General features: G+C 39.8%; 4 protein-coding genes and 1 long non-coding RNA gene across 21 annotated transcripts; 1 reads left to right on the top strand and 4 right to left on the bottom strand.

The window, feature by feature from the left end:
- Positions 1-1,391: 1,391 nt before the first annotated feature.
- Positions 1,392-61,410, bottom strand: TMTC4 (transmembrane O-mannosyltransferase targeting cadherins 4). 2 transcript variants are annotated; one of them, XM_054841161.1, is made up of 18 exons: positions 61,328-61,410; positions 58,707-58,922; positions 53,604-53,719; positions 51,335-51,551; positions 47,329-47,416; positions 33,243-33,340; positions 31,078-31,170; positions 26,147-26,308; positions 25,168-25,370; positions 23,310-23,481; positions 23,094-23,225; positions 14,243-14,322; positions 13,962-14,069; positions 13,689-13,830; positions 12,880-12,994; positions 12,310-12,422; positions 7,016-7,085; positions 1,392-6,498 (listed from the first exon to the last, which is right to left on the bottom strand). In XM_054841161.1, exons 2-18 carry the CDS (start codon positions 58,866-58,868, stop codon positions 6,347-6,349), a joined length of 2,223 nt encoding a protein of 740 aa, XP_054697136.1. In that variant the 5' UTR covers positions 58,869-58,922; positions 61,328-61,410; the 3' UTR covers positions 1,392-6,346. The 2 variants fall into 2 exon arrangements, with proteins under 2 accessions (XP_054697136.1, XP_054697145.1); XM_054841170.1 differs by lacking the exon at positions 61,328-61,410 and adding an exon at positions 60,890-60,968.
- Positions 61,411-236,459: 175,049 nt separating this feature from the next.
- NALCN (sodium leak channel, non-selective) lies at positions 236,460-483,638 on the bottom strand. 9 transcript variants are annotated; one of them, XM_054847101.1, is made up of 45 exons: positions 483,468-483,638; positions 473,704-473,850; positions 471,169-471,351; positions 450,266-450,349; positions 448,528-448,667; positions 447,570-447,698; positions 427,769-427,923; positions 393,010-393,152; positions 392,792-392,896; positions 389,944-390,030; positions 357,450-357,581; positions 352,553-352,582; positions 350,600-350,767; positions 345,633-345,824; positions 338,773-338,910; positions 333,906-333,980; positions 303,643-303,779; positions 301,210-301,351; positions 285,042-285,115; positions 272,998-273,099; positions 272,494-272,563; positions 271,125-271,216; positions 270,836-270,958; positions 268,472-268,528; positions 267,969-268,089; positions 267,736-267,867; positions 265,795-265,962; positions 264,524-264,628; positions 263,589-263,695; positions 261,635-261,755; positions 261,452-261,550; positions 256,547-256,640; positions 255,906-256,012; positions 255,429-255,503; positions 252,377-252,496; positions 251,318-251,386; positions 249,366-249,514; positions 248,470-248,563; positions 247,555-247,687; positions 246,880-246,995; positions 244,404-244,561; positions 243,573-243,723; positions 241,315-241,464; positions 240,509-240,626; positions 236,460-238,717 (listed from the first exon to the last, which is right to left on the bottom strand). In XM_054847101.1, the coding sequence occupies exons 2-45, from the start codon at positions 473,809-473,811 to the stop codon at positions 238,524-238,526; spliced, it is 5,247 nt and encodes a 1,748-aa protein (XP_054703076.1). In that variant the 5' UTR covers positions 473,812-473,850; positions 483,468-483,638; the 3' UTR covers positions 236,460-238,523. The 9 variants fall into 9 exon arrangements, with proteins under 9 accessions (XP_054703076.1, XP_054703080.1, XP_054703104.1 ...); XM_054847105.1 differs by lacking the exon at positions 483,468-483,638 and adding an exon at positions 483,280-483,370; XM_054847129.1 differs by lacking the exon at positions 267,736-267,867.
- On the bottom strand, positions 274,050-285,029 carry LOC129214895 (uncharacterized). Its single transcript, XR_008579842.1, has 4 exons — positions 276,651-285,029; positions 276,494-276,556; positions 276,304-276,392; positions 274,050-274,295 (listed from the first exon to the last, which is right to left on the bottom strand). It is a non-coding gene; the product is annotated as an uncharacterized LOC129214895 (long non-coding RNA).
- Positions 483,639-494,527: 10,889 nt separating the features above from the next.
- On the top strand, positions 494,528-652,430 carry ITGBL1 (integrin subunit beta like 1). Of its 2 annotated transcripts, XM_054808134.1 has the most exons (11): positions 494,528-494,726; positions 496,004-496,215; positions 557,168-557,314; positions 560,963-561,085; positions 564,262-564,402; positions 567,132-567,272; positions 571,655-571,801; positions 625,129-625,245; positions 640,228-640,374; positions 645,266-645,379; positions 646,888-652,430. In XM_054808134.1, exons 1-11 carry the CDS (start codon positions 494,629-494,631, stop codon positions 646,977-646,979), a joined length of 1,479 nt encoding a protein of 492 aa, XP_054664109.1. In that variant the 5' UTR covers positions 494,528-494,628; the 3' UTR covers positions 646,980-652,430. The 2 variants fall into 2 exon arrangements, with proteins under 2 accessions (XP_054664109.1, XP_054664119.1); XM_054808144.1 differs by lacking the exon at positions 560,963-561,085.
- Positions 652,431-652,551: 121 nt separating this feature from the next.
- Positions 652,552-1,075,451, bottom strand: FGF14 (fibroblast growth factor 14). 7 transcript variants are annotated; one of them, XM_054808210.1, is made up of 6 exons: positions 1,074,644-1,074,832; positions 837,373-837,412; positions 758,871-758,981; positions 749,525-749,628; positions 657,435-657,633; positions 652,552-654,861 (listed from the first exon to the last, which is right to left on the bottom strand). In XM_054808210.1, exons 3-6 carry the CDS (start codon positions 758,920-758,922, stop codon positions 654,725-654,727), a joined length of 492 nt encoding a protein of 163 aa, XP_054664185.1. In that variant the 5' UTR covers positions 758,923-758,981; positions 837,373-837,412; positions 1,074,644-1,074,832; the 3' UTR covers positions 652,552-654,724. The 7 variants fall into 7 exon arrangements, with proteins under 7 accessions (XP_054664185.1, XP_054664167.1, XP_054664158.1 ...); XM_054808192.1 differs by lacking the exon at positions 1,074,644-1,074,832 and adding an exon at positions 905,992-906,223; XM_054808183.1 differs by lacking the exons at positions 837,373-837,412; positions 1,074,644-1,074,832 and adding an exon at positions 905,992-906,230.
- Positions 1,075,452-1,129,682: the final 54,231 nt, after the last annotated feature.

Genomic DNA, 1,129,682 nt, shown 5'->3' with positions numbered 1-1,129,682 from the left:
ATTGATTCTGAGCCTGCTGAAACAAAAGTGTTAAAACTTGGAGTGTGCCCAGTGCCTGGCTGTTTACCTCCCTTTCAGCAGCTTCCCAATTCCCAGCCAAGGGTCCCCTCACGCTGGCTCCGTGGGATCAGCCCGCCATTGAGCGAAGCACATTACGACTCCACGTGAACATGACTACGCGGGTAGGAGGGATAAGAGCAAGGTACCCTTATGCTCTGTTTGATGTGAAAAATTCACAGAATCACAGAATGGTTTGGGTTGGAAGGGACCTTAAAGACCATCGAGTTCCAACCCCCCTGCCATGGGCAGGGACACCCTCCACTAGACCACGTTGCCCAAAGCCCCATCCAACCTGGCCTTGAACACTGCCAGGGAGGGGGCGTCCACAGCTTCTCTGGGCAACCTGTTCCAGTGCCTCACCACCCTCACAGGAAAGAATTTCTTCCTAACATCTAATCTAAACCTACCCTCTTTTAGTTTAAAGCCACCACTCCATGCCCTTGTAAACAGTTGTCCTGGTTTCAGCTGAGAGGGTTCATTTTCTTCACAGTAGCTAATATGGGGCTATGTTTTGGATTTGTGCTGGAAACAGCGTTGATAATATAGAGATGTTTCTGTTCTATGGACCTGTTGTTGTTGAGCTGTGCTTACACAGAGCCAAGGCCTTTTCTGCTTCTTGCACTGCCCTGCCAGTGGGATGGCTGGGGGTGCACAAGGAGTTGGGAGGGGACACAGACAGGACAGGTGATCCCAACTGACCAAAGGGATATTCCATACCATATGACGTCATGCTCAGTTTATAAGGGGCTTGGGGAAAGAGGAAGGGGTGGGGGAGGGTGGCAGCATTCGGAGTGATGGCATTTGTCTTCCCAAGCAACTGTTACACATGATGGAGCCCTGCTTTCCTGGAGATGGCTGAACCCCTGCCTGCCCATGGGAAGTGGGGAATGAATTCCTTGTTTTGCTTTGCTTGTGCTCCCAGCTTTTGCTTTACCTATTAAACTGTCTTCATCTCAACCCAGGTGTTTTCTCACTTTAACTTTTCCGATTCTCTCCCCCATCCCGATGCGGGGGGAGTGAGCGAGAGGCTGCATGGTGCTCAGCTGCCAGCTGGGGTAAAACCATGACAAGGTTGAACTAATTAGTTAGGTATTCCATCACTTTTCTGAAGTGCTGCTTTTTTTGCCCAGCATACACATTCAACATCACTACACTTGTGCAGAATCAAGATTTTGAACTGTTACTCTAAGGGGAAGAATGTCTGCCTGTGTATCACAGTAGCAGTCTACCGTGCCCATTGGATTTTCTTCCTAGCTTATAGCAGAACCCTGAATGAAAAACTTGCTACAAAAATAAACACCTTTATCACAGTTAAAATCTATGCAAAAAGATAGCAAAATGCAGATTTATTACATGGCTCCATTACAAATGTATTTACTTCTTGCTCAGCTGAAAAGAAACTGGAACGTACCATTGCCAATCTAAATGATTAACACTACATTAAAAAAACAGTTCAACTCAGCAATCACAGGCTACCAGTTTCAGTATCTGTAGGGATTTTTTCCTAACAAAAATACTTATTTTAAAAAGCCCTGAAGCACTTGACATGTATTACATCACTGACACGCACTGTACACCCATGCCACGATACTGCAGTGCAGCTTTCTAATACAAAGGTAATCTGTCCTCCAGCGCTCCGTAGCCCAAGCGGCTGTGCACATCCTCTTCTTCTGAGTGGCTATACAGTCCTTTTCCCTTAAAGCACAGGATTATAACATCACACCTATCCACAAGCACTTCATGCTATCGTGGAGCCCAGCAGAGAGCCTGCAGCAGCCATTACCAGTGGTACCTGCTGCTTGTGGTGGTACACAACAGAATTTTGACTCCCTCGGTGTTTACATCACAGAAATATCAAACATGTGATCTCACTTTTGTTTCTGGCAAATTTTAGTCTTTTTGAGTTAAACATGCCCTCATGAACACACATTTAGTAGTGACATATCAAGAGCTGTGGAAAGGGCCAAGTCAAGAATCAGGTGGGAATCTACATGGCATGGTAGGTATGTAAATGTACCTACGCTCACGTGACATGGAATGCAAGCAGGAACCAGTAAATAAATATTCAGATATTTAAACTAAAACCATCCCACCATATAGAAATGGGCTATGCTATCACATTTAACATTCTAACAGCTACAGGTTGAAGTAGAAACTTCAATTTAAGAAAAAAATCTCACCTTTGCAAATTTACAGTTGCTTTAGATTGCTTTTAAAACAAAGTGAAGGACACCAAAAGTCAATTTAATAAGAAGTTGTTGCCATTTATTGTGACCATAGACAAGCTACCAATGGATCAAACTGGACTTGAATGTTCTCTTTCTGTAGGTAGAGATTTGACATTCAGATGCTTTATCAACCATATAAATTTAACTACCTGCAGAAAGCTCTCTTAATTTGTCTCATCCCATTCCCTCATTCAGTTACTATAACCCTCTGACTCTCAAGGCAAGTACCTGCCAATTTGCTTTAATGCCAGTCTTTTAATGTTCTTGGTGCAAATAATGTATGAGAATGCTAGAGGTGTATGGGACCGGATTACTTCAACTGAAAGCAGCAGTGAGATTTTCTTCATACATATGAGCTGATCACCTCAGTTACCCTTTGAAGTTAGTGAAGAAAAATGCCTGCTTCAAGTACACGATGCCTCAGATCCTAAGGATGCTTTCTTTAGGGGATGAATGATGTTTCAGATCTCCTGTTTTTTTCCCGTGACTCCACAGAGAAACTAGGATGAATAGCTCAGATGCAGGTATCTCAAATATGAAGGAAACAAGTTCCCAGTGAATAGGCCCAATATTTTTAACAAACCATTCAAAAGTATTGAAGTTTTTTATTTCTGAGTGCTCATAAACACACACAACCCACATATCTAAAGTTTAAATCCAAAGGATGAAATTAAATAACAGGAAACTTCATGTACATGGCATTGGTCTAAACACGAGAGAAACATACAATCAGAGAACTCCCTTGGATGTTTTTGGTGAAGACAGACAGTCAGCCGTAGCAGTTGTTGTGAATGTTTTTCTGACTCCATTATATGCATTGAATCATTCTGTATTTCTCTCCTCAGAACTGTATTTGAACAAGCAATCTTTGAGAAAAAAAAAAATGTATCCAGGTTTCTTAATCTCACTACAGAATCAAGCAGGCCAGCTGATAAGAAGGAAACTTCAGTCTTCTGTAATTAGCAATGGTGGAAAGGTAACATGGGGAAAAAGATCCAGCACGCTGGAAAGACAGGCAATGTTTGTAACAACAGTTATGTACAAACCCACTTTTTCTTCACCCTTCTCTCTTCCAGGTTGTGTGTTCCGCACTATTCCAGGAGTCAGTTATGAGGTATGAAAAACAAGCAAAAGGTTAACACGATAAACATTTTAATAAAACTCACTGTATTATTTGCACTCTCAAAATATTTCTGAAAATAACGTAAAAAAATATTTAGCATTCTTGAAGTCTTAAAGAATTTTTATTAAAAAAGCAGTCTTTGTTGCTTCTTTTGAACCCAATTCTGCCTTGACATTACTCAGACATAAGCATATCCTTATTACCATCATACAAGTAATCACATTGAATTTCTATAGCAGTGAAAATTATATAAAACAAACAAACCCTCACAAAAACATATACAGGTTGACAGAAAATTAATCCAGAAGAAATCATGTTGTCTGTATTAAAGAGTAAACACCATTTTCAAACACCAACAAAACATCCAATTTATTGGCATGTCTCTTCCATGTGAGACTCTTGAGTAGAAGGACAAACTGACTCCCACAGAGGAATTCCTACAACAACTTTGGTTTATGATGATCTAGAGAGAATTCATACCCCATACATAATATTGATCTAGTGGATTTCTGTAAAGCTAATATGGCAGGCAACAGGGAAAACTATACATGTGAACTTCATGATGAGAATAATAATTTAAACTCAGTATGTCATATTCCAGATATACAGAAAAGACCTGATCATATTAAACACATTTATCTTCTGCTATAAACTAGCTCATCCAGCCACATCCCAACTCCTTAATATCTCATGACTGAAGTAGCTAAGTGTTCTCTATAACCGATGAATAATAGGCTATGTATGGAAAGCCTTAAAAGTCTGCTGTTTGTAGTGAAGGGTGTACTTATTTCAGCATGTTTCAGATACAAAAGTTAGTACTGACTAAACTGTGCTGGTTATCAGAAGATGAATAGCCATCCATACTGGTGCAGCTTTCTGCTGGATCAGTACAGATACTTCTCAAAGAGCATGTGTCGTGGTTTTACCTGCAAATATATTCAGGAACTGGTTTCTGAAAATTTTGTCCAGAAACCAGAAGAAATGTAAACAACTGCATCAACTTAGTACCTTATACGAACTGATTAGTCCTGCTGAGAGGCTGAGGCTATATTAGCAGGAGAGGAGCACTGCACTAGCACAAATACACGCCTCTGGTACCTCAGCTAAAATCAGTATGGCAACATACTATGTAATGTAGGCATATCAATTCATTCAAAACCAAATTTGTGGACAGCACCGCACTGCCACAGCGATGCTGGCCAAATTTATAACTAGTCTGGCAAGAATATCTCACATTAAAGTAACTGCACTACTTGTAGTACCCAAACTAGCTTTGTCAAGAGGATGCTTTGGTAGCTCTGCAGTATTGCAATGTGCTCTGCAGGCACGCTTGGTTCTTGAAACAAGTTTCAAGAACAACTGTCATTTCCAAGAAAATTCATAATGTAAAAGTAGCCTAGGTTCAAAACATAGTATAGATGTAGAATGGTTACATGGTGGTCAGATGGCAAGGTCACACGACATCCTGTCCTACAGCAGGCATTCGCTCTACATTTTAAACGGTTCCACACATAGGCGAGATGTGTATGAAGAACATTCCACAATCTCTATACAATAATCACTGGACAAATTAGGAAAGCTGCAAATACCGCACTGATCATTTTTTTCCCTATGAGGGGAAACAGAGGGAAAGCATAAAAGGACATGAAAAGAGAGGCAAAGTTTCTCAGTTTTCACATCCAATAGCAATCTTTCAATCTTCAAGAAAAAACCCCAACAAATAAATAGACATATGACTACTTCCTGAAGCAGGAATGTAAATATTAGCACAAGACAAACACCTCTGGACAGCCAGAGTTTAAATGTATATTAAAGCACAGCACATTTTGAAAAGTATCATTTTGATGTGAACCATCTCTGAATCATCCCACACCAACATGATCAGTTTATACATTAACAGCTATGCTTATTTAACTGGCACTTCAGCAAATGCATGAGCCATTGGAGACAAAGGTGAATCCGAGTTCCTTCCAGTTAATACATCAACAGCCAAGGTCAGGTGCTCTGCCTAGTTACTTTTTAACAGAAATTCCCTCCTTATTCACCAACAATATAAGATCTGAGAGGTGTAATGTCCTCAACCGGAAAGGACTGAAATGCCTGAGAACACAGGAATTAGCTCCTGTAGACGCTACACTGTCTTTAGACCACTGACCTGCAGCTGGAGCTAAAGCAATTCTGACTTGTTGCCCCAGTTGTCTATGCTAGATCGGGCTGCCTGCAAGAAGAGAAACTCTAGCCGACTCCACTGTCGCCTCACACTGCTTTTGCCTTTGCTGCTTGCTAAAGTCTCCATTTTCATCTAAGAGTATTTTCTCCACTCAAGCATACTTCAACAGTACACCACCTGACAAACAGTTATGGTCAAATCCTTGTCCTCATTTACTCCTATACAAATCCAACACTTCGAACGGTGGAGCCACAAAGAAGAACGAGGGCATAACTCAAATTACAACTAGACTGATGTGCTGGAGTGAATCCATTTTTCCACTGGCTCTGCAGGACTGGCAGTAGAAGGCAGTAATAAAACTGAAGTGGACAGATATTCTTCGCACTTGAAAAGATGAGGATTTAAACAGGAAATTGCACTTTTTTAAGAATCACTTTCAGAAATAAAACTGCCTTCTGATATTCGTCCTGCTACTAAAAAGTCAGATGAAGATATCAAATTACAAGTGAAAGCTGTGAAATTCCATCTGCATTGCTTTCATATACCTATAAAAATGTTCTAAGGGACTTTAAAAGCAGTTCAAGAGTAAAAATAAAATGATCCCTCAAACTGCAGCTGAAATGTTAGGATCTGTAGGAGGGCATAATTGGACATTCAAGTGTGCAGTGCTGGTGGTGGTATTATTTTTGAGAAATAATGACTGAATCCTTTACATGGTCAAAATACCCATGTAAACAGCATGCACGGACAACCTGAAAAGAAACATCAGGCACCGCCTTTCTTTTGCAATTGCTCCAGTTTTCTTCGTAAGAGGTTGTAGTTTTCCTTGGTCCCGGGTGCCATGGGATCAAGCTTCAGAGAGACTTCATAGTGCTTCTTTGCTAAGTCAAGATTTCCCCAGCGATGATAAAGCACAGCTGGAACATCAAGGAGGAATTTCATTAGCAATATTGTTGAATAACACGCGATCTTGCCAATCACTTGGAAAACAACATTAAAGCATTTGTTTCCAGTGAGGGTCTCTCGCTGGCTGGTGGCACAGTAGCTGCTTGTTCTGTTGCCAAATGCAGGAGCAAAGCCTCGGAGCAGAACTGGCATGGGAATGATGAAGGAATGAATTACACTGCAGCCATAAATGGCAGCTCTTATCTGGTGAGCTCATTGCGGGTTACAAGCATAGCATAAATGAACCAATTTGCAGACGCTGAAGTGCAGCTACCTCTGGGCTGGATTGTGCAGCCCTCTTGATCTGTCATATCGTGTGACAGCTTTTCTGGTTTAGTGCCCTGTTCTTCTGGCTGGCAGTTTTTCTAGGAAGTAAAATAGAAATCTGCCCAGCAGGAAGAAGGCTCAAAAGATTGCTTTTTCTTTTTAAACACAATGAATATGAAGCAAACAAACAATACAGCTGATAAGAGTTAGAAAGGCTCTTACCCAAATTACCATGATAACTGGCAGCATTTGGATTGGCTTTAATTGCCTTGAGGAACAAAGCTTCAGATTCCTGAATAATTTAGAACAACAAGTCAACAGGACAGTCTACTCTTGTAGTATATAAAATAATGCAAAATTTACCCACAATTGTAATTAAAAGCCTCCCAAACTATGCCATATCTATAGGATACCACCATATATATATTCTAAGTTTCCGTGATCCTGTAGCTCATGTGGCTACAACCTCCAGAAAACAGTAATAATGCAACGAATAAGTACCATGCTTTCACAGGATGCTGTTATTTTAGCAGAGAGCTATTAAGCACCAGTGAAGTTTACAAAGCAGTTTGCTTAAATAATTTTTTAAAATTTTTTTTCATAGTTACAATATTTGCAAACATTACCTACTGAAATTTTCCCTACTTATTCAATTAAGTTAAGGATAATATAATTCAGTATCTGAGCAAACTGCTTTTAGACACCTTTCCCTTTAAAATAGTTTTTAGCATTTAAAATGGGGACATTCCAGTAAATCCCTTTCAAACAGATGTTTCAGCATGGTTGTCAATGAAAAGTAGCTGAGTGCCTGTTACTTAAAAAAGATTAAGCCAACTTAAATATTCCTCACATTTCTTCACAAGTTATCTTTTCCATATTCCCACTTGTGGTGTGTACTCCTATGACTGTTGATATCTGAGTACTTCTTAGAAAAGCTGAGCTCCCTCACCAAACATTCAGAGAACAATTTACTGCTAAATTTATTCTCTAATTCAAACATTTTTATTTTCCCAAACCAGCTGCTAATATAGATACTTTTGTTCCAGAGAATATTTCCTGCAGAAGTTTAAAAAGATGCATTCCCCCCCCCATCCAAATGGAGCATATTTACTCGTTTGCATGTGAGTGTAGATATTTTAGAGAACAAATTTTACATAGATATCTCTGCTGTGCTGTGTTTTAGGGAAAGTTACCCATTCAGTTTCAATGCAAATGACCTGAAGATAAAATTACCTCAGTGTGGTAGGCTTCCATCTGAATGCACATACTTGCTGTCTGAGGTATGTGAGAACAATAACCTGGGGAAAAGGCCTTTCCTTTGTGCTAAGCTTTTATTACTTATATCCACAAAACACAACACAGGCTCTACTGAAAAAGAAAACCTGTCAGCCAGATTTTGGTTCCAGCATCTTCTCATGTAAAGCATGAAGTAAGTCTCTGTAAGGGTCCCTCAGGGGACAAGAAATTTCTGATGTCAAGAGTGAGTCACTCAACTTTGAGTGACTTAAGAGCTTCCCAGTATGTCCAAATTCAAACTCAAACTACATGCTCCTTTCAAAGCATTCGTTAGCACAGCTGAGGCTGCCACTCTGAAATCAAGAGAGATTGATGCAGAAAGTGCCTTCATCTTTTCGGGTGAAGGAAATTACAAACCCTAGGGTTCTTGACGAATCCTTTTGCAGGACATCCTGTTTCAGGAGAAGGAATACTTGGATAGGAATGAACAAGGAAACCAGATGTCTGGAAATTTAGGGAGTATATGACTCCATAGTGCAAGTTTTAGCATTGCTTTCCCTGGCATAAACAGCAGCTCCAGCATTCTCATACCCAGACTATTAACATTCCTGGATGCATTGGTCTCTTTGAAACCCATACTATTTAGTGTCTTCATTAAAGTTTTGGATGATGGGATTGAATGCACGTTCAAAACTTTACAGATAGCACCTAAGGGGAGGGAGTGGTTAATACACTGGAGGGGAGAGCTGCTATTCAGAGGGACCTGGACAGGACAGAGAAATGGACTAGCAGGAATCACGGAATGGTTGAGATTGGAATGGACCTCTGGAGGTCATCTGGTCCAACTTCCCGGCTCAAGCAGGGCCAGCTGTCCAGGACCATGTCCAGGCAGCATCTCCAAAGATTGAGACTCCACAACCTCTCTGGACAACCTGTGCCAGTGCTCGGTCAGTCGCAGTAAAAAAGCATTTCCTGATGTTTAGAGGGAACATCCCATGTTTTGGTTTGGGCCCATTGCTTCTTGCCCTGTCACTCAGCACCACTGAAAAGAGCGTGGCTCCATCCTCTTTGCACCTTCACGTATTTATATATATATTGACATCCTCCCCCTGAGACTTCTCCAGGCTAAACAGTTCCAGCTCTCTCAACCTTTCCCCGTAGGAAAGATGCTCCAGTCTCTTCATCATCTTCATGGCCCTTTGCTGGACAATCTCTAGTATGTTCATGGCTCTCTGGGAACTGGAAACAGGACTCCAGGTGTCACCTCACCAGTAGAGAGGAAGGATCACCTCCTTCAACCTGCTGGCAACACTCCTAACACAGCCTTCTTTTGCGGCAAGGGCACGTTGCTGGCTTATGTTCAGCCAATCTGGTGTCCACCAGGACCCCCAGGTGCTTTTCTGCCAAGCTGCTTTCCAGCTATGTGGCCTCTTACATGTACTGTGCCTGGGGTTATTCCTCTCCAACTGCAAGGGTTTGCACTTCCCCTTTGTTGAACTTGATGAGGTTCCTACCAGCCCATTTCTCCAGCTTGTTGAGGTCCTTCTGGAGGGCACCATGACCCTCTGGCATATCAGCCACTCCTCCCAGTTTTGTGTCATTTGCAAACCTGCTGAGGGTGCACTCTGCCCCATCGTCCAGATCATTAATGAAGATGTTGAACAGGATCGGACTGCAGGAATCTTGTGACATTCAACAAGAGTAAATGCAAAGTCCTGTATCTGGGATGCGATAACCCCAAACGTACAGGCTGGAGGGCAACCGTCTAGGAAACAGCTCTACAGAAATGGATCTCGTGGGCCTGGTAGACAACAAATTGGATAAAAGCCATCAGCGTACCCTCACAGCAAAGACGACCAACCACATCCTGGGCTGTATTAAGTAGAAGTACAGCCAGCAGGTCCAGTGAAGTAATCCTTCTCCTCTATTTAGCACTTGTGAGACCACATCTGCAGTATGTGTTCAGGTTGGGGCTCTCCATTACAAGGCAGACACGGACATACTTTAATAAGTCCAGCAGAGAGCCACCAAGATGGTTGGGGGCTGGAGCACAAGACATACAAGGAGCAGCTGAAAGAACTGGATCTCTTCAGCCTTCAGAAGAGAAGATGAAGGGGAGACCTTATTGCTATCTACAAGTACCTGATCAGATGATACAGAGATGGAGACAGACTCCTCACAAGTCTGTGAGATGGGATGAGACACAATGGATGCAAGCTGGCATATGGAAAATTCCAATCAGATAAAGAAAACAATTTTTTTAGAGACGTTCAAAATTCAACTGGAGATGGCCCTGGTTTGGGTCAGGGGTTGGACTAGATGACCTCTGGATGTCTCTTCTGATAAAATTATTCCATGATTCTAACTCAGTCACCTGAGAAACATACTGAGACTCAAACATTTGGCACATCTAGTGGTGTTGCAAGGGATATAGTTGGCTTTCTGGGCTGCAAGTGCATGTTGTGGGCTCAGGTTGAGCTTCTCATCCACCAACACCCCCAAGTCCTTCTCCTCACGGCTGCTCTCAATCCATTCCTCACCCAGCCTGTAGTTGTGCTTGGGATTGCCCCCACCCACGTGCAGCATCTTGCACTTGGCCTTGTTGAACTTCATGCGGTTCGCACCGGCCCACCTCTCAAGCCTGTCAAGGTCCCTCTGGATGGCATCCCTTCCCTCCAGCGTGTCAACCACACCACACAGCTTGGTGTCGTTGGCAAACTTGCTGAAGGTGCACTTGATCCCACTGTCCATGTCCCCAACAAAGATGTTAAACAGCGGCAGTCCCCACACAGACCCCCGAGGAATGCCCCTTATCACCACCTCCTTTTTTATTTTTTAAATCCACTAAGACAGACTTGTTTCTCCTACACCTGGAAAAGTTTTCTAGCTTGTGTTCAACTTACTTTTTCTACTTATTTCATTATACATGCTCGTTATTCTATCATGCTGCATACTATTCTTGATGAATAACTACACAATCCTCTATTCTTTCACAGTCATGACTCACCAAAATAATCCTAGCAATTACCTCCTCTCATCCCTCATACATTCCGGATGTTAATTTGAATCTCTCTGGAACTTTGGTAAAGTAATCTAAAATATGTATTTTATAACTTTCTCAGGCAGAGAGAGAAAAGAAAGAGAGTGTACAGAAAAACACCCCAGCCAGTGTAGAGAAACAGTAAGGGGGGGGCTGTCTAATGGCATCACTAACACAAACAAAAGTAAGTGCTGGGTTGTCACAGGCCCTGGCTTCACATGTGGACAGGTCATGACTCCACAGCTGAACAGGACTGTACAAATTTAAGTGGACACAGAAATTGGTGGAAAAATGTATCTATTCTCAGAAGTTTAACATAATAAAATCATCTTATTTTGCATATAGTGAGGATGTTCCTTCAGTGCTGCTAACATTAGCACTATCAAAAAGCCATAAAAATTCCCCAAAGCCATAGTTCAGTAAATGATGTTTTTCTGAGGAATACCACAAACTTCCTTGATTATTAATTTCTCCCTATCACATACATAAATCAGTGACTATGGAGTCACTTAAAACAAATAAATATATTAACTGTGTATGATTAATTCTCTGTCAGCTCATACAATTCCTTTTGGAAAGTAACTCATTCTCATCAGTTCCATTACATTTACTGCTTGTAAAGGTAAGTAGCTAGTACTGAGGTACCACTCGCAGGCTGGTCCACTGCAACCAAGAGAAAGTTCAATGCATTGCTTAACGTATGGACTTTTTCCTCATAATATTCTGGGATTACCCAGGTATCCCACCTTCAATCTGGGATTAGCAAATCTGTAATATCTCTATTTTAGATAGCGTCTGGGGCAAAGAGGCTAGAATTCATATTGGATAATGGTAAACCTTGCTTCCTTTACACACAAAAAGCAGAAGGACTAGCATATCACATCTAATTTTAGTTCCTGAACCAAGACCTCTAAATCAGAGCAGGCTCTCTCCATCAGCAGTGAAGCAATACAAGACCCTAACTGCCCTCTAGCGTGCTCAAGAGTCTATTTCTCCCCACTGACCACTAACATAGTTTAGGGCAGCAACATTCCTAACACAGGCATCTAAAATAAGGTGGGATGAACTTAGGCCAGAATCACACAGCAATACTGTGACAGAAATGGGCATTTAAACCCGATTATCTAAGTCATAGTCCTCAAACACTTTCTACAGAAACTTAAACAGAGTTTAAACAGGAAAAAAAAAAAAACAAACAAAAAGAAATACAACTAACGCTCAGAAAGCTCTAGTTACCTACCTTATATTTTTGTGATTTCCCCAGTACATTTGCCAATGAAAACATAAGAGAATGATCATTAGGTATTAATTCAAGGGCCTCTCTTCCAACTGCTTCTGCTTGAGCTAGATTGCCTGGGAGCCCATGTAGTAGAAAAAGAGAAGGCATCTTTTAACACAGCCTTATTAGTTACTTTTCATGCTGCAAGCACACATTTTTTATAAATAGCTGACTACATGCATTTTTGAAGAAAACCTGAAGAAAAAGACAGTAGAAAACCTCTATTTTGTTTTGAACAGATAACACTTTCAGAAGAACAACAAAGCATAGATTCAAAAGTTCTGAAGTTGGGTCTATAATACAAACATGCTTTCACAATGATGGCAATTCAAATAAGGATCAGAAATTCAATTTATGGGCTGGATTTCAAGTGATGCTTTAAAACCATTGAGTCAGAAGGTATTCTTATATTTATAGAGAGTGTCTGGGTAGCCAAAGAAGAGACAGAACTCCTTTTAGATGAATACGGATAAAGCTTTAAGTTTTGCAAGACACTGAATTATTCATTAAAACATTCAAATGGGCTTATACCTGTGTTATCAAGCAATATAATCATATTGTTCCAAGCCAAACTATGCTCTGGTTTCAGAACTGTAGCATTCCTCCATGCATTTAATGCATCTATATGGCGATTCAAATCTGCATACTAAAAAGAAAGAAAAACTCAGTAATTTCACCGTGATTTGCTTTACTTTCCTATCATGCACTAAAGACGCTGAAGAGTTGTTAATGTTTCATTCCATTCTAGTAGAACTTGTTTTTATAGACAAAAATAAGAAATGTGTTTTTATAGACAACAATAAGAAATGTAAAAATGAATACTAGGGTAGTATGGAAGGTATAGAGTGCTATATACTAATTTTACCCCGCTTTTCTCTGGGACCCAGGCTTGTTTTCAAATATGCATGTACTAATAGGATAGGGAAGAAAACCAGCATACAATTAAAACATCTACACAAGAGAATAAGTAAATATTTAATATAAATATTTCCAAGAATCTAAATGGAATTTTTTGGCAAAGTTCTACTACCTAACAATATACTAATGTCTGCAAAACAGTCTAATATTGGAAAATGCTTAATAAGGTCTTTTGAACAAAAGACCACAATCTATATTTTTGTTTATACCTCTTTATATGAAAAAGTAGGATAAGCAAAGGTTGGATGGAAGGAAATATACTGGGAAAGCAATAGGAAAAGCTACCGAAATTATGAAATCACCCTGAACTACATATTGAACAAACTGGAATAACAATTAGCATTTAACAATGCAGTGGAATGATATATTTATACACACAGACAGATGCCTGTCATAGCTATCATTTATTCAAGAGGACTTACCAACCGCCCTAAATTGTAGTAACAATCTGGGTATTTTTTCCTGTGTTTAATTGCTGTCCAGTAGCTTTGCTCTGCCTCTTTAAACCGTCTTAAACTGTTTTGTACTATTCCTAGATTCATCCATGCAGCAGCAAAATCAGGTCTGGGCAAATTGGGAAAAAAAAAACCAAACAACCAAGAGAGAGGACAATTGAGCATTTGGAACACAAGATTCTATTGCATCATTTCTGCTCAGTTGGTGCAAAACACTGCTTAGCATTGTTCTAAACATACTGTATTTGTACAGCTAAGGACAGCAACTCCTCTGCTTCTTGGAGCTCATTTCTTTCTTTCAGAATATTTCCAAGGTTGTTCATGGCATGTACGTATTTAGGATTCAACCTAAAATTTAAAATTTAAGAGATGATTATTATGTATGGGACATGCATCACTATATGCAAATTGCTAGCTCTGCAATGCTGCAGATCATGAAAACGAATACCTAAGCATTTTCTTCGTGTTAAACATTAAAGCAATTTTAGGATAGTTCATTTAAGCAGTAAAATTCCTAATACCTTACAGCTTCTCTGTAGTATTTGATTGCAGCACTTTGATTTCCTTTATCAGCCAGGTTTTTGCCGACATTGTAGTGCACCTGAAAACACAGATGAACATTCTACCAGATGCTATATAGTCAGATATTTTGTGGAGTCAAGTTGTTAAAAATTCTTACTCCAAATAGGTACAGTCAGCGCTTGCATCATTCACTGCTGGCTTTTGTTGTAGGTGGATACTTAAGATTGGACAATACATACAATGAAGATAGCAAGACAAAATCTGAGGAACAAATTAGTAAATTAGCTTACCTATTCCAGCTATTTAAGAAAGATTATTCACTTCCTGATAGTATAAATGAGGTCACTACACCTTCCACAAGACTTTTTGTATGGAGACCTCCTGCTCTTCATTTCAATTATTTGTCAGATGAGCAAGAGAAAGTCTGACTCAATGAAATCCACCATAGCAGAAGAAACACTACAGCAACATAAGTGTGGATTATACTTCACTTTCACTATAGCACAAACTAGAAGAAACTCAATATTAACAGAAAAACTAAGCTCCATACTTCAAAAACAAACACACAAAAATTAACATACACACACTATTATCATCTTAGGGTAAAAATGCATCAAACAGCATTTCTGAAATAAAATTAATGTGTATGGCAACACGTTGGAGACCTTGCCTGTTAAAAAGTGGAGAATGAAGGAAGGATCTAGAGCTTTGAGATATAGCTACAGGGAAGAAGATGCATCATCTGAACTTATGACAAGGACTAAATAGGAATAAATATATTTCAGGACAAATCTGAGCTGGAAGACATCTCAAATCCTACTTTAAGACAAATCCCAGGAGACTACATTACCTGATAAAAGGAAGACTCAAGTTTAGAAATAACAGAAAAGTACTGTGAATACTGACTCCTGAAAACAGACTTCTCAGCAACTAGATCAGTACTCATTATTTAAATTACCTTACTCTTTGAAATCAAATTGTATACACTTCATCTAAACCAAACACACATTGTAATTTCTTCCATACTTTGAAAATCTAATTTAATTTTTTTTAAAACCACTGTGCAGGAATTACTTAAGATTGAAGTACAAAAAGATAGGTTTGTAATGCTTTTAGATAACTCCAACTCACCTTCTACATTCAAAAAAGGATTTTATCTCATGTGTCCATCAAAAGATAAATCCTCATTGTATTTGGCACAACACCTGGGACCTACTGATCCAGCAGACACAATTATGTTTGAACCTAATTGTTATGGTATTTAATTGTTGAATTCCATCTCTATGTGACTTGTAAGTATGCCGTAACATACCATCAACAAATAAAGAACATTTTCCATGCTTTCTAGAATGAGTAAAAAAGTAGTTTCACTGGTTTTACACAGAGCAAAGATGCTATAAAGCTTACTAAGCATACACAGAAAGAGCTTCTCAGGCTGTAAGATATAAAATAGCACACAAATTCAGCATCCCATAAAAGCAGTTCTACCACAGCTTCCAAGACAAAAGAAAAAAAAAATCCAGGTATTTCTTTTGTACATTCATAACAATATGACAAGGTCCATGCCAAAGCAGCAAAGTAATGGTACATTTATATCAAGACATAGCCATTCATAAAGATCAGTTGATGGTGTCAAAAAACCCCCACCAGAAGAGCATTGTTTTCCCAGGAGTCATTAAAGTAAAATGATACACCCTGAAAGATGTTTCTTAGGACTGAACAGTATTTGTATATCTCTTCCAGAAATTTTTCAGCGCACTATGACAACATTCTTACCAAACTGGATTGCTCTGATTATATATGCTGAAGTTTATGGACTCAAAATTTATTCAGAGCAAATTAGGTTATTAAACTTTGCTGTGTTTCCAGTTAAAAGATAAATCATGGCAAAACAGAAAAAATAAGCAAAGATTTCACTCAATAATGTATATTAGCTCTTAAAATACTTGATCTCACATTTCGATATCAGCAAACAAGATTACATTAACCTGATTCAATTTCTTTCTTCAAGAAGTTTTACAGAAGTCCGGGTTTTTTTTTTTAATGTTTTGCAAGTCATAAGCGTTACTGAAAGAAAAAAATTGACTAAAGACTAAGGACAGAGCATATGAGAAAAAAAACTTTGTATATATCAACCATTCAGTCTTTCACCTGTCAGCTGTCTCATGTTAGGAAACAGTCAGAATTTCACTGTCCATTTCTCTGTTTTTAAAAACATGGAACTTCTTAATATCCATTTCTATCTCAAAAGCAGCAGCAGAAAAAATATTTTGCTCATGTAGACAGAATTGTGCAGACTGCAGAAACCTGAGAGATCAATTCTCTCAAGTCAAAACATCAAATATTGTGTACATGTACGTTTTGTCAACTGAACTAGAAAGATGTACTATAGTTTATTAAAATTGATGGCAAAACTATTTAAATAAATGTCCTGGTTTCGGCTGAGATAGAGTTAAATTTCTTTCTAGTAGCTGGTGTAGTGCTGTGTTTTGGATTTAGTACGAGAATAATGTTGATAACACACTGATGGTTTAGTTGTTTCTAGGTAGGTGCAGTGCCTACACTAAATCAAGGACTCTTCAGCTTCCCACGCCCTGCCAGGTGCACAAGAAGCTGGGAGAGCACAGCCAGGACAGGTGACCCAGGCTGGCCAAAGGGATATTCCCAACCATGTAATGTCATGCTCTGGATAGAACTGGGGGAGCTAGCCGGGAGGTGGGATTGCAGCTCGGAAACAGACTGCGCATCGGGTTGCTGGTTCTTCTTTCCTTCTGCACATGGTGAGCAATTGCATTTGGGCATCAACATCATCATCATCTTATTATTATTATCAAAATAATCTTCATATTATTATCATCATCATCTTTTGTTATCCTATTAAACTGTCTTTATCTCAACCCACAGATTTTTCTTCCATTCTCCTCCCCATCTCCTTGGGAGGGGAAAGGTGAGTGAGCAGCTGCGTGGTGCTTACCTGCTGGCTGGGGTTAAATCACAAAAATAAACTATTTGCATTTGTGATAGTGTATTTTGATAGTGTATAGCTTCTGTGTGAAAGGAAACGATATTTCTATACAGTACTCCTGAAAATGAAGAGTTCCTCATTATATGTTGGTTTCCTAATTTCTCTTCAAGTGACATTGTAGCCTTAGTTCCTCTTAATATGCTGGTGACAGAGAACAAAGGAAGGGAAGAAAAACTAAAACAGACATACCAAAAGAACCTCTCAGGCTACCACAAATATTCAATGACAAAACCAGCTTTACAATGGATTATAATATGCAGTAACATCCTGCTCTTAAGAACTGAGTCAGCAAAAGGTTTCCAGGCACACACAGTCATTTGAGAGGTGCAGGTGACTTTTGCCACACAGCCATGCCTCTCACTTCACTGGCCATCACAGAGAGATGCCAAGATCAGCCCTTATAGAATCATAGAATGGTTTGGGTTGGAAGGGATCTCAAAGATCATCTAGTTCCAACCCCCTTGCCATGGGCAGGGACACCCTCCACTAGACCAGGTTGTCCAAAGTCTCATCCAACCTGGCCTTGAACACTTCCATGGATGTGGCTGCCACAGCCTCTCTGAGCAACCTGTTCCAGTGCCTCACCACCCTCACAGTAAAGGTCCAGCCCCCCAAACCAGGCCTACAGTAACTATCCACCCTCTGCTAAGCACAAGGCTGTTAACTCTCCTTGACTTTTTCTATGACCCCTATCTTGGTCACAACATGGAGACACAAGTACTTTCTGCATACCAATGGGTGGGAAGAATCTGGCCTTTAAAAATGAGGGGCCGGTGTGATATTTTAAATTTCATCTCTAGAGATGTCATTCTTCTGCCTTTGACAGATACTGTGCATGCCGACCTGGGAGAGAGGATTTTCCTCTCCTGATTAAACATTTAAGAGCAGACATAGTATTTCGTTATTAAATGATTAAGGATAGGTATTAACTGGAAATGATGTATTACATTATGCCCACATGCTCCTTTATCAATCTTAAACAGGTAATTACTTTACAGTAATAGTTCTAGAAGGTGCATTTCTCAGGGATGCATAACAACACTGTGTTCTCTGAAATCAGGGCAATTAGGTAAAAATACCCTAGGATAGAACCTAGTTGATCTCAACAGGCATGCGTTGTTTAAAGTTAACATAACCATGGCACCATAGCCTAGCCAAAGAATTAACTCTGTGTGTTTGCCTGTTCGCAATACCTCAATCAACCTAGGAAGCCAGTATAAAAAAGCTAAAGCACTGTATATTATTCTATGTTAGGCACACACAGTGCTTGAACTCTTACTTAAGTGTTTAAATGAACACACACATTTAAATGAGGAAGACAGAAAAAAATTATATTTCCCTGTACAAGAACAAAATTACTGTCAAACCATTTTTTTTTTTTTATTTCTCAAAGCAGTGTAGGAAGAAATTGAAATCTAATATCATCTTCTAGGAGGTACACCCCCTCAGTTGGAGCACTACTATTATAAACTCTTTTATTCTCTCTTCCTAGCTGCTTATAATCACCTTTTCAGCAAATATGAACATTTGCTGAGAAGGATGGAAGCAAAGCGCAGATGTCAAAATTTCTACAGAAACATGCAGATGCTTCTGTTCCATGCCAGCTTCTTTCATCACACACTCTTCTCTTTCCTCTACTACTGAAATTCTGTTTTCTAAATAACAGTAAAACAAATGCTTTTTGATCTTCACATTTGGTTTGTGCAGGAAATGTCTAAAGGTTCTTCTGCACGACTGTGCTTGTATACAAAAAAATTGACATCTAAAATGGTATCTGTGTGGCAAAACACTCCAGATAGCTCCTATAAATATAGCCTATAGCACTTGAGGTAAATTCTGCAGAAGATAATCCCCTTTTAATATATAGCATAGAAACGAGTTCTCAATATCTAAAGGAAATGCTCTCTAGATCAGCTTCTTAAATCCTTAAACAGCAGTAAATCTTGTTCTGTCACAAAGAGGTTCTACAAGACCTTTTAAGAAAGTATAGAAAGTAATCTCACAAACTCTGTTATACATTTTCATTACTAGCATAGCTTGTCTTTGACAAACTTCTATCTATAATAATTACAGTTTACATAAAGCATCAAGTACAAAGTTACTACCCTTAGTATGCCAAGGCAGACTAGTTAGTAACACATTCTGTTGGGAGTATCATAACTTCCTTGGTTATTATTGCAGAAAAGCTGCTACTGAAATGGCTTTTTTTAAATTATGTTTGTTAATTTCTATCCTGTATGAAAAGCCAGTAGCAAGGGGAATGTACAGATTACGCACAGAATATTAACAATTTAAAATCATTTAAATTCAGTTATTTCAAATCTAGGAAAAGAAAAATGGTGGCTATTTCCCATGTATTTAACAATGCAGTTGCAAATTTTATTTAGACAATCAATTAGAGGAAGTCATTCAGAAATAAAAACCACTTCTGGATTCTTAAAACCTGCTATGGCTTTCCTAAAAGCTGAGAAAAAGTAACTTGGCACTTCCAACAGTAACTTAACACATGGCAAAAAAAAGGCAGTAAGATGAGCATTTTTGGGAATAATCTTTAAAATGAAAAGAAAATGTGTAATGACCTCAGAAGGTGAGGAGCAATACAGCAATGTCTAGAAAAAGTGAATACCAGCAGGGCAAGGGCAAAATATCACATAACCTTATGTATCCACATCTTCTCTAGCTGTCAGGGCTTCTTTGATCATCAGTGGAGAGAAATGCACAGATCTAGGGTGTAGTCCTTCTGGCCTATGTCAGTCATTTAGTCCAAGGTGATAATGAACCGCATGCTAAAAGTGGCGGCTTCTCCTCCCCAGTTATAAAGGGAGCCTGGCTGACTCACTCAGATGTACACATCTAAAGCTAAGGAGATAAATCCAAGCCAGTAGTCTGATATGGTGAAACAGTAGTTATGCTTTTATCATAGCCTGCAATTAGATATTCAAGTACTTCAACAAAGCACTCCAAGATTAACTTGCAACATAATGACATCAAATGAAAAGATGCCAGATTGGAACTAGTGAGCCTTTTAAACCAGTAGCACTGAAATATTTCAAATTTATACACTACCTGTAACATATAATCAACATATCAGGAGAAAACAGTATCCATAACTCTTCACAAAATTTGCTTTAGTAGAAACAACACAGGCCTGGTTCTAACTCACACTAGTGTATATCACCACTGAGCTCCAGGAATTAAGTCAATCTATACAGTATGAAAAAAAGTGGTATACAGGCTCCTTCTGTTCAGCTAAGAAAAATACTGCCAAATGTATACTGTTGCAGTCTAACAACCTTTGAAACCAACATAAGTGCAGGACCATGCAAGTTCAAATGTGTGACATAGTCCTGGACATGTTTAATCAAGATCTGTAACATGCTTCTTTCTCTCTCTTTAAAAAAACCCAACAAACTATATATAACATATATATGTATATATAAAAAAATTCTAAATATTTTAAATAAAAACATTTAAAATAAAATTTAAAATATTTTAAACATTTAAAAATCTGTATTGTGAACTTTAAAAATGTCAAAATCTTTGTAACTTCATTATGGTACCTGATTATTTCCAATAAATTTTATAATCACTGGGCCACATTTATCAAAGTTGATCCTAAATTTCATCCTATTGAGTCAGATGCATCCATCACTCAAAGGGGTAGATTCTCTACTATGCTAGACAGTCTGATTTAATGCAGTTTCCACACCTCTATCTAAAGAGATGTTTAAAGAAGATGAGTCTTGAAATTAGAGAAGGCACTGCTGTAACTACTTGTTACTTAGAATTAGGGTAAGTTTACTCTACACTGCTCACGTACAGACAATTTGAAATTGAAAAGAACTGTACCACAAAAACATGAACTAGGAGCTGCAGGTTTTGTTGCTAGTTGGGAGACACCTGGAGACTCCAGGACCCTGCTACATAAGGGAAGTAAAGCATAGCAACTTTATACACATTAAAGATGTTCCAAGAACAAGAAGAAAAAGCTATTGTCTGCATTCCACCTTTTGGTCTGCATCAGCCTCCCACTGAAATAAATGGGCCACTGAAAGTCCTGTGGAGTCATTTTTAAAGGAATTCTTGAATTTCAAGACAACAACAGAAGATCAGAACAGAACCTAGTTCAAATTTTTACACTTATCTTTGTTAAAATAGAATAAATATAGCTGAGTCCATAAAGAAAAAAAAAATTGGTTCTCACACACAGATTCTATAATGCTCTTGCCTAGAAAAGTTCCCTACTACTGTGATATCAAAGTTACTCCTTCAGCAAAATTGGAATGTGAGACTGCAAAACCCTCCCTGTTCACATCACCATGCTTCCCATTTGCGCAAGCTGTTGCTAGCAGCAATACAGCTCAGGCATGTCTACAACGGCCCAATGTTGACAAACACAGGCTCATTTTCCCTGTACGCTCATTGGCTTTGAACCAGCTGCATTAGTTCAGTAGCTTGCGCGCAGCTTTTCGGCTCAAGCACAGCACTGTACGAACGCAGCTACACAGCTTCCCAGCCAGACATGGCGTGAGTCCAAGGAGCTTGGAGCACAGGCAGAGTGTGGATCTGTCTAAAGGACTCTTACCATGGCAGATGGATGGAGTTACACACAAAGAAACAGATTGCATTTGCTCCATTTATAGTATGTGCTTGTCATCCAGAAGACAAAATATACTGAGGTCATCATTAAAAAGAAGATGGTTGCCTCCCACTGCCATGCAATAAGATACAACGGCTCTTTTTCTATGTATTGAAATCTGAGATTATTGAAAGACACCACCATGTTGCAAATATTGGCCATGTATGCTTTTTACAGCTCACTGCTGCGTATTTGTATTCTAGTAGATGCTAAGTTCCTCATTCTCTTTGCAAAGTTGAGCATTCACAGGTTCCTTTTTAAACTCTGTGTCTTGATCCGTATTGTCTAGATACCACTCTAGATTAAAGAAATCTAAGCTTTTCAAACATCAATGTATTTTTATTGACAAGCTGTGCATTCCTATTCCCAGGCTCTTCAAAGACAGTCTCTGCTAAAATTCAGACATCAGGGCTCTGTGGTATGCTCCAACAGATCACATTCTCAGCTACCAAAGGACTGCTGTGGCAGTCACCTCTATTGGCAGGCTAGATTCAGTCTACCATGCCAAACACCAGTGTTTCGCTCAGTGAAACATCCTACCCAGTCCCACCCTCTTATTTGTTCCCTCACTAAGTCTTGCAGGGAATATTGCAGTTTTCCTCAGTGCCCATGTCTGAAGACTTTTAGCCCATTCAGCCACTGTAAAAGAGCAGAAGTAGGAGCAAAGGTTTTACCCCCACATCCTGCAGTTACACTGATGACATGCTGCTTTGTCCCTTAGCTGTGTTGGCTTTATATACCACTGCAAGGTACACAAAAAGGATTCTAAAAACATAGCATAGGCATTATTCAGGTGCATACATTGCTCCAACTTACTTTCTTTTTGATATTTTGTTTTAACTTGCAATTATACACACAATAGTTTTAGTAGATTTTATTAGTAGTACATCCAATTTGACTGGATGCCTTTCCTGAAGTGTATTCCCCCTACTCCCTCCCCTCCCCACTCCCATCCTCAAATTCTGAATTACAATATTGTAATTTGTACTGTCTGGTATTTTGACTATGCTACCACTGTAATTTAGGCATCTGACGTGTCAATGTCATATTCTTGCACCAAACAAGACTGCAGATAACACTGTACCACAATATATTAACTATGCATAACACCTCAACTACCCTGAATTTCAAAACACTTTTAAAAAAAAAGAAAAAAAAAGATTAAGAGTCCACATGAATGACTTACTTTTGCATTCAGAGGGCACACAGACAGTGCACTCCTAAAAAGCTGTTCTTCTGACCTCCACTGACTGCTGCGGAGTGCACAGCGCATAACATTTATCACCAAGATCCCAAGTACTGCCGCAGCAAGAATTTTCTTAAGGAAAGAGAGACAAGTTAAGAAACAAACCATTCAATTGAAGCACTTCATCATCAACTTTACTGACTGTTTTGATAGTACCTTTTTCTTGGCTTGCTTACTCAAGAGACTAAATCCGTATGTAAACAGAATACAATATCCAATACTGGGGAGGTAGATGACTCTCTCTGCAATAACAAATCCTACTCGGAAGAACAGGTTACTTGCAGGAAGAAAAGGGATAATAAGAAATCCGAGTCCCAGTGTAAGAATTCTGCAAGCAAGAAACAGATTCTCAAATTAACCACAAGTCTTAACAAAAGTAGTTTTTCCACTTACAAACTTTATTTACACATTGTAGAAGGATGTGCATATGGAACTAGGCATTCAAAAGCAGCCTTTGGGAGCTAAGTAACAAAATAAAATTAAGTTTTGGTGAGGTTTTGACACTTCACTCCATCAGGCACTTTTAAAACCCTAGCTCTAATTCCCAGAAAAGCAATGTTCATGCTTCCAAACCAGAAAATAGCCCCATTATACACTAATTACATAATTCCTATTTAAAACACACAGGCAGGAAAAGTAATGGTAAAAGCTACCTATTGGTATTTTTGGAACTAGGAAGTCAGTAACAGAGGAAAAATATTGGTCACTGTTAAAGAAGAAACTTAGGTACATGTCCCACTGAGCATTTTCTTTCCTAATAAATACATCAATAGTAGAATCCATTGTGCTTAACCACCTGAAAGTTAGTCATCTACGCTCTTTCTACTGTTAGAGCGAGGCACTTCTCAAGGGCAGTTTGTCTTCCTTGTTTTAGGTATCTGTGTTAGGATGAGTAATGCTCAGCAGGTAACTGGACTATACAGAGCTTAGACAACTGAGACTAGGTACCTTGCTTTTACAGAGCTGACATAAGGGAATATGAATCCCAGGTGTGTGTCAGGTGTTTGTTATAAAGGCCACAGGCACAGCAGTTTTCTACTCTAATATATTACAAATAAATCTCTATACTGTAATGTAGATGTGTCCTCTTACTCTTCTCTCACCCCCAAGAGTCCTAGGCCTTCACTATACTTTTTGTCTTTACTTTTTACTATAAAACTGTTGAGCAATATAGGCTTAGTGTGTTTTTACTAGAAAGTATTACATCACTTGTAGCAAGAATTCCACCCCTCTCCAAAATGATTTTATCTGTGCAAATGAGTATGGGAACGGTGGAAAGGAAGGCAGGTGGGATGTTAACATTTGAAGGGATGAAGGAGAAGAGATGAAATTACAGAATACCACAGAAGAGAAAAATATTCAGTACTCTGAACAACAGAATGACCTTGTTGTGATTAAGCTGTTGAAAATTTTTAAAGAACTGAGAAATTAATTATACATAAAATCCATGGGAACAGATGCTGAAAAGTTAAACAGAAGCCCTTAGTGAGACAGAATAGTCAACAATAAATTTTTTTACTTCCTCTGGGTAAAGTACAAGTTTTCTTCCTACTAGATGCTATGGATCACCATTTTATTTTTTAAACTGTATGGCCATGACCGGCATTTCTACCTCCTTTCAAGGCACATCTCCTCTCTCTTTCATTATTAGGAGAAGATTAAAGGGGATGATGACTTGTAAGAAGCAGGGGCAACAACATACATCAATTCCTACTCTCTTCTGAGCACAAATTACTTTTTACCACCTACAGCGTTAAGGATCTCAAAATGCCATTTCAGGAGAAGAATAAAGCAGCCATCCATACCTCCTCCTCCAACTCTGTTTCCTACTAGTCAGTATACAGTGATGGGCTCAAATTGGGATAAAACTGTAATGACAGCTATAAATATTTATTTGAACTGCATTTGTTAGACACTGGTTCCAGTGAATTGTTAAAATTATCAGTAGTGGATTTAACAAAATAATACTGTACCCAAGTTGGCCGGGCATTTAAAATTCATCACTGCCTCTTACCTTCTCTTGTGGCTGTCTTCTGAGCACAGAGCTTGGCATATCAGACCAATTAGGCAGAACCAAAGTGCTGCTAGTGCAATTATCCTCCAGTCGCTGACGGATTTAATGAGGGGTATGCAGCCCATTGACCAATCAAAACACAGCCACCAGGGACACAACAGCAACCATGCATTCAACGAATAGTAGTAATTATAGTTTATAGCCTGTCAGTCAAAAAGAAAACAAACATTTATTTGATACTAAACTTAAATGGGGGGCAACTTTAATTCTTCTCTTGGCTATCATTTCCCTTATCACAAAATATATCTTATACAATAAAAAGGCCTTAAATGTTAGACTACAGCTAGTTACATATCCATTTATTTTACAGCTGTGAAATTTATTTATAATTTTTTTAAACATAGCTAGCTGGGTCTCCTATTCAGAGCAGGGCAATGCAATTCTGTGCTGTCCAACCAATATCCACATGTTAAAAAAAAAAAAAATCTTCTACAATGGGAGAAAATATCAAAAGGCAGCACCCACTGTCTCTTCCCCTTCATTCTCCATCTCCAGAAAGAGCCTTAATGCAGCAGAGGCATAAAGCCAAGACACACTCCAAATACACCAGACCAGAACTTCATAATATTTTCTTCAATTGTGAAAGAACAGATGAAGAGTCAAACACAGTATGTGGAAAAGGGATGAAACCCAGCAAAAGCTAAATCCTTGCATGCATGGGAAAAGTAGTGAGTAAATGGAAATGTAGCTCAATGTGTACAGTGCATGCTAAATGGAATGCAAAGAATATACAAGGTATACTATTTTAAAAAATTGCAGAAAATCTCACAGCAGCACAAGGGAAGGTTACTCATCACACATCTTGAAACGTAAAGACTACCCACTTTATTGTTTCTTTCAGGTACAGAAAAGAAAATTCAATTTGATGACAAAGACAAATGTTCTGAGCTGGCCAGAAGAAAACAACTTTATAACTTACTCTTACAAACAGACTGTCTGCAAATGAAGCTGGGTTGTCTACTTCAGTGAAAGCTGGTGGCCCTGTGCCCATAATCCTCCAGCGTATATAAAGTATAGTGGCCCCTCCAGACATCAGAAGAGTTATCCTGAAAAGCAGCCCCTTTCTTAACAGCCCAGCATTCTGCAGGAAAGCAAGAGAAAAAAAACCCTCATATAAAACCATTATTTTGCTCTCTTCCCCACTACATTCACATCCTTTTCACCACCATCTCAGAAAGAAGAGGCTATTCCTGTGCAATTTTGCTATTAGAGTTAACATTTTTATTATTTTTGTAGTTACTAGAAAGCTCTCAAACTTTCCTATGCTTTCACTGACTACTTGCAAAATGTTTTGCAAACATTTTCATTTCCTTCTCAATCAGAAAACTTTTTCATTCAAGAATTCTCTCTTCTACAAGTCCTCAGTAACTCTATAGCTGATGTGGTTTTACACAGCAATTTCTGATAGGGAATTTGAGCAGAATACAGCCTCTAGTATATGGCATATTAAATTGATCTACCTTTTCTTTTTAAAATGGAGGGTGGTTACTTTGTGAACTTTGTTGACCTCTTATCACTGAAAGTTTTTGTCGACTTAAGTCTCTTTAGAGGTAAACTTACATGACCACATACAACAAGAAAACCGCATAGTTAGAAATTGGGAGGAATGAGAAACTGAATTAAAATTTTCACAATCACTATCGTGATTAAAAAGCTAATGACAGACAGGCACCCAAATCACTTCGGTCAGGCTAAAATTACTCAAGATCTACAAAAAAATTGTGTTTTATCTACATTAACTCAGTTGATTTACATCACATTTTAAAATATACACTTTGGGGACTAAAGAAGGCAATTCACATAAAACATAGAGAAGCGATGTCATAGAAGCTAAATTTGATACACTTTCCCATTTTTTTTCCCCATGAAGCATAACACATTTTGTTCAAGCACACATCAGTTTCATAAATGAAAAGAAAAACACTGTATACTGTGGAGGTGGTTCAAGCTTCACCAGTAGAGACTGGAAACAGAATTATCAGTAACTATAACGATATCCCTGTCACAGCTTTGAGATGCAAATCCAAGCTTCCAACACCTACCCAGCTAGCAAATGGTAACTCAGATAGGAAATGAAGGGCATAGCTTCTCTCTGACCCCCTCTATTACAGTGTGGTAGGGCTGCCTTAGGGCTGTCTGAAACGTGATGGCTGAAATGATTCTACAGCCTCAAGACATCATTAAAGAAGCAGAAGACTGAAGACAAGAGTTTGTCTGAAATGAGAGATCATTTGGGCCACTTCCATTTCCATTCTACACATCTGAAGATGAAAGTGTCAGTAAACTATGGATTTTTACATGGAAAAGTTGACTGAATCCTAAAAAAATACGGTCACGTGATTTCCAGTATTAGTTTTCCTTTACTCCTGCCTTTGTCCCTTAGTCTGATATGCTTCTATTACCTTTAAAAACCTACCTAATAGTTATACATGATCAGTTCTATGTCCTCCACAGGAGCTGGCACACTGATTATTATTATTACCTATTATTGCAAGACGCTGATCAGCAAGCACCACCATAATTATTCAGGTGATCAATATTAGTTATTTCTTAAAACTAAAAAAAAAAAAAAGTAGGCTTACTGCACAAAGACAGACATCTAAGTGCTCTGGCTGAAGGTATTTATTCTCTAAAATGATAGGAAAGTTTAAAAGCAATATTCAGATGGGGTTTTAATATTTGTAGTTGACAATGGAGTCATTATGCAATATTTAGCTGAATGCCTAAGGATAACTAAGTTTGTAAAGTGGATTTTACATAAGTTAGCCTTTGTGCTCAAATGGTTACTTCTAATTTACAAATCTCAGTAACCAAAGTCACTACAATGAGGATTACAGGAAAACTATTCCTAAAAACTGGTTTTGGAAGAGAATTGTGCTATGAAGGAAAACCATATAGTGACAATTTATAACTGCTTTATGACAGAGTAACTACACAAAACCTTTCATCCCAGGCTTCATTTCATTTAACAGTACATACAGCTTCTTAAAGGCCAGATTTCACAAATCACCACAAAATCTCTTTGTAGGCAGAATTCAAAAAGTGGAAGAAGTATTATCGTATTGTCTTTGATTTAGAGTTAACTGAAACCTGGCATGAAACTGAAACCTGTCTCAATTAAGAAAAAAATAATCTGCAAGTAAGAGAATTTAAGATCTGCTTTTCAACAAAACAAAACAAAAAAATTGTAGATACACTTCCACGAAAAGAGCAGAACAGATTTTTGTAGGTGGTAGGAACTAAAATTAATTTCTTCTATTAAAAGAAGGAAAAAAAAAAAGGCACATTTGATGTTTTCTTCACCCAGACAGAACTGTTTAAAAGTCACAAAATGGAAGCATAATGATTTGAGCTCTTCATGCTTAAAGAGTAATCCTCCAAAAAGGTTTGACTCTGACACATTTCACAGAATCATGGAATGGTTTGGGTTGGAAGGGACCTCAAAGACCATCTAGTTCCAATCCCCCTGCCATGGGCAGGGACACCCTCCACTAGACCACGTTGCCCAAAGCCCCATCCAACCTGGCCTCGAACACTGCCAGGGAGGGGGATGCCACAACTTCCCCGGGAAACCCATTCCAGTGTCTCACCACCCTCATCATAAGGTATTTATTCCTTCTGCTCAATCTAAGTCTACCCTCTTTCAGTTTAAAACCATTGTCCCTTGTCCTCCCCACCACAGGCTCCGGTAAAAAGTACTTCTTCATCTTTCTTATAAGCCCCTTTTATATATTGAAAGGCCACAATAAGGTATCCCCAGACCCTTCTCTTCTCCAGGCTAAACAAGCCCAACTCTCTCAGCCTTTCTTCACAGAAGAGATATTCCAACCCTCTGATCATTTCATCACCCTCCTCTGGACCCGTTCTAACAGGTCCATGTCTTTTATCCACCCCAGAGCTGGATGCAGTACTCCAGGTGGGGTCTCATGAGAGTGTAGCAGAGGGGGAGAATCACCTCCCTCGACCTGCCGGCCATACTTCTTTTTATGCAACCCAAGGTACAATTCACTTTCTGGGCTGCAAGTGCACATTGCAGGCTCATATCCAATTTTTCATCCACAAGTATCCCCAAGTCTTTCTCTGCTGAGCTGCTCTCAATCCCTTCATCACCCGGTCTGTATTGATGTTGGAGATTGCCCCGACCCATGTGCAGGACCTTGCACTTGGTCTTGTGGAATTTCATGAGGTTAACAAGGGTGAACTTCTCAAGCTTGCCAAGGTCCCTCTGGATGGCATCCCTTCCCTAAAGAGTATCAACTGCATCACTCAGCTTAGTGCCATCTGCAAACTTGCTAAGGGTGCGCTCAGTTCCGCTATGTCATTGAGGAAGATAATAAATAGTATCGGTCCAAGTATGGACCCCTGAGGGACACCACTTGTTATGGTTTCCACTTGATCATTGAGCTTTTCACTGTAATTCTTTGGATGCAGCCACCCAGCCAATTCCTTATCCATCTAACAGTCCACCAGTCAAACCCATCTCTCTCCATTTTAGCAGCAAGGATGTCGTGGGGATCCATATCAAAGGTCTTACACAAATCCAGGTAGATGACATCAATAGCTCTTCTCTTGTACACTGATACTGTCGCTCCATCGTAGAAGGCCACTAGATTAGTCAGGCGTGATCTGCCCTTGGTGAAGCCATGCTGGCTATCTCTAATGACCTCCCTGTCTTTCATGTTTTGACATAACTTCCAGGAGGATCTGTTCCATGATCTTCGAAGGAAGTGATGTGAGGCTGACTGGGCAGTAGTTCCCAGGGTTCTCCTTATTACCTTTTATTTCCATCACTTTAATTCTGAACTGGCTGTACTTTAGTCCCCAACAGCTCTGGACTCTTTCCTAGTCATATGCTAGTTGACATCACTCTCACTATACAACAAAATTCTCCAGCATTCCTATTTGCTCCTGAAATACTTCTGCACCCCTCACTTAGTGATTCTTGGTCAAATATACTGTTTCAGTTCTAGAGATTCCAGTTTAACTGTATTTCCCCCCTGAAGCTCCTCATTTCACTCTTTGTGAAGGAATTTAAATGCCCCATAAGACTTGCTACTCAGAAACATGAGCAAGACCACTGATCAATGCAAAGTACAATGAATATTCCTTTGCTTTGCTGAACCTTGGATGGGAAAGGCAAATGATTTATCTGTTGAACAGTAGTGATGTCCTAGTAGGCTGTTGGTCTATTTGGCTGCTATCAATCATTCATCTGAGGCTAATTGTTTTGTGATTTGCTTGCCAGTGCAAATACAAGGTGCCAGATTCCACTTGAGCCAATACTAGATAAAGTGATATCAACCAAAGTCAGAAATTCGATCCTTAGCAACTATCAATGCTTACATATTTTTTCTTTCAAACTGCCAAGCTACTAGGAACTGTCTCCTGTTTGGTAATTTGTATAACAGTGTAATACTTAACTGGGATTAGCAAAATAGCCACAACAATTTTTATGTACTGTTTCAAATGTCTATCTCATTTGAGAATCTGAACAAGTATCTCTCTCTTTACTCTGTTAACTGTGTTAAACCTCCATTTCAGGTCTGTAGTGTATAGCTACTGACCCTGGAGAACTGGTTGCATCAAGCAGTCAGCTCTTCCACCCTGTATTTTTTAATGTACTGTTGAGAGAAGTGTGGAATGGGTTTCTCTATCCAACGCAAGTCTAATGTTATCCCATTACTCCTCATGCTGCTGCAAAAATGTCATAGCACATTGCCTTACTAGGCTGACTGAAAATACCTATCTTTTTAATTCTCAACAGCAACAAAACTGTCAGAAGTTATAGCTTTGTCTTTTAGTACATGACTGTCTGAATGGCCAGAATGAACAAAACATCTAAGGACTCACCTCCAATGACTTGTCCTTATGTAGTAACTTTTGAATAAGCTCCAAAACATTTAGCTTGTTAATGACCAGTGCATCAAACACTGCATTCAAACCCTAAGCAGCCAAGAGAAAAATAAGAGCATAAGATGGAGCAGCTAACCACAAATAGTTTTTTAAATACATCTTAAATTCCACTTCTACCATGAGTTATTGTACATCTTAATTCTGATTCCAAACAAGTAGAGAGATACGTTGGTAGCAATGATGGCAGAATGGTAAATTAAGAACCTGAGCTCAGATGATTAGAGTATCATGTTACTGTAATGGGGATTCTCCTGCTACATGGAATAACCCTTCGGGGAATACCATGTATCAGCAAGCTAGATCCCATATGCACGGTCACAACAGTATTCTGCTTTCCGTCTTCCTTCCCAAATGTTCCACAGCATAAATGCTGCAGTGAAGAGGTAAGGCTTCTGTCAGTAAGGCGTAGTTTCTTTAAGCCTTCTACTTATTTTTTGCTATGCAGCATGGTATCTTTTGACTGTCAGGTTTCAGAAATACTTTTTTTAAAGGGTACGTAAATTGTCATAACAAACAAAGGCTCAAAAAGATTTAACAGGGGTATCAGGCTTGCTTTTCTTGCAATTACACCAATATATGCAGTGGAAGTTGCTGAAAAAAAAAAAAACCAAAGTTCTATGTGACATCAGCCACTACACATAAAACTAGAGCATATTCAGTGCTTTGCAGGACTACACTTGCACATACTACCTCCAAGCAAGCAACCAAAATACATCCTCAGGTAATTCTGTTGAGGTGACCAGCAAAATCCAACTTTAACATTTTCCCTTCGATGTTTCAGCAATCACCAGCCATGACAATCCTTGAATATTTAGCCCATATCCTAATAACTTTGGAAATTACTGTCTTTTTTTCTATTCAGTCTTTAGAACATTGAGGTAAAAATAGTTCCAGGTGAGGGAAAGAGTTAGGACACTGGGAGGCCACAAGTCTCTTTCTAACAGTCAAAGGGAAGGTCAGAGAGTGGCATGGTTCCACATAAAAAGGCCACCTGGCAGTTAAAAGGCTCTTGGCTCACTTGCATGGAGATTGGAAGGCAAGAATCCTGCTGAAAAATACATTCCACCTGTAAGAAACTTTTTAATGTTTGATTTATCCCTTTATCCCTCTGAGCTGTGCCCCTCAGCATATAATCCTCCTAGCAATGGAAGAGCAAACAAATAAAAAAACCCAGATCCAATAACAATTCTGTGTCTGCTAGCTCAAATAATTACTTCATACCACTAAAGGAAATAATCACACCATGTTTTAAGAGAATTCCTTACATTTTCCTTACAGATACCTTTGAAAAATACATCACACTACAAACGTCTATCCAAAAATAACATCCTAAAGCAAGAAGTTTTCTGTAATTTCTTCTCCCTTTTTTTCTAGCAAGGAAAAGAGGGTCCTTTCTGCAAAGAATTCTTCTGATTCTGTTGCTTTATCTATGTCAGTTAAAGCTACAAATTGGATTTATTTGTAAAGAAATATGGCTATATAAAAATCACAGATGTAGCACTTCAGGTGGTCAGTTTGGTCATCCAAACCACAATGTCTTCACTGAAGTAACAAAAAGCAAAAGCACAATGAATATGCACAGTAACTATATCTGTTTGCATAGACAGATCCTTAAATAAGGGACAGAAGGAAGAGATTCAGTATTAGAAATGCATAAGGAATAGTCCTACTTCTAATTACACTGTTCACAAAAGCAAGAGGGTGGAGCTTTTAAAAATGCTCTCGTCCAGTTAGGTCTTTGTTCATAAGCCTTCAACGAGAAGTTTGTAGGGCCTCCATCTTGACAATTACATTCAAAACCAAGGCCAACGAACACAATATGCATCGAAACTAACACTGTAAATCTTTTAAATTTAGCAAGAAATTAATGGATATATGCAACCTGTTTACAAAAGATAAAATTAAGAATTCTAACAGATTGGCAGGGATACAATCAAGACAGATCTACTAGAATGCTGCTTTTTGTCAACATTAACTAGTTTACAGAACAGAACAAAAAGGTATGCATACGATTAGCTGTGGAGAGGATTCATCTTTGTAGGCTTTACAACTGCACCTGACAGATGCTGAGGTCAAAATTCAGTCAATAAAAGGATTCTTACCAGTATTGTAATTCCTTGTTCTTTGCACAGCATGGCTACTGCACCTAGGATAACACTCACCAGCACCCAGAATATAGAAAAATTATGTCCTTCCTTATCTGTCAAAATAAAGCATGCCATAACATTAGGTTTATACATTTAAAGGTAAAGTTAGAAATCTAAATTAAAATTAGAATTTAAAAAACATACAGCATTTAATCTCACAATCTTTTCTATCAGTCAAGACCTGGATACATAGACTTAAAAAGCATAGGGCACCTCCTGCAATATGCTGGCATTTGTCCCTTTATTGCAGTCATTTTCTATTCTCAGAGACATTAGAAATCTCCCTGTTTGCTAGATGTTTTAGCTAGACTAATTAGAATGGCAGAAGCTTCACATAGTTTCCACAATTCATCATCTGCAAAGGTTAATTCCCACATTTAGACATATTTATCATCCTTAGCTAGAGCTCTGTCGTTACTGGCCACTCTCTTCCAAGCTACCACAAGAACAAGAAATTCTTTCTAATAGTTACATATGAAGTGTCACACACACAAACTGTTTTAACTGTAGTCTAATCTACAAAGGCACAATGAGCTGCTTCTCCAGGGCTGCTGCATTTAGCAAGTACCTCACGCCATTTCATTAGCACTGCAATGGAATGCCACGGAGCTCAAAAATTTCAGCATCTGAGCAGAGAAGCAGTTAGCTCTTGCACTCAGGAAGCAGTTTTACAGCAGGGTGAGGAACTCTGGGGTTATGAGATCAAGAGTAACTACAGCTTCTAGTCAAAGAAAGAGTCTTTAAAGACTGCACCATGTAGCTGATTTTGGGTACTACAAGCAGGAATTTCTGAGATTAATATAACAAGAAGCCCTACTTCAGCCAAGGTACTATCACACACACAGTACATGGGTACTTCACATAAAAACATGTCTGTCACAACCTCTACGCCACAGGTGCAAGCAACAGAAGGAAGCACTCAGCTCATTCAGAAGCAGTTTCTTGATTCAAGCAACATGGGCTCTACAGGCATCACAAGAATCAACCTTTGACTTGGCATGTGAAAAAACAAAGTTGAACTCTATATGCATTGACTGAATCCTTTTCTTTCTTTGCCTGATCTCTAGAGCAGTTCTTCACTACTGCTAATGCAGGTTTGACCCTCCATACTTAAACAAAACTGCAATAATGGTCTATGGAAAGTGTAAATGGCAGAATTAAGATTAATTTCACCAGAACTAGGCACCTACACCTGAGCTAGTGTACCAGGCTTCCTTTCTAACTGACTGAGACAAGGGGACACCTTTAGGGATTAAGTTACCTAATTAAATGCAGTTGTCCAACTTTCAGAGAAGTAGCTGTTTCTCTTCACTGATTATAAAGGGAAAATAGTATACTAGCTCAGATGTTGCTATCAGGGTCAGATACAAACCATAACAAGCGTGAAAGAGATCTGCTGACATTGGCCTCCTCTCTCATTTTGAAGCAGACTACTGCTTCAGTGACAGAGAGCAGAAATTTTCATAAAATATGTGGAAAAACAGGTTTTGAAGTTGCTTCTAGCACTCCTTTTTTACCTAAGACTTAAAGCTTCAACAGAGTAAATATTCAAGATGTTTGAGATTCATCATTGCAATAGCTAGTAGGCATTTGTTCCTTCTCCCTCAACCCAGAGGTGCAGATGTTATAAAGTTAAAAGAAAGCCTTCTGAAGGAAAGAAGCCATACACATCTCAACAATACCAAAACAAAACATGGAAATACAAAACAAATAATGACTAAACTAAAGCAACATTGTAACTAAAAACCAAAAAAAATGCAATGTGGAAACTCCAACTCACATCAATTATACAGAAGAACAACTGAGGGTTGCAGTTCATGGAGAAAGGTGCTTCAAAATTTGTTCTAAGAGTATTGCTAAGAATAAAAGGAATCTGTCCTAAATACATCCCTTGAAGGAGCTCTTCAACTTTTCAGCCTCTGCAATATAACAGATTGTTCAGCCAATCCCTGAAATTCAGTTTTGTTTTGTTTTTTAAAAGAAGAAAAAAACTAGTTGAGAGAATGTAAAGATGGAAGGCAAAGTAATTGACTGTTCACAAAATGACAATCAGTCATTCTTAATAAGTGTAAAAGGGAGAACAGTGAACAAAGCCAATGGACTTCACTGAGTTTACTGAAGTATACTTTCTTCAGCTGAGAGATTTCTTCTTCCAGAATCAAATTTCTGGCAGAAAGAAGTCAGGACAACTAAGCACTTCTCAGAGAAGCAGTATTCAGTATACAAATCAAACTACCTTAACATGGAAGACAGTGGGAAGTAGATAAAGAGACCAGCTGGTGATTTACAAGTGCTTTGATGATTCAAAACGTAAGAAGTAATAGGAAAAAAGGAACTAGGTCAAATTATCAAGGACAAGTGTAACAGCAGCACACTCATACGGAAACAAACTCAGAAAGGTCACACCACAAAATGAGAAAAGGTAATGTATGTAAAGAACAAACTCCACAATTCCATAGATATATTAGTAAGAAGAAGAGAGGCAAGGAAGGAGTTATTCCAATAGTCAGTGGGAAAGAAAATGGACAATGCCAGGAAAACAGAAGTGTTCTGTGCCTTTTTGCTTCATTTTTTCAAAAAGAGGTCAGCTGCAATCAGATGGCAAGTGCTAAACCAGCAGAAAGGGAGCAAGAACAAAAGCAAAAATAGTGAACTACGAGACACAGAATGTATAAAGAAGTTAATGTTTTAAATTACAGTGATTGATTACATTTACTTCAGCAGGTCCTATACAACACAGAGTAATCTCAACTGTTACCTTTGGGAAATCATGAAAGACACATGAGAATCCAAAAGCTTGAAATAAAACAAAAACAATGCCTACATGCCTACTTTTAAAGAGGAAAAGAGATATGATAGGGTAAGCTAAAGAAACTAAGCTGACTGGTTGAAATTATGCAGAAAAAAACCCCACTTAGACAAAATATTTTCTAGGTGACCCTCTAAAACATAAAAGAATATGATTGTTTACCAAAGACATATTTCAGCCATTTATATCAAACTTAGTATAACTTCTGACTTGGACAGAAAAAAAAAAGGGCCTTGTCGATGAAAGCAAACCTGCAGGCATCCTATACTTTGACATCACAAAGGCATGAGAATACCACTGGAGACAGTATGAAATACACCAGAAAAAATAGGGGCTGCATGAAATCACCGCAGAATGGGTACAAATAACAGCTAGAAAACTACACTAAGAGTCTAGCTCATTGTGAAAAATGTAAAGAAACATTCTGGACAGAGTTCTTCCTTTTTCTGGCTCTAATAGATAATTTTAAAAATGTGGATGATGGAATAAGGAATATGATGATTAAGTCCAGAGGTGCTGCCAGGCTGCAATGGCCAGGAAGGATATTAAGGAGAAGTCAGAATTCTATTGACGAACTGGAGAAACGGTCTAGAAAAAACCCTGATAATCGAATGCCATTCAATAGGCGCACATTCAAAGTTGTACAAAACCAGATTTGTCTTCTTGTGAACATCCCAAGTCTCGGGTGCCAGGAATGTGTCACCATGTGAAGTGTAGCCAAGCTTAAGTATGGACTTTCAAAGATGGTAAAAGCACCCAGCAGGAAAGAAATAAGGAGGGACCCATGATGAGGATCTTATGGGAGACTTTCACAGTCTCCCGTAAGATCCTCATAGAGAAGCTGTTGATGTGCAGGCTGGATGTGCAGACAGTGAGGTGGACTGAAAACTGGCTGAATGGCCAGGCCCAGAGGGTGGCGATCAGTGGCACAAAGTCTAACTGGAGGCCAGTAACTACCAGTGTACCCCAGGGGTCAATACTGGGACCAGTCCTGTTCAGCATCTTCATTAATGACGTGGATGATGAGGCAGAGTGTACCCTCAGCAAATTTGCAGATGAGACCAAACTGGGAGGAGTGGCTGATATACCAAAGGGTCATGGTGCCATCCTGAGGGACCTCGACAGGCTGGAAAAATGGGCTGGTAGGAACCTCATCAAGTTCGACAAGAAGAACTGCAAAATTATGCACGTGGTGAGGAACAATCCCAGGCACCAGCACATGCTGGGGGCTGATCAGCTGGAAAGCAGCTTGGCAGAAAAGCACCTGGGGGTCCTGGTGGACACCAAGTTGAACATGAGACAGCAATGTGCCCTTGCAGGAAAAAGGTCTAACGGTGTCCTGGCCTGCATTAGACAAAATATTGCCAGCAAGCCAAGGGAGAGGATCCTTCCCCTCTACTCAGCACTGGTGAGGCCACACATGGAGTCCTGGTTCCTGTTCTGGGCTTTGCAGTACACGAGAGTCATGGATATACTGGAGCGAATTCAACGAAGGGCCAGTAAGATGATGAAGGAACTGGAGCACGTCTCCTTTGAGGAAAGGCTGAGAGAGCTGGGACTGTTCAGCCTGGAGAAGAGAAGGCTCAGGAAGAATCTCATCAATGTACATGAATACCTGAAGGAAGGGTGCAAAGAGAATGGAGCCAGGCTCTGCTCAGTGGTGCCCAGTGACACGACCAGAGGCAATGGGCACAACTGAAACACAGGAAGTTCCCTCTGAACATCAGGAAACCCTTTCTTAATGTGAGGGTGACTGAGCACTGGCACCGGTTGCCCAGGGAGGTTATGAAGCCTCCATCCTTGCAGATATTCAAAAACTGTCTGGACACAGTCCTGGCCAACTGTCTCTAGGTGACTCCGCTTGAGAAGGTAGCTCAGGTGACCTCCAGAGGTCCCTTCCAACCTCAACCATTCTGTGATTCTGTGATCAAGATCTCCTCCTGAAAACCATAATCTCTGTTCCTTTGTTTTCTTTTGCAGCCTCAAAATGTCAATACAGTCATATATAGAATTGTAATATTATGAAAATTCATCAGTGATTAAACTTCAAAGAGAAAGAATTTCAATTAAGAAACATTTTATCTTGTGCTTGTTCCTGGGTCAATATGCACAACACCCCCCACCCCAATTGCAGAAATCTCAGTAAACTAGGCTGGAAAAATAGATACAAAAGGCCGGCATTCCACAACACCTTCAATAATTTTTTTTTTTAACAGTGATTTGAAAATGTAAAGCACTGCATAAGTGCTAATTATTATTATAAGATACACACATGCCAACAGAAGTAATCAGTCTAACAAAGCACATTCCCCTAATACAGCGCGGCTTCCCACTACAAAAATCTTGTGTCAGAAAATGAAACCAATCTTTCATTGGCACCTGTGCCTGTTTGAAACTGGTATACCATATTGTGAGTGGGCATTGTGCCACTCTAACAGATGGACAAAATTGTAAGCATGCCAAAGAAACAGAGTACTTTTTTTTTTTTTTAAGCTAGAAAAATGTAGTGTTTCTATACAAAACCAAAAAGGGTTGCTCAGATGGTCCCTCTTTAGGAGTACTTTAAGTCTGCAAGTTGAGGGGCTCCAATGAAGTACCTATATAAACCATCAACAAGCCATGAGGGCTCCTCCATTTAGACTGCTAGACTTAGGAATAAGCATTCTGAGAGGAAGTATGCATACAAAAAGTGTTTTACAGCATGTAATTGACTGATCCTAATTTTATGAGCAGCACATTGATGATATACCTCAATTCTGTTTTCCTAAACACTAATCCTATTTCTTTTGAGGGACCTTATTTTGCAGTGTCCTAAATCCACAAGTCAATGAAAACAAATTCCTTAGAAGTTAAGGATATGAGAAAACACTACATTTAGAGTACCAAGCTTAGTCTCACTTTAAATTCAAACTAATAATATCCCAAACAATTATTACCAATTCAGACATTTAGGCATTTGGCATCTCCTTCAAAACTAATTGAGCAACTTAGGGCTCAGCCAGGTGACAGCTTGCAGCAGTTTAAGAAGTCACCATTTCAGGTGAAATACAGTAATTGATTCTGTGAAAGCACCTACTCCTTTGAAAATTGAAGCAAAGTAAATGATGTTGAACTCCTGCAGGAATTTTAGTTTTTAACTGAAATAGATCACAAATGCTCATATATTCCATTGATGTGCCTTGCCTGCGGGGATGGTATCTTCCAACTAAACTACTACAAATACTCATCTAACGGAGCTCTAAGATTTCCCTGCTTGTGAATTTCTAAGCAGAGGGGGAAGAATTACCTAGTCTTAAAAGATCACATAAGAACCCATTGTTAGAATTAACTTAAGCCTGAGATCTTGTGTGTCTCCAAATGTACATATTACTGCAGCTTAGGTCAGTGTTTCAATTAACAATGAAATTACAACAGCAAATGCCATTCCTAAACATATCCAAGCATCTCAAACTCATTACATATAGGCTACAGTAGAGGGATCATCTATCCCTGAATTACACCAACGTGGACAAGCAAAATTTAGCACTAATTCTACAGAAAAATGTTGTTGTTTCTCCTCTGCCCACTAAACTAATAAAACTGTTAGGTTTTCCACATACAACTAGCCCCTCCCAATGTGCTCAAATATGAACAGAAGGGCACACAGTTGAAAAATTAGGGCCCACATGTTTAATAATAGTAAATAGCTCTTGACCAATTGCAAAATAGCAAACAAATTCCCCATATCTTAACATTGATCTCTTTCACACAGGAGAATTAAACATTTCCAGTCTATAGGAAAACCTCCATAATACAAAGCTCCAATATTCACAAAACTCACCACTACAGTCTGCTTCACATTTTATTAAATTAGCAATGAGCTAGTAGATGATTAACGGGCAACTACACAGAACAGAACAAAACAGAAACACACAACCAGAACAGAAGTCATTTGTAGAAGTCATAGCATATAAGCAAGCAGTTGATCCCCTATCCAGGCCAATATTATTCACATGAAGCAAATCATGAACTCATCATTTTACATCACTCAGAGATCGCCAATGCAGATGGCAAATACATGCAACTGGATCACTGTCGAAGACAAAGGAAGGCAAAATGAATACTACAGCAGTTTTAAAATGCCTTACGAATTCCAAAGAAGCTGCATTAAAATTCAACAAAGTTAATAACCCACAATTCCCTTCAGAACATACCTAAACAGTTGTCAGCTCTTGCTGTCTCCAAAGCCTATGCAGTGGATTTGTCCCCACAGTTGTGTTTTAAAACAGCAGGACAGAACGAGAACAACAGATTAGTTCCTTGCAAATATAAATGTTATCCTATCAAAGATGGTAACATCAAAAACTATATGTTGGGAAAAAGTAACAGAATTGCAGAACTTCAGTAAGACATAATTATAGCCCACATAGTGTGTTAAATGCTTATACTTTTAAAACAAAATTAATGCTACAGATTCTGGCTAAAAGAAACTGTCTACCCAAAAATCCACCAAAACCACAAACAAACCACATCAGGCAAACAAGCTGCAGTATATCTTGAGCTTTACAAACCCCATTATTTTCCTTTGGAAGTTTTCCAGTTGGACATCTATTTTTCTGATCTCCTGACTGTTTTCAGTATTATATAAACTTTCCCCACAGTACCCCCAAATCCTCCTCAGACATGTTATGAGTCCTTACTCCCAAGTAAAAAAAATTAAAAATTTCTTACATTCATTCACTTAGACATCAGGTGAAAACAAGCACTAACGAGTCTCTCTTTTATAACTTTTGTCTCCTTTACAGTAGACAAAGAATGACAGTACAACAACTACATCTATGCTAGTGAAACACAAACAGATTTCTGGAACTTGGCTGTACACAAATTTCACATTCCCTTGCTTCAAGAACAGTCAGGTTCTTTATGAAAGGCTGTCTGATAGTAGCATTGGGATGCTGCTGGTGACAAAACCACGTATGTTACTGATGACACAACCGTATCAGTAGCGTCAACTCAGGGTTTTCAATGTTTGGCTTACTCTGACATTCACTCAAAGTTCATCAGTAAAAGCAAACTGGCATCAAACATGTTTTGGTAACCATATTAGAAAGACAATACAAATGCAGTCCACAAATCCTGAAAGGCTTAGAGTTGCACCCTCTTTCAAGTACTCCAAAAGAGTCACACTACCATGCCTCTATTAATAACAATTTTAAAAGTCCACCTTTAATTGTGCTTCTCCTACTGCTTGTAAAAAGCTGGTGACCTATCCAGCCAAATCCAGAAACAAGGACACGTGCAGTTCAGCTAGGGTTTAGAGTCACGCTTGCCTATAATATATAAAAATGTCATAGGACAAAAGGGAATAGGATATTAGAACAAACTGGTAGATCCCACTTTTCTGCAGGATCATCATAAAGCAGCTATATTTGATTAGAAATATAAGCCTGATGCAATGGAGTGCAGAGAGGGGTTTTTGGCTGTTTTCTCCCCCTCTTTCTTACTAACAAAGACTATTCCACAAAGATAAATTACCACCTTGGTCCGACCTAGAAAAAAACGATACAATACCAACTCTTGGACTAGAACTAGCAATGTGCACTGGTGGTATCGCAGACTTTCTGGATCTTGTGGATTTGCCAGCAGAAGGAAAACATTCTGAGAGAAGAAAGGATATTTCTTCTTTGCTGCTTAGGAGACATTGTTTAAGTCTGTTCTTTAAAATCTATGTGGATATTTTTAAAATGCTTGTTCTTTACCTATATTCAGAGTGAGATCAGCTTGTATTTGGGACTAAGATATTTTTTGCTGTCTTTGACTGCCTCAATCTACGCAGAATCAAACTCAGCTAAACTCAGATGAAAAGGTCTTTACTCCTTATTTATACTATTACTTGTGAATGGCTAGAAGAGCTGTTCACAAAAGAAGGAAATTCATATCACCAAAATGGAGGCATCCAAGGGTAAAACTTCATATTTACTTTAATACAACGAAACCACCAAAAAGTCATATACTACTACAGCTACTTCCCCATATTTGTTTACCTAAAGCCTTTCATACAAACAAGGAATCACAGAACAGCCCAGGTTGGAAGGGGCCTCCAAAGATCATTTGGTTCAACCTTTTGTGGGAAAGGGAGCCCAGATGGGATTACCTAGCACCCTGTCCAATTGTGTCTTGAAAACCTTCAGTGATGGGGACTCTGTCACATCTCTGGAGAGGTTGTTCCAGTGACTGATTGTCCTCACTATAAAAAATTTCTTTCTTATATCAAGGTGAAACCCCTCCCAGTGCAACTTGTACCCATTACCCCTTTTCTTCTCCATGTGGCTCCTTGTGAAGAGAGAGCCTCCGTCCTCTTTGTAGCTGTCCTTTCCAATACAGACACTACCCTTTCCTATACAGACACTAATATTCGAACAGCTGCCTGATGGATTGGACCAACCTCCCCTCCCAAAGGAAAAAATAATTATAGCAATGGCAGAAAGTAAAATTGGTTGTGGTGATTGGTGAGGTTCAGCTAGAGGATACATGGGTACAGTGGGGAACATGACTGCCATTTGGGGGGACCATGACAAGCTGGAGGAAAGGGCTGAAAGAAGCCTCATGAAAATCAAAGACAACACCATGCAACAGTCCAGGCTGGGGAGCTCTGCAGAAAAGGATCCAGAGTTCCTGGTTGACAAGCTGAAGATGAGTCCGTAACGTGTCTTTGCAGCAATGAATAAGGTTAAATGCACGCTGGGCTGTACTAGCTACAGCACAACCAGCAGGTCAGAGAAAGTGGTTGCTCCTCGCCACTCAACTCTTACGAGGCCACATCAGGAGTACTATGTTCAGTGTGATGTCCAACACAAGAACCACATCAGCAACCTGGAAGTCCAGTAAAGAACCACTAAGATGATTAGGAGGATGAAGAATATAACATAGGAAAAGAGGCTGAGGCAAATCGGTCATATGTTGCTCCCTCTACCACCCTTGAAGATTTTTGCAACTCACTTGACTAAGGACATGAGCAATCTGATCTATGAAGTTAACTCTGCTTTAAGTTGTTGGAGTAGAGATGACCTCCAGAGTTTCCTTCTTACAAACCTAATTTGCTGTATGATCTATGATAAAAGGAAGCTAGATGGCTCCGTTTTAGCAGTTGCCTGCAGTTCTGCCCAATTGAAGTGACAATGAAAATACACCCTAAGTTACAAGCTTAGTCTTCCTAAGCTTCTACACAACTGAGAGATTCTGGTAGATCTAGCTGATGACTGCAAGTGCCTAAGATAAACTATTCCTCTGACTGGCCATCAAAAGGAGTCTGTCTCTTTCCAGTGACGACACAGAAAGAACAGGGAGAAAAGGCTTTTAAGTTGCATGCCCAAGTCAGATGCTTAAGGTGACAAAGTAGGGACTTTGTGGAACACCACGTACATAATGAACACAAGGTGTAATGCAGCTGGCTTATGAGGATGTAGGTCAAGTTTGTATAGATACTGGTTGTGGAGACAATCTGGGATTCGTCCCAGGGTACTGAAGGAGCTAGGAGATGTTATAGAAGGACCCCTCTCAATCATCTGCTAAAGGTCTTGGGAATCTGGGGAGGTCCCTGCTGATTGGAAGCTCGCCAATCTTACTCCAATTTACAAAAAGGGCATGAGGGAAGACCCAGGAAGCTACAGACCTGCTTGTCTAACCTCAGTTCCTGGAAAAAATATGGAGAAGATTATACTGAGTACTATTGAAAAGCATTTAAAGAATAATGTAATCAATCAGGCACAGTCAGCATCAGTTCACAAAAGGAAAGTCCTGTTTAACTAATCTGATATCCTTCTATGACAAGGTCACCCGTCTAGTGGATGAAGGGAAGGCAGTGGGTGTAGTTCTTCTGGATTTTAGTAAGGCTTTTGATACTGTCCTTCACAGCATCCTTCTGGACAAGTTGTCCAACTGTGGGATGAGCGAGTTCACGGTGCGCTGGCTGAAGAACTGGCCGAAGGGCAGAGCTCCAAGGGTCGTAGTGAATGGGGCTACATCTGGCTGGTGACCGGTCACCAGCAGTGTTCCTCAGGGTTCAATTCTAGGGCCAGTTCCGTTCAATATATTTATCAACGATCTGGATGCGGGAGTTGAATGCACCATCAGCAAGTTTGCTGATGATACCAAACTGGGAGGTGCTGTTGACTCTCTTGAGGAACAAGAGGCCTTACAGAGGGATCTAGACAGACTGGAGCACTGGGCAATCATCAATGGCATGACATTTAACGTGTCAAAATGCCAGATTCTGCACCTAGGATGGAGTAACACTGGAGACAAGTATAAACTGGAAGAAGGGTGGCTGGACAGCAGCCTTGCAGAAAGGGATCTGGGGAAGCTGGTCGGCAGCAGCTCAACATGAGCCAGCAGTGTGCCCTGACAGCCAAAGAGGGCAAACCACATCCTGGGGGGCATCAAACACAGTGTAACCAGCTTGTCAAGAGAGGTGATTGTCCTGCTGTATTCAGTGTCAGTGCGGCCTCACCTGGAGTACTGTGTGCAGTTCTGGGCCCCACAATTTAAGAAGGAGGTGAAGGTCCTTGAATGTGTCCAGAGGAGGGCAACAAAGCTGGTGAAAGGGCTGGAAGGAATGTCCTATGAGAAGCAGCTGAGGACTTTGGGTTTGTCTAGTTTGGACAAAAGGAGGCTGAGGGGCGACCTCATTGCTCTCTACAGCTTCCTGCGGAGGGGACGTGCAGAGGGAGGTGCTGAGCTCTTCTCCCTGGGATCCAGTGCCAAGATGTGTGGGAATGGTTCAAAGCTGTGCCAGGGGAGGTTTAGCCTGGACATTAGGAAGCATTTCTTTATGGAGAGGGTGGTCAAACACTGGAACAAGCTCCCTAGAAAGGTGGTCAATGCACCAAGCCTGTCAGTGTTTAAGAGACATTTGGACAATGCCCTTAACAACAGGCTTTAACTTCTGGTTAGCCCTGAAGTGGTCAGGCAGTCAGACCAGATGAACATTGTAGGTCCCTTCCAACTGAAATAGTCTATTCTATTCTATCTCATCTACCTTTCTATTTACAAATTAACAATTTTCACGAAAAGGCACATCCAGGATGAGCAATGAATCTCACCCAGGCATTTCAAAATCAGTTTTCAGACCAGAACCATTCTGACCTGAAACTTTGATTCTGAAATGTCTGGGTTTAGGCACATTGCTCATCAGCACACAGCGACTCATGTAAGGTTCAGAGGAAAGAAGCCTCCTTTCAGGTTCCATGCAAGATCTGCTAAAGAACTTCTTATTGCTCTCCACAGTGCTGGAAATAACTTTCATTCTCTTGTTTAGGACATGCCAGATAGGAGCTGCAAGAACCTGAAATTTTCACCAAGCTACCCAAAATGAGGAAACTGTTGGGAGAGATTCAAGTATGCAACTTGGATACAAATTCTTGAGTACAAAGAAAGTCTAAATTTCTTTAAGAAGATGCTGAGGGAAAAGCAGGCAGTGAAGGTGACACTAAACATTGAAAACTGATCTGAAAGACAAAAGCCACAACTATGCTGGCAAACTTCCTTTGCAAAGCTGCCTAAAAGACACAGCTCTGACACTATTATGATGTAATGTCCAATAAAAAATACTAAGTGCTTAGTATCTTGTCTTCACATTTTCCTTCTTCTGTTTCAATGACAAGAATTTCAGTACAAGAATACCATTAAAATGACACTGACTTCTGAAAGCTATCAAACTGGCCTTCGTAAGTTGTACAAGCACTCAGAATATTCCTAACCAGGGCACACATCATGTTCTTCATCATTCCTGAGATGTCCTCCATAACAAAAATAATTACAGAGTCCTATATAAAAGTCTCCAATGTTCATCCTAAGAATTTGGCTCTTGAGTTCTTCAAGCAAAGATCAGCCCTGCCATATAGGTCTACCTGTACCAACAAACTGGAAAGCACATAGCCAATATTTTGATTTGTCTAATGTACTCTGGCACTAACAAAAGAAACATCAAAGCACAATCATACCCAGTAAAATAGGTGAGAAAAGAATAAATAAGCAAGCAAGATCCCAAGGCCAACTTTCATCAAGAAATTATTAGTTCAGTTGAAAGAAATGAAACCTACTCAAAGGCGAGAAAAAAATAGCAGAAGTGAACAGAAATTGCCATAAGTATTATTTGAAGTGGTGAAGATTAAGTTAAACTTATGATATCAGCTGTAGAAATAGGCAAAATAGCTCTACACAATCTAAAATCAATTTGCAGGAGCTATTCACAGCATCTTAGAGCTCACTGTGGACTAACATACGCACCTCAGCCTACACTAAGCTCTATGATGCCATCCATAACTATGTTAAGCTAGATCATTCAAAGCCAGCTCAGGTACCTCTGTAATACACTGCCAACTCTGGTTAAACATTACAGGCCATGCCTATTGAACTGATATTATACAAGCTCTTCACAACACAGCTCTTCATGGGTTCACGAAGTGATTCCCACATTTCCTGTGGTGGGACTCATTCAAATACCAGATTGCATGTCCTGTATAGTTTTTCATAATCATGAATTCATATATTCTTGTGTGTTTATTTAATAGAGCCCCAAGATAATTTCTCCACAACTGTATTTCAACTGCCAACTTGCATTCAGATCAAATAATACAACAGATCTAAAAGCTTACTTGAAAAAAAAAAAAAACCAACAACCATCTACAGAAGAATTACCCATGTTAAATACAGCTGTCTTACAAAAACTCTTATGAGTAACATTATATTCAGCATGTGTATGCCAGCACTTGCATATTGCAGGAATTTAGAGGGCTTACTCATATGAATAATTCTTTACAATTCATTAAAAATACAAGTCAGGTTCCTAAAGTTTGTTCCCATTTAAGCCATCCCAACATAATGGCATAAAGTGTACTAAAATATTTAAGAATATACATTTACAGGTTTGTTTTATTTCTAAAATACTTATTGAAATATTTCTTTATGCTTATAAACAATAAAACATTTAACAAATATGCCTATTACAAAATAGATATTTCTTAAAATAAATTCTTAGTGTTTAACGGGAATTAGGGACAGCAACTATTCCAGCTCTTCTAACAATAAATACCTGCTAAAGCAGATCTTTTTTTAATATTTTATGAGGGTATAAACAGTAATAAATTCAAACCACATCAAGTTGACTTTTTTAGTTTTGCTATACTTCACTGATATGTATGAATGCAGAAAATATACACAATATAAAATGAAAAGGGCAAACAGAATGCTTACTTTCTCGAAATGCTTTACAGTAGCCGAGGAATGACAACAAAAAGAACAGGGCACACAGCAGGTCTGCTCTGCCAACAATCCCGGCAACCTTAAAAAAGAAAAGAAAAAAGTTTCAGATTACCAATTTTTTTCTTAGAAAACCTGAGTCAAAGGTAGACACACAAAGTAAAATGTATAAAAGAATATCACTGTATCTGTTTGGTGTTTTTTTTTTTTTAACATGGTATACGGGATTAGCGATACCCAATTTTTTAAGCTGCATCCTAATTTTGATTGGGTATTGCTTAGTATCAACTAGGTAAATGATTTGGCTTTAAGAGAAACTGCTGTTCTAAGAAACAAAGAAGGATCTTGCTGAAGAAAATGCAGACTGTCCCATTCCATCTGTTTTTTGGATGAGGCTGCCTTTCCATAGAACTCTTAGCAAAATTCCTGAACCCCAACAAAATTGGCAGCTCTGCTGAAATGCAAATCAAGACTGTCCACTTTCAGAAGACAAGCCAGTCTTCAAATTGCAGTCTGAACACTCAAAATGGACAAATAGTTTCCACCCTGCAGAACGGAAGAAAAATTTTCCCACTTTTTTGTGTTATATTAATTGATTGTATTAGTGCTATCTCCAACTGTGTCTTGTAACAGAAGCTGTATTATCACAAAAGAAAATGAGAAGCGCATTCTGGGACCTCTGTACTCCAGATCTGTGCCAACCTATTTAAATCAAGAGCCTTCTCAGGGCCATCAACAAGCTTAGGTTCAAGCCCTTAAACTGTATTTACAATAACTTGCTGAGACGCAGCATGACATATTCTTGGATCTTCATTCCTCAGTTACAGAAGTGTCAGGATACACCATGAATTTTTTCTGGAAATCATGACACAGGGGGGTGGCAGCAGCCCTGATGCTGGGACCTCACTAGAACATACACCCAGAGCAAGAATCATGGAAAGACCCCTTTGTTTTCAGTCTAGCTCTTCTTCCTGGAGTGCTGGGTTCCATGTTTCCAGTAGATGATGTACACAGAGGCCTTTCTGAAGCAAGGCAGAATAGCTACAGGGTTTTTTTTAAAGCTGCTTTTTGAGGTCATGGTTCAGGGACAAAAGCATAAACTCTGGTTCTTGTGTAGTATACTAGTTGTCCCATTCTGTGAGTGGAACAGAAAGAGGAAAGTAAAAAGATAAATTGTATTTTAATTTTGTTTAAAGACACCTGCTAACCCTCTCTTAGGAAAAGGGCATTTTTGTGTCAGCCTGACATGATGGAACAATTATTTCTAAATAACATCAGAGAGAGAAAGAGAAGTGTAGAGGCACAAGAGTAGGACTGAATCCACTGAAGAGACTCTCTCCCACTTTACCCTCAGCTTCACTTGAGCACTGTAAAAGGAGAAACTGTTGGACTCCTAAATTCAGTTCATAAAAACATCTTGATTTATCCAAAGCCATGCACTGAACTTCCCTGCTTCTTTTTCTGTCTTACAGACAAATTACGAGAATTAACGCAATAGCTGTGGAGTGCTTTGAAAGGTGAAAATAATGAAGTGTCATTCTGTTTCAGGAGCTGCTCTCAGCTAATGAGATAAAAGTAAAGGTGAACTGACACAATTTTGAAAACAAATGCCAACTTGTTACAACAAAGAGATTAAGGAACTAGTAACACATATATGGCCTCAGATGGCTCCAACTGCACAATGTTATCTCAAATGCAGGATCAGTCCTATAGTGTCTGGTAACAAGGTAAACAAAAAAAAAAATACAGTTTTAAATTAGTATCAGGTATATTCTTATGTCCATGTTTTGTTTAGTCTTTCATCACTCAAGTGTTACAAAGAACAAGTATTTTTTTAGAAGAGAGAACTACACCACAAGAGTGTTTACTAGTAGGTGGAAAAATGATAATGAGAGATGTTTTTCTTACATAGGTACTGAGAGCATTAAACTTTTCAAGATCCATTTTACATAACAGTTTGTTTTGTGCTGTATGTACCAAAATCCAAAGCAGCAAACAGACAGATTCTTCACAATTTTATGTCAAAATATGTCATCTCATTTCAAAACCAGGATGTCATGATACTTGAAACTCACAGCTTTAAAATCATGAGAAATGCTTTTTAATGAGATGCTGCGTGACACACACTCATGCTAGAACCATAGCAGTATCATGTCTGCTTCAGTGCAGCAAGATTTATTATTCACTGTGTAAATGATTAGAGGTCTTTGTTCCCTCCTGGATCTTGGAAGAGACACGGTATGTAAGCATGCTACTTTTTTCTTCTTCTTCCAATATTTGCCCAAAGCATACACAAGTCTTCAAACCTTGCATATGTAAGCAGATGGCATCGCTTGTAATTTATTTGACATGACCAAGGTCTTATTAACATTTGCCTGCTGATTTAAATATATTTTTAGAGTCAAGTGGAATGAAGAATAAAATTACAGATATTGATAAAGGAGTCAATAGTAGGTCTATTGCAAAGTTAAGACTCAAGTGAGATTTATATTTACATGTTAGAACATCAAAAGCACTGAAGACCTGTTTTACTTCACTTTGACATCTAGAACTGGTTTAGGAGAACAAATATCAGAGGCTCTTCCAACACTACCAAAACGTGCTCTCACAAAGAAGTTATTCTGCATGCAAGCAAACACCAGAAAATGACTGGCAGGATGTTTTAGCCACGCTGCCAAAAAAGGTGCCAAATTACTAATACATGACTTTGCACCATCTCTTGATTTCCAATACATGCAGGGTCCCCAGTCAGCTGAGAAGCATAGCTTTCCATAACCTCTTCCCCATCAATCATGTGCAAAGCAAATCAAAAAAGCCAAAACCATGGCATATTGTGAATAAATGAAAAATCAGTGTCACATATATAGAATAAGATGCACTGAGGAGTCAGTGTTCATTACTTGCACAAAGATCAAAGTTAAAGTTAGTATTTTTTCAGTAGCTCAGTCCTTCCAAACTGTCAAAAATTTCTGCATTGTGATTATTTTATATTTCATATATTCATTATTACAAGATCAAGCAATCAGGGACCACATCCAATGAGCTCACTGGCATAAGGCCAAAAGATTTTCTTAGCTATATTTCTTAGCTTATTTTTCTTAGCTATAAGTCCAAAAAAAAAAAAAAAGAAAAAAAAAGAGCTTTTTAAGAAAATCATCTCCTCTTCACTAGAATGTCCACAGAACTACTTTGATCTTTGGTCAGGTATTTTAATTGGTTGCTACGCATGTGCCATGTTTCTATTCTGCATCTTTACAGCTTAAACTTCCAGCCACTGTTATGCTTTTGTCTGCACTATTAAAGGACCCACTACTATCAAATTTGTGTTCCCCATGTACATAATTAAAGTCTGTGATAAAAAGAAATCTGTGATAAAAAATATATCTTTTAATCTTCTCCTTCATAATAAAAATACAAACCCATGGAGTTCGATCTCTCATGACATGGGATGATTTCTAGTCCTTCAATAATTTTCATGGCTCTTCTGAGCCCTCTCAATTTTTCCCAGTGTCCTCCTTGCAGCATGAGTTCAAAACTGGATGCAATAGTCTAATACAGTCACATACAGAGTTCATATAATGCCCCAACTCCAATTTTCTATCTCCCTTTTTTTTATCAAAGCAAATGGAAATGAAAAGTGGCTATGTGTTTGCATTCAGTTTATCTTCCATTCTCCTTGGCTGCTCATGAGCTAATGTTTCTAGTAATGAATTCTTAATCCAGTAATTAGGGAAACTCTGTAGTTTAGGGCTATCCTTCTTTAGTTATTGTACTTAAATGATTTAATTTATCATCCTTAATAAGGTCCAGCCCTGTGGAATTACAAGCTTTTGGACGTACTAACCATAGTATTTGATTGTTCTCATAAGACGTGCCAAGAGAAATGTTAAGAATATATAAAAGCAATGTGTAGAATATAAGGCTATGTAAGAATTAATTAGTCAAGATGATCAAGGACTTCTAAGATATAAGTCATTAAAGCTAGTTATTCAGTACTTACACATTCGGTGTGCACTGGATGTACAGCAAACAGCAAAGCAGCTATAAGAGATGTCTTTGGAGCCAGGTTTAGCCTTCTTCCTTTATTACTGAATTGCAGTCCACCCAATAATATCGAGAACACATCAACCATCAACACTGAGATAGTACAATGCAGTATTATATTGATGACATGGAAACCAACTGGGTAGAAGCCTCCAGCAAAAAGGTAATTAATTCTATATAGAAACAAAAACATTAAGGCTAGGAATTACATCAATGTTAGAGACAGGCAAACAGAAAACCTAAACAACCGCATAGCAAGATCATGTTAGACACACACACAAAAAAGGCTGAAAAATACCAGCAAACCCCAGCACGCATAGCATTACCACTTAGCCATCACAGCTGGCTAGAAACAACATCCTGCTCTTTACTCAAAGGTATTCATATGGGATACCATATTCAGCATAATATCTATCCTTTCCAAAGACATCTGTTAATGCTATTATGTTAATCATCCCTATGGTTACTTAGAACTGGTTTTTGGTCAGCAACATAACTTCAATGTTGTAACGCAGGAGTGTCCAGCAGATAAACAACTCAGCCTACTGTGTGGATACCCCTGGGCTTAAGAGAAACTATGTCCAAAACCAACCTGATGACACTATTTTAATTAAATCCACACAGTGAGGAAAGTAATATGCACTGAGACTATGATTTCCACTGACATTCTAGCTGAAAAATGTCCTTGCAGTTGGACTGACAATGTGGAAACCAGCTGGGTACAATCAGTATCAATCCAGAAAGTAGGCAGTTAGCACATCTTAGTAACTAATTTGTGAGACTGGTTAGAGAGAGGTTTCACGCAAGTATTAAAACCAGAAGGAAGTGTAAGTGAAAATTCAGTCTAAAACCCTATTCAAGATAGAAACTCTGTGCTAAAATGGAGAGGGATAAGAAAAGGGAGAAACATCTTGTTATTATCTGTATACTTTTATCAGTAGGTGAGATATACAGAAACTTAGTTTGGATAGGGGATTTTATATAGTTCATTTGGTCAGTCTGCATCTGGCTGAAGTGCAATCTATTAAAAAAACCTAACCTATTATAAATGTGATACACATAAAAAAGTTGGAGCTTAGGGAAATTAAGAAAACCAATTTCTTACTTGTGAAAATAGCATTTTATGGGCCATCTCCACACGCTCATCTATATTTTCAGATATAGTAATGACTGTATCCCAGTTCGCTCTTTAAACTAACCAGGATGTTACTAGAGATGGAATATACCACAGAGACCTTGAAAAGAAAGGAAAGCATGTGCTGTGTAATGCACTGAAAGCTTTAATAGGTTTAAGACTGACACATTCTATTCAGTTGCATATTCTCCTTGATGAAAATGTGAAGAAACCCCAACAGACAGTGAAACCTACTTAAAACACTGACACTGCACTCAAGAGTCAAAGTTTTTGCTTGAATATAAGGACTAAGAGTGGGAGTACTTCACTTAGTCCTTGGCTTAGAGCAGGCACAACTGCAGAACCAGTGCCAGGTCCCCATCCATAACGCTGAGTTCCATGGGGAAAATAAAGAAGCTTAAGAACCTCGAAGATTCTCTGCGTTACTGTGCCCAATTTCTACATGGTCTACTGCTTGCTCAAATCTTTGTGCAAAAAACATGAGCTAAGCATCTACAGAAGTAATCCTCATAAACCTTTAGTTATTTGAGAAAGCCAGCAAGTTATATATACAGGCAGACATCTCTCTCACTAGGATTTTCAGACACAAACACTCACTTGAAGTTAGAATATCAGGGAGGAAGAGGTGGGAAGACTATTCAGTGACCTAGTGGCAAAAGGCCACAGTAAATTGATGCTGTTTATAAAAAAGCATTTGACAGGTCACCAGGAAAGCAGAGAACAAACTACAATAGCAGTATAAGTGGCAGCATGGCGAAGTGAAGGGAACATACACCTCCTAGCTCTTTGATGATATGACCTACATACCGAACCATACTGCCCCTAGTACCAAGGTATATAAGAGCATAAGATGCAATCTCTGAAAGGTACATTGAGATACAGAATTTCAAAATAATGTATACTTTGCAAAAGAAACAATTTGAAAATTAAAGCTCAATTTGAGATTAAGGTAGTGAACAGGAAAATCATATTCAGGAAAAGGTATCCAACTAGCCTCTAGTCTCTCTCCTTTTCTGTTGCTTCTTCCCTACAATCAATTGAGCCAATATGTTAAACAAATTCAGACCTCAAGCAAAAAGGCAAGTCTCACCTGAAAGTTAGGACAGTTAGTGGTCGATATGACTTATGACTGGTATTGCTGCTGAGTTTGCTACCCCAAAAGTCATGATGCCACAGGTCACCAAGTGGGGTTTCTGCCCTGAGGTCCTGAAAGGAAACATCATAAATTACCAGATTCTTAACATATCTGTTTTGCTCAAAGCAGCTAAAACACAAACAAGCGTTTGTTAATACAAGCTCAAGCTAACATGGACATAGCAGGTGTTTTGCTGGCCCACTACTGACATTTTACAAGGCAGACAAGTTTGCAGTCTTGGATGCCTGTCATCATAAAGGCCAAGATGCTTGGATTCTGTAAGTAGGCATAACTACATGAAATTTAGTAGAGCTATGAGTATTCATATCAGTTGATAAGCCGGTCAATAGCTGAGATATGAAACACATTAAAAAGCCCTTTAGCTTACAGTTTTGTAAAAAGTATTTGATTTTAGGTCTAGGTTATCTTGTGAAGGAGGCAAACTCCAAACTGCTGCAAATAACTGTTTTTCTACCAGTGTTAGTAGCAAAACTACTAGTGAAAGCATGAAAGCAAGGACGCTAAAGATAGAAAAGAACAATTAGCTCTTTTTGAAGCCTTACTTTGCACAGGACACTATTCAAATAGCTTTTCTTTTTTTTTTTAGTTCTTAATACATGAAACCAAGAATCAAAATCTCCATATACTGATATACTGCTCTAAAAGATTAATAGCAGAAGACAGAAAAGGAATGAATTATTTTAATTTGGGGTGGAGTAGAGGACTAAAAAAAAAAAAAAACCCACAAAAAAAACCCACTGCAAAGGAAAAGTCTACTCTTTTCTTTATCTTAAAGCCATGCTGATAATGAAAAAATCCAAATAACCTAGACTATTGAATGGAAAACATACACTTTGGAGAGGAAAAAATATGGACCTTGGTAGCATCTGCATCAGTTTTCTAACATATTCATCTTGTACTTGCCCCTCTTCTGATTCCCTGAGGCAATAAAATACCAACTGATGCTATAGCAAATGTGCAGGTTAAATACACTTAAAGACAGAACCTAAGAACAAAATTATACTAGCAATGAATAGCTTTTGTATGAGTGCTGGTAATACACCCGCAATCAATCACAAGTTACTCTACCCCCACCTTCTCCCCTGAAATTGTTCAAGAGATCAACAAACCAAAACAGACTAACAAGCCAATACAAACACAAGTAAGTAGACAAACTGGGTTGCTAAACCCATGAAAGATCTTACAAAGCCTGGTGTCCTGTGTCTTATTCCTCCTACATCTCCATCTACTTACAACATTTCCACATTATAATACCCTTGGTTCACTAACTCCAGTCCCTCTCAAATGCTGCTATCATCTCACTTGCTTCTACAGTATCTTGAGCACCTGCTGTGGTCTCCAGTACCTTCCATCTCATCCTTAGCTAGCATTTTTGGCCTGTCAACAAGGCAAGAGGGAACACATACCACTCCTAGTCCTAAGGTACAGCCAAATGTATGGGCCATGCTGACTGGCTGCTGCTAAGCTGAACTTAAAATAATTCAACTTTTCTTGATTCTCTCTTAACACATTCTGACTTTCCATCCAAAAAATCCAGGAAGAGATTTATTTCTATCACTTGATTGAGTTTGTCCAGTATTAGACAACTGGTTAAAAAAAAAAAATTAGGAAGGGGAAGTAGGCTAAAAATCCTAGCACACTGTCAAATGAAGCGAAGGATTCTCTAATAGGTTACTAATCAATATGCAGAAAAGAGAGCAGGGCTAACACTGTAGTCTTTGAAAAGTCCTATACTGCAACTGTGAATTAAGGCATTCTCAGGGAAAATCTTAAGAAATCAAGACTCAGAAGGGATCCTATTTGGGCTCAAGAATTATCAAGGTGCAAAATTTATTCACTCTCTTACAGATGTTTCCACTGCGAAGCAATAGCTACAAATTTCTTTCTTTTCCCAGGACTGCAATTTTGTCCTTAGGCACCTAAATTCCTGTTCCATTCCTCGCTGGTATGCACAAACCCTAACGGTCATAATTTGACTCTCAGAGGAGTGCACTCAACCAGCATCCCACTAAATCAATCAATATGGCCTGCTTTTGCAGGGGCAAGTTGAGACCGGATTGTACAACGACATATATTAAAGTCTTTCTACTCTGCAGGGGACAGTTGTTAGTGGGCACTGTGGCCTCAGACTTTTTTTTTTCCAACCAATGGCACTGATCCTTATGTACATTTGCCCCCCAAAAAAGTGACAATGAAAGAGAGACTTTTTTTAGTATCAAAATCTTAAAAGTATGTCTTTACATCACAGATGATCTTCAACAACTTGAGATGGGAAATGTATTTGAGACACGCAAGGCTAGATTTCCCTTTCCTCTAGAATTAGTTTTCTTTCATCTTCCATAGGAAGAATGCAGGAAAAGCTGAATATATGGAATTACTTAGTGATTAGAATACACTTCCATATGACCTAGGAAACTTCAGTCGTGTATCTTGCTCTTGTATTCAAGTTCTGGGAGAGAAAGTCATTAATTTTCCTACTCAGTGGACTTTACCCTAAAATAGGAATGGTTTGCTCCAAGAGACACAGCTGGTTAAAACTTATGTATGATTTTCTCTACAAGAACTGAAAGTAGGTATCAAAGAATCTCTAAATATTTGATTAGCAGCAGCTTACAGACAGCAGAGTTCAATACTTGAAGAAAGGTCAGCTTTTCTATACAAAGGCTTATGGTAATGACACATTGTGTCTGATGCTCCTCCTAATCCAACTGTTTGTCTTGCCAAGCTAGTAAATAAAGACAAAAGTCACTGCTGTGTACCAGTTAAAACGCTGCTTAAAATGACAAACAAGCATCTGGAAAACAGCCTTGAACCCCAATAAAATCTAGTAACAGAATGTTCCACAATACGGTAGGCATGGGGTCAACTAACTGTGTATCTTTCACTAAAAAAAAGTAATTGAAAGATTGGGGTGGTGGTGGGAGCTAGTAAATTAACAAAAAGGTCACTGTGTGGTACCAAATAAAATATTGGTATAGTAATACTCAGTAAATCTACAAAATTACTTCACCTGATGTCTCTCCTATTGAATATGAATAAAATATGCTATACCTTGTTTCATAAACTGTACCTTTGCTAGATGCTCTCCCTCCCCATTAAACTGGTAAACTCATTGTCTCTGCATTTTTCTTTTGGATTTTATATTTCCTAATATTCATATGACCCCTGTGTTAAAATGATACTGTCAAAAAAATCTCATTTAATTTCTAGAGAATAATAGAGGATTTTGATGTGAAAAACAGAATAAGCCTCACAGTTTTTCAAACATACAGACTAGGTATGAATTAATCTATTTAAGCAGTTGGTTGAATTTCTCAGTATTGCCAGCAGCTATAATCCTGGTGCAGGTTGTTGTGTTGCATAGATAAATTGAAACATTTTGAAAGCAAAAACTGAAAGAAATGGAGAAAGATTACAAGTGTGGAAATTGCACATGAACAAAACAACCTGCCTTGCTTCAACATCAGGTTTTTTTTCATTCTTTCAGGAAATGAAAATACTATAAATGTGCCCCAAATAAAACTTTGCAGAATGAAACATTGCCAGAAGCAGTGTAATTTAAAATATAATGCTTCTTAAAAAAAAAAAGTCACTGTAGGTTCTTAATTTGTCTATAGTATTCTTTTAGAAGTTTTGGAAATAAATTTCCAATTTGGCAGATGTATTTTTCCCCCCATACATTTATAACTCAAGGTATGATGACTTACACAAGCATAATACAAATTTGTCTAAGGAAACAGTAATTCTCTGGGATTCTAAAAGGCACATTGTGATAAGTTGCCTCTAAATCTTGTGCAAGGCAAAAAAACCGTGAACTGTGTTCTGCTAGTGGTATCAGTCTCCAGATTATCTTCCCTGTATCCCCATGGCTTCAGGAAAACAGAACCAACAGAGGGTGATTCTTTTTATCCTGTGCTTCTCTTTCCAAACATTTAACAAATAACTTCCAGAACAGCGTAAGAGCTGTAACACCAAGACCCCACCCATAAGCACGGGCTCACTAACAGCTACATGTGATTCTATGAAGTGTCTCAGCGATTGAAGACACTCAACTCCTCAAAGTCAAAGTCAAAAGAATCTCAGCTAGAGGCTTGTTCAAGTCAGTTGTTAATTTCTAAGTATTTCAAGGATTGTTCATTGCATGTATGATCAGTTCTAAAATAGAGCACAAGAATACTCTGCTTCTGTTTCAAAAAAAAAAAACCAAAACCAAACTGCTGTCACAGGAACTTTGAGTGGGGAAGAAGCATAGGAAAAGGAAGCTTTCTGTGCTCTTCTAACATTTTTATGGTATAAAGCACAGCTGGAGAACCCCTGCACCCTACAGTCACTTAGTGATGCATTATATATCTTGCAACCAGAGTAAGTTTATTCATTGGGCTTATTCATCTGTCACCCTGAGAAGATAATGAAAAAAATCTCCTATTAACATCAACTGGTATTAGAAAAGTCTACTGCATACTCTCACTGACTTAGAAATGAGCATAAAATTAGATCTGATGTACAGGTACCCTGTGAATAAACGTTACTAAACATCACATCCAAATCAGATAATGCTTTCTTAGATGACAAGCAAACAAAGTCCATTTGGTATGGCAAAAAGAGATTCCTTCCCCTCAACCAGATATCTACACTTGTTAAGCAGAGCATCTCACTTGCAAAAGAATGAAAATGGGACACATTCTGAGGGAGGGGGGAAAAAAAAAAAAAGCAAGCTGTTTAATTTGTTGACTCTTTTGTTTATGCATTAGAACCCAAGTCATGTTATTCAAATAGCTTCAGGAGTAAGATTTTGTTAAGCATACTTATGCTTCTAGCTTTTTGGTAGAACATTGCTTCATAGCTTGTTTGTCAACCTTAAATAAGGCTTACTTTAAAAAAAAAAACAACAATAAAACAAAACAGAAAAATTAAGTTCAGAAAAGGAATATTTATTAGGATGAATATTTTGGGCCTACTTAGATCAACTGTTGTCATTATTTCTTTTCCTATTACCTTTTATGTCAAAGGGTGCAGGGGGAAAGAAGAGAGACAAACCTTATTATTGATGATGGCTTCAGAATCATCAAAGACAAAATCTCCATCATAGCTGTTAGCAAAACAGAGGAAGGAAATTAATGCCACAACCATTTTAGCCCAGTATGATGGAAGGAGGAACCATGATACATCATGGTCCAGACTAGGTTCTGTTTGTGCCATTCTGTGAAATACTTGTTCCAAGTTGGGAACTTCAGCATTATGTTGGTTGCAAATCTGAAAGAAATACAAACAAATGCACAATTATAGTTGCATTTCACTAAAAAATAATTTAAAAATGGAGACTTGGGTTGGGAGAGGAGAATGAAGTTTCATACAACCTAACATTTTTCTCTCAGTGTGTTTCATAATCACTGGAACATATCTAAACATAATTTTGTATTTCATATGTGGAAGAAAGGCACAGTTCCTCATGGTTGGAGCACGGAGACAAAGCCAAGAAATTCTTAGATTTTAAGCTAAAGCTTTGGCATAGGTAAATTCTAAAACCTTGAGCAAAACACTGCTTTTCTGTTTCTTGCTATTCTTTTCAAGTAAAACAAACAGGGGCATCATGGGGATTGTGGAGTGAGTATTTATAAAATTCTTAAGAGAATGATAAGCACTATAATTTCCTTCTGAGTGTGAAAAACATCATCAATTGCAAAAAGAGCTCAACTCTCTTTTGTTAATTGAATCAAAGGATCTAGTCTTACATATAGTCCACATAGGGAACTCATACAAACATCACAGGTAGACATGTACAGACAGCAGTTAATGAACTAGGCCCTAAATCTCAACAATTCAAACAACGAGGCAACAGGACGCATACCAAAGTAGTGCTCACTAGATCACTCTGCACGCTGCAAGTACCTTATAGGCTAAATTCCGCTGCTGTATTCATGGACTGAAGAGGTTGCTGAAGTAGATGAAAAAGACCATGCAGTCCAACAGCACTGGGTGATACATCAGCGTGGAGGTACTAAGGCTGGAAGTTTACCCATGAGCCACCTTTACTTGGAAAGGTCTCTTCTGATGCTCCAAAGCCAGCCCTCTGCCTGGACAGCTATTCTGCCTCTGCTTCTCTGGTGCTCTGACAGTATTGTGAGTGGTCTTATTACTAAGTGCTGCTATAAATGGCAGGGGGATGAGGTTATGAATAGAAAACTACAGTAAAAGCAGGGCAGAATACAAAGGTTTTATTTGTAAGTTCCAGAAAAAGATAGGCACATATATTAGCCCAGCTTCACAATTTCTAGGGTCAAAAGCTTAGCTTATTAACTTTCTTCTTTTTTTATTGGCTTTTTAAATTAACTGTTGCACCCCCGAAAACATTGCATTTAATGTCTTCATACTATCTAGGAAAAAGCTCTAGTCATTTGCCTTCTTGAACAGACTTGACCATAAGAGCTGCTAAGGCAATTGCTTTGTAGCTTTCTGTTTGCAATGCTAAATTCCAGTTTCCACATATTTCCAGTCACTGTACACACACATGCACACGGACAGGCAGTACTCCCTGTCACAGCAGTGCTCCTTCTCGCTTTGGGGGCTATATAGCAATGCTGCCAAATTCAGATAAAGTCAGTAACATGGAGCTCTGCAATCTGAGAGAGAATGGAGCTCCTTAGCAGAGTAAAGCAGATCAGCCACTTTAAAAGCAAAACCTTTTCTCAAAGTAATTCACCTTTATCCTCTTAGTTTCACAAAAACAAAGACTAAAACTAAGACCATTAATCCGAGGGAAGTGTATGGCATTGCTCGTAACAGCACAGGTACAGCATCAATGCCCACTACCCAACCTAAATATTTAATCTACTCAAAATTCATTTTGCTCAGAAAGTTTCTCCCATTATGCTTGTTCCATCTATCTGATGTGCATCAGCTGCCAGTCCTCTCCCCGCGGTGCTGAAGACCAGGCCAGTCCGTGGGGGCTCCCTCACACCCGAGCAAGCCGTTAACCGCCCAGGAGGGCTGAGCACCCACGAGGGACCGCGACCTCCCGCCGCCGCGCACGCCCCTCCGAGCGGCGGCCCGAAGGGCTCTCCCCTTGCCGACCGGCCCACACGCGACTGCCACAGCGGCGGCAGGGAGGGCGCCTCCCCGCCGCGATCGCCAGCCCCGCCGCCCTCTCCGGGGAAAGCCGAGCCCGAGCCAAACCCGGCCCGGCGGAAAGCACCCCCCCGCCCCTCCCTCCACCGACCCACCGCAGCGGGGGGTGGGCACGGCTCCTGCGTGTCCCGCCGGAGACAGCCGGCGCCGCGGGGAGACTCGCACCAACGGTCACAACGGCCGTGGGCAGAGCCCCACAAACTTGAGGGCGTCCCGAGCGCCCGGCGGGCGGTCCCGGGGAAGGAGCCCACCCGGAAAGGCAGCGGCGGGCGGATGGGCAGGGGCGAGGCTGCGGGGCGGGCGAGCCCCGCCAGGAGTTTGGCGGCGGCCCTGCCCCAATCGCCGCTCCCCTTTTGTCCTGGTGGCGGCGGCGCCGGCCCCGCCGAGGCGGGTGTCCCGTTCCGCCCCGGCCCTCAACCTCTCCACCGCTCCCGCCTCCCCACGCCGTTCGGACCAGTTCCGCCAGCGCTCCTGCCAACAAGCGGGACAAGGACAGGCCCCCTCCCACACCGGGGGGCCCCGTGCGGCGTTACCTGCGAGGAGAAGGAGCCTGCCCGGCATCTCCCACCCGGGTGCGAAACTCTCCCGCCCGGCGAGCCCCGAGCCGGAGCGGCCGGCGGGGGAGGGGCCGTGGCGGCTTCGCCTCCGGGAAACATTCTCAGAGCCCATTGGCTGCCTCGCCGCCCCACCCCTCCTTCTCCCCGCCCCTCCCCGGCAGCTCCGCGCGCCCATTGGCGGCGGCGGCGGTGACGCGCGGCAGGCCGGGCCGAGGAAGCGGAGCGAGGAGATCACTTGCGGTGGCAGCGGGGCCGGTGCGAGTCGTTCCGCCTCCGCCCCAAACTCCGCACCCCTCTGCCTCGCACAGAGGCAGGCACTGGGCGCTGCCCGCCGCCTGCGCCGCGTTCCCAGAGCGGGTCTGCCCGCCGCCGCCGCTGCCCCTGCCCTGCGTGACGGTCGTTGTCCCGCGCACCTGGCTGGCCGCGGGGGGCAAGGGATGGGGGGAGGGAGCGACGGCGCCTCGAGCGGGTTCGCCTTGCCCTTGCGCGCCGCCGCGACCGTTAGCGTGACCGTTACTAGCGAGTGAGCCGTGGCGCGCGGGGGCTTCCCAGCGCGGGGGGCTCGTCTGGCCCCGGGGAACCTCGCGGGCGTGGGTAGCGCGTGTTTCCTCACAGGCCGGGTTCCTGCCGCGACGGGATTAGGAGAAGCGAAAATCCCCCTGGGGAAAAAAAAAAAAAAATACGGTACAAAGGCAGTAGGGTGGTAGCGCGGGGAGGGGAAGACTCGCCGCCTCGGGCGGGAGCCGTGAGTGCCGTAGGCTGCTTTCGGGGTTGAGCCCGGCGCTGCAGCTCTCGGGCGCGTTTAGCAAAGCGCCTTTCTGATCCCCGCCTCTCTTTCCCGCTGAGGCCCCGGTCCGGCCGGGCTTGTGCTCCCCGCAGGACGGGTACCATAAGGAAGCGATAAAAAGGCTTTATGAGGTGTACTTCATTCGCGCGTTTCATCATTGCGTTTTTCCTGTAAGAAAGTGTGATTAAATGCCGAACTGTACCACCAAACGTTCGGCAGAAGCTTCCCTAAAAACCAGTAAAATCTTAATACACCGAAACTGGATGAGAAATCCTGGCTGCGAGCCAGGCAGAGACATACAGTTTGGAGTGGGATTTTTGAGATCTTTGCGTTATCAAGTGTCAAATTAACAAGGTTATTTTGTAGCTCCTTCGAGGCTTTAACTCTCAAGTGGAAATGCTACTTTGGGAGGGCTTCAGTGGTAGCCACCCATAATTGTCTGCTTGACGCCTGCTTTGAAACAGCTGCTGTTGTGCCATGGACAGCTCAGCTGCTTGTGAGGCAGCAGCTAAACCAGCACGATTTCCAGGCTAGTATATTATTCAAGTATATGTGAAGCTCCTGTTTTTAAGATGGTAGTCCGTAACTTACGCTTGTTCAACAGCCACCAGAAAGCATCTGAGGTGCTTCTGGGTTGGGAAGCAGTGGAAAGCTGGTGTCCTGCTGTCACCAAGCACGCGAAGCTCTCTTCACTGATCACAGACTTCTGGTCCCTTTGTTACAAGAGCTAAAATAAATACACAAAGGCTGTGACCTGCAAACCAGTAAATTGTGCCTCGTACTTTAAAATGATCTTGTCCGCTCTGCCCTTGTCCCCGACTTAGTGATATAGGTGGGCATAATCAGTAAGCTTATAATTTAATCATAAAATGATAGAGATGAAAGATGCCTGTATGACTTTTTGATCGGACTGCCTTATAAATGCAAGATAAAATGTGAGATAATCTGTAACAGCATGCTTTCTAGGTTTTCTACTCCTAAAATGCAAAGTATTGAGATTTATATCACTTCCTAAAAATGGCTGGTTTACCACATTAATTTATGATGAGGAAATACTGGTTGATGACTGTCACATTTCCTTACTGATTCAACTTACGCCTGCCCAAGCTATCCCAAATAAGTATTATCAAGTCAAAATCTTGTCAACTATCTTTCCAGTCTTTCCAAATCCAACAGTCTTCCTGAGATCACAATATTTATAGATGTTTTAAATAGTTTGTGTTTGCTAATGGAAGGGTCCCAACTCAGAAGAGAGGGGTCCAATTTAGAAAAAAAATCCTTGGTTCGGAAAGGCAGTCTATCATGTATTTAATCATCTCTAAATTCCAATGAAGTAAAAGAAATTTCAGTTCATGCTTAAATTTGCACATACGTAAGAATTTATTTTAAGCATATGTAAATATACGTAAGGTTCTGTGAATCAAGGTTGAGATTTGCCTCACTGGACTAACTGTGACAATTGCCAGACTTATACTAGTTGAGTCACTGTCACATTTCTGTGTTACGTTTTGTTCTGTAGAGGGTTTAACTTTATCACATTTGCTGATGTATCTATTTCTACTAATGGCCCATTCACATCAGATACTTGTCTTAGTAGCTCCTTTGCTCATACTTCTTACACATCTGCACATCCTCGATCTATGCTTTATAACCGGAATCTCATTTGTTCAGTGCAAGTCTGCTGATATCATCAGTTCTGGTCAAATTTATATATATCCACACAGCCAGATGCACAGATGGTATTAATCACCTCATCACCACTTATGTCAATACAACAATACTGATTAACATTTCCTTATAAACCACACAACATATACAGAAGTCCATCCTTCCCATTATTTTACATTTTGAAATAAGCCTATCTCTTAGGTTTTTATTATTTTGCTTTTTATAATATATCAGCTTTTACAATGACCTTCTGTTTTAATTCATGTAAAGAACTGCAGAGCAAATACCTGTTCTGGAGAGTTCCCTAGTTCACTCAAAGTCTGATTCAAATCAGCTACAGTTGCATAATTTATCTCCAGTCTGCTTCTTTGGAGGGTTATAGCACTTCAATTTAAAACAGTTCCTAAATAAAACACTATTTTTTTTTTTAAATCTGCATTTTCTGGGAGGGTATATGTATGAAGTGAGTACCTCCCTGCTCTGTAGTTTTCTTGGCATGCTAAACTGATCTACATAAGTGGCTATTGCATCCTTATTTTTAGCAGCCTGCCATTGCAGATCTGCACAAAGGCCAATCTCTCTTTCATAAGAAAGGAGTGTACAAAAGACATCATATTTCAAGGGATCAGCATCTGCGAGTATTGCAGTGACTTTGCAGACAAGAGAATAAAATGTCAGGGACTATGGTAATGAGAGATTCAACCAAAATGTTTCAGAAGCCTAAAAAGACTGTCAGTCTTTACCATAGTTGTTTTTGAAACAGCTGCATCTTCTCCATGGCCTGGATTTTGCCATCATAAATATAGGTGTGGCCATTGAGCACAACTGCTCCTAACTGTAGGTAATCAGCTGGCTGCTACCTGTTGCATGGTTGGGGCACGCACAAGCATTGTATATGCAAATATTTGCAGTGTAAGATGCCTATTTGCACTGCTGCTGTTAATAGTACTTTGATGGTCTCTTTCTCTAGGCAACTTGTGTTCCAAGTATGTGTTGTGCTACAAGGTATCTTAAGTAGCAGAAGGTCTTAGCTAGCTTGTTTTGTACATCATGTTTTGTACACGTGTGTGTATGCACACATATATGTATGTAGACACAGGCAAACTCATATGCCTGTTACAGTTGCAGTGTTGACCAACCATAAGTCATAAAAACAAAATACAAATGAAACAGAAGTTAAGCAAGATTGGTGCAAGAGGAGTGGAATGAATGGAGCCGCCTTTCCCATTTTTTCTTCATATTTCTACACCTCCTTGCTTTAGTAACTGCAGTTCCCCTCATGACCCATGAAAATGACTTTGTTAAGATCCCCCTGTATTCCTCACTTTTTGCTTTTTGGCTTGCCACCTGTTCCAGATTCACTTTATCTTATGACTGACCAGAGCTATGAGCATGTTCCCTGGTGAACGGCCTGCCCAGACTAATAGAACTAGCGACAGCTGGATCTCTCCGAGAAAGTGTCTGTAGGGTGGCTGTGATTTACACAGCCATTATGATATTTATGCAATGCGTAGGAACTGAACATGCTTGAGGCCCCTGTACTTTGCTAACTCTGGGTTAAGTGGGACAGAAGTTATTAGAAGAGGATTGACAGACAGACCCCACAACTTTAATTTTCTTTAGAATCGAGGCTTCCAGTCAAGTAGTGGATCCTTCAGCCTTGCTACTGTAGACACATCCTTGCTCACTGGTTGAGAATGAGCAGATCCATTGAAGACTTACTGCTACTCCGTATAATGTTTAGGGTAGATTTGAAGAATTATGGCTCACAGTCTTAAATTATGTTAAAGTATGTATTTAATCACACACACTCTCTTTCCCCCAAATAGGTAGCTAAGAAATATCTTTTAAAAATAGTAGTTAATTCTGAAAGTGAGAATTATGCTCTGCTGTACAGGTGGTTGTGAAATGTGTTCTTATCAATATAAAATGAAAATGTCCTAGCAGGTCAAAGACTTGCGAATAACAAAGATGCTGCTGTTCTGTTGTTCTCTGAACCATAAGAATCCTCATCACTACTCTTCGCTACAGTTCTTTAGACATAGTACAAGATATACTTTAGCTTTTATAGGAAAAATAAAGTATCGTCTATCAATAATCAACCTAAGTCTTTCAGAGGAAGTGCCAATGTAGCTATGCCAACTCATTAAAAGTTCAGCAGGAAGCCTGAACTACTTCACTCTGTGCATCTGCCTAGCTTTTGTTATGTAAGAGAAAATACAAAGTTTTCACTTAATTGTGATAAGTTTTTTTCCCTCCACCCTCTTTTTGCCAGACACTGAAATGAAAATAACTATCTGTGCTTGACACAAAGAAGCAGAAGATAAAAAAGAAAATTTAAATGGAAAGTGGAACTCTTAAATCATTTTCAAAGGTATTCAAATTTCCTTCCTAAAATTATTTCAAGCTGTATGAGGCAAAGATTGGAGACATGTAGTCAGAATGATTGCATGTACTAACATTATATGATTTAAGAATATTTCCAAGTTTTACATTTAAAAATTGTATTGTCCTAATCAAAAGGCTGTACAAGCATCTCTGCTGTCAGAATCAATTTGTAATTCATTACTTTTGTCCTCCAGTTTAATAGTCTTTTATCTACACACACATATATAAATAAAAATATAAATAGGCACTTTTAAAGACTGCTGTATCTGTCAGGGTTAAATTGATTGGAACTTTATTGCACACTATATAAAATTGTATTGGGCAATACATTAGAAGATTAGGGGAATTATAATCTGCTGGAAAATCCAACAGCATCTAAAGTAGCTTTTCTTGAAAAGCATTTGCAACTGTGGTCAGAGAACCAGAAAAATTATTTGCCTTTCCTTGCATTATGTAACGTTAGCAAATTGGACCTTTGTTTTGCACTCACATGGTCATTCGCCTAAGTGAAATATAAGTGTTGAATATAGTAGGTCAGTCAGATGATGTCATTTTGTACTGAGTAATATAAAATGATGATGTGAGGTACGAGAAACAATGAACTGAGGCCTGTACCTTTTTTCTGTATAAAGGTTCCCTCCAGCTATTTTTAGCTTTTCAGCTACGTGTCTAACCTTGTCTTTTATTCCATTTTCACAGACCTACTTCCCTCACAATGGGTTCCATGAAATCCTGAAAGTTCATCTGCATGCAAGAACTCCGTGACCAAGACCTGTATTTAAAAAGTAGGAGGGAAAAAAGGATCTTTGAAGCTAACTCTAAAAGTGATAGGAGAACTCTAGGGAAATACATACAATGAAACACTCCATAATATAATGAAAAAGAGAGAGAAGCTAACAGTGCGTGATTCATATGAACCCAGTTTATAACTCATAAATCAAAATCTGTATCGAAAGGTCTTAAAACTACATCAGTGTTGGAGGCAAAGCTGGTAAGCAGCATGATCTGACAGGAAGCTATTAGACAGCATCAGCCTGCAGACCAGGACATCAGACACTAACACTGCCATAAAATGCAGAAGTTATTTTAAACTTTTCTTGTTACTGGTATTTGTGAAATGAAATTGTTATTCTTACTAAAATCATTTTGTTCCATAGACAGGTGTGGCTGTAAGCATGAGATCATACAGTGATGCTTGCATTTTAGCATTTACCCAAGAAAGCACTGAGAAATTTAAGATATATGAGTTATTGTGGATTGTAGTTAGAGTGGATGCTTTTAGATAATTTCCAGCTGTGATTGGTAAATAACATTTTTCTTTCCCTTCTTGCTCAGGGTAATTACGGCTGTATAAGAAATTTAAGAAAGAATAGTTTGTCTTTTTTTTTTTTTTTGCATCTAGAGTGCTTGGCAAAGGAAAGCATCTTGTTTTTGAGGTGGAAAACCTGAAGAATAATGAGATAAAGTCATTTATCCATGATTGCACAGCAATTCAGTAGCAAGAACAAGAAACAGAACCCAACAGAGCTGGTTGTAACATGATGTTTTCCTTCCTGTGAGGAATTCTGAGGTTTTGGAAAAACTTTTTCTGAGCTGACGGAAGAAAGGTAAACCCCCAGTATTTTCATAGGACACAGACAGCCTTCTCCTTCTCCTGCCCATCCAAGAGAGCTCCATCTCAGGAGAAACAAGACCAAGTTTTTAAGCTAACCATTTATCTTCTGGAAGGCTTTTTGTGCCCGGGAAAGTAGAGTTGATAGGGCATCCCTGTGCAGGCTGCCATAGTCTGAATTCTGTGGTGCTCTCTGGCTCTCTAACTAGGGAGAAAAAAGATGATTCTTTTCTCTCCCCCCACCCTGACTTCAGTTCTGTTGTTCCCGGACTTGAAGATTTTTTTCCCATTATTTTGACTTTTTCCTGTGAGGAAATTATTCAGAAATATTTCACAACCAGTTTTATAACCCTATTCAGGTGGCTCCTAAAACAGCCCCTTATTCATAAATTGGTCTGAATAATATTTTGTCTGTTGAGCACCTGAGTTTGTACAGAGCCTGTCACATTTTTCTTATTCTTCTGTTGCCTACTTGGCCCTAAGTAATTTTTTTTTCCTGGTAAATTAGGGCCTATGGGTCAGATTGCTATTGTGATAAATACTATAAAAAACATAGGAAAGACAGAATTCCTGCCCCAAAGAGATAATTTGTGCCTCAGAATTTTGCAACATTTAAATGGGTAGAGCAGCTTTTGTTTAATGTTTTTTTTAGTAGATCTTGTGAGGAGTAAGACAGGGCCATCCTTCCATTGGTGGTGGTCTTTTGCATGGACACAGGCAAACTATTTATGTGCTTTTCTGTTCTGATACTGCTAAAGAGCTCATTAAATCTCCTTTATGCAAGGAAGGCCTGAGGGCTATTAATTACTCAGTTTTTCCATGTATAAAATGGGCAGAATGCTATTAATCTGTTGACAAGTCTGCAGGAAGCTGTCCAACTGTGAAATGATACTGAAAATTTCATTTTCTCAGAGATATTGTCATCTCCTCACATTTTTTTTTCTAAATAAGTTAGGAAAGCTCTTCTCATTACCATGGAGACTAATATTTTATTGCAAAGATTGTAATTGCAAGCAAGTTTCAAGGTTGCAAGCAGATTTTCCAGAAATCAGATCAATTGATGAAGTACCTGCACTCAGTGTCGGCTGCTGCAGTGCACATCACTTTCATTCCGAGTCTTATTTACATTCCAAGCCCCAGGGCTCGGCTGCCAGCAAATCAATTGTGGAATTGTTGGGCTGTGATAGATTCTGAACAGGATAATAAAGGAAAAATAACTTCACTGAAGGGTAAACTTGCTTGCATCTACTCCAGGGTGCGTCAGAGTAGCAATGTGTGTGCAGGCAGTGAGTGCAAAAGAGCTGGTGACAGGATCGTATGTTGGCTTACCCATAGCAGGTTGTTCTTGTAACCACAGCAAAAGATAGATGGCTCAGTGCATCACAAATCAAGGCCTGCCTAATAATAAGCATCTCTTACAATTATTCAGTTTGATTTACTGAGAAAGAAAAAGAACAATCTTACTGCCTTTTTTCCTCACTTATTTTTTTTAACACATCAAAAAAAGAGAAGGTTAATTAATATCAAAAAAAGACAAAAAGAAGAAGAAATGGCTCCAGTCTGCTAGCTGGAAGTAAAAATATTAACAATGCACTCCAGTCCCACTCCCTGAGGCAAATATATGGAGAGCTTTCAGCAAGTTTGTCTCTTTGAACTTTCTGTAGGAACCTTCAGGCAAAATCCAAAGACATAAGAGATTTCTTGACTGCATCTCTGTGAAAGGACATTTCCACTCTTATTTCTTACTTTTGTATTTATTCCCTCCCAAGTCAGTCAGAAACTTGAAGAAATTCTTCCACAGATGCAATGGCCTACATGCTAGGAAATTATCTAACATAGTCCAGGCATTGGTTATTTTTAATAAAGAGATCTGTGGCTTTAAAGAGCCCTTGACAACCCACATGTGTTTGGAGCATTTACGTGTTTTTTCAATATCCACTTGAGGACCTAGTTCTGAAAAGTGCCAGGTGCTCTTGTGTGCATTGACTTCAGTAGCAGTAGTCGTATAAAAGCAGATCAACACTTCGGTGAGGAAGATCAGAACTAGGCAGAACTGCAGCCCTAGCTAGTATCTACAGGCATGCACATTATCTTCTAAAGCTTCCTTTTCCAAATGCAGTTAGTTTGGAAACCATTTTGCAAGATACCAGCTATCTCTGAGCAAGTTTGCTGTGTTTCACAGGATCAGGCCTTGGTAATGCCATGTCCCTGACCTCATGCGAACAGTCTGGCATGTCACAAGTATGCAGTCCTATACTCACTTGGCTAAATTATCTCTTGGTACAATGCTATAGAGAGATGTCAGAAAGCTTGTGTAGCTTTAATGAATGAACAGTTCTGAAGGAGCAAATTGATCCAAAAGGATAATTTTTCTGTTCCTACAAGACTATCATGGTGCTCACTAACAACAGAAATAAATACAGACAAAGAGCCTAATACAAGACCACTAAACTCGTTTGATGCAAAATTATAAGACAGAGGTTTAGCTATATTACTCTCTTAAATTCTGGATTTCATGAGAACTCATACTGGAACTCCATATTCTGAAAATTTATTTTAAAATACATTACTTTCTTTGTGTGTTTTATTAGCATATCACATTGGTTGAAATACTGGGCAGTAGTCAACAAGTGGTATACTGAAACATGAATAAGAGTTATGTCTCCTCTATTTAACACAATGAGAGAGAAGGGAAAAAGAAGATAAGGAGAAAAAAAAATTAAGACCCAAGGCAATAATTATAGCAGGCAATAATTCCAATTATATTGTCCCAGAAAGTTCTATAACATGAATTTTTAAACATTTTCTTTCATGCAGTTGTGGTCCCCTAAATATGTGGCAAAAGATTAATAGCTGTTGACTGCAATAATAACAAAATTTTTTTGTGCAACTCACTTGTGCTCATGCCATTGATTTTATAATTCCTTCAGGAATCATTATTTTATGTTTAGGTTCACCAAGTCTCATTCTGGAATGGTGCATCATAATCTGTATCAAATCCTTTAAGTAGTAAGGTAAAGATGGTTCATACATGATAAGATTTATTTTAAGTATTTATCCATCCTGGAAATGAAAAATACCAACAATTTTGAGAAAGAATTTCTAAAATAATTTTTAAAAGGCTGCAGGCTTCTTCTGAATGGTAGATAGAAAAGGATTTAAGATTGCATAGGGTCAAAACATATTGATATAATTATACCAGTGGCTTTCCATGCTGTTATACACTCCATAGTTTTGGAAAAGGGATTTCAGCTTCTTGAGCAGTGAAGCTGCTGGCACCATTCATGTGCACTACCTTCACACATCATTGCATCCATCTTCAAGCTGAGAGATGAGCAATAAGCTCCCTAGTTTCAGCTTGATTTTTATCAGTGCAGCATTACTGCTTCCTGCTTCATTCTGGTCTTCATTCTCTGACGAGGAAAGAAACAGGAACATGTGGGGAAGGGAGGAGGTTTTCCCAATGGCTAACTTTCCTCTTGTTCTAAATTCCCCTGTGTGGCCCCACTGCCTACAAGTAGAGACTAACGAGACTAACATTATCAGGCTACTGTGAATTCCCACCACAAAATCAAAACTCATTATCTGAATTCCATGCAAATAATGCACCTCTAGGCCATCCACTTTTATTATCACCTTTGTTTTGGTTCGTTTTGCTCTTGAAGGTATGTTGAGATCTCACATTAAGCCATCTGTCTACTTCAAAAGGTATGTTTCTCACGGAAAGGATCTTTTCTGCATGTTGTCACGTCAAAGGCTTTATATCATTGGTAGTAATAATATCACTCCTCCTTTTTCTTGTTTCTTTACTATATTGAAATTGTGGGATGGCTTATTTTGGAACAAGGTAACAGCCCTCAGCCAAAATATGCTGATACTAGGTAAATTGCTCTCTGTGCACCCATTTCTTGAAAGAGCCAGCTCTCACCTTCAACCTGATAGAAAACCAGGACTAAGAGCTTGGGTGGACATGTTTCATTTGGCAAAGTTTAACATTTCCACCAGCCCATCTCTAAATTTCATGCTAGAAATTTCAGTGAAGAGAGGCCAACCTGGAATAAGTTCAGTGTGCAAACCATTTGGTTGTTGTTCTATTTATGCAAAAATATTTTTATTTTATGGTATTAGTGGAATTATCAAGGCTCAATTGTTGTCTTCTTCCCTGAAACTAAAATTTTTTAACCTTTGGCTTGGATAATTTAACTGCCCAAATAAACACATAGACTGTACTTGAATAGTTCTTATACCTAATTCTCTTACAAGCAGCAAAGAAAGCAAGTAAACACATATGAATATAATTTTTACCAGTTACTTTCTAAATCTTTAAACACAGAAGCCCCAGTAACAGTTTGTTACAAAAACAGCTACTTGAGGAGCTGCTTTCTGCAGGTAAATCTAGATCTTGCAGGCAGACCTATGTTCCATTTAGGCATTCTAGGCTCTTCCCAAGGGCACATTGCTGCCACTTCACACAAGTGTTGATTCAAGGGAGATCTAGAGCATCAAAATTGCCTGCTTTAGATCTGTACACCAGCTTCGTCTTCGTTTTTGGTGAATCTCGGGTTTTGGAAGCAGGAAACCTGCTAAAAACTCTAGTGAACTATGTATTATTGGGTTTAAAACATGCAAAAGCCTAATCACTGCAAATTCATTCAGTATTGTTTGACAGTGTGTGTTACCAGTAATAATTAAGTCATATCTTAGCAAGAAAAGGGTTCTCATAGGAGCTCCCCAAGGGCCACTTAAGCTGGTGATGGTGTGTATGCACTGGAGAAAGACCATCAAGGTCAATTGTGATACTTGAGGAAATCCTTCTCAGTATGAATAAGGATGGATAAGGAATCCATACTCAAATTTGGGAGATTTAAAAATACCATTTAAATGCAGATTTATCATCATTCTTGTTTCCCCTAAAGTTAATTACGTCTCTGATTTCAGTGTGCCATATAGCAGGGTGACAATGACCTTTTTTCCCCATAAGCTCACTGTTGGAAGGGCTGTATGAAAGCACCCCTTGGCTTTTATTTTTCAGGAGTATAGGAAAGAAAGAGCAATGATCATGAAAATAATGTTCCTGTTTCTGAATTCAGCTTGCTATTTTCTGCGTTGGGTTTATTGTTCTGAGTTCAGCCCCATGCCAGTCAAACAAAATCCCAAATCAGCAAAGACTATATACACAAAAATAAGGCTGAAAAAAATTGGTTATTTTATTGGTATAGAGCTATATTAATGTATGACAGGAACAGAGTAATCTCTACCTGTACCGCTTTCACAAGGCTGAGAAGAAGGGGGGCAGGCATAGCTTATCAGAGGGGGACAGTACCTCAAGTGTGTAATTTACAGCAGGATGAGGTACCAAATAGGTAAAGTCAGTGATCATAGATTTGTTTGTATGTGTGTAGACATATTTATACACAGACATGCACACACATTTATGCATACATACATTTTTTTATATATATACATTTTTATGTATATGAGTGAGTGACTGTAATGACTGCTCAAAACATCTTCTCTGGAAACATGCTTGGAGGGGAGTAAGAGCAGTTTTTTAGCCATCTTCTGATAACTTCATTGTTATTTCTGAGCATTGGCCATACTGCTATCCTTTTCTATTGTATTCATACAGTACACTGCAGTTATTGTGGCTTTGGCATTTTTACCTTAGAGATTTTAAGCTTCTTTATTGCAAGAGAAGTTTTCTGGCTCTCAGAACTCAATGTCTATTACACAACTGACTGTGATTTCAGAGGATTGGATTTGTATTGCTAGACCCAGCTGAAGATCTTCTGCAGTAGGGATAGTGCTTGTTGGTGTAACAGGAGAACAGGATTGTGGCTGGACAGCAGAGCAAAACACTTACGTGCACAGTAAGTGTATTCTTCAGACTGTGTCCATTTCTTCTTTTGTCTTGTTAAGCTTTCAGTTTAGTACAAGTCCAGAAGGGCTGTAGGGGCACTTATGCACTAATGTATGAAAAACCAGAGAATAGTTTTGACTGACTGAGGTTAGAAGTAGATTTGAATAAGGCATCATGACTTGTTTTCTCTTTGTATACCCATGTACATATGAATATGTTTGGTCCATATGCAATATGTTTTGTTATAAAAGAAAAAACAAAGTTCAGGCAAGTCCTACTCCATCTAAAAACAGTGCATACATTCCTATGGGCTTTCAGTGGGCTGAGGTTTTCAAAGACAGCTTGGATAAACTAAATACAGAGCAAAGACTTGTCATATTTGACTTTTAGCAGTATACTTATGATGAAAACATGTAGCAGTATATACATTATTGAACCAGCTAGCAGTGAAGCTATTTTTGACAAGTATATTTAAGTATAGTGCATATGCAAAGTATTTCTGTGGCTTCTCCCAAAAGATAACCCAGTCCTTTATAGGGATAAACAAAATGTCCAGCCACCCGCTAGATGGTGGCAAGGAGCATAGTTAGGTAAAATGGTATTTATAGCAGTGTATGTGTTATCATTTTAGCAGCAGAATCAGATTAATCTGCCACCAGATTCTCCCCCATAGGTAGATGTTAGAGCTAATCCTGCTGAATAGTAGGAAAGTCTTTGTAGCGGTGGTCTAGGACAATAGGCTTGCCCAGTTAGCCATGCTGTAGAGAAGCAAGAAAAGGAATACTTGGGGTGAGTGTGTGGGTGCTAAATGGTACAAACAGTGCTGCAGTTGAGATAACCCAGCAACAAATATATTTACCAGTGGTAGCTTTGTTACAGAACTGCAAGAGTGCACTGATACCTTCAGAAAAACAGAACACACGTGGCAGCGAATGTTTCTTGTTCCTAAGACAGAAGAGTGAGCCAGGCGAGTTAAAATACCAAAACAAATGCTAGATGACAGCTGAAGTGCCTCCCTGTGTCTTCCCTCTCACTGACCTGTGCTGCATTTCATGAATCCCCTTCAGCAGTGGCAGGTGAGGGCCCTCACAGATATACAGCCAAAACCATCAGCAGTGAACCCAAATAACTCTTTCCTAGAAGGCATTATGCAGAGCAGATCTAGAACACCAGATTCTTCATTTGTTGCCACAGAGGTGATGATATTAAGGGAAGCAGTAAGCAGGAAACAATGTGTAGCTCACTTCTGAAAGGGTAATGCTGAACACAGAAGGCACCTGTACCACCTGCATACCCTGTTATAAAAACAAGGCAGCTACCACAAAAGGATTCTGGTGTTCCATATATGTTATACATATATCTGCTGCAAAGGGCTGGTTTGTGTACATCGCTGATGAATTTGATTGCCTGTTTGTGAACACAGCTACAGAAGTGCTGAGGGATCAGCAGAATCTAACAGCAGAATTTTGCTTTCACTTATAAATAGAACAGGGGTCCCCCACCAAGATGGTATGTGGGTCATAAGTAACAAAACAGCATAGAAAAGCTGCCCAAGAGGCAGAGTATCTGCTATTGCGTCTGGTGAGAATTGGCTGCTGCAGCCACTGACAGAGGCTGAATATAAAGAAAATCAGTCTCACATTGTTTAAGAGAAAGGATGTGCATCGGTGGAAGATTTTCTTGCTACAGTCTCCAGGAAGCATAAAATACTTAGTAAATAAATACATTGTACATGAAAGTACTTTGCCTTAGCCCTAAACAAAATGTTTGCTGAGGGTTCCCACATTTTGATTCAATAGAAATGACCACAGTAAACTTTTAGGTGTCTTTATAGACATGTAATATTTCCTCAACGCTCCAAGAAATGTGGAAAAGCAAGCTGTCTGAGAGTGGTACTTTCAAGTGATTAATCGAATAAGTGAGTTTGATTATGAAAGAAGGGGGAGCACATTGGAGAGAGAAAGAGCAATGGGAGATGGTGTAACAAGGAAGGGAGGATTCTTCTGAGTCCACTTTAGATACCTACACTGCAGTCTGACAACTCATCTCTCCAGTGAGGGGCTAACAGAAAAGCTGGATATTACCCTTCTGCCATCCACACAACATGTTTTGGCACAGGTGGAGCTGAGTATCATTCCACGCTTATCCTGTTATAGGATGCTGTGTAGAGCACTGCCCTGTCTTCAATCCCATGTTGTAAGCAGCATCTTTAATCTGGATGATAGCTCATCCCCTGTGTCATTGCACATCCTGACCTTCTCACTAGAGTAGACACTCCATATTTACCCCTGCGTTATGGTATGGCTCTTTTTACTAGAAAACCTTTCCAACAACAGCTGCCATGTAAATTTAGTCTGCTATGGTCTGTCTGCTTAATGATTTCTTCCATTTAACTACCTTGCTACACAACAGATGCTAACAGAGTGCTCCTATCTTCTGTTTCAGGCCTTATAGCACCAAGCTTACCCAGAAATAACCAAGTTTGATATTTTTAAAAAATGATATATTTTCTTGTATAGCTTTTAAACCACCAGTGATACACAGAGCAAGCAAATAAAAGGCTCTATAGATTGCCTGTCTGGAACACCTTATGTTCAAAACTCTTGTAATGTTTTCCCTAGCACACAATTCAAATACATTAAGAATGACTGACACTTGCAGTCACATATAATTAGGTCAAACAAAAATGTCTATAGGATGATGAAGAATGCGTTAGGAAGGTCTCTGCTTCAATCACAATGGCTGGTTAAAGTCACAAGGGTTATAACTAGCTCTCAATTCCACTCTGCATTAACAGCTATCCAGAAAATGTTGTCCAGATCCTTCATTGTACTCTAAATTAATGAGTAATCCCCTCTACCTCCCCCCCCCCCAAAAAAAAAAGAAAGAAAAAAAGAAAAACAGAAAAGAACAAGTGTTTGCTTGTTCTTACCAGCAACAGAAATGCTATTTTGACATTGCTGCCCACTGGACTGAGTGAACAAGGACCATGTTGGACTTTCAACCAGACTGTCTTCTGAATGATCCTTCAAATACATTTATGTTGCTGACTCTCAAGTATATAAGATGATGCTAGGCAAGTCATGCTGCTAAATATTCTTACAGTTACAGAGGAGACAAAGCAGTAAATTTGCTATTGCCGTCCTCTAAGTTTATGTCTGATTTAGACCTAAAACTCTGGGTCACAATCATTTACTCCTACACAACTCCTAAAAAGGCTAGGGGTTTTCTCTCTGCTGTGGGAATGCTGCCAAGGTGTAACATTTCCAACAACCATTCATTTCCAGACCACGACCAAGTATGTCTATGTGATGTGTTGAGGGTGAATCAGTGACTTGACGGCAAACTGTCAAGACTAAATTTGTGAGTCATGCAGAACAGTCTGTCAGTGTGAACTCAGCAGAACATACCCTGCAGATCTATCAGAAGCCTACGTTTTGTGTCATACTTGCTTGATCAGCATACCTGAGGACACATGGACAAGAGCACCAGGAAGCTATTGTGTATACAGTAAATGAGTGGGAGGCAGAACTTACCATGCTCACAAGAATTCTTACACAGCATTATAGACAAAACTGTTGTCTTGTTTAACCACCACACAAACTCTTTGTTTGATAGCTAACTGCTTGATATTCCTTTCATACATGTTCCCAAGCTCTGGAGAATTTTCTGGTTATCAACAGGCTATGCAGAGTGAGTGCCTCTTTTAATATGCCTTACCTTTGGAAAAGATTGCACCCCTTTAGGAAGTTCCTGCTTAAAAATGGTATCCTGAGTATCTTGGAATTTACAATTTCTCAAGGCAAGCAACGTCACTCTAGAAATGATGGTACATTTTCAGGTTGGTAGAATTGCAAAATCTTGCAATGCACAGAGTGTCCTGTTCATTCCTTTTCCTCTCTGCTGGAACTGCTCCTGAAGATGTGGAGTGGAGTTCTGAATGGGATTTACATCACCTCTTCCGAGAAGACCATCAGACAACAGACAGTGGTAAATTTACATCACTTATCTACATCTAAGCTACTCGTTCTGAGCTTCTATACACTAAACAGGAAGAAAAATAGGTATCTGTAGGTCCCCAGACTTATTTTAGAGATATGCATTAATAGAAACTGAATCGTAATCTAACAAAGTCTGTCTCCTTTGACACTAGGAACTTTGTGTCAGTTCTCAGGCATGAGATCCTCCCAAAGACAGTTCCAGGAGCCAGTCCCTGACAAAAGCCTCTCAGTGTAACAGATTTTTTATTTTTTTTACTTAAAAGCTTAAATACACGATACAATAAGCATATAAAGAATAATGCAATACAGATAGTACATTAAGAATTCATATCTTCGATAATATGAAATGCATTAACAATAATTATGACAATAATAACTAAGGGAGAAAAACAAATTAAAAGGAGAGAACAAAAGTTTGAATTCAAAATGTACATTTTACCCAACATATCATTATTAGATATTTAACCTGTTGTGGATGAATCTTGTCTAATTTGCCTAAGTTTAAAGATAAAAAGTTTAAAGAGTGGCTTGGGAAAGTCTGCAGATGTAAACCACAGCATGAGCACTGATTCAATGGTGAAGAAGAACTGCTGCAAAGCATAATTCTTCTGTTATTATTTTAACTCTGATATAAAATCAGCTTAATATATATAATCAGATATTATCAATACTAAATTATATTAGTCTATACAAGGTAGATGAATCTATCTACTTATAATACAAAACTGTCTCACATGAGCTAAATGTTAAAAAGCCCATTTGTGAATGAGCTGGCTTCTCTGATTTTGCTCACAGGAAGCTCTGCACATTTCTTGAGTGTGAATGTTCTCACTACCAATGTTTTCTGGTCATCTGATTTCCTGTATAAAATTTTTATCCATGCATTGTTAAAGAGCTGCTTATATTATTAACTCATAGTATTTAATGAAATAGGGTCTGGTGTATGAATTAAGATTTATTAACGGACCTACAGAAGCCTCTAGATACTCACCTCATACCTGTCATCTATTTCTGCAATGCTTCTGAATCAAACCACAGATCCAAAGCCTTGAGAACCTTTAGAGGTGGTTGAATGTGGATAGAAATCCAAAAGAACTCCACACAGTATTAAAATTTGCAGTTCAGTCTCATCTCTCATTTTAACACCAGTTATATACATGATCTTGAACATCATTTACTTTTCATCTCAAGTCCGAACCCCTGTGGATAATTTCAACTACTTTATTCTTGCACTCCAACACTGGTCCAAAATCCATTGGCTTCAGCAGGAGCTTTTCAAGTGACTTTCAAATGAGCTTTGGAACAGGTCCTCAGTAAATATGGATCAAATACAGGGGAAAACAGTTTCCTAGGACATTCACTGTTTACCATTACATAGCCTCTTCAGCTTTTCTCTCAGAAATTTTTTCAGATCAGTTGAAAGACCTTTTTCTCTTGTTAATAAAACCACATTTAAAATATCTCCTGCAATGGCACCTGCTGCTACCAGCTGCAAAATACCCTATTACATTATGCATGATTCTTGACTGTTCAGAGTACGAAAAAGCCCACCCCACTACGGTCTAATGTATTGGGTCTGGCTGAGGTGGAGTTAATTTTCCCCCAGCAGCCCTCTCAGCGCTGGGCTGTGTATGGGTAGGAACAAGTTGTTGGTAACACCCCGGGGTTTTGGCTGCTGCTGAGCAGCGCTGGCACAGCACCAAGGCTGTCTCTCCTACATTGCCCCTCAGCAGTAGGCTGGGGGTGGGCAAGATCTTGGGACGGGACACAGCCAAGACAGCTGGCCCCAACTGACCAAAGGGGTATTCCATACCATATGACATCTGCTAAAATAAAAACAGTAAAAGCTAAGAGAAAGGAAGAGGAAGTGGGGGCATTTGTTATTTACGATGTTTGTCTTCCGGAGCAACTGCTACATGTACTGGAGCCCTGCTTCTTGGGAAGTGGCCGGACATCGCCTGCTGATGGGAAAGTAGAGAATAAACCTTTTGTTTTCCTTTGCTTCCACAAGCAACCTTTGCTTTTGCTTTATTAAACTGCCTTTATCTTGACCCATGAGTTTTTCTTCCATCTTATTTTGTCCCCCTCCCATCCTGCTGAGGAGGGAAGTGATAGAGTGGCTTGGTGGGCACCTGGTGTCAGGCAAGATCAACCTACCAAATCTATTAATGTTATGCTAAATGTTTGCAGTTTATTATTTCTGATAAATATAGCAATCTAGTGATATTTACACATTCATAAAAAGTGCATTGTTAATAAGGATACCTATTTGGTATTAAGAAAGTCAAATTGACATTGAACATCAGAGAGATGATTTTCAAGTGCATCTGTTTGCAAAGAGGCTTCACGTTAAAGAGGACTTGGGTAGTGGAGGTATTGCTTACTGGTCTGGGGTCATGGGTTACTGAGTAATTTTTCATCCTCCCCCTTTCATGTTTACAGATTTTGATAACTGTTGTGATTCACTGAACATAAAATGCATGCTTAACTGCATTTATTACCTTTACTAGTTATTTGAAAGGCACAGAACTGAAGAGTTATATATGAACAGTGTATCCTTTTAAAACATATTTAGTAGTGAATCTCTTGTGTTCCAAATTTCTGGCATTGGTTGGGCTTAAATTTTAGAATATCCAGCACTTTACTGGAAGATATAAAACATAAGTATAAAGAGAAGAAGATCAATATTATTTAGTATATGATTATGTATAAATAAATATATAATTGTAAATAAAAGTTAATAAAGATCAGAATGAATGCACAGAAAATGGAAATAATTGCTTTGCAGGCAGAAGCAAAACACATGAGGTTAATTTGCTCAGGGCGAAAGTATTGAGCAACAACAGCCCTACTAGTGTAACATCAACAGCATGCAAGATCAAATTATGATGGAAAGTATATTTTATGACATAAAGGTAAATTAAAATGGTATAAAATGCAATAAGTTTTGCTAAAGGAAGTTCATGCCAGAATAACTGGATTAATTTTTTTGATAACAGATTTTAAAAAGCAGAGATACATGAAAGGTCTAATTTGTTTGGTAACGAATGATGGGATTCATCTGACTAAATGCATGTGTCTGCTCTGGAGACATCTATTTCTAAACTAGTCACCTCATGCTCCCTTTTTAGCAATACCAGAAAAGAGTTCCTTTTAGGGCATGATTCATCCCATCCTAAAGTAAAAGTCTAAAATAAGTCAGATGAATCACAAGTGCTTATTTCTCTCCATTGACTGTAAAGTTAGCCAGGGGTGACTAGCTCAGCTACAGATGACCACCCTAAAGACATCTGAAGTTAAATGGGAGTAATCCCACTGAGACAGACTAATTTATGAGTAAAGCATCTAAAATGATGCCCGCAGGAAAGTGCTCATTAATAAAACAGAGGTATGAACTTCAAGTTAGTTAGGGAGCTGTTTAAAGTGAAGATGAAAATGGGCAATGTTGAAAAAAGATGTAATGGGGTGAAGGGAACTACTAAAAGCATTTTTCATGAATCAGCCTTGGAGTGGATCTTAGTATTTTCTTTAATGATTTTGGCATCAGAAGTAGGACTGAACTAATGATATCTGAGATGGAACTGGGTCGCACTGTCGATACAGAAGAGAACTAGGATGTCATACAGGAAAAATTAGATAACCTTGAGGATAGAACAGTGGGAACGAGATGAAATTTAATACAACAAAGTACAAATATTGCAGTAAGGGAAAAATCTGAAAATATTGCCTAGGTGCCTAAAGCGTATTTTGAAAGAACATAGATGTCTAATTTTATTAGAAAAATTACAGAAAAAAAAATCTGTTCAATCATCTGTGTGTCTAAAAAGCAATAGATCCTCCAGTTTTCTACTGAAAATGAATTATGTGCATAAAATTTTTCTATTTTGCATAGTTAAGAGTACTGGTACTGTGGCTGAACTGAACGTTTGGGAACTTATTCCCTGCCTGCGCTTCTTTGGGAGTTACAGTCTAAGGTCCCTGAAGACTACAGTCTTTCTAAGCGTTTCCTAGTGATACCTGACAAATTAGCAGCCGGTATTGCTATACTTCAAAATCATCAGAGAAAGGCAGAATAGAAAGGCCTATTTTCTGGTCAATGACATAGTTGCTTGCATGCCTGAGGGGTATGAAGCCCAACCCATGCAGAACTTAACCATCTGGTTATGAGAAAGGCACTCTTCGTTCTTCAGGGGCAGCAAAGAATTCAGGACTCGGTGAGGCCAAAAGAGTATGCTAGGAGTGGAGACTCTTGCTTGCCAGCACTGGTTTTTGCCAAGGAAACAGAGGACCTAGATCTGGCTTTAATTTTTGTTGCTCTTTTTTAATCGTGACTGAGGCGGATGGGGGGTTTCCTGGAGCCAGGAGCAACTGCGGGAGATTTAAACAGCCCTAGGGAGCGCTGCGAACAGGGTGGGCAAATGGGGCATGGCATGGCAGTTCATGTGGGAGGGTGCTCAGGGAGGGCCCTGCGACCTGCTTGTAGTCCCACAGCCCAGGGGAGTGCTCTAGGTCTCTGCCAAAATGGTGGGCACTCGCCTCAGAGCTAAAACCAGTGTTCCCACAGAGAACATCTCTCCTGAGATGTCTGACACATCCACCCAGACGGAAGTGGTAAGGAAGGAGAGATCAGTACAGACGGTAGGTTGCAGCGAGTGCCCAGACCCTTCTCCTGGCAAAAGGTCAGTACCTGCACAAGGTGTTCACAGGTTGATGATCTGTTACATTAGGTGGCCAAGTTGCAGGAAACAGTTAAAAGTCTGTGCAGTATTAGAGGGGCCAAGATGAATAGGTGGTTTCATAACCATGTTCCTGTAGCGGACACCGCAGAAAATGAGGCACCTTGGACCCTGGTGACCCACAAAAGCAGGACCCTGGTGACCCACAAAAGCAGAACTTAGTCTCCACCCTCCAGCATCACAACCAAAACCAGATCTGAAGCTTTAACAGCTGTAGACACCCATAAGCAAGATCTGCAAGGAGAAACTCTACCAGCTGCACACAGTGGATACCACAAAAAGAAATTACGAGTCCTCGTAGTGGGTTACTCTCTGTTAAAGGGCACCAAGACGCCCATCTGCTGACCTGACAGGGAGTCACGAGAGGTATGCTTCCTTCTGGGAGCTAAGATCTGAGGCATTGCCTAGAGGGTGCCACAACTTGTCAAGAGCACAGACTATTATCTGCTGCTACTCTTTCATGTGGGCATGAATGACACTGCAAGACAGAACTTGGGCAGAATCAAGGAAGACTCTAAAGCCTTGGGGGTGCAAATGAAAAATATTTATGCCCAAGTCGTCTTTTCCTCCATTCTACCAGTTGGAGGAAAGAGGAATCCAGAAATAGATGTATAATGCATGTCAACTCCTGGCTACATGGCTGGTGCCATCGCAAGGCTTTTGGCTTTTATGACAACGAGACATTCTTTGATCACTATAACCTGTTAGGGAGGGATGGGATCCACCTGTCTAGAAGAGGCAAGGGGATCTTTGGCAGCAGGCTGGCCAACTTGGTGAAGCAGGCTTTAAACTGAAGGACTTGGGGGGCGGGATCCAAACCAGCAATGCTCATGCCATTGCATCCAACTGGGGAATAAGCCAGGCCAACCAGAGCAGTGACAAATGTTCCTTAGCTGCCTCCCAAGATGAGAACCAGAAAGCCAACCACCTCAAGGGTGTGTATGGCTATGATGGACCCTCTTGCACCCCTCCAGGGAAACCTGCATGCTTGATTACCTCTCTGAAATGCCGGTACACCAATGCACACAGCATGGGGAATAAACAGGAAGAACAAGAGATCTGTAGGCGGTCACTGGGCCCTGATATCATTGCGATTACAGAGACATGGTGGGATAGCTCACATGACTGGAATGCTGTCATGGATGGCTATGTAGTATTTAGGAAAGACAGGCCAGCAAGGCGAGGTGGTGGAGTTGCTCTTTATGTGAGAGAGCAACTGGAATGTATTGAGCTCTGCCTAGGGATGAGTCAAGAGCTTATGGGTAAGGGGCAGGCTAATGTGGGTGACACTGTTGTGAGTGTTTACTACAGGCCACCAGATGAGGAAGAGGAAACCGATGAGGCCTGCTACAGACAGCTGGAAATAGCCTCACGATCACAGGCCCTGGTCCTCATGGGGGACTTCAACCACCCTGATATTTGCTGGAAAGGCGACATGGCCAAGCACACACAGTCCATGAGGTTCCTGCAGAGCATTGATGATAACTTAACAGATAACAGACAGTGGAGGAGCTAATGAGCAGAGGTGTGCTACTGGGCCTTGTACTAACAAACAAAGAAGGACTAGTTGGGGATGTGAAGGTTGGGGGCAGCCTTGGCTGCAGTGACCATGGTGTTCAGGATCCTGCTTGGAAGGAGCAGGGCAATAAATAGGATTACAACCCTGGACTTCAGGAGAGCTAACTTTAGCCTTTTCAAAGATCTGCTTGGGACAACCCCATGGGTTAGGGCTCTAGAAGGTGAGGGGGTCCAAGAGGACTGGTCAGTATTCAAGCACCACTTCCTCCGAGCTCAAGATCGGTGCATCACGAAGAGTAGGAAATCAAGCAAAGGAGGCAGGAAACTTGCATGGATGAGCAAGGAGCTTCTGGAAAAACTCAAATGGAAGAAGGAAGTTTACAGAATGTGGAAAAAGAGACTGGACACTTGGGAGGAATAGAGGAACATTGTCAGAGTATGCAGGGATGCAACAAGGAAGGCTAAGGCCCACTTGGAATTAAAACTGGCAGGGGATGTCAAGGACAACAAGAAGGGCTTCTTCAAGTACATCAGTAGCAAAAGGAAGACTAGGGAAAATGTGGGCCCGCTGCTGATTGAGGTGGGTGCCTTGGTGATGGAGGATACAGAGAAGGCAGAGTTACTGAATGCCTTCTTTTATTCAGTCTTTACTGCTAAAGCCAGGCCTCAGGAATCCCAGAGCCTGGAGGTAAGAGAGGTAAGTCTGGAGAAGGAAAGACCTTCCCTTGGTTGAGAAGGATTGGATTAGAGAACATTTAGGCAAACCTGACATCCACAAATCCACAGGCCCTGATGGGATACACCCACAAGCACTGAGGGAGCTGGCAGATGTTATTGCTAAGCCACTGTCAGTCATCTTTGAAAGGTCATGGAGATCAGGAGAGGTGCCTGAGCCCTGGAGGAAAGCCAATGTCACTCCAGTCTTCGAAAAGGGCAAGAAGGAGGACCCAGGAAACTACAGGCCAGTCAGCCTCACCTCTGTCCCTGGAAATGTGATGAAACAGCTCATTCTGGATGTCATCTCTAAGCACATCGAGGAAAAGAAGGTTATTGGGAGTGGTCAACATGAATTCACCAAGGGGAAACCATGCCTGACCAATCTGATAGCCTTCTATGATGGCATGACTGGCTGGGTGGATGAGGAGAGAGCAGTGGATGTTGTATACCTTGACTTCAGCAAGGCTTTTGACACTGTCTCCCATAACATCCTCATAGGTAAGCTTAGGAAGTGTGGGTTGGATGAGGGGTCAGTGAGGTGCGTAGAGAACTGGTTGAATGGCAGAGCACAGACGGTTGTGATAAGTGGCACAGAGTCTAGTTGGATGCCTGTAGCTAGCAGTGTGCCCCAAGGGTCAGTGCTTGTTCTGGTCTTATTCAACATACCAGAAGGCTGTGCTATCATTAAGCAAGACCTGGACAGGCTAGAGAGTTTGGCGGAGAGGAACCTAATAAAGTTCAACAAAAGCAAGTGTAGGATCCTACACCTAGGGAGGAATAACCCCAAGCACCAGTACAGGCTAGGGGTTGACCTGCTGGGAAGCAGCTCTGCGGAGAAGGACCTAGGAGTCCTGGTGGATAACAAGCTCTCCATGAGCCAGCAGTGTGCCCTTGTGGCCAAGAAGGCCAATGGTATCCTGGGGTGCATTAAGAAGAGTGTGGCCAGCAGGTCAAGGGAGGTTATCCTCCCCCTCTACTCTGCCCTAGTGAGGCCACATCTGGAGTATTGTGTCCAGTTCTGGGCTACCCAGTTCAAGAAAGACAAGGAACTACTGGAAGGAGTCCAGCGGAGGGCTATGAGGATGATGAGGGGACTGGAGCATCTCTCGTATGAGGAAAGGCTGAGAGAGTTGGGTCTGTTTAGCCTGGGAAAGAGAAGACTGAGAGGGGATCTCATCAATGCTTATAAATATCTAAAAGGCGAGTGTCAAGAGGGTGGGGCAGGACTCTTCAGTGGTGCCCAGTGACAGGACAAGGGGCAATGGGCACAATCTGGAACACAGGAAGTTCCATCTGAATATGAGAAAAAAGCTCCTTTACTGTGAGGGCGACCAAGCACTGGAACAGGCTGCCCAGAGAGGTTGTGGAGTCTCCTTCTCTGGAGATATTCAAAACCCGCCTGGACGTTATCCTGTGCAACCTGCTGTAGGTGATCCTGCTTTAGCAGGGGTGTTGGACTAGATGATCTCCAGAGGTCCCTTCCAACGCCTACCATTCTGGGATTCTGGGATTCTGTGACTGCTTCACTCAGGGAAGTGCTGACAGGAACCCAGATGACTATGATTCCAGTTCAGTGGTATTGCTGCTTGGTTACTGCCCATTACTCGCTTGAACAGCGGCCCACCTGTACTAAGAAATGAGGGGTTAAAATTCCCTTCTACCAATAGGCAGTTACAAACCTGAACCCTGGTTGCTGTGGGAAAAATGAAACTCAAGTGTCCTATTGATCTGATAAATGTTCTAATAATTAATCTGTTCCTGAAGTCAGGCAAATTGTTTTATGGCCATCTTTTCAACCTGACAAGCCAATGGCAATGAGAATCGTCTGTTCCAATGTTGCCCAGAGAGGTGGCAGATGCCCCATCCCTGGAAACATTCAATCTCAGGTTGGACGGCGCTCTGAGCAACCTGGTCTAGTCGAAGATGGGAGGAGTTGAACTAGATGACCTTAGGGACCTTAGGTCCCTTCCAACTTAAATCATTCTATGATTCTCTGAATACAGAAGTCTATGTCTGAATAGTTTCCTAGAAACTATCTATAGGAACGCCTAGAATGTAATTTGTGACTTGTTTAATCTCAAAATAGATACCTAAAAGTAGACAAATTAATATTTCTGAGAGTGCTTATTTCTCTCTTTTGAGTTTAAATGGAGCCTAGCTATCTCATCGAGATGTAGATTTTATAGGTAAGACATTACAGGTCCGCATGTGTGTAACTTAGATACTTCAGTCCAAAAGATGGTTTTCGTCTCTGAATTCGTTTCACATCTGATCATATGCCTGCATTCAAAACCTAAGTTCTGCAAAATTCCCCATTCCTCTCACGTGGCATTGCTCATGGTACAATTTAGATATTGCTCCACTCAGTGGATTGGTTGTTGCAAAGCTCCTATAACCCATACGCCTTTTCTGTAGACTGCAGGTGCCTGACTCAGCATTTTGGAGCTCATTCTTAAATTCTGTGGATAACTTCTAGATGATGGAGTGTTGATTATCACATTGCATAAGACAAATGAACTATCAGGATGTCCCAGCACTTTTGAAATGTAGGGACCTAGTAACTAGTAACTAGAAGCTCAGTCTTGGTGAGAGTTCAGCCAACAGAAGATGGTGAATAGTCTGTATGACTCCAGCATGGCATCCTACTCTGTACATGGAGTAGAGGAAAAAGTGCAGACATCTGAATCACAGCTCCTTTGTAAAACTCTCATTGCTGCTGCTCAGAAAAGATGAATCTCACTTTAATTTATAAATTGTTGACATGAAGCATCAGCTTCAAATTGATGAGCTAGGGTTCTGTGCCCCGAAAGTTAATTGGGAGGAAGCTAACCTTTTATTTTTCCACATCAGACTCTGTTTTCTTAAGCAGAACATTTTAGTGCCCTATGCTTTGTCATAATCTTTTCAACATCAGAACTCATTTTTTCAGTCAGTCACCTGCAGGCAGTAGGGGCAATGATTTGATGTATGATGATTTATGAGGGTGAACAAAGAAGGACTTGTTTCATATGGCTTGTATTTCAGAAAATTCTGAAGGCTGAATGTAACCCAAGAAGTGAGCATACTGAAAATGATGGCTCTGGTGTTTAAAACAAAACAAAACAAAACAATCCTTCAAGAAATTTAAAAGCAAGTGAAACAAAACCAGCACAGGGAGGATGATCATTTATGTGCCTTTCTGACTGATGATTCATATTCATTCCTGCTGGGTATATATTTTGGAGAAGAATTTAGAATACCTCAAGCTATTTTCCTTCTTTTGCTCACTTCTCATCTGTATCACCAAACATCCCTACTGTGTGTTTTGGTTCTGAGGAGGAGGGGATTCTGTAGCTCTGTGTGAATGCCTTGGATGGGGGCCAGCTATCACTGTGAGAATAGGAATAGATTATATTTAATGCCATTTTCTTGTTCTTTTTAACTCCACATCGCTGCTGACGTTGTTACACCAGAGTTCAGAGAAGCTAGCCGCCTTTTGTGTTATGTTACAATAGAAATCATTAAATTTCTTTTTTTTTTCCCCCCACTGTCATTTGCCATTTTCTTTCCTTCTCACAACTCATCAGTTTTTCAGCAAGGCTTAGGTTAAAATTTTAACATACTTTGTTACTCCTATCAGGCTTCTTGCAATGCCAGCTATTCCCATGAATTCTCAAAATTTGGAGTCTCTCCAGGAGAATGGACTGAAGCATTGGAGAAGGTCAGTGAAACATCATTTTTCATTTTACACTGCTACACTGCCCAAAACTGCTCTGCTTTCACCTTTTCTGTGGCAGTTGCTCTTCACTGCCCTAAGCTATAGACCTCAAGCTGATAGAGGGACCTGAACTTTCAGAAGAAGGTGAAGACACAAGCTGCCTGCTGCTATCATCAGTTGCAGGGGAAGCTAGGTTGTTCCTGGCTGTGGGCAGCAGATGTTCATGAAGTAACTGCCAAAACAGTGTTTGGGGAAACAATACATGTGTTACTTGGCACCAGAGTATTAGGGAAGCCGATAGGTTGCCCACTTCTTCACTCAACACAATGAAGTGGGAGGTGAGACTGTGCAGTCCCAAAGTCCAGCAGAGAATAAAGACCTAAGAATGCTTTCCCAGTCCTGTCAATTGTGCATCCTGTGCAAAAGCTGAATGGAAATTATTCTAAGCTAGTGTGGTGCATGTCCAATGCATGGAAAAACCCCTTAAAGTGTTAGTGTATATATGTATAAGAACTACCAGTTGTCCCCTGGAACAGAAGAATGCCCTTTCCTCCTTCCCTAGGATGACTATATAACTTCTAACTCTGAAGAACACCTGACAATCACAACTGCATTTTATCCAGGTAGCTAGGAAATCACTCTGGCTCTGTTCTTTTATTCACGCATGGCATGTCAGAATAGAAAGTTGTAACTTGTTTAAGATCTTCTTCTATCAAAATGCTTTTAAAAGGTACTTGGAAGTAAAAGGTTCCATTTGGCTTCACTTTTTTAACACCACTACAAAACATAAAACTGGAATAAAAACAAATTGGTTGGGCTGTAATATTTAAAGTGTGAATAAAAGCTGGAAAATTCAGAATTTAGGATTAGGGTGAGTACTGCAGAAGTATCCAGGCAGCAGCTAACCTTACGTAACAGCTCTGGGGATTTACCGTGTCTTCTAAAGGGAAAAAACTTCTCAATAAAAGTTAAATAAATAAAATTAAATTCAATTTGATATCTCCAGCATACTTTGTTAACCCCAAAGAAGGTCTTCTAGCTTCAGAGTGATGCTAGAGGAAATTCCCCATCCATGCACTTTCTTCTGTCTCAGTACCTTAAATGACTTCACGTCCCTCTTAAATATACCCTTGTAAGAGCATTGGACATACTTTTTTTACTTAGCAGTTGGTTTGGGCTTCAGTCAAAGGATTTTTCCTTGATTTTTGTAGCCTTGTCTTTGTAGCATTTGGCCAGTGGTAGGAAGCCCACGTGCCTACCTGACAAATCACAGTGGTTCTGAAGCCACCATAGGAGGTTTCTTCTAAAATACATGTCACATTTCTTCCAGCTGTGATCACTCCGAATGGTATCAGTGCCCCAGCAATCTCTCAGTAGTGTAAAAATATCTGAATGCTCCTTTAGTAAATATTTTGTGCTTCATGCATAGTGAAATGAGAAAAATATGTTAAAACCAAAGAAACATGCTTTGTTTTCATTTTGAGATGTTGTGTCTAAGTGTGTGTGTGGGGTGTCTACATTAATTCAGAAGAGAGGCCTAATTTATTTTACCCAGCATAAGCTGTATAAAAATCAGTTCTTTGGTCTGTGAGGGCACCGTGTGGCTTGGTGGCTCCATGGGGACTGAGGACTTGGAAACTGAGGGGGGTGTCCCCATGGGGCTGGCAGGTCCCACTGCCCCAGGCAAGGAGCAGGGTAGCCTTGGGAGGCTGCCAGGATGAGGCAGGTGTTAGGTCAAGCTGGGAAGTCAGTCCACAGGTCTGGATCCAGGTCTGGGTCCAGGTCCAGACTGGTGGGGCCTGGGGCCAGGCAGGGACGTGGCTGTGATGCAGCAGGGGTGGTAGCTCAGGCAGGTCCCCGCATCAGCTTAAAAGTAGCTTCCAGGGGGATGGGGTCAGCCCCGGCTGAGACCTCCTTGCAGAGACGTCTGACAGCCTCTCCCCAGTGTCAGCAGGAGAAGGGGGCAGCCTCTCACACTTCTCCTGGGATATCAGCACCACCAAGTGCCTGTACACTAAATGCAAGTGGCATGGGGAACAAACAGGAGGAATTAGAGGTCTGCGGGCAGTTGCAGGGCTACAACCTTGTTTGGATCATGAAGACGTGGTGGGATAGCTCACATGACTGGATGCTGTGGATGCAATGGATGGATGTGGGTTTTGGAATGGAAAGGCCAGGATGGCAAGGAAGGGGTGTTGCCCTTTATGTGAGAGAGCAGCAGGAGTGAATGGATCTCTGCCTTGGAATGGAGGGTGAGCCAGATGGGAGATTATGCATCAGGATTAGTAGGCAGACCAACATGGGTGACATTGTGGTGGGTGTCTGTTATAGATCAAGAAGAAGTAGATGAGGCTTTCCTCAGACAGCTGGAATAAGGCTCATTCTCATAAGCTCAGATTCTCACTGGGGACTTTTAAACACCCTGATATCTGCTGGGAGGGCAGCAGAGCAGGGCTGAGCAATCCAGAAGGTTTCTGGAGTGCCTTTATGACAACTTTCTAACACAGATGATCATGGAGCTGATGAGAGGAGATGCTTTACTGGATCTGATATTCACAAACAAGAAAGAATTGTTTAGGGTTGTGAAGATTAGGGGTTGCCTTAGCTGCAGTGCTCATGAGGTGATGGAATTCCTGAGGTTCCTTCTCCGGGTTTCCTCCAAGTTCCTGAGGACTGGAACAAAGCAAATGTCACTCCCGTCTTCAGGAAGGACAAGAAAGAGAATCCAGGGAACCGCAGGCTGGATGGCCTTACCTCAATCCATGGGCAGGTGTTGGAGCAACTAATCCTGGAAAACTTTTCCTGACATATTAAGGACAAGAAGGTGATTGGGAGTAGTCAGCATGGATTTATGAAGGGGAAATCATATGTCATGAACATGATAGCCTTTTGTGATGAGTTGACTGGCTTGGTGGACAATGAGATAGTAGTGGATGTTGTTTATCTTGACTTCAGCAAGGCTTTCAAACCTGTCTTCTCTAACACTTTGTAGACAAGATGATGAAATACAGGCTAGATAAATAACAATAGGGTGGCCTGAAACCTGGCTTAAATGCCAGTCTCCAAGGGTTGTGATCAGTAGCACAATGGCCTTGAGGCCAGTAGTGTACCACCATAGATAGTAGGGCCAATACCATTTAACATCTTAATTAATAGCCTGGATAGTGGGACAGAGTGCATCCCCAGCAGATTTTGAGATGATAAAAAACTTGGAGGATTGGTTACTAGACATGATGGTTGTGCTACCATTCAGAGGGACCTCAACAGGCTGGAGAAATGGGCAAACAGGAATCTCATGAAGTTCAACAAAGGTGAATACAGAGTCCTACACCTAGAAAGGAATTATCCCATGCACCAATACAGGCTGCAGGTCAAGTGGCTGGGAAATGACTTTGCAGAAAAGGACTTGGTCCTGGTAGGCAATATGCTCTTGCAGCAAAGAAAGCCCAAAGCCCCCTGGGCTACATTAGGAAAAGCACTGCAGCATATCGAAGGAGGTAATCCTTCCCCTCTAGTCAGCATTGGGAGTGCTGGGTCCAGTTCTGGGCTCTTCAGTACAAGAGACACAAGGATATACTGGATAACTCCAGCAAAAGGCCTCAGGGATGATTATGGAGTTGGAGCATCTGACATGTGAGAAGAAGCTGAGAGAACTAGGACTGTTCAGCCTGGAGAAAAGAAGGCTGTGCGGGGGTGGATCTTATCAACGTGTATAAATACTTGAAGGGAGGGTGCAAAGAAAAGGGAGACAGACTCTTTTCAGTGGTGTCCAGTGACAGGACAAGAGACAATAGGCACAAATTGAAATAGAGGAAATTCCATTTAAACATAAGAAGACACTGATTTCCTGTAAGGCGGGTCAAACACAGGAACAGGTTGCCCAGATAGGTTGTGGAGTCTCCATCCTTACAGACATTCAAAACCTGACTTGACATGGTACTGAGCAACCTGTTCTAATTGACCCTGTTCTGAGGGCCATTGGACTAGGCGATCTCCAGAGGTCTGCTCTGACCTCAAGCATTCTGTAATTCTGTGAACTGGGAGATTGCTTCCACTGCAATCACTCTGATTAAATTTTTGAATAAAAATTGTCATATGCCTACTGTTCCTTTAGGCCCTGTGCAAAAGAGAGACCAGAGAACAGAAATATGGAGCAATGGTGTCTCCCCACTGAAAGATGGTGGAAATGTTGGAGGCTGTAGAGCTGCTACAAGTTGCCATGTATCATAACTTCTTATTCCACCAGTGCCATCTACTGTATACAAACTAGAAAAAAAAACACCTCAGGAAAAATGATAATTTGCAGAAGTACATCTTTTTGTGTATTTACTAAATCATTGCATTCTGACTGGAGGAATTGCAAAGAACAGATGCTGACTGATACAGCAGCTCACACCCTACCGAGAGAATAATGTGGCAGTCCTTGCTCTACTTGCTAAAATATATTTAAATTTAAAATGGCCTTACATTGTTTCATTTCTCTGTGTTATAATGAACATTCATTTCACTAAATGATCCAACAGAAAAATTGGCTTTAGTTTTTACCCAAATTTCCTGAGGACTTCAGAACAAAAAACACTTTGGCTACACCTATTGGCATTTACTGCACAACAGGGATATGTTCCTCCTATTCTGCTACATTGAGGAGGAAGAATATTATCACCTACATATCTCATTGTTACTTCCATTACAATTGCTCTCTTGTGATGCAATTCAGAAATGAGGCATTTTTCATTAATTTAGTTTACCATGGAAACTCATGTGAGATAATCTACTTCTGCTGTGTCTATTGGTAGTAGAGGATTTATTCTCAGATATCACTATGTTTCCTGGCACTATATTCTTCTGTCATGCTCTTGCTTGCAAATAAGGCTAAAGCAATAGCACTCATGTATGTGCAAGTACATGTGTGCATATATGATATATATCTGTGGGTGTATGTGCAAGCACGCACATGCTCATACACACAAACATGCATGTATATGTAGAAGTATGTGATCAGAGGCAGGCTACACTAGCTTGATCCTCCAGCACAGGCCTGCTCTAGAGCTAAATTGCTTCACTGTCCCCTGTTCATGACGGGAGGAGCTCATAGGGACCTTGATGTCACCTGCTACCCTATGGAAGGCTCAGCAGAGCTCCCTCTCTCCACCCTGGCATAAGAGTGCAGGAGAGTGCAGGTGGGGGGCATTTCTTAGGTGAACAGTACTTTTGCAGGAAAATTTCAGTTTTGGTTTGATTGAAAGTGTTTGTGAAATGGAGATTCTTTCTGAAAAATGAAAATGCTTTGTTCTGGTGTTTTCTCTGCAAGTCCCTGTGCCTACCCCAGTAGGGTCTCCCCTGTCTCCTTTCCTGTTCCCACATTCACAGTACTGTAAATTTCCTCCACATCTCCTTTAATGTTCCCTACAGTATTTTACTATCACTAATAAAAGAAGTATTTATGAGAATTATGACAAAATGACAATTTATGATGATAAAGAAGGTCTTAAAAATGTGAATCATCTATAGTCTGATACAGGAAAGGGTTTGAAATGGTAGCTCAGAAAGGTGAATTTTGCATGTATCTTAGTGGCTGGCTGATGCTGAAACCTGAAAGGGACAACTTCAAGTGTAAATCTAGTTAAATATTTAATTATTGATTTTTTACATTATATTAATCAGGAAACATGCTTCTTTTGTAACGCCCAAAATAAAGAGTTTAGGTACAACTGAATATAACATTGTTCATTTCAATGTTTTATTCAATCAAATTGCAATTGCCAGGACTCAGAATATTCTCTCTCTCCACTTTCCACACAAGAATCAAGATCCTTGCTGTGGATCAGAGTTTAAGGCTTCCTCACGATACAGAATCCTTGCCAATACAAGCTTGTCCGACTGGTTTGAAATATATTCGTTTACTTGTCTCTCCACTTCTTGATTTTGAAGGAGGGGGTGTGTGTTTAGTTTCAGTTGGTGGAGCAGTCCCTCACAAAAAAAGACAGAGTGTTTTTTCGTACTTCTTGCATTCTTCTTTCCTTAAGGAATCTGCAACTTGCTATGCTTTAATTTCAGTTTATTTTAGGTTTCCTGTGCCCTCACAATGGCCCGTGTGGTGCTTATTCACAAACCTTGTGGGTGAGAACTCTTACTGTACTACCTGGAACACAGGAGCATTTTTCTGCCCTCTCCCTTTCATTCCTGTAAGACTCAGCCCCCCCTGGCAGTGGCTGAAGCCTATTCACAGTACATGTAAGGTAAGGTATTTCCTTCATAGCTATGCTGGTACCTTGCCATCTTTGGCCTCATAAAAGAAGGCTAATGCTGCAGTTAAAAGGGGAGTAGGAAAGAGAAGAAATCTAGGTTCTCAGATCCAGTCAATTAAAATATATTGCCTCATGTAGCTACAGGATGATGAAAATAATTCATTTTTCACAAATTGCTTTTTCTAATCTCCTTTTGTGGCCTATGCACTCTTGTAATTTCTTTTAATAAAATTATAGTTTAAATGTATGACTTTGCACTGTTTCACATTTTTTCCCTTTTGACATATAACACAGGGTACCTTTTCTGGAAACAAAAGGAAATGGTTTCCTAATGCTGTTCCCAAGATTACTCCTGTTTGCAAGGCAATTTATTAGAGGTATTCTAATCTATCCCATATCTGGCTGGCATTGAATACCCACATTGAATATAGTTATTGATCAAAAAGATTGTAACCAAATCTAAACAATGGGTTTATTAATGTGTCTTGTCAGAATGGAAATAATGAAATACATTTGACAAAGTAGATGGTGGTGAAGAGCCTCGTGTTTGTGTGGCCCTTCATCTATATAGGTGCCCTGACAGAAGTTTGTGGGTCAAAATCAAGGCTGTAAGACGGATCTAGCTGTTGTGGTTTTGACAAGATAGGCAAGGTCTTTGTTAATCCATACATTTTTCTCATATAGAAAGGCTGTAATTATTTCAGGCAGCAAAGGGTAAGCAAAACTTAAGAGACACATAGAGGGCAGCAGGGCAATCCATTGCCTCTTTTTCAGACCAGTAGACAAGTTGAAACACAGACGTTGAGGACCAAATTTTTCGGGAAGCCAGTAAACATGAAATGTTAAAGTATCATTCCATCTCCTTACAGATAAGAAGGATCATAGGAGATAGGTAAAGGAAAGATCAAACGGGTCATCTCGGCTCTCTACCAAAACCAAAACCTTCCTTCTAGTGTCCATGCCCTGCTTTGGGCCAACCAGAAGAACCAACTCACGCTGGCCATTTGTCTCTTATTTATCAGACTTTGCAGGAGCACATGAGCTGGAATCTGTTTTTAATTTTCATGCCTTACATACATTTCCAGTAATTCTGTTGGCCTTTTAGCAAGAAACACCAGAACGCAGGAAGCTACAAAGGAAATCCAGTTTTCAAAGTCACAACCTCCACATGACACCAGGGACAGTTCTTGTCAGGTGCATGAGTGCACCCATAGGTCCTAACTGTCCTGAGCAACCTCACCTGAGACCCTAACCTATGCACACCCTTCCCATGGCCCAGGAGCTCCATTTTGGCTCAGCCCTGGGCACCCAGCCCTGCCCTGAGCTACACTGTGGACGTGCCTCTGACTTCTGCTGCTCCTGATGGGACACCCCAGCCGGACCCCAGTCCTGGCTCATCGCTTGCCCTGTCTGTCCATGGACCCTTTACTGACCCCTGGCTCCTCAGCCCATGCTGAGACCCTGTGGAATGGTGTCCATTGGACAGGGCACGGCCATCTATGAGGTCCGCTCAGTTCCTGGCTCAGCCTCCACTTGTACTGCTGTTCTTTGCTGAAGAGTGGCTTTGGGACTAATCCTCTCATCCTTACTTATGACATATAGTGTGTAGGCCCTTTGTCCAGGTGCGTTTTACGTCAGTGATGCTGCCTGTAGGAAGAAAGACTATTATCTCAGTGAGCACTCCCGGGAAGACAGCAGACTGCCAGTGAATATATGGCAACTTGTGAATATAATCAAAGAATTATGAGCAACCAGGTGAGATGCTTGCCATGCATTTCCTAAATACCTGGTGGCTGTTATTGATCTTTGTAAGTTTGTGCCTGGGTCATCAACTGAACATGCAATGTCTAGACTGGTTACAGAGATTTCTTCAAATCAGTACCTTGATTTTCACAGGAATATATTTTCATCTCTCTAGAGACAGGGGCTCATGATCTTCTCCATTTCAAGTCAGGCTATCAGGGTGTTTCTGCGAAGGTGTCTGCTATTAGCTCCGTGCCAGCAGTTCTTTGATGTAACTGAAGCATAACATGAATGAATTTTCTAGACTGAGCTGATTTCTCAGGTACCATTTTTACTAAGCATCACCTTTATTGCATAACTTTCATCAAAAGGACCAAACAGGAGACAAGCAGCTCAGAGATTAATAATTTTTTGTGAACCACTCCCTGCACTTGGCTAAACCTGGCTCAGCTCTCACTGAACCCAGGGATTCTCTATGAAACAGTGCAGCGGGACCCATAGGCTGAACGATGGTCCAGATTTTCAAGAGGCAGCATGACAGCTGTGGAAGAAGCAATGAATGTAATTCCCCAAGGGTCATTTCCTTAGCTGAAAACAGTCTTTTACTTGCACTACCAAAGTTCATTTTATGTGGCTTTGTATGTATGGGAGGCATTACCTTCCAAACAAATAGTATTTTGTGGTTATTATCACTTCAACCCCCTGAAGAGGTCAGCTGATTTTAAGAAAACAGCAGCTGCCTATGAAGTTTTACTTTCTTCTCTTGGATTTTCAGTATTTTTTGGTTTAATCACTTCTAGTGAAAGAAAGTAGCTTTTCTGCATTTTAACCAATTTAAGGGTTAGGGGTTTTTTTTGTTTGTTTTGTTTTTTTGTGCTAAGTGTACCAAGACAGTATAAAATGAAAGAATGATAGCATCATGTAACAACTATGCCTCTTAAGTGCCTGAGTTATAAAATCAGAGTGGCTTATTTAAAAGGAGGGAAAGAAGGAAGGAGGGAAAGAGAAGGTTGCGATGTGTTCTCATCTTCCTGCTGCCTGATGTTCCCATTTCCCATGTAAGTAGTCTGAACTTGGGGATGTGACGTTGGGGCACTTGTAGGAAGAGTGCCAGCTATCTTGTCTGCCTAATATGATCAAGTAATGTTTTTACAAGGGGAGGTGAGGTGGGTGGAGGTTAGCATTAGGTAAATATGGGTAGACTGAATTTGTCCTCAAGGTCACAGCCTGCGTGGCAGTGTAGAGACGGGATTTGGTTTCCTCTGTTGCAGCTGCTCCAGTTTATAAAATGCACTCAGACCTGAATTCAAGTCCTTGCTCTAATTTATATTTAGAGTATTGTTGAGGATGCTTATGTCCATTATCCTCTTCAGCACCTCTTGTAAGTAATTTGGTTTGCCATGTCTAATCCTGTTTGTTTCTTGTTTTTAGGCAGCTTGCTCTTCTGTTAGAGCTCCTCTGAAAAGCGCCTGGGCATAGGCAGATTAACTCAAGACTGTCATGGGCTTGTGAAATGTGGGTGTTACAGCATTTCATACTTCAGAGTTCCAGGCCCTCTGTAGATTTATTTCCTAAGCCTATAGTCCTTAGTGCACTAGTTTTTAATATAATAGGTGCTGCTTTATGACAAACCTGGATAATGACATATCTTGGAAAAATGTGTATTACCTGTAGTGAATCTTCTCATCTTTCATGATCATTAATTACTTGCTAAATTCTCAAGGGTCTAACTAAGAAAATACTTAACTGACTGGTAATGCAGTGGCCAGCATAAAATTCATTACCGCTTAAGCATAACACATCGATCTCCAGGGTACTCTGTGAATAGTGTATGTCTTCAACACGTTTTTCAAAGAGGCTACACAACGGGTTGGTGAGACAATTAATTTACCATTTATGTTTCATTCCAGAACAGAATGTTTTCATATCATATTTTTGCAAATGGGAGTGAATAATTTAATCTTGGATCTATTGCTAGAATGTAATGGTCAAAACAAAAGAAAAGCTCTACAGCCCCAGACACCAGTCTGTTTCTCTTAAAGTTTTATATGTCTTAACATCAATGCATCAATATATATTATGAATAGATGAACGAATAAATTTAGAAAACATACTGTCTGTTCTTCTGTACCTCATATTTATTGCAATGATTTATCTGATCTCCATGAAGTGCTGGTTACTGCTGCTGAAAATATTAATTCTTCACAGAATGAAGCATTCAGCTGCTGTCATAGCTCCAGGCAGTTTTTTCACATCTGAATGCTAGGAAGATGCACATGATTTGTTTTCTGTATGGGAACACATTCCAGAGTCCAGTTTTAAGAATGCTTTTTACATCCTGTTATTTTAGCATACATTGTATGGCACATTCTCTATTGAAATTCTGGCTTCTGCACCAAAGCACTATTTTTGTTATTTGTTACTTATCTAATATACTGCTGATTAATTCATGTTTTTTCTATTCACATTACAGATTTTAATTGCCAGTAGTTAGCTGGTAAGGTATCTCAGCATGCTAAAGAAGTCCTAGGAGTGTGGTTCAATTACCAGGGCTATTGAGCATGTCAGAAATTACAAGGGGAGATGAGAGTTTTATGGTTCTGGATCTCAACGTGACAAGTAATAAGGTTGTTTCCGGGACAGTATCACCTCTTACAACAAGCCAAGTGTACTAGTATTGTCTAATCGCTGTAATGGAGAAACTTTTATTGTCTTTTTCTTTTGCACTGCTCTGAGTGTGTAATCTGTTAAGTTGCTGGTGTGAGTACTCACATACCATCCAGTGTTTGCCCTTCTAAAATATACACTGCAGAGCTGCACAAGGGTGTGGAATAACACCCCTTTTTCACATTGTATGATAAAAGTCAAAATGCATATAATAATGTACAGAAGCCATTACTTTGGTTGTCATGAATATGCCTGGAAACAGGGAAAACTTAAGAGAGAAGTTATTCAAATACCGTTGGGACCAAAGTGATATTTCATTAGAGACTGTTTCAAAGTTCTTCTGATCCATTAAGGAAACTTAAATTACATGGCATGAGCTACTAACCAGCTGCACTATAATATTATGCAAGATTTTTGATTGCTTGGAGAAGCAACACTCTACACCATATTTAGTTATTTGTGATTTTATGCTAAGCTTTGCAATCTGGTACTGTCACTTGTGTTAATGCATTAACAGTTTGAATATTTATGTTGACTCACAGCTGCAATTTTTGTATTTTCGGATACGACAAATAAAGCATACTCCTACAAAACTGCATTAACTGTAAGGTAATGATACTTTCTCCACTGCTGAAAATCTACCTCATACACTGACATTTGCTAGGTAACTTAAGAACTCTCCTTCTCCTGTATGTAATTTAATAGCTGGCATCAGGTGACTTTCTCTAAGGGGAGCAGAGGAACAGAATGAGTGGCCTGTCTAATGAATAATTGGGTTAAGCTTTACGTATTTCATTAGAAATAAAAGGTTATTTAAACAGTGCACTATCAAAATGGGGCTAGTCATCACCTGGGTGCTGTACATAGATCATGTGCCCCTTTCTTCTCTGTTTTAGTTTTGATTCCAACTTTTGCCAAAAGAAGTTGAGGACGATCTTGCACTATTTAGTTGAGGATGATCTTGTACTATGTTTGCGCCTGTAGATTTTGGTGCTGTCAGGGGCCAGTGCAGCATTAGGACAATCTGGAGCCATGCAAGGTATTAAAAGTAATCGCCAGGTCTTTTTCACAGCCCAGGCTATAGCACAGAATTGCTTTGGCCACAATGCTTTCCTTACTACTATATGCCTCACTGCTAGACCACCCCTTGTTAGAGTGCATGAGTGAGATCTGGACAGAACTGATGGACAAAAGCTGCATCACCAAGAAATAATTTCCACTTGCAGAAGTAAAGACAGATGTTTTATAGCCCTCTTCTAAATCCACGTCATCAGAGCCAGGACATAGGCCATGATCAAGACCATGAGTCTCTGTGTACAATTATCTTTCATCCTTTTCTTTTTCTCTTTGAACTGTGAGCTTTTATGTGCCTTTCTTTTTATACTTTTTAGTGCCTAGCCCATTGGTGGCACCATAACTATCTTACTGCAAACAGAAGACACTTACTTCAGACGAAAAGAAGTCTGCTCACTATACTCACAACAGCAGTTCCTCTGAAGTCGATGGGGTCTCTCTTTGTTTTGGTCTTAATGCACAGCCTGAAACTAGCTTGCATGAACATGCCCAAACGCATACAAATATCTGGGTATGAGTCTCACCCTTTGGAGGTGATGCTTTACCTGCTCAGGATGCTGTGAAAGCTAACATTGTGTTTCTGTGAAGCACTGCCATCTGGCAGCATAGCCAATGATATTTGTGATTGCTTGCATGAGTTAAGAGAATAGGTTTTGCCTCATTCTGTAGCTGTATCTGTTTCATACTTAATAGGTTAGAGCAGTGCATCTTGTGAAAAAGGATGCTCAAGTGAGATGTGACATGCACTATCTTCACCTTTATACCATATTTTGACCATTGCTTGTCATCTTCAGGCAGCTTGAAGAGACAACAAGGGTCAAGAAATTCCATCTAGGGCAAACAGAGTGTAGGGATACCCTAGATTTTCCTATTACTTGTATCCTCCTCTTTTCTTTTATGCTGACACCTGGGATAGCATAAGGCATAGGCCAAGTATCTGCCATTGACCATCAACTTTCCCTTCCCTCCATGGATCCTCCTGGAAGCAATTGTTCAGATTTTTGCTGTCTGAAACCTAGGTCATTAGTTTATAATGTGCCAGTGTTTTCTGTGCCTGCAGTTTTGCTAAATTGTTCATTTTTCATGTTATTTAATTTCATATTATGTTGGACAAAGCAATTTCAAACAGAACATGAGACTCTGAAAATCAAATTGTCAGCATTAGTAGCTCTTAGCTGGATTGCTGTTTATATGAAGAAAAAAATTTTCCAAAGAGGGAAGCAGCAGGGTGAATTTTCAAATGTAGAACGGCTATATCGTTGACTGAAATGTAGGATGGGGAGAACCTTTGCAGTGCCCTTGTGAGATCTGGGCTCCACAAATCCAGCTGTCCATTAGGTCACCACAGGCTTGAGCTTTCCATGCTGAAACTTGGGCATCAATACTAATTTCTTGACAGCTTGCCTTTCTTTCCTGAAACCAAGCTGTTCTGCTCTTATCCGTGATCTTCGAGTGGGAAAGTTGACCCAATCAAAAAAGATCACAGTGAATAAATCAGAGGTGTCCTATGGAGATACTGACAGGGTCAGCTAAAGGCAAAGAAAATACAGATTAGATCACTTAGTCTCAAAGTATTCAATCTTAAAACTTCCTTATTCACCTACTTCTTTGGCCCTGCAGAACAACTGCTTGCTGAGGCAATTGGATAAAACCTCAGTACTTGCATGCTAGGAAGAATTATAATCTTGGTGGTTTATTTCCATTAAGCTGACTACTGAATGTAAGAATCTTTGAATTAAATTTCTAGTATAGAAAGAGTGATTTATTTCCAGCATTTGTATTTTAGAGATTTTACTGTTTTTCTTTTACTCTTAGTTTTATGCAGCCTCTCTTTCCCCCATAAATTATTGATTTTGTAGACAAATAACGGCTCCGCTGCCAGAAGTTAAATGTCTTTGGCTGCCAGGCACATGAGCTGGCCCTCAGCTTGAGCTCTGAGAATCACTCAAGTAGAATTTATGAACAATAGAATTGATAGTCTCTTTTTGCATGAATACTTGCCCGTGTGGTCAAATACCCAGAGAGCAGACTTTGAAATACATGTGTGTGTGGAAACTAAAAAATATAAATCATCCCAGTGCCTTGGCAACTGCCTTTTACCTTACAACCCCTGCTCCCTGACGGAGGTTTGGCTGCCTCGCTTGATGTTTCCCGGGGAGCACGCAGATCGCCGAGCAGAGCCGGCTCGTCACCGTTAGTGTTGCAGGTCAAGTAGCAGCGCTTTGAAGAAGTGGAGAACCCAGAGGGAAAATGAGAAGCAGGAAACTATTAGGGTTAGAGTGACAGGCAGACAAAACCGCAGTGACTCCATTCCTATTGCCCCTGTATTTGGGTAGGATACTATGCACATTGCAGCTCTCGGTGTGGGTGAATCTGGGTCAGGCAGAAAGGAAAGTGCTCTGTTCAGGATAAGGCTCCTCGCTCAAACAGAAAGGAAACAGTATAAAAGGCCAGGCTCGCTCACACGTGTGACAGCTGTGGGCAACTGGGAAGATTTCTGCCAAGATGGTTTTACTTTACAGCTCACCTGTCAAGGTGTAGGTGTAGAGTGAGTAATGTTAGTTGCAGAGAGCTTTTCAGTCCTCTGAAAGTGGAGGAAGAGATGTAGAATAAATCTGGATACAGATGTACTGCAAGTGAAACAGGGAAAGCAAAGGAGAGAACAGGAAAATCTACCCTACCTACAAACTGGGTTAGCTAGGGGCCAGATCTTCTGTGTAATTATAATAACGTTTAGGAGTCAAGTAGGTCATTAAAATTCACCTCCACCTTAGATAAATTAGTGAAGTTTCTAGCTGGTAAAAATTTTCCTTTTAATGATCAGTCTGAATGTGAGAATTTTCTATTACTTCAACTCATGATCACTTCTAAACTTAAAGTGTCATTTTCCCTGCTTGCAAAGCTGTTGCTTACTCAAAGTTTTGTGACAGCAGCCTCACTTGCAAAGTCCTTCTCCATCTCTAGTATCTCCGCTTAACCTCTTCTCTAGAACTAATCTAAAATTTAATTTCCAAATCTGTAGTGGTTCAATCCGGTCAGCAGCTAAAACAACCACACAGACATTTGCTCACTCCCCCCTCAGTGGGATAGGGGAGAGAATTGAAAAAAAAAAAAATCTAAAACTTGTGGATTGAGATAAAGACAGTTTAATAGGACAGAAAAGGAAGACAATAACAAAACCAACAACAACTATGATAACAATAATAATAATATACAAAACAAGTGATGCACAGCACAATTGCTCACCACCTGAAGCTGATACTCAGCTAGTTCTTGAGCTGAACTGCCTCCCACGCCACTCCTCAGTTACATATGGAGCATGACGTCATATGGTATGGACTATCCCTTTGCCCAGTTGGGGTCAGCTGCCCTGGCTGTGCCCCTTCCCAGCTTCTTGGGCACTCCCAACCTTCTCATTGTCAGGGCAGCGTGAGAAGCTGAAAAGTCCTTGACAGCTTGGCAACAACTAAAAACATCAGTGTGTTACCAACATTGTTCTCACACCAAATCCAAACCACAGCACTATACCAGCTGCTGGGAAGAAAATTAACTCTGTCCCAGCTGAAACCAGGACAAAATCTTTCCCAGTGGTGGCACTATTGAGAACCTGCATCATGTTTGGTGCTTGTTCCTGTGCATTTTCCATATATCCTCTAGAGTACAGCTACACAAATGTTGTGGTGATGCACCATGTGTGCCTTCACCATTTCATAAGGTGAAATTCATACAGTTTTTGAGGTTCTGTTGCCATTATTTGTATTAGCTCAGATTCCTATTCATGAGATGTTATCCAAATGTTGTCATTGTATTTGAATAGTTTCCGTCAGATCAGGGTGTGAGAGAGCTCAGAGTGTGGGTCTCTGAAGGTAAGCTGAAATTCACTTTCTGCCTTGCTTCGCAATTGCTTCTTCATATGTCATTTTAGAGAGTAAATTAACTCAAACTTAGAAATTATTTGGTAACATAACTCCTATTAATATACAGTTTTCCATGGCATTTATGAAGCTTCTCTTCCTTTTGTAAATTACTGACTTCGTTGACAACAAACTATTATCTTGCCAGATATTAAACCTCTGCAGCTGCCAGAGATTTGAGCTGGATATCAGCATGTGCTCAAAGGGTCACAGGGATACAAAAATATTTTTCAGGCTGGAAAGCCTACTGAATCACTGTCAGGGGAGGACAGGAACTCACTTTCTGATTCCCACAGAAATGCTGGCACTCCAGCATGTGGAGAAAGAACAGGGACTATGGACCTAAATGGGTTTTTGTGCCAGATTTTTATTCCTTAGATACTACTGGTGAGCATAATGGTGACAGAAGTGTCTATGATTGGCATCTTGGTGTCATTGGCTAACATTTCCTCTCACTGTTTTGCTGGACCCTTTGTCTTCTTCCTTATCATGCTGCTTGTAGCCTTATAGGAAATAAGAGGACACTTGTGTTAACGTCATCTTCAGGAGGACAATTGCTAGCTGACTTTCAACTCTTCATCAGCTGTCACCATCCACACTCATTCAATACATATGCTTCATATATACCCACCTGAAATTGCCCATTGCGCTCTCATGCTTGATTACATTTCCCTAAACAGCTTTCAATATATTCACCCCCTTGACAGTTCTGCTAAACACACTGAGTTGAGTCACCTGCATTTTGTTGACTGTATATTGTGGGAGAATTTGAGACTGTATTTGTTACAGCTTAAGAAAATGGAGTCTGGGAATGAACTCTTAGCACAGATGGGATTTGTCTCATCTAATGATGGCCTCCTAAGATCAGGCATGCAGTCAGACCTCATTATATGAAGTGTCCTGTATCTTCACTAGCAATGACTGGCATTAGGTGATTTGTGTTATCTACCTTCAGTGACAAACCTGCCTCTCTCCATGCTCGAGTTCTTCTAATAACATAATGATTTTTCTACAGTAATTTTACTGTGAATATGCAAGTACCTCAATTGTCTGTTAGTATCTCCATGTTCTGGTAAAAAACTACAGTGCTCTGAGTTTTCAAAGTGTTTTTCATTTTGAAAGATATAATCTAACCTCCTTATTCAGTTGTAACCAAAACCTGTGGAAATGAAAAGAAACTGCACACGAAAGATCAGAGGGTAATGTAAAATGGACATGGTGTGAAAAGAAGAAAGTACATCAGGAGACTAAAGGACATGGCTGAAGGAGGGTAAAGGAAGAAAGCAATTTTCCTCCCAGTTCTATCTCTTAAGATTCAAATATTTAATTAAACATTGAGTATCATGACCTCTAATAACCATATCCTGGACTAATAAAGTCCTTGGCCTTCAGCCACGGAATCTATTAGTCCAGATTATGCATATTACTTTATAAACAAAAGGTGCCCTCAGGTTCTTATTATAATCAGGTTCCTGTGTTGTTAATTTCCACTATGGAAAAACTAACAAGAATGTGTTCAGCCAAAACTAAAAGCAGTAAAGTAACTCAGAATGAGTCATCTGATCAGGACTTTTCAGTATGAAAATGTCCAGGTGGATGTGGTGTTTGTGTACATTGCTTTCAGATGTTCAAATAAGAGAGTCAAGTGTCTGTTTTCAAAGGTATTGGAGAACTTTTACTCCTGTCAAAATGCTGAGCTAAGAAGTTGTGGTTTGTGCTGGCCCTGTTTCTCTGAAAAACAGTCAGGTACTTTTGCGTGTATGCATTGGCATAGTCTTAGGGGTTTGAGCTTAGTGTACTGTATTTGGGATTAGTTTACTGTATTTTGAGCAACCTGGTCTAGTGGAGGGTGTCCCTGCCCGCAGCAGGGGGGTTGGAACTAGATGGTCTTTGAGGTCCCTTCCAACCCAAACCATTCTGTGATTCTATGAATGAAACATAATGGACACTTAGATGCTCTTTTCTAGTTTATCTGTTTTGTTTGCTTATCTCATTATTTAATATGGGCATGAAAGCATGGTAAAATCCCTTGTCTTAAAGTGATGTATTTCTCATATATTTAAATGTTGATGAGATCATATATTAACTATGATGATCACCCTCCTCAATGTCTTGGTGAAGGCTGGCATTTTTCCAGTCATATCTGCTGTAGAACAGCAGATTTTGACTATCCTTTATTCAAGTAGTTTGCAATATGTTTTCAAATAATAAATCTACATTTAATGCCCATTACCTAGGAAGAATATTGACTTATAACAATAGTGTCATAAGTACAGAGTGTCGTGAAATTGCTTCTCCTCTGCAGTGCTATTTGTTTCTAGGCTTAAAAATGTAACGAAGACAAGTAAAAGAGGAATTACTTAAAAATTCAAACATAATTAAAACACACTAAGAAGTATTTTTTTGTCTTTGATTGCACAACAGGATACAATCTCAGTTCTTTTTTACCCAGGGTTACTACTGTTAACCAGTAGTCCCAGGCACTGCAAGATGTAAGTTGATTCCTTTCCAAATTTCAGTGTGAGAACTCTGCAAATCTCACTGGGCACCTACACCCATCATTATCCCCCTTTTACTGAAATATCACTTATACAGTTTGTATCTTGACTCTTAAGAGCAGGATGATAATGGGGCTGCGTGATTTTATTTTAAATGTTTAAATGTTTGAGATTGAAGCTTTGCAGAATATTCATTTACTTCACACATGATACATCACAGTATAGCTGGGGAAAAAGCAAATTCTTAAAGGCACAAAAACCCCAATAAATTCCATAAATAGTGCTTTGGTTGAGCAAACAATGAATATTTGATAAAAATCCCTTAGCTACAATATTTAAATACAGTAAATGAAGACTGTGTTCCACTGAAGCTATGCTGTTGCCAACATTAAAGTGACTTTGGATATAACCTTCCATGCATATGAAAGAGAAACATCCCTCAGCCCAGACCTACCTGAATGTGAGCACTTACACACGTTATCCTTTGTCTTACTCTTCAAAACTTTTCCATGCACACTTATGTGCATTATCCATAATTCTTTTCCAGGACTGGTATCTGCCTCCTGAGGCTGAAGAAACTCTCCCAAATTTTGGACTCTGTTGTGACAATATCACCAGCTACTCTCAGGGTTACTCAAAGATTGCTTGCTAAATACTGAATGTAAAAAGTAAATGTAGCATGAGTAATTTAAATCACTTCTTGCAGTCAAAGGCAGTAAGCTCTACGGATTGTTTTTTACTATTTTCAATAGTAGAAAGAAACCCAGAAAAATATCCCCTTATTTCTCAGTTTTGGATGCTCACATTGTCTCATGTATTGAACTAAAGAGCTCCTTTGCCTACCATTTTTAAGCAAATAAAGCATATTTTGTTCCTACAAGATTCCCATCTTCCTTCATTGTTGCATACAACATGTTGATGTATCTTTTCTACCATCTGCTCTTTCATTATTTCTCTCTTCCTTTTCTTGCCAAGCTGATGGAAGACCAAAATCTTTTTATGCTGACAATTTGGAATACTTTTTTAGGGTAATTTCACAGCTCATGCAAATAAGGGACTAAACTGCCTGTCCAACAATTACAGATAGACCAGTAGGTACAGCGCATCTCTGTATACAAGTCCATCAATGATCCCTGTAGCATTCTGTTATATCCCTGACTTTTGGGTTCATGAACCATATATATCTGTCAGTACATGTTAAGTTTAGACTTAAAACATCTCTATCAGGCAGTTCATAAATCACCGATTGCTAGAAATCAAGCATAATATAAAAAGGGAAGGATCCTTCTCTGACATGCTTTCTTAAATATCTTCCTAAGAATTTGCTGCTGGCTGGTTGCTGTTGGCCCAACCTGTATGACAGGTGTTAACTTCCTAGCGGGCATTTTCATGTTTTCTTTTACAGAATACACTAAACTGTGAGTTAGTTCCGCATACAAAGTCAGCCTACTGGCAAAGGCAAAACTACAAAATATTTCTTCCACTACGATGTAACCTAATTCTATATTCTTATTTCCATCAGTTTGCAATGTTAGTTACTGAGTGAAATCATTGCTTCTTACAGCAGCAAGCATTTATTCTGCACAAGTAGTTGTTTATGTTTGCCTATGCAAGAATAATTTAGCAAATCTATGAATCCCTCAAGAAGAAACAGCCTTGTTCAGATTGAGAAAGGGCTGTAGGCAGTGCAAATTCCACTTCCAGAGTCAAGTTGCTTAATTGCAGATGCTGCAGGGCTCACCTTGGCCAAGCTGACGTCCATTTGACTGCATTCAGCACTGGCACATTTTGTACTGGCACAATTCTCTTAAATGTGTGGGAACCTGACAGGGAAGACTTGTGCACTGGGCCACAGTCTGAACAGATGCTTTGATGCACACTTGTGTACAAAGTGACATGATGAATGCACCCCTCCTTGTGTGATGGTGGAGAGCTGACCTGTAGCATTAAGCTACCACACTTCTTAGCTCAAGGACCCTATAAGTTTGGTGCAGTTAATTGGTGGGTACCAGGTCTGGCAGCAACATGGCATGAGCATCTGCCAATGCTACCCCACCTGGTGTGATCTGCTGACCCCTGGTATGCGATGGTGCATCTCTGCCACGTCTGCATGCTGCAGCAGGAGAATATCATCCAAGGAGTGGCATCTCTGCTGCTGCGACAAAGCCTTTTCACATTTTTTTTTCTTTTAAGGCAAGGGTGAAAGTGCATCTTGTGGTGTACCCAGTTCCTTAATTTCATTCTGCTCGTGACTGTGAGATACTTCCAAGTAAAAAATGGATTGAAATAGAATATAGACAAACTTCAAGCAGCAGAATTTTGTTATGTGTAGTCTAAAATGCAGCTCTGACTTCCATTTGAAATTAGCTTTCTGGGAAAGCAGTGATTGTAGAAGCTTATTTTTATGCAGTCACATTGGTGATTATTATTTTTGTTGCTTTCCAAAAGTGGGTTATGTTTAGTCTAGGTTCAGAAATAATAAGAAGTGTAATATGTCATAAGTATCACTGAGCTTAAGTAAGTAAAACCAACTGTAATATTTACTACAGAACATGAGGGATATCTCCAGAATATACAAAAAGGTATTTATGGAAGCTGAGGTTATACACTCTTAAAGAATATTTTGAGATCTGTCCACTAGAAGATCCTGCAAAATATTACTTCAGTAGGCTGACCCTCCATGGGGTCGTTGGCATTCCCTGGAGATATAATGGCTACAACTAATCTGTAAGATGACTGAGAAAATTAAGTATTGATTTAAGGGTAGGCCTGATGTTGCACAGTGTTATTAAATTCAATTCAGTGGTGTTAATTCTACGTTTCACACTTTCTCAGAAGATTACACCATTATTTTAGTTTCCCCAGCAACACGATCCTTGTATTCTTTTTACTCAGAAAATCTTGTGAAAAAATATGAGTAAATAGAACATACACATGTGTGTATGAAAAAATGTTTTTCTTTTAAAACTGGTCATGTTAGGACTCATCTTTGCTTTGATTTTCTCATATCAGATTCATACTATAATTCCTGACTTATATCAGGAATGTCAAAGGTTACTTTCAATCCTCCTTTAGAGTTTTACTCTGTTCATAGACTCTTGTGGAGTTACATTAATCAGGAATTAAACTCCTAAAACCATAAAGGTTTTAGTAGTATCTCTATACTTAAAAGGTACGTTTAAGTCTGCTTCCTGGCCTGAAACCTCTGACAGCTATTACATGCCATCACATATTAATGGCGAATTACAGTTTGATTTTGCATCTGCTTGTGCTGCACGTCCTTTCACTGTGGTGTGCATAAGAGTGGGCCTTGCACACTTGTCAAAGTCAGGCCAAAATGCTGTGAATGGACCAAGTCTGTTTTATAATTATCCCAGTGTACATCAAACTAACTAGATCACAGAATCACAGAACGGTTTGGTTTGGAAGGGACCTCAAAGCCCATCCAGTTCCAACCCCCCTGCCATGGGCAGGGACACCCTCCGCTAGACCAGGTTGCCTAAAGCCCCATCCAACCTGGTGAAAATCATAAATAATACTTCAGCTGACTGCCTTTAATATCTGCCAGCGTGACTGAGCGCCTGGTAGCCCAAAGAACAACACTCATTTATGGAGCTGCTGGTGGCCTCCGCTTCAGCAGCCATCTCTCCAGAAAAGGGGGTAAAGTGAAGGTCCTGAGGCAGAGCTCTGCCAGCTTTCCTCGGCTGTGCCCGTGCTGCTGAAGGTGACAGGGCCAGGATCGTGCCCGTGCCAGGCTGCACCGCCGGCTTTCCATCCCCCTGCTCAGAGAGCTTCCCCTAGCCTGGGCAGCTGCCTTCTCCCTCTGTCGCACCTGGGTGCAGGAGTCCTTTGGATTTAGTATGACTCTCCTGTGACCCTCAAATGCAATAATGACTTGGTCTGCTTTTTCTGGTTCAAAGGAGCTGAAGTAACATGAGGGCTGAACTGCAACTCTTCAGCGTAGTATTTTTGCAGCATGAAGCTAAGGGTATATTTTGTCTGCCCTGGGATGTGGCGTAAGGATCTTGAGGGTGCAAGATCCATAGTGTTGGAAGGCTGCATTGAATAGAAGGTGGCAAAAACAATGTACGTCATCTTTATACCTATGTTGCGTGATCCTGGGAGAAAATTATCCCTTGAAATGTGCCTGGGCATTGTCTTGAAGGCAGTGATTGCCCAGTGTCCCAAAGCAGAGCTGGGGGAGAGGGAGCCACTGATGGTCCCAGGCTCAGTGCTTGAATTCATTCCCTGGAAGAGCAGATGTTCTCCCTTTCCTAACAACAGGCCAAGCAGTAAACTTAGATGCTCCCATAAGCATTTTTTCCCTTCTCATATAGAAACAGGAAAAAAAAAAATCTTTATTGTGAGGAAGGCCCTGGAATTATCTCAGGTTTCCAATACCATGTCTATATTGCTTTGAAGTTTTTGCTTCTACCAGTGTAGCGAGATTTATATGTTTCTGTAATTCCGAAAGGCAATATAAATTCTGAAAATAGATTTCCCAGTCTCTGAAAGCAATTGTTATCTTGCAAGCGGAGACAACCTTGAATAAGTGAGGGACAGAGCAAGGCAGAGAGGGTGAACTTCATCTTGCAATTCTGCCTTCTGCTGCCGTGTGACCTACAGAGATAAGAGTGGGGTGAGAAAAAAATTTGCATTGTTCATGCTAAATTAGTCCCAAGATGCTTCTGAGCAAAAATTACTGACTGAACCACATGTTTTAGTAGTGATTAGGTAGTGTTTTGTTTTGACTAATTTTATGTATACTGGAAGCTGAAGTGAGACCATATGTTCCATGTGTTGTAACAACCTTCTCTTAAAAATTAAAAAGTTGATGTTGGATTAAAACACTTTGCTTAAAGAGAGAGATAAATATTTAAGAGAGAGATATTTTAAAAGAGACAGACAAATTAAACTAGCAACGATTAGGAAAACTGTTACAATGTTAAAACACCTAATTGAACATGTCAGCTGATCTTTTAAATATGGAATGTTAATAAGTCCATACTATTATTATGAGTACATGCTATTATGAGGGTATCTTGGTAGAAAGAATCCAGTCATATAAGGAAATGTATTTTAAAAAACTACCAGAAACTGCTAGGAAGAAAGATGCTCTATAACAAATCTTTAACACAGTATTCATGCATTTGTCACCATTTTTAAAACACTGCTTTCCCTTCACAGCCCTCTGGATTCATGGTCATTAATATTTGGCATTTTCACAGAGTTCCTTCAGAAAACATGAGAAACACATCTTCTCTTAAAGGTTTTGTGTTTCCACCATGGAGTTCCTTTCACCTCATGTAAGTAAATCCATACTTTTTTCACCTGGCCTCATCCATGTCTGTCATTCACTTGACAGAGCAGCGGGTTTAACATCCTAGCTCAGCTGTACTACTCTGCAGTTCATGTACCAGAGAGCCATCAGCATATCCAGCCACACAGAGCTGTTGTAAATCTTACTCCTAGCCTGGCTGCTCTTCCTAGGGCAGCTCCTCAGCTTCTTCAATTTATTTGTATGATATTGAAATATTCAGATATCACTTTTCTATAGGGAAAAAACCCACCCCAAACGTAGGTAAATTGCTGGTGATAAACTGTGGTAGAATTCAGGCTATGAGGAATGTCCAGAGAAGTAGGTCTCCAGGTAGATGTCTGCTGGGTAGCTATTTTTCATCATTTATATACCCAAATTTTCTTACAACATTTCCCAATATCTGTGTCGGTTTTGTTGGTTGACATGACAAAGATAAAAACAGGGAAAAGGGAAGACTTTAATTAGTAAGCTTACTAATAACTTAATAGTTTTGAGGCTGGAGTTTCTATTTGGAAGCATTGGAGGGAGGCTGGAATGGAAAGGGCTGGACTCGGCTGTCCCCAGTCGAACATCTAGTGCTAGAGCCAAGATGACATAGGCTATATATCATATCTACATGGCACTGGTAGGTGTGACAGGTAACAGCCAAGGAAGACCTGTGTCCTTCTGGAGATGCAGCTGCAGAACTGGTGGCATATCCTGGAGTATCTCAAGCAGCACTTTTTTTGGGCAGCTAAATCAGACCTCAACAGAACAGGATTCCTCAAAGTATTTTCTCCTCTCATCCTTGACTGGAAAGCAGCACTAATGAGACTGAGACTGCTGCTTCTTTTCTCTCTCTCTCTCTTTCTCGCTCGCCTTACTAATGGAGCCACTAATGGTGGTTTTAGTCCTGCAGTAATTATTACTCTGACCTGAAGCACAAGCTCATTGAGTGGAGTCAACTAGTAATGATTTTCAGTCACAAATGATTTGAATGATTTTGAACCACTGACCTAGCTGTTGAGGTGAAAGTTACTATAATTATTCCTCTGAGCAATTTTCTTTCCTCTGAATTAGTTTGCTTTACTATTCTTCTCACAGTTTCATAAAAGAAACAAGACTTGTATGTCTGAAGGCAAGTCTAAATTGACAGTAATTTAATCTCTCCACCCGTGTCTACACATGAAATGGAGATGCTTGAGCTAATGGAGATCTGAGGTAGTGAATCCAACCACTGCAGTGCTACATGCAGTTGAATACATCCCACTACTGACATGCCAGTGAATGTGTGTCCAGGTCCTCTCTGTTAAAGTCTGCAAGAAGTTCAGTTGCAACATTGCCACTTGCTTTTGCAGCTCTTTGCTAGTTCAGGTATCTCTTCACCATGCTCTGTGTAGATGCATTGCCTGCAATTTGTCCTGTGCGATCCTGTGTCATGAGTCCTGCCCTACTTTTGAACCCATTTATTTTATTAATGGGTCAGGTCCTGCTGCACAAGATGCAGACATCTCATGTTGCCTGAAACCAGTTCTGACAGCCCGGTGTCACCTCATGTTTGGCCAGTTTGGATGGGCAAGTTATTTGTCAGCCTGACAGTGGTCACGGTGTGTTTGTGGATTTCTGTGATGTGTTCAAACACTAAGTACTGCAAACATGAACTTCCCCTAAGTATCTGTTTTTCAAAGATGGAAAATACTAGAATTCCAAAGCTGCAGGATTTTCCTCTAGAAATTCATTCTTCTAGAAAGGTTTAGGCAAGATACTAACTTCCACAAGGTTTTTTTTTCCCCTTGCCCTTCAACGCCTCATAAACCAGAGGATACCATGCATGAACGCTACTGTAGAAAGCAGTAAAAAAGGGGGACAGGTTGAAAATTTTGTAGGCATTAGGAATTTACAAGCATGGATAGATGTTGTTCTTTCCCGGTGACAAACCATCAGCTTCCATTAGCATTGCCTTCCATTTGGAAGGTATAGCTTCGTTCTGGCTTATGAAATTCTTGTTGACTTATCCTTTCTGGCTTGTGAAGCTGTACAGCTGTTTGTAATGCATCGTCCTGGCTGCCATAGGAGTTTTTCATTGTTTGTTGCAATTAGTTTTTAAACCATCAGGGTCAGGAGCTGTCAATGTTCATAGAGTTTTAAACTCCTGGTAAGTCATTCAGGTTTTGCAGGTAAAGCATTGACATCTCAAATGTAGAGTCAAATGTAATTTTCTTTCTGGTTAGTTGGAGACAGTCTGAAATGAAATTTCATTGTATTGCTTTCTTGTTTATTCATTTCAGTAATATCTTTTGGTATAGCTTTGGCTCTTCATTTTTTTACAGTTGGGTGAGCAAACTAATACATTTAACAAAAAGTGAACTTTAGCCACTTGCCAACACAAACAATGAGGGTGTTACTGAGGCCAGATCCGCCTGCAATAAAACAATGGAAACCCAACAATGCTGTGTAAACAAAGCCAAGTCAGTGAACCAGTTTTGTAGTTTACTTGAAGAAACCACTGAATCAGACAAATAAAACAGTATGTGAAGCAGAAACTGGAGACCAGGATTCCTCCACTGTGGCTGGGAATCATGGTCCCTTTTTCATTCTCTTTGTCCTGCTAATTTTGAGGGGTTTTTTTCTACACATTGGAACAGCTTCTGTGGTAGAAATGAGGAACTTTTACTACCTATTTCCTCAACTCAATCTGTAGTACTTTGGATGGAGCCTGAGGGACAAGACATATGGAGTTCCTCTGTTCAAGACATATGGAGTTGCTCAATTCAAGAGGAGGATGGATGTGTATTTCATATACTAAAAGAGTGCCTAGAAAAGGCAGATAGTTTTAAAATTAATGCTGTAGACTAACTTTGTTTTTCTTCTTATCTTATCTTAATTTTTTTTTTAATTGTTGTATTGGACTAAAAAGATGCCCTTCATTCAATCTACTGCCTTTGGTGTCTTTTCAAACACAATAACTGAATTTACACACGTACCTGTTCTTGTATTGCACTCTAAGAATGGCTTTCCTGGGTATCAACTGTTGTCTTCTGCATTACTCCAACTCTTAAGAATCTTGTGTCTTAAATAATTCAACAAGCATCAGCATATTTTTGCTGCAAGTGAGGACTGCACATTTGTGTTGGGCAATTGAAACAGGTAACTTACTGAAAGATTACATATGGAAATTGCTGCCTACAGAGGATCCACTCAAAATGTGCATGCTTATAGGATTCTGTTTGAATACCATGAGGTGAAGGACTCCTGACATCTATCCACATTCATTTCTGGGATGAAGGATGGTCTAAAGTGAAAAACATTAAATGCCATAGATGTTACAAAGCTTGTTCCTGTTGCATGTCATGCCATGTAGTGTATGATAGTCTTGAAGCCTGTGAAGTCTACAAGTGTAGTCTATGAAATCTATTACAGCCCAGAAGTCTATGATAAATGATCCATGTAAAAAAAAAAAAAGGGGGGGTGTGGCATTTTGACATTACTGAGGTTTTTATTTGTGTAACCAGTTCCTTGTGTTTTTACACATTGGGATAATTCATTTGAGTAAATTGGACTCTGCTCATCTTTCAGGTAAACTATGTGCTCCAAGGAATTTTCTTTGACTATTCACAAAAACAGATGTTAACTTTCATAAATATTTGTTAACATCAGGAGCATTTTAAGGCTCTTTTCTTTTTTTTTTTTTTTTCTTTTTTTCTTTCCAGCAGAGGTATTTGAAAAATCCAAGTGCCAAAGCAACGTAACTGACATTTCAGGTCCCACAGATTTTTTGAATCAATTTCCTGGCTTTGAAGTTCTCAGTTCATATATGTATACTTGTGCATGTACATGTGTGTGTGCGCCAATTAATGCAGACTAGAATTAGTACATTTTATTAATATAGGTTATTTTTTCCTCCTCTCACCAGTAGCTGGGTGTGGTGGGTTAAAATTAATATTTGCTTAATTTACTTTGTTATTGTAGCAAAGATGTAGATGTTGTAGGGAAGCATGCAGGTCATCACTGGAAGAGTGTAAGAGAGGAGGAGAACAGAGGTGGTAGCAGAATTGGACCAAGGAAATTTGAAAGCCAAGGGAAGGGTTGGAGGTAGAGAAGGAAGTGGCAGCGATGCTCATGGTAACATTTCATACTTTTATTTTATTCAAAAAGCTTGGTATTGACATCTTAAACTGTTTTTATTTTATACTACAATCATAATTTGGGACTTTTTCAGGTCTTATAATTATCTAACAATTTTTCTAAAATTAAACTTTTAATATTTTGACAAAAATATCTCAGAAATAATTTATCCAAAGAATGCTCCGTGTAAAGTTATTTCATGATGAGTTTCTGTCCATGCTTGTGAATTAAATAGGCCAAGATTCTCCCCAGAGGGAATTTTTATTGTGAATCTGACTATCTAATCCATTTAAAATTGGCAGTTTATAACTGACACTTCATTAAATTGCAACTTCAGCATACTGCTAGGGTTGATGCCTCAAGCTGGTTGGTCAGGACCTGATCCTGTAACCTTACTTATACAAGTAATATTATAAATGTATAGTCACTCATTGCACATGTGAGGTCTCCAGATATAATATATTTTGATTAGTTAAATAATTATCTGTAAATGTTGTTGCTCTTATATTGTGTGTGATTCTGCTTCTGGATTTAACTGTGTAAGTCTGCACATGTATTTGTCCTTCATTAATAGTCACAATAAATTGTGCAGCTGGAGTGAGATAATTGCATCTGTGGGGCATAGCAAAATGCGAGATAGATATGCCAATTCCCTGAGGTTATGGTTAGTCTATAGGAACTGTCGTCCCTTGAGTCTTCTTTTGTTATTAGAGTAAGTCTTTTTTTGTAGGAAAGACTCAGTGTAATGGAAAATTCATACATGCAGTTCAAAAACTTTTAAAAAACTTAGGTGAGAAGTTGGGGGGCAAAATAGTTTAACTCCTTACATGCCACACTTCCTTGTACCAGAAAGTACAACAAAGAAAAAAATTGCTCTAATGAAACATCAGCTGACTTCTTCTAAGGATGTTATGTGCCTCTGAATGCGCCTATCCAGCTTTAAGAGTCTTGAAACCAACCTGCCACTAAAGTTCCTCCTTCTGAAAATGGGCCATTCTCACAGGCAATTATAGAAGAACTATATTCATTCCCATCTGGTGTCAGAGGAAATGCACTGAGGGAAGTCACATCTCTTCAGAGTAGTTTCTCTACTGAGTTTAGACATATTTCTTATTACAATGGCATAAGCTGTGCTACACCAATGTAGCTGCCAATGATGATTTACAATGGTGTACAAGTTCTGTACAATGTTGTACAATGGTGTACAAGACTGACAGACCAGATTCCACAGAAAGATAATATGAAGGTAATTTCATGGGTTCAATTATTCTTCTTGATTTTGTAACTGAAATGGAGAGAAATTTGCAATTAGTTCAGGAGGACAAACAATTTTGTCTGAGATCTTGCCATCACTATACCATCAAACCAAAGAGGATTTTACTGGAATAAAGATAAAATATCATAGAATACCCTCAGTTAGAAGGGACCCATGAGGATCATTGACTCCAACTCCTGACTCCAGACACAGTAACCTGGAAGTTAAATCATGTATCTGAGTGCTCCTCAAAGACTTCTTGAACACTGACAGGCTTGGGGCCATGACCACTTTTCTGGGGAGCTTGTTTCAGTGTTTGGCCACCCTCTCAGTGAAGAACTTTTTCCCAGTATCCAATCTGAACTTCCCCTGATGCAGTTTTAAGTCATTTCCTTGCATCCTATCACTGGACACAAGACGGAAGAATTCAGCACCTCCCTCTCCACTCCCCCTCATGAGGAAGAAGTAGACAGTGATGAAGTCACTCCTCAGTCTCCTCTTTTCTAAGCTGACTAAACCAAGAATCCTCAGTTTAATAAGTCATGCCCTCTAGTCCTTTCACCATCTTCCTTGCCCTCCTTTGGACACATTCTAATATTTCTATATCCTTCTTATATTGTGGAGCCCAATACTGCACGAAGTACTCAAGGTAAGACCACTCAGCATCAAGACATTCACTTCTTTCAACCGGCTAGCTATTTAGTGTTTAATGGACACGGTTAGCCCTTTTGGCCAACCAGGAAAAATTGTTGACTCATATAGAGCTTACCATCAACCAAACCCATAATCATAATAGTAATAATCTGTCCACTCTCTTCTATGTTAGTTGGTACCCATCCTTAGATGGTGTGAAGCAAGAATAAGCATGAAGTTAAAACTGACAGCAGAGCCTGTCTCCTAAGACCATTCAGCGACGCATCAGCAGTCACACAACAGTCACTAATCACTCAGACTCCAGGACTTTATTCAGATTCATTGATGATATTTATGACTGAGGGGACTAGATCAGAGGATGATTCCACTTCCATCAATTCATTAACTATGTGTGCTCTGTTTATGGCAGCTGGGGAAATGTATAACCTACTCATACACAACAACTTAGATCCCTATTTTGCAGCAGTGGAAAGAGTAAAAAACACTGAAATCCAAGAATAAGCAAGGTTGTGAGGTATGCCCCTGTAGTTTTAGTAAACAGAGATCTGCAGTAGGATATTTTCTTTATGATTTCCTGACTGCACTGGGATACTTGCCAAAGCTAATGTTTTGTTGAGAGATACGAAAGACTTTTAATTAAATGTTCAGGTGCCAAAAGGTTAGGGTAGAATTGTCCTTTCTTTCCAGTTTTTGCAAAGAAGACACAGAAGGATCCTATTAATATTACAGAAGGAGTGAACACTTCATGAAGGCAGGGAGGAAACATTGCCTAGCAAATAAAATAATTCCTGAGAGAACAAAAGGCATTTGAATCTTTGGAAAGGTTCTTCATTATTAGGGGGATTTTTGTTGGCAGAATACTTGGAACCGTGCACATAGCAGCCCTATGCTTTAGAACTCATGGAAGTCATGAATAAGTCAAGAAAAATATTACGGTTTATTTAATCCTTTTACAGCTCCATAAATAAGTGCCAGATTTGTTGAGAATTGTTGATTTTTTTACAGTCAGTTGAAGGATTGATTCTCACTTTTCTGTCTTTTTTCACCTAAAAGTGATATTTGTACATATCCAGGGGATGAAATATCGGGTAACCAAGAGAAGCACAGTTTATACTTGACAATGTATACAGGTAAACTGCATTTGGTACGTCTTCAGTTTCAGCAATTGTTGATAACCTTCACAACAATATTAAGGGGGTTTTTTGTTTGTTTGTTTATTGTTTTTGGAATCATTCATATAAAACCAGTTCTAAAAAATACAACTTCAAATGTGAAGTTTCCTTCTTGGCTTCCATGCTGACTTGTACGAAACCTAACCTTTTGAACTCACGCTTCATTACCTCGGAGATGCATGAAGGCAAATCTCTGGAAGTTAAGGCAGGCACTGGTTTATTCCAGAATCTCTCTCTTTCTCATAAATTCACACAATGCATAGATATTCCCAGAACTGCACAAAAGGTTCAGGTCAGCCAGAGAAGTTTGTCTCAGACACTGTTTTGAGAGGTGGGAGGTGTCGACACAATATGTGATTATGTTTCCTCATGTGTGGATGGCTTCAGTCTCAACTTTTGTCCACTGGAATATAAAAAAAAATATTGTATTCTTTACTTCCAAAACATCTACTGCTTCATTGTTCTTGAGGAAATTCATTCTATTATGTCTGCGGGTTTTTTTATACCTGGCCTCTTGATGACATTATATACCAACATCACATTTGCTTCATATTAAACTACTTTACAAACTTGGTCTTTTGATTTTTCACACATCATTTCACAAAAGCACAGCATAGATTTTTACTTATCTTAGCATAAACATCAATGCTACATATTTATCTTAAATGAGCAGTTGCAGTTGAGGAAATAGAGAAAGAGAGGGACACTATAATAACATCTGCACAAATTGCTTGATACTACATGGTACCCACCGCTGCACTTTAACAGCTTTCTCCTCTACTGATCACTTGCTCTGAGAATGACTGGCAATTTAGCTTTGGCTAAAAGTTCTGACTTCCCAGTGAAAAAAATAAAGAATACAAAATCATTTTTGTACTTTGTCTACACCTCCACAGACCTGCATAGTATTTCTCTTTCTGTTGACAAAGTGTATTCTCTTCTCCTTGAAACAGCACTAGAGAGAAGACCCTCTACTATGTATTTTGAAAGTAAGTTCCTACATCTGTAAATGCTTCTTTTCTAAATTCTAAGATAGTTCAGTGTCAGAGGTTGCTAGGACATTCCTTACAGTGTTTATTCCTGTTAAGGTCATCTCTTCTTTTTCTTGTCTTTTGCTGAATTTTCCTGGTTCACCACTGATACTGATTAACCTTATCTGTGTAGAAACCACTACCAGTATGGGCAAGAGTTATAAAATCTGTCCTGCAGTAGACAACAGGTTATTCGGAAGAAAAAAACCTGAGTGGTTGAACAAACCAGACACTAATGATTGGGTGCCACAAGAACTGATGATTGAACGTTCAGGAATGAATTATTTATCTCAGCCTCATGCACAATACTCAGGTAAATGTTGCATAAAATTAGATATTACATCATCAGTCCAAAGTTAAAGCATTGTGTATAATGCCCATGATAGCTGAACAACCTTTTGGCAATTGAGTGTTTATTTGGAAAATGAAAAGCTTTTTAAAATCTCAGAAAAAATAATGCAAAGTTTTTGTTATGCACTTTATAGTCACAATGGTTAGCAAATTAATTAACATGTTAAGATGTTAGTAATTCCTATCTAAATAGATCTGGCTCAATAATTCTTGCAAGACATCATTCATTTGTATTGCTCCAGAGAACATACACTGTCTGAATTCTACTTGTGTTCATTAATTCCTTTCCACTTCACACATAAATATGGTACTTGACATGCTGTCCTTGGTGATGTATAATAGCAATTTGCTTCTGACCTCAAGGTCACTTTCTTTTTTTGTGTGTGCTACAAGCTGAGATTTCGGGAAGCCTGTATGAATGCTTATGGTAGAACTGGTGGTCTATAATAACCCCTGTTGCTATGTGATAAACAGTTAATTACTTCTAAAGCTATCTTGTATTCTAAAGATACAGACCTTTAGTAATGTATTTGCTGTGCTACATGTATGCCAAACTTTATTTCATGGACTGGGAGGAGCTATCTGCCTACTTCCTTGTATACCAAAGCACTTCAAACCCAGTTCAGGCTACCGTTTGCAGATTTAAAAAACTGTAGTACTGGTTGCTGCTTACTTCCAAGGCCTGAGTTTCGTGAGTAGGCTCAGACTAAGGACCTGGCTGAGAAAGACTGGCTGGAAGGCAAAATTACCCACTGGGAAGGGGTAATTAAGTTTACTGTAGCTATTGCAATTAAAAATAAAACCATGGTATATGGCATTTAACCCTCACACTCACAATTCAGTAAATGTTGCAAAACCCCTGCGTGAATTTGTAAGCTAGAGAGTTGTAAGTACAATAGAGAGGAGAAACAAACTCTATCGTGTGACCTGGAATGATGGCTGGCAGCCCCATCCCACAGGACATTCCAGATACAAAGAAGACTGGACCTTTGTCACTAGAATGACTCCACACTCCTTGCTATTGCCAGATTTTTTGCATTATTATGGGTATATCTCAGCAGCCTTTGTGTGTGTCCTACCACTTCTGCTCTACTGAGCTCTAAGCTTCCTTCTTCCTTGGAGGGTTTTACTCTCACTCTTTGCACGTTTCATGGACTGTTTATGATTGAGCTATTCCTTGACTTTGTACGATTAATGCATGGCAGCAGTAAGAGGTTACATACCTGTCTGAAATGAAGGTTAAATACCTGAAATGGGGGATCATGACCGTTAGACTCAAAGAATGGAAGACTTTTTGTTCAAGACATTTCATTTCAAGTTTTATAAAATGAGGGTCAAGATACAATCTGTAGAACAGATGATACATGTAGCCTCTAGCCTGTTTCTAAGGATGAACATAAGAAGAAAAAGTGTCTTTAGGAATTTAAAAGAATGGCAAGCCATATTGATTAAAAACAAATGTAGAAAGAGCAGAAGAGGAAGGGGCAACAGTCCGTGTCTGCCTTCCACCCTCATTTTTCTGGTTTATCTGCTCAACAGATTTATATTTTGTGCTTATTTTGGGAATTTCTAAAAAAAAGAAGAGCATAGTAATGAAGAATTAGGTGAAGGTGCAGGACACAAAAGAGCAGGGCTGAAACAGGATGGTGGTAAGAAAGAAAGTGATGGAGCTTTTTCAAACTGCTCGCTCGCTAGCCAGGAGTGCTGATAAGGAAGCTGGAGAAGGGTATTCCCTTCTGCCTTTTTATTCTTGTTCTCTTTCTTTCACTCCTGATTTGTCTCTCTCTTGACATTTAAAATCAAAACTGTCTGGCAAATTAAAGCCAAGCTCCAGGATGAATTGCTCGACAGAAAAAATATGCTTTTTGGCAAAATTGGTTGAAGAGAGAAAAAAATTTCCCATGCTGTAGCTCTTAACTGTGGTGCTGCAGAGGAACAGGAGAGTACATGTAATTGGTTGTGTATAATTTATATATGATGTGAATCCGTATTACATACAACCATAGAAGCAGATGCCATAATTGAAACAAATATGTTTTGATCATTTTGTGTACTCTTAAGCAAGTATAGATAATATTTAGATGCGAAAGAGAATGAACTATGTTTGTTTTCAATCATTGTCTACCATGCTGAAACAAATCCACATCTCCCTTTTGTCCCAAGTTGGTTCTCATAAACTGGAATGTGCAGTCTAAATTTGCAATAAGAACAATTAAAATTTCATGGGGTTTTTTATGTTCTCAAGTGCTATGGTCTAATATTTCATTCTGCCATCAGTTTTCAGATTAAGGAAGAAGGTATTTAGAAAAGAGATTTCTCCAGTAGTAATATTTAAGATGTCTTTACGGGGAACGTGAGGACTATTTAGAAAGACTGCTATGGTAGAAAAGGGGAAATAGCATAACAATTTGTTTCCCCCACTCTTGTTTACATTCACGGTGTTAAGATCCTGAGGTGAAGGAAATAAAATCAAGACTTTTTGAATTAAGCATTATTATTTCTGCTACACAATGGGAACGGTTTCTCAGCATGGTAAAGGATTTGCTGGTAGCTCTTGAAAGGAGAGAAAATTATGTTTTTGTTGCCTATGGATTTCCTGGCAACTCTCCTTAAGGAAGCTCATGGGCTTCCAAGATATCACTTGACCTGGTCTAAAAAGTCAAATAATCTTCCCAGGTGTTGCTCAACATGGTAAGAAACACAGAAAATTCTCGGACTGGTGAGGAGCAAAATTCCTGGGAGTGTGTATGTGGTATAAATTTTGGGCTATTGCTTACTGTGAAAACAAAACCAAACCAAGAAAAAAAAAATCATTTCAAATAAAAATATTTTAAAGTACTAGTATTTTGCCTGGGGCTGGAAGTTTTAGTCATGCCAAATATTGGAAATCACTCAAGTCCTTCACAGTTTTCAAATGAAGGTTGTTTGCTGTGTTTTCTCCCCTCCAGTTTTGAGACGCCACTCCCTTTAGGCTTATTTCCAAGATGTTGTGCAGTAGGGCTATTTGGGAAATGTCAGAGCACTTTGTGGAAAAGTGAAGCCTCTTCTACCCTTCTCAGCATGTTCTCGGTACTGCTGGATCCTCAAAACTGTAGTCCTGAGGTGAGCAAGATGAAAGACATTGTCCTTATTTACAGACAATTGAAAACAAGATGCTTGCACAGGGTTTCCTTGCAAGTTGCTTACAGCTGTTTTTCCTGAACTCCTGGCTGCCATCTTGAAGTCCACCCCAAAAAGACTTTAGAGTCTTTGTGCAATCCTACAAACAAGAGGACACAAGCAAGAATTCCAGGATGAGTGTTGATGGAAAATTACAATATTGTTTACTGTTTGTTGAGAATGTAAACTTAGGAGAATAAATGTTAAAGGACCTCAGTGGGCCATGTGTTCCTCCTCTTCTTTATCATTCCTCTTTCACACCAGTTGCAGGGATGCAGCCTGCTTGCCCCAGATGGTCTGCTGAGCCTCTCACATCTGGCTTTTTTCTTAAGGGAGTTAATCTTAATGAGCTGAGCACTTGGGAAATAAGAAGTGAATACCTGGAGTGATATCTAAATTTCTTCATCCATTGATATGGGAAATATGAGAGCTTGAAAGTGTTACACTCTGCAGTCTTGGGAGGCTGGAGGAGCTAACAAGCATTTGTGTTCTTCAGTGCCATGGCATGAATGGCCAAGTCACTTTGATCACATCAGGACTCTGCTCCTGCAGATTCAGCAGCAGTGAGACCATGCTAGTGAGGGCTTCCTATTCTATTAGGAATTTATCTTTCACATTCACAGCTCTGAGTAAATATCTAAATATTTTAAATGCAGTGCAGCATTTTTTGTGCCACTCCCGTGAAATACACCATAGGGAAGGGCTTCATCAATTTTACAGAGTGGTCACAGCACAGGCAAATCACTGACAGAAGGAGAATGGTTTTCAATTTGCCAAAAATGTAGACTTTAATAGGTATTTCCACTGATGAGGAGGCTTTGAAAAGGCATGGTCTTGCGAGCACTGCAGCCAGAGTGAGGAACTAGATTCTATTTCAGTCATATGTAGAATGCAAACAACTTCCAATACAATCAAATAAAAATAGTATTAACCTCTTATCGAAAGGGTTCTTCACTTTCATTCTCCTGAGGTTCAGCTGCTTATACTGTGGGTATTTGCAGGTCCCAAGGTGACCTTGGTTGGGTAACTCATTAAACATCTGTGTCCCAGTTTTACCATCACTACTGTCCTGGTTTCAGCTGGCATAGAGTTAATTTTCTTCCTAGTAGCTGGTATAGTGCTGTGTTTTGGATTTAGTATGAAAAAAATGTTGATAACACACTAATATTTTAGTTGTTGCTAAGCAGTGTTTACAATTAAGTCAAGGACTTTTCAGCTTCCCAGGCCCTACCAGCGAAGAGGCATGAGCCTTCTGCAGGAGGTGCAGAAGAAGCTGGGAGGGGACACAGCCAGGACAGCTGACCCAAACTGGCCAAAGGGATATTCCATACCATACGACATCATGCTCAGTACATAAGCTGGGAGGAGTTGGCTGGGGAGTGCTGTGGCTTGGGAACTAGCTGGGCACGGGTCAGCAGGCGGTGAGAAATTGTGCTATACATCACTTGTTTTATATTGTATTACTATTATTAGTATTAGTATTATTATTAGTATTATATTCCTTTTCTGTCCTGTTAAACTGTTTTTATCTCAACCCATGAGTTTTACTTTTTTTCAGTTCTCTCCCCCATCCCACTGTGAGGGGAGGGAGCGAGTGAATGGCTGTGTCTTGGCTGCCTGCCGAGTTAAACCACAGCAACTTCAGCTTCATCAGGGACTCAACTGAAATGTCTCTCTACAAACGCATGTAGCATGGGGAACAAACAAGAGGAGTTGGAGATATGCGCACACTCACTGGACTGTGATCTCATTGTCATCATGGAGATGTGGTGGGATAGCTCCTATGACTGGAGTGTTGGGATGGAAGGATACAGGCTCTTTAGGAAGGATGAGCAGGGGAGACGACGAGGAGATGTCGCCCTCTACGTCAATGACCACCTGGAGTACATTGAGCTCCACCTGGGGATGGATGAGGAGCCAACCGAGAGCTCCTTGGTTGGTCAGGATTAAAGGGAGGGCATGGACAGGGGACACTATAGTGGGGGTCTGCTACAGGCCTCCAAACCAGGAAGACTGAGCAGATGAGGCCCTCTATAGACAGATAGGAACAACCTCATGGTCCTGATGGGGGACTTCAACCACCCTCACATTTGTTGGAGGGACAACACAGCAGGGCACAAGCAATCCAAGGATGTTCCTGGAATGTGTTCATGATAACTTCCTCCTCTAAGTGACAGAGGAGCCCCTGAGGAGAGGTGCCATGCTGGACCTTGTTCTCACCAACAAGGAGGGCCTGGTAGGGGATATGAAGCTCAAGGGCAGCCTTGGCTGCAGTGACCACAAAATGGTGAAGTTGAAGATCCTCAGGGCAGTGAGGAGGGCACACAGCAAGCTCACTACCCTGGACTTCAGGAGAGCAGACTTTGGCCTCTTCAGGGATCTGCTTTGTAGAGTACCATGGGACAAAGCCCTGGAGGGAAGATGGGCCCAAGACAGCTGGTTAGTTTTCAAGGATCACCTCCTCCAAGCTCAGGAGTGATGCATCCCAACAGAGATGAAGTCAAGCAAAAATGCCAGGAGAACTGCATGGATGAACAAGGAGCTCCTGGACAAACTCGAACACAGAAAGGAAGCCTACAGAGGGTGGAAACAAGGGCAGGTAGCCTAGGAGGAATACAGAGAAAGTGTCTGAGCAGCCAGGGATCAGGCTAGGAAAACTAAAGCCCTGACAGAATTAAATCTGGCCAGGGACATCAAGGGCAACAAGAAAAGCTTTTATTGGTACGTCAGTGATAAAAGGAAGACTAGGGAAAATGTGGGCCCTCTCTGGAAGGAAATGGGAGATCTGGTTACCTGAGATATGCAGAAGGCTGAGGTAGTCCATGACTTTTTGCCTCAGTCTTCACTGGCAAGTGCTCAAGCCACACTGCCCAAGTCTCAGAAGGCAAACTCAGGGGCTGGTAGAATGAAGAACTGTCCACTATAGATCAGGTTCAAGACCATGTAAGGAACCTGAATGTGCACAAGTCCATGGGACCCGATGAGATGCATGTGCGGATCCTGAGGGAACCGGTGTTTGAAGTTGCTAAGCCACTATCCACCATATTTGAGAAGCTGTGGCAGTCCAGTGAAGTTCCCACCAAGTGGAAAAGGGGAAACATAGCTCCCATTTTTAAAAAGAGAAAAAAGGAAGACCTGGGGAACTACAGACTGGTCAGTCTCACCTCCGTGCCTGGCAAGATCATGGAGCAGATCCTCCTGGAGACTAGCTAAGGCACATGGAAAATAAGGAGGTGATTGGTGACAGCCAACACGGCTTCACTAAGGGCAAATCATGCCTGACAAATTTGGTGGCCTTCTATGATGGGGTTACAGCATCCATGGACAAGGGAAGGGCAACAGACATCATCTACCTGGACTTGTGCAAAATATTTGACACTGTCCCGCATGACATCCTTGTCTCTAAATTGGAGAGACATGGGTTCGATGGATGGACCACTTGGTGGATAAGGAATTGGCTGGATGGTCGCACTCAAAGAGTTGTGGTCAACGGCTCAATGTCCAAGTGGAGAACAGTGACGAGTGCTGTTCCTCAGGGGTTGGTACTGGGACTGGCACTGTTTAACATCTTAGTTGGCAACATGGACAGTGGGATCGAGTGCACCCTCAGCAAGTTTGCCGACGACGCCAAGCTGTGTGGTGTGGTCGACATGCTGGAGGGAAGGGATGCCATCCAGAGGGACCTTGACAGGCTGGAGAGGTGGGCCCGTGCGAACCGCATGAGGTTCAAGAATGCCAAGTGCAAGGTCCTGCACGTGGATGGGAGCAATCCCAAGCACAACTACAGGCTGGGCAGGGAATGGACTGAGAGCAGCCCCGAGGAGAAGGACTGGGGGGTTTTGATTGATGAGAAGCTCAACATGAGCCAGCAGTGTGCGCTTGCAGCCCGGAAAGCCAACCGTGTCCTGGACCGCATCAAAAGAAGTGTGACCAGCAGGTCGAGGGAGGTGATCCTGCCCCTCTACTCCGCTCTGGTGAGACCCCACCTGGAGTTCTGCGTCCAGCTCTGGGGGCCCCAGTACAGGAGAGACATGGAGCTGTTGGAGTGAGTCCAGAGGAGGGCCATGAAGCTGATCAGAGGGCTGGAGCACCTCTCCTGTGAGGACAGGCTGAGAGAGTTGGGGTTGTTCAGCCTGGAGAAGAGAAGGCTCTGGGGAGATCTAATTGCTGCTTAAAGGGGGCCTACAAGAAAGCTGGAGAGGGACTGTTTACAAGGGCATGTAGTGATAGAAAAGGAGCAATGGTTTTAAACTGAAAGAGTGAAGATTTAGATTGGACTTAAGGAAGAAATTCTTTACTGTGAGGGTGGCGAGGCACTGGCACAGGTTGCCCAGAGAAGCTGTGGATGTCCCCTCCCTGGCAGTGTTCAAGGCCAGGCTGGATGGGGCTTTGGGTAATGTGGTCTAGTGGAGGATGTCCCTGCCCATGGCAGGGGGGTTGGAACTAGATGATCTTTGAGGTCCCTTCCAACCCAAGCTATTCTGTGATTCTACCATGAACTACAAATCATGATGATAAAATTTACCTACTGCACTGGGGCTCTGTAAGGCTTACTTAGATAACATTTCCAAAAGATTTTGAAAATGCTGTAAGATCTTCAATTGTTGACTGTTACCATATTAAGGCATGAGTGATATCTCTGGCATGAGTAGTGTGATGAAAGAAGGTGTTCCACTTTTGACTTAGATATCAATATGTCATGTTGCACCAGGCACATCTGTGAACGGTACCACATTTGCATGTGATGCCATATAGTTATGTAGCCTGTAATCCTATATAGTAATGCAATCCTTAGTGTATTATAGATTACACACTTAAGGCTTTATATTACTTTTGTGCTGATTTCATGCTACTGTAATTCCATCAATTTCAGCTACACCTCATTTATAGCAAAAAGAGTAGAGGCTGTACAAACTCTGTATATGGTTTGCATTCAGCCTTATAGGACTCATTTTTGTCTTTATGGGAGCAAGTCTTTTCTGTTTTCATTTATTCTGTTCAGGGTTAGCATGCATAGGTGTGTTTTGTTGTTACTCTTACTATGGTGGATGGCAATTGCTATTGTTAGCGCTTGTTGCTAGGGTTTCTGGCAGAAATGCAAATGGCAAAGCCAGACTCTGGAAGGATGAAATAACTGAATTAGTTGTTCTTCTAAAGCATGCTTTTAGTTTTTCATAGAATCAGATTTTGCTTCTATTTTTATTCTGCTTGCACAGACATACGCACACTTTTAATAGTCCCTTAAAGTTTTAATAACACTTACTAAACCCATCACTCTGCTTTGCGCTTTATATCAGCTGAAAAGGGTTGAAATTCTGGCAATCTTCACAAATTCCACACCACATTTGTCCTTGCTCTTGCAGCCCGTGACAATTCTGGCAATGGCCACAAAAGCAATTGAAAACATTTTTTCACTAGGATTATTAAAACTATCAAGGATCTCTGCAAATATAGCTTGGAGCTCTTTCTTCTGCAAAAACAGACATGTTAAAAGGGCTGAAATAACCACCATTTGCTATAAACTGGATGGAGAGGAAAATTATTAGAAAGTGCCAGTCCAATGGTGCATGCAGTCAGCCATCTGCTACAGGGACAGCGAGCTTTGGAGGCAGGAAGGGAAGGTTATTTTCCACTTTCCTTCACATTCATGGCTTGCCATAGTGCCCGTGCACAATGTTCTGATCCTGACATAATCTTTCTTATTGTGTCTTTTCTGAGCGATATATGGATTTTTGTGTGTTGAGAACCAACTTTCTGGTTCTGGTATATTCCCTGAATTCATTGATGATCTTCAAGGATTCAAAGCCATGAATGAACAACTCCACACTTACCTTCTGCAGGTGCAGAGCAGCATTTCCAACTCTGAGAAGACCAGCTCAGCTAATAGTAGGGTTTAGGTCAACTTGCCATTTCTTCAAGTGGCTCAGGATGTACTCATCTTTTAATACTTTGTAAGTGGATTCAGTGCAGACTACCTAAACCAAAATGAAGTGACTGGCAAACTGGTGGGAGAGGTTTCCTAATGTTTGCTGTTCTTGAACTTCTCAGTTGTCTTACAACTAAGAAAATCAGCATTTGTAAGGTCCACTTTGCTCTGGTTATGAATATTATCCTTGCTCAGTGCCTTAACCTTTGAAATACTAAGGGTTTTCTATTTGTAGCCCTGTAGTCTGCCTTTTGCCATTGTAGTTATCACACTGTTGTTGTTGTGCTGTTATTGTCACCACCTTCCACCTGCAAAGCCCAAGATTATTGTTATGTCAGGTTGCTCATGTGAAACAATCGGCACCTGCATGGAATTAGCTCTTTGTTATCCACTTTTTCCTAGTCCTTATTTTGAAGCTTTTAGTTTACATCAGAGGAAAAATAAGACTTGGTGAATAACAATGTAGATAATAATTGTTTAGATAGCCAATAAGTATTACTCAATGATGTGCATGCACAAAGATTGACAACGAATGATTGGGCAGCACCTGCAGCTGATCAAAATGTTCTCCAGTCAGTGTTAATAGTGGGAACAGTTGTGAGAAGTCCCGATGAAAAGAATCCGGGCTTACAGGAAGATCCTGGTGAAAAATCATCATCAGCATTTTTTGTTCTCAATAGCAACCTTGAAGTCAGTATGTGAGTAGTTACAGACCCCACAAATAAAACTTTGTGTGTGCATCTATCTATGTAGCAATCTCAACATCCTTTTTGTGACACCACATCAAATACATGCTAAGGTGGGATTCAAGCCCAGAACGATTTAGCTATTTATGTGAGTCATTCTTTTGTTGAGAAAGACTGCATTAAGACTCAGATATCCCTAATTCTTCAAAACAGAAAGGAGGTTCAGCCCAGCAGCCAAGGTCATCACAGTCAGCTTCAGCACCCTCTGGTGCAAGAGGGGAACCGCCTAGGTAAAAATGGAAAAATCAAATCTATGGTAGTGCTTGATAGTGATCTGTAGGATAAATATGATTGCTCTTACTGTTAGAGAAGGAGGAACAATCCAGAGGAGGATGTATTATAGAGCTAGTAAATTGCATAGTCCAACCAGATGAATTCAGAACATTTTTACCTTACCTAGTTAGAGGAAGAACACTTTCCAGGTAAGTCTCTGGCATTGATAAACATTTCAACATGGTTGATAAATTTAATAATTTTATCCTTCTTAATGGGAGCTTTCAGAGTGTGAGGTGCACAGCTGGATTCAGGGCAAAAGGTGGACTAATCAGTAATCATCTGACAGGCCTGCACAGGCAGCCCAAGGCGTACAGTAAAATAACAAAAGTTCCACTGTCATTTCAAATCGGGCACTCTACCCTCATGAATTTAATAAGGATTGGATTCTACTTTTTCTGTCAATGTTTGGTAATATACTAGGCAGAATGGAATCGTAGGGTTCGTGTTGATTAGATCTATCTGAAACCTCACCAGTCCACTTCATGACGAAGGGCTGGCTGGTTTCAAAACAGAAAATTGTATACACTCAAATGTCCACAGCTATTGAGACAAGAGGGGTAGGTGATTTTGATGCTATGAGTCCTGGCACTGTACCCTGCCTACATGTGACTAATAGAATCAACATATTTGCTATTTCTATTTCCATGTTGGCACATTCATTATTTTTTTCTGCTGGTAGCCAATATGTACAGTTGGTTTATCAGTCCTATTTATCTAATGGTATTAAATGAAGTGCCTTCCAATATCCCAGTATACAATGTGACTGGAGTCCCTTTGTGGTTTCACTGAGATTTCCGTTTGTTTCAGATCTGACCCCGCCTTGAACCACCATGCTATGGCTCAGAAAGCCATTCATTTCTCCCATTTCTTTTCTGTTTCACAACAGATATGTTGGTGATTAGCTGTCCCTTATTTAAGTCAAGAAAAAGGACGAGTGTCACTTTTGGAGTTACTTTCCTTGTGTTTTCTTCACTTTAAATGTCTCTTCCTCACTCGGAATAAAAAGCAAGCAAGCAGGCAGGCAAGCAAGCAAGACACCCAGATGCCAGCTGAGTATCTCTGGGGTTTTTGTTCTCATCTTCTGGTATGCACAACTGAAAACAATGTTCACTACAAGTCTCAGTGAAGCAAGCCTATGTGCTTGGATTAGCCCAAGCCTGATCTACCATGCTAATAGCATTTGTCTTTTCATTTCATTGCCGTTATTGCAGCATCTTATGCCTTTCACATATTTTTGTTTTTAAAACATTGAATTTTAGTACACAGACTTTTCTACAAGAAAAACAAGCAGATAAGACAGCAAAATACAAACTCTGAAAGTAGAATAAGTGGGAGACAGGCAACAGGAGACATGTTTCCAAGTATACAGATATGTTGGGTTTTTGTTTGCATTTGGAGAAGAAATAGGAAACTAGCCTTCTCACCCTATTTGTCAAGCAACTTTCTGCTGATAGGTTTTCTTTTGCATTCATCAGTGTTATTCAGAGCATGTATTTTTACTCAGCCCAGGGCATTATTATTGCAGATGACTCCACTCACTTTCATGAAAATACTTCCAGAGGATTCTCCTGTCTGAAAATTTTGTAAACCAGCTGTTCTAAAAGCCTCCCTTGTGAACTTCCTTACTCAACTTATTTTTGGAGTCAATCTCAAATGATCATCTATGAACAGTCTTCCTCCGTAGCTTGTAAAAATAGGATTATCCATTACATTAACATTTAACTACCTCACAAAACTGGATGCTTTGAATCTGTCCTCTGGGCTATACACAACATCTGGGAGACTCACTAAGTAATATGTCTGAATGACCAGGAAGATTAATACAGGAACATAAAAAGGACTCTTAGGTGCTTTGCTTTCCTTATTATGGGATATTATAAATAGGACTTTTGCTGCTTGAAAAAAAAAAAAAAGAAATTTAACTTGAAAATAATCTGTAATCTTGCTGTCTTTGCAATAAATATACTTTGCTATTCTCCCAGGCTGCAGCGAATGGTACGTTATTGTCACTCAAGCTGACAGTTAGCAGAGGGATGCTGTCACCAGTAATCACAATTGCCACTGGCCAGGTAGCAATGGTACAGCCATTACCCTCCACCGCTATAACTGTGTCAGGATGAATGGCTTGAGGTTTTCTTGATAAAATTTCAGGCTTTAAGATAACTATGATGATCGATTTTATTTTTTTTCTATAGGAAGGAAATAATGCACCCAGTAGAAAGTTTGTGGGTTTTTTTTCCCCAAAGAAGACAATGCCATGAGGACAAAAGGATATTATTTTTTGCCAATCTGTAAAATTAGTAGCCTAAGTTAAGAAAGAGGCCAAGTAGCAAAAGATGAAGAACCTGTGGTAGACGTGGTAAGAAAATAAAGGACCACTCTGAACCATATAGCTCTATGAGCTCAGGTACACAGAGCTGTGTTTGCCATAGCAGTGTGATCCCTTCCTCAGTTTTCTTAGCACATTGATATTTTTTAGCTAATGGTCCTAAATGCCCCTATCTTTTAAAGTAAATAGAAGCCTGAAACAGAAAAAATATCAGACACTGAAAGAAAAGGTCAAATAAACTGATTGTTCCTGCTTGATTTTTTCCTTTAAAATCATGTCTAAATTCAGTAATAATGAAAAAAATAGTCCAAACAAGTATCAGTCTGCATACAGTCTGCAGCCACTCTGGTCTTCTGCCAGTGTCTCTAATGAATTCCTGTTTTTCATCTGCTAGAAGACAAAGGATGAGGAGATTTTACCCAGCCTTTGTTACTTAGGTGTATAAATGTGAGCAGATATTCTTTCAAAGTTTCTCTAAAGGGTCACTTTGTCTTAAACTTTTTCTGTCACTAGAAGAAAACATCAAAAACCCAAGAACGGCTTTTTTTGCAGAGATTTTACATTTCCAGTTTACTGCGGTAATGGTGGAACTCCCAATCCCAATCCCTCTTGAGAGACTCTCATGAGTTCTCTCATGCTCTCTCCCTTTCCTCATAGCTCCGAAGTGATATTCCCTCCTAGTTTGATTTGCAGTGGCCATACATACTCCACAGATATTCCCTCAGGCATGTACCAAAAGCCTTTGGTCATGAAACGAGGCAGCACTATGTCCCAAGCCAGCCTGCAAGTTCTTACAGCAACTGGTAGCAGAGGCGCACAATCCTCAAAGCTGTGACTTAAATTCAAGGCTTTCAAACTTTTTGAAGTAAGGTCTTTTTTTTTTTTTTTTTTGTCACTTCAAGGAGCTCTACAAGAACTTGAAGACTGACTTTTTTTTTTTTTTTTGCCTCTGCCAGTTGAGTCGAATGGCTGTAAATTGAAGAAAATGTACCGATCGTACTAGGTGTTACCAAACCTCTTCCCTGTCCTGCCGAGGAAGTTATGTGAAAGTGTGGAGGGACTGGACTTTCAGCAGAATCACTGCAAAGTTAACAGGATTACCTTGACATCCTGTGTACATTTTCTCTCTTCCACTCTGTTTTTACCTTAGCACACTGTCTTGCACGTAAACCGGTCTCTGGCATACTCTCCACTGCATGATGAACCACAATTCTCCTATCTGGTCAGTCTGGAGATGTAGAGTCTGGCTTAAGACCAGCAAATTAATTTATACTCTTGTTTTGGGAATACAACTGCTTACCTATCCCAGGGGAGGGAATGTCTCAGGAGGGCTGAAAGCGCCTCCCCTGGGTGCCTTTCAGCTAGTAAGCACACAGCTTCTGTAGCTGCCTGCCTGGCAATGACTTTCTGCGTAGCCTGAAGGTGGACATAAACGATATCTAAGAACTATGTCACCCAGAAGAAAATAAAACTAATTTAGTTTATGTTTCTCCTGTAGATTCATTCCTCTTCCTGGTTTATGTCTGAACAAAGTGAAGGTCAGTGTCTGAGTGGGATCGATTCACAGCTCTGCAAAAGATTCCTGTGCCAAATAACAAACAACGCAGCTTCGGAAGTGAGAAAAGCTAAAGGCTTTGCTCTTCAAGGTGATATGTGCATCCGCTGCATTGCTTAACAATTTCAATAGCAGCGGAGGATTTTGCAAAATGAGATCATGACACAAACACAAATGGGTGGACATGAGATGGTTTAGTAATCCAGATATTTTCGTGCTGTAATCACTGGGCTTCTGATTGGTCCTAATCTCTTCTGACAATGTATATAATAAGAGGTGTTTCAGATTATGGTCTAACGGGCACTAATTCACATCTGAAATGCCTGTACGTGAAAACCTGAAATGTGGCATTTTCAGAAGCACGTCCTCCCTGTTTCCTGCTACTTTCTAAGACTGAAAATGTGAAAACATTATGAATATGATTTTTTTGTACTTCTGCCTTTGTTCATCAGCATCTAAAAAATGGAAAGCTGTGGGAAATAAATGAAAACCAACAAAAGATAAATACAATTTAGTTAGGCCCTAAAAAGGCTTTGTTTAGATGTGGGCAATCAGTTTGTTGATGCCAGCTTTTGACTGACATGACAATGTTGTTTTCTGGTTTTCAAACTGTTTACTGTTGCACAAACAGATCAGAAATCTCCTAGCAGTCCTGGGGAGGAACTGGTAATTGACTCTGTTCGTTGGAAGAGTGGGAGGACTGCAGCCTCCTTGCAAACGTGTGCCGCTGCCCGGTTTTTTTTACTAGGCTGCAGCTTTTTAAAGAAGACTGGAGATGAAACTAGATTTGCTCCAAAGCTTTGCCTCTGCCTGATGTGGCACTGCTGAGGCTGGGGACACATGTCTTGTTTCAGCAATGCTACTTGAGAGATTGTGATTCCCAGAAGGTGGAGAGCTCCTTGTCACCACCCTCCCACCAGGTGGAAAGTCCTTGGGTCCTCCTCGGATCTGCCTGCTGTACTCCTCACATAGTTGGTCCCTAATTCATCCTAGACATGATAAACCAGATGGCTTAAGGAAATTAACTGCTAGGTCTTTGCTAGCCCATCTCATATTTTCATAGGGAGTAAACTGGCTCAGCTGGCTACCTGATCAGCATAATGTCCTCTGTCAAAGAGTAATGACAAGCAACTGAGTGTGAGCAAGAGAAGGTGAGCTCTTTAGTGAGCACAGCTGGGACCTGCTGAGGATGTATCCACAGGCAAACACAGACTCCTCTGGTGGTACAGGGAAAATATTTCTAGTGTTCCAGAATGAAGATTTCTATTCCTTGGAGGGTAAAACCAACCCACAAAATGTATTTGGAAATAGCGGAGAAAGAAGTTCCAGAAATAAGGAACACTGTCTGCTCAAAACTGTACCAGATCCTTCATATTGCTCCTCAGCTTCTTCAGGATCAAAGTCAGAATTGCTGAAGCTGCTTGGGTATGAACTCTGTCTGTCTCTCTTAGGCCAGCCACAGCTACAGCGATCCAGCTTGTAGCTGTGGGTAGGGCAGGGCAGGGGGGGGGGATTTTTCAGAGGTCTGAAACAAATAGGAAAAACCTCTTTGTGACATTAATGCACTGAAAAGATAAGGAAGGTAACACAGCAGAATAGCCAAAGTTTCAGTTTGGAAGCTCTGGGGCTGGGTTAATAACTTTTCACAGCGGGTTTCCAAATCTTTCTTATCACAGTTTGTAAAGTAGGTTGAACCATATGACATGTGCGAAAGGAATACAAAGGACGCAAAGGATGTGTTTGAGTGGTGAGAATAAACTTACAAGTCCTAGTGAAGGGTAGCAAACATTTGCAAGAATAACTATAAGAAGGCAAAGCCAGACCACCAAGGAAAGTATGTACACCAAGAGGCAGATAGAGGTAACCCTATGTCAGAGGACAAGTTTCAGGTATACCAGGAGTAAATCCACAGCATACAGAGAGAAGGACGAGAGCATAAACATGCCAAGGAAAGACAGTACCCAATAGAGAATGACAATGGGAGAAGCAAAAAGTTGTGATTTACACAGTCAGGGGAGAGTCCGTTGTACAAGTGTGACAGAGAGAAATGCTAGCTTATTCTGAAAATAGAGGCAATATTGCCTCACTTTAGGCAGCAGTTTGCTGGGTTTCATGATACTGCTAGATGAAGCTCTTCCTCTGCTTAATTGTGTTGCATCGTATGCGTCCCTGTGGCCAGCATGAGAAAATTCTGGATACCTGCATGGATGCTGTCGATACTCAGCAGCTCTGGAAAAGCAGGAGGACAGGAAACGCCAAGCCTGGTCAGATCTGGAATCCACCTAACTCATGGTGGTACATTTCTCTATTGTCAGCACTGGATGCTTGAAAAGGCGACTTGAGAAGTGGGGAGCTAGCAGACAGAGGGTAATCTCTCCTTCACAATATTGTTGTGAAGGATGACATTGTTGTCCTTCCTTTACCAGCAGCAAGAGATTCCAAAATATCATTTCAAGGAAATATAATATGACTTGTGCCATCCACATTTAAAATGCTGGCATGAATCTGTTGGTGTCTCCCAATGGGGACAAGAACCCTCAGTGACCTGTCAGGCAAATTGCAATACTAAGCCATGTAGATATACAGTACACCAAAATTTTGCTATATACTGATTAACTTCTGCATTTAGGACAGCAGTCACCAGGATGGGGCTGAGGACAGACATCACTGGTGGCTGAAGAAAAGAGGAAAAGGAACATGTTCATGTCACAGGTGCTGTTCTTGCCTGGGTAACTGCAGGAATACAAGTCAGTGTCTCTGGCCCTGGGCCTGCAGACACCAAGCTCAGGATGGTGGAAGTATCCCAGCACTGGGTTGAGTCCTGGAGAAGAGCCAAATTTGATTTCCTTTTTATTTGCACTGGGGCTACTGAAAGAATTATTATTTAGCAGCAGAGGATTGAGCAGACCTTTGGGATGAGTGGAAGAATCCAAGTCATCTGAGGCATGGTTAAGTGTTGATGTAAGTATTTCGTCCTCTCTTTCCCTTGCCGGCCTTTGGTAGTTGTCCTTTTAAAGAGCAGAGAAGCCAAAAGAAAATCATAACAAGAAAGCAAAACTAGGATGCTTAACTCTGAAGGGCTGCGCTGCCATCCTCTGAGTGAGATGAACGGCAGCCAGCTATAGATGTGAACATCTGAAAACATATCCTGTAAAGTCAAAGAGCTAAATCTAAGAACTGCGAATTTAATAATTTACAAAGAGAGCTCATGAATAGTTTAAAGGTTGCAAGAGAGCCATTCCCTGGCCTGAAATTAGTTAGTCTGGTTGCCTTCTCGTACTTGTCAGGCTGGCAGCTCTTCCAGGGAGGGAGGTTGGCTGTTGTCTGTGCTTGTTCAGCACCCAGTGGAATGCTAATGTTGGGAGGAAATAATAATAATAAATCAATGGGGCCAGCAGCTAACAAATAGCAACCCCAAAATACAAAGAGGGGCACTTCTTGAGGATTCAGGGGAGTGTAAGCCCATTTGAAGGGAACCATCAAGGCAAGACTAGATTTCTCCACTCATTACATGGCCCAATATGGGGCAGTTCTCAGCACGAACGTCACATCACTCCCAACAAGATGGTTTCCCTGATAATACCAAGCCCTCTTCCAAAGCACAGGGCACTACACACCCTCAATGCCACAACCACATGGATTCCTTAGAGTGAGAATTTTGAGGTGGTGTCATCCTTTCTGTCCACCTGGCTCTTGAGACAGATGGGTGTGATGGGCACTGCATGGGGCATGATGGTATGTCAACAGAAGTAGACGCTGGATAGCAAAAAGGCCAGCCCAAAAAGTTTGAGTCTGGCAAAGTTATAAGCAACCAAATAGTGGGGGAATAAATAAATAAATATCAGGAAGTCTTAAGGTTTTGCTACCTGCATTGCCTGCAGTCCCATTTCTCTTTCCTCAGAATATCAGAGGTCATTTTTCTCAAAAACAAGCATGCCTTTTTTCTTATAGTTACAGGGGCACAGCAGTCATCAGACCGAGCCCTCTTTCTTCTTTTCCCCCGATCCCAGCAGTTAGAGCATCACAAAATACAAGTTTTTGCCTCTCTCTCTAGGTATATCTACTTCTAAGTCAGCAGTGAAAAGATATCCCAGCATGAGAAGAGTAAGTCTTCTTTTGTATTAAATGTCATCTTTTGAATCAAAAATAAAACCAAAGTTTAAACAGTTGCGTTTGGTAAAGAAGCACAAGCACGCAGTTTGGAAGTACACTCGGTGTGACCTGACTTCACTACTTACACTTTGCCTCAGAGTTTTGTGCAAGGCTGTCAAATATTTGTGTGTGAGCCCATTCGGTTGCCTGTTTTCCCTGTTAATTATTTCTGGATGCCTTCGACAGCGTCAGTCGCTTTGCAAAAGGATAGACGTCCCAAAGGTCATTGCATTTCTTTGAACTTGGTGAGGGTGGGTGCTGGTGAGACAAGTCCTGTTGACGCCCTGACAGTGTGACATTGCCCTTTGCTGACACCATAAAAATTCAACAGGAGAGCTGAACTGTAAATGTCCCAATTCTGACAACAGTTTCACTGGTGCTCGCAGCTTCCTAGGGACCAAAGTCAGTCAGCTACAATATTCAAGTCTGACAGTAATCAGACTTTATTAGCATGTCACAGAACCACTTGTTCCTTCCTAACATCTCCTGAAATTGGAACCTGAAATATTTTCCAGTTGCTGTCCTGAATATTTATGCACTGCTGCTGCTGCCCATGTGTGCGTTCAAATGGTGTCTGTAAAAAATGGCTGCCCTAGTATGTAGATAGAAAGACATCTTTATCATGTATCTAAAAACATCATGTGGTTTTGGTATTGTTTATTATATAAATGTCACACAAGGTTGCTATTATTATGGGACAGATGAATAAAACATGTAGGATTTGTTCATCAGCTGTTGGCAGATAAAAATCGGAGTGGGTGGACATGAAATAGCACCTTCAGATGTTGCCTGCTTGATAAATATTGGGATTGTAATTGCACCTCCAGAAATCAGCTCTAAAAATAGAGTGAGACAAAAGAAAATGAGATGTGAATAAGAATTTATAATAGTGTTTTGTATAATGTCTCCTTCATTAGCATCCATCTGGATAGAACTGATTAAGTCTCAGCACACGTCACTAGTCAGGAGAGACAAAGATGAAAGGATATTCAAGAGCAGACAACCAATAAGTTGTACCATGGGTAGAATGAATGCCTAAACACTGACATCCTGCAGGCTGCACTACATTTTCCCTGCTTTACTTCAACTGGTGCTGTGACACACGTGACTCAGAAGTGTGCTGCTTTCAATCCAGACTTATCTCGCCTGTAATTCCCCTTGCTGTGTAATGAAGACACTCAGAGGGCAATGCACAACCTTGTCAAAGGCTCAATCCAGACAGAAGGGCCAGAGTTTACAGAGGAATGTCTAAAAGACCAGGGGAAAATGCATTCTGTACAGACAATTAATTAGAAAAATTGGATGTAGAATTTAGGCTGCTGTACTGAGCTGAAAAATACCCAAAACATCACAGGATAGATTTTCAGGTAACAGGGAATTCATTATCAAACAAACATATTTATGTAGGAAAGATTTACTGTCCATAATAATCTTTTTGGATTAATGGTTTTAATTAGCAGAAAAATAGCAGATTCAAACTGTTGAAGCATTCTCCAAATATATCTCACAGTCTTTGTTAACGCAGGTGTTATTAACTTTGAGAAGAAATCAGGCATGGAAATACTTTTTTTTTTCCTTTTTACCTTGCAAAAATCTTCCCCTAAAACATCAAATTAAAAATCAAGCCATTCTAAACAAAACCTCGGGCAGATTATGCATTCTGAGTTATACAGGCTTATTCTGAAATCAGACTAATTATCTGAAATTTGTCAGGCTGTGGTGGGTTGACCCTGGCTGGAGGCCAGGTGCCCACCAGAGCCGCTCTCTCACTCCCCTTATTCACTAAACAGGGGAGAAAAGGCATAATGAAATGCTTGTAGGTCGAGATAAGGACAGGGAGAGATCACTCTCTAATTGTTGTCATGAGCAAAACAGACCAAACTTAGAGAGGGAATTCATCTAATTTATTACTAGGCAAAACAGAGTAGAGGAATGAGAAAATAAAATCAACTCTTAAAACACTTCCCCCCACCCCTCCCATCTTCCCGGGCTCAACTTCACTCCTGGCTTCAACCTTCCCCCCCTCAGCGGCACAGGGGGACGGGGAATGGGGGTTACGGTCAGTTCATCTCACGGTGTTTCTGCCGCTTCTTCATCCTCAGGGGGAGGACTCCTCTCATCGTTCCCCTGCTCCAGCATGGAGTCCCTCTCACGGGGTGCAGACCTTCAGGAGCAGACTGCTCCAGCGTGGGTTCCCCCACGGGGCCACAAGTCCTGCCAGCAAACCCGCCCTGGCGTGGGCTCCCCTCTTCACGGGTCCACCGGTCCGGCCAGGAACTTGCTCCAGCGGGGGCTTCCCACAGGCCGCAGCCTCCTTCAGGTGCCTCCACCTGCTCCAACATGGGGTCCTCCACGGGCTGCAGGTGGAATCTCTACACCCCCTCATCCTTCCTCCATGGGCTGCAGGGGGACAGCCTGCTTCACCATGGTCTTCACCACAGGCTGCAGGGGGATCTCTGCTCCGGCGCCTGGAGCACCTCCTCCCCCTCCATCTGCACTGACCTTGGTGTCTGCAGAGTTTCTTACATCTTCTCACTCCTCTCTCTGGCTGCAAAAGCTCTCTCTAACTTTTTCTACTTCTTAAATATGTTATCACAGAGGCGCTGATTGGCTTGGCCTTGGCCAGCGGTGGGCCCGTCTTAGAGCCGGCTGGCATTGGCTCTATCAGACACAGGGGGAGCTTCTAGCAGCTTCTCACAGAAGCCACCCCTGTAGCCCCCCCGCTACCAAAACCTTGCCACGCAAACCCAACACACAGGCTTTTAGTAGGAAGCATCAGGAGAGACACTAAAGCTATCTAAATCAGAGGAGTTTTCTACATTTTTTAGCTTTACTTTCTAAAAAAGCAAGGTCTATGTAAACCGTCTGTGGCTGAACCCAACCCAGTATGAAGCCTAAAAGTCTCAAAAATAGTTAAGTTCCTGAGTTTTCTCTAAAAGAAAGCTTTAACGTAATTTCTTCTCTTACTGGATACCCGAGGCACCACCCGGGAGAGATGTCTGTTTAGACCCCTAAGAGAGGGAAAAGCTTTGTTTAGACCTTCCACTTTCTTGGAGGCTACAAAGCGCGCATGAAGAGAAACCCTACCTATGAGGAGGCATCCGTCTGCGCCCTGCGGAGAGTATCTGCACAGCTACACAGGGAAAAGTCATGCTGAAGATCAATGACCAGGCTACCGAGTGCTCGGGGACCCCTGAGCGGGAGGAGGATGGCGCAGGCGCTGCTGCCCCTTCCCGTTCCCCTTTCGGGATGGAGAGCGCCTTGCTGAGCACGGCTGATTTCCAGGGCTTCTGCTGGGGGCGGCCGAGCCGAGCCAGGAGGTTTTGGAGTCTGTCTCTGCTAGGCCAGCAACCGGCGTGAAGGGTTTTATTAGTCGGGGCAGCGTAGCAGAGTTCAGCTGCAAATAGCTGATCCTCTTCTGGGAACTCCAGTAGTCCTCCTTCTCCTGGCCGACCCTGGGCATCTCCCCAGCGCCATTCCCTCCTTGGCAGCCTTGACAGCTTTCCCGTTGGAGTGAGGCTGGCTTGCTCCCAGCTCTTCTCATGCAGGCTGTGGACTGTGCTAAAACTCGCTTTTTTTCTGAACATTTGTATCGTGATTTCCCATGGAAACAAGCCTGGGATGATCCCTTTTCCAGCCTGTGGGTCTCTCTCCTCACTCTTAATAACTCTTGAACTCGGTAGCTGTTTCCAGCCAGTTTTGACAGAGGCAGAGGTCTCAAAAGTAATTATGTTTTTACCAGTTTTACAAAAACAGGCAGTTGGGTAGATGAGAAATGGGAGTATGAACATTTGCAAATTCACCCCTGGCTTATGTCTGATCCCTCTGGCTTATTGGCATCGCAGAACGTGCCAGCCCAAGGATCACTGCCAATATATTCTGTGGGAAGGCATTGCATGTATTTGTGGCGTTAATGGAAAGTTGTCGTGTAATTTGGCAAACAAAGATAATATCAGAGGACACAAATGGCAAGAAACGGAGGCTTTGTCACATCTGATGCTCGTGGAATTACTTATTCTGCATGAGTGAAAGACCACTTTGCAGCCAGGGTTAGAAAATATATATTTATCAGTTCATCTCTAGTCTGCGAAGCTGTTAGTCAAATTGTAGGCCAAGGGAAATGTTTCTTAACCGAAGTACTATACCAGTAACACGATCTCCTCAGTGCCGAAATACTAGGCAGGCCAAAATTACAGTGAGGTGTAAAATAAGGGGCCTCTGCACTGCTAACAGTAGGTGTAAAAACAAGGGGGAACAACTGGCATGTCCTGTACTGGGAAATGTCACTGTTCCATTGCTCCTCTGTCCGCTGTGTATAATTATAAGGATTGATGCTCAAGTGATGTATTTTACAGATGGGTTGTTTATGCCACCGTACATCAAGAGAATGAAACCCTTTAGATGATCTCCCTGTAAATATCTCCCAAGCAGCGGCATTCTGCTGATATTTATTAGAAGATTTGATTGCGCTCAGGATGGGGACTGGCCATTTCTGTGAGCAATGAGTGCTCTGAAGCTATCTTTTTCTACACAGACACCCAAAATTGCTTAGAGAGAGTTCCATAAAGGAGCAGCCCCTCTATTATCCCCACAGTGAGGCATGTAGGCAAAATTGTGTTACTGTGTAGTGAGCTATTTATGATTACAATTTGAAAGAAAGGTCCCTGAGCTTCCCTAAATGAGCTCCAAACCTGTTTAAATGGTGGTTACTAGCTTGCAAGTTGTTTTTTGCCCACCGTTCTTGTTGAAAATCATGTCTGCTATGAAATACAGGTATACTTCTGGCTCTCCCTTCTTTCCCTACAAATCTCCAAAGCCGTGAAACTGGGAAAGTTGGAAGAAAAATGCTTTATAACATTATGAATTTGCTGACATAAATACTTACTAATCAGAGTGATAAATTTCTGTCTGATCCAAGCAGCAAAATAAAATAAAAAGGACATATTTGTGCCAGCGTATATCAAAACCCCTTGAGCTGTGCTCCTCTGTCAGGCTGCATAAATACTGGATCTGTCATCCGGATTCAGCTGCAGCACTGCAGACAAGACAGTAGGAAAGTATTTATTTGATATGATTATGATATAAACTTTGTGTCTGATTCTTCTCTCCCTCATAAAGTGGAATATTAGATTATATGCTACCACGTGTGCCTTGTAATCAGCCTTCTTTTCACTGACTTCTTTTTGATCGATGAGAGAACAATTTTGCTTATTTTACTTCAGCCAAGAAAAAGCTAATTATGTTCATTTCTGAAAATGTGATGTTATTAAAATTGAGAGAAATGGCTCCGAATAAAATGCAGAACTTGGAAAAACGATTATTTCTATTATTAGCAACAAGGCACATTCTCACTGCTGTAATTGTGGGGGTACTTGAAATAATCCGACTTCTCGTCACCATTGGGGAAGGCAAAGAGAAAGCGAAATGTGCCACATAACTGCGCGTGAGACAGATGCGCTGCCTCTCTACCAGCACTACAACCCGTGTGTCAGCAACTTGACTTAAGGTAGTTTGGGAGGGAGATCCTCAGAGAGGAGAGAGACAGACAGTTAAAAGGCCTTTCCCCCCCCATCCACCTCCTTTTATCTCTTCTCTCGTGACTGTTTTTGTCTCATCCGTCCTCCGGCAGTGGGGCGGCATGCTAACGAGCAAATACCTGGTGCGGCTGAGGCTGTCATTGGGGAGTAATTAATGCTGGTGCCAAACGCCCATTCTGTGGTTTCTCAGGCAGTGTATGGTTCTGTGTAAGTTTGTAGGAACTCATATACATGGGCGGGTCAAGAAAAGCGACTAAAGATACTTTTAATTCCAAGACAGTAAACATCTGACATATTCCTGTTGCTCTGGTTCAGCCATTTATCCCTTCCAAAGTGCTGCTGTTATGCTAGGATTCTTATAACTACTTCTTTACATGGGGTTCTACTGAATATAATTTGATATTTGTAATGGGGTTGCATATTAGAGTCAAAATGTTTTTTATTTTGCTCTCTTTTTATAAGTTTTTTGAATCCCTCCCTCTGGAGAAAGGCAATGGCATTGTACTGAAACAAACAGTCAAAGATATTTAAATAGGCTTCTAGATGAATGCAAGTAAATGTCAAGGTGACAGCTTGCTGGTGTTTACAGTGCCATCTTCAAATGTTGAACTATGCATTTAATCTATTTATTATGTGCTCCTGTGACAGCTTTTAATTTATTACCAGCAATGCAAACGGTGCTTTCTCAAATGTGTAAGCAATAGATGTCCTGTTGAACAGGAAACTGAAGTTAGAGGAACAATAAGAAAACAGTTGTACGTGTGTAAGAAGTAGATGCTAGAGACCAAAAGACAAGGCCAGTGTTTGTTCAGGGGAAAAACATGTTGTGGACATTTTGTTGAATGTGAAAATTGTAGAGAGCAAAGGTGATTTGCATCACAGTTTTCCGGTTAGTAGGAGTGTCCCCTCTAAAGCTGTGGTCTATGTTCTACACCATCAAACTACTTTACAATGTTGCTTTGCTGTCACCAAGAAATTTTCCTAAAACAGATCTCACAAAATAAAATACAAATAATATAAATACTTGTTTTCCTTATTTGTTGAGAGGAATATTTGGCTTTATGTATTTTAAATACAGTTTGTTTAGAAAATTGCCCTGATTTCATTTTCTAGAAATGAATTTAGACCTCCAAGCAGAAACATTTAAAAATACATTTGTTTTCAGCAAAATTTATTTTTGATTTGCTAAAAATATTTTGAAAATGGTTACTTGCAAATATGTACATGCAAGCTCTTTTTTACCATGTTCTATAACAGCATTTCTGATCATACTCTGTACAAAAATATCTGTAGTGGAAACAAAGTCCATGTACTATGACGCATTTGTACCACAAAGAGTATCCAGTGGCAACATGCACAGTCTGGACAATGTCACAGCTAGAACACCACATTTTTCCCATTTACATAAATGAAAATTACATGTGTCCTAGTACAGTATAATTATTTTATATTATATAAATAAAACTTTATTCAAATAGGTTTAAGGGCAAGTATGTGTGACAGCCTCCCACAATTTAATTCCTAAAACCAACTAAGTACTGAATTACCATACTCTTACTGGCTATAATCTAATGCTCATTAAAGATGTTTTAAAAGGGAAGAAACAACAAAATGATTTTTTTTCTTTTTTTTTTTTTTTCTTCTGAAGGATGATTCAAATACACATCATACAGAGCACACCATCTTCTCCACAATAAGTGCAAGGTTTTCATTAGGGAGTCAATGTCAGTGGCCACAGCCCCGGTGCACCCTGATTTGGTCAGTGACACGTTGGGTGTTTGGAGCTTGTCAGAGAAGTCAAGTAAACCTTTGTCACCGTCTCTCATGTGTTTCAAAGTGACCCTGCTGACTGGGTGTAGGAAAGGTGAACGATTAACTGGACAGAGTGGTAATTGTCAGACATGCGGGTGCCCTGGCAGGGGGGAAGGCAAAGAGGGGCGCGTGGGATTTTGAACACGTGGCAGACACGGCAGAGCAGGGCTGCGCTGCTTGGTGCTCCCACCTTCTCTACCAGGGTTCAGATGGAGGGAGAGTCTTTACAAAGATAAAAGAAAACTGATACGTGAGAATTAGACTGAAGCAATTGTGCTTTCTTTTCTCTGTGAGTAAATTGGCCAACATAATGTCTTACAGTCACAGCAGAGTTTATATGAATGCATTAAGAAGAAACATTTGAAGTAGGTTGCAAGAGAGTGGGAAACGCCTCTCTTCTGCTCTTTTGGGTGACAGCTGCGTGGAGGCAGAGCACGCGTGCAAACCTCTGCATCAGGAAGAGCTAGCAAGTGATGCTGATTCGGTGGTTTAGAGGAATGAACTATGGACAGAAGGAGGCAGGCATCTGTAGCTGTGGCAGGGTTTGCTGGCACGTCTGGCAGTGCTGATACTGCAGCGCTGCTCCCCAAACTGTGGCCAGCAGATGCCTGAGGCCACTTGCCCTGCACCTTGCCTGCTGGCTCCTGTGCCAGACTGCTGGTGCCACCTCCTGCCCGTGCCCCAGCTCCCCAGCTGGCTGCGGGATGACTGCTCTGCTGCAGGGCAACGCAGCACAGCCTGGAGTGCTGGCACCCCAAGATTTCACTTTTTAACCTTGTGTGCCTCTGAGCTGGCATTGCAATGCTTCTGCAAAAGGCCACAGGTGGAGAAGCTGGAAACGCAATATGAGATAGAGAAATGGACAACGAGCATGAGGATGAGGATGATGAGGAGAGAGTGTTCCTGGGAAAGCTGACCCAGTGGAGGGGGCTCACAGCTGACCCTCAGGAGAGGGTTCACAGCTGACCATCCTGAATGAAGGAAAGGACTTGTCTCTCTCTGGTCAGCCAGGACCACCCAATCTGACATCTGAGCACTCGGGCTCTCTGGGCTGATTTTCTCTTGTCACCTCATGACTGCCTTCAAGGCAACATACCAGTGTATTTGCAGGAGCTGCGTTTTCTCCGGCCTGAGCTTGGACTGAGCTCCTGTCTCAGCTTGTGACCAGTGCCTGGGACCTCCCCGCCTTTTGGTATTTTGGAGGTGCCGTGTTGGGGTCTGTTCTACTTCCTGGCTGGCTTAGCTGCCTCCCTGTGCAGATGACAGGTCTGTGCAAATCCCTTGTTTAGGTGCTCCACTATCTCTCACTTATCTCTCTTTTGGGAGAAATAAGGCAAAATGGTGGATTACAGAAAGTGCAGATTTCAGAGTTGGTTTCACCTACCCAAAAAAACACGCTTCAGTCCCTTGTGAAAGTTCAGCCACAGTGGGTCTCTCAGTTGAGGCATCTTTTCTTCCCATGCGTGATGCTCTAACCCTTTGCCAGGAAGGCAGAAACTTTTGAGTTAGGTAGCAGCTAATCCTGCTAATAGCAAATTCCTGACCATTGAGGCACCATCTCGCCAGCCAAATTGGGAAAGTAGCAGGACCCTCTAACTCAGTCAGAAGAGAGAGAGCTAGCTTTCCCTCACTTCCTTTTATTTCAACTCCTGCCAGGTGGAAGGAGATAAAGAAGAGCAAAATTCAAACATTTCCTTCTTCCCCTGCCCTTAGCGCTAAAATAAATAGAAAAATAAATTCTTGATAACTAAGCAGAGCTCCAAACTGGCTCTGGCAAGTCATTATAGTATGTAGATTTGTTTTCTTTATACACAAAACCAGAATCAAAATTCCATATAAGCTTCTTTTGGAGGTATCTGAAATTGCGTGCCTGATCTTTTTATGCAGCAATCCCTCACTGGAAATGCTCCTGCAATTTAAATGCTGTATGAAGCATTTACTGTTCATACTCTATGCAAAGGTCTACAGGAGGAAACAGGAATCTATCTTATTGTAGTCATTAATGTGACTGTCTTCAGCTAAGCAGAATAGTACTGTGTTCCCAGTTATACAAGGGCCTCAAACTGTATTTTTTTATGGGCACATATAAACTGGCCCATAATAGCTTATCAATAAACCTCAATTACATTCAGGAAAATACTAAAAGCAAAGCTCAAGTGAAGCTCAATAAAGTCTACTGGCATATTAGAGCTGTGTGGAATAGTGACATCCATCTGGTATTTTTCAGTGACTTCTAGTCAATTACTACATTTCATCGTATGTAATCCTCTTTTATCTTCTGTTCCTGCTGCTTCAGTAATTCTCACTCTGCTACATCTGTGGCTTTACTGTGAATTTTTATCACCTATGAGTAAGTGGATCTTCCTTTTTTTTTTTTCCACTAGCAGTCGTGCTGTACCTGCTTGGAAAAAAACCCGCCCAAAAATGAATAAAAAAAGAAAGATTGAATTGCAAGAGAAATTAAACACAAACCTAAAGACTGCCAGGTAAGGATGTAAAGTAAACCTATTGAGATAGGGGCAGCTAATAGTGATCATTGCAAAGGTAGCTTTCCAATCAGAACATGAATTGTTGAAAACATGGTGTAGGTTGAAGTATCTAGAGTGACATGTATTTTTAACAAGCTCCTATGGTTTGATCATATCTGTGACAACCCATTAAGAAGAGCATTCTAAAATAAGTTGTAATTGTATTTTTCTTGGAGAAGGAAGCTTTGGCTGTCATGTCCTTATGACGAACATTAAATCCAGAGATATATTCTCTCTGTATGTTGAAAAATACAAGGTTAAAACCTGCAGCAGAAGAGTTCATCTTACAGCACTAGTGCCAGTCTAATGACGTGCTAAAGCCTACAAAGGCTCCCACTGATTTGTGTGCCGATGGAGAGGGTGCAAGGACAAACCTGCTCATTTGCCAGTCTTGTGCAAAGGGCAGGCATCACACAAACCTTCATAGTGGAAGAAGCAGAGGGACTGTTCTCTTGGGGCTTCAGGCAGAAAGACCTGATTTGGTCTCTATGGGAATATTGACTGATGCATGCAGCCATCTTCACGGTTACCCCAAATGCAGGGGACACTTCTAGATAGGTAATGAGCTGAAAGAGCCAAAATGAGAATAGAGCCATGGAGGAAAAGGATGGAAAGAGCAGTGAGAAATGCGTGGGACGAACCTGCACCCCTGCTCTTCTGCACTCCTGCAAGAACTCATTTTCATGGTTTTCAGATGATCGACACCCCTCCCATGGACAGGCAAATGAAAACGTCACCCTGTGGCATGGTCTTTTTCTACAAAGACGGCTTTCCTCCCCAAGTACAAATTCCCAAAGGGCATAGAACAGAATTGCTTGGACATTTTTTGGTTGGAAGTGATTTTGCTGAAGATGAGATAAACAAGAAACTAGGGCTCGGCTTGTTTAGCCAAGTGAAACAAGGACTGATTGCTCCCTCAAAGCACCTCAGGGAAGCAGGACTCTCCAAGGCAGAAGACAAGGCGGAGAGCAGAACTAAGTAATATAAACAGGCTAATACTATACATCATCTGCAAATTAATAGGTTTCTAAGCAGAGGAAGAATGAGGCTCTGGATCTGCTTCCCAGCAGGAACAGGGGCTGCGAGAGGCCTGAGTAGATTCGAGATAGAGCATGATCGGCTGAAGAAAGGGATAGAGTAATGTGATTGAAAGAAGCAGCAGGAAACAGGATTTGATGGTGTGGGAGGTTCCTTCCAGATCTGTACTCCTATGAAAAAAATTTTTTTTTTTTTGCTTTAAAACCAAACAAACCCAAGTGAACTATTTGACCTTGTCTACTTTCTCCAGTTTGAATGAAAATATCACGGATATTATCAGTGAGAACTACAAATGAGAGCTGGTTCAAAATGCACATATTACCCCTACTTTTGTAACTCTTACCAGTTCCAGAGAGGTGGATTCAGGGACAGGCCAGCCTCCTCTCCCCTCCCCATGCCAGCCAAACCTGGTAAAGGGACACCGCTGCCCCAAGGACGATGGTGCAGCAGTACCTTTGGGGTATTCAGAGCTGTTAAAGCTCTAGAAAAGCAGCTTCTCCTGCACCCCTAGAAATCCCTCTGAAGAGGCAAATCTATGCCTCTGTTGTGATTTGCTTGGAGCTGGAACCAAACATCACCCTATGTCGTGGATCAGATGCTAGAACCAGGAGCTGGTGGGAAGGATGACATAGCTTCCCAGACCGACTAGCTGCCTGGATGCATGCGTTCAATAGCATTCAGTTCCCACAGTAAGCAAATGTGCAGCTGCCATGAGAGAACTGTTAGACACTTTAAGTCCTGGTTATAAAACTTGTTATGTATTATTTACTCAGCACTGACAGCTTGTTCTGCACTGTGCACTCAAAGCAGCGTGCTCTCTGCCTGCGAGGGCTTTTGATATCAGGGATTAAGAATCAGGCACAATCCAAAGGTTTAGGAAATACAGTCTAAATCTGGATTACTGGCTGGGGGCACCCAGTATCCTGGCCCACTCTTGTCTGGACTGTGCATTTCCTTTCCAATGCACAGTTATTAATTTCCTTTCTATGGCAACCAAGATGCATCAAGGGGTCTTGACCTTTCTGGAATTGGGATACTGCTGAAACTTGTACCTAAGAACTAGGTTGTCCAGCCTCTTAATCTACACATAGTCCTAAGCATCTTTATTTCCAGAGAAGGCAGAAATTCCTTGAAGAACTGAATCAGTAATTCAGCACTTGCATATAACTTTTTAAACACATATTCCAGTGCTCCTGTGTATTTTTCTTTCAGCAGATCTAGTTACCTGAGAAGAGAATTACAGTGATGCGCACTTAAACTACCTGGCTCAAAGATTGCTCAGGTACCTTCACAACATGGTGTCATGCCATTTGAACATATCCAAGTTCAGTGTCTCCAAATGGCATCAAAACCAGCTGGCACAGAGAGCGGGGAGTGCCTAGAATTAGCTGGCAGTAAATGCTAAGAGCAGGGATATCTGAATCCCATCATTCTTCAAAATCTTGGCTGCTACTTTTTATCTTGTTTGGCACCCTGTTTAGTACAAGAGCATTTGACCAGTGCTTAACCTGGACTAAGGCTGAAGGTGTTCCTCAACCAGGGGAATGTCAGGCCTATACCACCCAGCTGGCAAAACAAGGACCTTAGCGCTGTGGAAGTTGTTCTCTGCAGTGGTCCTTGATGGGATGCATCACTATGTTGCAGAGACTAGGCAGACTTGATAATTTCTGAAGACTGTGACAGGATTCAGGATTCAGGGGCTGAAGGAGGAAGGCCGTTCTGTGTACAGATAGCAGTGGATAAAAGATGTGGAAATGGAAGAAAGAAAGAGGTTAAAAAAACTGATGGAGCATGGGGAGCAAAGGACAGAGAAAAAAGGAAAACAAAAGGAGCTACAAGCAACTTCATGAGTATGTTGAATCTGAAAAGCCCTCACAAAAGTGAGAAAAAGCCAGTAAGCACTAATCTTTTACTGGATGTGTGTTTTGGGTATGATAGATGAAGGTTACTGTGTCAGCAGGAATGGGATTCAGCTCAGTGACAAAGACCCCCAAATTCAGGTGTCTGTATGTCAGTCTCTATATGTGAGCTGTGAGTATGAGCTCCTGCTATAGTCAGTGGAGGTCTAGGACGAGGTTAATTGCCTATGTGTAGGTGATTAGCACTGCCTGAGATTCCACAGGGTATCCAAAATACTTCTCTGCAGATATCAGGTGTGTCATACAACTTACTGCATCTTGCGAGTCTGCTCAATGACAAACAGGATATCCCACAGTACCTCAAAATGGTACCAGATGCCCAAGTGTAAAGCAACTAAACCATGTACCTGGTTGGTAGAGTCTGGGATATCCAAAGAGCTATTCGTTTAACCCTTGCAAATGATGCTGAATGGCTGTCTGGACACCACTGGCTCAGTTGAAGAGGAACTCAATCCGTTGCATGAACATAAGCATCCCCAGTACCCTGGGGAGTCTCTGAGATCACTGCTGTTGCTCAGAAGGCTGTCTCACATCTCTCGCCGCTGCGGTTACTCTCGAAGTCCTGGGTACAGAACAATCTCCAGGTCTTGCTGCTTTCACCACTGTCAGGCAATATTTCCAATAATTATGCAATTGTAACCCTCTGACATGCAACACAGTTAATCTTTATGAAATTGTGGTTTCACTGAAATGGAAGATTCACTGGTGTCCATTAGCAGCTGCTGATTGATGTAATTCTCTTTATTTTGGCCACCCTTGAACTTTAATTATGAAATTAGAGGTTGTTCAAAATGCCGCAGTCAGACAGCCCACTGTGCCAGGTTTAAGTGATGAAATGCTCCCTGGCCTTCACTTTCTCAGCTGGCTTCCCAACCAGTGTCAGGTCAGGTCAGATGAACAGGGGTATAAAGCAGTACAAAATTTCATGCTCTGATTTCACAGTTCTGGTTTTATTATTTCAGACTCTCATTCTTCCTTGTAACGTATTAGGGACCAGAGCCACAAAACAAGAAAATTCAGCTACTTTTTAAAAAGACGGCTCATTTTATTCTCCTGACCTTTTGCACACTTGATGTCCATGCCACGTATTTGCTTTCCTTCTATGAAGTGGAGCTGGATGTGGTTCTAGCTGAAGAGGGCCCTTCTCACTTTATCAAAGGAGAGTAAGACAAGCAAATGCCTTGAGTCCTCCACTGAAATCAAACTTCTGGAGACATAATTGAGAAAAATATGGAGTGACTTGAGACAGGCTGTGAGTGAAAGCTAATGGCAGAGGATGGGGATTGAAGACATCTAAGTTGCAGAGTCCATGCTTACTCCTACCACCGTTTCAGTCTTAGAAACACTGCAGCAGCCAGACTATGCTGACTATGGTTTTGATTTTGCAAAACCTTTTGACTCGGCTTTTGCAAAATCAAGCCAGAATAGTGTGAACCTGGGTTTACATTTATCCAAGATAGCAACGTCTGGGTCAGAAAGGGAGAGGAGTACTTGGGAAGAAAAAGTTAATGGTTTTTTCGTTGATCTCCATACTAAACCTCACAAAATATAAGTAACCTTTCTAATGCCTCTGCCTGATTTTCAGACTATTCAGAAACCCAGACACCTTGTTTTACTCAGTTTTGCATTTAATAAAACTTGCGTGCATCTGTTAGAGGGCTCTGTTCAGTCAAACTTGAACATATGGCTAAGCAAAGTCAATGACACTATTTGCAGGCTTACAGTTAAGCGTGTGGTTGGGAACTTTGCTGAGTCAGGGCCATAGTGACTTGCAAGGCAAGGTGGCACACAGATTGACATTTAGTTGTTAGAGGCCGAAATAATTGTCTGATTCTTTCTGACTTTTTAATTTTTTCTTTTAATATATCTCTTTTATTGGTAATATGCAAAACTATACTAAAAACATAAATACAAAAAAAGAAAAAAAAAAAGGGAGACATCAGATCCTGACAAGTAATACCAAGAGAGGAATAAAACCAGGGCAATTTTATCTACTGAAATGCCATTTGTTCTCAGTTTCCTCTGAAACTTTCCATATCATACCTTCCAGAGTGTGACAATCAAAAAGGTGATTTCTTATAATACAGATAATAAGAGATTTTTTTAAGTTCGCACAATGTATGCATACTGAATCAGTATAGTGTGGCTGACTCGACGTGAACCAACAGCCATTTGGTTGTTGTTTTCATAACTCATGCTGAACATGAAGACAAATATTTATTCTCAAAGACATAAGGAGCTGTGAAGAAAAGGCATGGAAAAAAACCCAAGAGAAGCAAAGGATAAACAACTGGTCAATTTTCAAGTGAGCATATTGGGATGAAAATGTTAGCTGAGCTAAAATAAAGAAAGCAGGAGTTGGGAGAAAGTGATAGTGGAATACAGAGTTAAGACTGGGAGCCTTCAGATGCAGCATTTCTGTCAGAGGAGAGACTGCTACAGGAGAACAAATTGAAGAGCCTTTGAAGTGTGGGCACGAAACTGTGACAAGAGAGAGTACTGATTGTCTGTATAGCTCTTAAGGCTGTCCACGGTGCAATAATCCTTTATAAGAAGGGTGCAAGGTGCAGCCCCAAGGGCTGGCTGGGGAGGAAGGGTTGGTGCCCCTCTGCACCCCTTCCCACTGCAGAGGCACCTGGGGAGGTCAGGTGTGGTGACTGCTCTTGGCCAGTCTGAAGGAGTCTGCTGCCCACCACTTCGTGTGCCTCGTTCAAACACCGATTTCCAAATCTGTAACCACATCTCAGAAGGGTCGTGTGTGCTTGATGGATGGAGAAGGAAGGGATTGCATTCTGGGCAATGGAGGCTTTGAAGAGGACCAAAGGTGCAGTGGTAGACCTGTTCATGAATTGGGGAAGTTTTTGGTGGGAGTGTCTGACTCTGGACAACACAAACTGCTGTAATTTAAAATGGAAAAGCCCAGTACTCAGACCTGGCTGTAGAGGACCAGGGCATTTGGGTTTTGGATGACTTATGCTGCTGTGCCAGTCTGTACGTCGGGTCTGACAGCGCCGTGCTGTGCCACTGCTATGGCTCCTGGCACCAGGACACGCGCACGGCAGGAGAAGCACGGCACTGGTGCCTGGCTGGGGAGAAGGCTCTGTCCCTCACCTTTCTGGTTCCTGTCACCGCTCTTCTCTCCTCTCCTCAGCTCGTAGCCTGACCGGGAACCCTCACCCACTGAGGAGATGAGGGAGAAAGCAAGCTGTCGTACCCCAGGGGCATTACAGCAGCAAGTCTTGATTGAAGCGTTTTATTTGCTGGGTCTTTTATAAATGTGAGTGTGTTGGAGCATGACAGAAAGCAGGAAAAGTAGTCTTAAAATTTTCTATTGAAAAGCAGTTACATTTTAAGGTTGTGGTTTCCCCCCCCCCAATCTCATTGGTTAACAAACTGAACATGAGCTCCCACTGAGATGTGCTGGCTGAGAGCGTGGATGAGAGCCAAGGAGGTGTAAACAGCAGGGCGTCAGGCAGGAGCGGGAGGTTGTATTGCCTCCCCGTACGGCACCAGCAGGATCGTTTGCAGAATACTGTGCCCCATACTAGTGCCAGGCTTTAAAAAGGCTGGGGGGGGGGAAGACATGATGAAAACTGGAGTGATTTTAGAAAGGATCATCTAAAAGGATTTTAGAAAGGAACAACAATGACTACAAGTGTGGAAGATATGCTCTGCCATAGGGGTCTTGTGGAAGCAGCCCCTTTAGCCTGTTGTTAAAAAAAAAAAAAAAGGACAAGATCCTGAGCTGAGCTGAGAGCAGCCTTTGAGCAGCCTGAGAGAGGGTGGGAGTATCTGACACTAGAGAAGTTGTTAACCCCGCAGAAGAAGCAAGAGCTCACGTATGTGTTTGGACTACCAACTGAAGCTTGACATTTCAAGGGGGGTTTGTAATTTTAAATAGCAAAGGTAATTAATCATTGGAGCAATTTGCCAAGGGATGTATCTTTAATTCAAAACTGAATTGGCTTCAAAAATATATTATTTAACTCAGCCAGGAATTAGCCTACTGTTTTGTAGGAATTTAACCCATATAATCACAGCAGCCCCTATGGCCTTAAATCTATTAATCTATTATTTTTTTAAATCAGCCTAGGTTACCTTCCCTCAAATAGTTTAGCTGCTAACACAATTGCATCAGCCATCTTAGGGGGATTATTCATAATTATGGAGCAGAGTGTCATCTCAAGGGAAGAAAGGTAGAGGCAGTGATTTCTTTCTGTTGTTTAAATAAGTCTGTGGTCTAGCAGAGGATAATGCACAAGAAATGGCAGCTGTATTCAGTGAGGTCAGTCTAAAAGGAGGCATGGTATAGCAGCAGCTTTAGGGAGACTAAAATTAAATTCAGAGGAGACTCTAGGTTAATAAAGCTTGTTTCAGAGGAAGGACAGTGACAGCCTTTATCGCCCTGGTCAAAATGCACATTGCATGTTCTGACTTAAAAAAACCATGAAAGCAAAAATACAAACCAAGTCAAGTCAAGCCAAAACAAACCAAAACCAATTTCTTCACACTTTATGTACAAGAGATGCTATGGAAAAAGATGAGAGATATGTGACAGTCTTGGCAAAAATGACACACTTTATAGATAAGAATTCACAAAGTCATTTCGGTCATAGAAAACATAGTTCAAAATAATTTGAGGTATTTCTGAAGTGGATATAAGTAATGAGAAAAATGTCAGCCTATGAACTTTCAGAGAGCAGGGAATAGCATAATGTGAATATGTGAATAATTAAGCTACTACAGACACTTGTGGAAGCAGGGGGAAAAGCTGAAAGGTGTCTTTAGGTGTGAGTCTGAATTTGACTGACTTTTTAACAACATACACAAAACCTACTGTTTTCATGGCATGCTTAACATTCCATGCTGAGTTTTACACCGAGATTAATATTAACAATAATATGCATATGAACTGGAGGAATGAGACAAACTATGTGAAGATCACATCTACTTGACATTTACTTGTCTTATGATTACTTGGCCTGGCTTCTGCACTCAGACCCTTGTTCACCATTCCCCAACAAGTTCATGTTTTCTGTTTGAACCATACAAATCTTTTAGGAAAAACCAAACCAAAACAATCCCTCCTTCCCCACCTCAGCCAACTGTAAGGCAAGGGTCTCAGGTGATCCAAGTCATTCCTTCTGCAAAGTAATACACAGCCTTTGCATTACTTTGCAATGCATTTGCAAAGCAATACTAATTTATCTAGTAGGTCACGTAGCTTATTGATGCTGTGAGTTGCACTCACACAGTTAGTCATTTTGGTATCAGTGAGATTCCTTGAATGTATAATATCTACTCAGTGGGACTGAGGCTTCCAAAATGGCACTTGGAGAATATAAATGGCTTGTGCCCTAAAGCAATAGCTGCAATGCCCTGGTGTGGATTTGCAAAGTGTGACAGAGACTCCAAATGAGGGACACAAAAAAAATTAATTATGCAGACAACTGAAATTGCTGAGGATTCCTTCCTTTAGGGGACATCATTCTTTCTGCTACCACAGGCTCATGATTATTTATTTCAGCTCATAATTTTCCATCACAAAAGTGTGGAGACACAAATCCGTGCCAAAGGGAGATGGCTTTTGAATTAGAATTGGAGCATCCTCAGAAGGCGGGGGGATACGTGCTTAAAATGTGACTTGAGGGACAAGGATAGAAGAGACTGCTTGGGGGATCAAGTCTAGTCCCTTATGGGGGGGTGGGGTGGGCAATGCTGAACAGAGTCTGGATATGTTTAAACAGCAGTGCAAGGGTGACCTGCACCATGTCCTGCTTCCCCAGTCACCCACACTGGGAAAGCTGCATGTAACCCTTTCTGTTTTCAAGGAGGCAGCTTCCCTTCCCGTAGAAACCAGGTACACGGACAGGAGAGATGGTGTTTACTCAGGTTGTGGTTGCAACCTGCAGCATGGAGCATGCCCAGCATGCACACCTTGAGCAGGGCATTGAAATGGGCTTCCCTGTCCCAGGAGGAAGATGCATCAGTCGGCTCCTTGCCATAGGTGCATGAGTCCAGAACGGTCTGCAGAATGCCACGTGCCCAAAGCATTCCCATTTCCATATCAAAGATGCATATATGCAAAATGAAGAGACGCCTCACATGAACGTTACATTACACATATATACAAACTTAATTTGTTCATGCAGTGTTTAAACCGAGAATCCAAAGGATGCTATCAAAAAGGTTTTAATATTTCAAGAACCAGGGAGGCAAGAGCAGGCAGGAGTCAGGCTATTTATGGATGCAGCGGTAGCGTAAGCGTTATATAATTCTCTGAATCAGAATATGAAATTGCACTAATTCTTTGATTTTGGTTCCGCTTTGTCTGAAAAAGAAAAGGCTTGCTTGTAGTTTGTTCATGCTATGAGTTGATGTAGAGGCTTTTTGAAGATAGTTTTGGCCCACCTGAATATATTATCAAGTTTGTTCATGTAACTGAGACCATTTGGACAGAATTGGCAATACCGTGCCTTCTGAGTTCAGAAAGATCAGTGTGGCTTAGCAAGAGTTGCTTTCCCTGCCTCCTGTGAGAGAGGTAGGCTTTCTGTCTCATTCACAGAAGTGGAGAATCAAAATGATTCTCATCCTGGGATTCACCCCCCTTCACCCTTTGCTGGGTAAACTTGTGCAAAAGCAGAAAAAAACTAGATGATGTTGCTTTTCATGGGTGCTTTAAAGCCCAAAGTGGGAGCTGAAAGGGAAGTGCTGGAGAGCAGGCACACATGCAGCAGCTCTCAGCTTTCTGCTCGACATCCAGATACCGGGATCAACTTTAGATACCTGTTCTTACAGAACATGGTTTGGCCATAAATATTCCCGTGAGAAACAGAGGTAGGGCTGATGTGTCACAGCTTTGATCTTCTGTGGGTGTGCTAAGGAGGGCAGCCTGATTCTGCGCCTGGGCGCTGACCCGCTGGAGACACTCTTTGCTGATGCGTGTGTCAGGTGATAACACACGTGCATAGCGCCCAGGCCTGCGCGAGCAAAACTCACCTAGTCAAACTTTCCAGATTTCACTGAGTAAAAAAGAGCAGATATATAAAAGATATTTTTCCAAATACAAATTAAAGAAATATTAGTCTTTACAAAGAATTGTTCCAGGATTGGCAAGTCTCTGTCGGACTCTCTTGCTATGGATTTGGAGAGCTGGACTGCAGGGAAGCGAGACCTTCCACAGCCAATGTACCGGTGCAAACTATTATTTGTTATTATCCCCAGTGTTATTGCATTAATACTTAAGGATGCATTACAAAAGATTGTCCCTCTCCCCAGTGAAATGCTGATGTCACAGAGCTGGAGAGGAGACGCAGGCGGGGAGGATGACGTGAGTGGCACAAGGCTACACAGCAGGTCCGTGGCGGAGGGGCGCAGATCTTCAGCGTCTGACCCGGATTGTGCTTCCTCTTCAACACTCAGCCTCACACCACCAAGAGGCTTTCCACCCTTAGTGTTAGGTCTTAAAATAAACAACATGATAGCATCCCATATGTGGTCCCTGAATTAGTGCAGAATGGAAACCAGTTTTACAATCTCTTACATTGTTTCCCTGCTGCTGCTGTCACTTTTCAGCAAGATACCCCAGACAGCAGTCTGGCTCAGCAATGACAATTTCAATTAAAAACATTTGTTTTCACATCCTCTTAACAGTTTCCACATGGTGAGAAGTGCCTCCTCTCCCCGTGTGAATTTTGGGCGTAGGACAGTGAACAAAGCATGTATGCTTCTCTCTATGTGGAAACTTAGTTCCATCGTGGCTTCATTTGGTGTCGTGCTGTAGCAGAGCCAGGGTGCTGCACTGTTGTATATCTCACAGTGCTAATGAGGTTTTATTAGAGAAGATTAGCCTTTTTCCAACTTAGAAACAAAAGCGACTAACATACAAACAAAAAAAAAGAACTTGCATGGAAAGGAAAAAGTTTGTTTGCTACAATATCTGGCCTCTAAATATGCTGCAGATCACCTTTCTACAAGATCTTTATGTTGGTGTATGCAGATTTAAATAAGTTGAGGCATTCCATAGTTTAACGTCCTGACATTGCATTTTTCCAGCTATTCAAGCATGTTTTCATGTCAATATGCAAGGGTTAAGGAACCATTTGTGATGTGCTGCAAATGTGTCCCTTGACCAGCCTTGGGGCTGGGACAAAGAGTTTTTAGGAAAGTGATGTTTTCTGTCTACAAGCAACATAATCCTTCTTCCTCCGAAAAGCATTATTTCCCCCTCAGTACCTGAATCCACCACATTTTACAGAAGTCACAGCAAACAGCAAGTAGTCAAGGGGTCAGGACCTGCCCTGTGTTTGAAAACGATATGCAGATATGTTCACATTTGACGGGGGAGGCAGGCATGAATAAAACTCTATCCTGGCATTTTTGACCTTTGAGGAAACAATACTCACTAGCGGTGATTAAAACCTATCCTAGGGTGAGAGAGAAACTTGGTCCCCTCACTTGGCAGGATTGTTTGACACTTTTTATGTACCTCAGCTCTCTAGATACCTCCCTACTTAATTTGAAAGCCCCTCTGGTGCTTATTATTAATTGCCTGTGAACAGTTACCCTGAAATGACTATTTTTTGGGAGATGGGTGCCTACTTTTTTCCTAAAGCTATATAGCTTCTAGTTTTTGGACAGGCATTTGCTTAAATTCCTGGAGAATGACAAAAAGCTGGATACATTCAGGTATAGCCTAGCCTGTGTCAGAACACCTCTCACCTCGTGCACAGGGTTCTAGCAGCTGGAGCACTCATCCAGGTGGGAGAAACTCAAAAAGAACAATCAAAAGGCTCAAGGCAAGCTCAGCTGAGGACGTGCCCCTTTCCAGCCATCACTAGGGCAGACAGACAGCTCCTGCATCCCTGGCTGTAAAATGGCCAGCCATTGCTCAGATCATCCCAGCGCAGCACTGGTAGGTGCTTATTCTCAAGTGGGGCACAGGTAGACACAGCCATGACCTGATAGAGAAGCTCAGTAATCCTGTTGTTTTCCTGTACTCTCAATGGAAGCATTAAATATTTACCATAAATGGAATTCAAGTGCTTTATTTCTTTGCATGAGAAATGCATGAGAGGTGCTTTCCAAGTGTTTTGACAGCTATGTTGGGTAGAAAGAGCATCCCCTCTCACTGAGTGCTAGGAGCCTCAGCTACTTCTGAGAGATACCTAAGTCAGGCACCAAAAATACGACGACTGTGGGAAATCATGTTCTTTATTGCATCAACAAGGAGCACAGGCGTTATGTTGCCGGTCTGCGTGAGTGCAGCAACTGTTGTTGCGTGACTGAAGTCAAGGACTTCCCAGGTAATATACAGAGATCATATTGTTCCATAAGGATCCAAGTTTTTTGTGTTCAGGGGAAAATAGCCTATATACAGAGAAAGCGATGGAGAGAGGTGGCAAGTTGACTCTAATTTAAACTAGACACTTGTTTTTAGACTTTACAGTTGTATTACTGGACTGCCTTCCTGTTTCAGGAGGACACTGTGCTCTGAGCGAAGAGAGAGTAGATTTGGTGGCTGGGAAAGGGAAAAAACCAGGGAGAGGAACAGGACGAGCAAGTAGGATACAGAAGATGACAGAGGCTGGCTATACTTCAAGGAAGGCTGAAGAGCAGAACCTGATGGCAGAAAGTGGTAGATGTGAAAAAGGGAAGAGACGAAGAGATTTCCGCAAAAGAGAACTCTAGACAACCAGAAAAGTGAATGCAGCAAAACAAGGAGGCAAAATGGATACTTACGTTATATGAAAATTAAAACAACAATATTCAAAATTTTAGAAAAATCACTTAGCCTACAAATTATCTTACAAGATCCAGCAAATGCAGTGGGGTTTGCTAATCTCTATGGGACTACCATCCTGAGGAAATGCTGTTGAACCCTGACTAAGTCCAGATTTCATGGCATATGCAAAAGTAAAGGATATTTTCCTAAGCAGGAAAGATAAATCAAATAAATAGTAAATTTATTTTTGAACTACTTTTGAAGTCCAGTAAATAGTTCTGGAGTTTTCATGCCCACATATAGTACCTGAAACATGTATCCTATAGACCTGTGGTATTACTATCTGGATATTTCATCATGTTATTTCTCTCTTTCTTCCACTGCAACGAACGTGAGCTTAAAGAGATAGGTATATTACAGAGCTTGCCATTTTATAGAACTCACCCTAAATGGGAGGCTCCCAGAAGCAAGAATAGACATAAGCATCTTTTTGAGCAGCTAAATAATATCTTCTGAATTCATTAGCATTGGAATTAGGATATGGTAAAACTGGGCCTATATGCATGACTAAAGTTTTACTGCGTGTGGAGAGTGTAAGGCACAGCTGTGCAAGACTCGATGCAAGCCTGCTGATTTGACTTTTCATTGACTTCAGTGGCCCCTTGTGAACATCCACCACTCAATAATTGAATAGATTAAAACAAGAGGTCTCTAGAAGCAAATACCAGAGAAGGCTGTTCCAGTGTATTGATATTATAGCAATTTAATCCTGGCACAAGAACAAATATATCTACCAACTGTCTGAGTAAATAAATTGGCTTGCTAGAATTGTTGTTAATTTAACAGGGCTGGGGTCATGCTAAATTCACCTTATTTGTCCAAGGATAATGTGTGGACTAAACCACTTGTCTCTCTTCATAGTTTCTGGAGAGAGAGATGGACACGTCCAGAATTGTATTCATCTTGGGTAAGGTAGATGCTGAAAATGCCTGAGCTAAGTGACAATGCCTTGCCTTTGAAGGTGTCTGTCCCATCCACTGCTTAGATGGCTATCCTAGTCTAGATATCTCATCACTAGGCAGTTAAAATTAACTAGTTATCTTCACCACTGATGTTGTTGTTGTTACACAAAGTTCAAGAGGTGGAGGAGAGATGCAGATCACCCATGACTGGGAGAAATCTGGATTAAGGAAGGACCTAGAAAGGAGATGTTACTCTGTACAAGGTTGAGATCTCTGTTTTCCTGGTAAATGAGGAATGCCCATAACTGAAGTTGGTAATCTATAAAATTCTGATCAATTTGAATTCTCTCATAGAAACCTGTATAGTTCTCTTCGAGTGTTGATTAGGTTTTGTGGCAGAGAAGATAATTCTCTGGAGACTGGTGGTGGTAACAAATCAGGCTTTTTCGGGTTGTTCATACCTACTTCCTTTTCACTCTTGTTAACTGAGAGTGCACTGATACTGTTAGCTCTGCAGAACCAAAGAAAGCATGTGAGCCGGAGCTCGTGTCCCCCAGGGCATGTCCATCTTCACCCAGAATGATTAATTAATTTCCAGCATCACCGGCTGTGCTTCATAATGTTTGTCTTGCTGTGGCTGCACAAGTTAGAAGGAGGCTGGCTTGCCTGGCAAGATTTGAACAGAATTATAATAGTGAGCAAAAACAACATTAGCTGTTTCTGTATTGACAGAAAAATGTGGAAACCAATGCTACAGTTGCTATCAGAAGACAGTAGCAAAGGCAGGAAAGGGGAGCAACTATGAATGTATTCTAGGACCCTAAGAAACTAGTCTTACCCTCATAGTGTGCCACAGAACTCATGATTTTTCCTTAGATTTCAAGAGTGATTCAGGCTGGAAAAGCTAGAAAATAAGATACTCTGTAATCTTTTATGAGGATTGCCTCCTTACCACTCTCTGGTACATAATGGTATTTGCTGCTGGTTTTCCCTTTGTAGTTTGATTTGTGGGGGTTTTAAAATGTCAAAACACAGTTTACCCACTTTTTATATACTCATAAATCCAAATAAATAAAAAAATAAAAATTGGGCCATTTATTGAGTCACTTTTCGGCGTATAATCTCATTTTAAAAATACAGGCTTAGCTGCCGGGTAAGCAATCTTTCAGCATTATGTTTCCAATCTGTCAATCTGATCTGAGCTTAAAGGACTCACATTCTGTTTTTTCCATAGAAACAAAACACTTATTCGACAGTAAGTATAGCTTACGCTGCCTTACAGACAATATGCATCCCTGCTTCTCCATTGTCATTACCTTTGAAAATTGGCCAGTTGTCAGCTGAATGGACCTCGATACCAGGCACTTTGAAGGTCATTGAGTGGCTCCATACAGAGGATTTGCCAACACAAACATTGACAGACTCTGGAGAAAACATGTGTCAGAGATGAATCTCAGTTCACCTTTGTGATCATGAAAATCATCCCACATTTATGTTTATGCGTAAACCAAAGATTGTATATCCTTAATTATGACTTATGCCTCGCCTTGTCTTTACAAGATGCTTTTCAATGCTAAAGTAGATCAATAAATTTAAACTTCCTCACTTTATCTTCAAGACTAGGACAGCTCTGCCCTGTTCTGCTTTTTGGACTTCATCACATTATTCTCAAAGCTAGTTCTTTATTTCACCAGTGCTAACTACATTGATGTTCTATTAATTCTCTTTTTGCTATCACAGTTTACCATAACAAACCTCTGAGAGGAAAACCTCAGTGGATCCAGTTCCTTGAACACTGTGGAAGAAAAATTAATAACAATGATACAGGTTGCAAGGTCTTAAGTTATCATTATTAGAAAAGCATTATAGACAATCTTTAGTAGGTAGAGCTCTACGAAGTAGCAGACTACTGAGTTGCTTACTGACCAAAACAAAATCTCATTTCTTAAATCATACCGGTTGAACCAAACCTAAAAAACTGCAAATATTCAAGCCGACTACTTTCATTGGTTCCACTGTTTTAGTCTTTTTTTTGTGCAGGAGACAGAAAAAAAATAAAATTCCAACTCTTTTTTTAAGATTAAAACTGCATGCAGTAGATGTTTCAGCAGAAAGACCTAGAGCAAGTATTTGCCCTGGTAGATCTAAGTGGGAAGCCTGGAGACTGGAGAAATAAATATCCTAGCAATATTCCTAAAAGTAAAGAAATGGAAGATTTTGTTTATTTTCTGATTTTGGTATAAGCAATCCCTCTGTTATTTCTGGGTGGTCAAGAAGTTTATACTGGAAAGATGATCCTATAACTGCAAAACAAAGCCAAACCACAAATATTTAAACAGCTATGAAGATTTTATAGTAAGAGCCACTGGAAAAACTCTTTTTGGAAAAGTATCCCAATGAATGAGACAGATGAAAAAGTTTTGAAAATTCCTTCAGAAAGAGTTTCAACAAAGACAATGGGAAGTTGTCTACCATCTAATGTCGTCAAGGTAACATTTGTAAATGCTTAGTTAAAAATATTGATTATAGTTTTATGAGTTTACAATTTTATCTCAAACATACTTTTCCTAAAACAGTAAGGAGTGCTGGACAAGCACATATGAAATTAGCTGGTGTTTCAGTATATTTTTCCAGCAAAGTGACCATTTCTAATGATTGAGATTTCTCCTTCCATAGTTATTACTGAAGTCGACCAGGGAACATAATCCTACTGTTCTTACTTGTTCCAAGTAGTACCTAGTAGCACCCAGTACATCTAAGTTGGAAACAGCAGAAATTGACTTAGAACCAGAAATGCATTTGAGCATCTAAGAGTGTATTTGCACAGCTCACCATGGTGTGGTGAACAAATCCTTCAGCTGATTTCGGCTGAGCTATCTCCATACCCCAGCACTGCTATGACCAAGAGGCACGGTGCTAGCTGGGTCTGGCTGTGTGCTCTTCTTGGGACCTAAGTGATATTAGTGCTGCGCTGTTATATGGATGTAACGGTTTGGCCAGAGCTTGACGGAAGATGTCTGTATTATGTCCCACAGTAGAGACATACCCTTGCCCTCCACAGTAGGAAAGCACCTGTGATGACCACAGCTGGGCTACAAAATTTCTGCTGTTTCCTCAGCAAGCCTCCAGAAGCAGGACCAAACCTATTCAGACTTGGATCATAGAATCATAGAATGGTTTGGGTTGGAAGAGACCTCAAAGATCATCTAGTTCCAATCCCCCTGCTGCGGGCAGGGACACCCTCCACTAGACCAGGTTGCCCAAAGCCTCATCCAACCTGACATTGAACACTTCCAGGGAGGGGACATCCACAAACTCTCTGGACAACCTCTTCCAGTGCCTCACCATCCTCACAGTAAAGAATTTCTTTCTAACATCTAATCTAAATTGACCCTCCTTCAGTTTAAACCCATTACCCCTTGTTAAAGGATAACTACATGCCCTTGCAAACAGTCCCTCTCCATCTTTCCTGTAGGCCCCTTCAGGTACTGGAAGGCTGCTATAAGGTCTCCCCGGAGCCTTCTCTTCTCCAGGCTGAACAATCCCAACTCTCTCAGCCTGTCCTCAGAGGAGAGGTGCTCCAGCCCTCTGATCAGCTTCATGGCCCTCCTCTGGACTCACTCCAACAGCTCCATGTCTTTCTTGTACTGGGGCCCCCAGAGCTGGATGCAGTACTGCAGGTGGGGTCTCATGAGAACAGAGCTGAGGGGCAGGATCACCTCCCTCGACCTGCTGGTCACGCTTCTTTTGATGCAACCCAGATTACCTAAAAGTGACTATGAAAAAAAATGTGGATAGAAGTCTCTAGACATACTGGGTGGCTTGTTTTTCAGAAAATCAGAATATCTTCAAACTGTGCTGATTCCAGGGGACGCAAGACTTGAGAACACATTCTGGAAACAGGGCTTCATGTAGCTGAGATTAAGTGTGACCAAAATATGTTTTTGTATCTAGCATTCTTTTCAAGAAAAACTATAAGAAAGACAAGAATAAACAACAAATCCACAATTTAGGATCTGCTGGATTTGTAAATAGGAAAGCTAACTCATAAGGAACCAGCAGAGACTTCCATAAATACCAATCCATGACACATGTTTACATTTGGACACCTAAGCTTAAAGGATATAATTTTAAATATCACTGGGGCTGTTGGTAAAAAGCATGAAACAGTGTCACATGTAGAATTTATCTCCTCTACCAGGAGCCATAGAAAAGTCAGACATCTGCCAAGTGCTAACAATTTAGACTCAGGCTGTAGCCATCAAAGACAGACCTTCCAGGAGACTCCTTATGCTCCATGTCTTAGGTACCTACCTTTATGTGGGGTAAGCTTCTGTCTGAAAGTGTCTTTATTTCCTCTTTGACTATAAGGCAGCCTGCCTTTTACCAGTTATAGATAGACAAAATAAAACAAAAAAATAAGGAACTTGGAAAATATGTAAACACATAGAAAATAAAAAGTACAGAAACACAGGACAGTTAGACAAAACGAACCCTATGTAAAGGGTCTTTGTAGAAATAGAGTTCTTAATTATACTTCAATTTGAAAATGAAGCTGTGAACCACTAACTGAATTACTAAAAAAGAATGATTTTTAGAATATCCATTCAGCAAACAAGAACCTTACATTTAAGCAATCCACTGACTTTTCCTTTTATGACTTTATTCTTGCATAAAGAAATAGACAGCCAACAAATTTTAACTACGGCTTTGGATTATAGTTTTGAGGGGTTTTTTTTCTTCTTTTTTTTTGTAGACCTGAGTCAGTAATTGCACAGCAAAGACAAACTCAAAGCAATCTGCAGCTGGATCTAAGCAGCATTGTTTCACAATGGTATTTTCGTGACAACCAAAAACTCTCCCTGTTCTTTAGAAGAAAGCAAATGGAACTATCCAACAACACCAGAGCATTCAAAGTAGCCATCAAAATACTCTTCTGCTGATCAGCTGAAATGCTCTAACATAATCTCTGTGACTTGCCCTTCAGTAGATGGTGTACAAGACTATTCACTTAGCAATGCAGTGAATTAAACATTTGCATGGCATCTTGGTCTTGCCTTGGTACAAAAGTGCCCTGGTTCTGCATGTGCAATACAATTTAGCAAGATACCAGGAAAACAATAATTTAACCAGCTTGTAACTCTGCCTTCCACGAATCTAAAGAGCAATCTTTTCAGTAAATTCTGCAGAAATAAGATTAAAACAAACCAGGTGGTAGTCAAGCTCTTATAGCCCCTTTACAAAAAATGTTTTTTGCAATGAATCAAAGACATGGAAGCCATATCAACCAAGAGAGAAGAATTTCATATAAATATATGAATGTTAGGTAGTCTAACAGGGAAAAGCTTGTGTTTAAGAACCTGATGTAAAGAAAAAACATCTGGAGACTTCTGATTCCTGAACGGTACGTGGATTCTAGCTAACTGTAAATAACCATGAACAAAGAATATCTCAGTAGCCAATATTTTTCTCTGCTGGTATCAAATGAAATTCATTTGGTATCAGCTGGAGTTTTTATAGTGCTAATGGAAGTTATTTTCAGTTATCACGTCAGCCCATAAGTATACAAAGGCAGCAATTTTGCTAGTAATCTGGAGATCAGTTTGTATGTAGGGGGTATACTTTAGACTGTTTCTGCAGTGCAAGCTTTTATCTTAATAAATGTGGTGAATCATAAATAAAAAGGAAATGATAAAAAAAGGAACATTCAGCTGGGGCTATGGTTGGGTTTGGAAACATTTCATAGTGTGAATGTCTGAACTCTAAACCATGATGATGTCCAGTAAGCCCTGTGCTCAATGGGGAACCAATGTACCTGAGAACTAAATATGATGGATATTTTCCTTACAAGAATTCCTCTGATATTCCTTTAACATATGAGGCAAGATTTAAACTAGTCAAATTCTGCTGGGCTGCACAGAATCCATGTAATTACAATTCTTTTTAATAAACTCATGAATTTTAGAATATATAAGACTGCCAAAGGATACAGTAGCCCAATAAATGAGGAAGAGTTTAACACTGCTTTTAATAGCTCTCCAAATTCTAACAGCAATGCCAATCTCTAATTGTGGTATGTTGATTAGTATTTTGACACACTTTGGTAAGAGGCAAAATCACTCTCCAAAATTGCTTGCTTAGAAGAGCTTTCATATCTCAAAACTCCGTTACTAATTTTCTCTAACGACAAATTTAACATTAGCTAGTTAAAATTTATCTAGCGTAATGCATGCATAGTGCTTAGAAGTTACACAACACGGTGTGTTACAGCGTGCGTAGACAATTTGGCTGTCTATGAGAGTAGGGCCGGGCTCTCAAAAGGCCATGCAGCTGAATTTTCTTATATTGCTGAAAAACGTCAGTAACTGTTAATGATAATGGCCCTTAAAGATGAACTGAGCATTTTATAATACTCGTCAGCCATTATATCCTTGTGAGATACAGATTGCTGTACTGCATAGTGTTCCCTGGGATCCTGGTGCCCCAGTTGTCAGACTGGGAGATCTATCAGGGTACACAACAGCTCCATCCCTGCTTGACCACTAACATGCCTTCCCATTGAAAACAGAGCGCAGTGTGGAGGTTGGTGATATGGACCAAAGTTTAATCTTCTTGTATGGTTGGGACCCAACTGGAGTTTCATCAAACTTGGAGGTGGTCCCATATGCCCCGCTCTGGCTGGAGTCCTGTGATGCTTACTGCTGCAGCTACATGCTTGTTTCTCGTATGTTTGTAAAGGAGCTCTGTTTTAACTCACCATATAATTATGTGCAATATTTCTACATTAGGATGCCTGCTATTAATGCTGATAATGTAACCAGCCTGTCAAACTGTGTATTGACCTTCTGTATTTCAGGTAAGATAAACAAAAACAACCGACTTAATTTTTTTAACAATGCTTAATTTCAACACTTAGCACTTTTTTTACCAATTCTGGTAAAATTTGAGTTATATTAAAGGCGCATCCTCTAATTTTGTGAAGAATTAAAAGAAAAGACAAAAGCAATATGATTCAAATGTTTTCTTTATTCAGCGAGTAAAACTCACTACTGTTTTAAGCTGAAATGCAGCTAAACAAAAAACTGGAGAATCCTAAGCTGTCACAGATTTTCAATCCTGTAGGTTTGAACCTCCAAGAATTAATCTATTTTTAAGTAGTATTCACAAGAGTTACAGGGGCATAGATTGAAAACAACACTAGATCCATCATTTTCCATTTAGGTAAGAAAGTGTTGTGATACAACTGTTTAGTTATACTTCTTTAACGATAATTTTCTTTACCTGTACAACTGGTTAAACATCAGCCCACATTCTTTTTGCTATTCTAGTAAAGCAACTGAGTCATGAAACCTACCTGAACTGACAGGCACAGGCAAACTTACGACTGCTTTATGTAACCAAGATGACAAAAGCATTTCCCCCAGCGCTACTCAGATCTGGATCTTCGTTGCCTTTCCCTTTGTGCAATCAGTTCCACTTTAGCAAAGAGAGTTCCAAGGCTGTTGAAAAAACACCTATCACCATGACATCCGCACTCACTTTGCATTCATGACTGCAAGGCAGTACAGAATTAGGATTCTTCTGGTGAGTACAGGTGCTCTCATTTTCACGCTAAAGACCAAGGTGGTAAAGATCAATGTCTGCATTGATATTAAAGCAAAGCCGTTGAAGTGACATCCTGAACTACCTTAACTACCAAGTTCTTTGGCTAGAGGGTGGTCTGATCTAGTCTTAGTCTAGCCTAGTCTAGTCTATTCTTGTTCTATCCTGTCCTGTCCTGTTCTTTACACCAGCCCCACTACCAAAAAGGTCCAACATTTTTCAGGAGTGTATTAAGCAGCATATTCAACATCTGTCAAACTGAGATTATTTTTTGTTGCATTTTCTCTCTGGGAAAAGAATTACATGTGCAGTGGTGTGTTTATGTTGGGCAGGACACTTTTGGAGGCTTTCTTCTCCTGTGCAAGTCACTCTCTATTTGCATTAAAGAGACATCCAAGCAGCAGAAGATGCTGGGTTTTGTGACAGTCCTTAGTTTCCACGTGAGTTCAGTCTATAGTCCTGCATCATCCAGTCCCTTGAGAAAGCTGCTTGTCTGAAACAGGAGAGCTATACACTTATAATAGAAAAGCGCATTATGCCAGCAGAACAGAATCGTCAACTATGTAGTCAGCCTGCAGCAGGCTTAAAGAGGGGAAGCCTTGAAGAGGAAGTGCAAGACTTTGAGCCTCATTTGATATTTTCTGGAAAGCCAATGCAGAAAGCAGAGAAATGGATTTATATGCTCCTAGGATGCTGTTTTGCTGAAGATTCATGCTGAATATTCTGTACTGGTTGAAGTCTAGGTTATTTCATTGCTTTTGTCCATGTGGAAGTGATAAAGGCATATATAGGCAAGGAAAAATCAATAGACAGAAGATAGGATGCAATCTCCTAACCCCACAGAACTATTTGATTGCCTAGGAATGCTACTACGGGAGAGCCTAGTGTCAGTAAAGAAAACAGGGTGGCGACTTGAATTTACCTCTGTGGATGTGAATCTCCCTCTCTGCAAACCTTTCAGAGTGTTCTCCTTTGCTTTTCTGTCAACTTGCTTATTTGGTTAGTAGTTGTAAGTAAATGCTGAATACGAAAAGAGTAAAAGTAAACATTAGGAGACATCACAAAGAGAGGCGGAATCTCCTTTTACTATTCTTCAGGACAGATTTAAACTGTTTTAGTGAACTTCTTGAGCCCTACTTTCAGCTGGCACCACTATAGCTCATACTTGAGACTGCCAAATGCTGCAGAGACATCCCAGCAGATGGGAATAGTATTGACAGCAGCCGATCAATCATAGGCAGTGTTATAGCTGTTCCCGTTATACCTCGTAGTCTATATCCACAACTGACTGTTCTCAGGTTATAAGTTACACTGAGTGTGTAGTTAGCCTTTGGCTCATTTCTGTTTCTGCTTCCTTAGGACTGAGAAGCTGGATGTCGGGCTGACAGCAGGTTGAATCAATACCAACTTCTTCAAGTATCAGCAGACAATTGGATGTGTCAATGAAAAAGACGACGTTCCTTTCCAGAGTGAGTGTTTTGGTCTGAGATGGCACAGGCTGGTTGCGGCTCTTTTCCAGCAGCCAAGAGATGGGTCAGGGGTGCTCAGTGAAGCTTCTTTCTCAGCCCGGGCTTGTGTCGTGAGTGAATATGCTGAGCACCGGCAATGCAGTGCTGGATTTGTAGTAAGTAAAAGTGATGTGAGGAAAAGATGACAGCTGCATCATGCTCACTATCCCTTTTCCTCTATGAAAAGGCAAGAAAACATTTTTTTTTTTTTCTTCTTCACATAACACTCCTACATAAGAATTTACTGCAGTTGAATCAGGGCTGTTATGTGATCACCGCTGAGTAAAAAAGGCAGGTGGTGAACGAAAGTAGGAATGGGCAGCCTCAATTATACCAGCAACAATGGCTTTTAAAACTGTATTCCAAATACTAAAAGACCATGTACAATTCAATGCCATGCTGAAAAACAGAGTTTCAAGTGAGTAATTAGTGGCCCCAGGCTACCTTTCAAAGAAAGCTTCATTTACAGGTATCCTTTTGCTTTCTGTGAAACTGTATTTTACACAGCATTTGTAAGAAATACAAATGATCCAGAAGTGATTGAGGAACTCCTTCTTGTCCCCAGCTTCCTTATGATGACTGACCCGAATGTCTTTTAAGTCAATAGGAAGATTGCTGTGATGCCACTGAGTATCCTGTAAATCCTACTTGTCAATTCCTCTGAGATTACTTGCAGATATTAAGGCTGAGTGGGTATTTGCAGATTTAGGCTGATATTTAGCAAATATAAAACTGCAGTAATGGTAGGAGAAATAAAGAAATTGTGATTGTTTCTTTTTCTAATGATAAAGAAAAAGAATATTTTTTTTATAGGTGATGCAAACCTTGCATTGCTCAAATTAAAGGAATCCCAAACCTGTGATAAAGACACTGAAAATGTTGTAAAACTGTTAAAACAAGCATAGTAAACCAGTAAACCATGAATATTGTAATTAAATTTAGGTCAACAATAAAATTTAAATATTTACAGTGCTACTAGGCTGAAAATACAGTTTGAATTTTTGGGAAGTTGCCTTATTTTTCTAAGGAAATACATTGCTGCCTCTGCCTCCTTCAAATCCTACAGTCAAAGCCACAGGACTTAAGCAATAGGAGGGGAAAACCCAAATCTTTTCTTAAAAAAGGCTTTCCGTGCTTTGGCTGTAGCCATCTGTCATGGTTGACTGTTGCTAATACTGAAAAAGATACAACCACAATACCCAGATATCAGACTTTTTATAAATAACGAATCCTGAAAGCTTGGTAAGAATGTGAATTTATCAGGTTTCCAAAATGACATTTGGGTTTCCCGTCCTGTCCTGTCCTGTTCCCCAATGTGGAAATTCAAACTCACTTTCTGTTAACTTAGTTATTGTTTTACATTATCTGTGTCAACCGCCTTTTCTGTCTTCTGGATTAGCTAAGTTTTCTTTAATTTGTATTTTATCTGATGTTCACAGTGAATTTTAATATTAAAAGTGGGCAAAGAGTCAAGTTTCACTGATTTATCAGAGTTGGCTCCTTAAATCTTTTCTTTTCCTTAATAAAGGGACCATTGTGTTCATGGTGTAGAGAAAATTACCTTTTCTTAAAACGCAACTAATGCCCTTCTCTATTCTAGAAGTTGCTGCTTAAAAACAAAAAATCAAAATACAGCATGATAAAATGATAGTCAGCATCATTATATTATTAAGATGGCTTGGAAAGAATATCTTTCCTATTGGGCTGAACTGGCACCCAAAGTGTCCCTACAATGGAACTCAACAGAGATACATCAGGGTCCTGTATTTTTTTTTTTTTTAACTGACCCTATCGTGCCATGAAAATGCAGAGAACATTTGAACTTCTTTTTATTTTATTTTTCTTTTTTCCCCCCATTTCCTCATATAAAAAAGGAAGAAACAAACAACTGACATTTGCTTTGACATTTGAATGTTTGGTATACAGAGCACAAACTCCATGATCTTTTCTTTGAAGTTCATTTCTGAGCATTTTGGAGCAAATGACTCCTTCGTTCTGCATTCCAGAAGGGATGTTTATAATAGCCTACTCTGAATAGCTTTTTACACACTATTTCAGAAGGAAACCTCCTATAGCTCTGCTAAAACCACAGTAAATCAATACATTGCCAATAGTGTTTTGTCTATTGGTTGTCACTTAGTGTTTCCTGATTGAATTAAGGCATCAACAACCTCTCTATAACTGATCTTCTAAACTTCTTGATAACATTAGACACAGTGGGGATATAGGTCTCTAACATATAGACACAAAATCTTAAGACTGTTTTTTTCACCTTCCCTTCAGGTGAGAAGCTGGACTGAAGGAGCCTAGAAGGGATTCCTGTTGCCTCCCTTCGGCTCCCTTCCAAAAATGAGACATCTGATTAAAATTAGTCCTCTGGGAGCCCACTGAGTCTGTAAAGAGAAAGAGGCAGCTCCAGAAGGTGATTTTTCTTGTTCTCAGGTAAGTATCAGATAGGTAGGATGAGCTGCCCTGGAAAGGAACCTCTTTCTGTCTATTGCCTAGTGGGTTTGTGAGGAAGCACTTGTACCATCTTAGCTGAACCTTTACAGGAAAAAATGCCAGAAGCAGATTCCAGCATATGAAATCTCCCTGGAAAAGGATGTGCTGCTGTCAGGTTAATTCAATGATGGCAAAAGTACCAGCTGAAAGAAGCCTCTCAAAATGCTTTTCTAGATCTGCTGTGTTAATAGCCAATTACAGAACCGGGGTGGGTCGGGGGGGGGGGGGGGAAGGAAAGGCTGTCAAACACTGTAAATATTTGTATATTTTTTCTCAGAGTCACCCTGATGTTTTCTCCAAGTGAGAGATCCAAAAGACAAAGAGAGTGTCTCCTATCAATTGCCCAGCCAGAATGTAAGAGCACTGATGAGTTATTCTATAGGCAATTGGAGAAATTTCTGGATTGGTATCCAGAATTGGTATTTATGGGAGATTTCAACTTCCCAGACATCAACTGGGAATATCATACTGCTGTGATGAGCAGGTCTTGGAAATTCTTGAAGTTTATAGGAGATAACTTCTTGTCACAGGTACTCAGTGAGCCAACCAGGAAAGATGGCCTCCTAGACTTGCTATTTGTGAATAGAGAAGGGCTCATGGGGTGTGTGATGGTAGGCCACAGTGGTCATGAAATGGCTGAGTTTAAAATTTTCGGTGTAATAAGAAAAATGGACAGCAGAGTTGCTACCCTGGAATTCAGGAGAGCAAACTTTAAGCTATTCAGGGAGCTATTTAGCAGAGTACCCTGGGAATCTGCTTTTGAGCGCTTAGGAGTCCATGAGTGCTGGTCAGTCTTTAAGAACCACCCTTTAGAAGCACAGGACCAGGCAATCTGACTGTTGTAAGTCAAGAAGTTGGGCAGAAGACCAGCTTGGCTGAACAGGGAACTCCTTGTGGAGTTCAAGAGGAAAAAGAAATTGTATGATCTCTGGAAATGAGGTCAGGCGTCACAGGCAGAGTACAGAGCTGTGGTTCATATATGCAGGGACAAGACATGAAAGGCCAAAGCTCAATTAGAGTTGAAACTGGCCAGTGTTATTTCGGATAACAAGAAGGGCTTTCGGATAACAAGAAGGGCTTTTTAAAGTATGTTAACAGCAAGAAGAGGTCTAAAGAAAACATTGGACAGATACTTGTTGTAGATGGTCATCTGACCAAGAGATGAAGAAAAAGCAGAGACATTCAATGCGTTTTTTTGCCTCAGTCTTTAATAATACTGGTAGACCTTGGGCTGTCCGGTCCTCTGAGTTGGAAGACCACAAGTGTGGAAATGGTGACTTTCCATTTGTGGACATTGAAATTGTAAGGAACTAGCTGTATCAGCTGAGTATTCACAAGTCCATGGGGCCAGATGGGATTCATCCCAGAGTACTGAAGGAGCTAGGAGATGTTATAGAAGGACCCCTCTCAATCATCTGCTAAAGGTCTTGGGAGTCTGGGGAGGTCCCTGCTGATTGGAAGCTCGCCAATCTTACTCCAATTTACAAAAAGGGTGTGAGGGTAGACCCAGGAAGCTACAGACCTGCTTGTCTAACCTCAGTTCCTGGAAAAAATATTAAGATTATACTGAGTACTATTGAAAGGCATTTAAAGAATAATGTAATCAATCAGGCACAGTCAGCATCAGTTCACAAAAGGAAAGTCCTGTTTAACTAATCTGATATCCTTCTATGACAAGGTCACCCGTCTAGTGGATGAAGGGAAGGCAGTGGGTGTAGTTCTTCTGGATTTTAGTAAGGCTTTTGATACTGTCCTTCACAGCATCCTTCTGGACAAGTTGTCCAACTGTGGGATGAGCGAGTTCACGGTGCGCTGGCTGAAGAACTGGCCGAAGGGCAGAGCTCCAAGGGTCGTAGTGAATGGGGCTACATCTGGCTGGTGACCGGTCACCAGCAGTGTTCCTCAGGGTTCAATTCTAGGGCCAGTTCTGTTCAATATATTTATCAACGATCTGGATGCAGGAGTTGAATGCACCATCAGCAAGTTTGCTGATGATACCAAACTGGGAGGTGCTGTTGACTCTCTTGAGGAACAAGAGGCCTTACAGAGGGATCTAGACAGACTGGAGCACTGGGCAATCATCAATGGCATGACATTTAACGTGTCAAAATGCCAGATTCTGCACCTAGGATGGAGTAACACTGGAGACAAGTATAAACTGGGAGAAGAGTGGCTGGACAGCAGCCTTGCAGAAAGGGATCTGGGGAAGCTGGTCGGCAGCAGCTCAACATGAGCCAGCAGTGTGCCCTGACAGCCAAAGAGGGCAAACCACATCCTGGGGGGCATCAAACACAGTGTAACCAGCTTGTCAAGAGAGGTGATTGTCCTGCTGTATTCAGTGTCAGTGCGGCCTCACCTGGAGTACTGTGTGCAGTTCTGGGCCCCACAATTTAAGAAGGAGGTGAAGGTCCTTGAATGTGTCCAGAGGAGGGCAACAAAGCTGGTGAAAGGGCTGGAAGGAATGTCCTATGAGAAGCAGCTGAGGACTTTGGGTTTGTCTAGTTTGGACAAAAGGAGGCTGAGGGGCGACCTCATTGCTCTCTACAGCTTCCTGCGGAGGGGACGTGCAGAGGGAGGTGCTGAGCTCTTCTCCCTGGGATCCAGTGCCAAGATGTGTGGGAATGGTTCAAAGCTGTGCCAGGGGAGGTTTAGCCTGGACATTAGGAAGCATTTCTTTATGGAGAGGGTGGTCAAACACTGGAACAAGCTCCCTAGAAAGGTGGTCAATGCACCAAGCCTGTGCATTGGACAATGCCCTTAACAATATGCTTTAACTTCTGGTCAGCCCTGATTTAGACAGGCAGTTGGACTAGATGATCATTGTAGGTCCCTTCCAACTGAAATAATCTATTCTATTCTAAACTCCAATTCAGCATACTTCGTTTTTTGGCAACAAAAGGAGATTACCTTGCCTTTGTTTTGGGAGACATGGACAAAAATAGTTAGTAATACTCTAATGGATGCCCATCAGTTTTCATGAAACCAGAAGAGATCTGTGGCTACCCCTCAGACTGTTATTCAGTCTGATGCCACTAACTCCAGACCTTTTTTGACTGCTGCAAACATGATGTATTCCCAGGTGGTTACTCTGTACTCTCAGGCACCAAGAAGACACGTGGTTATTTCACTGAAATCAATGCAGTCTTCAAGATTATATTTCCTAACAGACACTAGCCTATTGATCATGACATCAGTTTTAATCAATTTTTATGAAGGTTTTAGTTTACATTTAAGGCACTTGTATGGAGGCAGAAAACTTCCTGGAGATTCAGAAAGAGTTACTTGATCATGCAGTAAAAATGTCAAAATATTAATAATAAAAAAAAAATCTATCTTTCGTCCTATTAATGCTGGTTGTATTCTAAAGAAGATAGCTGGTTTTAAAGGAACTCAGGGCTCAGTCTTCACTGCAGTCCTCTGAGACAGGATGAATGTGAAATAGTAACTTCCTGTATTTGACAGTTACTACAGATGCCTTACGTGTCTTTAAGTTCATTAACCATGCCTTCACTGAAATGTCTTCTGAAATGCAGAGAGTACCAGTCACATGTCCTGAAATCCTGAATATTTACTTTTGTCTTTGGAGGCAGAACATGTTCTGTGGTTTATTCATTGAATGCTTTATCAACATAATCGCAGATAACTACAGGAAGGCTACCTTCAAGCGATGTCCACAGTCATGAACATACACGTTGTTTACTCCACTTCCATGAACAGTAAGCTTGAGACAAAAATTCAGCTTACATCAAGTAATTCTAAAATTACATCCTTTGCATAGAGAAGAACTGATGTTTAAGGAAATATCAGTGGGAAAGGTGAAGAGCTGTGCAGAAAAGGAGATTTTAAAATATCTTTATATTCTTTTTGCTCTCATGGTGAACTCTTTCCACTCACTTGGGCAACCCAGTATCAGCATCTCTCTTAACTCACATATGAATCAACAATATTTTTAGGTCCTGATCTTGCATAATAAAGATAAACATGTAATTTTCTGCAGGCGTAGAATTGCCATGCCTTCTCCTGGGAGTCATTCAGAAGTAGGTATGTTATCTTTGCATACGACACATCCACTTTTTTGTTACAGTTTTAAATTAAAACCTACCTTACTGAAAGAAACAGCAATTTTATTCAGTGAGTCCAAGATATTATTCCTACTTCAGCCTGCAACAGGATATACAGAGTTTCAGTTATCATTACAGATCTATGAAGTGCAAACCTTTAATTGTCCAAGAGGTTACACAAGTGAGAAAATCATATCTTAAATTTTAATTATGGTCTTTGCTTTATTACAAGTTATTTTATCTGAGGAGAAAAATCACAGTAAAGGTTTTTCTTCTGAAATAATATCTGAGATGATTAGGCCCCCTAATGTCATCTTATGATTCACAGTGATAGTTCTCATTTATGGCTAATTGACACCAAATGGCAAGAACAGACCTGAGGGCAGACTGAGCAGATTATTTTTTTACAGCTGAACTCAGCCAGCACACAAGCTGTGTAATTCCACCACACGTTACTACTTTCAAGGCAAACGTGAACATTATTTCTCTCAGGGAAGGCAATGTAGCACTATCAGGCTTTTGGACCTTGGCCCCTGAACTAAGCTTTTGTGAAGCTTCAGTACTCCGATCATACTTTTAATAGACTTCTAACAGACTTTTAACAGGGTATCTAATAGACAGGACACTCCTCTGTACCAGCCTTCGCACTACAGAAACAACCGATCTCACAGCTTGCTTTAGTTTTCTCCGATTGCATTCTAAAGAAAATATGACTAAAATGGAAATTTTCATACAAAAGCCTTAAATAAAAAAAAAAATAAATTGACAGTTATCTGTCAATCAAGGTAACTATTCTCAATTAAGATTTAGTGCTTTATATGTGATTAGTTATGCCAGGCTCAGTAAGTCCTATCGTCTTTAAAAGATTTTCCTCTGTATAAATTGGAGTACTACATCCCTAGTGGTAGATTTTAGCCTGGCCCTGCATGCATGAAGATAATCATTGTGCATTTGCAGAGGTGGCCATCCAGCCTAGGTCCTTCTCTTCCCAGGCCACGGATGCTTCATCAGCCAGTTTTTAATATCTTCTTATTCAGAATGGTGACCATGAATTCCCAGTCATCTTGCGCTTCGCTCACACTTACTCCCTAGACAAAGCTCCCAGACGCTTCCTTCCCCGTCCCCTCGCAGCCTGTCAGTGCAGCCGTTCATTAGGGTTTGTTTGCAGCTCAGGGACTGTTTTTCCTTTCCAGGCTTATTCTCAGAGCTTCAGAGCTTTCTGTAATGTAGTAAATATGCTATTGATTTAAGACCTAATTTCAGAGGGATCATTCGCATGATTGAAATTACCATGTGCGAAATTGTCTACAGCATCAACCCCCTCCGAGTAATTTTCCATGGCAGTCTGGAGTTAGAGACTCCCTCAGAAAGAATATAGGGACACATGGGTCTGTTCACTGCCTGCACACGGTCCTGTGCAGCTATCTGTCCTGACTCTCACTGTGGTGAAAACCGTATTTCCAGGTAGAGTATAGGAACAGGACAAGGTGTATGATACTTCTCCTGAATACCAGCCTCTGACTTTTAGGAGCTTGGGGGAGAATTTGAATGGGTTGTGGTTAGTATGAATTTAGTGGATTTCCCTTCCATGAGCTTAAACAGTATCCTCCTGAACTTTTAGTAAGTGCACCATCCTGGGACAATGACTCCCACAGCTCAGTTAGGACTTATCTTTTGTACCTATTCTGTATTACTGCTGTTCATCACATTTTCTGTAATATAAATGTATTTGAAGTAATATTCTAACTTTTAGAATTTCTGTATGTTATACATATAACATAATATTTATAAGTGTTATTATTCTATTCTATTTTATTCTATTCTAGTTATTACATTACATTACATTACATTACATTATAGGATATTGCTTTGCTTTGCGTTGCTTTGCTTTGGATTGATTATTTGGGGGTTTTATAATCTAAATAGCTGTATGAAAAAGAGTAAAGCCAATTAATTCCTAGATAGACAATGTGCGATTTGGGCCAAGATGGAGTCAAGGACCACAACTTGGCTTCATGAGGTCCCTTCACACATCTGCATCAAATTAGCAGCTTACAGTGCTTCAGGGCCTCACATTTTACCGCTTTAGCTATTTTACCACTGCAAGTTTTGAGAGATTTGTCACTGGCTTCCATGGGAGCAGTACTGAGCCACATATGAACAACTCGAGGTCACACATCTATAAAGTATCAGGTCCAGGAAAGGAACCTTTGTCTCCTGACTCCTTATATATTGCTTTAATCTCAAGGTGAGCCTTTGTTTCTCTGTTTTCCTTTAAAAAATATTTTGACTGAAACATATTATTTTCTCTGTGATGTTACATGAATAATTCCTCCAATAGTATGTCTTGGTTACATTTCTCATAGCTTTTTGATCTAGAAAGAAAAATAATACGCAGTATCTTCCAGTTAAGTAAGTTCTCTGTTGAAAAATTAATGGAGCAATTTTATACTTCCTATTGATCAGACCTTCCGAATAGGCTTGTAAACCGAAATCTAGTCTTCCTCAGAGGAAACAAAACCTGAAGTCTCATTCCATGCTTGACTACATTTTTGGCCAAGTTTGTATAAGCTAACCGTAATGTGAGGACTTGTCCAGGGTCCAGAGGTGTTGAACACAGGCAGAAAACCCACTGGACAGTTTGTGACCAACCCAACCGTGACCAAGACTTTTGCCCTCCGATACATGCCCTGGAACATGTGGAAAGACATGTGACTGTGGCTCTGATCTCCTGTTAGGGTTGATGAAGTGTGAGCAAAGGAGTTGTGAAAAATATGTTTCAGTACTCAGATACTTCCAAAATCCACCCCCACCCCCGCCCCGCCCCCCAACACTTCCCAAAACAACCTCAGCCTTTTGGAAAGTTTTTGCCCATATTGTTTTTGTCAGTTATTTTATAGTGAGGACCATAAGGGACAGCCAACCGGAAATGTGAAAGTCTTCTAAGTAATATTATTTACTAATGGCATGTTCCCATGCTGCCAAAGAGACCAGATGCTATGGTGAAAGAAAAACAACTCAGAAACAGAAAAGCACTAAGCCCCATTACGATGTTCATCTCTAAACATTCTCCGAAGGCATTTTATGAACCCGTTTGCAGGAAATGAATCCATACAAGATATGGGCTTAGGAGGGAAAAAACAGCGTAAGCTGCTATTTGTGTACTCTGACCTCAGAAACTATATCAGATTGACTGTCAGTCTCTGTAGAACGAATCAACAACAGCCCCTGACATCCAGGATTTATTCCCTTACTGGTGTCATTTGGTTCCCAGAGATAGCTGTGGAATTACTGCTGTTTGCTGACAGGAAAAGTGAGCCTATCACCTCAGACAAATCAAGAAAATATGATAGGGAGTTGTTTTAATTAAAAGAGAAAAGCAAAAGGGAATTGCAACTTTCATTGAGGAGCACTGCTTGCTAATTATCTAACATACGTTAGATACGATGTAGGCTACTGCAATTAGCACTTGGGAGAGATGGGCTGCAGGGCGGGATTTGCATCACTAGCCAAGGCGGTTCCCAGGTTTGGGCTGTCTCAGGGCTGAGAGCACAGGTCCAGCACTTCTCTTTGTCACTGCCTTTGCTGTGTGGTATCGGTGGAAGGGGAAGAGCAGGGCAATGGGGAGGTTTTGTCCTGTTGTGTCAGGTACGGGGCGAAGCATGTGTTTTGTAGGTTGCTTCTTTGCAGTCTTCCGTGCAACAAATAAATACAGACAAACCATTTTATGTTCCGTCTTTTACTCAGAATGTGTTAAGAATGTTAAAATGTCATGGGTTTACATTTTGTTAGTGTCTCAATTAGACAAATTACCATCTGTAAATTTAAGATAATAATAACAGAAATCAGCAAAATGAATATGAAATATAAAAAAAATCAGAAAACTAAACAGGGAGGAAAAAAATATTAGTAAATCAACTGCCAGTCTTCTGGTGTATGTGACTTAGCTCTTTTCGATATGGTCGATGTCATCTGGTCTAAAAATGCTGTATATTTGTTTCTAGAAATTCAAAGACCTTATAAGTGAAAGACTGAACATAAACGTGCAGCTTACAACAGTAAATAAAGGCACTTGGCTTTGCAGATGTGACTTGGCCACAAGATCTTTCAAATTCTTTCTCAATATATACAAAAACTCCTTAACCTGAGGGAAATAATTCATACATTATAAATTTCATTTTATACTTCTGCAAGGAATAATTTATAAGATACACATAGAACAAGTTTTGAAATGGCCAACAGCTCCAAGCAAGGAGCCAACGTTTCAGGTACCCAAGTTCTTTATAGAAATGGGATAATGTTACTGGAAAAAAAAAAGAAATGTTGGTTTTGGTGTTTTTTTTTTTCCTTCAAGAATTAATCTTGTGAATAATCCTCTCTGTTACTTTCATTCGTGACCTTGGCAAAAAAGGTTGGCATTTCACAGATGAATTTTCTAGTCCTGATGCCATAAAGCTGGCTAGCACTATTAATATCAAAGAGAGTAAGAATATTATGTACAAAGTAGATGACCCAGCAGGTTAGAGGGTTAGAGCCAGGATGAAATTTAATAGCACAAAGTGAAACTTCAGGCATTTAAGGATGAATAACAAGTATTCCTGTAGCAATTACTGCTGTGGGCTCATAAACGGAAAACAGCAGGAGGAGGAGAAAGAGCTGGGTGTGGTGATACGCTATGGGATGGCCATTGTCTAGTGACCTTGCAAAATCATGTACGGGTCAAGGATATATGAACAAGGATGTGGTTAGCATCTGGCTGGAGGACTGGGCAGTGTCCCGGTGACTCGAGTTGTCACTGTCTAATACTGGTTTAGTCATGTTGTAAGAGCAGCCAGGTGTCTGCCAACCTACCTATACGTGGAAAAAAAACCTATGTGAGAGATCTCACAGATGTCTTCCTGTGGCCTGATCATGGCAACTCACGCTAAAATACCTACTGTTTCAATTTGGAATGAGCCACCCTGTCAAAGGGCCACGTGGACTCGGAGCCCCATTGCTCTTGTGGAAGAGCCGAAGGGCCTCCTGCATCAGCTCCTGGTCTCTGCTCCTTGCTGATCACCTCACAGGACCTGCCAAGGTGATAAGTGATGTGATCCTGGATCGTAACCCACTCTCTGCTTTTTCATGGTGGTTATAGGAATTCACATGTTGTCTGCTTTTAACTTCAGTAGCTAGTAAGCAGATGAAATTCCAAGCTTCATATTAAACGAGTTCCCTGGAAGCAGGGACTGCCCTATAACCAAGTGGTGCCAAATTCAAAGCTGTTTGAATTTAGTTCCTTTGCCTCTAACAATAACTTTGAAACGGGTTTCACACCACTTCCACAGGCAGGCAAGATTATTGCTACATAGAATGTGAAAAAATGTGTTGGAAATAATTCAGGGTTTTTTGAGCATTCCACCTCCAAACAGTAAGATTGTAGTCTGTTATCTATTACACCAAATTTAATCAACATTGAAGCATTGATTAAGAGTTAATTTTCAGCAGAAATAAACCCTGAATCCTACCAAATATTTACAATGAATAATTATATTTGGATAATAATTTGCTAAAAATTATAGGTTAATACATTAATATTTTATTGTACTTCTGGATGCAGCTGTATCTTAAACAGTTGGCAGAACAAATCCTCTTGATTTCCTGCTTGCAAAAGTCTTGACTATTGGTGAAACCTTGTTAACAACACTATAGATTATTATAGCACTTTCACTTTGTTTCTTTTTCAGTAGTCAGTCCATGTCTCCAGACTTTCATAAAATGATTTTGCTTCTTAAAAACACAAAAGCTGTCTGAAGACTGAACATTTGTAATGTCTATGCTTCTACCCTTTGAACAATTTTCATGCTGTTTTTTACAAACTCCCTCTGACCGCATTTTTTTAGGCTTTTGACTGGAAGTTTTGTCCTAGCTCTATATCATGTTAACGGTTTATGATCTCATAGTTCAGTGAACTTCTGTATTGTCTTGATTTTACTTCCGAGCCTTGAATTCTGATCTGAGGCTGTCTCCTCTGCTCTGGCTCTTCTAATTGCCCTTTTTTCTAATCCCTATTATACTCTCCTTGGGAATTCCACAAGCCTACCAAGACGGTACCTCTAACACTGGAGACTTACCTTGGTTATTGTTTCACAAAGGATGTTGAGCCAGGCCCACGTGCTCAAAGATTTCTTCGCAGGGCCTCTAGCTGCTAACATACATTGACTGTAATTATGAAATTTACTTTGGAGGAAAAATACCAACAAAAGGAGAGAGCAAGCGTGGAAGGAAAAGGCTGAGAGGCCTTCCTCTGGGCCAGCCAGGAGGAATGATGGGGGTCCCCAGTCAAACATCCTCTGCAGGTGCCCTCTCCACAGCAGCAGGGTCCCCCCCCAAAAAAACCCAAACAACAAAAACCCGGTTACAAACACTCTCTTGCTGTTCTTGCCTGTGGTGCTATTAGTACTGATGGTGTAACCGACGTGTTTAACTTTTTTAACCATGGTGATGGGATAGGTTGTGTATAGTGTTTGTAACCAGGGTGATGGGATCAAGGTGATGAGATTATTAACAATAGTAAGGTAATGGTCGAATGGTTGTGTTGTTAGCAACCAGTCTTGCTGCTATGGCTCCTGTACAGCCCCAACCTAACAGGTAACCAGTAAGAAATGAGAAAAACATTTTAAGAATGAGAACCTGAGAGCTTGGTGGTACCACGGAGCTGATAAATTGCATGGTTGGTACATGAGTGAAGTAATATACCATTTTCTGTCAAAATCATGTTCTTTGAGTGAACTTTGTTCATTATAATCTAATTATAATACCAAAACACACCTCCATTCTAAGAGCTACCCACCTCCAAGGTACGACCAGCCCTCACTGGGCACGTTCTCTGAATTTCTTTAAGTCTATAGCTTTAAAAGCAAAGCGAGAAAGTTTTACACCAATCATAACAAAGTAACTGTGTAACTAAAAGTGATGTAATTGGAACTTTGTGTGTTTTGAGAATGTAAATATGTGTATGTTTGTAGGCTAGGTGTGCAAAGATCCCCCATGCACCCAGCACTGAAAAAAACAATGTTGGCTTTCTAAACTGTATTTCTGTTTGGAAAGGTTTTATTGCCGTTTGAGCAGTAACAATGGGAGCATGCTTTGATGAGGGGTAGGTGCTGCTCTTGGTTGTTCAGTTTTGTGCATACATATTATTGGCTCCCATAATGTAAACCAATACCTGCAACCAAGGATAGGAAAAAGAGGGGAAGGAAGGTGGGATTCTCATGCCAATGGTAAAAATTAGAATCTGCTATAATGACACTAACAGGGTTTTGTTAGGCCCTGAGGATCACAACACGAGAGCAATAGCATTAAAGCAACAAAGGAAAAATACAGCCCGGCTGGCTCTGGAGAATGAGTGAGAGGGTGTGGAGCTGGCGGTGAAAGGCAGGCTGTGGAGTTGGGACTGCAAGCTCCCCCAGCAAGGTAAAAGGTACCTTGGGCACTGAGCAACACTACGCAGTCCAAGAGTTTCCCTCACTGTTTCACTTCTTATACAAAAATATATTTCAAATTGCATTCTTTATAGGATTATGATACAGTTCAAGTTTCTTTAATACACCGCGATAACTACCTCGCTCTTTCTCACTTAACTGCAAGAGTGCTAAACAAATCTTGAGCCTCTGATGGGCAGTATTAAAGAATAGTTTCTGAAGTGGGAGGGGAAGATGGGTTGTTTTCTGTTCTTGATGTGCTCTGAAAAGTTAATTAAGAGATAAATGAAGAAAATGGCTGTGAAGGCAGGAGGAGAGCTTGTATTCCCTTCTACTAGCATCAACTAAGTCTAACAGATCCCATTCACACTAGAATGATTGATTTTCTAATAAGCAAAGCCAGGAGGTAGCCTGTTTTTATGTTTCCCATCTTTCTTTGAATATTCTGCCTGGGGCCCCAGAGAGGAACTGGCTTTTATTTAAATGAAATCTAAGTAATCTTAGATGTCTCAAAAAGGACAAGTCTATGCGTGTGCTCTGCATGGCTTCTTGATCTCCAAGGAGAAAAAGAAAAATTTGTGTCATTTCTAGGCTGGCTGTTAGGGCTTACTTCATACCAAAACCACTTTTTTGTAAGAAAGGGTCTTTTCCCTTCAAACCTTGCCAGTCTTGATTCAGTAGCTTTAAGAAGGCCCTTAGGTCTATCTTCTCTCTTCATTGCCCCACTTCCTTGGTGCACAGGGTGGAAATTCCCTTCTGTGGGTCCTGTACCCAGCCATTACACGCTCTGGCCATTTGGAGGTTGGGCTGTTGCCTCCCTCAGGAAAGAGGGCAGTTAGCAGATCTTTGTTGACATCTCAGGGAGATAATGGAAATAAACCAGTGGGTGTGACATATGAGGTGGTATCGAAGAATCTTCAAACAAATATTGAGGACTACTGTAACTCCAGGGTACCACTTTGCCTGACCTTATGACGACCATATGGAACAGGCCCCAACAGTGCCTGAGGGAGCAGTGTTAAGGTTAAAAGCTGACACTTTTTGGGACATGGCCTGTATATTTATCCCATGGGGCAAAGAGCTCTGGTGGGAGAGTAGTGACAGCCATGTGAGAATATCCAGAAATAATACAGAAAGTCAACATAGAGGAAGAAATTTGTCCTCATGACCTTAAGCATACATCAGGAATGATCAGGTGTGATGACCTTCTCCTGCATGCTGTATTGGGAAACAGAGGAGGACAGAGAGCACCCTGAGAACACCCTGTTCTACCACCTGGTTGAGCTTCAAGGGTGAATATGGATGGTAGAGAAAGCAACTTAAAAGGAAAGGTATCCAGGAATGAGAAGGTCAGTCCAGAATCCTAAGTCCAGGTGGAGACACATATATTGGTCATGACTGTCCCTTGAGGGTAGTGGATCTGGCAATACCAGTGGGGCTTGTGTCACACACAATGACATAGCCACCAAGACTGTGAAAAGTTAGTGTTAGAACAGGTGATAATCTGCAAAAGCACCTGGTTCTCCTCAAATCCCCCTGAATAAAGTTGCCTCCATTCCCACCAGTGGTGCTGAACTCCATTAAAATTCGGCAGGAGGTAGCGACACAGGTAAGCTATTTACTTGAGCTCTGCTGCTTAGTATAGCTGCAGTACACTGGGATTACAAGATTGTGCTGCTAACAAAGCAGATATGTGCTTTCATAACATTTTGTGTAACTGGGCAGAGAGAGGAAGCCGGCCTGACGCAGAAGGCTGAGGATGGCATTTCAAAATGTGAGAAGATTGTGTACACCTCTGCCGTGTCCAGTGTGCAATGAACACTCATAATGTTGGCCAGTCCCTTGAGGGTGTTTAAATTAGATCACTTTGGTTATATCATCCAAAAACTGTCCTAGAGAAACCTTCATCAGGACATTGGTTATGTTGATGAGCCCAGTGCCGTATCTCTCCTCCTAAATTACACAATGATGTACGTGTGACCAGTAGCCTAAATGATGGATGGCCTTCACGACAACAAAGACTGCCATGGATTTACTAATGTCACAGTGATACATGTGACTGATACATGTGTGGCCTGATGAGCATCCAAGGGTCATTGCTGTTTCTTTTGGGGCCCCAAAATAGGTACGCTGTTTCTCTCAGGCCAGGGAGGGCATTGCGCTCATTGAAGGGGGCCAGGAATATAGCCTTGATCAGCTTAGCAGCATTGGCTGGGCTGAATGCAAAGGTAACATTGTGAAATTCAACAGCCTGTGATATATATTTAACTTGAGAGAACGTGATCTAGTAGTCCCTGTGGCCCTATTATCTATGAAAATTATGAGCCTCTCAATTAGTCCTAACAGTCATTGAAGCAGGCTCACAGTCACCTAACAGCAGGCAAGCTGCGGTCTCTTTAGGTGCAGCTTGAAGATTATTTGAAAATTCTACCTGGGAGATCAAAAATACAGAAACCACCTGGCAGTGGTCAAGATTTCGGCTGATATAATCTACATAGTAAGGATCAATGTCAGAGGATCCATCTTAGTACTAGAGCTTAATTAGGTATGTGTTGCAGCAGGTTTGGGTTGAGATAACTTCATGGGCCACAAAGCCGTTATGCAGCTTCATGTCAAGAGGAAAACTGCAGAGCTGAAAAAGAAGTGCGATAGCAATGAATGCAATCGTAACTTTTTTAAAAAAGCTGAGTAATTGCCAATATCTTTTAATAAAAAATAATAGTAAAAAAGACTGAACATGACACTTTTTTCATTAGCTTCATGAATACATTGAAAATTCACAAAAGGGAAAGAATAGTAGCAGTGTCTCCTGCTGCAAAATATTGAGGCAGATGCAGTACAGTCTAGCCCCAGCAATGCACCTGAAGGAAAGCCAACACCAATCTCATTGCCTTGCACTCTGAGCAGTGTCTGACAGTGAGTGGACTATGATTTTCCTTTTTGTCTAAAATTCAACTTCTACAAACAGGCTCACATTCATTAAAAGCAGAGTTTGAAAAAGTTACAGAAAGAAAATGAAGAGACAGTGAAATCCCTGCCGTGAAGAGTTTTTGGTCTACTGTAACAGTTGTCTTTTCTGCAGATTGCAGAAGGCTGCAGGTGACCGCCATAAGCCCTCCCCTTTACCACTCCATACAAATCACACTGCTGAGACTGGTGAATTTAAACTAATACAATTATACCATCTTAAAAATTTCATGGACCCTTTTGTTTTCATAGAGATGGGTGGTTTTTTTTTTTTTTTTTGGCCAAACCTGGTGCATAAGCAAATGTCAGTTTCCAGCTACAGCTCAGCCAAGGAAAGAAGATACAACCCCTGGATGCACATTATCCCATCCCGCTGGAGGTTACTGACTTGCTAGACCTGGTATCCCTAATTACAAGTTCAGATTTACCACTTTTTGGCTTCAGCAGAGCCCAAACTGCATGTCTGTCAAAGCTGAGATTCATTTAACGGAGGTACACAAGATCTGAGCAATCAATATCATAATTGTCCGAATGATCTCCTTACTATCTCCAAGCAGTTCGTTTGGCCTTTCTCTGGTGATCATGGATTTAGGGGTGCTTTTATTTGTATAGGCATCTTCCTGGTTGGGTTTGAATCACAAGATTTTAGCTTATACATCTTCAGTTACAGCCCCTGTTGCACAGCTGGGTGGATGCACTAGTCCTCTCTTGCTATGGACTTGCTGATCCACACGCTTGATTTTGGAAGCTGTTAAATGTATGTGTGGAGACGTGAGTGAGCCACAGCTTTCCCAGTCCCTTCTGCCCCCTGGGAAACTCTTCCCATCCCCTCTTAGGCCTGGCCACTAGCTTTCTGGACCCCACGAAAAATTCTCAGGCTTTCTGGAGGAGGTACAATCTCCCAGCTCTCTGCTGTCTGTGACCCTCTTCTCTGCCATCCCCTGCAGAAGAAACTTCTCCCCATTTAACTTGCTTCATAACTTTGCCGAGGAACGCAGCAAATCACTGACAATATAGAAATAAAATAAATACCATCTGTTAATTAAAAATTAGCATAAACAGTGACAATCTAAACATGCAACTGAAATAACAGGGAAACACCGTATTATTCAATACCTTATTTCACATTCTAACAGACGCATCCATTTTATATATATAGATATATAACTATTTGGCAGGCTTTACATTAAACAACTAAGGCAGGCATTTATGTTAGCAAATACAGGGTCTGGGCCTGTAGACCCGCAAAGTGTCGCATACATGTGCTTCCTAATTTGCTATAGGCAAAATCAGTCAGGTAATCTTTGCTCAAAGATTTAAACTGTCTAAGACAATCAGCCTGAGTTTGCCTGAGAAGAATTAAGGCGTTGTTCCACTGTCAGACTGGGCAATGGTTTCTGACAAGGAGTAGTCCACCACTCTAGAGCTAGATGCGGAAAAGCAAAACATCTCTGTGGCCTAAAAATGCTTGCATGATTCAGCCTGTAGGAGTACTGTCACTTCCAGCTGAGCTTCACTCGTAGCCGAGTCTTCGGCTGCAGCAAGAGAAGGAAGTTGATGTTAGACATGCCGGCATACATGGCTGGTTGCTGATTTCATGGGGTTATTTTTGCTGCGTGTCTTCACTTATTTGTACCCAGCTCCCTAGTAGATCTTGGACACTAATGGGATTCAATAGGGAAACTTTTAACATTATTAAAGATTTCCTCTGAGATCTGGTGCATGGCCCTGTGGTTCTCAATGGGACTCACCTGGGATCACCCACCCAGGACTCCAGGACCCATTTTGGCTCAGCCATGCCCCATCCCAGCTCCAGCAATGCCGTGGGAGTGCCTGTGCTCAGTCCCATCACTGTGCTGCCTCTGCCAGGCTAGGACCCCAGCTTGCCGCTCCCCAAAAGTGTCAGGGACTGTTGGTGGCCCCGTTATTGACCCCAGCTCTGCCAGCAACACTCATCCCTGAGGTCCTCACAGCATCCTGCTCCCCAACCCCAAGGAAGCAGCCAGTCAGTGCTGATTTTGGAATTCACAATGTTTATTATAATTTATACATAGATAAAATAACCATATCTGCCAACATCAGCTAGTAGGTCTGAAGGACTTTTTCCAAACTAAAAGCATCCGTGCTATGCGCTGCCCATACTGACTTCTTGCCATCTTGCCTGCTCTGCCATTGTGGATATGAGTCTCATGGTTTTTCCTCTTTATGTGGGAGGGCTCTTTCCTTCAGCCATTGCCTCCGGTGTCCTCTGTTACATCTCTTGGTCATGGCACCATCCTCTTCCTACAGCTGGATTCTTTTGATGGAGGAAAGGGCTACTGAGGACTCAGTATCTGCTTCTCTGCTAGGGACGACTGCAGGAGCTGCTGAGCATGATATGGAGTGGACTGTCTTGGGGAAAGAGTGGCATCTGGGGGATGACATTCACCCATAGTTTAAGACACCTAATTTTAGGATTTCACTTTTAGGGATCTAGAAATGAGCTGTGTTTCTAAGACTCATGTTGGTCAATATAGCTCTCCAGTGAGAAAAAAGGGCACTGAAACACCAGCTCCTGTTGGGTCACCAACATTTAGAAACCTGCTTTCAGATACCTACTTTCTGAAGCTCAATTACAGGCAGGGAGATGGATTCAGTTGCCTGCAGAAGGGCAGTTTTGGAGAAGCCCTAGGCTGCAAGACATTTGGATGAGGTTCAACAAGGCCAAGTGCAAAGTTCTGCACCTGGTGGGGGGGGGTGCAGTATCAGTGTAGACTGAGGGATGAAAGGATTGAGGGCAGCCTTGCAGAGAAGGACTTGGGGATACTGGTGGACAAAAAATTGACATGAGCCAGCAATATGTGCTTGCAGCCCAGAAAGCCAATTGTATCCTGGACTGCATAAAAACCCCAATGTGGTCAGTGGGTCAATGAGGTGATTCTCCCCCATTACTCTGCTCTCATGAGACCCTGCCTGGAGTACTGCATCCAGCTCTGGGGTCCACAGTACAAGATAGACATGGACCTGTTACAGCGTGTCCAGAGGAGGGCCACGAAAATGGTCAGAGGGCTGGAACACTTCTCCTATGAAGAAAGGCTGAGTGAGCCAGGTAGTTCAGCATGGAGAAGAGAAGGCTTCAGGGAGACCTTACTGCGTCCTTTCAATTTGTAAATGGGGCTTTATAAGAAAGACGAAGGCAGACTGTCACTAAGAAGAACCTTGGTGACAGGACAAGGGGTGATGGCTTTAAACTAACAGAGGGTAGATTCAGATTGGACATAAGGAAGAAATTCTGTACTGTGAGAGTGGTGAGGTACTGGCACAGGTTGCCCAGAGAGGTTGTGGATGCCCCATCCCTGGCAGTGTTCAAGGCCAGGTTGGATGGGGCTTTGGGCAACGTGGTCTGGTGGAGGGTGTCACTGCCCATGGCAGGGGGGTTGGAACTAGATGGTCTGTGAGGTCCCTTCCAAACCAAACCATTCTATGATTCGATGATTCTATGGGGTTAACAGATACAATACAGGACTTTGGGGGTGACTCACACACTTGAAGGCCGGGCAGGATGCCATATGGCATCTCAAATACACTGAGTGCCTTTGCTTAGGCAAAATTTGCTCCCTAATCAGCACTGTCACCGTGTTCTAAAGAGTGATTCAGTTCACTTTTCATCAGCTGAATATATCTCTTTGCTACTTTGACAGTATTAACAAGATCTCCATTGACTGGAACAGGAGTTCAGATACATCCATTTGAATTCCTGTACGGAGACACCTACATTTAATCTGTGAGTTGAATCACGCTCTTGATCTCTTTAGCAGTTTAACAGTGATACTATAAATCTTTAGCTTAACTGGAGATCCAAAACCAAACAAGCAAGCTACATTCAATCCAAAACACCTTAAACCAGCAAACTGCAAGAAGTTAAAATATCTTATGTTTTTTAAATGAAAGGTGATATTCTCATAGATTTCTGGTTCCTTTATACATACATGGGGCTGAACACTTCAGAAAAATACCAAATATATTCAAATTTTTAACGACTTCGTGAGAGGTGACACCATAGCTATGTACAAATGCCCCCTGCTATTTGTAAAATAAAGTCCTGATCCTGTTGTCAATTACAGTGTAGGCATCCTTTAGATGCCTTAATGCAAATAAGGAATGCTTCCATAAATAATGATGCGCAGTCCCTCCTTAGAGGTCCTGACAACCCTGATAGTCCATCACGGTAATACAAGACAGCTGTCGTAAGAACAGCCTTAGGAATGTCAGTGCCATGCTTTGCCTGCACAAGCTCTCCTGTAATAAACACACTTTTTATTTCCTTGTTTAGACATCAGCAGAGAGATGTGTTTTTGCATTTCGGTAAGTGTATGTAATTCCATTAACAGTAAGAGAGATTGGAATGTGCAGCAAGAGAGGCTATATCCTAAGGCATCCATCTCATCTCTGCCGCAGAATTGCACCGTGTTTATCTAGGAGTACAGAAATTTCATCCTGGTCTCTTCCTGTACATTCTGTATAAACTAACAAGTGCCTGTTTTCTCAGAGATATTTTAATGATAATTTTCTCTGTTTCCCAGTTGTGGAATATCAGAAGGTCATAGATTACCAAAGGTCTTTCTGTAACCCCCAAAACATTTATTACATATGAGAAAAAGAGAAGAAAAATATGTGATTATGACAGAAAGGATATTTTGTCTCCTTGATAGATGCAAGATTTGATGATCCCTCTTTACCTGGGTGTGCTTAAAAGTGCTTTATGCTGCAAACTGTAAGAACTTATAAAACTATGAAGAGAAGAAATCTCTGTTAAAAAAGGAAAAATGTATTTTATCTCTGTGCATTTCCACCAAGGTTTTGAAACTTGCAAGCCAGCCTAAAGCTAGGCCTGTAACCAAGAGTAGGCACTGATGTCTGGATCTGCTTTTCAAAGGCAAGTTCTATATACACAGGATTGAAGTCTGTGGCTTTTAAGCAAATGTACCTTCTTCTCTTACGAAGTTGGAGAGAGTTATAGAAAGTGGGATTTTTAAAAATTGACCACAATCTCTCTTTTCACGTCTATAATCTATGAATGAAATTTCTCAGGAAATATTGCTGGCAACTCTTTATGTGGGTTTTATTCCACTGAGAGAGATTAGAGAAAATGAGAAACTGAAATAGGGCTGCAGTTAAGCAGGGCTGGCCATTTGTCACTGCTGTGGGACTAGGAGAGCAGAGGGAATGACGCTGAGGCTGAAGCACTGGAGGATGTCTTCGGAGTGAAATTAGCAGCAGTGTATTTGATGGAAACGAATTTTCTTCCTTTATTCAATGTTTTTGTGTCAGAAATTGGAAAGTGCAATGACCTAATTATTTCTTTATTGTACTGGCATGGCTTCAAGTGACTGCCATTTCATCCTGATTGAAGACTATAGTTGTTAACTATGTTGCTGTAGAAATTGCACATGCTCTTTCACTTTGATTTGAAAGTGTTATATTCAATGAAAATAGTCACTCTGCTAAGACTGGCAGCTCAGAAGTTTGTCCCACAGGTTTTCCCATTATACTAAAGCAGTGAGATCCAGGGAAAAAAAGGAAGAATGAAGATTTAGAAGAAAACTTTTCTAGTCTTAACTCCGCGACTCAAACACTGGAAGACCTTGTTCAAGTGCTCTCTATGCATCTTCAAAAGGAAAGAACTCTCCCATCATTTCTCAGTGAAGTCCTTTAGGGTTCACAATGTTTTAATTGGCAAGAATGACCTAGATGCAGTCCAGACATTCAGTGATGGTGAATATGAGCAACAAAAGTGTTCATCCTTAAAGGTCAAAGGCTGAAGTAAAACTTATATAATCATCTCAATTTTTTTTTTTATTATGTGTTAGGAACATTACAATCTACGAGATTTCCTAAAGCACTGATTCAGCTGTGAAGAAAAAATGTAATAGTTTATTGACCTGTCATTTTATCAAACTGCCCACGCATTGTTAAAAGGACTGGTGGGGATGGCAGAACTTACATTATTAATTTGTACATTCGTTGGTCACATAGAGCTGAACCCCTCTGTACTTCTGCTAGGAGAGAATTCACATATGTGTTTAATTAATGCTAGGTTTTAGTGATATTCATTACAATTCACTGTGTCATTATAGCTTATTGTAGATGCTCAATTTGAAAGGAGATGACAAATTTGTGCCTGGAAGAGATGGCATTTTTTAATTTTGCAGGTGATTAAAAAGTATAGGCCAAATTCTGTCCCTAGATTTTACTGAATTCCTCTGAGACAGAATCTGGCCTTAGTTTACAATAGACTTGTGCAAGGCTGCAAAGAAAGCTCATTTGCACAATGTTGAAAGGACAATGTTCTACAGGGTATATAAAACAGCTCAGCTTGTCTTTAACTGCTAGCGAGCTCATGTAGGTTCAACCTAATTACTTTTTGGCACAGAGAGACCTGAAGTCTTAGTTGCTAGTTCTGGGCTGTCACTTATAAATTAACTGTCAGGATCCCCCAAACTCGTGTGAGGTCAGTGGCTTGTTACTTCAACCAAGGGTAGCATATCAGCTTTACATAACAATTTATAAAAAACATACGTTTTGCTACTTGAACTGTTGGAAAGACCATTGTTTGTCTTGATTCCAGTTAATTTTACCCATTCAGATTTTTTAAAGTTTAGGCAATTAGCTGCCTAAGCCTAGGCACCTAGTGAAAAAACTCCACGGGTATGCATCTCTCACAAGTGTTACAAATAGCTTAATTGAGACAATATAAAATCTTGTGAAACAGCTCTCCTATTGACATGAGAATGCTTAGGATTATACCTTATGTGAGTAGTATTTGAGTTCTTAAAGACTTTCACCTTTTTTTCAATATATTTCTGAACTGTGTTTTCTACGTTAGGAAGGGCCTGACTGTAAAAGCAGAGTAGACCCAGAACATGTTTTACTTGAATCTTCATATGAAATGGTTTATGTTGCATCCCAGTATGTCATAAATTAAAAGTATTTCATTTTGTAGTCTGTTTTTTGTTTCTCTTGTTGCTTTCTGTCCAAATGTTAATCTCTGAATCTATGTGTAGACTAAAAGGGAAAGTTTCAGAACTGAGTGGCTGGAACTGATTTCAGAAGTCTGATCATAGTCAAATTTGAAAATACTGGCCTGAGATACCGTGTACTTTGTAAGATTTCTCATTTAATATCTCTTTGAAACCTATTCATGCTTTATTGCAAACAGTCGTATTGAGCTGTGTATGGAAAAGACTTTTCTTCAGCGAATTTTCATTGCATACATTTCTCCTCTGCTGTTTGGGTTTGTTTGTTTGTTTGTTTTTGGTTTTTTTATATGTCTTCAGGGATTTTCTGAACTGGTCAGTAACTAGGAAAATATTCCTGCGTCTTCTCATATATAAACCACCTAAATGTCCCACAGCTCACTATTATTTGGAATACAGCCAAATGAATTACTAGTGGCAATTGTTCATTTGATGACTAATGTTTCACCCTTCAGAAATGGTGGGAGAGAGCCAGTAATCATTAAAGTTATAAAAGGCATTTCACAAGGCTATATATGCAGCCCTACAGGAAAGCGTTTACTCCTTTCTCTTCTGCTTTACATCTGTTTCTGCTTTTCTTTTATCTGCAAGGAGAAAATTGAAAGCAGTTTCTTTATTTTATTCTCTATTTTTCCAGGGCTTTACTGCTTGATCTGGTGTCGGTATCTCTGCAACTACCAGTCAAATTTGTCTATAAAGATAAACATCTTTTTCAGAAAACTCAAACCAAACATGAATGGAGCTTTTCTCCCTAACTTTCCTTTCTCCCCCACCCCAGGTTCTGGGTGTGACTGGCAGCAAATACTGCAAAGCTCTGATCTGGCAAAATTTCAGCAGTTTTGTGTGCACACACACACAAAGCTTGACCCACATGAGCACCGTGTCAGATCATGTGGGACAAAGTCTGGTTAAGAGATTTAGCTGTTTTAGCTAAGGCTTACATACTCTTCTCAACTTTTGTGCCTCTAATCTAAACTTCAGCCTCCCATAGTAAGGATGACTATCAGTTTGGATTTTCCTATTTCTTTCCTGTAATTATAGGAAATGTAGATAGCTAATGCTTAGAGACTTGAAGCTGGGCGAGATGAATCTACCCCTTTGACGGGGAAAGTAAGACTAATTTACTAAGAAAGTACTGCAATGTTTGGCTCAATTTTTGTGCAGAAAACCGTCCAAACTACAGTCATATTTGCTGCCAGAAATAGTTAATAGAGATAGAGATTGTTTTGGGAAGCTATGACTAGCTGCTATGCATTTGTTTGGAATTTATCCAATATTTGTTTCCAAACATAAATAGGCTTTTCTGGAAGTAAATTAAAATAAATATTTATTCTTTTGCACGAGCTTTGTCTCTTTCTTACAGTTTTTATTGTTTCATTCACTTCTCATTCTTTACTTTCATAATCTCTAGCCAATACTCTGTAAGGTTTTGAGTAACGGTGTTGTCTTCAGGTAAGACTATCCAGGTAACCCGAGAGCTCAGCATCTGAACCATCCTTTCCTTATACTTTTCCTGAGGGAGAGAAAAACTAACAGCTTCTTTTCTAAGGGGAATTGATGAAATTAGTGGTAAGATCTAGTCTGCCTAACTTAGAGATCAAACTGGTTCTTAAATTTTAGGCAAATAGTGGGACAGTGCATCTGAGGTAAATGCCTCAGGTCACCACATAATTAATGACACCTTATTTAGGTGGATGGTATTTTCCTCTCTAATCCTTTGAAGGCATCTTCCACTTTCCACTACTTACACAGGAGAGGTAGGCATTAGTTTTAAGAGACTAGGAAGGAATTCATCATGCCGAATGAATATCTAAGCTAGTCATCCTAAAATCTTTTATTATCCATGGACAGGGATACATTGAGAGTGCAATTCTCAGCTTCATTTAGACATCTAAAATGGGCCAGATGAACAGGATTCTGAATGTCTTTATTTTCCTGTATGAAAAAAGGAGTCTCAGGTGATTAGTTCAGGTGCAGACATCCATATTGTAAAGCTATCTCTTCCAAGGCTAAGCTTACTCTCATCTTAGTTATCAAAGATTTACATTCATGACAGATGCCCAATTTAAGGGATTAGTTGCCCCTGGGACTTTTGCCAGATCACATCTATGTGGCTTCTCTGATGTCTGCAAATGGAGGATCTTCAGCTGTAACCTTTCCCTTAGTTTGGATAGTTACAGGATCTGACCTCTTCGCTAAGCTGCCCGATTTCACAGAAATTATAACCAATTTTAAGACAGATCTGTATCTAAGAATACCTAGAGATAAACACCTGTAGATATCTGAAGTTAGGTAGGTTGAATCCCATCCAGACTGGTCATGCAAGACTGCTTCCACAGAAAAACAGGTTGAAATGGGTCAGGAATTTAAAATAATTGTTTCTCCCTTCATTAGTCTAAATGAGCATTTAAAAAAATTGTTGGAGTTAACTCTACAGCAACACAAAGTGCATTTACTGTGTGAGGGGAATACACATTTGAAAATTTCAATTAAACTTCATTGAAGGGTACCAAGGGTGCAGTGTGAATCGAAGCCCTAATATTGCAACTGGGCTTTCATCTTCACTTCAGCAGCACAGAATGAAGTCAGTAGTGAAGAGGAGGTTATCAATTAACATGTATAATAAGTGACTCTTCGACTTAATTACCTGCAGTGTTATCCTAGTTGTAAGAAATGTGTTAGCAGTGCATTTACAGCACGCACTCATGTTCAAAGCAGACTATTCAATTTCTCCAAAATCACATTGAAACTGAGGTTAAAATACCTTTGTGACACTTTTCCACAGCTCAGCAAACATAGTATGAAAAATAAACTTAGCTTTCACCAATCTAAGCTTTTCACTTAGATTTCACCAATCTGAGTGATGCCGAATGACCAAGAATGTCAAGTCACCTCTTCGAACAGAAATGGAACAGGCTGCGTTTGTCATGCTCCTGACAAGGCACGACCAAATTTAGCTGTGACTAACAAAAAAACATGGTTGGTAAAAACACTTTGTAATTAAAAAGGCAGGTTCTCTTTTGTTCACTTCTTCCAGCATAGTTATTAATACACATCCATTTCTCAATTCCTTCCTGGGAAGAAAAGAGGAGTTTAAACAAAACTAGCTCCTTTATATTTCTACATTGCTTTGTCTTTATTCTGTTCCGGGGACAAGTTCACTTGGAGGTTAAAGCAGTCTAATCACGTTAACTATAAGCTCTAACACTAAGGAGTGGTTGGATGCTATGATTTTTGTGGCGATAAAGCTGACTGAAGAAGTTCCTACCTCCTCTCAAACCCAGCTACACCTGCCTATCCTCTGCAGGCAAGCCAGTTTCCCCTTCTGATTCTCTCTCAGATAGCTCAGATATATGTACATTTGTGCTCTAAATTGGATCAAGAAAGTGATCCAGATTCTGAAAAATTATTAAAAAATGTGGGTTTTTTTAATGTTCACTAACTGCATGTTTATTGTTTCATAAGCAATGTGTATGTTCAGACCAACACCAGGCAATTAAAGATCACACATGTTCAATGAAATAAAAAACAGGATAAAAACCAAACCCATAAAAGCTGGGTATACTTTTGCTTTTCATTAGCTAGGCCAGCCCTGGGTTTCATTCATTCTGTTTTTAAAGACACCATCAATGACTTTTCCCAGCAAAAAAAGCGATCATTTGTCCCATTTACTCATGATAGGTGTGGAAGGTGGTGTGAGTTACATCTCTTCAATGCCTCTGTATAATCCTGTTTGATGCTGAGATTCAGATGATCTTTAGACAGCTGCTTGCCGAGAACTTGCTGGGATTAGCAACCCAGTAGAGATGAGGTACTTTTTTATTAGTTAATAAAAAAAAGAACAAGAGTGTGTGGTCTTTTGGGAACAGTTAGTTTCATTTGTGCTGCTGGATATGCAACACAGCGGTCAGGGTCGTATACAACTTGCTGACATTTGATTGCAAGGCTTTTCTCAATGCACATCCATCTTCTCCGATCGAAGGTCCCCTCCGGTTTTTCCTTCTCTGTCTAGACAGCCGTACTAGACTGTAAAGTCTGGCATAAAGAACACACTGTGCACCTCACACTGCCTAATCTTCAGCTTCAAGATTCCTCAGCACCTTCAAAGCCACTTCAATAGTAGCAAACTTCTGCTTGCTTTTCATCCAGCTTCTGTCTTAGCAAGGATTTTGCGGTGGGTGGAGTAGTCCTTTGAGCTGAGACTGGAAAGCAGTGTGCAATAGCTTTCCTGCACATAGGCTTTTGATTTATCTATGGTTGGACAGTCCCTATCTTTTCCATTCTTGAGACAGCTTTTCAGGCAGCTTCTGCTATGAACAAAATGTCAGAACATATTTCTTCTAGATGAGGTGCTTGATTAGAAAAATCTTGTGTAAGGGGAAGAACCATTTCTTTCTCTAGGGCAGTGGTGTCCTGCTTTGTTTTCCTAGGGTGAATAGAATTACAAAGAGGTTTTTATTCAAACTATGTACTGGGCCAGCCAGGTTACATTCATTTGAATTATACAGCAAGAAAGATATAGAGACAATGGTTCAGATCCACAGCCGTTTTAAACTGTGATGGCTCCGAGGCTTCATGGCCACAAGGCTTGGCTTAACCAGAATCCTCTCCCTTAGGAGGAGGCACACTTTGAGTTTTATCTTCCATCCGTGGTACTGTGCTACACAAGCTTCCCAAACTCATATAGACCTTCAGGAGAAAGATAGAACTTATCAGTTCATCTATCTTTGTTTATAATGTAGCAAATTTAGGTTTCCTGCCCTCTTCTAATGACATTTGAAAAGCCATCTTTGTCAATGATCAGTAGAAAAGCCTATACAACTCATAATAGCTTTCATTGCCTGCCATTGTTCGTCTCCCAGCCAAACTGGGAATATTAAATTGCATCTCAATTTAGTTTTAAATAAAAAGTGAAATTTTAAACCGGTTTTGTTAATAAGTAGATTAGCTAACTGGGTCCACAGTCACAGGAACATGAAGTAGGACACGATTCCACAAGTTTCCTTTCCCTGTTTTGCTGATAAATCTTAATCATAGCCCCAAAGGCCCGTGTCCAGCAATGAAGAGAAACTCCAACCCTAGTTTTATTTGGTTCCTGAAATGTCTGTTAAACTGACTAACAAGGGGCCATACAGATAGCTGTAAGTTTTAATTTCTTGCTATTATAGAGGAATATTTTTCAGTAGAAATCAACCTTAATACAAGTATTTTGCATTCTAATCAGCATGATCCAAGTGTTCCTCCCAAGCTAGCTGTGTAGCAAAATATCTACTTGGTGGGAAAAAGCTATTAAGCTGTTAAGAATAGTAGTTCTTATGCTATATGACTCACATAGTTACTTTTCATATGCTCTCTAACTTCCCTGTAGTTGGTAGATTTGCTGAAGAGCTGCATTTGCCAAATTTCATTTAAGCAATCTCATGTTGAAGTGCTTGGAAGTTTTACTCCAATGAAGACTGCACTCTCTGCCTTACTGTTCTGCCTTAAAAATAATGAATAGCCACCATGCTTAATTATGGCCTAGATAAGGTCTAGAAATCTACGGCACAGACGGTGCTGTCTTGGTCTGTCTATAGTATAGCTCTTTGACAAAGAATTAGACAAAATCAGTTTGGTATGTAATGGGCCACGGATCATTTATTTTTCTGATCTTCAAAAAATATTCTAAAACGCAGTGAAGATTTACAATAAAATTTATGCACATTAGGATAATACTTTGCTAGAGTGTTCAGTTCAAAGCTTTCATAGTTTTGCCAGTCAATTTAATGTAACATCATAACAAAAGTATGTCTAATTTTCTTGGCTTTCAACACACCTTTACTTTGAGCAAATCAAACTTGTAATAACAAGAATTAGAGCCATAGACTAGCAGTGCACAATAACCAGAGGGTAAGTAGTTGTCTTTCACAAAAGGTGCATTGATTTATCTTCATTAAGGAATAGAAACCTACCACAACAGATCACACTCAAGCATTTACTTGTCTAGCTTCCAATTAACATCTCTGGGTCCTTTCATCAATTAAAAGAGAGGTGTTAGCCTCTTTTGTTAAAGTTGCTGAAGATTTTTCATTTCGTCCTTGTTTTTTAGTTACTGACAATTTTCAAATGCTTCCATTTGTAGACACCCCCTCCAAGGAGCCAGTGGAGCATTGCTACAGGCTTACGCAAGTGTTGTTGTACAGAATCAGATAGGTGAAAAGTAAAAATGAGTCAAATATATCTTTTCTGCCTTAAGGATGTGGAGGGAGAGAGACAGGCAAAATTGATGAGGCATTTTTGAGTTTGGGAAGATTTAAAAAGGGCCCATGTTTTAAGCAGCTGTATATGAAATGATATGAGATGAGTGAAAAGGCTTGGGGCTGTAAGTGGAATTTGGCAGGGAAACAGCATTTGCTGAAAAGAAGCATCTATGCTTGTTGTGCTGGGAATTGGTTTCATTTGACCAAGCTATAAGCCTTGTCAAATTATGAGCTGTAGCTGTAAAATACGCAGCTTTTAAAATGTACGCTGCACACATATGCATGGCAAAGTTAGCTACATAATGATAAATCTAGTCAGGTAAATTGCTGCAATTCAGAGAAGGCTTCTTGAAAAAGGTATCTAGCAAGCCTCATCAGGCGCTAAATGACTGCTTGTGCAAAAAAGGGTTCCTGCTGACTTAGTAAGAGACATTATGCTGCACTTATACCTCCCAGGGATGCATTGCTTGCTGGCCATTTTCAGGGACAAGACAATGGACAAAACAGGATTTTGATCCAGTTCTGTGTGGCAATTCCTATATTTCTAAGAACCTAAATTTTATGTGAAACTGGAAAGCTAGTATCCAAACCTGGGATCCCCTAAGCAAATCTCATCGCATTACAAAATGCAAACCACACTTGATGTGTCTGGTTTCATTAGATTAAGCTGTGAGCATTGTGCCATGACACAAGGAAGCCAGTGGGCCAAGACCACTGTTAATTTTCATATCAGTCAGTACAAAGGGACATTTTGCTTTGCAGGTCAAATTCCCAGCTGAAGGTTCAAGGATACTCTTTTCTGTCTATATTCTGAGTCTATGGAAGAAGGTGCCCATACAGCTAGTCAGTACTGGTGCTGCCTACCACTGTGCATCAACTTCCACATCGATTTTGTAGTGATTTTGACATCATTTTGCAAATTTCATCAGAAACAACAGACTGAGCTATATTCATAAGGTAGATCAACTTGTGTTTAAAAAGGATAACGGTCTATGTCAGATGAAAGAAACAAAGCTCTGTAGAAGCTGTCTGTAGGAACAGGGGTCTTGTCATCAAAAGTATTTGAGAGGTCAGTTCCAATTGAAGTTATATTTTAATATTACAAATTCCTATAAATTTCATCTGGGCAAAAAAAAAAAGCATGCTTTGCTTTAATTATTTTTGTGACCACTCAGCTCCTTCTGCTCTTGTTTCTTTCTTAAAATAACTCCTTAAGTGCAGTCTGCTTTGTATTACATATGCTTTCTCTTCAACATCCTTTGCTTGCCATCATATCAGGTTCAAGTTCTAGCCAAAACATCTGCAGAAGTTCATACCCCTGAGAGCACTAATCTCAATATTTACTTAGTTATGCACTCATACTAAACATCCCCAGCTAATACAAAAGACAATTAGTTTGCTGATTCATGGACTCTTTTTCTTAGGTTTCAGCTAGGAGCAATAAAAAATAAGGTTAAATACGCCTTTGAAAAGGCAGTCTAGGTTACCAGAAAGCTTTGAGCTGAATTATAGATGCCTATTGATGATTAGCTGCTTGGTTCAGTGCTGGTGCAAACTTCTCATCTGGGGAGCTGTTGAGTTTATTGCAGAGAGTTCTCAAAGCCCATTAAGGAGAGATGCCCCAGGGAGCCCCGCAGGCACCCTGCACCCGCGGCACTATGCAGAGCTTTGCGTGAACCCAAATGTCTACCACAAAAAAACCCCCCAAAAACCGGCACAGGGGAGCTGGTCCTGGGTGGAACGTGCCTAAAAACTGTTAGTGTAAGAACGAGCACTTAGGGCTCCTACCCTGTTTAGAAAGCTGCTCATTTAAAAAAGAAAAACTTTGAAGAATTAGTCATTGGAGCCACTCTATATTTCAGATCTGCAAAGCAAGCAGGGCACCATGCCATATTTCCCTCTCCCTGGGACTTGTTTCAGGAGGCTGATTCCCAAAGAGCTGTCAGCCAGCCATGCTTCTTAGCAGTGATGCTGAAGTGTTCACTCAGGAAAGGAGGTAGGAGGCATTTAAATCACTGTCTCAGGCTGCCAAGATCAAAGCAGAAGTTGCACATTTTTAAAAGTGTAATGTGGCAGAACATCTAATAGCTGTAGCGCGGCAGTGCAGATGGTGTTGGGAATGCAACACATTAGTGGACTTTGCCTGGGACGTGGTTGGTGGCACCAGCAGGAGCTGCCCCCAGTGGGAGAGCAAAGAGGGGAGAGCCCCAGAGCCTCCTTTCAGAGGGCTGGAGCAGGACAATGAGGCTGGCACTGAGCATGGGAAAATAAGTCAAAGAAAGGGAAGAGAAACATCCCCAGGTCTCTCTAAGGATCTGGAGAAGGAGCAGATGACTCTGGCTTTTGACTTTTCACAGTGCCATTAGCTTTTTAAGGACCCATGCCCAGAAACTCTCTGCCATCAGAGGGCAAAAGAAGAGACTTGGTATGGTGCCCACTCTTAACTCTGTCATTACAAAATTCAACTGATTGAGACTGCTGCCAACAAAGAGAAGAAAACAGAGTAATTAGGCAGCCATGTTACTACTCTTTTTTAATTTGTATTACCAAAGCAGCTAGAAACAGGAGGCATTATCAGTGTCACTGTCTGCTATGCAATTACAGAACAGAGAGACGGTCCCTCTCCTCACAACCCGCAATCTTCACATCCACAGACAAGGGACCTTAAAGACACGGCAAAAATGCTGAGATGCGTGAGGGGCAGCAGACTGAGCATCTCCCCAGGACCTGCCTGTGCTGAGGGAGGGAGGAGGAGGAGGGGGCTGCAGAGGAGGAAGGCACACACGGCCTTTGCCTGACACAGAAGAGGATGGGGTGAGACAGTGAAGTCACAGGTTTAGGGAGAAAATCCTTGCGGTGATGTTCTGGCTGCATGTCAACAGCACAAGGTGACACTTGTCATTGCCGGAGCAAAAGCTGTTGCTCCGCCTGAGACATGGGATTGTAATGCTGGGAGCAAGTCGGCAAAACAGCCGGGACGCATGGAGGTGCATCCCAGGCAGTCTGCGTCAACTCCGAGGAGCAGAAAGCCAGGTTATAAATAACGACAGCGTGCTGTCGCTGGGGCTAGGCAGTCAATTGTAGCCGTGTTTGCTTAAAAAAAGAAGGGGGGGAGAAAAAAAAAAGGCAATTCTCCCCCTGGCCTAGGATTTAGAGCTTGTCAAAGGTGTCAGTCTGACAGTCCTGGAGCCTGAAGTCCTCTCATTATCCACAGCACAGGTGCAGCACGGGAGGCAGCAGGACAGGTTTTTCAGCACCGATCTGACAAGCCTGCCTTTAGCAGTAAGATGGCAGTTTTCTGTGGCAGATAAATTGTTGATCTCCTGATAGAGTCTGCAATTTGTGGTGGTAGGAGCAGTGGGGTTCGCAGAGCGATTGCGCTCTCATTGAGAGCTGAGTTGAGGCAAACCACCCGCTTTGGATAACTCGAGTGAGAAGTCAGTCAGTAGTGCATTACAGTCAAAACCCGTTACAGTGTAATTTAAACCAGGACCTCACAGACAAAAATTAGGGCCCCACTTCAGCACTTTAGCATTTTCTGACCAAAGTTCTGTGTCTTGGATTTCAGACCCTTCAATCATTCAATATCTTACAAATTTCTCTCTTGGATCTTGTTATCCTTCTTGATCTGGCTCAATACCTAAGGGTGTGAAGATTTTAGGAAAAATCGGTGAGAGGGGCATGAGTCAGGTTTGATGTAGAATTGGCAGAGCCACCTCAAACAGATGCTTCACCCAACCACACATACTTGGAAGCTGTTTTTCACTGAGTGTTTGTCATATGTTAAATGCACAAGCAGCTCAGCCTCTCAGGACCTGCTGTTCCTGATTGATAGCCTGGAAGCCAGAGGTTGGGAGGTAGGCTGGATGAACAATCCTGCAGACTCAGGAGGAACCAGACCTCCCATGTCCTGGTCCATGCAGAAATGTCCTAACCACTTGGCAATCGTGCAAGAAGCAAGGACAACTGCTACTGTATGTTTTGAGCTGCTTGAGCACATAAAGACCGTTCCTACAATACCTGGCAAGGGCCTTTTCTTTCTGATGTAGGTGTGAGGATGCCTGGTCTTGATGCCATAATTTTCTACATCTGTCGTGGTTTAGGCCCAGCCGGTAGCTGGGTGCCACGCGGCCGCTCACTCACCCCTCCCCCAGCGGGATGGGAGAGGAGAAGTATAACAAGGCTTGGGTCGAGATAAGGACAGGGAGAGATCACTCGCTAATTACCGTCACGAGCAAAACAGGCTGAATGTAGAGAGGAGATTCATCTAATTTATTACTAGGCAAAACAGAGTAGAGCAATGAGAAAATACAATCAAGTCTTAAAACACCTCCCCCCACCCCTCCCATCTTCTCGGGCTCAACTTCACTCCCGGCTTCAACCTCCTCCCTCCTCAGCGGCACAAGGGGGCAGGGAATGGGGGTTGCGGTCAGTTCAGCACACATTGTCTCTGCCGCTTCTTTGTCCTCAAGGGGAGGACTCCTCTCAACATTCCACTGCTCCAACATGGAGTCTCTCCCACAGGGTGCAGACCTTCAGGAGCAGACTGCTCCAGCGTGGGGTCCCTCCCACAGGGTCACAAGTCCTGCCAGCAAACTTGCCCTGGCGTGGGCTCCCCTCTTCACGGGTCCACCGGTCCGGCCCGGACTTGCTCCAGCGTGGGCTTCCCACGGGCCACAGCCTCCTTCAGGTGCCTCCACCTGCTCCAACATGGGGTCCTCCACGGGCTGCAGGTGGAATCTCTACACCCCCCCATCCTTCCTCCATGGGCTGCAGGGGGACAGCCTGCCTCACCATGGTTTTCACCACGGGCTGCAGGGGGATCTTTGCTCTGGTGTCTGGAGCACCTCCTCCCCCTCCTTCTGCACTGACCTTGGTGTCTGCAGAGTTTCTTACATCTTCTCACTCCTCTCTCTGGCTGCAAAAGCTTTTTTTTTAACTCTTTTGTTTTCCTTCTTAAATATGTTATCACAGAGGCGCTGATTGGCTTGGCCTTGGCCAGGGGCGGATCCATCTTGGAGCCGGCTGGCATTGGCTCTATCAGGCACAGGGGAAGCTTCTAGCAACTTCTCACAGAAGTCACCCCTGTAGCCCTTCCTGCTACCAAAACCTTGCCACGCAAAACCTAACACAACATCTCTAATCTCTATCTCTAGTGTCTCTATCTCCATGGATGCAGCAGGTTTTGTAGGTTATTAAACCACAGGTTATTCTAAATTAAAGATTAGTTTAACCAAAATGCAGCACATCTGGGCAACTTGGAAAAAAAACCCTCATGCCTTAGATATGTGTGATAGGAAGGCACTTAAAGTTTTTCTCAATTTTTCTTCATGTCTTGAATAATTTTTGTGTCTTCTCCTCAGTCTTTAACTCCTTATTAGCAGAATCCATGGTTAGCCATAGTTTAGCTTGGGGCTTTAGTTTCTTTTCTTTGTTATTCATATCAGGCAAATGGGCTTGTAAACCCCCTGTGCTCATTTAATGCTTGGAATTGTGCTGGTTCTGTTCAGTAGTTTCACTAGTTTGTATCCAGTCCTTGAACTACTATCAATATTTTTTGGGATAGCAGTATACCTTTTTGACTTGCATTTTGATATTTTGCACTGCCACTGCAAGATATCACTATTTTCCAATATCTGTTCAAAATTAAACAGATGGTTTCAGAAAGCTCCTCACCTGCTTCCTTTTCAGATATAGATTACCTCTCTGTGTGCAACAGAAAGTGAACCTTGTCACATACTTCCCCACCACCCTTTTTCATGTCAACAGTAACATTCTCCATCAGCATCAAATAGGGTGGGTACATCTTCTTGCCTGATTTAAAATATAGAATAGATATATATACTGGATATTTTTATACTATTATTTTCGATCTTGCCATCTGCATCTACTTTATTTGAAGGGAGGATCATTTTCTTCTGTTTGAGTGGCTTTTAGTGTCTTTTTCAGTATTGATTGTTTGCTTTCCTTATTCATATTTTTCAGCATTTCCTTTCATCCACTCTTTAAGCATCCAACATTTATGCATTGATTGGTTTTGAATTTTTATTAAGTATTAATAATGGGGAATAAACAAGAGGAGTTGGAGACGTGTGCATGCCTGCAAGGCTATGACCTTATTGGCATCACAGAGACGTGGTGGGATGGCTCCTATGACTGGAGTGTTGGGATGGAAGGATACAGGCTCTTTAGGAAGGACAAGCAGGGGAGACGATGAGGAGAAGTCGCCCTCTATGTCAATGACCGGCTGGAGTGCATGGAGCTCTGCCTGGGGATGGATGAGGAGCCAACTGAGAGCCTATGGGTCAGGATTAAAGGGGGGGTCAGCTACAGGCCACCTGACCAGGGGGACCGAGCAGATGAAGCCCTCTGTAGGCAGATGGGAGCAGCCTCACATTCACAAGCCCTGGTCCTTATGGGAGACTTCAGCCACCCTCACATTTGTTGGAGGGACAACACAGCAGGGCACAAGCAATCCAGGAGGTTCCTGGAATGTGTTCATGATAACTTCCTCCTCCAGGTGATAGAGGAGCCCCTGAGGAGAGGTGCCATGCTGGACCTTGTTCTCACCAACAAAGAGGACCTGGTAGGGGATATGAAGCTCAAGGGCAGCCTTGGCTGCAGTGACCACAAAATGGTGAAGTTCAAGATCCTCAGGGCAGTGAGGAGGGCATACAGCAAGCTCACTACCCCGGACTTCAGGAGAGCAGACTTTGGCCTCTTCAGGGATCTGCTTGGTAGAGTACCATGGGACAAAGCCCTGGAGGGAAGATGGGCCCAAGACAGCTGGTTAGTTTTCAAGGATCACCTCCTCCAAGCTCAGGAGTGATGCATCCCAACAGAGAGGAAGTCAAGCAAAAATGCCAGGAGAACTGCATGGATGAACAAGGAGCTCCTGGGCAAACTCGAACACAGAAAGGAAGCCTACAGAGGGTGGAAACAAGGGCAGGTAGCCTAGGAGGAATACAGAGAAAGTGTCTGAGCAGCCAGGGATCAGGCTAGGAAAACTAAAGCCCTGACAGAATTAAATCTGGCCAGGGACATCAAGGGCAACAAGAAAAGCTTTTATTGGTACGTCAGTGATAAAAGGAAGACTAGGGAAAATGTGGGCCCTCTCTGGAAGGAAATGGGAGATCTGGTTACCTGAGATATGCAGAAGGCTGAGGCAGTCCATTACTTTTTTTTGCCTCAGTCTTCACTGGCAAGTGCTCAAGCCACACTGCCCAAGTCTCAGAAGGCAAACTCAGGGGCTGGTAGAATGAAGAACTGTCCACTATAGAAGATCAGGTTCAAGACCATGTAAGGAACCTGAATGTGCACAAGTCCATGGGACCCGATGAGATGCATCTGCGGATCCTGAGGGAACCGGTGTTTGAAGTTGCTAAGCCACGATCCACCATATTTGAGAAGTTGTGGCAGTCCAGTGAAGTTCCCACCAAGTGGAAAAGGGGAAACATAGCTCCCATTTTTAAAAAGAGAAAAAAGGAAGACCTGGGGAACTACAGACTGGTCAGTCTCACCTCCGTGCCTGGCAAGATCATGGAGCAGATCCTCCTGGAGACTATGCTCAGGCACATGGAAAATAAGGAGGTGATTGGTGACAGCCAACATGGCTTCACTAGGGGCAAATCGTGCCTGAAAAACTTGGTGGCCTTCTGTGATGGGGTTACAGTGTTGGTGGACAAGGGAAGGGCAACTGACATCATCTACCTGGACTTGTGCAAAACATTTGACACTGTCCCGCACGACATCCTTGTCTCTAAATTGGAGAGACATGGGTTCGATGGATGGACCACTCGATGGATAAGGAATTGGCTGGATGGTCGCACTCAAAGAGTTGTGGTCAACGGCTCAATGTCCAAGTGGAGAACAGTGACGAGTGCTGTTCCTCAGGGGTTGGTACTGGGACCGGCACTGGTTAACATCCTTGTTGGCAACATGGACAGTGGGATCGAGTGCACCCTCAACAAGTTTGCCGACAACGCCAAGCTGTGTGGTGTGGTCGACACGCTGGAGGGAAGGGATGCCATCCAAAGGAACCTTGACAGGCTGGAGAGGTGGGCCCGTGTGAACCGCATGAGGTTCAAGAATGCCAAGTGCAAGGTCCTGCACGTGGATGGGAGCAATCCCAAGCACAACTACAGGCTGGGCAGGGAATGGACTGAGAGCAGCCCCGAGGAGAAGGACTGGGGGGTTTTGATTGATGAGAAGCTCAACATGAGCCAGAAATGTGCGCTTGCAGCCCAGAAAGCCAACCGTGTCCTGGGCTGCATCAAAAGAGGTGTGACCAGCAGTTCGAGGTAGGTGATCCTGCCCCTCTACTCTGCTCTGGTGAGACCCCACCTGGAGTCCTGCATCCAGCTCTGGGGGCCCCAGTACAGGAGAGACATTGAGCTGTTGGAGCGAGTCCAGAGGAGGGCCACGAAGCTGATCAGAGGGCTGGAGCACCTCTCCTATGAGGACAGGCTGAGAGAGTTGGGGTTGTTCAGCCTGGAGAAGAGAAGGCTCCGGGGAGACCTTATAGCAGCCTTCCAGTACCTGAAGGGGCCTACAGGAAAGCTGGAGAGGGACTGTTTATCAGGGGCACGGAGTGATAGGACAAGGGGTAATGGGTTTAAGCTGAAGGAGGGCAGGTTTAGATTAGATATTAGGAAAAAATTCTTTACTGTGAGAGTGGTGAGGCACTGGAACAGGTTGTCCAGAGAGTTTGTGGATGCCCCCTCCCTGGCAGTGTTTAAGACCAGGTTGGACGAGGCTTTGGGCGATGTGGTCTAGTGGAGGGTGTCCCCGCCCATGGCAGGGGGGTTGGAACTAGATGATATTTAAGGTCCCTTCCAACCCAAACCATTGCATGATTCTATGATTCTGATTCTATGATTAATGCTTAATACTTTTTTTTAAAGCAATGAGGTTTTCATCCATAAGACGTATGCAAACTTTTGTTTCAGAACATTCTTGAACCACATTTAAAACTAATCAGCTATGCCTACAGTTGGTTTAATTTTTAGAAAACTGGTGTTTTTAAAGGCATAAGTTTATATGTCATCTGTAGGTGCATGTCTGTTTGTACAACACAAATGTAATCAGATCATGATCATTGCTACCTAGGCAACAGTTAATTTTTAGGTCATCTTGTACTGGTGATTGAATTGTAGAACACTGCATGCCCTGGAAACAGGCAATTATTGTTTCCTAGGAGAAAAAACTCTCTGGTCTAAACAGCAGCTATTTACTGTCAAATGTGTACATGTCTTTTTTTGAGCAATCATTTAAAATCATTTAAAAAGGTGGAATACCTTTAAGCAATGGTGCTTAAAATTTGATGACATGGACTATTCAATTACCTGAGCAAGTTACTCATCCAAGAAGGGATTGTCACTTCAGAAGCAGGTGATCAGCCCTCCAGAGTGGGAAGACAGGTAAATATATCAGTTCAGAATTGCTTGTTTTGTGAGGGAATCAATCCATTTGATCTATATACACCCTAGGGGAGACCTGTGGTTTCAGGAACAGGCTGTCATGCCTGGACTGGCAGCTTCAAAGTGTGCACTTCTCCTCCCTCCTCTGTGAAAGTGCAGCATTGCCAGGTGTGACTAGGAGATTAGCTCAAGACTCTGGAACGATCTGGTTGGAAACAGCATCACCTGGACTTCATGGACAATTGATCTGGTCCTGCCTGGCAATTCTTCTATTGCTAAGGAGGGGCGAAATGGGTGAGTGTGACAGCTTCTTGTTCTATGGACCTCTGACTTTGCAGCTTGGAGGCTTCTGCCCAGCTACTAATCCCTTTCTTGCTCTCTGCAGTCTGAGTTGACACCTACCCAACTGCTCGTATAGTCCAGAGACTGTGTCAAGTCCTTGGAGGAACATTAATGTTGTCCAGGGTGGCAGAGTCCTCTTCTGATGTTCTGCACACAGTGATTAGAAAATCTCCCTCCACCTCCATTTGGTCAGAAGGGAGGCATTAGTTCAGATTGTAATGCCATTTATTCGGCTTTGAGAGAGGAAGGTGGCACTTTGCATATTAATGGGTTGAAATTATACATCCATTTTCAGCATTAACCAGGGCAAACAGTCAGGAGATATTTATAGTAAGTTCCCAACCTTACAGTAAGTTTTTATATTTGAAACACTTGGGTAACATAACCACTCAGCTTTTTAAGTGGTTGCCATAGGAGGAAAGAGAAACATTTACATGCAGCGAAGGAGAACTAAAGCAAGTCTTGCAAGGTACTGTTCTGCATTATCTCAGGCATTTCAGTGTCAGTGGGGAATTGGGCATGGCAGGAATCCAAGTGCTCAGCTTTTTACTATTGATACTATCTAATGTTTTCTTCTTTGAGGGAAATTCATCAGATGTAAAACCTGAAGACGTATTATACTGTTCTGATCATTCTCCATTACTCTTGATTCACATGTGTTTTAATACAGCTGACCTCAAATGTTCAAAATTCACAAATCTCACTCCCATAAGTGTTATTGAGTTAGAAGCCAGAACTTTTTAAGGAAAAAAACCCATAAATAATACAAAGCTTTTTTATTTCCTCCTCTTTTATGAGCTATTAGTCTGGATGAGTCCCTATCATAAGGAGTCCTTTATGAAAGTTAGGTCAGATATTCCCCCTTCCCTTCCCTTCCCTTCCCTTCCCTTCCCTTCCCTTCCCTTCCCTTCCCTTCCCTTCCCTTCCCTTCCCTTCCCTTCCCTTCCCTTCCCTTCCCTTCCCTTCCCTTCCCTTCCCTTCCCTTCCCTTCCCTTCCCTTCCCTTCCCTTCCCTTCCCTTCCCTTCCCTTCCCTTCCCTCCCCTCCCCTCCCCTCCCCTCCCCTCCCCTCCCCTCCCCTCCCCTCCCCTCCCCTCCCCTCCCCTCCCCTTCCTCTTCCCCTTCCCCTTCCCCTTCCCCTTCTCCTCCCCTCCCCTCCCCTCCCCTTCTCCTTCCCCCTCCCCTTCTCCTTCCCCTTCCCCTTCCCCTTCCCTCTTTCTTCCTTTTGTCTTCCTTCTATCTTACCTTCCCTCTGCCTTTCCTCTACCTTCCTTTTATCTTCCCTTCTTCCTCTTTTCCCTTTATCTTCTTCTGTCCTCTCCTGTCTTTTTTTATTTTTTTAATCGATGCTGAGATTCTCAGAAATAATATGATCCTGGACTCTAAGAAAACCTCTCTGTAGCACAACCCTGCTAGTAAAAGCCAAATCATTAGCAATACTGGAATTTACCCTTGTGGACAGGGTTTCCAGGCTGCTCTTTAGTTGCCTTTTTGACTGTGTTTTTGGAGGAATGATGCTTCTTTTCTCTCTTTCTGGTTAAGAGAAGCCCTGGGTAAGAAGATGTCCTGTTCCATTTTATCTATCTTGGCTTTTTGTACATTGAAGAGAAAGATTCTGAGTTATTCTTGTGTCTAGCTGCGGGCCTTTAAAGGAGGGAGGATAATTTTTTTGTGTAAGACATGGCAAGTCTGCAAGATAATTTTCTGGTTTCCTGTGGGCCATGGCTTGAAAATATGATTAAATCGGGTATGTTTTTTTTAAAGGATCACAAAAGATGCTTGACTATTTAACATGACCTGTAAAAAAGTTATTTTACTTTTTCTGGAGGGCTGACCATGGAGGTGGTATTCAGTGACTCAAAGTGTCTGCACATATGTGTCTACTTATGAACTGGATGTCAAACCTCTGTTACAAGCGATGGAGATTTCTGGAGGAACTGACTTGGCTAAACATATGGTTATATAGTCATTTTATGCCACTCAGTCTCTAGAGTCTGTTTCAGAAAGAACATTGTGTCATGCCTGCCCACCCTGTGTAGGTATGTGGGATGTTCCTCAGCATCTCCAGCAGTACGAGGCCCCTGTGGGACCTCCTACCTGGCCATCTGAAATTGCTCAGCTGACGTGTGAGTGTCCGCTCTAGAGGAAGATGAATCCCTCTCCACCCACAGCATAAGTAGTGGTCTATTAAGTTATTCTAAATACAGGTATCTGATGCCCTAAAGTATCTGAGACATCCGCACTGGGCTGACAGAGCTGTTGTGAGGCTCGTGCCTTGAGGTCATGATGTGGACTGGTGGCTGGAGGTAGGGTGGGCTGCCCTGGGGCGTGTCACATGGACCTATGGACCGGAGCACGGGCAAATGAACTGATTTCTGACATATTGTCTAGATTTCCATGGACTATATTGGGAATTAAGACACCTTGCTCACAAGATGACACCTTGAACTGTCTTAATCTGTGAACAGAATCCACCTTTGATTGTTATAAGGTGCAACATGTGCAATTTAAAACTCATGTTGATATTTCATCCAGTGGTATTTGTACTACCAGATGTTACTCATCTGCACAAACAAAGGTGAGACATTCTCCTTCATGTAAGAAAAAATCAAAGGCAATGATAGCATATACAACGGGATGTTTTTGGCTCAGTTCCCAGATTATTACTTTTTGTCTTTGTATGTCTGCTTTTTTTTTTTTTAGTTCAGTGATGTATTTCAAAATCTGTATTGCACACTTTCTAAATTCCCAAATGCATTATTAGAAAAGCACACCAAATTATGGGTTTTCAGTGGCAAGATACATATCTGCCTCTTTGCATATGCATTTTATGTAAAAGGTTGAGCATGCTTCTAATTTGCTCACTACTGTGTGACTTTTGTATTATGGTTTTTCTATGAGAGTTTCAAAAATTGTTTCAGACCAGTGGATCATGTCTGAAGGAACAAAACAGCAAATATATTGTTGCTTTTTATTAAGGCTAATACATGCTAATAAATGCTAATTCCATTTTCTAAAGTACCAAATAGTGATATCAGATTCCAGTATAAGAATCAGTGGATTAGTCTCAGGTACGCGACAGATGGATAAACCACTAAGCTCAAAGATCACAGATTACATGGGAAAATGGAAAACTCAGGGAAGAAAGGGTATATTTTAAACCACTGCAGTCAGATTGCTTTTTGTCGCTGTGGGTCCCTGTACAGATCTTCCCTTTCCTTCCAAAGGGCTCACGTTTCCATAGGTCCTGTGTTTCTGCCAGCCCCGTGGGCATACCTTGGGCACCCACCGGTGTCTGAAATAGCAGTAGACGCTTGTGTGTGGGCAACTGACCCGAGCAGGTGAAGGGTTGAGGTTTTGCCATTTGCTGAGGTCATCAGGACACATTTGGCCTGGCTCTGCCGCTTCTCCCCAGCAGGCAGATGTCTGGTGTCTTCCCCGTGCTGCCGGAACATCCCCTCCCCCTACAGAAGGATTCCTCTGCTCCAGGGAGTCCTGAGGTCCCGCATTTAGGCAAGTTTGTATGACCCCAAGTGTGGCTCTGAAGGTCAGTATATTTCATGTAAGAAATGTCCAAGTCTAGTCTTCCCAGCATACATACAGGGAGATTTTACTTTGCCTTGTAAGGATAAAACAGAGATCTCCCCTGACTAAACTGGAATCCCAGAAGTTAAGTATACCTGTGAAAAAAGCAAAAGAGTGAAGGGATACTCTCAGCTTGAAGTCAGTCAGCCATGGAAAAATACTGCAAAGGAGAGGGAAAAAATAATGCCAAGGACCGAGTTGTTACAGATCCTTGTTAACAGAGAAAAGAACAGGACGCCAGATTTTTCTCTGGCGGCTAGCAGCGACTTCTACCATATTTCAGGTGAACAACAGAATTGCGAGGCTATTACATGTTCTTCTGGTTGAGACAGACAACCGGTTATCACAAGAACTCGCATTTATTATGCCCCAGGTGAGAAATGGATGATGCATAAATGTAATTCTTTCTTTCTGCTGCGCTTCTGAGACCTGCCCCAGCAGGCTGTGATAACAGCTGCCCACCCACAAACACAGAGCCACATGAGAAGGTTATTCTGAAAAAGATTGGTTAATTGGATTAATATCATAGGCTCTCAAGAATAGTCACAGGGAAACAGAAATCTCCTAACAGGCAAGAATTATTTTTTTAAATTGTCATTGCAACAGAGAAGAGAGCTAGATTTCCAGTGCATGGGGTTTTTTTACACTCAGAAATCAACTTTTCTAGAGAGCTGATGTCTTGGATGAACAGGTTTGAGTCTGAGCCCTGCCCATGCCACGCAGCTTTGAAAAGCAAGTCTTTCGGTGTCCAGGGCTGGCACCGTGGCTGCAGAAAGCTCGTGTGGTGCAGCCAACACAAACACTGCAGATGCTGGAAGTGAGAACCTTTAAACACTAAACAAAGGAGCCATCACTGTCTTTATTTCTCCCTCTATTATTTGTAAAGTATTTGGAAGAAGACAGTTGCTGTAAGCATTTTTCAGCCCTTTCTCAGCCTTGTTGCTACTTTTCTGTCCAGTTTTAACCAGAGTACTATAACAGCACAATTGACAAGAGAGAGGATATTTTCTGTTCCTTAAAATCAGAGTCTTGCTGTGCCCTGCTAGTTTTGCTACCCATTAGCCAGAGGGAAATCTGATGGTTTTGCTTGTCTGGTACATTGAAAAACGCCCCATCCAAGAAATTAGAGAAAGAAAATAGTAACTGAACATACAAAATAGACAGTGAGATGACAGCTGGATGATGGCAATAATATGTAATCTTGAGAATGAATTTCGTTCATTAAGCCTGCAGGGATCCCACACTCAGCTTCTCTAAAACAAGGTCTTTAAAAATTGCACGTAAAGACTAAAATGGCCGTAATACTTCCTTTTGTAAGTGATCAAGCAGTCACTTAAAAACATGAACCACGGCTCTGCAATGTGACTTGGGTCCGTGTGTGACAAGGACCCAAAGATACGAGCTCCTTTCAAAAACCATTGTCATTGAGAAGTTCTGGAGTAAAGCTACGAGAATAAGAGAAGTTGCATCTCTTCAAATAACACAAAGAAGCAGTTGCATTTTGGTGTCTCGTGTTATTAGCTGCATTTTGTATGCCACCCATGTTTTAAAATCCTGTCAGGAGCTGCCCTTTTTTCCTTTTATCGTGTTTCCATTTCTGAAGTGAAACTCTGGACGCACTGAAATCTGCAAGTCTTGTCTTTCCTGCTCTGTTGGCAAGTAGTCATATTTGGATCACCTCAGCAGCCCAAACAAAAAAACCTGTGCTTTTTTATATATCCAAGCTAATTTCTTATCACATAACCCTTCATCCTTCCTTGCTGTCTTGCTGAAAAAATACCCTCTCATTCTTCCATCTTCTTCATGGGTGGCACTGGCAGTAGGTGCAAGCAGATGCTCAAGGAGCATCATAACTTTAGTAACAGATATTATTAGCTCTATTATTGGCACTATTAGCAGTTGTGCACTGAGGATTTACGTATACTTTGGAGTATGATGGAGCTAAATAACCATGTTTGCAAGCAGAGACAAATGACTTGATCAACCCATACATTCACTTCCTTTTTCATATTTAAATGACTTTTTCAGATATGTCAATAGATAATAGAAACACATTGAGTAAATCAGTCATTCATTAAGTTGCTGGGGCATCATTTTATTCATGTAAGGTATCTTTGCACAAATCAGCAAGAGCTAGTCACAAAAAGCCAGTTATTTCTTTCATCCATACTTGCAGTAGTCAGAGCGCTTTTTGTAAATGTATGTAGTAAGGAAAGCCAAGCTTCAAACAAAATGGGTAACTGTATTTACTGCACAGAGACCTGTTAATAAATAGACCGGGAGAAAGAAAAACAAGTTAAATTGTATGGACAAAAATCAGTTGAGCCTGTGTAAACTCATCAATTAAATATTGGAGAGTCTGGGGTAATCTGCATGGGAGCTGTGACCTCTGCTGTTACTGACTGAGACCAGGCTTTTCTAATTAATGCAGCTCTCCAGGGACCACTGAATTGATGATGAGTTTTGTGCAGGTACCTGATCACCATCATAAATAGAAGCCCAGAAATTCAGATTGCGGTGCTTCACTATGTGCTGCTGAGACATATTTTCTCTCTGCATGAAAGGTGTGGAGTCCTACAAAAGAGTTGCCCAGGCACTGCTCTGAAAATTCAGTCCACACAAGTCAGCTGCTTTTTCATTCTCATCATTCAGCCTTACTGCGACTGAGTGTGACCTTCCATATATATGATTTTATTTAAGCGATAAATTGAATGCTCCATAAGAGTATATTTTCTCATAATTTCAATAGTATTTAAATACACTGGAGGTTTTTGCCTCGTGCAGTTTTTGTAGGAGGTTGTTGCATATTGACACTTTTGCCTCAACAGAGGAGAGGAATGTCTTATTAAAATTGATGGTTTCTACTACATGACCTTTTCGAAAAGTGCTTTACATTTTACTTAAGATTCCTAAGCAGTTGAAAGTCTACTATTCACATTACGTTTCTGTCCCATTTAATTTCCTCACTCCTATTCTGCCTTGAAACAATTAGAAACCAGACAGGATTTACTCCAGCTTTGAAGGAGAGACTACTTCTTAGTGGAATGCAAACAGGACCTCCTCAGGAATGCCATTATATCCTTACATGGATGGAGATACAGGCAATCAGTGACTAAATAACAAATCTGGGCTGCCTCTCCACTGGGAAAATTAGAAATGTCATGGCATAAGCTTAGGTGGGATGTACCTGTGATACTGGGGAGCTGTTACAATGGAAGGGGTGCCATCCAGAGGGACCTTGACAGGCTGGAGAGGTGGGCCTGTGCAAACCGCATGAAGATCAGCAAGGCCAAGTGCAAGGGCCTGCACATGGGTAGGGGCAATCCCAAGCACAACTATAGGCTGGGTGGAGAATGGATTGAGAGCAGCCCCGAGGAGAAGGACTTGGGGGTGCTGGTGGATGAGAGGCTCAGCATGAGCCGGTGATGTGCACTTGCAACCCAGAAAGCCAACCGTGTCCTGGGTGCATCAAAAGAGGTGTGACCAGCAGGTTGAGGGAGGTGATCCTGCCCCTCTACTCTGCTCTGGTGAGACCCCACCTGGAGTCCTGCGTCCAGCTCTGGGGCCTCCAACAGAAGGACATGAACTTGTTGGACCAAGTCCAGAGGAGGGCCACGAAGCTGATCAGAGGGCTGGAGCACCTCTCCTATGAGGACAGGCTGAGAGAGTTGGGGTTGTTCAGCCTGGAGAAGAGCAGGCTCCGGGGAGACCTTATAGCAGCCTTCCAGTACCTGAAGGGGCCTACAGGAAAGCTGGAGAGGGACTGTTTATCAGGGGCACGGAGTGATAGGACAAGGGGGAATGGCTTTAAGCTGAAGGAGGGTCGATTTAGATTAGATGTTAGGAAAAAATTCTCTACTGCGAGGGTGGCGAGGCACTGGAACAGGTTGTCCAGAGAGTTTGTGGATGCCCCCTCCCTTGCAGTGTTCAAGGCCAGGTTGGATGAGGCTTTGGGCAACGTGGTCTAGTGGAGGGTGTCCCTGCCCATGGCAGGGGGGTTGGAACTAGATGATCTTTGAGGTCCCTTCCAACCCAAACCGGTCTAGGATTTGATGATTCTATGATTCTATAACAGTGCCTGGTATGCTTTTGGACCATGCCAGACCACACAGAGGGTAACAGTTTCAATTGCATAGGTTGGCTCCAGGCTTCACATTCTGCTAAGTAAACTGGCAAATATTCACATTCTTCCAAATTATGTGTCTTGAGCAAATTTCAAATACCTCTTGGGATAAAGTCACAGTTCAAGCACCTCAGCCAAGAAAGCTGTTCAGAAAAGAAAAAAGGATGTGGGAAGAAACTAGCATAAAGCTGGGAATAATTTTTCCTTTACTATGATAATGTGAAGTCAGAGACAATTGTGAGGGGATACCCTGCAGCAGCTAGGTGAAAGTCCATGGGGAGAGAGCCAGAGAAGGGCTGCAGAGAGGTCCCAGGGTTTCGGCTGCCACTGAATTGATGATGAAGAATCCACAGGGCAAAAATTAAAAAAAAAAAAAAAAAAAAGGATGAAGCCCAAAAGCTTTGGAGATGCAAGGAGCTGGTTGCAATGTTGAGACTTCAGGAGGAGCCTCACTGAATTAGCCCTTGGTGAGAGGTGGAGATCCTCAGCAGCCAGCTCATGCTTTTCTATGCAATTTCACCAACATAATTTAAGACACACCCTGGTGTTCGCCTCCGCAATGGCATTACCCCCATTTTCTCAGGAGAGGAATGTGTGGGCTAAAGGTAGAACAGTGACACAAGGGTTAACATCCCTGGGGACTTCATTTTAATGTTTCTTTCTCAGAAGCCCATTTCTGGTGCCATGTTGGGATGCTAACAGATGAAGCATGTCTGGCTCCTTGTCCTGTAACATTTCAAAATTATATGATCTGGTCCAGTGAGGAAGTGGTGCAGAACTGAAATACCACCCATACTGTGACAATTCAATTGTTGTTTTATATTTTAAAAAAGTCCTGTTGTTCATGAAAATATGACACCACCAGAAAACCAATAGGAACTAGCTGGAATTATTTACTTGCCTTAAAAACCAGCTTTTTAGCTGCAGCAATTCCACGTTTTCTTTGTAAATATCTGCTCACGATGGGGGTAGTTGGATTAAAATAATTGGGGAGTTAAGTATCAATGCAGGAAAAAAAGCTCATTATAGGCAGTGCAAGGCCAAAAGGAAGCCATCCAAAAATGTTGTTATTGTTCCTGAACTTTTTGTTGTATCTATCTTAGAACACAAACTGAAATTGGATTTACTCTTTAAAAAAAATCTGTAGCACTTAAATGACATGCACTAATCCCAACAGCTTGTGTCCGTGTTTTTTAAAAGTATATCAATGACATACTTTGCTCTTTTGTCACAATTTAAGACTTTTAGGTTTCCATCTCAGCATTTAAAATATGTTTGCTGCCAGTGGAAAGGATGATGGCACTTTAGAACAGCTTCCGAACATATTGACCTTGAACCAGATATCTGTTGCCGTCAGCGTAAGGCTGGTTACTGTCACACCTCAACCAGGGCTGGGTGACCGAGAGCTTCTAAGCATGAGGGTGAGCAACAGTGGGTGACAAAATATGTGCATCTGCACGTACAAGGCTGAACCCATGTTTGCATATAATTCAAGAAATACTTGGTTTGATGTCCTGAGTATTTGTGTAAGCTACTTGTGTCCATCTGATACTGTGAGCAACCAGCAGTGGGACCCTATGAAAACCTGCAAAACAAACTGACAAGAGGTATTTGAAACGAACTCTCCTGTTACAAGAATAATTCCATATCCTCTTCTACACTGTATAACACACAGTTGTATACCAACAATGCAAACAAGGAAAATTGTTTTTTTATAAAATAACTGATTTTGAAATTGCAGAGCAGGTAACTACAATGTAAATTTTAAAAGAAATTTGTAATTTAAGTGTTCTTCTCAATAAAAAAGGCCTGATAGTTATTTAATAGGCTTTTATTTCTAGTGTTGCTAAATCCTTTACTGCTACATTGGAGTAAGAGAAAGCCAAGTGATTATTGATGTGTGCTCTAATTAATAATTTTCCTCTTTTTTCCAGATCTGTGTCAGCACCGTCATTGCTCCGATATTAATAACAGAAGATGGAAAAATAGGTGTAATTTAAAACCATTTCTTAGTATAACATGGGCAGGGGTGTAGAAAACCGGACAAAATCAAGCAGACAAGCAAAGATAAAACGATTAATGATTTGTTCAAAAACCGCCATTGATTTAATAATTTGGGGCTGAATTAGGTGTATTTTGGAAAGACCAATTAGCTGATGGCTAGGAGGAGATAACTGTGTGTGGAGTGTCCTTGCTGAGTGCATAAAGACAGCGGTATCTAAAGGTTAAAAAAGGATGCATGAGAACCTGCTAGGAAACAATTCAGGGCTGAACATGCATGAGGTCAAGTGTGAAAACCATTTCCTGCTTATTCTGGTTTTTATCTCCAAGCAGAGAAGGAATCAATAATCCCATATAGTGCACACTTCTGAATAAGAACTAACCACCCCATTCTGGGTAGCCCATTCACATGAGCTTCATGCATTGCTAACAAAAAAAAAAAAAAGAGAAATAAAGGATCTTTTTTCTCTGTTGCCACAAATTAGGAACAGTATTTTACTTCTTCCCCTCGGTGCTGCTTTAAATACAGGTTTGCTCATGGCCACTGCGCACCTGAGAGGGACAGAGAAGGTAACATACAGCTATTTGGATATAAAATGAAAATACAGTCCACGAGCTGCTTTGACTTCTGCAGACTCTGCAGGCAAAGCTGAAACATCCAAGAATGGGAGGAGTATTTGCCCTAATTCACAAAGCAGCATTTTACCATTCTCCTCTCCTTTCTCTTTCCTCCTCTCTCTCTTTAAACAGAGGCGATTGCCTATGGGAGCTGAGGCAAGGACTCATAGACCCCATTCCATCAGTGAGTTCCTTTCATTGCAGATGATTTTCTTTTCTCCGTTAGCAAACATTGATTTTCTTAGTTTTGTTTCTTTGGAGCTTTGCTCTCCAAGGCTCCGCTTGCTCTCATTGTGCTGCTGCAGATCATCAATAACAGCAAGAAAAACTCTGACAATAATGTGGGCTACTTACCTGCTGCTTTTGAGCCAGCAGAGAAAACACAAAAGCACAAAAGCAAGCAGAAGGAAGATGGTCTGGTGGTTAATCCCTTTGTAAAACCCTCCTCTACTGTGATGCCAGCAGCAAAACTTGACAGTGGTCAGGCTGCAGCTGAGCAGAGACCTCTGCGTAGCGCTGCGGCCGGCAGCATCACTTCAGTTCCCTGGTCTCTCGTGTGTCTCCATCCGATTTACCCATCCCTCGTAAAATCTTCTAGGTAGGGACCATCCTTTCAGCTCCTGTGTCACAGGGAAATACCACGCTGTTCATGCTGTTTAAACCTAATCTGGATCGAAGAGGTTTAGTCACTTATTGTTGATATGTAAGTAATGAGTGACCACTGACGCGTAGGCTCAGGACAAATGCAACAGGCTAGGCACAGAAAAAGTGTTAATGAACACCTACAAATTTCTGAAGACCCTTCTACAAGAAAAGCCGGGATGTTTTAATCCCATGCCATCACGCACTCCCCTTGGCAGCGGGGATCCCCCGGGTGCACACCCTGCCTGTGGGACGTGTGGGTGCCTCAGCCCCGTGGGTAGCCCTGCTGGTCCCCTCAACCTGTGGAACCACTTCCCCAACGGCATTTCAACCCAGGGGATTTAATTTCCAGAGAGCCATCTCCGCCGCCTCCTGTTTGACAGGTTCGGCCTGACTTAACCCCTGCCCCTTACTTAAAGCACCAGGCTGTGGGCTATGTGCTTGTCACGCTCGTGTTCCCACGCCCCGCAGCAGCGAGGCATAAGATGTGTGTTATTTGCAAGGTGTCTGTAGTCACCGCTGAGCAGCGCGGAGATGCTGACGCACCTGTGCTAATACTTGGGCTTGGCAACACAGCGGTGGGAAAGGCTGGTTTGGTCTCTTGTTTTGCAGGCAGAACATAAACTGCTTGAACTTTTTATTTTTAATGGAAGTAGCTCAGGATTTAGATACCGCTGCCACAACAAAAGGCAGAACCATCCTCTTCCGAGGCTTAAAAATATTTGTCTAATTTCCATCCTAAATGTATTCATGGCCACTTTCTACCCACCGGTGCTTGCACAAGCAATGTTCATTAGTCTGAATAACAGCTATTTCACAGGCTGCAGCGCTGGGGGCCTGGTAGGAAGCCCCAACAGCTAGGCAGACTTGTGGGCATCCTAAATCCATTTTTCAAGGAATTCTTCAAGGCTGGGGGAACAGCTTGGTGAAAGAGCTGCGTGGAAGCCAGACTCTCAGCTGGGGGGGAATGCTAGAAACAGTAGGAAAGATTTCTGGATGAAAACCTATAAAAGCATTATTATACAGGATTTTACATGCAGTGGGACACAGTTAGCTTCACTTGAGAGTGGAAGCCAAATTTTCCTTGGCCATTATCCTATCTCCCACACCTGATGCAAGATGGCTTCCAAGGGAAGAAAGAAACTCTCCAGAAGAAAGTTGAATCTTCATCTGGAGATTTAGCTACACTAACTTAGATTTTATTCAACAAAAGGAAAATAAGATGATTGCTTTAGCTTGCATGCAAGAATGCTTAACTCAGCATGTAGCACTTTGCCAGTGTCAATTTGTTGTCCCAGGAGAGCCTCTCTGACAGGTCCCAGAACTGCAAGAAGTGGGGAAGTGATTTGTGGCTTTGTATCTGTGAACTGTTTGTGCTCATTTTTGGCGCTTTTGGGAGGCAGTGAGGAGTTGGCAGCTCTGCTACCAACCAGCCTCTACATCAGAACATGACCTGCACCCCGGTGCTGTGCCACCTTCTTCGGACAAGGGGCAATTGAGAAACTTTCAGCGTCAAGAACCTCAAGACGGTTAACAAAACTCCCATGCAGGCAGGTCACCAGCTCTCTTTTCTCAGCTGATGAAAAGATCGTTTTCCCATGCATGGCCAGAATACAATTTTCAGCTTCTGTTGGGATATTTTCTTCCATTTCATGATGTGTGGCTAAATCAAATCATCAAAGGCTTCCCTGGCACAAACAATGTTGAAGTTAATAGCTTTTTAAATCTGATTTCATTGCCCCAGACCAGGTATAATACCTTGTCCAGGTAGCTCCAAAATTTAGTGTAAGATGTCAAAGTTAGGGCACAATTTCTTATTGCCACTCCTAGAGAAGTTCTGGAGCGGCTGCTGCTCCTTCCAAACTAACATAGGCATGGAGGTGCCTGCACAGACATGACCTCTCCATATTGGATTCACTTCCAGTTTTTAAGTGTCCTCTATTTCTGCTTATAGCACCCAGTTTTGCCTGTGTTTGCCTGACAAGCAGGCATTCTTCAACAGTTTTTCTACCTAAGGCTAGTGAGCCTGCTTGCTGTCTCTGAGGAGAAGAAGAAAATTGTTTCCATAGTTTTCATATCATCAGCTTTCCAAACCACATCAAGAAACTATTTTGAGGATTTTTTTTTTTTTAACTGTATTTGTATAAAGTGCAAACATTCACCGTTAGCTTTGGTTTTAAATATTGCCTTCTCAGAGTTCACTGATGACTTTCAGATAGTTGGGAACATGTTATGCCTCTGGCAGACATCCTGGGAAATTTATGAGTGCATCAAGCCTCCAGTTCTTCAGGGGTCTTTGAACAAACTTAATGTCAGCATAACGAGAAGGAACAGCAAGCTGCTGTTGGTAGTCATGGACCTTATAAGACTGCCCAGGGACAGGAGGTTCTGGAAATTAATAACCGTGATAATTTAAGTTCTGCTTTTAAAATGTAGATGAAAATAGTTGTCTGTAAATGTGAAACCAGATCAAAAATAATGAGCAGAACTCTGGAAATAGATTTAGATGTATGGATCATTTATCAGCTTGAGCAAGGTAAGCAAGTGAGCTGGCTGATAAATTGTTTTACTTAAGTGCATGCAGCAAAATTAGGAGATGTTCCTGCTGAAGGCTGACTCCTACCATTTCAGATTCAATGCCAGGACTTCATCTTTGAGGAATGGACCACTTGAGCTGGAAGTTTAGTTTTAAGTACAGGAAAGATTTTATGCATAGATGCAAGGTGGTTTTCTTTCTGGAGCTCAGGAGGTGATTAAGCTGTCACGTTTCAGGTTGCTTCATATCACTGAAGGACATCTTACAAGATGGCTTATGTTGTTTATGAATATTCTGCATGTGCCTGGACTCACACAGTGGAGTCATACTTCCATATGGGATCCTGTGATGAGGGTCTGCCCTTGGATTGTTGCTTAATGGGGAAGGCAACATGGTATTTGGCTGTTGTTGAGAAAGTCTGGGTCCAAACTGAGCTTCTTTTGAACGTGGGGCTGTGCCGAAGACCGCAGATATTTCTGTGTGGGGGACGAGATAGAGGGAGGCAGAGCCCTAGCAGCAGAGGTGTGTGGGGCAGGAACACCTGGGTAAGTCTCCCACTCGACAGTGGCATTGTCTGGTAAGAAGAGACCCACACTCCACCAAGCTGTGTCACGTTTAGCTCCATAAACTCCAGTCTACAAAGGGGTAATCCATAGCCACAGCCAGATACCTCCAGACTACTGTAAATGAAAACTTTTCCCAGTCTTGCCACTTTCCATAACTCAGGAGCTCAGTGCTGATAGGTCTTCTAGAGCTTCAGAGGAAGCCAATTTTGGTAAAACACCATTGTAGTCAAAAGTAGCAACAGTGGGTCTTCTGCTGGAGTGGACAGGAGCAAGGTGCCTGTGGGGCTGGGAGTGCCACCAAACATTTTGACAGAGCAGAAGCACTTCTGAGATTTGGGAAAAACAGACAAGTTCTCCTGAAGTATCCTGAAACCCAGTTCCTGAAGGGGTCCCAGCTTGCGGGGATGCTGAGAGGCAGCTGCGTAAGTCTTAGTGCCTGGCACATGCGAGCAGAGCATGGGTGTTGCTGGGGATCTCAGTTATGGGCACATGAGATCTGCAGCACTGCCTTACGCAGCGTCCTTCACAAGCACTTCCCCCAACGCCTGGGTGCACGAGGACTATGTGCCGTGGGCTGGGCACGTCCCCACAACAGCATTTTCAAAAATACTCAGTTCCTGCTGGAGTCGAGGCTCTCCATGTCCACAAAGGTGTGGCCCCCGGCTTTTCTCCACAAGACCTTAAAGATTCTGTGCCTTAAAGTCCTTCAGGCAAAGATTACCTCTTTCTGCATGTTTTTAGAGCATCAAGGAGAGCTGAGCTTAGCGGGAGCCATCAAACAGAAAGCATTGCTTTCGTGTTGCTTCAGGTAAATATAGAAAAAAGGACCATTCTTGGCAAGGAGGGCTTTCTCTGAAAACGAGGAGATGCTGAAATAATTATTTGGAGCCTGAAAGGCTTGACTCTGTAAAGTCAGAGTAATTTTAAAGTAAACCTACTTTAAAGTTTGTTTTAACTGGAGTTTTTCATCATTTGTCTCAGCAAAAGAACAGGTGGTCGGGGCTTTCATGTTTGGCAGCTCATATTGCATTTATGCTTACATGTCCTGCAGTGCCCCACATCAGTAGGAAAGAGCACTGTAAAATAATAAAAATGAAATTAAAATCTGCATTTATGCTGTATTATGCTGTTGTTACTAATAGAGATTCACAGGAAAATAGCAGCAATTAAAAAACTGCTAGAGTGACTTCAGGTCATTTTTAATTATTTTTGACACTAGGAATGAAATGTTAATCACAAGTCAATGTAGCGAAGGCTTACTGCTACTGCAGGAACTCCTGCCGGAGAAGCTCCAGCCGTATTATCACTACGATCACATACTTTCCTGCTTCTGGAAAACATCACACCCAAGGGGACGTAATCAATGAAGGGGTGTCTCAGACGAGCACATGTGTGAAAGGAGAGGAGGATTTGGACACTAACGCCAGAGGAAGAATTCAACTCGGAGGGAACCAACCGCATGTGCTTGGATAAGCCCTAGGACATGCCAGGTATGAAGATGTTGGGGAAGGATGACTCTGGGTGCATTTGTGTTGGCAGTAGCCTGGAGGGAGATGCTGTACCTAATGGACAGAAAACATCTGAGACCTTCATAGCTCAGCTAAATGCAGGGAGAGACTTGTTACTGCTCCTCTGTTTGGCCAATGATGAGCCACTGGTGCCCCAAATCACCAAACTGGTTTCATGGCAACTAAAACGTGCAAAGCAAGGTGAAGAAAGGGAAGGAAAAGCATGTTTCTGAAACGAGGAGGCCACACATTCAGTCCCCGAATAGACCTTGTCAAAGGTCCCCGGCTATGGTGCAGATCTTTTAGGCCTTTTGTTTTATTTTTAGATCAGACAGATTTCTACTGGCTTGACCTGTTCTTTATTCCATCTCATCAAAGTAAAAAGGCAAAAAGCTTTCCCAGTATGTACCACACAATGCGAGAGCTATTGTTCACCACAGTACAACTAACGGTATCAGAAAAAGCTTGTCTTCTACTTTATGTAATATTTCAATATATATATAAATTTTACTTAAATGAAAAATTATTATAATATAATGGAAAATAGAAAGCAAATACTGCCAGTGAGACTGTGCTGATCAATACCGACGCATCTCTCTTGTATTGCTTAATACTCCAGGAGCCAAACTAAAAGGCATGAATACTATTAAAAGATTTTTTTTCCATTCTAGAATTTTAAAGTTTTTCCTGTAGCTGCTGTTACAGACCTAACCATAAAACCAGAAGATTGGCTGCACTGAGCCAAGCTAGGGATCCAATATCCTGTCTTTGGCAGAGAGCAGTAACAGATGCTCGGAGAAAGAATGTAAGAAATAGCGCATTTATGGAGTGATCTTTCCCCTGGTATGCACTCGCCGTTTCCAGCAATAACCATTTAAGAGTTTCCAGCGCCAGCCGTGGCACCCAGACCATCACGTTTAATGAGGGACTCCTCTTGCTGGGCTGTCACCAGGTTGTTCTAATTAGGTCCTGAATAATTCTGTGCCAGCTGGAGCTGGGCAGAGTCCAGACAGCTCCCGAAAAGGGCTCTGAGGTGCAGTCCCAGGGGCAGACCTCCCGCCTGGCACCCTCCCGTGAAAGGCGGACCTGCCACTCACCCGCTCCCCGGGTGGCGGGTCGCTGCGTGTGCCGGCTCCCCAGCCACCGGCATGACCGACTTCAAACCTGCCCCAGCACAGGTGCTCTGGTCACCCATGGTGTTCCCCAGGATGAAGGGACAATTAAAGAAAAACAAGAAATAAAAAAAAAAGAAATTCGAAACACAAGCATTTCCAGGAGCTCTCCCAGTAACTTTTATTGCTGGAAAGCTGTAATTTTGTGTATGTTTCAGGAAAAACAGGAAAAGTCTATACATGCTTCCCTATGGTTTACTAAAATAGTTTTCCAGGAACTGAGCATCCTTCTTTATGAATGTGTTAAATGACTGAATGCCTGCTTCTTCCCTTAAGTCTAACATGTTTCTTTCTAGAACACATTCGATACATCCAATTCCGGTAAGACCCAAGTGTTTTTTCTTCTCTGTCATTATTTTTCCCTTTGTGCTCAGACCTGCTAGCATCCTCCCTGTATCCCCACGTGAGAGGCCTCGCCATGCATTTGGGGGGTCTCATGGCTCCATGTAACTACTGAAGCACCAGGTATCCGCATGGGGCATGGAGCAGCTCTGATCCAAACAGGCTCAGACTTCTCGCTGAGTGTGCTTGGACTATGCACCTGCCCTGGTCCCCAGGAGACAAAAGGGCCCAAAAGGCAGAGAAAAAATAAAAAAAAACCCCAAACAATTTACAGATATTTTTATTCTGGAGCCATGGACAAGCTGTACTTCACCTAAATGGCCCATGGTCAAACCCTGAGAAAGCACTGCTGGGCTCAGCTTCCTCCCAGGTCCTGCACCAGGGCTCCCCCGAGGCTGCCTGTTACCAAGGTGTGCGTTTTTATGCTGAATTTTTCCTCCACCTGGGACAATGAAGCTCTGTAATGCTACTTTGCATGATGCAGGATTTGTGAACTCAACCACATCAGGACTGGGGATACAACGGAACTGATGGTCAGTGCTGCAGTAAATTAGCAAACCAGAGCTTAGCTGTGAGAGAGTTAGAGGCCTTAGGGTGCTGCATTACAGGGAACAATACATTCATATACTTGCTGATGGGCCCAGTCCTTACACACTGCATTTTTGGGAACATCTAATTGATCCAAGTTCACGAACAAAACATCCTGTTCACTTCGAGGCAGACACAGCTGTTGAGACCCTACTGGTCCCCCACATCCTGGGTCTCAAACAACTGGCTGGGTCAGCCTAAAGAAGAAGCCCACAGCATCCAAACTGCAACAGGAGTCACTTTGGTGAAGGGTCGGGTGATGTGTGAGATGTCTCAGCCACCCTGGGTGAGTTTCTCTGCTGGATGCTGGATTGCCATAGAAACGGAACAGCCTTGAGGGTTATCCAGCACCCAAAGAGCAGAGCATTCAGAAACTTGGTTTACCTGCAGGCATGTGCTCAGCGTCATCCATCAACACTTGTAAAAAGGCAGATTATGGAAAAGTTAAGGATCTGAAAGATCATTTTTGGTCCCACTGTCAGAGCCAAGCAGGAAAAAGCATGGGAAGAAGCGTGTATGACCCCTACAAAAGAAAGCAGTAAGTACCTTCGATTAGGAGGGTGTTGTGTTAGCAAATGGCTGCTTATGCTTTTAACATCTTCTTCCACCCATCGCTCCCTCACAGAAAAACCTCATCAGAGACCAACCTCACTCTCTTTCCCGCTATCTCAGCTTGTCCCAGACTTCTTTCCAGCAGCACTTGTATATTGCCTTCTCACCCGACTAACCTCCATGCCGACAAGCCCGTAGAGCTTCAGTCAGGTGTCTCTGTTTGAGGGAGAGCACTTTTACTGTCCAGGTTCACACCTGAAATAAAGCAGGGTGTCATGGTTCTGGCTCTTGGTTTCACTAATGCCTTTGGCGTTGAAGCAGCCTAAGATACCGTGCTACACAATCATCTACAAGAGGAAATGTTTTCCCTCTGTGCTCTAAGGAATTCATTCTCCCTCTGACTATTAATTTTGCAGTGTTACACTCGCTTGCAGGTGTTAGTAAAGATAATTTTTGTGCCAATTAAAGCTCTAACTTGGCACAGAGATCATATAGCTTTGCAAGTTGCTTTCTCCTGCCTGGAGGACATATGTTTCCCTCCTATTTCCACACCTCAGCTTTGGGGACAGCACTGTGCTAAACAGTGGCACGACCCGTCTTCCTGAGCTGCTCCATATTATTTTAAACAGAAGCTACTGGAGACACATCTGAGACGCCCGTTGTCCCTGATTACGCAGCCTTGCACCACTGATGTGGTGAACCCACCACTTCTACCGTGTCTGACAGCAGCCCCAGAGTGGTCCCATGTCCTTTGCAAATAACCCCTAAACCCTTGCTACCCTAACACCCCTTGCATTGGGCACCCTCTTCAGGGCAGCACACACCCCTCCCGTGACACCCCCGGCGCCTTGCGGGCTAGCCCCGTACCAGCTGGCTAGCAGCCAGTGGTGATGGCGGGACAGCAAACTCCCGCGAGGCCCTGCCTACTCGTTTCTTCAGATGAAAAGAAAACTGACATCTGCAGGGAAGCTCTGTCAAGATTTCCTGAAATATGATTTTATGCATCTTACATTCTGCCTCCGCTGCCGGCCGGTGCGCAGCTTTAGCAGGACTCGTAGCCGTTGCGGGGCTCTCCCAAGGAGCGGTGCCCAGGAAAACATATCCAGACCTTCCTCAACTGCAGCTTTCTCTCCTTCCTCTGTGCCCTTGCTGCCCCGATCCTCTGCCCACTGCATGACGCTAACTTTGCAGCAGCCTGCTTATGTTTATCAACAGGATGGTCACAGAAGGTGCCAGTATTTCCTCCACATCTGCTCCTCCCAGCTCCCCAGCTAAATGTTTGGGGGAAAATGGAAAAGAGCGATGGCAGGTTTTTACTCTGACTTGGGCTCCAGATTACATTTTCTGCTGGTAGGTATCCTGCTGCACTCAGGAAAGAAAACTCCTTCACCCCTTTTCTTAGCACACAGAAGCTGAGCAACGCAGGAGGCGTTTAACCACGACGCTAAATGCAATAGGCAGTCACAACAGCAAACGGCAAGGCGACGGTACCTTGTGTGCTCACAGGTTGCGTGCCAGTTCCTGAACATCACTTAGTGGTGAACTTGCAGCAAATTTCAGGTGCAGATGTGCATTGAAGATTTTAAATGAAATTCATACACAGTCCCTTGGTGAGACAGCTTACCCAGCAAATATTTCGATATGCCATAAAGTCTTGTGGTTCGTGTTAGATGAGCACTTGAGGGGGAAGCCCAAAATAACTAGTGTAACCAGTAACGTTAAGCAAAGATGTGGGCATGTAACTGAATGCGGGTGAACTACAACTGGACAAGTCACTGCACACAGCTGGGTACGGTGCAGATGTGTGCAGCCAGTCTGAAATGGAAATAAACCACATTAGCTCAGAGTGCCCATTAAGGAGGGACACCTTGGGCTCACTGCAGCCAAAGGGGACGTTGTGCAACGTCCTGTGCTTTTTCTTCCCTCTCCCTCGTACTGTAAAAATTGTTATGAAAATATAACCCCAAGCACTCCCTGCTTTTCATGCTAAAGCACAGAAAACAAGCTGCACTTTCAAGTATTTCTCAAAATGATTAACGATCCACCAACAAACATCATCTGTAACGGTATTTCTCATCTAACCGTAGCTTGTAAGTGAATGTATGTAGATGCTTACAGTCAGGCAAAGAAAATCCAGAAATGAAAAGCAGGCATCACAAAAAGCAGGTGTTACAGTTCAAATTATTAAGCATAATTTCTGTGTCCAAGAAATGAAATGTGCATTTATTGTGTGGCATAAGATTTCTGATGTCCTTAGCCATTTGTTTCTTCAGCTGTAGGTGCTAGATTTTGAAAATGATGTAACTCCTGAATGTTCCTGGGGATTGAAATGCAAATATCAGCTGCATTCCAGCTGACATGCAAATACCACAATCACTGGAGACAGAGAAAATGAAATGTTGTTGCTAATTCAATCTTCTATTACAACTTCTGTGCACATCATATACAAGTAGGAATATAAATGTCATTAGTTTCCCAAAAAGTCATGCTTCCCCAAACAAAATAAAGCAGTTTTTTGGTAAGTACTACAAGGTTGATGAAAGGTCCCTCATCGCATAATGGTGCTGGAAGTTTCTTGTCATTGGTATCTAAACACTCTACAAAGAAAAAAAAATACTATATTTCTACCACAAAGATGATCAACCTACTAATCTTCTGTGTGTGTGCGGGAAGGCAATCTAAAGTAATGCTAGCCCTCTAGTGTTAAAAAAGAGTTTAAATTTGTCATAGTTCTGCGGTACCTTAGTAGAAGGCTCAGCTATTGAAATTCGTTGAAATGGCCTGTCTTTGGCATTTCTGACTGTCTGGGTCAGGGGGCATATAATGTTTGACTACAACTGTGGATGACTGCACGTATATTAAACACCGTAGCTAGATTGGCTCAGAAAACCAGTCTTAGGGATCATACTAAGACCTTTTCCTACTGGAAAGCACTGATTTACTTGAAAGAAGAAAGGTTTTGTGAAAGCAATCCAAGCCCAAGCTGACTATTTGGGTCTAAAAGTGAGGTGAGAGAGAGACGGGTGCCCCTGGCTCCGAGGGCACGTCCAGGAGCTGTATGGCCACACTGCACGGGGTGAGACCTTCTGCAGAAGCCCCATCACATCCACAGGACATATCCTGGGCCCTATTTGGCCTTTATACGGGCCTAGTAAATAAACATCATATTATTTGTGTGGGTTTTTTCAGCTCAGTCATCTGGAATAAGGCAAGGGTTGTGTTGCACCGCCCATAGCATGAAACTACGAGAATGTCCTGCATGCTCTGTGGCATGGCGGGGGCACTTGTGGGGATACTTGGGGCTGCAAAGCTGCTCACATCGTATCTGAGGGCTGCACAAGGCGGAGGGAGCCATACCTGGCACGGTCTCATCCGAAATGTTTCTTTGGTGCAAATTACCCCAAACTGCCCAGCAATGTCTTGGGGCAATGTGGTGGGAGTTGTCGCCGGCAGAGTTGGGGCTGAGCTAGCACCAGGCAGCACCAGGTCGCTCAGGGCACAGGGTGCAAGCTGCTCCTGAGACTCCTGAGACGGCTTTTATTTAGCACCTCGGCCTCTCCCAGAAAGCATACGAAAGGCCTCCTCTATGCAAAGGAGTTACAATTGTATAATTAAAGGTGCAGTTTTAAAACCAATTAAGATGGTTGATGTGTAGACCTGTGGGAACACTCTCACTATTAGAATAAAACCAAGGTTATTTGGGTTCTAACACAGATCAATAGAAAAAAATCTTTAAACAGAAATAAGCATTTCCACAGGTATTCAAACTGATTTAGAGAAATCAATTTGCAACAACAGGTTAAATTTAAGCTGGTGCAACTTCCTCATGTAGCTAAGCCCTTACAGGTACATGCTGAATTGATGTATGCATATAAAGTTGAAATACATCTATAGTCCAAGGTCAGAGAAATGTTCTTGCTGCTGTTGATCCAATTAAGATGAAGGTTTTAATACCTGGATTTTTAAACCCGGAGTATTTTACAGAGTTCAGAAAAACAGCATTGTACTTTCCGGTGGGAGAAGAGCTGGAGCTGGCTAGAGGCAACCATGTTTGAGACCTTCTTCTTCACAGCAGCTAGAACAGTTCACCAAATCATGTCCTCAGGAGCGTCCACAGCACAGGAGTGGATAAATTGGATGCTTAACATCACCAATTTGAAAGTTTGGGCAGAAAAGTTTAGGTGAGGCTTGCTGTGCCCATCGGCTGCTCTTGCTGCCCAAGTGCTGCAGTGCTGGAAGTGTCCCTCTCCCGGCGGAGCGGCCGGATGGGCCCTGTGTCTGCTCAGCCTCCGCTGACCCTGGTAGAGCTTTAAGTCCCCTCCACAGCAGGTGCAGCTGAAAAACCAGGTTTTGCCATGGAGGACAGAAGCACAGGCATTGATTTGCATCTACCAGTTTTGATGAGGAGGTGGTTGTCTCCAACAGCGGGGCAGCTGGGGCCAGCAGTGCCTGCAGAGGCACCGCAAAACTCATCACCACGTGTCTGGTAGCAGTGGAGGACTTGACAGGCAGCTGGGGAGAAACTGGAAAAAGTGATTTCGGTTTTTTCCTTGGTGATATTTAGTTTTTTAAATATTTGAAGTGTTTGGGAAGAAGACCCGCAGTGACATCAGCAAACCAATGTTTCTGAATCAATTTCAGAAAACCAGAATACAGGACATGAGAGAGGATGTGGAATCCAGCTTCTCTACCAATGAACTCAAGGACAAACCCTCTTCTTTTACCTTTGGGGGTAAAATTCCTCACAAACAATCCCACCACAGTGATTTCCATCATGTCGCTGATCCAGTTAGAACTTGACTGCCCAAGTCTCTAGGACCCAGTGATGTCTCTCTGGTATTAACTGGTTTGTTTCCAACTTTAGCAAATGTTTTCCTGAAACAAAGCAATGCCCATTGAGACACTGGAGGCTTGTGCTGCTGGTGGCTGCTGCTTGAATTCAGAAAGAAGACAAGGCTAATGTCAACAGCTCTTCAGGCTAATGGATAGTGTTTTTCCTTTTCTGTCTGTACTCAGACATTTAAAGGTAAGCTACCCTTTTATGAAACACACTTTTGTAGGTGCCCAAGTAATTTACCCAAATCTCACCAGTGCAGATAAGCAAGTCAGGTAAAAGTATGAAACCAGTAAGGGTACTGCAATAAACATATGAGACAGGAACCTGTGGAAGATAAAATGCCACTGCCTGTACACTTTGCTTACTGATGGGTTAATAACTTGGTGCTTAGAAGTTCTTCCCTGAGAACAATGGGCAACAGCTGCTAATGGGGTCTGACACTAGCCCCTTAGGATGAAGAGGAAGGTTAATTGAATTCTAGTGAGGCTCCCTTTGTGTTGCAGAGCAATTGAACAAGCCAGGGCTGCCAACTTCCCGGCATCAGCCTATGCATTGCGGCAAGTTCATCTGCAGTGTGACTAAACTGCCTTCAATAGAAGGAATGAATTTAGCCTCCGAAAACTAAATTCAAGGAGACTGAGATAATCCTATTGGTAATTTTGACTGACAACTCAGGCCAGTGTTTGTTTTTACTTGTGGAAATGTCGCAGGAGAAAGGAGTGCATGTTCTTGGATGGGAAGTTTAGCACACATCTTGCTTGCCAGGGCTCCAAATGTACTGTTAAAACAGTGCGAACTCTTCTCCTGCTTGAGTTATTCATGGACATCCTTATCTGTGCAATAACAAGAGCTGTGGGCATGGTGTGAATAAAAGAAGAGAACAAAAAAGATTCTTCTCATAAAGTCATTCACTTGCTTTTGGCATCTAAGTCTTCTTTGGCTTCTCAGAAGTTGTGATACTGGTCTTCAAATGCAGACAATACGGAATGTAATGTTATTTTGAAGATGTTTAAGCCTGATTGGTCCTCGTTAGTTAAAACGATGGTATTTTCAGCTTGCCAAATAAAAGTGTACTTTATGCTTTCAGCTCTTAATTCAGTTGGATATCTCCAGTAGCAAATGGTTTCACGTTATTAATTTCTTCATTACAAAAGTGGTTGCGTGAAATCTGACCTGACTTTGGAACGATATTGAGATACAACTTTGCTGTGTGTTCTCAGACTTCCCACAAGACGGTTTTTATTCGAGCACTGACCACATTCACCACACTTTTTGCCCACCCAAGCCATGAAGACTTTTACAACTCGCTTCCTATGGAACACAGCTCTCTTAGTGGATGAAAAGGAGTCTAAACACTTTCTTCTTTTCATTTGTATAGGATAACTCTGTATTTAATTCCAGGAGACAAGCGCACTGTAGGTAGCAACATTCCCCTGGCAATTTTTTGTTTACCTTTGTCTAGGGTCTGTTCTTGTTTGAACTTTTCTCTCCGGCTGTCTGGACTGACTCTGATTTCCTGATGCACTATTTCCTCTTTGTGTCTCTCCAGCGTTTGCGCAGGCTCTCAGAACTTCAGCCATTCTTCAGCTCTCCTCTCTGCTTCTTCACCTTCATGAGCAAACGTGCATTGGTTGCTCTGCTGCAGAGTAGAAGGTTATCACTTTCTTTAGTGATGTTGGGGGTGCCATACTAAGGAGGTTTTCACCTTAATCTAGTCACCTGGGTGCTCTAGTATATATTATTGTCATACCTTTGTAACTCCATTTCACTTCCTGTATCTGCAAAAGTAAAATGGGGGAATAAACAGGTGAGCACTGCTTTCTCAGAGCCAGCTTGCCAGTTAAAGCAGATGGTCCAGGGATCTCCAGTGTTTCGGAAGATACTGGAAGGCGGTTTATGAAACCATTACAGTGTTTCCACCGCAGATTTCCCCCCTGCCAAACACACACATGCACATGCACATATTCACATTCAGGCTCTAAAGCAAATAAAGAAAGTGGGTTAAATAAAAATAAATAATGAACAGTCCCATTTAGTCCCATTTTTTGAAAGAGACCCCTCATGGCAGTACTGATGAGGTCTCACCAAAAACCCCAAAGTCCCTCCAATTAGAAGAGTTTGAAAGCATCTCTTTAAATCATCCTGTACAAACCACACACCTAGCCACTATGCAGCATTATCACAGATGAGCCATATATAGTGAATGTAGTTAGAATGAAAACCAGAGGGAGGAATATTGCTTAAAGCAACTCACTTTTATTGACAGAGTACTGTAAGGCAAGGAAAAAATGTTTGCCAGATTTTTTAAAAAGAAGATTTGCAGCAAGAATGATTCAGAAAGATCTGCAGTTCAATATATTATTGAACTTTCAAAGATACTATCTTTTATAAATCCAGTATTTATCTTTTTGTCATATATACAAAAGCTCAACTTAAACAAGCACAAAACAGAACACAAAATAACGGATTTGCAGATGAAGTTTTGTTGACGGTTCATAATCTAGTAAACAAGAGAATGCACGCGTTCTGTTACTATAGAGTTACAGCTGACTAGATTTAAACCTAAGCATACTCCAAAACAGAGAAAGAAACCACAAAATACAGATGTGTTCAATAAGACTATTTTAGAAAAAAATCGAAACCATGTTCAACCATACAGAGGGAACAAAACATTGATAGATGCCAAGAAAACTGTATTTTATGGCCAAAACCGATTTTGCATTTATGGTGAAGGCATCTGTGAAAACAATGCCCTATTCTGACCACTCTACAATAATATTTTGGCCAGAAAACATTGCGAAGCACTGGCTTTTGTCTGCTTTTTAAATGATATATTTTAAAGTGGTGATGTGCATTAACTGTGAGCCTCTTACAAGATCTCACGTCAGGCCATGTTAGCGCAACCTATCATTTCCATAGGAAACAATGGTAATGGAAAGGTCCCAGCTATGCTAAAAAACCCAGGCGGGGGCCGAGCAACAAAATCTGCAACCTCTTACTTCTTCCTTGAGGGAAGGGCACATTTTTACCCCACATTTTTAGACAGCCTTAAATTCAGAAACTAACAAACTCTGCTGCGTTTTGTGGCTTTTCTTCTCCACCTCCATCTGTATAGCGTTGGCCTTTCACTGGAAAAATGTTTATGAGAGGGATAGCTGCTTTTTTGCCAGTGATCATGTAGCACTATTGGTGCTTCATAAAAATAAAAAAAGGCTAACACGTCAAAATATGATGCATCGGGATAAAAGGGACAAAGGTACTTACCCACAGTACTGTGTCACGCCTTAGCTTTGCAGGGCTGTAGCATGAGTAGTAATGTGGGTAAGTAAAATTCACTTCTACCTATACAGGCAAAACTGAACTGTATTTTAAAAGCCATACAACACTAGTCTGTAATTAGAACCCCCAACATGCTGATTTTTATCACACAGACAAGAAGAAAGTTACGCTACGACTACAGAAGGAAATGGGACCCAGTTAACAGGAGAATGACAACACCATACATATATGTAACCAGTATATTCTGAAAATGAAGCATAAACCATGTTTTGCACACGGAGGTCTTTTGCTAGATGGTTAAATGCACAGTTTTCATGTCTTTTTTTTTCTCCCCCCCCCCGTTTTCTCTACGAAAATCAAGCTCTTTGCATAATTAACCAAAACCCAAAGATATTTACATTTTAAAAGCCAATCCTTCACCTTCTGATTTTAAAATGAGTTATCCTGTATCTTGCATATTTTAAAAAAGGTCCAGAAAAAGCTTAGATTTGTATTTCAGAATCTGTACTTTGTAAAAATACTTCCCTTGAACATGAAGTCAGTGCTGACCTCTTCAGGTCATTTGTGAATAATAAAATCTTTTGAAAGAAACGTTACTGAATAAGAACTGAGGGAAAACACAAAAAGAAGAATTACATTACGCCTGTATTGTAAAATGTTGCCACTTTAAAGTATGATATAGGTTGAAGAAAAACACAGAGGTGTGTATATCAAAATACATTTTCATTATATAGCTACAGACCATATGAAATCTTCCAACGCTCTGTCTGCTAAAGGTAATATAGTCTCTCTGGCTTTGTTAGCACTGCTGTTGAGTACAGGTTTCTTGAAGAACAGTTAGTACCTATAGAGGTGAATTCTAACATATAAGTCTGTGCTATGCTTCATATGGCAGAAGGATAAGCATTTGAAAACATTTATGACATTGATTTTAAAGAAATCGTACATTACACAGCGTCTTCAATTCTAAACACAGAAAATTAGATTGTACTTGTAGTGGTTGTTGTTGCAGTATGACTTAAATTTTCTCATATATCAAGAAGGTCCTCGCCACTCTCATCACTCTCCACAGTTAATTGTCTTGTCCACCATTTCTTGACTTCTGATCCACAAGAAGCGGCATCAGACATGGGATTCATTTTGCATACAACAGATTTCATAGTTGAACGTCCACCAAAGCGGAGGTTGACTGAAGACACTGAATGGCTTATTGGTTTGGGGGCTATGAAATTAAACAGAAAGTTCTTTATTAGAGTAGATCTGCTTCTTGAACATTTTTGCTTAGAATTCAGATATACAGGACTAGCTGGACTGGAGTAGCTTTAAATTGATTTAGTGCAGACAGAGTAGGGCTCTGTTCTAATGTTGGTTTTGTGTTTTTTTTTTCAGCTCCAGTTGTTCACCCCACTCCCACTAATCCGCTGGTAGAGCAGTTTAACTGAGCAGCGCCTCATTTCCTTCTGCTGGGATAGCTGATGCAATAGGTCTCTTCTTACAGGGCTAATTGCAACCTGAATGGTTTAGGCAGTACTTACATGACCTGACCTGCTGGCAAAATGGTGAAAGTGGTAAGTGCCAGGAAAAAAGAGGAAAAAATGCATGTAGAGTTGGCATCTACACCTAGAAAGTGATGTTTAACTATGGCCTAGGGGTGGAAGCCAGTACAAGGTGCTGGTAAGTCTTTAGGAAACCACAAAAACACATGTGTAAGTATATGAAAACCACAATTGATCTTAATGATGCTAGTCATTATCTTAAATTCATGTCTTTGTTGGATTGGGGGCAGAGGACTTATCATCTGTTGGGCTGCACTGTGCATGGAGGCGACCCTCCTTTTCTGAGACTGTCCACCGAGGAACATTCAAGATTGACATAGCCAAAATCAGTGCCAGGAAAGGAAAGCCTGAACTCATTCTCACTTGAAAAACCTATCTGGTTGGCTACAATGGTACGATTCCTCCTTAGCATGCTCCCTCTTTGACTCTTTCTCTCTGTTCCAACAAAATGCTGATCTTTGCTGTTCAGTGACATTTAAGTAGAAAACATGGATTGAAAGCTCTTTATTAAGCTCTCTACTAAACTCTTCTTTTTCTTGGACGAGTATTCTGGTCACAGAAGTAGTGTTAACGGTACTCATAGCATGACCATCTCTTCTACTTCCACCTAGATATGATTAGGGTCTGAATAGTTGGCAGCCTTTGAAGGCAGTGCTCTGACTCGGAATAGGACTGCTGACAGCTGAAAGCAGGTTGATGTGCAGACACCTAACCTGCTGGTCACAAGTGTGGCAGGCGGCAGAGGTCAATACGTCCTTTAAGAGAGAATATTTCAGATGGTGGAGAGTGCTCTTGAGATAAAGACTTCATAAGGCCTCAGATTGTACCTACGCACCTCTCCCACCCTCCTGTAAGCACCCTCCTGTAAGGCATAATCTAGCCTTCCTTTTCTAGTGGACTGTAGTTACTAGAATAGCTTGAGTATGTTTCCAGTTTGTGAGAAAATAAATGGGAAACTGACTGTATACCTGGCCAATTCCTGGCAGAAATGAAGATATAAAAATGTATTATTATGGTGTAAAGTATAAATCATATACCTGGTATGTTTAGGCAAGACAGGGCACTCAGCAGTTATTACTGTTGTTAGGAAAAACTTCATTCATTTTCACTGTGCTTTATATGATAAAAGAGAACTCTAAACGCACAAGATGATACTACCTAAACACATGGGACAGTACAGCCCCCAATCCAAAGATCCTAAGTGAATGTATGAAAAAGTAAAAAAACCCAACAACCTGCACATGGCAATGCCTGAGCCCATCTTCAAAACTTTCAGAATTGGGAGGAAGGGGAGAGATTGCTGTATTTCAGCATGTATGAGGGTAGAAAAAACCTGATGTTGGTGCAAGCAGCAGGCAGGAGGTAGAACTGTGAATCATGAAGCCTGTCATGGCCTTGTTACTGTACAGCAGTGATTTGGCACTTGGGGACTTTACGGATACACATTTTTCACTTACCTGATGGCAACCGCCATTGTCCAAATTTCCTCTGAGGTTTCCCAGCATCTGCAGAGTCTTGTCGATAGCCACCTCTGTCAGAAAGTGTTGGGCTAAGGAGCTGCTGCTGGCTACTTGTCTGAACAGAGAAAAAAGAATCTCAGTCGTAGTTCTCCATTGCATGGGGATAATCCTAAGAAGGGTTATCTTTCTACTCTATTTCCAAGCTTTATACATGTATACAAACAAAATATATTGCCATTTGTTAAGGCAGCATGGTTTCTATTCTTTACTGCCCCTGAAAACTACTACTAATAGGAAAAAAAAAAAAAAGAAAAGAGACCATTTGGGGTTAATTCCATTACATAGTTCCACTGAAAGGTACAAAATTGTTCTCAGTCTTCTACTGTGGAGTCCTTATGTTGTACCTTCTTCATTCCCTACCCCGGAAAAGCCTAGGACTCCTCCTCACAGGACCCAGCATGCGCAGTGTTACCACTCTCAGTGTAAAAACTACTTCAGAATGCTTGAACAGGAGAACTTCAAGTCCCTGAGCCTGTACACAGCTCATGCTCGAGCTGCAAGTTGGTGCTGCCAGAGTTGTACAGCAAAGTTTGCCCTTTAGGGTGCTAGCAAGACAGCTAACTAAGCTGGGGAACTACTGCCTTAAACCATCTTGCCTTTACATCTGAAGGCAAAGACTGAAGCAAAACAAGACATTGCTTTCAACTTTTCCAGTTAAAATGAAGTTTTAAAAAAACCAAATAAGAAACATGGAAGTTTTCTGAATTTGTTCGAAGTAGCTGATAGTCTTCTGGTTAACGTACCTCTGGCTGTGCACTGTTATCCTGATTAATAGCATTCATATCTTCACTTGGCTGTGTTGTCTCGATGCTGGGAGGATTCAGAAATCGGCTCAGCTCCTGCTGTTGACTCTCTCGCAGACTATGGATAATGCTGCACGACTGCTGTTGTTTCTATCAAGGTACAACATGCGACAACAAAAATGTTCTCACTGGTGTGTCACAGCATCTGATTTTTTTCAAAACCTTCTAAATATTTAACCAAACAGTGAGCACCAGATGTGGATACCAAGTGCATCAATAAAGCTACATGTATCAGATGGTCGCTATTTAAATAAAGTGACTTCCAGCATATCTATCTTTTATGTAGGAAATAGAGGATGAAACTTATAAACTATAGTAAGTAGAAGGCAAGTTGCTCAACTGTTGGCTTAAACCTAGAGTTTAAAAACACAAAAATTTTTGAATTTATGAGTTAAAAGTTCTTGCAAAGAAAAAGAAACGCGGAACTTGGTAGAGATTCGCTAAGAATTACATGAAGGCAATGAAAAAATTCTGATTTCTTTCATGGACTTTAGAACAGTCTGTCAATAAGACTGAATAAAACAGTAGTGGAAACCTTGGGACTGAGTATAGATTTACAGTACAAATAGAAAAACAAACCCACTACCATTATGATCTTACAATCTAATTTGCTTTTAAATTAAAATAAACAGCCCTTAGGAAGGGTTTAACTTTCCTGGGTAGTTTTCACATGCTCCCTCTAGAGACACTTAGAGACTAACAAGAGAATTTGAAAATATATATTAACTTCCATAATTACATTCAGTTTATAAAAGGTTCATATAATGTGAAATGATCTGAACCATATTATTAGAGTGAAATGAATAGCATATTTACTTTAACATAGTGTAATTCAATATCATAATGAAATGAACAACAGAGTTGAACAAAGCCAGAATTGAGAGCTGAGATTAAATTTACTGCCATTATTACAGAGATGAGATCAAAATGAAACTATCCATCTGAATATGCCTTGAACATCGATGCTTCAGCTGGAATGTACATTACATTCAAATTGTCCAGTTATGTTTTTTTATAAATTTGCAAACAGAAAAAGTCAGATCCCATGATCACAGGTCTTTGTGGAAAACCTCCACACACAAGAAGTAAGTTTTTATAAAAATAAAAAAAATATGCATCAAAAGGACCTAGCCTTACAGTAACTGCAAAATCAGTCATCAAGGCAACCAGGCTGTGGTTTTATATAAAGGAAGAGCCGGTTTTGGAAGAAAAGAGGAGAATAACTGCAAAGCGCAATTCAAATTTCCTGAAAATTTTTAATAAAAATTTAATCCAAGACAAACTTCAATCAGCATATCTTGTGGCTATCCTGAGCAAAGGTAAAAATGTTTCTGACAATCAGAAGCACTGCGTAAACAGAACACAGAAGCACTGGCTAGGTCTATACTAGTAAAGTAAACAGACGGGGATTTCCTGCAGTGCTGAAGCCAAGTGACAGGCCAGGATTTACATGATCTGGCTAATCTCTCCTCTGCCACACATAACAGCTTCAACCACTGCCTACTGGGAGCAGCCTCCACCCTGACCCGTGCCTGGAGGGCAGTGACGCTCCTACGGCAGTGGTCTGGGAGAGGATGAGTATGTGCAGGCCAAAACTGTGCTGAGGAACAGGCTAAGGAGCATGGGTTACCCCAACCCAGTCCTGAGCCGAACCCTTGGTGCTGCTTAATTTACCAGCAGGGACACAGCTACTGTGTGCCACAGTTCACATCCCCGATTCGCGTGTACACATTGTGCACACACAGAGTTACTGTAATGGCTTGTTCCCATCACGTATCTTCATACGGATTCCATATCTGCTGGTGACCAACCATGGTATCTTCTGCCAGCAGAAGCAAGGAAATCATACAATTACGTTCTGTGAAGAAGGATTAGGCCTATGAGGTTTCATCGAATTACGTTGTTTTTTCTTTATTCTTTTGACTTTGGTCTCTGCACATGCATCTTCCTGCTGTATTGAAAAGACAGATAAATTTTTGGTAGGAAGACAGTTTTTGCCCTTCGAAAGCTGCTTATTTTTGTAGCGCTTTCAATTGAGCTGTAACATACTTTTTTGCTGAGTTAGCAACTGCTGCATGCTTCTTCACATAAATATTATTGTGACTCCAGAGTAAATGAAGCATAGTGACAGCAAATTCCAGCATTGTTGAGCAGTACAATTTCTGCAACCATTTAGACCCTGGTTTAGCTTGACTTACTGCTCTGATTCGCTTTAAGCACTTCTTCAGCCACATGCGTATGGTCTGTTTGGCCACCTCCTCCTCTATAGTATATTCCAGTTGCTCCCTAGCAAGCAGCTCTTCCAGTTGAAGACTTTTTCTGATATCAACAGACCTATATGAAAGCATGCTGGAAGAAACACAGTTTTGTTTTGATTTTTTTTTAAAATGCTGGTGACCTTACACTTTAATTTAGAAAATCAAAGCTCATACTTAACACCTTAGTGCAAAAATACGTAAAAAAACCCAACAAAATGTGTGCAATAAATTTGCATTTAAAGCTAAAAAATGCTGAGATGATTCCAGAACAGGCTTGTGGTGCTCAAAACAAATGAAGACCTTATCACCTACATCTAGCTATCCAATACAGGTGAGCTACTGAACTGTAAGCAGCTAGGGCATTTGTGGGGAGTTGTTTTGTTGTTTTTTTTTCCCCTAAGTGTTTATGCTTGGATAATGTTCCCATTTCTATTTAATTTCTCATCAGATTCGCTGTCTTGTTGCTATAGGAGTGGGGACATTTCATTGCTTGGGATACAAGAACAACATGTGACTGCTGTTTATGACAAACTCTCACCAATGAAAATGTTAAAATTACTTAGACCTGATTCCCCTAGGGTCTGTGTTTTCCATCATTAATATTTTTTCAGGAAAAAAAGGGAAATCTAATTTTTGTATTACATTTAAAATGGCAGTGCCTCTGTGGCTACCAGTCTTGCCTTTTCCCAAGCCTAATGAATACCCGTTAGCCTGGAGAGAAATATAGGCCATTATACCGGTTCTACAAATTTAGAGAAAATCTCAGAGTACCTGAGCACGTCATGGAAAGTGACATCACCACCATTATGGAGCCGTTCCATTTCATAGCACATGTGCTTGAACAGCAGCTTGTCTTTGTCGAGATCCACCTCCAGCCTGCCCCGCAGAAGCCTCAGCAGAAATTTCACTCGGAAGGTAGGGATTACTCCCTGGGTAAAATTGCATAATAGATGGTAAATTATTACTGTGACCTAACAACCAACTCAGACATTCAACTTGATCAGTGAGAGAAACACTATTTCTCCAAAGATTCCATGTCAAATCCTGGCCTATTTAAGTCACTGTGACTACATTACTGAAGAATATACATATGCAGCTAGCTCTTCAGCACATTCACGGAAGTCTTTGCTGTTATTTGACAATGAGAATCTGTGCTGATAATTTTGGCAGATATGTTCAAAATTGCTTGGGGATTTAGTTTCCCCATTTGCATTAATCTGTAATGAGAATTATATGCCCAAAGAGCTGCCTTTGAAAAACTGAAATTAAACTACGATTTAAACATTCACAGCCAGGCCTACACCTGGCTGTAAACCTGTCCCCCCTTCTCTGTGCATCTTTGGACAGGAGAATGTTGGGAGTTTACTGGCTTGTCAAAGGTCTTCTGCTCTAAGAGCCAACCTAGCACATGTTGCATTTTTTGTGAAAACAATTTTGATCTGCTGTTAAAAAATTAGGACTGAAAGTATTTCCCTCTGAAACTTTGGTATCCATACTCTTTAAACATTCTGTTCTGCTAAATGAGCCTGAGTGGAACTGTTTTTGCTGTAATGTGTTGTTCCACATCAGAGAGAGATACTGTCAGTGCCGGGCACAATGGATGCAAAACTCTCCACCTCCATCAGTACAGACTGTGGCTTCCATCTCCAGCACAGCCATGTGCCAACTACAAGCAACCAAATTCTTTCACAATAATGTTGTTCATATTCAAATCTTGGTGATGTCATGAATCATTCAGATGATGACTTAACTTGTGTGGGCATCTGAATAGCTCTGTCTCCCAGCTGCTCTTCTCATCACAGAATGGTTGAGATTGGAGGGGACCTCTGGAGGTCACCTTGTCCGACCCCATCTGCTTAAACAGGGCCTCCTAAAGGCAGTTACCCAGGACCATGTCCAGGCAGCTTTTGAATATCTCCAGGGATGGAGACTCCACAACCTCCCTGGGCAACCTCTGCCAAAGCTCAGTCACCCTCCCATTAAGAAAGGGTTTGCTGATGTTCAGAGGGAACCTCCTGTGTGTCAGGTTGTGCCCATTGCCTCTGGTCCTGTCACTGGGTACCACTGAGCAGAGCCTGGCTCCATCCTCTTTGCACCCTTCCTTCAGGTATTCATGTACATTGATGAGATCCTTCCTGAGCCTTCTCTTCTCCAGGCTGAACAGTCCCAGCTCTCTCAGCCTTTCCTCATAGGAGACGTGCTCCAGTCCTTCATCAACTTTGTGTCCCTCTAGTGGACTCTCTCCAGTATGTCTATGTCTCTGCTGCATAGAGGAGCCCAGAACTGGACCCAGGACTCCATGTGTGGCCTCACCAGTGCTGAGTAGAGGGGAAGGATCCTCTCCCTTGGCCTGCTGGCAATACTTTGCCTAATGCAGCCCAGGATACCTCTTCACCACAAGGGCACACTGCTGTCTCATGTTCAACTTGGTGTCCACCAGGACCCCTAGGTCCTTTTCTGCCAAGCTGCTTTCTAGCTGGTCAGCCCCCCAGCATGTACTGGTGCCCATTTCCCCAGGTGCAGGACTTTGCACTTTCCCTCACTAAACTGCATGAGGTTCCTGTCATCCCATTTCTCTAGCCTGTTAAGGTCCCTCTGGATGGCAGCATGAGCCTCTGCTGTATCAGCCACTCCTCCCGGTTTAGTGGCATCTGCAAACTTGTTGAGGGTGCACCCTGCCCCATCATCCAGATCATTAATGAAGATGTTGAACAGGACTGGACCCAATATTGATCCGTGGGGTACACCACTAGTTAGTGGCCTCCAACTAGACTCTGTGTCATTGATCATCACCCTCTGGGCCCAGCCATTCGGGCAGTGTTCAGTCCACCTCATTGTCTTCTCATCCAGCCCATACTTCATCAGCTGCTCTATGAGGATCTTACGGGACACAGTGCCGAAATCGCAGCAAAGCTCTTTTGAAGATCAGGCACAGAAATGGATGTGAGTTTGTAGACTTCCAAGGGAACAATTCTCAGGGAGCTGGGAGGAAAGATACTATTGTATTGATCCTATGAATATCTACATTTGTTTCTAAATCTACTATTATAAGTACTGCATAGTAGTAAAGAATACAGGCTAGTATTTGAAGGGCCATGAACAATGTTAGATCATGCTCACTGAACTTTCACAACCTGAACAGTAACTGCTCAGTGAGTTTTGTCACCACACTTTGTTTTCCCCATATGTTTTTTAAAGGAAAAATGTAAATTTACTGGATTTCTGTGCTTATTATGAAGTTTCTTACCTCTCTTTTGTCATCAACCATGTTCCATATAATTTGAAAATGCCTAAGATCGTTATAACTTAAAAGTTGGTCTTCTTCAGTTGAATAAAACAACGAGAAATTCTCCACAATGATAGCTGAAAACCACAAAACCAAAATACACTATAAAGAAAGCCTGTAGTTATGTTCTAACTGGTTAATCTATATAAGCAACCAAGAATTTCAAGAGAATATGCATTCTGTTCTGCCAACTTCACACTAATAAATGTGTTTACCTGTATGTTCAGACAAGGATTTTGAATAGGTAATATACTGTCATACTACATCAATATTTACTGTGCTCACTTTTTAAAAGCTGTATCTTAAATGCTGGTGAGATGCCTAAACTAACATCTAAAATCAATGAGGAGAATTCCAACAATGTTGGAAAAATGTTAACTGGAGGAAGGAAAAACTCAGAAAATAATATTTCTTAGGGGTAACCATACAAATACAACACATCTCTTTGTTCAAAAAACCTTTCATTCCCAAACTTCCTGAGTTTTAGCATACACCATGCCAGAGAAGTATCAAAGCCATCATATGCATGTAAGGTAACAGTGAAGGCACCTCATACCTGAATAGCACAACAGACTCAACTCTAACGTACTACTGCCAAGATGGACCTTGTTATTATTAATGTATATTTTCACTTACCAACAAGCAAATTTAGCATGATGTATGCAATGATGACATAAAATGAACAGAAATACATAAGAGCACCAGCATAATTTCCACAGTCTGTTTTCCAGTAGGTGCTGTTATCTGGCGTGCAAAATGGAGGCTGAACCTTCAAAACAAAAGAAAACAAAGTCAATCAATCATAAAGAGAGATTCTTAATTTCTCTGCAATCAATTCAATACTTATGATTCTAATTTTTTTAAAGCTTCACAATTTGGGAATAATGCTGCGGGCATTATTATGGGCAGGTTTCTGTTGTTCCTTTAACAGTTAGAAATCAGAACACAGAGGGAGGTATGACAGAAGAGGCATGGATCTCACTACCACACACAAGGCACATCGTGCATTATGCCACTGTAAAGAAACAATTTGATGTTCTCAAATTTGGTGGTTTTCAAAATGCTTCCCTGCCCATTATTTTTAAAAAGGAAGGGAGTAATATGATTTTCATTGTAATGGAAACCACAGACAGAATTTTACTTGGTGAAATAAAATGTTTCAAGGACAAATTTTGTGGTCATTAAGACTACCATTCACATGGAATGAGCCAAAGCACAGGCATTAAAGACAATGTTAATCTGAAAAGTCACCTTGCCACAGTCAAAGCAGTGGAAAAGTGAGTTACCGCACTTCTGATTTTGAAAACATCTTTTTATTTTTGTTTTTAAATCATGTAATAGCCTAGCTCCATGAAATACTACAGCATGAGTGTGTGATTGGAACTGCAATTTCTGTGTCATGTTCTGAGGTTTGGTGAACATTTTATCTCTTGAAGAGATAAAGACAATCACAACATTCCTTGTACAAAGCTAAGATACTGGAAACACTCTTGAGACACAAGGATGTCTCCTGTTTCTTGTCTACTTTATCTCTGACAGTATTGTATTTACCATGCAGTCATGCATAATTTTGTTCCAGTCTTCTCCAGTAACTATTCTGAAGAGTACAGTAATAGCCTTGCCAGCTGATGAAAAATTTGCATGTCTGTTTTAAACACAAAGAGAGAGAGATATCATTTCATGTCCCAGAACTAAAACATTGGCAAGAAAAAACACAAACCATTTCCATCTTCTACTGTTCTACTATTTTAAGCTGAAAATAGTTACAGCATTATTTGAATGAGCTCATTGAATTACTTATTCCATGACTTAAGATAGAATAACTTAACTTTAGCTCAGACACAGGTCGGAGTATTTTGGCTCATTTTATCAAAGAGCAAAAGCAGAGTTGTGGACAAACCTGGCCTAGTGGAGGGTGTCCCTGCCCATGGCAGGGGGGTTGGAACTAGATGGTCTTTAAGGTTCCTTCCAACCCAAACCATTCTATGATTCTATGACTCTATGAAATCCTATCTCCTGTCTCCATTTTCTTCCAGAAGCCTGATGATGCTATTGATTGGGAAATCTCCAGTTAACAGCCAGTTCACAGAATCGTCCCCTCTCTGTATCAGCCTGCTATGAGGATCCCGTTCCTGGGTGATGCTGATAAGGTGTAGTAGGTACACTATGTTTCAGCAGCTTGCGGCTAGCGCAGTGCTGCTTTGAAGCACATTCCAGTTGGCATAATGAAGAACAGCTCTCACTCTGGGCTGCATCGGGTGTCATTTGGTTCAATGCACAAAGACTGGAAAGATGGCTCAGTGCCTCCTATCAGAAATTCTGTTTAGAGCTCTTCAGTTAGACCTGGGGACTCGTCTGGTTTTCACCAGGGACAGACTTCTCTCTAGCAGAATGTGATTTTTTCAGGCTGTTTAAAGAACGTCCCCATGAGGTAGCACATACTGTACCTGTTGATGTTCTCTCCGTATTTCACCGTACCAAATAAAACCACTCCAGCAAAAGCATAACAAAGAAGCAGTAAGAACATTCCTACTATGATGAAGAAACTCTTGTACATGCTGACAACCACAGTCAGGAGTAGCATTTTTAGAGTCACCTGGAAGGACAGAGAAAAAGCAATCCATGATGCCATTCAGGAAAGCAGAGATAAAAGGGGAAAGAGAGTTATTGCACTTGCCATTTTGATAACAAATTCTTTATGTATATATGTTAATGGGTGAGCCCAGTGAAATGGTACATTATGAATCTGATTGGAACTGAACATTTTATGTCTTCCTCTGAAATTTAGTGTGCATTTTACTTGTTAAAAAGATCAGCATATCCACCAAATTTACAAGGTCAAGATGTTGCTCCTCAAAGAGTATATATAGGATAATACAGTGTAGGATACAACAATCATTGTAGGATCAGTATACTCCAGAAGTATCAAAATTAGCATTGCACGAACAGTGGTGCAGTACACCACCTTGGGCTCATCTGAAAGTGATGCGAACTGTTAGGTGGAAACCACAGATACTGCAGCCTACCTACAGAAATGGGTTGATGTATAGAGAAGGGGATATCCTTAAGATCAGCACAGGTTGATTAAACTAGTTAATTTCTCATGCAAGTTGGCCAAAGAGCTTAAGAAGAGAGCATAATTTTGGAAATTACATAGGCAGTAGGCCTAAGTAATAGATATTACTTTCCCATGCACGCATATTGTACATTTTACTCTTGATAAAGTTATTACCCTAGATTGCTGTACCACCCTTAAACCACTTTGGATGCTATGGAAAATTCTCTTTAATGGGACTGAGGGTAAAATGCCAAACTAATAACTCATGCTGACTTTTAGCCATCACATAGTGTAACAACAGATAAATTAGTGAAACTGATGCAGCTCCTAACATGAAAGCACAAATGAGTAGGTGAAAACCTTGAAGAAACTTTAGAATCAATCAAAAAGCTTTGAAGGCAATCACTTGGCCTGGCTGCATAGGAGAAGCAAGGATTTTTCATCTGACTTCCAAGGATCTACAGGTTCTGTGTAGTTTGATTGAAGGAAAACTTTTTATCTTTACTGAACAAACCCTCTGACTTATTGTTCTTAACCCCAGCAACCCCATATAGCAGTCTTTTTATCACATTTACTTTAATATGTCAGACTTCACAGAAAATGTTTGGATAGTCTAAAAGGTTCTACAGCAAGAGAATGTAGAGTGTCACCACTTGTTAAACAAATGTGTTTGTTCTCTGCCTATGCTTATTCTGCCAGCCTACTCTCAATTACATCGGAGCAAATCCAAACATAAAAGAAATGTAAATTCTAGAAGTTACTTGCTTTGTCACCATCTCAGTGTTTCCAGACAAATATCTTGGCCCAATATTTTTTATTGAACATAAATCCTGTACTGCGATAAAACATACATTGTAGAGACACAACACACAGACCTGCACTCTGGAGGAAGAAACTTCTATAAGAACTACTATCATAACAATTATCATAACAAGATGAGTGCATCAGCCACCACTCCCCTAGTCTTGCAGAGAAATTAAATAAATAGCATGCACATCACACCACACTGAAATGGCAAGGACTGAAAGTAACATAATGTATGTTCAGAGTTTTAGAGAGCATTTTTTAAAAACTGTGGTATTGCAGTTGCACTTTTTTTCCTTTTTTTTTTTTCAAAAAATGCAGCTTTTCCAGTAACCATAATACAGTGCTATTATACAATGTACCTAAACCCCTGACATTTTAAAGACAGCATGTAAAATTGGAGACTGCTGCTTGAAGTCTCCTTTTTTTGGCATATAAAATGGACCCTTACAGAATGTACACTAGAGACGCACAGCAACTAGTCCTTTAATCTATAGATAAGCACTGCAATAGCTGTAGTTTCTAATTTATACTTACATGCTTCCCACAAATTGAGAAAAACCTGAAGACAATTACGCATGCCCCCATCATGTATGTGTATGCATTCTGGAACAGAAACACAGAAGACTTAATACATTGTCCCCCAGGGATCTCATGGAAAGATCAGGATAATTGATCTTTTAATAATGTAGGGCAGTCACCATATGAATTAAGAGAAATCATAAACCGGTAGCACCTATATTTCAACAACAGTGGAGCAATAAGAAACTAACAGAAGATTTTTACCACTTTAAAAACACTAACCCAAGCTCCCCAAACATCAAACCAAAACCCCTTCAGTCCTCTATTAGCTGGGGTGCAATTATGTCCAGCAGCCCCAGTCTACTTGTCTAGGCAGCTGCTGGCTCACAGAAACTCCTCAGGCTTTCCAAACTACTCAGCAGCAGCGAGTAAACTGTGGATGTCCGTGTAAAATGACTAGCCACACAAGATAGGTTTTCCTCCAAACAGAGTCTGGGGCAGACAAGAGAGAAGCCCCCAGCCATTTTAGGGTGGTGACTTCCACAATTTGTGGTGACAAGCATCAACTATCCCTTCTCCTTCCCTCATAAGTAAGGGAACCAGGGGTGTAGCCAACGTCAAAAAACCAGGATGAGATGGAGGGAGAGATGATTTTTCTCCCCTCTCCTCCATGTCTTCTTGGATTAAATAGAGTCTCTTCATCAAAACCAGTGGTCCAGTGGGACAGATTGTACTGTTCAGCAATTTTGAACCTATGCCTTCTTCCAGTCCTCTGTTCCTATCTGGATTTTGTGCGTTACCTCTTTCTTTCTTGCTGCTCATGAGACTGCTGTTGGCAAGAGCTCTCAGTCTCTTCAGGTTCCTTCCTTTCCTCACTCACATCCCTTCCTTCATTTTTTTAACCACATTTACAGGCTCAATCTCGTATCAGACAACTTTTGTAATTCATCATTGCCCAAGACAAGGATTCCTTCTTCTTAGCATCAAGTTTAATTTGTCTAAGCCATATTTCAGCCTTATAAAAATCCCAAGGGTTTAAGCTTAATCATTGAAGTTGTTTTTTGTAAATCTTACCAGTAAGGCGAAATGAAGTATCACCCATATAACTCCAAGAGATGTCACCAAGAGATCATACCGATTTCTTCTGCTTTGCCAGAAGCCAGAAGGTGACATGGCAATAATCTTCATTGTGACCTATGGATAAAAAAAATTTCTCAGTTGTACCAAATAAATGGTTATGTCTTACTATAAGAACCTCTAAAATGTTTGATTGAATTCTTAGGAATGTTTTCAAACAACCAAGGGCAGGTTTCATGTCAGCTAACTGTTCCCATGTGGACCAGTTAGGTGGCTAGACTAAATGGATCATATAAGATTCTCTGAGAGGGAGGAAAGCTGGTACTTGTGGAAGACCACAAATGACTGAGACGAGGGGATGAATAGTATTCTGGAAGTATCTCTCTCCATCAAGTATTGAAGGAGTGCAGCTGACCACCTCAGGCTGCATGCTTAATGTATCGATTGCTGAGGTGAATGTGGGCTTAAGATTTCTAATAGTTAAGTTATGAAGTTAGAAAATTATTATGTCAATAATATGTAGCTAAAAGAGATAGTGGTATCCTATTTATCTAGCTGTCCATAAGCAGGCTAAAATCACATAAGCACATTTGAACTCAAGAATATAATTGTGTTCTGCAGATCCCATATTTCAAAGTAATTAAAAAGCATTCCTGTATTGCAAATATTTTTTGCTTTAAGGAATCAGCTGTACTCAGCACCATCTGTACTCAGCAGCATATAAAAGAAGAAAGCTAAGAACAGTAAAGGCAGTACATTTTACATTTCTGGTTAAAAAGAGCAGCCAAAGTGCCTGACATTTCCAATACAGATAATAGGAGTGCAGGTAGGAAGCTTAAGAACAGATACTGATAAAAAATAGTTACAACAGCTGGCAGATATTGAGGTAGGGTAATGCATGTAGAGGGAACACCGGAGAATTTCTCGTACACAATTTGTATTAAATCTCAAAGCAAGTCAAGTGTTAATACATAAGGACCATAAAAGTCAGGCATTCATTACATGATTTTTTCCACCCTACCCTGCAACACTGCCATTCAGTATTCTTCTTCACATTTCTGAAACCTAAACTGTATATAAAGGGACACTAGTTTGAGGTAGAAGTCTGACTTTCCAGGTAGTTTTTGGTCGTATAATGTTTTCTGAAGCCTGACTACAAAATGAAGAATACGGTCTCCGAACCTCTAATCATCACTTGAGGTACCTGAAAGTATCTTGCCTCACCTCCATCCAGTCAGTTGAGATGCCCTCGAATATTGGAGATAGATGCATGAGGCTGGCAGGGATGACACAAGACCTGCAAACATCCCTGCCCTTCTGTAGCAGCTGGTGGAGGTAAGGGGATGTCAGCTAAGGTACCCAAAAAAGCTTTTGACACCTGCAGTTACTTAGGCAACTGAATCTCACCCTACATTTCCCTTCCTCACAGTGACAGCTTAAACACCTACCTCACATGTAGAACTTAAACACCAAAGTTCAGATGTCTATAATCTTGAACTGAACACCACACCATGCAAATAAAAAAAACCACCTCACTTTATTCTGTGATCATCAGTGTGGCAACAAAAGTGAGATCTTCGAATTCTTCCTGTTCTTCTATACAACCTACACTGAGGTGAGCAGTGGAGGTTTAAGACTGGATCAGGGAGTCCTTAGACTGGACACAGGGCCATTAGCTATGCAGAAAGCTTTGGCCTTCCTCATGGACCGCATCTGACCATGGACATAGCAGACTCTGTAACCAGACTATGCTGCATTAGGAAGATCCTGGGCAGGAAGCCGCTTCCTCTGTCCATAAAAAATCGTGTACGCTCACAGCGTGATAGCTTGCCTGTTGAGACAGTCAACAAATTTTTCTTGGCTCTGACAAAGTTCCTTTGAAATTCAAGAAGTGTATTTGTTTCCCCTGGCAGTATGAGAGAATAAAGTATTTCTAAAGACATAGTTACTAGGTAAATTAAAACCTGTCTGTGTATGATACAAATCAAACTTTTCTGTGTTTGCTCAGTCTCTCAAGAGATACTGATTTCTCCTGGGTAGAGAAAAAAGAAGCCACAACACGGACATACTCTAGCTACAGCTGCTACAAGGTATTCACTTCATGTTTTATTCATTGCTGCTGGCAAAACCTATCACTGGAACATAGGAACTGTCATATTGGATTAGACCAGTGGGAAACAGAGTCTACTATCCTGTTTCTGATAGTGGTCAGTATCAGCTATTCAGAAGGGACTGAAAATACTCAACCACAAACTTTATAAAAGGATTATGTACTAACCTAACCACAGAGGAAGAAGCATCTTCTTTAACCTCATAAATGTGTGCTTTGTTACACTATGGATAGCCTTATACATAAAAAAATTAAAAATATGCTTTTTAAAATGTGTTTAAGTCCTTAGATTCCAATCTTATGAAAACAGGCTAATTACACTTTGCACAGTTGATTGTGGTAACAATTTTCTCATAGAGAACCATTACCACACAGGATCCAGACCAGTACAACAAAAGATAGATAATACTGGAATTTGACATAGATTATTAAAAGGTATTAGGTATGATGTATTATGTAGTATGATAATTAGGAATAAAAAACCCCAAAACAAAACTGAGAGAGGTTTGATGATGTCACAGCTACAGAATAGTGGTGATTAACGCAGCCTGTTCTGAAGAACCAGGCAAAATAGAAATAGGTTGAGAAGAATTTCCGTGATACAACACAGACTTAGTGTTGTACAGAGTGTATTTAATTTGAGATGTTCTGCAAGAAAAGAGTTCACCAAAGGGTTCTCCAAAATACAAATTGAAATGCTAAGCGTTGAATATATATATAAAAGGACACAAAGCTGAAGGTGGTGGTGAAGTATGACTATTACAGATTAAAAGTTTATTTCTAAAATAAATGTTTAAAGACAAATGACATGGAGAGCCCAAAATGTATATGTTCAGAAACAAAAAGCATCGTGAAGAATGAGACAACATCCCTAAAGCCAACATGAAATATATACATACTAATCTTAATCTCAAGAAGTCATAAAATATATTACTTTACCTCAAGGACAAAAATGAAGGTGAAAACAACAGACATTGTTGCTAAAGGCACAGTCACCGGATCTGCAGCATCCCACTGAAATGCAAACAAAATCTGCTCACAGAAGAGTAGCTGTTAAACAGAACTAAATATCTATTCATCGCTTTAACTTTTCTTGGGGGTTTTGCTAATGAATAGATTTCAATTTAAAACATATTCAGACAGGAATGCCATCTTGGTGTATTCTTCTCTCACAGATTTACAGCTTAACTGGAAATTAAAAATAGTGGACTGGACTACAAAAAGGCAGAAATTGACTCAGCTCCACAAGTTACAATTAATCTACAGTGATCTGTTCCAACTAAGATTGCTGTATCTAGAAATCATGCTTCCCTACATTCATCACGGTAATGGCTCAACTGATCGTTAATTGGTGTTAGGAAATGTGCAACACATGCTGTACTACTATAAGGAAACACTTAAAAGAAACACAATTACCTTTACTGATAACAACACAGACTGAGCCAGAACAAGTACAGCAATAGTTCTCTTAAAAAATGGATGCTGAGTTATATCATACATCTTAGCCCTAAAGCCATCGTTATCTGAAAAAGAAAGAGTTCGAGGAGGAGAGTTAAAATACACAGTGGTATTTTTCCCCTATTTCTTGACATATTTTCCATGTTCATTAGTGGCAAAATAATCCTTTACCAGTTTCAAAATACATTTCTAATTTTCTGCTACAATTTTCCATATCAAATAGGGCTTCTGAACATGTAATTTCAAATACTGAACACCAGTGTTGCATGAAGGCTTTGGTACTTGTAGGGCAAGTGCATCATTCAACTGCTGTCAGGTTAATACATTCCATTCATATCATTAACAGCCAACTGCAAATATTTTTCATTTAGAAATTCGTTTTTTCATTAAGGCTTATCCTAAAACCATCGAAGCACAACCTTTTTTGGGTTCATTTTAATAGCCTTATGCAGAGATCCGTAGTTCGAGCCTGTTTCCACATTAACTTATGCACAACCTCCTAGTGGCCTCACGATTACAATTTTAATTTGAATCGCAGACTCCTGGGGAATTACGAACACTAGGGCTCAACATGAATAAAATCAAAATATCTTTGATACCCGGACGAGGTGGGAGATGAAGAGGTTGCGCTATCTTCAGTCTGCTTTTCAGATCTTCCCATCGTCTCTGATCTACAGTCAGTAAAGCTGTCCCCTTAATAAACAAAGAGAAGCGTATAAAGCTTTTGTCATATAAAAGCTAGAACATTTAATGCTGTAAACATGAAAACAACATTGTCTTTGGTGCCTGAAATAAAGTTACATACGCAACTCTCCTTAAATAACACACTGTTTGGGTAAAGGAGTCTAAAGTATCAGCTGTCACTCAAGAGGATTTCTGGATGCATTAGCTGTGAGTTTCTGGGACTCAACTCAGCAGGCACAGTTGTTGCTCTTTGTAGCAGCAGCCCAGTGTGGGCAGTGAAACACTGCAGGAGGTCTTCCATTTGGCTGAACATCATTTGCCAGGAAGCACTGTTTTAAAGAGTGGTCGATTTTGTCCGGACTTTGCAGCAGAAAATCCTGCAGCTCGTCAGTGCCGCTACAGTTTCTCGGGGAACAAGCCCTCCAGGAGACTGCCGCTGCTCTCCACAGCTCTTCTGCTTGGGGTGTAATTGAAATAAAATAATAGTATGCTATGAATCTACAAGAGCTCTCCACAAGGAGAGGTGGAGCTACACGGTGGTAGATAGCAATGTGTGTAAGCATTTTCGTAAGACAGGCAGAAACAAGCAAACACCAAACAGAATTCAACGTTATTTAAAATGACCTTCAAAACAAAATGAGGTCCTCATCACTTCAGAGAACTGTAAAATCTTGTGGAAGGAATCTGGAGTTACAAAAACAAGGGAGACCTTTTCAAGGTAAATGTCACAAGCCTGCCTCCCAGACACTTGGCTGGTCCCCCAGTCAGCACGGAGCCGCACCGAGCTGGGCGATGGCTGGTGTCACCTCTGGGGCTCGCCTCGGCATTGGCTTGTGCAGACGCTGGAATTGCGGCTGGCTGTGTGACCGATAAGGTCAGCGTTCCTCCCTCTCAGGGGACATAATCTCTTTACGGAGCTCTGTCCCCAAATGGCACCCTGGGAGGAGGTGCCTTCCAACACGATGCAGAAGAAACGATGGATGTAAGGATGCCTGTTACTCCTGTCAGACCCAGATTGTACCATTTAGAAACGCTTAAATTAAAAGACAACTCATTCACCGCAATGAGCGTGTTTGATTTACATTCTTGGAGAGCTTTCACTGCAAACAAGACAAAAGGTGGCAGAAAAAGTGTAAAATTTAGAAATAGTGATGCCAAGTCGCTCTGTCGCTCAGAAACTACCACCTCCACCTGCGGGATCATTATAAGGTGACCACGGAGGAGAGCCCCATGAGTGGGACTGCTGCCGGAGGAGCTCAAAACTGCCAGATAAAATTTGAGTCGATCCCATCTTCACTGCTGACTGAACATGTGGCACTTGGGAGCTGTGACAAGTGACGGGTGGGGGTTGTGAAATGGGGGGTGGTGGAACGCTTTGGGCTACTGCCCAGAGCCCACTGTGATACTTCCCAGTCCAATGTCTCCATGCCCACAGCTCTGATGGCTCACATGAAATACTATGGCATATCTGACTTTTTTTTTTTTCCTTAGAAAATAGTTTATTCAGAAATTTTCCAACTTTGACCCTCCTCAACAACTCCTGTCACTACTCTAACCATGTATCAACGATGCACCTTCTAAAGCCAACATCTACTTAAAACACCAATATCTTGGCCAAGTAACTAGTTTTAAGAAGGTGTAACTTAACCTCACACAGTGGACTGTTTTGCTCTCTTCTTGCTGGACTAGTTGCCAGCCTTCTATCTTACTTCATATTTTTTTCACTTCCTGGACATTTCTTCACTCTACTTGAATATTGATTGGGCTGGGATTTCCCCCCCCCGCCACTGCATAGTTAACTAACATATTCATCTTTTCAACTCAAATCTGAAGACCTTTTTTTTTTTTCTCTAGTAAATACATAAAAAGTAATAAGTATTCAAGAAAAAAGAGAGAAAAACAAACATTACTTGCCAGGCAGCTACCTGAGGCTACTAAGAAACAACTGAAGATGCTGAACCAGATGACATGAATTATTTTTACTGACTGTATTTTTAGTATCATGTAAAATCCATAGAAATATTGCATGATGGGCCTGTTCAGTGTAATTTACAGTGAACTGTTATTAGTGAGTAGGTTTTTGAAGTTCACACTAATGCTTTCCCTGTATTCAGATATGGAATTGAGGGAGGAGAGCATTCATAGCTGAAAAGGTGGCCATAGTTTGAGGAAAACATACAAGTAGAGAAAACCACCCCAAAGTGATAAATGTAAAAACCAGATAATTTTCTGAAAATGACAGGAACCCCAATTCAGGCCCTACACCTCAGACTTCTGCATTTACACTGGCAGCTCATGCAGGGGCAATCTGGGCTAAGACAAATTGTTTAGATATCTCCTGTGCTCACAGTCCTTATAAGCCTCATGTTCACATCTTCCTGTTCCCTCTCGTTTTAAATCACAGTGAACATAAACTTTTACTTTTCACATGAGCTTGAGCTGTCTTTAAAGCTGCATATCTAGGAGAAGGGAATGAAATATGAATCTGCTACACAGTCACAAATAATTAAGGGTATTTTTCCCCTGTTCATATTTCAAACATAAAAATAAAAAACTAGTCAAAGATTATTGTGGATAAATCACTTCGAAAGTAACTTGTCAGTTGGCCCAGATCAACTTATTCCATAGTCAACGGTTGACTACACAGATGAATACTGAGCTATGAGTTAACGACATCTCACTAATTTGTTGAAAGAAATCTCACACCCTGCCTTTGCAGGAGACCGGCTGACACAGTGAGCTTGATCTTCTGAGTGACTCCTATGGAAAGAGTGGGAACTAAGAGCGAAAATACTGTCTAGGAGATTAACAGCACTTAGTAAGATTGCACCTACTGCCACAAAAGCATAATAAAAGTCATGTTAGTAAGGGCAAAGATCCAGATTCTCTAGTACGTCTTTTCTATGACAATGGCCAAAAGTAGACTCCTGTAGGTGTAGCAAAGCGACCAGAGCAGCAAGTGGCTCCTGATGACTCTCCATTGCCCACAGAGCTGGCTCAGAATTCATGACAGACACATTCAAGACCACATGCAAAAATAACGGGGAACGTGCCACTTCCTTGCTCCTCAACACCACACGCGCCACACCTCAACAGGGTAAAGGAAAGATGTTTCATCAGCCGTGATCAAAAACTATTTAAGAATGAACTCTGTAATGTGATATTTGTGCCTATGAATGGGTTTTTGAGAAAACTGACCTGTGTAGAAAGTGTAAAGGGGGATGTAGAAACAATTTATATGATAGAAATGCTCAGCTAACATCTCAATAGAGTTTCATGATGTACATGACAGAAACATACATAGCTAAATACATCATAGCTACGGAAGAAAGACATTATAATAGTTTTAACATTTCAAATAATATTTTAATTACCTGTAATTTAAATAAAATGACTTAGGGCTTTTTTTTTTCAAGACTTGCTGAAAAATATTTTGTATTCATCAGTGTAAGGCTGACACATTTGAAGGAAAAGTGATATTACACAGCTGAACAGGAAGGGGCAAAAGCATCTATAAAAATCCAGTGGAATTCTCATCCTGGAGAAATTTCAGCTCTGTTAATTCACTAGTCAAAATTTATTGAATAAGAAAATAAATGAATAGCACATTGCTCCTTGTTCTTTAGAACAGATGTATTTTAACAGGAATGACTGCACTTCATCTCACCAAAATTACACTGGGGTCCTGCAAACATAAAAATACCTTCGCACAGCAGAGGTTTTAGGCTATTTATTTGCGTTGCAATCTGCTTGACTTCATTTCACAATGCCTTGCTTGCCCACATTGGACACACAGTAGAGTGCTGCTCAGCTCCCTTCCAGAAGGAGTCAAGTGGTTTCCTTGAAGGGCAAACTCAACAGTTGTGTTTGCTACAGAGTTCGGGTCAAGGTCATAATAGGGTCACGGCCAGCACCCAGTTTGTCTCCAGCACTAGCACACTGGGTTGTCTTGTGTCTCCAAGACCCAGAGTGCACACTCATCCCTTCCCTCCAGTGCTATGAGTGATAAAAATATCACTCTCGCTAGCTGCAGCATAGACATCTCATTATTTTTGGACTTTGAAATGAAAGATGAAAAAAATTAATAATTATAATGTCTTGGTGCCAGAGGGGCACCAGAAGAAGCTCAGGAAAAAGGCAGATTAAGGGTGGTGCAGTGTGTATGTGGCAGTCCCAGCCAGAGGATGCTATCTTTAGCAAGCGTAGACACGAGCTGCTCTGTAACAATTCACCTGGGGGCAGGTTTTTCTACTTTTCAGGGTAATTCGAAAAGCCCCTGTGAACTGCAGTTTTCCTCCTAGAACACTAGCTACTTTTTTGTTTGATTGATAGACAATAAATTTTACAATGTACTGTGCTGTTTGCCAGGAAAAAGCCATGCAGCTTTACTTTGGATCTGAAATACTGCAATTGCAGGGCTCTCATAAGACCCCTTAGTTATAACATGTACAAGCATAACATGTCTTTTTACCTGCCACCGCATGTATGCCTACACGAAACTAAAACAGCAGAATGCGGAGCATCTGTATACACATTGTGCTTTAGGTTCAGTCTCCATCTGGCAACATGTTTGCATTGTAAATAAACTCAGGCATGTGTGATGAAAGAGTGTGTGATAGATGATTGCTGTCATCCCAGGCTTGAGTTTTGTAGCAAATACGGATCAGATCTATCTGAAGCCATACTTGCAGGCTTGCAGAATGTACGATTGGTAGGGCAGTGTTAAAGGCAGTCTTACCAGTTAACGCAGACATTGTAATATCAGTTTCAGGTTTCTTACAGAGCCAGTTCTACACACAATAAACCACTTCACTCGGTACCTTGTTTTCATTGAAATTAGCAATGACAACTCCAACGAAAAGGGTCAGTCCAATCATGCAGCCAAGGAATACAAAAACATGAATGTAGATTCCATGGATCTGAATAGACAAAAATAAGATTAACAGTTAAAATAAATCAAAGTATCTGTTGTAGAATTCAAAGACTCTGATGTGTTTCCTTACCGGCCCAACACGATGAATAATAACATCTCTGACTTCCACCCAGCCTTTTAATGAAAGAACTTCAAATAGTGCCAGCATTGCGTTCCCCACATTGTCAAAATTAAAATTCCGAGGATTTGCCCTGAAATGCAGTACACAAATAGGTGTAACTTCAGCAATAAAGTTGTCGTTTCCATTTGTTACCTTGATTCTTCATAGTCTACCTAATATTTAAATACCTTGCAAAGTTGGTGTGAAAACCTCAGAAATACATCATTCAAAGTTCTGTCTCAAGAATAAGAAAACGATAGCAATGGCAATAAGTATGTACGGCATATTTTTTGATCCCTATGTATGTTTTATTTTCTTACTCAGAATCTGATTCACAGTAATAAAGCTTATAACATGTTGCTGCATTTTAGTGGTTTTGTCAATGAAATTAGCAAAATATAGCATCCATGAAAAAATGGATCTGATGGCATTGGATAGATTCTAAAATAAATTTACCTGAAGGAGACCAGTCTCAAACCCACATAAATGGCGCGGTCACCAAAGTCAGTGAGATCGTTTAGAAAATGCTGTTCCTTATTTAATTATCGTCAGGAACTGATGGTCTAAAGCAAAACTTACTGACAGGACATCAAATCTTTGCTTTCCTATACCATATGCTCTCACCTTTTGTATCAGCTGAGATTCAAGAGGATATTTCCAGCTGAACATTAAAAGTATCCTCTTTGGGCTATGGCTCTGTCTCTATGATCCGAGACAGATAATCCAAGGAGCCCAATAAATTTTCAACAATTTATAAGGTAAATAGTTGTATTCCAGAGGAATTATTGTTTGGTGCTTCTGAAAATCCAACCATTCAGTGAAAAAGAAATCTCTCAGATGTAGATATTTCTTTTAAATGCAGTCGTTATACTGACATTTGGCTCTTGAAAATCTGGCCTGACACAACCAACAGGTGGTATAAATGTCCTTGCGGTAAAACATTTTTCTGCAATAATAAAACATTCCCCAAAGTTTACAGTTATGCTGATTGAGACAGTTTTTGCTTATTTCTGGATCAAGCTGAAAAGGACTGAATTTGCTTACTTGAGGAAGAATTTGTCTGAAGCATACAGAAACAAAGACTTCTGCAGATGTCAGAGTTTCACTGACTGTTCAAATCACAGCATATTATTTCATTAGTGTAGGATGGCTCTGAATCTACCACTGCCGGTACATTCTTTATCCATGTGCATAGTCAATTAAAATAATTGCGGCTGTTAAGCTGATTTTGCAAAATGCCAACCAACTTAAAAATGTAAACAATTAAAAAGAGATTTTTTGCCTGTTCAGGTGTTGGGAAATATTAAATGAACTTTATCAGAATACTAATCATAAACATAACATTAGCTCTTGAATAATTTTTACTGTACTACTGCACCAGATAGATCACAAGGATTCCCTACATTGGAAACAGAAAGAAGCTGCTAGCTGGCATGGTTGATGGCCATAGAAGAGAAAGGCTGGTTTCAGGCACGACCTGCTCATTTTTTTTTTTTATGGGCAGCTGTAGGCAGGTTGATTTCCATTTCTTTTTATTCCCATCTTTTTCTATTTATTATTAGGTCCTGTTGTTGATGTACGGCTCTCAGGATGTCTTCATAATGGTACTAAAGAACAATTAAGTGATAAACTTGGTTCAAGTCAATAATTCCCACTGTAATAATAATCACATCTAATTCCTATCTAGGAACAGTACCTACAGGTATTTTTTTCCTTTCTGCTTTATGAATAGAACAGCAAGTTAAGTCTGGAAAAGTTTCATATATCTGGTTTTTTATTAAATATACCAGAATTTTTACCCTTAATATCATTTGACTTACAATAAAACCCCTCCATCAGTAGTTTAATGCAAGGAGATTTGAGCCATTTTCTACATCAACAGCTGAGTTTTCCAAGAAAGACAGGCCAATGTGTAACAACTCACCAGACTCGTGGCACCCAAAATCCAGGCTTTTTCTCTCCAGGTCTTAACTTTAAATTGAGATTTTTGGAAACACTTACATTTATTCTGAAGATGCCATGACAATCTTCCTATAGTGAAATAAACCACAGCCTGAGATTAAATAACGGCCTGTGAGAGATGCCAAAATGTCAGTACAGACAGTACACTTGCCATGATGGGGAAGTAATGTAAACAGAAATGAAGGCTTATTTACAGGTCTAGGATTAATAGTCATGGACCTTTACCCAAATGAAAAATGCACCTTAGGAAGGATTCAAAAACCCCTTCTCCTTCCAGGACTAAGAGTGCTTTTCGTTTTCCAAGACTATCTATCATAGAATGGTTTGGGTTGGAAGGGATCTTAAAGCCCATCTAGTTCCAACCCCCCTGCCATGGGCAGGGACACCCTCCACTAGACCAGGTTGCTCAAAGCCCCATCTAGCCTTCCACTTCTTTCCTAAAGATCATTGCTCTCTTTAGCTGATGATGGTATTTCTCCAAATGGAGTAAGAAACAGTTAACTTTCTCCATGTAACCTACAGAGCATTCCCCGTGCTTTTGACCTCTAGCAGCCTAACCTGGTTTTTAGCTGCTGAGCTAGGAATGTAAAGGTGTCATCTTTCATGGTTAATTCCATGTGATGTCCAGTCCTTTGCAGATAATATGGCATGAATTTGACAACTTTTTCAGACAGTTCCCAATATCTGGGCTTGCTTTACTATTTTACATGAAAATCCAGCCTTCCCCTCATTCATTCACTCCTTTATCACCTTTCCCTCCATCACCCTGCTTCCAAACAAGAAAGTGCCCAAGATCTCCATCTCTCACGTGATGGCTCTGATTGTCCCACTCGCTTTCCCCAGCAGGCAGAAATGGCACAGCATGCCATTATTTTGAAGCAGAAAAGCAGTTCTTACCCTAGAGATGATGTGCGGATCATTGCATTTAGCCAGTTTTCCAGCAAATAGCTGCACTCCAAAGCTTGCGAAAACAAGCATTAATGTGAGCAAAAGAATAGAAACCTGTGAAGATGAAGTTAGATTTGTCAAGCTCTCCTCCTGCAGACTTGAAAAAGGGGGTCAGATCCTTCCACGAACTTCAGGGAGGATTGTTTTGTTGCATAAACCTGAGGATATGGCTTTCATGACAGACATGTTACTTTAGGTTCCCATCCAGTAACCAGGTGCTGTATTATTATTATTATTGTTATTATTAACATAGTATCTAAGACTTGCAGGTAAGGATCAAAGATTTCTTGCACTCAGTGTACCACCTTGCTAAATTCTGTATGTATAAAAATTGCCATTCACTTTAAAGAGAACTCGTCAAGTACTTAAACACGTGCTGCTTCTGTTTTGCTGAATCAGGCTTTACTAATTAATCTGAGTAAGCCATTGTTAGATATTTAATTCCAGAATAGCTACAATAAAGATATGCATGAGCAAACTATGATGTAAATATCTTTAATAGAATACAGTATCTATGAAATGCTAACTAGCTTTATACTTTTTGTCCTTGCTTTATTACTGTCTGCAAATATTTTATAGCTTAGCTTTTTATAACAACCTGACCTAATACAGCATCTGTTGAGGAACAAAATGTCTATTGTTTAGGCTGACAAATATCACATAGGGTCCCAAGACAATAGATTAGATTCTGATCAAGCAATCATAGAGGCCATTATTGTTATTATTACTATAAGTGCCTGATCATGATCATAATAATAACAACGACATGAGATCCAGATCTGTGATGAACAACTGTATTGTCTGGTTGCCTCTCAAAAAACTTGGAGGTAGAGACCTTCAGCTCAGAAACCAGGTTTACTTTTGTTCTTGCAGACCTGACATTCCCTAATTCTTATCTTCCTTCCCCAAACAGAACTGTGAATAAGGGGTAGATTTTATTTCAGTAGTCTTCCTATGTAATTATGGCCAAATATATGCCGAATTAATAATATAATTTCTAAAAGAATTATTACAGAAGCTTTATTCAGTATAAATGTAAATGAGTTACTTATATTCCTAGATTTTAACTTGTTCTGTAGTCATCTGCAGTGGTAACTACAATGAAAAGTAAGCAGACAACAACAGAGAAAAGATTAGAAAACATAAACATTACAGCAAAATGGTATCTTACTACTCCTCCATATCTTCTTTTTATCAAGAACAAAATAACTGGCACATACCAAAAAGATTTCCTTAAAGCCACTGAACAGCTCTCGCACCACTTTCCTCATCTGAGGGACCAGTTTGAAAATTCGAAGAGGTCGGAGGCAGCGGAGTACCATTAAGAGCTGAGCTCCGGATTTGGCAGGGACGTTCTGAGGCATCCAGCACAGGAATATCAAACTCACCTTGAGGAGACAGGGCAGGAAAAACCAAAAAAGAATTAGGCTTACAATGTCTTACTTGACACAGACACAGAAGATCAATACATGCTTCTCTTTCTTTAAAATTAAAGGGAAGATTAAGGCAAGAAAAGCCTAATTTAGAAAAAGGACTTGGATCTCCTGTGCCCTGGCTGATTATCCTAACTAATGGGCATCAGCTTCAGCCTCTGTCTTCCCCTTTGACTTAAAACCTATTTTACTCTTTTCAGCAGATGGAACAGTTCCAAAAGAAGAAATCAAATTGGCTGATTCAGAGCAGGGACATGAACTATATTCTTGGAGCAGGCAGCATCATCTCTCTCCCCACTTCTCATTTCAAACAGAGATTCTATCCTGAAACTGAGATACCCGCACCTGGAAAATCTGTTAACAGTTCCCTCACCAGTTTTTCCCATCACTTTGTTACATGCATAAGTAGTTTTGTCACCGTGCGGTTTTATCACATGAATATTATGCATTCAAAAGTGTTTTCAAACAGCACAGTTGTGTCTTGTAGCCTGAACAATCTCTGACAGATGGTTATTGATTATAAAGTCTGTTAATTACTTCTTATTTTTTAAAAGTATTTGTAACAGGGGGACAGAGGTGAGAGTGTTACAAAGAGGTAAGTGCACATAAAATGGAGGATCAAGCTGATATCACCAATATGATTTATAACATAATATGATTTGTTAAAAACAACAGTGATAAAAGACAGTCACCCCACCAAAACAAAAAGATTTGCCAGTGCTTCCAACTTTCTTTCATGTTCTTTTAAGACCACCAAAGGCACATTTGGAATATCCAAGCTACAGCACTTAAATTTTCCTTCAGACGAGCAGAGGGATTCAGAGGGATTTCAAGAAACTAGTGCACATACTGATTATGCGTACTCCAGTAGGATTTTCGTATAAGTATGCATATTTTTATTTATGCTAACATTGGAATCTTTGATACAAATTGATCGTGACAAATTTTATGCAGCACATCTGTCTGGCAGATTAATCTCTGACAGATTTAATCTAAATCCATCAAAGCCATTTTGCTTAGTAATTTCTTCAGTTAGAAAGTATTTCTTACTGCATTATACTGAGCACTGGTTTTGACACATTCTGTGGTGTTTATTGTCACACGTGAAAAGGAAACGGACCCCCTTCTCTTGTGTTTGAATGGAATGGAAGAAATTTCTGGGGGACAAAGAAAACAGTAGAACAATTTTTTCCTGAGAACCACTACTGATAGGTATGGACTATAGAAAGACGCTGCTTTGCTTTCTTTCTGCTATAGCAACACCAGCAACAAGGATCTGCCCGTATGTCAAATGGTAGAGGCTTTTCAAACACCTTCTGTAAAGTAGGAGAATGGTCAAGAGGGAAGGAAGCAATGAATGGCTAAGAAATAGATAAAATAAAGATTCTCCTGCATATAAATGCTGAAGCAAGGTCAAAGATTTCTAGTTTACTTTGGAATCAGGTCTCATACTTTAAACATATCAGCAAATAAACAATTAAAGGGGGCCATACACTGGCCCTACACTAAATTGCAAGGTACTTATCACATGTCAGTGTATTTTAGATGTCTAAACAAGTATTTGTACACATACCTGACAGAACTGCACATAAAAGCAGTGGTGTTCGTACACAAATTACACTACTGCATTTGCAAAGCCAAACTTTTTAACATTACCAAGCATTTATATATCCAAAGATATCAAAATTAAGAACACTACAGAAACCTCCCATAAACATAAAAACTTACAAGATATATAAATATGTCCATAACTCCTCCAAAGTCCCTAATGACAGCTGTTGGTGTAAAAAATAAGCCATCTGCCATAATCTTCAGATTAAGCTCAATGCTCATGAATATTACAAAAACATATTCAGCAATCTGAAAATTAAAGCAGAGAACAGTCATAATTTAGGAACAGGCAGTGGAGAAAACCAAGGTGACTGTGCTTCACTAAACGTAAAATGATTCCGTGACAGTACCTGGAGTGTTGGAGCATGCATAACTCTTCTAAAGGGGGATTCGAACATCATGGAAATGCAGGAGCATATAGTAACGATGATCATGACCCAGTCCAGGTAAGTAACCAAACCCAGCAGGTCGCTGCAAACAATACATAAGGATAACCATTATAGAAATACCCAGAACGCTGTGTCACTCGTGCTGTGTCTACACCACAGTTAAGTGCTTTCCTATGAAAAATAAATTAAGCTGAGGAGTGTCAAAGATTTCAGTATTTCAGAAATGCGTAGTAAAACTAGGGAAGTTACATGCAAGTGAAGAAGACGAGTCTGATAAAAAAAGATTCTCTTCCTATTCATCCTCCTCCCCAAACAACTCCATGGAAAGAAAAACCTTTTTTGGATAAAAAAAAAAAAGAAATACAGATGTGCATGCACACATATACCCATACACGCATGTGTGCGCTCACACACTGAAACTGCAGGCTTATGTGACCAAGCAAAGTTACTTTTGCAGTGCTTACTAAAGCTGATGGTATTTGGTATTTTTCACAGCTCCAGTAACAGGATCTGTTTTAGAACTATAAAAAGAAGAAAAGATACAGTCATTTACATTTTATTTTAGTCAGCATTATAATTATACCATGCATCCATCACCTCAAAGTAATTTATATCCAAAATCAAGGCTACATTTTATCTTGGCTTAATTTTATATGTCTGTATAAGTTTCATTTAATTTGAGTCATATTATCAACGCATCTAGTATCACTTTAATTCATGGTCTATTCGTAATTCCTCTAATGATTCTTTAAACTGCTAGTTTTTGGGGTCTTGCTTTGTAAGCAAGGACTTAATTTTGTATTTTGCTTGCGGACAGGGGGGCGGATAACCTGATACTGAATTTCATGTTCCAAAGTGCTTCCTCTGGAGTTCCTTCTTTTTACTTCAAAACCTCTTGGACCATATCCTCAGCTGACGCAAAAAAATTCTTCCACAAGCCCTATTTTTTTTTATTACTTCTTCAATCATTTTCTGATGAATATTTCTAGATTCTCCATATCTGAATTTTCCTAGGAAATTGCTGTGCTTCACCTACCATATCCAAACACCCATGAGGCAGCCAAGAGAGAGTGAGAATCACTCTGTAAGTAATAGGTGACACAAGTTAAGTTCTTGCTCCAGCAATTACTTAGGCTTTTTATGCAAAGCAGAATGGCTTCAGCAGGAGAAACTACAAGAATCCTATCCAAGAAGCCTCCCCTGCTCCAGTGGTTAGGGACGCTTTTTACCTATCTTTCAAATCCTTGTAGCAAATCATGCTGAGACAGGATCCGCACTGAGGTATCTTATATCCCATATGAAGGCTGCAGCCATTGGGATGTGAATTTGCCATCACTTCCTTGCTGAGCTTAAAGTGAAAAATGGACTGACCTAACTTGAAGCATTACCACCAGAAGGTATTTCATGGTTATAAATTACAAGAACGCAAGATGCACACAAAGAGAACAGGAGACATCTTCCACAGGCCAAGTTCACCCAACTTACACCAATCAGTATACAGAATAAACTGGTTTTGGTGCCTTCGCCTGAACCCACTGATTTTTGTGTCTTCCTAAGCTCGTATCTCTTCCCCACATTGTATGTAGTGGCATTCCTCAGCCTTTTTTACTACAACAGAATACGTATCCTATCAGTTTGAAAAAGATCTCTAGCATATCTTACTTGGCAAGCTGGGTGGGACAATGAATAACGTAGGTAGGATTTAAAGAAGTGAAAAAATGACTGTTTAACAAAATCAGTTTACTTTTCTAATTGCAAACATTTTAATTAAACTGTTGATAATATAAAAATCCTGTTACCCTCAGGCACTCCACAATGCTGAGAGGCACAGACATGTATTTGACAAGTGGATGGAAATGCATGTTTGTGTGTTTTGTTTTGCTGTTTTAATTTGCAACTGCTTCATGGACCAGCGAACAAGTTAGCAGTTGCATAGAAAAGTAGGCATCTAACTCAAGGACGTGCTTCTACGTAGGTGGCAGAACACTTAAATATGGCTATTGTAAAACTATCTAACCTTCCTGTTGTTCTGCCTGGAAATAATTTGTTGAAGGGCACAGAGAAAATCAATTGTAAAGCAGATGCTGAAACCAGGTCTTCCAAGTGCCAGGCTCATAGCCTTGAGCTATCTTCTGTCTTACAGTGACTGTTGGCAAGGTGACATGCATCAACCCTCAAAAATTAGGGTGCCAGCCATAGGCAGAAGTTTAAAAGAAGAGCTATAAGATGATTTTTCTATCAAGTTGCTTGTACATAGATCTGTATCTGCCACGCTCGCATACACTTACAGTTTAATTACTGAGTCTTCCTGGTTTTCACCTGGTCTCAGCTTTTCTCCTTTTATCTCCCACAGCTGAACACCTCCCCATCCCGTTCTGGGTCTCTAATTATGGGCTAAGGAGCCTGTGGGTGAGCATAGTGGGATTCATTTCTCTTCACCCTTTTCTATTCTTTGAGTAACCGCTGGTGCATAAAGACTTCCCACCTTCTGAGGAACAGGAAAGGAATAGCAAGCTGATTCCCCAAGGTCTAAAACTGGTCTAAGACTGGGGTTATAAAACATTATAAAACATTCCTCTCAGTTCATGCCTGCAGTTTCCCCACAGTCTTGTCCCATCTCAGCATCGCAGACTGCTCAAACATGTTGGCCCTTACTCAGCATTTTATTGCTTTCTTTCCTCCAACAGCAAGACTATACCATAGGCAACTTACTGCCAGCTCATGTGGTGACCACAGTTTCCCTTTCAAAATTAAAGTTAGACCTAGATTTCTGAGGATATGAAAGTAAACGCTTGTCTGAACCAACTGTTGATACGGAATAAACTTACGCATTAAAGCGAGCTCGTACCACCACTCGGCAGAAATTCCTGAATCTGTGCTCACGACCAACTATGAAAAGCGGTTTATCAAAATATGGATGATTCTCTCGCAGCTCCTCCTCTTGGACTTTCCTTTTGAAAGACAAAACATAAATTATTAAGTGATATGCATTATACCTGGCAAAAATATCTCTTAAACTTCATTCTTTTTTCATCATGACTCTCAATACTTTTTACTTCATACAGAGAATACTTAATAAAGAAAAGTGTGCACTCAGACTTTTGATTTTTTAAGTACCTTTTCATTTCAGCTTGTTCTTTTTTTTCTTGGATCATCTTTATCTCACTGTCTTCTCTCTGTGCATTTCTGTATCTCACTGTGTTGGAGTGCTAGAAGCAAAATGATTCCTTTTAAATGAGGTCTGTGGGTTGTTGTTTTGTAATGTTTCAGATGAAAGCCAGATACAGTATTTTAGATAGAAAGTTTCAGATGAAAAATCTTTATTTCCAAATGCACCGCACATCAAGTCAGTCAAGATATTGTGCAGTATTTTCCATCTACAGCACAAGGCTGCTTATTTTCATCAAGGTTAATTTCAGTTTTAATTTCATGCGTGAAGTCCCGTCCAACGCAACTTTTAACTTTAAAACCAAAGGTCCTGTAAGCTCAGCCAATCTCTCTGAACTGGAATGAATGCCGTCAAAGTTCCTAAGGGTGAAGACTGGGAAAGAAAAGGCTTTAGACACCCTTTTGGCTTCTCGAGCCTGCTGCATGTGCTGCCAGGCAGCAAGTTGTGCAGAACACACAGTTAGTGACCGCGGAGTGCAGGGAGAGGGGAGAGGGAGGGAGAACGGTTGCCTGAGCTCATCCAGTGGAGGGTACAATCAGTATTACTATTCAGATTTAAGCGAGTCTTTGGAACACTCCTGGAGGGGTAATGCTGGGTGTTACCCTTACTATTGGACACAAGCAAAGCCATATTTGCTTTAAAAGTCTAGTAACCTACAGATTCTTTCTACCACAGCATGGAAAAAGTTACAAATTACTTCTTATGCAGCTGTTTTTAAGTATGAAGCACATCTAGAAAATGACTATCATAGTTTGGAAATGGAGGGACTAATATTGCCCCTTGAATTTTCATAGACACAGAGATCCACAAAATATCATTATGAATTTGCAGAAGTGAAAATGCTCTTAACTGCATGAAACTATAGCACAGTGAAATCCACGATTACTATTCTCCCTTTTAGTCTTTGTCCTTTTGTCTGACAGTTCTCGTGTTTGAAAAATATTGGTAAACTTCCACTGGAAATTCTGAATTGCTGTTTTGCCAGCCTGAGTGATTCGCGTAACTCCAGAGTGAGGCTTTTTGAGGTGTCCTGGGTAGCAATTGTTGTCTTCCTAACGTAGCATCTACGGATTCAGTGAATCTATCTCAGCAAGTGTTGCAAAACCAGCCAGTCTATCACTGAAATAACCATGTCAATTATTTTGAGGATAATTCTAATACAATTACAGTACTTGTTTTACGATATCAAGATTTCAAAAGTTAAATTGTAAACAAGATCATAGATAGACATTAGTCTTACACAAGCATTTATTATATAGTAGACATTCTTATTTCTTATATTCTCAAATTGAAACCATCATTTCTATGAGGACTTACATCTTGAGTCAACGTTTCAAGAGATTTTCCTCTGCTGATTCGCTGGCTGTTGGAACCATGTCTCAGTGACCTGAAACAATCATAATCAATTTAACGATACATCTCAAGATGAAATTTTGACCTTTATAGGATGGCCATTACAAAGCACTGCTCTCCAGCCACCCAATATCTCAAATTCTTATCATTTTTCTCTCGCTAACATCAGAAGCTTATCTGTTCTTCAATTGTTTTCAATCCGGTCTAACATAAGCTAATTTCTTTCCTTCTGATCTTTAAATTGATAGCTTTGTAGTCAGTGAAGGAAATGACATTTGAAATAAAAAGGCATTTTTTCCATTTATACAGTACAATGAATTTCATTATGGTTACAATGAAGAATGTAGAATTCAGTTCTTTGTACAAGTAATTTCAGTTTTTCACACGTTAGGTATTGCTCAAATTTAATTCTTTCCATCACCTTTATTTTAAGAATATTTTTAAACCATCCTTTCTGTCCATTTTTACCTGCGTTCTTGTCGTATATGATGCTGGACACTAAGTATTGACCTTTCCTTTGCAGGCTGCCCCTCAAAGGATCCACTCAGCATGCGTTGTCTAGTGCAGGCTCTACAAAGAAATACAATGATGATGACACAGAGTTTTCAGTATAAATGATAATTTCTGAGGTAGTGCGTTCAGACAAGTCAGCTTGGCTTTCTGGGAAGCAAGTGCCCAGGTTAACAGACAATAACAATAAAACAAAAATGGACTTTCCATGAAAACATATTTCCAAGGCAATGGTCCCCACTCTGCAACATAACCGGTCATCTGATGAAGCTTCTCCCTGCCTTAGCAAGGGCCATCTTTGATTTTTTTTTTCAGTTTGCTGTAGAATTTATGGTCCCTCAAGACTTCACTAAGCGTGAAAAGGGTCAAGCAATGCACTAATGATCAGTAAAACCAGCTTCTCAGAAATAAAGAAGGGAAGAGTACAAGTACAGCTGTCATTTTAGGGCAGCTCCCTTTCAGAGCTGTATATGGCAAAATATTTATGTACGTGTTCAAGAGTTACAGCATATCTTGGAATGTTCTTCTGCATAACTCGGACCATATATGATTTGAAATGAAAAGCTGCACGTTGCTGACATGAAACGTCTGCTCTTTGGGAATATATTGAACTTGCAGCATTTTGTTGTGTGTGGTTTTTCACTTGTTGGCTCATTTGTTTCATTTTGCTTTTGCTAAATTTTGGCAAACACATTTTACACATTTTGGTAGAAATGAGTATGTGTTCATTAGTAAGTGTGCTACAGATAAACAAAACATGCGTATCTTTATTTTGATGGCTACAATGAAATGGATTTGCTTAAGAAAAAGAGAGGTTTCCACTAAAAGAGCTCACACAAATCCTCCAATGGCTGAGAAATGAATTTCAACATTGGAAAAATATTTTAACTTTCCAGGAATGCTGCAATTTAAAGTTTACACAGTGCAAAACTTGTTGCTCATTTTGTGTTATGCAATCATTCAGAGAAACACAAGACCCAGCTGGTAATATTTCATACTTTTTAATGAACTGAATCTCCATTTTTTTTTAAACATGAAAAAAACTACATGCTATTGGAGTAACCACTCTATTCACCAGTCTACTGTAAGGCTTAGATAAATGCTATCCTTGACGGCGTTGGATGATCATGCTTGACGGCAAACGGTGTTCCACGCATGTTCTTTCCCCACTGTGACTTTGTTTTTCACTCTTCTCCGCTGTTTCTCCTGCTCTTGGATTTAAACACATAGATACAACTAGGGATCCAAAGTGAGATCTGGAACAAAAATGAGAAGCTTAGAATGCTTGTCAGTGTCATCACTGCCAATCATACTAGCATGCTAGAAAAATATATTGTGCTACGCTTGTTATAGAAGGCATTAGGTTACACTACGCTGAACTGAAGCATCATGCCATTTCAGAAAGTTACTGTGTCTTATAAAACACAGCTCATCTTAGCCAAAACATGAACATTTTAATACCAATGGATTTTAAGCATTATATTAATGCAGGATTGTACTGTCAGAAAAAAACAGAGATATTGTTTGAATACCTATGCAATTTTCTTGAGGGGGAAAAAAAGTTATTTCCTAAAAATAGATCCCACCTAACTGCATTAAAATGACAATCCAGTTTTTCCCAGCAGAGACAATAGAAAGTTCTGGGGTCTGACTTCTGTATAAAGGCTTCTTGCTGTGACAAAGAGGGTAACTTATCTTTTTTTCCCTGTAAATATAAATTATTGTGCTCTGCTTGTAACAACTAGAAATTATTTTCTTGACATCAAAAAGTGACTTGCACATAAACTTTTCATGTCCTTGTACACAGGTTACTGGAATATCAAGTTACATAAACTCTTAGTGCCCATAATAAAAGAGAACATTAAATGCTCAAACTTTACCTGACTAATGAACAACATGGCTTATTTGATTATTAATGGTATAATAAAATACACTTACCCATATACTGTACAGAATGGGCATGCATAAAGGGTAAGACCTGTAGAAAGACTGTTAGTATTATCTATGATCTCTGCCTAAGTTAGATTCCTAAATCCATATTTAGAATTTATATCCTTTGCCTCATTTTCAATAACTCTGCAAGCCCTGCAGCTCCTACTGAAGTTAACAGAGAAATAATGAAAAGCCAGTTGTATAGCACAGAGATCAGAAATTTTTATCAAGTTACTGCAAAGAAACTTTTTGTGTTTTCAGAGAAAAAGACGCTGTGCTGAAAAGGCCGTGACTACTTTTGACGGCCTCTCTCCCGGCATTCTCCACTTGATGGGAATTAGTGCCTTAACCTTCCTTGTATAACTCTTAGTAAAAGCCATGCTTTGTTATCCTTTTGACTCAGGATCTGGATATTTTTCAGCTGTTTAGACACCTAGAGTTGCAGATCTTTGGGGACTTTTGAAAAAGAAGGCAGGTGCCAGGAAGTTTTTGGAATTGCATAGTTGCTAACTTCAAAGTCTACAATAGGATTAGTTTTCTTATTGTAGACACCTACACTTATGTGCTTACTCTCAGTGCCCACATGTGAGCCATGTGTCCAGGCTTCCCTCATAATGAGCAGAGATGTAGGATTCAATTAAATTGGTTGTACGCAGGTGGCCAGTGCCACCTGCCATGCCTTGGAGTGTGCTGCCTTGCTTCCAGCTGCTGCTCCAGCAGGGTATGGGTCCCCTACAAATTTATGTATTACCTGCCATCCTCAAGAGGATGTTTTGGACATCCTCTGGCATCTCATACATTACTAGATGTCCATATGTGGAAAACTTCATTGAACACTTGGTCAATTAATTTAATTAATGATGTTTGGAAGCTAGTCAAGTAATCATAAAGTGGGCATCTAAAGACAAACCAGTCAGCTAAAATCTCACTGGGCTCCACTGCCTGCATTGACTAGATTTCTGTTAACTAGATGACAGAGGTGATCACTTAGCTCACTGGCAGATCTGGTAGTCTGGAGGTGAAATCCACACCTGGGACAATCACTGTGCCACAGTGTTAAAAATTTAGTCCTATGTGGCAAATGGGAGTAAAAAAAATGTTTTCTTGACTTGATACATCTTCACCTAACTGTAGCTGGTTGGAATCTTTTGACCTTTCTTTGAACAATGCAGGAAAAATTACCTTTTTTAGCTAAAATTGTCCTTTCCATCTTCCTATACCACCTCTATGAAATACTAGATAGGTTCATGTTCACTGGTGGAGGAATGAGGAAGTTATGAAACAAAAGAAAAGAGACAAGAAACATGTCAAGCTTCTGGACTTTGTACTCACTCTGCAGAATTCTGAATGTAGTGCAGCAGCTGCAAACTACTGGTCCAAATTTGCCTTGAAAAGCACAAACACAAATGTAATAAAATATCCTGAAAAAGAAAATGTGATTTGGTAGGTTATCAGAAAGCCAAGCTAAGGTGAAGACCATACAGAACAATATGGTATTGGGATACCATATAGTATGTATTACCTGAGAACAATTATGAGGTCCAAACTTTTGAAGTCCTTTAAACTATTTCATGCATTGGAACCCCTGAAAAATAAGTAGTGAACAGAGTGTTCAAGTAACATTCTTTGAGGTAAGGTAAAATGTTAAATGCTTTGATCAATACTTCAAAATACTATACCTTTAATGCTTATTCTGAGGTCTCCTGCAGAGGGTATGCATATGGCTCACGCTTGAACTTTTTAGGGGGGCATCCTTTCCACAACAAGTGTTTACTCATCCTCTTGCATTCCAGTCTAACACTGAGTTGTTGTTTTTCTGTATTATTTTAATGAGTGAATACTTATGTAGTAACTGCAGCAACTACATGTATTACTATGTACTTTTGTTCTTGTTCTCCCTGAAATGTGCTCACACTGAAGTCTTAGCAGTGTGGTATGCTTCAGTAAAGCACTCAATTATCAGCCTCATTCAGCATTGTTTTCACTATGACTCTCTATCCTTACTAAATCTTTCTATGGTCTCATTATACTTCTATCTAACTTGGAATATATAGTTAAATGTGACAAACTAAGATTCATGGTGAATTCTGGGCTGATGCTTGTCTAACTTCCTTTTCCATACCTGCAGTGCTGGAGACTCCACAGCTCACTAACTCTACTTCACAGCAATGCTTTACAGTGATGTATATAATGGTGGTCACTTGGCACAAAACCCACAAAACAGAGTAACTTCTTACCAACAGACATGTGCATTCCAGTATTTATTTCTGTTTGTCTTTGCAGGAGGCAGCTGAAATCCACTGACATCACACGCTTGCGGAGATTTAAGAAGGTGGTGACTAAGTCTGCATTTTGCTCCTGATGACAATCATCAACTGAGCTTAACTGTAATACTTGTTCAGAGAAATGCATGGTTATCAAAGCCTCATAATTATGAAGAAAGAAATCATACTCATAACAGAGAAAACATAAAATATATACTAAGAAACCTGTAAATGATTTAGAACTGACTAATATAAGTCAGTTATTCAATGCAGGCAAATTTCTAATAAAGGATAACAAAGGCATGCCTTCTATGATCATAGAATTCTAGAATCATAGAATCATTTAGGTTGGAAAAGACCTTTAAGATCATTGAGTCCAACCATTAGCCTAACACTGCCAAGCCCACCACTAAACCATGTCCCTAAGTACCACATCTACACGTCTTTTAAAAAATACCTCCAGAGATGGTGACTCAACCATTTCCCTGGGAAGCCTGTTCCAATGCTTGATAACCCTTTCAGTGAAGAAATTTTTCCTAATATCCAATCTAAACCTCCCCCAGTGCAACTTGAGGCCATTTCCACTCATTCTATCACTTGCTACTTGGGAGAAGAGACCAACACCCACCTGGCTATGACCTCCTTTCAGGTAGTTGTAGAGAGCAATAAGGTGTCCCCTCAGCCTCCTTTTCTCCAGACTAAACAACCTCAGTTCCCTCAGATGCTCCTCATACGACTTGCTCTCTAGACCCTTCATCAGCCTCATTGCTCTTCTGCAGATGCACTCCAGCATCTCAATATCTGTCTTGTAGTCAGAGGTCCAAAACTGAACACAGTACTCGAGGTGTGGCCTCACCTTTTCTGCTGGGCAGCTTTCCAGCCACTCTGCCGCAAGCCTGTAGTGTTGAATGGGGTTGTTAAGACCCAAGTGCAGGACCCGGCACTAAGCCTTGTTGAACCTCATCCAGTTGGCCTCAGCCCATTGATCCAGCCTGTCCAGATCCCTCTGCAGAGCCTTCCTACCCTCAAGCAGATCAACACTCCCTCACAACTTGGTGTCGTCTGTAAACTTACTGAGGGTGCACTTGATCCCCTCGTCCAGATCATTGATAAAGATATTAAGGAGAACTGGCCCCAGTACAGAGCCCTGGAGAACACCACTTGTGACCAGCTGCCAACTGGATTTAACTCCATTCACCACAACTCTTTGGGCAAGGCCATCCAGCCAGCTTTTTACCCAGCAAAGCATACACCCATCCAAGTCGTGAGCAGCCAGTTTCTCCAGGAGAATGCTGTGGGAAATGGTGTCAAAGGCTTTATTAAAGTCCAGGTAGGCATCATCCGCAGCCTTTCCCTTATTCACTAAGCGAGTCACCTTGTCATAGAAGATGAGGTTAGTCAAGCAGGACCTGCCTTTCATACACCCATGCTGACTGGGCCTGATCACCTGGTTGCCCTGTACATGCCAGGTGATGGCACTCAAGATGATCTGCTTCATAACCTTCCCTGGCACCAAGGCCAGACTGACAGGCCTGTAGTTCCCCACATCTTCCTTCTGGCCCTTCTTGTAGATGGGTGTCACATTGGCTAACCTCCAGTCAACTGGCACCTCCCTGGTTAGCCAGGACTGCTGATAAATGATGGAAAGAGGCTTGGTGAGCACTTCTGCCAGCTCCCTCAGTACCCTTGGGTGGATCCCATCTGGCCCCATAGACTTGTGTGTATCTAAGTGGTGTAGCAGGTTGTTAACCATTTCCCCTTGGATTACGAGGGCTTCATTCTGCTCCCTGTCCCTGTCTTCCACCTCAGGGGGCTGGGTACCCAGAGAACAGCTGGTCTTGCTATTAAAGACTGAGGCAAAGGAGGCATTAAGTACCTCAGCCTTTTCCTCATCCTTTGTCACTGTGTTTCCCCATGCATTCAATAAAGGATGGAGATTCTCCTTAGCCCTCCTTTTGTTGCTAATGTATTTGTAGAAACATTTTTATTGTCTTTTATGGAGGTAGCCAGATTAAGTTCTAGCTGGGCTTTGGCCCTTCTAATTTTCTCCCTGCATAACCTCACGACATGCTTGTAGTCCTCCTGAGTTGCCTGCCCCTTCTTCCAAAGGCCACAAACTCTCCTTTTTAACCCTGAGTTCCAGCCAAAACTCTCTGTTCAGCCAGGCTGGTCTTCTTCCCTGCCGGCTCGTCTTCCAGCACGTGGGGATGGCCTGGTCCTGCACCTTTAAGATTTCCTTCTTGAAGAATGTCCAGCCTTCCTGGACTCCTTTGCCCTTCAGGACTGCCTCCCAAAGGACTCTGCCAACCAGTCCCCTAAACAGTCCAAAGTCTGCCCTCTGGAAGTCCAAGGTGGACTGCCTCTTCATCCTGGCTGGGTGGTCTGTAAGAGACTCCCACTATGATATCTGCCTTGCTGGCCTTTACCCTGACTCTTTCCCATGAACATTCAACCCTACTGTCACCATCATCAAGATGAAATGACTGGCTATGTGGACAAACAAAAAGCAGTTTGACACACTGAATAGTAGAGCATTAAACCAGAAGGACCCTGATAAACTTGAGGACTGAGTCAGCAGAAGCTTCAGGAAGCTGGACAAGGAAATGTGCAAAGTTTCACACCTGGTGCAGAACAGCTTCATGCATCACTGCAGGCTGTGGAATGGCTGACTGAGGAAAAGGATCTGGGAGTTACATTGTGCACTGGGTTTTGATGGGATGGAGTTACCTGGCTGATAACTGGATGAAGGTGTTCCTGCCATCAATAAGGCAAACTGACTACTATATTAAGGAGGAATGTAGCCACTTGATCGAGAGAAGTTATTATCACTACTCTACTCAGAGCTGGAGAGGCTGCACCTGGGACACACTTTTGGGTACTTCATAAGGGATGATGAAACAAGGGAGCAGGTACAAACAGTCAGTGGCCTACAACATGTGACGTCCAGGGAGACTTGAGAGTGCTGGGCTTGTTTACTTTGGAGAAGAGGAGGTTAAAGCATGGAGCTCAACTCTGGTTACTGTGAGATGACAGAACAGTGAGCAACAGCCAGAAACAGTGGCTTGGAGGGTTCAGACTGGGCATCAGGAAATCCCTCTCTCAAAGGCAGGGTAATGCTGTGCTGGAACCAGAGCAGGTGAAAGATGCAAAAAAGCTGATCTGATCCAGGGTTAGCGACAGTCCTACTTGAAATGGGCAGTTGGACAACATGGCTTCCGAAGTTCCCTTCTGACCAATATGTCTGTGTTCCTGTGATAAACAAACTAATGAAAATGTTTGCTCATTCTTGTATAAGAGGTGGTGTATTATACTATTGCATTAGTGTCCAGAGAGAATTTATTCAGAGATTAACTTTATAACTTTCCTAGAAGCACAGAGAAGCTCATTTCTTGCTCATTCTAATATTCAGAAAAAAAATCATTATATTTTGCAGAAATACATGTATAAACACAGTCTGAATTATCTTCTAGCATATTAGCAAATTAGTAGAACTGGATACTTAATTCAAGCAATTCTTTTTTTTTCCCCCAAGATGCACTCATGGCAGTCTCAGTTTCAAACGTATGATAAATGCACTTCACTCAATTAGCTGTTTATGAAACTGAAAGTTCCACTTAAGCATGAGCTATGTTATTCCCTCAAGCCCAGTAAACACATCAAACGAATCTTGACTAGAACAGTGAAAATCCTATTGTATACCCCTAGCATCAGTTTACAGTTTGACTATAGCAATAACTGTAATGAAAAGCAAATAAACAAATAAAAAGCTGCCTATTTAAAAAATGTTAGTTTCCCATACTGTCACAATATATATTTTCTAATATAATGATTTTTTGTGATTTTAGTGAGTTTTATTTTTTCATCAACAGACCAGAGAACTTTTAAGTCTTTCCTTGTATTTTATAAAATAAGGGCATAAACCCTTATGTGAGGGTGACTGAGCACTGGTGCAGGTTGCCCAGAGCGGTTGTGGAGTCTCCATCCTTGGAGATATTCAAAAGCTTCCTGGACATGGTCCTGGGCAACTGGTTCTGGATGGCCCTGCTTAAGCAGGGGGGTTGGACCAGGTGACCTCTAGAGGTCACTTCCAACCTCAGGCCTTCTGTAAAGCATGGTTTAATAGACACCAGAATCAGGTTCTGCACTACTGATACTTTGACTATATTTTGGACTACATGAGACTACTTTTAATTTGCTCAGTTTCCCCACCATTCTGTGCTGTTTACAACTTATCCTTGGCACTGGAGAGAACGGACTGCTTTATAAAGAACATTTCGACCAGACCATCTCCACCCTCTCTACCTCAGAAAGCCAGCGGGACTAATAAAGGACTGGACACCCATTCTTAGATAATGATCCCACAAGGAACGAGGGTCAGAAGAACCGCAGGCACAAAACTTGCTTTTAGACAAAAGTAGCGCTCACAGCAAGACAGAGTGAGACAAAAGTGGGAAACACTGAAGATATGCAGCAGGAATTAAATTTGCTAGAAGTGGTTATTGCTGCTGAGGGAAATGCCTCACAATTTTCAGAAAGAAATGGAGCTGTTTGTTTGTAATTCAGAGGCACTACTAAATGTGATTGTGTTTTGAAAAAGTTGTTCTAGCTGTCTGTAACTCACTTTTATCTTGTTTCATTTTCCTTGGAAGGCTGAACTCCCCACCTCAGAATGGATTTATGTGAAGAGTTAAGCCTCTCCGTGCTCTGCAAATCACTGGTCAGAGTCAAAGTACCCAGGGAAGTAGTTGCTACATCTACATCCTTGACTCTGTTCTCAGGACTAACTGCACCAAGACCTCAAGGGGTCAAGGTAAAGGTTGGCTTCCAAGCAAGGATCTTCAGAAAATAGTTGCCCTGGAGTGCAGTAAGAAAGTTGCAGGAAAACAAAGAGACCTGAGACCTCCATTTTGCTGCACAATGTATCATTAGATGAGCAGGTGAGACACCTAGGCCTGAATGTGTGAACTGCCTCTCTGGGTGGTCGAGGGCTATTTATGCCCTTCTTCCTCCTCTTGGCAAAGAAGACGTCAAGGTGCAGTTCAGTATATAAAGGAAAAAATAAGGTCTGGATAGAGGAAGATGTGCAAGAGACATAAAGGTACCTGTGTGTAATGCATATTCCTTCTACGCAGCTGGTTATGTTGAAACATTCAGAATTTGATTAAAATATAATGTGACAAGGTTTAAAAAGTAGGGGGGGAAAGGTAAGAGGTGAACTTAAGCTAGAATAGACTTAAAATTCTCTTTTCAGTACAGCAATTTGATCAAGTTGAAGTTGCCCAGGGGCAGCTTTACTGTTTAAAGGCATTGCTTCAGATAAATGCTCCTTAATTCAGGTAGACAAAAATTAAAAAGATGCTGTAAGGAACCTTCAGAAGGGACATCCTGAGTTATCTCTTATTGTTCTTGGCATAAACGCCATTTCTTCTTTTGTCAAATACTCTGAATAGCTGAGACTCAGCTACCTTTATTAAGGAGCAGACAGCATTTACAACTAAAGTAAAAATAAGAATCTCTTATGTCTTGTGAGTTTGAGTTTTCCTGTGTTCCTTAAACTGAATCAAAAGTTTCAGCTGTAAATTTTATCCTTTCTTATCACTTCTTTCTCTGTTTGTAAAACTCCCCTGCATCAGCACTGAACCACTGGCAGTGCTCAGGACCAGCAGGCCCATCCCTGGGAATGCTCTCTATCAGCATGCCCACCAGATATACCATGAACACAATTTTCTTATGCATTGGAGATGTCACAGTTCAGAGCTTATTTAACAATTTTGAGGCAATGACAAGCAACAATAAACAGTATTTGGTCCTTTTTCTCAGGAGGAGAATAAGACTGCCTCTTTGTAAATGACTTGCAAGCATCCTGAGAAAGCACTAGAGGACATATCGTCCCACATTTTTCTTACTTGACAGAAGCTCCCTCCTTTTCTCTGTTCCTCAAAAGTTCATCGCTGCTGACCAAGGAATTAGATGGGAAAGCACAGTAAATGTGGATTAAATTAACAGATTAAATAGATTAATGAAAATAAATTAATAGATTAGGAAATGAAAACTTTCTTCTTCTGCCCCTGAAACTTTTCTTCAGAGGAATTCAGAGGTGAATAGATGAGAAGTCCTCCAAGATTCAAAACTTTGGTGGAAGACATGCTCTGAAGGACCAAATGGAAATCAGCAGGATTGAAACTGGAAGGACTGAATTCTGATTTTGTCTGAGAATTTAGTGAAGTCCAAACAACAGTTTGCTTGAATTCTCCTCCCACTCTGCTTCAGACCTCTCCTGAAAAGGAGAAAGATCTGTGTTGATGGAAGAATCAATCAGAATTCTGAATTTCAATTTGCAGAACATAATTTTTTCTTCTGTGTAAGAAAGAATGTAGCCCCTACAGATGTCACAGGTTTTTACATTTTTTTAAAATATAAAACAGCAGCGTATTCTCTTTGTCTACATGTTCCCTCTGTGGTATAGTATAAGAAATATGCCAAACAAACTGACACTTGTGTAACCCCAGAGGTGTCAATAACATTTCACAGTTGTAATATAACATAGAATTTCATGACAAATGTTTCACTGAAATAGGCTTCATGACAGTGTACCTCAAAGCATATTTTTAAAGGTTTTTGATTAGGACAGAGAGACTTCTATTCATCTATCCATAACAGTAATGCCTGTAAAATCAAGGTATGCTCACACAGCTGAAAGAAATGCTTACAAATAGACCCCTAAGTTTTGTTAGAATACTTAAAGTCTTGTACTTAGATTTCTCAATAATATTTTGACAAAGAGCATTCAGTTGAATGACTAATTGTTCATGTTTTCATTACCATAGGTTTAAAGACAGATAAAGTTGTGCATTATTTTCTACAGTTCTCCCTGTGCTGTATTCTTATAGAGTATTAAAAAGTGTAATATTTCTCACATTGCATGTAATTACTAGGCACTTTTCAAGAAACTTCACAATTCAGAAATCACACTGAATTACCAGTGCACTGCGCCTCATAAACCACTGCCATACTTAATCTAATCCCACAACCGTACTTCTCAGATCAGTTATTCCTGTGTACACTGCTTGCTTACCTGGAGATGCACCTGCTTTGGTCAGAATGTCAGTATAAAAAAAGAATGATCTATAAATTGTTGGCATTGCTAATGCACCTTATATCAGTGATAGTCATTCTAATGTAAAACAAATAGCGGCATAAAAAGCTGCAGCATGGTGATGCCCATATGACAACTTTAGACATGGGTCTTGGAGACTTAGGAGCATATTCCTTACTTACGGTGCTGAGTACTTACTTGATATGGAGTACCGAAATGAGTGATCGTTATTAAAACCTTCAGGAAAACCTTCTTCAGAAGTCACAGTTCTGAAGTCTTCTTCCTTGTACATTTCCTACTTGGAATATGATTACCTGTAGTCTATGCTTTCTGGTGTACAACCCCTGTGAATGTTTACATGCATATATATGCAAGAACTAGGCTGGAATTCTTTAGGCAAAGTAACACCGCTTATGAAGAGACATTTTTTGATTAATTTAGAAGGAAGATGTGAAAAGAGCTGAAAAATGATCTTTCCGCATGACACAGAATTCAAATATATACTGAAGAACGATCTCTCTCTTGTTGCTGCTCAAGCGTATAATATATCCAGAGAAAAGAGCAATTTATCTTTGATAATGAAGGCAATAGATGTACTACAAAAGGATACACTATCATAAATATTATACACACAGTAACATTCATGAAAAACAAGGTTATGAGAAATCAGATGACAGTCAAAACAATATCAAATCACTGCTGACTCTTACCTTAGAATTTTATTGATTGCTGTCTCTTTTTCTAGAAGGTTTCTTGCTCTGATGCTGAAAACAGATTTACGGAGCTATAAAATTAAGAAAAAGACAGTGTACTTTTTAATTGCTGTAAAATATAGCATGTGTATCTGACAGACCAATGAAACATTATGAGGCTGAGTGTACGTAAAATTAAGCACATAATCTTCTCTATCATAAAACTATTTTTTCACAGTTTGTGGCATGGGTGTCCTTTTCCAGGAAAAGGGTGGTAGAAAAGATCAAAATGGTCACACAGAGCAAATTCCTTGAGGAATGCGTAAGATCCTAGCCTTATCTTGCAGCTTTTGGCCTCCCTATCCCAATCCTTACCTAGTTCTGGGTGCAAAGCAGCAGACAGTTTTGTTGACTTGCAGTAATATTATTCCCTTTACTACAGATTTCTTCTCCAGTTGGCAAAGTCACACCTTTGTCTTGATCTTTGCTACTCCTCCTCCACTTCGGATTTTGACTAGGCTGGATCATACCCTGAAGATGCCTTGACTACACAGAAGAGCCAGCTGACAAAGCTTGGATGTCTCATGTCAGTGCCTTGAGTTAGGTGCCGTGAAAGTAGGTCTCCTGTTTCTCCTGAAACCAGGCCTGCTCGCCTGTTCTTGCCCTTGCCATCTTCACTATCTTTTTTTTTTTCCCCCGATGTAGAGAAAAAAATGTGGTGAGCGAAATGTGCTTGTGTTTGCCTCTGGTCATGAACAGTGTTTTAAGCATATTCTTGTGAACAGGCCTTCCTGGACATTAAATGAAAGGACTGGGATACAAGAAAAAACAAGCACTTAATTCCTAAGCAAGTAGTAACAAACATGGCAAGTCAAGGAACAAATCACAGCTGAAGAATTTACCTGAGGAATTGCACCTGTGTTAAAAAGAACGACTCTGGCACCTTGTAAGACTGAATTCTGTCAACTGTTTGGAGATCATTATCTTAAAGCAAATGGTTGAGAGAGATTTGGGAGCTTCTAGCAACGTGTGCCCTGTTTTTTGATCAATCTGAAATGGAATTTTTAAGCACATGGCTTTAAAACTATTCATTATAAATATCAGATTTGTTTAACTGATCTGTGTCTGACCTAAGGATGTAAGTAAAAGATTTCTAGAACACTACCTCAAATCCTGAGTCACCAGACAAATAATTTTGCTATAACTTCTCTCAAGACTCAGATTGACTCTGATTCACCATAAGATGTCTTACTCTGGAGAAAAACAGAAGCCTAGAAAATACCTTAAAACTTGTTAATTATACTGTCTGTCCTTAATAAAATGGCTACTGCTTTTTAAGGCAGACCTGTAACGGCAAGCTATAAACTCTTTCCTACCACTTGCCTTTTCAAGTGTGGCTCCTTTAACCTTTCTCAAGTCCTAACCTGTCTCTGTACAGCCTGTGGAAGTAAGAACATAAATGATTTGAAAACACCACGATTTTGAGATTCTGTGGGTTCCTTAAAAAACCCTGCAACTTGAAAACTGAAATAAAGTATGCAACACTTCAGAATGTAGTTTGGAAAACAAAGTATGGGAATTTCAGGTAAGATTAAAAAAATAGTAATGGAATTGTATAGTTGAATACAAAACAAAAATTTGTTCCATTACCTGCATATAATTAATGTCAAAATAAACTGAAAATCACAGTATGAGATATACCATTATATTAAATACTGTGTAGGGGTAAATATTTCATATATTGAAGTATATTTGTGTAGGTTTTAACTCATTTGCAGTACCTCAGCACAGGTTTAGTGGATTTATCAGCATGGTACCTTATTATGGATTTAGATATAACTGACAATGGTGAAAGCAATGGCAACTGTTTCACATCTTTTTTTCTTCTAATGTCAGTAAAATTAATGTCAGTGAAATCCCAGATAACTGATTTTTCCCTTTACGAGGATTGCAGAAAGAAATCTCCAAACCATAGGAGTTTTTATCCTTTTGCAAGGTGTTAGCTAATAATTTTTTTAGGGGTCAACTAGGAACATCAAACTTATGGGAATAATGAAGGTGGAGAAACATCTGGTTTGTTTCAGTTTTTTCCTGTTATAAATAATTGCTTTAGAATAATTGCACTGACATCAAACATCAGGGAAAAAAAGTGTGCTGCCTACTAGTGTGTTATGTCCATTTCTTTCTAGTAACAGTTCTTTGCTTGTTAACAACTCAGAAATTGAAAAGATTTCATCCACAGGAAGCATTGATTTCCTTCCAAATTTCCATTTTTTGCTCAGAAAAAAAGCTGAATAATAATAATAATAATAATAATAATAATAATAATAATTTTTCCTGAAATCATCTACAGCTCCTTATCTGGCACAGACCACCTCTTTTTTTGGTGTTTAAAAATTTTGGTGTTTAAAATAGGTGTTAAAACACCTCGGCATTAAGCGTGTGGCCCAAGCAGGGAAATTCACCCAGGTCGTCAACAAGGGAAAGTGCCCTGGCAAAGCAGGAATGAGGAGTCTACTTCTTTTCAAAGACTTTACAGGGAAGTTGGGTGCTTGTACTGATACATTCAGTGCTTCCCCAAGCCAAGCGTTAAACCACCTAGTTCCAGCAAGGAAGAAAAGCATCTCAAAAAAAAGCTGCTAGCAGGTCTAGGCCAAGGGCTACTTCCATCTGGCACATTCGTCTAGCAGGGACTGCTGAATCCTCCTCCTAGGTAGTGTAGCAAGACTAACAAAGAAGGAGGCAGCGGCATGTGTTTTGCATAAAAGCATAACTGCTAAATCTCTTGCATGCCTCAGCTGGAAATTGTCTGACCCCCTGGTTTTGATGCCTTCAATGAACACCCTAGTTGTCTGCTGGAGATTTGCAAGGACAGCATCGCACTCTGGTATTTGGCCATGGCACAGCCAGAGGCACAACATCCCCAGAGCCAGAGAGACGAAGTGAAGCAGTAGGAAGGAGCCCATGTCTGGAGCCACTGAGATGGGGGAGAAAGGACTGTTCTAGTTCTTACTCCCAAAGCTGTTAATGAATTTTACTCAGTGATGCTGAAACAAATGAATGCCTAATGGGAATGGGGAAAGGGACTAGAACACGAGATGTTGCACCAGACTATTTGTGCAAAGAGTGCATTTACTTTTCTTGCACTTTTTTTCAGAAGGACTAGCTGTGAAACTTGTAGCTTAGGCAGTATGTCCTTGATCCTGACCATGATCTAAGCATGGACTGAGGCTTAGGTGAAGTTTTGAAGATTTGTTACCATCCTGTCTCCCTCTCCCTCTGCATTGTGATAGAATTTAGACTGAAGCAGGTATCCAGTCCTTTAATCCAGGAATACACAAACATGATCCTATACTTTAGTGCCTAGGGATCTCAGTGGTCCAAAATGGAACTGATAATACAATCCTGGCACTTCCAAGGATTACAGCTTTTGAAGATGATGGTCGTCATTGCTCTTTAGGACTTAGGAGTTCCTGCTTCACCAGAACCCTGGTGAATTTATCGTAAATTTGAAATATCCAGAAGAAGCAATCAAGAGCATATTTTTAGATATGCACGATTGATCCATTGCTCATATTTAAACGAGTTAGCAAGCAGTCAAATAGCAACGTGCACATGTCAATACGTGTGTTGAAGAAAATCAAACATTACTATAAACTTTAAAAATATATGTCCTTATTTCTCTATTAGATAAATAAACCAAACTGCTTCCCATTTAATGTTCCAAATTTGCATAGCACATCGGGCAAATGCAGTGGAACTGTACAAACAGAAAATGGAGGTGATGATCAGTATTTTGTTTAATAATGTCTAGATGCCACATGCTGGTGTAGAAGGAGGCTGGCAATTAAAACTTGCGATACCTGCCGAGTTCTTGAATGTTGCAGAGGAAATTATTAGCAATGTTAATGTACAAAAGACATTACTCGATATGATGATGTGGAATTAAATAAGTACGGTATACTCTGCTGAGGTTATTTTAGGGTATATCTGTTTAGCCTGCTGGGTTTTTTATTACAGCTTGCGATGTACTGTGAGGACACCCTCAGTGTATCTTTATTAGCCATTATTTATTTATTTACTTCTTTATGCAGCATAGAAGTACACTCAGTGCAGAAATAACAGTGCCATATAGCTTTCTGCTATAGAGCATTATTTTTTAACGTAAGACACTGTCCTGAAATCACCTAACAGCATCTGATTACCGTTAAATATGTTTTCAACAACACATTTTAAAGAACTCCTGCAGGTTACTTTAATCTGTAAGGAACAGCTGTGTCAGGTCAGCAAATTACCGATAATATTTCCTGGATGAAAAGGTTTTAGATGGAAAGCATGTGCTTGTATGAAACCATGAATAAAACTCATGTCCTGGTTCTCACATTCCTTTGAGTTTATTTACACAGATGTGCCTGTAGACACAGGATTAGGGAATCTGCAGGTAGTGCTTCACCCACAAGTGCTGGCACCCTTCACTGCTGCTGTTGGCAGGACAGACTTCAGGCAGACAAAACGACTCAGGCTAGTCAGTGTGAACTCGATCTGAATGCTACATCCTGTGAAATCCCATGTATCCAAAACGACGAGGACAAGCAATAAACTACTGTAACTGTTGTAAAAGAAGCTAAATCACAGAACATTGTTGCTCTGCAAGTGCCATCCACTGCTTTGAAAAGGTACTGCAGATATTTTAAATAAATAAATAAAATTATTATAAAATCATATTATAATAAATTATATTATAATAAATTGCAAATAAATAAAGTTATTTAGTAGTATATTTAAAAATTCCAGGCTTTTTACCCTGGGAAAAAATATCTTTGGCATAAGATTAAAAGCAAAGCAACACTGGACTGTACCTTTGCTAGATGACAGCTAATGACTGTGGATCAGTCCTACAGCCTTGGTGTATTGGCACAGCACTGCTGACTTTGGGGGGATCTGTGCCAAGTCATAACAGCTAAGATGTGGCTCAGTAGTTTTAAGTTTTGAGAAATACTATTCATTGTCAAGGTTTTGATATATTTTGCTAGTGACATGTGTGCAGTGCACAAACCCCAGCAAGCACTGCATAAAGCAATTGTTTTCAGCTTGAATTTGACAGAGAATTGTACGCTATCAACAGGTAAAACTGTGTTGATATAGTGTATTGTTTTTGAATCAGACCACTGCAGAGCTGGCAGAAGAGACAAGTGTTGGTGGGTGTTCTGCAACATAAGGTGAGGCAAGGTCATAAGTAAATAAGGAGATCTAAACCTCTGAAATGGAAAAATAAAAGTGCATGGGATATATTTTTCTAATGCAATTTCTAAAGTGTTATACGAAAACTGGGAATTGTAGCTTAGTGCTATTGATAGCAATCTTTTATAAGCAACTGCAGGACCATATGGGAATAGTCTTCTGTACCATGCCAGAAATTCCAAGCAAGGAAAAAAAAATCATCCAAAGCTTCTGTTTCAGTTTGGAATTTGTTGGATGCCAATTGATGGTTTATGTAGACTTGCAGAATGAACAGATTGTTAGGTACTATATTGTTATTTAAACACGTGCAGCTTCTAGGGAAAATATGAAGAGTCAGTGCAATAAGCAATATATCAGAGTGATTTTTAAGAAACAACGAGGAAATATTTGGGCAGAATCTCTTCAGAGCTTGACCATTCTATTAAATATAGGATGTTTTTGGCCCACAGGAGTTTGCTGTGTAGTCTCTCAAATGCAAACATTATTATTTGTTCAACAACATGAATGTGACAAAATGAATGTGACAAAAATATGAAGAGTGATGGAAGGCCAGACTGCAAGTTGTTGGTAGGTACCTATGTTCAAAAGAATTTAAGCAGGTTGAGTGACTAAATCCTATAGAAATCAGTGGGGAATTTCTTAAGCTCTTTTGAGAACTTTGCTTAATGCCTACAGAATCATAAAGGATGAATTACAAGGGACCTCTAGAGATCACCTAATCCATTTCCCTCTCTCAAAGTAGAACTAACTATTTTCGTTTGGACTTTGAAAATCTGGCCCTTGGCAAGGTTGTCCCATATAAGAAACAGGCTCGCTCAACAGTCAAGAAAGTGGTCTAGCATTAGATAAGTGCCACAAGGAGTCAAAGGCTGTCCCCTTTGATCAGATGTCTAGAATGAGAAGTGGTCATAATCTCCTTAACTCTTGGGAGCCATTGACCTGAAATAGCCTTAATTCCTTTTGTAGCCCTTGATTGCTGCCTGTCTCTTAAGGAAAGCCATGTTCTTCTAATTAGCTGACTACTGGTCTGGAAAATCTACGTGTCCTCTCATAACCAAAAACCTTTTTCAATTAAGTCTGAGAATATGGACAAGGCTAATATTAGCATACTCATAAACCCCCCAAAGACTTAAAGGGGATGATAATAGTCCATCTTAGACACATGGGGGAGCACCTCTAGGGAGGGAGAAAAATCCCTCTCTTTTATGTCTTGTCATACTACAGTTGCGTTTTCCCACACTTGAGTCAGTAGTTCCAACTGGGTTGGAAGGGACCATTAAAGGTCATCTAGTCCAACCCCCCTGCAATGAGCCAGGACATCTTCAACTAGATCAGGTTGCTCAGAGCCCTGTCCAACCTCTGCTTGAATGGTTCCATTCAAGGAAAGAGGGATGGGGCATCTACAACCTGTCTAGGCAACCTGTTAACGGTGTTTCACCACCCTCATTGTAAAAAAATTCTTCCTTGTATCTAGTCTGAATCTACTCTCCTTTAGTTTAAAACCATTACTCCTTGTCCTATCACTACAGGGCCTACTAAAAAGTTTGTCCCCGTCTTATAAGCCCCCTTTAATTACTGGAAGGCTGTAATAAGGTCTCCCTGGAGCCTTCTCTTCTCCAGGCTGAACAACCCCAACTCTCTCAGCCCGTCTTCATAGGAGAGGTGCTCCAGCCCGCTGATCATTTTGGAAGATGTGACCTTGGATAGGTTTGTTTTCTTTTGTTTTCTATCTTTACTCTATGCAGGAGCCAGGGAGACCATGGGAAAAGCTAGTAAAGAGGGCTGGGTAGATTACTCATGGCAGCCAACAGCAGTGAGGAAGTGAGGACACCTGGCCAAGCTGATGTGGGGTTGTAATACATTCTGCTGGGAGCACAGCAGTGGAGGAGAAGGCTCCACTCTACACCTTGGGTTGGGGATCTTGAGGCTTTAGGGAAGAAAGGACTTCCAGGCTGGGCTGGACTGGGAATGGAAGAAGACTGACAGTGACTGTGAGTTTCAAGTGGGAGGTAACTTGGGTTGGGGGAACAAGGAATAACCTTACTCCTGGTTGTACAAGCACATGCGTATAATGCCCTCCCCTAGAAAAAAGTGATCATGACTATATTTTATCAGTTCTTGTGAATGACTCCTGTGAGTGGGTGAGGGAGACCAAAAGGCTTTGAGAAGGAGATCTGGATTCCTCGGCAGGAGGAAGGAAAGGGAGAGTACAAGGCTCGAACAGAAAGGCTTTCCTGTAAGCCAGACCCTTGTTGCCTCTCCATTCCAAACTAATTCACGCTCTTTTCTGTTAAAATACAGCAGCCCTAAAAATTTTGCCAAGTCTGTATTTTGTTTGATTGAAAAAACAGTTTTAATGCATCTTCACAGCCTTTGTATCAAACCCTTGAAAGCTTTTAGCACAAAACTGATGAGGTAGAACGCTAACGCCAGAAAGAAGTGCTGAATTATCGTACTTCTTGAAAATGGCAAAATATCCAGTCCCCAGCCTCCTTTCTCTCAGAATGTAATTGAAAATTGGTCTTTTCCAGGCAGAATTTTGAACATACTATGTAGAGGCAAGAGTGACAAAGTAATTTAAAATCATCAGAAGCCAGAGACAGACCATAACGAGAACAGAGTCTTGTTACTATTGCAGTTCTGCCTTCTCTGCTCTGAAGGCAAACATGGTCAGAAATGATAACATTACCAGCCGAAATGTGTATGTAGTAAAATACTTAATGAGAAAGTGTCTTTTTCTATAAATTGATTATTTAGACAAAAGGACATAGGGACATTGTTAAGGGACATCGTTACATACCCATTTTATCTGAAAATAAACAAAATCTTTAAAAAATGCAAAATAGACAAATAAGTCTCCTGATTAATTTTCAGAAAACCTGAAACACATCACTGCATTTACATATATTAACTTCATTAGAAAGATCTGATGAGAACAGACGTGGGACAAAAATAATCTTTGAAAATCAAGACTGTAATGAGCAAGAAAATGCTGGATTCATGAGCCATTCACATTCCAGAAGGTAGATTGTTTTAATGACTTTTCTGAATGTTATAGCTAGATAGATTTTGGCAATATCCTGCAAATGACATAAATAGGTAAGACTGAAGCACTTGTGTGTGTTTAATTAACAAGCGGTATACAGAAACTGAAATTGTAGGACAGAGTTCTACTCAGATACTCAGTAAAGGGAGATTAAGATAAAGTTTGAATGATTTTTGTTGATATTTATGCACAAAGTTCTGCAAGAATTACTTCAGGAAAAAATGCAGTATTTATTAGTGTCTAAAAATAAATAATCTTTTCTACTTGGAGTTCAAGTGTAATTGCACTTCATTAGTTTCTGCTATATTCAAAATTAATGTGATAAAATTATTCTTTCAAATTTCTTAAAGAACAGTCAGGAACATAACAGAATGATATTGTACTTTTTGTGCCAAAATTCTGCTTTGCACAATAAAATGTCCAAAATAAAGTTCAGAAAAGTTCGATTCACTTGGGACATAAGTTTATTACAATAAGAAGCAGAAATTCTGGAAATGGCAATTTATGAATAAATATTCCACCCTTGATTCTTTTCTAAAAAGGAAAAAATACAAATAAATTTATGAGTATGTCTTCATGCCTGATGATTTTCTGAAGGGTATCTTGGGACACTGTCTTCAATACTAAAAGCTATGCGTTAGAAAAGCTGAAATGCTATTTTTGCAAGAAAAGCCCTTTCAGGATACTCTCAGAATATACTTGGTTCTTTTGCAAGAAACAGAATAGTTAATGAAAGAAGCTGAGCACAGATCAGAAAAAGACATGCCGAAACAAATTGCCAGATTAAACAACATCTTATCAAGAATAGGTGGCATGTCTCAGCAGCTCACTATCTATGATGTTAACCAAACATGCATTAGAAGTTGTGGGCAATCTTGTGTGTTGAATTTGTGTGTGAAATTGTAAACAGATAAAATAATAAACTTTCCCTGAGGTGTCAAGAGATAATGATTTCTATGTAAACCAAAGAGTGTTGATCTCCAAGAAAGTGCTGAGGCTCTTCCAGAATGAGGCTTATTCACAGATTGGTAGAGGTTGGAAGGGACCTCTAGAGATCATCTAGTCCAAACCCCCTGCTAAAGCAGGATCATCTACAGCAGGTTGCACAGGATGGTGTCCAGGTGGGTTTTGAATGTCTCCAGAGAAGGAGACTCCACAACCTCTCTGGGCAGCCTGTTCCAGTGCTCAGTCAGCCTCACAGTGAAGAAGTTTTTTTCATGTTCAGATGGAACTTCCTGTGTTCCAGATTGTGCCCATTGCCCCTTGTCCTGTCACTGGGCACCATTGAGAGGAGTCTAGCCCCTTCCCCTTGACATCCACCCTTTAGATAGTTGTGTTGGGTTTGCATGGCAAGGTTTTGGTAGCGGGGGGGCTACAGGGGTGGCTTCTGTAAGAAGCTGCTAGAAGCTTCCCCTGTGTCTGATAGAGCCAATGCCAGCTGGCTCCAAGACGGGCCCACCGCTGGCCAAGGCCAAGCCTATCAGCGCCTCTGTGATAACATATTTAAGAAGAAGAAAAAGTTAGAGAGAGCTTTTGCAGCCAGAGAGAGGAGTGAGAAGATGTAAGAAACTCTGCAGACACCAAGGTCAGTGCAGATGGAGGGGGAGGAGGTGCTCCAGGCGCCGGAGCAGGGATTCCCCTGCAGCCCATGGTGAAGGCCATGGTGAAGCAGGCTGTCCCCCTGCAGCCCATGGAGGAAGGATGAGGGGGTGTAGAGATTCCACCTGCAGCCCATGGAGGACCCCACGCCGGAGCAGGTGGAGGCACCTGAAGGAGGCTGTGGCCTGTGGGAAGCCCACGCTGGAGCAAGTTCCAGGCCGGACCGGTGGACCCGTGAAGAGGGGAGCCCATGCCAGGGCAGGTTTGCTGGCAGGACTTGTGACCTCGTGGGGGACCCCACGCTGGAGCAGTTTGCTCCTGAAGGTCTGCACCCCGTGAGAGGGACTCCATGCTGGAGCAGGGGAACGATGAGAGGAGTCCTCCCCCTGAGGATGAAGAAGCGGCAGAAACACTGTGAGATGAACTGACCGTAACCCCCACTCCCCGTCCCCCTGTGCCTCTGAGGGGGGGGAAGGTTGAAGCCGGGAGTGAAGTTGAGCCCGGGAAGATGGGAGGGGTGGGGGGAGGTGTTTTAAGAGTTGATTTTATTTTCTCATTCCTCTACTCTGTTTTGCCTAGTAATAAATTAGATGAATTCCCTCTCTAAGTTCGGTCTGTTTTGCTCGTGACAACAACTAGTGAGTGATCTCTCCCTGTCCTTATCTCGACCCACAAGCGTTTTGTTATACCTTTTCTCCCCTGTCTAGTGAATGAGGGGAGTGAGAGAGCAGCTCTGGTGGGCACCTGGCCTCCAGCCAGGGTCAATCCACCACAATAATTATAAGCGTTATGAAGATCCCCTCTCAGTCTTCTCTTTCCCAGGCTAAACAGACCCAACTCTCTCAGCCTTTCCTCATAACAGAGATGCTCAAGTCCCTTAATCATCCTCGTAGCCCTCCGCTGGACTCATTCCAGTAGTTCCCTGTCTTTCTTGAACTGGGGAGCCCAGAACTGGACACAATATTCCAGATGTGGCCTCACCAGGGCAGAGTAGAGGGGGAGTATAACCTCCCTCGAACAGCTGGCCACCCCAGGACATCATTGGCCTTCTTGGCCACAAGGGCACATTACTGGCTCATGGAGAGCTTGCTGTCCACCAGGACTCCCAGGTCCTTCTCCGCAGAGCTGCTTCCCCGTGGATCAACCCCTAGCCTGTACTGGTGTCTGGGGTTGTTCTTCCCTAGGTGTAGGACCCTACACTTGCCTGTACTGAATTTCATATGGTTCCTCTTTGCCCAGTTCTCTAGTCTGTCAAGATCTCACTGAACGGCAGCGCAGCCTTCCAGTGTGTCGGCCACACCTCCCAGCTTAGTATCACCAGCAAATTTGCTGAGGGTACACTCTGTCCTCTTGTCCAGGTCATTGATGAACATGTTGAATAAGACTGGACCAAGCACTGACCCTTGGGGCACACCACTAGCTACAGGCCTCCAACTAGACTCTGCACCGCTTATCACAACCCTCTGGGCTCTGCCATTCAGACAGTTCCCCACCCACCTCACTGACCCCTCATCCAACCCACGCTTCCTAAGCTTGCTAACAAGGATGTTATGAGAGATGGTATCAAAAGCCTTGCTGAAGTCAAGGTATACAACATCCACTGCTCTCCCTTCATCCACCCAGCTGGTCATGCCATCATAGAAGGCTATCAGATTGGTCATACTTGGGTTGATGCTTGTGTTCCATCCCATCTGACTTTAATGGATATCAACAGGATCATATCTGGAAATGAAGGCAAATAGCCTGAAAAAAGCAGGTGCAAAGCTCAGCAGCCCACCTGCAAGGCAACACAGGTCATCATGAACATATGACCTCGGTGCTCTGACTCCTCAAAGGCTGCAGAATCCAGTGTGAGGTCTGCTGCTTAATATTCATAGTCCTCCATGGTAGTAGCTCTGGCCTCTGAGATCAACTCTCACTTTCTGACCATGACCTTCCATCATACAAGTACATTCTGCTCTAAGTAGGAAATCAATGGGAGAGGCATATGGCATGGGAGGTCGAGCTTTCACAGGAGCTAGACCTTAATGATGGATCTTGCTCCCACAGGAAAAAGGAACGACTACTAACTTCACTGCTGCAGAGCTAAAAACAAAACTCACATGTGAAAGGAAATAGAAAGGAAACAGGATGATAAAGAAGACACAAAAGAGAAAATATGTTTGCTACTATCCAATTAATCTTACAAATGCAGAAATAAGGGAGCTGGCTTGTTTATATTCCTTCAATTAAATGGGAGATGCTCAAAGTCTGAATATAAAATACATGGATATATTAAAGCTCTTTTGCTTTGTTTTGTAATTCACTCCTGCTATGCCACTGCTGCAAACATGCACACGGGTATCGCTACATATTGAGCCACAGGCATTTTCAAAGTTCATCTCATGATCCTGTCCGTTTTGAACTTTAATTTAACAGCAATGTGCTGTGTTGTGTGGCCAAAGACAAGTAGCCAGTTCAGGAGTGTCCTCCTCACAATAATTTTCCAAAGGGCTTGCTAAATGTGTCTCTCCTAGAAAAGCATTCTAAGGTGTTTCTGTGCTCCTCTGATTCTAGTCTTGAAGTTACGAAGCCAGGGCCAACTCAGCTATATTTTACTGGTCACCTGATTTGTTGTAAATGCTACAGCTCGTTTAGTTCTTTGTCCCCTGAAAATTACTGTGACTATCCCTCAGGCTCTTGTGAGAGCCACTACAGTAAGATGTCCTTATTTTCTGCCAACTTATTTTCTTCTCATCCACCAAGTCACACAAAAAATTTTGTTTCCATATTTCATCCAGTTCTCCTGTCCAAGAATTTACTGAAATATTGGTTAGCTAAGGAAATTCCCAGCATACTGTCAATAATTTTCATACAAATGTGGGAGTGTAAAAAACCACTTCTCTCTCTGTCTCTAAAACTCCTCTTGTCCCACATCTACAGTGTTCATTTAATACCATAACTCCCTCTTTCCATTTTTTAACTCTTTCCTCAGATACTTTTTCCATTAATTTTATAACAGCACTGTCTACTTATACTTGCACTTTTTCTGAGCAGTCTTCCTTCTATCACCTGCAACTATCTTAATGGTACTTTTTACTACAACGGGGGTATCCTCACCAACCTGGACAGTCCCAGTTTCTCTAATTAGACTCAGAGCTCTTCAACTCATGGCCTGCAGACCACATCAGGATAGACTAGCTCAGCACGCAGTGGTGGTCTGTGGCAAGATCAATGGATTTAAGAAAATTTGCTCAGCAGGAACTCAAGCAGAGAGCAAAAAAATGATCATCCTGCATTTCCAGCAGTGTTAAGTTCAGAGAATCTCGGTTCTACACACAAAGTTACAGATAATCACAAACAACCAAAGCTTCACGCTAAGCTGCCTATCAAGCAGCCATCACTGAGATAGCCCAGGTGTTGCTGGCACTGGATGTAGAAGAATGACCATGGCAGTCTGTCTCCACACACCCACTCAGATCCCACACATTGAGACAGAACTCTTAGGAGGTGTATAAAAGGTAAAGGCCATTTAGGTATCTATCAGTGTTTGGTTAGTTTATTACTTTGATAATGGTTAAGAAATTTGGAAGAGTTAGAAAAACTTCTGAAACTCACAGACTTGACTAGAAAAAAGGAGTATAGCAGAGAAATCTGTTTTCCAAAGCTGTTCTTTGATTTGGCATAGATGAAAATAATTTCAAACTGATTGTCATCATGGTTATGGCAATATATACAAATAAATAATTTTTCAATTTCAAGAAGGTAAAATACCTTAAAAAAAGAAAGAATGGAATGAAAATCTACTCCCCTTTTACAACTTAAAATATCTTTTCAAGGAAGCAGGTAATGATAATACTGAAAAGACTTACTAAACCTATTATATAAGAGAACAAAACCCGATCGGCTTTATCAATCATTACAAATTATGGGTCAGATGATTGATTTTGAACACAAAACCAACACCATATATATATATATATCATATAGTGGCAGATTTTTAGAGAAAGAAAAAAAAAGAGTGTTGCTGAAGTGGAAATAAGGGAATGTATGTATTCAGTACTTGCTATCACATCAGCAGGTGTGGAACACAGCAACATGGATATAAGTCCAGGAGAAACTGGAGGAACCAGCCACACAAAAGTTCAGGCACCACAAAGGAAGGACAGAGCCAAATCTGCCAGCAGAATCTCATCTTTTGATTCCACCCTATTGTTTTCATCAACTACAATGACAAAAAGATGTGAAAAGTTTCTGAAGCCATTGCACTGCTATCAGGAGCAGTGGGAATCCATCCTACTAGGCACTGGGATTAGTAAAATATTTGGTCAGGTTTCTCTTTTTACAAAGAAAAGTAAAGTATGCATGTAAGGTTTATATTCAAGTGCAACCAGTCATTCCAAGCTTGTTTTAAGGTTAAGATATTTTAAAGAAGATTTGTTCATACAAAAGTGAGGTTGCCTTGGCAACTGTAACTATAGAAAGCCAGAGTAATTACTTTCACAAAATCCTTCCTAGTGCTTTCTCCTTCTTAATAGGAATGTGTAAATACCTTGTTTTAAGCCACATTTATCAGAAATATTACTCATCATTGATTCTACCCTTGAGGCATGGGAATCCAAAAGTATGTTCTTAAAGCAGGTTGAATAGTGCAAAACCAATTTGCAAACACTTATTTAAATTCAAACATGAAAGTCAGACCATGCATATTTGCTCTTGGAAAGAAGTGAAAATTTGTAAAGAATGCAGCATTCTGTTTTCATATTGCAAGATTTCATCGAATGAACTGTGCTATGTATTCAACTATCTTCAAACACAATAATGATTCACTTTTGTGAACAGCAGGCAGAAGGAATTAAGATTGCAATTTAACATACCTAAACTATATTCATGTAAACAGATCTACTGAATCATTGCACAGCTCTGTGTTGCATACTGTGGACTTAGCTGTGTGGCTGGGACAAGCTTAAGGTCTCTGTTCATCTCTTCATTACATGGTAGAAACGTACTCTGATTTCCCTGGCACAGTGTTTGAGATCCATCATTAGTGATATTTGGCATCGTTCTGCTGACCCCTAGGCCTGTCATTTAATAACTTATCCAATTTTTCTTCTGTGCTTGTTAGAGTAGATGATGTCCATTTAGGCTTGATTCCTTCCTATGGCCTTTCTTGTGTGATAAATAATATTTTACCACAGAGCTCCTCTCAGGCCATGCTGTTCAGCTTTGGCTTACTGATGCCATAGAATACACTGGCCACAGGAATGGGTTCTTGCACTGAAATAGGGATGGATATTAACAGTAGTTCGCAAATTGCCTCTTTTCATTCATTATCAGAAGAGTATTGTTTCCCCAGCTTTGCTTCCTGCCTGCATGAATGCTGTCCTGAGTTACAGTTGCAAATCGCGCACTAGGAAAGCCAGAGTTATACTGTGTAACTACAATACATACCCTCCTTCTTTTCCTTCTCTGTGATTCTGTAACTTAAAATGTATTTACAAACAGGATATGAACCCTCTGTTATGCATACTGAAAGGACGTTTGTCTGTTAAAATGTCACTAATAAGTTACACAATATTACAAGTGATCAAGAAGTGGTATCAATGTAGATGCCTCTAGAAATCTGGGAAATCAGTATCTTCCATGATGCACATGAAGATTTTTTCTGCCCCTGCAGTTTTGCAAGGTGCTACAAGTCACACACATTTACTTATGCTAATCATCAGCATCATTCCAAGCAGCCGTGATATTTTTCAAATCCAACTATCCATGCCACTTCAGCTGGGAGACTAGCAGCATTTAGCACAATGGGTATTAAATATATGTGTTCAGCATCTGTTTTCTAGTGATTCCCAGGCCTATAGAGAGGTTAATGTCCTCTAAAAAACTAGAATAATTCTGAAATTTTTACTCATCTCTGGTGATTACACAGAGACCTTGTTTCAGTGAAGTGCATTTTCAATGCTGTAACAGTATCAAGGCACTCAAAAATCCAATGTGATACTCTCAAACTTTAATTTTCCACTAGATTCTCAGTCATTAATAGCAAGATTACTTAAAAAAATAGCTTCATAAAATGGGTGCATTAAACAAAATTATGTATCAAATCCTGAATTTTGAAGTCAAAGGAGACAGAAAAATTTAAACCAAATGACGATCTGCTGTGATGTCTGTTTTAGGCTAAATTAAATATAGCCTTTTAGCCTGTGTTCAGTCATCCTAGCTTGTGTTCACTTTTATGTAGTTTGACAAACTGAATAATCTGAGGTCTTTCCTCTCAATACTCAAAGACAGACATATACTGCCCTATACTCGATTTACCTTTTGATCAATATATTTATTTTCTTCAATTGCTGATCTTTTAGAGTGGTCACATGAGGAAGAAGATGCTGAAGGAAGTCTTCGCAGCAAACAGCTGGTATCTTGCTGCTGGCGATCAATAAACTGCTTCATAAAACTTTCCCTTAAGAACAAATAGAAGATATCAGTGGATTACAACCCCAGGAAGAGTGAATATTTGGTTTTCTTTATGACATGTCCCAACCCATTAGTGCTAAGAGGGATAAAGTCCACGAAGAAGTATTGGGCTGTAGATGTATAAAGGGACAGAGTACCGAAACAACTAATAAAACTTAAATTCATCTATTAAAGAAATCCATAACTTAACTGAGAGGTGGGTGGCCTGCATGCAGTTTCAAATAAAATAATTTTGTTCCTTTAAATATTTATTTATTCATTTATTTACCAGCTAAAGTGCTAAATATTTGAAGTGCCTTTTGCAGTTTTCGGCTCGTTTGAGCTCATTAAACAGGGAGTTGTTACTTCAATGTAAATCAAACGCTGATAAAATCCAAAGCAAACATACTCTCTGCAAGAAATTCTTGAAGATTTCAAACAAGATCTGTTTATCTAACTGCTTTAAATGACAGTATTAAGGTGCTTCAGGAATTCTGCACCTCACCTACACCATTCTTAAAACATAGAAGGATTTCTGTTCACAAGAAATACACATTTATCTTGCTGTATTTTAAGTTTAGTAAGTTGCTCTATTTTCAGTGTAAATTGACTATGTCCAAACTAATTTTTATCTGGAGAGACAGTTCTACATAATACAATAGCTTCGGATTTAAAGATATGATTTGCTAGTGATAGTTTGAAGCCTGTTTCAGTAGTTAGCATGATCATGTATTAGTCTAGAGTATGCTGGGAAAAACACAGCTAGAAAGAAATACCAAAAAAGGCTAAGACTGGGAGAAGAATGGCCTTGATATATAACCAAACAGTATTTTCATATTAAAAGCAAAACATCTATGACTGTTTCCTTGAGGTTTGTTTTTCCTGACCCTTCTGACCAGCATTATTCCTTTCATTCAGCTAAGATGATACAAACAGGTCAAATCAGGTCGAGGGAGGTGATCCTGCCCCTCTACTCTGCTCAGACCCCACCTGGAGTACTGTGTCCAGCTCTGGGGGCCCCAGTACAGGAGAGACACGGAGCTGTTGGAGTGAGTCCAGAGGAGGGCCACGAAGCTGATCAGAGGGCTGGAGCACCTCTCCTATGAGGACAGGCTGAGAGAGTTGGGATTGTTCAGCCTGGAGAAGAGAAGGCTCCGGGGAGACCTTATAGCAGCCTTCCAGTACCTGAAAGGCTTACAGGAAAGCTGGAGAGGGACTGTTTATCAGGGAGTGTAGTGACAGGACAAGGGGGAATTGCTTTAAGCTGAAGGAGGGTAGGTTTAGATTAGATTAGATGTTAGAAAGAAATTCTGTACTTTGAGGGTGGTGAGGCACTGGAACAGGTTGCCCAGAGAAGCTGTGGATGCCCCCTCCCTGGAAGTGTTCAAGGCCAGGTTGGATGGGGCTTTGGGCAACGTGGTCTAGTGGAGGGTGTCCCTGCCCATGGCAGGGGGGTTGGAACTAGATGGTCTTTGAGGTGCCTTCCAACCCAAACCATTCTACGATTCTATGATAAAACAGTTGCCTTAGCTTCCCTGTGAGTTTAATCAAAAGAAATGTAACCTCAGGAGACCCAGAACAATGACTGCCAGCTTTCACACAATCCTCTCTCCCAGCATGTCCTCAGTGGAGACACTGGAATGGGCATGGCCAGAGGACTAGTTTGGCCAGCCTGCACTGTTTCAGCAGTCTTAGCAGCCTGTACGTGCCAGGGCAGCCGCTGGATTTCTGTAAATTTTTTTGGGGACTACGCCAAGAATAATTGGACTGTAACTGATGATCTAATAGCCAACTGAGGGTCTGATCCTTTGTTAAGGTGAATTTTACAGGAAAGTGTTACCTATGCAAATACAAAGAGGGGACAAGGTCATCGCAGAGTAACTGGTATTGGATGGCCTGAGTTATCCCCTCTAATGATTTGCTGCCAGTTGACATCTTTAAAAAGCTACATGAGAATTGATTAGACTGCTAGTTTTCTATGTCAGTCAAGAATCTAAAATCCAAATGGGAGTGAAGAAACGACAACACACTTTTCAATCATATCGTACTTGTATCGGTTCCGGTTAATCTAGTTGCTTTCATGACTGTGTTATAAAGGAGTGGCAGGATATTTTTTTTTTTCCAAAAGTAAAAATGAGGTAAAACCGAAATGTCACATCCTTTTGATGCCAATGTTAACTCTGTTTCATTTCTGGTTTTCTGAACTACCTAATCCACAAACAAAACAGTTAAATATTTTGGGTCTTACCTGGCACCAGACAAGTTTACAGCATACTAGCAAGGGAAATATTTCAATACCTTATTTTTGGAACCGTGAAATCTGAAGGAAGCTTGGAGATTTTCACCATTTGTGGCCTATTTGGAAATTTTTCAAAGATGCGTAGACGCAATGGAAGCTTCTCCTTTGTATCTGCATTTGCTTCACTTTGCTTTAGCTGAAAACAAGGAAATGAAAAAAATGACAGAAAGGGAAATTTTGCTCTGTAATATCCCAGCCTTGTCTTTCAGAATCCAAATAATAAGGCAATCGTTTAAAGAAACAGAAGATGGCAGCAAAGAACTACAGAGGGTAAATTTGATACTTACCAATTTATTGGTCTGCTTGTGCTAGAAGCTGACAAATACCTAACAATACCATGCCTTTAATTGAAAGTCATAAAATGGAAGGATTGCTAATAATTTTAATTTTAAAATATGAAGCATATTAGTATTCTATTCAATATGCTTATTTCTATGTTTTCTTCACAGATCCCTAACACTTCATCAAGCAAATAAACACCCATGATCTTTCCTTATTAGGCACATCTTTCTGTATATGCTGACAGCTCTTCCATATTCAGACAGAACATAGCATTTTAAAATGGAGCAATTTTAAAGGAATCCAGCTCTCAGAACATGAAAATAACAGGAAAATTACATTTAGATGAATATTATAAGTAATAACAAAGGACTCAAAAGAATCCATCTACGTCAGCAATTCTGATACAGAGCTGCAACAAATCACATAATGAATGTTGCATTTTTAAGTATCCACAAACACGGATATTCCATGGAATATCACACATCTAAGTACAGAAAAGGCAGACACATCTATCTATGTGGACAAATGATGGCTAAATCTAATGATAGAAGATAAAACTGAATTCTGATAACCTTATGTAGCAATTCAGTTGTGCCATTGCAATGAAATACCAAGTCAAAAAGAATCAGTGAAATTCATTTTTACATTTATTTGAAAAGATATGCATATTGCATACTATTTCATTAAGCATACATCTAACTGAGATTATTTCACTTCTCCTTCTCCCACCTGCTTGTGAGCACAGGCTTAGAAGCTTACATTATAAAACAGATTTTCACCATCACCACCTGCAGGGAATAAAGCTGATAGACATCAGCTATAGATTTTTACTAGGGGCAATTGCCCAGGAAGTCAGATGGAGTTTTAACTCTCATTTGCACTGCCTAGTGAAACGCATGCTCCCACAGCATGCTATAGAAGAACAACTGCTCAGCTGCACTGTCATGCTATCAGCAACATTACCACTTCCAGCCATAGGACAGCTGAAACTGAAAATCAATTCATATTTGGTTGGATATAAGTTGTCATGTGGCTGAAAACTGTTTGAAGGGCTACACGCAAAGACTAATGATTAATGGTAAAGCACTCAGTCAGAATAGAAGGGGAATATGGCATAAATCTGTATTATGTCCAGTCCTATTTAATTGCTTCATTAATGATCCTTAAAAGGAAGAAATTATGACATTAATGAAATTCACTTGATATTAAAATGTGAAGAGTTGCAAATACCACAGCGGACAAGGAAAAGGACAGATTTAGAAATCGGGGCAGGAAATAACAGACTGAAAAAATTCTAGAGCGAGAATAACAGGAGAAACTAAACAAGAACTTGTACTTCAATACAGCATCAAAAGGCCAATCTGGGCACCAATTACATTATCAGCCAAGGGCTATGCTCACAACCAATTTCTGTTGGTTACACATTATATAGTTTTAGAAAATGGTACAGAAATCCACAGCTCCTCTGTGTGCTGCTTTGAAGAGACCACACTTGGGTATGCATTGACTTCTAAATACCAGTCTCACACTGACAAGCCAAAATATTGCAGGAGAGCGCCATGAAAACCAGGGGAGAGCTACAGAAACTGACTGGGGCAAGGGAGAAAAAAGGAGAGAAAGGGCCTAATATTTATACTACATCTACCATAACTGAGAATAAAGTAAGGGGAGATGATGTAAATTTATGTAAGAAATATTTGAAAACAAATTATTTCAACAACATAATAGAGTACCCCAAATATAGGAATGAGAGGGTGAAATTAAGAAAGGGAATTCTTAGGCTGAGAATAAAGATTATTGTCCTTACAGGGAAATGTCTGAGTGTTCAGAGAGGTCTCCAGAGGGAAGTGCCTTATCATTTCAAATTCAGACTAGACAGAACCCTCGAAACGCCAGAGTACTGCAGAAAGAAATCCCTCACTGACAAGGCAATGAACTGGATAATCTAACAGGGTTTTTCTGCAACACTGTACTGTTGAAATGCTTTGGGAGCGGTAATTTTTAGAGGGGAAAAAAGTTTCCAGCTTCTGCTGGTTTGCTTTTTAATAAGAAATCATTGCAAAAATATGGATGGACAAACAATGTCTCCTACAGCTATGAACTCCTGTCCGCAGAAGTCAGTCTATATAGAACAGAGAACATATGATAGGCTGCAACGTTGTCTGAAGTCTCAGTGCAGAACACATCAGGGAGAGCTTGGAAGCAGGAAACCGTATAGTTCAAAAGGTAAGCAAGGGGACAGCAATATCCCCCATCCAAACAGGAGAATGATTCAAGATAGGCTTTAAAATAACCTAAAGTCAAAGCAGTTCTACAGAATGTCTCCAATTACTCATGCTGTGATAATATTACATATTGGGGAGCACAAGGCATTTAGCTTCACTGAGTTCTTCTCTATGCACTTAGGGTGTAATTGTTGCTCCACATGACATACATCCTATTTTGTATTGTTGCTTAAAACCTTTACATTTCAACTTTCTTTACTGCATAACAAACACATATTTTTAAGGGTACAAGATTATGTTGAAATGTGGCAATGATGATGCAGAGTGTTTCTAGTAACAGTTAAACCCAAAATAAAATATCAGGACATTTTATCTATGATTTTTCATTTTATTTATTATTATTACTACTGGCAAGGAAATGCACACTGCTCTGATTTACTCTGTGTGGCCCTCAATCTCCAGCTCCAAAGAGCCTACTGGGAGCATTTTGTCAGCCTGGCCTGGCTAAATTCTCTTGTGGCTGCTGGAATGGTTTCTGTAAAGCCATAGAAGGAAATTATGACTACTTCCACTACTTCCACAGTGCTTGAGTTTACAGGGGCAGATTTAATGGCACAATACATACAGTACAACTGTCTGTTCTGAACCTAGACCAGAAGAACTTATCCAAATAGTACATAAACGGTGAGGACTGGCAGAGAGGAAATCTTCATTTGGGATTCCAATGGTACCTTGAACAATACTTTCAGATATGGGTCCCTGAAATCCAAGCTGACCCTGATCTGTTCACATAATTGCCTTAGATCAATACAAAAGGCAGCTGTGAGAAAGGCAGGCTTATTGGTGAAGAAAGCATATTTGTGGGGTTTTTTCTCCCAGCAAGGCATTATGGCCATGTCTCCATCTGCTTTGGAGCAGTTTGAAGTGAATCCCCCAATCGTCAGCACTTGCTGTTTGCTGATTTAGTTTCTGAGCTGTGTTGGTAAGCAAAACAGATTCTTCTTGGGGGAAACAAAACCCCAAGCTCCACCTTGGTTACACACAAATACACTCTGGGCACTGAGACTGACTTTAAGGATCAGAACCAATGAATGACTTAAGGATCAGAACCAAAGACTGGTCCTTAGGGCGGCTTCAAACCCCACGTGTGAGGGGGCTCGTAGTCCAGTGTGAGACCGAATCTCTTCTGAAGCAAACCCCTCTGAACTGCACGCACTGTAAATGCGGCGGCAGCAGCAACTGCTTCATTGTACTGATTCTCTCCCACGGCGCAGCTCAGGCGTTAACGCAGGATGATCTCATTCATACTACTTAATACAGCTGCAGCTGTAAATTTCTTTGTGACTTCAAGGCTTCCTTACAAAAAGGTGATTGCCAAAACCAGCTTTAGCATAATTAAGATTGAGCCCTTGAAAGTGAAGAGAACCTGCAAGTGGTTGTCCTAAATACACACCGTAGCATAAATGGTGGTGAAACTGGAAGACTGGGGTAAAGGCAAAGAGACAGCAGGTAATGACCAGTGAGAACAAGGAGCAAGGTTAGCTCTTTAATGCAGATGTGCCCTGGCTGTGGCCAGACAATTGTGCTGGGATGGTCAGAAAAGCAATCGCTGCCCTGCTGGAGGTAACAGCCTTCCCGGCAGGAACCTGGCATCTCCCACGTAACCACGCTGGTCCCACCAGGCCAACAGAGCCACACCATGTGACTATTCAGAAACCATCCCATCTCTGTCAGTTACTACAGCTTTCACATCTGTGTTTCAGAAATGAAAGTGCTGACATTTAAAAATTAAAAAAAATACGCTATACTGCAGTACTTAGCCACGCAGTATATGCAGTGTTATGTAGAACCCGGAGAGGAGAGTAAGGCAATAAATGGTGGTTCTTAATTTTTTTATCTTAAAACATTGTAGTACTATAGCAACCCAGATATTAATCACTGCGAGTGAGGTGAGGGTGAGCTCTTTTAAAGTGCATACTGCAACCTCTTTGTTAGCAGTGAGTGGAGTTGCCGAAAAAACATTAAAGCATTGGAGTGAGACAAGCAGCAGGACCCGATTTAGAGAGCTGCGTTCCCACCGTCTCTGCCTACGTTCACCAGAAGAGACATGCCACGGTGCACTTTAGATCTTGAGGTGAGCGCAGGGCAGTGTCGCGCCTGCCCTCCAGCCTGCATCCCCTCCTACAGAAGCAGGATGTGAGAAGTGTCTGCACGTGCAGAGGTCTCATTATGGACCCTGGTGGGAGCTGACAGCCTGGAACGTGGAAGTGCTCCGGGGTCTGGTAAAGTGAACAAGATCACTTGAACAGTACAACGGGCTAACTAAGGTATCTCTTAATATCACCAATTTGCATTTAGAGACAGAAACATCCTCGAAAGTAATGTTCTTGGCAAACCAAACCCAAAGCTCCAATTTAACACAGTCATTGAATTTCTAATACATTGACACATTGGTAAGAACACGCCAAAGGAGAAACAGAATTAACCATAGCCAAAGGGCTAAGACCTACCCTTCCTAACTTTTTGTTTTGTCTCCATTCATTTAATTCTGATCATGGAAGAAGTGCCAGTAATGCGCAAAATGTAAAGCGTGAAAGATGCAGTTTCATATGGCCTGTGAGGCAAGTGTATCCGAAATTCACTTAAACGCTCTGTAAATATTTCAATGAAATTAAATGATTATGAAAAATTTACTGCAATGCTCTAGCTCTTTCATTTTAGTTGACAGTTTTCATAACAGGCTGAGATCAATCATGTTCAAAATTAAAAGCTTTGCTACTGATGTACACACAGTATATTTAGGAACTGGCCGGATGCCCAGAATAATTTCATGGTGACTGAAAAGTTCAAACCTTTTAAGAAAGTTCAGGGGGTCTCACTACAGGATAGATTTAAATTAATATTGTTTGGTACATTATAGTGCACTGCTATACATCAACATTTTTCACTGCAAACCTCCTTTAGGGCCTGTGTTTGAAGAATAAACTGACTATACAATATCTGTGTTGCACTCTTAGCAGGACGTGCTATGTGCTCCAATACCAAACACTCTGAGCATGAAAGTGCATGGGGATGAAAGACACTACAAACTGATACCAGCACCCATCCAACAGTTTTCCAGAGTTTTTTACTTACCCAAATTCTCAGATTTACCATCACCTTTGGCTTGTCAAAAGGAGCTTTGAATAAAATCCAAGTAATTAGCATTAAATGACATGTAAATTAAACAATTAAAAATCAGAAAGGCAGACTAAAGAAGCCACATTTTCCTTTCTGTTATTATTCTGCAATTGTATAGACCTGGTACATTTTTGGACATGAATGAGCTGTACTAAAAGAAGATACGCATATGGGTAAGCTTTTGCAGCCCACACTCATCTTTGGCATCAATTTGTATCAACATTTTTGTACCTGCATTTGATTTAAAGTTCAACACAAATCACCTGTTCAGTTACTATTATTTACATTTGTAATTCTATTAACAATGGAGAAAAAGCTCAATTTTGTTTGAGCAAACTGCACCATCAAAAAAAGGAAGGCAAAAACCAATCTGGAAATTAAGGTTAAAAAAATTGACAAATTGAATTTGGGGAAAAGTAACATTTGCAGTGTTAAAAAGCAGTATTTATGATGTGTAGATCTTATTAGTATGTATATAGAGATTTTACTAGTATGTCTATAGTGCTATATAAAAGACTGCCAAGGGCCTAACCCCTTGCCCAAGGTCAGATGGTACCCGCTGACTTCATCCATAGTTCATAACACTTGGCTCCTGGTTCCTCTAGGCCCTGCATGGTGGCCCTGAGACATCATTACAACAGTTATTTTTCTACAAATTTTCCAATTCTTCAAGGCATCTGAAACAACATGAGAGCTTCTACATACAATTCCCCTGAGCAGCACTTCTTCAGGATGACATTTGGGTTGTGTATCGCCTACTTTGAGAGGGAGGAGAGCTTGTGAGTTTGGCTGAAGGTGGGATAGCACTGCAGGACTGTGTGCCTTAGAGTCCAACCTGGTGAGACCTTGTCGGTGCTTTCTTTGAAAGCAGTCTCCCAATTAAAATATTCCCTGAACTACACCAAAGTATTGTCTGGGGGAAAGTAGCCGGAGCCAGCAGTGTGCGGTGTGCACAGAGAAGGGGTTAGAGCTTGAGCTTGCTCTCCTGTCCTCTTTTAGTTAGCTGCCTACGTGCACCAGTTGCGAATTTTGCCCTTCGGGCTCGCCTAAACAAATGGGGACATAGCAAGCAATAAAAAATTCTCCCAGGTAGGGAATGTAAAACAGAACCTAAATTGATTTTAACCACATTCTGCGCTGCCTTGGGGAATTTTCAGTGAAATGTACCAAAAAATATGATTACAGTGGTGCTGGCATTCACAGTAGAGACTGCACTGTTGATAATATAAGGGTAAAATAAACTGAAAAAGTTCCTGGCAGATGGAGAAACACGATTATACATATATTTCTACTACACACAAGATTTGTTTTTTTTTTAAACAAACAACTTCTCTGTGTCACAGGGTTTATATGCTGTGTGTAGTACAATTTGGTGCCGTGACCACTATATCCCAATTGTTCATTTCAATAACTTTTTCTTCAATTTTGCATGAAGTCTTCCAAGTTAATACGATATTGAGTAAGGTTTCACAAATGTGGGATTTTTAATAACTTCCTTCCAGTAATTGTAGCTCCTATCAGTTCTTCAGGAACAAATGCTGCTGACAAGATGTGATTGCAATTCAAACGGTACAAAACTCCTCTAGCAAAATTTGGCTAAGATTTAGTCCATTTATCTAATAGAGGACAGAAATCCAGTGTGTCAGAGAGTTTCCCTTTGATTAACTGAGATAAATAAGACGAATATTTCAGAGCTATTACTTCATACTGTCTACTGACTCAAGCAAACACTGCTACACTGATTACACTTTAGCCATATTTCCAAATCTTTTTCTCCTCTGCAGTAGCAAGAACTATAGCATTTTAAAAAAACATGAGATCTGAGATTCTGCACAATCAGTGTCCGTAATCAGGGCCCCAGGAATGTGCTTACCAGACCAGATTCAACCTTCTTGCCTTTAGACTCAGGTACCTACTGGAGTTAATTAAGTTATGGTTGTCTTAGTCTCTCTTTATAGCCAAAAGTGATGAAGAGGCACTTGTAGAGATTGGTTCAGATCCTGGGGTGGCTATATCTTTCAGACATGCTTATCTTTTTCCATTGACTAAGCAGGGAACTTGAATCCAATATGTTCTTTAAATCAGATATGTGATTCCCAGTGTTAGGCAGGATGAATCTAGGCCATAGCATCTATGACGGTATTCATCTCAGTTAATTATAGGTGTCCAAATGTGAAATACATTGTGTAATCATCTGGGCACTTACTATATTTAACTGAAAAAGGTATCTCCAGATATTGACTCATCCCATACTAACACATAAGACAAGCAAGATGGAATATCACTTTAGGGTAACTCCTTCACTGAACGCAAGGACAGTACAAGGCTACATCTATACTCGTACTGGGATATGGAATTGGGTTGTCCGTTGTGTTACACTGCTAGCAAGGCTGCTTGCACAGTTTTGGCCTTTGCCAGCTAGCACTCTCCCTCATCATGCCTGAGCACAGTTTGGGGATTATCTCTCCTGGGGACATTGCCAGTAGGCAGTATGGACACTTCTTATTTAAGTGGTAGGTAGTTTTGGAAAGGGAAGATAACTTAGGTGTATGTACCAGCTTTACCATTTTCATATTCATTATTTTTCTCTTGGAATAAGTAGCAGAAATATTTTTGTTTTCATACAAAGGTTAGTGAGTCACAGAAGAATATCCAGTATAATAAAAATGCATTACATGCTCCATTTCATCAGAGGAAACTGCTTGAGACTTCACTTAAACTAAGCATCATGATTTGTTATGAATTGTATATTTGATGAACAATAAACAACTAAAATATCTTCAGGTGAACAAAACCACAAGACTGAATGAATTCTGCCCTTGTATAAACATAATCATTCAATATTCACCAGGCACAACGTGTTCATCTTCAGGACTCGGGATAAAATTCATTACAACCAGAGAGCGTCCATCTGCGCAAGAAGCAAAGGAAGTACCATTGCAGGACAATTCAGAGGCTCGTAATAGTTTCTTACCTATTCCAGACCCTGCACAAAGGAAGATTTCTGGAGGTAGCTTTGTAAACGGCGCTTACCTATACGTAGCTGAGACACACAACTTCATCTGCCCTGCTGGGTTCACAGAAAAATAAAGCCAATCTGGGAAATGATAATTGCGGACAGACTTTCAAAGGTTCTCACCACATGCAGCTCCCATTTACTTAAAAAAGAGCTGAAGACACTCAGAGAACCAGGCTGTGATTGACCGATGAAGTCATCATCTTGACTTCCTATCAGGATACAGACAGTGAGAAGTATATAAATGTTGAAGAGCAGTGAGGTCACGGGGATAAAAGACTCAATCTGCAGAGAATCTGTGTGTCTCTGCTCATAGTTTAATAAAGCCATATAACTTTGACCTAGGCCCTCTTAATTCCAAAGTATAGGAAGACTGGAATTTGATCCATACATGCAAAACCTTTATTCCATGGCTGCTCTATGCATTGTCCGGGGTATTACACAGGATAGATCACCACTAAACTGGTGTGGACATAAGGCATATCCAACTTGACATATTACTCAGTTTCATCTGCATGGTAGAAAACATACCCATGCTATGTGAACCCTGATTCCAGATTTCAAAGCCAACCTATGTGTTCCCTATGAATTTGTCAGGGCTGCTTGAGGTGGAAGCAGTTAGGTGTAGATGCTGAATGATATTTGTCACAGATTGTGATGCAGGTGCTTGTGCAGCAGGTTGCATGTTGTTTCTGCGGGTTGTTGCAATGCAAACTTATGTTTTCTTCTTTTTAGGTGTGCTGCAGTATCTATGGACATTCTTATAAAGGGATACTTTGCTGGCACAGATCAATATAATAATATCTTCTAACACATAAAGGATCTCTACAAAGACAAAAAGGATAATCTACTCGGGATCACTGTAGCTAGCACGAGAATGCTTCATCCGCAACATGGAATACAATTCAGATTAGACACCAGATAAATCTTCCTAAAAATACCCTAACATTAGTACCAAATGTGATAATGAATGCATTATTCTTGGTCTTACTCACAGGACAAGCTAAGCAAACATCAACCACAGTGCACAGTACTTTTTTTTTGTTTCCAGTGCTTTTATTATAAACACCATTATCATGTGGATTTGTTTCATCAAGTGTATTCAGCTAAATATATATGAGACTGTACACTTGATCTGATTTCCATATAATTGATTTGTTTGGGTTTGGAAAATTGGAGAGGGTCTGTGAAGGGGCCACAGACATCTTCTCTATAATGTAGTTCTAGACAATACAGAGGTACGCTCTTCACAAGGAGACTTGGTCATGGGATTGGAGGCACAGAGCGCCATTTGCTTCATGAAAACAATCTGTCTAGATAGAACAAAGCAATTATTCACTAAGAAGACAATCATTGGAGTAAGTTGGCCAGAGAAGCTGTGGAATTTTTATCACTGGAGATATTCAAGACTTGGCCTGATAGGACTCTGGGTAACCTCATCTAATGGCCTGCTTTCAACAGCAGGTTGAAACAGATGGTTTCCAGAAGTCCCTTCCAATTGAGACTTTTCTATGATTCTATGATTTGGTGATAGCTATGAACTGCAAGATCACAGATAATTATGCTCTTCAGTTTCACTGTTGTGTATATGCAGCCGCCATCTCTTGATAACTTGTACTTTTGTTCAAACCATTACTGGGCTGTGTTAGATTCTGTGAGAAGGTAATTAATATAACTTAGATTTGAGTGAGTATGTGCAACCCACACAGTTTCTACAATCGAATATCCTTTAACACTGAGAAAATGTAACTGAAGTTGAGAAAAAAAATTGTTGCTGTAGCTCAGGCCAGAATCCAGTATATTTCTTTAAAGAGGAAAGACTTTGTCTTTGCACAAATTAGCTGCCCCTTGCCATTTTGTGGTTTCTTTGTTTGTTTGGAACCTGAGGTAGTACATTTAATTTGACACAGATGGCCTGAGTTTTAGATTCATTGCAGTTTTACAGTATTTCTCCAGTATAGAAATTCCCACAGAAAGTCAATTTAATCAAAGGACATGCAGAGGCAAACCTATATGAGTGGTAACTGGGAGGACACAGAGGCTGATCCAAATTACTTCAGAAACCTTCTTGGCTGGACTAGAAGAAAACAAAGATAGTTTGGTGTTACTGGCTGCTCTTTCTCCCACACAAGTTTGCTGATGAAATTTTAGCCAGGGCTAGATTCCTGCGTTCTGTTACTCCATTTCACAAGAGATGGGGATGGATTGCTTCTTTAAAGGGGGAGATATGGGTAAAAATTCTCCCTTAATTCTGAAATAGTACTCCCACTCATTTGATATTATGCAGGAAAGCCATGCAGGATTCCTCATCTTCTGTCATGTTTTAAAAAGAGTGCCTGATCCATTCTCGAGGAACTATGAAGAGAAGTCCTCTGAATTCTAGGTGGAAAATAAGTGACTTACTTCCACTCAGGCACGTAAAAATCTCAGTAAAAATATAACAAATTCATCCTTCTAAGCAGCGAGCTTTTTTTAATGACTGAACAAGGAATTAAATCTCATGCGAAGGCCAGACATCTACTTTTTATAGGCATACAAAGGTTATGTGCAATGTATACACAAGTGCATAGATCCACAAGCTCCTATGGGCCTAAAACACAGTTCAGAAAAGGCAGTGCAGACCTACGTGACACAGAAGGACCCAAAGGCAAACACAGCATGGATTTTCAAGGATGCAATTGCCATCAAAATAACAAGTAATTCTACACAAGCCCTCTCCTTCCTTCCAAAGAGTTACAGGACTGTCCCTTAATTCAGAGGATGGAGCATCTAGAATCACCTATGTGCCCTGAGAAACACTTGCGTTTTTCTTAGGTATCAACCAAATAAAACAAAAAATAAAGATTAGATGAGCTCCTGGTGGTATAAAAGCTAGGTAAGCATTTTCTTCCCTGGTGATATAAATGAAGCAGCAGAAGCTTACATTTATATCTTTGTTACTGCTATTCACACATTCATAGCAAATCTGACTCCCATCTCTCCTCCTTGAAAAGTGTGTGCTTTGAATATGATCTTTCACTAGAAGTTTCAAAGGTCCCTATTTTATACAATAAAACCTTCAAGAGAACCTCTCTTGAATTTAATGTGTTTTCTTGACAAATAATACCGTACTGCATACACTAGGGATTGGCAACTTCTGAATTAATATTTCACCATGTTTATTTCACCATTGGGCATCAAATATATAAGCCAGAATTTGTGATCCATTGATACTGTTTTTAAAAAAATATGATAGATGAGGTAAGAGGTAGAAAAAAACCAAAGGTGGAGGCTACAGCCTTCAGGAGACTTTCTAAACTTTCTTAGTTATTAAAAAAGGAAATAGTCTGGCACAAGCAGTTTTCCAGATGACCATGTTTTCCAGTCTTGAAAGGACTGCTTGTTTTCTAGAAATGGACATATTCTCTGTAAAGTTTACTACTTTTGAAATAGCGCTACTTTAAATGCTCTGCATATGGCCCGGGAATGGAGGACCAACTTGAATTTTGTGAACTTTCTACTACTATCTTCCCTCTATGATGAAAAGAAGGATTTCATGCATTTTATGTAGTAGTTAAAATTCAGTTTGGAACCATTATTGTACTTTTCATTTGTTAATCAAATGTGTTTGACACTTATCTTTCCTGCCACTTGTTAAAAATCCATTTACATGGGATCAGATATAATGAAAAAGTAATTTTTCATTTTTATTCTATTTTGTAGTTATTTCCCATTTGTAATTACCTCAAGCACTGTCCTCAGAATAAAAATACTCTGGAGGCAAGTAAATCTAACTTTAAAAAGCTCCTTGATTTTCACACACACATTCACATATATATATAAAATTTTATACTGAGTGTGCTTAAATTAGATATACCAATTATAACACCTTGTTTGTACAATATGTTCATGAAAAATCCCCATGCTGAAACTCCCACTTTAATGCTGAAACCTCAGCACACAAAATTTGGAAGTGATGCTATTGCTGAAATTGTCATTGGCATCGTCCTAGATCTGCTGAATGCCTGGAGGTGCTGGGTGAAAGGCACAGGGCTCTGGCAATGTGTTCTGACCAAACGTGTTCAGCATCCCAGAATGGGGTGCAGTAGGACAGTCAGGACCAGATGAGGTTTCTGCTTTGTAGCTCTTCACTGTGCCATCCTAATGGGTATCATCAAGATGAAAACAGAAATGAAAGAAAATAATCCTTTAAAAAGGAAAGAAATATCTAGGTGGTTCTTAATACCTCTATTGAAGCCTTCTGATTTTTCACAGCTCTGCTCCTGGTTTACAACATGCCTCTATACATATGAAAACAGGTCCGACACGTAGAAAGCCTTCAAATCTTATCTTTTCCATCTCCTCCTCTACTGATAGACAAAATATCTCTTCTGGGATATCACTCAACATAGCTTTTGGAGCCAGGTGCCTGAAAAATCAGTTACCAGTGTTTGACCCGCCATTGCCCTGGGCTCTGTTACAGGCAGTAGTGAGCTATGTGCTTTGGTTCCACTTAGCAAGAATCTGGACGGAGGGGAAAGAAAAAGAAAAATTCCTTCACACTGAAAAGTACAACTGGGTCATAAACTGTGAGTACAGTTTTGCTCCTCACTGAATAAAGGAGTTGTTAACAGGACTGCCAAAATGACATTTGCATTGCCAGGATGGTGAGACTCCTTAGTATTAACAGGAGTAAGGTCAAAACTATCTTCTGAATCAGTATTAACTGTATCTGAATGGCCTGGACTTCCCCTAGAAACAGCTTGCTTTCAAATACTAAGCTGCCTCACCAAAAAAGAGATCTGAGGAAAGTAAAGAAAGATGAAATACCTGAAAAACAGTACCAGTAAAGCATCAGCAAGCTAGCTGCATGCAGGGAGACAGGACTTCAGATTATTTCAGACTGCTTTGCTAATATTTTTCCTATTATGGACTAGATATTTTGAATTCTTGTTAAAAAGAAAACAATTTCCAGGAAATGATGCTACAGAAATTCTATCACAGCAATTCCACATGCTGATTTATTTACTCAGAAAAAACCTGAGAGGGTTTGTAATCAATATTAAACATGACTTTTTCCAAGATGTGTTAGTTAAACTGCCAGATTTGCTTGCAAATGCGGATCACTTCAAATAGACTTACCCAGTGAAAAGAAACTTCGGTCAGATTCTAAAGCTGCGCGTACAGGTGCACAAAGACAGAATACAGTGGAAGTAGTAACAGGCATGGTAGGAAGGAGAGAGCACTGAGGAAGCATTTGACTGGAATGACTGTACATCATGAGCTAGGGGGCATCAAATGAAATAAGTGGCAGACTCATAAGTAGAAAAAGAAATATTTTTTCACATAGTGCATCGTTAAATTTATCTTTGCTACCGCAAGCAGTAAATGCTAGAATATACACAGATTTGAAAATAGATTTAACACATGTAAGAAAAAAATCCATCAAGAACTACTAGACAAAGATACAGCATGTTGGACACTGGAAGTTCCCAAACCCCTGGAGTGACTATCACTCAGTATGAAATATCACTGGAGAATGAAATATCATTATGTGCCTTCCCTGTTCTGACGCTAGTCCCCAAAAACCTTTTACTAGCCACCGTCAGAGACTAGATATTGAACCAGGAGGACCTTTGCTTTGACCCAGTACAGCTGTTACATTCCAAGCTTACAGGTTCTTCCTCAGTAAGCTTCACAATAAATGTCTAAGCACAATATTGGCATTATTTCTTTTCACCAGATACATAGATAGTGAAATTGTTTCAATCATTGGTCACAAGAAAATGCCAAGTGATGCCAAGTGACTGTCAGTGTCTTGGGTCTACTTTCAGGTGACATTGATACCGATATAATTAGAGCTAGAAGGGAGACAGAAGCTATCCTTACCCCAGAAATTAGGGTTTCTGGGCGTAAGGGCTGCAGAATGCTTTCCTCTGACGTCAGTGAGCACCATCTCGAATACCAAGCAACACCATACTTAAAGAGCAGTAATTTTAGGGTAGAGGTCTAAAATGATTTACATTTGAACATAGTACACTTGGGTCACCAAAGTGAAAGTCCCTAGTAGGACTTGCTCTCTTAGGACAGTCCACTGCCATTACAAACAAGATATGTAGACACTCCACATCATTTTGTTACTGACAATGGATAAAATAATCTTCTGAAATTAAGACATGCCCAGTAGGAAAGAAAAAAAAAGTACTAAACACAAGAAAGCTCATTAGAGGCACTGCTGGAGCTGTTAAGGATTTAAGGATTTTTTTTTTTTTAAAAGAACAATATTCTTATAAGGCATGCACACATATTTTCAAGCTTTGGGAATATATTCAGCACTTACATAAAATTGGCTTGATTTTAAAAGGAATCTGTTGTCATTCTGCAACCTGTAAAGATCAGGGTGCTTTGAAAAACTCCGTATATTTGACAAGTTTATTGTGTGGGGGTGTATGTATACACCTGCATTGACATATGCATATGTAACAAAGGTATTTGCAGGACCTGAAATGGAGGAAAACTTTTATGATTCCGAAGCAGTTTGTACATATGTGTGTGTCTGTGTGGATTAAAAATCACATAGGCTGCTGGTATTAGAAAGAAAAAATATATATTATGTTTTTATGGTTGGGTTGGAAAGCAGACCCAAAATATACATTTAGGATATGATAATCAGATGCCTAGAACAGAAAAATATGCATCTGCAACTACACTCAGGAGGTCTTCTTATCCTTTACTCTTTTCAAATAACATAAAAACAACTGCAAAAAGAAGAGCTTGTCCTGACATTTTGATCGGTGCTTTTTTGCCCCGAACATAATTGCTTATACTACTGCCTAGAGGGTACCTCATCCTCCCAGAACTCACATGTTATTTTTAGTGCAGAATGGAATGTAGCACATATCGCAAGCATTTTAGCCACCTCAAGGCACTGGTGGTATAACCGGAAAATATCAGAGTCTTATTTGTATGTTTTAAAAGACAAATACTAAGATGCTTTATGAAATGAAAATTAGCTACTTCTTTGTTAGGAGCTGAAGTATAGCTTCTCTACAAGCTCCTTGCATGAGTCTGTGCTCTCCCATCCTAGTTTTAAACCTGATCTCCAGAAATCTCTGACCTGTAAGTAAAAAAGTAATTGCTATTGGCTTGCATATTTAATAGCTGCACTTCTATAGACTGACCACTTCCACACATAGGGGCATAATAAGAACCTAATATGACTTCCAATTTTTAATTACTTCTCTAGTAAAAGTTGTACCCTGACACCAAATTAATTTCTCTCAACTGCAAGCAATTAACCAAGGCACCTAGCTTAGTAAAACAGGTATCGTGGACTCCAGCCACAGCAAAGAATGAGATGGGGGGGAAGAGGGGGGCAGAGAGAGAGGGATATCTGCAGAAGACAGATATCTTAGACCTCCTAAGATCTCACTCTGTCTCTGAAGAAGCCTCTTCCTCGCCACTGCTCAGAGAACTGAGGCAACCGTATTGCCGAGGCCAGGGGTTGGAGGGAATGAACCCCAGCCTTAAAGTCAGCTCCTGTAAGGTTCATGTCAGTGAGTTTTTGCAGATCAGGGCTTTAACATTTAAATTAATAGCTGTAAGCTGTAATCTAAAATTCTTTATGACATTTTATGATGGCTTCTCTATTAATTTAAGCATTTACAGGACTGGCTCAATCTTTACTATTAGATACGCCACTGTATTTTTGTAAGGATTACCCTACCGCTAGTAGTTTAAACCAGAAATGAGTTTATGTTTCTATAAAGAAAAAAAACCAACCCACATTTGAAAAGTTTCTAGAAGAGCTTGCCAAGTCATACAACCAACACTATTTTACCACACTGAGTTAGTGCCACTGCCCAACTAGTGGCAGCATAAATAGATTGACTGAGATCTGTGTTTTGTCTGCTGCTTTCAAATGATCTGTTCGCATAAATGGAAATTACAGAAGCTGGTTATATGAGAGTAAAGTTCAATTTGTGCATATCATTCATCTTTTTCTTTAGGACACAATCATCACAGTCTAAGCACTTACATAAAGAAAAAGGAGAAAGCATGAGGAGCCCTTTTCTCTGTCATCTCCTAGCAAAACACGTCACCACCCTCAAATAATTCTTGTGGATATTACAGTAGTGCTTAGAGATTTCAGGAAGACTGGGACACTATCTTGTCCACATACTGTATCAACACACTGTAAACAGGCGTCCTCTGTCCTCATGGAGTTCGAACCTGAATTCGCCAAGACACAGGAAGATTGGACTGGAAGAATGACTGTTGTCCCTGTTTGCTCAATATGGAAGTGAAAGGCTAGCATGCACTCATATTGAACTTGCTTTATGCTTTAAAGTGATAGTAAGAGGCCTCCACGGAAATAAGGACTGGTCCTTAGTGACCTGTCCAAATTAAAAAAAAACAAAACCGGGTCTCAAGAAAATAAAGCCCTTTTCCCTCCAGATTTCTCAAGGGCACTGAAAACTTTTTTGGAGCTCAGGAATGAAAAGGAGTAGTGAGAGAAGCATGGAAAAAATGAAAAGATTAAATCAGGCCTATGGGTCATCCTTGTTATTTGAAACCATGCAAGGGGTCACTTTTGCTCGGTTGGGCATGACATAGTGAGGATAGCTGTGGAAGATGGCAGCGGTAATGATGATGTAATGTTGTCCTAAGATCGTGCTTGACATAAAAAGTCAGTGACCACATAGCTGGTAACATAATTCAGAAATCTTAGCTACTACTTGATCATTGTGTGAAAGTTTTATTGAAACACTGTACCAATAGGAATGCATCGTCGCTGCACTGTGATGGCCAGCACACGCCAAGTATTGCCATGGCTGCTTAACATTCTTCTGGATTTTACACTTCCTCTGGTGGATAGGAAGCTCCATGTGGAAGTATGCTCATTTCAGCTGCCCGTAGGGGACCTGGAACTAACAGGTTTGATTTCTGCACAAAGTGATACTGAGTGGAGATGATGATCATTATGTACTTTGCACTGCAGTTCACCTCAGCTTTATATAACTTCATTCTGTTGAAGTTAATGTTGAAGCTCCTGCCAACTTCACTTGCACTAATAAGTCAGCCTCAGTATTTTCCAGTGGCAGATATAACTTTTTTAGCTAGTGGTGTTCTTAACAGAAAATTTTATAGCAGACACGTGTGTGTGTGCGCGTGCGCGCACATATGCATGTATAACACAGAGGAGGTTTGAGAACGGTATTACAAAAAGCAAGAATATACGTTATCATTTTCAAGGTAACATTAAAGAGAAAAATAAAACTTAGTTGTTATACATTGGAAAATAGAAAACAGCAGCCATCTCATTGAGAACGACCTTATAACTTTTTCCTGCCCCCACTCATGCTTAGTGCAAATTGCCACATTATTGTGAGCTTAGGGAGAGCCAGTGAACCGAGAACATGCATTCTCAGTAATGCCTTAAGTTAAAAAAAGTATCTGCTGAAACTCTTAACATCTCTTACAAATTACACCTTTCAACAAATTTCCACAAATATTCTTCTCTGTTTTTTACTAATACTTAAATGCATTACAGACTTTTGAGTCAGTTTTTCAAGACAGACACATTTTGAAAGAAAAGAAACTATAAATGTTGCCAAATATAAATGAAGATCACATTATGGCACTCACGGAGAAAATCTTCTAGTAATAATTTGTGACAACTCCTGAGCTCCTGTATAAGCTACAGCTTCAGTAAATGAACTAGGGAAGTTTGATCTCCTAGAACTGGACCAGAGAATAATTTTCTTCTCATCATTTAAAACAGAAACGTAATCGAAGAATTTTGACAGAGATTCACTAAGTTTTGAAATGAGAAGGAGAAAATGAAGAAGAGAAATAGGATGAAGGATAGTTCAGCACCATGGAGCTGAAGTACAGTTTTATACTGTGGAGGACTGCATCCTACATATCCCATGAAAATTTGGTGTCCCTCGCTTCTTGAATGGCTTTAATCTAAGCCTATGATATATTTATAGCATGCAATAAATGGATAAGACCTGACACTGGAAAGTCTTCTTAGAGCAACTTTATGCAGATCTGTTGATATCACAATTTAAAGATTAAAAATGACAGCCACCATTAACAGTTTTGCTTCCTAGAGTAGCTCTGGCAAGTCTTAAAATTACTTGCAGCTATTGCAAGCAGCTTGTTTTCTCTCAGCTCATCTAAAGCTTTTAATGAATCCAGAGTTAGCTGATATACATCAGGAACTTAAGACATACAGTGAACCAATGAAAGCATTATATTTTCCTCTTCTGTTATCCATATGACTATCCAGGCACAAAGGCTTATACTTAACATAAGGAGCATTCTGAAATAATAGGTTATTGAATACAGTTACCTTGTTCAATACAACCTTTTTTTTTCTTTTTTTTTGGCGTTAATGTTGGTAAAAGCGCCAACTGCTTAAACCTTCACTATTGCGGATGTTCTGGTTTCAGAATAATGCAGGCTCTTGCACTTTAAATATCAAACCACAGATGGTTTGGGCTGCAGATAGCTGTGTAACTGTGCTTTACTCCAAAACCTGAATTGTTTATGGTTTGGTTTTTGTAACAGGGAGAAAGGGAGGAAGAAGGACTTTTTCAAGACATTGTTTTCTTTTCCCTAGCACAGTCCTCTTAAAAATGGCTTGCTTTCGAAGGAGTTATTTCCCTCCCAAAAGGAAAGTACTTTGCTTTCAATAAGTTATGCATGACAGTGCGGCAAGCAGTTCACAGTCCGCTGGCTAGCTGCCATGTGAACGTGTTCTGTGAGAAACCAGGGTTCTGCATGGGGAAAAAAAGCCATGTAGAGCCTTAGTTAGTTTATGTGCTTTCATTTTAACAGAGATGAAAATAATTGCTTTTTAGAGCTCTCTTACAGCATGTAACTATATTTTCTCATCTCCCAAATCTACATTAAGGAAAACATTTTACTTTTGTACTGTTTCAGGCATCCATTTCAATTATCCTTCATACAAGACAAGGCAGACTTCCTTCTCCTACTGGAACCAGGCTTAGGTAGAACTTCTTGGCCTCACTCATGGTACTGGAGCACATGGGTTTCAGTTTTGCTGACAGTCAGATTTGGACTTATTTTCTCTCTATGACCAGTTCTGCTGAATAAATCACTTTGCTAGCCCTCACCTCTGCAAAGCTCTCTCAGCAGTTTAATTATCAAGATTTCTTGACTAAAACAAAGGTAAGGATCAATGCAGAAATATTTATTCTTAGCAGGTCACAGTAAAAAGTTCAAGAAAAATAAGCAGGCCACTTAGTTCAGGCTGCTTTCTTTGTTTGTTCTCAGACAATAATACAAAAAGACAGCAGCAGGAGTGTCTAGCGAAGCTATAAAAATAGCGTGTATTTTCACTAGCCAGAAATCCAGTGAGCTGTTTCAGTTGTTAGAACTGCTTTACATGAAAAGATGATGAGTCTGTGGAGGGCAAGAGTGTATGGAAACCAAATTTCATAGCTTAGTATCTAGAAACAGTTAAAAAGGCAAACAAAAACTTGAAAGGTATAAATATGCAGATAGACTGCTTCAGCAAACATCATGAATGTATATTCCAGAGGTTGGTAGCAAAACCTTCGCCTTTTCTTCCTGTTCAACTGATTTCAACAGAACGACAACAAAAAAACCCCCAAACCCGAAAATGAGTTAAAATTTGCAACCATCCCCAGCACTGAAAGTAGAAACATGCTATGTGTGAGAGAGACCAACAAAGTAATGGAAGATTAGGCTGCAGACCTGACTTCTGTATTTAGTTCTGGAAAAGATCAGTGTACTGCTCATTTTTATCGCTTTGCCAGTGTGACTTCCATATTGGAAACCTAATCTGTGCGAAAGCTTTCTTTCACATCACAAACTTCAGCAGTAAGTATATGCATTGGACACAGAAACACTGATATTCAATTATTAGAAGGATGTTTTAGTCCAAAAGAGAGAAGTGATCATTCCCAGAGCAAGAGCCAACTTTAGAAAGGAGAGACACCTTGAAAGGTTTCAAGGAAACCAGTGCTGCATCCGTGAATTTATGGAGGCTCTCTTAATAAACAGATGGTTGTTTTGCAAATTTGCAACAATGGGAGGATGAGTAAATCCCTTGACAATGACCGTGGAGAAGCGACTACAGGCAGTAACAAATGTACGATCTAATGTAAACAAAAGACTGCACTAACTGTGTCTGGATATGAAAGAAAAAGAACAAGTAGCTGAGAAAGTGGGAACCACAATGGTGATGGCTGAGGGGAGAAAGGTGCCAAGCGTATTGGTAAGAATACTACTGGAGTGCCATAGTAAATTAAAAAAATAAAACCCCCAGCATCTTGATATCGATGCAGCAACACTGGTTAACATATCATTTCAGGGAATACAAGATGGATATCCTCAACATCATTGGCTGTGCAGTGAGAACCTTATTCTCCGGGGAAGCAATTACTTCTATCTTTGTCATTTAAGACCAAACATAACTACAAAAACTTAGTAGGGTACATTAAAACGTGTGAGAGCCACACTTCTGCTGTATTGCCACAGCAAATGGTGGATGTCTGGTTTCACACAGACCACACTGCCTTTTCCTCTGAGCATGCTGCTTGCTCCGCAAGTGAGCCAGGACCTCTATTTCCTTCTGAGCCAAGCCAGATGGAAATTTGGAACCTGTACAAAGATCCTGTCGAATTTGCGCCACACACCTTTAGCAAACTGTCGTGGTTTAACCCAGCCAGCAGCTAAAACAACCACACAGCCGTTTGCTCACTCCCTCCTTGCCCAATGGGATGCGGGAGAGAACTGAAAAGGAAAAGGTAAAACTTGTGGGTTGAGATAAACACAGTTCAAGAGGACAGAAAAAGGAAGATACTACTACTACTACTACTACTATTACTGATAATATACAAAACAAGTGATGCACAGCACAATTGCTCCACCTGGAAGCAATGGTCAGCTAGTTCCTGAGTCACACTACCTACCGGCTCACCCCCGAGTTATATACTGAGCATGACGTCATATGGTATGGACTATCCCTTTGGCCAGTCTGGGTCAGCTGCCCTGGCTGTGCCCCCTCCCAGCTTCTTGGGCGCCCCCCACCTTCTGGTTGGCAGGGCAGTGTGAGAAGCTGAAAAGTCCTTGACTGCTTGGCAACAACTAAAAACATCAGTGTGTTATCAACATTATTCTTGTACTAAATCTAAACCACAGCACTATACCAGCTGCTGGGAAGAAAATTAACTCTATCTCGGCTGAAACCATGACGCTAACTGACGTGCCAACACCAGGCTTCTGCTATTTTATGAACATAAGTTCTCTGCTGTGAGTGAAGAGAGATGACTAGCTTTGAATGTTCACTCTTATCCTTCTATCTTGCCATTATCATCTAGGTCCCTAACCTAAATTAGGATCCCAACCTAGGAACTTCAGTAAGATGCCTAGTGTTAGACACCGTGATTTTGGGCCTCGGTAATGTAAAAGCACCCATATGATTAAATATCAATGAAACGCAGGTTCCGAATTCATTAAAGTTGTCGATTCATGTCATTTAACTTTATCCATTGAAAATCAAGCAGTTTGCCTAATTAGTTGTCTAGAGTCCTGCTGTAACAGAAAAAGAGAGCACCCACCTTGGATGGGATGAATCATTCCCTGGAGGGTAACTATGACTACAGGCAAGCGCAGATGACTAGCTTAGACTACATGACTAACTTTTTGCACGGCTAACAAGGTGACATGAATCCTATCGTTTCACACTTTAGAAAATTCCAACTTTTATCTAAAATAATGAGAATTTTTTTTCCTCATATATAATTGTTCCAAAACTTGAGGATAGTTGCTTCTAAACTTCTGAGTGTTGGATTAACTATAAAAGCATTAAAACTTCTGTTACGCCGCTTACTGAGTAAGCACATAGAATTCTCATGATTTACTTTTTTCAGTGTATGTCAGAAGATACTCTTACCTCTTTCTTAAAAATAACCGCATTTTTTTAAATAAGCGCACAAAGGTTTTTATTCTTGGGAGATTTCTTTACCATGGATAAAAAATGTGAATCAAATTGCTCTGAGTTAGATATGAAAAGCACAGACACTGGACATATTTTTTAACTGCATCAAAATAATTGCATAATCAACAACTGATTGCACATGAATTTAAGATCAAAGCTACAAATTGTGCTGCTTCTCTCCAGCTTACAGACAAATGACACTGAATACTATAGGAATCACAGAAAGGAAATTTTATGTTTGCTCTGGGGATGTAAGTTTGAATTGTTTGGCACGTGAGTACTGCTTTAGTTTAATAAAAATTCCAACTCTACAAGTATCTGTGACCCTCTTAAAATCAACAGGTTGCTATGGTGATCAGAGTCCTGCAACACTGAAAAAGTATTTTATTTTACTTAATAAAAATGTCTGATTTTAATCTTTTATTCAAATGCATTTTACTTCAGAGAAAAATGTAGAACAACTCAGCACAATCTCTTTAGACACTAAGTTGCTTTGTCTTGACTGACATTAACCAAAATTTCACTTATGCAGTCTTGCATGAAAGGGGAGCAGTGTCAAATTCATATTTACAATATTTGTCCCCGAATTATCTTGAACAATGTTCAGAAAACATCAGGTACTCTCCCTTTAGATAGTAGGAGGCCAAAAGTTTCATTATAAATCAGGGATTTTCTAACTTAAGTACTGAGTAATGAAGATGCAAAAGTAACTGCTTAGTGAGAAAACAAGAAGTGTTAATTGCTCTGTTTCCCTGACAACAAAACCAGAAAAAACCAAGGTAGATTTTAAGACCAGAGGGATTGACACCGAAAAATGAATACTTTTTTTTTTTTTTAATTGTTATTCTTTTCAAAGACCTCTGTACCCTGCTGCTGTAGTTTTGGACAATTAGGTGGTAGTGGATACCAGTATAGACCTCTTCATGCCCTCATCACCACTACCACCACCAAAAAAAAAAAAGAAGAGTAGTATGGAACTAGATTCCATGGTAATTCTGCCATTTTCAATGGCAACCAATTAACCTTCTTCAACTGCAATTGCTCCTTCTTATCAGACAGATTCCCTAAGGGTTTCCTTTTATGCTTTTGCTATAAAAATCCCATAAGACCACCAACATTTGTTGAATTGTCTCTTTTTAACAAAGCTTCCAAGCATTTCAAAACCTGACCCTGAACCACTGACATCAAATTGAGCTGTTCAGACATTATCCATTGTCAAAATCAAGAATCTATCACAAATGACAAAACCAGCAAAGAAGCTATCATTACCTCTAAGCTTCTTTGTTTATGAAAGCTTCTGGTTTCAACATCAAATAGTTAAAAGTAAGATTTAAAAAAGAAAAAATTAACATGGTAAACAGCTGTTACTTTTAAAAGCACAGAGGTAAAATAATATAATTCTAAAGGCAGGAGTTTTTTTTAAACAATATATTTATACTATAAATAGATACATATATATCTGCAGCCTCCTGTATTTGCTGCTTTGATATGGATTCAAGGGGAAAAAATCTTGTATATATTTCATGATGTGGAGCAGAACTGGAGGGAAAAGAGCATGTACATCTGACAAATACTTTCACCGGTGATAGTGAGAATTTCATTACATTAGAAGAACAATGTCCCTACTGCATACTCTTGTTTACTTCTCCAAGAATTTCTGTTGCTAGGTAGTAAGCTATGTATTGGGAAAATATTTTTAGTAACGAATGCCATCTGTACTCATGTTGTGAGTGTGCACTAGTGAGCACAGACAGCAGACGTGTGATATGACAGAAATCTGGTCTTCCTGAAGGGAATATTCCTTTGAAGCAGCAGAACTATGCTTATGTGAGATTTCAACAATTTAAAGTGGATGGATGTTCCTGACTGACTTGAGGAGCCTAAGCATTAGAAGAGACTTGGTTTGATTCCTTGCCGTGCTGGGAATTTATGTACGAACCCAGAGATGTCACGTCTTCAGTGTTGATTCTCCAGTAGTAAAATAGGGACACAATAATCTTGTCTGATATAAGCCATAAGACAAACCCTGTTATTCCTGTTATTAAAAACCTCACAATGTTGACACAAAAGACATCTCAGAATCTTGGTAGAAGTAACAGACAGTAGGATCCTACAGAATCAGAATATACAGAACCAGGCAACATATTATACAGACTGACAGTAGGCTGCACCACTGAAAGACTGGTGCTATTTGTTACAGAAAATCTACTGTCGATAAAGTGAATAAGGTAAATGCATATACAAACAGCATAGGATCCCTCTGCATTAAAACTGCATGCTAATTGGAAGAAATACTCTGCATACATGTAGATGAGGATTAGAAAGTAACTTCACTATGCAATGTAGTATCAGAGGCCTGAAGACAAGCAGTAATAATAGCGGGAAGACTTTGTTTACCCTCATGTATGTTTAGGAAAGGGTAGAAAAAAGAGATTAGCTTTTTATTCAGAAGTGACTCCTCACTGACCTATATAGTCAGAGAACACCTAAGTGAAGGAAGAAGCACCTCCTGGTTTAGTACTGAGCAAGATCTAGTTCATGACATAAATATCAAAAAGCTATTCTATAACAGTGATAAAAATGCTCTTAAATTCAGATTTTTTTTTTACAAGTAGAAGGTCAAAACCATCTACTACACTGAATTTAAAATAAAAATTAATTACACAAAATAATACAGCTTTTGCAAATAAATTTAAAGGAACGGCCAAATGACAGAAACTGGGGGTGAGGTGTGTATGGAGTAACTTTAAATATTCTGTTTTAGAAGCACAGAACACATCTACCACCTATAGAAAAAAATTCAAGAAGGTCAAAAAGGCCAGCAAGGTCAACTGGAGTGCAAAGACGACTTTTAAAAGTAAATGGTATGTTTCAGAAAGGGAAGCTGCATGCTAGGCGAAGAATAGAGGAAAAGAAAAAGCATAAATTCTGGCAGGTTTTTTACAAAACAATAATACGGCGGATCATGAAAGATTTTGAGGGACTACTTTCTAAATATATAAAATCTAATAAGGAAGGTTTCAAGAACATACAGAAAGCAGCAAGATCCGCAGAGAGTCTGAAAGAGCAACAGACTCTGAATTGAGAGTGTTCAGAAAAAGAAAACCAATGAAAGAAGGCAAAATGAATAGTGTCGACCACAGAGGAGGTCAAAGAAGACCCTAAACCATGCCGAAGACTAATCTCCAACAAAAATGTCAGGAGAAGAGCTTTAGGAAGATAACTGACACGAGGTCAATTTGTTACTCTCGAAGACCTGATAACACTCACTCAAGACTTCTAAAGGATCTCAGATGTAACAATGCTGACAAACTAGCAGTGAATAACTTGTCACCTAAATAAACTCGGTAGCTAGAGAAAGGAAAGTGGCAAATGTGACTAACTTTAAAAAAGGGCTTCACGATAGAGTATGGAAAATTAGAAACTAGTCAGTCTGACTTCATATCTAGGCAGATTGACAGAAATGTAGTAACAACAGAATTAGTAAATATATGGAAAATATAATGGGAAAAGTTTACACAGGCGCTCTAAAGTCATGCTTTGCAAGCTGTTAAGAGTGCTGAATTTCTAAAAAGAAAGTCCGAACTTTACCACAAAAGGCAAAATAAACCAAAGAAATCAAAGAAATCCTTTCAGTTTCTCTTTAACTTTGGGGCAACAGTTTATGGAGAGGGTGGAGAAGACAGGAATAAAAAAGAAGTTGAGACTATAGCCTGAAGATTTCAGGTGCGTAAGGTCTATATCATCCACGTAAGTGATGCACCAAACACCACAGAAAGGGGCCTCACGGGAAGATGAGCAGGATCAGTCTCTTACCTGAAGGTTAAGTAGCATGCTAGGGTCAGTCTGGATTGCTGCAGAGGATCGTTTATTGCACAGACAGATGGTGACTATGAGCTATAGTACAACCCCTTTCCACTTGACTTGAGCTATCATGGCAGACATAGATGAGAAGATGAGACATGTGGCAGAGGATGGGAGACGTATTGCAAATGAACGGAGCTGTAAGAATACAAAGAATGATTCTGTTCTTAAACCAGCTGAATGGTGTCTTGGAAAAACAGATTCTATTCCTATATGTGCCTGTGGTGCTAAGTAAATCACTTAAATTAGTCTTTTACAAGTTTTATGTTTGTTCTAGATGCTTATGAGGGGTATCATAAAAAAGTCAGGAAGGAGATTAATAGTTTTGTCTTTGTAGCAAAGCTTGAATATTGTGGAATAAATAATGCACAGAGATCACACACTGTACAATAAAGAGAAAAGATATCGACTAGTGGCTTATTAAAATGAGCTCCATCTACTCTTTGCACTAAATGAGGCCACACTTTTGGAAAGAATATTATGTAATGATGTAATTAAAACCTGAATCCTGATGTATATCCTTAACTAAATTTGCACTGGCAAATTTAATTCTAAAAGTTTACTAGCTTTTAAATACATTATTTCACAATCTTACTTATGATCTCCTAGTAATTTAATTTAGTTTTGCTTTGATTTATTCATATTTAAACACATTTACTGAACCAACATGAATACCAAGTGTTTACATATCATTTTACATTTTAGAGTACATTGCGAATATTAACTAATTAGTCCTTTCCCAATAATCTGAAAGATAAGTAATATTATTTTTCTTATCAAGTTCAAGCAAGGAATTAGGTCATAATTAAGAAGGACACATCCCAAAAGGGATTATTAGCTAGGTGTGATTTCTTGCCTAAATATATTCACCTGCCTTCCTTGAAAATCATTCAATATTTCATCATCTGAAAATGCCCTGGGCCTCAAGCTTTACAGCCATTAAAGGCAGGGAAAAAATGAAACATGGGGATGGAAATACTTTTGAGACCATTACAGTTTCACCATTTTCAACCAATGTCTTTTACTTAACGGTTTGAATTATTTGATTCTTCCCTTGGAACACCATTCAGCTTTTAATTATAGATGTCAAAAATTTTCCTGTGCAGCAATACAGATCTATTTCTTTACAGAAATGTCTTGATTAAAACATAACAATTACCTCACAATCCTCCTCCTTCTTTCAGTTCATATTTTTTAGTGGAGAATTCAAAATATCATTGAATTAAAAACTCTTTCTTCTTTATCTTTTGAGATAAGACAACCAACATTTCAGTATAATAGCGCACAGTCACTATCAGCACTGAGCCCGTGATACCATCACATTTACCCCACAGGACACTTTTTGTGTTCTAGACACTCAATCAGTCGTACAATCATTCTAGTAATTCCACATGATTCAGCTCCAAGAACAGACCTCTTACGTCCTTTCACCTTAGGCATTTTTAAAACATGCAACACTTTGTATAACATTAATTTGTTTGGATAAAATACCAGAAGGGAATACATTCACTAGTACTGAGTAGCCGCTGTTTAAAGCAACATTTCAAAAGCATAAATACCAGTGAACCAGTGTCAGCCACCGTGGACATCTTTATATGTCATAATGGTGTATAATGCATACACCATTATGCCAGTCAACCAAACTGGTATGTCCCACGGCAAAGCGCTGTCCTCTGGTTAAATACCCACCTGGGTCATGGAAACAGACTATCAGTGTCATCATGGTGCCATACTGCACGGTAGCTAGAAGGTCTGGTGACCTAGGCAGTGGTTTTACGCTGGCCCAGCACCACACTCATGTCGTTATGCTGCTGCCAGTCTCAAAGCTATTTTAACTCTATTTATGTCTTTTACTTGAGTGTGCTCTACTGCTCTTACGGAGACACGATTCCTACCAGGCTAACAAGACTTCAGGCTGACACAGTGGCAAGCATTGCAAGTGGTGGCCTCTCATCATTGCTTTTTGTTCCCCAGTTCCAGAGTGGACTGCTAAAACACAAAGCCATGCTGCTGCCCTTTCAGAAGCAAAGGTGTAGATTTTTAAAGTGGTTTATGAATTGAAGATGCTAAGTTTCACAGAAAAGCCACAGGATTTCATCCCTTAAGCTCTTCACTTCAGAAAGTTGATTTGTGCTCCTATCATCTCACGCAGACATTATGAAAATTTTCCTGTGAGATTATCAGTATGATATGACATTGCTTACCATACATCTGAGCCACTTTCATTTCAGATCATTTTACCTCTTGAGACAGGTAAGGAGAAAAATGAATAAACTTGATTTGGTCTACTCAGTTTGCATACTCAAGACTGTCTGGCCATCCCAAAATCATCTATAAGATCTCTCATTTCACTTACATGAGCCGATTAACTGAAATCCAGTATTTATATTTCTTTGTGGCAGAAAATACATGCCCTTTTAACTTATTTCAAGTTTGCAATACATATGGATATTTAATACTGCACAGCAAAAGCAATATTGATTTCTGTACTGAATTCCGTAAAGACAAATTTAAAGGAACTATATAATATTCTCATTTGTCAGTGCCTTGAAGTAACAGAAGATTGGGAAGCAATATTAGCTTGACACATTCTACTTATTCAGTGAGCATACATGAAATGTACAATCTCTAAATCCACAAATGGTAAGTGTGTAGAAAATGAACACGATGAATACAAACAAAATAAATGAACAAACACATCACTTTAGTTTTAAAACTAAAAGAAAAATAATATACAAGGAAAAATGAGGGAGCGGTTATTTGGCACATTAGTTTCAATGTAACGGTTCAATGTAAAATAACAAAATTGTCTGGGTGATTGTTTTTCAAGAACTGAAAGAACATAATTCTACAACAATTGCTGATGCACCTGAAAGATGAACAAAACCAGCAAATGATGGGTGAAAGAAAGCCATAACCCAAATATTACAAAAGAGGTTCCTACATATTAAGCTCTCAATTTGCTATTTCGTGCATGAAATAGGCAGACGTTGGTGATTTTGCTCTTCTTTGTGCAGATTAAAGCACAGCTATATATTTATGTAAAAGCTACAGATACCTTTCTCTCTGGTGGTTTGCTCACAAGGTCACAATGGCCAGCATGAACTCTCTAGTTACGCTTGTTTTATACGATTGTCATTTGGGGTTTCAAGCATGAGAGAATTGCGTCTTGGTAATCTTGGTCCCCAAATCTGGAGAATCAATCAGTTGAGTTAAGTTTGCCAAGCATCTTTAGCACTTGCCTAACACATTCAACCTTGTCCTTTTTACTGCTTCCTGTCTGGGGACCCTTGCTAGTCCTGCAGTGGTGCTACGGTGTGCTCATAAAGCATCACACAGAATCATAGAATGGATTGTGTTGGAAGGGACCTTAAAGATCATCTAGTCCAACTCCCTTGCCATGGGCAGGGACATCTTTCACTAGATTATAAGCAAAAAGATGAACTAGCTGTGATTTTAAAACTATTTTAGTTACATGACTATCTAAATTGACTTTCATCAGATATTTAAACCAATTTCTAAACCTCTTTTACAATCTCTTAATTTCTATCTCACATTGTGAGACGGTCAACTATCTAACAAAATACTGCTATTCTCTTAAACAGCTACTGTTTTGTTCATTTTAATGAAGATGTTTCCCATCTTTTACCATAAAACCACCAGTAAAGTAATGCTTTATCGAAACTACTTCCAAGCACAATAAAAAAATGTTCTTACTTGTTTAAGTTTCTTCAGATCTTCATCAAGTTCCAAGTTGTCCAAAATAACAGCAACAAACAAGCTGAGCAGAATCTACGAAACAATTGCAAATTATTTGTTAAAGCTTGTCGTATTTTCCTTAAAAAGTACTATGAAATGACATGGAAAAATGAGGGCCCTACTGATGCAAATGGGAGTCTTGCCTTTTACATCCGTTGAACTAATATCACCTGCTACTATCTGTCTGCTAGCCATTTTGCAAGTAGTAAATTGGTTTTTAGCTTATCATACAATTATATGAACTTAAAAATTTTGAATTCTAGGTTTTATAACCAATGCATTATTTATGTTTAACAATATACCCATCAAAATGTATTTCACATGAAAAGAAAATTAAATTAATCAGAAATAATGAAAAAAAAAGAAAGACAAAGCAGAATCCTAAACCAGCTTGTAAACCTAAAGTGCTTTTCAATTAAGGTGCGAATTTTTAGCACAGAAGCCAGCTAACACTAATTTACTTTAAGGGCTTGCTCAGTGCTCAGGATGCCTTTGTGCAAAGTAGCTAACTCCACTTTGAAGGAAAAGTTAGCTGCCTCATTATTTGCATGCATTGGGAGCCACAGTACAGGAAACTTATGCACTTTCATTTACTATACATTAAATATTGTGTAGATATGCCTCTAGGAGGAAGAATCCCAGGGTTTTAGTCTCTGAGGTTCAAGGCAAATATCCTCAAACATACTGAGCTTCTACAGGCAAGTACCAATTTCCTAGAGATATCAGAAGGAATCCAAGCTCTTCTAAAAGAGTTACAGGTCTAAAATATGTCTGTGGTCTTGGACCACTGATTGACAACCAGAGCAGACCTATGTGCCCACCACTGTTGTAAATGAAGTGTAAGTTTACCTGTTATTCAATCACACTGGAAAATTATTCCCCACCTATATGGAGGATGAAATTTAAGTAGCTTAGTACACCAGACAAGAAGTTTGGAACTCAAACTGCAACTGAGCTGGGTGTCTGGACCTTGTTCCAGAACAGGATTCCTTTTCCCTCCATGAACTATAAAGGTACAGAAGACACAGGAAGGACTCTCACCCATAAATTTCTAAAATGTCAGTGCTCAGAAAGAGAAATGTTCTTTTAATAGGAAAATGGCTTTAGGAATATGTAGTATTTCCTGCAGCTGAAAAGACATATTATATATGCCACATATTTAGACAGTACCTTATACAGTTTTCAATGATCTGACTACTATGAACGGTGGAAGTTAAAGTGGCCTTCAGAACGGCAAAGCAAGACAGAATTCTGATAAAATACATAATCCCTGGCACAAACTACTTCGATCCCTAATTGCTGATGAACAGTTTCGCTATCACTCTGTCAGGATTTTACAGTATGGTGGTTTTTTTCTTCAGCTACTTCATATAGTCCACGATGCTCCACTGATGCAGCTGAGTACCTGCAGCTCAGAGCATACTAGTTAAGGAAGCAGAGTTCCACAGTAAAAGGAAGTATAGTACTCATTAAATACATCACCACTTACAGTCTTGCTGCTTCACGCACAGATACTTGTCAAGGCATCTAGACTTTCATTAACTCCCTTTTCACTTTTCTTCAACTAGAACCAAAGGCGATGTACCACAAAAGTTAAATGCAAACTTGTTATTTGTTTAACTTCCTCTGCTGCCATCTCAACTAATAACAGTCCTCACTTCCAAGAGAGGTTTTGTTTTTTGAGCTTCAACTTTTCTTTGCCTTCTAATGTGAAACCTATTAATTTCTTTCCAAGGCTCTACAGTCTGCTTTGCCAAATGCCTGCAATTATCACTTCTCAGTTCTAATCCTCCCCCCCTCTTTTGGCTGGTGAAAGTAATTTCTTCATTCAACTTCACTCTTGTTATTCACTGACGGCTGTTTATTCTTAGAACTCTACTTTTTGGTTTCAGTAGCAGCCCAGCCATTTTCATGCTCCTTTACCAATTCCACATTATTTTCTTTCTTCAAGCTTCTTTTGCCTCCAGACAACTCTGTCCTACATAGCTTTTCTCTTCCAGGGTCTGAGGAAGATCTTAGAGCCGAAACTAACCACTTAGTAAGGCCAGGTAATTCTGAGAAGTTGTCTTAGCAGAGTTTCTTCATCCATGTGAAATTTGCATAAGTGAATGAGAACAAATGTCTACACATATGAAGCAAAGCAAGGACTGTATACTTAAATGCAAATTTCCTGTAAAAGGACTGAGGATGGGGTACAGAAAAGTGACTTAACTCCTAGCAAAATAAGTGCTTTGAGTAAACAAATGGAGAAGTCCTAGATGACTCTTTCAAAACATGAAACATAATTCAGAATACTAGCATTGCACTTAAAGCTGAGGTGCTTTTCAATTAAGGTGTGAATTTCTAGCATAGAGGCTACCTGACACTAATTTACTTTATGGACTTGCTTAATGCTCATCTAAGAGATAAAAACAGATTCCAGTTCAGATAATGTTCTTGGCCAATGTGTTGGGTTTGCGTGGCAAGGTTTTGGTAGCGGGGGGGGGCTACAGGGGTGGCTTCTGTGAGAAGCTGCTAGAAGCTTCCCCTGTGTCTGATGGAGCCAATGCCAGCCGGCTCCAAGATGGATCCGCCCCTGGCCAGGGCCAAGCCAATCAGCGCCTCTGTGATAACAGATTTAAGAAGGAAAACAAAAGAGTTAAGAAAAACTTTTGCAACCGGAGAGAGGAGTGAGAAGATGTAAGAAGCTCTGCAGACACTAAGGTCAGTGAGGAAGGAGGGGGAGGAGGTGCTCCAGACACCAGAGCAAAGATCCCCCTGCAGCCCGTGGTGAAAACCATGGTGAAGCAGGCTGTCCCCTGCAGCCCATGGAGGAGGGATGAGGGGGTGTAGAGATTCCACCTGCAGCCCGTGGAGGACCCCACGCTGGAGCAGGTGGAGGCACCTGAAGGAGGCTGTGGCCTGTGGGAAGCCCACGCTGGAGCAAGTCCGGGCTGGACCGGTAGACCCGCAAAGAGGGGAGCCCACGGCAGGGCAGGTTTGCTGGCAGGACTTGTGACCCTGTGGGAGGGACCCCACGCTGGAGCAGTTTGCTCCTGAAGGTCTGCACCCTGTGGGAGAGACCCCACGCTGGAGCAGTCTGCTCCTGAAGGTCTGCACCCTGTGGGAGAGACTACGCTGGAGCAGTTCGTGAAGGACTGTAGCCCGTGGGAGAGACTCCATGTTGGAGCAGGGGAATGTTGAGAGGAGTCCTCCCCCTGAGGACAAAGGAGCGGCAGAGACAATGTGTGCTGAACTGACCGCAACCCCCATTCCCTGCCCCCTTGTGCCGCTGAGAGGGGAGGAGGTTGAAGCCGGGAGCGAAGTTGAGCCCGAGAAGATGGGAGGGGTGCTGGGAGGTGTTTTAAGACTTGATTGTATTTTCTCATTGCTCTACTCTGTTTTGCCTAGTAATAAATTAGATGAATCTCCTCTCTACATTCAGTCTGTTTTGCTCCTGACGGTAATGAGTGAGTGATCTCCCCCTGTCCTTATCTCGACCCAAGCCTTTTGTTAGACTTCTCCTCTTCCATCCCGCTGGGGGAGGGGTGAGTGAGCGGCCGCGTGGCACCCAGCTACCGGCTGGGCCTCAACCACGACAGCCAAGAATCAGAAAATCAGCAATAAGATTCTCTAACCAGTAACTGCTTTCAAATCCACGATCAAACCCCACTTCCTTTTTGCTTTCTATCCCCACCTCCCAAAGAGATTTAAAGATCACTTCAGCATGAAAAGTTGCTTTTCCACACCCCAAGGACTCCTCTGACCCTTGTGAGCAAATTACATGTCCTATATACCTGCTGATATTTGTTTGGCTTATTCTTTAATTTGGTTAAAGAGCATCAAATGCACTTCACTGCCATTTATAAAGTGGTCAAGATTTCAATCCATGTGAAGGAACCCACTGCACCCACAATTACAGTCAGATTATTCAGTCTTTAGAAGTGAAACAGGACAACTGTGAAGTAAAAGAAGTAGATGGAAGCTGATGGAGATTGTATAAATAGTTAGTACTTTATGTAAGTAGATGAGCAAAGAAAGAAAACGGAATGAAGAAAGTGAAAATAAGAATAACTGTATCAGAAACTGCAGTGAATGCAAAATACAAAATGAGGAAAAGTAGGAGTCAATTAAGGGTGCATAAAATGGTTATTCCCCTGATTGTGGTATTTTCTCTGTGTTGGTATTCAAAATACAGTACCGAGCCCTTATTGATATAGGATATCCAAAAACCTGTTTTTCTTACCATTTTCTCTATTAAAAAATGTAATCATCCCATTTGAAATGCATACAGAAAAAATGTTTTTTCTGACATAATCCCCATGTCCATACACATGCAGGAACTGCTGTATTAGTTCTTATCCTTTTTCTCCTTGATATACTATATCATATATTTTCTACGCATTGATTTTGCGTCAGGCAACAGGAAAGTAGTAATTTCTAGTTAAGAGTTTATATCCTCAGGCTTTACCCTTCTCACTTTAATTACTGCTGCAAAGAGAATGCAATGGAAGCCGAGGAGACCCTTTCTACATGATAAATAAAAGCACTTGCTTAACTTTGCAATCATTAGAACTGTGAAGGTACAAGACAGTTAACAATTATATTGGTAGTCTAGCAGTGTGACTTGGATCTTACAAAGAACACCTCACACCAGAACAAAGGCCTTATGCCACATGGCTGAAGGGTAAATTCTACCACCCCAAAGAACTAATCCTATAGCCCTCTATGCTGAAAACGAGCATCACAATTAGTTTTAACTAGCTGAGAAAAATCAGTAATACAAGAGCTACAATAATAATTCAAAACAAAGAAAAGCACAGCACATTTGCAAGTGAAGACTTACCAGAGTAGCAAAAAGATGATATAGTATAAAATAAATAGCAACTACTGGTGCCCACATATGTCCTACAGCATTCAGTGTCTGATCCATTACATCCACCCATCCTTCCTGTGTGAGAATCTGGAACATTGACATGAATGCCTGCAAGAAAAAGAATTACATATTATCAATTCACAAATCATACTAATATGGTTTTATTGACACACTCCTCAAGTTGAGCAACCTGTTTTGGTTTGGTTTTTAAATCTTAATAAACAAATGTATTTCAATTTTTAAAGTCAGATGAAATGCTGTTCCAGAGCTGAAGGAGAAATAAATAGCTTAACCTTTGACTGAACTGTAATCTGCAACTTGTAAACGTGGTCCTAGATCCACTAGCCCATGTGATGAGCTTTGTGGTTTCCTCCAGGGCTGACAAAATAGGAGACATCAGAGATCACTGTTTTGAATGTTATACTGTATTGTGATTTTCTGATTATGCTTATTATTTTGTGTTACTTTATAAATATACCTATAATAAAGTGTTATAACTAAATGTGACCATAAATTTGTGTTATATTAATAGCAGAATCATTCTAGGCACCCCCCAGGTGAAACTAACCCATACAAGGCAGGTCCAAGAACTTCCACCTGTTTCAGTCAGATTCTTCCCCTATACATTTTGTAAATAACATTCTTTGTGGAACCGTTCCTGTAACGTTGTCAAATCCCTTCAAGACCAAGGGCACATGTCAAAGATAGAGGGAATAATGGAAATGTTTCAACCAACTGTCTTTGCTGATAGGACTATATGAATCCGGATAAGCCTAGAACTCAGATGTCTTAGACCTTTTAAACCACAGCTTGAGCCTACAGCACAGAGCACAGTCTAACTCAACATGAACAACGTGTGAGTGTGATGTGTACATCATACACAGACACTGAAGACCGTGCTCTGCCTCAGCCATAGATGGTATCAAACGGAAGTGCGGTTCTTGAGTTTTAAATCTCTCAATGAGGCCAAACCGTTGCACAAGTTTCTTTTGCTTTTCCCTGACACCAAAAATACTCTCTCCAGACAGCAAGGATCAAAGCCGGTATCTTACTGAAGTTTAATACATAACAAAAAATGTGTTAGAAACTGAAGACATTTAACAATGCAACTTCCAGATAATAGGATTCCTCGAATTCAGAATGTTGACACACTGATAAAGATATATTACATTTGTGCTCCGTGTGCCTGACATCCCCAGCAACAGCAGATTAACACAGTAATGCGCTTGGCACAAAGAGAACAGGACTCTTCTTGTCACGCCCATGAGAAAACAGCAGTACCTGGAGTGCCCTTCACATCAATTTACCCTAAGCCCAAATGCATGCTGGAAAAGCTGAAAACATGTAGATATATAAGTTTATGTCCTTGAAAAACAATAAAATGGGTTCTAATCAATCTTTTAAAGCTACTGGCAAAACTAATTGAGAGGGAGACTTCAAGTTTATATGACTGATATTCACTACAAGCAAATACTTTGCTTGGGCACCTTATCAAGTTTGCAGAGTTTTCCAAACAAAACAATGTATTCTCTAAGTAGTCTCTCCCAATGCAAACAGGACCCTTAAGGCTACACCCACACCCTTAAGGGAGTCCACTCCAGGCTGTGATTTCTACCCTGCTATACAGGCCAATTTACTCTAGAGCAGACCGTCCACGTACATGCATACAGCACTTGGTCCTGCATCTCCTCCTGGCCCTGTGTGATGTCCATATGGCCATAAGATTAATTTAATATTTGGTGACAAGAAGCTGGTTCCAACTATCTGAAATAATAAGAAGGATGTGCCTGCTGGCTCTCACAAAAAAGCCCACACCAGAATCCATTCTTTCTTATCGCTGCTATGCTCTGTGGCACTCTGAAGCAGACAGAAGCAGGAACACACTTTGGCTAAGACCAAGGAGTCTGAGAGCTATTTTTGCAGTTGCTTTTCAGAATTAAATCACACTAATCAATTTTTCAGAGATGATTAAGCCTACAAGTCCAAATCACTCACAAGAAGTGAAGCTAAGGTCTACATGGAACAGATCAAGGCATCCAAGCGAGCAATCACACACATCGGGAGACGAAGTCAAACTTAAGACTTTAATTTCCATGTGAGCAACATCTTCAGCAAATGTAATGTCCCAACCTTTCCTCTGAACACACAGATTCCCACAGAGAACAAAGACTAGCATAAACTAGAAGCAGCAGAGAAAACTGCTCGCAATCACTGTTCTGTAACATTCCTGATGCCAGGTTAAGTCTTTGCTATGTCATGTGTTATGAGAGTCCAAACATGGGACCTGGAATTTGCACAGTGCCCTCTACATTATGTTCCTGCCGGTAACTTTGACCTTAACTAGCATGCTGCTGACCTGCGGCCAGACCCTCCCTTCGAATTACTGCCCCCCCCCCCAACCACACGTGCAGACTCCTTACACTGTGCAAAATTACAAACTCTTATTAGTGATTCCTTTAGCTAATAAATCATGATGAGGGTCCTGCAGGAAAAAAAACCCCAACCCTAACAAGTGTTATCTAGCTCTGCAAAATACCTCCCCATGCTAGACATGCAGGGAAGGAAACATTTGGGATCTTTAGCTACGAGGGGCTTTCTGTAGCCAGAGGAGCATGCGTGAAACAAGCAGGAAATTCAGCCTCCTTTACAGCTGCCAGCAGGGCTTGAGGGTGAAGAAGCCAGCCACCCCATCAGCGCTCAGCACCGCTTCCCAGCTTTCCTCTGTGAGGGGGAGGCGAGGCTAAACCGGGCAGTCGCTGTTTCCCCGCGCTCAGAGCATCTCTGGAGCCAGGGAAGTGGCTGGTCCTACCCGACCTGTGTGACACTCCGTGCTGAAATATCAGGTGGGCACTACGTTAAGTAATACACCCCACTGCTGGCTTTAAAAACATCTGAGGGACTGGATAATTGAACCAGTGCAGTATCCTTTCTTCGGAATTACACTAAATTACCATAGTTTATTGGTTTTTAAAAAGATATATTTTAATTAATTCTTCAAAGTATAAAGATACCTCCAATACTATGTATTAATGTGGAGCCCTCATTAATACAAGCCCTAGATTAATTTGGAAAAGACATTCTTTTAACATCATAAAAATCTAATCTTCCATCTAAAACAGCTGTCCGTAAAGCATATGGTTATATATGGTCTTTCAATTTAATGTAACATTTTATTATAACATTAAAGTCCAGTATATGACAAAACATTAGTTTTAAGAAAACAAGGCAGTGCACAATGTGTATGTGCTTCGCACCCAGCAATCTCCTTTGGAGCAAGTTATTTTTAGCTGAAAGGTATACTTCCCACTGTTTATTTTAAAATTAATTTGAAATGCAACTAGCTGACAGAATCAACATCTGTGAAGATGAGACTTAGAGATTTATGCAAATGGTGATTTTCTGAATTAATTTGTGTTATAGAAAAGACTGTCAATTTCTTTGAGTATTTATGCCCTATTACTTAATTAGCTGTTTTGATGATGGAAGTCAAACTACCTTTTTATTTATAGTGGAAGATTGGCAAAGGTTTGGTGGAACACATGAGCCGAAGTGTCAGTTCTGGTATCTTGTCCAACTATTACAGGGCTGGTGCCACACAAATTACTACTTACTTACAATTATCATGTACTTGACATGTAGCTGCTGTTTGTCCATAAAATATTATGGGCCAAATCCCAATGGCCTTATTCTGGAAGCAGTCCTACAAGCAGTGGGATCACTTCTGCAAATTAAGCTAACAGGATTTAGGCCAGTGGTGTGAAACGCTTGCAATCTGTTCTACCTGTGTAAACTTACCTTCTTCTCCTAACATGGTCATGAGTGCTCAATAACACCCTGAGAGAAGAGTAGCCGTCCTGTAAAAATGTGGCAGTGGCACTGAGATTGTAACTGCATCAGAGAATAACAACTACATTGTTCAACTTTTTTAACTGATGATGCTTATGTTGACCTAACATTTCACAACTTGAGCTTTCTCCAAGCTCAAGGCTAGGAGCAAAGTCCTGGTTTTGCTGAAGACTGGGGCATTTTTGCTGCTGAGATCAGTCGGGCCTGGCTTTCGTCTTGCGTTGACCCATTTTAAAGAGTAGCATTACCAGCTCTGCAACTTGTGACACCAACTAGTCAGCACATGGCCCCAAACCCCAAGAGAAACCAGAAACATGGAAGTCAGAGACACTAACATGTTTTGTTTTCCATACAGTGATTTTTAACATTTCTTAGTGGCCATCTTACACGGATGCCTTTGAACAGACACCCTCCCACCCTCAATTCCTTCTCTGGGGGGCCCAGCCACCCCCCATCTTTCTCATGGCTCAGTATGTGCAGCCCAAGAAGATGTGCAAAAATTGAGATGGTGGATCAGTTGAAAACAGCATGACAAATATCTATGTTTTTATAGTTAGCATTAGAGAGAAAGCCAGTCCATTTGGGAAGTTGCGATGGCCAAAAGAAGGGTGAAATTTGTCACCATGGCAACACTGAGCTTGTGCCTATTGACTGTTGTCAGGAAACCATGTGAAAACATGCAATTTTAGAGGCATTAGCGAAAGGAGGAGGTCTACTTGTTCCAAAACCCATACTGTGCTTTCTTATAAAGCACTTCTGGTTTCAAAATGATTTTAGGTTTTGTCAGTTTCAGCGCAGAAGGCACTTTAATGTACAAGCTCAAAATTTAAGCCTCTAGTGTCACCATTTTCGTTAGTGTGCTTGTCCTCTCTCTATTTAGAACAGAAAGAGTCCACAGCCACAGTCCTGGCAATTTTAGGGTTGCTCTTCTTTGAGGGCAAGCCCCTAAAAATTTATTGTAGCAAATTCTGCTGATGCAGACCTCACACTATCTCCTGCGTTATACAGTAATGCAAATATGTCTTCAGTTGCATTTTGAAAATAATACAATCCAGACAAACCCAAATTGCATATTTTATAATTGTCTTATTGTAAACTGACGAAGTGCTCTTTACTCAGAGTAGATCATCGGGAATCCCCCAGCCTTTGCTAGGAAGACACACTCCTTTGGGGGGACACCATCACTCACGCCATTAATCACGATTTTTGAGTATATAATTTTCACTGACTCTGTTACCCTATTAAGAGATGTTTCATTAGAAAACTACAAAAAGAAACCACAGGCCACAAAGTATACTTCTGAACCATTCATAATGAGGTGAATATGTATACAAATAAACAATAACTAAAAAATAAGGAGAGATGCTTGCTTCCGGCTATCATATAAGAAGTATTGAAAAGATTTCAACTCGGTATTGCTGGAATACTCCTTTGTTATTGGTAATTGGTCTTCTGTTTTTCTAAAACCTAAGTCAGAAAACAGAAAACAAGTTCAGAGATTTTCTGTTTGTAAAAAACTGTATAATTTACTGGAGTAAATGTTTTCTCAGTCTTCAAACATTTATTTTAGTATATACATGCATCTGTTAAAATTCACTATGATGGCTCTTACTGAGGCCTAAATGGCCTCAGATTGAAATGTAAAAAATAATTTAAACCTTGAATAACATCTTAATATATTTTGGCAATGTTTTCCTGCAAGAGTATCTTTCTCAGGTACTTATACCAATTTATCTAGTTAAAATGTGCAGGTGGTTGTAAATCTGTCTTGTCTTAATTATACTACAATAACTCTTTCAGGAATGTCATTGCCATTTTGCATAAATAATAAAAATAATTCTAAACCCTAATTCCATGATGATTTCAAACTTGCAGTTGGAAGTTTTTTTCAGAAGTTATACATGGGAGTTGGGCATACAGTAAAGGTGGTACTATCACTCAATTTAGAGACAGAGGCCTGATTTAATTGGAAAAGCTTAAGTTTTATTATATTCTTTTTGCTTTCTTCAGCATTTAAAAAATGAATTATACTGAATTCTTAATGATCCTACTGTCTGCTTTTCTAAGCACATTTTCCGAAATAGAAAGAACAGTGTTAGATTATTCCCTGTGGGTAGGTATATTTTGTCTTACATTTGATGGCCAGTTTCTCATACATCAAGTCCAGGTTGCTAATTACAAATTGTTGCCTAGCCATTTTGTTTGCTAAATGCATGACCCTTGAGGCTGCCTTATTCATTGTTATTTAATTGTACCAACCAATGCACTTTCACTAAAATAGATACATTGGATAACCAAGCCGGAATGACAGAAACAAATAAATTGTCACTGGAACCAATCCATGTACACTCAGTCTAATCCATTATTAAAGAAATAGCAGTATTTTAATTCAGAGCAGTATGCTTCAATAAATACATTAGCTCCAATTTCCACTGATTTTTAATGTTCTGTTCTGAATTAACGCAACACCCATAAATATCCATTATTTATACCCAAAAGGCAAACACTTATTTTATCAATACAGACAGGTTTTATAGACCTGTGTAAAACAAGCATTCCTGCACTAATCAAGAACAACCACTTTTACAATATGAAAATATACATCATGTGTAGACATGTTTTATATAAATTTTGTACCTATTATTCATGATTGTGCATGAATCCTCTTTCTGTAACATGCAAGAGTACTGTTAAGCTGTATCCTTTGCCATGCCATCATCAGGGTGCATACGTAAAATTTCTCTGTATTCCCTCAACAGCAGAAATAGAATATTTAACCCAAAGAAAGACAAACTTCACTACCGAAGGACTACAGGAAGACTGTTACACCCAGAAAATACAATTCTTTTATCCACACATATGAAGATAAACTGTTCCATGGTTATCAGAAGGAAAGGAAGACGGCTAATATAATAACAAATAGGATATATCAATGATAAGAAAATAATAACAAGCAGCAAGTAATCAATACATTTTATACTTGCCCGTGGGAAGGTTGTAAATCTATCCAGTTCTTCCACAAAGCAAAACATCTGTAAACTGATTGCTGACATTACGATTAAAAGGCTGGCAGTAAATACCACCAAACTCCCAAGTTTTTTTCCTGGTCCAAATATCTTATACACAAAGTCCTCTAAAGCAGGAGAAATCTTTATAAGCCGAACTACTCTAAGAACCTGCAAAGAAAGAGAAAATACAACTGTATTAATTATTTGATTATCATATTAATCACAATTTTTCACAGGATCAGAGCCTTCAAGGCCAAAAAGGGACTTGTGGCCTTGTAGCCCAGTAACTATCAGGCTGCCACTGCTTGTAACAGACCACAAGTTGTGTGTTAGGTTAAGAACACAAGCCCCGGAACCTGTCTGTACTTTGTTTTGCCTGTACTTCTCCTGGCCTGCCTGGAGATTTGTTTCAGCTATTAACAGCAGTTACCTAATGACCAGGTCATTGTTAACCTATTTTGTCTTTTGCTTAGCTTTTGATGATTGTGTGGTGTAATGCTTATTGTCACATCTCTTTTTTTCTAACATATAGTAATAACAAGCTGTAATTTTGCATAGAATGAGTTGTCTATGACCCTTTCATAACATGCAGAATCGAGTCGCACAGGCATGGGATGACAGCAGAGGTCTTGAGAGTACAGGCACGGGAGGATACTGGAGGTCCCCAAGGCTATAATCAACTCACCTATCACCAACAGTCATCACAGAAATGCAGTTGGGTAAAGCTGGTTTTGCGGTAACAAAGGGAACAAAGACGTAGGCAAAACACACCACAGGAGGTAAGTAAATCTGAATGTAATGTGGAATTACAGACCAATGAAGGTTTATAGTGTATTACTACACGTAAGCACGGCTTCAGGCAAAGGTCAAAATATATCGGTCTAAATTTAGCAACTAAGAATCTATTGCAGTGTTAGGTAAATTGCTTCAGTTTGATTATCACTACTGTTAAAAGTTCATACTTATTCTAAATGGACAGCGTCTTGAACAGTCTTTGAAGAAAGCTCTGCTTTGAGCAGCAGGCTAGATGAGATGACTTTGAGAGGCCACTTCCAACCTAGACTTTTCTATTATTCTATGGTTTTTTGTTACACCAGATTACATATTCGCATAAAGAACTGCTAACTCTTCTTCCACAAGTCATCTTTCCGTTTCACTGACCCAAGACAAAATTTCTTGGCATTGTGTACCGTATAACCTAGGAAGTTTGGTAATGAACATATTTTGCTATTTCATACTATATACAATGAGGGAAATTTGGGTGGCATTTCTCAATATCAGAGGAAACAGCATTGTGTGCCTCTGACATATTCGACATAGCTGACACTTCTCAGTATTGTAGTGGCAGCAGAACTGTGATTGTGTGTGGAGCTCCTGACCCATTCACTGCTGCCTCTACCTTGGAAAAGCTGCTGACAGCTCTGATCCTCCTATTTCTGCCTCTCACAGTGGCACAGTGACAGAACATCAGTATCAACAAGAGGCAGTGGCAGCCCCAGCAGTTGCTGGAGACAACTGACAGGAGCATATGAGGCAAGTGAGATCCTGCAGTTCTTAGCGAAGAAAAAGTGTCTCTAGCCCAAGGTATTGCTAATATTTCCACAAGAATCATATTGAAACTGAAAGGTAGGAATTACAGTGGAATTACAGAATGACCTGATGTACAAGTCAAATACAATTACTGTGCTGCTTTTGGAGAGAAAATAAGTTTGACAGAAGGATATGGTATTGTTTACAGAAAGGCTTCACCGTACCTTGTAGCTTGCTAATAATGTACACCTTTGCATTTTGCATTAAATTCCTCTCCCTAGCTATCCATCAGGTACGCAGAATATGCTAGTCATCTAGTCTCTACTGTCAAAGGAGGGAGAAAGAGAAAGGCAACTCAAGAGAGCAACTTGTTCCAAACACACACCAGACCCCTTGTGCGAGATGGGATGAGCCTTCACTGTCTTCAGTAGTTTAAAAGGGTCCTAGATGTAGAGGTTACACTGGGCAGCTTAACTTTCACAACATTAGAATGAGGTGAGATAAGGTTCTTTCTTTCACATTGGTACCATGAGCACATTACATATAATCTGAGTACATGAAACTGGTTACCAAGACAGTGACAGACAGTGAGAGGAGTGAGATTTCTATGTACTATGAACATATAAACATGGTGCCTTCTTACTTACAAATCTCCTCACAGTGTAAATGCTAGCTCTGGTCCCATTAATACTAGTTTTAACACTGACTCCAGTAGGGTGAAGATTTCATGCTAGTCGGTATTCTGAGTTGTGTTTTAGATAAACTGTATTATCTGCCTTACGTTTTTTCCACTTCCTTTGGGGAACTTTCATTGACCTTTAAGCAACACACTAATCTTATTGATACAATTTGGTTTTTTTTTCATTTATTTTCATTAGGTGACAAATTGAATCTAGCAAAAGTACACTAATGAACATTTATGCATTCTGTGTAATTGGATCGCAAATTGTATTAAATTTAAAAGCTGTAGAAGGTGCACTACTTGGATTAAATATAAACATATGTTAAAAACCAAATCAAAATGAAAAATACAAAACAGAAACCACAGCTTTGTTACAAAGAATAGCTGCATCCCCTAAAAGGGACGATATTTATTCAGAAAATGACTCAGCAATATTTTCCCCAAGCACAAATACAATACCGTCTCTTCAGTCCAGTATAGGTCAAATTCTGTTCAAATCTCTCCCTTTTTTTCTGTTTCATTACAGATCTCTGCAATAATATGCAAATTCTGTCATTTCTCCACTGATTTTGTGTTCTATAGATTATAGACATGGAATGGTGCTTTGCTGTAGTCCTTCACAGAGGGTTTTGCAAAGTGTTTTGAATGAACGTACAACGAATGCAAGAAAGATAGGTGGGAGGGTGGATGGTAGCCAATGTGGTTAAGAGTGAATGATGTGTTGGCGAAAGGTAATGATAAAGACCAATGACTAACGCAGACTGAAATATATGCTAAGGAAAACTAGATAAGCCAAATGATATTTCTCCTTGCTATCCTGGAATGTGTCAAGTAAGACTTCTGTTTTCAGTAATCTCTTTTGTTGGCTGACAAGGAACACATTTAACCTGTCATCATTAATACCTAAAGGCCTGGAAATCTACCTAATGTCAAGACGTATCCATGTGAAAAAGACTTTTTGACCTTGGTTGATTTGAAAATGTGTTATCTAGCTTGCCCAGAAGCTTAATTGCAGGGGAATACAGTGCGTACCTCCCCTACACACTGACATCAAAAGTATTTTCCAACCTTGCTGTCATTTGCTTTTTAGGGGATTTGGATTGCAAAATACAACCCAAATCTTTCAGTGTAGCAGGTGTTTCTGCTTGTAAAATGTACGTATCTCATATATTTTGGAAAAAAAAAATCACATCCTGACATTTTCTGTCATACAAGCTAGCACTTTTTTTTTAAAAAACCCAAACCACCACCACCCCCGCCCCACAAAGCTAATTAAATCCATTAAAAAGACTTATTATTTTATTATCAACATCTGGCTACATTTTAATTATACTTTCAATCCTATGACTCAGTGATGATGCTACACATTTAGTCCAACACATTCATAATTTATACTTAACATTCCTAGAAAGATATCATCAGATGTAAGTGGACCCTGCCGTAATAAATATGGACCAACTATTAACTAAGTTGCTAATTGTTTTAACTTAGAGCTCCCAGCTAGGTTTCCTGTGTGCTTTTGGTACAAGAGTGCAACGGCACTCCCGATTGATAGAGCATCCTTTCTTGCAGGTTAGAAATATCATGCCACATTGAATAACAATATTTTACATATTTGGACAGCAAAATCAAAGCTATAATCATCTAAAAGCCTTCAAATGATACCAGGTGAAAGCAAAATAGAATTTGTCATCCTGAAAGGTTTCTTGAGCAGGTTTGTAGAGCCATTTAGAAAAAATACAGGATGGCATTTGCAGAAGTCTGAAAAGGCCATCATATTTCAACCCACACTTGGTGAGACTGCTCCCCCCATACTGTACTCACTTGATTACATGATGTGTCACTGTAGCTAATCACATTTATTGACAGGACTCTGACAATATATTATTTGCCTTTATTAATTATTAATTATTCACCATGCCAATCCATTGCTGAATAATGGACAGATATGAATCCTTTAATATATTTTTTAAAAAAAAAAATCCCTTTCTTTAGCACTGTAGAATGTAACACACTATAATGAATCTCAGTGCTTTCTCCGACAACTGGAGCAACTCTAAGCACTTCAAGGAGGATGAATGGGGTAGCTGACAGAGGAAGAATCAGAAGTCTGAATTAATAATCAGTCTTTCTTTGTCTCTCCTTCCTGCTCTTCCCAAAAGTAAAAATGTAGGAAGAGCCTCAATAAACACACTTTCCCTCCAGATAAGGAATGGTTGGAGAGCTATAAAAACAAACACTATGATGATTCTGGAGAAGTGACCTCAGAAGACCCCCAATAACTGGAGCAGAGACTCTTAAGCATGTAACTGCCACAGAGATGAAGATTTGAAGAACCACCAGCATGTGTACTGAGGCCTCAGGCACAGAAGCCAGGAAAGCAGTGGTGGACATTACAGGAAGGTGATGCTGTAAATGGGTCAAGGCTGAACGGAGGACAGTGAATAAACTAATCCAGAACCTACTGAACAGCATAGTTCAGATAAGAAGTGGGAGATACTGAAAACAGAAAGGACTTCTCAGCAAAGTTAGAAAGAAGGCTATTTCTGTAAATCAATCCAATAAACATCGTTAAGAACAGACATATTTGTTAATTTAAAGATATTCTCAAAATTAGTCGATATTGTGAGAATATCAGTAGTCTGAGAATGGAAGTAAACGAGAGCAAAATGTCGTTGGGTCATGTTTTTAATTGGTATATAGGGTAAAATGTAAAAGTAGTTGATCATACCTGAAAATATGTAAACTGAGAGTGATAAAGGTCTGGGTAAATATGAAGAGTGGTTCCAATTACAAGCAGCAACTCAAACTTGTGAAGAGATGAGCTGATGTATCCTGTGAAACCCAAACACCAGATCTTCAGGAGAGCTTCTAAATCAAACAGAACTGTAAAAGCAACCTAGACAAATATATAAAACAAGAAAGAGGTGTTCAAAACATTCAGTTAAATTAACAAGCTTTAGACATCTTTTTTTTTAAGACATCATGTCATGATGTCTATCAAGGTTTTGTACAGCAAAAATAAAGATCTCCATAATATTTACGAAAAACACTAATACTCTAAATAGAATAAACAATAAATAACACATTTCGTCATACTGGCTCATATTCTTCCTTAAAAATGTACACTTCATGAAATTTTCTGAAGTTTCAACGTAGACAGGTAGATTCCACAATTTGGAAGGCATGAAATAATAAATCCAGCCAGTTGGCCTTTTGCTTTGTGTATACAGATGAAAAGGAGAAAAACTGATGAGAATTTTTTTTAAAATGTGAAGCAACACATATGAGCTCTCTGAAGAATTTTAAGAGATCTAAGGAACAAAGCAAAATTTAAAGATCTCTTGACTGAAAATTGACACTTCAATTTTCTAAAATGTCCATAGTATAACAGCCAAAATAGGTAAAAAAGGGGTGATGGGCCTTAAGCATTAAAATAAATAAAAAAAAAAAAAGAGGAAATTCAAACCCAGTCCAGAATTGGTAAACTTTCACCATTTTAAAAAGAGATGGTGTTAAAGAAGTTGAGCAAAGAGAGTAAAGTGGGAAGTTACAGGGGAAGAAATCTACTTGCAGGCATTGGATGACCATGGGATTCTTCCAGAGGCCTCTCCTAAAATATTTACACACTAAAATGCATAATGTTCAGCTTGAAAAAAGGGAGACAATTTTGCATAGGTTTACATCTTCAAAATTTATTTTCTCTTTCTTCTCTCACTACCAAAATTCCTTCCTCACCTGTCTTCTTAATTTACCACTGTACATACTCTGAGATACTCTTTCCCTCACTTTCCAGCAGCTAGGAAACCCAATGGAAAAGATGTTTTTCCTTGACTCAGCAATTTTCCCCTCTGATTTTTTACACATTTTGGGGCTTAAAAGAGACACTGAAATAACATTAGGTGGCATCTATATACAACTACTATTTTCAAAATGCTGTGCAAACATTAACAAAATACAGGTCAAACCTCCTTTGAGTGAAAGCATTATCAGCCTTTTAAGATGGAGAGATTAACTGACTGTGGGCCGTAAGGTTTCCTGGACTTGGCAGGGGATAACAAAGCTAGAGAATAAGATTTTAATCCTGAATCTGACAGTGACAATCTCTGGGATGCTGCCTTAAGTACTTCGATTATTTAAAATTTAAACTCTCCAGTCCTTCAAAAATGTATTTATCAACATGAAAGAGGGGTTTGTGTGATAGCTAAATAAAATTTTACATACTTCATGCGTACAGGACTGTCACAAGCAGGAGTGGAGATGGAAATTGAATACCGAAGCTTATGTCCTATGTTTATTCCCCTAGTCCACACAGCTGTTTATGAGCAGTGCCACCAGCTACATTATATGGCTTCCTCAAGGTATGCAAAATAGTTATGAGGCTTTAAATGTCCTCTGAATGACTAAATCAAGGTGAAATGCTTCAGAGCACTAAAATTTCTTTACATTAGGGAAAAAATATTACTAAGAAATATTTGTGTGACTTCAGGCATACAAGGAACCATGTACACCGTGTAGGGACACTTTCATGCTCATGTTCTTGAATATATCTGGTCAGTTTTTCAGGCCTTGCTCTGGCAGCTCAAAGAGCTCAAGGAGTACAATGAGCCAAGTTTGAAGAAACTAGCCCTCTACATGAAACACAAGGAAAATGTTTTATCAAAATTTTAAAATGAAAGTTCACTTTTAAAGGAAAAAAACATCTAACTGAGTCCTGAAAGAAGAAAAGGGACAAATTAGGAAAAATGGAACAGTGGGTAGAAAGCAGCTGGAATTCAGCTTCAGAGCAGGTGGAATAACAATGCCATTTAAATACACACACATCCATACTTCAGAGCACATAGGCTTCCCATTAGGACAAGACTAACAAATATGATGTTAAGTGTATTTTAATTTATTCTAAAAATGTGTGGGCGGGATCATTTGCATTTTACATGCTTGTCAAACGAATTCAAACCACTAGTACTTAAAAATGTATCAAACGGTTTGCATAACATCTGATTACATTTATACACCTGTCTTCCTGCTGACAGAGCCTGTATTTTTTTCCTTCCTTGTAATTAATTACAGGAGAAGATTCAAAATATCTGACTGGAACTTTTTGTTTGGTGTGAAATGTAATACAATTTTATAGACTTTTTTTTTAAACTGAAAGCACTCCTTTCACTGCTGTAGAGACAGGGGAAAGGCAAATTCTCGTAAGAAGCCAGAGCAGACCCACACAGAAAAAGCAGGTGTAACAAATGAGCAGCCACTAGCCACCAGGTTGCCAATTTTGCTTTGGGGGGGCCAAAGAGGAGCTACCAGGAGTGGGCTGCTTCTCTGAGGCCTACCTCCCACTCAGTCACCTGGAAGTTTTATGGGTATTAATGCAGCCTTCAGCAACATTAACTTTTACCAGTAGTCCCTTAACATTTTTTTGGAGAGGCAGAGCTCAGTATCAGCCAACACCCAACAGTGACAGACCCAGTTCGTTTTCTTTGTAACTGTGGCTTACTTGAAAGGTTATCAAGCTGGTAGGAAAGTCAAGAATTCTTCCGAGCAGGATCAGTGGGATTAAGGGCAGAGATCTGAAGCACTTCCCCTGCTACCAGATTTGACACAGCATCCCATCTTTCCTTCACCCAGGACAGGGCAAAGGCTACACAAAGGCAGCAGTGCAAAAGGAACCGAGGTGGAAGTGTATAGGAGCACCTGGTTTTGAACTCTGGTTTTCAGATCCTTTAAAGCAGTACTTGTAGGAATCTCACACATCTCCAGTAAGACTTCTAGTCTGTAACCTCTTTTAATGGAAGACAATGTGGCAGCTGCACATAAAACCAAACATCCATCACTATTCTGTCTAGGGATTAAGCAGGTAAAGTCAAGATCCTCAACAACAATTACCAAAAAGAGTTTGAAGCTCTACTCTTTCCAGGTTCTCAGATACCACATTGGGGTTTTGAATCATCCTGCTAAAAGTCTGGTTTTGCTTAATCTGTAGGGCTGATGTATACCAGTTGAAACGCTCATCAGAAGCTCTTAACTACTGGGCATACAAAATTAGGCAACCAATGGGATCTGGGTTTAGAATTCATTTCTGTCTTGAATCTTTTTGTCTAACCTTTGCCTCCTTTCTCTTGAGTCTGTCTTCTCTTTCCAACGAAGAAAACAGTGGGGTTTTTCTTGGTTGTGGATATCTGAGTAATTTCACTTAGATTTGTCTACTGAATTTAAGTGGACGTATTTCTACAGTCCTAGGCCACCACGTGTGGTCCACAGAATGGACTGCGTGAGCTATTTTATTAGAACATGTCTGCTCCAAAGGCCAGCAGCGTCCAAGATGACTTCCGGAAAACATATCAGAAAGCCAGATGTGTTTGCTCTAATCTGTCTGGCTATTTCCTTTAGCAAAGGGAATCCTCAGTGCTGCTCAAGTAAGCTCCCTCTGAAAAGGAAAGCTTCCTGCAGCCCAGTCTAATGGAAAATACGGAGCAACAGCAGTGCACCCTGCTCCAACCAGTCTCCCTCACCAAGGAACCAAACCAGCCACTGTGGAATAATCCACATTGTTTGAGTATTGAGCCTCTACGAGGCTCTTTAAAAACAATTTCTTTGTATGCCCTGTGCTGCAAAGAACATTTCACAATAACTGACTAGGAAATGACCCCAGCTTATCAATTTCTCCTCTCTCCCAGGATTTTTTTTACTCTTCTGCTTTTCTGATACTGTATTTTATACTTCCTCCATAAGATACTAGGGGTTCGTTCTTGTTTGGTTTTTATAATGTCTCTAGTAAAAGCATCACAGGTAAAAAAAAAAAGTAAAGAAAAACAACAAATGGACATCAAAAGAGTATGCCTGACAAATAAAAAAATACCTTTCTCTATTCCAGACCAATTTACTTTATATACTTAGAAATGTAAACATGTAGAATGTAAATGCATTTTCTGACAACCTCCCCACTAATAAATCAATAATCTAAGCTATGCAGAGGCAGAAAAATGTATCTTTAAAGAAAACTAGACATTGGACAGAATTATAATACACTAGTCTACATGACATATTCAATTATTAAACCCTGGCAAGTATTTCTATTGGAAAAAAACCTACACTTGAAATAGATGTTGAAGAGAGTGTTTCTAGGACTGATAAATAAAAGCATAATTATACTATATGTTCAGTGCCAAAATAGAAATTGCACATGTAGCGTTTCCTATTTTTAATATAAATAGAATTAATGTTATTTTGTTAGGAACCCAGGCTCCACTTGCTGTATCCTGGGCATAAAGCAAAAATGCCTGCCATGAAAAGTTCATGATCTCAAGCTTTAATGCTGACTTAATTATTTGTTTCTGGCCTAGGATATTACACTGCTTTTGGCTGGGATAGAGTTAATTTTCTTCATTGGAGTTTGTATGGTGCTGTTTTGGATTTGTGCTGAAAACAGTGTTAATAACTCAGGGATGTTCTTGTTACTGCTGAGCAGTGCTTACACAAAGCCAAGGCCTTTTCTGCTCCTCACACCACCCCACCAGCGAGGAGGCTGGGGGTGCACAAGGAGTTGGGAGGGGACACAGCCGGGACAGCTGACCCCAACTGACCAAAGGGATATTCCATGCCATATGACATCATGCTCAGCATATAAAGATGGGAGAAGAAGTAGGAAGGGGGGACGTTTGGAGTGATGGCATTTGTCTTCCCAAGTACCCATTACGCGTGACGGAGCCCTGCTTTCCTGGAGATGGCTGAACACCTGCCTGCCCATGGGAAGTGGGGAATGAATTCCTTGTTTTGCTTTGCTTGCGCGCGTGGCTTTTGCTTTACCTATTGAACTGTCTTTTACGTGAACCCACAGGTTTTCTCAATTCTACTCTTCTGATTCTCTCCCCCATCCCACTGGGGGAGGGTGAGCGAGCTGCTGTGTGGGACTGAGCTGTGTGCAGGGGTTAAACCATGACAGAGATTAAAATGAGATTCCCTGTCCTCACTTCTGTCTATAGGGGGTGTCATAAGAGAATCCAGCATTTTTTGGTTTTATTCCTATGTCTTATTCCCAGGATCATCCTTTTCCAGGTTCATGTTGTTTTTCAAATATGCTCAGAACTTGAGATAAAATAAAGATAATACATTTCACAATTACTCTTGTAATTGTTGGCTGGGCCAACATTTACTCAGTGTTCACACAACCTACAGCTATCTCCAGCAGCATGAGAGACCACAGAGCATGACACAGCACTGATGTCTCTACAATTTGCACTTTTTTTGAGGGTTTGGACTTCAGTGCTACCTTTAACTTTACTTTGCTTTCATTTTTTTCCCAGAACTGGTGAAGTCTCCGCTTCATAAGTTTTTAAGAGATCAGACACAAATTCTAAAACCAAGATAAATTAAAAAATGGGTATCAACTCAACCTCCCTTAAAAAAAGGGAGATTAATAAAGCATCATAATGTTACGGACTAAAGGGTTTAAAGTTGGGCACTTGAGCCTGACTCTCAAAGGTATTTAGACATGTAAAACCTCAAGAGCACAAATCATCAAACTTTTTGACTTGTGATTCCTCCACCATTGGTATTGCCTTGTTGGTGGAGGAATCACAAGGAATATACTGCTGTCGTGTGCTCTAGCCTAAGAATATCCTCTCTGGCTCCAAAGACGGACTGTGTAATTATAGAAGCCAGGGAAACAGCAGTAACCATAAAGCTAGACACGTGCCAAATCCAAGTAACGGTGATCAACACTTTCAGAGAACTGGTCTCGGTGAATTGCAGCATTGGTGGCTTTATACTCAGCTAAAGTGACAGTTCACAGTGCCCATGGAAATAAGTATATTTAATGAAGAATGCTACAATACTGATTTCACTCTTGATTCAGGAAAAACAAATATCTATGTGAAGCTATGCCTGTGCATTAGTACCAAAGACCAAGTATTTTTTTTTTTAAACTGAATTAAACAGTACTAAAAAGACATGTAAGCAAGGTTCTAGGATCTCTAGTGCATGCTCTACAGTAAAATCCTTGACCAGCTAATGACTTAAGTAGGCTCCCTGCCAGAATGTCACTTACAAAGAAACTTTTTACCTCCACTTCACTGGTTCAGGAGCACAGCCTCCTCCTTCATCAAATTCATGACTGAATAAATGGGGTTTTTTTGCAGTGTGCTCTTGAGGTTGCAACACTATTTTGGTTATGCTTAAGGGCATTCTGGCAGCTAAGTATATGTTGAATGAAGATGATTTAGGAAGAAGTACTATATTCTTTAAAGACAGTGTTTTGTCATTTTTTTAAAGTTAAATTCTTCTGGATGTTACACTCCTGCTAGAGAAAGATAGCAACTCAGCAGCCATGCATTGCCTGGAGATGTTATACTTAAGCCTCAGCTCATTACCACTGACATTTTGTTTGAGGAAATTACCTTTCAAAAGGTTGTAAGATAGGGCTGTCAGCCATTGTCAGACAGAGGAACTTGAACAAGTTAGCAAAGAATTCTTGGAATGCTTAAGGGAATAAAAAAATTATGTACTAAAATGTGCTTGACATTCACATTTTCTACTTTAGCTTATCTTGAAAAATATCCAGATGGTCATTTCAGCATACTCACCTCAGCTAGGTAAAATTCATCGTATTGTCTCTTAAAATTTTCTCCTTTGTAGTAGTTACTAGCAGCAACAATCACATCTACAGCCACCATGCTTAGTATGAACATATGAAACACGGATGACCTCATCATTTTCTGCAAAAGAAAATTTTATCATCAAAATGAGTCAGACCACATGTATTATAAAGTTTTGTTACACTGTCAAAACATAATCAGTTATAATAATATGTTTTTATAAAGCTTCTTTACATGACTGTAATTTACTAGTCTTTAAAATATATTCTAATATATTACTTGAACTGGTTGGGTGGGGGGTTTTTTTTGTTTTTTTTTTTAATTTTTCAGTTTTTTATTTGCCAATAGACTACTTACTGAAGTTTTATCATTTATAGAATCATAGAATCATTCTGGTTGGAAAAGACTCTTAAGATGATCGAGTCCAACAGTTAACCTAGCACTGCCAAGTCCAACCACTAAACCATGTCCCTAAGCACCACATCTACACGTCTTTTAAATACCTCCAGAGGTGGTGACTCAACCACTTCCCTGGGCAGCCCGTTCCAATGCTTGATAACCCTTTCAGTGAAGAGATTTTTCCTAATATCCAATCTAAACCTCCCCTGGCACAACTTGAGGCCATTTCCTCTTGTCCTATCACTTGTTACTTGGGAGAAGTGACTGACACCCACCTCACCACAACCTCCTTTCAGGTAGCTGTAGAGAGTGATAAGGTCTCCCCTCAGCCTCCTCTTCTCCAGACTAAACAACCCCAGTTCCCTCAGCCGCTCCTCATACAACTTGTGCTCTAGACCCTTCACCAGCTTCATTGCCCTTCTCTGGACACGCTCCAGCACCTCAGTGTCCTTCTTGTAGGGAGGAGCCCAAAACTGAACACAGGACTCGAGGTGTGGCCTCACCAGAGCTGAGTACAGGGGAACGATCACTTCCCTTGTCCTGCTGGCCACACTATTTCTGATACAAGCCAGGATGCTGTTGGCCGCCTTGGGCACCTGGGCACACTGCTGGCTTGTATTTAGCCGGCTGTCGACCAGCACCCCCAGAGCCTTTTCATTTAATCATTGAATCAATGAATATAATTTATTATGATATTCATTGCGTTAGTATGTTTTCAAAGCATCAACTGTACCTGTAACTACTCAGTTGCCTTTGGTTTATTATTTATTATTATTCCTTCACTATGATTTATTCATGCAGATCTTAATGACTTATTGCTCAGGAACAAGTAACATCAATTCTATCTTGTGCATTGCTTTTGCTCAAGAAAGGCAAGTAATATGGGATTCATCTGATGTCAAACTATTGCCTAAAAGTATAAAACATATCCACATTTAGTAGATATACACATCTAGGCCAATGACCTGTGAAGTAATTCACAGATAATTCATGTATCTGTGCACATAATGCTTTGTGTCACTGCTGCTGCAATCTCACAAGAGAAAAGAGAAATGGAGGCATGCAGCACTGGCCAAAAGTTTACATCCGTGAGTTGCCAAAACAGTAGTGGTAAGAGGTACACCAGAATTTCAAAGAACTAACTTCTCGGCCACCACCACATAGAGCATAGACTTATGATTTACCCTGTAAACTTAACCACTGCCCTCACCGGGCCAGCCACAGCTGTTCCAGTAGAAACTGGAGTTAAACAGGCAGAATGTAGTGTTTGAATCTTGACCATTCATCTCTGAATGAATGGTCGCTAATATCTATATTTTTTACAATCTTTCACAAGTAATACAGTTTATGTCATTAATGCTTATTTGCAAACACAACATAAGTTATGCACCCTTATGGTTCTTTGTGTGTAAATTTAAGTTGTGTTCACATTGGAAAAAGCCATTTTTATTTGCTCCTGAGCTTATATGTAAAAGTGCCTGACAAAATTTCAGGAAAAATAAAACTCAAAATATGGAAGAACTCTGCTTCTTCTCAACTTCTTCCTAGAGACTATGTGTGCCTGTACCGGTCTATATTCACAGAATCACATAATTATATAGGTTAGAAGGGATCTCTTGAGATTATTGAGTCTACCCCTGCCTGCTCAAGCAGTCAGCTAGAGCAGGTATTCCAGAACTGTGTCCATTCAGGGTTTGAATATCTTGATAGATGAAGACTCCACAACCTGCCTGTGCAACCTGCTTCACTCTTTGACCACCTCTACAACAAAAGAGTATTTTCTTGAGTTCAGATGTTCAAAATTAGACAATGTCCCACTGGGAGACAGAAGAAAAATAAGATCACAGAATCTCTGAGATTGGAAGGGGCCTCTTGAGATTATCTAGTTCCAATCCTCTGCTCAAAGCAGCGTCACCTAGAGAAGGTTGCTCAGGACCACTCTTTTCACTCTTTTCACTCTTTCAGCTTGTGCCCATTGGCTCTTATCCTACCACTGGACGCTATTGAGAAGAGCCTGGCTCCATGTTCTTTACTTCCACCCATCAGGTATTTTTCCACACTGGTAAGATGTCCTGAGCTTTATTTTCTCCAGGCTAAACAGTTGCAGCTCTCTCAGTCTTTCCTCATATGGAAGATGTTCCAGCCCCTTTACCATCTTTGTGGCCCTCTGATAGACTCAGTCCAGTATGTCCACACCTTTCTTGTACTGAAGAGCCCAAAACTGGACACAACACTCCAGATGGCCTCACCAGGCCTGAGTAGAGGGGATCATCTCCCCCAGCCTACTGGCAATGCTCTTCCTAATTCTTCCCAGAGAGTTGTTGGCCTTCTTTGCCTCAAGAGCACATGGCTGGCTCATGTTCAACTTGTTGTCCACCAGGATCCCCAGGGCCTTTGCTGCTAAACTGCAGCTGATTGGTGCCAAGCCTTTACTAGTGCATGCAGTTATTCCCTCTTTGGTGTAGGACTTTGCTTTTTCCTTTGTTGAACATCATGAGGTTCCTGTTTGGTCAGTTCCCATGCCTATCGAGGTCCCTCTGAATGGCAGCACAACCATCTAGTGTACCAGCCATTCCTCCCAGTTTTCTATCATTTGCACACTTGTTGAAGGTACACTCTGTGCCATTATCCGGATTATTAAAGAGGGTATTGATGAATTAAGAGTGGCCTTGCAATAACAATGGTCAGCTCCCTTAGCAATCATGGGTGCTTCTCATCAGATTCCATAGGCATTTGTATGTCCAGTTTGTTTAAATGTTTCTTAACTTGATCGTCTTCCACCAAGAAGGCATTATGGCTCTGCACTTTCTCACAAGCCTTGGGGGCTTGGGATTCCTGAAAGTCAGTCTTACTCATCAAGACAGAGGTGAAAAAGGCATTGAGTACCTCAATCATTTCCATGACGCCAGGTCCCCATACCCATTCAGCAGCAGGCCCACATTTTTCCTAGACTTCCTTTTGCTGCTCTTATATCCGTAGAAGCCCTTCTTTTGGCCATCCATGCCCCTTGGCAGATTCAACTCCATGTGGGCTTCGGCTTTCCTAACCCTATCCCTCCACTCTCAGACAGAATCTCTGTGTTCCTCCTGGGCCAACTGGCCCTGATTCCACCTCTTGCATGTTTCCTTTTTATTTTTGAGTTTTGTCTAGACGTTTTTGTTCATCCATGTGGGCCTCCTGCCACATGTGCTTAAATTCCTGCGCTTGGAAGGGGATGATTTTTGAGCTTGGAGGAGGAAATCCTTGAAAATCAACTAGCTCTTCTGGACCCTCTTCTCTCTAGAACTGTATCTCATGGCATTCTTCCAAGCAGATACCTGAACATGAAAAAGTCTGCTCTCCTGAGCAGCAGGGTTGTGGTTCTGTCTTTTGGCTTTGTTCCCTCCTTGCAGGATCCTGAACTCCACAATCTCGTGGTCATTGCAACCAAGACCACCCTGAACGTCACAACGTGACCACTTCTTCCTTGTCTGTAAGTATGAGGTCCAATCAGAATACCTGCCCTCATCAGCTCACATGTGTTAGGAAGTTACCATCACTGAAATCCAGAAATCTGGATTGTTTCCTGCTGTGTTGCCCTTATAGCAGATATCAGAGTAGAGAACCAGGGCTTGTCAATGTGAAGATGTCATAGAAGAATGCAAAAATTAAGTAACACACATTTTTACATTTGTAAAGATATATTAATGCGTTAGAAGATTCATATATACAGTTGCAAAATACTGTCTTAGTCTTTGGTGAGCTGAGGTTGTTACATTGATAAAGAAGTGTCCACATTTACATTTTATGTTTAACCCTGCCTGGAGCTCAGGGTCTTGACCAAGCTACTCTTCATACTGCTGGGGGGGTTTTGTGATCAAATTAGAACACAATACGTTAAGTATGGGAGGCTGCAAGGACTAGCACTCATTCAGGCTTTTAGCAAAGACTTGTACCAGCCTACAGGAGAATTCATGTCCTGTTGAGTTTCACTGGTGTTTTAAGGTAGTTTGCTTGAACTGAAGCTGAGTGGAGACTAAGACAGCTCAACACTCCTCATGCAAGCTGGCTTCCTTTTGACCCTAGTGGCATAAAATGGTTGTATATTCCAAGCTAGAAAGGGAGGCTTAGGAGACAAAGCCTGACAGAAATTTACAGAAGAAGCCTGGGCTAATAACAATGTCTAAAGTGCAGTGAAGTCATCAAAATAGAGTGGCTAAATGAGGTCTTGCTTTTATTTTTTAATCCATGAGGCAAGGTATAAGAATACAATAATTAAACATAGGACTATTGGCATCAATCGTGCATTTTTGTCAGTGGTGTGATTCAAAACAGGTAGCACATTTCTATTTCACACAAGTTCTAAACAGATAGTTAGTCTCTCTGCATATTTTACACTGTATTTTTAATAGTGTCAAAATTTCCTTCATAGTAACCAAGTATTCTGCCTCAATTGTGAAAGGACTTGCTAGAAGGAACTAGTAAGTGAGGTTGTCAAATGAACTTTTCTCTCCTGCCTCAAAAACCAACAGGGAAGCAAAATGGTAATACAGGAAAAATAAAAATGCATAAACTGCCTTGGTATACATGTACATATATGCATGCTTTCTCATACAGTCTGTACCTTTGGACACTCATAAAAAGGTTTTCCAGTGGTATATTTAATGCTGGAAAATAAATTGCAATAACATAAATAATATCTTAATTGCAGTATGATTGAGTAAAATTCAGTAAAGCTCCTTGTAAATTACTAAAGGTCACCTTCCCACTTCAACTAAACTGAAAGGAGACAATTTAGCTAATAGAGAGTATTATGTCGGCATAACACAATTCAACACCAAGACAATAAGGGAGGAGGCTCAGACAGGGTAGAAGCTAGGCACAGGCTACGTAAAGGCAGGAACAGCTGGCTAGAGGCAGCAGGTTAGGAGATGGCTGTGGCAGGCAATGTGAAAAGCAGCTAGCTGCTGGCAGAAAGACAGAGAGCCCACGGGGCCAGCAAGGTGGAGGTATCTGAACAAATACACATGCACAGCAAAAACACAATGCTGAGGAGACCCCAAAAAAGAAATTCGTTACTTTTAAATCCCAAGACTGGCCTGCTCACGGGGGCCAGACTGGCCTCTGTGTTTCTTAATTTTTCCTACAGCATGTCAGAATCTAGCTGCTCACTTGTCAGGAACGCTACGCATGATAAGCAGCTTTCCTGTTCACCTCTCAGAGACAGAGACACAGACTGCAATATCCTTAGGAGATCAATCACAGTGCTCTGGCTCACACACCTACTGTGCCCAACTTTCCCCCTACTTTAATCTGTCTTAAGTTTGTTCTTTCTGCATCACAGAATTTTAATTTGGATTTGTACCCTTGAAATGGTTCAACCGCACCTCTGCTGTAATGTTTGATCACAAGAGTTCACTGTCTCTTTCCACATTTCTGTATGTGGAGCAAGGTCTAAGAGAAAGCTGAATTTAGCCCACAGCACTTGCCCAAGCCTTAAAAATCATTTTGGATCACCGGATCAGCAGCGTGTCATTTGGATTACAGCCCTTTTCAGAGCACACAGCCATGGAAAATTTTCTGTGCAAACTTGAAAGAAGAGACATAATGCCAGTTTTTGTTCTTGTTTAATTTACTGACCTTTTGCAGCCCTTGGATGTGTGTTTCTTAAACTGTGTAGGAATAAGATGAAAGAAATGTTCTGATGTTGCTGTCAGCTAGCTGCATGATGGGAAAATTGTGTCTAATATTAAATTGGACTTAAGATTAGCTGTGTTGAAGCAGTCTCAAGTGAAATGTCCTGTTACTACCATCAATCAACTACAACAGTGAAGAATTTCTTACGTTTATTATGAATCACTTCTAATACTGGCTTCTGGCTTCATGCAGGATGACGATTCTCAGTGTTCAGGACACTGTGAACAATGTGGATGGCACAGTGCATTTAAGATGCAATGGCCATAAAAACCAGTACGTGACCAACCATTAATGATCCAAATTCTTTCAGTGTCTGGAAACGCACGAAGGAGTTCAGGATTTGCTTTGTGTGTAGATGGGAATTTCATGAAAGCAGAAAAGACTTTTAAAATACTACTCATTTATTTAACATTAGGAATGTGCTTGTTACAGCTAAGGAACTCTAAATGAAGGATTGTACGGAATATCCTGGGTTCACCCAAAAGCTCAAGTAAGCAATGACACTGGAACTGCTGACAGGAGGAGCCTACATGGATCACTTAGTGTTATGGAGCATTACCATGCGTGGCCTAAAGCAGTCTTCTGTCACTCCAGGAGTGCTGCTCTAATACTCCTTCCACCTCCCTGCACGGCAGAGGGAGGATGAGTGACATAAACTGGCCTTTGCCAGCTCACTGCCATGGAGAAAATCCACAGCAGCTGCCACCTTACACAGCCAGAGCCACACAGGCCCTGGCTCAGGAAAGCAGTCACGATGCAAACTAGAATAATTGAAGACACAACTACATTTTCCTAATGCTAAACCCCTTTTTGGGGCTTGATAAGTACATCAGGTCACTCCTTGTACCACCATTCTTTACATGGGATTTTTGTTGCAAGGCTTTAATAGATCTTGCTTACTAAGCAAGCAGGTAAGTGTTGCAAACATCTACGGTCTGACTGACGTAACAATAAAACAACACATGGGTCATGTCACCGTGGTATTACTAACTCAAAACTGGCCAGGTTGGTAATGTTCAATATTACCATGTGAAAATTCATGCTGTATTTGACAATATTTAACACTCTCGGTGATGGTCTAAGAAAAAGAAAAAAAAAAAAAGAAAAAGGACAAGTTGGCTTGAGGAATAAAAAATTACTGACAAAGCCCTCAAGCTTATTAGTGCTGAGCAAGACATGGTGAGGATTTGATATGTGGAAAAGCTCTGCTTATTTTGGTCGTTTAGCGTGTGAAAAGCTTAGAGTGTATAATTGTCAAACTGGCAGGGTAGCTCTGAAAAGTACCAAACCAATTAATGAACAGCGTAAACATCATTTAACTAAAAGACTTTGATAATCACTATATGGGTAAGCAGCTTCTTTCCCGATTTTGATACTCTTGAGTTGTGTATTCATCAACACACAACTGTTGGAAAAATGCAGTTGTACCTCTGTCTCTTTATATTTTGGATATAGTTTAACACTTCATAAAACAATAGCATCTCCTTCTCCATGTTTTAGTAGGATGGCTCAGGAAAGCTGCTTAGTTCCTTTTCATCTTCATTAGCTTTTGCTATTCGCCCAAAGAAGCTAGGTCCTGGTAAAAGATTCCAGCCAAGCTTCCAGCTATGGCTGTTGAAAGACCTTATACTGGTTACACGATTATTGTGGTTAATTTTGTATATATCACTCTAATGATAGTGTAGGTTATTTGTACTCATCCCTACATATGTCTACTGGAAGATCATCCTGTCTGGTAGCTAGAATAGATTTTGATTTGTTAAAGTTGTTGTTTAGATGGGTACAAAAGAGTTGGGTGATATTTTCAAATAGTTATCAGAACTGCAAATGTTTGTGCTAATTCAGTCTTTTTTACTTATGGGCCTGTTGCAACCTAGAACATATCACTGCAGTGGCAGGAAGGCAAATATGATTCCCAGCTTATTTCAGTGCACAGTACCGCCATGACTTGTGGTGGTGGTACGTTCTGTAACTGCACTGTTAAGTCTTATGGTATCTGATGATTTCTTAAAGCCCCATTAGCTGGGGTCATACGAGCATCACAGTTTCACAGAATACAGAACCTTCGTTCAGAAGAGCTAACAAAGCACGACTCAAGTTCATTATGGCAACACAGAACTCAGTAAGTCAAATAAAAAATGAAAATGTATTTTGAGTAAATTATCTCTTTTTTTTTTTTTTGGCAATTTCTTCAGAGCTTGGACCACAACTTCTGAGTACATGTAGAGGGATCATAGCTTTCATACAGCAGGGCTGGTTTAAGTTCTATGTATAGAATTCATACCACTAAGAAAATAACATGGGAAACAGTCATGCAAGGTGCTAGCCAATCTTGAGTTGATGTTGAAAGCCGGAGACATCACAGGTCTCAGAAATTATTATAAGGTACTGGTCCTGGAACAAAACTAGAAATAGCAAAGAAAACTTGACTTTCAGGATTCTGTGTGACATGATTTCTAAGAGTCACTGAGCAAAGATTCAATCTTGTCCTAAAGAAAAGGGCAAGTTTTTTGATCCTATACAGGTTTAGTATACTTGTGGTGTTTATTTTATCCTTTTTACTTTTTTTTTTTTTAAAGTGCTTAAAGATACCTTGACTATGAAAGGAGCTTTAGAAAATCACATTCTATACACTGCTAATCATAGATAATTCATAGCCTGAATAGGATAAATTTGATTTTCATCTTGTTGGTTAATGGCCATCTGAGCAAGTACAAAATTGTGAAATTGCAGGAAATTTTCCCTTTTGTTTGCAGAACATTGTAGAGCATTTTACAAGCTGTGTAACTAATTTTCTATAAACCGTTTTGCTTTCAACTTACTTTATGACTGCCTGACAAAGATATGCTTATAAGGAGAATTTAGCAAATTATTCTCATGCTCTGCAATCTGAACATTTCTGAAAATTATTAAGCATTAACCACAAATTTTAAGGGAACAGGCTTTTAAATATCTTGCATTGATGCAGTTACATATTAGTGTGGGATAGTAAAAACCTTTGTAAATCTGAGATATCATCTAGTGTATTTGAGAGGAACTTCCAGATGCAAGACAAATTCAAGTAATTCAACTTCATTGGGGAAACAAGGTGAAGGGTGAGTTTTTAATTAAAGACACTGAAAGGAGTGGCATTTACATACTGCAAAGAAAACAAGTCAGCAATCTCAGCTCATATGTTATTAACCCTGGTGATGGCAGGCAGTCTTGGCTTTCCAGTACAGGCTGCCTGTCCCAGTGCAATGAGAACAGCGTGATTCTTCACCAATTCAGGCTACAGAGACTTGCTTTCATACTTTTTATGATGGGAGAGGAACTTCATAGGGCAGTGATGTAGCAGAGATGCATGTAAAGAATCTAAGATCCATAGTCCATGAAAAATTTCCTTGGAAACTCTAGTTATGTTAAGATCACCTTAGCATAGATAACTTTTGTCACCAGTTGCAGGAGATAATACAGAAGGTACGGTGCTATTCAAGGAAACACCCACCTCCCCCCAGAAAAAACAGCCAAACCCAAAACATCATAACTCTTGCAAGTTTTAGAATATGCAATTGGAAACCTTTCTATAAATGTTATCTGGCTGCAGCAGAGGTGACACTGGTCTCGCAGAAAGAGCAGCATAGATAGTAAACTGTCCTGGCTTGAAAAATATCCTACATTTCGCTTTGCTGTGCTTCTGTTTCCATCTTCTACCTCATCTGACTACTATGTAAAACTCAGGGTAGGCCCTTATTCGAACTATGTGTTTTTACAGGGCCTCCTACTGTGCAGCCTCAAAATAAGCCGGAAACGGGACGATTACTGAATAATGGCAATGTTTCAAGATATGCAAATATGTGTTCTGACATGTAAGCAGGGTCTTGCTTTTCGTGCTATCACAATACGGTTTTTAAAGCAAATGTCATTTTCAGATTATTTATAGCTAAAATCATACAGAAGTCAGCAACTGCCAAGGACTATCTTCCAATAGTCTAAATATCTCTGTAATATTTGAAAATACAAGCAATTCATGAACCTGTCATATTGTACCAGATTCTCCTGCCTTTTTGCACAGCAAATTTTGATTTAAAAATAGATTACTTAAAAAAGGCAAACAATTCTGGTCAAAGGAACCAAGTAAAGTCAATAACACAAGAAGAATGAGAAAATACACACTTAGGAAGTAAATGAATGGAAATAATGATAGAAAGCTTACTGAAGAGAAATGAAAAACCATAAGATATAACTTTTCCGAGTAAAAAAAACTTTAAAGGCAAAAAAGTTTCTCTCAGAAATTAGATACTTTTTTCCTTACATGCTAGATTTGACAGCCAAAGTCCTACTTCTGCTATAGGGTTAAAGAATAAGTGTGGCATACGCCTCCTTCAGACTGGCTGCATCCTGTTACTTCATACTCTGCAATAACAGAATAAAGCAGTAGTATGGGTACGCTCCCATCCACCTCTTACTAACAGTAGCCACTTTTCTCCTCCCACAAACTTCTAAGAGAACAGACAAAAAGAGAACTGGTGACTCTTCTGCCCTAAAAATCCATGAAATAATGGCTTCTTTGAAACTAAATGAACCTCCTCCTCACCAGTTTATAAATCAGCTAGCACAGATAACGTCATTTTCTTTGCAAAAAGATTGAGAGGAAGTAAGCAGCCTTTCAGTGACTGCAATCCGACTTCTTAGAGAAATGGAGACGAGCAGCTGCAATATAAAAGAAACCTAAAAATACTACTTAAATTGTTCATGATAACAATAACGCATAGAGATTGTTACCTTCCCCTCAGATTTTAGAACTGTTAGTAAGTATATCATCACCTCAGCAGTAATTTTCTTAAAGCTACAAACTATGAAATGCAAAATAGAATGCAAATAATATCAACACAGATTTAATTCCTTTCCTAAACATTGCAACACAGTTCCATTCAGAAAATACAATGAGACAAAATAATTATTGTATAAAAACTGAAATGAAATAGGCCAAATTCATTTTTGGTTTATATCTAGTGACTTCATCTAAGCTGTAGGGTTGAAGTGGACCCTGTACTTTCCTAAGGTGTAGTTAATCCCCTACCTGTCCTATGTGGATTAGTATGTTCCCTCGCACCATGGTACTTTCAAAAAGAAGGTCTACAAGTTCTTCTCCTTTCACAATAAAAAATACTCTAAATTTTCAAACTACCATTGATCTCTTAGCAGCAACATGGTCTCTGGTTTCAAAGCACAGTGATAAATGCATTTAACCTCAAGTACAGGAAGAGGTATAGACACAATTTAATACTTCCACCTGGTCAGACTATACACCAGTATATACACAGAATCATAGAATCATAGATTGGTTTGGGCTGGAAGGGACCTCAAAGACCATCTAGTTCCAACCCCCCTGCCATGGGCAGGGACACCCTCCACTAGACCACGCTGCCCAAAGCCCCATCCAACCTGGCCTTGAACACTTCCAAAATAGATGTACACATATGTACACACTTATGTATATGTGTGTACATATATGTACACACTTACAGGATAGGCCAATTTATAGGTGATTTGTGATGCTGTACTTTGTGAGTCATTATGATGGATGGATTTGACATTATTAATCTACATTTTCTAGGTTCTCTGAAAACTCAAGTTGCTTCAGTATCTGCATTATAATTTTGCCTGTATTTACATATTGTTTCTGAACTCTCTAGATATAATCTTCTATTTTATCTATGTCAACAATGTTGACATTTCCTATGTATGTATATTTTTATTCTGAAAACCACAAAAAGAAAATACCATAATAATGTCATGCTTACTGTGCAGCGGGACAGCTCCATCTCTAACACTAAATCTATTTGCTCTTATTCAAAAACTCTACCATGTATGAGCTGTGGTAAATAATATATTGCTCACTCCTTCTGAAACACATTAAATATGATATTGTCAAGTAATCAATCATTACATGTGTTTCAACTTTCCACCAAATTGCAGGGAAGGTGAGTGAGGAGAAAAGGAATTTGGAACCTACCTGTGCTGTAATTTTTTTCCATGCCTTCAAAATTTCCGTAACTTTTACATTTTACAACTCTAGGAGCCTCGCTTCCAGCAATTTTCCATTAACACTGGCTCCTTGAATTACATGCCTTTGAAGACCTCACCTGGAATGCCTCCCTGAAATTGCTTCAATAGACTACTTATTCTTCCACTTCCATCTCAATTGAAGATCCATGTCTTTGAAATGTCATTTATTAACCAGATGTGAATCAGCCATTCTCACCTTCTCTGTTGTACTCATTTTCTTTAACCTTTTATTCCTCAATTCATTAGAAATGTGTTCTTTTTATGTTATTGCAGTAGCGTCCAAGATTTACTAGCTGCTTTATAAATATGAAGGAAAAGATTGCTCTTATTATAATGAGTAGCTCATGAGCTGAAAAGGCACTAGACCATAACATTAAGTGCTGCACCGCAGTCTTCAATTGGTACTTACTCAGGATCATCATGAAATCCTTCAGAATTCATGCTGTTACTTAAAGGATATGGCATTACCCATGTACCAAGACAGGTACAGCTGAGTTAGGAGCTAAAAACAGTGCCTGCCCTTCCCTTTTTGCCCTCGCACAGTTTAAACCCCCTTCTCAAGTATTTAGCCTGGATTCAGTTTCAGCATGATCGCGTTGCTGTGTCAACTCCAATGAGCGAGTTGCTCATATCAAAGCTGGTATCTACTAATTCTGCATAGACTCTGTGGAAGAAATGGCTTGGAACCCAAGCTCAGTGCTATAACCCACCTCTCCTCACAACAGCGTTCACCGACCATGAGTGACTAACGTGAGAGAGGGCAGAAGAGAGCTGACACTACTCAGAATGAGTTGGAGGACTGGAAACATAAATTTGGCTGTTAGGAAGACTTTAGGGCATATCTTCTAGTTCCTTTGAGCTCATGAGAAAACAACATGCAGAGCAATTCATGACAAGCAGAAATTGAGTCTCTTATTTGCCAGCAACTCCCTGTAGACGCATGAAGGACCATTTTGAATCTCAAACTACTTCTTGCTTCTTACATACTGAGAAAGCACTAACGACGCCGTATGTTTTAACAGAAAAGAAGAACAACAAAATAAAAAAAAATTAAAAGACAGGGAACAATTTTCTTCATCTGGAAGAAGTGATGAAAGAAGTGAAAAAAACAAAAATGAAACCCAATGCTACAAGAGTTGTCTGATACGGAAACAGCAAAAAACATGTCCCTCCAGCATTCAGTCCTCTCTTCAGAGATCGTGCTGTTACTATTTCCAAAGGGCATGAAAACTTGGAAAATGAGATTCTAAAAAAGCAATTCCTCAAGGAAGGAAATATTTTCTTTAGTGGGTTTTCTTTTTACTATTATTGTACTTCCCAGCCAAAGAGAGTAAGAAAAAAAACCTCCTTCATGGAAAAGTTTTATACTCAACTAGAGCTCCTTACCTTCTCTTAGTTATTACTGCAGCTTTTTATCTTAGTACAATGATTATTATAGTATGCGTGCTTTGAAATTCTTTAGAAGGCTGAGCTGGATTTCAGTGCTTTTTCACAGCTCTTATATTGTTGAGCTGTTTAAAACTCACAGCAGTACTTGATCAGCATTCGAAGTAGTAGAATACTTCAGTTCTTTCATAACTTCCCTTCCAAACTAAAACCTGCCAAATGTGTGCTTTAGGCAATTAAGACAATTCTACCCAGAATTAATGAAAATCTTTTCCTGGGTCAGACTGGCCGTTTGTATCGATTATTGCTTTCTGATTGCAACGCCTTGCCTAACAGAGTACATTCATCTTCTTGGTTACCACATGTACTGTACTGGTCGTGGGAACATGGTGTACAATACAGTTCAGACCGGCAATAGTAACCTCCCTTAAAATGCTTTTGCTTCTGGTCTTTATCACTTTTACACTTTTGTGAGCCTGAATGAGGCAACAAAAACTTCACTTCATATTAAAATGCTTAGACCATTCAGAAATAGCTAGTCCCGTATGCAATGGGAAACATAAGGAACATATCCATAGTGGTACAGTAGAGAAAACTTCATGAAACGTTTTTCTAAAACGAGTTACTTGGCTGCATAAATAAGTATCAAACATTTTAATGGAATTTCCACCTTTTGATTAGAACAGTTTTTCCTTGCATTTTCCTTGTGTAATTTAATTACCACACTCTAAAAGTTGTGATTTACATATAAAAGCAGAGCTTACTTTGAAATAAATCAAATGCTCCATTAAAGAAGTGATCAGATGAATAATTAGAAGGAAAAAAAGATTTTTTGCACTTAGACTCAAAACCTACTTTCTAGTAAAGCAGCTTCCATTCAAACAAAATTTAACACACAGAAGAAAATCATTGGAGTATCTCCTAACTGAAATGGTGCTGGAAACTGCTGACTACTTACAGGCTCTATGGCCTTGAGCAGGGGGATAGCAGAGCTAATCAGAGATTTTTTTGGGCAACCTGGCCTAGTGGAGGGTGTCCCTGCCCACGGCAGGGGGGTTGGAACTAGATGGTCTTTAAGGTCCCTTCCAACCCAAACCATTCTGTGATTCTATCATTCTATGATTCTATGATTTTGATTGCTGTTAATTTGGAGGGCAAGGGGCAGTGATTGCCTATGTACTTCCCTTTTTCTGACAAAGCATCTGTTCTGCAGCTTCGCCAGCTAGACTAATTTTACTGCAGTCAAGCTGTGATATCCCTCTTCCCTTCACTAAGGTAGAACCAGCGGTGTAGATCTGTCTAACCTAAAGGATACAGAAAGACAACTCTAATGTGGCCTGGATGAAATGCAGTAGCATTTCAGAATGAAAAGATGTTGATTCTAAGGTCAAAGATTTGCACATTTTTTAATTGTAATTAAAACTGTAATTAGTAGCATAAAAAATTATTTCCCCACTTTCTGAAAAGGTCATGATATTAAGGTTGGATTTGGACTGGACCACACAGAAATCCTGTTTTGTAAATCTCTTGGAGAGGCTGGAGTCACAGGACACAGAAGACCACAGCCTTCTGGTTATTTTGAAGCTCACCTTTCCAAATTTAGCTGAATATCGAATATCAACTCAAACTTTGTTGGGTAATTGAATGAGCAACACAGTACCTCTTCAGTTTTGTAACCACACTTTTTCACAAACATTTTTTGACTGTTTTTCCAAATAGGATTAAGAGGAATTAAAAATGTAGATGCCAGATAAAAAGAGATAAGTGTAATGCGTAGTGTTCATAACTATGGTCATACTTAGGGCATAAAACCAAGCGGGTCCTATAAAAGGCAAATCAGCAGATGCACCAAATGCAGGTACTAGTAAGTCTTTTAAAGGCTGGGAGATTGTCTGTAGGGGGGTAAAACTCAATTTTTTGGACTCCTTTCACCATCACAGCTTGCCAGAGCTGTGTCAGCCTCTGCTTGTCTATACCCAGGAAACTGAAAGCGCAGTTTAGCTGAAGGCAGAGCTGCTTTGCAACACTGACAGCTTTTACGTCACCTAATTAAGAGCTGCTTCGCTGAATGCTGCTAGAGGTGGATGAGATTACAGCAAAATAAACGAGATTGAGCAAGCAGTAAAGACACACATGGTAACGTGTGATTTTGGATTAAAATGATAAACTTTGGAGCATGCCCTCAATACTGCGAAGTGACATGCATAGAAAGAAGTTGATTAAGTAAGGAAAAGGAAAGAAAATACATAATTTTTGCTTCCCACAAAATCCTGAACTCTTATGATACTCTTCTCCCTATAACCCATCCTTGCAAAAATTATTCCTGTATGTCCTTTACAAACTTTCACTTCAGAAATACTCACCTGATGTGAAAGCACATGGTGCAGGAATTAAGAAATCTTATCTTCACAGCAGGGGAAGGACAGAAAAGCAGAGCAGGCGCAAAGGAGAACAAAGGGTTTAGTACCATGGTAAGCTCGTAAGAGTAGTTGACAGAACCATGGGTGGCAATGATTGGAGAATTGCCATTCATGGACTGTGAAACTCATTCTAGGATAAGGATTTATATGAGCGTCACTTCTGGTTCCTGCTCTTCAACTGGTGAGTGCAGTGTTTGCCTAAAATCGTCGAACATGACGATTGGGAACTGAATTGGGAACTGAAAAGAAGGAAAATTAAAGAAAAGAAAAAGGCAGGTTAAAAGTTTGCCATCAGCACATACACAGCTGGTTTTAAAAGTTTAATTAATAAAAAATATATAATTGTGAACTGATTTTGTTATATACTAAATCAAAATGAAGTAGCTCATTAGTAAACTAAATCTCTTCTGGTCTGTATGGTAAGAATTTCTATTGAAGTGAACTTCAAAGGATTTCTTCAAAAATATGAGCATCAAACATTTTTTTGAACAACAAAGGAATATCCTTTGATAGGAAAATGCTGTTGTCCTATATTTGTAATATATAATTCTTATTTGATAATTCTCAATGGAATTATAAGGTATCTCATAAGACTTGAGGAAAGAGGAAGGATGTTGTAATTAAATGATAAAACTAATAACGTCAGTCTGACAATATTGGTGCAAGTTTAGATGTTTTCTCATTTAAAAATCATTCAGCTGATTTTATTTTTCCAAGGAAGATCTACAGCCTTTTTTAAAATGGTCACATTGATCTATATCATGAAGTAATATTTCCATTTATAGTCATCCCTGAAAAATGGGAAAATACAGACATTCCAGCTATTTTATAAGCATTAGATTTATATGATTTTGATTACATCAAGTATGAAGAAATTTATTTGTCTTTACTGAAAACCATCTCTTTAATTATGGCCCCTGAAATACATCCAAAACTGAAGAACTATTTCTAAGACATCATGAGATATATACACCAGTGTATTTTTCTCCTGTACAAATTTTTTAAAGGGAACATATTGCAGTATACTGAATTAATATGCTATTCTAAATACCAATGAAGTAGGAACTCTTTAGACCTGGATGTCAAATTTTCAGTTTTGACTAACTACAGCTTTAATTTTAGCAGATGAAATTTGGTGTGTTTATAAACTAGAATGTGCTCCCCTAATACTGGGGGGTTCATACGTACTTGAAGAGTAGGGTTCACTGAAAATGCATTAGCACAATATGTGATTCAGTATTTGCACTGTAAATTCAGCTACAGTCTTGAAAATTTAAATGACCTAGGATTTGAGCTATCATCAATGACTGTCTTAAAATTATACGAATCACCTCCTGTTGAAGTCTCTTTCTTCTGATTATAAAGTGCCTAAGGTGATCAACTCCTATCAGAACATTTAATTGCCAGACAGCCAAATAAATTCCATTCCTTCCATGTCTATGTCTGTACAACTACACCTACGCATAAATATCTATTCTTGCCCTCATTCCTTTCCCTGAGGCTTTTAAGTAATTTTAAAATTAATTTCTAGTTAATGTTGCTATCCCACCAGTGCAAAGAGTAAAAACATTTAAATTAAAACTGCATCCATCACTGCCATACATCCCCTTCTAAGCCACAGTTATATTCCATTATTCACCCTTCGTGTACTGTATCTTACTCTTCTCTTAAACGATCATTAGGATTAATCTTACTGGTTATATATTCATGATTAATGCTGAACTGAAATGGTGTGTACAGCATAAATTGTATGTTGATTTACAAAGCGGTTTTTTATGTGAAAAAGGAATTTTCCAAATGGTCTGCAAAACTACCTACGCTGGTTCATATGTACCCACTGGTATTACTGTCCTTTCATTTAAATGATGATGCCAGTTCCTAATGTTTTCAGTTGAATGTATTTGCATAATCGCAATCCACAAAAATGAGTAAGTTTGTAGCATTCACTATGTGTTTTGTACGTACACTTATCTGTCTCAATATAAGCTCCTTACTGGTTTATGAAAATACAGTACACTCACATGTGAAAAAGTCTTCTTAGAGATCAAGATTTTCAAAGCAGTCAGGTGGATTTAGACATCTAACTTCCATTGAAGGAATGACATGGATATAAAACAATTCTTGGAATTGCTGAAGCACAGTACATCATCAATTCTGAGAATTAGGCAGTATTCTGGAAATATGTTCGATGTAAATTTCTTACAGCTAGACTAAATGTAAGGAACTCTCTTTTTTCATTAAATTTATAGCTGGGAGAAATAAACAGCTAGTTTCTCCTGTACACACCTAAATCTTCACGTTTGTATGGAGGAACACTTAGCAAGAGCATGTCCCTGTTGCCTCATGGGTTTATGATATTTTTATTTGTTTCAAGACTGTTTGACATTTAGATTTGTTTCAGTCTGCATTTTTAATGACTGCAAAACCAATGTCCTATATTCAAAATATTAAAGATTAAATCCTTCTCCAGTGCAGCCAGTGGGAAAACTCTCGCCGAGTTTGATGGTGCCAGGGTTCTATTGTTTCCCTTCTGCACTTCCCCAAACAGAAAGAGAGAAAATCTGGAGGAACAGAGGGTGAAAAAACTGCGCTTGTCACATGCCCTTTCCTTCTTACCTCTTCTCTGAGGGACAGGTAGAAGAAGGTCTCGAAGCACTGGTGCTTGGCTCTAAGCGCTGCAGAACATGGAGAATCCCCCAACAATTTTCTCTCAGAAACCCAATCCGAGAGCAGTGAATCATCCTCTTTTGCAGCTCCATCAGTGAATAACAACCTGCCTCAGAATACTCAGCTGAAAGACTGGCAAGCCAAAGTCGGTATTTCTGTATCATATGCAGCTCTTTCTTTGCCCAAGTATCCTTACAGGCAGATCATTGTTCCAGGTTTCGTTTTAGTTAATGGCATTCTCAGCTGCAATAGTCTGCTGCTCAGTCTGCTCTATGCCCCAGGAAGTTACTCCTATCACGTCTCGAAGGATGCCTACTCACTGCCACCTCAAAGTCTCCTGGCATAAGCTGTAAGATCCTAATGCTGTAATGTAGCTACACCTTGCCTGACTTCATCCACATCCCTTGCAACCATCTCCACGTGAATCGTGCTCAGTAGTATCCTTGAAAAAGGAACAGTGCTCTCTTCTCTCACGGGAATCCTTCTGACCGGGAGCACACAAATAAAACAAATACCATCCATGACAAGACATAGTGTAAACCAGACTCCCATCCATAGCTGCACCCTTACCTTTCCACAAACAATGCCAATGGCATCAATAAGAGGGCTGAGGCACAAAATCCTTACATACTTCAAAGACTTTAATGAGATTCATATATATGCCTATGCTTGTTAAACTGGATTTTTTTGCTGAATAAACTACTGGTATTCAGGAAACAAAATAAGGACCTATATGCTTAATAGCTTCTTAGTTGAAAATTACCTCCTGTTAAAAGTAAGCCTGGTAACAACAGAACGTTATTAAATCTGCAAAGCTATGAATTACAAAATGCTGGAATTAAGGTCACCTGTGTCTGTTGTGTGCATGCCTTTAATGATATGGTCACCAAAGTCTTGAACTTTCCAGTGAACCTCAAGGGGCTGTAGGATGCACATTAGTAGAGGAAATATCCTGCAACACGTGGCATGAGTAAGGCAGAGAATGGCATACGGAGAAGGATGGCTTCATAGTTAAGGCAGCCGAATACTTTCTTGGAGAACTGTATTTGATGTCTACCTCTGCTGAAAACTTTGTGGTGCTAACCAAGCTTTCTGAAACCTTTCCTAGCCAGTCATTATGAAAGTGTTCCTCATTTTAAAGGTATCTGACTTTCAGGTGAAAATGTGAATTTCCAGTGTGTTGCCTGCCATGTGCTGCCATGCTTTTCAAAGGTGTAGCTGTACTGAGTTCTAGGTGGTTGTGCTTTACAGTTATGCCTTACTATTGCAATAGCACATTTTTCTGCCCCCCTTTTTTTACTTTAAATTCAGTGCTACTGGTATTTCAAACTTGTATTCAACAAGATCACTTTAAAGGAAGCGTGCAATGTACAGAAAAATGGGAACTTTACTTAACAGAGTTAATGTACAAATATGAGAAAAATGGGTTGATTTGCAGAATATATGGTTACCAAAATTTTGCCTCTCAAACACGTTTATCTTTGAGTGCGCTTAGTAGAATGATTACTATGAGGGTGTAATGGAACAATACGAACCAAACAGCTGTACCTTGATGTCGGCAAAACACTTACTTACACTGTGGGTAGGTATGGCTAAAGTCTACCTGATACCTAGCAGTGCACAAACCACTGTTTGCTTTAACATGAAAAGATTTAAGCTATGCAAAAAGAGCAGTACAGGAGCTATTCTGCCTCCATAAAGCATACAACAGGCGTGCACTCAGCAGAAAATCAAGACCCCCACCATAAGAAATGGTTCAGATGATCTCCTAGACACAGAGCATGAGATTGCTCACCCATAACAAACTTGCTTAAAGGGCTCTTACAGTTGTTTGCTTTGTTTCTGCCCTGTTTCAGTAACTGGTATGCATAAAAGTATTTAAATGTGCATGCATATGAGTGAAGAAGCATTTTTATCATTATGAGTTCTGACCGAGTGGCAGCAACTAAATGGATGAGGGAGAGTAGGTCTGAACAGTGAAGGTTTATCAGCCTTGGCCAGCACAGACCAAAGGCTGTTGAACTTTGGCTAGAGGAGAAAGAGAGGAAGGGGGGGAGGGGGAGAGAGAAGAAGGAAAGAAGGAAAGAAGGAAGGAAAGAAGGAAAAGGAAAGGGAAAGGGAAAGGGAAAGGGAAAGGGAAAGGGAAAGGGAAAGGGAAAGGGAAAGGGAAAGGGAAAGAAAGAAACATTAAGGATCTGTGAATGGATCTGTTGGTGGTGGCTTCTAAGCTAGGCAATATTGATAAATTTTACTTTGGGCAGGGGATGAAATGGAGTGACTCAGGGTAAAAATAGTAAGACTTCTCTTGCAAACAACCATGAATAGTCAGTGGAAGACAGTTTCTCAGTAAAAGAGAAATGGCTTAGAAAATACTGAAGAAAACTGAGAAGATATTCAAGACGATAGTTCTGAGCCAACAGTGTAACAGACTGGATGGCAAAACTGTATGCACGTAAAGAGAGCATGAGGGAGGGAATTGGGTGTACAGTCAGCTTTCACTAATTAGTGTTCCAGTTCTTTCTCTGAGTTATCTAGCCTCCTGCAGAGGGAAGTGGAGGCCAGAAATAAAGAAAGGGGCACAGCACATGTACTGCCAACTCTGCTATATTAGCAGTGTTTTACTGTAGTAAAACACCTTCTAAAATCAAGCCCACTAGTGTATGCATCTGCTTTCCTTGGCCGAACATTTCTGAAAAGTTTATGATAGAGAAAAGGAAATGACTTATATACACTCTGGGTACTGTGCAATTAACAAAATGTCACTACATAGATTATATACACCAGGTGGCATTAATGGCAAAATAACGTATAGTACTTAAAGTATGATGTCTCAAGCTACTATTCAAAGGATGAGGTGAAGATTAAATGAAAATGACTGACTTTGGAAAGCAATTATGAAAAATCCTGAAACACTGAAATTTAAATACGAATTGGCATGTTGGTGGTCTAGGCCTATAAAAATATAAAAAAATCTATGTCACAACTAGCAAAGAAAGTATCTGCTGAAGGTGCCTGCTTCTCTCCACTAAGTATAACCTTCTGTGCCTCAGTTGGATAACTAAATTTTAAATACCTAAAGTAAGTTAAATGCCCGTTCCTGCCCATAGGAACAACTGGTTATTGGGTGCTAGGAAATAATATGCTAGTGTTTTGCCAACTGTCCTGAGAAAAGGAAGCCCATGTAACAGTTCTGCACTGACCTGAGGTGGAAAGGTCAAGGCTCCTTGTGTAGACAAAAGGCAAGAACCCAACATAACTGAGCCCCTGTGATTCATTTTTCTTTTTCTCATCTTATGAGGGAGTAAAAGAAGTATCTACTGCACCACGCTATTATCCCTATCAATGCAGAACTATTTTCTAAGCATTTGTCCAGCCTTGCCTGGCAATGGCTGCAGCAATTCAAGGGCATTTCCCTGTTACCACACAAACTTTCCTCAGAATCTACAACACTCATTGTTGGCCATAAATTCTCTTCCTTAATTTTATCCCATTAGTCTTAGTCATACTTGCTTGTACCATAAAATGTACACCCTGCTCTCCCCTGTCCTAGCTTTCTGTCCCCTCTACTCACCCCTTTAAAATATTTAACATTAACAACCAGGCATGTTTGTTTTCTGCATCTAAGTATTGTGCTGTATCCTTTTTGTCCCTGTGTTATGAAATAATTTGTTAAAAACTTTTCACCTGAAGAAAATTCATTCTCTGGTACCATCTGATACTTCTACTCTGTTAAAGAACTGAAAGCCAAGAAGCAACTACAAAAACTGATTGCCATATCCAGTCTGCTTAATTGCTATCTGGCTGCATGGCTCTTGTTTGGACCTCTTCAGTTAGTTCTCCTTAAAACAACACCCAAGCATGGCTCCCTCCGTTCTGTACAATCCTCTGACATCACAAAAGTCTTTGCACCCTTGAACAACCTCACTTGCCCGGGTATCAAACCTGAGAGCATCGTGCAATGCATCATCTCAGCACCAGACCATAAAACTACCGTTCTGGTGAGCCACAACACAAGCCTCGCATTGTTTTGGATACTCAGAACTGAAAAAAACCCACAAGAGAAATAATTGAGCATGAAGGACAGAGGAATGCCACAGGGGCCAGAAGACACAAAGGGCCTGTGTAAAGTGGGCATGATCGATCTGTTCTGGAGAAGGAAGTATGGAAGGCCACAGGCCACATCAGATGGCCTCTGGCCCAGGTATCCATCCTGGCCCTCTTTATCTAGAAAACTAAAAATAACAAGAGTCTATAAAAGGGAATGCACACTCCTATTGTGACAGTTCAGTTCTGTACATTGTCTGAAAGCTCTGAGATGAGAACATACAATAATTTTATTTTTTTGTATGGAAGAATTAAAATAACAGACAGGAAAAAAAGACCTCAAACTGCAAAATACTCACCCTGAATACCAAACTAAATCTCAGGCTAGAAATCAAAGTACACCTATGCCAAAGAAGGGTTGCAAACATCTGCTATCAGTTCACATACATTAAACAGGAAGAAAGTCAATCTCCTTCCTCCATATGCCATGTTTCTGGCTTTCCTCTTCGCTCCCATCAGGCCTCAAAGACCCTCTTTTCAAAGGTCTGAGGCAAGCGTAGGAAAGAGAGGGAATCCTAGGAAGGGGAAGGAAAATTGTGAAGGAAGAAGCTTGAAGATCTGAATTTACTGTACTGCACTGCAGCCTTCAACTTGCTAAAATGCATAGGTCAGCTGAAGATGCTTCTCTCTAGCTGGCACTTTAAGAACTCACAAAGCATAAAGGATGTAGACTTTGACACGACTTTGCAAGTACTTCTCTGTATAACAACTGCATTTATGTCAATGAAACCACTCATATAAAAACATGATTCTCAAAGCTCTAGGTGCCTTCTACTGATTTCAGTAGGATTTAATAAATGCAAAATACTAACAAAAATTCAGTCTGCACACTTGCTGAAGTGGGACTTAATTTTGCTTTAAATGTGCACATCAGAAATATATAATATAGATTATTATGGCCTACTGGAGAAAGAGAAGGTACAGACTTTGGCTTTAGAGATTCACTCCAAAAGAACTGGCACATCTAAAATAGGAAAGTAATCACCCTGCTCTCTGATGCAGTCAGTACAGTGATGGGCACCACCAGATTCAGGTCCTCAGCTGCCCTCTGGCAACGCCTATCTCTTCCCATCGCCTCTGTGCCACTGGCATCTGCTAAGGGCTTAAAGATGCGTGAGATGAATCAGGACCACACCGATTCTCAAAAGAGTTAGAATCAGTGTTCAGGATACCAAGACTATGATAAGAAAAGGCAAAGACTTTTTCTCATAGATTTTTTTTTGGTGATATGTATTCATGAATAATTGAAAGTAAAATATTTAATCTGAATATGAAATAGCCACTTAAGAATCTCGGGATTTAGTAAGAGCTGTTTGTTTAAATACCTATTGGCTCAGACTCATCCCACTTACTCCTAGGCACTTCACTGAGGTGTTGAGAAGGCCACACAGTTTACGTCGTCTCCCCATGATGATGAAGAAATACAGACAATGTGAGAGGCAATTCAGCATCCCCAGCATGTGACTTATCTTCAGATTCATGATGGGAATCATTCTCTCTACTGGCTACTGAGGAATCCAAAGGATTAGAGGCCCCAACAGTATAAAAAGATATCGCAAAGTGATTTGAAGTTTCAAAAATCTAAAAAAGAACATCTAAAAAAGAACAATCTAATAACCTTGTAGTACACGATGTTCTTTGCAGTCCTAGTGAAAAGAGACCTTTCTCTGTGAAATACTAGAAATATGGAAAATATTGGGGGGAAAACAACTCACATGAAGAAAAAAAAAATCCCTGCTAGTTTTGTTCCAAGACTCTGCAGTCTTCCACTTTGCTCAGATTTGTCATTCAAGTTACAGCTCTAAAGGAAGTCATGCTGCTGCTGCTGCTGCTTCCAACCCTCTGATTGCTGTAATTGTGCTAAACACCAAAAAGCTACATGACAATTTAAATACCTGTTTTCAGTTTGATGGGATTTGAAATACTGGACATATTTAACCCCAGAAATAAAGTTTTCTAAAGGAAACTCAACTGAACTTCAATTTTAGTGGCATTACTGAAGAGTTTCAATAATCCATTCACACTGCTATGCCCAAAAATTTCTAAGTGCAAATTATGAGTACAAGCAGTACTGAAGTCCATTGCTGAAGAGAATGCTAGAAAAATGGTCCACTCTGCCTGTTCACATCACAGCAAAAAGGCTGAGGTTTAAAAAAAAAAACCTAAACCACACAGCTGAAGCACTCTTTAAAAAATATTATAGCAACTTGCATATTTTTATCGTGGGAGACTTTTAGCTTATTAATTTGACCATGATGATGTAAGAACTGAATGTCGCTACTTAATGCCACTTTAAGGATGAACTGTACAGGCCTATGCAAAAGAAGGTCAAAATTTATAAAAAATCTTTACCTGAAGTGTATTTCTTGTGGAGCAGAAAGTTTCTCTGGGGCCCCATTTCAAAATCAGGGGTTACACAAAAGGTTCTACTTTCAGCTTGTCCGAAAATAAAGGGAAGTTCAGAGATCTTGACTGATTGTAAATGTCAGCCAAGGCTTCCATATAATTCTGACATACAACAATTGTTGAAAACCTACTGCCTCGGAGAAATTCAGAACGCTCGATCCTAAATCTCCCAAGGAGATGCCAAGGGCCCGATGTGACCACGTTCTCTGCTGCAGCAGGCTCTCCTCTAATAAAGAACATTGCCAAGGAAACCCACTACTTTTTATAAGCTTAATCATAGTTTAATACCTATCCATTTTGACTTTGCGATGGGATTCTGATACTTTAAATCTGCAGGAAAATTACATGTTCAAGCTGAGGAAGTCATGTTCATGCAATCTACTTGTTCAAATGCAAAACAGTGAAATCAATAACATGTTTTCTTTCGTTTTGTTTAGTTTCTGTGGTTAGATTGATACAAACTGTGGCTAGTCATTTCCTTGGTAATGAACAAGAACAGACAGTTCAGCAAGTTAATGGAAAACTATGGAGAAGAAACGGAACGTAAAAGAACTACGTCTCTAACTCATTGTTAACAAATGTGCTTTGGTACAATGGTTATAAGGGAAAAGAAGGCAGGCGAGAGAGAGGGAGAGAGAGAGGGAGCAAGATTGGTTGTACGCCTTGCAGACTGGAAATACGCACGCAGTTCTGTACCCTCCTGAAATTACTTTTCTTTCAGATGCATGTATACAATAGCAGAGACAGAAGCATAGACAAAATTACAATAGGAATCTAATAATAATAAAGTGAATTAATATGGTTAGTGCCAGAATGTTACCTATGGGAGATTTGATAGTTGTCTTGCAAATGACAGCCTTGTCATCAAATACACTAACATCTTTTTCAAACAGTCCTTCCTGATAGTCAGCGTCTATTTCCCTTTCTGAAGTTTCCTCATCACTGGTAATTCCATTTGCATACACAAGCACAAACATAAACTGACCATCCCCCATACTTGCTGTGCACAGTCCTCAGACACTCCCGTCTGCCCTCCCCTTGCTACTGATCGCATGTTACAACAGCTTGTAATCTTGGTTGTCACGTTTTGTTGTTTCAAATTCTTTCTTCTATTGAAAATGAGCATCCATCTCAAAATTACAACCAATAATCTTTGCAGTAAGTTTTAGTTATTTCTGAGTAATCTCGGGAAAATCAGCAAATTAATTCCACAATTGTAATCAACTAAAATACTACATAGTTACTTCATGTAACTTGTTTCTACGAGATGTTCTGGAGGCCAAAATGATCAATGGGTTCAAAAAGAGGCTAGACAAATTGACAGGTGATAAATCCATCAATGGATACTAAATATAATGGCCTAAATTTAACATCTACTTCAGAAAGTCCCTACGTGAATGATTGCTGGAATCCAAGAGAGAGAATGAGGGCATAAATGGGTATCCAGAAGCTCAGAGAAGGATGATCTATATGTACCTATTTCTGGTACTGGCCAGTTTTTAAGACATGGCAAATGCATTGTTTGTCTGCTAGTTTTCTGAGTATTCCAATATCGACGTTGTGAGGCATACTGGTTTACAGGTCTCTTTCAGTAAAAAATGGCGAATTTCAGTATGTAAAAAATGTATATGGGCAAAATAAGTTTGGTTCTCCAATTTTATGAGATTATCTTTTTAATTCGGAACAGAAAAAGATAGTTCTCACCACTTAGATTTACATTATAGTAAATATAAAGATAAATGTCCCTGTCCTCTCCTTCCTCCAGTTAAACAAACTGCAATCATTTCAGCTGTCTGAATTCGTAACTTCTTTTAGTAACATAAACTGAAGTGAACGCCAGTTTACCTTACCAGATGAGACAGGGAACTGCAGTGTCCCAGGACTAAACTTGCTGCCTCTTCAGTTGCCCTTGTTACTGTGGTTAAAGCTCCTGAAAAAAGGGGGTGAGCAGACAGCAGAGGATGGTAACAGCTTTACCTTCCTCATCTGAAACAGCATAAAGCTGAAACCGAGCACATCTGTAACGACAGCTCATTCTGCGAATCCCCAACCAGACTCTTGAGAGTTAGCCAGACGTTGGAGTTCCTATCCCTTTACTCCATTCACCACACTTTCACCATTTCTCCCATACTCTGTGTACAAGTGGAAAATACTGGAAGTCTCTCCTTTTTCTTTTTTTTTTTTCTTTTTCTTTTCATAATGCCCAGGATTTACTGTCTTCCCACACACAACTGAGGACAGGAAGGCTGGATGGGGCTGGACTTTATCTGTGCGTGTTCTTCTGTTGCCAACACATTTAGTTTCCCTGCAGAGTCTTCCATTCCACCTCATTTTTTTCACCATCTTTACCTCACCAAAACTAACAGCTTGCTTTTACATTTAGACTTTGCATATTCTGCTCCTGAGTCTCCTCAGTAAAACTAATATGGTTGCTTTTTACCCCTGTTTCAGTGCCAAATACATCACTGAACTATCCAAGCTTCTGTTAACTGATGCAATTTCTAGGCTTTTTAAATGGGAACAGGGCATAGAAAAAAGTAGATTTTTTGGTTTTTTAATGACAGCCTCAGAAGTTTAGGATTTGGAATCAATTTAATCTGCTTCTGAATAAACTCATGTAATGTACTCATATAATAAACTCATTCAAATCAAAACTTAATTTTAGTCAACTGAATGACAAAATTTTTCTTTCAGTATAAGAGAGGATTTCAATTAATTGGAAGAAATGTATTATACATGTATTTAATTTAATGAAAGCCACTGTAGGTAAGAAGAGAATAGAACTGAGTAGGCATACCTTCTGCTTGATTCCAAAGTTACACTAAAGGCCAAATTAGTACATAAACAGACTACTACACTCTTCTGGTTCACCAATTACTTCCCATGAAAGAGAAGAGGTGAAAACCCACTTGTGCTCTCTTCTGTTACTCCTGCAGTGAAAATCCCTACGTACCGTTTTGTCTTATTTCTCTCTCTCTCTCATTGAATATATCCATCATGAAACTGCTAACACACTCAATTCCTGCTTCTCTGGCCATGTGTCTTCCACCCCCCATATGTTTTCTGTCTTTTGATATGACTTCTGATCTTTTTGTCTCTCCGAGGTTCTCTAAAATTCTATAATTGTACAGAATTCTGTAACACATTCGGATAATAATACATAGCATGAAGGACTAACTTTTTTTTTGAGGCAAAAAGATATGATTGAATTTCTAACATTAATCATATGTTCAAGTGCGTTGTAATCATAATAATGTCATTTGCTTGCTCAGATCATAGCTTTGTGACCTTCTATTTCTTCCCTACATGGAGCACATAGGATTAAAAGTGAATGCAGTATTTTTAATCTGTTGAAGATTTTACTATCAGAGTACGAGTGCACATACAGCTTGTGAGTAGGTGACCACTTCCATGTATGCTGACACATCACACACAGTGTTTCCAAGTTTTTTCTAAACATCATTGCATCTCCAGCTGTGCATTTCATTTCTGCTAGACAGACGATCCCAAAATATTCGCATGAAGAGGGAATTGCTGTCTGGCTCGTTGTTCCCCACAGGAATCACAGTTCCAGACTTTCTCTGTTCATTACAAAACTAAGCATTGAGAAGACTGAAGATGTCATTACTTGGTGTTAGTAATACCAACCACAGATTCATGGAAGATGTGTGAGTTAAAACTTTCCGGTTCAGCTTTAAATCAGCATGCGTATTTTAGAAGTCTTTGCGGACAGGAAGACAAAGAGAAGGAAGGAGTGATAAAAACAACCTCTAAAATTAACAGGAAAGGAATAATAAGAAACACAGTGTGCCTTTAACATGAGATTAAAGTGGTAAATACATACTGAAAGAGCTTTCTTAAGGATTTTTTCTGGAACCTGGTGCTCAGTTTTTCTTTATTTGTGAACTGAGAGCTTCCTACTGAGCTCGTAGGAGTAAATCACGGTAGGCAGGAAGTTCTAACACACGACAATGTGTTAAAGTAATATCAACAACAGCAAAATAACGTGGCAATGTGGGAGCCTCAGCATGCATTCATGCCAAATGGTTCACGTTGAAATGGAAAACACAAAGATTATTTTTCAGTGACAAAAGAAAATCAATATTTAAAATCAATGCCAGTCATGGGGAACAGTGAGAATAAGTAACAAAAGACCACAAAGCACCTTTAGGAACACTCAAAAGAAAAGCGCAATAAATATAAACCCATTATACTGAAATAAAAGCCTCTTTGCCCCACATTAGGATAGATTTGCAAGTCAAAATCAGAAACCATACTGATACTAATTTTTCATGTTGCCACTTCCAGCCACTTCTAAAAAACTAAAAACTTAGGCATCTGAGTTAAAGTTCTTCAAAACCACCAGATTAATGCCCACCTTTCTTGCCCATCTCTCATGGCTTAGTCTTATTCTTAATTACTTTTAACTGCTGTAATCAAGAGCCCCTTGCAGATCCCAGACCTGTAAGCAGATGCTGGCTCTGTTTTGCCCGTACGCCATGCGCCCACTGGAAAGGCAGGTGGGCTCTGGGGAGAGACAGGAGGGGGTACCCTGGCAAGGGCAGCGGTGCTCACCTGCCCAGCAGTTTAGACATACCGAGGCACACTACTCACTAGACAGGATTCTGAAACTCCTTCGTAATCCCCTCTTTGCAGATCAGCTGTGACAGAAGTGTAAAGACATGGCTAGCCTGCTTATTTGTTTTACGTAACTGAGCGGTTTAGTGCAACGACGACACGTTTGCACGAGATGAAGTGAGTTACAAAGGCTCTGCGCAGAGCCTATACGGTATCTCTGAATTACTACTGTTTGCTCAGGAATAACACCAGACCTGCATTGCCCCACGGGCCGTTGCAATGTTCTCCCGAGGCTGGCAAGGCCTGCCAGGCTGAAACCCCTGACCAGGTCTGTGGGAGTAAGCATGGTTGTACAAAGGCTAAACCAGTAAAACCCAACAGATCCAGCTAGTCCATGTGAAGTGTCTTCCAAAACCTGTATTAGAGAGGTTTTTATGTTACACACCACACATAAATCACATTATACTTTCCTCCATCACTCCTTGCTTTACAGAGCTGGATGTATCTATTTGCCAACTTAGACAGCACAATTCCATCTTATTAGAGTGCCTCAAAAGTAGTTAGTAGGTTTAAACACCACAGTACCCAAATCTGGCAGGGATACACTTTTCCACCATAAGGAATGTGAACTAAAGCAAAGATACCTATTAAGTAGTTTTCTCACGATCTACAGGAAATTTGTGCTTGGCCAATAAATAGAACCCAGATCTCCAGAGTCCCTCTCCATTCCCTTAGCCACTAAGATATTTCCTCTCCCGATGTACAGTACAGATTGTTGAGGAAGTAAATTCTAAATAACTCAATACACTGAGTAAGTGCAGTTTCACGAAAGCACAGACCCAGACCCATGTTGAAACAGAACTTTTAATAATGTTCTCTTTCGTATTTGGAGCAGTAATATTTACAGAGCCCAGAGAGGAATTAATAAAACCAAACTTACTGCAAAATTTAATTAAAATGATACAGGGCAATAGAGAGTCTTCACTACTTTTTTCTAAGAACTCCATCCTTCACAGGATATTGAATGACAATATACTTAGCTAATAAAGGCCAGAGGAATGCATATTAATTGAATGTGTCCTAAAGGCAGGATATATATTCTCTGATCTGATTAACTCTTTCCTAGATTCAGATTTATGCACCACGTTCCTCTTAAGGAACAAACCCCACCCAAACTGTTAGAAAATAACTACCACATTTCTCACTAGGGACTTGCTGCATAAATAATGCCTTTAATATACTGCAAAGGCTTTAAATGCATGATTTTTTTAGGAAGTCTATTTTCTTTTTACTTTGGATTGGTGGAATTGAAACAATAATCCATGGTGAGATGAATAAAGGTGTGTGTATTTATCCAGACTTCAAGATTTTGCGTTCTTTGGGCTGTATTTTAGCCTATATTTCATAAGAATAAAGCCTATTTTGGGCACTATCCTAATAAAATAATATTTTAACGCACTGCTTTCCTTTGGATTGCTTTCCTTGGATTGACATCCAGCAAGGTCATAGATTCCTGGCAATCCTGCAGATATTGCACAAAGGGATGAAGAATGAGAAGAAAATTGCTAGTTGAGTTGCAATTATAAAAAGTTGCAGCACCCGCTGATGCATGAGGTTTTTGTTCCCTGGAACACAATTTACTGTGTATTCACATGATTCCTTAAAGGGGCAAGAATGTAATAGTATGGACAAAGGCAGACCGGGTAAATCAGATGCTATCTTAACTTTCATCTGAAGGAGTTTTCATTGTGAGTTCAGCTACATTTTACCCACGTACCCGAGACTGTTACTTGAGACCACCACAAATAATGTTCCTGTTGCTGTCAAAATCAAGAATTAAATTTGGGAAGAGGAATTATCAGTTAAGACATATGCTATAATTAAATATATGGCAGTGGTTTGAAAAAGCAGATATATTTGAGAACGAACAGCTTGTGGAGGGGATGAAAGGTGCTTGCCAGCTTAGTGTGCAGCAATGTACATGCTGCCAACAAGTATGTGTATTTTAGTTTACACATTAAACCAAACATAATCAAAACTGCCAGCAAACATCATGCTATCAGATTGCTACAGTAGCTTTGGCTTTCTACTCTGAAGCACGTTAGTTTCATCCAGAAGTGACACTATTAAACCTGCAAATAAAAATTTGAGCTGCTGTATAATATGCTGTAATAACAAGGGATTTATAAAAATATTATTTATCTTAGTCTGGATTTATCTAAACAATGAGGATAGAGTTTTACAAACTCACCTATGTCCAAGTGAGAATATTACATTTGCAAGTTTCAAACACTGTATGGCTTACTACCTACATGCCTCTTCCCCCTTCTTCTGTGAGCCTATTTTCAAGATGGAACAAGCGAAATGAGGTACTTCTGTGTTTATTATGATTAGTCATGCTTCTTGACATACATTATTGTTTTTTGCAGTTAATAAAGCAGCATTTCTGTTGTGAATAACCTAGGCGTGAAATCAGTTTGTACATAAGGTCTGAGAGTCAAAGGACGATTACTTATGTTATTTTATATTTAAAAAACCTAAAATCTTTCTCTCATGAGCACTCAAAACAAAGCCTTTCTAAGGAATGCATTTTTCTAATCTTCTCCCTTTGGGTGCGGTCTATCTTTTTTTGTTGATCTGTGATTTTCATGAACAAGCCTACACTGCAGAAAGCAATGGACTTAAAGAAAGTTATGACTAAAACTGCTGTAGCTATTTCTCACCACAATCTCTTTATGCCAACATTTGAGTAGTGCTGGTTACACACCCTGATTTATTAAAAAGCAATGTCATACCTGTAGACATGCAGGAGCTCTGCCCTGGGGTTTATTCACATCAACAGCCACAAGCTGCCAACCTCCAGCAGCATCTTCATGAAACATCTTGAAAGGGAAAATTGTTGTCAGAAATGTTTTACGTGCCAATAAATACAAGTGAAATCTAATACATTCCCCTTAAGGACCTGCATACATTTTGATGGTAGCTACTTTAAAGTAAGAGGGAAACAGTTCTTACTGCTACAGAAAAAAGCAACATGCTCTTTTTCCAACATGAATAGATTCTGAATTTTACTCAGATAAAATCAAACACAATGTGTCTCTATTAGTCCTAATGTAAAAACCGATTCAATTAACCTCTGATCAGTATCATCAGATGGTAGTACCTGTTCAGAATAAATTCCTTACTAAGGTAAGCTTATCCTGAGGCAGTACAAATACATTGTGATCAAAAAATAAGTCTCATGGTGCATTTGAAAATAATAGACAACCCTGCCTTTTTTACTGGCAAAATTATTTTACTCCAAGGATCAGACTTTATTTTTGTTGCACTGATGCACATCAAGAGTAGCTGTGCAGTCCTGTACTGTTACCCAGAGCTTATAATTCCTGCAAAGAGCTGAATGATATCCCAACTCTAATGTCATCAGTGGAAAAGGCTGTCTTGACCACGGTGGTATTCACATTTTACCAATAACCTCTGGAAGCATAGGTGTAAGCATTCTGGCTTTTTTTTTTTTTTCCCCTCAGAAATTAGGATGTAAAAAGATGCAGACTGCTGGACATAAGGAATAGTGAGAAACCATGTCTGGAAGTGATTAACACTGTCCTTGAAAATGTCCTTGAAAGAAAATGAATGGCTCTAGCTTTTTGAATTGCCACCTGTGAGTCTGCATATACTATGTAATGAAGTGTGACCAACTTCACACCTCACTCCCACCTTTTCCTTGGCACCCAGCACCCAAACAAGTCACCTCAAGAACACAGCTACAGCAGTGTGGTTGAAGCTTAAAAGCCACCCCGAGAGAAGCGCTCATTAGACTGGAGACAATGTCACACAAACATGCTTGTAATGCTGGTGAGTCCTTATTAGCATCTCTGCACCAGGAAGAGTTGCCAACTCTGATCAGTGCTGAGTTACTCCTCTTTGTACCATGCTTTACTCCGTGGTGCTCAAGTGCTTTACAAGAACCTCCTTTTATCCTTCTCCAGAGACCCCTTCCTTGACTTTGGCTGTTGGACACTCATTTTCTTTTTTATAGGACTAAGTTTCGAGACCAGTTTAATGATTTATGAAGTGGGCAAATGAAGCAAGATATTGTTGCTTTTTCTCAAGGTTATTTCATGCACAAAACAAGCAAGGTTTTTAACTTTTGTCTGGTGCTTTGAACAAGAAACCCTGTGAGAAATTTTCTGCCCTTAATACAGAAAAGATAAATCATTTTTGTAGTTGGGTAAGCTGGACTCCCTTTATGTTCCATTATGCCAGTGACTTGAGGAACAAAGTAACCCTTTGCTTGTCTGCAGCCAACACGCTATTTTTATTTTACATGCTGCAATTTATATTCAACACGTTCATATACGTTAGCGTGATGACATTATTTTGGGAATTTCTTTTATCCTTGAAATTCTTTAATGTTGGCTGCTTCTTGAGTTTCCCTACATTGATCTCTCTGTTCCAGCTTCTTGTTCAGAGTACATTGGTTAAGCCCATATGGCTCAGGAATTTGTCCCATCAGAGATGAAACGAGCAGTATGTTCCTCAGGCTAAGTATGTGTCATGTGGAAAAGTCCTTTTTTTTTTTTTTTTTTTAGATTTTAAATAGATATCACCAAGTTTTCTTTGACAAAGACATATATAGAGTAGAAATTATTGCCACAAAGTCTATTTGAGGCGAAAAATGTAGCAGCAAGCAGAAAAGGACTAGATTTACATATGGATTACAGGAATATCCAAAGGAATATCAGAAAATATTTAATAAATAATTTTGAAACACTTAAATCCTCTGGCTTAAGAAAATAAATAATCTTTAGCTACAGAGGTTAGAAAAATATGCCTCATGGGTATGTTTCTCATATCTGCCTTCCTAAGGGCTTTTTGCAGGCAGTCAGTACTGTTCCCTCTTATAGATGGCAAACTGCGCTGGCCTGGAAAAGCCTGGCCATTCGTACATTCAGGACACATAATACGACTGTAACGATAATGAGTGGGAGAATTTAAATCTCAACCTGTTAGCGCTCATTTTTCATACTGGGTCCTTCGCACTACCCAGCCCACACGTTTCACCCTTTCTATCACGGCTTCTTCCTACCCATTATCTCATACTCAGGGTCTCACTTTCTGTGGCTGCCTCAAATACCAACGTGGCTCTTTCATTGCCTCAGCGCCTCATTCCTCTTTGGTCTCAACATGCCCTTCTCAGTTCCAGGACCAGCTTCCCCAAACACTTCAGCTACGCTCTGACCTCTCTTCTTCCAGCTATAGCTTGCCATTTCAGCTCTTCCTCCTTAGCACAGAGAGTGATATTCAACAGCAACCCTAATTCCAAAACCACCACTGACATGAGAAAAAAGCATTATTGTACTTCATTAAAAGAAAATAAAAACATAGCGATAACATACCTAGCCATATAGAGAACCATATTTCAGTCTTCTCTATTATTCTTTTTTAAGAAAGCCTAGCTCGATAACATAACCTAGAATTTAATTTTATACAAAAATTCATGTATCAACTTTAAAATATATGCAGTAATGTGCAAAATGAAATAAATCAGTTAATAATTAACAGGAATTTTTGGCTTATTATTCATTCATAAACTAAACCCAATCAAGTCCCCAGAGAATTTCAGCATCTCAGGTGCTTCACCTGGGTGGTGGCAGTTGAAGTAGTACTGCTCCTGGACCCCCACATCTGCTGGAACTGCACTCTAATTTCTGCAAACGTTTCAATGATGACTGCGATGAAAACATTCTGAAAAAAGAACAAGAAAGAATGGCTGACACAAAGCTCAGCAAGCAGAAAAGAGAAGAAATTCATTCTAATATGATCTACATTTCAGGTTGAAAGAACACGTTTTTCAGTACCTTAACAAGCCAGGCCAGAAAGAAAATTAAGGTGATGAAATAGAAATATGACCGCCATCGGGGAAAACTGTCGATTGCTCGGTACATAAGGAACACCCAGCCTTCCTGAGAAGCAGCTTCGTAAACAGTAAATATGCTTGTGCCTGTCAGAGGAAAAATGAAAATGTTTGGCATTAAGCCTCCCTGAAAGTTTTCAATATCAGCAAACAATAATCTTTTATCTATTCTATTTTCCTTTTCTCTAAAGGGTATCAGCTCTCCTCTCCTCCTTCAAAGAGAAGTTTTTTCAGGTGCATTTCCACCTTTCTTTCTTTTGCAATTGAATATGAATTGGTTTTGTATCAGAGCAGACTGACTCCCTTCTCCCCCTGGCCACACTTGCATAATCCCTTAGGTGGGATCCCTGGCAGTATGCAAATGTCTCCAAAAGCAGAATTTGTCCCATCATGTGACTTCAGCAGCATTCGTGCGAAAAGGCAGATTTAATTAAAACTATCAGGATAAACATTCAGTAGGTAAAAGGAATCACTACTACTATCATCAGCAACGCTGAGTAAGCAGCACTACACCGAGTGGTGCCTGACACCACTAAGTTGAACTTCCTGTATCTCTCTGGGGAGGGGGGAAGGAGATGAAAGAAAAGTTATGAGGGCTTTATGTGTGCAGAAACCATTTTTGAATGCTATGAAGCTATGAAGTTACTAATTTTAAACTTAAGATCCAAACTCATCCTAATGGCTGAGTGGTAATATGCTCCAGCCAGCTCCCCCTGCCTCCTTATCTCTGCAATGAAAGCTTCAACATACAGACTGTCGTTAGGGCTCGTATGGCACTCTTGTTTGAAGTCATTTTTTGTTCCGAGAAGGAACATAATTAAACTGTGAAATTAAACTGTGAAATCTCACAAACTGCTGTGAAATCTTGGAATTGTCCTACAGCCACCTGCTAGCTCCGCTCCACTACTGCTTCGTTTCACGAAACATCTTGGGTAGAAGAGAGGGAGCGCGAGGAGTACTGCCCTTAGCAAAACACAGCAGATGCTGGCGACACACAGACAGGTAGCACAAACCAGCCGGCTAGCTGATCCTGGTCCCAGAGAACGGAGTGGTTCTAGTCAGAAATTCCCGAGTCCAGGAGTTTCCCAAAAAATCACACCAGCCTATAAGGAGCTCTACGTTGTTATTGTCCCACTGAATTTGTAGCATCTACATCCGTTTGTCTGCTAACACAGGTGGGATGAACCTGCCTTAGGGAGCCCCTTTTGCAGATAAATCTTCACTGATAAGAGGAGACAGGGATGAACGGAATTTATTCTGTATAAATTCACTCGTTTGATATGTAGGTGTTGAACGGTTAACATGGTCATGGTAAGTAGGCAGGAATGTTAATCCTTTCTGTTAATTCTTCTGGTTATTGGATTCCTTCCTATTTACTGCATATGGTTCTCAGGACCAAAGGGCAGAAATAAAAATAAAAGGAAAGAAAAAGCATTCAAGCATAGTTGGCAAAACCCTTTCTGTTTCTTCAGAAAAGAGAGTGGTCTCTATCAATACTGAAATATTCATCAGTGATTGCTTCATGGGTATTTTGCATTTCAAAAATTCATAAAGTAATGGTTCAATTATCTAATATTATACTGTTGCTGAACTGATTAAATTATTGAACAAAATGGTGCTGTTGAGGACAGGCAGAGATTAAGGGGAAAAAAAGGAATCTATTAAAAGTTGCTGGCTAGGAAACTGTAATTAGTCATTACCAATGGGAAAGTCACAGTGAAGATTAGTAAAATAGAGGGGATGTCATGCAAAGTATTTATAACACATACACTGGGCCATCTGCCACAGTAAAGCAATACTGTGAATGGACAAAAATGCACAATTAACCCAATTAAAACAATACGTGCTCATCTGTGACAGTGAAGTAAAAATATGGCTTGTATATAACTGGTACAGGTGTTCCTAAGGCTATTAGAAAGCAATCAGCACTTCTAATATACATTCTTACTTAACATATGTGACTACAAAGTAATAAAGCTTTCAATACTGATGCCAGGAACCATGCTGTTAACTATCTCGGTAAATACTGTTTCAACTGCATAGAGAATAAAGGCATGACAGCAAGGGATCCAACACCATGAAATGTTTTGCTTTCAAAAAGAAGAGTAATTCTTAGTTAACATCTGTCTTACTGCATGTTTTTGCTTTTTTAAAAGTTACATTTAAAGACAATCAGGAACCAATTCTATTTTTTCTGAGTATTTCTTTAATATCCGACTACATCTTCCTAAAGCCAATGTGTAAGCTGTTAAAAAGACTCTCCTTTCATGGCAGCACGCTCTGTTTTTCTCACCATGTTCAAAGCCATATGGAGGGAGAGAACGTATCAAAATTTTAAGTGATGGTGGGATACATCACAAAAACCCAGACGTGGCGATGTTGCCATGCATGAAACCTAACTTATGTCCCTTAGGTCTAATGGCAAAATTCTCCTTTTCCAGAGGTGTCAGTATTCTATCAGCGACATAGTGTCGTCTTCTTCTAGTTCAGAGGGCCTAACTCCTGACCACAGAGCTAGGAGTCCCATGGTAGTTAGGGCATATGAGAGCATAGGACCTTGTGTAAATCAAACAGAATATGGGTGGCAAGGGGAACAAGGGCTTCAAAATCTGCAGAGCCTGGATATTCAGATACACAACAGGCTCCATTTACTTTAAAATGTAGTAATCTCTCATCAATGTCCTGAACATTTAGATCAAGATTCATGCAATCTAACTACAGGCATCAGCGAGATATTTCAGTCATGAAAAAGCTTTGAACCATGAAGATGGTTAAACACGTGACTATAATGACATTACTCATCAGTTTAGGCATGTTGGCATGGGTAACTTGCTGAATTTGGGACTAGGATTTCAACATCTGTATCTAGAATATTGTTAAATCTTAGTAAGTAAATAAGAATATCTAGAAAATATTTATGATAATTTTCCTATTTGTTTCAGTAGATGGCTAAACCTTGGTGGCAAGAAAGATTAAAGTCATTTAGGAGAAACTTCCTGATGACAAGAGAGGTAAAATAAAGGAATATACTGTTAAATGTTTTTGTTTCAGTGCTTTTGCTTGAACTTGTCTAATAAATTCCACATTTTGATGTTACAATAAAACAATTCCTTTAACCAAGCCGATGGTTAATCAAAACAAGGAGGGAAATCTGGGTATTTCTCAATACACAGATTAAAACTAAATAAATCAATATCATAATCTGCATCAGCCTCAAAAGACTGCTTTTATGCAACCAGTAAACATTTCTACCTTTGGAAATGTTTTACAACTGCACATAGTCATTGGGGGGGGGGGGGGGGGGAGAAAAAAAAGTCCAGACGATGAAAGATTTAGTGAAGTATGGGAAAAGACATTGAATCATGCTCAACTTATGCAACATTTTCACTCACTTCATACCTTACAGAAGAAAATATAGCAATCAGAGACAAACTGTATCCCTACTAATAAAGCATGTTCAGGTACATGGGCATTCAGCACTGAAATGCAGGGGCCTTACTCCTTCTTCAACACATGTTTCTTTCAGATCTTCCGGCTGGGAGCAGTAGCCTAAAGGGGCACGGAGGAAGAAGTTGCTTTAACACCTAAATGGTTGTAATGAAAGAAGATTCTGCTGGTTTCTTATGCCATTCCAGGGAGCAAAGCCACCTGGCTCTTCCATGCTATACAAATGAATAGAGTAGCAAGGAGAAAAGAATTGATAGAGCCAGAGCACATAGGTGACAATTTTCCACAGGGGAGTGAAGAAATGTATCCTGCCAAAACCCTATCTTCTAAATACCTAAAGATTATAGAAGGTATTTCTTTTTAAAAAAGGACTCATAGCTGACAGAAGAGAACAATAGTGTCACTATGCAAGGATGCTATTTTACATAGTGTGTTTTATATTTACACGTGTTTTGTAAACACACAGGATTTTCTGCTTGTTTCTGTGTCTCTGTCAGGCCACCATGCTCTGTGACAACAGCTCTTGCTATAATCAGCTCATTCTGTGAATGGACATCATGAAAAGGGAGTGCACTGAATAACGCTGTAATTTTATAACTGCAGAATTAAAGGAGCGGGGCTAAAAGGTCACATGGAAAATTCACTAAACCTGGAAAGGGAACCCTTTCCTCCTAACTCTGTTACCTTCTTGCTTCTAGATTCAAAATCCCATATTATTAAGGGATGCACAACATTGAGGTGTTGTCTTTTATTAATATCATTGTGCTATATGGTTTGTAGCTATTCCAAGTGAGAAACAAAAAAGGAAAACTAAGCTTAGGTATGCCATTTACTTCAGCATTTTCTGCACCTCTAATCTATGCTTTTGACTACCTCAGTTTACCATGTCAGGGTTCCCTCAGTTTTCTTGTGCCTGCTGTGAAGCTGCTGAGAAAGAAAATTTACAGGAGGGCCACTTTATGTAAAAAAAAAAAAAAAAAAAAAAAGTTTGATTTCTTAATTTTTTTTTCTTTTTGATCAGGACTTATTCAGGCAAATAAAAATCCATGCGTTCTTCTAAAATCGTAAAATACTACATATTGTCACCCAGAAATGCCTCAGACGCCGGTACCAGGCTCCTTTCCCTTACTTCACGGTAGCCACTAGATGGCGATGGTGCACCTCGGGCACATCTGGAACATCAGGCCGGGGAGGAGGTACCACCCCGCAGAGCGCAGGCTGGTAACCTCCCGGGGCGCTGGCAAAAGGATCGATTTTCCTATTTCCCGGCAAAACTGAGCAGCTTTCTAGCAGGTGCTGCCGTCTAATTTAACTCTATTTGTTGTGCTGAATACCGAAAGGTAACTTTCCTTAAGGTGGTTTTGTGAATGTTATGGCCATAAAGAAACGGCCTCTCACTTTGGCTACAGAAATGTTATTAACCCTGTTTCTGTCTCTGCTCGCTTTCATTGATATAATCATGAAGCTGAATGTTCCGGCAAGGCATGGATATTCCCGCTGACCAGTCGACTTTTAATTTATGTCTTATCTTTTGGTATCAAGGTATTTGTAAAACATTGCGTGCAGTTAGGATTTTCCAGCTGTCTTACGCTATCGTTTTGGTGAAACTAGAAGGGAATAAAAATTACCCAGGAATGCAAGGATGAAGTTGTTAGCACTTCTGGGAAGCAGCCGGTAGACAGGACTGAAAGCAACAAAAAGATCAAATCCTGAACAGCTTCATGGGGTTTCTTGCTTGTGTTTGAGTGAGTGATCCAGCCTATTTTACTCTCCCAAACCAACTCGTACCAGCCAGCTTGCCAGCCGGCAGAAATGAGGAGGAAAAGAAGAAAACCAAAACACGTCAATGCCCTGCTCTTCCTTTGAAACCTCAAACTCCACCGCCATTTCCCTGTGACTGAGCTGTGGAAAAGATGGCAAAACGGAAACTGTGCAGAGCACTGGTTTACTAGAGCAGAAAAAACACACTGCCGATCTGAACACAATATTTAAACCTTTTTAAGTGTAGTAACTTCATACAGTAGTGATGTGTTACTGATTCTTCTTTTGAAGATGAAGCTTCTACATGTGAGAAGAGACTATACACAGGGACTGTACACATAAAAACACCAATAAGGATATAAAGAAACATTGCAAATGTAAGTGCTAGGATCGATGCAATTTCTTCTACAGACTTAGTAATGAAAAGACAGGAAGTCAGCCAACTTTCAGCAAAAATTTTGTTGCACTTAGTTGCACTGTTTGCAAGTATGTTAGAAATTTGTTCACTATTCAGAAGTGTGAGCTTACTAACACGAATGTAGCAACGCTGGCATACGTATTGACTGCACAGGGTAAACAGGAGTATGGCAGGTCATGCTTAGTTAAACTATTAATGTCTTACATGTGATAGTGCTTGTGCTCCCTGAGGTAATATTTTATGCTCTACAAAGACAAATCTGGTTTACATTTATGAACAAGTCCATGGTGTAAACAGGGACAACCATCTTCAAAATGACTTTAGGTGACCACGTTTATGGATATTTAGCCAGACTAGCATTTATATTTGCTTTTCTTTGATACTTTTTTGATTAAAATGCTCCTCAGCTATATGTTCACAAATAACGCAGCAAATAGGGATCCAAAATGTCAGGAGAGCTCATAAGCTGGCTTTATGTGCATAAATACTGTCTGCTTTTTCCTTTTTGCAATTACACGGCTGTAGTGCTAATATACACTCTCTCTTACAATCACTGCAACTTTTCTCAGATCCCTGGGCTCCCATCCTTAACAGCATGCGCAGAGCTTCAGGCTGGAGCCTGGAAGTAGGACACTGCCATAGCTGTGCTTTTCTTTCCCTATCAGGGAATCAAACTGTAATAATACTCACTTCTCAGGTCTAGAAACCAAGAATACAAAGATCCCTAGGGCTTAGTTTTAAGGCTTTAAGGTTTCACAAATGCTGTGAAGATGGGCTTGCCACCACCTCAGTCTTTCTGCTGAAACATCTCTGATTTAAAGTACAGTTATAGTAAAGTAAATGACCGTTACAGTAAATGTTATGACAAAACTGCATAACATAAAAAACATTAAACAGAAGAAATGAACCATCTTTTTACAGGACTGTTTCTTCTTCTTTTAAAATAATTACGTATGACGATGCCTTTCAAACCATACAGTAAAAGTGACAGTCCAGAAACCAAACATTCAGAAATTCACACGAATTGTTACATTTAAAATTTAATGAACACTTTAAGGTTTATCATATTAAACAGACAGATTTAAGGCATGTTCTCAGTACAGACATCGTGTATTTGGATTGTCATTCAGCCATATATTAAACATTGGGAATGACTATTAAAATCAAGGTAGTGATGGATCCCTTTGTTAGAGAGAAAACGAAGTATGCAAATTTTCCTTGACACAAGGCATGTAAATTCAGCATTGACTTTCATACACTGTCAGTCAAAACTAATCACTTGTTGCATCACAATTTTTTCCCCAATAGTTATAGACAGAGCAATCTAATTTATTTTAAGTGCAGTCCTGAAACAGCAAAGCTGGCATGCATCATGGCATCAACTACTTTGCTTAATTAATAAAAAATGTATCTGCTTTGTAAGAAGAAAGAAGTATCAAAGAATGAAACCACAGAACATACTCACATTTCCACATCTAGAGTGACCATGATGCTACTTTACTCAAAAGCAGAGTTAAATAAGAAGCATGACCATAAGCTTTACCATGAGAGATCTTTTCATCAAGTCTTGAGTCTGGTCAGCTAGTAGCAACTGTCTCAAAAGCATGAAAATGTGTGGAGGCAGATAAAATGCACTAAAAGAAAAGATGCAGGAGCTAGTGAGAACATACATTAGTGATTTAGCTGAGCAGAATAATAACTAGAGGACCTGGGGATGCACAGAACCCCTAAAATTGTGTGCATATATGGGAAATACGGATTACAAGAGATTGCCTGGCCTAAAAGGAGCATGTCCAGTGTGATATTTCTATTAGCAAGCACTGAACAATCAGAGAAGTTCAAGACAAAAAGTCTTACAGGAAAAAACAGGTTGGCACGGTCCATAAAGAAAAAAAGATCACATCCAGAAACAGACCTTGGAAGTGATTTTCAAACCTATTGCAGCATATTTCATTTGACCTCCATGACAATGCATTTCCTTATTTCCAGTTGCAGTGCAACACCTTCATCCTAAAGTTTCAAACAGTCCCATCAATCAATCAATCAATCAATCAGCAATTAAGAAACCCCAACAGCACAAATATTTATCAAAGGAAAGAACCTCCTCGCCCCCAGCAGAGGTTTAAGAGACAGAAGAGGACCAAAGAGGGCTTGAAATTCACTCTACAAGACCCTGGGCTGGTGACTGTGTGTGGGAAGTGGTTGGCCTGTCTGACGATGAGTTACAGCAGGGTAGGTACGCTGGTACACAGGAAGGCACTCGAGGAAATTCCACAGTGTATCAACCAAAGCTGCTGCTCTGCCCTAAAGCTCCATTTTGGTGTCATTCAGTTCCTTTGGGCATCACTTGTGAATTGTATGTAGTTCTCTGAGGATGTATTCTCTCTTCAAATGAAGGGATCAGCCCCCTCCTCTTGCATGGATAACATTTTAAAAGCAGTTGCATGAAATTTTATCCCTTCTGCAATCAGTGGTAAAGCTGCTGTCATCTTAAACACTTTTTTAAAAATCCCTCCCCAAAGCATCCTAATCTAATTTGCCCCAGCTATAGTGTATGTCTGAACAAGCCTTTATTCTTTTCTGTATAAAAGTTTCATCTAAGGACAACAGTAGAAAATCCCAACGAGCAAGACCTGCTGAGTATTCAGTGACCAGAAATAAGCAGCAGCAGCACTCAGCTCAAAGCACTTCTGTAGGAAAAAAAGATGACAGTAAAGCTTGCAAAGAAACTTGAAAGCCAAGGAGACATTATAAAACAGATAGATGTTAGAAATCTCATTAACCTCCACATATCTGGATAACAGGAGCAAATATACAGTGCCAAATGCATCTTAAGAGACTAGTCTAACTGAAGAGACAAAATCTTCCTTTCCTAACTGGGAGAAAGGAGCTCTATGATTGACTGTTACAAGAAAACCCAAACAACACTCACTCAATAACCTGTTTAGCTCTTCATGAGTTAAGTACTCCCTAGTATTTGTTATGTGACACTAGAAGTAAAATAATTTACCCACTTTCTTGATGTGAGCGAGAGGTTTGCCCGCTAGCCAAATATGTGCAGTAAGGGAGCAGGCAGAGACAGGAAGGAGTGGTTTAGTGTGCTGATAGCTCACTAAACCCCACAGCACTTTTGTGACAGAAGTATTTTGGTTAATTCCATTTCAGAGATGGCTGTATTAAGTTAGAGAATCTGAGATTTTGCTCAAACAGCAACAGAATCAATGTCTAAGGTGGTTCTGATTTTAAAAGAGGGATTATTCAAAATTTTTGTTCTTTAGATGAATGTCAAAAGAGAAAGAACCTGGTTTTTTTTAATAAAAAACATACATGGATGTCAGCAAGAATAGACAACTTTTTTTTTTCCTCTCCTTCAGAAAATGAAAGGTTGAATTGAAAAGAAAACCAATTCTTGTAACATTTGACTTCTTTTATTCTTGTCTGTCTTAAAGAAAGTGTTTGCATGACCACAGATCTACTGGTTATCAAAAGAATTCTTGGAAGACTAGCACTAATAGACTAAGCAGCTGGCAGGTTTATTTGGAGACAAAAATCAAAACCTTTGGCAAGAAAAGCTGTATAAACTTCCAGATAATTTTTGGGAGAGAGAATGTTCAAAGTTTTAATACACTCTCTTTAAACCTTGTTTTCAATATTATCTCCTTCTGCAGAAATCCTTTCTGATCTTTATGCGCTACTGAAAATAGTTCCACACACCCATAACATAAATTTCCTGGATTTCTCACTGTCAAATCAATGATTTGTTTTTCTCAGATATGCCCTCTTTTTCTCAGCATCAAGTTTACCTGCAAAGATGTTTATTCTTTGTGTAGGTGTGTGTCAACTCCGTGCTTTGACTCAAAGCTGCTTTAATTTCTTATAGACCTATGATATTTAACAGTTTTCTTCAAAGCTTTTTGCTAAAGTGGAAAATGTGGCATTTTGTACTGAGCCAGATGAACACGTGGTTTGAAGAAAAAAGACTGTGTATAAAAAAAAAAAAAAAAGAGTTTTGGCATTGCTCAGGGAAGGAGTTTCCCAAGAAATACAGATCAGACCTACTCCTGGTATTTTTTTATCAAAGGATGAGCGAAACAGACCTCATTTTCCATGTGAAAATAATTTTTCAGTTGGTGAAATGAAATCAGAGCTTTTGAATCTGAAGGCGCAAGCGACATGCATAAATTCGGGGATAACTTTCTGCATGCCATTTACTTCACAGTGACTACCTCTTTGCCTGCTCTTCACCTTAAAAAAGACCTGTGGAAGTCTATCCACTCCTTTCACTGAAGTCAAAGGCACCTCTAATTATCTATCACTTACTTTTAGGAATAAAAGCATACATCAGCACAGTTACTGCTGGACATTATAAACACATCTTGTTATCCTCACTAATGTGTCTGCAGGTCCTACAATGGCTTGGGTAGAATTTTAGATTGTTACATTATGTCCCCATATTTTTCAGAACAGGAAACAAAGCCTAATCCTAACTTGGAAACTCTGCCAGCACATTTATGTAATATTTTTGAAGAGAAAACTATGTTCACAATTTTTAAATTGCACTGCCCAAAGTCAGGCATGCGAGCTGATGTTCCGATAGCTGGATATAGTCTGAGTCTTTGAGATGCTGAAGGAGGCAAGTTCGAAATTTTCAATCCTGGCCTGAATGCTAGTGCTTGAATCCAAAGGGAATTTTATCAATCCTTTAGTAGAAACAGAGTTAGATTTATGGTTCTGAGATTCTACCACATATGTCCACACAACACATAAAAGATGTTGGGAAAAAATAATTTGATCAATATGTTGTTTTCAAAATACTCATGAAATTGCCTGCCACATTAAAAATAAAGCTAGAGATTGATACTATAAGATGTAGTCAAGAGAAGAAAGCACAACTGTTTCCAGACCCATTCATTTTACAGCATCTGGGAGACGGGCTCCCTGAATGAAGATAAATGCAGCAGAGAATTTAAAAAAATGTCTGCTTCCAAAACTGACCGTGAGGCAGGTCTGTGGTGCTCTGGCATTAACACTCTTTCCAGTGACTTTCCTAAGGAAGTTGTAAAAGTACCAACTAAATGCTTTTAGCAGGATTCACGTGCTCAGGTCAGAAATAATTGAAATAGAGGGGAAACACTTGCTAGCAGGCAATAGCAAGCACTGGAATAACTGCAAGAACTGTAGAATTTGTCTCCTCAGAGCTCTTTAAGAATACATCACATACACATCTGTAAGTAATGACCTAAGTAGAGGTGGCTCATTCTTGGAGTGGCCAGGCAATGAGCTTGACCTTCAAACAGATATCGTTCTGAGACTCATACTAGTTTTCACCAATTTCACAGCATTAAAGAATTCTGTAAAGCCAGTACAGCATCTTTGCCTTACTAATTATAAAATGAATGACATTAACATACATAAAGTAATCTGTGTTTAGGCTGCACATAGACACTACCTCTTCCAAATGCTGCATGTAGACATTACAAAGAAACAGAGTTCAAAGTGCAAAAAGCACCTTGCATTAGGGTTTTGCCCAGAAAACTGTTGTAGGAGTGGTAGTGCAGAGTCAAGTTACACTGCTTCTGAACCGGCTAAATCATATTCTTCAGCAAAAAGTCCTTTTTTTGTTTTGTTCCATAAAGGAAGCATTTGTGAGTCAGACGTTGTAGATCTAACTTCTGTAAAGTAAGAGATGTAAAGTAACACTGAATAAATAAAATGTCATTCGGGACATGATTTGATGATAAATTAACTCTGTCTGTAAGGCTCTGAATACTATGTCAAAAGCATCACAGACACAGGACACAAAGTATTGATTTGCTATAAGTTGACTCCACCCCTTAAAAATACCCTTTTTTTGAGGGCTTCACTTTGTACTGAAAGGTTGCATGGTGCAACTCGTATTGTCCATCTGCACCCTAACTTGTGCCACAGTAGGTACTGGCTGCTTTCCTACCTCCCGCACAAATTGGGCCCAAAGGCATGAAGCTGGTATAAATTCAGTATTGTGTGCCTCCCTTGGTGACTCTGACAGTAACACATTCACGTACCCTGCCTCATCCTGAGCAATCTTATTGGGTCTTAACACATGTCAAACCACAGCCTGAGTCAATTGCAAAGCAGCACTTACGTAGTCAAATACTGTCGCTCTTGTTCCCTGATGTTATCTTCCCATGGATGCGCCCGTACCAAGCGTAGCTCCATCTAACCCATACGCACCTTCAGTACTACTCTAAACGTCTTCCACAGGCTGACATTCTCTCGTGCCATGCATACCTTCAATACTGGGTTATAAAATCACATCCCTGGGGGGCTGTGACACCAGGGATGTGATATGATGCTCATGGGAACTTTGGGCTGAAAAATCCCACATTTTTGAGTTATGTTTTGGGGCCACAGGGGTGACTCACGGGGTCCAGTGGAGATCAAAACCAACCACTGTGCATATGGATACAGAACCATTATGCTCTGGAAGGCACCAGGCTTGAGCAGTGTGAACAACGAGTCAGTCTATATCACACTGTTTGTAGACCAAAGATCAGTGCCCAAGTTCAGGTTGCCAAAAAATAGCAAATACAGAGTGTAAACATCACTAAGCACTTGTCTCTGACCATAAAGACAAAAGGTAATACTGGCATTGAAACAAGTGGCCATGAACATGAGATGATAGGCTGATTTTAGGCATTTTCTAACCATTGGAGAAATGAAGTCCAGAAAGAGTTTTTCATGTTGTTTTGCCTCTTCCATTCCTAAGTTTTCTAAGTTGGGGCTTCAGACTTTTATGAACAATGGATATGACACAGTTCCCTATGGTCACAAGGAGGAGTGGACAAGAGCATCACTGAGGTTCTTTCCAGCCAAAAAACATGGTTTCATCAGTAAATGTGATGATATAGGCCCCCAAAAAAACTCTACTAAGTCAAATAGAGTCCAGTTGTTTTAAATAACACAAGCTTAATCATCAATTAGCAAATAGTACAAAAATGTTAATTATTTTATTTTCATTGGCTTCCTGACAGGATAAACTTCTAAGAATGACTCTAATGAAGTTATGCAGGAAGGATTAACACTGTGCTCTGTTCTGGAAGTTCTTAGCAACATGGCTGATTTAATAAAGTACTGCACAACAGCTGGGGAAAGTCATTCTTTGGTACAGAGTCCGGTTTTGTTACAAAATATTTGTTTACTCTGAACTTCATTGAAATTCTCCAGCGAAAACTCTTCTGAAGTTGCACCTTCCCCATTGTGCCTGGGGACACTGTGGACACAGCTGCAATCCTGCATCTGTCTGTGGAAAGTGAATCGCATACAGAACTAACAATATCCCCCTACTGCGGTCAGAAATGTTTGCTGCAGCAGCACTAACCATTCAAACACTCTAAAAAACCACTGTCAGCATAGTGGGTCAAATCTGTTGATGACACTAATATTTAACTGAAATGAAGGAATGCTTAAGGACCACAAAGAAACAACGTGCATTTAGAAAAAAAAAAAAAGAAGTCATAGCTCTTGGAGATATCAAGAGTCTGCAGCTCCTTGAAAGCACGTGTGTTAGGGATTTCATAGCACTTCTAGAGAGGGAATGAAATCAGAAAGCATCTGGAGAAAGACAAGCTGATGGAGACTAGCTAGTTTGGTATGATAACACAAAGCATCATATCCGACAACTTTGGCAAAATATTTGAGAAGAGAATAGACAGAAAACAGATAGGTGTGAAGCAACTAACACTGTCTATTTCGATTAGGTTTAAGACACATGAAATTACTGTACAGCAGGTTAACCCCAGTTTGAGTAAATGCACAGTAGAAGCAGCATTCTTCACTGGATAAAATGACCAGGTAAAAGACTGCAAAGATTAATCTGATTGTGAAATAACCATACCAAATTCTACTAAATTAATCCTACAAGCTTCCCAGAGCAACTATTCATAAACTGTATTCTTCCCTCACAGTCCATACTCCCTTCAGAATTTCTCTTGGCGCCCCAATGTCCGCAGTCAATATCCTTAGCTATTTGCAGGGCATTTACCATCTTGATATGTGAATGCCAGTGAAATACACATCCATGACGATGGTATAATAATGGCAGAATGCTGACTTTTTAAAAGGCTTTTGCAGTTTGCAATTTCCATTCACCGCCACCACCCCTCCATGAATCACCAGTATTGCTCCGTATTTCTGTATCACATACCGAGGACAAAAAGAAAACATCCAGGTAATGGCAGAATTATGATTCTACTTGAAATACAAAAAAAATCAAAATAGGAAAAAGAAAACACAGATAGAGTTTGTTCTGGAGAAGAAGATTAAATAGTAATACAACTACAGGTTTTTTGTTTGAGAGATGATGATAGACATAATTTTCACTTAACCTCAGAATTCTAAGTAAAATACCTAAACCGAGCAGATGAAATATAATGTAAGAAAAATATTCATATGTAGAATATAGCAAAGTTGGCTAATACAGAAGGATATGTAAGTAGTACACATAACACTATAAAAACCATGCAAAACCTGCCACAGGCAGGTAATTAGAAGAAAATAATACCATGGTTTATCAGAAGAGACATACAGAACTCCTGTTGTGACTAATCTATTTTATTTGAATTTGTCAGCCTCTGGGTAACTTCTGTCAAGATGAATCAGCTATGTATAGAGTCAGCTCCTTAAGAAATAGAACAGATTTCTGAAGTTTTTATCTTGTATGCATTACCACAGAGCAGCTATGCTCTGTGAACGGTCAGATGTCCCTGTCCCACTGGTAAATGACAGGGCCTTCTGACAGAAAATTTGTTAACTGTTTTCACTTCTTTTGAATTTTAACGCAACCAAATTCAATTTTAACTCTTTCAGTATCATGAATTAAAAAGGTGTATAGCTTAGCTGGAAACTGGGGCCCAACGACATCTAATCTCATTGTAGCTGTTTAAATTAAGTGCCAAAATTGGGAGCTTAGTTACCGCAATCTTCTTCACAGTGGAAAGAAAAAGGTGATACTGTCATGTGGTTTACTCCTTTTCAGATGCGAACTGAGACTCTTAAACTGAGGGTTCATGCTAATTACATAATCTTAGGAGGCCTAAACTGTGGTCAAAATCTCTTACTGAAATGAGGCTAAGTACTGATCATTATGGTACACTCTACTGCAAGGTGACAGTAGTAAAGATTTGTTGGAAAAGCAGAGGATAACCTTCTAAAGGAGTTTTTTGAAGAGAGTGGAAAATGCTGATTGCAGTATGGGAGAAAACATATCTTGACACTTCCCAAGATAACTAGTCACACCTTCCCTGGAAATGGAACAGCATGTCTTCAAAAAGTCTTAAATTCTGGTGAGTATTAAGGAGAACTTCGAAAGCATCTTGTACCATTGAAGAGTCTGTCCACTGAAAATATCTGTAGAGATTTTAGGAAAGATAGCCATTATTTGCATATTGAAACAATTCATAGAACAAAAATGCCCCTGTGGCAAAGAAATCAAGATCTATTTTTCTAACACCGTGTCCCAAGTACAGAAAAATACAGAAGTGGCAACTACTCGTCAGATGTGTTAGAGTTATTCAGATTACCCACTTGATACTGCAAGATCTAGTTCCCAATTTGATCACAACCAAAATTTACGATCAGAGTAAAGAATACATAAGGTATTTAATGTTCTTAGATGACACTTTTAGTCTTTCAAGTAATTTCTATTCTCAGTTGCTATGAGAAAGGCAGTAACTGGAAGTGAACAGTCTTACCATTTTTTGAAGACGCATTTCAGTAGTTCACAGGGGATCCAAAATATTATACTATTCTTTTAGCTTGTAACCTAGGTCTTTTCCAATACCACTCAGCACATACCAGATATCGCGTAAGAATTTCTTCACGTGGCAGTGTCATGACATTGACCCTGCAGTAGAATACAGTAACTACTGGAAGTCCCTAAGAACAGTAGGCAAAAGGCACTTTGGAAAAGAAACATTCAGTATTTAAATATCTGAGTAACAGAGTAATAAATTGAGACTGTGCACTATTTAATAAAGAAGGAGTATGCCATTACACATTTGCCACAGGGTACTGCAAAGGTAGCAGCATGTATGAAGTCAGCACAGATGAGCTGATGTGCTGGAGAGTCACATCTAAGCTTCTGCTCTGTATGTGCTACCCCCTCTCGAGTGACCATCTGTGGTCTAGATTTTCTGGAATAGCATTATTCCCCCTTATTCCCCAGCAGAAGCGAGAAAGCCAAGCTGCAAGCTGGCCCTGTGTTATCAAATCAAAGGTCTTAAATCAAAGATGATTTGGTAAGCTGCTCTAATTACAGGAACAGAGGGCATGTTGCATGACTATTGTAGATTGTATTTGTAGCGGGTGGTTTTGCTCATTTCCACCAACTTTACGAAAATGCTGTTTAGGATAAAATAAACAAATCTCAGGAGGCAAGGTAAAAACAATGTGTCCCGTGCATTATGCAAGTGCTGAAGGTCAAAGCCTGTAAACTGGTCACATACTGAAGCTCTTGTCTGAAAGTGAAAATCTTCCACTGTGAAAACAATTACCTCTATTACCCAGTAACTGCAGCTTTCATTATGCAGAGCTATATTGTCTTAATGGCACTGACTGATAATTAAACCGATAAGATCTAATTTTCTTGGTATGGAATGACAGGTTTCTAATTGCCTAACTTCATGCTTTGCCTATTGGCTAAGAGTTTCCTGCTCCTTAGCAGCTAAAATTAGTCACGCCTTTTGTTACAGGGCTGTTCACACTACTGTCACACCTTTAACTCCTCTGTTTTTTTTCACATTGTTCTCTGTTCCTTGTCAGACTGTGAGTTGTTGGGTAGCTATCCACACAAATAGTTATTGTCTTTGACATAAGCCTTTCTTCAATTCTCATGAGGAGTGCAAACTGGTGGGCTGGGAGGTTGGTTTTGCTTGAAGCAGCTCTTTATATTTGTTTTCTTAGTAAATCCTCATTAAGGAGATGGTCTTAATGTGCATTTATTTCCCTTTGACCATGGCATTCCTAGCACGCATGTGTCCCCTGACTGCTTTACTGAGCCTCTCAAAGTTATCTGACCCTTTGGTTAGCATTCTGCATTAGAGGAAAAAGAAATGTCACTTTAGATAATAGACCTCAGTGTTTTAACTCATGCTTCCCATAGGAATTATAAGTAAACAGCAGCAGCACAAAAGCAAATTTCCTCCTTCGCCTTCACAGAGTGCGTATCATCTCAAAATCACGCTGGGAGGCCTTGCTATGCTGGAGCAGGGGCAGCAGAAAGTAAGCATAAGAAGGTCATCTGCGGAAATAGTAATTACATTTAACTCCCAGTCTGCTGCAGTGGGCACCGACACCCGGCAGCCTCTCGGGGGGATGCAGCGCAAAGCTGCCCTCTTCTAGGGGCACCCTCTGGGAGCTTGGGCCCTGCAGAGGCAGTTGCAATGTCCCCAGCACCACATTCCCCAGCAAGCTCCATTCCAGGAGTCCTTAAACCCTTATGTCCTCGAAGCAAACAAGCTCTCAAGACCCAAAGCAGCAGGGAGCAAGGGGAGGGGATATTTAAGTGGTTCAGTAAGAAACCAACAGCTGTGCTGATGCCAGTGAGCTCTACTGAATTTTCAATTTTTTTCATTATTACGCTTGTGATCTCCTAATAATCACAGGAGAAAACTTACATAGAATTTAAGACTATGCTACTTGAGATAAATTAAGAAACAGTACAGGAAGTTATATGTCAATAAGGGATCGATATGTCTGAGGTGATATAGCTTGCAGTAGAAAAAAAAAGTATAACAAGCCACACTTAAAGCTTGCATTTGACCTGCCTCAACTTTCATTTTCTTTTAGCCTTCAATTAAGACAGCCTTTCTGCCACACTTCACTCTTCCATCTCTTCAGCTTATGATCAGTGACAGATTATGGGCCTTTTACTTAGCAAGCAAGTATGATTTTATGTTTTTTTAACATCACCATCCCTATCACGCAAGTACTTATCAGAAGATATATTAGAAGGAAAACTTCAAAATACTTGCTTTCAAAATGAAACATAACCGAAACATAACCAAAACATATTGGTTCAGTGTACAAACCATTCTTTCTGCGTTCCGAGTCGCAGATGGGAATGAGAGAGAGAGGAGGAAGCACACAGCACACAAGTCAGGTCATTAAATTCTGTGCAGCATACTATAATGACACGAGTGATATATCAAACTATACATAGCAGAAAAAGATGGCCACCAGGAAAGATCCACAATTACAAACAAAACTGAAAACAAAAGAAAAAGTAAAGCTTTCAGGAAAGTTGTTTTATTCTGTTATAGATCTAACTATTTAGCTGCTGAAACAGCTAACACAAAAGGAACACCCTGAAATGGCAGGGGAAAGTATGTTCCCCTGAATTCTCTCAGCAGCAGTAAAGTTTTCCTTGACTGTCAGTACGAGACAACTGTACTAATCTATTCACATTAGTTTCACCTGATTGCCTGGTTTAATGCAAGACTCAATTACTTTGGGATTAACACAGCAATAAATTAAAATTCTAGAGGGCTGCTTGAATTACTCTAAGTTTCCAAAACTCTACAACTTCCCACATACCATTTGTTAGTGTAACAGAGCTAATTCAATGGACATTATTTGTGCATTTTTTTTGTGTCTCTAAACTATTGCTTTTTTAAAAAAAACAGTCTTAACTAACTAGGCAACTAAAATAGCCTCACTGAGAAATGTGGCAAGCATACAGAAACATCAAATAGCTAAGGGAGTTAACTGGAGCATTCTATTTTTTTTTTTTTAATTATTTTCAAATTCAGGCCACTTATTCAGTTGTCTAAAATCAGCAGCATTGTCTCAGTATCCTTTTTTTGAAAATCTGTGGGTTTAGATATCTCTGTGTCTCTTCCAACACAGAAATATAAAGAGCTCACTGTGACCATCAGTAGCAGCCAATATTTACACCCCAGTCATGCCCTTGGACCCACGTAGTACAACCGGTTCAGGCAGTCGGTGTGTGTTGTGGAGTGCCAGGACACTGGTGCCTCACTCAGCCCTGGGGAAGGGAGACTGGAGCTGCCTTCTGGTCTGTATATCGAGGTTTCCTCTCCCACAGAAATCAAGCAGGAATGAAGAAGTAGCAATGAAATATCTCTCTGGTATAAGGTCAGGACACAGCCAGGGTATACAAAACCAGGATTTCAGACATGCAGGTCCACTGGTTGAGATAACAGCCTTTAAATAAAGCTCATTGGCTTTCCACTGAAAATTCAGGGCCTTAAATAATGTATTTAAGACACAGTTATTTCTAACCTGCCAAAAATTTCTCACGAAATGCTCTTTGCTAATACATTCTCCAGTAAAACTTAATCTACATCACCTGCACAACAATGATACAACAGATGTGACTCCCTTCAGCAAAAGAAAGAATTCAGAGAGCTTGAAGAGGCTGAAAGTTTTCAAGAAACACGGTCCCTGCTAGAGTCTGATCATTTTGGCGTTGTGTTTCCAAGAAATGACGTGTTTCTTCCTCTCTACATACATCCACAGTCCATGCAAACTCAGTGACTAACACTGAATTATGTTAGAGAACTTCCATTTAAAAATTATTCTGCTTGTTTAGATGGAATTGTCATACAAAAGAACAAATCTGAAATAATCTGAAGATGTCTGGCAAACTACGCCTCTTCAGTGGAAAGCTCATCAAGACTTCAGGTTTGAAAGGCATGTTCAGTCCTTCTATGGCAATATTAATTTTGCCATTTTCCACAGAATTTTTGCTAAACCGAGCTAATTGTCACTCACCCTAAAACCACTATCATCACGCCCAAATTGTTTGGTAACTGTCATAGCTCATGTCTACCAGGAAGAAATAGTGAATCACATGTATTTTTCTGCTTTTTATAAACCTTACTGTGTAACTTTTAAGAAAAAATGGTATTTTCAATATAATGTACAGGGATATCGACTTACTTAGCGAGTTAATAGAGGGTTAGAAACCCTATCTTATCAGGCTGCGGGAGCAAGTGATTTACAAAGGATAAATAGTATATTTATGATCAAAGGAAGTCAGTAAATAAGGGCCAATCGCTCAGTGTCTGCTCAGGAGAAAACTCCATACTGAGGACATCAGCATTTCTAAAACGAGTCAGCTGCTAGCCAGTCATCTTGGGAAATGGCTTAAAAATTGGTATTGTGATTATGAACCCTTGAATAAACTTAAATCTAAATGGAGAACACAGGTATAATGAGGACAAGACTGTCTCCAAATCAACAAATAACTTTGCAGAGGCAACAACCCAGTATGAACGTCTTCGAGCCCACCTAATGCAGCAGCACAAATGTTCCGACAGCATTGTATCTGAACAAAACAGACACACCTCCTTTTGGAGCTGAGCTAAAGTACACGTAGCAATAAACTGTAAGCATTCATTTAAGGGGGAAAAGTGGCAAGCGTAAGGTGGGGTATCCTTGCCAAGCTGTAGAAACAGTGGACCACCACCACACAACATCACAGCTGTGGAAACTACAGAACTCGTGACCTACTTGGAAAATTATGTGGCTAATGTTAAAATTCTTGCTAGTATTTCTTATTCAAAAGGCACAGAAATAGGATCAATATAAAGTCTACTTTGCAGAACGCAGAGATAGGTCAAGGGGAAAAAAACCTTATTGTTGTCTGTTGTCTGCAAGGTGTTGGTTTGCCAGACTCTGCTTTACTGTGTAATGCAAGATATGCACATCCCACAGACACTGCCAAAGCCGGAAATATCTGTGCCATATAAGCACATTTTGATAAATTAAGTTTGCCTAGCCTTCATTTCTGTTTCTGCTCATAAGCAACAGTCCTTTCTTGGTGCACCAATTTGAGAATTAAATCATACCATCTTGCTTCTTAGACAAGCCTGAGTAATTCTCTAATAGCAAAATGAATTTTCTACACACTGCATTGCCAAATCTCCCAGTTCTGTCAGTTCAAGATTATATCAATCATAATTTCTATTTTAAGGTTAAGATATCAACTACACTGCTGACCATGTCAGCAGTGGGGGAAGGATGAACCAGAATGCTTGAAACTTTTAATTGTTTAATTAGTAAGTTAATAATGATATTAATTGCACACAGAGGTTAAGGCATTCAAGAGAAAGCTTTCTTGAGCAAAGGAAAAAATGGTAACACAGCCACATAGGTGACATAAAAGCATGAGAGGCAGCACGTGAACAAGGCATCAAAAAAGTCATGACTTGGGAAACAGAATAAAAATCTAAAATTTCTGAGAAAAAAATCATCAAGAAAAAGCTACCTTTATTGCTTTGGATCATGACAAGAGTCCCTAAAACATTGTCTCTACTTGATGTAACAAGAAAATTTCTGAGAGAGGAAAATTTATCTAAAAGATATTATCCTGTATCCTGTACAAGATGTAACACTATCAAAGAACACAAGCAAGCATAATGTAAGATGAACAGAGCTTCAAATACTTTCAGACTCACATGACGGCAAAAATTACATATTCTGTTGAAGAGCACAATGGAAAAAGGTGTTTGTGGGTAAAACCCTTGTAGAAAGATAGTCATTATTGTGCTTTCTGAAGCTAAGCCTATATGCAAACTGGCATTTGGAACCTCAAAGGAAAGAGTGGCTAAACAGTGAGTGGAATTAAAAATGAGCATTGAAAGAGAGGAATATTGTGTCAAAAAAATGCTTTTTCGTATTGTATGAAAACTGAATATATTGTAGATCTGCGTTTTTGCACTACAGGGAGGAAGAACAGGTTTAGAATCATTAAGAAGTGTTTGAGAACAGGAAAATGTAAAACCAGGAATACATTTACGAATACAAATGCTAAAATACAGCACAGGTATTTACAATGAAAGAAAATACTAGCCCATTGACCATGGGAGGTTGGCATTACTTGTCTTCTGTTATCTTTTGTTTAAAGTATTGAAGGGTCAGAACCGTAGTTAGAAAAACACAAAGCAAAAGACAAAGACTACTTCTCCTACTCTATGACTGCAGGTCATTCACTTCTCAGCCATATACAAGACTGAGACAAAACTGTCAAGCTAAAGAATAAATAACATACGGAATCAATCCTAAGGCCCAAAGGAACCTCTGGGATAATTTAATCCAGCATTAAACTAGAAGAATTTAAAATTAATTGGTATAGCAAAAAAAGCTAGGATTTTCACCAAGTGTTTCCTGCACCAAATCCAGTAATGTCTGCATGGGCTCTAGCATGGTGCGGTGGGTTGACCCTGGCTGGGGGCCAGGTGCCCACCAGAGCCACTCTGTCACTCCCCTCCTTCACTAAACAGGGGAGAAGAAGTATAACAAACAGCTTGTGGGTCGAGATAAGGACAGGGAGAGAGCACTCACTAATTGTTGCCACGAGCAAAACAGACAACTTAAGAGAAAAATTCATCTAAGTTATTACTAAGGAAAACAGAGTAGAGGAATGAGAAATAAAATCAAATCTTAAAACACTTCCCCCCACCCCTCCCATCTTCCTGGGCTCAACTTCCCTCCTGGCTTCAACCTTCCCCCCCTCAGCGGCACAGGGGGACGGGGAATGGGGGTTACGGTCAGTTCATCACACATCTCTGCTGCTTCTTCATCCTCAGGGGGAGGACTCCTCTCATCATTCCCCTGTTCCAACATGGAGTCCCTCCCACGGGAAACAGTCCTTCACGAACTTCTCCAACATGAGCCCTTCCCATGGGCTACAGTCCTTTACAAACCGCTCCAGCGTGGTCTCCTCCATGGGGTGCAGACCTTCAGGACCAAACTGCTCCAGCGTGGGGTCCCCCACGGGGTCACAAGTCCTGCCAGCAAACCTGCCCTGGCGTGGGCTCCTCTCTCCACAGGTCCACAGGCCCTGCCAGGAGCTTGCTCCAGCGTGGGCTTCCCACGGGGTCACAGCCTCCTTCAGGTGCCTCCACCTGCTCCGGCGTGGGGTTCTCCATGGGCTGCAGGTGGAATCTCTACACCCCCTCATCCTTCCTCCATGGGCTGCAGGGGGACAGCCTGCTTCACCATGGTCTTCACCACGGGCTGCAGGGGGATCTCTGCTCTGGCGCCTGGAGCACCTCCTCCCCCTCCATCTGCACTGACCTTGGTGTCTGCAGAGTTTCTTACATCTTCTCACTCCTCTCTCCAGCTGCAAAAGCTCTCCCTAGGTTGTTTTTTTTCTTCTTAAATATGTTATCACAGAGGCGCTGATAGGCTCGGCCTTGGCCAGCGGCAGGTCCATCCTGGAGCCGGCTGGCATTGGCTCTATCAGACACAGGGGAAGCTTCCAGCAGCGTCTCACAGAAGCCATCCCTGTAGCCCCGCCCCGCCCCGCCCCCCCTTGCTATGCAAACCCAACACACATGGTTTTAGGAGAGACAATAACTGTTTTCACTTTGACTTCCTGGTGATTATTTTTATAGGTGGTGACACTTAATGATAAAAAATGTTCATGTATTCCTAAATACATTTGTCTACATTCAATGTCCAACCACTGAATTTCATTAGTACTTTTCCTGCCAATTAAAAAGAAACCCCAAAGAAAAAACAAAACCCCCAAAGCTTTCTGTTATTAAACTGTTTCTGAGGAGAAACTAAACATGGCCTTGTAGGCAGGTCCTTAAGAAGCTGCAACCAGTGAGAACAGTATTGTGCCTTAAGCCTAAACAGGGATTTATTAGTTGGCTCCCTTTCAACTTGTTCTTTATATCTCAGGAACAAACTGAACTTGTTTACCTTATTCACATAGCCATGCTTCACTCCTCAGAGTACTGACATCCTTTGTAACTAGAATTAGTTCCCAAGAGAAACAACACAATGACTGACCACAAACTGTCCTCACCTGCACAGGGCATACAAACTAATTTCTTACTCCTATTTGGTCACCAAAAACCTGTACAACCTTCTGAAGGTGCCCATGTAAAGGTGGTCTAAGCTGGTCGTGCCTAGGTTTATTTAGGTGCCTGCAGTGAGCGTAACAGGGGGCAAGCAAGAGCAGGGACACCTGTGAAGGGACTACAGCCCAAGGCTAAGCTGATTCTGGAGCAAAGGAGACAGTTAAGAATGAAGGAGCAGCAGCAGAAGAGTAAGAAACAAGGAGCAGCAAAAAAAGGAAACCACTATGCACCAACCCCAGCCTCACATGCTGCAAAAGCAGAGAAGTGGGGACTAGGACATGGGGAGGAGAGGTGTGTGGACTGAAGTTGAGACAGGTGATGGAAGAAAGGTGTTTTCCCTAAGTGTCTCTTTAACTGTTTGCCTTCCTTGCTTCTTAATACCTGAATAAGTGATTGTAAGTTTATGTTAACTGGAAGTAAAACAAATAAGTGAAGTTCCCTGAAGGGAGACTCTTTTGCCCATGACAGTGCCTCAGCTGGGACCAGGGCCCTATTGCTCTCCGTCTGCAAGGCCTAGGAAGGAATTCCAGTGAGAAAAACAAAAATCTATCACCATCTTTGAAATAATGATTTTCACTGGTTTCTCAATCAGTGGACTAATGGGGCATGCTTTAAGTCATTTCGGCTCACATTTAGAAAATATGAGTTTTATCGCTAGACAGTCTGAATGGCTTCCCTAATTACATTCTGACACCTTCACACATTAACATTGTTATCACTTGTCATGTTACTGCATGATAACTCCACAGGCCGCCGTCATGGATGAAGGCCTCCTTATTAGGCACTTTACATGCAAGTGCCTGAATCAAAGAGCTGCATAAGTAAAATAAGATTAGATCAGTTTATCAAAGTATTTAATACTATGATGCACTTGCTAGGATAAACAGAATATTAAGACTCAATACATATATCAAGCGTACATATCATCTGTGGAATTACAGACTCTGACCACAAATTTTGATGAAATCATTAGCCAATGCTTCCTTCATAAGAGCTCAATCTCTCAGCTTTTAATGACTACAATTAAATGGAGGCTCTGACTTAACAATTACATCCCCTCATTGCTTGCTATTATCCCAGATACCCACTGACTCAGAGCCAAGGGAATCAGGCTGTGGTGTTGATGCTGATCTGCATTTCTGGGCATCTATGTCTGTGCAAAAGGACACTGGCTTCATTCAGGTGGAGCTGACTGTGTGAAAGGGCAGCGGAGTGAGGAAGGAGGCACACAGGAGGCTGAAAACACCCTTGCAATCCCTTTCACTATCAGTTGTGTCTTCTACTTTGAACAAATAACCTGCAAATATAATTTTTATTCTGTTCATCAACTCATAATTTACTGTTTCTCATGGACCTGGAAGTCTCAGAGCTGGCAAAGTAGGCAGTTGCTTAGGACAACTTATCAGTCCTAATCCACCTGCTTCTTTTGCCCATGCCAGGGACCTCGAAAGACCAAGTGGCTACTAATACTGCCACCAAGAGACAAGTGTGTCAGGTGGGTGTGGAGTGATGGGCAAATGGAAAGGTCAATCTCTGTCACCGGTGACAGGCTCTTTTCTTCATTCAGTGGCAGCAGGAACAGCAAGTTGGATTTTGAAGTGGTTTTTTTTATGTTGGTATGTCTTGTTAACATTCAGCCTCCTAAACATTAAAGGTGGTTTTATAAATTTTTTGTGCTAGGCAGTCCATGGAGAAAAATTGGAAATAACTTCACAGAAGAATGACAAAGAGCAGGTCTTTATAGTACTCCCTCTAGTCACCAGTCTCATCTTGCTCGCTCTCCTCCAGGGCCAGGAATCCACACAGTCCAGTAAACTCGGCTGTCCCTCTCATCCACCCAGCTGGAGGCAGGGCCCCTCTAATCCTGCTCATCGTATTTGTTACCGACGAATGGATTTGTGTGGTGCACATGGGTTCAGATCTCATCCTTGTTACTCACTTCTTGTAAATATGAATCAGAAACTCCCTGCATAAGATCAGAAGTAAGATCAGTCCTCCTATTCTGTCTGGGGAACTGCCCACTGGAGACTGGAGCAGCAAATTTCCTGGAAGAACCCCCATTTGAAATTGTATTTCTTTGCAATTCACATGCCCGTGCCTCTAGGGTCGAGGTAGGTTTTCCATCCCACTTCCTCATGTCCTCTCCATGGCCACGCAGGTAAAACCACAGAGTGCCTGTGGTGTGTACCCTCTATATCCTCTCTCTTGAGCAAAGGAACACTTACTCCTAACAGATGAGATACTGGTCCATACAAGTGGGGAACTGGATATATCCTCTTTGAGTTGCCGGACCTCCTGGGACAGTTTCTCAAACAGGTTTTTGGATTTTTCAGACAGTCCACAGCTGAGACACAGGCCTGTAGGGAGGAAGAGAGATTTTCTTTGTATTGCTGGAGTTGGCCAGCCACTTCATCCACCATTGGTGCTTCTTGATCTTTCCAGGCCAAATGATTGGGCCTACGCTGGTGGTGTGCTCTGTACAAACCTCCACCACATGGGTCAGATAGATACACTGGATTTTATCTAGATCTGTGGGTAACTGCACATTGTCTGGGTCATAAAAAAACCATCTCCCGCATGGCTAATTCCCTCAGGTACTGGATACCTCTCTCCACGGTGGTCCACTTGCCTGAGTGACATGTAACATCTTCTTTGAAGGGATACCTTTCCCTCATGCCTGATGAGTCTCCTCCAGAGGCTGAGGGCTGGTGTCCCTTTTCCAATCACCTTGTCAATGAGCCCTTCCCTGGACAGGGATCCCAGCTGCCTGGCTTCTCTACCTTCTAATTCCAGGCTACTGGCCCCATTATTCCAGCATCAGAGCAGCCAGGTGACAAGTTGTTCACCTAATCAACGACTGCTCACTTAGGGACAGGGATCGGGTGGTTATAGCCGCTTCTGTCTCTTCCTCCTGTTCTGCTGATGGCCCTTTTTGTCATCCTTTACTAAATGAGTTGACTTCTGTGTCCATTTCTTCTTGTGCATAGGGGCGATTGATGCCAGTATGGATTGATTTTCTGGTTCAGCTGCAGTGCTTATCGCTGGGATTTGAGTAGCTACAGTGCATATCAGCGGGGTCTGAGTAGCTGCAGTGCTTATCGCAGGGGTTGGAGTAACCTCAGTGCCTGTCCCCGGAGTCTGAGTAGCTGCAGTGCCTGTTGCAGGGGCTGGAGTAGCTGCAGTGCCTGCCACAGGGGTTGACCTCTGGGTAGTATTCTTAAATAGTTGTTTAGCCCTAAACAAGACCCGAACCACACTCAGGAGACTTAGCAATAGAAACATGCTGGTCTGAACATCCCAAGGATATTCAACATTCTCAAGAGCTGTTGTAATTAGCCTGGAGAAGAAGGGGAAGGTGAAAGAAGGAGTCTCCCCCATAGAAAAAGTAAGAAGTATAATTATTAATAACTTCTGACAGATGGCTCCCAAGTACAGAGATGAAGCTGTTGCTCCACCACCACTGAATACAAACACAAAGCTGGTCTACCAATGATTTTATCATACCATAAGCCAGTAGTACTCTGAACAGCAGAGTTATAACCTTAATCCAACGCCCAGAGGTGACAAATCACACATAGACACTGATAACCAGTATATACAGCAAGCAAGGTGTTACGTAGCACAACTCTAAGAACAACTCTGTGAACAAATAAAACAACATTGTGACCAGTGATGATTAAACTAATATAATAAATGCTTATAACACATTTGTTTTAGCATGCTCTGGTCAGATCTGTCATTATCTCAACCCTTCAAGCCCCATGTTGGGAGCCAAAAAAGACTGTCGTGGTTTAACCCCAGCTGGTAACTAAGCACGACGCAGTTGCTTGCTTGCTCCCCCACCACAAGGGGATGGGGAGGAGAATGGAAAAAAAACACCTTGTGGGTTGAGATAAAGACAGTTTAACAGGATAACAAAGGAAGAGAATAATAATAGTAATAACAATAACAATAATACAAGTGATGCACAAATGCAATTGCTCACCACATGCAGAAAAAACCAACCTGATGCCCAGTCTGTTTCTGAGCAGTGATTCCGTCTCTTGGCTAGCTCCCCCAGTTCTATCCAGAGCATGACGCTCTAAGGTAGGGAATACCCCTTTGGCCAGCCTGGGTCAGCTGTCCTGGCTGTGCTCTCCCAGCTTCTTGTGCACTTGGCAGGGTGTGAGAAGCTAAAAAGGCCTTGACTTAGTGTAGGCACTACAACTACCTAGCAACAACTAAACCGTCAGTGTGTTATCAACTTTATTCTCATCCTAAATCCAAACCACAGCACTACACCAGCTACTAGAAACAAAATTAACTCTGTCTCAGTCAAAACCAGGACACTGCTGGTGCAGATTCAGAGGGAGGAAGGTAGAAAGGAATGTGCTCTGCCCTGGCCCCTGCACGGGGGTGAGTAGGGCACCCTTCCAGAATGCAAGTGTCTCACTTTGACCACTAAATATAAAAACATGGTACTGACGTGGAACTGATATAGAAATGTAGGTCACTTCTACTTTCTTTTTAAAAACCTGTATCAGTCTCCTGCAGCCAAATTCATTATACAGGTGTCCACGTAAATGAATGGACTTGTAGCTCTGGATGCTTGCTGTTTCTAGAAGTACCTAACTGGGGATCTGATTTAGGCTGACTTTTCAGCTTTTACTCCAGACTGACGTGAGCATCCTTCCTCCCTTTCCAGCTGTTTGGCTTTCATGTGTCCATCATGCCTCACGACTCCGGTACTATGAATTCTAATCCTAGAGACAGGTACCCAACCTCTAGGCAACACTAAATCTCTCATGGAAAACGTACTTAATGGATTGTGGCAGCGAGGCGCAAAATCCAGATTCAATGTATACTGTCTTAACCTTAATTCCTTCCTTCTGAACAAGGGACCTAATGCCACCCTAATTTTCTTCTAGTCTAAGAGCAGCACCATCACAATTTAAACTGGTTGCACACTCAAAAATCTTTTCCCCATCATAAAAGAATTCCTATGAGAACCAATGTAACTCCTGTATTTGGTAGATAAAATTTCAATTTATGGGTAAACAAAGAGGCTATTTTGATCCCTGTATAAGTCTTTTATTAAAACAATACCTGTAAGTGAATTGAGGAAGTTGACTTTGGCACCACCGTGATGTTTCCTTTAACAAATATTAAATTAGGTTCACTTTCAATCTAATCATGGTAGACATTTTTCACAGTGACATAAAAAATCTTTTCTTCCAATTAGCAATTTAAAAAAAGGCTCTCAACTGTAGGCATGCTAAGAATATTTAAATTCTGGGTCACACATTATAAGGGAAAAGGCATTATAATAAAAGTGGGAAATATCCGAGACCTAAAGCTCTGTTGCTGTTTTACAGCCCATGAAATGAGATGATTTTGCTGGCTCATCATGCCACTGAATAGCATTCACTTCTACTGTAAGGCAAGTAAGGTTTAATACAGATGTAATTTTTGTATATGTGGTTTGAAGCACTCCTTACCACTGAAATATGAGTATTTGCCTCCAAGATACAACACGTGTGTATTTATCTCCTCTACGTAAACTGGACATTAATATGGTAGTCTTTGTCAAATACTCTCTGCAGGTACGAGATGTAATTACTATCATTTAATAGGGTACTGGCCCTAGCAAATGACAGAGGGGTTGATGATACAGCATAGAATAAGATCTCCCTCTTATCCTTTCAGAATGATCTTTCATGGCATAAAACTTCGTTCCCTTACTTTGTAGAATATTTTTCAACTTTTAGGTATCTCTCATTCTGAACTTCCTTTTCCTTTTGAGAATATTTGAAGCAATATGTAGCACTGTAAATCACGAAAAAACATTCTCTAGGATTACGTGAAGAGTAAAATCAGTAACATAGCTGCAAGTGTACATCTGTAGATGATTACAGATGATTACACCCATGAGGCATGTGGAATGTTTACTAGCCAGATGTTACAAAAATCTGAATGCAAAAGGATCTGTACTGTGTGGAAAGTACAGGTAGGGAGGAAAACTGCCCAGGATCCAGCAGCAGCAGGGGGTTCTGGCACATTTGTGTCTATGTGGCACCCCTTCCAACAGCACCCACATTGGCAGCTCTACCAACATCCTTAGTGTGGCCCTGATAGCAATTACTGCCATGTTAAATATTGACTAAAGGTAGGTGCACGCTCAGATAAACAGTGACATGGAAGGCAGAAGTCCTTGTCATAGTTCTCCAATTGCCAAGTCTTGCGTGCTCTTATTAATTCAACAATTATATTTATGCTTTTTAGATATATCAGATGAAAACACTTATGCAAATACAATCACATGCCTAATGAGTTGCACAATTATTGGGGTTTATTTACAAAACAAAGGTCATTTTTCTTAATATTTAGCACAACATTCTTTGCACACTTCATGGTACTGTCATCCTATCAGCTACACCCTACAGAATTAAACACAGAGAAGAAGAGAATAAAATCAGAAGGAAGAAACAAGGCAACTGTGAATGTACCTGATGCTCTCAGTGGGAGACAAGGCTGAAGGCTGTTCTAATATGAAGGAAACATCAACCTTTTTATAGCAGCCTGAATCAAAATCAGCTAAGAAGTCTGAGAAAGAGAAGAGCTTGACAGTACCATACAGGTATAGTCAATAGTAAGGAGCTTTGCCACCCACATCCACACAGCCAGCCAAGCCTTTCATTCATATCCATTCTCTTACTCCCACTCAGCCCCACAGGTAGTATTCGAAAAATCTTCCAAGCATCCTGATGGATAAAAGACTTCATTTAATATGAAGGCTCCCACTGTATAAGAACAATACCTACTTAAGAAGTCAAGTTCTGTGTCAAACTGTTGGAAAGAATACTTGGGTTTCTACTGAGTTCATGAGCAACTTACTAGAAGAGAACAGTAACTTCTTGTTGCCTCCTGTCAGCTGGAACCGGAAACATCTGAAGTCACCTCACCTAGGGGGGGCAGATTATTCTTTCTCTACTATTCTTTCCTCCCATTTCAGAACTTCACAGAAAAAGGGATTTGGGGTACTTTTAGACCTTAGCTAATTGGTTCTCCACTCAATGTTTCACTATTCTCCAGTTTCACAAACAGTTCTAAGATAGAACTCTGTGTCTGTTGCTCAGAACTTTCCTAGAGATATATCCAGGCAGAACTGCCCTAGGTGTTAGTAATTTCACTCTCATTAGAGATTACTCTGGTAAAGTTGGCAAAACCGATTGGTGTTAATTTTGTTCTACATCCAGTCTAGAAATAGGTATGTTGAAGAACAGAGACATTAGCTGTAGATATATGCTGATGTGGCCCATGTTTGAAAAATTACCTGCACAAACATCAGGTATATGTATTATTTTATTAGTGCATATTGAAAGGATGCAGCCACTGGATTTGTGCCATCTATGGCACAAATCTTATTGTATTATTGCTGTACAAATGCAGAGTGGAAGCAGGTTTGGTAAAGAGAGGAGAAGCACTTGATGGTCTACATCTTGATTTTAAAAGGCTTTTAACATTGTCTCACCATGACAACATACAGAAATATGGCTCAGTGAAACTACTCAATGATGGGTAATGATGGCCACTTGTTAAGTGTCCTTATGAGCAGCTATTAATGAAACATTGTCAGAAAGAAAAACTGTCAAACGAGGTTCCAACAGAGTCTGATCTTGGTCTGGTTCTATTTATTTTTTCACTCCTGACCAGGTTGATAGAAAATAAATTGTACTCAACAAATTTCAGATAAAAAGTAAGCTAAGAGGCACTACAACTACTCAGGAGGAAAGAATCAAAATTCCAGAAATAGTCTGGAGAAAAAAAAAGGAAGTATGCTATTCAACAGAGACAAATGCAAGGGTCTACATTAAAAAGAAATAATCCAGTAAACAAATAAAGGATGGGAAACAGTGATGGCAGCTCTTTCAAAAGGACACAAGGGCTGTAACAAATCAGAAAAACACATGAATCACCCACAACATGCTGTTCTGAAAATGGAAAACATCTCACTGGGATGTAGAAACTGTAATAAAGCTTAAAAACACATAAAGTAATGGCTCTACTGGGGTATTCTGCCAGTACTGCACTTCAACAAAAAGGTGAATCAGCTGGAGAAAGTCTAGAGAAGGACAATAAGAATAACTTAAGGTATAAAATATAGGTCTTATAGCAAAAGACTGAAACATTTGGAGCTATATGGCCCAGCAGGGCCACAGAGGCTAGAAGAGGCATAATGATAGTCCTGAAAGATGCAGAAAAGCTTTTTTAAAGTTTTCTCTATGTCAGTAGTGAATAAGGTGAGAAATTATCTTAAATTGCAAAAAAAGATAGATTCAGGTTATACTTTACGAAAATCTTCCTAAGAATACAGACAATGAAGCAGTGCAATAGATTGCCTGGAAAGATTGTGAAGTCTGCTTCACATTGGAAGGGATGGCTGAGATTGTCTTGACAAGATGACTTCAAGCCATATTTATCAGTAGTCTGTAACTATGTTCTTCCTTAAACAATTAATACATACTTGCATAGAAGCATACATAAAGCAGATAAACAAAACACCTCAAAACTAAAAATAGAAAACTTGGGAAATAAATATATTGTCAAGTATGAAAACTTACACTATCATCTTTCCAATTTTCGTCCCTTTAAAGCCAAAGCCTTTTATAAAAGTGGGAGCAGCGTATGGCCAAAACTAGGGGATTTTCCAAACATGAAACTATCTACTCGGCATAGCCCTCACAGTATAAAAAACTCTATTAACTTTTATTTGATTAGGACATTTTGGTCTTCACCCAATAATAAAACTGTAAAACCCCCTCCCTTTTTCATTAAGAAGAAGAAAAATAACATAAATTATCAATTTCAAATATGCATAGCTTGTACTTATATACTGCAAATTAAGTGGTACTAATTAGACAGTAGCTGCCAAACTGCTATGCTCTTGTGATTTTTGTAATGATAGATTTCAGGAACCAACAGGACAGGCTGCATGATAATATCTGAAAGTAAAATATCATTGAATGTATACAATAAAATAGTATAATTACACAGAAAAGGTCTATTACGTTACTTACCTGCTAACTACATACAAAGATGATTCACAAAATAGATATTTTAAAATACTGAAAATTTGCTGATTATAACTCTGTTTATAACATTCCTAATTTGAGGAAGCTTATTTAACATTTTGTGGCAAAGCTGCTGTGTCTTACCCAGTATTTTAAAGTTTATTAATCAGCTTTCAATTGATACTCAACTTAACTTGTGGCTGCCGTACTGAGAGGTGTTATATCCTGGTTGCCTATTTCTAGACAAAAACAATGTATCAATGACAAGTCTCCGAAGTCTATTAGCAATATTCGACCTTTAAAATGCAGCACTCTGAATGACATATTGATAAAGTACAGGACTGTGACTCAGGAGACCCCGGAGTTTCAGAGTTTGAGCCCTGCTTTTTTAACGAGCTTTGCAGGCACCCTTGGAAAAAACTATTTCACCTGTCTTTGCCAATCTGTCTCCAACATTAAAAACATACTGGCCTCCTTTATTAAGCACTCTGAGCCTCATTCAAATCATCTACCCACTTAAGCTTGTCTAAGGCATTGCAACTACTTTTCCCTGGCGACCAGGTAGGCAGCTAGAATAACAGCCTTCAATGCCACAAATAATTTTGCATGTCAAGATAAGAAGGGTGATTTCAATCTGAGGCATAAATCTTCTGGTGACACACCTATCCCACGCTCCCCTGCCAAACCATCTCGAACTGGAGAACTTGCGTGTGAATGTTTTTAGCTTCTAGCATGAACTCAGCTCATGTTCACCCAGGAATGGCAGTATGCCACTAACTTAGAGATCTGAAGGTTGTCTGAGAGATCAGACAGGGCTATCCTTTGAGATCTACTGAAGAAAAAGAATATATAAAAGGTACTATCAGTAGTTCTATTCAGCTACCGGTACTGGTCCAACTGGTATGCTTCCGACTCCCAGAGGAAACAGAATGGAGCTTGGCTGACATCAGTTTTTTCTCCCTTTCTCATGAGAAAAAAGGACACAAGTGGCAGGTTTTGTTCAGAAAGTATTTGGTCTCACAGAGTACTTGTAACAGGACTCTGAGACTATTTCTTGTAAGTCTATGCCTCACTGTGTATATTCAGCAGCCTGGGAACTAACTGAAGTGATTTCAGCTGCAAAGGCTTTCAATATTCAAAAAACTTTTTGGATTGCAGTCATTCAGTCATTAAACCTTTTTATTACCTTCAAGTTCAGCTGGGGCCAGGATAACAGTCTGGAGCTCAAGCCAGGAAAAAATGGAAAAAAAAAAAGCTTATCAGAGTTAGAGAGATGCATCAGAAAGAATACGGCCTGCAGGCATGCTTTATCATTTGAAGGGACTTCCCTACCTGTGCTGAAATGAAAATTTACAGCTGCAGGCTCCTGTTGGACCTTTGTCTGTTAAATAAATGTGAGATAACTGCCATGTTCTGACAGGGTAACTGCATATTTTCCATTTGGATATGGATCTTGCCACAGCTGCCCATGCTCTTGCCACCTTTCCTGAATTATTGTTCTCCGCTCGTTTCCCCATGGGGATGGCACGGCACATTGCAGCTAGCAGAGAATGTATTCTCCTGGTGATCCTGTAGTGTTTTTCACAGAACGCAAACAGCTCCTGTATTGCAAAATCTGCCTGACTCCCAATCAATTTTCTGGGTGATGTTCCGACTTACACAGTTTGGATTGAGATTGCCACAGATACACATGATCTTATTTTCTCTTCCGCCTTCTCTTTAGTACCAAGATGATTATCAAAGTAATTCTGGGTGGGGTTTTGCGGTTTTTTGTTTTTTTTTTTTTTTCACGGGAATTACTACTAAAATTAGACAAATAGGATGAATTATATACTTTGAAATGAATCATAAATAAAACACAAATTAGTCATCGCATTTGCATACTGGTGATAATCAACGGTTGACTATTCTTAAATAAAGACATTGTTTTAAAGTTATTTAAATCCTGGGATCCCAGGCAATGTAAAAATAGATGATAACTTCATCATTCCAAAGCAAATAGCACAGCTTCTCTTTCTGGCATGTGCTCTACTTGAGCAGAATACTGATTGCACTTGATATCTTTTCAGCACAGAGATAAGCTATCTGTTCTATTCATTTCATAAACATTTTTAAATGGATACTGAAATGGATGTTACCAGTAGGACAGACCTATCTCATTAAAGCCACTGTAGCCCAGCTCTTGCCTGCTTAGTCCCAGATCTTCAAGGTCCATGCATTTAAATCCAGGTGGGCACTGGTAACCTTCTTCTAGCTCTCTGGAACAGTGGGTGTCTGGGATAGCTAAATTATTCCAGGTTACATTTCTGTGAAAAATACAAAATTGAGGTGTTACATAAACTCAACCCATAGCAAAACTAAAAACTTGAAAGCAAGAGGACTAAAGTGAAAAGTACATCAGCTATTATTTTTGCTATCTGATGTTTAGTATGTTATTTTCATTAAATAAGCTCTTACTGTAAAAGGCAAGCTAACTCTCTCCTGAGACTTCAGTCTTATGTAATGACAGTACAAATACTAACAGCAGAAGTTTCATGCTAATGCCTAGAGACCCCATCAAAAATTGAGACTCTCCAAGACACAGAGGAGTCAACATACAGTTGCACCAAACTGCTCTTTATTGAAGTCTGGACACTTACTGCTTCAGGCTCCTTTGTAAATTCTGAGAGTGTGTTCAACTGCAGTGAATACTTTGACTTCCACAGACATTACCTGAGCTAGCTTTGACACTCTTTAAAAGGATCATTGTGGATGACTTGTTGGTCACCTGCATATGCATACAGCTTCTTGTACCTTGGTCAGGCCAGGTTTCCACCACAGATAGCCACAGACATAGGCAAGAAGTCAAATCATTACATGTTGAGTGCAATTAGTATCTAGGTATTGCTGTGACTGAAACAGATCCGATTCACTTTTAGGTCAGTTCAGTAATAATTTGGTAAAACAGGTGAATAAATTGGAACTAGTTTGAACTGTTTCAAACTGATTTATGTTGGTAAATGGAACATTGTAAAATAGAAAGGTCACGAGACAAGGGGCAGCACTGCAACACAGTGTGTTGGCCATATTATCCTGTTGCCAGAGGCTGAGCATCACTTGTCTTCCCAGCTCTGCTGGCCCCCGGGGCTGAGCTGCTGAAGAGGCTCTGTCACGCTGCACCACAGTGGGAATTCAGGTAAGTCCAGTGCTAAGGGACATAGAAGCGAAAAGGAAAGGGAGGACAAGTTTGTAGCTCCCTGTCCTGTTAAATCTGCGCCTGTGGAATGTACACATAAAGATGCATACCCAAGTACTCCCAGACTTCAGTAAGGAGAAGCTCAGGCAGTGGATTCTCCCTAAGCATTAACAGCACCCAGTTAATAATCACAATACATAGTCCTTTGCCAAAACCAAACACTGGTCACCCCATTACCTAAGAAGTAGTTGGGTTAAGAGGTAACCTTAGCAAACTGCCCCTCTCCACCCTGAGCAGGTCCCTGTTAGGGTCTAGAAAGCACCACAGCACAGTATTACAGTGCAGAAGTGAGGATTCATGTTACTTGTGCCATGAGGCAGCTGGGTAAACCACAGAGAAGAGAGGTTGCAGTATGACATAGCTCCAACTGTGCTGAACAGGCACACAGCTAAGCAACAGCCGCTTTTCTCCTTGCTTGAATTCTCTCATCCAGCAAATGAAAATCCTGATTTTTGGTTCAGTCCTACAGCAATTTCAAATCAGACTTGAAAAGCTAATCATGGTGAGTTCTGGTCCGAGAAAAAAAACAGTCAATAGCATTTTTCCATTCATGTTCACGTTCATTGTGACTTCCTGGTCACAGCACAGACTTTTGATACAGAAACGCCCAAAATGAATTGCTGAAAGTTACAAAGAAAATCACCCCGTTATCCTGAGGTTTCAGATCAGTGCCTTAAAATTCATCGTTTTAATTAATCTTGCTTGTCCACAGAAAAGGTGAAACTTTTCAGTCTGCCCTTTAGTATAATTAGTATCTTATTGTTCTTCTGAAAGTCCTCTTCTTTTCACCTAACTCACCGATGCATTTTGACAACTAAATTGGGTGAACAGAAGCTTTAATTACTTTATTTTTCTTGCTTTTATGCACTGCATGCGATAGCAATAGATTAGTCTAAATCTGTCAGTGTGAAACTAAAGCTTCCTACACAATTTTTCCTCGGCAATTATAAATGCAGAGAAATAACTGTAGTTGCACCCATCTTGTAGTCATTTCTTCATGATACCAGAGTGCCATACATATCTGCATGCATGCACACACAGACACAAACACCCTGAAATTTAGCTATGTGCGTAACTAGAAGGACAGACAGATACACAAACGTATGTGTAGTCATTTCACTTTTTATAAACATGCTCAGCACATGTCACTCAAGGATTTATAACTTCATCTGGGCACCTTAATTCCTTTATACTAGAATATGTTGTCATACCCAGTTGTATGCTTTAAGTACCTTAGATTTATAATACTGACATCTAAAAGCAATTATAATATATAGAATCATTATAAGACAACATTTTATTAATATTTTCAGAAATTAAAATTCATTCATTGGCTCAAGCATATTCAGAACCCCAGCTACTGGTAGCTAATGAATTTTACATTATGGTTTGCATTAGAAAATCCATCAGATCCAAGAGGCTAACAGCGTGAGGGCATATTATTAAAAGCATTGCTGGCTCAATCACTACAATGCAAAGTACTCATTTCAAGGGCTTCATTTAAACCTGGGTCATTTTTATATTACATCAAACCTCCTTCTGAAGATGAAAAGCTGTCTCCATGCACTGAGTATGATTTAGGCTAAAAAGGAAGAATCTCTGCTTATAGTACCTATACCTGTACAGATACAGGCTTTTTTTTGGACCAATGTCACTAGGCAATTTGTGTTCTGCCTCAAGACAGTAAGTAAGTATAGACTAGTCTACATGGACTAGACAATATTAGACAGCTAGTCTAGAAAACAGAATATCACCAGACCTTTTCAATATGAGATTATTGAAATTGCTTTATTCCTTCATAGGCCATACTCAACATCAACTAAGTAGTGAGATGCTGATTCAGCACATAACTTATTTTAAGCATCTCAAAAGTTTGATTAGGCAATGTGCTTAAGTACCTTGCTGAACAGGGTGCCTTGATAAAATTATGAATTCTTGCAACATGACCAAAGAATTAATTCATCCCTATCAACAAACTGAACATTTCCATGCAGAGTATTCAATGTGTATGGAGTACAGCATCAACCCAACAGGCAAGCTGAGAAATTAGTTCTGCACAGGAATGCAAAGGATGCAGAAGGTGATAACTGACTCCACATCACTTGATAAGAATCTTTCAATAATAAGATTGCTGCGAAAGACATAGGACTGCTACTCTGACATTTTTAACTGCCTGAAGAACATTCTGACTACATACATACATACACCACAAGAACCTGAACTGATGTGTCTTGGCAGTACATGTGCCTGTTTTCTATGGTATCTGTAGCAAAATTGGTCTTTCAACCACTATGTGCTCACGTGTCGTGGTTTAACTGCAGTTGGCAACTAAGCACCACACAGCTGCTTGCTCACTCTGCACCCTCCCCGCAGGATGGGGGGAAGAGAATTGGAAGGGTAAAAGTGAGAAAACTTGTGGGTTGAGATAAGAACAGTTTAATAATTGAAATAAAATAAACTAATAATAATAATAGCAACAGTAGTAGTAGTACTGGTAGCAATTGTAATGAAAAGGAAAATAACAAAGAAAGAGAAATAAAACCCAAGAAAGACAAGCGATGCAAACAAAAACAATTGCTCACCACCAACTGACCAATGCCCAGTCAGTCTCTGAGCAGCAGCCCTCCCCAACCTTCCCCCTAGTTTTACTGCTGAGTATGACATCATATGGTATGGAATATCCCTTTGGTCAGTTGGAGTCAGCTGTCCTGGCTGTGTCCCCTCCCAACTCCTTGTGCACCCCCAGCCTCCTCACTGGTGGGGTGGTGTGAGGAGCAGAAAAGGTCTTGGCTCTGTGTGAGCACTGCTCAGCGGTAACGACGCACACTGTTTCCAGCACGAAGCCAAACCATACCCCTAGCTACTATGGAGAAAATTAACTCTACCCCAGCCTAAACCAGCACGTCATGTGAGCACAATCTCTCTTTGAGCACGATCTCTTTATTAGGGCCGTTCTTCAGAGAGGTTTTGACAAGAGACAAATTACCCAAGGTAGCTCCTAACTTCCTATTTTCTGCTAGCTTGACTTTCTCTGCCGAAAATAGAAATGGAGAAAAAATGGGATTTTTTTATTCTGGTATTCTATTAATTGCCTAAGATATCACCAGAAAGCCATTCAAACTTACCAATCTACTCATGTAGTTTCCAGATCCAGAAAATTACAGAAAAAATTAAGAAGGGTATTTATTGATAAGGTATTAAAAAAGCACTCCAAATAGTCAATTAGGTGAAGAAGTCAACAACTAAAAATGAATTAGCTGGAGCTGAAGGAGTTTCTGTATTAGTTGAAAGGAACCCTATGTCTGTCTCTGCACCAAAACCAGGTACTGAACAGCTGCTGGCTAAAGAACTACTGCGTTGGTAAAAATACCAAAACAGACATAAAAAATGTCTGGTGGATCACGAAGCAAGTAAGTAGCAACTGTACAGCTTCCAAATAGGGAGCAATACATAAACTGGGACCTCAGAGGAATTGGCACTGGGTTCTGTGCCATCCATTTTTATTAGCGACCTATGGGACTGTGTGAACCCCGCTTCATCAAAATCACACAAAGCATATGCTGAAGGATGACAAAACCCTTTGAGAACAGAGACATCCTGTAGTTCCGAAGAGCTTAAAGGTTACTTTCAATAACTGTGGTTTAATGTCGAGTAATGAATTCAGAAAGTGATAGAACCTAAATGCAAAATAGACACTGCTGTATAGAAAGTACTAATATAGAAATAAGCTTGAATCAGATTGATAAGACATAGACTTCTCTTTAAGGTATCAAGAATTCATAGTTTTCTCTTCTGCTCTATGAATTTAGACGTCTAACTCTGAAAAAAAATTTCCAGTCCTATACATTTTTCTAAAAGACGGTTCGGTTTTGCCATATTGCCAGAACACAAGGCAAAAGTACTGACCTAGTAAGAATACAGCAACAAACCTAAAATAAATCCAGAAAAGCGCACAGAGCTCCATGCTGCAGAGAAGTTCCTGAAGCTCAAATTAAATTGATTCTAGGACAGGATCACTCAATAAACATTTTCTGATGAAGTAATACTCTGGTTCTACATTGACTTTAGACAAGTTATCTCATGAGTATTATTAATACTGCTCTCTTACATTATATAGGTGAATGATATCTAATTAATTTGTCTTTATTCTGAAAACCAGCACGATTTACTTCCATGAAATGCCTTCACTGCACCATTCTAGACAATTATGATAGCCCATGAACATTTTTTTAAGCTTTAAATTCTGTATTATATCAGTCTTCTATGAAATGAGACATAATTTACAAGCTGGATTCATAGTGGGAAAATAAGGTCAGCTGTGTTACAAGCACCCTGATTTTAACAATGTTTTTGGAGCCTTCTTTGAAGCGCCAAAATATAAATGCAAAATATGTATAGACTGGCAGGCAGATTAATGATAATGGAACCTCTCAGGTCACAGATCTGATATAACAAATACTAATGTCTAGCATAGCCAATACTAACTTCTTTCTTGCTAATTTCTTACCAATACATTTAATCGTACAAAAGAACAGATTTTTCACATCAAATGCAGAATAAGCTCTATTTAGTCACAAACACTTTGCATTCTAGACTTAAAGCTCCCTCCTGCAATTGAGTCCATGCAAATACCCAAGACTTGTAACTCAATTTGATTTTCCTCGCTCAGATTGCTAGTGCCAGTTGGGATGCCTGCTGGTAACCCTCTTAACATCTAGATGCTGATCTAGGAGGTCACAGGTCTCTGTAGGTCCTGTGCCACATCTGAGAGCCCTGCGTCATACCTGAGTGTCTTGGACACTTTAGTTATTTCAAGTAGCACTAAATGCCTACACATAGATAACTGCATCAGGGCCTTCAAGTTAAAAAAATGATGGTTCCTATGGTCAATAAGCCGAGTTATCAGCCTTTGTTTGCTTTCTCCCTATACCACCATCCAATTTTAGAGCACAGAAGCTTCTCTTCCAATCAAGAGACTTTCCTTAAAGAATATAATTTACAGAAATGAAAAAGAAAAAAAAAAAGATACTCCTGGCATATCCATAATTAATGGCTGTAATTTTATACCAATAAAAATCAGGAAATCTGAGATTAACGTTCCTGTAACAACATTATACCAGTAGCATTGTGCAGAAGGGAACTTCTTTGAGAAAACTTTTCTATTTAGAATATATCCTCTTAAAAGCTCAGATTGCTCATGCCAACTACTATACAGCTACCAATATAGTTAAAAATATTTCTTTCATATTCCAAGTTACACTTGTTTTCAGAGATTCTGAGAATTTTAAAGATAGGAAGCCTAGATGGAAAAGTGCTTGTTTTTTATCTCACTCCTTATAAAAAATAAAAGGGAGAAGGGTTAAAGTTTATTTGTTGCTTGGTGGCCGTGAAAGCAATCTAAGTACCTAGGCAAATTTCCTTTCATTTGTCTTTTAAAATATGTCTTTTATTCCCAAATCTGTATCTTAATTCTTCTTGTGCTAAACCAATCAAGTCCACTTTCTTCAGTGGAAAGCTCTGAACATACAACTGCTATTAACAGATGGTTCCTAGACTACTTCCTTATACTACTGCTCTTTTTACGGAAAGACCTAAAAATAACAACCTCTCCAGCACAATTGTTAGAATAATAATATTGTGTTATAATAATTATAAGAACTTTGTTTCTATCATGAAGTTTTTTACTGATCATTTCCATAATTATTATCACATTATGATCTCAGCTTAACAAGGAAGATATTGATGTATAAATCAGTTATATTGATATTTCTAAAATCTACAGTAGTAGTTTATTATTATTATTATTGGGGACACTTTTTTTTAAGTGTACTCACTGCCAGCTAACTCTCCTGTCACTGAAGTCAGACACATATATTACCGTTAACTTCAGTGAAAGGGAGTCATACAGTAATTGAGTTCCATTGATAGATCTTCTACCTTGTGCAGAAAGAGATTGCAACTTCAGGCAATGCTGCTGCTGGAGTCACTACAGGTCTAGATAATCCAATAACAATATAATCCAAAATCACTGGTGATCGTTAAAGAAATTTCAGGGACTACCTCTCTGGTTTAATGATTACAGGTATGTCTAGGCACAATTCTTCCTCTGATATTTTATAATCTTAGCATTGCCGAGGGTCATTTTTGAATGTTATGTTTTACTTTTAGACAAACTTAGGTCTAAAGTCATCGTGTACCATACTTACAGAACCAGTTTCCTGCTTTTAATCTGAGAACAAAATCTGTTTTATCTTTTAAACTGTAAGTGTGAAAACTTCATCCATATTTAATGTTTCTCATAATTATATCTGTAATTATAACTATAAAGCTTTCAAATCTTTCTGGTAACAGATTGTCTCTGATATCTATTTATTATTTTTATCACATTAAAAGCTAAGATAGGGCATGCTTAATGGACTCATGACTTTAGGAACACTGCAAACACAAAGCTTAAGCTTTGGCAACATTCCATATTTTACATTTTAACTTGGCAAACACAGATTTCACTACTCAAGAATTAGTAATTGAGGAGAATATCAGACAGCATCTGCCGGGAGTAATTATATTCAAATCAACAGGCCCAAATAACTGAGGGCATCTCTCATCTCTTCTATTAATTTTTAATAAATCTTGAAATAGCAGGGAGATTCCAGAAGAATGCTAATGTGCCATTAATTTTTAAAGAACAAGCAGCACGACTGGTTAGCCTGACTTTAACCAAGACAAAAGAAAAGAGCGAGTTGATACAAAGTCTAATTGATAAAGAGTAAAGAACATGAATGTAATTAATGGCAGGCAGTATGGATTTAGAGAAAATAAATCTCATCATACTAACATGATTTTGATAAGATTACAGATTTGTCCATAAAATTGCCTAGCTTAGTCTTTGTAAAGTAATTCATTCAATAACACATGACTGATTAAAAAGTTGGCACTATATAATATCAATAAAGCACATGCTAAATGGGCTGAAACTTGATTAACTGACATGTCAGAAAAATACTTGCCAGTGAAATGATCATCATGATCTACTGTAATCAATGAGGGGGAAACAGGTATAAAATCAAGAATATGGTAAGAAACATAAATAACAATGAGGACAGGGCAGTCTGCCAAGTTATCAGGATCGTTTGGTTACCTGGATCCAATAAAACAAAATGTGCTTTAATACAGTCAAATGCAAATTTATAGAGGTAGGATCACTGAAAACAAACCTTATGGCCTATGGAATAAAAAGGATAAAAGAGGACGGAAATACTATATTCCAGAATATAGATCCTACGTGAGAGTTTGAGATGAGGGGATATAATAGGGCATCCTCTCATATTTGTCCCAAGAACATCATGGCAAGAAAGAGCCAACGCTTTCCCAGACTGTACAAGGAGAACAATAATGAAGTAATGTCCCTCTCTGTATGGCACTCATACAAATTATGATTAATATTACGTACAGGGTTTTTTGTTCATATTTTTTAAATATTTGAAAAATTGAGGAAATCATACAAAAACATGAAAATGAGAACACTGGAGAACATGCTTTGCATAAGAGACTTAAAGAGCTAAATAATGTTTATAAAAAAGCATATTGAAAGGTGCCTCAATTGTTGTGTGTAAATGGATTCACACAGAGAAAATACTGGGAATTAAGGTTCTGTGAAATCTAGCATAAAAAAGTATAACAGGAATACAAAGCTAGCAGTTGAAGCCAGACAAATTAACATTATGAATTAGGACCGTATTTTTTAACAGTGAAACAGTTTCTGGTATAAGCAAAAAGTTCCCTTGCTTATGAAGCCTTCTTCTGCCAACTAATGGAGAATAGATACATATCCAGGAGACAAGCTGGAGTCAGACACAAGCTATCAGATTTCATATAGGGGAAACAAGATGAAGTCTGACTAGATGATCCATCTAGATGATTCTAAATTCAATGGATAGATACTGTAATATTTTACTACTGTTAATATATTGTCTTTCAGTGTATTTGCCCCAAGGTATCTAGATTTTTATATCTTATCATTCAGTTCAGATATTTTATTCATTATTTATATGTTCATTTTCAGGTTTCAGTATTGGGGGGGTTTTTTGACGCTTTTCATAGTCCTGTAGCATCTAAGCTTGAGCCTTTGTTGACAGAACTTGAAGATTCTTGCTTTTTTGGTCAATTTTTCAAGAAGAAAATTGTTTACACATTTATTCAACAAATTAAGAAAAGTACTGGTCTTACTCCCTTTCTCCTCCCACTCACGTTCAGTAATAAGGCAAGATTAAATCAGACTGCCTGTTACATGAGGTAGTAATACTAGGTAAAGTTTGATTTGAATTTGATTGTAGCTTTTTCTCATTTCATGCATGACCTAAGTTAGAGTCTACAAAATGTGTCTTTGATGTTCCATCTATTCCTATTCACTGCATAGGAATTTTGAAGAGATTCAAATTAAATCACCGACCTTATCTAACACTTCAGGATGCGAAAATTCAAACACCCAGCATCTCTTAGCCGAATCATTAGTAGGAGCTGCACAATAAAAGGCTGCAGCTCTGCTATCCTGACTCATACCACCTCATTTTGGGCCATGAACATAGAGAGAGAGAAACACATCTCCAGAGTTTTGAAGGTCAATGGGTTCAGCCACACTTGGAGGCATTTAGGTTCCTAACACAGGTCCTGACATCAAAACCAGATGACTGTACTAATGGCAGATCACTTATGTTACACAAAGCCAATGCTGTCATTGCCCAAATGAAAACAGGATGACTGTGGCTACTTAACAGTTTTGACAAATCTATTGGTTTGATCACTAGTTACCGGCATAGGAAGAAATGAAATTCAAATCACTGTGTTGTTATCCTTTACAGTAACAAAGCCACTGAAGTGAACCACCGAAAAATGAGTAAAAGAAGAAGTCTTTCCTATGGGTAGTGCTGGAATGTACATCCAGGCACTAAAAAGCAAACCTCGAAGAAAATTTTCAGAAGTTCCATTATGGATGGAACTTGAAGTAGTACACACGAACATTACTGTTTTGAGATTTTATCAAATGCCACATGGCATAACGACTCTATGACAGCCCATTTTTGTGACTGCTACAATCAGTCATGAGGAAGCTGAATTCAAATAGCAATTGCAAGATATGTACGCCAATGCAAGGCTTGTTTCACAGGAATCGAAACAACATGAATTAATGGCGTTTGCACAATAGAGGAGGCTGTTGCTGTAAGTGCTAATACATAGGAAATAATCTAGCTAGCTTGCACAAATCTGCATTTCACTGAGGTGTATCAAATTAGGCTTATTTACAAGTTGAAGTGATCTCATACCTATAGTACCTATTACAACGCAATAAAGTATATCCTCAGACAATTTAAAAGAAAGAGTAAAAAATGCCTCCATTGTCTTTTAAATTGTAAGGACACGAACTGAAATATATGAAACAATTTAAGCTGAAGACTGCATCCGTTTTGATTTTCAAGTATGTTCAGGGTCACTTCAAAAAAATGAAGTTTGCATATCAGACTTACCTGGATTAAATATAGAAAAATACCTTCTCAGTAGCTGTCTACCTACTATAGGGAAAACACAAGGTCACTAAACTGCACTGCAGGATTTGAAAATCATAAGCTTGAAGTTCAGCTGGGATTCACTTCCATCAAAGCTCAGAAGCACTTTTGGACCTGTCACCCACAACAGCAGAGTTAGGTACAACTAGCAAGCAGCAGAGGTTTTCTTGCCTGTCTTTGGACCACTGCACCATGCGGTTTTATCTTGACACGCTTTCTGCTTAGACACAAGACAGGGTAATCCTCAACATCATAAAAGAATACTGCCCTGAATCCAAATCTGAAGTACAGCAAAACAAATTCCTTCCTAAAGCTTGTGTTGCAAAGTGTCAAGACCATACAGGATGGCATGTACACAGGCCAGTCACTAAGAGGCAGGAGATGCGACTCTGCGTAGGGAAAGAAAGGGGCTGCTATTGCTGAGCACCTAAGAACAAATTTCAATGCCATCCAGCTAGCTCAAAATGGAAACTATTTAGCATTTAATGACTGGCCATTTGACTGCAGTTCCACTTGGTGGAAGTGGCTATTCCACCAAAGCTCTCACTTTACCTTCAAGAAAGCAGATTGATCTCTCCATTTTATAGCATGACTGGCACACAGGGTGGACAGCAAGACTTAACTGCCAAAACTGGATCACTGCTTTATCTGGTGAAAGGGCTTCACTGACAGGGCATTACAGAGAACAGTATCATGAAAATATGCAGCTGCAGACCTCCAGTAAGGTCAAATAATTTTGTCAGGAAGGGATCTGAAGTGTTGCTGGGGCTCCAAGAAACCCAAATGTAAAATCCTAAATTGGTCTAGCCTTCAAGCCTAGAGGCTACATCCAGCTCAAGAGAGAAAACTAAATGAGCCATTGACAGTCTGTAAATAAAGCTTTTTCTTCAAATACCAGCTGAAGGGCCCTTCCCATTAACCTGCCAGGTAAAAGGTATACAAAACGTTGGTCGGGATTGTAGTTTGCCATGGTTTAGCCCCAGCCAGCAACTAAGCACCACACAGCCACTCACTCATCCCCTCTTCCCCCCAGTGGGGTGGGGAGGAGAATCAGAAGAAAAAGGTAAAACTCATGGGTTGGGATAAGGACAGTTTACTAGGACAGCAAAGGGAGAGGAAAATAACAACAATACATAGAATATGCAAAGCGGGTGATACACAATGCAATTTGCTCATCGCCCAGAACCCAATGCCCAGCCTGTCCCCAAACGGTGATCCCCCCTGCCCAGCCAGTTTCCCCTCTTACATACTGAGCATGACATCATATGGTATAGAATATCCCTTTGGCCAGTTTGGGGCAGCTGTCCCAGCTGTGTCCTCTCCCAGCTTCTTGTGAAAATTAACTTTATCCCAGCTGAAAACCAGGACAAGTTTTAACACTGCCCCTAGGCAATGGCCATGATGATGAAGAAAAGAGTCAGGCAGCATAAAAGATCAAGCTGTAAGAAGTAATAACTCTTGTTCCTGCTGCCTTGGCAGGTGCCCCGCATAAGGAGTGTGAGGATACCTTTGAGGCAAGCTCGGAGGGCAGGGATGAAGACAAGGAGCTTGAAGGCAGAAGATGGGCAGTAAACTATGAATCTGTGAAGGAAGCCAGGCAAATCAGGCATCAGTGAGCCCAGCAGAGCCTGTTACAGCAGGGACAGAAGGGTGGCCAGTATTTTAGGCACTGGAATGAGAGGGAATGGGGTGCATTTGTGTCGAGTACAAACAATGTGGTTCACTGAGTATAAAGGCAGCTGTTCTATGCTAAGGAGTTAGGGAGTGATGCTGGATTTGGGGGCTTTGCCGGAAATTTATTTAATACTCTTCTATCTTATATGAGAGGGAAAGGGCAGGGGACTGAGGGACTGATGAGGTAAGGGGCTGGAAAAGCAGTGGTGGGGGAAGGGGATGTGTGTAAAGATTGAGTAGAAACATACTTTACATTACTGTAAAACCAAAATGAGTAATAACACCTCTGATAGTAAGAAGTATGTTTTGGTGAGAGAACTGGATATGCCATGTAGGGTAGGACGAAAAATTAAGTCAGAACATTCAAGAACATGCTCTCACCCCAACTCCAAAGTTTAATTATACACAAAGAGAGAGAAAACAACAATATGCAGCAAGCCATTCTCTCACCTCTACCCTAACACCCAGTAGTTCCATTCTTGTATCCAATCCTCCGCACTGTCAAAGTGGCCCCTTTAAAAGAGATGTAGCAAAGGCAAACAGCTCTTCAGATGCTGAAGATAACAATACCTGACTTTTGTTATGTCAAGAAGGACCACATAGAATCATAGAAAAATAAGGTTGGATATGAACCCTCAACAGGACATTAAATATAGTTCCCTGCCCCAGACTATTTCTACCTTTCCCAAGAGAAATTCCTGCAGCCTGTTTTAAAGATCCCCAGTGGAGAAATTCAAAACCTCTCCAAGGAATGGACTCCAGCGCAGCCTTATCCCTACCACTACAGATTTTTTCCCAATATCTTATCTAACCTGAAATTTAATACAAGTACTTCTCATCCTAGTACAGAAAGAGGCCAGATTCCTTTTTTCTGTGCAACAGTTTTTATCCACTCAAAAACTGCTATGTGTCCACTACTTCCTTTCAGCTAAGCTAAAAAACTGCCAAATGCTCCTTATCAGCTCAACTCTATAGGTCTAAGCTCATTCCCTTTTCACTTCCTTTAGACTCTCTCCAAATGATGCCTATATGTTGTCTGACACTACAATTTATACATTGTTACAAGAGCACAATTCTATTGATCTTTGTTCCTCCATTATGCTCCCAAATTACTTTATGAAGAACTACCTCCTAAACAGTCATTCACAATGCTGTATTTGTACAGCTCATTTTTTCTAAGTGCAGTATATTGTCCCCGCTGACTTTCATCCAATTTTTTCAGAGCATGTCTTCAATTTGCCAAGATCATTTTCATTCTAATCTTGCCTTCCGAAGTGTTTGCAGTCCCTCCCAGCCTCATGTCATCATCCTCAGTGCAATAAGTATATTCTATCTGCCATCATCCAGGATGTTAATGAAACCTCCAAATAGCACAAGACAGACTCATGTGGATCCCTGCTTTTTCCATTCTGACAACAGGCCATTAATATCAACTCTCTGAGCATGTTTTCCAAGCAGTTTTGCACCTATTCTATGATTATTTTCACCTTAACCATGTTTCTCCTGCCAGCTTGCAAAAATGTCCTGTGAGATGTTACAAAGCGTTCCTAAAATAAAGATATATGACATCTACTCTTCTCTCCAATTCACACGGTTGTTACCCTGCCATAAATAATTACATTGGTTTGACACGGTTTATTCTTGACAAATCCATATTAGCTGCTACTTGCTTCCTTGTTATCTTCCAGCTGCTTACAAATTTTTGTTTGTTTATTCACTACAAAATTCTTTCAGGGATAGAAGTTAAGCTTACTTGGCTTTTCTTTCCCTGTCTCTAATCTCTTCCTCCTTTTTAAACTTTTCCTGTTTTCCTGCCTTCCAGTTCCTCATCCACCCTCCACAAGTTCTTGGAAATAATGAAATAGATGGGATGATAGCTTCAGTCTGCTCATAAGTATCTCAGGATGAACACTCTGGCGTTTCCCAGTCCTTTTTGAATTACAATATTCCAAGGGACTGGGGCAGGAATCGAATTTAGACATCACATTCAGCTTCCAGAAAACAGTACAAAACTGAAAACAGTCACCTGGCTTTCAAAACAACATATGAGATATATCACTTATGGAAACAGAGCTGAAGTCTCCTTCAGAACTTCTTTCTTACTAATTCCTGTAACTGCTTGCAGACCCAGAAGTGACTCATCCTCACAGCGTTTCCAGGCTAAGGGAGATGTACTGCTCAGTGATAACTGCTGTCTAACCTGTGAAAGTCAGGACATCCCCAGACTTCTCCATTGGTTGTCTGGCTTCCTCTTGCAATATAAAGAAGAGAACTTTTCCAGCTTCCTTTCTATTCAAGAAAGCACCCAATCACCCACCTGGCAGATTCAGTGGAGAGCACTCTTGCAATTCTGTTGTTCTAGTAATGTCTGGCCTTTCCCTCAATTACTTGATATACCGGAGTTTGCCCTGACTTGCAGCATTCTGGCCTCCTGCAGGTTTCCTATGGAAAGTTCAGTACTCCCCAGGCCTTAATTCTGTACAATAATTATAAGGTAAAAATCTTGGGGATAAATATGGAACTTTTTGTAGTTGTGGTAGTTGTAGAGATGTGGCGGTTATGTTATTCAAATTCTTACATTTATAGTCACCAATTTCACCCTAGTCTATAAAATTCACTCTAGCTTACTCAAAAGGAGTATTTACTAGCCAAAGAAGGAGCAGAATCCCCTAAAGGTTGACAGGCTGAGTAGAAGTTTAATAATATTTGATGTTTTGGCAGGGACGAAGAATTGTGTAAACCCGAATGGCTCCAAATCTTAACACAGGTAAGCATGTGTCATTACTGAGACACCAAGTGCTGAGGTTATTGGGTTCCAAGCAGTCTATTGTAGATGTTCATTAGAAGGTCACCTTCTCGCTCAAAATCGAGCTGGGCAAACAAAAACACTGTAAAGCCTGTGTGAAATGAATCAACAGCCCAATTGCTTTCGGTAACTGTCTATGTAACAATTCTAGACAAAATCAGGATTTCTGCTCAGAAATCACAGGCCCTCTGACAGTGAGGAGAGTCTACTCCTGAAGACGGCTTCCCTTGGGCACCAATACTGGCCATCACCTCAGCACTCTCTTCCATCCTTTTCATAGGATCCCATTTGGATTGAATTACTTCCCTTTTAGTCTGATGCTGTATTTTTCTTGATTTCAGTTGGGGTCTAAACAATATCAGGCCTGAAAAAGTAAGATTTCTTCTATTTCTCCCTGACGATTTTATAGTAGAGACATATCACCATTAACAGAGATTGTGAATAAATCCCAAAGGCAGTATTAAAGCAGTGCTGGTCGTTCAACTAGCATCAATAAATTAATGTGGCCTGTTAAAGAAGTCCTGTTACGTTGACTTTTCAAGTTTGGTCTTTGATTTCTTCCTTTTCTCAGAAATCCAATTACTCATTCATATCTTCCCACTGCTGATGTGAGACAGTATCTCGAATCCCTTTTGTTCTTTTTAATCATATTTATTTCCTCTATTAGATATTGTGGTGAACTTTCAGCTCCAGAGTCTTTGAAGCTGTTTTCTGACATTTTCGGGGCCTACCCACAGACAGATGGAAAGATGACCAAGAACCTCTTAGATCTTTCTATTACTCGGTAATTATTTTTCTTATCTATTTTCCTGGGCAGTTGCTACTTTAAACAAGAAACCTTGCAAAGAAGGATTTTAAATTGACTGCCACGGTGACAAGGCAGACAGGTCTACAGAAATGCTCAATCTATACCCTACTGAAAGCATTAAAAAAAGGCCCTTAAAGAATAACTTTGGGAGAAGAAACAGATAAGTACTACATTTTATGGCAGTTAGCCATATTAGCCTTCTTCATTTTGATGAGGGGAGGCTTCCTTTCCCCTAGCTCCCGCGCAGGCTGAGAATTACAAAAGGAAAATTTACTGTTGTGGAATAAATGTAATCTAATTATGCAGTATGAAAATATGTTTGTGTAGTCAAACATGTCTTTGTAGTAAAAATAAAGAAAACACTGAGTAGCTAGTGTGTGAAGATATATAGAATACTCTAACAGAGCCAAAGCAATAGTTGGGAAATAATTTCTCTGTCCTTGTGGAAGTACTTGTTGTATACTGGAGGAACTGGAGAGTAAATTACAGTAGATTCAGGAACACAACCTATTTTCCCCATCTTTGTTCACTCCTTTGAAATTAATCTCAGATATCACAAAATAACCTGCCAAACTGCTTATAATGTATGGACTTATCTAGATAATTGGATTATATATACAGTACCTTCCAACCATACTATGTGTCTTTCAAGCAACTAAAGAAGATCCATATTAAGGAAATCCATGTAATATGCTGCTTACTGGCAAAAAAAAGATACAGTGGTTGGAGAAATCATCAAGGAAAAGCTGTGACAGCAGAGTGGTAAAAAGATAAGTAATAATCACAAGGGAATACTAAGTGAGAAAATTGTCTAGGAAGAAGACAGTGTTCCCTGTAGGGAAAAAGTCTGGCAAAATAAAGAAGATTGTGAGAATGAGGGGAAAAAAAGATTTATCATCAAACAACAAAAAAAACCCCAACTTTTCTGCCTTTGGAAGAAAGTCAGATTTTGCTGATTTCACAGATGGAATGAAAAACTCAGACTGCAGTTAGCTCACTTCAGTATTTCTGTTTGTCAGAGTTAACATTAGAAAATGACTGAGGAGGTGGAGAGACAGGAGGTCAGGCAGTGTGGGCGTCAAGAAGGATGGAAAGATAAAAGAACTTGCAGCGGTCAAAGAGGCAATGAGTCTCTGATGAGGCTGCATGTCCTCTCAAATACAAAAAGAATAGCAAGATTTTAAGATGCTGTTTTCAAAAGACACTTGCCTCCCTTATAATAATAATTCAGAAGGCAGTAGACTTAAAGAGTGATTTCTAAAATTTCTGAACTAGATGAAGTCCTGACCTCAATAATAAGACTCTGCCCTTGCCTCTTCCCATAGAATTCTGCATAATACGAGGGAAATCACCTAAAATTAAAGTTCTCACAGGTGGCCACAAATTGGATGCTTTTCACTACCTAATGTTGACTTGGGAGCCTGGGATCTGGTTTGCAGATAGACTGGGTAATTACAGGTGTGGCTCATTAAAGACTCTGAAGATATTTAAGGCCAAGTACAGCCAACTTTGGCCACTCTCCGTTGCCTGGAACAGAACCACCTGCGAAAGACTGACTGACCAGACTCAACTTCTAAGAGGGATGTTTAATCCTCATTATAAAGTTGAGAAATTAAACCTCAAAGACAAAAATAAAATTTGTCTAGGCAATTTTTGTGCTTTTGTGCTGTGCCACATCTCAGCTAATAAACTCTCCTGGATTCAGAAGTGGCATGTCGCCTCCTTTCTAACTACATTTGGGACCAATGTCTGCCTCTAAATTGTCCCCTTTTAGCACCAGAACTTTTATTTCTTTCTGTATATTTATCTTCCCAGACCATGGTGGTTGTTCTGCAGCCAGCTCTGGGAAGGTCAGAGCCTTCCCTGACCTACACGAAGAAGGCACAACCTAACTCCACCCACAGCTTCTGCATTGCATTCCTCAAAAATTAAAAAAGGATCAGATACGTAGAAGTGTTCACAATGTATAATGATGAATGTTACTGACAAGAAGAAGAAATGAGTGTTTTCAGAGTACGAATAAGCAGTATGCCAAAAGTAAGGTATAAGTCCACATGTCAAGCAACAAAGAAAATAATATATTTTTCTTTGTGTGAGGACCATTCATTTGTCAGAATAAATGAGGCAGCACTTCTAGGGAAAAAGTGTTTTCCAATGTAACTGTATTCCTCATATACAACCATGGGACCCATTTAAAGTTACAATTCTGGTTTGGAAATGGCAAAAGTTGTTAGTTACTTACTGAAGATGCCTATCCCAGGTACTTAAAAAGTAAGTTAAATAAGATTTCTAATTATTAAACAGCTAAATATATATATACTTGATGATACTGAAAGACAAAGAAGTTAAGGCTAGACGTTCAACCTCAAGTCTAAAATTGCCTTAATTCTGCATGCTTGACTTTTCCAACTTTAACCCATTTTAGACAGGTTTTTATTTTTATTTTACGTACTGGGTATTTGACTCTTAACCTATTTGTGTAATTCAGCTTTTCAACAACCGAAGATCGAGGTGTTTCCATAAACCAACTTTTTTTAAAAAAAAAAAAAAGCAATATACAGAGAGCAACCCATGAAGAAGTTAAAAGAAGTTATAAACTTAACTTTCCATATTTCAAACATTATTATGTCCCACTTCATCTTTTTCTGCTGATTTCAGGGAAAAGCTGTATTCAGTGACACAAGCAATTATATGATGCCCAATTTTCCCTGTGTTGTCTATGCCACTTCTTGTTTTTCCAAACAGCATAGGTAAATCACAAAATCACAGATCTTCTCATTACCACAAACAAATTTTTGACAAAGATTTCCCCCCCCACGTCTATGGGAAACGGTAAAAAAATCTGTGCTATAAAGACTGTCTCTTTAAAAAGGGGAAAAGTCAGAATGAAACATCTCATTTCCAGTCTAGGTGAAGATCAGCTCCATATTTTACTATAGTATTGATTAAATAAATAAGAAAATATCCAAAAGTCAATTTTTTCTTTTAACAAAATACCATATAATGTCTAGCATATTCTCAAATAATTTTGTAACCTTTTGTGTATCTGACACTTTTAATAACCTCATTTTATATTTGATAGCTTATAGGCCCTAGGTTAGAAAAATCTTTTAACACAGAGTTTTGCAATAATCAGACTTTTTATTCAACACAGTGGCAGATTAAGCGGTGTTTTGCTTTCTTATAACATCTACTCTATTTTATGTTCTGACAAATTCAATATAGGAATAAAAGGATCCAATTTTGACTAAAGCAAAGGCTACAGCTCCATAGCTAACATTTCCCTATCCAAAGAAACAGGGACAAAACAAAGAAATAGATGTAACAGAATCTCACAATGTAATGGTGGTCAACCATACAGTCAAGCCCTCAATTCCACAGGACATGTAAGCATATACTTTTCTGTGATTTTATAAGCCACCCCAGTGACAAGAGGCCATACTGCACTTCAAGTTAATCTTGTGTTTAAGTCTGTGCTGAATCAAAAATATGATGTATACTCGATCACCAGTGTAAAACATTAATCATAAGTATTTTCCAGAGGCTGATGAATCATCAGTGACCCGAGTCAGCCACAAGTGGCAATGCTCCTCTTAAAGCCTCCCCTGCTCTCCTGCTCTCTCACTCCCCCACACACATACACAGTCACTCACCCCCTAACTCAGACTGAAGCCCAATGCCATAATTTGTAATCTGTCACAGTTAAAATTTGTATTTTTCTTAATTCCTAACATTTTTGCTTCTCCAATTTATCTTAGCGTTTTTTGGCGCACTACTTTTAAGTCCATTTTACACTCACTGACGCCAACTACAATCATACATATGCAATGAAGAACAGCCCCACGTCATGCCTGTACAGGCTAACTCACCCTGGCTGTGTGTCGTCTGTCACACAATGGTACGTAAAAGTCCCAAACATCTGCACTCCCAGGATCCCATACAGGAGGAGAAAGAACAGAAGGAAAATCGAAACGCTCCAGATTTGCTCTCCAGAACGCCTGGCAAAAAAGATAAATATGACATCGAATGCACAGGCAATGTGAAGCCTCCTCTGAAAAGGTCCAGAATAGAAAATAGGCTCACACAGAGAAAGTAGTATTTCATCCTGCAGAAAATTTGTCCTTAAAACTGATCTCTTGGTCTGTGCAGAGATAGAAAAGGGAGCCACAATTTTTTCTAAGCCTGTAAGTTAGGGTAGTTAAACCAGTTGTAAACTACAAAGGGTGAAACAAAAAAAAAATTTAAAAATATATAGTCTAGCTTTTGTAAAATAGTAGCTAATGACTTAGACAGACAAGATATGATGATAAAGTAATGTTGATACAAAATAAAGACAAAAAAACTCTCTCACATCACCTTTACATGGTTTTTGCTATTACATGCTGTACCAAACATACTTATGTGTGTTTGCTTGCATGTGAGCATCTCTGTACATATACAAATACATGTATACTTGTAACTGAAATGTTTAGGGCATGTGCTCATGTATTTTTGTTTGTGAATATTACCCTACTAAGAGTATTCACCTTGATTTTTAAGTGCCCATATTAATGGAATAGAATTTACTGCCATAGGTTGAAAATTGCTGACTACAGTTATTAGCAAAATGCTTTAAGATTAATTTAAATATTTGATAGTTTTGATCATTTTCTAGGAAACCTGATGATTCCTTAAACATGGAAAATAGCAAGAATTTTTTGGCCGGAAGTAAAACTCAGGAAGAAAATGCTCATTAAGAATGAAGGGTCATTCTCTGAGTGCGTGGTCAGTCTTCTAAGTCAAAACCGAAATTTTCTCAGTTGCTCTTCAGAAAACAGCCTTACTTACTTCAAGATGTTTGTTATCCTAGTTCTTGGCAGCTCAAAACGAAAATATATTCGGAATGCTCGAATCATAATGAGTGGTCGTGGAATCCGTAACATGCCCCAAGGTGACATCTGGTCAACTATTTCAGCAATTTCAAACACCTACAAACAAAAAAATCAGGAGTTTTTCCTTGATGATTCTGCCCCTTTCCTGTATTCATTGACAGAACTTTTAAAACTATGAACACTATACATGATTTTCATTTTTATTTTCAATCTTCTCTTGGTTTATTTTATGGTTCATTTTAACTATGTTTTTTAAAAGAAAAGTCTTAGTAAATCCTTTAATCCATATCTACGTTATCCTAATGAAATTCCAAAAATATACTCTGCCTATGTTCATAATACCTCTGTCTCAAACAACACTGTGCAAGCTTGTGTCAGCTGCCTGCTTCTGTGCTAGTCCTACCCCACAAGTTTTCCACAACTTCATTAAAAGTGAATAATTTACATTTCCAAATATGAAAATCAGTATCTGCTAATGCTGCACACCGCTAAGGTTTTTACTACGATGTAAAAGTACATATAAACAGATTGCCTTATGAGTTGCAACACGCTTATAAATTCTCCGTTTAATTTGAAGTGCATGGGAAAACTGTACATGCTCTTCTCCTAGACTCCACTTATGACACAAACTTCAGCCAAGCAACAGAACAGGGAACCATTTCCTTAATACATTCACACGTAGGCACTCCATAAAGACTATTTAGCTTAATGATTGGGTGAAAACATCCTGGTTTAATCCTTGTCTCTCACTTTCTGAGAGTAACTGCTTAATTTAATATTCACTCAAAGTACTAAGAAAATGGAGGGGGAACCTGGCAACGCAGAAGCCAGGTAATCTACGGTGCTTATCTGTAATGATCAGCCTTCACTCTACGTGTGTACATGATGTACCAAAGTCTCCCCTGTGTATAAAGCAGAAAATTACAATGTGTCTTAAATTTGTCAGAAGTGGGTAAGTTATGCCTAACAGCAATCACTACACAACTTTTACAATCCTTATACTATTGCAGACCCAGTCTCACAGCCTTCAGTCTGTTCTTACCCAAAATACTGACTATGGTTAAGGAGCGATGGGTTTGCAGGACACAATTTAACCTGTACCTTACCAATCTATGCTTTTTTGCAACGTGTCCAAGTTCCCTTCTTAATGAAAATTTATCAAATTGTTTCCAAATGTATTCATTACTATTTTTTGCATTGTGCTTTAACTTGAATTTTGAAACAGGTTTTGTTAGGTGTGGGCCATATTACATGAAACCCCTCCAGATCAATACGCCTACAGCATGGCAAACATCTACCACTGGAATAATTCTACCTTTAGTTGCATAAGTCAGTCACCATGGCATCCTGCTAGACTCAATGGAAGGAGGGGAGCACAACTGTCATATGGAATAAGAGATAAATGGCTCCTGAAGATCCTTCTCTCTCCTTTTGACTATGCAGATGGTTTATGGTAACAAGCTTCAGATTAATGTATAACTTCTCAATAAGAAAAACTAAACAAGATAAATTCTACTGCTAATGTAGATTGGCTGCAATGTGCAATTATGGAGCTATTGAATTCAGTACAGTTTTTTTAAAAACAATTTGACCTATGCTCTGCAATGCTTCCACAACTTGTAATTACTTGGTTGTGCCATATATTTTTCACAATTTAGGAACTATTCATTGAAAAAGGTAAGTGAAATAATTACCTGTAAAACCAGTGACACCCAAAGACAAAAGACCATGAATCCATCAAACACGCACCAACGATCCTTTACATAGGAGCTATCACCCTACAAGAGAGAGAAAAGCTAAGAGGTTAATTGTTGTTGTTTTACTGTCAGGATTTACAAATATCATAAACAAAAGTTCTTGGAAGAAGGAAAAGTCTTCTCTGTACTGTTTTTAAAATACCACTTTTTAAAGGCTCCAAAAGCCTAGTATCTGGGCTAGAACATGCTGGAAACATATAAACACATCTTCTGTGTTTATAAATGGTAGCTTCATTCTTGTGTGGTACTTTTCCTCAGCTTGTGTCAAAAAGAACTTATAGAGAGACCTGTTATTTACACTTTGATGTAAATCAGAAAACACACAAAAAATTAACATCAGACTCACTTTTTCACTGTATTGCCCATTACAAAATACTCGCACAGGAAGGTAAGTGTAAAATGCTTACAGTCTAGTATTGTGCTGTTCAATTACTTCAATAATGTTCAACAGCTTCAATTAAGCCAGTATCATTTTACATTCATTTTCCTAAGTTTTCAATCATTTTTCATGCTCTAGAAAAGTCTTGCCATTTCCAAAACACTACAGACAGTAGCCACCATCTCATCACAGTGCAGGCTTTCAAGTTTCTTTGGACATCTCCTGAGCAACTCTTTACCATCTCAAAATGAGAATTCATTCTTTAGACTTAATTAATAATAGGTATGGTGAACTTTTCAGCATTGATATTATTGGCACTCCATTAATTGTCCAGCACAAGGATTCAGAGCATACCTTTGCACTACTGACTAAAAGAAACTCAGGGAAGAAAACTGAGCACTGGATCCTTGATAACCCATATGCCTTCCTACCTGTTCTCTGGCTCTGCTTTAGACTTCTTCAACTAGCTCTCTAAAATAGCACCCAAGCATAGTTTTGGTGATAGTCCAATCCAGCGATCACTCCTAAAAGGCAGCATGAAGAAGACTGCACCCAAGCTCAGTTTCCTCCATACCACACTATTCTCAACCACTGCCCCAACCTGCACGCTTAGATATCCTCATGTCTCTCAATGTCTTGCAACACAGGTCCTCCACTGCAAGCTATAAAAACACTTCTTTGGTGGGCTGCTAATGCCTCACACTTTACTTCAACTGCTGAACTGAAAAAACCCTACATTTCTTAGGTAGATTACAGCTGAGAGTCAGTTTCGTGCACCATGTGGAGTGTAAAGGAAGCTGGTGACCAAATGCAAATAGGTAGATGCAGTTTGTTGAAAGGGAGACTAGAGAAGACTAGACCTAAGGAAACTGGATATCCCAGTTTCATGGTGTATAGCAGTAAAAACATACACTACCAATGTCTGTATATCTCAGGGCACATAAACACCCCTTTCTAAATGAGCTTTCTCCCAACAGATTGAACATACCCTCCCCTGCCTTATACATTATCTTGTTCTTTTTCTCTCTTTAGTGTTTTTCCAGATACAAACTACAGTGTTTGACCTCCACTTTTGACAGATATAATTAGGGAAAAATTATTGTCAGGTCTCAAGAATCCTGAAGCCATTACTGGACTTTGGCCTGTTATCTGATTCCTGTCTTGATACTCATTGTTTCTTATCTCAGTGATAGCTATTTCAGTCAACCTGTACTTGCTCTTAAATGTCTCAGCATTTTCATTAAGTCTAAAGGTGCAAACAAGATGTTTTGTTCTAATCTAATATTTTCAATGACATACACGATCCCAGAAATGATTTATCATTCCTTGCAGTAGGTGACAGCAAGATATATCATTCAAATAGAGACAAAATATGTGGTTTTTTTAAAAGTGTTGTTTCAGTTGCAAAAATTCTTCAGGGCAGAAGAGAACAAAGTAAGGATATAAGGAAAATACATTGATTTTCAAATCAGAAATAAAGGACAGAGAACATCAACGCTATTTTCAGGCGGAGGATTTTCTAACACATAAGGATGTTAAAGTTCTCCTCAATCCAAGAACTAAGAGGAGGAAGACTGCAAATCAAGGAAGCAACATAACATGTACTTTTGCATCATAATTTTAACCTGTCCTTCCTGAAGAAAGGAGACTGAGTTCCCTATGTAAAGTCTGAGCTAATCACAGAATCACAGAATGACAGGGGTTGGAAGGGACCTCTGGAGATCATCTAGTCCAACCCCCCTGCTAAAGCAGGATCACCTACAGCAGGTTGCACAGGATTGCATCCAGGTGGGTTTTGAATATCTCCAGAGAAGGAGACTCCACAACCTCTCTGGGCAGCATGTTCCAGTGCTCGGTCACCCTCACAGTGAAGAAGTTTTTCCTCATGTTCAGATGGAACTTCCTGTGTTCCAGATTGTGCCCATTGCCCCTTGTCCTGAGCACCAGAGAGAAGAGTCCTGTCCCATCCTCTTGACACTGCCCCTTTAGACATTTGTAAGTATTGATCAGATCCCCTCTCAGTCTTCTCCTTCCCAGGCTAAACAGACCCAGCTCTCTCAGCCTTTCCTTATAACAGAGATGCTCCAGTCCCCTCATCATCCTCGTAGCCCTCTGCTGGACTCTCTCCAGCAGTTCCCTGTCTTTCTTGAACTGGGGAGCCCAGAACTGGACACAGCACTCCAGGTGCAGCCTCACCAGGGCAGAGCAGGGGGCAGGATAACCTCCCTCGACCTGCTGGCCACACTCTTCCGAATGCACCCCAGGATACCATTGGCCTTCTTGGCCACAAGGGCACATTGCTGGCTCATGGAGAGGTCCACCAGGACTCCCAGGTCCTTCTCTGTAGAGCTGCTTCCCAGCGGATCAACCCCTAGCCTGTACTGGTGTCTGGGGTCGTTCTTCCCTAGGTGCAGGACCCCACACTTGCCCTTCAGAAACTCTTCACTCAGGGCTGAACAAACTCAACTCTTTCAGTGGTTATGTTCAGTAACTGTGAAGCAGATACATTTCTCTTTGGAGATCAGCTACGAACACCCTAAATCTCTTACCCCTCTCTCCTCTCCTCTTGTTCCCTCTGGGTGAACAAATCTCCGGTGAGATTTGTATCAACATGCAACTCGAGTCCTTCAGTTGTGGCTCTGAACAAAGATGCTGATTGGTCTTTCTCCTGCTGAAGAACTCAGAAACTTACTTGGCTTCTCTTCAGCACCCTTTGTCTAAAGCAAAAGTTTTCCCTGAGTTGCGCTGTACAGATCTGAGCACAAACTCCTGCAGGAGTTCCTATATTCACTCTCCTCTGAATAACCCGTCAAGTACCCACGAAAAGCCAAATCTTTTTTTAGAAATTGCTTCTTCTCTCCACAATACGTGTGGCGTGATTGAAGCAGCTCTGCTGTTTTCTCCTTACAAAGGAAGATGTCGTGACCCTTTTCAGTCTCCTCACCAGCCTGGCTGCTCCACCACCTCGCTTCTCTCATGGTCAGGTCGGGCCAGCTTCCCCTGCCACATCCTCCCTGTCAAGGAGGCTTTTGGTGCAGCACCCACAGAAGCTGTGGGCACCCAAATTACATCTGCAGAAACTACTCATTTTGGGGGAGGTTCTGGCCTTTTCTGCTTTGCATGTAGGGAGGCTTTGGCTAAATCCTATCCGTGTTCGTCATCTGGCTGGGAGTGGACGTGGTGGGGAATCTTTAATGCATTTATACTGTGTATTGGTATGTGGGATGTTATTTGGTGTTGGAAGAGTTTTTACAGCAGGACCACATCCTGCTTAATGTGAAAATCAGAATATTCTTTTTAGTATGAAACCTGATTTTGACTTCAAGTGCTACTTCCATGAAAAATCTAATTCTGACTAAACATAAGCTAGAATTTGTATATTAATAGCAAGGAACAGTGAGTTTCATTCACATTTGAAAAAAGGCTTGGGCTGAAATTCCACAGTCATGGTCAATGGCAGCCTGTTCTTACACTTGGAAAGGAATACAGATACAAGAAATTTAAATATATCTGGCGACATCTTACCTAAAATAGCTGAAGTATTGCAATGTGTTAATCCCTCATCCCTTTTTCATCATGTCTGCTGAAATTTCAGAATTATTGATGACATTTGTTTTACCATCTACCATTGTGATTGCACTATCCCAGACCATTTACATTATGGTTTATAAGTCTTTGAAACGTGATTTAAACATTTGCAAAAGATGAAGTATTAGCACTGTAGACTAGAAGCCTCATGCTGGGACTAATCCAAGCCTCTTAAAGTCATTAAAGCTGCTGACTCCCTATTGCCTACAGTGGACAGTGGATCCTTTAATGTGCACAGCAAGTCCTGAAAGCTTCTCCAGCTTCTCCAGCAACATGACTTACAGTCTATCTAGACAACAAAATCATTTGCTTCTGACAGAGCAGTGGATGCCAGCCCACTTACACAGTCCACGACTACAGACCTGGGACAACCTTTGGGAGGCTTTTGTGCAGTAAAAACCCCGTATTTATTTATGACAGGTTAGCATCACTGTTAGGCTAGTACACAACCATGAAAATGGCTTTCTTGATAAACCACACATGTGGAATGGACCAAAAATCTGCCTCTCTAACAGAGATTCTAATCTGAATTAATCTGAAATTTGACATCCCAAAAGAACAGACAAGCTTGACATATCGGTCTGTAATATGCCCTATAAGAACTTAATTTTCTAGGTCAATGTTGCCACAACTAAGGAAGAATACCTCAAGTTCAGCATAAGATCTTAGTTTCTTTACCTGTTCGAAAATAGGACCAACAAATAAATCTCCTCCCTTCTCCCTAAATTCTCCTTATTTCACCAGTTTTTGCCTAATTTTAGCATCATTACATTAACTGAGTACCATGTATTAGTTCATTTCTTCATTTTTTATTTACACGTGCAATACTAATACCCCAATAACAGCACTGAGATGCTGGAAGATACATGTTCTCAATTGCAACCAGCACATTAAAGATAAAACACCAATTGCCAGTATTAGGTGCCCTAAACAGTCGTTACACAAGTTCACAGAAAAAAAACCAATTTTATAAGATCTACCTCATTGGAAATGTGAGTCAATACAAAATAGAGACAGAACCCCAGACAGAAGTAATAACACCTGAAGTAGTTATTCCATGAGACCATTACAGTTTAACTTACTCCGGAAGGGAAGACTAGCCAGACCGTAATTTTTTAATAAAACTTTATTCCATTATTGACCTTGCTGAAAACAAAACACTCTATGAAATCAACATCTGAATTGCATAAAACAATCTGCTAGAAGATTGATTATGTCTGCTAATTTTGTTATCTCATTGGTAAGGTTGACAGCTTAGCCAGACGATAGGACAGTTATCTCCTAGGTCATTTCTGCCCTGCTTGTCTCTTAACATCTCAGGAACGCCTCAGGATGAACAACAAATCCCTGCAAGTGAAAAGCCTCCTCTGCCTCCCTGCTTGCCTTCAGGAATTTCTTTTTGTCTCTTATCCCTGACTACAACCTGTTCTCTGAATCCTTCCCTCCCACCTCTTTTGGCCTCTGTGGAAAAGCTGAATAAAAGAACTGAGATGACATTTACTCTGATGGTAATCAGATTTATCATCATCTGCTCTGGAAAGAAGTCCTGCAGTCTTGGGTCTGTCATTAGGTGAACCTTAGTCTCCCAATTTTCCTCACAGTCTCTGACCAACAGGATAGCTGAAAGATGGTACAAACATGAAGAGACCAGCAAGCTCAGTGACAACCAGCTACGTTTGCTATTCTATCATGGTCACTGGATCCTGCATGTGGCAGCTGTAAATAAAGCACATCAACAACGCCAGCAAATTCTTCAGATCACCCGGGGGGCTACTTTGTGTAGCACTACAAGTAAGCATTAAGGGGTGGAGGCTGACATTTACTGGCATTTTAGGTGGAGCATAAATGCACAGGAGGAAATAGAAGGAATGGAGGGAATCAGAATTCGGGAGTATCATTTTCCCCCCCTGTAAGGCCCTGATAACAAGTGAATGTCGCAAACACCCATCTTGACATGGACAGGGATGGGATGGTGACGACAAGGGAGTGTTGAACAAGAACGGAGCCTGCGGAGGCAGGATAACGTCTTGTGAAACCACTCCTCTATTCCTGAAACACATAAACAAAGACCATCTGTGCCCTGTGCGCCATGTACCTGTGACAGATCACCACTCACTTGGTCAGCCCTGAAGGGGGTGGGCAGTGAGACCCCCAGGACCCCCACAACCCACTGACTCATTTCTAGAACGTTTCTGAACATTCCTGAGCACATACTGCGCCTGCTCAGTGATGACAGACTATGGGGCGGGCGCATCAGGTCATAAAAAGTGGAAACATAAGTTTTTGACGTGCGCCCACCACCTGAAGACTACAACTACGAGCTGAGAATATCGCTGGATCCGAGGGTGGTGATATCTTCTCTCTCTCTGTTTTCTTTCTCTCTTTCTTTTCCTCTCTATCACTCTCTTTGTCTCTAACTTAATTTTCAGCACATTAGGGTAATATCGTCACATGTTTTGCTAAACCCTTACCTTTCATAGTTCTGCTAAATTTTGAGCATTGTTATGACTTTTGCCAAGCCTCTATCTTTTGTAGTTCCACTGAGTTTTAAGTAAATTTATGATTGGTTTGAACCTCAAAAGTAATTGTCATTACTTCTGATTACCGTGCAGAGAATTAAACAGTTAACTTCACCCTCACCCCCTGAGTGGGATGGGACACCCCCCTGCTACGCTCATTGTAAGGCAAAAAGAGCAAGCTCGAAGAGAGGGCACAGCTGAGTTAGGGAAACAAGACTCACCCTCCCTCCCCAGTCCCTAACTCCACGCCAACACCGCAGGGCACAGTGGTGGAATGGGACAGAAAAATGAAATCAGAGCTCGAGGGAGCACCTTACCTAACCTCTCTCTCCCTCTGCAAATGCAGATAAAGATACACATATACACACACATGGAGCATATGTAACTCCTACCCAGTCACACATATGCATACATCCCTTATCTTTCTGGCTCAACTTCAAACCTTCCCTACTCCCTTAAAAAAACTGCAGTTTACAGTTCTGTTTAGTAGCAGAATGATGGAGACAATCCAACCCAGCCCCCAACCTGTCAAATACTTTCAACATTTTCCTCACACAGAAAAGAGAATGGAGAGATACAGCCTAATCGAGAAAAAAAGCTGCCTCTGACTTCTGTTCTCAATTTTCCTCTTCTGTCCCCTCAAAATAAAACTATTTCTCAAGTCTGCTCATGTGTCAAACGTTAGCCCCCTTCTTCAACGCTTTGCAACTCCTCAGCTGCCCTGGGAACCGACTGAAGCAGTCAGACAGACAACTCTCAACCGCACTACCTACTTAAAGTCCATCTTCTACTCTGTGTGACATAAAAAAAGTCAACCTGAAGCATTTTATTATGCAACAACCAGCAACTTATATACTAGCCATCTTTTAATGCAAAGTACTTTTGTAACTGTAAAATGATGATCCATGCAGGAAACAAAGGAAATTGTGACTTGCTTAACTAAGACCATGTTAATAACCAAAGAAAAACTGGCATATTTTAAGATTGGTGGTCACCTCCAAGTTAGCCCTCTGCAACAGTGGTAGTATCACTAGAAAATGAAACAACATATATTTTTTCTAAAAAGTCTGTATCTGGGGAAAGAAAAAAGAAACAACAAGGGGAGGCGACGACACAGCTTCTCATTTCTGTGTTGTCTTTTTCTCGTAAAGTGTTCTCATTCACTGTGAAGGAACTTATTTAAAATATATTCATGTAACAGCAATTGATTTGTAACAGCCAATGGAATCAGAATTGCTGTGTGAAGCCTAAATCTAAATGGTTATAGTGGGTGTAATATCACTTTATCATCACTGAGTTAAACAAGTTCAATTTGTAACTACTCATGTATTGTACTGAACTGCTCCATCATCAGATGCTTCCAAGTAACACATTACATAGTGTATAATTTATCTTTGTCATAGCATGTAATGTAATATTTACAGTAATCTTGTAGTCTATGCTAAAAAAAGTTGGAAAAAATCACTTGATGTTACAGCACAGAAAACGAAGTTAGTCTATTGATAATTAAAAAAATGAAACACAGCTCTTGTTGGTCCTTTGGATTAGAGGGTGATTCCATGCAAGTTACAGACACACAACACACACAGTTCCAATCTATCATTACGAAAAAGCTATAATCACTACAGAGCCACTACTTCATCAATTGCAATAATTGAAAAAAATAGATTAAGTGAATTTGTTGAGATTTTAAAATTCTTTTAGGAATTATCAATGAAGATGTAAGGCTATTTCATTCATTGAAGAACAGTCTCAAAAGTATTTTTAAAGCACACTAGATTTTTGTTAATTTATGTAATTAACTTCACCACACTTAGTATTTAATGTTTCATATTGTCATGGGAGGTTTTTAAACTATAGTATTCACCATCTCATTTGCTGTTTCTAACAGAAAGAAAAAAAACAAAAGACCAAAAAGCCTGTAAAGGAAGACACAATCCTGGCCGTGAAGCAAGAGTCAAGACTTTCAAACAGACAAACAAGAACCGTTATACTTGCTAAAAATCCTGGAACAGTGTTTGCTGTAAAATAACTGGGGGGGCGGGGGGGGGGAATTGGGAGGAGTTAAAAAATGGTGTTTTAAACCAAAACTATTAAAGAAAATTTAAAAGCAAACCAGAAACATGAAAGCATTACATAACACTCCCTTCTGCGAGTACAGAAAGTATCAAGGGGAATAACCATTTCCACAGAACGATGGAAAGGAATGCCTCAGAACACCTCCCGTATCAGCGTCTCAGTTCAGCTGAGTGACAAGTAATTCAGCTTGCCCCCTATTCAGAGCTGCCAGGCATCACAGCCTTCATATATTCATATAATAGAGGACAGATGCTAACACCTTCTTATCAATACCCAACGGTAGGTATGGCTACAGGACATGTGGGGAAGGGAGCTTTGCTGGTGTATTATGTTGCTGCTTTCTTGATACACCGCTTTACCACCGCAGCTGGGTGCCAACATGCCCTGCAGAGAGATTTTATGGGTTACCACACTGAAAGCCTGAATTTCATTTCCCTCTCCATCTGTTCATGAGCCAATGGCGTTCAGTGCCATAAGTATTGCCTTACTAGCTGACTTGGCTCCCTTGGATGTCTTAAAGGTTCAGCAAACCTAAAAACGGCTGATCAGAAGGAGGACTAACAGGATTCCCATACCTGGAACAGCACTCCCTGTTTCCAGTAAGTGCATAGGAAAAAAATCTTCACCGTGAGAACAATTAAACATTGGAACACATTGCCCAGAGAAGTGCTGGCATCTCCCTTGCCGGAAATTTTCAAGACTCAGCTTGATGGGATCCTGGATAACCAAATTAAGGCCCTGCTTTGAGTAAGAGGTTGGTCCAGACCACCTCCATAGGCTATCTCCTCAAGATGCCACAATCTTTCTTGGGGTAGACTCCAGTCCTACATCTAGTTCCACAGGCATGGACATCTTGCTCATGCTTGGAAGTACTCTGCAGCCTTGAGAAGGTGACATGTGTTAAACACTGCTGTGCTTCATCCAGCAGTATTCTGCCCTCCCTCAGCTGCAACGTCTATAGTGGATGCAATGGGCTGATTTGGATCCAAACGTTTCAAGGTGAAAGCTTTCACTCCGAAGCATCAGATATTGCCTGGAGATTGAATAGGGAGATTCGATAGGCAAGCAGTCTCATCTAACATGACAAAACTCAGATTTATCATCGTCATTCATAGCTCTCCTTCAACAGAAAAAAAGCCACAATGATGAAATTTTATTATTTGGTAATTAGCATTATTAAAAACTGGAGAATCCATTTTATACTACACAGATCAGGAAAAGTTTATTGAAACAACAATCTTAGTATAGCTGTAAGAAAGCAATATTTATATTCATGGTGAAGACCACAATACTCTGAAATGAAATTTTACATTCAGCTCACTGCCTTAAAAATCCCCCCCAAACGTCGTCATTTTCACGACAGCTGCACAGAAGTGTTCTTACTCACTTCCACAGGGATCTGGATGTCACTAAGATTTTTTTCATCTTGATGTCTTGTTTTAGTCTCTCAAGACAGAAACAACATGGGAATAAAATAAAAACAAATAAAAATAATAATAAAAAATATTATAAAATGAAGTAATATTAATTATAGCAGACTGACTTGAAAATGCAAGTTTCAACAGAGAAAAGCAATTAGGGATGAAGTTCCCTCTCTTCCTACTTGAATATATAACATGTTATCCAATATGTTGATTTCACTGCTATCCCAGTATATGTGTAATTTTACCCTGACATGAAGCAATACATCAAAAACATCCCTTGATAATAGCTACTTTTGTGAAGAAAAACAGTAAAGTAATTCTTGAAAATGCTATTAGAAAGGGAAAAACGTAACATTACCAAGAAGTAAAGTTCTGTTCATCTAATTGGTCTGTATATTGAAAGGGCAATTTCTAAACACATTATGAAAGTCAGTATGTTGTATATTTTTTTCTTAGGAACTTTAAGGTTAAATTTTGATTACCATAGTAAGTCACTAAGCATTATATGGACACGTACTTCAATCCACATCCAAAAATAATTTCTCACTAAAAATTTCTATGACCCATTGACTGGTTAGAAAAAAACCCATTTTTATTTTAGAAATACTGCCCATGTAAGTTCACTAAGTAATTTAAATGCTTTTGATTTTCTAATACTCTAATGCAAAAATGGTGCAAAAAGTCCCACTGTGCAATATGAGTCATTACTTTCCTGTAATAAACACTCCAACCAAACCAGGCACAAGTAACCATAGAAACGGGTGCGTAAATTCTAGTGCCAGGGTCTCCAACCTTCCCTGGCCCACGGGCAGTAACACCCAACTAGCAGCACGCTGCAGGCAACTTCGCATTTGTTTTCCTCATGATAATCAGCTGTAATTTTTTTAATTTCCTGTGACTGGAAACAGCACCGGAGCATTTCAATAGCAACACGATCCCGGTAGGCTGGGAACAGATGTCCTTGCGGTGGACATCCACGCTTAGCAGAACAGCAACAGACAAACACAGGGAAATGGCGAGACAGAAGAATCAACTTTTGCAGACTGAACATCTTATTCAATAATGGCCATCAATACTGTTGGCCATGAAGTAATATTTAAAACTATCAATCACAGCTGCCAACACCAAAATACTCCAGTATTTTGGAAGTTTCATTTTAAGACAATTTGAAATAATATACTTTTTCCCAACACAGAATAGCATGGGATCTGCACTACACATCTAGGTTTCCAACAGCACTGTACATAGTACAGAATTCTAATTTTTTAATGATTTTTTGTCTTTTTTGTCATAAGGACAAATAATTTTCACTTTATAATCTCAAGAAGCAGAGTCAAAGGGGAAACTCAAATCTTAAGTCAACTGGTCTTTTTTCCTGTTTGCTCTGTGAGCTTTTTACTACCACAGGTAAGTAGTTTTTCTCTTTTTTCCACATAATTACACTATTTAATCAAAGCATCTCATCATTTTCTCATCCTTGCAGCTGATTCCACTGGTTATGCTCCTGCTCTCCAGGTGAAGGTTCTTGCTCCTGTTTGTGACTTGCACTTCCCAAGACTGAGCTTTCACCACCAGGCATCACGAGCACATCAGAGCACACTGGCACAAGATGACAAGAGCCACATATTTTGTTTTACTACCTGACCTTTGAAAACAACACAACTTCCTGATCCTTAACTCATTCATACGTCATGAGGTATACAGCATATCTAAAGCCATGGAGCACAGTCATTTCAGAATTTTCATCTCCTGTTTTCAGTCTGTAACACAAACTCCCTTGACAGTTACTAAAAGCTGGTGAGCCAGCTGACAATTCAATTAATATTTCCATCATTTATTGGAAGGATTAAACTAATTTTGTAATTTCTCCATTCCTGTTAGCTGAAGGTGGAATGTTTTATAGTAAAAGTACTGAAAAGGCGGCAAAACAGATACTTGTAATAAGGTACAGTAAACAACAGTTCTGTAATCCATAACTCAAGACGAACTTCTGAATTAGGATGATTACGGAAGAAACTCATTTAAGCAGAAATGAGTTAATGCCGTAAGTGTTAAAGAAGAAGCTGGCATACAGGTGTCTCTATACTTTCTGTAGTGTCCACTGTCTGCTGACAGCAAATCTAGAAGTAACAAGTTAGAGTAATCGCTCCCTGTGAGATACCTAAAGGCTGTGTCGCCATCCAGCCTAGGTACTTCAAGCTTCCCTTTTAGTCAATGGAGAAAAACTGATAAAGGCCAGATAAATTACCTTTTGGAAGAGTCTACTTTAGACACAAACAACTAATTACAGACAATTCCAGACCCTTAAATTAGTGCTGATGAATCCTACTTAGAAGTGTTTCAATTTTAAGCCCAAAAATCTTTTTTGCAAGCAAAGATAAAAAAACCCATCAGAATATGCAAACGGACATCAGCTGCCACTGGAAATGGCTGCAGACCCCAGTTTAAATCATGGCAACCAGAGTATTTTCTTACAGTGTAAAAAGCCTGTCTCCATCTCCCATTGCTTGCACTACAGGTGGAATGTTCCTTATATCGGCAGAGAATGTACAGAGCTAAGGCCGCATGGCTCAAGTAAGGCTCCAGCCTGCTCCATCCTCGATTCTCTCCTCTGGAGCGGACAGAGAGCGACTGCAGCAACCAAAGCACCTGTCAGAGAAACAACAAGGAAAACATGCTCTCTGCACATGGCTAACTCTACCGGGGAACACTCAACATGCTGAAAGCCAGTATTTCAGTTACCTGGCTGGTAACTGACAGAAGCAAAGGAAATGGCTCCCATCTACCTGTGACTGCCCTGGTAGAAGATTAAGCTTTGTTTCAGTTCCTGCATGAATTCACTGAGAGAGTGCTGAAAGCTAACAGTGCAACCATTTGCTTTTTAGCCCCTTGCAGGAGTACTGAAGTCAGTGAATAGCGCTCAATGCTACTGAAATAAAGTCTGACAAATCCACTTGCAACTACTTCAGTTAGTACAAAAGTTTTGCTGTGAATGTAATTGATTTAACAATGGCGGAAATGTCAAGGACCATTGCTTCTGACTTTCTATAATCTCCCTTGTTAGCTGACATGTGTCACAACTGCACAGTGAAAAGAAAGATATTTCTATTAAATTCAGTGCTATATACTTGTGCCATATAAAAAAAAAATTCTAATTTTCAGCATGATGTTACTAAAATAGGTGTCAACTAGGCTTTTTTAACAGACAGGAGAGAGAACTCTCACACTTTTTATTTTACAGTGTTACTCTTAACAGAGGAACAGGATAAACCATGCCTCCTTTTCACAACATGATTTCAATGTAGGTTTTCTAATACCATCGTGACAGTGACTAGGAGCTGCAATGAGGATGCCGTATAATGAAGATAATTTCACATATCCTCACAGTGTCCATGGAGTGAAATGGTATCTATTCATCTCCCATTCCCTAAAGGCTGATTTTTCACCTGAGACATCTGTTACTTGGTTCCTTTTTGTTGTTGTGCATGTGAATTCTTTTGTATCATGGACAGAGTTTTGTGAAAGTTTCTCAGATTTTGGCACATTGTTCTCCGGTTATTTTACTATATAAAATGCCACCAGTGCAACTGTGTCTAATACAAGCAATTTACCTGGAATATGTCTCTGTCTCCTTATTCCATCTCCTAATACAAAGGCCAAAAGTAAAAAATGCTAATAAAGATAAGATACCTCTAAAGTAAGGTATCCTTACCTTGCTCATACCCACATGAGATGACCTTTAGAAGACACCTTATTAGAAAGCAGAAGATAATGTTTGCATCACACTGATTAAAATAAATACAATGTCCTTCCATCACAGGTCAAGGTCCCTGCTTTCTTTCACAAGTCTGATGCCCATCTTATATCACATCTGTTTTAGGCTTGAGAGTTATCTTGCATTTCTCTAATTCCACCCCACCTCCTTTTTTCAATGATGAGATCATTTTGGAAACTTTCCTTGAATCAATGAACAGACCTATGTCAAGCACATACAGTCATGTTCATAAGTGACATACGAGTGGGCATGTAAATGTGAGCTTTGATTCTGAAGGACTGCGAGTCTTGTCACTTAGATTACAAGTTGACTCATGAACTATTTTGACAGACACAAACATTAGTTAATTCCTGGTGCTCTCAGAAGCCTGCCAATCAATAAGTTATGCAGTAGACATAAACTGCATATAATTGGAAGACCATTTAAATCTTTTTCAAGATACAGTAAAGGAGATCGATCTGCTTTCATTTAAACAGACTTAATACTTTCTTGATGCAGCTGATTATAGCAGAGCTCTTTCTGACCAAGGAGCCTGAGACATGAAAGAAATCAGAACCAAAGAGTCACTTAACTCTATTTACATTTTGGGGAATAAAGATCATGCAAACAACTCCATGATCAATTGAAGAAAGTGGAATTCTGACCTGAAGAGATCATAAAAATACCAATGTCAAATTGAATTCATGAACTACTACTATATTAAATTTATTACATTTTATACATCGGTACATGGTATCGTACTGTGGTGGCCAAAATTGCATTTATTTCTTAGAGGGCTGTAATTTCATTCACAAAATCAAAGAATTATATTACAATTTCACGCAATGTTAAACTTTTAGATTGTTTACACAAATATAAATCACCAGTAGCAGGCAGTAAAATGAAGATCACTTCAGCTAAGTGTGGACGTTCCAGTTTTATGATCCCAATGAATCAGAGGTTAGCCACTTACCTAGACTTTGACTATGTCTGCAATTCTTCATACTCCAGGTATTCTGGCAATCAGTTTATGTTTTCTGATAAACACCAAGTACCACAGGCTATTTCTGACCTAATAAAGTATTACTTAGAGCATAAAAAAGTGGCTGCCAAAGAAGTAAATGTATTTTATAAGAGGCTGGTTGGTAACAAACCCACCACTGTTCACTGTACCAACATAAAAGAGATCCCTGACTTCTGCTAAATCACTGATACTACGTTGCCTTATTCAGCCACACTGGTACTGGTGGGGTTTTGTGTTTCAGGGTACTGGGATTCAACCTCTGTCTGTTGAGGTGACATACCTAAGGGTAGCTGAGGAAAAAATTAAACCATGAAGATTATCTAAGTTAATGCATTTCCGTCTTACATAAGAGAATCAAAAATAAGATTAGATTAAGTAATCTCTTGAAACACCCTTGAATTATTACTGGACATCACATTAGGACTGGGAGACTTTTAAGTCTGTGACAGTGATAGCTATTGTTCGTGCTTTATTGTGAACAATAATTAAAAAAAGAAGTTTGATTTCATTCAATTAAAACCTTTCTATTGCTAAAATCAACACTAGTCTGATGTCATTAAATCTCATGTAAAATCTGTGTCAACACATAGCCTTGCCACACATACCATATTTTGATGTTCTAACAAGCCAAAGTCAAGATGTCTCCTGGCCTTTATTCTTACCTTCAATCACCCCTGAAGTAGAGCTGTACTTTATATCATGCTTCTAGGTCTGAGATAAAGAAATAATATGTATGTGGTAACGTTCAAAGAACCTCATTCACCATTTTATTAAAATGGCCTTTTCTATTTTACACACTCCACAGCTTTTTAAATGTGCAGAAAGTCTGTGGTATTTACCATTAATATTTTAAAGTGTTTTCAATTACATTTAATGAGACCAGAATTTTTAATATCTAAAACATTACATCTTTCTAAGATGTGTCTGTAACAAAATTTAGTAGACATCTGCTAACATGTTTCATAAGCTATTCCTACAAAAATATTGATGTGGCTAAGCCACATTACCCATCAGTTCATGTGCTACTCTGAGAACAGAATTTGCAATGCTTTGAAATCATTAAAATGTGTGATCTACATAGAAAGGTTGCATAAAATATATGTAACTGCGAAAACTTGCATATCTAGGAATTCAATGTTTTTAATACTAAAATACTGCTGTACTTATTACAGCATATTTTCATGACTGAAACCCATATTCAAAATTATTTGCTCCTAAAAACCTAATAGATTAAATGTAAATCAAAATAGTAAGCCATGACAGTTTCTCTTATAACTACTTGAATAACTTGCTTGATGAAATAATTAACACCTAACTTCTAATGTCATCAAACTATTCAGTTGTAGTAGTCATGAAAGTTATTCTCTAGTCAGCAATGTTATATATTTACCGACTTTGAAACAGATTTAATACTGTGTGCACAGTATTTTCCTGAGCTGCTCTATTATTTCACAGTAAGCTCTAACACAGGCCATCATTCTTCAATTTAGAACATAATTTAGAACAAAAGCATAAAAATATGTTGTAAGAAACAAAGTGACTCGGTCTAATTCTCTATCTCATATAAAACCTCACAAACCATTACAAGTTGTCTTACTTTTTATACATACATTTTATATAATGCAGCCAGCCACCATTAGGCAGACTGCCCTGAAATTTTGATTTAAAAAGACCTCAATCAGTAAAAACTATAGCCTGTATTTCATTTTTCAGAGATCAGTTTCAAGATAAAGACTGACATTGTTAGCATTAGTTCATTTGTTCATGACAAGTAACAATAGCCTGCAATATCAAAAATTATAATACGATTATCATATCACAAGCCTTTCACTACTTTCTTGTCATGTAGTGCCTATATACTGAATATAATCTGTTAGACTGCACATTTATATCCATTTCAATTCTTCCAGAGGAGTCAATCTACCATTAACACCTACCGGAAGCAAACAGTGCATGATAGCAGTAATAAGGAATATCAATATACTGTTTTGAAACCAAAAGGACCTCAGATCCTGTAGTAGATATATCCTATACTTTCCTCTTCTGGTTTCTTTAATATTTGTATTTTGTGCTCCTTGTCTAAACACATGACAGTGCCTATTTTCTCTGTAGGTGGTAGATATCAATAGGAGCAGTTCCGTCATAATTCAGAGAGTCCTCTGTATTGATTGTCTTTGCAAATCATAAAATTGTAGAATGGTTTGGGTTGGAAGGGACCTTAAAGATCATCTACTTCCATGGGCAGGGACACCTTCCACTAGACCAGGTTGCCCAAAGCCTCATCCAACCTGGCCTTGAATGCTTCCAGGGAGGGGGCATCCAAAACTTCTCTGGGAAACCTGTTCCAGTGCCTCATTACCCTCACAGTACAGAATTTCTTTCTAACATCTAATCTAAATCTATTCTCTTTCAGCTTAAAGCCATTACCCCTTGTCCTGTCACTCCATGCCCTTGTAAAAAGTCCCTCCCCAGCTTTTGGAACAAGCAACAATCAACACCCACAAGGCACAGGCAGCCCAATTTTTGCATAGATTTTACTAGCACAGTAACAATTATTCAGAAGGAAACAGGAGTAATAAAAGGCACAACATCACAGCAACATTTCAATTTAACTTTCCTTCTGCGGTAGCAAAATACTTGGATGGATGTATCACTTTATTTTGTCACTGAGTTTATACACGGAAAAGGGAAACTTTTTACAGACAAAAAGCTAGGATTTTCAGAAACTACTTTCCTTTTCTAAAAACCTCTGGGAATGAAAGGAAGTAAATGTCTCATTTGTCCTCTGAAGGTTTTAATTAGACATGACTTAACATTTTCAAAATCTTCTTAGCTCAGGTATACTTACATTGTTATTAATTGGGACTTAAGTGGATGGTGCCTACCTTCTTCCATAAATTAGATTTCTCTCTGGACTACAATTTTGCATTAATCATGGTTCAAAAGTTTATTAGCATGTCAATCCCTAAGGCCTTTACATAAATACTGATACATATGGCAACACATTCATTGATCCTACATTCGCTAGAAGTCTTAAATGCACTTAAATTAGAGCTACAGTTCATAAACAAATTTCCTTATATAAAGATGTTTCATATACAAACATCTTTAAAAAATGCTAATAGGTTTCTAAACAATGCCTTATTTATTTTGACTGCCATTAGCTTTGGAAGTCCATGGATCATTATGTTCTTTGCAGAATTATAATATTTAACCAATATTTTCCCTAGAATTCAATAATCCAAAGAGTAAGTCAAACAGTTTACTAAAAAAGGATTATTCATTGATTAGCATTCAAAGAAACAATTTGATAGCATATTCAAAAAGCTCTGATTTAACAGCTGAAAAAAGGCTAATCCAGTTCTAACATTGTTATATGCTATATACGACACAAGCCCATATCCTTTCCCTACAGTTCCTCTCTTATTCACATGAATAGTGTGCAGGCACCCAGTTCAGTGAAGCCATCCTTCCCCTTTATTCAGCAATTGTGAGACCACATCCAGAAGCCTAATTCTGAGCCAAGTGCAATTCCGGGCTCCCCAGTACGAGAAGGACATAGACATAATGGTGTGAGCAGAGGGCCACAAAAAGAGTCAGAGAGCTGAAGCATATGACATAGGAGGAGAGGGTGAGAGACACGGGTCTGTTCAGCCTTCACAAGAGAAGGCAAAGGGAAGATCTTGCTGTCCACAACTACCTTACTGGATACAGAGAAGATGGAGACAAACTCTTCTTGGAAGTGCATAGTGGTAAGACAAGACACAAGGGACACAAGTTGGAACATGGAAAATTCTGATTAAATATTAGGAACAAACTTTTTTTGCACGAGGTTGGTCAAGAGCTGGAACAGGCTGTCTAGGGAGCTTGTGGAATCCTCATCCTTGGGGGGGTCCGAGATTCACCTGGATAACCCAGGCCATGGGCAACTTCATCTAACTAGACCTGCTTTGGGCAGCAGGTCAGACTAGATGACCTCTGGAGGTCCCTTCCAATCTAAGTTCTTCTGACTCCATGAATAACGCCAATGAAAGCACTTTATTTCAGTGTTGTTAAAATAACATAAATGGAGCCATTTTCTACTTAAACAATCTATCTTTGCATAACAGTGGTTATGTCCAATCTATTCTACTGTGTTTTTATCTAATAAATGAAGAGTAAAAGGTCAGTGTGCAAATGAAATAATCTGCATTGTCATCTATACATATATAACATGAATTAAGACAATGGAACCAACTCCAGACAGTTATTCATTTGGTGTGGACAGACTCATCAGACATGCTTCAAAGATAAGTTCATCAAATGATGATCAAAGATAAGTTCATCCTATGAGTGGCTGAGGACTTTGGGCTTGTCTAGTTTGGAGAAAAGGAGGCTGACGGGTGACCTCATTGCTCTCTACAGCTTCCTGAGGAGGGGGACGTGCAGAGGGAAGTGCTGAGCTCTTCTCCTTGGGATCCAGTGATAATGATGCATGGGAATGGTTCACAGCTGCACCAGGGGAGGTTTAGCCTGGACATTAGGAAGCATTTATTTACCGAGAGGGGGGTCAAACACTGGAACAGGCTTCCCAGAGAAGCAGTCGATGCCCCAAGCCTGTTTGTGTTTGAGGCATTTGCACAATGCCCTTAACACAGGCTTTAACTTCTGGTCAGCCCTGAAGTGGTCAGGCACTTAGATGTATGTCCCTTCCAACCATTCCATTCCATTCCATTCCATTCCCACAAACTCACTCACACATTTAAACAGCACAGTGAAAGACGTTTAGAATATGCAGCAACATCTTATTCATAGTCCCTAGGTGTCGACTGTGAGCGAAGTCGGTATTTCCATAGACAAAGGCTGAGAAATCAAGCTTTGTACAGAAGTCACACTGTTGGCCACCCCTCCTCCCCCACATTAATATCTACGTGTCCATTTCTTTACAAAGTCTGTACTGGTTCTAATAGTAACTTGTTACTCCCACACTGTTCGAATGTGCACATTGGTCATTAATTCCCCATTCATGATCCTGTACCCTCATCTTTATATGCTTAATGGACATCTCTGAACAAGAAAGTAGAGGTAGGGGCCAGAAATAGCACCTCACAAAGGATTACTTTGGCCTTATGCAACACATGAAGATTTTTCTCAGAATCATCTTATTTCAGAAATTTTCTAAATATTAATATTAATGAGACTTTAACTTTTACTATTAATATTCATTAAGTATGATGACATAATAGCTTAGTTTGGCAGTGAACAAAAAAATGCTATCTACATACTCAGAACGAACTGAAGAGCTAAGTACAACCTCAGATGTCTCTGGAGTCACCAGACCTTTCAGGAGTGAAAGGGAAGGATAACACACTGATTATCTGTTCTGTGCCATAGTGACGTAGCTGTATTGTCAATAAGGTCTACAGATGGATTTTCTATATGTAAGCTGAATTTGTATCTTTTTGTAGAAGACTGGAAACAATCAGTAAAATAATGCTACAAAATAATGATTACTGAAAAATTCTGTAGTTTTATATTCTCCAGTATCATATTAACTTATATAAATTAGTCCAGCAACAACAGTAAACATATTACAGCAGAAGTATTTGTTTACCAACATGCATTATATTAAGGAAAAAATTCAGTAAAGCAAGATAACTTTCTCATTTAGCTCACAGTAAGACATATGTTCTTATTTAAATAAAGTAACCACATCAACACATCCAGCCTTCTGAAATGAAAATCAAAGTTTGAAGTCCATATATGGATCTTTAGACATTTACAAAATATTCTTGCTAATGTATATGTAGCTTATTTTTCCTGTCATTCTTTATATTAATACAATTAAACTATCTATTTCTTAGCAGGAAACCATAATTATGAATGTCGGTATTATATTTTGGGGGGATTACATATGCAGTAAAGATGCATCTTTGTCAATCTGTCTTTTCAGTTTATATGCCATGGTGTTGCCTGCAGTTAAAAACAATCACAGCAGAAAGAGCTGAGAAGGTAAAAAACAAAGATCAAATGTCACCAGCATATATTCAGATAATTTTCTTAAGTACATGTAGAATACCATTTAAATGCTTACCTTAACTATCCCACGGATATGCATTTTTGCTATCATCTCTGCAGTGTAAAGAAACATCAATAGAGTATCAAGAGCAAATGTCACGTATTGGAGAGGAGGATAATGCTCAAAGGTCTTTGGAGTGTTCATACAAACAGAAATAACACTGATGATGGCACAGATTCGTAGTAAAGAATGTACCCACTAAAAAAAACAAAAACAAAAAAAGACAATGCAAGATTGCTTTGATGTTCAAAAAAACCTCAAATATTTAGCTTCCATAACTTGTACTGGCACTTTTTGTAAACACGCATTCGCGTTTTTCTTTTACATCATGATCCATACGTTAAAGGTCTTCATCCAAAAATAAGCACTCCTGACTTTATTTTATAAATATATATATATGCACACATATATACATCTATCTATATACATATGCATATATAATTTTATTAGTTAATTTGGGAGGCTGTATAATTCATACAGCAAGAATTAAGAGCCAGGAAACTGAGAATTAGGATTCTATCATTTCTACTTTGCAGCTTTTGTAATCCAATTTCTTTTCAAAGGACAACTTGTCACATTTACGTGCAGACAATATGTGGAATTAGTTGATGTTATAAATTGGGTGAATACATGAAATGAAAATATCCGTGGAAAATTTTAGTTCCACATTTAGATGAAATAATTTTTAAATCAGTTTACAAATCCAAAAATTGAGAAGCACGGGGTTTAAAAGCACCCTTCCATTTATGAAAAGGATAAATATAAAAGAGACCATGTTCCAGAAAGCTACTTCTTAACATCAGGATTCACTTTAGTTCCAAGCAAGTTTTGTTGCTATAACAGAACAGTTCATTTCTATGACTACTTGGGTCTCGGTCTCACTACAATCATTATTTATAAAGCTGATATTCAGTGCCAGTCACAGCCGGAGGTCTGTAAAAAGAATGTAGCAATACAGTGGTTTAAGGTTGGATTTTTTTTTCTTTCAAATCAAAACACCATTGAAACATCTTGAAGCCAGACAAGTGTAATGAATCAGTTGGTATCATTGTATCTATCAAAACAAGGAGAAAAAAAAAAGATACTTCAGCAAGAAAAAAAATTTCCAAACAAACCCCACTGAACTAAAGTGATTTATAGCAGTTTTTCCAGTGAGGAAGAATTCCACACTCATTTACACTACCTCGGATCTTTTGATACCAAGATGATTTAAGAACACTCACCTAATTTAATACTCACTGTACGCTCACCTAAATGTAATTATATTTGACCTGAATTGAATAGCTCTATCATTTGCATACTCTGAACCCAAATTATTAATTTGGAAGTGGAAGGTACCTGATGAATGATCTCTTATGTCCCGTTAATACCCACTTTCAAATCTTATTTCAACTGAAAAAATTAACATAAGTATTAAAATGTGGCTGATATTAAAAATGTCATCTACCACAGTAAAATGTCGATATTATACATGCTAAGCAATATACAACTAGTTCATCAGCATGACAAGAAAAAAAATTATTCCATTGAAAAGTTGTGTACTGTGTGCTGAGAAACATAGGTAAATAACCCAGCATATATTTCTGCAATGACTTTTTGAGCTTATTACAGCAGTCAATACGAACATTCTATTTAAGATTATTAACAGGAATTAATATATGGGTGTTGTCTTGTCAATTATTTAGGTGTTAAAACTCAGCAGCAAAGCTGAGAGGATCTAGCATCCATACCGCAAATGAAATGACAGTTTCATTAAATGAATATAATACTAATGATGTGCATTATTTCAGAATATTTGACTTTCTGCTTTTACAAAGTAAAAATGTATATACTACCTTAAGAGAAATATGAAAATACTTTCTCTGCAAAAGTATGAATCATTCAAAATATAGCAATCCCAGATGCACACTGACTGCTGAATAAATAATTTAATCATAATAATCATATTTACATGGTAAAGGCATTTTCTTAATACTGCACATTCTATTAATAACTCTACTCCCAAAGATGCTTTCCCCAGTTTCAAGGTGCCAGACACTTTTACACCTATCTATTGCTTTGGGCAGATTGTAGGTTAAATGATACTGGAAAAATGTGAGCTGTATTTCAAAACAACCAGTGAAAATACACTTTTATACTAATAAGTGATGTAAAAGGAGAGATTTGAAAGTCAAAATGCCGACTGCTGGCTACCACTTTAGCAATGAAATGCCCTTTTTGACATCCTTTTCAAAAGCTTGTTTTACAAACTTTTAATTCCAATAAACATGTTAGGAACCAGAGACATTGAAAGGATGGCTGTTTAAAAGAAGCAGTAGATGAACTGATTGGCAAACACTGCTTGATCATCCCCATCAGTCTGCAACAACCAAGAAAAACCTTTTTATTTAATTTTGGACTTTTTGCAAAAAATGAACTGGTAGATTAGCAACTGTAGCTCCATACTTGTTTCTGAAAGATATCTATTTTGGAATCTTTTGTGGAAGCCGTATTTCAACAAAACAAGTTACATTTAACTTAAAATTATTAACTATGGAAAGAGATACCTACTGGTTTGTTAATCCACAGAATATCTGCATTGTCTGACAATGATTCATCGGGACCGAAATCTGTAACTGGCTGGGCTTCCACCCTGGAACTTTGTTTCCTTTTTAGCATCCTGAAGTTAACTTTTGTTATCTATAATCATGAAACCTCCTTGGGGAGAAAAAAAGAGAAGACATTAATTCACTAAAACCATTTTACAATGCATTTTTAACAGTTTTATAAATAACCTAAAGCATTTTGTTTTCATGCAAACTGCTTTTGTATTTACTGATTAAGAGGATCTTCATTTTATTAAAATGCTTTGCCTATATAAATCACTGACATGACTCTTGTTAGTTTCCAAAAATTTACATAAAGGTATGAAATGCAAACAATTACCAGAAGCTTAGCAATGCTAGCAGAAAATTTGTACCAATATGCAAAGAATGATATTGCTGTGAACTTAAACCCAGAGAAATCACTGGATGGATTTGACCTGGAGCCATTTAATTTAATGGTGACATTTCCATTTATTACACTAGGCTACGATAAAGCCCAACAAGCCAAAGGCAAACAGGCAATGTTAAGCAGCCAACAGATGTTAATGTTCTTTACTGAAATCAGAAGAGCCTTTTTGCAATATACTACTATTAACATGTATTTTTCTAATACTTTCTTCTATGTTAGCAATTATCTATCCAACAGCTAGACAGCTGTCTGTCTCTCGGGCTTGTGTTGGCACACAGGAATACTGAGGAAAATGTGTTGTTTCCACAAGGTCAGGCCAAATCTGGACGTTCCTGTGTGGGTGGCACACACAGAGCTTTCTGTATGCTCAGCAGTGAGAGCTGCAACTACTGGACACACCACAAGAGCAGAAAGGTGGGCTTGATCTTACTATTGACTTGCCTGCAGACGCAGTGCACAGATCCCAAAGAGATGAAGAAGATACGCTCTCCCAAGGAGGTACAGTCCGCCCAGTGGGTAGCGCAGGAGCTGTCATTCACAGAATACAATCTCTGAGGGATTTTTCTTTCACGGAAGTGAAGGGGAAGGAGAAAGCTAGATCTGGGGACCTTGTTCTGCACCTTTACTCTGGATCAAGTGTGGTTTGTAGGTGACACTAAATTTTTGAAGTTTGTCAAAACTAGCATAAAATAGAATCATAGAATGGTTTCAGTTGGAAGGGACCTTTAAAGACCATCTAATCCAATCCCCCTGCCATGGGAAGGGGCATCTTTCACTAGATCAGGTTGCTCAAAGCCCCATCCGACCTGGCCTTGAACACCTTCATGTTGGGGCATCCTCAACTTCTCTGGGTAGCTTGTTCCAGTATCTCACCACCCTCATTGTAAAGAATTTCTTCCGTATGTCCAACCTAAATCTTTCAGTTCAAAACTGTTGCCCTCTTGTCCTGACACTACAGGCCCTGGTAATTACAGACCCAAGTATCACAATGATGACTGCAACATGAATGCAAGAGACACTGTCCTCAATTAGCTGGAGGAAACAGTGAGCTCAGGACTGCAGAAGTACCCATGGGCTGTGTCTCAGCTGGCCTTTTCGCCACACCAGCCCCTGCTTCTTGTCCAAACACTATGCACCTATACACCCTTGGCTGTTTCTTCCTTAAGCTATTATGGCAAACGTAACCTATTAATCTTCTTCCAAGTCCCTCAGAGTCTACTCCTACGCTATTTTCTCTCTTTCAGATTCAAGAGGTCAGCTCCTGTCTCTGTAATTCCCTTGCTGCATTTTCAGAAGAGTGCTTTTGTGGTTTCTCCCATGGTGTCTCTCCACACATGACAAGCTCCCTACGTAATCTCCTTGCAAGCTTCTACAAAGTTTTTTTCAATACCTGTTTTTGTATCTGTTAGTAAACTCAGACTCCTGATCATGATGACTGTGCCGTCAGTATGACCTTGTGTTTTCCTGCCTATACACACCTGTCTCGTATCTCCTGCCTAATATTTAAAAAACAAGTCTGAACCATTGGTCTATCTTTACATAGACCATAAAACAACAAAGTCAAGGTCTTGGACTGATGCTCCAGCTGGAGGAGCTGACATTATGCAGTAACTGATATTTTAAAATAAATTATATAAAGGCATAAAATATGGGACAACTTCTGACACCTTTGTGTTGGATGGTCAGTCACAGCAAGCTTAGTAAAAGTGAAACTGGTAAGTTGTCACTAAAAATATGCAAAGATTGTAAAATGAACATTATAAATTAATAGTCTTTCTCTAACAAACGAAGACTGAAATAATATCCATATAAGTTGTATGTTCTCTTAATCCTCAGGCTCAAGCTTCATGCTCCGACTTCTTTCTCATAACTGAATTCACTATTTCTTCCTCTTAGCAATTTTTCCTGCATTCTCCTATTTATTTCTAAGCCTAATGTATTGACCTATTTTCTCTACTTGGACCAAAGCATAACTAGAAATGCTTGAAGCCTCAGAAATGTTGGTATACTTTTTGAGGTCATGAAGCCTTAAAATGGCTACATTTAGCACAGTGATAAGAAATTTGCTGCGATGTCTTGGGAGCTGCATATCTCCAGACCTTAGGCAAAAAAAAAAAAAAGACACTTTTGAAAATGTTTCTTGCAAATATGTTCCTTTGGAAGCTGTTACGCAAAAGCTAATCAGTGAATTAACAAAATAATAATTTTATGTTTATGATTTCTGGTAATGGCTATGACAGTGCTCCTAATAAACTCTTAAGAAAATACGTACCAATAAATACAGGATCAATATGATAAGTACAATCAATAATCATGAGAAAAAGCTCAAGATATGAAACACTGACAAGCCATTACTGATTTTTTTTTTAATAAATTACACTCTAAATAACAAGCTATGGCCATTTGGGGAAGAAAGTAGATAATTATCAACTGGCTATTAGAGAGGTTCTGTTGTTTTTATGTTTTTCTCAGTATTGCTTGTTGATATATCTGATGTGTAGCAAGATTAGCCATAGCCTTCTAATGAAATTCCCATTTACCCTTTTACGCAGTGCCGCTTTTTTTTTTTTTTTAATTGATCTGGGCACAGAAAATATCATGAACTTTAGATGTCCATAATGGATTCAGTTCACATACTTAAATGTTGTGACTAAAGAGATCAGAATTCTTATTTTTAAGAGGTGGTCCTGAATAAACAAATCACTGTGTATATAAATCCAATGTGAGGGAGGAAATGTTCATGGAATATGAGAACTTGTTTAGCTTGTTTACTATACTTGAACAGAAATGCACACAAAGAAATGCAGAAAAAAAGACCACAAGCCAAGAATCTTCTGGAAATGTTCTTTAGCAAGATTATTCAAAGTATAGAACAGTTGCTCTCAAGCTTTTATGCAATTTTTTGGTTTTGTTCTCACTATTTTTATTTTTCCAGGGAACACACAGGCTTTTACACCTGTCTATTACTGTACAGCAACACAAAGTCTGGTGCAGCCTTGGGACTCTGACGTGTGTGTAAAGAATTTTAAGTCTTGGACTACAATCCGCTTTGCACCTGTTTCTGCAAGGGGGAAGCAGCTGAAAGACGAGGAGGAGGAAGGGAGCTGTGCACCAACTCCTTCCAGCATGTGACACACAGTGAGCACCACACCAAGCTGTGCTAATGGGGAGGCTGTAGTCCTCCCTAACCCCGACAACAAATCCACCCCTGCAGTTCCCACATCGATTCCAACACACATCGTTAAGTCTTTCTTTGATCACAACCTGTTATTAACATGAAAGGCTTAATACATTCTCTAGGATATATTTCTAGCTCCAGAGTTTTTGAGAAATATTGGGTGCAGGGCAAAGACAGGTTTTGAGACAGGAAAACCCCCATGGAGTTTTGGGGCTACATCCACTTCACATTTCTTTGGAGTATTTTCTTTACAGTAGCAATGAAAATCCACAGCGCAGGTGTCAACCTTCTCAGGGAGGAATGTAGTGTCTTTGCTTTTAAATCTCCTCTACTTTTAGAAGCAAAGACAAATTAAAGGGAGAAAACTAAATAGAAAACTCACACACTGAGCCCCTTCAGAGCCATTTGGTCAGCCCTTTCTCCTCCTCTAACTCCCTGAACTTGCAGGTATGTTCAGCAACTACTGTACTGGCTAAATCACCACCAACCACTAAATTTGCAGCTTTTGCTAAAATGGAAGTATACTGGCACAATAGCTGGTGAACTTATGACCCACTGTGCACTTGGGAAAAAAAGTCTGAAGAAAGTCTAATCCCAGTTTGTGATAACCACACGACACTCCTGCTGATGGAAGTTTGCACTTACTATAAAAATCAAAAGACAAATTTAAAAAGTAGCTGATCTTACACAACATCAAAAGTTGAGAAATCTGTGTCTCTCTTAGAAAGCAAGCTTACTGTGTACAGCATAATCTGCTCAAGAAATCTCTATCACAAAGTCAGGAAAACATGCTTACAAATGCTCTGGTAGGCAAAGGCGGCAGTTGAAAAGTGACTTCATAGAAAAGTAAATAGGAAAATAAAGCAGATATCCCTACCTACAACTTACGGACAGAGTTTAAAAATCAGACAAATCCCTGGAATCAGCAATGTCTGCCTTCCAACATACTTCTTTCTGTCTATCGACTTTGTCACTTGAGATCATGTGAGCACTGCCCGAAGGTCCTCCCAGGGCTGGCCATCTACAACCACTCTCTTCAACACCAACTCGCTCTTCCTTGAAAATGTAAACTCCCGACTTTTCCCAGAACTGGGACACACAAAGTAGCACATACACTTCTAAGAGAATAATTATCTTTGAATCTTTTACTATCTGTGAAAGCAAAAATGGGTGACAGGAAGAAGATGTGAACACCTATACACATAGCATGACAAAACCCCATTTCAGTATTACACATTAAAAAAACCCCACCCAAACTAAAGGCTACCTTAAAGAAGAAATTGCTCTTAACCATAGTATGCATTATACAGTTATAGGAAAAATCTAAGTTCTCATTCTTTCATCTCAATAGCCTTCTCCTTTCCCTCCTGCAAATTGTCACTGTTTCTCCATTGACTGCTCCCTCCATCACCATGTTCTTCCATCCCTGCTTCTGGGTGCAGTTACAGGTAAACGGCATTTCAGTATTTGTTTTCATGTAGCAAAATATTTGAAGTGAGAAAGTTATGTACATGACAGTACAGATATACTTAATTTTAGAAGGGTAAAGACAGAATTCCAATGGATACGATCACATGACACAAGCTGCTATGGATGTTATTAACTCATAACTCAGAGTTTCAAGGAAAAACTTATTTCAGTACTTTTTTTCTGTGTGGTATTGTTATTGTATCTGATAGAATGTCCTAACACGTCTCTTCTTTATTTTCAACACAGTACACTGCTAATAGCTGACCAAAGTTAGTATTTATTAAAACCAAACAGGATTCATCACAAAGAAGGTATACTGAAGGATACATCCTAAAAATCAGCTACATTCACATTTTCAAATCATTTTGATATAGGTAGGGAAGAACAGGTAGTGACATCTTGTACTTACTAATGGGACCCCAGACCTAAAATACCAGACTAGGGTTCATGGACTGAGGAAGGTTTAACAATTGCCTAATGCTGCCAATGTAAGAACATCTAATCTGAAAACAGACAGGTGTCCAGATTTTAGCTTTTTGTTCCCAACATGTCTCCTGTGTCTTCTCTTATTATTGGCTAAGGACAATGCTCACACAATATTTATTTCTTAAATGTAAGTTCTTCCTGTCAGACCTAGCCAAAATAATTCAGACCTACTCAGCGGACAGCATCAAATATCAAACTGCATATAAAGGCAGATCTCAGGTGAGCCAGATATACAGCCTACATTACTATCACATAATGTCCTATCATGAGACCTTTTTACTATAAACATTCTAACATCTGGAAGATACAATTTTGAAGAACCTATGGATATACATGGTGCCGTCATGCAGCCAGATAATGAACTTGATAATTTTAAAGAAAATTGGTTTGCTTTTTGACATTTTTCAATTAAGAGTTTGGGTTCAGTAAAAGCAAAAAACAACTGAAGATGATTTTTGAAATGGCGCTGTTAGACCACACCATGGTACATTTCACCACACCACTTCTTCTACATACAAAGTAGAGATCAAGGTACTCAAAAGCTACTTCTCTAGTAAGGAGCAGGTACACTCTCACATTTCACAGTCCCAGCTCCCCAAGTACCCCAAAAGGAGGGACACATCGAGCATGAAGCAGCTACTTTCCTGCACAAGTAACCAGCTTTTTCTTTCAGCAGAAATCAAAGCACAAGAGTGGTGAGCACCCTCAGTCTCCCTGCAACATGTTGGCTGTTGCCATGACTGGACAACAGGACAGCTTTCCAAGCCCTACAATTTAAATATACCCATAGATATTACTCTGTCAGAATGGTTGACAAAATGCTAAAATTTAATGATGGCCATTGAATGCACAGTAATTATATGCAGAGAATATACTGATGGCAATATATTTCCTTTATGGATATATAGCACGGTTTAACAAGTAGATTACCTTAAAAGTTCACTTTGACTGTGGGCCACCTACCCACCGCTTGCTGCCCTAAGATTAGTCTACTGCAATGTAGTTTATATGTGAGCTTAAGAGCTCTCAGCTGACAAAGACATGCCAGCAACATGCTTAGTAAGAATCATGCTGGAAAAAACATGAGAGCAGCATTCTCGGATTTGCTTTTGCGGTTTGCTCATCTCCAGGTTGAAATTGTGTGGTAGCCCTCTGTGAAAGCAAGTGGTCGGGGAGCAGCAGGTCATTCTTTGAGAGGATTCAGGGAGCAACCCATTCTCTCTTTAAAAACTCCAGTAACCTGCTACGAATACTGCAGATCTATTTTTCAGGATTTTAAAGAAAGGGTTGAGGGCATCCTTCTCAGAACGATGCAGGGGTGGAAAGGAGCTTCTCTGTAGGCAGATGGCTGGCAGCATGCCTACTTAAGTGATTATTTTAATGTTGCTGGGATTTTGTTGTACTACTAATTACATGTTAGTGTGCCTAGAACCTTGTATACACATCTTTTCATAATTTAAATTGAAATACATTAAAAATTAAAATAAACAGTGGTTATATTCTTTTAGCATTGTTACAATTTTTGCTAAAATAATTATTTCAGAAATTTGAATATTCTAGATCATCAGATCATCTTCCCTTCCCAAATTCTTCCCTTTCCATCATTTAAGGAATTGCCAGCAAAACAGTTAACACCTATATATTTTAAACTTGAAATCCTGAAAACAAAATTAGGACTCTTCCTTTTTATCCTCTTATCTTTCCTTTAAAACAAACAAATTGACATGTGATACACACTCTCATTGCTGCAGGGCAGTTCCTAGAAGTTGCAGCAATAACCTTTGGTACCGTACTACCATCTTCATAAGCACTATGATTGAATGTAATGCCCCAGGAAGAAAAGACCAAACCCGAAGGCTTTATTTTGGGGAAAAAATATATGAAAAACTGAGATCATAGAATCATAAGCTAACTCAGATGGGAAGGACCTCAGGAGGTCTCTCCTGCTGAAGCAGGGTCAACTCTGGTGTCAGACCAGGCTATTGCATTTTACTCGGGTTAGTCCAGTCTGGTCTTGAAAACCTCCAACGATGGAGACTGCACAATTTCTTTGAGCATCTTGTTCCATTGCTTGATTGTCCTCATGGTGGGGAGGGGGGAAAAAAATAAATGAAAGATGAAAATATCACAGAAAATAAAGAAAGGAAAAAGAAATTACCTAGTAGAACCAAGACAATTTGCAACCATAGTCTAAGAGTGGTATCTCCCAAAGCAAGACATTTATCAGTATTTAGCTGATAAGGGAAACTTCAAATGAAATAAAAGAGGCTATGGAGGTAAAGAACAGAAAAAGACTGAAAGGGAAATAAAACATGATTCAAGCCATAATGCCCCTATTAGGCTGACTTCGCTCTTTACCTCCAAAAAGATTTCATGCTCAAAATCTACAGGACATCCAAGTCATTTTCCAGCCATGGAAGTATTCTATTAGTAACACAACAAAAATAATTTGTGAATGCAACACCTCTATTTTACTCATAAACACATCAAAAATCTTGTTTACAACTGCCTGAAGTCCTAAATACCTAGGGGGAGTGGGGATGAAACTCAAATCCCCAGAAGCCAGTAACAGTTCTATCTCATCATGCCTTAAGAAGACATTCTTATCTGTGAAAATCTGAGACTCCCCACCTCTTCAAGAGCTTGGTTCAGTAGCCCATTACTCCCTACAACACAGCTTGATACTACTCATCTCCTGTGGTGAAGGTTTAAGACCTGAAACCTCTGTGACTCAAGACCTGGGTTTGGATGAATGCCACATTGGTCTACATAGTGTTCATGGTGCCAGCAATGACCAGAAGCTGGAAGTCAAAAGAGAGTAAGTTACATTTCCAGGAGGTATAGTTTAAATGGGAATGAACTGCGATGGACCAAATTTCAGATTAAAATAAAACAGATGCACTAAACAAAAAGGCTATGGGTCTACATTTCCAAAGCACAAATGGCATGCTTATTGTTACAGCTTTAAAATTTAATTTTAAAACAAAAATTCTTCCAACTGTTCCTAGAAGTCCCCAAAGGTATACGCATGAACTTGCACAGTGCAGGAGTCTCCTAGCAGCCAGAGAGACCAACTCAAAGAAATGTAATTTTTTTCTCCTTCCATTAAAGTTTCTTAACTTTGTGATTTATGCAGCAAAACTTAGTGCATTGTTAATATGTATTATTTCTCTGTTGGTCACTTAGAGGGCAGGTGGGATGCGGCTGCTGTGGAAGGAAACGGAGACGGACAATGAAATGAAACAGGAAACTGAAGATGCTTAAGACCAAAACAAAAGACATTTAGTTAGTATTTTCTCACTGTGAAAATTTCCCTTATGAGTGACTCAGAATGCAACAATGGGTAACAGATCAAATCATGACTTAAAAGCTACATCTGCACGTAAAGGCCAGCTGAAACCTCCATCCTTCCTAGAAGCGTGTCTCTGACGTTACCAGGAGTGCTAAAGTCAAAAGATGTCAACAAGAAAAAAATGTTAAGTACCTCTCTCTCCACACAATAAACAGTGCTGAGAACCCTGAAACTGCACATTAAATAGATTGACTTCAGGCCTAGGTATGCCGCTCTTTCCAACCACCCCAACTCCAGAGCCACCTGCCCCTGTGAAGCAGGTGAAACCTCTCCTCAGGGAAGCGGCTCCCCACCGCGCAACCCGTCCCGCCTCGGCCCCCTCCACAACCGCCCCATTACATTAGTGCACCCCCGGCCTATGGTAAACGAAGAGGCCTGTTCGCCCCACGGCCTTGCTCTGCCTCGGTAACGAAGCGAGGCACTTTTTCTCCCCACTGAGGGATGTGGAGGAGGCCCGGGGTAGCCGGGGCAGGCTGGCGGCTGCGGTAGCAGTGAGCAGGAGGCTGGCCCCTCGCCGCCGGCCTGCCCCCGCCTGCCCCGGCGAGGCCCAGGGGCTGCAGGCCCCGAGGCCGGCCCGGAGCGCCCCCTCCCACCGCGGGGGAAGGACGTTCGGGGCGGGCGATAAGGAGGGCGCCACCGCCCCTACCTCCCCGCGGAGCCGGCCAGGCCTCTCGCCGCGCCCGTCTCCACGCTGGGAGCCGCCAGCGTCCCCGGGAGAGCCAGGCCGGTCGCCGGCGATCGAGGGGCCGGGGAAGGGGGCGGGGAGGAGCCGGGGCCCACCGGGTACCGAGCCAAGCGCCGCGCAGCAAGCCGCGCCCGACGCCTCCGACCTACCGCCAGCATCTCCCTTCATGGCGCGGTCGGGAGGGGCCGGTCCCGGCCCCCGCGAGTGTGTGAGGTGTTACGGTTGTGTGCCTGCCTCGTACGCCGTCCTCCCGACGGTGGATCGGGGCGGCGGGGCCCGCCCGGCGGCGGCGGCCGCCTTCGGTCTCTCGGCAACGGCGGCGGGCGGCCGCAGGGACGGGGCGGGGGGGGGCCGGGCGGGGCGGCCGGCGCCGGGGAGGGAGCAGGTGAGGAGGAGACGATACGGACCGCACACACGCACTTGAAAAAAACACCCTAGAGAAACCCACCACCCTCGAATTGGTCAAGAAGAAATACGGCTTAACGGCTCGAGAGACGGGGGGAGCCTACAGCGGCCGGTGGTCCCGTCACGGAAAACACTCCCACAGCGACTTTGAAATGCGTTCGCTGCGCCCCGAAACACGCAAGTGGTGAGCGAAGTGAGGAAGAGCCCACCGGGTGTTACCCGTGTTACCCTCCCTGCAGCTGCTGCTGTTCCATGGGGGGTTGGCTTGGGGTGGCTTGGGGTTTTTTTTGTTGTTGTTTTGTTTTGTTTTTCTTTTTTTTTCTCATGATGGTCTTCAAGTACGAGGATCATTTTCTTATTTTGGTAAGAAACCCTGTTTGTGCATCTCAAAGCTTTTTTTAGTACTCATGCATTTCTTTGTTGCTGCAGAGCATTTACTTCCCTGGTAGCATCAGCTGGGTGGTCTGCTTAACTTTCAGATTACTGAAGAGCCAAATAAAGGCTCAGTCTTGAGCTCCACGGTGAAACAAATTTGTAAAATAGCATCACCTGTTGTAAAGAGATCCCACAAATAAATGAATGAATAAATAAATAAATGAATAAATACTTGGTTTCTATAAATGAAGTCACCATGTTACAATCTGTATTTTTATCTTCTTGGGCAAAAAAAGTAAATTTCTGTAAGGTATACTTTGTCTTTATGTGATAGTAGTTGACACGAAATAATGTGAGCCCGTAGCCTGGAGCTTGTAAATTAGCAAAATTAAAGATGTAATCCTGCAAATGGAGTTGTTGCTATGATGACATTAATGACATGGAATAGGATTTCAAAACCAAAACCTTTAGCAAAAAACCCCAGAAAGCAGAAGGGAAGTGTATGGCATAAATTGAATTAGGTTCCTTTAGATTATATCTATTTGACGCTTAAAACAAAAACTAATAAGGCAGTTAGGGAGCTGGCCTCAGGATTATGGATGCGGTCCTGCCAGCGCTTACGTATGTGCATTACCAGCATTAGCAATTCCAGTAAGTTTAAGCACCTAATTTTAGTGTTGGCAAGATAGTGTCTTTGATAGCAATCAGCCAGCTGACATGGGGAAAAAAAAAAGTAAATCAATTTAAGAATATATGTGCTTACAAATAATACTCTTCACATTTTGTCTTTTTTCTTTCCCAGTTATATTACTTGGGATAAGTTGCTAGGCAGCATTATGCTGTTGGTGATAGCATCTCATAAATGAAATCTGACAGCTGCAAACAGTGAAATGTTGCAGCTATATCTAAGCAAAAGAAATCAGCATTTGCCAGCAGATGCGACTTTGTGCAGCAGTTCTTCTGTGGATATAGTGGTCCAGGAAAAATAATTCTTGATAGAACAATTCAGGTTGGAGGGGAGCTCGGGAGGCCATCTGGTCTGACTGATCTGCTGAAACCAGGCTTAGCTATGAGATCACACCAGCTTGCTCAGGACTTTACCAGTTGGGTCTTGAAAACCTCCCAAGACAGAAACTGCACGGCCTCCCTGGGCAACCTGTTCCAGTGCTTGACTGTCCTCATGGTGAAGAACATGCATTTGGACCCTCTCTTGTCCACTGTGTCTCCTCCTCCTGCCATGCACTCGTGGGAGGAGCCCAGCTCCACCATCTTGAGAGCTTCCTCACAGAAGGAATGGCAGACTGCTCTTAGGTGCCCCAAAAGTCATCCCTTCCCCAGGCGGAACAAGCCCAGCTCCTTCAGCCTCTCTTCATGGGGCAAGTGCTCCAGCCCCAACCACCTTGGTGGCCTTGCCACTGAGCTCGCATATTAACATCTTTCATGTACTGGAGGAGGGCTCAAGAGTGGATGCAGTTATTTTAGATACCATTTAATGAGTGCCAAATAAAAGAGGGTTAATTTCCTTACATGTGGTTTGTATTCTAGAATACATATTTCCTTATGTATTTCAAACTTCTGCTTTTACCTGGTATCATATTTGGTAACACAGCATCAGGTAACTCAGCAACAGGCTGAGAGAGTTGGGATTGTTCAACCTGGAGAAGAGAAGGCTCCAGGGAGACCTTATAGCAGCCTTCCAGTACCTGAAGGGGCCTACAGGAAAGATGGTCAGGGACTGTTTACAAGGGCATGGAGTGGGAGGACAAAGGGGTAATGACTTTAAGCTGAAGGAGGGTTGATTTAGATTAGATATTAGGAAGAAATTCTTTACTGTGAGGATGGAACAGGTTGCCCAGAGAAGCTGTGGATGCCCCCTCCCTGGCAGTGTTCAAGGCCAGGTTGGATGGGGCTTTGGGCAACCTGGTCTAGTGGAGGGTGTCCCTGCCCATGGGGGGGGGTTGGAACTAGATGATCTTTAAGGTCCGTTCCAACCCAAACCATTCTATGATTCTATGAAATTTTGCCCTACCTGCCCATGCTGAGCCCCTATGAACTGCAGGCCACCAACAGGGATCCACACTTTCAGGAGAAGTTTGGATTCTCTTGGACAGCCTGTCCGTGAGCACGACTTGCATCAGATGATGCTAATGCTGGAAGAAGTGTTTATCCCTTGATGCCTTGGTATACCTGCCTGTGTGCAAAGGAAAAATATTAGTGTCTTCCATTTAAAGAATTGTGCAGACAGTGAAGGTCTGCTATTTGCAAGAAAAAGCCTTTGCTTTGCTATTTCACAACACATTGACTTTCACATCTGTCATGTGAAAAGCAATTATGAACAATTTAGAACTTGAGTGGCATGTATCATGTATGGAGGATAAAGTGGAAAACAGATATTTATAAAATTGCTGTTATAATTTTGCAAGGAGTCTATCAGTCATTTAAAGTCCATGCTGATGTTTAATATTTAGGGCTGAAGTTTGGGATTATTCTGGTTTCGAAAATTCCCATTGACCTAAAGAGCAAGCCACAAACACATAGATAAGGACTGAATTTGGCAGTTAATCTTAAGATGTTACTTTGGGCTACTGCAAAATAGGTCAAAAGGAAAGATAATGTCGTAGTAAAAATTAACCTCTCATCTCTATAAATCTAGAACAGATAAAGGAATTTCCTTATTCATTCTTCAAAGTTCAACACACGGTTGAAACTGGCCATAGGAAACTTCCATTGAAAAGGAAATTTTGGAAAATTCCAGAAGACTGATACTGAGAATTCAAGGGGAGAATTCACAACCTTACCTATCACTTTACTTTCTGTAACATGATCTGCAAACACAGTAAGATCTTCCTGGATAAAAGGTAATTAACAAACCCAAGTTTCCTAGACCTGCTGACTCAGTAGGTCCTGAAGAAAAGAAGATAATACAGACCATCTACTTAGTTATGCGTGTTTTGTTGCAGAATTTTGATAGCTCTCAAACCCTGGTTTGTTTGGTTTGTTTGTTATTTTTTGTTGGTTTTTTTTCCTGAGATGCAGTTAACTCAAGCAATTAAAAGGATAAAATTTAGAATGAAGTGTTTCTATGCTGCGCCAAAGCAGGCAAGTAATGAACATCCTCATCTTCCTCATTTGCAGTGAGGAAGAGCAAGAGTTAAGAAGGAAAAGCACTAGCAGGTCCCCAACTTGTGTTCCATCTTATAAAATCCAATTGCTACTCTTCCTTTTGCTGACATCATATAAATACACGTTTCCACAGCAATATGTGTATTTTAATTATCCTACTGTGGTTGAAAAGAGGTAAAGCCACATTAGAAATAGTGAAATTATGGGCTTTTGGTTCTGAATGTATTTGAGCTTTATTTGTAGCTGTCTTGTCCTTACTTTCCATAAGTATTTAAGGAGCTGAAGAGTAAGGTAAACAAATTTTAAAAACATCCCAAGGAGCTCAGCTTATTGGAAATGCCATTGTTGGAATTTGATTTACCACTCAGGAAACAATGCACTGCTTGATCAGATTTCTGATATTCCATAATGAGTAAAAGAATTCATGAAATATTCATTTTGAAATGATGCTTGAGCTTTTAAAAAAGGTCACAAAATGTCATTTAGAAATTCAGAATTAAACTTCGGACCCAAAGGAAGATTTAGTCATTTAGGCATAGGATACAAGGCAAAATCTGCTCTATTTCTGCTTTGTTGCCGTCTAGTCCCAGAGCATCCAAAGTCCTTAGTCATCTTAACGGCGGTTACCACAAAGTTCTCCCTTAGTCTGAAGCCCAGCTCTGCCCACGCTGAGCAGCACCCTGGTCTTGCAAGGGCTCCGGGTGATTCAGACCAGCCCAGCAGCCTGGCTCTCTTCCATCCATCTGCTCTGTGTGGCTCAGGCTGAGAGGTGCTCTGGCTCTGAACCGTAGAACCGTAACAGAAACGGTCGTGGGGCGGCATCAGACTAAGGACTACAAGAGAAGATGAGTTCATGAATAATTTTGATCAAGGTGGATTAGAAAACTGCCATTCAAGAGTGCCTGTGAGTGGTGTCAACACTGACGAACCTGAATAAAGGACATGGAGTATGGTTTTCAAAATATCAAACCTTAAGGAGGGTCCTAAGTCTACAACTAACTATGTATGTATTTGGTTTGCTTTCGAAAAGTACCGAGTACTCAGAAAAGGGGCGATAATGGTGTTCCCCCCTGCCCCTCCTTTTTCTTAATTTTTGTCTGTCCTTCGTTTTTGGTTTAATAACAAGCAGGAGGACCCACTGCAGGACCCAAGCGCTGAAACCATAGAAGATGGTTGCTGCTGCCTGGAGAGTCTGGTGTGTTTCTGTTCAACTCAGGAACTAAACCTGAGTTACTGCAGTTTTCGCCTCTAAGAAGTCAGTGGTATGTATTTTTTTAATTCACTATCCCTAGAAACAGCTCTTTGGTCAAAAAGATGAGAATGATCTTTCATTATAACTCATACAGGTAAATAGTTCAAAAATACAAAAATCATAAACATTCGTTATTTTTATTGTATTTGCCAGTATTATAGATTTGTCAAGATTCCCAGCAACAAAGAATATTGTCCCTTTGAGAAGTAAGACACAGTTTGATCGTGGAATGAGAATTTATATTGGAAAATGACATTTATTTTCTTTCTTGTCCTCTTCAACAATACTGTGAGCTTGGATTATGCCAAACCTTGACTTACTTTCTGAAATAAGTGCTAAATGGTTAAGAATGCAATAGTTCATTTTTTTACAACATACTATTATTGCTGGCATTCTGAGCTCTCTTGCAAGCTCATCTTAAAAATCCCATGCTGCCTTAAGGCCTCTGTAAAAGCAGGGTATTATTGCTGTTTGGGGGAATTAACTAGTAAGCATTAAACAAACAAAAAACCTACCTACTATTTAAAGTTTCAACTGGGACCTCAAAGAGTAAGCTAAGGTTTTACACTAGAGTATAACACAATAACATCTTGATTAATGTTGGCCTATGAACTGTTTGGGTAGCTTATATTCACTACTATTCAGGCCAGCTACATTCAGGCCAGCTCAGCTTTAATCTTGTTCTAACCTTGATCCTATAACTCCAAAAGCTATTTCTATTCCCTGTGTGATATCATCAGCTGTCCCAGATTCCATGTCATGTCAGCAAAATGAACACAAGATTTTCTTTTCTGCACAGCTCTTGTGTACTCTGTCTCTTGCTCCCGTCCAAGAATGCCATCGGATAGCACAGCAATGGCTCTCAACAGCTGCATGCATTTCTGAACTGTGTAATTTAGACAGGTTTTAGTTAACTCCAGCAAGTATTTTGGTCCATAGGTGTTAAAGTGGTTTGTCGTAGGTCTTTACAGCCGTCTCAGGTAGTGATTGTATGACCTTGACAGAAATGATGAAGAATCACTGGAAGCTTCCAACTCTCCTTATTTCATCTTTTATGGAGAAATAATAACTTGTATGATATGTTGGATTTTCAACTTCTGGTTAATTTTAGAAAATTGCTGTGTAAGTGAATGCCTCTTCAATGTCTCCACTGATATAAACCCATGGTGTTACTAAAATGGCTTCCATGGAAACCCAGGAGGATTATTTGACAAGTTTTGGTGGTCTCCACTTATTTTTTAAGCGTAGACTGTTCACTGGATGTGCATTTTGCTTTGTTTTGTTAAAAAAAAACCCTTAAAAATAGCATGGAATGTGCTTTGCAAACCTAATGGCTTTGTTAAAGTGACAACAAAATGAAGCTGGCCACTAAGAGGCTGTAATAAAGGAGTAGGCAGAGTCCATCTGCCTCCACACACCAAATCAAATCTTTTTCAGTAGCACAGTATGTCATCAGAGTCATAGAATTACAGAGTATTTGAGGTTGGAAGGGATCTCTGGAGATTGACTAGTCCAACCCGCCTGCTCAGAGCAGAGTTGCCTAGAGCCTGTTACCCAGAACCCTCTCCAGCCAGCTTTTGAATATTTCCAAGGGTGGAGACTCCACAACCTCTCTGGGCAATCTGTTCCAGTGTTAGACCACTCTTAGAGTAATTTTCTTCTGTATCAAATCAGCTTTTTCTTCTGATTTGTTTTTTTCCTTACATTTTAATATTATTCTAATTTGCTTTACTACAAAAACAATTCTGGCAAAGTTAAGATATTGCTTGCCTTTAAAAAAATATTAAAAAATCACTCCTTATGAATTACCTAGTCTACCTGGGGCTTACAACTTCGTTTTCATACATAATGTTACATCACACTTCTTCACGGTTCAGAAGGCTATGAAACCACAAAAGAGCCATCACCACTTTGGATAGGAAATTACACTACTGGTTCCTCTCTGGTAAATAAAATTGCAGGAGAAAGGCTCATGCCAATCTCTGACCATACCAAATCCTGCAGACTTCTAATAAGAACAATAATAGCAATATACTTAAACTGAGGTTCAAGTGTAGGTGTGTGTAGCAGCACTTATTTTCTTGATTCCCTGTCTTTATTTGAAGTCACTTCTTGTCTGACAAGTATTATTTAAACCTATTGCCTACTTTTCAAAAGGCTGTTTCGTATTAGCAGTATGTTCCAGCTCCTCCTCTACCTCTTCAGCTTTGTGTTGACTTTCTCTTCTCCACCTTTACTCTGCAGCTGGTGACATTACAGTGTGTAAGGTGTACATCTGCCAAGCACCTACAGGTCTGAAGCCTTAGCCTGAAACTCCAATATGTAGGAAAAGTACCATTTCACGAGCGCCCTACTTTGTGTAGGTGTATGTTATCCAGCAGAGAACAAAGCTCCTTAAGATTATGTACAGGAGTGGCTAAAAGGACATGAGCAGTCCTGAAGATGGTGTGTCAGGTTCTCATTTAGAAAGAGACCAACTCCTTAAAAATTGAATTTACAGGCTGTTTGGGAGCCACTTAGCTCCCAAATATATACCCATCTAGTGTGCATATATACATATATGCATAAAAACATTCTAGGCTTAAATGATTAAATAATAAATCTGAGCAAAGGTTAAAATCCAGTAATGGACCACTGAGATATTTGAGGCACGTGCACGTGAAAGCAATTATTAAACTTAAACTCTAGGTGCACGTTTTAAATACTGCACCCTTGGACTGTGTAATTGCACCTTCTCCAAATTCAAAAGGTCCTCAGCCGAAAGGTGTGTATTACTTAAAACTTTGACGGATGTAAATAAATAAAAAATAAGAGAGTGATAAGGTCAGCGTATCATGATGGATGTCTTCTCCTCGTACCTTTGAAGTTATAGTGTGCAGGCTGCTTGAAGGTCTTGTGAATACCTATTAGCACCAGTCTGCACAGGGCAAAAGGAGGAAGATGAACAGATGGCAACATTTCAGTTTGTGGATTAAAGATAAATTTAGTGCCAAAAGGGAATTACTGTTGTTTAAAATGCAAAGCTTTCTATTTATTCTCCTCTAACTCCAGACTTCTGGCAGTGCAATTTCTGACAATCGTATTGTTGTTAAAAGTGCTCCCTTTTTGACTCTTAGGGGGTTTAATTTTTTTTATTCTAGCACTACAAATAAATTGGAAAAACTGTCACACAGATAGAACACATAGTGCTGCATTAAGCATGGACTTCAAAGTTCAAGGACTGTCAGAAATAAAAGCCTGCCAATATTCTTTACCTTTTCACTAGTTCCATCAAAGTCAAATGCATGAGGTTAGCACAACTGTAAACATTTGCAAGACCGAAGCCAACAGATCATTCTTAATACAGGATTTTTACCAGCTGCATTGCATGAAAAAATTCTGTAACATATTTGCAATATGAAATACACTGTAAAGGGCAGCAAAACTTTAAAAATTAGTATACAATATACAACAGCTATATATGCAGCTTTCAGATTTTTTTACATCTTAATTCTACTTGCTCATGTTTTAGGGCAAAATTATGTATCATATAGAATATAGTACACTACAAGTAGAGAGCAAAGTTTTATACTTCATACTTCACAAAGATAACCCATTAAAGTAAGACAAAAATCTTGTGTTAAAAATCTTGTGTTTAATATCTTGTGTTCCAATTTCCATTGGAATCATGTTTGGTTTTGACCTGTATATCTTCAAGAAATAACGGCTTGATGTCCAAGTGGAGACCAGTGATGAGTGGCATTCCTCAGGGGTCAGTACTGGGACCAGCACTGTGTAACATCTTTGTTGGTGACATGGACAGTGGGATCGAGTGCACCCTCAGCAAGTTTGCCGACGACACCAAGCTGTGTGGTGTGGTCGACACGCTGGAGGGAAGGGATGCCATCCAGAGGGACCTTGACAGGATGGAGAGGTGGGCCTGTGTGAACCGCAGGAAGTTCAACAAGGCCAAGTGCAAGGTCCTGCACATGGGTGGGGGCAATCCCAATCACAGCTATAGGCTGGGCAAGGAATGGATTGAGAGCAGTCCTGAGGAGAAGGACTGGGGGGTGTTGATTGATGAGAACCTCAACATGAGCCAGCAGTGTGCGCTTGCAGCCCAGAAAGCCAACCGTGTCCTGGGCTGCATCAACAGAGGTGTGACCAGCAGGTCGAGGGAGGTGATTCTGCCCCTCTACTCTGCTCTGGTGAGACCCCACCTGGAGTACTGCGTCCAGCTCTGGGGGCCCCAGTACAGGAGAGACATGGAGCTGCTGGAGTGAGTCCAGAGGAGGGCCACGAAGCTGATCAGAGGGCTGGAGCACCTCTCCTATGAGGACAGGCTGAGAGAGTTGGGGTTGTTCAGCCTGGAGAAAAGAAGGCTCCGGGGAGATCTAATTGCGGCCTTCCAGTACCTGAAGGGGCCTACAGGAAAGCTGGTGAGGGACTGTTTATCAGGGAGTGTAGTGACAGGACAAAGGGGTAATGGGTTTAAGCTGAAGGAGGGTCGATTTAGATTAGATGTTAGAAGGAAATTCTTTACTGTGAGGGTGGTGAGGCACTGGAACAGGTTGCCCAGAGAAGCTGTGGATGCCTCTTCTCTGGCAGTGTTCAAGGCCAGGTTGGATGGGGCTTTGGGCAACGTGGTCTAGTGGAGGGTGTCCCTGCCCATGGCAGGGGGGTTGGAACTAGATGATCTTTAAGGTCCCTTCCAACCCAAATCATTCTATGATTCTATGTATATTTACACATATGCTAGAACAGATTTTGTCCAATGTCTTCTTTCATGTTTCAATGAAAGTTTATACTTTAACTGAATGGGTACTTGACTAAACACTGGATTTTACAGGCCCCAAATTGGACTTTAGAAGTTCTTTTGTTATCTATAAAACCAGCAGAGCAAAGTGAAATGCTTGATGCATTTTTTTTTTTTTTTTTCCGGAAGATCACTAGCAGACCTAGTTATGTTAGCAGGAATCCTGTGAATTGTAGCCTTGTGTTCACTATGTAAAATGTAAGACACCTAATTACACTTTTAGGAAAGGCAGCATCTGAGTCACAGGATTTTTAACCAAATCTTAAAATGTTTTCCAGAACAGTATAATCTGTGGTATACCAGATATTTAATATGAAAACAAAACAAAGAGTTATTCATTTTGAGAAAGCTACTGAGAACTTTAATCTCCAATACAGGTTCTGGAACCAGTGAAAATTTCTGTCAGCTGCCTGCTTTAAAAATGCATGCATGTGTGTGTGTAGACTGGGACACCCTGTATCCTACCATCTTTTGTGATGGAAGTTTGTTTCTTTAAGTGGTTTCCATCCCAGGGAGGTATCAGGCAATCAGCAATTTCCCAGGAACCAGAGGGATCAAAAAAGTGTTGCAACTTTTCCTTAGAATAAAGAAATGCACGTGGCCATTCCTGCCAAATTTTATTCACTTAGAAAGACTATCCCTCATTTTAGCTTAGTTTTAAAGCACTTCCAAAATCTCCCACTGCTCTGATGAAGTATTGTACTGTGTGTTTTAATGAGGCATTAGGAAACAGCTAACTAATAATATTTTTTAATTTGCAGTCACTCAGGCTGGTGTAGGTTGGCAGCCCGTGGCGTTGCACAGTGCGATGCCGGGAGCGGGTAACTTTGGGGAAAGGAGGGGAGGGAGGGACCTGGGGAGGCAGGTGGGAGAGAGGTGCTCCAGCAGCCAGGCAGGGATGCTGCAGCTGGGGAGCACTGGTCCTGTCTCCGCCGCCGTGCACGTTTCCCCCACCGGGTTACACAGATTATCCCAAGCAGCCATCCATCAAAGGACAGGAGGATACACATACCTCAAATATTTATGGTGCCTGCACTTTGAGAATGAGACAGTTCGTTCACATCTGTGAACGGGCCACTTTTAAAACATCAAAATAAACCATCTGGCTTTGCAACTGTTTCTAATTACTTCCCTGCCTAGACTGTAAACTTTGGGGTTTGGCACCAGCCTCCCTCCTAGAGCGCTGCCCAAATCCCGCTCCCAGGCAGCTAATCAGAGCCACTGCAGCACGGGGGGAGCAGCCCTGGAGCTGGGCTTGTCCAGCTCACAGCTCTCCACACGCCCAGCAGGTCTGTCCGGCCGTCTGTCCGTCCGTCCGTCTGTGGGAGTGCTCCAGGTGCGGCGTAGCGCAGCTTGCACCATGTACGCCCAGGGGCTGCCGGGGCTGGTGGTGCTGCTGCTGGTCACCTCGCTGCCAGCCGGTCACCCTGCGCCGCCGGCCAGCCCCCCGGCCCTGCGGTAAGTGCGGCTCTGAAGCCTCCCCGGGGGGTTGTGACTGATTTATGAGGTGTCAGGAGTGTGGAGGATGGGGTTGAGGAGGGAGCGGTGGAGTGGTTTGCGAGCTCTTCTTCTGCCTGCTTAAAAGTGGCACTGAGGGAACTGCTCTGGGTCACTGGGAACCTAAATAGGTGGTGTGCAAACTGCAGGGGTTATTGGCAATGATGTATTTCATGCCCGAGATGCAGACCTTTATTGCAGTGAAGGGGGAAGAGCTGGATAGTGATGACTCTTTACACCCAAACCTCTAAATTCTGCTGCCTGCGCAGAGCAGGCACCTAACCACAAAATCCTGCGTGTTCCTGCTCTTTGGTGCAGCGGCACAGCGAGGCACGCTGCCCTTTGCTCTTCCCTTCGCCAGGGCCAGCACCTGCCTGCTCCTAGGGCCAGCAGCTCCCTTGCTCTGGAGCCTGCAAAACCTAGTGTCCGAGGAGTGCAGGCACTACTAACTTGAATCCTCAGTATTCCCTAGCGTTGCGCACACCTGTTTTTGGCCTGGCCGGTCCTTTGTTCTGTTTTCCTACAGTCAAGCTCCTGATGAGGCAACGTGTGATTTTCCCTGTATGTATGTATGATGTGTATGTCCTGAAAGTCCTGATCTCTGTGTGCTCCAGCGCACGGTACGATTGCATGGCAGAGCTGCAAATCTTCAGATCTAGCATCTGGATTCTGCTGACTTTACTAAAACCACTGCCACAAACTACACTATTGCATGGAAAGCAGTGATTACTTCGGTTTCCTTTTCCGATGAAAGCATGGATCCTATGTATCTGACAACCAGAAGGATTACTTTGGCAAATGTATTTTATTAGAATCAACCATAGGTTTGCTTTTTGGTATCATATACTCCTGTTATGCTGCCTTGATGTTTAGATGTTTCTAAACCTTTTGGAGTAACTCGGATCAAAGTGTTTCATGATAGATAATCAAACTATACATGTATATGCATATATAGCAGATATGCATAATGAAAAAGAAGGTGAGCCTAATGCAGTTTAACAAGGTAATTAAAATACAGTGTAAGCATTCCTGCAGGTAGAAATAAGGTTTCTGATGCGAGAGAAGAAAATTGCGTGATTTGAGGCAAGCAATAGTTTACAACTATAACTAAAGTATTCAAAACAGTATTCTAGGGGATGGCTGGAGCCATGGCAGGAGGGTGGTTTCCCATGAACCAAGCTCTCGTCAGCTCTGAGCTGCAGCCCCTGGCAGCTTGTTTTCTTTGCTGTCCTCCACAGGAGCGGTTTGGGTAGTCCCTCTTCGTGCCACCTCTCCCGGACTGAGTCGGAGCTCAGGTGCCGCGTCCCGGGGGGAAAGCTGTGCAGTGACAGGGGCAGATGTGAGTGTGGAGTCTGCATCTGCCAAGTGACCGAGTCCGGCAAATACTACGGTCCGCTCTGCGAGTGCCACGACTGGGTGTGCGAGATCTACGACGGGAAGATCTGCGCAGGTAAGGAAGCTGCTACGGCGAGAGAAGCTTAGAAAATTAAGAGTATATATTATAACCGGAAATATGTTGGGAACACAGTACACTGATATATTAGAGACACGGTTATAAATGTACCCCTGAACCATGACTCTAAACGGGATTGTGGGCACATCCAAGGATTTCACCAGATTAAAAGACACAAGTCAAAGGCCCTGTCTCTGCCATAAAATGGGACTTCCCCCAGAGCGAGCTTCATCTGCGGCAGGGGCAGAAGCAGGAGTTGCTTTGGGGGCTCTGCAAACTATGTTTTGAATCTAATACAGGGCACAATATTGCTTGCGTTTTTCATATAATATTGGTGCATTTGAACTGCTTGCCTAATGATGATGTGTGGTATCTACTAAGGCTTTAAACGATCTCTGAACAATCAATTTTGTCCGGTAATTTTTTTTTTTTTTTGTCATCTCCTGCTGTGAGGAAAAAGATTTGCTGTAACAGGTACCACACTGAGGATGTATAAATACGAAAACTCTGTTTTTTCTCCACGTAATGATAATGCTTTCCAAATAGAGACTTAAAACAATGTAATTGTATTGTGGCTTCCGAGATTTCCCCACTGACACTGTATTCTTTAATGACAGATGAAATAACATACATTTCTGGGAGAGGATTTAGTCCCTGCCAGTTGTTGGAACATGTTGCTTGGTTTGCATCTAAACATTATCACTCTTTCATCTTTCCAGCTGTCTTTACTTAAGTTTCTGGGCTATTTCAGTCAGATTTCGGACTTTTTTTTTTTTTTTTAAGCAGCTTAGAATAGGATTTTAGAAAAAAGCAGGGAGAAGAAATGCCATCACATTCCTAAGGGGATTCAGCCTGGAGCTTGGTGAAAGGGGCCAGAAGGGTACTTCATTTCTAGTATCCCTGCTTCAACAGCTTTACCAGATTCACACAAACGTGTCATCTTTTCAGGCCAAAAACTGCAATTAGGTCAATGGGAATGTTACAGGAATTCTCCTAGTAAGAGGATAATACAAATGCATTCCAGCAGTGGGTTTGGCAAATTTTGTAGGAAAAAAAGAGCAACTTATTTTAGCAACAATGTAGCTAAGAATAAGAAGTCCAATAATAACATGAAAAGATCAAGGATGGGATTATGAGAAAAATATTTGTATTTGGCACCTATGAGTCTAGAATTTTGTGGAGAAACTGATCTATAGATTCTGTAGTCAGCAGCATTAAGTCCATTTACATAAGAAATATGGAGGGTCTGCTGGTCCGTTCAGTGCTTTGCTGTCCCAAATGGGAATTTTTTGATCGGTGGTGTGATTTCAGTATACTTGCTATTGTTGCTGGAATAATTGTATAAAGTAAAAGTGAAAGCTCCTCCAATTTTAATATTCTGCAGCAAGCTCAACTATTATATTCCTGTTAATGTCATGAGCAGTGGCTGCAAGTTCTGTCAGTGCTTTGGTGGAAAGGAGTGCTGACAGGATAAACAAAACCAAGCGATTTCTAACAATATTTAGCTTTTGAGCTTTTGTGTAGCACTTCATGCAGCAGTTCAAAGATGTGACTGTTAAGTGATTAAATATTTTTCAAAAAAACAACTTTTTGTAGTTGTCACCTTTTCTAGCTGGAGTATTGAAGCCATGTTACCACTGAGATGTCAAATAATTAAAATTCACTCTTCTGGAAAAAAAAGTAGTAAAAAATTCAGTACAAAGTCACGGGGCGGGAAACAGCTGTGAAGGGCTTGGGGTTTATGCTTGTTTGGTTTGTTTTTTTGACAACAGTGCTGAAAGTCCAGCTGACTTTGTTGGAGTCCAGGGCTGCCCGGCACTGCAGGAGAGCGGCCCTGGGTAACTCCTTCGGGACTGGGAAGTGGGGTCTGGATCTGGGCGGTGAAACTCCTGCTTTCAGCCTCTTCATTTCCCCCTCCCGTTACGTTTTTAGTCACTTAACTTTAAGTCATGTGTATATGGGAGGAGGGGAGAATAGAAAAGATGGTCAGGGTCAGATCTAGTATAACTGGCAAGAGACTGGTCCTTATGTTGTATGAATAACATGCTCCCCCCTCAGCGACCCTTCAGTAAACCGCATCTTCTGATGTTTCTTAGTGTTATGCCACCAAGCTGATTTCCCACGTATGACATAGTTTCCTTTCTTTGCATTTTTGAGCAAATTTTTAAACTTGATGATGAAATTGTATTTCCTTTAGGTGAATAGCCAAAATGTCTTACTGCAGTTCTATTCTGGTTTCCTTTTTTGTTTTTCTTTTTCCTATTTTTAACTTGGTATTTACTGTCCTACTTCATTGCTGGTCTCTCCTGATGAGTACAAGAACAATAACTGCTGAGTGATACCACACGCAGAACTTCCAGACGCTAATCGCATATTCCTCTAGAGAGCCGTGGTATTTGAGATTAATGCTGTTTCAAACAAGCTACTTTTCAAGCTGCCCGAATGATACCTTTTTCAAGTGACTGATGTCTAATCACCAGTGATGTTCATATTCAGAGTTGGACAGGCAGAGTCGTTTGAGTCACTTGCACCAACGATACCTGTGTTTCCCTGCCAGTCAGTTCAGACATACCTTCACTTCCCTCTCCTGTCCCAAGCTAAACAAAATGCTTCGTTGCTCAATATGCAGCTCATTATCTTCAAGGCACTTTCTGGGTCAGATTCCCTTTCTGGACCAGTCATTAGACACCCATATTCTGAAGAGGGAAGGTCTGAAGACAGAAACGATGTCTGTCTATTTATGATTTGCTTTTTCTTATCACCTTGTGAAAGCAATGTAAAAGAGATTATGCCATGAGTAATGAAGACGAGCAGATACAAATGCCTCTGTCCTTTTACTCTCCCATGAGACTTCTCTGCTGTAGTTCACTTCCATGATGTTTCCAGGTGCTTTGCAGGGAATTCTGATCATTTTTTTACCCTGTATCCCACTGAGATTGATAAAGCAATAGGTGATCTCTCACGGAGACAGAAACAAGAGAGAAATGAAGTGCTGTAGGGTGAGTCACTGAGTCCCCTGTCCTCCTCAGTGGCCTTTTTGTCTGCCTGCTGTATTACCGGGTGTAGAGGAAAGAAGACTCCCAATACTATAATTCTCTTTGCAATGTTGGTGACATCTTTATTTTGTAATTTTTTTTGCTGGTCTTCAAGGAGATGCGCTAAGAGGAAGACGACTGCAAAACACTGAATCAAACCCCCAAAGGATTTATGCTTCATTCAGGGCAGACAATATATTTCTGGCTGTTTATTTGCAAATAGTAGTTCTGATCTCAGACAGTTTCATATTGCCTCAGGCTTTCTTAGCGTAAGTGGAGCCTGTGTTGTGTGCAAAGGAAAATGGAATGCGGCACTAATTCCTATCACATTGCTGCTTGATATCTATTTTTCTGTCGTTTTGCAGTATAGAGGAAGATCAATTTTAGTGAATTATTTTTTAGTTAATCTTTTTTTTTGCTGTGTTTGTGATTAATGGAGATAGAAAAAGTAAACTAAGTGTAGACTTCCATGGCCAGCTGGAGTGGGAACACTCTAGATGTTCCTAGAGAATGGACCATGGAAATTGTCAGCTGGGACATGAGACAGTATGATTGCGCTGCTCATAGTTGATGAGATCAAAGGGCATATATGATTTGGTGACAGCATAGAGAGCGATATATGAAGAAGGTTCCTCTTTGCTCAGAACTATATTCATTGTCTTTGCTTTTCCATACTTACTAAGATTTTATAAACAATTTTTCTTCCAAACTAAAATACCTTTTACACCTACTGAATAATAGTGGCCCTGCGTGATTTACCACTGCCATAAGCAGTTGCTGGGGAACTTCTGTTGCTGCTGTTCAGGCCAGTGAAAGATTTTTTTTGTGTCTTTCTCCAAAGCTGTAGTTGCTGTAAGTGCTGTACCTATTTTAAGACTAGTTCAGCAACATAATGGCAATTTTAGTCGTAGGTTTTCACAGCCAGAAGTGTTATCATAGTTATGTGAAGGGCAGAAATGTGAAGGACAGAAAGATATCAGTGTCATTATTTCCCACTCTGTAAGGCTTTAAACTATGCAGAGAACAGAAGTGACAAGGAGAGGATGTAGAAATACAAGATAAATACAAATTAAAGTATTGATGTAATATGTAGTTATGCATCCATGTGAGTTTATTGGATAAATGGCCCTACATAACAGTTGGAGAGAGCTGGGAAATTGAGAATGGAATTTGGAGAACATTTTGAGCCGAGGACTGCTCTTTGCACAAAAGCTGAATAGTGTTTTTAGGCAGAGCTATCTTAGTTCAGTTGGAAATGCTCTAACAACTGTACCTTTGTATTAGTACTGAAGGGAGGTCTGACACGCTGATTTTTCATTGAGCAGTATTTCTTGCTAAAAGCATGAAGAAAAGCCAGTCTGTGACCTGCATTGATTGCCATTTGATCCGAAATGAAATTCAAAGCCCTGGATTTTGAGAACAGGTGTAAGCCTCTTCTCTGTCAGAGGCCATGTTTGCGAAGGTTCAGCTGTGGCATGTGTGGTTGCTGGAGACACAGCCTCCTAAAAAGGCCAAGTTCAAAATAGGGCAGGAGGCTACTGATGAAAATGGAAGTTGCAGTTCTTCTCTGACCTGCTTTGCTTTAGTCTGGATTTCAGAACTTGGCTTAAGTGACCTTTCCTCCTGGAGCAGGGGTTTGTAGGTGTGGTAATAGCACACATATTCTTCTCAAAACAGATCTCCCAGATGCTAGTAGAAGTGAAATTGTGATAGCACGGACCTCATTGCAGGCTTGTTGCCTTGCTAAGTGCATGAGGTGACGGGAGGTTTACAAAGCACAAGCTAAAGCCTGTATTATTCTCAGCTTTATGATGTTGGTACCTGATCTAGGTAAACTCAAGCAGCCTTTGATACATCTACAGCTGCCGTAGTTCCAAATGCAGCGTGTATGTTCATAGCAGCGGCGAGGAGGAAGCTCAGGGAGAGGCGCTGAGAGGGAGATTGCAGGAAGGGAAGCATTTCACAAGTATCTTATTAAACGACTTGTAGCTGAATGGCTAGGCCTCATTTTGAGCACCTTTATCTGCAGATATTACTTCAGAAAGTACGTGGTAGTTTAAAATAAAAATCAACGGTGAGTACACTGGGCATGTGGAAGGACAGGCTTTTTGCAGCACCGGGCAGAGCTGGTATGCAGCCCCTCAGGCCATCACCAACAGCAAAGCGGGGGGGGGGGGGGGAGCAGCATCTCCTTCACCCTTTGCCCTTCATTAGACTGGAGTGACAAGCTTATCTCTTGCAGAGAAAAAGCAAGCCTTTGTGCAAGTTTTGACAATGTAAGTAAGTGTTCTGAAGTGGATTTGAATTTGTATGCTATTCACGGACTGATAATGAACTAAAGTCTTTTTATTTATTTATTTGAAAGCGTGCCCTTGATGACAGAAAAGCCTTCACAGACCGAGTTCTTTTATAAATGTTTGTGTTTCATTATCATTAATATGGAAAAGATATGGATGATAGAAAATACATGGTGTACTTAATGTTACAGAAGAGTGTATTAATGTTACCTGCTTCATCAGTGGATGGATTTCAGTAAGTGTTCTTATGACAGCCTTTGTCAGACAAACTGACTGGCTTGGTAAGATTTTCTATGCTTATGTAAAGTTTTATTGTTGATAGCTGATGTTGTAAAGGGCTTCAAACCATCCATCACTTCTGCCACTGGCCTGTTGACCTTTCAGTGTAGGGGTTCCCAGGTTGTTTGTCCTGATAAGGAACATGGCACTGATTTAAAAAGTTTCCACGAACTTTTTTAGGAGGAAAGATCACATGGCTAGTGCTGTCCCAGGAAAAAGGGCAATTTGTGCTTAAAAAGGACTGGTGCTTGGCTTCCATGCAAAGACAGACCCCCAAAGCATATATGTGGTACTGGAACTTGTCAGTGTTTTAACTGGAGTTAAACTGGTGGTGGAGGGAGGCCACGTAACTTTGTGGTGTACCACAGTTGTATTGCCGGAATCAGATTTCCTTTGGAGCTGGAAGGACTGTGAAGAACAAGGCAAAGGTGAAGGAGCTGCAATTTGAGGGGCTTTATTTGAGGCGGTTTATTTGAGGTTTTTTTCCTTTGGTTTCTTTGAGGTTTTTTACTTTTCCCTAGAAAGAGAGGATTGTTTTGGCCCAAACCACTTCTCATAGCAATAATTCTAGATTGAAAAGACACATACCCAGAACCAGTGACATATGTTTTCCTCCACTTCTCTGTTCCAAGTCTGAGTATGTAATGAAAAAATGTTCTTCTTTTAAACAATATTTTAAAAGGCCGTTTTAAAGCTTCCTTTCCTAGTGATGGAGTGAGTCTTTATTTGCAGATAGGGGTTTGTGAATTGGTACATAGGGAGTGGGCTGGAACACCAACTCAAGCAGTTACACGATCAGATTCTCATGTGAAGAGGAATAAAGATTCAAGAGAGTTTAATTGTGGTTGCACCTGTCCCCTTTCTTGAAAGAGCAATTGATCATAATGATCCTAAGACCTGCTTTGCCCTTCTGCCTGTCCAGCTGAGTAGCAGCTGTGATATAATCTGGGACATTTTCTTGCCAGTGGCTTAAAGAGTGAAGGCATATCTGGGGCATTTCATGGGGAGAGTGGCTGGGAATGCCAACTCTTAACACTGGCGGGAGTGAACCAAGTAATAACTTTGTGATTTGGAAAACGTTACAGGCAAATGCTCTTGCCTTGGCAGCAGCACGCAGCAGCAGATGTTGTGTCTGGAGCACCTGGTCACAGTATTGTGTTCCTGGGGTCAATGCTGGGGATGGGGAGAGGCACGAGTGGGCTGTGGGAGAATCCTCCTGTGCCCCACACAGACTGCCACAGTCGACCTTCCTCAGTCATGCTTTTTCCAGTCCTTTGCTTCCAGCAGCTCCACTTCAGTCTTTCAAACCAGGTGGTGCCAGTGATTTTAAATATTGGGGATGTTAGCTTTCACGATCCAGTGAGAGACTACTGAATGCAAAAGTAGCTCTTTTTAAGTATTTTTCCTGGTTTGCATGTGATTTCCTATTTAATTAAACGGCTGTATTAAAGTTATTTAAAACTTGAAGTTGCGTAGCTGACAGTTAAGAGATGCTAAATGTGACTCTCTACCTATATTGAGAAGTCCTGTGCATTTGCATCATGATACATCTTTTAATTTTGTATTCATTATGGTTTTCTCCAGTGGATTTATGCTTCGATGACAGGAGGGAAATGGTTGCTTCCTGACATTTGAAATGGCTTAGTTTACAAACTTGATAACCTATTTAAAGGAATATATAAATGTTAATCATTTACCTTAGTCCATTCATTTGTCTGAAACGTGGGGAACACATGTGGCAAAGCTGTTTGTTGTCATGTAACACAGGTTTCTTCATGTCCTGTTTCCTCACTCCAAATGTTTTCAACTATGTTTTGCAGAAAGTATCTGGATATTTGCTAAACTCAATGGTGCGAGTTGATTGAGTCTCAGAAGCCAGAAGCCCCTCTTCTTAAGAAAACTCTCTCCCTCTCCACTTCCTGAAACACCCACGCTCATTTCTTGTCTGTCCTTCCCCTTTCAGAAATTCTTGGATACAAGTAGACCTAGTATATGGTTTAAATGGCTTTTCAACAGGTGAAGATACAGGTGCTTCTTTCAGAGATGAAAAATGAATGGCATTTGTCTGTAAACAAGAGGTAAACTTACATAATCCAATACATTTCTATGTCTGTGTGTCCTGGTGAGTATGTGCTCTAAAAAAAAAATTAGTTGAGGGATTTTCTTTGTCTTTTCAGTTATACACCTATGCAGTTTTTGACTTGTCCTGGGAGCAATTCCTCTGGCTTTTAAACTAGCAGCAAATCTGGATGTCTACAATACATTTCTGTTGTGAATAACCTATTTTCCAAGGGTGTAGTTCAGAAGCTGAAATTTAACCACTTTCTTTCTCGTATAGCCGCGTGGTGAGTATCTTGTTTACTTTGAGGAATCTTTGAGACGCTCAATTGTAATCTCTCTTTCCCTCTGAACAGGGTTTACTGGATTCTTAGGGACCACAAGTTGATGGTAAAATCAGCTGGTAGTGCCATGCTCATTACAAGCAGGATAGATCCCTCTCCTCCAGAGAAGAATGCAAGCCCCACTTCAGGTGGTGTTAACATGTGCGGTATATGGCACTGGACTGTAACGATCACAGCATCCAGCTCTGATATACACCTTTCTTTGCAGTTCTTGCAACGAGTTACTAGAATGTATATTTTTTTCTGCTGATATTGAAGAGAGGGGAAGCGGAGGGTCAGAGATCAAAACTATGTCTCCTGATCATCTTAGACTGATGATGAGACTCAGAAGAGAGCCCAAAAATCTGAGTCCCACTCAGGGACTCTTAAACCTCTGAGTTCCCATCAGGTGCAAGAATAAAATGTGATAGTATGAAAATTATCAGTTAAGGCTGTGTCAAAACCCCATTTTTTTCATGTTTAGATGCTAAAAATACTATTTCATACAAATAATAGTCATGTATTCCTTTTCTAAAGAACCATCTGTGCATTACATACTACTGAATTGTTGATTCCTATGTATCATTACCCAAGTGAGAGTAGTTTTGGTTTTTGAAAACACTCAGTATGTTTCCAGCTTAAAGTGTTCTACCTTTGTAGCAGGTCAATCCCACAGAGAATCTGTCAGACAAACATTTTGCTCATTCAGAATATTCTGAAATAACTTTGATTAATCAAGCTAGGAGTAACCATTTTCAAAGCTATTCCAGAATGATAGGCTTTTAAACAGAAAGAAGGTTTTAAGGTCATATCCTTTTAAGCTTACCATGAAAAGATTATAAAGAAATGTTGACAACTGCAGGTGCAGTGACATGCTTGATAGTCTGCGTTCCAGAGAACAGTCCTCAAAATGGTGGCTTGTAAAGTCATGCTTTGAAGGATTACTGGAGAAGTTCTGACCTCTCACTTCAGGAACAGGGAAGAACTGAAATGGAGAAGAACAACCAATTTCATCTTATGAACATGCTTGTAGAAGGTCCAAATCATGCTGAACAGTGGCGATGCCATGACAAAAAGCCATATAAGAATATGTTGCAGTGGTGGTTCTCCTGAACACTGTTGCAGAATTGTGCCTTTTAATCACTATATGCTTTGCATGTAAAAAACCACTTACGCGTGCTCTCAGCGCATATAGCCCTTTTACCTTAAAGATCTGCACTGACTTGGTTCTTTCTCAAGCAGTTTTTAAACTTGAAAAAATAGCGGCAATGAGTTAATTGTACAACTGGAGTCTGACTCGCAGTGATACACAGAATCACAGAAGTCAGTGTTAAAAAATTACTTAGCTGTCTGTTGCCTTGGTAGTCAGGTAAATTATGTGGTAAGCAGATAGCTAGTAAGAAATGTATTTAAAATCAGGAAATGGTCTTGAAACACGTCATTAGAGTACTATTGTAGGACTTGTACTTCTAATGACCATCTTTTGAAAGAATTTGTTTCATTCTCACTTCTATCCTCATCACAAACACAGCAAGTGTCATGAAACGTAACTCCCAGTTCATGCTTAGGAAGAGATCCAGGTGCCAGCTATCACTGAAAGAAAATTGCCCATCACCTCCAGAAAGGGTAGTTTCTCTAGATGGGAATTGAAAATGTAAGAGCAATTGCAATTAAGTACAACTACTCTCCATTTATGTAGGTTTGCCTACAGTCTGTGGAAATCTTTTATTTAAGGCAGAAAGCCCAAGTTTCATTTTAAAAATTATCCTTTATGAAAAAAAAAAAAAAGAAAGATCAGTTTCAGCTGGCCCATCTCCCATTTAGCTTCTCAATCCTAGCTGATTCAGCCACTGCAGCTTACCCTAAGGCTGGTGTGCCCTGGAGAGCTCTTGGAGCAATGTCTTTCCTGCTTCCATTACTGAAAATCCATCCGAGAACTTCCCACAATGAGCCACTCTGTGTAACCTGTTCCTCCACAGACCCCAGATACAGTCAACTTTCCTTCTCTTTCCTGAACATCTTCTTTTCTCATTCCCAGGGCTTTAGGGCATCATCTTACTGTGAGAGGGACTGATATGTTTCCTACTGCCTTTTTTTTCCCAAGACTGCTTAATGAATTGAAGCATAGAGGAGAAATGTTGGAGCATATCGCTTTCCTTTGTATGTGGCCTCTTCTGAACAGAGAGGCTTAACTGTGGGATAAATTTGTGTATCACAATAAAAAAGAATTGTGCAAGGCCTTTTCAAGATTTATAAAGCTGAATTTCCTACTAGCTTTGTGGATATGACGCACAAATGCCACAAAAAATTGATTGGAGATGGGATTGGCAAAATTACCAAACCCCAGTCATGTACTTTGTTAGATTTAGGAGTGGATCCTGTCACTCATCTCTACTCTTCAGGTTAAAGAAATGTTTTAATGAAAGCAAATGGTGAGGCTTTTTCTTTTAATCTAAACAGAAGCCTATGTTTTCTGCTGACATAAGTCTAATGAAATCAATACAGTTATGCCAACAGAGAATTGGTCTCACAACATTTCCTTCCCTTGACTAGAATCTCCAGGTAATAGCAGACAAAAGTACAACAGCATCATACAGACCCTGCCATTTAGTGCAAATGGTAATGGTAAAAATATAACAACAATAATGAAATCTCCAAAGTTTAGAATGCTTTTAAGCTTGACAACATGTTGTGTGATTTTCTGTTTTGTTTTCTTCTGTGTATTGTACCACTTTAAAGAGTTACACGTTACTCAGCAGTAGTCTGACAGGACATTTACCAAAATAATTTTTCTCCAGATTGGCAGAATTGGACTTAGCAGAAATGAGACTTTTGCGTGAAAACATTGTGATAAATGAAAACCAATCTTTCAAAGAGTTAGACTCTGCTGTATTTATTAAGGAATCGGTTACACTGACAGAACTATCCCAAGTTTTATTAAATGGTCTGCTGATTTGGAAAGTCACAATAGGATTAATATTTTGTAATTGGATGAGCAGGGTAAGTGTCTATCCCCTCTCCCCTCACCATCTTAATGATTTTGTATATGAGTTCTGTGGGATTTTGTTTTGTAAATAATAAAATTCCATTTTAAATATCTGCTATACAGGCAAGTTATAAGAGATTTTATTTACAGATATTATCCAGGAAATATAGCATGATTTCTCTGTAGGTGGTTTCAAAGAGACATATCACATGAGAATTTTTTGAATGAAGTTCTTGCAGGATAATATATTGGAGGCTATATCTAAATAGTACATTGACCACAGACTTCATTTTATTTCATGGGTGCCTATCAAAGGAACTCATAGTTAGAGGTTTTAAAATAATCTTACTCTGCCTGCGACATAATTTATCAAGGTTTTCAAAACAAGCACATAGTTCCTCTGGCCCTTCATATGGGCCTCTAGTCCTCTGTCTTTCAGGGTTTCAGGTGCTGTCTTGGCTTTTCCTCCATCTTTTCCTGTATGAGCAGTGGTTGCCAGCCCCACTCTGAACGTTTCGCTTATGTCCAATTGCCAAATTGTTTTTCCTAATTCCAGTCCCTGTTCTCAGAGGCTTTTCTTCTTTTTGGGTGGTCTCTATCTGGCCCAATTCCTTGGCACTGCTCTTCACAGGTTTCCTAATCCATTCCTCTGGCTCATCAAAGAAGAGTTTCCATGAGGACCTGGGTGGAAGTTAGACCCACCTTGGCTCTCTGTCCACTTCCTGGTGGCTCTTTCTCAAACCAATGACCTTAGCTCTCACACTTGTGTCCCAGGACTATATTTTCTTAGAGGAGTCATGTCTTCAGGAGGACCTGAACTGCCTTGGGTATTCACTGACCTTGTAGAAGTTAACTACAGTTGTATGAAATTCAACACTGTTCCTTAGCTCATACTTTATTCATGCAGATGTTGTTCAGTTGTAGAGGCTCCTGGTAGGACATGAATCTAAACCACAGAACCTTTAAAATAGGCATGAATCAGGTGTATCATCATTTCTCTTGCTTCAACCCTTTCTCCTTCCTAGACTAGGTGACACAGCACACTGAAATTTTACAGTTTATTTTAGTTACTCTGAATTATCTGTGCATTGCTTTTCTTATTCCCAAGAGACGGGATGTTTCTTACCATAGTAAAAAAGTTTGTCTTAGGGAGACTGTGGAATCTCTGTCACTGGGGGGTTCAAGAACAGGTTAGACAAATATCTGTCAGGAAGGATCAGCACACATTTGTTTGTGCCTCCAGGCACAGAAGTGGACCAGATGATCTCTTCCAGAGGTCTCTTTGAGGCTGATTTTCTTTGATGCTGCTGTGAAACCAATTCTCAGCCTGGTGTTCTGCCTTAGTTAGGAGGATCTCTGGTAGTATAATCATAGCTTTTGTCATGCTATTATGTTTCTAAATATAATTTATTGAAAGGGATGTGCAGCCATTGATTTTAATCTGTTAAGACTAAGAACTTTCATCTTTTGCAGTATTTATAATACTTTATAAAATATGAGCATCTGTTTCAAGTTTCTAAATGACCACATTTCTAAATGACTACTACCAAATCTCTAAGCAGGAACGATCCTGGGAGCAACTTGCTTGTTTAAACTTTAAGCATCTTTTCAACAGAGAGGCATAAATTAATGCTTTGTAGAGATAAGTGGTGGATTGACTTCTGTAATGAGCTCAGAGTCATGCAAAACATTTTTTAATCCAACTCTTGCAATTTGATGGAAAGTTAGCCACAGAAGCATTAAACAGAAACATTTCTATTTTTTTTTATGTGCTTTGTTTAAATAAATGGATTTTTAGTCAACCACTGACCTTATGGGTAATTGGCAAAATGTACAAAAGAGCAAGGGAAAGTGAATGGTTGCCCTGCAGTTTGATGTAGGATAATATAGACCATGACAAAAATTGTATTGTAGAAGCTTCTTATCCTTGTTGGCTCCATTAAACAGCAAATAACATAATTCCTACTTAAACAGGAACAACATCTGTTCTGCATTTTTCACTGGAAGTAAATATGTAGAAATGTTTTGTCAGATAATGAAAAAAGGGTAGCAAGTAGTATTACATTGCTAATAAACTTATAGAAATAGGCCAGGTTTTTAAGTGCTGCCATGAGGATATTCCTTTCCTATATTGTCTCAATGCAATATTATACCCTCCAAAAAGTTAATTATTCTTGGATGGCAATGAACTGAACCCTGTGTTGATAGCTGAAAGCATTACCTGGGTTGATGACAATTCAAAAGATGTTGCCATTGTGGGGGTGCAACAATTCCATCAGCCTGATTTCTTTCATGTCAATGGGAATCAGGGAATTGCCCCTACTGTTCCCTTCTTCTTAAAAACACCCAGCTATACCCAGGGTAATGCTATATACACAGCATACACCACTGGTCTGTATGAAAGTTTCTTCTTCCTTCTTTCCCTCTGTTGGTCTTCCTGCGTTGCCTAGGTACGTGGTACTCATCACACTTCTCGTGCACAAATGTGGGAAGGAAGTAGGGAGTTCCACCCCCCACAGAAAGCTTCCCCAGTCTTCTCCTTTTCTTCTGCATCCAAGAAATATGAAAACATTGCTGCTTAACTTTTCCTTTAGCTCAGAGTCTCCCACATCCCTTCAGACGAGCCCGTCATGGAGCTATGTTTTCATCTTGCTGATACTGTGTCATTCAATTGTTTGTTGCTGCTGAGAAGCAATGATTTCAGAAGCTGCTGTAAGGGAAATATCTGCGGTTCTGGACTGTGTATTCTATAAACCCAAATATTTGTGGTGCTTAAAATTTTTTGATAGATTAGCCTTAGAAGAAAAGACGGTACTTTTAAAGAGTGATGTTAGTCCATCTGTACTATACGACAGAATTGTCACCTCGCAAGTGTAGTGATGGAGGCTGGTGTTGAGAGTCCCATAGTGTCTTGGCATAATGGACATTGCCACCATATACTATTCTTCCCCTTTTGCTCTGTCTTTCCTCCCGATGTGAGTCACAAAAGTGGTTTAAAATGTCTTTTTGTAAGTCATATAGTATTGGTGATGGATAGTTTTGCTAATTCCATCCCTACTTTAATGTCACTATATACAGAGTCTCTTTGCTGCTTAAAAGCTAACATTTCCTTTGCTTTGGTCATCTACTTGACACCTTTATAATAAGTAATTAAGCACTTTTTTTTTTTGGTCATAGCAATGTCAAAACCTCAAGCTTTTGTTTGTATTCTGAACTGTCAGTTTGAATTTTTAAATCCTTTTTCAAAAAAATGGATCAGACTGAGCATTACGTTGGCTGCATACCTCCTAACACCTTCTGGCAAGCATCAGAAGCCAAGAGTTCCACTCTGCTGTGGCTTATTGCTTGGCTGAAGAAGAATCAAAATGAACACAGGAAATTTAATGTGGTGAAGGTGAGAAGAAGAAAAGGATTGATGGTTGGAAACAAATGTAAAGACTTTGTATACAAGTGGCAGCTGGAATGTATGAGACTGCATGCAGTACAAAGTGTTCTTCGGAACAGGAAAATGTAGGTCTGTTATGGCAGCCACAGTTTTTAAACAGTGAATTATTTTTGTGATGGTAACATTCACAAAATTCCTACCCCAGTGGTTTCATTCAGCCTGCAACTGAAGGAGACAAATGCCCGAAGACATTGTGCATGTGGTATAGAAAGGGGAGACTAAAGTGGCTGAAGCCAAAAAATTGATAGGGAAATACTAACACCTTTCCAGGCAAACAGCTAGGCAGGAAAATCCTATTTTACACACTTGGATAGGCAAGATATATTTCTGGAAAAAATGTGGGAGAGCGCCAAAAAATATGATTTGTTTGACTGCTCTGCTGAAACATATTGTATTGGCATTACAAGATATGTTTTTGGCGTTAAAATGAAATGAGCAGAGAAATGAACACAGTTCAATGTCTTCATTGCTTTCCCCTCAGTAATGGCATCTTCCAAGGTGATGTTTTAATGATAAAAGCACTTTCACACTTTTTGTGATAATAAATGTACTAGAAATGCAATTTAAATAAAAATATTATTTCCTTCGCCATCCAAAATATTGGAACATGTAAAATAAGCAGTTAAAATAATACTTGCATCATAGCTTTGAAAACTTCTAAGTTTGAAAACTAAAACAGATGCAGTCCAAATGCAGTGGAGTGACTTGGTGAGCAGACCATCACCATTGAAACACTGGGAGTCATGCTTCTGGTTTCTATAGAGACAAATCAATGCAAATTCAGATTGAATTTTTTGTCATTTTGAGATGTAAACCTTAAAAACAAAGATTCCTTGTATTGTAAATGGAATATAAGCATCCATAATGCTTTTAAGGACCATCTGTTCTGCTGTTCTTGCATGCAGTTTTTCTGTTGGTATAGCACGTACATTGGCCAAGGGTACACTTTGATATACCTGGCTTGCAAACAGTTCCAGAGATAATATAACAAGATAGTTCTGTTAGAAGTTACTTGGTCTATACATGGATCTCGAAACCACTTTTTTTTTTTCCTTTTCAAGATGTTGTCCTAGTGATGTATTGATGTATTCAGATTTCAGTTAATCTTTTCTGCTACTTTCCAAATAACTGAAGGTAAGATGTGCTACAGAAGGCTCTCTGAATATTGTGTATTACATACCCTTTATATCAGTCCAACTCTCAATTTCCTTTTTTTCTCTTAAATATATTTCCACAATATTTATATATTGTGTTTTAATATGGCTGAGAAATTTGATCACTTTTGCTGTTTTGCAGAGCCTAACAACAACACTCTGATTTACAAATCTTGGGGAATGAAAAGTGATGTGCAGTCTGCTGAATAGACCTGTGAGCTTCTATCTGTAAATGTTTTAAGCTAGTATTGCCATGAACTTTCAAGATATGTTTTTTGGTTCCTGAGTAATGAGAAGTGGTCCTCAGAATCTCATAAACAATTGTGCAATTGTTAAATGAGCAAGGAATTGACAGAAACATTGGTATTGGAATCAAATGGTATAGAAGATGCCTAGAGGCAACTGTTCATCCTAGAGGATGAGCAGGAGGATTTCATCAGAGGATGAAAGAGACTATTTCATCATAGAGGATGAAATGAAGAAGAAGTAAATAGGCATAGCTACAGCTGTTAATAACTATTAAAAACAAGTCTTTTTGCTTCATTACTTTGCTTGCCTGCAAAACTTCAATTACTTTGCCTGCAGGTTTGTAGTGGTCATAGTGAAATTAGAACATGTAAAAGGGCTTTAGGTACAAGTAGCAGAGGGTACACAGGCATTTGTTTTTCAAGCAGCAGAAACTTACTTACCTTCATGATCAAAAGAGGAATTCAGGGCTCCTTTCTGAAATTCAGCTGTACACATTCAGCTGTATTCCCCACCAGGAATCCATCACATGTCAGAATCAATCAGTTATTTTTTTCACTTTTGTGAAAAGTGCTAGTTCTTATGGTCAAGCAGAAATTTTGACAGGAGAAAAATGAATGCATGTGTTAAAAACCCCTCTGAAGCATACGCCTTTTTCTATATACCTCTTCTTGTAAACATACCATAATATATTTTGCTATCACAACATAAGGCTTGTCCAGTCTCAGAGCTCTTAGTTTTTACCATCTTTTTCAGCAGCATTGGTTAAATTGTGAAAACAGAAAGAATGGGCTGGTTCATAGCCAGTCTATTAGAGCAGCATCAGAGAATGATTTAGTTTGGAAGGGACTGGTGGAGGTCAACTGGTCCAGGCTCCTGCTGAAGGAGGGCTGGCTTCAGAGTTGCTCAGTGTCATGACAGTCATGAAGTCAAAACACGTCTATGTGACAAGATTAAAAAAAAAAAAAAGTACAGATGAACTTCTGCTGAAATAGCCCTTAATTCATCTGACTCCCTTGACAAAAATTAAAAACAGTTAAAAATAATTTTTCACATGAGGAGAGATGGGTTATGAAACTAAACTTATTTATTTTGCCATTCTATTTATTAAAAGTATAATACTTTTATCCTGAGAGTTGTTTTTTAAAGCTTTGTAGTTTAATCGGGGGGGGGAGCTTTGCGATAAACACAAAGGCAGAAAAGAAAAATTTAGTCATGGATTGTCTTTTAAGGAAGAGCTGTTAATTAGGCTAGTTCTGCCTACCTCATTAACACACAACCAGTCCATCTGCCCCAGGTTACCTTCTGTTTCTCATGTTTCTCTGACCTCTCAAGTCGCTAGTAGACTTGGCTTTTTCTATTGAATATATACTAACTGGCTGGGTTGATTATTCCTGGGTTTCGCCGCGGAGTGTGTGATGAACTGTCGGGCATTTCCTGCTGGAAGACAAGCAGAAGGTGGTACATTATACATGTCAGAAAGCAGAGGGATAGACTTGCTTAGTCCTGCAAATAAGCATTTTGAAGTTGCAAGACCTTAAAAGGTTGAAGATACCCTGAAGGAATGAACATGAAAATTTCATCACCGAAATAAAAAAAAAAAAGAAATTTTGGTTTTATTGCTTGGACCCAAGCTTATCTCTGTTAACATAGGAGGCAGTTATAAAACTACTCTGTGTCTTAGACTTTGTGCCTAGTAAGAGGCCATTAATAGTAAAAAGCAGTGACATGGTTCACCATGGCTATATCAAGTTGTGTTGTCACTGGTCACTGAAGGCTTAATGACTGTAAGACTCACAATTTCTGGGAGCTTCAGCCGAAGGTTTTTCCTAGCACTTGATTACAGCCTTGCAAATCCAGCTGCTTTGACACTGCTTAAACACTGAAGAATTGGAAGGTCTTGTTGCCCCAATTCCATCTGAGTTTGGGACAGGTTAAGGTAAACTCCCTGTGTCTCACCCTCCCTTCTATAAATGGCATAATGTTTACCATCCTTCCATAAAAAAAATATTTTACATGGTGGTTGAAGACTTCCACAGGGCTGTTTAGTGTTAAAAATATGTGGTATATTGCTACGAAATAGTCTGTCTGGTCTTGTCTGTTAAGCCTGACATCAAGAATAAATTTACCAGCAAAAAGTTAAATAAAAAACCCCACCTAGGTGACCCTTTGCTCTATTCATCCATCAGCAGGGAAGTAAACAGTTTGTCTATGATTGCCTGTCTCACTTATCTATTACAGTCTATTTGTTCTTCCTACCCTGTAATTACTCCATTGGATCTGCTGAAATATCCTCTGATTCACATTCAAACTATTTTCAGAAACACCCTTTAATTCTGGCATGGTATTTCATTGCTCAGTAAATATGAAGAGGTGCTCAAGATTTGCTTTATTACAAAGTTTTGGATAGCACTGTGAACTTACTGCTGTGTGAAGTTCCAGTTTGGCAGCAACTAAAAACTGATTTCCTGCATAAACTGAATGCCAAGAGATGGAGGCAGCAACAGCTGGAGGCACAAACTTGCCTCTCCCCACTACTGAGAAATTAAGTCAAGGTGGTCCCCCTTCAGTGGGATACTCTCACCTCTTCTGATGTTGCCTCTTTATTAAGAGTTCCAGTTTGATTTTTAACTTTTAAGAAACCCCAAAGAAACACCACGTTTAAACTTTTAAAATTATGTGTTTCTATAATTTTGATCATTTTATACCTTGTCCTTGTGCCTTAAGTGTGAGGAAGGGAGATGTAGCTGGCTGCCCCGAGTGGGCCAGGTGTTAAGAACATGAATAAACTTCCCCTGCAAGGAAGTCAATGGAGGAGACCCACAAGGATGGCTGATTGCCTGGCAGCATCACACACTCTGAAGCGAAGGTGGTGAGGAGGTCGATGCTGCCCACCTTGGGGCGTGGAGCAATTGTACCTGCTCTCGAAAGAAGCTTGTGTACGCCTGTGGTTTCCTGCGTGTACATCTAACTTGTTTGTGTGACCACACAGTTTTACTCCCCATCCCCAAAGGGCCAGTGATAAATGAGGAGACTCATGGGTCTGCTGGTTGTCAAAAAGCATGTAGCACCTACTGGAGGGTTTCGGAGGAGAGCGCTGGTCTCTGGGCCTAAGCAAGCTGGTCCAAAGAGTCTCTGCTGCCAGAATAAATACAGATATGTTTCCATATCTGTACCAAGAGCTGGAGAGACAGTGTCTAGGCTTTGCACAAGAAGATAAGAGCACACCACATTCAGATTTTTGGCCTAATACACTATCCTGGTAAATAATTTAAAAGGCAGCAAGCCTTGGGATACCCCATGCTTTTTGTTTTGCTAAGAAGCAAGGACTTGTGTTACACTTTTTATACATGCAGGAATGATCAAATTCAAAGAGGAACAAGATCTCAGCATAAGATTTTGGGTTCAGTTTTTAGTTCTGAGCCATGTGTTTCCATTAGGAAGTTAATGGCTTAATGGCTTTCCTTTTTTTTTTTTCCTTTCTACTTGCCTTTACCTTTCTATTCTTTCTCTAATATTTCTGGGATCATAGAATCATACAATCATAGAATGGTTTGGGCTGGAAGGGACCTCAAAGACCATCTAGTTCCAACGCCCCTGCCATGGGCAGGGACACCCTCCACTAGACCACGTTGCCCAAAGCCCCATCCAACCTGGCTTTGAACACTGCCAGGGAGGGGGCATCCACAATCTCTCTGGGCAACCTGTTCCAGTACCTCACCACTCTAAGAATAAAGAATTTCTTCCTTATATCTAATCTAAATCTGCCCTTTTTCAGCTTAAGGCCATTATCTCTTGTCCCATCACTCCATGCCCCTGTAAACAGTCCCTCTCCAGCTTTCCTGTAGGCCCCTTCAGGTACTGGAAGGCTGCTGTAAGGTCTCCCTGGAGCCTTCTCTTCTCCAGGCTGAACAACCCCAACTCTCTCAGCCTGTCCTCACAGGAGAGGTGCTCCAGCCAGGATATAGTCCTAACCTTGCTTTAGCATTATTGGATGTATGCTGTAATTTACTACTGGAACTATAGGATGCTCCTGGGGATTTCTCTGTATAGGGTTTTGATTTAAGAATAGAGTACTGAAAGGTTATAGGAAAAAAGTATACCAAACCCCTTGCCAAGCCAAGCCATTACTTTTAGGAGCATCTCTTATCCTTATCCTAATTTTCTTTCAGAAAAAGATTTTTAAAAATGTTGACTGTACCTATGAATTTGTTGAATAACACAATGGTACAATTTCCCCAAGTCTGATGAGGACAGAAAAAATTCTGAGTGCTCCCATACTCAGAAGTCCATGTTGCTTTTAATAACAGAACAAAAAAAAGGAAAAAAAAAAAGGAGACAAAAATACTTACTGGTATTAACTTTAGAAGAAACAGCACTTTGAGAAAGTCAACAATATGCTTTACAAAATTATCACTACAGCCTCTTGAATGAAGGGTAATGAAATTATACACAGGTGTGAGTTGCTTATAGCACTTTTGGAAAATGTGTCAGACTGAAAAGTATGAATAAACATTAACAAGTTTCTAAAGGACTACAACAGCATTTAAAACTGTTAGGAGAAAGTTGGTTTTTACTTTCCTTTAAGTAACTTATTTTCCTTGGATGCTGCTTTGTTTTAATAAGTACTGACACTTAAGGAGAATTTTACTGTCTTCACTGCTGTCAGTCTATTATCATGACGCATGCTTAAATTAAAATTCTGACTCTTGCCAGTTATAACTAACTCACCTGTTTTCTAAGAAAAAGTTATTTTCCATCTTACTTGGGACCTGTTGCCTTACGTGTTTGGAAGCTGCCCTTTTTACTGTGAACATACTTTGCATTGTTATGGCTAGGATAATGCAAGGAATTGCATATTATGTCTCTTTTCACTGGATTATTCAAATAAAGAGCACTAAAAATGTATCCAATTTAGACTTTAACTTTTCAAGGGTTGGTTTTTTTAAAGTTACATTTCTAATTCTTTTTAGCTTATTGATTTAAGATTAATGGCTTTTAATGCTTATTAAGCCCAGGATGCTTATATTGGTTAAAGCTTTCTTCCATTTATCTCCTTGGCTGATTCTGTAATCTGAAGTGAAATGTAGTCCTGTTTAGAAAAGTTGTTCTAGAATAATATTCTCTACTAATTGCTTTTCAGTCAGTATTAGATACCAATAGAAATTACTGGAAAAAGGATAATTGCTCAACAGTCTAATTAAAACAGATGTAGTGTACAATGTTATTAATATTAAAAAATCAAATACAAAATGGTTGGCAAGTATGAGAAAAGTGAGTTCAAGGGTCAAATAGTGCCTTTGGAATGAAAGAAATCTTAACATTCTTCACTGCTATCTATTTCTGCTTTCCCTCATCCACTTCTTTCCCCTTAATTAGAAGATATTACTTTTTACAGAATTTAGTCAAGAGAGGCAAAGATGAAACATAAATACTGAAAGACTTACTTATTACCTGCAAGTTTAAACAGCTCTGATGTGTTAAATTGTCTATTAACACTAAATCAAAATACCTGAAGTAAAAAAATAAACCAGGTAAATAGTATACGAAACTACAAATTTAGGCAGTTTAATTTATAAGTTTTTTATTAAAAAAAAATCTCTTTGATACCAAGAAGTGTCCAAAGGAAGGACAAGTAATACCTACTCCTATACTATATCTATGATATAGTATATAGTTTTATATCCATTATATATGATGTATCTGCCCCACTAATACAGTCTAATATATAATTAAACAGAACACTACCACTGCGACCACCACCTTGGGAAACAATTTGAAACTAACACATCCTTCAAGGATTCTTGGACTGTGATAGTTAAAAAATTCTCTTATTAAGAACACGGTGGCAGTTCTTAGCTCTGCTGAGTACTTTGGCAGAAAAGGCAAATTTGTTCAATGGGTATTAATTTTCTGTATTTGGAAAGAATGACATGCTGATATCATGTGAGGATTACAAAACACCATCTCAACTTCTTATTATCATGGGCAAAATTAAACATTCTTTACTAGGAAAAAAACATTAAAATTAAAACATTTAAAATGTAAGCATGAAAAACTTGCACACTAGAATTATGAAGTAATGCTCACCTTATACATTATTTTATAAGAACTAAAGAGTGCTGTATAATAGCACTATTAAAAACTCCAAATCGAATGATCCAGGTGACCTATAAGGTATTCTCAATTTGGGATGAAATAATAGAAAGACTGATATGGCATTGGGTTGATAAAGAATTAAGGAATAAGAATATAATTTATAACAGTCAACACTGTTTTATGGAAACTACTCTTTTAAAATTACTTTTCTTCAGATTAACTTGAATTCATTCTTTGAAGAGATTACAAGTTTGCTTGTTAAAAGTGGTTACTTAGCTGGGATACTACATTTTTGTGTGGTATTTGTTTTGTCATTGAAAGTCTTCCAATTTAAAAGCAAATCGTACCATTATCAATGTCTACATTAAGCAGTCTCAGAACCAGGCACTTAATTTTTTGTGGTTTTACATTTTATTGATGTATTTAACTTTTTTGATGAGTTTAAAAAAATATTGGTTGTTATCACTGCTCGAACACCTAATAACAGTCACCATTAAATTTATTTTCTTGTAGTGACCTGCTGGTTTAAAAAGGCATTGGACATTGATTACAATTTACAAGATGCAGAGACTGGTAGAATGGTCAATAAAGATATTTGTTAACATTAGTATTAATACATAAGCAGGGAAGCAATAAATAGTACTATAGGAATTCACAGTTCAAAAAGAATGTGCAGTAAACGAGAGGCAGAGTAGAAGGACCAAGAATAAGGCACATGGGGGGGGTAAAGACTGATTCCCTGGAGAAACTCAAATTTGTTTAAATGATCAAGATATGACTTGTACATTCGCACCTTTTAAAAAACCCAAAACTTTCCCATATAGATAAGAGATGACTATAGTTGAAGGAAAATAAGTACATGTTTTTTAATTGGGATGGTGTCACACAGCTCAAAAATTACCTGCCCTTTGAGGAACTGAGAGAGTTTTCTTCTTCAGAGGAGGAGCACCATTTTTAATTGGCTCCAGTCATAGAGCCCAGGACTGAGCTGGAATTTAAGGCAGCATCTGGAAATGAGTATGGAGCTGCCTGGGACAAGAGTTCACAATTCCAGGTCTTGCCTCCACTTCTTTGTCTGCCTTTAGTTAGATTTATTATCTGCTGTTGCTATCCTTGACTTTTCAGTCTTGTGGCTGAAATACCTGACATAAGAGTTCCTGCTTCCTTACCTCAGTGTTAAATGAGGCATCCTCCTCTCTGCAGTCTCAAAGGACTGCATCACAAGGCTTAGCAACTGAAACAAGCCACCTGTGCAAATCATGTATTTTTTTATTTTTCAGTGTCTTTAGCAAAGTTATATTTTGGGGCACAGTGGCAGAAATTTGCCAATCCAGAACCATGAGTTCAAGCCATCAGCGTGGGTGTGCCTTACACACGCTAGCCTGAGAGGTTATTCTGGCTCTTCAGTTGAGAATAAGTCCTTGGGCTCAGTGCGTGGACAACTACATCTGGCCTCTGCAGTTCAGGCTTAATAGTCTCCACTATAAATCTATGACTCTGCTAAACATACTCCTTTTGCAAGGGGAAAGCAGTGTTACAGCATCGGCCTGGAGACAGCCAGGGTTCTTTATGCTTCATTTGCTGTCATGGGGTGCCTAATTTTGTGAGTCAATATCAGGATGATAATGAAGGCATATAACGCTAGAACAGTGATACGTCTGACTGACACCAGTGATGCTTACGTGATCCATCTTCTTCTAATGGATCTGGTGTTTGATGATTAGGTGAAATAGGTCCAAGGGGCCAGGAAAGCTCTAGAGTATTAAAAGAAGTGGAAAAAGCAGCAGAATTTTCTTTTCATCCCTCAAATTTGTAATATTGACTTGGGGTAGGAAGAAGGGAATGTCCAGCTTTTACTTCCCAGACTTCTATTTTCAGAGACATACATAGAATAAACACCATATCTCTCAAGGCTGGCATGGAAAGTGGTCAGTGCATGGATGTAATTTTGTTTAACTCATAAAAGAATCCCTGAAAAAATAGTATTTAACAACAGTTATTGTTGTAACAAGAAGAGATGATTGCATCGAGAATATCTAAGGAACCTGAAGGTGCACAAGTCCATGGGACCTGATGAGTTGCATCTGTGGGTCTTGAGGTAACTGGCGGATGAAGTGGCCAGGCCACTCTCCATCATATGTGAGAAGTCCTGGCAGTCCGGCGAAGTTCCCACTGACTGGAAGAGGGGAAGCATAACCCCCATTTTTAAGAAGGGTAAAAAGGAAGACCCAGGGAACTACAGGCCGGTCAGTCTCCCCTCTGTGCCTGACAAGATCATGGAGCAGATCCTCCTGGAGACTATGCTCAGGCACATGGAAAATAAGGAGGTGATTGGTGACAGCCAACATGGCTTCACTCGGGGCAAATCGTGCCTGACAAACTTAGTGGCCTTCTATGATGGGGTTACAGCGTCAGTGGATAAGGGAAGAGCAACAGACATCATCTACCTCGACTTGTGCAAGGCATTTGACACTGTCCCACACGACATCCTTGTCTCTAAATTGGAGAGACATGGATTTGATGGATGGACCACTCGATGGATAAGAAATTGGCTGCATGGTCGCACTGAAAGAGTTGTGATCAATGGCTCAACATCCAAGTGGAGAACGGTGACGAGTGGTGTTCCTCAGGAGTTGGTATTGGGACCAACGCTGTGTAACATCTTTGTTGGCAACATGGACAGTGGGCTCGAGTGCACCCTCAGCAAGTTTGCCAACGACATAAAGCTGTGTAGTATGGTTGACATGCTGGAGGGAAGGGATGCCATCCAGAGGGACCTTGACAGGCTGGAGAGGTGGGCCCATGCGAACCACATGAAGTTCAACGAGGCCAAGTGCAAGGTCCTGCACGTGGGTCGGCACAATCCCAAGGCTGGGCAGGGAGTGGACTGAGAGCAGCCCTGAGGAGAAGGACTGGGGGGTATTGGTTGATGAGAAGCTCAACATGAGCCAGCAATGTGCGCTTGCAGCCCAGAAAGCCAACCGTGTCCTCAGCTGCATCAAAAGAGGTGTGACCAGCAGGTCAAGGGAGGTGATCCTGCCCCTCTACTCTGCTCTCATGAGACCCCCACCTGGACTACTGCGTCCAGCTCTGGGGGCCCCAGTACAGGAGAGACATGGAGCTGTTGGAGTGAGTCCAGAGGAGGGCCACAAAGCTGACCAGAGGGCTGGAGCACCTCTCCACTGAGGACAGGCTGAGAGAGTTGGGGTTGTTCAGCCTGGAGAAGAGAAGGCTCCGGGGAGATCTAATTGCGGCCTTCCAGTACCTGAAGGGGCCTACAGGAAAGCTGGAGAGGGACTGTGTATCAGGGAGTGTAGTGACAGGACAAAGGGTAATGCCCTTAATCTGAAGGAGGGTTGATTTAGATCAGATGTTAGAAAGAAATTCTGTACTGTGAGGGTGGTGAGGCACTGGAACAGGTTGCCCAGAGAAGCTGTGGATGCCCCATCCCTGGCAGTGTTCAAGGCCAGGTTGGATGGGGCTTTGGGCAACGTGGTCTAGTGGAGGGTGTCCCTGCCCATGGCAGGGGGGTTGGAACTAGATGGGCTCTGAGGTCCCTTCCAACCCAAACCATTCTATGATTCTATGATTCTATGATCTTACTGATGTCCTGTCTATGGATTCTTTGAGAAAGTTAGTGTCTGTATGAGCAGAGAGAAAAATCCTGATTGAAATTGGCATTGACCATTCACAGTAGACTGTGTGTATCTAGAAAGGTTTCACACTGGAAATCAATTAGGAATACAATGAACTACTGAATATGAAAGTTGGAAGTGAATACAACACTGAATAAAAATGAATGAAAATTAGCCTTAAATTGAATGTCTGAAATGAGAAAAATAATACTGAGGTAATAGAATTCATTATTTATGAACAAGCTTGTTATTTATTCCTTCATGGTTTCATTATGCACTTTAATTAGTTTGACAAGGCTAATGGATAAACTTTCAAATTTTTGAGATACTGTTCAATTAAATTCAGTAGCAAACAGTGAAAACCCAAGCAATCTGACAGACTATAGAAGGGTTTCGATAAATTAAATGGATGGGTTAATAGATGGTAAATGCTATTCAATCCACTTAAATGTGAAAGAATATGTAAGAATATAGTGTAAAATATGGTGGTATCTGTTTGTAGGAAGCACAGGCCAGGAGGGAGAATACAAGTGATGTACTATAGAAACAAATCATTAAGTCATAAATGGAGTTAATGGGAGTGGTGGAAAGAGGGGCAGCAGAAAACACTGCCTGGAGAGATATTTGCTGCTGTGGTAGAAAGCCATCACTTCCCTTCCCAACCAAGGGAAGGACGGCTGGTGGGCCAGCTGCAGGGAGGGAATTTACAGGCTGCCAGGAAGGTTCCCCGAATCGTCATCATCTCGCTTTCTCCCACGCTTCAGCTCGGGCTTTAAATGATCCTAGAGGTTTGTTCTCTGCAACAGGAAAAGCAGATGTATTGTAGAGGTCACAACTGGTGGCATTTTGACCAATAGGTGGTCTTACAGCCTTGCCTCAGTGCCGATTTGGGGGTTCTGATTGAGGAGGTGAGAAGGAAATTAAATCCTGCTTGTGCAAATTAGAATTACTTGCTGAGTCCAAGCAACGCTTGCCATTCCTGAGGAGGCGGGGTGGGGGAACAAACGAAAAACCAAACTTGTGGCATTGGCTTTGAAACAGCAGCAAAAGCATTTTGCTTGAGGAAAATACAGCTGGTTATTTAGGAGATGAGAGTTTGTTAGTGCTTAGCAGACCCATGACTCCCTTGGCAAATAGATTTACAAGAAAGCACAATATTGGGTAAAGTGTTTCCATGGCAATGCTCAGGCCTTTTGTCAGCATTTTTCAAGTGAGGATTGTGAGGTGTAGTGCTGGGCAGTACAGGGCAAACGCTTTTGCTTCCAAGCACCGAGAGGAAAGTGACCCTTCTGAACTTCCGCGAGGCATGAAAAGGCGAGAGGCAGCAAGGTGGTGGCTGCAGGAGGCTTTGTGTAGGATTGTCCTTGTATCCGTCCAGCTGGGAAATAGCTTGAGACTGCCTTTAGAGGGAGTTCAAACAGAAGACCTTTGATGCCGATGTGAGGAGAGAAGCCACAGAAGGAAAGCTAAAAGCTGCTGATGCGAAAGAGTAACTGTTTAAACAATACATGTGAATAGTTGCCCAGATAATGATTTAGCCAGATGGTTACTGGCTGTTGGACTTCAGACCTGAACAAAGTCTGATCCATGGTACTGAAGTGACAGTTATTTTACTCAAGTGCGTGCAGATAACTGAAGAAATCCAGCTCCTATTTAAATGGATTTTTTTCTTGTTGTGAGTAGTAGTATTTTCAGAGCAGTTGGATGAAGAATGAATTTTGCTTAATGGCTTGTCAAAGAGTTCTGAGGTGTTAATCTTCCTTCCTTCTTTCTTTCTTTCTTTCTTTCTTTCTTTCTTTCTTTCTTTCTTCTTTGTCTTTTCTTTTCTTTTCTTTTCTTTTCTTTTCTTTTCTTTTCTTTTCTTTTCTTTTCTTTTCTTTTCTTTTCTTTTCTTTTCTTTTCTTTTCTTTTCTTTTCTTTTCTTTTCTTTTCTTTTCTTTTCTTTTCTTTTCTTTTCTTTTCTCTTTTTTCTTTTTTCTTTTTTCTTTTCTTCTCTTCTCTTTTCTTCTCTTCTCTTTTCTTCTCTTCTCTTTTCTTTTCTTCTCTTTTCTTCTCTTTTCTTCTCTTTTCTTCTCTTTCCTTCTCTTTCCTTCTCTTTTCTTTTTTCTTCTCTTCTCTTTTCTTCTCTTTTCTTCTCTTTTCTTTTCCTTTCTTTTCCTTTCTTTTCCTTTCTCTTTCTTTCTTTCTTTCTTTCTTTCTTTCTTTCTTTCTTTCTTTCTTTCTTTCTTTCGCCTGAGCTTGGCATTAGTCCTCTGCCTGATGTAGTCAGAAGAAAGGACGTGTCCTGGAGGCTGGGGGGGAGGAAGGACCCTTGGGTCCTCTGGAGGTGACTGCACCATTCACAGTTCTGCGGACTTTTTGGATTTGCCCAAAAATACTCACAACAGGCATTGCTGGAATACTCTTACTTGAGAGCATCTTTGTATGGGTGATGGAACATGAAAAGGCTTTTAAGTTATTGAAGGAAAGAATTTGTGTCTTCATGGTGTCTCTAAATGCACAATTTAGAATCTCTCTTAGTTGGACAAGTTGATGACATCAGTAGATGCAAACTTGAGGAATTCACAAGCTAAAAAGGAAACAAGGTTTCCACAAACAATCTTAGGGTTTTGGATGCTGTGTATATTTTTGTGTTTACTAGGTATATACTTTGCACCACCAACCTTCCAGTAGATCTTTGTGTTATTTTGAGTTAGGACTTCCGTGAAAATGAATATGCAAATAAACTTTTCAAATAAGCTGGGAAGACAAACTGCAGTAATAGATGCTGTCGTGGCAGGATGATGGCCATGAGACTGTGAAATGAACTAGGGACACCATTTAAAAGAACAAGTGAAGAACTGTGACTTTCTTCAAGGTGCTCGCAGGCATTCTGCTAATGAATATACAGGACGTACTCAGTGTTTTCAATGCAAATCATGAATTTATTGATTCAGTTATCAACCCACAGGTGAATGATGATAATAGGACTGCTTTTGCAGCAAGCTTGCAGAGAATGGCAAGCACACCTTTTCATGGTAATGAGCCATCAGCAAGCTGCCATGAAAACCAAGCAGTAGAAAGAAGGATAGGCAGAACTTTTGCTGAGAACAGTGTCCATGTGCTGAGCACTGCTGGTGATGCTCCACAGGGCACGATCATCCTTAGCACCAACTGGAGCAACTATTTCTGGAACATCAAAAGCCTCAAGTCAGACAATGCTCACATGAGAGGATTCACCTCTCCACATCTGGGGATGCAGGGGGTGCCTGGAGCCTCTTGCTGAGGCAAGGCCTGAGGAGATGGTGTCCTTGGCTGCAAGTGGGAAGTCTATGTCATCAAGTAAAGAAGCTGCAGGAGGAGGTCAGCAGACTGCACAGCATCACAGATGATCTAAAGGAAATTGGCCAGATCTTCTCCAAGACCATGTGGCTACAGAAGCCTGAGTGCCCAGCTGTACTGAAGGAGAGGCAGGCAGAGTCTGCATTTTTCAGGCTGGGAAATGATGACAAAGGCTGTGACTTCTGTGACTGATCCACAGGAGAAGATCAGTGCCCTGGTAGCAGATGAGAGGCTGGGAGCTGTCTTAAATGAAGATTAGATCAGAGCTGGCTGATCCTGAGCCACACAGCAGCACCAGGAGGAAGCAGCAAGGGATGACTGTGGTGGGGAACAGAGGCCACAGTCTGGTGTCCTAATCTGCTGCCTAGGGTGGTTTGTTGCTGGCCAGAGGCATGGACCTGTCATGTGGAGAGACTGCCAAGCCCGGTCCAGCTCTCCGACCCTGCTGCTCTTCCATGTGATACAGACACGGGAGACCTGGAGCATATCAAGCGTGACTCTAGAGGTGAGTGTCAAAACTTTGGGGGCCCAGGTGGTTTTCTTCTTGGTCTTACGGGTGGAGGAGGAAGGTCTTTTACTTTTAAATAAAGATCTCAATTTTAAAGACAGATCCAGTTATTCTAGTTTTCATGAACTTCTTTAGAAATGAAGTAAGTAAAATGCCTAAAAGTGCTTTTGAAAACAAAATACACTCAATTAAAAGAGTTTGCATTTTGAAATAGTATTAGCCTTAGTAATATTCTGGTTTAGGTCTCCAGAATATGTGGAAATACTTTTCAGTAATCCTTTTCTTTGCCTTAATTTGAATCACAACCTTCAATACTGGGCAATATTTCTGTAACTGGTAGAATCCTTGTAAATGGAATAAACTTAAGTAAATTTTGAACATCTTTTAAACTTAAGTTTAATGTTTACATCTCATATGCAAAAGTACTGCACTCCTTAGAAGAGCAAAGTCCTGGTCTGTGAACTTTGAAAACCCATACTTCTTTTCCTTTCAGTGCTAGGAGAGAGTTTATTCACATAGGTCTTCAGAGTTTATGCTAAAGGTTAGGTTTTAAGTTTTTTGTATGGTCATTGGGGATCCAAATGAATGTTTCTATTTTCTTTTACTCACTTCTATTGTACTTGCTACCATTTAAGTTTTGTCTCTTCTTGCATGGTAAACAGTAACACGTTCAAACATTAAAGAAAGAAAAAACTCATAATTGGTGTTTGGTAATTAGAGACATAGGAACTCAAGCTAGGCTGTAGGCTGTCTTAGCAATATTAATTGTATTTTGTCAACAAAAGATATTCAGCATGGACTTCTGCAGAGAGCAGTGAAAGGATCACATCAATGGCCACTAGAAGTTTTAATTCTTTAATGCCTCTGCTATTTCAGTGCAGAGAAAAAGAAGAATGAAAATGAAGGGTAGTACTTATAATTTTGCTCCATTGGGATGGCTGTAGGAGGGTATCTTGCACTTTTGTCAAAGAAACCATTCCCTTTGATATCACTAAATGCTGTGGTTTTGTAAAGGCTATAAAGTCCTACTCTGTCATCAGCCTCTTAAGTACTTTTCTACTTTTAATATGCAAATGTTTTGATCTAGAGTTCATTCAAACATCCTGTTACTCTACAGAAACACTGGTGAACTTAGTTCAGTTATTTTTTATGACTCATCTCAGAAATCTTTATTAAAATATTGCAGAAATGGATTTCTGTTTCAATTACTTGGTACAGGGTGGCAGTAGTTACAATGAAGTTACTACAAGGGCATGTAGTGATAGGACAAGGGGGAATGGCTTTAAACTAAAAAAGAGTAGATTTAGATTAGATATAAGGAAGAAATTCTGTACTGTGAGGGTGGTGAGGCACTGGAACAGGTTGCCCAGAGAAGCTGTGGATGCCCCCTCCCTGGCAGTGTTCAAGGCCAGGTTGGATGGGGCTTTGGGCAACTGGTCTAGTGGAGGGTGTCCCTGCCCATGGCAGGGGGGTTGGAACTAAATGGTCTTTGAGGTCCCTTCCAACCCAAACCATTCTGTGATTCTGTGATTCTATGAATTAGAGATACATTTATCAAGTAGTTGTTTGGTAAATTTCTTTTTTCCCATGATTATTCTAAACTTCCTTGACAACAATTGGTGAAAGCATGGTCTGAAATGAACATTTTTCCCTAAATTAAGATTTAGTCATTAATTTTGTGCTGTAGTTGTCTCTGGTAGGATTCCTGTGCTGAGCTCTGGGTGTGCTTGTGTTGCAGAAACATCTGGTTATTTGGCAGATTGTGCAGACAAATGTGTTGCCAGCTTCAGAGCCGTCTCCTCATTTGCCTCATGGTTTGGCTTTTCTTGGCAGATTGACTTGAATTCCTTAATGCCATTTTTTTCTGATTTTCTTTTTATGATAAACACAATAATTAAAAGGCTTTAAGTTTATTAGTGAATTTTTATATGCTGGAAGTTCTGCGTGAATATAACAAGGAAGAGCACAGGGACAGGGAAGAAAAATTTGGAGGTAGTATAAATTGTTCACTTAAATTAAAAATAAAAATAACCTCTTTGTGTTTTCATGTAGCACATAAAATAGCTGAAAATCCCAATCAGGATGATGATGTGTGCTGTCCAAACACTGATAACCATGATACTTACTGCCCTGGAGAGCATTATGCTCTGACAGTATTTGCACAAAAAATATCTAGCGTACTGTATGTAAATTTTTGCAATTGCAGTTACCAAGGCCATAAGAAAGTCCCAGAATATCTGGCAGCATTTCTCAAGGCATCCTGTATGCTGAAAAAGTAAAATAGCTTTTCAGGAAAAATAAATGACTGGATGTGGGGAAGTCCTGATACTAATACTCTGAGTATGGCTGATCAGGAATGAACATCACGATAATATGCAATGTCTGTAGAATATACCAAGCTCTGCCAATAACATCATCCGCTCTGTGCACACTGACAAGGAATAATGGATGCATTTGTGTATTTTCAATATCACAGACCATTATAATTTGTTAATATTTTCCAACCATCTGCCCTATCAATAGATCATTTACCTATTGACAGAATGCTCTAAATAATTTTGTTCTGTGCACCTACGCTGTTCTGTTACATGGCTGCTCTTGGAAAAACACTGGGAGATGGGTGCCGTATATCCACATTTGCTTTTACAAATTAGGTCTGTTTATAGTGAGAGATGATTATGGCATTTTAGGTTGTGCTTAGTTTCATACTTTTTTATTATTATGATTTCTATGGTGAGTTTTTCTTTCCCTAGACAATAGATGAGTAACATAATCCTGTTGGATATTTAAATTTTGATCTCTTTTGTCTCATTCATATAAATGCTATTAGGGAGGGTTATTTGCTTCACATTAGTTTGCTAGAATAAATTTGACTAGCCCCAGAGGCAACGTTAATCTCTTTTGATGCAAATTCTGCTTCATATGCCAAGACCAGGTGGCAAGGCTAGGTATTAATGGGATTGTAAGGGTTTTAGGCAGTTTCTTCAGCGTGTAATGCTTCAGCCTGTTTTATTACAGCCAGACCATTCATCCGGTTACATCTGCTGAACGTCAGTCTTTGTGACTCCACCTGTTAACTTCTCTCTAATTTTGCTGTGTAGTGCGTGCAGAGTTCCTACGTGTATCAGGTCTGTGTGGTGCACAGGCTGCCTGGCTGCTTCATCTGAGATCCCCAAAATGTGGTTTACCTGTTCATAAAACTGTTGCATGGGAGCCAATTTCTAAGCTGCAGTAACTGAAGATTTATGTAAATGCTACATAGTTAAAAAGCAGAAAAGTTGGAAAAGATTTTGTGAGGACCTACAGACTTGTTCCAGACTTTTAAAATAAAACTCAGTTTAGTGTTTTGAAGCTGATCAGCCTTTAAAATGAGTCCAGATTAATAATTTAAAGATAAATTGTCTGAACGGTATCATATTTGGCAGCACTTCCATCTCTTCATGTACATAAACATGGGCTGTGCTGCTGTATTAGTGAACTATCAGTGTAAAGAAAAGCAATGCTGGAGCAGGGTCTGACATATTCGGATTTGGAAAAGATGAAAGCAACCCTATGTAGCCACTTTTGAATACTTTTATTTCTAATGCACTGGAGCAAATATTCAAGAACCTGTAACCCATGTGAAAATATGTTCCCTGTGGTGCTATCGAAATTAACGTGACCTTAGCATAACTGCTGTAAAAAGGGATGGCCAAAGAAGCAAATGCAGCTTTAATTTACTTTCCTCTCTTCTAAAAACAGTAGACAAATACCTTTATGTGATCTTTCTTTTTTGTTTTAGCCTAATTTTCTTCTTCTTTAAAATGCCTGTTCCACCTATAGGCATAGGCACTTCAGTATAAATGAATACTGATGATGAATTAATTCAGTCTACACTAGATCTGCATAGGCTAAAAGTAGGTTATGGTACAGAGCTCCGGTTTCTTGCCGAAGTGATAATTTGAGGCCAGGAAAGGTACATAAGAGTGAATTATTTCACTCATCCTGTTTTTTTCTCAAAAGAAGAGACACTAAAAATGAAGCTGGCTTTTTAAAACTGACTATAAAATGTCATTGTAGCACTCTACTTCTGTCTCCTAATTGTGTATCGCTGTCTTGTTTACGTGCTTTCAGTAATTATCTTATTCTCTAACCTTAATATTGCTCCTTACAGCTACTGATTTTGATTTAATTTTCTTCTTTTGAAATAAATCATGTTTTTTTCTATGCCTCATTTTGGGTCAGCTGTGATTTTTTTCTTACATCCTACCAAAACTGTAGCGGGGGCCTCTTGTCCTCTAGCTGGAGGGGTGTCCACAATTGTGGGTGGGTTTTTTTTCTCCAACCTCCCTCCAAAAAATAGGCTAGCACAGGCTAGCATGTAAAAGGCGGCTATCATGTTTAGGTTGGAAGGAATTGTTAGGTGTTTTGGACACATCTCTTATCTTCAACAAGCCACCAGATAAAGCAAGGGAAACTTGACAATCAGACAATGGCTTTTCTTCTGTGACTTTCCAAATAGATGAATCAGAAAGAATTTGTCTCTGGGTTTTGAAAGATACTGACGTATGAGTGCTCAGGATTAATTTCTGGTAGATCAGTTCTGCAGGTATTGCTTGGATGGAGTCTCAGACTGAAAGCTGAAGAAAAGGAACAAGTTTTCGTGGCATTCAAGGCGATGAATAGGGAGCCAGAACCGCAGCTGTGGAGTTTGCAGTATAAGTATTTTGGGAATTCAGAGAAGCCGCTGAAAGTGAATCCTTCCTGTAAACCCAATATCCCTCTTTGTTGTGCAGAAAATGTATACATATGTTTTTCCTTTACCATGCAGTAAAATTATATAGTTATGTGTATATTTTAACTTGTAGGAAACTGTCTCGCATAATCTGTATGATATTGAAATTTAGAGGCTTCATTCACCCTCTTACGATGTGTACACCTAAGAAAATTCTAAGTGTTGGAGAAGCCAATGGAAAAAAAATGCCTGTATTGCTAAATTGCACAGCTGTTTGTGGGAATGTGTGTGTTGAACTTGATGCCGCTGTAACCATCACCTTTTCCCCCTCTGAGTCTTTACAGAAGTGAATTATCTAGTCTGGAAGTTTAAAAAACTCTGAAAGTGAATTTATCTAGTAGTTTTTCTGGTCAGGTGGCCATATTTAATCTCTGTTTTAAGGGGAAACTATGTGCTTGAAGATTTTTGTCCTACCATGAATAACTGCGTTTTAAGCTGTCGTGATTCCAGTGCTGCATTTAGTATAGAGCTCACACGCTGACTGCGATGGGAGCAGAATTTAACCAATCGGCATAGCGTGTTTCTGCCCAGGAAATTTTTACACTTCAGGGGAGGTGAGGCAAATGCAAGAATAGATCTGAGATGAAGAAATGTGACACTCTTTACCCTTTGAGACCAAAAAAGCACAGAATACAAGCTACAAAAACTTGATGTGCACAGACTTGTATGGTCTAGCCTTACTACTAATTGCTCTAAAATTCCTCACTGGCTGCTGTATTTTTAAAATATGAAGAGAAAATTAGTGTGCCATTGCACTTTATAAATAATTCTTGCACATTTAACTCATCATTTTCATCATTAGTCAGGAAGCAATTAACATTTTAAATGCTAATTTTTAGACTATTAGAGAAATATCCGCTGATATTAGACTGCCGAGATGGGCGCATGCCATGGTAGATTATCATAGCATGAAGACTGTAGAGGAGAATACTATATGTTTCAATTCAGTGCCAGCAAGAAGTGATACATAGTTGCATAGCAAGCTGGGAAATTTATTTTAACCTCTGGAGGAAAATTAACAAAGCAGAGGTCTATGGAAAGCCTTACTAGAGAAAAAATGAAAAGTAAAACAAACAAGAAGGGTTTTTTTAAATATCAGAGTTGTATTGTTAAGTAGAACATAGGGATTAGCACATTTTTGCACACCTAGCATTAGAAATTTTTCGCTTGTTAGCCTTTTCCTGTTGTAATCTCACCGGGATCATATTAAAACAATGAAACCTGGAGAGCTCCGGCACTCAAAGGCTGGAAATAACATGCAAACAGATATGCCCGCCGGTGGGACGTGCAAAGCACTAGGTTACCAGTTTCCTCTCCTTACTGGTGTTCATTCCAGTCAGCAGAGGAGATTCTAAAATTGTGTGGGACATAAGAAACTCACGTATGAGGGCTGTTTTTAGAGAAAGAGGGCGACCACGTCAGAATATCATGCTTAGGGGACAGACAGCTGGAGCAGGGCTGGAGAGCTGCTTCTGGGTCCTGGCTTTGCCGGTGATTTGCTCTGTGTCGTTCAGTCAGGGGTTCTGCTTCGAGAAAAACAGGGCAGTGATACGGCCTTCATTCTCGGGGCACTTGGAGCTTTGTGTCTTCTAAGCTCTGTCATAATTACTGTTTATTTTGCCATGCTACTAGTCATGATAGTTGGCAGACTCATGTTTTATTAACTACAGAAACAAAATTGCTAGACCCATGGAATGCCAGATGCGGTTGGCTAGGACATACATTTTGCCCTAAGCAACTTCTCATTTGCATTTTGCTAACACCTGTCTAACACCCAGCCTCATAACAAATGGATGGTTTGATGAATTGGCGGAATGGTATGGGCTCTTAATAGAGCCCTCAGCTCTCTCCTAGGTGGGCAATAGAGTTTGAAGTCATTCTTCTCAAACTCCTGCTTGAGCAGCAAGTTTACTAATAATAAAGCAAATACAGTAATGAAATTCAGTTACGTCCGCTCAAGTTGACTGGTTATGCATTCAGAAAGAAGCACCTGTGTAGCAAACTGCTGGCAAATGTCCATCTAAATGAGCTTGTTACTGCACACACATTCATTTTGTTATTTCCAGCAGGTAACTTCTCAGAGCTCACTGGCAGCGTTCACTGGGCTCCATCAGAACATTTGTTTACATCATGATTTATATCTGATAGGACTATCTTTGTTCAATCCAAGTACTTTCACTTAAAACTGATTATAACTTTTAAGAACTGTGAAATCTTTTGTTTTCTACCTCTCATATAGGAAATACTGTTAACTCATGTGCAAACCCATAGTCCAAATGGAGTTAATGGGAGTGTGAGCAGTGAATAGCAGTGAATACGTCATGAAAGTTGCATGGGTGTTCTCCACAAAGTCAATTACAAAGGTGTCGGTTTCCTAACAGGACCATTCAGAAGGTTCTGTTAAAAGTTTAGTAGGAAAAGAAACAAAGGCAAAATGATAAAAACAGTACCAACAAACAAAAACAACTTGAAGGTTAACAAAGTCAAATAAAAACCAACTGAACAGAAGTCGAAACTCGCTGTACTGCAGCAATTGCCCTGTCTAAAACACATGCAGCATGTTGTATTTATCTGCTTTCCATGGTATGTTGCAATGGAATTATTTCAGTTGTTCAACACTTAGAAAAAGTAATGTCCTCGAAAATTGCTAATTGTTACTAAAAAGCTGAGAAAACCAATGAAAGGTCATAGCAAGCCTTACATCCACGTGTGCAGTTGCGAGATCTTGCAAGGGCAAGAAATGGCTTACAGCTGCAGCTTTCTGTAGAAGTACAAGAATCCATGACCGATCCGTACAATAAATACCTACATGAAAAACAAATTATTCATAGAAAGTCACAAACACTGGGCCAAATCAGTGTGTACAGCCCCTCTAGCTTTTCTTACTGATGTAAGATCACAGTGACCCCTCACATTTTCATTCGAGACAAAAATTTCCCGACTTCTGCAGAGGAAGAGGCTCTGCAGAACGTCACGTCCTCTCTTTCTTATAGGAGCCTGTAAAGTTACTGTGCCTTAATTAACACCCATGGCAGTTTCAGACCATCAGATAAGTCAATTCTCGAAACAGAGGTGGGAAGCTGGTATTCTGTGAGATGTTTCTATCCTGCACTGGTGAAATTAGGGTGGAAACTGCCAGTGAAAATAGCATTAATTTTGTTCCCTGGTGTTTTTTTCCTTTCTGTTTGCTTCAGAGAGGCTGAGTTAGAGCACCAGGACAGAATGTGCTGGGACCATGGGTGACGCAAGATCTTGAGGATGAAATCCAATTTCACCAAGGCTATTTTTCATTTTGGTAGTTTTCTCTGCAAATTAAAGCCCTGGTACCAGAAGTATGACTGCCCCTCAGCTTTGCAGCTTCATAGCATGTGGGAAGTCGTCAGTGTTCAGGTCAGCTCAAGATCATGCAGAGATCTAGCTTTTCAGCTTTACTCAAGTCTCGGTATTCCCTCCCTACAAAGTGGGTTAATAAGTTTAGAAGAATTTTCTCACTGATGTATTTTTGCTAGAAATAGTATAAGGGAGAGATTCTGGCTGTGAAGTAGGGGAGGGGAAAATGTGTACTGAAACAATGTAAAGCATGCAGACAAAGAGATTATAACTTGACTAAGAACTGAGTCTTAATTAGCTGCCACAAATATAGTGCATGGCTCTTCCGGGAAATATTTGGTTGCTGCATCTCAGTCTCACTTGAACCCAATTTGAAACAAATTGAGTATCCAGATCTGTACTTTCAGTATTCTGCAATTTACAGTCTGAAAATTCATAATGGTATTCCTGTTATTAAAAAAAAAAAAGGGGGGGGGGGATGTATTTCTTACCCCTACACACATTCCCATGTGCAATCCAACCTAAAACGTCCTGACCTGCTATATGTTATTACTGGAAGGTCTGGAGGTATTTTGCAGGACTATTCAGACTAACATAGAGGAAAAGCACTTCCAAAGAGGCAAAGAACATAAAAGTTTAGCAGCTGTTTAGGGCTTAGTCCAAATCCTGCTGAAATAAAAGAAAGAAATTGGTAGATATTGAAATGAAATAATTGTCCTATTCATATATTTTGTAATCTCAATATAAAACCACCAGGCATGTGAGGATGAAATTCATAGTATAATATGCATTATGCTTATGAATTGAGCATTAGGGAGATGTCATCTTTGCTGACATATGCTGCATGTATTTTTGGGGGGCAGTTGTCCCATTGTGGTTTATAGAGCAATAAAGGTAGTAGAGAGTTTTAAGAATTTTATGTCATTTCATTACTCGGAATAGTTATGTTGGATTGTTCCTCGAGTCACCTGTGTACACCATTCAGAAGTAGCAAATTTGACAAGTGATGGGGAGAGCGGGCTTTGTTCCAGAAGGACAGATGGCGACTGGAAGAACTAGGAAGAAATGTATATGATTTACAGAAGACTGTGGAGAACTTTTTGGAAAAAACGAACAAAAAATCTGTTCCATTCTGCGGTATTGTATTCCTGGGAACCCAAATCACTTTCCAGTTAGCCTTTTCCTTCTGCTTTCTTTTCCCCTCTGGTACCGAACAGCGTTGTACGGTCCTCAGCCGAAACAGGAGCAAAGGGCTAGCTGGAAATCGTTCCCTGTCTCAGGCCTGTGCTACGTGTGTGTCCCTGAAACACAGGGAGCATTTCCAATTCAAGCAATTCTCCCTGACGTGCAGAGTCCTGCTAACTGTGAGGCCTGACCGCAGAGTCAGAAATTCCCGAGTTTTCGATGGAGCTCTGTTTTGGAGGGTGTAGAGGCAGAAAAATCAGTATAAAACCCAAGTTAACAAAATTGTGGTGCTCTTCCAAGGCTGCCATTCTGTGTCAAAAAGGAAGAGAGGATACTTTGCTTCTTATCTTCAATTAATAAGTAAAAACGTATGCCTAATAAGAGCCTGTTGCCATCAGTATTTGATCTCTAAATTTCCTTCAGAAGAAAAGCTAGTTTAAGAAAAACCGTTACAAAAGTGAAAGATTGAAAAAGAGAGTGTGCAAAGAAAGAGAATAAAACCCAGTTTGATCTAATTGCCTTGCTTGAAATCTACTTCCTAGCATTTGATGATTTGAACTGAAAAAACGCCCATTTCCTATTGCAAAACTATTTAAAATAGACCTACTACATTTCTCTGCTTTTCCCATTATTGATGTATAGTTGGTGCTTATTTTCCTAATGTATTTTTACTGAAGTTTTTTAAAATGTATTTTGACATTTTATGGCAGCATGCACAACAGTAAATACCTTTTCTTCATCTTCCATTTTAGCTATGATCTTGTTCTATCCCTCTGCAATACCCTCCCCAAATGGTGTATACATTTTTGTGCTAATTAAGGTATTTTTACTTTTATAGGTATATACATAGCTGTATTTTATATATTTGTGTGTGTTTAGATATCTGTATTTGGAAAGGTGTTGTCCGAAAAAGCATTGGAAAAACTGCCAGGTAACCTTTTTGAATTGTAAGTTAACTGAGTTAATGCTAAATATTGATGGGGAATGGAGGATGGGGATTATAGTTTATTTGTCGCTTTGGAATTTTTTTTTTAATTTCAGAATAATAAAGCTATTTGTCTGGTGACAGGAAATTCCAACCTAATAGCTGACCAGGAAACACCCTTTTCAAAATTGTGATTCTGCTCAGTTCTATGTGCCATTGGAGGTGCCAGCTCTTAAATGCAAGGGAAATGTCACAGCATTATTTGGGATAGTAAAATTAATTTAAATTCTTTTAGGACATATGCTTTACTACCTTTGATTTCACATGATTTTCCTGATAAAAAGTTGTGCATGGAAGGCAAAGTTGTAATTATTTCTGCTAACCTAGTAAGAGGCAGGAGCACAGTACTCCTGCAGTACTCTTCAGTTTTGAACTTCAGTATTTCTTTCCCCAATCCTATCCCCACCTTATTCTCCACCATCTGTTCCAGCTTCCTTTTCACTTGACACAAATATCATGGTATCCTTTCCACTCTGATTTTGCACTCCTGTCACTGAGCAACTAAAGACCTACCTACCTTATACACAGGTGAATATTATCCAGACCACCTGGTCCACCCAGGTGATATTTTCTAAATATTATTTTAGTTCCTCTTTGATTATAGGTATTTTCCAGATCTCCACTCTTTCCTCTATCAACTTTCATGCAGAATACACATCCTAAAATATTTTCACATTCTCTTTTACAATCAATAGACCCTGTCTTTATTAGCAAATACTCTTTCTGCTCGTGCTTTCCATAATCAAATTTTTTGGTTTGTGTGGGTAGACACTATTTTTTCACCTAGCTTTATCTTCTCTAAGACCTCCACTAAACATTTGTACTTGGTTAGCTCCCTACAATATTTCTGTATTACTAATTTTCTACTTATAGTCTGACTTTAAAAATAATTTTCTGTTTGTAACAGTCTCCTTGGCATCTAGGTATGTTAGTATATTATCTTCTCATTCTAAATATGCGTTTATAAAAATATTTTTGCTAATCTGTAATGTAACTTTTCCTTTGGAAAACCACAGGCATATGGAGAAAAAAACACCAATAAACCTAAACAAACCAACAGCCCCTCACATGCTTATCTTTAGAGATATTCATCTATGTAAAGAGATTATATACGGTATTTGTGTGCAAGAAATTTTATGACTAGATACATTCTGAGCAGCAGCTATAATTCCTGAGTGCTGTGAGCCTGAAGCAATTTATGGACCTCTATTGTATGCGCAGGAAATGGAATGAAATCTGGCACTTGTTGCTAGGCAAAGCGTGCCTACCAACATAGCACTTAAAAGTAATCTGCAAAGATCTGGCAGTTTAACTAGTAGGAATGCTAAATTGCTTCCAATGCAGCTTGCCTGTGATGTATTTCCAAAATGAATGTAAACTTTTCCTAGCCAATAATTCATGCCCACAAAATGTAAACCCCGCTGCTTCCGTAGGCTGTCAGCTCCATGTGGGAAAAAAAATAAACATTTTGGGGGGGCTTTTTACTGGGATCTACTGAGCACCTCTCAAGACCATTGATTTCAGCAGGAATTAGCGAAACTCACAAATGCTTTGCAATGCACACAATTTGGCTTTTGACAATCAGCACCCACATTCAAGGGGAATGACACTGGGAGGGGTGCAGATGTAGCAAAGGGATTCAGCTCGCATTTTGAGTAGGTTCAGTGTTTGCTTCTGCTCTGTTCCATGCTGTGAACACTGAAGTGAAAGGGAAGAGATGATGGGTTTTGAGGATTGGAGAGGTCACGGGAAGACATCCTTCAGGGTATTCCTCAAACAACACAAACAAACCAGCAAGTATTCAGTCATTCTAGATGAGAGAAAATTGTGTTTGAATATTATATGTGCGTTGGGGTGGGCTATGTAGAAGAAATTAGAAATGTGTGTGATGATTTGTATGTTCTGTTTGTCTGATCTTAATGCTATTCCAAGATTTAAAAAAAATATCCACTGTCTAATTGGGATTAAACCAAGCAGTGTTCGTAATGAATTCATTAAGATACATCTTTTTCAAGAACGTCACACTTCATTACACATACCTTTACTTGAAAATGTTTGCAACAGAGAATGCTTGTCTAATTTTACTCAATTAAATAATAAAATTTCTTTTATTCCACTATGATCTAACTTGGTTTCCTCTTGTGGACTGCTATATTGTAGGTATCTACCAAAGATCCCAGTTGTATACATTTTGTAGCTTTGTAGCTTTGATTGGCAACTGTAATATAAATGAGATTCTGCTTTGCTCAATGCTTGTCATTCAGATATTCTTTGCAGGGAACATGAATTTGAACTAATGGCAAGAAAATTAAACAGTTCTTCTATTGATTTGTTAATTCTTATTATTATAAAGGCATTTCCTTTAGGGAAATTGCATTCTGTTCAGGATTATCTTCTGCAAGGCCAGAATTGATTCATGATGTGATCACATCTCATCTTTTTGACTGACAAGGTCGACTCTTTCTGGCAAGCTTTTTTTAATGCTTTTTTTTTTTCTTTGCATTTTCCTCCCCATCTCACTGCTTTTTTCCTCCTTCTTTCACTTCCTTCTCCATTTTGAGTGTATGTTTTAACAATAGTCTATATTTTATCACCTTCCCTTTTCATTTTCTGTCCTTCCTTTGTTCTGAATCCTCTCTGTAGTCCTGTGGTTTTGTTCCCTGTGCTCCACATTGTATCCCAGTCCTGTCTACTCCTCTGCGCCTGCCTCTTTTTCTTTCCTTAATTTCTTTGTTCATTCCCTCAGATTCTTTCATTTCTTCTCATTTGCTTCTAGGGTCCTTGCACATGCTGTATTTAATACTGTCCTCTGCCTACCCCTACAGCCGTAGTCCTTGTGCACTTAAAGCCACTCTGACGCTTTTACCCAGTTCCTATCCCCTTCTCCCCTCTCCAATATTATATGTTCCCCTTTCAGCCTATCCTTTTATCTTTTTTTCTTCCTATGGGAGGCATTGACCGAGGATATTTACTTAAGGAGAAATATGTTCCTCTTAGATTTGAATATTTTACGTACTGTTTGCAAAGTAGTTGTGTTAATCTGTCATTCACTCACATTTGTTGGTCTAAGCCATCGTAGTCAGTCTTACACTTACCCATATTCATAGGTTTCAGTGTGTTGGCCTTGTCTAATCTATCTTTCAAATTGATCTACTTCCTAGAACAACTAACATATCCATAATAAGCAGACATTACTAATTGCTGTGATAATTGATTTTCCAGAGTATGAAAGCTAGCCAGGGTTACACATTGGAAAAACTTTGTGAAGCAAAGCTATGCTACCAAAAGGGGGAACAGGGGAACTTGGAGCTGGTTTTGTCTTTCAAGGCATTGTTTTAACAATGATTAATTACTCTTATTTTCTGTGACTCTAGCAGGTTCTTTTTCCGAGTTAGTTTCCTTCTTTTTGTCTTTTCTTTAAAATTCTATTAATAACCATTTAATTCTCTGACTAGCCAAGGTCTTGCTGTAACTAGATGGGTTTGTGATTATGTCACGCTTGAAAAGGCATGAATAACCATAATGAACAGAAGAATTATGAGTGCAATACATGTTGTGTTAAAGTTCCTATTAGTATGTCTCAGTCAGAAACAGAAATGTCTTGGTTTTATCCTTAATTTCTGAACTTTCCTTATTGGCTCCCTTTAGTTTTTCCAGACCTTCCACCCCTTCCTTCCCCCTCAAAATGCTTTTAAAGTGTACAATTAAGAGAAGGCCTAGGGAAAAAAAATAAAATAAAAACTCTTCTATTATCAAGCCAGCTTGGTGAAACTTCGTTTGACTCCTTTTTTTCTATTGTCTCCTTTAAAAGGTTCATCATCTTCATCTCAAACTCAGACTTAGAAGAACAATAAGAGTCTTGTTTACTGAATCCCTAATTTAAGAGAGGGGTTTTTTGCTCTTTTTTTATTTATTGCCACCAAAGTTCTTACGAATTTTCTCTTTTGAAAGCTGACAGAGAATCTGTCTTTTTGCCTGTGTATGTGAAAGATTTGTTAACAAAAGCTACCCAACATTCTTTGTTAGAACAGCTTTCCTTTCTGCTGTTGTGATTGAGGTTTTGAAGATCCCCTGATCGTTGCATTAGATGAGAGGACTTCCATGTGTTGAGCAGAATGATTAGACTTGAGATTGAAACCAGACGTGTGAAAATCAGTGTGAGTTTTGCCATTGACTTCAGCAGGCCAATCTCTTCTGTTTCTTTCTCTGCTTTCAGGTTTCATTCTGTATGTTCTCTTCCATTCCTTCCTAGTATCTAATCTAAGAAGAAAGCGCACAGTGCAAAGCGTAGGGATAAGACCACTGACTTACGTGACTGAGTGTGGAGACAGAGCCTGCCTCACTCTGCCACAGGAATACCTTGGGAACATTAGCTAAACTCATTTGTCTTACGTGTTTTCCAGTACATTTTATTCCCTATCTGTAAAGCACGGATAATTTCCCCCCCCACCCCCCCCAGGTTTTGGGCATTGTGAATGTAAATGGACACACAAACACCTAGTAGTAGACTGGGATATGCTAAGATGATATGGCAATAGAACTATATAAATAGCTAAAATGAAAAGAAATTAGGGCTCTGCCCAGAATTACTTCAGAACTTTGAGATATATTTTTCCCTGTGCTTCATACTTTGTCAGGAATGGAAAATGTCATTTAATTGTTTGGATTGATTTTCTTTTTTTCTCAATTCATTACTTATTAGAACTACATTTCAATGTGCGTCAAGGAGAATAGCAACAGAAAGGGACTGATTAGTTCAATTATACCACCCACACCTAGAAATAATCTTTTTACACTAGGAAACTGAAATATAATGTTTTAAAAGCAAATAAAACAATCTGTTCACCTTTTATCCATTGTGCTCTTCTCATTTAAGATATTTCTCTGATTTATTTCAAACCAAGGAATAAAAATAGAGTTAATTTCAGTTTACCATGAATTGCAGTCTCCGGTATTTTAAAAACGTATAATACTGTGCTGATTACTCTTTGTTTAAAAGGATGGTAATCTGTGCATACTATTGCAGTTGAAGCCCTGTTCCCACCTGCCAGCTATTTTCTCACTGTGTCTCTGGGCAAGTAGTTTTTAATTTTGTTCTTTAAATGATCTGACATAAAGAATAAATAATATAATAGTGCCTACTCTGCAAAAGCTGTGCATTACTTTGCCTCTCCCTATATTGTCTGACTGTGTTTTTTACAGAAAGGTCTGAGCATATTCACCCACCCAATTTTGGTGATGAACCTAAGGCACCTGAGTTAGGACCTTATCTATCTTGCTAAACCCTTGTATTGGTTTTCAGACTGTGCTGTGGAGATCTGTGAGGGGCCAGGAACTATATGTAAAGTTTTCACAAAAGGCAACTGAAGAAATCAGCTTCTAATATATATTTGGCAAAATAGATGAGTTGTCTGAAAAAAATAATATGTTAGCTGGAAAACATCTAGGGGTCTGTAGAGCAAGAATAATGTACATCCTGGTACATCCTTTTTTCTCTAGGAAAGAAGCAGGCCTACTAAAGCTCTGAATCAAACCAAGCCACTTGCTGGAGCCACCCATCTCTCTGCCTTTGAGTATAGACAAGCTTAAGGTGATCCAGCTTTTGACTTGACCAAAGAACTCAAGTGTGTTCTTTTCCATGGGAAGAATTGATGGTCCTTGTAAAAATTAATAATACTCAGATATCAGGCTAATCTAGAGTGCTTTCATAATCCTCTCTAAAATAAATAACTGGAAAAAAAGTAAAATATTTTTGTTTTCATCCCCCGTCCCCATCAGTCTTCCTATTTGAAAAGAAGGTGCAATGATTTGTTAAGGAATCCTGTTTCGAATACCTTATTTCTGCTACAGTCTCTTCACCGATCCTCCTGTTATTCCACTTGCTGAGCCCTGCTTCTGACTGAATCAAGTCACTGGATTTAGAACATTTTCAGAAGTTAGGATGCTACTGATCCAGACCTGACCTTTTTTGAAGACTGACTGCAATTGCAATATATTTCAGCCTTCTGTCTCTGTTAGATTGGGGAAAAGATTCCCCAAATGCCATACAGCGTGGTTTGGAAAGTGAAGTCTATTTTAGTTTCACCAAGAAGCCAGCGCACAACTTGGTAAATTGGCAAGTCTGTAGTTTGGAGACTGTGTTAACAACAGGAGGTGCTGCAGGAGGTTCAGCTGGACTGTAGAAGAAACTGTCAACCTGAGGCTTATTCTAGGAAACAGGATCCGTCTTTATTTTGCTGAACTTTAGATTCTTCTTAAAGCTTATAAAGAACTCCACAATCTCTGAACAGGTTAAAAGTTCGCAAATGTTTATCTTTTCTAAAAGCATAGGGAAAAAATTAGACAGTATTAAGAGACGATTAATGTTCAAAAAGCAAGGGAAGAAAAACCTAATGCCTAGCAGTACAGTGTGGGGAGACTATAGCCAAAATAAATCCCAAGAAGCATTTGTTTAACATTTGGCACTGCTGAAAAGAGTGGATAAATGTGGGCACAACTTAATGTGCTCAGAGTTATATTTCACTTTTCATCCATGCTCTTCATTGGAATGCTGGGCTATGCCCCTCTTATGTGTCCTTGGTGGTCGGATATTTTCAAAACTTTCTAAAATGAGATTTTAATGCTACTGTGTTTTTCCCTCCCACTAATGGACTGTTGAAATTATATGCAATGCTCAGTTTGTTTTTAAACATTACTGCAAGCTAGCACATGCTTGAATACCCTGCTTTTCTACACCTCTTCTTTTGTAATGAGTTTTCCCCATACGCTAGCAAAAGTTTTGTAGAGGTTAGTGACTCAATTTCAGGGATTACTAGCTGGTATTTAACAATTTAAATCTATGCTGTGACGAGCTATGGAACTGTTGTTTCCCATTTATATTTGCTGTGTCAAGTGTGTGTCTGCATTGTTTTGGACAGAGAGGAACCAGATTTTCTACCAGACACAATTCTAAAGGAGACGTTTAATGATATTTATGATCTTAGCTTAGGGATTTATAAACAGCTAGAGAACCTTCCCGTTTAACCAAAAGAGTGAAAATATATTTTTGATTTAAATCTGAGGATACTCATTAACTTTGTTTATGCTTTCTTGTTGAGATGCTGCTGTCCAAAGCACACCCACAAAGAATTGATTTTGAACTAAGCTTTTTAACAAAAGCTGTAGGAAGAATGCACAAGTACATCCCTTAATTTGCTACATATGTAAAAACACCATTAAATAAAATTGTTATCCATTCCAATTAAATAACTATACTTATCATGAAGTTGTGGAGAAATTATGTCTTGTAACACATATACACAACTTTGGTAACAAATATTAAAAATGAATCTATCGTTAATAGATAACACTAAATGTAATATTTCAGATAAGAAAGTACATCTTCTAGGAGATCCTTGGTTTGAAAAAAGTCTTTGGATCACCAGTCAGTCATTCCTCAAGCACAATTACTGAATAATGATAACTTTTCATGATGCTACTAAGTTTCACTTAAGTGTAGTCAGCTCCAGCTCACTATGCAAAGGACATACAGCATAAATGCATTAGCTTCTGACTCAATGGTGATGACATAGTCATCAAACAGGCCTTATGCAGTGAGTTGGCTTGAATTAGGCATAGATTTTCCTGTGTGCAGCTCATGTACAAACTGTGCCAGGCTTGTCATTTTGACCTTTCAGGCATTAAGTTTACCATGCTGTGAATAATATCTAAGACTCGTTTTTGTCTTACCCAGCTGACTTGTGTAATATTTATGTAACTGGCATGTTTACTGTGAGCTTGTTTGACCACCTGCTAACCAGCAACCTGTAGAAGGTCTGTTTTTTCTTGGAGATTGTTACGGAGAATTGTAATACATCCATGCTAGAGTTTGTTATGGATCCCAGTAAGAAAAGCACTCGGACTCCATAAGGTATTGTTTAAAATACCTTTTATTGGAGGTAACACAAGAATAAAAAGGGGTTAGCACAGATAATCTTACGTCCCTTCAGATGCTGGCAACCTTAAGTTGTGCAGCATCAGATGGACCTCTAATCAGGGCACGGCAGGCAGCCTGGATCCTGTCTGTGCTGAGGTTCATCAGCGTGATGGCCTTCAGACCTCTTACAGGATTTTCTTAGGAGTAAACATTATGGGTCATTTCGACTGTCAAGCAAAAGGGTTTTCACATGGGAACTGCAAGACAAAGGCAAAGACACACAGGTGGCACCCTCGCCAGGCATTGCATGTGAGCCTGGCCACGTATTTCACGTGTAGCAAATCAGATGTTACTAGTACTGATCTGAGCTCACCCAGTCCTTAAAGCAAAGTTTGTAGAGTCAACCTGTGCTCTACTTAGTCTGCAGTACCAGCTGCATTCATTTTGAATGTGCAAAATGTATAACTTAACTTTACCCCTAAAGAACTTCCTGACTTTTAATTTTTTTTTCAGTGATTTGATACACTGGTAACTTTTGAAGTTCGTTTGTACTTAACTGGATATATTTTAGCCCTATCATCTTTAGCTAACTCTTCAGTTTATTAACTAAGATTTAAGGTTTAGCTACAAACTTCCCATTAATGCTGCTCTTCCTTCAGGTACCCAGTGATGAAGTAAAAGCAGCTCTTCTCACAAAATGTCTTCCAGTACGCAGGGTTTAAAAACCCTGACTTCACTGCAGTGAGTGCTTGCTGATGTTACACGGCTGATTTCTTCAGCAGGCGGTTCGCAGTGTCTGCGGCTCTGTCTTTAAGAAGAGCCAGGAACGAGTCAGAGGGGTGGGGGTGGGGGGGCACCAGCGCAGCCCTGACATTGGGCACCTCCCTGGGGACCAGGATGGGCCAAGGGCAGGCTGGGATGTGGGCCCATGGGTGGTCCTGGCTCAGCAGGACTCATGGCCGGGCAGAACAGGGCTGTGGGGAGCTGCAGGCCGGGCCCTGCTGCAGTATTGACGGGACAGGGGCTGATGGCCCAGCTGGCTGACATGGGGACCTGGGCCATTGGCAGGATGGTGGCAGCCCTGGGAGTTTGGGCATGGAGAGGGAGGGCTGCTGGTGTCCTCAGGGCCATGACAGGCTCACAGAACTGCTGAAGGAAATAGAAATATTGCAGGGGAGGGGACCCCAGAGATTTTTACTATGTGCGTGGTTACTAATGCTAGATCAGAGCAGGCTCTCAAAGCTCCAGAGGATATCGCGGTTGGAAGCATGGTATTTGACTATGTGGAGGGAGGCAGTAGCTGTGGCACCACCACCTAGCTGTAGCTCTGTAGACCACAGCATTGGTGCTGCCAGCAGTAGGGATAGGGGGGAATTTTTGTATGAAACAGGATTGCACTGGAACCTTCACGTTTGTTGAATCCAGAAGGACAAGAACTTTCCTCAAATTGCTTTTCAAAGAGATTTTTGAAAGAGCTTTTCTGAAACGATGGCCACCGAGTGTTAGATTTTCAGGTCACTACAATAGATATCTGAGACCAGAAGCCTTAGGAGTCTTTTGTCTGTCTTTGGGACTAAGGTCGAGAGGTCTGATACAAACATGGCTTCCAAGGTTTCCAGACTTACTGACAGACAGCCCAAAAGGTGAAATTGTGGAGGTCATCAAGTGTTCATGGGTTCCTTTCTCGTGCCCATGGGAGTGTAGAAGTCCTTTGATGACTTGGCTTAAATCAAGTAGCTGCTGGGCAGGCCTTTGAAGGCACAGTTGTTAATACATTTGTGTGTCACTTTTTTTTGAAAATAAAAATCTTCCGGCATTTGTGGGGGTTTTTTTGGACTGGTGGTGGTGAAGCCAAATATCAACTGTTTAATCTCATGGAGAATCAGGAGTTCTCCTTCAGTCAGTTTTGGATCAGCATGTTTGGGCTTGTGGAGACCAAAGGTCATGTGCAGCCACAGACCTTGGAAGGAGCCAGTGAAAGGTATCTGGGCCAGCATTTGTTCGTGAACCCAGAGCACACACCAAAAGGGCTCAGACTCAGGAAACGAGGTTTATTTAACTCAGTTATTTCAGCTCTTGAGCACAGTAACGCAAACATGAACCTGCTGGATTTATAAATCTTTCTTTCCCACAAGAATGTAGTTTTCAGAGTGTCTACAAGTTTTAGTGTCTACATAGCTAAATATGTGAAGCTCCTTTGTATTTTTTTTTCTTCTCTGCAAGTTATTTCATGGAAAGGAATTGTTCGATTTTGTTTGATATGTGCAGTATCTGTACAAAAGTCTACACTGGGAAAGTAACATATGGAAAAGTGGTCTTCTAGAGAAGCCAAAGAATACTCGCTCTGCCTATTAAAAGATCTTCCTACTTAAAAGTTGATTATTTTTGTTCTTCAAAAAAAATGAGAAACCATTTGGTTAAAAATAAGTAAGGAATCTTTCACAGAACCATTGAATTATTAACGGAAACCTTGTCTCTAGACTGTTTTGATGGATAAAACTAATTTATCTCTGTCTGCCTGAGATATTTATATCATCTGTCTAAACAGCATGAATCACATTTAAAATTATATCAACTTGTGCCACCTCCGGGGTAACAAACTGGAGCTGATTCAACTGAGTGTTGCTTTCCTTCATTTTAATCATTCACAGTATCTAAATGATTTTTATTACAATTTAGTCTGTTCATTTTACAGGGAATTTGAATTCATAGCCAATAGGGGGGAAAGAGAAATGCCACTAACTGGCAGCATCGGGGTTTTTTTTCCTTATATTTTGTACCCTTTTAGTACAGGTAGAGGAAAAATGCATATTGTCTTTGATTCTTGAAGTATGTGTATGTATACATAGATGCAAACTTATTTATACTAATTACACATACACAGTAAAAACCACAAAGTTTTTTACATATATAAATGTAGGGTTTATATACTTTTCAAGTAAAAGACTCAAGCTATGGAAGACAATTCGGTCTCAGAGCACTGTCCAGTACATAAAAGCACTAAACCCATGTATTACCCTTGCCATGTGTTGCAGTTGGCAACAATGAAATTGGAGTAGCAAAGTTTTGGAAATGTTCATGTCTTGCACATTATTTTTCTTTAAACAATAACAAAAAGTGATTTGAGAATTTGCCATGGAATAAACTTCCGAAAAAATCCTTCTAAGTAAATTGAAACTTTTTGATATTTAAAAAAATGTATTTTATTTTGTAATTTTGCAAACAATCTAACAAACCTACATGAAACACAGTACGTTTAAACCAAGTAGCTGAAATGAAAATGTTTTATTCAGTTTTGTTTCTTATTAATGTCATCCCCTCTTTTCCCCACTAACTAGAATAACATTTTCAAGCCCTTGAAGTTTACTTTTAATAAAATTTTATATTATTAAAATTTTATTTAAATATTTTAGTTTTAGTAAATAGCCTGTTGGAAGTGTTTTAAATTACTGTGCTTGGTTCTGGGCTCCCTAGTACATGAGAAATATGGAGCTACCAGAGAGAGTCCAGCGAAGGGCCACAAAGATGATGAAGGACTGGAGCACGTCTCCTGTGAGGAACAGCTGAGAGAGCTGGGACTGTTCAGCCTGGAGAAGAGAAGGCTCAGGAAGGATCTCATCAATGTACATGAATACCTGAAGGAAGGGTGCAAAGAGGATGGAGCCAGGCTCTGCTCAGTGGTGCCCAGTGACAGGACCAGAGGCAATGGGCACAACTGAAACACAGGAGGTTCCCTCTGAGCATCAGGAAACACTTTTTCACTGCCAGGGTAACCAAGCACTGGCACAGGTTGCCCAGGGAGGTTGTGGAGCCTCCATCCTTGGAGATACTCAAAAGCCACCTGGACACAGCCCTGGACAACCAGCTCTGGGTGGCCCTGCTTGAGCAGGGGGGTTGGACAAGGTGACCTCCAGAGGTCCCTTCCAACCTCTGCCAATCTGTGAATCTGTTATTTTGTGACTTTCTCTAGTCATGACATATGCCAATGGATATATTGTTGATACCGTATGTCAATGAATATTTCAAAGACTGTGATGTAAAATGCAAAGTGCGAAGATTGCAGTTAGCTAGATTATTCAGTAAAATTGTTGTAAAATGAAAATCACTTACCTTCCCAATAAGTGAACTTGCCAAATGTTATATGATCTTGTGCAACCCGAGAGTATTAACTAAAGCAAGGGTAAGCTTTAGCAGATGGGTAATTTAGTATTGATTAAGTTGAAATTTAGGTAATTTAAAATGAAAATAACTCCTTTGACCAGAATGCGGAAAAGAGACAGGTCTGGACACCCACAGTGGGCTATTCTAGTTTAAAAGTCTGTGATTAACTAAACGTCCCCATTAAGCACTATAGGATTAGATCCTTTATATTATACTGTTTTAATACACATTTGCTGAAAACTTGGTTTGGGGTTTATGCAGAAGCAGGTAGATGGAGCTGTAGAAGGGGCTCTATAACTGTATTACCTGACACACACAAAGCTGTGTGCAGAGAAATTTTAAAAGCACAGGAGAAAATCTCACGTAGATCTGTCTCTTGCTGTGACTGATCTTCAGTACTTAATAGAACAGTGAGAGAGAAAAAATTCAAAAAATTAAACCAAGTAATGGACCATGTAAAACAGTCAAAGTCCTTCCTGGCCTCTTTCAGAAATTGTTGTTCTGAAGTTCTGAAATATAGGATTCAGTAGTACATATTAAAAACAACCTATGACCAGCATGTGCAATTAAAGTCTTTTATAAACATGACTGTAATTTAAATTCTAATCTTGGCAGTGGAATTGCAATTGACAGTAAATGTAGTTTTAAACTTCAGCACTAAGTCAAGTCATGCATGATGACCTTTTTGGACAGAGAAAGATAACTTTAGTCTCAGTAGGGGAGAGTATTCTCTTTTTTTTTCTTTTTTTTTTTTTTTTTCCTTTTTTTGCTATCTTAAAGAAATTAAGTAAAAGTTTGAATTCTTTAAATAGTGTGATGTTTTTATCTTCTAGAAATAGTTTTCTACTGATATTGTTTAATTCATTTTATTGTCTAAAATACCCTCCAGGGGGCAACATTTTTTTTTTTAATTCCAGTTTAATTTTCTACTCTATTTCCATTTCTAAAGATACTGATTTTAAAGTATTGTTTGATCTCATCCATAGTTTCTCATTTCTATTACTATAATAAATTTTTATCTAATGAGAGCACATTACTTACAGATCATGTATGCTGCTGATGTGAACCTTAAGTGCTTTCTTAAAATATTCTTCTGCAAATACTAATACTTTTCATCTCCTAATTTAGCAATAGTACTTTAAGATCAACTTATTTGCACAATTTGTATTGGGATATGGGTAGAAGATTTTAAAACTGCAATATTCACATTGACTCAAGTGATGGAGAACACACCGAAGTAAGTTCCTTATGTCAACGTCGAACAAAGAAGGTATTGCTAGAAATAGTATTGCAGAGTGTGTATAATAGAAATATCTGTTATAACTAGTTGATTCATAACCTGAAAATTAAATAACATCAGTAGTCATGCCCTCACACCCACCTCTGGCATATTTTTTACATTGTAATGTGGGTTCTGACTGATTTTCTTCTTTTAGAACACTATTGAATATTTGTTTACTAAAACATTGTGCTAAGCAATCCCTGGAACACATAGCACATCAAGTGCAAGAGGATTTTTTTTTTCTTTATCTGCTAGAGGGCTTTTCCTTAAGAAGTATATACAGTAGTTTGGTTTGTTTTAATCTGTTCTCTACTACCTCTGTTGGAGTTACAATTTAACACCATATATGATGTTTGTGTTGTTGAAGTGCATCCAGCAGGAACTAAATTGAGATAATTTGTCACCACTTTTTATTTTAACTCTGAAAATCCATTTCAGATGGACTTAAAGGAGTGGGGGGTGGGGGGTTGGTGGGGAATCCACTCACTGAGAGGCAAACTGTGTTACAGACCCTGTGTGCTCTTGCACAGTGACTCAGTGGCTCTCCCCGGCTGCCTAAAGGCCAGCGTTAAATGTTCGTATCTGTTATTCTGGGCTAATTCGAGGTCTGGACACCCTAAATAAACACAGAGAAATTGGCTTAACGTAAGAACTTTTCAGTTCAAAGGTTTTTTGGGTTTTTTTGCATTTCTAACAGCCTTTTGAGAATAGGTAAATAGTGGTTTAGGGGTTTTTCACCTCTGTAAAAACCTCTAGGCTTCCTGTGTTGCTTTGAAAATCTCTGATGCAGTTCTTATCAGGGCTGTGGTTTGGTGATAAAGGGGTTTGTGTAGCAAAATTGGCTTGAAATGTTCTACTATCAGTAGGCAGCTGTTTCCCCTCAAATTTCCCTCTTTTTTTTTTTTTTTGTGTCGTTTCTAAATTCAAATCCATCCCCTAAACCCATCTCTAGTTTAGCCATATAGCATCAGCATAGGAAGAGAAACAAGTGACTGGGATGTGAAGGAGGAGCCAGTATTTTTGTGAAAATCCCAGCATTACTGAACCTAATTTCAGTAGGGACAGAATCCCTAGGGTGTACTGCAAAAGTCTAGAAGATGGCTGACTTTCATCGGAGGTAGCACAACATAAACAAACAAGACCCCAGCCCTAACGAGAGATTCATTTCAAGCATGTTGACATAGAAAAAAAAAATACTGATTTTTTTTTTTCCTCGGAAACCATAACAAGTTTTTCAGAAACTGCAACTCCAACAATTCTGAAAAAAGAGACTCAGAGATATGCTTCAGCTGAATGCAAGGCACAGTGATTGAGAATCTCAAAGGCAACTGAACAGAATAGGTCACTTTGCTAATCTTATTCTAATGTAATCTGAAATATTTTCACCAACTTTGGTGGAAAGTAGCAGAATCTGCTTCACTAACTACAGGAAAGAAAGTCATCCAGTTGGAAGGAACTATTGAAAACATCTGCACTGTGCTGGTCTAGGTTGAAACTGCAGAACAATGTTTTAATTTTTAACTTTCCCAAAATTTTCAAGTCTTACAACTCAATCATCCTTCCTATCTAACGTTCCAATTTAAAGTGGGAATCCGTAACAAGAAGTTCTTCATATTTCTTCACCTATTTCATGAAGTGGTTTTTAGATTTGAAAAGCACTTCATGAATCACTCAGTGGTTGCTAAAAATGAATAATAATGAGCCCAATGCAATTATCATGCCAGCTGCTGATTTCCTTCTGATGGCTGACTTTATGCTATAGAGAGGAATCCTTATGCTAAATCTCACCTGCTTGTAGGAAATTGCTTCCATTACAATTTTAAAATGAGAACTGCCCCCAATTACGTTCTTACATAGAATAATTGGGCTTTAGTTATTAAAAATAAGTGACGGCAAGGACATCTGAGTGTATTTTAATGTCTGGTCAAACAGCCTGGATCTTTGTACTCCAATAAGAGACTTTTTTTTGTAGTGAGAGTTACCGTGCTATAACTAATGCTGCACAACCACATAAACAGGTATTCTACCAAAGGCAGTATCTCCAGTAGTGTTGCCTTAATGAACCAAGGATTTGTATAAGAGCTTGGTCCTTGCATTTTAACAAGCACATGATTATAGTTTTACAATTGCCCCTAGACAGGGAGTGCTCTTTTCATCTTACTGAGAAAAAGGGTGAATGTAATTGCAAAGAAACTATGTTGCCTCATTGGTTTGGTTTTTTTCTTGTTTGTTTGTTTGTTTTTTAAACTAGCTACCTCTAATCATACATAACATCTTAAAACTCTCAAACACCGAGACGTTTGTCCTTACCCAAATTTCTATGACAAAGTTAATTATCATTATTGGCTTTTTAAAGAAGAGAATTTAAGCTCATCTCTTAGAGCCCTGGTGGTGATGTCCTGTGCCAGAAGTTATCCAGAAAATGAAAGATCTGAGTTGAGCCCAGTCACCTTTCTTTCAATTCAAGGTCTTAACCTCAGGATCACTCTTTTCTTCTTTTTCTTTTCTGCTAAAAGCGGTTCTAAGGAGTCTGCATTTTTGTGCCCCACCATTCCTCAGTAGACCGGATAGTCATGACAGATAGATATGCATACCTTCACACATGCTCTTAGGTGGCAAGAGCACTGTAGGTAACAAGACGAGTCATTTGTTTTGACTGTTTGCATTGCCTATGGGAAGTTTAACCACTAGGATGTAGCAGAGCTTTCAGCCATAGTGAACATTAGTAAGAAATAAAAAAATCTGAACCGAAATTGGTACAAAGGTAGCGAGAATCTTTTCCAGTGGGAGGCACAGAAATAGCAATAGCACTGCTGAATGCTGCAATTTCTGTAGGCTCATAGAAATGGAAGCAATGTTCAAATTCAGTTTCTGGTTTACTCCAAAATTATGTAATATAATTGTTTTCATAAACTGATGAGGTTCAACCTATAACTAAGCTGATATCCTTCTTTTATTCAAAATGTGTCAGAATATTTAAAACCTGACATAGATTATTTTATAGATAAATGAAGCAAAAGAAAATAAATGAACGAATCTTTATTTGCACGCATACCTGTCTAGTGATGCACCAAACTCCAAAGTCCCACCAGTTAAGTTTGTGTATCCTATTCAATCATCACATGCTTCCCAGTACTTTAGTGAAGAAAGACAGCCAACCTCTGAGGACTCTGCAGCCCACGCAGGACCTGAGTCACTCTGCAGAAGTGCCTGTCTCTCATGATGGATTACAGATGGATCCCAGCGAAATCAGGCTTCCGAATTGGTGCCTTGAATGCATACAGTTCAGATGTGGATTCGGAACTTTTTGTCAGATATATTACCTTCGTGCCTTTGCTCTTGAACCTATAGATATGCAAACGTGGTAGAAAAACATTTTTAGAATGCACTTAGAATGAAGTTAAGAGTCCAAGGGCAAAACCATGCGATCAGAGCCAAATGACTGTGGTTTAAATGACCGTCTCTCAGCTGAGATGTTTTAATTCCTAGTCTATTGCAACTTTGCAAGTGACTAAAATTCTACAAGTGTTTTCCCTGGAAAGCTTGACTCATTCTTCTGAGGTTTAGAGGCCTAATGGTAATTTTCCAGCATAAACTGGACCCATGTCCACTTTACATACATTGTGTGTAGCATTTCAAACGTAAGTTTGCTACCATTTTCTGTCCCTACTGATATATCTGTGATGGGCACATCTCAGACTCTTTTCAGCTAAAGACTTAGTCACACCATCTTTCCATGGCTGACATGAGTGTACACGCAGAGTCTTGTTCTTGTTTTCAGCTGGGGAGGCCTTAGCCTGTGGCATCCCTGGTGTGTGACCCTGTACGCTGTATTTCCAGTTTCAATCCACTTTCAATCCACTTTCATTCCTTCAGTCCTTCAGACTGTCAGTCTGGTTCATTCTGCATGATTTTTCCATCTTCACCTTTCTACTGAGGGCTCATGGGTTTGTGTCATTGGCAAACGTTGTTAGCACACTCTGAATTTTTGTATCAGTATCAGCAGAACACATTTGGTTCCAGAAACATCCTTTGAAACATCACCAGTAATCTTCTTCTATCCCAGTAATATCCCTTTTGGTCCTCATGTTGTTTCCTTCCCTTAAACCGAGTTGTGATTCTTTTACATTTCTAGAGTACCTTATCCAGAATAATTTTTTTTTCCATAAGTGCCATTGTATCCTATATAGATGATCGTATCAGCTAGATTTCCTGTGTTCCTTTTCTTAAAATATCAATTATCTGATAAAGAGAGATGTCAGGTTAATTTGGCATAATGATAGTCTATTTGGGGATAAAGCTGTTATTCATTATGTTCCATTTTTCATTACCTCAGTGCCTCTACCTATGCACTGCTTCATAATTTGTTTCAAATCAGCTCATGAGGTCAGAGCCACTTGTTTTTATGTTGCCTGGATCATGTACATCCCTTTTTCTTAAAAGAAAAAAAAAAGTTAGGCTTTTTATTTTTCAGACATTTGATTGCCAGCCTGATAGGTTCATTAAAAGTCTTTGTTATTAAACTTGCCTTTCATGTGCAAGTGTTGTAAGTACTCTCAAGTGGAGATTATGGGGTCTCGCCCTCCTGGTCTAGACACTTCCTTAAAAACAGTTTTATGTCTTTGTTTTGTTCTCATCTTAGATGACTAATTTTCATTTCCACAGTCTGTATCATTAGCCACACTGCATTTGCTACTTTAGTCAACATCCCCATATTAATTTTGTTTTGGACTGTCTGTAAATTATCTTTAATCTTAACTGCTTTTTGCTGCTTGGGGAAGCCACTCTTTTTCCTGTTTTCTTTTTATTTGAATGATGAAAGTACATTTTAGTACTTGCAATTTTGCAAGATCTGACCCTGCCTAACATTTTCTGTTCTCACTTTCTCCATATATTTTCTGACATCTGACAGTTTTCCTTGCATATTAGTTTCATTTTCCACCCTACAAGCTTTCTGCATACTCCAGATAATACTCTCTAAGGTGACTGCTCATCTAGTTAGAAATGGAGCCCTTTGTTATAAAAGGTTTTTCCACACGTTTGAAGCTGCAAGTTTTTCACAGCCTACAGCCGGAGTCTTTTTCTTAAAGAAATTCTAGCACTTCCTTCAGTCTTCATTATTTCCCTTATTTTCCGATTTTTTAAAAGTGAAATTCTGATTTATTTCTGTTTAGCATTTATGCATGTTGCAGCCATTTTTTTAAAGAAATGGAATGAATGTGTCATCACTTACTCTGAGATACACCTTTCTTGACCAACTATTTTATGTGGTCTTGTAACTCGCTTTTCTTGTGTTATGTGTTTCATCCTCAGATACCTGGGTCTACCCCTTATTGGTAGAATTTATTTTCTGGGAAGTTACAATATCACCCCACAGCTTTCATAGTGCTGTTTACTCCTTATTGACTGTTCCATAATATTATTTGCTTTCTAAATGCAGAAATTTATATACAACAAAAAGGATCCTATGCAAACCTTTCCGAAAGAAATCTGAAACCAATTAGAAACCTTTTGTACCACCTCTAATTTTCTTGCAGCTTATCACATACTTGGTTTATAGTTCATCACATCACTATTTTTGCCATGATGAAGACCGTAAGATTGGTACATGTGGATATGGGAAATAAGCAAGACGATTGCTATGACAAACTGACTTGCAGGTCTACAGCATCATGTATGTGACAGGGAAGACACGGTGAATTGTACAGGCTGTTGCAGGCAGTTTTATGGCCTTCAACAGTTCAATATAGTCCTCTCACCCAAATTTTTGGGCAGAATATTGCCATCGCTGTACAATTAAAAAAAAAATCCAATTGGCAAAGTTAGGATAATTTAAGGGAGTGCTCAAGGTGAAAATCATTAATACAATCTTACAAATTCATATTAGTTAAATTCCTTATAGTTGCTTTCAGTTGCATGCAAGAGATCTTTCTCTCCATTTAATTTAATTAATTTCAGGTTTTTGTATTTTCTTGTTAAATAAAGCCAAGAAACTGCTCTGTATGGCTACTCTCATGGAAGTCTTTTATGCATTTTCTTTAAGTAGGCTGTATGAATTTTAAGTGAAAATATTTTTTCCTTGATGCACCATAAGTTAGATTACTGCATGTCTGAGAGAGGTTAGTGCTGCCGGACCATCAGTACTAACCAGCAGTGGCTTCTGCCTTACTCTGTCATTTAGACATGGGAGCAGAAAAATCAGTCCTCCTTTTATTAGAGCATCTTTTCTTCACCAGCAGACGTCCAACTGTTAAATCACAAGAGTGCCTAACATGAAAATGCAAAGTCATTGTGAAAAGTAATCCTTGAAAGGAAGGAAAATATAGGGAGATGGTTATGGTTTTGTCTTTAGTTTTTTTAAGCTACCCTAGGACTTGTCACCATTTTCTGGAACTGCTTATGCTGTCGCCTGTCAGTGAAGCAGAGTAATCACAAGAGTAGGTTTTTATTACATATTTTATATCCTACTTTCTTTTCCCCTTGTCCTGTTTTAAAACAAGAACTAGCATGATTCTCTCATGTGGTTTTAAACTATGGGTTTTTTTCAGCTATTGAACTGTATCTTGTCTTAGGACCATCTTGGAAGGCAAACAAAATTTTATTGAGTGACAAAAGATGCTCCTCTTTCCCTTTAAAATCTTCTATTTACAATAATTATTTAAATTCCTTCTTATTGGCAGCAGACTGGGCTTGTATTTTCAGGCAGTTGACTCTAACTGCAGGCAGCAGATGCATTTAAAATAGACTGCAATAAGGTTCTATTTTTGAGATGTAGTGATTGGAAGGGAATCTTCTTCTGTCAATCAATCAGATATACCATTAAAATGGTATTTATTTTAAAATTGAATATTCTAGTTTTAAAGATTTGCAATTGTTTTCACATTTGATACCTAAGATTGTAAAGGAATGCTAAAAAGTTAAGTGAGGGAAATTTGTACCTGGAATTCAGCGTGGAATATGATACTTAATGTGCAACATAGTGTAAATTTTCAATTCTTCTACATATTTGGGTATTTTTAAAGAAAACTAAAGAATTTTTAAAAACTTAAACTTTCCTTACTTTTATAGTTCTTCATGCTATTAGATACATTACACATTTTAAGCAATGTATTTTTCAACTGATGGAAGGCTAGCATGCCATGTTCCAGTAGATTGAGCAGCTGCATTGGTTCTTTAAGATACTTCACACTTAGCAAATAATCATAGGTAAATATAGTCCTATGAGTATCAAAATATACGACATCGCCAATATTGTGTCAATATTTAAAGACAGTTTTGCAGCAGCAGCCAAGTAGAGTCTAAGTGGGTGGGAGAGGGCTGGAGGAACCAGTAGCCACAGGAGGCTTCAGGAAGAAGGATTTGCACCTTTCAGTAGAGGTAGGAGCTGCAGCTGCTGCTGCATGAGGGAGTTACTTCTTGCTGCTCTAGCTGGCCACCTCCATGCTCCTTTTCAGGGTTTGTACCCTGATAGTTAATCCTGCGTCCTCAGGCTGCGGTTTCTAGCTGTTCTTTGCCTACAGCTGGCCCAGGAGGTGAATGGAATCCCTGCACGAGTTTTCTGGTGGTAATAATAGTTAACAGTAGACAAGTGTGGGATTGAGAAAGAGGTGAAAGTAGTAAGAAAGCCCATTGTTCATGCAGGAAGTTTTAGTTCTGTATTCCTTCTTAAAATAAGAATTCATATGTAGACCTATCAAAATTACATGCATTAGTACATTTCAAAGTAATGGTGATTTCAGGTGTCTCCTCATATTTAAGATCATATTTATTAATTACTATTTTTAATTGCATTTGGGCTACATTAAGTGACTCTTAATCATGTTCATTTAAAACTGTAATTGATGGAATCTATTTTAAAAGCTGAATTAGAAAATATCACTTTCTGAATGAAAAAAAAAAGGATTTGACACACTCTTTCCTTCCATTGCTAGGCCATGGGAAGTGTGACTGTGGGAAGTGCAAATGTGATGAAGGCTGGTATGGTGAAGCTTGTCAGTATCCAGCTACTTGCAATCTTACACGGAAGAAAAGCAATGAAATGTGCAAGAATTCTCAAGATATCATCTGTTCTGGTGCAGGTAAGATGTCTTTCATTGCTTTTGATGGCTTGATGTTCTCCCTGTGTTATCTTGAAAATCACTGTAATTTCTTTTCTAATTAGGAATTTTGTAGACTATGTTTCAAGAGACTGCGAAGAAACTGTATGTATACTAAAACGCTTAATCTTCCTATAGGCCTTTTCCTGTGCATAGGATGTGCATTGATTCAGAATGCCTACTCTAGTTTATCCACAGCTATTTTAGGTTGATGAAATTGCAGCTGTGCCATGATTTTGCCCATTAAAGGGTTATGGTAATGGCATTAGCACAGAAAGACGTCACTTTTTTTGTGGTTTTGTTTATAGCATGCAGAAATGGCATTTGCAAATATTTTCCCAGGACATTTATAAGCTGTACAATTTTTTGAGACACTTCTGAGCTGTAACAATGATTATTAAAAACAGTTGTGGAAGATCTGCTGAATCATTTTAATGGGGTACTTTCATCTTCACTCCTCTGATTTGGTAACTCTCTTTTCTCTAATTCTTTAACTTTATAACTCATCCTAACTTAAATAGGAAGTCCTGTCCTTAAAAAAAAAAATCAGAGGAAAAAGAAACAGCCTTTTAGAAGACTTCACTATAGAATGCTAAAATTTTGAAGGGCATTTGCTACCAGTCGAGGTTTCAGACCAGAAACTGCCTTCCAGTTTTTCCATTACATTGATCTCTGAGTGAGGGAACATTTCAATAACCCCACTACTGCTCACTATTCCTGGCCTTCAATTTCTGTAATTTCATACAACAAAATTTCTCACAAGGTAGTTGCTGACATGAGCAAAGAACCCAAAGGATTTGTGGGACTTGCTACAGAAAACTAGGCTCTCACAGCAAGATGTGAAACCAATTTAACGTAAAATTTTAAGCATACAACATACTGAGTAAATGACAATATATATCTATATTATGACAATACTAGAGATTATATGAAATTGTCATTGTTTGGCTAACAAATGAGAGACACTTAAAGGCGAAACTGACTCTCAAAATAAGGCTAGTTCATTGTGATCAGTCAAAGTACTTAAACAAGAATGTTAAGACCTTTTTTTCTCTTTCTTTCCGTGGCTAGAAGTGACCCCAGTGTGTCTATCACTGAATCTTCACAGGAAAACCAACATAGCTGAACAACCACTAAAAGTGGCTAGGGGGGAGTGTTTGTGAGATCTGGAGAAGAATAAGTGCTCTTGGTTTTGCTGGTATTAAACAGGACAGGAATTCCAATGAGACTGGCTAGGGAATTTGGGGTAACTTTGATGGGCTGTAGCCATACATATTTTGTCTTGATGGGATTGCCTTTTGATCTACTTCCAATAAAAGATGGGAAGAGATGACATGAGTTGTAAAAACACTCCTCTGCTGTCACACAGCTAACCATTTATTGTAATTCTTTTAATGAACCAATCAAGATCCACTTAAAATTTAACTTTTCTGACCCATCAGTTCCTAATAATTTTTCAGAGCAAGTAGGGCATCCTACCTAAACTGAGATTCTCTGTGTGAGCAATTTCTGTTTCTAGTTAATGGGAAGGAATGGACACTTTTAGGACATGGTCTGCCTGACCTCTTTAGATGCCCAATTTATGTATCGATTTACCATTTTATCTTTTTTCCTGTTTGGGAATTATCTGTAAACAAGACAGTTTTCTCAATATTTTTATTTATTTTCCATGTAATTGTAGCAAATAATTCTAGTTCTGTAGGTTACTTACGTTGTATTATCTGTTGTATTATTATGTTGTTGTTATATTAGCTCTTGCAAACATTGTTAAAGTTTACTTTTTTAGGCTGGCCATGTATGTCATAGAGCCCCATTCTTCTGTTCTTTGTTTGGATTAATATGATGTTTAGTAAAACACTTGTAATGGTGCATTGTAAAATGGTTTCTGCAAACTACTCATGTAATATCAGCATAAAACTTCTATTTTGGAGGACTACTTTGTGTCAATAACCAATATGGATGTAATGTGAGGAGTACGAGTCTTGTGAATTAAATCCCTTTTTTTGAAAATCTATACTTTCTGGCATAGTGATGCCAGTGACTGCTGAAAGAGCTTGTGCAAGGCTATTGACCACAGGGCCCCAGTTAACATGGTATTGCACAAAGTTCCTACCCTTACAATTTTTATAAAGGGGATAGAGGTAGGGAAAAGAGGTGTCTTATATGACCCATATGGCAATACTTTTGTTTCTAATATGATTTTATAGTTTATTTGCTTTTCTGACTGTATAACTCCTTAATATGTTTATTTATAGCTGTTACATGTTATATGCATTATCTTCCAAACTAGAAAATATTCAGGAGGAGGAGGAGGCAGTTTTTTGCTTTGCCCTGGCAACTGCACTCCAGGTCAGATAGACTCTCTGAGGATTCTTCCTTCCCTGGGAGCAACCAAACAACTTTTTTGTGTTTGGGAGGGTGGGTCATGGAGAGAGGCAGCTGCTGAGGTGAGGGGGCAACCCTACTCAAAAGACCAAGAAGCAAATGTGCGACCAGACCAGAGGTGAAATAAGAGAGATCTGTTTACAAACCCATTTCTATCCTTTGCATCGCCTGAGCGCTCTGGATTTTCCTTATGTAGAAAGTTTTCTGTTGTGGTTTATGTTGTGAGAAAAAAACAGCTCTATGCTTCCAAAGCATTTGGGAGTCCTGGGGTACTTGCATTGATGGAGAATCTTAGGCAGACCCGTGTTCTCAAACCACTCGCTGGTCCGACATGGGTAAAACTCTTACTTGTGACAAAACAGCAAGCATCTTTATTATAGCTCTTAATGTTCTTGCAAAATCTACTCTTTTCTGACACATCACCCACACACTGAAGAAAAATGAACCCTAAGAGTTTAGACTGGGTCCAAGTGCTGAAATAACAAGATATTATCATAGAACTTCCTACAATTCTTCAAATGAATGAAATAACTTGTAATGTGGACATCAATACCACTGGAAAAGCATGCACTTTGCAATAAAATAGTTGATATGTTATTATAATAGTTATGGTTTGTTTAATAATGCTATGAGTGTATTTCTCTGCAATTAGCTTCTCTGTTGTATAATTAATGTATTGCTGTGGTAATTGCTTTCTAGCTTGAGTCCTTTTTTCCTGACATCTGATCATAAGGTCTTCATGCAGATATTCCTCACCAATATTTCCTTCCTTTGATTCCTGGCCTTTGCTCCAAGATTATACTTATCAAATCTTAATCCTCAGATCACAGCTGTAGAAAAGGAACTAGAGACTGGAGTGCAAAGGAACTTTGTGAATTTAGGCAGATGTATTTTCAGGTGCTCAGTAGCCATGCCCTGTTACTCTCATGTGACATGGCTGTGGATCTGGACAAACCCAGGCTTTGTTCTTGAGAAGATGACTAAGTTAAATTTTCTCCTTTCAGTAGCCAAAAGATATAAGTTCCAAAGCTGACTTCACACCTCAGTTGTATGAAGTCAGACAGACAAGTCTGAGTGAAATATTTACAGCTAAGATAAGGCTTTTTGTTGATATGGATTGTTTCTGTGTCTGGATGATCTTTAGATTTCAGCCTTCTCAGAAATAAAATGTGAACCATCTCTGAGGGACTAATGAAACTCTTTCCATAAGCTGCAGTCACTGAGTACTGTCTTAAATGTTTACAGGCACATGTCAGTGTGGCAGGTGTAAATGTGCAAACTCAGAAGGAAACGGACTGGTCTATGGTAAATTTTGTGAATGTGATGACAGAGAATGCATAGATGATGAGACAGAAGAGATTTGTACAGGTATGTATTTTAGTGAGTACAAGAAGAATGGTGAAGATTAATACAGGCTGTTATAAAATCATTTAATTGTGTGGACCTACAAAATGTCTCTGCTGAATGTATGACTTAAAATTAAAGTAACTATATTTGCAAGAATTTAGCTTGCAAATTGTAAGTGGGACTTTCAGATGCAAAAATGAGCTAAGCATTTGTTAAAGAACAAAGAAATCCTGAGACACCCTCCTCTTTGGAAGAACTGCAGAGAATTATACAAGGTAATTCATAGTTTAGTGTGTCTGTCTTTAGTAGAATATAAGAAATGTGAATGTTTTGTGGCACAGATGAGAGCAAGATGGAGGACATAGAAAAAAGAAAAAGAAAAATAGATTATTAAGAATTTTGTTAAGCAAGCAAAAATTAAAAAAGAACAAGAATAAATGTAGGATGAGAGCTCAGAAGCAATTCAGGAGATATAAAATAGGAAAGGAATGAAGAAAAATTTCATCTGTGATAGGAAAGGCTAGAGAATAAGATGGAGTGAACTCTGCTGATAGAAAAGCAACCAAAATTCAAACTGTGCTTTCAATTCATTATAAGATAGGAACCTGGCAATTAAATATTGTGCAATACACACCATTTATGGCATTATAAATGCCATTTGCCTATATTACTAGGGAGGCTTGTCCTTGAGCTGGAAGGTGCTACAAATATTTTTCAAGCTATGCACATGCATACTGTGTCTGTGTGCATACAGGAGGGTTCAGAACTGCTCTTGGACTATTCATACTTGCTTGCTCTGTGTGTGTATATAAAGTGAGAGAGTACTTGTGTAAAATAGCTTTGTCTGTCTTTATCCTTACACAGAGAACGAAATAAATTGTATTTGTTTAAGTGCCTTTGAAGGCAAAAATAACTTTTTTTTTTTTTTTTTTGCATAGGATTAGGTAAGGATTTTAAATGAAGGTAAACAGGATGGTTCCAGTAATTGCCTAAAATAAAATGAGTGAAGGCCAATAATTTTTATGTGCCAATGATTTAATTTATATTTATTTGGTTGTAGCCATTATATATGGTACCAAATATGATAAAAAATTACCATTTAGGTAGTTCCGGTAAATTCTTCTTCTGCTGTTTCTGTCAGATTCCCCCCCCCCCCCCCCCCCGTGATGCTGCTGGTTTATATTGTTAGGTTTTTCTTAGCTTTTATTTCCCCTTGTTTCATCCAATGGTGCCATATTCCAAAACAGACCAGATGCATCTCTGTAAAAAACTAATTTTATGTGTATGCAGAAATCAAAGTATGCTGATATAAAAGGACAAAAAAAAATGTTGGTACATTCATGTCTCTGAGGTCTGTGATTCATTAGTATAAAAGCCCTTATACCTTATGTAAGGTTTGGAGCCTTCTAAAGTAAATATAAGGTATAAACTAATGGTGTGCTTGACTTGGTTAGGTGTTGTAAGCTGAAAAGTTTTTGCACGTAGGTTATGAGTGTTAGCACCCACTTGGTTGCTCCATACCCTTTATTGCCCTTGAAGTTATAGACAGGTCTTGAAGATTTTAATTGTCTTCAAAGAAATACAACTCAGGAGGATCAAACTAATGAAAAAACAAAAGCTTCTATTTACAGACATGTTTCTAAAGCCTGCAGCTGTGAGCTGGGATTTTATCCTGGGAAAGCGTATGATGCCATGCTGAGATATGGATAACATGCATTTTAACCTTTGCGCAAGGGAACTGCATTTTTTAAGCAAATCACTTCTTAGGTAGGGCACAGTTACAAAGATGTATCAAGCTTTTCTAGTCTCAGTTGGATTTTGATCAGTCAGTTGACTGTATAACTCTTTATTTAAGGTTACATAAACTTTGGAATCAAGTCGCAGCTTATTTTTAATAAAGTATCATGGTTTCTAGCAAATTAAATTCTGATGCTGATCTTTTTTATCTAATGCTTTTTTTGCTCTAATGGAGTGATTTTGTCTCCAGTCAAGAGCAAGAGGTAGTGGCAAATTGTATCATTTAATTCATATTTATTTGAAGAGTCTACAAGTGTGAGTGAAGAATGTAGTGATGTTTTAATCTGCAAAATTTGCCAGTAGATAAAATTAATTTACTCCTTCACCATTTTCCCCTTTATTGCTTGTCCACTGTTCAAGCTCAACATTTTGGTAATAAGCATTATTTTAGACTTTGCTGTTTTGTTATCTAAGTAAGATGGTATTTTTATCTTCTGTTATTTTCTGACATGTAGCCAAACAGTTATAATAAAAATGTTATGTATAATTGTCAAAACAGAAAAAAAAAATGCATTCTGCAGGTCTAAATTTGCACTCTTGATAGTTAAGGATATAAGTTGACAAGACTGTGATAGAGATGACCAGGTCTACTAAGCTTAACATACCTAAAGGGAAAAAAAGGACAAGATCCTCACTTCTTCCTTCTAGTAAAGAACTAACTTATGGCTTTAAGATTAGTAAGAGTTGCAGCTACTTAATTTAAATGCTTTGTGTCATTGAAGCACATGGCAGAAGTTCCTTAGTGGATCAAAATGTTCAGGAGCTGGTTTCATCAAGCCTCAGATGACCCAACTATCTTTTTGGGAGATGTATGGATTGTTAAATGAACATCTAAAGGGTTCAGTTTACTAATTCTTATATTTCACGGACTGATTTATCCATGTCCATGTTAAAAAATCTTCTTAACAAGAAAGAAGGGAAATCATGTATAATGTAGACAGTTTGTAGTAAATCAAGGTCCCTCTGCTGGAACTATATGAGCAGTCAAGAATACACAATGCTTTCTTAGACATGCCAAGTATGGTGGGCAAGCGTGTCCTATCTTAACATTTAAAGCTGTGCTTAACTTTTAACTATTACATTTACCATCTTCCAAATTTACCTATAAAGTTTCAAAAATTAAGCTTACAAATATAAAAATATTGATATTATTTCTTTACTGTTGATTGATTAGATTTAATATGTGATTAAATGAAAATATGTTCTAAAATAGACTTGAGGAAAAGTATAATTCAGATATCCTTTGTCTTATTGTATGTAGGCATATATGGTCTATAAATTGTTTCTATTCTGAGTCTAGAACTAAAAGTTTTTAAAAGAAAAGATCAAAACAGTTAAATTGTTAATGCCTTTTAAAAACTTGCATCTTTCTCACTGTATAAAATTTGTTTTGGGTTAAGGCCACGGAAAGTGTTACTGTGGAAACTGTTACTGTGAGGCTGGTTGGCATGGAGATAAATGTGAATTCCAGTGTGACATCACCCCCTGGGAGATCAAGAAACGATGCACATCTCCAGATGGCAAAATCTGCAGCAACAGAGGTGTGTCATTCACACGTTCCTTCTACGCATATTTATATAGCTTGCTTGTATTTTACAATATGCATTTCTACAGTAGGACATAGATTATGTTTGCTGATAGTTTCCAGTTTGTTCTCACTTATTTCAAATCTGGATATACGTTGCCAAGTGAGTGGTAGATACCTGTGTTTAGGTATAAACTTACACAAATTCACGCCATTTTTGGATTAAGCTGACCCAAGTTGTTCTCATCCTTCATTTTTGTAATAAGACAGAGCAGGATAATTTGTTAGTACCCATGCTTTGGTGAGAGTCTTATCTTGCAAAATAAAATATTAGCAGATTTTTGGCATTGAACGGTTTGGTGCTGTAAGGCCAACAGGACTGTATGTCAATTCGCTCTTGAAGATGACCAAGGACTCACAATTGAATAGGGAAAATGAAACCACAAAGCTTTTAGTTTCCACTGCATCCTGAAAAAACAACCAAGAGGTGTTCAGTAACAGTGCTGTGGAATACATACAGAGCTGGAAAGGTAGACTTCATACAAGATTTCTAACGATATGGGGGTTTATTTGCACAAAGTTCCAGAATTTGAATTTTAGCTTATATGTCTGTCTAATTTTGCCATTTTGGAAAAAAAACCAACAACAAAACACAGAATAAGTTTGCTTTTCACTAGCTACTATGTTTGGCTTCATTGAACAAAGTGTTCTTTTTTTGGCAATAGTCCAGAATAATTACAGTAGGACATAAGCACAAGTCACATAGATACCTCTCTTAAAAACATCTCTACTGACAAAACCTGCTATAGTGTGAACATCTAATTATCCTGAGAACATTTAGAAAACTCTCTTCTCTTAATTATGAGGAAATTGAAAGACTGGCTCAAATACAGAGATCATGTAGGCTCATTTAGTCTTGGGACTTTAGCAGTAAAAAATTTTCTGTAATTCTGGAAATAAATTTTGAAGTGTCTTCAGATCAGATGCTTTGTTTGCACTGAAAAAGTAATTTCTTGTCAAAGAATTTCTTGCCAAAGCAATTTGGTTTTGTTCAAATTTGAAATTCTAATGTGTAAGTATTTCTTTAAATTTACATTGTAATTGGGGAAATGAGGATACATAGTATAGCTGATATTCTGAATAGCTACAAACACCTATACAAAAGGCCATTCGTGGGATTCTTCTATATTTTTAGCCTTTGATGTATTTGTGATTTTATCTGCATAGAAATTTTGTACGCTTTTGACTACATAAAGTTGCTTTCCAACACAGTATTTCTACTCTCTTTAGTCTTATTTACCCAATTTTCTGTGTTTATGCATCTTGTGATATAGGTGCAGTTCATGTTGTCAGACCTGAGCCTTCTAAAAATTGCATATTGAGGCTAACCATGCTGTCCAGCCTCCTTCAGTGCTAAGATGGATAGACTGTCTGTGTCTTTCTACCAACTGTCTAGTCAACCAGCTGAGACCAGATGTGAACGTTTAGATATGTTAAACTTTGGTGAGATGGTGTTTTGCATTCTGATATCCAGGACAGCTGATCCAAATTCACTTTGAAGTTGTTTCTGGGAGGATTAATCACTCTCCAGAGGCATTTCCTCATTTTCTGGGTGTGGGGGGTTTTTTTTGGTTGGTTGTTGGTTTGGTTTTGTTTTGGTTTTTTTTTTCTTCTCCTTCAGTAATGTCACTGAATTGTAAAAGTATCAAAAATCAGGTGCAAATTTCTTGAGGGCTATCTTGGTGGCTTTAGCACTTAACAGGGCAGCATCTCTTCCTGTGTGGTAAAACTGTCATGCATGCATGATTGTGTAGACTTTCTCTTTTTAGAGAATGTGCCCATATCTATATGTACTCTTTAGTCACCTTGTCCTGTTGTCCTCAAATGCATGATATTGTTCAGAGTAATCTGAATAAGAAGACAAAGGCTTTGGTGGAGTAGCAGAAGGTGAAGCTGCTCTCCAGGAAATGAACCGCATGCATCTGTAAGGTTAGGCTGCTGCTTTGTGCCTGTTAGCATCTCAGAAAAAGTAGTGAGTGTATGGCCCTGAAGCATATTTGGATTTCTGAATAAGGAAATTGTCTTTTTTTTTCTCTGACTTTTCCTAAGTAATTCGGATGCGAGTCCTCTGTATTCTCGTAAGGTTGTGCCAAATTAGTTAGCGTCTCTGTCATATTTCACATTTCCCTTCTTATTGTAAACAACAGGGTGTGGCCCTGAATATTGACTTGGGATAAGTGGAAAACTATCATTTTCATGTACATCTTAGGTAAAGAATGACCTCCTAGACATTTTCAGCTGGATTAGAATTTGAATTCCCTTCTAGTTTAAATGTTTATGCTTTAACAATCATTAATTATCCACTGTGCCCAAGCCCAAGTCATTTAAACAGCATTGATTTTTGTTGTCATTAGTGTCAGGGCAAATTACTGTTGATGTCAAAGATTTCCAAATGCTCGGTGCACTACATTTTCCTGTTGATTCCTAGCAAGGCTCAACAGCAAAAAGAAACTTGAACAGGAAGCCAACTTGTTTGTATAAAGCATTACTACTAAATAATCATATAAGGTTTTAAATCATAGAAGATGACCATACGCTCATGATTAACACTTGCAGCTTTGAAACTGCACTCCTGTGAGAGCAGAAAATTCACAAGTGTAAATTCCTGTAATCAAACTACTATTACTCTAAATTGCTCAGTTAATCTTCTATCTCTGCCTCTTTTATCTTTTTTTTTTTTCCTAGGCACATGTGTATGTGGAGAATGCACATGCCATGATGTAGACCCAACTGGTGACTGGGGAGATATTCATGGAGATACTTGTGAATGCGATGAAAGAAACTGCAAAGAAGTGTATGATAGATATTCTGATGACTTCTGTTCAGGTAAAGAATATATACAAAAGGAACTTACATGTAGTTTTCCAACAAAAGCATCCAATTGGTCTGATCTTGCTTTTCCTTAGTGCTCCAATTCTCATTTTCCTAGCTTAAAATATACCAAGGTTTAGCTGGTTTTTTTGGGAGTGGACTTTTTAAATTAAAAGACATAATTCTGTAAAAAAAATTAAAAAATGTTTCCAGTTCTAAATCTTTCTTAAAACATGTCTTTTTTTCTATGCCTTTTAACAAAATTCTGTAAATATTAAATACTTTTAGGTGCTTATCTCTTTTCTAATACTCTTGTCTTCAGTGTAACCTAACATAAATTGGAGAAAGGTTGAAAATTAAAAAAAAAAAAATATATATTTATCTCCTTCCTTGGGGAGATTTATATTTGAAAATTTGTTAGATCAAATTTTATTTGTTATTTCATGTTATACGACAGGGAGAGGACAAGTGACAGGAAGAAATTTGAGGAAAAGTGAATTAATGAGTTAATGAAAAACAGTACCCTGGGAATACCAATTGACTTGAGAACAAGTAGAGCAGGAAAGTTTGAGAAATATGAATGTGTGGTCCAGCTACACATCACTGACTGTACATCCTAGACACTTTCCCCTTCCTTTTTTCTTCTACTTGTGCTTCAGAGCATTACATTCAAATTAGCTAACATCCATCCAGTCATCGAAGGTTTGCAGAGTATTCAAATTGATGCTTTGTGTATCAACTAACAAAAGCTGAGATTCTGAGCGAGACCTTGCATACAATTTTGTATAGGTATTGATAAAGATGCTAATACTGGGCAGGAGAGAAGGACTTTGATCAGTACACAGCATGCAATTGATACACACAGGAACTTTGTGAAAACAAATGAGGGTGGTTTCAAACAGACTTGACAGATTACAGGTTGTCAGCTCTAATGCATCCTATAGAAATCTGGTCTGGCCTAATAATAGGAAGAATGCGGTCACATCAAGGAGAATAATGATGTGGTATATTCTCCTCCTATTACTAGAATGAGAGATCCCTCATAGAAAGATCATAGGTGGTGTTCGTAATAGGGAGAGAAGGCTGAAACAAACATGATACATAAAATTCTTAGCCTCTTCTTTGCCTGTTGTGAATGTGAACGGTTTTTCAACTGTTGTTTTTTAAAATCTTGATGAGTCACTAGCTAATAATATGACCAAAAAAAAAAAAGCATTTCTAAAAACCTGCAGTGAATTCATTTGTTACTGTTTCAGCCTCCTACAAATGTTACATAGGTTTATTTAATTAATAAGCTGGAAGGATGTAGAACTGCAGTCATGAGAGCAGCAGGAGGATTGACTTTGGGATGTTGTCAATTTTTCATTGTATTATTGTGTGGCTGAGTATGTTTTTAGCACTCAGGGACTGATCAGAATGTCAGCATCCGCTAAGGAATACAAAGCTGCACAACAATATGGTAAATGCGTTCTGTAGTTAAGGGTGAACATAAGAGTTTCAAACCAAATTAGATTAAAGCAACCCTGTGGCATCTACAGCTAATGCTGCATCACTGAAACAGGGCTTGAACTCCCTCTTTCCTGGATATTATCACCATTGCTGCTGCTGCCCAGGGTTGTAATGGCTGTAAGAAATTATGGACAGTTACAAAGGAGTTGGGGGGAAGATACGGCCATTTGACATTGGATTAAGGACCGGTACAGTGTTCTTTATTACACAGACATAACTGTAAATGAGGAAACCTTATAAGAGATACAAAACTCATGTTGAAGTATAGCTTAGTTTTGCTATCTAATCAGCAAAAATTTTAGCGCTACTTCTTATACTTATGTTTTAGAAAAGCCTAATTTAGCTTTAGCTGGCCATCTTAGTATGCATTCCTCAAATACATTGTTCAAAATTCTCCATTTTCACATGAAGCAGTGCGAACAATGTCTTGTAGTCCTACCGTTCAGTCTGTTTCAGAAATGGACAAGATGTATAAGTATTAATTTTGGTTTATTGTGGCAGACAGAATATGCAATTAAATCAAAGAATTACTAGCAGAATTGTAATTGGACAGCTTTTTTATTTGTTTATGTGAAATAATTTTATTTAGTGCACAAAGTGTGCATGGGTTAGGTGTGTCTGCAAAATATCCTCATTTTTCTCACAGTTATTTGTAAATTGATTTAGGATGAATTCAAGTGGGATTAGTCAGATGAGGGAAAATAATCCAGCTCTCTTAAAATCTATATCAAATGCAGCTGATGATAGAAAACTTTTCCTGTCTTGTTCTGCCTACCTAATAGGTAGAGACAGAAAATCACATTGTCCTGAGTAGCAGATTGAAATGATAGGAAATCATGTTTACATGTAAAAAGTTTTATTGTATCTGAATGAAGTGCTATGTTTATTTCATAAACTACAAATGACGGGAATTGACAGCCGTGCTGTGAGGATTTAACATCACACAACTGCAGCTCCCTCCAGAAGTTTCATATAGCTTGGGGTGACTGTTATTAATTTGCAGTGCCTCATATTGGCAACCAGATGCCTTCTTTTAACATCTGAAGTGCTGTTCAGTATGTTACTGAATGATTTTCTTTCACAGGTATTTGCAACATTAAAGTGATTCTCTTCCTTTAAAGAGAGAATAGCTTTCATGACTTGACATAGAAAGAAAAAAGGTTTCCATAAGAAAATTCCTACATTCGCACGTCTCATTAGCTCCTTTGCTGTGGCTCTAGCAAAGAAAATATTATATTAAAGAACATTATCCTCTCATAAGCATCTATCTGGATCAGGGAACATATATCCAATTCACAACCTGTCCTCGGGCACACCTGAAAGCAAGGGACAGAATCATAGAATCATAGAATGGTTTGGGTTGGAAGGGACCTCAAAGACCATCTAGTTCCAACCCCCCTGCCATGGGCAGGGACACCCTCCACTAGACCAGGTTGCCCAAAGCCTCATCCAACCTGGCCTTGAACACTTCCAGGGATGGGGCATCCACAGCTTCTCTGGGCAACCCATTCCAGTGTCTCACCACCCTCACAGGAAAGAATTTCTTCCTAATATCTAATCTAAATCTGCCCTCTAAACAAGAGGAAACCTTTAATGCTGTTCAAAGAGAACAAATAACTAGTGTAAAAAAAAGTTATTCTTGTGAAATTAATGAGACTTGTATTCTGGGAACTACTCTGATAACTTGTAAATGCTTACTTCCTCCCATTTTCCCCTTTTGAAGTGATAAATGCATATGTTTTAGAAATATAATATAAGCCAGTCTTAAAATGTAAGTACACTTAGATAGAGATATAAAATCCATGTTGCTATGGTTTTGAAGAAGAGCCTGGGTGGACAAGTGGACATCAGAGCAGTGCTTTGGGGTCCTCTGTCCAGTGAATGATGACTGTGTGAAAATTGTGAGAGAAGATCTCACCTGCTGTCAGAGCTCATGGAAATAAATATTTGATTTTGTAGGAAGAAATGTTTTTGCTGATGCTCACGCTTTCCTCATCCAGTGAAAGGAACATTTTGTATTGCCAGAATCCCACTGCTTTATACAAAGACCGTTAGGTGCATGATGAAGGGAGCTGGGCAATTAGCTTGGATTTTCTTGGTCTGGATATGTTAGCATTCATATAGAGGAAATAGATTGTTTGGATGGCTTTCCAGGTTAAGTTCTCAGGAGGGATTCACCCCTAACCTCTTGGCTGTCACATTTTTTAAAAGAAACTTTCCAGAAAAGCTTTTATGGAGTTCACTTGCTTTTCCTCACCTCACCTTGCAGAGTAAAAGTTGTGTTTATGTTCAGACATGGTCAGGAAAAGTCAAGTTAGCTAATGAGATACCAAACCCACATCCAACTGCCCTATTAAAATGAGAATTGATTATGTCCAGTATTTTATTATTTGCACATCACTATTTAGTAGAAGGCACTGGTTCGAGACTTGGCATTGGTGTGACATTGCTTGTCTCTAGTGGATCGTGTTGATTGCAAGTAGATAAAAGGTGGTATTGACATATTATTTAGAGAATATGCTGCAGCTGTGGTAGAAAAAGAGTAACATAAAGGTAAATGAAATATTGCCTTATGTTGGCCCCACTTTTCAAGACAGTGGTGAAATGTGTATTTGTAACCTCTATTCCACCATTTTGCATGAGGAGTGTGTGCCAAGTTGTAAATCATCCCTTAAGAAAAAAAATTCAAAGGAAATATGGCTCAAATGGAATGATAGACCAGTGCTATTTTCAGAAAAAAAAAAAGCAGATACAGTGAATGCATTGTATTTTTATTGCCAGTCTGATTATTTAATGAAACCACAACTTTGATAAAGCTCATCTAATCATGAGGTTTTAATACTTGTCTTCAGTATGGAGGCTAATCTTTAATTGTATTCATCGTAAAGGTCACGGACAGTGTAATTGTGGAAGGTGTGACTGTAAAGAAGGATGGACTGGGAAGAAGTGTGAACATCCACGTTCTTGTCCATTGTCAATTGAGGAAAGTGCTAAGAAATGCCAAGGAAATTCTAATTTACCTTGCTCTGGAAGAGGTAAGTACATTTCTGGAAGATTTTTCATGACCTTAAAATGCATTTCCATTAAAAGAATTTTTACAGATTTCCAGCATTACTAGTACTGAAAAATGTGAACTTTCTTGGCTTACTGTGCATGAATCACACCTGCATAACTTGGGAGTTATGGGAAGGGAGGAGAAGAATACAAAGGTCACCTATTTTTCCTGTCATCTACTGCTTTGTATTTTATTTTGTATATCTCAACATTTGCTTTGGAGGTTTTCAAGGATGCTTTGAAGATTGCTGTGGTTAAGTCTTTACTAAAGATACATTAAAAATGTGAACCTATTCTATGCATTCTTTGACAAAACCAGCAGGAGATTTTCAGCCGGTGCAAAATGTTGTGGCACCGTTGTGATAAGAGCTGTTTGGATTTATGCTTCCTAAAAACCTGCCCTACTGAGTGCAGGACTGACTTCTAAAATGCAGTTGTTCTTCAGTGCATTTTGCTAGTTAACCACTGGCTTTTCATTTGAAAGCATTTCTTTGTGACACTGTAGCCTTTTCAAAAGCTTTGACTAAAAAAATATACTGTCATACATACAATTGAAATAGACATTGCAAGCAAAAGGAAACTTTTCTCAGAAGGAAAAGGACCTGCTAATTTTCATCTGTCACTGTGTGAAATGTGGTTTTCTGCAGAGAGAATAGAGAAAAGTAAATATGAGACAGCCTTTCACTAGAACTGGTAATTGAAGTTGTTATTAATTCTGCCCACTTAAGTGTTTGCTGGGAAAGGTCTAAAGTTACTCTTGAATTATTGCATTTGACCCTAAATGTCATTTCATTTGCAATTTCTTCTTTCGCTAATACCAACATAGTCAAAAATTGTAGGCTGTCCACCCGAGTTAGAACTGTGATAATGTATTTTTCTCCCCTTGTAAATGTGTAGCAGCTCATAACTTAGTAAACGCAGCATTAGCTGTATCTTAAAAGAACTATGTATTAACAGATTGTTGCTTGCTTTTTTCTTAATTAAGCCTCTGTTTTCCACTGAATTACATCTCTCTTGCTAAAAATTCTCAAAGGAATTTTTGGCTACAAGTAAAGTGAAACATGGGCATCTGTAGAGAATTAACTGAATTTTATTGTTCATGATTGCAAGAATTTTAACTAAAAGGAAGGAGTGTTGGCATTTGATTAATTTTATTATTTTTTTTTAATACTGACTCTTTTCCCATTCTCATTGGATGTTGAATGTCTCTTCTCTCATCTGCTTCTCAAGGAGTTGTGTATGTTGAGCATTTAGAGTTAGTTCTATGATTTAATTGCATCGTGCACTGTGAGAGTCAAATGACAGAGAAAAGAATGACAGTTATAAAAAGAAGTTTAATTTGAATAAAAATACAGTCTTAAGTTATGGAACATATTGTTCTATTTATATTTTAAATTTTGAAAAGTTTAAAGATTTCAATATTAATGGCAATAATTCTACCCTCTTGACTTTCTGAGAAAAACACCTGAGTCTTAATGCTGGCAGTGTTCTCTTGTTGAGATACTAGCAGTGAAATAAGTCCCTTTCAGGTGAATTCATTTGACTGAATGATCTGTTGGTCAAAATTTTCCACTAAAGTACAAGCAGTATCTTTTGGAACAAAAGGCTTAATTGACAGCAGCTTTCACTGAACTTCCTTTGACTTCCAAACAAGAAGACATCACCAAGGTTTATGAGGAGTGCAAATGGCACAGACGTGGATCTAGGACATAGTGTGATAGACAGCTGCTGTAATGAAGGAACAAGAAATTCTGCATTCCATGCTTCAAAATATTCCCATGAAAACTGTAATTTTAAAATGGAATGTGCTATCTTGTTTTAGTTCTATGAACAATTTTGTTTAGGAAATTGGGATTGAAAAAGATAAAAGAGATTTTAGTCTAATCATCTGTAATTTACTGAGTAGTGTATTTCTTACCCTGGACTCCCTGGATTTTCCTTTCTTCCACCATATTATGGATATAATAAAAAATGTGAGAAAGTTCCTGTAGTGCTGAAATGATGTAGGTGTTTAGTTCCTATGAAAAATTGTCATTGGACTTGCACAGTTAAATTCTTTGGTCCCATTTGAAAATCCAACTACTTGTCATTATAGCTTGTCACGGGCAGAAGTGTTACACAAGCAAATGAAACAAAATAAAGATTTCCAATCAAATGCAACCTCTTTCAAGTCTTCTGGGGTGGGAAAGGCCATGAACTTGTAACACCACCCCCAGTTTTTCTACAGGCTGTAGGGAGGACTGTGTGACAAGGAAGGGAAAGTTCCAAAGGAAATGGAAGTGTAACCTTTTCCATTTGAACATTATTGGTTTAGTAACCTCCTTGTAATATTTTTCTCATGGCTATGGTGCAAGGACATTAAGTTCCTGAAAAGGTCAGTAGTCCACTGCGCTGCTGGAGAAGTTGAACACTTAACATCCTTATTTAATGGGATCTTTTAGTAAGGCAGTTCATGTATGGAATAGGATGCAGAACGGAGACCCCAGAGATGCAGGTGCATGACTTTATAACTTTGCCAGTTTCCTTGAAGGATGTTTGCTATTCATCTTTACCTTTTGTTTCTAGGTTAGTCAACAACAGTTGTGACAGCTAACATACTCTTTTGCAATCACTTTTGTAGTCTTGGATAAAGATATTGAAGGATAAAGCATTTTTAGGATTTTTAGTGCCATACAGATAACCAAAATGTGTAGGGAGAAAAAGATAGAACTGTTACAATTCATAGTTCATTTCCATAGTCTCTGTCTAAATGCTGACATATGCTCAGATTTTCAGGTGGAGGAGTTTGAATTTTCAGTTGTGATACTCTGTTCTCAAGATTAACAAGAATTATATTCCCTAGATGGTATTTTCTTGTTGAAATGTTGTGTGATATCAAAATGTGATAATTCTTCACTTAAACAGTAGTAGAATAAAATCCATGCTGCCCAAGTAAGCATTGAACAAAAAGGCCTTCAAAGTTTTAGCTGGCTATTTTTGGGGGTTTTGTGCATTTTGCAAAACTTTCAAATATGGAAGATGGTAAAACTCCCAATGATTCAGCTTCAGCCTTTAAAATCTCCGATAATAATTACAGAAGGTGAACCAGGAAAAAAATTATTTAAAAAACCCCCCAAACCAAGCCACCAAATCCTCTAAATTCTTCATAAAAAAAGGTTTAGGGTTTGTATATTTTTGTGTCAGAGATTTTGGGATGGTGGGGGCTTATATAAGAAAAAAAAAATTATCCTTTGTTTCACTTCACAAAATTTTATAATATTAGCACAAAAATTTTGGCAAAATGATACTCTTCAAAAATTTTCAATCAGTCTGAGGGATGAAAAACTTCCATCGTTGAACTTAATTTTGGTAAGGTGCTTATTTTATACCTTATACTTTGTTTTTACAGGTAATTTTGAATAAAAAAGAGAATGTTAGCCTAATCTTACTTTTTTATGATTCAATGACCCAATATGTTTGTAATATTAAATTTTCATATAAAGTACCGGATTTTTATATACATGTACCCAAATTTTTATTAGTTACTTTTAAGGCTAATAATGTTCCCATATAGGCAGAAATAGAGAAATCATCAGCAATGCAAACTAAGAGAATTGTCATGTGCCACCCAGATTTTGAGAATCCCAGGTTCCCTTAACTATAAGTCATGTAACCTCATCAAAAGAAAAAAAGATATAGGGAAAAAAAAATCAGTGAAAGAAAGTGCTTTTTTTTTAAGTGTTTAATATATCAGGGGTACATAAAAGTTGTATTTAAAATGTTAGAGAATTAAAAGGAAGTTATGAAGAACATGACCTAATTAGATAATCTCTACCTATAAAATGCTATAGATTACAATTTCTCAGTTTGCATTTTGTTTTCCTGACAGCAGACGAAGCAGTGAACTTATATTTGAGATTGTAATTCCCTTCCTGATTTTCCCCAGTCACTCACAGGAATAACAAGCTGTTTCATGAGTGCTGGTCAGCATGTGGGGAGAGCAGAGATGCTGCCAAAAATGTATTTCACCATGGTCTTATATTTCTTAGCTACTTCAGTAGGTGAAGGAGAGAGAAGGCTTTATATTGACATGCTGAGCAGTAAGTGAGAATGTCTACATTCTCAAATGATGTTATAAAGGCAGAGGAAATATAAATCCTCTCCGTTACATCAACCACTGTCTTTACCTTCAGTAGTTCCTGTTATATATAACAGGAGAGAAGGATCAGATGAAAATTTTGGGAATTCAAATACACTATCGCTAGGTACTTTTCAGAAATTACTTTCCCTACAAAAGCATGTTGAAGACGAGGAGAGATTCTAGCCAGCCTCCTTCATACAAAGTGAATCATTCCTTCTACACTTGTTTTCCGGAGTGTTTTTTTTTTTTTACTTTGCTGCATGAGTTTTCACTATAGATGTAATGCTTTCACAGTGGAAGTCTGTCCCTTTTAAGAACACACTGTACAACAAGACCAATGTCAGAGATAAAGGAAAAGACATGCCAAAAAATCCTTATGGTAAGAAATAAAAAGATAGCATACTGTTGTCAGGATTAAGAGACAGGACAAACCACTTGTCTCTTTAAAATGCACATCACTCACTTGAGTCTCCCCTTAGGGCAAAAAGTAGGTTTCAAATTAGTTGTAATAAAAAAGCCTTCGAGAAGAGAACTGAAAATAAAAAGAGTAGGGTTTGAGAATAATAGATGAGAGGGGTTTGTTTTAATAATCTTGTTCTCATCACTTACCCTTAATGAAGGCAGCCATCCCATGGCAGTGATCCAAAGACAGATAAATGACAAATCTTATTGGTATCGTCTTTTACCATTTTAATCTCTTTTCTGTAATTGCATTTATTTATTTGTCATCTGGAGAAAATGAAACTGTTTCTTTACCTGTGAAATCCCCCCCTTACACTTGTGCTCTAGCACTGGCTATCTGAAATATGAAGAGTTTTTTTCATTCTATACTGAAAAATATTTTTATTGTTTTTGCAAACTCTCCTACGTCCCACTTTCAAAATATTACATTCATGAATTCAAAAGCTGTATGGCATTTTGAAAGTTCACTGACATAGTTACTTTACAGTAACTTTGCTGTTTCTTCTCTGTTTAAAATTATCAGATGTTGACTGACTTAGTGGAGGAGCAACAGTGCTCAAAGCATTATTAAAGATTCCTTGTGGTGAACTGAGACACTGAATCATTCCCTTGTGTTCAGTGCTGGATTCAGTAATGCGTATTGCTGCTTTGCAGGATACCATCTCCTGGAGTCTGGAAACCAAGCTTAGGGATAAGGGTCAATGATGACCCCAAAGAGCAGTGCCATTGGGCAGTGGCTGCTGTAAAGTCCTAATCCTTTTTGGGACATCTTGGCTGTACTATTGTATAATATACACTTTCTGCTGCTCTGAAACAAAGCTCATCAAAGCGTTGGCTGATACAGGAAATGCTGTAAATTCTTGTTGATACAACACACCATGATATACAGAAGGAAAGGGAAACACGCATAAATATAAAAATATAATAAATCGTATCTGTGTACTGACAAGAGTGGATGGAAACTAGATAAAAAGATACGTGCTAAATAGGTGCCCAAAGCAGGTTTAACTATTCAATTTTCTTCTGACCTTTGTGAAGTCTTACATGACTGATCATAAATATGATGTAAATTCAGCTTGTAAATAATTTCTGGGGTTAGATCATCAAATACTATAGCTTCATATAAACCTTTGGATGACATCATTCGATATATCTTCAAGATTTTAAAATCTGTACAAACTGGAATATAGTAATGCCAATCTGATCATCTCTCCAACAGGTAAGTCTCAACAGATAGGCATGATGCCTTAAAAGGGCAGAAGGGCTCCTGGTGCCATGTGCCAGATCGTGAGAACTAGTTCTGTGCTGTTACCACTGGAGCCTTATTTACTGTAGTTTTACATCCTCACAGTTCTGGTTCTTTCGTTCTTTTGTGCGGTTATTAATTAAGGACTTTGGGGTTGCCCTCTAGTATGATATTGCCAAAAATAAATCAACCAAAAAAAATTTCCTTTTTCTATTAGGTACCTATAGAAAAGCACTGTTTCTAAAGCCTATTGCTTGTTGACTTAGTAAAGGAAGATGATAGTAGAAGTTGCCATTTGAATAATTCACTACAGTTTATATATGACAGGATGGGGTTAGAGCAGAAAAGTGTAAACAATCCTAAGGTAAAATCTAGGTTACTATCCCTGCTACCAGCTCTTCGTTGCAGCCTCTTATTATGCAAATTGCACTGTTTAATTGAAGTGTAAATTACTCTAATGTACATCATCTCTGAATTTGGCCTGCTGTTTTCATTCATTTTGCATGACCCCTGCATTCTGAAGGAGGTCTTAATTAAAGCACTATAGCAGACAGCCTGGCAGCAAGTAATGTCATTAGCTGGTGTAACAAGAACAGAACATAAATGCAAGTCATGCGTCACGTCTCTGGCTTTCACCTCATCAACTTTGAGACTGAGCTCCGTTATACATCTGTGTACTTCAAGCAGAGAGGCACTCTTACTATACTAGTACTTTAATGCCGAATGACCTGGCATAACAGTATTTGTTATACAATTTGGTATACTCTTATATGCTGGACTGGCACTCTGAAATCCACTTGTAGTCTGTTGAAGTCTGAGAGAAAATATACAGATAAATAGTTGCATCACACTCCTCCTCGATTAGTCAATAGTTCAGATCACTGGTTTTAAACTGCTGCTCTGATTCAGGCTCTGTATAAGCCTGAATCTCTCTGTTAATTGAAGCAGGATCCTCTGGAAGCTGCCTCTTGTTAGGAAAGCCAATTTGGAACTGGTGAGAATATTTTGCCTTATTCCATTTCCTATTTTTTAAAATGTATTTATCTTTTTTTACCAGAAAGTTTTCAGGAGCTCAATACTTCAGTATTTCTCTGAAGAGAAAGCTGCTTATTTGTCAGTGACCGCCTACAGCTCTCCTGGGTTTTGTTTTTGCCTTTTACTGTTGTCTTTTCGGGGAGACAGCAAGTAGGGACAGAGGAACCAAACAAGGACTGGAAATCAAGAGAGCATTTCTGCAGTGAACTCATAGTTGCAGTGCTTATAATTCAGTAAAAAATAAATGGTTCAGGAAGTACTTTGTTTCTGCATGAGAGCTTTTTAAATCTGTTCTTGTAGAAGGAGGGTGTGTTGGAAGTTGTCTCTTTCTGAGATGTAGGTGATATTGCAAGAGTGAAGTAGTTCACAAAAAATTCTAGAATAGAATTTGAATTTATTAATGTTCTGAAGTTTCCCACTTGTTTTCATAGTGTGAAGTTTGAGAAGAGGTAAAGAACAGGGGAAAAGTAACAGATCTGATTTAGGATGATACTTAGGAAATAGGGCTGTGGGGTAAAAGCCCAGTATAACAAAGCAATCTTTAAACCATGGCATCTATGGCTGGCAGAGTAACAACCATGAATGCAACTTCGCAATGAGAATCACTTGACATGCTCTTTTTCAGTACAGCATTTTTTGATTTATATATCTTGTATTTTATTCCCACCAGGTAGAAAGGCAGTGCAGGACAAAACAAATTCTGATGTTTAAATGGATATGCAAGAGGCAGGGACAATTATTTATATATGATATATTTATGTAATTATTTACATATGCTATATTTATGTAATTATTCATATGTAATATATTCATATATAATTATTTATTATGAGTGTGGTAGGTGTCTGCTACAGACCACCTGATCAAGAAAGGATGTAAATGAAACCTTCTTTAGACTGCTGAAGGAAGCCTCAAGATTGGGGGCCTTGCTAATCACAGGCAATTTCAGTCACCTTGATATCTGCAGGAAGATCGGGATAGCTCAGTGCACATGATCTAGCAGATTCTTCCCACATCTCTCAAGCCCCTGAACCTCAAGGCGGGGACTGAGGGAATGAAATCCCTCCCACTGTAGGAGAAGATCAGGTTCAAGATCACTTGAGAAACCTGAACGTACATAAGTCCATGGGACCTGATGAGATGCATCCCAGGTCCTGAGGGAACTGGCAGATGTAGTTTCCAAGACGCTCTTGATCATATTTGAAAAGTCATGGCAGTCAGGCGATGTCCCCAGTGACTGGAAGAAGGGAAACATCACACTCATTTTTAAAAAGGGTAAAAAGGAGGAGGACCCTGGGATATTGGTGGATGAAAAATAAGATATCTCCATCCTTAGAGATTTTCAAAGCTCTGTGGGTCACAGCCCTGAGCAACCTGCTGTAATAGGACTGCTCTGGGCATGACTTTGGGCTAGCTGGCCTCTGGAGGCCCTTCCAGCGTACGTGATTCCATGATACAGCCTGTGTACAAGATATCTTGTAGTCAATCAGCTTTGATTTCTTGTGCAGTTTTGAAGAAGTTGGGATACAACTGTGTAACTTTCCATTCTGTGGAATGTGTTATTTCTAAGTACATGTCTTTGCTGTTTTTAAAGCTTATGTACTTCAGAAAGTGAAAACAATTCCATAGAGTAGCTAGAACACCTAGTGTGACCATAGATCACCTACGGCTGCAATACTTGAAAAGCAACCAGTTGGCTTTGTCATATGTCAGTCCTCTTCATCATATTAATGGCTATGAAATCATATCATGCAGCTTAACCTATCAGGAAATAACAGCAAAATAAGTGATCCATGCACAGATTAGTGCCAGCCATTTTGTTTCAGAATTTTGAAACCTGGCATATGTGTTATAGCTCGTCTTTGTATTCTTTCTGGTTAGTGCTTAGAAAAGGAGTGTGTTTCCTTGCTTTTTTCAATCATTCAGCTAAGCTTTAGCTTTTCTCTTTGGGATCTCTGGAAAAAAGAAATCAGTGTGCAAATGCTTTATAGGCAGCTGTTAAGAGATGAGATTCTATGTCATGCCTCCACTGGTGAAAAGTGAGATAAAAATGCAGCAATGCATTTTTTGTACTCAGTGGGCCAATCTGCACAAGCCCACTAGCCCGCCAGCTTGTGTGGTTTTGTTTCTAATGAGCCATATGCCTACTGGAGTGTATATGAAAGCATGGATTTAGGTAGGGTTAATCTGATGGATAAGAATAGGTAGGGTACAAAAAGTACAAATCTGTAAAAAATTGGACTTACTCATTTCACAGGTCAGGGAAGAACGTGTTTTTCTGATGGCTGTAAGCATTAACTACATGAAAGATCCCTCTTGTTCTCTCAATCAGTGGTTCTGAAATCCTACGATCTCTGGACATATTGCAAATTTCCTTTTGTATGTGATGTGGTCTTCCTTGTTCTTGTTCCCTTGATTGTAATTCTTCCTCCAGCAGATGAAGAAGACTTCTTTCACCTGTGACAGACATCTGTGAAAGAACTTGAAGGCCAGGACTACCGTCTGTCTGACAGCTAGTTATCTTTTGTACATAGTCTCTTCTGTATCCCAGTCTTGCTTACTTGTTCTTAGCCTGTATCTTCCCATTTTCAATTGGTGGGAGTCTCTCTTGCTGTCTTCTAAATGTCAATATTCAGTGATTGTTAGTGTGTCTTTTGACACAGTTGGCCTTTTTTTCAGGCACCCCTGTTTTTTCAAATTGTTTGAGCTTGAATTCTTGTTTAGGAGAGCAGGGAACATAATATAGAAGACAAACTGAAAAAAAAGATCATAATATGTTTACCTTATGTCTATACAATAGAAAAATCTCAGCATTTAAATTGTTACCCTGAAAAAGAGTATGTGAGAAATAATAGTTCTGCCATAGTGTTGTGTGTGAATTTGGGTTAAAATTTCAATAGTGCCTGTTCTCTTTACATTCTGGCAAGATGTATATCTGTAGATGATGCATATATCTTAGAGGAATTCACCATATATTAATACGATGTAATAGATCAGAGTCTTAAGTTATCAAGGCAACTTACGCTGTTTACAACTGAAAGAACATGGTTAGTATTCAAAAAGTTCAGGCAAAGCTTTGCATAAGTGGATACTTGCAAGTGCTACGCTTTGCAGCAGGCTGGCAATTTTGGAACATTTTCCTGTAGTGGATTGCTGTAATTATCATAATTGCCATTACCTAATCAAAGAATGGACTGACACTCATTTGTGCTAGACTTCCTCTGAATCTTTTGTCTAGTCTGTCTCTTTCATTCGATTGGATAGCGAGCTGCATATAGACCCGCAACACATCAACACCTTTGATGTGTGGTATGTGCTTGTAGAGTCTAGAAAGGGAATATATTGTTGTGAGTGCTAGATGGAGAACCTGCATACACTTAAGCAGTAAATCCTGATAGTTCGAGCTTTGTGAAAAAGTTTCTTTAGTTTCTGCTGAAGGATGCCTAGCAAACATTAAATATACTTGCTGTTTTGATATACCAAAATAATTTGTAAGGAGGTAGAACATAAGCTATTCATTCCAGTTGGAGAAGATACAACCAATTACAATTAATAATAATTTTAAAAGTAGATTAGTTGTCATCCTATTTCGGTTCACTTAAAAAATGATGTGTGACCTGAAGTCAGGATTTATCAATGTCTTGAGTACTTGCAGAGATGTGGGAATGATTCACACTGCCGAAAAAATTAATTGAAATGTGCAAGGGTAATTGTATGAAGGAAAGTTTATGCAATGCATACAACACCAGAGATAGATGCAGGTTCATTTTACATTTGTGGAAGCATTGCAGCTGTTTAAAATTAAAGTACCTTTAAGTACCTTATCTCTCATAACTTTGGTATATCAAGTATTTGTAGTTTGATCACAGTAACAGGAGATATTCCAAAAGTATCTCTGCTGGGAAAAAAAGAAGCAATTGAGGTGTGTGAACATGTTTATATATGAGAGCTGATTAGATTTCACAGCTTGTTGACTAGAACGAATACCTGATATAAAATCATGAAGTTGTACAATGCAACAAAAAGTGAGATGAAGGCCTATATTGTCCAAAATTTTTACTCATCCCCATAATAAATGTATGTATATTGAGACATTACTGCATGAGTCAGCTTGCATTTGGAAATGTGGAACTGACTGGTGTATGCATACCAGAGCATTTTTGTTTACCTGTACAGCTGCCCACAGGGGGGAAAAACAAATCAAGTCATCATGTTAAATTTACGCTAGCTATTGTAAGCACAGTAGAATATTCTGGGTGAGGTTCATCTCTTGAGTTCATCTAGACATCAAAATGTGAGATACTTCAACCTTTGTTTTCAGTGGATTGATAATACCTCTAAATGGAAGGCAATTTGTCCATTTCTTCTATATTTCTGTGTTACTATAAGATGAATTGTCATTGTTCATACTTTTCACCACTGTCCTTAAAGAGAATGGCTATCAGGCTAACCTTTAGATGCCTTCACTTGGGTTCTATGAATCCCACCAGTTTATGGTATTATTTACTCCAACTGTAATGTTTTACTACACTACAAATAAAATTAATAGAATTCTGGGTGGAGCAAAGAACCTCTGCTGTTGATATGCAGATATGAGTCCTCTTCTGAATACCTTGTAGTTTATGGAGTATTTTGAGCTGCCTTAGCAGGGACATCTATACTAGTAAATTAAATAGTGCTATGGATCATCCCCGGGCACTGCAGCTTGCTTGCCGGCAATGTCAGATTGTTTGAACAGTCACTGGCCCACTTTTGCCCTGTGCCAGCTAGTGTTCTTTGCAAACAATTCCTGCTTATAGTTCAGGAATTAGTGTGGGCTAGTGACTGGTCCCAGTCGGCAGTCTGGATGAGGCCACCTTCATGAAAGACAGCTTGGTAGTACGGATGGCAGTTCTTCCGCACCAGCTGGCATCAGTGCCAGGGAACAGTCCCAAACCCATTCAATTGACTAGTAAAGAGACATCTATCAAATACTGTACTGTTGTTATAGTAATGAAGATTGACCTTCTTTCTGCACTGTGGTTGGCACGGTATCTATGTAGCCCACAGGAAATGATGAGAGAAGGAAAAGGGTTTCCAGCATACCTTGCCAAGGACCCGTTGCCTGCTCTGAAGCTGTTACATGCTCTGTGCCTTCTCCAAGACAGTAGCTTGTGTAAAATAAATGGATCAGTGCTGTCCCAGAATTGATTTTGTATGGTGTGACAGATGATTAATAGATTTCCAGGTTATCATAGAATCATAGAATGGTTTGAGTGGGAAGGAATCTTAAAGATGATCTAGTTCCAACCCCCCTGCCATGGGCAGGGACACTCTCCACTAGACCAGGTTGCTCAAAGCCCCATCCAACCCGGCCTTGAACACTGCCAGGGAGGGGGCATCCACAACCTCTCTGGGCAACCTGTTCCAGTGCCTCACCACCCTCATAGAGAAGAATTTCTTCTTAATATCTAATCTAAATCTACCCTCCTTCAGTTTAAGACCATTACCCTTTGTGCTATCACAGTAAACAGTCCCCCTCCAGTTTTTCTGTAGGTCTCCTTCAGGTACTGGAAGGCTGCTATAAGGTCTTCCTGGAGCCTTCTCTTCTCCAGACTGAGCACGCACATCTTGCTCAGCCTGTCCTCATAGGATAGGTGCTCCAGCCCTCTGATCATCTCTGTGGCCCTCCTCTGAAGAGGCCAAAGTCTGCTCTCCTGAAGTCTGGGGTAGTGAGTTTGCTGTGTGCCCTCCTCACTGCCTGAGGATCATGAACTCCACCATTTCATGGTCACTGCAGCCAAGGCTGCCCTTGAGCTTCACATCCCCTACCAACCCCTCCTAGCTGGTGAGAATAAGGTCCAGCATGGCACCTCTCCTCATTGGCTCCTCTATCACTTGGAGAAAGAAGTTATCATCAACACATTCCAGGAATCTCCTGGATTGCTTGTGCCCTGCTGTGTCGTCCCTCCAACAGATACCAGAGTGGTTGAAGTCCCTCATGAGGACCAGGGTTTGTGAACATGAGGCTGTTCCTATCTTTCTCTAGAAGGTCCCATTCGCTTGGTCTCCCTGGTCAGGTGTCCTGTAGCAGACCCCTACTATAGTGTCCCCTGTCCCTGTGCTCCCTTTTATCCTGACCCATAAGCTCTCGGTTGGCTCCTTATCCATCCCCAGGCAGAGCTCCATGCACTCCAGCTGGTCACTGCCATAAAAAGCCACACTCCCTCCTCATCTCCCCCGTCTGTCCTTCCTAAAGAGCCTGTATCCTTGCATCTCAACACTCCAGTCATAGGAGCCATCCCAGCAGGCCTCCGTGATGCCAATAAGATCATAGCTCTGTGGGCATGCACGCATCTCCAACTCCTCTTGTTTGTTCCCCATGCTATGTGCATTTGCATAGAGGCATTTCGGTTGAGCCCTCAATGAAGCTGACAGGTTGACTGAGTAGTTTGATATTTTTCCTTTTTGTGTGCATCTTTTATGAAAATTTTTACTTAAAAATACCTTAAAGGCCCTGAAAACTCAAATAGAAGCAATTTTTTAAGCTGAAAACTGTTAAGAATTGAAAGTGTTCACATTGTTGGTGAATACCATGATATGTTGTTTTCCAAACTTTGCTTTTTGGAAAGGAAGCCTAGACTTCATGGTATAATTTTAGAAGTCCAACCTTCTATGGTACAAAAATGACACCCCACCCTTTTTCTTAACTGGATTTACACCTGAACAGGTTCTAGCCTATCAATGCTTACTTGCTTATCTGTCTCATAGTTTCTTGTTTGAGGAGTTTGTTATTTCTCTTCAAGTATTTTGCTATGTCATGCTTATGGTGCAGAATGAGTTACTCCACTGCCATGGTAACTGTGTATCAGTACAATGTATTTGAAGCATGGAGGTATAAAGATTAAAAATTTCTTTAAATTCTGTAAGGGAGAAAATTTTTAAAAAGCTAAGCAAACTTTATTTTTCTGATAGGCAAAAATAATCTTGCATATTTTTATCAATAGTTACATTCTGATTTAGTTAAATTCTAAAGTGCTGTTTGCCAACTTTGGATGAAGCGCTGACTGATACATTAGAGATGCAGGTATTTGTAAGAGTCAGAACACTATATTAAGGTAATTTATTAAGTCAGTGAATCCCATTTTCAAAGTATGTAGGCTTTCCTATCAGGAACAAAAGTCCATCTTTTTTTTAGCAAAGTAACTTTAAGAAGTTAATACATTTAGCAAATGCTGAATTTCAGTCAACATGATATTGATATTTAAACTGAACTTTCACTGTGCTTTTGAGGTTGCTTATTTGGTGTGAAGGTGCACAGTGACCAATGATGTGATTTATCAGGAAAAAACCCAGAGTATCTTGCAAAAACATGTAATATTTGATTAATTTTTTTTCCTGAGGAAACTGAAAAGGAAATGTTATGAGTTACTTTTAAGCAAAAATGTCTTTAAAAAGATGTTCTTTAGAAAATTAGTTCTTTAGTATTTTAAAGGTCTATCAAACACCTATTGATAAAACTCAGCAACATAGTGCTTTTAAAATATTATTTTTCCTGTGACTGTATAAACAGTTGCATCCTTGCTTTGTATAGGAAACTGAAATGATAGCATAAGGTACATGAGAGAGAGAGAGACATGTGGAAATGTTTCCCTACTTTTAAGTGCTTCTAGAGAGATTTGCGTGCTATGAGAACTGAGTAGCGACTGGACTAAGTATTTTAACCAGAAGCAAGGAACCTGGGGAGAAGCGAGATTGAGGGGGAAGTATCTAGGCTTCTGATCTCTCACTGAGAGTTTTTGGAATTATCAGTGGAAAGTGGGAAGTATACTTAGCAACTAAGAGTCTAAATACTTTCTGAAATCTTTGTTACAGATAAGTCTAAATATTGATATGAAACCCTGGAAAATAACTCTAAGGTATTCTGCAATTTATGTTTAGAGAAAACTGGTGCAAAGTTCAATGACAATTCAAAGTCAAGAAAAGTCAGGCTGAAAGCCAGTCTTCATACTGAGAAATATCTAGCAGAGTCTTCTTCCAAGTCAAAATCTTTGTCACAGAAGTTGAGGATCTGTTTCATAGAATCATAGAATCATAGGATGGTTTGGGTTGGAAGGGACCTTAAAGATCATCAAATTCCAACCCCCTTGCCATGGGCAGGGACACCCTCCACTAGACCACGTTGCCCAAAGCCCCATCCAACCTGGCCTTGAACACTTCCAGGGGTGGGGCATCCACAACCTCACTAGGCAACAAGTTCCAGTGCTTCACCACCCTCACAGTAAAGAATTTCTTCCTAATATCTAATTTAAATCTCCCCTCCTTCAGATTAAGGCCATTACCCCTTGTCCTGTCACTCCATGCCCTTGTAAACAGTCCCCCTCCAGCTTTCCTGTAGGCCCCCTTCAGGTACTGGAAGGCTGCTGTAAGGTCTCCCCGGAACCTTCTCTTCTCCAGGCTGAACAACCCCAACTCTCTCAGCCTGTCCTCATAGGAGAGGTGCTCCAGCCCTCTGATCAGCTTCGTGGCCCTCCTCTGGACTCGCTCCAACAGCTTCATGTCTCTCCTGTACTGGGGCCCCCAGAGCTGGACGCAGTACTCCAGGTGGGGTCTCACCAGAGCAGAGTAGAGGGGCAGGATCACCTCCCTTGACCTGCTGGTCACACGTCTTTTGATGCAGCTGAGGACATGGTTGGCTTTCTGGCCTGCAAGCGCACACTGCCGGCTCATGTTGAGGTTATCATCAATCAACACCCCCAAGTCCTTCTCCTCAGGGCTGCTCTCAATCCATTCTCCACCCAACCTGTAGTTGTGCTTGGGATTGCCTTGACCCATGTGCAGGACCTTGCACTTGGCCTTGTTGATCTTCATGAGGTTCTCATAGGCCCACCTCTCCAGCCTGTCAAGGTTCCTCTGGATGGCATCCCTTCCCTCCGGCGTGTTGACTGCACCACACAGCTTGGTGTCATCAGCAAAGTTGCTGAGATCAAAGAGGAACTAGAAATTGCTGTAATACATTATGTCATTTTTGTTTCCTGAATACCATTAAAGCATTTCTTTTACAGGAACTGCTGCAATTTTTTCTAAGTAATAGGCCCATGGGTTCAAATGTTCTGCCCTTTCCTTGCCATCTTCATTTGTCCAGTGCTCAAAATACTTTCAGCAGACAGCTTTGTCAGTTCTGTTAGGAAAATTATTTTATGGCACACTTGAAGTCTGATATTTGTCTTTGTCTGTGTTCCCTTTAGTTTGTCATCTAAATCACACTTCAGAAAGCCAATAAAGCAAGACATGACCCAAAAAACTGAGTATTTCTGAATAAATCATAATTTCTGTGAAATTTACTGGAATTTCAGCTCTCCAGTTCTAAAATTGAAAGCTTAGACTTGAGTAAAACCAAACAAAACAACTATCTAACAATTATAGATGTTTTCAGAAAGACAGATAAATACCAGATCCAAGGAACTGCTGTCATAAAAATATTAATACTTGCTGAATGTGCTCCCTCTGAGACATGGAGGCAGAGAAGGGCAGACAAATGAGCTACTAAACATTAACGGTTTTGTTTTAATCTTTGGGGTTTTTTGTTTTGTGGGGTTTTTTTCCTGGGTCATATTCATGATTTTAAAGCCCACGTATCTGAAAACATGCTGTTCCTAAGTTTTTATAAAGGTAATATGTACTCCCTTTCTTTCTCATATTTGTACTATAATAATTACCATCTGCTTTACTTGTTATAAATCAGTTGTTGCCTAAATACCTGTTTCAAAATGACACTACTTTAACAATGACTGGTTTTGGCAAGTAGTATGACAGAGACCTGAACGTGAACCTCTGGTGGGGTCCCTTTTTCTACCAGCTTACTCATGAATCATTTAACTGCATGTTCTGCCTCCTTTATGCAGGTCAGCTCTGGAACTGTGTGTTTGGAGTTAATTTATAGCATTGTTTGCTGGCTATACATGCCTGCCTTCTCACTGTGAAAGGTGTCCATTCTGTAACTATGCTAGTACTGTGTGTGTTTATAGGCTGTGGAACATACACAAAAAATTCCTTCTTTCTAAGTGGGTCATGAACCCAACCTGTTATTTCCTACTAGGGACTTGTTTCCAAACATAAGGCAGTGATTAAGAATAGGCATTGAAGAGAAACTTGGAACATAACACCTTATTTCAAATTTAGAGATTGCTCTTCTTAAATTACCTTTGGACTCATTTGCAGTGCGTGAAAGTGGCAACTTACCACACCTACCAACTTAGGAACAGTGCTACTTATTGTTATTGCCAGTAGATGGCATTCTTTATATTAACTAAATAACTAACAGTTTGAAACTTTTTTGTCAGGTTTTTTTTGGTTTTTTTTTTTTTGGGGGGGGGGGTTGATAGACATTTGCTTTTCAGAGTATTCATGTAGATCATACATACCTGCTATTTTGAAATGTTTTGTCAAAATTCCTTATTTCAATTAAACAAAACAATCTTACTTTTTTCCAAAATGAATCAGTCATTTCAGATTCATGTAACGATGCAATTCAACTGATGCAGTAATTTTTATTTTTATTTGGGGGAGGAGGAAGAAAGCATTTTTCTTTTTCTCTTTTGGAAGATAAAACAATATTTAATAGAGAGCATAGAGTTTAATATTGCTGCTTTCATTCAAAAAAACTTTTTTAAGAGATATTTCTTCTGCGCTATTGCTTATAGTCTACAACACCTACAGACTATAGTCTCAAGCAATTTTTCTGTAGTAAATTTGTAATGACCTGTGGCAGGGCTGGGGAAATAACCCAGCAACCTGAGTCCAGATGTAATTTATAGATCACTAATGTTTGGGTTTTTTTTTTTTTCCCCTTTGAATGCTTAATCCAAAGACTACCAAAGTTAACGAGATGTATATTGGCAACAGAACTTTTTTTACCTATTTCAATGGATACTGAAATGAGAATGCTGCTCACAGAGTAAGATGTTTTGATAGAAGCTAACCAGAAGATTTTTAGTGCATTAGTCATATCAGAATCCATGACCTTTGCAATGATAAATGAGCAACTGAAGTGTGGCAGATATTTCAAGATCCATTGCATTTCAAATGTATTGCATATTCCACTACATAATCCAGATATTGATCCTTGTGGCTTTTGTGTGTACTGAATGTTTATTTCACAGGCATCAACCGGTAGGTTGGAGCTGGACATGCCTGAGGGTGCGTGCACTAGAAGTTTAGTGTCCCCAGTTGGGATACTGGAATACTGTACAATTGGTTCAATTTGCTATCGCATGCGAACTGAGTCCATCACTTTATGCCTGTACAGCCACTGTTTACTCAGATGTGAGCTTGAGGTGAGTGTGAGTAGCAGCCCCTCAGGTTCTGCACAAATGAGCCTTCTCTGGTTGGAGGAGGTACTGCCAAACATGGAACACTTTCCAGAGTGGTGATGATGAATAGATATCTACTAAGTAATGAATTCATATCAGCACTGGCGTCATTTCTAAACCTAGCCTTTGAATGGCAGTGATTTTCAGTCCTTTACAGTGTAGAGCAGTTTCAGACTGAAGAACGAAGTTGGAAGACCCTCTGTCCCAGTAGGTCAGCTGACCTACATGGGCTTACACCCTGTAGCACAGAAGAAACAAAATAGAATTTTACCTTACTGTGCATTTTTGCCTACTGGAAAAAAACCCCACCTTCTATTATTCCCAGGACCATCAGAAGTCCTGTATGCAGTGACGTGGTGGCAGTGTCACTGGATACAAAGGAATTAGTCACAGTGGTGAATTTTGTCACAACACTGTGGTTAGAGGACCAAGTTGAGAGCCAGGGAAGAACAAAGGCATTTTAGTTATGCTTATGATTATGGAAAAAATGCCCGTGGAAGGAATATTCAGGTCATCAGTAATGCTCTGCTACCCAGAGGTTATTCCGTTTACCCAGTCTTCATTGGAAATGCCCTTCACAAACGCTGATTACTTAGGGAAGATGCTGCCACATTAATTTCTCCCAAATACTGCCTTACCACACAAGGAATAGCATTAATTCTATGTAGCTTGAAGAGTAAGATATTTATCCCTCACTGCACAGAGGTTCAGATTTTTATGCAGAACATGCACTGGAGGATATTTGAAGAGCAGCTCAAAGTGTCTCCCACCCTTTAAAGTTTCATGTAAGCTTTAAGTGGACTCTGAAAGTAAAAGGAATTAAGAGAAACCAGAAATATCACAAACATATGCAGACTTATGTTTTTATGCATGTAATGGCATACTGGAATTCTGTTTGCTGCTTATATGTTAGATTAAACCAGAGGTACACTTTAATCTTTGTTGTGATTAGTAAATTTGATTTAGTTATCCTTAATCCATGCCTTTATCAAAAAGCACAGGCTACTAATCTGTTTTACCATTATTGAAATGATAATTACCTTGAGCTGGCACGCAAATTTTATAAATTCTGGATCTTTTCATTCAAATTTTTACCTCTACTTACATTTTTTGGGCTTATACCCAAATGAGTAATAGTTCTGTTTTATTAGTTTCAGCATGTTTTAATACTTAAAAGCTGTTACCATAAACAAGAAATATGCTGATCTTTTTTCACTCTTCTGAATGTAGAAAGAATTGGGTAGTTAGTCTAAACAGCCTGGACTTCATTTTATATTAGTTATCTTTTTATTTCATATCACAGATTCAAAGATATTTCTAGATACCTCTCTGTGACCTTTGTTACTGATCTCAGTAATTTGAATGCGATGCATCAGTGATTATCATCTAATATAGATATTTGCAAGAAATAATCAAGTCAGAGGCCTCTTGGTCTCATATATATGATGTATTGAATTTCATTATTGACATCTTACACTCATTAGTGATAGGTGATTGATTTTTGACTAGAGATATCACAGTAATATTATGGTCAAGAATGTATTTGTCCAGTTTTTGTGAGGATACAGATTAATAGTAAATGAATAATAAACATCCAATGATTACTTTATAAGCATTTCAAGTAATTAACACAACAAAAAAGAAAAGGGTAATGATGAATAGAGGTAAATCATAAGGAGTGTAAATATGGCTTTATAACTTTGTAAGCCTTAGTAGTTCTATGGTGGCAATGGCAACCAAGCAAAAGACAGAAAAGAAAAGCTCTGGAGAGACAGAAGGAAGGGCATTACGAATATAAATATAAATGCATTCATTAACATTAATATAGGTTTTCTTGAGGTCTGAAATGAAGTGCATAATGATGAGCAGTTGTATCTAAATCAAAGCAAGATGTGCAAGAATCTGTCACTTGTAGAATTATCTAGCATGCCAAACTTCAGACATTACAGTTCCATTCCTGGGTCATCTCAGTGAATATATTAACAGTAGGTCACAGGAATTTCAGAGAAAACTTCTCATTCCTGATGTTGAGCATAGTGAGGCTTATGAGCACCTTGAAGAGATCATCAGTCTTTCGGGTAGGAACCTTGAACTTCTGTAAATTTGCAAGTTGTATCAATTTCTATTGAGATCAGGTGGATCATTTCTCAGATGGCACTTTCAAGGACGATCTAACCATAGAACCATAGAACAGTTTAGGTGGGAAGGTGCCTTAAAGATCATCAAGTTCCAATCCTTCTGCCATGGGCAGGGACACCCTCCAATAGACCAGGTTGCCCAAAGCCCCATCCAACCCAGCCTTGAACACTGCCAGGGAGGGGGCATCCACAACCTCACTAGGCAACAAGTTCCAGTGCTTCACCACCCTCACAGTAAAGAATTTTTTCCTTATATGTAATTTAAGTCTACCCTCCTTCAGATTAAAGGCTTGTCCTGTCACTCCATGCCTGTGTAAACAGTCCCCCTCCAGCTTTTCCGTAGGCCCCTTCAGGTACTGGAAGGCTGCTATAAGGTCTCCCCGGAGCCTTCTCTTCTCCAGGCTGAACAACCCCAACTCTCTCAGCCTGTCCTCAGAGGAGAGGTGCTCCAGCCCTCTGATCAGCTTCGTGGCCCTCCTCTGGACTCACTCCAACAGCTTCATGTCTCTCCTGTACTGGGGCCCCCAGAGCTGGACGCAGTACTCCAGGTGGGGTCTCACCAGAGCAGAGTAGAGGGGCAGGATCACCTCCCTTGACCTGCTGGTCACACGTCTTTTGATGCAGCTGAGGACATGGTTGGCTTTCTGGCCTGCAAGCGCACGTTGCTGGCTCATGTTGAGCTTCTTGTCCACCAACACCCCCAAGTCCTTCTCCTCAGGGCTGCTCTCAATCCATTCTCCACCCAACCTGTAGTTGTGCTTGGGATTGCCTTGACCCATGTGCAGGACCTTGCACTTGGCCTTGTTGAACTTCATGAGGTTCTCATAGGCCCACCTCTCCAGCCTGTCAAGGTTCCTCTGGATGGCATCCCTTCCCTCCAGCATGTCGACCATACTACACAGCTTGGTGTCGTCGGCAAACTTGCTGAGCGTGCACTCAATCCACTGTCTGTGTTGCCAACAAAGATGTTAAACAGCGCCAGTCCCAATATTGACCCCTGAGGAACATCACTAATAAGCAGATACTCTTAGAAAGAAACAAGTGATCTACTGTTCATTCTCCTGTTCAGCAGTTTTTCTCGCTTCTATGTTTAACTTGTAAATTCTTAAGATTAGTTTATTTTCTTCATAGTAAACAGTTGTGAAACATGATGTGATGGGTTTGGGTCAGTTAGATTTAGGTGCAATGCAAATAGGACTTGTAAACATAGCCAGTGGGTAGTAAAATCTAAATTAAATCTGAGGCTGGTCTAGGTGTAAATGAGAACTCACACTAAATGACCTTCTAAATAGTGCTTACTGATACGGAATTGTATATTGACTGTCATTTTGTCATATGACAAGTATAGCTGTGTTTCTGAAGAGATCTTTCTGAGGTGGTAAATGTGGTTCTTTCTCAGTGGGAATGATTCATATCATCAGAAATTTGATATTGTGACATTTTCAGGTTTTATTCTATCTTATCCGTGTGGCTTAGTGTTATACACTTCAGATTGTTATACATTGACTGAACTGAGTCAGCAAGGTGACATAATCTTGTCTAGATTCATTTAAAAGGATTGTGGAGCAATAGATTCTTTAGATAATGGGGTGTGATAATGATTTGTTCTGCTTAAAAACTTGTAAAAAGGAAATTTCTCTCCTCACAGAGGGGTGACTTTTTGACAACTGTCTCTTGTCAGCTAGAAAAAGGCTATTCCACCTTCCATAACAGCAAGTTTTCTTTGGGGAGTAACATGCCTAGATTTCCAATGGTGGGCCATTTAGCCATAGTTGAGGTGGATGCCTATAGGCACCATAATTTTGGAATATTCAAATTTAAAACTTAATTTTCTTTTATCTTGCTTGTGCCACTTGAAGAATTCATATCTGTGAACAGTTGAGTGATATTTACTTGCACAGGCACTTGCAGAAAGTGAATCTCAAGTTCAGAAGCTTAAAGATTTGCACTCTAATTGCTACACTTTTTTTTTAAACTTAGGGCAAAGCTTGGCTCAGCAGACTGGCAGAATTTTTCAGTCTCCTTCCAGAGGCAAGTAAATAAGCCAGCTGGGGACCTGATCACAATCTTTACATGGAATAACTTTATGTCAGTAAGGATTGTGAGGTGCCAAAGGCAATGCACTCTGTATATTTTACAGAGAACATGTTACGGTTTCTAGCCCCCTTTGTCAGAAGCCCAAATACCTTGTGCCTCATGCAGAACACTTTGCAAGACTGACATTTCAGTGGGGTTAACACCCCTGAATTCTGCTGAGTATTTTCTGTATAGTTTTACATGTAGGAGGCCTTCATTTGCTGAAATAAATACTTGTGGGGAGATAATTAAATCTACATTTCTTCAAGAAGTTTTTGCTGAATTGCCATAGTAATGATATATTTCTATAATATGATTTGCCTAATAATCATATTATTATATGAGTGTATATATTCTTATATATAATATTATACATATTATTACTATTATTATCATATATTTTCTTTTGCCTAATAATGGCAGAAATTTTTCATTGTAAGCACTATCATCAGTAACAAAAAATCATGTTATCAATGTATCATGTAAATCTTCACTCAGCTTTTTAAAATCCCTTTGGTGACAGTGCGGGCTGAATGTAGAAACCTTTATGGCAAGGTGAAGTGATCCTGTTGTATCTGAATATCTACGTACAGCTCAGTAGTGAAGCAATTAAAAAAAAAAAAAAGTATAAACTCTTAATAATGTAAAATGGACCTTAGAACCAGTGCAAGAAATTTAAATGAAAAATACCGTGAAAATATGCATTCTGTTTTCCTCCTGTACAGGGTGCAGGTGGCAAGGTGGTGGTGGGCGCTGAGGGGCCAGTGAGACGAGAGGGCTGTGAGGAGCGGCCGGGGCTGCTCCGTGCCAGACATGGCCGGTTCCAGCCGGTTCCAACCCACCCACCGCAGGGTACGGCACAGCCCCTCGACTGAGGTGGTGGCGCCTCGGGGAAAGCGTATGTAAGAAAGGGCAGAAAACGATGGACAAGGAGGAGGGAAAAAAAGGGCGAGAAACAGCAGTATGAACACTGGGATCAGAGAAGGGAGGTGAAGGAGGCGGAGGCGCTCCATGGCACGGCAGATATCCACGGCAGCCCATGGAGGACCCGCACTGGAACAGGGGAAAAGTGTGAGGAGGAAGGAGCAGCAGTGAGAAGCTGTTATGGACTGACCAGAACTTGCAGTTCCCCATCCCGCTGTGCTGCTCCTGGCAGGGGAGAAGAGTCAAGAGTGGAGGAGGGAAACTGAGCATGGGAAGGGCTAGGAGAGGTATAATTTTAATGTTCATTTTTTGTTTCCCAGTGCCCAAATTAGTAATTATCTATTCAATAGTATCAGATAATAATATTAATAATAATAGATATTAAGATATTATTAATAATAGATAATAATAGTAGATATTGTTTTGTTGTTGTGTTGTTGTTGTTATTGTTATTATTATTGTTGTTGTTGTTGTTATTATCATTTAAAAAATTGTCTCCAAGTCAGGTCTGGTTTGACCACTGAATTGAACTTTGAACAGACAATTCACAATTCAGATGTTTAGATTCCATACAGATACTTATGTACTGAGGTCATTAGTTTCTGTTTGATTTAAGAACAAAGCTGTATCTTCAAGCAAGGCTTATGACTCTGATTTGGAAAGTGAACACAGCACTTTCTCTGACGGCATTTTGATGATTAAACACCTTCATTACTATAGCCATTTGCAATATAAATACCCAATAAGTCATTGATACCGTCTCCTCTAATTCCTACAAGAATTTGAAAAATAAATAAGCAGAGATTCTGGGCCTGGCCTCCTTGGAAAGAGGAAAAATGGTTCCCTGTTCCCACAAAATCAAAAGTTCATGGTCATCACATTTCAATTTCAGGAAAAATAAACTTCATTCATACTATTATATTTATCGATACATATGCTGCTTTAATAATTAATTTGTCAAATGGTAGTTATCATTAGTCAAGAAGAAATGAACCCCAAAAATCATTACCTGAAATTTTGTGTAGTGGTGGTGTTAGCAGTCGTGTATTCAGACTGGATAGTGACTACTAATACCTGATCTGAATAAGCCAGGCAGGTAGAAGCACAAACTGCCAATATTTTACCAAAATTTCTTAAGTTCTGCATGGTATTATTAGCTCTTCATTTGGTGTCACATTAGAAAAAATACGTGGGTAGTACAAATACGCAATCCAGAAATCATCATTCATGAAATGTAGCCATTGCACTGTACTTATTTGAAAATATTAGTGTGTTTTAAACAAGGTCGAGTAGTACTGAGTTTGGAATTTCTTTCCAATTGGCACTAAATAGCTACCAGGGTAGGAAAGAATGGTAGATAAGAAAAAATTAAGGCCAACATCTCTAAGAATTGTAAAAGATGATGCTGTAATAAGCATAAATAAATTAATATCTATAAACTTACACATTCATGAAAAAAGTTAGTAGCAAGGAAGATTCTTTTGAATTCTTTCCCCTTGTCTTTTTTCAACTTCGTATTATTTTAAAAAAGCAGTACTGAGAGGTATATACTCCCTTTGTTCAGCTTTTCTATTTTAACCTATGACCACAGAATTTAAAAACTGTATATCCTAGAAAAAAGTATCAAAGGATAGGCTAAGACTAGTTTTACTGTTTTCACAAGTAACAACAGATTTCTTAAGATCAAGCAATGATTTATTAATGAAAAAGTTGAACAGTTGAGACTTCCCCCCCCCAGCACCATTTACTTCATTAGTAAAACACCAAAATGTTGAGATAATATTCTGGATGGTGATGATGTGACAAGTGGGACCTGTTCTCCATTCCAAAAGGCCCCAAGTAATGGTGTTTCTAATTAGGCCTGTGGCAAAGTGTATTACACATATTTCACACTTGTTACAGCTGTGTAAAGTGCTGTGAATTTCACAGAGAAATACATCACAGGATAGTTTTGTAGTTTTGCAGGTAGCTTCAAGGTAACCTCTTGCTTCAGTCTGGGATAACTCAGATCCTTCTTAGTGTTTGCTTCAAAGACACCACATTAGTGTTAAGGAAGCATAAAATACTGCATGGTGAGTCTTTTAAATGGCATTATTTGTGTGAGAGTAGATGCATAATGGCAAGCTAATGATTTTACTGGGTCTATATGTTTAATACACCAAACTGAGGTTTATATTTAGTCTCTGCCTTTAATCACCAGCTATCTCAGACTTAGTTTCAATTACTCTGTGATCATTTGTATTCTCTTAGTGCCTTTGGTCTCCACTCGGGCGTTGGCAGCAGTATTTCTGTAAGCACTGTATGCCAACGTGGCAACAGGTGATGGCACTTGTCTGAAGAGGTTTCTTGTGTAAGGAGGGACCGTTCTGTTCTGTTGACAATGAATAATGGCATATGGGAGATGAAAGGGAACATTGGCTTCTTACGCTCAGTGTTAGCTGAGATTTTAATTGTTCTCTTGTCTTCTGTGTTATCAATTATAATGTTGCTTTCTCTGCTCCAGGTTTCAACAAACTATATGTGGTATTGTCAAGCCTGATATTCCCCAGTTAGAAATATGTAATCAGGTACTTAAAACCAGCATGAAAGAATATTTTGAACTTTTGGTCTGAAATACTGAGTAACACCTGCTTTCACTGCCCATAGTGGGGTTCAATAACCTTCCTAATTGTCTACCACCCTAGTGGAACAATGAGGAGTAATTACAGGTGTTATACAATATTTCTAACCAACACAGATTAATTAGATTGCACCATACATTTACTGCTACCTTCACATTTACTCTGCCAGAAATTCTTTGCACTGCTTTCTATCTTGTATGATTTGGCTCTGTATTTGATGTTATGAAGGCTTTTGACAAAGAGAAATATTGGGCAGTTGTAATTAGGCCAGACGTGGTACCTGCATGAGAAATTTCTACATGGTTATCTACCTGACTTTTTTTATTTACACCTTGAAAGCTTCTGTCAGCAGCTTCACAGAGGACTTCAGGATACTGTAAGAAACAGGAAAAATTTAAAACCACAATGCAAACTCTTGCAGAATTACTAATTTTTTTGAAGTGCTATTTGATAGCAGCTGAAAGGATTATCTTAATTTCAGAAGTGCAAAGTGCAAATGCATCAACGGCAATGACATTTACAATTTAACTGGCAGGATCAGTGTATTCAAAATCATATAGAAGATTGCATATTCATGGCTGTGTTCATAACACTGCCCATATTTATGGTTGTATTTTCATTATTAGGAGTCATTAAGAACTGCCTACACCTCTTTCAAATTTTTGACCTTCATTTGAAGGTGCTGAAATGATCTTTCTGATTGTTGTTTGATTTCCTTTTGGGTAAAAAACCAAAACAAAACAAACTATTTTGAGAATGGAACAAGGCAAGGAGTAATTTTTTCTTTTCTTTTGTTTTCCTCTCCTAAAAGTTCACCCCTTTGATACCTGGAAAGAAATGGACTTCTCTGTCCTCTGAGTCAAGCAAGAATGGTTGTAGTTCATGAATGTTATAAGCCTTTTCTCATCTGACTTTTTATAGATTATTTTATCTGCTTGTGGATCCATAGGCAATCTTGAAGGCATCCCTGCTCTTCTGTGAGGGATGTATGGAAGGGAGCCGAGCTTTGTAACATGGAGTTTGGCGCATCAAATCTGAATCTTCCAAAGCTTTTCATGGTCAGTGAAGGGATATAGAATCATATACACTACTGCTTTGTTTCAGTACAGTGATTCCTGCATTGTTGTTTTGCCTAGGCTGAATCAGGATCTCTGTGTGTGTTTTGGCAGATTTATTCAAACTATCACCTTTACAGATGTTCCATGACAGGTGGTACCTCTTAGCTTCCAGTTCATAAACAGGCTAGCACAAAATGATTTTCAGAGTCACCTGTAATTATAAATAGATGATGTCTTCCATTAATATACATTATAAGGTTACAGTCAAACTGTCTAATGTTAACGTGGCATCCAAATTCCTTTCATGGATACGTCCTAACTTCTGTGAAAATAGAAGAAGAGGGTGCAAAACATGTGCATGTATTCCATAGTCAAGTTGTTGGGAACGGAAATATCTGAGCCTATTTACTTAGACTTCGTGTTCCCATTGAAATTACTTTTTTTTTTTTTTGTCTGATTCACTGTGAAATCTACATTTGTCTTCCCAACTATTTCAGACACATCCTGCAGATACAGCTAATTAAGAGCCAACCACTGGTTGGAGTTTCCCTCAGTGCTTTCCACTGATTTGTTTTTGTTTATGATGTGTTTTGTTTGCTTCATTTTTGTGATACATTTGTGCAGTCTTATTTAGCCTTCAGATCATCAAGTTATTGGAGCATCAGTGCACACGGCATGAAAAGAAATGAGTCATTCACCCATTCCCAATCTTTTGTTTCCTCGGCTGATTGAAGGGTTCAATAAATTACTGTGGTTCATAATGACTATAAAAGTTAAACACTATTTTTATCTATTCAGCTGTGTTTTAAATACAGCATTGGGATCTATCATTCTGTCATGGAGAGAGGCTCTGGAAGCATTTGACAACTTATAATCTTTCCTCCTTCACATATTCATGAGAGAAGAAGATTATGCATGCAAGCAATAACTTTACACATTAATTATTGAGTCAGATATCAAGACGACCATAACTTCATGAGAGACAATGCATAGAAATACTTTGATTTCAAGAAAAGATAAAGCTCAAGGGGGGGTTTGAATAACAACAGATAATTTCCTGTCCTTCCTCCTCTAGCCCTTATCTAAGTTTCAGGCTAGAATATCTGTATTATGAAAAGTCCCTAAGGAAGAACAGAAGTGAGCAGCAGGAGATACAGCTGTTCGTTTGGCTCATTAATGGGTTTGGGCAATGCCTGATTGGTGCCTATTACAGGTGCTGTAATGAGATCCATCACTCCGTGAATCAGCTGTGTTTCTTAGCATGGAGCAAGAAGTCAGCAGGGCCACAACCCTATAACTTTCTACACTGTGATATATTACTTTCTTCCTGGAAAGAAGGTGGAGCCAGGCAGCTGCCTTGCCCAGACCATGCAGCATGAATGGTGGGCTTCTAGGACATCCTTCTCCCCTCTTTGTTGCATTCTTATTTGACTTAATTAATCAGTGCATCCATCTCAATACATCAAACGGCGCTGAGGTGGGCTCTTTATTTGTTCATGACTGTTGGTGAGTCATACTACTAACTCCAAGTAATTCAACTGGCTGTATTTTGGAAGCCCCTACACTCATTCTTAGACTATTAGTGCTCTTTTGATGCTAGCACTTATAATTCATCTGGTCTTATACAGGAATTATTCACTGAAAGGATTTGTTTGAAAGAGAGAGAAAAACTCTTCTATTGCCCTTTCATCTACACGCTGTAACATAGAAATAACGCTTGGCAGGAGTTAACCCATGATCTTGAATAATCTTTCACAGATTAAAAAATGGAGACATACTGAGCAATTCTTTTCATTCAAGTGACATTTGGATATGAAGCTTCCCACAGCCCCCCCCCCCTTTTTTTTTTTCCAGATAACATGGACTGGTTATGAAATGAATTGAGAGAGATGACTGTTGTCTAATCTGCAGAGTCTCACGATAAACTCTGTAGGCTAGAGGCTCTGTGGTTTAAGATCATAAATATTCCATTTTGAGTAATTTTAGCTTTTTTTGTATATTGCATATGATAAGAACAAAGCAGTTACAGTTATCTACATACATGTATGTAACTGAATGAACATAGTAGCAATGACATTTGGCACTGTTGCATAATTTTTTCTGTGTTCAGCCATAATATATCCTGCTATACAAAAGAGGCCCAGGAAAGGGCATCTGGATTATGTAATTTGGAATTGCCAAGCTTTTGCACTTTTGAGGCTTTATGCTACTGTCACACTTCTTTTGCCAGAAATAGTATTAGTGCCTCCTAAAATACATTTTATTTTATTTTATTTTATTTTATTTTATTTTATTTTATTTTATTTAAAAGGTGTGCATTGGTGAGTCCGCACCTGGAGTACTGTGTTCAGTTTTGGGCCCCTCCCTACAAGAAGGACATTGAGGTGCTGGAGTGTGTCCAAAGAAGGGCAATGAAGCAGGGGAAGGGTCTAGAGCACAAATCTTATGAGGAGCAGTTGAGGGAACTGGGGTTGTTTAGCCTGAAGAAAAGGAGGCAGAGAGGAGACCTTATCACTCTCTACAACTACCTGAAAGGAGGTCGTAGCTAGGTGTGGGTTGGTCTCTTTTCCTGAGTAACAAGTGATAGAACAAGAGGAAAGGGCCTCAAGTTGCACCAGGGGAGGTTTAGGTTGGATATTAGGAAAAATTTCTTCACCGAAAGGGCTGTCAATCATTGAAACAGGCTGCCCAGGCAAGTGATTGAGTCACCATCCCTGGAGGTATTTAAAAGATGTGTAGATGTGGTGCATAGGGACATAGTTTGGTGGTGGGCTTGGCACAGCTAGATTAACGGTTGGACTTGATGATCTTAAAGGTCTTTTCCAACCTAAATGATTCTGTGATTCTATGATGTGCTTTGAAGCTGTCTTGGTACAAGCCAGATATACCTCATAGACTTACACTGACTTTTTATGTTTCTTCATAGTCGTAGACTTGAAATTATGCTATTCTGAGAACTTTCTTATACATCAGAGTTACTCTCAACAAAGCACAGAAAAATAAGTTGTTTAAAAGATACAGAGCTAACTATTTTTAAAGCTCCAGAAGTCTCAACAACTTGAGGTTTTTTCACACCTGTCTTCAATCTGTGTCATTTGTTTTAGTTAAATGTGTTTTCCTTGCAGACTGCCCTCTTTATGACCATCTTCTATTACAATTCCCCTATTAAATTCTTGGCTTAGCTTTGCATTCAAGTTGTTGATTTGCTTTTCAAGCTCGCTACCTTGCTTTGTTAAACACCATAAAGCTGTTTGTGCTCTTGAATTTCTCTGAATAACCTTTTGTGGTGTTTGGAATTCATTCTGACCTATGTATACTCTTACACAACATCCTCACCATATCTAAGTGCCTTTCATTTGCCTGCTAAGGAAGAATGCTACCTCTTGAGATTTGCTCTTTTTCTCACCCGTTCCCAACAGAAGAGTGTTTTGTTTTGAGGAGGTGAATTGTTGATTTATGTTAGGAGATGTTGAAAAAGAACTACACCTTGTCCTCAGAGCAGAGAATGGTAATGTTTGTGGCAGTCTTCATGCTCAGTAATCTTTTGTTTTCCAATTGCAGACCTGCTCCTGAGAATCTCTCACTGTGGTGTAGATCAGATTTTTTTTGTTTTGTTTTGGATATGAAATACCTTTGTGCCTAATCTGGATTTGAGATCTTACTGTAGATCTTGTACTAGAGCGTAAGACAAACCACCAGTTATTATAGTCAGTGCTACCGACTGACTCAAAGATAAGAACACTGAATATTTTTTTACAAGCTATTTGATTCTTTAATCAAAGAAAACAGAAAAATAAGTTGAAATTTCTTGGTTGAACATTTAGGAAGATTAATCCTGTCATAGTTTCATTTTAAAAATTGGCTCATTTCTGATGGGATGTCTTACAAGCATTCATCTTCCATAGGAAATACATTTACAATAAATGCGGAGTCTGGTTTTGATAGTCTAAGACTGAAAAGCAGAGTACTTCTTTCTGCTTTAATGAATGTCACTTTATTTCGGACTCTGAGGTTCTTTCTGAGGACCCTACACCCAGCAGGGCACGAAAAGTGAGTTACTTGAAGTGCATCCTTTATAGAATTTTGAAATCTATCGCTGTTTTAAAGGTAGCTGGCAAAAGCACAATTTTAAGAATTAATTTCTGTGTTACTTAGAAGTCAGTAAAATATGTTGCTGAATAGATTCTGGTCCTAATTTATGTATTTGGAAAAAGCATAATCTATTAGTCAAAAATAGTATACAGCCTTTGCAAAACACATACATAACCTTATTTTCAAAGGAGTGCAGGGTAGAGATGTTGGGTTCTATAAAATATTCCATTTCCCAGATTGTTTCATATTTTTTTGATGAATCAGAAAGGGAGATGTTGGGTTCTATAAAATATTCCATTTCCCAGATTGTTTCATATTTTTTGATGAATCAGAAAGTGTGGAGTGTAAACGCATATTGTGCATTTCCACCACAAGCTTTTGGGAAACTTATAATTGTTTTTCCCCAAAATTCTCGATAATCTCTAGTTAATCAACCAACTTTTTAATTTTCTTTGCCTCCTACAGAGCAGGTATTGTAATAATTTATGTTAAAATTATGTTATTTTTCTGGGTAATGGAAACCCATGAACATCCTGATGCCATAATAGATCAGGGGAGGAAAAGGACTAAGATGAAAAAAAAAAAATTACTGTGAGGATGGCCACACAAGGGGAGAGGTTGCTTAGAGATTTTGTGTAGTCTCCATCCTTGTAGTCATTCAAAACTCAGTTGGACACAGTCCTGGGCAGCCTGCTGTAGGTCATCGTTTGCTGAGCAGAGCGGTTGGACTACATGATCTCCAAGGGTGCCTTCCCATCTCAGCTATTCTGTGATCCCCATTGATTACACTGTACCTTACATTAACTGAAAAGACTTTCCCACAAGGACACATGAATCTGTTGAATTTTGCAGCATCTCTTCATAGCAACAGTTTTATTTTCTCATCAATACAAATGAATTAATTTCAATTAAAGATAATATATTGCAGTCCCTTAGGAGTATGAGCCAGCAGTACTACACACTTAATCCATCTCTGCTAATTTAAGATGGTGTGTTTTCATGGTACTAGGCTGACACCCGAGAGTAGCGTTGTTCATATATTGTAATGAAAAGGAAAAGCCAAGTCACTCCTCAGTGTGTGCATCTCTTTGGTTTATATATCTGTGCAGATATTGCTGTTAACTTACGTTGTGCTGTGTTCCCTTTTTCCCTTGTGTGTAACAAGCGCATGAGAACTGGAGGGTCACTCATGACTTAACTACTCAGTAACTCGTTCCCTGCAACAGGCAATCCTTGCGACTGCCTGGGCTTCCCTGGGAAGAGAGGACTGATGGCAAGAGGAGAGCTGAAGGGGGGAGTTCAGAGAGCTGCTGCTTCTGGGTTTCAGGTTCTGCAAGAATACATCCCTTGTTGCCTAGTTTACAGTTCACTTCAGCCTTTGTGCTAACTTGTGGGGCTCTCCTTCACTGAGATATCTGGAGCCACAGGCATTCTTAGAATTGAGTTTATTTTCATTAAAAATCTATTTGCAGAAGACAAATATCCGAGCTTCTACACAGTCTGAGTTCCAGCCACATCTCCCTAGTTACCATGGATCACATCTAATCAAAGGCTTTGTATGGTATATACAGCTGTCTAGGACTTAATAAGATTGTTCAGACAAATATAATTTCATTAGGAATACAGACCATGGATCATCCCAAAACTCTTCAGCATTGCTAAGAGTTTGTCCATAGGGTCTTCTACCAAAAGTCCTGAGTTTGTGTTTCATAGTATGTTAGCCATGCAAGAGCTAGCTCTAGACTTGAAACCACATTAGCTCAGCAGCATGCTTAAGTTGTTAAACTCTGCTAAGAATCTGTGTTCGTGCTGATAACTGAGTTTTTGATCCAGCTTTGTTTGGAAAGACTGTGCAGATGATCCTTAAAGGTTTTGTCTCCTTAGCAGAAGCAGAAGAGGGGAGAGAAAGCTGACATGTAATATCTTCCCCTTTAATATAGAAGCAACCAGGGGCTTGTTCTGTGTTGGTTTTTGAGGGGTACTTCTTGAAAATGACAAGAAACACAGAGTTGCACCATTTGACTTCCGAGTGCCTTTCATGCTGTTGCAGACCTGTGTGCATGTTGCAAACTATACTGTACCTGCCATTCCAAATTTTCCTCCATCCGGAAATTATTTTAATCTGACATTTTGGGATGGCGATGGGGGTTATTTTCACTAGAATTATATTGATCTTCAGTGGCATGATGTCATGTGATCATGTGATTTTGGTACAGCTTGCTGTGAAAGCTCAGCATTTGTTACTTCTTGCCTTTAAGAAACACTTGCGTGCATGTGTGTGGTCTTGCATGGGTTTTGTGTATAGAAGATACTTGTATCAATCTGTACTACAGTTTTTCAGATAAGGGTCTTTGGGGGAAAAGTGCCTACGAAAATAATTGTATTTGCAGTATAGAAATGTTGCAACTGGCATGTCTCTTGACATCTGGGGAGGGGTTTGTTTGGTTCTGTATGCTGATTTTATTGATCTTCTGAACACTGAACTACTGCTCAGCAGTGGTGGCTTTTTTAGGGTAGGCCTAGATTGTCTTTCATGTAGATACTAAACATGGTGGGGGGGTTGCTTGTATTGTTTTATAAGTATTTCATATACTGTATAAACTATTTGGTTAGTAGGTAGTTTTCACTTGTGTAGTGAAACTTCTTGGGAAAGTACATTTCTTTTTCATTAACTGCAGCTATAAATAAAGTAGTGGAGAAGCAGATAGAGATGAGTGTAATGTTTCCTGTTGTGATCTTTGAGACAGGATAGATGAATGAGTCATTCATTTAAGTAGCACTGCTGATAATGAAGGCTTCAAGGAAAATATTAAATTCTGTCTTTGTGATATGCCTGCGCTCGGGCTCCTGATCCTGAGGGCGACAATCCTAGGCCGTCCAGGTCTGCTGCAACGCAGCCTGCTCCGGCAGTTGCCCACTGCTGCTCTGCCTGCTGACCCCTTTTCCCTTCATAACTTCTGAAAACCAAACTATTACTGTGTGAGTTGGAGAGACCCGACATCTCTGGCAGTGATGTTGAGATGCCTGCAGTCTCAGTGCTGGGGAGGAGGCAGGACTGCTGCTTTTGGGAAGGAAGCCAAGAGTGACTGACTTTTTAAAATAAATGCTTCATTTCAGTGAGTGTGCGCGTGTATGCACTGCAAGAGTTTTGACGTGTTTTGCATGCTACTGATGTTATAGTACATGTGGTTGCTGCTTATTTTCAGCTGATGTCTCCACTGCTCTTTTTCCTCTCACAACTGAGTATCAGTTTCTGCCCTTGTCTGATCTACAATTACCACCCCCTATAACTTATGCCTCCCACTTTTTCTCACAGAAAAATAATGACTTATACTGATTATTTTCCTTATTTCTTCCCACTCCCTCAGCACCAAGGCTCACTAGCCTCCCCACTCCAGGAGGGGGAAATGAAAATAGCAACAAATTACTAATTCTTCTGTGGCAGCCTCTTATTTGCTGCTGTCAGTGCTCTGCCATAACTCAGGTTCCTGGGGAGAAGGGTAAAAACCCAAGCAGTTGCTGGGACCTTACATCTTCCTGCACAGGAATTTAATAACCCACCAGTTTTTCAGTTGTATGGAACTACTGAGAGGAGGCCTAAATACAATTTTCTTATGACTATATTAGCCAAGAGGAGCCAATCCACTTTTTTTTATGAAATAAATGCTGTTTAGTTCATTATTGCTTGTTATTAAAAACAAATAAAGCAAACCAACCCAAAACCTTTATTAGCTTAAAAAATAGATCTGCAGAATTAATTGCTTTTTAAGCATAGCATTAAACTGTTGTTTTTATTTGTCTGAATAATTTGGGGTACTTTTCTCTAAAACAGTAATAAAAGTAAATCCCACATTCATGCTGTGTTTAAAGCAATTTTGACAAATTTAAGCTGGTAATACCAGGCCTATTTTGTTTCTCTAATAAGATGTTTATCATAAGTGTGGAATGCTTCATCTAAGCCTGACTTCCAACTGAAATCAGGTATGTCAGAGCTTGCCAAACTCATTGTGTTCAATCAAGTTAGCAGTAATTGTTTTGTGTGGTTTGTTGGGTGGTGGTTTTTTTTTTTCCTTTTTTTTTCTTATTTGCTAAACAGAACTCTGACATTTCCTGGAAGAGGACTGGGATGAATTTTTGATATTCTGTAAAAATCCATGTGAGTAAACATGGCTTTAGCATTAATTCATGCGATGCTAAAATCAGATATGGCATAGTAGTGCTGGAAAAATGTTTCTCACCACTGCGATTTGCCTCCTGTCTGCTATCTCATACCAGTTTAATCCCTCTTGGTGAAAGCCATGAACAACAAATGCTACTTTATACTTGCTGCAAAGCTGCCTGGTTCACCTGCAATGCTTGTTGTGGATACACAGGTCCAAGCTCAACAGCTGAGTTCAGCTCCGGGGCAGCTGCTTTCCAGCAGGGTTGGATCCTGCTGCTGTCAAAAGATGCCCTGGAGCTTAGGGCTCAGCAGGACTCCCACGAGTGCCTTCTGCCGCAAGCATGGCAATACCTCTGCGATCAGCAGAGCTGATAGACTTATAAGCACCAAGCTCCTGGGAGCCATCACCTCTCATGGAAACCAAGAGCTGCCAGCTCTGGTGGCTCCTTTGAGTGCAGCAGGAGCCAAGGGCCGGGAGCGCCCAACTTTCACAGCAGCACAGGAGCTCCCGTCAGCTGCTAAATGGTATCTTGCAGCTGTAAGGGGCGGTTTCCCTCATGTTGTCTTTCTCTATCTGGAGATGCTCTTTGCAAATTTCTGCTTCTTGCAAGGCATAGGTTGTGGTTTGTTCTTTTCTTTTTTCATAACACCAGTTTGCACGCTGACTGCTGTTAATACATGGGTTGCTGGTGCTCTGCTCTCGGGTGCTGTAATCCTGCTTCATTCTTGTAGACAAGGTGGATTACTAATGATTTGCATAAATCCATGGTGAAACTCAGAAGATACAACCATACGCTGTAATCCCTGATGCCCCCTCTAATTATATCAAGTAACCATATAGGAATCGTTGTTTTAGTGAAAGAAGGATCTAGCTTGACTGAAGAGCCAAGTGGGAACACTGTTTTTCTCCAGGTCGACAGAAGCTCTCTAACTGTGCCTCCGTGCTTCCCACATGTTATGGTCACCGTTCAATCCTCACAAGCCATGGTGGTTCAGAGGTGGTTTGGTGCCACTATGTAAGAGGAAAGGTGGCCATAGCAGTGACAGAAGAAATTGTTCTTAGATAATTAAAATCAGCTGGCAAAGTTTTGAACCATGGTGGTGCAGGAAATAGTGTTTCTTTCTGTAGACTTAGTGGTCTGTAAAATGATACATAGTTCAGCAAGGTGAGTGACTTGATTAACCAGAGCTGTTTTCCTATGGAAATAGGGTCTGATTATTATTATTATGGAAAATGTGTTGGCTCTTTCCATAGATAATTTTGACTTGGACAGAAGCTCTTTTGCTTTTAGACAGAGGATAATACAGTTTTTTTTCTTGCTTCACACCACTACTTGAGCTAGCTGTTGTCTTCAATTCCTTTTTAATGCCACTTCTTTTCTGCAAATTGGAAATTTTTTCCTGAGAACGCCCACGTTTCAACTTGCTGGAGCATCTTCCTCAAAACTACTCATCCTCACTCTTTTTTCCATCTTCTTTTGCATACCTGTTTATTTTTGAGATTAATCTGCCTTATTTTGCTGAATGTCAGTCACAGGTTCTCCTTTTTCCTTTGTTCTTTCTTTTTGGTGATCACCTCACTTTCTGTTGTCACACCATCACCCACTTATTATTCTGTGAGCTCTGATACTTATCTGCTTCCCTTGTATGTTCCTCATTTGCAGGTATCTTCCCCCTTCTCTTCTCCCATTTCATATAATCTTTTCTTCATTTTTCAGGGTGTTTGGAGCACTTGTCCTTCAAACTTGATTCTTTGTTACTGGTTTTCCTTTTTTATCCTGACTTCACGGCCAGATGTTTCCCATTATCCTTATCTAGAAATCTGCTGTCAAAATCTTCTTGTTTGCCAGGTTTGCAAGTTTTCAGTATATCTGGCCTTCTCTCTTCTCATATACCTTTTCATTCCCCATCCAAATTTTGCCCTCATCCTCAGCTATGGTTTTAGTCTTTGGATCTTTTCTTTGGTGGAACCTGTTAGCTTACATTTTTTACATGTACTTATTCTGGAGTGTGCTTACCAAAGTGTGACTAGTCATTGTAATGGTCTTCTCTCCTCTCCATGTCCCATCTTCTGCTGCCTTGGCAACCACTTAGATAACTTTTCCTACTCCTACCCTTAAATGCAAAAGTATGGGAAAAAAAACCCCAAACCCCAACCTCCCAGAAACCTTTCCCACCTTTAAATTTATATGAAATCTCCACTGTTTCTGTTTTGTTGACTTTGTCACTGCCTATTTTATCAGTGAGCTTTTTTTAAGGCTAAAAAGCACTGAAATTTACTTTAGTGGGGTTTATTTCACAAACCTAGTTATCTGAAGGGCTGAGTTCTTTCTTTCCTCTCCACTGGAGTAACCTTGCTCCTAAGTTGCAAAGAACGGCTCCTAAATAGCTGGAGTGGGTAGGGAGCCACATCTACCTTCAGATTTCTGTAACAGTGACTACTATCTCTAGGAACACTGTCCTCCATATATTCACTGGTGGGGAATAGGCAATTTTAACTTACAGTTTAGTGAACCTGCTTAGACAAAATATTTTGGAGGAGAAAAGGCACACAAATTGATACAGCAGATGGCTTTGATACATTCTTTCTCTTTCTGTACCCCAAAAGATGAAACCACTCAGTCCACTGGCTAGGTCCAGATTTCCCTCCTTAACTGTTCTTTCGCTTGGCAGATATTTTTTGCTAGAAACAGTTGCAGTGAATATTGCTTTTTCCTTGAAAGAATTGCTTTTTTTTTTAGCCAGCAATCTCATTTCTGATGAATTTTTAAATATTTCATAAAGCAATTGGTGTGTAGAAAGCACTATTTGCATTGTCTTTGTGTTCTTACATGATGACTGAGGAGATTGACAAAGTAGTACTTTGTGTAATATCTATACTTATTTCCAAAACAGAAGAGGATAGATGTTTTCAATTTAGCATAGAATTCCCTACAGTACTTATCAGGCTTTACAGTCTTAACATTTTTAATCAGTTGTAAAAGATCCTCTTACTCTCTGATTTATATAATAGACCTTAGCTTTTCTATTTTTGCTTCATTTGACTTCGGAATGTTTCCAACATTATAAAAATTTGACATTTCGTTATTCTTCTTTTCATCTTAAATTTTTCTGTATATCAGTGTTGATAAAATTCTCGCTTTTTGAACAGTAACTTTTAAGGACAAAAAAGATTAGCCATATCCTTAAAACAAAATAGATAGGATATTTAATATAAAGCATATTACTGACATTTTATGTGACCATTTTTCCTCAAAATCATATTGACTGAAATTGTCAAGGGACTAATGACTGGTCATGTGTTTTGAATTCTCCATCTGCTGGAGAGCTTTTAATGTTTTCTGGGGAACGCCAGACTCTTTCTTCTCTCTTCCCCCATTTTTTGAGAGAGGAATTATAGGAAGAATTGTAAGTTTTATAAACCCTCCCTGGCACTCCCAGAAGTTCTTGTTGTGCTGTAGTATAGCAGTCCCTGGACTGTTTCAACAAATGCTTTCTCCATCCCTAGTTTCTAGCATCTCTTTTGCTCATCAGTGGTGTTTCCACTTCTGTGCAGTGGGTGACGCTGACCAAAGGTTGAGGCTCCTCCAGACACGTTTCCTGGCTGTCAGAGTTTTCAGTGGGCTGTCCTGCTCAGACCAGACAGAGCAGCTGGTGGCAACAGCTGAGGACAGGCAGGGCAGGCGAGGAGGGGGCATTGCCCTCTATGTCAATGACCAGCTGGAGTGCATGGAGCTCCACCTGGGGATGGATGAGGAGCCAAGTGAGAGCCTATGGGTCAGGATTAAAGGGAGGGCAGGGACAGGTGACATTATAGTGGGGATCTGCTACAGGCCACCTGACCAGGATAACCAAGCAGATGAGGCCCTCTATAGACAGATAAGAGCAGCCTCACGTTCACAAGCCCTGGTCCTTATGGGGGACTTCAACCACCCTGACATCTGTCGGAGGGACAGCGCAGCTGAGCGCAAGCAATCCAGGAAGTTCCTGGAATGTGTCCATGACAACTTTCTCCTCCAAGTGATAGAGGAGCCCACGAGGAGAGGTGCCATGCTGGACCTTATTCTCACCAATAAGGAGGGCCTGGTAGGGGATGTCAAGCTCAAGGGCAGCCTTGGCTGCAGTGACCATGAAATGGTGGAATTCAGGATCCTCAGGGCAGTGAGGAGGGCACGAAGCAAGCTCACTACCCTGGACTTCAGGAGAGCACACTTTGGCCTCTTCAGGGATCTGCTTGGTAGAATACCATGGGACAAAGCCCTGGAAGGAAGAGGGGCCCAAGACAGCTGGCTAATATTCAAGGGTCACCTCCTCCAAGCTCAGGAGTGATGCATGCCAACAAAGACGAAGTCAAGCAAATCCACCAAGAGGCCCCCGTGGATGAACAAAGAGCTCCTGGGCAAAGTCAAACAAAACAAGGAAGCCTACAGAGGGTGGAAGCAAGGGCAGGTAGCCTGGGAGGAATACAGAGAAACTGTCCGAGCAGCCAGGGATCAGGTTAGGAAAGCCAAAGCCCTGATAGAAATTAGTCTGGCCAGGGATGTCAAGGACAACAAGAAAAGCTTCTATAGGTATGTTAGTGAGAAAAGGAGAATGAGGGAAAATGTGGGTCCCCTCCGGAATGAAATGGGTGACCTGGTTACCCAGGATATGGAGAAGGCTGAGGTACTCAATGACTTCTTTGCCTCAGTCTTTACTGGCAAGTGCTTGAGCCACACTGCCCAGGTCACAGAAGGCAGGGACTGGGAGAATGCAGAACCGCCCACTGTAGGAGAAGATCAGGTTTGAGAATATCTGAGGAACCTGAAGGTGCACAAGTCCATGAGACCTGATGAGATGCATCTGCGGGTCTTGAGGGAACTGGCAGATGAAGTGGCCAGGCCACTCTCCATCATATTTGAGAAGTCCTGGCAGTCTGGCGAAGTTCCCGCTGACTGGAAGAGGGGGAACATAACCCCCATTTTTAAGAAGGGTGAAAAGGAAGACCCAGGGAACTACAGGCTGGTCAGTCTCACCTCCGTGCCTGGCAAGATTATGGAGCAGACCCTCCTGGAGACTATGCTCAGGCACATGGAAAATAAGGAGGTGATTGGTGACAGCCAACATGGCTTTAGTAGGGGCAAATCGTGCCTGACAAACTTGGTGGCCTTCTGTGATGGGGTTACAGCATCCATGGATAAGGGAAGGGCAACAGACATCATCTACCTGGACTTGTGCAAGGCATTTGACACTGTCCTGCACGACATCCTTGTCTCTAAATTGGAGAGACATGGATTTGATGGATGGACCACTCGGTGGATAAGGAATTGGCTGGATGGTTGCCCTCAAAGAGTTGTGGTCAACGGCTCAACATCCAAGTGGAGAACAGTGACGAGTGGTGTTCCTCAGGGGTTGGTACTGGGACCGGCACTGTTCTACTTCTTTGTCTGCGACAATGGGATCGAGTGCACCCTCAGCAAGTTTGCCGACAACACCAAGCTGTGTGGTGTGGTTGACATGCTGGAGGGAAGGGATGCCATCCAGAGGGACCTTGACAGGCTGGAGAGGTGGGCCCGTGTGAACTGCATGAAGTTCAACAAGGCCAAGTGCAAGGTCCTGCACGTGGGTCGGCACAATCCCAAGCACGACTATAGGCTGGGCGAGGAATGGATTGAAAGCAGCCCTGAAGAGAAGGACTGGGGGGTATTGGTTGATGAGAAGCTCAACATGAGCCAGCAGTGTGCGCTTGCAGCCCAGAAAGCCAACCGTGTCCTGGACCGCATCAAAAGAGGTGTGACCAGCAGGTCGAGGGAGGTGATCCTGCCCCTCTACTCTGCTCTGGTGAGACCGCACCTGGAGTACTGCATCCAGCTCTGGGGGCCCCAGTACAGGAGAGACATGGAGCTGCTGGAGTGAGTCCAGAGGAGGGCCACAAAGCTGATCGGAGGGCTGGAGCACCTCTCCTGTGAGGACAGCCTGAGAGGGTTGGGCTTGTTCAGCCTGGAGAAAAGGCGGCTCCGGGGAGACCTAATTGCAGCTTACCAGTACCTGAAGGGGCCTGCAGGAAAGCTGGGGAGGGACTGTTTATGAGGGAGTGTAGTGACAGGACAAGGGGGAATGGATTTAATCTGAAGGAGGGTCGATTTAGATTAGATGTTCGAAAGAAATTCTTTACTGTGAGAGTGGTGAGGTACTGGAACAGGTTGCCCAGAGAGGTTGTGGATGCCCCCTCCCTTGCAGTGTTCAAGGCCAGGTTGGATGGGGCTTTGGGCAACGTGGTCTGGTGGAGGGTGTCCCTGGCCATGGCAGGGGCATTGGAACTAGATGGTCTTTAAGGTCCTTTCCAACCCAAACCATTCTATGATTCTATGAACATGGGTCAGGACTGAAAGCGGGGGTAGAGAAAGGGTGGGTGGGTTTTGCAGTTCCAGCTTAAGCACACAGGTAAATCTGTTGCTTGTGACCGATTGGCAAAATGAAGGTCAGTTCCAGTCAAAGCAGAAATCTTGGCAGGGGTATGTGTCTTATTTAGTGGTGATCCTTCTAGAAATTTTGGGCCTAATGCACACTATAAACCTGATTTCTTGCTCTCAGAACTAACATCAATATTAGTGTATAGGCAATTGTTTCAGTCTTAGGCTCTTGATAGCAGTTTCTTAAGTTAACTAATTAAAATAAAATGCCTTAATTTTAGTGTTTCAGGCTACTATTGCATTTGTCAGGAAGGTTTGGAGACTGATCACATATCCATCTGTGGATCCAAATCCAAATGTGGCAGACATTGCAGGAATAGCGTGACCTCACTGGTAGGCTTTAATTACTTGTTGCATGTGTTTCAACTAGCCTGAAAACTGCTAACTGTCTTTAATTGCTGGGGTTTATTCAGGTCTTCTGAACAGGAGGCTGAGTATAAATATGTGAAGCTCATAATTATACCTGTTCTGTCTAACTCAGTCTTAACAGACAGTGCCCTTGCCTGCTCATGGGGTCCTATCAAGACAGATGAGCAAAGAGGGTACTACTTTCAAGAAGTTTGAACAAGTACACCTGTAGGGTGACACATAAAATGCCTAGCTGATCTCCTTTGATAACTCTTGGCCTACTGTTTTATTATTGCTATGCACTCTTCCTGAAATCTGTAAACTCAGGGTTACCTGCAATGAAGAATTTACTATTAATGTGTGAAATCAGAGAGTGGGAAAATGAAGGATTGTTTTGTTTTCTAGAGATAAAGCTTGCATTTAAAAAGCTGTTACAATCATGCCTTTAGTTCCCTCATTACACATTGCATGCTTTCCTCAGAGCTAACCTTTTTGGGTGCCGGGAAGAAGCATTATTTCACAGATGCAATTACATTTGGGGCAAGGATTTTAGGAGCCATAAGGCAGTGTCTTTACAACAGATTAAATAGAGATCCTTGTAATGAGAGGCTAGTGCACAATCTGGCCAGTTGGCAACAAAAAAGGAAAAATTTGCTTACAAGTGAAGGGTAAGAGCATTTTAACTTGGAACAACTCAGTAGATGATTCAGTTGCTAGGTAATGTCTTTCATTTCTGGAAAAAGTCTTGAGGTGAAAGCTAATCAATAAAGTAGATAAAGTGTGATGTCATTTGTTGCCATGGTTTCTGAACTTAGCAGTCTGTTATCTGCAAATAATATTGATGGTTGCTATGCAGTTGAATCTTTTCATATTGTTGTTTTGCCATTATAAAGCTCTTTAATCTTGGCTAAAGCTTCAAAGAGCAGAGTGTCTAGGAGTTTAAATGTTGTAATAGATAGGCTTGTATTACAACCCTAAAATATCTTGAAATTTATTACCTAATAAACAACAGGCATCAGCAGGAAGTGAACAAGGTTAACATTTTGGTGATTAAACTTCCACAAAGCAGTTGACATTTTCTAGTAAATTAATCTGCAAATTAAATATCTCTGTGGAATTAGTGGTATGACTCATTACATGGCAGATCATGTAAAAAAGGGGTAAGCAGTCAATCCTCTGGATGATAAGGCAGTTAAATGTATAAAGCTGTAAATGGCTCAAAAGCCATCACAGCTTCTTGAACAATGTCCTTGTGTTTCATGTATCTTTTGCTGTTGGATTCTGCCTCTTTATTATGTTTGGGTTTTGCTAGAAAATATTTCATAGCAGCTTATGCTAATCATCAGACAGTTGCACAGGCTGAAAGGGAAATAAGACTTATTTTTCCTGATAGTTGTCAAGGTGAAAGAAAAGCATTCTCAAGAAGGCATTCTCCTTTAAATCAAACACAATACTTCATTTTTCATATTCTATGGAGAAGATGTTAGTTTTAGTAGAATTCCGTGTATCCTTTACTTGGTTTATTGGCATCTCTTTACCGGAGATTTTTTTTGATAGTTTGAGTTATTAAAAGCATTTTGGAGGGAAAGAATGAAAAAGAGATGAAAAGACAGAGCTCAATGCAAGGTTGAGAAGGTAACATGGGGTGATCTGAAAGATGAGGTGATTTGTAGAAGTACAAAATGTTCAGTACCCAGCAGTGAAACATTTTAAAGGAGGGGAGGGCCCATTGGACAAAGTGAAAAGAGGAAAAAGGTAGAGAGGAAAGCAGAAAAGAAAGTGGCTGACAGAAAAAAGAGGAACTATTTTTATTGGGGTGAGAGAAGAGGGGAGGAAGGGTAGAAAAAAAATCAGATGATGGCTTGCGGAATTCTAGGATTTTTACATCTTTGGAGTGACATTTGCCATGCTATCTAGTTTTTCTCTTTTTCCCCAACTGATTCCTCCTCCTCTTCTTCCATTTCCACTGTTCTCTGCCTTAATGACACATTTCTTTAGAAAGCATTTTGCCACCTTCTTTCTTGTCTTCTTCACACATCTCTCCTCTGTGTGGTGACATTGACTATCACATTTCTTTTGAACGGAGAAGTAATTGCCTTTGTAGTCCTACTTGTCCCCTTAATATAGTGAGTGAATTGTCACGGGCATGCCCCCAACGGGAGACCTGAGGAAGATGTCATCAGGAAATCGGAGGCATACAGCTAAAATGTGGCTCTTGCAAAGTGGGCAGGGGTGTTCTTGATGACTCCTCTTCTGGAACTTCTCTAGAAATTCCCTGTTGGCTGTAGAGAAACACAATAGCAGCCTGCAAGGAGAGTATCCTCAAAGCACTGCTACTGAGAGGAGGCAGATGGAGGAGACATGCCGGCTTGATGATGATAGCAGATGTCAACAAGTTAGCAATCTGAAAAGGAAACTAGCAGCACAGCAGTGCTTCTTACCCAAATGTTTAAAGAGAGGGAGGAGGAAAAAAAAAAAGAAAAAAGAAAAGCAACGTGGAAAAGAAGATACAAATCAGTAGTGCTGATCAGCAAGAGCTGTAAAAGACTATCTGATGCCAAATCTGTAAGGTGGTGCTGTTGAGTGGATTTGTCTAAAAACGTATTTCACTATTAGGCTGTCATAAAGGAAGAGCATTTATTTCAGATGCCATATGCCAACTGTGCAATTAGGCTTCCAGTCACACATGCCATGTGTACTAAAGCAGAGGGCAAGTCTCAGCCATTTGCAATTGCTGTTGCGTAATGCTTGCTTTTGCAATCCTGGACATTCAGTTGCTTGCGCTGTTGTGAGAGTTCTGTTGTTTGGGATAATATACTTATCTTTTATTTCTCCAGGGTTTTTATCTTAGGGATATTTGTTTTCTGTGTTGTTTTTTTTCTCCTTTAAGGAAAAACTAAGTTGTTAGAACTTTTTGATACTCTTTCACAGTATAAAGCAATTCAATTTTAAAAAGATTAAAAGAAATGCACATTTTCTGAGACATGCCCCCACCCCCCCCATTGTATGAGGGACAGTTTGGTACTTTGTACTAGTGAACAACATTTTATATATGTAAAACATACATACAATAGTGGAAGGTCTCAGGCAGCTTTAAAAAAATAATTTCTTAATTTGTGAATTTCTGCTGGTTTTCTTAGGCCAAATTTATATACCAACAGCCATTGCAAGACACTGAGTGTAGATGATGAGCAGACATGGGACTTTAGGTACCTGCTCCTAAAGGAAAAGGGTAAGAGAAGCTGTACACAGCAAAGTTTCCAGAGCCACTGTGACACTCCCTGCATTGCACATGCCCTGTGAAGCCTTTCAACCTGTTCCCAGCCCTTTCACATGGGATGATGAAGTTCCATGTAGCACTGGATGGCTCAGTGTCACTGAGCACTTACACAGATTTGGAGAAGGTTTTCCAAACGTGATATGGAAATTAAAATAAAAACAGGTGTATCAACATAAGCGATTAGTGAAAGTATCCTGGCCTTTGAAGCCACGTGTGGGCAGGTAATGAAACCTGGAACAAAAAGTTATCAGCTATAGATACAAGTCTTCTAAGTATGCGATATATTTATATGATAATAGTGAGTTAATTACAATTATTTCAGCATTGTTGATAGAGCTGACTTTAGTAGCTGATGCAGTTATTGCATTTGAGATGTAAGACCAAGGAAATACAGATATTTAACCCAATTACATGCTTTAGCTACTGTTGGTGCTATTTGAATACAATAAAATAAAATAAAAATCTCAGCGATCGCTGCTAAAAGTTCGCTTCAGTGTACAAAATTCTTGAAAAAAGTGGTTCAGATATCTGAAGTTTGGAAATTACTTTTTGTTAAAAGCAGATTTAATTTCATTTTATGTTTGTATGATTCAGCTAAGCTCTTCTCTAGAGTTTTATAACTTTAGTTGAGGTCTTGGCTAAGTCATGCTGCAAATAATCTCTTTTTATGAGTAGACTTAAGTCATGTTTATTTTCTGTGTATTGATTTAGAAACAGAAAGTTAGTTTCCAACCCAAATCGGAACAAGTAGTTGTTCTTGTAATAGTTGCAGCACGTTTTTCCTTGTGTATAAGTGCACAATTTTAATTTTCATAATATACTGCAGAAGAAAAAGTGCTTGTTGCTTGACTCTTGTGTGGAAAACCCATTTTTCACCAGAAGATCTCCACAAAACCAAGACCCTCACCCCAACCCCCAACAGCCTAATAGAGCAATCCTGTGCACACTAAGAAAAGAAATCCTTTGTGGTTCTTGTAGCTTCAGTTAAAATACAAAACCAAATGATGAATTTTATGTTTCAAATGCAAGGAGGTTGCTGTACAAGATGTCCTCTCCTGGGTTGTTTACTTTCTATCTTATAAAATCACAGAATCATAGACTGGTTTGGGTTGGAAGGCACCTCAAAGATCATCAAGTTCCAACCCCCCTGCCATGGGCAGGGGCACCCTCCACTAGACCACGTTGCCCAAAGCCCCATCCAACCGGGCTTTGAACACTGCAAGGGAGGGGGCATCCACAGCCTCACTGGGCAACCTGTTCCAGTGCCTCACCACCCTCACAGTAAAGAATTTCTTCCTAATATCTAATCAAAATCGACCCTCTTTCAGTTTAAACCCATTACCCCTTGTCCTGTCACTCCATGCCCTTGTGAACAGTTCCTCTCCAGCTTTCCTGTAGGCCCCTTCAGGTACTGGAAGGCTGCTGTAAGGTCTCCCCGGAGCCTTCTCTTCTCCAGGCTGAACAACCCCAACTCTCTCAGCCTGTCCTCATAGGAGAGGTGCTCCAGCCCTCTGATCAGCTTTGTGGCCCTCCTCTGGACTCGCTCCAACAGCTCCATGTCCTTCTTATGTTGGGGCCCCCAGAGCTGCATGCAGTACTCCAGGTGGGGTCTCACCAGAGCGGAGCAGAGGGGCAGGATCACCTCCCTTGACCTGCTGGTCATGCTTCTTTTGATGCAGCCCAGGACACGGCTGGCTTTCTGGGCTGCAAGCGCACACTGCTGGCTCATGTTGAGCGTCTCATCAATCAATACCTCCAAGTCCTTCTCTTCAGGGCTGCTTTCAATCCATTCCTCGCCCAGCCTGTAGTTGTGCTTGGGATTGCGCTGACCCACGTGCAGGACCTTGTACTTGGTTTTGTTGAACTTCATGCGGTTCACGCGGGCCCACCTCTCCAGCCTGTCAAGGTCCCTCTGGATGGCATCCCTTCCCTCCAGTGTGTCGACCACACCACACAACTTGGTGTCATTGGCTAACTTGCTTGCTGAGGGTGCACTCGATATTTCGTGCAAAGACTCATGAGGCACAGAGCACAGCAGAGCCAGGACGTGACACTACTGATGGCATCTCATACACGCCTCAACTCCTGTCACTGTGCTGCTCACGAGGAACTAACTAACATTGGTACATGTGATAAAGGTCAGTGCATTGTGATGAGCAGCACAGTACACCTTCCTCACTCTGCAGCTACAGATGAGCAGTCTGTACAGAGGAGAACCACATTTAAGGGCTCTGAAGTTCTTCATGTCTCTGAGATGGTAAAATATCAGTTCAGTGCAGAAAGGAGTGTTCAAGTCCAGCAGGAGAATTGATTTTTTCATGTAGATGTTGAACTCCTTTTGGTGAAGAAGTGGCATCAGCATTATTCTAACCTATGGAGCTGGTTTGTCAGAAATCTTCAGACATGTTGGAGCATTGGAGACAAACAGAACTGTACTGATATAAGTTCATAAAGTTTTTTTAGAAGAAGAAAATTTATATTTTGCCAAGATAACTAGAGGTTGCAGATGGCGTTGTTCATAAATTACAAACAGAACATTGCTCCCGCTTGCCCAAAATTCTTGTAAGAAACTAATCCCTGGATTTTCATAGTTTCTGTGAGATCAGCCAGATATTCAGGTGTTTAAAGAGGTTCCAAGGATACTTTTGCACATATTAAAGATGATTCCAAAGGTTACCTTTTTCTGGTACTTCATAAATCATCCAATCAACAAGGTCCAAGAATTACCAGCATTTTAAAAGCCAGGGTTCCCTCCAGATATAAGACAGAATTATATTTTGTCTGGTCAGTACAATATTTTTATTTGAAAAAATATTTTTTACTTAAGAAAATCTATTCTAGGTGTGGGAAGTAATTTCAGGCCGTTTTGGGAATAGGACATGCAGAATAAACTATGTGTGCCAGCTGAGAAATCTGTAGTTGTTTTCTATTTGAGTCTATAAATTTCTTCACATTGATCAAGCTCAGCTGGATTACACTGCTTTTAACACCTCGAACTGAGAAAGGCATGATAAGATTGTCCACCCCATTTTTGGCAAGCGCTGCATTTTATTTGCCCATTTTGTGGTACTGTTTATTCCCTTTACTAGTCTTTCCTTCTACCACTCTGAATTTTCCTTTTCCTTACCTGAAGCTGCTACATCCTATCTATTACTTCCTTAAGTCACATCTGCTTTCCCCCACCCCCTGTGCCCCCTGAAACTTTGTGATCTTCTGTACTAATATTCCCATCTGCCTTCTCTGTTTTGCCATTTTGGAACATTATTTTAGGTCATCTGTTCACATCCAGCATGAAGTGGGTTCTGCTGGCAGAAAGACACAGAAGCTTTACTGAATGTGCTCAGGTTGCCTAAGATTGCTTGATAACAAAGAAATTGCCAATTTCCGCTAGGTAATGCTTTCAGATGTTAAGCCTGGGACAGTTGTGGGGCAGAAAAGTCCTTCCTAAAGGCACATTCCTTTCTATTCATGACTAGTCTGAAGCACTGTCTTTCTGAGGTACAGATGAACCTGGTTTGCTTTTACCACAATCTCAGTGCAATTTTGTGCTGTATTCCTTACACATTAAAAAAAATATTACTTACTTATTTGTTTTCATTTAGAAGATAAAAATTCAGCACCATGCTCAGAAAGATCCTTTATGTTGTAGAGTTATAGAGAGGAAAAGACAATGAAGTATATCTTATTATATTCAGTGTTTATTTTTACAGTGAAAGCTATTGCTGTTTCTTCCTGATATTTTTGCCAGCAATAACAGGGCAAAAATGTTTTATTACGTAAATTATATACTTCTAGCACAGTGTTTTAAAATGAAAATTACCTGCATAAAAGAGACTTTCAGTCAGTCTATATAGGGAGCTGGAAATTGGTTTGAATGCATGCTGCTAATGGTCACAGCAATTTGCATGGGAGCAGGTTTAATATAAGTCTAGGCACTGTTTACTTTAGTTATGCTTTCATAAATGTTGGAGAAAAGGAATGAAAAAATGCTATAGTAAATGGTGAATAAAATCAAAAGCTAAGTGCTAAAGGCACAGATTTTTAGAATTCTAAAGTCAGTTATCTAACAAACTTATGTGTTTTAATGAGATGTGGCACTTTAATTCCCTTTAAAAACAAAAACCCCACCCTAAGCTGGTCTTTTTTCAGTCTTCAAGTAATAACAATTAACTGTAATAAGTTAATATTCCTATTGACATCAATGTGAGGGAAGAGTGCGGGGAAATATTAAGACTGCAGACAAATAAATGTCTTGTATAATTATTCTATTTTTGGAATCTTGCATTGCAATAAGTAGGTTAAGCTTTTCCATGCTAATAGCTAATACAACCTCCATCATAAAGCTTCCTTCATCTGAAGTCATCAGACGATGAAATTTACTGTCCCTGTTTAGCGAGGAGAGGAAGCCACTTGATATAAAATATCTGAGGTGAACTTGTTTCTTTTTACTCATAAAGTGTAGCTCTTGCACAGACAATTGAGAAGGTGCAGAATATTATAGTCCTTCTGTGTTTAATTGTTTCTGTATGCCCTGGAATTTAAAGAGAATTTAGGATATGTTTGGCAGTAGCTTTCCCTCTATAATCAGGTTGCTATGGTAAACCTATTATTCTAGACAAAGAAAGAGTATGTTTAGTAAAGTGCTGATCCCTTTTCAGTATAATGTGAGCTTCAAATTACTTTTGAATGATTGAATTTGCATGGTAAGTATTTTATCACAATAACTAAGAGGAGAAGGTCACAGAATAAGGTGTGGCTTCTGTTATTTCAGTAGCAGATACATCTGACAAAGCAGTAGTACGGCTGAAGCAAACTTACCATGAAAATCTTATCCTGGTTTTCCCAGGGACGCAACCTGAAATTTATTGTTACAGAATGTTATTAATTTTTGTGTTTATCTGTATGGTGATAAACTGAGCCTTTGAAGTTTACATTTGCTACATCCTGTGTAGTTAGCTGTTCAGAAGCGATAGGACTTTAATTCTCTGTTTAATTCTCTGTTAAATCTCTGGTGAACCTGGCAGTCCTAGGCTAACGATTGGACTTCATGATCATAAAGGTCTTTTCCAACCTAAATGATTCTATGATAATCTCCACAGAGCGGGCCCACCTTACATAATCTAACCAAAATCTCAGTACTTTTGGAGGTAAAATATATTTTTTAAGCCAGAACAAAGTTGCAATTATTTAGTGCCACCACTAAATTCACTTCTCATGTTCCTAGTGCTGATTTTGTCACATTTGTAAAAGAAAATGATGAACTAATAATTTGAGTATCAATTTCAGCAAGTGTACTAAACTATTGTAGCTGTATCTTTGAAAATTTAAAAGTAAAGAAATAATTCAGAGAAGTCCTTTTCCAGAGCACTTACTGACTCAGGTTTCTGTCCATTTTCAAGACACCTTCAGTTCTGCTGAGGTTGGCAGTCAGATGATCTAAATCATACCCTGAACTTAGGTGGGAGCCAGCCAAAATAAAATACAAGGCATAGATACCGACAAGGAGTTTGAGCTTTTTGAATATACGTGTTGGTGTTTTATTCATTAGCTAAGATGAGAAGATTGAGAAAGTAGGGCCTAAACCTCCTTTGTGCTTGATTTTGAGAAGACAGCCTGAGCTTGTATCTCTTACATGACAAAAATGCTTTATCTGCCTGGGGATGGGATATTCCTCAGGTTTTTTGCTGGTGAAACTGTTGGACATTAACTGAAATGAATAAATACTAATTGCAGCAGGGACTGAGAGGAACCTGTTCCCATTCCAGTGCAAGTGCCTAGCCACTGGGCTCTAGGGTCATTCTGACTTATTAAATTAAGCATTACAGAAGGTAGTGCCTAATTACAGAACATGCAGGAGCCTCATTACAGAACCTTCCTTTGCTCGTCCCTCTGGAGGATTTTCCATCTCTGCTGACTCCTCTCTTCAGAGCAACTTGCTTAAACTGATTTTATTGTCCTTCAGGCATCCTCCTTATTATAGCATTATCTAGCCAGGATACCACTGTTGAAGATGGTTCTTTTGTTTAGTTTATAGAGTCTTCACAACAGATAGGTCCTGTTCACCGGTTACCTATCTGCCTACAGGTGGGTGACTGACTGGTGCTTTGGGACACAGTGATGTGATATTTTTGTAAAAGTAGCCAGGTTGTCTAAGGTGGATGCATAGAAAGAGACTGTGAGAGCCCTAAATAGTGACAAGTTGGAGTCATTAAAAGTGTGTGTATATTTAAGTACTAAGGAATGATTTTTTCCCCCCAGTTTCTAATGTAGCTGTCCTTGGCAAATAATTATAGCTTAAAAAATGCAGGTAAATAACATCAATCATTCTGCAGACAATCATATCTTAAATGTTGACATGATTACCAAATACAACTGTATTTCGTGATGTGGTGGATGCACTTCCTACAATAAGTTTCTTTCTGGAACAAATGTCCTCATATAATTGCCAATGCAGCATAGTTTTAAAACTATGTATATTATAAGGGTATCATGAAGAATTTTCTGTTAATCCTCTCTATCAGCATGTCTTTTTTTTAAGATTCTTGATCATAAAATGTCCTTCTAGATTGAATCCTGTCTCACAGAATGTCAGCTTGAAAGTGCAATGTACATTGATACTTGGGAACATGAAGAATATGGCAGCTATAAAATGAGCTATAAAATGAACTGGGAATTTATTCCATAAGCAATAAGACACATACTCCCCCCCCCCCAGACACACACTCCAACTTAATTAGACTGGGGTTTTTCTGAAAAACAAATGTAACAAATTTAGGTTAGAAGTTGAAAAAAAAGAATAGATTAAGAATGATCTGGCAGTATGTTGACCTAAAAGGTTTTTATTGTCACAAAACCTACAGTTAGAAAAGCCCCACTAAGGTTCTCCTTAACAGTCCTTTCCTATTCAGCAAAATATTTCAGCATTGGTAGTAGTAACTATAGTTACTTCTACTGTAAATCTGGGTTCTGCAGTCAGTAGAGCAGTGTCCAGGCCCAGGTTGAGTCCCACTGATGCTGTGATTAAATTAGATGGAGAGGAACAGGCTTTTCTGCATCCTAATCCATGTCTCTGGTGGCCCTTTTTTACACAAAATATCTTTTCCCAAGCCCATCAACTGTATTACTTTGATCCACAGTTTGTGTAATATTTAGAGCATTCTCACAGTAGCATTGCATTAAAACAATTTAAAAATAAGGAGGCAAACTCTTAGAAGTTAGGAAATAACAAAACCAATGTTATCCTGAATATGTGCAGCAAAGACTGTCCTTGATCTTACTGTTTTTCACATCTGACCATTTAATACTCACTGCTCTGAGGGTTTTGGAGTGGAAGATCTGTGGGAGTTTGGATGAGTCTATTCCTCTTTTAAGCTCTGAAGAGTTCTTGTGTGAACAGGTTGATGGAAGGGAAGACTCTGACAGAGGTTGTACTTTCGATTTCTATCTCCTCAGGTCTAGACAAGAAAAATTAAAGGGGTTTTTGCTTTCCAAATGCCTGACAGAGTATTTGAAAAGTTATTTTTCTGCATGAATAGAGAGCATCTTAGATAGCCGTGTGCATAGACTATTTAATTCTAATCACATTCATTTTGGAGTTTCTGAGGTATGTGCTAAATATTTTAGATCAATTATGGAGGTTAATTATGCAGCTGAACATGTGCCATAGCTCTGTTATGCAAAGTTGAGATATGAAAAACACACAATGCCAATGATTGCTTATTGTTGCTGTTTCCACCAAGAAATAACAGTGATATACTTTGCTTCTGGTTGCCATGGAGGAGGGATAGTTTGGGGTTTTTTTTAATAGTGTTTATGTGCATACTTTAATACAGAGTGACTTCTTGTTTGTCTTTGGAGGGTAGGGTGTAGACTAAGTTTGGGTTCTTATTTCATTTATTTTACTTCACTGAAATTATGACTCTGCCAATTGTTTATTCTTACAGGGAGATGCGAATGTGGCCAATGCACTTGTTTTCCTCCTGGAGACAACAGAGTTCATGGCAAAAACTGTGAATGTGATGATCGACAGTGTGAAAATGTGGACGGCGATGTGTGTGGGGGTATGCATTCACTTAATATGACATAACGTGTTATAATGTGATATAATGTAAAATAACATTAATCTTGACAGTTTATAACTTTCTGTTCCCACCCAATTTTATAACATAATGTCACTATAGACTATTGACATTATTGTTTAATTATAATAGAATATAGATTTTTGTAAGAAACGAGCTCTATAAATACTGAATATGTTAGTAAATATTTATTTTAAAACTTCAGAAACACAAACAAGTAGATTAAAGACACCTAATAGCATAAATGTAAGTGCTGTAGCATATCCCAGAATCCATCAGTGTTCATTAGAGAAGAATACAAACACTTAAAAGGAAAACCTGAAAAATTAGGTAATTTTACTTTGTGTTTACTACGGTTGATGTTTTACTGAGAATGTTTTATTTTACCTAAAGGTAGTAATGACCAGCAATGCTTTTGAATATTTAATATTCACTAACAGGGATATGTCTGTTTTCTAAAAAAGTACTAAAACTATATTATGAGAGGACATAAAATGCTTGAGATACATTATCTTAGTAATTGTACATGCAGATGGTTCATTTCAATGTTGACAGTGAAAACTTCACTTTTTGATTTTTCAGCAATGTATGTTGGTCTTAAGCAGTATTTCAAGTTAGTTTTAGATACGTAAATGCATACATACCATATGGTATTTTAAAAACAGGTGAGTGATATTTGTCCTAAATACTCTTTTTCTAGATTTTATTGGCTTTATTTTTAAAATGACTGATTCGTAATATTAACAAAGTAGTTGGTATGAACAATGACACATTTTATTATATTCCTTATTGCTATGTAAGAAAAAAACCATATTGCTTCATAATCCTGTGTACATAAAAAATTCCAACTACAGGGAATATTTCGTCAAGGTCTCTGCCATGCAGAATGTAGGCATATATGGAAAATTCTAGTTTGAATGTCTAACCAGCCATAACAACAGCTTATAAAATTCAATAATATGAATGTGTAGAAAAAGAATAATTTGAAATTTAATTTTGTATAAAGGACATAAAAGCAGATAAAAGCACTGACAGGCTGGGTCATATTTGTTATAAATTAAGTAGTTGAGAACCAAAATTCATGATCTTCCATGGTTAAAAATATCTCTTCCATTTATGTCATTCATATTTTACATTATTTGATGACAATGCTTCAATGTTAATACTGCTAATTATAGAGCACATTTTGGAAATTATAGGCAAAAATTCCATTCTTTCTTATTGGGAAGGTTAGAGTGATTATTTTAATTTTTTTTTTTTTGCTGGCTTGAGCACCTCAAACTTAAAAGAATAGTCACCTCAATACTTGAGCCACTGTCCAACTTTTTACTGTGCAGGAGACAGTCTAGGTCACAATATTACCTGAATAAATTCTCTCCTTTAGTCTAAATAGCTTTGTCTAAAGAAAATGGCAGAAATTAATTAATTAATTAATTTAAAACCCATATGCTTTAAGCTTATTTTCCTAATTTTGAAACAACAAATAGAAAGGAAAGCCAGCTCATGAACTTACGAATCAGTTGTAGTCTCAAGCTCAACTTAAGCTGATAGTGTAGTTACTAATGATTCTCTGCAGTTGAAAGGAATTATATGGGAAAACGCAATTCAAGTGACTGTGCCCTGTTTGAAATTGCACTGCACAGCATCTGTTGACAGGACTCCAGAAGGCCTACCCTGTGATTTTTGCTGTTACAGGGAGCTAAGCTTATTCCTAATTCTTTCCCCGAAATCATAGAACAAGCACCAAATCAGGAATCCTGTTGTTCTGGGCTTTCGTGTAAGTAAAGTAGAGGATGAAGCATGGCATAAGGTGATGATTAAATCCACCAGGATCTGAGCTGACCTCTGAAGTGCCTCAACGGATAGTAGAGCATCTTTGCTCACTCACAGCTGTCTGAACTTGGTGAGATGAAACTGGTCTCTGGAGTTTTAGTCTTCCCAATTAGAAGTCATGTCACTACTAGCAACGTCCTCTAAAAATTGTTGGATTTCTGTAGTAGATCTGTTGGGATTCCAGTGGTAAATAATTGGCAGATTATTTTTTCATATGATTGATATTTTATTTCTTGTTCTATTATATTTCTAAATATAATTTGAGATATTTTTAGATTATTCTAGATTTGGTTGTAATTTACTCCTTGAAGCATGTTCCCATATTATTATTATTGCATGATTCCATCTGCTTTGGTTCTTTTACAGCCAAAAGCTGGTTTCCTCTCCCTCTGTTTCTGTTCTCATATGATACAAGTGTTTCTTTGCACTTGTCTGGTTCTTCCATGTAAAGTGTGCTGAGATTCAAATTATCAAACATATATGCCTTACTAATCATGCAGTTCTCTTCCATACACCACTTTTCCTTGTCTTGGCTGCTGGCACTCTGGAGTGGCTCCTTTCCTCATTTCCTCTCTCTCTCCTTCTCTTTCCTTCCTTTTTTTTTTTTTTTTTTTTTTTACTGCTGGCAGATCCTGAAACCTTATTTTCTCTGACCATCCAGTGTCCATCTGTGCTTCTGATTCACCTGCCTCAGGAGGCCACCCCACAGCCCAGTAACTTAAGGCAGCACCTATTTAGATGTAAGCATTAAGTACAGGAATGTTTATCTTCAGAGAGTCCCTATCAATTGCAGCTTTCTGTTCACTCACCATTTAGCAAGTGAATTCCCCTCACCTTCCCTCATCTTCAACAATATGAACCATTTAGCCCTTTTGCATTTTCTGTGACTTCATCTTTCACTGTGGCTTCTACCAACATTTTCACTGAAATGGCTCTTCCCACAGTTTCTGGCTAAAAGTAGGAATTTCTGTCATTGTTATCCTTTTGAGATCCACAATAGCCTCTGATGTTACTGATAACTTCAGCCCTACTCTTTAGTAATTGTCAGATGTTTTGCTTGGCTATCACTTTCTATACTGATAACATTTTGAATGTTTCCTTTGATACACAGTATTTCTCATATCTCCCTTTCTAGGAGATTCTACCAATTTTAACCTATTTTTCTTTCCCCTTTTGCTACTTATCATTCACAGACCTTCTCTCATTAATTTTGCGGTAGTGCCATACACCTCTCTCTTCCTTTTGGGTTTGTCTGTGCTTCCATCTCAGTCTGAACCTCTTGACACCTCTTGCTGAACTGTGTATTCCCTCCTCTTTCCTTCTCCTCTTTTCATTACTGTTTTTTCTACCACTGTTGCTACCTAGGCAATCACTGTCAGGATATAAGCCCTTGCTAGTAACTTTGGCTTCGGAGAATTGTAAGCCGGTTTCTGTGAATGTGCAGGGTCTGACAGTGAGCACTGAGTGCCTGTAAAGCTCAAGGAAGGAAGACCAGTGTTTTCAGATTAAATGCATGCTGAAACGAGAAATCTGAATGACAACCGAAATGATTTGAATAAGTATTGTTACTGGCCTCCTCTGACCAGCAGAGATTGATTAATAGCTTGCTTTCCAGACCAGCTGTCCATGCAATGGGAGAAAGACATGAGGCGAAAGATATGATAAATTAGGGTACAACTGAGTGAGACCCTATTACCATGTTTCTGCATGATTGTAGTGAGTCATTCACTTAAAAATTCAGCTGTCCATCAATGCAGTACCAGGAATAGAGACATTACGTCTCCACAAAGACAGAGGTTGCAGGAGGACTTGACATAGATTCCACAGCACTCTGCTATTAGAAATGGATTCATAGAATCAGAGAATGGTTTGGGTTGGAAGGGACCTCTAGTGCAACCCCCCTGCCATGGGCAGGGACATCTTTCACTAGATCAAGTTGCTGAAAGCCACATCCAACCAGACCTTGAACACTGTCAATGATGGGGCCTCCGCAACTTCTCTGGGCAACCTGTTCCAGTGCCTCATCACCCTCAAAGTAAAGAATTTCTCCCTAATGTCCAATCTGAACTACCCTCTTTCAGTTTAAAATTATTGCCCCTTGTCCTATCAGGACAGGCCTTGGAAAAAAGTCTTTCTCCATCTTTCTTGTAAGCCCCGTTTAAGTATTGAAAGATAGCAATAAGGCCTTCCTTGAGCCTTCTGTTCTCCAGGCTGAACAACCCCAACTCTCTCAGCCTTCCTTCACAGGAGAGGTGTTCCAGCTCTCTGACCATTTTTGTGGCCCTTCTCTGGGTCTGCTCCAACAGGTCCATGTCTTTATTGTACTGGGGACTGCAGAACTGGATGCAGCACTCTAGGTTGTGTCTCATGAGAGTGGAGTAGAGGGGGAGAATCACCTCCCTCAACCTGCTTGCCAGGTCCTTCCTTCACCTTCCCCTTCCATTGTCTGTGGTCTGCACAGAGACTTACTATGCCATGGCTGGAGCAGGTGTCTCCTGCAGCCTTTTTGAGATTGGTATGTTCTACCTCAAGGCCCATTCCCTACAGTTAATTTTTTTCAGTGATGTAAGATTTGCCCAGGTGTATTGCGGTTTGATCCACAGCAATATTTAGCATCATGGGGTTTTTTTTGCTTTACTGGGTTCTTTGAGTCTTTCATGTGCAAGTTAAGGGTTTTTTGGTGCACACACATGACCGGAGAATCACAGGTTTGCCGGCACAAGTTTGTTCTTGGCACAGCTATGTCACTGATGTACACCAGGCTTGGTATTTACTTATCTTGTATCCTGGTGAGAGATACTTCTCTCCGTCCTCTGAGGTTATGGCTGTGCTTCTAGCTGCAAATGTGTCCTGAGCTTTCAAGTGTTATTTATTCCCCTACTGTGCCCAGTCATGTTTTTCAATTGATGTCATTGTTGGCTGCCTCACCTCACTGGGTTGACTGTTGTCCATTATGTTCTGTTCTCTTTCAGAACTGAGGGCAGGCAGGCAACAAGAATTCAGGACAACAGTAAAGATCAATTTGAAATTTATTCGATAATGCTCTTAACTCCATTCATTTTGATTTGTTCTCTGGACCATTATTGGCCTAGCTGTGAGTTCTTGTCACAGCAAAGTAGCAACCATTGAAGGAATAAAACCAAAGCCCCTTTTGGGTCCTCTGCATGCTACTGGTTGGTGCAGGATTATGCTGCTTAAAAACACTACAATAAAACTAAACCCAATAAAAATAGTAAAAAATTGGTTGAAGCTCCACACAAGTTCTTCACTAGGGCTACTAGCAAAGGTTGAAACTCATAACAGATAACTAATAGCAAGGCCCTAACATGGACAAGAGATACTGTCTATCAAGTTCTCAGTAGATCTTTTTGTTTCATCCTGACTGATGATGACAAACTGGTTTTTAGACATGTCTTCTATATCATTTAGGACTCAACAGTTAGGATGATCTTTTTGACTCACAATTTTGCTTATTTGCATCTCTGTAAGTTTTAGGCAAGTCTGGTGCCTGTTGCCTGTGGTTCCTTGTTTCTGACATTCTTAGGGCAATGCTGTTCTTCTTGGGCTCACAAGAAAAGGAATAACACAAATTATGTGCTGTTTCTGTGTTGACATCGTTTGTTGTTGAGCACATGGTTTTCTACTGACAAGTCATCATGAAAGTCATCATACTATTGTTTTACGTGAGTGCAGACATTCTGGTTTTGATAAAATAATACATTACTCAGTTTTACTGCTATGAATGTGGTGTTGGATATCAATACAGGTCATGTTTTTAACCTCATTCTCGTGTTTCTTCTGGTGCTTACCTACACGTTTCCATTCATACGTCATTCACACCAGTCTTAAGATTTCCAGTGTAAGTCTATGTATTGACAGAGAAGAAGGGAAAAGCTGTGTTTTATAAGGCGTACATATACTTAAGGCTACAATTCCCAACTTTCGGATGTTTTAAACTTTTACAACAGACACGGAAGCTTCCACATCACATTCTTACAATTAGTGAAGCATTCTAGGATGGCATAGTCATCATCGGGATGTACGATGGAAATGCTCCCTCTCAAAAGGCTGGTATAACTTGCCCCTAATTGCCATGCTCCTTTGAATATAAAATTTTCATTACTATCCAGCTAGGCTAAGTAATTAGATTCAGAGGAAGTACTGCCTTTTTTCTTTTTTTTTTGGACTATAACTATCCATTATTATATGATAAAGATATATAACAGAAACTGTGAATTCTCTTTTTATGAAAGTTCTAGGTATATACTGCAGAAATCATGAATGACTTTTTTTGGTCATCTGTTCAGTGAAGCAGAAACATGATATTTTCAGACAGCATGTTCTTATGAGGTCCAATAAGACCATAACTATAAAAATGAGAGAGTTATGATTAAAGATATGCTTCATTAAGCAAAGCTAAGTATTAATATTGTGGTGCAGTTGCTGTCATGCAGTTTCCTCATTTCTTGCACTAATATTGCTTCACAGAAACAGAACTATATAGGACATTTATGGAACTCTATAATATACCTAAAATGCAAATTAGGAGAGAAAAATAATACCAGCCTATCTCCCAGCTGAACACAGCTTTTGGCACTGACTGGTCTGAAAATCCCTAAATTAATTCAACTTCTGATTCAACCTGGCTTCTCAGACTACATGGGACATAATTTCAAAATCTTCAGTTGTCTAAACTTAGGCGCCTTTGTATGATTTCTGATGCCCAAGGCTTACCCAGCCTGACCCCAGCTTGGCTCCAAAAGGACACAGGGAAGCCTGCATAGCTGCCACCATCATGAGGATGTCCTTGATATCTTAGGGTACGTCAAATGGCACTAGGCATCTGAATTGAACCTGTAATTTATCTGTGGTTCCTCTTATCGTAAAATAATAGTTTATTTCCTACCCAACAGGTTTTTCATCTTTTCTGTTGAAAAGTCTTCAGAGCAGGGACCATGTTCATTTGACATATAATTGTTACAGAATTCACTAGGCATTTTTATACTATTTAATAGAAAAATTTTATTATGATGTTTGGTATTGATAAATGCAATTGATTCTCCTGGGGAAAAACACATGCTTACTAGGTAAAACTGGTGCTAAAAAAGTGAAAATTACTGTATTAGGTAGTAGAAAAGTCAGAGTCTCTGTGGCATAAAGCTAGTGTGATTTAGGGTTTTATTTTGACAACACTAAGTAGAGAGTTAATGACTCAATGTCTATATCCTTGCACTTAAGTGCTTTATCCTAGCTCTGAGGCACATTCAAAGGCAGCAACAGATAAATTCAAAAGTATCACTAGGTATTGAATTAGATATGGGAGTGACTAATGTAGCCAGTACAGGTATTAATGTGCATGGTATATTCTGTATTAAATTAATTTGTTTTTACTTAGCTGATTTTACTTTCCTAATTTTTCTTTTAAATGCACTACAGATTTCTGTTCTGGTCACCCAGACATTTGTGCAGGTGTATGAAAAGTTGAGACTTTATATAGATGCACAGAGAACGTGGTTTGTTTAGCTTTTCAGATAGTGTAAGATAGGATTTAGTTTTGTCAAAAGCATTTTAATTGAATCTTTCTGTTGAAATGAGCAGTAAATGAATTTCTAATGCATCGACATTTAAGTTGATTAATAGATATTAATTTGCAAAGCCAAAAGGGGCTTATATGTTGAACCTTGTATATTAAGCCATGAATAGGCATTACACTATACCCAGGCTTCCTGTATGTTGAAGTCTGTGTACTGTGTGCAACTGGAGCCTGTCTCTGAGAAGGTCATGCTCTGAAGGCTCTAAGACATGCGCAGTCTATGCCAACATCACTAGAAAGTTTGTTCCAATAGTCATCATCCTTGTTTGAAATGCTGTTTCATTTCTCAAATGAATTTGTCAGTATCAGCTTTTCTCTTTGGTTCTTGTTTTGTCTTTCTCTGGTAGTTTGAGAATCCTCATTCTAGTACCTTCAAAGAAGGTAATTCAGATCCTGATGAAACACTTAGGTTTATTTTTTGTTGGGTTTTTTTTTTCTTTTTTTTTCAATAGGCTAAGCAGATACAGATCTCTAAAGTTCTTTCAACAAGACATTTTCTCTGCACTTTCTTCTTTCTTTGGAACTTCTTGGGACTTTTCCAAGTTTTTCAGAATTTCTTCAAACATGGATATCATTGTGAATTGCAGGACTTTAATGTCCATCTCATCAATACTCTAAATGTTCCTACTCATTTCTGTTCCTACTTACTTCTCTCCTGTTTTATGCATATGAGGAGGGCATGAGCCCTTTTCACTGCAGTATTTCACTTGAAGGATTTGCTGAACTGCCTGCCTGTTGTGTTCCTCAAACTGGAGCCACAGTCTACCTTTTTTAGACTTGGACAATACTGAGCAACCTGTTATGAAAATATAATAGACAATTGGTATTTTGCTTCACATTTATGTTAGGTTTCTTTAACTGCAGTTGTCACACACAACTGTTTCAGTCTTATGGCATTCTCCTGGTATTCAATAAAAATAAAAATAAAAATCAGTGATTCAGTAATGTTTTACCAACTTTTTTAGCATATTTGGGCAGGTTAATGAAGCCTGCTCACTTAGAAATATTTCTCCCAGATTGAGGTTGGTTAATATTCTCTTATGATAATAATACAGTGGAAAGTTCTTTATCATAGTCCTGTAATAAAAAATTAGGAAATCTTGTTTCTGTTTAAATACAGAGAGAAATATTTGTTTCATTTACTGTATTGTTCTAAATCAGGGATCCTGCATTATGCTGAGATTTTTCATGTTTCTGGTACCCTTTTAAAACTTATTTTTCATCCAGTTACTGATTTTTTCCCTTTTATGTCTGTTTTATTCACAACAAAATTTCTCATTTGTATTGGTTGCTATCTATTTCATCTTTCTTTCTTTCTTTCTTTGGCTGTACAGCCTTCTCATTCCTAACTTGTAGCACCTTTTCACCATTAGACCTGGGTGGACTTTCCTCTTACTGTGGAAAAATGTTGTTGGGCTATCAGATAAATTATTCATACAGGACAGTCAAATTCATATTTTTATAGCTGAAGTTTTGTTTTCCCCATTTCTGATTAATGTTTACGTTATTATATATTTATTATATGAGTTTGAGAAACATTTTTTCCTGAGGTGGAAAATTTTGTTTGGGGCTGGCCTCAGTCTTCGCTTTGTGAACATCATCTGGTTATAATCAGTTTGCAAATATGAACCAGCTTCCTCTGCAATGATTACTTCACCTTTTTCATTATACTGACATTCCCATATAGTGATGCCTTTTGTGTTAGAAAATTATCATGCAGGTTTTTTGAGAACTCCAACAACAGTTGCATACGTAGTCCTAAACTGAAGTTCCTCACAACCAGACAGTTTTATTTGCAGCCATGGTAAGAAATAAGGATTACAACCCTGGACTTCAGGAGAGCTAACTTTGGCCTTTTCAAAGGCCTGCTTGGGAGAATCCCATGGGTTAGGGCTCTAGAAGGCAAGGGGGCCCAAGAGACCTGGTCAATATTCAAGCACCACTTCTTCCGAGCTCAAGATCGGTGCATCCTGAAGAACAGGAAAACAAGGAAAGGAGGAAGGAGACCTGCATGGATGAGCAAGGAGCTGCTGAAAAACCTCAAATGGGAGAAAGAAGTTTACAGTATGTGGAAAAAGGGAATGGCCACTTGGGAGGAATATAGGAATACAGTCAGAGTATGCAGGGATGCAACAAGGAAGGCTAAGGCCCACCTGGAATTAAAACTGGCAGGGGATGTCAAGGACAACAAGAAGGGCTTCTTCAAATATATCAGCAGCAAAAGGAAGACTAGGGAAAATGTGGGCCTGCTGCTGAATGAGGTGGGTGCCTTGGTAATGGAGAATACAGAGAATGTAGAGTTACTGAATGCCTTCTTTGCTTCAGTCTGTACTGCTAAGGCCGGCCCTCAGGAAACCCACAGCCTGGAGGTAGGAGAGAAAGTCTGGAAAAACGAAGACCTTCCCTTGGTCGAGGAGGATCAGGTTAGAGAATATCTAGGCAAACTCAACATCCACAAATCTATGGGTCCTGATGGGATGCACCCATGAGTGCTCAGGGATCTGGCAGATGTTATGGCTAGGCTGCTGTCAATCATCTTTGAAAGGTCATGGAGATCAGGAGAGGTGCCTGAGGACTGGAGGAAAGACAATGTCACTCCAGTCTTCAAAAAGGGCAAGGAGGAGGACCCAGGCAACTACAGGCCAGTCAGCCTCACCTCCATCCCTGCAAAGATGATGGAACAACTTATTCTGGGGGTTATCAATAAGCTCATGGAGGAGAAGGTTATGGAGAGTGGTCAGCACAGATTCACCAAGGGGAAATCATGCCTGACCAATCTGATAGCCTTCTATGGTGGCATGACCAGCTGGGTGGATGAAGGGAGAGCAGTGGATGTTGTATACCTTGACTTCAGCAAGGCTTTTGATACTGTCTCTCATAACATCCTTGTTAGCAAGCTTAGGAAGTGCAGGTTGGATGAGGGGTCAGTGAGGTGGGTAGGGAACTGGCTGAATGGCAGAGCCCAGAGGGTTGTGATAAGCGGTGCAGAGTCTGGCTGGAGGCCTGTAGCTAGCGGTGTGCCCCAAGGGTCAGTGCTTGGTCCGGTCTTATTCAACGTGTTCATCAATGACCTGGACAAGAGGACAGAGTGTACCCTCAGCAATTTCGCTGATGATACTAAGCTGGAAGGAGTGGCTGACACACTGGAAGGCTGCGCTGCCATTCAGCGAGATCTTGACAGACTAGAGAGCTGGGTGGGGAGGAACCTAATGAAATTCAACAAAAGCAACTGTAGGGTCCTGCACCTAGGGAAGAACAACCCCAAGCACCAGTACAGGCTAGGGGTTGATCCACGGGGAAGCAGCTCTGCGGAGAAGGACCTGGGAGTCCTGGTGGACAGCAAGCTCTCCATGAGCCAGCAATGTGCCCTCGTGGCCAAGAAGGCCAATGGTATCCTGGGGTGCATTCAGAAGAGTGTGGCCAGCTGGTCGAGGGAGGTTATCCTGCCCCTCTACTCTGCCCTGGTGAGGCTGCACCTGGAGTACTGTGTCCCATTCTGGGCTCCCCAGTTCAAGAAAGACAGGGAACTACTGGAAAGAGTCCAGCGGAGGGCTATGAGGGTGATGAGGGGACTGGAGCATCTCTTGTATGAGGAACGGCTGAGAGAGCTGGGTCTGTTTAGCCTGGGAAAGAGAAGACTGAGAGGGGATCTCATCAATGCTTATAAATATCTAAAAGGCGAGTGTCAAGAGGATGGGGCAGGACTCTCTTCAGTGGTGCCCAGTGACAGGACAAGCGGCAATGGGCACAATCTGGAACACAGGAAGTTCCATCTGAACATGAAAAAAAACTTCTTCACTGTGAGGCTGACTGAGCACTGGAACAGGCTGCCCAGAGAGGTTGTGGAGTCTCCTTCTCTGGAGACACTAAAAAAGCACCTGGATGTCATCCTGTGCAACCTGCTCTAGGTGATCCTGCTTAAGCAGGGGGGTTGGACTAGATGCTCTCTAGAGGTCCCTTCCAACCCCTACTAACCTGTGAATGTGTGAATTCATCCTGGTGTCTGGGTTGATTTGGGTTATAATGGATCTCTGCTAGTAATCTGTCACAGCTTGCTTTTTGCTGCATTCATATTTCACATTCAAATCTTGTGGTTATTGGATTTATTAATAATTCCAAACAAACTGACAGTATATCTTTAACATCATCTTCTTCTGTCCTTTGCCTCTCACCCATCACAATCTTTCTTCTGATTGGAGATTAATGTTTAAAACATTCTATTATATATTTAAATGTTAATTAACACAGAGTTTTATGAATGAAGATCTGTAGTCTCAGAGCCATTGCAATATGCAATTTGTTTGTGATTTTAAGTGTTTTATGTTAAATCTGAATTGATGGTAGACCAACACTTTCCAGTAAATCTGCTTAATCTGAATAGTTAAATCAGTATTTTATCATGTCAGCCAATTCAGTTGGACTAGACTTCTTCAATTAGAGCTTTTTCTTTCCCCTGTGCTCTATGAGTGCTGTATTCTTGAATTTTATTCTCCTGTATGGGGAGAATTATATTCAGATCTAAAAGGATCTATAAGCAAGAGCAGCACCTTTTTGTTGCTGTGCCTGCTCATCATTTTGAGAGTCTGGGATTCATTGGAATGAAACTTTGAATGTAATTTCAATATTACATTCAACTGAAAGCAATTGCTTATAATGTATTGTCCCTTCCTTTTGGTCAGCTTGTTTGGACATCTTCAGACAAATGCAAAGAGCCTCTGCAAGGACGATATACACAACTAAACCATGTAAAGCAGTTACAGACTAGCAACACAGAAGATAGCTAGGAGTTAACAAGTGTTGGGCTAAGCACTTGCATACTCACCACCCCGATGGATGAGGCATCCAAAGAGCTGCAGCTGCCCAAGCTGGTGTCAGCTAGGAATAAATATTATTTTGGTAAAATGGATCCCTTGAGGCAAAAGAATCCTTTATGTTTTGGGGATTTATATGGCATAAAGGAGGAGAGGAATGGTCATCTCAGAAAAACGCATGTTAAAATTTGATGTGGTAAATGATAAACTGCTGTAAATTAATAGACTATTCATTACCTTTTTATTTGACTTGTGTAAAGGCTTTACAGACATGATCAGTCTCTGCATTCTATAAATCATAATGACTACACAAGAAAAAAGATACAATATTATTTTCTCAGTGAAATCTAAATGCTAAAATGAGTATATTTGTATCTCCACAAATAATTTTCCAACACCAACATCCAGTTGTATATTTTGCTCTTCAATGGTTGAGCTATTCTCAAACCTAATATACATTACTAATTAAAAATAAATCAGGCAGATAAAAATGCTCTGACAGAAGCTTAGCTATAGGAAGTTAATGTAGAATATTGCATACCATCTACCTGGAAGGAGCATATGGGAAAGTATATATGCTTGTTTTCTATCATCTCTTCTATTTTGGTTTGTGATATAGTTGTTCTTGTTTCCCAGTCTAACACAGAAGCTGAATTGATGCTGCCATCAAGCTTCTATTGTTGCTAGGTATCAGTTTGTAATATTTGATATATGTTAAATGTATATATGTAAATTTCTAATTGCTGAATGTCACGTGCAGAAGTGGGTTTGAATACTGTCATAATAAGACTGTGTCATTGTTAGTAAGCATTTAAAGTTGTATAGATAATAAGATAATAAAAAAAGATCAATACACAGTCTGGGGTACAAAAATTATTCTGAACATTTCTATCGCTGTGAATGACAGCTCCAAGACTTTGGAGCTTCCAGTGTTTTCTAATTTAAATTAGTAAAGTATTTGGCCATCAGTAAAACATTAAGGAATTCCACTTACAGCAAACTACAAGGTTTGTCTCTGCTTTGGGCTTCTATTAGTGCTGCCTCCCAGGTTACAATATCAAGTTGCACTGTTGCCTCATGAGAAGTCTACAAATCAGAAAAGCAAAATTACTGTTTTGTTTCTATGCATCCTACAGCTCAATGCTTTGCCAGATACTCCTACTGCTCGTTCCCTTCTTCCCAGCCCATGCTCCCAAATTATCTCAGTCCCCTTGTTTCCACTCCCTTGCCCTACACAGCAGATAAGACAAAAGTCAGTGATATGTATAATTTACTTCTTTAAATCCCAGTAACCTGATCAGCAAAGGAATGATCATCTCAGCTGCAGAAACATTATTCAAGGTTGAGAGGTGAAATTCTGGGTGGAGACATTTACTTGTTTTTTCTGTTTTCCATTTCTGTATTATTGTCTGCATTTGTTGTCACTTTTCCCTTCTTCCTGGCCAGATTTTCCCCTGAGTTTACTATTCAACATATTATACTTTTTATTACCTTTGTACAAATAATTATAACAAATTCAATTTAATATTTTTTTTTTAAAATTCCTTTTGTTAAACATTGATTATAGCTTCTAGGCTCTATCTTTGGCCCATGTTCTAGGGTTTCTTTGACGTTTCCCTCACTTGTCATTACCTGTCCTTCTTTCCTTAGCATTTCAGAGCGTATTCCTCTTCACTTGTCCTGTTTTATATTTTTTCTTATTCCTCTTTTTTTTCTGTCCTTCCATTTCACTGTATTTTCCCCCCTTATTATTAATCATCTTTGATAGCTGTGTCCTTGCTACTGTACTCTTCTACCTGTCCATCTTCCCTCTCATTCAGGCTTCTTGTCTTGATTTGGGAATTGAAATCTACGTGTCCCTGCGGAGAGAGCCCACCATGGTAGCCTGCCCATTCTTCTTCAAAGTCCTGCCTTGGGGTCATACAAGCTCTGGAGAATGCTCTGGTCTCTTCCTCCTTCCTGCTCCTCCTTCAGCATTTCACTACAGTATCAGGAGTGAAAGCGCCAAACCTTTTAAGCTGCTGAGCTGGGATAACTGTGTCTGGAGAAGAGATGCAGAAGAGAAACAGGATGCTGTTAGGGTGATGAGAGGAAATCTTTGCAGGTTTCCAGTTGAGTTTGTGTACAACCAATTTTCGCAATTGCATGAGACCCTGGGGAAAATACCTTAATTCTTTACTGTATGAGTTAATCTATAGTAATTGCAGAGTATGTTGAGTCCAGGCTTTGCACATCAGCTGCTCCATGCACTGCAGCAGATAACCAGCAGTAATGGGCTGCTGGAGGAGATCGGAGCTTTTAGCTGCCTTGCCTGTTCTGCTGCGTGCTGCACTGCTCTCAGCCCTGTGCTGGGGTCTGCATCTGCAGGTGATAGTGTGGGATATGCAGGTGAGACTTTAGCACCGGGCTGCAGGATTAAAGGTATGGGAGCGAAGGGGTTGTGTCTGTCCTCAGTTCACTGTGGATTAGGGGACATCCCACGCTGAGCTTTCGGATGAGGGGACCCATGCCTCTGCTTTTCTGCACATCACTAGGGCACCTTGTTTAACACCAGAATGAGAGAACTGAAGAACGAGAGCCTGCCTGGAAGCTGTGCTGTCCATCTGTCTGTTTGTCTATCCCATAGCATGCACTTCACACTGCTGAGGTCTGAAGACGATCTCAGTTGTGACCGCAATCACTGCTTTCTGCTCATTTTGCTCATAACAAACCTTGGTGTCATTACAGGCCATGGTGTCTGCTCATGCGGCCGATGCATTTGCCAGGACGGGTGGTTTGGAAAGTTGTGCCAGCATTCAAGGAAGTGCAACATGACGGAGGAGGAGAGCAGAAGTCTCTGTGAGTCAGCGGATGGCGTATTATGCTCAGGAAAGGGTAAGAACTGGCAGCTGAGCTACCCCATGTCAGTGCCCTGGCAGTGGAAAATGATCACGTTCTGGAAGACTAATGTGCATGGCAGTGGGTTGTTGTTTAGTAACCCTTTCTTTCAAAGGCACCTATTATTAAAAGGATGTTATATTTGGCTCTGTAATGCACTTACATCCTTTTTGTCAAACACCCACTACAGCCGCACATGCTTAGTGGCATTGCTCTCCTATGCAATTTGTTAATAGCATATAATTTCCTGTATGTGTTTATCTAATGGTCTGCGTTGAACAGATGTACATTATAAACTAACTGTTAGTGCTCCATCCAGTTTGAGGGACGAGGCACTACCTGCAGTAACACTGCAGTGGGCAAGATGGCAAATGTAACATCTCAGGCAACAGTAAGTGGAGGAAATCACCCCCCTTACCAACATGGCAGCAAAGGAAAGGTAGACATCTGCAGCCCCCACGACAGAATCCCACAAACTCTCTCATTTACTAATTTTTATTCAGGTGGTTGCATCAGCTTCAGTCCAGCTATAAAAAATTGCCACAGGGAGGACTGAAATTTAGAAAATCTTGATAATTATCTGAAATTGTTCTCTGCAAAAGAAACTGCATTACTGGAAAGAGGGCTTTTTAGCTTCCCCATAGTGCAAAGTGCCTTTTTTTGTATATAATATGTCTAAAAGAGAATAGACAAAAAACGGGTGGTGGGACTGGCTGGAGGCTAGAATGCACCCACTCCGGAGTGGATGTGTTATTTACTCTGTTTGTAAATCTCTTGTATGGACAGGGAAGAAACCTTCTAGCTGGAAAAAAACAGTTAGAAGCCTTCTACATCAGGCAGATTTCCAGTTGTCCCTTTGGTAATTTTTATTTCAGTGCAAAGGAAATTTAAATGGGGTTTCCAGCCTGGCCTTCTTCCATCTGTATTATTACTTGTCAGAATTCTCCCACACTGCATCATTTTATTTTGGTTTTACCCCCCCCCCAGTCATTGCAATGTCATAGAAAATGAGGAAGTTGCAGTGTTTCTCTGTTATTTCCAGAAGATGTGGCTATCTTTAAATTAGTGTATGTGCAAGAGGATACTGAGTTACTGAAGAAATGGAGTTACTCTCTTTTACTGCAGAAGTTAACTTTTCTTCTCATAGTCTTGGTCTCCCTGTGATTTTTTATATAAACCATGAAGGTGAGTGATTATGCTTAAAATAAACAAAATGCACTATAAAAGTTTCTAAATAAATATGAAGATGAAAAATGATGTTGAATTTTAAAACATTTGTATTATCTGCTACGTTTTTGCAAGGACGGCTGAGAGCTATTTATTCCAACCTGTGGGTCTTACTCTGAGAACAACTAGCTTTGGGACCGTATATCAAGGCTACAATTTACTTTGAGGCTTTGGGAGCAGATAATCTGGCAGGAATTTGCAGACACATCAAGGATTTTTTCTCCTCTGTTGGCTGTGCTGCCTAGAGGGTGGTTTGGGATCTGGTCACTTATGTAGGCTGGAGCAGCCTGAAAGTTGCTCCAGGTTGTAACCAGCTGCATGCAGGTAGTGCTTTTAAACGAGGCTGCATGAATGGAGGCTCCAAAGGCCCAGATTTTCTAATGTAGTAGCGCACTGTTGAACAGCATTTACTGTCTATGGGAACCTGACCTTAAATCCATATTCAGCAACACTGGTGGGTTTGGTTTTTTGGTTTTTTTTTAAGTTTCTTTGGCCTCCAAGCACAGGTAAGCTTCCAATGTGTTTGAATGTTGCCCTGAGGGCAGTCTATATAATAAAGCTATGTCAAATTAGATGCTGTGGCAGCTTTATTGTGGGAACAGCTGGCCATATGTAAATGTTTGTCCCAGCAGAGAAATAACTACAAAAGATAAGTTCCAGAAGTGTGTGGCCAGTGAACATCCAAGGAAGCTACTACCTCCTGCCTCTTCTCTGAGCAGGATGGGGATCACAGGAAAAGACAGTCTAGTTACTTGTAACTTTTATTTCTATGCTTAGATTTTTCTTTGCATGCCCCCCTCCCCCCCTTTTTTTTAAAGCAAATCTATTCTTAATGCTTAAATATGTATCTGGAAATCATGTCTTACTAGATACCCATACCTTAAAATGTTGTTCATTGCTGGTGTGACCTGCACTATCCAGAGGTCAAAATGACAAATTGTTCTTTTTTTTTTTTCATGACATTGAGCAATAAGTAACCATTACTGGTCAAATAAAAGGGAATTTTGAACCCGTGCACTAATGGTGGTTATTCTGTCTTCGCTGGAAACCTAGCCAAGATACGCAAGCACTATAATGGATTTGAGGGAGCTTGAGTTTCTGTATGTAGGATTTAACAGACTCTAAGGACTCCTGGGTTTCAGCAGGTAACTGCTGAACACTTTCAGAAAATTACACTTTGTTAATATAAGCAAAGTTGGACATCCACATTCCTAGGCTGTTTTCAAAATCTTGGCTCCCTGACTGTGCCACCTGTAGTAAAAGCTCTTCCCAAGGAAAACAGCAACACCCACCATGCTGCTGCCTCGCTGGCAGTAAATGTAGTGCTGCAGATGGCTACTGTAATGGTGCAGGACCTGGGCTAGGTAATGAGCCAAATCCCATCCGAAAGGATCTGGCCAGGATCCCAGGGAACACCCTGCAACTCATTAGACTCATTTTAATTAAACTGACGAGCCTCCCAGAGCAACATGCTCTGTTTAGGGAAAAGACTTGATACATTCATTCTCCCTGACAGATTTTACATTATGGAGCCTGATCTTCCTTGCTTGACTTAGTGTTAAATTTGCTGTATCTTCTGCAAAATAGTTTTAAACTTTGTGGGCATACGTCAGTAGCAGCATCAGTGCTTGCTTATGCAGAATCACTTTAGGTTTCTTACAATGTCATGCTCTTATTAACTGTTTTAATTTCACTAAAATTCTCATACTATTCATCATTATTTTCAGCTGTCAGTACCTTGTAGTTTGTATAAACAGAGACATTCAGTTTAAATTATCCTCAAGTATGTCTTAGAGCAGCTCTTATACAGCAGCCATGCAATATGGATGCTTAACCAAATACTCCCATCCCCAAATGTTCCGATCACTAGCTCTTCCTGTATGTATTTACATGTTCCATATGTTACAAGTTAAAACAGCATTTCTCTAAAATTAGGCAATGAGTTAGTTTTTGTCAACTTACAATAAACACTAAATTACTTACATTTTAATTAAAAAAGTAGATACTCTGCTGAGGCTGTTCTGAAGTTTTAAAGAATTAAGTTTCAGTGATCAGAGACACTTCAGTATTAATGGAAAAAACCTGGGCAAAATTGGTTGATATCAACAAATCCACTTTTTTTTTTTTTTAAATATGAATTTGGATTTTTACTATGGATTTTGTTCAGAGGTCACTGAAAGGAATGGAAGGATGGAAAGCATCACTTTATATGCTTTGCCTCAGGCCCTGTTAAGTAATCCATGAATTCTGTTTAGGTTATATTCTGACATAACCAAGCGTCCTTCTATATATTTTTCTTTAATATTGCATTAAACACATTGGTGACTTTGTACTGTAATCATTCTGGAAATACTGCAAGAGGGTGGGATTTTCAACAGCATCTAACTCATTTATAAGCAAGTTCTGTTAAAGGTCGACAGTTTCTTTGGTGACTTATTTTTTTTTCTTAAACTCCGCCTCCCATAATTGAAAACTATATGTGTGACTTATTTTTTTTTCTTAAACTCCGCCTCCCATAATTGAAAACTATATGTGTATTCTTTGTTATCATTTACTTGGTTTTTTTGAGATTTTTGTATTCATTTGTGCTGTAACCAGTTCTTAGGGCTAGGTCCACAAAACAATTTTTACTCAGCAGTTACTACGTGCCCTACCTTGGCATTTAAGTGTCTGAACTCTGTATAGGATCAGGCAGCTGAGGATGGGATCTGTAAAAGCCAGCTCTCTTCAGCCAGGTGTTGGAATCAGCCAGGAGGAAGTCCCATCTCCTAGTGGCATTTCTAGTTGCAGAAAAGCCTCTGTCACGCCCTTCTTAGGCCACAGGCTTCCTGACACATGATTGCCTGGGGGCAACTGTCCCTTTCCAGAGCCATGAACCTTCTCCTGAAGGTAGGGATGTCTCTGAGTCTTCCCTTAAAGGGAGATTTCTGCTCAGTGCGTTACAGCATCACCTGAATGTCACCATAAAGTCCGTCCTTTGACTGTGGGGGCAACTTGACATCCCTGAGGAGGAGGAGGAGGAGAGCGGCTTATCCCAACAAGGGGCACTGGGGTACTCTGCAGGAAAGAGCAAACTGCTGAACCTCTGTTATGTGCACAAACTCTTTCTGACCTAGAGCAAATATTTAATAATTCCATGGGAGGTGGAGTAGCTTCATCTGTGGTGATGAGGATTTTGGGGATCTAAATGTTAGTCTTGGGCACCTCTGGTCTTTTGTGGACTCAATCCTAAAGGGTTTAGACAAGGAGGACCATTTTCTTCCTGGGTGTGATTTTATTGCCTTCAGTAACAGTAGGTCAGAGACAATTTGAGCTTTTCTAGTCAAAAAAAAAAAAAAAAAAAGCATTTACTGGGAAGAGTAGGCCTGATTGTAGGTCTCTGAAACCAAAGGAAAGCTTCAAAATGGGAGTCCTGATTAAATGAAATAGCAGAGTTAAAGCATTAGTAGTAACATCCCACCATAGTCTAGCTCACCCCAAAAGAATCCTTTTATTCAAAAAGCTTTTAGCTTGATTATTTTCTTTTATACAATAGCTTCTTAGGCAGCAATTTTGTGCATATGCACACGTGTGTATGTGTGCACGTGTGTGTCTGGGGATGTTATTTTCTAGGCTGAAAATGCCCTGTGCTCTTTGCGAGTAATAATTTTTGTGATTTCAGGTTCCTGCCACTGTGGAAAGTGCATCTGTTCACCACAGGAATGGTACATTTCGGGCGAATTCTGTGAATGCGATGACAGAGACTGTGACAAACATGACGGTCTCATTTGCACAGGTGCAGTACAGGCTAACACTTAATTGCTCTAAGAAACAAACTGTGTTGATGGGAATTATGTTAGACAAAGCCCAGCTTCTTCTTTCTCCACTGATGGAGGAAATGCATTTGCTGGTTATTCAAACCTGCTATAATTGTTTCTTCGTGCAGCGTGATAATCAACTTAAGGTTTCAAAACAACAGTTGAAAGCCTGAGTATGAATTTAAACAAGCAAGCCAGCTATGAAATCCATTAACAATTTTCATTGTAATAAACTACAAATCACTGCTCTTTGGCAAAGGATGTACAGTGTCAGTATTGTGATCATGAAATTTCTTTAACCTTTGTTCTCTTACTGGACTTTCTATGTGTATAATGCATTTGAGTGATAGACAAGATTCACTTGTCTGATGCTCTTTGGTAGGTGAGAGGCATAGCTGTGTGGGTTAACAGAGCTTCCTGGCAATCAGACAGTTCTCAGTGGGAGGCTGAAAAATACCTGACAGTTTTTCTTATGACATGATGGCTGGTGATTAAAGCGGCTTCACCTTAACATTGTCTGAGAGTTCAGGTGGCAGATGCAGATAGAAATGGGCAGACTGCCAGCAAACCCTCATGACAAATCTAGTGACAAGAAGCAACATGGGAATTGCTAAATTAACTCACTGGCTGCTTCCTGTTACAAATCTTAATTTTAGAAAATCTCTACTGAGCAATTATTAGATGTGGAGGAAATGTGCAAGCCGATTAGAGTGAGTGTGGGAGGGCTGACAGTAGTAAATTGTGTCTTCCAGCTAGCCCTATTAGCAAGGGTCCTTTTTTAGGGGCAAGTGGCCAGTATAGAGGCAACAGGAGCCTTATCTTCAGCTGCAGCAGCTATTCATGGATCTTCATAAAGTTAGTAGGAAGAGGAGCTCATGTTGGAGACCTAGGCTGTAAAGGTCTCAAGCTGAGCATCCAGGAGTCATGAAAATTATTGAAATAAAATTAAAATATGGGTCTTAATACTTAATGTTTCCCCACTGCAAAACAGGGCCAACACACTTTGCATCTAATAGAGAGTTTGAGATATTATTTATTTGTATAGCACTTCTGAGAATTTAGGTTTAAAGTTTCTCATGTTCAAAGTGATGTTTTTATTACTATTCTGTTTCTAACTTTTTATGTCTTCGTCTTTCTGCATAATAGTTAAAAGGAATCTTGTCTTTCTTTGTACCTGGAGGTACAGTGTGAACACTGAACCTCAACAGCTGGGTAGAAATAGTGGTGGCATAATTACAATATTTGCAATTCTGCTGATGGAATTATGGAGAGAATGCTATTAATGCTTTGCAAGTGTAGGTTTGGGGTGGCTTCTTAACGCAATGGTACTGTAATTGCTTCCTTCCAAAGAAAAAAAAAAGGGTGGTGGTGGGAACAATAAAGGAACAATGCAACTGCTTTAGCATGGCTTTTTACTTCCCATAAAACACATTTAAATGTAGTACATTTCAATTATCATAATTGCCTTTTATTCATTCTGTTCTAGGCAATGGCGTTTGTAGCTGTGGAAACTGTGAGTGCTGGGAAGGATGGAATGGAAATGCTTGTGAAATCTGGCTGGGGAGAGAATACCCTTAACAAAGGACATCAAAGACTGTGGGGTGTTTTTTTGTTTGTTTTTTTCTTTAGGCTGCTAGAACATTTAATTTCGGGAGTACTCAGTGTGTGGGTGTGCATGCACGCACATGTGCCTGGGTGTAAATACTTTAGAACATTCATTTGAGGGCCTGCTCCTTAAAGAAAGGCATGACAAAACTAAAAAAAAAAAAAATTAAAAAATCACTTTGGAGCAGAACAGTTCAAGCTCTAAAAGGTGAAGTCATAAAGTATTGGCCCTGTGGAACTTCTCCAGAGTTTATTGGTAAAGTCGTTGGGACTAAGATTACACCCATAATGGCTATTTCTTACGCAACCTTTGGAAAAGGTGTAAGAAAGCCTTTTTTTAACATTATTTACTTGGTTGTCACCTCTCCATATTGCTATGCAACAGTATTCCAGTAGAAGAGCAGCACTAGTTGAATATTTGTCAAATAATTAATTCGATTAATTCGATGATGCTTGACAAATGCATTGTTTGGCCCTTTTTTCTTTCTAACAATCCTAATTATGCATCAGGTCATAAATTGAGAGAAGCTGTAAAGAAGCTTATCAAAACATTAATGATTTTTTTTTTTTGTCAAAGACTTGTATAACTGAAGTCCAATTACCCAACAACCATAAACTGAAGACCCAAAATGTTTGAACAGTTCAAACTCTTAGTTTCTGTGGTTAATATGTCAGTAAGTTGGTTATCTAGTCTACATACTACGATACTTTCAAATACATAACCTATAGGAGTATAAGGAATTAAACTAATAAAGATATAAATGTATGATTAGCTGTTCTGACTGTGTATCCTGCAACCCATATGTACTTTTATCATACTGTTCTATGTATGTACAGTTGCATAGTCCTCTTAAAAGTAAAGCAAATGAAAAATTCTTATACTAATAACTTTTAGGATGACAATTCAGTATGCTATTAGAAATCACTGTTTGGAACGGATTGCACTGTCACACATGGTATTCATTGAATTTAACTGCTTTTATAGAAGTGAGGAGCCTGAAGGTCAACTGACTTGAAAAATCAGCTTTTCTATGCAGTAGTCTGGTCTCAGCCAAAGATGTTCAGACAATGGCAACAAAGTAATTAAAGTTTTAATACAGTAAATACAAACAAAGCAGTGGTATGAACAAAAATTTTATTTTTCTTTTCCAGTGGTGAAATGCTGCTCAGTGTGAAATTCACATTGAGTTATGAATGATGCACAACTATTGGGACTTCCCTAACTTATTTACATGAGTCTTTTTTTTTTCTTTTTTTTTTTAATACATGTAGATTTGGCAGCCCTTGAATTCTTTAGAGCAAAAAAAGATACATACATTTTAGTTTCAAAAGTGTTTACATTTTATGAAACCATGATTGAGCAAGAAATTGCTTAAATGGTTGGAAAATATTTCTTTTTAATACCGAACTGTAACATTGTGGTTTAGGTGCCAAGGTCCTAATTTTTGAAGAGGTACATGACTCAGAGATAAGGGAATTATATATCAACCAAAAAAGGTATTTCCAATATTAGTCTAGAAATTAGTTTTCTTTTAGAAAGGACAATTTTGAAATAGGAACATACAATGGTACAGAATATGTAATAGAATGCAAAAAAATTTAAATGAATTTATTTAATCACTTTTATTAATCCCCCCTCCCATGTAGTTTGCTCTTTCTCTTACCCAATTTTTTTTTCAACCTGGATTCTTTCTTTCTAAAAACAAAGCTTTTGAAACCCATGTTCTCAGGGAGTATAATCACCAAACGTCCATGCATATCTTAAAATGGATTGATACGCTATAAAGAATCTTCAAAGTAAAATTCATCTTGAAATTATACTTTATATTTTATACTTATAGCCCTTAAACTGTGTAGAGCTTAACAGGAATATTTTCTTAAATTTCAACATATATGCATTTTGTCAACTCTGGTTTTTGGAGAGCACAGATTGTTGGTTTTATTTATATTTATGAATACCGCTGACCTGAATCATCTTAGAATCAGTGTTTTTTTCATATATACATTTGTCTGCTGAATCAGTCTAAGCAATGAAAGATACAAAGTTTTCCTTGATTTCCTTCCATTTGTATTTAGTACCGTAACTAGAAAGTAATAGATGATCAAAACTCTTATCTAGGTTCAGTAGACGCTTCTGACTTGTTTCATAGCATGATAAGCAGATTTATATAATACTGTAGATCAGCTGTGGTATTTCAGATATTCATAGACAAAAGAACAATTTTTAGAGGGTTGCAGTGTCATATTTGATGCATTTTACTTTGTAATTTTCTTTCATTTTAAATTTATATACTTAAAAAGTGTAAGATGATTCTGATTTCTAGTTAGTTACATTTTTAAAAAAAAAAAACAATCGACTCCAGCATTTTGGCTACTGGATGGATTACATAGCCATAGCATTTCAAAAAGTGTTATCCAAGTTGTTTGTTAAGGTACATATTGAAAAATATTAGAATATTCCAAGACAGCTACTGTCAATGTTTCATTAAAATGTAAATTATCAAACAAAATGGTGCTATCGCTATAAACCTTAAAGCATTAACTAAGACTACTAAAAATACAATGTATACATAAATTCCTTTCCAATTTTTATTCTGTTCCTTACACTGTTCCTTGAACATTCCCCCCACCCTTCATGCTGAGGTAACTGGTGATGTAACTCCCAGCAGATCTCTTCTGTGGCTCATTTCCTCACTAGAAAAATGAGATCGGAAGGAATAAGATTATTATTCCACACACATGAAAATAATAGCTATATTAATAGATTGTGATTGTACACCTCATTCACCATGACGGGAATTCCAGATATGTAAACTGTAAAAGCAGGAAGAGGTGTAAAGGAGTGAAACATACCACTTGATTCTTCATACCTACTAACTGTAAAAACTTGCTTCCAGGCCTGTGGCAAAAGGCAGTTCTAGGTGGCAAAAACAAATTGGATAAATGGGAATTTTGTACTGGCTCGACTGGTAAAACTTATAAACAAAAGATACTATAGCCTTGCTTTCTTCTTAGGAGAGAAAGAACACAATCCAGAAGTGTGCTGAATGCTTCTACAATGGACTTGCAAGATTATGCCTATTGGATATAACATATCTGTAATATCACCTATAAACCAGCTGTGGATTGGTTTGCTTCTATAAATTATTAACCTACTTGTGATCCTTTTTTCCCTGGCCATACTCTCTGTTAGAAACACGTAGATGAACATTTAGTCATGTACCTGCTCTGACATTTCTGATGCACTGCCCTTGCTTCTCTACAGAATGACATCTCACTTTGTAGCTAAATGATACAGCTAAATGAGACTGGGATGAAGAAAGCTAAGCTGAGTATGTCTGTGACTAGGTAATACAACAAAAATTTTATTACATCTTTAAAAATAAGCCACAGCATTTGCATTAGTCATCACACCCCCCCCCCCCCGTTATTAGACATTTTAAAATGCACTGCACAGAGTATGAATTTATTTAAATGAGCATTTAAAAGAAAGATAACCTCCTTACTTAGTCTAATTTTACTTGCGTTCCCATTTGAATAGAGCTGAATAATTTCTTTTTTATACCAATAAACAGATGGATCAACAAGACACACTTTTAATGCATGGACCAAACTGCTTGCTTTCATACCTCATTGCTTACAGTGGTTTTAAACCAAGAGAAAAAGTTTCCCTATATATATATATATAAAAAGTGAGTTCTTAGTGTTGTTTCAGGTATATACCATAGTCAAAGAAGTGAATTGCTTTACTTTTTTTTTTTGGGGGGGGGGGGGGGTGGAGGGGAAGGAAGGGGTTAAGAACCAACCTGACTCTACACAAGTTAAATTTTATGAAAATGACAGTATATTAAAAAATTATTTGAAAGTGGCTAAAAAACCCAGGAAATTAAGCAAAAGCTGTGTTATGTGAACTACAAAGCACTTAAAAGCTATAAACACCTTTCTATAGGCTCTATAATGTCAGCAATCTCATAAGGATTCTTGTATATTTATAAAATTTTTGAAGTACAACAAAATGGTGCTTTGTTGAAGTAGTTCATAGCTACTTAAAACTGGATTTCTAAAACTGTGCATGTGTGACTGATTTTGCCAAATAGAACTGTAGCTGAAATACAGATTATAAAAAAAAAAAGGAAAGAAATAATGACTGTGGTAAGATGAGGTTGGATTGCTGTGCAAACAGTCTCTTAGAGATTAGATAAAACCCAGAAGAACAAAACACAAAGCAAGCATGCAAAAGATCTGGAATGCTGCAGATTCACAGACAGCTGGACATGTAAGTACAAAAACCCCAATCTGTAAATACAAATTGATTCCATCAGGTTTACGATACAGTACTTTAGTAGTAACAGACAGTTGAAAACAGCTTTCACTTAACAGCAAAATTAATTTTAGGGGGAAGAAAATGGTGAAGTCTCCTCCTGGAGAACAGCAAGAGAGGTATTATATTAAGGAGCTAAAATTTTCTTTGGCATGGTAAAAGGGGAGAGCTGAGTTTGCCAATCTATTTACATGAAGTTTCACCATCCTGTGGCCAGTGCAATGATGTTTTGCACAATCTACTTCTTACATAAACTTTTTTGTTGTTTTCCAGTATGCCTTCATATAAATGTTTTATTCATCATGTTGAATCTGTGTATACAACAAATAAGAATAAACACAAACTGTACAATGCAGACAAACTCTTTGCATATATGTACGTAAATTTAGTAATACAGACCAACAGTTCTTTGATAGACACAACCTACGACATGCAGTTCATCCTTGCCATCGTCTTCCCATGCAACAGATGAGACGAGACAAACTTAAAGGGAGGAAACAAAGCACAAAGACTCTTTGCTATGTTTAAACAGATTGTAGAAAAAATATTTTTTAGGACAACTATTCATTGGATTAAACACACATATGGATTTAGCCGATAGAAACAAAGCCAGAAAAGAATTTTTTAAAAAAAGCTGTATTTCTAGTATGTACTAACTGCTTACAAAAATTAAATCTGGCCTTAATTATAGCCCCCCAAAACTGGCTCGCAGATCATAATTATCCAGGATCAAAAATTTAATGTTGAAAACAATGCTTATGTAGCATCGGGACATGAACCAGAACCTCCTCGCATGGCTCAGCTAGTTCTCCAGCCCTCTCTCTCCCCAGGCTTTTACTCAGGGACAGTAAAAAGACAGCTGGATGGGACCTGAACATGTGTATATTTCCTCCTCATGAACTTTTATGAAATTCAGGTGAGAGAGAAAGAGAATGTAGCCTTCAGCTGTATTATCTTACTCAAAATGTTGTGAATTGCTCCCTCTATAATTGCAGGAAGGCCTGGGGCCTCCTCTGGGACTCAGCAGACTGTACAACATAAAGGCTGCTGTCTGCCATGGGTCCCCCAGATGCAGAGCAAGCCCCCAGCTCACCACGTGAGTTGCTTTGGTTTGGTTTGGTTTTCTCAGGGATGGTGCACAGATCCCACTGGACCAGATGGGATGAGAAGGGTGCACCGAAGTTTTTAATAAAGTGTTGTTTCCCCCACCCCCCACCCCACATATTTTGTGTTAGCAGGCAAGGGCACAGTCTAAACCAAAGTTTCTTTGCATTTTATCACAGCATTAGAGTAGGTTTGTATTTTTTTTCTCCATATGGATAGTGGGCTTCAAGCCTAACTCATTCCCTCCCTAGAAACCCAACATCAAGTGTTAGCTTGCTGTTCTCATATTACATATATAAACAAGGAAGTCTGACCTATGGGGGGGAAAAAAAAATATTTAGAATTTAGCAGCTTTATAGTAGCCTCCTTGAAGAGTGCGCTAAATGTTGCTTATAAAAACAGAACACATTTGAAAACTAGTATGAAGGCTTCATTCAGACTGAATCAGTTTTTCAGCTGAGCAGACAGGCAGTTTGAAAAAAACCAGCGGTCTCTGATAGGGACTTCAGCATGAAGACGTGATAAATTGCCAGAAAAACAATGCTAAAAAAGGAACAGATGATTTCCTTTTCTTATCTTTAAATATCAAGGTAACAGCAAGAGGCCAAGAGAGCGTTGCCACACAGTTTTCCAGACTGAGGTACAGTTTGGTCCTTGTTGCCCTTTCTGAGAAACAAATGTCTCCATAAGCGTACAGAGAGTACCCATATTTTTAGTCTTCTGAAAGCCTGTGACTAAGTGTGCAACACTTCAGTGGCATCTCTGTGGCATTCCCTAAATCTCCCCCCCACTCCCCATGCACACATTGGCTTCATTGTTCACAAGCGACAAACTCAAAGTGTCGATCGTGTTTCTGGTAATATGATCCAAGGCTTCAATTTTATAATGTTTCTGATTTCTTCTAGGTTCATGTAGGAAAAAGTACAGTATACAGAGATCAAGGCAAGGCACCTTCAATCTAGCAATTTGGTGGGCATGTTATCCTAGGAAGCTGAGTGGAGGTACATACTGGGATATCAGTGAGATACATAGGACCGGACTTTGCATGCTTAGCTAAAAATAAAAATAAAGTTTTGTAATATGTCCAGTTTTAAAACTTTTTAAAACACCAGAAATATTAAACTATAATTTGTAACTACCCTTTGCATTGGTGCTGCAAAAAAGAACACAACAACATCCTTGCCCATGCTTTGCTAAGTAGGTGTGGGATTCAGCCAAAAATAACAATGGCATTAAGTTCAGTTCCTTAAAAACAGGAAAGGATTATATTTGAAATGAATTTAGGTAGCGCAATTCTGGTCAGTCTTATTTTTATTTTTTTTATTGGTGGTGGTTGTTTTTCAAACAATGAAGATTTAGTAGATGAAAAATGAGCCTTAATTCAGGCCTACAAGGCCTACAAAATTCTTTGGACCCACTTTCCCAAAAATGAGTGGGTCTTGCTCGCTGGGCAAGGCAAATGTTACCATTACCAGTAAGCCTGTGATATGTATAAAACACACACACAAAAAGAAACTATAGGGGGATGCCAAACACTCGGTTCAGAAAACTTCCTGTTGGTTGTGTTTGACACTCTTCCCTCCACTATAATGCCAACCTCAGAAGCACAGTATCTTTTACTAAAGAGTATTCACGTTTAATCAATGTTGTAAGCCAGAGACAACAATCCTATTCTTTATAGATATAATTTGTAATAATAGATTTTTGAAGGCTTTCTGATTCCCTGATTGCTTTCAAAACTAAGCCACCGGCAACACTTATGTTATAGAGAAACACAATCCCTGCAAAAGGTCACAGACAGTGGAGCGAGCAGCCTTATAAAAAAGGGAAGAAGAGAAATCCATAATAGCACAGGTTTACAGCATCTAACTAGAAATTACTTGATTATTTGTGTGCTACAAAATAGAACTTAAACACATGGATTTTGCTGAAACTGGACTCAAAAAGGGATTATGGGCAATTGTCAGCAGGCAAGGTATCAAGTGTACTTGTGAAGTATGTCATTCACATGAAGTGTCACAGTCACAGAAAAGATATTAAAAAGGCATTCCAATATCTGGTAGGGCATTCCATGGTCTGAGTTTAGCTGGTTCATCCAGGTGTCTTCTTGTTGTGGGTGGAGCTACATGTTGAGATTTATCCGCTTGCAACAACTCAGTTCAGAAACAGCAACGGGCAAGTCCGTGACTTGCCGCAAGCTGATCCACAGACACTGCAGAGGGGAAGTCTGGCAAGGATAAATCGCTCAACTGTGCTCGGGACTCAGTAAGTCACAACACCTGTGAGGATCTGGCTATGTCGTCTTACTCTTGTTAACTGGTTTGCCGCCATTCATTATTGCAGATGCACTTGTGCTTTTACTTGGAGTTACCCCAGCCTTTGGCACTGTTTCTCCAATATCATGCAAAGATGGTTCTCGATACATGGCAACTGAGGGGACAAAAGAGAAAAAGAGAGACATTTTTAAGAATGTGTCTCATTTAAGAGCTCACCTCAAATGGAATTAATTTTCTGCAATAACTGATATTGTAATATAATCCATGTTCCTCTTGCACGCGAGGGAAATTATTTACTTTGACAGGCACTTGTTTTGCATGACTGATAGCTGTGCTTGGCCCTCCAAATTTCTCACCTCTTCCATATCTGACTTAAAAACACAGTAGGAAACTGTATGCTTGCTTGTTTAATGGAAACTGTAGAAGCCTTGGAAATGAAAAACTACTGTTCTGTCTTTCCATGAGGCAGACACACAAAAATGTACATATATACACACACATATGCGTATATATATACACCCCTTAAATAAATATTCTGCAAGTTTTTAGAAGAAAAATATGATAAGACAGATGGTGTTTAACAAACGATCATACGATACAGTTGTCTAGACTTAAGTATTCTTTTTTAGTCCTATGTTGCAAGACTAGGCTTGGGTCCAGTTCTACAAAGTTGTTTGTACATCTGTCTCCCAAGTCTGAGGAGTTTGGCCATGATCTCTTCAGGTGTGGACTGAAGAAATGTCCAGGACAGTGCTGTGGAGAGTACACAAGAGGTTTTGGTTTTTTCCTCCTCCTTTCTAAAAATGTGTGCAGTAGCCACTGTTCTCCAGTGAATGTAGAAGTGCAGAAAACCCCAAATTAAACTATTAACTGAATTCTTAGAGGAATTAAAAGTTTGCCCCTGGGCTTCAGTCCCTATCCAACCACTTTAAATCCTTTGAGGAAAATACATGTGTTCAATTACACAGTTCCAGCATTAAGCTGCCTTAATGATTAATGCTCTTGGATAATTCAATTTCATTTTCCATGTCACTGAATCAGGTAATATTTCCACTTATACCTAACTTCAGTAGCATTTATTTATATCAGAGCAATGTTAAAAGAGATGTCAAAGCAGTCAAAGGAATTAATCATCACACTATGATATAGGGACTGGCTGTGTGCTGCCATAGAGAGCATAATCCCTTCATCCCTTGACTAATTAGAGTAGGAGGCAGGAGCATCAAAGTACTGACCTTGATCTTCAATGGTGTGAAGTTTCATAATAAATATGAAGGGCCCCATAGCATCATTAACTAATCAAATACTTGTTCTAACATTTCCAATGACATAATCTAAATCCTTTTATGGCTTCTGCAAGTCTGAAATTAAACGTCTTCTCTAGAGTACGTAAGGCTGGTTCTGATCTATGTCTTCAGAGTGCCCCCATAACTGTGTTTAGGACACTTTGCTGATTAATTAAAAGAGCTTGATGAAATAACACCGTGACCTACAAAAATATTAAGTCAAATAACATGAGATGGAACTATAAAGTAAGGAATTATAAAGCACAGCTGTCATATTTGATGACTCTCATGGGCAATGTAAAGCAAGTTATTTCTAAGCCTTGTCTAAACTATTTTGAAAGAGTCTGACCATCCAGACATTAATGAAAAAAGTAACTTCTTTCCTAATCCATATGAATTGATGTTGCTTTTAAAAATGCACTGGCTTTCCCTCCCTACAATTCTTATGATTGGCATATAAAGTGTTAATTTTGTTGAGAGCTCATTAAAATACTGTAAGGTTTTGCAAGACAAGGGAAGCACGAAGGCATCAACCCAAGTTCAAATATGAAGTTAAAACCTAGGATTATTCAGATTCTTTCCTTATGATGAAACTCGAAAACATTTAACAAACTGATCCTTTAATCAAAAATTTTAAGTTAAAATGTTAAATGCGACTGCTAACTAAAACATTACTCAGGTGTGTGTTTTCAGATGTTAAGTAGTGAGATCATTTTCAGAATGACTGAGGCTATGTGTAGCAATAATATCAATGAAATTTGGAGTGCCATCAGGACAAGAAGCAAAAAGCAGCATAGATTTAGAGAGCCCTGCAGAATGCATAGGATGATAACGCAAAAGTTCCAAGATATAAATGAATGTATTTTTCAGAGAATGTGTGACATATTATTTTAGTTGTAAGGTTAGAATGACTTTTATTTGCTTCTATCTTGGTTTAAAGGCCAACTTACACAAGTTATGTGCATTACATCAACTGGCTAAGTTATACAGTGTGATTTATTTTATAAAGAGACCTTTGTGTTTTGTATTAGAAAGCTTTTACTTCAAAATGCTGACATTTCATCCATTCCCTTTATAACTCCCAATTATCCTACAATATCCATTATTTCATTCTGCTTAATGAAAGGACTATTTTCTCACTGCAAGACTCACAACAGCTTTTGTCCCTAGTGATAGAATATTTAAAAAACAGCACAATGCACTTCCACAAAAGATTTATTTTCTTGCAAAATGACCTCTTAATCCCTGGAAAAAATGTTTTTACATGTGCCCTTTCTAGCATCACTATGCGGAAGCACAAAACCGTTCCATGAATCCTGGGGACTGTCATTTGGAATGGCCCCTGTGCAGGGCAGGCACATTCACAAAGGGTATTTTAGAAACCATTCCCTCTTCTTGCGAGATTTATAGGAGGATTTGCCAGCGATGGACTGACCCTCACCTTCCAATGGCTTGGGTAGAAAATGAGCTGCTGGTTTTGTTTTCTTCACTCTGTTTCCTTTCATGACCTGCCCTTCTTTGTTCAGCCCCAAGAACCAGGCCCTCCCGGACTCCTGTTGTCTGTAGAGCATGGATGAGTAGATTACATAATAATTTTCGAAAACAGACTCCTTGAATTTGCACTCTGGTGTAAAAAGTTCCTGTGGGAGGAAAAGTAAATGTTAAATGATATCTCTAAAGTGCAGCTTCTGTTTTGTTAACTTGCAAATGCTTCTCGATAAGTTTATTATACGACTTATAATAAGGTTCTGCTTTGAGACCAGGAGATCTGTCTTCCTCTAGATGACCTCCAGTTGAAGTTATTTCACCTCCCATGGATGCCTCTGTTTTCCCATCTGTGCAGCAGGGATAGTATATTTTCAAAGTGCAGAGGAAGTGACACAGGCATAAAAACACTACTTAAAATACAGGCATAATTATTATTGTGCTTATTTTTATGATAGGATATCTTCATAAGGATTAAGAAAATATATGTTAAAATAGCATTAATGAGAAAACAGTTGTTCCGTTTTAACACACTAAATGCAAGAAACTCCCTCTATGGTTTATAAATTCAATGCTTAGAAATCCTGCTACTAACATATTAAAATATAGATAATTTCCTAGAGTATGCATGGCCTCAAACACCACAGGAAGACACTATTTTAATATACAAATTTCTGTATAATGAAAAAAACCTCCTATTGACATCATCAGCATTCATCCCAAAACTGGAATGCTTCCAGAAGTCACATTCAGTAACAGAGCAGCTGTCCTAAACTCTTCACTAAGATTAACCTAAGCACAAACTTCTGGAGCCCAGCAGCCAAATAATAATTTAATTTTTTTTTTTTTAATTACACAAGTAGCAGTAACAAAAGAAATGGCGTGAACATATATTGAGACAGTTTACCAAAATCCTTTGAAAAAACCACAGCAAGTTAAAAAGCAAATAAATCACATTTAAAATATCACGAGGAAATGAGATTGTGTGTGAATGTCATTGTGTGTATCTTTGGACCCATCCGCTGAAACCTGCGGAAGATCATCCTGTCATAAAAGGAGGAATTAGATGTGGGAAAGTAGGAGGTGGCTTGCTAAGGTTTCAGAGCACAAAGTTCTCAGTCCTGAATCCTCTTTTTTATATTTATATTTCTTTCAGTTGTCTTTCCCAAGAAGTAAAAATCTGAAACGTCATATATTTTCACTTCTCCATTCACAGTACTTTATTTTTCTTTTATTTTTCCCCCCCCCCCATTTCTTTTTGCTCCTGGCCCCATGCAGTACTGAGTTAACACTCAGCAGGTATCTCTATGCTATCCCCAGCTGCCTATACATTGTAAGAATTTCACAGCTGTTTCTGTCACAGATTTCCTTTCTGGAAATCAAAACCCTTAAAGACACAGTTCCCCATACGAGAAAGCACAGGTGAAGTACTTTTCTGAATCTGCACTAAACGGCACTTTTAGTGCACAGCCAAGTTCTCCCCGTGTTATGGGGTACACAGTATTGGTGTGGCATGGCTTAACTTACCACCTGCAAGCAAAGCTGTCTTGATGGATACCAGGCACCGTACTGTTAGCTTTCTCAATTTTTAACCTCAAAGAAAAAGAATTAGTGTATTTTATCCAGCAGTAGACTAAAAGCAGATACTGCAGCAGCTGGGAAAAAATTTGTGAACCTGCCCTACAACAAGTTGCTTCGTCTGTGTCAGCAAGTACACCTAGTGTCTATAGGCAACGCTCATTTACGGGATGCAAAAACCATTCTCCGATGTGCGCAATGGCCATCTTTTTGCACTACCACTTCTTTACCACCTGTGTGCACAGCTGGATTTGTTATATGCACATGCAGAAATGCAAATGCAGTCTGTACTAGAGGCACCAAAAGCTAATGTCAGGAAATACCTTAAATGCACCTTCTCCTTTGCCACAGGGCTTTTTCTCTCTCTCTTCTAAGACTTTTCGACATCTGTTGTTTGTGTTACTCTCCTTTCTCCTCCACTGGTTTCAAATCACAGTGGGCTCAAGGAGACTCAAAATAAAACCAGAAGGCAGGGTGGCATGGCAGAGGGAAAGCCTGTTCAAGCCTAGCACGAGCATTTACATGCCAGTCATGCTCCTCAGCTGTTGAAACAGCAGATGCTAATCAGGAAATGCCTACACAGCTCTCCTTATTACCTGCTTCACTGCAAATGCTACTCCCTGCCTTCCCCACTAAGTTTTACTTCCTTGTAAAGCTCAATTACCACAAACACTACTTCTTAGCCAATACTTATATTTTTTTGCTATAAACAAAAGATATTTGTCATTCCATGCTCCTCCGTACTAGAGATGGACGGCTGCCTGTAAACGCTGTGCTTTCCCAAACAGTATCCATTAGGATACTGAAACCAGATTCCTTCAAACCATATCCCACCTCTGAATCAAACCTGGCTCTTTCCTCTCTCATTTATTTGGCACGTACAATGGTATTTCAGAGTGCACAGCATATGAAGCAATAGGCATTTATCAAGTCGAAAAAAGATGGATTATGTCAACACAATTACTTGGCTACTCCTGGATGCAGACTGATAGACTGGACAAACTGGCATCATTACTATTTCTTAGTTATGAAAGGCATAGTAATAGTCTGCTTTTTTTTTTTTTTTTTTTTTTTTTTTTTTTGGTCATAGGAGGAAGAGCTGAATCTGAATACCGTATTCTGCCCCAAAGTACTGCAGCTATCCTACTCCAGATGTCTGGGTAGTGTAACAGCTTTGGACAGGGTTTGCATTCATCCAGTGTATTAGGATGCAGTTCTGCCTGGGATAAACTCTCAGTCAAAAAGTCACTTAAATATATGTTACTTTAAAGCAGGCTAATAGTTCCACTGATGTGGGGAGTATTCACGAATGAAAATTAGGTACCTGATGAGGACTATGGGGAAATGTAACCATCGGTTCCTCTGAGGAAAGAATTACTCAGGAAGGGACTTCTGAAATGGGGACCTTCCCTGGGGCTCAGGTGGAAAGTGAATGTTCCCAAGTTAAGGATGATGTCTAAAGCCTTGCCTCAGACACCATCTCAGCTGGCTGAAAAGATGTAAGCACCTATATTTTCTCCACTAAAGCAACCATGACACCTAAAATGCTGTTTCTGCATATACCTAGGCCAGATCTAGATCTGTATACTTCAGACAACCCAGTAAGAACTCTCAGAAAATGACTAATGTGCTAACAGCACCGACTTTAAAAAAAAAAATCATCCACAGCTGACCTTACTCAAATCCATTGCTGGAGGGAAAGGCAGTACAATGACATTTTATAAGAGAAACTCAGCAGTGAGGCCACTCCCGCAGGCTACTTGCCTTTCTGTATCCAACCTGAAGGAATCCAAATCTGCAACTGGCTGACATGAATCTTTTAGATCTTCCCTGCAAGAATGACTTTTTGGGTTTTGATCCCAGGACAGTCTTTATATTTTGAATTAGGAAGTAAACGAATAAATTGCCAAACCAGATATGACTTGCAAACAAGAACTTGTGGTTAGGATTTCTCTTCCAAGGTCAGTGCCCAAATTTAACCTGTAGTCTTATATAAAAGGTGGTTTTCTCCTGTCAAAACAGCATTTGAAAAATAAAGTACATACCAGCTGCCAATTTCCAAAACCCCAGGAGTGGGTTTTGGCTGTGAACTGCAATCTGATATAGCTTCCTGGGTCCTAGAGAAGTGAAGGATGTATTAAATTGCACCTTGCTGAGAAGAATTTTCACTCGGATATTTTTGCCAGCTTCCCATCAAGCTTTTGCTTGATATGAGTCCTATTTGGAGATGTTCTAATTCTCCTGGTTGCTATAGCATTAATAAGTATCACAACATACTGCTTGTGGGTTCAGCTTCTTGGAATCAAGAAGTTCCGTCAATGGGGAGTTCTTAGTTTTGGCGTCCCCACCAGCGTTGCCAAAACTCAGCATTGTACTATTACATCATAGTAGTGGAGCCTTAACTCATGGAGTCATGTGGTGGTGTCAGAATCTACTTTCATTTAAGAATAAACCACAAATGAAATAAAGAAAAAAGAGCCATTATCCACCTCTCAAACTTAGGGGTGCCTGAATGAGGGAACGCAGATTACCTGTGTTGTCAACATGGAGATAAAAGGATTGTTGGAAAGCAATTCAGATGACAACTGAGATGAATTCCCTACCAAGTAATGTCTTTCTGTCCACCAGAGGCTGAAGTCTGACAGGACAAAGCTAGGCCTCCATGCTAATCAATAAGATGGCACGGTAGCAAATGGCTGTAGTTCAAAATCAAAATACAGCAAATTTTACTGTACTGCAAGTAATTGAATAAATGAAAATATTTGAACGAGTTATCAGTGTAACTTCCAATTGCTGGGGTTTCATGATTTAGCTAGCTTTAATGATGTTGCACATATTAATTTGTAGCCATGGTCTTTCACTTAAAATAATCCCCACAAAGCATGGAGTTTTTCTATTACAGCTGTCACAAAGAATAAATAATTATGCAACTATGGACAAGAAACCTATGCCGGAAACCACAAAGTAAAAACTAGCATGACAACACAGTTAGCCATAGAGCTTCTAAATATTGTTTAAAAATTACATAAATACCTACGATTTTAAACTAGATCTCTGTTCAGTAACCCAATCAATAAAGAACTGTCAGGGCAGAACAAGAAGTAACCTTCCACTGCACGCCATGAGGGACAGCGTAAGACTACGGCTCTACCACGGTCATCAAAACAGGCAGTTCCAAGGAGAAGGGCTTCTACAGGTTTCCTACCTGCTACTCCTGAACCTTCAAGGCTCTTCAGATTTGTGTTATATTCTGAAATATAGGAAAGGAGGGTATCGTTCTAGTTACAGCTCACAGAAGTGATATAGCTAGCAGTCAGCCTCTTGAATTGCAGCCAGCAGCAAATAAGGAGGCAGTGGCTTCCCCTGGAGATGGGCACGACGGGACTCGTTCATCACACCGGGCAGCAAAAGCGCAGCTGCGGGCTGAACTAGCTGCAGCTTCGCCTTGGTGCCAAGCAGAAAACGCAACCGCAAGACAAACTCAAAGAGGTTGCCAAGCAAGGAACAGCCAGTCGAACAGAGCGTAGTAAAAAACCCCTTATTACTGATCCTTTTCAGAACTCAAGACCAGTTGAAAATAATCCTGATTTAACACTATTATTTGTACTTAAAAGAACAGGTCATGGAACAGGACCTCAGTGCTTAGGGAGTACAGACCCAGTGGAGTCTGCCTGATGTGAACGCCTTTCAAACCAATTAGAGCTTGATACAGGGTATAAAAAAACCCCAAAACATCAGAGCAATGATATCAGCATGCTAGTAGCTGGTTATCGAACATTTTCTGTAGGAATGATGACAAAGCCTTTTTAAGGAGAGACCGGAGAAAGGACAACACTGGCTCTGCAGAGGCTTATGGGAGACTTCTGCACAGTGAGAAAAGCGGCATAGAGTCAGCACAAAGGTATTTTTGGGGGTTAGAGGCTAGCAAGCCAGGAATCAAAAGAAGGAAGTGACATTTTAATAGTGGATAGAAAGGTTGAAAATGACTCATGAAGAAAGGCCTTAAAATTGGAGAGAAGCAGTCTGCGTTTAATGAGGAGAAGGCACTCAAAAGAAAAGAGAAATGCAGTTAAAATAATGAAGCTGGGAAATGAACTTTGTGGCAGACTTCTGAACAGAGACCGTGGGGGTGGCACTGTATTTCTCAGTGCGGGAGGGGAGGATGATGGAGCAATCGAGGTGTGAAATTATGAGATCCCAGAAAACAGCTGCAGTGCTGTAGACGGGCAAAAGGCCGTATCATGGACATACTTCTGCAGCAAGACCTGTAAGATCTGGAGGCCTCACCTGCACATGAGAACTGGAAAATACCTAAATTGGTATTTCTCTGACTTGCTGCAAATTGAATTAGGTGGGTTAGACTACCTTCTTACAGTATACCTGTTTGACAAATGCTGGTGTAAGAGAATAAAAAAAATAGTTATTCAAGATTTCCCATCTGTAGCACCAAATTTTTGCAACTCTTAAACTGGACAAAGGCTACAATTCAGAATGATCTTCTTCAAGAGTTCCTCTTCAAATGGCAGAAAACCCAGTAACACATGCTTAGATACTTTACGGGTTAAAGAGAAATTGGTATTACATTCCTTGTATGTTCAGAAGACATTTAACTGAACTGAGCCTAAAAGCCCCCTAATAGAAACATAATTTTTAAACATAAGACCAAGAACAAGCGAAGTTGGCAGAATTTTCTATGTGCAAACTGGCCAGGTAAGATATCGAGGAACAGAAGGTTTTAGCTGCCATATTACAAATCTTGCGGCGACTTTACTAACAAAGCTTCAAAATAAAAAGCAGTAATAGCTGAACCTGCCAATCCTGCAGACGCCCCCTGAAAGCAGCAAATGCTCAGAAGTCCGTTCACGTACTTTCCAGTCTTCAGACAGAAAATTTCCTTAATAGACTACAACAGTCAGAAAAGACCATTATTGGCTTTTCAGAGACAGTGTTATTTCTGCTCTCTTGAAGATTCCTAAACACATGGACTTTAAAAAATAATTAAAAAAAAAAAAGGACTTGATATCGTGCAGGTAAAAAACTGGGATGATTCTTGCTGGTTAAAGAATCACTGAGAGAGCAGTAAGGATGTCAGCGTGTAAAAGCAAAACTTTTAGCTATAATTTCCATCTAATTTTTTATTTTTTAAAACACCCAAAGATATGAATATCACTGCCTGTAAAGAAACAAAACACAGCTTTTGACTAAATTTAGGCAAAAGTAAATGTAAATCTATGCGCTTGCAAATATTAGCACTTCCTTAACTGGGATTCTAATTAGCAGGGATATGATGGAATATATTAATAATGTAGCAATTCTTTTATTCATGTACATTCATGAGTGCCTAAAATAAGTTCATGAATACATAGCATACGTAAAGACAAACTAACAAAAAATAGCTTGGACAGATTTCTGTGTGTTTAAGATGGTATTGATTGCAGCCTGAATTTGGCTTCATTTTCTGTCCAGATTGAAACAGAACATAAACCAGCTTGGATTACAAAAACTTCCTTGTTTCATAACAGAAAGGTTGCTTTGCTTACAACTAGCAGCTATGGTCATATTAAACTATAATTGATTAAAAGCAATAATATTTTGTATGGAAGGCAGAGCACATACTCATCACTTCCATAAACTTACCATTTGCAAGACTAAACAATGATGTCGGATAAAAGCATGATTTAAATAATAACTTCAAGAATGATCCCAAATTACTACTTATATGTACTAGCCAGGGGAAGTCATTTATATATCTCTCTCCCCTTCCGCATAGAAGTTAGCATTATATCACAAGCAGTGCTCTGGTATTTATGTTCTTTTGACGGATACCTACAATTCAGAGTCATGAACTCAGTGGGACATGCCTGAAATAGAAAAAAATGTCCTTGATATAAGCGTTTCTGATATATGTTATTTAAGGTTGTACAGTTTGAGTCCAAAAGTGAACTAATGTTTTTGAAATGAAGCCCATCATGCAGATCTGAATCATGACTCTCACATTAGGAGTCAGTGAATCAAGGTTGTTTAAATTCAAAAACATCCGAAAGAAAGTTTGGCGGAGCAGCCTGGAAAAGGTTACTAATTTTAAAAACTGTCATTATGGCATTTATGTGCCAAAACTAGAATACTTCAACAGAAGTTCAAGAGAAGGATTGCTAAAAAGGTTTTGCCTCACCTGAACAAAAGAAGGAAAATGAATTTTAGAAATATTAGCGATAAGCCAGATTTGTAATGGGCCCAGTGTCAGCCACCACATATTACATAGCATGTGGTCAATTATAATATCGTCCTTTATCCCCACGGACATATAAAGGAGGGTGACGTTATTTTTCTGCTTGCAGCCCAGCTCTGAACTTTCACAGAAATGTATTTTTTTGGCTGGAGTACATCCTTGGCTTTAAAGGAAATGCAGCCAGAATCCTTGTACCAGTGAAATGAAATATTCATTCTCCAAGACCACAATCTCCTCCCCACCTAATCCTCAGCACCTACCTTTCCTTACGATTTAAATTTGCACTAAAAATCTGCTTTACGGCTTCAGCTTAAACACCAACCATAACTCCTTGCTGTATCAACCCAGAAAGACATCTTTTATCTCCTATACAGCATCTGTGATTAAAGAAATCCAGTATCAATAAGAAAGGCACATGCCCCAAGGCACGACTAAGAGAAATTGCATGCGTTGTAGGGAGTATTTTCTTCTGCTACTCTTATGGGATGTTTTTGGAGAAGAACGTGAGTAAACCAGCCTGTCTTTCCTGGTTGGTTCTATTCAGAACAGCCATAATTCATCAGCTTGTACACAGCACCAGGTTCTCAGCTAGAAAAGGTCAGTGCCAAGGGAAAAATGGGATGGCACTAAATTAAGAGACTGAGAAAAAGGATTTAATAACGTAACTGTAGAAACAAATCACGATGGGCTGGGGAAGAAATTCTCATCCTGTTGCCCATCAATCCACCATTCTGTCCCTGGATGAATAATGCAGGAGAAATACAGAGTACTCTCAGATATAGACCAAACCTTTCCAAATGACAGTGGAATTTTTTGACAGAATTTTATCCAGGCACTTGCAGTCATTGCTGTAGACAACCTTCTGTAATCCAAATGCCTCAAATAATATAAACTATAATGAAAAGAAGCAAAATAGTTATTAAAATGACAAAGTACCCCAAAAGAACCAAGGAGGATGACTTTTTCTTACCATTTACCAAACCCAAAATCTCTGCTCCTCTGCAATACACTGAAATGCTGGATAAAGAAAACTGATTCCAGTTTTTGCCACTGTATGACTAGTATATTAGCATTAATTAGCTACTATTGTGCAAAGTCAGATGGGATGGTATATTTTCACATATATGATGTTGTTACGTAGTATTTGAAGATCTCCTTGAGTATGACTGTATGACATGTCTGTAACTATCTACAAATGCAAAAGTAAACATAAATAGATGCAAATTCAGAGGTATTTTGTAAGGTATACTTTAGACTCTTTCAGTTCTACATGTTCCTTCCAAAAGATGTGTGAATTTATGAAAGTTTTAAATGGGTGTCATTTACAAGCTGAGAAGCTAGAAAAAGTTGCAAGAACACTCAAGTTATGAGAAGTGGCCTACTTTAGTGTACTCTTTTTAATTTCTTTTTTCTTTACAGTTGTGAGCTTGTTTTTCTGCTTGCAGCCTTCTTTTATGACCTCTCAGTGCATGAATTATACCGCCTAAAGAATCAAATATTATAAAACACAGGGGCTGGAATGAATAAAAGTTAATTAGAGTAGGTCAATTATATGGACTTCTTGCTAATGTCTCTTTGCTGTTTTACACTGGGTGTTCATAAGAAGAACATGAGAAGCAAGCCCAGAGGAACCTCAGTCTGAGGAGACTAATGCAAGGCAAAACCATTCTGTAACTCTGCTGGTTTTAGCTGGGACAGAGTTAATTTTCTTCATAGCTACTATGGGGCTATGGTTTGGATTTGTGCTGAAAACAGTGCTGATAACCCAGAGATGTTTTAGTTACTGCTGAAAACAGTGCTTACACAGAGCCAAGGCCTTTGCTGCTCCTCACACCACCCCACCAGCGAGGAGGCTGGGGGTGCACAAGAAGTTGGGAGGGGACACAGCCGGGACAGCTGACCCCAACTGACCAAAGGGATATCCCATACCATATGGCGTCATGCTCAGCATATAAGGGGCTGGGGGAGGAAGGAGGAAGAGGGGGACCTTTGGAGTGATGACGTTTGTCTTCCCAGGTAATGGTTACGCGTGATGGAGCCCTGCTTTCCTGGAGATGGCTGAACCCCTGCCTGCACATGGGAAGTGGGGAATGAATTCCTTGTCTTGCTTTGCCTGCGTGTGCAGCTTTTGCTTTACCTATTAAACTGCCTTTATCTCAACTCATGGGTTTTATAACTTCTACCCTTCCAATTTTCTCCCCCATCCCACTGTAAGGGGAATGAGCGAGTGGCTGTGTGGGGCTTAGTAGCTGGCTGGGGCAAAACCACGACACTAACAAATGCAATCAATTCTCTGAGAAAACACATTAGCAAAGTCTTCTCTTACTTTCATGGCTCAAATGAGCTGCGGTTGACCACTGAAGGCTGGGAAGCAAAGGGAAGAGAGATTACTTTCAGATGTTTGTTTCTTAGCTCCTGTTATACAGCAAATACATATTTTAGGAGAAAAACAGCAGTTCTTTGCTTCTTTCACTGTGCATCTTCTTGCCCAGCTTTGCCCTTCAGCCATGGAAGCACTGCTGTAAGTATTCAACAGGTTTTCCCCATTTCCTTCCAAAGCAGCTTTCACATAGGAAAACAAAGGGCCCTGAATCCATTCTCTGTTCTCCTTCTTGCTCTCCTTTTCTGATGAGAAGGCAGAAAATGATGGATGTTAAATCTGAAAGATGGCCAACACCTGACAGGCTGACAGGCTTTTAAATATTCTGTACTGTTTCCTGTTATGCGTTTTCATTCTTTCATAGAGATGGATGTCTACAGCGCTGTTTCACTTAAACATAGAAATTCAATGCACATATGATGGGACACCCACCACATAGTGTCGCTCCAGGAAAGGTAGCACAGGAGCAAAGTTGCCTGTCCTTAAAATATTCCACTCATGAATTTAAATAAAAGTCCTAAATTTCTTGCTAATATTTTGAAATGCAAGTGCAGAAAATATTTTTTTATATATATATCTCATGCAAGCAGTGATTTTCACTTACAAGTCTCTTTTCACTTGATGTATTTCAGTTTTTCCAGTGATCTAAAAGTATTTTTCTGTTATTATTTAATTTTCACAGCATCTACATAACTGTTACTTCAAGTACCCATTAGAAGAAGAACCTTAAAATACAGAGATTCACACCCAAACATTCAAAAGCTGAATAGTGAATCAATACCAAAGACAAAAGAAAATCCATTCTGTCTCCTGTTTTAAATAAACAATTAATGGGAAATAAAATGTCAGCCACTGAAAGGTATTTTTGGAATGGCATCATACTGTTAACCAGTCAGAAGTGGTGAAAGGAAACAAGTCAGACACTTTTGCGTATATCATTATATGTTAAAAAAGCAGAAACTTAATGTATCTCATTATATAGGAGATGATTACATGCAACTCCTAACACACAGTCAGCAGTGATGCTTCTTGTTGTTATGGGTGGGTAACAGCAGGATGATTACAGATACATCCTGATGCTCAGAGAAAATTCCTCTTTTAGCAACAAGCTTATAAAGGTTGATTATGAACAATAGGAATATATAGATGACTGGCAAACCCCATAAAGGTATAAAAATCAGCATGGTAGCAAAGGATTAGGGCTTTTTATTTGCCTCAGCATTACGATGTGCATTGTAAAACTGAAAAAAAAAAAATGTTTGGAGATAGTTTTACCAAATAGCATTCATAAAAACAATAAACAAAGCAAGATTTTTATCCATAGCTGCTGGCAACTGAGTGATAATCAATGCCACTACTTGTTCAAGGTGTTAGAAATCTGACAATTTCCTATAAAATCAGTTAGCCCCTTGTTCTCAAGCCTATGCCTAACTCATTGTCTATTACAGCATATTCCTATAGCTGTCCTGTGGAAAGTCAAAGCTTAATATTGCGTGGATAACAACATATTGATCCCAGAGCAGCTTCAATCTATTAATGAACAATCTTGATGAATAATGAGATGTACAAATATCCAACTTTTAACCCTTCTAATCTGCACCTGAGGAATGCAGACTCCAAAAGAAAAAAAAAAACCAACTTTTTTTTTTTTTTGCATTGACAGTACTCTAATGGGAGGACGAACTCGTCTATATCCTATTGCTTTCCAGCAGAATGCATTATACCACACCACATACACACCAGTTTTTGCAGAGGCTCAGCTGGGGTGAATACATTTCCAAGAAAGCAATGAGGTTTTACTCAAGATTATGGTTGCTTTAACTGCTGCTTGAAAGTGAATTTACATCACCTATGTTCCTGAGAAATGTAGGATCTTCGTCTTTGCCAACATTGCATTAAAAATGCATTATCTATTGACTTGAGTGGCTAATTGCAAAGATAAACTGAGGTAGAAAACATATATTGTTATTGAACTATGTATAAAAACAATTGGAGGCATAGGATCAGGGTCAAAACTATAGCCTGCTCTAAAGAGTAAGTCAATCTGTAACCCACCTTTGACTGGCAAAGAAAACACAATCAATGCACATATTAAGGTGTTCCCCACCACATCATCTGTAATAAGCAGGAGCAAACTCCTGAATGCAAAGAAAAGACTTTTTTAAGGTCTTACAAACAACCTATTGATTTATAAAGCAAAAAGCATGAAGGTGAAAATATAAGGTATTTTCATTTCCAAATCCATTGGAAACACAATTCTTCACTGGTTCACCAAAGCTGAGGACAGTTTTTCAGATCTCTCTTTCACAAGACAGGTATGCATCAAGCCATACTGCGCACAAATCCTGAACTGCAAAGGGTGATTCAGGAGGGCTGGAAACAGGCTGAACTTCAGCCAGCGACTTGGTTCCCCAGCTGATGCCTGGTGATGCCTCTGAAGTTACCTTGATCTCAGTTGTCTTTTAAGGGAGCAATTACTTTACCTGTGGGTTTGGAGCACTAATTTATCACTTAGTCTGTGGCTCTTGTAGACCCCAGTGGTCCTTGACAACTCGCATAACTTTCCTCTTACATCTTTTTTTATTGCTTATAATTGACCTGAAGAGCTTTGAGGTTCTGTCCTATACTGAAACTCCTGGGGTTTTTTTAGCCATGGCAGTGAGCCTATGCTCAAGTCTATGCCTATGCCGAGGTGCTATTTCTTGTGGCCAGAACGTCCTCCTCACCCTTTGTGCCCACCTGCTGGCTCTGGCTCTGGCCAGGGGCTTTTTCCCCAGCAAGGGAAATCAGACAAGAGGATGTGCATACTCACGTCATCTCACCCTACAAACTTAATTCTAAACTGCAGCATCATGGCAAAAGGCAATAGAGATATATTAGATAGACGAGCTGCCCTCGGAAGAAGTTCACCAAATTTTCTGTACTTGGTTTTCCATTGATATCCTGTCATTCCTCCCCACTGTTTGTTTTATATTCTTTTGTGTTAATATGCATTTACATGGCTGGTGGCTGTCGTCTTTTCTGTATGTCCCTAGTCTCACAGACATTAAGAAAACCCACCAAAGCAAACAACAAAAAATAATGACAGAATAAAAAATGGTCTAGCAAGTGTGTTATTTTGAGAGAAGCTTGGAGAAAAAAATAAAAAATTAATTTTTCAGCAAGGAAAAGAAAAAGGTGTCCCACCACTAGACCATGCCTTAATTTCTCCAGCACAGAGTTCATTGCAGTTACTTTTGGTGGCCTTCTATGATGGGGTTACAGTGTTGGTGGATAAGGGAAGAGCAACTGACATCATCTACCTGGACTTGTGCAAAGTATTTGACACTGTCCCGCACGACATCCTTGTCTCTAAACTGGAGAGACATGGATTTGACAGATGGACCACTCCCGGGATAAGCATTTGGCTGCACAGTCGCGCTCAAAGAGTTGTGGTCAAAGGCTTGATGTCCAAGTGGAGAACAGTGACGAGTGGCATTCCTCGGGGGTCGGTACTGGGACCAGCACTGTGTAACATCTTTGTCGGAGACATGAACAGTGTGATTGAGTGCACCCTCAGCAAGTTTGCCGACGACATCAAGCTGTGTGGAGCGGTCAACACGCTGGAGGGAAGCGATGCCATCCAGAGTGACCTTGACAGGCTTGAGAGGTGGGCCTATGAGAACCGCATGAAGTTCAACAAGGCCAAGTGCAAGGTCCTGCACATGGGTCAGCACAATCCCAAGCACGACTATAGGCTGGGCGAGGAATGGATTGAAAGCAGCCCTGAGGAGAAGGAGTTGGGGGTATTGATTGATGAGAAGCTCAACATGAGCCAGCAGTGTGCGCTTGCAGCCCAGAAAGCCAACCGTGTCCTGGGCTGCATCAAAAGAGGTGTGACCAGCAGGTCAAGGGAGGTGATCCTGCCCCTCTACTCTGCTCTGGTGAGACTCTGCCTGGAGCACTACATCCAGCTCTGGGGTCCCCAGTAGAAGGAAGACATGGAGCTGTTGGAGCGAGTCCAGAGGAGGGCCACGAACCTGACCAGAGGGCTGGAGCACCTCTCCTGTGAGGACAGCCTGAGAGAGTTGGGGTTGTTCAGCCTGGAGAAAAGGCGGCTCCGGGGAGATCTAATTGCGGCCTTCCAGTACCTGAAGGGGCCTACAGGAAAGATGGTCAGGGACTGTTTACAAGGGCATGGAGTGGGGGGACAAGGGGTAATGGGTTTAAGCTGAAGGAGGATAGGTTTAGATTAGATGTTAGGAAGAAATTCTCTACTGTAAGGCTGATGAGGCACTGGAACAGGTTGCCCAGAGAAGCTGTGGATGCCCCCTCCCTTGCAGTGTTCAAGGCCAGGTTGGATGGGGCTTTGGGCAACGTGGTCTAGTGGAGGGTGTCCCTGCCCATGGCAGGGGGGTTGGAACTAGATGATCTTTAAGGTCCCTTCCAACCCAAACCATTATACGATTCTATGATACTTTTCCTAGATATGCAAACTAATTAGTTGACTGCTGTCATACTGTGAAGCACTGGCCACACTTTTGTAAAGTTGTGCCTCCTTGCTTACAAGATTGTAGAATTTTTGGGGTTTTTATATTTGTTGATCTACATTCCATTTTTCTTGTCCATTTCCTTCAAGTCTTTCAAGAACCTTTTAAACTCTATTTTCTCTTTTTTCTCCCACAATAATCAAACCATCAGCATATTCAAAATGTTGCTACAGGCCATATGAGCTCATTTTTGCTGAGAATGTCACGATGATTGCATGCCTGTCTCCATGCCCACATACAGCTCAGGAATGTATCTGTTTACCTTGACCTTAAACTGACATCAAATAGGGCAAAGATTTTACTTCCTCCTAACACTTTCATCTTTTGAGCTACAAACACACAACTCTCTTATCCTCAACTTTATTTGGATTTCCAATTTTCTCCCACTGTGTCCCAAAGGCACTGCATGGCATGCATTCGTAAAATGCATCAAACCTGCATATATGTTTTCCTCTTATTCCTACTGAATTAGTTTACTAAGTTTTTAAAATTAAGCAAAGATGAAGATAAAGCAGCTATGCTTAGACTTAAAATCCTTGTTCCATTTCTTTACATTTCTTTCAGCTTTTTTCTTTTTTTCTTTCTTTTTTTTCATAAAAGCATTTGCACCTGTTTAGGGGACAGGGGGTAAAAGATAAATTCTACATATGTGATTCACAAATATCTTTCACTATATGGAAAGAAAGATGGACCAGAGAAAAGGGGACTTATTTTTCCTCTTTTGCAGTATTTTTAAATTTCTTTTCAAGAGAGTTGAAATACACCTCTCATTTGCAGAAAACATGACAACACAAGATGTCATTCGATAGTTACATTCAATACCTAAATAAAATATCACACAGCATCTTGGGAATAATGGAATCAATTGTGTATATCTATATGATAAAAAATATATTTATTCCATATGGAACCAGAATACATTAAATATTCCGGTAGCCTTTAACTCAGAAGTTTAGATACACAAGCTCCACAGAAGAGGCAAGCAAATACGACTTTTTGACTGGGACTAAAGCAGTTGGTTAGACTCAGCAAAGGTCAGAGCTGATCTCACCTGGGTTAGGTCACAATGGCCCAGAGGGACAGCCGGACTGCCGCGTCTCTCACCATGCCCTCTGCCGCACTGGCTCACCCCTTACGGCAAGGGGCCAGCCTGCAGAACTGGCAGTTTCCGCAGTGGAATAAAGTGTAAATGAGAAACACGCTTTCCGTGTCCATGATCTCCAGGGGCCAAGGTAAGCACAGAACACAGACACATTTTAAAATGCATAAAGACAATGATTTGTGGAAGAACCAATGAAAGAGTGGACACGGAAAGGGAACTTTGCAATAAATGGAAGATTTTCCAAACTATTTTCTGTCTCATGCTGCCTTGTTTTCTTTCTTCTTCTTCATCTCTTTTTTTTTTTTTTTGAGAAATTTAGCTGTGAGCTTTAACGTATCGTCAGTGGTATATCCTCAATTTTCCTGTTGCTCATGCCACTTCCACTCCTTTCCAAGGACTTTCGAGAGCTACTGGAAAAAGTGAGTTTAGGGACTATTACCTATTATTCTGTTCAAATATCTGACTTCTGTTATGAGTTTAGTATAGAGATGTGGGAAAATAACAGTAAGGAGACCAAGTCATCTCATAGAGGGTTGGAACTACTGTGTTTCATGCATCAAAATTGAGATTGCAGAGGCATTGTAGGAGAAACCAACTGACAAAACATGCAACTGAGAGTATAAAACTTACAGCGGGTGACACCCCCTCTTCTGCCTCTTCAGTTTGCCCATTATTTTTAATTGCTAGGCAAAAGTACAAACTAAAAAAAACCCTAAAAAACCAAAACACAAGCAAAAAAAAAGCTGAAGTGTTTACTTATTTTGGAAATGTGAGTAATTTTCTACTACATAATTGACAATATTTTAGTACAGATATATCACTTGGCTAATCCAGGTTTAAATCTTTGTACACTGAAGGTCTCAAACAGCTGGGAAAAGAGAGAAAATTCTTATATGTCCTTGTTAACTAATTAATGATCATCTATCAGACCTGTTAGTGTTTAAAACAATATGACAGCAGCCATTGTGTTGGGTTTTTTTTCAATCACATCTTAATATTAAGTAAAAAATAATAATTTATTTTTAAATCCCCATTTGAATGGATCTTGGTTTGTGGTAGAGTTTGTTTGGATTTCTGACAATGTGACATCTCTTTGGCTTTTAAGACCCGATGATCTTTATCAATCCATCACCTTGCAGATTCAGTATTTCACCAAGAGGTGCCAGCGGGAAGCACCAAGGTATTTGGGAAATCTCAGGATGCGGAGCAGGTAGTTCGGCTGCCAGTAACAGGCTGCGAAGTTCTGAATGAGACTGCTCAGAGAAAGAAGAAACCCTTTTTCTTCCGGTTGTGCGCTGACACGATGCTGTGTCGGCGATCAAAGGAAGAGCGCTGCGGCTGGGAGCTGCCCCTGCACGTGGGCGTGCAGGTCTGGCACTTGGGCTGCTCCTGGAAATCCAGCAGCCTGCAAATCGAACTCTCCCACGGAAAAAAAGCAGCAATTAAAACAATGCTGCCAGCAAATATAAAATCGGAGGCGTTGGATATACCTGCCTACACCGGTCACTAATTTCAGAGAAGAAACTTTACTTCTCTTATCTCCTTGCATGCGATCAATAATTAGAGGACAGGGAGCCACCATCAATTGCATTCACAGTTTCTGCTGAGGTGCTCAGTCCCCAGCAGTCACAAGAACATGCTGTTTACACTGTGTGTGGTTTACATCAATAACAAAACTGGTATTTCACAAAAAGACAAACAAACAGAATTTTTTTTTTTTTTTTTTTTTTTTTTGCATTTCTGACAACCTTTATATCGTCAAAGGTCTGTACTAGTAATTCCACGACCATTGCCAGCAAATAGGTTAGAAAAAAGCCTTTGGAGTACATAGCTAGGAAAACCTGGGAAACTGAGATTACAGCCAATGTTCTCAAAGGCAATCTCTGATTTTGAGATTATTGTTTTAGCAGTGATACCTGGCGGCCAGACATTCATCTGTGAGGTGCTGGGCAGCCCCCGCTCCGCTCTTAGCAGCCTCACCACTTCTGAAAATCAGGCCAGGAATTTTGATGCCCAAAATACACAACTGTGCAAATAGGCAATTACTGAAATCCACTGATAAACAATCTTTCCTAAACTCACAAAACCAGTCCCGTTTTTCAAGCCAGCTGAAATGTACTGCTTGCCAGTGTTATGCCTCCTCAGGAAGCCCCGGGAGTGGGCAGGGACCATTTCATCACAGATTGTCACTGTTATCCCCGTGCTGTCCCATCTATACTTGCTGCACAACACTCAACACAGAATTAGATATTTCGCTATCTAACTTCTTATAACCAGCCCACATCTAAACACATACGCAGATCAGTGTTGTGGTTGCAAATCAACCCTCAAACCTATTTAGTGAGGAGGTGAAAAGATTTTCTGCTGGTGTTTCAGCAGTGTGTTTAAGAAAAAAGGAATCCACTAAATGAGTTTGGAGGACAAAATCTGCAAAGAGGAGAACATATGGAGAAATAGAAAACAGAAAGAAAACGGTCTGAACTTAGTCTGGGAAGACCTGGACAAATAGGAGGAGTGGACATGGGACAAAGTTGTGTGATGAGACTAGAGAAATTCAGAGGAAAAGCAGTACAGATATTCCAGGCGCTCAGTCATATGAATTGGAAGGAAAGCTCATATGGGCTGACATACTGTGGGTGAATGCACAGGTCCAAAAATACTGTTCATAGAAACCTCTCCCCCCATATATCCAGTGAAGTGAAGGGTTTGTTTGCAGAGCTTCTTGCAAATTTTGTCACTGCAGAATGGCATTTTTCCGTATTGACAAAGTACCTGGGATCAGCTAAACACATAGGACGGGTGGGCCTGAGGGCACCCCGCTTCTCGAGTCTGGACACGCTGCGGCTCTCATTTCTTCGGCAGGAAGGGAACGCTTCAGCGGCCGCATCTTCCTGCCAAGCCTCCCTTTTTTAAAAAATCACTCTCCCTGTGCGCCCTGGGCGATGCCAGCAGAGACACTGACCCCGGGAAGGAAAAGCAGGCAGATAATATAAATGTCTCTGTTTTGCCAGCCCTCTTCCCAAGCTGTGGACCTTCGGACCCACGCAGGACACGAGTCTGGATCTGGGAAGTGAAAGGATACATTCACAGGGCAACTAAGTTGCCACAGATGATTTGCAACCTGTGACTAAAACTAGGCAGAATTCTGTATAAACCACTTTTTCAGAGCTCTGAAGTGAGCAGCGTATTTGCTCATGTTGATATCCAGGGGAGTACCATCCGCCCCCGGCCTCAGCCGATCAATTCATGGTTGCAAAGCTATTTTAGAAACTGAAATTAAGTAAATGGAGTCATGCTTACAAAGAAAAAGAGGGCAAAAACCTCTCTCTGCTTTGTTTTTCTAACCTATCACTGCCTCCAGAATGCTATTGCAGGTATTTCATTATTTGTTCTTATCAATAATAACAAAGAGGTGCAATATTTGAGAAAAAAATTATCCCTTCTCTACCCACACAGTGTCTGTCTCTTGCCTGACACTTCTCAGGCTCACGACTTGTACAACACCCACAGTCTGCGTACCTTTTACCGAAGAGTTATCTGGTGCCTCAGCTTGTGTATCTATTCAGTGTAAGACTGCCTCAAATCTAATTTACAGTGGGTTCGAAAGTAGACGTAAAACTTTGAAATTTTAGGAGTGAAGACTAACAGTGCAACATAGGTAGTGTAAATGCAAACCTTGCCTGATTCACTTATTTCCCGGGACTTTTTAAGGGACTCAGCACATGGGCTTCGAAGGCCCTTAAGTCACTTAAAACCCTGAGTTTAAGCACAAAGCGATCACACCGTGAGGACACCACAGGGATGTCATTAAAGGTAATTTCTCCGGGACCAGCCTGGCTCCCGCTGGGGATCCAGGTGCCCGGCGCACGGGAAGCAGGGGAGCTCCCCTGGGCAGGAGCAGCCTCTTTACCTGGTACCCACAGCCAGACCCCAGCTTTTGGAGGATGCACAGCCAGACCCTGGGTTTTGGAGTCTGCTTGGAAGTAGCCACACCGTGTGCCAGCGGTAAGCTGTGACCTGAGCGTCCTGGACAAACCGTTGAGCCGTGATGGACGCTGAACACCGTTTGCTGTTGTGTTCTTCCAGGCAAGCTCACCAGCCAGGGTGGGCGAGCGAAGGAAGCTGCTCCTGGCCGGATCACTGCTCAGTTTATGAATATTAAAATAGACTTTCTCTCCTTTCGCTGAAACTCAGCAGATTCACAGGCTTTCATTATCCTCGCCATTTCTTTATTATGCTTTTATTAGATTTTGCTTCTAAAATCACGTCCTCGAGCAACTGAATTTTTACATCTTTTTAACTTCTGGGGAATACTTTTGCTCATATGTCACTCCTTGTTTACATCTCAGGGTAAAGGCCTTCTGTAGGTATCGCCACAGTTAAAAGTAAATAAATTACCATTTATATTTCATGAAACATATTTTTCTTTTCTGATAATTTACTACTTCTAAAGGAAATGGTAAACGGACAAAAAGGGGGAAATTATACTTTAATAACATTCTGGTTTACGTGCTTTTAAATGAAACGCTAAATACTGTGCAAAAATCACAATATTAGCCTAATCTTCTCTTTTTTAATGGCATGAACATTTTTCTGACTTGCTGAAACCTCTACCAGGAGTCAGTCCTCAGGGCCAACGAGCAGAATGGCAAAAAGACAGAGCATATTTCAAAGCTGAGTAAAAGTATCCTTGAATAATTTATAATCATCAATGTTTTATTTGTCTAAATATAATATTTATGACTCTCATTTATGAAATTACTTAATGAAACATAAAATGTTATGAGCTATAATTTACTTTATTAAAATGAAAATCAGGAACATTCAATTACCGGTATGGATAATCTCATCTGAATTGAATCCCTATTGCTGGGCACTCTCTAATTCTTTCTAAGGCTCAGAAGCTGCAGATGATACATTACTTGCAGAACAACTGCTCTTGGTGAAGAATAGAGAGCCCCTACAGCACCCAGGAGAGTGCTTGTTATATTTATTTTACATGAAATAAAACAGCAGTCTTAAAAACTCTCAACTGCCTTGGTTAACAAAGCCCCAACCTGCAAACACTTACAAATATTAATAACCTACCTGATATTAGGAGGACACTCATATATTTAAACTAAAACATATAAATAATTGTAATTAGTAACATCATTATTTGAAAATAGGTACTCTGTGAAGCATTCCAGGTATTTATCAATGCGGGTTCCTCTAAGCAGATATGGAGATGACCTCATCTATACCTGCCACTGATAAAGTCACAGTTGAAAACTGTCAAAACATAAATTTATAACTAGAGATGTGAAACCTAGTCTAAAACAAAATGCCTGGATCAGAATATATTTCTCTCCTATGCTTTCATAGCTGAGATATTTATTCCAAAACGATAACTGAATTCAGAAAATACTACTCTGCATGAGTAAGTTAGCTGCATGTGATATGAGTGACAGTGAAGGGAACTAGGTCAGCTGTGTCATTAAAATAAAATAGATTACAACAGCTGTTTGAAAACCAGAACACAAATAATAAAGTTTAAAAAAGGTCTTGGATTGTTTTACATTTTAAAAAGTCCCTTCCTATTGTTCCATTAAATTTTATTCCGTGTTTCTGTTTTCCTCATACTACAAGTTGATCCAAGTTTTTCCTTGTGAAAAGCCAGATTCCCATTTCCTCAGTGGCAACAAAATCTCACATTTGATTTGTTACAGAGCAAGCATTATCATCTGATTCAATAGGTCGATACATTTAAACGTCTGTTCTGGCAAAGTAACGAGCACTTTTTCCGTACTAAAAGTTACGTATCTCCTCAAATACAATCCCTTGCTAAAACATTCCCTTCTACCGCCTCTCTCTTCTCTAAATATTGCTGATATCAGCTTCAGCATCACTGACGGGTCTGTCTGAGCTCATCTGAAACCTGAATTAGACAAGGCTCTTCCTCCAGCGATGCTGATGTGCTTTGCTTCTTGTGCATTTTCCTTAAAAACCCACTGAGAGATATATTCGATTTGCACACAGTTTATTACGATACGAGTCTAAATATATGAGATACTGCATGAGACCAAAACTACAGGATACCAGGCAGTAACCTTAAGAAATCATTAGTTTTAAGTTCCAGTCCCTGAAACTGATTTACAAGTGCTCATTGAAAGATCTATGAAACTCCTGAAGTGGAACTTCAGGCAGTAACTAACCCACCCAACCCACAAGACTCTTTGCTGTTGTAGCATCAAGTGTTTTGGATTCCCCGAGCGACGCTCTCTTTGGATTTCAAATGCCTCAGCGCTTAAAGACACCAGTGATATAAAAAAGCAGACAGAGATAGTGTATTAATGGGGGATAGAGATGCTACTTCTGTCTAGCTCAGAACATGGTACTCAACTGTAAAAGGTAAATCCAGGTTTCACTGACCAAATTATAAGCACACGTTTAGTTATTTGGTCTCACGTCTTCTAAATGTGAACGTTCAAAACCACAATGATCTCTGCCTCTAGAGGAGCATGGATTACATGAAAATCATAATTAAAACTATTTAACGTCCTCTATATTTTCCCTTTGTTTTTTGATCTTGTTATTGATTTATAAGAGATTTCAAGTGTCTCTCTGCAAGTAAAGGGAGAAAATTACAAAACTAATCTTTTTTTTGTAATCACAAGGTTAAAGACACTTGAGTTTGAAGAAAACCAGCATAGTAACGATGCGTTCACTCACAGGCTCCTTGACCCTTTATCTACCCAAACCCCTCACCTACAGCGTCACTCCTGAGCCAGGCCGAGCAGGCTGAGGTAATTCCCCACGAGAGATGAACCGGCCTAAGTCTCGTGGCAAAGCAGCTTCATGAACCAGCCTGAATCACTCGCAGCTAACGCAGTGCAAATAAACATCGGGGACCCAACAAGACCTGAATTTCTGTCATTGCAGGTCTTTCTTAACAGAAGAAGATAAATGCAGTTAGCACCAAGGATGAACACAACGCAGGACCACGAGTCCTAATACTCTATTTAATCCTATAACAGAAGATCAAGACTTTATTTAACACCTATGGAGGTAAATTCCTGTATAGTTGCAAAGAAAAGCTGTAAACCCCCTGGAATTTTACTGATAATTAAATGAGACCTGAGTACACAGAAAGGTCATGAGAAAAGCCTTGGGAGAGCTGAGCTGAATTATTTTATTGCAAACATTGCATGGGACTCGGGACTTGTCCGGCTCTGCTTGGGCTTGTCCTGTCCGGCCTGGAGCTTTGCTAGAGCTTGTTCAGCTGTAGCAGCAACTGCCACAGGCTCCCAGAATAACAAACTCTGGTTAAAGAGACCTCCGAAGGTCCAACCATTTCGAGTCAGCTGTGAGAGGAGGCTGCACAGGACCTCCGAAGGTCCAACCATTTCGAGTCAGCTGTGAGAGGAGGCTGCACAGGACCTCCGAAGGTCCAACCATTTCGAGTCAGCTGTGAGAGGAGGCTGCACAGGGCTTTTCTCCGGTGTTAGTTTACTTTTTGCACTGGCAGCAAGCAATTACTGGAGAATTTCAGCTCTTCTGTAATTAAAAGTTTCAGTTTCCACAGCTGTTAAAAAGACTCTGAACAGACGGACACATAGTGCTTGGAAGGCAAGGGAAAATTAAATTATCTGGATATTTGCTATCTGTTTTCAGATCTCATAATCTTTAAATCAATGATTTCCAGTGACTTGGGAGCAACAGTGCAGTACCGTACCGGCAACAAAGGGGTTGTGCATTAACAACTTTCTAAGGCATTTCCAACTCAGGCCATATTTAAATCAACTTTTATGAGATGATAATTACTGTTCTGTAAATCAGAAAAAAAGGAAACGCTAGAAAAATCGTCAAGCATGATCTAACAATCACACAGATCCACTACTACAAAAAAAGGTAACGATGCTCAGTGAAACCAATGCAAAACAATACTAAAGTTAATCAAGAAATTGAAAATTACTTATTTTAGTGGCAATCCATACACTCTACATGTCTGTAGACCTGTCTTCAGTCTACTTCTGAAGAAAATCAGAAGCCAAATTCTCAGGCAGAAAAAGACATGCCACCACTTTCTGTCCACGCTGTTTTCCATATTAATTTTACAGCTTCAGAAAGAAATTATTATTTTAAAAATATTTAATTAGTGGAAAGAATAGTAAATAATTCATTTTCTGCGCATTGCACTTTTAGTTTTTATTTGTGATAAACTTTTCCAGTGTATCGGCCTTAGGACTCCTACTCACCATATTGTTAATACCCTTTATAGTACCATAAGAAATAGAGACAGAATTAACCTACTGTTCCACTTCTAATCACTTACCACTTTTAAAACAACATATGGCTGAGGTTGAATACATTTTTGAGATTTCTGTTTATTTAGCAAAATTTAACAGCAGCTTAAGGTAATCTTTGCTTGAAATTCTATCAAGATTACACTGAAATACATCAGTAGTATTCCAATGTATTTCAATCAGAAATGCGTAACATCAAGTCAGGTTTTTGTGTTATATGCGATTAGCTGCTCTGCAGAATTGAGCAAACGCTGCTATTCCCATCTTCCTGCTGGAAGACAAGCAAAGGCAGATCCCGAGATTAACAACCCTGTGACAAGTAAAAGCAAAGGCATATTTGCATCTTCCAAAATACCCGCTCAGAAAAAGCTCTTTAAGTCTGCCTAACGCTCCGTGCTTATCTTCTCTTATTTACTCTTTTCTCTACACCACTCCTGCTTATTTTCAGAGCCTGCACCACCTCACCACCTCTGCTCATCAAATTCCTTAATGTCACTTTGAATGTTCTGCACTCCTCCGGGTCTGGGTGAGGGCATCAGCTGGGCCTGGGGCTAGGGAGAGACGCGCAGCCTCCGAAATCGCCTGCGCCTCGTGCCTGCTGGTTTCATCAGCCGCCTGCAAACCCGCTGCGCCTTGGGAGAGCTGGATGAGCCTTTGCCCACTCTTAGTCAGCAGTACAAATGCAGCCCTAGCTATATGGCAGAATGTGATTTCCACGCTTCTCAGAAAAATTTCCTTATTATTAAATGACAATTTTTTATCCATAGAAATAATCAACAATAAAATGGATGGGAAAAACAGACTTCTTGCCTTTCCATCACTTTGTGCAGGCAGGAACAAAGAAGTGGAAACAATAGGACAGAAAGGTGCAGGACCCTTCCTGACATCTCTTCCACAGCCAAAAAACTAAATGTTTACTGTGATAATTTTTGAGCCTGAGATATGAAACCTGTGAAGGATTTTGCAGCATATGTGCAGCATTTCCAGTACATAGAGAAATAAGCTTTGTAATGACTTACAGTCAGAGACTAGGACTCTTGCCAGTCTTTATTATCATTTTTCAGTGCAGAAAAATGACTGTTTTGAAGACAATCACCCCACAATGCCTGAGACCAGATTTAGCTACCAAAAAACCCCTAAAAACGGGGACGAAGCGGCAAAGTTGTTTTTCTGAAAGTGTGGGAGGGAGCAAATGAGTATCTTTTTGTGGAGCACATAAGGAGAAAACTCTCAGGTCAGAAGCAAACCAGAGTGCAGATGTCTACAATTTACAGTTCAGGAAATAAAGGAACAGCGGGCTATTGTAAAAACAGAGCCACTCTTAGCCAAAGTACATCAGCAGCACAGTCAGGTTTTTGTCCTGCAAATTTCTGAGCTCTCCCGCCCTAACCTATAATGAATGTAAGTGGATAATACGCTGCTAACTCCATGAAGACACAAAATTGGTCTCTTTCTGTGGCTTTTGGACAGTTTTGAAGTGCGTTGAGCAAGAATAACGATCCTGTGTCTGGTTCACCGCGCTGAAGATCATTCAGATCTCACTCTCGGCAGACGAGGGTAAATAACTGAAGCGAAAATTATTGCTCAGACCTGAAGAGCTGCAAACGAACCGCTGCACTACCCAGCAGGCTTCCTGCTGGTTTTAGCCAAACAATTTCACAAATTCAAAACGCAGACTTTGGAAAGGATCAGCATCCTCTCCCTGAAACCTCTGTCACGGTGCAGATGAGTCCGGCCCTCAGACAAGACGGTGCGCCGAGCCCTGCGTGGCTGCACGCCGAGCGATACTTTCGTGGAACTCCTGGAGCAAAGCATCGCACACTGACACATTTTTGCGAGCTGCCCTATATTCTCAAGAGTGGTGACAACATAAAAACATCTCATCGTTTGACTTTTTCCCGTGCTAATCCACACTGCTTGGCCAACCAATGTGAAACTGAATAGCTGATGGCATTTTTTATGTGAAAAAAAGCCCAAATCTGGGGGTTGGTAGGACTGTGGAATTGCTCCAAGAGGCTTTCTGATGAGTCATTATCCAGCTGTCTGAAGCTTTTGGCAGCAAAGACATCAAAAACATATTATGACTGCACAGCTTTGGCTCTAGGTCCTTGCTCCAAATGATTTTTTTGCCTCTCTGTACTGCTAACTACATACTTTGCAGGACATTTATTCATGTACCACTAACTACAATCATCGCAGGTTATTTGTTCACTTAGTATTCTGCTTATACCACAATATTAGACAGCTGTTGGGTGGCCTTGGATGGTGCTATTCAACGGCACTGGTTGTAAATGTCACATTTCCTCAGACTACATTTGCATCAGCCAGATTTTCCTGCTTGTCATTTTTTCCCCAGATGCCCCGAGGAGGAGTTTCATCCCAGGCAGTGACCTACATTAGGGCAGCCGCAGGGAGCACCTTTCAGTGCCGTGTCTGCCTCCCCTCTGTGCAGCTCCAACTCTGACTGCTGCTTCTCATGCAAAGTCTCTCACACCCCTCCAGACTCCCAGGAAATAACCCAAGCCTTCAAAAAAAAATATAAAAAATTATGGGGAATTATTCAGAAAGGAATTAATTACATTATACTAGTCGTCACTGGAAAATGCTCACCCTGTGCCAGAGAGACAAAAAAAACAAAGCAAGGGTACGTACAGTAATATATGTAGATGTCTGTTTAGGGTGCAACTACTACAAGTACACGCTCCTGGAACATAGGACATATACTCTACACTACAGTATGTATATATCCAGTAGCAATGGATATATAGGCTCTCTTTTGCATAACTTTAGTTATCAAGCCTTCTTATGTAGCCACTTGAAAGAAAGATGTACCTTCCCAGAGTGATCGCTTGCAACCTATGATGTTGAAAGGAAGTAGGATTAATTCCTTAATTAATTCTTCTCTTACACGGGACATAAAGAACATCTAGGACACTGATCCCATGCTAAGTGTTCAAGTCTGGAAAAGAAAATCCAAAGCCATAGGGTACAGAAGAAATACTGAATGGTAAATATATGGCCAAGTGTTATGACTGAAAGCTGCATGTCCTTTAATAACTTAGACAAATGAATGTTCAACTTGCCTTATTTTGTGTTTAGTACCACAGGGATCTATACTGCCAGCACCCCATCAGTACCTACCAGAGATACGTCTCTCAGAAAAATGATGGGTGAACACCTGAACACAAATAGCATTGGGGAACCTCAGGGTTGGAAATGGTGCTGGTGTTTACTACCCAGCTTCACTGAGTGCACACTGCAACAGAGGAAAAACCAGAACAGTGTTTTATGCCTGGTTCCATTTGTTTCTCATCTTATAGAAAAAGCCCCGCACACGCGATTGCAAGCTGTTCCTGCCCTGACCTCTCAGAAGCTGTGACAGGACTCACAAACCGCATTCCATTTTAACTGCATGGACTGGAGGAAAAGGAAGGGTGAATGCTCTTTACTTATAAAATAAAAAGTAACTAAAAACCAGCAAATGGAAAATCCTACATGTGTTCCCTCTTGCCTGAACAGGCTGAGGAAAGTATCTCAGGAAAAATGTGTTTTTAAGAGACAATTACTTGCTGTTCAGGAATCTTCAGTGATGTGTACATAAATAATACTAAAGTCTGATTCTTTTATCATAACTGTCAAGGACATTTTTTAAGCTAGTATGACTTACCAAAATGGCACGTACATTAGAGAACAATTCCTACACGTTGGAATAAAATATTTAGCAAAAAAGTATATTTAACTAACAATCATTAGCTTGTGCTTCAAATTGTGTTCATATAGAGGGACCATAGGGTCCATGACCATAGGGTTTGCACTCAAACCTCATGGATGCAGCCCACATGGCTTCAGTTATAGGATCAGGGCTAATACAGCTGGTAAAGAGGAAAGAAAAAAAAAAAGCCAGCAAATGGCAGTTGTATGGTTTGTAAAAAGTGAAGTTTAAAAGATGATTGGCTCGTAGTGCTCATGCAATCTATCTACATCTCCATACTACATCCATCACCATAGCAACTGCAGCCTGGGAGGTGTTTCCAAGACTCTAAGAGCAATTAATTTTCCCAGAGATGTAAAACGGTATCCCTATTCTTTTGTAAAGGAGTTAGACACAGTGCACCCAGTACCCCAAATATGAAAGTTAACATGATTTATTTCCTAGGATCATTTACTCACGGTTAAGATCGTTATTCAATAACACGTTAGATGCATGCAACAGTAAATTTTAGGAAAGCGCAGAAGAATAACGCACTCGGTACACAGGGACTGGAAAACTGTGAGCTGGTCCAAGGCAAATAAGAAGGGCTGAGCAGCAGCTTGGTCACTGCTTGCAGGTGACGGGGAAACCAGACGGTGTCTGCTCCCAGCAGGACACACGGCGGCACACGGACTGGAAGAGGTCCATGCTGAAACAGGTCTCTCCTCACCTTCCCAACCTGTGCCATACAGGCTATCTAAAGAAACCATTAATCGACGTAACCAAAAGCTTTCTCCACAATTGTACAGTATCACTAATGCTTTTGCTTACGTGCAGCAATCAAACAGGAACTGACACCAGTATTTCTGCTCTGGGAGCTGAAGACCACTCTAATGTGTCACTGGCTTTAGTGACAACTAGGACTGTCCCTACAAAAAATCATAGTAGCGGAGCAAAACATCCTATTAATCATCACTCCACGCTGCATGGTATTTCAGAAACCAACACACATGAGCAAGTGCATTGATAGAGCTGTAAGATGCTGTGATTTAATTGGAAGAGAGTTTCTTTCCAGACAGAGAGTTTATCTTCTAGATAGAACGCTGAATAACACAACGATCATAGATTAGTAAGTATATTTTAAAGTACATGTAATTTTCTAGAGATTTAGTGACCAATCCAAATATCTCATGAAAATCCAAGTGTGGAGAAAACTCCCTCCCCCACATCAGTTCCCCATCACTACCAGTGCTCTCCATGCCGCACCTGGGTGCTTATGCATTTTATCAAAAAACGCCTGGTCTTCATCTCCACCATGTTCCTGGCTCACAGCTGCCTAACTCATAAACCAGTGAAACTTTAGGCAGAACACTGCACTTCTTAAGCATGCATTGCCTGCAGTAAAACACTGGCAACATACATAAAGCCAACTGATGCATGTTCTAGAGGAAAGGCAGCTCCTGAAGGCCGTGGCACTGATCAGTCCTGGTAACATCTGAGCCAGCATCAACAGAAACAACTGCTGCTTTTTCCTCGAACTGCCTCTCATCATCCTTAATCCAACTCCAGTCTTCCTGCAAACACTATTACACCTAACACCTATCATCACTAGTAATAATATTTCATTGCTTTCATTACTAGCTACTCCTTCTCCCTTCCTGGCTTGTAGTTTTCAGAGCCAACCACTTAAGGAACTTCTGATTATCACCATTTCCTCTTCACAGACCCTGGTAATCTGGTCCTAAATTTATCACAGTGTTTTGATAGTGCTAGTCCCTCAGTTGATATTCATTTATCCTTTTAATCTCTTCAGGCAGGCAGTTATCACCATGTACTTACTACTTTACCACTATCACCAATCTTTTCTTGAATCTTATTTATAGATGTGAATTATTGGAAAGGTCACAGTAATACCAAGTGTAAGAAGCAGACTGGTGGGACTACACTGAAGCAGCAATTAAGAATCCCACTTCAATTGATTACTTCTAATAGAAAAATATTCCTGTTCACCTCAGCCTTTCATTAAGGAGGGATGAACGTATAGAAGAGCATCTGACTCCTGAGCCAGCTTCTCGGACCACAGATCAGGGCAGCCCAGATGCAAAATTACCTGCTCAAGGTGCAAAACTGTCACAGCCTCACCTGACAAATTCAATGGTAATCTCAGCGTGTGTTTAGCTGGAAACTGCGTCCCCTTTCTGAAAATTTAAGGGGTGCATCCTTGATTAACCCATTGTAAGAGATTTGCGCAGGAGCTGATAACACCCCAGTGACCCAGGATCAATGCATAGGGTGCACTTTACATTAATACTAGACAAATCACATCTGGTTTGGGTGCTCCCACATATACTGTCCATGCATATTGACAATCAGGAGAGAATAGTCTCTTCGCACAGTGGTGCAACATCAAATTACAAAGCCATTTATCTTGATCTAAATAAATTACAGAATTGGCATATTGGATTTTCTACAAATTTTGCTACTTCAGAGTTGGCATGCTGGGGAAACACCCTCAGGCCACTTAAACCAAGTGACTTCCAGCTGGCTGAGGAATGGGCACAAAGGGGAACTTGAGACCCCATTCACTTTCTGCTTATTTGCATACCTTAAAGCAAAACCTAGGCAAAACCTAGGGAATTGTAGACAAGGGGGAGAAGAACCAAAGCAACTTCTTTCATCTGTGGGTTACACATAGGAGGAAGAGTGGCAAATTTGCACAAAAAGTTACACAGATACTGTGTAACTAACCCTCTGCTTGCTTACACCGCAAGCCCAAATATTTTTTGAAACAGGGGAATAAATAATCTTGTTCATTTTAGCCAGCTGTAGCCTAACTAAATGTATGGAGTAAAACTTCACATAATGTGCAAGTTGTCCCTACCTACATATAAAATTTTGCATTTGTGTGTGTACATGCTTTCTTTTTTTAATTTTATTTTGGACATCACCTGTGATAGAAAGTCCATAAGTTACATCAGTCATGTCTGTGAGGCTGTTGCTTCATTTTCCTATGTGAAGCTCTTAAGAATCCCTTGATCTAATGTCTTGTTTGTAAATGTTTGTTCTAGTTTGATCACACAATTTGTAACAAGTCCAAACATGAACCAATACCTTTTTTGTTGAAGGAATTTCTCAAGCTGTAAAACAGAGTGGATGCTAGTAGTTACAGAAGACAGGCTATGTTAATGCCATCCATTTCCAGCTGATAGGCTACATAATTCTCTCCTTTAACCGACTCTCAGACAACACCCAGCTTAACCGCCTAAGAAAGATGAATCCATACCAAACAAAAATGACAAAAGGAGGGCTAAGGAGAATCTCCATCCTTTATTGAATGCGTGGGGAAACACAGTGACAAAGGATGAGGAAAAGGCTGAGGTACTTAATGCCTCCTTTGCCTCAGTCTTTAATAGCAAGACCAGCTGTTCTCTGGGTACCCAGCCCCCTGAGGTGGAAGACAGGGACAGGGAGCAGAATGAAGCCCTTGTAATCCAAGGGGAAATGGTTAGAGACCTGCTACACTACTTAGATACACACAAGTCTATGGGTCCAGGTGGGATCCACCCAAGGGTACTGAGGGAGCTGGCAGAAGTGCTCACCAAGCCTCTTTCCATCATTTATCAGCAGTCCTGGCTAACCAGGGAGGTGCCAGTTGACTGGAGGTTAGCCAATGTGACACCCATCTACAAGAAGGGCCAGAAGGAAGATGTGGGGAACTACAGGCCTGTCAGTCTGGCCTTGGTGCCAGGGAAGGTTATGAAGCAGATCATCTTGAGTGCCATCACCTGGCATGTACAGGGCAACCAGGTGATCAGGCCCAGTCAGCATGGGTGTATGAAAGGCAGGTCCTGCCTGACTAACCTCATCTCCTTCTATGACAAGGTGACTCGCTTAGTGAATAAGGGAAAGACTGTGGATGGTGCCTACCTGGACTTTAGTAAAGTCTTTGACACCATTTCCCACAGCATTCTCCTGGAGAAACTGGCTGCTCACAACTTGGATGGGTGTATGCTTTGCTGGGTAAAAAGCTGGCTGGATGGCCTTGCCCAAAGAGTTGTGGTGAATGGAGTTAAATCCAGTTGGCAGCCAGTCACAAGTGGTGTTCTCCAGGGCTCAGTACTGGGGCCAGTTCTCCTTAATATCTTTATCAATGATCTGGACGAGGGGATGGAGTGCACCCTCAGCAAGTTTGCAGACAACACCAAGTTGGGCAGGAATGTTGATCTGCTTGAAAGCAGGAAAGCTCTGCAGAGGGATCTGGACAGGCTGGATCAATGGGCTGAAGCTAGCTGTATGAGGTTGAACAAGGCTCAGTGCTGGGTCCTGTATTTCGGTCACAACCACCCCAGGAAACGCTACAGGCTTGGGGAAGAGTTGTTGGAGAGCTGCCCAGCAGAAAAGGACCTGGGGGTGTTGGCCAACAGCCAGCTGAATATGAGCCAGCAGTGTGCCCAGGTGGCCAAGAAGGCCAACAGCATCCTGGCTTGCATCAGGAATAGTGTGGCCAGCAGGACTAGGGAAGTGATTGTCCCCCTGTACTCAGTACTGGCAAGGCCGCACCTTGAGTCCTGTGTTCAGTTTTGGGCCCCCCACAAAAAGAAAGACATTGAGGTGCTGGATCGTGTCCAAAGAAGGGCAACAAATCTGGTGAAGCTGTTGTTCTCCCAAGTAACAAGCGATAGGACAAGAGGAAATGGCCTCAAGTTGTGCCAGGGGAGGTTTAGATTGGATATTAGGGAAAATTTCTGCACCAAAAGGGTTGTCAAGCATTGGAACAGGCTGCCCGGGAAAGTGGTTGAGTCACCATCCCTGGAGGTATTTAAAAGACGTGTAGCTGTGGTGCTTAGGGACATGGTTTAGTGGTGGACTTGGCAGTGCTAGGTTAACTGCTGGACTTGGTGATTTTAAAGGTCCTTTCGAAACTAAATGATTCTGGGATTCTGCGATTCTATTCTATGACTCAGCCTTCCCTTGATGGAGAAGTAAACTGGCAGATTCCCAAACTACAGTGCCAATAAGCTCCTTTATCAAAGAGGGAAGCCTCTTTCTGGTGATACGGCTGGTCAGCAAAGGATGTTTCTGTGATGGAGCTGAAGAACACTGTTTAAAACAGATTGGGCAGGTACTCCTTGAAGGCACGAGTTATTATAAACTGGTTTTATATTTGTTATAAATTCTAGTGAGTAACAAAATGATTTATTTAGTGCCATTATGTTGAAGTATTTTAAGAGTAGCCAAGCCACACAAGATTTCAAATATTTTGTTATTATTTTCCAATAATGATGTTTCTGCTTTACACATTATGATTCATCTGATAGCTAATTGTGTAAAAATAGTCCACATTTTCTAAAGCAAAGCAAACAGAAAAAAATGGGAGCAATACCATTTTAGGAAATTGTTATAGTGTAAAAGTATATAGTTACTGACAATACCGGAAACCAAGGAGAGGATAAAAATATGTGGCCAAGATTCCCACAAGTGACTAGAAATACAAACGTCCAGACTCAGCTGTGATGTTTTGATGAGCCATCTGTAACCGGCAGTCTGAACGCTGCCCACCCTGCTCGCCTTTGGCTACAGCAGCAGACAGGGTGCGGCGGTCTGGAGTAGTAAACACTCTTCATTATTCTCCTTAAATTTAGACATAATGTAGACTCTAATGTGTCTTGATAGCTATAGCGGGCAGTTCATACCAGGACCAGAGCCCTGGCCCCTGCCTATAGTAATCACTGTGCAGACTGGTTTAGATAGCATGACAGGTTTGGTATCCACCTCCAGCCTACAGCAATGGGAGTGTGTACATTACTCTAAAGATGCAATCAGTGAGGAATAATTATGTTTTCTGTAAGCACGTGTGGCTAAGGGTGCATCATTTTTGCTAGCAGTGATTACAGCGGCAGGAGCGGGTGATTTCTGCTTTCTGCGGAGCACTGTTTCACCTGCCAGAGCCAAGCACGCCGTGACAGAACGTGGTGCATAAACATGGGCACACATTTCAAAAGACACATGGACAGAGCTCTCTTCGGCCTCCTTAGTTCAGATTTCCAGCTGCAGGCCTCTGCATTTAATAGATGTCGGAGTTAAAGCTGGGTTTTTTACTTAGATCATCTGAGAGCTGCCTGTGGAAAGCAGGAAGGGGCTTTACAGTATAATCAGCAAACTGAAAGCAGTGTCAGTAAATGGAAACATTAGGAAGAAAGTCATTTTTGCTTATGAATTATGAGCATTTCCACTTTGCATGTCTCTTAAGTATTAGATAGCATATACGCTTTTCAGAAACTCTTCCTTAGTAGGTATACCTAGGAACGAAAGTTATGTTTTCCTTGCAGTAATTTTCATTTCAGTACAGCACTGTCTAAGTAAAGTACTTATTTAAAATAGCTCAATAATTAAACATCTCTACTTAAAAAAATTATATATTAAAAATCCCTATAGTTCACTGGCAATTCAGAAGACAGGCGGGAAAGCCTTATAGCTCTTGTGCTGCTACAAACCCCACACTCAACAGAAGGTCAGAATGAGGACTTCAAGTGCCTGAATTCGGAGACTTTCTAAAGAACAGTTTACCTTAAACGAACCTAAGTGCTGTCCAGCAGCTCTCGGGCCCACTGTACGTTATGGTAGCTTCTCCCAAAGCCACTATGGCCCAGCGACAAAAATGAGTGGCAGGCAGCTGAATCCCAGCATGATGCTGGTAAGGATTGCTCTTATGGGGAGAAACACCCAGTTAAATATGGATAAACTTCATGTGTGGACACTGTCATTAAAGCAGGGAAAAAGAGCTTGAGTAGGAGCCAATAATACTTTTCCTATAAGTGAAATGTCCTGTAACTATTTGGAATAAATGACATTATCAGAGCAGTGAGAAGTCTGGAACATGTGGTCACTTCCACTCTTTTCATCACAGCAAGGACTTTATCTTCTTTTCTTCATCTCTCTCGCAAATACAGTGTAACCCAGTTAACACTACATCTAACCCTTATCAGCACCTTCTTCAAATGAGTTCGGAAAAGGAAATGAGAAAACATGTTCAGCTGTGTATAATGAGAAAGTTAAACAGTACAGAGTATTTTTCTATTATTAATGGGAAATAATTGATAGTTTAGAAAGATTATTTCTCTCCAGATATATGCAGATACATTCATTGATGAGAAATATTTGTGCAAATATATATACGCCCATCTCTACACAAACAGGAAAATGGTTCTTATGGACTATTCTGCATTATAGAACATACTACGTTTTAAAACATAAGTGTAATGTACTTTTCTTAATTTATAGGTACTCCAAAGAACGTGCCGAGAAAAAACTGAAAAATTAGCTCTATATTAGAATTATCAAATGTAGCTGTCTGGAAATGGGGCCTTTGGGAGAAAGTTTGACCACTACTATCCACACTTCTGCTGTGCTAAGCCTTAGAAATGAATGAAGTATGCACTGCAGGGGAACAAGACTACCAACATTTTAACAAAAGTATAAATTTTGGGCTTAGAAATCTCTTTATCACCAGAAATGAAATCTATTGCAGCTACTGCTTCCCAGTACTGTTTTCTTAGCGCATACTAAAATTCATCAGGAGCCTAAATGCCTCATTGAGAAGTTTCTGTAGACATCCATGTATATCGAGAAGCACGTGTCCTGTGGGTGCAGAGGTACCCCTCTCTTCTGAACACTTTGTGCTACAAAGGAAGAGGTAGGTTCAAACCCCAAAGGACCAAAAAGCCGTATCGGTGCCTGTGGGCAAGCTTTCCAGCCACCTGCCCACATGCAAATGACACGGGATGCTGGTGACCCTGCCAATAAATTTGTAAAGCGCAAGCCTGACTCTGCTAGCCTCCTGTCCTCAAACAGAAGAAAGACCAGATCTCAAGAGGATGCAGATACTTTTTTTTTTTTTTTTTAATTATTACTTTCATTTAGTGTCAGTGAAAAGAGATGTGTTACTTAAGTGCACTGGACTGGTACTCCAGAGGTCTTTTTTTCCTTTCTTTTCTGAACTAAAAGAAACTGCTTTAAATCTGAATTTGCTCCTTGCCATCCCAGGGTTCGCTATCAAGAATTCAAGCACATCCACACTTCTGACAGGCGCTGTGTATCTCACCCTGTGAATCAAACCCCTTTAACAACGAACAGTTTTAAGTTCTGCTCCATTTCACAAAAATTACCTCTACTCTAATCCTTCCAATTTTTTTTTTTTCCAAGGGAGCCCCTTTTCCTTTTTCCACTTTAATGAAAATTTCTAGGCAGTTTTCAGGGAGCCTGACTGCCATGTTTGATTGCCCGGGTTTCATCATTTTGGTTAGAACGACACAGTATTTCTTTAAAGGATTTTTGATTACTTGAACTTATTTCCAGAAGAATCAGCAGAAGCAGGGTCTGGCTGGCTTTCTGGGTACAGAGGAGTGCTCCAGACCCCTGGGGCACCCAGGCTGCTGCCCACCCACCACGCTGTGCGGGGCATCTGCTTACAGTGACAAAGGGGGCTGCTAGCAGAGGGGGTCTGCTGTGAAGAGCTCGAGAAGACTTCAGTATCTTTGGGTAAGTTAGGAAACCCCCCCACCACCTTTAGGCATTTCTTGAAGCATAGCTCTAGATGTTATGTAGCTAAACTCCCTCAGCTTTAAAGTCTTTGTTAACTCGCTTTGCATTTTGCAGTAATGTTTCACAGGTACCCTTGTTTCCAAAGGGGCATTTTCAGAGTGGCATGTCAGGGTCATTTTACTCTGTGCTTTCAGCCATAGTTTTGCTTCAGCAATGGTGGGTTTTAAATATTTAAGGTGCTTTGCTGTTGTTATCCTAGAATGGCAGTAAGAACTTAAAGGAGAAATTATTTTTGTATTAGAGAAGTGAAGGGGACAAATCTGGAAAATGTAAAACATCTAATTGCCTCCTGGCTGTGAATACAAAAATTGAAAATTGCCTGTAATTGGAAATTAAAGATTTCCATCTGTAAATTTATGCTGTTGAACAATAACTTTTCTCCTGCTTTCCAGAGTAAAAGGAGAAATCTCAAGTACTGAGAATACTGTTAAAGAAAGCATATATCACTAAGCTAACCGAGTGGTTTGCTACTATGACGCTTGCTAACAGGAAGAGTGAGCACAACACTCAATAAGCAAGAAAGGAAAGATAATTTTCTACCTGGAATAATGTTATCTCCAACTGAATTGAACGGTGAACTGCCATTCTTTTATTATAGTCAAACTTCTCAAAGAATTAATTTTGGAGGATTCCACACCACCATATTAAAGCCAACTTGACAATTTTTTCACCATTGTTTGGAAATCATGATGGTCCTCCTTTCTTTCAACACTGACTCAAAAGTGCCTCAACAATTTTATAAGAAATCTGAGAAATATTTTTCTTGACAAAATGAGGGGCTTTAGAGATGAAACTGAAATCTGTGAATAGCCAGGAGGCAAATTCCAAAAATAATTTTAAAAGATAAATGCAAACATTAACATGGTCTTCAAAATGACTGCCCAAAGAGCGAGCTTTTGATCTCAAGCAGGATATACAGAGGTTACAGCTGGAGGAGCTGGAAGACCTCTTAGGTACCTTTACCCCAGGTTTATCCTCTCCAGAATGACATTTCCACCATTTGAAGACACGGTGAAGGGAGCAGAAGTCTGTTTACTTGTTAGACTTCCCAACTGGTGAGCGAAAGAACACGTATTTCCTGTAAATTTGACTCTATTCGCAGTTCGAAGCACACGGAGCCCGTGTGTTGCACCTTCACCTTTAGGCTCTTGCTTCCCTTTCAGATATCATGGGTTACTGAAGTGAAGCTGAAATCTCCAGCATGCTTTAAACACCACTGAGTTGCAGTTGTAGGTCTGTAATTAAAAGCCATGTTTGACATCAGAATTTAACTGACACCCGTATATATGGCTTCAGGCCAGTCTCCACTGCTGTTGTGGTTTGTATAACATTAATTGAAATGCTTCCCTTGAAGGGAAACTTTCTGACAGCTAAGTGAGTAAACAGCTTGGATTCTAGTTCCCTTCAATCACTCTATTGATGTGATACAGTAGGAAGTGATTTTAAATCTAAACTGTCACTGAAGATCAAACCTCAAGGTTAAAAATAAGAAAGAAATGGTTATATGAAGTTTTTTGCATGAGAATAATAAAAAAAAAGGTTCATGCCGAACTGTGTTTTAGTTATGCCCATTTTGAAATAGATTGAATCAATAACAGGCTGTAAGCTGCAGAGATGCAAAGAAGTCAGGAAAGCACAGTTAGACTGAGGTAACCTCAAAAAGACCCTGAAAAATGCCCCTACCACCAAACACGTTTATTAAATTATGACTTGTGCTAGGAATGCTGGTTGAATCTGCTGTAAGTTTGGACAAAAGAGTTTTGGTACGAAACAGGTTAGCAAGAGCTCTTGCTTACCAAATCAGAATTGTATAGATATACTGAAATCCAGTGACTATTTTCACAGTCATTGTTCACTAAGGATAATTCACAAGATAATTTCTTGGTCTATCAAGAGCCTTTTGCATTTCACTGCTTTCACTTTTTACTAAGCAAGCAGAGGAAAGAATTTCTTGAAATGTCTGCCTGCATTAAAAAAAAAACCCAAACAGATAAAATCCCTAGGTTAGGTCACCCAAAGCCCCCCAGTTTCCACTACCCAGGGTAGCGCAGAACATCCCTGACAGTCAGGGTGCAGTCTGGACTCTACCAGGGAAACCAAAGCCTCCCCAGTCGCTGGAGGAGGCATTATGGATGGGATTATGTGGACCAGAAGAGAAGAACAGCTTTTAGGGCTGCTAAGGTTATAGATTTTAGAAACGTTGCAACAGATATTGGGCTGCTTGATGTGTTTTGGTGCTGTTTCAAGAGCAAGCAATACAATAAGCCATTTGGTAGCACACCCCTAAAATGATCTCCTCATCGTGCAAGAACGATGGATGAAATGATTTGCCTGCTCAGTAATTCGTGGTATTGTTCCCCATGTGTAGATCATCGTTCTACACTTTGCAAGACTAGAATCATTCTAGCCTTTTGTTAATAAGTTGTTCACATAAAAACTTTATGTAAGACTCCTGTGCATCAAAATGCAAAGGATTTATTTTACAGATTTACAGATTTGAAAGAAATGTATGACTGTAGCTGTTACAGTAAAGTTATCAGAAGCCAGATTATCTTTAGTCAGCTTTTATCTTGTACATCAGTTTTATTTTGTTGATAAACACATGGCATAATTTGTTTTCCAAGTATCAAGAGGGGAGTTCTTTCTGCATTATGTAAATTAAATTGCTTTGAAGGAAATAGTTTCATTGGACTGTTGCAACTGATTTCCAAATCAGAAGAAAATGATAGTATTTTGAGCAGAAGATAATCTTAACTAGCAATACATGAAATGCAGGTGGAAACCCCCTTTTATTCAAAGTATTACTTCAGCTGTAATTGAGAAAAGTGCTTTTCCATAATATACACCCTATGCATTATATGCTGTAAAGTACTTTTTAAAGAAACTTATGTACTTCATCTTAAAAGAATTTCATTAGAGAGATGTCTCCATCTACAGCTGAAGTACTGGAGCAAGCCAACCACCTCTCTTCTTTTTCACACATCAGAAATCAGCCCTGAAGTGTGTCTCCTCAGAAGCTCACTTACCTGACTGCACTGAATAATTTACATCCTAATGACGACTGAAGCCAAGAACAGTGAACACCAGTTTTTTACTTAAATTTTGAATTGACATGTAGCTATAAAATTAAACTAAGCATCAAACTGCATAAATCTGAGGGCTAAAATAAACTCTTTTTTTTTTTTTTTTAAAATCAGTTTGTACACGTACAAAGACTTGGATAGACACAAGATTTGCCCCAAAACAACTGCTGACATGTCTTCTCAGACACTTCCACAGTAAATGCTTCACTGCACACAGAGTTGAAACCAACTATTTCCAGCCTAAGGGGACTTCAGAATAAATCTTAGAGTTCTCAGCCTTTAACTGAAAGGTATCATTCATATTAACCCTGGAACAGACTGGTGACAAATCACCAAAGTTTGAAAGGTCAACAAGAGCTTTCTGTGTTCAAAGCTTTTCTCCCTAACCTATAAGGAGAAATTTCCTCAAGAACTACTAGCACCAGGGTACACAGAGAAGCAGAAAAATACACAAAAATGAGAGGACAGAAACATACTGCTGCTTTCTCAAAATGAAATCAATGTTTCTTGCTTCCTTAACTGGTAATAAAACTCATAGGCTTCCCAGTATTTGGCTTGAAATTATGGGGACGTTGCCTGTTTTGATTTGCAATGTGTTGACTTCTTCAGTTACATCAGCGGGGGCGGGGGGGGGGGGGGGGCACACCATAAAGCAACAATTCTTTATTACTCTGTAGGCATTGCCATCTATCTTATCTTAATCAGTTTGAACACTATTTCAGGAATGACCGCTACCATAACTCAGAAGCGATGCACCAGCACTTCGACCTTTTCAAAGCTTAGACTCTGTCTGAAATGCTTTTGCATTTCAGAACAAAGATTCCTTACTGGGTGGACCAAAAAATCTTTACCATTCAGCAAGGAAGGTGCAGAAAGGTACCTCCACTGCTCTTTCTCCTTACTGACCAGGAAAATCATTACTATTGAAAGCTAATGGAGAGACTATTACAGAACTTGAGATAAGACTGAAAAAAAGTGATTTATTTAATATAATAAAAGCTATTTAAGTTTACATTGCTAGCTGACAGATCATCTGTTGAGAACGGAAGCCAACAAGCCTACAAGAAAAATTGCACAGTAACACACTGGGAAGAATTTGTGTCTGAGATGTCTTCCAACTTGACTGGTTCAGATGAACAATAATAAAAGTTTCTTTTCATGCCTAAGAGCTTCATTCAAGCTTTGACAACCAAAAAATTACCCAACAAGTTGCACAGTATAGAATGAATGCAGTAATTGGGATGGTTTTTATATATAATAACAGACCCTTTAGTTTAACAAGTCAATGGAATAAACATACGTCATACCACAAAGAAATGAAAAATTCTTCCCATTATCTTCTCTCTCTCCCTTATTCAACTACAAGAATATTAATTGCACATGGCAAAGGAAAATGTCTTCTATGTGTACAGCTGCATAGTTATGTGGTGAACTTCAGATACAAAGTAAAACTCAAAAAGTCATGATGTAATAAGTAACAACCTTGCGCTGCTGCATGAACAGATTTTAAACCACAGAAATGAACATCCAAAAAAAAAAAAACCAAACCCAAACCCAACAATCCTTTTGGATTTAAAATCATAAAGAATTTTCTTCCACTTCAGCACAACGCTTGCTCAAAGTCCCAGAGCAAATCTCTTTTGCTATAAAGTTTATTTGTGTTTCCCCTCACCTCCCACCCAAGGGAACCTTGGAAAGGGCTTTAACGGAAGCACCGGCAGGAGTACGTTCACTGAAATACTGCTCGGCACAGTGATTTATACATCTGGCTGAAATATCCAACCACTGGATGTCACTGTTACTCCACACGAAGTATGCAAATACAGCCATGAGACCACCACCATCACAGAGCAGCTGTCTACCGCTAACTCCTTCAGAAAAAAAAAGGAACTTTGAAAAGTGCAGTGAATTTAAAATTCAGGAGGAGTGCAAGGGAAAACCATGCTTGGAAAACAAAGTCTTAGGGAGTCCACAGTACAAAGGGTGGTCAATGGTGGCCTATGCTACTATGTCAAATTTTGGCTTTCAAAGAAACTGAAGGATAAGTTGTTTTTTCCTTCAGAATGGGAGAATGGGAGAACAGGTCCTTCTTCAAGCCCTTTACATTTCTGAGCTCTGGAGCTGCAGACTGTTTCCAGCTGATGCCCATTACATATGGCCATTGTTCTGCAGGTACTTTTCCAGTTGAAGACGACTGACTGGCGTGACTCATTTAGGTAGCACCATGAAGACACGCAGGTGCACACTCAAAAATTCCCTTCAGTTCTCAGCTGGGTATCCTAATAGTGAATGGCTTTCAGATCCATTAGTTTTCCCATGAATAAATCGTTTTTCTGCTATAAAGGAGAGTAAGCTGCTTCACATTGCATTGTAAATGGAAATTTCAATACTCTTAAAAAAAAGAAAAAAAGAAAGAAAGAAAGAAGAAAACAGGGATGTTCATCTTCTCCCTAGAATGCAAAACACCCTTTCTTGACCCCAAGCGATGTTTTCTGTGCCAGCCTTGAGACTGAAACTGCCTTGATCTACTGGATAAGGCAAAAAGCTATTCCTTTTTCCTTTTGTGTACCATGCTTCACCAAGCAATTGTTTTATCCTTATTTTAACCTCCTCACCTGGCTGTCTCTACTATTTCCAGTAGCCCTTGAAAATACATAAATAACTCATCTTGCTATTTCCAACGTCACCTCCGAGAAGCAACATGAGGATTTACATAGAATCTGAAAAAAAGATATTATTTCAATTTAACGTATAGCTAGTTGCACTTAACCAAAAAGCATGCTCTTAGTAACTGTTAAGTCTGTACTTTAAAAGCAGAAGTAGTCCACATTTGTAAATGGTTATGATTTATTCTCTGTAGATTCATCCTCTTCCTTTACAATCATTTCAACTTCTGTTTTAAATTTCGTCTGATGATTTCTGAGACTCTTCTTTCAAATTAAAAGTGTCAGGAATGAAAATAAAATCAGAAGTTCATAATGACAGTTTGAAAGGTGTCTAAAATATGCAAGCATAAATAACAAAATTCTGTCCCTAAGTATCCTTAATTATAGTGCCTAATTTCACCTTGTGTATGTGATAACATAGCAGAAAAAGAATTTTTAAAAGTCATCTACACATTTTTCAGTTTTCCTTTGCAGCTAAATATATACAATATTATGGAATTTGTTTGCCCATGTTAAAATAGAATCTCTATATTATCAACATTAACTATGGAGAAACTCTACTGAGATGCAGATTCAGATTTAGCACAGTGCCTGTATTTCCAGTTAATATGAATCTGTTGCTGTAGTTAGATGTTATATGATTTTATGGTCTTGCTGCTCATGTACTATAATTTGTTATGCTTCTAATAAAGTTGTAAAAAACCTTAGAAACGTATAATCTGTATAATCGGGAAGACGAGGAGGCCTAGGACTTAAAGATAGAAAAAGCATATAGAATGCCTTAAAGATGATCTGCTCATTTATTAACATACAGTGGAAAATGCCATTTTAAGGATACAAATCGAGGTATTTCCAGAGAACTAAAAAAGCGGAGTACCTACAGCTTTTTCACTACAAAATGCGGCACTGATTTAAAAATTTTACATGACAGGAAATAAAAAAAAAAAAAGGTGTGGGTCAGGAATTAAAGGAGATTGAAGAGTCATGGAAATTCTTTGAAAGTCAGAGACATGAGATATAAACAGCCACAGTGAAAATATTTCAACCAAACACGGCTTTTTAACCATCTTGCTTGCTCCAGATGAGAGGAGATGAAAAATAATCACAGAGTTGACCTTTACTGAACGGCTCATCAAACCTGGCTCGCCCTTGAAACCAGCAGGACACACAGACCCAGCGTTTCACAAGGTGTACGTGGAGCCTAACATACCATGGCCACAAACTCTGCCAGACCGTTTTTGTGACCGTGGTATTGTCCACAGTTTTCTAATGAAATTGAATGTGGTGGAGGCATTCGTATCAATGCAAAGCATCCACTGGAATAACAGATCATAAAAGGCAGGTGACGATGTGGCACGTCACACAGCACACACATGGCCATTTTATGTTGGATTTTTGTCCGTAGTTTATACTTGTGTGACTTCTCTTTGCACTTATTGACTAGTCAAATAAAATGTGGGTCATTCAAAACTGCAGTCAGCAATACAGATTCTGCCACCAACAGTGCTTTTAACTTCAATAGGAAGGCAGAAATTGGTCAAAGAAGTTTCATGAAAGCAAAAGAATCTCAGAAAATGTCTTTGTATTGTCTTTAGACTGTTACGATGATGAAGCCTTGGTGATAGGAGCAGGGGGGCAAGGGTGCCGGGGGAGGAGAAGCCCTGATTACTGGAAGACCTCATACAGTATATTACCAGACGGTGCAAAATACAGAAATTCCGCGGATGGTACCTTGAGGCATTTCCTGGCCTTAGATAAGTCCTAGTTTGAAATTTTTTCCCTTTAATCTTTTTGCACTGACTTTAAACGATTCCCTCTTTCACGGCGGGTTGTTAAGCGGCTCCTGGTGCCGCCTGCCGCAGAGGAGCTCTGACATTGCAAGGGTATTTTCTTTGATGAACTGTAACGAAACCCGAGTGCGAGGCTGCATTGTCTTCAGCCTTCATAATGGGATTGCTCATTAAATGGGAGGTAAACATATTAAGAATGACAATTTCCATCCAATCATTCAATTTAGAAAAGGACAGACGTTCCTCGCAAAGTCAAATAGCACGGCAAGGTTATCCGTAATAGGGATTTTACAGTACAGCTGTCAGCATTCGGAGATCATCTGTTTACCAACAGGTATCGCTGTCACCGTTGTTGGGAGAAAACTGAAGAATGACAGAATGACGTACAGTATTTATGGCCTAGTACATTCAACAAATCTTGACACTGCAGAGATGACCACTGTTTTCGGACACACATTTGTAGCTGCATCATTTGTTTTCTCATGAAAAAAAAGAGGAAAGTTCAGTGGCAAAGGTGCCAGAACTGCACAATCACTTCAATACTGTAGGGGCTGATCTTGCAAATGCTTCTGAGCTTGGTGCTTATTGCCGTGAATATCCTTACTAAAATTAATTGAAGTACTCAAGCAAATAAAGCTTTTAATGCCTTAAATTGCCTGAGTCTTGAGGTCCACAGGTGCATAAATGTAGATCATTACGCCCCCATGGAGTCCCCTGACTTCCCAAAAAAACCTCTATTTAGGTGAAATCATCTGCCCACACTGTTCTTTTTTTAAAGATTAGAGATGCAGTTTGTGGAATAACATACCAGTTAATTTCTCTGAACTTCAACAAGAAACAATTTGCCTCTTGTTCAGACAGATAAGGAGAAACTGACATGAAGATGCAACGTAAGTGCCAAAATATAATTGATTAAGTTTGACAGAAATGTGAATACAGCCACCTTCCAGAAAATTTTTTGTGACCGTACGGAAACTCTACTTTTATATGGTCATAAAATCCTCAACTACAATTTGCAAATAATATTTAATTTTGTAAAGGGTTTTTGTGCTTTTCGTTTGAAATCTGCAGTGTTTTAGACATGTTGATGGTCACTCTCACCAAATGTTTGCCTCCCAACTTCCACTTTACACAGAGACCAAGGATCCAAAGACCAAAGACCACAAAATCCACGCAGGTGTCTCAACGTGAAACTCTTTTGCACACATGCCCCTGCCCTTCCTCTACCTTCTTCTTTCAGGGTTTACACAAAGCTTGCAGAAGTATCAAAGTAACTAAAAACACGAAAGCTCAGAGAGATGGTAAGGTGGTAGATCCAATCTTACTGTTTTCAGAGTTACTAGAAGAGAAGAAATGCAAGTAAAGATGACCTCAAACACAGTTTCTAAGACTCAGTTCCATCTTTAAAGCACCCCTTAAAATTGACCATATGATATTGTTCTGATTAATTGCAAGAGAAATTATTATGGATACTGTATTTGCTTAATGGTTTTGTATCCATTTATTTTAAGAATTTTTCATTTTATCAGTTAAATTAGAACTACTTTGAAGATTGCATGCAATATTGGATCTGGTAGTAGTTCACCACCTGGAAAGCTAATTACCATGCTTATTGCTTGTTGGATATTCTGCTGTTATATTAGAGACAATATATTGGTACATCTTAAAGCTGTTATTGGATTCACTTTGGATCCAAATTTTCCACTGTTTTCTGTCATGTATGCCAGACCAATCCTTGGATGGAGTAACTGTACCAAACTCCACATGGTACAATGTAAACGCAAAGCTTACTGGCAATTACTGAAAGAACTCCTTTTTTTTCAAAAATCACAACTGCAAAATGAATGCAACCTGTCACACCAAATTAAGCGCATAATAAATGCATAAGAAGCCTGCTTTCATCTAGGCATAAAATATACATGCTCCCAAGGGGCTGCTGAGTCTCTGTTGACTTGCAGCTAGGGAGGAAGTGTGGGCCCATCTACGTCCCCACTCCAGTGGCACAGAAACCAGCTAATAACTCTGGAAACTAAGCTACACAGTAGACTACAAAATACTGAAAAAACAGACAATTTTCTCAGGCCACTAAGACATGGAGATCATTCCAGGTTTGCTGAAATAGTGCTCACCATGCCATTTACTTTAGGGGCGGCAGGAGACTTCTATTGCCGGTCCCCTTTTTATCTCTTGAGAGAGAGATAATATAACTTCACAATTTCTGCCCATAGATGAGCAAAGTTGTATTTGTAGGTCTGACATACATGATATGGGTGAATATGTAATGTATATTGTAAAATCTTTGAGGCTAGAACCACATCTTTTATGATTTACACTATTTTACAGTATCAAAGTTCTGTAGGTAACAACAATCATCATGAAAATCTCTACAAACAGCTGACAGTTTTTTGGTATTGCAGAAAAGAACTGAACATGTATTCTTTTTCTCGAAAGTGAAAGAGCTGCCTAAGAAGATTCTCTAACAATGATGCTCATTTTCAATACAAATGGGAATTAGTGGGGAAATTCTGGTTCTGATGCTGTGCCAATATTTGAAGAGGGCAAATGGACAGACTGCATGTCAGTTAATACAGCATCAATCCCAGGCAATAAAATAACCAACTAGTGTGTGTGTGGGGGGGAAATTAAAAGATTATACTGGATTTAATTAGTAGAGAATTAGAAGTTAGGAATTTAATTAGGCAACTCAACATGATACTACGTAAAATCTGTTTTGTCAGAGAAATACTGTTTCATTCTCTGAGGTTACTTTAAATTTGGTATCTGACAAAGGAAACTGTGTTTATATACACCATATTTCAACTTTGCAAAGCATCTTTCTTGACACTTTACAGCATTCTGACTGAAAAAATTAAGACATGTCTCAACCACCCTTCTTTAAGAGATCATCCTAGATTGGTGCTCCACTATATTCATCAATGATTCCATGAAGTGTTAGCTGATGAGAAAGACAGGTACTAGGTGGACTGCTTGGTAAGTGGGGCAAATTCAGATAAAATAGATGTTAATATAGCCACATGGAGATTCAGGTATTTTGGGACAAGATGCAAATAGTACTTTTAAAACAAGGAGGAAGGATTATGGAAAATGTTACCTTTCAAAAGGACAGAAGGTCTGCAGAGACAAGCGACTTCACGTGAATAGTGCATAGTGCTTTGGCCAACAGGACTTACAGTAGCCTGGACTTGATAAACCACAGACCAGCTAATATTCAGAGAAGGTGGCTTTACAGCTATCTATACAGCATGATCAGGGCAGTGATGGAATAGTGTTTACATTTCTGATGCCCATTCTTTTAAATTTGAAGGCATGGGAATAAACAACTGTGAAGCTGGCTGCCCCTGCATTTATCTGTTCTTTCATCACAGTTTGTTTTGGAAGATGTCTATTATATATTTTTGAGGACTGATGTAAGGTTGACTGTTCAAAATAGTGGGATGTCTAGTCATAAAATGTATAAACCTTGAAACCTAGTAAACAACCTAGTCATCCTAAACTGGCTACTTTTTTATCTTAATGTCTACTGGACTGCCTCTCCAAAAAAGCTCCTTCTGAAATATCTCCCAGTGTATGCTGTCCACCATTTAAATTTACAGGAAGGTTTCCAAGGGAGACTGGAATGAAAATTTAGGTGCATCAAAATTTAGTTTGAATTAATAATATACCACCACAGTATCTATTGAAGATAGTCGCACAAAGAGTCCTGGCTTTGGGACACTTGGGAACATCCTATAATGCAATGCCATGTAAAGAGACATAACCAAGGTAACTTCTAGCATCACGAGCATACTTTTGTACCCATACTAATTACTCTCATGAGAAATTAATTAAAATGGGCATAGTGCTAAAATGGTGCAGCTACAATGCTGCTAGCTGCCCTACAGCCAGCTCCTTTGCATCGAGCTTGGCTGACTGAACGGTTTTATATTATGTGTTACAGGCTGTGACCTACGCTTAGAGGAAATGTTACTGATTTTTCCTTCACCGTCCCCAAATATCCATGGTGATTACAGGAGTGTTATCGCCCTATTATAAAAGGGAGGAACTAATACAAAATTAAATGAGATAACTGGTGAACGTTAAGGGGATGCCTACACAACAGACTGAATAATTTTGAGCAAGTTTTGCCTTGTGCTGTGGGGCACACGACAACTCCAGTCCATAAGCTCTGTGACAGCACAGTTCTGAGCTCAGGCTCAAAGGTTTGTTTGGCTGCACATGTCTTAGTGCAAATGCAAATATATGAATTTTGAATTAGATATAGTTCATAATCTAGTTTGTCGAGATACAGGTTGAGTTTGATCACTCACCATCTATCATACAGGCAAAGGCACAAGCATACCAGTGGTAATGCCAGGAAAAGATGCTCATTATTTGGTATTCCATACCAAGATAAAACTAATACTCATTGTACAGAAGAGCTTAAAATTCATTTATTGCATCTTTTGGTGAGCCTGTCTTAGAAAAAATATACATTTTTCAAAGAACGCTATATAAAAAGCAACTTGCTGTATGTGGATAGGGAAAGAAGTATTCCTAGCAAAACCACTGAACAACCTTACCTTTAAAATAAATTCTTCCTTATTTATTATTATTTTATAAAATATCAAAATATTAATAATAAAACAATATTTTATATTCCAGTGCTGCTAAACCTCTAATGTATGGTTATGAAGCCATGAATGCTAACCTTTGGCTTCCATTTAGCATTTAGAAAGCATTTAGATGTGAAAAAAATATTTCTTGCAACTTATAGGAACATGACTTATAAGTCCTATTACATGAATATACATTATACCATGAAAGCAGGAAATGTTTCTACAACTGACTGCATGCCCACTGAGAAACACCCTCTGAATAAAACTCTGTTCAAGCAGGCGTGCAGTATCTACTCAAGCAGGAAAACGGTGCACATCATAGCTTTGCAAGAAATAACCGGATATGACAGAGTATGCTATAAAAACATAACTCTGCAAAAATTTAACAAAATACTTTAATTTTATTAAATACTGAAAGGGTGTAAAATGGGCTATTATTTCTGGTTATCTAATGAGAGGAAAGAGCAAACCACAATCGAGATACGGGCACTGCATTCTGTCTAACGGAGAGCAGCTTTTCAAGACAGGCGATTTTATGCTCCAGAGGGTACAGAAGTCTGAAGGGTGAAAAGAAGGAACACTATTGCAGATCATTTCTAAAACATAGTGAATTCAGGGGAAAAAACCAACCCAAACTTCACAAAGTGAAAAACTCAGGCTGCCCAATCTGTTTCCATCGTAAAGCAATCATCAACCTCGTCAAATCTTACAATGTCCTTATCATTTGGATTTATCCTTTATATTTTTCTATAACTTCATTCATGAATTTTACAGTATTTCAGAATTCGTGCTATCATAACTCTAGCTTTTCACTAAAAATGTCCTCCAAGGTTTCCATTGTGTCATTGAAAAGAAAGTCAGAAAAAATTATTCAATGAAAATAATGTAAAAATTAGTTTGCATGTCATTGCTCAAAAGTTTTAAACGAAAAAGTGGGAGTCTAGGTCATTCATCTAGGTCATTTAAGATACTAAAAATATAACAATATATTTGGTTTTAGTGCTCAGAGATTTCACACATTCTTAGTTAGCATTAGTTTTTCAGTAGGGAAGTATAGACAACGGTGCTAATTCCAATTTTAATTAACAATTTAATAAGTAATCTGATGGGATAACAACATTAATTAAATTCACAGATAATACTAAATTGAAATTTGCTGTAAGCACTAACGGGATTGGGGATATAATAAAAAGGAATGATAACTTACTAAGAGGAACTCCTCCCCAAACTTGAGGATCATCCTATATCAGTATGCTCTATTAACAGCTAATCAAAAGTTAAGATTTTAAGTTCTCAACGTCATAGAATCATAGAATGGTTTGGGTTGGAAGGGACCTGAAAGATCATCTAGTTCCAACCCCCCTGCCATGGGCAGGGACACCCTCCACTAGACCACATTGCCCAAAGCCCCATCCAACCTGGCCTTGAACACTGCAAGGGAGGGGGCATCCACAGCTTCTCTGGGCAACCTGTTCCAGTGCCTCACCACTCTCACAGTAAATAATTTCTTTCTAACATCTAATCTAAATCAACCCTCCTTCAGCTTAAACCCATTCCCCCTTGTGCTGTCACTCCATGCCCTTGTAAACAGTCCCCCTCCAGCTTTCCTGTAGGCCCCTTCAGGTACTAGAAGGCTGCTATAAGGTCTCCCCGGAGCCTTCTCTTCTCCAGGCTGAACAACCCCAACTCTCTCAGCCTGTCCTCATAGCAGAGGTGCTCCAGCCCTCTGATCAGCTTTGTGGCCCTCCTCTGGACTCACTCCAACAGCTCCATGTCTCTCCTGTACTGGGGCCCCCAGAGCTGGATGCAGAACTCCAGGTGGGGTCTCATGAGAGCGGAGCAGAGGGGCAGGATCACCTCCCTCGACCTGCTGGTCACGCCTCTTTTGATGCAGCCCAGGACACGGTTGGCTTTCTGCGCTGCAAGCGCACACTGCACATCACCCACTATATTTTATTAAAATGTGCTTATTCTGATGTAAAAAGTAATAATAATGGTAATCCACAGACACAAAAATAAAGTCTGTCTCACATATAGTAAACATGATATAAAAACATTTGGAGAAAGCATCTTGGAACACACACACAGAGTAGGAGAATTTGATGACACTTTTCCAAATGCAAGCAAGTCACAAAGAGAACGGCATGGTGAAAGTTATGTCTTAGAGAGGCATGTGTAGTACAACTCTTTATTAAGAGTCTGAGATTTTGGTTATATGCTGCTGTATTCACAGAATTGATTTCTTAATCCATATGACTGCTGATACTACACTTGGAATATCATATGCAGTTTGAAGCTCCTCCATGCTGCTGAATGTGAGCAGTTTTGGAGGAAATGCACAGAAGTGGTTGAAAAAGTTCATTCATTGGTTCATTTAAAGAAAAAAAATAAAAATTAGAAAGGTTGATGAGGAGAGGACAAAATAAAAAAATTCACATCCAAATGTACGTGTAGAAAAGGGGGAGATAGAACTAGATCCTGTTTAAAAATAACAGGATTCACATTTCTAAAACTAAAACCGGATATTGCTTAACTAGTCAGACTAATGTCTTTCCAACCATTAAATTCCTCTGTATTGTTCTACATTTAATTGCACCCATTGTCTAAGAATTAATATTAGCTAATAGACTTGTTATCTTCTTTATTAGTGCTCATTATGCTAAGCTACACTGCTGTATTGGACAGCTGCCATTCCTATTTTATTTAAATTTTGTATTCTAAATATATTTAATCTGTTCACTTCTGCCAAACACTAACAAAAGGAAAGAACTCTGGGAAGGAAAACTGAATTTAAATGTCTAAATGAAGACAATCCGTTTAACAAAGTATTATCAAATAACAAAGAATAATCCTACTTTGACAAAGGAGAAGAGCAGGTGTGATAGATCTTTTATATCATAAATATCTAACTGAGATCATGCTAAATCCATTTTTAAAAGATAAAGTTTAAAATGGGCCCCATATTTCACTAGACCCTTAAATGTTTATATCAAGAAAGTGTTGTTGCAATGATGGCAAGACTGAGTTGTTATAAGGAGGTATTTTGAAATGGGACTATGACAACCAGCTAGAAGACAATGTATGTCTTGATATTTTAACACAAATATTCTTGCAAAGTTTCTCAGAAGTATGAATTGTTATGCTATTACTTCATGTTTTCTGCCTGACGACTTGCAGAAAAATAGTTTCGCCACTGACTTGATATCTTGTCGTAACTTCAGTCTCACACTGATGTTGAAACTCCAGTGATGATACCGAGCTGTATTCAGCGTAATAGTCTGATTCTTCACTGCACCGCAGAACAACTCTTGACCACAGTAAAATAATATAAAGCACCTCTAGAGTCAATGCATCAGCTGCGAATCATAGAATCACACAATATCCTGAGTTGGAAGGGACCCATAAGGATCATTGAGTCCAACTCCTGGCTCCACACAAGACCAGCCGAATCAGAGCATATGACTGAGACCGTTGTCCAGCAGCATTTGTTGCTACAATCATGTGGAGGATATCAGTTGAGGAAAATGGGGAAGAAACCAGGGTTATTTAAACCTAGCATTGGTCATGTACAGACAAACACAGCTAGAGCTACCTCACTGCTAAAGATGGCAGGGTCTTGACTTGATTCCCCTCCTATGCTAAACTGTGTGCCATGATGCAACCTGGCCCATGCTAAAACCAGCACGAGGTGCAGTGAATAAACACACATCCTTGCCAGGTAACTCAGCTCTTCGCAGCAAGGGATGTGGTATTTTGCTAAGATGATTCACTTCTTGACAATGACATTTTTATTAATTTACAAGTTCCTCATATTGAGACTGTCTGAACAAGTGGAGAAAGAGTGAGCATCAACGTATGAGTAATTGAGCAGCACTCCTGAGGGGCTGCAGAGTCAGCTGGTGGGTCCCACTGCAAAGGGAGGTAATGGAAAGAAGGCAACCCATGGCTTCAGCTGTTTGGAAGCTTTTGACCTTGTCAAACTAAACGGCGCACGAAGGACTGACTGCAATTTTTTCAGTACACAAAGAGGAGCAAGAGTGTCAAAGATGAAGCACTAGAAGTCAAGAGTAGATCTGTTTTGTACATATAACTTACTGAAACTGATGACTGAAGAAGGAAAAAAACATGTATTTGAAACTTAAGATGATTTGTTGTTATTATTTTTGGAAACTAAATATAAATAGTGCTAAATCTTTGATAGCGTAATTTTCTTTTTCTGTCAAAAATATCTTTTTTAAAATTTTGATTAAATAAACCACACTTTTGGTCTAAAATTAACAAAAGAATCAATAACCTTTTAAAAAGCATTCTTATTCGAATGGATAGTGAAAAAGACAAGCTGGTTGAGTGTGTACCTCAATACCTCAGCACTGATGTCCTGCCCTAGTAAAAAGCTTGTTTATGCCAGAATTCATCCTCCAAAGATGTCCAAGTTGGAGCTGTAGTTTGAAAGCGAGTCGATAGATGGAAGGGCCTCCAGAAACCAAATTCAGCCTAATTAAGTGACTTTCTGGTGACGCCTCTGTCCTCTATCCCACTGTCTATAGAGGGTGATAGGAGCACTGAACTCACGAGTTAAGCATGCCAATTAGATACCCAAAGTCTGTGGAGAACCTGGGAATTAGCCCAGCTGTTTGGTGGTGTGCAAGACATGACAATCACATTTTGCATAATCACAGAAAAAAAAATAATACACTTTGCTCACTATTGGCTTTTATCTTAAGTCAGACATGATGGTAACCAAGCCATTTGGGATGACAGATTCAAGTTCAGATGATGCTCTACAGGGTATTATCCCATAACTAACCCCTCCCTGTCCTTCTCTCCAGTTCTCACACATACGGTTTTCCTGTTTTGCTTTTGCACAGTAAATGTCCAGCTTTAACATGTTAGCAAGTAAACAGATGAAGAGACGTAGACGATTGGCATTGGCCCTCTGCTGCTTTTATACTACTGTGTTGGTAAATGCAGCAGCTTGATTCACGAGCTTGTAGAAATGCTTCAGGTTTTCTGTTGTTCATCCATTACTCCAGGCTCAAGTGAACTGAATTGTACTTTCAAAAGTCTATGATCAGGAAGCTCATTCAAAAGCTCACCCCGAAAGCACAATAAAAGCAGTCACCGTTTTCCTCTGGGAGCCCACATTCTCCAAGAAGCACAAAAACAGACAACCAGAAGCAAGGAAAAGATTCCTTAATTTTATCTGCAGATTGGTAATGAATCAACAAAACGGTAGGTTTGTTGGTTTCTTTGGCAACTTTTTTTTTAAATTATTAGAAAATTATTTTAAGCAGTGAAATGGCAAGAATTTGCCTATCAGTTCATATATAAATATTTTCAGCATATTGAATCACAGGTAACAGCTGAGGGCCCTACGATGTCAGACTCTAGATACTCCTAAACAGGCTCCACAGAATATGCAGCTACATTTATGAAACTGTCCAGTCCTTTTATGATCAGTTACGTTTACTCTTAATGCCATCAAAATCATCCACCGCTGAAATTCCTGGGACTCCTTCCTTCTTCCTAATTTCACCTGCAGTTTTCAAAACCACTGAATATCCTCCGAACCATGACAACCTTCGCTTCCTCTGCAGTCGTGTGAGGGCAGACCTGTCTAGCAGAAATAGCAAAGAAAGAAGTGGAGAGGGGAAGGAGACCTTTCTTAAATTAATATTTTTGCTTGCTGCTGTTCTCTAATAATTTTAGGGATGTTTGAGCACAGCCAAATCCCCTCAGACCACCTCCTTTTCACAGAATTCGATGTTGCCCAAGTAAGCAGGGTTACTTTGAAATATTTCCACTCCCTTCAGAGATCTGCTGCAAGACCTGTCACAGTAAGAAGCATTGAAATAAGTAAAACATGACTTCTCAGCTGTTTAAATTACATAACATGCTAACAATATTCTAAATACAGGAAAACTGTTTCTTTAATGCTCCTTTCTGACAGTTCACCACAACTTCATCCATTTCAAAGGCTTCTGCTCCCCACACAGAATTAAATAGCTGCTACAAATGTCCTTTGAACAAGAGCTGCGATCAGTGGGAGAGGAACACAAGCAGCCTGGGGGCTGCTATCAAACAGTCCCCCAAAAGAAAGATTATGAAGCAACCAAGGACATCTAAAGAGAGAAATCTAGGCTGAGAACTATTTGAGGAATTATCTTGAGAGAGATTTCTTCCCAAAAATATATCAGACATGGTTTACACTATAAAGCATCTTCTACCAGCGCAGTCCAGGGCATACATGTATTCTAGCCTAGTTTCAGTCCCAACAGCCAAACCCTGACCTTCTGCAAGTGAAGTAATAGCAATCCTTGGAGCTACGTGAACCTTTGATTGACACGTCTCCACTGTGGCAGTCTGTGTGGGTGTCTGTCAGCACAAGCACCTCTAACGCCAATGTGACAGTGCCATTGTCTCTGCAACACTGGCTCTGCTGCCCAAGGATTTTCTACCTCTGCTGCCCAAGGATTACATGACTATACATTCATAAGCTTTAAGATGTCACTGTGTCTTGGAAATGTCCCTTCTTTGCCTAGGTTATCAGCACAAATGGACGCTACTGCCCTAGATAAGAAAAGGGATCCTGGATTTTTTTTCAGCCTGAGGGTAAAAAAAAAAACAGCACAGAAGTCCAGCTGCCAGAAATCAGAGGGAAAACAGGTATTCCTTTGGACATTTTAAAAAAGACACAAAATCTAATGGAAGATATACTCTTCATCTCATGGGGAAGGCACAGCTTCAAAGCAAGAAGACAAAGGACATAAACAAAACCCAGTGCTGCCACATGTGGGTACTGTGCAGAGTTTAATGCCATCTTGTACAGGGACTCAGTACCATTCCAGGAATGCAGAATACTCTTGCGATGCCCAGAGGAAGGCTCCCGTGGCATAGAAGAGTTCGTAGGGAAAGGTAACACAGCTGATGCAGAGCCCAAAAGACCCGGGAGCTCCTTCAGGCTCAACAAAACCATGGAGAAAGATGGAAAAGGAAACCAGCGATTTACAACTCTCTGTACCACAAGCATTAAAACATAAAAGAAGAAAAACCATCACTCTTTATTGCCTCAGCATTTCACTCCCAATGTCCCATCATAATCTCCAAACACTTCTCTCTCCCTGTTAAATGCCAGGGAACAAAGACACTCTATTTCAAGGTAGCCAGCTTGTTTCTGGGGCATGTACGTCGTAAAAGAAGGTACACAGGGTGACAAATTGTTAATCAAGCACAACCTACGAAGAGCAGCATGCTAAAAACATTGTGTCCCCAGCAAATCTGATCCTGAAATCTAGTGTGTGGTGGTGTTTGTTGAAGTTTTGTGGGGTTTTTTTTGTTTGGTTTTTTTTTTTTAAGAAAAGCAATAAAGTCAGCCAAAAAGTCTGGATTCCCAAAGAAAAGACTTTATCAAAGACTACATCTAATGTAGTCAAAAGTAAAAATGTATATGGAACAGTACCAATTCAAATTAATTTAAGTGTGGTGAAAATATCAAAGCATATCTGAAAGAATTCAGCAACTGGATACTTGGACTATGCCACATTGCAAACATACTAATAAGGACTCATCAAAACTCATGGTTCTACTCAAAAATACATTTTTTTTGTATTCAAGATCAAAAGTTCAAGTACAAAGGAAACTGCTTGCATGCTGCACCTCAGTTCAATAGTACTGAATGTTTTAAGAACAAAACAGCAACAACAGTTCCTCTCTGTATGGACTGAGATTCATTTCAGCTTTTGTATACCAGTGCACATTTATTTAAATTTTCACTTTTTTTAAAAAGAAAATAAATTTTGCCTTAACATGGGAGGAAGCAAAGCAGACTTTCCTCTTGTTCAGATGGCGGTAGAGTAGGTGCTGGCCCAAACTTTTGTGCCATGCAAGGTGCTCATGCCCTAGTGAGGAAAGACGTGCCACAGTCAGTATCTCTCACCTTTCTTTGCTACTGTGCTCCAGCGGGTCACCTCTGTGACGAAGCGAGTGGCACATGTGAACATTAGTCATTCTGAGGTGGCTTGCAACAACAGCCACAACATTTGGTGAGTTAGGATCTGGCTTAGTTTTGTGATATTTCTGCTGCCTATATGATTTTATTTAGTGTCTCCAAACCAACTCGTGCCTGCTTAAATAGCAAATAAATCTTTGTTATCTCTTTTTCGGCTTCATGAGGCAAAGATCAGTCTGGGCCCATAAGACTGGGGTAGTAATGGCGCTGAATCCTCCTGCTCAACTTTGCAACTCGTCATCAGTGGATGATAACTATGTTTTCTCTAGATTTTTCTGATGCCAAACTATTTACCGTAGTCCAATCCTAGGCAGGACAGCAAGCTATATTTCCATCGTGCTGGTCTCACAGCTGACTGCATTGCAGGGACAGGAAGAGCTCAATGTACTATTGCAGGAATGACATTCCCCCGTATGAAAGTTCTGCAACAGCCAATAAGTAGCTGCACGTTCCCTCACCTGCAACTGAATATTTAATGGGCTTACAACTACGACTCCACTGTAAGCAACTGGTGTGTAAATGCCTGTATCATCTGGTGACTTTCATTTACTGTCTTCATCATGCATCTCTCAAGTGATCTCATTTCCAATGTGGCACCCTTGGCTGCTCTGGTCTTTGCTTTGAATGAAGGAATATAAAAACATTGGTCACACATACTCTAAAACAAAGTATCATCTCAGCTATTTTTTCCAAAATGGAAGCTTCTGCCGAGAAAGTGATGAAGAGACTGAAAGTTTGAGAAACAGTGGAGATATAGTGGCTGGATGCTTAAACAAAACACATAAAGGAGAAAATGGAAAAATTAAATTTATGGAGTTTGATCATCATCACCTACCATAGCCTGCGAGCAGCTCTGTTACAGCACGGCACAATGCCATATGCCTGAAGGTAATATTAGGACAGTAGGGAGCCTGCATACTGCTACAATTAGTTTCTGCCGCTGCAAAATGTTGTTGGGAGAAAGGGCTTCCTTGGAAAAAGATTAAAATATGAAAGAAATCCAGCATCATAACAAAGTTATAAGTTGTGCACTACCAGAAATTTTACTAGTGCAATATTTTAGTGCACTGCTGAGCACTTGCAGGTGGCAGTGCTTGGACTTTGTATCCACACTGGATCAAAAATAAATAATGCAGGCTGTATCTTGTGAAGTCCTAGAAGAATAAATGCGAGGCATCCAGTTATTATGTAAAATGATGCAATATATAGCCTGAAGTAGCATTAAAAAATGCTTATCACAAAATAAAATACTTTTAAAAGGTACATTAGCATGTTTGACTCCTACTGATTTCAAAGTCTATTGACTTATTCATTGCTCAGGAATATGAAATCGGAGTTTAATATAGCGTAATTACTAGGGAATACCATGATATATACTACTGAGTGTACTAAAGATCACAGTGCTAGTAACATATGAAGGTAAATCCTAGATTTGCAATGGCAGTTTCTAAATGCATCGTTGTAATCGTCACTCAAGAGACCGTACAATCCCCAAATCTAAAGTCATTGAGAAATAATTCTGGATCACAGCTTTTACGCAGCTATTTTGTGTACAGGGAACTCACTGGGGTTACAAGATTCCTGTTATAAACATGTACAGAACAAATAGCACTATATTAAGCTGTAGTACAAATATTTGGCTCATTGCTTCATGGTTCACGGGTAGCTTAATGATGGAAAATATGCTCCTTTTGTGTTTCATTAACCTTCTCATTGCCTCGGGCATAAGTCAACTCTACTGCTCTAAAAATGAAGAGATAGAAAACTCTGAGGTAAAAAAATGAAATTCAATGATCACTACAATTTAGTCACATACCCATACCAAATTCAGAACTGACAAGCAAATGCTGGTTATATATGTCACTTTATACAAGTATTAATCAAAATATTTATACCTTGCAATTTTGCGAGCTGGCATGCATAAATCTTGTTGTGAGGAAAAATATGTCAAGAATGTACTACGGATTGTAAAATGAAAGTATTGGAAGTGTGCTTCTCATCTTTCTGAAGGATGTCTAAATTATCAGCAGTAAAAGGTCTCTAAGCAGGAACCCCAACAGTTTTTTGCTTTTAAAAACATCATGACATTGAATGCCTTTAAGGGCTAAAATCAGTGCTGTGACCCAGTGAGAATCTGGAAACCCTCAGATCCCACTCCTCGAGAGTAGTAAGATACAATACTTAGAAGTGATGACATTTTAACACAGAAAAGCTGCTATTAACCCTAAAGTGATTGCTGCTTGCCCTAGGGTGCAGGCAAGCCTAAATCCATATTTTGGGATATGAGCAGAAAATGCTTCTCTGACAGAATCAAAAAGCAAAATCAAAATGTGCTTGTTCTGCAGCCTCTCAGGGATTCTGAATAAATCCACTCAGATCATAATGACAGAAAATAAGTAATGGGTATCTCTCTAGTCTGCCACAGTTTTGTTCCAGATGGATGGAGGGAGGAAAGAGAGGAGGAGACTATATTAATCATCAGTCTCTATATAGCTTTAGTACCTATGCTGTCTTCTCACAGAGCTCATTTCAGAGGGCTTTCATGCCGGAGATCTGTGTATGAGAAAAGTTGTGTAACAAAAACTCATCAAGACTAGGCAACCACACCCAAATCTGGATATACTTATGTGTGTTAAACTAATTCTTCCCCAAACTGACCTTAACGTTTTAACTATTTTATCAGCCCAAACTGGCTTCTTAAAAGACGTATTTCTGTACTGCTGGGTTGGAGACAATACATAAGAGAGTGTGATCGCTTAATTACGAAAAGATGGGCACCAGGGAACTGCCGAGGAATCATTTTGATGAAACTCCACAGCTGAGAATTTGGATGTGCGTTTGCAGAAAGCTTCGCCGTGGCCAGTATGTGTGTGCAAGCTGCCACCAAACAGATGCAGCTCTGCTTAGGGTGAGCAGAACCAGGAGGCAGGGAAATTCCCTGCCTGGCCTCCCACACCACCGACAGGCACTGCCGCAATAATGCTGCCAGTGCGTGGTAGCAAAAAAACCCACATGCAGGCAGGTTGGGAAATAAAGATAAAAAGCAGAAGGTGGTGTGGAATATTCTAAGTGATATATAAGTTGAACCATTAACCTTTTCTTTTTTTTCCCTTTTGTATTGCCAAACACATGAACGGACTAGATTTTGTCCTATACTACATCTATAAAATAGTGGAGAAAAGTGTGGGATTTGGTGCATAGGAGACGTTAAGAGGGGTCTCTAATCTGGACTAGGATGCCACAGCACATCCTAGGGAATGTCCCCTCTCACCCCTGGGATCCTGTCACACAGGTACCAGGCAGCTGTGCAGGTGATGGTTAAGAGCGAGCTCACAGGACTTTTCCAGTTTGGTAGAGAGGTGGGCTACTGCAGGTTTCATGGACTTGCTGGGTCTGCCTGACTGCCTGTTACTTCAGGGCATGTCCTGTTCCTGGTACGATGCTTACAGGTGACTACAATTAGAAACCAAGCTACTTCTTTCACCTTAACCTTTTCACTCATCACATTCCCTTCAAGACTTCGCTCAGCCCTTTGGCACACCTGCTCCATCTAACTACTTCTACACAGAACAGCATGTGAAGAGATTTAAGTTGTGAATTAATTATGCTGATACGAAGCCACCAGGGAATATGCCAGTGCAGATTGCTCATTTGCCTCGTGGGATAATATGTCAAAAAGAAAGTAGCAACAACATGTCAGGCAACCTAATGTTTCTGAAGCTTGACACAACACATTACAGGAATGAAAGATACTAAGCTTTAATACAATCACAAAACAAAGGCAAAATCATGCTGCTTTAAAGAGGGGTTTACGTGAAAGCACAGTTATGTTTGTGGATAATGAGCTACTAGTGTAGCTTTGTCTTCTGTACCAATTTCTAAAAAACTGCACAGAAGATGGACATGTTTAAACTACTTTAAGACTGTAAACATCACCTGTGCTAAGCAGGAAAAGTGTAGGTTAGTGGTGACAACCTCAACGTCAGATTGTCTATTTTGGCCTAGATCTCAACAGAAAAATCTAACTGAAGCTTCTTCAGTACGCAGGGAATAGCTGAAATAAGGACCATTTTTAACTTCTGTTTTCATTTTGCTCACTTGCCTACTTTGCCTCAGATTTTTGCCTCTAGTCTTCATTGCTGGGTTTTGATAACAGCCCACCACTTCCCAAACCTATAAAAAGAGCAGTACTTGAAATTATTACAAATGTAAAAGAACTTCTAAACTGCCATTTAAGCAAACAGATGTGTAACCACTTTTCCTTTATGATACATGTTGTTAGGACAAAACGTGTGTTGGACTCCCCCAGGCTCAGGGACTAAAGAACAGGAAAATGATAAAATTACCCTCCTTTTTGCCAGCATGAATAAAATGTTATCTCCTTCGCATTTACATCGTTTGCATGAATTGCTAAGCAAAACACTTTTTAGTGACTGCTATTTTAAACTAAGAAATTGTCAGGTTTTGTTGTTCGTAAAATATCCAAATATGATTTCTTTAATCCACGTCACTTACCAATGGTCTGTAAAACTGGAATTTCAAAAAAAAAACAAAAAACCAAAACCAAACTAGAAACCTTAGGGAAGTATTAAAAAAGGAAGAAAAATGTATGAGAAAAGCACTTTATGTTTTCATATCTCAGAATCTCTTATGGTGATGTTTTCCATTAACCTGTCTGGTGGTATGAAAACGATGTAATCAGACACATGGGCTTGAACTGTGTGCGTTGATCACCAGATCTGGATGTAGGGGAGAAGCACCTCGGTAAGGAGGGACAGCTGAGAAATGCCAAGATTAAAACAAGTCTGGGGGCTCCTCACAGTCCCAGCATGAGGGAGAAAAAGAGGCACGCAGCCCTTGTAACCATCTGCAGTAAATTTGCTTACTGATACCCCTCAAGCCCCAAATGCGAGCACGCCTATTCTTCTACAATGGCTGGTTTTATACCGAATCGCTGAGGGTCCACCTGAGGAAGCATGAAAATCAAAAAAAGGGCTACAAAAAATGTTTTGTGAAAAGAGGTCTAGCCTACTGCAGCCGCCTCGCCACCGTGGCCAGGCTGCTGCTGCTCACGTTAGCCGTGCCCACGCTGCACAGCAGTGTAGCACAGTCAACCAGCAGAGAAATAGTCTGATACGCTAAGACTCAACAGATCTGTTATTTCTTACACGTAGGTAAAGAGTGAAAATGCCAACTAATAAACACAGTATAACGTTCCCTAGTGGCAAACTGTAAAAAGATTTATTGATTTTTTAGCTGTTGACTACATTTACTGAAGCAAGCTGTGTTTTGACATGTACAATACTGTATGGCATGGGAGATTTTAACTAAACGCATGGCAAAAACACATGGCAAAAATATATAATTGCATCATGTTCTTGACAGAAAATTATTTGGTGTCTCCTCATTTCCATTGTTGGAAATTGTTACAGTTTTTAACTTTTTGGTTTACAGGACAGTTTTAAGACACGGCTTAAGGACAGGTTTGAACACATCTAAAGAGAATACAGAAAATATAAGGTGAACTGAGCATGAAACATGAGCAAAGGATGCTGTGAGGGAATGTTAAGTGTGACCTGGGGAAGGAAGTTTCCCAGTCAGGCATGGCCCTGCTATAAGTTGATGTTTGGTACCATTTGCTCTGACTGAGCAATGACTAGGAAAGGTCAGCTGGTTTAGGCTTTAGAAGTTAAATCTGCTATTCTAGCTGTAACGCTGTTAAGTGCATATTACTAGAAACAGAAATTCAAGTCACAAAATTGTAGTTTATCTGATTACTGGGAGAAGGTATTTTTTCTATTCACATTTCTCTATTCACATTCAATCCTTTCACAAACTATGCAATGGGTTTAATTCCATGAGCAAGGAGATGAACTCAGGCTTATCCATATCCAGGTTTAGGTACAGCCTTGAACACTTGGCTCAGTTGAAGTCCTACAGATGACGACTAGAATAAGATTTGGTGACTAAAAATATCCTGGTGCTGAATTCAGCTACCTGAGGCAGCATGTCTCCCTAGGAGCTATGAAGAAGAATGTTTAAATTAGATTTGAAATACTTATCATGCACAAAAGAGTGATTGTGAAATTCAGCGTATGCCTCTACAGAGATCTCCAGAATACAACCGTGCTATGAAGTCTCAGCATATCAGATCCCCTACCAAACACAGGAGTTCTCTACAATGCTTTTCTAGATAAAAAAGGTCAATGGATGTTTAAGATGAACTTTTTACGAGATGTTTATAAACTAGAATGTGAGATTTTACATGAAAAATCCTAAATGTGATTATTTTTTTTAGTTAACTTCAACATTTGTGCACAGAATTCATAAAAACTGCTTCTGAATTAAGTACAGTGCAGATTTGCACACAATTAAGTCAATAAAGTTCTGCCTTGTTTACTCATCGAAGGTGTTGTATATGGAATCAGAATCATTGCAAACATATTACTCTTCTTTTTGTATTGAAGAGCCCTACACAGAAGGATACATAGGAAACTTCACTGTAGCTATGACCAAAACTACTGAACTATGAAAACCATACTGGTGCAACCATTCTTTGTTTCATCTATTTCTAATTCTTAATTAAAAAAATCAACCATTTTTAGTGGTGTATTAAACCTGGGAAGTAATTCTGAGCTAGAATTATATTTGAAATGGAATACAGCAGTAAAAACCATAAGAGAAATCTTATCTGTTCTGGTTTGCCAGTGAGTGGATTAAGATCAAATAGGAAGTCAGAGGCAAAAACTGTAAAACCACACAGGCTGAGACATGTGGAGGTCAAATGCCCTGATGTCAGCAGGATTAAAAATTACTTACATTTGGATCAACTTTGACCATATGAATGACAACCGACCTCCTTTTTTCCTCCAGCCTAAAACCATCTCCCAGATGAATTTCTTCTGCAGTTTGTTCACAAAGTGTCATGCAATATTTTGGCCAAACTGAATTTTTGGAAGAAGCTTGTACAGTTGTGCAATATGGAAGAGCAGAGTGCACCCTACAGAACTGTACCGGGGGCTGCGGGGAGACCTCCCCCTTCTCCAACAACTCCAGTGTGACAGCTCTGTAAACTGGGGTCTCACCAGGTCCGGAGTCTCAGACTGCAAGGACAATATTTACAGTACTTGCTGAATGATGAACGTGGTAATACCACTGCTAGAACTGACCAATTCATGTTTGCAAAGCACACTGGAGATGGGAAGTATTAGTTTAATTTTGAATCCTGAAGGATATACAGTTCACTAAAAGCCATAGTTGATGACAAAACCAGATTCTTTGAAAAACTACAAATTTGTGGATTTATAGAGGTCTGAATAACAAATGGAAAGAAAAGAACTGCTTTGGACAGGGTTTTTTTTCATTTTAAAAGAAGTGTTTCTTCTCACTTCTTCAAATGTTCAAATTTACTAGTTCGTAAAATAAATCAACAAATGATTACAAATGGAATTTGATTTAAATGTCAGTCATGAGATGGACAGGTGCTTTTCAAGAACAAAAGCAAACACTGAAACTTTCTCCTATATAGGCAGAAGTGAAAAAGATCCCATCTGGCAGCTTACTAAAGCCAAATTTGAACCATCACAGAGTCTGCAAAATCAAAAGCTAAAATTTTATCAAAATAGCCAGTCTTCCTTCTGAAAAGGCCATTGGTTATTCATTGCAGCGAAAATTCAAGAGAAAAAAAGACAAGAAAAAGGGTACCTAACCTTACAATATGTGAAAACAGGAGATTTGAATCAAAAGCCAAGGCAAGGTATGAACATAATGCAAAACACTTGAGTTCAGTGCCCTCAGATACACAAAATAATTCAGGGCATCAATTTTACACCTACATTCACTTCTTGAACATGTAAAATTAGTTATGTCACTACTGTCTAATAGCCACTGTTATTGAAATGTCATCTCTTGCTTTAGTTTGAGTTAAATCTGTTTTGTCTGAAAAATTAAATCATTAATAAAAACATACCCTTGAAAGCACTATCTTTTAGTACAGAAAACACAGATGCATCCTTGATAGGTGCTGAAAAAAAATACAGGCAAGAAAAGAATAACAACTATCTTTACTTACTATATATCCGCTTACACATCATTGCACTATGTGCTACGTCTCAGTTTTATAGGCAACAGACACATCAGCTGTTCAACTCAGGCACAACAAATCATTTTTATAGCACTGATTTGCAAATTTTGCTCACTGAATTGCATTGCTTCGGCCATTTGAAATGAATGTGATCACTACCAGTAATAATGGTTTCCTTCACCAACGCAGCACCCTCATTAAACCACAAGCAAATCAGAAAACCGTTCCAGATTCTATAAAAGAATTCTGTCCTTTTATCAGAAATAAAGTATTCCTGAGTCCCATCAAAGTTAACTGCATCTGAAAATCCCAAACTGAGAGCCGGAAGGACTTTCCCTTATCCAAAGGACTCACTTTAGTACATTGATTTCTGTATGTACAAAAAGCAAAAATTGATTTTTCGTATGTACAAAAGGCAAACATTGATTTTTATTAGTTCCAAAATGATAGCTCTGCTGTTGCTTGTTCTCTGAGCTAATGACTTCCTTTTTTTTAATTGCTTAAATCACGTCCTCACATATTGATATATGTTATTTACAACTACTGTTATTCCAATTCTGTTTGCCAGTCTAAGATAGAATATTTCATACTAATGGAAGAGAATATATTTTAGGATAATATATTTTACTGCACAGCATTTGTTTCTATTTCTGTATGTGGGGGAAAAAAAGAAATGATAACCAAAGTTCCACCTCAATTCTTTTAGTCCTGCTTTATGTTTTTAGTCAAAGATCTGTGTCAGAAAGTACTATATGAATCACTGATAAGAAATGAACAAAGCTTAACAATACATATTTCACATGTGTCAAGTCTCCTTTATGGTCTGAGTTTTAACAAATAGTTTGAGTTAAAAAGAATTAAAAATAAAATCACAGCCACTGTCAGTGCTACATCAGTTGCACCCTTCAGTCACGTTTTGAGCTAAACCCATAACACTCTTACAACTAAATGACCATGTTTCCATTGCATGAATGCACATACAAAACCAGGTATGTCACTCTTAAAATTGTGCTAATTAAAATGTACACACAAAGATTTGATAATACGTGCAGAATTTCCTAGAGCTAGTGCAGAGAACTATAAGTATCCAACATGCTTCATGTATCTAAATGTAGCACCGTCAAGCCTGGCAGTGGTATAATGACTCCTCCAAAGGAGGAGTAAAAACCAAAATGAGCTCTTTGCAGCCGTCTGTTGCTGGTTATAGACTGCAGTGATTTGCGTGCCTGTCCTCTCAGAAACAGGTTTTGCAACAGGGACCCCCACACCTGTGACCTCAAGGTCCAGCTTTGCAGTCCCTGCCTAGGAACGAACCACCGTACCCCCCAGGTACCCCCCAGGTACCCCCCCCCAGGTTCCCCCCCAGGACAGTGTAGAGGCAGCAGTAACCTGTCCGCACATCACCCTGTGTCTCCTTTCTTGCATTACCTTCCTGGCTCACGGTCTCAGCAAAATAAACGTTCTGCAGAAGTGAGCATAGCTTCTTTGCAGGCTGATTACATTACCCCCTGTGCCCACAGCTAGGCCCCCACATGCCGACTCCGTTTCACAAGAATAATGAGTATTGGCAGATCCTAATAAGAGGCAGAAATCTCCCAGGCGTCCAGCCCTGTCTCCTGGGACCGCTCTGACCAGGAATGATGCCAGGTTCAGAAGGCTCAGGAAACAGCCAAGACGGCATCACCTTGACACAGGCGCTCTTAAATTATACACCAATACAGCTCTTGGCTAATTACTGTAAAATAAATAAATAACAGCAGTGATATTTCCTTCTGTGAGCAAAAAGCACAGGCGGCTGTTACTCAGTTGAGAAACTGAATTTTTAAAAACCCACCTCTTGAAGCCACAATTTAAGTCTTAATATTGAATTCTGTACCTATAAAATATGATAAATATGTTTGCACCATCAAGGAGTAATATGTAGCATGATGACAGCTACTGGCTGTTACCAAAGATTTATCACCACGAATCTGGTGGAATACTGCTGTTGCTGAGAATAACGAGTATACAATTTGGGGGAACATAAAAATAGGAAAAAATATGCTCTTTGACAGAAGTTAAAGGGAATGCAGAGAAGTACAGCAGATTTAGATGCAGCCTCCAAAAATCTTTAAATAGCGCCTTTACTCTACCTGCTTCACGCTGTGTAGTTAGTAACAGCACAGCACACAGCAGAATTGCAGCAGTATAAACCCGACTGCAATCCCATTGAATGTAAGGCTCCACAGAGAAGAGCCACATCGGAGCAAAGTCCATCTAGCCCTGCAACACAGGGTAGTGGCCAAAAATAGATTCATACAGAAAGAGTAAAAAAAACCCCAACAACAACAGAGAAAGCACACGGTACATGGAAAATCAGAATGAATACTTTCTTTAAAAAAAGGAAGAAAAAAAAAACAAGCCCAAACCTATAAGTTATATGCAGGTATGTTCATAGCATGCTGGTGATCTGTATAAAATGAAAGCTGCTTACGTACACTGCATCTTGTCTTACCTTATAAGAGATATAGAAACAACATCTGCATGTAGTACAAGGGAGATGGAGTAGGACGGAGGCAGACCTCTTTCAGTGAAGGTGAATAATGTTTAAACATGAAAATGTTTCTTTACAGATGTCTCAGAAGATACTGAGCACCATCTTTATGTGTGACTTGCATAAACTAGAAGATTAGTTCTGGATAAAGGATACAGTACTATTATAATTTGGGTTTGGACTTTTAATTGTGGAATTTTTCACGTTTTCAATTAAACATTTAAATCAATTTGCCATAGACCAGTGGAGAAGGAGGTTTGGGAATTTAGCATGCTGAACTATGCACAGACAGCTACAATCTCTGCATAATTTGTTTCTTTTGTGATGACTCCAATTACAATATAGTGTTCTGCCAAAAAAAATAATCTTCAAAACATTTAGCTATTGCTGTACTATATGGCTTAATTAAAATCTTATGTTTATCACTTAATACACTGAACATGCAGTTTTCATGAATTGACTTTACAAGCCAATCAAGCAAGCAACACTGCCATGACACTGAGTCATTTTGTGTGCCAAGAAACAAACTCTATCATACAAGGGCAATTTGTATTCTAAATAAAAACAAAAATGACACCAGGTGCAACTCTCGATGAAAGACTTAATTATAGTGTAGTAAGAACTACCTGCCCTAGGAGACTTCATTCAAATTCAGCATATTTCAAAGAGAGTTTGATTACCTGACGATAGCCTCTGACTAGTTCAGCACTAATTCAGCTTATTTATTTTCAGTAATGTATCTCCTAATCTATGTCTATATCAGAGAACAATCAGGTCAGTAGTAATTTTGCACCCCAAAAATGCAAAGGTTTAGAACTTTTCCTTAAGCAAACCAAACCAAGGTAACCTTGTGCTCTATAATTAAGTTGTGGGGAAGCCACCACACATTTATATACTCTTTCAGTCATAAATTCTCGGACCTGATCCATGAAAGCCACTGAACAATATTCTTGTATTTTGAAGGAAGTAAGGTTAGATGGGTGTCTTCATCACCAGTCTCTATCAGCTTATCAAACCCAAGGAGGCTGCGGATTCCTCTTTGAGATGGTAGTAGTGATATTCCATGCCAGCGCTTACATAGTTTTCCTTCTTGAATGTTTTATACCTATGTACTTCTAAAGCAATATAAAAAAAATGGGAGAAATCATAGCAGTATAATGGATTACCTCAAATATTTCCTGATCCAGCTGTGGTAACTGAAGAAAATCAACAGATTGGTGCAGTAGGTTTGTGTGGCTCCAAAACTTTTGACTGAAAATGAACTTTTGCTATTTATCTTTTACCGCATACATCCAAAATTCAAGTAGCTCCTTGACACAATACTATTGTGTTCTGAAACATTTTTGCCATCTTAAAAAAGGGTTGAACACTCAAGTTTTTATTTTTTGTGTTGCAGAGGCTTTTTAAGTCTTGAAGTCATAACAATCTGTCAGATTGCTTCCTAATCTCTGTATTATTTCTGAAATATACTTTACCTTCACAGCAAGCTCAAAGGTTATGCCTTACTGTACATCCACGTCATATTAAACTGCCCTCAAGAAGAATTTATAGGCATTTCTAGTTTTTGCTGGAAAGTAAGTAAGAGGGGAATGAAGAAGTGGTGAACACTGCAATCTTAAGCTGAAGCTTCTTATGCAAGTACATTTTAGAATGTAATAAAAAGTCACATTAAACTTGACAGAATAAGTTCCTCAAAGAATATAAACTTCTGTTATTACTGTTACATAGTATGCTAATAGAACCTCCTGGAATTTAGCTCACTTGTTACTTGTGATAAAGTTTCATTTATTGACAATTATGGCTACTTTTGTTTTTTGAAGAAGTGGGCAAATGAAAGGGTGTGCAGCATTTAAATTTAATCCATGACTTAAGTGAAATATTTCTCTACTCTTAACATAGCTTATCAAAATTGTTTTCCTGTGGTTTCCTAACTTTTCTCCCCTCTCAATAGCATGAAATATTGTATTAGTTTATGCCATTTCTGAATTTTCATCTAGTGGTCATGCCATTCACTTCCTGAACATTATTTGCTCCTTACAGTGAAAAGCAACTCAAACTAAAATGTCCACAGAACAATATAGAGCAAAGCTGCTGAATATCTTGAAGAAAATATGAACTATCCCTAAACACAGAAGGGTAAATTAAAATATAAATTTATTCTTAAACAACTTGCTAAACTAATTAAGAGTTGTTATTATTGTCTCTCACTTTGTAAAAATACCACCTCTCAAGAACATATCAAAGCTGCTCAGACCTCACAATGAAACTAATGCCAGGAAAAATGAAATATAAATCACAGTAATAAATGCATTTTTTTCAAAGCGTTCCCTGCTAGTTCAACTACTTGTGAGTCCTTCTACAGGGTATCTCATGTTCTGTGATAACATCATTATGCCAGAAAACAGGCAATTGTTTCAACATTCTGTTTAATGAAAAAGGGAGTGGAGTTTTCAGAAGTATTCATTCTTATCTGAGTTTTGCTCCAGCTGAATTTTGTGCAAGTTTTATGCTAAAATAAACATTTTTTATGCTTGGGCCATTGGAGCTGCTGAAGGAGGTTAGGTGCTACCTACATTATAGCTGCAAAACGGTGCTGCTCTTCCATAAGATTGCAGCTAGGGACAGAGGCCACATACTCTTCTTTGAGGTCTGTTGGAGATCAAATGGAGACTGTTGCATACATTGTTTTCTGACAAATAATTTAGACTAGATCTTTTTGTTTCATTTTGTTCCCTCAAAGATAAAAATGCAGGTATAGACTTCAACGTAAAAGAGGTCAGCACTGAAGACCAATGTGTTCAATCTCAAATTTAAAACATTTGAGAATAAAGATTTTTCTGTGCTCATTTTTAGCTTTGCACACTCAAATAAAACCAAACCTCTACTACAGCACTAACATTGGGCAAGAAACTAGCACAACAATCAGTACGAACCACTGAAAAAAGCAAATCAACCAAAGAAAGAAAATGGACAAAATACTAATGGAAGGATTTTCTATCCTCTGTGCTGCTAACTGGATTTAATTTCTATTTTGAATCATTCCTAGTTCCCTTCCTATATCCTTCTTTGTCTGTGTTACCATCCAAAAAAAAGCTCTGTATTTTGTAAGGAAGGATCAGGATAAGAAATTTGGGGACTGATATTAGTGCTGTAACTATCTCACTGCAGATCTCCAGAGCACTAGGTTTTGTTTATTGAGTGTCACTGAATTCAACAGCTTCCCTGTCATGTAACAAATGACTCCTTTTAAAAAGCAGTGTATAAATATTGCCTTTGAATTCTATAGGTTAAATCCATATCGTATGATATGATGACATCTACCAATTAGAGGGATTGATTTTTTTTTCCTGAAATAATATCACACAAAGCAAGCAACTTCACCTTACTATCTTAGAGCAAATTTAGCCACCTATATATTCATATATGCACAGTATTCCTCAAAGTTGGTCTAAACCCCAAACGAAGTAGGGCAGATTTTAGTTCACAGCTTTCAGAATACAGGAAAAACAGTGACTTCTCATATTCCATTGATTAATATAAAACTTTGTTACATGCTAAACATGAGAAACACACGCAGAAGAGGGTATATCCGCTGACTTAGAGGAAGACAACCTGACCTCCTCAATAAACAACAACAACATCACCATGTACTTTCTTTTTTTGCTAGTTGCTGTGGGGACATTACAAATACCCTCTCAAGGGAGACTGGCTGCAGTGCAGTCCTCGCTCTGACAGTTAGCTCTGATTCCCTCAGTACAGAATAGAAACTTCCAAATGGAATAAAGCAAGCTGCTTGCATGTAGGACATGGTGCCGAAAACTTAGGGACACAAGGTGAAACGAAAACAGAACAATATCGTGGATTGGGATGACAATATTTTAGGACACTAAAACTGGGGGAGAGAGAGAGAGGGAGGGAGGGAGATGAGCCCTGTAGACCAGGATGCCAAAAGGAGTACAAGGGGAGGTTGTGCTACTTTTTGGAGCATGAGTTAACTTTCCTTTCCAATAGATCAGTCCACCACTAGCCCACATGTAAAAGGAAGAGAGAAAGTTGTATTATACACCAATTGACACCAATCTGCTATTACCCTGTACAAGACAGTGCTATGTAATTACAGCATTACTTCTTTACAAGCATACAGAAACAATTTTTCTCTGAAAACTCTCTCTAGTGAGTCATGCACATGGAACCGAGCAGCCTCAGAAATCACCTCAGCTTCTGAAGCATCCCCAGTTACTAAGTACACTGGTACCCTTTAAGCCTCCTAGAACAAACGTGACGTCTGTGGGAAATTCTCGAACAAAAACAAATTCCCGTGGCATTGCAAGACATTAATGACCCTGGCAAAGTACTCCTCACTAAAAAAATCCATGGAGTTTTCGATTTCAGTCTTCTCAGTCTGAATTCCATGGGCTATCACAGTCTTCAGTTAACTGGGCTGAATTTACTGAAAAGTAAGCAATCAAAGCATACTTTTAGATTGCTATTTCTTTATATTTCTAACTGTGAATATCCAAGGGACTCCAAAATAATGATTCAGAACTTATATCAATCATGTTGAACTAGTCTGAGCATGCATGCTCCTGAAGAAATCTTCTCTGGAAAATACACCAAATACTGACTGAAATTCATCAAGCTTGTGAAATTAGACTTAAGCTTCAGAACTGTACAGCTCTTGGTAGAAAAAAAGGCAGACACTTACTACTATCTTTTCAGATTCAGGCTGCTACCGTTCCTAAATGACAATATATTTCTTACATTTAGAATTAACGAAGTCTACTAGAAGGAAAAACTCAACTTCAAATCTTTTAATTATTACCAGACTTACTGAAATGGGCAGTCCCCTAACTATTTCTTTTTGAATTCTGACAGCTTGATTAAGTGTTGCAGTCCGGATGACACTACATCCAAGGTGAAGAAGATTGCAGTTAGTAATTATTTGATTGCATTATCTCTCAATGGCCAAGAGTCATAGACTATGTAAATCAGAGTAATCACACAAGTGTTGGACTAGAAAAGGGGTTTTGGTTAGAGAGGTTATAGACCCTGTTGAAGTCACCTTCTCTGAATCAGAAGCAAGTCTGTCTAGATCACGCTGACAAGAGTTTGGCTAAGTCATAGTTAAAAACCTCCAGTGAGATGATTCATAGGTTTTTGGCTTTTCCCAGTACCTCATGTAGTTAAAGATTTTTTCCTGACATTGTCTTCACTGACAAACTAATTACCTCTTGTCCTGTCCTAGATTAATATAAAAATAATTGATTGCTTTCCTTGCACCTCTACAGAACAGATTTATGTAATCCAGTTCCCTCAACATCAAAACACTACTAAATTCAAGATATAGCATACACAAAGCTTTCTTCTTAACCACTAAGTGAGCTACACTATCACAGAGAGCAATGAGATTGATTTCACACAGTAACTTCCTGATAAATTCATATGGGCTGTTTCTTACTATATTAATATTTGTATAGTTATAAAATGAATATTTTTTAAAAGAGTTAATCTATGATATCTGGAAAGATACTGTTTGCTGGATTCTACCTCCTCCTCCCACTCCATCCTATCCCTCAAAGCTAGATATAATGCTTGCCTTGCTTTGGGTTTTTGGGTCCTACCTTATCCCATCCCTTACAGCTTGGAGTTCCTTTGGCACATTAGAAACCAGTCACAGCAGGCACTTCTGATCAAATACATCTAACTAGTCTGAAAATCCTCTAGCTTTGAGCAAGTCTTGTTTTGACTCACTCTCCAGGGCATCCAGTTAGGTTCAGATTAGTTCTGGATCACTTTGGCTTTCTCAATGCCGTACACTGCTCCTCATCCTGTTAAACACGGACCTATAGGCTCATTTTTTCTACTCTTACTTTTGTTGTGTTCAGGCTCTTCTTGCCACCTTTTATGTTTCTCACTATAATGTTTAGAGCTTTATCTTTTCCAAATTACGTGCTTCAGTTATTCCTCCATACCCATCCTTAGTCCCGTATCCTCATTTCCATTTGTTCTACAATTTCTATGACTAATAGTCAAAGCAGTTTCTTACTTTCTTTAGTTTTATCATAGCTTGGCTGTTTTTACCTTAATCTTGTCTCTTTTAGTCCTGTCAGCTCTCCTGAAAGCAGCAGCCCATTTGTTTTCACTCCATCTTTTGTGACCACCTTTCCCTGAAAGCAGCCTCCAAACTCAGGTTTTCCCTAACTCCATCAGCCTACAATTCCAATTTATGCACTGAAAGAACAGGTTTGAAAGATTTTAGGGTATCTATCTGGGATATTGATCTGTTTGTGCACATTTTTACCCATCTACAGATTTGCGTTGATGCGTGGTTCCAGACAGAGCTCCACTGAAATTAACGTGGCTCTGCTTGAGGTGCAGCGGGACATCTATATAGATCCATTTATAGGTCTGTCTATAAAAATTGACAAAAGACAATTAGTTTGGAGAAAGGAGGAGAAGAGGAAGGAAGGAAAGCAGAAGGACTACAGTACCAATGACAAGCACACAGTATCACTATCAGCACTTGCGGCTTTCATTCCGGGGGAGGATAATATGCTCTACCAAGTGTAGCATATGATCAACGAACAGTCACTGAATTACCAAAACATGTGGAAGATTAACTGGTATTGTAAATATCACTCCCTCCTAAAAAAATCTTATATATTGTTTGAAAACACTTGTTTCTTTCTGTTTAACATGCTATTTCTACCTTGTAAATAACCACACTTTTAAATGAGAAACATACAACGTAGTTAATACTTACATCTTTGTTAAGAAGTGTTTGTGATGAAAAAATCTTAAAGAAAAAATCCTGTTCTTTATCTCACCCTGTGGCATAATTAAAAAAAAAAGTTCCTTACTTACCTTATTAGCATGTGTCACATTAAAGTGGAAATACTAAAAGAAATGAACCCAAACTTTTTGCTACCAGAAATTTTTAAAATATTCTACTAAGTTTTTTTAATGGTCTGAAGCAGACCTTCAAACACCATGAATATATGAGAAAACTTTTTTCTAAGGATTTACCTTAAGAAAATAACTTTATTTGACTAGTTTCATTTCTACATAAAAGAAGGTTAAGCTGGAAGCACACTTCAGAAAGAAATACAATGGAAAAGAGGTTTCAAGTCTTCAAAAATAATGTATTTATAACTATATTAATATTTAAGAATTACTTATCTTCTAGTTAGTAACTTTTTAATTAATGCAAGAGAACTATTGTTGAAGGATATAAGGTAAGTTATACATATGTTTTCAACATAAAAAGCACATTCTAACCAAACCAGAAGAATCGACAGGAGACAGGAAACAAATGTGAATAATGTAAATTATGAATATTGTGGCAATGTATCACTTAATTCTTAGCTAAGGACCAATGGGAGACCAACTACCACATTTTTCCATGTAAAAAACCCCAACCAAACAGTAGAACAAAATCACAAAAACATAAATTTCAAAACCTCTCATCAACAAAAGGTCCTCCAAAAATCTCTCTTTTTGCTAATGGAGAAGTAACACAGCCTCCTGAAGGTAATCAGTCATAGTAACAGTATGTAAAGAGGAAGGCAGAAACAAAGGAAAAGCTTCATTACATATTAATAAGGCTTCTATTTATGCTATAGATGGCATTCAAGTTTACATAATAAACCTCTACTCTTTAAAGTCACAAATTACCTTTCAGATCTCCACAGTAGAGAGTATGATATATATTTATTCACAGTTTTTCACATCATTTACCTCCAGTAACAGATTTGATTCAGTATCTTTTTACTCCTGAGGGTCTTTCTCATTTCGAAACAATCTCTGCAGCAATTTCTATTTTGTACATATGGGGTTTCAGGTGCACTTGTCTGCTTCCTACCTCCTCCTGGTAATTGTCCTGTTGAGCTACTCAGAGACAGGCATTAGAAAACAGCATTGACATTACCATCTTACATTTCCAAGTTAACTGGAAATTTTTATTAATTTTTTTTTTAGTAAGGTAGCCAGCATCATACTATGCCCTACTGGCTAGGTGATACAGTATATCCTAATACATTCCTTTTGAAAAGTCTTTTTTCCCTGACAACTGGTACAAAAGTCTTCCTTTGAACAGCAATGCAAATAATTATACATAATGGAAAAGGGGAAAAACTTATCAAAATACCTTTGCTTAAGAGTTTGGTAGCTCCATGTATATACACTTAGCTAATTCTATTCCAGAAGCAGACATTTATCTTTGGCTCTGCCATTCTTAGGGTTATACAGAGTGAAAAGTATAGCCACCTTTCATGTACCCTTCATATCCTTCAGGAAAGAAAGCAGTAATCTTAATGAACAAAAACTGGAAATTGGATGCTAGAATCTGTTACACATGCACTTTTCTTGGAAAATCATTTGTAGCTGGGTTTTGCATAAGCTACTCGCTTATTTTGACCCCCTCAGGCATATTGTTTGCAGCCTAATACTCCATTGCACTGAGCACCTGTAATTTTAACTGCAGTAATACTGCCGGGTGGATTTATCCCCATGTTTTCCTCACAATAAAGGGCTGTTAATTCGGCTCCAACGCTGATGTTTTTTCTGACAAATGTAGGTGTTGTTTCTGTTTTCTTTACCTTTTTAGCAATTTGTTAAGCAAGGTAGGGACATAACAAGAAAACAGACATATAAGCCAGGTCTTACACTCCTCTTCGCTCCTCTATACTCCTATGGTTTTTTTGGCAAAAGGCATTAATTGGCTTTGAATTTCTTACTACTACCATGACTAGCAGGCCATTTTTAGGACAAATGTTCATCCTGCCTGCTAGACCACTAATTTTTCAACATACATTCCACAAAACATCTGAATCTGGTCTTTGAAGTGAAAGGAGTGAAAGATACAAAATATATTTTCATGTATTGTATTCCCTGGCACGCAGCACTGGAAAATACAGAAAGGGGGGAAAATGACCCAAATAGATTATATGGGGATTCAAGTAAATAATATTGAGATGCATTCTTGAAGCCCAACATAAATGCAATCCTATAATACACTCTATACCTGGCGAGCTACACTTAGGAAAAGCATTCAAGAATCTGTATTAAGCTCCCCAGGGCCAGAAGTTGTGACAAGTGAGAAGACAGGTCTCTTGAGATGTCACGCTAACAACTAGCTTTAGATGTTACTCAATTTTATTTGTCAGCATCTTTAAAGAAAATAGTAGTTTAGTGCTCAGGTAATGTTTTGGTGTCATATTAGCTTTAGGGTAAAAAATGGATATAAAGCCATTTCAATGTAAAGAAACGGAAACAAAGGAGTACCTTCAGTTTCAGCCCAAGAGTTTTCATCATTGTGGTACTTTTAAAACAAAAGAGAAACCACTCATCAAAAAGAAAGAACCTTGTCCAATTTTATTGGCATAACATCCTTCGAGCATAAAAACTTTGCCAATTATGCCACTTAATTAAGCAGAGAGGGCTGTATAAAGGTATAGCTATTTTTCTAAGTTTTATTTACATTTCAAATCACCTCTGATGCTATTAAAAAGTAGGGGCCCAATCTAATAGCAACATTAACAGGATTGTGACCTGGAGTGCTTATCATTTCACCACATTTCACTTAATTGTTACCCATAAAATATGGATTTTATATTTTTAAACGATGGGATTTTGAAATAATTACAGATTGTTCAACTGATATGCTTTTTAATTTATTTATTTTTTTTAAAGGAAGACAAGAAAGCTTACTGGCTTTCTTGCACAGCACACATGGGAGTTAGAAAGCTACATTCATTCCTGCATGTCAGGTTCTTTGGGGTCCCCAGGTGGAAGCTGTTAACAAACTAAGAAGTTTCTGTCACCATACTATGGGTGTTTGTTGGCACTGCTTAGGCTCTGGTTTCACAAAGCTGTTTTCATGGAAGCAGCAGAGTTCCTTCCTCACTGAGGCTACCCAAAAGTATGACACTGCTGACGTGTGTGAGAAACCCTTGATGTATTCTTTTATTAGCATAATATAAGATTACTGTGATAACAACTTGTTCTAGAAAAACCTGCCTTCCTGTCAATGTTTCAACGCTGATGTTTAGAATGCATATGGCGAAGAAAAATACATTCATGAAAATATTTGCTTATTTTTTATGCTTGTTTTACCTATTCGTACAATAAAATAAACAAATGAGTCTTATTTATATTTTGATTTTTTTTTTTTTTTTTTTTTTACAGTTGGAAGTAGATATTTACTTCAGAATAAAGGAACAATATGTCACCTTAATAACGGCTTATCCAGCAGAGCTTGCTTTCCAGGTCACTCTAATCACGGAGCGATATCAATTTGACATTAACAGAAAGATACTACTAACAATCTTAAGCATGAGCTAGAGAACCCCCTGCTGTCTACCAGTGAGGGGAATTGAGTTGGAAACCTTTAGAAAAAGCAGCAGGCCATGAAATGCCAAATAAAATTCCTTCTTCCATCCAGAGATAAAGGAAAAGAGTACAGCACTACTTCAACAAATAGGACTCGACAAAAAAGACAGAAAATAGATGCGGGCATTTTTCAACATTTGTTGCTTTGCTGAATGGAACAATGTGAAGAAAAAAGGTTGTTTCATCTTTTTGGAGAAAAAACATCACATATGCACAAACATCTTTAGTGAACTTCTGAAGTCTTTTATGAAATACGACCCAGTTTGATGAGAAATTACCAACTGATGGTAATAACTAAGAATGCAAGAACAATTGTCTGATTTTCTCTGATTTTTTATAAAGTTACTGTTACATACCTTTGAATGCAATGCTTCCTAATTTGATTATCCACACCCCTTTTATTGATAGAAGCACAAAAGAAATACTCTGAATCTGCAAAATACACAGGTTCAGTTCTTGTAAAACTGGATAACAATTTCGATTATTCAGGCTGTGTTAACAGAGAACGGGTTCATTCTCATAATAGTTTTGTGGTTTGGTTTTCTTGTTTGTTTGTTTTTTACTTTAATGTCTGTGATTCAATTACATCTTTATGGATAGTTTATACTGCTTTTATTCGTGTGTGTGTGGATATATATTAACACACCCCTTTACACATATAAGCCATAGAAGCATTATTAAATGAGTTGGTATTTATGTTGTTATTTTCTTGTGATTTTGGCTAAAAATTCCAGGAAGATTTCAGCATTCTTCCCAAGCCTAAATCAGAACACAATTCAAGATCTTGAAAATTTTGTTGAGTAATTATTTCTGGAAATAAAGTAAACTTTTTACCTGGATAATTTCAAAGTATCTCTTTCAAATAATTTTAATTTTAATTAATATCTTAAATAAAAATATTTTAATTTTCACAGGTTGTCATTTTTTGTTAACGAAGCAACAAGATTTTCTAGTATTTACTACTAATTTTGCAATACTCTGGTTAAATTCCATTAATGTAGACAACTGACAATATTTATTAGGATAAGCAAAGTCTTTCATTTTACCCTGTATTAAGTCCAATGAGATGTTTTAAAAAACCACTTTTTTTGCTGACTCAGGTGACGTTTGAGCACAATCAACTTTCCTCTGCTCCCATTTACACTCAGGAATTTGTGTCGTGAACAGCTACAGTATCACAACTGTTATTCATCATTCCTTTATTCAGCAACATCGTAAGTTAACAGTTAAACTCATGGACTTTCGTGACTTTTCAGTTTTCTTCACATTTCCATGACTAATGCTTCATTCATTCCACAAATCTGTCCAAGAAACTTCTACCACTGTAGGTTCATACAAAAATATGTCTGCTGAAGTCACAAGGATAACAAAGTTATAGTGTATTTATTTTTAAGACCAGGACTGCAGAAGGCCATGCTATATTTCTGCATTTGGTGTATCTACAGACGAATGAAACTGAACGTGCCTCTTCTTCACAGCTAACGAAATCTGTGATCTGCCAGAATAAAAGGTCACTTTGTGTGAACTTTGCACCTTGTCTGCATCTGGCATGGCCAGTGCCCCCTTTTTCCTATCAGGGCAATTCCAACAATTTCAAGTGAGGATATTTTTACCTTGAGTAGTTTCAGGCAAAAATTACCAGTGAGGCTGTAAATAGTAAAATCATATGATTGGCAGAGTTTGAAGTGAACCTACTATGATCGCAGTGATGAACCTACTACAATAACCTACCTATCAATCATCTAATCCTTTCTTCTACCTCCTTCTTTCTCAATGCCATACTTATACATCTAAAGCTGTGTCTCGGACACAGTAGTTTAGGCACTATCTCACTATTCCTCACATGCCATCTATGGAGCAGTCACCTCCATACCATAGTCTTTGAAAATCAAAAATCAGCTGATCTATCTTCTACTCTAATCATGTCAATTGAAAGAAAGTGGCTTTCACAGTTCTGAGCAGGATAGCACAGGGCAGGATGCCATCAGCTCTCAAAGATGCAGTGAAATTTCTCTAAGTATTAAGGGGAAATATCAATTTTATCTCTTATTTTGTTTTCAAAGGCTATTCTTCAGCCACCTTCAATGCTCAAATGAATGCTAAATGGGTGATAGAATTGCCTCAGCTGATGCTTCTGAAGTTGTCACTTCCAATGCCTGAAAGGCCTGTTCCTTCATCTCCTTTGCTGCTGGTGCCAATACATACTTGAAAATGAAGAGACAAGGGCACACTCCTGATCTTCAAATGTCAAGAAGAAAATAGTCAACTCAGACCCCCTCATAAACAACATAAGTGTTGAAAAAGAATATTAAATGCTGCCTCTTGCTATCTTACCCTAAACCTTAAAAGAAGTTCTCCAGAAACTGAGGGGGAAAAAAAAAGCACAAGGTATGCAGGTTGAAACTAAACATACTTTTTTACTAAAAGCATTCAGATGTTGAATTAAACAGAGAGATTCTCCCTGCTATACTTTGTTCAAGCAGAAGCTGAATGAGAATGATGCTTACACTTATCCAAATTATTCTGGTACCTTCTGAAGTATAGCCTGATACCTCCAGATCCCACTGGAATGAATGGAAAAATTTCTACCAAATCTAAAAATTATTCTATGCCATTATAAAAAGAAAAGTAATTCTTGTGAAAGTATGAAATTACAACTGTGACTGAGTTCTGAGAGAATACATTTTTCAGTTCCTATCTCCCTGGGAACATCAATAATTTACAGAGATAGTGCTTCCAGATTATTCTTGATTAATTATACGTTACTTTTTTGTCTGACCAGTCTATTTTCACGTTATTGCAGTAACATGCCCCTTGCTCTTCCCTTGGCAGGCAACATCCAAACACATTCTAGGATAAAGAAAAAAATACCAACAAGGATTGTAGAATGTGGTTAATCACAGGCAGGTCTACTTTTTAATTAAAATTTTATAAAAATTAAACTCAGGTGTTTTTTAAATAAAGCCATACTCAGCCAATAATGTAAAACACTGGTGGGAGAAACAGTAGCAAGACTTGGCAAATAGATTAAAAAAAAGTCTTATACTTCTACCTATTCTTAACACCTTCTAAGCTGCTTTCAGGAGTAGATCTTTTCATAATATTATTCTCTTTCCTGATGATCTGGACTGTGCTCAGTTTTGGCCTGTAGCCTGAATGGCAATGTGACAGGGTATAACTGCTTAGGGGACATCAGTCACAACACGGAAGTCAGATGCTAGCCAAGAGGGACGTTAAAAAGAGAACATATTATGCTCTTGAAATGTTGGCTATATTTTGTTTTGTGCCTGTGGTATAAAAGCCTTTCCCTATCTTTTTAAAATTCACCAGCCGTTGGGCAATTCTGCAATAAGTAAACAATTCCATGGTGAATTAGGCAATCACATCTCTTTTGTGGAAAACTGTAGGTCTTTAGCTGTGTACATCTGCGGAGCTACAAAGTACTGGTATTTCATTTTCATGTTGAAACAGTTTGTTTTCAGCTTTGCAGCCACAATCACACTAAAGATTAAGTAATATAGTGTAAATGTCTGGCAATGTTTAAAAAAAATCTATCATCCTGTTAATAAGCCAAAGCTACCCACAATGTGACGTGCTATTGGAAAAAGAATTCCACAGTTACACAGAGGGAATTAAGTCTTCAGCTTTTTGTTTCACTTACTCAAAGTACAGGGTTTTCCTGCAGATCCTGCATATTGAGTCCAAGGGTTCGTGTTTTGCCAGGTAGTGGCATCGTGTCACTTTTTATTACAAAATGTTTTGTGACAAATATATCAGAACAACAGAATGTAGAGAACAGTCACAACCGAATTCAAACCCCTCGTCCAACATTTTTAGTGCAGGAGTCAGGTTTGACTGCTGATTTTCTACAGATTTATGATTCCTTTTGAGACACCCTCAGGGAGAGACAGTATGTCCCCAAGGCTGTATTTGTAGTCTGCTAAAAAACAAGAATCCTTGTCAAGTCAACAGGAATCAGTCAAGAGAGCTTCTCATCTGACAGTGAATAGAATATGTTGAATAAACATTGCACAATAAACCTCGCCAGTTTAACCCTTGCAAGAGGCATTTTTGAAAGTGCTCAGTTATGCCAACCCAGCTACCTATGAGATCAGCAGTTGTAATTAGCATCAGAATTAGGCCAACACTTGGTACTTCTGAGAATTTTGGAGCCCTCCAATACCCAGACAGTATTTCAGAAATTTGAAACTAGAACTTTTATTTTATTAAAGATGCATGCGATTACACTAAGCTATGGGCAGAAAAAGCCCCACCATTGCTAGGTGTTGTTCTGATGCTACACCACAACTAGAGCTTGATCAAGTAACAAGACACGTGAACCTCATACGTTCCTCCTGGAGGTCTGTATCTGCCTGTCTCCACCTAAAACTGCCTCTCTGGTGACTGAATAGTGTCTGTAATGAGGGAAAGATGAGGAGGCAGGAAAGAGTCACACTCTACAAAGAAAAATGTCAAAAGAAGGTTGTAAGGTCTATGATATTTGTCTGAATGACCACATGTGATCATGGGCTAGCCATGGAAATACCCCAAGGGTCACTATTAGGGGAAGTTGACAGCAAAGTTGAAGACTGAGGAATTAGACATGAGAAACCAAGAGGGAGATTAATTTCAGACTTGATGTTTGCTACAACTATGTACAAGAAGTAACTGGATACTTGCTTTCCTAGCCAGTTTTGTACGGACACCTAAAAATGAGTCCTAACGCATTTGTTTACTCTGTAAGTGAACTCCAATCGGCAACTAGTTAACTACAAATTTAGCTAAAGGGGAAAAAAGTGGTCTTGAGTTATCGTTTCAGAGACGTTTAGTCCCACGGGAATGAGAAGGCTACAGAGACGATCCCAGTCGTTTATGTGGATCTATTAACCCACAGACTGTCACAGCTCTGCAAAGCTGGCCACAGAAAATCCAACAGGTGGAAGCTGGTGGAAGCAGCCCCCGTCCCCCCCCAGCATGCGCACAGAAGACAGGGGGCCATGAACACGCTAGGGCAGATCCCACACTAATAGGCTCTGCCAACAAGCAAGAGGCCAGGGTAAGGGGTCATTAGTCAGGACGTGCAGAATCAGCATTTCTATAGGCCTGCCCAGATGGTCAAGTTTCCATGCAGGATCCAGCCCATGGCTAAAGCTGCCTCACCAAGGAGGAAGAAACTGAAACATCCCAAATTTTCCCACAGGGCCACTTGGCATATGGGAAGATTACAGGGGATATAAATTTATCACTGATCATCATTCACTAATCTTAGCTACACGCTTGCCTATTCAAGAGAAGAAATGAATATGCTGCAACAAGAAAATAAATGTGTGCAATAGCAAGTAAAACAAGACCAAAAAAATCAAGAATAATATGAAACCTGTTTTGTTCTAAAAATATAATGTATATTATGTTTAAATCAGTCATTAACATATATAACTAATACAGAAGACATCTATGGCTATTGCATTGCAAATAACACTTTCATTGTACAACAGTGGTGAAGACTGCTGTGGCTTTTTGCAACATCTGGTTTTTATAGAAACATATCTTTTACACAAAGCCCTATTGTGCAGGGTTGCACGCTACAATAACATGTTAAATAGACCATCCTTCTTTTGCACCTCAATCTTGAGGACCACACGTTATACAGAATTGTGTTGCAAAGGTACAATGATAAATTAATACTCACAAACTTGAGCCCACATCATCATATTATAGGATATGCAGGGTGCCTTACCAAGCTCCCTGAAGTTAATGGATACTTGCATAATTTTCTTTAATTACATAGGTAAATACAACATTTTCTTCTTTTGTGTTAATATTATGGGATATAAATTGAATATTCTGATCCAGTTAGTTAAAAGTTTTAGAGAAAATATTAAAAATTAACAAAATATGCATTTGACTATTTCATTTCTGCAGGATAATACTGAACTTTTCTTGCATAATGAAATCAGATTTTTGCCTGACTAAAGCCATTCTTCAGCCCACCAGAATTTATTTTTTTGAAAAGAGACTTTATATTTAAAAGCTCATAGTTCATTTCTGCTTATCTACCTTGGTATCTAGCTGTACGTCTTTAGGAAATAGCCCTGAACAACAGAAGCTGCATTAGCTATGCATCTACAGCAGTGATAGACAGTACCACATGTGTGTAACTGTTGTTGTTCTACTCCACACAGTTCATTTTTGTTTCTTATGTAGAAAACTTGAAGACGCAGTGAGAAGTCTTCTTCACATCATAAGAACCAAATTTATTATGAAAGGAATTTAAACTTACCATAAAATCCATCTAAAATTGTCTTCAATATTTTGAATATTCATTAACCAATAATGGAAAGAAGTAATAAGGGTTTGGTTTGAAAACATGTTTTTGATAATTGTCTAAAATTCGAGGCATTTTACGTATTTGGTAGCTAGTTTTCATACTTTGATGCAATGGATGAGTAAGATTAAATAGTAATGAATAGAAAATTAGAAATTTCAACCTGATCCTTTTGCTCGTGCAGTGACAAGTAAAAGAACAGAAGACAAGAGGGGTATTGGAAGACTATACAATACACACTGAGACCATTCAACATTTAGGATTACAGACAACCCCAAATGTCTAACAACAACAAAGTTGAGACTAAAGAAACATCCAGAAAAGGGTAGTTGTATTTATGCAACAAAACAAACATTGGCCAAAACCACAGGGAGGTTACCGTGAGAGGCAGAACCGCCAGAAGCAGAAATTTGACAGACTAGATTAAGCTGCTGGTCCATCAGGCCTGTGCTCCACCTCTGGCTGTGACCATTGCACAACAGCTCAGAGGCAAACCTCCTTCAGCCCATCCACAGTAAGCGGTGCCGTGTATTGCGGAAAGCATTCCTCTTCATCCCTCTGGCAATCATCTTACTTCCTGAAGCATGAGATTAGATTACCTCATTTTAGCCTACCTACCTGCAGTTACTATTCCTTGTCATACAATTACTAGTTGAAGAATGCCCAACTGCAGCTGCTGACTCTGTGATCTTCCATCCGTTGACAAGAAGTTTGGAAGAGCAGCTTTTTGACCTTTTTATGTTTATGTACATTTCTGCAATCTTAGGGAAAGAGAACATATGTTGAGAGATTTTTTTGCATGTGCATATGAGAGATAAATGTGGGAAAGGAAAATAAATATTTTAAGCAAATATGAAAGTGCTTCTTATAGATAAAAAAATTCAGTTAAGTCCTGTCAAGGATACTGTGGACATTACTGAACCAAACAGGACACACATATTTGGTTTAAGAGGCAAGAAACACCACTGCAAGTTTTGAGTCAAATTCTGTTATTACACCCAGTATAGTGTTTAAATGGCAGGAGGGTGAAACAGCTGCCACAGATGAAGAAGTCATACTAAACCACTATATCTTTATAGTACTAATTATCATTTTGTATATTCAAAGTACTGTATTTCTTTAACTAGTATTGTTTATGAACTGTAGCTCAACTAGTAGCTATTTCTGCATGTGAAAGACTCAGAGAGGTAGCAACAAATGCAAGCATCAGACTTGAACAATGGTGATATCATCATAAACATTTCTACAATGATGATATCATCACAGGGTTTTCTACAAGTCTGTTCTGCTCAGCTGTGCTATTTCTCCAATTTCTTAAATCCCTACTTATCACAGTCTCCTCATGTCAGCCTCATTCCATTCACCTCTCTCCTTCTCACTTCTCTCCTGCCCTATCAAACTCTCGTACGTCTGTGCATGCCTCCTTTTTCCCTTATCTCGTGTGTGAAAATATTGGCTTAAGCACATTCAATCAAAAACTGTAATGAAAACCTAACCCACTGAAAAAAGTCATGGACTTGCTATGGATTTTATACCCCTTTTCTACTATACTCTGTAGCAGGGACATCCGGCACTTTTGTACAATACAGCAAGACTATGTTATTCATCGTTCCATAAGTGCCACCATAGAATAAATAGATACATTTGCAATTTTCTGTATTTATTTTTGGCAGGCAACTTGAGAGACAAATTATCTACCTCTAAACACAGATATAAATACGCATAAACCACGCAGATGTTTTCCTCCTCCCTGTCAGTACATTTCAGCTACTGCTGGAACATGCTGAACTTGTTTACCTTTCTAGCAACGCAGCCCAACTTACAGAGGAACACAGCCCTGAAATGTGCTGTTTACGCCCCTCTCAAACTAACTTTTGATGTATGAGGCAAATATAGGTCAACTTCCAACAGATACCAAATTGGATAAAAGATAACAGGCTATGGAGAGACGATATTCATGCACAAGAAATCACTTTAGTGGTAAGCCCTTAAAATTAGCTAATGGAGCTTGCATAGGGTTGATGCATTTACACTCTTAAAAATAAAACATAACTAGTTTTCAAAAATCATTATCGAAAGCTGTGATTTTCAAATAATTAAATTCACCCATTTTCCTCTCTGCAAAACATGCCAGAGTAGTTCCAAGACACAGATAATGACAAGTGAACTAAAGTCCTATCCCTGTCTTAGCAAAGTCTACGTTGGGAAATAAGAGCGGGGGAGCAGGTTGAGACCCTAAAGTGTAAGTCTGACACAAGAAAGAAAATCATGTTTCACATTGATCACAATATTTTTAAAGAAGCCACTCCACTCTGATGTATTTACATTCACAGATGCCTCAAAAACAACAAGATTTACCCTATTCTATTATTCAGTATTCTTCTGACTACTAGAACAAAAGCCTAGCTATTTAAAATCACACAGCAAGCTCATGTTTGTCCACATCTCTCTAAACAGATATATTCCTAACTTTTTCTACAGTACCTTGCAAGATGGGGAACAATCTCTGGCAAAACCTAGGTCAACTGCTGTTACACTATAACAACACAAAATCAACAGAAAAATGCTGCCTTAATGTGACATTAATCTCTTTTTTATTATTGTCGTTAAAAAGTATGAATTTTAAACCATCGCATTTCCTCTTTGGTTTTACCTAGTTTAAACTTCCTTCTGTCCTGTTTATTATAAGGTTTTATGCGCCTTTGAAGGTTCAAAGTACTGCACACGCTAAGTGTTACTCCAAAGCACAAAGAGAGACTTTATGGAAAGCTACCAGAAACTTATTTTTCATTTGACTTTGCTTTAGATACTAGACATACAGATCACTTCAGTTCTCATTCTTTTGCAGGCTGTACTGTCTGTGCTCCTACCTTCTTCCTTGAGGCTGAATTTTGTTCTCCTCAGACAGGTCAATTATGTGGGCTTAAAGAAGTGGTGGAAATACTAGCACTGGGAGGCTGCTGAAATGTCAGGTGAAACCCTCAAAGACTTTTATTTCAGGTGAGAGTTGCCAGAGCGATATTACAAATACATTTCCCAGTAACAGATATTGATGTTTTCTCTCATTCATGAAGGCTGTGACACAGACCGACATCTTACTGCCGCAGAAACACTACCCAACCAGCACCCTTCCAACACCCTCAACGCTGCGTACCACGGCAGATCAAACACAAACGCCCATCTTACAGGAAAATTATTCTGTACAGTGAGTAGTGTGCCATCTCTAATTCTGAAACACTTTATAAAAAGTTGGTAAGACCTCCCAAAAATGCAACCGTGTCTCTCCATTACTCTCTACATCCTCCCAGAGAGGTTCCCACTGCCCCATACCCAGAAGAGGAGCTCTGAGCCGCAGCGCACAACTCCAGCTGGGGACCACGCTGGAAGAGGTGACCAGGCGGTTCAGACCTGGCCCTGCAGGCTCAGCCATCTTTTAAAGCATCTCTGTAGTTCATCAGCCTTACTAAGAAACCATGCAGTGGATCGCTATGACTTTAATATCTGCTGCTGACAAAATCACAGACGTACTCTTCCCTTTCTGGTTTCGTCCACATCTTGAGTCTCAGTGAAAACTGGCAGAAGAAATGGTTAAAAACGAAACATGAAGAAGAAAGCACAAGCAGGTAAAGGTGGTTTAGAGTTAGGAATTTTTTCCTTTCTATATTTTAGTTTTTCCCTTTTCTCTTACACCGGTAGCCACCAAATGTTCGTAACACCCTGTTAAACTGCTCCTAGGATAAAAAAGAAACCAGTAGCCCTTCAAAACCCTCCCAGATACATCAAGTAATTCTTGAGAGAAAGTCATTGATATAATCCAAGAAGACTCTCATATCCTCACAGGAAAATAGGAATCATAAAATGGACTAATACATTATAAGTTTTACTGCTGAGTTCATCCTGTTATGATAGCAGAAAATCCTAGAAGCCCAACAAGAAGCTGCAGTGCCCCTGAAAGCTGAACTAATGAACCTTTTGCAAAGTGATTTGACCAAAATTAGCACTGAAACCAACAAAAGCTTCTGCCATGTACTGCACTGTCATCTTCCTACCACAGGCAATACCTGTTCCCCACGGACAATCCCTGTGGCTGTGCTTGGTTTTTTTCAGTGCGTGGAGCCAGTTTCATTCCTTTTGATTTCTATATGATCGACCCTGGAAATATAACCTTATTTTGCCCACCCTTTCCAAAGGTGAGATAGGAGTAAGGCATATTTTTGGATTTTAACATATAAAGTCCATAACTACTACATCAAAACTCTTGCTAGTAACTGAGATGGTTCTTTCTTTGTAGAAATACCCAGCTTCTCCAACTAGCTTTCACAGTGATGCAGTCAGAAATACTGAGTTATTCACAGTTCATTAATCCATCTAAAATAAATCTCAACTCTGTTTTATAATTCTCATTGGTCACTAACATGTATCTAGAATTGGGAAGCTCTCACTAAATATATATATAAATATATATCCTAATTATGAGTGGATATATGAAGATATACATATATAAGTAGAGGTATACATACACACACAGAAATAAATTTGGATGCAATAACCTGAAACTTCAAAAAAGGTAAGCTTAATGGATAGTCTTTAAGTGGGCTAACCCTTAGAAGCGCAAGGAAAAAAAACGAACATGAAAAGGCTCTCGTCCTCCTATTTTCTATTATAGAAAATAACAAATCATTGTATTACAATAATTACTTTAAATGCATTGAAAAATAAGGTTATAATTTTGCAGAAGTATTTTCTCTCAGAAATTCTGCAAAGCCTTATCAAACTCCAAAGATTTTGTTTCTCCTTTATTTGACAAGGCTTTGATGGTCTGTGTTAGGGACCCTGACTTGATCAATCCCCAAAGGACAGAATACAAATCACAACTGCTGCAGCAGGCAAAAAATAGGTATGGAAAGCTCTTGAGATTGACTTTCCTACACAATTTGCTGTCCTTCTATTTCTGTTCTAAGAGAGAAATATTGCCATAACACTCTTCTATGAGATTTCTGCTCTTTTTTTGTAGTTCTAATTCTGTGAATTAGTGGAAAAAATCTTAAATATGGCAGAATAAAATAAGAAAAAACCAAGAGACTCCCAAACTGACACAAACAGCCATTAAAAAAAAAGATATTTAAAAAAAAACAAAGCAAGAAAACGATGCAAATCTGCATTTGATAATCCATATGTAAAACTGGTCCAACACTGTATGTTCATTTTCCTCTTACCAAATACTTCATATCAGAGAAAGCAGGATCACGCATAATACCTTTCCTGTCAGTGCTGTTGCTTAATTAGTCAACATCATGTGAAGCTTATGATAAAAATAATTGAGTTGGGCCTTTCAATTTCTGAAGAGAGGCATCAACACATAGGTTATTCTCACAAGTTTCACATACTGTGAACGGAAAAAGGGATGCTGAGGTATTCTGCAAAGGACTATACAGGACTTTGGTCGCAGATTATAAATGCTACTTAGGCATAGTGCACACTTCCATTTTTTGGAAATGTTTATAAGAAATTGGTAGCATATAAAAATATATGTAAATTTTAACTAGCATTCCTATTATGTGGCACTTTTTTTCAATGATGACAGTTGGCATACAAAACTTAGAAAACTTTTTTCTCCCATCTTCCCCTGAACAGCCAAGGGAAAAACATATATGACATGTAATACAGAACCTCTGCATTGCAGGTGCAACAGATACGCAACAGTGACAAAGAATCAAAAAAAATCCACCAACAAGACAGCAATAGAAAGTGATTGGTTAAAAACATTTTTCTACAAATGACAGTATTTAAAATATTCTGCACACGGTTTTTCTTCATCTTGATCCTCAGGGAGAAGTCAGACTTCTCTCTGATGCTTTGTCTTCTTATTTTCAAATGCATTAGTCTCTAAGCTGAAAGCAGGAAATTGTTAGGACAAAAATATATTGTTGATGTTTTCCATACATTAATATGAAACAATCAAACCTGTATTACAGCACTGACGTTTTGAAATCTCTACTTTTAAATTTGCATTAGATTACCAAATATTACTACTTTTTAAGTTGGCAAAAGTGTAAGCTGAAAATCATTTTGTAGACATACCAAAACTAAAGACTTCCATTCAGTTTTCTGATGTGTCACGTCTCTTTGTCACTCGTTTTTCACTCTCCGCACGAGGCAGAGTAAGCGATACATTCCAAAAACCACTCGTTTCCTTGCCTCATACAGGGTAAAGTGAAAGATTGAGATACTCTCCCAAGAAATTTTTAAGAGAAATACACTCAAAACATAACAACATTCACAGAACAAAATTCAAAAGTACTTAACAAGTTGCCAGTAACTACAGAAATATATGAAATCACCAAGTCCAAAAATCTTGCCATTAGTGGCAATGAAGAATATGCAATCCTGCAAAACATTAAACATGTAGATTACATTTTCCTTATAATAATCTTTTATTTATATCCATGAGACTGATTGCAACCTAAGTAATCTGTGTTGCTCAAAAAGAAGACATAGTAACAAAGCAATTCAGATTCCCACTGGTGTGACAGAAATATCTTGTTAGACCTGAGGATGTTCTAAGGGTTGGGTTCACACCTAGTTAAAGTTTGGATCCAGCCATCTCTTATCTTGCCTTGTACTCTCCACTCCTTTCCCTTCCCCAGATGACACCATTCATTTAACTTGGATCATTCCCAGAATAATACATAAACACAGTGGCTGCCAGAGTTTGTTCATGTAGGGTCTCTCCCGGTGCCACATTACCTGCCAGGAACCTGGTACATTTTCTGAAATTTATATTTCTTTCTGAAGGACTGAGAACTCACTTCAGAAACAGTGCTGGGCAAGAAAGTACTCTTAACTGCACCAACACGTTAAAAAAGTACTGTTCGTGCCACCATATTGAAATGAGCTCCCCACGTGAAGTGATGGAACTGGGAAGTCAGCAATGCATTTTCTCTAATAGCTCTAGTTTTTTTCTTCTAGTTTTCTTCCTTCTGGCAGCAAATATTGCATGTTTTCCTGTGAAAGAATTTTTGATTTTGAACAGAAGAAAATAAATATTTTAGGTAATACTGCTGGAGTTTCCAGCAAACATTTTATGAGGAATTTTCTCTTTGTCTTGACATTGATATTCAAGATTAGTTCCATTTTTTCTTCCTAATTAGCTTTTCCAAGACAATTGTATATTTGAAATAAACAGCACACTTTCCTTCAGGGCATCAGAAACTTAATCTGTCCAATTTCCTCTCAATGGACATTGAAAACAAAGCAGTCTATTGTAATTCAGTGAGGAATTAAGAATTATGTGATGTAAAAAATGGAAAAAGCACTATGTAAATAAATTCAACATAGATGGCAATAAAAATATAGTAATGAAAAATCCTTTAAGCCATCTCGTTAATATCTGACAGAACTGCCTGTTCATATTAAAGTCTGTTTGCTTTTCAAAGGAGGTTAAGAGACTAAATTTACCCAAAACTGAGGATTTTTATATTCCCAACAACACACTGATTGATTAGCATTAAATCATTTGGAATATCTTAAACAATCTGAGGACTTTGCAATCACTTTATCCAGCAGTCTTGCTTGTGACTCAAAAGATTTTTTCTTAAACTTTGATCATTCTACAAAGATACAATCCCTCACAGAACTCTTTATTTTCCTGATATCTGAAATTAAAAAAAATCAATAATGCTAAGCATACAATACAAGATTATGATGATAAACTGTAAAGCTGTTAATGACTTTATAGATGGAAGTTACACTTGTAAGTCTTATCAATAAAAGTAACTGTTGGAGCAGCTTTTAGATTCTGATCAACAAGTCTCTAAGAAAATAATCGCAGGTCTTCATTTAAAAATTCTGGAGAATTTAACTGAAAATCATAATCTTTGTGGTGTATTGCATACTACCAGTATAGCCTACTAGAAAAAGAGCTCTACAGAATGTTTTTTTAGGACTGCTAACACACAGGCTTTCATACATACACCACAGTAATTTCTACCACATCCCGTTTATAGATATGTTGCATACACACATGGGTACACAGGTGTCTGTACTATATATAAATACACACATATTATAGAACTTCTTAAAAGTGAATGTGCATCTCATTTCCTTGTAGATTTTAACTTCAGCTTGCCTCTTAAACAGAGTTCAGAAAGGTACTTACTGATGTGTAGAGGAAACCTTCTCCATTTAGGGCTATATACAACCCAGTCTTTACACCCTGAATAGCAACAACTCGAAGACCCACTGGTATAAGGTTGAATAACGCTGTGAAGAAAAAACATGACCAGACATAAATATACTATGGTTATTACAATATTCTAATAAACATCATTACTAAAAAGAAAGAACTCCCTGTATATTTTTTCTTATTTGACAGTTAAGCTAATTCAGAAAATCTTGCTTCTAGTAAAGTTAATCCTTAAATCAAAGTCTAAGTATCTGTCTAGCAATAAGTCCTGCAGTAGTTCAGTATTTGGCACAAGTGCTAACTAGCAAATACAAAGCACAGAAGACTGGACTGTAATCATTTATGTAGCAGTGCAGACATGAGTATCTCAGGCAATCTGAAAAGAGTCAAAGAGCCCAGCAGTTCTTTCATCAATGTAGATGGATCATAAGGGTAGTGCTTGTGAGATGATACCCTGCAGAAAACATGTCTCTCTAATTCTGGCATGTAGCTTTTTATTTTCTTAAGCATTTTTATGGATTTGGATTAAGACGTACTCTCATTAAGATTGCTTTCAAGAGGTCTGTGATTTCAAATCCAAATTATTTTTTTTGTTTTTGTGAATGATATATTTGATACAAGCAGTAGTACGCAGGCCTCGGGTAATGCAGAGGCTTATCCTAGTTCAGGAAAACACTGAAATACATGCTTGACTTCAAATGTGCATAAATGCTATACAGCTGAATAGAACATGTTCAAAGACTGAAATTCTGGGGAAAAACAAACCAAAAAAAACCCCAACAAAAACCCAGCTAATAGCAGATACCCTAGCAATGGTATACACCTCTGTAACAACAAAAATAGCCACAGCTTTAATTACTGTCTGAAAAAGACCAGTGTGAAGAGCGGGAGTTTACCAGCCTCACCACAGAATAACAAAAGAAAAAGTGATAAGAGACACAGATCAATTCTTCCTCTAAAAATTATGCCAGCACACACCTATACTAACTTTACTGACTCATACTAGGAAATCAGATGCAAAGCGCACATCAAACAGTCTCAGAAGAAAAGATCTGGATGAGCCAGAGTTCACGCTAAGTGGTTTTTCACTGTGGATGAGTCACGGATTCACAAGTACTTGGATGAAAACCAAAATTGCAACCTGTGTGTTCAATATAGGCAGCAAGGACCATGGTTTCACCAGGCTAGGTCTCAGGAACACAATAACGCCTACAGTGAATTCCTCAAAATTTAGGAAGGACATCCAGAGGTGTGACCAGAAAGCGTACCCTCTGAGACTATCTAATCAGAATGCAGGGGAAGGGCCAAAACAAGAGAAAAAGGGTCATGTAACTGCAGTGGATAAGTACATTTTCTCAAGGTGTGAAAACTCCTGGTTGGTCAAAGGACACAAAGCCACAGATAATTTATGATGAAGCTGATCAAATCTTTACAACTGAGAAAAAAACATAGGTTGACTATTAGATTTTAAAGATAGAAGTGGATGGGAAAAAAGCCCCTTTCCTATATTCTCATGCAGAAAAAGAATATGTAACATAAGATCTTGTTAGGAATGCACAAAGCCAGTATAAAGCTGGGAATGGTTGTAGCAGAGAACTTCCTATAGCTGTAGAAAGAAAAATATATTCAAAAGAGTTCTGGAATAACAGAAAACAAATTTATGGATTTACAAAGAAGAATAGAAGAGATGTCATCAGACAAGAATTAGCATAAATATATAGCATTTTCATTTCTGTAGTTTCCAAAAGTCTCCAGCATGCTAGGATCTCACTGGTAAAATACTGGGTACAGACAAGGTTCCCTCTCTAATCTACACAAGGTAAGTGTAAACCAGTGAAATACGGCACTCATGGACAAGATATCCTAAGAGTATACAGGCTAAACACTTCATGACTTCAGGGCTTTCAAATGTTCAATATAATTTGGAAGTTAAAAAACCAATCAGCCATCACCCTCAAATGAAACAATGTCAAAATCAGCAAAACCAATGTTGTGGGTGGTGGAGGGAGAGTCTGTCACAGCAAAACTACGTTTCAGATGGCAGTTAAGTTTGTTTATTTCTAGAAGAAAAGAAATACCAGGAGGAAACCTGGATATGAACATCATGCTAGAGGGAAGGCAGCAACAATTGAGGGAACACCAGGAAGGAAAAGCAAAGAACACTTGTATAAGGAAAAGAGGTGAACACAAAAGACAAGTCAGCCATGGAAAACTGCTAATGAAAAATAACTCCAAATCATAGTGGTTCAGACAAAACTTCTGGAATGTAGATATAATTTGCTGTATTACCAATAAAAATAAAGCAGCAAAGCTACAAAAAACAACCACCACTGAAGGAGAATTAGAGGCCTGTAACATGGCAGTGTTTTATGCAAACTATAAAATCACTAGAGCAGCTTATAGTTGCCGGTGAATTTAGAAAGCACTGAGGAAGGGATATAACATATCTTTTACTGCCACCAGGTTTTAATCAGAGATTGTCAGAGCTGGTGTAATTAGTCTAAGACCATAAAATTTTAGAGCGTGATCTGAAATGCTGTAATTCTGCACATACAGAATACTCAGTATCTTCCACAAAATCTTTCAGTCTTGGGTGACACTAGGGAGGCCAGTCCCATTATTGATTGATACATGCTCAGCAATGTGCTTCATACTGAGGTCGGCAAAACATGCACCAGTAAGGCACAGCATGTGGTTTTTATGTGCTCTGAAGTTGGTCAAAGGAAATTCAATTTCCTCCAGAACGTGGCTGTGCAGAACTCGACTTCCGTGCCCAATTACACATTTCAAACCTTTCTAGGATTCACCTATGCTATCCCCCACTCTAATAAGAACCTGCCTTGAGAAAAGCCTTCCAGAGTTTGCTGGTGTTTCAGGTCTTCACAGCCAAAGCTATGCCCTTACTTGATGAGGGGTGTGAAAAAGAACCATGCCCCCAGCTTCCCTCTATCTTTTAGACTATTATCCAAAACCAAAACTAAGTGGGGAGTGAGGTTCCTGAACATCTTTATGTACCTAAACCCTGCTCGGTGAGTCCACAGATGAGGTGAGAGAGGGAGCGTCCTGGAACAGACTAGAAAATATAATTCTGCCTGGTGCTCAGTGCTCCCATGCTGCACGCTCAAGTATAAAGCCTTGCAAATCCAACTGTAAATAAGACGTGGGAACATCAAGGAAATCAAGTGAACCAATTGGCAAAAATGGTGTGAGTAAAACCCTTTCTCCTCTTCAGTGCTGAGCCTCTGCACACTCCCTTAGCTCTGCTTTGTATTCCATCTAAAGCAGGACTGTAAAGCAAATGGTTTCTTTTCCTTTTCCTAAGCCAGAAAATGGGAGTGGAGGGCAGTTAACAGCAACAAAAGGCATGAAAAAGTTATTGGTTTAGGTGTCATGGAGGGGATTTGCAGGAACACATTTGAGTTGGATTCTAATCCTCCAAAAATTTTAGCCAAAGTTATAAACTCCACTTTTTGATAAGTAGTAACTCTGTCCTTGAGCAAAACACAAAACCACCACACTTCTTTTTCCTTTTTTTATGTAATACCTTCTCAGTATATTAACTTGAAATCTAAATGACTGAAATCAGGTATTTCCATATCCTTGTGAAAGTCTATTTAGGTACAACTGACTTGTAGTTACAAGAAAATTGCCATTACAGATCACTGTTTTTCTCAAGAAGCTTGCTAGACACCAGTTGCTTAAGGCTTACAAATTTGCTGTCTCTTCTGCATGTGCACTGCCCTGGTGTCAGTTAACAAAACTTCCCACAGCACCAAATCTGCAATCAGATCAAGACCACTATTTCTTTAATTTATTTCCATCTGCAGGCCTACAGGCAAAAAAATGACAACTCCATAAGAACATCTTTTAGACTGGCAATGAGTGCAAGGAGTTTGGTATTCAGAGATCAGTCCATCCGTTTCTTACGTAGCAAACCCATTCTACCCGTCTGATGTTACACAAGACGTAATTAAAATGTACTGTTTAGTATGGCTGAACATGGCCTCCAGTGATCCTGTCACACTGACTAAGAGAAATGGGCTTACCTAACTCCCAAAGGTGATTGTCCTGGTTTTGGGACAGAGATAGAGTTAGTTTTCTTTCTAGTAGCTGGTATAGTGCTGTGTTTTGGATTTAGGATGAGAATAATGTTGACAACACACTGATGTTTTTAGTTGTTGCTGGGTAGTTGTAGCGTCTACACTAAGTCAAGGACTCTTCAGCTTCCCACGCCCTGCCAGGTGCACAAGAAGCTGGGAGAGCACAGCCAGGACAGGTGACCCAGGCTGGCCAAAGGGACATTCCCTAACATACAGTGTCATGCTCTGGATAGAACTGGGGAAGCTAGCTGGGAGGTGAGATCATTGCTCGGAAACAGACTGGGCATTGGGTTGCTGATTTTTTTCCTTCCACATGTGGTAAGCAATTGCATTTGTGCATCACTTGGTATTATTATTATTATTATTATTATTATTATTATTATTACTGTTGTTGTTGTTGTTGTTGTTGTTGTTGTTATTATTCTCTTCCTTTGTTATCCTATTAAACTGTCCTTATCTCAACCCACGAGGTTTTTTTCATTATCTTCCCCATCCCCTTGGGGGGTGAGGAGTGAGCGAGCAGCTGTGTGGTGCTTAGCTGCCGGCTGGGGCAAAACCATGACAGTGATGTAAATAGATGACTAAATGCCTGTGTAATTCTTTGAAGATGAACTGCAATAAAAACCAGTGCAAAAATCACACACTGCAAATATTTCTGTTCAGGAATCCAAATTTAACAGCATTGAGGGTGTGGGTTTTTGATCTTCATGTGCTTTATTTCTGTCTAATTATCTCCTTTACCTTACAAGGGTGATGTGAAGATTATTTTATTAATATCGTCAAACCAAAATATGATAGTGGTAGTTACTTTAGAAAGACATAAAAAAGTTAATACTTCCATATTCAATTTGGAAGATATAAACAGAGCATTAGGAGTATGCATTAAAAGCTGAAAATAAAGGAATGTTAAATGGTTGCATAGTTTCTTGAACACCAACTCTACCAGGTACAAAGTACCACAAAAGAAGTAAAGCATGTTGCTACATAATTAAGCAAGAGATGTGCACAGCACAGCCAAATCAAAGTTGCTTTTGTAATCTTAACTTTAGCATTTATCAGTTTATGGAATAGGGCTACAAATGAGCAATGCTCTTTTAATGTTTTAAACATGATTGTAATTTCGTAAGGGGCATAAATAGCACCATTTGTGTGTTAAAATTAGGTTTATGATCCATCAAGGAAAGTATCATGATTTATGTTGAATTTTTTCAGTGGTGGTTGGCTGAGATACATTCTACAGGTGAATCAAAATAAGCCATAGGGCCAAAAGATTCAGGGTTTCAGCCTCAGAAATAAAAGAATCAGAATTGCCTATTTCCCAAATTAATTAGTCTGCCTACTAAACCTACACTTCATTCGTGAGACAAAACTTTGAAGATAGACCAAAGCCTGAAAATGAGCTGTGTTGGGTGGGGAGGAGGGCAGGATGGGAATGTAACACTTGTTACCACAATCACAAAATGGAAATCTCTTCTATTTCTTTACAGTTTCTGTGCAGTAGCTTGTTCTTCCTAATTAACAATGATGAGGCACATGGACAACACTGAAGGCAGTTCCATTCGCACCAAGTAATGCTGAGAACTGCTGTAAAATCCAGCAAAATCAGAGCTAGAGAGGGACAGCTACGCTGAGCAGGACCTCAGTAACCAAGCCTACAGCTTTAACCACAGTCACTCCTGATTTCACTACAAGCCAGCCACAAAAACAAACCAGAAACTGTAAGGCATTAGAGGAAGGAAAAAGAGAAAAACAGCTAAAACAAGAAAAGCAATGCAATAAAGCCTCTTTCCACATATCACTGTGAGTTTGGCAAAAGAATACAGACTGTACACACAAGATGGTTTGAGCTAACAGCCTTGGTCTGGTGATGTGATTTAAGGAAACTCAGCACCATTAACCAATAGGTGCATTAATTCATACTCTGTCACAAAACATCGCTAACTTGGAAAAGGCATAAAAAGAAATTATAACAATGAACTGAAACCCATCAGTCTATTTAAGCTGGGTTCTAATAGCATGGTCCCCAACACGAGCAGGCGAAAGTATGTTCAAAGATGCAATTAAAAGCAGTCACATCTTTCTTCCTTTTTCACGCAAGGGTTTTTGTGCAGCGATACATTTAAGATCTTGCCATCTATCTCTGCAGACTCTAGCCTTTATTCCAACTTAAGGCAAGCAGGGACAATGGCTTGTACTATAGCAGCTGACCAAAACCACTGGTAAAACTCATTTTGACTTCAGATAGAAGCAAAAAGTCACATTAAAGAGACTACCAAGAAGCTTTAAAAACAAACAAAAAATGGGTGTGAACAGAACCACTCAATTTGAACAGACTACATCTTAATCTTAGTTTGCACTACTTCTCCATAACACTGTGACTCCAATAGTGTGGAACTTATATTTACTGACATACATATAAAATGAGTACAAAATGATATATGCACTTGAGGGAATTCTAACTTCAAGCACTCCTCTAACTCCTTGACACAGAATAAATTGCAACAGCACAGAAAGTAGCAGCATGACTAAGCTTCAGTTTCCTTGCTGAAGACAAAAAAGAAATCACTTCTCTTGGCCGTACCTCACTACTCGCTCACTCTGGCTTCTCCGACACCAGGTACTCCTATGGTCAGTGCACGAGGAGGACCCCGTCACAGGCTTCAGGGGCAGTGAATAGTGCCGAACATGGGGGGCAGGCTGGCAGAGATGCAAACCTTTTGGCAGTCTCTATTGCCTCCATTTTTATGAAACACGTTTCAAACGGAAGTCATCCTCACTATCGAGGTAAGCGCACTATCTGTCCTACTGACAGCTAATACATGTCCATCCTTGCGCCCACTGGGCACATTAAATAGGCAGCCTGCAAGCTCTGTGGTCAGAAGCAGGATTTTACCCCCTCTGGCAGCTGCCAAAACTTATTTACCGGTAAGCCTCAGAAGGAAAATCTCATAAGGAGCTCACAAAATAAAAGATCAAAATACTAGGAATGCTATCCATGAGAAAAATTATTGTTTTAAAGCAAAAGAGAAAAGGAAAAGCAAAATATGCTGCAATAAAGAAAAGCAATAGGAAACAAAAACTTCAACAGGAAATGGAAGGAAACAGAGTGAAAAGGGAAAAGAACTGAGGAAAAAGACTGACAGCACAAAAGAAAGAGACACATCTTCATATATTCATGAATATACCAAATGGATCAATCTTTTCAGTTCTTAATATAGCCTATACAGTGTATATTAGTATATACATAGGTACTAGCAAAATTTAAGGTGGAGATTGTATGCTTTCCTGGCAAACACATTAATTTTACATCCCTATGGTCTAAATTGTGTTTACTAAACAATATTGTAAAATTGGACTAGTGAAGAAACAAATAGTGAATCATACCAGTTAAAGACAGAAAAAATTCAAAATCCCTTTATGGAAAAAAAAAATCATTTTATCCTAAAAATCACGTTGAAGTAAAACACAGTATTATCTAACAGTATTTATTCAAAATACACAATACTGCAATCTGGTAGTTGGTTGAGTTTGGACAAGTTCTATATTTCAGAATATTTATAACATAGAATATTCAGTCTGCATTTTGGAACAACATGAATAAGAGAGATGGGCAGACAGATGGAAATCCAGAAAGGCAGAGAAGAGGGGAGAGAAAGGGAAAATGACATAGTAAGAAAAAAAAGAATATTTGTAAAGCTAACAACAGCGAGAAGAGGAAAGTAAGGCACTATGGTCTAGTTTTGCAAAGATTCAAAATCCATAGGGTTCTTAGATTAAAAAAAATCCAACAAACCAAACATTAACATTAAAACATTCCAATATTGTTGCAGTCGTACACATCTCCCCACTGAAGCTGCAAATAAGAGAGAGATGGGCAGAGAGACAAGGAGAGGGAGAGAGAGATACACGCTCACACTCTAAGACACATTTCTTGGACCTCATATAGGCAAAGGTTCTATAAAAAGCAATAATGATCTTGTCTGTACAAGGTCTTAGAATCTAGTCCAGTACAGAAGCGGGCATGAGAGATGGACACACTGAGGGAAGAAAAGAAGCAAGGAACAGCGGGGGGGGGAACCACTTGGAAAACAAGCAGAGAAATACACCTCGAAATGGATTAAACAATTATTTTTCTCAATTCTAAAAAAAATTAAAAATGAATAAAACAATAAAAGATGATTATGCTATCTGTTGACGACGTGTTGAAAATTACAGCCGTGCATTAACAGATAAAACAGGGACCTAACAAAAGTAAAGAAGAAACCTCAAATCCCTTAATTTCTATAGCCTAATTCCAACATTTTTGAGGAAACTAAAGGTTTATTTACATATGCGTAACAAGAAGATAAATCTTTTATATTAAAAATGCTTAAAATAGACCTCAAGATCACACAGAAATATGTTACTTAAATATGTCATTATCATTAATATAAACAAAATACAAATGTTCTCTGCTACACAGAAAATTAAAAATCAACTGTTTCTAGAGTAAGAATAGGTTTGCTTAATTATCATTTGCAGCTGAAGTTATCAAACATATATATGCTTATTGAAGGAAAATATGTGGCAGAATCATAGGAAAAGAGTACCAAAGCAGCGGCCTTTCAAGGCCATTTTGTTTGGAATATTTTTGAAAAATGCTACTGTTGCAGTCCCTACACTGGCAGAAATGCTCTTAAAATCATTGGAACTCTTGCTGGTATAGGGACTGTAGGATCTTTAGCCCCAATTCAGCAGGGTACTTCAGCATGTGTTTTTCAGCAGGGCTTTAATAGTTAGACACACACTTAATGTACTTTGCTGAATCAGGGCCTATATGATCAGTTTTTTTCAAGGAAATTTTGTTTCCATTTTTTTTTTTTTGTTATTTATTTGAAGATAAGAAATTTATGTTAAATACATAGCTTTTATAAAAAAATATTTTTAATGTAATTGTACCATTTACACAAAGTTACCAAAAGACAACCATTGGCCTAAATATGTCCCCCCTGAAGGTCCATCGGAACTTGCGCCTTGCCCTTCAGAGGGAATACATTTAGGCCAACGTCCTGCACGAGCCGTGCTAGCGGTCATTAGGCTTCGAATGGACACAACCCTCCTCCTTTCGACAAAACACATTCAGAAACCCTCCAAAGGCATTAACACCGTGTCTGCGCGTACACACTCGAGCGATGCAATCTGCGTGTGCGATTAAGACATTCCCCTGGGCAGTCACTTACTAGAATTACTGCTGTCATCCTTGGTTCCATCGAGACTTCCATCGGGGTGCATTTGCAAGTAGTAGCCTTGCCTGCAATATAACCTGGTCACTATACCCTTGAGCTGGGGATCTGAAAGACAAACATATTTTGTCACTAGCCTCAAAACTTTTTCCAAGAGTTATCCCTACTTCTCTCACTGTAGGAGGAAGTTTGGTGAAGCAGCATTGCCGTCTTAAAAGTAAGTAAGTACTACAACAGGATGGGTCCTGATGGAGATGGAGAAAAATATCGCCGCAGAGTATCATTAGGCCAGTTGCGTGTCCTGTTCTCTGCCTCCAACATCCTTCACTATAATTAACAGAGGTAAAACACAGGAAAAAAGAATACCCCAAACACACATAGTCAAAAGACTTAAACTAGATTAAGCCCTGCAAAAAATTTTAGACGTCAGCAACAGGTATAGAGCCTTACAGAAACTAACAAAACATTCAAAACCCCTACTCATTTCATATATGTTAGTAGGTTACTATACTTCACATAAGTTTTAAGGACACTTGCACAAAAAGATCTGCCTCCTTTCACTCTGTACCAAAAGTGATGAACTCATCTGGTATAATATTTTCTAACAGTCCCATCTGAAGAGTTCCCAAAATATTTTACCAGTCTAGAATCGGATACAATTCACCTGCCTTCTCCCACCCCCCAGGGAATAACACCCACAGCCAGGGCAAGACATAACCCTCCTTCAACAGAGGAAAAAACCTGAAAAAACCCTTAGTCAGCTAAAAGTATATGGGATAATCAGGTAGCTGAACAGTTAAGCTACCCTGTGTAATACTCTGCATTTATGACAATTGCCAAGAACTGGACAGGGGTTGCCAAGCCATAACTTTATGATGCATCTCAAGGATGGTGCTTTACTAAATCACAAATTAAGCTGCTGCAGAACTGGTTCAGTGCTGAGGAAGAGGACATCGCATCTTAAAAAAATCAACAGCACTACCTCTGCATGATAGTGGCGTTAATATTGTCAAATATAAACTATTAGGCCCAGCTCCAGGCAGTCAGTACATACACTTGTGGGGACATTGGCATTAAAAGCATCTATGTCATATCATGCTTCACTCCGCAATAATGAACTAAAATCATAAAGACTTTGAGACACGTGTAATAAAATGCACAGGTGAACTTCTAAATAAGACAGAAATTATTTCCATGCAACCCTGTGGCCAGAATATAAAATCTTCCTTGAATTTGTGTATAATTGTTCTCACAATCAATCATGCTGGATTATTTACAGTATCCTAAGGGGAGGTGAAAATAAACACTACTAAACAAAACTGCCTCTGAGTGGAATGCTCTGAAGTTTTCTATAGAGGCTCAGTTCCATGAAATGATTATGAAAATGGTAAGTTTTTCTTGAATATCCAAATTAGAGTCATATTAAACAATAAACACATCTAAATTAAAAATATAAGATTAAACTGCAAATATAATAGAAACTGTTACTATAAATATTAACACTTTAAGACTTTTGAGGCATGGAAATAAATAATATAAACATTTGATGATCAACATGTAAGCACATTACAACTTTTTTTTTCTTTTAACTACAAATTTAGCTTGCCATGAATTTTTACGTTAGCATAAGTTTCTCTGTCTTTATATAAGAATATTCAGAAACAAATATTTCTATATTTATATAAACAATGTACTGTCTCAATCAACTTTACCAGACAACTCAAAAATATTTTCGTAGTTTAAAAATGAAAAGTGAGTTCCTCTTACACAGACACTGTTCCTACCAATGCATGCTTTCAACGTGCACTTCCAAACTGATGATTTTAAACACACTTGCTTTACACATACTAAAATGGCATCTTAAAAGACGAAAGAAAAACATTAAAACAAAATTATTAAAACTAAAGCTTTAAAAAGTATTTGCAGGAAAATTATCAGTATTTTGAAAAACAAATAAATGATTCTTTATCATCACTTCTAGCTCAGAGAAGTATCTCATAGGAAGGCAAAGTACGGTCAACTCACTATCACCAGCTGTTTACACCTACTGCTTCAAGGGACAAATGTGAAACTTAGCAGTGACTTTCAAAGTTGTTCTTTACAGTCATTCTATTCATTTTTCTAAATTCACAAATAAAATCTAGTTTTGAACAAGAAAATGCACAATCATTTGTCTATGTTTTCACCAAAAGCATTATTTAAAGTTAACTCTGCTTTACCAGCTATCCAAAATGATATCCAAATGAAAATAATTTGGTGGATAGCTATGCATTTCAGCTAGCATTTCAGGCTACGCATGATGAGACAGGGTATGAATCCCCCATTTATTTGTTCACTCAAGTCCAAACACAGTAAAATAATAACTATTATAGCATGAGACCAGAGGATCCTAGTCATGTGTTTTATCACACTTGTATACAGTTTTAATGGTTTCATTTGTCAGAAAACTGAACAAAGCTGTCCTAAAACATGGCTCTTTCACTTCAATGTTTCATTGAAAACTGGAATTTACTACTAATAATAAGATACTAATTCATATTTTCATTATTCAAAGTAGATCTCTGTAGACTAATAAATGGCAAAAGAAAAAAAATGTCGTCTCTTTTTTCGCGTGAAATGTAGCAACTGAAACTTTCCTTTTACTTTTTTCCTCTGGATTATTAGAACCTTTTTTACCCACTCTCCTAAGCACATCTTTTCTACTTTAAGTTCCTATCTGTTCCTAGCAAGATTAAAACTTTTATTCCTGACAAGTAATTTAATCATGCATTTTTTACTAGTTCTTAATCGTAATATTTAGTTAATATATTTCACAACACTTTGGATCTCCAAATCAAAGTAAATAACAACTAAACGTTTTAGCTGAACAGTGCTCAAAAATCTGGGGGAACTGGACAATGCGACATGGTATTTCTTTGATCTTAGCCAAAAAGCAACCCAGATTTAGTGATGGTGTTGTATGAAATGACTCATTAATCCCAATGCAAGTCATAATAAGCAATAGTCAAAAAGACTACTCCATACAGCCTCAAGGTAAATATCTCCAAGATGAAGCAGACAATCCTGTCAGGCAAGGAATTTACCTCTTCTCCTTGCAGAAAGATAAATGACTTTCAGGTCCTTTTTGAGACACCTGGGCAGCAAGCAGAGAAGAGAAATCCACTAGTACCTGTACTTCTATAGCATTTTACCTACCCACTGTCACTTAATAATATTACAGGAACAGTCTCAGCTTCAGATGCTTTACAAACGAGTTCCTCAAATCCTTTTTGACCATGCTTTATTTATTTTTTTTTTTTTTTTAATACTGTCTGCTAGAGCGCAGGAGTGACCAGCAATGCCCAGAAACACCAGCAGAAGAGTGATGCTGCCTGTCCGCAGGTGCACCGGATATGTTATGGTTTTTAACTCTCATCACAGAGATACCGGTAGATGGACCAGCAATTACCCTTACCCTTTACATCCCACGCATGCCTTTTTCTTCTCACGTGAAAGAGAAAGGGAATGGCAAGAGAATACAACAAAATAATAAACCACAAACAAACAGGATGAGAGTGGATGACCTCACTAAAGAGTTCCCAGCTCTCATGATTTTGTTATAGAATTTTTGCTACTAGTTCTCTTAAACTCCTAGCCACCACAGCCAGGTGATTATGTGAAAAATACAGTTTCTATTCAATTTTAAGTACCTTGACTTCAGGGGGAAAAAACCCTAAACCAGCAAATCTCACTATGGATGAGAATCACAGGACAGTTCAAAATTTCCTAATGGTTTTTATTGATCTTATTTTGCGCATTGACTTCTGATGTTGAATCGTTCAGCGTGACAAGTCTGCAGTGCCCCACCATGGAAAGAATTATTCTGACTTGTAGTTATTAGAAGTTGTTGCTAAAAATTCAAAGACGTTGTACCGAATGGACAAAGCAACAGCTTCTCAAGCCTTTCTTCCAGAGCAACCTGCGTGACAGCAGCCACTTGCAGCCTGCTTTTGTTGCTTTTTTCCCCTTGTTAGTGATGATGGCAGGATGCATGATTGCACTTAGCATGCACACTGTCAGTAGCTCTTCCGATGCCCTCAACAAAGGCAGAGTTTAATTAAGATGCCTTCTCTTCTCCCTCGAATACTGGCTACAAAAAAGGCTTTGGCATTAACTCGTGATAGGCTGAGTGTAGCTCTTGCTTTAGAACAATTATGATACTTGATGTTTTGAATTAAGAATATCTTCTGTTCACAAACAGAATGGTTTTAGCATCTCCTCCCCCATCCTCACAGGCTTCCAGGACAGATCTCTTTAGAAATGTTACGGGTTTAAAATAAACAGGGGACAAACTCATTAATTACAGGTGTTAAGTCTTTCACCTTACTGTTCAGACATAGATGAATTTACAGTGCTAAAAGAACAATGACAAATATAACCAGGAAAAATAAAATCCCTTAGCATCCACTGGAGTTTGAATTTTTACCAGAGGAAGGCTTTTTTGCCTGTCATTATTTACTTACTCTGTCTTTTGAGTAAAGGTACTAAATAAAAGCCTGTTTGAGCTGGCAAGCAAATGCTTAATGGTGGGTTAGTCCAATATCAAATCACAGTCTTATGGAAAAGAAACTGCACCACCCAGTCAATTACCAGTCTGTCACAAAAGGAGTTGCTCAGCAAGTGAAATGAAAGCCAGTATTTGGAGGTACACTCTGCTCAGATAGCACAGTATCAAATTCATGTTAAAAACTGGTAGCTCCAGGTCCTTCACGTTTTACTTGCCCTTTATTCTTTGCATTTGCCTCCTGCAGTTTTCACTTTTGAATATTTCAGCAGTAAAAATACCACTCATGCTGGTCCAGAATAAATCAGGCATCTTTTTTTTTAAGATTTCTGGTGCTCCAATAGTCAGTGTGACTTGACTGTCATTTCTTGCACTCTGATGTTATGACGAGCATCTGTTAGGAATCTTCTCCCACATCTATTAAACTTTATTTGAAATATCAAGACCATTTACAATTTGTATTACGATTAAAAAAAAACCCCAAAACCCAAGAGCTGCAACCCCCAGATTTCTTGTGAAGTTGGGAAGCAATGCATCCACCCAAAGCACAGAGCATCTCACCCACTCCAGACCCATCTCCCAGTTATGTCATAAGGCCTGGGACATGTAAAAGGCCACTTTTCCTGACTTCTCACACAAGAGCGCCCTGTCAATAGTGTTGCGTGGAGTTTTGGGCTGGGATTTTTGCAGCCCCTCTTGCTGAAGCCACTCTACTTTGTGTAATAATTAACTTCCTACCACGGGCAGGGTAAGAGCCCATCCACTAGACCACAGCTCAAGGCGGCCTCCAGCCCTTCACTGAGTTCTGCACAGAAACCCATTGATGCTTCAGATTCATGTCTGGATACTATTTAATATTTTAAAACATATGTCAGTAGCACTCAGTATTTTAGAAACATTTTCCACTAGGCAATTCAGATCCAGAAGGAGGGACCAAATCCCATGTAAAATGACATCTGCTTTTTGGATTCTCAAGTATTTCAGTTCCTGCTCTAATGCTTTTCCCAGTTTCCAAAAGTTACTTTCTTCTCAAGCGTATCGTTTATGTTTAATTGCAACAGTACTCTAACAGGTACAGTCAGCAGAGACCATCGCATTACACTCCTTTTGCCTTGTTTTTGGCAAGTTTTGCATCGTCATTCCAGCACATAAAAGTTGCATGTTACACAATCGCAAAAGCAAGCTTCCTAAAGCAAGTACATAGCCAATGGGGAATTCGAAATGCAGAATTTTGTACTTCATTTAAAGGTGATAAAAGCCTAAATAGGTATCTAAAACCATAATGTTCCTTCATTATTGAACTCTTCAGCTGTTCTTATGATACAGCACTTGCATTCAAAAGCTTTATACACTCCTAATTTCTTTATTATTTTGACTATCCTGTCACCTGGTGTCTCAATGTTTCAAAGTTTCTGATCGTGTTGTTTTTATTTTCTCTCGTTGTTAATAGCAAGTGATAAAATATGGGTGTTTATATACTAGTGTTCTCTGATTTTAATAATACTAATGTTTTCAATATCTCATAATACAGACCAGAAAACTTAATTAAAAATTTGAAAGAAAAATATTTTTAAAAGAAAGTTTTGCTCTATTCAGGACAGAGGGGAAAAGGATAAAATGTTAACACAGAAAAGCAATAGCTTCCATTATTCCCTGTTCCCACAAGTAATAACAGTACTTATTCTCAAACGCGGTTGCTTTGTGAGCATATTTCTCTGTGCTCACTTATTTTTCTGTCCTTACGATGATTACAGGGCACTCAACTTCAGTGTTTATTTTTAACTCTACTTTTTGTCCGTTCATGCCTCACATCACAGGCTTGTCTCCCGCAGAACCTCCCTTTGAGAGCACATTGAAGAGAGACAGAGAGTCCTCCTACGTTCCTGCGCTGTCATTGTCATCGGCGCTTCCACAGAGTGGATGAAATTTCTTGGTAAACTATGAAAGCAGGTCGGAGCTCTGCAAAATGGTTGCTTTTCTTGAAAGCACAGCACCGCACCCTTTGTGCTGGTGTCCTTGCCTTTGTGTTGCAAATGTTTTTATGTTAACCGCAAAATGTGCTCCCTTCCATTTGTGTGCACTGACGTTTCGTCTCTACAATACATTTCAAACTACATGAGATTTGCTTCTCGCTACGTGGTTTTATTTCAACAAATTTGATCGTCAATAGAATTACAGCAACTTGGCTTCTAGCTGGGAAAATTTGTATCTGTTCAGATTCACAAGATGATTGGATTTAATAGACTTGTCTACAGCATAATTGTTAACAGTCTCCTTTACCAGCCGTACTATTTTTGGTGGGTATTTGTTGGAAAGGGAAGAGGTTTAGGTTGTTAAGAAAACACATTGTTACAAAATCACAATTTTACACAGTTATGGTAGTTTAATTTTAATAACTTTGTTTAATAATTTGCATTTCTCTTCCTACTGGACTATATTGTACATCTCCGATGTTTCTGATCTTGCAATGTATGGATTTGTTGGGAGATTTCTTCCTAAATACTGCCTTCCACTGTTGACCCGTGTTTCTTCTAATACACTAAAATTCAATGATCTCTAACTTCTCAATATCTAAAATAGCTGATGTTAGACACAGGAATATTAAGAAGTAGCTGGCCTCTACTTCCAGGCTTACTTAGATAGTACTAGTCACAGTTTAATGCATTTAACTGTTATGTGACAAGCAACATCTTCCACTGACACAAAAAATCATCTTTGCAACTATATTCACTTTCGCAAAGTTTATTTCAAAATGCTAAAAATTCTGTTGTTTAAACTTCCACGTTAGAGCAGTCTTGCTGTTACAATTTTTTTTTTGTTCTTTTAATTTTACATAGGCCTAAAAAATACCCTGTCTTACTGAATCTTCTTGACTTACATAAAATAATTTTCTACCATTTTGTTTAGGACTCTTTCCTATACCTGAACATCTTAGTTCTACCTGGTATTTTCTTGCTTCTGAATTCTGACGGTAAAACATTAACATCATACAAAATATTGCTTAACATTTCTGTTTAAAACAAAAATATTAAGCAATAGATCCCAGAGTCAAGTAATTTCTATGTCGTCATTTTTGCAATACTCTCCACTTTGTTAGCTTCCCATAAAAAGGCCTTGTGAAAGACCAAACTTTATTCTAGTCACATTCAAAAAATACCAAGGCACCACAATGTAACAGATTCTATTACCATTTAACTTACCTATAAAATTTGACTAATGTATTGCCCTTTGAATCAGTAAATAAATGGGTTTTAAGAATGAGATTTCTCTGCAGATGTTATTGAACGTTGAAAGCACAATGGGATGGACATAGATAACCTCTCTAAATGTAACAATATATTTCACATAACACCTAACTTACCAAGGAATTAATTTGATTCTCCCTTTCCTAGATAATTCATGGTTTTAGAACTAAACGTTTAAACATAATGTTTATTTTTACAATCTTGACTAGTTGTCTCCTTGCAGGCTGCATTGCAAAGTCAGCTTCTATTTCTTTCACAAACTGATTTAGAATTAAATTTGGAAAGCAGCTAAACAATCTATTTTAAAAGTATTTGAAACTATAATGGTAATGCTCAACGGAGAGAGGATAGCAGGATAATTTGCAATGCTAAGTATTAAATCCTACACCACACGCCATTTTTTATTGTTACATACAGGAAAGTCCATAATACTGAGTGGCAAGGGTTCTTAACTTGTTATTAACTTCATTTAATTCTTGCCAGAATACATAAAACCCACAAAAATGAAGTAGTATATTCCCTCTGCTTAGATATGCAGCAGCATCATTTCTGAAATGTGCACCTCAAGAACATAGTCTATTATATTTACTTTTATTTTGTTGCCAATGGGACAAAATATTGAAAGAAGCTATTTGCATTACTTTCAAGAAATTTCACGTTTTCATCTACCGACTAGCCTCAAAAGTGCAGACAAACAGATGAATTGCACTGCCAATGAACTGAAACAAAGGACATTTTACTTAGTTACAAAGTGATAAATAGGAATTGCAATATATATTCTATAAAACCATAGAATAATTTAGGTTGGAAAAGATCTTTAAGATCATTGAATCCAACCGTTAATCTAGCAGTACCAACTTCACCACCAAACCATATCCCTAAGCACCACATATACATGTCTCTTAAATACCTCCAGGGATGGTGACTCAACCACTTCCCTGGGCAGCCTGTTCCAGTGATTGACAGCCCTTTCAGTGAAGAAGTTAATCCTAATATCCAACCTAAACCTCACCTGGCATGACTTGATGTTGTTTCATCTTGTTCTATCACTTGTTACTTGGAAGAAGAGGCTGACCCCCATCTAGCCACAAACTCCTTTCAAGTAGTTGTAGAAAGTGATGGGGTCTCCCCCCAGCCTCCTTTTCTCCAAACTAAACAACCCCAGATCCCTCAGTCGCTCCTCATAAGACTTGTTCTCATATTATATTCACAGACTCACTGCAGAGCAAAGACACTCAGTTTTCTTCGATAGTTGAACAAGATAGAAGGCTTTCCTGGTTTCCAAATATCTCCTAATGAAGCAGTCTCAATTTTACTGCCACCACCAGAACCATATACATTACTACATTTTGCAAAATTACCAGAAATCATAAACTGTCATTTCCACATTAGCTGTGTAGACTGAGCTGAGGTTTGCACAGGCTTAAACACATAAATCAGAAAGCCGATAGAAATACGACTTGTTCTTTTTCATTAGTGCTAACAATTTAGTGCACAAATATAAGCTTCTGATTAATAAAATAATAAAAGCATTAAGTAGTGACCAAAGACAAATAAATCTATTTGATACTTTAAAAAAAATAAATAACTCAAAAGGCAATAAAGAAGTACCAAGGAAGTTGATAAATAAATTAAATAGGGCTAGACTGAGAGCAGCCTTGAGGAGAAGGACTTGGGGGTGTTGGTGGACAAGAAGCTCAACATGAGCCAGCAACGTGCACTTGCAGCCCAGAAAGCCAACTGTGTCCTGGGCCACATCAAAAGAAGTGTGACCAGCAGGTTGAGGGAGGTGATTCTCCCCCTCTACTCTGCTCTCATGAGACCCCACCTGCAGTACTGCATCCAGCTCTGGGGGCCCCAGTACAAGACAGACATGGAGCTGTTGGAGAGAGTCCAGAGGAGGGCCATGAAGCTGATCAGAGGGCTGGAGCACCTCTCCTGTGAGGACAGGCTGAGAGAGTTGGGATTGTTCAGCCTGGAGAAGAGCAGGCTCCAGGGAGACCTTATAGCAGCCTTCCAGTACCTGAAGGGGCCTACAGGGAAGCTGGAGAGGGACTGTTTACAAGGGCAAGTAGTGACAGGACAAGGGGTAATGGGTTCAAAATGAAAGAGGGTAGATTTAGATCAGATATTGGGAAGAAATTCTTCTCTGTGAGGGTGGTGAGGCACTGGAACAGGTTGCCCAGAGGAGCTGTGGATGCCCCCTCCCTGGAAGTGTTCAATGTCAGGCTGGATGGGGCTTTGGGCAACGTGGTCTAGTGGAGGGTGTCCCTGCCCATGGCAGGGGGGTTGGAACTAGATGGTCTTTAAGGTCCTTTCCAACCCAAACCATTCTGTGATTCTATGATAAATTAATTACATTTTAATTTAGTGTTCTATGATGTATAAAACACAAGGATTGTTTGTTTTCTTTATATCTGACAGAAAGCATTTACTATGAAAAATATGGGTCAGTAAACTGACTTCCAAGATTCAAACAAATTGGAAAAGTCAAAATTTTCCTTAGTTGAACATAATATATTTCTATGTATTATTATTTAATCTTTATGCTTTAACATAAATCCTTACTGTCAAACCATATCATTCACCAACACTGTCTGAACAGATTTGTTTGCAAAGACATAAAATCCCAGCAAAATGAGAACTGTTAAATGCAAATTACATTTCAGTCCTCTTCATGAACAAGTAATATTACTGGAGATGCAGGACTCCAAAGATATGTGGCCAGGATGAATGGAAAATTGATTGAGAAATGGATAATCCCATTGTGAAAGGGAAATAAATGTATTTCCATATTTGTTATTAGTTAGGAACAATCTTTATTGTTTCTGTATAAAGCAAGATTACAGAGGTCCCATCAGACAAGCTGAAGTTTGCACTGTTAATATGAATGAAATACCTTATTTATTTAGAAAAATATTTAGTTGTGTAGGAAAGCATGACCGCACTGGCAAAACTCTACAAAAGAATTTTTATTATCATTATCCATACAGTACCATTAATAATTATTTAACATTTTTTATAACATTCCATTGCTCTTTCACAAAGGGTTGCTGTTTTCAGTTTCATCTCTAAAATCTCTAACAGCAACAGAAATGAAAGCAAGGCAGTATCACCAAAAAAGTATAATCGAGGATCTACCGTCTTTTTTTTCTTTTTTTTTTTAACAGATGATATACCCAAGAAATGTCATGAGTTATAGGAAGCGGATTATTAAGAACTACTTGAACCAGAAAATAGCAAGTCTTACTAAATATTTCAGTTGTTCTTTCATTTTTGCAGTGTAACTAAGTGTTACTCTGGAATGCTATTTAACCAGGGACCTGCTGAAGAAATAGCAGACATTTTCCTATACTTTATTCTACCATACACACAAGCACTTGTTTATTTTATTTGCAAGAATGCAGTGAGGTGGAGAGACAGGAAGAGAAGCAGTGCATGGCTGCTTTGGTTTTCTGAGATCACATTTTCCCCAAATTCTCCCTGTGAGAAAGATGAGAGTCCTGTTCAGCCTACAGACTGCAAGGCCTCATAATCTATGGTATTAAACAGAAAATTCAGAAATCTTAAGAGAAGCAGCTTGGAAAACTGAGCTTCAGCCAGTGCGACAAGAAAATAATCCCTTGCACTCGAAGAACACAGTCTGTACCATTTCTAATTCAGAATTACAGACTCATTTTAGATACCATATTAGATGTTAGAAAGAAATTTAGATGTTAGAAAGAAATTCTTTACTGTGAGGGTGGTGAGGCACTGGAACAGGTTGCCCAGAGAGGTTGTGGATGCCCCCTCCCTGGCAGTGTTCAAGGCCAGGTTGGATGGGGCTTTGGGCAACCTGGTCTAGTGGAGGGTGTCCCTGCCCATGGCAGGGGGGTTGGAACTAGATGGTCTTTGAAGTCCCTTCCAACCCAAACCATTCTATGATTCTGTGATTTCTTCTATCATTGGTATGACAAAGCCATGCTTCTTCAGTGGAGGTGCTCCCTGCTTATATTTTGAGATTAACTTGGGCCACAACTTCAAGGATTTTTTTGTCTTCTCACCACCTCTGCTGTCCATGAAAACTTGGAATACACAGAAAGAACACAAACTCTTATGAAGTTACATGACCCCAGAGGTGGGCTTTAACGAAATCAGTAGATTTTGACACTGACGATACAAGACAGATCACAGAAAACTGTGGCCAGCAGTCACTCAACAAATCCTTCTAGAGGGAACTCAGCACTAACAGCCTTGCTTCTCTGGAGCTGCTTGTGCTTCGAGACTGACTGTAGCAAGAAAAAAGAGGCTATAAGTGGCAGACTCCTTTTATGCCACCTAATGCTAGAGGAAAAACAAAAAACAAAACCAAAAACAATCCAACCAAACCCAAACCATTTATCCTATCCTCTGGCTACCTTGGAAAGGCTATTTAGTCCAGATATTTAGCTACTAACCAGAAACTAAGCAGAACTATACTCATAGCATCTATGAGAAAACAAGCAGAAACAGTTCAGGTCGACTTGATTATTCACTAATAAGGAGTAAATCTTTTGACTCAGCAGAGATTACCCCAGCCTCACATTGGTACCATGAACTAAACATACTGTTCATCTACAAAAAAAAAAGAAAGTATTCTATAAAAAGTCTCACAAGATTGCAAATGTCTGCTGGGTCAAAGCTGTTTCATGCTTTGATGGACACCTGCCCAAAAATACCTCAAAAGCACTGAAAAGGCTTTCAATCTCTGAATCTAAATTTTATTAGAACACAAACCAGAACAAATACCTTTTAAATATATAACCTGAAAGTGAAATAAAAATAAGTAAAAGTTTTATAAGAAATCTCCCATCCAATCTAGTGCATTTTTGCAGTGACTTCATGATCTGTTTTTTTCATCCTGCTTTGCCTCCAGTCCAGGTCTCTCACCATGCAGAACTGGCTTTACACCTACCACCTGTACTTTTTTAACCTGTTCAGGTGTCAGGCTCTCCTTGCTCTGTTTCTCACATCCTGTCTTTCAATCCCTACCTGCTGTGCTCTTCAGTCCAGCATCATTTCCCAGCTGTGCATCTCCAACTATGCTGAGCAGTCAAGAGGACATAAGAAGACAGCCCTCCTCCCTGCTGCCCAATCACATCTTACCTTTAATAACAAAACACATTTGTAAATTTAAACAAATGAACAAATATGCTATCAGTCACATATATCCTTCTTCACAAATTTATAGAAACAGATTCTCTTTAGGCTAACTATACACTTAACAGAAGATACAAACTCCACCTTGTAGCTAACAGGAAATAATACACAGTCTATAATTTCTGGTTTTATATATATATATTTATATATATAATTTCTGGTCAGCACATTGAGCCAAAGCCACCAGAAACTTCATCAGCCATCACATGCATTTTGCAGAGTAGTGAATCAGACTGAAGATCTATGGCAGTTCGGAATGTGTATTTTCTTCCAAGATGTGTAATACAAAACTGGGGGAAGAAAAAAAAAAAAGAAACCAAAACATATTCCTCAAGTCTGCTGAGCCACAACTCTAACACGATGATGGCTCCGCTTGGCCAAAACCAGTTACACCAGCGTCATTCCTTGTCAGGTCTGGCATCATCTCTTAATTTATTACAGATGCCAAATTACGTGTGTGAAGATGCTAAATGAGTTAAATTCCAGACCTATCATTGGTGTCTTCCAATGACATAACAAGTGACATTCCTCTGACCAGGTATGGACATCTGCCCCTGAGCTAGTGATTTTGAACTCCTTCAAGACAGAGTGGAGAGAAACAGGCAGCTCTAGGCATGATTTCCCTCATTCTGAAGGACAGATCAAAAACGCACCAAATTAATTACACCCAAGAGAGATTACTTATCCACCCAAAATAACTAACTATCATGCTCTTCAGACCTGTTCACTCCCTTGATACAGTAATGCTTTTAACCCTTTGGACGAGCCTTTCCTCCCCAGGACTCAACTCCAGCCTCTGTCAGACTATTCTGTTTGGACTAGATTTATGGTCTGAGCCAGAGAGCCACTCATTTGCTCTTATGTTGTGTTAGGAGACCCACCTGTACTATAAAAATGGAGCCGTATGAGCACAAATAAATTTAAACTGGTTTGCTTAGCATCCTCAGCTATCAGCTGCTGACTTTTCTCACACCAGGGTTTCCATTGCACCCTTTACTTTGAAGTTTTACAGAACATACACATTCAAATAGCATGTTTTAAACAGATATCAAGAGCAATTTCATTCTCCAGATTCGTTTGCTTGTAGTGCAGCAGTACCTCATTAGCCCCAGTGAAGACTGAAGCACTACTCTGTGAGCCAGCACTCAGAAGAGCCAACAGGTACACTCCTAAAGAACAAATTGCAACCTTTTCTGAGTATTAATATTAAATTATCTTTAAATCTCTTACATTTCCTGCACATTTATTATACCGACAACTTAAATGCTATTTGAAGCTGAGAGATTAGAGATTGAAAAGCAGGAAATTTGTCCCCAGGATTTCCACAGCAGCTTTTGCCCACACCTGGTGACGCCGCAGTGACAGCACCGCTATTAGCCTCTATCACTGAGCAGCTCCAACAAGTGGTGCAAATTTTACTCTAATAATTTCCTAACGACAGCCTTCGACTGAACGTTTCGGCTTTCTTCAGCTTCACAACGCAGGCCCTGAGCTTTCCAAGGCTGGGGCAAGGCTGGCAGCTGAGGCCTGGCCGTGCAGCCCCATGCCCGCAGTGCCACCATCGGCCGGTCGGACGCCCCTCGGCTGCGGGCTGGTCGGCAGGCTGGCACGATAACTTCAAAACCCTGCGTCGACTCAGTGTAGGGTACAAACAATGGCTGCCTGTCCCGTTTTTGTTTTCTAACCCTTACATGCTCTTACTTGGGCTGTCTGATGCACAGTCCGAGGGCTGCTCCTCAATACCATAACCAGAGATGGTGCTGGTGCTTCACGTGTAATACTGCAGGTGAAATGCTGCACGGTTTAGTATCGCACACATCTCCAGTGCATATTTACATACGCTTCAAAAACAACATAGCATAGCGTGAAATACTGAACACTTTTACGTTTTAATCAGGACATAAATTCAAGCCTCTCCAGCTCCTAAGTGCAGCCAAGAAAAAAAAATAACAGAAAGGATATTACTAATTCAGAAAGCTGGCCAAAATTAATCTACTTTCTCTTCAACCAAGCTCACATTATAGTGGAAATCGTTGTTTATTTTTCAGAGGCCTTTGATGTAGTTCGCTATTTCTACACTGAAATATAGCAGTAATCTCCAACAAAAATCTTGTTCAGATTTCACACACAAGCCAAACTCCCTTTTCTGCACACAGAGAGGAGGGTCATGTATGGGCCTTGATTATGCTTTATTAGGTTCTTCACTAAAATCCATGTCAGTGCCTCATCTATTGGGCAACACTTGATTTTTCTAAGGAATTATTTTTAGCTGTATGCAAAGTGCGGGTTTACCAGAGAAGGAGGAGGAGGAAAGGGGAAAGAGAAGGTAAAAGCTCCCATCACCCCGACCAATGCACTGTCAGCTGTGCGCTGCCGCAAAACTCATCTGCCATCTTTTTTAGTGCATATTTTGTGGACAAACCAGAAATCTGCCACTTTATTATCCAAGTGTCACTTCAGTTGTTTTTCGGGAACATAATAACACGGCAAAGGAAGCGCAAGACATTTGAAAGCAGCTAAGCAATGACTTTGCTTTTGGTACAAGGCCTGAAGACGCAGCGCCATTCCCTGCCTATGGCAAGTAGAGAAGTAGTGGCAACTCACCTTACCGAGAAGGACTGACACGCAGGGCTCAGAAACTATTTACGCCGTATGAATTTAGGTTTCTAAGATGAGCGCCCTGACTCGCGTTCTGAAAGATCACAAACTGCTCAGGGTGCCCGATACTGAAGAGAGAAGTGTGAAGTTGGATGATGTGAATAAAGGAACCATGGGGGCACCTGGGATCTTTGCCACTGAAAAAGGACTTGGATCTGAGTCTCTGTAGCACCAGCAACTGCCTGGAAGTAGGATGGCTGGCCTTTGTTTTTACAACCAAGATCAACAAAATTGTTTTGTAGTTTACCGAAACAAAAGAAAAAGAAACCTTGAAATAAAAAGAAAACCAATGGATTAAAAGCTTTTCCATTCTTCTCTATTAGGCCAAAGTGAGCAATGGCGTACCAGTGGCAGTTGAAAAAACACTGGGTGACACCAAACCAAACAAAATCTCAATAACTCAGAGTTTAAATCCTTCATTTCCTGACAAACTAAATACTTAATTCAGTCAAAGAGTAAATATTTCATTTCAAAGATGAGTGCAATTTTTAAATTACAATTGATTGACACCTTGAAATAAAGACTTCCTTCAAAAGTGGGAAAAAATACTAATAAAAATTCTAAAATGCCTACCTGAAAATAAGAGGCTTACTCCAGATTGTTTCCGAGTTCACCCCTTTCCCCTACAAAAAGCAGCATGGTTAAACTAGCATGTCCGTGAAGACTCTTTGAGGTCTACATTTTAGAATCAACAAGCTTGCAAAGAAAAGTACCTTTAAAAATAGCCCTGTTCTACCCAATATCCCATCTAAAGCAAAGGCACGCAAATCGTTTCCACCTGAGCTAATGGGATCAGTTCTGTGGCTTCTGGTTTCACCTACCAGCGTAGTTCTGGTGTATGTGAAAGGACCTAAAGACCTCGTCATAGAGATATGCCCTATTTGGAAACACAGAGACACCGAGGAAGCACAGTATTAATACCAGATTCAAATTGTCCTAATTTCCCTTCCTATTGGGAAAGCGTCATGCACTCAGAGAGGACAAGTGTCCTCTATTGAATTTCCTTGGCTGCTTCCTGAAATCTCCAGATGTCCAGCTCTAATGCAAAGAAAACCAAAGTTAGTTTTTAATTTCTGCCAAAATTGCATCAGAAGTTGTCTGTATTTCTACTTTCATTTTTTATTTTTAGCACATGGTTAGTTTTGAATATTTTGACATAAATATTTTAAAGGCCATACAGTTATTCATTGAAATTATTATTCAAGTTCAAAGTAAAGACAGGCTGCTTCTGTTATATCTAGGTTTAAAAACCCTGTGGTATCTACAAGATTTTGTACGTGTCCTGTTGATTACAACATTCTGTAGACTCTAATGAATATAATGTTACACCGGGACTCGAGCAGCGTGAAGAAGGTGGGGATGGTCCAGTGGGCAAAGCCCAGAGGTCTCAGTCAGGAGAGGAGTGTGGGTCAGGCTCCGCTTTGGAGGGGACTGTGCTGGTGCAGAGCACCGGGGCACGTCCCTGGAGGAGGATGAGCACTGCCCTCACATTGCAAAGTCACAGTAAAAAGACACTGCTGCCAGCAGATTTCCAGGCAGCATCTAAACACAGGAGATCAGCATCACCCTCACTTTACAGACAGCAAAACAGACCACCATGAGGAGGGACGGATTGTCCAAAGCAGCGATGAACATGAGGATTTCTGCATCATAGTCCAGGATGTAGATGCCCCTAGCAGGCTATACAAACGGACTTAATATGACTGGACAAGGCACAATTAACAACTGGATAGGCAGAAAACGCTATTTGCAAGCATGTCAGAGGCCAATTACTACCCTGAGTTTTACATTAAATTGAGTGTGTTTATTTGTGTAATACAGTATTAATTCTACTGTTGAGGCAAATGGAAGGATTTTAACAGAGGAATTTAAAGTGGGGGAAGTGAAGGCAAGGGGAAAAGGCTTGCCACTCTTAATAAAATAAATAGATGTCAGTGCAAATAGACATCACTTATTAGAAGTCTTTTATCCGTGTAGCAGAATGACGGCTTATAAAATTTTTCCCCAGCACTTTAATATGTAGTGATGAATGCAACTGGAAGGGAAAAAAAAAAACAACCCCAAAAAACCCCTTGTCAACAGTTTCCAAACAATTCCAAATAAAATAATCTGCTTTAAAATTATATGTTGGACAATTCGTGCTAACTACTGGGTATGTGTTGTTCAGAATAAATAATTTCTCGGTGGAATTACCTCCTTTGAAAAGTCACAAAGCATTTTAACGGCAGTGTTTGTACACTGTAAATAGCTCTAAGACTTCTATTAAACTCCTGAGACATTTAAAGCTGAGTAAACTGGAAGTTAGTATAAAGATTATCTTACATAGTGCAGGGACTCCAGCAAAAATCTAAAATATTGAAGTTCAAAAGAAGTGTGACCAGCAGGTTGAGGGAGGTGATCCTGCCCCTCTACTCCGCTCTCATGAGACCCCACCTGGAGTACTGCGTCCAGCTCTGGGGGCCCCAGTACAGGAGAGACATGGAGCTGTTGGAGTGAGTCCAGAGGAGGGCCATGAAGCTGATCAGAGGGCTGGAGCACCTCTCCTATGAGGACAGGCTGAGAGAGTTGGGGTTGTTCAGCCTGGAGAAGAGAAGGCTCCGGGGAGACCTAATTGCGGCCTTCCAGTACCTGAAGGGGCCTACAGGGAAGCTGGAGAGGGACTGTTTACAAGGGCAAGTAGTGACAGGACAAGGGGTAATGGGTTTAAGCTGAAGCAGGGTAGATTTAGATTAGATATAAGGAAGAAATTCTTTATGATAAGGGTGGTGAGACACTGGAACAGGTTGCCCAGAGGAGCTGTGGATGCCCCCTCCTTGGAAGTGTTCAAGGCCAGGTTGGATGGGGCTTTGGGCAACCCGGTCTAGTGGAGGGTGTCCCTGCCCATGGCAGGGGGGTTGGAACTAGATGGTCTTTGAGGTGCCTTCCAACCCAAACTATTCTATGATTCTATGAAGTTCTCAAAATCTCCTACATAGCAAAACATTAGGAAATGCTTCCAGTTTCTTCCACAGAAATATCTGTACTCCAGTCATGTTAAAAGAAGATAAATGTTAGTGATGAGAGCTAAAATTGAAATAATCAGAATTTTCTGAATCAATACAAGTGGGAGGGAGACACCCACAGGTAAATGTTGGGGAATTTTAGAATTCAAAATCTACTTATTCCACCATAAAACACTCCTCTGTCTTTAGAAATCCAACTTCTCTGTGAGAAAAAAATCCGGTTTTCTCCTCAGCTCTGCTGAGAGCGGGAGACTCTGGGAAGCTGAGCCGTCACCACAGTGCAAGGGAAGGCTCCCAAATGTTCAGGTTCACAGCTCCTCCAGGCAGCCTGCAGACTGTCCAGGCACTGGAGACTGGCAGGCTTTCAAGAGGCAGAGAGCTTCGTTTTGGGACCCACAGTATTATTGTGGGTCTCAGCTGTCCTCAGGCCTGCCATGCAGCATCTCAGGAATCAGAAGCAATCTACTCCTACAGCAGACTCTATGACTAGAGTCATCAAGACTTCTATAGCATACATCTGATGTAGTCTTCCTAGGCTCCCTTCACAGCTAGTGGAGCCATCTATTTCAGGATGCCCTGAATTACATCCTAGAAATAAATAATCTTCATTAACTGCATGACAGCCAAAATATGAACTTATAAGTTGCTCAGGCTTTGGTGTCTACATAGCAAGAATTTGCATTCAGTCCAGTGAATCTCATCCCAAGAGTCTAGAGAAGCTCCATGGCCACCAATTCATTGGTTGGAAAACATACTTTGTTTTTCTGGGAACTTCAGTGGAATCCCAGAAAAATATTCTGATTCAATGGTAAATGACCACAACAAATAATCAATGATGTAACAGCTGATTGCAATGAAACTTCTCTGAGAAATGTTGTGAGTCATCTGAATCCAGTCAATATCAAAACCCTTTGAAATGCCATCCTGAAGGTGAAACTTCTTCAAAGCTGGCCTTAACAGAAAATAATTTCTTACTAGGGAGAACAGGCAAATGTGCTCAGTAACTCTTTTTCTCTCCAAAGAACTTAAGATGACTACCTTAAAGTCATAAGTCTAAGGAAACACATGCTAATAGTTAAACTTTCCCTGAAAGACACACCTGAGGGGGAACAGACTGTCTGCTTTCATGACACTCACTCACTCACAGCATTTCAGAAGAGAAATTACTTCCCTGTCCTACTTGATATCTGTCGTATGAGGTCCCTTGAAGAAACAAGTTTATGAGATCCTTCAACAAGCAACAAGCAGACGGCATAAAGATCTAGCTCCCTATCATAGTGTACAGGTAACACCAGTGTACAGGTGCCGCAAGTATTCAACTAGTCCAACTGATGTCCAAAATCAGCATGTGGATGTGGGTAAATGCGTAAAGAAAACCGCAAGGGGATGAAGTTTATGCCTTTGTTTAGCAGAAAATGCTTCTAAAACACTGACATGATCCTTTTTGTTTTGATTATCTGCCTAGCAAATATTCAAAAACAGCTGATGAAATACAGATTCTCCTGTGCTCTGCAGTAATCCTCTTTTCACCTCATCAACCAACAATGAGCTTCCAGCTCTGCAACTGTCCTACAACTACCATCACTCCACACCACCAAACACTCTGATAATGTCCTGGCATTGGTAACAAACATCAGTCACCTCTTAGCTGACTATAGCAATGTATTTTGAAAAAGCTTCCCAGCTAGAATTTAGCAGAAAATAATGTTTCTGTCATGAAATACTTTTTTTCAAAATGAAACCCAGAACAAGAAATGTTAAAAAGAAGGCAAAAACAGTGCCATAGTTATTCACACAGGAAAAACTAGCAGCCTGGGAATCAGCACCCACTGGAGATTCAGGTTAAAGGCTTTTTGTCTGAACCAAAGCAAGCAGGAACTCAGATTTGAAATGTCCACACGGTAGGAGAGAGCTTGAGCCACAGAGCTGCTTGTTACACTCTGGGGTTTAACAAAAACAAAAACAAAAAACAAACAAAAATAAAATTCCAGCCTCAAGACACTTTTCCAACAGAAATTTTAACTAAACTATCCTCTAAACTATCCTGTTCTGATGGAAGCTTGGCATTTGGACAAACCTCACAGAACAGTAAAACAGTTTCAGGTAAAATCAAAATATCAGTCCAACAACCTCTACCAGAAGATCAGAAAAAATGTAGCTCATCTGGCTAGGAAGAAGGATTACTGCAGACACGTGACAATTTCACTTTACTTGCTCACTGTAAAATATTTGGTTAATTCTCTTCACCTTCCCCTGATGATGATATACAGTGCTAAAGAGCTGCTTCATTATTTTATTTTTTTTTTTAAAAAGCAATTATAGTTACAAGCATAAAGAACAAAGCACAATGCAACTGAACATAGCACAACAGAAGGTCATTTGAACAAATCACAAAATAAATTACCCAGGTCTTTTAAAGAATCTCTTCCTCATTATGGCAGAGTTTCACCACTGCTACAAGAGCAATAGACAATCCCAAATTTAGTGTGTGTGCCCGCACACACACACACACACACACACGTGCACCATTCCACCCTCTCCAGCAGAGGTGAAGCCTATTTACCGCTGTCATTGCTCCTTTGTCATTATGTGAAAACAGAAAGTGGCACAAACCCTTACAAAATTTATGTTCAGTAGAGCTGCTAGAAACAAATCCTAGATAAATGAAGCTATTTAATTTGTTAAAGCATACTCTTAACTCATTTTGCTAAACCATGTATTTATCTCTGCTTCCTTATAATGATGACTGGAACCTTCTAACCTGCACAGCTCTTGATGTTAAACCCAAGATGTTGCTGCACCTCTGTATCTGAAGTTTAGCATGTTTGCTTATATTTGATAGTGCAACTCCTTTAAGAATGTAAGCTAGAAGACAAATGCAATGTGCTGAAATCTGTCTGGATGCCAAATATGACTCATTTTAGTAAGCATCCAGTAAAACTTCCACCAACAGGACGATTTTAGTTACATTTCAAATCAAGTCTGATTCTTTATGAGACAAATAATAGCTTGATCACTGATGTGTGGGGGTTTTTTAAAGCTTCCATTCAAACAAAACCCTCCAGCATTTATTTCTAATAGGCCATAGCAACAAATTTGTAGGTATCTTTCCTTATAGTCAAAATAAATGTGAACTTAAAGGCAGATGTATTTTTGATACAACTTTAAGGTACAGAAAGACAAGTATTTGCAGAGATGGTTTTATCCTTTGGAAAGATAAAACTACCTCTTACTTGAATTGCAGCAGAAAATGTTTCTGTTCTTCTTTGGACACTGTGAAATAAGTAACCTTGTATCTGCAAGATTACTTGGAAAGACACATTCGTTATAACTTTTTTTCTCTGAAAGTTCATAAAATTATCCTGGTTTCTCAAATAGAAGAATACAAACATTCCTATGAATATTATTTTTCCCCTTCAAATCCCCTAAGTACAAAGAACATAACCATACCTTTAAAATGTATGAATTACAGGAAATACATAATGCAGCGTACAGGTTTCATGTCCCTCACTACATCTTGCGTAGCTTGCGTGGCTCTGTCCACCCTCCCTCAGCTTCCCCTCCCCTGCAATATCCGATCTTCATGCGTCTGCTAAGGAACATCAGGAATGCAATGCGGTATACTTTCATTATCAGTCAGGTGCTTTTGGAAAGAAGAAATTGGGGGCGAAAAAGGTCAGGAAATGGAAAGGTGTGATGAAAAAAGGAAGGTAACCCATTACGGGTGACTAGGGGATTTTAAGCAGTGCCATATACCTTACCTTATGTGAGATTCCTCTAAGCTCACTCTATATGGCTTAGGCAAACTAAACCAAAATTAACAGCATATTAAGGATATGTTAGCAATTTTTACCAGTTCATTCCTCACTGGTCCATTTCAGCAGTAGTGTAGAAAGAGGTCAGGTGCAGGTACAAAGGACAGGTTCAGGAAAGTCCTGAGTGTTAGCAGCTCTGAAGTTTCCATAATTAAAACTATACCACTAAAACCTACAAATGTAAACAAGGCCAGAGGGACACCAGCATCATCAACAGTTAAGGCACAGAAATGTGCTTTTTTGCACAGTGCTAAATGCACTTTCTCCTTATCAAAAGTCTGTGTATCTATCACTGCCAGGGCTACTTCTAATGTGCTGTAATAGCTGTTCTCACAGCCTTGCTTGCTGGTTCCAGTGGTGAACGCAGAATGAGGAGCAAGCTCTGCAGCTTCACGTGCTAAAATTAAAAACTCAGTCTTGAAGAATATATGTAACTTCTGCATGTACCAAAATTAGCAAAACTGAATCAAGGTCTCTGATTTTGTTTACCAAAACCTGTACAAACGTTGGGTATGGTCATCAGCAAGTTCCAAACTTGCAGTCCCAGAACCAACTGGCTATATTTTATTTTCCCTTTACGGAACTGAAACTAATTCCATCTCTCTGCTTTAGTAGCAGAAAGCTGTGAGAAAAATAAACTCACTGAAATACACTGGGGATACAGGGACAGACCTGAAGTTCAGAGTTGTTTTGCTGCATTTCTATATTGTTCATCTTTAAATGTCGCTCCACCTGTAGCAAAGCCTGACTTTCCTGCCAGCTCCACTCCACTGACCAAAATTACAAAATTGCTGTCAGGTAGTTGGTTGTCACAAACCAGCGGTTATACCCCTTGGTTGTGTTTTAATACATGAAACTGCAGGATCACGGCAGATAAGAGGCATTACAGAACTAATAAAGTAAAAGTTAAAGCCTGAATAATTCATGCTACAGTACTTTCTAAATAAGTCTTGTATACCTACTGTAATTTTTTAGATGGAACAAAATAGGTATAGCTCAATTGTTTGGCTTATTTTCTTTTCCCCCTCGGGTAATCAGGTGTCTTACCAATACGGCTATACAGTACTGCCCAGTCAGGATGTGCCTGGCAAAACTGGCTCTGCCTGGAAATGCTGTTGCTGACAAAATAGAAAATACAGCAAGCTTTGCAGTGAAAAACTCCACAAACCTAAATCTCGGTTTGTTATCCCAGGTGACAGTACCGTCATTTTCTGAACAGCTTTGTTTAATTTGTTGTTGGTATTACTACTACTCTGATTTCCAAGCCGAAGCTTTTAAGCAGCCAGAGCAGTTTCCAATGCACTGCTATGTCCTTCTGTCAGGAACTGCTTATTAAGCAGACCACAAACCACTTCTGCTCTATTTTCGGGTTTGGAGTGGTCTCAAGGTGTGGGCCTAAGGCAACACGCCTTCCAGCGGTCTAAGCTTTGTCACAGCACAGCCAAGGATAACTATGGCCTCGCCTACATCAGAGTCGCATCTTTCTCCTCAAGAGTCCAGGTGCTCATGGAAGCAACATTGCCACCGTACATACTTGTCACATCAGTCACATAAATATCCAGAGCAACATCTAATTAACATCTAATATCATAACTGATCTACGTGTGTTATGTATCTGTAGCTGTATCCTGTTGCTAGGATGGTCAAAACAATTTCTTCCCTCCCTTCTACTGTTTTTTCTAATTTAATTTACAGACAAATAGGTACCCAAGTGACATACAAGTACTATGCTATCTATCTGCTTCACTGCTGCCACTGGAGCAAAAGGTGAGATCCGGTGCTGATTGATCTCACTGTAATGACTGAGTGACAGCCTCGTGGCTAGCCTTCCTTCAGCCTTACATTCGTAATGCAGAAGGCTGCCAGCATCAATCCCTGAGACTCCAAACGACAGTCCAACACTGCGTGTTGGGATGGTTGGAAAACAATCCGATTTCCTTTCAAAAGCATGTCTGCCGAAGTTTACAGGCAAAGGTAGTGACAAAGGGCTTTCAGAGCTATAAAAATTCATATTTCTTCTTCCCCTGTGGGAATGCAAATAGGAAAATTTATATCTTGCTCCAAATATAGAGTCTGAATGACCCCAGTAAAGAAAATCTATTCAATCGTCTCATCTTCCCCTGAAATAGGAGCTTAGATGCCAGTAAATAAATAGACAAACTAACAATATTCAGAATTAACTCACTAATTAACTGCCTCACATTGTTTAAAAAACACTGATCCAGTGCCTCCCTACAAAGAGAGAAGAATAAACAGAACCAGCCACATACTCAAAATGCGGAAAGCCCAGCTGCATCTAGTATGCAGAAAGACCAAGGCCTAATTGATCATGAAAATGTTCTCTAAAAGCTTGACAAGGGTTACAAGACCAAAAAAATAATACTGGCATTTCAATAGTTGTCCCCTAAAGACACTTTTCTGTTTCCACGGTAGTAGACAGTAGAGTCCAAAACTGTGTAATTTTCATGTTACTTCAAAAAAAAAAAAAAGAAAAAAAGGAAAAAAAAGAAAAAAAAAAGAAGTCTTCACAGGGATATAAATTCAACCTGATAACCAAATGGAGGCATTCAGGACTCACCAAGCTATCAACATATTAGAGCCACTGTGTGAGACATTGCTGATGCTATGGCAGAAGTGAAGAAACATTTTTTCACCTCCTACACAGCTATGACATATCCCTAAAAAAGAACTCGGTATGCCACAATCTATTGGACTCAGGATGAGAGTTGTGCCATTAGTCCTCTGGTGTCACATCTGAATTGTTTTGGAAAATAAACAGCATACACCCAAATTGTTCCTATGTAATAGCACACATCTATCTGGGAATCAACTGGAACTAACGCCACTATACTTATAGACTATTACACAACCAAAAACTAGCTGCATCTCATATAAATAGAGTAAATAGAACAAAAATAAATAGCAAATAGTTAAAGACTGTTTCTATGCCAGGTCTCGTCTGTAGTAGTCTGTGTCATCCTTGACATGATTAATGGCAACAAAAGTACCTAAAAAGAAGCAAAACCTTTTTGCTGCTTCAGGCTCCAAATGTGGCTGGTTTGCCTACTGTAATTAGGAACTGAAGTTAATCACTACTTAAGAAGCCTAAATTCAAAGATACTGCTCCAAACAACCACAATTATGTCCTAGATGGATACTAATGTCAGGACAGAAATAATTAAAATATTAAAAATTACATTGTCTTTACGAGACAGTTTAATCTAGAAGTACTTAACATCTCTAGTCAGGTTGCTCAGGTGCATTCAACTTGCCCTTTCCACACCTTAACATGATTGAACTTTCTTAAAGTTTAGCCAAAATTTGCAGTGACTGCTTTTGGAATAACAGCATCAGCAATTTACCAGCAATGCATTCCCCCCTAACTACTTATACCTAAATACTCGTTAGCAAAGAGTAGAAAACAGGCTTTTCTTCCTTATATCTCTCCCTATATTTAAAACAAATGCCAACTGTGAAAACCAAAATACCAATACTGTGTGAAGTTGGTAACGAGCTGACAAAATTGCAGTTAAGAACTTCTAAGCGTATACATTTTTTAAGCTAAGATTCACTGTGTTCCTCATACCTTCCTCGGGCTGCTTAAACCATGGCGGGGTTTAGCTGCTATTATAGGAGCTCTGCAACTGGAGAGTTTCAGTAAGTCAGATCCTGAATTTTTGACTGTTTATCCACGACAAACTTTGAACCTTGACCTGCCCCGTGACATCCAATGATCTAGCAATCTACCCTAGAAATTCAACAGAAATGTTTGCTTTTGCTACCAGTTCATTTCAACCATTGTGTTTGCCACAGAAACCCTGGTAAGCAGAGCGACGACTGACTGAATTGTACGGAATATGCTAAGTGGCCCTGAGATGGCCATTGGCTTGATCCTGTCACTCTGACATCAAGACGACAAGATGCAAATGACTATTCATATCTTAGTTTAACTACAACCAGATTATTCATGCTTAACCTACACTAGATTTTAGTGGCTTTTAACTGTATGGAAAACCTGATGTGTCTTTGTTTCTCTGTTGTTGAGAGAGACACAGTTTTGAGACAAAAACGTCTGTGAGTGCTGATATACCTATCTCTAAGTAGAGAACTAGAGTATAGCTAACGGGAGTGGCTGAGGGTTTTTTTCCTTCTGTGGTCTGGAGTCAGTTATCTTATCTCTACAGTGATATTCACTGTTTCCAAAGATGGCTGCTTGCTCGTAACATTCAGAGTTTTCTAAATGCCATAAATCCTATAAATCTGAGCCATCCATTCATTTTGTTCAATTTACACGCAGAAGTTTTTTGCGCATTTTACATAGTTGTTACAACAGAATACTTTTTCTACAGAGCATTACATATCAATTTTACAAAGATTCCCAGAATCACGTGCATTACATCAAAAGATCTGTTTTTAGGGTAGTAACATCACAACCTCACAGTTGTTTAGCACATATAAGCTACTTAGACAACAGAATTTAATGAATAAATTTACATCTACAAAAGGACTAAAATGCTAAATTTCTTACTTGTACACTTGCAAATTTGGGGACATCTGACCTTTAGAGCTGGAATTAAAAGAGTTGAATCTCTTTTTCCTTAAATATTGTCACAAAAAATCATTACTGAGGCTCTGTGGAAGCAGGTCTCTCATTTGCTTTAGCAAAAGTCTATGGACACAGGAACTAGAAGGACAGTTATTTCTACTTTGTCAGAAAACTAAAATAAAACTGGAAGCAATAATGAAGTGGGATTTACCAATCTCATGCCTGGAAGAGGTCAACCGTAAACTAACCTCTGCACAAAACCATCTTCGGGGGGCAGGGGGAAAGGTAAGTATACAAAAGGTTCTCAGAATGTGGACGGTTAGTTTAAGCAAGCCAAAACTATGCTAGTAAGGAAGTTAAGACTACGGTCTTCATTTGATAATAAGAAAGGTAGAAATCATCTGTGCACCAGACTCCGTTTGGAGTATGTGATAAACACAAAACTTGACTACCCAAATAAAGCTATTCAGATGAAAAAATAACTTGCTTGGTAATGAGAAATGATGATGATGATGATGATGATGTATATTGTTCACTATTAGTAATTTTCTAATGAGTTCCTTAGGAGGAACATATAGATTTTCAAATCCTTAAAAATTACACAAGCTAATTTCAATAATATATACTAGAAACAACAAAGGTTTGCCTTTCTTCAGACTACCTGCATCAGCAGAGATCAATCTCCCAACTTTTCAACCCCAGGAATAGTTTTCTATTAAAAAATTCTAAAGTATCCTGTGTTATTTTATAGTTAGTCCTAGTTCTTGGCATAGTCACGATCCAAGATAATTGGTAAGATAATGAAAAGGAACTAATAGCAGAAGGAATCCATTATTCATTCTTTGTGCATCCCTACACAAGAAAAGGAGAAGACAACCGTACTTAGGTCTTCATTCTGTAATCATACCTTTACTTGCTTGTGGGCAAGCATGGGTAATCTTCCAGACTTCAATGCCGTAAGTATACCTCCAGGTACGAGTCTGACCAGAGCTCTGATAAGACAAGACTTGGAGCGGACGCAAGGGGAGCCTTGCTAAAATCCAAAAGGCTGTAGCGAAGCCATCCCACCATGCAAGTCTCTTTCTAGTGTCGTAGAAAGAGATTCCATAGTTGATGGAATCTTATTTTTGTTCGCTTAAATACCACAGTTTAATATGCTGTTGGGAACAAAATATTACACGTTTAATGTGCATTTGTTCTGTTTACAAAAAAGGATCTGTTCTGATTACACAGCAAGAAAAGTGAAAGAAGAAAATAGAGCAATGAAGTTTGAGAGTTCATTTATTTCATAGTCACTGGTATACAGATTACAGTGGCAAATTTTGCAACTCATCATTATTTTATATGAAGAGATACAAACCACTAATTAAGGTAGAGGAATTCAAGTCTCAGTTATACATAAACTACTTAGATGAAAATGAGAGGAGCATCTGTTTAAACTGGGATATTCACAATGCATAAAGCAGTAAGTGTGTGAACAACTGAATACTCAGTAAATGTTGCAAAATTTTGGAGCAGTTATGAACTATAATCCATGAACTACACAGTTTAGGTTACAAGGGAGAGTGACTGGTGAAAAACCTTATTTCATCACACTTATGAACATACCAATTTGTTATAAGACTGCTCTTAAGAAAACCCCAACAAAATGAAACGAAGAAATGATCATGGATTAAAACCAAAATAAATAAAAACATGAATACCTATTTTATTTATACTCTAGAAAACAGATTGGTTTTTATAAATTATCAATAAACTTCACACACATTGTTTTAATCACAAAAATTAAGTCTGCTGTTATATGAGAAATTCTGTTATAGATTTGGAAAGAAAATATAAGTATCATACTGAAATAGACTTCTTGTTGGTGAAGAACTCACTTTTTCATTATAGAATATACTTTCTGAAGAAGACCAGTAACATAATCTAGGCATTATAGATATGTAATGTTTTCATATAAGAAGGTATACATAAACCGTAAATTTAGTACTTATGATTACAGAAGTCTGAAGTCAACAGTTGCCTTTCAAAGACATCTTTCATTCACACTACAGAAAACACTACAATAAAATCATAGTCATTTTAGTAAAAAGATCACAACATTACTCTGGTTTTATACAGTAAGTAAGGAAGTGAGTCTCTCTGTAACACTCAGGGAGTGCAAATTCTCATCAAAACCGAACTAGAAATCCCTCTAATGCATTAGTGCAGTAAGGGAGACTCTGGTACCAGCTACCACCTCTAGGCTCATAATTCCACAAGAATCTCCACTGTAAAGAAACCTGCTGACCTTTTCTTAAGCCTGACATATCTGTTGTTTGCTGAGTGACTTTGAAATTCAGTAACAAAAATGCCTCGAGGCTTGAAAAGTCCCGTTTCATTAGGACACGAAATTCCACTCAGGTTTACCTGTACAATGAACCATTAAAAAATGGAGACTAATTTAAAAAAATCATTACTTCCTTTCTCTCATTTGCTTTTTTTTTTTTTCCCCCAAAAAACAGTGGAAATAGTCTAGCAACCAAAACAAGATGCTTTCTGGAACCAGGCTTCACAGTACCAAAGCAGGAGCAGGAGCAGCTACACTCAGTGTACTGGGTACATCTTGGAGTTTGCAAAATAAAGCACAAAGGGCAGGCTCAGCAATGGAAATGATAGTTCAATACGAAGGACTTTTTCTTTTCACCTTTTTTTTTTAAAAACAATTAACTTCTACAGAGAGAAAAAGACTGTGTGCTTGTGTTTCATAATGCTGAATTTTTCTTACATGACATAAAATGCTTGATTTAATATTTTAAACAAATGCTGAGTTCCATCATTTATTTATGCTGATTACTGTCAATCAGCAGTCCAAGCTTGGTTCAATTTACAGCAGTTTTATAGCACAGTAACTCAAATGCCTTTCAAAAGTTCTACATGTGTGCAAGGGAATAGAATCAAGACCACAGATTTAATGAAATTATTTAATTTAGTTACATCCTAGAGATTATACTTTATATCCTAGAGAAAGGATATGCTTTAACATTCTTATTTCAGTCAACTTTCTCTAGCTTCATTTATGAAAATCTTACTGAACAACCAACATCATGTTTATTAGCTTGTACTCACCATTTTACAAAATGGCAAGCAAAACAACCCGGGATCCTGAAAACCTTGAGGGAATAACGTTTCTGGATTTTTTTCAACATAGTTCATCTATTTGAATTTCATATCAATCTTTTGCTATTTACGTCTTTCAAGCTTCTATTAGCTTTCATTTGAAATACCAAAATTCTCCATCTTCTTTGGTTGGTTATTTATTTATTTATTTACAGAAATGTAAATTTTAGTAGTGCCACCTATTTCAGGATATGCTGCAATCATATCTAGTTTGTAACATAGAACCAGAACTTGAGAGTCCTGGACTCAACTCCTGCCCGTCTCTAACTTGATCCTATTATATATTCCTAAATCCTGCACCAAAAGCAGCTAGTTTCTTTCCTGGCACCAGGAAAGGGTATGTTCCCTCATTTTCACTCCCATAGGAAAATATATTGGAAGATTTAAACTTGATCTCATCAAGTTATCTGATTTGTGTAATTGAAATGAAAAACTAAACCCCTAACGTACAGAAATGTTATGGTCTACAATGCAATGAAAGCAGGTTGCTGATTTTAGATCACAAGAGAGAAAATCAGAGCTTTACTGATTTTCTCATCCTCTTCTACCATGGAATGTAGTAACATATATTCTTTCTATTTTCACACCACTGACGTGTAGAGTCTAAATCAAGGCTTTAACAGCAAAGTTTGCTGTAATAATTTTTTGAGTGTTATCTCTATATTAAAATTAGTTACTGCTGTTTATGAGCTACTGACTTGAAAATTCATTATTCAAAATTAGTTTTCAGCACTCATTTTTTGTTTAATTCAAATTAACAGACTGAAATACCCTGAAAAAAATGACATCCACTAATAGATTAGATATTGTTAAGACACAATTCTGTCTTTAAACACAGAATTAGAAACCTGACCTTGCCTGTAACATTTCTATTGCTACACTACCATGAATCAGAAACCACCTATAATGAAATCTCCCTTAATATCCTCATTAAACAAATAATTTAGTTCTACAATGCATTTAATAGATACAATAACTGATATACCTTACAAATAAAGATCACTATATGTGGACAGAAACTGCTTGAACTTTGGAGGTCCAGCAAGATCACTCACAAATCAAGAGTTCATTTGCTAATGAGGAGTTAAATCTCCAATTACAACTGAAGATGGTGCAAAGCAACGTTTGTATATAGGAAAAGTGAAATTTGGGTTCCTCCAATTTTGCATATCCTCCTGATATGCAAACTTCCTGAGGTAAATCAATGTAAACCAATGCTTATCAGGAAGAAAGAAGTGACCAAAAAAACCCCAAACACCACAGTACTTCATAGACATAACAAGTAAGGAATTCAAGCCAAAACAACTGTGAAACCCTGGAGAAATTTCAAAGAAATCTTAACTTGCAACTAGTACCAAACTTAGAATATTTAGAAAACGTAAGTTAAAATACTTACTGCTCTGTAAAGTTATATGATTTCTACTTTTAGCATAATATTTTAAGACATACAATGGATATAGTTAAGTTTTTCTACTTGGTTTACATTAAAATAGGAGATTTTCTGAAATAACATTGGTACAGCATTACATGTACGTTAAACGCTCACTATTCTATCACCCATGTTTGAGACGTTTCTAAAAATCAATAGTGCCTAAAATTGTGTTACCATTTTAAAATTCTTTTTCCCCATTTCCTCTCAAAAACATCTCATTCATCACTTTTAGAGCCACCAAGACCAGTTCAGAAGAAGAGAATTACAGTCCAGCCATTACTACATTTCTTCTTAAAGACTCCCTTAGCAAGCACAGGGTCTATGTGAAATACTGAACGCATGGGAAAGAAAACTTGACACTGAGTCTAGCAAACTACATATTTAAAAATAATTTTAAATATGCTTAGAATATTTTACATGAGAAACAGCATATTTAACACATTTTCCATTTCTGATGATCATGCAGTCCTTTGAACAGATCAGCAGCAATGAAGGAAAAAACTTTGAAAAATTAATTTTTTTATATATATATATAAATATATATACACACTGTTAAGACTGGGTTTGTAATTCCAAAACGATTGTGGGTTAATCAATTTAATTTGAAGACAAGTAGTGAAGAATAAGCAACATCAGTTCAACACCCAGAAAAATAGACAGTCTTGCACCTAGACAATGCAGTAACGTGGGCTTTAGTGAAACGCCAAGAAGAATTATTTCTGAGGAAAGCCAGATAAGAAAGCACAGCTACAGGTTTTGGTCCGCTGAAACTTTGAGTAGGCCAGATCATCCGAGGCTGGAGCTAACTGACCGGGATTCGATGTGGTTTCTTAAGCTTCGGGAAACGAGGCACGTACACCTGCGTGCACAGATCTCCATTTCAGTTCCGCTTACATCATTCCACAAGAAGGAGAACTCAAAACTACTTAGAGTGCTATGTATATGGGGAATTATCTTACATCTGAGATTATGGGCCACTCCTACATCTGCCGCAAAGCGTTAGCTGAGGAATTTTCCAAAAATGTTTTCTTTGGAGAATTAAATTACCTTTGTAGATGCAATAAAACCTAATCAGTGCATTTTCTGAACATGTTCCCTAGGTCTCTCTTTCTCATAAATATTAATGTACAAAATCAGAGGCCAAGTCATTCCAAAATTCATACACTCTATGTATAAATTTAGAAGTTTTAATGTGGTATTAGCACACAGAAACAGTAAACATTACACTTGGTTTTTAACACATTTAAATGGTGAGTATTTTCCAGTGGAATACTCTCAAGGGACCTAATTAACCAAATGACGATTTTTCAGATTAGCCAAGAAGCTAGATATGTAGATGAAAATACAGGCTAAGAAGTTTGAATTTGCACTAGTGGCAAGCATACGTTTTTAACCTCTGTGCACTGTAGTTGCATGAGGTGAAGAAATTACTTCTATTTTCTTCTTTTTATGGGGTAGCCCCAGGTTATATAAGGTTATTTCACATGAAGACTCAAAATCTTGTCTGTCCGTTCTCCCATTTGTGATTATATTAACATAAATTAACCATTATAACTGAACAACCTCTAATCCAGGACAGGATGATTCATAATTGATTGATGTCTGGCATCAGTGTCAGGCAAGATCTTGGCTTCATGGCTACCCAGAAATTAATGACAGTGATTTCTTCATCAGATGACAGGTAGGATAAAATAAAGATGAAAGAAATTTGACCTATCATAATACTAAACAATATGAATCAAAGCTGTCCGGTAAATGAAAATGGTTTTATCCACTCAGTAGATTATCAGACAAATCTCACACAGAAATCACTTTGCCAGTTTAATTATTAATCAAAGTTTTAAAAAAGCTGTTTAAAACTACCATTGTGTTTATCATTACAGCCAATATATAAGCAAATAAAAATGTTACCATTTACCCTGAGTGAGCTCCTGGATGTATCTTTAATGCTACCCTTCCTAAATGTTAGTCTCCCAAAACATTCTTCTGTTGATATTTCAGTATTCCCCTAAAGGTAGGACCATGAACAGAAAATTAGTCACAATGACAGAAAAATTTTATATTCAATTGGGGATACATATGTTTTTAGCATGTTGTGTATTTGCAATAACTTCATTTGTTCACAAATAAATCCTACTGAACAAGAACAGGACTAACAGGCATTTTTAAAGAAGAGTTTAAAAATAAAGAATATTTTCAAAAGTTTGCTAACAGGTTGGTAAGTGTGCATTCATTGTGCATCCATTGTGTATATCTATTTATCTAATTCATGTAAGTACAAGAGCAAATGTATATTTTTAATTTTAAAAGCAGCATCACTAGTTTTTGCTGCCTGTTTCAAAGATGGGAACACACTGATTTTTCATATGTAAGAACAAAGCAAAACACTCTTTTATTCCATGAGAAATACAGTCTAGCTTTTACTGTTCTACATAACAAATATTTTACAAATACTTCTACTCTTCCATTGAATTGTACGAGAATGCTACAGACGGTTTGTCACATCTCCATTAGCTCGTTTTTCACAATGCTCTCATGACACTCTGTATATCATTTACACCAGGTTTATTTGTCAAAATCCCATAGCACCTTTCTGACAACAGATGTTTTGAAATGCATCCTATTTTGCTTGGCAAAGACTTATTTTAATGGATTTGACAGTATGATTTCAGTGAAGAATTCAGTGGTCATTTAACTCAGCTTAGGAAAACTAAATGTTCATTTTGTAACTCATATACGGTACTTTTAAAGCAATCAGCCCTATAAAACGTGTTTTTTCCAAATGATTACTAATTCTAAATTATTCTGCATAAGATGTTTAAGTAATGACCTCTGCTTGATTGTTTCTTCATTTTCCCTCCTAAATAGCATGCAACTTTGAATCCACAGGTACTCCATGTATCACTTCGCGCATCATGAACATACACAGTAAAAGGCACGATAGTAATTTTTTCAGCAGGAATTCTTATGGATGAGCAGTAATTCTGAGATCTTAACATAAATCAATGGATAAATATCACCATGTCTCCATTTGAAGGATTCTTAGAGAAAATAAACTGGGGGGTCTGATGCTGCAGACTTTACTAGTGAATAGCCCTTGTTCTCATTGTTCTTACTGAAATCATTTGTACCAGTGGTATAGGTTAACAGCTGAGTTATATCCAGTCATATCCAGTTCTCTTATTCAAGAATGTCACAGAGTGCCTTATGAAAAAATGAATGAATGAAAAAGGATGAGTTCAGAAATCTCTTTAAAGCCCCTTCCTACCTAAGTAAATGTTTGATGTCTTGGTGCTGTAAGACAGTCTTCTCCTCCTCAGACCACAATGTAGTCAAATACAGCATTTTCCCCCAAATAAGACTGCACAGGTGGTTGAGAACAATTGCTCTGTTAGCAAATCCCCCTAAACTTGCTTTCATGAACAAGTATCACATATCTAAATCCACCATCCTAAACCAAGTATTCTAGTCTTCTTTTTAAGCACACATGCAGACTGCCTAAAAATGTCACCATAGATTTTGCCACTGACATGTTCTCACTCATCTTCCCTATATCACCGTACTATCTAAAAATGGCAAGATTTAGCTTGCATTAGGAGTTACAAGAAATAATCCTTATAGTAATAAAGCCATACAAAAATAAAGTTGTATGGATGTTGTCAATTTATGCTATTTCAAGTATGAAACATGGAAAAAAAACAGGAAGGATCAATCGGGACACATCACTGAATAAGCTTCTTAAAATTATCTTCCGACCCAACCTAACGAGGAGCTATAGTATACATACCAAACTACAACACATGGTGGCATTCTCTAGTGTAACAGAGGATGGCTTGTACTTTACCATTGACTGGTAGGTATCAGCCACGTTTCGAGTGATACTTAACATTTTCACTCTTCGCGATACAATCCTTTTGTTCTAAAACTACTTGTTTCCTGAGGATGAGTAAAAGTAAGTCATCACCATTTCTGAACACTGTTGAATGTTGAGTTGAATAGCACATTTAAAAAAAAAAAAAAATCAATAATTGAGAAGTCATTGCACTATCATTTAACTCCTTTTATTTCTAGTGTTCTAACACAAAGTACTGGATAAAATGCAATCACCGTGGTACTAGTTTTAGTCGTCTCGGTTGACTACTGGCCATCTACCCAGAAGCAGCACCGCCTGCAAAACTCGCTGGTCTATACCCAGCGGCCCTGACCGGGATGGGCAGCGGGCAGGCAGACCCGCGCCCGGGCACCCACGGGGACGCGGAGCAGCTCTCCCACAGCTGCCACCCACGCCGTACCTCTCACGTTGGTGGCTGGGAAGTGGCCGGGAGCGGGACTCCTGCACCACGGCCAGGCTACGCCTGCCAAAGCCAAGCGGGCGGCTCAAGGAAGGGACTGGCGACCGGCGGTTCCCAGACCCCGGACACTTATAAAGCTTTCCGCGCTCTGTGCTCTTTGTCCTTTAAAGAAAATCACGGGCGAGACAAGGACACGCAGGGCTTGCGCCACGCAGGTCGCCTCCCCCGAGGGTTTTTTCCTGCCGCGGAGCCCACCTGCCGTGACCAACACCTGAGCCCCGGGGCGGCCTGGGCCCGCCGGCAGCGGCGCCTCGGGCGGGGCGGCGGCGCAGGCAGGCAGGCAGGCAGGCAGGCAGCTGCCCGCCCAGCGCAGGCAGCCGGGCGGCAAGGCGGGGGTCCCGGCCGAGGAGCCGCCGCGCCCCTCAGCCCGCGGAGCCCTTCGCCCGCTGCCAGGGAGCCGGGAGCCGCCCGCTGACAGGAGCGGGGGCGGCGCCCGGCCCGGGAAGTTTCTGGCCACAGGTTGCCCCCTCCCTCCCGCCCTCCCGGGAACCCCCCGGGCGGGCCCGGCCACAGGGACGCACCTTGGCGCCGCAACCGCCGCTTCTTGAGCCCGAAGATGCGGACCTTGGAGAAAATGTCCACCAGGTTGCCGTTGCAGAGCCCGCGGTTCTTGCTGGGGCTGTTCCGCCTCCTGCTGGCCGAGGGCCGGTCCCAGTGCTGCTCCCTCGCCTGCCGCTTCTGGCGGATCAAGCCGCTGGCGATGGCCGCTGCCATGGCTGCTCGCCGGCTCGCCCACGCCGGCCGGCGCCGCGACGGGCACGGGGGAGGGCGGCGGCCGGGCTCTCAGCCCCGGCGGGGACCCATCCCCGGGGGGCGCGGGCGAGCGGGACCCTCCTCCGGCCCGAGACGCGGCTGCAGCGGGGCACCCCCTCCCTCCGGCCCGCGGGAGCTGCCGCCGCCGCCGCGGGTCACCGCATGGGTGCCCCGCCGTCCCTCCCGCCGTGCCCCGCCGCAGGGACACCTGCTCGGGCGGCGAGTGTCTGCGGGCGGGCGGGCTGGCGGCGCGGAGCGGAGCGGAGGGACAGGGAGTCGGGGCAGAGCCGCGCTCGGTCAGGTCGGGTCCGGCCGGCAGCGTCGCCTCCCGGGGCTGCCCCTCAGCCCCGCGCCGCCGCCCGCTCGCCCGCCGCTGCCATAGCCGCGGCCGGGGCGGCTACCGCCGCCTTTTGCAGACTCCCGCCTGATGATTGCCAAGTGCTTCAGAAATCAGCATCTGGAGAGAGCAATCTTCTTCTCCGGGGAGAGCTGTAATCACGGCTCTTCAGTCCCACCCCGCTCCAGCCTCCCCTACACACACACGCGCGCACACACACACGCACGCACACACACACACAGGCACGCACCGCTGGAGCTTTTTCTGTCCTCCCCAAGGCGAGGGGCGGCGAGGGTGCAGGGGGTGGAGGAGGGACGGGAGAAAGGCAGGAGAAAAAAGCAAAGGGGGCGAGGGGCGGAGGGAAGGGGTGTTGCTGATGCGGTTTTCTGGTGGGAACCAGCGGGTTCCCGGCGGATCCGCCGCCAGCTGCCTCTGCTCCCCTTTAGCTTTTCGGATGGCTTCGTGCCGGGCTCCCTCCCCGCGGGGGAGGAGGGCGCCGGGCGCTGCCGGAGGGGCACATGCCCCCCCCCCCAACCCTCCGCCGCCCACCGCGGCGCACTGAGGCACCCTCGCACGCACCCTGTCGCCTGCTCCCTCGCACCGGCTGCCTGCCGCCCTGCCCGCGGGCGGCCCCCCTCGCCGCACCCAGCGGTGACACCGGTACCCGCCCCGGTCCCAAGGCCAGGGAAGCTGTGGGGGCAGAGGAAGGCGGGTGAGGGGGAACGGCGGTCGGCGCAGGGGCGCCCCGACCAGCGGCAGCCCCTCTCCCCGCCAGCCCGCCCGCAGCGGGGCAGGGTGCCCCATAGCCCGGGACCCGACGCGGGGGCGGGGGGGGAGGGAGGTAGTCCGACGGGAGAGGGGTTTGTGCTGCATGCGAAGGATTTAGAGCAGTAAGGAAGAAACACCTACGAGGCCGGGAGGACCTTCCACCCAAACCAATACGCACGAGAGAAAAGATTATAGCACCAACAGGCTTTTAACTCGGAACATAAACCGATTTCTGAGGTTTAAGAAATACCGAAGGAATTCCATAGGGCACCCACAAACAGCCGCAGTACAATGTAAAGTTATTTCTTATTTTTTTTTTCACAGTCTATGTCTTGGAACACTTGAGCAAGCACCAGCCAAGCTCGTTAGACACAGAATGCCTAAGGAGTCTCTGCCCCGAGGAGTTCACAATACACTGCAGATAATAAATACCATATAAAATACGACTTCTTGTTTCTTTCCTTTAATCTTTTTCTGTTGGGTCTTCTCCCTTTTCAAAGAAAGACTCAACGTTTTTCAGATTTACTTTCTGCCAGCCTAATGGTGAAACTTCCTGAAGTTGTAACTAACCAGAGGAAAGTAGAAAAAGGAAGCCAGCAGCTACACAGGCAAAAAGCACAGAGTTATCCTACAGGGAAGGGTAGATGCTCACACAGGGAAATATCATGCAATAAGTATCCAATTTTTATACTGTTAGCAGAATACTCTTAATTTCTTATTAGATGGTTCTTTACAAAAACAGGCTTTGAAGTGTAAATACCCATCCAGAATAATTCATTGTTTTGCAATACAGAACCTCATAGGTAAGAGTAGGTTCTTGTTTCAGCAGAGGCTTCAACATGTCTGATAGTGACCATTATTTCCCTAAATCCTTTAATCTACAAAGGGATATTTTTATACAGAGGGCAAAAGTGTATGGTGGGAACTCCCTTATACAGGGATTTTGTATTAATACTAGACCAACTAGGGGTAGAACATGCACAATCGGATCTGGATAATACCTTTTCATTCTTTTAAAAAGTGTCTCTAAAGAGATTCAGCTAGAACACTTGCATTGGATTGTCTGTCCGGCAATTTTTACAGAGCAGCAATTTCCTTACAACGGTTACAATTACCTTAACTAATGCAATTAGACAGAGAGGTGGTTTGTTTGATTATGTTTTGGTTTGGGTTTTTTTTGGTTTTGGTTTTTGTTTGTTTTTTTGGTTTTTTTTTTTTTTAATTTAAATTTCACTGTAGCAGTTTTGCATACTGCATCCCTTTTCCATACTTCCCAGCAGCGGACAAGCCGCGGTGTTGCCTTCCTTAAGTCTCCTCAAGACAGAAGCACTCCTTCAAATGCCGCCCCAGTGCCTCCCTCCTCCTCCCGCCCCCCCACCCCCCCGCCCGCGCCCAAGGCGGTCTCTGCCTTCAGCACCACGGACAGCGCGCGTGGCCCCGGGACATCCCCTGCCCCCGCGGGAGGAGTTGACAGGACACAGCCCAAAGTCTCCTCCCGCTCGACCTGGCTCCAAACAAAGGAACGAATGAGAGGGACTAGAGTGAAATAAAGGCCAACCCTTCACTATCTTTAATTTTCACAGGGATTTAGGAGTGGAATACATACAGGCCTAACTTCTGCGTGAGAAACTCTCTCTGAAAAGATGTAGGTTCCACGTTTCGTTTTGCTGGAAGGACCTCTTCATATTATCTAATGATGCTATTCACTATATACTATCTACTACTATTGTTCCTTTTCCGAATTTTCCTTCAAATACTGGGCCTTTGCCAAAACACACTGACATTTCTCAATGATATGATGCTCGGGGCGACGGCAAAGAAAGGAAAGAATGAAGGTGAAAATGGGCAGTATGCCTATTGACAAGAGAAAATACGTTTCTTACTCCAGAGATCAAAAACAATAGCTTCCTACTTGCATCTCAGAAATACAGAGCAGTTGTTTACAGCCTGAGGTTTTGCAAAGAAAACTCAAGAGAGCCATCTGCTGTCTTAACCTGTGATAAAATGTGTGCAGTTCTAGTCAAAGTGAAGGCTTTGCTAACAGACGGATTGTAGAAGTTCAGCTACCTTAAATACTAGTAACTGCATAAGATTATGCATTTAGTTCAAATGGATATATCTTCGTTATAACATCTGCTACATTAAAATAGATTTTTATTTCTGATTAACAAAACTCGGGGTATGAAAACAAACAATTAAAAGCAAAAGAGGGGAAGAAGGAATACTTTCTATTTTCCCATCTGTTCATCTCTAACTACTAATTTATCATAGATTTCAGGAGTTTTCTAAACCAAAAACGTTTAAAATTACTTGCTTGAATGAACTTTAGAGGAAAGCAATCAACAGATATAAAGTGTGCATAAAATACTTGCTTTATTATATACTAGGGTATGAAATATTATTATTCCTTAAATTTATTTTTTGCTGTATTACTAGGGAGCAAATAATATTCTATTTCTTCTAATTTAAATTTTAAATATACAATGTGCTATTTTCAGGCATAAAAGTTCAATATTAAAATATACATCATTAATATTTGTGTATTGTGTTGGTTTTGGCTGGGGTAGAGTTAATTTTCTTCATAGTAGCTAGTACGGGGCTATGTTTTGGATTTGTGATGAAACCAGTGCTGATAACTCAGGGATGTTTTCATTACTGCTGAGCAGTGCTTACACAGAGCCAAGGCCTTTTCTGCTCCTCACACCACCCCACCAGCGAGGAGGCTGGGGGTGCACAAGGGGTTGAGAGGGGACACAGCTGGGACAGCTGATCCCAACTGACCAGAGGGATATCCCATACTATATATCCTCGGCAATAGACTAGGGGGAAGGCTGGAGGGCAGGTGCTGCTCGGGGACTGGCTGGGCATTGGTCGAGTGGTGGTGAGCAATTGTTTTCATTTGCATCGCTTCTCTTTCTTGTGGTTTATTTCTCTCTCTCTTTTTTTTCCCATTACAATTTATTATTATTGGTAGTAGTAGTAGTATTTATAATATTATTTTTATTTTATTTCAATATTTAAACTGCTCTTATCTCAACCCATGAGGTTTCTCACTTTTACCCTTCCTATTGTCTTCTCCCATCCCGCTGCAGGGGGGAGGGAGTGAGCAGCTGTGTGGTGCTTAGTTGCCAGCTGGGGTTAAACTACGATATGTATATACATGTACTAGTGATACATAAAATGCTTTTATAAGGACTTCCATTTGGAAAAATAAGATTCTATGCCTAACCTAGATCCATAGGCTACAAAATTTACAGAATAAAAAATTACGGTTTAAGGACTGTGTTCTTTTTTTTGTTCTTTTTTTCTTTTTTTTCTTTTTTCTTTTTTTTCTTTTATTTTCTTTTTTTTTCTTTTTTTTTTTTTTCTTTACTTGTATGTTTTGCATTAGGTTGGATAGAGTCACAAGCTACAGAGTCATTTTTGGCCAATGCAGACATGAAAACTCTACAGAGTTCTTCCTTTCAAAACTCATTTCAATATAAACAAAAATGTCTTTCTACAGGTATATTCCCACATACACACACTCCACCCACATTTTCTCCCCCGATAGATCCTGAAACCATTCCTCATATCAAAACCAAATCAAAGCAAATGAAATCACACCCTAAGAAAAATATGCCAAAGTCCTTAGAAGCATATATTTTCTAGAAGTGTAAAATGCCAGGTTATTACATTGCTACTAAACATGTCTTAGTTTCATGAGCTCTAGTAAAATTTTTATTGCACTTGCTTGCCAACAGTAGGCACACACAGCTCGCTTGTCCAATTAAATACTCTAGAATATGATGCTGTAAAATCAACCTATCTTTTATTCTATAAATCATTAGTATTGTGAATCTAGATGTTCTTCCAGACTCTAAAGAGTTGAAGATCATTTCCTGTCCCTGAAAAGGCGCTTTTTTTTTTTTTTTAAGATGGTGTGTGCTATAGTTGCAAAGAAGATTAATACCTTACTCCTTAAACTTCCATTCAAACTGGAAACACTACTCTAGGGGTAAAAGTACTAATCGAGGCATCACAATTGCAAAGTAAGCATAACAGTACATCTGAGCCATTGGGAAAATTTAATGTAATCCCCAAGAAGAGATGTCTCAGCAGTTAAAAAAATACTTCTTTATAAATTCTTATGGAGTAATTTAATCAATGTTCTCGTGCTTTTGATAAGACAGCAGAGTGATTACCACAGTGCTGTTTCCAGCTACGATTGTGATTCTGAACATTTGTTGGTACTGATCAAAAATCTACTGAAGGTTGCTGTTAATTTTGGTGGACCATCATTTAAGTGTCTAAAATCAATTTACATACTAAGACCCCTCCGCTCCCACATAATGATATCATAAGAAAATGTGATACAGTTCTACAAATAGGATTATTCATATAACTACAAACTGATACCCATCTAAACCACAGAATGTATTTGTATAGGGAGGAGGGTGGGTGTTGGTAAGCAATAGAAACTTCCAATTCTTGATTTAATTTTCTTGGGGGACAAAGCTATAGGAAAAGATATAACTTAATTATTTGAACAAGATGAATGATGTATGGTCTATGGCTTACTCTGTAGGATGGTGTTTCATCTTTAAAAAATTAGCAACCTAGAAAAATGTTTGTCAGCATAAAAGCTCATATTTGGCATGACCACACCAATATGAACACATCAATTCATAGATAAGGAATTCCTTTTCAGACAGTTTAAATGCTTTCCATGCTTATAGTAAGACTAGTATGGTTGTGCAATGAGGTTTAAATAGTTTAAATTAGGTCAGTTTTACATGTTCTTGTATGTTAATCTGGATATAACTCTCCTCATAAGTTATCGTTAACTTCTCAGAAGACAATGCACTGTGAAGCATTGCAATTTAAAATCCTTAACACCCTGAACATTTGATGCTGGTTGACTAGAATTTGAAGAGCATTAAAACCAAAGTTTATTAAGCATGCTAATACACTTCAGAGAATTTGGATACCTATGCTTTTACATTGTTCTATGTCAAAAGCACTCAGCTTTCCATCTCAGCATTCACAATGCACTCAAGGAGCCAAACTCATACCTGTTAAAATTTACTGAATACGTAGGAGGTCCTATATAGTCAGTTGTTTAAATAGGTCAAGTGAATCCCTTTGAATAAGACAAAAGCAAACTTCCAGTACGTTTTTTAAAGGACCGCACATGTTTTAGCCAGCTTCTTCACAGGCTTTGGACTTACTTGTATCCAAGTTATTAGAAGAACCATTAAAACATAATTAATGTATATGCTAGAATAAATTAATCCACTATGCAAGGAAGTCCTACTTTAGATGACTGGTTATGCAGAGAACTATGAAAACGTAAACAACATATCTAACATCTAAGGAAGGAAGAATGATTATACCAGCTCAGACCCAATAGCTTAGCTAGTGCAATATTTGTTCTGCATTGACCGGCGACATTTCTTCCACACATTACCCGGGATATGTCTGCAACTCGAAGGATTGGGTACCTCTACACTAGTAAGAGTTCAAGTTCATTTAGGGGACTGAAAAAAATTGTCTCCAGTGATTGGGGAAGTGTTTACTGAATAGATATTGGCTTATTCTTTAGAAAATACATAATTTTCAAATTGCTTGGTTTTGCTTTTTCTTTTTTGACTTTGTTTTTCTCCTTCCTTTAAATTTAGCATTGATTATACTGTAGTGATGAGTCTCGCGACTAGTGCCACGTCAAGGAAAATACTTGCTTTACCTACTTAGAGTTTCATTTTTCAACTCCATCAGCTAACTCTTCATTCTTCAACAAGGAAAAGAAAAGCGAATGGAGATTCTTACACCATTTTTTACAATTGATCTTTCAGCAAGATATGACACTCAGTTACAGCTCCTGACTATTAGCACACCTCCTGTGACATCTTCCATGACTCTTCCTAGTTTTCACTCTCTGTCCCCTACTTCTGATACCACTTCTTTTGAGACTAGGGGAACAGCATTGACAGGAGAATCTGGACAGCACACAGATCATACGAGGCTCTCCAGAATAGCTCACCCAGGCCTAAAACTTATCTCCAACAAATCTCTTTTAAACAACATTTAACAACAATGACAATACAAGAATCAAGATTACTTTCAGGGATAAAATCTGTGAAAGTAATTAAAAATGAAATACATTGTGGTTTCTGCAGATATATGTGTGTGTATATATATATATGAATTTAACTTTAAACATTAAATAGTCCCCTTAAAGACAGATTCTTCATTACTAATGACAGAAACACATTGCCATTTATTTTGCTGCCACTGAAGCTAGTAGCAGAAGATCTGCCACCAGAGTGCTTCAGACAGGCTCCGGTGACACAAGCCAGAACAATGACTTTCTTTAAAGAAAAACAAACAAACAAAACCCCCTCCACATCTCTAGTCCACACAGATGCACAGAGGAGTTTAAGATTTAGAGACCTAAAAACAGCATGGAGAGCTTCTTCATTAATTTCTCATATGCACAGCTTAAAACAACATCTGTTGCATTTGCTTATCTAGCCACAGCAGGACTTTTCTGTTTTGCCTGACTTCTAAAACATGCAACAGACTTTGCTATTATTCTCCCAGGTAACTGAAAGTCCCTGTGAGTCTGCTTAATTTTGCTCTACAGAAACAAAAGGAATGCCCTTCCTGAAAAATTTCCTCTGGAGTCAGTAGAGCTGGCAGAGCATGACAATGTGTAAGCTATTACACCTGCGTGACAGCGCTCTCCTGTGAGGGTTTCCTACTCCTAAACTAGCAAAAAACTTAAGCGGATTGCAATGAACTTACTCACAGTCTCTTGATTGGAACCACCACAAATATTATCCTAAACACACACTGATTTTTGCTGCCCAAGTTCTAGAAAAAAATATGGCCTATAGAAAAGTAGCCATTGATATGAAAATTTCTAACTACAAGGAAAAAATCAGCTCCGTGGATAACAGTGATTTGGGAAATGTTTACCAGCATGCCCATTGGTCTTTTCATAGAATTTGACATTACAACATGATTTTTAGTGGTTCATTAGTTGTTCACTTTCCAACTGATATCTTCATAGAGGAATCAAATCCTTCAGTATTTTTGTTAATGAAATAAATAATATCTGTGCATGCACACTACACATAACATATACAAGCATAAAATGCATGAAAATGTAAAATTTTATTAAAAATTTTTACACATATGTATATGAGAGCATTTTTGTATTTATGAGATTTGGGGGGATTGGTCAGGAGATATTTTTATTCAGATGCCTTGTCTGAATACTATTTAAAAGTGAGTAACTTGTCTGCACATGATATGCCATATAAATCCCAACTTAGACACGGAACCCTTATCTTATGTATTAAATTATTAGGAAACTCAAAATACCATCCAAGCAATAAATATATGTATATATAAGTATATAGCCCAAGCTGACTGACAGTGTTTTTCTAAAGTCCTCCAAAATATTACTTCTAATTCTTTACATAAGGGTTTCTTACTTTCCTCAGAACAGATATGAAAACACATGAGAATGTGAGAAAAAAAATGTATTACATTTCTGGACTCTACCAACAAGAGAGGTGTTGGATTTTGGTCATCTCACAGACACCCAGGAGGAAAAGTACATTATATCCATTACAATAAAATGCTGAACAGAAAATTAGCCAAGGACATATATAAATTACTAGCTTGAGAAGCAGAAGGATGATTCCTCCCAAAATACATCCAATAATCCTATAAGTATAGAAAGTGATTTTTACCAGTGACAAGAAGGATGGGAACACAGCTGCCTGTGCACTTGCGTGCATACACACACACACACACACAATCACTTTGTGGTGGAAGAAAACACGAAGGACACTTTCTGGCAAATAATTTAGAAAAAAAGCAGTTCTTTTCTGCTCTCCAACCTCAAATTGGCAGCATAATTAATTTGGGAAAAGAATTTTTTGATAGCCAGCTGTCTTTGTTTACAATTCTTCTACAATTTATTTTCAAATAACTTTTGTTTTGCAATCCATTTGATATTATTCCGAAGACATTTGCAAGGAAAAAAAAAAAAAAAGCTCTGAAACCTAAAATCCTGTTCTTTTCTTGTTCTAGAGGCAAGGTAATAAATTATTTCTGTGGGTACTGCTAACCATGAGAAGATAAGTAAGGGGAAAAAAGTAGATCTAGAACAATGCTAGCTAATGAGGCTTTCATCCATAGGGTAAGCCTGGATGTCCTCTGAGATCTTTCTTACAAGAATGTCCCATCCTTTGGGGTTCAGACACAACTAACGTTTTCTAAAAAACCCCCTGTGTTTCCATCTTTTGAAACAAACAGAAAATTCAGTGCATTGTCTACTATTTCTATTGAATGGAGTAAATTAATGACAGATATAAATCTCTGAAAACAAGTATGCCTTAGCTTCTGTTTAATTAATCTAGATATTCAGAAGTATCTGACACGATAATGCAGCTTATATTAGCATAGGAAGAGACTTGCTTTTTTCTCCTTAATGTTTCTTTCACTCTCTATTTTCTTTGACTGAAAGATTTTCTTTACATTAACATATTATAGTTAAGCAACAGTTGCAAACAAATTATCTACTATAAAAAAATACTATAATAATATTGATTAAATTAGCTTTTTAGATATCAGCCTTTTCTCCTCCTCTCTTCGATAATCAGTCTACTTCGGCTCTAGCTTCATCATTACTAGTGGTAATTGCTACCTCAAGCTGCATGTTTACATTTTACTTCTTCCCAAATAGAAATATTAATTCCTTCTATACTTCATTTATATGTTTTAGAAAAATCTAGCAAAACCAGTAATGAATGCTTTGACCTAAATAAAAAAAAAAAAATTAAGAACTTCTGCTTGCCTGTCTTGTTACTGTGTTGGGTTTGCGTGGCAGGGTTTTGGTAGCGGGGGGGCTACAGGGGTGGCTTCTGTGAGAAGCTGCTAGAAGCTCCCCCTGTGTCTGACAGAGCCAATGCCAGCCGGCTCCAAGACGGGCCCGCCGCTGGCCAAGGCCAAGCCAATCAGCGCCTCTGTGATAACATATTTAAGAAGTAGAAAAACACTTAGAGAGAGAGAGCTTTTGCAGCCGGAGAGAGGAGTGAGAAGATGTAAGAAACTCTGCAGACACCAAGGTCAGTGCAGATGGAGGGGGAGGAGGTGCTCCAGGCGCCGGAGCAGAGATCCCCCTGCAGCCCGTGGTGAAGACCATGGTGAAGCAGGCTGTCCCCCTGCAGCCCATGGAGGAAGGATGAGGGGGTGTAGCGATTCCACCTGCAGCCCGTGGAGGACCCCATGCTGGAGCAGGTGGAGGCACCTGAAGGAGGCTGCGGCCTGTGGGAAGCCCCCGCTGGAGCAAGTTCCAGGCCGGACCGGTGGACCCGTGAAGAGGGGAGCCCACGCCAGGGCAGGTTTGCTGGCAGGACTTGTGACCCCGTGGGGGACCCCACGCTGGAGCAGTTTGCTCCTGAAGGTCTGCACCCCGTGAGAGGGACTCCATGCTGGAGCAGGGGAACGATGAGAGGAGTCCTCCCCCTGAGGATGAAGAAGCGGCAGAAACACCGTGAGATGAACTGACCGTAACCCCCACTCCCCGTCCCCCTGTGCCTCTGAGGGGGGGAAGGTTGAAGCCGGGAGTGAAGTTGAGCCCGGGAAGATGGGAGGGGTGGGGGGAAGTGTTTTAAGAGTTGATTTTATTTTCTCATTCCTCTACTCTGTTTTGCCTAGTAATAAATTAGATGAATTCCCTCTCTAAGTTTGGTCTGTTTTGCTCGTGACAACAATTAGAGAGTGATCTCTCCCTGTCCTTATCTCGACCTACAAGCATTTCATTATGCCTTTTCTCCCCTGTTTAGTGAATAAGGGGAGTGAGAGAGCGGCTCTGGTGGGCACCTGGCCCCCAGCCAGGGTCAACCCACCACAGTTACATAAATTATAGCATCAGGACGAAGTTCATAGACTTTTATTATCTTTTTCTTTATTTTGAAGATGTGACAGCTAGAATATAATGAATACTATAATTATTTTTAAATCCCCCAAAAATATTGCAATCCCTGCTCATATTACCATGCTGATATTCTTGGCTATTAGTTCAAATACCATAGCATTTATTATTATCAGTAATAGCACGAATACTCCTAACTCCTGACCTGATTTTACAACACAGTCCTGCAAACCTAAATTACAAAATATCCCACAGTCAAAGCTTAACTCATCGAAACCTTTCTACGGTATATCGCTCTAATGTGCAGTGCAATTATCTGATTTGCCAGCAGTGGACACTGTTACTCTAGTTATCCACAGATATATTGACTGGGGAATAACTTGCAACACATACTGGAAAATTTTTCTTTTATTACTTGCACTGCTATAAGAACTGAGAGATATTTGTACCTGACAAAAGCTGAGTAAAAATGGTATGGTAGGAATATATTTCAACATCTGTGTGATAGGAGATAGGCCGTCCCTTTCTTTAAAAAACTGTTAAAGTCACTTTAATAAAAATAAACAGAGATCTATTCACATGGGGTTGCTTTTTTAATCATAATCATTTCAAGTTGTTCTGATGCAAAAAATGAAAATGTCTTAATTCCTCTTTTTCACAGAATAATTGTTATAACAATGAAACTGTACATCTATTGCATTGCTTCTATAAAATTGTTGCAAGTAATGAAATCATCAAGCTAAAAATTCTAAACGGTGTATTTACTTCAGTAGCCTGTACCATTTGTTGAATTATTTAATTGTTCAAAAGGAGTTGTTTTACCCACTGATACTTTTACAGGCACTTTGAAGTCAAGCTGTAGTAGATTTTTGCTTAAAAAGGAAAAATAGATAGCTATAAGACCAACACAGAGAGTTGCAGAAGGATTAGCTAGGAATCAGCCTAGCCAGTTGGAAAAGAGTTTCCATTCATCTTAGAGACAGAAAAAACCTCTAAGCTTTTAAGAAAAGCAATGCACAGGTTTAATCACAAATAATAAATATTATCTTCTAGCCACAGTTACAAGAGTTACAGCAATCACTTTCTAATCTCAATGTTCAAATGACACATTAAGCGCCCCCTAAAATCCCCATCGGTCTAACACCAATATATAAATGCAGTTTTCATGTAAGCATGTGTAGTACCCTAACAGCATAATGCTCACTGGCCGGCTAATGCAGCTGAAAACTTACAAACAGGACCTAATTGTCGCCAGTACGTATACAGAGGGCACCCAGAAAGTCTACCAGAACCGTGCTTTTTGTCATATGAAAAATCAGTTGCAGATCCAGCGGTTTTTTTGTTTTGTTTTGTTTTGTTTTTTACTACTCACCTCGATTAGTAAATTGATATGACTTACCATGCAGTCTGGTCCTGCAGAGCTGGCAAGGTTGTACATGAAGCAAGGAGAGGGGCATGGCAGGATAGTCTCAGAGCAGCCTAAGTCTGTTGTGAAATTGCCTCCCAAAAAGATGGGAAGTTCAGAAAGATTGGTGCGAGGTCCAGCTTCTAGCTGGCTGTATTGCAATATTGAGAACCTTGAGCATCCACTGGGTGAATGACTCTTGTTCGCAGCCTCTTACTATCTGGATAAAAGTGACTTAGAAACCATCAGTCAGTGCATGAATCCAGTCAAAACAGAATAGCTGGGCTAGACGGAGAGAAACTGCCCGCCAGTCACATCAGGTCTCAAACCCGCTCAGCCTTGACCACAGGTAGGCTGTCACACTGTCACTTCCCAAAGCCCACTTTTCCCAAGGCATCCACCTTAAAACTGAACTTGCCACTGGCGTACAAAGTTGCTCTTCAATCTCAATCCTTTGGGACTCATTTGTTACCAGAAGTCTCCAAGTATCCCTTGCATTGCCCTTCAGTGTTCAGGTAAGCCTTGGGTTTAAAATAAAATAAAATAAAATAAAATAAAATAAAATAAAATAAAATAAAATAAATATAAAAATAAAATAAAATAAAATAAAATAAAATAAAATAAAATAAAACAAAACAAATATTTCTCACCAAGTCTCAAAGCTTTTTGACTTATTTCCAGCCTTAGTTTAAGCACTACAGAACCTTGCTTTAGCTACAGATGTAGGGAGGAAGAGCTAAATTAATACCAGGAAACAGCTTGATGAGTGGAAGCTCTCTCTGATGCAATCCAAACTGTGCTCTGTAAATAATAAGTGAGCGGTTCTGGCTATGCTAGACTGATAAGGAAGAACAGAAGTCATTAGAAATGGAACATACTGGCAGCCAAATTGCTGTGAACCATAGCTCCTTGACTAATATTCTCTCCAGAGACAAAGCAATCCTTTCTGGGCCTTGAAGACTGAAATATAAACAATCTACACATCATCATTTCTTGTGAAAAAAATACTTGCTTACCACTGCAGTTTTACACATGTGGAACAGGGTACTATACCATGCTGTATCACTCATATCAGTAAGTTTTTAATGATTTTGTTTACAACTGTGTTACACAAAATAATAGTGAGTGCTATAACTTTGGATACAGGTATGTCAACTTCCCATAGCAATAAATTTTTATTAGTTTAAATCTCCTAATTAAAAAAAAAAACCAAACCCAAAACCAACCAACCAACAACAAACAAACAGCTGTCTCTCGGTATGTTGTGCAAGTATGATCAATCTTGCAGATCATTTCCTTTGAAAAATATCAGCACCTTGCAGACCAGTTTCCTCATTATTTCAAGATTTGGCCCACACTTAAAGAAATTTGCCTGCTTAACATTGCTGAAGGGTTAGAGGAAAACAAAGAAAGAGCACACTGATCCAGACTAATGACATTTTGTGATAGCCATTATCTGTTATCATCATCTGCAAATCCCTTTACAGTTTTATGCAAGGTTTTGCAAACATATAAACAATATAAACTTAGAAGTGTCAAGGGATTAAAATTCTATTTATTGAAAATATTAATTTTCTTAATTAAAACCATGTAAATGACCAATAAACTTACTGAAACCTGGCTTTTGTTTACTGTAGAATAGTTTAGGTTGAAAGGGACCTCTAGAAGTCCCTTTACAAAAGATTTTATAAATCAAAAATCCGTGCATGCAGACGTGGATCTCAACAGCATATACATCTTTCTAAATCTGGTATTTTTGTTTCCCAAGACAGAAGAAAACTTCTGGTTTACAACAGGATCTTTTAATTGACAATGTATGCAGAAAGGATTAAAACTATTTTATTTGATACAATTTATTTCTGAAATTATTTATGATCAGAGGACAACACATTTGGAGCCGTTAGCAGTTTAAACCTTGATTGTTCCTTGTATGCTTCACATGATATTCCAGTAGATTTTCAAAACATGATTTTCTGATGGCCTTGATTTATGAACCACAAGATTCAAACTTTTACTTTATATGAAATGAATCTATCAATGGTCTACATAGGTTTAAATACGAATATCAGTGGTTACCTGAGAAAGCTTAGTCAACTTCTCCAAAGATTATCATGGGACATAATTTCTTACACTTTTACTTAAAAAGGATTTCCTTAATAATTATGCTTTAACAAGGCTTAGATTTATACACACAACACATAGCTACATAAAATTTTCCCACTGCTAAAAATGAAATGCAAATCTGGACTCTAGAAAACAAAACTTCGTAGCCTATCAAGAGTGGATATAAAGGAAAAAATAGCTACAAGATGGATGGGCATAAGATAAAATGTATTTTTAAAAGTCCTCAGAATTTTTCTACTACAAGCATAAAGAAATTACACGTATGTTACATGTGTAATCAAACTGAAAACACACAAACATTAGAGAGACTGTGGACAATAATATAACTGAAGATGTTCTTCAAAGAAACCAGTGACCAATTTAGTGATCCAAGCATATTTCAAATCTAGTCAATACTGAAGGAGGTTTTCTTTCTTCACTCCAAGTATTCAAGAAACCAATAAGGCTATAAAAAAACCTTTTTGAACTGAAAGAGCAAATCTCTTTTGTAGACTGAAAAATAAATTGACTTTTTTGTCTGCAGAAAAAAAAATAGAGAGGAAAATGCCAGGAAAATCATATTTATTTATTTTTAGAAGCAGAAAACATTTTCTAGGTAAGGGTACCATACTGTTACCAATCAGCAAATCTGATCTTACTGAACTGGGAATCTATATCATAACATATCATATATAGCAGAGTTGGAGCAAATATTTTAGTAATTTCAGTCATTACTAGCATCTTTAAGACTAATCCAGAAGAAATTGTATAATTTCTAAATAAAGAGATGGAGATTGTTCAAGGAGAAACCTCGCGTTTTGCCTCTTTTTGACCTGCTCCAAACAAAAACTAGGACCTTTTGTTTTCAGACAAAAACTAGGAAAGATGAGTGGATATGATGGGCAGATCCCATTCATGACAAAGTTGCCTTAACATGAATTGTCACAGACTTTGAGTTAACAGGAACCTTCACGGTCATATTCAAACAGCCTGTACGTGGAGGCATTTGGCCAACGGGTATTCTGAGCCACTGCACGCAAACCCCGCTTTTCTTCCACTGACTCTGAAGGTAGTCTTTAGGTTTAGATTCAGAAGCCTAATTCTGCTTTTCTGAAACACACCTCTCATGCTTAAAACAGTCTAAAGTATTTAAGTTCCTGTAGGGTTTTATACCAACAAAAGGTTGAGATAAGCTTCTTAAAAAGGAAATTTTCAAAGGTACTAAAAAAAGTTATTAATTTTCAGTAGTTAATAAATCATTGCTTGAACTAGGCTTTCTGTATTGCAGCATCAGCTGAAATATCCTGGATTTTCTTTTTTTCATGTTTATAATGCTCACGCTCATCAGAAATCTTTAGGCCATTTAAATTTTCTCACAAAAGCCAACAAGGATGCTAATTAAAAGATTATGTAAAATGGTTTTTGTGTGAGGCATTGAAACATTATAAATTATGAAGGATTACTGACTTTCACGCATTCAGTTATATCTGCTGAAACGTCAATAATTTTGTATTGTAGCTCTGATCATTTTTCCTGGTTATTCAGCGATGCCTGAACACATCCCAGGACAGATTTCCTCTTTCTTCTCACTACACTTAATCAATATTCTGACATATTATCAAAACCTAGTCTGCATGCACTTTGTTACACACAAAGGCTCCCATTGTGGCCTCATCCTTGAAATGAAAAAGAAAGAGCTTTATTATCTAGCTAACATAAATTAATAGTAGTGTTGGCATCTATTCTCTTTATATTAAGAGCTGGCTGTCTCCTCCACTGTTTCTCTGCAGTTAAGTGGCAAGATACTGTGTTAATGGTGGGGGTTTTGGATGGGGGGGGCACAGGAGTGAGAGTGTTAGATGATAATCTGAGATGCTCTTTGTTTTAAAGCACTCCTAGATGGCAAGACATTTTCTGAGAAGGAAGAAAAACATCAGTCCCCTACAGATACTCTAAATCTAAAAGAATATTGCCATGTTAAAAGTTATTTCCTAATTGAGATAAATATTTGTATTAAAATACTACATAGTTCATTGATCTTTTATATGTGCTTAATGCTAATTTTGTTCACTGAACTAAGTCAACTATTAATAAAAAAGCCCAATTTGATGCAGTTCTGTCATAAAATTAAACATTGTAACTTATTTTGTTGAGACAGAAGACACAAGTTCATTCCTTCTAACCAGCAGCACATTTTGATGTTTCCTTGGGAAACTGAATTTTCATTTCATTTGAATTTAAAAGTAAGGTAAGGCTACTGCCCTGCTCTGGGTTGTTCTGCTCCAGATAAACACAGAAGTGAAAGCAAAAAAATCCCTTCTATTTTTCCAAGATCTCCTTGTCGATACTCAGCTTTCAAATGGATATTAATGACAACAAACTAGCTGTTCCCAAAACATATTTTTTCATGTCCTTTTTTTTTCTTTGGTGGACAGCACCATTAATCCCTCTGTTAGTCTGCTCCATCCCATTGGCTTCATTAACTTTGTCATTCTAACAGAAAACCAATTCTTGCAAATCGTCAAGATCCAGTCTGCCCTATTTTCGAATTATTAATTAATTTGTTATGGATCCATTATAACCAAATCCTATGCTCTCTTTTGTGGTGGGGCTTTGTATGCCACTGAGGTCCTGCCCCAGTGGTATAACCCGATGGCTATGGACTGAGCTCTTTGGAGGAGGGTCTTACACTTTTCTCTGTGTCTGGTGTCTAGCGCAAGGACTGAACCTCTGTGACAGCTATGCCAAGACAAAGCCTCCAGCCCACTGGTGATCCACACGTTAAACATTTCTGATTTCATCACCTATCCATCCCAGTAATGGCTTCCTCCCGCAATACAAAACAGCAGGAGGAAACCAGTGCTGTTGCTAGCATCAGAGCATTTGGAAAGTTCTGATACATAGCACAAAGCTGTGCTTCCTTTAATATAAATTAGACTGCATAGACTAGCTAACTTTAGTATAAATAGTGCCATACTTTCACTGGTGTCTATGTGCGCTTTTAGTATAGTGGTAATTACAATTCCTAATGTAGGAAAGGAAGAGAAATCTGAAGAACAGTAGGTAGATTTTAAGAGACAAAGTACAGTTTTCTCTCTGACACACTCATTATTATTGTCAATTATAGGTAATTTCCTTGCTTACCCTCTCCCCCCTCTGCATGCCAAATAAAAGAACAAAACCCCTAAAACAGACATTAAAAAAATTAAAATTTTATGAGTATAAAAAAGAAATCAGGATGTATTCTTTCAAAGCCAAGATCATAGAGACTCAGAACAGCCTAATTCACTTGTAACACTGCCTTAACTGATTACCTTGCAGTTGAAACAGCTGATGACACAAAGAGCAACAATAATGCTTAAACTCACCCGATATATATTAGTACGTACTACAGTTTCCTCACAACAGGATCAAAGATAATTCCTTTATGCTCCGTGTACTACTGATTCAATTCAAGGTTTAAACAATGTCAATATTACACAAGTTTTGGGGAAAATAATGTTTATTATAGTTCCTTAAGAAATCTTTAGCTAATCAAAGAAACATTACCACTGTGAATCTGGAGTGGGAGATCATGCAGGGATATATATATAATATACACAAGCAATAAGAGCTCTTTAAAGACTTTGATTTGCTGTTGATAAGGATTTATAAAGAGAAAAGACACGAAGAACTAGATTAAGCTCACCTAAATTTCTTCACTAGGAATTTGGAATTTTGGCTCCTTCTGTCGTGGACCAACCTGTCCAAAGCAGATGAACACCCACCCAGCCTTTGGAAAATGCTCATCACCCTGTACTGATCATAAAGAAATCCATACTCCTAAGAATTAGTTGAGACTCGAGGAAAGCATTCAATAGCTCTGCTACAACAGAAACTTTTTTGTACCCTGCTATGTACATGGGGTTCCGCCCTGTCTGCCCAGTTTAGGTTCAATAGCTGTGTCTTCTTCATAATCTGGGTCAAGATTTTACAAGCTTATTTTGTAAAACTTGCTGATGCATTATCTTAATTCTTTCTATCCTGTATTTTGTTAACTATCCCTTCTCTTCTGGATCTCCCTCTGTCTCCCTCTGGGTGCAAGAGAGGTACGGCAGAAGCTGCTTTCGCTCTGGTGAGGGGCAGGTTGTGACCAGAACCAGACAAGTCACAAGGCAGGGTGAAGCCACTTTGCCTCTGGGCGCACAGGTTGTGCCACACTGCAGTCGGCACCGTGCCATTTTTGTGTTGGGATGAAACAGGAGGGGAACATCCGTTGGTTTAGCACAGTCGACTTGTCATTGCGTTTAAATGGCCATAAATTTCATAACTTCCCATAGACACGTTAGACAGTTATTCAAATGAAAAGTAAAGGTAGCAATTAAAATTCATTAGCTACATCTATTTCAGCTAAATTCCTCATGGAAACAATTATATTCAAGTCTTGCAAGAGTTATTTTCAGTAGAACATCTAGAGATGCTAGATTCATTATAAGATCATCTTGGTGATTAAGGGACAATACTAGTGATTTATTTTTAATTTTTTTACTATCCTGAGCAGTAAGAATGATGTACAGCCCTTGAGGATTATTATGCAGTTGTTTCATTAAGTAATACTTTTTTAATCTCCTGAGATATTAATCTTTGTGAATCACATGCCATCAGACACGCTTCCAGTATTTATCAGTGGCAGAAATTATCTAACGTACTTTCTGTCTCACTACCTTTTGCCTCCCAACTTTTTTCCTCCCTCTTACTTCCCCTCTACCCGCAATCGTTGCCTTTCCCTTCAGCGTTCTAAATCCTGTAAATTATTCACCCATCATCTAAGGGATTTTACACTGAACAGTCACCTGGCAGGGTAAAGACCTGACCTAGCCATGGGAACCGAAAGCCAGGAAACCTCTCTGGCATTGGAAAAGTTTTGTTGCGAGGCTACCAACATGCCCGCTACTCCCCTCTCTCACTGTTCGCTGCACGGGGCTACAGCCCGACCAGAAGGAACAGAGTGTCCTGTCTCACTGCCGCATCTGTAAACCCCAATTCCCAAACCCCTCCTGTCTGCAAAGGATGTATAGCTAAGATCTTTCATTATAGATCTACAGTCCCAAGCAAGTAAGTGTACAACTACAGAGGCTATATAAAAAAATTAGCATCATTTTCTGCTGTGCTAGCTGTGCATTATGGCAGGAGAAATTAACTATCCTCTAATATTTAGAGTAACAAAGTAGGTTCTGGGCCTAACCTCACGAGACGAATTTTGCTGTAAATATCAGTCAGACCAATACAAGTAATCCCAGAGGAATTTATAGCACAATTGAAAACAAAAGTCCTTTTTGTTAGTAAGGACAAGGAACTACAGATGAAATAAATTTTATTCACAAAATGCATGATTCTGCTTGACAAGGAAACAGGCTTTGCAGTCATAAACCATGAAAATATAGAAGTCTCATGTGAAAAACACGAGTACTTTCATTCCAGTGAAGAAACAAACAGAAGCATTAAGGGAAAAAAAGAAAGGACTAATGTTCATGGGTGGCAACATTGGAACATTTTAGAGGTGTAGTCAACACTGCGGTAAAACTCATTTTAAAGTAGTTATACAAAAATCAAGGCATCAACTTTGCTGGTCATTTCTGAGAATGTCAACTCTCCAGGCTGCCTATAAAATGTTAGCAATAACAGCCATTATTCCGCATGTCATAAAATATCAACAAGATTTTTGGCCAGAGAAGAAACTGACTTTCAGCATTATTTTCCTGTTGTTGCTGAAAGATGATATTTCTTTGGTTCAAATAAAATTTTATCTGAATGCAGGGTTTAATATGTTAGCATACAAAAGGCTAGTATTCTAGACAGCAGAAAACAAGCCAATCTTTTTTTCTGACATAGCCTTGAAATGAAAAGTGTAAATTCAAGTAATACTGTCAGCTGCTTGTGTTACAAGCCATTTTAATGAGAAAAGGTCACAGCAGGTTGCTTAGCCATTAACAAAACCAACAGCTACAAATTAAAAGGTTGACAAGCAATTTGGAAACATCTAGCCATTCCCCACTTCTTCTATATAATGGTGCGGTAGAAGCAAAATGAATTGCCACATCCATGTCAGTACAATGCACAAAAGAAATGTCAATGATTAGTCAATGAATGCTCCCACCAAGACATTCAATAAGTGTAGACAGCATCTCCCTCTTGTGCACCTTCTCCCCCACTTTGAAAGTCTGGAAAGGGCAATAAGTATGGCCCAGTAATGAAGAGCCAGGAATAGGAATCCATCTCTTGTTTGAAAGTCAGTAGAGGTACACCAATGCAATTTGCTGGTCACAGAAGACATGATTTCACTTTTACGTGGAGATGAAAGGTCTTAGCCAAGAGCACATTTCTACTTGCATTTGCTCTGTGTCTTGTTTAGATAGATATTCAGGTCTTGACCAAGATGCAGTTTTATTTTATACTGATCTAACCAGTCATCTCCAGCTCCCTCATTTGAGCACTGCTTCCCTCCTCCAGTGACGAGCAGCTTTATGGGGTAGTCAGAGCAGCTCACTGATCTGATAGAAAACATGGTGTTAGTTTTAGCAGATTAATTTGCCGGATTGACGTGCTTATCCTGTTTGCCCTGTAGCCACAGTGATGGAAGGCAGAGAAGAAGAATGTGAGGCCACAACGACACAAGTCCTCCCAGATGAATGGCTCTGTAAAAGCTTGATATATTTTATTAAAATATCTAGTGCTCTGTAAGAGACGGTTGCCTTGCATACTTGAACTTCTGAAGTTTGCATATTAGTCTGCGATCTGTTAGCACAGAAGGTGTTACTGCTACTGGAAGTCTATGACTGTAATATTCTATCACAAGAACTTCATAATTATTTTAAAGAATTGTTACATTTTATAAATCAATGGAAATCTACATCTATGAATGTTTCAGAGACTCTTTGTGAAGTATCACATGCAAATAGTAAGGCTATTTCAAAGACAATGCCATGGACATGGGATAATTTAAAGACTTTTGCATTGCGAGGAAGAAGATGCTATGGGCTCAAGGAATTTTGAGACTATTGTAACATGTTCACAAATGCTCTTCTGTTGTTCAACATCGTGTACATTTCTAGATCAGCTACAATGCTCCCTTCAGAAGGCAAAACTGAAAAATACAAGTTAAAGCAAATGATCTTGATTCATCCAGTATGTACTCTCACCTTTCTGAGAAGCTACAGACTAGTCTGACTCAAGTCTCAGTTCTAACTTCTGAAGCACAAGGCTTGTATGACCTCTGCTCTGGAGTTCAGTGATACTTGGCACAAGAACTATCATCAGTCTACAAGACAGGTCCTATGAAGATCTGTGGTACTGTGGTCCCATCTTGGCTCTTCTGTGTAGCAACTAAGTAACTTTAGTAAGCTAGTAGTGCATTCAGACCATTTATAGTTTCCTCTATAATGCTTTTCAGATTATTTTATGACTGCTAGCAGCAGGCACCTATGAAGACCTATCCCAGTCCTGGAAAGGGAAAAAGACTATGAGCAGTGAATTAAAGTCATGAAGAACTACAAGGGCCGGTGACCTGTAGTTCAAATTAGAATATGTCTTCTCCCACCGCCAAATAAAATATCTAGAAGAAGCCATGAAGTACTTAAGAGCTAATTACTCTTGGAAACAGAAGCAATAAGAAGTTCAAATTATCTTCCCACTGTTTCTTCAAAGAAGATGCCATTGGACAAGTAAGTACAAATGACAGGTTCAGTGAATCTGTCTAAACAACCTATAGAAGAAAACCTGGTTTATAAACTAGAAAGAATGCTTGCACATGAACGTTGTTTTGAGTTGTTCATTGACCTGTTTTCCCAATTGTTTCAAAAGTACAGAGTCAATGATTAGGTTATCTGAGACAACATATAAACTGCATATTTGTATTTGTTATGATGTTGAAAACACCTTTCGTGCCAGCCCACTTCATAACAACTACTTATTTTTATTACAGCGATAGCACTGATGAAGTGACTTCTTGTGGAAATCAATGGCAAAATGTCAATTATTTTAATAGATCAGGTCCAAAATAGCTGCCAGTTGCAGTACTCCAAATTTATTTTGGATGCATTTAAAAATATTTATCTCTGTTGGGGTGTGTGGGGGGGTAGAGCTGCTTGTTATTTCAGCTTCCAAATTTATTCATGCAAAAAGAAATATGAGAAAAGCATAATGAAATACTTTATTATACATAGTTTCTGCTTTTCTGTTGTAATGGGTCAGAGCACATCATGTAGTAAGTTTAAAGAAAACCATTAGAAATTTATGTCTAAAAATTACCCATGCTGAAATAACTGTCCTATATAAGAAATGGCTTCAATGATGTGAAGATTTGTGCCATCTTCCTCCAAAAGAGAAGGTGTGTGTTGAAACCCCTGGACTCCCAACCCCAGCCTGATGAGAAGTAATAATACTGAATTTGTCTTAAGTAGTACGGATAAAAGAGGGGGGAAAGGGAAGAAGGAAAAGTAATAACTACTCGAAAACATGAAGAAAATAGTTTTTCAGTGATGGACAAGAAGTATATAGAAGAATTCAGAGAGGAAGTTTGCAAATATAAGTTAATATAACTGCTTTTAAAGTGTCATCCTCAAGAAGAAGGTTGTTTGTTATGTTATTCCTTTCAAATAATACCAAAGCTACTTAATTTGACACAGCCTTTATATATAAAGGCATCTTTTTCTTTGTAAGATATTTCATAGTTTTTTTCTAATAGTTTGAGTCTAACTGTTGGTTAAAGAAATGCTACTGAGGCTGAAGCACAGTTGAAAATGTTTGAATTTTCTAATGTCAGTTCAAGCCTGATTTACGTAAAATGAATGAGAGGAGGCAGAACATGTGGATTAAAACTATTGTTAAAAAGGCTCTGCTTACATCTAATTTTACCAGTCTGAGAACCAAACTACATTTTCATTTGAGAGATGATTCCTCAAAATAATTAAAAATAAACTGAAAATACCTTCTAGAGCTGTTTTCTTCCACTACAGATTCAGAAAAACACTGCTCAGCTATGCATTCTGCCAAATTAAGATAATTTGCACTTAATTGATGGCTTCACTCACACTAGTGTGAGAATATCTTACTTTTGAGCTCACTCTCAATATCCTATACTATGAACTGAAAAAAATATCAGAGAGTTTCATTGAACACTTACATCAAGATTTTACATTGCATGGGATATAGGTATACACACAGAACAAGAATGTGTGGTTTATTACTTGAAATGAAATAAAGCATATCAGAAAAGTTTTCTTTAAACCTGTGTGAAGAGAACGTGAAAATAAATTATGGACCCAAATACTCAGATGATAGTGAAGTTAACCATAAAGTGAGCACTTCGTATTTCCACAGTGAAGCAGAGAGAAATACAGTCAGAGTTATACATGTAGAAATTGAGCTGGTGAGAAACACGTGTTGGTCTTCTGAACATTTGGCCCAAAAGTTCGGCATTAGTGAATAAACAATTAGCCAGTACTAACTGTTTCGTATTTTACATGCTGGGTTTTTTTTTTTTGAATCATTGGGAGTTTAATACACGGGTTTAAAACTTTATAATACATCTTTTTAGAATGTTTTTGACTATCTGATAGTTTGGGGTTATTATGAGTGAATGGTTCCTATTAAGGATTGCTTACAAAATAACAGTGTTTATGTAAGTCAGATATATTTATGAGACTATTGCCTAAGGTACACAACACTGAAATAAAAGTTAGAAGTTATACCAAGGAAAAAATATTTCCTTCTGTAAGAAATGATAGCTGAGAATGGTTTATGGTAGGTTTAACATTAAAGCATAGTAAACCCACAATATTCTGGATTCTATAAAAAATTAGGGGAGGGGAAAAGGAAAGACTATGTCATAATTTTCAGAAGATCTACTTCACTTAATATACTGTAAACAAATATGCTGGAAAATTAAATTTTCCTGGAACTGAAAAGCAAATGTAATTCAGTCCTAGAAGGCAGGAGGAAAAAACCCTGCATGTCCCTGGCAAAAGTTAGTCCGTCAATATATTCAGTCTTCATATAACAACACTTCACTATTTTGTGGAGCCTTGCAACAGATATTAACATGCGAAACAATTATACTAGTCCAAACTGCCCTTCCAAGGAAGGACAGTCAAAGAAAACAGAAACAGAAGTAGGTGAATTAAAATTAATTTGTTTAGGAAGGGGGATGAAAACCAGAATGTATTGTTTCCTAAAGCATTTTGACTAACCCAGTGTTTTGCTGAGTTGCATTGTTTTGGTACCCTAAGAGAGCTATGAAAACAGTTATGCCTGATGTGTTTTCCATGTCAGAATCCTTTGCTAAACCTTCTTTAAATATGTGAACTAATTTGCTTTAGCCACCAAATAATGTGTTAGTTAAGAATGAAGTTAATGGCAAGTTTGAAACTTAAAACCAAATTAATTTTGATTCATCAAAGTGAAAAAGTGTCCTTCTAAAAAAAGGAAAAATTACAAGTTTCTATCATGTTTCCAGGGTCATACTTTTACACTTTTTTTGACACTTTCTAAAAAAAGTCATTATTTTTTTGAGACTCGTCAGAGGAAGAGTCATGCCCTTAAAGGAATATTCTGCAGGAAGTTATTGTTAGACTAGTTTTAACACTTCTTGGTAACAGAAGAAACAAAATGTTGCTGTGTCTCAAATACCATCAGAACTGGCAGCTCCAGTTGCTGCTGTATTGTAGAAGCTGTAGCTACAATGGCAGACATGCACGAGGACAAAAAGCACTGTTAATTTACATTTAGATCCAAAGGAATAGGATTATTTTTTTTCCTGTTCAGCTATAAGAATGTCTTGTTCTTAAACTGCATATTTGCAGTTTAGTTTCCTTTGAAAAATCATCTGTTGGACAGAAATCATACGCAGCTAGCTCTGGTCAATGGTTTCTAAAGGAAATTTCCAAAGAAACCCTTCCACTCCTCAATCATATCAATGAGAAGCTCACTCCACTAGCAAATTCTCATGCATTTATCACTGGACTTTCAACCTCTCAGCCTAGATCACGGCTTTCAAAGGCAGGCTGTTAACTCCAGAGGCAACGCTTTTAGGATTTCAACCTATCCACCTCAAACACTTGCAAAGGCTGATAATCTGCATTTTTGGAAGGCCAAACCAAAATCCTTGCCCAAGGTTATAACGTTAGGCATGTTACAAGACCGGGCCCTTTTCCATCTGTTGTACTCATACAAATTCCCAGTGCTTATTACAATAAAACATATGTATATTAGTAGTCAGCAGCTTATGCAAAATTTCTAAAATAATCTCATATTTTGCAAAGAAAAAAAGAATGGTAAAACATGTATATAGGAACAAGTTTTGAGGAAGATAGTCATAATGCCTGATATTGAAAGGAACAGTTGCCTGTGTAAATTGGCTCAAAAGGAAGATGTAAAGATATCTTCTAAAAAACCTAAGCTCAGTAAAAATGTCATGAAGAAAATATTTATTGAAAACAGTTGTCTTTAAAGAAATATCTCCTCACTTTTCATTGCCCAGATATTGTATCATAATGCTAAGGCTTGAGAACTAGGAACTGAACAAAACTAAAAACAGAAGCCAAAAAAAAAAAAAAAGGAGAAAAAATAAATTATTTTTGTGACAGTGGAATATATATAGTGAAAACTAAATTTATATTGGCTGTGATCCCATACGTTCCAATAATTTTGGCCTTCAAACTCAGAAAGGCTGTTTGGAACAGCCTCAGCACAGTGGGGTCCTGGCCCAAGACACCAAGGTATTAGAGGAGAAGAGTAACCATGCGTAAATATTCAGACATATATACATAAAGCAGACAGGAAGTAATGCAGTAATTCATACAAAATTTCACATATTCATTCTCCCCCGTCCCTCATTTACCTCTCTGAAATGTATCTGCATGAAGATCCGATACTTGTCCTTAAACACAACCTACCAGTGTCTAACAGCACAAGCAAAACTTATACACTCCACTGTTAACAGGGCAGAGATTTGTAAGTGAAATATTAAAGTCAGCATGAATGAAATGAATGGAAGTGTGTGTTTGCGGAGGGGGGGGGCAGGGGGAAGAGAAATGTACAGCTATGCGAGGGAGCAAGCTTTGATTTACAGGATATAGGATTCAGCTTCGTAGAAAGAATTAGTCAAGAGCATCCCTAAATTACAATCAGCTCCTGGCAGGAAACCATACCTAAGGAAATCTTCCTGCAAACCGTGCAGAAATCTGAACTTTTTGAGTCTAATGATTGATCTGCAGGCTCTGTCCCCATGACACCTCTTCCACCTCGCACCATTTCTCATTGGACCAAAATCTTGAATTTTTATGTGATGAACTTTCCATCTAAAAAGAATAAAACAAGCTTTTTCTGTTTTCATCTGACATTCCACAACTGTGTCCCCAGTTGCTTCTGTAGCCTGGTTGGCAACATGGGTGCTGAAGATCCATAGCCTGGAAGACCACTGTAGAGGGAATAGTTCACAAAGAAATGCAATCCCAGAAAGCCAGTACCAGATTCAAATTCCCCTGTCGAAGAGAAGCTATTGCACCCCATTCACATGTTCTGGCATTAGAAAAATACCTGTACTCTACAGGTGGACACTTTGCATTTATGTACTAAACTGGGAGTCACAGTATAAACTAAAGTAGCCTATATGGTATTTGTATACCAAATCAAGACAACCTGAGAATGAGAAAACTAGTTGCTTTGCACCGTACAGGGCTATCCAATTAGTTTTGTGTTGATTTAAATCAAGAGGGAAGGGGTGCCATCCAGAGGGACCTGGACAGGCTGGAGAGGTGGGCCCATGTGAACCGCATGAAGTTCAGCAAGGCCAAGTGCAAGGTCCTGCACATGGGTGGGGGCAATCCCAAGCACGACTATAGGCTGGGCGAGGAATGGATTGAAAGCAGCCCCGAGGAGAAGGACTTGGGGGTGTTGATTGATGAGAAGCTCAACATGAGCCAGCAATGTGCGCTTGCAGCCCAGAAAGCCAACCATGTCCTGGGCTGCATCAAAAGAGGTGTGACCAGCAGGTCAAGGGAGGTGATCCTGCCCCTCTACTCTGCTCTGGTGAGACCCTGCCTGGAGTACTGGGTCCAGCTCTGGGGGCCCCAGTACAAGAAGGACATGGACCTGTTGGAGAGGGTCCAGAGGAGGGCCATGAAGATGATCAGAGGGCTGGAGGACGGGCTGAGAGAGTTGGGGTTGTTCAGCCTGGAGAAGAGAAGGCTCCGGGGAGACCTTATAGCAGCCTCCCAGGAAAGCTGGGGAGGGACTCTTTATCAGGGAGTGTAGTGATAGGACAAGGGGTAATGGCCTTAAGCTGAAGGAGGGTCAATTTAGATTAGATGTTAGGAAGAAATTCTTTACTGTGAGGGTGGTGAGACACTGGAACAGGTTGCCCAGAGAAGCTGTGGATGCCCCCTCCCTGGCAGTGTTCAAGGCCAGGTTGGATGGGGCTTTGGGCAACCTGGTCTAGTGGAGGGTGTCCCTGCCCATGGCAGGGGGGTTGGAACTAGATGGTCTTTGATGCCCCTTCCAACCCAAACCATTCTGTGATTCTGCAATTCTATGACTATTTGGATTATTGTTTTCAGTGATGTTAAAAAATTAAAAAAATACATTCAGAATAAATTCATAATCCTTCTCAGTTTTCTTGTTTGCTTTTGAAAAGTTTGTTAAATTAATTCTGTTACTGAAAGGTGTGCTTATCATTCTTGTGAACTTTGGAGAGAGATTTTACCAGCTGACAGAAGTGTGGAAAGGAGAAATAAAGAAACACCAAAAAAGCAGCTAAACTGATTTTGTTTCTCTCACCCCAATTGCTTGATCTGTTGTGTCCCACAACTTGATAAATGGTTAAATTAAGGGCAGTACGTGAAATGGAAGTGTAAATGAATTGCTTCATTATTGCTTGCAGGCTCCATTACAGAGTAAAATTACAAAAGAGAGGTTTGACTTAAAAGTAAACTGTGTTTAGGGTACACTAAAAACCACAGTAATGTTTCAGGTATAATCTTGCAAACTAATACAAGTCAGCTGGAACACATTAGCTGGTTTTGGCTGTCAAAATAAAACATTTAGAGAGGTATTTCTCCAGCTAAGATTCAAAGACAAAATTGCTGTTCTTACTGCTAAAGTTCTGCAATTGGCCCGAAGTTACAGGTGAGGGCACTATAAGCAAAAATAAAACCATAGGACAGATGAAATGCAGATACACTTAAAGTGAATTATCTTTAAAAGGCACAACAAAAACGTGCTCACTCACGTTTCATATCCCAAGCTGAAAAGCATTTTGTACTTGGTATATAAATACTGTTATTTAGAGAATAATTGAAGTTTTTCCCTAGAAAAAGATATATTATATACACATGCATATAGACATTTGAAGAAAATTGCCCAAAAATAAAATTCATATAATCAAACAGGATTACATATGACAAGTTAAATCTGCTGCCCAGTGCACTTGAATCAGGGTACAGTCTGAGATATGAATGCCTAGCAAGAGAAATGAAAATACTAGCTCATACTTTTTCCTCTGTGATTATCAAACCTCAATTGATAATGTTGCAGGAGACCTGATATTCTATGGTAGCTCCATTTTTTTCTATGTAAATGCAGCTGTACTTGTTTTCAAGTAGGTTTCTGACATAGTAATGTACATCACACACAGAATTATTTGAAGTTTAAATAGTAGTTTTTTCTTTTCTAAATTGTTAAATATTGCTTAAAAATAGAAAGTAGTATGTTTTTGTCTTATTTTTCTTTTACTAATTTGAAAGGTATTTTGAAAGAGAGCTACCTTGATATTTCATAAGATATATCATTTCAGCTCAAAATACTTAATTGAATTGAGTAGAAAAAAGGCCACATTTAGTGACTGATGTAAATGAGATGATTTTAAAGAACACTTAGAACCAAACCGCTTCTCTGATGGTTAGCAAAGTACTTTTTTTATTTAGTTGCCTTAGTAGATAATTCAAAATTTCAGCAAGAAATGGATAAGGTCGTTATTTAAAAGTTTTCAACAGAGTTTGGACCTTGAGTTCATGGTAAATTTTTATAGTCTAAGATATGGAATAACTGAAATCTAATGCAATTTTTCTAGAATTACTGGTAGAAAAAAACCCAGATTGTATAGTCTGAAAACTAGTGTGAGAAAAGTGAAGATGCTGGTACGGTCCATGCACAAGACAAACATCTTCAGTCTTTTATTTGACTTCCTCTGACTAAAATTCTTTAAAATAAACAAAGAAAAAATATTCCAAGAACATGAAGGAAGTAAAATAAAATAAAATTAAAAAAAAGATAAAATTACTACAGTCTCTAGGATTTTGAAACTCATGAGACTTCCAACAGTTTGCAACTTTGAGCTATTTCTGCATTACGCCAAGCAACTACACTGACTTTAATGAAACTATGTAAGTGGAAAACTGCTGTACTGGAGAACTTCATGCAGAGAAGACAACCAGAAATTTTTTACTCAGTTACCAGAAGAAGTCTGTCATCCTTCATGAAGCACTAGACATTAGGTCCAAAACTCAAGCTATTAAAATTTGCAACTAATCCAATGTCTGCAGGCTCTGTGACACTGGGCTATAAGATACCCAAATGTTAGGATCTTGCCCCATATTTAAACCCATTGGATACAAATGTAAACAAAGTCAGCTTGGCAAACAAACAGAGGGATCCACAGCAGGACTCACTTTTGAAACATGGGATATCAGGCTGATTTTTCCATGGATCTTTATGCAGCCTAAACTCAAAGGCTAGTAGAATCAAAGTCTAGTGGGTCAAAGGCATCTACTAGTAGGGCCAAAACAATACACTGGGTGCCTAAGTGGTTTGCTCAATGCCTTATTCACAGCAGCACTGGGAAACCTGTCTAGCTGCAGGACAGTCCCCAGGATCCCAAGACAGGGAGCAAGGTTGTCTGTAAAACGCATGGTCAGGGTGAGGAACCAGCACCACGATGATGATGGAGTCGCCTACCCCCAGGCCACTGCAAGATGACACTTCTCTTCAGGGAATCTGATGATTACCAAAAATCTCCTCAAAGGTCCAAAGCCTACTCCGCTCTCCTAAAAGCAGGCAGCTTGCACATCTTTGAAAAAGGTGACGATCCTTTTTTAATTAACTATACTGGACTACCCCGTTTTGACCATCAGAGGTAAGTCACCTTTGGACTCCCACAAGTCTACTCCAAGTACAATGCCTCAGAATCACCCCCAGATGATTTGGGGCTCAGGTCTGTCCAGATGAATTAAAATGGTTTAAACTCTGTCCAGTTCTTGTCTCCCTTTCCTTTTGAGAGAAAGCCTGAGGTGCATTTTGTACAGAAGCTCTTCTGCGTGGGTCCTATACGCCAAGGCTCTGGAGCAGGAGGTGCTGCCATCCCACATCTCACCTGCCCCTAGCCATGAGCTTGCTACCAAGTTGCTTCAACTTGTCAACAAGAAAGTGCTTCCTGGTATGTACTGAAACAAAATTTGAGGTATTTGGGGTAAGAAAAAGGCCCCTATAGAATTTAAATCCCCTCAATGTTAGATGAGAGCTGAGAAGAAATTATTTGGACTACAACTTGGACCTGGTTTCCAAGGAGGTGTTATTCCTAATGACATCGTTCTCTCTATGCATTGCTCCTCAATGAATGAGAATGCACTTTCCAAATATTTTGAAAGCATAAATACATATAATGAACTTGATGATACAAAAAATATAAACCAATGTCACAGTAAGGTAAATGCAAGTTTTCTTTCAACTCAGTGCAGCCAGGCTATCGCCCCACATTTCATGTTTTGAGACTGAGCAAACCCTACTTTTCTGCACATATATTTTTGGTTAAACTTCTAACACTTAACAAGATTTTGATTATGTTAAGCAAAAGATTTGAATAGCTACAGTTACAGCAGAACTACAAAAAAAACAAAGCAATGCCTTGTTTTTACAATAATAAAAAGTAGGGAATAAAAAAATGACAAGTTGTCACATAAATTTCAACATTTAACAAAAATATATTTTCTTTCGTACTTCTTTTGCAATAGAAACAGCTCAATATGCATGTAGACATTTATCTGATCTATATTCCTTCCACAAAAGTGTGTGTGGGATTTATACAAATGAGTAAGTTATGCTGAATCTTCCTTGCAAATGAAGATTAAACAGTTGGTATTTATCAAACAAATGATGAGAACACTGTCTGGTAAAACACAAATTAAAATCTATTGCCTAAATTAAAAATATCTATAAGAATTATTTTTGTGGCACCTACTGATATTATTTAAGAGTCTAAGTTCTCCCCAAAAAAGGAAATATAGGCCTACTTTCCCACCTTCTTTCCTCCTCCATCATCCTCCTTGCTGCCACCAAAGGAGCTAAGAACTCCAAAGCTATTATTAATGCAAGTGTCCTGCAGAACATATACTTTCTAGGGTCCTCAAATACATCCATATATTACAGATCATCCATCTTCCAGTTTCAACTTTTCTTTCTCAAAAGTGGTTGAAGTGGGGATTTTTTTAGGAATAATTTTAGATAACGCAATGCAGCCACAGCAATTTGTGATGGATGAAACTTCATCTTCATTGCAAACTATTTTAATCATGCATATAACGCCAAAAAGAAGGTCAAGTAAATCATGTGTATAACACCAAACAGGTCAGTTTCCATCAAAGGAGAATGAAAGAAACACCCTCTAAGTAGATTTACAAATAAGAAGTCCCACATATTTGATATCAAGCTCTGTGACAAATAATTTATTTCATGAAGGACACAAAAATACTCACAGTGGAAAAGTGGCATGAACAGCTGAGGCTTGCCAGCAATGCTCTGCTGACGCCAGCTGCAACAGGAGGAGAACCTCAAGGCAGAAGGATGACTCTGCCTCAGCCAAGAAACCATACATTTTTGCAGATTATGAGCACAGAGAAGGAAGTAATTGGCCTAAAAGTTGGTGCTGCTTACGACATGGATGCCTAAAAACTCCAGGGCAGACATCTCCTTCACTTCAAGGCTCCATGCTGCTTTGAGTCAGCAGCAAAATTTACCTAACACTAGTAGTCACTATTATTGATCAAGAAGAAAAAAATATCATTGTTATGTTCTAGCACACATTTCCAAATCCCTCCTGATATTTTGTTTGGTTCAGCCAGATTTACTTTATTTAATTTGTTTGGGTTCGCAGGCCTGCATGACAAATAAAGCGGAATTAATTTGTTGTCTCTTGCAGTGAAGTAAGCTATACGTGTGTAAGAAATGAATAGCTTTTTTAATAAACCAAAGCATTATCTTAGCAAGACTAAGTACGCATATCATAATAAACCAAGTATTCATGCAAATTAATGTCTGGAAAAAATGTCTGATTTTTAGGCTAAGAAGACAAACGTATGCTCACACATTTCTACATCACATAAATGCATGTAGTAAATGGCTACAGTAACAATGCAGCTTATTTTTAATATTTTTGACACACTTAAAATAGTTTGTTTTTCTTGGTTCCTCTGGATTTTGCTCTTGCCCTGGCTGTAAGTGTAATTGGAATCTTCAACTTTGTCTATTTATGAAACCACAGAAAATGAGGTATTTACTATTGTAAAGAAGACAAATAAAAGGGTTGAGTAACAACATAATTGTCAGATTTTTGAAGGCTGCATCCGAAATAGTGAGAGAAGTAAGTAAAAAAAAGCTAGAATAGGTTTGTTTATCATTAAGAAACATTTTAAAAGGTATGTATGTGGGTGCACACTGCAGACAGATGACAAATCATTCCTTCAGGACATCTATGTGTTATGATTATTAAATGCTAACACAATTATAACAGTCAGATAGCACATTCTCTCAAGACATGATGCTGATATTCCACAGATGCAAAATTATTAGTAAATTTAACACATACAACTCTATGAAGAAGGCTAGAGGTAGCTTCTAAGACTATCTAATATAACAAAATAAATTAAATATCAATGGATGAAATATATTACACTGAAAGAAAAGGAAAAGACACATCCAAGAAAATGTGAAGAATTTTCAGATGGACTGAGTGAAGAAGTTTCACTGAAATATTCTTTAGTGCTTTTATACTGAAATTTGTGTTTCCTCTTTAATATAATGCTGGTCTTAATAAGTGATGTCAGCTTTAAAATACGCCTGAAGAACAGAATGAAGCATGGTGGTAAAACAATTTATGAAATGGTGCATAAATAGCCTGTGCAGTTTCCCTATGAGACTTGACAAAACATACTGGCTTCTATCCAGACATCACAATGTAATTAAGTATGATTTGTTATGTATATTCATGGATTATTCACATCTGAATACTTTGCTTGCTTGAACTGTATTAGCGATTTGGCCCCAATCTCCAAAATATTTTAAGTGAAAAATCAAATTAGAGCAACTTTTCCTGGAGGAAATCAGTTTCTCTTTGTCTCCCTTTCTACAGATCTAGAGCAATTAATAGTTTGAGACATTGGATTAGTGTTAGACCATTAATCTAAATATTTAAAATAGTGACAGATGGTGCCAATACAACACACAGTGTGATCCTGCAGGAAGGAGAGCCCAGCTATGGGAGCAACACCAATATTCCATATGTTCAGGTTGGTGGTGAACACTTTAAAGAGAAAATTATTTGGTCCCAACAGCAACAGAACTGCCACAATTCCTACATAAACCATCAAGTTGTCAAGAACCACCCTATGCGAAATCTCTTAAGTTTTCAGGCCTTGTTGGGACATTATTTTCAAACACACAGAAAACTGACTCCACAGAGCCAAGAGAAGCTCCATTTGCTCTCATTTCTAAAGGTGAGAAATCTCTTACCTTTAAAGTCCTGTCAGATTGCCTTTAACCTTTTCTGTGTTGATTTAGCAGGTCACAATTTTTGTTTAAATAAATGGTACCTGGTGATTACTTCTAGTGAAAGAAGAAGGGAGAACTACCATAAAGAGCAGCATTCTCCCCTTGCTCAGCTTTTCCATCCCTCTCCCTGCTCCATGTAAATGTGTTGGTTTGTAAATGTTCTGCAAATTTCAGTACAGCTCAAACAACTTTTACAAGACGTTAAGAAAAAACACCACCTCTACAGCACACCCCCAATAGTAAAGGTGTTATCTTTGGCCATGTGGCTAACAAACACATTACTACTTCTTCCTCTATTAAAGTACACTTCCTTTAACATTCCTGTGTACTGCAAACCCTTCCTCTAAGATTTTATTTGGCCCACTTTATGGTGACTATAACACCAAATTCAAGACCATTTAAAGTAGCCACATTTCCATGAAACTCCCTCTGTGTGATAACTAACACAGTGGGAGGCCAGTCACTGGCTAAGGGCACTTGAGAGCTGTTGTGGCACCAACATTAATTTTGCTGTTTGTCATATCCTGCTACCAAATCCTAAAGGATGTTTAAAAATCCTATGGACCATTATGCTCTGTTCAGTTGTGCATGCTGGAAGAATGGAGAAAGGAAAGGGCGGAGAATGGATTGAGAGCAGCCCTCAGGAGAAGGACTTGGGGGTGTTGGTGGACAAGAAGCTCAACATGAGCCAGCAACGTGTGCTTGCAGCCCAGAAAACCAACCGTGTCCTGGGCTGCATCAAAAGAAGTGTGACCAGCAGGTCGAGGGAGGTGATCCTGCCCCTCTACTCTGCTCTCATGAGACCCCACCTGGAGTACTGCGTCCAGCTCTGGGGGCCCCAGTACAGGAGAGACATGGAGCTGTTGGAGCAAGTCCAGAGGAGGGCCACGAAGCTGATCAGAGGGCTGGAGCACCTCTCCTAGGAGGACGGGCTGAGAGAGTTGGGGTTGTTCAGCCTGGAGAAGAGAAGGCTCCGGGGAGACCTTATAGCAGCCTTCCAGTACCTGAAGGGGCCTACAGGAAAGATGGTCAGGGACTGTTTACAAGGGCATGGAGTGGGAGGACAAAGGGGTAATGGCTTTAAGCTGAAGGAGGGTAGATTTAGATTAGATATTAGGAAGAAATTTTTTACTTTGAGGGTGGTAAGACACTGGAACAGGTTGCCCAGAGAAGCTGTGGATGCCCCCTCCCTGGCAGTGTTCAAGGCCAGGTTGGATGGGGCTTTGGGCAACGTGGTCTAGTGGAGGGTGTCCCTGCCCATGGCAGGGGGGTTGGAACTAGATGGTCTTTGAGGTCCCTTCCAACCCAAACCATTCTATGATTCTATGAGTAAGTACCACAATTTGTTCTAGAATAAAAATAAATACAGCTGATAAGGGTATTTAGGTGGAAAGAAATGCACCTAGTCAGCAAGACAGTGTTGTAACAAAGTTTTAAGTAGAATGTAGAAAAAGCACATCCATTTCAAAAATGAAAAATCATCCAAAATTATTTTTTGCCATTGAGCTATCTAAATAATACAGTCTAATTTTATTTATTTATTTATTTGAAAATGCTTAGCATCCTGTAACTATGGTAACAATTTGCCTTGCTGAGTGCATCTTTGTTAACGTCCCCTTGCTGTAGTAATGCTTCCATCACCATCTGGCAGTGACAATTTTCTTGCTTGCGTGAAAATTCCTCCAAAGTATAAAAATCAGGCCATTTATTTTTAGAGGACTGACTGCCCCAGCTCCTATTGACTTGCAGGGTCCCAGTCAGAACCTCTGTAAATTCAGTCATGTGATTTTGTTATCTTAATGAAGGGGATAAGCAGCAGTGTAAAAAATGATTGAGCTAATCAGTTGCCCTCTTGCCTTTGATAGATAAGGTTTATTTTTCAAACCTTTTCAAGGAGTGATGTTTTAAAAACAGCACACTCCATCTCACCTCCTTTGCTTCACAGAAAATCACTGGTATTAAGCAGATGGCAGAAAGAGCTCCATTATTAATAAGACAGGTTCCAAGAATATTGCATGAAGACTGGGAAACCTTCGGTTTCCATGGTAAATCATTTGAGTCTAATACACTTAATAAACATATTTAACATTCCATAGTCAGTAGGTTAAATGGAAATAATATAATCACATTTATTAGGTCAAATAAATATGGTACGAACTCAGAAGAACAGCAAAATACCAAATATACTGACAATGAGCCAGGTTGGACAGATACAGAAGCAGGAGTCATTTCAACCATGGGCCTCCATCCCATCTACATTTTGACAATTCAGTAACACTTCTGAATTCTGCTCTAAAGCAGAAAACAGTATAATTGCATCACAAGTATAAAACAAGCGTTATTTTTCAGTTTAGAAATAAGTGCTACTAAACATTTAATTAAACTCCTTTGGCCATGGTTCTGTTTTTCATATCCGGTTATTAAAAGTCAGTTGATTTATAAATGATTTATGTATTAGACATATTATTCAAAGTTGCATAAAACTAGCCAAATAATCCTTCTGGGTTTGAGGGCAATACAGGTAACCACTAAGCTGATGATGGAGATGAAGATATATTTTGTACATATTTATTTATGTCTTTTGTGTACATGAAGAGTATAGACCAGACATAAACATGGGACCACTTTTTTCCAGATCACTCATCCAAGCATGTGCCACTGTTGATTTCTCCCTTCACAGGTTCAGAGCATAAGACCAGAGTACTGTTCTGCTCTGTGCAGCAAACATGTAAGACAGGCTCCTTTCTATGCAAAAATCTGCTTTCTATGTCTGTTCATATACAGATAAATCTCTACCTCAGAGTGATATTTTCTCCCTGAAAGTAAATGTTTTCAGGGAAAAAAAAAAAAAAAAAGAATTGACAGTAGCAGCTTAGGCTGGCATTTGGAAACAATGGAGAGAGCAGCATGTAGCTTGACAAGAAACATATTGATGGAAGAAATGTATTGATGGTCACAATGGGAGAGCTGAGGGACTGCAATGACTTTCAGTTTCTAGGACAATTCTGTAGGGTTTGAATGCTTTGTAGAACAGATACGTTTTAAACTGAGCATATTTAACATGAACACTTGAGAAAGAATCTGAAAAAAACCCCCAAACTCAATCCCCAAATAAAATGAGTCCTATCCTGCACAGTATTAAATAAGTCAGATTTCTCAGTGAGAACTCCTTAAGTTACCTTAGAGAAATGACTAAATGTTTGATGATTCACATCTCTCAGGCTTGGGGTCTCAATACACCTCCCAGATAGCAATTTTAAAAAATCTGAGTTTTTTAATATTACTGCAAGCTTCCCCTCCTTCACAAGGGACAATTCTTTATTTTTTCTTATGCTTATTGAAGAAATATGCTACAAATTTATTAAATATGAGGTAATTTTTAAATGAAAGGACTGAGGAGAAAATTCTCTGTTAAATGTCTAGTTTTATTTTTTTAAAGGAGGTTAGCATGTGTAAGATAACCTTGGAAAGGTCAGATAGTCTCTGAGGAAGACCATTACCAATTCCCTGACCAGAAAATACAATGTTAGCATGAAGTTCCTTAAGCAAAAGGATAAAGCCCAATGTTTCTGTTTTCTTCTTTATAAGGTAAAGAAATCTAACTTTTATTGAGATCTTTAATCCCTCTTTGTGTTATAAACTCTTATAAAGTGCATAGTTCTTTTCACTGGGTAAAAAGTCATCTGTTGAAATGAGAAACATTGCTTCTTTATAGATAAAATTTAATACACACATTTACAATGCAGAAGAATTTATCAGAGTCACACGAACAAAAGCAGCAGAACTCTCAGAGCTACAAATTTCTTCAATTGAGATGTGAAAGTAACAATTTACCCCACTCCTGCCATGAGCAAGGTGCTAAGACAAGTATCTAACTCTGCTCAGGTGGTTTGGAAGGATCAGCTTCTGATGGGGCCAGTCTCCCTACTGAGCCTGAATAAGTAGCCCACGGTCATTGCCCATATCTTAGTGAGGCTAAAGGGAGATGGGCTGAATCGTCATCCTGCTTGTCACTCATCTCCAGCCATGCTGTGGAGGTCAGACATAACAAGAGTCAGTGCTGCTGTAACATGAAGGAAGCAACGGCATGAGGACATGCTTTTTTTTTTTTTTTTTTTTAGCAGCAAAAATTCGTTTCATAGAATGGAAGAATCATAGAATGGTTTGGGTTCACTGCATACGTACTACAGATTTGCCTCAGTAAAGATAATACTTTGGTAATTCTCCTTCCCCGGGAAGAAGATGCATAAGGCGGCTGTTGCTTCTCTTTGGCTGACATCTATTTTGTTTGGACATCAGGTCCATGACTAACAATTTTCTCTTCACAGTACCTCCAGAATCCCATCTCAGTGTTTAACATGAGAAATTTCCTCTCTTATTGCTGCTAATGAGAGTTATGAATAGCTCGAAACAGGCAGAAAAAATGGATGGGCATATTTATAAACTTGTTATAATAATTATAGGCTAAAAGATCAAAACCAGAGGACACCAGAAATTATTTTAAAGGCAACAATCATTATACTCACAGTAAAATAAACATAACATATTTAGCATAAAACAAGAAAACTATAAGCTATGGGTCAAAGAAAAGCCAGTCAAAGCTATACCCCAGCTGCAAAATAAGCAGGCATGAACATAGAACTACTATTAATCTGATTTTTTACACCTGAATCGCAGTTTTCAGGTTCTGAAGCAATTCAAGCCATGCCATCTCTCTAATTTACATTGTAAAAATTCAACATGACTGAAGAACAAGAATGTTATTTTTTAAAATATATTAAACTTCATACTCTAAGTATCCATTCTCAAAATCTACCCTTCAGTATTCTTAAGTGTTGCCTTTCATTATTTATAACAGAAAAATTACAAAAATCTAGCAAATGGCAGAATATACACCCACACACCTGCTACTAAATACCTACTTATGTCCATAGGAGAGCTTTGCTTAAAATGGTTTGTTGTATTCATAGCAAATTGCCATATCTACTTCATCACATTAGGGGGTTTGTTGCAAACTTTGTTAGCAGGAAACACAGCAAATAGGAGACTGACCTGCTGCAACATGTATTCTGCAGTCCCAATTCAGCCAGCACAGATACTGAGGTCTTTGCTGCTAACCAGGATTTCTAGGTGCCGCAGAGATACCAAGGGCCCTCCAGGAGTCCCCAGGTTCTACTAGTCCTCTCCACTCCTACTCCACACCCATTCCCATTAAAATATCTTTCATCCACAGTACCGAGATAAAGATAATATGTACCAGTATAATCCGAAGGAGGTGACCATTCCACTGTAGGCCAAGAACACCTCTCAAATTGAAAGGGACAACCTTCTAGGCCGCATGGGGAGAAGGCAGCTATTATATCCATAGGTTTTGTGATGGTTATGCAGAAAAATCATGATCACATTAAAAAAAAAAAAGAAAAAAAAGAAAAGAAAAAAGAAAAGTAACCCCCTCTGCACCCAGCTCAAGTAAAACTTAATCCACTGTAATTATGCATCCTTTTCAAATTTTAAAAGTACCATTTTTCTTGACATCTTAGTAGCCCATGCACTTTCTATCAGACAGCTCTATTCAATGTGTCATGCCTATGCAACAAAGTTATCATGAAAATTAATGATAATGTTATGAACCTCAGAATAAAAGCAATTAACTTTTTTCCAGATGCCAACAGTACAAAACCTCTACATCTTAATTAGTTCTCTATCATCTTACTTTGTATTTTTCCACAATGTGCAGTTATAATCTAAATAAAATACACTTTGGGGACTCATTTTCCAGCATGATGGAGTAGTTTTGCTCCATGTTGACAATGTGAATTTAGATTTTACCCTAGTCTGGGGAGAATCTCCACCGAAAGGCTGAACTTCCTTTTGAACAGACCAAGCACAGACAGATCATCCAGAACCCCTTTGTTTCCAGTTTCACAGTAGAAAGAGAAGAATTACCCTGACCACAGGCATCATGTCAGTCCATAAACAACAACAGCATGCTGAGGATTAAAGTAATCCATTATAATGGGTTCTTGTCTTCACAGAAAAAAAAATTTAAAAAAAATCTATTTTACTGAGTATCAAATAGATAAAGTTTCTTTTACCATTCACTTTCTTGACACACAATCTGTGCTGTTCAGTTAATGTACGGAATCTGACTCCTAATGTGCTCTTACCAAGAGGAGCGCAGATTCACTACTCTGTTGAGGATTTACTGAGTTTTGTTCTTGTTTTCAACTAAAATGGAAAAGCTTTCCGACCATCATGGCAAATACAAATGCAGCTTTTGTTTTGTAATTATCGTAGCTATTCAGAACTTGAAAATATGACTTTTTTTTTTTTTTTCTGTAACTGTATTATGCAGATCTTAGGGGTGTCATAGAAACTAGGAATGATTCACTGGGCAGACATGTTCCTTCTCAGTCAATAGTGAACCAATAACCCAGAACAACACTAAGAAAAATTGGTCTAATGAAGATAGTATCTTTCTTGAAACAAGTTTTTGACATATCATTTGCTTTTTTCTATTCCTCTTGATAACTGAATTCAATAAAGCATTTTTTCCATAATCTTTGTGCTGCAGCTATGATGCTTTATATGTCTGCCTGACAAACACTGCCAATTTGTACCGTTTTAACAAGAAGGCAGAAGTGCGAGCCTTATGACAGGAAAAAACCCCAAACCCCAAACCAAATGACAACATCTTGGAATAACATCTGTGCTTTTGAGTGAAACCTCCAAACGCTACACAACACAGTGCTTCTTATAGTGCTGTTCTACCCTTAGAAATAATACAACTCCTCTGTCTAGCAGCAATCTTCCCCTTCATTTTATGAGAAAAATCCCTCTAACGTCCAGACGATCTACGTTACACAAGGCTGGGTACCGTCTCCCCATGGCATTCAAACTAATTAAGATTCTGCAACTAGAATTTAAGTTTGCAATATTTTGACTTGACCCAGAAAATCAGGCAGTTCTTTATCAGGTCTACAGTATTAGCTTTTCAAAAGGATAGCACACTCTAGGCACGTAGTCGATTTCATTTCAAGTAGAAGGATGACTACCCTTTCCCCATCACAGCTGTTTCCTCCAAAATCCCACATAATGTAGCCTGTTAAATATTTTAAAAGATAATGGATGACAAGAGGAATTCAGATGTTGCAATGGGATACAGATCCTGCTCAGTTTAAGTTCAGTTTCATTGTGGCCAAGAGTGAGCACAATCTGACCCACTACCTATGCCTTTTACAAAATATCTCATTTGCATTCTTTCTTAAAATGCTCCAGCCAATTAACTAACGAAAACTGGGAAGACGTGTTTTTACAAAAAACAGCAAATAGCAGTACAAGGCATCATCATATGATTGAGCACATTCTGTGTTAAGACTGGTGAGTAGGGAGAGACAAAGGAGAAAGGGAAAATTACATACCACTATTTGTGTTTGTTGTAGTCCTCCCTCTTCTTCCACCCTACAAAACAAGATCCCATATAGCAAGCGTTATCTACCTACTAGGAAGCAGGAGGCAACAAGACTGTCAATCACAGGGGTATTACATACAGTAAACTTCCACCCCTTCTCCCCCTTGTAGTCATTAAAAACATAGGAAAAATCTTGTAGAATTAGGAAATACACTATTATGGAGAAAGTTGATATAAAGTAAAAACGGGAAAGAGGGAGGAAGATAGGATGGGAGAAAACAAGACTATGACAAACACAATTACTAGTACGTAATTTTACATTTTTGTATGTCCTGTCTCCTCCCATCCTACAAAACCAGATTTCATACAACAAGCAGAAGTGGTAAGAAATGAAATTGGGAGATAGGCTCCTCTTAATTTCCAGCCTGAGGAACTCTTCAGTCAAAATCATCCAGATTAGGCAGTAAGTCTTGTTGATAACAATAGTGGCAAGAACTGTATCAAGGATCAAATTGCAGCTTTGTATACAGCAAACGTTGCTGCCTCAGTCCTTTGCTCTAGAAGATCAAAATGCTTCCAATACACTGCTCATGAACATCTACGGTTTTTCTGTACCCAGTGGATATCTTCACAGCACTAAGCAATCAGCTTATTTCAAGTATTGCTAAAAACTTCCTTTCTCATAGAATAAAATAGATCTCTTCTTCACATGAGTGTGGCCTAGGTCAGGGAAGATGCAAGTACATCTGATGGCTTTTAAGAAAACCAAGAGGTAAAGCAATTCATATATAATGCTGAAAACTGAAGGAAAGAAACATGCTACACAGACAACTTCATCTGGAAGTAGTTGGTTCAGAACAATAATGAGGACTCACTCTAATGGGTGTTTGTGTAGAAGCAAATGAGAGGGCTCAAAGAGACACACACAGAAAATTTTGGATTATCCAGGTTTTGAAATACAGACTATCCTTTCCTTATTGTCTGGCAAGTTGTATCTTGAATACACCAGGGTACAGAAACTTCCTGAGCACTAAGAAGTGTTTTCTGATGATCTTACATGATGAATTAACACCCAATAACTTCAGAGATCACTTGATAACTATCCTAAAATAAGAGAGCTCAACAGATGCAAAATAGCTTCAATGCTTAAAAATATAAAGAGAAATTGATGCAGTTATAAAACAAATATGATAGAATTACTGCTAAACAGAGTGAGGTAGGTGGGCCAGAGCTGGTTGTAGATAAGTTCAAGAAGATTGAAAGAGTATCTGTTGAAATACATACCTTGCTGTAGGAGGTTATGTCACTGTTTCTACACACATTTAAATCTCAAAGTAGGCAACTAAGCAAAAAGGGGAGGAGAGGGGGAGTTAGAGACTCATGCATTAACTGGTCAAATATTACAACAGGACAAGCTTTAGAAATGCAGTTTCCTAACACCTTAAACATATGTTTCTTGTAACTGCTAGTTCTGGATTATAAAAGAGCTGTTCTTGAGAAAAGCGTAAATCACTCCTGTATATCAGTTCACACAGGAGCTACAGTTCATTCACTAAGCTATATGAACTGGAATATAATTAAGCTGTACATTTTGGAATAATTATTACAGTATTGGGAAGCTTGCAAACTTTAGAGAGTGATTAATTTTTTTTTTTAAAGATCTTTATAAAAATTTTATCTACACCAGATGCAAAGGTTTGAACATATGAAGGCTAAAATTCCTCAACTCCTTTTGAACTTTCCTTTAGAACAATATAATGAAGTCGCAGGGAGTAGACAGAGCAAGAGGGAACAGCAGTATGATGGAAGAAGCAAAATCCAAGAAAAGGTAGAGAATAAATATTCATCTTACATTGGTCTTTTTTTTTTCCAAGAGTAAGCCCAATAGAAGCAAACTTCAAAGGCAGGTTGAAGACCAAATAACCCAACATATTAAAAAAAATAAAATCAGAGTCAGAGAATTTGTGAGAAAATAGAACTGTTCTGTCAGCCCCAGGGAAGAGAGCAATTAAAATAGATTGAAAGCAAAATAAATTACTTATTTGCCCTTTTTGTAGCTTCAAGCAGGCTCAAAGTCAGCATCTTGCTACCACCTCTGCTGTTGTACCTATGGAAATGTTTTCCAGAGGAGAAAGGATCTTAGTAGATATTCCAACAAGGCATATAACCAGGATCTGAGGCACGGGGCCATGTTTCTGGCTTTTTGGCTGTGGAGCCTGTTTTGACCCTACAGCCACCTTGAGCTCCAGTCAAGTCATGCTTACACACATCAGTCACTGAAAATGGAGGACAGCAGGCTTGGATTTCCCGTACAAGTTCAAACTCCCCTCCGTCATAAACATTTTATTCAGTGGGAATATCCTAATAGACCTAGCAGTCAGATTACATCACTGTTAAATGCAGTTTGCCGTCAGATACATGGTGCCTGCCCAGATTAATTGGAGCAAAGCCTGCACAGCATACACAGTACAGAATACCAAAGGAGGCCCAAATCTCACTGCACAGTGCTGGTAACACAAGCATAATGCTCTTAGGCCTATAAACACTGTACTCAGTCATCTTCTCTCCAAATAATACATATGATTTTCTCGCCAAAAACACATTAATGGGCATGAAAACCACAGAGAGCACAGTAAGAGATGTCATTCACTTGTGGTGCCTGGAAGATCCTTTAGAATGAAAAGTTTGCCAAAAAATTATATAAGCTATTCTTACAGCAAAAAACTTGTTCTTTCGCAAAAATCGCCAAAGCATTGATTTTGGTTAAATATATTTTTACTGAAATGAAATTTTTATCATGCTTTCTCCTACAGAAAAAATGTTTGATCCCAACCAGCTCTCCTGAACTTGCAGAAGCTTTATGGGGAGTGGTGGTTGCCTTATACAAAAGAGAACATGTTAGAAATACCTGTTGAAACACTGTACTCAATCAAAACCTGAATTGGCCTTTTTGCCTTTTTTTTTTTTTTTTGTGGTGAATATCACATCATAAATGTTCTTGCAAATCCATCTCAAAATCATTGGAAAGATTTTTTTCTCAGAAGAAAGCTGTCCCACTTGGGAGTTCTACAGATCTACAAAACAATTTTTTTGGGGTACAATTTTGTATCCATATAAATGTAATTATTTGAACTACAGGTCCCACTGGTCTGAGTAGAACATAATGCTGGATCAGAAGTAGGCAGTGCAGAAACAAAAAGAAAAGAAGCTATTTCTGTGAAAGGCACAGCCTTTTCTAGATGGGACACGCTCTGTTTAACAAGTCATGAATGTACACAGAATAGAGTATGGAGAGAAACATTATTAAAAAAGAGAATGACTAAATAATAAGAGCAGTTACAAAAAGACCACCTATTGGGTAGTGGAGATGAAGGATAGCTTTATCTATTGGAAAGAACATATCTGCTGCCAGAATACTGGGTGGGGGGTGGGGTGGGGAATAAAAAAGAAAAAAAGGCCAAGGAACATACAAGGCCTTTAAAAAAGGCTACTGAGGGATCGTTTAGTGATTTAACAAGAAAAAAGCAGAAATGTAAATTCCTCCCAAAATTCTGAAAAGAAACTATGCCCAGCTATACCTGCAGTCTGCATTTTAGCATGAGCTCGAGCAGCAGACACACACCTGAAAATTGCATCAAATACTAGAACTCCTGGTTTCCTTGAAAGTCTGGTTGGCAAAGGAGGGGAAAAGATTTTTAAAAAAAAAAAAAAAAGAAAAAACCACCCACAAAAAACAACCAATGAACCTGGGGCATTGAGTAATAGACTGAGGAAATGAGATAGCTTCAACTAACTGGCTGTGCTCTGCCAGAGTGTCAGCACTATTGTATATTTCTATGACAACATGCAGCGCTCAGAGCTGGTACAATGTGATTTTCCCACTTCTTCAAGAGACAGAGGCAACCTGTGACACGTGGGCCAACAAAGACAACAAAAGTTTGAATATGATTTTTTTTTTTTCCTCTGAGCTATCTTTAAGGCATGTACAAAAGGATATACACCTCATGCCTGAACACCGTTGTCCTTTGGAAGCAAAAGGCTTGGGCTCAGAAGCACAAGTGTTAAGAGAGCCAGTGAACTATGGTAGCATGCAACGGGATTGTTTATACCTTCCATCATTAAATTTTCTTTCTATTTCTTCCTTTCAAGTAGGTGGAGCTATATTGCTTGTTGTATGGAAAGTTATTTTGTGGGCTAAGAGAAGAAGAGATATATAAAAATAAAATTAGGATGAAATCTGAAAAATAGGACAGAAAAGTTCTTTGAGTGAGGCTCACTTATGTTTGAAAGATGAGCATAAACAGCAGTATTGCCATCGCCACACAACCACAGCATCTTGGAAGTTGGAAGTGGAAAAAAGGAAGGAAGGAAGGGAGGAATAAACTACCTACTAGATGAGAGTATAGAGTTCAGTTTTCAGGCATTTACTCCTATAAAGATGCTGCTCAAAAAAGTGAGAAAGTACAAATCTACAATAATGGTAACATTTATTAAATGAAGAAGACCAGGCATTTTTCATATGTTTCAGATGGGCATGCAAACTACCTTCACGAGACCACAGAATTCTGTTTCTCTAGAATGTTTTTATTTTTAACTATTATCCTCATAGTGAAAATAATGGTGAAAAGATTCTAGACTGGGGATTTATCGTCTGGTTAAATTAAGCTTATGTACCAGGTAGCTCACTGTAAATGCACATATCAGAGCATACAGTGCACTGTAGATATTTCGTAATTGTTTAGAAAGGTAACTAACCTCCTCTGGCCTAACAGCCTTCATAGCACAAACAAATTTATTAGATACACACATAACAGCTCAGAAATTGCAATATAATTAATAATTATTCTCTTGTCACAACAGTTAATCACTCACTGTACTGCAGACAGAAAATGCATCAAGCAAATACCAGCTGTAAAAATGCAGATAGGTAATTAAAGGAGTTTTTTATTTATAAATCAGCACCTTTTGCTATCCCAGGTTTGCTTCATAAACAATTACAGTTTTACGATACCATGTTTATTATTTTAAGCCATTTGCACATGAAGACAATTACATTCAAGGTGCCTTGGGGAAGGAAAGGAGATAGGATGAATTCCCTAGGATATAAAGACCATAGTTAAGTGCAAGTCTGATGGGATATGATTATGGGGACTACAAGGAACACCAGAAACTCAGGGGAAAAAACCCTTAATTTTTATGACTGTACTGGATTTATCCAAGAAATACTGGAATAATACGTCATTACAACTGACTTCTGTTACAGTTGCCCGCTTAAAATCCTGCTGCACTGACACATTTATGAGAGGTGCCTCCTCAAGGAAGGGTATCATTCCTCAGCTGTATGAGAGCTAGAGCACGTGAATCAACTTTGCTCTCAGTTTCCACAGCACACAGTGTGTTTCTGGACTATAACTAGGCCTTTGAGGTACTACTGCGGTATAAGTAAAAGGTATAACTCTACGATCTCTGTGCAAAGCTATTCAGTTGTGGCCGTTTGTCCATCATTTCTTTGAAAAGACTACTTGCTGCTTTAATTCTGCTTCAAGATGAAGACAATTATATGTAATACTCTGAGATGCTGGCCATATAAACATACTTTTTTGTTGTTTGAGAATACACAATTAATGATACACTTTCTAATGTAAAGCAGCAATCTAAGTGTTAATCCGATACAATAATACTGAAAAAATCCCCAAACTTCAGTGAATAGCATACAATGATCATCAGGAAAGATGGAAGAGAAAATCCTCTAGAAAACACACATGCAAAAGCTTTTATAAAAGAAAAGAGAAGGAACATGTGATGGGAGAGATAAAGTGCTATGTGTAGGTTTGACATGAAAGTCAAGAGGGGCAATGACAAGATACCTAACCTGGAGTAGCAAGCGTGAATCCCAACTACTAAAGCTAAACCCCATATGAAGAGAGTGAGGAAGCACACTTAGAGGAGAGAGAAAGAACATTACAGAGAGATGGAAAAAAACTGGACAACAGAAAAAGTGTGTGTGTGTGTGTGTGTTTGTTGGGGGGAGATTGACATTAAAAGAAATTTAAATAGAAGATAATGAACAGGGGAGAGAAGCAGGCATTAAAAAGAGCTGAAAATAGATTTTAAGAGAGTATAATTAGTCTTAAAAAAAAAGAATAACATGAAAGAAACATCCACACAGTAAGTAGAGTGCAGGTAAATAAACAACACTTCAACACCTTTCTAGAAATCTCAGTATTTCTGTTGGTCTCAACAGCACACTATTCTGATTGCCTAAAATAGTTTTTAGAACCTATAAAAATTATACAATACATTTATGTGTTTAGACACAGCATTTAAGTGCCTGAGCTTATAGAACTGTGTTTGAATACTGACGTCTTTCTGTATGCTACAATAATTCACTCTAACATGTAACAGTTGGGCTGTTTTTAAAACTTGCACCCCCCCGCCAAGCATTAGAACAGGAGCTAAGTTGACTAACATCCGTTGTAGAAGTGTCAAATATATCCCCTCAGTGCACTGCTTATTAACTTTCTCTTCAAAGAATATTATGTGCTAAAGCAATAAGAACACATTATGTTGGGCTGTAACAGCTTGAATCCAGGGCTGGCATTTTGTTCCGTCTGCATAGCAGACAGCTGCTGAGTGGTACCTAACTTGCATCAGCAAGTATTATGGGTCCAGCACATTGTGTAGAATGACAAAGGTCCTAGTCTATTTATTTTTTTAAGAAGTCTTGGTTCTTTTACTGAAAAATCTCAAGAATGGGCTTAAAAGTAAAGAAAAGTAAACTGCACACTCCATGGAAAATGAAGCACCTACTTGCATCCTGTACCATTTAAAGCCCCTTCTTTTTACAGTATGACTGACCCTTCGTAAGTTGTAACTTGCTACATAAGACTAGTGATTACAGACTAGATTTGTGCACATTCACTTGGTCCTCTTATAGCTCTCCAGTGAGTGAATAAATGAGTATTGAGCTATCTTCTCTACATGCTAGCTTCAGAAAGGGCCATTAAGAAATTCCTTGTAGATGATTTTTCTAATTGCTCAGCTTCCACTCAGGTACCTAAAAAAGATTTTCAAAAATGCTTAGCAACTGGCATATTTAGCATCTTCAGAAAAGCTGATGTCTTATTTTCATATCTTGATAGAGCTGGAGTATCTTGCTGGTGTTTTAGAAAAGGAAAAATCTAGTTCAGAAAACCCAGTCTTCTTCCACACCAAGTGAAAAATACCTCAACAGCACTGGAGTTAGTTTGAACCTTAAATATATTTTTCAGCATGATGTCCAGATTTGCAAACATGTTAAGCAGAAAAAGATACAGCCTGCTACACACCTTCTTGACTTTTGTGAAATAATACAGAAGGACACTATAAGACATAATAAAATTAGGATACAAGGCAAGAATCTGCTCACTTCAATGTACTCAGAGCTACTGACAAAGAAAGTGTATTTACCAAGTGAATAAAACATGATACTTCCTAATATATACAACAAAAGACTCATCTGGGTTAAACACTTTATTACCACAGACTGATTGAAGATTTTAATTTCCTAACCAGCTGTCCTTCAAAACAGTATAATTTAGTCTGGCTTCACATCCCACTATCAATTTTTTCACAGCTCTCTGGTCTAGTGTTAAGAAAAAATTGTGAATGGATTTCCACCTCAGAGAGTCTCAAAATTTCTTGACAAGTAAGGCAAACGCAACAAAATTTAATGTCATATTCCCACAAATGAACCCCAAGATGTATGCCATCCTCCCTGCCCTGTAACGCTGCTCCCCCTAAACCTGCCCATCCTGAGGCAACAGGTGGCATCTGCAAACACCTGGGAACGGCAGAGTCCAGCATGTCCACGTGCGTGTGGTACGTATTTTCTCTCTTGCTTCTCAAATGTGAATACTGTTTATATACCAGGGAATGTTAACAGACAGACAGATGAATCGTAGAGTCCTAGAATATCAGGTTGGAAGGGACCTCAAAGATCATCTAGACAATCATTCTTGGCAAAAGCGCGGTCTGGACAAGATGGCCCCTCACGTGCATGCGGTATAGGGAGTGGGGCCTGTCACTGCTCGTCACGAGGCTCTGAAGCCAGCAGTGTCTCCTCCCATCCTCTTTGTGGAGTTTCCTCAGAGGAGCAGAGGACAGACATTTTTTTAAGTATGACAGTAGTTTACATTCCTAACCTCTCTTACAGCTGACAGCCAGGGAAATCCCAGGCCACACAACCCACAGCCTCCTTCAAATTTCAGCAGGTGACTGATACTCAATCAGCCAGGGAAAAATCCATTACTTTGCTTAAATGTTCAGGTTTCTGATGTTATCCCAAGAAAATTTTGGAATATTCTGACCATGACAAGGACTGAAAATTGGATTTAATCTGGCATTATGCAGTCACCAGAGGGGAAAATTAATCCCTGAACAAAGACACTGCCACGCAGTTCAAGGGAAGCAGCACTGGGCGCTGCCTGGAAGAGGATATGCATTTCTTCACTCAGGGAGTCAGGTCCTACAAACTGAAGAGCTTCCTGCAAAGTCTGAAGGACTCTTGGCACTTCTCAGGATAACATGAGTTGTTGGAGTTCGATTTAAAGAAACCTCTGAGAGTCTTAGCTGGTTTAGAAAATGACATCACTAGCTCTGTTTTACCATTTGCATCTCAAAAGATGTAAAGTAACCTGGAAAAAAAATTATGCCATCCAAACCCAAAAATGCCTAATTTAATAACATCAACATCTCAGTCACATGAGCTGTAATACTTTAGCTGAAAAATCAGAAGTCAAATGTCTTCCAGTTTATAGGTGATTAAAACCATAAAAGATAAATATTGTGCAAATAAATACAAATGAACGCTTTTCTTCTTTGAGAGATCTGCCTGTAGTCAACCAATTACATACACATCCATAAGAACTAGGAACTTATTTTTGTAACATGAAGACACACCACATCCAACACTTTAACTTGGGAGAAGAGTAGTATCATCACTGAAAAACAGCTGAGAATTTTAGCTAACATCTTAGATGCTAAACCTCATCACCACCACCACCCCTGCTGATTCTCTTCTGTACTTACACATATGCAAAGAGTTATACTAGGACACAGGGTGCTGTAGGTTCGCATTACAAATCAGCACATGGATGGATATTCAGTATGTATCATCCCAGTTAACACGTAATTCTGAAGAAAATCGAAAGGCAGCAGACCACACAGTTATGAAAAAGTTTGTATCCAAATTTCAGGGATTTAATTATTACACTCAACAGCAAATTTAAGATGATAAATTAACTAGGTTCTTTTCTGACTCATAGTTCAGCTTAATCAATAGCTTGTATAACAGGCCACAGCTTCAGCACATTCTCTTGATTTAAGCACTTTTAATAATGCCGTGTAAAATATAAATTATTCTGTTGTAAACTACTCTCTTTGGCCCTGGAAAACAAAAAGCTTCCAATTTCTAGCCAGTTAGTAATTTTTCACTAAGTTTTACATGCAATTAAAGTTTCCAAATTTTATTGACACTTTCTCATACTGCTAGGAAATTCTTTGATAACTATTAAGGATAAAGGGGCTCACTTAAAAAAAAATAAATTAAAATAAAATTTAAAAAAGAAAGCGATAAGATCTTCCTCTTCCCAGAGAAAATGTCCCTCTTAGCTGGCAGCAGGAAGAGTGACAAATCAGCTGTTCCTGAATCGAGAGAAGAGGAAATCAGCTGTTATTGACATAGGGGGACGATGCTGCCGCACTTCAAGGAGACTGGGTGTCCAAGAACGCTAAACCTTCTGGACACAGTGTCCCCACATGGGACTAACAGCCCACTGTGAAACTACCACATGTTAAGTCACTTGAAGCATGTGAATACAACTTCTTCAGCCTTATAAAGCCTCTTATATGGTATTTCTGAAGCTAGTTCAACTTCAGCAGCTTGTCAGATAATATTTTTTTTCTTTTTTTTATTAACAATCAGGAGAACTTGCTGTATTTGAAGAATTTGACTATTGGCCATGTTTCTCATTGTGCTAAGCATGCTTTACAGAGCAATGCCAAGAAGCATTCACAAAATGTTTTATTCTGTACATACAGCTTCAGCTATAATTGCTCTCTCTGTCACTTGTTGGGCTCAAATTCATCCTAACAAGACATTCTCTTTAAGAAAATCTCCCAAAATGAAGACTTGAAGTGATACCTGCTTATATTTTCATTTAAAGCACCTCTCAACCCCACCCCCAAAAAATCCCAACTAAACAAAACCCAAGAGACTGTATAACTTTATTATATGTAAAATTCTTCCCATTGACTGAGGCTTAAAGTGTACTTCTTGCTTCATTATTATGAAAAGCAAAAATACAAGGTCTTTAATGAAGCTTCAAAAATATATATTTTTACTATAGAGTGAATCAATTTACTATGGAGTGAAAACTACCCAGATGATAAAAATTCACTATTCTCAGAATAAAGGAAACAAAAATATTTAGTTATTCAATCTGGTCAAAATGTGATACAGACAAGACATGTCTACAAATATGCTATCCCCACTCACATAAAAATAGCAATCAGAAAAAAACAGAAGAAATTGAATTTTTTCTTCTCATAAGAACATTTACTTTATATACTATAAAGACGTCGTACTGGTCAAATTCCAAAATAGATATCAAGTGTCCACCATCCAAAGTAATTTGAGGGAAAAGACAGAAAAAAAGGAACTGTTTTCCAGTTATTGTCTCTGACATTACGAGGAGATAAAGTAAGAATCCAAGGGGTACAACAGGTCAGACATACTTCTGCTCAGCAGCCACTTAATCTGCCACTCCTGAGCATCCTCCAGAATACAAAATGATTAAGCACTATTAATCAGGATATATTTTGCGTCCCTGTAAAGTCCTTAAAAGCCTTGCCTCCAAAACCTGATATGAACCCACTGCCTTGCAGCTGGGGAGACCACAGTCTAAAGCCACCTTCACAGGAAAAAGCATCTGAGTGGTCCTTGTCCTCCAGAGCTTCAGTGGTTCTTTGCCTGTGCCCCTCCTTCACTCTCCTTAGAGAGCAGCAGTTATCAGAGGGTGTAGCCCACCCTGCACTTTGCCCTGATGCTGCTTAGGGTCAGGCAACGAACCAGCGAGTGGCACTAGGACAACAGAGATCAGACCCACCAGTGTCAGCCAAATCTGGGGTCCTGGCCACAGCTGTCCTGCACATCGCTACCAGGATTTCCCCCCTCCACAGTGATGAAGAGTTACAAGAGATGCAGGAATAGTATCTTTGTTAACAAGTATTTGTCAATTGTGAAGAAATGGTCCAAGCCATATATTTCACCTCTTTACTCAGTTTTTTCTGGATTTTTTGTGATGGGGAGAGGGTATGACTGTTGTCCTTCCTACTGTCATCATAACTCCCTTGCCTTTCGTTCTTCTGTCCTTTTATAGCTTTCCCATTTTCTTTTTTAAGCTCTAAAACTTATTTCTTATTCCCCTTTCTCCCCTCCCACAGATGTGTTTTTTTCAGTCTCTAAATCTCTCCTAGAAACCAGAGCTGGGAAGGCAAATCTGAAGATGCCCAGCAATCTCAGTCGAAATGGCAGCACTAAATTGCCATCTTTGCCCCACAAAAGACTTTGCAGAGGACATTTATGTTCAAGCAAAATATTTAAGATAGACACCGTTGCAGAGACAAGACATATGCTCTTTTTTGGGGGCTGTAACTGCGTGTTGCACTAGGAATTGTAACCTATGATGAATGGTGGGAAGCCTGAGCTTAAAAATAAAATCAAAAATAGTTTGAAGCTAGTAACGATCTAGTTACTCTTCCAGAAAAGAATTTGATTTTGTGAAAAATTTGATATTTCAAAAATATGGGATCTTTTCAACTTTTCTTCAGGATAAACTCAAATCAGAATTGACAGAAGAAAATATGAATGCAAATTATGGAAGAGAAAATGAACTGTGGAAGAAAAAAAAAACCACCTTTCAAATATCAGAGTTGTGATATCGTAGAACATCTTGCTCAGAAGAGTAGTGGAGAAGAAGGAAAAAATATCAATTTCTTATGTGGAACAATTTCAAAAATGGGTAGTTATGCTGCCTGTAATAATTAAAGGGTAAAACTCTGCACAAGTCTGTCAGTCATAGTATTCTCAAGCTCCTGACAGCTATGTCCAAACAAAATGATTCTCCATGACTCTGGTAAAGTCAACATAAAATTAAAATTTTGCAAATGATATAGGAAAGATAAAAAAGTGAAAGTTGTGATAAAATTTTTAAGACGAGTGAGAGGGGAGAAAGTGCAGGAAGATAATTATAACAGAGCTATTTGTTCCAGTTACTCGTATGCAGCAGGAACATGAAAAGGCAGGAGGTTAATTATACTCTGTAAATAATGTTTTCAAGAGAACAGCTTTGGTAAGTGTAATAGGTTCTCTGGAATTGCAACCATTATTTATTGCAACCACTTGTTCAGAAATACATATTAGCTGCAATATCTGTGGAGGAAGTGATACATAGCATATTTTAAACAGAAGTCTCAATTCCCAGATAATATCAACAATTCCTGTGCGTAATTTTATCTATGCTTCTAAGTTTCCCCACCTTCAGTTTTGTGACTCAATATTATTATTCCTCTTAGCGTTACAGTCTGAAACATTTCAAATGCAGTACAGCATTTCAGAAAACCACCACGACACCCAGCTACTCCCCACGATGAGTGAAAGCACCGTTGCACACAGCAGTAAATCACTGTTTGTCTTCCACAGTAACCACGTCATTTGTATGCCATTTATGTGAGGTTTTGTGGTATCATTCAGAAAAGCACTATAAGCAATATTATAACTGCCAGCACGACGCTTTAACTGATGTCTTTGCCTCTGAGAAGTAGAGCTGCGGTTACTGATATCAGATAAACTTGGAAACACCAAAATAAAAGCGCTGTTGATAACACAGTTTGGAATAGCTCGCTCTTATCTGGACTGGGAAATGCCAATGACAAATTGAAGAGAATAGAAAAGACGACGGGCTGTGCAAGCGCAGAGGTTGTTCTGTGCACTCTCCAGCCTCCTCCGCGGCTGCAGCTGCCCAACTCCGTACACCCCCTTGTCCGGTGTCTTTGCCCGGGAAACGGGGAAAACACGGCCACACGCAAGTAACAGGAGACTTGCACGTTACAATGGTGAAGAAACACAAGCCATGTCACAAGACACATTTATATATGTAAATATACTTACCTTTTTATCCACTGATCTATGGAATTTAGCACCTCACACTTTTGCCTTGCTGTATACATGGTACAAGATTACATGGGATAGTTTTGATTCGTTTACTTAAACACTGGAGAAAAAATTGAGACATGATGGTCTACATATTTAAAGAGGATTAATCTCAGTTAATAAAACTTTGGAACAACCTCAGAGCAAGTTATTAAATGAAAATGATTGAGCATTTTTAGAAAAACTATAAAAAGCTTGTTAAAAACGTATGTGATCTTGTTTTCTTTCTTGTAATTGAAGTATTATATGGTTAAACAGTTCATTTAAATGTATATAGTGCTGAACGAAGAAAACTTACAGTAACTCAAGCTTGCACTTACTCATCTGTGTACAATAAAATGTGAAATAAGCAGAAGGAACAGAAAAATCAGAGGTCAATCTCCTGTAGGTCATACAGTCATGAAGCTACTATGAGAAGCCACAGAAGGTACTTTATACACTGGAATAAAGCCAGATTATTTTCATGAGAATTTAACACTGAATATAAAACAAACCTGTGCAGTTCTATCTGTGAAAAAAAAATATTTTTTTAGGTATAAGGAAAACAGAGAAGGAATGGATGAGATGGTGGGAAAGAATGGTGCTAATCATGGTTAAGGACAAAAAAACCCAGAAAAAAACACGATTAACAAAAACCCCCATTATTTTATTTTTACTAGTTGTAAAATCATGTTATTTTTATGTGTTCTATAAGTATCTACACATATTTTTGTGTTCTCTATAAATATACACAAATACCATAATGGGACCAGTCCTCAAAACCAGATTTTTCCTATGTCTTCAAGGGTTTCATAGGTTTTTGCCACCTAAAAATATAACCTTATGGGTGATACTTACAAATTAATATTTTGCAATTAAAAAAAAAAAAAAAGAAAAAAAAGAAAAAAAAAGAAAAAAAAGAAAAAAAAAAAGATGGATTTGGCCAGCTGGTCTGAGTGTGCATGTGAAAGAAAACACATTGTCCTTTAGGTACTGATGACCTGTAGAATATAATGGCCTTTTTAGTGCTGGAAACCTCATGCTGTTCTGGAAGGCCATGCTCTTGAGAGTGTATAGGGCTACTTGCATCAAAAATTACTCTAACTCCTAACTTTTCTTATATTGTGCCCCAGCTGCTTTTTGGCAAAGCGAGAGGAAAGATCACAACAACAAGCAAAAATTATTTTGATCCATAATTGTTTTTCAAACCTCTCAAATCTTTTCACAAGGTTGAATGGGCCCTGCACACAATTTGCAGCCTTAACAAAAAAAGGTACTATGAAGGAGAGACACCTTGGTTAAATCCCTTGTCTTTGGACAAGTTCAACAGACAGAGGGTCGTTGAGGTTTAGCAGAATGTAACTATAACCTCTGGGTGGACCCTGAAAAAACCCCACCATGGCTACTTTAGAAACCAGTAATTATTTATCTATCTGCAGTATTATTAGAAACTTAAAACATTTGAGAAGGGTAGACTGTAATGTTTTGGGGTTTTTTATTGATGTAGATGAACCCACATATTTGTACCAATACAAGAATCAGATTTCTGGCAAAACCCATTGTTTTTAATCCTCTGAGATGTAATGGACAAAGCAAAGAACATTATCTATAGAAGGCAAGCATTTGCCCAAAGAAAAAAGCCAACCAACCAACTTTCAGATGCTCTGTTACAGAAAAAGCACAGCAGACTTGTAATCCTAACCTATAAGTTTGTTTTACTTGTCAAATGGCATCTACATAATATAGAAGCATTCAGAAGTTAAACTAAAGCAAAGAAAAATGCCTTTTCAACTAGTTTCTGGATTTACCTTTGGAAATTACAAAATTTTTTATCAGCTATTGGCTCATAGGAACAATTATTTGCAATATCAGATAGTTCAGCATTTTTTCCCATAAAGAAATCCTGAAATAATGTGAGTGATAAAATTAAGATCATATTCCATTGACAGCTTTCTTCAAAGCATCATCTCCACTTAAGCGTTATGATTCAGGTGAGGTGTGTGTTGGGGGAAGCTACCCAACAAAACAGTGAAACAAAACACCCACGCTCCACCTCTTCTATGTTGCTTCACCATCTTTCTTGTTATTTTCCACACTTTGGCCCACTCATCTGAATTTGCTCTAACAGTGCTATTTAGTTTTGTCACTAACAACAAAAATTGAAATTCTCTTAGATAATGTTGAATAAAAAGCATAAATAAAACTAAAGGGGTTGCTCTACAAGCTATTCTCTTTTTTGTAAATGCACTACTAGAATAACAAAACCTCAAAATACCCTAAGGCAGTGAAAGGTTGCACCATTCCAATTACATTTACAAATGTTATGACACACAAGACATCTCTGAGAAAGATTCAATAACCTGGAACACAAGACGTATTGTTGATACTACCATAAAGCTGAAACAATCTTGATCAATACATACCAGGGCTGTTAAAAAGATATAAAACTCACCAGCAGTCCTTTTTTATTTACTTACAGTTGAAGAAATTTAATTTGGAGATTAAAAACAAGGACCCCACCATATACTCATAAAAATCAGTAAATTGTAAGATCAGCTATTTTCAGGTTATTAAGTAATATATAACACTTACTGCTGAATCATTTAGAAATATAAAACAAAACTATTGGCTACACAGTCCACATAAAACAAAGGCCTTTAAAAATATATATAAGAAAACAGAAAGATCTTGAATATACAAAGGCAAAATGGAATTTACTTTGTATAATATCATTTTCTTCCTATATATAGATTAATTAACACAAGTTCTGTTAATCTAGCTAATGAAATATTGGATTAACTTGGATGCAAGTAATTGTGTCTGCTTAACTTTACAAGTTTTCCAGGTATATTTGGTGCATCACAGTTATCTGTTTCATAATGCTTCATTCATTCTTTTCATTTTATTTAAATTAATTTTTACTTCATAGAATCTTAGAATCATAGAATGGTTTGGGATGGAAGGGACCTCAAAGATCATCTAGTTCCAACCCCCTGCCATGGCCAGGGACACCCTCCACTAGACCACGTTGCCCAAAGCCCCATCCAACCTGGCCTTGAACACTGCCAGGGAGGGGGCATCCACAGCTTCTCTGGGCAACCTGTTCCAGTGTCTGACCATCTTCACAGTAAAGAATTTCTTCCTAACATCTAATCTAAATCGACCCTCCTTCAGCTTAAACCCATTACCCCTTGTCCTGTCACTACACTCCCTGATAAACAGTCCCTCTCCAGCTTTCCTGTAGGCCCCTTCAGGTACTGGAAGGCCACAATTAGGTCTCCGCGGAGCCTTCTCTTCTGCAGGCTGAACAACCCCAACTCTCTCAGCCTGTCCTCACAGGAGAGGAGTGCTGAAACAAGTAATTAGAATAATACTAATACAAGAAACCAGTTGCTATTAGACCACTGAGACATGCCATATATGAAGACTTGAAACCAAGCATCACTAATTATCACAAAAGTTTTTCCTCCTGCTAACAAGGGAAAAATAAATCAGATACAGGAGAGCTATCTGAAACAAGAGTAACATGAAGAACATATGAAGGAGTTAGAAGGCACAAGGCTCAGAGTTACAGTCTCTGCCTATTTTCCATTCATTAGATATTTTGCATCATTCTTAGGACTCATAAAGGAAAGACTTGATAGGGGGAGGACAGGAAGCCTGCAGATCCCAAAGAAACATGGTAAATAACAGAGGTAACATGTCTTTGTTGTTCTGTCTTTGTTTCATACGATTAAAAAATGGAGCAGGACACTGAAGAAAACATAAAAAGATTAAAAAGTGAGGAGAAAATCAAGATTAAAATGAAAACTAACTTTATGTTTTCTTGTGGTTTGCTTTGGTTTTGGGTTTTTTTGGTTTTGTTTTTGGGTTTTTTTTGGGGGGGGGTTGGTTTGGTTTTTTTTTTTTTTCTGATGATGAAGAACAGTTATTGCCTTAAGTGACAGGTAAGACAAAGACTAACATCTTTCAAGACTTGGATTCAGTTTATCCTCTCGATAAAATTGTCATAGGCTTTCTGCAGTTCAGATGCTGAATCACATTTAATACTGCCAGGGATTTGTTGTTTTAGCCACATGCATGTTCATCTTTCACTACCATAGCTTCTCTGTCACAAGTGTTAGGACAACTTGAATTCCCTGCTTGGATAACCACCAATTACTCACTGTATTTGTTATATCATACATGAGTTAAAAAGAATTAGCAGGCCAAAATGAATATGACCTTCTTTGAACAGTTCTGATCTCTTATTCCAATTCCAAATTTCAAGGTTTTCATGAAACAACTTCAATAAAGAATAATTATATATAGGAGAAGAAACAGTTGCGAAGATGGCTATGTCAAATTCTGGTTTTGTTTCATTTTGTCTTTTTTATAAAGCTTACATAAATCAGATTTGATGTTATGACCATTAGAGGGAGTTTATGGGGAATGAAAAAAATAATTGATGAAGCCTTAAAAGTTTGTTTACCACAAATTGACTTGCAAAATACTAGCCTGCTATGACAACTGTCCATTCCTCATGATTATTTTTATGTAAACTGTTTTGGCTTCTGCTCAGAAATGTTAATTGAAACTTCTTTCATATTTCACTTGATGATCTAAGAGCAGCTCATCAGCAATTCTTCCATACAGTGCACGGTGATGCTCTCTTCTTAAAAAAAAAAAAAAAAAAAAAATCAGAGAGCGAGCAGATCTGAAAAGACGTCAAAATAATGATTTGCCAAATCCAAACATTTGGCTGGAACACATTTGTCACTTTTCACAAGAATGGATTTTTTTTTTTTTTTTTTTTTTTTTTTTGAGGTGGGAAGAGGAAAGAAAAAAGGAGGAAAAAGAAAGCCTGGAGAAATAATATTTAAATAACATCCCCAGCAAAGACAATATTTGGAATATGGAGACCCTGTTTAAGATCCACTTGCTGCAAAACTTGACATTATGTAATTTTTAACTTTGGTGTCCATACTGCAGTGAATGTTGATTATCAGGCTCTTCTAAATATAGTAAAATGGCAAAAAATTGCAGTTATGTCTTAACTGGATGATTAGCTATTCTGTGACAAATGCTCATGCCCATCAGCTCATCTCCAAACACTCAGTCCTGCTGCAGAACAGAATGCATTTAAATTGAGACATGTCCTATGGACAGGGAAACTACTCCTCCCATCTCTTCCTACATACCACTTTTACTACAAAGAATTTTATATCTTTTCTTTCATAGAGTGACACTAAAAATATCACACATCATGCAATAAACTACAAAAAAAAAGCATCACCTTTAAAATATATTCAGACTCCACTTAAGAATACATCCCACTTTGTAACATTTTAATTTGCAACAAATATTTGTAATTAAAATTACTGTAAAGTAAGCAGAATGCAATTACTCAACAAAAGTCAAAGTATGATTCACCACACAATACTGTTTTCCATAGCAACTGCTGAAAAAATTATTATTACACATGCACACTCATACATGCATGTACACTCATAAAAAGAAACCTAATCCTCTATTGTTTCCTAATGATGCAGCCAAAAATCTAGGCCATATGTAGGGGAAAGGAAATTTAAGAAGATCTGCTTAGAATGGATAGCTAGCTTTCCCTTTTTTGGGGGAGTGGAGTGGTGTTTGTGTTTGTTCTTTTAGAGAAAATGAAGAAAAGCATTATTCAGATCCAGCAAACAGTTATACAGGAAAGGCAAAAAAACCCATCCCCAATCTCAGCCATTAGTTACTTCCGTTCTCCTAATTAATTTTGTATTTTGAGAGAAAGTTTGGATTAAATTCTGTTGAAGAATATTGGAAATTTTTCAGCATTTTAATTAAGTTTTACTTCGAAATGCTACATAAACTAGGGTTCTTCAGCCTCAACAACAATACTACTGTGGGTGGGGCACGTAAGAGTTTTCTGAAAACTCAGAAGTGCCATACAGAAGGTAAAAAGAGAACTGATTTGAACAGATCTCAGGCAAAAATCCTGAATCAAAATAAATCAAAGTATATTGCCTCTGATTCTGGAAGCTCCTAAACTGCTTGTCACTGTAAAATGACTTTTGGGATAAAGTATCCCTACCTGCCCACCCTGTTTTTATTGTTCCCCAAATACCTGTTATTGAGTGATGGCAAACAGAGCTAGGTGGACCTTTGGTTTGAGCAAGTAGAGTAATTTTAACACAGTTACACATAACTGCCTGCATAGCTGCCTTCAGATAATCATAATCAGTCTGAAAGAAGCAAATACCCAAGATACCATCTAAGAAAAAAAGCGAGCACAGCTCTGGCCCGAGCAGAAGCCATCGCCGTGCCATAAGACACGAGCCTGGGTGCCACGTGGGACAGCGAGGAGGCAGAGAGGACCTCAGCCTGCCTCTCCCTCCTCCTCTCAGCATGGGAACCATGCAGAGCACGCATGAAGAACATTCATGCTCCCACAGTGTGCCAGCGATGATCGTCCTTCAGTTGATCACGTGCCACTGTATTTTTAAGGTCCATTGTGAATCTGTTCACAAAACGTATTTGCTTTAGAATAGCAGAAGTCAGCATTGCTTTTAGCAATACAGACAAAGTCAGCTTGATAGAAATAATCAAATACGAATAAACTTAGGACAAAGCTAAAACAGAAGACGCACATTGCCATGTGCACATACTATTGGCCAGCACACTGAACCAAAACCCGCTGGAAACCCTGGAAGGATCCAAACAGCCTGAAATGAGCTTTGGAGGAAGGGCTGCATATGGAGAGCTTTGCAGCTCTCCCCGAACGGTTGGCTGCAGGTGTTTCTCTTCTCTCAGAAAACAGCACCAAAAAAACCCCCAAACCAACAAAACCATACTAAGATGACAAAGACTGATCAAAATACTGTACAATGAGGTTCTTGAAATATGGTATTTTTAAATGAGTGGATTTGATTTGAGTTAGCATACTTTTAAACCACTTACTATATAGTAGAAATTCAGATGATTAATATAGCTTGGTATTAATACTCAAAGAACTAAATATGCTCTACAACAATTTGGTTTAAAGAGATGTACAAATTCCAGAAGGTGAGGGTGCAAACTGTGGAACATATCCTAAAATAAAATAAAGAACAGAGGGAGGAAGCAAATGCCTTCTAACAAAATCCCCCTATTTTTAAACCAGTCCCAGTTTTGGGTCTTTTACATACATATTTCATTTTTCTCATTTGGTAGAGAAAATACAACAGTTTCTTATCAATCGTTCACATTTCTAGGCTCAATTTCCCAATGGTATACAGCTCATTAGGAAATGTATTAATATTAAATTATCTGTTTCTTTAAGTGTATCCTGCCATTAAGTAGAGGGTTCTTACTGCCTTATAAGCACATACTGCATTGTCACCAGAAATCCTAGAACTAGGTGGGGGAAGCCTTATTCATAAATGAATACTATTTCTCTTTTTTCAACTGTCAGTTTGTGGTGGAGGCCTTACTGCTGACACTTAAACGTTTATCCTCGTTGCTTGCAAATATGCACTCTCAGCTTTTGAAATAAACAGCATGACTGTTCTGTGTCACCGTGATGGAATTCTTCATCAGGAAAAGAGAGAAATACAAGAAACTGGTAATATTGAAAGCTGCAAACTTTTTTTTTTTTTCCTTAAGAATTTGACATCAAGCACTATTTCAATTAAAATATTACAGCTGTTCCTGTAAACTTGCTACAGTCTGGTATTAGTTTCGACCACAGGCTCCTGTAACACAGTAAGGTTTCATAAGAAAACTCTGGCTACTCCTCCTACTCTCAGACCGACCTTTGTCTAGAAGTTGTGAGCACGTCCCAGTGCCTCGTAACCTTGCGGTGCAACCTTGGAGGTGGCTCTTGTAATATGGTGCCCCAAAGATCAAATGTGCCTAGCCAGGTAGTCCGGCAGGATTCGGCGGTGGTGCTTCTTCTCTTTGGTAGGTGTGGTGAATGCAATGACCCAAGACCATTTTCTTAAAGCAAAGGTGTTTAACTCTAGGAATAAATCTTGTCAATGAGAAATACTAAAGCAGAAAGAGGTCTACGTAGATGTCTATTTACAGGATGCCAGCAGTGCAATTGGAGACATGACTGTAATAGACACAGATTTATTCAGGCCAATTCTGATTGGGGTCATCCTGACACCCACAGCAGTGACGTGGGAGAAATGGATTTCAGTGCTGCGCAGATACTATCAATACCAGTTAAAAACAAGCAAGAAAAAAACAAAACAAAACAAAAAACAACCAGAAAAACCCAAACCACATGCCCTCTTGCTATCGATGATCCAAGGGAGAAAACCACTGCAAAAATATCTGTTTTTCCTTTGGTCAATATAAACCATAGCATTACCAGTACTATCAAACTATTTCATTCCCAGTAGTGAGTCAGGGATTTGAAATGAGAAAACAATCACAATCTGTTTTTAATTTATTAACAAGGAAACAAATTCTCCCCTCACTCTCAGAGAAAAGAAGCTGTGATGCTTTGTTTGACTGTGCTTTAGCTGTACAATCAAAATAGCTAACTGCTGCAGGTATTGGAAAAGTCAGTTAACTTATTGCAAAACTTATGCAAAAAATATATAAAGGGAATTCAAATGCTGTTAGTTGTTCTCTGAAGTGCTGTCCTATGGGCAGCAGGAGGGAAACAGAAGTAACGTACTAAGAAGAATACATAAATATTCTATTAATGTATGCAGGTAAGGAGAAGCATCTTCCTTTTCTTTCCCCTATCCCAGTTCCTCGTCAAGATCACATTAATCGCATGGTAACCTCCAATAATTACACACAAGATTGTATTCAAATTAATAATTTTCAAACACATTTACCACCAACATTTTTATTATCCCCCCCAAGATATTTATACTCCCTGAAGCACAACATTTTACAGATTGTTACGAATTTTAAATATATCAGAATATTAAACCAATTCCCTATTCCCCTCACGTCCTGATCCAAATCTCTGTTTTGATTAAAAGAACAGCATAATTTACAACACGAACTTCACCATCTATTCAACTCTTGATACTAGCAGCAGTGTGCTCTCAGCTTGTCTGGGGAATCACGAAATGCAACTTTTTTGGCTTTTTATATGAAATACAACGCAGTCCGGCAAGGCCATGGAAGCAAAAGAACAAGATTAGACTGTGCACTGTCTCCGAGTAAAATTTAAAAGTCTGAAAGGAAACCAAAAATAGCCTCAGTAAAAAAGCAGCAACACAGCCCTGGAGCCCGCTCCAGCCTCTTCATCTCTGGGCCTTTGAGGCACGGCATGGGAAACAACTTCCCGTGATTCAGCCACAGCTTTACACGGTCTGTGTCGGCCGTGCAGGACAACAGCATCGCCAGCAAGACAAAAAGGCAAAGGGAACGGCGGAAAGAGAGGAGCTGGAGGTCCTGGCCCCTCCTGTCAGGCAGGGCCTTGCCCCCCTTGGCCAGGGAAGAAGCGCGAGCGGAGCGGGCAGAGGCTCTCTGCGGTGAAGGCTGCTTTGTGCCGAGGTCTGTGAGCAGATTTAGTCCTGACCAGTCCGATCAGAGAAATCAGCAAAAGCCTGCAGGAGCCAGAGACATCTGTTCACCCTGTGCCTTCTCACTGATCCCCCCGAGGAAGGTACTGCCCGGGCAGTTTCTGCGGCTGCTCTCCACCTGCCAGCCCTCTCCTCTCACCAGCGATTTTTTACAGAGCTTTGCTGGCTTGAAAAAAGAGTGGTGCTGCTAGCACTGCTGGTAGGTTCGTTATTTAAAGACTGAGTAATTGTGGCAAACTGTCATATTAGCCCCATCCTCCCTCCCTTGGAGGGGCCGGCTTGTGTCATTCTGAGCTCATTGGGAAGCCACTGGTCACAGGTTGGGGGACGTCCTCCAAAGTACTTCTGAGCAATGAACTAATTTAATGCAGGCATCTCTATTTCATTCCTTCATCGTCCTCTCATCATTAACTTTCTGTAATGTTTGTATAAATCCCCTTAAGTATTGTTCCCATATTGGAAAGTAACTATGACTCTGACAATTATGCTGATTTTATTTGCCTTATTCAGCTGTTCTGTAGTGAGAATAAGTTAGTCTCTGTCAGAAAGACTCAGTGGTCAGCAAATATTATAATTCTTTTTTTCACTAGTGTTTTAAGCTTTGTACTATTTTCATTTCTGATTACTAACATACTTGGTTCTTGTTTCAAAGCGATCATGCCTAAAGATTTTTTTCCTAGGTTTTGGCGTGAATTAACTTAATAAAAAATTTGATGATCTCATGCAGAGGAGAGAGGGAGGTAGTAAGACTGTCTCCCCTTAATGCAACAAAAGCAGCCAGGGCAAAGGGCAGGACAAGGAAGAACAGGCCAGCAAGCCTTGGTATGCTACGTATAAAATGTGTGTTTAAATAATATATTTGTGAAAACTTAATTCCAAAGAGATCCAAGCACTGAGGGGGAAACCAAAAGCATCTCATAAAGGTACTGGCAGCTTTGTAAATGATGAGCAATCCTTTTAATGTTTTTGTGATGTGATTTAAAGAGTTCTTATTACCTTACAAGAAATCCGGGGAACAATGTTCCTGTCTCCAACAACATAATTATTAAACTGAGATATATACCCAGTTTCAAAGGCACTGGAGAGCAGGCTTCTTCCTTCTCTCAAAAATGTGGGTAAAAACCAAGAGGCCATAAGGTCTTTTCATCTACAAGCTTTTGTAAAACAGAGAAGCAGACCAGAGCTTCAGTGAAGCAGCTGGTTCTGCGGGCAGGCTTTCGGTACAGTATTAATTGGGGTGATAGGCCAGAGTTCGGCAAAAGCGTCAGAATTTATTTTAACTTCACCCAAATGAACAGTCCAGCTGAAATACAAACTTTATAAGAAAGCCTCACATACCAGCGCCTTCATACTTGGAGATTATTAGCAGGAGATAAGGTATGGGAGAAAGGTGTTTAAAACACATTTACATAAATAACATTCAAGAATAGCAGCCCTGCTTCTAGCTGCGTTCATTACGGGCTGCTGAAAATGAGTCTGTTACCACAGTAACCAGGCTAATATTGGCTTTCCAGCTTGCAGGCATTAAATCCCTTAAATGCAGGTGCAAAGGATGAATTCACAGTTTTGGAGCAGGTGAATTTTCTCTGTCAAAAATGTCAGAAGTGGAAGAAAGAAGATGCTGTACATTTTTATGGCAAAGACATAGTAAGGCAATTAGCCAAGAAAAGAGGTTTTGTGATAGTAATGAAATTCAGGCCGGGTGGAGCACAAGCTCTAAGTACACAAACCCATTGTTTTTACTCAGAAGTAACAGGCGTTATTCTGGTGATGCTTAAGGTGAACTAGAATTCATTTCACTCCCTTTCAGGTGTCGGACTCACAGGCAAAATATAGATTATTTTTGGTCAAGTAAGCAAATGAGGTCCTGAAGACAAATAAGCAGTAGACCTGTTGAGGCAGAGCATCCTTCCCGTAATTGTTTTCCGAAGGAAAAAACCTCAGGCTTGTAAATGCCTATTATACTCTGAGGGAACTGTACTGTGCTAGCCTTTCCTGCCAAACAAGTGGTACAAATAGGTTATACCCCAATGCAGGTTGTAGACAGCTAATTATTCCTAACTTAATGAATAGAAGTGAATTCCAGGAGAACATCCACTGCTAACTCTTCCTAGAATTATTTTCAAGGCACTGATTTTAACAGCTTTTTTCTTTCTTTCTTTCTTTCTTTCTTTCTTTCTTTCTTTCTTTCTTTCTTTCTTTCTTTTCTTTCATTTATACGTATATTGTTCTCTTGTCTTGTATGTTAATTGCAGCCTAAAAAACCATCCTTGCAAACAAGAAGTTTTACAAATCATACCAAGGATCTACATATTCCAAAGAATTTCTGGATTTAATGTTCAATATTTCAAAATGGAATTGCGTTCCGGAATCAAATTGTTATTACATTATACTTTTAAAATAGATAAATATATGCATGCTCATACAGCATCTGAGTCTACTAACTGTAATGTTTCTAGCATCACCTCATGAGAAATCTTTGCAACTCTAGGAACATGAACGTTTGGGGAACAATAGCCAAAAGATGCTTGTCTCAGCCTCAGGGGCTGTGGATGACACCAGGATGCCCTAACCTCTCAAAGGGGCTGCGCTTAAGGTGAGGTTCATGAGTCACTTCTTTCTCTCACCTTCTGACTGAGTCAAGCAGTTTAAAAAAAGCAGGACAGAGGCAGGAGCCAGCCAGGAAAAGCCACCCTCAGAGCAGCTGGGGCAGGCTGGGGCAGCGTAGGAGAGTTTCCTGCCTCTTTCAGTGCACAAACTCACTCAAGAAGCTCCACACTTCGGGGGAGCCAAGATGACATTTCCCAACTCATCTGCTATTGTTTGCAACATTATTTCAGATAAGTTTGCTAAACGTTAGGAATAAATAATAAAAGAATGTACCAGGAGGTAAATAACTGTGCTTGCATTGCTGTGGGCATAATCAGAGATTTTACTTAGTGATTCACCCAAATGATTTTAATAGATCTTTCCTCTCTGAAGTTGGACTGTCAGAAATGACATTTCAGATTCGAGAAATCTTTGAAGCACATTAGACAGAGGAGTTAAAACTTTTTCCTTATTTTTTTTTTTTTAAATGAGCAAAGGATAAACACAACAGGTTCTTATAACACAAATGTTGGTGCAATGCTCTTGCTCAGTTTTAATAAGAGTTGGTGTCTTTGCCAGTATCTTCCTAAGTTCCTCTTCAGGACCATGATCTTTTAACCATCTATGCTGGTCCACAGGGAGTTTCTGAATTAACACTTAAAACCTTTCAATATAAAGACTATTTAGAATACCAAACATTTAAATAACAGACATTACTGAAGCATGACACTATACTGCAATCTATTTTTTTCCTTTCTCATATGATAGTAACACCTTGAAGACTAAGCAGCATGACAGAGTAAAGTCACTGTCTTACGAATCAACACAGATCAGACAGACCTTTACAAATATTGCCAGCTGGCGTACTATAAACAAGAATCTATACTAATGGTTTAGTGTGCAGTACCTAAACACATATAGCATGACTGTTTAATAAAAATATTCTAAGATGTTTGGTGCATGGGAAAAAGGAATGCGGCATACCAGCATTCAGCAGGAAATGCTCAGAAAAATTGTTTTTCTACACTAACCTATGTTTTACTGATTTTCAGAAAAATTTACAGAGCAATATCCTACAAAATGAATGTGCCTCAACCTGCTAATATGTCATATAAACTATGTTTCCATTTTATTACTTCACTTTCAATGTTATACCAGGCAACTTGTAAACTTTTTGTGAATAGTTCATCGTTCGGTACCCAAGCAGTGGTTCAGGGTGTGGGAGAGCACCAAGATTCAAGCATTCGATGTCACTTGCCGGCCCCTGCGTTTGTTTCTAAAGAAATGAAAGACATTCTCTGTACTGCCTTTCCGCCATTCACAGACAAGCTATCTGTGCCAACACACCAAGGATGTTAAGAGTGTCCATTTGAGAAAGCACATCCAAATGTCAAATCTTGCAGTTTGCAATGAAAGGTAAGTCAATATAACAGGTAGTTTGGCCAAAAGAAGAAATTCTTGAATAAATCTTCACTTAAGATATCTGTTTTACTTCATATCTAATAGGAAATGTTGACTAGAATGCAAATAATTTTAAACTGAAGTTAAGAACTGATTTCCATATAATCTCTATTATCAATTAGATAATATCCATATTATCTAACATAATATTGAAATGTTGTGCCTTTAAGTAAAAACATTCACATTTTTTTCCTTTAATTTTTAATTACAAATTGATATAAAATATAATCCAGCAGCTCCAGGCTTTCTAAAATGTTGATTAAACGCAGAAAGACTCAAAGTTTTTGAAACTTCAGTTTCTCTGCTCCAGGGGCCTTAATATTAAGCTATGGTATTAAAGGAAAACTAGCTGAACTTATAATCATGAGTTTAAGAAATGTAGAAAACCCCCATAGTATTTTTAAGAACGCCTGTTCAAGTAGAAGTCCTAATAAGGGCACCAAACTGATGCAGCACGGGACTGTTTAAAGTCCAAACCCCAAACACAGGTGATACTGAATCCAGTGCCTTACAGAAATTCAAAAATACCATCAGCAGGCAGAGTTGTCATCTCTGCATGACAGGGTATCACTGATGGTTTTGTGACAGGTCCCATTCTTCATAAAATTATGCTGGCTGACTCAAGTAAATGTTCATCCTCTGATATCTTATTGACCGCATCTCCTGTGGTGTCCTCAGGCTCCGACGATGAGCTAACCGGGCTGCAGTGTTCTCTCTCTGCCTGTATGTACATTTAAAGCAAACAAAAAATACTGACCCATTGCATTTTCTAGCTCTCTTAAATGCATCATTAGTATCCGAACTGTTGAACTTTGTCACTGACTCAGAGCTTTGCGGTCAATTCTTCCAAACATCTTTAGTGTAAGTTACCAAACCTGCAGATAGAAAAATGCTCTTGTTTTTTAGCTGATGTTCAACTTCCCCTCTGACTTCTGCTTAAATAGGTAACGTGGCACTAGTGCTCTGACACCCTCCCAGCTTTCCTCAAAGAAAAACAATTCATTATTTCTGTCTTTTCTCCATCATGCTTGATAACTTCATAATTCAAACTGATACCAGTGCAGAAATTCTGATATGTCAGAGCTTAGATGTTAACTGAACTACTTGCTATGCACATAATCTTTACTGGAGTGTCTAACATTGTCTAACTGCTTCAGTCACTCACGCTTTCCTTCTTAAATTAATTTATTCCCATGATTTAACATTCCCTAAGAGTCTAGGTAATGTCAGTCACCTCAGCTATCACTTGTACGTAGAATATATTCCATTAAATTAATGGAGTGTATACTAAAAACACTGCATATAAATAAGCACTTTAAATTTCAGAACTTTGGCATTTTCCATCTACTTGTAGGAAAATAAAACAGCCTTTCAGCACTTCAGTGCAGTTATGATTTTTTAAAAATTTAAACCTTAAATATTCTGGAAGATTTGACAGGTATATGTTGCTTTAACACTTGTAAGATAAATAACTATTCTGAACCAGACACTAATTTCTGACTCTCTCAATGTTACCAGTTGAGAAACAGTCACATAGTATATCAACATAGCATAAAGAACTCAATCTCGCAATTTTGCAAGCTGTCACGCAAGACAGCCAAGGGTCCCAACACTGCTTCAAGCAAAGGTGGTGTGTTCTTGATTTGAAGAAATAATAAAATATTAACCTTTGAGTAAAACAACTGTTGTTTACCAACAATCCCCAAACACAGGCTGAGTTTATTTTCCTGTTTCCTTCATCCGCCTCCAAAAGCCCTGCCTGATTTCAAGGCTTCCTGCAACATTTCTCCATGATTATAACTTCCTTTAGCTTCACCAGCCATACAGTGTTATGACATATAATGGCATATAAGCTGCATCCATTACAAAACCAGCCACATTTTCCTTATCACTTTCACATTGGGTTTAATTTCTGTTAATATGGTAAGTCATAGATTCTTTTTTGATGTTATAAAGCATGTTCGTTTATATGAAATTATTTCCTTACTCTACAGAAACCCTGAAAATCCTATTTGTTTTAAAGGGAAATCTATATTGAAAATTTCTAGCTAAACTAGTTTTATCAGTTGGGCTCTTAGCAGGCAAAAATATGTTTTTTTTTTTGTTGAGAGATTAAATAAATATACAACATGAAAGGAAAACCTTAAAATGTGAGAATAAACAAAATGAAAAACATGAAGCAAAAGGAAAATATTCTCATTTTTATAAAAGTCAGAAGCTTCCTTCCCTCAAGGGGCCATCACCAAACTGAGCTAAAAACAGACATGAGGGTAGCAGCACACAGCCTGCAAGCACTACGCCCTCCAAAGCTTGTGTCATATTTCCCTAACCTCCTCCTTCCCATTGAAAAAAATGTGTGCCAGTCATCATTCATGCATATTCAGACCCAGCTGAAGTTAGCAGCTCCCCGATTTCAAGAAGTGAGGTAAAAGAACTGAGAAAACCCACGGACTGCTGCTCTGGGCAGCCATAATCTCTAAGTGGCTTAAGACAAGCTGCAGCCCAGAGGAGAAAGACGCTGCGTAAACAGGCTAATTCGGCAGGCAAAACCTTCCTCTGTAAGCCATCAAAATTATTTTTTTACCTCTACATCTAATACTTCAGTTTATTGTCCTTTAAAAGAAGAATAATACTGTTTTACTTTGGAAGGATTGCTTTATTAGATATCTAAACGCTTTTGGCATAAGCTAAGCAGAAACATATGCAGTTTCTTTTACCAGAAGATAACTGTAGTCAGCACTTCAAGTTTTTAAAGTAACTGAGGTCTTCAACTAAGTTCTACTACTTCAACATTATGGCCAAACTGCAGCACTTCACATATTTACATTATCATTTTAATGCACAGAGAATTTCCTTCCATAAAAAAAAGCATTAATAGAAGCTTCAACAAATTGATTTTGGTCTCGGCAGTAAAGCACAATGAATATTTAAATCCAGTTCCTCAGTGAGACCCTGCAAATAATCTTATCAGAGACAAATAATGCAGCAAAATTTTGCTGTCATGTGAAACAGCACAGGCTTCAGCAGAATACTTTCCACTTCACTATGTAGCTTCGGGTTGAGGAGTTTGTGAGTGGTTTCTTCATGCCATCATACTAGACAAATCTCTATTTTCTACACATTCACAATGAAAACATTCAATAAGAATTTCATAGCAGAGATTTTTAGTTGTTCAAGAAAAAAATACCAAAGAGGCAGTTTTCTACCTGCCAAATTGCAGGAATAAATAAGAAAGGTATCCTAGAGGTGTTCTGCTCCCTCCAAGTCAGGAGGAGTTTGTCTTTGGCCCTAATGAGAAAAGAAAAGCCAACACGGCTTCAGAAATCTCTGCCCAGGTGGTACCGAGTCCCTTCTTGCTGCAGCCTTCAGCGTGGGGCGCTCGGTACGTGCGCACGCTCTCGGCATCCCTGAAACACTGCTGTGGGTCTTGTAAAGCGTCCTCCGACAACACGTGCAACTGAAACAGGTATTTCCTTTGATAGAGGTCAATCACCAAAAAACGAGTTGGATTTTTTCACATGCAATAAAAGCACAATTAAAACTGGTGCCTTTGTAGTAAACTCAATAATACTATATTCACTGTACTGATCAGTGTCTACGGCAGAAAGAAATAAAGGCCCTCCAAAACTGTGATACGGTAATATTTTAGCTGCGCTTTCATCTCTTCACTAAGTATGTCTCCTTCCCCTGCTGAGATCCTGTCAGTGAAAGAAACCTTGGGGAAAAAATAGTAGCGATGCTTCACTGAAAACGGTATTCGCTGATCTAGCTCTAGCACCAGAGCACAGTGAAGTGGTTTGTTAATTTAGACTTTTGCAGTTCTGCTAAACTTAGTAAAACTGATGTCATTGAGCCCAGAAACATCTCTAGAAATACTCACACCACTTCTTTTCAGAGAATGAAATCATCTGAAGGACCCAGGCAGAGCTGGATGGAAAAACAAAATTCACAAAAATGTTTTGAAAGTTGTTTTCCTTCTTCGACTTTTTAGAGAGTTTTGACATTTCATGAGAGAGGAACAACAACCACCGCTTCACGAAAAGCACGTGAGCCAGAGAGGCACTACTCCAGCGTAGACTCAACAGAGACACGCACGCCTAGGTGTCTCACATTTCAAAGAAATAACCTAAGCTCTGAAATAGCTCTTATTCCAAGACAGATCTATCTCATTTTAAAACAGAAATTAAGTCCTAGAAAACCCTATCAAAAGTAACATTTGGAGACGTGCTTGATTTTGATAAAATTGGATGTTTTTTGCCAGCGGCAAGTGAAATATTGAAGAGAAAGAGCTAATTAAAAATAATTCCTATCTTCAATACTTGATCTGAGTACAAGTTTTAGGAGAAATTTCTGGGGTTTAAACAGTAAGAATGTAGCAAAACATGGCCGCTTGTGAATAAAACTGAAATCCCGCAACAAGCTGTGCTCAGGCAAACTAGCTTCTCTAGGTCTCTGAGCAGGATAGCTGAGAATCTGTGTAAATTTTATTGAGAGAAAAAAGAGAAGGAAAAGAAAAAAAGCCCAGAAGGCATTGGTGTCTACCCTCTGGTTTTTTGTAGCAATATTCCTTGAGATTATAATTCATCTCCCACTGAAAGATCCCAACGTTAATATCAACCAGTAAGCCTGTCTGAAGTATAGAATCATAGAATCATAGAATGGTTTGGGATGGAAGGGACCTCAAAGACCATCTAGTTCCACCACCCCTGCCATGGGCAGGGACACCCTCCACTAGACCAGGTTGCCCAAAGCCCCATCCAACCTGGCCTTGAACACTGCCAGGGAGGGGGCATCCACAACTTCTCTGGGCAACCTGTTCCAGTGTCTCACCACCCTCAAAATAAAGAATTTCTTTCTAACATCTAATCTAAATTGACCCTGCCTCAGCTTAAACCCATTACCCCTTGTCCTATCTAGTGATCTGGGCACCTATGTAGTGCTGACATACTGAATTATTTAAACAAGACAATCTTCATAATAAAGCATTTTCAAAACCAGAAGAAAATTATTTTCCTGCAGCTCAGTTGCACGTCTAAGAAGTCAGAAAATAAAAACGTTCTCCAAACGTGCTGTAGGTGATATCGGCTCCAGGAGCCGTCAGTGGGAGGTGAACAACTGAATCAGAAAATTCTTTCAGAAAATGCTTTCACACTTTTTTAGAGGAAGAATAGATATGGCGGGGGGCAGGGGGAATCACTTTCTCTATTGCTTTCGCTGAGTTTGGAGTTTACTGTTGTTAACCAGTTTTAGCTCACCGACTAACATCCTTGAAGTTTTCTGCCACCATCCCACTAAATTAGAAGAATAAAGTTAAAGAGGCAGAAGGTATGGTCTGGTGATACCAAACCTATTGCTGTGGGAAATACAGTGCCTAATGAACATGAAAGCAAACACGCCAAATACCAATTTGCATTGATGCCACCAGCCCTATTCCCCCTGTCAAATCTCCTCTCTGGTCCCCCCCTCCTCGCCTCGCCTCGCCTCTGAAGCACAGCTGCCGAAACAGCTCTCGGCTCGGTGGCTGATGCCCAGGGGAGCAGCAGCAACCGGAGCGTAACCTCCACTGCCGGGACGGCGGCAGCCGGGGCCGGCTGATCCGAGGGTTGGTATGGAAAAATAAGGAATAAGCCTTTATGCACTGTTAAGCCACCCTTCAACGTGTGCAGTCAAGCAAGAGACTCTACCAGCCACCCACTTACTGGGACGCAGTACAGTTTTCGTCGTGGTATCTTTTTCATGTTTAGTGGTGGGGTTTTTTCCCTAGAGAGCAATAACTCGTCTACACAGTGGGACACACCATTACATTACATTACAGTTCTGCACCCTCCCCTAAGAGGGATGCTGCAGAAACACTGCAAGTCACAATATCACATGAGAGAAAAATCTGGTTCTGAGTTTCAGATTCAGCATCTCCCTATGCAGCTTGGCATCTGCCATCAATACAATATTTTTCTTTCCAGCTCAGAACATATGCCTCTTCGTGCATGAGACAAGACTGGACAACAAATGACATCATGTGTATCTTTGTTAACCCATTTTCTGGAGTCCCTTGACAGTTGAATTTAGAAAGATAACTAGTTTTTCCATGTGCTAAACCAAGATAATCTCCTGTGTTTTGTTTCTTCTGGCATCTTGTTTAGCGCTTATGCAAATAATATAATTTATTTGAGCCATTTGCAACATTAAACATGGAATTCAGCAGACAGCATGCACGACCAAACTGCACAACCATATGAGAAAGAGATGGTTTCCAAAGATAGTTACATTAAGCTTACATTTGCAGAATAAATAATTCAATCCTCATGCTCCACATTTAAATATTTATACAAATACACTGCTTGTCACAATTAGTTTGATTAAACTGTTAAGAAAAAGGAACTGTGCAAGAAATACGACTTCATCCAGGAGGAGAAGCTATTTATGTTGAAGTTAATTATGTGAAATTACAGAAGCAGCAGCAGGTCAGGAAGCAGTCCTCCAAATCCACACAAAGATCTGACCCCCAGCTTATTCAGGGAAGGTTTTCTACCCAATTTTTTCTTTTTTGCATTTAGCAAACAAGACCCTGAGCTTATTTTCCTCTTTGTCTCATGGAAACATAAGACATGTTTTCCTCTTTCTCCCATGAAAAGTCTTCTTTATATACTGAAACCACACTGTAGTTTACAGACCATTTTCTGCATAATTTTCTTTCACAATATGCTCAGGACAAATTATTTTCTTTCACAGCACACTCACCACAACTTCTTGAAGAAGGAAGAGAAACATTAATGGAAAACCTTTTCCCTTTAATCTCAGGGGCATTGTTCAGGGAACTTAAAAAATCCTAAATAGCCTCAGAGAAAAAGCTGGATTTGCGATCCTATTTATAGATCAGAATAGGCATTATTTCTGATCTACATGAGTTCCAGTGCTACAAAGTTTAAGGGGACAGAATGACATTCCCCCCTCTAGGAGGAAGAAATCAGTTTACCCCATCTAACTGGCATTAATTTTGATGTGACTAAGGCTCCCCAGAGTTCCACGCATGACTTTTTGTAGTACTACCAGGCATTCAAGCTCTGACTGTATGTGCAATATCGGAGCGCTGCTGTAATAGGACTTAGGAATAGGCAAGTGGGTCACCTTGATCCGAGATGGGTTATTCTGTGCTTCTCAGTAATCAAAGGAAAAAAAGGATGACTCCATCATGCACCAAGTTCAAGCTTAACAGCATCGTGTGAGAGCATTTACTGCACAAAACAAGTGGCCAGCAGGAGTGATCCTGTAGGACGAGCCAGACTGCCAAACCAGCCTACGATTCAAGCTCGTGAGGGCATAGTTAAGGGATCTGCCCTCCTGCCTCAAAGGGCACAGAGTATATACTTTGTCCAGGGAACAAAATAAAAATTCCTCTTTTTTCTATCTAGTTATTTTAATACCATTTCTGGAATAAGCCTATGAGAGCCAGATTAGGAATGCTGCAAAAATTCATAAATGCCTGTTCTACCTTTCAGCAGTGGTTGATGGTGCAAGAGCACAAATAGTATTCTGGTTTGGACTTAAATTTTCCTACTAGCAGCAGATATAGTGCTGTGTTTTGAATTTAGGATGAGAACAATGTTGACAACATACTGATGTTTTAGTTTTTGCCAAGCAGTCAAGGACTTTTCAGCTTCTCATACTGCCCTACCAACGAGAAGGCAGGGGGTGCCCAAGAAGCTGGGAGGGGACACAGCCAGGGCAGCTGACTCAAACTGGCCAGAGGATAGCCCATACCATATGACGTCATGCTCTATATACAACTGGGGGAGGTGGCTGGGAGGCGGCACCGCTCAGGCACTAGCAGAGCATCAGCTCTTGTTGGTGAGCAATTGTGTTGTGCATAATTTGTTTTGTATATTCTTTTATCATTATTATTGTTATTATCATTATTACTATCATCATCTTCCTTCTCTGTCCTATTAAACTGTGTTTATCTCAACCCACAAGTTTTATCTTTTTTTTCCTTTCAATTCTCTACCCCATCCCACTGTGGTGGGGGGGAAGTGAGTGAACAGCTGTGCGGTTGTTTTAGCTGCCGACTGGGTTAAACCACGACAAAGAGTGTGAAGGGAAGAGTAGGATACTGCCTTTAAATGCCATGGACGTGCCAAAAACCTGCCAAAAAGGTTTCTTTTATTCTGTGCTTCAATGAGACCAAAGAATTTGTTGTATCTATGAGGCAAGCCAGATTCCTGAGTGTAAGTGAAATTTTGCTTTTTCATTATACATTTGGTTGAAATATTTCCTCATATTCATCTTTCTCTTATCTTCCCCTCCCAAATAAAATGTTTCTCCTTTTTCCTGTTTCCAAACATGAATACATAATTACGTGCAAATGAAAGTGAGACCAAGAATACATTCAAAGTGGTGGTGGTTTAGTTTCCCAATACCAAAAGTGAGCACAGGCAGCTTTCAAAAACCTCTTCTACCACCTGGGTTTGTGTTTAGAAGAGCTCTAGCGAGCCTGAATCAGGTCCCCTTTATCGCTGGCATCTGGGAGAAGGTTAAACATAAACACATACACACAAATGAATCCATAATCAAGGACAGAACTGGCACACTCTCAGAATAAAAAATAAGTTTGACTATTTCTCCAAAGTTTGTCAAGCAAGGAGAAAACCATGTGAACAGTTATGGAAACCCCTGCTTCCCTCCTGTGTAGGCAAAAGTTAGATATGCAGCCACAGCCCCCAAGAAATAAAGAATAGACAGATGGGTAAATTCATACAAGGAATTGATACAGAGTTTGTACTACTGCCACCACACCGCAGACCTGCTCTTCTTCAGTAAAGGGACCAAAAAAAAAAAAAAAAAAAAAAAAAAGAGGCTTCATAGGCTTCACTCTTGTGGACAGGTATGAGGGGAACGTAAGTGCACATGATATGGGTATTTATCAGCTTGACCTTTTCAGGAAATGGATTACTAGGACGTTCCCTTTCTCCGCTTTTATTTCTCTGTCACCAAAACAGAGCAAAGACCAACATTTCTGAGTCAGAGAGGGCAGCCAGCAGGACCTTTATTATTATATTTATTACTACCTAGAGAAACTTCCTCCCCAACAGTCTTCAATGCTGGCAACCTTCTGACAGAAAGAAAAGTAGAGTGCATGAGCTGTTTGCTGTATCTGCCAACCTGTTCCTGACATTTTTACAGGGGCTGGGGAAAGACTTCATTTTCACATTGATCATGTAGCAAATCAGTAAAGACAAATTCCAGTCAGCATCTCTGTAAAAAGGTTTCTACAAATTAGAACTTATCGTAGCACCTGTGTATCAAAAGCATTCTCGCATATTTTTTCCTTGAGCATTTGAACTCATTTAGTAGCCTAGTAAAGTAGTTGTAATAGAGAACACTTTACGACAGTTTAACCTGGACCTGCCACCGAAAGAAACAGTCCCGCCAGGTTGGTTTTAACCTGGAGAAACTCTCCAGCACTGTTTACTGCTTCAAGGTTTGTGCTCTGGCTGGCACCGACATAACAAGGGACAGGGGATGGACCATGCGCTGGACTGTTCTTTCAGGACTAGAGCTGACATTAAACATTCAGGAAACTATGACCAAAGATTTGGGGTATGGGAGATGTTTTTTGCAATTATTTTCCATCGTTTTCAGTATAGACTGGTTCAAGATATAAAAACATTATTTCCCCCAAATATCATATATATTTGCAATGTCTCGTAAGATTTCAATTTACAAAAACATACAGGTTAGCAGGGGGCGTTATTTGAAGTATTAACACTGAAAAGTTATTCTTCAAAGAAGCATGCAGTACTGGGATCTGAGAGACAATCCTTCCCTTACCTTTCCACTGCCCCCTGGTTTTTCTTTTATTTTGGTACTTAGCCATGATCATGTCATTTCCCAACAGTCATGCAATCAAGGAATAATTTGTTCCATCAGTAATGCAAGAAATCATTTAGAAAAACATTATTCACTGTCAGCTGAGTCTGACTCAGGGAAAAAAGATGTCCAGAGGTTTTAGAAGAGATTGAACTTTTAACCAGACTATTAATTTCTCTGATTTCACAATGTACTGCTCTCTAGTCATCGTCACTTGAATATAAGGTTTCAGAAAAACAAGTTAAAAGCAAATCCATTATAAATCAGGAGAGAATGACTATGCTAACCAATATTCCCTTCTGTGCAGCAGAGAAGGAAAAGTAATTGCAGTGACAAAACATTTTTAGTTTTTGTTCTCAGAGTGGCAGAACAGCTACCATATAAATAACTAGATATTGTAATTGTGCTATAGATAAAATAGGTATTTTACTACATATGTTCAACATCACATGCACACGTGTTAAGTATAAGAAGTGTTTGATGGCTTGTAGATAGGCTATGTTGATTAAAATACTTGCATTAACACAGGTGAAAGCAAAGTCAGGACCTGTTCCTTTCTGGGATTGAACAAAAGTGGAATGGAAAGTCAGTACTGTTTAAAATAACAGGGTTTTATTATGTGTGTTAGGAAACAATTCCTGCTGGGGGATATGCTTATTTTACCTTTCCATGTCATTAGTAGAGGAAAGAATTAAAGTTCATGGAACTAACTCAGTATATTCTGGAATAATGCAGAACCTTTATTGGATCATTTACCCTCATCTATGAAAGCAATGTAACTCCAGGTAACTCAGAGGTTGTTTTGACACATCTCATAGGAAGTCAGAACAAACAACTTCGTCAGAGTAATGGATCCCCAGAGAGATCTTATGGAATGTCAAGAAACTTATACAAAAGGTTTTGTTATCTGCAACCATAAAACCTAAGAGTAGATGGGACAACAATAACAAGCCATAGCTGTCTCTTACTGGTCTTCCTGCTGCACTGGTTTTGAAATTGCTCTCAGATGATGACTAGGATAAAGACCAGCACTGAAAACCATTAGCTTCAGTAAAGATTACAGACATTACTAACCTGTATTCCATAACTGGTTAAATGCCATCTTGCATAATCATATCTTGCCAACATGGAAACCATCTTTAAGATGAAAAAAGAATCGAGGCCAATTAAAGTATTATTTTACAAAACATACATAATTAATTCAGCTGAGGGTGAGAAAACAGGGTGTTCTTATCAGAAATTGTTCAGCTGTAGGCACTCTTCTCAGTGAAATCCACACGGTTTTTCAAACCTGGAAAAAGCCGTAACACACAAGCAGACTGCAGAGAACAGTCCTTCCATGGCTATGTACCATGGAGTCCTTCCCTTCTCTCAGTAGCTGCCTATTTCTCTCTCAAAAAGCAAGACCTCATGACTGTACTGATAGCCTCAAACACAAAACATGTTATTCAGTCCTCAGAAACTCTCACGCTTCTACTATTAGAATTATTTACACTGTAGACATGTTCTGAAGAAATAAAGACCTATTTTATGAAAGATGTGAATAGGCATGTTTCTTTTTGACATTCTTGGAAAGAATGTATGCTAACAGAAGAGCATCTGGTCTTCACACATCAGAGAGAACAGTTTCAGTACCCACATGGTAAAGATGTCTGGCTTCCTGCATTTGGACAGCAAAACTTTTCGGTTTGCGTCCTGAATAAAGTTTATCTCCAGTCCTTCTAACAAGAAGCAGCTTTCTTCATGCTGCAGTGAAGGAACTTAATTACTTTGTGATACAGTAAAATATGCCTAATTATTCATCGAGACCTTTTCCCTTGATCATTCAATTGGCCTCAGATCACCTTTATTGGATTCAATTACATTTTCTCAGGAGGAAACTGTAACCCATTTAATATGTGCGTCCCAATATGTTAAAGATACTGGCTGGGAGAGGGAAGGTCTGAAGGAAAAAGCCTATTGATTGGAAAACTCCATTAGATGCTACAAAAATGGGGGGGTTTACCAGCTTCAAAGTGTTAGCATCAAAGATGCATTTGTGATAGGACACTTGTTAATATTCACAGGAGCATGAGGTAACTCCTGGGTCAAACCATTAGCATAAATTACACATATAATTGTGCTGTTTTATCAAATCTTCTTAGAAAGCTCAGGCATGACTATGCATATGAATTCTACACACACTTTAATTTTGGCTTATGGTCTCAACATTAACACTAAATATTATGCACTTTGCGAATGACACAAGACACAGTTCTGAAATGAAAAAAATAAACCCATGTTAATTCTGTAAATTGTTCAGACATGCAGTTGTTCAGCTGAGCTACCCTGCCTGACAGACACCTGAACAGTCAGCCAATGAAGCTTCCCCCCCATTGCATACGGTTTCCACTGTACTATCCAGAAACATCGTGCTCTGTGGTTAAAATTTTGTAAAGAGCAAAGCACTTAAAATACTCCGTAAGTCTAAAGAGCACATTGTAGCTTCTGGATGCATCACTATATACTTCAGCAAATGGGCCATACAGATCATTTTCTTGCACGTTGCAGAAGTTGTCATACCAGAATTGAATCTTGTATTTCAATGTATTTTACTTTTTATTGCATAATGATAATCATAATAAAATTAAGCAAACTACATGTTTTCAAATCGCTTCCTTGGAAACAAAAGGAGAAACAAAACATCCAGTTGCAACCTCACAAAATACTGAAGGCAACATATCTGGTATAAATTAGGAGAAGCTCAATTTTACATCAGCAGCTCATGGTATGAATAAGAGCCAAGAAGAGCAAATAAAAGAAGGAGGTCACACTCAAGCACAATGTGGGGAAGTTGCATGCTGTGTTTCTCAAAGAGCTCAAGGAAAAGTTTTGCAGATGCATAAAGAAGGCATAAAGAAGCTCAAATCAAGGCCATGTAGACTTCTAAATCTTTGACAGCAGTTTTCAAAATCTCCACCATTACCTATATTTGTAAATAAAGATATATCCATTGTGCCTGTTTGGGAAATAATGTCAGACATTTTAGGAAATAAGATTAAAGAAAAGCTAAAGTAAGTGCTAGTAGAAAACAATGGTTATTTGAGGATGTGTTTATTTTTCTGAGAGCAAAATCCAGCTATGTGAATTCTGCAATATGATTCCTTTTGGAATTTCTTTCTTAGTTTGTGCTCCATACTATAGCAGAAATGCTATGGATTATTTTGTGCACAAGACTTATCTCCAGCTTTGGCTGATGTCTAAATATTCAAGCATGTACAGCATGTATGCTGGATACTTGACCAAGTAACTGTTGTTTCCCAGTAGCTATGGTTCATCAAGTACAGCCTTAGCTATGAATTATTCAGGATGACACTGTTTCTAAGCAGACTTTCTGCTAAAAGTGCCATGAAGGAGTACAAGAAAACCTCATTTTCTAGAAATAAACCAGTCATTTTTTTAGAGTAGTAATGCATCCAAACTTCTGAAAGAAAATGATTATGTTGGTTCAAGAAGATATTTTTTACCTCTCCTATGTAAGAATATAGGTAGAAAATATCAGCCTCTATCCTGAGATTAAAAATAATGTATTGTATAAACCCCAACAGATTTTCAGGGTTATCTACTTCAGTAAGCACTAATTTCAAATATTACAGTTCCAAATATCAGGAGACAAAGCAGATAGCTCTTTCTTAGACTTCTGTTGATCGCAGTAACAGTCAGCCCTCGTTCCCATCCAACTTTGTCCAGAATTCAGCAGACTTCTAAGCCTGAATTATTGAGACTTGTCAGTTCTATGTAATTTTTGGTATTTCTTCTTGACATTTTGGAAGCTCAGGGGTAGTACATACTCTGGTGAGCCATATTTCTGAGGTATTCCACATTAATTCATGCTTGGTTTAGATTTTTGTCTTCCCACCAAAACAAATTGGCAGAGCAGGGGATAAAACCTGTTAAGCCTCACCCACAATAGCCTGCCACAATTTTTTAAATTTTTTATATCAGTCTGAAGATCCAGACACAGGCAACTGCAAATCTCAAGAGTTACTGGAATGGGGACCATCCATGGGGAACAAAGCTGCTCCTGTTTCAGGAGAATGCTCACCATTGTGCTTTGCATATTCAGGACATTTTTCTTTCAGGCTTTCCCAGACACAAATTTCCTAATGATACTTAGTTATTTCCTTAGTGCATAACTAAAAAATCAGAGAACATGGTCCCATTTGGGTGGACTGTTCTGGAAAGCCCCAGAGTATCACCTTGAATCATGTAAGAAGATTATCAGGGATACTCCAGCCCACTGCTCCCAGGTGATAGAAACCAATGGCAGGAAAGACATGAAGTAGCTAATTTTATCCAGTGGCCTCTGTCTTACTTGCAATGAAACACATTTAAGCACTTTTTCCTTATGGCCGTATCAGTTCAGTCTGTATGACAGAGGAGGAAGTAATATATCTTTCTCTCCTTCCCCCCCCCCCCTTCGATTCTTACATGCAGTTATGCAAATAATAACATGGTGAGACTTGTAAGAGCTCAGAGGGAATTATAGGTCTGTTGTTTCATAGGGGTATCCACTTTCTACCTCATTAAGCACTGCATGTAGGATCTATTTCAGAAGAAATCTACTGTCAATGGCATTTTGTAGGACAGTCTTAGGGAAGATTTACATAAACCAGTTAACATGGGTAATAACCTCCATCACCAAATAATGATAATATTACTCTCTTTATTTCCACAAGAAAGTTTCTCTGTGCACACCACTAGTAAATTAGTGTATTCTAGGTCTAATTTAATTTAAAGAAAATCTAATACTAATGTAACTTGTATATTCAAAGTATATCTATTGACCTTTATTACACCGTAAAAGTAAAAAAACCCTGAATTACTTAAACATTTTCATGTAATCTCACACCCAGGAAAATGAGTTAAAACAATGTATAGGCTCACATAACACATGACTTCACAGATTCTATTGTGGACTTTCACAGTACCTTAGGTTAATACTTTTGGTGGCCTTTGTTCCAGTGACACTTCAAGCACTTTTGAACCAAAGTATCCAGTTGCAAAAGTATCCAGATTATAGCTGTGGGATATCCTGACCAGGAACCAAGCTAGTGTTGTGTCTATTGCAAGCTTAAATAACTAAATTCCTTCTCCATTTTTGAAGACTGCCTATAAAAATACTATACTCTTTACATGAAAGAATCTCATTTGTCTATATACAAAGGAACTTGAAAAACACAATCAAATTTTACAACACAGAATAAAAAAGAAATAGAAACATAAGTTTAAATGTTGCATTTGATAGCTTCAAGACATAAATATACATCATAGACATTATTTTAGTCTTTCAACTTGGCGCAGAAAAAAAATCATAGAATCACAGAAAGCCTAGGTTGGAAGGGACCTTGAAAGATCATCTGGTCCCACCTTTCATGGGAAAGGGAGCCTAGAGGAGATTATCTAGCACCCTGACTGTGTCTAGTTACACTGAAAGTGTAAGTGAAGTAGATAGAAATACAAGCTGTAGATGAAATTAGAACATCTACTCCTTCAACCATATCAACCGGCAGTCAAAACAACCAAGTGCTTCTAGCACAGAGAACGCGTTCCTGAGCTCTGCAACTCTGACTGATGAAGCTCTTCCATATTTATATAAATAACAGGATACAAAATAAAGAAGCAAAGATGGACCTCTCCCCTAGTGGATATTTGTTTACAGGGGTATTTTAGCTATTTTAGGTATTTTAGCACTGAGCTTAAAGTCTGACCAAGAACCACACACCTCTGTCCAACCTTACATCTTATTGGGCAATAAGCCCATCAAAAAGCAGGCTATAATCTAATATTAATAATTCCTTCCCTCATCTACTCACTTGTTCATCTTCTCAGTGAATTTCTAAGAAGTCAAATACTTTAAAAATATAATAAACAATAAAAATAGTAGCCTACAGTTTCCAGTTTACAGAATGCGGCATGAAATTGCATAACTTGTATTTTCATTCTGTGCTTGTGCCCAGGTGCCATTGTTGGTTTGGAGAGGGCAAGTAAAGAATTATTATTTATAGGTAGTCTAAACAGAAAACTAGAAAACAAAGGCAGTGGTCGGTTGTGCCCATGACATTTATCTGAACAAGAAGTATGTTCCTCAAGTTGTTTTTGATGCTTCTTGTATGTCCACATCGTGAGTTGCAGAATGCCAAATCTCTGGTCTTAAAATATGCTCTGCACTCCCAGAAAAACACAACTGAGGACCTGGACTTGAGTCTTGAGACTTTTGAACATAAAGTAAAGGAAATTAAAAGAAGTCTTAGAATGGGAGCGCTGGCCAAAATGTAATTCAGACATTGCCAAAGGTTTGCTGTGGAAGCCCAGAGGCCCAGTCGCTGGATTCCCATGCTTGGTAAGAAGAAAAGAATCCCTTGAATATCTTCTAAAAACTCAGCCTGAACTGTCTCCTCAAACTTATTAATCTTTCTTTCCAGGAAGGGAAATGGAGGGATGAGGGAAAGGGACCAACACATGCAGCCTGTGATGAATAAAAGGGATAAAAGGGTTAAAAAGAATCTTACTCTTTCCCTATGCTATTAAGTACTGCAGCTTCCTTGACTTTAGTTTATGAAATATTCATTTTGGCATAAGTACTGAAATAAAAACCTCCTTAAAAATAAAACTGAAGCTTAATCATGTGTGTGTATATTTTTATATGCACAGAAAATAATCATATTTTGTGAGGGACAGAACTGAGAGGAGAGGCGAAGATGAAAATTATTTTAGATTCATGTAGCTGGAACCTGTTTATGTGGAACTGTTGTCCTGTAGACAGAAAGAAAAGCCAACACAGTAAATCTTACTATTAAAAAAAAAAAAATCCAAAAAAGTCCAAGCCCTCTATGCTTTTATTTAAGTCCTATATACTCTTATCTGCAGGAACCACAAATTTCAGTTCAACATGTTGTTCCAAATTTATCCTTTTTTCCTACAGAAATTTTGCTGACCATTTTCTTATTGCATAAACTATCAATAGAAGTAAATACATATAGTATATTCAGCTACATTTCATCTGTGGATGCAGGTTTATTTCACCAGACCATATTACCTGGCCCATGCACCTGTACTGGCTAGGGGCTGACTGACTGGAAAGCAGCTTGGAAGAGGAGGATCTCCACCAGTACAGGTTAGGGGTTGACCTGCTGGGAAGCAGCACTGTGGAGAAGGACCTGGGAGTCCTGGTGGACAGCAAGCTCTCCATGAGCCAGCAATGTGCCCTCGTGGCCAAGGCGGCCAATGGTGTCCTGGGGTGCATTCAGAAGAGTGTGGCCAGCAGGTCGAGGGAGGTTATCCTCCCCCTCTACTCTGCCCTGGTGAGGCCACATCTGGAGTGCTGTGTCCAGTTCTGGGCTCCCCAGTTCAAGAAAGACAGGGAACTACTGGAAAGAGTCCAGCGGAGGGCTATGAGGATGATTAGGGGACTGGAGCATCTCTCTTGTGAGGAAAGGCTGAGAGAGCTGGGTCTGCTTAGCCTGGAGAAGAGAAGATTGAGAGGGGATCTCATCAATGCTTATAAATATCTAAAGGGTGGGTGTCAAGAGGATGGGGCCAGAGTTTTTTTAGTGGTGCCCAGTGACAGGACAAGGGGCAATGGGCACAACTGGGCACACAGAAAGTTCCAACTGAATATGAGAAAAAGCTTTTTTAGCTTGAGAGTGATGGGGGGGTTGGACTAGATGATATCCAGAGGTCTCTTCCATTACCTACCATTCTGTGATTCTGTGACTCAGTGATCTGGCAGTCCTGGTAAACACCAAGTTGACAATGAGCCGGCAATGTGCCCTCATGGTAAAGAAGGCCAACAGCCTCCTGGGCTGCACAGGGCAAAGTGGTACCAGCAGGTTGAGGGAGGTGATCCTTCACCTCTAGTCAGCACTGGTGAGACACACCTGTGGGGGTGGGTGCAAGTTGGGACTCCCTAGTACAAGAGCAACATGGACATACTGATGCCAATCCAGCAAGTGCCCATGAAGATGATGAAGGGACTGGAGCATCTGTCATGAGGAAAGGCTGAGAGAGCTGGGACTGTTCAGTCTGGAGAAGAGAAGGCTCAGGGCAATCTTATCAATGTGTATAAATACCAGATGGCAGAGTAAAGAAGATGGAGCCAGACTCTTCTCGGTGGTGCCCAGTGACAGGACAAGAGGCAATGGGCACAAATTGAAATTGAATTCTGTTTAACTGTAAGAAAACTTTTTACTGTGGGGGTGGTCAAACACAGGAACAGGTTGCCCAGGTAGGTTATGGACTTATTCAAAACGTGACTGGATATTGTCCTGGACCACCTGGTCTAGGTGACTCTGCTAGATGGACTAGATGATGTCCTGGGATCCCATCCAACCTCATCCATTCTGTGACTCTGTGATTTTTTCAGCATACGTTACTTTGTCCTGACTTGTATTCATTCATACTTTTACTTCAAAACATTTAAATTCTTCTATTAGAAATTTTGGATCTGTATAAAAGTGTTGTAAAATCAACTTTAATGTTTTTTTCCAGTCATAACTGTTAAGGTTTCAGAAAGTTCAGCATATTGTATGCCTCCCTAAATTTATGTACTTGATGTACAAGTTAAAGATCAGTTTAGCAATAAGGGTCTTCATAATATTCACTGTTCTTTACGTCTCTCAAAGCCAATCATTGGCTAATAAAGATGCCACTAGTCTATAAAAGTTGCCTTAAGTTTACATGGCTAAACCAATGCATTTTGTTTTCTTATTTAGTTAGAAATAAATGGCCATCTTTCAACAGCTGCCATAAAAAGAAAAAATGTCTGTAAGTTCAAAATTATTTAGGATCTTTGTGTAATGACTTAATATTTCCTCCTTCCAAAACAAGGCAGTATATTACAACAGGCAAATCTGCAAGGAACTGGGTTAGTCAGGAGAGTCTACCAGACATCATCAGTCACAAATAATACTCAAATGGCAAAATGCCAAGAATATGTGGAAAAATATTGCCACAAAAACAAAGGCAGTCCAAAATAATTACAGAAATGATCTGAAGTTTATAATATCTCAATTAAGTCACGCTAAAACTTTAACTACTTATTCAGGTGCTATTCTATTTTCTTTCAGTAGTCTAACCTTAAGAGAGGGCTCATGCAGTTATCAATAACGAAAAATATCTATTTTCATTGCTGGGCAATCTTTCTGCTTGTTACCTCCCAAACTTCTCTAGCACACATTGTAACCTATACTTTAGATCATAACACTGCTCTGCTGCACAGATGATTCTTTTCTTGCATGTTTGTACTGTGCTTAGCTTGGTGGGTTAATAGTCTATGGGTGGGATCTCAAAATGCTACCCTAACAGTATTACCTAATTTTACTCAATATTACCCTAAAAATAACAATATTACTCAATATTACCTTAAACCAAAGATTAAGTCACTGCCTTCTCTAGCAGAAGTCTAATCACATGCTGCTGCCAAAAGCACATTTCCATTCTGCCTCCTGCCAGTTATCATGAACACATGGCCGCAGGGCAAATGAGATAGGTTTTACGATCCAGTGAAACCCTGGATCCTGTGCATTTGGCAGTTAATTCCCCACAAGAAAAATCAATGGGACTCATCTGCATGCTGCACAAGTGCAAAGGGGGCTGAAGCTGCAAGTCCTTGGGGGGTCAGGTGGGGATTAGATCCTCAGTTAGTTTTGATCATCTGTAAAAAGAACCCGCACACCCACAGAGCTGAAAAATAACTTTGGCAGGGCACTGGTTGATCATTACAAGCATGAAAATAAACTGGGTGATGTTATACTGTCACATAACTGTACTGATTTTCAGTTTATCCTAATAGTCAGACTACTGATGGAACTAACTTGGCTGTATAGACATCCAATCCTAGTTTCAGAAACACGACCGTAAGAATCATGCCTAATTGCAAAGCAATGCACTGACACCCATCAGTCAAACAAGCAGAACAACTTAGAAAAACATTTGCCATAGAGAAGAGTCCTTGATTAAGTCCTAGCCTTGGATGCAGACTCAATTTCTTGCTCTCCCATAAACCTCTCAAGATAATTTACTGCTACTAAATCTACAGAGTGACTGAGAGTATTCTAACATCAAACATCAGAAGTCCAAAACTTAAAATGTCTGGGCCGGAATCCATGAAAGGACTTAAAAAATAATCCAGTGAAGCAATTAACTGTCTTAAATTAGGCGTGTCTAAATGGCAATGTCTAAATAATGTCTAATTTTTTTAATCTTGGTCAAAAACAGAACAGAAAATTCAGAGCTAGACACAGAGCAAGCATACAATGCACAAGGAGAATTAGAGATAAGGCAAGAGACTCATGCTCTAAATGGGAAGTAATCAAAAGTCAAGCAGTGAGAAATATAATTAACAAGAGATGTGGGCTCATCCTCCTTGGACCTTCAACTCCTGACCTGCTTGGAAGCCCTGATTTTTGTGTGCCAAGCGGTGCTCACAACTTACCTTTCCAAGAAACAAGCTGGAGGCAAGGGAGGGTATGTTATTTCCACTTTTATAAAAGGCAGCAGTAACTGATCCCTAGGTGAACTCCAGAAATCGAGCACTTTTCCTGGAGGGTTGGTGTTGGCCTCAGTGCACTCCATAGACCAGGAACGAGAGCCACAGGCTAGGACTGGGCTGCACCATGCAGTCTGTTTCTCCTGAAGCCCGGCTGTTGTGCAGGCAGCACTGAAGGCAGCGCTGCCAGACCAAGACCTTGATGCAGCTGCCTAACAGCTGGCCCTACCCCAAAGACTGGATTCTGGGTCCTGGTCCCTAAGACTACAGTTTATAAGTTTATAAGAAACAGTCATCATACACTACGAGCAAATTTTATAATGTCATAGAATGATAGAATCATAGAATGGTTTAGGTTGGAAGGGACCTCAAAGATCATCTAGTTCCAACCCCCCTGCCGTGGGCAGGGACACCCTCCACTAGACCACGTTGCCCAAAGCCCCATCCAACCTGGCTTTGAACACTTCCAGGGATGGGGCCTCCACAGCTTCTCTGGGCAACCTGTTCCAGTGCCTCACCACCCCAAAAGTAAAGAATTTCTTTCTAACATCTAATCTAAACCTATCCTCCTTCAGCTTAAACCCATTCCCCCTTGTCCTATCACTACACTCCCTGATCAACAGTCCTCCTCCAGCTTTCCTGTAGGCCCCTTCAGGTACTGGAAGGCTGCTATAAGGTCTCCCCGGAGCCTTCTCTTCTCCAGGCTGAACAATCCCAACTCTCTCAGCCTGTCCTCATAGGAGAGGTGCTCCAGCCCTCTGATCAGCTTCATGGCCCTCCTCTGGACTTGCTCCAACAGCTCCACATCTTTCTTGTACTGGGGCCCCCAGAGCTGGATGCAGTACTCCAGGTGAGGTCTCATGAGAGCAGAGTAGAGGGGCAGGATCACCTCCCTTGACCTGCTGGCCATGCTGTTTTTGATGCAGCCCAGGACACAGTTGGCTTTCTGGGCTGCAAGCGCACACTGCTGGCTCATGTTGAGCTTTTCATCAACCAACACCCCCAAGTCCTTCTCCTCAGGGCTGCTCTCAATCCATTCTCCACCCAGCCTGTAGTTGTGCTTGGGATTACTCCCATCCATGTGCAGGACCTTGCACTTGGCCTTGCTGAGATTCATGAGGTTCACATGGAGCCATCTCTCAATCCTATCAAGGTCCCTCTGGGTGGCATCCCTTCCCTCAAGCATGTTAACTGCACTGCTTGGTGTTGTCAGCAAACTTATCTTTTATTGGTGCTGGCAACAGAGCTATAGTACAAAGTGTAATTGCAAGAAAAATATTTAGGAAAATGAAAAATCAGAACCTAAAGAGTGGATTTTCTCATATCACCCAGCCCATGAAATGAGGGTGAAACTTTGCCACCTTTCGTAGTCCCCATCCATACTGCCTTACAGCCAGCACTAGCTAGGGGTTAAGAGGTTCAAGCAGAAGCCTGTAGTCACACACTGTGAGAAGTCTCTTTAAGGACAGTTTTAGCAGTTTCAACAGTTAAAATGATTTCTTCTTTTGCCCCTATGCTCAGTCTTGACTATTTTATGCATCTGGCAGAGGTTTTAAAACATATGCTTAGCAGGTTGTTTATTGCCTTCCTTTTGTAAGGAAAACAAACCAAACAGAAAAAATGAACATCTGAGAGGCAGAGAAGAAAACCCCTTGTCTGCTCCTAAAAGAAAAAAAAACACAAAAACTTAAGAAAGCTATAATGTTTTCATATGTGTTGTGTCTCACCAGAGAAGCACTGGCTTAGATTTAAATTTAGATTGACTACATTGAAATAGCATCTTTGAAGGATTTCAGAAAGCCTAAAATCATAAACAATAAAAAAGAGATATTTATTAAAAAAACTCTACACCAAACCCCCTTACTTGAAGGAAGGACATCATTTTGGTTTCGATACACACAATTAAAACTATGATAAAGACAAATATGGGAATTTATGCCATAAGCCAAGGTCACACTGAAGACGCTCAAACTCTGAGGAAAACAGCTGGGAAAAGCTCTTGTTCCTGCCTGCCTCCCTTGCCGGAGCACGTCCAGCAGCAAGGCTCCCACACAACCCCCCGGGGAAGCGCAGGGGCAGCTGCCACCGTGCCTCTGCCCCGGGCGCTCTGCTCTGCTCTGCACCACTCTGCTCCGCACCACTGCTCCTGCTGGCACCCTGCATAGAAGTGGCATTAGATCCAAGTCGCCTGGTTTTTTGCACTGGGAGAAAAAAAGCAGTTCTCTCCTCGCTCTCCTGCATCAGGTCTAGTCCTACCCGGGAATATAAATGAAGATGCAGATCTGCTTCTCTTCTACTCGACTCTCAGGTATAATAAAATGACCCTCGTGCGGTCTCCTTAGCCTGCCTCACAGCTGTCCTTTCAGCGAATTGCATCTTCACAAACATTCCATGATTTAGACCTAAGATGTTCTAAAAACTTTTTATAACCATTAGGGAGATACCTCAGCTGGAAATGTCATGAGCCTCCCCACCATCTTACATTGTTTATGCTAATATTTGGATAGAACAGATTCAAAATGGCCACAGGATGAAGCAGGAAACAAATAGGTATTTCTTAGCAATTGACTCTCCTACTTCCGTTCTGTTGGCTCTTCCAAGTTTGGCTTTACCTACCAAAAGGTGCAAAGGTGTTTGCTCTTGTTTTTTTAATCTTAGGTGTTATTTTGGTCAAAATGTATATTAGCCTGTAAAAACAACGAATTACCAGAAAAAGTTGGATTTACTCATTAGCCTATAACTCAGTGACCATTACTGAGATGTTTTTCTCTAAGCAGGTGGTTCACTCACAAAAAGTCTGGAAAATGTAACCTCACCCATTATTTTTTTTCTTCCTCATTTCTCTGTTACGAAAGAGCCTCTGTGCCTGCACTTCTCAGATAGATACATATTTTATCATGCACACAGAAATCCCATACACTGAAGAATTTCAAGCAGTTCTATCTGGTTTTGAGTTCCAGCACATATTCAAAGACCAATAAAGTAAGCAAAACCATTTCCAGCATTGGTTGCCTCTAACATCTTCTCAGTTCAGTTCTCGTTAGCACTGGTCTTTCCTCTAAAACTATGCAATGCTATTGCTTTCCTAAGTATACACTTAGAAAAATTGCATCATTGATTGCTAACCACAGGGTTGTTTGTGAAGGAGCCAGGCCAGAACACTGAGCTTAGTACAGCAAATAATTGAGGAGGAGGTTTGGCTATAAATGCTATTAAAGATGAAATTCATATGAAAAATGTTCTGACATTGTTGGAAGATATGCTGCACAAATAGACAACATCCAGTGTAATCTAAAGCTTTTCACAAATTTTGCACCAACCATCTGTGCTACAAGAATGATCCTAGAAACAAAAGCACTTGAATGTCCTCTGTCTCAGTAATTAATGCCAACACATAAATTTCATACTACAGTCATCACTTAATTATTGCCTCAGATCTAAAGATTTCAGAAATGTCGATTCAGAACACAGTTAATTTTCACGTACGCTTCCCTAAACAGGAGAGCTTACATTTGTAGAGTGACTGGAACCTCAATTTAACACAAGGTGACAGACTCCGAGAGACCTCATGTCCCTGGGTCACTGTAACTGTCAATGTCAAGCAGTCACTTCCAGAACAAGGGTGACAAAGGGCACGAGCCATATGGTGTTTGCATTGCAAGAGGCATCTGAAAGAAACCTCTGTCTATAACTTACATGTGTGAAGCAGCTATTCACTCAAATCTCAAATACTATTTTGCAGTGGAAAAAAAATATTCACTTTGGCACTCACCTGGCTGTCTATCTTAAGTTTAAATAGAGGTCTTCACTAATTTTGTTGAAGATCCTCCATGCTAATTGCAAACACGTGTCTATATTTGCAAGGAAACTATGCTGTAGGAGCCCAAGGCCTGATTTTCTTCACACGGGACTCAGAAGAATTTCAGTTTTCTAACAGAAAAATTAGGAAATGAATCCAAACTCTGGTCTTGTTATTGAGTTTCTGAGCACAAATGATGCAAATTGGTTAGTTCTTCCCTCCTAGATAAAAAACCAAAACCAAAACCAAAAACAAAGCACGTCTTCACTCTAACTAGAGATCTTAGGAAAACACTTCTTGCATAGCATTTTACCTTTAATTGCATTTTGTGATAGTCTGATATGAATAATTCTTTTTTAAATTCCTCACTGACCTTCCTCATCTTTCTTTAGGAAAGCTGAGTTGTAAAATATGAATTTGTTCCACACAGTTTGCTTCACTTGCGTTTCACTCAGGGGCTGGCTAACTGGTTTCTTTCACTTCTGGGTCCAGCCCAACAGCAGAACAAGAAAAAAGGACATGCCTTCTCTAATCCTAGAGTAGGCTGTCATTGTCTTTTAAATCCGTTTTCACAGGAGATGCAAGGTTAGATGTTCAAAGCATTAACAACATCCCTTTGAAACAGAAAGCTCTGGTTTTTGGGGGAGACGCCGTCCCTTGGCAGTGTGAAAGCTTTACGCCTGCAACTCTCTCTCTAGAGAAAGGAACATTTTAGGCACAATGACAGTGAGATCTTAATAGGAAGAAGATTACACTTCCAGTGGGTATTGTAAATATAAGGCTTTTCTGTGTCTGAAGATAACACAGTTTTACCAATTCTTCTAAGTTACTGTCAGATGTGTTCATTATTTACTACCAGAAAGGTAAATTCTGTCATATGAACAATGTTAATCCTTAGAGTTCAGTCTTTTGCATATACTCCTTTTAGGTATGTTCATAGTAGGCACAGCTCTCAAACTGTGAAAGTGGAAAGCACTAATACAAATTTCACCTAAAAAGAGTTTCACTTCATACATTTTAATTTTTGAATTAATGAACACTTCCAGGGAGGGAGCATCCACAGCTCCTCTGGGCAACCTGTGCCAGGGCCTCGCCACCCTCACAGGAAAGAATTTCTTCCCAATATCTAATCTAAATCTACCCTGCTTCAGCTTAAACCCATTACCCCTTGTCCTGTCACTCCATGCCCTTGTAAACAGTCCCTGACCATCTTTCCTGTAGGCCCCTTCAGGTACTGGAAGGCTGCTATAAGGTCTCCCCAGAGCCTTCTCTTCTCCAGGCTGAACAAGCCCAACTCTCTCAGCCTGTCCTCATAGGAGAGGTGCTCCAGCCCTCTGGTCGTTAACAATATATACAAAAATATTAGACTGAATTAATTCCCTTGCTTAGAGGATCTATGGTCTTTATATATACCCAGGTGGATGACAGAAGCCAAGAGGCTGTGGGGCAGAGACCAAAACCTACCCACTGAGAAAGAGAGTGGGAAGATCCAGCTGATCCTGCATACACAAACACAGAGCAAAGCTCATTACCTTCCTTTGCTCTAAGTACAAGATTTAGCTGATTACACAGATGGATTTACAGCACAGGTTTTACTTCTCAAGCAGAGATTTATTGAGCTGTAACAAATTATGAGCGTCCCTGGAAACAGGTTGCTGGTGCTAGTCCTGTGAAATTGCTGAACTCCGCTGACAGGCTAGCTAAGATGAGGGCACTGCCCCTGGTCTCAATTTTTACAGTAGCTGCCAGCAGACACACACTACAGATTTAACGTGTCATGTTATTTGAAACTATGTACACATGCACACTAAAAAACCACTGAAAAGTGCAATTCTGGTATAAAGCTGTACGTGTCAGCAAATAACAGTTGCAATCCCAAACTCTCACTCTTTCAAAACTCCTCCTGCCAATTCTGCAAAAGTGCTAGATTATTTTGATAGCAAGTTATCCGTGACAATAATACAAATATGTTCATTTCTCACAAAGAAACAAAATAATACATGGCTCAAAAAGTCTGTTAAAAAAGCTAATTAACACAGACTAGAGTACAGACATTAAATGAAAACAGAGATCTAAACCAATTCTACATCAGTTGTTTTAAGAACTCATGAAGAAGTTATGACCATTCAACAGACTTGCTGGTGAAATGCTGAGGAAGGTTGAAAACTCACAACCCTCCATTTCCAGGACCAGTTAGCTTTCATTCCAAATCAAAACATTGTTCATGTATCGATTCTCTTCAAAGACCGAATTTCAGCCACTATCAAGTTAATAAAAGCAGTCTAGAATCACCACGTGCTGCATGAGGACTGAATTAGCAGCAGCAAACCCTATCAGAAGACCCATTCAAATCAGACCCTGCTTTCCTTATCTGTCCCAACAATCTCAAGCATGAAGTCCACTAAATAGCAGCAGGGAAAAAAATTTAATACCAAATCTAGTGAAATTTCCATCATGAGAAAGAATTCTGGTTTTCCAATTTTGCAGTTTCATTAACATTATTTAATATTAACATTATTTCCCTTACTGCTTATATTGTCTGATTAGTGTAATGGTCAAATAATACTTACAGTTAATCCATAAAGATATATTTCTAAATATATTTATACAGATTTTTTTTTAGTATTACTTACCAAGTGTTTGTCAAAACTGGAAGAAGAATTTTAAAAAGCCCATATTTCGCTGCATGTTTTTTTGTGATGACAGTTATTAGGTTCAACGTGAGTACAGTGGTGTTCCCACTTGCCCTTTGTTTCCACTAACAAGTCATTAAGGGAATGCATTCCTGTAGTCAAATACTACTTCAACAGCAGTAGCTGTCTAGCATCTTACTAATAACGTTATATCAGGGTAGACCATTAAATGACCTGAAGTTGTGATCCTGGGGTACCAGATCATCACTCAATCAACAGGATCTGGGAACAGGTGACATAATTTTCCCTGCTGCAAGTGAGACCTCTTCAGTTCTTTCATAAATTATGTTGGGTTTAGAAAAGTGGTTGAATAGACAGAGTTTTGATGAGTATTGTGTTGAGAAACAATTAGTATGCATAGGGAGAAGGAACAAGCCTTTTTCTCCTTCAGATTTGGCTGAATAAGGGAATGAACCATCCCAAAGGATGCCAGAGAAGGGGGAAGCATCTGTGCTTAATGCTGTAGCATCTCTTTTTCATAAAGAAGCTTAATGTAACCCATCATAGCTGGGGGAAAAAGGCAGTCATCTCAGAATCCATGCAACAGAGTATCAAAGGAGCTACCATATCTTTCTGAAAGTTGTTGATGGATTCAGCAAGACTGAAATGAAAAAGGCTGAAAACATTACAAACAGGAGTAAAACAGGGAGGGGAAGAAAGTACCCTTTAAAGTAATTACAGGTACTGGTAAGCCAAGTGCCTTGCGGAAGCTGTGTTTCACCAGCACAGCTAACATACTCGCTACAGCCAAAATACAATGGGTTAAAATCAGCTTTTCTTAATTTAATATATATCTAATAGTACTGGAGGCAAGGAGACTCGATTCTGTCTAAAGCCACCCAGCTTCATTCCCAGAGCAAATAAGTCACTGCTACGGCAAAAAAGTATGATCTCACCACTCGCTTCGTTCCATGTGTTTTGACAAATTACTGAAGAACTCCAATACCGCATCTATTCAAGAATATTTATAGGCTCCCTCTACCTGCTCATCCCCTCCTTTTCGCTAGAAAAGACATGTCTCCAAGGATGACTAACTGGAAAGTGGAGCACAGGCGTCCTTATTGGTAATTACAGCTGCGGTAGACTGCCAGCCTTATGGGCTTGCATTTTCCTCCCGGGCTCCAGGCATCACAAAAGAGATGCTGAAATTGAAAAATCTACTGAGGAACAATTGTCATTTTACCTCAAGTTTCCATATATTATCAAAGGGATCAATAACTAACTTTATTGTGAAAGTAAAAGCTGCAATGAGGTGTTGGAATTTTGGATGGGAGGTAGTTAGACCTGGGTATGGGATCTCCTCACTAAAACCTGAGGGAAGGCTCTGAGTCCTTGTACTGTGTAAAAGGCCTTCTAACAAGTTCTAAAATGCCCAGGAGGAAAATAGGATTACAACTTCTTAGCACATGCTGCTTCCACAAGGAAAATAGTTTGTTCTCTTGCTTATTGTAGGCAACAACTTGTTGACCAATGACAGACTTTCTAAATTAAAACCAGAGTGAAAACATATCTCTAAGTATGCTACCACAAATGCAGTCTTTGGCATATATTTAACTTTGTGTGTTAGGATAATGTAAAAACAGACAAATGAGCTTTCAACGATATGAGACACTTGAGTATACTTCTCTATGCCATAAAGTATGCACCTCCTATTAAACATTATGTTATAGCAAAGTATTGAACCAGGGATGCAAATAAAAGAATGAACATTTTACTGCTTATGTGGCTTCATATTTCTCAGCTGACTTCTGTTGACAAGAATTTCCAAGTAAAAAAATCTCCCATGGCAAAGAAAATAAAAACCTATTGTAAACTGAGTGGAAGAAAATAAAAGAAGAACTGAAGGCCAAAAATTTCTCTAGCAAACTGATGTTATAAACATTGTATGTTCAAACATACAATGAAAACAGAAGGCATGCTGCTTGCTTAGAGACAACGTAGAAGTATGATAAATGTCTGTACCGACGGTTGTACGGGAGCAGCAGTGCCTGCAAAAGCAGCCAGCGGTTATCCCTGCGGTAGCATCCCCAGACAGGAACGCACAGGTAATAAAGTTCTACAGAGAGTTTTCTTTCCTCCATTCTGTTACCTACATCTATTAATTCTCTGCCTGGCATGAGATTTTGACAGATATCTGTAGATGAAGCATTTCAAAATCACAGAGAATCTCTTTCTTGGTTGTTACCTGTCTGTCAATGTTTTCAGGGGGAAAAAAATCCTTAAAAGCCCCAAAGTGTTAAGCTAGAAAAAGATGAATTAAAATACTTGTAATTAATTGCATACAGACTGAAGAAAAGCTCCATGAAAAAATAAGGTTTTCAGTTTGTGTTATGGTACATTTTCAGAAGTGAAACTGTGGGACACACCAAGCACTTCAAATATTGCACATAGCTAGGCATTTTAACAGCCTTTACAAATAATAATTTTGACATCCACTAGAGCAAGTACTCCTAAAGAGCATTTAAAAAAAAAAATCCAACAAAATCCCAGCAAAATTTTCAAATGTAAATTTAACCTGACAGCAATCTTGTAAAAAGGTTGGTAATTTCAGAGTTTCCTACCAAGACCAAAACAGAAATAAAATCAAATTGGGAACAGAAGCACTGATGCATGGGTAAGCAAGGAGATTTCTTAAGCTTTTTAAAAAAATAATTTTGTACACACGCAAATGCATTTCATCTGTGTGAGAACTTGAGTAAAGTAACTGAATGCATAATAAATTATAACTTTTTCAAAAGCAGCACTGTTCATTCAACTTAATTTCTTAGAGGCTTATGCTGGTTTTGGCTGGGATATTTTTCTTGACAGTAGCTAGTAGGGGGCTATGGTTTGGATTTGTTGCATGCTGGAGCCAGTTCTGTTTCCATCATCCACTGACAAGTGGATTTCTTAAAAGAAGTCAAATGATAGAATACGATGGTTCATTAATTCAAACAAATTAAATTCCTTAATGTAAGAGCATCAATATATCAGACAGATCTTACAAATTTAGCATGCTAACTTCTGTCTATTTTTGATCTACTATAAGCATTTAGTTATTTTTTCTTGCAACAGATTTATAGCTCTTTAATTTTTACGCTGTAATATACTCCCAGATCTCAGTGGAACTATTCATGTCATTAAATGTAGAGAATACACATACATCTTTTTGCAGGAGTAGGGCCCAATTCTCAGACCAAGCTCCAAATTCAAGTAATAAGTCAATATTTAAATAGGGGAAGAAAAGGCTGCCAATTCCCTGAATCATTCATTCAGTTTTCAGAGTGCGTGCTGAGGAGGAAAGAGGGAAAACCCCTCCCCTTTAGCAAAGCATCTAGGCAAACCATTCAAGGGAAGATGTATTCTGGGTAAAGACTGACAAGTTGCAAGTCTGTGGAAAAATTGAAAATGAATATGGAAAAGAATGTCTGACTATTTTAAGGTAATTCATGTTTTCACTTCAACATCTGAAAATACAGACCTTGTTCTGTTTCTGTTTTGAATTTTTCCTTTTGTAGTTATAGGCACATTTTTAATTGAATGGAACTGCAGAGAAACCGTTAAAAGCAAATGTTATAGTGAAAGCAGAGAAATGAGGGGACCTAAATCTTTGAGGAATTAAATCCTGAGCTAGGATTAAGGAAAAAGACAGGCTTTTATTGTTCTAGTAGGCCTAAATTACTTTCATTTGGCTTCAGTAATCTAAAAGTTAGGCACCTATGCTCAGGCACAGTTCTTGATTCAAGCACCTAACTTCGGGTGCCTGTAGTCCCTTTGTAGTCACTTCAGATCTAGTCCATATCATCTCACCGTAAGCAACCACCAGTGCTGGTCACCTCAACTGAGCTCTCTGCTCCACTGGGCATATTGACTGCATCTCCACTGACTCTAAGGGGTGCCAAGGCACCTGCTCCAGACACGTTGGCATCTTCTTGGATGTCTCAGTTTGGACCTGAATCACAGCTCTCCTCAATGTCAGTACTTCCGGCTGCTTTGCTAAACCCAGGGAGAAAAATAAAAACCTCTCAAGGGAAGTTCATCCCTTCTAAGTTATGCATAGAACAAAGAGGATGGACTGTCTTCCAGGGGTACCTGCCCTACTCCCAGCATGGCAAGGCAAGGTTCACTGGCTGACTTTAAAACAGACATACTGAAGGAAACTCATCACATTTTAGAAATCTGTGGTGCCATCATTTAAGCTTCAGACCAGCAAGTTAAATCCCACTACCGGGACTGTCTGGAACGGATGGTCCTTGGTAGGAGTTTGCTCTTTTGACATGCTATTTTGCTTAAACTGGAATTCAGTCAGGCCCGCTGCAGCCTGACTGAATGGCAAGATGAGCAGTGGACATGCAAGCTTGGCTCACTTTGGTGCCCACCTGGAGCCCATTTGTTCTTAGGGAAACCCAGCATTTTTGCCCATGCCCCATCTCTGAACATGAAGGTTTAGTAACTTTGCTATAAAATGGATGATCTTCCTTTCCATTTTCTGTAACTTTTGTTTCACCCTCATTACTATTAATCCCTACTACTATTTCAGCTGTGCAAAACAAAGCTCATTACTCTTTACTGCAACTCAATTTCGTGCACGCTTCCTCCCCTCAGTTTCAGTGTACCCCTGGGTTCCCCATCCTACTCTGGGTCTATGACTAACTTCTGTTTCAACACATCTGGCTGCCCACTACTCCTCCTTCTTTTATGGGCTTTGATAATAGCCAGTAAACTACGTTACCTCCCAATGATTACAGCCGCCCCACATTTTTTTTTTCCCCCTACCTCCCTCAATGTACTGTCCATATAATCGCAGTTGCTGTGTGGCCATTTTTCCACCTTCTGTAAAATCTTGTTCCCTCTGCCCTACCTTTTCATTGGTTTTACAGTTTCACAGGTATGCTGTTTTGGGGTTTTTTGTCTCAAATCCCACAGCAGTGCTTCACGTTACATACTTAGAAACTAGGACTGAATACTGACGGCAGTCTCCAAGACACAAAGCTAATACACTCTGAGGATCAAATGCCTCAAGAGTAGAAATAAAAAACTGATGGAAGCTAACATCCAGAACTGCTTTTACTGCTTAGACATGGAGGCATGCTGAAGATAGAAGGTGGTGATCTGTTTTCTCTGTCTACAAGTAACTTTGTCATCAAATGCACTTACTCTGAATGGCAGAATAAAGTTCATTACATATGGAGCCCTTTGGTAACTGTACAACATAAATGTCCCCTTGGAGGTGCTAAGGCAGTGCCCATTGCATATTCGAATGATCAGGAAATCTAGGTCACATCCAACATGACCCACCAGGCTAAGCACGCTGTTTTTCAAATGCCATGTCACTCTCTCAGCATGTGTGTTATATTTTGAGTCCCTGGGCTCTTTCCTGGACCTGCTGTTTCTCTCCCAGTGGTCTCCGAGGGGCACACAGGCAACCCGTTGGTGACCCCACAAAAGTGCTTTTGTAAATTTACACTCGCATGTATTGATCTACTGTGGCAATGCTGCCACCTCCAAAAGAGAGCAGCGAAGGTGCAGCAGCTCAGTGCCAAATTCTTAGCAACTTAAGCAAAGTTGACACCGTCAAGGTATTTCAGTAGTGGATTAAAGGGGGTATGCAGTGTACTGTTACTCAGGCTAAAGAACTTGACCAGAACTAGACCAAAACTCTGAGGTTAAAGCTCTTGCTCTTATGAGCAGTCCTATAGGACTGATGGCCCCAGGCTGGGCCACAGGCAGGGTGTGGGGAGGCCCTGGGGTGGCTGGGCAAGGCCAGGAAGACCCCTTCATGCTCTGGTAGTGGATTTTTGTGGAGAAGGTTCGTCAAATTTTGAAATGGCAGAGACCTATTTCGAATCACTGAAGTCTGAGCAGATTGCAGTTTCAGGAGACACCGCTGCACTGTGAATCAAGCTGTGCTGAATGTCACATCTCATCATGTATCCTCATCTCCACATCTGTGCTTGAAAAGAGAGACTTCATAATGAACTACATACAAAAAAGGGGCACACATCATCAAACTGAATGGGTGTGGACGGATCCTGCATTTAAGACAGTTTAGACCTTTATGGCATGCCACTTAAACCATGGCAAGCCCCCTTCAAAAAGAAAAAATCTTTCAAAGCAAGCAGCATCTGCATATCTTCTGCAGCCATCAGTGCCAGAGGCGTATTTCAACAGCCTGAAACCCAGCACTGCTGGCAAAGCTATGAACTTGTGGTGTGATAATATAAGGGAGAGCTGAAACAAAGGAAGTGGTTTTGATGTTCCAAAGTTAAAAAGAAGTTTTCAAGTCTTTCAAAGTCTTCACAGTTTATTATCACTCATTGATTAATAAACTAACAGTTCTATAAATGATCAGGTTGGAATATTTTTAGTAAAGATGAAGATATACCTATCCTCTGTACATCGTTTCTGAAGTTTAAGTTAGAGGTAAAGTCCTGGCTCCACTGAACTCAGAGGAATTTTTTAACTGATCCCTGTAGTGCAAGATTTCACTAGCTATTCCGTTTGTTCATATAAGTATTGAATTCCTGACTTTGAACTTACAGTTCTCCTCTCTGGCTCAAGTGTGTTTCAAATGCACAAAAAAAAAAATTGAAGAGCAAGAATATACGCTATATCTGTTGTGCCTGCCACTGCAGGCATCCACAACAATGTCAGTTATAGCAGTTATAATTTCTAAAAATATTGGTAGTTATATCCCATTTCAAACTTGAACAAACAAATAATAAAATGCATACTTCTGGTATAGTCAGACCATATCCCTGAAATCTGCTTCCAAGCACAGAAACATTTTTTTTTTTTTGTTCTTATCATTCTTACGATATCTGACATATGCAATATTCCTACAACTGCCACAGTCAAAAGGTAGAAAACTCATATTACAATAACATAAAGAGCAGACTCTGCCAGTTTGAAATCTCTCACAAAGCAATAATTTATTTAAAGAAAAAAGACAAACTGATATTGTAGATTTATGCATAGGCAACTTGTGGTGGCTTAATAGTTCAAGTATATATAGCATCAAAAAAGTTGCATATAAATGTAGTTATTTTATTGAATGTTCCAAGAATAATTTTAATAGAACTTACCCTCAGTATAAGAAAAATCATCTTTGTAACTTTTACCTGGTAAGCCAGTGCTGCCTAGTTGGCAGGCAGTAATTTCTTAATCCACAGTGGTCAAAACTATTGTGATTTATGTGACTGTATTCTTTTCATGTAACCACTGTTGAATACCAATTACTTCATACGTGATACTTAACTTAAGACTTGGGAGAATCAGCCTCTCCCACATGGAACAACTGTGGTTCAAAATGCCTGGATCACTTCATTGTTTTTCTGATCCTACATCTCTTAATTGGGGACAATCACCATTTCATTCAAGTTCTATTACGCAGTGTTTGCAAATGTAAGGTACTTTGAATCTGACAGGGCTAAGTGCTATTAGCACACTGAAATTACAGGTAAGACAAAGATCTTTCATAAATCTTCATAAATGCACTCCTCCTTACCTCAGTTTAGATAAAAGTGGCAACTACTTGCATGCATAAAAGCTTCTATCTACGATTGCTATATTAAAAAAATACAGAACAACATTTGTTGGATACTTTTTACTACATCCGTGAAAAATCACTGTCAATGCAATAGGTTTACCTGGTCCATGTGGATGAAAACCACTACTTGTTATAAATTCTAAGAATTGGAACAGTAAAAGCAGAGCTGGATTCAGGACTCCAAGCCTTACATACCTTAGTGAGATGTTCAACAGATAGAGAGGAACTAATTATGTCAATATCCAAAATATCTAATTTGGACTACAAATAGTCCTATTTAATAACAATATTTCTTCTCTGTACATTTGCAGCAAAGCAGCAGTTCTGACTTTTTAGCCTACGTTTCCAGTGCTGGCAGCTGTGCAAACACATGGTGCCAAAAGCCAGTTCCCATTAGTTACACCCAAACTGCAGTGCTGGCTCAGGGAGCGCCCAGTGCTCCTCACCTCCAACCTCCCCTTGTCCAAACACCCAGTCTGCTTCCCAGGGGAGAAAAGAGGGTCAGCAGGAGGAGAGGAGAGGAGAGGAGAGGAGAGGAGAGGAGAGGAGAGGAGAGGAGAGGAGAGGAGAGGAGAGGAGAGGAGAGGAGAGGAGAGGAGAGGAGAGGAGAGGAGAGGAGAGGAGAGGAGAGGAGAGGAGCCATCCCCTGGGCACCCCAGGGTGCTGTGCTGCTGGGGTGTAGCTAGGAGGCACCTCTGGGAGCTTGGGGCTCCCCCAGCCCTGATGCACACCACAGTCAGAACATTATATGCCCCATAATTCATGTCAAATGCATCCATTTAAACACGTAGCATCTGTAAAACTCCACATACTGATGAGGGCATAGGTTTGGGTGCAACAAGGTTACAGAATTGAGCCCTACGGGCAGCTCAGTGCTATTCTCATTATTGCTGTCTGTATTGCAGCAGTGATATTGACAGTGATCAGATCAGATCCCTTGCACTGCACTGCGCGCGGATACACAAGATGGCAGTTTTTCCACCCAGGAAGGTTTTGTGTTCTAAATTTAAATGAGATCCCATTTATAAATAGCAACAGAACAATGTGGTTAAATAGACTCCTTTGCCAGCGTCATAATGATTCCAAATTGCATCAATGGAAGCAGGGAAAATTAACAGCTTTGCCTTAATCCTTTCTATCTTATGTTGGGGAACTTGTCAACATGACTCCATTCCCAGCACTTCCATTCCTGTAACTTGCTGTAAAGAAAACAAAATAGAATGTCCCTAAAGATAAATTATCTAAATGAGAAAGGGGGTGGGGATTAAGGTAAGAAGTCCAAAGTTGAAGATACTGCCCATGACAACTGCTGAGACTTACTGTGCTTCTTAAAAGGAAAAGAAAAAAGAAGGAAAAAAAAAAGCAAGAATCACACAAAGCAAAAGTAAAAATTAACTTTCCTACTTTCTAGTGGAATTCCCATACAGTTTAATATTGATTCCTTTTCTCTAACAGTTGGATACAGCATGCTATACAGCTTGGTTTCAGTGTGTTGCTCAGTAGAAAGTGTTAGTCTCCATTATATTACTGAAGCTCATGGAGGCATAGTTAAATGCTAATAACAAGCCATAGCACATTTTACCAGATGGCTGTTCAAAGACTCGTGTAGGCATCCTGAAAACCTACAAAGATAGCATTCATAATGGGAGTAGTTATAAGCGCACCTCTGGAAGCAATACAAATATGAAAAGTAATGCAGGAAAACAGCTAAAAAGAGAATAGGTCTGATTTATCACTGCACTACCCCAGTTTCACATGACTCTAATTCCAGCAATTTTCCCAGGAATTGGTCCAATCCAGTTTTGGTGGAGAGAGTTAGAGTGGCTTTAGGCAGAGTAAGGCAGCGATGAATCAGATTCTCTACCAAGTGTTATTATACATTTCTCTCTGCCTAAAATCAGGAGGAAATATGAGATATCTTTGAAAATAACTGCAAAATGATGTCTTTGTAGTGATTGGCACACATTAAGAAAGTGGAGTAAAATGTTTCCCAAGGTCAAAATAAGGTGGAAAAAGTTACTTGCATTACTGGAGTTGTGACACGTCGTAAAAATTTGGGGAGAAAAAGCATTACCTTGCAAAGCAGCTATGCACATATATTCCGAGAGCCTGACAACTCAGATGCAGAGATGGACACTGTTGCAGCCCCCCGGGGGAGAGCTACATTATATTAAAAACAACAAAAACCCCAACCCAATCCAATACGCCATGCAGGTTTGCGGGAAGCTGCTACGGGCTCAGGCTTGCTGGGAAGCTGAAGCACAGAGACAGGCTGTCTCTTGTCCAGCCAGGAGGCTGCTGGCCTCATTGCCAACAGCAATTCAGAAGGCACCTTGCAAAGACTAAGATTTCGTCTCCTTGTGTTCTTGCATTTTCTTTTTTCTTTTTAAATTTGATTTGCTATAATAAGTATATGTCTAGATACAAGTGAAGAATATATAATAATTTATTTCAACTCCAATACAAGTAAAAATTCTTTCTAAAGCACGCTTATGAAAACAAGTTGTAACTGGAACATAGTAAAGGCAAATATCAGAGTTTAAACAGAGAAAATATCATACATTAATCTTTTTAGGGGAATTTCTGACTTGAAATCAAAGCCAAAGGAAAAATTATGTTGAAGGAGGCAGAGGTGTGATGACCTCGTATTCAAAAGGAGCAGACTTCTGACCATGGAGAACAGGAGAGAAGCTCAAAAAAGAGGGTTTTAGTTTAACTACCCTTATGGCTAAGTTTGTCAGGGTTAATAATACTGCCCTTCCTTTTCTTCAGTTTCTTATTTTGGGCTTCCATTTGCCCATAGACATATTATGTATCATTATCTGGAGAACATGCAGATGAGATGTGTAGAATGTAGGTAATAGCTAGATACCTTTAAATAAAATTAAATAAAATGAAATAGTTAATTGCAGCTGGGGAGGAGTGTGGATAGTATGAGATAATACCAAAGGCTTGGGTGGAACACGAATAACCTGGCAAAGTTTCTATCTGTAATCAGGACTTATTCTTACATCTCCAATAAAGTACATTTGAGTAGTTTGTTGAAGTTCCCTTTGGTTCTTGTTCCCTTTCCCAGTAGTTCTGCAGTAGGAATCTTCCTGCATGTTAAATTTCTTGCCTTTTTTTTTTTTTTTTGAGGGCAGAATAAATATTAAAGTAGAGCTGCTACATTTTAAATTGATTTGATTTATAGTGGTAAGAATAATTTTTGGCAAATTTTCATTTTCCTCATTTATTAAAAGCTTTCCTTCCCCATTCGACACCCTCTTTTCTCCTACACTCAGGGATGCCTCATCATTTCAAGGTTAGTCACTAGGAGGCTGGGGGTGCCATGTAAAAGCCCTGACTGACCAGTAACAAAACTTCAGAGCTGATGCAAGGAAACATTGAGTCTTTTTGCCAATGCAAAAGAACCAGCAAACTAACTAAAAAACCAAACCAAACAAACACAAAACAGAGGAAGTGTGAGATTTAAGGTTATTAAAAATAAATAAATAAATAAATAAATAAAGTGAACTATTAGAGTTCAAATTATAGTGCTCCTAATAAGCTAAGCCAATGATGGCAGCAAACGCAATGACCAGAGGCTCACAGTGCATTTATTAGATGTGAGGCTGTATATTTTATAAAGTGATAGCATATGTTGTTCATGTAAGACTATGTTCTCATTGCAAAACTAAAAAAAATAATTTGTTTGGGTGAGAATTAAATTGTAATCTGTTTTCAAGAAAAGCACTTTCTATGCTTGTTGTTTAAATTTGTTTCATTAATTTGAATGTCATCAAGGTATAAGAACAAAATCTAGACTGTACAGATCCTTTTTTCTATTATTCTACGTCAGCCATCAATGGTTGTTAAACAGCCTCAAAACCAACATTGCGTTAAACCACAAGTTTCTAAGATACATACTTCCACCTATTCCTGTCTAGCAACAGCCGTGAAGAAACAAAGTCCTTACTAATATTTCATCTTCCTCAGTGAAGCACTGAATTTGCTATAGTACAATGAGAAAGGACATCTGAAGAGAAGGCATCAACTATTCTTAAATACAAACCCATAAATTCTCCATTTACTATCATTCTAATATACTTATAATCTATCTAGTACAGTGATATTTGTTTTCACCAAAGACGAAACCTAAATTTGACTTGGCATGCACATATTGTTAAACATACATCCATAACAATACATACATGTATTGTAATAAACGTAAATATATATTCTTTGCATGGAGGGCACAAACATTTCCAAATAAAAGCACAGACTGTGAAGAATTAACATTTTGTACCTGCCTATATCTCAGATAACTGGAGCCTTTTATTTAGTCCTTTTAAATACATGGGTTTGCCTTCCAATCCAGTTCAGGAAATGCTACAAACAATTCAATGGCTAGGTCAAAGAAGAGGAAAAACAGAGAGCTTAGCTCACTTTTTGCATCTGTTGTAAATGCACCTAATGCTGCTACGTTAAAGCACTTCATCTTCTTGCAAGTTCTTACCTAAAAATGGGACCAGTCAGGGTTAGGGGGGTTTATATCCTTCTTTGGTAGAGCACTGTTTTTATACAAGTCTGAGTGAAATGATGTTGTTTGTTATCCACATTTAGTACAAGAATAAACAGGTGACATCATAACTGAATATGCATTTCCTGTTCTTTCAAAACGGTACTTTCCAATAAAGCAAAATAAAAGATATTAAAATTATTTTGTGCTTGAAATATAAGAAAATTGACAGGTCATTTGCTACCAAAACCAAGAAACTGTTCCATGATTGAAATTCTGCCAGAAATTCATGCATTTCAGATAATGACTGTCTGCATGTTGGGTTTTTTTGTATGTGGGGGGAGGCTTTTTACATATTTTAAAGAAAGGAATAATCTAGCCAATTTTAATAGCAAGTTTCAGTCTTCAGGATGAAGTCCTTATTAGCACCCTTTTGAGCTATTTGTGGTTTAGGTAGATGCATAATGAAAGGATACCTTTTGGTCTCAGAATGTTATCCAAAATCAAATAGGTGTAGAAGGTGCAAACTAATCCAAGCTTGACTTCTAAGTGTCAATACTCATTTGTGCACCATGTTTAAAATGTATAGGTTGGGGACAAGGTGAAACAGATTTCCGTCATGTTGCTAGGTACAGGTGTGATTATGCATATGATAAATCCTAAAAATTTTCAAAGCCATCTTCAAAAAGAATCCATGAATGCAAACCATGCAACCCACATGTGGATCCCCAAAGAACCCACCGTAGAGGAGGAGTGCAGATAATAATGTAATCTCTCATATTTTTTGTGATATATCTGTGCCCAGTCACAAGGATCCTTATAACCTTGGAACTTTATAAAGAAGTAGAAAGAGGCATTCTGTCTTGAGCAGGGACAGCAAGGAGCACAGGGAACTCAGAAGGAATGAACTATGTTAGTCTTTTCTACCTCTGGGCTCTCTCTTTTCTTTCAAAAGAAAGAGGGAGATTCCAGGTGAACCTGCAAAAAATGCAAGGGAGATCAAAGACTGTCTGCTGATCATTCCAGTAACAGCCTTCTCCAACAGCAGCACGACATCATTCCTGATCCTAAGAATTTTAGATGGCCAGCCTCACAGACTAGCCAGTACTAAACAGTTAAGGACTAAACCATATTAATTTCAATATATGCCACTATTTCATACCCATTTTCATTAACAAAATCTTTTTTATTCTGGTAATTTTTAAAAACTCTGAGGCTGGTGAAGATGATTGAGTCTTCCCTATTCCTGTGGGAATCCTAAATCAAATGGGATTAATTGGTAGATTTTGGCAACCATAAATCAGAAAGCTCTGGTAAACTGGGACATGTATTGCAGTTTCTTCCTCCCACAAATGCCAGTAAGACTCCCGTGGATCCTACAAACCAAACCTGCAAGGAATAACCTCTGGTGAGTTCACAGATTCACAGAGTGGTAGGGGTAGGAAAGGACCTCTGGAGATCATCTAGTCCAACCCCCCTGCTAGAGCAGGATCACCCAGAGCAGGTTGCACAGGATTGCGTCCAGGTGGGTTTTGAATATCTCCAGAGAAGGAGACTCCACAACCTCTCTGGGCAGCCTGTTCCAGCGCTCGGTCACCCTCACAGTGAAGAAGTTTTTCCTCAGGTGGAACTTCCTGTGTTCCAGTTTGTGCCCATTGCCTCTTGTCCTGTCACTGGGCACCACGGAGAAGAGTCCTGCCCCATCCTCTTGACACCCACCCTTTAGATATTTGAAAGTGTTGATAAGATCACCTCTCAGTCTTCTCTTCTCCAGTTATAACCAATATTTCAGTTGCAAATGGGAAGAGGGTGTGGATTAGCCTAAGGCTTCCAGAATTGCACATTTGTCATCAATAGGAAAAAAGGAGAGAGACAAAATCAGTTTAGCTGACCAAGGCATGCGTAAAATGCAAAACAGATGCAGTAAATCCAGCATATATTCCTTGTCAAAACTGGCAGTTCTCACAAGAGAACAGAAAACACTGCCTTAATAATTTTAGGTCTGTTTGTTAGGAACAACTGAAAACCAGCACATTGCAGGGGATATTTGCTAAGAGTAAGCCAAAGACAATTGTGATGGCAAGTAATAAAAAACTGACACTGCTTCCATACATGGGAAATTATGTACAATTCACTAATTCCACAGGTTTGCTCGATCTTGATGAAACTGAATGAGAAACTGAACACAGATGGGATAAAAAACACTATGAAATTTAATTTAATGTGGCCAACACTCACAACCAGGCCCTCTGTAGGGCTGGTTATAGAATTAATAATCAATAGAAACTTCTCCTCTGGACATTCACTGAAGAAAACCTCACTGCAGAACTTAAAATAAACCAAATTTTTTTCTTCCTACTTTGGAGCCTTTTTACTTGTTGTAGTTTCCATCCCAAGCTTTTCCCTGTTAAAGAAAGAATCTATGTAACTCCCTAATAATTTTAGTGACTTGACGACTTGTTCACCTCCGAAAGCTTTAAATGAGGAATGCAATTGTAATTCTCATGACACAGCTGAAAGAGTCCACAAACCACTTCATTTCCAGTTCATTTTTACTACAAGTGGACAATATCAAGCACAGAAAAACCCGATCGCTGCTGCTGACCATGACTATTTCTGCTGCAGAATGCAGATGCCATGGACTCTCAGGATCTTAGCAGATTAGTGGAACTAAATACTTTGCAATATGAGTAGGTTGCAAAGCTGCTGCAAAACTAAGGCCGCCTCACAAAACAACATTTTACTGATACATAATGCAGTTGTGTACACACAATTATCTGCAAAGTGAATTGTGTAAAAACCCAAACTTGTTCAGACTACATAAAGAGTGTTTTCCTGTGAAACTGCACTATATATAGCACAAAATGAAGGTAAAATAGTACACGGACACCACAATGAGCAGCAGACAGAAGAGTCCACCTACCATGCGAGATTCCAGGCGAGGACTGATTCCCCTTTAATCGTGTCTTCCCTGAGACTTTGTGCATATTGATACACATGTAAGTGAACCCAAAATATACCTAGCACAACAGAAATGCTAGCAATTATCTGTGTTTTTCAATTTTGTTTAGTAAAAGAAGTAGAAAATCAGTCCTGTTCTCTTTTGTCCACTCTGCACCAAGGTGGGTCCTGCATTTTTCTTGCAACTGGTTGGTGGAGAATGCAGGGAACTCAACAACCAAGGCTATAAAAGCAAGAATGTGAGAGCCTGAGTGGAGCAGAAATAGAAATTGTATCATTGTCACATACAGTGAACAAGAACACTCAAATACCAGGTTGGTAAAAAGGTCATAACCCATGTATGCCAAAGCAGGACAGCAAAGGAGTTTCCAAATCCACCAGCGAATACAGTCACGGTCTGTGAAGGAGAGAAACTACTATAGATTCTATGGTAGAAGAACAGACAGGACAGTGGGATCCTGAGCCCTGGACATCTGAGGCTTTTAAAGGTCTTTTAAGTAAAGTTGTATGAGTTTTTGAGGGCCTTAGGAAGAGTGGATTGTTTATGGCAAAGGAGGAGTTAACAGGGAGGGTGGCCTGGGCTGGAGGAATGTTGGGCGGCTTGTGAGAGCACTTGAAGATAAGAGCAGGGCATTAGGGTAGGGAAACAAACGCTGTGGGGATCACGCTGGGGAGTACAAGGCCAGGGAATGTACCTTTGCCGCAGAAGGGCTAAAAACAGCTGCTGCTAGGAGAGGATGGTGAGGGTGGGAGGAAAGACCTAAGAAAGAAGTTTCAGATGTAAAACAGTGGAAGGGAAAAAAAGAAAACTGTGAGTTGGCCCAGGCTAAGGCAGCTGTTAAGTGGTGTTGGAGAAAACACAGGAGACAAGACGGGAAGGTGAGGAGCACAACTCTTACAAGAAGATAACTGAGAAGCTTAAACAGAAATGACCAGGTAAAATGGGTAGAGCAGCTGCAGTGCAAACCAGAAGACAGCTGGCAAAGTGGGTGCCTGAGGACTGGCACAGAGACCAGGGACGATCCCAGTCGACCTGGGACTGATCCTTGTAAAAGCAAATCACCTCCAGTTGACCAATGCCAGTCAAAATCACCTGGCTTAAACAGCCTGTGCAGCCACCAAACGGGCCGTGTGCAAACCACAGAAACACCAACCATGGGGAATTAATAGTGGTTACAGCCAGCGTGGACATGTGTTAAGGCAGCTGGAATTGGTGTCTGTAGAGCTTCATTTGGAAGAACAAAAAAACAAATGGGTCCAGAGTCACATCTTGTTAAAGGCAGTTACTGTCTGTAGTTGTTAAACTGGTGATGGAGGGAGGTGGAGTCTAGTTATGGTGAGCTAATATTCATAACTATAGTGCTGGAGGATTTGCTCATCCATTGCACATGATTACGGGTCCTCTGAACCCTGCTAACGTAAACTGGCTGGATTTGGAAAGGCAGGCTAGCAGGGCTGGGAAGACTCTCCAGGAAGGAGGAGAGCCTAAGGAACCTAATAAAAAAGGAGAAGTCAAATAAATACAATAGTAAAAGAAATACAAGCAGTTTTAATGCTTGCTAATACAGGCCCTGAGGGCAAACGAGTCAGGCCCCTGGAAGGTAAGGACAAGATTGACTCCCGTGGTTCTGGATATGGGGCTTGCCTGCAGGATGGCGCAGAGGGGTTTTTTATTTTTATTTTTCCAGGAATGCTGGGTGACTTATGAAGATGGCATTTGAACTAGAACAATAATAGGGTTTGGAAGAAAAAATGGAACACCTGGGAGAAGATACAGCCAAATGGAATAAGAAACCACTTACCACCTTTATGCATAGGTTGGCAGAACCGTATGCTAGAAATGAAAGAGAAGATTCCAAGAGTCAAGCAATGAAACTAGTGCAGGTGACCTCCAGGAATGTGAAAGCAACACTTTCAGGTCCACTAGCTGAGGAGCAGTGGGGCTTTAAGATTGGACAGGTCCACTCGCTTGACCCTTTGGGACACAGTAGATTAAGGTATGATTAGCCAGAGGACACTTACAGTACCAACCCTACTGGAGTAGCTGTAGATGTAATGAATGGCCGTAGCTTGTTAATAGAGTTTGGTGCCACTGTCGATGTCTTGAAACACACTGGGTGCCTGGGGGACACAGCATACTGGCAAGTCTGCAGGGAGGGGTGGTTGTATTGTATTCAGCAAGACAGGAGAAAAATGGCATTTTAGTCAATGGTCTCCAATTAGGAAATGGTCTCATCCTGGATCTAGCTAAAAATTGCGTGGGGGTAATACAGAAACAGAAAGACCCATAGTAATCTTGGTTACACAATGGTGAACGACAGTGAAGCCCCAGAGACACATGAAACGCTGCGGAGGTGAGTGGCAAGAGAAGTTTGTACACATATGCTCAAGATAAGTTAGAGTGTGGAAAGATTAATACACTTATGTTAAGATCCAAACCCACAGAAACCGTATGAATGTCCAAGTGAGCTGAGGAAAGATTGTGACCCACTATTATTAGCGCAGTGGATTATGGAGTACTAGTCCAATGACCTGGTTTACTTAATTTACCAGTGTATCAAAAAGCGATGAAAGGATGTGGAGCCTGGATTTCAGGGCAGTAAACACTGTCACTCCACGAACAGCCCCTAGTGCTGTTAAACTGCCAAAGCGCATGGCCACAGAAGTACACGGACCAAAGCAGTTTTCAGTCATAGAAATATTTTGTTGTTGTTGTTTTGTTCTTGGGTCTGGGTTTTTTCCTTTCTTCTAGAAAGGAGTGCTGGTATAAGTTTCTTTCTATATTTCAAGGGAAACAATATTACTTCACATGAATCCCTTAGGAGTTTCATAACAGTCCTGCAGTCTGCCAAGCACACACCACCTGAACTTGTGATAAATTAATCTGTGAGTGAAGGAAAAAATAATATATCATAGATACTGTAGTAAATTTCTGTTGGTTTTTTTTTCAAAAACTTTACAGTTTGGGTAACTAAGAAAGTTCATATGTCATTCACACAGACAAAATTGTGCGTTAGGCTTATAAGGAACAAGAAATACAGCATTCAGCACTGTCCATAACTCCTGTGGCTGTTAAAGGTGTTTAGTGTATGATTTAAACAAGGAATAAAAAGCTTAACAACATTTGAAATCTACTGACAGCTGAAACATCACTAAAAATTACTCTGCTGTCTCAAAGAGCAGGAACAGACTAAGCTTTTATATCGTGAATTGTTTAAAACTCCTTTTTCCACAGTACATACATTGTGGGGGGAAAAAAAAGAAAAAATTCTGGATCTTTTTTCAGTATAACGGACATCAGCCTTAGGACACTTTTTATTACTAGACGTTGATACCAGCAGAAGTACTGTGCAGCAGTCAGTCAGTGAAAATAATGATTTGGCTTTTTGTAAAGCAATTGGCACTGCAGTTATCTGAATGGCTGCTTGACAGGAACTGCTTGCAACATACCCTGGTTTCTGCTTCCCCAGAACTGACTCCTGTGGAGTTACAACCCAAACTTCATCTCAGTGGTAAAATTAGACAGCAATATTTTAAGAATTGTAATGTTAGTGTAACTGTACAGCTTAAAAATCTGTAACAGCGTCTGTATTTTAGCATTTGACGTTACTAAGCGTTTTAAAAATAGCACAGGACAAAAGCCTACTTAAATGAAACAGTCTAGTAGTAATATTAGAGTGAAGGTTGAACTTAAATTGGTGTTTTACTTCTGTATTTTCATTAAAGTTGACAACCTTTCTCAAAGGCTCTGTAAATTGCTGGGTCACAGAAGGGGCAAGGACAGCAGTGAAAAGCTGAGCCTGCCTGTGTAGAGATGATCCTGCCTTGAAGGAGCTGTAACCAACGAGCTGCAAACTGCAGTTTCTCTTTCGGGTGGATCCCGGCCCAATATTTATGGTTTCTTTTCTGATGTCTTTGACACTTGCTTCTTTAAGGGAGCGACAGCAGTGCCAGGGGCACATCGCTGCAGTGAGATGGCCTTACGGCATCCCTCTGGCTGCGCCGGGGAAGATGTTTACCATGCGTGGGTTGGGGAAAGGAGAAGGAGAGAAGGGAGCGTTCATGCCGTGGGTCAGAGCGTTTGCAGGCAGCCCGACGCCGGGCTGTGAGCAGAGCATTTGCCCTCAGCACAGTCAATTGGCGTGGGCTGTGGGCAGCTTCCCAAAGCCACCCGTGGTACGCTGGACTTTCCTCCACTGTTCCCTGTCTGGGGCACCCAGTGAAACAGGAGGCTGACAGACGACTGGCTAAAAAGCTGCTACTTCACTTATTTAAAAATCCACATACATATTTAGGTTAAGCTTTAACGAGCAATGTTTCCCTTTCTGCCGCTTTTCTTTCTCTGCTAGGCTGAAGGCCAAGAGGGTCTCTGCTAAGAAGTGAATGAAGCTGGGCATGGCTGGGGGAGAGGGAAGCCTGTCTCAGCACTTCCCAGCATCAGCAGGTAAGAGGGCTTTCAAATGTCAGTATTCTCATCCGTAATGACGGCCTCTTTGAAAGGCTGGAATAAGCCTCAGCAGCAGCTTACAGTCATAAATCAAAACAACAGCTCAACGCAAAGCCAGGGTTCATTCCTATTCATCTAACACCTTACAGTGTCATGCTTTTTGAAGGCAGAAAATAGTTTTCAGTTAGAAAATAATTTTCCTTCTATAGTTTTCCATAACAGAGACAAAGGAAAATTCATAAGCTGCACCCATCCTTCTCCACATTATACAAAGAAAAAAAATATTGCAATGCAAAGACCGCTGTTGATTTCAACAGTTGATCTAGGATTAGCTACAGAATGTTTGGTCTGTGATTTTTCACCCCTTTTAAATGGGAGTCCTGGTAAAATTTTAATAGCAGTGGCATAACCACTACAGTTTAATGCTGTCTTGCTAATGAATGAAAAGAGATGCCAGCTCAGCTGCTGGCTGGGGCTAAACCACAACAGCATCTTACCTGATTCCACCTTCGGTATTGCTCAACAGGCACCATTTTAACTGTTGTGGATCCTAATGCTTAGCTATTTAAGCTGTCATAGGATCATTTAAATAAACAGTCTTTGAGACTGCAGTCTAGACTAATAAGTTTTAAAATAATCTTGATTCTCATATGCACTGTAGACTAGCAATGTAATGGCAGCTTGGCTCCAAATATCTTCATTCACAAAGCAGAAAGCATTTGATGAACTCAAGATATTTCCACCTCCTCTGGGATCCTGAGCCTTCACAGTGTGTGTGTACACTGTGCAGGCTTTTATGCCAGACAATGATAAAGATTTTTCAATAGGCCCCTGTCTTAACAGAGCTGCAAGTCCTATGTCAGCAGCAGAAGTATAAAGTCCAGTGTAATGTTATGGCAAAGTCCATTATTTAACCTTAGGATTTCATATACTGCACCACTTGAGCTTTACCCTTGCAGTCTATAAAGTAATAATAGTCATTTCAGTGAAATTACAGCCTTGCAAAGCTCTGCTACATACACAGCCTTCTTCACTGTAATACAAAATTTACAAGGCAATATGTAGGAACTGGAACATTTTAAAATCTGATGCGGATATTTTGAGTAGTAAAGTACTTTACAATAGTTAACGGTAGTGGATGGATGATAAAAATGAGCCATGATAATACTACTTTTCTGTAGAGGTGTGAGCAAAACAGATGTTAAGTCTCCTTTTTCTTGATATTCAGATATTTTTTCCCAGTATCTTCTTAAACCTAAGTCAGATCTCTTTCCATTACAAATTCCTTTTGCTCCTATCGCTGTCTGCACAGGAGGGCATACACTGCTCCCTTCCTCCCAGCCTGCTCACCACTTATCAGGTTGTGTTTCTCATGGGCTTGCAGGTCTCCATGTGTGTGCAGGCTGTCCAGCACAGGAACAACAGCCCGTGGTGGTGGCCCAAACCGCGTGGCACACTTTTGTGTCCTTTCCTGTTCTTGCAGCCTGAATATTTAATAGGGAAAAGAAAAGCACCATCCTTGCCTGCCCTGGAGCTGAGGCCCAACAGCCTAGTGGTGACACAAGCCAGGTCACCAGCATCTTCCTCACCTTCTCTTGCAGATGCTTTTTCTGATGAAAGAAGGTCTGCTTTCCTTACTCTGTAATATACTCTGCATGTTAATACCCACAAGCCACTTTTCGATCAGCAATTAAAAGAAACAATTTAAGAATGAAGAAATGGCTGACCCAAATTTCACACTCTCCTCGAGGAAAGTGGGTTTTGTTCCCTTAAGGATCATTGTTTTGCCTTGGGAAGCAAAGCCCCTGAAATCTGTATTTTGTATTCTGCACATCTGATGTGAAGTAACAGTAACTTGATATGAAGGACATCTTGAAATATTCTGCCTTTGTGAATATGAATGTAGGAATCTGCAGAAACTGTGAATGAACATTTACAACAAACTGTGAGCCTCCTACTGATGCACTCAAATACAAAACAGGAGGCGAGAGAGAGAAGGAAAAGAGATGAATTTGTTTTCCTAGCAAACAGCTGTCTTCTTTAACAGAAGAAACTAAAAAGAAAACAGTGTGTGAAGAGGCCAAAAGCTGCATTAATTACAATATTTTTAGATGCTACAAGCACAATTTTGATAAACACTCTAAACTGTGAAAAAACTCTACTGTCAATGCAATTAAGTCTTTTTTTCTTGGTGCAGCATCATCAATGCATGTGCCTGCTGAGAATATATTGTGGGCTTTGCAGTGCAGTTACCCTTTGATTAATGATTCAAGGCAATCAGTAGGGACCACACAAACTCCTGGGGGATGCCACAGTAAGCAGCACAATATCATAATTTAATTTCTTCTCTTGACCTACACTAGAAAGAGCGAAGACATGGTCATTGTTAAGGGCCAGATTTTAGCCATGGTTATAGAAAAGCAACTCCCACAGAGTTAAAAATAATAGGTACACAGCTTAGGAGCAAAATTTGGCATGGAGACATTACTTCTTGGATATTTGGAGGGATGTTAGTTATTTATTTAGCTCAACTGGAGGATGTGGGAAGGTGTGAGACTAATTCTTATGTTAGCTTTAATGACTGGGCTGCCATGAGACGCCCATACCAAAAAAAAAAAAAATCCCTCTAGCTGGATCTTGTTTCTTAGCTGGTTAGTATTTCTGTTTAGCCAGAGCATGGCATGGGAGTTGGTATTTTATCAGGATAGACCTAAAAGTCAGCCTGAAATAATCTTTTTGCTAGAGGCACCCACAACTAGTGACATCAGCCTGTCAGTTGTATTGCTTTTCTTCACTGATATGAAGTCCTCCATTTCATGCCAGTGGGCAGTGATCATATTATCGCATGAAGTATTCACAGCTGAGCAAGGTAGCTACAGGTTTTTGTAGCCTTCAGCACTTAGAAAACACTAAAGTTCAAAATGCTGTAGCACCTCCTTCAATGCTGTCTGCTGTCTGGGGAGCAAATCTGTCCTCTGCTTCCTGAACAAGCTCTCTGTACAGTATTTATTCTTGCCCAAGGTCTCAGTTATGATCTTCAAGTACGTCATTGTTTCAACCAAGGTTAACTGAAAGGCCAATATTAGCAACGTTGCCAACAGCACTGTTTCTCTGACATGCTCAAATTTTCTGCACTGAGGATGAAGCTCATCTGCACTAGAGACATCATTTTCTCCAGGGCTAAGTGTTTGGAACGTATTTCCTGAATAACCAAAAGGCATCTATGTGCAAAAGTTATTTTCAGCTTTGACTTCATTTATAAACTCAAAGCATCTCCACTATTCTCATTGTTCCCATAGGGAATAGATGCAAGAATAGATATGATGGATGCTAGTCACATTACTTTCTGCACTTGAGAAAGCTGCTCAGACACTACAGTATAAAAATCTACATGATATGAAATGGAACAAAAGAATATAAATGCTTAGATATGTGAGATTACAGATAAGGAATAATTCTGGCTCTAGTGGGAGTTGTCAGTTTAAGCAGCTTCACTGGGTTGTTAAACAGGAACACACACACCATTGGAAGGTTAATATTTTTGCTAAGTAAAAGCACTATAAAAGTTTCTACTTTTTTTTTTTTTTTTAAAAAAAGGTAATCATTAAAATCCCTATGATGTTGCTTATGAAATGTAGTCCACGGGGTCATATACACTGAAAACTGACTTCAAATCTGTGAATGGTCACCATTAAATACTTCCTCTGAGTACGGTCATAAAAAACATCCAGAACAAAATAGCACAGTCTGTGCTTAGGAAGCCCACAAGGAGCTACTTCTGGCCTAGCATTAAAGAATTCAGGCGGTAATACTGCAACTCCATCAAATGTCTACTAAATTTGAAATCGACCAAAACTTGTAAAGACATCCATTATTTGGGGCATTCACCAAGAATTTGTATTTTTACCTTTCAATGCATAAGAAAGTTGATTTTAAATTTGGTAAGTCGCAGCAGCTGCTGAAACCATCTTCTATGTATTTATAGGCAGTTCACCAGCTGTCATGGGCCACCATAGCTTTCCTCACCTTCAACCCAGAGACAGTTTAGTGCCTACACCTTTACAACTGGAATGGCACACAAAGCTTGCTGTCTCACAGATATAGTTTCAGATTAATCACTTAATTATGAATCTTTATATGTTATTTCTATTGCTGAATCAATATAACTGGTATGTACCTCTTTAAGAATATATCTTTTCTGAGCTACTTAAGGGGGTTAGGTTCTTTTATATGCATGAGGCATAATAATACAACTCTCATCCTTTTTTCCCCATCTTTGCGTATCCTTCTCTCTTTATGTCAAGCGATCCATTCTCCCTGAAAAGAGTACAATTTTTAGCCCTCAAAATCTGGACTTGAAAATCCTTCGGGCACCTGGAACTGTGCTTCCATGCTTAAGCAGAACTGGCCTAAGACTGAGAGTTGAGGAGTAAAGTTACTTTATTGGCAGACAGTCTCTATTCCAAGGATTTCACTTACGCATTAACTATTTAATATAAAAATAGGTCCTTGGACCAAACGCGAGAACCAATGTATCCTATTTCTGCTGCCCTCCCCTTGTGAGCCCTATCAGCTAAGAAGCTCCGTCCTCAGTATTTAAAAGATTTAATTGGACCAATTTCAGCAGGAGGAAGGAGGGTAACCCAATCAGTGTACATCACAGACTTACATTTCCCTGAAGACACACTTTAGGTACTTAAATCCTTCATCAGCAAAACATCAAATGTGTATTTTGCATTTGGAAAAATAACTTAGAATAAAATAACTTTAAGAGTAAACTGGCTAGTCTTATTCCAAAGAATGTAGGATTAATTGTTCTTTAGAAAAGCACCTCTCTCTCCTCTGACTATTGAAAAAATCTGGGTGAATCCCTGGAGCAAGAACCCTTTTTCCTGAACTCTGTTGCTGCTCCCTTCCTGCCTTGTGGTCTCACGTCTACGCTCATCCTCTCAACAGTCACTGCACCAGAGAAGCCAAATTTGATAAGAATCAAAACTGACAACCTACCTACGTGATCAAGTGCCTCAGTGTCCTTAGGGACCAAAATTCAAGGCCTAAATAGGAAGAACATAAGACATTACCGACCACCTGGATAGGATGGCAGCACTGACTGTTATGCCACGAGAGATTAGAGGCAGAAAGGGCAGGAAACACGAGACTACTAGGAGCCTTCAGTTACCCTCAGGAAGATTCACACTGGTACATAGCACAGAGATCACATTTTTACGAGGCCATCGATAAGTACATCTTGAAGCAGCTGTGAAGGTAGTCCACAAAGCAGGACATCTCCTTCAACCATGTCCTATCATACGTGGCTTGGCTCAGAACTGCACATGTGAGTCTAGACAAACTCTGTATCCCTACAGGATCAACAAAAGTCAAAAAGGTACGCCACAATTTTGCTCCATTTCAAGAGGGAGAGCCACACAAAGATGAAGAAACTTGTTTAAAATGAGCAGCTGAGAGAACTAAAAGCCTACAGACAGTGCAGAGATGACTGAAGGAGCAGCACTGATGAATGCATAACACAGATTATTTTAAAAGTATTTTTAGAAAGGGTGGACAAGTCATGAGGACTGAACAGTAGGTAAGGGAGGTTATTAGAAACAAGAAGGCATCCTTCAGAAGGCTGAAGCTGTGTCAAACCTAGGAAAAAGGAAATGATCATGACCTCTGGCAGAGTAAATGTAAAAACATAACTAGGAGGGTCCAAAAGAGAGTTTGAAGAGCAACTGGCAAAAGGAATTAACACTAAATACAAACTCTTTCTTCAAACACATCAGTAGCAAGAAGCTTGGCAAAGTCTGTAAGGCCAACTGATGATCAAAGTACACAAAAAAATCTGAGAGAGGACAAGATTGCAAAGAATAGAATAAATTCTTTGTGCTTGTGTTCACTGTAAAAGAAAATGGGCAGATTTCCATGGTGAAACCCTGATGTTTGGGGGACTCAGTAAAGGAGACCTCTGACTTCTGTATTGTATTTTACAGTTACTTAAGTGACTGGTAATAAACAGCAAGAACCCTCTGGCATTCAGTAAGCAGTTCTAAGAGAAATCAGGGATGAAATCAGTAGTTACCAGCAGTGGTAACGTCTCTCTACAAGCTGTTGAAACAGTTGAAGATGGTAAATGCAAGTTGAGTTTTTCAAAATTGTTTAGATGATAAGTAGATTTGCACATCCAAAGAAGGGCAACAAAGCTGGTGAAGGGTCTGGAGAACAAGTCTTACGAGGAGCAGCTGAGGCAACTGGGGTTTAGTCTGGAGTCTGCGGGGAGACCTTAACGCTCTCTACAACTACCTGAAAGGAGGTTATAACAAGGTGAGTGTCAGTCTCTTCTCCCAGGTAACAAGTGGTAGGACAAGAGGAAACGGCCTCAAGTTGTGCCAGGGGAGGTTTAGTTTGGATGTGAGGAAAAATCTCTTCACCAAAAGGGTTGTCAAGCATTGGAACAGGCTGCCCAGGGAAGTGGTTGAAGTCACCGTCCCTGGAGGTATTTAAAAGATGTGTAGATGTGGTGCTCGGGGACATGGTTTAGTGGTGGACTTGGCAGTGCTAGGTTAATGGTGATCTTAAAGGTCTTTTCCAACCTAAATGATTCTATGACTCTAAATAAGGAAAATTAATAAAACTTGATGCAAGGACCCTTATATTTTAAGTAACACAGATATTGTGTTATCTTCATCGATAAGAAGACGACTAATCTATTTGTCAAAATGTGAAATAATAGTTTAGGCTGTGGTGTGAAAATTTCAGCCCTCCACTTCCCTCAGAGCATACTTCTTTAGACACTAATTTTGGTTTATTAACTCAATGGGAGTCTGAATATGAATATACCAAGTTTAAAAAAAATGCTTTTTGTTTTGGATGAACTATTTTCCCAAGCCAAAATATGATATCACTCAAAAACACAAAACAAAAATACTGTAATAAAGAACCCAAAAATACCTGCCTGAAAACAGGCCACTCAGAGTCTTTGAGGCAATTTTAATGTCTTTCCTTCCATGTGTTGAAGTGCCTGCCTCTAAACTGCTTGCTCCTTTCATTGATGCAAATTTACCTCAATGACTTGATCTTTGAAGCAAATTGACTAGAAATGACCTAGCAAAGAGATAATTTTGTGTTGTACTTTGTTCTTGTACTCAATATGTTGAAAGATCCTATTTCTCAATGTTTATAGCCTTTTCAGAGCTGTGCCTTCAAAGTAATTATGTTGCTCACCATTTGTACCCAGATGTCTGCTTGTACGGACAAAGCTGATGTCAGAGCTGATGCATTTTCCTGGAGGAACATTTGTCCCCTTTCTACCCCCTGAATTACGCATGTTGGATTTTTTTTCTGCTTCTCAGAAATCTGAGTGAGATCAATCTTGTCTAACTCTACCTATCTATAAGTTACATTCTTGTATTTCCTTATAAAAAATTCAGTACTGGGACAGTCCAAGGGTTCATCTGATCTGGTATTCTTTTTCCATCAATGGCTATAGCCATCTGCTTGAGGAGAGTGAAAACAGGGACAACCGCATAGAATCATAGAATCATGGAATCATAGAATCATAGAATGGTGTGGGTTGGAAGGGACCTTTAAAGATCATCTAGTCATGTCCCTGTTATGGACAGGAACATCTTTCACTAGATCAGGTTGCTCAAAGCCCCATCCACAACCTTAACTTGAACATTTACAATACTTCCCCTGAGTACTTTCCTAGCTTCCAGCTGTTTTCTACTCAGCTGATTTCCAGAGCCTGATGTGGTTTTATGTCTACTAACCCCCAACAGATACTTCTTCCAAGTACTTGTCCATTCCTTCCCTGAGCCCATGTAAACTTTTATCATTCACAGCATTGCCTATCAGCAAGCTCCTTGGTTCTGATTCTCATTGCACAAAGAACTGTCTCTTTTGTCTGTTTTGTAATGGGCTTCTTGTAGATTCATTTTATGGCCCTAGTTCTTGTATTGGAAGAGGCAGCAAACACTATCTGCTTTTGCCATGGCTTTCATGATTTTAGAGTTGTAATATCCCTGTTCCCTCCATGCTCCACATCTCCCTGTCTGTTTTTCATGGTGTGGTAGGTTGACCTTGGCTGGCTGCCAGGTGTCCACCAAGCTGCTCTATCATTCCATCATTCCCCCTCCATTAACAGGACAGAGGGAGAAAATAATACAAAAAAAAAAGCTCATGGATCGAGATAAGGACAGGGAGATCACTTACCAATTACCATCATGGGGAAAACATACTTGACTTAGGGAAATGAATTTAATTTATTGCCAATTAAACACAGTAAGATAATGAGAAATAAGAACAAATCTAAAACCAGCTTTCCCCCACCCCTCCCTTCTTTCCAGGCTCAACTTCACTCCAGACTTCTCTACCTCCTACCCTCAAGTAGTGCAGGGGGATGGGGAGTGGAGGTTGTGGTCAGTTATCTCTGCTGTTCATTCCTCCTCACACTCTTGCCCTGCTGCAGCGTGGGGTCCCTACCGCAGGAGACAGTCCTCCACAAACTTGAGTCCTTCCCACAGGCTGCAGTTCTTCATAAACTGCTCCAGCGGGGGTCCCTTGCACAGGGTGTAGTCTTTCAGGAACAGACTGCTCCAATGTGGGTCTCCCATGGGGTCACAAGTGCTGCCAGAAAACCTGCTCCAGCGTGGGCTTCCCATTGGCTGCAGCTTCCTTCAGGATGCATGCACCTTCTCCACCGTGAACCTCCATGGGCTGCAGGTGGACAGCCTGCCTCACCATGGTCTTCTCCATAGGCCGCAGGGGAATCTCTGCTCTGGCGCCTGGAGCACCTCCTGCCCCTCCTTCTGCACTGACCTCAGTGGCTGCAGGGCTGTTCCTCTCACATCTCCTCACTCCTCTCTCCCAGCTGCTGTTGTGCAGCAGTTTTTACCCTTTCTTAAATGCATTGTCACAGAGGATCTACCACTGTCATTGACTGGCTCAGCTTTGGCCAGTGGTGGGTCCATCTTGGAAAAAAGAGGCATTGGCTCTGTCGGACATGGATGCATCTTCTGACATCTTCTCACAGAAGCCACCCCTGTAGCCCACCCCACTACCAAAACCTTGCCACATAAACCCAATACACATGGCCAACCCACCAAGTCACAGCTTGTATGGAAGCTGTTCCCTGCCTTTGACTGCCCTCACTGTTTTTTCCTGAATCTTTTCCATTTCTGCAGTATGTCCTTTTTGAGAAGAGGGGATAAGAACAGTACAGTGTTCAAGATATGGGTGAACCACAGACTTACTTACAAAAATTCAGCTTGTTCTTTGTCTAGTTTTCTATTATTTTCCTATAAATTCCTAATATTTGACATTTTCTGATTATTACTGAGATGGTAGTTCTATGAAAATAACTGTCATAATCAATAATGTCTCTGTGAAACTACTGGTTCTCCAAAACACAGAGGGTTTTTTCCAGACTCCTTTGCCAAAGTCTCCCATCCTCTAACTTACTATTTCTCTGGTTTTGTTTAAAAGTATATTTGCTGGACATGTGGGATGAAAAATAGTGGTAGTATAAAGTTGAAAATAACGAGGATGTTAAAGTCATTTCCATGGTTCTTGCTTGTGTAAACAAGCCCTACAAGCAAAGCATTACTTTTCCCTCTTGTATTAATTCAACTTCTAACTCACATGCTAAATAAAGGAGCAAAGGGAAAAATTCTCAGAAAGAATGAGAAAATGTTGATTTGCTCATGACCAAGCTGAATACTTGCCCAACACTCTGATTAGGATGCACTTACTGTTGCCCCAAATCAAAGAGGCTCTCAGCAAACCTGGTGACACTTGGTGTGCCAACCGACTAGGCCCAGGGATGCTATAATGAATCTGAAGTTTTACTTTCCCCTAGGGAAATATAACTCCTGCATGCATTCAACTGTTGTATTTCTGATACACGTGTTTGCATAGAGAACATAATGAGATATTTATAAGTGGCATGATACATTACCCTATAAAATTGATGAGCAATCCGTGCATCATGCTCTAAGAGAATCAAGAAATTAATCAGTCACAAAGCATCCTTTATTGCTCCTGAATTTTAATTTTCAGAGGAGCTGTGAAAACTGTAAACTATTAAGAAGTCAAAAGTTAACATTCTGCAATAACACATGATTTCTGCATCTGATTTGAAAACTACCTAATAGAAAGATTTAAGTGCTTATTTCTTTCATTAAATAACACAGGTGAATAATGCAGTCAGTGGTGCTGTTGATCTACCAGAAAACAGGCAAAGAGAAAGAAAATATCCACAAAAAGGGCATATTCAGGAGGTTTTGGCAGGGAGAAGAACTATCCAAAAACATGAAGATACACAGCTTAGGGCAGGAAGCCTTTCATAGTGAACTATACAGGCTACAGGATTATCTTTCAGAAGTGGCTTTCAATATCTTATGAAGAACTGTTCAAGGGCTGGAATAGATGGGTGACTGGAGAGAACAGACCTCCACCATTACAATATAATAGCCAGAAACTTGGCACAAGTCTTTGGACCTGAAAGTTAATTTCACTTTCGGACTGCTTCAGAGGCCATGTAAGTATTACCTGTTCCTTGCCTGGAGCTGGCTATAATTTAGTCTCAGACAAGATGTACTAGAAATATTTTCAGAACCCCGCAAAGTTCACAAATATTCATGTCAGAGAGTTACTCCACACTGATGCAATGCCTACTTTAAGCAAACCTACCATTTATCAGCTAAAAATACCTTTGGATATTTTCAGCAAGAGCCATGCTATTGAAGAGATTGTTCTTCAATTCATTGATTCCACTAGGTTTTGGGTTGGTCTGTAATCCTTAGACGTTAAGAATAATATCACAGATGAAAGAATTAATTCTGTCAAGTAAGACTGAGAGTCACTTTGTTGAGAAGGAAAAGGGACAAAGTAAAAGCAAGCCAAACCACATTCAACTGACATTGCTGAGTTAATCTGTTTTGTTCTTTTACACACCTTAGAAAGCCACTTGCTTCCTATTAATTTAATATCAGTCTTCCATCACCTTTATTTCATTCTTTCTTTTGGATTTCAGCTAAATGACAATTACAAATTGTAGAATTGTAAGAGACAATTGTCTCTTAAGACTTTTTTAATGTTTTTTCCAAAGGGAAATCATGACTTGACCAGTTTATTTCAGCATGAAAAATAAGAATCCTTTGATCCTATCAAGGCAGGAAAAAGGTTAAAAAAATTACTTGGAGCATCAGCTATACAAAAGAGAAACACATGACAAAACCTTGAGCAACTTACTGTCTTGACAAAAAGCTCATTGTGCATCTAGTTAACGATACACTTAAATCCCTTTGAAGACATTTACCTTTCCCTCCTGACCCCTGAACTGGAGAAGATAAAAAGGCAGAAGTTCCTCCAAGCTGCAGAGAACCCCAATGAGGAAAAGAATTAATTTTACAGTTAAACTCAGAGGCATCTAATCATATACGAAAAATGAAATTCATACATATAGTATTCATTTAATTGTAAGAGTACACATATACTCTGCAGCATGTACATTCTAACATCTAATGTAGAATGTAACCTTTTAATAGCCCTAGAAGACTCAAATTGATATGATAATGACTTTTTAATAATATTCCTTTTACCATTTTAAGAGAGAGAACTGCTAATCAATTTGCTTTATTATTTCTGGTTTTGTATTAGAAAGGGATACATTCCACAAATAGGGTTAAATCTGAAGTAATTCTCAATCACAAATCAAGTGACTGGAAAGCAAAGATCAATCTGTGGTGGAAACAGGAGAAAGAAAATGAAGCCTGTGCATATGTACTATAGGATAGAAAAAAAATAAAAGAAACGAGCTGGCTTCCCCTTAGTCCCAACCTGTCCCCACATCCCTCATCCATTTCTTATTTTAATTTTTCCTGTTAACTCCCATCTTCTCTCACTTGACTGTTACATTTTCCATGTGACACTATCAAAAACTTTTTCCAAAATAATACTACACAATACTTACTGAAGTGGCTCATCTTTCCATAATTAATAGCCCCAGGTTGACTACTAAAGGATGATGTTCAAAGTCATCAATACCGTTATTTTTTTCTTAGGAGGCTCAGAGGTCCTGAAACTGACCTTCATCTCCAGTTCTTCATTGACAAAGGGTTATGATTCTCTCCCTCAACAGGGTCAAAAATTCACCCTTATTCTCAGAATTGTCTTTTACTGGACCTCTCCACTGACATAATTGACACATTTGAAGATAGATGCTTTGCAGTACTCTTTTCCAGAGGCAAAGACCTCCTATGAAATTTGAATGACCACTATGGGCAACGCAAAAGAAACAAACAAAAAATGTCAACAACAAAACTTCACTTTCAATCAGCATAATTTTCTCTTCTTCCCCCTGACCTTTTCAAAAGCAAAATAAAGATTACTTTAAATGAGGTGTACAAAATGACAAACACCAGCTAGTTGCCCTAGTAGTTTCCTTTGGGGAAAGCCTCTATTTGAAAGAAGTGACACATTAGTTTCTGTGCTTTCCGAATGACAAAATGCCTTCACTGCACTTCCCTCCAGCACTGTACTCTACTTACCTTCTGTAGCATTGAAGAGATGTCGGCAACAGTAGCTGTTTTTTGCTTAAGGTTTGGATTGCTCTGTGAGACCCCTACTCTCTCTGGGGGCTTTGAGCAACCTGGTTGAGTGGAGGGTGTCCCTGCCCACAGCAGGGGGGTTTGAACTAGATGATCTTTAAGGTCCCTTCCAACCCAAACCATTCTATGATTCTATGAGTCTCTAAAACAGGAATCAGGTTCCATGGAGAAAATACAAAAACATAAGTAGACATTTCTATAAACTACAGCAAAATTGCATCCAGGAAGTTCTAAAAGACGCTGACAAAGCAAAGAAATTAAAAGGCGAACAAGTTCTGCTCTTTGTGAAACAACTGAGCTCATTCTTGAAGCTGGAGATTTGCTCAAGCCACAATGCTTGCACCTGGGCACGCTGTCAGATATTGGATTCCCTAACACAACCAGTCCAGATGGGAGCAAGCAACTTATATGTTTAGCCTTCCACAGTCAGAGGTAATACAGTGCAGTCCAAAATGGACTGCAGGGTCCAGGAAAGCTGAGTTTGGGTTCTGGCTCTGCAGTACCAGCGCTCTGCAGTACCAGCACTCACTGAAGCCAATGAAAAGAGTCCAGGTTTAGGAGATGTGTGTGAGAATCCATAAAATGAACAGAAAGAGCAACAGGGTGTATGGGAACAAGATATACCTCACAGAAATATAAAAAATAATCTTAAAAATTAATTTTAAGGGAAAGAAAGAGGCAAAATCCTTGTCTTCCCTCTTACCCACACACAGAGAGTTTTAAGTGTCCCATAGTTTTAAAGGTTTTTTTGGAGTCTACAACAAAAAGTTGTTATACCCATGCAGTGCTCATACACAAAACTCTCAACAACATCAGCAGCTCTGTGTATATGTTTAAAGGAGTATCCAAAGACTAGCACTTAGCCGGCAAAGGAGAAGTCAGTAGGAATGTAGATTCAGCTTTCCTTCAAACAATACTACTTTGAGTTAAGTTCTACTGTGGCCCTTCATCTTGCCCTCTGCAGCTTGCACGTGGCTTGTCAGAAACGTACACCACTGAACGCTGCTGTGTAATTCCTGTATCTGCACCGATGGTCGACTATGCCAGTGTTCAACCCAACCTACAGCTACTAACTCTAGTGTGAAGACACCCAAGCCCTTATTAGCACAGCAGGCTGGGGACTTCCTGTGCGCCAGGAACAATGGCTGCCCACAACTAGACTACCTCTCAAATCTGAGACTTCGACAGACTCCCATGGGGTCCTTCACACATGAATTGTGTGCTTCCCAGGCTATTCCTAGGATAGCATGGTAACTCACGGCACCCTTGCCTAAAGCACTCGGGACCTTGCCATGAAACAGCCACCAAGCCACCTTCATGCCAGGCTGCTCCTAACATTTTTTCCCTTTGAACCTTTGTCACAGACTTTATTTCTCTCTGCTCTGAAGAAACTTCTTCACACCACTTTTGTGCCCTGAATAGAGAGTACTCAAATCAGCTTCCTAATGTGTTTTTCGCAATGCTTGCACTGAGGCTTTACTTCGAATGTGAGAACAGGATGCCTTGACAAAATAGCTCCACATCCCAAGCCCAAGTGTGGAGTCTGCCACCATAACTGTTCTGATTAAAATAGAAAGCATTACTGAACACAGATAAAAAAGGCCATGAAGTACAGATTGCTAAGCTCATAAGGATTCTGCAAATGGGTCATCAAAGTTTAAATTTACAGTACAGATGCTAAAACCAATGCTCTAACGTCAATATCAGTATGTTTCAACAATTTTAGAAAAGTTTTCTTCCCAAATGCTCACAAGAAGGTGAATTCTCAGCATGAACGAACATCTTCAGAGACCTCATTGAAAGGCTTTCTAAACATACAAAGTAATACTCAGCAGCCCAGACCTAGTAGAATGTGATGTGGTCCTTATAACTACAGCTTAAATTTATTTTAAAATTAAAATGAAGCATTTTAATAGGAACTCTTTCATGAATACAAACCTTTATTTCATGCATACAAACCTTGGACTCTTAACTCAGGATTTTCTAAATTTACAACTTTTGGCCCTGCCCACTGTGTAAATGGCAGGCCTCCCTAGGATTGCTATAGTGCTTTGCATGAATTCTCCAAAGACACTTCTCAGTTAAGATATAATGTATTGTATCAGTTATATATTTATATTTCAAAAGCAGAAGTCTACAAAAATGGAAGAAACTTTTAAAGCAATTAATGAAAACAGTACCTTCACTGATCAATTGTGCTAGCTGAGAGCAACTTGTTGCCATAAAGATGAGAAAGCAGACGAAGTCTTCCAAGTTCCCAACATATTTGTACATCATGTAACTTGACATGAAAATACACCACCTGCTTCATCTGCTTGCCTTTTATTAATAGGGTAATTTATTTACTTGTTGAAGTATATGTGGGAATTTTCTTTCTTAAGTTAACAGCTATAACCCTGAATAGTGGGATACTGCCTAAAAGGTAATATTTTAACGTTTCACAGATTCACAGATTGGTAGGGGTTGGAAGGGACCTCTGGAGATCATCTAGTCCAACCCCTCTGTTAGAGCAGGATCACCTCAAGCAGGTTGCACAGGATCGCATCCAGGCGGGTTTTGAATATCTCTAGAGAAGGAGACTCCACAACCTCTCTGGGCAGCTTGTTCCAGTGCTCGGTCACCCACACAGTGAAGTTTTTCCTCATGTTCCTGTGTCCCAGTTTGTGCCCAGTGCCCCTTGTCCTGTCACTGGGCACCATTGAGAAGTGGGCCATTCCTCCCAGCTTCGTATCATCAGCGAATTTGCTGAGGGTACGCTCTATCCCCTCGTCCAGGTCATTGATGAACATGTTGAATAAGACCGGACCAAGCACTGACCCTTGGGGCACACCACTAGCTACAGGCCTCCAGCCAGACTCTGCACTGCTTAGCACAACCCTCTGGGCTCTGCCATTCAGACAGTTCCCCACCCACCTCACTGACCCCTCATCCAACCCACGCTTCCTAAGCTTGCTAACAAGGATGTTATGAGAGATGGTATCAAAAGCCTTGCTGAAGTCAAGGTATACAACATCCACTGCTCTCCCTTCATCCACCCAGCTGGTCATGCCACCATAGAAGGCTATCAGATTGGTCAGGCATGATTTCCCCTTGGTGAATCTGTGCTGACCACTCTCCATAACCTTCTCCTCCATGAGCTTATTGATAACCCCCAGAATAAGCTGTTCCATCATCTTTGCAGGGATGGAGGTGAGGCTGACTGGCCTGTAGTTGCCTGGGTCCTCCTCCTTGCCCTTTTTGAAGACTGGAGTGACATTGTCTTTCCTCCAGTCCTCAGGCACCTCTCCTGATCTCCATGACCTTTCAAAGATGATTGAGAGCAGCCTAGCCATAACATCTGCCAGCTCCCTGAGCACTCATGGGTGCATCCCATCAGGACCCATAGATTTGTGGATGTTGAGTTTGCCTAGATATTCTCTAACCTGATCCTCCTCGACCAAGGGAAGGTCTTCGTTTTTCCAGACTTTCTCTCCTACCTCCAGGCTGTGGGTTTCCTGAGGGCCGGCCTTAGCAGTACAGACTGAAGCAAAGAAGGCATTCAGTAACTCTACATTCTCTGTATTCTCCATTACCAAGGCACCCACCTCATTCAGCAGCAGGCCCACATTTTCCCTAGTCTTCCTTTTGCTGCTGATATATTTGAAAAAGCCCTTCCTGTTGTCCTACAGATTCACGGATTCATCTGACCTCTCAATTTTCCTTCATGATATGTACTTTCTATCATTACTGCTTTCAGAGAGCTTGGAGGAAAGCTCAGGACACTTTTCTCTAGAACTGAGCAAATGAATAAATAATTTGTATGTATTTAGTTCTTTAAGAAATACGTACTAGATTTGTCAAAATATAAAGCAATATTATGCATGCACATACTAACATTAATCTTGATTCCCACATGTCAGTTCTATACAACTACCTCCTAAATGACTGTCCTAAAACGTATTTGTCATCTTGAAATGAAAACCTGGTTAGCAACAAATGAATTCACGTTACTGAAACAGAATACCTATAGTGCTATTAGTGCTATTAGGTGAGGGTTAGAAACACTTTCAGTGAAAATGCCAAATATCTTTTGACCCACATGGTACTCCCAAGCCCAGGAAATTAAGTGCAGGCTCGACTCTTATCAGCACTCCTTGGACTCTGCCAGCGCCGTGAGGGTAATCACGCAGCGGTGCTGCAGTGTCACCGTGCTGTCAGCCGGGGCCTCGCCGCTGCAGAATAGAGCCCTTGTCTGTCCAAGGATAATATCTAGAATAGGCTTGGCAAAGCACAAATGAAGGGCTAATAATCTCTGCCCTAGAGAGCACACCCTCTGACAGTTTGATGCTGCACTGAAATTCATAAGCACGGCTCTTCAGTCCATGCCAAAACCCTGAAATAGCCATAAAACTCTGCATAGTCTGTCATCTCTGCTCATGAAATCATGAAAGACTCAGTGCTTTAAAAGAAAAGCTACGGATAAAAGGTAGCAGGGTGGGAGGAACACAAGTAAACAAATGCAAGTGGTTAAATTATTATTGTTATTGGAAAATTTCCTATTTCTTCTCAAACACTTCTTTCTTTTTTCTTTTTTCTTTTTATTTATTTTTTTTTTTTAAGATGCTGAAAAGACCTTCAGTTCTGGAGTTTTTTCCTCCACCTAATTCATCCCACCCAGGATCTATGAAGCTGGCAGCATGCTACATAATTTCTTTGCTCCTTCAGGCTTCCAACTGGTGAATTGACTGCACCAGAGAAAATACTATTCAGATAAAATTTTGAAAAATAATTCAATATATTTTTTAATAAGGTGTTTTTTTTTTTAATTTGCAGTTTTTCTTATGATGTTTGGATGAATCCATTATCTAGCAAATAACAGAAATCACAGAAATAAATGTCTTAACGCACTAAGGAACACATTTTTATTACAACATTTGGGTGTTTTGGTATAAAGAACCATGATTGCCTCCAGAAAAGTTATTTCAAGTGGACACCTTGGTATAGTTTTTAAAATGGCACACACTAACTCATTCTCCAAGTACCCCTGCTGGTTGCTCTCTTCCTGTCCTCTCTTTGTTCAGGGGGTTCATTGAATCACAGCTTTTCTGCCTGCCTGAGTTTCACCCACTCGTTATCAGGAATGAATCACATCTCTGTAGCATCTCCTCTCCTCCCAGCCAGAGTCTCCAAACAGAAGCAGCAGCCCACAGATCAGCTCCTGATTTCAGTCATGCGAGCAATTCTCCCACCCCAGTAGATGTGGGCGACCACCTGTGGCGTTTGCACAGCTCAGGCACTGGCTGGGTACCGCAGGGCAGCTGCATCAGGGATGCTGGGAGAGCTCAGTCCCTGTCCCATGCAGTCTTCCCCCACCTGTGAAATGCCCCCACTACTCCCCTTTCCTCCAGGAATACGGCTCTAATTCAGGGTTCCTAACCCAGACCGTATTAGCACCACCCGGAAGCAGATGCAGTATTTGCTGTATTCACCCATGCTGGGGTGTGCCTTAACCTCATTCCTGCAAATGAGTTGGGTTACTGACTGACAAAGGTTCAGAAAGTAGTCAATCTATCTTTTACTTTTTTTTTCTTTCTTTTTTTTTTTTTTTTTACAAACTCTTTTGAAAGCAGCTGACAACCTGGGGTTCAGATTGCACGATATTTTAAAAGAGAAATAGATTAGAGATTCTTGTAGTCCTGAAGTCATGGAGCTGATTCAAGCTTTTCCACTGATGATAAAATAAATACATTCACACTAACAGTCTCTTTTGACAGTTTTTGTTATTTTTACTTTATGTATATAGTTTTTAAAAAGAGGCTTTATTGCCCATAACTTTCTTTCCAGAACCCATTCTTTTTTATAATATCATGTCAAACCAAGTACCAGAAAGAACACAGTGGGACGGGGGAGCAAAAGAGGGGGAAGACAGAAACTGAAAAAATATTGAGGCTTACAAATGCATTTAAAGCTTCATGTTCAAATCATGGCAATACTGATGGAGAGAGGCAGGCATGAGAGCTGTTCATAGACCACAGCTTGGGAAGAGATGTTAGTACCAACTGCCTTTAGAGTTTTAAGTGCCTCCTTATGAATATTTCATTTTGGAAGATCATTTTCTTAGTTTTTTTATGGAATAAAAGATAATGCAGAATTCCTCCAGATTCAGGGTACATTTCTCTAGACCAGAAGGCCAGCCTAGGTTCCTATGTTAGATGTCTATAACCAGGTAGCATGGATTTCCCAGCTGAGATATTCACATCCTTCAAGTTAAAGACACGATTTCAGAAGGCTGACCACTAAAACTTTATGATACACCTAGACAATATAAGCATTACTACATTACTGGTTATAACAGTATGTATCATTCAGATTGCACTCTTGGAAACTGTGAAAATTCATAATGCATCCCAACATCCTAATGTTACTGGATTAAGGTACAAAAGAGGAGCAGGAAGGCAGATCTAATCTGAGAAAAAAGATTTCACACCTTTGACAGAAGGAATAAAAATTGTGACAGGTGAACAAAGGAACAACAATAAAGGATCCAAAGAAATGAGAAATAAATGGTATCTTATTTTAGATTAATTTATCTCTGTTTTGGGGGTAGGAGGAGGGGTGGGAGAAGACTTTGGGTGGGAAGCAATACAATGGAAACAAGTGGACTCAGAGAATGAACAACCTTCGCCGCTACACCTCTCATCATTCCCCAGAGTCACAGATCCATTAGGACAGTGAGGAACCTCCTACTTTTTGAATGTTGTCCCAACAAGACCTGGCAGAGAGGCGGATGCAGATTTTACTGCCATGCCCATCACCTCTGGCTAAATCTTGAGCAAGTGCTGGGAGACATGCTTTCTGCTGCTCCCTATTTCTCTCCTCTCTGAGAATCTCGCTTTGACATGCAAAGCCATCTTTTGCACAAGGCAACGTTCCTCTGAACTTGTGACAAATGAGGTAACTCAACAATATTCTCAACAGCCCAATCCTGCTACAGGTTCGCTACATCGCAGAGCAGCTGATGAGACCATGTGTTCCGCCTACGTCTTTCCAGCACCTGAGACAAGAATGGCTTTTTCTATTTTTGTTACTTTTTTTCTAGTACATTTTGTCTTAAGAAAAAAAACTTTAAAGCAGCAGTCCGTCTCAACGAACTTTTTCTCTTCCATCCCTTCCCTAGTACCTAAGAGAATGGTCATTAGTTCTAAATATAGTAGAAGGCAGTCAAGCAGGATCTTTTCCCCATTAGAAAACAGAACAAACCAATACAAATCCATACACATTCTAGGAAAAAAAAAGGGAGTTTAAAAAGCAAAACAGAAATTTAAATATGCTGCAAAAATGGAAGTCTCAGTTTCTGTTTAATGTTTCCATTGCTTGCCTTCACTTGTTCCACTCTCTCTGATCCATCCTGCCCAGCCTTTGATAAAGATTTGCTAACATGAACAAAGCAGCCCGCAGTACCCAGTGGCGTCTACGTTAGCATGTGGCCTGCTGCAATAGCAACAGATCTGTAGAGCAAAGCAGCTGGTGCTAGGGACCTGGCATCCACTAAAATGCTGATATAGATGCACTCCCGGTTATTCAAAACTGCAAATGATCTCTGAATTCGTCACCCACAGTGAGAGCGCCACATTAAGCATCTTTAATTCGTTAGGTTTATTTATAGAAACACAATGTAACTCTGCTTTTTGCTCTATGTAAAAAAGTGTTAGAATAATATTAGTAACACCATGCAAGCATTATATGGGTTTCAGAATTACCCATTCTAGCAGGTGAAAGTATGAGGGCAGTGAAGTAACATTTGTGACACTGTATAAACCTTCCCTTCAATACAGTAAAGTCAGAGAACTGAGTCTTCTCTTCCAAAAATGTAGTTCAGCTTAGCGAAAGCTAACACACCACTATTTTGTTGGGGTGGGGGTTGGAATCTCACTGCAGCTTCTTCTTTGAGATACCTTTGATTATCACTTGTTCCTGGATTAATATTTTACTTCTAATTTGCTGCATAAATACCTTCTGTTCAGTTCTCCTTAGGCCATTACAAAATATTTAAAAAAAACCTAATAATAAAAAAAATCACATCCTTTAATATATGCAGCGAACAACTGAAGAGGAATTCTAATTAAGCTGCGTGTGCTGATGGGCAATTTGTAACCAGCAAAGCCAGCTACTGTAACCAACATGCCTTTCCAAACCCGCCATACTCTGCTTGTTTTCGAGCCCCATACTCAAGTGGTGTTGAAGATTCAGGCTTCTAAATCGACTTTGACATTGAGCAGAAAAGGGCAAAACCTTCCTTCCTTTCCAAAAGATATAGAGGAGAAGGAAAAAAGCAGCAGCTGGGTTAAACATGTTGTTTGTGACCAATCCTTACATGGATGGAGTCATGGAAATCGCCTGTCTCCAGGCTTGACGTCACCAGGTGTGGAACTGTTCATACAGAAGGAGGTTGGGTTTTCTCCAAGCTTTCATGTTGTTTTGCTTAAAGTTCAAGAAGCAAACAAAACAAAGTTGTCTCTAGAGGGAGATCTGGTTTTATGCACCTTCAATCTGTGCTGTACATTTGTGACCAGCATACAAGGATAAGCAAGGACCAAACCACTTACATAAAATTAACACTGCAAATCATTATATCAGAATGTGCGAAAGTTGGAAATAACAAGTGTTTGAAATTCAGAGTATTCAGAAAGGAAACTTGTCTATAAAATCTTAATCCAGTCTTTCTGTACAGGCAAATTGTATCAGTCATTAATTGCACTTTCATTTCCTTATATCAGTGGCTGTTTACTATTAGCAAAATTATGAAAAAGAAAAACCATTAAAAAAATCAACTGTTCTTGTCCATTTCAGATCTAAGATGAGTCACATTCAGCTATGGATCATCAAAGACCTGCCAGAGTACGTATAAATTGAAATTTCTCAGAATTGCATGACTTCTATTTCCCTTCAACATACTTCCTTTGAGGTTTAAAAAAAAAAAAGACAAAAATCACTAAGCAAACCAAAGGCATTCTGAGGTGCTCAGCACCAATAGTTTCATTCCCATGTTTAAATTTGGCAAAGTTGTAAACCACTCAAAATAGGATCTTCCAACGCAAAACCAAAACAAAACTACTTGGTTTCTTCATTAAAAAAAAAAAAAAAAAAAGAGGAGTCATCATTTACATGATACAAGCCATCCTAACTGCTTCAAGAAAAAAATAAATTGAAATGTGCTTTGCAATGCTCTGTTCTCATTTAAATAGTCTTTCGCAAGTGCCTGACCACCTTATGCAGAAAGATCCCACCTGAAACACTTCTGACACCAATGAATATTCTTCAAAATCTTAGCGGGTGCCTGTGGGGCTCTGGGTGCCTCCCCGTAGCCTCCGCTGAGGCCCCCTTTGACAGACAGAAGCACCTTCTGTACGGAGGTACAGAAACCTCATCAGTCCAGTCCAGCCCTGATTCCAGAAGGGACTTAGAGGCTTGTTTAAGCTTGTGCAGCCTGAAAGAATCTTTCCACCTCTGAAGGAAGAGCGATTGGCACGCATTGCTAGCTTTCCATTTCTTCCCTTCTAGAGGTGAGGCGTGCTACATTATCAATCATAACAAATGCAGGGAAGAAAATAATGAAATAAAACCACTTTACTGTGTATAATGAGTGGTTTATTCATACAGTTATGGAAAACATTTTTAAACAGTTAAGATTAAACACCACAGGAAGCTGCTGAGGTACTTTATTTATCAATATGATCTGTAGAAGTATTTGGGCCCCTCATCCTGCAAATAATTTCCCCTATGCAGTGCTTTACCAGGCACTAATTGGTAGCACTGTAGGTAATCTTACAGCATATTTTCCCTTGCCTTCAAAAGTCAAAGAGTGAAGAATAATGTTCTCAGGCTGATATTTTTATCCTTTTTTTTATTCCTTAAGGAAAGACTACAGGAATAACTGCTAAAATTTGAAATATGGCACACGTGGTCCTCACTGACTACTAATTTTGGATTTTACTTCACATTTTAAAAAAATGGGTTTTCACATGAACAAAGACATTCATAGCTTTTGCAAGTATAGCAGAAAATTTGTTTTAGCATTTAAGTGAATATGTTTTTAATTTGATTTTACAAACCCTTTAAAATTGCAGTAACTTCAGGCACATTATTCTGTAACTTAATGGCACTTGCCTGTCAAATTAGCAATGAATACTCACGCATTTTAAGCGTGATTCAGAACCGACAAGTAAAACTCTTTTGTGACACTATCTCCTGACAACATCCATTTGCAGATCCAAATGTGCTGCTGTCCAAAGGTGATGGACACTTGGTTCCTGCTAGTGGCTAAGTTAATCACTTTCTCATAGCATGAAGGAAGCAAATTTTGGACTTCTCAAGCAGCTCATCCTGATGAACACCATGGGAAGAGATGCTCAATAGGTTATGACAGTAAAACTCCTCTGTGGTTTGCTGAGGTTTCTTTTTCCAGCAGACCTATGATCTGTTGCTTACATAAACTCTGGGAAGCAAAGAAGCTATTTCATGATTAAGTGTTTTAGGAAGCGATCATGGGATGCTTTCCGGGAATACAAGCATCCAAAGTTATTGCTTTGCTTCGATGTTTTACTTCTTTTCCAACAGCTCAAGGTTAGTCAAACTATTCAGCTGTCTAAGCATTTGTATGACATTATGTATAGTAGTTCTGTAGCTAAGGCTTTAATTTTAAGTAACTATGACAGAAGGCAGTTGGAAAGAAGAGGGAAGAAAGAGCAAGTGAAGGTAGAAGTCTGCAAATTTAGGAGGGATGCCAACATCACCTCAGGCCACAATGTTATACTACGGGTTGGGTAGATTCCCCCCAAGAACCATGGATCTGGGCATTTGTAGGAATCCTTACAATCCCTCCACCTTGTCAAAATCTGATGCCGGGCTTTGAAGATGTAAAGCATAGATTTATGCACCAGTCACATGCACTTCTAAACCTGATGGATCATATTCTGGAGTTACAACTAAAGGACATTTTAAAATCAGCCTCATTTCTTCACAAATACGCAAAACCTAAGAGAACTGACAACACAGGATATAGAAAACTAATTATATATACATATTATATATGTAACCCCATCATTTTCAGTTTATTCATCCTGAAACACAATTTCTAAAAGAACAGATTAGAAATACACAACACTGACCTGAATCTATTTTCTACCCATTCATCTGTATAGGTGAAGCTTTAAGTGCTTGTGCAAGCACAGCTATTTCACAGGATATCATACTCCTCACTGGAGGCAGACTTGTTACCACAAAAAAAAAGTTTATTTTGATGACACATCCACAACAACCAAGGTATCAAAGAGCATTTCTTCTGCTCAAGAGCATCTTACTTGGCTGGAGCAGCTGCCTTCATGACTCTCGCACCTTACGCTTACCAGCTGTAAGCAAGGGCAGGGACGGGGATAGCGGAGGTACAGCAGAGTGCTTTCTCAACTGCCACCAGCTGGCATTTACTTTGAGCAAGCTCCTGTCCTCCCTCACACGTGCTTGTAGCAGTGTCAACTCAACACCAGCAGCTTTGCCCAATTTTCTCCTTCCCTGTCCAGAGCCTCATATATCTATAATATGGTGAGTAACCTGTGGACTGGAGGTACTTTAATTTCCTACAGTGGGTACCTACATAATTTTTGTTCACTTTTTTATTCAGTCAACACTACAAATGCCAGCTGTGCCAAGGGTATTTGAAAAGCTGACTCAGCCTTCTGCCTCCAGTCCAGCAGATGAGATACTTAGGCAGGTACGTCAAAGTACAATGCAGTCCTATGCCTGCAGACTGCTGCTACGCTTCAACATTTCTGTACTTTGCAATGTTTGTAGCAAAACGTTCCCTACCAGCATTAGCCATCTGGTAAGGTTTGCTTATCAAATCTTTCCGCATGCCTCAAGGGAGAGCTGTGGGCAGATCTAAGGCAGCAACAAACACATCAGATTAGGTCCTTGGTCTTTTCAGATTTTATCTATTTTAATGGAGATTAGGGAGAAGAGGAATATTCAACATACCTTATATTCTCCATAAAATTGCACTGTATTTTGGTAGCACATACCTTTCCTGCACAAAGAACAATCTGTGCTTTCAAAGCATTTAAATGTAGATTGGAAACACTAACCAGAAAGGAACCACGCAGCCAGGCTAGGCATAATTACCACTCTAATATTCAGATCAACTCGAAACATCTTAAATTGTTCATCACATCATAGCCAGTTATAAAAACCTGACACCTGAGAATAGGATGCTGGCTTACTTGAGGAATATTTGTATGACTAACCAACCATGTGCTTGAATTCAGGTTTCAGAATCAAGCCAATAGTTGGTAATTTATTCTATTTCACAGATTCTCATATTTGCAAAACACAGTTGCAATTTTTTTTTCTTCAGTCTTCAGAAGATAGACATTCTATCTGAAAAAAATAACGTGAGGCTTAAGGCAAGAAAAAGCAACCCAGTTGTGGATTTATGATTTTGTTGTTTGGAAGGCTGCTAATTCAAGCTCCCTCCCTCCTCTTTTATTTTTATATGACTACATAAGAAATTTCTGTCAGAACAATCAGTCAAAGAAACATTAAAGACTATACTTGATGGAATACATCCAGTAAATAATCATACTGGAATCAGTTTATCTCCAAGAAATTGAAGAGTATGGGCTCCAGCTCTTATGTAAAATACTTTCTTTTGACTGAAAACAAGTGAAGACACAACCAATTCAGAAGATAAATCTCCATTTCTTCATCTATTCTGCCTCTGCATACCCAGTACTTATTAATATTGATGCTCAGACTCTGGAAAGAACACACATTACAGATTAAGACACCTCAATCCCTCACTTCCCAATTTAAAAATCTTGTCTGAACACACAAAAATCACTATATTACCTGACAATCTGTGAACACTAAATTTAGTTTTATTTCTATTTAATCACAAAATCTCTCAGGTTGGAAAGGACCTCAGAAGGTATATAGTCCAACCTCTTGCTCACAGGAGGGTCAGCTCTGGGATTAGACCAAGTTGCATCTTGAAACCCTCCAAGGATGAAGCCTGCCCAACTTCAGTGGACAACCTGTCCCACTGCCCAAATCTTCTGAGGTGAGAGAGTTCTGCTTTATAAAAGGTTGTAACCTCCCATTTTTCATTCTGTGGCCACTGACTCTTGTTCACTTACACACCTCAGAGCCTGGCTCAGACTTCTCAGTTCCCTCCCTGTAGGCACCATAGAATCATAGAATGGTTTGGGTTGGAAGGGACCTCAAAGACCATCTAGTTCCACCCCCCCTGCCATGGGCAGGGACACCCTCCACTAGACCATGTTGCCCAAAGCCCCATCCAACCTGGCCTTGAACACTTCCAGGGATGGGGCATCCACAACCTCCCTGGGCAACCTGTGCCAGTGCCTCACCACTCCCACAGTAAAGAATTTCTTTCTAACATCTGATCTAAATCGACCCTCCTTCAGCTTAAACCCATTACCCCTTGTCCTGTCACTACAATCCCTGATAAACAGTCTCTCTCCATCTTTCCTGTAGGCCCGTTCAGGTACTGGTAAGCTGCAATTAGATCTCCCCAGAGCCTTCTCTTCTCCAGGCTGAACAACCCCAACTCTCTCAGCCTGTCCTCATAGGAGAGGTGCTCCAGCCCTCTGATCAGCTTCGTGGCCCTCCTCTGGACTCGCTCCAACAGCTCCGTGTCTCTCCTGTACTGGGGCCCCCAGAGCTGGACGCAGTACTCCAGGTGGGGTCTCACAAGAGCAGAGAAGAGGGGCAGAATCACCTCCCTCGACCTGCTGGTCACACCTCTGTTGATGCAGCCCAGGACATGGTTGGCTTTCTGGGCTGCAAGCGCACACTGCCGGCTCATGTTGAGCTTCTCATCAATCAATACCCCCAGGTCCTTCTCCTCAGGGCTGCTTTCAATCCATTCCTCGCCCAGCCTATAGTTGTGCTTGGGATTGCGCCGACCCATGTGCAGGACCTTGCGCTGGGCCTTGCTGAACTAATGGTCCTGCTGGTAGGTCCTCTGAAGCCATCTCTGTCCCAGGCTGAACAAGCCCCTCTTCCTCAGCTTATCCCAGCACTGACCAGTTTGGTGGCCCTCTGCTGAGCTTGAATTTATGAACATCTTTTTTGTACTAGAGTAGGTAAGAGCCATAGGCAGGACTACAGGTGCTGTGTGGAGCAGAGGGGGACGACCACTGTCCCAACCTCCTGGCTGTGCTCCCACTGATGCAGCCATCAATACTGTTGGCCATCTCTGCTGCCATGACTTGCTGCTGGCTCTTTCAAGCTCAGTGTCTGCCAAGACCTCCAGCTTCGGCTCTTTGCAGCTCATTGTCTGCCAAGACCTCCAGCTCCTCTCTGCAGAGCTGGTCCCCAGCCTGCATCATTGCAGAGGGATGGTCCATCCCAGCTGCAGGACTTTGGATTTGCCCTTGTTGGATTTCATGACTGTTTTGTTGTCTCACTCCTCTTGGTTGTCTAGGTCCCTGTGAATGGCAGACCTACCCTCAAGAATATTGAGGGCCTCAGTTTGTTGATGTTGCCTTCCATCTCCTTCTTCAAGTCATTGATAAAGATATTAAACAGGTTAGGACCCAGGACAGACCACTGCAGTACTGCACTTGTAACTGACCTCCAGGTAGAGTACAATCACTGAACTTTAGCCTGACCATCCAGCTGTTTTCTTCACCCATGTGGTAGTCCATTGATCTAGTCTGTAATGCCCTAACTTGGGGAGAAGAATACTGTGGCAGATGGTGTTGAAAGCTTTGCTAAAGTCAAGGTAAATGACATTCACTGCTCTTCCCTTGTCCACCAATCCAGTAATTTTATCCAAAAAGGCAGTCAGGTTTGTCAGATGTGATCTATCCTTGGTAAACTAATGCTGGCTGCTCCCAATCACCTTTATGTGCCCAGAAAAGTGCTCCAAGAGGACCTGTTCTACAATACCCCCAGGACCACAGTGAGGCTGACCCCCTGTAGTTCTTCAAATCGTCCTTTTTGCCTTTTAAGAAGTTGGGTGCAACATTTGCCTTGCTCCACTCATTGGGGCCTACCCTGATCTCACTGACTTTCAAAGATGATAGAGTGGCCTTGTAAGTGCATTGGTCAGCTCTCTAGACAGCCTTGAATGCAGCCGATCTGATCCCATGGACTTGTATGGGTTGTGCTCTCAAAACTAATCCCTGGCTCAGTCCTCATCCACTGCTCTCAGTGGTCACTCTCCTTCTCCTCCAAGCCTTTCACTAAGCACAGAGGCCTAGGAGACATTTCTGGTGAAGACTGAAGCAAAGACAACATTAAGCCTATTAGCCCTATCTGTGCCTCCTGTTACTAAATCACCGAGCCTATTCACCCATAGGCTCACATTTTCCTTGTTTGGCCTTTTACTATTAAGGTAGCACTAGAAACTTTTCTCTCCCTGGTTATCCCTTACCACCCCCAACTCCAGCTGAGCCTTAGCTTTCTCAACACCATCCATACAAGGCTGGGCAGTGTTTCCATATTCTTCCTTTGTAACCCATCCTTACTTCCATGTGCTCTGTACATCCTTTGAAGGCTAGAACTCATTCATGAGTTCCCTTTTTAGCCAAGCTGGTCTCCTGACAGAGTCACTAGCTTTGCTGAATAACAGGATGGAGCATTTTTTTGCTTGAAGGATGCTGTCCTTAAAGATCTGGCAGCTCTGTTGAGCTGCTTTGCCCTTCAGAGCTGCCTCCCTTGGGATCCCACCCACAAGTTCCCTGTAGAAGCCTAGGCTCTCCTGAAGCTCAGGGTCTGTGCTCTGCTACCTGCCTTCCTCACCCCCCTCTGATTTTGAACTCCAGTATTTCATGGTCCCTACAGTTAAGCTTGTCACAGATTAATTATCACATCCAGCTGAACAAAATGCTTTCTTGGTTTGCATAGCAGATCCAGGAGACTATCACCCCTGGCCAGCCAATCTAGCATTCATATGACTTAGTGATATCTGGCATTGGTTCCAAGCCTCCTGGGTTGCTTGCAGCTGCATCTTGTTGCCCTTCTAATAGTGTGTCTTACAATGGTAACATTTTTCCCCAGGAGGATTTCTAAGCAAATTGGGTAAAGGTTTTTACATTTCTCAAATTTATTTATTTTTTTTAATTACAGCATCACAGTTCAGCATCTTTTGAGTATACCTCAGTCTTGCAATATTCCCCTCTGGTTTTCATCCTACATAAAACTTCATGGGTTGTTAGATCTTTTTCACACTAAAATGAAAATTTTACAAAGATCTGTACTTGAATCCATAGGAGCATCATTACTTCCTCAAAGTGAGTTCTCCTTCACTCTTTAATTTATATAAATCTTTCCAAATGGTCCATATGAATAGTTTTCCTTTGATATACACATTATTGAAGTTAAGCTTACTTATTTTGTTGCTTGTCTCAGAATGAAAGAGTTCAACCTAACTGCCAGATCCTCTCCCTAAGTCCATAAGAGCACAGAAGATCAGGATAATATAGCTATTTCAAGCCAGAAACATTTTGCAGAAAAAAGGAAGAGTGGTATTAGCTTCCAGTAGGCCAATTTGGTGACTAAGCTCCAAATGCCTTAAATAACAAGGGTTTTTTCCTGTTTGCAAATGACATAATACAATCCTTCACATACAACAAGGTTCAGTTTGGAAAAGGATTGACAGCTGGGGACTTTTGTTCAAAGCCTAAGGGCTTTGAGGTTTTATTTTAGGATTACTGTTGGCTTGTGAGACTTAATGTATCAGCTTATTAATTAAGTCTTTAATATACTTATTTTTTCTATATGTAGCCCTAAACACTAAGCAAAGGACTGGGGAACTGTGTAACTTAAGTCATTATGTTTCAAATTAACCCTTTATTTTCTTATACTCCTGTACTGTGTCTGAATATGAAGACCATTTTGTTTTAACTAACATGAATTGAATTTGACTGCTCTGTTAGAACAAATGTTGCTTGTTATTTTGCATATGCCAATCTTCAATACAAGCAATAAGCAACTGTAGGGGAAAAGGGGAGTATGGGACGATTTGTTTCTCAGTTGTTGCTCAGGCAAAGGAAGCTCGTCCAGAGGAACAGAGTAGGCAACTCTGCTGAAGGCTGGGAAAAGGACCCAATACAATCGACAGACTAATCCTTTACATGCATGTTTCAAAATTTCACTAAACAACAGCACACAGGCTGAAAAGAATAATGTTAGAAATGAAAGATTCCTCAAGCAGGCAGACTCCAGATGCAGAAATCAAAGATGACAGTAAAAGGGTAATCAGAATTTAATGTTGCAAAATACTCAGTATCATGAACATGCATGAATGTCAGAAGCACTTTCAAGATTTGAGGATGTCACAGGATCAGCACCTTGGAGAATAAATGTGGCAAATATTGATTTGAGCAAAATGTTTTGCTGGAGAGTGTGACTGGAGAAAATACTAATTCCAAACAAACAAGGCACGGCACACATTACTCCAAAAAATAAATCAATTTTTGGCTGAGAATTTACAAAGAAATGGGGTAAGTATGGAGTATATATTTTTTCACAGCTGAGTAACACTCTTATCAACCATGTGCTTTGTAAACACCTGCCTGAATGTCAGGTCAGATGAATCAGTCACATCTGAGTTTCTTCTTCTTCAAATACAATTAGTTTGTTCTTCTAGACAATGAGAAACCTTCTAAAAGGTGACTCACGTATGTGTCTGTAGCTGAGTTTCTATGATGTGAAACTTACTCATTTCAGAACAACTCGTAGCTTGGTAAGAATTAGCCACAGTGCTCCAGCCTGCAAGCACCATCTACCCAGTCCATTGGAGTACGGTACTGACACAGCAGTCAGTATAAACCCACTCGGACAGCGGACAATCACATTAACCTAAGGGCAAGTCTTGAGTGAGCCTTGCTGAGGCATGCAGACCTTAGAAAAGCTGTGGGTCAAACACTCAGAGAGACCTCCTCGAACAGAGTGGCCCTGTAATACCCCAAAGAACTGCTTACTTCTCTTATTTAAATGGGTAAGAAAAGAAATCTAGGCGCTGCACACACACATACAATATGAGAGTAACTGCATTTGTGCTTTCCCGGACACCACTACATTAAGCAATTCTTGGCTGTTTGGCTTTTAGTAGTAGTAGTACTTTGTGTTGTGAACTCAGTCCATATATAAAGCGCTCTAAGAATAAATGTAGGCTTAGATAGGTTGAAATCTTGAGCTAATTAATTTAATGCTTTATTGACTAACAGCAAGAAGGAAGCACTTGAACCAAAACCTAGTCAAAACATGCAAAACCCCTAAGTAACTTGTGGAAAGAGATACAAAGCACACTTAAAAAATCCCACTCAGACTGAATTTTGAACAACCTCTTTGTTCGTTCTTGGTAGGCACAGAAGGCTCACAGAGCAGGTCTGACCCCTGCTCCTGCTCCCCAATGATAGTGGTCTCCATATAATTATTTTGCGTACAGCTGTTTCACGCAAAGTGTAAAGCAGATGTTCCATCACAGATTGCAAGCACCGTAGCACCCTGGCCTGGGACACAAGGGAAGGTGGGGTTGTGTCGGTGGAAGAACACAAGGTCCTGCCTCTCGGCAATTCTGCATACTTGAGCACTGAGGCAAAGATGCAACGCAGGTACGAGAAATGCCAGCACCCAAAGTAGCCTGCTTCATTGTCCATCACAGGAGTTGATTGCGGTTTGGTTGGTCTGGGAATTTGGCAACACCTAAGGAAAAAAGTCCTTTCTGGGTATCAAAGTCCATATCAACACAGAATCCTAAAAAGGCCTTTACCCTCCTCTCACTTGGGCACAACTTTTCACAATGCTGCAAATCTGAGAAAGTCGTCTGCTCCTGGCCATGCTTTACTTTTAGTCTCACAGTGACCTCCCCATCCCCCTTTTCTTAGGATCCTTTCTCTAACTACTTATATTTCAACAATTCATCTTTTTTTTATTTACATCTCACAGATTTCCATCCATGTATGTGATTTTCCCATTACAGGTTTGCTCATCTTTTCCTGGCTGAAAACTCAAATAAAAGGACCCCAAGCACTGCAGCAGCATGCCGTGTATATCTGACCAAGATCTCAGCCTCCACCAACCCTCGGTATGATAATTACAAGCACAGTACTCTCATCCTACTTGAAAAAAAAAAAAATCTGAATCCCCTTATGTTTAAAACAAAACAAAGCATTTTCAAAATAAACCAATCGCATGTTTAATACAAAATTACTTTCAAACATAGGGTTTTATTGTTTTGAGGTAGCTTGAACAGCCTACAAATACCTGAATGATTCTCAGATTCTGAAAACCTAAAGAACAAAACTAATCCAAACCTCAATGTCGGAAGTGCTAAAAACTTTGCAGTTGTGTACAGTATTAAGTCAGTAATAAAGCATAAGCCAGTGTTCAGTCTGGTTTTTGATTCACGTGGAACAGTAAACCAATTCAAAATACACTGTTTTGCTTCACTGATTTATTCACATGTACAATTTCACTAATGGTAGCTAGAAGCACAGAAGTTCATTAATGAGAGATTAAGCCTCAAAATCTGCTTCCTGAAAAATTTGAAGACATCAGTGAATTTAACTTCTCACAGAGTGCTGTGACTGAAGCATGCCCTCTGTACCACAGTTAAAAAAAATAAAATTGTATACCTATTCAAATGCCCAGTAATACAAAATAGAATTACTAAGCTGCCCTGCTACCTGAAACTCTGTCCTTCAGAAGTTGTTAGCCACTGCAACAGTTTTTTTCTGTCTGAAGCCGAGGCAATTATTCTTCCTCTGGAATTAAAATTGTGTAATTACTATGAGGCCTTTTTCCCAAAAATTGACACCAAAAAGAAGTTGTGTTTTTGTTTTTAAAAAAAGAAACAATTGCTGAATGAAATTTTGATAAGTTTGTAGTTCCTCCTCAAGAGAAATAACAGCTTTTCAATCATTCTAACTGGACTACTGTATTTAGTAAAACAAAAATAAGATTGCTTTTTCCATTTCAGAACGTTTAAAACAAATCTTCAGGATTATTGGAATGTGGTAAATCGTGATCCAAAATGCAGGTTATTGAAAAATGAGTGAAAAGGGAACGCAAATCTCTTCATCCACTTGATGCTCATTGCAGAAATCACTAAACTGACACACATCTAATGAACCCATTTCTAGCAGTAGTAGTAAGTGCATTTTTTTTTTTTACAGGGCTATACCTTCTGAGGTATTTGGGGCAGATTATGGTAAGTATAGCACCGTCTTAAAACTCAGTTCACTAAAACATTAATATTCCCTCTGCCTGTCAAAAAAGTTTATATCAGAACATAAATTCTGTCCTTTTTCCCTAGAGAATCTCTATTATAACAACTTTATTTCATATTTCACTCAAAAATAAGATTTTAAGCATGATTATTCTATAAATCAATATAAACCACAAAAACTTTCCTCAGCTTGGTCTAATATGAAAATATTACTTGGCAACCAAAATTAACTCTTTCCCTAGGGCATTCATTTTCCTACTAAAGAAACTGAGAGGTGATATCGCATACCTTCAAGGCTTCTTTGCACTGGACCTTCCCTTGGAGATGTAATATCTGCACTATGCAAACGCCCATTAGTTACAACTCAGAGATCCTCTGGCAGTGCATTGTTCGTGCCTTAGCAACTTACCAAACTCCATTTAATCATTTTAGGGAAAAAGCACCACCAGGCACAGGCAGGCGCTCACCAGTTATTGGACAAATGTGATAACAACACATTTCTCCGGGCCTTGCCACTGTTTCACAGACAGTCCACTCTCAGTCCCCTAGACCTACATCCAACATCTTCAAACCTCTAAGGTTGATCTGTATCGCCCCTTCACAACCACGGCAGCCATCCCTTGATCACCACCTTTCCCAGATGTAGCTGCTGGCTGACCCTTCCCGCTGAGGGACAGCTGTGGGCAACCACCTACCCACCAGCTACCCCTGGCTAGCAAGGACGGAGCATTTGGGGTTTAGCTTTGGGTCTGCACCTTACCAGTGTGCTCACCCCACCTGCCACATGGACAAGCTTGAGATCAGCCCCAGCCATGCATTTGGCACATCTTTCCAACAGGGGCTTTTTCCTCCAGTCTTAAATATCTGGTTAGAAGTCATTTTCATCATCCAAACACATGCCAGAACAGCAAGCGTTTATCTTCTGGTTTTGCCTTTGAAAATCTTTTGTGAAAACATCATGCAACACCATGTTTAAAGCAACCAACCCTACTTTTCAATCTCGTCTATCCTGTCCAAAACAAAAACAAAACCAAAAAAACCCCCAAACACCAGACTTTGATTCCCTTTCTTGAAATTTCTATCTAAAGTGGAAATAAAGTAGAATTAAAAAATGAGTGGTTTTCTCTTTTTTTAAAAAGTTTCTTCTTCCCTGCCAGAAAAAGTTTGTTCAACAGTTTACCTCACATTAATTTCCTGTTCTGACAACCCCACACAATGCTAAATCCAGAAGTTTACCCAGTTTGATACTATGAAAAACACTGAAAGGGGAAAAAAACTTAGGAAATGGGTTTTCATTAAGGGTTTTGTCTTTTTTCATGTGCTATTTTTCAAATTTATTTTGGTTTTAAATGGGCTCATCAGCACTCACTGTACTTATTAATCAGGAAAATTTACCTTTTCAGATTTTCATCTGGCAAAAAAAAGATTAATTACACCAAAAACTGACTAAGCTACCATGCTACCCAGGTAAACAAAATTTAAGTATATGAAATATGTTAGATTAAATTAATCAGGAAAAATATATTACTTTGTATTACTTTTGGTCATCTATGACCAAAAAACTGAGACTTGTGATGCAAGTATAAAATTACCTGGCAAAATATTAAAAATGCAGGCTTGGGAAAGAAGAATACAACAGTTAAAGTGGAAGAAAAGGAATAGAACTGTGTTTAATGCAATTAGGTACACAGTAGGTTAAAACATCAGCTTGCAGCAATCCTAAAGAAAAGAGATACTCCCAGGTGGTTTTTTTCTGTACAGCTTTATGCCTAACAAAGAGCCTTCAATTGTGCTTCACCAGATCCAGCAAACACCCATGGGCTCACAAGAAGAAAAGGACAGCATTTTCAGAATATTATTGTTGGCTCCCTTTACATATTGTTGCCACTGCCACTTTTTAAAATATTAAACACCCTAGAAGAAACATTGACAAAGCCTGAGATTTGAAAGAAAGAGCACTAAGGTGAGCCCACCGAGCAAGCAATTTATCTCTATAGCTTGCATTCAGTTCACCTGCTTGGCAATTTAAAGATCATGTACACTTAATGAAGTCAGCTACCCAGGGGAATTATGGCATTACCCTTTACAAACAACATAAATATTAAAAAGGTTTTTACTTCCTACCCATTAAAAATCTGTAGGTTATAATAACTCAGATTAGAATAATAGTCAATTCTCACATTAATTCCCATCTCCTCCAAATCCTCCATTTTATAATCAGTAAGATTTTTGTGGATTTAAAATTTACTTTTCATCCAAGACTCAAAAGTCTTTTGAGATGTAAACTTACAACACACCACTGAAATACACATTGTTCTCCCTGCTCTCAAAAAAGATGCTGTAATAAGCTTAAAGGCTTGTCTACAAAAGGCAACTGATGAGGCTGATGTGAATTTACAGCTTTCTGGCTACTTCAAGGCAATTCATACGCCCACAGCACGAGGACACGGTAGACGCAGCCACCTCACGGCACATTTAACCAGCACGGGCTGCCAAGAGCCCCGGTGCAGATGTATCCACGGGGCAACACAGCCACTGGCAACCAGTGCCCATCCTCATTCAGCTCAGCATTTTCAGCTGGATCAGTCAGGTGGCCTCACTGGGCCATGCTGGGTTTTGTTTAAGCTGGAGCATGTTGCATGCCTGGGTCAGGGGATGCCAGCAGGCTGGGCAGCCATGTTCAACCACCTCCTTTAGCAGTAGTGTCACCTTAGATCCATTTAAGCTATGCATGGAATTATACCTTGCTCCATCTTAACATACTTCACATTAATGCCTCTGCGTTACAGGCTCCATACAACTTGTCCAAACGCAAAAAAAATATGTATATCTGTACAGGTACAATTACAAGACAAGCAGAAAGGTAGCAAAGCCAAGTCCAGAGAGAGACAGAGGAACTTCCCTGGGAGAGTAACTGGACTAACTCAAGGTGTGATTTGATGGCAGCTCAAAACAACCTATGGTGGAGCTGGTGGAGCTGCTCGCTCGCTCGCTCGCTCGCTCACTCCTTCCTTCCTTCCTCCCTGCCTTCCTCCGGCCCCCAACCCAACCTCACCAGAACAAAAGCATGCTTGCAGAAAACAGGACCCCCCCACAACTCCAGCTAACAACACTTTATTCCACCACTAATATTGCAGCTGCAGTTTATTTTCAATAAGTAGCCAAATGGCAGGCCTCAGCACAAACACAAACGACTTGTTTCTCCCTCACACCAATTTATAACTCAGATAATCCCAACATAACATGTGGCCAGTACAAGACACATTGCCTGCACTAGGCTCTGGAGTTCTGGGCATATAAATGCGGATTAAAACCCAGGAAGCTTCCCAAGGAATATAAGAAAACCAAAATCTGTATTCACGAGTGCTGCTATATAGCTTACTGCTTTGAAGGGTGTGACAGGTGAGAAAAAGGCTTTATTAAGATGGTAAGCATCTGCATTTAACCCTGGTGCTTCTTTACAAACTCAATATTCTCTGACTGCGCATGGTCACCCTTGTAATCCTGTCACTCATGTGCCAAAGGAAACTGCCCTACTAGGAGATAAGAGAGCAACTTAAGGCATAATTCAGCTGAGAACAGAGAAGTTTCATTATGAAGCAATTTGAAAATTAACTACTACCTAGAAATTTAATGACTTTGTACTCTTCGAAAACTCTTACTCTGAGGTTTGCAATATGCTCATATATCTCATTTTGTGAACACAATGGTAGGTATCCAGAAACTACTTCGATATGTAACTTCTCGTAGGAAAATTCATTTACTGATTTTGGGTTAGGTGTTCTTTTTTTTCTGTCTATGCTGCAGCACATTTCTGAACATGACAGCAGACAGCCGTGCCATCTGGGTTCCCATTAGCTGGTGAAATGCCAGATGATCCTGTCATTTCTCACCAAACTTTCCCTCCAACTGCAAAACTAAAAGTCTGACAGTCACCCTCTAATTTTTCTTCTAGTAGGGTCCACTCAATTTAAAATTAATTGCAGCATTCTCATTACCCTTCTGTCTACTCCAACATATTAAAAATTATTAAATGTGTAATTAGGTTATAAGAGAGATACATATCTAATAAGTAAAATGTTATTTTTCTTGTACTTACTTCAGCTTTTACTTCAGCAGTATAGCACAAGCACAATCTTGTGGTATATTGCTTTTAGCATTCCAATAAATTAAAATAAATTGGAATAGTCAGTCAGCATACATTTGTATGAAAACTATATACCCGCTTTCATGCCAATTCTCTAAGTATTTACAAGAGAAGAGTCAGGTAAGCATGTCATTTGAAAAGGGCAAGCTGCCAAATACTCAGTTCACAGAAACCTTTTTCTTCTAATTTTGTATATGGTAACTCCATTTTTTTCCATCTTATATTATGCAAATTTACTTCTCAGCCTCTACACAATGTTATTTACTACACTTCTGTCTTAAACTTTCTACAGTGACTATGATTAAGTTTGACATTCAGAAACTAAAAGGCATTTTTAAATTACATTTAGAAAGGATATGATTTATGTTATCAATTAGGATCTATATTTTTATCATATACAGATCTTGAAATTACTTATATACAATATCATATGGACACGTACCAAAAAAACTTAACTTCAGCTTAGACTCTCCACACTTCTCTACACAATAAATTTGAAGGAGAGAGATGATCTCTGGGTAAAGGTATGAGCCTGCACTTGAACTACCTCTGTCAGGGTGAAAAAACCTTTGTAATTTTCTTGTGTCTTGTAACTCCATTAGCAAAATAATAACTTTATGACTAAACAGGTCAGTGGTGCATAATAAAACTACAAATAAAGACAATAATGCCAGTCGTGAGTTAGCTTTAGTGTAGTTTCTGTGAGACATATAGCCCTGACCACAGCCAGTGGCAAATCAGACACTGTTTGTACGCTCGATCTGTTTTGCAGGAACCCAACTGCAGGAGCCTCAGTCGTCCCCACCACCTGCCCAAGCCCTCCCCACTGGCAGTGAAGAGAAGACGCCCGGAGTGCCACCACTGCTCACTGTTCCCGCCACGGGGAATGGCACTGACGAGGTTCTGGCACGGCTGCCCAATTGCCAGGACAGGGGTTACTCGTTTTAAACTGGTGCCAGCGCCTCTATGTGCGATACCTTTCCACATGGACAACTTCTGCCTCTTGTGGAGAAGCTTTTGTCAAATATTTGCAGGTCAATGTTTGTGCTGTGGTTGATGAATACTTTAGAAATGTGTAATCATAAGTAACCCCACAGGACAGATACACTACCTAACAAATCTCACCTACTCAGAACAGAGAAATTACTTGCTGGTATCTAACTTTTTATTTTGATATTTCAGTATAAATTTAGGAAACCTTGGCTTTGGATACGTTATTGCAAACAGTGTTTCACTTCTGTAGACTACAGTATAATCTATTACCCCCACAAAAATAATTGTGTCAGATGAATACAAGCGAAACTTAGAAAAAAATACGTTTATGCTTTACATAAGACAATTACCAAGTCATTATATATTACTAACACATGTAAAAGCCTGAGGCTGAAAACTTTTACATGAAAAGGAAAATATGGCAAAGCATTTACAACTAAAATTTATAAGTGTATTCCATTCCAAGTACACTGCGGTTGTTGAACCTCTGGTAATACATATTTTCATCTTTCCACCCTGAATATCAAATCTGCTTTACGCTGATCACTGCAATGAAAAATTAAACATTTCAAAACTGCAGCAATTATATTGAATTAGTATTATGTAACTGATGTCCCTCCATAACTGACTTTTTTCTGCATGTATAGGTCTGCTGATGACACAAACTAGAGGAAAGCCAGAAACACAGAGAAACACCTCTCAACTTGTACAATTATTATAGTCCAATGCTTATCAACAATCTCTTGTCTGGAGATTATGAAGTTGATATAACCCTAGGTTATGAAGCGTTGTGTAGTTTCAGCCACGTGAGCCCTATCCTTCCTGGGCTCATATCTTAATGTGTCCCAAAAAAGTTAGTTAGGGATAGGAACAGTGTGGCTGCAAAAACTGGTTCAAGGGACAGGGAAAAATTAGGACAGCTGTCCCTCCTGAGCACCCGGAGGCCAGGGTGTGCAGAGGACAAGCAGAAGTGAAGAGCCACTTAGCCTTCGTTTCAAATCCACCCAAAATGTCTGTCCCCTTCTTCCTCTTCTGACAGCACCGTCGAAGAAAGGTGAAACAGCTCTGTGAAATGTAGCTCTTTCAAGAGTACTTATCTGCTATCTAGTAAAAACCTGTTCTGAAAGCAAGCTGGAGGCCCTTTTGATGCCTTTATATAAAAACACTCCCTTTCAAAATAGAAAAATTTACCTTTGTGTACTACTAATAATTACCTGTCGACCTCAGTGGCTGTTTTTATCTCCCTGCCTTGGGCTTTATGGGCCACATATAATGCTAGCTGGGAATCAAGAAAAAGAAAGAAAAAGGCCACTGCCATTGTGCATTAACTTTCTAGTTAAAGCATGTTTGCTCTGCCTGATTTTTGCAAATACCTTAAAATTTTACATTTGTAAATTATGTATAACGGAAAAAAGTCACCACATGTCATATGTAGGTCTTTACGTAACAAGACAGAGGAAACATAATTTATCAAATGAAAATAGCATATCCAGACAAACTTATAGCCCTGAGATTATAGCAGTGAAATTCAATATAATATGTCATCCTGATTTTTATCAGACATAAGAAAAAAAGTCTATTTATCACTGTAGGAAAATAATTACAGAAACAATATGCTATTTTTTTGAAGGCATTAGGTACTGTAACGACACGTAAAGGTTAGTATAATACTAGTCTCCGTGATTGTTTTGTTCCTAGATGTTGAAAAGTTAGGAATGCTAAGAAACAGCTGATGTTGCCTAGGGGAAAATCTATTTCATTTCAAGTTGCAAGTGTTTTGTCAGCCTGGAAACATGAAAAGAAAGTCTCCAAAACTTTGACTACTGAAAATCAGGATAATTAGTGAAAAGAAGGTGCACAGTATGCTTGTCCTTTGTCCAGCAACTGCTACAGCTGACTATTAGAGACATGATACTGTGCTACATGACATGTTGTATGGATTTCTCATGTTACCAAACTGACCTTTCTCCAAGAATGCCTTCCTCTCCTAAAAATAAAAATATGAAAACTTGGATCTGAAGTTCACTCATAATAAATTCTGCAAGCCACAGGTATGATCCATCATCAAAGACCAGAAATTACTTTTTGTAAAACAGAAAAAATATTCTAAAGTGTAATTCAGAAAAAAAAGAGTAAATCATCAAAACAAGCTCAAATTAAAAAATAAAAACATGACCACCAAGTTTAAAAATAATGTTGTGGGATCAGCTATATAATTCAATCTGTATACACAGAAAATAAATTCCTACTAGCTAGCAACTAAACTTCCTCTGGAATTTATGGCTCAATCCTACTTTCACAGTAATGAATGCTTATGAATCTTTTACTGAATGAATACTTATGAGTCTTTTAATTTTATTGGAAGACATATGGATCTTCCACTTAAGTAAAGTTATTGCTGAGTCTTAATGATATGGTTTTTTTCAACAGTACAATATTATTACTTTCTAAGTGTTCAAGATATTTCATTTTGGCACTGATTTCTAGTACCTGTTAATAATGGCACTGCTTCTATTTCCTGGAACCGGTATAGTCGTTCAGGGGCAACCTGCACTACCCAAGGTACTTCTTGCAACAATGCTGCACATCACGCTTGAATTATGCATCTCCAGCAGTTAATCTCTCCTATGGCTTGTCCTGTTCGGACCAATGTAAAGCCTAATCTGGCCCAAACAGGAGCATTTTCAGATTTCTCGCAGCTAGGTAATACCAGTTTCCCCTTACTCTTAATTTATAGGTGGTTGCAGTTTGCTGAATTTGGAAAATTATGAAAATGCTGTCCTACAGGTACAGGTTAGAGACATAATCATGCACACAGTTCTTTGAAGAAAATAATCAAGGTTGGTCAATTTTAAAATATATGAATTAGTTTCTGTATGTGGGATTCGTCTCCGCAGACTTTATCAAGATAAGGTTTAGACCTCCAGTTATTAAAGATGGAAATATAACTTCTGCTTCCTGCTGTTCCTTAATAAAAACAAGACTCCTTTCTGATGTCATTAATTAAAAATTCTGACAGAACAGTTAGGAAGTACTATGCCAGCTAGTAGTATATTTAAATCTGTATATTTGAAAGAAAGAAAACTATAAAAATGAGACTTATATTTTGTAGAAGTAAGTACAAACTGAAGAAATCCCCTCATTAAAGAATGGTTTAACAATGAGCAGAAGACTGGTATGCATTTTTTGCAATATTATTGTTATACAAGTTTGTGATCCAAGATGCAGAACTAAAATCTGCCTTTCCAGCTTTTGACTTCTGAAAGCTCACAGTGGGGTTTCTAATTCAGATTTGGGTCATTTGTACTCTTGTTACCTGCCTCTGCGTTGCTCCCATTGATTTTAACCTAAAATGACACTTATAGAAAGTGCTTGTTTAGTTCCATGTTGAAGCTGAAAAACACAATCTCAAGTCTTTCTCTTTGAAAGATACAAAAACTAAAACCCAGCTATAGTTGCCAATTCCCTGTACTCCGTAGTCCCACATGTCGTTTCCATGCAATGAAGGCAACGTGAGATATAGTCATGTAGAAAACAGTCCAGTGACCCATCCAGAACAACATGACTAGGACAAACGGAAGATAATGAATCCGGTTGCTGCTTGTATGATACAAGGAATGGGTGGCAAGGCAAAGGCCAGCACAGTGATTAAAAGAAAAAACACCCAAAACCAGCCAGATGTTCAGCTGAACAACTTGCGGGTGAGGAACACTGGGACCCTCTCATGGGTGAAGTGGCAATTCAAACTGCTCCTTTCATGTCTTCTCTCTTCTGGTACAGCGTACCAGAAACAACAGTAAGAGAAGTTCAATTTGGGATGAGACTAAAGAGTAGGAAGAAGATGTATGACATATTGTCAATCAAAAGGGAGTTTATTCTGGCATTTTTGGTTCAGGCCCAATTCAGGATGTTGTATTGACCTGGGTAGCTCTGCCACGCTACCACAGCAAGACTTGAATACCGACGTGGAGAACCCCACAACAGGTATCGCATGGGCCTTTGAGGAAAAAATTATCTCAGTGCTATGGAAATTTCTCATTACAACTGTAGAGATGTTTGTTTTGGGTATGGGATAGAGGGATGGAGGAAGGTCTGTTCCATAACAGCTATCACAGTATAAAACACCTCTCACAGGAACATCTAAAGACATTTTATAAATACAGATGAAGTCTCCTGAGACCCTGACAATTTTCAGAAATAATATGCTTGTATTGTGGAAAGTTACTCTGCTGTCTGGAGGAGTTATCAAATTGCACAAGACCATAAATGCGTAACAAAGCTCTCAGTAAATGTAGGTTATTGCAGAAGAACTGTAAGAAAATATTATGGCATAAAGACAGGGCGGGAAGGAGGGAAGCTGATTTCTCCTGGGAGAGATGCTCCGCGTTTCCACCTCCAGATGTTTGCAGCTGCCACCTGTTACCAGCCTGCCACCGCGGACATGCAGCCCCTCTTGCAGGAGAGTGCTGGTCAGCAGGGCTCAGACCTCCCTTCCTCCTGCTTAAGCTTTTTCTTTCAGAGTGCCTGGAGCAGGCACCCACCTGACTTCCCCCTTGCTACAGCTCAATGCCTTGCCAGACTAGAGCAACAATGGCAGAAGAGATGTTTATCTTGCTTACTTTTCTGTGTGATAAATTTATGGCTCAGAAGACGTGCAGCTGAAAGTGGCTTTATTTTTTAAGCACACAATTTCCCCCTCACACATACAGTCATCTTAATATGCCTTTAATCTTGTTAGTAGGCAAGTACTTGGAAGCAAACTGCAAAAAGTCCATTAAGTGTCATGAACACTCTCAGACTAGGTGCAATTTTAATTTAACTAATGTTCTTTAATAACATGGCATCTGACAGGCAAAACTATTTCCATTCAAAAAAGAAAATGCATGGGAAATTTCAACAACTGTTAATTTTGTGAATACATAACATTAAGCAAATTATATTATTAAAAATTGGGTTATTCCACACAAGATCCAGTAGCCAAAACAATATTTCTCAGCACTAATAGCATTTTGACATTTATACCTATAAAGCTATTATTACACACCATTGCAATACAGTGATGATAGTGATTGCTCTCATAACCAAACAGTGAAACACTTCCGACCAACTGGAAATGAGGAAAAAAACCAAAATGATCGGAGCTGTCCCAACGCACCGCAAAAAGGCAATTAAAACTTATGCTTCCTTTTGCTGAAGTTATCGATACTTTTCCAAATCAGCTCTCAGTTTGGCCATTTACATCAAAATGGAAAAAGAGGACTGGGGAACTGTCAGTGCCAAGTCAGAGCAGTGACTGAAATGTGCATAATCACTAGTATTTATTTTCACAGATTTTCCTCCTGTGCTCCTGGATCACAAGGACGAGTGATGGACACAGCTGCTGACTTCTGGAGAGAGTTAAGCCCTGAATTGCCTTCCTACTCCCCAAACTCACCACAATGAATTTGTAAGCACAGTTGTTCTTGAGCACCTCAAAGTACCTCTTAAGTACCAAAAAGTACACATTTCTCTGGTTTACCATGTAGAGATTTTTACCATATAGAGACACAAAAATGTCCTCATACTGTATATTTAATTGACAATGAAACCACTCAAAAATCAGTTGTGATTGGACTTCCTCAGGTGAACACCCAGGTGGACAGTGATTGATTTAACCTGTTTTGTTTGTCCTTACTGATAATAACTGCCACTCTAAAAAAGTGCCACAGGAGAGTTTATACAAGGGTTTGGCAGACAGGCCAAAATACACTTCCCACTTCCCAGAATACAAATTATTAGGACTTAGCTCCAAATCTTCAGAAGTTTTAGGTGTTACTTTTTTTTTTTTTTCCTTTCCTTAAAGTTTTTCTACTCCCTCAGCTTCGTGAACCTTATCCCGCTTGTTTTTATAATTGAAAAATGCACAGAATGTATTTCTTCAGTGAGTTTTTAGAGTGTATGTCAGAATTGTTTATCAAGCACAGGACAGACTTGTGCCATTGCTTCATTCTGGAAAAAAGTTCATCAGCAATTGCAAAAAATCAATCTCTGTGGACACTACATAATAAAGATGAAGACCATTTTTGGATACAGTACTGCAAGTCCCAGCAAAGGGGAATATAAATTTGATATTGAAAATTAAAGAAATCTTAACAGTGACCAAAAGTTCCATGTGAAAAAATAACATATATATATATATATGTAAATATGAACACACATGCAAGATTCCAAATATGAAGTATACTCAGCATCCACGTTTCTTAACTTAATGCAGGAATAGTTCACAGAAATAAGGATGATACTGAATTACACCTATTTGTTCAAACAAAAGCATGGGAAATAGGCATTTCACATATTCAAATCACATCCTAATGTGATGAAAGTAATAAATTAGTCTGCCTCAGGAATTTCCTTAATTTAGTCAGAGTTCAGAAACAGTATTATGTCTTATTGTTGAATTGTATTCAATAATAGTAAAAATGCACAAATACAATATGCACAGCTACACTGAATCAGAAACATCTATCAACAAAGAAGAAGTTGATAGTCTTTGCTTTACAGAGGCTTACCCCACATCTGTCTGATGCTCCGCTTTTAAACATGTCTCAAATAATACATTTTTAACCAAAGTATTGAATGTGATTAACAGCTCAAACTAGATAAAAAAGGCAGTGTTAGCTTTATAAGCAGCACTCCTCGCTTTTGCCTTATATTCATACAAAAAGAAAAGAAAGTGAACTAATTAAGACAATTTTAACTGGAGCTCTAGGCAGCCTTGTTAAACTGCTTGGTTTTGGCTGGATGGGAGACTTCTCCTTTTCACTAACCTTTCCATCAAATAATCTCCTCTGTTCTACCTGACTTCTATAGTGACAAATGACTTGTAATTTGGGGGATTTCATATTTTATTTCTAATAATTTGATAATATCAGTTAAACATGGCTTATCTGTAAAATCCAAGCCTCAAGTCCTTTTACTGAAGTTGGAAATGGAAGAGACCTTGGCATATATGGCAGATACAATAAGCAATGCATACAGTTTTGGATCATCCTGAAATTTTCTCCTAACCATGTTTTCCCCTAATCCTGTTACTGGAATAAGAGCTTGGAGTGTTCTCATTTAGCTATAAGAGGGCTTCAGTGTCCATACAAGTGTGGCAAGACAGCAGACCTCATTTGCGTTACTTCAGTGCTCTTCTCCTCTTATCTGTGAGTATCATAAAAACATAGGACTAGAAGAATCATCAAAGATCATTTAGTCTAACTTCCAGCACTGAGACTGAATAAAATATACACAAATAGATATAGGTAAGATAATAATCTAAATCTGCCATTAAGGCAATTTTTTTTTTTAAATTCCAGGTGAATATATAGTTAATTGACGAAAATCATACTTGATGTGAATACACTTCTTGGGGCCAATTCTGCAAACATGCCTGTGTACTAGTCATTAAACAAAGACTTAATTCTCTTTGAGTCACTTGAGCTGCTTATGAAATAAAATCACAGTATCTGAATATATTCAAAACACCAACTGGAAGCCAAAAAAATCCTAATGGTGAAGGCACTTGCTTCTTTGTGCTTTGGTTTGTTAAAGGAGAAGTTTAACGGAAAATTATGAGCTTGAAAAATTATCTTTTCTGTACTTTGACTATGAAATAATTGGAAAATTAATATGAAAAGTATGCAGAAAAAATTCTAAATTATAGAAGAATTATAATTCCATTATTTTTTAATTCAAATATTGCCATCTTTTAAAAAGTCACTGATGATAGCAGCTTACTGTAAATGTAAAGAATAAATATAGAATATAGATCTGTATTCTGACCTAAATTTGTTCGCTTCCTTAGCCAACTCCGTTCTGTTGACACATATCCAAGCTCCTACTGTAGAAAAAGGAGATATGCCAAACTTGGCTTGTGCTGAGCTTACAGAGAAATTATAATGATTTTAAGCTTGTGCTCAGGAATCAGGAAAGACATTTCCGTTCTTTGCACAAACATTATAAACAGAATAATAAGAGACTCAAACTTATATTTCTAAAGGCTATATGCACATTTATAATTACAGTGAACCTTAAACCCTCTATTTTTTAAAATATTATGATGTTGCACATAAATTGTTAATTTAAAGAATGTTATTGTGGTTGCAGAAGTCATTTACTCGTATTCAGCCTTTAGGAAATGCCAGAACTAACAGTGCCCATTTCTTTAAAATGTTTTCCACAATGCTTAGGTCTTATTAAGTACATCAGCTTGACATTGCTCATTTGATGATCAGCTATTCAACATTTCATTATTGTTCAAGGCATAGCCCAATATCTTATTTACTACAAATGATTCAAAACCTAGTCTGAAAGAGCAATCATTAATTTCCTCATGGGCTTTTTGAAGGCTGCCTTCATTTATGCGAACCAAAGACCTCCGGGAAAATTCATCTCCTTTGCAGATGAGGGCCATAACAGCAATCCTGATTTCACGGCTGGGAAACTGTGACTCAGTGACGTCATGTTTGACACATCCACAAATACTGAGTGAAAACTGTCAGGTTCCCACCAAGTTTGTGTGAACTAAGGTACATAGAGACTCACAATTCAGACGGACCTGAGCATATTTCCATCAGACAAATAGCTGATGTGAAGATAACCCTACCCCTCCCACAGTAAAATGTCACAGTCTTCCTCCTAATCATGCTCCTTTACAAGTGGGGTGCAAGATAGTTTAGCACATAGAATAACTTGGTAGATTTGCAAAATTTCATCCTTAGGAAGGATCTGGGGTATTTTTTTTTTTCCCCCTCTTTCATTTGTGAATTTTTCCCCTAAAGCTCAGAGGGAAGCAAGTCCTGAGAACCAGCAGGGGTGCAGGATGGTTGGGAGAGCCATAGGCTTCTGCAGCAGCTGCCAGACCTCAGCACACATCCAGTGGCACAAGGTAGCTGTGCTTAGGCCACCACCTCCCACTGACCATATCCTATATAGGAACAAAGCAGCAGAGTGAAAGGTAAATACGGAGAAACTGCTGTAGTGCTCATGCCCTACAGCTGTCACAATGATGACATTCAAACATTAACTTCAGCACTTACATAGTATTCTTTAGGATCATTTATATCTGGCCAAGCAAAGATATCTATTTTATAGGTATTTAAATCTGAGCTAGTTGCCCTAGGCTCTCTTTATAGTCAATGGAGAGAAAGAAGCAGTTCTAGGGCATGATTCATCTCCTCCTAAGGCAGGTGTCCAAAATAGGTCAGATGAATCATGCCCTAAAAGCATCTGTTTCTTTCCATCGACACTGAAGGGGCCAACACCAGGAGCTCAAACACAAACTGCTACCACACAGAAGACTTCTGAAGCTCAGGAAACTGAACCCCACCCATGCCCTACAAGCAGGTTGAGGTACCAGGACTCGACCTTACAAGGTGCAGCCTTGCTGGGAAAAAAGGCTCTTTTTTACTCACCCTTAAACCCATTCCCAAAAGTGCATCTTTATCTTTTTTCCCCTTCACATAGGAGCTGTTTTCCTATTTCCTTCTTTCAGAGGCTCATGTCACCTTGAGCTTCACAGCATGCCCTTCCAACAGTGCTCCTCTAAGTGCTCTCCCTACTTCCTTAGGCACTTCCCCTCCTCTGCAGTCTTCTCCTGAGTGCATTTATCCCTTGCAGCTGCATTTCATCATCCCATCTGCTGTCTTGCCCGTGCCTGCATTAACCATTTCTCTGCTTAAAAGAGCTTGTAAACCCTACACCACACCACACCTTCAGATACTTTTATTAGCATTTATCAATACTGTGTACACCGAAGAGCACTTATGCATGTTAGCTTATTGCATTTGAAGGAAACAATCTGAAGAAGCAATAAAATAATGTAAAAATTTAAGTCTTCTGGTCCTTTTGAAATAAGAACAAATTTGTGGTTTTCCCCTCAAAAAAGTATTCTACAGTATTCAAGCACCCTGTAGTGTAATAATGAAAATATTTCAGAGGCATAGTAATGGTGATATTATACTTCAATCATAATGAAAATAAAATATGCAAGCATATAGAAGCAAGTTTCATGAATGAAGAAACCGCATATCTTTCCCTTCCAAGTGGAACTACAGTCTATACTCTTCAGGAAAAAAAATGTTAACTGTGTTTCACACAACTTAGAGGTTACATTACCAACACAAAATAGCAGCAGCAGCAGCAGCTCAGACAACTCCACAAAAAGGGAGACGAAGACAGTCTCTCATGAATTCTTAATTCATTAAGGAATGAATACACTCCTACAATTTGTAAAGGGATAAATCTGTTCTGAAGAACAAGGCAGTTTGGGGAAAGGAAGAGTATCTAATAATTTTCCTTTTGATCTGAAGACAGACCTTTTAAGATCACTATACGCAGCTGAAAGAACAAGAAATGAAGGTAAAAATAAAACTATAAATATTAAAGCCTCTTTAAAAACACAGTCTCTGTGAAGTTTTCCTAGTTCCTAAACGGTAGATGTCATGTGAAATAGTGAAAAGCAGATAATAAACAGAATAACTCTTTTCTCTATAATATATGAATTTATCGGTGTTTCTAAGCCTTATTTTTCCAATCCCAAAGTCATCGACTCACCCATCTGTGAGGAAAACAAAAGCATTGTGTAGTCTTAGGTTTAATCAGCACAAAATAAATACATCATTTTAATTTTACATATATGAAATGTATTACTGAATGAAATGGAACTACTCATTTACATTCAGCTAAGTGTATGCTTGTAGGATTACAACCTATTTTGTGACTAGGTATATTTCAAAACCTGCAACTCCGTTGAATTTTTCATATCTAACAATTTCGCTTTCTTATGTGTTTCAAAGAAGATGTGCAAGAATGAGTATAAGGGAGCAAAACCGAACATCATTGGGATTCAGGATTCTTTTCTCCTCTTGAAGAAGGAAACGAAAGTGTCAGATATATGAATGGAAGGATAATTTCAATAGAGCAAGAATGCTTGAGGGTGGCTCCATGGAGAAACTACTTTTTTAACTTAACTGTCTCTATATAGGTTTAACGTTCATCACCAAGGAGCATGAGTGCTGCCAGTGATTTGCATGATTAATGAAAAGAACATGCCAAACCCAACCATATGACTTTGTTAAAAAGCTGTCACTGAGGCTGTGACGAGCTGTGCTCCAGTGGATATGGGGAAATTGCCATGCCCACCTCGAGATCTGCTATGGGAAATAGTAGTGGCCTTAGAAGCAGCAGTCTGTTCCTGCAACCCAGCTACAAGACCTGAAGCTCCATCTCTTGTCCTGACTTTATCACAGTGCATTTACTCCTTGGCCTTGAGAAAAAGAAATATGGAAATCTTCATTCTAATTTTTATGGTAGCTGTAGCTTTGAAGATAGAAAGCCAATTATTTGATGGGGGGGAAGGAGTGTGTGTTTCTTAGATGCAGTTACTGTCTCTAACTTCTAAAACAAATTTTCAAAATTTTTAAATTTTAATGGCTCATTTTTCTCAGACAAGAGTATATATTGTCTCAATAGTAAGCATATGTACTAATCTCACCAGTGACACCACTGATATCTCTGATATTTCTCAATGGGTCAGAGATTTAAAGGGATGTGGTAAACATGAAAATCAGATTTTCAATGGCATCTTAGTGCTCTTTATTTTTCTCTTTTATATTATAAAAAAGAAGACAGCAACCTAGAGATACCAAAAATAGAGAAAACTTTTCTAAAGGTATATATATAAAATGTTCTAAAGTGTTCTCAGGCCAAAAATCTCAAATTGACCTTGATAAAAATATCTTTAAAAATTGTTGCTGTCCATTCTTTTTCTTTCCAACTCCTCTGTTGAACATTGTTCTACTATTTCTTAAGTCAAGCAGAACAGATATGCACTAACAGATCAGACATCAATATCTGAAGTGAAAACAGTCTTCCTAGCTTTTAATGTGTCTTCTGTGAAACAGCTTTGTTTTATTCCCTTGAAAATGAGACATATACATTAAAGAGGCTGATTTTCTTGAATTAAATCATGCGGTTTGCCTGTATTTTCCATGACACAATATTTGTAATTCTAACATTAATAGAATCTGCTAAAGGTCCATACTAAAATGGAGGTAAGTGCAAGATGGCACTGTCTTCTGTAAGTTGCTCAGTCGAATACTCACAAACTAATCATATTGAAAGCCAACAAACTCCTGAAAGAAGTTCACAGAACTACATCCTTCACATCTGTCTTGATCCTGCCATGATACCCATGGAAGCAATCCTCTGCATTGTTATGTCCCTATGCATTTTTATACCACCTTCTAAGGTGTCTTTCAGCTTAATCTCCTTTGTATCAGGTTATTGTTTTAGAGTCCCAATTAATTTTAACTGCTTTTGTATTGCACAAGCTGACCCCCACACAGGTGTCATGGCCCAGGTGTCTCCTGGGGCATGGGGAGGGATGGAAGTCCCAAGTGAGGCTTGGCAGGGCCATCAGGGCTCCTGGGTGCACTCAGGGCACAAGTACAAAATAGCAAATGTATATCTGAGAGAAGGACATGCTCCTTTAAAAACCAGTAGCTGGTTACATAAAGGGGAAAAAAAAAATTCATCATAATATCTCAGATGCATAATGGTACCAGAAAGAACTCATTTTACACTCTTTAGGCCATGTCACTGAAATGATTACCAATAATGGTTGCATTGTCTCCTTCCGGCTACACTGGCAGGTTTAACAAAAGGTATTATATGAATTCTACCAACATACCTCATTTTGCCCTAAGACCATCAGAACTAGGAAAATACTACCCACAAAAAGTGTTAAGAGTGACAATCCTCTTAAAAGCTGTTACTGTTGATACAGCTCCCACCCACCTGTTAAGTGAAAGGGAAAGAGCGGTGGCAGAAGCCTGTCCTTAAGCTGTGCAGCTCCGTCTGCCTGGCCGCCTCGTGCAGGCTGGGTTGTATTTGTTCCATGTTTGTTTTTCAGAAACTCATATCTGCATGCAGTTTGTTTAGTTGAAATAGTTCTGAATGTCTAGCTTATTCATGTGCATTAAGCATGGTGTACTTGCTTTGGACATAGCACATTCACCGTCTCTTCCTCTTCAAACCTCTGTCCATTTCTTCCCCTTATTCAATCAGCAAACCAGAGAGAAAGGCTTTTAATTTTGTACCCTTAACGGATAGATATTAGGTACTGCTTTTACCTTTGATAGGGCAACTACCTCTATCACAAATGAAGTGCAACTTGATTCCATACTCATCCTCAAAGCCTGACTGTTATACTTTTTTTAGCCAGTGTAAATCAGGGTCTCTTAATTTATATGGGGGAAAAAAAAAAAAAAAAGAGTTCCAACAGACATCTTATCTAAATTAAGCTTCTCCATCAGGAGAAGTACCTGGTATAGCTAATGCCAAAATACCATAAATCTGTGTCACAGCACCTTATTTTGCAATGTGGTGGAACAGGACTGGTTTGTAGATCAGTTCAATAAGCCATAAGGAAAGAAAAGCTGCAAATTATCCAAAAGTTTTGAGGAGATAATTAGTTTCTGCCAGATTTCTTAGTTTCCAGGACAACCTCATGTTTTATTAAGTAGGAAATTGAAAAAAGAATGAACTGGAAGGATATTACTTTGCAAGAGATTGCTTAGATGAGATTTGTTAAGGAGATTGACTTTTACAACAATAAAATTTATTTATGGTTTGTGCAGCCACCAGAAAAAGCAGATCAGATTGCAGTTGATTTAGGCTGGCCAAATGCATTCTTGGGAAATGAAACAAGCAGCGTCTCGATATCAGCATACCAACTGACAAGTCTTTTAGCAAACTGATACTGTTAAGTGCCCTCCAATGGCCATGTGCCAATACTGTTATCCTGCCTGTAAGTAGCTAGCTATCTGTTACAGTTATCTGTCCAGAGGGACTATCAGCAATGATATTCCGAGTCTGTTTGGATTGTCTTTTTAAGTACTGTCTTGGTATTACCAGCACCTTGACAAGGAAGTCAAGATATCTTTCATCAGCCTTTTTAGCCAGTGCTTTTTGTTAATATTCTTTGCCTGTAAATGTCAACAATAAAAACATACAATAGATATGTATATTGCTATGAATTAGCATCTCAGATTTCTCCATCAGTTCCTCAAGTCTGTATGTGCACATGTGCAAGCCCCAACATAATCAAATAACTTAAATAACTATTTCTGTGCTTCATCCCCCCATTCACTTGTCTCTTTGAAGCCGTACTGAGGCCATGCAACATCCAGTGCATAAAATCACAACCAACAAGGGCATAGGCAAAACATTCAACAGTTAATAATTATTTTTAATTCTCCATATTGATTATGAATGACATTGGGAATTGGGGCAGGTGTTCAAGATTTCTGGCCAACACATGCATCTTCAATGCCAGTATGAATCCTCTCTGCAGAAAGTCTCTGCAGAAAGAGCAGGGTTATTTCCTCCAGTGCTAATTATTTCTCTTTCTCTTTCATTTATTTTATTCTCTTGAGCAAGCAGTACAGTTTTCTTATTCTTTCTACAGCATTACAGTCTCAGATGCCTACTCACTATCAGCAACTCCTTCACTCCTGTGATACAGCCCTCTTTATTTCTGAACAAGAAATTTATCAATTTATTGGGGGGGGGAGGGGAAAGGAGGAGAAAAAAAAAAAAAGCTGAGACATTCACCACAGACTTCACATTATTGCTGATGCCAGATGTTCACAATTCTTGAAACAGGTCCCCGCACACTACAAGGCAGCATTTAGGGTGGGTGGGAGAAAAACACCATTTGGGTGCCTTTATTTTGTTTTCTGGTTTTTCAGCATTTGAAGAGCATTTTTGAATTGTTTCCTGACTCTGTTTTTTTTCAGGGCCTAGCGCTAAGAACATATTAAAAATTATAAATGGATTTCTGATATTTATATTGCTCCAAGAACTAGAAACATAAGAGAACTTCCTAATTGGTGATACATTCAAGGCCTATGGGCAATGTAGTCCTTTTCAGTTTATCTAGAGTTCTTTTCCAGTCTTTGTACCTGCCATTTACCCAAAAAGATAATAAAAAAAAATTAATTAAGCTTAATCTGTGTTGAAATTAATCTCCACAGAGCAAATCTTTGTCGATCATGAAACAGCTGCTTGGAATCAGGGGATTATTTTCTGATGGTAACTATATGCAACAAAAATTCTCATTTAAGCAACAGTTCTTCTAACCAGCATGTCAATGCACACTTGAAAATTGGTTGGAGGGAGGCTGTTGCAGAGGATTAAAAGATAGTGCTTGCTACTGCGAGCACATGTGAAAGCGCATGTACGTGTATCTTCAGTTAGAGTTGCGTTCGTTCAGCTGTCGTTATTCCAAAAATAATGGATTGGATATAAAATGGTAGGCATTTCTATGTGCCTTTCTTGTCTGGATATAAGCCAGAAAACAATTTTAACTTTAACTGAAAGACTTGTTTAAATTGTTTTCACAGTTTTCCGCACTAATGTGTTATCCCTTGTACCATTCTTTAAATATGAATTGGGCTTAGCCAAGCTATAAAGAAAGGGCTCTGAAATTCAAACGAAAACAAAGACAGTCCCAATTGCTCTGTGACTAGGAGATTTAATTCCTTCCCCATTCAATTCCTAGATAGGGCAGTCTGCTTAACTTTTTTAACGCAGGTGCTTGAGCCGTGTATGATTCCTAAACCACATAAGAGCTGGTATACAAAAGGCTGAACAGGAGCTGAGGAGAAATCTTGAGCAATCTACAGCACAACTGCATGCTCATTTTGCGATGCAAATAGTGCTTCTCTTAAGCAAGATTTTATGCCTGTGCTGAGCCTTGTTGCCTCAATCTGCCAGACTTGGGCAGCTAATTTGCACTCAAATTTTAGGTGGGGAGGCAGTTATCTAAGGAAATAATCAAGTTCCTCATACTGCAAATGGAGAATGGGAAACACCTGCAGAGGAATAGCATGCCCATCTAACATAAATACACAGATTCAGGCAGAACAGCTCTCTCTTCTGACACCTCTGAGGTATGTAACTCTTTCCACTTGTACTTCCATAAAATAGGAGAGTAGATTAATTTAGGTGAATCATGAGACTAAAATTGAAGCGCATATTAGGTAAAGGTCCTCACCAGACAGCTCTGTTTGGCAACAACGTTTACCTGCAACAGATTCTGACCCTTCATCCTCATATACTGCTATTAATTAAATATTTATTCATTTCTGTGATGCTAATGCATTCACTTATGGATGCATAGTTGAGCAGAAAATTTAGACAGAAGTATTCTGGTATTCATGAGAAACCTGGTGGTGAGAGTCTCATGCTAATGAATCAGTAAACCTGGGTTAAAATCAGCAGACAAGAAGAAACACATGGTTGATAATGTATGTTTTAATTTTTTTTCTTATTCCATAGAGTTTGAGCGGAATAGGAGCCTTTATAAACATCAAACCCAAGAGCTACAAGAAAATGAAAACATATTAACAAATGAAAAGAGAGATTAAATTAATGATGTTTCAGTAATGATTATGATACTGAAATCCCTTTTCAAATCCATCTTTAGCAATATAAAGAAAAGAAGTCTGAATAAATAGAAAGCAGTAAAGACACTGTAAAATAAACTACTGAGAAAAAGAAGATGAAAGAATGCATGCTACTTCAGATGAAGCCTATCACACTGTGCAGCTGTCTTGGAAAACCACAGGCAAGTAAGTGATGGAAAACTGGAAGAACATGCTACTGGTTCACAAAGGGAAAAGAAGGACAACATTTTTCAAATACATTATTCATTGTAACTACTCATGGTCTTTTATTAGACCAAGTAAAAAGGGCAAAGCATGTTCAGCAGTACAGCATACCAGTAAAATGTATGTGTGGGTATAAAAATGCAGGTAATGTCCCATAAACATTTGATTAAAATTTTAAAAATGCCAAAACACAAGAGACTTTGCAACTGAATGCTTCCTCTACATATATTTCCTATATAATACAGAGGATGTTATTATGTATTTCAGCTTTGTGATTTGTTCTTTTAATTTTTCTTTCTACTTAGAGAAATTTTGATTTTTATCTATTCTCTGTTCAAGGAAAAGATATCTGAAGCTCTTTAAATGAGAAGGTAATGCCTCTATTAAAAAATGTATGTTCCTGATGGCTTAAGAAAAGCCCTATTTCTTCTCTAGGCAAAATACAGTAGAAAAAGAATACCAAGGGCAAGTCAAAATACCAACACAAAAATCCTTAAGCATCTTATCTCTATTACATTGTACAGGAAGAAGCCAAAAATGGTTTCAATTTACCTGTGATAGCAACTGTAAGGACAAATGAATGCTCGAAAGAGATGGTCAATATTCCTTGTAAAATAAAGGGAAGCATTAACATTAGACCCAGTCATTCATAGCCATATAAGCTTTGGATATTACTGAATGCCTTTAAATATCAGGGAAAATAAGCATTTGATAATGTGTCCATGTTCATATCTTTCCCTGCATATTTCCATGCACGCACATAGAATAACGTTCTCAAGCTTCTGCAGCAGGAAAAAACTCCCACTAGCAAGGTTAGAACTGAACCACACACTGCAAACTGCAGAATCACTTATAACTTTGCTCTAATACAGCTTATGTTCCTATAACATAGTTACCATACAGGTGTGCATGGAGTTAATTTTGGCATGTCAGTAAGGGGTTATTTTGGGCAGTGGTTAGAGTGAGAATTTCAGAGAAGGGGATAATGCAAAGATGACTTTATTTTCATTTTGGAAATTTTCAGAAGACACTCGTTTCTACTTATAGCATGAATTTAGCCTTTTCTACGTAGAGCCAGTATTACAAGCCAGTACTATAGCCGAGGAAAAACAGAACTTCAAAATGAGAACTGGTTTCAGCTTCGGGCTGCAGTTCAGTAAATGTAACTCTAGCTAAATATAGCTTTTCCGTTTTAATCAAAACAAACCTGAAACCTGTGCAACTCTATCAAAGTAGTTGGACCATTTCTTTTTTTATTTGATGGCAAACAATGCTGGTGCTCAGGTAAAAGAAATTAATGCTTCACTCCTGAGTAAGAGAGATGTTTTTAATGGAGCTGAGAAGGAGTGGGACAGTGTAATGGCTGTGAAAAAGGAGATTGAAAAATTGTGGGTTGCAAGAGTGTAAAGGGTAGCTATTGAAAGGCATAGGAAGTACTAAAAATAGAGAAAAATGAGGAGATTTTATAGTCATAAGAGAGATAATAACTATTTGTTATCAGTTGGAATGCACGTATTACTTTTTTTTTTTTTCCCCATTAAAATTCAGTTGAATCAAGCCTTGGGCTCCAGGTAAGTTTACCAAAATTCTTAGGTGAGAAAGTTTATATTATGTGAATTACTGGCATATTTCTAAAATTACGTAGGTTTTAGACACTTCTAATATGTCTGGGAGAAAAAAAATATCCAAACAAATAGTATTTTCTTCATATAAAGAAATGGTATTAAAATACACTGAATTAAACTTGGTGCAGGATTTCTGTTTATAAAAAAGTCACTTGAAACTTAATGTTCATTAAGCTTTTTTTTTTTTAAATTCAGATACCACTGTCATCAACAAGACCTTGTAAAACTACTCCTCACATTGACAGATGCAGTTTGTTAATAGCATGACATTCAAAATACTGCAGTAAATGATGCAGAAAATACAAGATTGCAAGGTGTGGAGATTGCCATTAATAACAGATAGGACAGCAAGAATACTATTTTTGGAACACACCACTATGAAAATTTTTATTATTTTGGTTTATTTGTTTTTGCCTGTAGTTTAGTATGTAGAACAATTCTTTTACTCTTTTTTAACATCGTAAAATTAAACTCCTGAAGGTGATCTGATGCAAAGCAGATGCTTTGATATATTTGTGACTTCAAAGGTGGTGGATATTCAGAAGAGCATCTTGAGCACCATGAGGTATCCTACCTAACCTTAACTACCACTCTATAAGGCAGAGAGTTTCCTAAAAGTCTTGTGTTGTACTAGCCAGCAGTATCTTAAATGGCACTTCACACCTGTGTTTTGTCAATTGAGTCCTGCCTGAAGTATTTAACTTTCAGAATGAAAGATTGAAATTAGCCTACAGACATTTCTGATCCATACTAATAGCAATTTTGTACACCTGAGAAAATACTATGTATTTAGATGTCTAAAAATGAAGTTATGACATAATTCTGAGTAAAACTTTTTTTTTTTACAAAGGCCCTGACTCTGCAAAAAGACATTTTTTTGCATGATCCCACGCAAATTTTCCAGAATTGGAGCCTGATAAAGTTTATCCTTGTATTTCTCCTTTTCAGTGTGATTGTGACTAGGGTCCCAATTTGCCCAAGATGATATATAGCCAGACCTCAGGAATACCTATCACACCACACTAGAATGGATTTTTTTATATATATAATAACCAGCAATAAAGAGGTTGACACATTCTTGAAAAGTTTTCCTTTAAAATCAATTAATTGCTTCACATTTTGACCTCCTAAAGTTTATATTGTAACTGCAATCCATTGTCATCAGCATGTTCATCTAGTTTCCTTCAGCTAGTTTGCAAGCAAAATAATTAAAAGCAAAGGGTGATGCTAAGTGGGAAGAAATTAAATTAAACTATTCACAGAAATTTTAGCACCATCTGCTAAGGTACATAAAGTCTCAAAAACCAGCATAAACTAGCCAGGACTTAATCATGAAACATAAAACTCAGAACTAAGTTGTATTTCACGTTAAATGCAATAGAAGGCAAGTATAGGAGCTAAATATTAACCAGGTGAAAAATGACATGTTTTGACATGCTAAATACTATAGGTGCAACATTTTTCAAATACTTTTGGAAGTCTAAGCAGCTTGTTTGGAAGGAGAAGATCTGACATCCCTACCCCTACAGTTACTCAAAGAAGAGGTGCTAGTGCATAAACCAACGTGTGTTTCTAGTCTGATTTTACTGAAGGAGTACTTAAGTAGAAAGGAGAAAAGGAAGTCCAGATAGGATGCAGTTACATATAAGGAGTCAACAAGCTGCCATGTATGCTTTATGGTGATGAGCAACTGCATACTCCATGGGGAATGTTTGCTTAGTATCTTTTGCAGAGGATAGACAAAAGGCCTGGAAGGAGCTGTGTCATGGGCATACTTCCTAACACCTAGGGCCATAGAACATCGCTTCAGCATGAGAATAAAGCCCCTACAGAAAATACTACTTATCTGGAAACTAACATGTTTAAAGCCAGGCATGACTTTCACCCTGTGCAGTGTGAAGCTTCTTACCAGTCAGACCAACGTGAGTGAGGCAAGCAGGGAAAATCATTGTATGCTTATGCACTTCCTCCTTTGAGAATAACCAAACAACTTCAAAGTTTAGACCTGTTGCCCAATGTCAAGCAGAGCTAGTTCTCCTGCTGAATTGGACAGGAGCATAACTAAGCCCCAGAAGAAGCGTGATGAGCTGTATGCAAACCTGGTGGAAGAAAGGTGTTCCGCAAGGGCACATACTAACTTCCTCTCCCCAAGTCCAGCACTTTTCCACTTCTCTGCTCTTCAGAATAGAGGACAAATGCTCCTGGTACTGTGATTACCTAAGCACTACCATCTTCATAGAACTGTATTGTTATTATGCATAACTGTAATAGAACTTTGACAGCAGCCTGCATGAAGCACTTGAATCACCTTATAAATGTTTTAGTGTTGTGCAAAAGTTGCATGGCCTCTGTCAAATTAAACACATTAAAATCTATATTAAGCCTTAAGTCTCTCCCTATCAGCTATCTAATACTCACTAAGTACCCAATTACACAAAATGTAAAGTCCATTACTTACATTTATTAGGTTTAGATCTCTTCCATCACCAATATAGTTCTCTTCAAACTTATCCTAAGTATGTGTCCAGCTTGATATCACTTTGCTGTTGAGCTCACAGGAAGGTTTGTGACAAATCAAGTCTTCTTGTGAAGTACTTCAGTGAAAGAAAGTGCTATTGCATTTCTCAAATTTCTCTATGGATTATGCAGTAGACTGTACTACTCTGTGTGATCCAGACTTTTCAAGGTTAAAGAGAGAAGGATTGGGCATGGCAGTATTTGGAAGGAAGCATGGCAATCAGTATCTGTTCCACAGCGTAAACAGGCAGAAACAGCTGTGTGGTATTGCCAGGCGTCCAGCAACTCGCTGCAATTGCAGACTGCAGTATCAAACAGGAGGGCAACTGGCATCCCTTCTAGTGAACACCTGCAGTATAACAGAAGAGTTGTGCTAATGGAAACCTCTAAAAACTCACTGTGACATCTATCCAATCATAAGCCTAAAAGCCTATAATAGCCAGAAAGTCATTTCAGTTTTCTATAATCTTGCTATTTGAAAAACCAGGAGCCTTCAGCGAAAAAACTGGAATAAAGGTAGGGACGAAGTTAGATCAGGTGTTTTGTTTGGGGACAGACTTTTTAGTAGGGCCTGTAGTGATAGGACAAGGGTAATAGTTTTAAGTTAAAAGAGGGTAGATTCAGACTAGATCTAAGGAATAAATTTTCTATGATGAGGGTGGTGACACACAGGAACAGGTTGCCCAGAGAGTTGGTAGATGCCCCATCCATGGAAACATTCAAGGCCAGGGGCTTGGACGGGGCTTTGAGCAACCTGATCTAGTTGAAGATGTCCCTGCTCATGGCAGGGAGTTGGACTAGATGACCTTTAAAGGTCCCTTCCAACCCGAACAATTCTTTGATTCCGATTAATTTCAGGTATGGTTAAGTACCTAGTACAGAAATAGTAGCCATTTTATTCTTCTGGGCAAGGCCTCATACGCTTTTAAAAAATGATCTGTAATAGCACAGCCATAGCGATTTTGCCAGAGTAAGCAGAATAAATTCTTAAACCCAACAATCAGCACAAATTCATCAGCTTTTTTGACCAATCTAGCTATGAAGCCACAAAAGCCTCCCAGGATCTAAAATATTCAGCATTGCCTCATCTAACTGAGACAGAAGCTTTTAGGAAGAAAACTGAAGGCTTCACTGAGATGTAAATCTTCTGAGGTTAAAATTAAGGATGAAGGCTAAAGTTAGTTGATGTTATGGCAGTGACAAAAGCTGTTGTGCTGGATTAGGTGATATTGTCTCATGGGTTTGGAGAACTCTACATCAGCCTTATGAGCCCTACAGGAAATTAGGAATATGAGTCCTGTGCTATTACCACAGCACGTTGGGGTGCAGATGTGTTCCCTGCCTCTATATGAGAAGTGGGAATGACTGCCAAAAATATTCATGAATGAGGAAAAGACAGTCCTGAGGTTGCAAAGTGGTACTGTCATTCCGGGTCAGACTGAAGGGAGTTCTGACTCAAATTATGAGCGGCCAGAAATAAAGAGGCTCTTTTCTATTTGTGGTCACCTCAGCAAAGGGCTGGCTGCTTCAGCACATGGATTTCAGCACTTCTTGCGCTCTGGTGGCAAAGCAAAGCTCACAGCAGTAAGAGATATATTGCCCAGGATGCTGCATGAAATGATTTGGTATCTAAGAGCCAGATGCCTTCCTAAGGCATCAGCAGATACATGTGACTGGTAGAGATTAGGTAGGCTTCACAACAAATTTCCCCCTGCTACCACAGCTGCCCATTTTGTGCTGATGCAAAGCAAATATTCCCGGCCTTGACCCAGCTGATTACCCACAGTACTCTTTTCATTGAGTGGGTCAAGAAAGGTGATGAGAAGGCCTGCTGCCTGAATCAGTAGGAAACACATAAAAAGCATATAGTGTCTGTGCTTGCTCTGGAGAAGGCAGTCCAGTATTTGATACTGTGCTTTGCCACGAGACCTACTCCAAGGCACAAGGGCTGGAGGGATGGGCACGCTGCTGCCCATTCCCCCTCAGGGGACATCCCGTGTGGGGCTACCCGGGTCCTGTGGTGTTGTTCTGCAGGGACAATTTGTTCTCTGCCAGACAAAGAGCCACAGGTCATCTGTGAAAGTCCCGCAGCCCCCTGCTCTGGGGCAATCATGAGTCAACTTGTGTTTAATACTCGCAACTCCCGCACACCCTTCTGGGGACAACAGCCGTGAATGCGGGCCCGCCACCCAACCTCCCCGCCGCTCTGCAGAGCCACATCTTTGTTACAAAAACAAAAGAGTGCAGAATGTCTTACATAAAGGGCTGGAGATGAGCAGTGGAGGAGGGAGAGAGGTGTCTTCCCATAATATCCTGTCTCGGGGAGTCTGCCAGCAGACAAAGCAAGTGCTCTGGAAGCGGTTCAGCTTCCTGCATTGTTGAATAGGTCTGAACCTACTGTGTTCCTACTGTCTCTCTTTAGACTTGAGAATTATTGGGTATAAAACAATGAAATTTTGCCCAAATGTGCTCTGCTGCACAGATCTGCAGAAGGAAGTGCACCTTTGTCCGCTGTCATAATAAAAAGCAGATCAAATAAGCTAGTTAAATGAATTAACAGACTCCAGTGCACTTTCAAAAGATGCCTGGCAACACTGAAAGCCACTGCTTTTGAAGAGTTTTACCTTTCACTGTCCCTCCACAGCAAGGCCCAGATCCTCTAAGGCAGGCGAGTGCCCAGCTGCCGTTGAAGTCAGCGCGGGGCCTCCACTCACAAACAGCCTTTCTGAGGTGCTGCCTGTGTCTGTGCCGATCAGAAGAGTCAGCTGATAGCTGATTATTTTTAAGTTATTCTGAATTCACAAAGAATCTGTTTTTAGCACTGCCTTGGATTAGGCACTTTCCCTTCAAGAAATGGATGGGGTCGGTCGATGAAGAAGAAAGTACCCTACAGATCCTCCAGTCACAGCCTAGCTACCGACAGTAAAGCAGACGTGTCCTGAAAGAACCATGCTGTGCACCTGTTTACAGGAAAAAAACCAAACATCTTGAATAAACCTGGACTGCTAAATTATTTTCATTGTTTCAGAACAGTTGTCTTAGATATCCACAGCTAGTTTATTGGACCTCTTAAAAGTCTTTGACAGGATGTCAGAATTATACAGTGGCTTTTATTACCTTTAGGTTTAGTAACCAGTGTGACAAGAGCCAGACACTTCCCAAAATTGAAGGGGCACTCACAGTGCACATGCTTTTCCCTTACAACCTTAATCTGTTGGCAGGGCAATCACTGTCAAAACACACTGAATCTTCTTTAAATAACTGTGGTAAATTAAGGATAAAAACCAAAGTATTTTATGACTGGAATTTTTTTTTTCTAATTGCACATTTACCTTATATTTATTCTTTCACTAAAAACAGTATGATTGCAAGTCTTTCTGAGCTTTGAAATATCTCACTGATTCTTCACTTACGCTCTTCAGGCCTGGGTCCTATTACATGGCACGAACATTTAATGACACAAACATTGATTGTCATGAAGAATTATTTCCAGAAGAAAAAATACTATGAGAATCCATCTAACAATATGAGTAATGCGAGAGACAGTGACACCGTTCCTTTGAGGCTTTTTCTGTATATTTCTGAGGCTTTCCCAACTGGCTTTTAACAGCATGATGAACCACTTACTGATTATAAGCAATCTCATCAGCACTAACAATGTCCTCGAGACTCAGCACTATGGCTCCTTTGAAACACTTCTATCAGTAGCCAAGGATCACATGGTAATTATCAAAGGCATCGGAGGTAATTCAAACTATTTTGTAGCTTGTTACAAGTACTCGTGATATGCTGCATCCTTTCCTCAGTGCAGATGACCCAGATGTGTTCTAAACAGCTTCAAATTTAACACTTCTGACCTACGCAAGCCTTGTTCATAATGCAAAGTAGGATATCTCTTGCTTTTGCATAGCTTATGTATTCCTACAGAGAACTTATCCCATCACCAGCAATAGCTGAAGTTAGAGTAATAAATAGCTTTTCTCTAAATTTCTATATAAGGAGCCTGTTTGCAAGCCACGTTATTTGAATGTTGGGTTGATATTCCAACTGGGTTATCTGAGTTTCTCTGAGGGATGACCATGCACTTGAGAAAAGGATTGCAATGTTCTCTGTAACTGTATGGCCATAGATAGATGACTTTCACGGTAGCCCACCAACATGTTTCCTGGGCTGCATCAAAAACAGCATGACCAGCAGGTTGAGGGAGGTGATTCTGCCCCTGTACTCTGCTCTTGTGAGACCCCATGTGGAGTACTGCATCCAGCTCTGGGGGCCCCAGTACAAGAAAGACATTGAGCTGTTGGAGCAAGTTGGGATTGTTCAGCCTGGAGAAAAAGCGGCTTTGGGGAGTGGAGCAGCCTTCCAGCACCTAAAGGGGGCCTACAGTACCTAAAGGGGGCCTACAGTACCTAAAGGTACCTAAAAGTACTGTGGCCTTCCAGTACCTGAAGGGGCCTACAGGAAAGCAGGAGAGGGACTGTTTATCAGGGAGTGTAGTGACAGGTCAAGGGGGAATGGGTTTAAGCTGAAGGAGGGTAGATTTAGATTAGAAGTTAGAAAGAAATTCTTCCCTGTGAGGGTGGTGAGGCACTGGAACAGGTTGTCCAGAGAGTTTGTGGACATCCCCTCCCTGGAAGTGTTCAAGGCCAGGTTGGATGGGGCTTTGGGCAACATGGTCTAGTGGAGGGTGTCCCTGCCCATGGCAGGGGGGTTGGAACTAGATGATCTTTGATGCCCCTTCCAACCCAAACCATTCTATGATTCTATGTTATAGTCATGACTACTGTTAGGACTCAGGTTCATTTTCTAAAATAGACTTAGATCATTAATTGTTAATTAATGAAAAATGAAATAGGCATCTTTCTAGTGAAAGCTGCATGGTAACCAATGCAGTACCAATAAGATATTGGATAAATTATGTAAATTTTTGGACAGCATGTGCTGGTTTTGGCTGGGACAGAGTTAATTATTTTCATAGTAGCTAGTACAGGGCTATGTTTTGGATTTGTGCTGAAAACAGTGTTGATAACACAGGGATGTTTTCATTGCTGCTGAGCAGTGCTTACACAGAGCCAAGGCCTTTGCTGCTTCTCACACCACCCCACCAGTGATGAGGCTGGGGGTGCACAAGGAGTTGGGAGGGGACACAGCCGGGACAGCTGACCCCAAGTGACCAAAGGGATAGTCCATACCATATGACATCATGTTCAGCACATAAAGCTGGGAGAAGAAGAAAGAAGAGGGGGATGTTCGGAGTGATGGCGTTTGTCTTCCCAAGTACCTGCTATGCGTGATGGAGCCCTGCTTTCCTGGAGATGGCTGAACCCCTGCTTGCCCATGGGAAGTGGTCAATGAATTCCTTGTTTTGCTTTGCTTGCGTGCGTGGCTTTTGCTTTACTTATTAAACTGTTTTTACCTCAACCCATGAGTGTTCTCACTTTTACTCTTCTGAATCTCTCCCCCATCCCACCAGGGGGGAGTGAGCGAGCAGCTGTGTGGTTCTTAATTGCTGGCTGGGGTTAAAACATGAAACAGCATTAAACAGGTTGAATTTTAAGCATTAATTACAAGGAGAAATTTCCAAACATTGTTACCATTCCTACTAAACTACCAATTCTCCCAAAAGACTTAAAATACATACTGTATGCTTTATTTGAAAACCAGCATCTTTCAAATTAAATGGTTTTTTGTTATTTCACAGGCCAGAAATTACTTTAACTCTACAGACTGCTCATCATCAGAAAGTAAGCTGTAATGGGACCGCCTTTCTCTCTTTTTCAGTGACTTCTTTGCATTCACCAAAGAATGCTTGTCTAGGCTGTACAATCACCTATCACCAGCAAAACATTCCTCTGCTCTAACTCCAGGTGCTAGTTTTCAAGAAGAGGAGATGGAGCTTAAGCCCTTATTAACCTCCATCCACTGAGTTATTCACATCATCCCTTGTTCATCATCTTTTCCTCCCTTCACTGCCACAGTCCTGGCCCTTCCCAGCTGCTTTGGAGGCAGGAGGAAGAAGCTGTAAAGCCACACCGCAGGCGTGTGTGCACACCTTCACCTGCCCCTGAAGCTTTGGCATGTCGCATTGCCTCCAGCACAGGACCCATGTGGACCCCCGGTATGACCAAACATGATGGTAGGACCCAGCCAACTCCATCATGTGACAATTATAGCTGTCCCTGCTCACAGAGATTAAAAAAAGATGAAATGTTTCCCAAAGTAGGCCCTGAACACACGCCGCTTGCTATCTGCATCTTCATTGATGATGAGACACATTTGTCGCGCAGTTCAAGGTGGAGAAGCTGAACCATATGCTCTGTGACCATTAGTAAACTCATAGCACTTGTCCAAAGGAAAAAAATGCTATATGTGTACTGACAAAATCTAACACGTTTCTCCCAAGTAGGCTCATTTACACTCCTGCACTGTGTATGGGGAAAAACACTTGATAAAGAAAACACCTTTCTATGATCCCAGACCCATTTTGAAATGACATTCCTCACCCACCACTGGGTGAGGGAGGATGCACAGGAAGGCTGTTACAGAAAGGCACCACAGCAGCAAACCATTTGGAATAATTTAATAACCTCCAGCCCAACACATCCCTTTTCTCACACACCGATACATCTATTTCAGTGTCCTCAGATCGATGCCTTCACATTTACAGACTGAGGAACCTCTGCACCATGATCAGGCACTGCTTTAAGCAACAGAGACATTTAAAGCAGGGACAAACATTGTAGAACAGCTATGCTGTGCCATCCTGTTACTATTATTTGTTTTCTCAATATGCTTCCCAAGGGACAGAAGCGCACTCCACAGTGGACAAACAACATCACGCTATTATCTTCAAAGCATGAGGAAGATACCAAAGTGAAACACAATTCAAAGGATGACCTTTATGTGCTATTATCTGCAGTGCAGTAATTAATTTTATCTGCTATGAACAAATGAAATGAATAGTGGTTTTGCAAAATACATGAATGAATAAATGAATAAATAAATAAATAAATAAATGGAAAACACCAAAAGCCTCTTCCAATACATCTCCCTTTGTTCTACTTTGTGAAGCTATACTCGCGTAAAAATGAAAGACAACAGCTAGCAACCCTACGTCTGTGCTTTGAAGCGCTCACTTGTTCACTCTGAAGTGTTACAAAGAATATTTTGGCTTCGGATGCCAAGAAAACCTTCCAGCAAATAGGAATTGATTCCACCTGTCATCTAATATCAGAGAGAAAAAAGAACCCTGCTGGTGACATTCACGCTTTCAGACGCAAGCAAAAACTTGCTGGCCCAGGGCAGACCATGTCATATTGTCTGGGTAAGGGTGGGCTTGGTCTACCTGTGGGTGACAGGTCTGGGTTGTAATGGAAAAAACTGAGAAGTCAGGGGAAGAAACTTCTGCACAACTATTGTAAGGTTTCAAAGACAGCTCAGGCAGATCAAACAACTGCTTAAACTGTTGGGTTTCTAACAGTGCAAACCATGCTGTCATGTGCCACACAGCCTATTTGTTCTTAAAATAGATCATCACAGGAAGATATCTCAGAGAAAACCCAAACTGGCATTCTTGCATGTATTTTGAAGAGTGTTTTCATAGCTGTTATCCCTAAATTTTAGCAACGGACATGCTCCTGACCTTAATCCAACAGTATCAGGCCTTGTATTTCTGAACACAAGTCTTAGAGAGGAGCTAAGCAGAGCCAAGAGATAGATACACTTGGTTTGGCCTTGGCTTTGAAAATACCCTTGGCTCTGCCCCCTGATTAGTACTAGCCATGAACATTTGAAAATAGTTTTAAGGTAATTTTCTGTGAAATAATTACAGAAACTCAAGAAATTCTTTTTTTCATCAGAAATACACATACATTTTCATTTGTTAGAAATATGCAAATTCAGTGTTACCTCCCCTTTCACCTTTCCAGTAAAATGAGTATCACATGGAGACTGAGCTTTTCCAAAGAAAGGGGTGGTTCACTTCAAAATGTCATTTTAACTTATGTAATGACATAACAACTCTGCTGAGGTCACTTTTCAGCTTCCTTCTGCTTCTCCATGGTTTGATAGGAGCAAGACATCATGAAGTGTTCTGGGCGTGCTCAAGTCCTCTCTACATTTCTGAACTGCAAGAGAATTATTTTTAATCCAAGGGCTCAGCCATGCAGTGTATGTGGTGTTAACTCCACATTCTGAATTCATTGCAAAACTTTGAGGATCCAATTTTTGGGATTGTCTGCACATTAGGTCAATGACCCTTGTTGATATCTAATTTGCACCGATCACTCAATCATGTAAAGCTGTATGTTAATTCGGCCAATAACTGAAACATATTGTAGGGAGATTTAAGCTTTGCAAAGCTGAGAAAAATTACTCAAGTATCAAACAAATTAAGAACGAAAGAGCACGTTTCAATGGGATGATTAATTGTATGAACAATTTATTTTTACATGATCTCTAATAGAGTAGCACAATCACTCATTACTTTATAAAAAATCTTTCAGTGCTTTGGAGCTTTTTTCCTTTAAATTTCAGAATCATAAAAGTTCTTTACAATTTGAGGTTTTCTTAAAAAAAAAAATTAACAGATGTATAGTCTCTATGTTCATGATGAAAAGCTTGAAAACACCACATAAAGAAGAGGAGGGGTAGAAAGAAGTTAAAAAAAAAAAAAAGAAAAACCAACAACAAACCTGTAAGCATATTATTTTGACTACAAAATGTGATTTCATATTTTTAAGATTTATTTTCTGTTTTCAAACAAAGTACATAAAAATAGGTTTGGGGTATCTTTTCCTTTCTTATAAATCTTCAAGCATTTAAGCACTGTATAGTTATGACTCCCCTTACTTTGCAGGTGGTGGTTCAAAAATGTTCCCTAACTTTGATTGCTCCCACAGTGTGTAACTCAAAATTAGTTACTCTGGACTGTATTTTGAGATTTTGAATATTATTGCTCTCACTGATGTTTCTGGAGATTTCTCAGTACAGAAAAAATAAAGGTGCTCTCAGGATTATTTTTTTAGAAGAGGCACGTAACTTTGAAATTGACTCCGTATGTTGTCCCAGAAATCCCTGAATTGTTGAAGTATGCTGCAGACATGTTTCAAAGCTCATCTCTTTTGAAGGAACTTGCTGATTTTATGTGATATGCCTTCCAAATGACTTTATGTGCAGGTGTATCTGTAGCCTGATTCACCTATTATTCTTGATGTTAAAACCTATTGAGAATTCTCACATTCTTGGGAGAACAAGCATTACTTTATCCTGCAAGTGATCTCAGGGATTATAGTAAGAATTTTAAAGGATAAAAGACAAAACTCAAGTAGAGGAAGAAAAATCTGGTCAAACTTAAATATGAGGCTTTCAAGGAGTTTACAAACCTTAGAAGGATTACCAGGTTAAATAATGCTGTATTTGGAAAACTTCTGTTATACTCTACGTGGGAAAACATGGATTATACCCCAACAGTGGGGATGTGCTAACATCAGGAATCTTGCTATTAATAGGCCTCAGCTGTATTTTAACTCCATTTTGTTTTGCTAGTTCAAATTTATATTTTGCTCTGTTTTAAATGAACCCATTGTGTAATGCTGTCACTTCTTTTTTTCTGCCAGCATGTAGACACAAAGGTGAATGCCTAATTAAACAGTACTGCTACAAGAAGCAAATTAGCACCAAACCTCTTTAAAAGAAAATTCCATAAAGAAATAACTAATCTGTTAACAAAACAACAGAAGTCAAATGAATCACCTTACAAAAAGAGATGCGTTTCAACACAATGTCATCCCAAAGACTATTTCAAAGAAGGCTTATATTTGTGCAAACAACTTCTACACTATCTGTTTTTAAATTGCTATGAAGCAAATGAGGATTTATCATTTAAAAAGAGATTATTTATTTCCTTTTGCCATCAACAGCATGTTGTATATGTGATGGTTTCCACTAGTTCAGAGTTTGGTTTTATTTGTACCAGACCAAGAAAACACTTAATGTATTTTGCTTTTAAACATCAGTTTCTGTCATTTCCAGTTCATGTTTATTGTGGCTAGTCAACACTGAGGGAGACTTACCTATTGATTACTGGCTTTTACCCAGTATAATAATTTACCATTAATTCTTATTTTGATAATAGGGTAAAGCTGAGGGCACAATATTTCTTGGATGGAAAAAAGACAATGGGACAGAACAGGAGCTTCTCAAGAAATACCGTATAATATGTAATTTTCCTGAAATGTACACTTCTACTGCCTCCAAATCTATTGTTCAATTATTAAAAAAATCAATTTATTATTTAAAGTAGCACTTATCAGTTTAAATACATTTGAATACATCTTTCTTCATTCACAGAACTCTGGATATGAAAAACAGAACTTTATTTTATTTGGGAGCTCAGGCTTAACAGATTTGATATGCAGCAGGTTCTTTCTGCAATCCATCCATGTCTCTTTAGACAACATGGTCTTTCCACTGCTGTGTTCAAGCTAGGACTGAACATTATAATTCCAAAATTACTAAGAAATTGAGAGAAGAGCAAATGGCTAAATCAAGTTAAGGTAAATTTTCTTGTTGAAATTAAAGTGAGAAGGCAGGTTCTGATAATAACACTGCAGAATTAAAGTATCTCTGTCTTTCTGTTTTATAACAGAAAAGTTTTATTTATCAGAATTTTTTTTCAGGAATGACTTGCTATAATTCACCCTTCAGGTAACTACATTATGTCATAAATTTTATCATGTATAAAATAATTTTTTCTAGCTTTCAAACTGCTTCATAAAAACTTCAAATATACTGTGACAGAAATAGAAATTAGTATTATGTCACTGACAGCATCTCTTCATCTTTGTCATCCCTAAAAGGACTTTAAAATTGCTATTTTCATAGAAAGTAGAAAGCAACTTAAACCACTTGGAAAATATTTTTATATACTTTTGACTGCAGGCTGAAGAGAGAATGTGTCAGAGGTGAGAGGCAATTTCATTGCATATAAACAATTCTGAACCTTTTGGAGTTGATAACAAGAAGGAAATAAAAAATTGTACTACACAGCTTTCAAATGATGGTTGATGTTCAGCTTTGCTGAACACTGCACCTCAAGAACTGGTAAATACCTGGAAACAAGTACTCATCCTAAATTTCACTTATCTCTAGACAAGATGGTGTCTACAAATAGTGTATACAACCAGTAGTATTATTAGCTGTAGATGAAGATATCCTGTCAAAAATGAAATCAGTTTATATGGCATACATTCTTATATTTTAAAATATTCCTAATACTCTTAAAAATAACCAAGAAAACAACAGATTATTTTCACTGAGATTATGTGATAACAAATGATTAATTTGGAAACATTTTGGTATTTCCTTGGTTTGAGGCATTAATGGCCACAGAGAAAACCATAACCTTTCAAACAAGTCATTAATTTTAAGAAGAACTGATACATAATTGACTATGCATAAAGTTTCTATCCTACTGTGTGCCAAACAGCAATACTTAACTTTCCACCACAGTTAAGCGATCAATGTGAATAATTATGCATAATATGTAGTAAACCAACATATTTTCTCTAGAATCCTCCTCATCACTTACTGTGTTTTCTTATTTCATGATGTTAGTACTGCAAAAGTTTCAAGATTTCTGTTCTTGAGCTATGCTGGGGTTGCATTTGGGATCTGCTCGATTTGCATGCTGTCCTACATCTGACAGTCATTTCCAAATGACTGAGAAATTTCTGCTGCACAAACTCCAGTAAGCCTTGTGACAATTACTGCTATCTCTGCAGATGTATGAAAACTGCTCTCCTACTCAACTGTGAAAAGGTAAAGCCTTTCTTTTTGTACTTTGACTCACTAACGTGATGTTACCACCATGGTAGCACTGAATACAAATACGAACAGATTGGCTAAAAATATATTTATAATAGCAAAATGTAGACTTAAATCATTTTAGACATTCTTCCATCTCTCATGTCCAATAGAACTGAGATTCTGCACCCTATAAAGGTGGTATTCAGCTATGCAATCTGCCTACAACTATTCTAGGATTTTTTTATTATTATTATTTATCATTTCATATCTAAGTAATCTGTTCATAAATTTGAAGAAGAAATTTAGGTGCTTTTAGGGTTTTGTTAAGTTACTGCATAGATCTAATTATGCAATACCCAACTTCTAATTTACTCCAAATTAAATATATATTGCTCAACTTCAAACAGCAGGGTGATTTGAGGAAGAGAAAGAACTGCCAGCCAAAAAATTAAAAATCAGAATTTCAATCTGGGGCACAAACATTCACAGATTCTTCAGAATTTACCATCTCTTTTTTGTTAGGTCATTCAGCCTCCAAGCCATAGTCCCAGTTCTGGAAATGAGGGAATTTTTTAGCAGCAGTCTTTCATCTCCATTCTCCTCTAAAACTCATGTTCAGTCCTTACCCTTCGGGGTGCCCATTTCACTTACTGTTTTGGCACCTTCTTTCCAGCATCTCCTTAGCATCAGAACAAATCAGCACCAAAGTACAAATTATCTCCCTGTACTCCTGCACATGGCCTGCTGAGATTGTATGAAAAATTTTTGAGAGCGATGATGAAGGAAGAAACATCCAAATTTTGCTAGAAAGAGTTGTCTTGCCCTTTTGTTTCACAGCCCTATCACAGTTCAGAGCAAAGTACTCTCTGCACCTTTTCAATAAAACATAATAGCACAGCTAAGGTGGCACAGATTTACTCTTCGCACAGTCACTAGTGACCATCCCCAGGAGTTCATTCCCTTGCTCTTCATCACCCTACTGGCATAATAAGTGGATGTTTCATGTGTAAAGCCACATCTGTGGTCTTTATTTCAGGTATATAATTGAACCTTGGGAAAACACAAGCAGAGAGCCTCTCTGCCTTAAAGCTTTGTAGCTGATTTTTATCAGAAACATTCTTCTCAGGATGCATTTTACCCTGAAAAGGCGATTTTATCAACACTTACATTGCTTCAGGTTGTTCTACAAAGGTTTGATAGATTGAGCCTTCCAATCACTCATAGGACAAATGAATGAGAAAATCTGTGTCCTTTATAATTGTAGAGAAGGTTTTTTTATTTAAGAAAGAAAACTGAAGAATGGATGCCATAAAATATGGGAGGTATGGTCACCCAAAGTCCCAAAACCTCTAGGCATATTTTGCTTAACACTGGACTAACTGTGTTTCAGAGACCTAAATCCTTATTTGCATCAAAATACTACTAGCAAGTTTGATGAAGAGGAGGACATGGAGGAGAGTAATAATGATAAGGTCATTCAGTCATCTATTTTTTCTGTCACACATCTTGATGGCTTAGGTTGTATCAAAGATTCTGTTCTTAACAATAGATAAAACCATCTCACTCTGTCTGCTATGATATACTTATCATGGACTGTTTAGTCTTTTCTGTGCACCAGAAAAAGAGATAACCAGAAAAAAGGGCAGCAGATGCAAAGACATTTAAACCTGAAAAGCCCCAAAAGTAAAAGGAAACAAAGAAGATATTTAGTAGTGCAGAAGCCTTCCTAAAGTACATTCCTTTAAGTAACACAGAAAAAATCTGTTCCTTCAGAGGACAATAAAATTTCTTAAGAGAATTTGAGGAGAAAAAAAATATAGTAATACTACTAAGAAGTGCAGAGGTTGAAAAACAGGAGAATTCAATTTCTGGAAATTACAATTAATTAGCAAGAGATCTGATGGCATTTTTAAAGCTTTTTAATGTTACCTGTAACGTCATATTTCTCAACTGCAGTGTGATGTAACTTGCACTCAGCTCACACTTTTGGAGTTTGCAAATACATCAGCTAGACCCTTCCCTTTAAACAACAAGCAAAATACCCTCAAAAGTGGCGTTCTGAGGAGTAAGCCCTGAGAATGCTCACCAGCTCCTCCCAAGCCTTTCTATCCCAGGCTGTTAATATTTCAAAGTTTTCTGAATATCAAACAGATCCCATTTCTTTTCTACAGTCTTTTTTCAGCACAAACTCACTCTGCGTTTTTGTGTTAACTACCTCTGAGATGAAGTCCTGGTGAAGACAATGCTCTAGCAGTTTTAAAAATGTTTTAGGACTTCCAGGCTCCACCCTAATCTATTGTTTGATCTGTTATTGTATCTGGAAGGGATTAAAAAAAAAAAAAAACCACCCAAAAAAACTTATGTTCACTGGGATTTTGGATCATCTTAGCTAAAGAAAGAGTGCAGCTTTCATCCTATGGCAATCATGCCCAGGCAGAGTTGAGAAAAAAGTGTCTTTATTAACAGAACCGAGAGACCATCTGGGCAGCGGCTGTCCTTAAATTCATCATCCTTTACACTCAGTGTTAAAAATACTAGGAGAATAAGGCCTCTCTGTAGAAAAAATAGAAAGAAAGAAGAAGAAGGAAAAAAGATTTAAATGAAAACTTTGAGACTGAGAAGCTATCAAAAATAGGGAGTAGAAGTTTCAATGGAATTTCAACGGATTTGTTTCCTTCCTTACCACTGTCTGCCATGCCCTTCGAGAAATGCTAACCTACGCTCCCTGGGGAGGGGAGTCAGAGCTTCCCTTTACAATGAATGCAGCATGAATATAACCAGTCTCCAGTTCCAGTTTTTAGACATGTATTGAGGGAGAAAAACAAAGAGTAAGGAGGAAGGGGGGTGGCAAATGTGCTAGGAGGCAGAGAAGAGAAATTGTGCATGTATGTGTGTGGGAGAACAGAATGAGTTCAGAAGAAGAAAAAAGTCAGCTTTAAATCTCCTTTCTGCCTTATCCCAGATGTCTTTGCATCATCATCTTTTGGTCCAGCATCCAACACCAAGACTCATTTTCTGTCAGAAATCTAATTTATAAGCCTCTTTTAAGAACAAACTTCCTTTAGCAGAAACTATGTAACATAGAATCAAATCAGAAATTGCTTCTTCTGCAGGTAGTAGTTAGGTTCAGGAAGCTGAAAGAAGATTGGGATTTGAAAGCCAAAAAAAGTCCTGAGAAAATGTAAGAAAAAGGAGAGAGGAGGCTGTCAGGGTAGTTGAAAATATGTAACAGCGTATATAAAAATACCATATAACAATATATTCAAAATACCAGAAAGAACCTGCCTGAACCGTTTCTCTTTTTCCTGATATGCTTTTGCCATTAGGAAACATTAACGGAGAGATACATTGCAAAAAATCACTAAAATTTTATTACTGAAAGGCATCTGAATCTTGTGATTGATAATCGATATTTTACGACATTATGAATTACTGCATCACTGTTATGCTTCCTAAGGGCTGCAGAATAATCAAAGTGTGCATAAACCGCCTAGCAACAACACCCATGAGAGTTATGGCCATACAACACTTTTACTTTGTTGCAGTATATTTACATTTAAAAGATACAGTTTAATTAATGATCATGACAAGGAACTGAGGAAGATGAGAAAGGTGACTGCTGACTGTGGTTTAGGTACATTAATTTTGAAATAAGCCTGATACCAAAAAAAAAAAAAAAAAAAGTGCATTATTCTGCCTGGATAAATAAATGAAATCATTCATCATTTTTAGTCCTCAGTTGTGAAAAAGATGACTTCATTCCAAAAAAATGAGTCTAAAATTGGCAGATAAAAGAATTATCTTTCAGGAGAAGCAGCCTTCTAAATTAGATTGCCCCTTTATGAGTAAGCAGAAAAGATTACTATGAGACTAAGCAGATCTACAGAAGAAGGTCTGGAAAAACACACCTTCACTGCAGAAAGAGTCTTAAAGACAGCAGCTAATGACTCCTGCTCTTTTAAGAGAGCTTCACGTTCTGGAATTCAAGGAACTGGTTGTGAAGTCCTAGTACATTGAAACAAATGCAAGTGAGAAAATAGCAAACCTGGTAGCAAAAGGAAAATGTATTGCATGGATGTTTCCAAAGATTTCAGAGAAAGGAAAGTATAAAATGTTAGTAGTGCAACAACTACCGGCTCTAGGGCTTTTGTTAGTATTTGACAATGAGTGGATCTGACTCTAAAACTGATTGTTAAGAACAACATTGAACTGATAAAACCATAGAAGCACCTTACTGTCTATTCCTTACCTACATGGGGGTAAAAAAAAGGGCTTAGACCCATGACTCCCCAGGGTTACCAGAAAGTTTCCTCAAAACCTATAACCATCTAGACAAAAGTCAAACCGCAGCAAATGGTGGGCTTGCTGGTAGCAATGTTGTACTGGAACTCATTTGTTGAGCTACAATTTTATTTTTTAAAAAAGAAGACAAGGGGAAGAGACACAGAAAAGAAAGGCAAAACACTGGATTCTTTCCATTTCTCCAAGTTAAGATCCAAATGTAACATCAAGATGATGCTAATATTATACAAGCTTGCTGCACTGCACCAAACTTGCAGAACATACTGCACTACTTAAAACACTGCCACACTCTCTCTACAAGCAGGCTGACATAAAAGAGCCTCCTAAGTTATTTCTAGGATTAAGTCGTTCACCAGTCAGAGAAGGCATTCACTTAATCATCTTAAAAGGGTGTAATATATTGCTGCGTTGTCCATTCATTGACATGTATCCAACATTACAGTGGTATGTAAAACTAAAATCCAAAATAATTGTGCTTTTCCCCTGCACAGAAGCTTCCTTTCTTGAGCAAAAAGACTGTGTTTCTTCACCTGCATCATTGACGTTAGGCCCACAAGGACTTTCTATTATAGAGGGTCATGCAGTTTTACAGCAAGACACAGGATCAGTTGGGCAATAAATAGGAAAAATGTCACATTATGCTGCAGGAACAAAAGAAAAAAAAGTGCTGAAATATTTATAATACATATATCAACCTTTGTACAGTTAAAACATTGAAATTTGCCTAATTCTAGATTAGAGCATTAGTAGCAGAACTCAGGGAGAAGCCTCCTCAGGAGAAACATACAATATTTGCCTCCCCCACTGGTGTAAATTTTAGCAACCATGATAATCCCAGAGTTTCAGTTTCAGATCCTAATCGACCATACTGGCAGAGGATGTAGGATGTCAAGCAGGTCTAGCCCCACGCCACATACACACCCTACATTGCACCTCTGGATCATTACAGCTTGGGTCTGCCCATCTGCCCTTATGTTCAGATTGCACTGGCACCCTCCATGTCCCTCATAAGGGACATACGCAGCTCATCAGGCAGATTTTATGCATTAGCTGGCTAATTAACACCTTTAGAAAAGGCCCAGAGACTTCGGTTGGATTAACATCTACCTGTTGGGAACCAATATACATGTCTAAGCATTGGCAGAGTATTAAAATGTTACAGCTGTTTCTTAGAGGTTTTAGCTATGTCTGTGTACCCTTGCTTTAGGAATGAAGAGCATCACCCAAAGGATGCAAGGCAAGCTGCAGGAGCTGGTTTCAGGGCCAGAGGCAGGCTCCTGGCTCATTTTATTTACTAATAAAGATATAACCAAGCAGTTCAACGTACAAAGAGACTGAGCAGTCGCTTTTTATATGTAGAGAACAGGAGAGTCTGACATGTAGACAATATCTAAGACTCTTACAATGGCAAGGAGCCAGTCAGCTAGAAATACCGAGATGATTTCAGCCAGTGATCTGTGGTCCATGCTACAGAAAAAAGTCAAAAAAATCCCTGAGGTCTGTGCCTGTCAGAGCTGGGGTACCTAGCTTGTGCACCCTCAGTATAGGGTCATCGTCTTACAGTGGTCTGCTTAGGGTAGCCCTGTAAGAAGATTTTTTTCTTCAAAAAAAAAACCCTTCCAGTTTCCTGTTTTCCTTACTAACAACCAAGAGTCTGTCAAGAATCACAGACACCCTCAGGGAAGATAATGCAGACCATGGCAGATCTGCTCGAAGCGCTGATTTTTCCACAGACTACTGTAAATCTCCATTTTAAGATTTAAAACTGATGACAGATGCTGGGCCAGATCGCTCTCCCTCAGGTGCACTGGGGCAAGTGCCAGGGTCAGACGATTCTGTGCTAGAATCTGGACAAGGAGCATGACCTAATTCTAGCACATGTACATTTCTTGTGCCAGAAGTACTTCCAGTGGTATTACTAGCTGTGTCCCATATGGCCTATTTCTGTTCTCACTTTGATACAAAACCACTGCTCATTACCAATACCCACCTTATGAGACCAATCTGGTAGTTTTACTTGTTCTATGACTTCTACCAGACACATCTCAGTCAGGAAATCTAAACCACAAACAAAATGGAACAATCTGCATAGGACTAATGAGATTATTATATCTAAGCCAAATTTGTTGTTAGTGATTTTCCATAACTAAAGAAAATAAATGCCTTTCCTCCTTTGATAGTACACTGAATTTTTCTACTAATAAATCCTTGACATAGAGTGTACATGGACATTTGAAGTTTTCCACAGACTCTTCCATGGCAATGAACTTGCACTGATAAAAGCCCTTTGAGCAGTTAGGGAAAGGGAAGTATACTGAAGATCTGAACGTACTGTACAACAGTGAAAAAGAATAGGGTGGATGATAAACCATGGAAAGGTAAGAAAATGAGAACGCCATGCTGTAGTTGTACTGACGAATCTGCAAGCCTTAAATACTTGTCACTCACTTAGGAGAGGAGAGGAGAAATAAGTCAAAAATATATTATGTATCTACAGGCAGGGTATTTTTATATTTAAAACCATCTGTCTTACAAAAGTTCAGGTCGCATCATTCAGTTAGATAATTATAAGCCCTTCCAAAGACCCAGTTTTAGTAGAAAATGCTAACTTGATATGAGTTCCTGGCCTGAAATAGCTGTAGGCATGACGGAGGGAAAATGGATGTGGTCAAAAATCCTTCCGGCTTCAGAAATTCCTGCTCCCTAAGGGAAGGTGGAGTTGCATTTTTAAGGGTGCTCCAAGTCACTGGGACCCCAATAGCCCCGGGATCCATGATTCAGAGTTCCACAGGTAAGACAGAGTGAACAACATCCCACAGTAGATTTGGGTACTGGGGTTTATTTAACAAGCAGTGAGACAAAAGTGTTACCCCACTTGGTTATGAGGCACCCACTCTTTCACTGCCCCCAGTCCTATAGTTACTAGATCTTGCCATCCCTTTCCAGCAGGGAAGTCATTGCTGGCTCAGGACAGTTGGGCAGAAAGTCAGGTCGGTTCCTGATATGTCACTGCTCACCATGACCCATCTTGGTTGTTACAGGCCAAAGTCCCTGGGCATCCTCTGGCATTCATCTCCACTTGGGCCTTTGGTAAGATTTGTGGTCTCCAGGGTGACTTCCAAGATCTTTGTTCCAACCAAGATCTTCACCTTCATCTTTCCAGGCTCCCTTCTTTTTTCAGAGACTGTTTCTTCTTTTCAGAAACCCTTCTTATTGACATCAGCTCTTCTTTCTAGCACCCCAAGCCCCCAGTTTTCCTGATCTAAATTGTCTACGTGCAGAAGCACTATGTGTGATCAACTTCCTAATTGCTGTTTCTGGCTCATGTCTCTGTTAATTGGAGAACTGAGGACATGACACTTTTGTTTAGTCCAGGTGTTGTCAAAGTTTACAAGCAACACATACTGGTTGCAGCTAGCAAGTAGCAGGAGGCTTGTGCTCGAGAGTTCAGCAGTTCAGCTTGGGACACTCACCCTCACACACACATGCATCCTATTATCTGCCGCCTCATGGCATGCACAATTCAATCCTTTTTTTCACCTACGACAGTTACTCTACCTCATACCAGGCAATGTCACCTAAAAACTAGAAACACTGTATTTTATAGTTATAATACACATCTGAGGGTGTGCAAATGCCAGTTCCTGCTCCAAAGACTCATTTCAATAATATCAGACGAACATTTCTCAGCTGAGTCAGGGACAATAGTAGTTCCTTCTCGTATGGCAGTGAGCTTGCTTTACATGGAGATATGAAGCAAGAAAGCAAAGTTTTTCCCCTCCTTACTAAGCCATGCATACCAAGTGGTACTGGGCACTTTCCTGGGAGGTGGAAGATTTGGCTAATTAGGGAACTGAATCAACATTTGCTACTTGCTGCCGGAGCATCTCACCTGGTGAGCCTCACTCCTCCTATCTCCTACACCCTCCCACTCCCACCAGCTCCCTCCCATTCCCACCAGCATGATCCCTAACCTTCCCCACGCACTCTCATGTCTGTCCTACACCAGATTGCTTCAGTTTCCTCCTACTTCTCTTCCCTGTGACCATTTTCAGAGTGTAAACCAATACTATGAGCAGAGCTTGGTAGCTTGGGCTCATTGTTGCACAATGCTACCCTCACCCTCCCAATATCTGATTCTGGTATGCTTCAAGAGACATGCCAAGAGACGGTATGCCATCAAGAGACATCAAGAAACCAGTTTTTGTCCAGGCTTCTCCAACTCTGCTTTGAACAGCAGCAGCAGGCACTAACATATTGTGCTCAGTGTGTTCAGTCTACGCTAGCAGTGCTTCAGGAGCTTAAGGACAGGAAGCTCGTCTTTGGATCCAAATGGGGCTTGAGTGCAAGCTATTCAAACACATCAAGAATGAAAGAGCCTGTATATTTACAGAAGTCAGATACCAGGTGCCCAAGAAATTTTACAGTCAAAGAGAACGGCATTCATGCTGCTCTTCCAGGGTTAGGGAGCAGATGAACAGCAGTTTCCACATCACAACTTTGTGTACTGGCTTCTGAATTCTGCTTGAGACACATTTAGATTTTGACATCCTCCTCTTGGGTCCGGCCCTTTCTCTTTCAGTCAGATTCCTTAAATGTGCTTGGTACTATCCTTAAAAAGTCTCAACTGCAAAGCAAAGCCAATGATTGATGTGATCAAACAAGGCACCCATATGACTTGCCAGATATAATACTGTTATACACTCCTCACTTTAACACAGATGCCAGAACAAGTCTGGCTTTCTCATTTGCAATAACATGGGAGAGACATGCAGCAGACAGTGAGTTTACAGAGGCCAAGGCAATAATAGGAGGTTGCTACCTATTATGAGACAGTGATGCGTAGTGCCATTGGGAAAGATAAAAGGAGTATTCAGGATTCAAAAGGGTCATGAAAAAAGGATTTTCTGTTTGGAAATAATGGCTAAAAAGCCCTTCTTACAGACTCTCAAATATCTTTTTCTTTTAAAAGATTCTGAAATGTAGAATAATGTTGCAGAATCTACTGCCACGCTTCCCATAAGCAATAGGCTCAGAGAGAAAACAATTCATGCTCAGTCCTTCCCAAAGCAAGGCAACTCTGATATAGGCTACCAAGAATCTGTCAGATCTTTTCATGGAGGCCAGTCATTAAAACGTCATCCTAATTGTAAAATGGGCGGTCAGGTCAGTGAGCACAATCAATCTTCTCAGAGAACAGCGAGCACTAGTTGGATATTTACACTTGATTGTGCAGCTCAAAGTCTGCCCAAATGTGTCCTGTCTCAAAATGTTCTGTCAAGGAGTCAAAAAATACACCAGACTCTTTTTGAATGTGAACTGGCATCATGAAATGTTCCATCAAGGTTAATGACATGATCTTCTAAGGTGCCAAGGCAAATCAAACACAAGAGTTAAATTTCCTTTTACCTTCAGAGTTGAGGACTAGAATTTTTGTTGATTGAAATGACAGAGAACAGCACAGCCCCCAGATTCCACTAGAATCATCCACTTTTGAGTCAGATATGTAAAGGAATAAAAAAACATTGCCACATACATATTACAAAGCCTCAGTGCATGTCTTCTATACATAGTTCAGACACCTTATGCTGCTTTATCATAAATGCTTAAGACATTGCATTATTCTGGACTAAAAAATCAGTGACTTGGGAGTGAAACACTAAGAAACACTAAGAAACAGAAACACTAAGCTAGTTATTACACTGAAATTTTGTATCTATTGTTTATATTTTAAAGGAAAGGGAGGAAATCAGAAATTGGTAAGTCAAAGGCTTTTTGAGTGGCAAATCTCCCTAAATATGAAACAGAAAATGCAATGCATATAGTTATTATTACCCTCTCTACCCATATATGTAGTCATATTCTTATTACAGCTTTTTGGTATCACAGCCCCTGTGCTCCACTTCAGTAAATATTGTGCAAAGGGGCTGCAGAGTGGATCCACCCTGGAGCTGCGGCAATTGTGAGGAGTACTCATAGTTCTATATTATACCTCCTGTACTTCCAGCATCTGCTGAAGACTGACCCCAAAGGAAAGACCAGGAGTAACATAAACCGTAAACTAGCCAAGTTGTCAGCAGGAAGCAGACCCTTATAATCTAACAAGACAAAGGACAAGGTGGTTTTCCACCACAGATCGTGCTATGTGTTGATAAAGGAAAGTATTGAGTATTGATGCTCTGTTGAGTATTAGTATTTATATTACCACATTCAGTTCAAAGATCCCTGTTATGACGTTAAAGCTCTCATGATATCAAGGTGCCACAACAGACCAAACAATGGAGATTATAATCTGATCATATCCTCTACATAATAGGCCTCTGACTTTACTCAATCTAGTAAAATATGGAAATGCATCAGATCTCCCATTGATGCTGTGAATGCATACTACAGAGGCAGAAAATGAAGGACAGACTAATACTGAGCAACATCTTCCTCCAGAGGAATAATCTTGATTCCTTCTGTGCCAAGAAGTCACAACAGATAACACTTTTCACACTGACTTTTAATACAAGTTACCTCACAGTAGGAGAAATAGAATTGTTCATCCTATAACAACTACACAACCAGTAACAACTATACTATATTTGTGTAATCACTAGGCTTAAACCACATAACACAAATCTAAGCAATTTTTCTTTCTATATAAGTGATTTCAAAGGGCATCTGCTTTGCCTAAAGGTCAGGTGGAATGATGGATACAAAAATCTTTTCCGTTCCTGACAGTATCTCTGAAGAGGAGGTATGGAGTGAAAATCTTTGTTTTATGGCTTTTGAACTCCCTAAAGCAGGTGTAAAAGAATGGAGAGGAGAAAAGGGAAGAAAATTAATTTTAAAAAAATCTCAGTAGTGTTAAAGTCCCATCATCTGGCCTTCCCTTATGTATATGTTTAAGTTCTCTTGTTTCTTCTGAAGAGACTGGGAAGTTAGTGCACTGACTTTGCTGAAAACAGCATGAAAATTCCCACACAGGAGACAGAGGGATTGCTGAGCCAGAATAGAGAGATTTGCTCTAATGTTATCATCATGGTTAATGAGAACCGACTGCACAAATCGTGGTAATTCATTCAGCCGATAATGGCTGTTATGAAGCAGAGTTTAAGTATTTGTATACTTCACTTTTCCTGGGCAAATCTGTATGATGCAGGCAGAAGCATAGCTGAATGCACTAGTTTGCTCGGGTGCTGATAACACTGAAGTACGGTAAATAAGATTGTAGTTGGTAATAAGGTTGTAGTTGTGGAGCCTACAGTGAAATCTGTGTTTCTGCACTCCCTTCTCAGATTTAGGTGAATGCTAGTTTGGGGATATCTGTGCCTGCTCTGATCATATTTTCCATCTGCAACAAAAAATAACCAAAGCTGGAAGTATGTTTTAAAAAGTAAGCAGGTAGCAGGAATCCAGTCTCTCCAACTTTTCAAGCACTGCTTAAGCATCACAACTGAAGTAAGTACCAAAGTTGCTGATACAATCGATGGAGTAGCTGCCTTTAAAAGCCCTTGAGAGAGGCCAGGTTTGGCCCCTTGTTACAGAAGCAAACTGAATACCTTAGTCTGGCCAACTATTGCCTTTTCAATGTGCAGTTGTAAAAGTTGTTCGGCAAACAATTAAAATATATAAATTGAAATCAAGGTATTTTTATTAACAGCATATAGGGACAAGGTTTCATTTTCCTTCCATGTTATTTGTGATTAATTCAACAACATCAGCATCCTGCAATCCTGAATCAGATACTCAAAGTCAGAATGCAAGGGTTACATCACAAGGAAAAATATTTATTGCTGTACACTAATAATTGTATAGCATTCCTGCACTATCTATGACTTCTTTTCAGTGAACTATAAAATAATTTGTGACCAAACAAAAAAAAAAAGTTAGAATAACATCTAACCATTTATAGCAAAGACGTAAAGACAAGAAGAAGCCCACAGCAAGAAAGGTGCATTTATAACTTTTTTCATATGTCTTAGTGTTTGGGGTTTTTTTCTACTTTCCTTTGAGTGCAAACAGTGGAATAATTAACATATTGTCTAAGTTAACTTATTTTTGCTAGTTTATATTTTTATCTTCATACAAGAACCTATACTCTCGTGTTCTCTAAAAAAAAAGTATTTTTACATAAAACTGCAGCTCCAAATAACTACTGTTTTAACATAAAATTGTGAGACATCATTGACAGTAAATTAAAATTTTAATTGCTTCTGGTTATTTTTTGAAATGTGTTTGATGAAAATAGTTTGCATATGTGTGTATGTACTTGTGCAGGCACATGTGTAGAATGAAAGACGGTTAAAACAAGGGATTCAGGCATTACTCTGCCATTTTATCTAGCACTGGATTTTGCCTCAGTCCAGCTAACTATAATCTGCTGTTGTTTCAGCTTCAGTAACACATCTTCTGGTGTTGGCAAGAAAAGATATTATTTGAATTAGTGGGATTCATTTCAATTGGAAGCAAAGTCAGTCCTACCTGAGCACGTAGTCGCTTTGCCTGTCTGTCCCAAGGGTTACTCTGGTGCAACCCGAGGGCTCAGACTGGCAAAAAAAATCCAACAAAGACAAGAGCTAACATTGATGATTACTTACAGCTGAAAAAGGTCACTGGAGACAAGGGGCAATACTTTCAGTGACAGGCCAGGTAATTTTGGAGCCTACATTTCATTCTCATACAGCATTTAAGAAGACAGGACCTGACAGCTACATGCTAAGGTGCCCACGGCAGCAGGTAGTCTCTATATGAATTTCAGCTGTATCCAGGGACTGAAATCCCATTAATTACAGCTAGTTCAGACCTGTCATTGGACTGGTCATCATCCCCAGTAACCAGTTACTGCACAATGGCTGAACCCCAGGAAATTCCCAGCTCTGTCGTAGGTTATTGGCAAAACCATTTAACTAGATTTTTTTTGTACTGTTGTAATGAAAGACATGAATTCCATAGTTGCTCTCTTTCCATTACTGCCTGAATCCCTATGCTGACAATTTATGAGGTTTCTCTGTTTGAAAAACTGCAGGTGGTAATAGAATCCACAGAAATTTAAGACATGTTCACAGTTTGATGTGGTAGAGTTCATAAAATATAATTACTGTGTGGCCATATGAACACTGTATTATGAAGGTGTGGATCCTAGTCTGATTTTATGAACTCCCTGTGTACATCTTTTGTTAAACTACAGCTTATATTTTAATTGTGAGAATAGCTTGACGTATCTATACTATTTTTCTTCATTTCCATATGAAATCTAAAAGAGTGGTAGCATTACTAGTTAATGGAGATTCTTTCTTGAAAATCTTCTGTTTAAATGAAAACATCATTGAAGAAGATGATCAGATCAGGAAAGTGAAGTCAGGCAGATTAAAAATAAAAAGTAACTCATTACCAGGTAAGTAACATCAGTCCAGCTATCAAGATCCCCCAGTGAACCAAACTAGAAAAGGAGGTTGAATTTTTTAAAGATAGACTTTCCTTTATCTCTAAGTTAGAGAAAGTAAGGTATTTAAAGATAGAGTAGAAAAACGGATCCTGGATCTGTATTTTCTTTGTACTACGTGATAGTGTGGAGTTTCTGCAGGGTAGGTGCTGGGTGTCTCCAGTGTCTCAGGAAGCCACAGGAAAGCCCAAACCCCTGCGTGGTGCTGCTTCTGGCCAGCAGCGTGCTCACAGGACCCCAATTCACACTGCTCATGGGGCAGCCAAAACTACAACCTAATTTTGATGCATTAAGACACCACGGACCCTTTTTTTCATCAAGGAGAAGACAAGAAAGAGGCCAGAATGGGAGCGTGCCCAAACTAAAGGAAGCTCAAGGGAAAATGTGGTTTCGTTCGCAGTGCGCCATATGGCAGGAAAACGTCCCTTCAGAACACCCTTTCTTGTAGCTAAATTAACTAGGGCTGTGCTGTGATGGGATGCAATGTGACATTTACCTTCTTTTGTTATTTACGGCTGTCGGTTTCGAATACAATGCCCCAAAAGCGGCCTCAGAATATCTCCCGGTTATTTATTTATTTAATTTTATCTAGCTCTTCATTGAGAGATTGCTGCTAACCACATGCAAGACACAAGTAATTGTCACTTCTGTATTCTTTTGAGATGAAATACATGTTATTATTCTGCATATCTGTCATCCTCATCTCCTTTTTCAGCTCTAGAAGTTCCAGCTGTAAGTACCTACTGTAAATCATGCGTATAAACTCTGATATTCCCAGCATCTCAGAGTATATATTTTCCATATGTCTCAGCACATCCTGCATGGTTTGGGGTATGAAACATGCAGCAGAGAACCAATTTGTCTTTTTATTGAATCAAGCCCTTAAAACAAAAAGAAATGGAGATACATAGTGAGAGGACCTATAAAAATTCCAGCAAAAAGCAAAGACAAAGCGATGAATAAATTAATCTCAATAAATTGTGCCTGCAAAGACCAACTCAAATTCACTATTTTCTCAAAAGCAGTAGTAAATTCTAATATTCCATTTATGTAATATTTTCTCCCAATTCTCCTATGCATTTAGGGCAGACACTTGATACAGTGTCAGCATAATACTAGGAAAAAGGAAAACACACAACTGTACCGATCATCAAGCTATGGCAGCCAGCTCCATTACCTCAGTACCTCTCTTTGTTCTAATCCAATTTTGTAAAGGTGCATCCCTAGTTTTGCTGTTGATTGACTGAATGCACCGTTCTCATCTGGGCAGGCAGCTGGCAAGCACAATGTTATACATGATGAAAGTGAAAACCAACACACTGGAAAGGCTTGAGCTCCAGTAAATGAATTACCAAATCTATATAAATTGAGCATTGACATCTGTACTCTGGACACCTCCTCTTCCTGACCCTGCCTTGGCATGTCAAGTTTGCCAATGTGGATGGAATAATTTATGTCAAAGAAAAAAGGCCGGATTAGATGATCTAACAGTTATTTTGAGCCTGTTCTGTAACTTCCATTAGGAACACAAAAAACCTGGGTATGCTACCAAGTGAATTCACTGTTAGGAGCTATAGTTTCCTCATTAGCTAACAGGATTTGGCTGAAGAATTGCAGTGTGTATTTAAAGCAGTGGTTTAACACAGTGATTGCAGTGATACTTTCCTGGAGACTGTGGAAGGCACCATTTGGTGCTGGATCGTTCACTTTGAAAGCAGAGGATGACAAACCTGAAAAATATTTTATCCCTTAAATCCATGCCTCTGAGCAAAACCATCCAACTAAGGCCCATATCTGTAACCTGGAAGAGGGGGCAGAGTCTTACAACAAGGACTGTAAGGACTCACCGATGACTGTTGGGCTGCTGGAGAGAAGAGTGGGGAGGGGCTATTCAGCTGCAGCAGCGCCGGCTGGAGAGATTTCAAGTTTGCTAGCTTGCTAGTGAAATCCTCTTGCTATTTTTCAAGAGATCAAGAAAGAAAGGCAGAGATGAGCAAAATTACCTGAGAAAAAACTGCCTTTGGAGAGAAAGCAGCTTAGGAAATCCTGTCTTCTCAGAGCAAAATATAGAGCATGATAGTTTAGCCACAAACTGTCTGACAGTTTTGAGGTTATCAGAGGATAAGGAATTCTCCTGGTGGGGAAAAAAAGGGTGTTTGTGGGCTTGCAGAATGTTAGAAGCAAACAAACAAGCAAAACCACACACATAAAATAAACTCATTCCTCAGTAATTCCAGACTGATGAAGATAGAAACTCCTGTTGTGCTGGAGGATGATGTATTATTACATTAATTTGGAAATATATTCTCTAATCTCATTCTTCAGTCAAGCTGGACAAGCATCTTCAAGCTTTATTTTTGCTCCATATTTGTCTAAAGATGAAGACTGCAAAATCCTGATTAAGTATACAGAAGAATGAACTACAGTTCAAGATGAGACCAATGAGTGGACACCCCTTACATTGACCTCCCTGCAACAGCTTTTTCTGTGTTCCTCTTAAGATGACAAATTAACAGGAAAGCTAAAATGAATTCTTGAAGCTTTATATTTTATAACATAAAGGGTTTTTTGCAAAATATCCAATCTTTATTCCTCTACTGAACCGTTCCTTTCAGACAAAATAGGAAGTTGCTATTGAGCAACCATTTTAAAAATGATTGCTCATACTACAGCATTTGACATAACTTAGGAGGCAATGAAATACTGGGCAAAGTGGTCATATGTCAGCTGGAGCCTTTTCTTGAAGATGCCTTTAAGATTCCTCGGTGACTGGATCCAAGAGTACCACTGTTGACAATTGGGTACCCTGGTTTCTTTGAAAGGGTTACAGCCTTAGTGTTTTCTAATCTACAAGTGAAATAAAGGTCTACATTTCACCTGCTGTCAATTCTAGTAGCTGAGAATGGAGAAGAAGAGAAAGACATCAAGAACCTTGAGAAATCATCTCCCACCTTTGGGAGAAAAGAAGACAGGGAGGCTGTTAAGAGCAGGATATCTCTTAGTGTATAAATCCAGAATTTTCCATACATAAATCAATCGACCTGATTAATCTATGCATCAAATACCAAAGAGATTCATACTGACCATTTCTGGACAGGACTGTAACTGTTACCAACAGTGCTACTTAATACACATGTAGGCAGCAACCTCTGTATTCCGTCAGGACACTGTAGGAAAATCCAGACACACAGAGATCCATCTACTTGCAGACTTTGCCCCAGTGATAGCCCTCACTAAACCCCAGCAGGGAAATTGAGGTACTGGTGAGGAACTGGATAACGCAGCTTCAACATTTGCCTCAATCATAAGATAAGATGTCAAATGCTTGTTGAGGGATATCAAATTTTCAACAAGTACAACTTTGTTTTTCCATTTCACTTTCCTTATATTATGGCAGAAAGCAAAAGAAAATCAGTCCTGGCAGAAAAATTGTAATGACTGTTTTGCAAGTCTCTCTTAAAGGTCAGAGGGATACACTGTAGTGCAGCAAGGCTCAAACCTCATTGTAAGAATTTTAGACATCAGAAACCATTGTACATGGCTGGAAAGCCCCTGACTGTAACAATTACATATTTTCTAATTATCCTTACCAAGATGAAGTTTGCATAGGACCCAAAATCTAGAAAGAGAAGTGAAATATAAAATAAACCTCTTTCAGGTTGTGTGGACTTCCTGATTCATCATTTTTCTTCATCACAGCAAAATATGAAGGGTTACATCACCAACGAAAAAAGGCAGGGACTGGGGATGGACAGCAGAAAGAATATACTATGCATTTATTGGGTGTCCCCAAATGGAGATGCAACGTATACAGGAGAAATATAGAAAGAAGTAGGCTATTTAAAAGGCCAGATGAAAGTCCTAGAGGGGAAAATCTGTTTTAGAGAGGCAAGGGGAGATCTAGCTATGAATGCTACAGGTAGGAGGATATGATGGCTTTTAAGGCAGCAAGAACAGGTCTTGGTGCCTTGGCTAGCCACATCAAGAAGTATAAGGCAAAGTCTACCCGGGCAATAGCAATCAGACAGCCATGTCTGTGTGGCACCATTGTGATACCAGAAGCAGCGCAGTCATGTTAATGTTTGACTCCTCCCAGATATCTTATTTGCAGCAAAATTAAATATCTCAAGAGCCCACATTGTCGCCTCAGCCATGCAGCTCAAAGGGAGCCTTTGAACATTGCACCGCAACTTGCCAGATTCTTGTGGTACACCTACGCTGCTAAATCACAGAAGTTTTCCCACTGCTTATTTGCTATTTCCTCGCACAGTTGAAGCCTGCATTTACTACCCTCTCTAAAAAAATCCTAGTCACTTTTCTGCAGACGCTTCACCCCGTAAAGTACAGACTATGCCAAAAGGCAGTAAGAACAACCACCATGTGGTGTGCTCCAGCTGTGTCCCAAGTTTTGCAGGGTTAAGCACTCACTCCTTCCCCAGGGATTGCAACAGCCTGGGTACCACGTATGGAAATGCTGCTCTGAAGGGCAGCAGCACGTTCCCCACACAGGGCCCAGAGAAGAACCAAAGCCACCTGCCACGTTGTTTCCAGACAGCCAGTCTGCTCTGGAGGAGCTAATCCTAAAGAAAATGGTTATGAACTATATCAAAACCCTTGGTTTTCTTTTATTTACCAGTAGGTATAGCCTTAGTGTCTAAAAAAGTGTTGAAAAAGTCTTGGAGCAAATATTTTGAGGATGCAAACCCTCACTGCAGAAGGAAGAACAGGGAAGGAGGGCAAGGTTTTGCCTGATAACAAAGGGGGCACCTTGGCAAGAAGATTTAAATCAGCACTGCACCACAAAAGATGAATCCAAACTCTTAATTCTGCTGCCAAACTATGTAGGAGGATTGAGAAACTTGTAGGCAAACAGATTTGTCTGGGGAGAAGATGGTATTTTCTTGAAAAGGTTTTTCTTTTCTTGGTTCTCGTTTTGCTTATTTGATGGACTTTGTAACCAGGCTGGACAGGACTGGATAGAAGTTATTTAGAGGTCCTGTGGAGACAGCTGCTTGAGGGCCTAATATGCTACAACAGTCTTGATGAGCCTGAGTAAGAGTGGCTGTAAAACCCTTAGATGGATGCAGCATCCCCAATGGGATCCTCAGAAGTTAGACTGCTACCCTGTAAGCTATGTGTCTTCCATGGACATTCTTCATGACATCTCCTTTGCCTGTCTCCCTATCTTTCACATCAAGGGACTTACATTTGCAGCCTTTGGGCTATAAAACTAATTAAAATACATAGTCTTCAAGATGGAAAGGCTGCTGATCTGGCTTCTGTAAAGATGTCAAAAAATATCACCTTTCCCCTGAGTCAGAATAAAATCAAATTATACACAGAGTAGATTAGATTAGGGAAAGTCTGTTTCTTAAAGTACCTTATCTGTTCTCTTCTCATTGTATTCAGTCAAAGCAGGCAGATTCAACAAATGCTGTTTATATCTGTGAGCCTCACGCTTGCATAGGGATCAAATTCTGATCCGCTAAACGTTTAACTCATTCCAACAATGATATGTATAATCTTCATCTGACTCCAAAGCAGAGGATTTTAGCAAAAAAAAAAAAAAAAAAAAGCAAGTAAACTGCAATGGGTGTATAAGTGCATTAATGGCTCCTGCTAAGTCTCAGTGATCCTCTTACAGGTACACAGGCTACAATGGGTCCACAGCAGACAAGAGGCAGCGCGTAGCAGTTCATGCATAGCTCATCCTGATGGCAAAACGGAAACAGCGCTTGTTGACAAGATCAGGAACTGAGCTTCTTTCAAAGTGGTTTAGCTGTTCAGGAGCTGCCATGGAGGTGGGCACGAGCGGGATGAAAGCTCACGTTCAAAGGAGCTCAGTGCTTGAGGAGTCACCCAGAAGGGAACTCGAGAAGGCATCTAGTCCCGTCCCCAGCCCGGAGGCAGTAGCACCTACACCTCCACATTGCGTGAGGACAGCTCAGTTTTCAGGGAGAGGCTGTGTATTTTATCTGATCACCTGAGAGAGCCAGAAGCCACAGGTGAGTTTCAGCCTCACTCACCAAGGTGAAGGGTGCACATGAGGGTTTAGTGCTTTTTCTGAGCGTACTGGTTGCCATTACAAAAGATAATGCCTCTCCCTGCAAACCGAGCATCCCTTATATCATTAAAGTCACCACTGTAACAGCAGCAGTTCTGCGCCTCTCGTCTTTCTTACCATTCGCTCCTATCGCATGGGTGGGGTTACTGCTCCAAGATGTTTTATAGTCTGGTGGAAACACAGCATGGGAGGTTATGAAACTCTTAAATAAAATGTTCTCACGCCACTGGAAAGAACAAACCCAAGAATTTTAAACAAAAATTAGTTCCTCCTTGCGCTTTTGGTAGGTGACATCACTCTCTCAAGAAGCAAAAGTCTAGTTAAGTATTACTAAATTATCTCCTAGTTAAGAGGCAGCTTATGAGACATCTCATAAAGCCTGTAAATTGAAAATTTCACAGCTGAATCACAGTTGCATCACTTTTCCATATAGGCATTTACCACTTTTATCTTTGTCCACCCTCCCTGTTCCTGTGTTTTCCTGGGTTCATTTAGTTCTTTGAAACATTCTTATTAACTAGACAGGCATTTAAGTAACACACAAAATACAAATAATAAATACGAAATAATTGGGACACAACTATTTCAGTTCCTTGAACTACTGTTAGCTTGCCTCAGCTCTATAAGCTGTATTTTTATCATTCTGATATACTAAGCATATTTGCTTTTAGACAGCTATTGTTATTGAGATGTTTTTCAGTAATTTATGAAAATTAAATCTATTTAATATTTTATGTAAGCATTTCCTAAAATGCAAACTATGTTTTGGACCTGTTTTTTAAAGATCTTTCAGTCAAAGTAAGTCTAAATGCATAACATTGAAAAGCAGCCACTTTTTATTTTTGTGCTCTATACGTTTATACATAAAAACTCATTTACATATAAAAATTTCACAGCTTTTAAGTGTACTATCTTTCTGATATTAGGCATCTAATTAGATAATATCTACGACCCTTCAGAACTATAAACAAAACCTTTACTGCAGTGAAAAACTTTCAGGAACAGGAAACACCAAATTTTTACTCATGTAATTTTAACATCATTTGAAAATGCAGTGGATGATTCCATATGTTGTACTGAAGGGGACAGAGTACCATGAATTGCCAGAAGAAAGAAAATTATTAGTAGCAGTGTATATTTATTAAAGGTCAGCCACCTGAGGCAGCTGAGAGGTTTAGAATATTGGTGTCTCTGACAGGGACAAATTAGTTAATGGCCAACGGTGTTTAAGTATAATTCATCTTCTGCCTCTGAACGCTGCCACATGATTATCAGCTCCACATCTGCTGGATGCTCACATACCACTCGCCTAATTTATACATAAATGGTGCTCACGACTGCTGCATGCATTTGTGTTTAAGCTTTGGAACTTTTTCCCCTATGGTAGGAAAAAAAGAACTTTAATAATAAGAACTTTTATAATAGGAAATTTCTTCCTCTATAATTAGAAAAAAAAAAAGAGAGAAAATATGTAGGAAAAGAAATTCAACATATGAAGGACAGAAAGATGGGAGAAAGGGATAAATGTTTGAAATGCCATTTTGTTGTATTCTGAGAAGTCATGAGGATCTGATATTAGCTCAGAGATGAAAGACATCACCTCAAGGCTACCTCCTTCATCAGCAATAGCTTGTTCCATAGGCCTTGTTTTAAGAACAGAAAAAATCAGATAATCTTGAGTGGCGAGGATGAATAAATGTTTGATTATCTCAGCTACCACCTTATTTACTTGAATTTATCTAGCATATATGTGTATATTCTAACAGCATAAACTGACAAGACCGCTTCTTTTCCTTAGCCCTTTATCTCAGCGTAAAATTTATTTGAATGCCAGAGCAAAATTTGTTTGAATTTCTGAAAATGGAAGAAGGGAAGGGAGACAGTTGAAAGCCATGTAATTATAATAGCAAGCATCTCAAACACTGAAAAAGCTATGCAATACGATTCATCAGTCTGAATCCAAGAAATCACTCCAAAGGTAACCTCAGCCTTTTAGAAGCAGCATTACAGTGACTTATAGAGACCTCTGCATTGATATGGAATAGTATCAGGCTCCTATGAAAGCTGAAGAAATAAAATACAGTTCAACCATGATAGCAGTCGATTCCAACCCACCTCAAAGCTCAAAATCATCTCATGAAATAGCATTATAATTTTTGCAGGCAAACCGGGCAGGCAACTTAGATAAACATTTTCACTGGCACAAAAACCTTTTCAGCAAATCATGTGTTCCTCAAAATAGTTTGTTCAGTAGAAGGCAGAGAAATCAGAGAATTTTTTTCTTGAAAAAAATGTTTCATACAACTCTTTTTGCAATCCTCTCTAAATCCTGCCTGCAGGGTGGAAGCCCACAGTGCTAAGGAGTCACACCAGATGACCAGTGTCGTGCAGTGTATGCTTAAATAAACCAAGCCTTGGGACAACTTCAAACTACAGAGCAGCAGATGCAATGAGAAGAATGCTGAATTATTCTGACTGCAAGGCAGGAATAAGTTAACCTATATCATAGAGAGTGACTGAAAGAATATTGGATCACTCCTGGTTTCCTTTGGAGCACCTTCGTTCATTTGATGTTCAGATGCCAGCTATGATCACCTCTGTTGGCATGAGCAAAATTCAGTATCTACAGACTCACTCTCCCCAGAAACCCTGATACGCAGACTAGCAGACTTCTCACTGTATTACTTATTTTTTTAAAAAAGCTTTTCTTATAAAATATATCTTAAAAGCAACAGACAACAAGGCACACTTTCCTTCTGTAAAAGCTGTGGTCAGATACTCTCATAAAAGTGGTGTTCTCTGGCAGCCTCCAAGTAAGAAAATATATTAATAAAGGAAAATCAAGTAGCCCGATGTAACGATTTATTAATCTCATTTGACTGGCCAGATCATTCATTTGTACCGTTATTACATGTTGAAGCTCTTGAACTGCAGAGATACTTCCCAGCTGCTTCTGTTTGCCGTCTTAACTGACCCAAGAGGTGCTCCAAGTCACGGACCCCTGGGCTCTGGCAGGGAGGTCACCCCAGGGTCTGCCATGGACACAGCTCCTACGGTAGACCCAATTCTGTGCTGGCCCAAAGGGACAGAAAATGGGCAGCAAACTGTTGGGTGTGCAATCAGATGGACACAGTCTTGCCTATGGAGCTGCACGGGGAAAGGTACTGCTACCGCCACTGCCTTCTACTCCTCTTGCTGTCACTCATGGCTACATATGTTTTTTCCTTCTCCTGTCCCCACTCCTGCTTTGGCACTATTTTAAATTGTGCACAGGACCAGTTTGATCTAAGCTGAGGTCACCCCGAGCCAGCAGAGTCTTTCCCACTGCCCTCCCCAGCCCTCCTGCAGGACGCAGAGGCAGCAGAGCCGGTGGCAGTACAGGAGCAAGCGAAGCGCTGCCTGCTCTAGGCTTCCTACACACAAGAACACTGGCGATGAACAAAGACCTTCAGATTAAATACTGAGTTATATTGCAGTAGTAATAAAGGGCTAATTTAGATGAGCTCTCATTTCCTTTTATTAGACCGCAATTTCCTTTTGTAGGCATACATTGCTTTCCCTCTGACTCTGCAAACCAAGTCAGACCTGCACCAGTGAAAAGCTGCCTTGTGCGCCTTCAACTTTCTGAGGACCGTACAACCTGGAAAGTCAGAATTTTCTCTAGCTGCATCTAGTTCTATTTATAAGCTCTGATGTTTTCTTTCCTATGAATAAGATTATAATGATTCTGTGGAATGAGTTAAAATTATTTTCCTATTTTCTTTACATCAGTTTTATAAGAAAACAGAAGATAATCAAATGCCCAAACTATCTTAGGGAATAGATGTTAAAAGGATACAACAAAAGAGTTCCCCTCATCCACACATGAGGCACTAATATTTCATGAAAATTAGACTAAATCAGTATATCAGACTCTATGTAAAGATCTGAAATCTGCCTTTACCAAATGCTAACTTTTCTTAGACTTATGTTTAACTTTGATAGGCATGGATTTGATAGGGAATATTTCTCAGTGATTATGTGTTTGTTATAGCATTTTGAATTTGAATTTGTATTTCCTTAGAACTGTTTTCTATTTCTTAAGTAACAAAGACCAAATACAACTTTCCACAGAAAACTGATGCTCTTTAAAACGCTATCATGCACCCTCATCTTGTAAATCCCTGCCTGGCCTACTGCCTCAGCAACAGCTCTACAAAGCTAAACAAGCTTTACCACCTAACGGGTCATTTTTAAACATTGCCTACTGAAGGTAAAACTGAACTCTTCACATAGGCGCTACTGAACTAGAAGAACAGTTTCCTGACTTAGGTTGGACTCCATCTAACTTAGCTTAGGTATTTAACATTAAGGTGTTGACATTTTGGGGTCAGATATCTGATATTCATCTGATAAAACACAGGTGGCTATTTTAGTATGAGAAGTATTGCCTTCTTGAGTTGCCTTTTCCTCCTTATTGACTGTTAACAGGGCCTAGGAGAAATAACCCACATTCAGTAGCCTTCCAGATATCAAAAATTAAACAAAATGGATTCCACTCTATTCCTTATGTTCTCTTGAAGCTGTAGAGCAAGCCCATACAGCAAAACATTTCTTTGTTTCACCAAGTTTTCAGCTTTTCTATACTTGCATTTAGAGTGTTGCAATGCACAAGAGCAAAGAAATGTCTCAAGAGGCTCCCTTACTATTGCTATACACAACAGAAAAAAATATTTTGGGAAATTTCAGGAGCACTCAGCTTGGATTTCTTTTCTTTATTATTTTGCACTATGTCCATTGATGGATAGGCTACTTCAGAAAACCAATAAGCACTCATTTTTTCCCAGGATTTTGGTAAAACAGGAGGAAAAGCACAACTTCCGTGGAGTTTGGGTTTTAAGCTCTCTATAACCGCTGATGAAACACCTGATATATTTGATTTTTACAATCCACGTAGAGTTGTTTGAAATAATTTCTTGAAAACATTCTGACATCATCACTAACCTTTCAGATTTTGAAATCACACAAAGCAAACCAAGAGATATTTTATACCCCCCGAGAGCAAAACAGTTATATGCATGTTTACCTGAAAGTACTTATCTAGTGTTCTAATGTATATGTGAATCTAAAGCACCTAGCTGAAGTGGGAACCAAGGACATGAAAAAATTAAGAACTGGCCCAGCATACCTCTTTGCTATTGAACATAGGCATCAATGGGCTTTGAATAACTAATAAAACTAAGGCTGAATTATTTTTTCTTAGAGCTAGACCAGAATAATGATTATTTGTTATTTTAGAAAAAAAAGTCTTAAGAAAAATCAAGTTCTTGTCTGAAGAAAGTGACAGTGGTACTGTCAACTACAGGAAGAACCATCAATGCAGGTGACACATTATAGGTAAGCATGCAAAAACCTCCCCAGCGGCACTGATAATCTGTCTCAGCAATGCCTCAGATAAAATACTTCTGAGAGCAGAGATTAACACATTTACCAGATCAGTGTTATCCTTGGCCTGAGCATGTAACAGTAAAAGCATAGTTTTATACATATATAACCACTTATGGTCTGAGTTTAAAATTTCTGGAATGACTGAGGGAAATGAGATAAAACAACCCTGCTGCAACAGAGTTCTTGAAAGCGTTAGATTTTCAGTGAGAATAAAATGATTCTAAAGTTGTGATTCCATTAAAACAGAGCTGCAGCCAAGTCTAAATTCTCCTATTTATTTGCAGTAAACTGTACATTTCCTGACCCAGCATATGAATGATTATTTCAGTGGTGTTGCTGCCTGTCCAGAACCTATGTGGAACAGACAATTTTCTGTCTGCCTCGACGTGCCAAGCACTATGCTGTGAAACACAAGACAAATATCACAGAGTACACCTCCTTTGCACGTATCTCTCTTTCCACCTAGGAATTATACTAATGCAATACCTGAAGGAGCTTATGAGAGGAGTCTGAGTGTTTACCAGGTTGGTCGGTACAGTAGCAGGAGCCCTGTCCACGTTGCCACATGTTCAGAAAACCATAGGCAAATGTCCACTGCATAAATAGAGATCGGCTCTAAAGTACACATGCATAAAGTCTTCCCTTCGCGGGGCGCCTGCCTATGCACTGAGCAGACTGTGTGCATTTGGATGCAGTAAACCTGATGCATTTTTTTGTGTGTGTCAGACTTTCTGCCCATGCCCAGATCAGCTCAATGGCCCACACACGGTTACTGCTATCCCAGATAAAACAGGCTCATTCTGCAAAGGACTAGCATATGCTCTTGTATTTATGGCACCTGTATATTTTCTGTTCTCTGAAGTGCTAAAATGGACCTCAATATAATTTTATGCTATTTAAAGTTACAGCATAACTTATGCTGCTTATAACTGCCAAGGATCTCATCCTTTCTATCCGGGAAGGGGAAGAATGGACCATGGAGTTTTTTCTCTAGGAGCCCCGCACAGCAAGTACCCTTTGCAATCTGTTTCTGGAGATAATGTCTGCTGTGGAGCTGGTGAAGGTACAAGGCAAAATCTCTCCTTAAAGATTCAGCTCCAAAATATGCATTTTGTAATTTTAACTACATTCATCCGCACTAAATATCAGATAAAGAAAACAAATGGAAACATTGTGAATTTGCGTAAGACACATGCAGTGCAGGGGAGCTTGTGAATTAATAGGAAGAAGCAAGAAATTGTTTATTCCAAAAGAGAAAGGTTTTGTTAAGAAAATAAAAAAGAATAAACAATTTTTAATATGCCATATCTTCAGTACTGTTGCCCCTCATCAGAAAGTGACACTCTATTAAAATAAATAGTCTCTACAGGAAAAATACATGCTATAATGTTTAGATTTTTAGTGAGGGTGTTAAAAGAAAGGAGATGTAAGCAGTCTTGCACCCTTCCTGATGAAAAAGAAGGTGCCCTCAACTTTCAACTCAGCCACTCCTGGATTTTGGAGGAAATGAAAAAATGCAACTTGAGTAAATCGGCTAGTATCAGTGATCATATCACTTGTATCTGCGGCATTCAAACCTTCCCACTGTTAAGTGCTGAAGTACATGTCCCATGTTTGAAAATTAAGCATGCAAGTCCTGGACACTTCGAGTATACTTTACTTTACTGACAGTGGAAGATAAGCCCCACTGATGGAAAAGATTTATTGGTGACAGCTAATATTCAGAATGTAGGCCAAACGGCCGTATTTGTTTCTGGGGATTTGCGCTCTTTTATGCCAGAAAGGTGTTTACTGATACCGAACTTCAAATTAGTAAATTCAAAGATGATGTCTTTCAGGTTTTTTGATGGCTGAATCATTTCCTACCCTTTTAAAACACCTTCTTTAGCTATTGGTGCATGCCCTTCCTTAGCACTTGAGTGTGACTACCTTTGAATCCTCAGATTCAATTAGTGGCACCATGTTATCTAAAGAGCAATGTTAAATCAAGATTAAGAGGATAAGAGGGAGCACAAAGTGGTTTAGCATGAAAAAGGATTAGATGCATTTATTATAAAATAGCTGCTTCATTATGGGAGCAAGGCAGTGTCCTACAAGTATATGAAGACTACTAAAGCCATTTTTGGGAAAAGAGATATTTTACTGTATATAAAAAAAATTAGGATTAAATGAAAAAGAAGCACATTTACGCATATTTCCAGTTAAAGCGCCCTGTGTTCAGCCATGGAATAATCTGGCAAGAGAAGAAATACAAATCTCATTTTCTGGGGCTTTTTAAATACAAGTCAGTATTATTTCAGTAATACAGTAATAATGCAGTAATTCCCTACCAAAGTATAGGGAATGATCTTGTGTTTCCAGGAGACAAGTATGATAGATCCTCCTATCCTTGCAGCCACAGTAACACTACTGTGTACGATGGGACCATTTTCTTCTACTGATGCTGTTTGAGCAAGATAGGTATACCAGAGATCCAGGTAAGTCATACTTTTCTCCCCTTTACCCTCCTTCCAATGATACTGATGCCCAAAATGACAGTGTTTACTGCTTCCTTCTATGCCAGACCCACTTGGGGATGTCTTAACGTACTGCTTTTGTAAAGAATGAGAGAAAAGGATCATTATTTACAGCCTTGCTCCGGCTTACACATGGACACAGCACAAGGCAGAGCACGATGCTCTCATCATGATAGGCAATGGCCTACCTTAACGTTCGTAGCAGGAGCTAAACATGCCATTTTACAATCTTTTTATTAAACAATGCAATTGTTACTGCACAGATGACCCAGATAGAGCCTCCCATAACTGTATGATATGCAAGGCAGTCAGATGAGTGATCAAGACTGTTTCTTGCCCTTTAATCTCCTGTTAGCCAACCCAAAATTGCAATACACGAACTAATAGCTCCTTCAAACTTTGTATGTATGCTCCAGTTATCTCAGAAGATAATAAATGACGTGGCAACCATTCGACAATCTGCTTGACAAAAGCACCAAGCTTTAAACACTTTCAATAGTTAAGATTAATGTGACAAATTTTAGTATTTCTGAAAAACTGCTTTGTTCAAGACAGTAATCTTAGTGTTATCTGGAGACCACAGAAGCAGCAAAGGCTAATAAAACGTTATCTGTTCAGTTTCTTCTTTCCCTGTAAGTCCAAAGTGTTTTGGTATAAAGAACATGCAGTTCAATGCACTTTTTCCATAATTACAAAATGAAAACCACCAGGCTTTATGCTAGGTCATCTTGCAGCAAACACTTTTACCTACTATATTTATTTATTTATATAGAAGTCGATAGCTGAAAAGGATTGTGCTGGTTCTCTCCTGGTGCTTTTGAGCGCACGTACAAATGTCTGTGCTTCTCCCCTACGAAACAGAAGTGAGAACTTGGCTGCTGGACTCATTGCACATGGTCAGGCAGAGCAGATGTGCCGGGCACTGAAGTCACCAACCCAGCAGGGCTTTCCCTGCGCTTGGGATGCAGAACCAAGACAAAACTAAGCTTGCAGGTGCACCGAGATAGGGTTTCTGGAGCCTTCAGCTGCAACAACTTGCATGCTGAACTTGGCTGTAGTGCTAAACTTCCAGCTTGCGTTGTGGCTTCTAGTAATGTTTTCCTAAATTATCTCTCCAGGAGTATTTGAGACAATCCACTGCCACAGAATTACTCAGTTGATTGTTGTCAGTACTGCTAACAGCCTTTGTTCATCACCAGATTTTAAATCTTTCAAAATATCCTCTGAGATGATGAAAATCACATGGAAGAATAATTTGAGAAATACTATCTGAATATACAGGTAGGTGTTTTCCCAGAATCAATTTATTTCCAAACTGCTTGGAACTGCTTCCAGACCTGGCATACATACCCAGTTTTGCCAGAGATAAGTGGATGCTTCCAGTATCACATGCGAGGAAAACAAAAGAGCACAAAAGAATTTGAAAATGGTCAGAACCACTTTCACATTACAGATGGGTTTTTCTACTCTTTTTAATGTCTCCTGTCAAGCCATCACTAAATTATGATTATAAATCCCTTGTCTCTCACCTTCCTTCCTGCCACATACACGTCACCATCTCACACACATAGAGCTGTATAGCTCAGCCAGTCTCCATCGATTACTCTCCAAGGCTGATCTTTGAAAAGCTAGTAGGTCCTGCTGCATTTAACTTTTGGTTTCTTTGACATACATTTTTGACACAAAAGAAATATTATTTTTGCAAAAATGTGAAGTCATTGCGGCATTATGGAAAATACAGAAAGACCTTAAGAGGCTAAAATATCCTGTGAAGAAAGAAAGGTGAAATTCAATTTGGAAAATGCAGAGAAAAATAGACTGTCTGGTAGAAAATAACCTGTCAGAAGTGTTCAACAATACAGTGCTGACACTTTGTACTTAACCAGTGCCTTTCATGGAAGGAACTTGTGTGCTTTACCAGATGTTGGGAATAATTCTTCCATCCTACACCTGAGATATCCAAGGTCTCAAAATGTCGTGTGACTTGCTTAAGATAAAACAAAGAGTGAAGAAAAATGCAGGTAGTGGAAGAAATATGGGCTGTCTGTGGTGTTACCTACCTGGTCACAGGTCGAGGTCAGAGGAAGGCCAGAGACTATTGTTGTGGTGAGATTCTTCCACCTACGCCTTTTAAAATTGTTCCCAATCGTAATCTACTAGCTATTTTGTTTTCTTTGTTGTTTCTCTTTTCTGGCTTTAGGCCAGCTTGTGATGGCCTCTGTTCCCATGCAAGGGCGTCAAAGCAGAAATCTCCCATTGCCATTGCCACCTTCACGTCAGTCTCTGCTCCCTGCACTTACCTTCTCCAGGGTCCAGAGAAGAAAACCAGTGATGCAAACACACCCTCACCCTCCCTGGAGACGACAAGAAACCTCTGGACTTTGACTATAAAAGGTTTTTCTTCTACTCTGAGATTGTATTTGCTCAAAAAAAACCCCAACCAAAAAAACCCAAAAAAACCAAACACCCAAGCCCACATCTTTAGAAATATCTCCTTTTTTACTTTGGATTTTGGGAGGGGTTTCTCTTTATGGACTCACTCCTTTTCTTCTTTCTGAGCTTTTTCTACCATGCCTTCTAAACACCGCTCCATTTAAAGAGAATGTAGGTAGGTGTAAAGGTTAGATATATAAAAGACCTTCAGTGAGACAGAGGGTAAGCATACACTTACTTAGCATTTTGCTCAGCCAATAATCAGTCCCAGGCTAAAAAGCAACCTGAATGCCCTGTGGGCTATGTGTTTACTTGGGCTATCACTGTTTAAGTCAAAGCTCCATTTTAGGAAGCACTAACCCCTGGTGTATGGAGAAAAGAGGTCTTATTTGCTACTTCCCTCAGTTGTTAATAATTATTATAATTCCAAGCAAGTTCCCAGTTAGTGTGAGCTAAATGCTCGACCCTTCCCTTCAGTTTCCTAAATGAGAATCTCTGAGCCTACATAAACATAATATTTAGGTTCATTTAAATACATAAGAGATTCAGGGCTCACTTTTAAAAATATTCCTAGAGCTACTGTTCAAATAATTCATACCTGATCTTTATCCGGCTGTTACATTCATCTATAACAGCTGAGTGTTTAAAAAAAGAAAAAGATGTCTATTTCATGGGTTCTTGTTTTAATATTTTTTTTAATAAACTGTCACAGGCAGAATGCAGAGAGCTTTTAAACTGGTTATATAACTCACAGAAAGATCCATTCCCTCCTTAGTCATCAGTAACACTATTAAGCAAGCAGCTGCAATCCACACACCCTTTTTTTGCTTTTATCATGAAAACAGAACGAAATTTATCAGTTATCAAATACAATGCCTTCTCTGTATGAATAAATTATCTTGTGGTTATAACTTACAAAATGTTCCCATCTCTATTCATACCAAATGCATCAATTCATTTCGATGACAGAATGCTACAAAAATTATCTGAACTGTCAGGAAGCCGCGATGACTTATTGTATAAAAATTATTCCAATTTTTACCAACTCAAAACAGTAGCAAAGAGGGGAAAAAAGAGAAATCTTTGCAGAATATTGGTCATATATAGCTCAGAGTGAATCATCATTGAAGAAATCATGTTTGTTCTTTCTAAGAAATCAATGATTTACATTTTAATGGCACTTGACAGGGAAGTCATGATCCCTTCTTTCAAACATATCTCCCCTCTAAAAAGCACTGTATGAAATTTTGAAAGTATCAATAACTTTATTTTAACACAAATGAATTTACAGTACAAATATCTTACGTTTCTCACTCAGATAATGTCATCCACCATGAAATGATGTAGAGCCTGAATCATTAAGATCATACCTGATTTTTAAAATATTTTTGCTTGACTCTGACAAACTGCACTCCAGCTGAAAGGAGTTCCATGTATGAGGGAGATGTATACAGAGCTTACTGATAGAGCTGGAAACTAGAAGAGGTCTTTACCCTGTTTTTTATGATTCTGCAGCTGGAATCTGGTCAAAGTGTGTTTGATAAATATTTGCATAACTGTAAAGAATTTCTCAATCTATTAACAAAAACTTAAAAACATTTTTTCTGTCCATTTTAGTGATTATAAAGCCATTCAAGGTTTACATTTTCACAGTAGACCATAAGTCTTTTCAAAAAGATTTTTCATAAAATAAAATTGTAGCTTCTTAAAACAGTGAAAGAAGGTTAAAAATAAAACTTTTTTTTTTTTTTTTTTTTTCCTGGAGACAGTAACTTCTCCCTCAACTGCAAAAACTTCAAGCAGTTTTCACTTGAGCTGAGTCAACACAGATTGAGCTGAAGCATCTGGTCCTATGAAAGCTGCTGTGAGAGTTTGCAGAATTTTAAATCCTATTTCAGGAGCATCGTGGTGACACTGTAATTCTCACACTGCACTACTAAATAGGCTTGAGCTCCATTTTAAACACACAGAGATTGTGCTCCAGCATAGCCCAGAAACAGTGAGCTAGGCCTGGCAGTGCTCTGACTAGTCCAGTAATGTTTCCTACAGCAGCATCCTCGGGTCTCTTCAGAGGAAGACAAAAGAAATCCTGAAATAGGCAAATATTAAATTACACTTTTGGGGGAAAGAGTCTTCCTAATCCCCCAGTAATAATTAAAGTTTGTGTTATGCCTCAGAGTGTTGAGATGCTGAATTTTCCAGGGTCCCAGAGGTGGATCCACAGCACGTAGGCTGGTGTCACAGCACTGAAGGCAATACAACGGCTATAGCTGAGGCACCAGCCCAGTTACTGGTGTTTCCTTTTAATCCCTGCTCTACATCTGAATGCTTTATACTCCATGTAAACCTTCAGTCATCCTTTTAACCCTAACTCTTTTCTTTACTGATATCCACCAGCATTGTAGATCTACAGGCGTTTCTTGCATAGAATCACAGAATGGTTTGGGTTGGAAGGGGTGTCAAAGACCATCTAGTTCCAACCCCCCTGCCATGGGCAGGGACACCCTCCACTAGACCAGGTTGCCCAAAGCCCCATCCAACCTGGCTTTGAACACTTCCAGGGAGGGGGCATCCACAGCTTCTCTGGGCAACCTGTGCCAGTGCCTCACCGCCCTCACAGTGAAGAAACAGTTTGCAGTACAAACATTTAATCTGTTTTTCATCTATCTGTACTTTAGTTTGCTTACTCCTGCATCTCTGAGTAATCAGAGCTTTTAGTTTACCTTTTACATCCCTTTGCATTCCCTACTATCCATATCCTTCCTAAACTGAGTTGTCACAATCTTTCAAATCTTTTTCTCCTTTCAAGACTTCCCTCCTTCTACTATTCCAGTCTGTTTAAAAAATGGTCTTATTGTTGATCTTCAGTCACATTTTTAACAGTGGAGAAAAAAACCCCACATCAGTAGAATAATATTAATCAACACAGAGCACAGAATCACCCAGATTGTCCCAGAAAAAAATACCTTTACTGATGGACCTCACATGAAACAAGGTCCCACGCTCTTCCTCTTTCAGGCTCCACTTAAGGAAGTTGGCACTGAAAATGGAGTGCTACCACAGAGGAAGTATGAGACCTTTGTAGTCCTTTAGGTGGGATCAGGTAACTGAAAAGCAAGTTCCATCCTTGGTGCATTCACTCTACACGAACCACAGTGTTTGCATTTTACTCATAAATGTTAAAATAGAAATACCAGCAAAATGTGTTAAAGTTGGAACAAATGCACTCCAATGACTTTGACCTTGCGATCCATGACACACATCAGCAGTAATCAAATTATAAGATGCGTTCATTCTGCCTATAATTTCCTAAGTAACATCTTGAAGCAGACAGCATTATCTTTTTGATGTGAACTTACAACATGACCTTCATCCCCTTAATGCAGGCCCTAGGAATTTTCTAGGGAAACAGCAGACAGAACATAACACTGATGGCAGAAGGAACAGCATTTGACCTTTCCGTTGTTATTAATAAACAAACAAAATGCTGCCATTTCCTTAGCATAACACACAGAAAAATAAGACCTTTCTGTGTCATACATTGCCCTTTCCAAAGCCAGGGTCTTCATTCCTTTCTTCCTTCCTCCCTCTTTTCAAGAAGGTGACTTGTATCTGTATAATTCAACCTTAGTTTATTCCCGGGCATGATCAAAAATATGTGTGGCACCAATTATTATAAAACTCTTTGATTTGCCAAGCAAACATCATTATTCCCTCTACTCTAACATTTTTCTGAAGTGATGCTTTCCTGAGTAATCATGGAACTAACTTAAGGAGTGTTTCTCCTGCATCAAACTTAACCCCGTCTGCTTTGATCAGACATTATCCAAACCAAAAATAAGACAGCTGAATATAATAGAATCATAGATTGGTTTGGGTTGGAAGGGACCTCAAAGACCATCTAGTTCCAACCCCCCTGCCATGGGCAGGGACACCCTCCACTAGACCACATTGCCCAAAGCCCCATCCAACCTGGCCTTGAACACTGCCAGGGAGGGGGCATCCACAGCTTCTCTGGACAACCTGTTCCAGTGCCTCACCACCCTCACAGTAAAGAATTTCTTCCCAATATCTAATCTAAATCGACCCTCTTTTAGTTTAAACCCATTACCCCTTGTCCTATCACTCCATGCCCTGATAAACAGTCCCTCTCCAGCTTTCCTGTAGGCCCCTTCGGGTACTGGAAGGCTGCTATAAGGTCTCCCCGGAGCCTTCTCTTCTCCAGGCTGAACAACCCCAACTCTCTCAGCCTGTCCTCATAGGAGAGGTGCTCCAGCCCTCTGATCAGCTTCGTGGCCCTCCTCTGGACTGGCTCCAACAGCTCCATATCCTTCTTAAATCTTTCTTAAGTTTCAGAATAACAGCTTCTTTTGTATTTCCCATTGGACATATTTAACTATCTGACCATCTTTCCTGACCATCAACTTAATATGGCTCGAACTCACAAAAGCCTTTGTTAAACTGGGACATGTTCTGTGTATAGAGACAGAAAAGATGAGAATCTCTTAAGGGCTAAAAGGAAAGATTACTTGAAAGAAGGAAAATTCTGTTATTCATTCATAACTGAGAAAGCAGAAGAAACTGGTCTGTGTTTTTTAAATATAAGACTAAATAAGGCTAATTCTGAATTTGAACTTCATATTCAGAGAAAAATATAAAATACAATGTCAAGATTCAAATTTCAAGGAATGAAGGCATCAGATAAAGTGACTAGATTTTAGTGTGACCAGGCCTGTCTAAACATTCATTGGTGACAGCTAAAAAATATTTACAAAAGCTGTTACAACATAAGCCTGCATGCATAACAGAATGCAAATAGTATGAGTTGTCATTAATCACTTTTCACGCAAGTGCAAGGTCACTTAGACACAGGCTACATCTATGGCGAACAGCACCACTATGGAGCTTTGAAAAAGTGGAGTGAGGAGGCTTTTAGCGAAGCAAATACCACCTCCTAAATCTGTCTATAACGAGGACTGATTTTCTCCTCTGTTTCTTGTCAGAGTGAACATTAGTGGGAAGAAATTACAGTACTGTGCAGATGCTTCCTCCCTGCCAAAATGAAGGCATTTAGGGGAGAAGAAAATAGAAGTTGCCTACTAAAGCGTTTGTTTCTTTCTAGCAGTTGGGTAAAAGTAGGAAAAAGAATTTTATAACAGAGAATCCACCAAAAAAGTACAGATATATCATCTATCTGATACTCTAATGAATCAAAGACCTTAAAAAAAAGGCGTGCATGTGTGCACGTCTCTGTTCCCACAAGTTTAATGTCATGTTTTTAATTAGGTATGATAACATAGTCAAAACTGATTTTAATGATTAGGACAAAAAACTTCCTGGATATGAGTGTTATAGTCTAAAGTGATGAATAGGTTCATTTACCCAGCTGATAAACATGAAAGGAGCCTTAGATGGACTTGTTTTCCCCAGAAATGGCTGCAGAAAAATGGTTATCATCTGACAAGTCCTTTATTAACTTTCTATGATATGAAATCTCAAAGATCCCTTATTAAATAAGGATATGTTCTAAGGGGTGAGGTCAGAAGAAATGTGATAGACTGTCAAAGAGCTTATAGGAAAATGTTACTTTAAAAACCCTCTAGCATGTAAGATATATCAAACAAGATGAAAGGCAACAAATGTGCTTAATTTAATAAACTGTGCTTCTTTCAGGCCAAAAAAAACCTACTTTGACTTCTAGGCTGGCTTTTCAGTTATGAGTGTGGGAAGATGTATCAGCCAAAAATACAGGAGTTCATCAGTTCTTGGGGGAAAAAAAGGAAAAACCATAAGGAACCATCAAATCACTTAGAATATTCTTAAAAATTCCCTCCTAGTTTCTTAATTTGAAACTCTAATTTTAGGCAAAAACTTGGATTTAAATAAAGCAAATCATGTTTGTTTGATGAGGTTTGTATGGAATGTCTCCTGGGAACTCTGTGTTCCCAAAGCAGAGTGTAGGGTAAGCACCAAGGTTAGTGATGTCCAGAAGGAACAGGGGAATGACAGAAAGGGAGGCAGGCTATAGGCAGAGTATACAAGAGGGAAATGCCTATGGTACTAGCATCAACTCCTTCCTTTAAATAACTTTAACACTATGGCAAAGCATCTATTTTTATGGCAGGGTACTGTCCTAGCAAAAAAAATAAAAAGAAAAATAAAATATTACCTAGGGAGAGGTTATTCACAGCATTAGCTATAAAGACAGCATGCAGACACTTTGCCCGGTATGGACAAAGATAAAGCAATCCCTTGCCTGTGCCCTAAGCAGTGGCTGGTGACTCAAGGAGAATTCCAATTTAGAAGAGCTACTAAACCAAATAATTTGGTTTTAACTTAAGCATGTTTTCCAGAAAGGTACCCTGTCTAGATTTGAAGACACAAGGAGACAGAGAATATAGTCCTCAATAATTTGTTCCATCTATCATTCACTTTCACCATTAAAAACTTGATGCCCTGTTTCTAATTTGATTTTGTCCAGTTTCAGCTACCAGCCATTAGTTTCTGTTGTGCCTTCCCCAGCTGAAGGAAAGAACGACTCATTTCTGACATTCTCTTCTAGCTCTTGTAGACTGTGATCAAGGCACATTACAACAGGCTGGGCTCCCCAGGTCCCTTTCTAAAAGGTATTTTGTCCAACCTTAAAATCCTTTCTTGTGTTTTTCTCCTGCATTTTCTCCTTTTGCACAAGTCTCTTGAGAAAACAGTGGCATTGGAACTGCACACGCTGTACTGTGCATTAGCAATCAGAACAATGCTGCACCCATCTGCTTTTACCCACAATATTTATACCAACATGCTCAAAGATCAAATACAGACTTTCTGCCAAAGTATCACCCTGGTGCCCATGTTGAGGTGTTCACCCACCATAATTCCCAAGTCTTTCTGAAAGTCGCTACTTTCCTGCACACAGTCTTTGCTTCTGTAAACGCGATCTCGGTTCCTTTTCCCAGCGTGTGCTTGCTCTAGCAGATAGACCTCCCCAAACAATCCAAGTCGCACCCCATGATCGTTCTTTCTAGAAGGTGTAGTTTTCCACTCATTATATCATTCTTTTTGGTGGTTTGTTTTTTAATCAGCAGTGACTTTTAAATTTAATTTTGAAACTTTACGAAAAGACCAAGCAACTTCTCAGATCCTAGAAGTCCCAAAACTAGAATTACATGTAGAACTAAATCAACCGCTTTATGAAGCTGGATTTTACTCACACAGTTTTCTCTCTGTCTTTCAATCTAATTTATAAGCCTCCAGAATGAAATAAGGGTTGATTGATGAGACTTGTTTTCCATAAAACCATGTTGACTGGCATTAATTAACTTCTTATCCTTTAAGATGTTAATAATTACATCCAGTATCAATTTTTCCATTAGCCCAGGACTGATGTCAATTTATTGTTACCCATGTCAGTTCGACTATCCTTCTCTAATGTTGGACCAATGTTGCCCTGTGATAGTTTTCTCAAATTGCAATATTTTCCTGATATTTATTCAAAATTAACACTAGGGTTGCAGATATCTTCCCAATCAGCTACTTGCAAGTTGTGCTGTTTTAAAACTGCTTATCCCTAGCATATGTTGTTTAACATCCTAATTGTTTATAAACCAGAATCAGAATGACTAAATTATTTTCATGTAGTAAGAATACATCATCCTATTTCTTCCCAAATACAGAAAAGAAATATTTCTTGAACAGTTTTGTTTCTCCTGAATCATACTAACAATTTTATAATTTCCAATCCATATTGAACTGACACCTTTGCCAACAATTCTTTTGTTCTTAATGTATTAAAAAATAAAAAGGCTCCTGCTGCTGTTAGCTCTGTCAGGCACAGATTTTTTCCTGGCAACTTTTTATTGGGATTTTCTGCTTTTACTTATAATGAATACACTTCGGTTATGATCTCTAGTCCCTGGTCCCCAGATAGCCACCACGCTCAAGCAATATGGCTAATTCATCTTTACCCATCATACCAATGACAATTTATTTTGTACTGGAGGCAATATTCTGCAGCTCCAACATTACTTACTATCTTTTTCAAAAACTTAGATGTTTTATTATTTGTTGTGTAAAACTGAGCACATGCCATGCAAATTCAGTATCTCTTTCCTCACATTACACACAGTTCTAAATCTGGATAGGGACACGGGAGAAATCATAAAGTGTACTGAAAGTATGACAGCAGAACATCTGAGGTAAAATCTGAAAAGTAACACACTGTGAGACAGCAGGGGTTTTATTCAAATAGTTGCAGCAACCATAATAAAAAAAGATAAATGTCAGCAAGCAACAGGAGAATCTGAGAAACAAAACTAGGTGATTTAGTCCGCCTGGTAATGATATAAGAGATCACAGAAACACAGAAAATTACTATAAGTGAAGATAAATATAAATCTTGCCCCTAAAACACACAGGAAAGACAGAGTTTTTGCAGTGGAGGGATGCAGCATTATATCTGAAAAACCTTATAAGAAATCAGTGAAGAGATACCTTCAACAGAGTATGAATGAATACAAATCTTGAGTTATAAGCGTATAACATAGTACTGGTATTTCAAAAGCCAGTTGACCAAGAAAAGGAAGTCAGTTGCACAAACTTAAGAAATGGCTCCAAATGTCGAGTGTTTGTAAGATATTTCAGCTCCATGTGCAAAATATATCACATGTGCTTAACCTCTAAAATTATGGCTTCCCAGAACATCTTCTTATGCAGGACCCAAAGCTATTCTCAGGCTTGTTCTCTAAAATATGCTGGAATCAGTTTAAGAAGTAACTACAGCTGAGCCACTAATTAACAGTCACACAATACAATTAAGTTCAACTTCCTCCATGGAGTAATCATACCATAAAATAATATTGTCACACTAATCTTCTGAGAGGGGTATTTAAAGTGAAGAAGCTAATCAAAAAGACACAGCAGTAAAGAGTGAGTGCACTAAACTTTTTAACCACAGCATGAAAAAAATTCAGGATTTTTAAACAATTTAGGTGGTAAAATACCAAAACTTGTATTTCTAAATAGCACAGCAGGAGAAAGAAAAGAGAAAGAATGGGGAAAGGGTGAGTACTTTTATGCTTCAGAGAATAGGAACTTAATTTTAGGCAAGTCAATAGGAAGAAATTATAGCAAGTAAAATGCGTTGTGGGAAAAGACCACGGACATCCTGCAGAAGAGTTCAGTGAAGACTTCTGCTCACCCTGCAAATCAATAAAACAAAAAATGCTGGGATATATAAGGTACTCAGTAGAAAATAATATTGGAATGATTATAAGGCTGGTACATGAATCAGCACAGCCTTAACTGGAACGGTGTGCTTAGTCCTCTGAAAGCAAAGAGCAGCAACAGAGAGTGCAGAAAACTCCCCCCACCCCCCCAAGCCTCTAGAGCCATAGAAAGACCAGAAGATACAGAGAATGAAGATATTAAGGCTTAAATGGGAGAGACTTCAGGGAAGTAGACCAAAACAAACAAACAAACAAGCAAAAAACCCACTTTAAAAAAAAAAAGAGAGGCGAGAGTGTGTGAGAAGGGCAATCTTATACCCACTTTCATATTCATAGTGGTAAGTGGGTGATTAACTAGACTGAATAGTCACAACATTGAAAGAAATTTTTGAATGAAATGTTGAACAGGTCCACAGAGTTTGCTCTTCTGTTGTAGAGGAAGGAACTTACAGTTCACAAAGAAAGAGCATTTTTTACACATAATACTTTCATTGTATACATAAAGTTTTAGAAAGAGTTTTGAAGAAGTTTATGTAGAAGCCCTTCCTAGCTTAAGGGACAAAGCCAAAAATGCTTGTTTGATAATTAACAAATGGAAGATATGCTTGAACATCCTGGGCCAACTGGATCTTAACAGTGAATGTCAGATAATATCATTAGCAACAGGTAATGAAGGGCCTTGATAGAGAAGAGAAGGGGTGCCAGGGACAGATGGAGACTCCAGGAATATGGTTAAAGTAAGAGCTTAGAAAAATAACTTTGCAGCAGACAAATGTGTGCATGGAAATATTGTACTCTGCAAGGCCCACCTCTTTCCCCACCTTTCCCAGAGGGTGCTACAAATACAGGTGAATGAGAAGGAGGAAGCCCAAAGAGGCAACCTGGCAAGCAAAATCATCAAGATTATATTGTGCCCCAGTATTTGCAATATACAATCAGGAAGCCTCCATAAACTTGTGTGGCAGGACAATATAACCTCACTCTCTATATACAATTCAGTCAACATGTTTAAATCTCAGAAGAAAGAAAAACTAAAATTTCAGGTAAATGCTGGAATTTGAGAACTACATTATACACATGGCAGTGGAGTCTGTTGCAACATCAAGAATAACATTAGGATTTAAACTGTTGTGCAGATGTAACACTGAAGAGTGTGTAACATTCATCGGAGGCACCTCTGGGTTAGATATCTTAGCATCTCATGAAAATCTGCTTCCCAAGGGCTAAGACTCCAAGTAGAAATTTAATTACCGTTCGGAGGAGACAACCCATGGTGCCACACAGTATGTGCATAAAACAGTCTTTAGGTAAGTGGGCGAGTGTGGCACTTTAAAGCCCTGTTCAGATAATGAAGACTCATGAAATGGCCTATTTGATCATTACAGAACATTTTTCTCTATACTTTTTCTGATGGATTGAATGGAAACAGTATGTTTCCTTATTAGTGACCCTCCCTCTCTTTCTCTTCCAAAACTGCCTGTTTTGCATGAGGAAACAGTCTGACTTTGAGAATGATGCAGGTAACTTTTGACTGGTCCTCCTATCGAGTCATACAGTCACTGCAGATGAACTAGAACGAGATTATTATGATGAAACATGCTTCTTGATCAAGCCTGGATCAACGTCTCCTGTCTCCTACAATCCAGGTGAAATTCAACCTGTCTAACATAGGCATGTGAGACATCCAGGTCTGAGCGAGTCGGCCTGAGCACTCTGTATTCAGTGCAAAGAGACTAGCGTTTCCTAAGAGAGATCCCGCTCAGCCCAAACAATGTGTCTAGAAATGGTCAGATGAAGCACTTTCTGGAATTGTCTATTTCTCTCCATCAGCTATAAAATGAAATTAGGATTACCGGATCAGATTTAGAGGTTTAATTCTATGGCATCTATAGCAAGATAAGAGGCAAACCGTCCTTTTCATCTCTACGTGTCTACCCAGGATACTCTAACATACGCTTAAGCTTCTTCTTTCCCTCCAGCTTTTTAAGGCTTCTTATTCCGGGTACATGCTAATTGTCATAAAATTGGTCCAAGCTCAACAAGGGAGTGGGAAAGGGAACACACTGAACATCCATCTGCTTACCCCTTGTGGATCTTTGTAGGATGTCCTGACTCTGAATAAAATTCTTGGCTCCAAAACCTTTCAAATTTCCCAAAACAAATATCAGGACCTGGATCCTACTTTCTTATGCCCACACTCTGATGCACATTTTTCCTAAGGAAATGCATACTGCATTTATTTATTCTTTTCTTTGTGATCTGATGATATACGAAGAGGTCTCATTTCGGTTACTTTTAGGTCAGCTTCTACAAAATATGTTTTTAAACGTTCTACAGCTTTCTGAAAGACAACTCATTTGCATTGCTTCACTTGGCATTTGAGCAGTGTATGTCCTTGGATGAGTCAGCCCACAGAGCCCAGAGCATAGAGCCTCTCGAATTGAGGCCTGAGCTCCACCGCGTTTTCAGAGGTACAGAGTAAGACACCACAACTGTGAATCGTGGATCCACCTCAGAACAGCCTGTGCCGCTGGTGCACCAGCCCATCTCCCATGAAAGCCCAGCGCTGCAGCTCAGCTAGCAAAATGTCCCTTCACTTTGCCCGTATGAATTACGTTTCCATTTCTAAGGCATTACACCAATTATTTTTAGGACTTCCTGCAGAATGATTTTACTGCCAGACATCAAGTCAGAACAGGTATAACCCATCTTATTCTCTCGCTCCCCTGCCTCCACAAAAAAAGGGAGAAAAGCCTCAGTGTGGTGACAAATTACAAAAAATTGCAGTGGAAGCAGAACGATCTGAATGGCCGCAAGGTCAATCTGCAGCGCCGTAATGGCGGCTCGGCCGAAGTCCTCATGTAGAAAGGCCAGAGTCCCCGCATCGTTCCCTCGTTATTTTACAGCTTGAACCAGGAAATCCTCCCCACTAGAGGGAAAATCCTTCTCTCTCCTCCGTGTTTGTCATGTACCTCCTGACGCAACGCAAGAAAAGGAGGGAAGATCTGCACAAGCCTCCTAAGTAAGTCACAGCCCTTCAGATGGCTACCAGGAGCCAGTAAAGTTTTTGGCAGATGAGGGCCAGATGGCTATGATAATTCTTCTGCTTTCCTGCACCAGCGTCAGACGGATCCATGCAGGCAAGACAGAGAAAGGGCAGATTTTCTCCAGGTCCTAGAGACTAGCCATCAACAGACAGTCAAAGGCTGGCTGCTGGTAAGATGATGGAGGGTGAAAAGCTGAGCTTGCAGTGTACCATGCTCAAGCACATAAATGCCTCAGACTCCTGTCCTCTCCTCCAGAAGACTGCTGTATTGCTTGGCCTGCCCTATCTCTAGCGGCCTTTGCTCTTCCCCAGTTAACCGCTGTTTTCTCCTCATCTCCCTGTTCAAAATCAAAACTTAGAAAATACCATTAAAAAATCCTTTTTTTATTTTCATTTGAACACACCTCTAAGTCTTTGCTGAATGAACGACAGCTGTGTGTTTCTTTCGTTTACAGGTGTGCACTAGCAAAACCAGCTAGTTCAACTACTTATTTTTAACATTCGGTCAGTTTTTAAACTAATTTCAATTTTTAACATTAAGAACAGGCTTCCCTAAACCACTACTGAACTCCAGAAAAATTTATAAATACATTGTATATTTGGGTCTTGGAGAAAAAAAAACTTCCTCGTTTTATTACTTATAGAAACTCGTGGTAAAACAGTATTAACCTAACCAAGGGGTGGCAGCCATCATTTGGCATTGTTTGCTTTTGACAGGTCTCAGTATCTGTAGGTAATGATAATGCTGACAACCAACAATCTTCTCCCAATGAAGGAAAAGGTTTCATCCCACCTCGATCAAAAGTAGGATGTGGGACTTAATCTCTGGAGAGAAAGAATTATAGGCATCAGACAGTCCTTGAGAAAATGCCTGGAGTAACCATGCCAGACTTTAATGTTCTTTTTAATTTACTTATCTTTTAAGGAACTGAAATTCTGCTATGGGATTTCTATGATAATTGTGTGGGAACAGCATTTCCTCACATAACTTACATTTGATTAAAAAAAAAATAAAATGTCTCTCTCCCCTTCCCTTACTTTCAGGTAAGTGCATTGGCAAATCATCAAGAATGTGGTAACTTCTTTTCTTTTCTTATGAAATAAATTTAGACTTCATTACAAACCAGCTAAAGGGCAAATTTTTTTTATTTCTTACAGAACCAAACTTTTAATAGCTTCCAGTAACCTTTATGAATTACATCCAAGCACTGAAATCATTAATTTTATGTAATATTATATGAATTTCTATATCTTATTACAAATGTTAGAAAATGTCCATAACTGCAATTTTAATTTATTTAATTGCTTCCACCTCTGAAAAATAAAAACTAATGGGGAAGCAACATGATATTCAAGATGAGTATCTGTTCACCAATGATTAAAAAACTGAATAGCTGAGTCCCATTTCTACCTGTTCTCATTTAAACGAACAGAAGCAAAAGCATAGAAATCATGAGAAACCAAAGATTTTTATAGTCAGACTAAATAAGATTGATCTCTACTGGATCTTAGTATGAACCTTCATTGCCCTGAGAGAACATGAGAAAACCTGGCAGGGGGGAGGGAAACTCAACTATGCATAAATGGACTGAAAAATATTTTTGAACTTTATTTCAGAGAGTGCTGAAATTATAACACATGTTTATATGAAGCAAACAAAGACATCTCAATACATTGAATCCATTCATTTCTTGACTACAAAGTTGCTTACATGGTCAGACTAATGGCAGTATTTTGGATAAAAGTCTCCACCATTACTATACCAAACAAATTATTCAAAATTCAGTTTTACTAGAAACCCTCACTAATTTTTGTACTAACAGACAATGTACTACTTCAGGACCAACGATGATGAAATTTTTCTGGAGAGTCTTTTCCTATCAACAGCTGCCCTTTCTATCACCCACCTAGCTCCCATCCCCCAAGTTATCCCATTTCCAAAGACGCATGGGTACAGTCACTGCATTTTAATATGATGCATCTTCCTTTTGAAACCTGTAACGCACGCAATACAGAGTGCGATAAATCTACTGAAACACCTCTTTTGAGAACGTCTTCTGGCATTAACCATTCCTAGTAGACTTGCTCATCTCTGACGAGATCAGACTAACGCCCAATGGTGTAAGGACAGAGCCAGGACAGGAAACAACAGATCTCTTCTTCTCTTAAACTACTTGTTTATGTGTTTAAATACATGTGCATGTGTGAGGACTATACGTGGTCAGTCACTGCTGTCTCACACTAGAAACTACTCTCAAAGGTGGCTTTAATTTTGCAAAAACAAACAGTTAAGCTTTGGAGCTGCCACTAAAGAGCTTCCATATTAAATGTCCTTCTTTATGGCTGACATCATAATTTGATCTTAAAAATATTTACCTGACTTGAAAATTGCTAGATACAGAACACAGAAAGAATGTTCTCCCAAAATCTGAAGAATATTTAAACTTAATTATGGAGAAATTACTTAAATTTGCAATGCTAATCAGATGAACATATTAAATCTTGTATGTAATGTTTGTCTCTTGGTAAAAGCAAGGCACTTTGCTGTTACCCCTTCAAACTTACCAGATTTTAATCTTTCTGAAAAGTCAAGCATTACTTATAATTAATCAAGATTAATAACAATATGCACTGTGGCCAGCACTGGGACTCATTCCCACTGCCAGTTATTTCGGTGAGTTTTTAACTCCAGCAGCCACTGAGATCCACCAGGATTTTTCCGATGGTGACATCATCAGGGTGAGGACTCTGCAGTGTACCCCATGTGTGATCATGGTCCGTTGATTGACTAGCTCCATCTCAGGAAGAATTTCTGTCTCTGTTTCTGCAGGGTAACCGAGGGAGCTCCTCTTTAACGTGCCAACAGGGTCCTGCTGTTCTGAAATGCACGGCCAAGATCTCTGCTTTCAAATCTTTAATCGCACAGAGTCAGTACAGAGTGGGGAAAGCAGCTAATAGTTAAAATTTCAAAAGTAGTACCATTATCAGTCTGGTTTTTCTTCATACCTTTCTTGTTCACTGTTAAAACCTAAAAATATCCCATCTTCAGTATTTCATAATTTGGGAATTTAAGTCCCACTGGCCAGTAAAATTTGTACCTATAAACATGAATATGTTTTGATATCAAATGCTGAGAAATAATTCCCTCCTAAATTGTTCCTAAAGTGACTAACATTTGTGATTCTCTGTCAGTCTCATAAAATCATGCTATCTCACAGTATTCAAAACCATCATTGTCACTTTCCGGGAGCCAAGGAGTCTTGGCTATTTTTCCAAACAAGGTTTGGCATCTAGATATCACAGTGAGAAGTAATTTAAAAATCCCCTTTATCAACAGCTGAGATAATATGTAAAAAAAAAATCTAACACAATCAGCAGGCAGTTTTCGAGGCACTAATTTAAGAAACTGTGAGGATTTCAAATGAGAGATGATTTTCTATCAATGAAGCTGATGAAAAGAAAATAGAAGGGAAGAAAAACCACAAAGAGGAATATGTTTTACAGTTGTCCTTATCAACACATACTTCAGATGACCAAAGCAAAATATGAAGGTGATATATTACTTCTGCCTAGTGATGTCTTGTCATCAACCTGCACAAAAATCTGCTACAAGCCTGCATCTGACCTTCACTTCCATGTAGAAGATATTGCCTGCAAGCTGAATGTCTTTGCTGCTTTTCTCCTTCCACACAGCTTTATGGTGGAATATAGATGCTGGGTTCCTGCCAGTATTAGCTCTGCCACAAATATAACTTAATTTTGTCTTAATTTGTGAAATGTTCTATTAATTCCCCTTTAAAAAAAAAAGCCAAAGGTTTAATTCTATGCATTTTAGAAACCAGACAATCCTGTTAAGTGTAAAAATATTCAATAATCACCAGGGCAAAAATGAACAGCAATAATAGAAAAGGTCATCTCAGCTCTTTTACCTCTCTCACGCGGGAAACTATTCTTACAAAATTGCGCATTTGTGACTGCAACAGTATCTGGAGAGATGGTAAATACTATTTTGACCTATTTTGACATTTGTAGTTTTAGAACATAGAGTCCTAGTTTATAGGAAACAATGAATGAATAAGTCTCAAAGATAGACGCTAAAGTGCAAGCCCGCACAGAAAAGAAAATTGTCATAGATCAAAACAGTCCTTATAAAGCAAATGTTTTCCATTCTTATGAAAAAAAAATGACTAGGAATGGTTTGCCAGAGATTTTTCTTTCCCCTGGTAACTGCATTAAGTCCTTCTACTTCTTATCGCCCCACAGTCTCTTTTATAACACAGGTTTCCAAAGCGGAGGTCTTTGAAGCTTGCTAGGACCCTCAAAGCAAGATGGGTGGGGAAAGAAGTGTCCCCCGCAGGCAGCCCCCAGCAGGCATCCCGAGCCCCGGCTGGGCAGGGTTTGGAGCCCAGATCGTGCTCCGTCGCAGCCCTTCCTTCCCGCTGCCAGACCGTGCTGCTCAGCTGGCTGCAGCTGGGACGTGCTGGGCAGAGGGTGCAGAGCAGTATTAAATGCCGGAGGGGGGTTCCCCCCAAGTAACCGCGCTGGGGAGCGTGGCAGAAGGGGTGGCAGAGAACCCAACAGTCCCTGCCTGTTCGCACCCTACTGCAGCGCATGAGGGAGATGTGTGCGTGCTTGTGTGCGCATGTTTCTCTATGTCAGAATGTAGCTCCGCAAATACTTTTTCTCAGAGGCAAAGCCAGTTTAAGAGGTTCCTACTTTGACTTCGGGTCCCTATGCATCTGCTGTAGCTCTCGGGTGCATCAGGTGTGCACTTTTTCTGAAAAGTTATTTGTAACCCAGATTATTTCCCAGTCTCGGTGTACAGAACAGATCCACAGACCACTTGGTACCAGTACTATCACGAAGTTGGAGAGCTGAGGTGGGAAAGGGGCAATAAGACCAGAGATCTCCTCAGCTGCATTCACGTGTGCAAATAGGTGCTGAAAGTGCACACGTGTGCCCTCTTCAAACTCTACTAAGTGGTTTTTTTTTACTCACACTATAAGAAAGGAATTAAAAAGAAATCAGGTCAAGCCTACCAGTGACGCACTGCTCATTGCTTCAGCTTCTCACCTCCCAGTAACACCATTAGATCAACAGCTACTATGTAAAAATAAGTGTAGTTATGTCTATACAATAAAATAAAAGGTTAGAACAAGGAGAGAAAAAGAACGCAGAGAGGAGATGAAAAGAAAGAAATTGAAAGATGTAACCTTTGGAAAAAGAAAGGAAAAGAAATCAAAGCCAAGCATAGGGTCCCATTTCCAATCTGCTTTCTTTCTGCATGCTATCGTGGACATCATCATAAAAATAAGTACAGTGTGCACAATCACAAAAATATTTTTGAATAAGGATAAGAGATATTACTATAACAAAAAGGTGGTTGTCTTCCATACTATCTTTCTTTCACCAGTTGTAGAGTTCTTACGTTTGTACCTTTACCTTTTTGAATCATTAGATTGATCTTTCATCCACATCACGTACACAGATTTTCCCAACAATTCTATTCAATGTTCAGCAGAAAATGACCGGGAGGTGACAAGAGAGTGCCATGCCATATTATGCAGACAGCATCTCTAGAACAGCACTGAGTGTAGAGCAGACACGATGATTTATTTGAACGTGTCTGTCCTGCCCAGTTGCTAACGCGCATAGCGCTGGCACTCTGTGTACAGAGACATCACTGACCTGATAAAAGCATTTGCATGATTATATCTAAGAAAAACATTAGTCTTTGGCATGATGAGATTAAATGAATTATGATCAAGTGATTTAACCACTATATTTTTATTCGTTCTGGGGAAGGATACTTCATGGACCACTGATGTTCACTGTGAGCTTCTCAGTACAACGGTATTCCCATTAACACTCCTAACAAACCCACAGCCTTATTTTCATCAGCTAACGTGCAATCCACATGCCAACAGGCAACACTGCAAACCACCAGCAGTCACGCAAGAGGAAATGCATCCCCGCAAAAGATCACTCTTCCTTCGGCTAATGTGTGCCATTCTCTGGTAGACATCTGCGTGCCCGAAGTCAGGGTTTTGTGAACCCTGCCTGAGTTAGCAGAGGTTATGGCAAGCCCTGGATCTTCCCCTTTCTCCAGCCCAGCTCCACTCACTCAGGAGTCAGCCGGCAGCAGGTACCTGCTGCAGGGCCCTGCAAACTACACTGATTATTTTGGTGCTTTGTACCCCAAGCACAGCATTATTAAGGCTGACAGATATAAAGACACATCTCTTGCCCTGCACGTATGTATCACAGAGGCAGACAGATCACTGAGGGCATCTGTGACTCCACGGCTGCTCTGGTATTAGAAGCAGAGCGCAAGGCAGTGACTTACAGAGACATCGCTAACCCCCCGACACAGGCACCTCCCAACCGCGCGGTCAGGCAGGACTGGCCCGACCCTCCTGCACACTTCCACTTGGCAGCTGACATGTCCTCCCGTGCTTTAAAGGCTATGGAGGAGATTATGCTTCTGGACAGAGAAGCAGCAAGTTGCCATATATCATAAATTACAGAGGAGAAAGCATGCAATGTATAGTTTGCTTTTCCTAGATTCATGTGGCATATGCAGAGTCAGTAAAGTATGGCTGTGTGATTAAGCAATCCCAGCTGCTAAACTGATAAAGCAAGGAAAACATCCAAGGATTTCTTTTTTTCCTCATGAAAAGAGCAGGAAAACCAACATAATTTGACATAATTGCTCCATTTGACTGACACTTCATTTTGCTCATCCATATGAAAAACAAAAGGTTACGTTAATAGCAGCTAGCTTTTTTCTCCAGGAACTGACTGTCTTGAGCCCTGGAGGAGTTCCCTCACCACCCAGGCACACGGTAGAAGAGCAATGGCACATCTTCCCCCAGCAGGTTTCTAGCCTCTCAGCCTTCTCTTTATTTCCCCACCGGGAAGCACATAGAGAATTTGGTTTCATTTGCAAATACTTTCAGGAGTGCCCACACTGCAGGTGCCAGAGCCTTTATTGCCAGCTCCAGCACAGAGCCTGTAACACCGCTACGGCTGTGCGTGGGGCGGCGATACGCTAGGAACCGTTTCGATGGGAAGCGGTATTTCTCTTGAGAAGGCACCGGCCCCTGCGGGTTCATTCCACGCTGCACCATAGCCCAAAGAGGAGAACAGGTAGCAGCTGTTACACACACGCGCGTTTTGCCCCTGCTTCACGCCCGATGTAGTGATCTTGAGGATTAATGAGAAATCTGTCTCGGAGTTTAAGGACATGAGTTCTTCACATAAGGACCGATAAGGTGGCAGCCATTAGAGGGAAGTCCAACCAGCACTCTTAATGGCATCTTACATGGCAGGTCAATTCCTTACCTATAGGCTAGTCTTTCGGTTTTTTTAAATTTAAACAAACCTAAGCAAGAGAAATGCTACAACAGCATGCTCCAGTGGTTTCCTTTACTTCTTCAAAATGCTTGTACTGGATAACTTTCTGATTTTTACTTTCTTCAAGTAGGAATAATCAAAGACTTTGAAGCTATTTCTGACACAAAGTAATTATATCGTGTCCTTCTCTTAAGCATGCTGACATAACCACTGATGTGCTGGATAGGTTAATTTCCTCAGTAACAGCAAACCAAGGCCAGGAGTCAGCAATCACGTTAAACAGGCGTACTCTTTGTTGCAGGCTATCTTGCCTTTACTTCTGGCATACTCTGGCAGCTCTCACTACTCAGTCTGACTCAATATTTCAAAAGCACTGTTCCCACACCTTCCTACATACACTTGGCACAACCCTTTGACCTGCTTCAGCACTAGAAACCTACGTAGCGAGCACTTGGTGAGAAGGAGCTTAAGAAAGCTATGAAAAACATTTTTTTAGTCTAACTAGTGGTTCCCAAGCAGTCTGGACCAACAGATTGCTGTCAAACCTTGACATTTCTCCTGAACCACTAGGTACTGTGCCACTAAGCAATGTGCCTACCACCAGTCAAGGGGCACACTGAGTTACAGGCAGAAGAGAAGTGATGACTCCCAAATGAGAAGGAAAGTAAAAGTATTCACCAAATGAGTTCCAGACTGAAATGAAGTAATCCACGGGACTTATTCTAGAAGACCATTACCTAAAATATTAATTGTGGAAGATGACAAATAAATCAAAGAAGTCATGTAATATAAACATTGCAGGAAAGCAAGGCACGAGATGTATAATGTTATTAACTTATCAAAAAGAAGAGTCTTACAACTACATTTATGTAAGCTGAAAGATGTAAATAAACTTTAGCAAGAGGTCAGCCTTTTTGTGCTAAATCTTTCCTAAGCTTCCGTAAAGATGTCACTTCTGGGATGAAGAGGGTGTCCCTTTGTGCCTGCAACTGGGAACTGAGCACGAATATGAGTCATTGCCAGAAGAACACCGCTCCAGGGCAAAGCCCATCTTTTATTACCTAATTGCTAAAATTAAGCTGCTTTATTATAAATATGATAAATTGTTGCAATTACGGTATCACCCTGTTTCCAGGCAGATTCCACCAAAGCTTAAGCCTGAGTTTTATAGCCTGTGGTTCTCTAAATCATGATCTTGTTTCGTAGCGTGTGAGACGTGTGCAGACAAAAAGTTTATTCCTTCTACCATTTCTTACCTGTGACTATTTCGTTTCACTTTTCGTCCCTTGATATCTCTTGTTGGTCTGTTCTAGGTGAAACACAAAAGGCAATAACTTTCATAGCATGCTATAGAAGGTCTCCAGAAGTCATCGCTACAACCTCTTTGGCATATTAGGATCTTTCTCTGTGGCTTTCTTACCTCTATGTCTTACTCCATGTTTTTCCATTTCGGCCACTGGTATGAGAGAGTTTGAGGCTCTGAGGTACTGTTTAAGGCCTAAAACCTCTGCCGTGCTATATTAGAGCCAATGGAGGTGTCAGCAAAGACTGTCAGCTGTTTGCTTCCCTGGGACAGCTTTGTACCGCTTTCTGTAGCCTCAAAGACTTTCAGGGATCTGCTAACAATTCAAACACTACTAGATCGAAGCCAACCAGCACGTATCAGTTAGCACCTAGAAAGCTGATGAGTAAAAACTTCCTCATTTTTACCTTGAACCCAACTCAGAGTTATGTATTACCTAAATCCCTCAACCTGTCCCTGACTTCTTTGTCCCCAGATAGTGTTACTCGCAATGCCAATCTGCATTCGGCTGCTGAGACTTCCCACTTTAAAACTGTGTCAAGACACTGATGATGTTTTGACAGTGAAGGCTGTAATGTAGAAGGTTTGACATAGCTTAGAAAGAAGTAGAAAAAAAATTATTTCAAATACAGGAGCGACTAGTTTTAAAATGTTTCATCAAGAAGAGCCAGGCCATCATGGCAACAAACAATCCACAGATGTAGAAATGCTGGCTGGTAGAGTAGATTATTTTAAGACAGTATCTTCTTGATACAGAAAATCTGCAGTACATATTATTACACACTAAGGCTCAATTTTTTAAAATATGATTGTCTAGAGTCAGCTTCCTAAATCAAATGCAAGTGCCATATTTCCAAAAGTACTGAACACCAGCAAGTCCTGCTGCAATGCTTTCTACTTCTATGGCATGTTGACTTTAGTATGATGAATACTTTGATAAAACCAATCCATTTATTTCAATGTCTAAATATGGGCTGAGCTAGCATACCAAATTTCAGACTGATGAGAATTATTTTCCATCAAAACATGAAATGTCTCCGCAGTGAAAATGCTGACACATTCTTTACAGTAACAGCAAATCAAAATCCTAGAATAGAGTGGACATTTCCTTGTTCTCAGAAAAACAGTTAATTTCATTAAACACATTACAACTGCTGTTTGAATCCCCTATTACATGAGTGCTCAAAGCAACTCGGCAAGCAGGGTTTTTTAAAATGCATGCGTGCCGTTCCTGAGCAAATGAGTAGATAATGGACATTTTTCTCGAAACAAAACCATGGCCAGAAGGTGCCTGTAGAGCAGTAAAATCACATAATATTGTGTATCCAAGGGAAAAGTCATAATTTCTGACATTTCTTCAAATCATCCGCATCTCCAACATATGACTGCCAACAGGGGTTTAGGGAGCACAGGAGTAAGGAAGTGGAACTGGGCACTATGAGAAGCAGAACGTTATGTATTAGTAGATCCACAATGAGCCAGGGCCTAGTAAATCTCTACCTCTTTTTTATTTTAAGAAACAAACACAAGATACAAACCCTATATTTTTACAAAACAAAGTATGGTGTAGAATATCGATATATTTTGAGACATAAGCAATATGGGTATGTTTTTGACTGGCTCCTTAAGTTTAACTCATTGCTTCCCAAGCTCAGCCCTTGATTTTTCTCCTGCTGTCAATGGTGGCTGCTTGGACAGTTACCATATTAGGTTCCACTTTGGTTTTATTACAATAAGACACTAGACTTCAGTGACCAAAATGTGAAGATTGGATTCTTAGCAAACAACAGCATAAAATGGTACCATACCACCTGTGCCATTTACAAAATGTTGCATCACTTTGAAATGAATTAACTGTAGCATGTTGCTGTGACTCAGCTGAATTCTTAGTTGCAACATACTCTCTGAGCCAATGACGTAGACATAACAAGAAGAGGGAAAGAATCTGATGATTTATTTTTTTTTCTGACTAGACACAGTGGATAGAAAATGTAACAGTAAAGCTGTGGCAGTTAGTTATTTGCTGTGATAAAGCAAGCATTTCAAGGCCCTAAGATGATAAACTAATTCAGAACTCTTAATTCAGCCAACCTTGTCATATTTGTGACCGTTTCACGTATGCCCTTAGTGCATATGAAACTCATCTACAGCATTGCTTAAATTCTTCGCTCTGCATTCAAGACTTTCATGCTTCTTTGGCACCACACAGAAGGAATCAAACAACTTTTAACAGGGGAGTCAAACAGTAGCCATGAAGTTGGTACAACTATCTTTTGCCCTACTGAGGAAGCTGGCAGAAGTGCTCACCAAGCCTCTTTCCATCATTTATCAGCAGTCCTGGCTAATCAGGGAGGTCCCAGTTGACTGGAGGTTAGCCAATGTGACACCCATCTACAAGAAGGGCCAGAAGGAGGATGTGGGGAACTACAGGCCTGTCAGTCTGGCCTTGGTGCCAGGGAAGGTTATGGAGTGATCATCTTGAGTGCCATCACCTGGCATGTACAGGGCAACCAGGTGATCAGGCCCAGTCAGCATGGGTGTATGAAAGGCAGGTCCTGCTCGACTAACCTCATCTCCTTCTATGACAAGGTGACTTGCTTCGTGAATAAGGGAAAGGCTGCGGATGATGCCTACCTGGACTTTAGTAAAGCCTTTGACACCGTTTCCCACAGCATTCTCCTGGAGAAACTGGCTGCTCATGGTTTGGACTGGCGTACTCTTCACTGTGTAAAAAACTGGCTGGATGGCCTTGCCCAAAGGGTTGTGGTGAATGGAGTTAAATCCAGTTGGCAGCCGGTCACAAGTGGTGTTCCCCAGGGCTCTGTACTGGGGCCAGTTCTCTTTAATATCTTTATCAATGGTCTGGATGAGGTGATCGAGTGCACCCTCAGTAAGTTTGCAGACAACATCAAGTTGGGCAGGAATGTTGATCTGCTGGAGAGTAGGAAAGCTCTGCAGAGGGATCTGGGCAGGCTGGATCAATGGGCCGAGGCCAAATGTATGAGGTTCAATAAAGCTAAGGAGGTATTTAAAAGACATGTAGACGTGGCACTTAGGGACATGGTTTAGTGGTGGACTTGGTAGTGTTAGGTTAACAGTTGGACTCGATGATCTTAAGGGTGTTTTCCAACCTAAATGATTCTATGATTCTACAAAGAAATTCTATGATTCTATGATTCTACTGTGTCCTGGAGCCTTCAGTGCAGAAAAGGCGTGCCAGAAGTTTGCTAGAGTAAGAGATCTATGATACGTGCTGCATTAATGCTCAGAGGCTATCATTAATTGACCAGGAGAGGCAAAAGACACCTCACTAAACCAAAATGTATTCTGCTGTCAAAAACAATACAATAAATATAAGACTCCTAACAGAGTATTATTTTCCTCTCTTTCAGCTCATCCACATGAAGTCCCACAAAGAGGATGCTGTACTGCAGAACTGTCCGTCATTCTGGTGTTCCTATTCCTACCAGAAACTCTTGCCTTTGCAAAGCTGATCATACCAGCTGTCTTGAGGGTACGAAACACTCTACCTCCAACACGCACACGTGCATAAAGCATAGCATGATCCAACCGGTATTAAAACTGGTAACCTGAGGATAACTGTCGCTCAGTGAATATGCTTTGTATTGCTCGTCCAGGCTGCTATGGGGTCCAGCAGAGTTTCTTCCCTATCCTCCGGGGTGCCTGTGGAGTAACGAGGACCAGGCAGACACGTACCTATGGCAGTGACAGCCATTCTGTTAGTAGCACTAGGCACAACAGATATTCAGCGACTGAGGCAAGCAACTGGCTGAAGAACTGAATGCGCAGAGGACTGAAGTGATGCTGGCAAGGAGAAAAGCAGATGGCAATATATAGATTCCTCCATAATTGCACTCCCCATGATGAATGTCTGCCCTGGGATCACTAAGACCTTCAGTAACTAGGCTGTTCACCTGGATTTATGAGTGTTTCTGAGTATCTAACTGTAGCCGCTGCTATAAAAACACAGTCCTCTTTCCAGGGCTTAAAAAAGGTTGGACTTCATCTTGTCAAATGAAGGCTGAACTGTAATGCCCTTATATGTAAAGCATCCTTATTATTTACATAGCTATAGCTCTGAGTAGTCTTTACAATTCAGCTCTTTCTTTATGACACTTCTAATCTTCAAAGGAACTAATTCAGTCAGAACAGAGAAATCAATAGCATGTGATTAAGTGCATCACTACCTGCCTGCCCTGTCAATATCAAGACCACCTCTTTAAACGTGGATTGTCATGCAACCAACTTCATGTGATCCTCCAGAAAACCTATATCCCACTACAGCAATAGGACTGCCATTTTCAACAGTGAAATTTATAAAAACATTAGAGCTTTGTCTTGACACCACAGTCAGAGCTGGAATTAACTCCTAGAAGAGAAAACAGATTCTCAGCCCTCACAGAAAATTGCAAAAGCTACTGTCCGTCAGGAAATCTAAAGAATAATATAGTTCTGTTACTATTTTGGAAGTGGAAAAGAGAGAGTAATTGTCACTGACATGCACTTTTTAGATTTTGCAGAGTACCTGAGTAATACAGAAATGAACCCACAAGCGAAGAAAGATCTGCCTTTGCTCTTCTGTGTGGAGTGCTTTGGCTCTACAGATCAAACCATAACTGCAAGGTACTTGAACTGACTACCTACAAGTGAAGTGGGAAATGCATGAAGTGATGGATATGAATGTTGAATGAATGTTGAAATGGGCAGAAAGCAGAAAGCCAGAAGAAAATCCTGTTGGCTTTGTTGGAACGAAGCTGCTACATGCCCCAAAAGCAGCATTTCCCCAAAGCCACCAAAAAGGCCCTTTAATATAGCATTGATTTGAACTAAAGCAACCAACGCTTTTGCAGTTACAGACTTAGAAATGCTCTTTTTAATCTCTAACATAGATTTACAGCTCCACAGTTCTATAACTTTCTGTGAAAAAATCACAATCTTTAGTCTTGTTACTATCAAGGTTTCTATGGAAAATTATTTTCTTCTTTGGAAACCAATGACAGATTAAAGATTATATATACACCCACATGCATAAACACATTTTTTGGTTTACTGGATATATTCACCTCCTCTCTGAGAGAAATATAAAAAAGGCTGAGTGTGGAAAAGTACATGTGAAAGGAGAAGGCGACTTAGAGGCTGTCTTGTAAACCGGGTATTATGCTACCCATGTATTTTCAAACACTCCTTGGCACTACTGTCATGCTTTGGAGCATTACAACCAGTTTTCCACAGGCAGGGGTGTATACGACACGGCCTGAGCTCCGCTCGCTTTGAGCCCTCTGATGAGCTCCAGCTCCGAGTTGCATCCGTGCGGCCTCGCTGAAATCGATGCTCGTGCGCCTGGCTAATTGCTGGTCATTTTCTCAACGGCAAGCAGTATTGACTCAACAGCAGCTACATGTTTGATCTTCCTCTCCAGTCACCGGGGAAGATGGAAACACACCTAGTCTTCAGCCTTTTTTCAAAAGAATAGGAATGAATGGTAGACACAGCACCTTGCGAGTGGATAAAGAAAAGGGGTTGCAGTTTTTCATGAATAATAATATAATGAATAGCTGAGGGATACTATTCATAGCATACAGGTGCAAACAGAAATCAGAATTGCTAGCGACAAAGCCCGGCTTTAACCAGACAGTACAATAAAAATGATAATATTAAAAAAAAGCAGCAGCAGCTACAGCAATAGGAAAGATGAAAATCAGAAATACATTGTTTTCAAGAAAGGAAATTGTGACTGAAGCTAAATAGGAAGCAGGATAATACACATGCTTTGCTTAGCAGCCTGCTGTGTAAGACAGTGCTTCAGCAACATGTAATTGTTAACTTAAAGAGTTGCTTTGACATTGTTTATCTGTGTGTAAGAATACAATGTTTAGCAGTATTTCAAACGTTAACAATGCAATCTAAAGGAATGAATTAAAATGAAGAATTCAAAACAGTATGAGTGTTCAGAAAGATATACGTTGATAAGAAATAAAAACCTTATATTAATTGCAAAGTACTGGTTACTATATATAACTTTGCTGGGTATCAATAATAGAAAATACATTTAATGGCGATAACACTTAAATATTTGAAAAAAGTTTAAAAAAATAGAGTGTACTAAGCATTATACTACTCTCATAAAACAGTGGGTGTTATATGTCCTCTACCAATTTTGAATATGCCATAAAATGCTATAAAGGAATGGCACACTTAGAATTATAAGCATGTGGCTACTTCCATTACAATAAACAGATTACCGCTAAGAATATTTAAAACATAAGCAGTATATACATAATGAAATTAATTCTGACATTTACAGCATTGCATGACCTGAAAGCAATGCAGGCAAAGTACCTGCAATGCACCCGAAAGCTGCTGTACCTGTCAATAAATTGTAAGATTGCATGAGCTTTGGAAAGAAACAGATGTATCCAGAGTCTGAAGCAACTGGAAGAGAACACACACACACATGCACGCACTATTTTTCAGACTTTCCTTCTTGTTCCTGTAAAGGCTGTTGGCAAAGCTCACTTTTATTATGTGCTTTAAATTAGAGACAATGATGGACGTAACACTAATACATTACAATACATGCAATGCTTGGCTGTGAGTCTACCCTGTATAAACAAAGCGTATACAAAGCAATTTTATTTTTTCTGAGATCATGACATTTATAAATTACTCTCTTATAAAATGAGATTAAGGTTGCTAAATGACCCGTGTAGGCACATTTTACTCCAAAATGAGATCCATAACTCATAACATGATATTGGTATATGGATACTCATACAATACACTGATCCTTTATACTACAATGCGTTTCCAATAACGGTGCTGACTTCTGTCATGTTTTCTTTGTACTTTTCTTTAGTCATAGAAATATAGCACAGCAGCATTTCCAGAAACAGATTTCACAAAACACACAAGTGATGCACAGAAATCCCTGTGGCATTGTTCCTCCTTCTCAAGCAATGAATGTGGCTCCCCGCCACAAGTGATTTCACAGCTGTGGCGAAAAAAAACCCCGACCCCCCCCCAAAAAAAAAAAAAACAAAACCCACCCAACCATGCTCACTGTAGTGTGAAGGCAAGAAGCTAAAGTCCTAAAAACACCATATCCAAACCCATATACATTAATAAATTATTAGCTTTTGTCTGTATTAGAATGGCACTTTCCTACACAAATCAAAACCAACAGGCTTTGCAAAAGTCATGTTATAAATGCAGACAAAGATTGCATCCCTTCTGAGCACATATTTGTCCTTTCACTACCACTGTGAGGTAGAGAAGTGTCCTCCCCATGTTGTAGATGGGGATCTAAGAGAGATGATTTGGTTTTCCCAACCTTCCAGGAAATCTTCAGAAGGAAGAGGAACAAACTCGGCCTCTGCAGTACCAGCTAGCATCCTTCCTATGGCATCCAGCATAATTTCTGACATTTAAAGTTGAAAATTCGGTACAAAGCAAATGACAATCCACATTAGCAGTAGTGGATTGATGCTGTTAATTCACTTCTTTTGTCTACTTTTTGAAGGAATTTCTGAAGAGCTGGATTTACTATACTCCTGAGACACAGAAGGTGCTGTGTGTTCACCAGATCTCTGAATTTCATTTCATCTGCACGTGCACGTTAGATCTCAGAATTATCAAAACGTAGTTTGCTGGGGGCAGGTTGTGGTTTGCATTTGTTGTAATGTTATTTTGATTCAAACATATAATCCAACATGACAGCAAAACTTCATGAATTCTAAGCACCAAAATACCACACTCTGCAATGTGAAGTATTCTAGCATTTAACCTGGGAGAAAGATACAGTATCTCCCACTGTTCAGATAAAAGCATTTACAAAATTATGGTATAACATCTGCAGAGTCCTACCTTTTTTAATAAAATGTAAGTTCTGTTAGTTGACATGTTAAAGAAATATTCTGCTATTACACCATTACATTGGGAAATACCTGCAAGCTTAAAGGAGCCAGTAAATAAGCATCCCAAAAGGATACTGTAAATATTGTCTGCATATAGAATAGGTCATATACCAGTTGCAGTACACAATACATCACACTGTAATTATACATAACTAAAACTATAGACTTCTCCTGCATTTTGTATTCCCAACCCTGACTTTCTCTTCCTGATTAACTTCTGTGACAACATCATACTAGTATTTTAAATTTCAGTCCTTGATTCTGTAAGGGAAACAGACTTGATTTATGCAGCGATGATCCTGAAATCAACAGTCTAAAATTTTTCAGCCTGATTATGAAGACTGCTAAATAACTCACTCACTCTAGCAGTAAGTCTCCGACAAGCAGGCAAGTACTTGCTGGTGAGAATTACCATTCTTTGGACAGCTTTATCATCAGACCGACAAACAGCTGCTCTTGAAACCAAGCTTTGGCTTCATTGCATTAAGCTTTGCTCGCCGTTCCTCTTTCCAACACGAGAACTGGTAATGGCACACACTGTTTAAATCCCCTTCAATTTATCCTGTCATATTTTATTCCAACAACATAAACTGTGATATTGCAAGATACTGAGTGTTATAAAGTACCGCGTGACTTTTACTCCTATGAATGTCAATTAGAGTTCGGTTTCCTACAAAACTGGGATAATATTCCCTATCTTCTGTGAACGAGTAATCCCTGAAAACAAAACAAAAAAATTCTAACAAGCTGCATTAAGTATATTTCCATGGAAAAATATCAAAGTCTCCTTGCAGACACTGGGAAATCCTGAAAATATTTTTGCCAACAATAAAGCAAAAGCTATTAGTAGATTACAGATCTGCAATTCAGCATGCAGATCCCCAGAGGCAGCGTCTTTCTTACAGTCCACAAGTTTGAAGTGAAATCCGCAGAAATTTTAAGAATTTGTTATGAACTTTAGGAGACTTTGAGGTTCTGCACAAAATGAATCTTCTTAAGATCACCCCTTTCCGACGCTCACTGTTTGAACATTTGACTTGGAAGACGTCAGCAAGTTTGCAATTGGCCTTCACCTTTTATGATCGCTGCCCTTATTCTTAAGCTACCCTGAAGTGGACATAGATGAAAATGTATCGTTACCTATACGTCCTAATACTTTGTGGGTTTTAACCTTATAGACGTAGAGGTACTGCCCCGCCATTCCCTTTGAACGTGTAGAAAGAGTATCCAGCAAATCTGAGGAGGTTTTGCAATCAGTTGTCCTCTTTGTATTCAGTCTAGATTTCAAAACAATTTAATGTGGTATTTTCAAATACAACTGAGTCTCCAGTGAACACACAATCCCTACACAGAGTCACTTAAACTGTTGCCATCTGCATCAATATTATCTAAATACTGGACTGGAAGATTTCTACTCACAGCTATGCATCAAATCTAGTTTATATTAAGGCTGGATATCCCACTTATTCAAGATAAGCAATTATGTTGAAAAATAGTAAGGAAAACAACATTTTAAAAAATTTAAACACTGAAGGATGCTATCATGTGATAAAAAAAAAAAAGGGTTTTCATACATTTTTGGCATTCAGGTATATGTAAGTAAATCTTTCAATCAATTACATCATCACATATTGCCCAGAAAAAGATATAAATCAGCTCTAATGGAGATGTAGCTATTTCATAGGCTCTGATGTATTTGTGATGCTTTTAAGCAAGTCAAGGCAAAGCACTTCTTGCATAATTTAACTGAACTTCGGAATATTTTGGAAAGTGAAAAAGGGAAATTTCACTAGAATACATAAAAAGAAGAGAACCCAAACACCTAAATGCCACCTGACACTTAAATGTAAAGAAAAAAAAAATCCTGCATTTATAAGTAAGTGCTTTATTTAAATAAAGAAACTATTTTATTTTCTTTGTGTCTGATGGCCAAAGCTATCAGCACCAGTTGATATATCTACCTGTTGAATAATTTATATTGTAACTATGGCATTATAAAACCAGGGCCTGAAACAAAGAATTCTTTGGAACAGGACCATATTTATATTCAGCTGAAAGTCAAGTGGGGAAACCACTCCTGACTACTTATTTCAAACAAAATACCTTTTAAATTAACTGAACAGGGAACAACACCTATGCCTGATAATTAAATAAATAAATAAATAAAAAAGTTCTAAGTGCAACCATTTAGCTTTGGCTAACCTAATGCAGTGATTGCCAATATGTGAGAATTTTCTAGCTGAAATATAGAACAAGTTGTGTCCTACCACTTCCAACTACTAAGAATGGGATTAAAAAAACAGCAGAAATGTCAGAAATTCCAGCAACGTCTGTTGGCAAAACTGACCTGTCAGATCCATGACAGTCTGACAGCATTTTGAACAGCCCTGAGATTTTTCCAAGTCCTGCTAAGATCCAGTTCATCCCTCAGCAGCGCAGTTGCCAACACAGTGTGCACCTATACCAGCCATTTACTATAAAGGAGCAGCTCTATTTAGGTTGAAATTTGCATTGCACTGTTGGTGTGCTCCATGCACCTAGTGGTCCCACAGCTGAAGTTGTGTGACAGGGTGCCCTTGGAGCACCCCTCCTCTTGAAGGACACAGGGTCCTCCAGCAGCGGGTGCTGCCTGCAGGTAGGGGATTCTGCTAGCAACCGCAAGTCAACCTCGGGTGGTTAAACAGCAATCTGCTACTGATCACCTATTAGGATCATAGGGTAATTTGAGTTGGAAGGGACCTCAGGAGGTTTCTAGTCCAACCTCCTGCTCACAGCAGGGTCAGCTCCAAGATCAGACCAGATTGCTCAGGACATTGTCCAATTCGCTCTAGAAAACCTCCAAGGATGGAGCCTGCACAACCTCCCAGGTCAGCCTGTGAGTTTAGGTGCCTACAGTAAACTGGCCTGAACCTCATTGCCCTTTTACACATCACGTCCACTTTGATGTCACGAAACAAAATGGAGTGGCCTCGTCCTTCCCCTTCCGTGCTGCACCCGTCAGTAATGGAGACGCTGTGTGCCAGATGAATCATAGTGTATGAATCCCACCTCCCCCTCAGATGTAGTAAATGCAGCTCTGCTGCAGCACCAAAACTACCTTCTGACAGAAGCACCTTATTAACTGCAACTTCAGGAGAAAGCAAAATCCTGAACTCGCCTGAGTTACATGTTCATATACTAAAAAAATCAATAGTAATCATGTCTTTGGAGCCTGTTCTCTAGAGACCACTTTTTAAAGCAGCTTCCATGGATGATTTTCATGTGCACAGGAGTGATTCTCTTGGTATCGCTCTCAGGAACTGATTATTTTCACTGTCTCTAGAGAATTAACTCAGCAAGATACAATGGAGAAGGGAATCAGGTCCTTATTTACAGAATAACCCATAAAGGCTTTAGTTAATATAAAACAAGACCTTTTGTGAACTTAACTTGGCTATTTAACAGTGTGTTCTAATAAACAAAGCAAAAGAAATACACAATAGTATTTTCATAATGCAGCTAAAATATTTACTATGCTACCAGTTTCTATAACACATAAGGGACATAAGGTTAAGGCATTAACAGAGAAATTATTTTGTCTGTGGTTAAGGATTCCAACACAGAGTCTGAAAGGTCTCTTTGCTTATGTCAGATGCACATTACTATAGTGCCAGTGGCTCCCCTCTGATTTAGACTAGTTATTCCAGATTATATTAAATCAAATCCAAATCTTCGGTACACCTCCTAACAAGATCCCTGCACTTAAGAAAAATGAAGGCTTTTGAAACTCAGAATTGGAGCTTCGGCCTTTTTGATGACTACTTCTTGTAATCCTATTCATCTGTTTTGCAGTATTGTCTCAGCTATGGATCGATGCTGCTCTGTCTTATGACCTTTTACCAATCTATAGAAAGAAGATATCTTTCCCAACAATTGCTGCAAAACCAAAGGTGAACAAAAAGGAGAGCTTTGCCATGTAGGCTACATGCAACAGTAATTAAGCCTGGGAGTAAAAATAGGGATTTCAGTTTCTCCCTAAGGAAACCATTCTTGAAGAAAGCCTTATACAAAGGTTACCCATCTTCTTCTAATTGCATGAACAGAAAATGTTATAGAAAGACCATTTTAATTATAATTATATTCAGTTCTATCAAAACTGCAGGTGTACACACTTACAAATGTGAATTCAATATGGCTCACCCTCCTTTTTCAATTCTTACCAGATAGCTAAGCTGAAAACTCACCTTTTAATTGCACCTCTTGACATGTCAAACCGCGTACAGGTATTGTGTTCAAAAGGCAACAGCGCATAATCAAGCTGTATATAGCCATAAAGACTACCTCCTGGCATATAATTCTACACACGCACATGTGATGGCACATACAATTGCATAAAATACTTTCTATAGCCTTCCAGACTGGATTTGAAAAGGTGATGCATATGTATACGTATATGTGTGTGAGCACGTGCATATATACGTGCACAGACCAGACGCAAAAAAGCCTGGTGGATATTTATTTATCTAGAGAAGTGATGACAACAGAGTTTACTTGGTTTTCCTTACTAAACTGAAACTGTATTTCTTTTACTTCTTAGCTGGCGAGTCCTGCACTTCTCTAGGGTGTTTATATTTTCATCACCCCTCAGCTGCAGATCAGCAACTTAATCTATACAGAAGAGCGAATCCCAGGTGGCACAGCCTAACGGAGCACACCTCTCCATACCCGTTTTGATTATCAGACCTGGGTTTGGATTACGTGCATTTTCCATGCGATGTCAGGTTCAAGGCCCTAATCACTGTTTTCAAAGTATTCAATGGCTGAGCATCAAGATATAGTTCAAAAGCAGTGAGGATTTGGCAAATAATTTCAGCCTTCAGGCACAATGGAACTTCCTGCAGTAAAGTTTTTCTCAGTAAAATGCATGGACACCAGACATGGGGCTCACTGTCCACTTCAAATGCAAGTTGCATTTCTTTGAATCTTTTCTAACAACTATACATTTTTGCCAGAACAGTCAGTTTCACAATCTGCAATCCTCATCTTGGGAAAAGGATTAAATGGCTAATATGATATTATATATTGCATATTATATATTATTATGTCTTATTAATTATATTGGGTTTATGTGTTTATGTATTAATATGTTATACTAAACTTTATTAAAATTTAATGCATTTCAGAAAGGAGCAACAATGAAAGAGGAACCTATTTCCTTACATAACAAGTCTTAAGCACAAGAGAAGGTTGTGGTCAGTCACTTTTTCTTACTCCACAAATGCTTTGCTTTGCTCAGGTAATAACTGATAAATGTCATTATCCTATGGTAAAAACACAGTAAATTAGTTAAGATACTGTATGCAACACTCCAGCTTCTTTGTAGCTTGCACATGCTCATCCACACGTGCCCATGCCCATAGGCCAAAGACCTAGTAAAGCAGTTAGAGATGTATTCACCATCTAAATACAGTCTAATTTTTTTACCATACCAGTCTAAGATGACTAGTCTGGTTAAGGCATACTGGTTTCTGCAGCCAAGAGAGCGATTCAGGACCGCAAGATAGCTCCTACAGCTCCTATAGCACCTGACTCCCATTGTTTCCCAAGCCCTAGTGACCCACTGCCCGGCTAGAAATGGATCAACGGGGGTGTCCTTGGCACAAACTCAGGGCAGACTCACACTGTCACCACCGGTTTCACATACTGATTGCACTGCTCCATCTGACCTCATGCCATTACAATATATTAGAGTCTCTCTGTTTTTCAGAGATGGTTTACCAAGATATTTTGGACTCACCTTATTTTTACATAGTGTATTAGAAAGCATTTTTCAGTACACAAAGAAATAAATCATCGTTGCTATTTCACTTTCTTTTCACTTAATCCTCAATTCACAAAATTGGGTCATTTTCAATGGGTTTACCACATGAAACAGTGAGAAATAATAATAGCCAGCAATTAAGTCAAATTTAGCAGTTATTACTCAACAAGAATTGCCTAGGAACAGAACATGTTTTCCATAAATGCATTCATTGTTCAAAATTCTTTTGAGCATGTTTTAATGCATGCACCTCGTCTCCTACAGACTTTTAATAAGCTGCTCATTGAGAGAATGTATCATAAGTTGGATACTCACAATTCAAAATTAAAGTTAATTTGACAAGTCTCAAGCCAAACTTGTCTTTTGCTGATTACAAAAGCATAACTCATCTGATCTGCAGTATGTCCATTCATGAGCCTGAATCACATATATACGTTTCATCAATATTCTCCAGTAATTAAACCCCCCTGTTTTTCTAACTACTCCTGTGAGCAACCATGTTCTCCTGAACAGAGTCAAGCTACCTACAGGGTGAAATCAGAGTGAAACAGCTTTGCCCAGCTCTGTTCCTACTTTAAGCACAAATCCAAGGAGCTATATAACTGAAATCTGACTAAAAGTTCAAAGAGGAAAAATACAGTGTCTTTGCCATGAAATTAAGATCATTCTGCTTCTGTTTGTGTAAAAGAAAGATATGAGCTATTATCTCACCTTAAGTGCCACACACTTAGTGTCAATCGTTAATAATTTCACAGCAAATACACAAGTGATTCATTCATGAGGCTTTGGGCAACGTGGTCTAGTGGAGGGTGTCCCTGCCCATGGCAGGGGGGTTGGAACTAGATGGTCTTTGAGGTCCCTTCCGACCCAAACCATTCTACGATTCTATGATTCTATGATTTGGTATTCATCAGCTTTGTCTCACAAAGTAAGCGTCTGCCCTCAAAGACCTTTTTAAAATATGTACGAAGTCTGCAGTACCAGACATGGTTTTCTGGACCATTTTCTTTTTCAAGCCATAACATAACTGCATACCTACTACCGAGTTACCGTTTGCCACCTCTCTCTTTTTAATTTCAATTATAACTTGCAAAAAAGTTAACATCCCCTTACAATAGGAATCACTCAGGTTGAATACTCATTACACGATCAAAATAGAAAGCGAGGAGTTAGAATAGGCACACTGCATTTATAACGTCCTTTGACTGTATCCCAGCTTTAGTTTCCCAGCACAGAGAATCAAGTCTTTAAGTTAAAAATAGTCTTCAAGTCTTTGGTCTTTAAGTTAAAATTAGCACTCAAAAACATTCACACTTAGGGAATTATAGCTTGAGCAACAAATCTCACCATTTCAGTTACAACATGTGATAACGCTCTTCTGCAACACCCGAAAAGCTAACATAATCGGATGTTCCCTATTAGGTAGAGACTCAGGAGGCGTAGCAGCTCCAGGTTGGGCGTAAAGGGGGCTCTGAGCCAGAAGCTAGAGCATGGTGCCGCAGACGCCGTACTACACATCCAGCCTCCGTCCCACGGACTTGGGGGAGCAGTGTCAGGTTGATGACGACAGTGCCACAAGGCAACGAAGTCGATCTGCTTCGGATCCATGCGGCACATCTCCGGCCCATACACCGCTTCAGTCGCCGGCCTTCTCCCCGTAACTCACGCTGCTCACAACCGTGCAAAACGAGAGAGCAATAAGCAGACCGATCGGATTCGGTATTTATGCTTTACACAAATACAGGAGGCCTCACACCGTGCACAGCAGTAAAGAAGTCAGCCTAACATTCCTCCAAGTTGTTTACCAGCTAGCTCTCACTCCCACATATTTGCAGACTGCTAAAAGCGACAACTTTTCTTCATTTCAGCTGGTTCCTACTGGCTGTCTACCATGGTTTGAAATTTCCAACCTGACCACTGAACCAAGTGGGAGCCTGTAATGAGACAAATGAGTCAGAGAAGGTCTGTTTCCCAGCCACCATTTGGCACAAACCAAAGCACCTGTATTGGCCAGATCTCTGTACAGACTTATTTTCCTGGGTTGGCCTGGATAGCCATTCACCAGAACTCACTACAGGTCATAATATTGGCTAAGTAAGTTTTACTACTGTCTTCAAGTAAACACCACCATATGCAAGAATATAAAAAAAAATGAGCTCCCTGTCTTCTAAATGCAATAAACTTATGCATAGGATTGTTAATATGGATGGACTAATAGCTGGCAGGAGTAATTACGTATTTTGTCAAAAAGCCAAATATATAAGGCATCAGATTAATAAAGGCATTGCTACCTTTTCAGAACTTAAATAACACAGTAATGGACAAATACTCTAAAATGCTTTATTGCCTTCAGTATCTAAAGTTCTTCAAATTATACAGGTGCATGTACACATACACACACACACACACACACAGATCATTGCCAGCCTCATGAGATTATAACCCACAAGTAAAACCAAACACAGTCACAATGCTGAATAGAGCAGTTTTGTCCTGGATTTGGCCATTCTTTGGAAGGGGTCATCTGTTTTTGTTTTGGAGTGTTTTGGGGAAACCTCCCACAGAGACCTCCACTTTTCTGGTTCTGTGAAAAGGCAGGGGTACTTCCCCTGGCTCCTCCCTCCATGCGCAGCTCCCTGTGACCGTTCACAACCGTGGACAAGCCCCCAGAGTTGTTCCTTCATGAATTCCAGCACTGAGCGCTGCTCCTGCCCAGTTTCCCATCTCTTTTAAAACTGCTGCTTTCCTTTTTCTCCACAGTGTGCCAAATCCAAGGACCAGATGATCAGCCCTCTTTTACCTCCTACCACGCGGATCTTATTTCCAAACAGCTCTTACCCCTTTCCTCACCTCACCTTTTCTCCCTAGCATGTGATTACTTGCAAATGGGGGTGAGATGGGTAAATATACAGATTCTGGGCATCTGCTACCCATTCTCCTTTCCATTCTCGCTCTCCCACTTCACCCCAAGTAAAGTGAGAGGATGGGTAAGGAGATGCAGCAGACTTCTTGGTTCGCCCCACAGGTTGTCGCTCCCAGGACAGCAGAAACCGGTGCAGGCTGTGCAACAGCTGCCTCAGCTGGAAGCATCCTGCACCCCGGTCCAAAACCATTTTCCACCCTCCCACTCTGGCAGCCATCCCACCCTCTGCAGCCAGCACTGAAGCAGAACTGCTGAGCTGTCAGCAACTTCTCACAAGAGGCCAATTTTTACACCGCATAATTGTAGCACAAAAAAAAAAAAAAAAAGAGTTGGCAACCCATGTTAAATTTGCATGCATATCTGATTAGCTGTGTCTTTAGAATACACAGTCTTACAAAATATTGCAAAATTATTCATTTTTATTTTTTAAAATCTGGATTGAATTCTGTCAAAGTATAAAGCCTGTTTTCTTCTTCCTTCCCTCTCTCCATGTGAGTATAATCCAATTTTCCTTTGAAACTGTAACATTTTATTTTGCATTGCTCGGGACTTATGAACAAAAAGAGAAAAGCAGTAATAGGAATGAAAAATGAATTTTCTAGCTTCATCTTTATTTAAGCAGCCAGAAAATGAAATAGGACACTTTCCTACAGTTATTCCTCTTCTTCCACCCACTTCCCCAGAAGATGTCTAGAAGAGAAGACTCCAAACTGGCTAACCAAAGCTTATGGAAGCCACTCTCAGGGGCAGGTTTATATTTCCCCTACATGGCCTTAGTCTGAGAGTTCAAACTACTGAGATCACCGTACAGGAAAGGAGCCAGGACGTTACAGATCTAGGCTCTGATGGGAGACCTGCTCTGGCTCACCCAGACAGCCAGTGTCAGAAGGTCAAAAATATAGGTGCCATCCAGGCTTGACTGTAAACGTTGTAGTGCAGCAGGAACAGACAAGATTTCCTTCAGCGTGCCAGACTGATCGGGACATATTTTCCGAGACTGGAAAGCAGGGCGTTGCAGGAAGATCCAGGGAGGAGAGCTGGGGTCACATTTTCTGACCTCACAGAAGAATTTGGTCCTGAGATGCTGCTGTTTCACCTTTGCTTGTGAAGGCTCAGATGCCAAATGCTGCGTTTCAGGCTGTGGCTAGGACTGCCAAACATCCATTTCATCTGGCAGTCTCAGCTCACAGTTTGGCCTCTTGCATCCAGCGGAGCTGCCTGGGAAGACAGCTGACAGCCTTGTCATTGCTCATCATGTCACATGGGACCACCCCAACCCATCCCATCTGCCCAGAGTATTTGGGAAGTCAAAGTAAGGAAGGACAAACCGTTTCATCCCAAGACGAAGGACTCAGTCTTATTGCCTGCCCCTTTATCCGTCATGTGACAATCCTCTTCAAACCTAGCCCCAACTCAAAATTTTCTTCCCAGTCAAGCAGGAGTAAGCCCACTTGAGCCATCTTCCCAATCACTGGGTCCTCACAAAACCAGAAGCTTCCAGCAAGACACAACCACCTGCCTTCATCCACCTTCACCCCACTTTCCTCAGTGCCTTCCTGGCATCCACGGCCAAATGAGCAGGCTCTCCAGCTCATGTCCGGAAAGGTCATGGTTACGTGCAAAGAACAATCAATATGCAAATTGGCATGATCATTGATACTATATGCCACACAAACAAAACCTGAAAATCTGTAATAAACACAAAACAAAATACGTACGTCTGTGTACATGAGCTAAAACCAACACCTCCCCCTTCCCTTCTCTCGTGGTTCCAAAGGTATACATTCTTTATTCCATAAATAGGCATTATGTAAACTGCCAAATAATGGTATGAGAAAAGCTGTATCAAATTGTTTAAATTTTCTTTACAATACTTCAGGCAGCATTTTGAGTGCTGTATTTTGCTCAGTGTGAATATCTGAGTACTGAAGCTACTTTCTCAAAACAATATTTAAAAAATTTTTAGATCTCATTTCAAGACTTCCATACAATGTCCTGGGTGTGTTTGTATAACACTTTTTGAAAAGAACAACAATGCAAATCCCAGGCGTCTGTTCAGAAAGTGCACAAAGGGAAACGTTGCAGTGACTACACTGATTTCGCTTCAGCACTTTGATACATAGGTACTTACATACATTCGACAAAAATAAGCATTCCATAAAGACTTCCTATTAGGGGGTTAGAAAGCCCAAAGTAATAAACCATTCCCAGTGTCTAAATAAAATTCATCCACTTCTGTGGTAAAACACCACCTTTAATTTTTCATTATCCTCTTATAGCTTTAAATAATGTGGTCACCATAGTTAATTTTCTTAGTGCTGAAACTTTATGCTCTAGTTCATAAAAATAGAGCATAAAGTTTAGCCACAAAGAAAATACTTAGTCACTGTCTTGACCTGTTGACGTATAAGTGAGCAAGCAGGAAACAATAATACAAAAAGAAAATCTGGGAGCAAATAAAGTATGAATCCTACACACTTTTATCAGTTCACATACAGTAGCTGTCAACTCAAACAGCAACTGCCACCATTTCTCATGCCAAAGTCCACAGAGTCTCTGTAGTTAACCAGGTGGCAGTCCTCAACCCTGAAAGGTGTTTGGGCACTGAACTCCTCGTAAGGACCTGGCACCTACCTTAACTACTTTCTGCACAGGGAGGGGACACCTCCTCACCCCAGTTAGGCTCACACCAGCAACAAGATGGTGTGAGGTACCTGGCATCAGTTTGCACCCACCAGGGTTTTTTAAGCTCCAGAGGAGCACCAGCGATGGGCCTAGACAGCTTTGCTTGGAGCCACTTGGATGTCTCTGCATAGCACTCTTCAGCACACCACGTTAGAGGAAACATTATTCACTTGGGCACGGTGCAGCACAAGTACACACAGACAGCTTGGTTTCTAATCACACCTGAGCTAATAAGTCCTCCTGAGACTTATTAGTGTCAGCTTGAGCTGTCTGGAAACGTCTTGCCCATATTTAAAAAAAACCCTCTCAGTCATTCCTCTGAAAAGGTCTAGTGCATCCGTGAAGTAGAGCAGACGTCTGTAAAAGCACCACAGAAAACCTCAGACTGTGTATTTATAATAGATTTACTAGAATTTAGCAGCTAAAGTCTCTGGCTGTGCTGTGCATGCTTCAGCCCAGGATTTTGATCAGTGGGCAGGGAGAATCTTCTCTCCGATCGCTCCTAACACCTTTCTCAAGCTGCCTGGGAGGTACTCCCTCCCGTGCGCCTGCAGTGCTTGGGCAGGCAAGACGAAGAATAAAAACCAACAGTCAATGAAGTAATTAAAGCCCAAATCTATCATAATTAATACATATAATGGAGATCCGTTAAGTGCTCTGCCAACAGGAGGTTGCTTTATACCAGGGCTCCTCATTCCTTCCTGATACAATGGCCTACAAAGGGATTGAATCTTACTGCTGTAGTTAAAGCAATACAGCTTTCTAAAGCCAATTAGACCTAACATTTGAATGCTTGATTTTGCAGCTCCCTTTAATGAATTTTAATTTATTTGTTTGTTTTTAATAATGTATTGACAAATATTGTCAAGCAGCAGCAAAAACAAGGTGAAAACAAGTGCTGTGATTACATGCAGCAGGTTTAACTGCCTCACATCCCTGGGAGCTATTTTCTTTTTTTCAGATATCTGGATGCAAGGGTGTGAAGGCTAGTGAGCAAAGAATGGTTTTGTGGTTAAGGCATTGAAAAATAAGGCTGTGTTCTTAGAAAGACTATTATACAAAAATGTTAAGTCATTATGCTTTTCTATTCCTCCTTTCCCTATGTCTAAATAGAGATCTCTAAACAGAGACTCCCTTCGACCATAGATATTTTGGAAGTCCTAATTAACATCTGTGGAATAATTTATGATCATGGGTGGATACAACTACTTTAAAGCAATTAATTTTTATTGGCTGACTTTTCTATAGTGCATCTGAAGAAAACTGCAGGTTGCCAACTGGAATTTCTATCTCCCATATAGAAAGCAAGAGCTCCTGGCTATGCCCTATTCTCTCAGAGCACACTACTGAATGAATGGATTTAAATGGACTTTATTTTAAAGGAAAAAAAATAAAACTACCACGTATCTGATAGTTTCCATAGCAGTAAATTATTCTTTGCACTCTTCCCCCCCCCCCAAAAAAAAAAAAAAAGAAAATCAAAATGCTTGGCGTTATCAATGAAACTAGCCAAAAATTTTTACACCTTTCTCCTTAAAATCACTACAGTCACAAACTATTCTGGAGTACTTTTCATTACTTCTATTCATACAGAAAATAGGTAATGTACTTGTTTCAGATATTATATTATGCGGCAGTCCTTCTAGGAGGTAAGTGCTGTTGTGACAGAAGCAAATCTCCACAGCATCACTGATGTGAAAGAAACCCTTTCAGTTTTCATCAGCTGAGATGCTGTTCTATGGTGAGAAGTTCGGCTAATTTTTCTCCTGAGGCTGTTGGTATCTTGCTGCAGATCCAGTAGCTTAAACATAGGAGAATTGTCAACATTGTCCCCACATCACACACAGAAATGCTTATGACTCCTGGGCAATTTTCTTTCATGTGTTCATAGAGGGAACGTTGTGGTCAGAGGAACCGGGGCATGACTTCTTTCCTTTGTTCTCCCACTGTCATCTCGGCCCCCCGGGGTCAATGTTAAGCAGTGTTTCTAACCTGAACCAGGAAACTAGAAAGCCAGTCAAGGAATGCATGCCTGCAGTCAAGGTGTTTATTTACATCATATGCCCATGCATTAGCTTCATGCCATAGCTATAGTCAAGGAACTGGTCTTAAAAGAAAACACCAGAAATACCAGAAAAAGGAGTGATCTCAATTCTGCAACAAGCAGGAGGTGGTTCTTTGTTCACTCACCTTGTTGATTGCCAAAGTGACCCTTACTCAAGTATACACAGCTGAAAATACATCCTGGTCTTTCTGCCCGCGTTGCACGTGCTGTGTTCCAGTCATCTGAACATCAACCACATCCAGCTTTGAACGGATGCTCGAAGTGCAGTAGAACAGGTAACGTTGCTTCCACTCATGCAAATACTGTATGGTAGCAACTTGATGTGAGTCACAGCTCAAATTCTGAGCTGAAAGATGCTAAAAGCCTTCGCCATTCATCTACCTGCTTACGCCCACAAATAGTAGCCATTAGAAGTCACTATTTGTCAAAGATTTGAAATAACATCTTGTAACTTGTTCATTTAATTTCTGCAACGTATGACAGTAGCATACACTGTCAACTGATCAGAGGAAATGAGGAAAACAGGAGACTTTAATCGCAGTTTAAGTAGAACTACCAGTTACAGCATGGGGACAAATGAGTGAGGGGCAGAAAGTACCTAACAACACCTTGAAAAAATATCATGAACAACTGAGGTCAAGTTGTCAACTGTAATTACTATTTACATTAGAGCAGAGTACTGGCTTTGCGGTTGTGTCCCACATGTCATTGGGAATCTGGGAATCACGTGCCTTTTTAATCAGCAGAATCGCACCGCTCCGTGTGACGTCAGAGACAGACTTATTGTAACTGGAAGAAATGGGGTATTACTTTACATCCTGCAGCCCACAGGTCTGCCTCTAGCCTTCTGGCTACTGCAGAAAGAGCAGAGACGTGGCTTTTCCCACCTTGTCAACCTCCTGGACATCCCCCTATGCGCAGAATGGAAGAAATAAGTTTGTGCCAGCCACTCTGCAGGAAAACAAGGGAGAGAAAGAGCTAGGTATCGCCCTGTCCTTGGTATGCCCAGTGCAGAACTAAGTGTAATGTTGCCTTTACCATATGAATAGCACTGCTTAAATGAGTGTGCGTTATTGTACGGGGATTTTCTTGAGGTGCATCCGGCACAGTCAGCACATATTTTTAGTGCTGTTTTACATGATCACGGCAATACTATGCAGATGAAGCAGAGGCATTGAATAATAAAATCCTAGCTTTTGCCACTGCCCAGTGAGATGTTGAATTCAGACAGAAAGCAGTAAGTACTGTGGGGTCTGGGGATGAAGAACAGTGGACCATCCAAAACTCTATTTTAACTGTACAATGGCATTATTCTTAATCATTTTTGTCCCTGAAAAGGTACTTCAAGCAAGACAGGTTTCCAGTCTTGGTTCTAAAAGTGAAGATGTATATGACCACAACTTCAGTGCCTCCACTCCTATAGCTACTGTGACCTATTTAGTTAATAAGAGCGAGCAAGCCACTGATAAGACAAATGAAGCATTTCCTTCCTTTTACCTCTGGAACGTTTTCAAAGACCAATGAAGACTAACAAAGAAATTTACTTAGGATCAAGGTTAGCTAGAGTAAACAGTGAGTAATTACTATCTTTTAAAAGACATTGTTAAGATACAAATACTTTCCTTATTTCCTACTTAAGTATTTTCCTGTTTGTATAAGTAAAATCATCCTAGGCTGAAATAGTAATAAATAAACCAAATTAATTAGAATTTTTTCATCTATTTTCATGCTGCCTATTAAATGTGAACATTTTTGTTAGTTTGGGTGACAAAAATACCCTAAAATCTTTAATTTTATTTCTTAACTGTTTTTTTCTCTCTTTGACATGCATGTTTCCTGCCTCTATTAATAAGGTCCTGTATATGGCTGCATTTTATTATTTAATTACTTATTGCATTTGACCACTGGACCACTCCCTAACAGGGTCTTTTAGAAAAAACTATACAGCATTTAGTGCCAGTTTATAAAAAGATAATCCTTAATAAGTCAATACAGTTTCATCTGTTTACATGAGTGACAACTTTGGCCCAGCAATCTCAGTGCTTCTTGTATCTCCTCAGACTGGCATGTAGGCAATATTTTTCTGTTACACTTATAATACAGTATGTGAATGAAAAATATCCGTTCAGACATGAGCTTGTGAACTGTAGGAATTGTCATCTCTGCATATACAATTCTTCAAAGCTGCAGCCTGAGACTCGATGAGTTGGCACAGATCGTGCAGCATGCAGCTCGGTATGAACATGCTGTATTGTGAGCCGCTTGGTACAGTAAAATCAGTCCTTATCTATGCCTCTTGAGGTACAATAACAGCTAGGAAGATTTCGAACCTGTAGGGAGGGAGGAGAGGCAATCTGCAACACTTTTGTTCCAGTTTCCAAGAGCAGAGAGGAAAAAAAAAAAAAGGTGGTAGGAGATATACTCAGAAATAATCATTTCTTAGTTTCTGAAGGATAAATAAAACAACTGGATCATTGCCAGGAACAATTAATCTTAAAGGCAGAAAATTTGTACCTGCTTTTTGTTACTAATCCTTGTAACATAATCAAAGGTTAGCATTTTCACTTGGATAAAGCCTGAGACACAGACAGGGCCTTCAGCCTGCTAGTACTGAATTGATACAATTTTTGCATCATTGAGCCCGTCATTAAACCTACCAAAATCCTGAAAGACGTTGCTAAAACTATACAGTTGGGAAAGATTGGTTAAGAAACTGAACGTTAATGCTAAAAACCAAAACAGGCCAGTTGCACCTTCCATCCTTCCATTTTACGAATAGATCCCGTTTATTAAATAAGCATCGGAAAATTTTCTCTCCAACACTCATCCAAGCCAAGGGCAGTGTTTCCCCTTACTGAAAAGACCTTTGGGCTGGGGTTGAATGCTCCAAACAAAAAGAGGTTTTTTTGGTAACACAACTAATATTCCAAGACATGACAAGTGAACCGTGAGCCTGACCCCACCATTAACAATACACTCTACCTTTAAGAACATTTTGTGATCTGTTAACAGCAGAATGGGAATTTGTATAATGTGTATTAACCTATTTATCCCTCGAATTATTACTAGACCTTTTAAACTAAAAGTGGCCTGCAAAAAACCTAAAATCTAATAGAACTAGCATCCACTGAAAAATCCTTCATGCTTCTTTGTACACACCAAACTATGAGATATCAGGGCAGTAATACCAAAATTGACCTGTGAGTGTTCTTTCAGGTCCTTGTACATCCATCATAAATATGACTATTTGGCTCCTGTTTAGACATTATCTTCTTAAATCCTCATTACAGTATCGCCAAAAATGGAGCAAAGTCGAGTGGACACAGCTGAAACGGCTGGCTGCATGATGAAGAAGTATCAAAATAAAGGTCATTTTGTAAGTATTAACAGACTCATGGTATCCATGAACCTGGAAGAACTGGAAGGGAGTTGAGTACACAGTGAATAAGGTCACTATAGTACACAGAAGCGCAGGAAGGCTCTCTATAATAAAATTAAAACCTTGCTTTTTTCACCCTCTGTAGAATAGAAGAACTTTTAGTAATAAGACCCACAAATTTTGATATCTGAGCCACAAAGCCTGACGCTCATTTACGGGACATCTGGGTACCAGTGGATTTACTGGCTTTGATCTTTCCTCCCTCTACTCCACTCAGGCAAATCACTCTGCACACAGGCTGGATGCTACAGCGAGCAGAGTGTGTGCTCTCTCTAGAGAAATTTCAGAAGCCTTTTCCCTTCCATCTGTTATTCGAATCCACCCTAATTTGTTCTGAGCAGAGCTTGTTCTCAGAAGGGCAGTATTTGCCCCACAGTACCATAAACTCAAAGTTCAAGATCTCCTCACTCCTAAAGCGAAGGTTTCTTCCCTTACGAAACAGCTTCATCACGCTGAACCTCATCAGGCGGCGGGGCCACACGCCCCGCTCCAAGGATGACAGTAATTGTCACTATGGCATTGAAATGACCAAATTGAAAGCACCGGATACTTCCTCTCATCACTGAAGGGAACTGTAGGAGAAAGACCATGAGATCTCTTATGGAGCACAGCAGAGGTGTCCTAGCTCTCAGGCTTTTTAAAATCCCTTAGGATTTAAAGTACACGGAAACATACAGTGCTGCCGAGGCCCCGCACCACAGTGAAGGATGTGAACTGACAGGAGCTTTGTGTTGTACCCACCGAAGTGGAGGGTGGTGAGAAAGCCTTGCTCCAAATCCCTTCCCCAGGCAGAAAAATTTCCCTGCTGGGTGCTGTAAAGCAGGATTTTCACTCTCCCTCTAACAAATTTATGTGAAAGGAAGATGGGCAGAGAAAGCTGAAAGAGGAATGAGGGGAATAAGCAAATGGACGGTAGTAGAAGCCATGGCAGTAGCAAAAGTAATTTTCCCATATCCGTGTCCCATGTGGGCTAAGAAGAGGAAATTCAGGTTGAAGAATTCTGTTAGCGGGATAACCTTTAATTAGGTAACTATGTGTCTAGGAGCAAGAGCAGTCCACCCGGTCATCGGCTGTGGAATATTATGACAGAAAAGATGTTTTTTAACAGGGCTTTTACAGGAAATGTAGGAGCAATGGCTAATTTATGACCTTGAAAATAGTGTGGCGACACTTTGCCCAGTTATGAACAAAACAGAAAAAAGAAGACACGAATGCAAATGCACACTGATGTAAAATGAGCTCGTAAAATTATCTGAGCAAAAAAGCTTCAGCTTTCAGGTATGAAAGCATTGGGTGTGAGGAAAGATCTGGCTCCTCTTGAAGTGCAGGTATGACTTAAGCATGCGAAGTACCACGCTCCAGACACTCCTACCCATTAGCACTTAGACAATTGTTAATGTAGAACTGCTCACCACTAATTTAAACAAATTGCATATAATTGGTTCCTACAAACCCTCCAGAAAACTTTGCTTCACTACCTCAGCCACCTGACTGTCTCAGTGTATTCTCGGTTTAAAAAGGTTAGGCACTCGCAGAGGGTACCACGAACGCTGGGTTTAGTATCACAGAGCTTTTTGGCCAAACTTCCCTCCTAAGTCAAACAGCACTGAACTTAAAGCAAGAATTTTTACATTTTGTTTTGGTGATGGACCTTTATTTCATAATTACTTGAGTGTACTGCAGTCCACTGGGCAGCACGTTACGTACTGGCCATGCCACCAGTGCTGTTTCAGAAGCTTTATAAACTCACCATTATATCCAACCTTAAAAGAATAAATATTTTTAGTGCTATTCTTTAAAAAGTACTGCTAATATCTACTGATGCCACATATTTCTACACTAGCTAGATCTTTTTGTACTGGATTTAAAAAAAAAAAAAATCGTAGTACTGTTGCTGCACGTCCCCCTCAGGGAGAAAACATTAGTGCCATGTATCGGGGCAAGGAGACTACCAGGTGACTTGCTTACCAATTTGTATACTGCAATGTTTGCAGTTTGAACTTTCATTCTCTGATATTCCTTTTTTTAGAAGTATTTTTCAAAAGGATTAGAAATTCCTGCCAACTCAGCCTTTCATTTTATAAATTTGCTTCGAGGTCCTTCGTTGAAGACACATTGAGACTTCTGAAATCTATTTGTGTAACCTCCAGTTTGTTCTGGTTTCCACTGTTGCCTGTACCTAATAGAGCAATGAAACAACCAAGAACTTCGGGATTCTGAGAAAAAGCTCAATTGTCTTTAGATGGAAAACCCAAGAGGACCGTGTCCACATGGTGGGAAATTGTTGTTCTGTCTCAAACGTTCATTTGCTGCTTGTTCTATTTGGTTTCTGTATACCTAGATTAGTTTCATTATACATTAATGCCCTTGAATGCAAACCGGGGAAGACATGCTTGTTCTGCAAATTAGTCACTGTAAGTTAAAATAGATGAGAAGATGGAGCAGACTGAGGCTGACACTGTAAGAATTATTCAAGTAATAGTAGATTAAGCACAGAACCATTTAATCTGTACAAGAAAATTATTGTCTTCCACAGAAACAGGGGCCTCTCCTTATAGAAACCAAGGAGTGGTGGATTAGCAAGAAGGGATATGACTACTTAAATTTAGCTAGATTTTAAAAAACCCAAAGCAGTGTGCCAAGGCCAAAAAAACCTCCCACTTCTTTCCCTCTGAGGGCAAAGATCACTTCTGTCACAAGAACGGTCTTGTGCTCTGGCCATGGAGAGCATGCTGCCTTTATCCGCCTGTAAAACCCTTCTTTGGAGGCCTTTGATGACCTAATCTGGCAATGGAGCATTGCAGCATAAAGCAAATAGCAAGGAACTTCCAGAAGAAGGGTTAAAGCTGGTGCTTTCAGGTAGCATGCCAAAAATAAAGACACTGTAAATGAGGAGACATCAAAAAATTTCATTTCCCCAGCCTGGAAGGGGGAATGAAGAAAATATATTTTCACTCTTGGAAAGAAACTCAATGCAGTTAGTCTGGCCCAAGTTGGCTTAATTGCCATGCCATGTGAAAGGTTCTAGGCATGTCACATTAATGTGCTACTAACTGAAGAAACAAGTTTCTAAGATAACTAATAAACAGAATTATTTATGCTGCAAGTCTTTTACTCCTCTATTGTTAAAAAGACTTTACTGGCTTAGAAGATTTGACTCGACTTCCAAATTTACAGAGTGGTTAGAGTGGTTTCAGAAATCCCAGCTCTTTGTAACAAGCCCACGCACTGAACACAGCCCCCACTATACTTTATTTTAAGGCAACACAAAACTGTGTCCCATCATCAGAGCTTTTCACAATTGGCTTTATTGTAGGCAATGAAAACCTTAAAATCTCTGTTCCTGCTAAATGCAACACCCTTCTTAGTCCCAGATTAAGTAATGATACTTGGGTTTCTTCAGATTTTTAATTTGTAAAGGAACAAACCTCAAGAGGTTTTCAGGGAATTCATGAAAAGAGGAATATTCACTGCTTAAATTCAACCTTTTCGTATTTAGCATTAAATGCAAGAGTAAACATACCCTTTGCAGAATCCAGAGATTTGTCGTGGTTTAACCCGGCAGGCAGCTAAAACAACCACACAGCCATTCACTCACTACTCCCCCCCTCATCTGCCCAGTGGGATGAGGGAGAGAAAAAAAGAAAAGGTAAAACCTATGGGTTGAAATAACAACTAGGACAGAAAAAGAAGATAATACTACTAATAATATAAAAAAAAATACAAAACAAGTGATGAACAACACACTATCTCACTACCCAAAGTCGATGCTCTGCAAGACCCCGAGCTGTCCCGCCTCCCGGCCCACCTCCCATTTATATATGGAACATGACATCATATGGTATGGAATATCCCTTTGGCCAGTTTGGGTCAGCTGCCCTGGCTGTGGCCCCTCCCAGCTTCTTGGGCACCCCCTGCCTTCTGGTTGGCAGGGCAGTGCGAGAAGCTGAAAAGTCCTTGACTGCTTGGCAACAACTAAAACATCAGTGTGTTACCAACATTGTTCTCATACCAAATCCAAACCACAGCACTATACCAGCTGCTAGGAAGAAAATTAACTTTCTCAGCTGAAACCAGGACAAGATTCCAAGTGCTATAAACTGATTTTCCCTAAAAATATTTTTAAAAAACAAAAACCCCACACAACAAAAAACCAACCCCAAATTTATTATTTCTAATTTTCATTAATATAGGCAAAAAACACACAAATATACTGGAGCATACTGTCAGACTATAAGGCAGATCCTTCTAATTCAGAGACTATGACCAGATTTAGGCTGCCGAAATATTCAAAGCATCAATAATCAGTAAAAATATTTTTTACTTGTGCTCCTCACAACTATATAAGGTAAGAGAGGGACTGGTGGTCATCTGGGGAGAAATAAATACCCTTTGATTCAAGGAAGATCAAGAAGCACATGCAGCAGCAACTCAGGTCGGTGTCCATATAGCTCAGCAAACAGCAGATGGGTGTGCAGTAAAACAGCAGGTTACTCAGATGACCGATAGCATTGACCAGTTTCATTGCACATGCTCACACAACTGAAGGGGTGATCCCTAGTAAGGTCAGCGAGGAGGAAAGCAAGTACAAGTCAGTGAAGTGGAAGAAAAAGATTTTATTTAGAGACAGAAGAAACCTCCTGTTCTTCAGCTCTTCCTTACCCTGGAGGTGCATCTGCTTCTTGTCAGAGGAAGGAGAAAGGGGAAATCTGTTGCTTTCCCCAGCAAGACTGAGCCTCCCTTCCTGTCTGGTTTGGCCTCTTCAGAAATTCATTATGATACATTCCTTGCAGACTCGTGTGGTGCTCAGCTGCCAAACTTACTCCAAAGCGGGGCACTCTGGTCTCTTTCCTCCACCAGCTTTTCACAGTGTTAACCAAGAGCCCGTGGGAAGCCCCTTTCTAGATTCTCCTTCCTCAAAGGACAAAGCTGGGATTCATCCCTGCTACTGAAGCTCTAATACCCCTTTTCCTGGCTGGGATGGTGTCATACGCTGTCATTAGTCCAGGTGCGTTCCCACACTGAGCATGGGGGCACAAGTAAATCACCCTACGAGCAGAGCTTGCCCTAACCTTCCTTAGTGGAGGTGAAAGGAGTTTTCTGATCTTCATTGGCTGTGCTCATACTGCTAAATAAAAGAAGTGCTAGACCACTGGTCACCCACACTTGTTCCTTAAGTCCCAGGCACTTTTGGACCACTTCAGTTAGCTCTCTCCAAGCCAAATCTGCTAGGGAGGGTGGTAACTGCAAGTAACGTGGACATGAGCCAGCCAGAGCCATTTGGACTTGAATCAATCCCTGGCCCTTTTTAATTAAGCAATATAAATTCAGTCTTAGGTTCCTGAACAACTAGGAGGAGTTTAAGGTGGGGGAAGGATATCAATGCCAAACTGAAGGTGGACAGTTCTTACTCACAGTTCTTACTTGCCATCTGTTAATGAGAAGAGAGTGGCTCTCCCTTTGAAGATTAAGATCTCCAGTATAAGCTTCTTGATGAAGATTTATGGTGATCTGCTAGGTCTGAATGGCACCTAACATTCGTGGCCTATTTGACTGTGGACTTCATAAGCTATTGGAAGAAAAAGGCAAATTAATATTGAACCTATACTACCCTCTTTCACAGTGCCTAATGCTTGCAAGTGTGCAGAAAGGCCTTTGAAACCTCCTGATAGGGACAAAAGCTATTCAAATGCTTCTAGTGTTGCATACCTCTATAGTTTATATCTCCCGGTGTGTGGTGTCTGATAAAAATTTACAAAGCTTAAGATGCAAAGAAGCACATACACTGCCTTTTAAAAGTTGTGTTGTAAATCAATTTTGGGCGGTTGGGGGGGCGGGGGGGAATAACACATCTCCTCTCATCAGCAGTTACTGCGGCAACTACACTGACTGTTTCAGTTTAGCTTGAGGGCCACCCTGGTTGAGTAGACTCACGCCTCTCATGTGCCATCTCACATGCAGGTGAGCCTGCAGGTGTTAGCCCAGGCAGCTGGACCACACGTAGGACTCCACATGCCCATGCAGGTCCAAACCAGCAAGGGCTGCCAGGCGTGCTCACGCAGACGGCATGCAGACCGTCCGTGCGACAGCAGGTAGGCACGCAGGAGGCACTGGACGCTCAGCCTGAGGTCACCCTGGAGGCCACTCCTTCAGAGCTCTGCAATGACAGCTGGTAGACTCATGACAGTGTGGGAGCACCTTCATTTATAAAAGGAAAGCAACATTTACAAGGATATCTCACCTTTAGCAAGGTAGCTATAAATGGAATGAATTGAGAGAAGCTAGACTCGCGAATGTAACTCTTTTAGATGTCCTTGGGAAAGAAACGCTTCTAGAAATAGATGTTTTCCATGAAAATGTCCTTAAATTTCAGATCTATTTGCTCTTCAATTGATAAGTAGCTTAAACAATTTCTAAATTCTGCTTGCCTGTAGAACTCTCTATCACTAACCTTTCTAAATGACTACAGATTCCTTTAATCCCTTTATTATTTACTTTATAATTTCTTTTGTCATTCTGGTTTTTCATCTCCCTCTGAGAATAAGTGGGAGAGAGAGCATCCCACATTATTCATGTATCATCCACATAGCACTTGAAAAAAATCTCACCTAATGTACCAGCATCGTATTCTGACTTACTTTTGTTCAAACTTCATCAAGTTCCACCCCCAAATTTTTAACCTATATATATGACTACAAGGCCTTAGTATTTATCTTTTCCTCATCTTCCATCTTAAATCTATTAGCAGGCATTCTTTTTGATAGCCAACTTAGACCATAGTCACTCCAGCCACCCACTGAAAGCCAAGGAAAATGGGCCTCAGCAAATATAATAAACCCTCATGCTGCTGTTTCTCCTGATATTTTATTAAAAGATTTTAACCTACCCTGCACAACTTACAGCTTACTTCTGCTTTGGTTTTAAGGTCCTAAACTGCTGCCTCCACTTTCATCTTGATGGCAGCTGGCACAACTGGAATAAAATCATTCTCATCCAACATCTAAGAGGCCATGAAAATAAGTAGCCATACGGTTAAACTACCGTGATATTCACCTGCATATCCTTAGGTTAAATTATTTTTTCTCATTGTGCTTAAAGACTTTTTTTTTAATCAAGAGCATGGTATTTACTTAGGTACCTTGAGGAACCCCTTAGATTGTGTTTTCCTCAGTGGTTTATGGCAATGGTCAAAATCAAGATGTGTGATGTGGAAATGCTAAGAAAGCCAATGTCTTCTTAGAAGTACTTGCACTGAAAACCTTCAGTGAGGAGAGAATATCTTCTGTGGCCCACAAATCACAGGAATCATCTCCACTTCATGTCAGTAATACCCCAGATATATCACCTCTTATAAACTGCAAAGACAAACTGAAATGAGGAAAGACATTAGAACACAAAATCCCAATGACTCCATTCCCACTACCTTGGTGCACATTCCTCCTACCATGAGTAATCTCATTGATTTTACTGAGATACATATTACCTAGGAAACTACAACAGCTTTTTTTTTTTCTGACACTTTTACAATTCCACAAACATTATCAGGGTTTAAAGTCCAGTTCAAAACCAAAATAAGACCTCCTTCAAAAACTGTGAGTCTTCAATACAAACATTACATAATGACATATTTGCTGCAAAACAATTCCCTACTGCTTTTAGGTGCCCTGTTCCATGGAAGAAGAGTCCATGCTACAAGTTTCGAAGGTAAGAGAATTCATCTCTGACACGTTTCAAAACTTTGTGCAAGTCAGCAGAGTTCAACACTTCAGAACACGGGGTTGAATAGCACATATAGTCACTGGTTTTGCCGCAAATGTCCCTGGTCAGCAGGAACCCTAGAGCATGCTGCGCTGAAGTGGCTTGTCATAATCCTCTCATACAATAATGTCTCAAAACTAGACTATCAAAAGTGAACTCAGTCAAAGGTGAACAAGGTGAATCAAAGGTGAGCAAGATCCAGACCTCAGGTTTGGTCTGTCTGTCCCCTGCTGAAGGTATGGCCATATGGCGCATGCCTTGCATCCACACGCGTGTTGCAGTTCTCTGGGAACTCTTCAGCAGGGTACCACAGCCACAAGCTTCAAGGAGACACATAGTACCCATGTGAGCAGGCAAAGCCAGGACCTGGAACCAATTCCCTACCACTTCAAATAAGAATTGCTCAGCAATATTAACCCAAAAACTTCCCTGGAAGCTGAGGAATGCAGCTTTAGCAGCAGAATCCCACATAAAGCATTTTATCCTCAAGCAAGTAATATCCTCAAATAATCCTCCAAATGAATGAAAGGGATAGCATTTTTTCTTAGGTCTTCTGAATCCTCTTGGTGATTTTACTGCCTTCTGCTAATCAATCACAGTTGCTTTACTGCCTCTGCATTTATGTACTTCTGCTACTGTTCTGCTACTGTAAATTAGCAGAAAGTGGGAAACCAATCATTCATAGAGCTCATGCCCAATAAAACAAAGGATAGTCCATCAGCCTACCCTTCATCCATCAAAAATATCTATTACATCAGTAATAACCTGTACAGTCGTTCTGCTCACTGCCACTAGCTAATTATTCAAAGTGGTAGAAAGAACTTAAAAATATCTGAAATATAATTAAGGGCTGATTTTCTTTCGAGACACTAACCCAAAGTAAAAAGGTGAGATGCCTGCACAAGCAGCAGGTGAAGGAACTGAAAGAGATATGAGAGGCTATAATGGAGGTGACAGTGTTTGGGATGGGTCAAAGTCATTTTCACGGAGATAAAACAGGTCTGAGTAAAGCCAGGAGACTAGCAAATGTCAGTACTGAAAGTCCGTATAACCCTAGTTTTTGAGGCAGAAAGTCTCCTTCACATGGGGACAAACATCAAAAAAAAAAAAAATTATACCAGCAAGGAGCTAGGGGGAAATCTCTGGGGGGCACAAGGCTTTACAAATTTTAATCCACCTCCTAATGCCATTTAAAAACATGGATTTTACCGAAAGCTGAGAGTCCAAGCCACAAAATTGCACCTGGGTTTTAGACAGCCTGAAGTTAATTCACACCTGAGATCTCGGGTTGATCTCCTAGTGGGATAATCTGCCTAAATCATGTTTAGGTTCAGTTTCTCAGGGACTATTAGCAGTCTGGGTATTGACTTGCAATTTCTAGTTTCAAGAAAATCAGAACTGTAAAATGTTTTTTCATATCATGAATTAATAAGCGCTACTATTAATTTAACCCTTGTTAAGATATTCCTCATAGGATACTCTATAAGATATTGCTATACCAATGATTTAACTGATTTTTTTAAGCATTTCCTTACTGTATAATTTTTCCACATCTTTTTCTGTATTTTCTGCTATGTTTTGCACTGAAGACTCCTGTTCATCTCATTCAATGTCAATAAATATACCTATATTAGCAATGAGTAATACGTGTAGAAACTACCAGGCAATAGTAATGCTTCATAATGCACTTCTCTAATGAGAGGTGTGAACTGGGAACTGTTTAATCTGCGTGTTTTGTTTAAATGTAGCAGGACATGCTTAGAAACACATTTACTGAAAGAGTAACAAGTCTGGCAAACTTGCCTTCTTTAAATTAACATTTTCGGCTCAAACCTCATTAAAGGGCAATGAAATTCCTGTATATTTCCTTTGCTAGCATTGGTGAGAACCAAGAGATTTGTATGTAAACAGAAGTCTTTGCTTTTATATGCAAGCTCTCTCTCCTATTCAAGCCATTCAACACTGGTATGAAATTCTAGTTTTCGGTCACACTAGAGCTTAATTCTTTAAAAGCTTGTTCAAGGGAGCAATATCCTGCTTCTTCCCTCAAGAGAAAGGACTCTGTGAAAACATGCCCTTTGCAGGAGATACTTCCTTATCCCATAGGCCTAGAAAATCCATAGGAATTAACTCCTTTTAGCTGGATGAAAGCAGAGGCAACCTGCCAAGACGGGACTCCCTCCTCCTCACAGCCCTACAGTTTTGTGAGCTTCTGGTCTGTGGTGGGACGGTGGGCAATGCTCAGTGCACAATCAAAACCCTCCAGTGACTTCAGGAGGACCACAGAGGCAGATCCCCATGCAAAGGGATGTGTCAGCTGCTGTCTCATTTTTGTCCTCCAAAGCCAGAGCCATCGTATATCCTCAGCAAAGGCAAGTTATACCGCACAGGAACTCAGATGATAGAAATCTATCGATTCTAGTGGAGGGTGTCCCTGCCCATGGCAGGGTGGTTGGAACTAGATGGTCTTAAAGGTCCCTTCCAACCCAAACCATTCTGTGATTCTATGATTCTATGAAATGCTTAGTATTTTATGACAGTTCAAGGAAGGATAAGGCACTGTGGAGGAAGTGTCCTTCACCTTATAGATGAGATACTCACCCCTGAAAAGCTCCCCGTGATCAGTAATCACAAACACAGAGCAAGAATAGCAGCGTTAGCCTCTTTTTTCAACAGGAGAAGAACCAAGGAGCACCCACTGAAAGTGCAAACCCCTCCACGCCCTTTCCACACACCACGCGGTCACATGGAGCTCACTCCCACACAAAGTTTTTGATGCCCAAAACTAGAAATGCCGTTTGATGAGTAAAGGTATATAGCTCCTTCACTACCACACGCACTGGCCTGAAGAAAAGCTCCGATTTAAGATTGTCCAGTGACAGATGAAAACTGAGAGGTCAGATTAGGGAAAGGATCAAACCTAGATTTGTCCTGTGTCCTGTATTTTTCTTACACCACCTAATGCCCAGTGCTGGAGAGAGGACATGTTCAAGAGCTAAGGCATGAGTTCTATATCCTCACTATGTTCTTATCTTTCCAAATGACAAAGCTGCATGAATAAAAACATGGATAACATGATGAATTTTCGGGGAACAGCAAAGTCTATTCCCCTATCAGCTCAGTGAAATACAGACCTTTCTGGAATCTCCTTAAAACAAATTTTTAAAGCAAAAGCCAAAACAATTCCAATGGAATTAAAATGTTTAACCTTGTTTCGATTCTATTGTCTGATGGGACCAGGTTAATTTTAGTGCCACAAAATGATTAAGCCAAGTAATTTCCAAGATACTACCTTCGCTGTGCAAACATTAAACTTGTTCAGCACAATCCCTCATGCTGTTTCCAGTTAAAAGCAGGTGTCAGAGTGAAAACACAAAATGTGGATATTAAAATTACACCATCAATTTCTGCTAGCAACTGCGTGTCATTTATTGTCATTTGACCCACACAACCATCCAATATTAACTCTCAAACTGCTAAAATGTTGATTATGTTCAACACAGTATGTTACCTAAACTGGTGCATTGAATTTTACTGCAGAAGGTGTTATTATTCTGACTTGTGCATTGAATTTTACTACAGATATTATTATTCTGACTTCTCAACGCTGTCTCATCAGCAGCTATTTACTTTCCTTGCTTCTATTTAATGGGAGTGTTTCTAACAGAGTATGCTACAGATACACCAAACCTGCATTCCATTTATCCACTAAAAGCCTTTCTCAATTATTTTTGAGGTTTTGCCCTCAAATTCAGTGTGCTCCTGATCTGAATAACAATTTTGTTAGTTATTCACACACTATTTACCTTTGCTGCAGAGTATATTGCATACATTTTGCTTGCTATGATTTCAGTCCATCATGGTGCCAGACACCATCAGTTCCCTTTGCAATTATAATGTTCAGTACTTCTGAGTGGCTCAGAACCTCTAACAGTCCACTTTGAGAACATGATACTTTATTTTTTTTTAATAGCCAGTCTCAGGATGAATATAGTCCTTTGAGCACTTTATCACATGGTCTCCAATAAAAAGATTTTCTTCCCAGTTGCTTTGTTTGTTCTGACAAGTAGAAACACACTCTGTGCAAGAAGCAGGCTGTTTCTGAACTAAACACAGCCCCAATCCTGCAAAGTTTATTTCTAGGTACGCTGTTTTTCTACCATACACACTCTTTCTGTACAGTGGAAAGTAGCTCTCAGGTACATTAATTGTACATCAAGCTTTGTGCTACACCACAGCAATTTTTTTCCACAACAGAGATTGCAAAATTTTAAGATCATTCAATGTTTTGTTACTCAGTAAGTTGTTCAGTAAACTAGTAATTTGTCTTTGAAAAGCTATCATTTGCTGAAATGCGAAAAGCAAACAAAAGGACCAACAGCACACTTGTGCAATGCTGAAACACTGTCTATGATTTTTAACATGCAGGAAAGCAAGGCACAAGAAAGTAACAGTGTATCCAAAAATCACAAAAGCCATCTGAAACAGAATTAGGTATAGAAACAAATCACTGCTCCCAAAGTAACGAGGTCATCCTCCACCGAACGAAACCTGCTCCTGTAGGACCCGGTGCTCACAGGCACATTTGACAAACGTCTGTAAATATTCAGCAGAGTTTAATTCGCACACAACCACTTCATTTATCCAACCACACTCTAGACTCTCAGCGTTTCATCCTACGTGCTGAGTGATTATACAAAAACCTCAGTAGTGACTGCACCAACTACGAAATACCACCCCAGAGTCAGTGTAACGCCCTGCTTCCTATTTTTTTAGTTTTATGAAGTCCTCTTGAAAAACTGGTTTCCAGTTTCAAACAGCTTTCTCCTCTCCAGATTCTATTTTTACAGGCATTTTTTGGACAGAAAATCTTTGCAAAGGGACAAATTCTGAATGTCTAAATCACTCCTTATCTAAATTTAAAGTCAATAGGAATTTTAGCTCAAAATTAATATACTTAACATAATCGAAGCAGGTTAAGTAGAATAAACATCAAACTCAAATGAAAACTGCATATACACATAAATATTTAAACCCACGATATCTGTAAATACATTTTTCATATTTTCCCTAAGCCTAAGTCATCCTTTGTATATTTAAATTCATTTATAAATGGCCTATCATTAGCAGACATTGAACTAGGTGCAAGCATTTTATCACAGTAGGGAGATGCATGAGCTGGCATAAATTTCACCCCTCAACAAGTAAAATATGCAATTTAATTTGATCAAGAATAATTAAATTTGTATAAATTCAGGAAATGTATTCCACAGAGGACAAAACTTCAGTAGGTGAGATACATGTAAATAGGCAATTTTACATTTGAGTGAGAGAAACACACTGCGGCTCGATTAACAGTATAGGAATTATGGTATTTAGGCAGTCAGAACTGCTTTTCAGACCTACGTGAAAGAAACTTCAAGGACCTGATCCTGCAGCTCTTACTGAGGCAAAATACCCTTTGTCTTTTGGTGGGAGGTTTGTTTTCTATGGGTAAGGGGGGGGGACGGGGGACACAATTTACTTAGAATTCAGGTAAAGACACACTATATATTTTATGGGCAGGACCCAAGCTTCTGCTTCAGACAGATCCAGTTTCGCATGGTTATGCTTAGAAACTTTTTCAAAATTATAAGCGACCGTGAAAGAATAGTCTGACTATTTTCCAGAGAAGGAGTTTAAAATGCAGAGATCTGAAACGCCACAGCCAGCATTTCAGATGCTCTTCTTTTTAAATAGGCTTTGTGTTTGAGATTGATACGGCATTGATACTAACAGCAACCAAATTCCTTTATCAGCAACATATTTGTAGTAATGCCAATTTCCATCTACTCTCCTGTCAACACCCCTGACTGAGTTGGAGAGATGCCTCTCCTTGGAGGTAAATGGAGAGGAAACCTGATCCATCCTCTGTCTGCTGGGCTGCCACCAGGAGTGAAATGTGATAGCAATTCCTGCCATGGGGGCATCTAGTACTCCAGCCAGCTAACTCATCTCCCATGGGCACCCTAACAGCTGTCATTTGATTAAAAAAAAAAAAAAATCTATTCACTTGCTGTATTTGCTTCAAAAAACACCCAGAGATACTCTCCTTCCCCATTTCCCCTCAAGCCCCAAATCCTCCCCATGACTTAGCCATGTCCTTACTGATTGTACCCAGTTTAGAGCTTGGGGTGGGAAGGGGTAAGCCACCAGGATGGCATCTTATCGTTGCAAGCCCTGGCTCAAGTCTCAAGCAATGTATAACTCTTTGTGAGAAAAAGTCTCTTTTGTCTCACAATTTGTGAAGTCCTCCCCATATGTATGACAAGCCAGAATGGCAGAGCTAAATGAAATAATTATAAATGTAAGCGAGGCCCAGCAAACCTAGTATATTGCAAATATTTTCATGCTGGATAGGATGCTGAAGATATGTGGGGCTTCATTGCTTTTTGTACTATTAAACTCAGGAATAGTAAAAAAAAAAAGAAATCAATCACTGCAAGCAAAGCCATATCTATTGATTCTCAAAGTTTTTCTCCATATGAAGAAATGTAAAGACATACATAGTTGTAGCAATCGAAGGCAGCTCCTCTTTCTGGGATATCAAATTTGAAACAAATTTGGTCGTAACAAAATTACTAAATAAAAACCTAAGCCTCCTGATGCAACCCTGCCAGAGACTTGCATACACCTCACCAGACACCCCATCCCTCGCAGAGCTCTGCCTGGTGCCAGTAAGCCCGGCAGCCCCAGGGGATGGCAGGGGAGCCCCGAGAGGAGATCATTGCAGGGGGGAGGGCTGCAGCCAGCGGTGGAAAGGCAAAGCAAAGAACATGTGGAAATGAGCCACCCGATCCCGTTTCTGGAAAAAGACCAGCTGTTGAAAGGGACAAAAAAAGTGCACCAGGCCAAAAATAACGAAATAAACTGAAATTACAGCCAGCGTTAGCTGCCTAACCTGCTTGATTTTCCGCACGGTTTGATCAGCGGCAGCTGCTCGCTCATGTGGTGCCTTTTGACACCAAAAAGCCCAGTCGCTCCTGGAAAGTTTGGCGGGCAAAGGGAGCCGGGGGGGTCGCGGAGCCCCGTGCCGCAGCGGGGACGGGGCTCTCCGGCTCCCGCCGGCGGAGCTGCCCGCAGAGGGGGAGCCCCAGGGCCCGGGGCGGCGGGCGAGGCAGGGCATCACGGCACCGGTTCCCTGCTCTCCCGCGGGCAACCGCAGCCTAGATGGAGATGATCTTCCCCCAGAGCAACAGCGCCTGTGGCCGAGCTACCAGCTGATCCGGCCAAACGGGTTATTAGCCTCCCCGGACAGCCAGCCGCAGTTCAGCGGGAACGGGATGTCAGGAGGGGCCATGAGGCTCGGCTGGGCTCGGCGTCCCGGCTCCTCCGCCGGGATCACGGCACGAACCGTGCGGGTGGGAAGCGAGACCACGGACCCGGCCGGCGGGGACGGCAACCGCAAGCCCCCACCTCCGCCCTCAGCTCTCCGACCGTCCTGTGCCCCCTGACACCCTCGGCAGCGGGGCCCAGCGACCCCCCCGGCCCGTCCTCCGTCCTCCCCCTCACCCCGGGCTCTTATCCCCGCAGCTCGCCCCGCTTGCTCAGGCCGGCTCCCCCCACCAGGCACCCCCTGGGCCGGCTCAGCCCTCCCTAGGCAGGGTGACAGCGGCGGCGGGGTGCAGTGCCATTCTTGCCGCCAAAACCCACTCGTCCCGTGCAGAGGGGGCAGGTGCGGCAAAGTCCCTGGGGAGGAGGAAAGGTGTGCTGCGGCCCCTGCACCCCGAGGGACACGTCTCGGCTTCAAGAGTCGTTTCCTTACCAGCCTCCCCTCGGCAAGGAAAGGACATGGACCTTTGAGGGGGCGCAGGGGGTTATACGCCTCTCCCCCACCCCCCACTCCTCCGGTATGCAAACTGAAAGGTCTAGAAATCACCCCTGCCCCCCGAAAGCCCTTTCTCCGCAGCATCGCCTCTCGCCCAGAGCATCACGGCGCTGGAGCCGGTCCCCCTCGGGGGGGCGGGCGGCAGCGGGCAGGGCAGGCAGAGCCACGCCGCGGCTCTGCTCTCCCCCTGCGGTCACGGCCCCTGTATGCGCGGCCCGGGCCCGGGGAGAGGGGGTGTCCCCTGGGGCTGCGAGAAGGTGGCCGGCTGCCCTGCCCCTGCCCGCCCCATCCCGCCCGGGGGGGGCACACGGCTTGGAAGTTGCCCCCGGCCAGGGGAGACGGCTCGCGGCAGCGCCAAGGGGCGAGTGAAGCAAAGGACACTTTGCGAGAGGCTGAGCGCAGCCCCCGGCGGGGCATTTTCGGCCTCTTTGGTATGCTGAGAAGTGGCTGCTCTTTGCTGCGGCGGCAGCGGCGGGGAGGACAGGGACGAGACGAGATGGCAAACGGGAGCGAGGGGGAGAGAGAAAATATTCCGCCGAGATGCCCACCTCGACTCTCTGCATCGGCCCTGAGCTGGGCAAAGCGGGAGCCGGCACCCCGGCTGCCGGGGAGGACAGGGGTGCGGGCTGCCAGGGCTGCTGCTTGTTGATGTTGGGGTGTCAGAGAGGCAACGAGAGCCTATGATCTACTACACTGCAGTGCCAGCGTCAGGAGCCTCCCGCTCGGGAGCTGCCACTGCAGGGCAGCCGGCACACACACACCAGCGCGCACACACGGCATCCCTCTCCTCACAGCCCGGGCTCCAGCGGCTCTCGCTTCCCCAGGCACGCAAGTGCTTGCAGACAACCTGCCGGCCGGGGGGAGCGAGCACGGCAGCGGGGGGGGGGGGCTGGGGGGGGGGGGCAGAGCCCCGTGTGAAGGGGGCGGGGAGGGCCGGTATTTCCCTGAAAAGCTCCCTGTTCCCCCGCCCGCCGAGCATCCCTTCTCTCCCACCTTGCTCGCCCAGCCGCGGGTTTGGCCGCACGGCCGCCCCAAGCAAGAGGGATGCAACAGCAGCAGCGTGACCCCCCGGGACCGGGCGGCCCAGAGCACCTGCATTTGCATTTCTTATGTAATGTACTGCAAGTTTCCCCCTCGGAGCCGGGCTGAACCGAAGCGCCTGATCCTGTTTGCCAGGCAGACATGGAGACGCACGCAGAGACACCGGCCTGTGTACAGAGGGTCATCCCGGCAGGGAGAGGCGGAGGAGACGCAGCCACCCGGGCAGCGCTGCTGCTGCCGCTTGGCATAGCTGGCTGAGTTGCCGTCTGGGCACAAGCCCCAAGAAAGTGTCCACCCCCTTTCCTCACTCCCCTCCACCTTCCCGGCCTAGAGTCCCGGGGGGGGGGAGTGATAAGGGGAAGCCCCCAGGCCGGTGGCGGGGGGGTGTCGAGCTTGACTTCAGAAAGCCGAGCGAGGCGGGTGGGGGTGTGGGGGTGTGTGGGGGTGACATATTGCAAGCTAATCAGAAAGTGCTGTGCAGGACCTGAGCGCTGGCACACTCACCCACCGCAGGCAGGGCCGGCTCACACCAGCACGGGAGACTCGGGCTCCTCTTCCCCGAACTGACTGGGGGCGTGCACGGGGGGATCGCATCGGGGACAGGAGGGGGGGGCTCTACCGGCTTCCCCTCAAAAAGGGTAGCGATATAAAAGTTTCCTCCTTGGAAATAGCACATAGAAACTAGGAGATGCAGGCTGGGCTAGGGTCGCCTTTGATTATTTTTTTTTTCTCTCTTTTCCGTAGTGACAGTGGCTGAAGCTAATCCAAACCTCTCCTTGCTTATTCATACACGTATGCACATGCATGTCCGTGCTGGCCTCGTTATATTTCCCCCTTCTCCCCTCAGCAGGACTGCAGATCTACCTCGGCGAGCAACAGACAGGGTAGCATAAAAGAAAAACAACGCAGTGCAATGGATTGCTTACCAGTTTGGTTCTTGTTTTTCTTAAGACTCTTGCCACAAAGACACTGCAGCATATGCGATCCTTTGCTGAAAATGTTCCAAAGAAACCACATTGATTTGGGCGAAAAGCAATCCAGCAGCTTATACACCCTGAGAAAGAAGAGATCCTTGTGGTTGCATAATAATAAATTGAGACCAGTTCTCCTGAAGAGGGGCACCAGTTTTATCATAGAAAAAATGATTATATTCCGATCTTCTCCCAGTTTTTTTTCCTCACGTGGTATATTTCTTTGAGACTTTTCAACGGATGCTTTTTTTTCAGCCAGGCTGAATGGTTATTCCCCCTAGATCAACATTGGATTATAACCAAAAGCGTGGAGAAAATAAAAGAAATCCCTTTTTTCAGCATGAAGCCAAACGAAAAGTAAGGTAGTGAAATCCCAGCCGAGGCCAAAACCTCATCAGAGACACCGGCAAAACGCGGAAGAAAGATCCCCAGAGAGAAAACCATAGCCTGGTACTTGACTGCTAGGAGGATGGGTGGATCTGCAGAACAAAAGCCACGGCAGGATCCATCCTACTGAACGACTGCCATTGTGCAGCCCCGCGGCGGGAGAGCGCACCACCAGCACCCGGCGAAGCCCGGCTGAGGCGCAGAGACCGCTGCCGGCCGCGGGCGCGGACCCCGCCCGCAGCCCCCGCCGATGCCCCGCAGTCCCCGCCGCCGCCGCCGCCGCCCCGCGACGCCGCCCGCCCTCTCCCGCGCGGGCCGCTCGCCTCCCGGCCCCGGCTGCCGCTGCGCCCCGCACCGCCGCGCAGGAGGCAGCACCCCCCGCCCCGCGCCGCCCCGCGCCGCCCGCCGCAGCCTCGGCGCCCAGTCGCCGGCGGGCGCCGGGGGAGGAGGAGCCGCCGAGACCCGCCGGCCCCGATCGCCGTCACGTACCCACGTGCGGCCCGGCCCGGCCCGGAACGGCGCGGCGCGGCGCGGCCCGGCACCGCCCGCGGGGAGGACAGGCAGCCGCCCCAAAGCAGCTTCGCGGGGCAAAGCGCCGCAGGCTGCTGAGCAGGGACCCCTGCCCCCGTGAAGTGCCCCGACCCCTGAAACCTTGCCCTGCCCCACGGCCGGCTTTTGTCCGTCTCGGACGGGCACGAGTGGCCAATGCAGCCGCGAGCCGCGTAAGTCAACCTGAAAACGGTGTTTCTGGATGCTGTCCCTGCTGGCGTCATACCTAAAAAGCGTTCTGGTGAGGTTTTGGGATTGCCCCAGCAGAGGCGTGTGTGGTCTTTCGTGTTAGGATGGTGTCATGCACGGTGGAGTCCTGGGCCATGGCAGGGGCTCCCAGGCACTGCATTAATACCTGCAGAGGCAATGCTAAAGTAACCCCACAAAGCATCTGCTGCCCCTACGAGCTGAGAGGTCCACAGGCAGCTGGACCAGCTCCTGAGCAGTGCCACGCGCTGCTCTCCATAGTCCCACCCGGGTGCTGGTGGTGCGCTCTCCCACCGCGGGGCCGCACAATGGCAGTCGTTCAGTAGGACGGATCCTGCCGTGGCTTTTGTTCTGCAGATCCACCCATCCTCCCAGCAGTCAAGTACCAGGCTATGGTTTTCTCTCTGGGGATCTTTCTTCCACGTTTTGCCGGTGTCTCTGATGAGATTTTGGCCTCGGCTGGGATTTCACTACCTTACTTTTCGTTTGGCTTCATCCTCCCCAGCCTCTGCGGGAGGGCTGCGCCGACCAAGCCCACAGCAGTTGCACCCATGCATGGCAGCGGTGGCTCTGGAAGAGCTGGAAGCTGATGCCCATGTTCTCCTTCTCCCCTTTAGACGCCCTGGTGGACTGTGTGGATACTGGAAGGTGTTGGAAGTGATGGGGCAGCGAAAATGAATAAACGAGGGAGAAGACCGTGAGGAAGTACTAGAAAGGAGCTGCTGAGAAGAAGAAGGTGGAAAAAGAAAACAGAGGTGATCATAGTGGGGCAGTGAACAGCTCGCTCTGCTCTCCTGCTCTGTCTGTCATTGCCAAAGTCATCTATATCCACCTTCTTGGTTATCTTTACCTCTTTGGACAAAGGTCTGCTCTTTGACCATTAACTTTTTCCAGAAAGACAGTAAAAAAATAGAAGTACCAGGACACTGTTTTCACCTATGACATTTCTATTAATATTTGCATTCATTCAGACATGGTCAGATGTTGGTGTTTTCTCCTGAAGCTGTGGAAGCTGGCATTGCCCCAGGAAATGTAAGGCTAAAGTTTGAAAAATGGAGGGGTTTGTGTGTGTTTTTCCTGCCCTGTGAGGGCTTCTGTCTGGTCATCAATGCTTGGGAAACTCTTACAGTAAACATTTGGTCAGAACACCACCAAAAGTGCTGGGCACTGAAAATTTTCCAATAGTTTTCATTTCAGTGAGATTCTGGATTTATACATAGAGATGAACTGCTCGGTTGCCAGATCCTCGTCTACATGATATTTAAACATCATTGCCCTGTTTTACAGAGATGAAGAATGAAGGGCTGTATTGTGAGAAGTGGCCTGTGGAGTTTGTAGAACGTTATGCGGGGAAGGTAGGTGCCTACCTCTCAGCACCGAAGTTTGCAAAAATAAAAGTAAGCAAAACTTGATTGATAAAATTTAAGTTAGAGAGTGAGGCAAAGGTCACAGAAGAAGTTAATGCTAAGAAGTGGTGTGGTCCCTGTCCCATCCCGTTGGCTGTGCTGCCTGTTGAGCTAATGAGCTGTCCTTCCTGGCGTGCAGACGTTACATGGGCTGCAGGGAAGATGAGCTGGCTCGGCCACCTTGCAGCCAGCTGGCTGGGAGTTCACAGCAGCCCTACTGCTATTCATGGTAGCTCATATGTCACGGCTCCCTACAAACATAAAATTGATCTAGAGTCTTCCCAAAATATCTGAGATCTGTGTCTATCTTCCCTTGACCACAAGAGCCAACATTATATAGCTGGGAACAGCCTGTGATCTGTAGAAAGCAAAAAGTCATTGACAAGCTTTCCACCCAAGTAATTGGTTTATATACCTCCCTCAGGCCACCATGCAACTCCCTACTTTCTAAATGAAAGTAAAACTTCTCTTTAGCATCTCATTGTCATTCAGATGTCAGGAATTGTGGCTACAGAACCAAAGGGGGCTGGTTCCAATGGTGATATTTGATTTAAGGTTTACTGGAATTAGAACAGAAGAAAAAACTCCGTATCTCAACTGAGAAAACTAATATTCACCTGGCCTGTCTGGTAACTTAATGCCTTTGAAGACGTCCCCAAAACATGGCAGGCCTGCAGAGAAATACCTGATCAAGAGCAAGACTATTTGGAATTCTTCTTTGTGCAAAGTCAAAGTCAGGGAAAGATTAGCCTTTTGAAAGAAGAGTTGACCTAATGTGGAAAAAAACAGAGGAAGTCTTTTCTTCTCAGGTGAAATGTGTATAACAACCTTAAAAAGTCTAAAACATATACTTAGACCTATTTAGCCTAAGTATAAATTATCCTTTTCAACACTTTAATTAATTTATAAATGGCCTATCATTAACTGACACTGAACCGGGTGTAAGCATTTTATCACAGTAGGAAGATTCATGAACAAAAATAAATTTCATACTTTACTGCGTACTATGTGGAAGCGATCAAATCAAAAACCAACCTGGACAAAGAGAAGGAAACATTCCCTCAAGGGTTCTTATCTGTCTTAGGACTATGGAATAAGATGACTTTACTTGAAGAGGGATATATGCATAAAAGGTGGGCAGACCTGTGGAAGCAAATGTCATCTACATAGTCCTTGTAAGTCAAGAGAAGTGAAAAACCACTGAGCGATGTTTGGTTCAGCTCTTCCTCCAAGGATTTCAGGTTCCCATTTGGGGGAAAGGCAGAAAGCAGCAGTGGAGTATTCTGGTCACTCAGGCTGTACCAAGAAGACCTCTGATTGATAGAGACTATTACATGTTTGGGGGAGAGGAAGAACATAAGAAAATGAAAGGCCCCTTGCTTTTATAGCGTGCCACCAAGAGTCCCTGTCTTCTGGATTAGAGGAAAGAAGTCATTACCTAGGGACTCCATGTGGGAGGTCAGGGTGACGGTGATAGAGGAGCCAAATTCCAGGTAACCCATCCTCATGGGGTTGGTGGTATTAGAGGACTCATTTTTATGTGAGGAAAATCAAGCAAAGCCTTGTTCTGGAAGTCCTTTGAGAACAGAGTTTTCCCAAGATGTCAAATCACACCTACCATATTAGCAGTTTGTATATTAGTAAGACTGTAGACTGAATAACACCCTCAACCCAAAGTTTCAGTATACATTTATTGCAACAGTAAATTAGACAAGGTTAGCTGTTTACACATCAACTGTGAACTCCTTTGTCTTCTAAAATACAGAGCCTGCATAATTCCCATATACTCCAGAAAATACAAAGATGGTAGCTACCATTTAGTGAGACTGAGCCTGCAGAACAAGACATCTAGATGTCAACCTGTGAACTAGATGATTATACTCCATTATAGTCCATGAAGATCTGGAACTTGATTCAGCTGCTGAAACTTAGACATCTAGAGCCAGCTGATACTTCCTAGGATATCCTGCAACATAAGGCATGACAGATATGATTCAGGATCTATGGGAGACCCAGGCCCTTACGGAGCTGCAGTTGGAGGCCACACAGTACATCCTAGAGCATCTCAAAAAGACAGTGACAGCTACCTATGTATGGGCAACTGTATAGAGCTCCTAAATCTCTATTGATTACACTGGAGATTAGATGCTCAACCTACAGATTTACACGTATACAGATAATTCAGTTTAGACATCTTACAATTTGTATCCCAAACTAAATGTTTATAACTGTAGACTCTTGCCATCCTTGGAGACAGCTAGTTCTGAAACCCTTTTCATCTCTTCCTCTTCTATGCTGAGGGTAGTGTCTAGAGGAGTAGATGAGGCTGAACTCTTCATCATACTTCATGGTAGATTTTTTTACTATTCCACAGAGAGAACATCAGAAAGAAGTGCCCAAGTACCAAGTGCAGTGGAGATAAAGGGATCCATCCAGCCTTTTTGGAAATGTCACCTTGCTCCTAGTGGGAAAAGGAAAAGGAGGGATTGTCATTCTCCCTCATTTCAGCATATGGCTGCGCTTGCCCTGAGGGAATGAAGAGGATGAGCTTGAACATTGGATGATCTTACAAATTAGAACATGCTGATCCACCAGTTCCAGCCCAGTGCCAATTTCTGTAGGACTATATGGGTGACATTTCTTACCTGAGAAAGGAAGGGAGACAATGGGGAATAGACTGTATTCTCACAAGCAGATGTTAGCCAAATCCATAACCACACATACGAAAAAAAGAAGTTACCAAATATCAGGATTTCCCTGTCGTTCCAAGGTGATGAAAGAGCTGCAGGGAGCTCCTGGGGCAACTCAGTTGAATAGTGCCCTAAACCGGTGGTGCAGTGGTGCCCTGTACTGGTGATGCCTGGTTGGGTAACCTGGGTAAAGGTGAGCATACATTGAGGTCCTGGGATTGTTTTAGGTTACTAAGGCAAGTGGATATTTTCATGTGCTTGAGTGGTGTCCTCCATTGTCTATCTCTATCCTACCAGCCTGGTATCTCGTGACAGCATTGCCTGTGCGGGAAAGAAGGAGCTAACTGAATGGGGGGAAAAGGGTCTTGAGCTGGCTGCTCAGTAGGGGCCTAAGATCCTGGTGTTCAGCAGGAGCAATTGTGGGAGGAATCCTACTGTCTCCATACAGTATAGTAAGATTTCGTGAGAGAGTAACTGGGTGGTGGGTGGGATGTGAGTGTGATGCAGATCGAGTGTTACCTGAAATTTTCTGACACTCAGAAACCCAGATCAGAAGCCCTGGTCTGTTACCCTGTTTTGGACTGGAAGCATAATGAAATACTTTACAAAGAGGTGCCAAGATTGCTTTTCTGAACAATTTGTTGTTATTAATGTAGTAATGCCAAAGAGCTTTAGTCAAGGATCAACACCTTGGCATGCTGGGCCCAGTAAAACACAAAGACTGTGCCTGGACTAAACCTATCTTTGCAGGAAAGAATAAAAGATCTAACTTGGAAGAAACAGCCAGATTGGGACAGCTCAGATATTGTCCCACATTAGACAAAATTTAATTCATTCATGAAACTGTAAAAAACATGAGACGTGTTCATAGAAGCACAGAAATGCTCCTGCATGCCTTAACTGTATGAACATCTCCCCTGACAAATGTGAGGTCCAGTGGCCATAAACATCTATCAGTCCACCGGGGTATGTATCACCCCTGCTTTTTCCGAGGGAGAAGCTAAATGCAGATGGTCTGGCAGAGCACAGAGTCAGCAAACGGGGTGACATACGATGTGAGAGGGACCCGTGTAGGTTTGCACATAGGATTTGTCTTCAGGAAGCCTGTTAAAATTCCCTCCATCAGCCTTGGGGCAGACATGCCCGGGCAGGTAGTGATGGCCATACTTACCTCTGCCTAACCTGTGGCAACCAGATGGCAGGGACCGCCTTTAAGGCACTTGGCAGGGGTTAGAGACAGGTGAGGGATTTACAGATTGAGCTTTTCTGCCTGCAGCCATCTCCTGGCTGTGCTGTTGGGGGCTGCCCCGGTACCAACTCCAGCTGGCTTCAGCACAGAGCCTGGCTCAACTAATCGAAACTTTGGAGAGCAGAGCCCTGGCCACTCTACGACATACGAGCAGCTGTAAAACACTCTGGTTATGGCAGGGGACTGGGCAACATCCCTGTTGAAATTGTGAGGCTAACACTGCAGTGGTTTGCTCTGTGGAAACGCAAGCCGGTCATTGCAGAGACCATAATCTATAGCAAATCTGAGATCATCGTTGTCATATAAACAAAATACAGCTACGGGTACTAACTAGAGCAGAAGGTGTTCATCTTTAAACAAACCTGGTCCCAGCACCACTTTCAAATGCAGATTGCGCCTCTTTTCTTTCCCTTCAATAATAGATGTTTCATAAAGTGCAAGAGCATGTACTACAGGGCAGAGGGTAGTAATTTGAGAAATATAAAAACATTGAAGAAGCAGTTACAGTTAAGATAAAACAAATACACAGCAAGAAATGTCTCAAGAACTTTAGGGCAATGGCATTGAAGAAGCAATTAACTGAATTTAAGCAAATATTGCAGATTTTAGGACAGAGGAAAGACTTAAAAATAGCTTAGTCTAAGTTGTTTAGGTGATACAATGGTTTGGTATCTGTAGTTGCTTGATTTAATTTCAGATATATGTAATTGCTATGAAGACCAACTAGGGAAACTTTTATAGTTCTTAAAGGGCAAAACATTTGTGTTGCAGCTCTGTGGCTGAACTAAAAATTGTGTCAGTGAAGGACAGTCAAATGCTTCAAGTGGTTTAAGTGGAATGAAACAATTCTGTTTCAGCAGAAGAAAAGCTTTTACATTTGTGTCTCAGTTTATATTTATTGTATTTGAAAGATGTGAAGAAATCTATTAGGGAAAGAAGAAGATAGCATAGTGGTTTTTTCACTGAACTGAGCAATAGAAGTAACAAAACTCTCTGAAAGGTCCTTAGAATAGAAAACCAGCAAACACTGATGAAAGCATAAGTAAAGCATGATACCTTAAACTTCATGTTATGATCCCGCAAGGAAGCCTAAAATATATGTTGCTCTAAATGGGAGTGTAATTGATACAGAAAGCGGAGACTCAGTTCCTGATGAGATAAAAAGAAGTACAGTGGTGACGAGCTTGAACGCGTGTTTGCAGTTCATATTTGCCTCGCTGCCATTTAGCAGGGCACCCTAAGGCAGCAGCTGCACCAATTAAAGTGGTGGGCACAAAAGGTGGTGCGGTGGGCTGCCAAGCTATTGAAACAAACCACAGTGAAATGTGTAGACGATGCAGCACTGTGAACATGAGGATGGATCACCAAAGAACAGCAGAAATCTGTTTGCCATCAAAGCAGAGCAGGAGAATTTGCAAACATGTACCTGCTGGACACAGGGGACTTTTTTCCTGAAGTGAAGTATTTTTATCTGCAATATTTTCATATCAACACATATGTTCTCTGAAACAATAATCAGCATCCACAGGAGGAAGTCAAAGTCCCCCGAAGAGAATCCAAAACATTCAAAACCTAAATCAAGTATTTGTGTTTCCCCTTAGAATAAATTATTTTCCAGGCTTGGCTTATTAAGTAGCGCATCAAACTCAGCCAGCAATATCAAACTCTCATGAGACAAATGGTACCCTTTAAATAGATAAGTAAGAAATAGTTGGAGATAGAAGTCGACTCACCTATCTAGTTACTTGACATAGGTACTGATCTCACTGAAATTGTAGATACTTGGCCATGGGAAACAAGAGGGGAAATCCAGTCAGCCCTACTTGACTATCTTTATCTTTCTATTGATTATGCAGAAAACTGAATCCAACTCACCCACAAAATTAGCCAGTGGCCAAAGTTGTACACATGGAAGCAAGAGATTCTCTCCAGCCTAAAGAGGGTGATTATCTAATCACTAGATCCTATCATTGCCATTATCTATAACAACAGTCCAATATAGCAAAGCATACATGGGCCAGGCATTAGATCTCTCCACCTATATGAAGGTCTTTGAGCCCTACAGTAGAATCAGGCTTCCTCTACTCTGACGCATCCACAAACATGTCAAGCTCAGGAGAGAGCTGGGGCAGATTTCTAGTTCTTTCTTTGCCTTTTTCTGGCACACTGCAGGGACAAGTAGATTGTCCCAAGTTGGGTACAAATGAGAAGCATGTTTAAGTAGCCTGATGGAGAACCACGTGGCTGTATTTCTCAATATGAACTTAAAAGGGATGTGGTCGCCACAGCGCCATGGCTCCAGATGTGAGGGGAGAGCCGTGTGCAGCATGGGCAGATGGATGAAATATCAATGGGCAAAGGAAAACATGGTATTAAACATAACCGAGGAGGGAGGTAAGGAGCCTTCCCTTTCGTTTCCCAGGTTGTGACAAAGACTGATACCTTCAGCAGCAGGGCACATCTACAAATGCAGAACTGTACCGGAGAGCTGGTGGAGCACCCTGTTCAGCAGGGGGAGACACAGAAATTGTGAATGTTCCATTAAAAATTGTCACTGTAAATTAAAAAGAGGAGTTCTTTTTGTCCCATTCCCAGCACAGTCTCTTATGCTGTCCTTCCCAGCATCAGCATAATGAACAATGAGAAATTTCTATGCATGTGGTTTCATGAGCGTTAGGATAAAAAGTAGAAGAATCATCCACTAAATTGCTTGCTGGAAGGAGTTATTGACTCTTCTCCACTCTTTTCATGTCTAACATCAGGGGCTGCGGCCCTGCCATTACAGATATTTAGGTATTTCCCACTAAAAGCAATACTTTGAGAACTTGACCCGAGTTCATAAGGCTAAGGTCACTGACTGAAGCTTTTTCTCTGTTGCATATTACGTATATGTCAGATGCTATAAAACAACAATTCGTGAATAGCCCAGGTAAATAAGACAAAAAACAGTTAAAGGAATTAAAGAGCTTAGTAAGCAGAGACAGTGCCAAGAGTTGTTTGCTTTTTTTCAGTGAGAGCTCTCTACATGCCAGATTTCATTATCACTAACCATTTCCACAGAAGTGATCAAGAACAACAAAGATACTTATTCTCCTTTTTTTTTTTCCCCCAACCATAAAAGTAGCCAAGGCTTACCCATGACAGAACTAATTCAGATCTAGCATGAGTACCTTGATAGGCAATTTTGCTGTGCCATTGAGACACACCTGAGAGTTGGAAATCAGTCCTCCCAGGTGACCCACTTTTGCTTTTTCTTCCTGTCTAAATAAAGAAAAATCTTTTCTTGGTAAAGACTACACCAGGAAAACTATCCATTCTTTAGCTCCAAACCCATGCTTTCTAGTTCAGAAAACTGTGTAAGTTTTCTATATGCTCTGCTTCTGAGACCTTATTAACATATAAGTATTGCTGAAGACAGCTTTAATAGGACTTAATTTTTTTACATCTAGGAATGCAATTATTTTACAATGGATGTATAAAGTGACTGTTCAAGACTGAATTCAAATTTTGATGCCTGATGATAGTCATAGCGAGTGGATTTCTGCTCCCAGTTTAAAAGACCTAAATGTAAGACGTCTACGTGTATTTACACATAATCTATATATGTCTATGTGTGAGATAGCTGTCTCTGTTCCCAGGGTACTCAATGAGATTTCCTCAGCACAGTGAATGGACTCTAAAGAATAGTAGACTCTAGTCAAGAGTTTTTCTGCTCACCTCAAAACAGACACCAGGTCAGCTTTGCTTCAGGTCAGCTGAAAACCACTCTTGATTCCACTGACTCTACTGACTAGCTTTCCATAATAGAGATTACATTTAAGAGCCTGAATTTGCAAGTTGAATCCAATCCTTTGTTACATATGGGTGATATGCCAATAAACGGAAAGTGAAAACTAGTTGGGTTAATTTCAAAAATTAGCATACTGGCTAAAGTGAATAAAATAGTAGGTAGGTCAGACATCTGCTGATGAAAAATACCCTGTGTGTGGACATGCTGGTTTCCGCACGTGCAAGTTAAGCTACATTGGTTTAACTTTCTACTATGATCACCACCCACATAAACAGCTTGATCTTCTGAGGTGCTGAGAATTCATACTTTCTGGAGCCAAGAAAAGCTGCAACAGTACATCAAATCTGAAAATTGGGACATTTATTTAGATTGCTATGCGGCAATGTTGATTTAAATACCCAGCCTGAAAACGTTGGCCACAGCTTCTTCAGTGAGGAAAGCAAGCAGTGCCTTACCATAGCCAATGAAAGGCTCTTTACCTGGTCCTACCATTATTATTCCTTGCTTTTCCAATTAGCATGTTCTTCCAGTTAGCATCTTTGTTTTTTTCTAGTTTTTCCCCTACATGTTCTGGCATGGTGTTCTGCTGATTGATACCAGTGATGCCGCCTCTTTGACACTTTTGGCATTTGCAGATCTTTTCTCAACACTGTCATTGTTGAAGGTAGAGATTTGCACCACACAGAAGTCATGTCCTCTGATGCTTTTCTCCTTATGCTATAATGTATACAAAGAGTTGGAAATGATTGGATAAGTCAAGACCTCTGATTTATCGTGTTACATTAATTCTGCTAAGGTATAAGTGACTATACAAGCAGTGTAAGTGACCACGGAGCAATGGAAAGCAAGGCTTTTCCAAAGGCATTTGCTATACTCACTTATTCTGTCTCCCTCAGTTGTAACCCTAGTGTATGGAAGGTTTTAATCGGGAAGGAGTTTACAGTTGCACTCACTCTAACATCCTGTATAGTGGAAGAATAAAGTAGAAAGGCCTATATATGAATGAGAATTATCTCTCGAGTCCTTTTTTGGCAATTTTTTTTTTAAGAAAAGAAAGGTTCTGTAATGGATTTTTTTTGCTATACTAATAAAAAATCAGCAACTCCAATAAAGATGGTGAAGGCAAACTAAACACAATCTTGCCTTTGGATGAAAGGTGCTAAATAAACCACATATAACTTCTTTTTTCCAGGTCTTTCTCTTCATATCAGTATCTAGTGGATGTTTGTGCTGAACAAGCTGTTAATCTGGAATATCTTTCTAAACAACTTGGTGGTGGTTTGTGTTTTGTTTTTTTTTTTACAAAGGAAAAATATTCACTATGAGTTGTTCACCTTTTTTTCATATTTTTTTCCCAGCCAAATTATTAGTTTCAGGTCTCAGCTGGGCAACTCACCAGCTCTTCAGCTACATTAACATATTAATTTTTGAGTAGCCACTTGTTCTGCACAGAGTTTGCATAGATATCACCAAAAGTATTTTGGTTAAAGGCTTTACTTTGTACTTGGAGCACGGGCCTTAGAGGTAACAAACTCCTATTTAATAAATTAAAACACATAGTGATGTACTTTTGTACTGCAAATGAATGAGAACATATTGTAAATAATAAATTACAAGAGAGACTGACAATGTACCTACTGCACATCTTAGATCTTGCATTTATATTACACTAAATGACTACTCTGTGGTTTGTGTCATGGAAGTGTGGAACAAGGTACATGAAAATGAGGTGTGTTAAAATGAGAGTGCTGTTGAAAAACAAAGCCCAAGTTTGTTTCCTGTATGCATTCTTGATAATCTGGAGTAACTGTCAAATCACTGGCATTACTATTCATTATTAGAGATACAAAAGCAGAGGATGGCTTAGAATAATGGTCTAATCGTCCTCTATGGAGACATCTGAGCCATTCTGCTATTATTTTTTAAATAAAAAAAAGGACTGCATTTCATTAGTTATCATTTAAGAGAGAAAGCAACAAAGCAGTAAAAAAACCCAATTAAAGCTATTTGTTTTAACCCCATTTACCCATCTGAAGTCAGATCCAGAGCAGCAAAATCAAGTATAGAAATCAGCTTAATCAAAATTAAAATCAGTTGAGATGTTGCAGGAGCTGCAGAAATTCTGCTATTAGTTCTTCAGCTAAGGGTCATTTTCACATTAAATGATGGCAAGACAAGGGTTACAGAAGTCATTTAAGAGTGGACAGGTTACTGATTACATTAATTCATCCTGCCTCCAACATGTATTAAGTTTCAGTGGAGTTCCAGAGAGAATCCAACTCAGGTGGCAGCTGGCAAGGACGAAAATACTGCTGTGGAAAACTAGGCAAAGCAGAAAACAGTTGTGCTTTTCAATAAATAACCTAGGGGGCCAGTATTTTTGGAATATATTCCTAATATATGCTGAATCCCATCTCAGGACTGCCTGAATCTGGGCAGGAGGGGACATTTTCCATGCTTTCCCATCTGCAGTGGTAGAGGCAGGAGGAGCATCTGCTGAGAATGAGACCACAGGAAGCAAAAGACTTGTGTAGATATCTAGACATCTAGGGTCTAGCTATTCCTGGAATGTATTTGACTTACACAGAGAAAAGTAAATAGTCAGCATAGGCTGATTCGATAGTTTCCTATTCTGGTTTATGCTAATCTCTCTTTACATCATTCATAAACTCTCACGGGATCACAGAGCAATGCGGAGAGCTCTACACGTATGGGAAAAATCAGATTTTGCTTCATTAACAAGCATCTTCATAAACCCGTTATTACAAAGAAATAAAATGGCATTAGAACTGATGAGAGACCAAAGGGAAAAAACCAGGCAGAGCCCCTGCTGCAGTGTACCATGCCAGCAAGGAGCGCCCAGAGCTGGTGTAGGCATATTGCTGTTTCTAAATGTGAGTGGGTTTGGTTTAGGAATATGAGGGCTCTGTTTCTTCCTTGTTATAACACACTCTGTAAAGAATCCTGAGTTAAGCAAGCACAAGAAATATGGTTTGATAACAAGAATGTTTAGATTATCCCTGATATGGGCATATAAAACTCCCTCATGTCTCTTTTGATTTCATTTGAAAGAGCCAGGAAGCTAAAACATGTGTTAGCCAACTGGGAACACCTGAAAATCTTTAACTAAAATAGCTACTAAAATTGTAATTTATTATTTATTTATTTATTACTATTTAGGCACCAAATCTAAGTCTCATTGTTAGTGAGGTTATTTCCAAGTTAGTTGCCACAAGGTACCATAAAATTGGAAGGCTTCAGGGCTTTTCTGCAGTAAGCCTATTTAGCACACATCAGCTGCTAAATAGGGCCAAAATATGGAGAGAAGATGAAAAACAGAACAAAACTTGAAGTTCCTCCCTCTTGCCACATTCAATGCTAGATGCACTGGTTTTCGTCAGTGTCCATCAACAGGAGTAGAAGATAATGTTCCACACAGCATTAAAAAAGGACACTGTCAACCTAGCTTTAATAAATTAAATCAAAATCTAATAAAGCTACTTTCTCAAAAGGGCACCTGCCTCTGAGATCATCTCCTCTATATTCTTTCTCATTATTTAAACTAATTTTATGTAATTCAATTTTTTTATTTCTTTTCCATTCTCTGCTGCTGTGGGACCATTTCTTCCCCCTACACAGATGCAAGCAGCTTGCAAAGATTCCCCTGAGGATGCCTGGAAGTAGGACTGAGATCTCAGGGACCCTTATTGCATAGCCATGTCACCGTGAGAGCTTTATGCACCCACATGCACCCACTTGTCTCTGTTCATTGCTTTTCCTCTTCCTTAGCTTCAAGCAGAATGAGGCAAACTGGGAAAAACACGTATGTCTGATGTTGTCATTCTTAACCACCCTTGTTTAGTGTTGCACGACATTAAGATGCTTAAAGACATAACAAAGGGGGTTTGAAACCCCTGAGGCAGAGAGGAGACCATCGTACTTGCTCTCTGAGTAGCTGCTCTGTCCACTACCCTATCCTCAGGAAGGTGGAAGTAGCAGCAGCAAATAAGTTTTAAAAGGTTGGAGCAAGCCTGCCCAGCTTCAAAGGGCGACTGAAGGACCCTTCCTCAAGGGCATGATCCTGTGAGGAGAAAAGGAAAAGGGGTGGGATGTCTCTGTCGACTGAGACCAAAGATGTATTTGAGTATACAGCATTCCCATCTTGGCTCTCATCTCACAACCCTGCACTCAGTAGCTTGACTTCAGGCATGTTTCTGCTCATTGTGATAATTATTTGGATCCCATACAGAGATCTACCTCAATTACCTTCTTCTGTAACGACATCTAAGTTCGTTTTTGGATGTGTCCTCAGGATCCTCTTTACCTTTATTTGAAGCCATTAAGTCTTCAAGGCCCTCAGACCTCCATAAAGAATCATGTTTTTCCATTATGTGGTGGTTGGTTTTTGGTTGGGTTTTTTTTTGATTGGAGGTGTCCCAAGAAAACACTAAAAATCTTCTTCCCAGATCTATATCATTCAAACCCTAGCACACCAAATAAAGTAAATAGTTCATTTTCCATGGCAGCTTGGCAGTTATTTTGTGTGTTCCCCTTAAGTCTTTTGGGTAGGTAGAAAAGGAAAGCTCCTCCTCACATCCACTGGAGTAGTGACTTCTCCAGAGTGATACCTTCTGTATCACTCTGGGCATTGCGAAGGCTGACCACATACCTCTGAGACAGGGAGCAGCTTCTTAAATAAATAGTCCCTTCCCTCGCATCTGCAGGGATTCAGACCAGAGAAACAATACTATTCAGCAGCTGCTGAACACTCTGAAACCATTTACAGATTAACTAATCTTAGTAAATAACATTTTTCTACTATCATCTAGCTGCACTCTGCAACTTGAGCCACAGCTCAGATGCTTTAAATTTAAGCAGCCATATTTACTAGGTCTAGGTTTTCATCCTCAAAGAAACATGACTATTGAATTCTCATTTCTCATCCCGTAGACTAGGGCATGACACCGACCAAAGGCACACTCATTTCATATGCAAAGAAATAAATTGGAAATAATTTCTCTCAAACTGAACAGTTCTGGGAACACAGGTCACATTTTCCGAAAGTGGTGTTTCAGAGAACATAGGCAGTGCTCTGCAGAAAGGTGGCCAGTGCCACTCGTGATAGCAGTGCTTGTCTCCGGATCTAAACCACATCAAGGAAAGCTAACTACCCTTCTGACATACTTCCCTAATGATACCTCCTCCACGTAAGGAATTTTAGGTCATTGCCAAAAAGTGCAAAGGTTTTTGAAGACGGCCCCACAGAGGTCCAAACCATGTTTCAGATAACCACACTTCCTAATTCCCACCACTTCCCGGTCCTTATCTATTCCCTTCTGCCCGAGGGTGGCCAGCTGGCTCAGGTAGGCTACACCACCCCTCCTCACCTCTCTCCTAAGGCAGCTGGTGCCATTTGCATTTACAGGTGCAGTGAAGCCACTGAGTAGGTCAGTCTGAGTAACTTGCCGTGCTGACACACACACACACACACAACACAACGCAACACAACACTCAGCTGCTCGTTTCCTCTCCTAGGTTTGCACGGGCCTTGCCTATGCACGCACCTCTTCTTTGTGGCTTCTGCTGCCTTCCTATCTGGTCTTGAGTCTTGAGCTTTGCAGTCATTCCTCTTTTCTGCCTGACTTTCTGCTCAGTTTCCACTCTTAAAGATGTGAGCATTACTTTAAGTCTGGTCTGTTCCTCAGTTTTTCTGGAAAATATAGTAGGACTTCAAGTTTACTGCTTTCCCCCCCAAAAAATAAGTATGACTGTTTAAGCTTCCCGGTTCCCTTCCTTTCCATCAAAGCCACCCTCTTCTTCACCCTGCCACCTTGCTGTTGAGTGGCCACTGGCCCACACCACTGCGGTGCTGAGGCTCTGGTGAGCGTGGTTTGCATGGACGGACCTTTCCTCTGTACAACGTCTTGCTGACCGTAGGGTGAGCTTCATCTGCTTCCAGATTAGCAACACCAGGACCTCCATCAGCCACAGATCTGTTCTCAGCACCAGTTTAGAGTTATGTAAAGCCATCATATCAAAAGGGAGTGTTTGTAAGCTTTCTGCTGTCGTTAGCAATGCAGGCCAGATGTGACCAGACAGGAACAAGACTCTGCTATCAGTTTTAGGCTACGGACAATTTATAAGACAATTCAATGGCAACATCCAGGAACATCTCAAGAAGTCAATGAAACTGAAACAAAATTTGTTGCTGATGGTGCTTGTTTTCCAAGTTGGCTGTGTATACCTAAGAAACACAGCATATGCTCCACCACTTACATTTGCGTAGCTGGCAATCAGAATTTGGTTGTAAAGTGACAGATGTGGAATGAAACCATTGAAGAACAATAAAAATTATAAACCCATGAAACCAGTTGTACATGATGATCACTTATCAGAACACGGCTATATTTTAACATATGGCCCATAAAAAAAACATTACTCGGTATATTTTAAAATCTAAAAGAATGACCTTTTTAATTGCTGATAAAATTGGCTTGCTCCCCAGGCAGTCCAGTTTTGATGAAGCTATAAAGAAATTAACTGTTTTGTGACAAAAAATAAATAATGCATAGATTATATTTCCAAGAAATATCACAGATGAAAAAGGAAACTTAGAAGTATGGCGTGACTTTTAATTATCATTTGTTAAAAATTCATAGTGAGAAGAAGTAGAAATCAAAGTTATCACAAGCTACCATTACAAACATTAATTCAACTGATTAAAAATTATATAAATAATTTATCCAATTTTAATAATAGAATAACAGACTAGGTTTGATGAGCTAATAATACAGAGATTTATCTACAGACAGAAACACATTATGCTGTGCATCATTTTTCATATTCATAAAAGATCCATTTCTCTTCTTATGAAAAGATTGTAAGATTTGATCTACAGAAGCATCATAGGATGCCCCAGTGTGGCTGATGTAAACCCATCGCAGTAGCTATACCAGACATGTTGATTCATATCTCTATCTTATTTTAACCCTGTTACTTTTCAAATAGTCATTTGTATAGCGTGACACAGGGTCCAATGCTGCCTTTTTAAAGCGTTTTTTTCTTATACTGAATGCCATAAAAGCATTTTCTTGTGAAGAAATCATAGCTCATTTTACATTTCTCTTAACAGCATTTACTTAACGACTTCACCACTTTGGAGTTACAGCTGGGACTGACTCATAAGATATTTATATAAAGGACTATTTTATCTTGTAGCTAAATTCCCATATACAGACAAACTCTAACCATAGATAGAGCAGGACAAGATTGGTACCAGGCAATGTGGATTTATATTTAGGATTGCTGAAGACTCAATTTTACAAAAAGCCTCTGAAGTGATCTTACTATTTATTCATTTCCTAATAGACTAACCTGAGCTTATTTCTAGGCAGAAAGTGCCTGTGAATCTTGAGGAAAGAAGACCGTTGCTTTTACAGTCCATTTCCTACCCTCTTCTACCCGGAACATGTGGTAGTTACACAGCTGTATTGATTTGCTCCTGTCATAGTATGCTCAAGGAGGAGGTATTGCAATTACTTCCTAACAGAGCTAACTGGAAAGTGCTGGTTCTTCTTTAGATACACTCTTTGATGAATTTAAAATAATATTTTATTATTTTTCCCTGAAAAACAAAACAAGAGCATTTAATGCTTTGACAAGATGCGTTCTCTTCCCCACACCTACAGTTTTGCCAGTGAGGTAAACAAAAAAGAAGTAAGAATAATTATAAATAACTAAAATCCCCAAACGGCAGTCAAGACAGCCTAAAAAAATGAAAGGTTGAGAAAAAAATTTTGTAATTTGGGGGTGGGGGGGAAAGAAAAGAAAAAAGATGGTTTCTACCAAAAAATAGGCTGGAAAATCTGAAAATTCCTTTTCCCCTGCAGCCAAATCAGGGGAGACACAGACCACAGCCAGTATCTGCTAGGAGACATTCTGTTACCAAAACCATTACTCTTAATAGAGGCAGTCTGCTACAATTAGTAGCAGGTAATTACCCATCAACCGCCCTGGCCCTACACTCACTCTGGGGGCCGTGGGGTGGGCCCCGGCTCACCGTCCTCAGGGGGGCACGGCCCCATGGGGTGGGTGTGCGCCCGCCCGCAGCCTTTGCGGGGCTGCAGCCTCCTCCTCTTCCACACCCCAGCTGGTGCTGAGGCTAGTGCCTGCTGGCAGCCGCTCTCAAATTTGGCCGACTCGTGGTGTTATGAGTTTATTGGTTCTCATGGGCTCAGTCAGGGAGTGGTAGATCGAGCTTATCAGCTCTGGGGAGACCCTCAGGCGCTCCCTCCCAGCTGCATCACCTGCCTTCGGCTGGCTGTTTTCAGTAACTCCTTCTCCATCCATGTCCGTATGTCCCTATAGAGCCCGTTCACACAAACCCGCACGCAGTGGGCTTTTATGACAAACTGGCTTTCATTTTTGACAGGAGGAGAAGGAAAGGAGGAAGAAGCCTTCTAACCTAACATCTTAAAATAATGGTTATATGTTTCTCCTTTGCAAAAATAACTTTTTGCCCTGGTTCTCTGCTTCATCTTGTTCATTACTGAGTTGTTACTGTGGAAAATGTTGCTTTATAAAAGCCTCAGATCAATATGAGAGATTGGAAAGACTTGGAGAAAGCCAGCTGATAAACTTGAAGATAGTACATCACTACAAAATGGAGATCAGCAGTCCCCACAGGGTAAGTTAGCTACCTCTGTTAGTAGCTAAAACTCAGGGGTTACGTCAAAGGTTTCACTATATTACACGTATTATGCTCTCCTCCACCCCAGTGTCATATCCAATTCATACATATTGGCAACTTCTTGGCATGGCTGACTGCAAAATTACAGCTGTGTTCAGCTATTTCTTGCAAGTCAGAAAGGCAGGAGTCTCAATCACCTGACATATTTCCAGGAAAAGAGATGGGAAAGTGTATCAAACCTTTTCACCTTAGAAGGAAGTGTGGAAATTTTCTCCCCTACTTAGTACACCAGAACCTCTTTGTTAGGAAATTTTCCTGGGAAAGATGAAGACAAACTTTCCTGGGTCTATGAGGGTGCACAACTAAGGCTGTCCCATTCCGGAGCAAGCATTTTCATCACTCTATTTATAACTACATGATTGGAAAGTAGGACACCATGGTTATCACTTTCTTTTATAAAAAGAGCTGGTCATGCTTTATTAGGTCCATATCTTCAAAGAGGACTACATGGAGTGGATTCAAAATAGACAAAATCATCTAGCATTTAAGTCTCTGTGCAATTAATGAAGAAAGATAAAAATCTGACTTAGTGAGGCTGCATCTCCCTTCCACCATCTTCAGGGACACCTACCCTCCTCCATTAACACTAAAGGAAGTGTAAGCACTTTCTTTTCCCCTGCCAGGTCCAAATACCTAAAAACTCTGCAGATTTTTTCACATCAGTTAGCCACACTCTATTTTGCTTGCATAGACTCCCCTTCCACAGGATTTATTATAATAAATAATTTAAAACAACTCTGTGTCACATCACATGGTGTATACGTTTGGTACTTCCAGGATACAGTGAAGTGATCAGTTGACTTCCAAGGGATCAAGGAACCAACCTGACTGTCCACTACTTGTACTTCCTTTGGTCTGTCTGTACAGCACAAAGTCAATGTAAAACACCATCTACTAGACTTCTTGGCTTTTTTAAGCTAATACTCAAAGAATTATAAGTGTCTGTGACATGGCAATATTTTATTCTGTTTATACCCAGTCTAGCTCAAAGAAGTCTTGGGCAGGGCTACAGTCACATTGCTATGACTAATGTGATTGTATATGAGAGGATTTTTTTCATCTCAAAATGTGTTGTTTTTTTTTTTTTTTCCCTGCCTGCAAACTCTATTCCAAGAGAATTTTAATAAGAGCTTGGAGTCAGATTTTGAAGGTGTAACCAAGAGAAAGTGGTGAGACTTTGGTCTTGTGGGAAAAGGGATGGGAAGCAATACCCCAAGGTGAGGGTGTGGGTCATCCAGGTAGGACAGGTCCTGGGAGAGGTGAATCTGAGGTGTTGGACAACTATGCTGGCTCTGGGGAGAAGTGGTAAAGCAGACCTCCTTACAGATTGCTTCATTTTCTGATACAGATGTGCTAAAGGTGGTGCACACCTCTCCCCTGTGTGAGAAGGACTGTTCCTCTGTTTGCTTGCACCTTCTCCACTTATCTTTGCCTTCTGAATGTATTTATAGCTTCTGAGATCTCCTTATCTTGGAGCCACGGGGACAGGCATTCGGAGCCTGTTAGCTACTGGGCTCCTCCTGCTTTAGCCCAACAAGATGTGACACCTTTCTGCTGGTGACAGCTACGAGCCTAAACACCTCGGCTCTGGATGGAGGCACCAGCTCCCAGTTCTAGAGGATGATCTGGAGTCTTGTCCCAAGTGCTGCTTTCCAGATGTTGTGGAAGCTGCGTGTGGCTTGGTGTGCCAGCTCCGTGCTCCTGGCTGAGAGACCCACGAACTCCCCTGCAGGGAAGCAGAGAGGAACCGGGGCAGGCAGAGGCGGGCTGCCCGTCCATGCTGGCAGGGTGCGCACATTGTAGCAGAGACTGAAAGGAGTCAGGGGTAAGAAGGGCCCAAAAGACCCTCAGTGAGCAAAAAGCTTTGGAGTAACAAATGACATTTGATGGCTGGATTTGAGGCTGTATTCATGAGGGAGATCATTAAGAGAAGTGGTGATTTCATCTTTTCATGGAGTATGTCATCTTCAGAGGCCAGAGATGACTGTTAAATTACTTAAACTGACTTCTCATGTATTAAAGGCATGTAAATGTCACCCACACATTCCTGTACTGAACACAATGACTTTAATTAGACTTAAATATTTCAATCCTCAGGCAACTAAACCCTTTTGTACCATAGAGAGGGAACAGACAAGATTGAGGCATCAGTCTACAGTGAAGGGGATCTACTGCAACACAAAGGACTTGCTTTTCTTTTACTTAAATTGTGAAAAGTGTCATGAGTTCTTCCAGTACAGAGATATTTTTCATCCCAGAAACATTTCTTTATCATCCCAGATTTGAAGTTCATTTGGACTTTGAGTAAATGTCGACCATCGGTCTACTGACAGGTGCATCTCAGAGTACCAGTCCACCTGCTGTCCTGCATCCAGCCCCAGTCAAAGTCTGATGTTTTAGAATAAGGGAGAAAAATGGAGAAAACAAAATTCAGCCTGTTGTTCTTATTCAAATGAGGAGCCTTGGGAACAGATTACAGTCACTTACTGCAGAGCTGCCAGTTCTGTGGGACTGTGCATGGGACTGTGCAGGCCAGACTGTCGAACCTTCCTCCCTCTAGTGATTTGTGCCTGAAAGTGGATGGCAGAGTGGTGTTTGGAGGCACAGAATCCAAGGCAAGAAGGGACACAACCACCGAGGCTTACTTAGGTACCTGCCTGTGCAGCCTTCAAGCTCTCAGAAGCTGGATCAAATCCTATCTTTAGGACGGCAACTAACGTCACCTTCCAATTATAGTGACTGCACCACCCTCCAAAATCAGTGTTAATTTATCATCCTCCCTGTTAGAAAACTGCATCATATGTCAAGGTGAATTTACCTGACTTCTGCTCATTGGATCATGTTATATAAGACTGAAAAGGCTTTCAGTTTTACATTCTTTCCTAAAAGCCAGAACTATACACTTTTAGATCCTTTTTTCCCCTACATGTATGAGTAGCTATGCAAGATCTTATCTCAGCCTCCTTTTTATAAGCTGAATAGGACCAGCTTCTCATCTTAAGAGTTATTTTTAGTGATTTCATTTTATGACTCTTCCTCTTGAAGTGAGGATAGCAGAGCCGCTATGGTAGTCCAGCATATTACTGTAGCACAGCAGTACAGCTATCGCAGAAGTAGAACTATTACGTTCTATGTGTTGCAAATATTGTGTTGCTCCTATGTGTAAAGGCAACATTGTATCCTCCCCCTTCACTTTGATGCTCCCTCTTTTTTGCTTCTTCAAGAAGGAGCATCACCCTTGATCAACGGTGATGCTGATACCGGAAAGGAAAGGAAAGAGGAAAGGAAGGAGGAAAGGAAGGAGGAAAGGAAAGGAAAGAGGAAAGGAAAGAGGAAAGGAAAGAGGAAAGGAAAGAGGAAAGGGGAAAGGAAAGGGGAAAGGAAAGGGGAAAGGAAAGGGGAAAGGAAAGGGGAAAGGAAAGGGGAAAGGAAAGGGGAAAGGAAAGGGGAAAGGAAAGGGGAAAGGAAAGGAAAGGAAAGGAAAGGAAAGGAAAGGAAAGGAAAGGAAAGGAAAGGAAAGGAAAGGAAAGGAAAGGAAAGGAAAGGAAAGGAAAGGAAAGGAAAGGAAAGGAAAGGAAAGGAAAGGAAAGGAAAGGAAAGGAAAGGAAAGGAAAGGAAAGGAAAGGAAAGGAAAGGAAAGGAAAGAGTTTCTGAATTCTGGAAAAAAGTTTATTGGAAATATTTTTGGGAAAAAAACAGAAATTCCATTTTTAGTCATTATGAAAGTGGAGAACTAGAATGCTTGCATATTATATTTTTAAAAGAAATAGGAATGCACTACTTGACTGACACATGTCTTGTCATTATGGACCTATTACCACTTCACTAAAAAGAGATTACAAGATTTTAAATTTGAGGACAGGACAAGGAGAAAATCAAACAGAGAAGAAATATCCTGACCACCTCACCCTTTTTCATAGAATCACAGAATGGTTTGGGTTGGAAGGGACCTCAGAGCCCATCCAGTTCCAACCCCCCTGCCATGGGCAGGGACACCCTCCACTAGACCAGGTTGCCCAAAGCCCCATCCAGCCTGGCCTTGAGCACTGCCAGGGAGGGGGCATCCACAGCTTCTCTGGGCAACCTGTTCCAGTGCCTCACCACCCTCACAGTGAAGAATTTCTTTCTAACATCCAGTCTAAATCTACCCTCTTTTAGCTTAAACCCATTACCCCTTGTCCTATCTGTTTCTCAGAGTGAGGCTCAAATCCAAAAGGAAGAAAAAAGCTGAATACGTGCCACATTTGATAGCAAACATTTGGCCAGGGGTAGTTCTAAAAACATATTTGAAATGTATAAGGTGCGCCTACTTACAGAAAAAGGTGTTTAACTCCCTGATTAAATAACTTAACATTTAGATGAAAGGTTCAAAAGTTCTGATGTGTCCAAAATATATCACTTCAAAATGGTTTGGAGGCCATTAAGAAAAACAGATTCATGTTGCTAGAGATATTTCTCAAGAGAATTTTTGAAAGGATAGTTTTATTAATAGCCCATTATATCAGAATAGAGTAAAATATTTTTAAATGTATGCAGTGACCAAAGCAAACTTATTTGGAGCTGTCTGATAAAATGGATATATCTACCCTCGGGGAAAACACAGAAAGTAATTGGACATTGCTACTTCAGAAAAGGAAAAAAAACGTCAAAGAGAACCATTTATGACAGATATTTCAGAACATATTCATCATCACTTAATGGACACCCATATGAAATGTAAAGAATATGTCTCTCTTCTTCAGTCATCATGAAAGGAATATTTCCAGATTAAAAAAGTATATTAAACTGACAGTAAAATAGCCATATAAATAGTTTACAACCATTTCAGACTGCAACAATATGTTGACCTAAGTAGATGATGAAAATTGTTCATCTATGCTTGCAAATTGAATAACTGAACATTCACTGAAGAGGAAAGTTTCACAAGATACAAATGCTAGTTAGACATATGATTTCCACCATCTCCCTATGGAATTGGTTCCTTAACTGATTTTTGCACATTTAAAAATCCTTCCTGAAATGATCTGATCTAAAAAACCACAATTGCTTTCTTTTTTTTTTTTTTTTTTAGAAGAAGCCATATTCTTTCTACCAAATCATCAGTGGGGGGTGTAGCTCCCCAGCATTTTCCGTTTCTGCTGATGTTTTCAGTCCTGAAGGATGGATACCTACCAGGAAGCTCTCAGAATGGGAACTTAGCATCTTGAAAGGATCTGATGTCTGAAACCAAATAAAGGCAAAACAAGCCAAAATGACAGAGTTGCCTCTACCATCTAAATTTGGAGCTGAGGTGTTATAAGTGTATTCTGTCTTTCTTTGAGGAGGTACAAGCAGAAGTCCTAGAATCACAGAATCACAGACTGGTTTGGGTTGGAAGGCACCTTCAAGATCATCTAGTTCCAGCCCCTCTGCCGTGGGCAGGGACACCCTCCACTAGACCACGTTGCCCAAAGCCCCATCCAACCTGGCCTTGAACACTTCCAGGAAGGGGGCATCCACAGCTTCTCTGGGAAAGGTTAGGGAATAGAGTAACTCAGGTAATTATTATTGTGGAGAAGGTATCCAGCTATGGATAATGAGAGTTGAAACACAGATCAAAGTTGGTTGTGACTAAGCTGGACTTGGATGACACAGTTCCTTCGACTTCGACTTCAGTGTTCTGAGCTTATTAAGTACCCCCCTTAAAAGGTTTCCCTTTGAAAGATTCCAATCCGTATAGCACAATTATTCTTGATTCTTTTTGTTTAGCCCTCCCCAGAAGCACCTGTCACAGGCTCTGTCAACCTCCTGACACTACAGCCATTCATATAAATTGAGTTTCTTATTACAGCAGGTGGGTTGGAACTAGATGGTCTTTGAAGTCCCTTCCAACCCAACCCATTCTATGATTCTGTGATTATTTTTTAAAAAGCTAAATATTGGTGGAGATTTGGGCCATGCAATTAAATATGTTTACTCTTATGACAAACCATAACACCATTCAGCCCCTCATTTTTCCATCAACATGAGTTTTGTGCATTTCTACTTCAGAGAAATTAAATTCATTTTTCTTCATGGTCACTTGGATAAGCAGCAAAAAGAGGTATCACAGCAGCCTGTGTTTTAGCCATCGAGACAATCTCCTGTGATATCAGCAAATCTGACAAGCCTGACCCCGAAGGTTACTCCTGTCCCAGCAGACCCTGGAGAAGGTTGATGTGCTATCTTTGGCCTTCAGCTAGTGCTCGGAGACAAGCTACACTTACTGTTTACTAATCTGGTACCCTACACAAGAAAAGGTAGGTCAGAAACTCCACTTTTTTCTGTCTGTGCTCTATTCTTGTCTCACGGGAGAATGCCATTCTCTTCTTTGTCCTCTCCTCACTTTTGCGCAGGGGCTTCTCTGTGTCTCAGCAAGTTCTGGCGCAGCGGGGACCTTTACGAGAGCAACTGAAAATAAATATGTTCAGTCTTCCCTGAGCTGCAAAAATTTTTCTCCTGTTCATCTTTCTGGAAATCACAATGTAGAATTAACTTTTACTTTTTAAATGATTGAAAGCAATACTTGCGTGCAATGGTTGCTTTAGGAAAGGTTGAGCTCAGATGTAAATCCAGGAAGTCCTTAATTCCTTCAGCTAGTGTTTCAAACCTGCCTTACCTCTGGTCTTCTTGAGGGATTGTCTTTCCTCTGAGGAAACGTGTGTGTCAGTGGAGGAATCTGCCCTGACTGCCTCCAGCTTCTTGCTTTTCCTCTCAGTGCAGGATCTCCACTCCTGACCCTTTGCCTCTACTCAAAAATATTTTTCCTTGAGCAGTTTTCCAGATTCTTTCCAAAAACTGAGTTTGTTTCTGATACATGCTGCTGTGCCATATGGACACCAGGAAATGTGCAGAGTAGCTACATTTCTAAGAGCCTGAAGGTATTCTGGTTTAGTTTATGCTGGTAAATCATCTTTTAGATAATGTCTAGGATTTGCTTGGGGAAAACAATATGTGCAGTCCCAAAAGATGAAACTCATGCATCATTTGCTTCTCTGCTACTAGTGCTGAAATGCAATTTAAGCAGCAACAGGCCACAGAACTTTTGGGTCCATTCAGGGAGATTTTGGACCTCTTCAGCCCTTCACTACCTTCCAGGGAGTGAATGACAATAAAATAAGGTGATGGTGCTCTTGGAAGAAGTCTCACTTGATCATGTGGATTTTCCATTCGTCTTGCAGGACCCTGGGCTTGAGTGGACCAACACTGGTAAGTGTAGAGAATTGCCAGGTGTCACTGCATCTGGGCGCCATTTGATGCCTTCCATTCTCAACTTCTCTGACAGCCAGTTCATCAAGCATCAACAAGATGTAAACCAAGTTGCAGCATGTTGTGATTTAACCCCAGCTGGCAACTAAGCCCCACACAGCCGCTCGCTTGCTCCCCCCACATCAGGATGGGGAAGAGAATCGGGAGAGTAAAAGTGAGAAAACTTGTGGGCTGAGATAAAGACAGTTTAATAGGTAAAGCAAAAGCTGCACGCACAAGCAAAGCAAGACAAGGAATTCATTCCCCACTTCCCATGGGCAGGCAGGGGTTCAGCCATCTCCAGGAAAGCAGGGCTCCATCACGGGCAACAGCCACTCGGGAAGCCACCACTCTGAAGGTCCCCCTCTTCCTTCCTCTTCCCCCAGCTTTATGTGCTGAGCGTGACGTCATATGGTATGGAATATCCCTGTGGTCAGTTGGGGTCAGCTGTCCCGGCTGTGTCCCCTCCCAATTCCTTGTGCACCCCCAGCCTCCTCGCTGGTGGGGTGGTGTGAGGAGCAGCAAAGGCCTTGGCTCTGTGTAAGCACTGCTCAGCAGTAACGAAAACATCCCTGAGTTATCAACACTGTTTTCAGCACAAATCCAAAACATAGCCCCGTACTAGCTACTATGAAGAAAATTAACCCTATCCCAGCCAAAACTAGCACACATCAAAACTGAATATTTTCAGAGCTACATGTCTCTCTATATTTAAGCAGTATTTGAACTGGGAAAAAAATCCACTTAAGACGACTGGAGCTTAAACAAAATACAATGAAGAAGTTATAAATGGCTTAAATGAAACCATGCTTATGTGAAACTAATGGCATTCATGAACAGTAGGACATCACGTTTTCTAATGAATAAATGAATTTTGATTGCTTCACAGTTTTTGCCTTTGTGCTCAATGTATATGTCTACGCATTTGGGAATGAGACCATCTTCCCTGTTGTGGTTACTTGCAGGAGCACCAAATCATGCCTCTTCATGAGTTGAACAGAAGTAACACCGCCAATTGTCACACAACCTTCAGAAGGTGGATGGTGGGGAGAGGAAGGCGAACTAGAAGTACATACTTTACTGTTTTGTTTTATTTTACTTATTAAAACTATATTTTCTGCTCCATGGACCCCCTTTCTCCAGGGGAGGAGGAGAAAAAGTAACTGACTCACAATTTTCAAATGTGATTACCTTCTGCCTCTAGTGGAATTAACACAGCGAGTTGGATCTTCCAGCCACTGTGGCTAACAATAATCCTTTTCTAATGCATTATTATATTGAGTATTCATTCACTTTCCTTTTGTTTATTCTTTGAAAAATAAACTAAGCCTGCAAATGTTTGAGCCAGTTTGATATTGATGTTGGGTCAGGCTTCAGGTTTTGATATTTATCATTTGTTCAGTGAAATGGAACTTTTTAAAGACAGTTAATAAATCACTTTGTCAGCTGAAAAGTGAACCACCAGGAAAAGAATGGAAGCAGTAAAAAGACTTTTAAAAATATCTTATACATATTCTGTGACTTCCTGTGAAAACTGCAGAACATTTTCAGCCAGTCTCCTTCAATCCATTCTTGCTTGTCCTCTGAAACTTTTTATGCGGCTGCAAGGTGTAGCATGAAATATATGTGCACATGCCAAGCTGAAAGATAAATGTGGCTCTTTGTTCTCACTGGTCCCTCTGGATAAACCCAGGACATTGTAATGGAAATACCTGCAGGACCTGCAGTTCACCTCTACAGGCTGATGTGAAAAGATGTACATATCTGGAACTACCAGAACCAACACGACATTTCTAACAATAGACCAACACCAACAATTAATGGGTAAAATTGCCAGTGAGGTAATTAAATGCGCATTTCACTTAAACATTTGTCTAAATGCCAGAAAGTTCAAAGCGTTAAGTTACAGGATTCGTGTGGTATGAAGAGAGGGAGTGTCCCTGGGATGGGCAGGTAGAGCTCATCTGGGCATGTGGGCGGGTGATGGGATGCCACCAGGGAGCAGGCTGGGACCCCTGAGCTCAGAGGTACACCTGCATCCTCTCGTCTGGGTACACCCACGTTCTTGCAAGGTCAACTCTGAGGATTTCTACGCTAGCAAGGCCTGAACTGAATCTTTGCTAAAATCTTAAATATGGACTCTAGTCCCTAGACTAGCCCAGATGTGAATTTGAATGCTATTGCTCAATTTCTGCTAACAATATATTAAACAATGATATAACTGTATATTATGAAAGCCTTGAAAACCTAGTCCTAAATTTGCATCAATTCTTCATGTAGAAGACTCCATCTGTGAGAGTAAGTGGTTCAGTATGAATTCAATATTATTGGTTACATTTCCTTATATGACCCAAAAATTGCAAATTCAACAGATGCAAATATTTCAGAAGGAGCCTGGAATATCTTTCACGACTGTTAACGTAAGCAATTACATCCTGCGGCAAAGCCAATTTATTCAACATTTACTGTATTGGACAACAGGCATCTTTTGTGCATAATGACAGGTAACAAAGCATAGCACCTTTAGTAATTAATTTTTTTATATCAGTGACTCTTTTGGAGCATGTGATTGAGTGTGCAATATTCATGTCACCATTTTCAGCAATTTTACCCAAAGCCTGGTGATTGTTATTTCGTAACAGTTGAAAAAGCAATTCCATTTTACTGGAATTTGTCATTGGACTGCTTTGACAATTACAGAATGTCCAACACATGCAGGACAAAGACAGGACAAAATTAGAACTGCTGTGTTCTTTCAATTGCGCTGTCATCAACATGCAGCGCTTCATGTAGTGGAGCGGTGTGGTTTGCTTGCTTGCTGTATTTCCATGCCTTCATAAGGAGGGCCACAAAGTTGATCAGAGGGCTGGAGCACCTCTCCTGTGAAGACAGGCTGAGAGAGTTGGGGTTGTTCAGCCTGGAGAAGAGAAGGCTCCGGGGACACGAGACCTGATAGCAGCCTTCCAGTACCTAAAGGGGGCCTACAGGAAAGATGGAGAGGGACTGGTTACAAGGGCATGGAGTGACAGGACAAGGGGTGATGGGTTTAAACTAAAAGAGGGTAGATTTAGATTAGATGTTAGGAAGAAATTCTTTACTGTGAGGGTGGTGAGGCACTGGAACAGGTTGCCCAGAGAAGCTGTGGATGCCCCCTCCCTGGCAATGTTCAAGGCCAGGCTGGATGGGGCTTTGGGCAACGTGGTCTAGTGGAGGGTGTCCCTGCCCATGGCAGGGGGGTTGGAACTAGATGGTCTTTGAGGTCCCTCCCAACCCAAACCATTCTGTGATTCCATGATTCTATGATTCTATAAAGCCAAAACTGCACATTTAAAAACCTAAAGGAGTGATGAAATACAGAGCCAACATGAGGAACCTGCTAAGGTTTTATCAATGCACTCTTGACTGATGTATTAGAGCACGGTAACTCCACTTATTTCTGCTACTTCAAGAAGCTATTTCCGACCACGTCAAGCAGAAGTGGGCCAGCTAGTCTTCTTGAATTGTGGGGCCTAAAGACATCCTGGTGGTGGGGTGTGTGTGCTTCATCCCTTTGAGGAAACGACTGGAGAAGAACGTAAATGCTTATAGTTGAATTCTCATTTACAATAAGGCCCTCTGACACTGACCTAGCTGTCAATACAGGGGCTATAGAGGATGATGAAGGTAAAGCAACAGTTCTTATTATTTATACTCTGTCTTACCATGAAAATGGAATTTCCAGATCCTTGCCCTGATGGACCAATGAGGCCAAATAGTGTTCTGCTCTCTTGCGTGACGAGTCTCATCATCTCTACACAGCTTCATCCCATTAGTAAAGGGAAAGGATGGGTTTTAAATTCCACTGAGCTCAATATAAAGGACTCTGTAGAGGATGAAAAGCTAAGGCCCTGATCCTACAGACATTTCTTGTTTGGGGCATTTTACTTCGTTTGTCCCCTTGTATTCCTCATCTTCCACACCAGTTGCTTCTTTGGATTTTGCCACACACTGATCTCTCACGGGAAGCGCAGCATCCCTGCCAGGACCTTTTATATAAGCACCTGGTCTTCTTCTCCATATTAAATTCTTTCTCTCCATGTTCCTTCCAATTTGGTACCAATGAGGTTCATTGATTTGTTATGTCAAGTGAGGATGTAAACTCTTCCAAGCACATATGCCATCTTTTGTGCTTGTATGACATCTGACTCCAGGATGCCCAGTGCAATGGATCCCGAATCCATATTAGAGCTACTCATATGTGCCGCTGCATTACAGATAATAACAAAATTAGCAGTAGTCATAAGACCATATGATTGGTGCTGCATTTTTGTTTGTATAACTGTGAAGTACACAACTGTGGGGTTTTTTCTATGAAAAAAGCCCTGTGATTTCAGCAGCAGTGTAGGCTGATTTCATGAGCAAGTAGTACAAGAGCAAATTCACGCCAGAGTCCTGATCATCCAGCAAACCTTTTGCTTTTGATTCCCATGACATGACTCCTTTGTGAGGATATGAATTCTCTGAATACTTATTTTCAAGGAATAGCTCCTTTTAGTGGGGTGCAGGTGATGTGAAAATATAATAATACATTATGCAAACACAAAGCCTCAGTTAAGTTTTCAAGAGCACTATATAGCCTTGATTTCAGTTGCTTCAGTTCATTAAATTTTTCTTGAAGCTGTGTATTCTCCAGAATGCTTCCTCCAACCAAAGAAGTAAGAATAAAAGCATTTCCATTTGGCATTAGTTATTCTATTTCTTTTCAGAAAAGAGCAGCAGTCTTGGTAGTGTTCACGCTCTGCTATTAAGGGCTAAGAAACCTTTTCCTTAATTATTTTTTTTTTCAGACGATGCCTTCATTTCACATTTCCCAAGGCAGATAATGCCATGTTGCAACACATCAGATCCTGGCACACCAGCCACACACCTCATTATCCCAGGTCATGGGATGGAATACAACAAGCCTGGTATAAATGGATGTCATGAAGCACAATGCAGGATGTCAGGGATGAGTCCTCGACATGCCACGCTTTTCTGCAAAATGTAGCGTGATGAAAGAGTGCCTTCTCTTAACTCTCCAGCATCTAAAGGCGACAAAAGCGTATGTAAGAATGTACAAAAGCATAAAGAATTCCCGACCTTGCTAACTTGCCTCTTTTTAAAATCTTCTAAATAGAGGTGATTACCTAGTTAGAGTTGCAAGCAGAAATGTTTCAATATAATAGGATCTCAGATAATAGGAGTCTCTTCCTGCTTCTCATCGCTCAGGATCCAGGCCATTCAGCTCTGAGAGACAGGATCTCTCTCCCTCTGGAAACCATCAAAGTCAATGACGCATCTTAATTGTTTATACAGGAAAATTTGGCCTTTACTTCAGAAGGATTGCTTTGTTAGACACCAAAAATGTATGTACAAGCAAATGGCTAAATTAGGCAGACTTGATACAATCCTCCCTTTTATTTCTTGTGTTGGAAGTGTATTGGGCTTATTAATGCCTAATTTATTTAATGTATGGAAATAGTTTGCAGTTAAAAAAATAAATACAACCTCTAAAAAATGATTTTTATTATGTAAGAACAGAATCTGATGATTTTAGGAAACTAATCAAGATATCTGCGTCAATCATTTATAAAAAAAAAGGTAGCTAAAACTTCCTGTAATTTGAATGAAAGCAGGAATTAATTTTGCAAGCAGAATCCATTTTAAGCACTTACACATCCTGTAGCCATTAGGGGCAGGGTACGCATAACAGGGGGACTGAACTGTAATAAATGAAAATAGCTTATTCTTTAGGAAAAAGAAAAGCTATCAGCTTTCCCAGAAAAAAAAAAAAAAAAAAAGAAGAAGCAGGGCTCCTCTGTCTCATGTTCTATTCATCAGCCTTTCATCACCTCTGGCATTCTTGGGGCATATTTCTATGATGTTGTCTCCAGACTTGAAATGTATTGTAATATTTTGATGGCATGTATAGTGCTCTGAATCCTGTAAGTAGCATTCATTCTCTCAAGGTGATGCAGCTTGGAGGCAGGAGGGCTTGCTATTTGTAACAACAAAATTGAGGAAGAAAAGGATCACTCAGAGCAGACTGCTCTGAGTGTAAAAGTATTTTGTGCAAGAACCCCCAAAATTGTGCTGTTTCAGCTTGAATGGGCTTATATTTTTTAAGCTGTTTCACTGAAGCCTACGCAAATGGAAGCAAATTTTAAAACACTTGCTTTCTGGCATTTTTTGTAGCTATTAAATGAATTATTTAAATCTGTTAGCTAAAATGGAGGAGAGTGAAGAGGGTTCACTTGCTGTTTAGTGCTCTCCATTGAAGGGAGTTGAAACTCTCTCCCAAAACGAAAGTGCAGTCCTTTTGCAGACGTGAGCCAGACGAGCATAAAGCTCAGTTAAGTGCTGCAGTTACGTGCTCTTTTGCACGCTGTTTTGTCCTGAAACAAAAGCATTTGGGTAGTTCTCTGCTTTATAAGCCTCCTTCATCCTGCAAGGCCAGTATCCACACGGCCCGCGATGCTCTTGCAAAACACCGTACATACTCTGGTGTCACCTTCCTCTCCTCCCTGGCGGGGGAGAGGAGCATTTGCCTTGTGCTCTGCTTCTTCCAGGCTCCTTGCTGGGGGCTGGCCGGTGGTGGAGGAGCCGTGAGAGCATCGCCGAGCAGTAGCAGGCTCCTGAGCTGCACGCAGCGGCTCCCTACGTGAGTCAGGCGCTTTGGGATTACCAAGTATTATATCAATAGAAGAGGACTGTGTGCACACGGTATGAGTCTGTTTGTCTTCCCTAAAATTTACCGGTGTGACTCATGACTGGCTTTCTCTGTGCTGTTAATGGGATAATTGAAATACTTTTCCAGTGGTCAATTTAACATGCTTTACACCCAACAGCAAGATGACAGGAATGGCAATTATACTCCCACACACATTTTGTACTTTTTAATCTCCACGGGCTGGGCAGAATATACATGCTTGTTTTCTAAAGGTACGGCAGTTTGTGGGTGTGCACCACAACGGTGCCCTCTGCGCGTGGCTCACGCAGGATTTCAGCGGCTGGGATGGGATCAAGTCTGCCTCTGCGTTGCTTGAGCCAAGGTGGCAGACAGGTAAGGTGAGAAAAGCAGTAGCGTGAGTGACGCGAAGGGACGTATGGAAAGGAAATGTTATTAATGACAAAGCAAGAGAAAAATACTTAGTAAAGATAAAGTGCGGCTATCGATGGGTAGCTGAAAGAGAGCAGAACCTGAGCTGAGGGATAAGCGAGGAGGACAGACAGTCGAAGTGAGAGACAGTGAAGTCATCTGCTTGGGCTGGTGCAGAGAAGGGATGAGGGAGCGTTGCGGGGCATGTGCTGTGCCATACAGCTTTGGCTCGCACGTGAGTTCATTCAGGCCCGGATCCAGACTCTGCGCAGAACAAACTTACTTTTACTCCCAAAATTTCCTCCCAAGAAAAGGCCTGACACGTCTCGGTGCAATTCACATGAAGCATGGATGTTAACAGGAGCTTTACACAGGGGCTTTGCTGGGTGAAGGATTTCACCCAGTGACATCATGGCAGCTTTCTGGTTACGTATTTTATTAAGGACAGAGGAACTTTATATTTTAAAAAGCGAATATTAATATCCTTTGAAATACCTAACTGGAAGTGATTATAGCACTTTAAAAATCAATCACTGTTCCCCTTTTAAAAGGTTCTTTGCATTTAACAAGCTGATGAATAGCCTAATTAAATTCAAAGGAGTTAAAAAAAAACAAGTTCAGAAACTGAAGCATGCCGAAGTGCTATTTTGAGGAACACAAAATATGACTATGTCAAAAGCCTGTTTGGTGAAGCAGCATGTGATGAAAAATGTCTTATTCAATTGAGGCTGCTCCCTTACTATCTCTCATAAAGATTTTGAATGCAGAATAGCAGTGCTGTTCTTTCAGGATCAGAGTTGCTGTTTCTTCCTAACCTTTTTCACTTCCAGTAGTGATGTAAAACACGAGGAAACCATGAATGCAGTAGTGTAAATTACTGCTCTTCATTTTTCTTCTTTGTGGAATTATGAATGCATAATCATTTTTATGGCTTATTTTACTGTCCAGGCAGAGCAGAACTCTGTTGTGCGAGGCACTGTGCAGAGCATAGAGGGCTGAGCTACTTTAGTGTAAAACGGGCAAGAGAAAAAGAAAAAAATTCTCTCTTCTCTTGAACTGGGAGATTTAAGGGATACTACTGCATTGTTACAGCTAAAATATTTTCATTTTTGTATCTTTAATTATGTAACTAAATTATATCTATTTATTATCTATTTATACCTCTTTACCACTTATGTCAATTTATGATCTGTATTGAACTTTTCTTCTTCCTTCCTTACACAGGAAACAGCAGAAGGCTGCTGCAGACATTTACATTTGCTTATTCTAAACTTTTAGTGAAGTCTTCTTTTAGTTTCTCAGGCTTGTTTAGTTTTCAAATATGACAGCAGCAGCTAATATTTCCTTAAAGATGGTCAGTGGATCTCCTACATGAAAAGTTACTTAATCTGTCACTTGGATGTTGAAGAACCAAACTCTCTTTTCTGCAAATGGATCTGTTATTTGGCCACCCTCCATGCAGTGGTTTTAGGGATCAGATGTACTCAAAAATCTGAACTATTATCTCAGTTTAAATGAGATAAAAGAAACAGAAGGGACAAAGAGTATTGGGGCTATTATTTTTACCCCAAATTTGAAAAGGCTCGGTGCAAAAGAAGAAGTTTAGATAGAGGAAATGATAGAGAAGAAAATATGGTTGTGATTAGAGAAAACGTACCACACAGGCAAATAGAGATAAGGTCCAGAAAGAAACTCGATGGGTAGATGAGAGATGGAGTTGAACTAAGGCCAAGAGGCAAGTGAGATGGCGAAAAAAATAAGAGGCAGCAGAGGCAGAGACTCACAGCGTAACAGCCAGAGGTAGTGGAGCAAGTGAGGAAAGTCAGAGGACTGGAAGAAATGAGAACTGCGGACAGACACAAAGTGCCACGTCTCAGAAACACAGAGAAGGAAATGTTAGCAAAGAGCTTATTAGAGCAGTCCAGTGAGAGAGAAAGGAAGAAGTAGCAGGCGTGGAAGAGTAAAATCCAGCTCTACGCTGGCCGTACGTGTGGAGTACCACAGTTCAAAGGCAGGGGCAGGTGTCAGCTAACGTGAGGAATGGGACAAAGCAATCGGGCAGGACACTGAGCCACAGCGATGGATCTGTGGTTTTTAAACACTGTGCTCAGTGAAATGTGGGTTGACTTTTCTTCAAACTGTCAGGTTTTGAGGCGTGTTCAGGATGACCCTTTGCCGTGGAGGAGAGAGAATGAAGGATTACTCTGATTTTCTAGTTGTAGATCAATGCTTTAGAAAAATGAGTAGAAGAATTTCAAATAAAAAGAAAACTGCCAGCAGCTCCTTTTCTTGTTTGGATTTCTTTTTGTTAGCACATAGTGGAGTCTGACATTACTTTCTCTTTGCTTCCAGATGCATCAGCACACACTTTTCTATGAGAATAGTATCACTGGCAGGTTTGGATTGACTTCTGCTACTGACTGACTTGGAAAGTGAAGCCTTCTGGGGGAGATAAGCTTATAAGCAGCTCCATAAAATTTCTACTTGTCTCTTTCTTTTGCATTGTGCGGAGGTTATCAGACAGTCAAAGTTCAGTCACTCTCAAGTGCAGTTCACAGCTCAGGAATATACAGGTGCCAGAAGAATTTATTGTAGAGTGACACAGCCCGATTTCAGTGTGAGAATAGTCCATCCAGTGAAAAATTCATAGCACATAAAATTTGGAGTTTCCAAGAAACATCTCACAATGAAAAGCTGAAACCTGTGATAAACTTAATAGGGGGGTTTGCTAACATTTTTGTTTTGTAAAATTCATGTGTCTGGAAAAAATATCAATCTCCTGACCATTTTATTTATACATTGCAGTTTTCAGTTAAACACTCTTTTTTCTTCTTGTTTGTTTTCTTTTTATTTATTTCTTTTTTCCTTTGCACCTCAGTAGACAATGATCTTGGGGTAGTACATCCTCCTACCAGTAAGTCCTGGCAAATGGCTGATGTATCTCCATTGAGTAGTGAGTACAGTTGCACGTTTGGTCAGATGAATGTTGGAAATTTTTAAAATCTGGTTTTGCTCCTGTATGCTGATCCAGGTTTGCAAAGCATTAACAAGATGATTATCATTGCTTGATATTGCTTTGTGCTGATCCCACAGGGCACCTTGGCTGTGTGTATGTGCAAACAAGATATACGTACTGCTTTGCCACGTTTAACTTAAAAAGGTATGCGCTAGTTGACAAAGCTGTTTCTGTGTTCCTATGCTTTATTTTTCTTTTGGCTTGCTTCATTCGTAAAACCTATGCTCTGCGTGCATAAGGCATAAGCGATCTCTAGCTTTAGTTTCAGGCATATGAAGATATCGCCTAAGGTGCCCAGTTTCATCCCGGCACTTTCATTACTCAGCTCCCAAGCAGAAAAAGCCTCATCCCTCTTGACTCCCCCGAACTGCTGGGAGCAACAGCACAGAACTGCAAGACCATCTAGCATTGATAGGTTTCACTGGGTATTTGTCTGGATATTTGGACTGCTTGGTTTCTGAATGTTCATTACTACCTTCTCTTGTATTGAATGTAATTTTATTTTTTAAAAAAAACAAGCCTATGTTTAAACACCATTATGGCTGCCAACCAACCGTGTTGATGTGGGTGGGAGAGTTTACGTACCAATGGTATGTGCTGTTACTTAGACCAGAGTAGGATCTGTGCCAGGGAACAAGCAGGGCAGGTGCTGCCCACGCAGGCAGAGGAGCTAGGAGCAGGGGGTGACAGTGGGGCAGGACCCTGACCCACTCAGCGCAGACCCATAGCACCCAAGCAAGAGAAGCAGAACAGGTCCAGGGACGGTCACCTGGGTCAGCTGAGAGTCCAGATGGCCAGGGCAGTTCATAGCGACAAGGCAGGGCCAAGGTCAAGCTGGGAAGCCAAGTCAGCACAGCAATGCCAGGCTTAACGCGGTGCAAGACTGAGCTCCACCTTTCCTGTGTGTAGCTCAGCTAGAGACAGGGGGCTGAGCTTAGAGCTCAGCTTAAGCCTGGGTTTAAAAGCAGATACTGGGTTAAGGGATGGGTAGGACTGCTCTCTCTGACCCAGCTCCCTCCCAGCCATCTGCTCCCAGGTGACAGAGCTGGGCCGTACCAGAGCTGGCTTGAGCATGGGCAGCCAAACCCAAGGGAGGTAAGAAGAGGAGGTGGAAGAGGCTGCAGAACCTATTCATGCATGCTAGGCCATAAAGCACATAACGATTCAGAGAAGCTCACAGTCTTGCTCCCCGACCACCTAAATCAAGAAAGCTACTGTAGCATCCTGCGGTTCCTGCCCTGCCTTTTCTTCCAGTGGAAGCCAGCCTGTGGGCAGGGAGTGGAGGAAATGCAGCCAGAGCTCTCATCTTAATGTGCAGTCCAGACACAGCTGGGATAGGGACCTGCTTCCAGGAGCTGGAAGACAACCTGGCCTTTATTGTTTAGGCATAGATATCAAGGAGAAAAGTGATATAAGTGCCCACTAATTTTGGTGCCCAGGCTGAGACAACCAGATTCTGGTGTTTCAAAGTTGTTACTGTTTTGCAGCCCATGATGCGCAGGTATTGGGGCAAGTTTTATAAGAGTTTATGTGAGAAGCTATTGGAAAGAGTTTGGAGCGCTAGGGAGTACTTTTCATAACAGCATCACGGTGCTTGTTTTGGGATCTCAATCCAGCATCTAACCATTTCTAAAGTGAAGCCACCATGCTCATTTTGGGAGGTGCAAAAAACCCTGCAGTTCCATCTAACCAGTGCTCAGCACAGACAACATCTTCAGCCACTGCAATGATCAAAGTCTATTGCCTCTACTGCCAAACTGAGCATGTTTAGTAATTTTCTAAATTGTTTAAATTTGTGCAGATCCTTCTGGGAAAGAAAACATACACCCTGCCAATAAACTTGAAGGTTCTTTATAGAATGGGAGCATTAGTGCTCTTCACAAAAATGCTTTTAATAGCAGAAAGACAAAGAGCTTGTCCCCAGTCTCGTTTTTACCTAAAATCTTGTAAGAAATTAGAAATTCCCAGCCTGGGGAAAAAATTAGCCCAGAACTTTGGTTAATCTTTGGCAATATTTTAAATAACTGAAAACAGAGTCTTCTAATGGAATGTGTCAGGCAAATTGAACTGTAGGAGGGACTGTCAGCTATGCCTACGATTCCTTATACTCATCTCCTATTGGAGATATCACTGTATAAAAATCTTAAAACATGATTAGCATGAGCACTGCACCCATCCTAATAGTTTTCCTTATCTGAGCCTGATAATTGTCCATTACATCATCGTTACTGCAGTTAATCATACCTACCTTTCTTCACAGGTTTGCTTTCTTTGCAGTTAAGTTTTACCTCAAGTAGCAGCTCTTTTTTAGTGTTGTTGCCTGATGGTTAAGGATCATCCTGGTCCTTGTTTCTGGGCCATGCAGATAACATAGATGTCTTGAACTAAATCCAGGAAGAAATGCAGCATGAGACCCTTTACCACTACATGAGTGACCCTTCTACACATATCTAGCTTTTAAGTGTCTGAAGTTAGATGAAATTAATCCCATCCCATTGGAGTTATTCATTATTACCCTCCTCACCATCAGTTGAAGCACAAAGAAATATGAGCTATTCCCAAAATCTCCACCTTCATTTGCAGGTGTCATCTAACATTTTATTGTCATTCTCCAAGAGCAGTGAGGATACCATCCTGAACCTGAATACAAAGTAGGCAAATTCAAACCTATGCAATCAGATAAACAGAAGGTTAACAGCCCAGTCACATCTGCCAACTCTGAGGACTAACCATGCCTGAAAGCTATGTTGTCATCCCAGGTGATAACAATCTAAAGGAAAAGGATCTGTAAACAATCTTTAACCATAACATGGCCAATTTTTTATTTAAAATCCTCTTTAAAAATTAAGGTTGCGATTTCACTTTAATTCAGTCCAAGAATTTCTAATTTTTATCACTTTGCAGAAAACTGGTCCAAAACAAAATCCCTCATGGCTCTGAGGGGATGTCACATCTTCCCTTCTCAACATGTTACACATGGCTTTTGTCCCTGCTGGAGAAACCCTTCACTTACATTCTTCAAGAAGCAAGAGTCTGATAAATAACAGAAAGTCCTTCTTTCCCGTCAGCTCTTCCCATTGCTTCAAGCCAGATGGAGAGTTCTCCTTCTGCTTCTCCCACCTTTGATTTTGGAAACACTAAACTATTTATTGTTCAGCAAGAAGCCACAGCTTGTCTTTCCCTTCTCATCTTATTTTGTATCTCCTGCTGCTGTAAATAGTTCCAGACTGTCACCATGATTCTTCTTCAAAGCTTTTCCAAGCTTATGGAGGATCACTCTGACCCAAGTTTTGTCGGTTGCTCAGTTGTCCCCAGAGATCCCAGCATTACCACTGTCCACAGCAATCCCAGGGGTATCAATTCATTTTATTCTAAAACAGACACTTAGGACTGGGTCAGCACAATCCCAAGCACAACTACAGGCTGGGTGGAGAATGGATTGAGAGCAGCCATGAAGAGAAGGACTTGGGGGTGTTGGTGGACAAGAAGCTCAACATGAGTCAGCAGTGTGCGCTTGCAGCCCAGAAAGCCAACCGTGTCCTGGGCTGCATCAAAAGAGGTGTGACCAGCAGGTCGAGGGAGGTGATCCTGCCCCTCTACTCCGCTCTTGTGAGACCCCACCTGGAGTACTGCATCCAGCTCTGGGGTCCCCAGTACAGGAGAGACATGGAGCTGTTGGAGTGAGTCCAGAGGAGGGCCACGAAGCTGATCAGAGGGCTGGAGCACCTCTCCTATGAGGACAGGCTGAGAGAGTTGGGGTTGTTCAGCCTGGAGAAGAGAAGGCTCCGGGGAGACCTTATAGCAGCCTTCCAGTACCTGAAGGGGCCTACAGGAAAGATGGAGAGGGACTGTTTGTCAGGGAGTGTAGTGACAGGACAAGGGGGAATGGGTTCAAGCTGAAGGAGGGTCGATTTAGATTAGATATTGGGAAGAAATTCTTTACTGTGAAGATGGTCAGACACTGGAACAGGTTGCCCAGAGAAGCTGTGGATGCCCCCTCCCTGGCAGTGTTCAAGGCCAGGTTGGATGGGGCTTTGGGCAACGTGGTCTAGTGGAGGGTGTCCCTGCCTATGGCAGGGGAGTTGGAACTAGAAGATCTTTGAGGTCCCTTCCAACCCAAACCATTCTGTGATTCTGTGATTCTATGACAGATAAAAGCGCCAAAGACCTCATCCAGCCATAACACCTGGGAAAGCTGGAAGCAGCAGCGGAAGCACTGGCAGTGGTGTGCCCGTAACCTCAGGGAAGACAGCATTTCTGTGGTCGTTCCTGCTTCATGTTCAGAGGGTTTTCATCTACACCACGCAGGTTTATTTCCATACTGATATTTAAATAAAGCTAAAATTCTACAGAATTTGATATCACTTGTTTGGAAGAATTGTGGTTAGAGAGGAACTGTTTTGTCAAGCCTTACATATTTAGTAACTGACATCTACTATATTTAGCTTGTGTACTGAAGAGCAGATAGCTGATTATGCAACAAATTGAACTTTTCCTGGCCTCTTTGCAATGAACAGGGCATTCAGCACCCTGATTACAACTGTAAACAGTTAATAATTATTGTAAGAAGGACTGTTATCATTAATCTAGCATAAAACTTCTGAGATTGTCAAAGCATTTTACAAAATAATGGAGACTTGTAACACTGCTGTGAGTTAATTAAGACCTGATACTTTTTTTTTTTTTTTTTTTTTTTTTTTTGTGGAGCTGAGGATTAAGGGCCTGATCTGGAAAGGAATGTAAATGATACTGACTCAGGTTTCAGTTTTAGCATTAATAATACTGATAACATTTAATTAAGTGTTTAAGCTCATGTAACTTACGTGCTTTAATATTCTAACTGCACAGTTATACTAAGGTACTGTTGGGCAGACTTTTCCAGAAGCTTCTCCTGCTATTTATAATGAAGGCATAATTAACCCAAATGTTAATGAACTTACAAATCTTCCTAATGTAACATTTGTTAAATGTATGAGGAAAAAGAGGAAGGCTGGAAGAAATTTCATACAACAGAAAGCCATTCAGTTTTTTTAATCTCCAGTTAATGGTGAACCAACCATGTTAGTATCAGACATAAGGAAATTTTTTTATGAACGGTATTTTTGTCAGTGTTTAATTTCATGTAGTTGGCACTTTTCAAAGATGACTGAGGAAATGGATAGCATCGAGACTTTGAGATCTGAAGAAATTTTCTTAAATACCCAGGCCTTTTGTCTCCCAGAACTATCTTCTAAAAATTAAATCCTCATCCTTCAATGAGAGAATGAAACAGATTTCTGAAGCATCATTACTGTGCTTTATAACTCCACAAGTAAAACAGGAAAGATGCTGCACAAGAAACAAACTTTTTATACTCTTTGGTTTCTCCTGAAGTGCTAATTATCAGTGCCAGGCTTAAAAAGTCTATGTGTTCTTCTTTTTGTGATCAATCTTCTGATCATTTAATAAATTACCATGGTAAAAGAATGACTTTGACTGGTTAACTGTGCAGTAAGTTGGCTGTTATTAGTCAGCAACATTTCTTAATACTATGTTTGTGTATATAGCTGTAGGTAAATTGCCAAAGTAATATAATAAGTCAGTAGGGAAACCTGCAGTTCTTCTTTCTAATTTCATAAAAAAAAAAAAAAACAGTATTCACATCTGAAATAGAGAAAAATTCAAACAAAATCTCTGTAGCTGATTCTATTGACTTGTTGTTTGATTCATTCATGCTTCTGCAACATGTGGGCATAGCCATGATAAGCCTTCCAGTGTTCACCCATTTGACAACTGTAAAAGTTACTGTTGATTAATTAACGTAGATTTTATCATCTGCTGAAGTGTCAGCCCTGGGGAGATGGATGAATGTATATTCTGTATTCCCTAAGGGACCACACATTACCTGTGCATTACCACGCATTGGACACAACAAAGCAGATGATTGGTTTTATCTGAAAACAGGTGTATCTCCCAAGATGTTGCAAGCCACTTTTTCAAAGGAAAAATATATCAGAGCTAAAGATTGGGAAAAAGAATTGCCCAGTTTCCATGAGATCCCATCCTACCTTAACTCAACCACATAACATCACCTATCAGGCAGTAATGAGGCAAAAGCATTGCCCACCAAATGAATGATAAAACACTACATACCTCTTGTCCCTTCAGCTTTCCAGTCTTGTGCAGCCTTGAAGGGAAAGAAGTTTTATGCTCTTTTCTTTCCTTCTGTAGCTGTTTCTACATTTTTGTGGGTTGGGTGGGGATTTTTCCCTAATAGCAACTCTTGGGATTTGGAGAGCGATGGACCAGTTCGCTGATTAGTTTCCTCAACTTTAAGATCCATGATTTCCCTGATGGGGCAAGAGAAGGCAGAAGGTACAATGGCTGAAGTACTGACTGCTCTGAGATGTTAATTGGGAAGCTGACACAGACGCCAGCTCAGATCCGAAGCAAGCGCGGAAGTGTTGTTCTCCGAGCTCAGGCTCACATAGCCACCACAACTGCCTGACAGCTGAGCCACGGTCACTGTCGACAAATGTGCCCCAGCTCAAGACAAATGCGATGCAATATGATTTAACGTAGCCTACTGTGAAAAAGGATAGCAGAAAGCTGCTTCCCGTACATTCGTCACGGTCTAGGAACGTGTGTGCTGATAGCTCTTGCTTCTCGGCAGACATGCACTAACGTTTTACCCTGCGGCAATCTGGTCATGTATCTGAGCCTAGTGAAGGAAGTGCTAACGCAGAAAAGGTCGGGTACTGGGAGCTGGGGAGGGAAGAGAGAATATTTTGTCGTAGTCACAATGTGTTTGGAGTATTGTTAGAGGCGTTTGGCATACCACACTTGGCTCCTGACGCACGTCTTCCCAAATGTGTTCAAAGGCTTAAAAGTTTTAATTAAAGCCCTTTATTTATCTTCCTGAGCACTGGGAGCATTAAGAATTTTCTGGGTGACAACTGTATTGCTTATGGTGGACTGCTCAGTTACCAGTTAGCAATAATGTTAAATTTATACGATGCCAGTATCTGTTAGCTAGAAAACCATGGGATATCGCATCAATCCATTTGGGAAGTCACTGTCTCAGAGGCTTGCTGAGATTAAAACACAGCCTTGCATAATCATGTAATACATAAGCACCAACAGATCCAGAAACTTTACTCATTTTTGGATTACTGTTATTAGTCAATTTTTAGTCTGCTAGGAGTATCTCAACACACGTTAATCAACACAGATTACCATAGTTCAGTATCTTCTCACTCATCTTTCCATTTTTCAGCCAGTAGGCATGTTATGAAAAGCGCTGTATTACTTTTAATCTTTTGTTCTATTTTAACCTAACACAGCCCACTGCCTTTTGTTCACATATGAGGCAGAATGTCACTATGGTAATAACTGTGCTATTTTTTTCAGCTCTTTTAATGGTATGCTAACATTTGTTGGAAGCTAGAGATTTTGCTGGGGTACTGTTTCTCACATCTGGAACATATTGCCCACTGAGGTTTGTATTGTTGATTCAATTTCTGATTGTAAATCCAGACCTAAATTTTATTTGTTCTCCTTGGCTTTCACTGAATGAACTAAATTTTTGGTTTTGTATTCTTTATGTGTAATTTTCCTTAAGACACTCTGTGAAAATCACTATGTAAGCACAATTTGTGCTGCATGTTGTTATTAAGTATTCTCTTTTAAGCTGTACAGTGAAAGAACTGTATAATTCATTTTGTTGTAGCTTCCCAAACAAATATATTTTGCTAAAATATTTTTGATTAAAAATTGATGTGTCATGTAGCTACTTCCCACTGATTTTAAAGTGAACACAAATAGGATAGGCTGGAGGATTTTCGAAAGGTGTGTTCATTTCATGTATTTTCTTTGAGTTGAATCTAAAAAGGCTTCCACTGGTAAAACACTGTTTCAAAGCTACCACACGTAATTTCCTATGCCAGTATTCCTATGGAGGTCAAGATTTTAAAGTCAGTTCTTCAATAACAGAAAGTGTGCTTCACAGTTGAGATATGTGAATCTGTTTTCTTTCACTTTCAATTTCAATACAATATAGATCATAGTATGGAGCACCATCATATGCAGTACTACCTAAAATATTCTGTGGATGAGAAGGCAATGTGAGAAGTGCTATTTAAAATTAAAAAAATCCCATTTTTACGTCAGACCAGGAGGTGATTATGCACTGCTGTTTTGCAGTTCACCATAACAGCAGAGAATAGTGAATGACTGCCTTGAAAATGTGGTTGGCTGAGTTTCTAAACAGATTTTAACCAAACTGCATTTCCACAGTAATCAACTCTGATACATTAGACATCTAACAGGGTCTTTTTACTGTACCACTATATTTTGTGGAGTAAAAAATTTTGCTTTGTTTGGACAACAGTTTTTACAGAATTATTTGCCCTTAATGCTTTGCAGAGGGATAGCTTTGTCTATGGAGCCACAGCCAAATTTTACTCTCGGATCTACATGATCAGCTTTCATTTATCTTCATAGTATTGACAAATGTATATACAATTGGATCTAATGTCACTATGCCATAGCTTATATTGACAAAAAAGTTCTGATTCAAATAAATGCTATATGTTGCAGCTTTAATAAGCATTAAATTTGAATCCAAACACCACTGAAACTTAGGAATATCTCCAGATTTCAATACGCACCTGAGTTCCACTGAAAGTAATAAAGGTCCTGAGTCAAATCCAAATGGATGTACCCTTCAAAGTGGACAAGTGAAATTTAGAACTGGATCTGAGTTTATGTGGCTCAAACCTGTCTTTAACAGTTGCATTACCAAGTTACTACTGTTTCTTGATTTATTGACATATCTAGGGCACAGCAAAACGCGAGATCCTCTGCTAAGCTCTACTGTAGTAGAATTTTGATTTGTTTTTGAAGGAATCATCATCTGAGTTGCCAAGGTACAATAGCATCTCTTCTGCTCTTGTCACTGGCACTTTCCATCAGCTTCTCCCTGGCTCGCTACTCTTTTCAATGCCCTATCCCTGTTTGCCCTTCAGTCTTCCCATTCCTAAGTTCCTCATATTGCTGGCATATATTTTTATTCTTCCTACTTTTCTGGAATCTCACTTCCTGAGAGACCTCTTTGGCTCCATATTCTCTGTGAACGCTCCGTTGTATACCTGTAGCTTCTTAAACCTACGTCTGCTCCTCTGCCCAAATGTTTCTGAGGGGGAAAACCTAGGTTAAGTAACTTAGAGACCAGACTTGTGCCTCCATTTTCTGTTCCTAGTTCATCAGTCCTTGTAAACTGGATGAGGCTCTTGTACAGCTAATGGAGTAAAGAGTGTGCTTCTGAAAGCCTTCAGGAAGAGGCCCTATCTGCCTAAATTATAAGTGCAAGTTAAAAGCCTAAATTAGGCACACTGCATGTCATGTTCCGTTACTCTCTGGATGCAGATAGGATATTGTTTAGGTCTGTACTTCCTCAGCTTAAGACTACTAAAATTGAATTTTCTTTCCTCCTATCCCTCTTTTATGTTATTGTCATTGACATTTCAGATGTACTTTCAGTAATTCAGATTTCCAGCTGTGCACTTCTCTGACCTGTCTTATGCTTCTTGTGGGCAGCTTTACTTTTCTAACATCCTTCAAAATCCATTCTTTTCTTTACATCTCCACCAGCAAAAGCTCATGACAACTTTTTTTTTTCCCCAGTTTTTCCAAGGTTACAGTATCCTTCTCTTCTTCCAATGTCTCTCACTGAACATTTCCTTCTTACAATTGTTCAGCTTGCCACATTCATTCAGTTCTGCTCTAAATTACAATTGACATGATTTCCCAGATCGTCAGTTGGGTCCTTACCTCTTGCAATGTAAAGCCTTAACTCTGCTTTCTGCTGTTGAGAGAACCCGTGCTAAGTTGTTGTGCATCTGTGGTTCTTCTCCTCATCTGAGTGCCCTTCTGCCCTCGTACTCCCTCTCTGTTGTTCTCTGGCCATTTTCTCCCTTTTCTCCCTCTTTTGGAGGTTTTTTCATGCACCTCTAGTGTAAGGCGGTAGAGGTGGGGGCAATGCAGAATACCTGATGGCACGTTCCTGCTCTTGGCTGGGCTGGCAGGACCCTCTTTCGCTCTCCATTGACTATGGAAGGAGGCAAACACAGGAAGCTTCTGCTGGGCCAGCCACCCACTGTGTCTTCTCCTATACTCTTCCCTCTGCTTAGTGATTTTCTTGTGGTGTATTAAGGAACGTCTGTCCCTATAACTCCTTCCTATCCAAAACCTATTTGTCTGTCTTCAGCCTTCCAATCCAACAATGATTCCCTGGGTCATTGCCTAGTGGCTAGGGGCAACAGTATCTTCAGGTTGGATTGCTATGGAGAGCAGAGGAAATTATCTTTTTGAATCTGAAGGTTATTGGCAATTGTGGTACTTGTACAAGATGTTCTCATGTGCAGGGAGTGCTTGCTTCAAATTGTATTTTTCACACAGCTTTTATTTCTACAAGTAAGGTTTATTTTTAATATCAAAGCATTCATGTCAGGAGATGGTTTTTAACCTTGCTTGTTTTTATGTTTAAACTGCACTGAGAGTAATATTTCAATTAAAATATTTGTCTTAGACTTGAATAACAGAGCAAATACTAATGAGAGATTCTGCACCGCAAGAGCTGCAGAGAATGAAACATACTTTACAAAACACTTTTTTTGTCCTGCCCATTTGAACAATGAATGATTATGCTACCTGCCTGTGAACTGCACTTTTTGTCCTAATTGTACTTTGAGTTCCCAGGAGAGGGTCACATAGGACAGAAGACACCGATTCATTCTAGCATGTGTCAGTTCTAGTGGACTTCCACTCCATGTGAAATAGTGTGAGCTGATCAGTCATTTTCCTACAGAAGTCTTTGCACTTCCACACACATCTACTACCATGTCTCCCTGACCAAAAATTCTGGCCTTGTTGAATTTGTATTCTCTCTAGAATTCTACTGACAGGGAAAAAGCAATAAAAGACTTTAGTTACCTGCCTCTTCCTTTCCATTCACAGAAATCACCACTCCCTCTTCACTGATGGGTCTACTAGCTCAGTATGAGAGAGAGGTCAATCCAGTGTTTATATTCAAGGTTAAAGATGGAAAGAAAAAAAAAAAGGAGACTCGGCATATGATCTTTTTAGCTTATTCCACTGCCATTGCAGAACTTTACTTCTGCCACACAAAACTCGTAATGCTTGCCCTGTCTGACTTCATATGATGGATTACTTAAAGTGAAAAATTATTCAGAGATAACACCTCACATCACTCCAGTGCAATCTCATATGAAGATAAATGCTTGAAGTGCTCTGAGCTCAGACTTGTAGAAAGGAAAGATTGAGGAAATTCAACAAAAACAAAAGCCAGCATGAATGGGCTTTCAAAGAAGATGAGAGTGGAAGTGTGAAATAAGATGTTACAGCACTCTGATTGAGAGGACAAAGCCTCATTTGTGCCTGATCGGTGGTCCTTGCAGTCCGGGAATAAAAGGAGAAGAAACATGATTATCAGACAGTTTTATGTGAGGAGTGAGGTAAAGTAAAAGTAAATACTAGATAACGAGATCCCTGGCAAAGACACTAACAAGACTAACAGTTTCCTTAAGATCTCCTCAGCACTGGAAGTTTCCTTTACATGGATAGCTTCAGATAGAGACTTTCAGTGTTTCCCCCACTGGGTTTGTGACATCTCCATCTAAAGCTGGTGTCAAAGGTCTTAGCCTCACAGCCAAGAAACTGAGCCTAGGATTTATAATGTCTTCTGTGATTCCTTCCTCTTCTCCTACTGTTCTGGGTCATCTCAGTGGTAGATAGGGTACAGCTAGTAAATTTGGTTCTGTTTTCTGCAGTGTTTCCACATTGATTTTGGGTGATGGCCTAGAGGTATCTCTCAGAAACACAGCAACAAAGGTGGGAAGATGATATGGTGCAGGAGCCAGGAAACTGTGCCCCAAAAAGCAGTCTGAGAGCTAACAGTCAGAAGTAGTTCCTTCTCCAACCACCTCTTTGCACACAGAAGTTTCCTAGATGTAGCAGCTCGCATGTGCCTAAGAGGAACTGGAATCTGGCACAGGCTCTGAGCACTTATAGATACAGAGGCACCTGAATACCCCATCGATAGAGAGTTTCCTTGCATGGTTCTGGCAGGACCATGCATGACTACAGCTCCTGGAAAGGTTTCACTCAGTTGTGAGAGCTTTGAAGATATTCTGGAAGGGGAGTGGGAAAACCTTTGGTAGTAAGTAGGTGCCCTGCTTCATAGTGCCATTCAGCCATGGGGTCCCTCTGACCCCATATGAACCACCTAACCCCCATGGAGCTTTCTCCACATGAAGACAGTGCCAGCCTGGTTGCCTCCTGGGACTTGGACTTTGCAGGGCTTAAGGCACATATGGAAGCTGGGCTGTGGGACTAGAAGGGTCTATGCTTCTGGCAGAGATCTGTGTGTAATGGGGGCTGCCAAGGAGTTAGTGCGTGGTAGGAGGAGGGGGCCTGAAAGTGTCATGTGCTGACTGTCCCTGGTGGGGCCATTCTGTGTCATCCAGCCTGCTCTGAACAGTGTTTCTACCACATTTGACAGTGCCCATCATCTGTCAGGATTAAGATCATTGTCACCTGGAACTTAATTCAGTTGCCCACACATATGCATCTAGCACCATTCCTGATGCCTTGGAGTGCCCCACTTGGTCTCTAGTTACCACCCAAAGAAGGGCATGGATCCCTGTCAGTTTCTACCTTGCATCTGCCTCCCTTGTAGGGAAGTTTCAGACATTCCTGGGCATCACAAGTGGCAACAAGTGTCTTTGTGTGAGCAACTGAACCTAGCCCCTGGGTCTGTGGTGGCTCAGGTAGATTTGGCTTGCTTGACAATGTCATAGTATTTAGTCAGTGATATTGAGGTCCCCTTTGTGGAGGGCAGGGTCACAGTGGACTACACAGATGCTCTTCAGACATCACGAGTCAGGCTCTGGCTGCTGTAGAGATGTGGGTTGTCCAGCATCAAAATTTCTGTGCAGCAGGTATGGGAAGGAGTCCCTCCTGGCAGTTACCCCTCGGATAAGCATCACTAGTACCCAGAAATGGAAAAGCTGCATCTTGCCCTTTGGGCCTGTCAAAAGGAGTGCTGTGCATGAGGGTGTGAGCCCCAAGCTAAAGCATCAGACCTCAAAAGCACATGGGGACAACCTGTGGGTGTGGTGAGTTCCATGATGTGAGGTTGTTGAGAGCACTCAAGGGAGTGCCAGAGACCCCATGCCCAACTGCACAAAAGCAGCCACTCCTGCCTCTCTACAAGACAGCCTCAAGGCCAACACAGGCTGCGCATCTTCAAGTCCTGAAGATGCTCTTGGAAGTTCTCCTACAAGATGTCATAGACACAGCCCATACAGTCCACCTTCAGTATTTCACCTTTATGTGTGTCTTTCTCCCCTGAAGTAAAATCAGGTAGCATCTAACTATTTTGAACTTTGATGCTATGCCAATGAATCTATCTGAAGAACTTGAGTTCCTGCCAGGCAGGGTTGTTTCAGATGTCAACCAGCAATCAGTTACCACTCTCCAGTATTTGCAGTTGAAGACGTTTCAACCTTAGATTTTAAAATTAAAAAAAATTAAAAGCCAACATTCCTACCCAAATTTTGTTTCAAAACAAGTTTTATAATATCTAAACTGACAGTTAGAATTTGTTATACAGGGAGCTGATGTCAGAACCAGCTATAGTCAAAACCTAAAACTGACAGAAAAGTTTGTTATACTTGAATTTTATGACATGCTAGAGTAAACAGGACTTTGACTGACAGCTTCTCAGGGAGACAATCTTACCATCCTTGTGTTGTGAAAAGTATGTTAGCAGTAGGGCACAGTAAGAGGTGTATGTGTCAATATGAAACAAAACCTGTTCAGAATTTTTTATGCTACTGGAAAACAGGTGATGCAAAGGCAGCTTCAGCTTTTCTTTGTTTGATGGATTTACAAGAACATTAGAAAAATCAGAGAAACCTATTTAAAGTCTCTAAATTCCTTAATCTATAATAAGTTGGGTTTTTTTTCCTGAAATGTTGTATTTTCATTACTTTTTCTGATTTTCAGTTTAACAGATGTTTGATTTTACAATAATTTATGTTGTATAAACCTCATATATCTTCTGTTTTGTTGTCACTTTTTGGACTGTTTGTATTTCAGGTACATCTAACAGTATATTTGAACTGTATTGAGGAGGCCAGAATTCAGCACAGTATTCATGTAAGGGACCTACTACTACTCAGTATAATGTACTTTTTCATACATATTTTCCAGTCTTCTCTTACAGAGAGGCCCTTATAGCTTTACACAGGCAAGCTAGGCTTTTCCCAGTACTGTACTTTGCAAGATGACAAATTGGCAGACCTCTCTATTCATCACCAAGGTGGCACCACTCTAATACATAGGTTCTGTAGTTGAATGTAATTAAGATATGCATTATTGATGTGTCTCTGCAAGAAAAGAAGCAGCAAAAATGTATCTTTGTCATCAGGATCAATCTGAATATGATGGCATCTGTGGATATCAGTTTTACCTAGTATCTTCCGAGAACAGTTCTGTTTAATTAACTATCTGAGGTAGTTCTTTCGTTAAACAGGCTTCTCTGGTCTCCCTCCCAGGATTTCTGCATTCACCTACCTCATTAATCTCTCTCCACATAATCTGATAGTAACTTCATTTTCTTTCCCTGAATTACCCCAGTCTTTTCTCTGTTCATTTAAACTTAGCTCTGCTCACTATTTCTTCTTCTTTCCTTTATCCATTCTTCTCCTATGAATTCTTAATTACCATTTCCTTAAAACCATGCTCCTCCTTTCCCAACTGCTACAACTTATCCATTTCCAAAATTTCTTCCTTATGAAACAACTGGAAAGTTAGGTCATTCTGTATTTGAGGACTCCCGGCTGTGAACACTTTCTTTGCGTTCTCAAGCACTTCAGGACTAGCTAGAAGACTCTGCTGGGCTGAAGGCTCATTGCAATGCATGATCCATTCTGTGAGTAACATACATGTCACAGTGTTCAGGAGCATTGCCTTTCAATGAAGAACCGAGGTGCAGAGATGACATCCTGCTCATGCAGGTTCATGGCAGAACCTGGAGACAGCAGACAATTTAATGCCTTTACCACCAAACCACCTCACCCTGTAGCTGTTAATACTGAGTCATGGTTATCAGTCACAGAGGAGTAAGATGATTCACAGGCTTATTAATGAAGCACTCTTTGATGTAGTCAGAGGCTATACTAATTAGGTTCAGAGAAGATTCAAGAATCTCGTTGTTTCCTTTTGTTTGCTTGTAATTGCTGTTCTGCAGTACAGCAGTTTTCCATGCTAAAGGATTTATTTCTAGTTACTACCGAGTATTACATTACCCTTTAATGTAACTCTCTGGTGACATTTTTAAATGATTCATACAGATTTTATATGTACCAGCTTATTTTTTAAGAGGAAGATGTAGAGGAAAATCTTAAAAGACACACATCTGTACTGGGAGCCTTGCTGAAGACATTGATTCGAGGAGTCGGTGGTCTTGGACAGGCCACACCTGCTCTGTTAGGGCTTGTACTTAGGGCTTAAGAAGCCCCTCTGTTATTATTATAATCTGCAACTCATAATATAGCTTTGGCAAAGGTAAACTCTACGTGGATCAAGGGTTGGTACGTATTGATCCTGACCAGGAGAGCACTGCTCCTTGAGGAGGGAACGAGCCCCACCACGGTTAACCTGAGCAGGCAGAGGCCAGCCCTGCGCTAGGCTGCACGTCCAGCCTGGCCTTCAGGCCACGTTGTGCTGCGGATGCCCCTTGGCCGCAGGACGAGCTCAGCCAGCTCGTTGGAGCAGGGGAGCCTGCAGGCAGCTCCCGCACGGTACTGGCGGTCACACCTCCTGCCTGGCCTTGGTCTGAAAGGGTAGCGAGAAGTTCTCGTGTGAGCATCCTTTAGGAATAGAGTTGTTTTCTTCTACACTGTGCGATTCTTGTACTATGCAATATCTCGAACGGCCAAAAAGGGAAAGCTTTTTCTCCACAGACAGGATCTGCTCTGCACAGCATGCCGGGGGAAGATCCATCCAGGCTACCTCCAATGCTACATGAACGTGGGTGCCCAGCATCTGAAGGGACATAACATTTACTCACTATCTATATTTCTCTTCCTATTCCGTCATATTAAAGAAGCTATCTTATTAAACCTTATGTTGTCAGCCCCCTCCTATTGAGATCCAGGAAGAGCCCTGCACAGGCTCACCCTCCCCCAGAACAACCTCCCCATCACTCCCCTTGCTGCTCTCGCACTGTGCAAAGTCACTAAGGCTCTTCAGCAAGCACTAACCTGATTTTTAAAAGATAGATAAGGAGTGAAAGCTGAAAGAAAAAAGAGATGGAGAGTGAAGCAGCTGCCAGTAACTGAATTCAGGACGTCTCTCTCTGAATTATGTACTGTTTTCTGTCGTCACTGTCAGTAGAAAACAGTGTTTTCATTCATATAGCTTAGTAACATGAGGCAAAGCAACACAGGGGAGGAAATAAAATTCATGGTATATTTATTGCTAAAATATTACTCTGAGCTTGGAAAACCAGCACCTGAGGACTTCTGATTCTTAGGAGAGAAATTTGGCGGGTTGTCTATACACTTACAATAATACTAAGATTTCTCAGGCAGAAAGTCAGATGATTATATGATTAAATCATGGGAGCATAAATCAGGATTCTCATCCAGGTGACTTTCATGAGAAACTTTAATTAAACTTTGATTAGGTGTAGATTTGAGAGGAGAGGTATTTTTGTCTTGCCTATCCACCTCTGTGTTCACCTCTCTGTTTGTTCACTGTCTAATAATTTTTGAACCTACCAGACAATTTTGATGAAATTTGATAGACTGGTCGAGGTCTTAAATATATCAGACCCCAGGCAAAGCAGAGGGTGGGTAGAAAAGGTTCCCAACAGAACACTGCCATGAAAGGAAAGGCAGTGATTTCTCAGCCTCCTACCAATGCCCAGGAGAAGCTGTCCCCTGGCAAACAGCAAGTGCCAGTGCAGGACAGCCCCGAGCCTGGCAGAGCTCAGGCTGAGCACCTGGGACCTGGGAGCATGGTCTGCCGCACCGAGGGATGGGGAGGACGAGAGCTGGGGTGGGGAAAACCAGCTTGCATCCCCTTGCAGCTTAGGGAAAACCAGAACACGCTGGTTCTGCTGCTCAGAGAACTATTTGCTTTTTCCTCTCTCCTTTTTTTTTTTTTTTAAATCTTTCTGTTGTATAAGAGATGGAAATGTGTCTGTCCTTTTCGATGAGTCTATAAAATCAGTTAATCCGTATCCTATTTCCAGCAGTGGCTGGAACAAAAAACCCATTTGTACAAGTACGGAATTGCCTGTCCACAGTGGGACCCCTGTTCCCATGCCCTCTCAGTTAATAGCTGTAGCTTGGCCTGAACATGATGTTTTATATCCTTTCTCTTTTCTAGGTTGGCTGAGGACAAAAGGAATGTACGTGATTGATTGCTCTGCCTACCTGCTAGCGTGTCCGGTTGTCTCTCATGCCCACCAAAAAGCATTGAACCCACTGGTTCTTTTTAGCAAAACCTGAAAAAATAAGAGAAGTTTGTGATAAACCTTGTGAAAAATGGTGGTTCTGGAAAGGGGCTTGTACTACCATTCCCACTGAGAAAAGGTCTGGCAAAATTCAGCTGCACTACACCTGGGTCGGCACCAGCCCGGGAGCCAGCCTGCACACGGAGAGCTACGGCACTGCTGCCTCTGGGGAGTTAGGGCAAGGGCGCACTGGGCAACAGCAGATGAGGGGACAAAGGCTACAGTAAATCGGTTAGATTACAGACAACTTGTTTCAGAGACTGTTACTTCCATAATAAAAAAACCAAAGGCAAAAGAATTATAATTTTTCTGTCAGCCTCTTCATGTTAGTTATTCTGGAGGAAAGGAAGAAAACGCTCTCTGGCACCGTGAGAAAGTTTGTACAGAATATTTGCAGGGAGTGATACCATTGTACTAGCAGAAGCCTTAACCAAAATGACTCAAGTGTTTATGAATTTTTTAATCCATGTAAACCAGAGTAGTTTAATTACATATAAAAAAGGATTGCATAACTTCTGTAAGGTGTTGAATATTTCATCTCAGCCTAAGGATGCTAGAGTGCTCCATTAGTTGAAAAAGCCCTTGAGGATGTGTAAAAGTGGTGTGTGAGTGTCTCTATGTGTGTTAGAACAGGAATGCATGCATACATCTATGCATGTATGTGTGTATATATAGGGGAGGAGAGAAAATAGCTATGGGCAGTGTAATATTGTGAGGAGTAGGTCTTATTTCACTGAGAGGAAGCAGGTATTTATAGAGAAAGATACAATCAGCTTTTATTATAAAATCCTATTTTAATAGTACAATAATTTTGACTTGCCTTGAGTCTTGCCTTTGATTTCCTTTAAAGAGAAAAGGGAATGCTTATGTAAAGTCTGAACAACATTCATAAACTCTTATCTGAGTATCAGGATGTTAAGCAATACCCTGCTTGTAGTATTTGGCATTTACCTGCGATGTCTTTGTTTTTATGCAGTCCGC

The sequence above is a fragment of the Grus americana genome, chromosome 1, assembly GCF_028858705.1.
Source record: "Grus americana isolate bGruAme1 chromosome 1, bGruAme1.mat, whole genome shotgun sequence".
Lineage (NCBI taxonomy): Eukaryota > Metazoa > Chordata > Aves > Gruiformes > Gruidae > Grus > Grus americana.
The sequence above is the reverse complement of the archived record's forward strand: the minus strand, read 5'-3'. Positions and strand labels throughout refer to the sequence as shown.

Coding starts and splice junctions, on each gene's coding strand:
- TMTC4 (XM_054841161.1), bottom strand. CDS start 58,868: ATGGCACAAACAGAACCTAGTCTGGACCATGATGTATCATGGTTCCTC. Junction 33,341..47,328: donor CTGTAAAGCATTTCGAGAAA/GTAAGCATTCTG, acceptor TTATTTTGACAG/ATAAGGAAGGACATAATTTT. Junction 7,086..12,309: donor GGAAATCACAAAAATATAAG/GTAGGTAACTAG, acceptor TAAATTATTCAG/GAATCTGAAGCTTTGTTCCT.
- NALCN (XM_054847101.1), bottom strand. CDS start 473,811: ATGCTAAAAAGGAAACAAAGTTCCAGGGTGGAAGCCCAGCCAGTTACA. Junction 352,583..357,449: donor ATGAATTTTACCTAGCTGAG/GTGAGTATGCTG, acceptor TTCTTCTTTCAG/GACTCAGTTAGATGTTTTTT. Junction 243,724..244,403: donor ACTTTCCATGACGTGCTCAG/GTACTCTGAGAT, acceptor TGTTTCTTCCAG/CATGCTTTCATATAGGTCTG.
- ITGBL1 (XM_054808134.1), top strand. CDS start 494,629: ATGTACGCCCAGGGGCTGCCGGGGCTGGTGGTGCTGCTGCTGGTCACC. Junction 567,273..571,654: donor TTCTGATGACTTCTGTTCAG/GTAAAGAATATA, acceptor TTCATCGTAAAG/GTCACGGACAGTGTAATTGT. Junction 571,802..625,128: donor TTTACCTTGCTCTGGAAGAG/GTAAGTACATTT, acceptor TTATTCTTACAG/GGAGATGCGAATGTGGCCAA.
- FGF14 (XM_054808157.1), bottom strand. CDS start 1,074,851: ATGATAAAACTGGTGCCCCTCTTCAGGAGAACTGGTCTCAATTTATTA. Junction 758,982..1,074,643: donor GAAAAACAAGAACCAAACTG/GTAAGCAATCCA, acceptor TTTGTCTTTCAG/ATCCCCAGCTCAAGGGTATA. Junction 749,629..758,870: donor GGATGACAGCAGTAATTCTA/GTAAGTGACTGC, acceptor TTTTCTTCACAG/CGTTATTCAACCTTATACCA.